Below are 1,153,433 nucleotides of genomic sequence, written 5' to 3'. Positions count from 1 at the left end.
CTTATCCCCCAGGATCTCTGGAATTAATGAGTTGCATCCTTATTTATTCCATCCTGGAAGTGGTGTTCTTCTTGAATGGGCACTTTGCATTTATGAGGCCTTGCTGCTAGCCAAGTTAATAATGCATCTAATAAAAAAAAAAAAGAAAGACATTGTTCAATCGGGTAGATCTTATTAATATGATTCAATTTTAAAAGGGCCATTACTTCAGAGTCTTGATGTCTGGGATGCTGTTAAAGAATTTTTTTTCAGAGTCACCATGACAACAGAGCGAACCCCCCCCCCCCAACACACACACATGCACTCCCTTGAATCAATTACAGATTTGTCCATGTAAGAGACTGGAACAGATGCAGCTTATAGGGGATTCTTTTCTGCCTCCTTTGGCAAAAGCCCTGGCTTGTTGTCCAGAGTGAGCAGGAGTCTCAGATCCATCAATATTTACTGATGAACTCGTCGCCATTCATTAACAGGGACTTGACCAGCAGACATTTATTGATCGCATGTGCAGGCCACTCTGAGGGATTCAGAGCCATCACCATCTCAGAAACTCACAGGCCATCACAGGGACTACTCACAGCCACGTGAGGTAGCAGGAGCCCAGTGGGCTCCACCTCAGGGTGGTTCAGACCCTGCTTAGGAACCTAGGACCTGCACAGTGGACCCTGCTGAAGATTCATGATGTCATGACATGCACCCTGGAAAGTTCTGACCTGTGAGGGGGGTCCTTGATCTGTGTGGAAGGGCTGCACTGATGCGAGGCATGAGATAGGCAGGGCCAAGGAAAACCTACCCTGGACCTTAATTTTATACAACCTCAACCCCCAAATTGCTGGGTCACCCCCGCATGTCACTTAACCTCTCTAGCCATTATTTTTATCCTTTACATGAAACGGGATTACACTTTTTTCCTGCTGAACCCACAGTGATCACACTGCGATCTGTTGCTTGTTTGACCCTACATCTCCCCAGACAGGACTTGGAAGCTGCTCAGGTAGTGATTATTCACTGTTGTCTTCGAGGTGCTCAGTGCAGTGCTGGGCATGTCCTAGGCATTCGAGAAATGAATGAATGGGGCTTGGAGGCTTCTTGCAACCACTCCACTCTTTGCCCATCCCTCCAGACTGCCCTTATGCTGGCCTCTCACTCTTCCAAAGGGACTTGGGTTGACCGCACCTTTGGTTCTCCGGGACAGCAGGGAGCACCCCAGTTGTCCCAGAACTGCTTCCCACCCTACTCCAGGCTATAGCTCAACTCAACTTCTCTGATTTGGAACATTTTGCAACCCAGGGAGTATCCCAGGGAGTGGAATGCGGTGTTGAAGCCAGATATGATGGATAGAGAGAAGGGGGCAAGGGAGGGAAGAGTTAGGGCTGTTTAGCTTCTTGTTCCCTGTAGGACATGTTAGAATATGCTGAGAACTCAAAGGAGAAATAATCAAGGAGATGTCAACCATTCAGTCAATAATTGATAGGAAAAAAAAAGAAAGAAAATTAGTGAGGATCTGAAAGAGCTGAAAAACACTATTAGCCAGATTGACCTAACTCACATTTGTAGGACCCTCCACCCACCAACAGCAAAATGTATACATTCTTTTCCAGAGCACACAGGACTTTATCAACTTAGACTATATTATGGACCATAAATAAGTCTCAACAACTTTAAAAAGAACAAAATCATGGTGTTCTCTGACAAGAGTGGAATAAAATCAGAAATGAATATCAGAAATACAGCTGACAGCTCCCCCACATATTCAGAAACTAAACACACTATCAAATACCCCACGGCTCAAAGAGAAATTAGAAAGTATTTTGAGCCAAATGTAAATGAAAACAACCTATCAGCATTGTGGGGTGCAGTTCAAGCAATGAATGAAAGGAAATGTATAGCATTCTAAGACTGTTTTCTAGCTTCCATCTTTTCTGTTTTGGGTCCTAACTGGGAGTTTGGGGTGTTAGCTGGGCCCTACTTCTCTCATTGGCACTTGACCTCCAGTTTTTTTTTTGTCTCTCAAGCGGCCATGAGATTGAAGAAAACCCCACCATGACCCCACTCTCCTCTTGGCTCCTAATTGTGAAATGAGAGGGACAGGCTCTTGGTCCGCTCATCCATTCATCCAATTTTTGTAAGTAGGTTTCAGGCACTGTTGAAGATGAAATAGCCAGAATCCTTGCTGTCCTTTTACGATTTCTAAATAAGATTTGTGTGAGTTCATTGAGTGCTTGTTTGTTTTCTTTTTTCCTCAGAAACATCTTTTAGTGGGGGTCAGAGTTAGGGGACAAAAATGAAGATTGAGATCTATGATTCAGTAAACTATTTCAGTTCTTTGTGATTTTTTTTTTTTTTTTGGCTGGTCAGATTTGAAGCCATCTCTTATTTTTATTTAATGTGGTTATTTTGTGTTCTGTTCTTCTGGATTTGCCTTTCTAATTGGATTTTGCCCAGATAGATGGTAAAATGAGTTTGCCTTCCCCGGTTGCTCGGGGAGGGCAAGGGGCTAGTATAATAAGCCTGCTGGGGTGGGGAGAAGGGATTGCAGCTGGTAGCAAGCACGATGAGTCATGCATACATAAATAATAGAGGACAGACCACCCTGGCGCTGGGAGGCTGGACTGCAGTTTTTAAAAATATACATGTGTTAGGAAGAGTGCAGTGTTTTTGAAAGGACCTAAGAAATGACCTTAACCTTTTGCAAGATATTTATCTCCCTGAGGCCCTGGGGTGGCCAGTGGAGGGGTGGAAGCATGTGTGGGACAGTCCTCTGGCTTTCAATCTTAGTTTGATGTTTAATATATTATTTGACGCAAACTTATTGTGAATAATTTAAGTTTTAATCTTTCTGTGTACTTGGTTTTTTCCCAAGTTTTAACAACAAGTGGGTACTTTGATGATCTGAGAAAGAAACCCCACGGTAATTGGAACTTTAAAATAATATTCGTAACCAAGATATCGTGGTGGGCACAAAAGAAGTGTTTTTGTACAGATGTATAAATGCTGTTGGGAGGCAGGGTGATGGGAGGCACAGACCCTTGGAACTTAGAACCCGGCGCTAATAAACCACTGCCCCTCCCCCCCAGTGGCCTCCCTGATACCTTTGAGTTACCTTCGTGTCTGTCCTAGACTGCTTGTCTTCCCCGAGTCAACCCTTCAAGGTGGGGACAGTAGCCCATTGTTTCTCTAAGTCTACAGTGCGGGACAAAGGAGGCTGTACAAATATTTACTCAGCTTTTTTGCTCAGTGGATGGAAGCTGAATTGAAGAAGGGCACCTGCCCCCAGCAGCTCCAGGCCGGGACTGCTTGGGTGAAATGGCAGCAAGAGCTGCCTGGCAGAATATTCATGACTGGGTGAGTCTGGGACTATTTTTATAAGGTGGGAGATTCAACCTTCAGCAAATTCTGAGAGTTTCCCTGGGGGCCACAATGTGTGTGGGAGAAGGACGAAAGCTGGGAATAGAAGGGGAGAGCACGGTTACGAGCAGATGGCCCTGCGCTTTTTCTCTTCTACTCTGTTTTACGGTCATCAGTGAGCACAGCTTGCTCCTCTGTCAGATGGATATTACGATGGTAGGTACTATTTTGCAGGGACAAATGTACCAGGCACTGTGCTATAGGCTTGGGTTACTCAGGAAGTGATAGAAAAACCCATTCAATTTGCTTGGGGAAAAGCAAGGATACACTGAACATGTACTTGAAAAATCCAGGGCCTGGTTTCGACAGCAATCTGCCTCTCTCTCATCTCTGCCTTCCTCTGGGTCGGCTCCAGTCTCTGGCACAGCCTCCCAGTTGCTGGCCAGGGCGCCACCAGCTGCTTCAGGCTACATCTTATCTCCTCAACCACCACAGAGGAAAGAGGTTTAATGGGGGTAATGGTTTTGAGATGCTTCCCCAGGTCTTTTTTCCCTGTAGGAACCTTTCTTTTTTCTTTCCTTGTAGCCACTTCCTCCTTTAAGTTTTAACCAAGAGGTGTTACTGCCCTGGGGCAGGGAAAGGTGGGTACCACTCAGAACCCACAGCCCACAGGGAGGAGGGAGAGGACACCTCCTCCAGGATGGAAAGGGAAATCAAAGCCATCAGAGAACAGGGAAAGTGCGGAAAGAGACTGAGAGGGTGAGTCTAGGGAGAGCATGATGCCCAGTTCTGAGGGGCCTGAGGCCACCTCCGTACCAAGTCTTGACCTAGGGTGGTGCAAAGACAGAGACCCCAGACAGGTTGAGGAGGAGGCTGTAAGCAGAGAGGGCCTGTACCCACTTCCTCTTTGGAACTCTGCCCCACAAAATGCCCTGTGCCAGCACCAGAGGGCTGCAGCACGGTGGAGTGGAGTGTGGCAAATTTAGTGGGGAAGTGGTTAGACATGGTGCCCCTGCATCACCCTCAGTCCCGCTGTGACAGAGGAGGGATCCAGGAGCAGGCACTTTTTCCCTGTGGGGAAGAGAAGGTAGCAGAGAGAGGGAGCCACAGGAGGGGGTCACAGTGACTGGGAGAACAGGATAGACAAGTGAACCAATCCTGCCAACCAGAGTCAGACCCAAGGCTTGCAGGAATGGTGGACAAAGAGAAGCTGTTTTTCTGCTGGACTTGTTGTGCGAAGTTGTGAGCCTGGCTCTGCTAGGGTCTCATGTGGAGCCTGAGAGTATAGTGCCCATGGGAGGAAGCAAAGCCTGGAGATGGAGAGCTCCCAAAGTCTTCAGTTTCCGGAACTAAATCCAGGCCTGAAGCAGAGACACCCTGAGCTTTTAACTTATGTACGTCAATCAATTCCTTTTTGTTTAAGCAAGTGTGAATTGGGTTGTCTCTCATTTACAGCAGAAAGCCCCCTAACTTGTGTAGGGAAGAGGGAGGCAGCGCCAGGAAAGGGGTAGAGCCTGGATTGGTGAGAGGACCATCAGCAGAGCCCTGGGAGGGAAGGAGATGTGTTGGGTGGAACTGAGTCACATGGGAGAGCCTGGAGTGATGCTAAAGGAGACAGTGAAACAATTTTGTGCTGGGAGGCACAGTTCGTGACTGGGAGGGGTTGTGTCAGTGGTCAGGGCAGGAAGCAGCTGAGGACAGCCTGGCATCTCAGGAATGTGGTGAGAAAGGCAGGTTTATAAGCAAAGGCTTATAAAGGGCATTGAGCCATCAGGTGAGGAAGGCATCCCAGTGTCTGCAGGAATGGTGAGACCATAAGAGCAGATGAGGTTGGGAGCTGGGAAGAGCTGGGAAGATAGAATTTGGTGTTGGGAGTGCTGAATTAAGACGGAAAGTTCTAGGCAGAAAACCAGAGAATAGGTAGAAATATGGGATATCTCGGTGTAGAGTGTGGATTGGGAGCCATCAAATACAGGAGTGAAAGAAGAGGCCAAGGGAGACGCTCCTTCAGAAAGTGCGCCGGGAAAGTCAATAGTAAATATTCATGAGCCTGTTTTGCGCAAGACCAGTTGTGCTGGGGCACGTAGGGGTCACAGTAGACTTCTGACACCAAAGTCCTCTCTTGACAGTCGCAGCTGGCGAGATCATCTCGCGCGGAGAAATCAGGTAGGAATCACCACCATCTGAAACCCAACATTTGAAAGAAATGACCCCCAAATACCGCATCAAATCAAGTTCAACTGAGCGCCTCACGGGTGTCTAACGGAGTTACCGAATCATTCAAGTGCTCTATGGTTCTCCAGTAACTCGAGAACGCTGAGAGCCACGGGGTGGGGATGGGTTGGAGAGGCAGGCTGCCCAGACCTCCCCAGAGTGCAGCATCGAGGTCTAGAGTTGACACACAGGGCCGGATGTGGTAGGAGCAGGAAGGGGCACGTGGAGTGGGCTAGGGGGTGGGGCAGCAAGGTGGTGAGAATTGTGACAGTTTGAGTCCACGCGGCAGCAGTCACCCGGCAGTGGCAGCCCCCAAACACTCACGCCCAGCCCAGCACAAAACCCACAGGCACCCACACTAGGTCCCCAGGTCCGGGCGGTGTCGGTGCACCGCCGTCTAGGCGTGCGTCCACGCAATCCCTGATCCCGAGGTGGCCGCGGTCCCGGCGCACTCAGGGTGACCGTGACCCTGGCTTTCGCAAGCCAGGATCTCTGCAGACTGGCCAGTCTCTGGGGCCTGTGTTTGGCCTCCTCCACGCAGTGTCTTCTCCGCAGTCGCTTCCGCTCCCTTCGGGCCAGCGGGGCCGCACCGCATCGCCGCCTCCGGGGCGGAGCTCGAGGCGGGGCGGGCCGAGCCCAGGGCGCAGCGAGGGCAGTAGGGGGCGCTGCGGGATGCCGCGCTGTTCTGTGGCGGGTGTGAGCTTCCCTCGCTTTCCCCGCGCCGGGCGGAGTAGGCGGTGAGCGCCGAACCCGGCGCGCAGCTGTGGGGCCGGGGCCCGGCCGGCACCATGGGCGGTGAGTGCCGCGTGGGCCGCGGCGGGGTGGTTGCAGTTGAGGCTGAGCGGCGCGGAGGCTCGAGGCGGGCGAGTTTCCCGGGGTGCAGGGCTCGGAGACCTAGGGGGTCCTCTGGACGCGCCCGGCAGTGTCTCCGGTGGGAGACGGGTTGGGGGGTCGGGGGCGGGCTTCCAAGCACGGGGTCTGGACCTGGTGACTAAGCTTCCTCATGCATCTCTGCCCTCTCCCCAGCCCCCAGCCCCAGCCCCCGACTAGTTCCCTCTTCCCAAGCCACCCCCCACCCCCACGCGTCGGGATCCCTGCTCCCGCCTCCTAATCTGCCGCTCCCTTTCCTTTCCCCAGCGCCCCCTAACCCGGCCTACGATTCCTCCACCCTTTCCCCAAGCCCCTGCCCCGCACCTCCCGGCGGGTGCCTCCCCTAATCCCCCGCTGCCTCCTGCTTCTCCACCTCCAGCTCTGCTCCTCGCCTGCTTCGCCTGCCTCCATCCGCGTCCCCGCCCCTCCAGCCCGCTCCCGCTCGGCCCCCGCACTCCTGCCGCCTGATTTCTGCCCAAACTGGAGCTCCCAGGATCCCCCTTCCCCAGCAATTCCGAGGCTGCTGGTCTCCAGGTAAGGAAGCGGCGGCAGCGGCAACTTCCCCGCGGCCTTCCTCGGGGGTGGGGCCAGCTCCTCCCGTCAGCTACCTGCGCGGGGCGCCCCCGGGAGTCCCGGAGCCCCGCGGAGGGGCCGCTCCACGCGCGCGTTAACGTTCCTGGGTGCTCAGCTTAACTGCGTGGTTTACCCCCAACGGCGTTGCTTTTGCTCGCAATCTTTTAAAGAAGCTGGCTTTGTCACACACACAAAATTGGATGTGCTTAGAGCTGGTTGCTTTCTTTGAGGCTGCAGTGGTCTTTCAGGGTGGACCTGTGGTTGGTTAAAGGATTAACGGTGCCGGAGGGTGCGGAGCCATGTTTCCCGCTTCGGCGGGGCATTTCGTGGGGAGGGAGGCTATCGCCGCCTGGGTGGCGCGTGCCTTCGTGGGAAGACAAGAATGCTTTGTAAGCATTCAAAAGGTAAAATCAGGATAGATGTGGAAACAGATCTCGTGGGAATGGGGAGGTGTGGGGTGGATGGCCAAGAGAGCCTCAAGAAGGCTCCACAACTTGGGGACATTTGTTGCTATTTGCAGGAGGCCCGCGGGTGAACCTGACTGTAGAGCAGGCAGTGCCCAGCCAGCCTCGCAAACGTGACGTGACGTGACTGTGGACGGAACTTGGGAACAACTCCTGCTCAGAGGTGTTGGTTCTCAGTCTGGACGTCTGTGGGAAGAGGGCTTAAAGCAGATGGTTTGAAAAGCCTCGTGTTCCCTGGAGAGAGGTGGAGATGCAGGGTGACAGCCAGAAAGCCAGCGCATGAAGAGAAGTCCTGGCTTTTCTCATGTCTTGGATTAAATTAATTGCCTATTTCAAAGAAAGGGCATGTCGAAGGTTCTTCTCTTTTGGGGAATAGCTCCTGGCCAGCTCACCCTCACCGATGCGTGAGAGGCTACTTTGGGGCACCCAGGGGAGTAGATGGGCCTCCTCGCCTTTGGAGCACTGCATTTGGATCGTTTGTGGAACTGCAGTATCTGCAACTCTTTCTTTTGAGTGACTGGCTTGAATAGTAATGACTTCAATATTCTTTTACTGTTGAATAATGAATTAATAAGTAATTAGCCCAGGGTCACACGGGAGCTCAGTAGGCTCCCTCTGAGTGCCCACAAATTCCAGTGGGTATCACCTCAGCCCTCGCCACGCTGCTCTGTGATGAGTTGTTGACTGTCAGATGCCCCACTGGCCAAGAGCACCTTCAGAGATGGGGTGGAACCATCTCTGTGGCCCTAGAACCCAGCCTGGCACCTTCTAAGTGGTAGGTACTCAGTGTTTGTCTAGTAAAGAAGTGGGTCTCCCTCCTGAATCCAGTCTAAGCCTGTCATCCGTGTTTTTCCATTGTGCTACACTGTTTCCAAAATGTTATCCTTAAATTCATCATGTTTTTAAGAAATACTTTATCTCAGTAGAGACATTCATTTTTGTGTGCATTTGGGACAAAGAGCTCAATTTATGGGTCAGGCTTTGACAACTGGGCCTCTAACCTCAGAATGTCCATGAAGAAAAGCAGCTGTTCTCATCCCATAATTGGGGTGAGAGGGTGATGAGGACTCTGAGGAACTAAGGCTTTTTGCTGAGGGATGAGTCCTCCACAGCTTAACCTATAGGGCCCTGAGCTGTGGCCCACAGCCGCCTTCAGCATCCCTCATCCCTGCGCGTGATGGGGGAAGCCACCTGTGGAGCCCAGCTGGCTGTTTCCCATTGCAGCATCTTCACCCCGGCGGGGCTACCCACCCTGGGGAAAGCTGGGAGCGCCCCTTCTTGCACTTTTCTGGCAATATGGTTTGCTGCTGTGCTGGGGAGGGAGGCTGGTTCGAGGAAGGTGTTTCTGTCTGTGGGAGGCGGCACTGACTCACTGGCAGAGGGAGGAAAGTCCAGTTCTCCTGCCTCTGTCCAAGGCCAGCCCGGGGGAGAATAGCCAGAGGCTAAAGGAGTGGGAGCAACCTATGCTCCCTTTTTTTCAGGAACCTGGGAAGGGCTGGAATTCATAATGTCACTTGGATGTGGGACGCTGCACTGCCCACAGGTTCATTCACAGCTGTCATGAGCTTATCTTCCTCACTCAGCCTGTCTCTGGCTTCAGGTCTCACTCATACCCAGGACTCCTGCAGCTGGTGAAAATCTGTTTTCTAAAAGAGGTTTAATTAATGCTGCATTTTGTATGTGAGAGAGAAAGGGAGAGAGAGAGGGCGGGAGGGAGGAGGAGAGAACTTGTGATCTGGAGTGGGTAGGAAGAAGGATGGGAGAATAGTTAAGGTCCTGAAAATTTAGGAAGGTAGCCCTCAGCCCTGAGATGGGGTTCTTGGTTGGTGGATAAGGATGTGGGCCCACATTCTGGTAGAGGGGTTACCATTAGGAGCAAAGTCACTGAGATGGGAAAAATGGGTGCTGGGCCCACCATTCTGGTTCTTAGAAGGCCTTGAAAGCCAGGTGAGGACTGAACTCAGCAAGGTGGGAGAGCACTGAGCCATTTGAAGTTTTTGGATGAGGGTTGTGCCCCTTTGGAAACAGTGACTTGAGTGATGACGTTGTTCTGCGGTCCGGCCCCGGGGGAGCCAGCTCAAACCTGAGATGTTGCGGGGAGCACCCAGGGGCATGGCAAAAAGAGAGGCAGCTGGGAGGGTGTGTGCATCTGCACTTAGTACGTGAAGAGGAGGCGACAGCTTCCTTCTGGTAGGCCTTTTCGCAGAAGCAGCCTCCTAGGGACTCTTCTTGAACCTGCTGAGCATCCTTGCAGATACAGTCGGGCCTTCTAAGGCCCCTCAACCGGGAGGTACTGCAGGGCAGCCATGAGGAGGCACCTGTGAATTGGGAATGAATTGCAGGGTCTGCTCTGAGTCCAAAAGGCAGAAGGGCCAGGGTGGCCTGAGCCACAGACTCCACCCCTGGAACCAGAGGGCTGCTCTGAATCTTCTAGGGCTCTGCTTGGGGAAGCCACTGGCTTTGAAAAAGGAACAGGGCCATCAGAAATGAAGAGAAGAGCAGTCGCAGAAGCATAGAGGAAGCTCATGATTAAAAGACACTGAAAAAGAACTTGGAGGAGCCTTGTGGACTAGTTCCCACTGCCGGGAGGCAGCCTTCACCCACATCCTCCAGGCTGCTTCCTGGCTACAGGAACTAGTCCACAAGGAGTATCTAGGGTTCATCCCTGCATCCTGGTCCCTCCTTCCTCCTCCTCCCCCAGCCCCACCTTCCTGCACTACGCACATTGGTCGAGCCATTTCTGTGCTGATACTAGGGTGGAGGAGAGCTCAAGCACGTATCTAATGGTAGCAACTGTAGGAACGTGAAAATTCTGTTTGTATTTGCATAGTCACTTCCCCAACTTATGCGTTACATCTCTGTATTATAAAGCATACTTTTGTCATCTGCTAACCACTGTCTCTGCCCCTGTGCATAACTGACTTCCTTAGAGCCTTCAATAGCGTAGAAACCAGAGCTTTAAAGAACAGATCAAGGTGAAAATGATTGCACCTGGTTTTGACACTGCCTCCCCCTCCTCTCCACTCCTGTCTGTGGTTAGAGTCATCATTTACACCAAATTTACAAATAGTTTGAATACTGTTTGTCCTACCCCTCAATTATATGGAGACATGTGTCTTTCCAACAAGCAAAAACCACAGCTTACTTTCCTAGACCCACCTCATTCTTGGCTCGAACACCAAACATCAGGCCTTCAGAGGTAAAGCGGTATCATTTTGAGCCTTTTAATTATAAAGTAAAATGAAGCCCTTGCTTGCTAATTTTGTCATGTGCTAATACAGAAGAATCTGAAGTTAGAATAAAACATTTACTGCCTTGTTAACTCGTTCTTCTAAAATGAAAGAAGTAGTTGGATTAAGGTAGAGAAAAGTTATTAAAGTTATAGTAGAAATGTCTGGAAGCTCCGAAGTACTAATGGAGGGACACAGTATTACAGAAATAAATTAAGCTTTGTACGTTATCATGGAAATGTGGAGAGATACAAATAGGAACTTCCACAGAAGTATATGCAAGTATGGAATTTTGACAAGTATAGATTGATGTGTATAGATATTTTGATCTGTTATATCAAAATATATTAATTATTATTTTTAAAAAATTTTAATGGAGGTACTGGGGATTGAATCCAGGACCTTGTGCATGCTAAGCACACACTCTGCCACTGAGCTATACCCTGTCCCCCAAAATATATTAATTATTATGATCATATGTTATGCTTATATAGTAGCTTACCATTTAAACAGGCAACTGTGGTCCATGATCTTGTTCAATCTGTCTAGCAAGTCTGGGATCTTCTTAGAGTTGGGGACATTGGACCACAGAATGTTTAAAAAGCTTATTCAGATTTCTTGAGCAGAGGAATACTGTGTACCTAGATATGCCTGCTACAGTTGCTTGATAAGTCAGTGTGCTTACATAGTTATTTGAAAATTGCAGGTAGTCTCCTGCTTGGGGATGAAAGTAGGCATTGGTTTTCTTTAAAATGTCCTGCAGATCAAATAAACAAAAACAGTGTGGGCTTAGCACCACCAGAAACCTCCTGGAAGGGTTTCTCAGGGTGTGTGGATATGTCCAGGGTTCTCTGATGATGACTTCCTAATACCTAAGTACCTGAGATTGTGTCCTCAGCACAGCACGGTGGTTAAGAGTGTAGATTCTGGAGCCAGACTGGCTTTGTATCCTGGATCTACTGCTATTAGGCTTGTACTTTTGGACACGGTACTTAACCTCTCTGTGCCTCAGCTTCCTCTTTTGTAAAACTGAGGTGATGGTAATACCTCCCTCATGGTATTGTTGTCAAGCTGAAATGAGACAGTACATGACAAGGACTTAGTGCCTAGGCACATGGTGAGTGCTTCTATGTTAAGCTGTTTTCACTGTTCATTCATTCAAAAATGTTTTTGGTACCAACCAACTGCACTGAGATGATGGATATAGGATAAATAAGATACCCATAGCCTCCTTCCTCATGGAACAGAGGACATTGTACTTCAGTCCACAGTGAAGGACATGGATGATACTGCAGGCGTTTCCCCGGGCACCCACCTGCTCTTGGCCACCTGTTAAGGGCCCTGAGAGGCCCGGGCGTGGACTATAAAGGGTTGACTGTGGTGGGGGAAGGGCAGCAGATTATCTTCGGCTAGTACACACTGGCGACGTGGCCCTGCCGGCTGTTGAAGACAGGCACTCGTTTGACTGGCCTGCATCTGACACATGCTGGTGGTTCGTATTTTAACCACAGCTCTTGGCCTCGGGTTATTAGTGGGAGGCGTGATAAGAGACAGTAAGCTCAGTGTTTACTTACCTGATTTGCCAGCACTGTTCTTGGTCCCGGGTGACAGCACCGAACTTCCTGACCACTGTTCTGGGCTGGCTCTTCAGCAACTCTGGAAGCCCACGATACCATCAGAGACCCAGTTCTCTGCGTGAGGAATGGCACGGCTGCTCCTGAGGACAAGCAGGGGACTATCCTGAGGCAGACGGCCAGACTGCTGCTAAAAACCAAAATTCAACCAGGAACTGCAAAGATCTAATTGGCTTTATTCAATGCTAGGCTCATGAATTGGGCAGCATGCCATCTAGTAATAGAAGGGCACATCTGATGGGAGGGGGGAAGAAAACAAAGGGTTGTTTCTGGCCCAGTCACCTTCTTCTGTGCACAGGGTGAGGGTTTATCATGTTGTTTACCTCTGCTTCCTTTGAGGGAGTGGGAATAGACAGGACCCACGTGACAGATGACCTCACAGGTGCTGGCTAGAGAAGCCCAGACTGGCCAGTTAAGACTGCATTGCTGGGAAGGTTGAAACTGCGGTTAGGTCAGGTGTTTCCTACGTCTAGGTTTGGTATCCCAGGTTTCAGCACAAGTGATGCCATTGTGGTGCTGTTAACACAATCATGGGTCCTGTGTCTGCCAGAGCTGGACCCTTCTTGATCTGAAGGTCTCTGGGAAACTGCTGGTAGGCTTGGGTTTAATAACTGGTCCTGAAAAGGGAGGTCCTTCCTCCTCAGACCTCACCCTCCCTCGCTCTGTGTGTCTGACAGAGAAACTCCAGCGTGGCAGCCTGCCCAGCGAGCCCTTGCCATCCTGTGGTGGCCTCCGGTGATGGGCTGAGGACTAGAGAAACCTGGGACCCCTGCCTCAGAACCTGAGTGCTCCTCTGCCTTGTGTGATTAGCACACCCTTTGCTCTACACTGGAATTCTTTGTACTCAGAAGTCAGCAGTCAGACTGGAAACCTGATAATCAATTCTCTTAATGGCGAGCCTGCTTATTTTATTCATTTTTCAACTACTGGAATTTGAAGTCAATGAGGCTTTGTCTTTTTCTCTTAAAATACTTTCCCCATGCTTGGAAAGCAAAGAAGTGGAGAATAATGCCATTCATTAACACACACGCATACGCACACATTTATTTGTGTGTAGGCAGCATTGAGTTAAAAGGAAGAAAACCTTTTCTCTAGCTTCCAAATGGTTCCCCAGCTGCTCTCATTTCTCTGGTTTGGTTGCCTCTTGATTTCCCAGACGGGGTCGACTTTTGTCGCCAGTTTGTCTCCATGGCCGTTCTTAATGGAAACCCAGACCTGAAAATCGAAGCTTGGACATTTATGGTTGAAGGTCATGGCATAGACGTTTGATTTTCGGGGGGCTGTCTTCAAGGTGAAAGATTACTGTGTCTTTGAGAAAGAAAGTGTATTTTAGGAGATTCTAACGTCAGCAGGCAGGAGAATCTAAGCCAGCCTGCCTCATCTCAGTTCACATAATTTCCAGCATTTCTAAGTTAGCGTTTAGCGGCGTATGATTTTTTTCCATTCTCCCCTTGTGCATCTTGCTCTAATGACTGCTGATTATCTTGAAACAGCTGCATTAATTGATGGTGTTTAGCAACTCAATTGCAGTTGGCTCGGCTGAGCGTAGCATTGTTACTTGCTTTTTCGCTTAAGGGGTGTTTGCTCTGTGTGCCCACTGGCAGAAAGGGAGTTGAGAACTCCTTGCCTCAGTGCCCACCCACCACCCAGTGCTCACACCGTGGCAGGACATCGTGTGTCATCACAGCATCTGTTCTCACTGCATTCAGATTGTCTGCTCGTGGGCCTGTCTCCCCCGTTTGACTGGGAGCTTCTGGAGGGCAGGGGCTACACCCAGCTCATCTCTGAATCTTCAGCCCTTCATGCAAGAACTGACATGAAATGGGCCTCAGTAAAGGTTAGGTGAATGAATGAACGAGTAGTTGCAAAGCACTGAGGATTGTGTTTGGCTGCCAAGTAACAGAAAGCCCTACCTTAGTGGCTTAAGCAAGTAATGGTTTATTTTTCTCACTTAACAAGATGTTTGAAGGTGGGTGGTTGCTGGCGTTGCTTTCAGCAGCTGATGTCTGTCTGGACTGGCACTGTTATTTTCTTCATGGTGGCAAAATGGCTGCTGCAGGAAGGAGGCGCCGGCCATACGGGTACCTTTTATCAGGAAAGCAGGCAGACATTTTCCCCCAAACATCCAGCAGACCTCCCTTGACGTTTCATGGCCAGAGCTGTGTCCCATGACCACTCCCAGTTAAAAGGGCCATGTGAGTATGTAGCAGGGCACATTGCTGCCTAGGGTAGGTAGGCTTACTGCTCAAACAAGCAAACCAAATACAGTTGACCCTTCAGCAACACAAGGCTTTGGGGCGCTGACCCCCCTCCTGCAAGTGAAAAATCTGCATGTAACTTTATAGTTGGCCCTCCATATCCACAGTTCTGCATCTGCAGGTTCAACCAACCTCAGATTGTTTAGTACTGTAGTTACTATTGAAAAAAATTTGCCTATAAGTGGACCCATGTTATTCAAGGTTCAGCTGTACGTTTAATGACTCAAATACGATGGACATTTACTTTTTGCTCACACAAAGTCCAAAATGGCTGTTCCTGACAAAGTAGGGGTATGGGGAAGTCTTTTCCAAAAGGTGATTCAGGGGCCCAGACTCTTGAGTCTCCCACACTTTTTTGCATCAATCAGTGGAAGAAGAAGGAGCATGGAGGATGGTGTATAGGAGGATTTTTTGGGCCAGGCTTGGAGATGGAGAATTACTTCCACCGACTTTCCGCTGGCCAGGGCCCAGTCACATGACCACACCTCCTGCAAGGGAGGCTGGGAAATGTGGTCCAGCCCTGTGCCTAGGAGGAAGAGGAGATGGGTTTCAGGGTTAGCTGGCATTCTTTGCCACACTGTCCCTCCCAAATCAGGATTCTGTTAGCAAAGAGAAAGGAATGAATATTGAGTGGGCAACGGAGGGTTGTCTGTCTTGGGAAAAAAATGCTGTGCTAAGAAAGCTCCAGCCCAAAATAGTCTTTATTCCCAGACCACCTGTCTTAAATCCTGGCTTCTGCTTTCCCCATTGGGACCGGGGCCGGCAGGACACTGGAAAATCCTCATTATCCCTTTCTTGACTCAGACCATGTTCTTAATAGCTTTGAGGGAATGAGTCCCAGTTGATCTGCCTCAGCAGTTGGAGGTTACTCCAGAAGAAATGGCCTTCAGCCTCCTTAAGACCAGAGGAGCCTCTCAGAACTCCGAGCCTTTGAGAGCTCCTTGCCCCTGAGCCTTTCAAGTGCCCCTACTCACCCAGCCTCCCAAAGTTTCTCTTCCTCTCCAGCCCCCAGCCCAGCCAACACCCAGAGGGGAGGGGAGGCTGCAGCACAGTGACCTCTGCTTCCCATCTGAATCCACTGAGAAATATTTTCCCACCACTTCCTGCAATTTTTTTTCCTCTGTAAACATTGGTGAATGGTTCATTGATCTATGGGGTTCCAGCGCTTTGTTCCTGTTCAGTCTGTTGTAGGTTTCAGTGCCAGGTGCCTCTCCATCCACAGCGTCCTTCTTGATGCCCTTCTTTCTTCCCTCCCTCCCTCCCTCCCTCCCTTCTTCCTACACACACCTAATGAGCACCTGCTGCTTACTTAGCTCCGTGTCCACCCAGCCCTGGGGGAGGTAGGTAGCGAAGCTGACATGAGCCTGGGGTGTTGATGAATGTTGTGGGAGGGTTGTGGTTGCCTGATATTGGGGGACCTCTCCCAGCCTTGGGGTTAGGGAGGGCTCCCAGACGGAAGTGGCATTTGAGCTGAGTTTAAAGATGAGTGAGTGTTAACAAGATCAAGAAGGCATCTGGGCCAAGAGAGTGAAATGGCACACATGCTGATTTTGGAGAAGGGGTGCTTGGGGTTTGGAGGAATGGCCAGGGGTCCAGTGTGCTGGAGTTGGGGTGGGATGGTGTGGTCATGCTCCCATTTAATACTGCTGTGCTCCAGGCCCTGGGGTCAGAGCAGGAAACAAGGCAGATAAAGCCCCATCCCCAAGGGAACTCAGGGTCTGGGCTGTGAGAGGGGGTGAGGCTGCAGAGGAGGGTGGGCCCGAATCTGCGGAGAGCTTGGCTGCTGTCCCAGATTCTGCTCCAGAGGGTCTGCTGTTGGATGCCGAGTAGGATGTGGGCCCCATTACTTATGCTATCACCTCTCGTGCCCCGTCCCTCTGTCTCCAACTCTTGTCTGGTCCTTTGCCCAGGCATTACTCAGGCTATAAAAATAGAGGCTGGCACCAGAACACCAGCATGTAGTTGGTGAGGAAAGCTGAATCTGTCATTACGTATCAAGATATGTGCCAGCTCGATTTTTGGTGGAACACTTTCTTGGAACTCCAAGGATGAGATTCTAAAGTTGGCTTACAGTTTTTTGTTTTTTTTTTTTCTCCTTTCAACACATCCCAAAACTTCTGGTCACTTGGCTCAGAGTAAGTATGTTCTGGTTGTGTCTGTTACCCACCCTGTGAGCACATTGAAATGAACACTGAATGCTGAAATCCACCAAGTGAGGGCTGGCCTTGCCATGGGCCTGATTGGAGGGGCTGGGTCACCTCATGGGGCAGTCCATCTGGGGCTCATGTGCTGGTGAGGACTATGGTCAGCGCTGCCTGAGAAGGGGTCAGGTCTCATCAGCCTGCAGAGTTTTGCTCATCTCCCTGAGGACAAGAGGGCTGAGCCACAGTTTAGAATAGCTGTCAGCTGCCTTCATTGTGATGAATGGCCCCAAAGGTGGTTTCCTTCATTCTCCTTTCCCAGCCTTGTTTATTAAGGTGGAATTGACAGTGCTGGGGGGTGCGGTGCAGAGAGAGGAACCTTCTTGCTAGTCCAAGCCCAGGGCTGAATGTGGGGCACTTTGTTCCCAGGTAGGGCAATCTCAATCTGTAGATGTGTTTTTTGGGTCCTTTTGTTTTGTTGGGTGTTTACTGGGTACCTTTTTGGTGCCAAGTGCAGTAGAGGTCATGCATATTAATCAAATGAGGAGGAGGATGGTTACAACCTGTGTTATTGTGGTTTACAGTTAGCAATATATATTTGTTCTGTTTCTGGCACAGAGCTCCTAAAACCCTTGAAATTTCCTGGAAGAGACCCTAGGGATAAATGTCTTTTATTATGTTATTGAGGTGACTTTTGGAAAGCGCTCAGGTAACCCAAGGATGGGGGCTGGTTGCCAGGAGAACCAAACTTATGATTAGAGGTTTGGAACTTTCTGTCCCGCTCCAGACCACTGGGGAGGAAAGTGAGGGCTAGAGGTTGAATCAGTTGCCGGTGGCCAATGACTTAATCAGACATGCCTATGTAATGATGTCTCCGTAAAGACTCAAGAGGATGGGGTTTAGAGAGCTTCCAGGTTGGTGAACACGTGGAGATGTGGGGAGAGTGGCGTTCTAGGAGAGAGCATGGAAACTCCGAGACCTTTCCCTCATACCTTGCCATAGGTGTCTCTTCAATTGGGCTGTTCCTGAATCATACCCTTTTATCATACACTGGTAATCTAGTAAGTAAAATGTTTCTGAGTTCTCTGAGCCACTCTAGAAAATTAATTGGCCCCCAAAGACAGGAGGGCATCGGAACCTCCAATCTATAGCCAGTTAGAAGCACAGGTGACAACTTGCATTTACGATTGGCATCTGGAGTGGTGAAGGGGTAATCTTGTGGAATTAAGTCCTTAACTTGTGAGATCTCGGGCTTTTTTCCGGATGGATAGGGTCAGGATTGAGTTGAATGGTAGGACACCCAGCTGGTGTTGAGAATTGCTTGGTGTTGTGGGGAAGAAGTCCCACACACATTGGAATTAGGTACAGAAGCATTACTACCCTAAGTGCTTTCCAGGAAATATCTTATCTAATTCCTTCTGCAACCTCAGGAAGTGGGAAATTTTACATTCCACTAGAATCTAAGGTCCACAAGGGTAGGAATTTTGGACTGACTTGGTGCCCACTGATGTCCAGTTTCTAGGACTGCACTTGGTGTATAGCAGATGCTCAGTCAAATGTTTGTTGAATGAATAATTGAATCAGTATTTACAGGTGAGGAAACTGCAGCTCAGGGAGGTAAGGTACGTACCTTGCCTGAGGTGCTACAGTTGGGAAATGGCCTGCATCTCAGTCCCAGGGACATACCGTGAGCTGTGGCTTGGGGTTCCCTGTTGCCCTTGGAATATGAGTTACTTCTAGGATAGCACTGAGCACATGCAGCACAACCATCACAAGACTTTGAGTTAACAGTGAGCTCAAGGCCCAGAAAGTTGTCTGTCTTCTTGCTGCCAGCACCTTGCTATAACTTGAGAGTGGGGTGAACGGTGTAGAAATGAGTGATGTTTCTGTAATCTGCCTTCATCCTGCCATGCATGTGTTTAGGAACCTTCTGTGGCTCCCTCCTCCTACGGGAACCTAATCTGGTCCCAACCATTCTCCACCCTGTTCACTGATGAGTCACCGTGTAAAGGCTGTCATCAGTCAACAGCTGAGGGGTGGGTGGGCTTCGCCCCCATCTCTGTACCACCACACCCATCCTTTATCCTCCTCCAAATACCTCCTCACATCAGGCATGCCCACCGACGTCCTCCCTGCCCTTTTAGTTTTAACGCAGTTTCTGCCTCTTCCCTGAAGCCCTCTCTGACCATTCTAGCAGAATCCACCCCTACCCACCGCCCCTATTCCCTGCAGCCCCAGGGAATGTCTCTACAGTGCATTTCCTAATGGTGTTCCTGGAACCCTGAATTCTGCAGTGTGATGGGGCTTCTGCTGCCTGGGGCCTGAGGCCCCTCCTAGTAAACTCTGCTTTTATCTCTCTTACACATCAGGGTCCACGTTGCACTGAGTTTTGAACGGGGTGCTCTTCCAAAACCACTGGTCTCTCTGTAATTGATCACATACCCACCCTGTGACTCATGTAGTTAAACATTGTTTAAAACTAATTTAAGTAAATTTTACAGCTTTCGTTTTTTCTGATTTGAAAAGTGAGACATATTTACTTAAGAAAACTTAGAAAATGCAGAAAATTACAAATAAGAAAAGAAATCTTCTAGGATCCCACCACCTGCTTAAAGAGTTGGAAGCCAGTCTTCTTTCTGTCTTGCGATTTTAAAGAAAATAAGATGTAATCCCAGTTATAAGTACTCATAACAGTGAGGGCGTATTTTCTCTTTCCACTGCATTTTTTAATTGTTACTTGTATTCATTTTTTAAAATAGTAATAGATTCAGAATTCTGAAGAGTAAACCATGAAAACTCCCACTTTTACCTGTTTCAAACCACTCCGGCCAATTTTGTAACATAGCTTCGTTATGACATAATTGAGTTCAAACTGTACGTGCTCTATTATAGCTTGCTGTTTTGATTTAGCAATAGAACATTTTCTTCTGTCACTATTAATCTTTTAATATGGGTACCCAACATGTTATAAAAAGAAAGCATCAAATATGTGAGTAAATACTGAGAAGTCCACAATAGAAATTAAAAGTCTACCGCTGTTCATTTGGGGGGCTGTCCCTTTCTAGACCTTTTTCTGTAAGTTTGCACGTTGTCTTAAACTTCCCATATGTATGCTGAGATATGCAAATGTGTGTTTTACCTACGTGAGATTCTCCTGTATCTATTACGCTGTTTCCAGCACTCTCATCTGGTTTTTACTGGGCAGTGTCTCCTGGAGGTTTGTCCACATCCAAAGCTAAATCTACCTCTTTCTTTTAAGGCTGAATCAGGTTGCATTGTATGGAGAAACTAATTTTGAGCCATTTCTGTCCACGTGAACATTTCAGTTGTTTTCACATTTTTATAATTATTCTTATTGCTGCTTTGTACAGATGAGTGAGCATTTTGGGGGAATAGATACCCAGAATATGGAGTTTTGGGGCAAATGCGGTGTGTATTTATTGTTTCAACAAGACCACTGGTTCTTCAAAATTCCATTCCTGTTAACCCTCTCACCCACAGTGCATGAAAGAATTCATCCCTATTGAGACTGGCATTCGCTAAAGATGCACAGTCTTTTATTTTTTGGCAATCCAAAGAGTGAGACATGCCATGGCATTTTAAAATTTGTGTTTCTTCCCATCCTAGTTTTCCAAGCATATACATACACACATTTTAAAAAAATTAACGTCATGCAGTACATGGTTCTGTATGCTTTTTTTCACTTTTTACATTAAGTCATATTAAAACTTTCATATTTTCTTTTCCCAGTCATTTCACTGTCTTCAAAAGCTCAGTTGTTCAGGGGTGTTATCTTATTGAACTCTTGTAAATCCCCTAGAGTTTATTTATGTCCTTAATCTCCAAAGACCCTGGGGATAAGTAAGAGGGAAGAAACTTCTGCAGAGAACTGACACAGGGTCTATCCAGTAAATAGGAACCAAATTAAAATCTGAATTAGATGTTTGCTCAGGGGCTCACCCCTTAGGTATTTGACAGGGAGGTGCCTAAGTTGTCACTGTGAGCTCTCTGAGCTCCTGTTCTATATAGATATTGAATGCAATGTGTTAAATGTTAAGAAGCTTCACCAGTTTCGTATGTTCCATTATGAAAAGTGCCCAGCTTTCTTTGTTGTTGTTTGGATGGAGGGATTATGAAGCTTCCAGAGCATTTAACATGGGTGAAAACACGCAGGAGGCAGTGCGGTGTGATGGGGATCGCATGGAGCCAGCAAGGTCAGGGAGCTGTCTTCAGATTCTAGCTGTGCCACCCCCCCCAACCCCCAACTGCTGTCTGCTGTGTCATCACGAAGAAGGACCTCAGCCTCTCCCCTCTCTGGTTCCCCGGGGTCTGTGTGGTGAGGATGCCCAGGGTGTGAGTGAATTTGGAAAGCCTGGTGGAGGATAGGCTGGTAGTTAGAGGCCAATTCTAGCTCAGTATTAATGGGAATTCTAAGGATTAGCACCTTCTAATAATGGGATTGGCTGTTGGTATCATTAAAAAAAACAAATATCTGGCCTTTGTCCCAGGTTCCTGGCACATGGCTCCGAAAACCCTTGGAATTTCCAGAGTGTGAAGAGTGTCTTTTATATGCTAATGAGACGTACAGGTATCTGGTCGAGGGGCGGGTGCCAAAAAGACCAAGGCCTGATTAAAGAGTTGTAATGATCCACCCCACACAACCTCCAGGCAGGGGAGAGGAGAGAGCTGGAGGTTGAGTTCAGTCATTAATGGTCAGTGATCTAGTCAATCTTGCCTACATAAAACCTGTATAAAAACTCTTTTTAAAAATTAAAAGCTGTACACCAGAAATTGATGCAACATTGTAAACCAATTGTACTTCAATAAAAAAAAATTTAAAAATAAAACCTCTAAAGAGTGGGGTTTAGAGAACTTCAGGTTGGCGAGCACATAGAGGTGCTAGGAGGGTGGCCGAGCCAGAAGAGAGGGGGGGGACGCTCTGAGCCCTTGCCCCGTACGTGGCCCTGTGCATTTCTTTTATTGGCTATTCCTAAGCTGTATCCTTGATCATAAATCTACAGGAAGTAACAGAGTTACTTACTCTATTTCCAGCTTTGTGAGTTGTTCTAACAAATTATCAAACCTGAAAGTAGAGGGCTTGTGGGAACCCCTCTTCCCCGACTTTGTAGCCAAGTGGGACAGAATTGGGCAACCTGGGGGCTGAGACTTGCGACTGGCATCTGAAATGGGGGCAGCCTTTGGGACTGAGCCCTTAAACTTGTGGGGTCTGAAGCTAAGTCACAGTGGTCAGTGTCAGAATCGAGTTGAATTGTGGGATACCTAACTGGTGTCCGAAGAATCGGAAGAATGATTGATATGAGAGAAAAAAAATCCCACATGTTTCATGTCAGGAATGTTGTGAGTAAAAGCAGCTGAGCTAAATATTGTCCATCTCCGGAAATGTTCTGACGTGCCATCGGCCAGCTGTGTGCCAGGCTTTGTCCAGTGCTGGAGACACCCTTGTGAACAGACAGACCCCATCTCAACTGTCAGGTAGCTTACACTCAATCACAGGAGACAGCCAGCCAGCCAGAAATTTCAGCATGGTTGGTTATGTAATGATAGTCCTGAGAAGTGTCACGAAGGAGAAACACAGGGTGATTTGAGAGTATCAGACAGGATGCTGATGTAGATAGGGGAGTTCAAGGGCAGCTTCACTGAGAAAGTGATCTTTGAGCTGGAATCCAAGGGATGATCAGGAGTCAGCAAGGTGGGAAAGGTGGAGGGGCAGGAGGGGCAGGGGAGGCAGCTTGCTGGCCAGAGTTCTGATGACCACCTGCTGGGAAAATTTTAGAAGACACTCCTTCCGGGGACAACAAGGTTTTGCATTATGTTTTTAAAGTAATCTCTTAGAATGCTTTATTTTTCTTACAAGAGAAGACATCAAGTATGTTCCTAACTTGAGACGAGGAAAGGGATCTCCATCCTGACTGAGTCGGTCATAACCAGATCAGTGAGTGACATGGCAGTCTGAGGTTAGGCATCACGGGGTTGTTGGGCAGAGCCAATCCTCCATAACCAACAGTTCACAGCACTGTTACTGAACACGACCTACTGAAATCATTCCTACCACTGTCAAACCCTGTTATATACACGATCGTGCCCCACTTACAACACAACAGACTGTGCAAGATGACTATGAAAACAAACCTCTAAATATTATAGGATAGTTCTTTGCCCTGTTTCATAGTCATACTTAGAAACTCAATTTTCTGATGAGAATACGGAATAAGTATTTGCTCATTTAACCTAAGTTTGTGGAAACTGGTCTGTGAACAAGGATGGTGGCTGCCCCAGTGCTGGGCATTCTCAAAAGCACTTGGTTTGGGACAGCATCTTTCTTCATGTTTCCAATTAAGCATTTTGACTTCTTTTTTTAGAACACCTAGTAGATTACAGGTATGACTCACTGTGGAAAATTTGAAAAGGCCTGCCATCCACTGAGTGAGGTGGCTTTCTTTGTTCTTAGATCTCTGCCTCTCTCGGCTTCAAATTAGGGTTCAAGGCAAGCATCAGATCCCACATCACAGAGTGATTTAAAGATGTAAATAGTCAAAACTCTTCCAAAAATGTTGCCTGATAGTAAGCTTAAGGAGTTAGCCCCAATCTGTACATTTAAATATTCCTAATAATAATTAAAAAAGATTTTACTGGTGTATTTTCAGGTGGGTAGCAGACCCATGAGCAGAAAGGAATTAACCATTTCTGAGCTATTACGATTCAGGTATTTCATGTACATTTTGCTTAATCTTTATCAAAGCCTATGTATACGGACTAGTGATTGTTAAGATTAGTGTTAAGCTGCACTAACAGATAAACTCCCAAATTTCAGTGGCTTAACACGATAGATTACTTTTCCTTTACAAAATGATCTAATTTGGTTCCAGGACAATGGTGTTAAGGATGGGCGTGAATGAAAGGGATGGGACCACTGTTCCACACAGATCTGGGGACCCAGTCTTGTAGAAGCTCTACCTCTACTGGCATGTGATTTTCAAGTTTGCCTTTTTCTTTTGGTTATTTTCATTTATTATTTTTTAACACTGTACATTCATATTTATTCAACATCAATTTATATCTTCTTTTTTCCTACAGTTTTATTGAGATATAATTAACGTATAACATTGTATTAGTTTATACTCAGCCATAAAAAGGAATGAAATGTCATTTGCAGCAACGTGGATGGACCTAGAGATTATCATACTAAGTCAAGTAAGTTGATCAGAGAAAAACAAACATATCACTTATATATGGAATCTAAAAAAATGACACAAACAAACTTATTTACAAAAACAGAAAGAAACTCGTAGACATAGAAAACAAACTTATGGTTACCAGCAGGGAAAAGTGGGGTGGGAGGGATAAACTGGGAGTTTGGGATTGTCGCTGATACAAACTACTATGTACAGAATAGATAAACAATAAGGTCCTACTGTACAGCACAGGGAACTATATTCAGTGGCTTATAGTAACCTGTAGTGAAAAAGAATATATATATATGTATAAATGAATCACTGTGCTGTACACCAGAAACTAATACAACATTGCAAATCCAAAAATATTAAAAATTAAAACATATAAAGAAAAAACCATTGTTATTAGTTTAAGGTGTATAACATTTGATGTATATACTGCAAAATGATCACCACAAGAAGTCTAGTTAATATCCATCACCTCACAGAGGTATGCATTTTTTTCCTTGTGATGAAAACTGAGAATCTAATAGAGACTTTCAAACATCCAGTACTGTAACAATACAGTACAATACAGTATCGTTAAGCATAATCACGATGCTGTACATGACATCCCACAAACTTACTTATCTTACAGCTGGAAGTTTGTACCTTTTGACCACATTTACCCATTTTCCTTACCACTCACCCCACCACCCCTGCCACCTCTGGCAACCACTGATCTGTTCTCCATTTCTGAGTTTTTTTCAGATTCCACATATAAGTGAGATCATACCATATTTATCTTTTTCTGTCGACTTATGCATAATGCCCTCAAGGTCCATGCATGTTGTTGCAAATGGTAGGATTTCCTTCTTTTTGTGCCTGGACAATATTCCATTGTGTGTGTGTGTGTGTGTGTGTGTACACCGACAACCTAAGTGCCCATCGATGGATGAATGGATAAAGAAAATGTAATATGTGTACATAGATGTAGATATAGATCTATATCTTGGTTACTATAAATAATGCTGCAATGAACATGGGGTGCAGATAACTCTTCAAGGTAATGATTTTGTTTCCTTTGGACACATACCCAGAAGTAGAATTGCTGGATCCTATGGTAGTTCTATTTTTAATGTTTTGAGGATCCTCCATACTATCTTCTATAGTGGCTACACCAGTTTACATTCCGACCAATAGTGCACAAGGGTCCCCTTTTCTCTACATCCTCACCAACACTTGTTATCTCGTCTTTCTGATAATAGCCATTCTAACAGGTGTGAAGTGATATCTCATTGTGCTTTTGATTTGCATTTCCTTGATGACTAGTGATGTTGAGCTTCTTTTCATGTACTTGTTGACAATTTGCATATCTTTTTTGGAAAAATGTTTATTCAGTTCTTCTGCTCATTTTTTAATCAGATTTTTTTTTGCTATTGAGTTCTCATATATATTTTGCATACTAACCCCTAGTTTTATATATGATTTGCAAATATTTTCTCCCATTTCATAGGTTGCCTTTTCATTTTGTTCATTTTTTGCTATGTAGAAGCCTTTTAGTTTGATATAATCCCATTTGTCTATTTTTTGCTTTTGTTGCCTTTATTTTTTGGTGTCCAAATCCAAAGGTCATTGCCAAGACCAGTGTCAAGAAGCTTGCCCGCTATGTTTTCCTTTAGGAGTTTTATGGGTTCGGGTCTTACATTTAACTCTTTAATCCATTTTGAGTCAGTTTTTGTAGGTGGTGTGAGATAGGGGTCCGGTTTCATTCTTTCTCATGGGGCAGTACAGTTTTCCAATATCATTTATTGAAGAGGCTATCCTTTTCCCATTGTTTATTCTTGGCTCCTTTGTTGTAATTAATTAATCATATATGCATGGGTTTCTTTCTGGGCTCTCTGTTCTGTTCCATTGATCTGTGTGTCCATTTTTATGCCAATAACATACTGTGTTGATTACTATATTTTTATAATGTAGCTTGAAATCAGGAAGTGTGATGCCTCCACCTTTGTTATTCCTTGAGATTGCTTTGGCTAATTGGGGTCTTTTGTGGTTCCATACAAATTTTAGGATTGTTTCTCTATTTCTATGAAAAATGCCATTTGAATTTTGATAGCATGTGTAAATTGCTTAGAGCAGTATGGACGTTTTAGCAACATTAATTCTTCCAATCCATGAGCATGGAATATCTTTCCATTTATTTTATCTTTGCTTTCTTTCATCAGTGACTTATAGTTTTCATTTCTGTATTTAATTTTATTCCTCATATTCTGTTCTTTTTGATGCAGTTGTAAATGGGATTGTTTTCTTAATTTCTTTTTCTGATAGTTCATTTTTAGTGTATAAAAATGCAACTGATTTTTGTATATTGATTTGGTATCCTGCAACTTTACTGAAATCATTTATTCTAACAGGTTTTTTTGGTGGAATCCTTAGCGGTTTCTGTATATAACATTATGTCATCTGCAAATAGAGACAGTTTTACTTCTTCCATTCTGACTTGGATGCCTTTTACTTCTTAATTTTGCCTAATTTTTCTGTCTAGGATGTCTAGCTCTGTGTTGAATAAGAGTGGAGAGAGTGGGCATCCTTGTCTTGTTTCTGCTCTTAGAGGAAAACCTTTAACTTTTCACCACTGTGTGTATAAGTACCATTGACTTTGAGGCTTGTGATTCATTGCAACTTTAAGCTGAATCAGCTAAATGGTGTTTATTACAATGTTATTCTCTACCTCATCAGACAGGAGCTGGGATTAAATAGCAATTCAAATTCCTTCCAAGCTAAATGTCTGTGATTCTATGTGACTGTGCTCTTAGCTCTGTGTTTGCTCTCTCTGTCTCTTTGTATGTGTGAAGGAAAAAAAGGAAAAGTTTTGAGAGCATCTTAAAACATCTGAATCAGAGAATCCTTGGATCTCAGCACATGGATGCTCCGAGAGGTCACCCATGTCAACCCCTCCACAAGGACCCCCTGCAGGCAGCTGCCCACTCGACCACCTCCTTGGGCAGGAGGGCTCACTCTGTATTGACACTCATGCTGCCAGTCTCCCACTGAATCAATCACCCAGCAGTTTTCTAAGAAGTATTTTCGGGGCATGGAGTTCCTGCCCACCAGTACCAGCCGTGATGATGACCCACAGAGTGCCCGGGGCCCCACGCCTCGACGCCGTCAGGCCATGGTGTGGGCCAGCAGCGGGCACGAGGCTCTAGGCGAGTGTGCTTCCAGCCGGAAAAAGGCCTCCTGGGAGAAACACCTCGATCCGTTGCACAGATGAGTGCGCTGTTCTTGTAAATGTCCAGGGCAAAGTCTTATTTCCATGTAGTATTGTTAACATAGAAAATGCAGCTTTCAGAACGCGTAACTGGCCTTGGCAACCTACCCTTTCATGTGCCTGATTCACTTTGCACAGCTGTGAATCTCAGGACCCTGTAAGCTTTTTTTTTTTTTTTTTTCCTTTAAAATTTGGACTTCCTCACTCAAATCTTCCATTGTACACCACTTATATTTCTGGTTTTACAACCCTGCCTGTGTAGTCCTTTTGTGCTTTCCTTGACGTTTTAAGGAACTTTTAATTGACATGGTTTGCCTGCAAAATAAAAAGAATCAGCTATATTTTTCAAGTGGCTTTGTGGTGGATAAAGCACGCCAACTGCATGTTCTACTTTTTTTGGTTGTTGACGTACTTACCCTTGTGCTTGACTTTCTAAATAAGCATGCCAGTTTCAGATGTGATGCTTTTAGAACTCAAGAAAGAGCAAAGCAGCAAATTTGGGTGGAACCCAGACTTCTCCCCAAATATCAGGGGAAAAAAATCACTGGAGAGTATATAAAAGTGGAAATTCTGGCTTGCTGAATTAGTTATCTCAGTCTGTTCTGGTCCTGAGAAGTGATCAGCAGTCCTGACAAGTTTATCCTTTGTCAAGCTGGAAAGAACACCTCAAAGAGGAGAGTAGGGGGAACGTGTAGGTCACAAATGTGGGGGAGGCGGGGGGAGAACTTCAGTATTTCAGGGATTTAAAAACACTAAATCTGCAGATTATCTGCCTCAGAATCCTTTTTGGAAAGAAGCGGTAGATAAATAATTCATGCTGCATATTTAAGCACATGTGAGATATGGAATAAAAGGTGCTGTCGGTAGAACTTGCAGTCGGCAGGCTGAGGGGAGCTGCTCTGCTGGTTGTCACTGAACTGCACCCGAGCAAACCAGCACTGATGTTCCTTAAACAAATAATTATGACTGTATGAGCTGTGATTGCTAGATCTGAAACAGGCTGGTACTGTCATCAGATGAGTGGGTTTGAGAGGTTTTTTTTGTTTTTGTTTTTGTTTTTTCAGAATAACTGTGTTTTGTTAGATCTTCTCCAGCTGTGGGTTGTTGCGGACATCCCTTCCCTCCCTCCGTCCTAACAGAACTCCGATTCTGTTCAGGCCTCCACCATCACCCTCCTTGCGTGGGCCTCTGCTAGGAAGTGAATCCTCATTGGTCCATTCCTGGTGCGGGTGATCAGTTTGGGCAGAGTTCTGGCCGTTAGGCATTAGGGGAAGTCCACTGGAGGGTTTCTGGGAAAGCCATCCTTGCTTCCAGTAGAAATGTGCAGGGTTGTTCCTTCTGCCTCTGAGTATTGCCAAGTGTGATGATGCTGGGGAAAGTGGTCACCATCTGTGACACTTTGAGGGGCTCCATCCTGGAGACAAGACACAGAGGATGGCAGAGAATCCAGAGATGGGAAGATCCTGGCTTCCGCATGATGCCCTTGAGTTGCTGAATTAAGCAACCCTGGAGCAGCAGTTCCTAATACCGTGACTCATTATATGTGAATTTTGATGGGCCCCTTTGCGTTAGCAGGGTTTTCTATTACCAGCAGCCAACCCATCTTTGTAAGTCCATGAATTGTTTACGATAAAACAAACAAAAAAAGCCCCCCAAAACAACAAAGTTTACCATGACCATATCTCATTTATATCACATCTAAGTGAGATGTTCAGCCTGGTCGGTGATGAAGTTTTTCTGCCTAATGCAATTCAACATGAATGTGTGTGCTTATCCATCACACTCCACTGAGGGAGCCCCCGTGGAGAGGACCATTGTTCTTTAGAGCTAGTGATGAGTTCTAATTAAGATATTGCTTTGGCTGCTTTAACAGAAATGAAATAACAGTGACTTTAAAAGGTTGTGAGGTTGATCTTTCTCTCTCCAAACAGTTTGAGCTGGTTGGTGGTCAAGGAGATGAGTGGCCTTCCCCCAGGGGTCATCCAGGCTTCTCCTCTGTCATCCACAAGGATGTTGTCTCTTTGGGCTTTGAGAAAGCTGGCTCACCCCCACACCAGTGTTTTGGAGCATGGGGAGGCAGGAAGAAGGGAGGGCAGATTGGGGCAGGGTAGACAGCTGCCTTTTGACTGAGAATTGCACGTGTTACTTCCAGTCACACCTCACTGGCCAGACTTGATCACATGATGATGACTAGTTGCAAGAGAGCCTGAGAAATAACTATCTCTGCTCAGTGGCTAAAACCTCAAGGATTCTGTTAGTAAGGAGGAGAGAATAGATGCTGGGGGACAGTTCAGAGTGTCGGCTACATATGTGTCTCTACAATGAAGAGGAAGAGCATGACAGAGTGCTGGCTGCCACTCTCTGATTGTGCCACAGGGGTGGGAGCCATGAGAACTGGGATCCCTCAGCAGCCTGGAGCCTTGTGCCAGTTCTGACCTGCCCTTGTCCTGTCTTCTGGTCAGACTAGGGACCTCAACTAGGGATGTTTAAAGCCTCTTCAAACTCTGACTTTCTCTGCATAGCCTCCCAGGGCAGGCATTCTATTTCTCCTGTCGGGGGCAGAGACGAGGCAGCAGTAAGGGTGAGTACCTCCCATGTGGGTGGTGGGTATTGAAGCCAGGAGAGAAGTCACTGCTAACATTTATTGAGAGCTTATTAGGAGCCCAGTACTGGGCTGTGTCCCTTACACGTATTAATCCCTGACACACCCTGTGAGATGGACCCTATGATTGTACCCATTTCATAGATGGGGAAACTGGGGCTCAGGGAGGGTTCAAGAAGGGCTCTTGACTTAGCCAACTGACCCCTGAGCCCACAGGCTTCACTCCATATCCTGGGAAGGCCTGGGACCTGTGATGGGGTTTGTGGGGTGTGACAGGTCATTGTGAGCCCAGGAAGCAGGGCAGGAGAGCCTAGGGCCTGATGCTGCCTTTGTCCAGGGCAGCATTGATGACCCCTACCACTGGTGACCCCATAGCCAGGAGGTGCACATGGCACTCTGAGTCCCATCTGGGCATGACGTTGCCATGGGTTACATCACCCCTCACCAGTCCAAGGTAGAAGACAGGCTGTTCTTCAGGAGGAGAGTAACGTGGGTGAGAGAGGTGCCTGGCAGGCTCAGTGTGGGGCACAGTGTAGAATGTTCCAGGAGAGGCACACTGCATGGTTCTAGGCTTCCTTTAAAGTGTCGCCCCTGCTGAGAGGGGCAGGGAGGCCTCTGGGTCTGCTCCTGTCTTATATTCCTGCAGGAAGCTGGTTCTGGGAAAGGATAGAATCCTGACCCTAGAAAATGAGGTTCAGTCCACCAAGTAGGCCTGTCCTTCAATCTGGCACTGCTTGGTGGCCTGGCTCCTGGGTCTTCCTCCTGCTCTGACCTGGAGGTCAGTGTCTTTTTGCCCAGAGTGGACTCCAGGAAGGGAGTGGGCATCAGTGGGTGTGTTGTCTAGTTCCCTTGGGGGTGGGCTTCCTTGGAGTCAGTGGGTAGGCTGGCCTAGGTGGGGAAATGGGGCCCTTGCAGCCACCTGCCTGTTGGTTGGTTGCCAGGCCACAGGCAAACTCCCCAAGATGAGGGTTCCCCGATCCTTCTCCTCTGGGGCCTCTGGGCAGCTGGCTGTACCCAAGTGCAGCAGACTCACTGCTTGTGCAGCTGTGGGGTGGTGCCTAGGACTAACCCACTGCCCTTCTGACTCCTCTCATTCACAAAGATGCCAAGCTCCCACTGCCTGCAACAGTCAGTACAGTCTTACTTAGTGCTGTTTCTTTGATTCATTCTATTTTCCTAAAGTGCAATTACAAACACACCGGCTCCAATCTGCTTTTGAAGATTGAACTCAGGGTGAGCCTGCTTCATAGGAAACCTACCACCCTCTCTGGGCCTCCGTGGTTCTGTGGGTCTCCAACGCTCCCTGACCCTGCTTCCCCCTGATGGTACTAGTTTCACAGGCCTAATGGTCTGTTTACTTATTGCCTCACTGACAGACTGTGAGCTTCCTTTTTTTTTTTTAAACCTCTTTAAAAAAAATTTTTTTTTAACTTCAAACATACACAAAGTCACAGAGGATCATATAATGTGCCCTCTAGGATTCATCACCCAACTTCAACAGTTGTCAACATTTTGCCGGTCTTGTTTCATTAACTTCTCCTCGACCTCACCTTGCCACCCCCACTTCCAGGATATTTTCAAGCAATTCCTAAATCTCACATCTTTTCTCTCATAAGTACATTTCAGCTGTAAGCTTTAAGATGGCAGAAGCTGTGTCCTGTATCCTGTGTCCTGTGTTCTCAGCACTTTGGATGGTGCCCAACACATCTTGGCTTTGGGGGAAATATGTTGTTTTGAATCAACAGATTGACTGGATGAATGACTCGGTTTCAGCCTTTAGAGCCCAGTCTGCACATTAGCTGCAGCTGGAGTAACTAGAATGTGAATGAGCGCTGGGAGCCCGCAGCCTCCCTGCCGCCTGTCCTGCTGCCCGGGCTTTGCAGGAGGTTCTGGAATCTGTCTGGCTCTCACTCATCAGACTTTAAGCTTGGTTTATTCTTAGCTGAACATCTTTGATTTTGCAATTAAACTCCACTTTGAGGTGACCTTGGGGAGGGAAGACTATGAAGATGTAGCTTTTACCTTTGCTTGGTTCATATTTAGTTCACAATTATACACTTGAGGGTTTTGGCTTTTTTAATATATAATGCTTTGTTTACTTCGGCCAAAATGATTAGGACAAAAAAAAAATCAATGTATAGAATACATCTAAAGCATTTTCTTTAATACCATCTTTCTATTCCTGGTAACGGTATTTTAACTACACAAATGGGAGATAATTGAATGCACATTTTTCTTTCCAACAGTCATGGTCATGTTTAAAACCCTAAATTCTGTACACTTTGAAGGGGACTCTGAGACTAGAGTCACTAGACGTGGCATATCCAGCTTTTACAAGGTGAAAATCAGGCCAGAGCTGGGGCTTTGGAAATCTCTGGTGGTAGAATGGTAGCTTGTAAAAATGCCTTTGATATGTTCCTTTTTCCTCTTAATTCAGAAATAGTATTTACCATAATACTGCAATGGGAACTGCCTATTAACTAGTGCTTTTTTCAAAATTATATTCTCAATATTTTCTTTTACTATTCAAATCTATTGTAAAGTTGAATTAAGTTAACTGAGATTTTTGCTTGTTTGTTTTCTTTTTTGCTGCTTCATCAGGAATTTAGAATAACACTTCTATTTCTGGATTTAAGATATTTTTACTGTGTGGGTTTAGCACAAGGGACTAAGTCTGTGCCCAGTAGACATTTGATGACTGGGAACTGTTACCTGTTCAAACTGCAACGTAAAACAGTTGTTTCCACCGACGTGTTTATAAGAGTTAGATTTGGTCATGACGCCATATTGAGCAAGAGCGTCTTTTCCGTGGAAGGTGATGGACTTGGGAGATATTGGAGGATTAGGAGAGCTGGGATCTGTACTGAAGTATGTCGTAATCCCATAGCATCTCACCCTGCTGATGTGGCCATGACTCTTCCTGTGGCCTTTACTTTCTGGGCTGTGAGGGAGCAGGCTGTGGGGTTTCTGCTATGGGCCGAGTCCTGGCTGTCACTTGGCATGACTTAGACAAGTCTGAGGCGGCGTCAGGAGGAGCTGCAGTAGACCCCAGGGGTGTGCGTGCTCAGATCTCCTGTGGAGTGGGTATGCAGGAAGATGGCTGGAAGGGAAACCGAGGAATGCTGGACTTCTTGAGTGGCTGTGAGCTTCCTTGCTAGGGATTGAAAAGGAGAAAGGGTCTCTGGAGAATGGGGCTGGAGCCTGGGCCACAGAGTCAGAGAGAGCCTGTTGGCTGGTAATCCTGTCTTCTTAGGATGGGGCCCAACAGAAGCTGAGACAGATGTTCCAGGCTGGAAAACCTGTGGTGAGGCAGAGCACCACAGCTGAGTCAGCCCCAGGGAAGGCTGGCATGGCGGAGGGGCCGGGAATGGGCTGCAAACGTGGCTGCCCCTCCTGATGAATGGGGCTGGGCCTGTAAATAGGGAAGTGGCCAGTGGCCAGGATTTGGAAGGGGAACCACAGCATGGAGCAGAAGCAGCAGCTCCGGGAAAGGGCAAATCTTTGTGTTTAGATGGTGGGCAGGAGCCTGTATGACTCCCCCAGAGCTGAGGATTCAAACTCAGCACATCCCTCTGTGCCAAGTGCTCTGTGCATTATGATATTTACTCCTCACCCACCGCCCTCTTGCTCTTTCAGACTCTTTTCCCCAAACTTATTTAAAGATCAGGGTCCTGAAACTCAGCAAAGTGAAGTTGTCAGGAGGGCAGAGCAGGGACTTGACACAAATCTGCTGGTGGCTAAAGCCTCATGCTTTCCACTACATCAGGGCTCCCCTCTGCCTCTCCCACCGAGGAAGTGTCCCCAGTGAAGAAACACCCCAGGGCAGAGCCATGCGCCGGAGTCTCACATTGGATTGACTCATGCATACACACAGTGCTGGGGGTCCTAGCTCCAGTGGCAAAGAGAAACTTTAAAGTCATAAGAATTTTGCATCTTATCATTACTGTTTAGCCATTTAAAAAAAAAAAAAAAAGAATAGAGCATGATCTTCCTCTCTAAGTTTTCCAGGAAAATAAACTTCAGGGGAAGATGTCTGTTTATCCCAGTGTCAATGTACTCCACCCTACCCCACACCTGCCCCTGGGTCATGTGCGCCCCAGGCTGGGCCTAGCTCGAGTGGACGTAGTGAGACTCTGACCATCATGTGCCATTTGGAATCTGCCAAAACAGAGTCAGAAGATAGGGACACAGAAACTCAGAGTGTATCAAGGCGAAATGGTGGGTGGGACTCCAGAAGGAATCCTGTGTCATCAAATGAAAAGCCACAGATACACAGAGATGTCAGTAGTGCAAAAACTAAAAGCAGTAAGGCAGTCACATGATCCCAGCCATCTGGCTAACCCAACATATCCTCAGTATTTTAAATCTAGAACTAAATATAGCCCCTTTCCCAAAAAGCACTCAGCATATTTGAAAAATGTAGACAAGATGGAGCTTTTGCATATGGTGTCTGCAAAAAAAAAAAAAAAAAATGAGGACATGGAGATCTAGACCCTGGCTTACTTAGAATTTCCTGGTAAAGACCCAAGGTATTTTTTTCTTTATTGGATCAGTTAGTGTTTGTTCTACATGGATCAAGCTCTCAAAACGTAGTGGCTTAAAACAGCAACCTTTATGTTTGCTGTAATCTGTGGGTTGGCCATGCAATTCTTCTAGTCCAGGCTGACTCTCCTGGTATCCATCTATGGGGGGTGTGGCTGGGCTGGATGGTCTGGGATGGCCTTGCTCACATGTGTGATGATTCGCAAGCTGGTTGTTTGAAGAGAGCCTTGGCCAGGACTGCTTGCCTTGGCCCCACGTGGTCTCTCATCCTTCAGCAGCTCACCTGGGTGTCTTCACTTGGTGGACTTGGCATTCCCAAAGCAGCAAAGGAGGACAAGCCCCAGTGAGTAAGTACTTCTCACGCCTCTGCTTGTAGCTTAGTTGCTGTTGTCCCATCAGCTAAAGCAGATACCTTGTCCAAGCTTAGAGTCAGCTTGGGAGGAGCCTTCACAAGGCCGTGGATACAGAGAGGCAAGAACAAATTGGGGCCATCCCTGCAACAGGGCGAGCATACCTATAAGCCTGAGGTTTAACTTAGCAAAGGCAGGGTTTCCACCTAACACCCATCTGAGGGTGACTCTGAACCGTATTGTGATTAACCCTTGTGTAAAAAGGCAGCGTCGGGGAAAACCAGGCAGCGCGCTTAGCAGTTCACGTGGCCTCGTCTGCTGGTAAGTGTGGTGGGAAGTCTCCCGAGCAGCTGGAGGCAGGAAGTGATTGAAAGGCCAGATCTGGCCCAGCATCAGAAGAAAGGTTCTCACCTCCCACACCCAAATACAGAGCAACCAAGAGGCAAGTCTGTTCTCTGCGGCGCTGAAGCCAGACTCAGAAATCGGGGTGGGTGGTTTCCCCAGGCCGGCAAGGTTGTGTCCCAGGCCCAGAGTGAGGAGCCGAAGACATCTGAGCCAGGGCGGCAGACAGAGGGATGTGAACGTGTGAGCGTTCAGTACTCAGCATACCTGGAGGAGCCAACAAACAGGTTAAGAAACTATTCCTGTTTCCCAGGAGGAGGGACAAAGCAGGAAAGTGACCTGATGGGAGACGAGTAGGTAGTGAAGGTCATGACAGCCGTTTTCGTTTGAATGTCTCCCGTAGGCTGGGGACTGTACTTAGCCTTTAATTTAGTCCTCACAGCATCCCCAGGTGATTGGTCCCAATGTACAGATGAAGAAACTAAATCTCGGAGGTGAAGTAACTTGGCCCATGGCCCCTGTGCTCAAGGTTCTTACGCAGGTCCATCTGCCTCCAGAGTCCTGTGCCCTTTCTCTGCACACCCTGCTGATGTGGTCCCACAAGAAAAAGCACCTTCAGACAGCAAGGGCTGCAGGCCTCTCCTAACAGTAAAACCCTGAAAGACCCCAGAGGCCATCTGCCAGTCAGGAGCTTTTTTTTTTTTTTTTTTTTTTTTTTTTGGTTGGGGGAGGTAATCAGGTCTGTCTGTTTATTTTGGTGGCAGTACTGGGAATTGAACCCAGGACCTCGTGTATGCCAAGCATGCGCTCTACACTGGAGCTGTATCCTCCCCGCAACCCCAGGCAGGAACTCTTGAAGACGTTCATGTGAAGGAAAAGGAGACTTTCCAAAGATGGTATTCGCCTCAAAAGAAGGTGGTAGCCTAACAGAAGGGGGAGGAAGGCCTGAAGAAAACCCCATCTTTATTGTTGGGGGTCCAGGGACCCCCAGAAGGAGACATTTGTTCTGAACCGTCTGTGAGCCACCCTCCACCCACACACTCCACTCACCTTCCTCAAATTAGAGATCAAATTATAAGAGGGTCATTGTAAAGTAAAATAAATTCAATCAGGAAGGACTGAGATAATGAAGGTTCTGAAATCCATGAGCTCCGTGAGCTCCATGAGCCAGAAGCCGCCAGCCCTCCTCAGGCATCCAAGAAGCTGGCACGTGCCAGGAGTTAACTTGTTCTGTGCAGACCCACAGGTGACAACTCGAATCAGTGTGCAGACGTGTAGGGGCAACATGATAATGCATAAGAAAGCTTCAGAGGCACGGATCTCATTTTGTACCTCGTCACCACCACTTAATAACCTTGTGCCTTCAGTTTTCTGCTTACATATTAGAAATTAGAAATTACCAAGCCTATCCTGACGGGATGTCAAGGGCCCCACATGGCAGCTGGCTCACACTATGCTCAGTGGATGGAAACCTAAGGAAATGGGTGGTTTTGAGTGGTTTGAGTTCCTAGTGTGTTGTTTTAGCCTGAGAGCTTTCACGGCTGGTGAGTCCCCTCCAGGCCAGAGAGAGAAGCGTCCCCAGGAAGACTTGCAGACCATCCTAGAGCATGAGGCACTGACCCCTGGGTAGGAGTGGTGACTCAAGGGACAGAAGCAGTGCTTATGTGAAGGTGTAAATTGGGATTCGTTTGTTAACAGAGTTGCCGGGTGCTGGACTGCAGGCTCAGTGGTGAGGTGCAAGTGTCTTTTTGTCAGTCTTTCAGCCAATGTTCTCTTGTGGTAGAAAGTCTGACAGGTGCCTTAAATAAGTGGTTCTCCAACTCCTCTGTAGGGGCTCTGGGGTGAGGGTGGGGTCAGGGGGAGGACAGCTGGGAAGCAAGGGACTCCTGCTTTATTCCCTGCATATATGCTTTTAAGAAAACAGCTTTATTGAGATATAATTCGCATACCAAACAACTCACGCAAAGTGTGTAATTCAGTAGCTATTAGTACACTCAGAAGTGTGTAGCCCCCATCACATTAGCCGGTGAGCCCTTATCTGATTGTATCCACTGGGGCTCTGAATGAGTTTATATTTGAAGAAGAAAAAGAAACTGCCACTAGAATCAAGTTTGAAATACCTGTCATAAATCTTGCTATAGTTAAGTACCTTTTCGGAAGAGGCTGTGATTTTCAAGTTTTATTTCAAACCCCAATGAGAACTGGGAAATAAACTTGGTAGCTAAGACTGAGGGAGTAAAACCCCAGGGCAACCTTTCATTTTTTTCACAGAAGGGGCAGTTAGAACGTCATTCAGCATTAAAAAAAAAAAAAATCCTTTTGCACAGTTCTGATGTGGTCAGAGGAAATCAGAATGGTGAGTGGGGCTGTGGGGAGACCCACGGATGCAGCTGAAATAGGCTCAGTGGTCCAGGATCGGGGAAGCCTCTAGTGAGCAGATGGGCTCCTTAGTGTCGGAACAGCTCCTCCGGCTCACCCTCGCCGTCCCTAAAGGCAGTAACGTGGGGCACGAGGCAGCGATTGACTTTCAGGGTCACAGTTGAAATGAAAGAAGAGCAGGATCCTCCTGGCAGGGTGTTCATCAGGAAAGGTTGAAGATTTAGAAGTTGGGGATCAGAACAGCATGAGCATTTGCTGGTCCCTGTAAGCCTCCGTTGTCTGGCACACCGAAAGTGCTCAGTAAACTTCCTTTACATTTTTCTTTGGAAAGTCCGCACTGGAAAATCTCCTTCCCTGTTAAGGTCAGATAAACGGAGCACGACCTGTTCCACTTACTAAGTTGAAGGTCACCTTCTCAGCTGGGCTTATCTGGGGGCAAGGCCCCAAGCAACAGCGCACGATTGTTCTCGGCCTGGGAGTCACGCTTCCCTGCCAGAGGACAGGGCTAATTGGATTGTTTTCAGTTGACAAACTTGGTTTCCCACCTTGGAACACACATTTATTGCCTCTCGTCTCTTCACAGGACGGGTTCCCAATTTGAGGTGAAACCATGAAGAGAAGATAGAACAGATAATAATGCTTTTCCGCAACCGCTTCTTGCTGCTGCTGGCCCTGGCTGCGCTGCTGGCCTTCGTGAGCCTCAGCCTGCAGTTCTGTGAGTCTGGTTGTGGGTCCTGGGAGGGGTGGGGGCCTCTCTCTGAAACAGAGGGCCCCGTGGGAAGCCTTTGTTCTCTAAATGAACAGTGAGGGTTCAAACGACCGAGTCTCTTTATCACTGGGGCGAATGGTAGGTGGACGTGGGTAGGAGTCTGGGTGTGCGTCTTTGCTTGCGAGAAACAGGAGCAATCACGGGGCCTCGGACTCGTTCCTGACGTCCCCCTGGGTTTCCTGACCTGCCTGGTGATTCCTGGATCCTTAGTTCAGGTTCCCAAGGCGAAGACAGTGAGTGGTCAGCTTGTCTCCTCCTGCCAGGCCACATGGCCGAGGCGCCCGGCCTGCAGGTTGGTTCTTTGAGGGGTGGGTGTCCGTTCTGTCGGGTAAGCAGTGGGGCTGGAGTTGTTGGTGAGTGTGGGGGATTAGGTCCCAGTAGGAAACTCAGCCCCCTGGGCAGCGGGGATGGTGCAATGGGAAACCCTGTGCGGCGAGGCAGGAACAGGTCCCCGGCCTCACCACCAGCACTCTGCCCTTCTTTGGGAGCTTGTGCTCAGGCTGGGCCCCAAATCTAGGTGCCCTGCTGCTCTCCAAGGGTGGTCATCTCAAACACAGATCTAGCCTGATACCTGCTTGGTTGTAACCCTTTAGTGGTGGGTCTCTGGGAGACCCCTTCCCTTCTTGGGGCAGATTCCTGTGGCCAGATCCTGCCTGCCCCTCTGTGTGGGCTGCTCTCTTCCTCACCTCCCTTCCATCCTCTCCTCTGCATGGTTCCCTCAGCCGTTTCTCCTCCAGGAACCTTCCATGACTCCCTAACTGGGCCTGGGCTTCTTTGTTGTATGTCCCTGAGCCTGTTCCCGTGTTTACACTCTCTGCATGGTACCATCATTTTCAGTTTTTGTGTCTTTTCCTTCTATAAGACTGTCTGCTTTTTGAGAGCAGGTACCATGTCTGTGTCCCTCTTTCCTGCAGGAACCATCACTGCTGACCCCACAGTAGGTGTCTCGTGAATACTTGTTAAGTGAATGAATGAATCCACACCTGCTCTGGAAAGCAGGCTGACCCTAATTCCCTAAACTTCTGGTACTGGGTCCTTGAAGCTGAGAAAAGAACTGTGCGATGCTGGCAATTGTGTTTTTGTTACCACCTACCTACCTTCCAATCTCCACCTCACCCCCGTGGATGGGAGACAAGAGCTGGGCGTCCATCACCTCCTCGGACAGTTCCGTGAGGAGGTGGCGTTGCTGTTGCAGTTTGAGTGATGGGAGGAATGTCAGGTGGCTGAGAGAGTGGGACATTCTGAGGATGCAAGGGGCATAAGAATGACTTGGCATTTGGAATAAGTGATTTGAATGAAGGGAGGAGGCTTTGAGCAAATTTCCTTGCTTCACCTCTGATTTGTGACATGCTTCATGCACACATCTGGTGCATATGACAGACGCTTCTCATAGTAAAGAGAATTAAAAATAACCCACTTTATCCTTCCAGCATGGGAAAAGAGGTCAAGAGAAGGTGGGCAGAAGTTTAAAGGTACTCCAGCTGGTTAAGGAACTGTAAAAAAAAAAAAAAGAAAAAAAGAATCCATTCCAAAAAGTGTATTAGGGCTGTCGGCCATTTAGCTGTTTATCACTTTTCATTAAAAATTTTTCATCCTTTGGTCAGAGAGGTAGGATGTTACAACCAACCTCGATTCTTGTTCTGAGACGCGACTGTGGGTTACTTGGGTTTGCTGCGTTTCTCTTGTATGAGGTGGTTTCCATGTCACTGAATTGGCCTGTTTGTTTTGCTTATATAACTCTTCTGAAAGTACCTTCTGTTTTAAGAGAGCCAATTTTCAGCCACACTTTTTTTTAGGGAAAATTTTGCAGGGTAAATTAGCCTGCCTGAGTCTGAGGTCTTCATTCTTGGATACGTGTTGGAGTTCAGGAAAATATTAAGATATGGACGTCCTTTCCGCTCTTCTGCTTCTAGGTAAACTGTAACTTTGGAATTTAACAGTTTCTGTGAAAATTGAGTTTCATTGTTTTATTTATTTAATCACGTTATTGGTTGCTAATTAGTATGGTGTAAGAAACCGCACTTACACCATACCGCATAATCCAAAGGCGTATGCTTAAGTAATACTTACATTTTCATCCTTACCCTAAAACATATAGACTTTTGCTTTACCATTTCTTTTGGCTAATTTGTGAATACCAGATTAGCATGTACAACTGTTTTAGGAAAGAGTTGAGGCAATCGAATGTAACTTGGTTTTCTCGGACTTTAAGTGAACAGCGTAGTTGTGTTTGTTTTCTGGAATGACTGTACATTTTATTTTGTCTCATTGGTAGTTTTCTTTTTCTGATGTTTTGATTATGAGAAAGTTATGACCCAGGTTACAATGAAAAAAAAATCAGGTTGTTTAAATAAGGATTTCTTTTTCTCAGTACAGAAAGTGTGTATGTGAGCTCAGATGTGTTTGTTAAGCATTTATGTGTGTTGGGTATTTTTCTACACTGTCGGGGTGGAGGTAGTAGAGAAAGGAGACAAAAAAGATTAACATACAGGTCGAAGTTTCTCAAAATATGTTTATTTTAAATAGTATTAATGACTCCCTACACGCTACTAGGCTTTAATGAAAATCATTCATTTTGTATTTTCAAGTCCTGGATGTTTTTGAGTTTGGAAATAGGGAGATCCTGAAGTTCCCGATGCTCGAATCGAAGAAGAAAACAAGTCCGGCATAAATCTCATTAATTATTCTCATTAAAACGAGTACAAGTGGGAAGATAGCTTCTCAAATTGAGGGACTCCTTCAGGGCGGCCGGAGAGGACCATCGGGCTGTGGGGGCTCGTGGGGGCTGAGTTACGTTGCTGCTCTTGCTGCTCGTTTGTGACCGTCCATTTTCCTGCTTCAGCCCAGCCTTCCCTTCGTGCTGCTTTTGTGCACGTTTCGCCACGTTCCAACCGGCATTCCCCAGACGGCAGCGTGGCGGGAGCATGCAGACGCCGGAGCCACAGCCTTGGGTCTGAGTGCTGCTCTGCCACTTAGCAGCCGTGTGCCCTCGCCCAGTGGGACCTCCCAGGGCCTCTGTTTCTTCTTCTGTAAAAAAGGAGTTAATTGTTGCTTCTTTGAAACACTGGCATGAGAATGGAGATTTTGTGGGAAAACCCTTGGCTCGGGGAAGCACAGTTGGTGTAAACAGTACCGGTTCCTGTCACAATGCATCAGCATTATCAGGGTCCAGGGCTCTTGGTGTCCAGGAGGCTGCTTCAGCCACATGTTGAGAGAGCTTTTGAAACAGCGTATCATACATTTCTTTCTTTTTGAGCAAAGTTCTTTGGCCATGATAGGGGTCAGTCTATGGGGGGCACATGGCACTTGTGTCCGGGGGTCCGCTTCTTGGGCGGGGCCCTGATTAACCAGAGCAGGTTCTGAGGGAAATGTCAAGGTGGACTGGAAACTCAGCTCCCCAGGTAGCAGAGGAAAGGGTTAACCTGCAGACGTGAAGGCCAGGGTTGTCTTCAGTATCGGGAGAGCATCCATCTGTAAGACGAGTCGGACCAGCTCCGTGTGGGCTGGTGACCACGGAGACACATTTCAGGGAAGCATAAGGTGGAGCTTCCAGAAATTCAGCATCACACAGAGGTGGAACGGGTGGTGAGCACACCCTGGCGCTCTACAAACAGTAGCGTGGTAGGCATGTCATTGGGCCTGATCCCATTTAAAGCCTCTTCTGACTCTGAGGTTTGAGGAATTTTATCCTTCCTTGTTGATCCAGTGCCATGAGTTTGCGCAGCTTTGTCTTCAGCAAACGTCCCTGAGTTCCCACTGTGTGCTAGTCCCTGGGCTGGGAGTTTCATCTCCCAAGAGCCACAGGCGTTCTCTGTCTAGCGGGAGAGAATCACCAGCAGGTCCTTAGAACACAGTGCACGATGTACTAGGACGGGAAAGAGGCAGCGGCACGAGGAGGTGGGAAAGAGCGTGGACTCTGGGGCCAGGCTACCCGGATCGAATCCCTGTCCTGCCACTTACCAGCTGTGTGCCCCAGGCACGTTATCTGCCCTCTCTGGGCCTCGGCTTCCTCATCTGTAAAATGGGGATAATGAGAGTTCCTGTGTCAGAGGGTTGGTAAAGGATATTTGTAGCATACCTAGAACAGTTCCTAGCGCATAGTGATCACTATGTGCATGTTTGTTAAAGAAAATGAATCAGAGATGACTTCTGGCAGGGTGATAGGGGAGGGTCAAGGACAAGAAAAGCTAAGCCAGCCTGGGATGTCAGGAAAGACTCCCAGAGTGAGTGACACCCACGCTTCAGCCCCAAAGGGTGAGTTGGAGTTGTTCAAAGAGGAAGCTGGGAAGGGCATTCCTGGAAGATGGAAGTGGGTGTGCAAAGATGGAGCGAGAGGGAGCAGGGCCAGGTTAGTCACCTGTGTGTAGCTGTGCAGGTGGATGAAGGCCTGGGCCACCTCTGTCACCGTGTGATATCCTGAGGGTACAGGGAGCCACTGGAGCAAGAAAGGCAACACATGATTGGATTTGTATCTGGGAAAGACCACAGTATGGTGCAGTGTTTGCCAGTCTGGGCAGATGAAGTGTGGTCTCCTGAGCATCTGGGTCAGAGTAGCCCTGGGAATTTGTTAAGATGCATGTTCCAGAAACAAAAAAAAAAGCACATTTTGTGCCCCTCCCCACAGAATCAGGGGCTCCCTGGGGGATTCAGATATACACAGAATTTGGGTGCTGTCTGTTCAGAGGCTGGTGGAAGGGTGATGCTAGGAGGGCCATTCTCCTCCTTCAGTTCAAGGCCGAGGGAGGCTTCGATGCCAGTGTTGGTCCTGAAGGGAAGAAGCAAAGCTGAGAGCATCAGGTGGTGCTGCGGTGGGACCAGGATGAAGTTGGGGAGCTCCACCATGACATGGAGGGTCTGGGTAGTTCTGTAGGTGCTGTCTTCATTCATCCGTTCATGCATTCACTCACACAGACGTCTCCTGTCGTCTGGGGTAAGTATGCCAAAGGTGGAAGGAAATGCCCAGAACATAGACTGGGAGGGGCTGATGGCTCCCTGCGCCTGGACAAGGAGGCCCAGGGAAAGTGCTGTGAGCAAGAGGAGGGGCAGGACAAGCCTGGAGCTGGATGAGCTGGGGGCAGAGAAGGGGGAGGGGATCTAGGGGAGTCAGCGAGGTGCACAGGGGACACTGGAGGTACCCAAGAGCACAGTGGGTGCAGTGTCCTGCTGGAGGGTGGATTTCAGGGGCTGAGCCTAAGAGAGACCCATCAGACCCCCTGTTCAGGGACTTTGTTCAGCGTCCCCTGGTCTCCCAGGAGCATGCAGAGGCCTCTCCAGACCCGCAGCCTGTGGGCTTGTTTTGTTTGGCCAGCCAGTGTTTTCACATTTTAAAATTTATTTACCAGTGTTTTCAAACTTGGCAATTTCACATAAACTTCCAGCCCCTCTTTTAATAACCAGACTGTCCACAAGCCGAGGCCCAGAGTCCCTCACAGGGACACTTGGCTGGAGCTGACAGCTGGGGGGTCTGCCCCCTTTAGGGGCGGCGCGAGTCCCTCTTTATCCACAGGCCCACTTGCCAAGCCCTATCAGCTGTGGAGTCTGTGCCCTGTGTGCAGGTGGAGGGATAAGAGGGCAGGGAAAGGTGAAGTCTGGGCAGATGAAGGAGGAGAGGCCATGAAGGAAACAAAGCCAAGGCAGAGATGGGCCCCAGAGCAGAGGGAGGCAGGTGATCCCTTCAGGTTCTCAGGTGGGCAGCTGAGGAGCCCAGCCTAGCCAACTATGTGTGTGCGTGTATGTGGTGTGTGTGAGAATGTAGTGTGCATGTGTGTGTAGCGTGTGTATATATGTGGTCTATGTGGTGTGTGTGAATGTAGTGTGTGTGGTGTGTGTGTGGGGGGGGACATGCATCTAGTAGTTTCCTTGGCACCTTTCTTCCCTGCAGAGCCATCATTTTCCTGTATCCTCCAGCCCCCATGCCCTGTCCCTCACACTGCTGTGTTTGGGTCTGTTGTCTGCTAGGAAAGAGAATAACCAGGCTTGGTGTTACCGAACTCAGGTTCTGCTACTCAGGTTTGGCTGCTCACTGCTCAAAAGCCAATAATTGAGAGACAGTTTTCGTAGACAGGAAAGGTGCTTTAATCAAACAGAAAAGCCAGCAATCTGGGGAGAAGGTGGACTCACGTCCTGAGACCAGTTCTGAAGATTCTGCTCAGCCATGACAGTTTTTTTTCTTTTTTAAAAAAAAACTATGTATTTTTATAGTGCAAATAGAAAATCAGTTTTTAAAAATTTACATATATGTGCTGTTCATTGTTTCTAAGAACAGTTTAGAGCATTAGCTTTTTTAACTTACGTAATTATCAAAGGAATAAAGCCAACTACAAAATAAGAATCAACAGAATGTAGTAATCCAATCATAAAGGACAATCAGATGTGCTTACACATACTCAAGAAATCAGTCATCTAAGTTATAAATAATAAGTAGTTTGTGTCTTTTTTTTTTTTTTAGATTCCACATATAAGTGATATCATATGGCATCTTTCCTTCTCATTCACTTAGAATGACAATCTCGCAGGTCCATCCATGTTGTTGCAGATGGCTTTATTTTATTCTTTTTTATGGCTGATCAGTATTCCATTGTGTGTGTCTGTGTGTGTGTGTGTGTGTGTGTGTGTGTGTGTGTGTGTGTGTGACATCTTCTTTATCTAGTCATCTGTTAAGCCATGACAGCTTTTAAAGGGAAAAAATGTGGAAGATTCTGAGTGAATCATCAAGGCGAGAGGTTGGGTCGGCATCGTTCTCCATCGCATGCAGGCTGGCTCTCTTCAGATGTTACCTTTCCTGCGTGACCTGCCCGCAGGATTGCTAAGGGGTTGCTGGGGATAGAGAGCTAGTCATTCTTTTTTTTTTTTTTTTTTAACATTTTTTTATTGATTTATAATCATTTTACAATGTTGTGTCAAATTCCAGTGTACAGCACAATTCCTCAGCCATACATGAACATGTGTATATTCATTGTCACATCCTTTTCTCTGTGAGCTACCATAAGATCCTGCACATATCTCCCTGTGCCATACAGTATAATCTTGTCTATCCATTCTACAATTTTGAAATCCCAGTCTGTCTCTTCCCACCCCCCGCCCCTTTGGCAACCACAAGTTTATATTCTATGTCTGTGAGTCTATTTCTGTTTTGTATTTATGCTTCGTTTGTGTGTGTGGTTTTTTTTTTAGATTCCACATATGAGCGATCTCATATGGTATTTTTCTTTCTCTTTCTGGCTTACTTCACTTAGAATGACATTCTCCAGGAGCATCCATGTTGCTGCAGATGGCGTTATGTTGTCAGTTTTTATGGCTGAGTAGAGCTAGTCATTCTTTAACACTTAATTCTTCATTCTTCTCTTAATCTAGGAAAAGAATCAACATAGTGTGCATTCAGGAGAGCATAAGTCAGGAGTCAGGTTAAATTGCCTAAAGATCTCATTCCTGTTATTTAGATGTTTTTAAGGTTAGAGGGGAACAGAAATGGGCAGACAGGAAAGGGACAAAATGTATAACAGTGTGTAGATTAAAAGAAAGCTGCCCCCAGGTGGGAGAGCGCGGAGCGCTTGCAGGCTGCCCGGGCGCTGCGCTGCTTGCCTCGGTCCGCCAGGTCCTGGCTTTCAGGCTCAGCCCACTCTTCGAGGTCGGCTGTTGGCATTTGCAGCTCCAGCTCTTTGTGGGCACCCCTGTGAATTTTGCTGAGGCACAAATTCACATAATCGTAGCTGCAAGTGGACTCCTTGGCCCCTGAGTGGGCCTGGTCCTGTGTCCTGCCGTCCAGCCTGAGGGCTTTGTCATTCTCTCCTCTCTGTCTGGTGTATATTTTAGGGAGAAAAGCATGTGTCTCAGTGGTATGGGTGAATCTGGGGATTCATGAAGATATTAATATGTTTTGATGGCAAAGGTTCGGGGATGCAAGAATGCCAAGGCTCTAATGTATTGTCTGTTTTTTCAAAAAACACAATAAAGTTCGTCCTGGGTTTTTATTTTGGTGAGTTGAAGTCCAAAAGAACAAGAAATTAAAAATGAGGGTTTGCATGTTTCAACTAAGGGTTCTGTTATAATATCACCATCTCATCATTATCACCCAAATGTTTCACTTTGTATTTTTTATATTCATCTTGACTCTTTCCTTGGATGGAGATTTATTTTTTGTAATTTCTGAGAGTTTTAATTTTGCTTTTTCTTTGAATGTTTCACATCCAGCTACCACATAGAGTTAAATATCTGTGGGTGAAAAAAATTCTGGAGACAAGTGACCAGATCAAGTCTGACAAATCAGCTTTGATCACAAGGTCTTAATTTAAGCTCCTGTTGTAGTTGCATTGGAGGAGGTGAGACCATCTTGCACCAGGGACAAACTGCAAAGGGGACACATTTATGTCTGTGGGTCATTTCTCGTGTTCTTCCAAGGCGGAGACATTGTTTCTCTCTCTCTCTCTCTCCTTCTCTCTCTCTCTCTCTCTCTTTCTCTGCTCCTCCCTTTCTTCTTTCCTTCCTTGTTTCTGATCTTAGAGAATTTCTCCTAAGAATAAATGGGAAGATAGAGATGTATGATCAAAGATATTTATTGCACTGCTGCTTATAATAGGAAAAAGAGCTAGGTGACCAAGTGTCCAGCAGTAAATAATCCTGCCTCCACTACACCATGTTTACATAGACCTGTCTGTATTGACTTGGAAGATGTCTGTAATATATTTACTAAAAGGACAAGTGGTATTTTATATGGGTATGGGTGTGTGTGTGTGTGTGTGTGTGTGTGTGTGTGTGTGTGTGTGTGTAGTCAGCAGTATTGATAAGAAGGGGTCTCTCCCATTTTAGAGGAGAGGAAGCAATCAGAGTTAGTTAGTAAAACTAGAAAGTGTTAGTAAAATGAGTTGGTGAATTCAGGAGAGGATGTGCCAATCTCCAAGACTGTATGAGGAGAGAGACAGAAGAGGGGAGGGAGGTGCGAGATGTTTACGCTGGAGTCACCACAGAATGGAGGGGAGCCCAGGACGCAGTGGGAGTCTGCCCAGGCGGAGTTTGCACCGATCAGCTTGGGCCCCTCTCCTTGTTGTCTTGGCAACTGGGCTCCAAGCTGATGACATTAAAAAAAAACAAAACTTGAAGTGATGTGAGCGCTAATCAGAGGCAGAGCCCTGTGATCTTAGTAGCGCCCTACCTTGGTACGCCCTACCTTGTGGGAGGGGGAGGATTTTGAAACTGATCGGGAATGAGGTCTTGGGGGCAGAATCTGAGTTCTGAATAAGAAAGTGAGGTCAGCAGTGCACACAGAACCACCTGGAACTGTCTCATCATCCTTTCTGCCAGCATGGCCCCAGCACGTGGTCCTCAGCGAGGCCCAGCAGAGCGAGGCCCAGCAGAGCCAGGCGCCTGGCAGGAGGGACAGGGAGTTGGCCATGATGCAGGGCCCTCTCTGATTTATCTTGTTTGGGCTCCAGTGTCACCTCTTGCCTGCCCTCCCTCCTCTCCTCTTTGTCCTGTGTCATCTGAGGGGCTGGACCTCACTGGCCAGGGGTCTGCCTCTTGGGGAACCTGGAACCCAGCTCTGCCTCTCCCCAGCCCCGGGTATCTGCCAGAGGGTGGGACGGACAGCTGGCCTTCACAGTGTCCAGACACCTGCGGGCACAGCGCCTCCTGTACCCGCATGGTGTCTCACAGAGGTGGCCTTCCCAAAGCTCTCCCACCCACCTGGCCGGCTCTTGCCTTTGACCCTTTTCACAGAAGCGAATGACTGGCCCATCTTCCTGCGCAGTCGCGTTGGTGGCCTTGATGGGGTGCAGACATTTGAGACACAGGAAGCTTATTTGTTCCTCTTGGGAGGGGGGAGCAATGCCCCTCGGCCATAGGGACCCTGTCAGTGTTCCCACCAGAGCAGGGACAGAAAGACAGATGTCACCTCCGGCAGGACATCCAGCCACACACACACTGCAGTGCTCACTGTGGGTTTCTCTGGGCGCTAAGAATATGCGTGACTCACTTCTTTTTATACCTCAGTGTTGAATGGCTATTTTAGGATGAACACACATTTATATAAATTTGAAAGATCCCTTTTCATTTTATGAAAAGAAAATGCTCTTCTTGAAGGTGTTGAAATTGGAAACCTGTTTCCAGGTGCATTGGGTTCTTAGCCTGCATCCACAGACATCTACATTGTCTCCTGTGGTTTCAGGGGTCCTGTGAACCCCTAGAAATCAAATTTTAAAGCTTGTGGGTACAGTCCTTTTTCAGGAGTGAGGATCAGTATCTTTTGTCAGATTCTCAGAGGTGAGGCAGAAGGGACCCAGGCCCTGAGATGGTTAAGGATGACTGAGGTTCTTTCCATAGTTCTTTTGGGAGGCTGTCCCTTATGTCTCTCTGATTTCTAGTTTCTATCATGGTTTGGAATCCTTGGTGTTTGCAGCATCTAACCCAGGATACCAGGTTAGGATAAGTCCAGTTACCAGTAGCCCCAGAGGAGCATGAGATTTCCTGGCCCCTCCGGGAAGCCACACCTGGACTCAGGTTCAGGCCACAGTGGGACTCCTGCCCCTGTGCTCTGTCTGTCCTGTGGACTTAGGTCTCAGATGTCGGAGGGGTCAGGCAGGGAGGAGATAAGAGGTTGGGAATAGCCTAGGGCAGGAGCTGAATCTCTGGTTCCTGGCTCCCGGAATGGGACCAGACTTATCACTGGCACCAAAAGCATTTACTAGATTCTTGCCTGACAGTGGTTTGCCATGAAACAATGAGAACGAGGGATGCAGACCGATTAAGAATGAGGATAATGAGGAAGGTTGGTGTATTGTGGTGTTGTATTTGTGGGCTGGTAGATCAGAAGGTAGCTGTGGATTCAGCTGTCCGATCAGTCTTGTCTCTGTGAAACCAAGCCTCTCAGCCTGTCCAGATGCAGACTTGATTTTTCACATTAGGCCTGTCAACGCAATTTCTGCCCCTGCCTTCAAAAGCAAATGACTGAAAGCAAATAACCGAACTGTGGGCTCCGGTGGCATGGTTCTGGTTTCTATTTGAGCTTTACACACATTTTTATATTCAGTGCAGGCTAGAGGCAGAAAGGGCATTAAAGACACCTTAGTGGACGGAGGAACACCAAGCAGATTGTGGGAATTGCCTATCAGAGCAAACCATGATTCTTTGGCAGGCCAGTGAAGGAGAGAATCCAAGGGGAGGTTTGGACTGTTGGGAGGAAGATATTGGAGAAATCAGGAGATAGGACTTGGGGGTTAACTTATGAGAAGGCACCATCTTGGGTAAACTGGATTATTTAAGGGAGTCAGAAAAGCTACTAAAATTAAGGTGGTCAAGGTGGGCAGGGTGGCTGACTTCCCTTGTGCTCCTGTGAAAGGTGTGGCCACGGCGGGTCAGCATCCCTTCCAGATTCTTAGTTGAAGGTGGGACCTTTTAAAAGCCCATAAGGAATATGAATAATCACATTCAAGGGACAGACGTGGAACCAGCACTGCTGGATTTCTTACCACATTCCAGCCACTGGAAGGCCTTTCTCAGGTGATGCCTCGAGTCATCCTCACCACCACCCTGGCACAGCTGTCATTGTCTTCATTTCACAGGTGAAGGAAGCGAGGCACAGTGAGGCAGGAACATTGGCCCAGGGTCACCGATCTCAGAAGTAACAGAGCCAGGACTTGAGCCCAGGTCTTCATGACTCTGGCCCCCAGGCCCATGCCACCTCCCTGCATTCAGAACCATGGACAGTCGTGGCTGCAGAGGTGACTGAGGACAGTCTTGAGTGGCACTGGGAAAGAGGAGTCCCAAGGAAGATGTGACTACTGTCCGCTAGGGAGGTGACCAGCCCTGGGCTCTGACTAGGAAGGTGCAAAGCAGGTGGGGGAGGGGGCCACACCTCGGCCCCTCCAGGTTCTTTGCTGGCGCCCTTGGTGATAAGACTTGTGTGACAGCTGAGCCCAGAGCAGTGCAGGCAGAGCTGAGCCAGCACTCTAGCCCCATCGTTCTCACCTGTGCTGGGACACCTGCGGATCCCTGACACCTGGCTTCGGTCAGCCAGGGTGTCTGTGCAATCAGAGGAAGAGCTGACAACTAAACAACAGTAGGATAACTAAAAACTAGGGCAGGGATGGCAGGAGACAGGGGTTCAGAGGTCACCTGACTCTCTGCAAAATGGACTCTTCCACATGGGGAAGCTCTCTTTCCTGGAAAGGGTCTTTATTGGCACGGTTGGCTAGGGCCGGGTCCATCCCTGGGGCCGTCAGCATGGTAAGGACAGGGTCCTGGAGGAGCCACCCCACAGAAGGAAAGGAGGGGTGGTGCTCTGACCTACGGATGGGGTTGCCAGCGTTCCATCAGGATCACCTGTAAAGGGCTGCATACACGGGGTTCTTAAGGCCAGATCTGGTGGGGGAAGGCCAGGAAGCAGGCGGATTCTTGTCCTCTGTCCCAGGACAGAGCCCCGACATGGGGAGATAAGCTGGAGACTATGAGCATGGGTTTGGTCCCCCAGAGGAAGGGCACTGGCCTGTCTTCTGCTTGGGATCAGCAGAGTTCCTAATTGTCCCACAGGGCACTGGAGGAGCTGGGGAGGCCTGCCAGGAGAAGCAGCTTCCTGCAGCCCCAGACCCCAGATGTCACATCTGCTCACCAGTCCCCAAGTCCCCAAGTCTGCCCCTCAGTGCCCTTGAGATGAACAAGGCAAGCCCAGGACTGCTGATGTGGCAGGTCAGGCAGTAGCCAGGGGAGAGGCAGCCTCCATCCCGGGGTCTGCTCCTTCAGGCTCCTTTGCAGCCAGCCTCTCCCAGAGCATCAGCCCTGGTGGGGCCAAGGCCTCAAAGGTGTCTAGAGCCAGCCTGCCGCCTCTTGTCTGCGGTGTTTGCCGCACCGCCCAGCCCTCCCTCGTCCTGTCCTTTTCCCCGTGTAGCCAGCTTCATTTCAGCCTTTCAGTCCCAGCTTAGGCGTCTTCTCGAGGAAGCCTGCTTGGATGATCCCCACCACCGGCTGGTCAGGTAACTGCTCTCCCTGAGGGTTCAAGCAGGTATTCCACCAAAAGCATGGAGCACAGGGCTGCTCAGAGCAGGCCTTCAGTTCAACAAGCATGTGTGGAGGGCCTGCCCTGTGCCGGTTGGTGAGGGAGCATAAACATGAAAGAGACATGGTTCTGGCCCTCTGGATGTTTGGGGTGGCGGGTTGACAAACTGTGGACACCCTTGCTTACATGTACTGTAGTGTGAGCCAGGAGGGCAGCAAGAACCAGGTGGGCTCATAGAAGAGGGATGTCCAGACTACTTGAGGATTCAGGGTGGGCTTCCTGGAGGAGGTGACCCCTGGGGTCAGTTATGGAGTTGACCTGATCTGGGGTATGGAGGTTGGAATGTGGGTAGAGTCACAAGCAAGGGGAAGGAGACATCCTGAGAAACATCCTATGGGAGCAGGGACAGCTCTGAACAGTTCAGGACAATGAGAACCAGGTTAGGGGAGGGGATGCTGGTGAGATGTCTCACTCCATTGTTTCTGTGCATCAGAACTTGCCCCCGATTGCGTAGTATCTGGAGGACCCTTTGAAGGGCCCCACATGGACTGATGCTGTGTCTTGGTGACTTAGGAGGGTTTGAAACAATGCAAGGTCATCTCAACAGCCAGTGGGCGAAGCTGACAGACAGGCCCAGATGCCAGAGGAAACAGCAGATAAAATCTGTCTGGATGGAAGATCTCTTTACATGTAGCTTTCAACCGCTGCTTCCTTGAGTTGTAGGTGGTTCCTGTCTTAGTCCACTGGGCTGCTTAATAAACATACCATAAACTGGCAGCTCATAAACAACAGGAATTTATTTCTCACAGTTCCTGAGGCTGGGAAATCCAAGGCTGAAGCACCAGCAGGTTTGGCGTCTAGGGGGTGCTCACTTCCTAGAGGGCATCTTTTTGCTGTAACATCACATGGCAGAGAAGTGGGGGCAGGGGAGCTCTTTGGGGTCTCTTTTATAAGGGCACTAATCCCATTCTCAAAGGCCCCACCCTCTTGACCGACTCACTCCCAAAGGTCCCACCTCCAAATACCATCACACTGGCAGTTAGGATTTCAACATGTGAATTTGGGGGAAACATAAATATTCAGTGTATAGCAGTTCCCAGGTGGCAGCCCCCACAAGCCTTCCCCTGTGTGCTCTCAGATAAATCAGCAAACTGTAGGGACTCTGGGATGTCCAGGGACTCATGCCCCTCTGCCCCTGTGTCAGCCTATTATCATGTCACCTCTCCCTGGCCCAGACTCAAAGGGAGTGTGCCCACAGGCAAGGCCAAGGGGCCAGAACCTGGTACCACTTCTCAAAGGAGCAGAGTCAAGCACTGAGGAGCGCCACACAGCCTCCGGGAGTGCTGGGTCATTAACATACTGACTGAGGACATCATTCCCTTGCTGCGGCACAAATCTGCCCGCCAACCCACCAGAAATGACCTCTGGACACCTGAGCTGTGTGTCAGCAGTTCTGGACCCTTCCAGGAAGGAGATGGCTCTAGGACTAACCAAAGAGCTAATCTGAGTTGGTGAAGGGCCAACTCTGTAGCTCTGTGATTGTTTTATCACAAGTAATGAATGAAATATGCTTATTGGGAAAAAAGAGGTGTATCTAGGCATTATAGAAATATACATATATTTCTATACATATAGAATATATGTAATATGTGCTTACTGTAGCTATATACACATATGTATCTATGTGGATTTATAAAACAATATAGACAGTTACAGAAAAACCAGTGAAAATACTTCTTCACGCCCCATTCCACCCATCCCCCAGAGGAAGCCCCTGCTGCATCGCGAAGGATGTCCTCGGAGACATTTTTCTGCTCATTTACATAATAAAAATGCCTTCAAATACATGTGTAGGTTTTCTTTTCTTTCCACAAAGAGAAATACATAACTATTCAGTGACTTGGTTCATTTGCTTTATTCATCTTTGATGCTTTTCCATTCTTGTAACTGTAGCAAAATATTCCGAACGGTGGATGTAACATTCTGTTCTGCTAATGAGAGAGATTTAGGTCATTTCCCTTTTTTTTTGTCATTATAAACAGCATCGCAGTGAATCTCTTCAGCCATTCGTCTCTGTGATGAGAACTGATGTCTTTTTCAAATAGATTCCAAGAGGTATAATAATGAGATCAGGGAAAAAAAGCACATGTCACGTTTTGGTGGTGACTGCCAGATACTCCTGAAAAGTCCTTCCAATTTCCACTCTCACCTGCAGTGTCTGGAAGTGTGGGTTCCATGTGGTGGCTAGGACTGATGATATTATTAAAACGTGAATTTCTAGTCTGACAGGGGTGGGAGAGAATCATATCCTGTTTCTGTATTTCTTTAAATATGTATAAATGTTGAACATTTTTCATATGTTTATTGCCACTGGTATTTATTTTTCTATAATGAGCCTGTTTATGTCCTTTATTCATTTATCAGCTATAGGAGATCTATGCTCTTTGAATATTAATGATTTGTTATGTGTTGCAAACATTTTCCTTTCAGTGGCTAACTTGTCTTTTACCTTTGTTTATAACGTCTGTTTGCCAAAGGCAAGTTTTAAATATTTACTTAGAAGAATTTGTAGAAGAAGGTGGGGAGTTTAAATGGATTTAGACTGGTGATTGGGCCCGTTTATGCTGTTGTTCAAATGTATGCATATGTATTACATGATGATTAATAAGCCTTTTAGATGTTAAATGATTCATGGACACTCCTATTTCCGGGTATTTCCTCAGTTGTCAGATGCTAGAAATACAACTATTATTTTATGTAGGGAGTTCCAGACTGGGAACTCTTGGAAAGATTGGGGACCACTGACCCAGAACCTGGGCTTACATCTACTTATACATAATTGATAAAGTGCATGAATCAGGACTCATTTGGTTGGAAGTAACTGAAACCCAGCTCAAACTAGCTTAAGTAAGAAGAGGACTTTCTCGACTCACAGATCTGGGGCATCTAAGGGAAGTTCTGGCCTCGACCACATCTGGACCCAGAGGCTCAGAGGATGGATGTCCTCAGGTCTTCCTTTCTCTCTCTAATGCTCTTCATTTGTCCATCTGGCTTGTCTCTACTTAGCCTCATTTTCATCTGTGGAGGGACAGATGGCTGGGGCAGCCCCAGGTTTCCGTTCCTAGAGATCAGCGTCCAGGAGAAAAGGAGACTTCCGTGTCTGTGCCCTACCTCTCTGAAGGAGGTGGGGCGTTGTGATTGACAGTTCAACGGCTTCACCTGGGCAGGGGGAGGAGTGGTTCGCTGACAGAGGGATGCTAGGTGGACAAACGTCGCACGCAGATGACAGGGCCCACGCATGACATGTAGCAGACGGTGGGGGCGAACCTGGTCTGGAGGCAGAGCAGTGAGCTTGAGATGGCTTTCCATCCATCACGTATGCCTTGGGCAGCCACCTCCCCCTCCCCTTGGGTCCCTGGCTCTCTTCTCTGTAAAATGGTCTCTTGAGGATGAATGAGCAGATGCCTGTGATTGGGCTCTGGGGGCCACAAGATGCAAAGTAGGTGGTATTAAATGAGATATGATAGACACCTGTCCAGCACTTTGTAGGCGCTCCATAAGCAATGGTCTTCCTACTTAGTATTTACCAGAATTCAAAGGGTGTTCAGAACAAAGTAGTCAGGTTGCACAAAGTTAGTGTGTAAGCTCTTCCTTGACCATTGTAGGTGTGGCCCCCTTTGTCAGGGTGGCCCCTCAGCGTTGCATAGATAATTATTGGTGATGAGAGGGTAGTGGCATTGAGAAAGGGGCAGGGCCTGGAGCGGGGCTCAAGAAACAGTTCTTGAATGAGAAGCTGACTTTTTGCTACGTTGAAGTCCAGCCTAACTCTGAGGGAGACAGCAGTTACTGATGAAAATTCAGCTGCATTCTGGGCCCTTCCAGCTGGTCTGTCCACAGCCCACCCCCACTCAGCCCAGTGACCACATGTGTCATGACCTGCTTTACTTTTCCCTGCAGTCCACCTGATCCCGGTGTCGACAGCTAAAAATGAAGTGAGCAGCAAGAGTCGAAAGAGAATCATGCCTGAGCCAGTGACGGAGCCCCCGGGGGTGGACCCTGTTTACGAAGCCCTGTTGTACTGCAACACTCCCAGCGTGGCTGAGCGCAGCATGGAAGGTAGGCCTGGCTGTGCCACCCAACTTGGTACCATCTCCAAGCAGCATCTAAGGACCTGGATGGCCAGGGTCCAAGTCCTGCAGTTGCCACTAGGCTGGGCCCTTGGATAGGCTCTCAGGTCTTAGTTTCCTCATCTGTAAAATGGGAGTGATGAGCAGCACCCGCTCACCAGGCTGCTGGGAGGAGTAAGTAGCCACTTTGAGCAGCACGAGTCTCATGATACGCCCTCCACAAAGGTTTGCCATCATCATGCTTTTCAGTGAGACACCAGCGGAATAGAAAGGTGGCCTCCGCAGGCTCTAGGGTGTCGCCCTCCGCTCACCCCTTTCCCAGGCAGGCTCTCTTCAGGCTTAGGACCTCCCCAGGCTGCTCCAGTGGTGTCTGGCAGTAAAGATGTGGAAAAATACAATTTCCTTGTTGAGTTTTCCTTTTTGAAAGTGTATTAGAGAATGATGTTGAATTTGTCTGTTTGTGCCCTGCCTTGTTCCAAGAGAGATGTAAAGCAGAAGTCGTTGTTTCCAGTGTTTCTGCGGGCCTCCCCCTAGTCTGCAGATGTGCGTGGGGCTCCATGAACAGTCTTGCCTACAGTTCACTGGCCCCTAGTCCCCAGCCACACCCCTACAGCCTCCCCATGGCTTCTGGGGGTCTGGGACAGAACCAGCCCTCTCATGTTCCTCTGCCCTGCCTTGTGAGGCTAGTCAGAGGCCCCTCGCACCCAGCATGGCACCCTTCCACGTGGTCACCCCTCCCCGCCTCGGCATAGTGAAAGTGCTGGGCAGTTCCTGGGTGGTAACCAGACCGTGTGCTTCTCTCTTGCAGGTCACGCTCCGCATCATTTTAAGCTGGTCTCCGTGCATGTGTTCATTCGACACGGGGACAGGTACCCACTGTATGTCATTCCCAAAACGAAGCGCCCAGAAATTGACTGCACTCTGGTGGCTAACAGGTAAATTGCACTTTTCCTAAAAGTCATTTTCAATAGTCTGTTGTCTCAGTTAGAATCAAAAGGCTGACTGGAGAATTACAGGACAGGGGAGTGGCCTACATTTGTCTAGTGAGTACTGTTTGCCGGGAGTCTGATCTTCAGAACAATCCTTCAGGTTAATCCCATTTCACAATTGAGAGGACAGAGGCCCAGAGAGGTGAGGGCACCTGTATAAGGCCACACAGCAGATAAACTGAGATTTGCGCCCAGGCCTGACTGCTGTCTGCAGTCTCCCATCCTGCTGTTCTTCAGTTTGAGAAATGGCTGGGAGCACTGGGTTAGGAGTCCTTGGATCCTGACTTGGCTGTTCCCATTCAGGGCAGCAGGTAAGTCCCTGAGTCTCTCTGAGCCTCAGCTTTCTCTCTCAAAAATGGGGATGACGACTCTGACCATGCAGGGTTGGGATGAAAAGTAAGTGTGATGATAGAGGAGGAGGCACATTACCAGTTGCAAAGCCATATACATGGAAGACATTCCTTCAACCTTTTCATTCTTCATGGGAGTAGAGACAGCTTGCTCTTGGTTGAGAGCCCTTAGGCTGAAAAATATTTGCAAAGAGAGTAGAAATTGTGCATATGGAAATGGCATGGCACTAAAATGAGAGGCACAGGTAGCAATAAATTGATGGGCCAGGCCTCAGCAAATGTGTTGGGGGGCATGTAACATCCCTGGCAGAGTTTACTGAATGAGCAGAGGGGATGGGGGGCATGCTCCATGACAAAGATGTTATTTTGACGGAATGCTTTGGGTGCCAGCTCACCCCAGGTCGCACTAGCCTGGTGGAACCACGGATGGCCTCCCTGCAGCCAGGGCCGTTTGTTCACAGTGGGCTACAGTGTGGATCCAGGAGTTCCAGGCTAACCCTCTGCATCTCAGCCTTCTTATCGTCCGGTATCCTGGGGGAGACGAAGTGAGCCATTTTATGTAGAAACATCATGAAACTCCATGTCATTCTAGGGTTTCATGTCCTGCTGGAGGTCATGAAGTCCTGAGGATTTGGGCCTTCTTTTCTGTGTTCAGCAAGTGTGGGCATCTATCCTTGTGTCTCACGGGCTGGAAAACACCCTGGGTCGAGTCCAGCCCATGTCAGAGCCCATGGAGAAGACACTGGCTTTCTTCCTCATCTCTAGCCTTTCTGCTGGGACCCTCTCCCACTGCCAACCACGGCTTGCTGGCCCCTCACCCTTCAGGCCTTCGCACCTGCCATTTGGCTTGCTGGATGCCTTCTGTAGCTCCTTTGAGGCCCCCTGGGATGTTACCCCTTCTTGGAAACCTCTCTCAATATATGAGGAGAGATTCTCTGCTTGTATCAGGCGCTGCCTCTGCCTCACTTAACCTGAAAACAGGATGTACAGGAGGGGTCTCAGAACAAAATGTTTAATGACTAGACCTTAACTGGCCTTAGGACTAGAGCAGGGGTGGAGGCTACTTGCTGTGCTGGGCATTAACCCTTTACTCTCTGGGCTGGAGCATCGGGGGTGGCAGGAGGACACAGGGTAGGGTGCAGGGAAGGCAGCGAGGGGAAGTGGCTTTGCTCCTTTGGGCACAGCGGGGCTTCAGTGTGCTAACAGCTGGCACAGGCCTGCTGTCCCACGCTGATTGATATGTGCCCTATGAGTAGCCCGCGGACAGAGAGGCCACTAGGCCTCTGAGCTGGCCAGACCCAGGGCAGCCTCAGCCTGTGGAAGTTACCTTGCTTCAGCCCTGGCAGCTGGCAGCTTCTGCTCGCTTTTCTCTTGCTGGGTTTCAGAGTCCCAGGCGTGAGAATGGATCTGCCTACAGACTGGTCAGCTATTGCTGGAAGGCCCCTGGACACCTTGAGGCCTCTGGGGGCCACCTGGCTCTTCCCAGAGACGGGGACCCCTTGGGCAGGGCCGCAGGGCAGCGTGCAGGCCTCCGCTGGGCGCACTATAGCTTGTCCTCCCAGCATCGTTGTCTCTGCCCTCCCTGCACCACCAGCTCCCCAGGACATTGGGTCTTACTCCTTCCTGGATCACTGGTGTCCAGCCCAAGCCTGGCGTGTAAGAGTTGCTGGTCTGGGTTGGTTGCAGAGTGAATTCAGAACCTCAGTGAGAACCACAGGTCGTAATTGCCTGTCATGTATCTGTCACAGTAGATTTGAGCCTCTACCACAGAATCCAATCCTCTGAGGCCATGGTCACCTATTTGATGTAGGGCAAATCTTTTTACCTCTCTGGGCCTCAACATTCTGTTCTGGAACATGGGGATAGTAATGCCTCCCTATAGCATCCTTGTGAGGTCTAACTAAGGTGACAGAGTAAAGCACTGAGCCCGGTCCCCGCTGAGAGCCTGAGACGTGGAGTTTTCTGTCCCGCAGCAGCCTGGAGCCTTCCGGGCCCAGCCTCCTTTCCTGACGAGGCCAGGCCAGGTCCCAGGGCCCCTCGTTCTGCCACAGCGACGGCAGGCCCCTGTGACAGGGCCGCTTCCGGAGCTCCCACTCTAGAGGCGCGATTCTGAGGACCGGCTGCCTGAGCTGCATCTGCCTTCATTTCCCCCGGCCTTGAACTTCTGGCCTTGTTCTATTCTGTCCAACACTGTATTTTTACGAGCTGCTTTCAATCGTTTATAGAAAGTGGGTGGAGTATGCATGTTTAATTAATTCATGTCACTTAACAAATTCCATCTTTAAAAACAATAGAAGTTGATTTGTCATTACAAACACGCATATCACGGAAGAGTGAGCAGGACTCCCAGCAAAGCGGACCCACTTTGGGCCTCTGCCTCCCCTGGGACTTTGGGATCTGGGCCAGCAGCTGTGCCTGCTGCCTTCCAGGTGCCAGTTCAGCTTCATGAATGATTAATTTTTATGGCCTCCTTGAAGGCAGTGCATCCTGAAGTGTGCCCATTACCCTGGTCTGGTGAAGGGGACTGTCTGGGCCAGCACGTGGGGTGTAGGGAGCTGAGTCAGTAGGGGCCAGACACCCCCATGTTTCCCTCCACAAGGACACCTATCCTGGCTCTGAAGGTCTTTGCAGTGGAAGCTGCCTCTTCGTGAATGTCACACACCTTGTGACAAAGGTGCTTTTTTTTAAACCCTCACAGGACTATGTTCAGCCAGCAGGAAGGTTATTACCATCAATAGGCTGTGTTTAGTCAACACTTCTTGGTTTGTTTTTTTTTCTTTGCATTCATGAATAGGAATTAGATATTCTTTTCTACATCCGAGGAAGTGAAGATTCAATCAGCATTTATTCAATACATTTTGTTTTTATTTTTTATTTTTATTTTATTTTTAAAAAAATTTAATTCTTTTTTTGTTTTTAATGGAGGTACTGGGGATTGACTTGGTGCATGCTAAGCACGTGCTCTACCACTGAGCTATACCCTCCTCCCCCCATTTTATTTTTAAACACCTATCACATGGCAGGTACTGTCACACATGCCTGGCTCATTTAACAGGAGGTAGCACGCGAGCAGACACCTCAGAGGTGTGAAGGAGCCAGTCCTGTGACGATCTGGGGAAGGAGGATGGAGGGACTAGCAAGTGCAAAGGGCCTGGGGCTAGAAGAGCTGGGCATGAGTAACAAAAAGGCCAATGTGTGGCTGGACTGCAGGAATGAAGGGGAGAGGAGCTTCTGAGGGTTCCCAGAAGAAAAGCTATTTCTGCCCTCGGAGGGCCCACTCACCCTGGAAAGACAGATGCGGTGCGTGGTGCAAGAGCGGCCTCAGTGAGCTGTGGCCAGTGCAGGTATAGCAGCAGCAGGAGGATTAGAGAACAATGTGGAAAAAGAGTAAGAAGAAGTGGAAGTAGTTTGGGTATCATATCTGGGGTATGAGCCAGAAGACGGCAGCTGGACCCAGCTTGGGGCAAGGAGGAGAGGTGGGGTGGGAGATCGGGAAAGGCACCAAGAGAAAGGGACCCAGTGGGTGGGCAGGAACAAGTCACATAACAGCCAATGATAAACAGTCCCTGGGGTGGTGAGACCTACCTGTGCGAAGGTGTGGGGAGGTGGACAGCCCAGCCATGGGCTTGAGCTTGGAGTGGAGAAGGGTAGGGACTAGGTCATCTGATGCTTTGAATGCCCAGCTAAGGAGTGTGGACTCCAAGTGTGAAGGTGGTCAGAGAGCTGGAGAGGGAAGGGGTGAAATTCTGCTGATCTCCAGCCACCGTGAGGTGGAGGATGGATTGGAAGCTGGTGGTGGTGGTTCCATTATGACAGGGACAGCGATTCAGAAGAGAGCCTGCACAGTCAGAGCCCAGGAACTTAAAATGACCTGCAAGACCCTTTGTACTCTCCCTCCTTCCCTTGCCCGTCAGACCCGCCCTGCTCCCCTCCTCGTCCTCATTCATCCGCTTCAGCCACTCTGACCCCCACTCTGCTTCCCGCTGCCGATGGCAGGGCTTTTGTGGTGACTGTGTCCTCTCTCTAGGTGGCTGTTCCCTGGGTAGCTTTATGGCCATTTCTCTCACCTCCTTCCAGTCTTTACTCAAATGTCACCTTCTCAGTAAGATGACTCAGAACTCTGCAGTTAAAATACCAGTGCGCTCTCCACTCTCCTTCCACCCAAGTCTCCAGGTCTCCCTTACCTTGCTCTTCCATGTAATAAATTCATCAGCATTTCACAGCCTCTGTTACCTTCTAACACACACACACAGACACACACACACACTCATTTAGCGTGTTCACTATATGTTATCTGTTTCCCCAAGCTAGAATGTAAGCTCCCTGAAGGCAGTGGTTTTTATTTGTTTTTGTTGAGTGCAGGTGTATCCCAAGTACCTAGGACAGTGCCTGGCACATGGGAAGAGCATGATTAAGTGTTCGGTTAAGTGAATAAATGATTCATTCTGGAACTCACAGAGATGGAGAGAGGGGGTGGATCTGAGAGAATATCACAAGGTGGGATTATAGGACCTGGTGACAGGTTGGATGGGGGTGAGGAAGAGAGAGAGGATGGTGCCCCAGTTTCTGATTGGGTCTCTGGCTGGTGGTGGTGCCCCTCCCCAAAAGAGAGAGCACGGAAGAGGGGAGGGTTGGGAGCAAAGTTATATGGACGGGTCTCTGTTCTCAGTCTGTGCTGTCATCAGATTCCAAGTGATGATTTCTGGAAGGTGGTAAAGGCTGAGTAGTTGTGGGGCTCAGGAACATGGTCTTCCAGGGAGATAGAGGTTGATTTCAGAGTTCGGCATGTCGATGGTAGCCGAAGCGCTGGGCTTCAATTAGGTATCATACACAGAGCCTGAGGAGCAAGGGAAGGGCCCAAAACAGAGTCCTGTAAGAGCACCAACCAATGATAGCCCAGAGAGAAAGGAGGGTCCCCAGAGGAGATGGTGAGCGGATAGGAAGAAGGCAGGAGTGTGATGTTATGAGAGCTAAGGAAGGGGGCGTTCAGTGGGTAAGCACATCAAACAGAGCAAAGTGGTCCAGAAAGTGAAAGACTTAGAAGAGTATACTGAGTTCATATTTTGAGAATTTCATTTTACTGGGGGGAGGGTAGAGTTCAGTGGTAAAGCGCATGCTTAGCATGCACAAGGTCCTGAGTTCAATCCCCAGTACCTCCATTAAAAATAAATAAATAAATAACCCCCCAAATAAATAAATAAATAAATTCATTTTATTAATAATATAAAATAATAAATTCTTTAATTTGCATAAATTATAAAAATCAGTGGTATAAGCTTATTCCAGTCTCCAGCCATATCAGGTTTTGAATTGTGTTTTCTGGTAAGAGTGTCACTGGTCTTACACGTCTCCTCTGCTTGCCTCAATGTTCTGTGCAGAACTCAGTAATTGCTCAGATTATGGCTACAGCACAATACATTTTCTCATGGGTGTGGAGATCAGCCTCAGGGTTCTGTCTTGAGCTTTGTGGCATAAGTAGGTGTGGAAAATGCATATAAAAATGTAAATAAGAGCTCTGAAGTAAATTCTTTGAAGGCCTACAGTAGTAGCAGTGCTAGGTCTTTCAATTTTCAGTATGAAGGTAGGTTTCTAACGAGGCTACAATAGCATGAGTTTTTCTTGAAGAAAAACTTATCGTCACAGATATAATCATTTTTGTGTTAGTCAGGGTAAGGCTAGGTTGCATGCTGTTATAAAAGAGAGCCAAGAATGCATTGGCTTAAATCACAGCGATTTCTCTCTTCCTTGCATGAAGTTCTGAGATGAGTAGTTCCAGATTGTATGACTTGTCTCCACCTGTTCATTCAGGGCCCCAGGTTCCTTCTGGGTTGTTGCTCCCACCATGCCTTAGGGACGTCTATGTGACTGCACCTGGGTTGCTGCTGTGCCTCAGTAGTGGCCAGAGGGAAGGAAGAGAGTGTGAAGGGGGCACACCAGGATCTGAAAGCCTAAACCCAGATGGGTGGATGTCCTTCCACTCCATTGGCGGGTACTTAGTCACGTGGCTCTAACTGCCACGAGCACCTTAGAAATGGGATCTAATCAAGTGTTCAGGAAGAGGAGGAAAGATTGTAGTACATAACTGTTGAAGAAGAACCAGAGCCAGACAGAAGGTAAAGCAGGAAAAACAGATCTTACTCAGGAATTAATGCAGTAGGAGAAAAGAGACCTTGGTATAGAACTGGGCTCAGTTCCAAACACAGCCTGGACAAGTGGGGATTGGGAGCCAAGTAGCAGGGTGGGAGTCAGTGGATGGAAGATTACTAAGAGGAGCCACCAAGGGTGAGGGGGTTCTGGCTAAAGAACTCATGCTGAAGGCAGACCAGAGTGATCAGATACCACTGGGGGATGAGGAATTTGATCAGATACCAGGGGTGATCAGATATCAAGAGTGGGAGGTTCTGTCTAAACCCACCTAGCAGGATTTAGCAGCATGCAAAGGCAGACGTAAAGCCAAAGGACATGAAAGTCCAGAGGTCCAGGCCCAGGTTGGGAAGAGGTTCAGAGGAGACTAAAGTTTGGTCAAAGAGAGTTTGGTCTGTCACAAGTCAGTCTCACTCACAACAGCCTTCATTTTTAATATTTCCATCAAAATCTGAATATTTTAATAAGCACTGTGGGAACATGCCATATTCATTGCTACAGATTATAGAAGGCTTACATTTTTCTTGAAGCATCTAAAGATGGGGCATTTCCCAGTTGAATTCATTCACACATGTCTCCACCATGTGCTAGGTAGGTACCCTCTCAGCTCCAGGGATGGAGCAGTGGATGAGGCAGTCAGGACCTGGTCATTCAGTTCCTGGACAGGCCCGGGGACTCAGGCTACCTGGTCCTCTTCCTGTTTAAAAGACCAAGTCGTTTGGTATCTCTTCTGGAAGTGAAGTTTTTCTTCCATGCATCTTCATCTTTCCCTATCAAAAACAATTTCTCATAAATACAGTTGGATATTAACGCATCATTAAGTCATCAGATGCCCAGAAAATCCACGACATCTTGGCAAACACTGTCAGTCATGAAATTGCACTTCTAAAATGGTAGCAAAGCTTTGTCAGATCCTCAAAAAATTCTCCAACCTGAAATAATGGCCTGGAGCAGAATATTTGACTCCTGTTGATGGCTGGCCTTTGTTTATAAGGATTTGTTTTGGCAGCTTCATTATCAAGTCTGGACGTTTTATTCCCAGCTTGTGAATATTTATGTGTTCTAGCCTCAGGAGAAAGAACATATTCTCTGTTTTTTAGGGAAAGCCATAATGCCCTGCAGCCACCAGGGTGACTTATTAGAATGCACTGCATCAGGATTAGCAGTCTCTAATTTTGAAACATATTTTTGTAATGGGTTTTTTTTTTAGCTTTATGTTTTTGAGAGATAATAAACCCATTTTGGCAGCCCTGGTAAAAGCACTGCCAAAGTTAATTAGCCTTTCAGATAGCAGGGAACTGCCGTTAAACAATGTATCTTTGCTTCTTTTCATGCCGATTTAGTTTAGTTGGGAACTACTCTATCTGTCCGCCTCTGTTCAGCTGGACGATGTATAAACATTCATAGGCCATTTCATTATTCAAAGAAAAGGTGGGGATATTCATTGGTCATCTCATTATTCAGAGAAAATGTGTATGTATTCATAGGTCGTTTCATTTTTTCAGGGAAATTGCGTGTTAGCGACTAGAATGATAAATCTTGGTTTACCAAGTGTACTTCATGGAGGAAATATAAATATCAGATCTCATAAATAACCTGTTTTTTTTTTCACTATTCATTACCACCCCACGTTCTAGGAGATCCCATGTGTGCAAAATGCATAGTGAGCTGTAGAGATCTGGGTTATCTTCGTCAGTTATTTTCTTCACAGATTTTCCAGAGGTCACAACTGAGGGTTACCCCAGTGAAGGTTGGGGTGGGTTTTCTAGGAGAAAGAGGCAGCGTGTGGAAAGTCTTGGAAGCGTAAAGAACGAGGTGTGCTGGGGCCACAGAAGGCACATGCTGCGTGTGGCCAGAGCACATTGTTAGGGAGCCCTGAGCCTCAAAGTGACGGGGGGCCAAAATAGACAGACAGCTGTGCATGACTCCTTCCAGGGAAGAGCAGTGATGGTTGGGTTGCCCTTTACGTCAATCTCACTGGCAGTGGAGGAGGCAAGATGAGCCTGCAGGCGGGCTGAGGAAGAGCCCATGCCATCCAGAACCAGCCCAGGGATGCAGGGATGCGGAGGAGAGGGGTGGAGAAGCCCAGGAGAACACATGTGCAGAGGTGGGGGAGGGAGAAATGGAGGAGGACCCCCCCATCCTAAGCTTAGCTGCCGGGTGGGGGGTCTGTGCCTCCTAGAGAGGGAGACAGGAGGGGCGCGGGCTGAGGGCAGCGCTGACTCCCTCCGTGCAGAGAATGATGGGCGCTCCAGTAGAGGGCGGGGACTTGGGCTGGCCTGACGGAGTGGGGGTGTTATGTGTAGATACCAGCGGTCGAGTAAGAAAGAAATTGGAATGGACTGTGTGGGTGAGAAAGGGCATGATTCACTTGGGATCTTGCTTGCTGAAGTTGCAGTCACTGTGGACAGCTTTGGAGCAAGCTTACCACTAATCCTCTGTGTTGTCTCTTTAGGAAACCATATCACCCTAAGCTGGAGGCTTTCGTTAGTCACATGTCAAAAGGATCCGGAGCCTCTTTCGAAAGCCCCTTGCACTCACTGCCTCTTTACCCCAGTCACCAGCTATGTGAGATGGGAGAGCTGACGCAGACAGGTATGTGTGACCGCCGTCCCCCCACGTACTCCCCCACCTGCTTCTGCATTTGGCGGACGGACATGTGCAGCAGGGCCTCCTGGGGTGGGCTCTGTGGGCACAGGGGTGAGTCAGGACCAGCACCTCAAGTGGCCGTGAGCCTACCAAGGTATCTAACTAAACAACTGATTTCTAAAAATTAAAAATAACCTTTTTTCTTATTACAAAAACAATATATGTGCATAGAAGAGAAACTAGGAAAGATAATTAAGCAAAAGGAAGAAAAATTTAAAGCATTTATAATCCCATCAAAGAAATTAGTAATCTTTCTTCCTGTGTTTAATGAGACACCTCTGTGAGAGCACATGCGCACACACACACACACACTCACATATACATATACATACACACAGTGGTATCTTATTAATCACACTATTTTCTAACCCACTTTTTCATATAACAATATATTGTGATAATCTTGCCCTATCAATAATTCATCAACATCTCTTTTGATGGCTGCATATTATTCCACTGTGGATGGGCCACAACTTATGTGACCAATCCCATGTTCTTACATATGTCAGACAAAACAGCTGAAAGGTTTTAATGTGCAAGATCTCAGGGAGACCTGTGAACGGCAGAGCCCCGCTGAGCATAGAGTTTGTCTGGCAAGTGGGTTCCTCACAGAAGCCTATCTCTCCCTCTACAGCCCTGTTTGTACCGTTGTGCACCCAGTTCACTGTCAGCATAGGTTGGTGAGTTAACTGTGGGGTCACCTTTGTTGGGATGAGAAGGTGCTGGTGGTCCCCTAAGACCTATTTCTTCAGTCTGAGGCCTCAAAGGACCTTTGCTTGGTCACGAGCCTTTTGGAAGGATTGGGATGACCATGTTCCGTTACCTTGTTCCAACAGCATCTTCAGCTTTGATGGAAGGAAGGTCTCCCTCCTGGTACTTGGCCCTGTTGGTTTTGCCATATTTTAAAAGCTGTTATTACTGGGGAGAGTGATAGTAAGTGACAGAGAAGGGCAAGCTGAAGGCTCTGGAGGACTAGCCTCGAATAAGGAGTGTTGCCAAAAGCTTTTGATAATTAGTTCCACACAAACAAGCTCTGCCTTAGTTTAAAACAGTTCACCTCCCATCAGATCCAGTGCCCCCTTTTATTAACAAGTATTTTGTGATGTTCTTTTAACTAACCTGAAATAAATTCAAATATAACCTTTCTATAGACATAATTTAAAACAAAGTTGTATCAGGCACCCTAATTGTAATATAAAGGAACAAAAGGAAACTATTATGTACCTTCTATATATTTCAACATAAATGCTTGCGCACACCTTTACTAGAAAATAGGAGGTAACCGACTGCTTGCACTTCAGTGTAGATTGGTGTCTGTGACAGCTACAAATGTAGACGGAGGGGTGTTGTACTGGTGACTCTCATACCTCCTGTCAGGACATGATTTTTACTTTTTTGACAAGGTCTGATCAAAACAAAATACAGATGTGCCTTAGTTTATATTGCATTTCTGGAAAATTCAGAGGCTGCTAATGTTATGCAAAAATGCTTTTGTGTTTATAGACACAAAAAGCTGGATTCAAAACTGAAGTATTTAAACAGGGTTTTCGCACGTGGGAATGTCTTGTGCGTTCAAAAGCTATGTGGGGCAGAGAAGAGTTCATTGTGGAGACTGTCTAGCCCCTTGGCCCCACCCGCTAGGTGTCGGGAATGTTCTTCTCTGTGTTATTGTGGCAACCCAAACCCTCCCTGAGGGCAGAACCATACTGGCTGACGATCACTGGTTGTGAGTAACAGAGAGTAACTCAAGCAATAAAAGGTCATTCATTATAAAAAGTTGGGGTGACTCACAGGCTCTAAGGGCAAGAATATGACCAGGCCTCCAGAGGCTGTAACCAGGAATAAAAAGGCTGTCTGTCCCTGCCTCTGTGGTTTTGCTGTGTGTCTGTCAACAGAGACAGTCCTAGCCACACCTAGAGATGAACTTACAAGTTCAAATTCTTGAGAGAACCTGGTGCAGTCCTTGAGGGTCAGTGTCCACCAGCTGGCTAGGTGGTCGGGTAACTGCATCGAGCATTATTCATTCTGATCTTTCTTCTCAATTGATCTATTATCACCATTTTCTAAATTAATATTACTCTAGAAATCATTTTTGCAGTACTCTTTGCTCGTTTTTCCTTGTTCTCTTTTAATGGTCACTTTTATCTTCTATTTGAGTTTTTCCATCTCTGTTGGAATAATCATTTATAACTGGCACACTCTGTGCACCCCGCAGAACTCTGTAAGATGAGGTTGATCATCCGTGCCTCCTCTGTCCCAGATGCTTTGGCAGCTGCTGCCTGAAGGGGAGGGGGTGGCTGAGGGCTAGGACGCTCCCCTGCCTGTCCTAACGGAGCCCGCAGCTGCCATGGGATAGTGCGTGGAGCCCACTGAGGGTACCGCTGACAGCTGCAGGCTCTTACAGAATAAACATGGGCCCTGGAGTAGACACACTATGAGATGGGGCTCATGACATCTTCCCGACATCTTCCCGACAGAACTGGTGGCAAGTTGAATTAGATGATGTGCATTAAGTGCCCAGCACAATGCTAGCATAAACTAGACTCAATGAATAATGAATACAGCAATGCCTCAGAGGTCCAGCGGGCTGTGCCAGCAGGAGGGAAAATGATGAATCCAAACTGGGAGAGAAGAAGGCAACAGAGTAGGTGGTACTGGAGCCAGGTGTTAGATGAGGATTTCACTGGGCAGAGAAAGGGAAGGGCATGAACAGAGTCATGAAGATGCAGGCTGTGTTTTGAGAGAAGGAGAAGCCCCTAGAAGGGTGGAACTCAGTGTTTCTGCGTGAACATGTTGGGAGACAGGGCTGTGAGCCGGGACTAAGAGCACAAGGTTGGGGCCAGATGGGGGCTGGAGTTCTGCCTCGACCACTTGTTAACTGTGAAAGGCTCAGGCCTCAGTGTTCTCCTCAGTAAAAGAAGGAAAAGGGGGACAATAATATGCCTTCTTTGCTGGTTTTTTGTGAGGATTAAAGGAGAAAGGTCTGGCACCTGGTAAACATGCCAACCTTAACATTTGTAGCCTCAGAGTACAGGTAGGCCCAGAGGGGAATGGGGGCCAGACAGATTCTTGATGTTTGTCACTTGCGGTTTGCCCCTTTTGCAGGCCACTTGGAAATGCTAAGACCTGACCCAGCCCAGATCTCTGAGGGAATTCTGCTTCTCAGTACTCTTCATTCAGAGCAGGATGCAGACATCCTTCGTGGGTTTTCTCCTGAACTGTTCTCTTCCTGGGCCTACACCATTCCCTCTGTCTCATGCATTTCAGCCTGAAGTTGTCTCATCAACATAGTGGGGCTTTTCAAACCATTTGGGTAGCTGAATAAATGGCATTGCTGGTCATTGGGCCTGCCTCTGGTTTACACGCTCAGAGAATTCAGATTTCTCTCTGAAATTCCATCCTAACATCCTGTTGGCTGGAGTGTGAGCTTGCTTTTACCTTGGACTGCCTTCTGCTTGAAGATAAGGCATTTTCACTTTATCTTTCAAGATAATGTATTACTGTACTATGGCACAGTTCCTGCATGTAGTCCAAAACTACAACTAAAAGATAAACTTAAAATTCGTGCTCCTACCCACGTTCCATCTCCCTGCCCCCATTTCTGTGCCCCTGTCATCCCCAGGTAACCATTGTGCAGCCTTCCTAAGGTTCCTTATGCAAAACACAGGCAGCCGCCAATCCACGTTCTTATTTTTTCCCCCATTTTTATTTAAAAGGAGTGTAATAAACATACTGTTCTGCCTTCTTTTTTCCCCCAAATATTCTGTCTGGGTATCTGGGAGATCATTCCACATCCATACAGAGAGAGTATTCTTGCAGGTGAGCAGGTGAAGCCCCAGCAGGACTGGGCAGGACGTACCTAGGTTAGCAGAGAGCCTTCAGCTGGGATAGTAGGGTGGTGGGGTGAAGGAGGGAATCCCCCACAGGGAGGGGACTAGGCAGTCAGCAAGTGATTTGTTCCCCTTGCCTGACTGATTTCCATGAGTCCCTGGGCACACTGGGGAATGCTGTGTCCCTGGCCAGGAGAGAGAAAGCTCTCCTTAGGCCCCTGCCGACTACCACCTAGATGTCCACCAGCGGGGTGATTCCTGCCCTCTGAGCCTCACCAGTCATGCCCCTCTCCTGAGGAGGGGCCGGTCAACAGGGAGGGATGGAGGCAGATAGATGGTCCTTGATCTCCCTGGAAAGTCCGCAGGTCCAGAGGACAGGGCTCTGCTCATTCCTTTGTGGATAAGCCCACAGGGCTCCCTTTGCACCCTGATGTGAGCCCATTCTTGTGGCTTCCATGCAGCAGCGGCTGGGCTCGGTCATATAATCATATGCTGCCTAAAGCACTCCAGAGTTGGACGTGCCTTGGCCCCCCCAGCTGTTCCCCCTGCTAAGCGGGTAGTCATGCAGGCATGTGGCACTCTTGTGTTTCAGGGGTTGTGCAGCACCTGCAGAACGGCCAGCTGCTGAGGGACATCTATCTAAAGAAACACAAGCTCCTGCCGAGTGACTGGTCCATGGACCAGCTTTACTTAGAGACCACTGGCAAAAGCCGGACGCTGCAGAGTGGGCTGGCCTTGCTTTATGGCTTTCTCCCCGATTTTGACTGGAAGAAGATTTATTTCAGGCACCAGCCCAGTGCTCTGTTCTGCTCTGGAAACTGCTATTGCCCGGTGAGGAACCATTATCTGGAAAAGGAGCAGCGTCGGCAGTACCTGTTACGTTTGAAAAACAACCAGCTGGAGAGGACCTATGGGGACATGGCCAGGATCGTGGACGTCCCCACCAAGCAGCTCCGGGCTGCCAACCCCATAGACTCCATGCTCTGCCACTTCTGCCACAACGTCAGCTTCCCTTGCACCCGCAACGGCTGCATTGGCATGGAGCACTTCAAGGTGATCAAGACGCATCAGATAGAGGATGAGAGAGAGAGGCAGGAGAAGAAACTGTATCTGGGGTACGCGCTCCTGGGCGCACACCCCATCCTGAATCAGACCATCGGCCGCATGCAGCGCGCCGCAGAGGGCAGGCGGGGAGAGCTCTTTGCTCTCTACTCGGCTCATGACGTCACGCTGTCGCCAGTTCTTAGTGCCTTGGGCCTTACGGAAGCCAGATTCCCGAGGTTTGCAGCCAGGCTGATCTTTGAGCTGTGGCAAGACAGGGAGAAACCCAGCGAGCACTCCGTCCGGATTCTCTACAACGGTGTGGATGTCACGTTCCACACCTCCTTCTGCCAGGACCACCACAAGCGTTCTCTCAAGCCCATGTGCCCCCTCGAAAACTTAGTCCGCTTTGTCAAAAAGGACATGTTTGTGGCCCTGGGTGGTGGTGGTACTAATTATCATGATGCATGTCACAGGGCAGGACTCTGAAAGGTAGGCAGTGCGGCGCTAACAGAATCTGTGTCAATACGAAGAGGTGGGAAAGGTTCGCTTCTATTTCTATCCGTTGCTAAGGGTACAAAACGATAGACTTTTGAAGGCTGGAGATCGTGCTTGGGGGCCACGTAGATGGTTTGGGTTGAACAGTGAGTATATTGCTGTAACTGGGTACATGAGTGACTTGGTCCACGATGGCGAGTTCACAGAGAAAGGAAGGTACTTAATCATAGCCAGGTTCTCCTTATGATGCCAGAATAATACTTTAGTACCCAAAGTTGCCAATCTAAATGTGTATTCTTTTGATCTGCCTTGGTACTGTATGATGGAACCAGCAAACCTCAGCCAAAATTTTCATAATCTGGGGCAATATGACCTTGTCCCTGTTCAGTGAAAAATGGCCTGAAGTAATTTCTCTAAAATCAGGGTGGGCAAACTTTTCCTGTAAAGAGCCAGATAGTAAATATTATACGATTTGTGGACCAAAAGGCCACATAGAGCGTCTGTCACAGCTACGCAGCTCTGCTCTTGTAAGATGAGAGCAACCACAGACAACGTGAGTGAGTAAGTGTGGCTGCGTTCACTGGCCACACAAAACATGTACTGGGCCAGGTGTGGCCCGTGGGCTGTAGTTTGCTGACCCCTGAGCTAAAAACCAGGCTATGCTACAACTGCACCTTCAGCACTTTGAGAGAGCACCAGCTGAATACCGAGACTCATTCAGCGGTGCCTCCACTAACTTCTGTGAGAAACACGGAATCTGGTCTGTATCTGATATTATAACACAACCTGAGGGGAGGTAAACAAGGACTTACAATGAATCAGAGAAAAGTCATTAGAATAATACTTGATGTTCATGACGATTGTGGTGTAAGATAGTTTCGAGTATGTTTGAAATATTTGTCTGCTGTAGTCTACTTGCTGTATATGCTGAAATTTTTGTATTCCATTTAGTATTTTTATAGTCTAGGAGAATATTTTCTAAGACCAGTTTTAGATGTGCTCTTATTCTATGTACTATTCAGTTTCCTCTATCTGCTTGGTGGTTTAGAAGGGAGCCGGAAGCTTGAGATCAGGTACTTTCTTCCAATAAAACTGATGGCTCGTTCCCTCTGACAAGCCGTAGAGTCGGATCGATTTTTAAACCATTTTCGTCAGTTTCAAATGGTAAATTTCGAATTTGGTTTTTAAATAAGTTTTTGGAAGAACTTTGTTACTAGATAGTTAAATAATCTTTGTAAGGTATTTTATATATTAGAAGCAATTATAATTAAATCTGTGATTTCTGACTAAAATGGTGCTAGTTCTGTGCGAAGAAATGTCAAGTACAAGTGAGATTCCCCAGTGCCGTTGGCATTGCATCCTTTCCTCTTTGTTTTTGTCCAATGTTGCATTTGAATATGTCTGTTTCTATTAATAAATTTTTGAAGAAAACTCATACGTACAACTCATGGCTTGTACCTATAAGTCCTTCTGTTTCTTTTGAGGTGAGTTCCAGTGTTTTTTTAATTTATCTTTTTTATATATAGATAAATAAAAATGTTTTAAATTAGAAAACTCTGCAGGACACGTGGGGAAGGGAGGGCCCGGCCCCCTGGCCCAGGTGGCCAGCCCCGGGCCCAGTTGGGCCCAGCAGGGGTGACGGGAAGGGACAGGGTCCTGCACTGGGCCACAGAGGGGCTGCGGCTTCCTTCTCCAACAGCAGTATCAGGGCTGAGAGGATGTGTCACAGCTGGTGGCCTTGGACTGGGTGAAAATTTATCTTAAGTGCTTTTTTTTATTGCTGAAAATTGTGTGTTGTCTCTCGAGGATTTAAAGCCTAAGCACATTTTTTTTTTTGCTCCCACTAACGATCTATTGGAATCAGAACAGCTAAACACAACTTGAAGAATTAAAATAAAGGTGAATCAGAAGATGTTTTAAAAATCAATTCCCGACATCTGTTGGTAAGAGTAAATATTTTGGATAAGAGCCAACATTAAAAGTGTAGATAGAGGCTTTGCCTCCCAAGACATCAGGCATTAAAGCATCTCCTCAGTATTGAGTTCTGAGACATTTCATTTCCATAAACAAACCCAGAGCACCCAGCTGAGGCTGATGGATTTCGTCCTCGGTTTCAGGGCAGTGGTCTCGATGGCTTAGTTTATGGAAGATGTGTGGGTACACACTGCATGGTCAGCATTCTTGTTTTCATGATTAAAATTACTACGTGCACACTGGGAGATGATCAAACAATACTGAAAACAACTTCAGAGATTAAGTTCTCTAATCCCACCTCTAGAGAGAATACTGTGAGCTGCTGGACAGACATTCTTCCAGAAATTTAACACACAGATACAGAAATACAGGTAATGTTTAATAGGAACAAGATCATTTAACATATATTGTTCTGTGGCTAGCTTCCCTTAAAATATATTTTTATTCATTTGTTTCCTTTAGCAATATGTCTGAGGCATATTTCTCATTAACTTGCTTCCCTTAATAGCATGTCTTGGAGATTTCCACACTGAGAGAGGGGGATGGCATGGGGGAGCAGTAGAAAGAAAAAAAGCTCTTTTTACAGTCATAGCATAATATGTCATAATTTCATGACATAGATGAGATATTTTTTAATTGTCATTAAAAGTGAACAAAATTAAAACTTAACACCAAGGTAATGAAACAGGACTACAAGGCATCTGAGGCACACAGAACAGAGCAGAGAAGCCACCAATTGTATGTGTTGATTAATATGAGTGGAGTACATATTCTTTCTCTAATTTCACTTAGAAATAGAATTGAATATATAAAATAGATAATATAAAATAAACAACAAGGTCCTACTGTATAGCACAGGGAACTATATCCAATACCTTGTAATGGTCAATAATGAAAAAGAATATGAAAAGGAATACATATATATATATGTATTGTACCTGAATATATATATAACTGAATGATTATGCTATACACCAGAAATTAATACAACATTGTAAATCAACTTGACTTCAATAAAAAAAGAAAGAAATAGAATTGAAGAACTTAATCCAATATTGCTATTAAGCTTACTTGAGGGTCTTTGTAGTGACAGCAGAATTAGATGTTTGGAAGATTTGAGTAATCCCTTGTTTTAGAACTGATAAAGACTACGGCAGGAGAGGCAGGGACGCTTGTGTTTCTCTGACTCTTTAGGAAGCCTTCTGAACAGATGGAGCGGTCCAGACGAGTGTGGGCGCACCCTGGTGTGTTTAAACACAACGTAAGTAGAAAGCAGAACACAGCTGGGGTTTACACTGCAGTTCTGGCTTTGATTGGGGCTAGCTCAGAGTTCTGGCCCAGGCACTGGTTAGCTCCCGTTGTTCAAGGCCACTGAACTGAATGTTGGGTTGTGCCTTGATGATGCCTGCCTGGTGACCAGCTCAGAGGAGTAATCATCGTTCCAGCTTAAGAGGAGCCAGCTGACTTCATCAGAGTGTCTGAGCAGGACTTCCTGGCGTCTGAAGTCCTACTGCCCGCTTAGACTGGCCTTGATGGGGAGAAGGCATCCCTGAGGGGCCGGGACAGCTCCTCCCAGAGCTGCAGAGCCCCTCACGGAGGGATAGCCTGAGGCCTGGCTTCTGGATAACTCTGTCAGTAGTAAAGCCACCATTTTTGGGGTCCTGCTTCCCAAGAGGGGCCCCACAAGTATCTCTATCAATCTAAACAACCCTCTGAGGAAGGTCCTATTACCCCTAACACAAATGAGGAAACAAACTGATGAGAGTGAAGTCACCTTTCAAAGGAAGAGTCAAAGTGCAGAGTCTAACCCAAGTTTCCACGAGACCAGTGAACATTATACCGCACAGATTGTGGCACACCATGGAAAAGGCTTTCCTGCACTCATTTAATCCTGCCAATAGCCCCAAAAGATACCATATTTGCTGGTGATTATCACTGAGTATTAAAATACAGTGGGATTACAACAGTTATAAATTTGAATCTAAATGGTTAGGAGAATATTCCAACTCTGCTTCTGACCTTCTGTGGTTACTGTTTTGGTTAAGGAAAAACTACATAATGGAAACTTCATCTCTGCAGTTGTGTTATATTATACTCAGCCACTAGAGGGCAGCATCAACTATAATTGTTAGCCTTTAGGGCCCAGTCTTTCATTTGTAAAGGAGGTAGCTATTTTGGGGAGATTTAATAGGGTGACCAGCTGTCCCGGTTTGCCTGGGCCTGAGAAGTTTCCCAGGATGTGGGACTTTCAGTGCTAAAACTTGTCAGGTTCCAGGCAAACTGGGACAAGCTGGTTACCCTAGTGTAATGTGAGACAGGCACTAGGTAGTACTGTCATTCCCGCTTCATAGAAACAGGAATGCATGATGGAGTGACTCAGGTTTCCATAGCTAGCTGGGATGCAGCAGAGCTGGGACTCAGAGCTGTCATCCATGAACTCTAAGGCCCATGTTCTTAGGCAGGATGTAATAACGTGTCTCTGAACCATTCCGGACTGTTAGGTTACATGCAGCAGAAACCTGACTACAGTGATTAAGCAAATAAAGCGTTCCATTTCCTCCAGTGGCTCCACCACGTCATCAGGAACCCAGGCTGCTATTTATATCTTTCTGGCCGGCATGGGGTTCCTCAGCCTACCTCTACGACAGAGGAGTCTAGGAAAGTGAGTATTTTTATTGGGCATGTTGCTGTCTCAAACAAATCAGGCCCTCTTCATGAGGAAGAAGGGGCCAGTGGGTACTGCTTAGAGAACTGGCAGTGACTGTCACATTCTCTAAAGCCACCCCTGAGAACTGCACCACCCACATCCCCCACTTCGGGGCTTCTTCCCGCAGTGGCTGGGAGCGCGCAGGCTGGCAGTGCCTCCTTTCTAGGCAGCCACACCCAGTGACCGGGCAGGGCAGGGGTTTAAAGTCCCGAGGGCAAGCCCGAAGGGCCCCCCAGGTGCAGTGCCCCCCAGGGGGTCCGCCGAGGCCTTGTGACTGCAGCACAGCCCACTTCTGCCCTACCTTGCCTCCCTCCCTTCCTTCATGGTGATGACCCCAGAACACTCCTTGGTAAATTTCCTGCATCCACATTTGTCTCAGAGTCTGCTTCTTGGGAACCAACCTGCCATGGAAGAGAAGCAAATCCTAGGACTAAGGCCTCTGCTAATTTGGGCAGTAAAGCTGGAGTCATTTATTTGGAAGAGATTATGTATCTATTGATCACAGATTTCTTCTATCACTGCCTGTGAAAGGCTTCCCATTTCACTGTGGAAGCTAAGGAAGCACATGTGAAGCCACAGGAGAAACTTGACCTAGGACAGTCCAACACTGATTACAGAGGGCCGTTATACCAAGACTCACCATTTACTCATCACATGCCAGGGGCTGGACACTGGGCCACACACTCAAATGAGAGTCTCCGTGACTCAGCGTATGAGCAGGCATTTACTATCTCTGTTTTATAGCTCAGGAAATGGAGGCTCAGAGGCAGACGTCCACCTAGGATGGCATCAGTTGTGAGTAGCAGACTGCGGCCTGGGTGTGGACTACGTGTCCCTAGGTCCCAGTGTTCTTCAGCTCCCTCAGCACACCACTTCCTCTGCCCTCCGACAAGTGAACAAAACCGCAAAAATGGGCTTTAGACAAGAGTCTGCCCAACCCCAGGGGATGATCTTTGTTAGGGATGCTCATGTTTCTAGCATCTTCTCATGCAGCATTTCCAAGAAAGTAGGATCATCTTATAATGGGTTGCTTTAGCCTGGGTTCCTCTGAAAGCAGAGTCTGAAGAAAATCCTTAAGTCTAGGTGTTCAGTAGGAAATGTGGCCCCAAGTTGCAGAGGTGAAGGACAGGGAAGGGAGAAGGGGAGGGGAATGCCAGAGCGAGATGCAGGTGAGCTGACCATGGTAACCAGCCCTTCCAGCCGTGGGACCTCCCAGAAGCCCTATAAAGCGCACCTCCTCACTGGTCACCTGGGGGAAAGGGGGCACGGGGACGTTTATCCCTTGGCTCTGTCCACAGCTGTCTCCCCCATACTTCTGGGTGGAACATGCCTGAGCGTGTCCACCTGGGCACCTGGCATCTGAGAAGCTCTCGGGCAGGAAGTGAGAGGAGATGCTGTCAGATCACAGCCTGCGTGGGCCTGGCCGTCTCACAATGGCTGAGAAAAGGCAGGAGGCCGAAAGGATGGGAAGCGGAGCAGGCGACGTGTGGGGTGTGAAGACCAGCCAGCATTCACTGAGTGCTTTAATGTGCCCAGCGCTGTGCTGTGTTTTAAAAGCCTAACCTTGTTTCATCCTCACAGCAACTCTGTGGCTTAGAAATCATCATCATCTCTCATTTGTGAGAGGGGGAAAGAAACGGACAGAACAGGTCATTTGCCATATATGGAAAGTCCCTTTGCATCCGTGCCAAGCGAATCATGCCACTCCTTATTAAAAATAAAAACCCTTGCCCTCCACCACCTTCTAGAGAAATCCAAGCTCCCTAAGGTGACTCAACAGGTTGTTAATGGTCTGGCCCCCACTTACCTCTCTTGCAATAGTACAAGTCTGAAGGGGCTGTAAGCAGATGGTAGTTGTTGATGCATTTTTTGTACGCCTGGGAGAGAGAGAAAGGGTCTTCATGCCACCATGTGGGGTGTCAGGTTTGCAGAGTCTCTGAAGGGACAGTTCTGTCCAGAGCCCTGTCCCCAGATAATCGTCCTCATGACAGAGCAACCTGCCAGTCCTTCACCCTTCTCCCCCTCCCCATCTGTGTCCTCTTCCCCATCTCCCAGGGGGGGGAAAAGTGCTTTGGAGCCACACAGACCAAGTTCAAACTCAGTTCTGTATCACTTCCCAGCTATGAGTCCTTAGGCAAGACAACTAGTCTCTCTAGGCCCCAGAGTCCTCCTGAATCATCTAGGATGACCCCTCCCCGGAGAGAGTGTACAGAAAGCCCTCGGCACGTGGAGGGGGGCACCTCTTAAATGGGAGCCTTCATCACTGCCCCCACTTACTCTTAACTGCACTGAATCACCAAAACGAGCTAGAAGCAGAAAACATCCCTGCCCATTTTTTAAAGCCAGGAAACCCACATGGAAGCACAGCATCCTCCTCTAGGTATAACTGGGAGATACAACTCCCCCCTTTGTGGGAGAAAAGAACTCTAATCTTCCTCCTCCCTTTGTGCCCATGCTGTATGTGACACCTTGCATAAACATCTCATCGCTTGTCCTTTCCTCCTGTTTCCTTTATTATCTATGTCTGACCTCCATCTTCCTGCTTTAGAGTTGCTGCCCGTTGCAGAAGCAGCAGCTGACCACAGAGTTCAGTAAAGGAGTGGGAGTCTGGAGGCTTTAGGCCATTGGTCTGGTCCTTCTTTGGCCCCTAGAGGCACTGAAGGAGAAGCAGGCTGGGAAGTGACATGCACCTCGACAGGAGACAGATCCTGCCCTCGGTGCCTACGATATAGGCAGCTGCCCCCCTCCATGCTCCTGAGGCCAACCAGTGAGGTGCTCTTCCTCCTCCACTCACCCTCCTCCCCAGTGCCCCGTACAGGCGTGCCCCAGCAGCAGTGCCCAGGAAAGACATGTCCTTCTCCTGGGGGGCAGCTGGCTGCCTTCCTCCCAGCTTGGAGCCAAGCGCATCTTGGTTAGGTCCTCCCCAAATGAGAAGTCCTTTCAGGAGCCTTCCTTCAGAAGCTGGCCAGAGACCAGAGACAGGGGCTCCCACTAGCCTGAAGCTGCACCCTGTGCCTGTGAAGGGACGCCACACTGCCCTCTAGTGGCAACTTCCCTGGCTCTGGTTCTGCAGTTTTTCCTTTTCCTGTTCCCCACACCAGACAAGGCCTCTTTCCCCGCAAACGGAAGCTCCCTCTGTCAGCCTAGGAGCCAACTCTTCCCACTGCCAACGCTGTCTTCAAGATGTAACAAGTAGAGACACACTGTATCCAGATGGTCTTACCGTAACTGCCCTTTTGTCCCACTGATCAAGGAACTGTTTAGCATTCTCATAACTGGCTCCCTAATGGACAGACCATTAAATTGACCTTCTGATTGATGGATGCTGAGATCCTACTGCCCATCTGAAAAATTAATCCTGAGTAACTGACTGGCTGAATGGTTAAGTTTCTAAATTACAAATCATTTGATTAATTTATTGTCTTTCTAATGGACCTACTGTGTTTCTAACTGACCTACTAAGCCTAAACAACTAAACATCTGATAAGCTTGAACCACCTACCCGGCTGACTCTCCCACTAACCATTTAGTGGTTATGACTGACTGCCCAGCAGAGAACTGGCAAGACTGGCAGCCTGGCTCCTTGACAAGGGATAACGGATGGGAGGAGAGACTGCCCCTTCCTCATGCCCTGATTCCTCTTTGGGCTTGGGACCTACTCTTCTCCTCTCTGGAGCCATCTGAAGGTGCCAACCAGGAGGAGGCAACCAGGAAACTGACCTTCTGATCTACCTCTAGTAAGGTTCTTAATCAGGGCTCCACAGATAGGTTTCAATTTTGTTCTTCAAATAGTGTGGATATAAAGATATGTTATCTGGGAAGAGGGTTCACAGCTTTCATTAGATTCTCAAAAGAATTCAACACCCACAAATATCTTCAGAACTACTACTCTGTGAAGACCCTCAACAAACACATTCTGATAAGCAAAGCCCTTACGTAAATTCAAGCCCCATTTCTCTCTCATATTGGGCCAGAGTGGCAGAAAGTTTAACTAAAAAGAGTTAGAGTCACAGTGGATTTGGATGTAGTAAGGTGGAAGGATAAAAGCTGAGCTGTGTGTGAAGTTTCCAGAGAGAGGCTCAAGGAAATCACCCTGTGTCCTTTTGGCTTGTAGGCTAAACTTTGACCAAGATGGTGGCATCCTCAGCTCTGGACAGAGACCCTTCGAGCTAGGATGAAAGATACATTTACTAGAGCCTTTGTCTGGGATAGGGGGTATGTATGAGTATGTGATTTTGAGTACCTATGTGGCTGTGTGTATTTATAGACACCAGTGTGCTCACAAAGATGGGTGTTAACAGGCTACGTACGTGAATGTCCTTTGGGTCAGTGTGCATCTGAATAGTTTTGTGAATGTATTTGCACATATATGCTCACTGATGGACCCCTCAAGTCTTTTGGGGAGAGGAGGGCGGGAGGGTTGAGGCAGACTGATTAAGAATGTCTCTGAGAATATCTACATACACGCCAGCAGCCCACACCACTAATATGGGGATCCTCAACTCTTCCCTTGAGCTCCCATTATCTACTCAGTCCACAGCCACCATCGGCTCTCATCATCTCTCCCTGAACTACTATTCGGTCTTCAATGCCCTCCCCTCGCGACCCCTCAGAACTGGAGCCACAATGACGTTGAAAAATTAAGTTAGTATCACAGCGCGCCCCACCGGAAACCGACAACAGATTTACACTGTCAGGGGATAACGCCCACCTCCTCTGTGCGACTCGAGAGTCCTTTCATAGCGGCAGCCCTGCTCACTGGGGACTCGAGCTCTCGAGGCCCCGGGCTTTAAACACGTCGCCCCACGGCCTGGTCCTAAGCCACACCTCAATGTTTTGGCTCCGAAACCTCGTCCTCCAGGCCCTTACACGCTGCTCCTACATCCCGCATCTCGGAGATTATCACTTGTGCTGTAATTGCCCGATTACAATTAACAATTGTAATTGACAGAGGCCCCAAGTCGGTCTGTCACGTTCCACCTCGGGACTCCTCCCCACAAGACAAACCCTGAGCCACCGCAGCTCAGAGGCCACCCACACACCAGTTCACACGTCTCCTTCCGGCGCCGCCGAGGGCTGGAAGACGCGATGTGAAGGACAGAAATGCGCGTGCGCTGAGGGACCAGGAGGAACTACGACTCCCAGAATCCACCCGACAAAGACTCCATTTCCCACAAAGCTCCGCGGGACCCCCACCCCGGACATGCGCTCTTTTTCCGAATGTGGAAGTTAGGGTGAGTCTGGATGTGGAGTCGGTTTCTGAAAGGGTAGAACGGCTCGAGGTTTTGTCTACCTCTAGGGGTCGTTCGTGAGTCAGAGAAACAGACTTAGAAAGGAAAGGACCTGGCGACAGTCCTTCAGTGCAGTGTTCCGTTCCCTCTGGCACGCGCGTCCAGGCCCGCTGCGGCCTTGCACTTTCTGCCTGCCGCGGCTTTGTAGCCCTCTGCCGCTGCGTGCTCTCTCCCTACCTCTGGGCGTCTCTGGAGATAGATGGTCTTGGGTACTCTTTATTCCCAGTCTTGCGTTGCTTGTCTTCCACCGGGAAGAAGTGAAGACTTTTGCCCCAAGGGCATAACCCACGGGGCTCCTTGTGTGGATCCCACAGCTCTTTTGCAACTTCCAGCAGTAGCTGCAGGAATCCAAGCTGTGGACAGTAGCAGGGAGGAGGAAGATCTGTAGTTCCTGACCTGCTGTCCCTGTTCCCAAGAAGGTAACTTTCCTGTGGCCCCAGCTCTGTGGCTATATGGGGCCCGTCCAGCACAAGTCCTTAAATGCGTGGATTCTCAAGAAAGACAGCCTCCTTCCTCAGACCCTTCAGCCCCCTGCCTCATCCTCAGACCCCAGCAACACCTGTCTGGGCCCCACTGCCTATTTTCACCTTTCCCCTCGAGGCCGCTTAGAGCAAATGGCCTGGCTAGAAATGGGAGCAATTGGTGGGGTTGGGATTGAGGTAGAGGGTCTGGAGCATTTGGACGGAAAGAGGAAACCAGAAGGGAAGGAGTGGACTAAGAAGGAACTGTAGGGCATTTAAGAGACTCAAAGTTACTGAAGCAAAATGGGAGGGTTAGAGCACGGGAGTGAGAGGAAATGAGACCTGCCGTCACCGTGTATATCAAAAGGTAGAACTATGTGTATCCCTAAGCAGGCAGATAAACATATTTTTCAAGAGTTTCAGGCAAGGTCACCTTCCTTTAGTGAAAGGCAGTGATCTAGCAAGCGAATTACCTCACCAGTGCTGGTCCTGAAATTTCAGACTGCTTAGAGTTCACGTTCCAAGGAGAGGCTGAAATTGCAGTTGGTTAGGTATTAAGTCTTGGTTTGTTGACATGAGACTTAGCACAAGTGAATCCATTTGGGGCCTATTGTTTCTTCTTTTAACAGAATGTCGTTAATGAAGCTATAGAAGTATTCATTTTACTCAATTTTGAGCCTTGAGTACCTGTCCTTTTGATATTCCGTGTGACAGAATGGGAGGTATACATCAAGCAAGTCTGCTGCATACCAAGGTACTGTATTTGTCTGGAGGAAAAAATGTTTAAAAAAGTAGTTACATGTGCAGTCTTTGAACCCCTATACCGTTGTATAAGAATGTGCCATGGGCCTGGAAAATTTCCTTACAAAGATATAAAGAGCTCTCACAGCCTGTGCTGGGCATATCTCTTTGTTTGGAATATCTTTCTCTGTTCCGGACTGGATGTGTACTTCTTTGTTCTGCTTCAGTGTGTGTGTCATATGACACCTGACCAACCCTACTGCTGTATCTGTTCCAGGAGGGGAGGGAATGGGGTCCTTTGCTTGTAGCACAAGAGGAGTGCACACAGTTCTGCTGGCCATGGGGGACAATCACCACTGAAGCTGATCTTGCTCTTTCTCTTCACAAGTAAAGAGTAAAGGACTGTTCCACCCAGTGCCTCTGTGAGTCGTGTTTTTCTGGCAACCCGGGCGCCCTGGCACCTGCGAACCGTGGAGCAGGTTGACATCCTGGGGCTGCCAGTCCTGTGGCAGGTATTCTTATACCAATTGCTATCCTCCATGTGTTAAGACTCCTCCGCTGGAGATGGTGATCGGTGTCATCTGCTCAAGAAAAAGCAATTCTATGCTTGGTTGATTTGCTAGGTGCACTAGTCTCTCTTCTTAAAAACACCTCTTTTACTTGAATGGATGACAGTGATTTTTTGGACTTGGATGTTGAGTAAACACTTTCTAGAAAATGAACAAAATTAGCTTGTCCTGTCAAGAGAATCCAACTGACATTATTTGTTGCCAGTGATAAAATGTGGTCTTTCAAGCGAAAACTAGAATTTTAAAGAATTATGTCTACCATATATCATGACAGCTTCTGTTTAAAAGATTCTTTGGATGAGCTTGGCGGCAATACCTGCAAATGTGATTTTAAAAAATATACTGAATAATGGAATATGTCGATATTTGAAAGGTCTGCATAACTCGGTATATTAGACATCTGTTGTTGCTTTAAAAATTACTCTAAGACATAGTAATTTAAAACAACAAATATTTATTATCTCACAGTTTCTGTGGGTGAAGAATTTGGGAGCAACTTAAATAGGTGGTTCTGATTTAGGGCTTTGCCTACAGTTGCAGTCAAGATGTCTGTTTTGAAAGTGTGGCTGGAGCTAGGCTATCTGCTTCCAAGATGGCACACTCACATGGCTGTTGGCAGGACACTTGGTTTCTTACCACGTGGACCTCTCCGCAGAACTTTGAGCATCCTGACAACATGGCAGGTAGCTTCCCCCAGAGTAAGTGATCCAAGAGAGAGGGAGCAACATAGAAGCCTCCATGTCTTTTATGATCTACCCTCTTAAGTCACACTGTGCTTTCTACCCCATTCTACTCATTAGAACTGAGTCACAGGTACAGCCCATATTCAAGAAGAGGGAAGTTAAGTTCCACCTCCTAAAGGGAGGAGTACCAAAGAATCCATGGACATATTTTAATAGCACTACATTTAGTGAACCAGTATTTTCCAAATGACCACTGTGTGATGTTACAAAACCATGAAGCATGGGTAGAAAAAAGTCTATTCCACATGTAAAAGCCCAATGGATTTTTAATGTAACAGAGTAGGAGTAGTTCATTGATGTTGCTTTAGATTCCACATTGCTACTAACCTTTAAGAAGCAATCATTTGCTGGCCATATTTCCTCTCTTGGATTGGCCTGCTCCTAATTCTTGGAAGTGTACTATCTTTCACTATTTTTTTTTACTTCACTAATAAAAATCTTGCTTATATCATGCTTTTTGTCTCTCATCAAAAATTCTTTTTTTTTTTCGGGTGACTAAAAACCAAGGTAATTCTTATTTCCCTTTTCCCGGTAACGTTAATTTTGGTGCTATGACCCAGATTGCGTGCTTAAATCCAATCTTTCCTCCATCATTTTCCCCTCCCTCTCCGAGGCCAGCAGAGCACAAGCTCCGGGGGCCAGCTGTGGGGGCTGGAGCGAGGACACAGGGCTTGCAGCTGCAGGCGGCGCTGGGCCAATCAAGCAGCGAGTGGCCCATCTGGGACCCCGTGCTGGGCCTGTTGCTGCGCGAGGGTAAAAAATAAAAAGTCAAAAAACGAAGAAGCAGCAATCATTTGTTGAGTTTTGGTGTAGTATCAAACAAGAATATCCAAAATCATCTGAAAAGACTATTAAAACATTCTCCTCATTTCTAACTACTTATCTTTGTGAGGCCAAATTTTCTTCATATACTTCACCCAAAACAACATTAGAACAGACTGGAATGCAGAAGCAGACATGAGAATCCAGCTGTCTTCTTTAATTAAGCCAGACAGATTTGCAAAAATGTAAGACAGTGCAGCTCTTCTCACTAATTACTTTTTGTTTGGAAAATAATTTTTCTTAATGTGTGTGTGCAGTGACATGTATTGGATTTATTATTGTAACTTGTAAATGAATTAAGTATCTTAACATTTTCTCAGTTTTAACTTCTGATGTGTTCAGCATTGATAGATACAAGCGATACTAACAAAAGCTCTTTGGCATCCTTAATCATTTGTAAGAGTGTAAAGGGGTCCAGAGACCAAAAAGTTTGAACTGCCCAAGCAGTCATGATGGTCCTGTCGCCCTTGAAATGGCATGTTTAGGTCTGGGCATGTGGTGCAGTTCTGTCCAATGATACATAAGGTGAGGTGTAGGTACTGTGTTCAGTTTTCAGTTCAGGGTATTAAGTGGAAACATACATTAACAATCCCATCTTCAAAGGGATTGGTAATGTTCTGTTTCTTAAACTAGATGATTGATATGTGATATTTATTCACCTTCTTTATCTCTTACATATTATTTTGTGTGTAAAGTATTTTATAACAAAAAAGTTGAAAGAACACACAGAAGAGAAGATTCCCCTTCCTCTATATAAGCATTGTGTCCGTTTTGCTGCATATTCGTCTGGTATATTGGGCCGAAGTGTGCACTGTTGGGATTTAAAGAATTTTGTGTGTTTCATGGCTCTCTGAGTCTGTGTCAATGACATATTTGTGATATTTGATTTGTAACCTGAGAGTACCCAGACCTCTCGCCACGTATGCAAACTCACCACTTTCACAAGGCCGTCAGTTCAGGTTATACAAAGTCCCTCATAAAAAGACCTTCTCTCCTTCTTAGTCCCTTCTCCCCTAGGGTCAGGCAGGATGCCAGTGTCTGTCATGCATCACATCTCTGCCAAGTTCTCTCACCTAAAGCTCTCATAAGAGTAGATGTCTACTTGGCTTGCCAGCCCACCAGTTCTGCAAATTGCCACACACTGAATCCACTGTAGACCCCTTTTAGAACTTGTATGAGCACCTCATAAATGAAGCCCACAACAGATACAAAGGCGGGCTCACTACACCACTGTGGAGTGAGCGGACCCTCTCCCAATGTGGTCACCCATGAGGTTCCAGCAATTCGCATGCTCACTGAAGGACCTGGGGCCATGAAACCATAGTTCCTGGGTGTCCCTACCCCACCTCTTAATGTCACTTTCTCAGAAGTTCATAAATTAAGTAACAAATTAAAGAATTAAACAATCCCATGAACAAGTTTGAATGGATACCTGAACAAAATCTGGGCTTGGCTATGATGGGTGAAGGGGGAGTGGCCACTGGGCAAGCACAAAAAAATCTGCTGTAATTATCTATATATATATGTGTATTTTAAATCTTTCCACAGTAAGATATATTGCTGTGTGACTAAAAAATCTATATTGATATGGATATGCTGGTAAAGGAAGCAGACCCATTTGTTGAAACCCAGTTCACTGATCGATCCACCACATTTGCTTGCTGCTTTTGCCTGTTTATAAAGTTTACAGCAATTCATACTGGGTGGAATTTTTTAAACAACCTTTGAACATTTCTGCAAAATCCTAGTTGGCCAGTATTCCATTATATCTGCATGATGGCATTTTAAGGACTATTCAGTCTGTTGCAGCCCAGTTAGAAGAGAAGGGACACCTAGGAGAAAATATTCATGAAGAATAAGACATCCTAACTGAAAAATGGACAAAGAATATGAACAGGCAGTTCACAGATTCAGAAATACAGTTGACCAAAAAACATTTGACAAGATTTTAACATTATTAGTAATCAAGAAAATACAGGATAAAGCAGCAGGAATATGTCTATTTTTACAACATACTATAAGGTAGTTAAAAAGAGTAGTAGGCTTGGTGAAGTTGTTCTGACATCAAGCCGTTTCATAGAATTCAATGTTGATGTAAGTGTAAGTTGGTACAGAATTTTTCGTAGGCAATTTGGCTGTATAAATCACCAGTAAAATGCCTGTGTTTCCTTTGAGGTATGGGGAGGTAGGAAAGAGTGGGCAGGGCTAAAGCTCTGGCAAGTAAAGGGGGCGATCTGTGGGTCTGGGAGTGATTTGAGGGGCCAGGATTGATGGGTGACGGGGGGAAGGGCCAGGGATTAGGAGGAACCAGAAGGTCTTGAAAGGACTGGAGGAATTGAGCACAAATGGCAGTGGAAGGACTGACAGGGGTTAAAAACAACTGAAGAAACTTGATAAGAGGGAGGGGAAGGGGTGGGACTGGCAGAAATGTAGGATGGAAACAACTGACTTTCAGTGAACTGACCTAGAGCCGCTGGCAAACAGGCCCTGTTAACATTGAGCAAGGCCCCTGTGGAAGAAGATTTGAAGCAAACAGGAAACATGAATTTTCAGAGTGCTACTCACTGCCTTACAGAGTTCTTTTACTTCCTCTTGACTTGGCCCTGTTATTACATTGTAGTTTGCCTCTAAAGCAACCTGAGATCTTTGAAAGCTCCTTGGAAGCCTCTGATGGTCAAAGGTTTGTGTCTTTCCCACGTGATCCTAAGGTACAAAATAGACCTTTCAGCTGCCTCTAGCAGAAACTTCCTTTGTTACTCTTAAAATTTAGGAAATTGCTTCAGATCCTGAGAGGGCATGAAGCAAGGCTCTCTCTGCAGTAGACTGTAGCTGTGCATAAGGGGGTGCAGATCCCAAGACTTACTCTCTTGTCTCTCGGTTTGAGGCAGGCATTCTTTTAGGAGGTAAACGGCCCTGTGGTCACTGACTTTCTTTGTGGTTCATGCCATTTTTCACAGGGCAACCAGACAGCAAGAATCTCCAGGGGCTGGGTGTGGAGTGGGGTTATAGGCCGAATCATATCCCCCCTAAATTACATATGTTAAAGCCCTACCACCTGTTATTTCAGAATGTGACTGTATTTGGAGATGGGGTCTTTAAAAGGAAAGATTAAGTTAAATGAGGCCATTAGAGTGGGCCCTAATCCAATCTGACAAGTCTTACAAGAAGAGCAAATTTGGCCACAAAAAAGTCACGCCAGGGATGGGCACACTCAGAGAAAAGGCCCTGTGAAGATACAGCAAGAAGGTAGCCACCTGGAGGCCTGAGTGTAGATGGGCCTGAGCTTAAAGATGTGGATGGTGACATGGTCTTGCTAGGCTGAGAGAATGAAAAAAAGGGAAGACAACCTCAGACTTAGGGAAAGGTTGAGGGAGTAAGTAACAGCTTGTTCCACTGGAAGATTCTTTGGGTCCTGGTATTCCAAAGAAACTAGCCAAACTCAGTAGACTCACGCTTCAGCATTGCCTTTTTCTTTGTATAATACCCACCTAAATTCCAGCCAGTTGCTTACTGTGCCTCCAGCAGGCGCCTGAATTTCAAGGTCGTGCTCACTGCTGTACCCTCAGCACCATCACCTAGAGCAGTGGTACTCAGCAAGCATTTGCTTGAATGGATTAGTGTCTGTACATATGGGTAGATGAGTGTATGCATGAATCTAGTCTGCGTCCAGGATACAGTGTCTGCTCCTGCTTCCCACAGCAACTTGTGATTCTTTCTCCTTCCACCTGCCCCCTGATGGGTCTAAAAGCCCTTAGTCATTCAGCTCAAATGCCCTAGCTTTGGAGACCAGCTACTTATTAACTAAACCGTTGCACCACTTGTTCTTATAGCCTTAAATTAATTTGGGTTAATTCTTAACTGTTTCCTTTCTGTTCATGTGTCATTTAATGGTTTGCCTTTATCTGATTTTCCCCAATTTCCTGTGCATTTGTGGTTTTCTACAGGAGCTCTATACCAGAGGCCTCACACAGCCACACCAGAGTGTGGGCACCTAAGTTTTCTAGGAGGCTCTCCTGCTGCTCTGGGTCTCATCCAATTGGTGTCCATCCAAACATTCCCACCCGAGGTTATTTATGCTAGAGGAGGAAGAATGCCCGCCCCAGAGCCAGTTCTCGGGGAAAAGAAGAATTGTTGATATAGCCCGAGCCCCCAGAGAGGAAAGATTTCTCTGCAACAGCTAAAGGTTGGTGACATACTTTTTCTCCAACTCAGTGAAAGCTGTCCATGCTTGTTTTCTTTCCCATGAATTTCATTAGTGTGTTTTGTCCAAATGACCTTTGGAATAAACAGGAAGGAAAAATTTTAAATCGATAGGATAAGCTTCATGGGGGACTGAGAGTTTATCCATCATTGATTCTCAACATCTAGCATAGTGCCTGACAGGCTTAATGAATGTTTGATGAAGGACGGAGAGAAAGATAGGAGAGAAGGTGAGGAAAAGGAAGGGACTGGAGAAGGGCATGAATGGAAAGAATGTTCATGTATTATTCAGAAATAATGTTTTTTGTGTTTTCAAACTGATTAGTTGCATTATCGCTGACACCTAGAATCAATAAAACAAATTAAGTCATTTTGCAAATTGAAATTTTATTTATGAAGATAAAATTATAGTAGACAACCAGAATAACAACAGCAACAAAAACAAAAACCAAGGACTTTATTTATGGATAAATGCAATCTGGACATGGAGGTGATAGAAATGACTGCATCTGATCAGCTTGGTGTGTAGAAAAGGTCAACTAATCAGAAACTGTGCATTCAAGAAATTTAAAAATATCTGGGTTCCCTGCTGTTGAAAGGGGTTAACCACACAGTAATTCAGCAAATGCTCAACCATATTTAATTATGTGTCAGGGAGAAATATCTCAGTGCAGGAAAAGAAAAAGATTAAGGAAATTAGCTTTTTTTTTTTTTTTTTTTTTAGTATCATTCTTTCATTTATTTGAGATCGTACGGCTCCACAGTTCAGGTTTAGAAAATAATTCTAAATGACACTTACATGGCAAAAGAACAGACCACTGTGGTGAAGGTAGAAGGGGAATAAGTAAGACATAGTTTTTATAAAATCAAGATCTGAAAACTAAGGAACTGTTTCCTCAGCAATTCAGATAGTGGCATTTATTAAAGTTCTCAATGTTAGGAAGAGTCACTATAATTTTATATTCTTTTAATTTGGGGAAAATAAAATATAACCTAGGAGAAAAATCTGAAACCATTTCCATAGTAAATTCAGGAAAATCTGTTTTGACACCAGTCTTGCAAAATTGCATAAATGAGGCGTATAATTTGTTTTGAAGGGCTTGCCAGAATGATTTAGACTATCATGATCAGCACAACTGTATTATAAAAGAAGACTGCTGTAATGTAGGTAGATAATGACTGGTGACTGAAAAAAAAAGAGAATACTATCTTAGCTTCTGTGGGGTGTTCCTGAAGTTAGAATAATTCAGTTTTTTGTGTGTACAATAAATTTTACCTGTGAAACTGATTAGTGCAAGAGTTCAGTAGGCCCCAAACTTCAGCCAGTGATAATTTTCGTCCTCCCTTTTGCCACTTGTTCTGCTATTTAACATGTTTTTTCCTTTAAATCAACTTTTTTTAACTTAAAAATATTTAAAAAGAAAGTTAGTGGTTATTACAACCTAAAGTCGTCTCTGATGGGCATTCTTTGGAAAACACTTCAATAATAAAATAATAATTATTAATAATAAAAATAATTTAAGACTATTTCAAAACTATTTCTATAAGATAGAGACATACTGGTGGAGAAGAAATCAGAATCCTTAGAGTGCATGGGAAAGAGTTGGGATAAATCATATGCTCAGGTTACAGTTTGCCTTTTGTGGCTTTATTTAAGAAGCAAGTTAATGTTTACATGACATTGAACTTCAAAGTCCAGGCAATAAGGAGGAAAACAGTGAGAGAGAACAACAGTTGGCTTGTCAATGCTTGCTTTTCCTAACCCCGTGGAGAGGCCCCAGGGGGCAGCAGTGCGCAAACACTGGGGGAAACCAAAGCATGCGGTGGGGTCTTATCTTAATAACGTACAATAATTTTTTAAATTAAATTATACAGATTTATTATGCAAAGATACAAGTGCCATGTTTCCTAACTCACATGGCCCTAATTCCTGTTGGAGTTTCATTATGTCTTTAAATAATGATCTCTTTTTTCTAAAAGTCTTGGTGTTAAGTTCTTGACCTTCCTTCCTTGGTATGATGCAATCTTTGACCACGTCGTGTGTCTTTACTATGATATTCTTGGTTTATAGAAGTGAGCGCTGTTATTGTAACAAAGGAGGGCATTATTTGTCCACATAATACAGTGAAACAGCATTATTCTTTTCAAGTACTTCCCTTCTGATTCTTCCCTCTTGTAGGGGATTTTCACTTATTCCTGACTTTTAAGTTAGGCCAGCCTCACACATGACACCAGCAGGTGGACAAGGGGTGAGGGCCCCCCAGATGGGCCCCTGGACGTGATATCCTTCCAGGCTTACTTCAAAGGGAACCTCCATGCCTGGAATCAGCAGTAAATCAGTGCTTCCCTGGAGGGAAATCCCTACTCGCTTTTAAAATCTCATCATATGGTATTTTGAGGTGCACGTAGATACACTTAGAAATGTTATGTCCCATAAAAGGGCTAGTTGACAGGTCTATGTGTTCCCAGAAGAGTATCTGAAAGACAGGAAAGGAAGCAGGAGAGATTTCCTTCAGGTGAAAGGGGAGGATGAGATTTAAAGAGCTAACTGCTTTCCCACTCAAGGAAGGGGCACATGACTCCCCAGTCCTGCAGTGTGGGCCGCATGTAGTGACTTCCTTCCAAAGAGCACAGTGTGGAAGTGGGCGGGGAGGGACTTTATAGTGGGGAGACCTGCAGACACCACCTCAGCCGGGCGACCGAGGTCAACATCAACAGCGATCACTCGTGCTGACGGTGTGTAGGTACCTCGATGTGATGTGGTGAAAGCGGCCCTTGGCCTCTGTGGTCTTCCTCTGCAAAACCTATAACCCCAGTCTGATAATGAGAAAAACATCAGACAAGCCCAAACTGAAGGAAATTCTATAAATACCTGACCCGTAGTACCTCTCAAAACTGTTAAGTTCATCAAAGACAAGGGAAGTGTGTGAAACTATCACAGCCCAGAGAAACCTAAAGAGGCATGACAACTGAATGCTTTCCTAGAACAAAAAGGACAATACTTAAAAATTAAGGAACTCTGAATAAAGTATGGATTTTAGTTAATAATAATGTATCAGTATTGGTACATTAGTTATGACAGATGTACCACAGTAAGGTGTGAACAATAGGGGAAACTTGAGTGTTGAGTACATGGGAATTCTATTACCTTTTTTTTTTTACTTTGTTAATTGCGATATACAGTTTACAATGTGTCAGTTTCTGGTGTACAGCACAATGCTTCAGTCATACATGAATATACATATATTTGTTTTTATATTCTTTTTCACCATAAGCTACTACAAGATATAGAATATAGTTCCCTGTGCTATACAGTATAAACTGGTTTATCTATTTTATATATACGAGTCAGTATCTGCAAATCTCAAACTCCCAATTTATCCCTTCCCATCTCCTTCCCCCTGGTAACCATAAATTTGTTTTCGACATCTGTGAGTCTGTTTCTATTTCTATTACCTTCTTGACTTTTCTCTAATCCTAAAACTATTCTAGAATAAAACGTTTATTTGAAAAAAAAAAAAGCTCACTGCCAGAGAAACCACTGATTGGAAAACTACTGAGACTCTTCGTGACCTGCAATATTTCCTGAAAATCCAAGAGAAACTTTATAATCACATCAAGAACTAGATGGTGCCTCTGGTGACTATCACCCCAAGATCAATGGGGACCAGTTCTAGTTGTACAGTCTAGTACTTGAAGTTACTTCAAGAGAGAGAAACCAAGAGGAAAAGCAGGGAGAAATTGTTTAGTATACACATTCATTCATTCACACACACCCCTGCGATGAAAAGTGATACCCTCTCTGCTGGTTCAACTCTCCCAGTGTCCGAGGACTTCTCTGTGTCTATCCATCCTTACAGGTGGTGTTTCTCACACACTTTCCTGTGTCTACTACCTTACCTCTTTCTGTCCTCGGCTTCATCTACCACTGACCTGCCATAACTCTCTCATCTGTAAATAGATCCACCTGTCTAAAGACGTCCCCACTTGCACAACGCACAGTGGTACTTAGCACTTCTCAAACTTGCTGAGCCCATGCTCTTTCTTTTTTGTCTAGTTGTATCACTTTTTTTTAATTGAAATATAGTCAGTTTATAATGTTGCATCAATTTCTGGTGTACAGCAATTAATGTTTCAGTCATACATACGCATACATATATTCCTTTTCATATTCTTTTTCATTATAGGTTACTACAAGATATTGAATATAGTTCCCTGTGCTGTACAATAGAAACTTGTTTATCTATTTTTTAGATAGTAGCTAGTATCTGCAAATCTCAAACTCCCAATTTAGCCTTCCCACTGCCTTTCCCCCTTGTAACCAAAAGTCTGTTTTCTATGTGTGTGAGTCTGTTTCTGTTTTGTAAATAAGTTCATTTGTGTCTTTTTTTTTAAGATTCCACATATAAGTGATATCATATGGTATTTTGCTTTCTCTTTCTGGCTTACTTCACTTAAAATGGTGATCTCCAGTTCCATCCATGTTGCTGCAACTGGCATTATTTTATTCTTTTTTATGGCTGAGTAGTATTCCATTATGTATATACATATGTGTATATATACACACATATATATGTACCACAACTTCTTTATCCAGTCATCTGTCGATGGACATCTAGGTTGCTTCCATGTCTTGGCTATTGTAAATAGTGCTGCTATGAACATTGGGATGCATGTATCTTTTCTAATGAAAATTTTCTCTGGATATATGCCCAGGAGAGGGATTGCTGGATCATATGGTAAGTCTATTTTTAGTTTTTAAAGGAGTCTCCATATTGTTTTCCAGCATGGAAAATGGCTGCATCAACTTACATTCCCACCAGCAGTGTAGGAGGGTTCCCTTTTCTCCACACCCTCTCCAGCATTTATCATTTGTAGACTTTTTAATGATGGCCATTCTGACTGGTGTGAGGTGATACATCATTGTAGTTTTGATTTGCATTTCTCTGATAATTAGCGATATTGAGCATCTTTTTATCTGCCTGATGAGCTGGACTCTTTTAATCCCCCTTTTTGTGGATGATGCCACCACTCAGCCACTCAGATCAGGAGCACTGAGTTATCCCACAAAACCCCTTAGCTACCAGATTGTCCAGATTCTACCTCCTAAATGTTTCTAAGAGCTAAGCCCTTCTCTCCAACCTCAGAGCCTTAGTTTGGCTTCTTGCCATGTCTCATCCCAGAGACAGCCTCCGTCCCCTAGCCAGACTCCCACCTCCAGCCAACGTACCCTCACCCTGCCCACACAGGTGTGTCTCTAACACACAGACCTGACTGCACTACTCCCCTGTGGACAGCCCTGTGAGATTCCTTGTCACCCCTAGAATACAGGCCAGGCTCATCAACATGGCACAGAAGTCCCTTCTTGGAGACAACTGCCTCCTCTTGTCATTCTCTCAGCATTTCCTACCATGTTCCCAAACGCACCTTCGGCTTCTACCATACCACTGGGCATTCCCTTGCCGCTTCTTCCCATGTCCTCCTCCTACTTGGGCTTCAATATCCAACCCAAACTCTCTTTGGGGACTTTCTCTGAGCCTTCAAGACCGAGGCAGGCACCTGCAGGCCTCCTCTGTAGTGTTCTTATAGGTGCCACCCCCCCGAGTCCGGTCCCCCTTCCCCACCCCCACCTCCTCCACTGTGCATAACTTAGGCACTATGTTCATTCATTCATTCATTCAGTAATTGGCTAGTTTAGATACTAAAAATACAGCCATGAACAAAACAGAAAACAAAACCAAAAACTCCGTCTTGTTGGATCATTCATTCTTTGCGGTCTTTGATTTTCCCTTCTCTCCCTTGGGAGATTTTGAGGGCAGAAACTGTTCCTATACACATCTTAAATGCTTAGCATACACCCAACACATATCGGTGCTCAAGAAATACAGATGAAAAGCCCATGAATGCAGGGCCCTGATGTTGTTCCTTCCACCCTCCATGCCAACTTGAGGGAAGGACTCAGGGAAATGCCTTCAGTGCCGAGGAAAACTAACACCAGTACCTCACCCCATCCCCTCCCCAGTCCTCCCAACTTAGTTGTGTTTCCCTTCAAGCAGCAGCAGTTTTGTGGCGTGTCTGCCTGTTCTTCTCTGAGGTTGTCCACTTGCCTCTGGAGGGAACAATTCTTACACAATCAGAATATCTTAAATGCTGGTTGTTTGTTTTTAATTTTAAGAATTAAGTTCTAGACGAAGCACAAACACTTCTATTTCTAGAACAGAACATAGGAGTGGTGAACTGTGTTGCTAGGTGACTGTGCTAGTCGGGGCCAGAACTTAGGGGTGGGCGGGGAGAGCAGAAGTGGGAGGTCAGACAAAGCGGGTTAGTTTCCTAGTCTACAAAAATAGAAGTCTCGTGAAGCTTCCCTACATGGGTGAATCAAGAACTAAAAAATTACCCTTAAACCTCCATTGCTTCTTTTTATTGGACAGTCTTTGGTACTGTTAGAGATTTTTTTTTTAATCAGGTGCATATTATTGCATTTATAAATTTAGAAAACAAGTTGGATTAGAAAACCAGTGAAGGGGAGACAGCGTGTGTATTGCAGAAGATGGGGGCACGGTCACTAGCAGGCTGATTTGTGTTAGCTCCTCGTGGTGGGGCCGAGCGTTGGGAGGTGGAGGAGCCCAGTGTTTACTGCAGCCTGTGACCTCAGGGAGGTCTGGCCTTCCCATCAGTGCTGAGTCACCGGCTGAACTGCCGCTGACATACTCTCCTGACTGTAAGGCCATCATGGTGCCCTCCCCTCAGCCCCCAGAGCCTCCGGAACAGACTCCTGGGAATTCAGCGGAGGTGCCAGGAAGTCCAGCGCGACCTCCTGGAAAGCCTCCCTCCCCACTATGGGGGATGTGCAGTGTGTCCTCCTTCCTCTTTGTCCCCTTTTCTGATGTTGTTACTCTCGTCCATCCAGTGGAGCTGTTGGACAGGACACAGCTTCTGTAACTGGAGGACTAGGATGAGGGGGGACCACGCACCACCTTGTCTGGGGCCTTGTGCAGGATAGTCAGATTACCTCATTTCTCTCCCATCTGCCCCATGTCTCTAGATTTTTGATTATGTAGGGATCACAGAGGCAGAGAGAGAGAGAGAGAGTGGCCAGCCCAAGTGTGGTACCATCAAACTGTGTCTGGTGAGGTGACATCTTAAACCATCATCCCCAGGGAAGTTTGTAGCATGGGGCCCTTGCCACAGGGCAGGCTGCGTGCAGCCCTCACTTTTCCAGGACCCATTCATCCCCGCTCCTCATGCCTACTCTGAGAATGCCTGTGTGTGCATGCCACGTGTGCGTGTTTCACTGTGATGATCTTGGAGAGGTTTCAACATAAGGCCGTTCTCTGAATTCCTTTGGCTGTGTGTCGTAAGCTGAGGCTGGGCTGGGAGAGAGTTTGGGTGTTCCCTGTTCATGGATTTGGGTGGAAAGAGGACGGTCTGAGAAGCACAGAGCTGGTGGGAGACTGTTCTCAGTGGCCGCAGCACAAGTGTCTGGAGATCACGTGTTCTTGCTGGAGAGGATTCTTCTGGGAAGGCCTGTGAGTCAAGACCCCCGCAGTCCTCAGCTGGGTGACTCCACATGAGTCACTGCATTGCTTGATGTCCGACGAATAAGTGGAGATAATGTATTTTGCCTTCACCGGTCTCGAGGCGTGTGACCCTTTTGGGGGGAGGGTCAGCAGCGGGAAATGTGTCATCAACGTCTCCCTTTAATGCCCCTTCTCTTTTCCTGGAGTCCATGTCATACAGCACATCTGAGCAGCCTGACATTGGATTCTTGCTCTTATCTTGTTTTTCTTTTTCCTAATGGTTTTTTCCTTCTCAGTTGAATCATTCAGGGCTCTTGATGGTCTCTGAAGTGAGTTGAATTTTCCTAGCCTTTCATTCAAATTCTGGCTCCTTCCCATTTCCCCCTTCTGACCACCCTGTTCTCCAACCACATTCATCAGCTAACCATTCCCTGGACGCATCACCCACATTTCCACCCTTGCCCTTGCTTCTCCTCTGGTCTGGGTGCACCCACCACCCCCCACCCTTCGGATTTTACTTTCTCTTCTCATATAAGTCTGCGGAAACCCTGCCCAAGCCCCACCTGCTCCAGCCCCAGCCTCTCCTCCCATCTCTGAGCTGGCAGCCCTCTGTATACTTGTGACACCCTCCTACGGGGGCAGGGTCCTGGTTGTTGACTGTCGGCATCCTGTCTACCCTGCTTCCCCTCTGTGTCAGGATCATGTCTTTCACTTTGCCGTGCTTCCAGAGCTCAGAGCAGGCTATAGTATGTCTATAATATGTAACGGGTGTTTCTTGATGTTTGCCTGAGATAAGGATGAAACCAGGGCCCTTGGTTTTAGGGGACAGTGGGGGGAGGGGTGTGGAGAGAAGAAACCCAGTGCTAACTAGTCTCGTATCTTATCTGTATGGAGGTTTCCAATAACATTAATAAAAAAAAAAAATCCTGTGCTGATAATTTGAAAACCATTGCATCCCACTGTTATTATTTCCATGCCTAATGTGATAAACAGTGGGAAAAAATTAGGCCCACTTTTGAAAAATGTGCCTGGAGCACTGAGAAACCATCACGAAAGGAAGGATTTGGCTCAAAGAGTGGGCGTGTTACGCAGTCCCAGGAAAAAATTTCTGGCCTGTAAGAAAGGGACAAATGAATTGGCCAAGACCATCTAAATTCTAGAAGTTTGCATTTTGGATCACCAGAGGTCACAAGTGATGGAAACTCAGAAGTGAATCGTCCAAGCAGTTAGACTGGTCTCCTCTATGCAGGCCTTTGAGGCCCCCAGGTGTGGGTGTGAAGCCCCAGCCAGTGAAGCCTTGTTTGGATGCAAGAGATAGAATGGAGCGGGCCAGCTCACTAAGAGGGCGTGGATGGTGTGAGGCACGGGCAAAGGGGGCCTAGGGCAGCCTGGCAGAGGCAGCACCTGACCAGGAAGAGGCTCCCTGGCTTGGTTGCTCACTCCAGGCCTACCCTACCTGCTGCTCTCTGCCTTGTCACCCGCTCTGTGTGCTCAAGGTGGCCACCAGCGCAGGGTCCATGGGCCCAGAGGTGCCAGAGCCTGTAGCCATCTGACCAGCTGCCACTCAGGTCACATTGTAGGAGGGAGACCCTAGGTTTGATTGGGTCCAGTCGGTGCTGAGTGGAGGGCAGGGGCCATAGGGGGCTCAGGAAGCACCACCAGGAAGTCTGGTTGCATAAGGCCAGGCATGGGAGCCCAGGCCACCTGGACAGGGGTTCCCAGGGGTTCTGAGCCCACAGTGTCCGTTGTGTGGGCACAGGGATGTGGCAGGGGATATTTTCACTCTCAGAATCCATCAACAACCTCGAGGCTCTTGCTTCCTCTAGAGGCTGCAGCCTTGTTTCCTCGCTCTCAGTGTGGATTTTGCAGCATAGGATGGGGTCTGGTTAGCCGGTTTCTCAGCTTTGGCAATAGAGGAAGTCAGAACACGAGGCCTTCGTGCCCAGTGTGGTATCTAACATAAAAGGTCATGTCTGAAGTCAGCACGTAAGATGAAAATATATGTAATCAAAATGTCTGTGGAAAATCCTTAAAGTCACCCATAAGGTATGGGCCACCTACGTCTCTCAGCAAGCCCAACACAGCCAGTTTTCCCTCCAGCACAGAGCAGACCCTGTTTGTTGGCTGACAGCCAGGGGATGTGAGTGCTTTGCCTTCAGTGGCCATGCCTGATAAAAAATCTTTAAATGTTAGATCCATTCTTAGCTAGAGAACACCACAGGGAAATGCATGTTCTCTCTGAGGCATCTCATCCTAGGAATGTGGGGGAGTACCCCACAGCATACCATCTTCACCCTGCCCTCCCCTCCCTTCCTCCCTCTCCCTTCCTCCCTTTCTCTCTCTCACTCCCTTTCGCCCTCCCTACCTCCTTCCCGCTCTATTTCTCCCTTTCTTACTTTTTTCCTTTCTTTCTGTCAAGGATATATGGTTACATTGACTTCAGTTAGTTGCTCCTAGGATGGGATGTCACTGTAAAAGTACAGTCCCTCCTGACCATCCCCCATTTGGCAATTAGGTATCTTTTCTCCACTCAGGGATAAGGTGCTCTCTGAAGCAGGAACAATGTCTTGTAGTTTGCACCATCTCCCCTGTACTCTCCCCAACCCAGGCACCCCCAGTCCCAGCCCTCTGCATGTACGACTTCCTGCTTCCGTGTGCCTTGGTTCACCGGTTGATTCTAGCCCTGCCATGCTTGGTTCCCCTACCTGAGAAGTGAACGTTAACTAAGGAGGGGAAAAGGTCAGTTCAGACAAAATACTGACCTGATTTTGAACAATTAGCTAACAATGGAAGGCTCAGCCTTCAGGTCATTTCCCTAAAAAGGAACAGATGGGCTAGATCAGTTGTCTTAAATTTGGCTATCCGTAAGAATCACTGGAGAGATTTGATTCAGTAGCCCAACAGGTCAAGAACCTGCATTTCTGACAGCTTGGCCACCGCTGCCATGTCCCCAACCCAGTGCTGATGCAGGACCTCTCTGCGCCATCACGGAAAGGGCCGTGACAGGAGAAACAGCCCCACGTCCTCAGCATGAACTGAGGGTAATACTCTTCTCCAGGGCCTGGTATGTAGGTTTGTTGTGAGGATGAAATGGCTTCACATTTGTGAAGCATTCAGAGCAGTGCCTGACACAAAGTACGTGCCATGTTTTTAAGTAATAATAATTTACTTGGTTAAAACCCCATGCTGGTTATTTGCCAGGACCCTCTACCCCTACATCTCTGAAACAAATGAAAACCACTTCTCAGACACAAGTGAAATCCTGAATGGAGACAGCTGGAAAACAAAATAAGTGTCAATGTTACTCTTCCTAATTTTAGCTGCCCTGGACCAGGCAAATATTTGGACCACATCTGCTGTCCTAGGCAGCTGGGCTGGAAAGACAGCCCCACAGACACAGGCTTCCATGGCTGTCCCTGACACATCCCCTCCCAGCACAGTTACTCTCCCCAGGACCCAGCTCACCCCTTCAGACAACCTCCCCACAGAGATCTCTGTCAGACCCCATTCCTAGTCTCTAGCAATCACACTACAGCTATCACTGTTTAAAATGATCAGATTTACATATACCTGTTTAGTTATGACGTCTTCCCAACTAGAACGTAAGCATCTCTGTCTCATTCTCTGCTTTTACCGCAGCACCCAGCACAGTGCTTGACACATAGTAGGTGCTCGGGAAATATTTGTGAACGCATGTACCACAACAGTGTCAGAACGTATGGAATTGAAGGGGGAAATACCACATGTTCTTTCTGTTTTGCTTGTCATCATCTTTCTCACTCTTGTTCCTGGGAGCTGGGAGCTGCTTCCTAAGGGCTGTGGGTCTGAGGGCAGCCTGTCCTTGTGGGAACCGCTATCCACCAGAAAAAGCCCTCTTCCGACTTTCCCTTGAAGGCTCTCAGCCTCAGCCTGATTGCTGGCTGGCAGGACATTTGCCTTAAAGTCTCAGCTAAGGTCAGCGGCACTGGCTGGTGCACGGACAACCCTTATTCTCAGAAGTACCTGCACACCCTACAAGGAAAGATAAAACCCAAGCCACCTGGGCTTCCCAGAGCACTTGGCAGGCTTTTCAACTTCCTTCTCTAGACTGTCAGGTATAAAATTGACTATTTTATGTACCCAGATGGAATAGGGGCCGGTCATCTCGGTAGCTCAAATCAGACAGAAAATTCTTAATTGGGCGGGGGGGTCACAGATGAATTTAGAATTTAAAACTAACCCAAGCTTTTGTAGTATTTCTCACCAAGACCGCTGCTGGCATGTGGGCTGGGATGCTACTTTGTGGTGTGGGACTTTCTCACACACTAGGACACTTAACATCCCTAGTCCTTGGGCAGCTAAATGCCAATAGCCTGGGAGTCAAAAAAGTGCCAAAGGGCATTTCCAGACACCCACTGGGGGTGATACTGCCCCATCTGAGAATTGCCAGTTAGGGGAGAGTGAATCCCCTCTTGTGCCTTATAATGTGCTGTTTTAGCATCATCCTGTTTGGGCATTTTTAAAATTTTTTATTTAAAGAAGTAACACAGTCTCTTTGTAGAAATATATTTTAGATAAAGCTGACACCTACTTCCCGTTTTAGTCCTTTCCCCACTTCCCTGAAGAAGCGAGGGGGACTGATATGGTTCCCATTCCTTTCCACATGTTTACATGCATGTGCAGAAACCTGTATGCAAGTGTAGGAGAGCCCTGGCATTTGTATACACACATCTCCTCTGCAGCTTGAGATTTTCACTCAGGAGCATGAGTTGAAGATCTCTGCATGTCAGAACGCGTTGAGATGCCTCCCCCTTTGTAGTGGCTCCTGGTATTTAACTGTGTGTCCATGGGCCTCTTAGCAGAGAGCAGCAAAGGAAATTACTACCCTGGACAAGGCGTCGCCTGTGGTCTGATCACAGAACCAGATTAGACAAAAGCTGAGGTCATTTTGAAGTCATTGCCGCCAACCCCGCTGCTGTCCACAGAACGGAGTGGTGCCTTGACTTGAATTTGGAAGTAACATCTCTAAGCCTGGCTACTTCGGCTGCTGCATAAGCCCAGCCCTCTGAGTCTCCGGCACTGAAATGGATTCCTTTCCTTCCTCAGCCTCTAGTGTGCTGTTTTCTGGCAATAGGTTCTGATTTTAAGAGAGCAGTTTTGATGATTGCCTTTGTCCCTCAACCAAGTGATGCATGAACAAGGATGTTTACTTTTATGGGTAATTATAGGTCTATGAAATGAGCACCTAATATCAGGCACTTTCATCTCTTATCTCTAGGCCCCAGAATGTCCTTCACAATAGGTATTAGTAGCTCATTTTTATAGGTGAGAAAACTGAGACCTAGAGAGGTTAGACAGTTTGCCCAAGCTGTTCAGTTATTGAGTGGAGAGCCAGAGTGCAAACCCAGGGCTTGCTCTCAGATAATCATATTATTTATTTAGTCAACAGTATTTATTGGATGTCTCTAATGTGCTGGAAATGGTACCCAGTAACAGAGTACAGCAGTGAACAAAGCAGTAAACAAAGAGGAGATCTCTGCCTTCATAGAGTTTACATTCTAGCCAGGGAGACAACTAAGAAGTAAACACACAAATATATACTGTAACTTAGGGGCCACTAAGTACTATGAATGAATTTAAAGCAGAATAAGGGGTCAGTGAGTTGCAGAAGGGGCTACTTCAGGAAGGGCATTGGATAAGGCCTCCCTGAGGTGGTGACATTCAAGCAGAGACCCAAACAAAGCAAAAGAGCAGACTGTGCTGAAATCTCAGGTGAACCAGGCTGTGATCAGTAGGTGCAAAGGCCCTGAGGTAGAGCACGCTGGGCATATTTAAGGCGCATCGGGAGGCCAGCAAGGCCAGACTGGAGTTAGTGAGGCAGAGAGACATGGAGCTCAGATCAGAGGGAAGCTGGGCCCTGATCACTTGAGCTTTTCTAGGCCATTGTTAGGACTTCGGACAGATTCTGAGTGCAATGAGAAGTCATTGGAGAGTTTTGAACAGGGGAGTGGTTTGATATGGCTTAAGTTTTTAGAGAATGTCCTGGCTCCTGTGTGAATAACGATTGTAAGCAAGGTGGAGCAGATTCAAGGACATTAGTTAGAAGTCCACTGTAGGAATCCCAGGAAGAGAAGATAGTGGCCTGGATCAGAGTGGTAAGCTGTGGAAAGAGTAAAAAGTGGTTGGATCAGGGGTACATGTTGAAGGTAGATCTGATAAGACTTTCGGATGAACTGAATGACCTTTATGGAGGAAGAAGAGCAGTTAAGAATGACTCCTAGGTTTTTGCCTGCGCATCTCATTGGAGATAGTACCGTTTACTGAAGTTAGAAAGCCTGGTATGGGGTGGGGGAGCAAGTTTGAGGAGGTGTGCAGAATCAAGAGTTCTGTTTTTGACCCATTACTGTTGTGATGGCTGTTAGACCTGCAATCGGAAGTGTTGAATCAGCAAATAGATCCGTCAGAATATAATCCATGCTAGTGATACATTAGGGAGTCACTGATGCATATACAGGTGTGGTGCTTCATGAGCTTACTGGGGACTGAGTAGAACTCTTTCTAGCTTATTACCTACTATGTGTAGCTCACAGTGCTTTGTGCTTGGAATACAGCAGCAAGCGAGACTGACGTGGTAATTATTCAAAGTGGCTTGCTCTAAACCCAGCATGCCACCAGGAATGGTCTTGACCTTTATTATTATTAAGGTCATTGAATGTTAGAGTGAAAGCAAACTTAGAGATGATCAAGTTCAAGCTTCCAACCTCTCTCCAATTTACAGCAGAGGAAACTGAGGCCTGGAGACATTAAGGACTTTGCTAAAATCTGTTCTTTAAAAGCTACTTACATTTTAGATTTTTTTAATGCATATGTCCATCCCAAATTGTTCATATTCTTTGTTTTTATTCATATTTACTTATACTCTAAGAAACAAAGTTGAAGTTGAGAAGAGAGTAAAAAAAAGATGTTTAAAGACTTTGCCTAAAAGACCTAAGAGTAATTCAGTTGAATTCAATAGATGTTTATTGAATGATCTACTGTGCTAGAGACTGTGGGGATAAAGGTGATTAAGAAGCATCCAAAGACAGCCCACAGGATGGGAGAAAATATTTGTAATTTATGTTTCTGATAAGGGACTTGTATCCTGAATGTGTAAAAACTCTTACAACTCAAAAATAAAAAGACAAACAGCCCAGTTAAAAGATTGGCAAAGGGAAAATGGGCAATTCATAGCATCCAAGATCCCAGTAGTGGGGCCAAGCTCCAGTGTAATCTTGTAACCTTCCTCAGAATTCCAGGCGGTTCCATCTAAGGAGCAGGGCATCAGAGGAGCTCTGGGCTTGGTATTAAGTCATAAAAGTCAGTGTGGCAGGAGCATCAGGGTGAAGACACAGGGCCCTTGGGAATTGTGATGACATGAGGTCAAAACATGAGCCAACCAGGCCGTAGGGCTGGACAACTCCCAGGAGTGGTGGGGGGTAAGATGGCAGAGGAGAAGGACTCTGAGCAAAGGGGGCCAAGCAGGTTGAATGCTTCTCCCTTGGTGGCCACGGATTCTGGAAGATGGCACCCAAGGCCACAGCATGCTTAGACTTCTTGTCCACACATGGTCTTCTTGTCCATAGCAGCAGAGGATGATGTCCTCCAACCCTGGTTGGTTGAAGATTCCAGGAGATGTAGGTCAAAGATTCTGGGGCCACTGCAGAGAAAGAAATGGACTGACTTCTTGAGCAACCACAGTGCAGCCAGGGCCAGGCAGATTTCAGAGTATGATCGTCCTTCTAGGTAAAGAATACTCGCAAAAGCTTTGCCTCAAACATAGTGCAGACTTGAGAAGGTTACATGGCTCGGATTCCCGTCAGTTGTCTCCTCTGTCTGTGTGCCCCAGCAACACGCTCCACTGTGTGAATTCCATGAAGGAGGCCAGTGAACCCTCTTGTCAGTGATTCTCAAACTTTTGCACCCAAGAACCTCTAATGGTAGAGGAGAGAAAACTTGGATCCTGGGAACTCTGGTGGACGTGGCTCTAACAATTTGCCCCGAAGCACAAAATCTACTTTAAGTGTCCCATTTACCTTAGGAACCCAGGTATTCTTTGATTCTAGTAATAGCAGGACAGGAGACCTTAAACGGTGGTCTGCTTTGGCTACGTTTTAGTCAGCTCTGTAATCGTTTTCCGTTGTTGCTGTAAAAATCACCACATACTTAGTGGCTTAAAACACAGACTTATTATCTGGGTCATAAGTCTGACATGGGTCCCACTGGGCAAAAGTCAAGGTGTCATCAGTAGAGCTGTGTTTCTTCCTGAAGGATCCAGAGAGCCCTCTCCCTGCCTTCTGCAGCTCTAGAATTTGGCCCCCTTCCTGGGCTTGGGGCCCTCGTCCTCCATCCTCAAAGCCAGCGGCGTGGTGTCCCCATGGCCCTTCCATAGCCACATCTCCCTCCCACTGACTACAGCTGGGACGGGCTCTCTGCTTTGAAAGACTCCTGTGATTACATTGTGCTCACCCAGCTAATCCAGCATAATCTCTCCATCTCAAGGTTCATGACCTTAATCACTTCTGCCAAGTCCCCTTTGCCACGTGAAGGAACATATTCACAAGTTCCAGGATTAGGATGTGGACATCTTTGGGAGGCTATTATTCTGCCTACTACAGTTGGTATGGCAAGAAGCCCTTGTGTCAATCCTAGGGAAGAAATAAAGGTAATTTCCCATCTTCCCGAGAGGGTAGCCAGGCCTGATGTATTTCTAGACACTTCTTGTCATCAAGGATCTAGACGATACTGTATATTGCCAAGGGTTAGCATCCCCCCCCCCCAATCATGATATGCTTCTGAGAACTTTTACAAAAGAAAGAAGCTGGACAAGACTGTATTTGGGTGGGTTGAAAAGATGAGGCAACCTCTCTGGATAGATGTTTGGCCTGGGAAGAAGCCCTTGTGGTTTCTGTGGGAAAGAAAGATGCAGTGGGGGAACAGAACATTAAAAAAAAAAAAAAGGCTTTGAGAGGGTTGGTCAGGGTCAGTCCTGGGAACACAGGTGTGGAGGGACCACAGGGCTGCCCTTGTGACTGAAACGCGTGGATCTGGACAGTGATACTGGACCACTTATGCTGGGAAGAGGTAAACTCAAGCCTATGGGGGATGCCAGGATGCAGGGGTGCAGGGATGTGAGCACTGAAGAAGGTGGAACTCTGCTTGGGCTACTGCTCTTCTGTCCCTTAATATCTGAAGTCAGGCAGACCTCATGCTGTGAGGGTAGAGTCTTCTTTTCCCAGCCCTATCTGCCTGCATTTGCAATACATAGTGCTTCTGTTTATTCAACTTCGACCTTATTTCGTGTGAACTAATTATCTTGGCCCTATTATGCAAGGAGAGTTTTCTTCCATCTCTTGCCGGATTCCATCTCTTAGCTTCCATGCATTGGCAATTACTTCTCCCTGAACTCAGAAGAGCTGTGTAAGGGTGTGGTGCGTGCGTGGGGGTGCGTGCATAGGTGTGTGTTGAGGGATGGAGACGTGGGAGGGTGAGAGCCCCCACCTCTCCTAAGTGCCTGTCCCTGTGCTTAACAGACAATAGGTTTCAAACATTAGTTCCCTTCCCTATACCTTCCTCACTTTTTCCAACCGCTTAGCTTCCCCCTAAACTCCAGAAATTTTTGTGACAACTGAAAACAGCCCCATGGAGTTCCCAAAGGCCTCCCAGGGGACAAGGTCACCGTCATGGAGAACTTGTGCTCAGAGTCTGTGAGCGGAAGGCAGTGCCTGTCCTCAGCAGGGGCTGGGATGGCAGTTTCTGGTTTACTGGGGCCCCTGTGTGGGAAGAAGTTTCCTGGAACAACCCCCAACTGGCAGCCAGTTCTCTAAATAGTGACTATGATTTCTTACCAGTTAAAGCAATCACCTCTTGAACTCCTGCTATTCACGCTTTGGTCATGTTCTGCCCAAGGAGGGTAGGGGGTGGGGCTCATCTTAGAGGTTCTCCATTCTGCCTGCCCATCAGAATCACAGGGATCTTAAAAATAGTGACACCCAGAGAATCTGATTTAACTGGCTTGTTAGTTCAGGCAGTCTAATGCTCCCGGTGACCAGCCAGCAATGCCAACCAGTTACCAGGAGACTGTGAATAACCTTGAGGCTGGGGTGGGAGTGAGGCTAGCAGCATTGAAATAAATGCTTCCCATTAGCTGGGGAAATTTCTTCATTAGCTCCTCCCCTTTCATTTATTCTACTCTTTCTCCCTTTCTCCCTTCTACCCATTTTTATTATAATGATTCAGAATTAATTGTACTGTCCCCTTTTGAACAAAAGAGAGCTATTATTCCATTGCAGCAAAGGGTGAGGATGAAAAAAACAGCACAGTCTACAGCTATTTAATGTTTTTATTTCCTCTTGGCTTGAAAGACTTGCAACGGAGCAGAGGGGAGTTGGGGTGAGACACTCAGACCCCGGGAAAATAGGAAATGAGTCAGTGTCCAGTCTGGCCCAGCCTGGCCCACTCCATGTAGACAGCTATCAGACTTTCTAGAAAGCACAGGCTGAAGGCATCTCTCAAACTCTCCGGGTTTCCTTTATGGTTTAATGCTCACATCTGAAGGAGACGAAGACTCAAGGCTTCTCCACACACCCCGTAGATTTCAGAATCTCTGAAAGAAGGCACTGTCTACTGTGAAGGTTTTAATCTGCCGTCTGCCAGGAGGAAATTAGTGTGGGAAAACAGCCAGCTCGGCGCTTCCACTACTTAGCTTTTATACAGGAAGAATCAAAGAGCTAGTCTTCATTTTTTGCGAAGCCCAGGTTTCAGAATATTATTCTTTTATAGTCTCCTGAAATTTACCAACGAATTTTAAACTCAGGCAGTGTTGGTTTAAAAGCCATACACAGTCTGTGAGTTGCAGCATTTATGCCATTGTGGAAACTGTGGTTGTGTATCTTAGACTACATGCCCCTAGTGTTAGGATTAGAGATAAAATGAGAGGAAGGAAATCATTTTCACTTCTAAAGGCTGGTTGATGTGTTTCTTGATTTAAAAAAAAAAACAAACGTGGTTTAATTGATAGCTATATTAGCAATAGTTTATGGCTCATTTGAACCTGATCTTAACCAATTAAGATAGACCTGGCTCAACTGGCCAAGATTATGGCTCCAATTTAATCTGAGTGCAAACAGAGCTGTAGAGGCTTACGTACACATGTTCATATTATACATGGACACTTGCATAGTTAACCTAAGGAAAGTCCATACTGTATTTAATACTATGTACATGTTGTACAGGTCTTGGGCCCATTGGTTTCAGGTCCATTCCTCACCTTCCCCTGTTCTGCTCTGTGTCTCAGGGGGGCTGGCCATTGCAGAGTTTTCCCAGGCTGCCAGGTCACCTGGGTTCCAGCCGGGCTCAGCCAGTGAGAAGCACTGGACTGGGGGAAGGGAAAGGCCAGGATGTCTCTCTCCCAGGAAGCCTTCTGCCCTTCTATGATTTCTGACAGTGGCTGTAGCAAGGCTCCAGACCCTGCCACAAAGGCCAGCTGTGGTTCCATCTGCCATCAGCGACCCCAGCCACTGAGCCCTGGTAACACCATCTCCTCTGATTTTTCCAGGCTTGGAAGTGACTTCCCACTGTCACTAATCTAAACTTATCAGATCATCCATCAACTATGTAACCAACTCCCTGCATTAAATTCCCTCTGTTATGAATATGTGTAGTAATTTCTGTTGTTCTGGTTAGATCCTGATAACCAGACTGATAACATATGTCATGCTAAAATGTATTTTTCTTTAACATGGATTAACTGTTAGCAAATTCTCTAATTAGGATTGTGGTTACCAATCTGTTGTTGTCTATAATTATTTGTTTGAAGGGCAGTTCATAATCTATTAAAGTTATTACTTGCCACTAAATTTTTTAAAAGCTTAAATTTCAAAAATGGTTGTAAATTCTACCATCTTGAGCTTCAAAGCAGAAGCCTAATTTTACTCAATGCATTCCTATGCTACATGTAATGGAAATCGTGCATCATAAGTCAACGAATGATTTTTATTCGTAATAGAACCACTTCTATTTTGTATTTTGCAGAAATAGCTCACATTCATTCTTGAGCTAATATGCATACTGACTTCCAGCAATAGCATCATGCAGGAATGATCTGGTAATAGTTACAGTAAAGGAAATACTCATAATAACTACTTTGAAACTGGGAAGTAATTCATGTCTCCCTCTTTAAGTGATTTATCTTTATCATTACTTGCAGTATCTTTCCTGAACCTTTGCCTAAAATGCTCTCTCCTGCTGACTGCAAATTCAGATGGACTGTATCGTTCCAGGAGGGGAATGCATTAGTAGACTATCTTCTAAGATCCCTCCCTCAACTATAGCAAGTCACTTAGGCTACCAATTCCTTTCCTCCCTCCCTCCCTCCTCTTGCTTAAAGGACCCTACAAGTAAAAGAAAAGCAAGTAAAAGGGACAGAATTTCAAACATGGAACCTGGCACTGTGTCTGTCAAGAGAGTATATGGATGTCTGATTAAAGATGGCAGATTAAGCATGCTTGATTTTATCCTCGCCAAAACCCCACTAAAATGGTAATATGACATTTAAAAAGTGATAAATACCCAGTAATAGCAGAGGGACTCTCAGCAGATAAGAGATTTCAAAGAATTTCTGGAGAGTAGACAGTGGGTAAGGAGTGATGGCAGAAGAAAGAGAACAGAGGCAACTAAACTTATATTACATGAGTGGGAGGCTGAAGGAGGGTAGAACAGAACTTGGGACACTAGGAAATTCATAAATATCAGCTGAGTGAGTGATAGGGCTGAAACTATGGTGACTGATAAAATGGCTCAGGGAAGCAGTTGGCCTCCCACCCCACGTGGCAGTCAAATAGGCTCTGCATCACCCCACCCAATAAAAAACAACAGTCTTGTTCTCCTCTCTACAAAATGTAATGACCCCAAAGATAAGACCCTAACATGCAGGGATTTTTGAGTTCCCTAACTGGGACTCTGCCAAGTAATCATAGTAAAAGCAATAGAAGCAGGAAATAGTTAGATAGCACTGTAACATATACATCATTAATTCATTTAATGTTCACAGCAACTCTAGGAGAAACTGAAGAACAGAGTGATTACTAAGTAGCCTAAGATCACACAGCAAGTAACTGGCAGAACTAGATCACCACAAGGTAAAGGCCCAACTAATAAGCCTCATCTACGTGCAAAAAAAAAGTACCAATGAGCATCTTACTGCCTCAGTCTGAAGTAGAAACAACCGAGGATGACCAGATACTTGACAAAAGGCCGCAACATGAAAGATAGATAAAAATAAACACAAGAGTGACCAAGAGGAAAGAGTAAAGACTCGAACCAGAAAAGAAGAAAGAAACTTCCAATTACTATCCTCAGGGAAATCTGAAAAGATATTGCATCATAAAAGAACAGGATGCAATGGAAAAGAAATTATCAAAGAAGTGTAAATAGCACCTGGAAATTAAAAACACATTTATAGTAAAAAAAATTCAACGGAAACATTAGGATGTAAATTCAAAGAAATCTCCCAGAGAAAGGACAAAGAGATGGAAATCGTAAGAGAAAAAAGTCTTAGAGGGCTAATCCAGGATATCCCACACCTGACTAATAGAAGTTACAAGAAAGAAAAATTGGATAATGGGAAATACAAGGTGTTTCCCAGAGGTGAAAGACATGAGTCTCCTAGACATTTAATCATTAAATTTATACATTGAGGATACATAAAAAGTCCTCTGTGACATTTGTAATCTGTTCTGCGGCTAAAACCAAGTCTTCAGTGCTCTCTCAATAGCCTAGGAGTTGAAAAGGAATAACAGGGTCTACGTTATTGTGACCATGAAAATACTGTGTGCCATTAGGCTAGTCATCACTCTATTTTGCATCCCTTACCTCAGCTCAGACAAACCAAAGAACCCTCCTCCAACCCACACCCGTTAGAAGAAGGAAAAAAGGAAGGAATTCTAGAAACTTCTCATTGAATGTCTTCACTTATGTTGCTGAACAGAGAGCAGAAATTGACATTGGAACTCAGGGTGGAAAACTGAGAACCAATCACCTGCCACAGCAATAGCTATTTCACTAAAGAGAGAACAGCCATTCCTGTGCATGTCTGCCTCTCGCAGTGGATTTTAGAAACCTTGTCACTCATTGTTGAAGTCTGCACCTTCATCAGTTGTCTGACTCCAGGGACGCTCAGTTGCAGAACAACATGGTCGTCAGCCAACTTCTGCAGTTGGCTGCATGACTACCTTATGAAGTCAGCACTTGGGTACCTGGTCTTAAGTTTCCCAAGTTTCTACAACCCAGACCCTCCTGATTGGACTTGTCAATTTCCTAAGTCAATAATCCCTTCACTCTCCTTTACCAATAGTGTGGATTGAGTCGCATCAAAGTATAAAAACCTCTTTAGAAGTTCTATGCACAATACATACAACACTTGCATCTCAAAGTCAGCTTTATTTTTAATATGGAAATGAATATATGTATGTATATGCATGACTGGGATATTGTGCTGTACACCAGAACTTGACACATTGTAATTGATGGTACTTCAATTTTTTAAAAAGTCAACTTTTTAAAATACTATAAGCATCATTACAGAGAAATCATTACTAAAGCAGAGACTTTCTAACATTTGGCATCTCCCATGGGAGATGCCTGCTAATCCTCCTTCAACTCTGCCCTCATCATGTAATTCCCATTCTGGAAACTCAAGCACCTCATATCTGAACTCTGCTGCCCAGCATTGAAAGCCATCCACAATCTGGTCGCACCCTCCTAATCTAACTCTTCCTGTTCCCTATTACTCCCAATGTGCATCATCTCCCTGACAACCAGGCAGTGAGCATCCTCACCTCTGTTCCTTTTCTAGCCAACTGGAATCAGGAAATTGAATGGGGCAAGGGTTTCCTCCCAGAACCCCTCCTCCGGGAAGACTTCCCTGACTTATCCAGTCCTGTGGCTCTCTGGGCACCCCTTGTTTTACCTACCAGCTTGGCCCCATTGTGCACTTCACGGCCCATAGTCTAGATCCAGGAAACTGGTTCCTTCCTCCTGGAAGGACTCATATCTTTTACTTCTCTGTATCTGCAGAGTTCCTATCACATTGCCAGTTTGTGTAGTGGGTGTTACTTGAAAACTCGGAGTCAAAGGAAATAAATCCCTTTGCCTGGGGACTCACAGTTCATCCAGGTTTTCCCCAGTTGTTCCTCTCAGGCACTGGGAGAGTTTCCAGTGTCGTCAAGATCTAGGTCTAAGCTAGTGGCTCCAATTCCTTGTCTCATTTTCATGATTCTTCTTGAAGATCCTATTTCTATCTTTTTTAAAAATGGAGAATAGACCACTTGAGACGATCCTAAGAACTCATGTTTCCACCAAATTAATATATGCATGTTATAAATGAAACTATACATGTTGTTTAGATAAGAGAGAGTATCTAAGGGTTGAAGATTATAATCAGAGGAAGGAGTTAAGGAAGCTCTGCCCAAAAGGCAAGAACCTCTTGGCTAATGATCCAATCAAGATGTCAGCATCCAGGAAAACTCATGCAGATGGACACCCTGGAATGTCTGCACCAGCTTTTATATCCCCTGGGTGAGCCACAGCCGTCCCCTACGTCCCCAGGAGAACTTCCAAAACCAGCAGGAATAACAGCAAAAAAACTATATTGAGAAGCAATGCTCAGAGGCATATGGTGACAAATTTCCCCAGGAGATAAGGATAGTTGAGGGGATCTAAGACCCCACCAACACCACCTACTTTGGAGAGGGGGGATTGGAAGTAAAGCAGTATGAATGGAGGCTGGCCAGAAGTTAAGGGAAGGCAAAGGATCCAGCTGGTTTCAGCAGCTCCTGTGATTCTGTACAAGTCACAGTGAGGAGGGTGCTGAGAAATGGCGAGTTAACATAGAAGAACCCGGCTCCCTCCACAGACTGCTGGTCTTGATTGCCACGATGGCCGTATTACATACAAAGTTTACTGCACAGGTGCTATTGAGAATTTACTAAATTAAAATTAGAGCAACAGGACATTAAAACCCACTTGCAGAAGAACAGGGGAAAAAAAAAAAAAAGGCAAGATCCCCTCTATTCCAAGGAGGAATTCCATAGATTGCATTACAGAGAGAAACGTGGGTGACAGGTGAGAATCGCTCCACAATGCCCAGGTGCAGAGGATGCCGCATTGTTGTATTTCTTTAAAATCAGATTAAACTTGGTTTCATATTTCTCACTCTCCAAGGTTGGGGAAGAATCTAATATTATGATGACTGGGTCTCCTGGGCTCTCATTGGCCCAGGAAAGTGGGGGCATCCTGATTTGTAGGCCACGCCAGGTGCCACAGTTACCACTGCTCCTCTGCTACCCCATGTGCTGGCCTTTTCTGGCACGCAGGGAGAACCTGGGAGGACCATGGAGAGGCTTCTTGGCGCTGTATCCTCTCCACTGGCCACGGGTTATCCCCGGGATAACCTAGCCAGGCTCTCAGAGCAGGATTATGGAGTGTCCAGCCACCATAGGCTTTCAAGTAACCTCTCACGTCAGTTCCTGCAGGGATGGTGGGACACAGACCCCCTACAGCCCCAGAAGCCTGCACCCACTGCCCCTACACACGTGCCTGCACGCGGGCACGCACACGTGCACATGCGCGTAAAGACATCCTCCATCTCAGGGAAGCCACCCTATAAGGCTGGGCCAAATTTCCCTCCTTTAAAAGCAGCAACTATTTCCGCCATCCTGAATTTTCTTCTTAACAAGACTGGTTTCCATTCAAAGATCAGAGTGAAGGGGCCTTAACCTGGGGCCTAGAAACCTCTCTGGGTAAGACTTCAAAGCACAAAGGGCTATTTCTTTTTCCCCTGAGGAAGGGAAAGGCCAGAACTTAAAACTCAAGGCCGACAAGAAAACTACCCTATTGTTCCTTTTTTGCTGATAAGGGCACAGCAGTAAAAAGGATAAGACAGCGATTAACTTCAGCCATCCCTCTCTGTTTCCTGGGTGAACACTGAGCATGTGGTGTGTGTGTTTGCGTGTGTGGTGGAGGTGGGGGTATGGTGGCTAAAAGCATTAACACAGGGGATCTGGACCCCTGATGGAATCTCCAAGGCAGCTTAGCAGAGAAGCCAGGAAAGAAACCCGAGCCACATGTCTGCAAGCATTAACTGTAGCAGGTGCCAATGTGTCCTGTGACCATTTGAAATGAGGAAATGGCAATTTGCAAAGATTTCCTGACGGCTGGTGTGAGGAACAGGACTGCTGGTCTAGTGGCCGGGGTTGGGGGGAGGCAGGAGGGCCTGTAGACCCTACAGTCCGCTCACAAAGCTCTACAGTCTGTTCGGGGGCTGAGCCTGAGGGGACGCCTTTCCCTAACTCATCAAATGTGTTACAGGACTGATGTGTCCCTATTTAGGAAGGACAGTGGGATGAGGGAAAATACCAGGCTCAGGAAAAGCCTGTGTATTTGGTGGAATGTAAAGATGATAAAACTCTACACCAAAACCCAACTCACATTAAAGCAGGGAAACAAACAGCAGGGAAGTGAAAATCATTCATAACTGACCCTTGAACAGGGGGAGTTATGCAGGAGGAAATCAGGACGCAGTAGCTCCCCATCCTCCCCTCCCCTCCCCCGCCCTCCCTGCAGAGCTAGGCAGTTGGCCATGCACCATGTTAAGAAGAAGCCCGGTAATATGGCTAATATCAGTCCAGGCGGAAAAAAAAAAAAAAAAGGAGAATTTTTAAATTCTTACTTAAAGAGATAGTTAGGTAGCACGGCCTATAGGAGATCCTGATCCTGAGCTGAGCTCTCTACAAAAGTGTCCTCTCAAATGTCAGAGAGATATTAAAGATACACACCATGCAGTGCAGTGTGGGTTAATGCCCTGTTGTCATGGGCCATCTTAGCTCCTTGGAGCCCCCAGTACTGAGCATCCTAAACTTCTGGGAACGCACAGGAGATCCTTATTTTTGATCTGAAGAGAGATTCACAGTTTACTAAATTAAAAAAAGCAAGTTGCAAAGTAACCCACCTTTTGTACAACAAGCAAAGTGAAAAGAATCCTCTGTGTGTGGACTGATGCTTGTCCTGGTGAGCACATGGAGAAGCGGAGGAACAGCCTAAGTATTACCATGGGAAACTGGCATTTTTGTAAGTCGAAAATGATCTAAAACAGGCATTTTAATATAGTACCAGCTAATAAACCACCAAGGATGTTAACATTGATTATACAGAGTGATAGAAAGCCTTTTATTATATTGCTTTTAATTATAACCATGTATTGCTCCTGAATTTTTTGCAATTCTGATAAAAAAACATTTTAAAAGAGATGAAAGAAAGCACCTAGCTTGAGCCATCAAAAGCCATGAATAAGCTTCAAGTCCTTGTTTATGTGTCAATTATATCTCAGGAAAGCTGGGGGAGAAAAAGCTACAAATTCTTGGGAGGGTCACACCATTTCTCTAATCCACCTCATCACTATTGACATTTGGGGCTGGATAATTCTTTGTTGGGGTGGGGAACTGTTCTGTGTGTTGTAGGATGGTTAGCAGCATCCCTGGCTTCTTTGTATTCATGACAGCAGCATCCCAACCCTGGCCAAATGACAGCCAGAAATGTTTACAGGCGTTGCCAAATGTTCCCTGGGGGGCAGAATTGCCCCCGTTGGGAACACTTCTCTAGTCCTCAATTTCTCGTCAATGAAGGGAAACCTTGAGCCAAGTCCTCACCACGCTCCCTTGAAGCACCAACATTCTCTGATTCTATCAGTACGGAATCTTACGTGCTTTCCAGAAGCTATTTTCCTCCAGAGCCACTAGAGGGAGCACTCTGCAATACAAAGGACAAAACACAGCCCTCGGGGAACTTGTTTTCCCTCCTTGGTGGACTTTGCTGTCTCTGTTCCCAATGCCCCCAGCCTTTAATAAATAGCTTTTGATGTGGAGAGTGATAACCCTTAACCACAAGGCATGAAGAGCTATTTGTCTTGTGCTTTGTGCCATAAAAGTCGTTGTTTTTAGATATGGTGGAAGAGTGCAAAATGTTCTTTGCTTTTTCAACATTCTTTGTGAGGCAGTTAGATGAATCACATCACTAAAAAGAAGTTATGCATCTCCATGAAGAAAGTCTGTGGGACAACTAGGCTGAGAGGTGGAAGATCTAGTTTTCTTCCTGATCCTGCCACTTCTAGGCTGTGTGATGTTGGCCAAGTCTCTTAACCTTTCTGGTTACATATAATAGAGCTGAGATAGGCTGAGAAGTTGAGTTACGTGCTTGAGGTTACATACTGAGTGAAAGGATGGTCAAGGTTGGATTTGGATCTAAGCTGTTGACTTCATGGGATAGTTGTGAGAATCAAATGAGATGGAGTAGGTGAGAAAGTTTTGAAAAATCAAAAACCCCACACAAGTTCAAGGTGTTGATTTGCAGCTATTGTGGGAGTGAGAGAAGGTGATGGCTGAGAGGTAGCATGGTGGGGGGTGGGCAGGGAGGGAACCAGGTTAAGGTATGTCCACACAGGTAACAGAAGATATTCCTCCATCGACGTGTTAAATTACAGGAAACGGTCTCAATGTCCCCAAATCCTTTACTAATGATGGAACATAAGGTTTCAATCCCCATCAAAATGGACAGGCCACTTGGAGGGGTGTTATTTTACTCCCTTATGAGATATTTAAACACCTTAATGAAAATGAGAGGTCTACCTCCAATACTGCTTTTTTAAATTGAAGTATAGTCGGTTACAGTGTGTCAATTTCTGGTGTACAGAATAATGTCCCAGTCATGCATATATATACATATATTTGTTTTCATATTTTTTTCATTGAAGGTTATTACAAGATACTGAATAGAGTTCCCTGTGCTATACAGAAGAAATTTGTTTTTTATCTATTTTTTATATATAGTGGTTAACATTTGCAAATCTCAACACTGTTTTTTAAACTTTTTAAAAATCTTGAACCATAGTAAGAAATATGTTTCACAGAGAGACCCAGCTCACACACATATAAAACTAAAACAAATGTCTTACTTGTAATACACTTGGATTTTTTCTATTCTGTTTTCTTTTATTCTGTCACTTGAAACCATTGCTGGTTGTGACCCAATAGGTAGTGGGTCCTGACATGCAATTTTAAAACCAATGTTCTAGGAATTTTTGTGGGAGGAGAGGAGGAAAGCTGGGTCCTGGTGCTGGGTGAGGGAGGAAACAGGAGCTGTGCCTCTCAAGCATTCCTCAGAGCCTCAAAGATGAACTTTTTACACTTTTCTGGGGGCTGATTCTTTGAGGAATGATTCAGGAGGAAGGAAAAAAAAGCAACAGTCCCAGATTCACCTAAATGAGTGAGGATGGGCCACTGGGCAGTGGGCTCCAGGCTGGATTCTGAGAGGTCCTCAGCTAGACCCACCCTATTGACATCAAATACAGGTGGGCATGACGGAACCACCACCACAATGAAAACTAAAACCCCTGCATTTAGTGAGCCCTTATTACACGTCAGACATTTCACTAAGCACCTGATACGAGTGATGGGATGTAAATGAAGTTCAAGTGCTCCCTGCGTTTCCTTTCTTCCTGCCCACTAAGAGGCATTCTGGCTTTGCCTATCCAGTTTCTTTCCTTGCCCCATCCAGAAGGAGAACTGGACAGAAGTAGAAGGACTGGAGGAACGTTGGTTAGGGCTGGAGAAAAAGCTTTGTAGGGACCCTGGGAGAAAGATGGAGGGTGGGGCTGAAGCTGTGGGATATAAGGGGCTTGGATAGGAAGGGAAAAGGGATGTTAATAACAATTGCAGGGGGCTCTGGATGATGTTTGAGAAATGCAAGTACTGAATACCAATTCATCTGAAGTTGCTTTTCGGTGACTGGACTGGGTTTCTCAGACTGACACCACCCTGAGACTGGCCCATGTGGGTCAAGGTCTCATAAGGTTATGTATGCATTATTTTATTTAATCTGCATTACAAACCCAGGAGGTGGTATTTTTTTTCAGATTAGAAAAGGAGGCTGATATATACTAAGTAACCTTAGAGTCATATAGCTAATACATATGGAAAAATTCTCCCCAAATTGATCTGTAGATAGAACACAATCTCCATCGAAATCCCAGCTGGATTTTTTTTGCAGAAATTGAGAAGATAATCCTAAAAACTATATGGAAATTCAAGGGATCCAGAATAGCTAAAATAACCTTGAAAAAGAACAAAAGTTGGTAGACTCATACCTCTAAGTTTCCAAACAGTAATCAAACAGAAGCAACAGTAATCCAAACAGTGTGCTGCTGGCTTAAGAACAGACGTCTAGATCAATGGACTAGAATTAAGAATCCAGAAGTAAACTAGTATTTATTAGTTTTTAGGTCAGTTGATTTTTTAAAATTTTTAATTGAAATATAGTCTAAAATTTACAATGTTGTGTTAGTTTCTGGTGTACAGCAAAGTGATTCAATTTTACATATATATACACGCACATACACACACATATATATCCTTTTTCATGTTCTTTTCCATTATGGTTTATGATAGGATATTGAATATAGGTCCCTGTGCTATACAGTAGGACTTTATTTATCTATTTTATATTTAGTAGTTTGTATCTGCTAATCTCAAACTCCTACTTCCACTTCCACTTTGGTAACTGTAAGTTTGCTTTCTACATCTGTGAGTCTGTTTCTGTTTTGTAAATAAGTTCATGTGTATCAGATCTTAGATTCCATATACAAGGGATATCATATGGTATTTGGCTTTCTCTTTTGGACTTACTTCACTTAGTATGATAATCCCTTGGTCCATCCATGTTGCTGCAAATGGCATTATTTCATTCTTTTTATAGCTGAGTAGTATTCCACTGTGTGTGTGTATATAGTCAGTTGATTTTTGACAAAGGGGACAAGACAATTCATAAAGGGAAAGGACAGACTATTTTTTAAATAACCTTCTAATTTTAGATTAGTTTTAGATATACAGAATTCTTGTGAGAATAGTCTTTTCAACAAATGGTTCTGGGACAACTGGCTACCTACATGAAAAGAATGAATTTAGATCCCTATCTTACGTAAAAATTAACTTAGTGTGGATCATAGACCTAAATGTAAGAACTAAAACTATAAAACTCTTAGAAAACTCAGGTGTAAACTTTATGACCTGGGTTTCACAATGGTTTCTCAGACATGACACCAAAAGCACAAATGATAAAAAAGAAGATCGATAAGTTAGACTTCATCAAAATTAAAATTTTTTCTCCTTTAAGAACATGAAATGGCAGCTACAGACAGGGAGATGTATTTGTATCCAGAATATATATAAAGACCCTCTACAACTCAGAAATAAAAAGACAATTTAATTTAAAAATGAGTAAGGTATTTGAATAGACATTTCTCAAAGAAGATACATAAATGGCCAATAAGTTCATGAAAAGATGCTCAACATTACTAGTCACTAGGGAAATGCAAGTTAAAACTGAAATGAAATACTACGTCACATCCACTAGGATGGCTAGGCTCCGAAAGATGGACAGTAAGATTGTTGGTGAGGCTGTGGAGAAATCAGAACTCTCACACATCACTGACGGGAATGTGAAATGGTGCAGCACTTTGGAAAACAGTTTGGCAGTCCCTCAAAATGTTAAACATGGAGTCACCTTGTGACCCAGCAATTACACCCAAGATACATGAAAACATATGTCCACACAAAAACTTGTACTCGAATGTTCATGGCAACATTATTCATAACATCCAAAAATGAAAACAATTCAAATGTGTATCAGCTGATGTATGGATAGACAAAATGTGGAATAGCCACACAATGGAATATTATTTGGCATAAAAATGAATGAAGTACTGATATATTCTACAACGTGGATGGACCTTGAGAACATTATGCTAAATGAAAGAAGCCAGACACAAACGACCACATATTATGTGACTCCATTTATACAGAATGTCCAGAAGAGGCAAATCTACAGAGACAGAGAGATTAATGTTTGCCTAGGACTGGCGGGGAGGGAGCAAGTGAACTTAAAACATTTTCCTCAGCCCAAGGTCAGGCTCTGTGTGGACGCTGACAGGGACCCTCGTCAGCTGTTGCTGCTCCCTTGATCAAAAACATGTGGCTTTCTCTGCCAGTGGGCACAAGGTTTCTTTGGGGGGTGATAAAAGTGTTCTAAATTTAGGTTATGGATCACATAATTCTGCAAGTATACTAAAATCCACTGAATTGTATACTGTAAGTGGGTTAACTTTATGGGGTATAAATTATACCATAATAATAAATTGTTTTTTTTTAAGTGATGGAGATGAGAGAAAATGGAAGCAGAAAGTATAGACAGGTTTTCCAAGTCTTTGTTTTTGTTTTTTAATTTCCAGTATATAACTGCATCTGTTGTACCAAAGAGGAGTGTTCTCCAGATGACGCAGAAGTTAGGGTGTCACCGTACTTACATCTCTGTGCCCCCAGATGTTTTGCCCAATTCTCTGATTTTATCCTCCCTGTTAGAATCAACCCCAGAGCATTCAATGAAGGAGCTGTGTGTCACTTAAGCTTACTCATTTCTCCTTCTTTACTTTTCTTTTCACATTATCTTGGTCCCACAAGGTAGACTGAAAAACAATCACCTCTGTTCATCTTATTAAAGACATAAATACCTGTGTCTGTGAAGCAAGCAAGTCCTCAGAGCCTTTGGGGAAACAGCAGGGAGGTGCCTAGAGGCATTTTCTGCAGGAGAGAAGAAAAGAATCAACAAGCTGTTGCCAAAAAAGCCTGGAACTTAAAGCATGTCCCTCAGGCCCAAGGTCAGGCTCTGTATGGACGTTGACAGGGACCCTGGTCCGTTGTTGCTGCTCCCTTGATTAAAAGCATGTGGCTTTCTCTCTTCTGAAACTCACCTCTGCTTAATTCCACCTGCCTGGGGAGTCAGACCGCACAGCACAAGTGTAATTCCTCAGAGTGGCAACTGGCAGAGGTCCCAGGAACAAGGTAATGACACAAGGTCCCCAACGATCAGAGGCATTGACTTTCTGAGCCCAGGAGAGGGATCCCGTGACCGACACCCCGCCCCACAGTGGGAAGGAGAGCGGTGGAGTGGCATTATTGAGGAGGCCACCAACACCTCCTGGCCACTGCCACCAGGGACTGGAAATTCCTGGCTTTTGTCTTCCTCTTGGAATCAGACATTTACCCTGGGAGACCATGGAAAAGTACAAACCACAGAATCATAAACCATAGAGGGAAGAAGGTAACTCCAAGGTCGTTCTTAGCCGGGGCCCGGACACCCCCGTAAACAAGTGTTCTTCTTGTGCCAACCCTCCTCACTTTGGTGTGAACACAGCCACTGGTGGGACTCTCGCTCCGTCCCAGAAAAGCAGCTGATTCCTGGTACGGTGGTGCTCAGGGCAGTGACTGCCATTGTCAGGTCCAGCTCTGTCTCCTGTCACCTCCAGCCCCTCCTGGGGCTTTGAAACCACATGGTAGTTCCAGCTCCTTCTCCAGGGCTCAGAGTCTTGGAGAATGCCCTCTTTCTTCCTTGCCTGTGGTCTTCTTGTCTGCCTCAGACTCGTGCCTTCAGTTACACTGACCCTCCCACCTACACCCACGGGGCCAGGGGGCAATAAAGACAAGTCTGGCCTCGGCTCCTCTGAGCTGCTCTGTCCACTGTGCTCTCAGCCCCTGCATCCACCACACGCCGCCAGACCTCCCTAGCATTGTCTTCAGGGTCCAGCTCCTCGCCTCCACTTGGACATGACCGGACTTACCCTCCTGGCCCCTCTGGGCATCCCAGCAAGCCTCAGACGTGGTACTGACCCATCAGGAAAGCATGAGGCCTACTCCTCTACACAGATCATCCCTAATTGCTCCACGATTTCCTTATAGGATTTGGTTTCAAGCCCCATCATTGCCATCATTTCCCTTCACCTGGACAAGCCGCTCTTGGTCAGTATTCATTCATTTGCTCAGCCACTCAGCGTCATAGTTGAGAACACAAGATTTGAGATCAGACGATCCAGACTCTGCCACTAGCTAGCTGTGAGACTTCCGAAAAATGTCTTAATCTCTCTGAGCACCTCATCTATAGAACTGGGAATAATAATCATACCTACCTCACAGCTTTCTTATGATAACAATAAATGAAATCATCTTTGTAAAACCCTTAGCACTGAGGCTCCGACATTCACCATAGCATTTAATACATGTTCTCTACTATTTTATTTTAAAATTACCTTTCATTTATTCACCGTGCATTTACCGAGCCCCTTGGCAGGCATTGGGATATAAATACCCCTCGTAAAGAGAGGGGTTCTCGTCAATCTAGGGAGCACAAGTTTGCTCTGGCACCCGGAGAGCTGGGAGCTGAGGCCCAGGGTCATGGCACAAAGTCAGAGAATAGACACTGAGTGCTGGGTGCTGCCCAGAGAGGGTGACAAGAGCACCTGCCACCTTTCCAGATCTTTTTTAGGACCCCTGTGACTGCCTGCGTAAGGTGGCACCTCAGGGAAGAAGGGGGTTGCCAAAGGGCAAGGTGAGAGTTCTGCAGAGAAACACCCTCCCCTGCTTCTCTCTTTGGCAGAAGCGGCACTGCCTCTGCCATGCAGGAGGGTGATGTCCCCTGGGGAGGCCTTGCTGAATATGCCTGGGATGGTTCCGGAAGTAGGAAGGGCGGCCGGGGGTGGGGAGGCGGCAGGAATGTTCTGGCCTGCTGCTCATACAGGCGAGTGTCCCGAGAGGAGGGCCCCTGGACATCAAAGGTTCCTTTTGTCCCCTTCCGAGTGGCAGGGCAGACCGGCCGCTGGCGATGACTCAGGCCCGGCCCTGACGTCACCCACGCCCTGCCACTGGCCTCCCTCTGCAGCCAGGAAACTGGGGAGTGGCACTCGCAGGCTGCAGCAAATCTCAAAATAGGGAGGCAACTGCCTCTCTCCTCCTCCTCTCCATCGCCCCTCAGCACACCTTTCTTTCCTTTTCTGCTGCCTTTTGTTTTTTTGAAGCCTCACAGAAGGTTTTACTTATAGATCAACTTTCAAAATTGTAGGAAGTCAGAATGGGTGACATCATCAGAAAAATATGTGGAGCTGATCTCGACAAGGAGTGAAGAACCCAGAGCAAGAAAGCGGTTGTAACTCCTGAGCCCAGGGAGTTGGCAGCGTCTGGGTTTCAGAGGAGCCAGCGCCTCCGAGTAAGTGAAGGCCCACCCCTGGGCCCCCTCACTCAGCGCCCTTCGCCGTGGGGCGCCATCTTGTTCCCTGACACCTGCGCTTGGCAGGCCCCAGCCCAGAGGGAGGGAGTGGGGGCTGGGGAACCGTCCAAATACGGCACCAAAGGAATCTATCTGATCTTTCTCTTCTCCGCAGGACCAGACAAAAATGCATTTCCTCTCCAAAAAAAAAAAATATAGAGATAGGTAGATAGATAGGTAGATGTATATGTGTGTGTATGTATACACACACACACACACACACACACACACACACACACACATTAAGGCTGAAATCCTGGGGAAAATGGCCCACCTCGTGCCTTCCCCCGTCAGCCCTCTTGTTTTGTTTCCTCTTCCTCCTTCCGCCCCAGTGCTCTGTTTTGGGCTGCCAGAATGTTTGTTCAGAGTTCTGAACGCTTTGCTTCCTGGATCTTACACCAAGTAATCAGACACAAAAACAAACCCTGTTCTAGGAAACTATGTGCCCTGTGCTGTCAAATGGTACTTTCGCACCTAACCTTTTAAAAGATGGCAGCTCTGGTAAGAAAATGACCACAACCTGCCGCCTATACTGAGTGTGTTTCTGGTTGTCTCTGGCTGTTCTGGTGCGTGCACCTCCATTGTCTGATGGCCCTGTTTACAGAGATCTTATTTTCATTCCCACTGTGCCATCGCATCTGGGATGGTATTAAACACAAAGACAGATTATAATGTATTTTGGTGTCTGTTTTAACTTCACCTAAAAAATCTTAAGTCTTTGCGTAGGCTATAATTTTACAAGCTCTGGAAGTTTCTACCTAAGAAAGTTAAGTTCCCAGGAGAAAAGTTTTAACATGTACAGAACTGCAGAGCACACAGGCATAGAAATCAAACCCAGTTTTCCTGGCTTCCAAAGTCATCTCCTGAGTCAGCATCTAGTCTTTGTATAGCTTACTTAGCAGAGTAGAATTGTTCTTTATAAATTCTGTTTTGAAATGATGGAGGGGATGGTATTTAAAAATGAATTTTATTTTATAAACGCAATAGGGAAGCTTGTTTACTGAAAAGAGTGGCAAATTCCTTTGTAAACTGACAACACCCTTTGGAAATTAACCATCACACTCTAATATCTCCGTTTTGTAGATCTCACATTTTACTTTTTGTTTTATTTTAGTATATCAGGTTGTCTTGGAAGTGAGTCTCTGCTAAACTACTCTTCTTCGGGCTGAAAGATCTGAATGCTGTGACCATTAATTTGGTGAGTGTCATTTGTCCCTACTGGCTGCTTAAATTTAGGTTACTAAATCTGTTCTTTTAAGGAAAGGGGAGTAGGCACAGGGATGTCTGCATAAAATGATAACAGCTGTATCAAAGAGGATAATAGTAATAGGATAGGCTGATTGCTGTAACAAACTGAAAAATGGATAATGGCTCAGACACAATAGAAGTTTATTTCTTGCTCGTGTAACAGCACAGGTTAGTGGGGCAACTCTCTTTCATGCATTCCTTCAGAGACACAGGTTGAGAGAGGCTCCACCTTCCACGGTATGTGGTTTTCAAGGTCATCTGGGATTGTTTCCACTTCCCAGTGGAGGAAGAATAAAGAATGTGAGCAAGGGCACGTAGGAGGTTTTCATGGCCCCTGCCTAGAAGTGGCACACAACACTTCTGCTCACACTCTGTTGACTAAAACCCAGTCACATGACCACATCTGACTGCAAAGGGATCTGGGAAATGTAGTCCCAGGTGGGCAGTGGGCAGCTACTTCCCAGTGACATCTCTGGAGGGTTTCTGGAGAAGAGGTAGTCCTCCCTGGCACAGCATAATCAGAAACTTAGAGATGCTCAAGGACAGGATAGCAGAATGAAGCAGTGGGAGAAGTAAAAAAGATCATATATTTAGAATTCTCTATCTGACACGCTTAGGTAAAGAGTGGGCAAAGAGCCATGGGTGAGATTTTTCAAGACGGCTATGTCGCTTCTGATCCTGAGCCTTTATATGAGCACCAGCATGGCACCAATAGCCAGTGAACCATGAAGGACATTCCTCCCCTCTTTTTTTCCCTCCAAGGTCCTCTTGGTCTTGGACCATTCTGGCTCTGTCTCCTGGTCCTGGGTCTAGTCATGTTAGTTGGAATTCTCCAAGAGAATTCTGTTCCCCCAACATTAAGCCCCAGTGTTCTCTAGGAAAGCTCATGGTTTCTTTGACTCCTGGTTCTGTCTGCTCCTGGGGGATTTGGGATCTATTCTAGATCTTGGCATACATTTTAATCTTGGGAGGTAGAGGAGGAAATCCCTGACAAGATGGACTCTTCAAACCAAGTTATTAGAGAAACAATTAAAACTAGACTAAAAAGGCTCAGGCTGGGGAGATTAACGCTCCCCAAAGGATTTGATATATAATTCTAGCTTTTACTTTTCAGGAAAATTTCAAAGCATTTAGTGAAATAATGAGTGATAAGGTTATAAGCCCTGTTTGGAGAATTCTGAACTGATTTTATATTTTATTCAGCCTTTTCACCATTGTTGGTCTTAGTGCAGTATCCCCCTCACTGGTAAATATCAGAAAACATATGGTGGTGCCCTTATGATACCCCCAAGGCATCATAAAGAACTTCAATAAAAAATGGACTATATGTGCTCATTTCAGCAGCATATATACTATAAAAATGGACTACCATCCTTGCCTGAGCGGCCTGGTACCTAGTTCTCTAGTTTTGTTGTCAATATTTGGCTAGATATTTGCTAGATACCCTGGTTTCTTATTATATTTTGCCCCTGGACTTGACATTTTTGGCACCCACACCCTGAAGAATACACATTGTCCATTGTGTGGGAAGGCCAGCTACTGGCTGATTTAACACAGCTCTCAGGCTCTCACAGAGCCCAAAGCCTGGTCTCATCTCCTATTACTGCTCCCTGGCCTCTGCTCTGTTCCCTCACACCAGGGGTGGGCTAAGGAGGAGGGGAATAGAATAACAGGTTGATTTGTTGCAAAAATGCTTCAACCTTTGAAAGTCCATTTTCTTGGGTCTTGTGAGAGCTAGCTGAGCTGGCAGAGTAAGCTAAAGATAAGACCAGGTTGAATAGGAGGGTACAGTGCCTGCTACAAGCAGCAAAAAGGGAGCAACCAAAAGAAGTTAGTTGAGAACAAGTACCATGTTTCAAAAACTGGAGCCAGGTGGGGATGATCTGTTGCTGGATGTTCAAGCCTAAAGGAATCTGCCAGGAAAGACAGGGCCAAAGGCCATGGTCAAGGAGGAAAAGTGTCAGGGTCCATTCACTGGGGAGACTCAGTAGTCACAGCTTGTTAATTTCAACAGCCACATGATAATGACTCCTCAAATTACTGAGTATGCAGGAATTGACATACATGTAGAGGTGTTACCAAGTCCAAACTCGCTGCACAACAGGCCAATAAATGGAGAGATGAGTTTTGAGGGTAAGGAATAGCAACTTTATTCAGAAAGCCAACAGACCAAGAGGATGGTGGGCCACTGTCCCGAAGAACCATCTTACCCAAGTTAGAACTCAGGCTTCTTTTATACTAAAAGAGGAGGAGGTTGGTTGCTGCAAACTTCTTGGTGTCAGAATCCTTTGCTCTTGCAGCTGTCCATGTAGTTCAGGTCATGATGTTACTGTAAACCTTCAAGGAGACAAATACCACTATTTGTTCTGTAACTTTTAATTTCTATATGAATGAAGAAGTATTATACCTTTAAAGTTCAGAGTCTTGACAGTGAGCTATCTTGTATATTTCAGGCTATGGGCAGCATTCTTAACTTGTAGTAAAAGCAATAGACTACGAAGGTTAAAGTAAAAAAAGCAGATCCAATATGGAGTCAGATTTGTTCTTCCCTGTTACAGAGAGGTGAGGTGGCGTCAACCTCCTCATTTCTAATGTCTAGCTGCCTAGCATGGCAGAGAGAGGTGTGTGGCCACCAAATCAGAATTTCACCACTGTTAATGCAACCTGTCTACAGTGTTGGTACAGCATCCTGGGTCATATCACAGACACACCAGCAAGGCATAGGTAAAAAATACCTGCTTTGTAAATATTTTGATCTTTGACATTTTCAAAACAGCATCCAAGTAGACATCATGGGGAAAGTTAGACTTTCTTGAGCTCCCTTAACTTACAGTTTTGTATTTTGTTATTTTGAAAAATCTTAATTCCACAAGAGGGGTAGAATTCAAATGTGGGGCCCCATAGTCTTTTCAGGGCTCAGATCACCCCTGTGATGTCTGATGCACAGATGTGGTCTGGGCACAGCTGGCTGATGTAAGCAGTGCCTGGACCAGTTGGTTTTATGCTTTTCATGGCACAGAAGGACAAGGCCCCGTCTTGCCCTGGGTCAGCTTTATGAATGTTCGGTTACTCCCTTTTGAGGATTTTACAATCAGGCCACGTCACAGTCACCAAAGCTAAGAATTCATGGTAATGGGGCTTCGTAATTTCTCATGCTGAAATCCCCTGACTTCTTGTCAAGAACGCAGTTGGAAAACACCACACTGAAGACTTCAGGGTTTTGTTTTTAACTCAAGCTCTGGTTTTCATCAGAACTTTATAGCTTCCTCCCGCCTCTAAAATAGTATTTTTAAAAAATGTAAAACTGAGATTCTGTTAGAATAAGTAAGGTAATATATGTGGACTGGCTTGGGCGACTTAGAAAAATGTATGGCAGGTCAGGGTGCTGATGAAAGTAACTACCATAGTTACGGTCAGTGTTTTGGATATTGCTGTTACTATTGTAAGTATCATTATTACTTTTTTTTTTTTTTTTTGTCTTTCTAAATGGACTTTCATCTGAGATCCTTAGCACCACTTCCTAACTAGCTAAAGCTGTGGTTCAAAAATTTCAAGGATATTTGGAAAGGTCTGACTCTAGGCCAGGAGCCTAACTGTGAGGCTTCTCACTGAGCTCTGTGAGGGAGGGTCGATTTGAGCCATCTCTCTGCCAAGAAAAGATGCTTCCTGGCATTTGATGGGGCTCCCAGCGTGCTGGCCAAAGGAGGTTCTGAAATCGCTCTGTGGAAGCGCTGACCCTGGGTGGTGTCTCCCAAGCCGGAGTGGAGTCTGTCGTCTGTCCAAAAGCCCCCACTCAGAGTGCAGTGTGTCTGCTTGGTACTGTGGGGTGGGGCCAGGGTGTGTGGGGGGTCATACACAGAGGTGACAAGCATGAGCTCAACCCAAGAGCGGTAGAGATGCTGTTGAAACTGTGGACTCCCATCCATGTCCCAGATCCTGCCGTCTGTTATCTTCGAATGTAGCAAGAAAGTAGTACCTAGTGAAAAGGACTTTCTCATTGACCCAAATTCCTTGGCATCAGCTATACTAAGGTACTTTGCAAAAGAGAGCGTAGCTTAAAATTCACGCCAAGCACTGGACCCAGTCTGTCCGCCTCTAAGTCCTGCTTCAGCAGCCAGGCCATGGCTGGGCTGGACTCCTAAGGGACTTCTCTTCCCTCTGTGTTTACTCCACATGAGGGAAATTCCTTTTCTTTACTTTAAAAAAAAAAATGAGCACTGTTTTTCAAATAAAAAGAGCCAGAACTGGTCACTATACAAAATCTAGAAAATACAGAAAAATATCAAGAAGAAAACAACCATCTCCAGTAATCCAACAATTACGCAACAATTCAACATTAACATGTTGATGTATTTATTTCCAATTTTTCACATGTTCTTTTCTCCTTTTAAACATTATTGAAATGGTATTTTTATATGCTTTTTCTCACCCCACTTAACATTGTGTTGTAAACATTTTTCCAAGTCACTGAATGCTCTTTGGAAATTTGAGTTTTAATGATTGTGTTTCCATTGCACTAATATGTCTTAATTTATCCATTTTTTTTTTTTTTGATGGGCATTTTTATTGCCTCTGCTGTTCTGCTGTTATAAACACGAAAACATTCTTGTAGATAAATCTTGGTGGACGTCTTAGGGAAAATTCCTAGAATTGAATCAGTAGGTCAAATGACCTATTTTTAAAGTTCCGAACGCATGTTGATAAATTAGCCTCTAAAAAGTTACCAATGTCTGTTTCAAAACTTAAGCCCTTTCAGTTTCTCATGTTAAAATGCAAGTTCATAGTTCCCAGTAGTATCAAAAGCGCTGAGGAGGGGGCCTAGGAATATGCATTTTAATATACCCTCCCAATCTTTAGGCACCCTAAGGCCTGAGAACTATTGATAATGCTGTGTTCAATTCAATAAACATTCATTTTCAGCAGCACTTATTAGACAGAAAGAAGTCAGGGGACCCTAAGCTAGTTTATGTAAACCAGAATTTAACTTGAAGGCTCTTTTCGGCTTCTGAATTTTAGATTTTTGCTTAATCGTAGTGTGGTATAGTTGAAAGATCATCAGCTGGGAAGTTAGGAAACCTTGTTGTAAATATGAGATAACCGAGACCCAGAATGGTTCATTTACTCACTTGTGGTTGTTACCCAGAGATGTAGTGGCAGAGATAGAAGCAGAACTTGAGAAGGCAAAGGGCCCGGATCCACCCAACCTCTGAGGAGCAGAGACAAGGCACCTGTGAGAAGGCTAACTCCTGAAATGAGCCTCTGCTTCAGCCGGGGAACTTTGATCTGCCTTCTGGTAGGCAGGGCCTCTCTTGGGATGTGTGTGGGCAGCTCAGACCCTGCGAGGGTCACTTCATGAGACCGCTCTGTGCCCTGAGCCCCGAGGGGGTAACATTGGAGCTAGACCGAGGAGGACATAGGGCAGCTACTCGGCTCCATGCCATGAGAACTGAGTAGGAGGTGGGGTCCAGAGTCAGAAGCCAAAAGAACAGAGCAGGGACAGGGCAAGGGCAAGACTCACACTGTGGGCAAAAGCTAGGTCAAGACAGGCATGCGTTGAAAAGTCAAAGCCAGAGCTGAGGGTTGCTGCCATGGGTTCAGCCTTGAGGGTGACATCCCCTTACCCAACTTCGTGGTCAGGTGATGTACCTGCCCAATCTGCACCTGCCTCATTAAATCTAGAAGGTGCTGTCTGCTCGGCTGCCTTCTAACAGCAGGTGAGTAGGAGCACCTGGCCAAACGAGGGGTAATGGGTCAGAGGAGAGGTACCTGAAAATGGAAACTTGGACATTTCTGTTACCCCAGAGAACACAGTGAACAAACAACAACCAAATTTTAAAATCCTCACCACCTTCTGAGCGGAAGTGTGACTCTCCATCCTGTCTGCATCACTCTGCTGACAGCCAGAAGACCACACTCATGGGTCACCTGATACTGTGTGGCTGCCCTTCCACTGGTTTTACTACCTCAACTTCTGGAGGGCCGCCATTGTACCATTTGACTCTCAAGCTCAGCTTCAAGTTCAGCCTCCACAGACTGCTCAGCCCTCACAGTCCCCAGTTCAGGGTCAGCGTCTATAAATCACCATTTAGCTTCCTCCATGCCCAAGTTCACATCCTTCTCCTGTGACTGCACCAGGAGAAGCATGAGAGCCCAAACCCAAAGGAACAGCTTCTTGGCACCCATCCTGCACGTGTAAGCACAAGGGAATTTGCCAAGGATCACTGAGCTTCCCTGCTCCTGTGTTTGGTCTTTGTCATCTTTTGGCTGTCCCATACAGGATCCCTGCCTTCCTGATGCTTGGCCTCCTGGTCCAAACTTGCGGAGCCAGGGTCATGACGAGTAGGGATTCTGGGAAGCTCCACAGCCTCCCCTGAATCAGGGTTACAACAGATGGAGGGTGACTTTCCAGACATGGCTGGGGCAGTTTGAGTCATCACTATGAGGTTGGCCCTTTACAGAACCCATTTCCCTGGTGTCCTGAACTTCCCTGGCTGAGGCACCTTCTGATACTCAGATGAAGTTTTGATTGCTGGCAAGACCTGGATCCCAAAGCTAGGAAGGTCTATGTGGTGGTGACAGCAGTGCCTCCAGATCTAACTCCCAGGAGGTGGAAATCGGAGTTCTGTGACATCCAGATAAGGTGTCCATATGCCGCCAGGGAGTCTTGAGTGGTCAGCAGAGTAGGAGATCTGAGGGCAAAGAGTGTTCTTTGGGGCCCAGGACATCTTACAAGTGCCACTGGTGGTCCCATTCCTACCTGTCTGTGCTGACTCCTTGCCCCTCCCCCACCCCTACACACACACCCTGCTAATAAGTAACTAACTTTAGGAATAAAAAGCACTAATACAGTCCCTTATCAAAAGTGCCAGAGGCCCCTGGCCCGGGCAGTCTGTCTCTGCCCCATGGCTGTCCCATCATGGCCTTCCTATTGCCCCATGGGAACCAGTGTCACTGCTGTCAAGTCTGCCTGCCAGGCCAAGGGGCACTGCCTCGAAGAAGCCCAGCATTCCCAGTTGGTGACGTCCCACTTCCACAGTCAGGAGCAACCAGGCACACCCAGGGGCTCACGCCATATCAAGAGTCCTATTTTTCCATCATCAAAATGCCTGACAGCACAAAGTGCCGGGCAAGTATTAGGAAAGCTAAAATGGTGAGAGAGATCTGAAGTCACCCCGTGCAAGTTCTGAAGGCCTCACACTTGACTGCCATCTTGACTGGACAGCATCAAAAGGAGCCCCTACATGTCGATCAGGATGGCTAAAATAAAAAGACGTTACCAAATGCTGGCGAGGGTGTGGGGAGACGACCGCTCATGCATGGTGGGGGGAGAGTAAATGGTGCAGCTGCTCTGGAAAACAGTTTGACAGTTTTTAATAAAGTTAAAGGTATACTTGCCGTACATTCCCGTTCCTGGGGATTTACCCAAGAGAAATGAAAACGTAGGTTCACACAAAACCCTGTTCATGAATATTCATAGCAGTTTTATTGGTTATAGCTTAAAACTGGACACCAGCCAGATGTCCCTCAGTGGGTGAATGGATAACACACTGCGGTACATCCATACCATGGACTCCTATTCAAGGGTGAAAAGGCACATCTTTACGTACAACTGGAATGAATCATAAGGGCATTCAGCTGGGTGAAAAGAAAGCCAATCTCGGGTTACAGACTGCATGATTCCATTTATATAACATTCTCAAAGGGACAAAATGACAGTGATGGAGAACAGATCAGTGGCAGGGGTTAGGGTTGGGGGAAGGTGTGACTGTAGCGGGCCAGCACAGGGAATTTCTTTGTGGTGATGAAATAGTTCTGTGTCTTGATTATAATCATGGCCACTCCAGTCTATAGGTGTGATAAAATTTCATTGAACTTTAGACAGACAGACAGACCCCCACACAGTGCGTGCAGAAACTGGCAAAATCCCAAGTGGGTCTGTGCCTGAGTTAGGAGTATTGTACCAATGTTAGTTTCTTAGTTTAGACAATGTACTACAGTGGTATAAGATGTTATCATTCTGGAGAGCTAGGTGATGTCACACAGTTACTGTACTATTTTTGCAATTTCTTGTGAATCTTAAACTATTTCTCCCAAAATTATTAAAGCAACTTTTTAAAAGTTTTTTTTTTTTAAGTTTAAAGAAAAGGGGGAGGTTGTTCCTCACCCCAGGAAAGGAGGATTCAGCCACTGGCTTGTCTTTTATGAGCAACCCCTATTGTTTACTTCGCCGCTGTCTAATTTATGGTTAGGCTTCTACGACGGCGTCCTGGTGGCTTTGGCCTCACCCTCTGCTTCTCAGAGTCAGCCCATCTGGGATCCAGTCGAAAGAAGCTCATGTCTTCCAGGGCTGAGTGTGAATATGCCCCCATCCCCCGCTTCCCTAAGTCTGTAACTTCAAAGCGATGTAAAGACTCAGATCTAAGAAATGATCTCACGGTGAAGATCTAGGACAAATCATCTTTCTCGCCCCTGCCCAGCAATTCCTTTTCTGGAATGGCTCTTTGTCTTCCCTGCTCTTCATACAGATTATTCTCTTCACCTTCACCAAACGGCCCCTCCTCTAATGGAAGGAGATTAACCCTTCTCTGCTCCCTCGCAGTCAGCTGAGAGCTTGCTTTCACCAGCACTGCTCTCTCCGGGCCCTGTGCCACAGCTGAACGCTCCAGCGTGAGATGGCTGCCTTCCCTCTGAGGCATCTCTGCCTCTCTCACACACCTTTTGGCCAGATTTGGCCCTGGGAAGACAGTTTTGAAATTAAACTTATCGTGAGCCATCTGAGTTTGCAGTATGGAATTGCACAAGGCCCTGGGCATTCAGGCCAAGGGGTACTTGCTGTGTTCATTATCTTCAAGGCCCCATCTTCATGAAATTCTAGCATGATTTACTCCCTTGTTTTGCTGAGGGGTCCATCCCCAGCATCACCTAAGATTGAGGCTCTGCGTATGGGGCTGACGTCTATGTGGCATCCTGTCCGGATATAACAAGACACACACACAAGCCACTGTCCCCCAGGACTGGCCTCGGCCCCTAATTTCCTGCCACGTCTTATTTATTAGGGGGACTCATCTCAAGAGACCATGGTGAGAGGGACATAGGCGTCCGTGGCTGATGCCTGGTTGTGAGCTGTAGTCAGGACAGTGTGCCAGAAAGGTGACTATCTGAATTGCCTGTCTTCAGTAGGCGTTGGTGAACCTCCTAGTTTTGCACCTTTTGGTTTCAAAACCATACTGAACAACGGAAAATGAAACCTGCAACTTATTTTTAGCTGCTCATGCTAACTCATGAGATTTCTCTTTGCAAACCAAATAGGATAAAGTCTCCTTCAGCGGGCTAAACTTAATCTGATTGACTTAATATAGCAATTAAGCCTACTTCTCTGATACTTCTCAAGTGACACTTGGTCCCAGGTGATATTTTGGCTAATATTTACTATTTTGCTTAAAATGATAATTACTTGAGCTTTAAAAAAATTAAACAAGTGTTCTATAATATCATCTGCAGAGAGGACTTAGGAAAAAAGTCATAAATGCTCTATCCTGGAATCTATTCATTAATTCACTTATTCTGTTACCATTTATTGGACACCTATTAAGTGAAAGGTGGATTTTCAAAAATTGAAACTGTGTGTTGCATTGCAAAGAACAGAATATTAGTAATTAAGGAACATGGCTTTTATCCTGGTTGCTGAGGTCTTCAGATACAAATTTCTCTTTGAATCTGATTTTCTTCTCCCTCGCAGAAGGGATTCAGATGACACCTTCTAAAGTGCCCTGCCCATCCTGCAATTCTGTGAAATGCTCTCTGCCACAGAGGGCCCGTGGAAATGCTGAGGCACATTTTGGAGGCAGCGGTACTGTTGTCAGGCCACTCTTATTTCTGTCACCTCTCTCCCTGTTCTAGGAGGGACAGCTATAAAGAAAACCTATGATCTGCTCACCAGACAACTTGTGCCCCACCCCACCCCCTTGGTAAACAGATGATTAAGAACTTGAAAGACTACCATAGGTCTTTTTAGTCCGCGGGTTCATTCCTCAATTTATGGAACAAATTCTAATTTTCGGAAGTGGTTTCATGAGCTGAAGATTTCCACTGCTAGTGGTGGGAGCAGGGAAGAGACCCCCAAATTGATGTTGGTCAGTCAAGAGCGTGTCCTCATACGCCCCTCCATTGCACCAGGCAAGGCTCTAGGTGCCGTGACAGGTACACAGATGTCACAGGATGCAAGCCAGAGATGTGAGTCAAGGTAGATAATTCAATGCAACAGGAACATATAGGGCTTTCATCTTCAGTCCAAAGGAAGTGAAGATTTACTGAGGTTTGCTAAGTTGCCCTGGTGAGAAGAAGTTCATGGTTGTGACCTTTCTGAGCTACAAAGTCATTTATCTGAGAGAAGAAAAAGCAAATGAGTTTGTTCCCAGGGTGTCTTGGAATAGTTATTGCCCAGAATGAAGAAGGATACGAGGAGAGGATGATGCTCTCACATGGGGTAGATTTTACCCGTCTGTAAGAATTCTTCCTTCTCAACCTTTATTTACACCGCACCCTTCCCTCTTCAACCTAGCTGCCAATTTCTCTAGAAACAAGAAACCGGCCCTCTTGCTGAATATATATTTTGCCAATTCAGGAACCAGAAGACCCTGTTCTGTGTTGTTCCATTTGCTCTCCATCTGGGGGGTGGCCAGCCGCGAGGGCTGCAAGTGAACGTGTGATTGGGGATGCAGGAATGCTCTTGATCTCCATGGGCATGTGAGGTCTTTACTAGTGCCATGTTTCAAATGCAATGAGCAATGAAAGCAGGGATGATTCTGCTGCTAAAGCTGAGGTCGTAATATCAAAAATAGTGGTGAGCTGCGCTGAGGATATTCCCATGGGAGAGTCTGAGCTGGATTAGGGTGGGGTGGGTGTCGTCCACCACAGTCTCCCTGGCAACCCTAAGTCACTTAGCACCTTTTCTCTGTTGAAGACCACATGGTTCACATTTCCCTTCTCCCTCCAGCTCTTTCCTTGAGGGTAACCTCAGTTTGGTCCCCAAGGCTTGCTGCCCAGTCCTTGCCATAAGGTGTGTACTCCTTGCCCACACCTTACACAGATGCTAATGGTTGGAAGTGAGGAAGCTTAGATCTAAGAATTGGAGCCGGCTCCCTGGAGTTCAGACTCCTCATGCACTTCCATTCACCCAGCCCTTCATTCTACTGCCTCCCAAGCACTGAGGGAGATAATCCTCCTCTCATATTTCGAGCAGGATGGAGCTGATGGAGTGATTAGAATGCCTCCTTTGAGGGCCATCTGGTTGGCATATGAAATTACTGCCAAAAAGGAGACTGTCAGGCCACATAACTAGGAGGCTGGAGACTTGGAGTCCAGCTCTTGGGCTCGCCAACCTTGGATCTTTTAGAATCACAAACCTTCAGAGCTGGAAGGGATCTTAAACAGGGGCAGAATGTATAGATGTGAACATTGAGAGTCAATCATTAAAACGATGCATTTGAAACACTAAAGCTGGTTGAGGAAAATCTCTTCCTCAAAAGTTAAGCTTTTCAAAAGTCCATTCTTAAAATATGTTGGGGTAGGAACTCATCATACTGACTTAGGTTACCTGTTCAGGACAAAAATAATGTTTGTGAGTGGAAACCAGGTCAGTCTTGATTGTTACATTAATTTTTCTTTGTTAATTTAGATGAGAACAATCTCACAACTGGGTAACAAATTTACTCACAAAAGCAGGCTTGTAGAAGAATTTTAATACAGCAAATGGACAAATTCACTTATTCAGTGTGTGATCTTGGGCAAATGACCAGATGTCTCACAGCCTCAGTTTCCTCATCTGTAACATGAAAAGACTTAATTGGGTGAAGTGGTTTGCTCAGGTGGAAATGTAAGCTTTTCCACTTACTTCGCCTTATAAAACATTTCCAAATTATGACAAATCTCTGATGAAAATTGTTATTCTGCTTTCTACCCTTGACTTTTCAACATGGTCTAGTTAATTCGTCTTCTCTTAGTCTTTTCCACCTGCTGGTCCAGACTATCTCCAGTTGGCAGCATTCTTGGTACCCACAATCCCCAGGGCCTGGGGCATTGAGGCTGGTTCATCTAAACAGGGCTAGTTCTGGCTCCAGAGAGTGGGGGTCCCCTCCACTACAAGTCTGCATAGTCAGAAGATTACTACATCAGAGCAGAATACAGATGGAGGAGGCTTTATCCCCTTAGGATTGGTGGAAAGACCCAGACTTTGAAATTAGTTGGACTTAGGTTTGAATCCTAACTCTGCTCTTTACTGTGTGACTAGTAATTTCAATTAGTTCCTAACCAAAAGTTGACAATAACAAATATCCATTTTGCAAGATTATTGGATTAGAATTAAATAATATAGCTAAAATATTGTGTATGTAGTAGGTTTTCAATAAATGGCAGCTATTACAGACTTAGCTCTGCTCAAGGTAGAAAGCAGAAGTTCCTGCTCAGATCTCTAGGCAAAATGTAGATGTTCAAAGTAGCAATGGACTTTCCCCGAAAATTTAAGCTAACGTATCATCCAAAGGCATTTTTAGTCATTGATAAATTAAGTCACCATGTTGTTTCCAGGACTGAATATACTATAAACAGATGTAATAACCAACCTCATAAAAATGTTTAAACTTTTTAAATTCTAAGAATTTAAACAAAAATATTACATGTGGTAAATATTTTATCTTTTTTCTAGATTCTTTGTTGCATTTACTTTACTATAAACATTTTATTTTTAAAAATTGAGATTTGAATAACCTAACCTGATAAACTTACCCACAAATGCTGAATATCTATATTAGGTATAAACGGAAACCAACTGTAGTTTTTTAATACAGTGAATGGAGCAAAGAAATGTGCAAACCAGTCCAAATGTTTATAAACCAAGGATTCCTCTGGGACTCAGTGCCCTGACTTTATGGTTTTTTGTTGTTGTTTTTTTTAAACAGAGAGTCAAGCTTTGTTCATACTTGAATTATGTACTTTGCATAAGTCATGCAATTTAACTTTAACCCACAGGACTGAAAATAAAATGAGCTCAGACTGCAGACGGAGACTGTGTGCAAGCAAGAGCGTTAATCAAAATGAAAGAGGCACCCCTCACTGCTAGCTCTGTCCTTCCCCAGCCTGCTCCTGCCAGATTATTTTGGGTTCCTCGTGCTTGATTCATCAAAGTGGCAAAAGCAGGTTAAAATTCTCATCGTGGAAAAGAGATTTGTCTGTTAAATTAACATTTGTGCATGTGCCCTGAGGAGGTTGATAAGCACACTATTTTTAAAAATCATAAGTGAATGCATACCCTTGCCACTTGTAATCATGACAAAGCTTAAGGAATTCGCGCATGAGCATGGTTTTTTTTTTTTAAGTGCAAAACAGGATTTACTCATGGAGAATGTCAGTCTAAACAAGCTCATCCATCTGAACGCTTTCAACTACAGCTCAAATTTGTTTAACACAAGCAGGTTTGGTAAACGAGCTACGTTTGCTCGTTGAGTGTTTTGGAACATCACAAAATAAACCAATACGTGGCTTTTAGGCTCGTTTTGACAGAGGGTAGACAGGGAAGCCCACAGGGAGGTTTGGAAACCTCTTGCCCTGGCATCCGGCTTATAAGTACCAGTAGGGGACCTGACCACATTCGCCACCGTGCCCCTGCAAAGAGGACGTAACGCTATTCACTCATCTTGTGGGAGCCTGATACGGATTACTGTCCTTGTCACTGTCATTTATTATCCCAGTCAGAAGGGGCAGCGACTTCATTCTACATGGTCGGAGTTGATGCCGTATCGTGTGTATTTAGCCTACATGATAATATTTTGTGAGTATTTTAATGTGAATGTCTAGCTTTCAAGTGTTATTGATGAGGAAAATCTGAACAGACACCAAGGGCATCAAATGCTTAGGTGTTCGCCTCAGCCTTCTCCAACCCCTACTCCTCCCACCCCAACACTAAGGACCCTGCTTTATAGATGACCATATCTTAAATTAGTACCTTGTAACTCAGTGTTACAGTCTCTCTAATTCTCGACCCCCATGGTAAAGGAGGAATTAGCCTAAGGACACTCCATTCTAATTTTCTGTCGCTGTCAATGCTAACCAGAGCTTGTAGAGCAGTGACGTGGGGGTGGGGAAGATGGCTCCACCGTTGGTGTTAGACCAGGAGCTACTGTATCCGTTAGAGCCACATTTATTTCTGGAGTAGTTGTGGGAGAGAGATGTGCTCCAAAGAGAAGAGGACTCGGTGTGGTTCAGGTATGACCAACCATCTGGACAACCCAACTCAGGGACCTTAACGTGTATGGGACAGAGGTGGGCTGGGTACTTTCCCCACGCTGAGCTAAAAATCACTTGGGTTCTGTGGAAGGAGATAGAATGAGAACTAGAAACAAAAGATACGGTTGTGAAACCTAGTACCTAAGTTAAAGATGTTCAAATACATTTTCTCCTTTTAAAAAATTCTGGGGAACTTGAATGTTTTGCTAACCTGATTATTTGTAGCTAGTCCTTCTAAAAGACAGAGGCAATCCCAGAAAAGATTAATTCATTTTTGCACGTGTTAAAATTAACATTAGCATATTTAGTGATGCAATAGGCAATTAAAGACTTTTGGAGAGATAAGAAGAAGAAAAATGTACGTGTTATATATTCAAAATCAGTCTCATAGCATTTTATAAAAAAATGTTGGCTTATGTCCAGGATCTAAGGGTGGGGGTGGGTATGGTTTCTTTGTAGCTGAAGAAAGAGTAGAAAAGAATCTGTCCTATTTCCTTAAAAATAAAACACTTCATGCTTTATAAAGCATGGTAAATGGAATGCTTTTCTGATTTTTACCTGCCGGCAGGATCTGGAGGAAATTTTCCTAGCAAGCTGTGCTGTTTTCCTCTTTTGGGGAACATGGTGACACTGGTTTTGTAGCAAAACAGTCTTTGCTTATTAGGCATTTCTTCAAAATCCTGAATAAGCAGCTCTTTCCACGTTTTTTATTCCACATGTTAAACATTTCATTGCAATTTGAGCTTCAATTGTGTGTGCGTGTGTGTGCTGATTGGAAAGATTGAAAGGGGATGCATAAGAATTCTTGAAGGTTTTTTTGTTTAAAAAATTAATTCCTACAATTATGTGTTGGAGTCTCTACAGAAGGTGATTCCGATTTATTACGTACAGCCAAACTAGAGCCCATCAATCTTGAGCAGCGGGGGTAGGGAAGTGATATTGAAGAAGACATGAAATTCAGTGTTTGAGTAGATGAGATTTAATTTTCGGAAAACATTTCACTCATAAAACGGATAGCACCCCAGTGTCAGCCCTGACCTCCATGATGTCAATGTCATCGTGCGAGCGTAGCTGAGATAAGCCTCAAAGTAAAACAAAGAAACAGTGCATCTCAGCTCAACATCGTTTCTTCTCTTACAGTATGTACTATATATGTATACACACACACACACACACACACAAAGCCTTTTGGTATTCTTATTAATAGCTTGTTACTTTACAATTTAGCTTTCAGAGGGGGAGGGAGGAGAAAAATCATTTTGCGTTTCCTAGGTTCTGAGCAAGCACAATATGCTGTTGCAAGACTTAACATTATTTAGGTCAGTGTCCTAAGGACAGCATTTATCGTTCACGATGGTCGGTTATACATGCAAAGGAACTCAGCATCAATTAATTTTTCTGTAACTGATTTTATTCTGCTTCTAATTCTAAGCAAATTCATTCACATTTTAATACAATTCCAACTGAGGAGGTATCTGCTGTTCTGTACTGCAGATACATTTAGCAGAATACATTTACACGGCTTGTGGTTAGAGGTTATAGCACAGATACAGACAGCTGATCATGCATTCTTCTACAAGCCTGCCGGCACCATTTAGGATTCTAAAAAATAATCTAGAAATGCTACACCCTTTATAATATTGTTCTTTACTTTGCAATAGCTTAAAAGGTTTGTTTTTTCTGTTATTGTTGCTAGCAATTCTATGAAATTAACAGTCTAGAAAATGCATCCCGAACCAGATACATACTGTATTGAAAGCTCTCTTCAAGAAGAAGATATGACAGTATTCGTTCCAGCTTATTTTCTTCCTTAGCAAAAGGATTGTTTGATTCTCAGAAGCAAAAAGACACATTCATTGTGCAGCAGCTCTGCTTAACTGTATGAAATGCCTTCTACTGTCTGGTTGCAGAATTTGGAGTTTGCTAAACAGTGTTTAGTGATTGGGCTCATCTTGCATCACCAGTTGATGACATTTTTCTTTGTTCCCTCCTACCCAGTTGAACCAAGACTCTGAGGCTGATATGCAATGTCACTTACAACATTAATCAGATACTGCATTTAAGGTGAGCTGTCCCTTGCCTCCTCCTTCCCCAGTGCTCGTGTGCTGCATGCAGTGCGTATCTTGCTTCTGCAAGCCTAAGATGGCAGGCAGGATTAGCCGTGCTTGTGCTGTGTGTGCATGCTGTGTATAGAATTCATTACACGTTGCCTAGTATTTCAGATGTGAGTATGTAAATGCTCGGTATGCCATATCATCTGGTAGCGAAGACTTGTTTTTGCCTCATTACAGCCTTAGCTATTTCAGCATCACCTTTCAGTTCCGATTCATTTGCTTCTGGATGTTTGCTTTTTATCACATTCAAAATGGAATTTTACCTCTTTTTTTTTTTTAACAAAGCCAAAAAAAAAAAAAAAACGCTAAAAACAAAACAACAACAACAAAACTCTGCTACCAGATGGTGTCTCCCCTTTCTTCTTGCGTTTGCTGTCTTTTAAATAATGTATGTTGTATTGTTAATTAATGTGAATATCAAATTAAACAGTTGAAACTTACATGTTTATTATGCAGGTAGGAGGCAAGGTGGAATCTATTTTTAACTCATGCACTCCATGGTGTGCAAACAACTTGGTTCTCAAATTTGTATTTTCAGTGCTGGTATCAGTGGTTTGATTTTCAGCAAATGTGACAGTGGCCTTTGCAGTGGTCAGCTCCGGGCTTTGAACTCTCAGAGGAGGAAGGGAAAAAAATTCAACACACCACCTCCTTGAGCCTCAGCTCAGAGAAACCTTGGATGAGAAACTTCTTTTTTCAAACCTGTTTTCCTGTTGATAAATTCAGTTCTCGTGATCACAGTACATTCAAGCTGTTCTGCGTATGACTTTGTGTGTGTGTGACAATTGCATCTAAAACTTGAGAGCAAGAAGACGGAGAAATCAGTTGGTCTCCATCGCTTTACACAAAAATGGCTGAGTGTCTTTCATGCTAGCACTGCATTAAGTGATACATACAGGTAGGTTGAAATTTGCATGTTTTATAGATTTTTTTTGAGCCATGTAGCAAGAACATCAGATAGATTAAAATATGATTATTAAAACAAAATTAAATAAGACAGTTGTAATTTGGGGGGGGCAGGGTATTAAGTTGCATAGCCTTTCCTATTCAGGTACTATATAAATATATATCTTTTATAAACTTATAAACTGATTCTGTTATAAAAGTAAGATGATTCCTCTTAAAAAATCATATATATGATAGGTGTGGCGCCATTAGACAACAAAAGAATTTTTTGAAAAGTCTGTGTATTCAGCTCCATTTTTGCTTGAAACTAAAAATAAATGGGTTTCTGGAGATAATTTTGAATAGCGCAAACAAGCTTAATAAGAAACATTTAAAATATTTAAATTTTAAGAAGCGGTCTTTAAACGTGTTATATGAAAGATGAAAGTAAAAACTTAAATACTTCCAAAATCAATTTTAGATCATATATAAGAATAAATGCATTATTTGTATATCTATATTATTTGGGGAGGTGAGGATTACAATATTTAAAGGGGGAAATATTAACTATAGGTGGCTCTGTTACAAGAAAAAGAGCTTCACTAAATGAAACAGAGTCCCTACAATGGTTCATTGCAGATCATACAGCTGTGGTTCTATAAGTACCAGATTCTGGCACTTTTCAAAATAATTTAATGGGCTCTTTCCTTTGAGCTTAACTTCTCAAATATATTTTAGTTTCAAATTAACACTGGGCCAGAGCCTATTTCCTTAGTAACCCCATCCTGTTTAAAAATGCAATAAGAGATATACAAAGGATTGTCTTTAAAAAAAATGTTTCATGAAAATTTTGCAGTTCTTTTTCTTCTCATAGAGAGTCTAAATTGGTTTTAGATGTTTTAAAATGCGGTCTTCAAGCCTTGAAAATTAAGCCATATTTCTACACATAGACAGAAAGCTTACACAGGGAGAGCTTTTTCCTTCCTCCTTTGTGCTCAGTACTTTCAAAATGAAGGTTTTCTTTGTAATGTGCTCCAGAATGCCAGTCAAGGTCTGTGTGCAAAGGTGTAGTTTCATTATCATGAGTTCACCAGCGCCACTGAAACAAAAGGTATCTCAGAAATTCTGAGAATCAGAAAATGCCGATGCTCTTGTTTTGCCTGATCCCTCTGCTGGTAACCTCCGAGCTCTCGGCATAGAGGGACCCTCACCCAAGCCCACCCCCCTGGCAATGATAAGTGCACACTGAGCCTCTGTGGAAAACGTCTTTGTAGGTGTGTTTAGGAGGAAGATGCTGCCAAACCCAAAACCTCCCTGAGGTTTGCTCCAATGTGAAGAACATTGAGAATGCAGAACCATCTGTGTAAATAGTTGCTTTATCGTAGCAGTTTGTCTACTATTCCAAAGCACTGTCTGTAAAAATCAAACCTCTTATGGTCTGACGATTTGTTGTTATATTGTTGTTATTGTGTTGTTTTGAGGCCAACTTAACTATTTTGCTTGGAGTTTTTCCCTGGCTTACTTGTATTAGAACATGATTCATCTCAGTGATTTCGTTCTTTGGGCTTGCCATGAAATAGCCTTCCTGCAACACCTTTTTTTTGGGGGGGGGGGGTTGCTGTTTGGGAGCCATTTTCCTTCTTGCCTGTGACTTAAAATGACTAAGTGCATTTTGAATATAGCATCAATCAGAAGATCGTAGACTGAAGGGAAATGCCAAAAACCTGATTCAGTATTGCCTGTTTATTTTAGTACCAGTGGCATTAACAGTTGCAGTAGGATCAAGCTAATCGTCATTTGCTCTTGAGCAAATAACGAGCCCTGCATTTGTAATTAAAACACTATTGCTATTCGGAAAGATTACAACTCAATGTCTTCCACTTTGATAGGCTGGTACAAATTAATCATTTTGAACCCATTTGAATCTTAATCACAAGATTAGATGGATGCAATGGAATTGTTTTACCCTACAAATGAATGCCTGAGAGATTCAACGGTGTTATTTCCTCTTTGTAAAATGTCGATCCTTTTGTCTTTAACTCAAGGATGGTTGCGTCATCTTGTAGATTTTCATACCTCATGATTTTCTGTGCCGTTTCTCATTTATGTTGCTCCGGGTCTCGCCTAAAAGAATTTTAAACACAATTTAAGGAGCTTGAAAGCCAAATAAGACGTTTGGGAAGTTCATTGTACCATTGTCATTCTAATAAATAGACCAGTGAATGGAAGAATAATTATTATTTATTACTTTGTTGTGTTTCGCCTTAATGCTTTGCCTTCATATTTCACAGAAATGTTTACTAGGCACAAAGCTTTTCTAAGCTGACCCATTTACAATTGTCTTTGGATTTCCTAGATTAGCCAAAAACACTTCCTGCCGATTGTAGAGGATGGCACTTACCCCTTCTCATTGCTGGAAAGGCTGTGCTTAACCCATTGCTTAGCCCATTTACACTTCTTGGCTAAGGTGTTTACACTGGGCAGGCCAGAGCAGGTGCGACAGGAAGAATGTGCAAACAACTGCTTTGTTCTCACCAAAATGAAATGGGCAAATCTGTGGTTTTCTGCCTGAATGATTTATGGTCTAAAATTCTCAACTCCTCTTTTTCTTTTCTTTTTTTCTTTTTTGGGGACTAGGAATTATTTTCCCAAGCCTTAAGTCAGTGAGAATACCAAGATTGCATTTCTTGCTACTAGAGTGATATTGATCTACCTCAGCCATTTCCATGGATCCCCCAAAGAGGGACTGGTAGCCAGACCACGACTTAGGGCTGGTTGGTAGGGGGAGACGGAACTAGAAAACCTAGCATTTTTCTCTTTAATGCTAAATTACGCTAAGCCTTTGAGTTCCTGGTACCATATGGTTCATTCTAACACCTCTCTTCCAAGGGAAATGCTGTTCTTAACAGCTTTCTTGGTAATTAAGCATTCAACACATTTATTGAGTGTCTACTGTATACCAGGCACATTCCAGAGGTTGGACATGTAGTAATGAACAAGAGAGACCAGGGCCTGCTTCTCATGGACCTGACCCTAGTGTGGTGGAGTTGTGGGGGCGAGGGGCACAAAAATAAATATGTTAACAATTAATTAAAGAAGACAAGTGCAAAGAAGAAAAAGAAAAGAAAATTTTAAAAGGCAAGGGTGTCATGTGGGGAGGAGAGGAGCTGTTTTAGAACCATGGGCCAGGGAAAGCCTTCCAGAGGAGGAGACCTGCGTGGAGGGATGATCCAGGCAGGCAAAGAGCTGACGGGAGCATTATCTGGCAGAGGTGCACTCATGCTCAGACCGCAAACTTCCCTTTCTATGTGTAACCGCCATTATATCAGAGCCAGGTCTGAGGACTTTGTGGGTTGAGCCTGACTTATGGAAGCTTCCCTGCAGTGAGACAGTAGGCTAGGCCCCCACAGCTGGTTTTTGTCAAATTTCCAGGACTCGGTGCCAGTGAAGTCATTGCCTTTGACCCAGCCCCACCCCAATGCTGCCTACGGTGTGGTAAAGCCCTGGACGTCACAGTCCTAGGCAGTGGTGAAATTCTGGCACAGGGTCAGTGCCAACCCAGGAAATCCACAGAAGAAAGGAATCTCGGAGCAAGGAAATTTCTGGAAAGCCTCTTGCTTTGCCTTTCATAAGAACTCCAGAACTTCAACTTGTGGCAAAACACTGACATGGCCACTTCCTTTAAGTTGTTTCAAAGGCAAATGGTGGAAAGGTCTGTCCCAGCTTGCCAATAAATTGTCCTTGTCCTCCTATGCATCAAACGCTTCAGTTCTGCAGAACTCTTTTACTGTTGGTGGCTTTCGAATGAGCTTGCCTCTTGGAGTGGTCTTCTCTATTTGAACAAATAATACTAAGAAAATTCTTCTTCAGAACCAGAACCCTGTTATGCCTTTTAGGTTAGTCTGCTAATGAAGCTCCAGGAACAAAGGGATAGGTTTGCTGTACAAGTTAGAAACTATTTTAAAGCCCTTCAGAGTCTTCTGAATGTTTCAGAAGCACCTTCTAAAATCGATTAATAATTTAATGGACTTTGCTTATCACAAGTTAAAAGTGGCCTGGCTGACTCCTTACTCCTCATTTGGTTTTGACTAGTCGTGAAACATTCCCTTGCATGAAGAATGTTCTAGTCCTTTGTAGTCGAGTATTGCCCATCCACGGGGAGGGGGCTTCAACAATTCAGTTCACTTCTTCGAATATTTCTTGAGCATCTACTGTGTGACACACACCACTCCAATCCAAGCAGAAGGGGAATATGACGTGAAATTCCCTGTGAAGCTCATGTCCAAGTTCTTACACAGAGCTGGGGCATTGTATGGACAAGCACAATTATGTGTCCTCTGTTCCAGAAAAAAAATGAATGCTGTTCTCTTAATGGCCTTTTATACTGTTTGCTGAAAACTAGTCCTCAGTTCGGGGGAGCATCTCAACCGATGGCCAGAATGGTTCTTCCCTGAGACTCTGTATCATCCTCATCACCTTCCCAAAGTGTCTTGGCTCCTAATAGGCCACCGTATGTCTGGCCGCCCTGCTCCAAGCTGGTCTGCCTGCCTTGCCAGGTGACCTCCTTAACGCCTGCCACTCTTTCGCATTCATGAGCAGATGTTAAGTTGAGAAGCCCTTGAATGTAAAAATTTGAATTTGCGATGCAGGCAAGATGCTTCTGCTTTTTTAGTTTCCCTGATGGACAGTGGGGGTCTCCCTGCTGGCTGTTCTGCAGAGGGCTTTGCGGGCAGCCGGGAAATCACAGACCAGCTGCCAAAGCCCTTGTCTCTGTTAGGTGATCCCAGCATGGCTCTGCCATGGCCCAAACATCTCACTGACCAGAAAATGACTCTTTTGATCTTGTCATTCATTTTGCATCTTTTCCTTTAATGACTTCCTTGCTTCTGCAGCTATTCCTGTTCAGGGTTCAAGACTAGCACTAGCGTCTACTCTCACTATATTTGGCCTGTGGAGGAAGTTTGTTTTCGGTTCTGTTTTGTTTTTAAAATGCCAGTGTCAATATTTTTTCTGTGTTCATGATGAGCTGTGAGAGCTTTTATGATTTTCTTTATATGATTAAATAAACCTCTTCCTTACCCCGTGGTCATTGCTGCCAAATGGAGATTTTGAAATTCTTTTTTTTTTTTTTTTTTGTCTGCTAAAATCTTCTACCCTGTCTGAGGCCTTGCTCTAATTAAGGTCTAACAGTCCTGCCTGTCTTCCCCAGCGCTGAGTGTGACGTGGAGTCCCTGCCCCGAGGCCCTTACAAGCCAGCTAGTCGAGAAAACAAAAGCCACCAGCTGAGAATGTGGTTAGATCCCAGAAGGGCAGTGCCCTTGTAAATTTTTCCCCTTTCCTCTTGTTTCTTGAGCTGTAGGAGGGAGGTGGGGGACCTTTAATAGGGACAGAGAGGGGCTCCCTCACTGAAAGGTTCTCTAGAAAACACAGGATGTTGGGGAAATAGTGTGGAAGAGAGTGGGGTGGTCATCTGGCAGGCAAAATAGGGAGATGAAGATGACTATGGACTGAGAGGGCAGCAAGGGGGCGGGAGGGGGTGCAGAACATGAGAAAGAGGGAACAAAGGGAACAGTCAATTAGGAGGCAGGCTGCTGTGCCGCACCCTGGAGCCAGGGGAGTCGTGTAAAAGGGGGCAAGAGTGGGAGGTGCTGCATCTCAGGGAGAGCACCTAAGATGCAGGCTGCAGGCCTGCAGTGTAGGGACCTGCTCTCACATTCCGTGTGGCTTCAGTCGTAATGATGGCCTTGGGGCTTTACTGTCCCAGGCTGGCTGTTCTGAAGAGCCTACAGATCGGCATCCCTAAGGGTAATTTATCCCAGAATCTTATGAAGTCTCTATCCCAAGGCTCCTATTCTACATGCTGAGGATGCCAACCCCCACCCCCCACCCCCACCCACAACTCGACTAGATCTGGATTAAACTTTAAATGAGCAGACTCCTTACATGGTCTGTGCCCAAATGCTTTTGGTTTTCTACCAAGCTCAGGCTGGAGAGAGACCCAAAATACCTGTTTTAAGCTGCAGATTCTAGAAACTCTTTTGCCGAAAGTCATGTGGCCCATAGCAGGGATGCTGCTTTACTTTTGGAGCCCCCAAAGCCTGTCCTTCCCTGCGCTTCCGCAGCCAATCCAGGCCCTGGTCTGATCGGGTTCCTTGGCCTCCAGAAGCCCCACACCTGGCTGGCACACCCGCACTTGGTGCTGCCACCGCCCTAGACTTCTCGCTTAGCTCTTGTGGGAATGGGAACCAGCACTTCAGTTGCTTTGTGAAACTTAAACCCACTTTGTTCTGTCATTGAGGGCATTGTGGCCCAGAGAAGTTGTGACTTCTCCAGGTTACACAGAAAGTTAAGCGGTCATGCTTGACTCCTACTCCAGTGCTCTTTCTGCTAAACCAAGCTGCTTTTTAGGTTGCTTGGGAAGCCAAGTTCTAAACCAGAGGTTGGCAAACTGTTTCTGTAAAGGGCCAGACAAGAAATATTTTTAGGCTTTGTGGATCGACACAGAATTGAGGATGCCATGTAGGTATTTATATAACAACAAAGAAAACAATTTCCATAAACTTTTTATTAATGAAATTAAAAATATAAAATACATAATATGAAGTATAATAATAATAATAATAATAATAATAATAATAATAATAATAATATATACTGTCATAGATACAGAAATGAATGACTATGGCTGTGTCCCAATAAAACTTCACTTATGGGCAGTGAAATTTGAATTTCATGTAATTTTCATGTCATGAAATACTATTTTCCTTTTGATTTTTTTTCCAATCATTTAAAAATGTCAGAACCATCCTCAGCTTACAGGTTATACAAAAACAGGTGGCAGGCAGAACTGGCCTGCAGGCCATAGTTGGCGGACCTATTCTCTAAGTCAAAAGCTACAAACTGGGGCCCACTGGTCAGTCCAGTTCACATATGTACTTTGTTTGACTTCTAACAATAGTTTTAATTGGATCTGTTGCCAGGTTTTTGTCTTCTAATTTTTAATTGTATTATGTTTTTCTTCTAACTATAAAAGTAACATATACGTACTGTGAAACAATTTGGAATGTTAACATTCTGGCATGCATAATTTCAGTCCTTTATCTATGCCTGGTGATTTTTTTAGTGGTTGAGATAATATTTTGCAGACAATTTTAAAACTTTTTTTGTTACTTAATGTCATATCATAAGCATTTTATGTCATTTTAAATTCTCTCATTAACATAATCTTTTAAAACTTTATTATGAAAATCTTAAGCATATGCACAATGTGGAAAAACCAGTGCAGTGAACCCCTATGTAGCCGTCACTCAGCTTCAGTTCTCAGTGGCCAGCCAGTCTTGTTTCATGTAAATCCTCGCCTGTATTATTTTAAAGCAAATCCTAGATTGTATCATTGTATCTCTAAATATTTTAGTATGATTCTTTAAAAGACAAGGAGACCAAAAGAAGATGCTTTTTCTTAAGAAATAAATGCTGAAGTATTTAGGGTTAAAAGAGAATGATGTTTGCAACTTACAGATGTTTCGGGAAAAAGGTAATAGGTAAAAAAATTAGATATGGGTGGAGTGTATATAGTTTTTTTGGTGCTATTCTTTCAATTCTTTTATAGTTTTTAAATAGTTCTAAGTGAAACTTTTAAAATGTGGATTACTAAAAAAATGCATTTTTTAAAAATGTGGATTACTAGGAAAAATAACCACAGTATCATTATCAAACCGAAAAATAACAGTGATTCTTTAATAACATCAAATATCGTAGTCAGCAAATTTGTCCAGTTAGGTCATTTAAAAAAAAAAAACAGCTTGTTTGTTCAAAGCACAATTCCAAATAAGGTCCATACAGTGCAGTTAATATACCCTTGAATTTCATTTAATCTAAAGGTTTACTCCCTCTCTTTCTTTCACCCTTGCTATTGCTATAAAAGTTTTGTTGAAGAAACAGTTTAGCTCATAGAGTTTCCCACAATGGGAAATCTGAGATTGCATTCCTTGGTGCTGTTCTACATGGTCCTCTGTCTCAGAGATTTTCTGTAAATTCTCTCACTTAGAGACTTGATCAGACTCAGATTCCTTTTTTTTTTTTTTTTAAGAAGTCAACATTTCATATATTTTATATAAAAATCCTGATTTGGGCTTCATGGAATATTCTGCAGATCTGGCATTTTCATCTGGCAACAGTTGGTCTGGGGCTGGGTAGTGACCACCCCCCGCCCCATTTAGGTGGGACATGATTGATCCTGTAGTCCCCAGTTCTTACTACTTCCTGCTTGGCTTCCAGGGCCGAGAAGCTGCCAGCCCTGTTCTCCACATGGCCTCTTCAGGGCCTTTGGGAGACTTCTCAACGCAACATCACAAGAGGCTTTTCAGGAACTTGGTGGAGATCAGAGAAAATGATTTGGACAGGGACTTTCTTAAAATGCTTGAAGGGAAAAGGATAAGCAGCCAAATAAGAGGAAGCTAAGGGATAGAACCTGGTACGTGCCGGGGATGAGGGAAAGAGAAGAAAAGTAAAACACTAAAATAAATTCACAGAGTGAGCAAGGCAAGGAGAGGAGGCGGAATGAGTTACAGAAGCCTAACAGAAACGAAGGAAGCCAGTGGCTTTAAAAGAGACAATGCTTTAGACTTTTTCTATATTGTGATAATAATGAAAACTTAAAAGAGAGAAAGAAGGAGAGGGGAGGGTAGAGCTCAGTGGTAGAGTTACATGCCCAACATGCACAACGCCCTGGGTTCAGTCCCCAGCACCTCTATTAAATAAATTAATTAATTAACCTCATTACCCCCTCCACAAAAGAATTTAATTTTAAAAAAAGGAAAAAAATTTTTAAGAGAGAAAGAAGGGGGGTGGTACACGTTAAACTGGCCAACAGTCCTAAATCAGAAAGCTCAAGCAGGCAGTTGTAGCATAATAGAAATCACGTGGGGAACAAGCAAAACAAAGGAGAAAATAAGAAAAGCCTCCTAGAAAAGGTCACCAGAAAAGGACCAGGACCAGGAGCCATGCTGTGGAGATGTTGAAGAACTAGTAGAAATTTAAGAGAAGAGAGAATCTTGAAAGCCTTAGGATGTTTTTTCTTAATTGCAAATGCATTGAAATGAAAAGTATTATAAGGATGTAAAAATATGTATATCACATTTAGCTGTTGTGAAAGGAATCAATCTTTACAGAAAAAAATAAAATTATGACAAGTCGGGATGTTCTTGGAAATTTCCAGATAGTTCCCCATACTCAGAAGAATGATTAAGAGAGACAATCTGTGACTGGTTATGAGGAAGGGTGGAAAATTTTGAAGGACAGGCTGATTATGTAAGTTTTAGGCTGCGGTGTTTAAAACTGTTGCCGTGATATTTTAGTTATTAATAACAATTTGGGGGAAATCTACTCGCTTCTGGAGAAACATTTGGCCCTAATGAGAAAGAAATGCCACTGTTTGTGGATTCGCAAGTGGATGTAAGGAGCCATTCACTTGCTAAGCCTCTTAGGAAAGCCAGAGCCGATTTCACCCTTAACAAGCTGTTGACAGTGTCTGATCAAGGTACCACCTGGAACATGTTAGCAGCACAGACAGTGGACTATAGAGTCAGACCTGTATTTAAATCCCTTTATGTCACTCACCGTGTGACCCTGGCAGCTTACCCATGGAAAATTTCTAGGGTATAAAAGTTGCTTTACACACGGGAACTATGATTCTTACTGCTTGGATAGTAGGAACTTAGGGCTCTGGATACTTGACCTCCAGCACTAACAGCCGTAACAGCTTATGATCATGAAGCACTTACCAGGTGCCCACACTGTTGTAGATGTTTGGCCTACTTTATCCCATTTAACTATCAAAAAGCCTTATGAGGTTAGAGTAATGTTAAAATCAGCCCCATTTGACAGATGAGCAAGCTGAGGCTCAGGGACGTTAAGTAACTTGCCCAAAGTCACACGGTGAGTTGCCTTATAAGTGACAAAGCTGGGCTTTCAACCCAGACTGGCGGAATCCAAAGGCCAAATTGCCTTGCTCCACCACCTCCCATCTTCCAGGTGCAGGGCGGCACAGGGAGCAGAGCCTCATACTGGCACTTCCCAACCTGAAGTTCCTAATCCCCATGCCTTTGTTTTCTTGGAGGTCTCTGAATGATTTTCACAGTTCCCCAAAGCCTCAGTGGAAACACATAAACTCACAATCAGCTCACAAGTCTCTTTACTTTGGAATCCATGATTAACAACGGGTTCACCCAGGTTTTGTAGAAGCTCTGATTGGCAATTACATATACGAAAACATTGCAGGGTTGTTTTTTTTAAGTGGGAAGATGAATCATTAGTTAATAAATGCAATTTAGTGGAATAGCTCTTTCTGAACGTGGCCCACGGAGAGACAGTAAAGGGTGCTTGGCTTTGAGGAGATTGGGAACTGCTAGATGCATGTGTGTGCATGTTACCCAGCCTGTCGGCCTTCAGAACCCCGTCTTTATTTTTTAATTACATGATGCTTCAGTTTGCCTTTAAGTCAGTATATTTCTCCTCAGTAAAATGTTTTACCAGCTTTGAATGTAATATTGGGATCTACTTTATTCATCAGAATGATCACAATCTTAAAAACATGGTCAGTAACGGGGACGCAGAATTGTGAGCATTGTATTCCAAGATAAAAACAGGATGTAAGTCAAGCAAAGAATGGACTTCTTATCCTTGTAAATTGGAACCTGGGAATGAATCTTTTCAAAAGAAATTTTAAAAATAAGACTCATACTACCAGAACCCAGGGAACATGGATAGTTTTGGGGGGGAAAAAAAAAAAACCAAGCAAACAAAACCTGTACGTTAGAGCACTAGTACGTTTGCTCCACAAGGCCAGTTTGTGGCAGGCCTCAGTAAATACTTTTTCAATGAGCAGTCCCAGAATCTTGGACGAAGGATCCTAGCAGGCAGGCAGTGCCCTTTATTTAAGGAAGAGGCCTGGGTCTCTTGCGTGAAATAGCTTTAACAGCATGTTGGGAAAAATCAATCTAGGCCTCTCCCGTCAGCCATGGGAAAGCGCAGGTGACACCCATTCCTGAGAATTTAAGTTAAAACTGCACTTGACTTTGTCTGAAGCCTTTTTCTCTCAAATGTGCAGGGGTTGATGCTGTCTGGGATCTGGATCCGGAACCCAGGGACCCCTCTGCGGACCCAGGCCTGGTTCTGATAGTGACAGGCTCTGTGGCCAAAGACCCCAAACTGGGTTGTCCTTGCGGCAGGTTGCCAGTTGTGTTCTCCCCCGAGAAGAGGGAGGTGGAGGCCGCTGCCCCCCTTGATGGCATCTGAGGTGTCGTGGGTCCCTCCACCCCCGTCGCACCCAGGTAGGATCTGGGGCCTCGCCGAGCGGTGGTGCTTCCCTCCTCCCCAGCCCCGCCGCGGTCCTCCCGAGGCCCGGTGCTGGGCACGTTGGTCCCTGGCACTCCAGCCCGCGACTGAGGTCGGGGAGCCCTCTTCCCGGCCGGGCCGCGTCTCCGACCCCGCGCCGGGGGCGGGCCGGGCCGGCCGAGCCGAGCAGCCGGCGTCCATTTTCTGGGCGGTGCTGCGCGGCGCCGCGGCCTGACTCGCGGGTCCGGAAGCGCCATGGACCCCCGGGGAACGCGCTCGCGGGGCAGCGGTGGAGCCCTGTAAGTGCCATCGCGGGGCCGTGTCCGGGCTGGGTGGGAGAGGCGCGGCCGGCCTGACCCCTCCTCTCCTAGGAGGGAGCCTCGAAACCCGGCCAGGGAACGTTCGCGCAGGACTGGGAGCTCCGCGGACGCTTAAGAGCCGAGCTGCTGCGGGGACCGAGCGCCCGCAGGTGCCCGGACGCCGGGGCCCGCGCCCGGGGGGAGGGGGTTCCAACCGCAGAGTCAGGGCACTTCGCACCGCAGCGAGTGGCCCATCTGCGCGGCTGTGCTAGAGGGCGGGGGGCCGGGGACAAATGCGCACCCAAGGGCTGGGGACGTGACGGGCTCCGGTCCAGCAGACTCAGGAACTGAGCTGACAGTCCATCTCCAGTCCCCTGGACTGCGACTCGGACCCCCGTCCGGACCTATCCGGCATCTGAAGATTTTCCTTGCTTCAACACCAAGCCCCTTGAATTGAATGGGACGTGCAAAGGCAGGGCCCTGCCCCCAGGGGTTTGCAATCTCAGCCTCCTACTTCTGCAGTAGTTAGGTCTCCAGTGTTGGTACAACACGACCGCCCGCTGTTAGCCACTTCTTTGCAGGGAATATCGTAAATCACCTGAGATTTTAGTCTGTCCGCGGTTCCACTTTGTAACTCCTCTGCTATAGGTAAGTGACTAATTCCATTCTGGACTTTGGCCTAAATTGAGTCTCTCTCCTAAGGATCCATTATGGATGATACGTATGATGGTGCCTTATACATATTTTAAAGGTTAAAAGACTTTTCTCCTAATCATGAAGCTCAACAACTCGGTCAGGTTCTCATGGTTAAAAAGCGTAAGAGGATTAAGTACGCGGCTTCAGAGAAGCTTCTCCTGAGGTACTATTATCTGGGTGTAGTGTTTTTTTTAATGAGAGTAGGGACGCATTAGAAGATTGTGAAATCAGTTTAGTGGGTTACTACCAGATTATGAAAAAAGAGATAAAATATGTAATACAACATAGAAAAGAATAGAATAGACTGGAAAATATGGGTGCACTACGCGTAGTAAAAGTAAGCATTGTTTTCAGACTGTGGGGTTTCAGTTTATATAATGTGATTTTTAAAAATGGTAGGTCTCTGTCAAAAAGTTTTTAAAGCTTAACTTACAGATTAATAACCCAGGATTTGGAATCAGTTGAAGTTGCATTTAAGTCCCAGGTCTAACATAAACTGGCTCTGTGACCTTGAACAGATTCTCTGACCTTTCGGAGACTCTTTTTTGTGTAGCTATAAAATGGGGGAATGTCTTCTACAACCTGAAGACTATATGAGGTCACGTATGTCAATCACTTTGCCCAGTGATTGACTTACAGTAGGTATTCAGTACACATGCTAATTGCAACTCAGTTGTTGCTGATACATTAATCCTGACAGCTAGTCATGGAACGCTGTTCTTTCTTTTTCTTTTTTATAGACCTCAATGTGGAGAAGATGGAGGACTCAGAACCAAGGATTTCCAAGTGATTTCTTCCAAAGCACGAAAAACTAACTCTGTTAAGGCTGGTCTGTTCTAACTGAGGTAACTGAATTTGCATCTCTCCGTAGTCTACATGCAATAGGGAATGGGTTCTCTGAGGAACTGAATGACTCTCAGGGGGCTTACGATTTGGGCCAGGGATCCACTAGATTTGGGGATTACAAAGTGACAATGACATTTAAGCGAACTGTTATTAAGGAGACTGTGATGTGTGAGGGCCCTGTGATGAATAGGGAACTAAGTGAACGGGGCTTCAGGCCAACTGGTTTCTCGTTCCTGTTCTGCCAGTGATTGTCGTGGGAGCGCCTGTAAGTCTCTTCTGGCTTCTTCAGGCCAGAAGGACCTACAGACGTCACTGAGATCCGGAGAGTTTGAATGACTCTTCAGGGAGACCCAGTGGCGTAGGGGCAGGACTGGAGCTTGGATCTCGATTGCTCAGTCAGGCAGCCGGCTTCTGGGCCTGCTGTAGGGTGAGCACTGTGCTAGACACTGAGAATACAAGCCTGAGGAGCCCACCCCCATACGCTCGCAGTTTGCACAGACAAGTATTGACAGCCCGGCACACTGAGCTCCACCTTTGAGGCCTCCACAGAGCCCCAGATGGTGATAATAACAACTATCATTTGTCAAGCCCTTTTGTGTGTGTGTGTGTGTGCAAGGCAGTGCATTAAGGGCTTTAAGTGCTGTATTTTTACTTACTCCTCATAACACCACTGCGAAATAAGGAAGGATAGATGTGAAGGATTGAAATGTGAAAATGCAGGCAGGTCATGGAGGGCTTTGCATCTCATATACATCTAGGGTGTACATTCTGTAGGCAAAGCACAATGCTAGGACCATAAAGTTGCAGGGACAGTGCTTGCCCTCCAGGAGCTTGTAACCTTGACTCCAAGGAGGCGGAGTCAGGTGGGCCGCGCCTGACGTACACCCCTCTCTCCTCCACCTGCTTCTCTGACAGTCAGAGAGAGATCTGTCACAGAAGAGGCCAGAGTAGTTGATATACCACAGTTCTTACCCTCAATGCAATTTTTCATTTTTTTCAAATTTAACATACAATTCTATCCATCTATGAAAATTTATACTTTCACTTTATAAACAATAGTAAGACCGTCTCTGAATTCATGTATTTATTTGTTCATTCAACAAATGTTTATTGAGCTCCTACAAGGAACTTACTTGGATATTCAAGACCAAATACATTACTGTGTTTTTACAATCTTGGTATTAGCCATCATCAGTCTCTTAGCAAAGAATTATTGTTCAGCTGTTAGAGATTCTCTGTTAACATGCTAGACTATCAGCTCTAGGGATGTTGGAGATTGACGCATAAATAGGATTCCAACTGGATAAACAGGAAAATCTTTTTTAAAAATCTTAAAATCCTCAGAAAGGAATTTCTTACTTCTCTTTTAAATTTTGATTTTTGCCATCACCTACATTTAGAGGCCTTTTATTTATACACTTAACCTATAGGCAGAGTAAAAAGCAGTTTGGCCAGGGGTGGGGGGTTTTCTTTGACTTAAAATGCTCTAATTTTTTAGCTTGTAGGCCACCCAAGACTCAGAGTGTTCAAAAGTAAAGCAATTTAAGGGATACTTGAATTTACAAGGTGCAGAGTTAGAGATAGCTCCAATAATTGCATTGAGTAGCAGAAATCAGATTGTAAGCCTTAAATGCCACTTGTAATAAACTTAAGCTCCAAATGGAACAAATGAGATGCTGAGTATGAATGTGCTTTGCAGACTCCTAGGAGTTCTAGAAATGTTACAGCAAATATTTATTGAGTACCTGCCATGAGATGGGGAGGACAGGCAGGGCAGAGCGCAGAGACAGGGAGAGCAGTTAGAAGGGTACCATAGTTCACCAAGCAGAAGGCCGGAAATGGTGACAGCAGTGAAACGGGAAGGGAGCAGATGTGAAGGAAAGAACTGACACAGTCTGCCCTCAGAGTAGAGAAGAAGCAGCTAAAGCTGGCGCTGAGATATCCAGAGCAGCGGTACCCAGGAAGACAGCTTAGATGGAGGTGACGGGCTACATTTTCAGAGGTGCTGAGTTTGAAGTATTGAAGCATAATGTCCCTGAGATGATCTGGGGATTTGCAACCCAGAGAAAGGCCAGGGCTAGTTTGGGAGTCACTGGGATCTAGAAGTCAAGAGGTGAGAGAGGAGATATTCCAGTGGGAGGATATAGGGAGGAAAAGCTTGAGGATGGAATTGGATGAGAAAAGAAGGACCTACGGAGGACCTAGAGAAAAGTCTGGCGAGAGAGTGAGGAAGAACAAGAGAATAGGGCTCCAGAAGCCAGAAGAAGGGGGTTTCCCAGAGAAGGGAGCCTGGAGTGTCAGACTCAGGAAGGGGAGGAGGGGTGGCCCAGGAAGGCCATTGGATTGACAAGTGCTAGGTCACACATTTGTTGGCATTTTCCTTTGTAAGGCACTGTGACTTGCAGAATGAATATCAAGTGGTTTCGTCTGCAAAAATTTGTAGCTTGCACACATCAAGAATCACTGTTAAATTTGACCCTAGTAAGCCTCTAGTAATCACACTTCTGAGTACTACAATTCAGGCAGTTAAATGTGATTTTGATACTAGTCGTACACTTTATTCTGTGGTCAACAGACCGACCAAAGAATATCCGGTGATAGATAATTCTTTAAAAACTACATTGCTGTTGATGCAAAGGTTTCTGACAGTAATTAAATTTTTATTTTGCCTTTTGCCATATGGCTGTTGTAATACATGAGAGAGAGAATGTATGTGTGTTTTCATGGGCATATGAGCTTAGGACAATGGAATGAGAAGGCTGGGGTCAGATAAATCTAGTTTCACAACCTAGCTGGGCTATTTTCCAGGGTTGTGACTCCAGAAAAGTTACTCTCTCTCTAAGCCTAACTTTTTCCATCCATCACTCAAATAGGATTATTTTGAAGATTGAGTAATATATAATTTGGTCAGGATCTATATCATAACAGGCAGTTAATAGATGCTGATTCCCTTCCCCTTACAACCTTCTTTAGGTATGTACATTTCTGCATAATGATCTTCTACAGGCAGAGCCTTACCTTTACGATTCATTTTAATGTGTTAATTTTGTCATGGAAAGTGCATGCCTCCTGTGAGAGTTTAAGTGACCTGCAATTTCATATAGACAAGAATCCATCTGGGGATTTTTGTTAAAATGTAGGTTCCCAGGTCCCTGGCACAGAGATTCTAACTCAGTAAATTTCAGATGGGACCCCTGAGAATCTTCATTTTAAACAAGCACAGCTGTGATGAAGATCAACAAATGCCAGTTTCTAGGAAGTAGAGGAAGGGAGTAGACCTGAGCCTTGATAGGCTGATGATTTCAGATCCAGTTTCTATTAAAGACATGTGGATGCTCAAAAGCTTTGTATCTGTATTATTAATGTTCATGGATTATATTTGTAATAAGATGAAACAAATGGATCCCAGCTAGTCAAGGAATGGTGGTGTTATTGCCCCGCCACCATCGCCATCTGCAGTGTATCCACAGCGGTACTGAGCAACACACAGCCCCCATGTCAGCTTCTTTTCCTGTGGAGTAAGTGGTGACACCCTGACCCTATGCCCAGAGTTTGCAAAACCAGTGTAACCTGAATGTTGTTACCAATAATATATTTAATGGCAGTAACAGAGCACAGTCATGCCAGTAAAATATTGTGATGGATTTGTCTATCTGACTCTGTGTCTTCTGGTTGATAAACATCTATGTCATTATATTATATTCCTCTCATTCTCTGCATCTTGGAATCATAATTTTTAGGCTAGTTCATGTTGTTCCTCTATCCCAACCTAATTTTATAGATGAGAGAATAATTTATCCTTTCTTCCCTCCTATTCCTAGCGCTCTTCTTTGCAAAAGGATTGAAGTGTATTTACATGGTTGGTGTTAAGCTGTGTATGGAGAATATAAAACATATTTGACTTGTGTATATTAAATTGTGCTTTATGTTCCTGGTATATAATTTAAAAATCAGGTGACTTAACAGGGCTATATTTATTAAAACTATACTGAGTCATTTCATAACATGGTTGGCATTTCACTGATGGGTTAGTTCTTTTGGAGCAGGATGCCAGTGGCCTAGAGCCATGCCTAGAATAAGGTTTTCTCTGTCTATACCCCTAACCTGAAGGGGAGAAAAACAGAACTGACTTTCATGGAGTCCATTCTGTACCTTATGTGCATTATCTCAGCCATCTTATTAGAACCTCCAGATAACCTGGTGTGGTGGAAGTTGATGCAAAGAGGTTCAGTAATGCTGTAGAGATGAGATTTTTTTTTTCCCCCACACCCTGGGCTCTTACCTGACTTCAAAGTCCAGCCTCCTCTCACCACATCACATGTTGTTTTTCCAGCTACATATTATGAGTATGAAATAGATCATTGTTCCTGATAATGACTTAGAGACCCTTGTCCCTGATATTACAGTAACCTCAGAATTTTTGACAAGAAGCAAATGGACAGAGGTAATGTGCAAACTTGAATTTTTCAACAAAGATCAACTATGCCAGGTATCAGATCAGGACCCCACCCTCATGGGGCTTCCTTATCTTTCTCACCTGTTCTTATCTACCATCTAAGTGCTGCTGCAGGCTTTTCTTTTAAAGTGGAAACACCAATGGATTTCTGCACTGATAAGAACAGTGTCTTACTATAGCTGTCACTGTCCTTGTGCCGGGCTGAATGTTCCCAGAGTCACTCTAGCATTTTGAAAGTTTAAAGCAGTTCCTTGGGGGCTTGCCCAGAGGTGCACAGTAAGTGTTTGTTGATTACCCTGTGAGGCCCCAGGGAAGTCTGCAGGGAACAAGGGAATAGCACTGAGCCCTGCAGAGGGGGTGTTGGGGGATGCAGAAGACCACAGTGTAAGAAGCAAGACAGGAGGCCTGGAACTTGTCCCTGTGACCCACTGTGTAACTTTGGGAAAGAAAATCATGTAACTTTTCTGGCTTGGTTTCCTCACCTGTAACCAGAGAAGGTTTGGCTCAATGATGACAAAGCTTCCTTCCAGCTCTTCAGTGCAGTAATTCGACTTCCTGTCTGACAGAAAAGTGGAGGGACTGAGACAAGCAGGTGGTAAACTCCATGTTTGAGGTCTGCCAGGGGTCCTGATTGCAAAGCTCCTTCCAACTGTCCTCAGAGAGATACTAGTACTGGCTAGACTTTGGATTCTGCCTTTTACCCCGTACGCTTTTGAGGAAAGTGCATGAATTTAAGGGTGGGAGAGATTGTCTGCTTTGGAGGAAATAAGAATTCTTATTTGGAAGGATTGATTGGGAATCAGTCAAAAGGTGACAGAATAGGAGGTAGGAAATCCCTGTATTAAAGTTTATGGCAAGAAAGAACCTTAGAAATAAACTAGCCCAACCTCTTTGCATTCCGGATAAGAATACGGAAGTCCAGGGAAATTCATAGGGTTTGCTCAGGGTCACACGGCTAGTGGCAAACACGGAACAGAAGCCAGTATCCCCTGTCCAGTTCAGTACGGTCTCTGCAGAAAGGGGTAGGTCCTGTCCTAAGGCAGATTGTCAGGAGAGCAGGAGATGGTAGTCAGCGCGCAAAGCCTAAGGAGGTGGCAGGATTGTTCTGTTGGAGAGAGCAGCCCATGATGCCTGCTGGGCTTCTAGCAGACGTGGCTGGAAGGACACCACAACATGAACCTCCCATCCCGTTTGAAGCACTGGGACTCTTGTCAATTAAGGTAGTCAAGAACATTTCTTTTTAATCTGGGAGAGGAAGAAAGCTGTTTCCTATTTTTTAAAGCATTTTTCCTCTCTTATTTAAGTGAAAATTGCTCAAGTCTGCAATGATTTAATTTTGAGAGGAATGAAACATTTTCTCGGGGAGTATGAAGACCCAGCTTCCAGCTTCCACACCCCATGTTGTTGGTCCCTCCTCTGCGTGTGTTCATCCCAGGGTGCCTTGTTATCGTGAGAAGTCCAGTAGCTGTTCGAGTCCTAGAGACACATCCTGGGGTTGTTGCAGCAACCCCTGAAGGCCGGCTTTGTGCCAGGTGAGACAGACAGAAGCTGCCACTTCCTGCTTTGTGAGTCGGATATTGTATCTAGGTCCCGTTTTGTTTGTGTTATTTTTCCTGTTTGTGTGTTAGAACGACTTCTGATTATTTGTAGAGTTGATTACAACTGGGTAATAAGGCCAGCAATTCAGTGAAAACAAAAGTGAATTTATTATCGTGCCAGGCAAGAGAGACCACAATGTTCAGAATCAGTCTCCCCAAACATACATGCATTTTCATGGAAGCATGGAGATTTCTGATTAACTCTAATAGGACGCGGAATCGCTTCTAGACCAAAGTGAGGATTTTCTGTTTTCAAAACCTCGGCATTCTGGTCTGCGCTTGCTTATACTTATTTATTCCGGTCTTGTAGTCTCTGACCTGAACTTGGGGAGCAGGGGTCCCTGGGTCTCGGGGTGTTTGATGCTCACCAGGGGAGGCAGTAGCCAGTCATGTCAGCTTTCTGGGTGCCTGCTGCGAATGCCTCCTGTGGTGTGCACTGCCCTTCCCTTGGGCGAATGCACATTCTACCTTTGCTCTAATATGGGAAGGGGTGGGAGGACCACTTTGAGGCAGCAGAAGGCACCAGGATAGGCGGAAAAATAGATGACGTGGCAGAATGGGGTTTTACTCAGACATTAGAGAACTGGCCTTCCCCGGGTGCTGTGCTAAATCGGGTTAAAAAAAAAAAAAAAAAAAAAAAAGAGAGAGAGAGAGAAAGAAAAAGAAAAAAGCCTGACCTTTAGAATTTTTCCTGTCAAGGTCTAGCAATTCTGGAGTTTCTTTCTCCATTCTACGCTGTAAGCGGGCTTTTTGCACAGGAGCACCGTAAATTACCCTGGAGAACATTTCTTCCTAAATGAATATGCGCTACGAAGCAAGTTCTTACCTTGTTTGATTGTTTATTTAATAGTCTCAATATTTGTTTTTGCTTTTGACGTTTTGCAGGAAATCACTCAAGAGCTTTGTGCCCTGTTTGAATGGTCTATTTTAAGACTCTTTTCTATTTAATGATAGGCGTTTCTGATAAGATGATTTGTGCTTCTCTCTATTTTAGGAAATACTTTTTGAGGTCTTGTGTGTGTGTTTAAGCTTTTATGAAGCTTAAACGGGGGGAGTCTTCCCTCCAATCCTAGCAGCTACCTTGTATTAAAAATGACCTATTTTTCCCCCCACGAGGTTCCCTTATTCAGGGAGGATAATAAAAGTCGGGTGATTAGTCATTGTGGCGTTCAGCAAACAAATACTTTGGAGGCCATGATTTATGTTACTGGTCGGAAAAAAAGGTTCTATCTGTCTCTAGACAAGGACTCCTGTGAAAGGTACGGGCCCTGTGTTCCCAGAAGGTCCCTTGAGTGCCCTGCTTGTTGTGTTCAGGTTTCTAAAACCCGGTGGCCATTTTCTGTGAGTTTGAATCCCTGGGTTAAACTCCTCCCCCTGTGGAGTCTATGAGCATTTGTTTTCTAAAATGAAAGCACAGGCAGAAACTCGAGCTGTTCTGCAGAACAGCCTGTTCTGTAGATTTTTTTTTTTTTAGATCCGTATATTTAAAGCATAATTTTTCTAAACAGCCTATTGTGGGTTTTTATCTGCAGTGGGTTTGGGTTTGTTTTGGGAATTTTACTTCTTTTAAATACAGACAACATAGTTATTGATGTAACTGCTCCCTGTTCCCCTCACCCCCCCCCCCCCCAGATAATTTCACTGTAAAACAGGTGAGCAGGGGGAACTGTTTGGATACCTACTGCCAGAAACCTTCATTTAGTTTTAATTAAATTTCTTTCAGGGTAAAATTGGCTAAAGCTAACTGGAACTTAGTTCTTTAATACTCTTCCCTCCCTCCGCCCAACAGTTTTCCCCAGTTGATTTCTTTTGTCTAAACCACTGTGCATCCATTTGTGTGACTGGCCAGAGTTTTTTGTAGCATTTCCGCAGTACAAAAAAGCTAAGCTTCTATGCCTCTGGGCGTAGGTGAGATCGGCGGGTGGGCTTGCTTGACAGCTCTGCAAGTCACCTGTGTCTGGGTAGAGGTGACTGTTTCACAATCCTGTGCTGCCTCAGAGATGTGCGCGGCCATGCCTGGCCTCCCTCCAGAGATTGCAGTGTTGCCAGCAGTGGCTTCAAACTGGAAAAATGGGAGGTGGAACTGTGGAAAACCGGGGAGGAGGAAATGTGTGTGCAAGGAAAGTATGTCCGTGGACTCAAATATCTGAGTGCTCCATAAAAATGATCTCTCTACATTGGCGTTTTGTGTCTGGAACCAAGTGGGGAACCACCATGAATGGGGGACTGTCTAATGGTGGGGAGGGGGCCTGGTGGAGCAGGGCAAGAGCATCAGCAGCTCTTCTCCAGGAGGTCCCCACCAGCATGCAGAGGCTTACACTGCTGTCCAGACTAAAGGGATCAGCTCTGCACTGCCCCCCACCTCCCAACATCTCTAGAGCGGGATTTGCTTCCTTGGGTTGACCGCCATTGTTCCACTGAGTACTTCTCAGAGATTCCCCGAGGACGCTTGTGATCTTGCTGGGTATGCTTTATCATGTCGACCCCACTGTTTGACCTCCAGGCTCCATTCCTGTGATCTAGGTTTTAGAATTGGTATTGTCTGTGTGATGCAGTGATGGAGTGTGATATCAATTCAGAATACTTTGAGCCACTAAGTGGCTATACCTGCTCAGCAATTACTGCTTCCCTCGTTACATCACCTGCTCGTGATGAATGGGGAACCCGCTTTTGAAATGGAGAGCTGCGTGCCTCTGAGACTGTGAGTCTGATTGTGTGGAGGGCTCATTAGGAGTTACCATGTCCTTCTCGAAGCTTGAGCAGACTCTATCATTAAATGACTTTGAAGTAAAGTGAGTTTGATACCTGTCCCCCTGTCCCCCAGAATTCATCTATTAGGAAACTTTCCACATGGGAAGGAACAAACTGGAGGGATTCTGAAGAAACATTATGCGACCCAAATATATTCCATGTTAAGGCTTCTCCCAGCTACCATTCTTTAAGATGGAATACTTTGGTAGTTTTGAAAGCTTGAATACTGATATCTCACCATTTAAATTTTAGGAAGATGATGACTCACAGTACAGAGACTGAAATGTTACAGGCTTACGTGATCTGTCCTTATGTTATAGATTAGGGTCTAAAATTCAGGTACATTCAGGGACCAGAAGGTAATATGAATGTTCAGTGTGGGCTGGGTATCAGAAGATAGAGTGGTTAGATCGTGGCAAACTGGGGGCATTAAACCTTTCTAAAATACCATGGACTGAATGAAACCGTTCTGCTGGCCGAGTTCAGCCTTTGGCCTGCTGTTTTGCACAGCAGTTGTAGAGCTACGCCATCTGACTCCATCCACCAGTCTGGATTTCCTCAGTGGCAGCCTGCCCAGCCTTTTCCTGCAGAGCATTGGGCTTGAAGCTCTCCAAGACCCAGCCCAAGAAAAACTCAGAGCCATTGAATCTTCTCTGTGTCACAGCAAATAAAAGAGCAACTTTGAAATGAAGTGTGTCCGTCTCATACAGGCAAAGTGATTTGTTAGGAGAGTCAGCCATGGAACACAGTTTGTGTGTCCGAGGACATCTGGAGAGGCATCAGACATAGCAGCCTTGATTAAGCTTCCCAGTACTCAGTGTGCCCATCTCGGGACAGAACAGGAAGAACCCACCAAAGGGAGCCCCTCCTTTTCCGGGCATGTCACTCCCAAGGCAGCTGAAAGAAGCCAAGCCTGCAGAGGCTAACCTGGATGGCACTGGGCCACGGGGTGACAGCAGAGGATGGCAGGCATTTCTTGATATACCTGGTCTATGGTATTGACCTGCGTGGCCCAAGGATGCTTTGTGAAATATCAGGCAGTTAGCAACTTCCTAACTAGTCCTAGACTGGGACAATGTGAGAATTGTCCTCTCTCTGTTGACACTTGAATGACCTTCTGCACATCCTGGAATTTATAATGCCTTCCCTTTTTTCTAAACATCTTTTAATCACTCTCATTTTCGTCAGCTCTCATGGTGCTAAGTGAGTCATAATGTCTGTAAAACACTTCGCACAGGGCCTGGCTTGTAGAAAGTGCTCGGTAAATATTAGCTTTTATTGTCATTGGCATCATCATCATCGCCATTATAACTATTGCCATTTCCCCAGCAGATACAGAAACTTGGCTTCCTTAAACGTTGAACTTGGTTGTGTACCTCCACCATCCCTAGCCTGACATAACTGAGGATGGACCACATGTACATAATCCACTGTGCCAGAAAATGCACTTAACATGATCCCCACTGACTCACACACAGTAGTGTTCGGGGAGCACTACTCTAGACGCTGGCGGAGCACAGAGACAGACTTGCATAGAGATTGGTCCTCGTGGACTTACTAGCTAGGAGGTACTTTGGGGCAGTCTTGGGAGAGGCTGAGGGGGTGCCTCTTACATTATGCTGTAGGGGTGTATGATGGGGTGGCTTTGATGACACTAAGAATCTGATTCTGAAAGGCTACTGTCTCCTGGCTGTGACTTTAACCTTAAGAAAGCACCTGGTTCCTCCCCTCTCCCTCCCTCTCTCCCCTCCCCCATGCCATTGACCTTCTGGCCATGCAAACCCTGTTGCCAAGACGGGAAATATTCCTGTTAAAGGGTAGGAAACCTTTGTGTGTCAGGGAGCCAACACAAAGAGTAACAGGTTAGAGTAGGACTTTAATGACAGAACAGATATCAATGTAAAAGTGAGGGCAGTCCGGTCTCAGTGAAGGTTTTGGGACCCTGGTAGGTGATGAGAAGGAAGGTGTAACTGAACTTTCTTTAATGCTGGTGACTGGGAGCATTGCCTGTTCCTAAGAAACATTTTGAAAAATAGAAATAACCAATCCCGTGCTGTCGTTGCTGTCATGCTGATATACTGTTTGGTTTGGAAGCTACTAAGGTGGTGAGGAGAAAAGGGCCATAGTATCTTAGAGATGAAATCCTAGCTTCATAGCAAATTAGTTTAGTTTAGAAAGTGAATTAACCAAAAGCCTTTTCAGCCCTTCAAAGCTCTCACCTATATTTTGAGGGTAATGTGGTTTAGCGTTTTGTTAATTTATGATCGTGGTGATGTTTTCCATTCTGTATGGCACTTTCAAATGGCCCAGGCCCTAGGCTGCCCAAGACTTGGAAATGCAGCTGCATAATTAGTGGTCCTGGAAATGGCTCTCTCTTCTTGTTTTCTGCCACCTCTTCCTGCCACTGTTGGGGAACTTAGCTTGAAGTACTGGATCCCAGTCCCCTCTCCCCATCCATCCAGATGAGTTACTGCCGTGGTGCCTGGTCGCCCCTCCCAAGATAGGTCTACATCCCCAAAGCTGGGAATGTGGCCTTTTTGGAAAAAAGGTCTTTGCAGATGCAAACTTTTTAAGGATCTTGAGATAAGTTCATCCTAGATTATCAGGTGGATCCTAAATCTAATGGTAAGTGTCCTTATAAGAGACACAGAAGAGAGACGCAGGAAGAGGAGAGGGCCATGTGAAGATGAAGCAGAGATTGGAGCTCTGTGGCTACAAGCCGAGGAACCAGGGACCAGCAGAAGCTAGAAGGGGTGAGGAAGGAATCTCCCCGCCGAGTCTTGAGAGAGAACATGGCCCTGCCAACACCTTAATTTTGACTTCTGACCTCCAGGACTATAAGAGAATAAATTTTTCTTGTTTTTAAGTCACTAAGTTTATGGTAGCTTGTTCAGCAGCCTCAGGAAACTGATACAGTGTCAAACCTAGCTTTGTTCCCAAAGTGCCTGGAAACTTATTAAAAATCAGTTTCTGGGGTCTTACCCCTGGCTGTCTGATTCAGTCAGTCGGGGGTGGCGCCAAGAAACTAAGTTTTTAATAAGAGCCTCCAGGTGACGCTTGGACATCCATTACCCTCTCAGTATCAGTGTTCCTCAGTGCCGCCTTTTGGGTTACTTTCTTTTCACCCGCTTTCCTTAGGCAATATCCATACTCATGTGTGCAGCCGCCTCCTGTGTGTCCATGCACTGTACAGCTGAATCTTCAGCCCTGCTTCCTTTCGGCGTCAAATCCACGATGGATGCCTGTTGGTTGAGGGGGCCACCTGTGTCTTCCACAGCCTCCTCTGAGGGAGCCCAGACCTCGTTCTCCTCCCAGACCAGCTCTTTGATCTGGGTCCCTACCTGTTAATGACCCATCTAGGCCACAGAACTGGTGTGTCAGCCTTCATCCTTCCCTCTTTCTTGCTCCCTCAGTTTCCGACTAGTTGATTTCTTCCATCCAGATGGCTTTTTTTTCCTTTTTTGTCATCCCCACCTGTTTCCTTGCCTTCTTTCCAGCCCCACTCCAGACAGCCTTCTCATCAGACTGTTCCTGTCTGCGAATGTGTCAGATGATTCCTGTTTAGACTGCTCCCAGAATGACCTGTCTGCAAATTTGTCAGATGATTCCCACTTCATATCTTTTAAATGACGCACTGTTGTCTGGGCTGCACATTGGAATCACCTGGAGTTGTTGGTTTTGTTTTTTTTTTAATCTCAATACGTAGCATCCACCCAAGACCAAACAAATCAGAATCTCGAGTTGGAGCCTGAGTGTTGGTATCTTTTTCAGGTTCCCATGGGTGATTCTAGTAGGCAGTTATGGGTTGAGAACTACCAGGCTAGAAGATAAAGTCCAAAGTCATCGTGATGCTCTCTTCACGACCGGGTCCCTGACCAGTTTCTCCCTCTCCATCTCCCATCCAGCCCTGCCCTTGCTGCTTGCAGCAGACATCCCCACCCCTTTGCCATTCCCCAAATGTGTCATTCCGCTTCCTGCCTCCTTGCCTTTGCTTGACCTCTCCCTGAAATAGAATGTCTTTTCCCCTCTTGGATTCCAAAGAAAGGCTCCCTATCTTTCAAGATTTGTCTCCACCTCTCCTTCCTTGACTCTCCTTCCCTAGGCTCAGTTGAAGGCTGCCTCCTCCAAAGCCCTGGGCACGCTCACTAGAGCGCATCCATCATCACAGAGGAGCTGTCTGTCTCCTCCATTGGACTGTGGGCTCCAGGATGTTGCTGGAAGGGGAAAGAAAAAAGGATTAAACAAGGCCAAGGGAATGGGATGGTTTTTCTGCTTCTCTGAATGATTGTATCCACACTGCCTGATAGCTCATCAGATACTTGTTAAGAAAACAAAACTCTGCTTGGTTTTAATGAATGTGATGAAGTTGTAGTAGTAGTAATGTGTAATACCATTAATTGAACCCTTGCTAGCTAAAGTCTCTACAGTCATTGCCTCATTTAACCATCAGAGTAATCATCTCAAGTATCATTCCCACTTTAGAGAATGAATTAAACAAAATATTATGAGGTTAGATACTGGAAAATGGCAGAGAATATGAAGTAGAATGCATAGATGATCACCTGAGCAGCAGTATGTCAATGGTATGTAGACTGATCAGGGAAAAACCAGTTTAATTGGGTAAAAATAGCTAATGATTTGTAGGTTGTTTTTTTTTTTTTGAGTGGCAAATACACATTTGACACCAAATTTGGCATAAAACAAACACAGCCATTAAGCATATCAATCAGAAGATGTGATGGTGACTTACACTAACATTTGGAATCCCATAAATGTAGTCTTCCTTTTAAGTATGCTGGAAGGAGTTTGTGACCCAGAGTCACAAGATCAGGGGCGAAAACCCAACTTGCCAGTTATAAGCTGTGTGGTGGTGGGATTTTGGCTTAATTTTTTCCGAGCTTCAGCCTCTTCATCTTTGAAATGGAAATATTGTTTCACAGCCCACAGGGGTGTCGTGAGAAAGAAGAGGAGACCCTGTGTATGAAAGTGATTTGTAAATGGTGTAGGGCTGAACAGGAAGAAGGTGAGGTGTTCTTGTCTTTGTTCTGTGTTCGGGTCCAGAAAGTTGGCGTTTGGGAAGAGTCCGGATGGGGAAGGCGGTGTTCTACCGGGTGGGCCAATATGGGCACAGAAACAATTGCCACTGCCCGAATTTCCTGGTGGGGCAGGGTACCAGGATTCTGGGATGGGAGCCCCTGAGAAACAGATGGCCTGAACTAGTTAGGGAGGATGAAGGAATGAGAAGAATGGTTTGAAAGTTAGAGTCTTGCTGTGCTTATGATACAGTGGAGCTGAGAGGGTGTCACGGTCAGGGTTTTGCATTGGGTCACCTGTAACCAAGGACCAACCCAGGGACCACCAATCAGCTCCAAGGGCTTGAAATCTTGTTCTTTCACTCGTAGGTTATTCCTAACAATTTCAACCCCAGCAGCTCTGAAGTTTTCTGGATGTCAGTGCAAGTGCTCACTCAACTCAAGGTCTGGGTGTCTCCATTCCAAACACGTGTTGACACACCAGGGCTTCTCCTCACAGGGTCATGGCTGCTTCCTGATAGGGTGGCTTCAACCTCCTTCCTCTTTAAAGGTGAAACCAAGGCTTTGTCTTTTTTATTCTAATAGATCGAAAAATATTTTCTGAGTCACCATCAGTATAACAGTCCCAGTCTTGAAATATGATCTGGATGGGTTAGAAGAGTGGTCACATTCTGCTGCTCTCCAGAGGGGAGACTTTTTGTCTCAGACATCACCACCCTAAACTTAGCTGAATGTTTCCGGAGTGGGAATCAGGGTAACATGTCTAAGGAATCGGTAGGTATATTTTAAGACTGAATTGACGTCCTAAGATATTCCAGCAGGCTAGCGATAAAGGACCAAGGCTGCTCCTTGGTTACAGGTGACCCAATGCAGACATCAAGTGAACACGATTCCATTTAACCAGAATGAGTGATTTTTTGAGTTTCAGTTTAAAAGTTCAGCCATGGAAGTTGGGAAGCCAAGGAGGAAGAAGAACTCAAGGGAAGAAAGGAGAAGTCCATGCCAAAAAAAAAAGAAAAAGTCTGTGTATTATAAATAAAATCAGTGATCACGCACTTAGTATTTGCTGTGCACTTGCACTGGCTGAGTGCTCCGAAACTCTCCTTTAATCCTCCCAGCACCCCATGAAGCGTGTAGGATTTGTTCCATTTTGTATGTGAAGACACTGAGGCTTAGGGAGGTCAAGTACATTCTAGTGTGAGCGGGTCCCAGCAACTGGCAGTTGAGGAGTACGGTGTACTGCAAGGTGTAGGGGCCAGAAGGCTGCAAACCTGTTTTGGTGACACCATGAGACCTTAGGCCGGTCATTCTACTTCTCCGTGCCTCTGTTTTCTCATGTCTGAAATGAGAGGGTGGGGCTAAACTAGCTCAAGTTTCTTGTCTAAAATTCTCTTTGTTGGGGCATCATTGGAGTTGGTGACGTTTAGCCCCGGAAAGGGACATGCAGAGGAGCCATTCTGGGCTGTCACGTGGCAGAGGCTGCAGCTGAGGGCCCGTCAGCAGCTCCCTGTGAGGACTGCGCCTCTCAGGAGGAAATGCCCACACTGGGTGGAGTGGTCCCCACCCCTGGTCTGAAGAATCTCTAGAATCCGTTTGTGGCAAATTAAGGAGTTAGAAGGTGCACTCCACTAAGAAGCTTGCTCTCTTTGCTTTTTGTTTATCTCAAACACCCAGGGTCTGTTTACTTTGAAGCGAGGCTCCCTCCTCTGCCCATTTTCAGTAGGGTTTCGGGGACTGGATTCCCAGTCACTCGGGACCAAGGAGCTTGTCTTTGTGTGGACTCAGCACCATCTTGTGGACATGGCCCTGTGAACAGGGAGTGGACTCTGGTCATCAGCCGTGAAGGGACGGCAGGACACATCCCTGGGAGAGCTGCTGCCAGCGAAGGGCTCTGTCTAAGGGGTGGTGTTTCTAAAAGGGGCTGCCTGTGCTCAGAGCTGGGAGCTGCCTTGGGGAATTTACTTTCATGACTCTAACCCTGTTGTTAGGCCCATGACGCTGGAAGAGCAGAGTGGGCAGGCTGGTGACACAGTAGCCGGACCTTCCCAGATACAGCACTGGGTCCTGTTTCCTAGGGAGGGAGTCAGTACAGAGGCCTCCTCAGGAGGGAGCCCCAGGCCCCTTCCCCTCTGGCCTCCCTCCCCCTGTATCGTGCATCCAGGCCCACCTCTCCTGATCTGGGACTCCACCCTGCCGCCTCTCCTTCTTGCTGGCATCCACTGCCACTCAGAGCATAAGCTGCCTTACCATGCTTAAAGGCCTCCTTCCCAGCAAGGTGAGGGTGGGACAGATTGAAGGTGTGACGGGAACAGAGCACTTGGGTTGGAAAATGCTTTGCCTTCCCTGACCCTGTCTTCTAACACTGGTGAGGCCAGCCACCGCTAGGCTTTTGCTATTTCTGTGTGTGAAGAAACTGAGTGATAATCTTATCCAGGGCTGAGAGGATGGTCTGAAGACAGTCTTGCTCAGTGCCTTTACCAGATGGGAAAGAGCAAACTGTGGACCTAGAGAGGCCACTTGAAGCGTAGGAGCTCTCTCTGGTTCTTCAGTGCCCCAGCCTCCTCTCCTCTGCTTATTCTTCACAGAAGGGTTGGCAGGGGGCTGTGGGGATATTTTTAATGGACATGCAGGACATCCCAAAACAGTAGAGTCACTGATTTTGTATCTGTTAATACACAGTTACTGGCTTTATTTACATAATACTACATCACAATGCATATGCTTATTCTTTAAAAGTATTTGTTTTTTTCAATTACATTACCATAACTATAATAATAGTCTCCTAAGAGCTTAATATAGGAACATTTAGTGAATTACCCACAGTCCCTTATTTTGCTAAATATTTATTTTTGCACTTAACTTCCCTAAGTATGTTTTTCTAACTTCCCTCCTTTCGGGGGTCACCCTGGCCTGAGCCCCGTGCCTCCTGACCATCCAGCCCACCAGAGCTAAGCTGCCCGGGCTCCCTGGGAGCCCTCAAAGCCCAAGACTCTCCAGGCCCCTCATCTCTCCATTTCAGCCCCCAGGAAATCTCCACACACAAAATGACCCCTGCTTCCAACACCCTCTCAACCAACAGACATTAAATTGGTTGCTGTTATCCTAATGAGATGGGCTAGAGAGGAGAGTTGTAGAATTGTTTTGTTTTTCTGGGATTTTCATGGAAAATGATCAGGGTGAATGAGAGCAGTGGAATGAGATACTATGTTTTTATCTGGATTGTCTCTTCTAATCCTATTAATAACTAAGTTGCATTTTTATAGCCATTTTATAGATTTAAAAAAAAATCTTGAGGTGTTAATTAACTCATCCAAACTCATACAGCTACTAAGTAGCAGAACTGGAATTTGAACCCAGGTGTGTGAGCAGGGGCCCTGCTCTGCGCTCTGAGGCTAAAGATGACTAACTCTACAGGAGGAGAGAGGACGGCCCAGGGAACAGGATGAGGAAAGCTTAGAACTATCAACTACATCTGACAGTTGTCAAAAATTTTAATCAGGGGCTTCAGTGGAAGCTTGAACTAAAATCTAAAATCAGCATACAAACATGCAAAACCCCAAACTGAACCCAAATTTTAAAAAAATTTTAGTGAATAAACCACTACCTAATGAATCCATTAACCTGAGACATAAACTAAGATTTTTAAATCAAAAACCCAAAACATCTAAGTAGTATCTAAAATAAATCTTAACCATTCTGACATGTTATTAGGTTCCTAGTTTAAAGTAAGAGAGAAGAGCTCTCAAGACTTCACCTTCCATGGGTGGAGGGTATAGCTCAGTGGTAGAGTGCACGCTTAGCATGCAGGAGGTCCTGGGTTCAGTTCCCAGTACCTTAGTTAAAAAAAAAAAAGAAAAAACGTTTTGCCCTCCCAAAATCCCCTTGGTGTGAGGGCAAAAGAGCAAATGTCATCTGTTGGGGGTTAAAACAGATAGGAGAGGTGATAAGGCAGAACACAGGGGAGGCTTTTTTTTAAATGAAATAAAAGAATATGGCCATCTGAAACAGGCACATGACCCAGTAAACGGACAGTACCTAGCCTTGTTTATGAAGCCAAATTTCTGACTTAAAAGGACAAGTGGACAGACAGACTGGAAATGTGTAAATGATTTAAGTATTTGTCTTAAACAGATTATTTTAGTCCCCTTCCTATCAAGCTTTTTATCAGAATTGCTAATAAATCGCCAACTTGAATAATTTTTATTTAAATTCTTAGTGCCTTCTTCCATGGGCTTAGAAGAAATGCTAACAAACGGTGAAACTAAGGAAGGAAATCCTTTAGATACTTGTAACTCAGTGCCTACATACGACCTAAGGCTTGGACCTAATGACTGAGACTGAGTTAAGGAGACCCTCTGGGGTATTAAACATTGTGTGGGGGGAATGGGGAGCCGTGGGTGCACAGTGAAATAGAACACTTGTCTCCATTGAGGGATTTCACATTCCCTAGATTTGGGGCTTGGGGCCAAGGCTTGGTAATACTTGTTCCTACTGACATTTGTGATTAATAATAATTAGTTAGTAATAGTAATACTAATAATAGCCAAGGTTTATTAAGCTTGATTTTGTGCCAGACATTAAGCTCAGCACTTTATAGGTATTATCATTTAATCCTCACATTAACCTGGTAGATTCTCTTATTAGCTCCATTTTGCAGATGAAGAAGCTGAGGTGCAGAGAGTTTAAGAAACTTGCCCAAGGTCACAGCCGGAACGTGACAAGAGCCACTTGACATGAAAGTTCAGGCTGTTAGCCATGGCGCCAGACTGGACGTGGTCTGCCTTATCCTAGATTATCCTTAGGGAGAGCCCTGAGTGGACGCTGACAGTGCTCTGGTATCTCCCAGCTCTTTGTGCAGTGGCTTTGGTCTCCCCCCACCCCATCCCCCTCCTGTGCCCACTTCTCGTGGTAGCCCGTGTTATACTCAATAATAGCGGGTGGGTGGTAGGCATTCAATAAATATTACCTTCAAATGGAAGTGGATCAAAAATGATAATACTTACGAGTGCCATCTATTACTTCAAAGTGTATTTTTTTAAGAAAATAAATTAAAAGTAGGAATTTATGGAAAATTCTGAGTTTCCCTGAGGTGTTCACCCCAGGGCCACCTGGTGGTCCATACGGCATCTTTGTGCATATTAGAGAATTGGCCCTCTCCTGGCTGGGGGATGCAGCCCTCACCAGGGTACGTTCCTGGCCAAGCAGGATGTGGGCTGGTTTTCAGCCTCCCCATGTACCCACAGCATACCACAGGGTGTGACCTGTCCCTCTGCACGTAGCAGCTCCACTCAAGTCCAGGCTACTAGTTGCCAAGTGCTTATATGTTGGTAGGTAGGCTGGGGGCATGAGCCTAGGAGCCTTTACCAAGAAAGACATGGAAAAGCTAAGTTCTTCATTTCTCGGTGCTGCAGAACCTACAGTGGAGAGTGTGGTGGTTGAGTCACACTGCCTGGGTTTTCATCCCAGCTCTGCTGCTCGCTAGCTAAGTGACCTTGGTTGAGTTATACAGCCTCTCTGAGTCTCAGTTTTCTCATTTGTAAGATAAGGTTGCCGTGAGACTTTATCGGGATGGTAGATGCAGAGTGTGTAGAATGGTGCCGGGCACGTGGATGTGCTTGTGTGGTGCTGGGGGCATCGCACGTGGCCGGCATGTTTAGGTGAACTTCCTCCTGTCGCATGAATAGGTAGAATTGGGGACATTGACGCCTTTGTGATGGGATGTCAGAGGGGCTCCAACACAAGCAGGAGACACAGTGACCCATTTCTTCATAGTGCAGTTAGAGGTCATGGGCCAGCTCGTGTGCGTAGTACACCAGGGTAATTTTCAGCAGGAGGCAAAAAGCCCGCCTGCCCAGACCCTATTCCCGAAACTGGTTCAGTGTCAGCAGTGCCACCTAGTTTGTATTCTTTTTGAGGTTCCACAGGTGAGTCTGATGTGCGGCTCTGTGGGGAACCATTCTAAGCTCGCTCTGTGGTGCCGTTTCCATCCTACTGTTGGTTGTTTGATGGGGGAAGAGGGCCTGGATATGCTTTCGGGGTGGTCACGTATTGGTGTACCCTGGAAGCACAAACATCCACAGTTACGGGACCCAGAAGCAGGCTATGGGCCCAGCTATGCTTTGCTGGCCCAGAACCTCCTCCAGATCAGCATCTCATGAGAGGAGGCTGGGTGAGGGAGATGCCAGAGGAAGGAACTGGAAAGTGGTTACAGAGAGTGGACACTTCTGGGGGCTCTTGAAGGGAGGACAGCATACACAAACAGAGTCCTTACAAACACCCAGCACCAGGGCCTTATACTGCACCCACCCGCATGTTGACAACTTTAAATTTTTAGTACTTTTTTTAAAGGTTAATTTTTAAAAGTTTGTCGCCAAGTCAGTCCAGGCACCCGAGACACAAAGGCCAAATCCCTGGAGTTTAAAGGTTAAAAAACAAAATTCAACTGAGCACATCTTAAAGATCTTACTGGCTTTATTTAGTGATTCATGAGTCAGGCGGTGTCCAATCTAGCAGATAGAATGGAGCTCCAAAGAGCTATACAAGGCAAGACATTAACACAACATTGTAGATTGACTATACTTAAATTAAAAAAAAAAAAAAAGATGCCATGGAGGAGCCGAGGAAGAGCTATACAAGGTGAGAAATTTTATAGACAGAAGGGAACAGAACAGGGAAATTAGGCAAAAAGGTGGGTTGGTTATTGCAAAGTTACTTTCCTTCTAGGGGATGACAGGGTGTTATCAGGCAGTTTGCCTAACTAATGCTGATCAGTCGATTCCTGACTTAAGCTGATACCTAGTTTAGGACTTCATTGTAGAGAGAGCCAAAATTGTAACTAAGTTGAATTTCCGTTTCGTGACCTGGAGCTTAGCATAAGCACCTCCATTTTGGGCCTGTTGTCTTGTCTTTATCAGAACAAAGTATATCCTTAGAGCCTGAAGGATTGCTCTTTTCCTTCCTTTGAGCTAAAGCCATAATAGTAAGCAGTTTTGGTGTTCCAAAGCCATGTTTCGGTGTTTTAACTAGTTGGACAACTTTGTGAGCAGTGGGTGGCCCTGGCTTGTTTTACCCAGCTGAGCTTTAGGCCAGCAGTGTTGATTCATTTTGTTTGTATTTTGTTCTTCCTTTTACCATGTCAGAATAGTCTTTTTTTTTTACTTTGTAGTGTTCAACAAAGCTATTTCCCCCTTTTAGCATAGGTGACAAATGGTAGAGCCGTTCGCGTTGACCTAATGCTGGATCGAGAAAGCTTTGTAACAGTGACGGGTATGATAGGCTCTAGAAAGCTTACTGTTTAAGTGTTTTTGGTTTTGCATTTATTTAATCAAGATTTATTGGCTCTGTTATGTGCCAAGTGTGGTACTGGGAGCTAGGGGAGACTGATAAACAGTCTCAGTCCTCATGGAACTTAAGCACTTGTGGTAAAGCATATGTTCGTCAAATAATAATTAAAATCATAGTAAGTACTGTGAAAGAAAAGTATGCTGAGAGGATAGGACAGATGAACCTGATGAGGGGGAAGGGACCGTTGGGTAGAGATCAGGGTGGGCTGCTGTCCAGGCTACAAAGGCCTTCTCGGCTGTAGAAGCAGCACGTGCAAAGGCCCTGAGGTGGGAAGATCCTTGGCACATTCAAGGAACAGAAGGAAGGCTGGTAGGGGTTAGAGTGGCAGGAAATGAGGTCAGATCACAGAGGACCTTATAAGCCTTGGTAAAAGTACTGGAATTTGGGTTTAGGGATTTAACTGAGCCTCACTGACCTTGTCTCATCTCCATGTTGGCCAGGAAACTCTTTTCTCTGTCACGGAAAAGGCTCCCTTTCAAAGCTGACCCCACCCTGGAGAATCTCTTCCTTTAGAGCTCTCTTGAGGCTTCGTACCCACCAGTCTTTTGCTTTATCATGACTGACAGGTCTCCAGCCTGAGCCTCATGATCCCTGCAACTATATCATCCCCAGGCCGGGAATGAAAGGATAACTTTAAATACTTGTGGTGGGGGAGGGAAGGCAACCAAAAACTCATCTTCCTGATGCATTCACTTCAGATTAGCAAATCCTGGCAGGGCAGATCCTTGGCTTTTATCTCCTGTGTGCTTGGACTGAATTGGCAACAAGTTTTTAAAAATCAACTTTGTTTTTAATGCAAAAAATTTTAAGTTGGCAACCTATAAGCATAGTGTAAAGGTGTTCTTGATGTTGAGTGCTTCATAGATTCTGGGCTGTGGGGCAGAAGCTGTGACTGACTACGTGTTCAGTTGGCACTTTGAAATCGTCTCCTGTACCACTACTGTACACCTGCCAGCTGCAGTGGGTCCCAGGCCCACAGTGCATCGTCTAGCAATGCCCAGGTTGCCCTGGTAACCACTGCCCATGATCAGGGATCTGCTTGCCTGAATGCAGATCCTCAGCTGCCCTTTTTGGGGACCCTTCTGGCACATTCTGCTTCATGACAGGCAGCATTTCCCAGTGACTTCTTGGCATGGAACCCAGGCTGGCTGCCCTCAACAGTCCTAGCTTTTGAATCTCACCTGGGCCTGTGCCTGCCACAGGCTTCTGCAGGGGTCATCCTGTGCAACCAGCCTGCAGCTTGGGACATGGTGCAGAGCCGTTTTGTGTTGGATGCAGTGGGTCAGCTGCTCTGACTTCCCTCCTGTGTGTGTACGTGCGAATGAAGCAGCAGAGCACAGAGGCCTGGACGGTGTACCACCATCAGAGGTTACAGCTCTCCTGCAAGCTGGGCACTTCTCTGGGTTCAGTTCCCACATCTATACTGTGGGCGTGAGAGTAGCAGCTTCCACATAGTGAGCGCTGACTCTGTTCATTCCTTTAACCCTGTGGGTACATAGTAGCATCTCCATTTTCCATGCCCGCCCTGCAGGATGATGAAGGGGATTAAATAGATTAATATGTGAAGTGCTTTGCAACCTGGAGTGTGTCAGCTACAAGGAATTTTATTCAAAATGGATTGGGGAATTTCAGACAGATGAAAATTGTAATTTGCAATATTTATGCTGCCTATTCATACATAATGCTGATTTACAAACAGGCATCAATTTATAGTACAGGTCATTCATTTAGTATATGAATATTTTTTGAGGGCCTACAATGATGTAGAAGGCATTGTTTTAGGTGCTTAAGATACATCAGTGGAGAAAATCAAAGACTGCTGCCCTTGTGGTGCTTAGATTCTAGCAGGCAGACGGACAATAAATAATAATGAGTAAGTTGTGTGATGCGTGGGGCTGTTATGAGTGCTGAGGAAAAGAAGAAAGCAGAGCAGCTAGGAGGGGGCAGGCGTGCAGGTTGCTTTTTTCATCAGGGTGAGTCTGTGTTTTTAAATATTTCCTGAGCACCTGCCATGTACGGTGGCCTGGAGCCACAGCAGTGAACCGGATAGATAAGGTCCTTCCCTCCTGGAGTTTCCTTTCTGGCGGGCAAACACATATGATAATTGCAGGCTGCGGTACGTGCTGTGGAAATAAACCAGGTGATGGGAGGGGCAAGTAAAGGTGGGAGCAAATAGAGCGGTGAGGTGGTCCCCCTGAGTGACATTGAGCTGGGCCTGAAGTGGAAGTGAGCCAGCCATGGGCAGGACCTGGACTGGGGCTGGGGGAGACTCGGCAGCTGGAGTTGGCAAAGGGGGGCATGGGTGTGAGTGGGAAGAGGGGCAGAGGGAGCTGTGAGGCCGGGGGAGAGTGGCCAGGACCCCTGGACAGTGTAGAGCCTTGCAGGGGTCTGGATTCTACCCTAACATCTGAGGAGAGCCACTGAAGGGCTCCCAGCAGGGCCTGACTCGATCTCCTTTGTGGTTTTTTTGGTTTTTTGGGTTTTTTTTTTAGTGTAGGTACTGGGGATTGAACCCAGGACCTCCTCTACCACTGAGCTATACCCACCTCCACCCCTGCCTCCTTTATGTTAAAAGGCCGTACTGCACTGCATGAAGGGTGGCCCATGCCAGGAGTTCTCTCCATACAAGCAAGCAGGATACAGCCCGTTCTCCAACTGACTCGCATTCATTGAAGTCCCACTGTGCGCTGAGCACTGTGCTTTGTGCTTTTCCTGTGCGTTACCTGGTTCACTCTTCTCTACCGAGTTTCTGATTCGTCCAGAAAGAATCCATGCAAACTGTGATTCGTTGTCTTGCAGGAGTCTCCTGAAAGCTGGGGTGCAGGGGGACCAGGGGTGGAGAGCAAGGGCGCGATGGCAGGTGAATTCTGATGGTTTAACAACAGAACAGCAGTTGGTTTCTGTCCTTTCTTAGGATAACCTGTCTTGCAATAAGCCGGAGGTTCATTCTTGTTTAGAATCAGAATGTACAACCGTTCTTCCTTCACCCTCCCTGACAGGAAGTTAGCTGAGAGGAACAGGGCCTTTCAGTCAGCTGGCCCTTTAAGAAAGTGGTATTTGGCTTTTGAATCCACTCATGGTGATAAGCTCATCCCTAAAAGTCGGTGTTCCAGGGGACAGAAACCTGTCCTGGTCCCCACAGCATTCAGATTTTAAATGTCCTTCCACGTCAGCGTCTCTAAAGGTTAGTGGAATTTGGTTGAGGCAAGAAACGGACGCAGCCCTTCAGGGTTTCAGTGATAGATGCTCTAAGCCCATTTGCCAGCTTTCTTAAGCAGACAGGTGGCCTGGCAAGCTTGATCCTGAGATAAACCCAGGAGCTACCCTAAACACTGCTGTATTTCAAAAAGGAAAACAAACAAGCAAAAAGAAACCAAGGACCTTTCCCTTTCATCTTTCTAAACAAGCAACCTGAAATATTTAACTGGGCACATTGCATCAATCGTGAATCTGATAATGCTGTTCTCACAACTTACATGCACGCAACTACAAGTCTGGAGACCACATGTTTACCTTTTCAAAATAATATATTCAAGGAAGATGGTACAGGCCAACCTCCCTCTCTGCTGAATGTACCTTAGCAGCTTCCTGGTGTTAGCCTTTCCAGCCACCTGAATTTTAGATGAAAAACAAACTTCCCTTGTCATCCTACCCTTCCTCGAATCTGATAGCTTAACTGCATTAAAGTCTGATAAATGCAGCTCTTCTCTGCTCCTATCGGGCTGCATTTAGAAGGCAAATCAAGAGGATTTTCCTTTTCCTAGACGTAGCTGAACTCTATAAAGGGCTTCTGTTTTGTAATCTGTTTTCGAGATCTGATGCGTGTGTTTCTAACACCCTGTCACGTGAGGAGGTCTGACGTAGTCACCCAACATGACTATGAGAAAACGCACCGCAAAGATGTGTGTGGGATGGCGGAGCCGGATCACTGAAGCAGTGTCCTTTGTCAGAACACTTTCTGCAGAGAATAGCAGATCCACACAGTAGATTTTACTTCACTTCAGTATGGGCCCCGCGCTGGCCCAGAATGGACAGTGAGTTTGACTTTTGCAGGATTCCAGGTCAGTATCCTAATACAGTGTGTTCTTTTTTTAGTTGGGCTTTATTTCTGAGTTTCTTTTTATAGAAGACGACTTGCAGTAGAGAGGAGAAGTCTGTTCTGTTGATTCAGTTCGTCATTATGTACGTTGGGAATTGAGTGGCCGAGGTGCAGCAAGAGGGCTCTTGGCCTTTTCCTCTGATCAGAAGACCTAGGAAAATAGGATTCAGTCTGGCCCTGGAGAGTGGCCGTAAGTAGGTGACTTCTAGTTCTCACTAAGAATGCAGACTGAGCAGGGTTACCCTACTCTTCATCTGTCGTGTCTTAAAGATTTGCTAATAAAAGTACATCAGATTTTATTGACAAGCCCTATGAAGTTCTGTATAATAATTACATTGGTTAAACAACTTAAAGAGGTTTTTCAAGATTTTTTTGTTTACATTGTAAGAGTTAGAATTTTTATGGAAACTGTGATTTTAAGTTTTTTGACTTCTCTATATTTCAGTAGAGTTGCCTTGCCCTAACTAGGGGGATGGAATATTTAATTAAGCTAGAAATACTGGGAATTAGTTGATCAGATCATTGCCAAAAATTGTTTCCCTTGTTTTCAAGTTCACTCCCAGAACGAGTTAACCAAAGCAGTATCCAGGATATAAGGAGGAGAGGACTAATTTAGTAGATGAATGGTTGGACTCATAAGGGCAAACAAAATATTCTGACCAAGCTAACCTTTGAGACTTGGAAGACAAGGATTTAAGCAATGATAAGTTGTACCAACAGAATATAGGCAGCAACCCTGCAAATCAAGGGCCAATTTTCACCTGAGTGTAGTGTGGAATGGCTGGTGGTCCACATGGTTTTCCAGCCATGCTCAAATTCAAAAGATAGATAGTAATAATTTCACGCTTAGATAATTAAAAGTTGGCTATAGTGTGTGTGTGCATCTCTGTGCCTGTGAGCGTGTCTGTCTGTGTTTCTCTATCCCTTGGTTTCTCCTTCTGTCGCCTCATATTTCTGCTTTGTATTTTAACACACTTTCATTCATTTTGTCTTTAGTTCATTTAGGCTTATATAGGATTCATTTTATTGAGTAAAATAATTTTAAATAGTTTTTTAAAAAATGATTTTGAACATTTTCTTGTAGGTTAGAGCAGCAGTCATTATGTATTGAGAAGTGTCATGGTGGTAGATACAAGTTTTCCAAAATTCTATTTTTCGCTCAAAAGTCAGATTTTATTACTGGCAACAAAATGGCTATTCCCTTGAAATGACAGACTTGCTTAGTTCATTTTCAAAGAAAATGTTTGTCCAGATACCTGTATCTGAATAACCATGGTGGGTCTGTCAGTCATTTTTTTCTGAGTAAAAATGGTGTTCCATGAAAAAAATTGACTAGTTCAACTTAAAACTCAAAGAAACACCCAAGGCTAAGTGCTTTTTTTCAAGACAGTCATCACTTCTCAATACCACCAGAAGTGTTTTATGTGTGCGTCCCATTTTCTCACACAATAGTAAAAAGATACATATTCAAGGGTTAAGATTTAATAGAAAATAATTTTTACTCCTTCATCTAAGTGTTACTGGCTTGATGCCTGCTAAGGGGCCAGCAGTTTCCCCATCTTTGCTTTTGCACCATTAATGCACGTCAGCAGAGTAAAAAAAGGCAAATGACATCTCAGTGTTGTCACGAAAATCATTTTAACTTCAGGAACCTGCTGAAAGGGGCTTGGGAGACCCAGAGGTCCATGAAACACACTTCGAGAACTGCCTGTTTAGAAGGAAACTAGAAAAAAAAAAAGGAACAGGAATTGATTTTTATTTTCCTAGTAATTTTGCTTTGTCTAGAGTAGAATTTGGCTTCATCTAGGTCTAATTTTTTAAAGTTTTCAATCAGGAATCTTTCTAAGCACAGTATGTTATTTAAGCAACTTGCTGCTCAGGGCCTGAGGAGCCAGTGCCTCCCTGCTCACTGTCGGTATTAACACTGCACCATATCCGATGGGTGCAGAGGGTGCAGGATGAGCCAGGTTGCCCCTGTGCTCAAGGAGCAAAGAGGGGAAGATAAAAATGTGAACAAATGCATAATATTGCATGTGACAAAAAAGGTAGGAACCCCAAACTAGAAAGTAGAAATTCCAAACTAGAAACTCCAAAGGAGGGAGGCTGACCAGATAAGGTGGCACCTGAGATGAGTAAATTATGGGAATTGCCAGGCGGAGGAGCCTAGGGGCGAGGATAAAGGAGGACCTCAAGAGGAAATACAGTTTTCCTTCCAGAGTTTCATGCAGAGTGTGGAAATCTTCCCGAGGCACGAGGAAGGGCACCCACATAGGGAGTGCGTGTGCTGTGCGTGTTGTGAGTGTGTTGATGTGGGGCTAGGGAGGCTGGCACGGAGGAGGGCCTTCTGCTTTGTACCCTAATGCACTTCTGGACTGTTTGAGTATTTTCCCATGAGCACAGATTTATTTTACTTTTTAAAAACTAGTTAATTCTGAAAGTAGGTGAAGAAAAGTCATTTTAATCACCAAAAGCATCTCATTTAAGTGCCTATCTTTGCATGATACATGTGTGTATTTATCATATAAGGCTGGAATATGGCAGGAGACAAAAGCAGCAGCAGATTCTAAATATGCTGATTAACTAGCATTTCCCAATGGCATTTATATTAAGTATGAATATATTATCATATATTTGTAAAAGCCTTAAAAGCATTTTACATACTTATAAAGTATATTTTATGTAAATATACCCGTATATAATTATAGCTACAATACAGAATTTTATATTTAATTTATCTAGAGGTGTTTATTTTGTTTACATATTTATATATATAAATACAGGATGATCATTTATTCTTACTTCCCAGGGTCCATTCCCAATGTGTACCTGTTTCCCTGCATAGTTATTCATTGCACCCCCTTTCTTTCTCGTGTCCTGTTTTTCAGATGCTGAATTATATGTCCACCCTGTGTGCTTATAAAATATATATATAGCATATGTTCATATACTTTTATAGTCATACATTTATGTGTACGTGCTTGTGGATATATACATATGTGTATGTATGTGTTTGGAAGATATATGTTAAAAACTATTGCAGCTAAAATAGAGACTCAGAAAAATGGTAACATAAGTCAGGTGACCACAGTTATCTAATCACAAATTAGTTTATTCTTTAAAATGCTGGTTCACCCAAATTTTTGCATGTGTAACATTTTTGTTAGCCTTTTCCATGCTTATTTACTCCATCATAGCAGTACTACTGAAAAGAGTGAATGTATTGCACGAAACTCGCTTTTTAGAACACATTTTAGAAAATTTCATGTAAATTCTATCTCATCTGCTTCCCAACTTGTGTCTTTTTCTGAAGTCTGTTGTGGGCTGTCCACTGGCAGGAATTCCTGAGACTTCTGTATGCAGTTACTCTCTATGAGGAAATATTGCAGAGGAGAAAATCACTTTACTTTTTTAAGTCAAAGAATACATTTTTGGTGAGAATGACTGCCTCCCCCCCACAAGCTCATTTACATCTTAATTGGGGGGTTATCCTTAAAGTAAGTTTATCTGATCAGAACTGTGGGTCCAGTGTGATTTGGCTTTAATGTTCTTATCAGTTGCACAAACCAAACTGACGAAAGTGGCCAGGCTGGTCTTGTTACCGAGAGAAGCTGCTTAGTGGTACGTGGGCAGGTAGCACGTGCATGTAGGTGACTGTGACGCAGGGACACGGCTGCTCGGTTGCTAGGCAGGTAATAACCCATCGTTGCCCAGTCTTCTTTTTTTTCAAGAAAAGATATATTGATTTTTATATTAAATCTTACTGTTTTTCAACATCAGCTCAGTTTTTCAAAAACATGACTTCAAAAACCCAACCTGTGGGAACCAGATGTGCCCGTGGCCTCCAGGTGGGTCCCCTCTGGGCTGCAGACTTGGAACTTATTCCTTGGTTGCACTTTGCACATGTAGAATATGACTTTAATTTGCAGCTTCGACTGCTTTTTCAATTTGCATTTGCAGATTTGGAGTCTTTGTTTTAAACTGTTCCACTGACTGCTAGATTATGAGCTTCTTGAGGGCATGAACCCCTTGACTGTGCCTCTTTCTGACTGAATTTCCTTTTCCTCAGCCTTGTCTGTATCTGCATTGCTAAAGTCAGTGCCACATCTCCCTGCAAGGTGTTGCTGGGCTCTGCCTTCCCTCACACCTGTTCCCAAGCCTCTCCCCCCAACTCCCAGAACCTTCTCCCAGGAAGCACATCCACCAGGCATCTTTGTTTTACAGCAGTTCGTGAACACATCCTATTTTCCCTGCTATTCCACAAACCCTTGGGGGCAGAATTTTTGTTTCTCTAACACCAACAGCACTAGGTTTTAGTATCAGCCCCCAGGCCTAGCTCTGGCTGGTTGATAAAAGTAAACCTGAAGAGCCTCTGAGACCAAGTGGGAAGGAGACTTTTCAAGGTTTACTCATTGTGCCTTTTGAATTTATCATATGAATGTATTCCTTATTCACTAAATCAAGTATAAAAATATTATGGATTCCAGGCTCTTACCTCGGCTGTTCCAAACCAGTCTCTGCAGAGGCAGGATCTGTAGGGGGGAGTCTGTAAATCTGTACTGTTTTAAAGTTTCACAGGGGATTCTGATGCATAGCCAGGTTTGGGAACTACTATCCCAAAGCCCTAAAGTAGGTGTTCAGTAAGCATCTGTTCAAAGGAGAAATGAACGCTTGTCTTCCTACAGCACTTAGCCAGATGCCTTGCACTTAGCAGTTGTTCAATAAACCAGTCAACTGGATAAAGAAGATGTGGTATATTTATACAATGGAATAGTAGTCAGCCATAAAAATGACAACATAATGCAGCAACATGGATGTCCCTGGAGAGTGTCATTCTAAGTGAAGTAAGCCATAAAGAAAAAGAAAAATACTGTATAAGATCGCTCATGTGTGGAATCTAAAAAGAAAAGAAAGAAAGAAAGAGAAAAAGACAAATGAACATAAATACAAAACAGAAACGGGCTCATAGACATAGAATACAAACTTGTGGTTGCTGGGGGGAGAGGGGTGGGAAGGGACAGACTGGGAGTTTGAAAGACTATAACTCAATAAAATAAAATTTAAAAAGAATTCAGAATGCATACTGAAGCTTTACAAAATAAATGGCATTTCAGTACAAAAAAAAATTGGTCAAAGGAATTAAAATAAATTCTGAGTTCAGATACTAACTCGCCCACTTTCTTAGGTGGGGATGGGGCCACCTGCTCCTTCCCAGGCTCTCACTCTGTCTGGGGTGGATGGGTTAATTTTTACCTGGACCACTAGGATGGCCTAACTAGCTGATGTGCAACCAGCTTGCTTCCCTCTCTCATCCTTTGAGCAGCCTGCCACCTAAGTGATCCTGAGGGATCTTTTTTTTAACTCAAATCTGACTCTAACTTTCCATGATAACTGGTACTTGCAACGTAAAACTTGCTGTGGGGAGCCCTCTAGAGTGCTGTATGATCTGGGCTGACTTCCGCTCCTTGCCCATCGCATCCAACAGAGAGACGCCGAGGCCTGCCGTGTGCCCAGCTTTGCTGAGGACGCTGGGACGGAGCTGTGCACACACCCTCCCCTGCCATTGCACAGACCCACTCACCAGTCCCTGAGTACGGTGTCCTCCGTTACCATTGTTTGTTTTGCCTATGGTGTTCCTTCTGCTTAGAATGCCCTTCCCACACCCCTGTGTTATTTATTCACTGATGCCAAGCCTTCCAGGGCCCCTGTAAATACTAAGTTGTCGTTTCATCTTCTGACATGCTGTGCATTCAGTATGAGGCCTGCCCTTGTGGATGCCCGCTATTCGTTGACAGTTCTCTTTCTTCCCCTCGACGCTGAGCTCCCTGAGGGCAGAGACTTGCCTTACTCTCCTCGGTATCTCCAGCTCCAGGCACTGTGTTAGGTAATAACATATCTACTGGATAAAACTGATACAAGGACGTTTTTGTGTGTGTGCCAAGAAGGCAAAGTAAGGTGCTGCTGAGTAATTGATATTTTAAGGATTTCTGTGATTCAGTGGTCGATACTGCCCTGAAAGATGTTGTACTTGGATGTTCTAAAGTTATGAGGGTGTTTTAATGACATGTATAAAGATATGTCCTATTGTACTTGTTGTTCTAACTGTGAATATGACTAAGATATGGTTGAGTTGGTCTTTTTCTAACCATCCTAACTGAACAAGCTAAGAATCAGAGAAGCCTACAGAAGCAAGCAGGGATTATAATCTGACACCCTAGGGTATTTATTAACTTGCCATGAAACACTGTATTCCCCAGACAGAGCAGAACCTAGTGGAAGGTTCAGAGTGCTGTGGAGGAGGAGGTTCCGGGAGGTGCAGGGGTTTGGCAGCAGAAGACACAATAGGTGATGTCAGCAAAGAACTAAGCCGAGTTGGAAACCACTTTTTTGAGTTATAGCGTGTGTTTTGCCAGTTCTGAGACTGTCCAGTCAGGCCAGATAAAGAACTGAAATAATGTATGAGCTTCAGAGAAGCCAAGCAGGATAAGAAGGTATGAGTCAGGAGAGAAAGTAGATCCTATGGGGACCCAGGACAGAGAGACCTCAAGGAAGGCAAAAGAAGCATCAGCCAAATATGCTATGATCTATAACCCAGTGAAGGATGGAGTCCTGCAGCCCGTTCAGGGGGACCCTTTCTCCCTTTGGGGGCACAGAGGAAGCCATACAGATTCCTTTTCATTTAATTCCATTTTTATTGATAGATTTAATTTCCCACATCTCTAGAAAAGATTCATGGAAGGTTAACAGTTAAAGGCAGGGAAAGCAAGAGGGGAGGAGCCATCACTGAATAAAGAAAGTGAGACAGTAGTCACACCAGAAACCCAGGCTCACAGTGGCTGCAACAATTGATGATGAAAGTTCTACGCTGCCTCATCTTGAGAATTAAAAGAGAAGCATGGCAAGTACATTGTTCTCGTTATCAGAATAATGAAGAATTTGTTAGTAGGAATGCACTTTTTCCAATGGCTGAGTGAGATAAAAAGAATTTATCAAGTGGATTCTTGTGTAAAGGACACTAAATAACATACTGGACACAGCTTATAATCACTTTACAAAAAGTTAAAAAGAGATTCTTTATGTGGCCATCAGGTTGTTCCAAGTGATGAATGCCACGAGCTAAACGTTATACTCCCGTGCTTGAAGACACTGCCACGGAGTTAAAGAAATGGCAATGAGCTATACGGATTTCTCGACAGCACTGGACGAGGGGTAGAAAGACTAGATGAAGAGCGGGGTAGTATGTCTTTTAGACCAGAGAGGGTTTGGGGTTTTATTTTAAGTTAGGGGATGATCTATTATTGTGTAGTAAAATTAGTGAGTTGCTGTTAGCATTTTTAAATGAAAGCTAATAGGACAATTTGTAGCAACATGGATGGACCTAGAGATTAGCATACTACGTCAGACAAAGACAAATAACATGTGATATCACTTATATGTGGAATCTAAAAAAACTGAGACAAATGAAGTTAATTTACAAAACAGAGATAGACTCACAAACATAGAAAACAAACATGGTTACCAAAGGGGAAAATGGGCAGGGGAAGAGAGATAAATTAGGAATTTGGGATTAGTAGATACAAACTACTATATACAGAACAAACAACAGGTCCTACTGTATAGCACAGGGAACTATATTCAGTATCTTGTAACAACCTATAATGCAAAAGAATATGTGTATATATATATATATATGTATATATATATATATATATATGCACATATATATGTGTATGCTTATATATGTATGACTGAATCATGTGCTGCACACCAGAAACTAACACGAACTGTAAATCAGCTATACTTCAGTTTTTTTTACATGAAAGATAATAGGACAGAATAGACTGCATCACATATGGTAAGGGTAAGTTTTAGTTGCACCACTGTCTTAGGTCACTACGTACTGTGTATTTCTTACTGTGGGTAACCATGAACGCTGCTGGGTAGGCACTGGCCATCCCAGGCTCATTCAAGGACATAGAGGGGATGACAACTGGGCTCTGGGGACCACAAAGGTGGGCTCCTCAGACCAGAACAAGATCCACCGTGCCTTTAAACTGTGCAAATATAGGAACCTGTGACTAGACGCTATATGGCAACTCAGAAACGTACTTTCCTGGTTTTGTATTTTGTTTCCTATTTGTTTGCCTTTAGTACCTCCGTGAATTCTTTTTGAAATCCCTGGTCTAGTATGTATATGCATGACTGGGACATTGTGCTGTACACCAGAAATCGACACATTGGAACCGATGGTACTTCAGTTAGAAAAAAACAAAACAAAACAAAACCTGTTCTACTTTGGCTATCATGAAAGGGAAATCAGACCAGAAGGAACGGGATGGGTCCCCACAAGGGCCGGTGGCGCAGAGGGGCAGGGTGCCCCTGGTGGTCAGACTCGGTCATGCAGACTGAGCCTTTCCACTGAGAGACCCTTCAGAGCCACAAATTAGGAATGGCTCCTTCAGTTTTCACTGCTTTCCTGAGCAGCCAGTACCTTTACTCACAGGTACTGCTTAATGAGCGGAAACTTTTTAAAAATAATTTTTCTGCTTCATGAATTATGTTTGGATCAGATCATCAGGGTGGTCTTTGGAAATAGGAGGCCTGTGGTGGGACCATGGTATTGTCCCACTCTTAAGAGTTCAATGCAGCAGCCCTGAGCGATGATAAGACCCTTAACATCTGGTGGGAAAACCTTCTCCCCCTAAGTTTGGACATGCATATGTAGCTACAACTTTGAAGAAAGAAGGAGAAAAATTCTGGGAGGATTTCCAACTATAACAACTCTTAGCAATGGTATGAGAAACAGGCTGGGGCAAGATAAAGATTTAGCTTTGTCCAAGTCTTAGAAGCAACAACAGGATGAGATTTTTTTTAAAAAAAACAAAACCCTATATTTTCATACAAAAAAAAAAAAAGGTTTCTCAAAGAAATTGAAAATAGCCTGGAAGTAAAGAAGCTAATTGTGGAAGGGGCTCTGACCATTTCTCTCCTCTTGTTCCAGATGACAGTCATGTCCCTTTCCAGGGACCTCAAGGACGACTTTCACAGCGACACAGTGCTCTCCATCTTAAATGAGCAGCGCATTCGGGGCATTTTATGTGATGTCACTATCATTGTGGAAGACACCAAATTTAAAGCCCACAGCAATGTCCTGGCTGCTTCAAGCCTTTATTTCAAAAATATCTTTTGGAGCCATACAATCTGTATTTCCAGCCACGTTCTGGAGCTGGATGATCTCAAAGCTGAAGTGTTTACAGAAATCCTTAATTATATCTACAGCTCCACAGTCGTCGTCAAGAGACAGGAAACAGTCACTGACCTTGCAGCTGCAGGAAAAAAGCTGGGAATATCCTTCTTGGAAGAGCTTACAGATCGCAACTTCTCAAATTCCCCAGGTCCCTATGTCTTCTGCATTACTGAAAAAGGAGTGGTTAAAGAAGAAAAAAATGAAAAAAGGCATGAAGAGCCAGCCATCACAAATGGGCCAAGGATCACAAATGCCTTTTCCATCATTGAGACAGAAAATAGTAATAACATGTTTTCTCCACTGGACTTGAGGGCAAGTTTCAAAAAGGTCTCCGACTCCATGAGAACCACGAGCCTTTGCCTGGAGAGGACTGATGTCTGCCACGAGGTGGAGCCTGTCCGCACCCTCGCCGAGCACTCATACGCCGTGTCCTCCGTGGCCGAGGACTTACAGAAGTCAGCCTGGACGTGAACACGACAGCAGTTCGCCTGGGAAAACGGCTAAAGAAAATTGCGAGGCCCCTGCAGCAAAACCGAAAACATGCCGAAAGCCAAAGACCCTCCCTGTACCCCAGGATTCAGACTCAGCTCCCGAAAATATACCACCCCTTCCAGCAGCCAGCTCGGAGGGGAATCAAGAAGGAAGTCCTCAGCCCGCTGCAAGTCTTTCCCGTTCAAAATCTCCCAGCACCAGCGAAGGAGATGTCCGTTTTCCCAGGGAAGAGGAAAATAAATCCTCTGACGTCCCCGGGCCGCCGGCCGCGGAGGTTCCGCCTCTCGTTTACAATTGTAGCTGTTGTTCCAAATCTTTTGACAGTAGCACTTTGCTCAGCGCCCACATGCAGCTTCACAAGCCGACCCAGGAGCCCTTAGTGTGCAAGTACTGCAACAAACAGTTCAGCACCCTCAACAGACTGGACCGGCACGAGCAGATCTGCATGCGGTCCAGCCATATGCCCGTTCCTGGAGGGAATCCGCGCTTTTTAGAAAACTACCCCACCATTGGGCAGAACGGAAGTTCCTTCACAGGTCCAGAACCTTTATTGTCTGAAAACAGGATTGGTGAATTTTCCAGTGCCGGGAGCACCTTGCCAGAAACAGACCACATGGTTAAATTTGTTAACGGGCAGATGCTGTACAGCTGTGTTGTATGCAAACGTAGCTATGTGACTTTATCCAGCCTCCGCAGACATGCGAATGTTCACTCATGGAGAAGAACGTATCCTTGCCATTACTGCAACAAAGTATTTGCATTGGCCGAGTACAGGACAAGACACGAGATTTGGCACACAGGAGAGAGGCGCTATCAGTGCATTTTCTGCCTTGAAACTTTCATGACCTACTATATACTGAAAAACCACCAGAAGTCTTTCCATGCCATCGATCACAGACTTTCCATCAGTAAAAAAACAGCAAACGGCGGCTTGAAGCCTAGTGTCTATCCGTATAAACTTTATAGGCTCCTGCCAATGAAATGCAAGAGGGCTCCTTACAAGAGCTACCGACATTCTTCCTATGAAAACACGCAAGAAAACAGTCAGATGAATGAATCTGCCCCTGGTCCCTATGTTATTCAGAATCCACACGGCTCTGAATTACCTGCTCTGAATTTCCAAGACAGTGTAAACACCTTGACCAACAGTCCAGCCATCCCTTTGGAAACACCAGCACATCAGGATGCAGTTCCCACTCCCGCCAGTGTGCGGAACGCAGAGGGTACCAAATGGAGAGAGCGGGGGAAGCTGAAAGTCGATGCGGATGGTAACTTTTATTCACCAGAGGTGTCAGTTTCTTCCACTGAGAACGCCGTCAGTTCTGATGGCCCGGCAGGGGAGGCCCCCATTTTGTCGGTGAGTAATGGCAGTGAGAACTCCACCTCTGTGATCAGCTACAGTGGCTCGGCCCCCTCGGTCATTGTGCACAGCAGCCAGTTTTCCTCGGTGATAATGCACAGCAACACAGTCGCTGCCACCACCGGCCACCTCCCCAGGGCCCCTCCAGACCCGGCTGTGAGTCAGACCCCAAAAGACGACAGCAGACCCGAGCCAGACAGAGTGGGGAGGGTCATCAGCAGACCCAAGAGTATGAAGGAGAAAAAGAAAACCATACTGTGTAACAGGGGAGAAACACCAGAGGAGTCCAAATACGTGGCTGATCCTGGAGGGTCCTTGAGCAAAACCACAAGCATCATTAAAGAATCCAGTAAGATTGAAACTTACATCGCAAAGCCTGCTCTCCCCGGAACCTCCACCAACAGCAACGTCGCGCCCCTCTGCCAAATAACGGTGAAAATTGGGAATGAGGCCATTGTGAAGAGGCACATCCTAGGATCAAAATTGTTCTATAAGAGAGGGAGGAGACCCAAGTACCAAACGCAGGAGGAGACTCTGCCACAAGAGAGTGACCAGGAGACCAACGGAGATAGCCCGCTCGGGCTCTGCCAGTCCGAGTGTGTGGAGATGAGCGAGATGTTCGACGACGCCAGTGACCAGGACTCCACGGACAAACCGTGGCGCCCTTACTACAACTACAAACCCAAAAAGAAGTCCAGGCAGTTGAGAAAAATGAGGAAAGCCAACTGGAGGAAGGAGCATGAGCACCGGAGCCCAAGCGGTAAGTGCAAATACCCGGCGGAACTGGACTGCGCTGTGGGGAGGGCCCCCCAGGAGAAGGCCCTCGAGGAGGAAGAAAATAAAGAGATGCCCAAGTTGCAGTGCGAACTCTGCGACGGGGACAAAGCCTCGGGGGCCGGGAACCAAGGCAGGCCCCACCGGCATCTCACGGCCAGGCCTTACACGTGCGAGCTCTGCGCCAAGCCGTTCCAGAGCCCCTCCACCCTCAAGATGCACATGAGGTGTCACACGGGCGAGAAGCCCTATGAGTGCAAGACGTGTGGGCGGTGCTTCTCCGTGCAAGGCAACTTGCAGAAACACGAGCGCATCCACCTGGGCGTGAAGGAGTTCATCTGTCAGTACTGCAATAAGGCCTTCACGCTGAACGAGACCCTCAAAATCCACGAAAGGATCCACACTGGCGAAAAGCGCTACCACTGTCAGATCTGCTTTCAGAGTTTTTTGTATCTCTCCACGAAACGGAATCACGAGCAGAGGCATATTCGGGAGCACAATGGGAAGGGCTATGCCTGCTTCCAGTGTCCCAAGATTTGCAAGACAGCTGCTGCCCTGGGGATGCACCAGAAGAAACACTCATTCAAAAGCCCAAGTCAGCAGGAGAAAACAGAAGGCGACACGGGCCACGAAAACTCAATGGAGAATCCACATTTCGTTGATTCAGAAGACAGTGACCAAAAGGATAATGTACAAACTGTTGTTGACAATGTCCTTTGAATGGCGACACTTAGAAAAATCTTCAAAAACCTAACTTGGAAGTTGGTGGGTTTGGGTTTTTTTGTTTGTTTTTTTAGTTAGCTGTTATCTTTGTTTTTGTTTAGTTTTGTTCACATAACAGTCATGAAGGAATGGAATGTAACAAAATCTCATTTGCGAAAATTCCAGAAAAAGGATCCTAATATCTACTTTGGGTTTTAGCATTAACTTCATGCAAAGTGCACAAAAACAAAATACCGGAATCTTCCAATATCCCAAGTATCTTGTGAAAGTCTATGAAGTTCTCAGCTGTGGTATTTCTACCAGCGGGGACAGAAAAGGGTTTAATTTTAGCCTAATTTAAAACTTTCTTGTAAGTGCTTATAAGAGCTGGCTGCTGAACTGTCTTTAGTCACTGGAGAAAATAAGGGTTAGAGATTGTGAAAATGTCATCTTCATAAATATGTTAGAAGGTAAGTGAGCTATGACAGTTATTACCCCCATCCAGCTTCTGCACTATTAAAAAATCGTTTAAATTAATGGATACATATGAAATACTTAATAGTATAGCTGAAAATATGTGTGAAATGAGTAACCGAAGTAGGACATTCATACATTATCTAGAAATACTTTTCTGCAACACAAGCCTTGTAAAATACATATATAAGTCACTGTAACTTCTAACTGTCCAGGTCCCCTGTAGAGAATTAGAAGGATGAGCAATAGATCCACAAATAATGAGGACTGATGTAAAATTCAGTAGCAAGCATTTCGAGTATGACTTCAGAGCATGTGTGTGCTGCGGAATGCTGTTCTTTTGACATTATGGACGAGCTGTTACTGGAACTGGTCTACTCAAGTCCCAGAAAACATGGGTCATGCCTTATCTGTGGGGGAGAGCCTTCCCAGAATTTACCTGCGGTTACGCGTGCTGTGCTATAAATTATTTTTAGTGGCCTCACTTCAGAAAATGAAGAAAGGTCGAATTCTTCTGAAACTCCCTGCAGTCTTCCATTCATCACATCTCCATGGAGGTGGAGGTCTTTCCAGACAGACTTAACCAGGCTCAAGGGTTCAAGTAAAACTGGACACCTCCCATTCCACTGAAGGAGTGTCCAGGAAATGTAGCGCAAGGCATGCATACAGTGGTGAATTCCCAGGCACGTGGAAGCGACAGCCTGCTCCCTACAAATGTCAGCCTTCTTGGAGATTATGCAGCAGGAGTATATACTAGTAAAAAAAAAAAAAAAAAAAGGACAACAGAAACACACACCCCTACCCCACCCATTAATGACTTAAATGATGACCTTCCTTGCCTCAAACAGAGCTTTGTCCTTGGCGGGGGTGGGGGAATAGAACATGGAGTGACAAGTTTCCATCACTTCCCTGTGTGACTCAGAAATATATCCACAAGCCAGATGCCTTGGCTTCATGTTTGTAGTCACCTAGCCCCCTTGCTGAAAACCCACTTCTGTTTTTTTTTTTTTTTAATGCTCTTTTATGCTAATCCACACTGTCAACACTACCCTCAAAATCTAATTACCCTATAGGATATTCCATCATGTGGACTAGGTTCCTGGGAAGCTGGAATTCATAATTCTTACTCTTTAAACTGCCAGAATAGAAGGGGGAGAGAAAGCATTCTTACCCCTTTGATCACCAGTATGAACAGAATCTGGAACCCGGTTCAAGGATGACCTGCAGCCATTCACGTTCATGGGATTTAATAGATGGAAACCCAAGGTTGCCAGGTTACCATTGTGAAGAAGTAGCTCAAAGGACTCCAGTTTCTTTCTTCAAGTGTTGTGATGTCTCCATGAAGAAGACCTAATATGGATTGGGGTGGGCAAGAAAGCATTTAAACACCCAGAAAAGGACATGATCAAAGCTGACATTTTTATACTGTTGTACTTTGCTGTTAAGTAACCCCAACATTGTATCTGCATTTACCTTTTGTTCAGCTACTTTCACTTACAAACAGTATTATATAATACAGGAAAATGCAAATGAATTCAACTTTATTTTATATGTTGTATATATGTACACCTGCACTCTTCATTTGGGTTTTGTTAAACAGATAGTTGCAAAGGGCTTATGAAAATCATTTTTGAATTGATAATTAGAAAACTGAATAAGCAATCCTGTGATCTACTAATTTGTTTTATCTCAATTAGGATTATGAGTCAAGGAGAATGACTGTGTATTTGAGTCATTTTGATTTGAGGTAACTCCAAATGTAAAATTATTACATGTAGTGATGTCTCCCAGCCCTTACATGTGGGTATTTTTTAAGTGGACTTGTATGCTGATAATTCTAGACCAAAGTAAATATGGCAGAATATTTATACATGAAAAAATAATTTTGCAAATATTTTCTATAATTGTATTATTCGTTTCAAATGTTGATAGCTTGTGTTAGTTTCAGGGAGGGGTGTATATTTTGATAAAAAATACTTGACTTTGTAATTCTGTATATTCTATACAATTTATAGCAGAGACATTTTAAGACAGCCTTGTCACTTTTTTTGTTCATTGTGAAAATTTTATTATAAGTGATGTTTATGCATTGAGTACATAACGACCAACTAGAATTAAAGTAAGTGTTAACAGTGAACATACTGTATGCTGTACAAGATATAATGTAATTTGCTGTTTTAGCATCTGTATTTTGGTTAGAAGATATTATTAAATGCAGATGTTAAGGGTTGGAAAAGTCTAATTTTATTTTTAGAACTAATGAATATAAATGTGTTTTTGCTCGATTAAAATAGCTTATTCCTATGTTGTCTCTTTTTAAACGTTTTGATGTTAATTTCTTTTGTGCAGCCAAGCAGCTATGTCACCTGCGTGAGTCACAGCATTGCTTCACATACGATTCATTCAGTATATTTCTGTTTCCTTACTTGTTTACATTTCCTGGTACCTGCTTACATGCTTAGGACTCAAATGGAATATGACATTAAAAAAAAAGCAGAATAAAAGAGATGGACGTCTTGTTATCATTTAGTACTTTGGATAGGCCTGATCTCATGATAAATCAGTGTTGGAAGCATTCTGCTCTGCCCACCCACAGGAAGCATCACATTTGTTGACTGCGTGGTATTTGGCCACGTTCTTTACATGGGCTCTTTTGTTCAGTCCTTTCCCAACGATCTTAGGAAGTAGCTTTCACTGTCCACGTTGTATAGTGATTTTGAGAAGCTCCCACATCCAGACAGAGCCAGGATCCCAACCCAGGGCTGCCTGACTCCAAAGCTCATATTTTTGTTCCTTCTCAACACCTTAGAGAAAAATGCTTAATGGAAACTGAGCAGAGAGTGAGGGAAAGAGATTGGACAAAGCAGGGCAGCTGGTGATGGAGCTGCCACGATGCTGGCTGGAAGGAGGCCGTGTTAGACTCAGCTTCCCCGGACGCCACGCTGATTTACTTACTGAGGCCTCAATACTTTGGGCCTTTGGTTTTTCTTCTATTCAGGGATATTGCCTTATGAAATCAGCTTTTAAGACTTTGTACACTTTTTTTTAGACTATGGAGTGAAATTATAATTTAATGCCATTATAAACTAGCCATTTTTCACACGAAGAGAAAGTCTGTTCCATCATCGCAGACTGTACTCCTAACCTTAGCTAATTGTCTGCAAGTGCATGCAGTTAGTTACAACGGGTAACGTGGAAGGGCTCAGGCAGCACAATCCGTCACCAACACAGGGAGAAGAACTCACATTTCCAGTCCTAATGACTGGCCGATAGCAATGATTTTGTATTTGAAGGGCGGTCCAGACCCATTCTCCAAAACTTCTGTAATTACTATCTGCTCAGATGAATTTAATTCTCTATCAAAACAACAGAATTAGTATCAAAAGGATTTGTAACAGTTGAGAAACTAACTGGATTAAAAGTGTAAAAACCAAATCCTGCAAAGCAGTTCCACATTCTTTAATGACATCAGATCGTTCCATTCCCCCGCTCTCCTTCCTCATGATTTGGTTCCACTCTGGTCTCCATCAGTTCCTCTTTGCAGAGGCAATGTTTCTTCCATTTCAAGTTCCTCCAGATCTGAGAACCATTCACCTCCCCACCAACCCCCACCCTGGCCATCTATTAATCTCCCTTCTGCGGACAGCAGTCCCCTTTGCCCCCTCCTCCCAGTTTGCACCCTTCAACCCTGATTCTTTAAGCAAGATGATCAGTGAGTGGGCGAGTTGGCTTGGTGTGCAACTTTTAAAACTAAACACTCCGAATTTAGAGAACTACTGGAAGAACTGATCATAACAGAAGTGTGATTACGTATATATTAATTCATTCTTGATGTAAGATACCAAGTAATTCTATTCTGAATATTTTACTAAGTCTAGAACATCTTTTCCAGTCATTTTTAATGTGATGACTTCTGTGTAATTATAGGAGTACTTTATTCCTGTTTTTAAAAACTTTGGAATACAGAAATTTAAGAGGTGTAACAATGCTAAGTGACGGAGAATTTTAATTCAGTTACTCGGAATATGCTTAATCTTGAGTGCTGGGTATTTTTATAATGATATAGGTGGTAGCCTGTGACTTCAAGGTACCTGAATTCAGGGAAGGAGGCAATGGATAATTATAAAACAAGCCCTAAGCTCCTCGGGGCTCAGAACCAAACCAGAGAAAACTGGCAGTGAGCTGGGGCTGACAGAGTCTGCGCTTCCCAGTGAGGGCAGGTCCAGGTAGCAGTGATTAAAGGAGCCACGAGTGAGTGTAGATTGTCCCACAAGCCTGGGGTTCGGGGTGGTGAGTCAGGAGAAGCCTGCTAAGGACACATCAGCAGGGCCTCGTGGCCCTTGCCGAAGAGTCTGTACTTCTCTCCCAAGAGCAGAAGGGCAATGGGGGTTGGCAGGGAGACCGTGAGGGGCTGAGTACTAGCAGACGAGGTCAGAGAGATGTACTGCAGGTCCAAGCAAGACGAGAAGCCATTGCAGGGCTTAAGCAGAGAGGGAACCATCTCATGTGTTTAAAGGATCATTGTCACTGCAGAGTAGTGAAGAAACCACATGTCAGGGCAAGGGTGGAGGTGGAGACATCAGATGTGAGGCTGTGGCAGAACAAGTGAGAGACGACAGGGGCTTGGCCAAGAGTGGGAGTAACGAAAACAGGAAGAATAGGTCACGTTCTGGATAGGTATTTTTTAATCTTTTAATTAGAAGTTTTTCAAACATGCAAAAGTAGAATAGTACGGTGGACGCCAGTGTACCCATCATCCAACGTCAGCAATCAACAATTCATAGCCAATTTTTTTAGACTGAAGTACAGTCAGTTACAATGTGTCAATTTCTGGTGTACAGCACAATGTCCCTGTCATGCACATAGCCAATGTTATTTTATTTATAGACTCACCTGCTCTAACGGGGACCATAAAAAACTAATTACAACTTCAGTGAATGCTGTGAAGAAGAGCCACGTGATGCCGTGAGGACATCTAATGGGGGCACCTAACCAAGTCTGGCAGTTAAGGGAAGTCATCCTTGAGAAGTAACTTCTGAGCTGCGAGCTGAGAGGTGAATGAGAGTTGAAAGGGGGGAGAGTTTCCAGGTGGAGGGAATAGCATGTACAAAAGTCAGCTTCTAAAGAGAACACAGCGCTCTGGACCAGTGGTGGCCAGAGTGCAAGAGAGATGGGTCTGAGATGGGGGACCGGAGCCATGCCACACAGGCCTCCCACGTCACGCAAAGGATTTGGATCTTATTCTAAGAGCAACAGGAAGCCACTGAATTGTTTAAAGCAGGTTGGGACAAGAAGGTAGTTCAGTCAGTCTTGCCTTGTGAAAAAGTCACTGTTGCTGAAATGTAGAGAATGAATTGGAGGACAGTAAGAGCAAGAGGGAGAGCAGGTAGGAAGCCATCACTGTGGTCCAGGCTGGAGGTGACGGTGGCGTGGATTACGTATAGAAGGTGAAGACAGAGAGGGGAGGATTTGAGAGCTGTTGAGGAGACAAAACCAGCAGGACTTGATGTTGGATTGATACGGGAAGTGAGGACTGGGAAGGTGTCAAGGATAACCTTTTGGTTTCAGAATTGTTGGAACTGTGGGAAAGTAAGATATCCTCTATGAAGCTTGTACAGACAAGGAAGACAAAATCCTGGAAAACACCAATATTTGAAAGATGAGTTAAATAAAAGTATACAGGAGTCTGAGGCAGAGACAGGGCCAGAGAAGTAAGAGGAAAATTGGGGGAGTGGCATCTAGGAAGCCAGAGATGAGGAACCTCTAAGAAAGGAGAGAATGATCAGTCATGTCGATTGAAGATAAAGCCAAGTAAGGAAAGGCTGGGAAGGGCCCTTTTGGACTCAGCAACTGGAAGGAGCCTGGCAGTGCGCACTGGTAAATGGTTAACCCCAGCTCTTTGGGGGTGGGGGCAAAAGCCTGATTTATGGTGTTTGCCAATTTCTGCAGTGTAAATACTCCCATCATGGCTGATTTTAAGCTACCAACATGATGTCACTGAATGTGGGGTTGGGAAGAGAGTCATCCAGTTGGCTCATGAGAGCTGGTTAAGAGCCTGCTGTAGTGACTCAACCAGTTTCCTGGCAGCAGGAGCTCCAGTGTGGTGGTGAGGGTGGGAACTGGGGGGAGCAGATGCATGAGTGGAGGTGGAGACAGGGAGTGAGACTCTTCTTTCAAGAAGCATAGCTCTGAAGGGGAGAAGAAGGACAGAGAGGCAGCTGTAAGTGGAACCTAAGATTTGGAAAGCAGGATTCCACCATGCTGGGTAGAACAAAGGATGAAGAGGCAAGGAAACTGAGGGTACTGGTGAGAGACTGATTATAGCCAAGAACTGGGGAGCCTGGGTTTCATTTAAGGACATACAGACCTCAGTGTCTGATAGACACTAATAGAGGGTCAGACATGAGGTGTCTCAGGAAAGCTAAAGAATCTATGTTCCTCAAAGATCTTTCACAACCATTTTCATATTCGACCCTCACAACAGTCCTGTTGTGGTGGCAGTGATGACTGTCTTTATTTGAAAGATGTGGACATGGAGGCAGAGGGAAGCCTGTGGGCTTGCCCAGGCTCAGAGAGATGGGACCAACGCTTAGCTTTTGGGTTTTTAAGAAACTGTTTTCTATGCACACTATTATATATAAAATAGATAAACAACAAGGACCTACTGTATAGTACAGGGGACTATATTCAATAGCTTGTAATAATCTCTATATAACTGATCACTTTGCTGTACACCTGAAACTAATACAACATTGTAAATCAACTATACTTCAACTAAAAAAAAAAAAAAAAAAAAAGGTCCTTAAAAAAAAAGATACTGTTTTCGCCATCAACAACTGACCCTACATGGACTAAGGTATTTTTGGAAGACCAGAGACTGGGATGGTAAGTATTGTGCTTTCCTCGAAAAGAGTGTTTATTAGCTTGAGACTCTAAAACCCTCAGGGTCTTGGTCACTCACTTTTTCATTCAACGTGTTCTTATACGGCAGCTAGTATTGCCATGCACTGCACTAAGTCTCTAAGAAATGTTAACTCATTTAATCCTCAGATCACGTAAGTCAATGAAATTAGAACACTCCCTCACACCATACACAAAAATAAACTCAAAATGGCTTAAAGACTTAAACATAAGACAAGACACTATAAACCTCCTAGAAGAAAACATAGGCAAAATATTCTTCAACATAAATCTTAGTAATGTTTTCCCAGGGCAGTCTACCAAGGCAACAGAAATAAAAGCAACAATAAACAAATGGGACCTAATTAAACTCATAAACTTCTGCATAGCAAAGGAAACTATAAACAAAATGAAAAGACAACCTACAGAATGGGAGAAAATATTTGCAAGTGATGAGACTGACAAGGGCTTAATTTCCAGAATTTACAAACAGCTCATTCAATTCAATAACAAAACAACAACAACAACAAAAACAACCCAATCAAAGAAATGAGCAAAAGACCTAAGCAAATATTTCTCCATTATACAAATGGCCAATAGACACATGAAAAAATGTTCACTATCGCTAACTATTAGAGAAATGCAAATCAAAACTACAATGAGGTATCACCCTACGATAGTCAGAATGGCCATCATTCAAAAGTCCATAAACAAAAAATGATGGAGAGAGTGTGGAAAAAAAGGAACCCTCCTACACTGTTGATGAGAATGTAGTTTGGTGCAGCCATTATGGAAAATAATATAGAAATTCCTTAAAAAACTAAAAATAGACTTACCATATGATCCAGCAATCCCACTCCTGGGCATATACCCGGAGAGAACTCTAATTCGAAAAGATACATGCATCTTAGTTTTCATAGCAGCACTATTTACAATAACCAAGACATGGAAGCAAAATAAATGTCCATCAACAGATGACAGGATAAAGAAGCTGTGGTATATGTATACAATGAATACTACTCAACAATAAAAAATAATAAAATAATGCCATTTGCAGCAACATGGATGGACCTGGAGATACTAAGTGAAGTAAGCCAGAAAGAGAAAGAAAAATCCCATTATAATATCACTTATATGTGGAATCTTTAAAAAAAAAAAAAAGACACAAATGAACTTATTTACAAAGCAGAAACAGACTCACAGACATAGAAAACAAACTTGTGGTTACCAGGGAGGCAAGAAGGGGTGGAGGGATAAATTGGGAGTTAGGGATTTGTAGATACTAACAACTGTATATAAAATAGATAAACAGCAAGGTCCTACTGTATAGCACAGGGAACTATCTTCAATAACTTGTAATAGCCTATAATTAAGAAGAATATGAAAAAGAATATATATATATATATATATATGTATAACTGAATCACTATGCGGTAAACTAGAAACTAACACAGCATTGTAAACTGAGTATACTTCAACAAATAAATAATCCTCATTTCGATCCTGTGAGACAGACCTAATTATCATCATCCCCACGGATGCTTAGTGTGGTCATCTTTTGCCACAAAACTTAGTGGCTTAACACAGCCATTATTACTATTTCACATCTTCTGTGGTTTGACTGGGGTCAGCTGAGCGGGCATCTCATGTAGTTGTAGTCAGACAGTGGTGTGGCGGAGTCATCTAAGGGCTGGACTGCACTGCATCAAGACAGTCACAGCCCAGCCCACATGCAAGAAGGTGGAGGAATGGACTCCGCTTCTCAACACGGGAGTGGCAGGCACGTACAGGGAGGAAAGGAATGGATGGCAGCCATCCTCGGAGACAAGCTACTGCAAGAGATAATTCCCAGTGGGAAAACCAAGGCACAGAGAGGTTAAGTAATTCACTCAAGGTCACACAGCTTACCAGCTGCAGAGAAACAGAGTGAACCCCAGGTAGTTGAGTTTCAGAGCTTGCTAGGAGAGGCCAAAGGGTCTGGAGCCCAAGAGCACAGCACAGGCTCTCACAGGAAAACTGCGGTGGTTACGAGCACAGTGTTACTCATAGTAGACCCAGAGAGGTCCTGGGGTTATCGGTCAGGAATGTGAGAGAGAGGGAGAAATTCTAAAAATACTATCAATGGAAAGAAATGAGTACAAACTGGGTCAAATTTCAAGGACAATCTAAACAAGGCTCTTTTTATGTTGGGGGTGAAAGTACGGTCTTGCGCAGCCCAAAGCAAATGGAAGACTTCAGAATTTTGTTTCTGTCTCTCCAGTCAGGAATTGGAAAACTGTATGCGTGTGTTGTTTTTTGCTTTAAGTAACTGAAATCTGAAACTTTTAGTTATCTACTCAAAAGGGTCAGACATGGGGGCGCCTAGGGCTCGGAGCAGGGAGTTAGCATGCAGGTGGAGGGCAGCGTCAGAAAGGCTTTTCAAGCTCCTTCAGCGCCCCCTGCTGTACAACGCCATTGCCCTGAGAGTCCGGGTCTTGGCTTACTTTGTACATGTTCTGGCCCCTCCCTAGAAGGACAAGGAAATGGCATCTCTGCTTCAAAAAGCTTACTCACTTCATCTGAGCCATGCGCTGTTACCAGAGAGAAGCGGACTTGTTCCCAAGTGACCAGTTTCTCTCTCTCGAACTCTGACAACCTGAGACAGTGTATAGCTTAGGTCCTATTCATTTCTAGCTTTTCGATTTTACTGGGCTAAAAGGTCAGGCCACATACACTGTTTCAGATGTGCTGAGCTTCTGTGTAAATGCAGAGAGTGGGAAGGGCGGCGGGCCATGTCCCAGGTCTTTTCTGCTGTTTCTCCTCTGAAAGACCAACAGTAAGAATTCGGAGCCACTGTTTTCTGCCATCTCTCATCATAATGGGAAGGAGCCTCCTCCTCTGCTGTTGCTCATGCTCATATGACAACATTTCAGCCACTGGGAACTGCTCACCACTCAGCATCCTTCTCACACCAGGCAAGAGAGCCCAGCCCTGGCCTCCTCCAGAGGCTCCTCCCCCCAGGAAAAGAGTCTGCAGGGCCAACAGAGATGTGCCTCCCGGAGTCTGTGCCATCCCCCAGAGCCCACTCTGAGTATCCAGGTCCTGAGAATTCCCTATCCCCTTCCAGGGCTCACCCTGGGTTCTTTCCTGCCTGTGTCACTCCCCCAGGTCCCATGGATGGGCAAGCGGCCACTGTTTGCAGGGGATGTGGCCAGAGTTTGGGATGTAGTTTCAGGGTCCACGTGAGGCCCCCAGCAGTGTGGGAAGGAGCAGGGGAGAGGACAGGAAGGGATGGGAGGGAGACCAGAGCCCAGCTTCCCTGTGCTGGCTCATTCCAGCCCAAATACCAAAGAACCTGGGAATTTCAGGTGCAAACCTGGCCTTCTAGGTTGTTAAGAAGGTATGTTTGTCATGGGAGAATAGAGCATTTTTCATTTAGAGCTTATCAGCCTGATTTGTAACTTTTAAATATTTTGATGCATGATATATAGGCCGCCATCTGTGTGATTGCCTCCAACCCTGCGAATATGTTGGGGTGAGGAGGGTGCTGTCACCAATCCCCAAAATACCTATGTCTGTGTGCAAGCTCCGGGCCATGGGATGCAAATGTCCATTCCCACCCCCACCCCACCCCCATCCATAGGAATAATCATTTCTCAACATCTAGGTCAAAAGCCCCTCTAAAAGGATCTTGGTTGCAGTGTTGTGTGAAACAGCCCCGCAGACCTCTGCTGGCCTCCACCTCCATCCTACTCAGCTCTCCGGGATCACCCATTTTCAACTCTATCCCTCCTCTCAGACGACTAGCCCCTCCAGGCCGAGCCCAGAGCTGACTTATTTAGCTCTATGTCTCCAGCATCAGCACAGAGCTCCCAAACGTGAGTCACCTACAAAAAGTGCTGATTCCCCATTCTAAGGTGTGCCCGGGAAGGAGGCTATTCGCAAGATGCTGGACTTTCAGTGTGAAACCAGGACAGTCTCAGGAAAACCAGGATGATTGGTCACCCTCATGGGGAAGAGGCTATTCAGAAAGAAACGGGGCATCAGCAGCCGTGACACAAGTAGAACAAAGTCGCCAATTTAAGTTTGAAACAATGAATGGGACTGCTGACTTTCCACCACCGGCCCCTGAGCCATGAGGAAACATCTAGCCAGGCTGTGCGAGTCTGGGCTAGGAGAGCTTTTGTCTTCATTCCTCAGAAGAACCTGGAAAGGTGGTGTTGTTTTCACTGTTTAATAGATGCAAAAGGCCCCACAGTCCCAAGGACTTCAAACTGAGCGATGAGAATCCACGTAGGAAATGAGAACCCAGTTGACTGGCAGCCCCTCCACCTTGGATACCGACTTGCTGATACTCAGAACCACCCCTCCCACTTCCCTGCTGCCCCAGGAACGCTGGGCCCTCACTTCTCACCATCTTTATCAGAGCACTCAATGACTTTTACCAATGAAAGGAACACGTTAGAATACGTGGCCCCAGCTGTGTGGGTGTTTATAAAGATCTGTGGTGGGGAGGGTATAGCTCAGTGGTACAGTGTGTACTTAGCATGCACAAGGTCCTGGGTTCAATCCCCGGTCCCTCCGTCAAAATAATTAATTAATTCGTTTAATTAACAAACCTAATTACCTCCCCTGCCACTTAAAAAAGATCTTTCTATTCCAGTTTCCAGGAACTCTCCTGGCTAAGGGAAACTACTGCTCTGTACTTTAGAAGTGGAAAGTAGGCAAATGCATTTGTGTGCTTATGTATTACATCCGGATTTAAAGAGCTAAAGTACACAATTAAAAATTTTTTTTCAAATAGCACAAAAGGACACACAGAGAAAAATAAATTTCCCTCTCATTCTGCCCCCAGGTTTCTCCCCAGAGGCATGTACTGTTCCAGATCTTGGCTACCTTTCGACAGATATCTTGTGTATATCCAAGCATGTATGTATGTGTACTTATGAACTTACATATTTTTATTTCCTTTTTTTTCCTTACACATTCCTCACAGCATTCAATTCTTCATTTAGTTTGTTTATTATGGAGAAAATTCCATGGTGGGGCACCTGGGTCTGTCGTCTTCTTTTAATGCCTGCATGATGCCACTCCCTGGGTGAATCCCTAACCAGTCTCCTATGGACAGACATTTTAGTTGTTTCCCGCCTTTTCTTTACTCATGCATTTTAGATAGATTTTTATATCAAAGATGAAAGCAAACAGAACAACAGTTTTCTGCTGACCTCACGTTTATCCAGAAAATCCAATTAACAGAGGCCTCACTCTGCTCTGAGGGTTCCTTGTAGTTTGGATCAATTCAAATTCTGAGCTCTCAAGCCAAAGTTTCAGAATTACTTTGCTCTGTATCACAAGCAAACTAAATAGAAGTGCACGTGTTTGGGGGGCTTTTGTTGTTTGAATAAAATGGAGTGTGGGAGGGAGACAAGAAGATATGACAGAGCTTATGGGAGAATGACTGCGAACTGAAATCAGAAAGCAGAAGCATCCTTCTCTCCACATCACCTCATCTCTGTGCCTCCCTCGTGTCCCCTTTGTTCGACTCTCTCTGCCTGCAGTGGAGGATGCTGGCCGGCCCTACAGGACAGGCACAGTCTCCATCAGAGAATGACTGCCGACCCTGTGTCCTAACTGCCAATTTCAGGAAAAGGAAATCTGGTTCTCACCCTCCCCCACACCCCATGGAAGGAATGGGTTCCCCTTGGTCAGTTTCCTCCTGGTCTGTTGAATTCTGGTTAACGGGACAGAGCCCTTGTAGAAGATGGCTGCAGAGGCCCAATCCCAAGGCAAACCATGATCCATAAGCAGAGAAGGCGGGTGGGCTGGCAGAGGCCCTCAAGTGCCCACCGTGTGGTCCCACGGGGACAACAGCTGCTTAGTCAGTAACTCTGCATCAGGGTGACCCTTGAAACCTGTCATAATGGCTTCTACTTGGCTGTCCAGCCTTCTACCCCAGAGTCTCCCATGACTGATGTCCCTGGGCAGTTATTAAAAAGTCTGCCAGGTGTAGAGGCAGGCTCAGGCCTTACCCAATGACAGCGTTTCACGTGTCTCTGTGGGTGAGCTGACGTGTGGCAATGTGACATGTGTGATTTGGTAGAGGTGTTTGTAAAGGACGCCTCAGCCCCTGACCCACACACGTGCAAAAGTGAACTTGTTTTGATAGAGTGTTTTCACCTCGCTTTGCAAATATGTTATTCTGAAGACATTTTGTAAACTTGTTTCTATGAAACGTGTTTTTTAAATATGTCCTTTTTGGGGAAGGGTATAGTTCAGTGGTAGGGTGCTTGCTTAGCATGCACAAGGTCCTGGGTTCAATCCCCAGTACCTCCATTTAAAAAATTAATTAATTAAATAAATAAACCTAATTACCCCCATAATGTAATAAAGTAAAAAAAAAAGGCTTTTAAAACAATAAATAAATATGTCCTTTTTGAGAAAAGCATTTTTTTAAAAAGGAAGAAAACATGCATATATCTGGAAAATGAGTAATGGAAATAAGCTGGTGGAGGCAGAATGGGATCTATGCTTAAACTCCTGGCTGCTGTAACCTCTAACCCCCTAGTAAAATTTTTAGCGTGAATGCCCATTCTGCCCTACCCTCTCTGAGATCAATCTGAGGCATCTCTCTGAAAGAACATGGAACAGACACACAAACCTGGAGAAGACTCTAACCCTTGTGTGGACCAGAGGGGAAAATCTTGCCAGCAGAGGTCACTGTCGCTCCAGTTGGGACTCAGCAGGCCAGCCCATCCCAATAAGGTTGTGTCTGCCCCATTCCAGCCCCTTTCCATTAACTCGCTCCCTGCTTAGCTTATTGAAGGAAGTGAAAGTCGTTGTTGCACGGACCAAGTGTGTGCATGCTATCAGCACCTTTTCCCAGCAGTACCCACCTTTGGATATCCCCACCTAAGGGGCTTTACATTAATATTAAGTTAATACTCAGAACGAGACAGACAATAGCAGGACATCAGGATCTGCTTTAACCCTGGGTTGTACCTGACCAGGTGTTCCCCATTCTGTAAACTAGTTACACTTGCTTCTTACCCACTGCTCATATATACACACACAGCCATGGTTACGTGCAAAGACCCGTATAGAGTAAGGATGGGTGCCATGGTATGGAATGGTGTGGTACACCCAAAAGAGTGAAAAAAGAAATTGCCTGTGGACTGCTTGCAAAGAATGAGAAGCATCTATGAGGGCTACCTGTGGGCCAAAAGCTAGCCATGGACAATAGCCAGAGACAATGGACTGAACTGCCAGCATTCTCAAGTGGCCACCAATAGAGCAAAGAGATGCCACTAGGGGCTATCTATGCATGAAGGATGGAGAGGAAACTGCACTTGCAGGATGAGGGAAGAAGTAGTAGAGCACCTACAAACCATTGAATTGCCACAGGGTAGCACCCACCTCGTGTCTCCAAGATGCTGCCAGTCTCAGAGGCCGGGTGAGAATACAAACTTCATAAGCCATTAGGATATGTGGTCTGTTCCCCACACAGGCAGCCAGGTAACTGCACCTCACAGCCACTGGGCAATAGATGTGTGATGATCCTATGAAACCAGCAGGAAATACAGAGGCACAGTGGCAGCAGGAAACCCTATGGGAAGGGGAGGAAGCTGTCCTTTCCAGAAGAGTGCTGAGGAAGAAGCATGTGACCTCAGCCTAAGCCAATCAATACACTGCATTTCCATGGTCACAGTGATTGGCTCAGCAATGTGCATGTGACCCACTCAGAGCCAATGAGACTTAACGACTCGTGGCAGTGCTGTAAACAGAAGGTGTTAGGGGGAGGGTGTAGCTCAGTGGTAGAGCGCATGCCTAGCATGCGTCAGGTCCTGGGTTCAAGCCCCAGTACCTTCATTTAAATAAACAAAAAATAATTTAAAGAAGAAGAAGATGACGAAGACGACGAAGGAGAATGAGGAGAAGGAGAAGGAGAAGAAGAAGAAGAAGAAGAAGGTGTGGTTCTCTCCTGACTGGACTTGGAGCTGAGGAAATTCAGTCTGGAGACACTGCCTCTTTCTTGCCAGCAAGAGGGAAAACCTGGAGCTGAGTGGGGCCACCTGGGAGCTCCTGCGATCATGACTGTCTCAGTGGAAGAACCTCAAAGTGGAGGGAAATGGAGTCCTGATGACATTGTTTGAGCCCTGAATCCAGCCATGCCTGAAGTTCATGCTACTCCCAGATCTTCAGTGGCCCATTGAGCTCCTCTTGTGCCTTTTTAGAACTGCACTCCTGGGTTCTCTGAGCAAGTTCTGACATCTGATACCTTAGGATTCCTGACTGAGGTTCATTTGAGATAAACCTGATCAGCCAAGGCAAGCTGCTCAGGCTCCAAAGATCACTGGAGATTATTCTTTAACCAACATCCAGACCATTCTGAATCTTGGTGCCCATTCCTGACCCCAGAGTGGGAGCCAACACCTTCAAAGTATGAATTTGAACTCTAAGATCAACCCTGAGATACCAGTGTTTCCAATGCATATCACCTGACCTGCAGAAAACAACACACATTTAGAATCATCTCGTTGAAACTTCAACTTAAGATCTAAAAGAGATTCCAGCTGGAGAAGGATGGTAAATTAATTGGATCATTCCCATCATTACTAATTTAAATGTGTAAAGTATCGCTAATTTGCCCTTTATTCAAAGTTCTGCCTTTATTCCTTTCTCTGCGTGATGGTAACAAATATCTAGTCATTTTATTTCTTCTGTTCTTTTTTTACTTTTTTATTGAAGAAAAAACATACCCAAACTGAAGAGTGCAAATCTTGGGGAGTGGGAGTATATTTTATTGGGGGGTGGGGGTATAGCTCAGCGGTAGAGCATGTGCTTAGCATGCACAAGGTCCTGGGTTCAATCCCCAGTCCCTCCATTAAAGAGAAAAAAAATAAAAAAGAGTGCAAATCTCAAGTGGACAGTGTGACGGATTGAATATGCGTAAAACAAGTGACTTGTCCTCTCTGCATGTGTGTCCTTATCTGTCCAGTAACTGTTAGTGGGGCAGCATTTTTTAAGTCTCTCCTCTGAGACGTCTTCCAAGCCAATGACACCCATTCAGCGTGTTTTGATGCAATAGCCCCTATATCACAACTGCAGAAGGTCTCTTACCCTGTACCTGCGGCACGGCCCTACATGACTGGCGTGGGATAAACCTTTTTGTTAGGCTGAGATCCTCCAGGGGCTGCCTTGACACTGCCTCCAAGAGAGCCCAGCATTGAGAGCAGGAGGCTGTGGGCCAAAACTCCCGTGGCCCACAGCACTGCCACACTTGTCACAGCGCACCAGGGGACCCCATCACAGCCACAATCTGAGCAAATGCTCACATGGAGGGGATTTAATAGATATATGCTGGATAGATGGATGGATGGATCTCTGTTCCAAATCATTCAGGGAAAGAAAAAGAACTAAACAAAGAAGAAGGCCATTTCTGAGGTAAGCAGGCTGTCGTCTTAACAGGATAGGGACTCCCTGGTCGTCCAACCTGATGTTTATTGTTCAAATCAATTTCCAGTTCCTCTGTAGTATAACTGCACAATCAGACTCCCTGGAAATTCTCTGGAGTCATTGCTTTAAGCCATAATGATACCAGAGTGTTAATAAATTGTTTGCTGAAGGGTTTGCTTTATGCCTAATAATGTTAGATCTCCTGGGAGAAAAGATATGTGTATATTTATATATATTAATTCAGATGCTTTGAATTGCAACCCAGAGAAAAACCAACTTAACAAGAAGTCTCAGTAAGCAATTCTGTAGCTCAGTTGTGTCAACAAGGACTCAGGCCTTTATTCACATCTGTCAGCTCTGTCTGTTACATCTACCCTCACACACAGAAGACGGCCAAAGCAAGTCCAAGTATCGGGCCCTTACATGAGTCCAAAAGCAAGAAGAAAGGGCAAAAAGGCAGGGTTTTTCTCCTGTCCTCGGAGGCCCTCAGCTCTCCACAATTTAGACCAATCTTTGACAAAGAGGAAACAGGTGGTCACGCCAAGTGTTAGCCCCTGGAACTAGGTTTCTGGTCACCAAATGGCCACACGAAACCCAGGCTCTTTGAGGACAGAAGAAGAGATGAATTATGAGTGAGCAACCAACACGTTTGCCATAGGACGACCACATGGGCAGTCACTGGCAATCATCCAGGCCAATCCAAATTCAACTAAATAAATTATTGTTTAACTTTAAATAATCCATTTCGATAGTAAAATTGGATGGCAGCCATTGACCAGGCGAGCTGGGGCTCTTTGTAAAAATCTCTGGTGGCTTCTGGAGGCCCTCCGTGACAATGAAGGCCTTCTTGCCCTGTTTACCACAGATCCTCTCCCGCCAAGGCAGAGACTCGATAAGTGTGCTTGGCCTCTTCCTGGGTAAAGGTCAGGGCTCTGGAGAAAGCAGCTCATTGTCTGGCCTTGCAGAACAGTCATCATTTGTTCCTTCTCAGTGAAACTCAGCAGTCTGGGAACAGAAGCGAGTCCCCTTCAACTTCCCTCGCAAGCTCTACCTCAAGGGCACACCCACAGGCGCCTGGATAAATGGCCCAGTGAGGGAGGCGGGTGGGGGTGGGCAGTGACCGGGAGGGCCAGAGGTTGAGGGCGAGGGGTGATTTCCCAGGAAGTACCAAAAATGTCACCTAAGAGGCTCATGTACCAACAATTATCCTTTTATTTCCGCCCTTTCTGCGGTCGTGGAGGCAGGACCAAGGCTACCCTGGCTACAGGGTGTGACTGTGCCTGCGTGTGTATGTTAGAGAGCCATCAGGAGCTGGGTATGAGTGCGAGTGGGAGCAAAGTGGGCGGGGCCCGAGAGCCAGAGAGTGTGGCACCTGTTGTAATTAACCCCACCCCACCCCCAGGGGTCACCCTGGGTTCACTGGGAGCCATTCTTTTTCCTCCCTCCCAGGGTTGGGAGGAGCCCATGAGCCCAACGTAGAACAAGTGTGTGCTGGATCGTGCTCATTGTCCTGCACTCTCTTGGCCTCTTTTCTACCTCTATCCATGTTCTGCTTCTAGTCTCATCCTTTCTCCTTGTCTCTGTGGAAGGCTGCAGTAGTCAGGAGCCCACTTCCCCTAAGAGCAGGGCATGTGTACCCCTAGAGGCACCCAAGATAATTTCAGGAGCACACAGACAAACATTTTATAGTTGAATTAGCTATGCATTTATTTTACTTTTCATTACAAAAAAAAATTGCGAGTTGTGTGGTGGTCATGAGAATTCGGTTGATTCTTGAGCTCCACCTTCAAGAAAACTGCCCCTGGTGCTGGAGGAAAACAAGACCCAGACAGAGGGAATTTGAAGGGTATCTTGGAGCATAAAAACAGTGATTTCAGTATTTTAAAAAATCATCTTTAGGCTCCTCCACATTATACTTCTTTTAAATACATCTGTCTTATCTGGAGCACTTTCCGGTTTTGCACTAACAAAAATCTTCTTGTAAATTACTCAGTGGAAATAGCTGCTTTCTTATATTATAGGGAGTGAGTAATTTCTGGATTGTACCCGATTTCTAATTCCACTTTCATCTAAGTCTTCTAATAAATCTTTAAGTATCTTCCTTTTTATTTCCTCATCCAGGAAATTGCCAGACATGACTGACATTTCAATGTTTTTAGTTAAGAATTTTAAAGGTAATAGCTATCAGTGGCGTTATTTCAAAGAAAGTTTCATTGAAGTTAAACTTCACCATCCCAAATAAAAAGCTACAATATATGTGATTACAAAGCTCACATTTCTGTGCCAGTCTTTTTAAATAAATTCCTCTTTTCTCATTGCAGACTCAATGTAACTGAGACATCTAGTGTCCAGTCCTAAGAAAAACAAATTACTACTGATTCTGGAATTAAAGAATTCACCAAATTTGTTTTATGGCACCTTTAATTAAAACTATTATCCCCCTCCCTCGCCGCCCTCCAGTCTTGGAAAACCTCTTCGCGGTGCTTCCCAGGCTTAACGCTTACCCGGGTGAAAAATATTTTCCTCTCACAGAAGTTCAAGAAATGTTTCCCACATTTAGTGTTCGTGATCAAAGGGTATTGCCATTCACACGGATAACATCCATCCCCTCAGTCCCACCCCAACCTCCTCCAGCTTTTAAAACAATTGTCTCAGATAGAAAATGTCTCTCTTCTTCAATGGAATTTGAGTTTAGGGTCACATCTTGTTTTCTGGACTTTCAGTCACTAAGAATGTCCATATACCATAAAGTATTTAAATCAAACACACAGACACATACACAAATAACATCTATTTTCATACCATAACTTTTTAAAGTAAATTCTGTCTTAAATATGACAGCAAAAACAACAAAAAATAGATAAATTGGACATCAAAATTTAGAACTTTTTTGCTACAAAGGGCATCAAAGAAATGAAGACAACACTCAAAATGGTAGAAAACACTTGAAAATAATATATCTGATAAAACACTTACATCTAGAATATATAAAGTGCAGTTAAAACTCAGTGATAAAAAGACAACCCAATTTAAAAATAGGCAAATGATCTAAACAGACATTTTCTCCAAGAAGGTACGCAAATGGCGAGTAAGTACATGAGAAGATGCTCAATGTCATTCATCACCAGGGAAATGCAAATCAAAAACACAATGAGATACCACTTCACATCCAACAGAGTAGCTATAACAAGAAAAGATAGATAATAGCAAGTGTTAGGAAGCATGTGAAGAAACTGGAACCCCTGAGCACTGACGGTGGCAACGTAAAATGTTGCAGCATCTTTGGAAACAGTCTGGCATTTCCTCAAATGATTAAACATAGAGTTACTATATGACCCAGTAATTCCACTCCTAAGTCTATACCTGAGAGAAATGAAAGCATATGTCCACACACTGATGTGTACACCAGTGTTCATAGCAGCCTTGGGATATTCATAGTATCCACAAAGTATAAACAACCCAAATGCCCATCAACTGATGAAAGAATAAATAAAATGTTGTATATCTGCACTATGGAATAGTATTTGACTATAAGGAAAACTGAAGTGCTGACACATACTACAACCTTGAAAACATTGTAAGTGAAAAAAACCCAGATGCATCAGATCCCATATTGCATGACTCCATTTATATGAAACTTCCAGAATAGGCAAATCTATAGAGATAGAAAGTATCTGTAATTGACAAAGGCTGGCTGAAGGGACATGGAGAGTGATTCCTGATAGGCCTGGAGTTTCTTTTGGGGCGGTGAGGAAAATATTGTAAAATTGATTGTGATGATGGTTGTAGAATTCTGAGAATATACTAAAAATCATTGAATTATACACTATAATGATTGAATTGTATGGTCTGTTATTTTTACCTCAATAAAGTTGTTATTAGAAAGTGAATTATAAGTAGTAACACATTTTAAATAGGCAGCAAAATGATTTTTAAAAGTACAGTAATCCAGCCCCTGAACATCTTCATCACGTCCATTTCTACCTGTCTTGTAAAGGCTAAGGCCACCTCCCTGAATGTCTCTGCAAAGGAACTTGCAGAGACCATTGCTAAAATTAATCCTAGTCCAAGTCCCTTCTAGGTAAAAATAGATCTCATTCATTCTAGAGGAAACCAAGTTCTCTATGGGGTGCCAGGGGGAGACCTCAGATATAAGTCAGCCAATCAAATTCAGTAGAAAAAGAACATAGAGAAAGAAGATAAATATAAACCAATCCACGGCCTTAGCCAAGCCATGTGAACGCCTGAGCCCAGGTGCTTCCTCAGGTAACAAGGATGATAAATCTGAGCACAGATTTCATGCAAGGTGGCCACAGGCCTGTTGTGAAGGTCAGAGGATTGTCTGCCAATGACAGTGACCTACCGTCTCAGTTTGCCAAGTTTCCCAGGAGGGGAGACTTTCAGTTTTAAAACCAAAGTAGTCCCAAAATAGCCAAGACATGGAAATGACCTAAATGTCCATCGATAGACGACTAGATGAAAAAGTTGTGGTATATTTATGCAATGAAATACTACTTAGTCATGAGAAAGAATAAAATAATGCCATTTGCAGCAACATGGGTGGACCTGGAGATTGTCATTCTAAGTGAAGTAAGCCAGAAAGAAAGAAAAATACCATACGATATCACTCATATGTGGAATCTAAAAAAAAAAAAAAAAAAAAAAAAAAAAGACACAATTGAACTTATTTACTGTGACAATGAATATATATATATATATGTTCATGTATAACTGAAAAATTGTGCTCTACACTGGAATTTGACACAACATTGTAAAATGATTAAAAATCAATTAAAAAAACCCACAATTGATAACAAAAAAAATTGAACTTATTTACAAAACAGAAACAGGCTCACAGACATAGAAAACAAACTTATGGTAACTGTGAAAAAGGGGGTGGAAAGGGATAAATTGGGAGTTTGAGATTTGCATATACTAACTACTATATAAAAAATAGGTAAACAAATTCATACTGTATGGCACAGGGAACTATATTCAATATCTTGTAATCTATGGTGAAAAGAATATGAAAAGGAATACATGTATGTATATGTATGACTGAAGCATTATGCTGTACACCAGAAATTGATGCAACATTGTAAACTGATTATACTTCAATAAAAGGAAAAGAAACAGCAGAAGCAAAAACAAAAGTAGTCTCAAGAAAACTAAAATGAGTTGGTTTCCTTACTACTAACAACTGGGCTTTAATGTTTAAGGTAGATCTTGCAGCATGCAAAGAAATATGCATGTTAACATGTATCTGAATCAATATTCAATTCATTTAAGTTTAAGTTTTTAAAAATGTAAGCATACAAATCAACTTATAAATATGGTTATTTTATCCATAAATATGCATGTTCACAATTATGTATAAAAGTCTATTATGTGTAAAAATAACCATTTTTTCTCATCCTTGAATTAATGTTTCATTAACTTGTACATTTAAAAGATTATATTCCCCTAAGCAAACAACTCTTTATATAAATTGACTTAACGAAGCACCCTTAAACATTTTAAACAATATTTATAAATTTAATATTGGATCCTCTCAGGCATTTCAGTTGCCTCGCAGAATGGAGTTTCAAATTTAACAAGCAAAATCTTACTAAATCCATCAAAAAGTAATAAATATATTAAATGAAACATGTAGGTGTAGTAATTTAGATTCACTTAACATTCAAACTCTGTTGACAAGCTTAATTACATTATCTTAGTAGTTTCTAATGAAAACTCTTAATTTTTCCAATAGCATAAATAATAAACACTCACAGATTATGCTGATTATAAAATTCGTATTTAATTCCAGTTTTTAATAGCATGGGTTGATTTTCTTTATCATGCCCAAACTTTTTTCTCTGTCTTCTTGGGGCTACAAGGCAGTTATCCTACTCATGTGCAGAGCTGCAATCTGGGATCCATGGAACCTGAACATGGGACCCAGGTGCCCTTCTCTGAAATGCCAGCCTGGTGCCTGTTGTCATGTGGAGTCTCATTTTGGGGTATGGGACTCTCTGAGCCCATGTGTCTCCTTTCTGTCTTAACCTCTTATATAACTTTCAATTTTCTATTTTGAATTAAAGAGATTCTCAATCCTAGTTGTACTCAGCCAGCCTGTTCCCCTCCTGGTTTACAGCGAAAAGATTTCCTCCCTCTTCATACCTACCTTAATTGTCTTGTGTTCAAGTATTCTGTAACTCCTGGATGAACAATATGAAAGGTGATATCCTTTAAAATATTTAAAGGATCTTTCTTACAAATATAAGGAAGTATACGCTTACAAACGTTCATAACATTATTATTTGGTCAATGTTTATTAGCGCCTTCATATCAATTCTTAATAAATGTTTACTGAATAGGATGTAAAGGGTGAATCAAAATTCTAATAGTTGTATTTTGGGAACTGGCAAGATGATCCTCATAGTTCATTTGGAAGAAAAAGCAAACAAGAATAGGTGATAAAAATTCTAAAGGAATAGTAATGAGGAAGACAGATATTGAAAGCTATTAAACAGTTATGGGGATTAAATATGTGTGGAATTGGCACAATAACTAACAGGCTGCTTAGGGGAACAGAAATGGAAGTCACAAAATTGATTTTTACGTAAAAGATTATGTAGTTTATAATAAAATGAAAAGAAAATGGTCTGTTAAGCAAATGGTGTTGAGATCACGGCCAGTTTGAGAGAATACTTGAAGCTTGGTTCAGACTATACACTCAATTTCAAATGAATCAAAGAGTGCAATGGAAAATATAAAATCAGGAAAACAAAATAAAAACTAAATGCACATATATCTAATTTCTGGAAAGACAAGCTATTCTGAGCACAAAAGTGATAAAAATTATCACAAAGGAAAAGATTGAGTTTGGATCTGTCAAAATTGACAATTTTTATCCGATGAAAATACTACAAACAAGGCTACACACACCACACACACACACACACACACACACACACACACACACAGAACATAGCAGCACATCACATCTGCATACAAACAGTTCGGATCTGCTGTACGTAAATATTTCCCAGAAATCAGTAAGAAGAAAACTTGTTTCTCCTCCCACCTCCCCAAGTCAAAGGATCATGAAAAGGTTCCACTTCTGATATGGAACCCGGAATGAGGAAAGCAAATAGAAGATAAAATATCAAATATCAAAACGTAAGACTTTAGAAAAAGAGTTCGGAAATCTGTCCAGATAAGCAAGCCAACGTTTCCTCTTTAAGGCTGACGTGATAAAACCTCTGACAAGAGACCCTGGGAACCCAACATCATTTAAGTCAACGTGCATTTCTCCTAACATGGACGAGTAGGTCAAGGTGTGAATGTGTGTTTAACAGAAAATGTTTGAAAATATATGTGTTCCTGAAAAATACAATTAGTACCATCTTTGGCCAGGACTCCGTTAACCATTATGTTCATGCTTTTCCACTATAATAACAGGAGTTTACAATAACGACTGAGGAACTACATATTCTCAAAGTTTCTTTTCAATAATCTTTTATCAACGAAAGTGTGCTTGCACCAGCACTATGGGATGTTCTTCTGTCGCAAATATCTGTGTCTTCAAGTCACTTGTGCATGCCTAGTACAAAAGGTAATTCCAGTTGTTGTTCCATTCTCTGACTCCTTAGATGTAAGAGAGATTTTACTACAATTTAACATAGAAGCTTCCTTTATCTGAAACGTGGAGCATGGGATTAAACAAAGCTACTGTTTAAGAGTGAGAAAACACTAAGTTTTGCTGAGGAAATGAAACCAAATTTTTTAATGTAAAAAAAAATTGTAAATGCCAGGAAAAGATCCTCTATCAGCAAAAATTAGATGGGACTGCAACATGCTTATTTGTAAAGAGATATGTGATTGTGCAAAATGCTGGATTGTCTGTTTTATCCAACAGGTGGCACCCTGGCTCATGAACGCTAGCTGGGGAAGAAGGCCACCAGGAACTACCGAGACTGCTTCCTGTAGCAGTGATCATGGGATCTATTATTTGTGTTTGATTGTGGCCTTCAAGAACCCCATTCTGTGAGGAAACAGACATCACTGAAATGCTCACGTTAATGACATAATCACAAACTGTGGTAAGTCATCCAAAAGAAAAGTACAAGCCGTGTAACTGTACAGACACTGAGATAAGATGAATCAAGGCAGAAAGCCCGCATCAATATGGACTAACTTCTGTACAGAATGAAACAGGAATTGTCTAAAGTGTTAAAAATCCACCCTGTGCCCATTAAGTTATTAGTAATACATGTAGCCCTCTTTAAAATCACCAACCACCCCCACCAGGGTAACCATATGACACAATAACCAACAGACACAGAAAAAGTGACTCATTCATCTCCCACTGAAGGTTACACTTCAGCCAAAGTCTAGGATGGTTCCATATTTTCTCTCCTAAATGTCTTTCTTTCCTCTAGCCTCTCTCCCTCACAGTGTAGTGATTTCATCAGAGGCTGTACATAACCTACAGCTTAAATTTCCCCGAAGTGGCTTTCTTTGTGTCAATTCCCTTCTCACGAAAGAGTCAGAAGCTCTGGCTCTCTCAAAGCAGACTTTCCAGTCTCTCACCCTGTTACTCAAGGATCTCTATGACATGCTCTGATTTCCTTTCAGTCCACATTCCAGCGGCTCCTGTACAAATCCTGTAGGCAAAGAAGCATACCTACCGCCTGGGAATAGCCATTTCCTATCTCCCTTCCCTGTCTCTGTTCCATGCCCTTTCCCCATGCCATTCCAGGCATCTGTTTAGCTTTCTCTCCTATCAATAAATGATTCCTTCCTTAAAACTAAATCACCAAATTTTTAGGTGTTAAAAGTCCTTTTTTAAAAAAAATAAATATTGATGATAGAAATAGTGGTTTGTTTTAAACATACTTGCTTGGCAAAATAAAAAGTTGATACCTCTGTGTTAGTCCTCCCATTAAAAGCATTTTATTACACTGATTTTTTTGGACTGTAGAGTCAGGGAAGGACAGCCCTACAAAGAAATTTCCCTTCTGCAGACTCTGGCCCAACTTCATTTGGGAGAGAAAATTAGCCCACACCTGGAAGGGCTGTGCTAGTCCTGAGGCCCTGAGGGTCTGAGCCAAGAGACCTCGAGGATGGTAAACAGATCTCCTGTCTGTTAAGATTTGCCCTCAGAGTTCTGGTTTCCTGTCTGAGGACCTACATCTACTTACTTCTGGCCATTCACTGGACATACGTGGTCTACCCACAGGCTGAGGTCTCGGGCTTTCAGACCTCTATGGAACAACCTCATAAGAACATGACATGTGACAGGAAAAATGATCGATGTATGTATGATGATAATTTCATTTTGAAATACCCCAATAGGCTGCTTTCTTTTTTATTTCCTTACACTTCCCCTCCCCCTGCCCCGTATTTCCAATGGTTTCCATTTACCCCAGGGAGGTTTAGGGTTGTTACAAGGGAAAAAATAAACAACAACAACAGCAAAGGAAAAGAGAAAGAAAAAGGTAAGTATCAGTTTCCAAATCGGATTTTAAGATTTTTCTACCAGATGCTCTTAAAAGCTAGGCTTTGTAAGAGAGAGGAAAAAAATGGTCTAGATTCCTTTATTTCTCTTGTTGGCATATCAAAAGCCAGCTTGATCACAAAGTCTTACACGGGGAAGTTCTGGAGAAGACAGGAAGAGGAAGAAGAATGCCCACCCTATCAGTCCTAGGCTGTCAGAGGTGACTCTAATCTCCTTTCTCCTGATTCCACCCTAAATGGGGAGTTTTTTTAAGCAGTTGGGGGAAAGGTGGAGGGCTTCTGAAGCCTCTGTGTTTGGGACTCTGGGAGGGGCTCACCTTGCAGGTTGGCTGGCACCACCCTGGGAGTGGCTACATCCAGGTTTAACTCAGCAGCACAGTAGGATTCTGCCGGGAGACGGGCAGGGCTGCCCCCAGAACAAGTATGAAATAAAACAGATAAAGGAATTCCCACTGGCTCCAGAGAAGAGGCCAGGAGAGGAGCTGAGTTTAGAGCCAAGAGGCCTCTACGCCTCAGCCATCATGAGGGAAAGGGAAGTGAGCAGCAAGACCAAGGGTGAACATTCTAAGTAAGAGTCAGGTGGAGGATAAGGGGTCTGTAGCAGCCAGAGCAGAGGCAGAGTCATCAGTGAGCTTCCAAGCCAGGAGGAACCAGACCACAGGTGCAATAAATGTAGCCTCAACAGCAGGTCCTCATTGAACTCCCAGGGACAGGTTAGACACAGCCCAGGAGAGTCCAGACCAACCCCCACGATGGAAATCAGCAAGGAAGCAGAAGATTCTGCACAGACCTGTGGATCCCTTCCTCTTTCTGTCCCTCCAAGGTTTATGAGTCCCAACTCCACCAAAACCTAGGCACCATCTTAAAAAGATAGAAAAGGAGGATACAGATGCCTGAGAGACAGCATTTTTTACCTGAAGAGATGGACCACTTACCTAAAATGTCTATTTAAAGTGTGTCAGAATATTTCCCCCTCTGTTTAGTGGTTGGAGGTGCGTAAGAAAGTTGAGAACAATTTTGGAGACATGAAATGCTACATCTTCTTTGCACATTTGTGAGTAGGGTGAAAAAATCTGCAAACCTTCACACATACGAGTGTTGTCAGCTTTCCCTGTCCTCCTCCCTGCTGCTAAATTTGGTGCTGTTTGGGCTGCTCAGTTCCTCCCATCCACCCACATCTAACTGTGGAGAAGAGCTTGGATGGTCTAGACCGGATCTTTGGAGAATTAGGGGAAAGGGGGAGGGATGGTGGTGGTATAAGCCACTTGGGTAGATTCTAAGGGGAGAAACAGAGAACAGGGGTCATCACTGTGTTCAGAGGCATCAGGTGGGAGGGGGACACAGAGATGTAGGGACAGAATGGGTGGGTGAGAGCGCTCCATTCTGGGGAAAGAGAGGAATGGAGTGGCTGAATATGAGAGAAGAGGAAAGATGTTTAGATAAGAGCTGCTCCCGATTACATACTTAGATCTCACTTCTGTTCCTTGAGATGAAGCCTAGAAATCCTATCAGGACTTTGCTTCTTTGAACCTCACCCACTCAGGGGCTGGACCACGTGGATCTCAGCTGTGACAGGTGTCAGGTTTACAAACACAGTGACCCTGCTACTATATGAGACGCATAAATATAGAGCAGGGGGTGATTTTGCCTCCCTAGTGACATTTGGCATTATCTACAGACTTTTTTTGGGGGGTGGGTCAAAAGGCTAAGGTTTTATTTTATATAATGTACTTTGGCGAACATTTCAATATTCTTTCTGTCAGTTATTTTTAAATTTATTTTTTATTGACGTATAGTCAATTACAATGTGTCTGTCTCTGGTGTACAGCACAATATATCAGTCATGCATATGCATGCATATATTCATTTTCATATTTTTTTCCATTAGAAGTTATTACAAGATATTGAACATAGTTCCCTGTGCTATACAAAAGAAAACATTTTTTTTTAATCACAGACATTTTGATTGTCAAAACTGGGAAGATGCTTGTGGCATCTAGTGAGCAGAGGCCAGACACACTGCTTAACATCCTAAGGCACAGGACAGCCCCCAACTTCAAAGCATTATCTCAGCCAAACTGTCAGTAGTGCCAAGGTTGAAAAACTCTGATACAGAAAAATGGAGGAGGGGCTCTTGTTTGCTTACATCTTCTCAATGAAAAGACACTTTTTTTTTCAACTTAAACATTTCATGTTTGTAAAATTCTTAACCAGCACTTACACACATGCAGTAATATCAGCCAGATCACAGGATTCAGGTTCCTGAAAACATTTCAGGTGGGAGGATTTCTATTGAAGAATTCCAGACCCTGTGGAAAAATAGAGGTGAATATGGAAATTTCTAGAAAATTCATGAAAAACCCTTATATTTTTATTCTCAGTATAAAAATATAAAACTAGCCCACCAAATAGCTATCACATTTAAGACGTGATCAATATGAGCAGTCATGTTTACTCTCCATCCTTTGCTCACTCCTGGAGAACCCTCAGAATCTAGTCTTCCCCCATCCCACCCTTCAGGGCAATTTCACGAAGGACCTAATAAATACGTTTTGTGTTGTTGCAGATCAGACATCTACTAAAAAGGATTCCTGGGAGTAAGGATGTAACCACAGGCTGAAATAGCTGCCTGGAGATTTGACCATAGTAACAAGCATGAAAACAACTTGCAACTTTGAAATCAATTTTTTAAAATCTGGAACTCTTTTCTGACTATGAAATTGCATTTTCTTTTTTGGGGGTGGGGCAGGGAGGTAATTAGGTTTATTTACTTATTTATTTTAATTTTTTAAATGGAGGTACTGAGGATTGAACCCAGAACTTCATGCATACTAAGCATGCACTCTACCACTTGAGCTTTATCTCCCCAACTGAAATCAATTTTCCAGCTTCTACAACAACCCACAAAAATGGAAGATGGTTAGATCTAGTCCACTACTAGACAACAGTTCATGACCCATGAGCTTCTGTTGTCCTTGGCTACCTCTGCCAAAAATGAGCTGCTTGTGACATACACAACCCCAGCCCAGCAGGAGGATTGAAAGAAAACCCTAAACTCTGCCTATTTCCCTTCCTCCTTCCTCATCTGACTTCTGAGACCTTGCCTTTTTTCTGCACCTGAGCTTCCTGCAAAACTCGGGCTCAGCCCAGCATGGTTATGTGGTCTGCTCTGGTTTCCCTTGTGGGTTTGAAATTCAAAATTCTCAGCTCATGTGTTAGCAGCTTCTCTGAATAGTTCATCTCATTCATTTGCTCATTCATTCATTCATTTATTCATTCACCATTCAGCAATTGCTTCATAAGTGCCTTTGGTGTTCTTCTATGTTTTCTGTGCACAAGAGAGGCAAAGACAAATAAAACATTGTCCAATCTTTGAGAATCTTACATACAGATCAACAAATAGGAACGATAAATGTGATTTGGGCATTGCAGTGAATGTACACACAGGGTACCACAGTGGCACCAAGAAAGAAGGTGCCAGTTCTACAGGGCAAGGCAGGAGATGAATCTCTGCTGTTACGCACGTCGACATATTTTCGGTTGACATTATCATTGAAAGATAAGTAGATATGTTAGTGTGGTGCACAGAATTGGCTGTCTACTCAGAGGCTGTGGCCCTCTTTTTCACAGCATTTGTTTGGTTCAGGTCTTAGGTTTCAGGCAGAAATGCACTTTGGGAAGGAAAGTTCGCCTCCAGATTCAGGGGTATTAATGTTAATTATACATTCATCATGATTGTGAATGGGATGTGAAGGAAAAGTTTCCTGATCAGGGTGAGAGGAAGAGTGGTGGCGGGGTGACTTCCAGAAAAAGTATCTGGGAAGGCTTTTCCTCTCTAATTGAAAAAAAAAAAAAAAAAAGACATTTTAGGAGAAAATGGTTTTTCCTCTCATTGGATGTTGAGATGTTTGGAGCTGCAGCAAGTCTTCTTGTGCCCATGAGGCCAAAGCCAAAAGAATTGCAAAGATGCTAACTCAAACCTTGACATTGTTGAGTTGATGAATTAATCATCCTGGGGTTACATACCTAAGGATTTTTTTCCCAAGATTTTTTTTTAACTTAAAAAAGTTTATTGAGTTATAGTCATTTTACAATGTTGTGTCAAATTCCAGTGTAGAGCCCAATTTTTCAGTTATACATAAACATACATACATTCATTGCCACATTCTCTTTTGCTGTGAGCCACCACAAGATCCTGTATATATTTCCCTGTGCTACACAGTACAATCTTGTTTATCTATTCTACATGTTGAAATCCCAGTCTGTCCCTTCCCACCCCCAAGAATTTTTTTTATTGTGGTAAAATATACATAAGATTTACCATCTTAGCCATTTTAAATATACAATTCAGTGATATTAAGTAAGTCATATTGTTGTATAATCATCACTTCTTTCCTTTTTGTGGGGGGGGCAGGGATGTAATTAGGCTTATTTACTTATTTATTTTAATTTTTTTTTAATGGAGGTACTGGGGATTGAACCCAGAACCTCGTGCATACTAAGCATGCACTCTACCACTTGAGCTGTATCTCCCCCCACTGAAATCAATTTTCCAGCTTCTACAACAATCCACAAAAAAAAAAAAAAGTGGAAAATGGTTAGATCTAGCTCACTACTAGACAACAGTTCATGACCCATGATGCTCTCTTGGCTACCTCTGCCAAAAATGAGCCAGAACATTAGAACTCCTTTTCTCTTGCAAAACTGAATCTCTGTACCCATCAAATGATAACTCCCTGTTCTTATCTCCCCTCAGCCCTTGGCCACATCATTCCACTTTCTGTCTCTAGGATTTTGACTACTCTAGGTACCATGTAAAAATGGAATTGTCCAGTATGTGTCTTTTAATGACCAGCTTATTTCACTTAGAGTATGTAATAGCCTCAAAGTTCAGACATGTTGTAACAAGTTAGAATTACCTTCCTTTTTAAGGCTGAAAAATATTCCATTAGATGTATATACCACATTTTGCTTATCCATTCAGCCGTCAATGGACATTTGAGTTACTTCCACCTTTTCACTATTGTGAATAAAGCTGCTATGAACATGGGTGTACAAATCTCCTTGAGACTCTGCTTTCAGTTCTTTGGGGTATATACCCAGAAGTGGAATTTCTGGATCATATAGTAATTCTATTTTTAAATTTTGAGGGCCCATAGGACTTCATTTTTGACAAAATAAACTGGATTTTTTAAAAAAAGCATTTTCTGACAGTTTTCCTGTTACTTGCAGACAAAAGCCTCTTAACTGGTATTAATGGAGGATGGGGTAGGGAGGGAATCTTGGACAAAGGGGGCAGTTGGAGTACAGCAGATCTGCACAGAACCACCTGGCACATTAAGGAAACTGCAAAGAGCTTGTATCGGTGCATAAAGTGAAAGAATGTATCACTTGTCTTTGTTGTCAAGAAAACAAAACCCATCCTAGCTAGCTTAAGCAGGAAACAAATGTATTAAAGGTATTGGGTAACTAACAATCTCTTGGCGGGTCAAAGAATCCAGTGGAAAACTTTTCATCTAAAAACAACGCCCAAGTCACACATCTGGTCAACACTCACAGGAACTGCAGTTTGCACAGGACACAGTAGCCTGGGCCGCTACCTCTACTGCCTGAGGGCCTTCTGCTCTGCCTTGCCACCTTCACCAGCAATATCCTTTTCTTTCTCATACTTCTCTCCTCTGAATCAAAGTCTCATATGGCTAAAGCTCCCTGGGGGAAACTGAGTTACATGCATGCATCCCAGCTTCAAGAGAGACTTTGACCTTGAGAAGGTGGGGCACAATGGTCTGAGGCTCATTCAAATTCAGCAGAAAAGAGTGCTCTGATTGTTTGACAGTGTGAGCCATGGGTATGAGGAAGGCAGACATGGGAGCTTGTTATGGACGGAACATCTGTGTCCCCCCGAAATTCATATCTTGAAGCTGTAGCATTTGTATTATGGCGTGTGGCTGTATTTGGAGCTCGGGCCTTTAAGGACATATAAGGTTAAATGAGGTCATAAAAGAGGGGCCCTGATCCAATAGGATTAGTGTCTCCTTATAAGAAGAGACATCAGGGAGCCCATAGTCTTTCTCCTTGTGCATGCATCAAAGAAAGGCCATGTGAGGACCGAGCAAGAAGGCACCATCTGAAATCCAGGAAAAGAGCTCTCACCAGAAATAGAACTGACCACAACCTTGATCTTGGACTTCTGGCGTCCAGAACTGTGAGAAAATACATTTCTGTTGGTTAAACCACCCAGTCTGTGGTATTTTGTTATGGTACAGAGTTGTAGTACAAATGTCATGTGGTTCCCATCACGGCCTGAAAACCTCCAATTTGCAATGAAAGATTTTTTAGACAGGAAAATGTAGATTGGCATTTTTGAAAGACAGCTCTGGTGGCAAAGCGGGTTCGGTGGGGAGAGGAAGAGACAGGAAGTGGGGAGCCTACTTAAGGGTGTCTCAGTAACTCAAGGGAAAGATGATGAGACACTGAGCTAACCTGAGGCAATGGAGGTGGGGAAGAAGCTCAACTTGAATGACATTAAAGGGGCAGAATCTACGGATTTGGTAATTGAACACGAAGGACCAGGAAGAGGAAAGAGTGATGAGCCTAGTTTCTGGCTGGGGCAGTTGGGCCAGTGAAGGTGTAATTCATCCAAGTGGAATATGTAAGGAGGAACATGTCTAGGGAGAAAAAGCAATTCATTTTTATTAAACTTCAAGAATCAGCTCACAAGATACTTATTCATTACATGGGAACATAGTGACTTCACAGAGGACAAACTGGCAGACACCACCTTAACCAGCAGATCAAAGCTAACATCACCAGCAGTGGGAGAGATGGTCACCAGGAGCTTCCTGAAAAGATGGACTGAGAACTCAGCATTGCTTACTTATGCAGGGCTCCTGCCAAAAACACGTAACACAAATTGGAGGATATTCTGCAGAATAACTGGCCTGTACTAACCAAAAATGTCAAGCTTGTGAAATATAAGGAAAACTGAAAGAACTGTCCCAGATTAAAGACACATAACAAAACAGCTGAGTGCAATTCATCATAAAGGATTTTCTTTTTCTATAAAGATCATTATCAGGACAGTTGATAAAATTCAAATAAAGCCCATAGATTAGCTAGTATATGGTATCAATGTTAATTTCCTGATTTTGACAATTGCACTAGGTCATGTAAGAGAACTCTTGTTTTCAGGGCATATACACAGAAGTATTTATGGGTAGAGGCACCACTTACTCTGAAATGGTTGCAGGAAGAGGGGAAGGAGGGAGGGAGACAGAGAGAGGGAGAGTAGCAGAGAGAGAAAATGGGAAAGCCAAAAAGGAAATATTTTTAAATGTTAACATTAGAGGGTCAAATGGTGTATATATAAGCCTTAATTGATACCTAAAGAGGAAGTGTTTTAAAAGAACACACTTTTTGACTTGACAAGTTAGATGTAGGTATTTGTGGTTATCAGGTTTCAGTGAATTTTTTATTGAATAAGCTTTCCTCCTCCGTTCGTGGAGAGTGAGCCCTTGACGAATTCAGCTCCTGGGTTCAGGCCATCTAAACTTCACTCTGCCTCCACGCACCTTTGAGGCCTCACCAGTCCCCCTGGAAGATATACTCTATTAGGCCATCACCTTACTTTCCCCAGGAACAGCCAGTCATTCAGATTCTGAGGCTGCAGAAGCCCTGAGGCTCAGAGTCTCCTGGACCTAAGGCTTCTTGAGGGAGCACCTTTCCCTGCTGTCTGCAGGCAGGCTGGAGCAGCCTTGAGTGTGACGTCCGCCTGGATCAACCTCAGGGTTCTAGCCTCATCAGCCTCATCATCCCCTGTTCCTTATCTTCTTGGACTGTCCTCCATTCAGTGAGTCAGAGAGGGTCTCAAGACCACTCCCTTCCAAAAGCTAGGAGGTCTTCAACAGCCAGTCTCCTTTAAGGTCTATTACTTTCTTCTGCTGTCTGGGGGGTGACTGAGTGGCACGATCCATCTCACTGTCCTGGTGTGACAGGATGCTACTGTAGGTATCTCCCCACATCCTAAATATGAGGAGCCAGACCTCCTATGCAGGGTCTGCAAGAGACTAGGGGGGACCCATTCTGCGGGCCAGCTTTAGCCATCTCTCCATTCTGACCTATAGTGGGCAGAGGGTGGAAAAGTCTTCCAGAAAGGGTCGTTAGTGTGCTACGGCATTTCTCCATGCACCTCTATGGGCAAAGGCAAGGAGGGCGTTTCTTATCAAGAAAAGCGAAAGTGACCCCCAAAGTACTCCTCATTACACCTGGAGGGTGTCCCTGGAGTGTGACAAGCATGAGAAATCTAAAAGTGAGGGGCTGAGACTACTGCCCTAAGATTGCAGAACAGCAGAGGGAGAGAGAGCGAGAGAGAAAGAGAGAGAGAGAGGGAGAGAGAGAGGAAGCAAGAACTAGATGCAGTGGGAGAGCGCTTCCCTTCCACAGAGAGGGCGCATGATTTCCCAGAGGGACTGACTGGAGACATCACTTAAAGGGCTTCACCTGAAGTGGGAGGTGCCAGATGGCCAGCCCTAGCAGAGGGATAAGCTGAGGAAGTCTAGGGGCCGAATGTTTGGAGTTTCCAGCTGTTGACTGGAGGAGACATGGCCAGAGTTGAGGTTCAGAACAGAGAATCTCCAGGAAACCCACCAAAGTGGTCCATGAATGAAAGAGGCTGCTCTGAGCACCATGAGGCTCAGAGCTGCAGTGCTGCATCATTCCAGGACAGGTCATCCAAGGGGTGTCATTCTCCATCTCCCTTCCCCTGGACCCTGTCTATCCCCAAGGAGTCAGCCATCTCCCTGAGCGCAGAAGGAGCTCAGGAAAAACGGCAAGAAGTCAATCTCATTCTCCCTCCTTCTGTAAACCCTCCAGCCTGGGGCACATCTAAATCAAGGCAGAGGAGAAGCCTTGACTTTGAAGTGAGAAATTTTGATTATTAGTCTAAATTAAACATTTAATTACTGACATGAGCCATTTTTTATAACTAAAAGTGACTGAACCAGCAGTGAAACCTGTATGAGCCTTCACCCAGGGCTGGGAGAGTAGAGGGTAGAGAGAAACGACATGGAGGGGGAAATAAAGTCATCAGTGCCCACAGAATTCTGCTTATGCAACACAGTGGTTAGTGCAGGAGCTGCTGGCCCCTCCCCCTCCAAGCTGCCCTGCTCTTCCAGTCAGGTCCCCTCCCTCTAAAGTTCTTTTTGTCTCCAGGAGTGACGTGTGCCCTTCTCTACTCAAATAAGATTTTCCTATGGTTCTTTTCTGGAATCAGCGTTGCTGTTCTAGGGCTAAACGTCCAAATAGCTTTTTCACCTCCAACACACCAATGGAAGCTGCTCAGAAGTTGCTGTCACCATCAGGAGTGACGGACTGCCTCTCAGAACTGGACTTTCCCAATCTCTTACCGCTGGGAAAACTGCCCAGTGGGAGATGGATCTCCAGGATGACACTGGAGTGGTGTGACCTATAGCCAGAACAGCATCAGTTCCAATCACAGATAGCCTCTTTACTAGCTGTCTGACCTGCAAGATTTTAAAAAAATCTTTCTCTACTCAGAGATATCAATAAAATGGGAATAACAATTACAACACAAGCAACAATAAATGACAATAATATCAGATCCTGTGGGTCCAGGTGAAGAGTCTGGCACAGAGTAAGCACTCAATACAGGGCACTATGAGTTCCTATGTCTTGCCAGACGGTAGAGATACTTTTCAGAGAAGTTCCCCTTGGATTTGCATTGTTGAATCACTCTCCTTTTGGGGTGGGGGACGGGTAATTAGCTTTGTTTGTTTATTTATTTAATGGAGGTACTGGGGATTGAACCCATGACCTCACACATGCTAGGCATGCACTCTGCCACTGACCTATACCCTCCCTTGAATCTTTCTCCTTATTGATGTTTTCTCACCCCTGAACTTTGCTGTAGGAGGATGCTCTGGGCCTGCTCTGTGGCCATCTCCTTTCTAGTTCCACCCAAGTCTCCTTTGCTCCTTCCTCAGAGTTTGGAAGAACGCAAGGGCATCCTCTACCCAAGCACCACTCCATTATTCCCCCACGGCACTGGGGACAGGTCTGGGAGGTGACACATCTATCTCCAACCTGCACAAGTACAGCCAGGTGGGTCTCTAGCCATCCTCCTTTGATGAGTGCTGGAGGGACAAACTCAAACGGGTACCAACCAGGCAAGTGACAGGCTTCTTGGCCTCAGAAGACCTTGCCTATATCTTCACAGCATGAAAATCAGCTGGGCCACAGCCCAGTTCTTGCCAACTGGGTGGAGCATGTCTCCAGGGTTCACGGTGAATGGACAAATCTGCCCAGACAAGAGAGAAATTTCTCAAGGACAGAGTAGCAATGAAACATGAGCATGATTGTCCAACTTTCTGGTTTTCTTTTCAGACCCATTATTTTGTCAGTCTAAAATGATAAGAAAAGTTCAGTGGAGGTGCAGTGGATATACCATCACAGTTCAAAAAGAGGGAGGCTGAGAAAAAAGTGAAGTCAGGCAGGCCTAAGGGCATAGACTGTCCCATGCTCCAGCATTCAGGCCTTCAATGTCCTGCTCTCAGAGCGCAGCAAATTTGAAAAGATTTTTAATGGAGGAGTTGGAGGCTTTAGGAGAAAAACTTGTGTGTGTGTGTTTTTAATAAATTTTCTTTTTTTATAGTGAAGGGTTTATTTTTTTAATAAAAAAAATTTTTTAATGGAGGTACTGGGGATGGAACCCAGGACCTCATAAATGCTAGGCATGCACTCTCCCACTGAACTATACCCACCCCCCACCTTGTGTGTATTTTTGAGCACATCCCTGTTGTGGCCCTGTTTGATTTTGAGGTAAGCTGTTAAAAGTGCATTTTGAATATTATGCAAATACTCCTAATATTTAAGCTCTTGTCTCACCTTCCACCAATTTAAATTATCAAAAAGAAAAATGCCTGAAGTGAGGGACTATTTGTACAATGTAGCTGAGTGCATCATGCTTGAGACACAAACAGTACTCTAACAAGATGAATGGGGAGATCACGTCATCAACGACCAAAGGAACTTGCCTCCCTACCAGTTCTGCCTCCGGAGTCGACAGCCCTATGAAAATGATCTACATTTAAATATTAAAAAGCAAGCCCATTTGTATTCCTCTGACTCACCAGAAAGAAGGTGAATAAATAAATAACTCAGGGCCAGGAGATACCCCTTCTGTTGCCATGTTATAGGTTGATGGGTGTTGTTTCCAAACAATGCTGTATAACTGACCCATCTTGGGATTTCTTTCTAGCTGTAGGACACATTCTTTTTTTTAAGTGAAGAATAGTTAATTTACAATGTTGTGTTAGTTTCTGGTGTACAGCAAAGTGGTTCAGTTTTACCTATATATTCTTTTTAATATTCTTTTTCATTATAGGTTATTACAAGGTATTGAATATAGTTCCCTGTGCTCTACAGTCAGACCTTGTTGTTTATCTATTTTCCATGTAGTGGTTTGTATCTGCTAACCCCAAACTCCTAAATGATCCCTTTCCCCACCTTTCCTGTTTGGTAACTATAAGTTTGTTTCCTATGTCTGTCTGTTTCTCTTTTGAAAATAAGTTCAGTTGTATCATTTTTTAGACTCCATATTATAAGTGATATCATATTTTTGGCTTTCTCTGGCTCGACTTACTTTACTTAGTATGATAATTTCTAGGTCCATCCATGTTGCTGCAAATGGCATTATTTCATTTTCTTTTTTTTGCAGCTAAATAGTATTGCATTGTATATATACCACATCTTATTTATCCATTCATCTGTCAACGGCCATTTAGGTTGCTTCCATGTGTGGACATATTCTTATTAAGAGTTTCCCTACCTCGGTCACCATGAAGACAGCCAATTTATGGGTGAAAAATGACTGAATGGGTTAAAACCTGATTAAGAAATAGGAAAAGACGAAGTAGTGAATGGAGTGGGTAGAGAGAGGAGTGAGGGCCTTTAAACACATTCATTAATAATTTGAGGAAGGAAGTGAAGGGCCAGTTTGTGTATGATGCAATATTGTTCCAGTTACCAAACCTCATGAAGAAAGGAGAGGAACTCTAGTTGAATTTAAAACACAGTGCAAGGGCAATTAAGGGAGGGGGATGGAACAGCCTTCTTGTCATAGCACTGTGAGTAAATCCTACGAGTCTTTACAAAACTTTATTTCCCAAATATTTTACACTCAGGAAACACTGATTCTGCTAAAAGTCTCTGCAAAGCAGACCGCTGCCAGTAAAAGAACATCAATGTCCTTACATGTTTATTCAGAATTAGAGTAATTGGGAGCAATTTCAGATGGGAAAAAATGGAGTTTCTGAGTTTTAGTGAAAGACTATGATAATTTTGAACTGTGCAACAGGAAGACTGCCTGGGAAGAAAAAAGTGTAATTTTTACACTTCATGTAAAATTGTTTTTCACACAATTTTGTGATAGAGTTATGGACTTGGGAATAAGCTAGTGAAAAGAAAGGAAATTAGAAGAATCTGGTATGGATATTATTTTTAAAAAAGGAACAAACCTTTAAAAGCTGGCTTTTAATTTCAAATGATAGGATGTCATTAAGGTTTTCCATTCTTCTTTTAACCATTTGGACAGATATGAAAATGAATACTGAGTACATAACAGGATTTCCAAAATAGGAAAATATCTAGTCTGCAGAGTGGAGGAAGAAAGTGGGCAAATATGATTCAATTTCATTCATTTGACAGATATTTATCAGTGGAGTTAAATATCCAGAAGAAGAGATAAACAAGTACACAGGTTTATAACACCAGGTAGAGAGAGACAGATGGGGCAGCATTTGGCCAGGAGGGAGGAAAGGCCCTCCTAACAGAGCCCAGCTGGGGGGGAAAAGTGGCCCGGTATGGCGGGAGATAAGAGGAGTTAGGTAGGCTGGGTCCATTTCCAACGCTGAACACTTGCCTGAGGAATGTGAACTTTACTCTTTAGTCATTTCTAGTACTTTTCATGACCTGCAGCGTAGCGTGCTTGCTGGCTGAAGGGATGAATGAAGCCATTGATGCTTTTTTGAGCAGACAAGTGACAAACCCCAATTTTTGCTTCAGGAAGATTAATTTAAGTGGTGTGTAGGCAGAATGAGAAGGATGGGAGACCTATTATGAGTTCCAGTCAAGAGCATGAGGTGACATTTACTGAGTTAATCCAACTACATGCCCAGCATTCCACTAGATGCCTCACACATGTACTCTCCATCATGATTTAATCCTGAGAATAACCCTTTGAGGAAGGGATAGTAAGTATAGTATTCCCAGTTTATTGTTGAAAAACAGGTTCAGAAAGATTGAGTAACTTGCCCAAATGTCACACATATAAAAGTGGTAGAATTAGGCTCCAACCCAAGTCTGTCTGTCTCATAAACTCATTCTTTTTGAAGATGAAACACACACACAAAAACTGTAACATGTCGACACTACTCAGATGAGGATGGTTTTAACAAGGACAATGACGGAGAATGGAAAGGAAGGAAGAGAGAGATTTCGGCAGAGTCAGAAGGATGTGGCAACTGAAAACAGTATGGGGCCTAGGGATTCAGAAAAGAGTCAGAGTTTTAGCCTGGATAACAGAATATGGCTGTGAATTCAGATTCGGAAAAGGATGATAGGGAATATGTTTCAGATCTATTGTTTGAAATGACAGCAAAACACATGAGGTGGTAGGTTTACTCTCCCCAACATGTGTACAAATCACACAGAGGTCAACGACAACACGCACAGACCTGGAAGGGTCACTCCTTGGCCACAGACACATACCAAGGCCATTCCCTGCGCTGCCCAGCCTTGGCACAAGAAGCTTCTGCTCTTTGGCACATTTCTGCCCCTCCCGCCTTGTCTTCTGTTGGTTCCTCAGTACATTTCCCAGGAAGGCATTCCCTGACTTCCCAGTTTAATCATCTTAGTTCTTTTCTCCCGATGCCTCTGTCTTTTTCTGTGTCTCCCGTAGACTGAGCTGCTGGAGAGCTGGGGCTGTCTTCACCTTGACATGTGTCTCTGAAGCTAACTATTGTCAAGTCTGACCCCCAAAACATATTTGTTGACAGACTGACTGACTCCTATTCTTGCCCTAGAAAACAACTACCCTGCCCTATTAAGTCACAGTTTCTTCCTTCTTAGGGCAGAGCAGTTAACCTCAAGACTAGGAAATCATCTTCCTCCTCACATAGCAGGGTATTATTCATACAGTTTACTCACTGCAAAAAGTTTCCTTGAAATAAAGCTAACAACTAGTCAAAGATTTACAAATTTCCTAGTGTGAATCAATTTTTTCACAAGCTCAGTTATAATCTGGGGCGGGGGGAGCGGAGCAGGGGGTGGGACCCTACCCTTCTTAGCTCTGTTTCCATAATACCCAAGTGGTGGTAAAGTCTTCAAAATTGGGATGGTCTCAGGCATTCAGCTTGTGATTGCGAGTATGGACCTTTTTTTGAACCAGAATAAAGTGTTCTTACTCAGAAGTAAGAATGTGTACGTACGTGTGGCTTGAGGGTGGAGGCGTGTGGATATTATTACGGGAGTCTCTAAGGCACCTCTTGGCTCGTTTTGAATAGGGTAGTTTTGAGGTCTGTGCAACTGTCAAATTCCATTCTGTTTTCTTTCCACAGGGAGTTCCCTTGAGCGCTAGAGGTGGAAGTCCGCTGACTGGGGACGGGGAGGGGGGCTAATTTCCAGGAGGATTTGGGGATCTCGGAAGGCCCAGGGTTTTCCCTCAGTAGGGTTTTGAGGCTGCACAGAGCCACGACTTGGAGCCACACTTGGCTAGCTCCTGGGCTTTTAGGAGGCCAAGAGGAGCAAAGCCAGGAGGTGTTTAGCGCGGGGAAGCCGGGCTTAGGCGGAGCGGGGGCGGTGGTGAGTGGAGGTGGGGGGGCCGGGGTGGGGCGGGGGCGGGGGCGGAGAGAGCCAGGCCGAGGCCCAGGGGCGGGGCCAGGCGCGCGGCTCACCCTGGCGGAGGCCGCGGCTGGGCTCCGCCTCGCCCGGCTACGCAGGCGGCGGGGCTGCGGCACAGGCCGGGCGGCACCATGGCGGCGGCGGCGCTTGCTGCTGCGGCGCCTTCTTCCGAAGCGCCGGCGGCGACTGCGACGGCAGAGCCTGAGGCCGGGGATGAGGACAGTCGGGAGGTCCGAGTGCTGCAGAGCCTGCGGGGCAAGATTTGTAAGCGGGGGCCGGGCTGATGGGTCCCACCCGGCGGCGGCGGCGGCCGCGGGGCTGAGGGGGCGGCGAGCGCGCGGGGGTGGCGGCGCCGAGCCGCGCTGGGCTCGCGGGGCCGAGAGTGGCCTGGGCGGTGGCCGGGGCCGGGCGAGGCACGCGGGGAGGGCCGGCACGGAGAGGCTGGGAGGGGGGTGTGTTGGGGGAGGCGTCTCCTGGACGGGGCGGCGTGGGCTGGAGCTGCCCCTGTCCGGAGGGAGTGGAGAGCCGGGAATTTGCCGGGGAAAGGGGGAGGCTCCGGTGGCAACGCTGGCGCGAGGGGCTCGGCCTCGGGGCGCGGCCTGGGTGCGGGGACTCCCCGGCCGGGGGTGCGGCCAGGGGCGCGGGCCGGGGGAGTGAGGAGCTTCCGGCCGCTCTCCAGCGCGGGCCTCCGGGCGGCTGCGGGCGTCGGGAGCGGCCCGGCGCTGGAAGCCGAGCGGTAATTACCCGGCGGCGCGGCCGGAGAATGAGGAGGAGGAGGGCGGGGAAGAGGGGCTGGCCCGAGGGGAGGGGGCTGCCTGTTTCCTGAATCGGGGAGAGGTGGGAAAAGGCGCCCCGAGTTGGAGGAAACGGGTCGCCCTGGGGCTCGGGTGGCCGCCTCGCGGGTGCTCGAGAGTGAGTGCGCCGGGAGGGGCTCGGGCCGGACACCTGTACTCGCCCCATCTCGCTGCGGCGGGGACTTGAATCGAGAGACAGCGTGACTGACAGGGACTTCAGGCAGGATGTAGTGGCTTCCTGTGAGCAGGTCTCGAAACACCGTCATCCAGCCCGCACTTAACCCACTTAATTCCTTTCTTTCTCATGCGTTTAATTGTTACTGTTGTGAGTGAGCCAGTCTAGTTGCCTTCAAATTTTTTCTCAGAGATTCTGCACATTGCTATGGACAGACCATTTGAGTTCAGTCATTTGGACATTTATTTGGCTTCCGATTTTTTCACAGAAACGCCCCCCCCCCCCGCGCCTTGTAAGCTGTATCAACATAATTTATTTTTGCTTTTATTGAAAATTAGCTTTGCTTTCTTGATTCAGTATCCTCAAATTGGAAACATGCTTTATGTTTCATGTAAATAACCCTTAGTCATGAGGAGTACTTTTCACTTTGTATGAAGAAAACCGAGTTGCATTAAAATGGTTAACAATGCTCTTTCTTGCGCAGGATGTAAAATTTTCCTCTTCCTGAGAAGTGATGTTATTAATTGAGCTTGGGTTTTCCCACTTTTCCTCTTTTCAAGTTGCTCCCACTTTCAAGTATTTGGGATTTTACTAAACCTCAGAAGCAGACATGTTAAATTCTCTCACCTTTTTATTCCCAAAAGTAGTCCGTCCTGGGGCTCTTAAGAGAGTAGAGTTCTTAAAACCTGGGAAAATGACACCAGAGAAGACCTTGTCTATAAGTTCCCAATGTTGAAGTTACCTTCTAGGGTATAAAAGTTTTTCCATATTCAAATTAAGTCTTATGCTTAATATTTGCATACATCTGTTTTAAACATGGGAAAACTATAAATGAATGGGCCAGAGCACCTCCTTGATCTCATTTTCCAAATTTTTACTGCTTTACATTTTAGTGTCACTTGATGCTAGGCAGTGTCGAGCCTCGCTGATTGACTTATCTGCAGGTTATACCGTGGAACTGCATGTACATATGTCTGTCTTGGAATTGAGTTAGGGTTGGGTTGTTTTCAAAAGGACTTAGCTGCCCTGCACTTTCACCTGCTCCATGGCGAAGATAGAACTGTAACTGATGTCACTGTGAGTGAAACTTGGGCCTACAGATTTAAAAAAAACAACAACAACAAAACACAGCTTTGTTTCTACGGTTTAGAGCAACCCCACTACCCAGATTTGGGAGACTGAACATCCACTTGCTGGGAATGATATTACCTCTTTAACTGTAGTTGAGGTATTAACGTCTGTTATCTCAGTTTCTTGCTTTTTGAATTGCTTGGCTTACAACTCAGGTCATGGAGTGCCTATTTCATAGAAAAAGTGTATTAGGATGCTTGTAGGTGAAGCTTCTCCCCACCTCCCTCTCCTTTTTTTTGTCCTCTTTTTAAGCTGGTGTAATCTAGAGTTGGTTGACTGAGCTTCAGAACCCTGAGAAGAAATGCTGTTTTCTGTTTCCCTGAAACTGACATGTGGGTTTTGCAGGTTGAGGGTTTGGGGGCTGGAAGAGTCATTGTTAGCAGGTGCTACAGTCACAGAAATGGGATGATAGTGCTTCTGACAATGCAGATGTTACGCAGCTTGGGGATGGGGGTAACCCTGTCAGCTTTCCTTTTCACCATGCTGGGAGACTTGGGAGGAAGGCCTGGTAGTACCCACTAGCCTGGAGATGTGCTGGCAGATTCCAGACTGCTGGTTGAGAGCCTCTGACTTGGACGGTTAGAGATCCACAGAGCTGAAAGTGAGCCTGAAAGGAAACGTTCCTGGATGTGGGCAGACCCCTCACCTCCAAATCATAGCAGCAGAAAATGAGGAGGGATTGATTTATATGTCTCCAAAGTTCTAGAGTAGAACTCCACAACCTTCTTTAGGCATTTGATTCCAGTATTTGTTAGTTTTCCCATATATCCCATCTGATTTTCCCATATACTTCCCATATACTTCACAAGGTGAGATGACAGATTGAAAACCATTTTGTGGTCACTTTCAATCAGCTGACATTAACAAATCCAGTGTTACTGCAGTATTTTAGCTTATATGCCGATCCCCAATTCCCTGAGGTCATATTAGTGCTGTAGGAAATCATGACAGCTCCAGATATTAATATTCAAGAGACAGATTTGGTTTTTGGATCTCCTAGAGTTGTCATATGAACCTTTGATAAAGGAAATTACAGTTGTACTCCAGACTCCATCCTTTGGCTTGAACTCAGTGCAGTGAGTGGCAGGTATGCTAGTCCTTCTGAAGCACTTTGACATTGGCCCCATCCTCCTAAGAAAATCTTTCACAAGTGAAAGACGGGGACTGGGGCTTCTCCTTTATACTTTAAGGCTTCATGCTGCTATTTTGTGCTGTCCTTTTCGGTCACTGCTTTTTGTTAAATTTGCTCTTGTCCAGGTTGTAAAAATGTTGCTCAGAGAGCTCACGCTACCTTATATGTGGGTTTATCTGCTCAAGGGAGACCAGATTGTTAAGGGAGCCAACGAGAATTTGTATGAATATTGAGATGTGTGGTACAGTACGAGATCTGTGGGCCCATGATGTGTCCCAGAACTCACTTGGTCTCCCTGATATTTTTAGATGAAGAGTGATCCAGGGCTGTTTGGAGAAGTAGAATCTGTGGGTATGGTTAAGTGCTTGAGTTTAGAGGTTTGGTCAGGGTAGTCATCTGGGTTTGCTTCTTCACTTAATTTCCAACTTTTGTTAACCCTATTGTGTCTCTGTATTCTCACATGTAAAGAAGAAATAGTAAAAACACCTCTACCTCACAGGATTGATCTGAGGATTCAGTAAATCCCCTACTTTGATCATCTCTCTTTCTCCCCGCAGGAGCTGAATCAGACATGGACCACCTCTTAGGAAGGAGTAAAGTAGGAGATAAAAACTGATGTTTATCTAATGTTCATGCCCAACATGCACTGGCATTTCCTGGTGTATGAAGCTGACTAAAATCAGACCTGAATTCTGTTTCATACATTGTTAATTGTTGTTCATGTGACTTTAGGCAGCTCACTTACTTTTGAGCTTATCTTCCTCCTCTTTAAAATGAGAATAATTCCTCATCACTGTCCATTTTGTACATGTCATTCCCTCCACCCCATATTTATGTCAGGGAACTCCTACTCATCCTTCAAAAGCCTGCGCCATGTAATCTCCTGACCAAAGCCTTCTTTGGGGCACTGCCACCCTGATTCCTGGAGAGAATGTGTTAGGCCTGTTTGGCGTACTGTTTGGTGATCACAACTCATTGTTCATTTCCTTATTACAGCACGTTTTATAGAAATCATTTATTTCCCCCATTAGACTGTGAATTCTTCCAGAATAGAATTTATTATTCTTCTTTTTTTTTTTTTTTTTAACTCTCCAGGTGTCAGCACAGTGCCTAGAACAGAATAGGCCTTTAGAAAATGCTTTACCTCTCACTATGTTATCCTGAGGAGAATTTGAGATATATACTAGATATGAAAGTGGTTTGTAAATTTTACAGCCAAACAAACTAGAAGGTGATAATATTATTAAAAGAAAATGACATGGGTCTGTGGCAGGAAGTTCATCCCTTTAAAAATCACAGTGCCAACTGAGCTTAGGTTTGAAGTGATGCCAAAGTTGCCTCATTAGGAAAAGGATTAAATTTTTCTAAATGCCCTGATTGCTTATTATTAGGGGATTTGAATACTGTTACCTGACCATATTCCATGAATATCGTTACTAATTGGTCCTGAGCCTGTAAAAGAAAAATCTCATAATCACACTGTGTACACATTAAATGTTTTTATTTGCCATGGCAGGTTTGCATTTTTTGGTAATAAAGTATAATCAAAACATTTTATTGACCATGCAGTAGAATTGAGAGGGAGAGATTAAAAAGAGTTTATTCATGCTAAGAACTCATTATTATCAGATATTTGAAATGAGATGGGTTATTTAATAAATTAATAGAAAGAGGGAGAGATTAAAAAAGGTTTTGTTCATGCTAAGAACTCATTATTGTCAGAAATTTAAAATGAGATGATGAGTTATTTAGGATGGAGGAAGAATCCATCTTTCAGAGAGATACAAATGAGAGAAAGGGGTTCTTTGTAAAAGTTCACAGAGCACTCTGCTAATCATTTGGTCTGAGGAAGGCAGGAGGTAAACCTCAATGAGTTCATAGATTTTTTTGTAACTTAGAACTCTTTGAATAGACTCTAAGAGACTGGAACTAATGTAGCTGAAATAAAACTATCGTTTTATCCTTTAATCGTAGATGCTAATCCTATTTCTTGTTAATGTGCTTTATGAAATTATTTGACAATAATATCAGATTATATGTTTTATCTACTAATGAAGTTCTATGCACTTTTGAGAGCAGCTGACAGCTTTGTTGTAATCAATTAATGTAAATTAAGAGACTTTATGTATATTAAGAAATTTCTGTATCTTTAGTTTTATATGTCATTATTGTCATCAAAAATCCCTAGCTAAAATAATATACCTTATAAGGTTATACCAGTACACATGCAAACATCAGTGAACAATAATTGACAAATCTGTTACTGTGAGCTTGGTTCTAAGAATATTCTTAATGACAAAATGACTTTGGGCAAATTCTTTAACTTTGCTGAGCTTCTGTTTTCTTACTTGTAAAATGAGAGGTTTGGATGTGGACTTTAACATCCCTTCCAGCACAAAGTCTTTGACTATTACCTTTTGAACCATTTTTTTAAAGACAGTGTATCAGATGCTTTTCTTTTAAAGCTCAAATGTAGTATGCTTATTTTGCGTAAATCTAAGATGTATTATATAAGATTGTTTGAATCCTAACAACATTTTTTTCCTGTGACCATTAATTTCTTCAGCAATACGCAATAAATGTCTGAGTGTCTGTTAGGGCACTAGCCTCCTGGAATGTGAACTGGGCCTAAGCAGTGAATGAGATGAAAAAGTTTCTTCCTAGTTTGTCCTAAAGCAATTGTTGCTTTTAGGCACCTGTATTCTTAGAGATTTATAGATGTTTAGAGCTGGAAGATGGAGAACATATCTTGTTCAGTCCTATCATTTTACAAATGATGAAGTTGAGGCTCAGAGACTCCAGTGTCACACAATTAATGGCCTGTTGGGCACTAGTACACTAGCAGAGTTTTTGCTAAAATGCTACATAGAATGAATTCATACAAATGTACTGTGTTTAATATATGAAGATTATACTGCTTATCTAGTGGTATATCCAGAAGTAGTAATATTGTGCCATCTACACACTCATCTGTTCCTTTTGAAGAACTTTGTGACGTGATTAGGATTCGTGATGAAACTACGGTTGTAAGCTCAGGGGAGATTGAGCCTGGGTATTTACCTGTTTGTCTCATGCTCTAACTCAGCTGTTTTCAGATCTGACTGCCCATCAGTGTCACCTGTGAACTTAAAAAATTTGATGCCCAGGCCCTACTCCATACCTACTAAATCAGTATCTGGGGTGGTACTTGGACATCTGTAGGTTAAAACATCCCACAGGGGTTGAAAATGGGCAGCTAGGGTAGTGAACCTCTGCTTTTGTGCATTGAACAGACTAGCCCCCAACTAGCTGAATAGTAGCAACCTGCTGTGCATGACTGTTTAAAGAGTACCAATAGAAAGTTTGGTGTGACATAAGGGTGGTTCAACAGACACAAATCAATCAATGTAATACATCCCACTGACAAGAGAAAGGACAAAAACCACATGATCATCTTAATAGCTGCAGAAAAAGCATTTGATAAAATTCAACACCCATTTATGATAAAAACTCTCACCACAGTGGGTATAGAGGGAACATAACATAATAAAAGCTATAAATGACAAACCTACAGCCAGTATAGTACTCAATGTGAATAACTCAAAAGCTTCCCACTAAAATCTGGGACAAGACAAGGCTGCCCACTATCACCACTCCTATTCAACATAGTCTTGGAAGTCCTAGCCACAGCAGTCAGGCAAGAGAGAGAAATAAAAGGGATCCAAATTGAAAAAGAAGAGGTAAAAGTGTCCCTATATGTAGAAAACCCTAAAAGGTCCACACAAAAACTACTAGAACTGATTGAAGAATTCAGCAAGGTAGCAGGTTACAAGATTAACATTCAAAAATCAGTTGCATTTCTTTACACTAGCGATGAATCAACAGGAAAAGAAAGTAAAGAAATAATACCCTTTCAAATAGCACCCAAAGTAATAAAATACCTAGGAATAAATCTAACCAAGGAGGTGAAAGAATTATACACGGAAAACTATAAAGCAGTGATTAGGGAAATTAAAGAAGACATAAAAAACTGGAAAGATATCCCATGCTTCTGGATTGGAGAAATCAATATTGTTAAAATGGTCATACTGCCCAAGGCAATCTACAGATTTAATGCAATCCCTATCAAATTACCCAGGATATATTTCACAGAACTAGAACAAATCATAATAAAATTTATATGGAATCACAAAAGACCTAGAATTGCCAAAGCATTACTGAAGAAAAAGAAAGAGACTGGAGGAATAACCCTCTTCAGACAATACTACAGAGCTACAGTAATCAAAACAGCATGGTATTGGTACAAAAACAGACATATGGACCAATGGAACAGAATAGAGAGCCCAGAAAGAAACCCACGAACTTTTGGTCAACTAATCTTTGACAAAGGAGGCAAAAACATACAATGGAATAAAGATAGTCTCTTCAGCAAACGGTGTTGGGAAAACTGAACAGCAGCACATAAATCAGTGAAGCTAGAACATTCCCTTACACCATACACAAAAATAAACTCAAAATGGATCAAAGACTTAAACATAAGACAAGATACAATAAACCTCCTAGAAGGAAATACAGGCAAAACATTATCTGACATACATCTCAAAAATGTTCTCCTAGGGCAGTCTACCCAAGCAATAGAAGTAAAAGCAAGAATAAACAAATGGAGCCTAATTAAATTTACAAGCTTCTGCACAGCAAAGGAAACCATAAGCAGAACAAAATGACAACCTATGGAATGGGAGAAAATTTTTGCAAAAGATGAAACTGACAAAGACTTGATCTCCAGACTATATCAGCAGCTCATACAACTTAATAAGAAAAAACAAATAACCCAATCCAAAATTGGGCAGAAGACCTAAACAAACAATTCTCCAAGGAAGAAATAACAAATGATCAATAGGCACATGAAAAAATGCTCAATATCACTAATTATCAGAGAAATGCAAATCAAAACTACAATGAGCTATCACCTAACACCAGTCAGAATGGCCATCATTCAAAAGTCCACAAATGACAAATGCTGGAGGCTGTGGAGAAAAGGGAACCCTCCTACACTGCTGGTGGGAATGCAGTTTGGTGCAGCCACTGTGGAAAACAGTATGGAGATTCCTCAAAAGACTAGGAATAGACTTACTATATGACCCAGGAATCCCACTCCTGGGCATATATCCAGAAGGAACCTTACTTCAAAAAGTCACCTGCACCCCACAGTGTTCATAGCAGCACTATTTACAATAGGCAAGACATGGAAACAGCCTAAATATCCATCGACAGATGACTGGATAAAGAAGAGGTGGTATATTTATACAATAGAATACTATTCAGCCATAAAAACCAACAACATAACGCCATTTGCAGTAACATGGATGTCCCTGGAGAATGTCATTCTAAGTGAAGTGAGCCAGAAAAACTGAAAGAAAAATACCATATGAAATAGCGCATGGGTGGAATTGAAAGAAAGGAAGGAAAGAACGAAGGAAGGAAGGAAGGAGAGAAGAAAGGAAGGAAAGAAGGAAGGAAGGAAGGAGGGAAGGAAGGAAGAAAGGGAGAAAGAAATGAACATAAATACAAAACAGAAATAGACTCATAGACATAGAATACAAACTTGTGGTTGCCAGAGGGGAGAGGTTGGAAAGGGACAGACTGGGAGTTCGAAATTTGTAGATACTGACGGGCATATGTAGAATAGATAAACAAGATTATACTGTACAGCACAAGGAAATATATACAAGATCTCGTGGTAGGTAGCTCACAGTGAAAAAGAATGTGACGAGGAATATATATATGTTCATGTATAACTGAAAAATTGTGCTCTACACTGGAAATTGACACATTGTAAACTGACAACAACTGAACTAAAAAAAATTTGGCGTGATCACAGGGAGGTTTTAATTTGATTACTTTTTAAGGTTTATTTGTTTATTTGATTAGATAATACAAATATTTGGTACAAAATTCAAAAGATACATAAAGGTATACGTTAAAAAGTTTTGTTACTTCTTTTGTCTCCTAGCCATTACCTTTCCAGAAGCAAGCATTGCTGGTTTCTTGTGTATCCTTGTGGAGATTATTTAAGCATTTACATTTAAAAGTATGAGTATTAATATCTCTCTCTCTCACCAATATACATATCACAACAAAATACACACATTGTTTGTATCCTGCTTTTTTATGCTTAACAGTAATAGCTTGAAGATTTTTCATAAATAAATAAATAGGGGAGCTGCCTCATTTTTTAAACAGCTGCATAAAATTTCATCATCTGGATGTACCACAGTTTATTTAGCCAGTCCCCTGTTGATGGACATTTAGCTTGTTTGCAATCTTTGCTATTATACACATTATTGCGGTAAATAATCTTGTAGGCATGTCATTTTTAATATGAATACACGTGTCTGTAGGATAAATTCTGGATGTTAAACTGATGAATTGGATGGTATGTGCATTTTCATTTTGGAAAGACAGTGCCAAATTGCTTTTCATAGAAACCGTAACAATTTATGCTCCCACCAGCAATGTTTGAATGTCCATTTCTTAATACCCACATAGTGAATATTTTAAAACTTCTTGATCTTTACTGGTCTGTAAGATGAAAAGGAATACCTAATTTTTAGTTTTAACTCACAACTTCTAAATGAGGTTGAGGATCTCTTCATATTTTTCAGAGCCATTTTTATTTCCATTTTTTTGGTGAAATTGATTATTTGGTTTGCCTTTTTTTTCTGCTGAATTACCAGTCTTCTTACTGATTTGTGGGAATGCTTTATGCAGTGAGGAAGTTAGCTTTTTTTAGTGGAAAGATGTTTTTTAAATTTAGATGCTTTGGCTGATGTCTGTGTTTATTCTTGAGGAGAAGTTGGTTGTAAGATCCAGTGAGCGCAGTCTTTTGTTGGTTTCATCTATTTATATAATTTCTGATATTAGAATAGAAGTGGAAAAAGAACTGTTTGAGGAAAAGTAAGTGAAGACTTATAAATAGGAGTTAAAAGATAAACAATAGATTGGGAGAAGATATTTGTAGCAAATCCTACAGACAAAAAGAAAACACTTATATAACACTTATTCTGTGCCAGGCACTGTTTTAAAGTGTTTAAAGAATGTTAACTAATTTTATCCTTATGGTAACTCTGTAAGTACAGTTATTATCCACATTTTTACAGATTAGGAAACTGAGGCATGGAGTAGCTAAACTAAATTAACTTGCCAAGATCAGAGAGCTAGTGAGGCATGGAGCTGTCATTCAGACTGGGCAGACTGGCTCTGTTGCTTGTAACCTTCCATGCCATGCTGCTACCTGTTAGTATTCAGAATATTGAAAAAGTTCATCCGAATTTTAAAAAAGAAAAGACCACTAAAAAAAAAAATTAAAGGTTATGAAAAGGAGATTCAAAAGTCTAGTAAACATAAGAAAATACTGGTAAGGTTTAACAAAAATTAATCAGAGAAATACAAATTTAAAACATTAATCAGTTTGTGAAAAAAGAAAAGGTTGTTAATTTTGGTTTTAATTTAACAAGAAAAGCTTGTTAAATTTGGTAAGGGTTTAGGGAAACAAGTAGTTTCTTCACTGTTGCTGTGAGTTTAAATTGGAAAGCAGCGTTAGAGAGCATTTTGGCAGTATCTGTTAAAAATTTAAAAGTATATTCTCTATTCATTTCTACTTCTGTCTATCTGCCCTACAGAAACACTTGTGTATTTGCAGAAGATGCATATACAAAGCTGTTTAATGTTACCTTGTTGGTAAAACAAAACAATTAGAGGTAACTTAAGTGTCCATTCATAGGAAATGGCTAAATAGTGTGTTCATATGCATATTCTATAACAGCTAAAAAGAATGAGATGTATCTATACTATGAAAGAACCTCAAGATGTACTGTTGAGTAAAAAAAAAAGAAAAAGCCAGTTGTTAAGGTGATATGTGTTGTTATTCTACGTGTTTTATTTTCTCTAACGTATATGGGAAAATGCACAGTGAGAGGTTTGAAAAGATGAACGACATTGGTTTTGTCAGTGGGGACAAAGGGAATTAGCCTTATAATGGTTTACTTTCCTAGAGAGTGTATTTATGTATGAGCTATGTTATCAAAAATGACTATTTGCATAAATGAATTTGATGCAATATTAGTCGTGTAACCAAATGTTAGGCTTGGTAACATTTTGAGTGCACACAGAAATAAAGTCAACTTTTCTGTCAGTTTTTTGGATAGTTTTTAATTTTAATATAACTTCACACACACACACACAGTGTTAGAATAGTACAGTGAATTCCCATATGCTCTGCCTGTTTTTGCAAATTGTATTCGGAAAGTTGACTTTAAGAAAATTCAGTGTTTTTTTTTCAGAGGAATATAGTGAAAGAAAAATTTTGATCCCTTCAAATATTATAACATTTGTGTGAGTGGTACAGCACCTCTTAGTTTTGAATTTGGACAGTTTTATAAAAATACTTCTTGGTGGATGGGGGAAGTAAACTAACATTTATTGAGTATTTACTCTTTTCTAGGTACTATGTTAGGATATGTTGTAAATTATCTCATTTAATCCAATTTCATGAAGAAGTTTGTTATCATTCCTGTTTTAGCAAAGAAGCAGACAGAAAGGTTATTTGTTCAGTGTTCAACGGGGCATAGCCAGGTTATTCAGAACGTCTTTAAGATGCCAAAATCCTTGTCCTTTTCTCTACCAAGTTGCCTGTCAGATGGTATATTGGGAAGAATTGATGAGTACATTTTTGTTATCAAGAAGTTGATAATTGTTCCTAAATTAGTTATGATCTAATGTAATGGGTATTCAATAAAATTAGAATGTTGGAATGCTATAAAAATTTGTCTCTAGTATTGTTTTGAGGAGTCATAAAAAATATTATTCTTCGGTCTGCGTGACTGTGCTCATGTAGGTTTGTCTCTGCATGTTAATGGTTCTCCTAGGGCACACATGTGTGCAAGTGTGCACATATACGTGTACATGCACTTGTGTGGATGCAACTGCTTTATATCTAGGTTCCCCCCCCCCCCCTTTTTTAAAAAAGCATTACATCACAATGAGTCCCATTTTGGCTTCCTGGATGCTGTTACCAGGAATAGCAGCCTTATCCCACATACAGCCTGGGTAGGCAGCCCTGAGTTCTGCCACCACTTGATTTGGGCCTTCCATTTGCTTGCCATGCTAGCCTCTCTCTGTCAGCTTAGGAGCCCCTAAGTTTCAGGTGGCTGTAGGCCTATCCTAGGACAGATTTTTACCATATGTGCTTCAGAGTTTGGTGTGCTACTTGAGAAGGGGGCTGTAGGGAGCTTAGGAATCAGCACACATTCAGAACTGAAACCAGAAGTGGGCAAGACAAACCACAGGAAGATCCTGCCTGCAACTTGGTGACGTCTTGCTATAACCCATGGACATTTCCTGGCAATACCTTGCGAAACTTGCCTTTTCATGTGCAGTAGTTTCCTAACTTCTCGTTCTGGACCAAGCTTCAGTCAGAGATGATTAATATGATAGCAGTATAGATAACTGTGATAATTATTGCACAAGACTTGTGTAAAACAGTTGGCCCCTAATTATGTTCTGTAGACTTTCCCACTAAAGAGTTGCATATTACCTAGTAGGGCAGTTTTTGAGGAGTTGCCATGGAGTTTATGCTTTAAAACCTTGACTTTATGCCAGGTTTTATAACCACAGAACCATTCTTTGCTCAGAGTCTAAGCTAACCACCTAAAGTATGCTGGATTCCTGGAGTCCTTTGCCCACTCAAGTGCTTGCTCAGTGCTATTACTTGAGTTTTTGTCTTATTGATGCTTGCACAGTACCTTACTTCCATGATGGAGTAGGAGTGTAGTGTTAGTGAAACTTTATTATTCCCTATTTCTTTAACCTCCAGGTCCCAGGTTAATATCATAGTGCCTATTCTTAGGTAGAACCGGATTTCTGATAGGATTTATGTAATGTGTTGATTTTTTCAGATTACCAGTTGAGTGGGATTAGGGAATCTCGGATTATATTTTTCTTTTCTTTTCTTTTCTTTTAAACATTTTTTATTGACTTATAATCATTTTACAATGTTGTGTCAAATTCCAGTGTTCGGCACAATTTTTCAGTCATACATGGACATATACACACTCATTGTCAAATTTTTTCTCTGTGAGCTACCATAAGATTTTGTGTATATTTCCCTGTGCTATACAGTATAATCTTGTTTATCTAGTCTACAATTTTGAAATCCCAGTCTATCCCTTCCCACCCTCCGCCCCCCCGGATGGATTATATTTTTCAAAGATAATTTATCATTTACTGGGAGTGAGAAAAGTTGTTTGACAGTCCAGTTATCTGATCATGCTAATTTATGCATTGGAAAACCCTACTTACCAGTAGCTATTCCAGTAGGCACCATATGCCTATTGGTGACTCATTCTTTGCCTGAATAATATCACATCTATATCACATATCCAGTGGTGCTTTCAGGGTAACAAGAAAAGGGAGAAATAACAGCTGCGTAACTTTTTTCTCTTCAATAGTTCTTAGGCATCCCTCCCTCCTTTTTTGCTACTGTACACCTGGGGCAATCTGTCATTTCACAGGATGGATGTGAAAGTTTTGGAAGGTCATGTTGATTATGGCAGTTTTTCTCTTCCTTTCTCCATTGAGAACTGTAAAGATAAATGAATGAGAGAGAGCTGTTACCTTGTGTGAGATTTCTTTATTCTCTACAAAGTATTTATTATGTTAGGTACATAGAAATTGATTGAATGATGAATGAAAATGTAGCATGTTGAAAACATGATTTTCTGCTACTTTTGTAAGTAATCACCTAATCTCTCGGAGCCTCAGCTTCCTCTTGTATAAATTGGTAATATTAGTTATTCTAATCCTACAGAATGTTTGTGAAATGATTGGATGACTTGGTATACTGCTTGCACGTTGTGCTCAGTTAAGTGTGGGCTAACATAAGCAGTAATAATCAGTAAAGTGTATGCTCATAGTTTTTTTGATGAACAGTTTATTTAATATAAATGTGTATCTAGTTCTTGTAGTGTTTAGCAGGTTAAACTGGCAGTAGGTAGCAATATCTGAAAACATTTGAAATCAGAGTTGCCATGTGCTTTTTAAATTTCAGGCGTTACCTCTCAAAATCTTAAAGCTACGGGAACCTAGAAGATTAACTAGTTCAGGGGTTGCAAACACCATTCTACAGAGAGTAGGCATAGTGAGGTAAAGCCAGGTGGGGATTGTTATGATTTCCAAAGAGAGTGCCTGTCTGTAGTTTCTACTCAGAACCACGTTGCCAGGTCTTTGATTATTAAAGAGAAACCAGAAGTATGGATTTGCTTATTATTAACTCTCCCAGTTTCTAGATATTAGCTCCATTTTTTCTAATACTGTGCAGGCCAAATAAAGTTAATTGCTGGCCAGCTGACCCCAATTTGTGTCCCCAGTCTGAAATAGTTCAAAATACTTGTTTTAGACATGTGGGGGCTGAGGTATAGAAAGGCCAGATATTTTTCCATATATTTCCTCTAGTAGAAATGTATTCCTTATGAAATAAAAGTCTCATTAAAAAAATAAATAAGCTCCTCTGGTGTATCCAGTTGTTAAATTATAGATTATCTTTGGTTAGGACCTGATGGCTTGGGTGAAGGGAATTGTGTCAGATGCTAATTTTTAGGAATCTCTGACCAAGGAAGGACATGACTAGTTACTATGTATTGAATGCTTACTCTGTTCTAGGTATTGTGGTGAGGACTTTACATCAGTTAAGGCTCACAGTAGTCCTGAAGCATTATAATTACCTTTTTTTCATGCAGGAGGTGGAGACTAAGGAGATCGTTAAGTACGAAACTCAAATTGAAACTCAGATCTGTCTCCAAAATGAATTTGCTTAATTTGCTGTACCGTACCAGTACTGTATGTTTTCAGAATTCTGTACACCTTTTATCTTACTGCAAAAATTTAAATTAAACTTTGTAAGAAAATTTGAAAGACCTTATGTTAACATCACATAGGATTGTCTTATTTATAATTAGATGGCGTAACAGCATTTCACTTTTACTCTAAACTTGTCAGCATTGAGGCTGTATTGTATTTTTAAGAGTATATTTGATTCATTCTTCCTCCATTTTTTTTTTTGTGGTGTGTATAGATGATTAAGTTTGCATATTTTTGTATCTTTCCCCCATCTAAAGTTCTTAATCCTCTGTTTAGACTGATATTCCAGTTACTAGAACATCATATCCTGAGTCACTCAGGCCAAATTCTTTGAATTTTTTCTGCGTAGTGTCTCTTCCATTTTTCTTTTCCTCCGTTGCCCTTTCATTACCTTAGTTTAGGCTCTGTAACTGTCCGAGTAATTTTCCTGAAGCATAGTTTTGACCACAAGGAACTTTTAGTGACCCGAATTGCTGCCTGAATAAAGTAAAACTCCTTAGCTTAGCATTCCAGGTTCTGTTTGATGCCACCTTTCCTTTTAGTACCTTAGCCCTTCCTATGCCCCTTTCATCTCTCTCTGTGCTCTAGCCAGCCTGAACTATTCACCGCCTCCTCGAAGGTGCTCCTCTTGTTTCCACCTCCCGGACTGGTTCGTGTTGTGCCATACTCCTGGAATGTTCTCTCTCTATCCCCAATTTCTGTGTATATATAAAAAAAAAAAAAAACTCACTGGAAGAAGTTATTATAAAGATTGAGTGAAATGATATGTATGAAGTCCGTAAAAAACATCTGCTGCGTGTAAGACGTTTATTTCTTCAGTAAATGACAGCTATTATTATGACTGAGCTTTCCTCCTACTCCAAATAATCTTTATGTTAGGGTCATCTTGCCCAGGACCCTGGCCCTTTGCAGTTTCTCTTGGGGGTTAATCACACTGGGGTCTGTGTTGGCTCTTCTGTACTTAAGATGTCCTTTGAAATAGATCAGACCTCTCTGAAATACACTGCAGGATCTCTTAGGATAATTTCAGAAAGGAATAGCTGTCTATTCCTCTCAGAGCTGCTGTATTCAGAAAGACATTAAGAGGAATGGAAAGAGTGGGCTTTGGAGTTTGATTTCTGTTAAATCACAGTACCAGCTCTGTAACTGAATTTTTTAAAAATTATAAAAAAGAACAGGAACAGTAATGCTTACATCACAGGGTTGTTGTACAGACCAAATGAGTTATTTGAGAAAATATTTAGCATTGTGTTGGAACATCCAACTGCTTAATAAATATTTATCTTCTTTTCTTATTTATCCCAGTAATATCTCCCTCCAGGGCACAGAAACACACATACAAACTATAGATATAAATGCATGCATGCAAGCAGTCCCCTCTAAAACGTACACATAAGTGCATGTGTGCATATATTCACATTATGTCCGGAAACATGTACACCAGAATCTCTACCCAGTAGCCTGATACTTGGAATTCCAGTCCTAGGTAAAATTTGTATGGTACTATCTGGATTTACTACTGGTGACCTTTGCACAGTCACTGATCTTGTTACACAGAGAATTGGCCTTCTTTCTATTTCTGTTAATCTAAGTTATCTTATCAATTTTGATTCCCAGTGGTGTTTATCTTGTTGGTTTAAATTGTTTGCTCTTTGCCAACGACTAAAAGATATTTTCTATAAAACAAATGTCTACCCTCTTTCTTCAGGCATTTATGCAGAGCCTTCCTTGGTTCCCTTCCCTCTGCCATTTCATGTGGTGCCCATTCCTGCTTAATACTAACGTGCTATTTTTACTTATTGATCTTATTTGTTATCTATGTGTCCATCTGTGTTAGCTCAATGAGGACATAATTTTGTCTGTTTTTCTCACTAATGCATCCCTAGCATCTTAGTAGGCACCCAGTAAACATTTGAATGTGTGCATTTCAGAGTTGGTTTGTTTATTTTCAATGTGATATCTGTGTAGTAACGCTATAAAGACTTAAATTTAGTGCTTTTGGTAACTGTATACAGGGGATATTTTCTTTTTAAACCTTTGGAGCAGTTGATGTAGATCAATTTGTATCAAGCTTATAAACTTATAAAAAGTAGTTTATATGGAATTTTATCATTTGCGATGTGGTATTAGAACCTCTTTGCCCATGCTAAAGTTATAAACATACACATACATACACTTATTCAGTAGGTTTTCATTGTCTATTATAAACTAGGCATGATGCTAAGAATTGGTCCTGTCCCTTAGAGTTTGTTTATAGTTCAACGAAGAGACATGTAGCAGTCTCCTTTGCTGGTGGTTCCTTCTTTTAACTCTACTAACGCAAAATGATGGAGAGCTCTGAGGCAAGTCTTCAAATCTCTTTTCATTTTTCTTCACATTTACTTGACATGTGATCCTGTATAGTCTTACGGTTTTATAAATATTGTGTACTTGCTAATAATTCTCAAATTTTGACTCTAGCTAGGACTTCTTTGCCCCCTTGACATTTGTACTTGGATATTTAATAAGTATCTCAGACTTAATATACTCAATACAGACTATTTATTTATTTACTTATTTATTTATATGTTGGGGGAGGGTCCTGGATTTTTTAAAATTTTAATTTAAATTTATTATAATTTTTTTTATGGAGGTACTAAGGATTGAATCCAGGACCTTGTACATGCTAAGCATGCACTCTACCACTGAGCTGTACCCCTCAGTACAAACTCTTGATCCTCCTTTTGCAAGAGGCTCTTTCCTCAGGAAATGGCATCTCTATTCATCCAGCTGCTCAGACTGAAACTCTTTGAGAAGTAATTCTTGACCCCTTTTTCTCTCACACTCAAATCCAAAATATCAAAAATCCTTTTGGCTTTATCTTCAAAATATAAGCCCAACTGACCACTTCTCTCCATGCCAGGACTGCCCCCCTTGTCTGAGTTATCTCCAATCAAAATTATTATTATAGCTTTCTGTCTAGTCTCCTGCTTCCACCCTTGTCCTTCTGCAGTGATTCTTTAGAACAAAAGTTAGATCATTCTTCTGTCCATAATCTTTCAGGAGCTTCGCATCTCATTCAGAAAAGCCCAAGACTTTCCATTGGCCTACAGGACCTTATTTAACCTGCTTCCTCCCCACCCCTACCTCATCTCTTGCCATGTCCCCCCCTCCCTGCTTTGCTTATTTTACAGCCATACTGCCTCCTTGCTGTTCCGTCAGTGTACCAAACTATCCTGTCTCAGGCCCCTTGCATGTTTTATTCTCCCTGCTTCTCCATCTCTTTGCCCAGATATCTACCTGGCTCATTACCTCATTGATTTCTTTCAAGTATCTCCTCAAATATCTTGATTCCCTGTAGAAAATAACATTGCCATACAGAAATCAGTTGCATTTCCTTACACTAACAATGAAATATCAGAAAAGGAAAGAAACAATCCCTTTTAAAATTGCATCCAAAAAAATAAAATACTTAGGAATAAATCTGACCAAAGAAGTGAAAGACTTTTACATGGAGAACTACAAAACGTGACTCAGGAAATTAAAGATGACTTAAAGAAATGGAAAGATATCCCATGTTCTTGGATTGGAAGAATTAATATTGTTAAAATGGCCATACTACCCAAAGCAATCTACAGATTGAATGCGATCGCTATCAAATTACCCAGGACATTTTTCACAAAATTAGAACAAATAATACTAAAATTTATATGGAATCACGAAAGATCCAGAATTGCCAAAGCATTACTGAAGAAAGAATTATTTTGGAGAAATAACCCTCCCAGACTTTAGGCAATACTACAGAGCTACAGTAATCAAGACAGCATGGTATTGGTACAAAAACAGACATTTGGGACAATGGAACAGAATAGAGAGCCCAGAAAGAAACCCACAAACTTTTGGTCAATTAATCTTTGACAAAGGAGGCAAGAACATACAGTGGAGTAAAAAGACAGTCTCTTCAGCAAGTGGTGTTGGGAAAACTGGACAACTGCATGTAAATCATGAATACTCCTTCACGCCATACACAAAAATAAACTCAAAATGGCTTCAAGATTTAGACATAAGACACTATAAACCTCCTAGAAGAAAACATAGGCGAAACATTATCTGACATAAATCTCAGCAGTGTTGTCCTAGGGTGGACAATACCCAGGCAATAGGGATAAAAGCAAAAATAAACAAATGGGACCTAATTAAACTTACAAGCTTCTGCACAGCAAAGGAAACTGTAAACAAAATGAAAAGACAACCTACAGAACGGGGGAAAATATTTGCAAGTGATGAGACTGGCAAGGGCTTAATTTCCAGAATATACAAACAGCTCATTCAACTCAATAACAAAAACAAAAAACAAAAAACAAAACCCAATAAAAAAAAAATGAGCAGAAGACCTAAACAATGAAGATATATAAATGCCAATAGGCACATGAAAAAATGCTCAGTATCGCTAATTATCAGAGAAATGCAAATCAAAGCTACAGTGAGGTATCCCCTCACACCAGTCAGAATGGCCGTCATTCAGACGTCCACAAACCATTGGGGGAAGGGTATAGCTCAAGTGGTAGAGCGCATGCTCACCATGCAAGAGGTCCTGGGTTCAATCCCCAGTACCTCCTCCAAACAGAAATCAATGAATAAACCAAATTACCTTCCCCTCTTAAAACAGACAATACAAGCAAAAGTCCATAAGCCATATGCTGGAGAGGGTGTGGAGAAAAGGGAACCCTCATACACTGTTGGTGGGAATGTAGTTTGGTGCAGCCCTCATGGAAAACAGTATGGAAATTCCTCAAGACTAAAAATAGACTTACCATATGATCCAGCAATCCCACACTTGGGCATATATCCAGAGGGAACCTTAATTCAAAAGGATAATGCACCCCAATGTTCATAGCAGCACTATTTACAATAGCCAGGACATGGAAACAACTTAAATGTCCATCAACAGATGACTGGATAAAGAAGTTATGGTATATTTTTACAGTGGAATACTACATATATGTATACATATGTAAATGTATAAATAAATCTAACATGTATAAAATACACAACAACTGTATAGCACAAGGAACTATATTCAATATCTTACAGTAACTTATGGTGAAAGAGAATATGAAAATGAATATATGTATGTTCATGTATGATGGAGGCATTATGCTGTACACTAGAAATTGACACAACATTGTATACTGACTGTACTTCAATATAAAATATATATATACACACAAAAAAAAACATTGCCCTCCTCCCTCTCTCTAACCTCTGGGCATTCCCTAACTCTCTTACCTTACTTTCTTTTCTTCCTTGGCAGTAAGTATTTGTTTCTTTTATAGCAGTAAATATTATGTACTTACTTAAGTTTAAGTGTTTATGATGTTTGTCCCCTCTGTCTAGATTGCACAACAGTTCCATGTGGGCACACTTATTTTTTTTAACATTTTTTATTGATTTATAATCATTTTACAATGTTGTGTCAAATTCCAGTGTAGAGCACAATTTTTCAATTATACACGAACATATATATATTCACTGTCACATTTTTTTCTCTGTGAGCTACCATAAGATTTTGTGTATATTTCCCTGTGCTATACAGTATAATCTTGTTTATCTATTCTACAATTTTGAAATCCCAGTCTATCTCTTCCCACCCCCTGCCCCCTTGGCAACCACAAGTTTGTATTCTATGTCTGTGAGTCTATTTCTGTTTTGTATTTATGCTTTGTATGTTTTTTTGTTTGTTTGTTTTTGTTTTGTTTTGTTTTAGATTCCACATATAAGCAATCTCATACGGTATTTTTCTTTCTCTTTCTGGCTTATTTCACTTAGAATGACATTCTCCAGGAGCATCCATGTTGCTGCAAATGGCGTTATGTTGTCGGTTTTTATGGCTGAGTAGTGTTCCATTGTATGAATATACCACATCTTCTTTATCCAGTCATCCATTGATGGACATTTAGGCTGTTTCCATTTCTTGGCTATTGTAAATAATGCTGCTATGAACATTGGGGTGCATGTGTCATCCTGAAGTAGGGTTCCTTCTGGATATATACCCAGGAGTGGGATTCCTGGGTCATATGGTAAGTCTATTTGTAGTCTTTTGAGGAATCTCCATACTGTTTTCCACAGTGGCTGCACCAAACTGGGCAGACTTATTTTTAGTCACTGTTATGTTCCCAGCATTTAGAAAGGTGCCTGGCATGCTGTAGGCACTAAATAAATATTTGTTGGAATGAAATACAAGTGCAATACAGTTTGATCCTTATAGTGGCAGTGCATATAAGATGCAGTAGGAAGTAGAGGAAAGGGTGACATGACTACCTAGGAGTTGAGGGAAGGCTTTACAAAGATGCCCTGAGAAAGATTTCCCTGTTTGGGGAAAAAAATCAGGTGAGAGCATCCCATACAATGACAATAGCATTGCAGACATGAGAGAACACAGTGTGTTCAAGGGACCAAAAGTACAGTACTGCTGGAGCATAATTTGTGGGGGTAAAGATTTAGTAGTAGGTGGTGCCAGATCATGAGAGTTTTTATGCCAGACTAAGAAATTTTAGATTTTATCCTGGGGCAGGGGTAGATGGTGTGGAGCCATTGAAGACTTTTGAATGAGTGATATATTTGGTTACATATTTAAAAGGTAACTGGTAACAGTGTGAAGGATGGGGATCAAAGCTAAATACTACATTTTATTATATACTCTGTGTATGATGTTGCAAGATATATATGATGCAGAGAAACAGTTACTATCACATGAAGGGGCAGGTGGCTATTGCATTTTATGGTTGGACAAAACCACTCATATGTAGTGTGAAGACGTTCTTGGCATACTTGCAGTACATCTGTGAGGGAGAAGAAATGCCCAGTGGAAGATTAGTTCATCTCTAAAAGTCTATTCTTTAGGATAGAAGCGTTTTTAAAAAAATTTGGTTAACAATTATGTTGTAAGTCATGTAAACCTAGAAAAGTTATTAAAGAGTACCAGTTATGAATTCAACAAGAAGGGGTGTTGTTATAGAATAAAAGATGTTGTATTTGAAAGCCAGCCTCCTTTCTTCATAGAAGAGCAGTTGTTTTGTCAATAATATGCCTCCTGACCTTGATTCATTGTTGAAGGACATAGTGACAGTTGTAAATGTCATTAGATCTATATTATTTGCTACAGGACCAATGGTACATCTACCTTTGTAGGACAAATACCTGCTTTTGCATATATTAGTACCCTGGCATGGACAGAGTTTTTTAAATGAAGAATAAGCTAAAAACATTTCTTACTTTCGTTCAAATGCAAGTAAAAACCACTTGCATCATTTCAGCTGTCTTGCTCAGGTGTCCTATCTCAGCAATGTATTGAATGTCTTGACTACTTTAATCTTATTACTTTAGAGTCGAAATAGGATGTGTAAATTTGAGGATAAGATGGAGGTGCCAGAAACGGTGCACATGGTTTGGATGTTGAGTGTTTGGCACAACCAAGTTCGTGGAAACATGATACTGTATCATTGAGCGTGTTTTAAAAACCACATCCAAATGCTAAAGTAGGAAACAAAGAAATGTTTTCCAGAGGCAGATATAGCAATACAAAGAATTAAGATCCATTTGTCTCCATTTCCCAAGTTGAAGCATTCACCTCTTGTGCACACTTTGCTATTCAACTCATTGTCTAATGGAACAATAAAAGTAGTTATGAGTGAAATACTGCTTTATAATTTTTGAGTTCATGTTTGATCCAGATAGGGATTTTCAGATTTGTTAGAAAAAATGGAAAAGATAAGAGAAACTAGTCAGGATTAGGTTACAGAATCAACTCTAGCTAGTTTAAGCAGAAAGAGATTTAATAAAAGATTTTAAATGGCTTATAGAGTTGTTGGAAAGACTGAAGAAACGGACTCTAGTCAAACTTTCAGGCATGACATTCAAAAGCCACATTGCACCTGGACCACAAGGGGCGTAATTACCACTTTTAGGATCAGAAAGGTGCCTGCAAAATTAGGAAGCTGTAACTTGTAGCTGCTAGTCTTAGAACTCTGCCACCTGTGCCATGATAAGAAGTCCGCTGCTATTAGGAAACAGACATCGACAGGCCAGTCAAGTGTGGGTAATGGATGAAAAGCCCGAAAAAGGGAGTCAATGGAAAACCATTAGAATGGGTTACCTAAATTGAGGAAGGGTCAGTGTTATCAAATACTAAAGTGTGGTTAAATAAGGTCGCACCAGAAAAGCAGTCCTTTGATTTGGTAACACTTAATATTATTATTGTTCTTGAAAGTTCTAGTAAAGAAAGGGTCAGAAGCCAAATTTCAGGTTCAGGCTGTGAGTAGGAGGTGAAGGATTGGAGCGAGATTTTAAATTAAGTTTTCCAGAAGCTTGCCTTTTAAGGAGCAGTAATTTTTTGTTAGTGTTTTTATTTTTTTGGTCCAAAGCACTTGCTTATTTATATACAGTAATTAACTAGAACTAGTGAGGCCTTACGCAGATATCACATGTAAGACAAGTATATTCTAAAGTTCCTGACGTCTGACCTTTTTGTGTAGCTTGATATAAAGTGTGTGCTATTAAAATAATCTCTGCTTAGAGATGTAATGGGTACAACGTGATTTTTATTAATTCTCTAACCATTAGTTACTTCATTTTTTGTTTTTTAAAAATAAAGTTGCAGTTAATTATTTTGATTTTTTTTATAAAGTGCCAATTAATTACTACTGTAGTTTGGAGTTACAGTTTAAAGCCTTGATAGCTGACTTAATCAACATATTAACATGATTGATTTGTGATCTGGCATTGATTTCGATGAATTTACTTGCAAGGTAGTTTATTTTGAACGTTAGTGACACTCAAAGAGTACAGATTATGACAACTGCCTTTCTAAGAAGTGATGTTGAGTGCATTTTATGTATTACATAGAAGTTGAATTTTTACTTATTCTAAGTAAATATCTGACAATGTCAAAGTCATTAGATTCTGCTGACAAAATGATCCCCACTGTCTCCCTCTTAAACAGGTGGGTGGTAGAATACATGTACACTTAATACAGTGGCATTTGCTCAAACTGCGCTTATGTGAATAAAATAGCAACATGTTCAAGGGCAGTGATTGAGTGTTCCAGATTCCCTCATTAGATACGGAGCATTTTATTATGATTTAATTCCAAATTTGTTTACTTTCCAGGCCTTATATGGTGACCTAGTTGTATTTTCAGTTGAGAGAAAACAAACCAAAACCCTCTGGGTTATACAGAGGGGAGCTGTCAATGAAAGAGAGACTTAAAGGAGAAGATTGGAAATAGAATTGGTTGGCAGTGTCCTAGCGTGAGAGGGAGGGAATGGGGTAGAGAGAGCACCGGTAGATGGATGAGCTTTGGAGAAGAGGAGGGGGATCTCTTCTCATGTGGAACAGGAAAATGGATGGATACAAATTCAAATACATATAATTTTTTTTCTGTTAGGAAACCAGTGTATTTATAAAGGCCAACTCACGTTAGACAATCTGAGGGTCATTTTAAAAGATCAGATTCCTTGATTCTGACTTGAGATGAATATAAGTATGTTTATTCTGTTTAAGTGGTTCCTTGACTTTTTTCCCTAACCTCTCAGTGACACACTTAACAATGAGTATCTTACTGGTGCCTTTCCATTGATTTTCTAATTTTAATTTTAGAGAACTATTTGTTACTGGGTTTTTCATCAGTGCTTCTTAAGTTTCTGATTGACTTCTTTAAAATATATTGGTTTAAGTGGCCTTTAAAGTTGACAAGCAGAAAGAGACTTGAGTTTATCTAGCTCAGGCTTTCATCAGGAAAACTGTTCTTCAGAGCTTTGAAGTCGTTTGCTGCTTAGTGGCATAGGTGAGACAGGAGCATTGGTTTCATGATTCTCAGGGAAATGCTCTTGCCCTGTGCCAACCACCTTGCTTTCCTAATGTAGTTCACTGGTGTCTGACTTCAGCGCCCACACTTCTGTGTGTCCTTTCAGCCCATGAGCATCTCATATCACGAGAACTTCGAAACTAGACTTACAGGCTTCTTCTAATATTCATTCAGCAACTATTTCTCAAGTGTCACCTGTGTGACAGTCACTGTTTTAAATCTTGGGGATCAGCAAGTTCTCAGGCCTTGAATTGAGGGAACCAAAAATAAACTTAAGTAAAAATGAACAGTTTCAGATAGTTGTAAATGCTGTCAAGAAAACAAGCAGAAATAGAATATGGTAGCAGGCTTATCTACTTTAGATAGAATAGTCAGGAAGGGTTTTTCTGAGGAAGTGGCATTTGAGCTGAGACCTGAGTGGTAAGAAGAGGCAGCCATAAGGAGAGGGAGGGTTAGAGCGTTCCAGGCAGAGGCCCTCCCCTTGAACAGGCTGGGCATGGTTAATGTAAGGGAAGAGGGTGAGTGGGAGGAGAAGAGGCCAGAGAGAAGAGCACAGTCCAGTAGAGCTGTGAAGACCATGAAAATAGGGATTTAGAAATGGCCTTGTACGCTAAGTGAAATGGAACCGTATTGGAGTAGGGGAATGACCTGAATAGTGTGTTTAAAAGATCACATGCTTGATGGAAGGTGGGCTGTAGGGTAATACTAATGAAGGCAAGAAGAAGTGGTGGGATTTGGGATTTATTTGGAGGTCTGCTGGATTTACTGATGGGTTGGATATAGGGGTGGGAGGTTTTGGAAGGATAGTGAAAAAGAGAGAAGATGCTGGTAGACTGGGGTAAGCCTGTGTTCTTTGGGGAAGAAATCAGATGATCTGGGGCTTAAGTTTGAGAAGCCTACTGAATATTCAAGGAGGCAGTTGAATATTCACATCTAGTGTTGGGGAGCAGTAATCAGGGTGGGAAATGCAGATTTGGGAGGCATTAGCATTAACACCACATACCCTGAAGGAATTTGCATAGGGAAAGAAGAGAAAGTGGTCCAGAACTGAACCCTGAAGCATTGCAACATTCAGAGGTGAGAAGGGAGGGAAGTCAGCAGAGGGCCAGTGATGTAGGAGGAAAGCCAGAAATACTGGGTGTGGAAGCTAGGGAAAGAGGGATTTTTAAGGAGGGATGTTTGCCTCCACTTGTATTAAATACTGCTGCCAGATCAGGTGTGATCAGGACAGAGACATGCCATTGGCAATATGGAATGCATTGGTGACTTTGGCTAGAGCAGTTTCAGTGTCATTATTGGGTTAGAAGCTGAAGAGGATCAAAGAATGAATAGAAGGTAAGGAATTGGAGATAGTGACTAGAGATGATTGCTTTTGAGAAGTTTTGCTGTGAAAGGGAGTCTAGAAATGGAATAATATCCTGAGGGAGGAGGTAGAGTCAAGGGAGATTTCTTTTTTCTTTTTTGTACTTTTAAAAAATTGGGAAATGCCAAAGCTTGTTCATGAGCTGATGGGAATGATCCAGTAGAGAGGGAAATTAATGGTGATACAAAAAAGAGGGATTAATTATGGAGACAAGTCTTTGGGGTGGCGCTGGTGGGATGGGTTGGAGGGCACAAGTTGGGGGATTGCCCTTTTCTAGGAGGAGGGACCCAGTGGTATAACATGATCTCACACACCCCTGTGTACACAGCTCCTCCCTTCTGTCTCACCAGACTCCTTTAGATCAAGTTGATCATCATCTTTCTCTAATCAGTAATTTTTTTTTCTGTGCTACATCTTATATATTCTTTTGAATTTAATTTATTCTATATAAGGCTTAGCATATAGCAGGTGGTGATTTTTAACATCAGTTTTAATTTTTGTGCCAACAGGTGAAGCAAAAAATTTATTGCCATATCTTGGACCCCACAAAATGAGAGATTGTTTCTGCACCATAAATTTGGACCAGGAAGAGGTTTACCGTACCCAAGTTGTTGAGAAATCTTTAAGGTTTGTAAAACAATTGGTAAATTATCATTTGCATGATATATATTGATTGAAACATTTTATACATACATTTCCTAGGCAGCCATCATCAAGAAGACATTTTTCATCTGGAACTTTTACTTTTCTTTTACATTCTGAGTTTATTTTTAGAATTATGAAATCTCAGAGTTTAAAGGAGCCTTCATGTTCATTGAGCTGGACTAAATGCCTTATGCTTAGTTCATACTGACAATTATCTTTGACAAGTGATCATCTGGCATTTGCTTAATAATGTTCCAGTGACCAAGGAGTTCACTGCCTCCTAAGCAGCCTGTTGGGTCTTGGAACCATTCTGACTCTTAAAAAACTGTTGCATTTAGTTGATTAACGTCTATCAAAAGGAGAATGTACTGCACGCCAGGAACTTGCTGGGTGCTGTTTATTCATACAACCACGAGAACAAGACAGACTCAGTGCTTGCTTTCATGTGACTTTTCATTGCCTCAAAATTTATCTTCCTGTTAATTGTTTTTAATTCTGTCCCCTGGATTTCTGGAGAACAAGTTTAATCCATGTTTCACATGACACTCTTTCAAGTTTTTGAAAACAACTGCCATATACCTCAGGTTTTTCTGTAGGCTAAATTTTGCCCATTCATTCAAACTTTTCTCAAAGTTCATCATTATTTTATTACTCTTGAGAATAAATTACCCCTTAAAGTTTGTACAAGTCGCTTAACTAAGTAGGGCATTGTAAGGGAATGAACTCCTAGGTAGATTTCTCATCTTTTGAAAGTGTAATAGCACTTTGAGAATATCATAGTAAATTCTAATTCATCAAGTTAGAGTGTACCGCCTCTTCTCTGCAATAGTGTTTGTGGACATAATTCTAGTGCAGAGCTGTGCTGTAAGGATGCAGTCTTATTCAGAGGTAAGAGTTAAAGCTAGGGAATGGAGAGTTGTTGGAATGAACATACGGTGGATGAGATATTTAGTAACCCAAAAAGAGTTAAAGTAATACACTTCACGTCTTTAATCGTAAATCACCTGTCCCTGTTGTATTAGAATTCTGTTGTTACTTACATGTTATAAATGATGAAACTGAGTCACCAAAAGGCTGAATAATTTGTGCATATAATAAAGGAAGTTAGAAGCAAAACTGAGATTGGGACGTGAAACTATTTAAATCTTAATTTGTTACTTAATGTATGTTGATTCCATATCGCAGAAAAATCAGTGACATACAAAACTAGTAATTTTTAATAAATTGAATACTTTGGGTTGTTCCTAATATGTAGACTTGTAAATGAGTAACTGAAGTTAGTTTACTTTTTTGTTTGTTTGTATTAAACCCTTGCCTTTCCAGATATTTGTGTTGGAGAAAATTATAAAACCAATTATTTTTATCCATCTTAAATTATTTTTCTAGATGCATAGCAACTTGGAAGATATTTTAAGGCTAGCAGTGGTTACCTGAGGTCATTTCAATATAGTTAGATATTTCTTGGATTCTAGGTGCCCCCCTAGCATGTTCCCTTGTGGAATAGGGTGAAAGAAACTGTAGCACAAAGCCTTCCTCACTTTGCTTTCGTTCCATTGTTTTCTACCCTTGTGGATAATGTGATAAGCTAAGTCAAAAGTCGGTAGATACCATTTAGATCTTTATGGGTTCTGAATATTATAGTTTTTATAGGCAGTCTGGATATAGAATTTTCATATCAGGTAAGTAGGAGTCACACATGGAATCCATAGCTCCTAAATCTCTACCTTAACTCCTTTTAAGGAGTAGGTGGTCTGTAAACAAATCGAGTAACATTAATACTGCTTCTCTTCTCCACACCAGGAACTTCCTTAGGAGTGATAAGCGTGATCATAGGTCAGTGATCATAGTAGAGTATTGCTTTAAATAAATCTGGTCATTGCTCCTTACCAACCTTGTTGAAAAGTTTTCTTCAAATACATTGATTAATCAATTAATTAATTTATAGAATAAAGACGTAGACACCCAGATGTGGGGATTAATTTGTTGAGATTGTGGTAATATAGTGATACAGATGACTTAATGAATAGGTCTCATCTTGTCCTTATTTGGCCTTAGAATGTGTTTTTAAAATAATAGTTGAGTGTGGATGTGTGATGTATAAAGGAATTTCTTAATTTTATGATTGTAAAATGATGCAAAGGAGGAAAATTCCTAAACATGTCGTGTCTTTGCCTAATAGTTGTTTTTGTATTGCTTTCTATGTTGAGACTAAATAGAAGACTAGTTACTGTGACAGACCAACTTTTAGAAGTTTATTTTGGTTACGTTTGAAGTGAAAAACATATTGACAGACGTTGACCAGGCATTGTAACAACTAAAAAGCTGAGCTGGCAGTTTTCTGGACAGGGTCCTAAATGACTTCTTTAAGAGTCATTTACTTTGCATTTCAGCTTCTCTTTAAGTCGTGACATCCTGAAGAAGTTATATTTTATGGTGACATTTTTAATGTATCTTTTTGCTCTTTAAACATTTTCAGGAAAGAGGTACTTTGACAGATGATGTTAACTAGCATTTCAGAGATTCATGTCTTCATGGGAGAATTTAAATATCAAAATAGCATTTTTAAAATGAACTTAGAAAAATAAGCTGTTTCATAGGAGAAAATCTTAGCAACTTAGGGGTAAGCAAAGATTTCTTTACTTAGGATGCTAAAAGCATCAGCCATAAAAGAGGTAACTTGATAAATTGGATTTTATCAGAATCAGAGCCTTCTGCTCTTCAACAGACACTGGCAAGAAAATGAAATGGCAGGCCACGCCTGGAAGAAAATATTTTGACAAAGGACTTGTATCCAAAATTTCTTTAAAAAAAAAATAGAAGATAGACAACCCTTTTAAAATATGTGGGGAAAACTCAGACAGATGTTTCCTAAAGTAAGATATACAAATGGCCAGCAAGCACATGAAAAGATATTTAACATCATGAGTCATCAGGGAAATGTAGTTTAAAACCATTTCTGTCACTATAGATTCTTGAACATAATGTATCATGATAGAAATCAGACCACTGGTCCCTGTGATAGTATGAAGTGACTGCACAAGGGGACTTTCTAGGGAGATGGAAATGTCTTTATCTTGATTGGGGTAGAGATTACACAGGGGTATAAATTTATCATGTCAAATTCACTAGAATATCTGATTTTAAAAAGTTTTGGTAGCAAAAGTTGACAATGATACAGAGCACCTGAAGCTCTCTCCTGCACTGCTGGTAGCAGAGGAAAATGGTACAATCAGGTTGGAAACAGTTTGACAATTTCCCATAAATTAAAAATTCACCTACCCTTTAACTCGGCAACTCCACTTATAGTTACATACACAGAAGAACTGAAAGCATAAAAGGGCTGTGCGTACAAATATTCATACAGCTTTATTTTTAATTGCCCAAATTGGAAGCAAGTCAGATGACATCACTAGGAGAATGGATTGTGGAATATTCATAAATGGAATGTTATCCAGCAATTAAAGCTAATGAACTAGTGATATATGTAACAAAATAGGAAAAAAAATCTCAGACATTAAGCTGAGTGAAAGAAGCTGGACACAAATGTACTTAACCATTTGATTCCATTTATATGAAATCCTACAGCAGATCTTTAGTGACAGAAATCAGATCACTGTGGCTGGTATGGTAGAGTAACTTTATGAGGAGATAGAAATGTTACTGTATCTTAATTGGGATGGAGGCTACACAGGTTTATAATTTTATCAAAAGTCACAACCTCTGCACTTTTGAGGGGGTGGGTGAGTAGTTAGGTTTACTTACTTATTTTTAGAGAAGGTATTGGGGATTGAACCCAGGACCTTGTGTATGCTAAGTATGCACTCTACCACTTGAGCTATACCCTCCCCCCCCAACCTCTGCACTTTAAATTGGATTTTATCATATGTAATTTATTCCTCAGTAAAGTGGATTAAAAATATCTTGTTTTATTTTTTTGAAGAATATGTTTAACATTTTATATAACATTACCCACTTTAGATGTTATATTATTGTGATTAATTTAGCTTTACGTATTTCTGAGATGATGATGGTGTGAACAACACTGTCCTCAGCTCTTGTGTCCACTTTAGGTGAGCATGACCCTAGGCAGTTAGTGGGTCTGCTGGCCACAGGACTCCTGCAAATCTGCTTGTTCAGAGCCCAGCCTGGCAGTTGAGGTCCTTGTAGAGTTCAGCTTGGTTTGTGCAGGATTTAGTTGAAACATAACATAGAGAATTATTTTGGAGCTATTGAAACTTTTCTTTATGGTGTTTTAGTTTGTAATTTTAATTTATTTTATTGAAAATATTAATTGAGGATACTGTTGAATTTACATTTAATGAACTTTCCCCCTTTTCTCTTCAGCCCATTTTTCAGTGAAGAATTTTACTTTGAGATTCCAAGAACTTTCCAATATTTGTCTTTCTATGTCTATGATAAGAATGTTTTACAAAGAGACCTTCGTATAGGTATGTACTATTCATAATTATCTTTAATCACAACATTGGTGTTTACACTCATTCTTTCTCTAAAAGTGTTGAAAATATGCTCAACATTTCTAATCCTTTCCTCTAGACTTCATTTGTGGACCTGATTTTTAATTTGTATGCTCAGCTTGTATGACACTTCCTCAGGGAAGGGGTGTAACTGATCCGCCCCTTGTCATGGTTTCATCTATTTCCATAGTACCTGATCGGTCCCTTTCTGTAGTATTCATTATACTTGTTCATCATTTTGTTGTTTAAGGTCTAGATTCGCTAGTTGAATATGATATTTATGAAGGCAGAGACTGTCACTCAGAGACTGCCTTACATTTAGTAACTGTTTGGTAAGTATTTGTTAAATGGTTCAAAGAATGTTTTTATACAAAGATCACAGTATTTGATCTCCAAAGAACATCTGTTTTTTGGAGCTTTTCTAATAGAAGTAATAATTCACTTTAATCTAGTCATATGTTTTCTCTCTGGCCATATTGGTGACCAGTAACTATTTCTTAAATAATTGTCTGAGGCTGGGGTGTAATCTGTAGGCACGGACTAGAACAATGCTAACTGGCCCCATATGTGTCACATTTATGGTCTTTGCACCATTATCTTTGAACTGTAATAACAGGTAGAGGTCTGTAATTTACATGTATTACTCTCCCTTTTTAGTGTCCTGAATTTCATCGTCTCCATCTCTCATTTCCAATTTGAATATGCTCGTCTCCTACAGTTTAAATGATTAGGCTTTAATTGATTTTGACCTCTTAACTACCATCTAATTTGTTTCTGCTTTTGCTATTGAACTATTTAACAAATGGTGTGTATCCTTCTGCTTACTACTTATTTATCTTTAAATCTCCTGTAATCTGGCTTCTACGTTTTTCTGACAATTGAAATTTGCCAAAATCATTTAGGAGCAAATAAAATAACCTTTTAAAAACAATCATATTTTTTCTTAATTATAAAATTACTTTGTGTTCTTAGGGACTGGTAGTGACTTTGCACAGGAATAGTTACAGTTAATAATTTGTGTATTTCTTCCCATTCTTTATTTCATGCATTTGTATTGTTATGTTGTACTATTTATTCAGTTTTTTCCTTTTTCACTTAGTATTATCTAATGATTCTTTTCCCATGTCATTAAATATTTTTCAAAAATAATTTGTTTTTTAATATCCTTTTTTAGAAATACATGACTTTATCACTCCTTTTTCACTTAATATTATCTAATGATTCTTTCATTAAATATTTTTCAAAAATAATTTGTTTTTTAATATCCTTTTTTAGAAATATATGACTTTATCACTCCTTTGTCACTCCTTTCTTGGTGGACATTGATGTTTCCAGATTTTTAATACTCTAAATGGTGTTGCTATGAATATCCTTCTGCATAAACTTTTCCATGTCTCTTTTTTTAGGATAAATTCCTAGAAGTGAAAATGCTGAGTCAAAGGGTTTGAATATTTTTAAGCTTCTCCTGTATGTATTTTTACATTGGCTCCCAGAAATATTGTACTAATTTACATTCCCCCCAGCATAGCATGGGCATAATCATCATCATGCCCTGGTCATTCTTGAATATTATCATTGAAATTTTTTTTTCCATTTGATAGGTGAAAGTAGTATTTTCTTTTTCCAACTTAATGTTTTCTGATTATTAGTGAATTTGAGGAATTTTTCAAATGTTTATCGGTCTTTTACATTTTTCTTCTATGAATTAGTTGTTAATTCTTTTGTCTATTTTTCTTTTGGATGGAATTTTATCTTTTATCTATTCCTATACATCTGTATTTATTAAGTATGTTAACTTTTGTCAGCTGTATACATAACAAATACTTTTTCTCTATCACAAAAGGCATTTTCGTAGTTTTCAATCGCCTTCTGCCTCTGTGTCACATTAGACTCTCTGAACTGTTTATTCAGTTTATTGAAAGCCAAAGAAAAGACAGTTTAATGTCACTGCATTTTCCTAGTTGTCTTTCTTCTGACTCCTTTACTTATATGTGGACTTTTCTCTTTCTAGCAGACCTTTAATTATGGATTACCCTTGAGGCTCTATCCTCAATTCAGTTAAACGAACATTTACAAACACTTCTGTAGCACACGAAAGATGGGAATATTAAGATGAATAAGATTCAAGTTGCTCCCAGGCTATCAGGGAGGCAGATGTGTACTCTAATACTAATGTATTTAATAGGGTCTGTACTGGAGGTGGGAACAAAGTACTTGGGAGCACAGAGGAAAGAAGAGTTAATTTTGTTTGGTGGAGGATTAGCAGAGAACAGAGACTACCCTGAGTTTCAAGATAACAGGGATTAGCAGAAGCAGAGAAGAAAAAGTGAATCTTTGTGGTGTATGTGCTGGAGTGTATAAATTACTTCAGAGCAGTGTGGTAGCTGGTGAATCTGGAAATACAAATTGGGCCAAGTTGTGGTGACCCTAAAAGCTGTGCTAAGGAATTGGACTCTATCCTATAGACAGTAGTACTGAGCCTTTTTAGAATGAGGAGGCTTTTGAAAGTTATATATAACTATATATACAAATAGACGTTTGTAGTTTAACAACTTTCTGTGGCCTAAGCAATAAATCTCAAACTGCAAACTCAGTGTCTCTAGAAATACATAGTTAAAGTATATATGTGTAATTATATATAACTATATATACACACGCAGTTTTTTTTAGGTATACATACACATACTTTAAATATGTAATCTATAGTTTATGGTTTAGAATAGCAAGAGGTTAATGGCAGGGAGGTCATCAAGGAAGCTGTTTTCAAATGAGATGAAGGGTAATGGCTGTGGAAATGTAAATGATGGCATGTACCTCACAGGAGTAGCCTTCAAATAGGATTTAGGGACTAAGGAGATACAGAGGATATAAGAAGAGAAGGAGTTAAAAATGGTCTTGTTGTCTGTGGCTCTTATTCATTAACTGCGATAAACTGTGAAAAAGACCATTCAGTTTTGAGTGGGGGATGGGACGGGGAGAGGATGTCTTTGGCTTCAGACAAGTTAAACTTGTTGTATTACCTGGGCTCTATCTTGGTGGACATGTTGGTTGGCTGTTGGAAAAACAGATCTGAAGTTTAGGGAAGAGATCTGGACTTGATGTGGAGATGTGGATCTGAGAGTCATTAGCATTGAGTGATACTTGAAGCCTCTACCAAAATGAATGAAATTGCCCTGGAAGCAGTTAAGGAGGGTTGCAGGGAAAATGAGGCTTCAGTGAAGATTGATAGTGTATCAGAAAGGTCAGAAGAGAGATAGGAGAGAGCAGTATCTCAGAAGGCAAGGAGATCTTTTAATAACTAGAGAGAGAGTAGGATAAAGATTGCATAGAGGCTGTTGGCTGTTATTAGTGACCCTTGAAAGAGTGTGTATCTTTGATTATCATGACTTTTTAAGAAAATGTTTTGTAATTTTCATTGTCTTATTTATACATAGTCATCATTTAGTGTTTCTCGTAAAGGCTTTAATTGAGGTTTATAATTATGATTTGTAAAAGTTGCCCTTGTTTCATTTTTTGTTTATTTTTAAAGTAAAAATTTTAATTTAAGTAAAAATCAATTCTTTGTAGAGTGGTATCAGAAGGCAATAACTTGGTATGGAAGCTTTTAAAAAAATAAGTTTATTCTTATTAGGAAATAAAACTTCTTCACTTAGCAGAAATTATTTTTCCTTTTACAAATAGGAATTATTAAAGTAAACACAGTATGTGCATAGTTTTTAAAGTTGGAAAAGAAGAAAAAGCAAAAAAAAAAAAAAAAAAGAAAGAAACCAAACGAAAAAGAAAAAACTAGTTGGAAAATGGTCTTGATATTTTCACTTATAAATTTTTGCATTTTTTAGTTTAACATATTTTCTTTTGTCATTAACTCATAAGATTAGGGGGGGTTTGTTGTTGTTGTTTTTAATTTCAAGCTGCTGGAAATTGAGTTCCCTTAACTATTCTATGACTCTGAGTTGCTCTGTTGTAGGTTAAACAGTGCCATAGCATTTTCTGGGAATGTAATTTGAGTTAAATTTGAGAGAACTATCTTTCAAACATAAGAAGAGCTGAGAATGTGAACTGGTTGAATAGCTTTGAGAGCTTTTTGTTTTTTATTTTTAATTGTATAGGTAATACATGGATATTACCTTCCATATATGGTAATATATGGATATTTTTCTTTTTGTAAGAAAATTTAAATTATAGTATTACAGATAATTAATTTTGACCACTGACTCCCACCTCCCAGTCCCCTTCCTGAAAGTTATAACTGTTACCAATATGGGCAAAGTTTTTCATATTAGACGTCTTTATATGCCAGGAACAGTTAGTACAAAAACTTGATTATGGAGTAATTAAAAACTTGAGACCTAGAAAGCATTACTACAAAAAGATAGGAAATTGTAAAATTAAGGTTTTCAAGGTCTTTTACTGTGCTATATTATCCTAAGATATAATGTCTTTTTCTCTCAAAAAGAGAGGAAAAGAGGAAAGAAAAGCTTTATATAAGAATAAAATTCCATCAGAGATTTAGAAAAGGATGTGTGCATAAATATTCAAAAATACTGATTCATGATAACAAAACTTGAACTAACTCAAATGTCTATTATTAAGAGAATGGATTAATAGTTTGTGATATACTCTTACAAGCCTTCCAACAGAATGAATGAAAGGCATATTCCACCCGTATGAACAGAATGAATGGCATATTCATATAAAAACAGGCATGTAGCTCTAAAAACAGTACTGAGAGCAAAAGAGACAGACATGAAAGTGTATACAAGCATTGACACAGCTTTGTAAACTGACTATAACTAAATAAAAAACTTGTACATTGCAGTTGATTTCCTTTCCATGAAATTCAGCCCCCACGAATCTGATGGATCCATGATGAGTGTGTGTGTTTCAGTAGAAATGGGACAGAGGTGTATATTCTGTGTTAATGGCTATGATTCTAACATAATTACTACAGTGGTTCTTCAGATACTGTCAGGTTTTAGAAATTTTAAAGACATGTGAAACCGTAACTTTCACATGGACACACTTCACACCATTTGTATTGTGTATTGAGATCAACACAAAAGGAAAGAGGGAAGAAAAAGTTACAATTAGACCCTAGTGGAGAGAATCACATTTTCGTGACAAACCTCTCCTCTGACACAGCCCCTCTCCCAACACTGACAAGATACCTGACCAATCTAGGATGTCAGTTGCTGGTTGGGTTCCAGGTAGAATGTTGGTGTGTTCCCAGGGCTTATTGTGGCTGGTGTATCCATGGTAACTGGGCAGAGCCCTGTGGTGGATCAGTGCCATGGAGGGGCTGCCATCCTTTGTGGAGCTTGGCTTAAGGCTCTTCTTTGGGAAGCTGAGTGAGTTTGTGGTGTTGCTGCTGCCCAGTGGCCTGAGTTCATGGTTCACTTTTCAGACCCTAGAAGGGTGGACAGTGGCATGTCTGCCTGTCATCAGCTTCCTGTTGGGTGTCTTATGTACTTTCAGACTTGCTCAGTCTTGTAGAAGTCGACTTTATGGAAAACACAAAGAGAAGTTGTCAAAAATGCTGGCTGCATTGATTGAGGAGAAATACCAACTTATTGACAAGATTGGTGCTGCTAAAAAGGAGAATGCTGGCATGGAGAAATCTGTAGAGCATGCCAGGCTCAACAGAGATTTATTTAATATACTTAGCCTCACTGATATGTGCAGAAAAGTGATGAGGGTCAATGTGCGTTTGAGGAAGGAACTCAATTCTCTGGTCCAAGAACTGGTCCAAGATTCCTGTAGTCTAAACAAGAAGAGATGGCAGAGATGCTAAAAGTGCTCAAAAAAAAAAAAAAAAAGAAAGGGTAAAAAGAATAAATGAACAAAACAAAACAAAAAAATATTGGAATTCTTAGAACACATCACGAAATGATGACCTTTTTCTATATTCAGCAAATGCTTGGGTTATGTCTTCTTAGTGGTGAAAGGAATATGGTAACTGAGCAGAATGTTTAATGAATATTAGAATATTCATTAGGCCTCATTTCTCAAAACAGTGTTGGTGACTATTATACACCAGTCATAGAAGTGAACTTTAAAAACTGCTATAAACATGGATGGACACATTTTTTTTGTGGACCTTCTTTTCCCTAAAGTCAAATCCTGGGCGCAGGATGTCTTGTTGGTGCAGAATTTGTAGGGTTAAATTAATTTTTTCAACTTGCTTGTACCATTAAAAATTCTCATCTTTGAAAAAAAAAAGGATAAAATTCCATTTCCAATGAGGATCGTAATTATATTAAAATGAAAATATATGTATTTAACCTTCTAATGTGTATTTTCTTATTATTTTAGTTTTCAGGGGAATCTAGGGTCAAACAGTTAAACTACAGTTTTCTTAGACTGGTTAACTTGTTTTGCTTTCCTCTGGTTCAGAATGATACGAAGTAAGAGAATTTCGCTAGAGTATCAGAGACCTGAATTACAGTCATGACTCCATCATTAACTGGCTTTGTGACCTTAAACAAGTCACTTTACTTTCTTAGGCCTTGCTCACCTGTAAAATAAGGGTGGGTTTAAGAGAGCTAAGGTGTTTTCCAACACTTTGAATTATAATTTATCCTGGCATTTAGCTCTTAACTCAAACCTACTGTCTGAAAATTGCCTAAGACTATACTTTGGTGACCAAGCTTAATGGTCTGACCCACATGTCTGATGGCTGGTGCTGGCTATTACCTGGACCTCCCTCTCTTCGCGGTGTTGAGGTTCTAAGAGGGTAAGCCTTACTGCTGCACAGGTGCTTCTTGAGACTCTGCTTGCATAACATTTGCTGATGTCCCATTGGCAAAAGTCAGTGCCGTGGCCAAAACCAGAGTCAGTGCTGGAGGGGACCACGCAATGGCATAGACCAAGGAAGTATGATTTATCGGAAGCCACTATATATCCATCTGCCACAGAAACCAGAACATGTCAATCTAAACCCTGTATACTAGGGCATCTAAGTGTTGCCATTGACTGGATGGCTGTTGTTGATATTTGCCAGAATTTTTTCAGTCCTCTGGTCCTATTTCATCTTGTATAGGCAGGCACACTTACCACTACTTTTATCTACCCTTTTAGCTATTTCTACTAGTGGCCAAGATTTTGCCAGTTGGTTATCTGTATCAGGACGAAATTTCTAAGAATATGTTGTGTCTTAAAAATGGGACCCCAATATAATATGGTAGTTATGGATGGTAAGAAAATGCTTAGAAGTGGTGCTTTATCTAAGAATACTCTTTTTATTTAGAGACCGACAAGATGGTTTCTGTGTCTATAGTTCCTTCATTTCTTTTGTGTTTCCTCTCCTTGCCTGATTTTAAATTACACATATAGGTAGTTTTTGTAGTTTGCATTCTAAGTCCTAAGTAGGAAGATAAGCTTATCAAAAATTTTAATATAATTAAATTTTAACAACTTTATTGTTGTGTAATTCACATACCATAAAACTTACCTTTTTAAAGTGTATAGTACAGTGGGTTTTAGTATATTCGAAGTTGTGCAACCATTACCACTAATTCCAGAATAAAATTTTAAAGACAGATTTTCTCTCTGTTTTCCTGTTATGCCTTTTCTCTCTGCTTGATACACAAAAATTGATGTATTTTGACAGAAAGTTTTTGTTTTTTTACTGTTTCCTAAACGTTTTCCAGTGTTGAACTAAAAGACCAAGATAGGTCATAAGTGAAAAGGTATGAGGTATGATTACGGCACTTAAAATGAAAATTCTTACTTGATAAAAGAAAGTGAACTGATTTTTTACTTTAGCATTTATCCTTTGTTGAAGCTTTTGTGTTGAATCTTGTAATAAATTGTCGGTCATATGCAAAACTCTGTCTGCTTCTTAAAACTTGAATTGAGGAAGGAAATGCTTTGTACCAACATGGCAAATACTTCATTATAATAAGAACATTTCTGTTTCTTCCTCTCGTACTGCTTTGTTCATTGTACTGTATCCTTCTCTGAGAAATAGAAACTCTTTGGGGAAGTGCTTTGATTTTTTTTTTTTTTTGTGGTATGCATTGTAGCAATGTAAGCAGTGTTTACAATGTTTAGATAAAAGGAAATTTTTAATAAAATTATTTTAATCTCATAAGTCTCAAGTCAGTTTTCAATATTATTAGTGACGTATGATGTTGATTTACTTTTCTCTTCGGGGAGCTTATACACTCTTATTAAATGCAGATATATCTGCTCAGACCAAACATATGCTTTATTCATAGTGTTAAAGAAGTTGGGGATTAATTTGCACTATGGTGGTGCATTGCTTTTTACACTGAATGTACTCTGGGTGAAAACATGAATCTGAGTAAGTACTAAAAAATGCAGTTGCATATAAATACAATTGAGTTTTGGTCTAATCCCCTGATTCAAAATGACCCAGAGAAGGACCTGTCAAGGGGTTATAAGAAAGTGAGGCACTTTTTTATTCTTTAGAATGTAGAAAAATGCTTTATAAAAATGGATTTTTAAAATATCAGCAGATGTAAATTATTTTAAAATGTTTTCTACAAATATAATATGTAACAGTGCTAATGATTATACAAAATATGTTTCCTCATATTGTTTTACTTATTTTTTTATAGGAAAAGTAGCCATCAAAAAAGAAGACTTGTGTAACCATAGTGGCAAAGAAACTTGGTTTTCACTACAGCCTGTTGATTCCAATTCAGAGGTCCAGGTAAATATTAAGGCTTAAGTGGTAGAAGAGATTGTCACACGCAGAATGAGTAAAAAATGAACTAATTATACTAATTCATATATAGAGAGAGCTTATCATAGCTTATTTTAAATTCTGGCACTCAGTATTATAGACCTCCGGGTAACATAGCGGGAAGGAAATGCCTTGCCACATGGAATCAAGAAGAATGCATGTGTATGTGCACATGTGTGTGTTTGGGGGCTTATCTAAAGAGGACACTTTTTTTGGTGTGCTTTAGTTTTGTTTGAGTCACAGTAGCAAATTAACAATTTTCTTAGGGAAAAAGTTTTAAGGGAAAAGATGTATTTTATTAATAACTCGGGACTTTGAGGAGAATCCTTAGATATCCGTGCAGAGCCTTCATTCCCGTACTCACCCTTCCTGGTGTTCGCCTCTCTTTTTTATTTGAAAGGATATATCATTACTCTTTTTAAAGCTCTTTTTTCCTCTTGCCAAAATAAGAGGTCTGAAAGATTCTATGTGTGAGTGAAGATGTATGTTTAACCATGTAGTTTAACTTTTTATTTTCTTTCTGAAAAATCTGAATTGCTCTTAGAAATTGTTATTTCTATCTAAAAGGAATCCTTTTTTTGTAACCCTATTTATTTATAAAACATGGTAAGGATTGTGAAACCATTTCCCGAGGGCATCACTGCAAGCAGATTCTTCCTCTCTAAAGGAAGTTATAATTTGCCACTGTGACTCAAACAGAAGTTTAAGACAAGAAAAAAGTCCTGCACGCACACCCACAGATATTTGCAAATAAAGGGCCTGTGTCTCTATTTCCTCATAACCTTTCAAGCATTCTCTTTGATTAAGTTGTCAAAAAAAATTAAATATTTGTTTGCTAAGATCCCTTCTTAAGTACAACATATAATTGAAACTTTCCCCTTTTTTCCACTCTACTCCATTTTAGTATTCTTTTCTTTCCACTTGGTGATAACTGTATTCCTGTCCCAGTTAATCCTGTATGGTTAACGATCCAGGTGAGAGGCAATGTGATGAAGTGGAAAGGATGTTAAACTAGAAGTCAGAAAATTTAGGTCCTAATTTTCCTAAGTGGTTATCTTACTGCCCTTGAGTTTTATTTCTGTGAAATGGGAATGAAAGTTGCCATGCTGACTTACATGGTTGTGAGAATGAAGTGAAATATCTTCAAGAGTATTTTGAAAGCTGTTAATACATACAGATGTAAAACATCTGTTTACCACCATTCAGTCAGGTGCCCATTTCCCTCATATGCCTTTACCAAAAGGCTGACATGAAAGTTTTTAAGTGCTAGTTTTTCTTTTTTAATAGTTTGAACAAAAAAGCAAGATAAGGAAAGGCTTTCAGAATTTGGCCTGAAATGAAATGAGGATCATTTCAAGATACAGTTTATCAGGGTCCATTCTTTTTCTTACGGCCAATGTCATCTGCTAAAGGATTTAAGGGACTCAGCTCTCTGAAGGTAGAAATTGCTATAGAATAGTCATTATATAGTTACTGGAAATGGTATTAGAGATCAGTCATGAGTAACAGGCTTTTTGATAGTATGCATAAAAGTCATGTCTGAGATATGAAAATCTATAAATAGCATTTTACTGTTAGGTACAATGACATTTTTTATTTGCTACGAGTTATTTTCATGACCATGAGTAACTAACCTTTACAGCTCTTTTGTCCTTTTTTTTTAAGGTTTTTTTTTTTCTTTTGGAGGGGAGGTAATTAAGTTTATTTATTTACTTACTTTTAGAGGAGGTACTGGGGTTTGAACCTGGACCATGTGCATGCTAAGCATGCACTCTACCACTTGAACTATATATATCCTTCTCTCTACAGCTCTTTTGTCTTAAATGATCCTTAATTTGTAAATCTATTCACTATTTAAAATAAATTTTAGGAAGAAGAGTACATAACACTTTTACGTACCATTGAGAATATTGTTGTTTGGCCCCTAAACTGATTAAGAATACTAAATTAGTTTTGTATTAATAAAATTTGAATCTGAAAAAGATAGAAAAGCAGCCCATGGTTCATCCAAATCCTGTTGTTAATAAATTTGTTCACTTGCATAAATTTTATAAAATTTTACACAAATATGGAAATATGAGCAATTGATGGAGCTATAGAAGAAAGCTATGAGACAGATTGAGTTCAGCAGAAATTTAATAATTACTATTAGTAAGTGTAACAGTATATAACATGCACAGTACTAAATACTTAATATACTTATCTCACTTAACCTTCAGAATAGTGTTATGAGGTGTAGGTAGCATTACCTCCATTTTACAGATGCAGAAAATGGATTCGTAGAGGTTAAATGACACCTGCAGGGTCGTAAAACTATTTGGTGGAGCCGTGATTCCATTAGAGAGCTTGTCTGATTCTGAAACTCCTAACCACGGTGCTTACTGCCTTTTACTGTTTTGTACTGTTGGTCATAAAAAAAGGCTTCAACATAGTGATTAGAAGAATCACTTAGGAAACACCTGAGTATAAGGCACAGAAGCATAACCAAATTAGCTCACAGAAAAAGGGAAGGACATTAGAAAGTTCCGAGGGAACTTCTTGGAGTATAATTACAGGAACTTCAATAAGGCCAGTGAGAGCTGGAAAGTGGTCATGCATTTATGGAGGGTTTGCATCTTAACTGAAGGTCAGGTTCCTATTATAACAGACTAGATACAGTTCACACAGTCAAAATTATTTTTGAAAGGACTCTGATTTTTCATAAAGTACACTAAAATATTGGATGGTTGGTTTGCTTTTGGTTAACCACTGCACAAAATAGTTGGCGTGCATTTGGCACCATGGTGAGTGAAAAGCATATATTGTATATTTAAAGTATAGACTTTCACTCAGTGCAGCAGTAGATAGTGCAGACGGCACAAGGGAACTGACACCCACCGATTCATTTCTCCCTACTCATGTGCTCATTGAGTGTATGAGCTCACTGTTTTGTGTTTTTTCCCTTTCCCTCTTCTTTTGTGAAGTGAATAGTTAATGTTTCTCTCTAGTTTCCCATCTAATTTTAATAACTATTCACTTTGCAAAGTGAAAGGGAAAGAAAAAGCATCAATGATGAGATTCCACTATATTCTTTTTGTATGTCTGATGAGACTGCATGTCTCTCCCTTCTGCTTCTCTTTGTAAATCTGCTCTAGTCTGTTGTTGAGAGCTAAAAAATGCCACATCAATCTTTGAGTCTACTTGACCACACAGCTTCCTCCCTCTCTTAAGATCTGACTCAGTTCTCTGCCACAATTTAGAGAGATTTGGCCAAACTTGAGTCAGATGCCCAGTGCAATGTAATTTGTTATGATTGAGGAGTAAGGTTTTGGGGCTTTGTATAGGCATGTCCCCTAACACCAAGGGGTTTAGGTAGAGGAAATGACTGATACCTCTACTTCAGAGGGGAAAATGTTTGATTTCCTAGTTCTATTTGGCATTTGTACCCAGAAGAGTTGTTAAACTATTGTTGTCTGAGAATCTTCAACTGTTACATGAGAACTTCAATGTATAGAATTCCCTTCAGCTCTGGAGTTCTTAGGGAAGAAACGTGTGGAAACTTAATTTAACCCTCAAATGAAAAGATCCCACAGTAGTAAGATCGGTTTTATACCAAAACAGCTCAAAAACTGCTAAGAACACTAACTACTTACCTTGAATTGTTTCTCAGATCCTTTATTATTGCTGTTAATGTTAATCATTTTCAGTTTTCTTTTCAAACATTCAAGACAATATTAATATTTGTGAGTGCATTTTTCTACACTTTCTTTTCTTTTTTTGTTTTGCAGTGTTTCCCTGTGGTTTGAACTATTCTTTTCTCAACCCACTGTAATCTGCCTTCAGACCCCACAGTGGGTTGGAGGAAGGACACAGATGGCTCTCACTAATGTTACCCATGGCACTGTTACTAAGTCTAGAGGACCTTTTTTTGTCCTCCTCTTAAATGATCTTCCAGCAGCTTTTGATACTGTTGACCACTCCCTCCTTTTTAAAGAACTTCCTTAGTTTCTGATCCTAGTTATTCATCCTGCTTCACTTAGTGTCCTTTCTCCATGTTATTTTCCATGTAAATGAAGTTAATATGGGTTGTGTTGGTGCCCCTTCCTATAAATCCTCTTTTGCCTTAAGTGATCTGCAGCCATGCTTTTAGCTATTTGGTCCTGGAACTATCAACGAACTTTAAATATATTTCCTTTCTTTATTTTTCTTTTTTAGGTCCTATGTTAAAGAGCATGCCTTTACATAAAACGATTAAACTTAATCTCTCATATGGAGAAATTGTTGCTCTCATTAATTAAGGGTGTTTATCTCACACAACTTGTACAAGCAGTAAATCCAGATGCACTCAGTCACATCCTTTTGATGTAATTACTTAGTCAATAAGTCTTTACCAAGCAAGCTTATCTTGAATTTCTGGATCATGCCATAAGTTGTTGATGGTTTCATTGAATTTTATTTGGGGGGGTGGTAATATGGCCTCTGTCCTACTTATTTAAAACAAGCATTTAAAAATGCAGTGATGATAGCTAATAATGCATGTATCAGGTTTTTTTTTTACATGCCCAATTAAGACATAATGAGTATAAAGGTATAATTCACTGTTACAGATTTATTTTAAAAAACTTCATTTGTAAATCTGTAAACATGAAATAGTAAAGGAATGCGTCATTCTAGATCATAATAAGTACTTCTTTAAAGAGAAAACAAATCCATCCATAAACAGATATTAAGTAAAACTTTTATTTTTCCAACTGTTAGGCAGTTCTGTCCAAAATGATTCGCAGAGTTAATTACTATATATAAAAACATCTGTTAGAAATCTGGAAATGTGCTTCATGTGAAGAAAAAATTTTACCAGTTGAAATATACTGAGTTCTTTTATGTGGGATGGTTGTTAAAATTTAATGTTTTGTGATTAAAAAGTGAAAAGATGTTTAGACTCATGGGGTGTTTTTTTTTAATTGAAGTATAGTTAATTTACAATGTTGTATTTGATTCTGGTGTACAGCATAGTGATTCAGTTATATGTATATATTCTTTTTCATATTCTTTTTCATTATGTTATTACAAGTATTGAATAGAGTTCCCTGTGCTATACAGTAGGACCTTGTTGTTTATCTATTTTGTATGCAGAAGTTTGTATGTGCTAATCCCAGACTCCTAATTTATCCATCCCTCCCTTCCCTTTCCCCTTCAATAACTGTAAGTTTGTTTTCTATGTCTGTGAGTCTGTTTCTGTTTTGTAAGTAAGTTCATTTGTGTCATCTAGACTCATGAGGTTTTTAAGTGTGTGCATTGTGTTTTGCCCAGATACCTATGTTCATCCGAATTTCTCAAATTTTATGCATCAGTTCACATGATACCTTCTTTATGGTACCAAGAATATACACAATATAAAGTTAAAATAATTACAGCCTTTTCTATGTGAAATTTTCATAAAAGTAACCGTAATCAAGTTAGCACATAAACCTTCAGACAGTACCAGAGAAATATAAGTTCCTAAATATGCTGCCTAATACAAATTAATGTGATATAATTGTATATGTTAACCTAATATCATTAATGATATGAAATAGAGAGAGAATAATACCTTCCAAGAATTTGGTTTATTTTTAAATTATAGAATATAATGTCCGATATTTGATTTTCCATTATTTTTCTGACATATATAAAATAGGTACACTGTTTTGTCCCTGAACCTACCTTAGGAGGTTGGAAAATAAGAAAGCAGTTGTGGACCAAATCACCTTGCATGTTTATCGCCAAATATAGTTCCTTGTCAGTGTCTTAACAGTTACTTCTTGGCAAGTAATGTCTGTTTTTCTCTAGTTGCCTTTAAGATTTTCTCTTTATCTTCTGTTTTCAGTTTTACTATGCTGTGCCTACTTGTGGCTTTCTTTGTATTTGTCATAGTTGGGTGTTCCTAGGGGCTCTTGACTGCTATGCCTTGATGTCTTTTTTCAGTTTAGGAAAATTCCAGGCAATTATCTCCTCATCTTTTTCCCCTGGTCTTTCTTTCTCCTCTCTTCTAGAACTTCAGTTACATGAATAATAGACCATTTTACTATGTCTCATGTGTCTCTTACGCTCTTTCCCTCTCTGACTAATCTGTCTCCTATTTCACTAGTCCTCTTTTCAGCTGTAGCTAATCGGCTGTTAAATACACACTCATTTTGGTTATTTTATTGCTCAATTCTAAATTTTTTAAACTCCTTTCTTTTTAATTTAATTTATTTATTTATTTTTATTTTGAGGGGAGGAAGTAGTTAGATTTATTTATTTTTAGAGGAGGTACTTGGGATTGAACTCAGGACCTTGTGCTTGCTAAGCATAAACTACCACTTGAGCTATACCCTCCCTCCTTTAATTCTGAATTTTTTATTTGACATATTTTATAGTTTCCAAGGATTGGCTGGGTTTTTAATTTTGTTTTCTGTCTCAAAAAAACAAAAAACAAAAAAAACCTCTGTCAGTTGTCAGTTAACTTCAACATCTGTGTCTCCTAGAAATCTGCTGCTCTTTGTCAGTTTCTCCTGGAGGGGAAGGGGATTTGGTGTTACGGCATGCTCCGTAATTTTTGGTGGAATGCTGGGCATTGAAATATGAAATATTTTAGAGATAATTTGAAGTTCTGGATGATATTGTTTTCTTCCTCCAGTAAAGATTTACTTTTGTGTTTGGCATGTGGTTAGGCTGGAGGCAGATCACCTTAAGCCAGTGAGGAATTTGGCTGATTCCAGGCTTGGGTTCAGTCTTTGTAAAGGCTGGTCTATGTTATTCATCCTTACTATTCTCACATAGTCTTCAGTCCTTTGAAAGTTCCAATAGAAAGCCTAGGTATTACCAGAGCTACTCTATCTTGGTAGGACCCAGACTCCCACTTTAATCATGCCCAGCATGAGATTGTGGAAAGCTTTGAGTATACTTCTCAGCCTCTCAGGCTGCTGCTGAAGTTAGGGAGTTCCTTTCAACAGGCTTCTTTGGATGTTCCACCAGCAACTTCTGTTTACATCTCATTGGCCAGAACTATATCTTACGGCTATCCTTAGCCGCTATCCCTGGCTTCAAGGGAAACTGGGAATTGTTTTGCTGAACTCAAGTGCTCGCCTCCTCACCACCACCCCCCCAAAAAAAACTTGTTTTGCTGTAATCCAAATTAATAAAATGGTGACAGATGTAAGTAAGACTGAACTTTTGTGTGAATGTATAAGGAATACTAAATACTTTTTCTAAAATATTTTCAAATTTGTATTTCTAACACTGAAAAGTGGCTTCAAATAATTTTCAAAACTTTTTGTTCATTTTTCTTTACTAGAAAGTAAAACACATTGGTAGTAGAACCTTTAAAAATCTAGATGAACAGAAAGACAAAATCTGAAATCCTACCAACCAAAGGTAACTTCTATCAGTGTTTTGGTAGATGGCCTTGTAGTAATTTTACATAGAAATATATATATATATACACACACACACACACGTATGTATATCATGTTTTGTTTTTACAGATTAACATTGTATTGTACACCCTATTCTTTTCTTTTATTGAGTATCATGTACATATTTCCATATTAAAGTATATAATGAGATAGTGTTTTACTGTTTATAAATAATAATTTCCTTAATTTAACTCATAATGCTTTTTAATTTTAATGTTCCACCCTAATAGTGTGTGTCTTGTGTTTGCTTGTTCTGTCCCCACTCTTTTCTTGACCAGGTTAATACATAATTATGCTATTTTTGACTAATACCAAAGGAATGTTCTGTTTAACAGCCAGTGGGAGTAATGAACATATTAGGTAGGCTCTGACTCTGTGATAATGATTCCTGGTGGAACCCCATTAAATGTCTTTTTATTTCTAAGCTTGACTTGAGGCAGTGCTATGATTTTTAGTTGTGAATAAAGTTATTATACTTTTTCTGCCCTATTAAACAGTTTTTGTTATTTTAAAAATAGAGTAGATCCTAGACATTTCCTGAGAAATAGCTGGGAGCACCTCGGTAGTACACAGTTTCTACCATAAAATACACATATGTTGAAAGTAAAGCTGTTTTGAGATGCAAATGTTGGTGCAGTTGTCTTGACTCACTCACTAGTCACATGACACACATGCTCGTGTGACAGCAAGTATGATTCAGGATTCTAGTTGAGTAATATTTTAAATAACTACATATTATGGACCTTCTCAGAGTCACTCTTGAATAGTAAGGGATTGTAAATATTAAATGCAGGACTAATGAAAGACTTACTTTATAAATTGTATATGATTTTATAAATATTTGTGCCTAGATTTTTAATGGGAGATTTGCTCGATCTAGTTCCAATTCCACCTAGCTGCTAATTTTACCACCAGTGATGCCCTCTTTGTGTTTTGGAGCTTAGCTTTTCTCATGCAGACTTTCGTGTTGCGATCCAGTAGTATTTATTGCACGTCTGTCTAACCCTGAGCTTTGTAGTTAGTGGACCTCAGAATGACTCTTGTATAAAATATCCCCGTTAAAAATAGGCTGATTCAGGTTGTATTTCTGTGACTGTCTGAAAGGGGTTGTTCCAAAGAGTAACAATGATTGTATAATGAACTTTCCTACCTCTGATGGAATTACTTGTGTCATTAGTCCCTAGATTTCACACCCCTGAAATCTCCAGTTGGTAGTGTGGGAATTTGTCTTGTCAATTGGGTGGAGGTAATCTAGCACTGATTCTTAGCCAGTTCAGAATTGCTCATCACCAGTGTCAGTGTAGAAATATCAAGCTCTAGATTATATTGTTCCCAAGCCTTTGTTTCTTGGGAAGTTGATAATTTATTTGCTTTAAACTTATACTACTGAATGTTTTAAAAATCCATTCGTTAAAGCTATTTAAGAAAATATACTCCTTTATTTTCATTTTCTGTGTCCCATTTTTTTCATCAGTGCTCTTAGCCATATATTACCTTTTATTTATTATTTCCTCAACTGGATTGAGTTCTTATAAGCAGTGAGTGTGTCTTAGATATCTGTGGATTCCTATGCACTCCCACAGTGCCTCCTAAAATATAGTAGATCGTCCATCAGTCTTTATTATTTGAGACAAGTAAGTGTTGACAAATTGAATCTTATTAGCTTTAACTTAGTTTTAGTTTTCTTGTTTTAGAATTGTATGATTTCTCTGTCTTTTACCGATACTACCTGTATACTCATAGATGATTTATATTTTCTGGAAAAAATAGTCTACATCTTGTAATTTGCTAAATTCACAATTTCCTAAGACATAACTATTATCTTTCTTTTCAATCCATGATAATTGAGATAAATATTTGTTGAAGTGGGCATAAAATTCTTAGATTTGAATCTGTGTTTGATGTGAACATTTGCTTATCTTTCAGATTTTGGTCTACATTGTTGATTATTAGTTGTTTAACAAGTACTCAGTGTGGGAAAAGCATGTGCTACGTACGGATCACTAATATTTAGTTAGTGGATAACTGAACATTATGGCTACCATTTGAAAAAGTGCATACCTTTCATTAATACTTTGTCAATAAAATAGACTTCTCAGTTTATAAATTTTTTTTGTCATTATAGGGTAAAGTTCACCTTGAATTAAAACTGAATGAACTGATAACAGAAAATGGAACTGTGTGCCAGCAGCTTGTTGTACAGTAAGCATATTTCTTTTACCAAAATCAACTAGAAATAATGCTCCATTTTGTAGTCTTTGAATGTTAAGCCAACTCCTATTTTAAATACTTCAGAAACTTTTTTCAGAAATGAACTCTGCTATGCCATTCCTTTGTTAAATTGATTTCCCATCTATTTTCTCGCATCTAGTCTACTCAGGTTATATATGATGAGTCATTAATTCATTCAACCAATATTTATTTAATGTGGGTTAAATGATAGATGTAGGGTGTTGTTATAGGATCACACACAAACATGTGTAACTACCTGGCAGGAAGGAGTTGGAAAGGAGTCCTAGTAGAGAGCCTCCAGAAACTGATGCATACAACAGATACAGCAGCATTAGGGACCTTGGGGCTAAAACTAAATGTGCACCTTGAGATTACCAGTATTGGTTCTCACCTACTGTGAATTCCCTTTTGCCTCTTTTGCTCTCGTTTTTTATCACCCAGATTCTAATCTTCTAACTGTTTGGGAAATCTGATCCAGCCCAATCCCCTGCCTTTTCCCTCCCACCCAAACCCTTCCTCTGTGTTATCAGCAAACTACTGGGACATCCTTGACTTCTGAATGTTTTCTCTATCTTTTTCTTAACTGATATCTGGACATCCCCTGAAGTACAGTTTCCTCTTCTGCCTTCTAAGTCTGAGGCTGTGTATTCTACCATAGCCATATACCTTAGAGTAGGAGTCAGTATACTAAGGACTAGCCTCATTATTACTCTCCGGTTGCTGCTCCAGATTATGAATACCCCGGCTCCTTTGAGGTATCTCTCTCATAAATGTATATATTTATACTTATGTGCTTATGCACACACACACACACACAAAATACTATGTTTAATATTACTTACTTAACCTTTTCTGAACTCTTTTAAAGAAAGTTACACGTATCATGACCCTTAATATATCAGTGTGTACTTCCTAAGAATAAGGATAGTCTCTTGAACACAATACTTAAATATACTCTAGTACAATTATCAAATTCAGGAAACTTAACATTGTTACAATAAAAGTATAATCTATAGTTTTAATATTTCAACACTTTAATGTACAGTTACTATATTTCACTTTTGTCAACTGTCCCAGTAATGTCCTTGAAGACATTCTTTTTTTCTCCAAGAAAGGATATAGTCCAAGATAATGTGTTATTTGTTTGTTTGTTTGTTTGTTTTTTTGGCAGGGGGAGGTAATTAAGTTTATGTAATTATTTTTAGAGGAGATGCCGGAGATTGAACCCAGAACCTTGGGCATGCCAAGCATGTGCTCTACCGCTTGAGCTACACCCTCCGCCCCCATGTATTATGTTTAGTTGTCATGTCTCTTTAATCGCCTTAACCTGTAATAGTTGTTAGCTTTTTCTTTGTCTTTTATGGTATTGAGATTTTTGAAGAATATAGGCCAGTTATTTTTGAATCTTCCTCAGTTTGGATTTACCTACTAAAAACAATTTAAGATTTGTTTGCAGTTTTTTTCCCCCTCGACTGAGAGCATATAATGAAAGTATTTGGATTGGTCTGCCTTCTTCTGCTCTATCCTCTGCTCAGTTTCATTATGTTGTATTATGAAATATAGTTAGGTGGATTGATTTGGTTTGTTTGCATTTAGTTTATTGTTATTTTCTCCTGTCCTTGTTGGTTTACTTTTATTTTTGAATATGCAGAATATCAGCATGACTTCAGAAGTCAAAGCTATACGAAAAGGGATCACTCAGTCAGTCCCCTCTCCCTATTCTTAGCTCTAGGCAGCCATGAACTGATTTCTGTCCCTATAGTTTTATCCTTTTCCAAAATGTCATATGAACAGATTCATATAATATATAGTCTTTTGTGTCTTCCACTTAGCATAATGCTTTTGAGACCATTCCACATTGTATAGCAGTTGTTCATCCTTTTTTAGGTATTATTTTGTTTGTTTCTTACCATAATTTTGTAGATAACTGTTGTCCTCATTTACAGATGACTAAATGATGCACAAATCGGTTAAATAAGCCCAAGTTCATACAAGGAAAGTAGAACCTAGATTTGAACTCTGGTATTTTTTTTTTTTTAAATTTCTGAGACAATCAGAGATTTACAGGAAACTGCAAAGTGCAGAGAGGTCCTTTGTACCCTCTACTTAGTTTCCCTCAATGGTCCCATCTTGTGTAACTATAATACAATATAAAAACCAGAAAATTGACATTGTACAGTGTACAAAGTATCATTTTTATCACTTGTGTAAGTTTGTGTAACCACCACCACAGTCAAGATACATAACTGTTCTATCACCATAGAGATCTCCCTTCTGCTACCCCTTTATAGTCACACCTACGTCTTTCGCCACCACCATCACTAATCTTTGGCAACTCTAATCTTTCTCTGTATCTACCATTTTGTCATTTCAAGAATGTTATGTAAATGGAATCTTATAGTACATAACCTTTCGAGATTGGCTTTTTAAAAATCAGATCCATCTAATTATTGTGTGCAGCTTCTTCTAGATAGAATATAGTTGGGTCACTTTTTTAGATCCACTTTGGCAGGTTCTTTTATTTGGTGAATTTATACCATTTATTTTTAATATAATTATTGATATGTTAGGCTTAAATCTGCCCTTTTTTTTTTTCGGTGTTTTCTGTCCCCTCTATTCTCTTCTCTATATCTGTCCCCTCTGTTTCTTTTTCCTATGAGTTAATTGAAGATTTTTTAGAATTCCATTTTGATTTATCTGTAGTATTTTTTTAATCTATGGTGTATGTCTTTGTATAGTTTTTTTTAGTGATTGCTTTAGGTATTACATTGTACATTTATAGTAAGTAATCTACTGATGTTGATGTTATACCACTTAGAATAAAGTGTAGAAATCTTACCTTCTTTTAATCCTTTTACCCTCCACCATTTGTAATATAATTGTTTTAAGTATGTCCAGTATATACAGTGAGAACCACTCACATAGTGTTACAGTGTTTCCTTCAGCCATCTAACACAATTTAGAAAAGAAAAAAAGAAGGGAATTTTAAGTATTTTGTATTGTATTTACTTATATTTTTGTTCTCCATATTCTTTCCTTCTGTCATTTCAAGATTCTTTTATCACTCTCTTTATATTTAGAGAATATTTTTGAGAGTAGGTTTACTGGTGATAAATTCTCTTAGTTTTCCTTCATCTGAGAATGTCTTGATATTTTTCTTCATTCCTGAAGGTTATTTTCACTGAATATGGAATTCTTGGTTGACAGTTCTTTTTTTTCAGCACATGAAAAAATCGACCATTTCCTTCTGGCCTCCACGAGAAAGCAACTGTCATTCAAAGTGTTTTTCCTATGCAGGTATTCCTATATTTCTCTCTAGCTGCTTTCAAGATTGTTTTCATTGTCTTTAGCTTTCTAAGTGTTTTAGTTCGACTACAGATTTGTTTGGGTTTATCCTGTTCAATGTTGCCTCAGCTTCTTGAATCTATATTCTTATATCTTTTGCCAAATTACGAAAATTTCCAGCCATTATTTTCTTGATATACTTTATCAGCCCAGCTGGCCTTCTCTCCTCTCCTTTTGTGACTCCAGTGGCATGAGTGTTAGATCTGTTATTTTCCCACAGGTACCTGAGGCTCTGTGCCTCCCTCTTTTTACCCCCAGCATATTGTTGGAATATGCTGTTCTGTTGTTTATATTGGGTTGTTTCTATTGTTCTGTCTTTAAGATCACTGATTCTTTCCTATGTCCTCTCCATCCTACTGTTGAGCTCATCTAGTGAATTATTTTTTTGTTGGTTATTGTAGTTTTAAGTTATAAAATTTCCATTGGTTCTTACTTATGTCTGTATTTCTTTAGTGAAACTTACTATTTTTTTGCATGAAACTGTTTATTTTTGCATTTATTTCAAACATGTTCATAATTGCTCATTGAGTCATTTTTATGATGGGCTGCTTTCACATTTTTGTCAGGTAAGCCCAACATCCATCCTATCTCAGTGTTGTCACATACTGATTGTCTTTTCTCATCTAAGTTGGAAATTGGTTTTTTTGTATGGTGAATGGTTTTCAGGTCTGTCCTGGACATTTTGGATATTATGTTATGAGACTTTGGATCATCTTTAAATCTTCTGTTTTAGCCAGACTCCTCTGACACTGCTGGTGAGGGAAGAGGAGACCTTTTTTATTACTGTCAGTCTAGAGGTAAAAGTCCAGGTCCCTGACTCAACCACTAGTGATACTTCGAGGGAAGAGTGAGAGGAGTTCCTTGTTACTACTGAGTGAGGGTGGTAGTTCAGGCTGTCCCCAGTTCCTTCCTGTTTCCACTCTGGCTGGGATGGAGAGGAGTACCTCATTATTGCTCCTTGTGTCCTCCACTGACACCCTGGTTGCGGGGAGTTAGTTACCCTGGAAAGTGGGAAAGTCTTGCCTTCCCACTCAGCCTTCTCTGACACCACCCTAGCGTGGAGGGAGAGGCGTGCCTCATCGTTCCTCAGCGGCCGTGAACGTCCAGGCTCCCGATGTGCTCCCTACTGACACCGTGGAAGGAAGGGGCTCGTTACAACCTGTCAAAAGTAGAAGTCTAGGCTCTCCCCTCAACCTTTGGCCTTTGTTGATGGGGGTGAGGGTGGAGCCACAGTGTTTTTCATGCTGTTTGATTGGAGTAGGTGATTATTGTCTTAAAATGGTTTCCATCTTGCAAGCGGCCCAGTTCCTGGTCCTTTAGCTAGAGAAAGCTAGCTTTTCTTAGGGCATCTTTTCTCTATGCCCATTGGTGTCTCTGGTTTGGTGCCTTCTCTAGCACTCAGTCTGGGCTATATAAAGCATAAGAAAGCCCAGAAAATTCACTGCTGCATCTTTCTTTGGGTCCCACAATCTCTAGTTGGCTTGCCTTTTTCTCTTCATCTTTCAGTTTTCTTATGTTTGTTTTATGTATAATATCCAGGGTATTTAGCTATACTTAATGGGAAGAAGAGGGAGGTATGCATCTACTCCATCCTGTCCTAGAACAGGAAACTAGTTCATTTCTTTTTATTTATGAATGGCCTTCCTTTGTATGGAATTTGTTTACCCATTCACCAATTGATGAATATTTGACTTATTTTTAGTTCGAGGCTATTACAAAGAAAACTGCTGTCAGTGTTCACAAACATGTCTGTTTGTGGACATATGCTGGTCTGCATTCTTTCCTTTTTTTCCCACATAAGCCTTCGCTGTCCATGCTTACAGCAACAGAGCTCCAGTAGTAGCTTTGTGGAATTTATTGCTGATTTCTCAACTTTAGAAGTATTTTGAAAGTTTGTGGTATTCTGTTTCTCAACAGTGTTGAAGGCATAGTTTCATATATCGTCGTCTTTGTGCTCCTTGCTGAACACATACTTTTGGGGAGTACTGTGTGAAAAGATTCATATCCCAGCAGTTGCTCTTATCCTCTAGACCTGGAAGCTCCCCACTGCAATATTTCTTGAACTTCAGGAAGACCTCGATCCACTGATCTTTACCACATTCTTACCTGCTCCTATTTTAACTTCCCTTGGGTCTTTTTCCGTGGTCTGTCACTGTGGTCATTTTCTTACAGGTTCGCTAACCTCCCCTGCTCTTCTCTTTATCCCTTTTTTATTTATATAGGGATATATATCCCTCAACCTCTCCCTCTGTGTTCAGTCTGCACCTTAATATTGCTAGAGAAAAATCACACAGAAAGACAGATTTTACTTTAAATTCATGATTGCAAACCTCACATGGGTACTTACAACTACCATGGCATTTCACTGTGCTTCTCTAATACACCTATGAGATTCTCCATCATTGTAGACTGTAAATTGGTTACATTTTCCTGAATCCAAGTCTGCAAACCTGTCTTGGCATCCATCTTTTTGTCTTTGTGTTATAGTAGAGGAAGTACCTCTTCTTTTGTTGGGAGTGACTTTTTCCAACTAAGCTCTGGATTCTATTTCCCCTACTCAAGGACTTTGCTCCTTCAGTTTTTCCTTCTGTTTCATCAGCTTTACCCTCTCTCTTAGATTGTTTTCATCAGCATGTAAACATGTTCTAGGATCTCCCATTCTCAAAGACATGCCTTCCCAGACCTCATCTCCAGCCTCCTTCCTAAGCTACCATCCCCATTCTTTACTCTCCTTTGAAGGCAGACTTCTTAAAGTAAAATTGTCTAATAGATATAGGAGGGGTGTGTGTGTGTGTGTGTGTGTGTGTGTGTACATACACACTAGCTCTGTTCACTGAGAAGGCCTGGAAGCAATGTCATCCCAGTAGCATGCATATATTTAGCATCCGTATCTTGGTTTCTAAATATCATTCTCCAGTCAGCGCTGTCCACCAGATCTTTCTGTGATGATGAAAATATTTCATGTCTTAACTGTCCAATACCGTAGCCACTGGCGCATGTGTGACTATTGAAAACTTGAAATGTGGTTAGTGTAACTAAAGAACTAAATTTTAAATTTTATCTAATTTTATTTAATTAAAATTTAAATAGCCACACATAGCTATGGCTATAATATAAGAGTTGCTCCAAGTAAAAAGAACCTAGCCTTTTTTTTTTTTTCAGCAGTGCCTATTTTCTGGGTTTGGACAGGGAAAATATAAGGTGAGCCCAGAGTCTCTATGGAGTCAGAAAGTGAGGAATTGCTCAAAAAATAATGAGGGCATATGGAAAGGACATTGAAGCCAGCTTGAAAGAGCTCCAAATAATCAAATCTGGGACAATTTGAGCATCAAAATAAATAATGATAATGATGGATTAAAAGCTATAGAATAAAACTAATATCCATGAGCCAATGCTGATATAACAAATACATGGGGGGACAAAGGACTTTTTCCTTATAGTAGAATTCTAAGTGATGAATGTAGGATAAATGATGGAAATAGAAAAATAACTATTAGCAAACACTACAATAATAATTAGTACAGGGTCACATCATCTATAGATGCTCAATAAGTGGGCATAAGCATAATGACAAACAGCATATTTCCATAGTCTCAACAAATAACCCTATAAAATGGTAGTTACCACCTTAACTGAATGATCAAAGTTAATGTCTCTGGTAATGAGACATTCAGTACCTCCTGGTATGTTGCATTGAGGACACTGAGATGCATAACCTCAATCTAATCATGAGCAAGCACCAGACAAATGCAATTTAAGAAATATTCTTCAAAATAACTGGCCAGTTGGCAAGATTGTGATGCAAAGAAGGAAAACTAAGGACCTGTTTTATGATGGAGGAGCCTGAGAAGACATGACAACTAAATACAAGTTGAGATCTTATATTGCATCATGGACAGAAAAAGGACATTGATGACATTTAAGTAAGGTTTGTAGATTTGTTATATAATTGTTAACTAACATTGTATCAGTGTTAGTTTCCTGTTTCTATAATTCTACCCTGGTTACACAAAATGCTAACATTAGGTGATAGGTATATAGAAACTCTATATATTGTTTTTACAACTTTTTAAAAGTTAGAAATTATTTCATAATAAAAAGTTTAAAAAATTGTCTGCTTCTTATGCATCCAATCCTGATTTTCTTTTTTTTTTTTTTCCTATCTCCAAACTCACATGTGCACCTGCCTTTTTGGCAAATGCACTATGATGTCTCACAGCATCGCAAATTTAACATACTTAAAACTGAAATATTGATTCTTATATCTATCTAGTTCCTCCTGATAGCCTTAGCAGGTGGTACCACCATCCACCTAATTGCTTTAGTCAGAAATCTGAGAGTCATTGAAAATCTTTCCTTCTCTCTCTCCCTACACATTGGATCCACTTCTTATTGATTCTATATAAGTATTTTTTGAATTTTCTAATTTTTAATGATATCTGCTGAAGTCTCCTTATTTCAAACCACCAACCATTTCTTACCTTGACTATATCAATAATCTCTTAGCTGGTCTTCCAATCTGCAATCCGTTCTCTTTGTAAGCAGCACAGAGCAGTCTTTTGAAACATAAATTAGATCATGTCATTCCTCTGCTCAGATACTTAGTGCATTTAGAATAAACTCCAACCTCCTTATCTTGGCCCACAAGATCCAGTGACCCTGCCTGTCTCTCTTTGATTTCATTTGGTGACATGTTTCCTCTTGTGCATGTGCTTGCTGCCCTTCTCTCAGGTCCTCAACGTGACATTACTCTCCCAGCTTCGATGTTTACATCTGCCTTTCCTTCTGCCTGGAATGCCCATTATGCCTATTCTTCTTCTAGCTGGTTCCTTCTTATCTTTTAAGTTTCAGCTTAAATATCACTTCCTCTAAAACAGGGTGCTCTATTCTTTTTCCTCCATACACTTACCACTCTTTGTAATTATTATTATTGTTTCTTTATTGTTCATCATCTCCTTATTAACGTGGACTATAAGCTTCATGAGGGCAGGGACTGTGTCTTATTCACCTCATCGCCCCAGAACCTGGTACTTAATAAGCATAAGTAAGATGAATAAATAAATCTTTGAAACAAGTAAATGAAGAAAGGTAGCATTTGTCTTAAAGGATGAATAGAAAATGGCTAGCCTAGAAATAGTGAGGGTTTTTTTTTTTCCCAAAAGGAAAGAATAATATAGGCCAAAATATGGAGGCAAGAAACAGCCTGTGTTTTGGTGTGTAATTAAAAGCAGTATATGAATCTTGAGTCAAAGATTGGTCAGAAATTGGTGAAAGAGGTTGGAGCTAGATCTTGGAAGCTCTTATGTACCATATGAACATATAAAACTTATATGAGCCTGTGAAATTACTGGAAGATTTTAGACAATAGAGAATGGACAGATTTGCATTTTAGAAAGATCAGATTTGTGACAGCAGTTAGTGTAGAAGCTGGGAAGTGAGTTTGAAGGGTGTTGGGGGATCCAAGTGAGAGGTGATGGATTCTGTGTCAGAGCAATAATTTGCTGATATGAGAAGAGGACTGGTGAAGACATGTTTAAAGAGTAGAATCACTGACACTTACTGATTAGATGTAGAACATGATGAAGAAGAAGGAATTTAAGAGTAGCTCCTAGATTTCTAGATTTTTACTTGGGTGGTGGTGGTATATACAACAAAGAGGAAATACGGGAGGAGGAACTGCTTTAATAAGAGATGATAATGAGTTGAGCTTTAGCTGTTCTTGAGCATCCAGGTAGGGATTTCCATCCAGCATTTGGATATAAAAATCTTGAGCTCTGTGGTGAGATCTCATATAGAAAAATAAGGCTGATGGTAGTTGTGACCATAAGAATCGACACGATAGCTAGAAGTAGGCTTAGAGGGAGGTTATGTAGTGTAAAGAGAGGAGTTGACTGAGAGTGAATCCAGCAGTAGAGGTAGAATAACATGTGAGGAAGACATGAAGGAGACAGGTAAGTCGTATGAGGGAAATTAGGAGAGTGAGGTCAAGGAAACCAAGAGAGAAGGTTTCAAGGAGAGATTGATCAGGAATATTGCATGCAACCAAGAAGTCCGGCAAGAAGAGCCCTGAAAAATATGGATATCATTTGACCTTAATGAGAAGAGTTTCTATAGAGTAAGTGTAGCAACAACTAGATTTCAGTGGGGTAAGAAGTGAAAGGTCAAGAAATTTTGAGAGGCAAACAGAAAAGTTAAACTCTTCTCATTATTATAAAATAATCTGCTTCATTCTGATATTGGTAATATTCTTTGTTGTGAAATCTGCTTTATTTGATATTAATATAGCCACTCTGGATGGATGGCTGACTGGTTTATTTTCTTCTTTTTTTATGTTTCTAATTTAAATTTAGTATTACAAGATTTTTAATCTAACTTTGATTTTATACTTCTGTCTTTCCTGTTACATTGAAAATCTTAATCCCTTACATTACATCATTACTTAACAACATTAACATAGTTACTTATATTTACATTGTCTTATAAGATACAGAAAATAGATTCAAAATAGTGATATCAACATTACCACTGATAATTAGGTTAACTGAAGTTTTAGATTTTACTGTTCTGTTTGTTTTAAGAATATATAATACTAAGAATGTAGAGTCAAATACTGCGCTCTCGTCCTTTGAACTAATTCTCTCTCTCTCTTTTTTTAAAGTAGTTTCTCTGTTATTTTAAAGGGTTATTTCCTAAGTTTGATTTTACTTTTGAAATGTATGTTTCCAAAGTCAGAACTATGTAAGGTATATTTGGGCAAGTCCATTTCCAGTCCTTTACCCTCTTTACTCCTGTATTTAAAAGTTTTTGTCTTTCTTTCCAGTATTTTTGCACATATAAGCAAAAAATATTTACACACATAAATAGATAAAAAAATTCATGTTTCCTACCCCATTCTTACACAACATATAGTGTTCTGTAACTTCCTCTTTTTTCATGTAAGAATATATCCTAAAGATCACTCTATATCAGAGTAATTAGAGAATAGAGATTTACTTCATTCTTTTTGACAACTACATAGAATTAGATCATATAGATTCACTATAATTTATTCAACTAGACCCTTACTAATGGACATTTTGTTGTTATTACTCATTGAATCTTTCTCTTAATTAGTATTAGCATGGTATACATTTTTCCACTCTTTTACTTTTAACCTAATTTTATCTTACATTTAAAGGAGTTTCTTAAAATCAGCATATAATTTTTGTTTTGTCCAATCTGAAAATCTCTGCTTTTAATTGTCATGTTTAGACCATTTATATATCTATTTATTATGTATCTATTACTCTATCTTCATGTTTGCTAATCTTTTCTTCTGTCATATCTAATCTTTTAATCCCACTCAGTGTGTTTTTCATGTCAGACCTTGTATTTTTCATCTCTAGATATTCAGTTTTTAAAGTGTCCTTTGTCTCTCCCGAATGTATGAAATACAGTTGTACTTGTTTCATAATGGCCTTGTCTATGTATTCTATCCCCCGTGTCATTTCTGGATCTATTACTATTGATTCATTTTTCTTCTTCATCGTGGGTCATATTTTCTTGATTCTTCATGTTCCTGATTATTTTCTTTTGGATGCTAGACATTGTGTAGTTGCTGGATATTTTTATATTCCTGTGAGTATATTTGAAGGCTCAGTGAAGTTACTTGGAAGCAGTTGGTTCATTTGTGGTTTGCTTTTAAGCTTTGTCAGTTGGAGCAATAGTAGCCTTAGTCCAGGGCCGATATTTTCCCACTGTTGAAGCAGCACCCATGAATTACCAAGTGGCCCATCCCTCTGCTCTTTTTTGTTTTTTAAACATACACATGTATTTATTTTTCTTTTCAGATTCTTTTCCGTTATACTCTCCGCTCTTTTCTAATGGTTCTTTCCCCAGCCTCAGATAGTTTCCTCACATGTGTATGCTTATCAGCAGTCAGCTGAAGACTCTAGAGGGGGATTTTTTGTGGCTTTCCGGAGGCTTCTTTCTCTCTGTGCAGCTTTCCTTCTTCCAGGACTCTGCCCAGAGAACTCTCATCACTTTGGCCTTCCCCAGCTGACAGCTCTCTGTTTTTTCACAGGGAGACCATCTGAAAGTGGGCTGGGACAGTTGGAGGGCTCACCTTGTTTGTTCCCCACTCACAGATCACTGTCCTGCATTGCTGATTTTACCCATTTTTTTAAGTTCTTTGAGGTGGCAGGCTAAATCCATTCCCTGTTACTCCCTGTACTATGTACTCCTGTATGTAGAAGCTAATATTTGTCTTTTAGTTAAAAACAAACAAAAAAATCCAAGGAAAAGAATGGGTCATTCTGTATTATAAAGAAACTTGGACTAAATTTATTTTCCTTTGTGATTTCTAGAAAATGTGTTCATATCAAATGCTTTATATGTCATATATAAATAAAATACAAGATAATTTAGTGTACTAAGTTTATTTTAACATTTGTTTCTGGCTCACCCATGGTTTATGATGTAAAATTGCTTGCCTTACCAATTAGAAGAATAGTTATATCCTAGGTAATTTGGAAAACATTTTATATATATATGTAACAAATAAAACAATCTGGATTTAATAGTATTACTAAGTTTGTTTCAATTTTTAAACTTAACATTTAAAAATTAAGAGTACTTCTGATGATTTTTATAAATTCATACTTTTGGCTTGTGGGCATTTTTTTTGAGGGGGGTTTGGCTTTGTTTGTTTGTTTGTTTATGGGTATCCTTTTGGAGGTCTTTGTATACTGAACTGAAGTTTTCTCAGTGCTTTTGTACCTCATAAAATCATGGTGAATTTCTGTAATTAAGATTTCTCATTATTAGTGCTTACATGAGATAAATTTGGTATTAACAAGGAAAGTAATACAATATATTCAGGCACAGTGGGAATGTTGGAGGACCCCGGACTTTAGAAACAGGATTAAGAAAGTGGGAGTTGAGTCTTGGCCCACTTCTGAGAAGCTGTGCTGCCTCTTTAGTCTTGTTTTGTTACTTTCTCACATAACCTTTCTGAGCTTTACTTTCTTCTTTAAAATGTTGTGGTGATGCTCTTCTCAAAGGTAGTTGTGAGAATTAGATGGCATTTTTGTGAAAATAAATAGTAAACTGCAAATACTGTGTAAAAATCAGGTATCATTTTGAGGTTTACCCTGAGAAGTGTAAATTTCAAACAGTACGCACAGTGGGAAAATCTGACTGTACCTAAGCCTGACATTAACAGTCAGAATTACCATCTTGGCCTGTGCTTTCTTTGGTTAGTTTCAGAAATGTTTTAACTTTGATTTTTGATACCCAACTTAATAGAAATGAGTCATATTATCATTTGTTTCTTTACTCGTCAGTGCACCATTTGCACTTCACCCACGTATATGATCTGTGGGGTTGTGGAGAGAAATTAGGATGTTGCTCAGTAGCCCACATCTTTCAACAAAGAATATGTTTCTCCAGCACTCATGAGTTTTTTTCAGGCATTAGGAAATGCAGACACTTAGATGCTAACCTAGATTCATGAACTCAGTAATTTAGTGAGAAAATTTGAGGAGCAGGTCATTAAGTTAGATTCTGTATTCTCTGTAAATACCAATGACTATTACCCATGGAGTGGATGAGATAATGTTTTTTTTTTATGGTCTAAAGCATTTTCTGCAGAATGTTGCAGGAGCTGTTACTGAGAGTCAGAATAAAAGGCTACATACAGAATTGTGTGCGGTTTGCCCTTTATTTATGAATCAGATTTTAAGTGGAAACCACAGTTGTTTCCTTGTTTCTCATTCATGCTCTAGCAGAGCATACGATGCCACAGATCTGACTTGGTTTGTAGTTTCTCCTTTAAGGTTCATACCGCTTTCTTTTCCTTTTTAGAAGCCACAGCAGTTTTAATGTATAATTAAACCACAGAGTGTACCTTGTTGGGTACTTTGTGTGCTAAACGTTATTTGGTAGTCTTAGTACTGACTGTGGTGGTCTGGTCCTATTTTGGAAATACACGTAAGTAAATAAGTGCGTACATACATATGTTTGGCTTAGGTGATACACAGGCATACTATTGCAGACGTGGAAAACAGCTATAACCCTTTGAATATATTAATTTGTATTTAAAGATAATGTTTTATGTTGTTTAATTTGAATGTAATACCTTAATTTTCCTTTGTTCTTCCTTAGCATCAAGGCATGCCATGGGTTGCCTCTCATAAATGGACAAAGCTGTGACCCTTATGCAACAGTTTCTCTAGTGGGCCCTTCTAGGTAATGTTTATTGAATTATTACTAGATTTTTAGTTTTAAAGTTCAAGAATTACAAAATCAAGGTTTTAAGAGCACATGCTAAATACCTATTTATGACACAAAGTAATGAACGCTTTGAAAGAAAGATCTTTAGTTCTGTTATACAGTTGCAACCAACCAGCTCCTGTTTTTGTAAAAGAAAATGGGTGCCATTTCAAATCTGCCAGACTCTCAGGCTTTGGGAAGCAACCTCAATTTTATAGTGGTTAAAATGTACTCTAAAACATAAATTTGACCTTCTTCATTTATCATCAGCTGTCCTGCTTTCAAATGTATTACATGTTATTGCAGGTAAAATCCTATTTTAATAAATGCTATCTCAGAATAGCAGGGAAATTTCCATATTTTTATCTGGAAAGCAGCTCAAAACTAAGAATACCTTTTCTCCTCATGGTATCTGTGCTCCTCAGAGAGAATTCCAAGCCACAGACAAACTGCTCAAGTCAGAATACGGTGAAGTACACTGTGTCATTGATTTAAATTACTCACGATAATTTATGGAACATCTATAGCACTTTGTAGTAGTTTGTACTTTATAACTTCATTATGGTTTCTTTCAGAGCCTGACTAGTCTGAAATTTGTCTACAACTTAAAGGTTTAGAATCAGGAAACAAAAAGCACAATTTTCCCTCTACACAAACGCATATATACACACACACACCTTCTTCCCAACCCCAAGCTCTCTAGGTACTTTTATTTTTTTATAAAGTCACCAGTAAGTCACTTTGAAAAATGTATCTGTCTCCACGTATGTAAAGTACCTAGCACCATACCTGGCACTTATTAGATGTTCAAACAATAGTATCCTATTATTACCATAGATGGTTTTAAATTTAAAAGCTGATACTCAGTTCTGTAGCACGCATGCTATCAGAGGGATTTAATTTGCATGTTAAAAACGCTTAATCTAGTGGAGCTGTTTTGGGGTTTTGTTCTTGTTTATAATCTGTACCTGACAGATTCTTTAGTGTAATTGTTCAGTAATATACAGCTAGAAACTATTGGCAAATTAATTTGTTTTAAAAAAATCACTATTGGTTTTGATATTATACTGTAGTTGTATAAGATGTTAACTTTGGGGGAGGCTGGGGAAAGGCTACATGGGACTTCCCTGTACGTTTCTTTGCAACCTCCTCTGAATCTATAATTATTTCAAAATAAGAAGTTTTTCAAAAAGCCACATTGTAGCTGAAGCCCAAGAAGTAAGCTGAGTTAAGAATGCTTTCCGTGTTCCTCGGGTATTATTCAACATAGATAAAGGTACTCTGACTCTCATTGTTTTCCTTCTATCATTTATTTTGAGTTGCTTATATAATAGAATGTGTTCCTAAGAACCCCTGAAGTAAGCTTGGCAGTCAATCTAGTACAGCCAAGAGACAGAATAATAAAATCTTGGCATATGTCAGATATACAAAACTTGTGTATTCTTTGATTAGAGTTTTTAGAGACACCTCAGTTTTTTTTCCCCAATTAATATTTAAAACTACGGCCTTCCCTGAGTCATCTTAACAGTTAAACAGAGGTCAGGCTCCCTGGTTGGAATTAGCATGTTTTATAATTGTGTACTGTTAAGTTCTACAAGGTAAAACTCTACCACATTGGAACAGGAATGACCAAAAGAAGACAAAAGTAAAGAAGAAAACAAGCAACCCGCAGTTTAATGAAATCTTTTATTTTGAGGTAACTTTTTGTTTTATTTAATTGTTGACATTGACTGTTGAATGCTGTTTTACTTTCTTTTTTCATATCCTGGCTATAATAATCATTTTATGAACTAGTGCAACTGAGCATTTCTCTCCTGAAAGCAGTAGAACCAGGGTGTAATACAGTGGAGGCCCAGTGCATAAAACAAACAAAGGCAGAGCTCTGATTGATTTGAGGATAGAGAGGTCTAGGACCGCACCCAGTCAGCATCACACCCTACTTCGAACACACCCCCCCACCCAACCCCCGACCTGACGTGCAGTGGCCACAGAACTCTCCTGCACGGAACTGTTTGAAAACCACTAGTGAAATAGGTATGATATCACTTGGCAGATCTGAGTTATAGTCTCATTTGAGTTTTAACAAATCACTCAATGGGAGACTTAACTTTCTCATCCTGTGAAAGGATAATTTTGTATGAGAAAACAGCAGCAGCCCTACCTGACTCCGAAGAGTTTTTATGAGGTTCCAATGGAAAAATGTTTTGAGATTATAAAGTACTATATGATTAGGGCCTTATTATTAACATCTTTTTAGCTAAATCACTCTGGACACATGCTTATTTCCGTGGAGAACTTCAGCTGCCTTGAAACTGTCCCAGATACAGTGCTTTGGAGTTCTTTATTGTGGAGCATTTGGTAAAGAAATCCTTTTCCGTATTATTTGAAAACCACAGGAAAAAGCAAAAATAATCAAACTCTCTATTCTAAAAGACTGTGTTCTAACCATAGATGTTGCAGTTGAGATTAACTTGTAGGGAAGATTTGAAAAAAAAAAAAGGGTTACATTTTGTGCTTTTTCTTCTTTTTGTGTGTGTTTTTCTTGGTATTTCAAAGTGAAGATAGTGAAAGCACATCTAACCATGCCTGATTACTGTACATTAATAAAGGAACACAGGTTGAAGAAATGGCAGAATCAAAGTAGGAAGAATTGTGGAGGTGGAGGCAAGGGGAAAAGAGAAACAAAAGGAAATGCACCAATATGAGGCTTTTCTGTTCCCCTGTTAAGGACTCATGTAGTTCAGTTCTACATTTAAAAATGGCTGCTGTATCTAGCTAGCCTGCAGAAAACAAAGGGGCAACTGCAGCAAGCAGATGGCCCTTTGAAGGTCAAGGCCTGACTTGTTTGCTATCTGCAAGTGTACCTATTAGGCCTTGAAACGTTCATTCAAAGGACCCTTTGCTGAGCTGATTATAAAGATAAGGTTCAATCTTTGTCATCTAGCTAGAGCAAGAGACCCAAAGCGTGCACACAGCACATACACACACAGCAGTAAAACACAGCAGTAGATATTGGGGAGCTCTGTTCCAGCTGAGTTAAGCCAGAGGAAAAAGTATTAGAGAAGGAACATTCTGAGCAGAGATATAGAGACAGAAAAACAAAGTTATGTCCAAAGAGCAGCAAGTAGTGATTTGACTGAAAGTTTTATATAAGAGAATAATGGGAACTAAGCTTAAGAAGATAGAGTAGATCTGACTAACGAAAGGCTTGAGAGCCAGGCTGCAGTGCTGTGTTAGCCACTGAATGTTTTTGAACCTGTAAGTAATAAGAGTAATGCAGTGTTTGGGGAAGAATTAACCATGATCTGTGGGCCAGATGGCTGAGAGAGAACAGAGATCAAGAGACTGTTGCAGTTTAGGTGTTTGAAAAAAAAAGGGGGGGTGGGGAGGAAGAGAGGGGTCTGAGCCAAGAGAGTAATATGGAAATAGAGAGGAAGAGACAGAAGAGAAAGAAACTACAAATGACAAGGTAATGAACTGATTATAGAAGAAAGGATAAAAGGAGGAGTCAAATGTCCTTATGGTTTCAGATCTGGAAAAATAGAAAAGTTAAGAAGGAAAACATGAGTGATTCAGTTTGGGACTTAATGAGCTTTGAGGTCTGACATGTAAAATCCTCCCATAGGAAGTTCATGATGACGATGGGTGATGGTTGTAGATACTCAAGATTTGCTTACAGAGTCAAGAAAGAAAGCCAGGGGAGTAGAGGTACACAGTAAAGGAGAAAAGTGAAGAAGCTCACTGCCACATATGAAGTATTCAGCTTGAATATGTCTCTTAATTTCTGTACTTTAGCTTCCTCATTTTTGAGATGAGGATAAAAAATCTAGCCCTGCCTGCTTCAGAGCAGTGTTCTGATGAACAAAAGAGATAATGGGTGTGAAAGCACTTTGTAAACTGTACAGCACTGTGCAGCTCTTAGAGCAAAATAAAAGATAAAACCCTGGAACAGACCCCTGTTTATAGGTTCTGAGGAAGAAGAGGTACCAGAGGAAGAAGCACAGAGAGCAGAAGGTGGCTGGGATAGTGCTGGGCGCACTCAAAGGAAAGAGTATCTCTGGGAAGAGCAGGGATGGTTGTCTGGTCAGTCGTTCAGATAAAGGAGTCATGGAAAGTGAGAACTAAAAATTCATCATCAGACTTGGTGATTAGAGAGAGGTTTTAGGAGGGTGATCTGTGAGGAAGCCAGATTATAAGGAGTTACAGTCATGAGTGGGTGGTGAGGAAGTGGAGGCTGTAAGAATGGATTACAGTTTTAAGATATTTGTCTGTGAAAGGAAAGAGATAGAAGAACCATAATTTAAGGGGAGAATTTTTCTGAGACTTGAATGAGGTGAACAGTCTGGTAAAGAAAGCTGTAATTAAAATAGATCGAATGCTTACTGTGTGTTTACTGCCTACTGTGTGGGTGGAGTAGTCTTAGGAAAGAGGAGGATCATCTCATCCTTGTCAAGTAGAAGGACCTGTGTGGGGACGGACGTGTTCAGGTGCACAGTAGTTGAGGAAGTTCCTGCCAGTGGCCTTGATGTTTTCAGTAAAAATGTGAGGAGGAAGTGTGAGGGTGACATTGGTATCTTGAGAAATGTGGGAGAGTCTTCAAACAGTTCCTAGCCTGTGCAGCTTTACTGAAATAGAACACTTTTACTCTGAGTCACCAGCAGATTACATGTGAACCAGAGAACCCAGTGCTGCTATATTTGAGTTGATAAGGAACGGTACAGAGGCAAGGTGGAATTTGATATTTTTACACCACCTTATTCTTACCTCTCTGCTACTTCCGTAGCTCTTTTTGTATTTAGCTTTTGGGTAAAATGTTCCTTAGATATTTTCCTATGTTTATGATAAACACAATTGAACATTTTAAGGATGATAGTTTTTATTTAAGTTCATGTAGGAAAAATATATTAGAAAAAAATTTTTTACTAAAATATTTTGTTTACAGGTAACCAGATCCAGTAGTTACACCAGAAAGTCCCAGTTCCAGGTAGAAGAGGAGGATATTGAAAAGCTAGAAATTAGGTATGTGTCTTGTGGTTTTACAGAATTGCTTTTTTACTGTGCCAAAAGAAAATCCTAAATTTAACTGAAAAAAGTGAGTCAAGCCTAACAGAATTCTCCTTAGCAAGTTAATTGATAAAAGTTAGAGGAATGTGCATCTAATTTAAATCCAAATTATCTTTTCAAAATCTGGTATTCTTGCAGAAATAGTCAAGGTGTATTTATTTGATAAACAAAGATGACCTAATTTTCACCTATTTTATTTTTTATTTTTTCCAAATTTAATTGCTCCTAAATTTCTAAATCATAGCATAATGGATGGAAGAAAAAAATATGTAGAAAAGTAATTATATATTAGCCAATTTAGAAATAATTTTTTTATTCTTCTTAACATATCTGCTGTCTAACAGAAATTTCAGTGAGGTAAGAAGTCTTGTAAGATAATTCAACAGGTGCATGTGTTTGAAGTTTGTGCTATTTCCTAGGTATTAAATATCTATGCTGTTTGGGAGGGGAAAGTTTTGTAAATGCATGTATAGGTGTGGTGTTAACAGTGTGTTCATCTAAAGGGTGTATTAATCACATGTTTGGAATGATCAGGTAATGTATTTTTCTAAATCACCCATCTTTACATATTAACTGGTTTTAATTGAGAAAGAAACTGTAGTCTTGTGTTGGTTTCTTTTCTCAAATTCAAAAAAGTAACTCTGTAGTCCTTATTGCTACAGATTAAAATAAAGCCTAGACTTTGAAACTAAGAAGCTTAAATGCTTTCTTTTAGATTATTTAAGATAATTACTTTCTGTGCTGTTAAATAAAAGCTACTGCAGTATTCTGCTCTCTTAGTTTAGATGGTGAGATATATGACAATGCTAACATCCCTTTTAAGCATGTAAAATCACGTGTCTGGTACTTTCGCCATAAGCATCTTTGCCATAGATATTTTTGCCACATAACTAATTGGCCATAAGTCAGCTTTGCTGTGAAAGATAAAATAACTTGATAGTTTTTTCAACTGGTTGAAATGCATTAGCATTTCTTCCAGTTAGCAATGTTATTGATAGCTTTATCAAGCCGACAGATGACATGATTTGCCCCAAAGAGTTGGTTTCTTATTTTGAAACACATCACATTGAAGGAAGAAGAGTCTGAGGGCCTCGAAAGCATGGAATAGAACCCACGTTTCCCATAGGACTTTGTAATATCTATCAACAGATGTGCAGCAGCATGCCAAGAACAAACAACAACGTGGAGGCTTTCCTAGTGCAATACAAAACTCAGATACAAATATGCATTAGTGTTTGGAAACTGATACCTCTCTTAACAAAGAAAGAAATTTTAGCAAAATGCAACGCCAAACAAGGAGACGAATCAACAAGCAAACACACACACACACACACACACACACCTGTATAAAATACTGTGAATGAAAGACTTGAAAGACAGAGTGCTTTGGTACAACTCACAAAATAAAAGCAGTTATTTGCACAGTATTGCCATGAATCTACACACATTTTAAATGTATTCAGATATTTTGTATTTTGCAACAGTCTTTAATTTTGTTATTCATTTTTCATATTTTATGTTTGTGTCTCTGTTTTATCTTTTATGACAAATTGCCATATGACCAATTAGTTATGCAGTGAAATGTTTGTGGCAAAAATGCTTAAGGCAAAGATGTCTATGACAAGGATGCTTATGGCGAAAGTATCCAGAACTGTAAAATTAATGCTATAATACAAGGCATAGTGATTTGAAGCTATTTGGTCCTGCGTGTTCTCTTAAATATTGTTTGCAAAAAATAAAGCCACTTTTAAATTTTCAGGATTGATTTGTGGAACAATGGAAACCTGGTCCAAGATGTTTTCCTAGGTGAGATTAAGGTTCCTGTGAATGTATTAAGAAATGATTCCTCTCATCAAGCCTGGTAAGAAGACAGACATTGTAGTGAACTACATAGTAGATCATGCCCTTTAATGTACTATATATGCAAATAAATGCCTACCATGTGCATATTTTAAATTTTTAATGGAATAAGCCCAAAGTCATTAACATTAATTGATTTGGTCCCTAATTTATTGCTGCTAAAGAATAGGTACAATTATATGAGTTTTATGACTTGTCCTCTGGTACTGCGTTGAAAGAGCTGAATTGTTTAGAAATATTTTTCTCTTCAAAAACTTAATCTTAACTCTAAAGAAAAAATGGAGACCATTTAAAACAGTACATAAGAGCTGCCCATGTGAGAGGGTGCTTGGTCACAAACCAACTCTGCAGCTCAGAAGCTTTTTTAATGGTCATGGGAACTGTGGATGTTTGAAAGCAAAGGGTTTATTGTAGAGATTCGGCTGTTTATGGGATCTGGCCAGTGATTCCCCTCCCCTACATCCCTGCAGCTGAAATGCGCTGTGGATGGCCCTGACGTTAGTTTCTGAATGTCTAGGATCTACGTGTTGTTAAGCTGATTTAGTTAATAGATTTTTCAGGAGCTCTGGTGGCTCAGTATTGGCTCCAATAGTATTCTACCTTTTCATGACTTCTAGGTGACATTAAACTCATGTTAAATTAGTGTTCAAGACATTAAGCTGACGTTAGTTTCCGTAGCAGAATCAACGTGAAACTATTGTTTTTTCCTATCTGCACCACTTAAAAGCATGTATATCCTGTCCCTTCCAGTAGGTTGCCAGCAGCCCTCATGCTAGACTTGGGTTTCAACCGAATATAAAACAACATGCCTTTCTCATTTGCCTTTTAAGGCCCACTTTTTAAAACTCAGTTTCAGTCGCCCGGAAGAGAAGTTGAAACTGAGTGTTTAGATGTTTCTCACTGTGGGCAGCAGGCTCCTTTGTCTTTAAGAGCCTGCCTCTCCTGACGGGGCGGGCCATCAGGCGTTCTTCAGTTTGAACTCTGTTGTCTTCAGGCCGTTCCCCTGATAGACTGATATTTAGACTCTCAAAGTTTTTTATTTTATTTTTTACCTCTTGCTAATGCAGGTCTAAGATTTAGTGGTCTTTATGGTGGTATTTTATATGCTGTAATTTCCAAAATATTTTCATAGATAGGGGAAAAAATTTAACTTTGTCACTGTGAAAAATTGATGAACATTTGAAGCTTGTCATCTTCCTCCCACCCCCACCCCCAGTCTTCTTCCACTTTCCATAAAGTAGCATACATTTTAAAATGAAAATTTCTGAACTTAATTCAGTAAGTCTTTAAAATTATACGCCATGCTATTCGTTACAAAATAAAATGTGAGTTGCTGTGGACTTGGGCCCCTTAAAGTGGACTTGAAATGTGCCACACAGCCTGTATTTTAAGTAAGACCATTTCCAGACAGGCCCTCCAAATCTGGCAAAACTTTGTTGAGCTACCTTGGCAGGATGTAAAAACACTGACAAACAGAAATTAACTTTATTCCTATAGTTTTTTTTGCCAGTAATATTTTAAAAGTAACCTGCCAACAGTATAAGTGCTAAAATTTATACAGCACGAAATGGGAGCAGCTGCTAATTACTTTATACTTCCCTACTTGTAAGGAAATAGAAAAATGTGTGTCATTTCCTTTTAAGTCAAGTTAAAACTCTTAGCCTCCTTTGTCATTTGTGGAACTGCAGCATCCCCTTGTGGGGTTGATAGTAACTACATGAAAACTCAAGAAAAGCTTTACCTTCAGAATTTCAGATATTCTTTCTAATCTTAATATTATGAGAGTTAGAATAATGTAATGTAATTCTGTTGTTTTGAAAGCCTCAATTTGCTTTCCTTTTTCACAGAATTTCCCCTTGGTATTTGTCTATTAGAGTCTTTTCCTAAAAACTGATTTTGATGGTTCCAATTTAATTTCATTCTCGAATTATGACATGATTCAATTACTTTCCCTTTCCTTTCTTGGCTAGTCAGTTCCTTAGTAATGATATGTATTCTTTATTCTGAAACATCTGTCAGATGTTAGGATTAGCTTGTTAGTGTTGATATTTGCTAGTTTTAACTTTAACATGTAGATAATAGCTGATTTGATTTTTTGAATAGGTAATATATTCACATGGTTTACAGTTCAAAAGGTAAAAATCTATTTCCTGCCCCTGACCCTGAGTTTCCCTTTTCTGAGGCAGCAGGTTTGAGTTTCTGAAAATATTTTATGTGAATACAGACAAATACATACATGTCCTTCTTTCCCTTTCTCTCTTTTTTTTTTAATTGAAATACCATCAGTTACAATGTGTCGATCTCTGGTGTACAGCACAATGTCCCATGCATATACATACATATATTCATTTTCACATTTTTTTCCATTATCCCCTTCTTTACACAATGGACACATATTGTATCATGTTACGCACTATACTTTTTTTCACTTAGGAATTTAGCAGAACTTCAATAAATATTTGTTGACTTTTTATAGTGGTTAAGAGTATGGACACTAGAACCAAACTTCCTTGGTTCAGATCCCATTTCTGTCGTTGACTACCTGGGTGACCCTGGACAAGTTACTCCACCTGAATGCCTTTGCTTTCTTTGGCTGTTAAATGGAGATAATACAGATAGTACCGGACTCCCAAAGTGGTCAGAAGATGAAGTGGCTTCACACAGAGAAAGCACAGGGGCTGTGACCTTGAGTATTACTCGTGCTCTTGTCATTGTAGCTATTGCTGCTGTCATCACCATTATTCCACGCCAGTACATACTAGGATTTCTGCTGCTTTTTTTCCCCCTTTGTACCAGTAGTCCATTGGTTTGGGATGTTACAAAGAGAACCTTAGTGATAATCTAGTTGAATCTCATTTCGCTAGTTACCTCAATGTCAGAGAACTTAATGTATGCAAAACCTTTGTGTGATTGTACAAATCAGTGCAGTAATTTCCCCCAAATGATCCAAAGTGGACATTAAGGAAGTAGATACAAACATCTTTTCATGTTGTAAGTTTTAAGTTTGAAAGTAAGATTCAAATAGTAAATAAAACATGGAGTTTTATTCAACATAAACGCTTTATACAAATTTAAAACTAGATTAATATTTACTGGAGATGAGTTGGTTTTCTGGTTTGCTAATTTTGGCACCTATCTTTAATCTCCTGTCTTCAGTAAGAATTGATAATGGTTCTATTTCTGGAACCAGAAATAACATTCAAGTATTAGTAGAGCTGCCTCTGAACAATTACTTCCCAGCTTAGGCAGCATGATTCACAAATAGTTGTAGTTTTCCCCTGCCTAGCTCAATTTTAATTATTTAAATCTTGTTAAAATTTTCCCAGTGCTGATTTTTTCTTTCTATTAAGGGGCTGTCAAAACTGCTGAATATTGAGAGCATTAGGATTGTTTTTATGCTGCTCTGTGAATGAAAAAAATACGTGTGAGCAACCAAATGCCACCTCCAGTTAGTGACTTCTCAACTAAATGCCACCTCCAGTTAGTGACTTCTCTTTATTTCCTGTTTCTTATTCTTTCAAACTGAAACACTTCATTCAGAAACTGAAGAAAATATATTTGAGATGTTTTTGTTTTGCATCCTTAGACCTCAGGCACACCAGATATTCTCTGTTTAACAAATCTTGAGGTTTTTCTCTTTAACTCTAATTAAAACAGGATTACTTAATTCACAAGGGATCGTTCAGATGGTTCAAACTGAACCTTTTGTAACAGTGTTTTAAAAGAATAAATCACATTTATATAGTTATATAAATAACTACATTTATCATTATTTAATATATTTAAGTGGTAATAGTTAGTGTATATAAATGTTTTATAAATAACATTTACTGTGTACCAGGCACTATTCTAAGTGCTTTGCTTATATAACCTCCTTAGGATTGTTGTAAGAATTAAATCAGTTAGACATCATTATTACCACTTATTTAGCAGATAAGGAAACAGGCACAGAGAGAGTAAGTAATTTGCCCAAGATCACACAGCTGGGATTTGGACCAAACTCTTTGACTCCAAAGTTTGTGCTCTTAGCCAATGTACTACAGTAAATTTGTACTTTGGCATAAATACTTTTGAATATGTTTAAAACTCAGAAATACTTTGTTTTAAGCTGTAAAAAATTTGAGTGCCCCTTGCTTATAAAATATTATTAAAAAGAAAATCAAGGGGGAGAAAGGTACAGCTCAGTGGTAGAGCGCATGCATGCACAAGGTCCTGGGTTCATTCCCTAGAACCTCCATTAAAAATAAGCAAACAAACCTAATTACCACCCCTCCTCAAAAAAGAAAACCAAGTGAGTGGTCCTTTCTCATTTAAAAAAAAAAATGACCTTTTCAGGGAATGGGTAGGACAATGACATATTTTGAAATGCTATATTTTGTTCAAGTATGCATGGATGAGATATTTTGTTCGTAGGGATTTCTTATCCTGCCAAAGAAGCCCAAGGAGACAAGTTTAAAAAGAGTGGCTGGCACAAGCCCTGCTGGAGTTTCTGAGCATCCTAAAACAGTGTATGCATAAAAATTAATAACTGGTACAGCACGGCCTTAATCCCTCTGTGTAGAATGTGCATGTAGGACTGTAGGCCTATTTTGTGTGTGTTTGTAGTTTTATAACAGTACCAGAGGGCCAAGGCATGCTCCTTCCCCCCCAGTAATTTAGAGATAATGGAATTAAAGATGCCCTCTGAGTATAATTTCTAACGAACAAACCCAGACAGGGTCTGTAAGTCTGACTGGAGCATGGGGACACTATTTAAGGTGGGTACGTGCAGCCCCCAGGAGCCAGAACCAGGTTGTAACTGTGATACAGTTAATTTTATTCTACCATATATGGAAAGCACCAGTTAAAATAAAAGGGGCAGATTAATCTAGAACAATAAAAAAGGACCCCAGAGGCAAACATGGGTGGGTAAGGCCCATTGAAGCACCGTCAGGGGGGTAAGGGGACTCTGCTCTAGAAGCATTATCCTTTCCTTGGAGAAACTATTGTCTTAGCTGAGAGATTCTTACGACCACTTAAATCTCTGTTGTGTCTCTGAACTCACCACAGCACTTTCTGATAATTTGGCTTTCCGAATAGCTTACCAACAGGTAAAAAATATATTGATCAAACATAAAAACTTAAGTATTAACAGGTTTAAAAAAAAAAAAGTATTTGTTGAAGTGAGAGATGTAGATGAAACACTGTGGGAAATGGTGATAACTGTTCAAGCCGAGTGATGAGTGCATGGGGTGATGGTGAGGGTGTTCCTTACTAATGTTATCACTCTTCTTCCTACTTTTGTGAATGAACATTTTCATAATAAAATGTGTCAGGGACAAAAAAATGCAGGTATCTTTGCCACTTGACTGTTGTGGTCTTCCCTCAGTATCCATGGGGGATTGGTTCCAAGATCCGCACATTTCAAACCCATGTTGTTCAAGGGTCAACTGCATTTCTTTTCATAAACTTAGTCATTGGCTTTCTACTGTAAGTATGCTAGTGTCTGTGCTCAGTCATTTCAGTTCAGGCTCACTTTTCTATGTGCTGATGGCATTAGGTATCAGAATTTGCAAGGCTATGGAACATATACCTCCTTGTGGGAAACTGACCAAAATAGTGCCCACGTCAGGATGCTTGGTGATCAGCCAGCTAGACTTCCCTTGGAGGCACTCCAGAGTCACCTTTGCTAACAGGCTTATTTCCTATTATTTCCAGAGGCAAATTCTTTAAATCATTATTCCTTAAATCAGAGAGTAGAAGTTCTGAAGGGTTTGTCTTCCGAGATGAAATTCCTCTTTTGTGGGTAGTGATATAATATCTGTATAATTTCTTCTCCTTGTATTACAAATTTTGCTTGGTTAATTCTCTAGTTCTCTTTTATGTCTTTATCGTCTTTCTCAAAGCTAATATTCTATTAAAACCTCCTCCCTTCTATTTTTAAATAAGTTAGTCTATTAGGGGAGGATATAAGTGATAAATACCAAAATTAAACATCAGTATGCACAGCCCCCTTGGGCCATCCCACTCAAACCCCGAGCTGCAGGTACCTCTGTAACCCTGCAGCCACTGCTGGCCCCATAATACCCATGTGTAGCCCCGGACCCCAACCCCAGTCCTGCCACCCCTCCATTTTTTATATTGAAGAGATCTCTCTAATAAATCAGGTAATAAGAAAAAAAGCAAACATCGAAACTCCTGACTCCTTTATAAAAAGCATTCCAGCTAATGAGTAGAGGAGGAATGATAGAAATAGTTATCATTTTGCAACTTGTGCAGATTACTGACTCTAGGCAGTGATCATCAGTGATTGCTAATACCACAAAAAGAGAAACGATCAGACATCAGTGCCTCTTGATGGAGCTACACAACACTGTCAATGAAGTGTTCTTGCCAGAATCCCAAACTTGAGTTTAACCAAGCCCTTAGATCTAACTCCAATATACAGGAAGTACAGAGGAAACAAAAGAGCATGTTAAATGACATCATGGAGATAGAGTTAACACAGTCCCAAATGTGGAAAATTTTATAGATAAATCACCTGATTTATTAGTGGTTAGAGGGAATCTGTAGATTAAAAGAAACTTTAACTATCAACCATGTTTACAATCTGTGAACCCTGGATTTGAATAGACTGTAGAAAACTGTTTACAAGTTTGGGAGAAGTTGACTACTGACTGGATAATGATGATGTTTAAAAGTTTAGCTGTTTATGTAGTTACAGTTATATATACTGAAATATTTATAGATGAAATTTTAAAACCCCTGGAAAATGCTTTAAAATAACGCAGGAGTGGAATGGGAGGAGTGAGTAGAGATATGGCTAAAGCAAGAATAGCATTGAGTTGGGAATTACTGACACTAGGTGATGGGTGCATGAGAGTTCAGTATTTACTCTTTTTACTTTTTATGTATTTTTAAATTTCCATTAAAAAATCTTTAAAAATAACAGATTTCTGGTTTTGGTCCTACAGATGTTTCTCTTAATTTGTAAACATTTCTCTATCCTTGGATATTTAAAGCTGCCTCTGTTTTTACATATACATTGTTTACTTTTTACTTACCTGAAAAAGTTCGTGTAAATCTGATTTTTGCAAATAAAAACATTTTCAGTATAGTTGTACTGTTAATCCTTTAATAATATGAAAGTCTCTTATAAACTTTCAACCCTAACTTTTAAAATAGAAGTTCAAATTTTTACAACATAGGATTTACTTTAACACAAGATCACTTATGCTTTCTTTCTTAAATTTAGTTGGTAAAAATTATTTTTGAAAATATGTTGGATTTTAAATGTTTTACTTTTTGTTTTTTTCCCTAACCTGCAAGCTAATCAAACTCTTACTCAGCCCTTTTGAGATCTTGCTTTTTGTATTATCTGTACATTTTGTTTCCTGGATAGAAATCTATTTATAGCTTTCTAGTTCAATACGCAACCAACATGAAGCCTCTGAAGACTCATACCCTGCTACTTATGAATTGTCCTAATGTTAAATATTAAGTTGACTTTTTTAATTTAGTTTTTTTATAGCTTAGCTGTTTACCTCACCAGCATGAATATCCATTACCATCGCATAGAATTGATTGTGTTTTTACTTTAGGTATTTGTTACAACCAAGAGACAATGGAAACAAGTCATCTAAAACTGATGACCTGGGGTCCCTTCGATTAAATATATGTTATACAGAAGACTACGTGCTTCCTTCAGAGTACTATGGTCCTTTGAAAACTTTGCTGCTAAAATCACCAGATGTTCAGGTACTTAAAAAATCTTAAAGCTTGTGATTTAATAGGAAAAAGCTAAAGTAATTCTGTAAATGATGAGGAAAAGATTTCAGAGTATCAAGGTTTTGTTTTTTTTTTTCAGTTTTTATCTGAACCAGAGTATATATACCAATATGTGCACCAAATTTCATCTCTGATAAAAATTTAGAAAATTAAATATTATTCTATACAACAGTTACAGTTAATGAATATATTTGAATTACTTTTACAAGCTAGTGATTGAATATATATTTAATCATGCTTCCTTGATTTTCTGCTTGTTCTCTACCTTTCTGTGTTCTAGCCGATATCTGCCTCAGCTGCTTACATTTTGGGTGAAATATGTCGAGATAAAAATGACGCTGTTTTGCCCCTTGTACGACTGCTGCTCCACCATGATAAACTTGTTCCTTTTGCTACTGCAGTGGCTGAATTAGACTTGAAGGATACACAGTAAGAGTTACATTTTATTAAAAGTTAATTATGTGCTGTTGAAATTGGACCATAATTCTCCAAATTGTTTTTGTGATCTCCATTCTTCTGTATTGACCAGCCTTACTCTATAGAGGTCTGAAAAGCACTGCTTAGCAAGTAATAAAAGGCAGTTCTTTTAAGTTAGCAGTTGTCCACCAACAGTAGAATTAACAATTAATGCATGATTTTTTTTTTTACTCATTTGTCAAAATTTCCTGTTTCTCATCTTAAATGATTCACTTGTCACAAATAAAACACCAGGACAGAAGCTTTTTTTCCCGTTATTTGCTGTGTAGCACCCTAACATGCACACGTGTGACAGAAAGAGCAATTGGATGGCTTCCCATTGCTGTCATAATTTAACACTGTTGTTTTAGACATACACACTCTACTTTTGTAATTCAAATACAGTTTGCTTTTTGTTGTTAACTTATTTTTGTATATTTTGGATAAGTGGTTTTAGTAAGTTTGAAAATCCTAATTGTAGCAAGCTTTTGAATGGTTGGTAAGAATTACTAAGATTGTGTATATGACTAAAGTCAAATCTCTTGTTATTGATTTTACAGCCTTTGATTATTACACTTGGTTTCACCTTATTTCTGTTTGTATTTCAGAGATGCAAACACAATTTTTAGAGGAAATTCCTTGGCCACCCGATGTCTGGATGAGATGATGAAAATAGTGGGAGGGCACTACCTGAAAGTAACATTAAAACCTATTCTAGATGAGGTACAGGAACGCACCTCCAATAAGAATAGTTTGGCCTTATCATAGCATCTCTTCCATCAAGTGATCTACTGATGCGAATACTGTGTCCACTCATATATTACTGAATGAATGAGGCTGAACACTTCAGAAATAAAATAAATGATTTATTCTTCCATCAGTGGATTTTTACTTGAAGGGCACATTGCAGTATATACTCTACATAATTATTTCTTTGTTATCCGATTTATTTTAGATAGAGTTTTAAATATATGAAAAATACTTTTTGATAAGTTCTTTAGGTATATTGTATACACTATCTCTAGATGGGGGTTTTAAACTTTGTTACAGTTTTAATTTTTATAATTGTACGATCAGAAAAAATAATTATTTTCATTTTGCCAAATTATTTAGAAAAGAGCTTTAAAGGAAAAATTAATCTTTTTTCCAGATATGTGAATCCTCAAAACCCTGTGAAATTGATCCTATTAAATTGAAAGAGGGAGATAATGTAGAAAATAATAAGGTAAGTCTTTGCTGTCTTTGTAACTGCATTAAAATTGGTCTTAATGGTACCGCTGTCTCCCACTTACTCTGTTGTAGCAATGCTGGGGGGTGGGGTGAGCAGTGCCTTTTACTTACATAAGGCCCATACTGTTAGCAGCATTTCCTGTGTCTAGTTTTTAGAATGTTACTTCCCTGATTTCTCTTTGGGTCGTTTTATTGTCTGCTTCTTATGAAGTTTATGCCGTCCATTCACCTCTTACATCTAACTCATCTAAATCTGATTTATTAAATGAGGTCAGGATGCAATCTGTCCTTCAACTGAATGAGTTCAGAGAAGGGAAGCAAGGTCTCAGAATACTAGATAGTGACTGCCTAATATGTCTCATTTTTGTTGCATTTTTTTCCCCATAAAGGCTACTGAAGATGTGTAAAAGTCAGTATCTTAGCGTTTACCTTTTTTAATCCCACAGGAGAATCTGCGCTACTATGTAGACAAGTTATTCAGTACAATTGTAAAATCAAGTATGAGCTGCCCCACTGTAATGTGTGATATCTTTTATTCTCTAAGGCAAATGGCTACTCAAAGATTTCCTAGTAAGTGCCTTGTTTTACTAAAATACACCATTTCTTCTTCTATATTTGATTTTTTATAGATTTATCATGTATTTGGTTTATGAGAAATGTTTAAGGTTTGTAAGTACAGTCGTCTTTTGTTGTTCAAAATAGTTCTAGCTTTTTAATGAAACATCTGATTTAATTTTCTTATAATCTCAAAACATAAAACTGTTTATTTCAATATAATGGCAACTTTATACAAGCAAATCAAAACCACCATTAGTTTTAAGAAAGGCAGAAATTGAGAACTATAACATTATATAAGTACACATTTATACCTGGTGCTTATGAGACTGTTAAATATGATAAACCAGAATACCTTTGTTATTTGTACCAACTACTTTTTCCACTTACATGCATTCAAATAGTGAGAATGCTTAGTTCCATACAACTGACGAGATTTGACAGTTTTGAGAATGCTAAGGTTTTAGTGGTGAGAGGTTTTTGCAGAAATGGTTTTAGACATTAGAAACTTCTCTGTTGCAATATACCTCAAAATACAGGATTTTGAGGCCCACATATCAATAACTGGCATGCTTTAACATTGCTAGAGCAGCTGTGTCAAGGCTTTGCTTAGAAACATTTCATAAAATTAACAGTTGCTATCTCTGATTGTCAATACTTGGAATTATTCTAACTATATGCATCTCTGATAAGTAAATAAACTTACTATGGCTGTCTTTCCAGATCTGCCTGTAATAGGGGGGAGGGTGAGGAGGTAAGGCAGCTACTTAAATTATCAGTCTTACCCAGCTATGTGAAACCGTAAGTTTATTTCTGTAACCATCTGAAGAGATTTTGTGATTTTATCATATTCATTTGAGTATGTGTGTGCACACAGGTGTGTGCAGTTATCTGCCCCTCCACTAAATTTACCCAAAGCTCAAGTGGGGCTGAGTTTACTAATTATAGTAAAGCTGTAAACGGTTAACTTGTAATAAGTGTACTAAATCTAGACTAGGTAACAAAAATAAGGGGAACAGAGATATTAACATATGAAAGGATGAAATGCTGACTAAAATTGTATTTTTAAATAGTGAGTGAGATCATAATCTCCACACTGAGGTCTTAGTGAACAGGCACAGTGCTAGCCTGAGTTATCTCCTCTCCCTCACCTGCACACCACCATATACGGTAGGCACTGCTCCCTTTCCGTAGATAAGGAAACTGGGGTTTAGAGAAGTTAAATGATTTGCCCAGGGTCTGTGGCATGGCCAGCAGGCGAGCAGGGTCTCACACCTGGGCCTGGCCTACCCCCAAACATATTACTGATCACTGTACTCCACCCTACCCAGTGATCTTGGCCTCAAATATGCAGTAGCTGTTTGGTTTTTATTTATATGAATAATCTAAAACACATTTTATAATTTTTTATAAATGCAAACATAGTTCCTTAATTGTCTTTTTGTTGGCTTAAATATTAACTTGTCTTCATATTCTCCATAGACTAGAAGTAGTGGTAGTTTTGTTGTCATAAAGTATTTTCATTATTTTCTCATTTGTTCTCACTACCCCGGGAGGGTGGCTGGGGAGCGGGGAGGAGACAGTGGTGGGAAGCAAGTGTTAGTAAAGAACTACAAATTCAGTGACTGGTCGGCGACTATCCGCTGAGTGACTGGAAGAGTTGAACTCAAACCAAATGCAGACATTCTTTCCGTCACCACCTGCTCCTCTACCATCTGACTGTTGGGTTAAGTGTTGACTCTAATCTGAAATGAAAACTGTAGCTGAATGATCAAAGCCACAAGGTGTCCTCAGTTCATCGGCATTTTTATAAGGAGTAGTGATAACTTTTTGAAGTAAAGATTGCTGTCTGATTGTTTTTACTCCGTAGCCTTTGATATTATCAAGATTTTTGAGGGGAAGATTGAAACAAGCTGAAGACAGTCTGCTATCCTAGTCTTAGGGGATTCAGTATCACCACTAGGTGGTGCTAGATACTACTTTTATTTTTGTTGTAATTTCAGGCATCCCTTCTTGCAGATGAGGAAAGAGGTATTTTTCCAAATTAAAATATTTCTGAAAACCTAGCAGCTTTGCTTTTCACTTTCCTTATTATTTCTTATTATTTCTTTCAGTTTTTTTTAGTCATAGAATTTTTTTCCTTTAGTCATAACCACTACTATCATTTCATCAACTCAGTTCTTACTGGACAAATTATATTTATCGCCTATTTAATTTACATGTTTTTTCAGTATCTTTTACTTTGTCATCTTTGTTTTTTAATTCAGTGTTTTTGTGCATGACATTTCACCATTTTTTTCCTGCAGATGACCCTCATGTTCAGTATTCTGCAGTGAGCAGCTTTGTGTTTCTTCGTTTCTTTGCTGTAGCCGTAGTATCACCTCATACTTTTCATTTGCGACCTCATCATCCAGTAAGTGTTGTTCTCAAAGCTTTATTCCATTTTTATTTATTTTTATTAAAATAAAGAAAAGATAAAATAACAAGCCCATTTCACTTGGCTGTGTGTTCTTATAACTGATACTTAAATTTACTGGGCATTTTTCTTAGCCATTTGTTTCAGAGAAGGCTGAAAATTCTGGGTTTTTGTGGTGGTTGTTAAAAGATACTACACAAGGGTAGTAAAATGTTGGTAATAGTTGCAGCTTGGTGATGGGAACAAAGAAGATTCATCGTATTTTCCCTCTGCTGTTGTGTATGTTTGTAAATTTCCATCATACAGAGTTGTTGAGTTATTTTTCCTTTCGTTAGTTACAGGTTTAATCTTGCATATCTAAAAAAAATTTTTTTGGTGGGAGGTAAATAGGTTTATTTATTTATTTTTTAAATTTATTTATTACTTTTTTAATGGAGGCACTGGGGATTGAACCCAGGACCTTATACATGTTAAGCATGTGCTCTACCACTGAGCTATACCCTCCTCCCACTAATCTTGCAGATATTTTTAAACGTCACACAGATTTGAAGAAGAGGCTCATTTCTGTAAGGTGTAGAAACTTTCATTGTAACATAATTTGTTGATATCTCCATATTTTTACTTTTTATTCACCTGAGATGATATTGTAAATATATGAGCTTTAAAACTTAAGGCACATAATGTTTTTGTTCTGAAGTCATATTTAATTACTTAAATCTGAATCTGCACTGTGTAGATATTTACATGTTTCTTAACATTTTAAACTCCTTATTTTCACTGTTTCTGTTTCCTTCTCATAAGTGTGTTTTTGCTAATTTTTAACCTTTTATAAATGTTTCAAATATTTATAATCTTATCTAATTGTTTTTGTTGCTGATTTTTATAACAATAATAATAGTCAACATTTTAGTGCTTACTTTGTAGTAGGCCTTGTTGTAAATACTTTATTTGTTCTTAGTTCCTTCCAATAGCCCTGTGAGATAAATTCTGTCATCTCTTATCTTCTCCATTCCATCTCTCCATAACAAAACCACTATTCAAGAACGTCTCCAAGGTTATGCAACTAATAAACTATGATTTGATCTCACTCAGTTCTAACTGGATTAAACGAGAATTCTGACTCAGTCTTCCCAGGCTGTGAGCTTACCCTGTTCCTTCCAGCCTCTTACGGAGTCAGGGTGTTTGAGCACCTGCAGTGTATCAGATGCTGTGCTCAGCGCTGGAGATGCAGTGATGAGGCAGACACTCCCTGCCCTCAAGAAACTCACTAATACCATCTGGGGATTGAACCCAGGGAAGACATGTAGATTTTGGAGTTACACTGGGCTCTGAAGGCCACGTCTCCTCTTGACAGCTGCACATTGGCCACTCATTTAACTTTGAGAACTAAGTAAAACTATGCTGCGGTAGTAGCAACATACCCTTTCTTGCCAAAGAACAAATGGTCAGTGAGTAGCTGCAGCGGAGAGTGGGCCAGTGTCCTTTCTGTGGCTGTGTTCCTGAAGCTGTTCAGTACTCCGGGGCAGCGAAAGCTTGATAGCAGCATTCTGGACACAAGCAGAACTCCCACCTCTGAGCTTCTGACCCTGCCTTATATTCAGACTTGGATTTGCATATTCCTGTAACAGATGTTGCAATAAAGTCCTTCTAACCATAAACTCTGTATTTTAGGTCACCTTTCCAATCAGTATGCCAAAAGGACTGCTTCAGACTGTCATGTAACTTTATTGTTTGCTTTTAAGTGAACCTTTTATTCTAATTGGGGAAATAAGGCAAATACATAGGATACATAATCCAAAACTACGCACATATATCTAAGACAAGCACCTGATTAGTAGCAAGTAAGGAGTATAGGCAATCCATTCTTTAGAAATTAAGAGCGAGGAATGATCCCAGTGCCTGAGGGTGATGACATTGTCACAACCAGTACTGAAAGTTACAGAGTAGTTGGGGAGGAGAACCAATGATAGGCTGTTGGATTTTACATTTAGAAGTTCTTTGAATTTTGAGAAGTCAGTTTTAGTAGAGTAGAAAAGAACATCTGATTGCAGAAAATTAATGAATAAGTAAGTGAGTGGAGTTTTACTTAGGAAATATATCAAAAGTGAGCTTGCCCTGCTGCTAAAAGACATGGACAAATTCAAGCATGTACATGTGCATACATGAATAAATACTTTTTAAATTTTTAAAGTATGGGTTATGTTAACGTTGACATAGTAGACCACTTTTTAGAGAAGTTTCATGATAGGGAAGAAGAAAGATTGAACCTTCCTTCTCATCCTAGCCCCTGTTCTCTCACTGATAGCTCCTTTTAAGACTCAGCAGAGGAAAACTTCTGTAACCTTGGAGTCTGGATTAGCTTCCTCTCTTATGTGTGTCTGTAGCACCGTGTAACTCTCCTGGCATCTGTCATACTGTTTTATCATCATCTTTGTATTGTCTCTGCATGTGGACAGGCTACCTTAACAGCATGAATTGGATCTTTTTCAGATTTGTGTATCCCAAGCACGTGGCACAACTTCTAGGACAAGTAGATGCTCAGTAAATGTTTGATAAGTAAAAGACAGGTAGCTCAGCAAATGATAAGTCTTTTCCAAAACGGGAAAACCTATGTAAGGTTTAAATAGAGGAGAAGAGACCAACAGAAAGGGCAGAAATTGAAGAGAGAAGAGGACTTAACCAGTACTAGATCAGTATGCTGGAGGATTCATTCAGAAAGTCTTTAAAAGAAAAAGTGATGGGATAAATCTTAAGGAAAAAGAACAATTCCTTCTTTGAAGTATTATGATGTACCATATGGAATTACTTGGGGTTTTTTAGTAGATCAAAAATAGTCAACAAGAGGGAGGGTATAGCTCAGTGGTAGAGTGCTTGCTAACATACATGAGGTCCTGGGTTCAATTCCCAGTGCCTCCACTAAAATAAATAAATGAACCTTGTCTCCCTCCCCACCACCAAAAATAAGTATTAAAAAAAATAGTCAACAGCAATTTCATATGGTTCAACCTAATATAAGGAAAAAAAGATAGGATATGTTATTTTGAGGTGAGAGAGTCAACGTTTCAGTTGAATTTAATAAATGTTCTATAGCATCTACTATATGCTAGTGCCAGGCTGTATACTAGGTGCCAGATGACTAAAGTCCTGGATGTCTGTGAAAAATTATGATGGCAGATGGTAGGGGAAAAATTTAGAACAGTTTATATGTAAGTACATCAGGGAATCAACAGTAGCTAAACGACATAATTGCCAAATAGTAGTAAGGGCCACATTGATGCAAAAAAAAAAACTCTGACATGCAAAAATTGTGCAAAATATACTTTGCTCACTTCTTTCAGTTTAGGGAAATAATGACCTAAAACACTGATTTTAAAACCAAATTTGAACAGGGATGACTTAATGAAATCCAGTTCAAATTCAGGTTGTTAGCACATTAAGAATTTTATATTCTTTAAAGGCGGAGGGTTGGAGGGACCTTTTATAGATATAATGGAATCCTGGATGTTCTAGCTAAACTATTTTCTGAATAACCATAATTAAGGTGTGTAACTATTTCATAAGTATATCCTACTGATCATATCTCAGATACTCCTTTTCCAGAGCTGCCTTACATCCTGGTCATGTCTTCCCCCTTCATATTCACTGCCTATTTTCAGTGTCGGGATATTAAAATATTACAGAATGCCAGCCAGACACTAAACTGAAGCATTTTTGCATCTAAATTTTCTTGAATATGTCTTCTGATGGCAGACAGTTTATTTGAATCCCCAAAACAAAAAAGGTGTTTTTTATAGTGATAGAGGAATCGGTTATGCAGATGCATGGATTGGTGAAAACTCATCAGGCTATATACATTTGAAATCTGTTCATTGCACTGTAAATTATACCTCAATTATAAAAAAGGGGGGGGAGGGAGCAAGAATTCAGTAGGAAACACTGTTTTGTCAATTTTCTTTATATTTACTTCTTTATAGCAGATGGGCCTGGAAAACACCTTTGATAGTAGACCCAAATAGTTACCTTCTGCTGAGATCCTGCATCAGCTGGTGACTTCTCATTTCCTAAGTTGAATTTAGGTCTCTGCATCCATGGTGAAAAGAGTTGGTTGCAGAACTCATAAAATTATTGAATATGCTTACAAGTGGGTTGAGTATAGAAAATTTGGAAGCTGCCATTTTACGTGATAAGGTAGAGGAAAGTAGATGGCGTTGACATTCCAAAAGTGAATACGATTTGTTAGGTAATTCAAGCTGCCATACTGTTTGGGGGAAAAAAATAATAACAATGTTGATTAAATTATGGCTTTCAGAAGTAACACATCATTAGGTATAATTACTTTGGGAGGAATTGTCAGTTACATGTGGCTTCTTTAGTCTCTTAATTGCTTAGTCCAGTGAGTTGTGCCCAACCTTAGCTAGAGTTTAACTGGTTTGAATGAACATTTCTGAGTCAGTGTTTCAGGGCAATGTAGCCTATTTACTCTGTTAGATATTTCACACAAATTCTACTTCTTGAAAGCCTGACAACACTTTTGTGTCTTTTTTACATTGTTTAGGATCCACAGACAATCAGAACGTTAACTCTCATCTCAAAAACCATTCAGACTTTGGGAAGCTTGGGGAGTCTGTCCAAAAGCAAGGTAAGTCTTTATATCTTCTGCTTTGTATTCACACTCCTAAATGTTGTCATACCCTGCCATCCCTTCTCCCTCCCTCACTCCCTTCCTTAAAAACAAAGCAAAACCAAAAAAAAAAAAAAAAAAAAGTATATGTAGATGCAGTTGTTGTCTTCTGGATGTCCTTTTTCAGTCACCTGTTACAGTTTCATTTAAACTAATGTGTCTAAGATGGGGAGAGAGTCTAGTTAACAGTTGCAAGAGCCTCCTGTTTATCTTTCTGTGCATAATCATTCAGCAGCTGTTGAGAGAAATCTTCAGCTCCAAACCCCGTAACTCTCTTGAAATATGTGATTAAATCCCTTTTGTCCCTAATCCTAAACTTAAAAATTATATTCTTGTTTCTCTACTTAACATACATAAATTGTTTTTTTCTTAGTCAAGTTTCAAAGAGACATTCATGTGTGAATTTTTCAAAATGTTTCAAGAAGAAGGATATATTATAGCAGTTAAAAAGGTATGATTGTTTTACTCTGGAAATACTAACTTTTTATCATACAGCATTAGGGAAATAACATTTTATATTATTCCTAGGAATCAATCCCCAGTTAAAAAAAAATATGTTGGAACTGTCCATCAAATATGAAAAGGCTGTCTTCATCTTTTCTCCTCCCATACATAAATGGGTTTTTCAGCTGTGAAAATACCTAAATGAGTTTTAGCAACAGTTACTATTACTGATGTCTTAATTACAAATTACAAATAATCCAGGGTTAGGGTTTCTTAGCAGCACTGTTGACAATTTGGTTGGATAATTCTTCTCTATGAGGGGCTTTTTTTCCTGCATTTGTGGAATGTTTAGCAGTAGCTCTGGCCTCTGCTTTTAGATGCCAGTAGCATGTTCCCAGTTTTTACAACCAAATATATCTCTAAACATTGTCAAATGTCCCCCAAGGAACAAAATTTCCTCTGATTGAGAACCTCTGGTCTAGGGGGAAGGGCTTAATATGGTGCCTGCTGTATAGTGAGCATTTAACTTCCAGGGTAAAATTTTGTGAATTATTGAGTATCTTATAAACAGTATAGGTTTCTGGTAGTAACCTGAGGAAAGGCTTTAATTTAAAATGTACGAAAGCCTACAGTATATAACATCCTAACACGAGCCCTACAAAAAAACAAAAATTGCTGTACTTAGAAGTTGAGAATGTTTTGAAAAGATCTTTAATTTCTTGAGTTTCTAGTTCTGAATCATCCTAAACAAAATGTAGCATTATTATAAAACGCTAGAAATTTTGTAAAGACAAGTTCTTTTGAAGTACATCTAAACTTAGCGTGAAGACAGTACTTACTTATCACAGTTCTAACTTAATGAATCTAAATTAGCAAGGTCAGATTTTAAAGATTTCATTCGGTTTCTATAGTGTGATTCATGGTTGGCTGCCAAGAGTATATTTTAAGAGTATATTTTGTTTGTATTTTTTTTTTTGTATGTACTTTTAAAATTCTTACAGGGACTCAGTAAATGAAAATGATGATTTAAAAAGTTAAAGCCAGTTGGAATTTTTTCATCGAGAATAGTGCAAGTTCAACCAAAAAAATTTTAAGCAACCATTGAATGCTTTTGAGGAGAAAGTCTTTCAAAAGAATAGGCAAAGAAAAAGCTGCCCTTTTATTTTTAGGACATTGTTGAAACAGTTTGTGGAACACTGTAGGCAGACTTTTGTTGGCAAGGTTATGATTACTGTCTTTTGTTTTGGGGTGGTTTTCCTATTTTTTATGACCAAGGCTATGGCAGCATCTGATTTCTTTTTCCTGATATAATCAGCATGTGTATAGTTGGTAATGTCAGTGGAGAAAGTATTTAAGGGTGCCAGGAGTTTAGTCTGTCCCTGATCTGCTCTGAGTCACCCACTCACATTCTCATGCACTGTCACCACAGTACAGCTCCTGTCTCTGAACTGCATAGGATGTTTTGCCCTAATACATGAACTTACTTGCTAAGTCTAGATATGTGCGGTGCTAGAAATTGCAAAAGCTTATGAAACCCAATTTCTCATTTAATAGTGGTGTTCTCACTAGTGACATTGGCCACTGCTCCAGAAGAAAACAGTTTATAACTCTGAATCCTATACTATTTCCACAGAGTTTAGGAAGAGTAACCTGAATAGCTCTATAAACAGGGTGACCATATAATTTAGTGTCCAAACCTGCAAAAAATTTTCAAGAGTGAAAAGGAGTACTTTGAATATGCTAGGACCAAAGTTGTAGACAAGGATGGTCCTGAGCAAATTGGGACCTGTATTCACCCTGCCTATAGTCCATCTTAATTATTATGTTTTCTTTCACCTTATGTAGCCATATTTACCTCATAGTTCCTTAATAATACAACAAATAAATAATAGATTTAATAATTACTATAAATAATATCTGTCACGTAAATCAGGCAAATACTCAGAAATGAAATATTTCGGATAACTCTTTGACACTATGAGTAGATGGTCCATCTGTGAGAACTGAAGATGTGATGGGACCCTTTAGTTCCCTTGGATACTTGCTCTTTATCACCCACATATAATGCAGAAGTAACTCTGTTCTTGTTTTTCACTTACTGAGATTTCTTCTAGCAAACTAGAGGTAAACATTCCACTGAAAAATCCCACAAATGGAGGTTCTGGTGGGCAGTCTACAGCCAGACTTAGGAGAAAATGACTGTGTCCACAAATTCTACTTTATTCACTGGTACCTCAATGTCGTCCTTATTGGAATGTACTGTGTTTTTATTCTAAATCCTTAGTGGGACAATATAGAAAAGTGTAAAGGAGAAAACAAAGACTAAACAAATAGTTCATTTATGGGGCAAAATACGATTCCTCTTTAAGAACAGGAATTGTTCTGAACTCCTGGTTTCCCTCTCCTCGCATGAAGAGAAGGCCGCATGCCAGGAATCTCTTGACCAGTTGAGGTAGCATATTCATGAAGCTAAATGCTCTTTACTAAATGGCTAGATTTGGGTACCCCAAAATTTTTTGAGCTGCCCCATTCTCACATTCTCCAAAGGAAGTTTATAAATGGTTATTAGATCTCCAGGTTATTCCAGAGAACCCAATTACACTTCAGTCATAACTGTGAAATACTAGCTCTCAGGGCTATAGTCAGTTATATATTATAATAGACGTTAGCACACTCTTTTCTGTAAAGGGCTGTGAGTAAATACTTTAGGCTTTGATGGCCCCATGAGGGCACTGCAACATATTCTTCTTTGTTTCTGTTGTTACGACTCTTTAAAAATTTCAAAACTGTTCTTGACTTGCAGGCCTTACAGAAACAGGCTGCAGTTTGAATCTGGCCTGATGAGCTATAGTTTGATGATTCCTGACCCGCAATATAGGTTCACAATCCTGTATCCAAAATCTTTGGGACCAGAAATATTTCAGAATTCAGTTTTTCAAAGTTTTGCAAATAATAGTTATATGCTGTATATTATAATAGTATACCCAGTGGGTCATGGGTCACAGCCTATAATCAAACACATTAATGTTTATGTAGCTCAGTATATGAATATTCACACTGAGTAGGAGAAATACAGGCTTATAAATAGCCTTACACCAGTTTAAGTCAAGTTACTGTAAATGAGTTTACTGTAAGTCAAAAACAAACCAAAAAACTCTTTGCACTCAGAGCTTTACAGATTTCAGAGTTGCAGTTAAGAGATTGTGGGTTGAATTATCTCTACAGGGAAATAAATATATTCTACATTTTAAGTAACTTAAGAATAAACTTTTTAGAGTACCTGTCATGTAAATTGGGGACTTCCTCTACAATTAAATATGTGTTTTGCTTTATAAATTATAATTATGTATGTTCCTTAATAATGAAGAACTTCATGGTATTCTCTATCAGTGACATTTAAGATAAACTGAATTTGATGCACCTTATCACGAAGTGTAATATTTGCCCATTTCCCCGTTTAGTTCTTGGATGAAATTTCATCTACTGAAACTAAAGAGTCCAGTGGTACGAGTGAGCCTGTGCACCTGAAAGAAGGGTAATGTAATTAAAGTAGATACTAAAGTCGTATTTCAGTATAGACATTAAGTAAGGACAGAGAGGTCCAGGAGTGAGGAAATCCGGGTTTTGTTCTGTGCTAAAACTGTGTAAGTAACATCAGTGGGTAAGTCACCCTCGCTGTCCTGTAAGCTTTATTCCAGATAGGAATGACTTCTTATCCATGCAGTCCCAGAGTTGTTTCGCAAATTTAATGAGATGATGGATGGTGGAGTACTTTGGGAAAGTCACAACATTATTCAGTCTTAAAGTAGTGTTATCTTTGGAAGTTAAAGGGGAAAATTACTCCAAGTGGCCCCTCTAGTTCTGGATACTGCAATTATAAATATTAAATTATTTAAAGAGTTTATTCCCTTAGTAGGGCCAAAATAAACACAAGAGTTACAGATGGTGAAGACTTAATATAGTCTTACACAGCTATTCATGTCATTTAAAATTAAAGAACAATTCTTTGTTTTGGATTAACTGTTTTAATACTTGTAGCTAAATGTTTACATCTGTTGTTTTGGCAGGGAGATGTATAAAAGAGCTCAGGGAAGAACTCGGATTGGAAAAAAGAATTTCAAGAAACGGTGGTTCTGCTTAACAAGCAGAGAGCTCACCTACCACAAGCAGCCAGGTAGTTGTGTTTATGCTTTATTGTGGGGTCTTGTCCTGGTTTCCAGGGAAGGTTTCTTTCTTTTCTTTTCTTTTCTTTTTTTTTTGCTGCTTAATGTAACTAGTGAACCTTTTCACTAATACTTTTGTAGTCTATAGTTTCTCACAGTGATGCACACACACTAAAAATGTAAAAAATATTTAAGTGACACCATGTAAAATTACATTTTTCTCTCACATTGAATGTCTTGTGTTGCTAAAAATGGTGTCCCTACAGTATGCTCTGTTTTCTAAAACTCCCTGGTAAATCCCTGTTTTATAGTCACTATATAAGGAACAAGTTAGACCTTTTAGAACTTGGAAGTTTCTTTAACTCCCAGAGTCAAATTGGTAAGAATTAATATCTAATAATGACAATATTTCAGTGTTTTGCTGGAAAATATAAGCCAAAAATTCCCATAGTCATCCCATAGACTGTGATTTCTATTCAGTTAAAAGATTTCATTCTAGACTATTAGCCAAGCTAAATCTAAGATGGGAATTTTAATAATTTGCCTCCTGAGAAGGCACAAATTGTCTACCTGTTTGAGTAAAGAAAGCCATCTTCCTACAGTGTGATTTGAGGGCTTCAGAGAGGCAAAGTTTGTCCCTCAGTGGACTGACATAATGCTTAAAATCTCTCTTTTAAGTATATTCCTTTGGGCTAATGCATTATCCATAGATGGCCACAGCTTCTGATACCTTAACAAGAACCACTTTTATCTAGATCACAGATCTGATACAGTAAAATCCTTTCTATCCAACGTGATCAGGATCCAAAGATGTTCACTTAACCAGAAAGGTCCGTTAAAGCAAGAATCACTTAAAAACAAACAAAAAGATGCAGACATATATCTTAAATATTTATATATTTGTTTACCTGTCTTTTGATAGAGAGTCAAGATCTTTTCTTTGAATTTGAATCTGTAAGTTTAGATTTCCCCATTGTCTTTCTTGTGCAGATATCCCCCAAATGCATGTTTTCAGGTTGATTTCTCCAAAGTGGATCTAGAACTTAGATACTTGAAAAGTAATCCAGTTATAGAATCCTGTTAGATTTTTATGATAGTCACCCTAACCTTTTACAGCTGTCTCACACCATATAAATCAACTTTATTTGTATGGGTGTTAGTCTCCTTTTTTGAAAAGCTTTTCAGAGTGCTTGCCTGATATTCAAATAAATAATATACCTCTTGGTAGGTGGCATTTATTTTGTCACTTTACATAATATTTAAGTAAATTATAATTACAAAGTGGAAAAATGGCATAATAGTTTTGAGAACAAACCCAATGGACTTGGTAATCAGGACAGCCTAAGTGATGGAAATGGAAGGGTTACAAGCTTAGTAGATAGTGCCCTAGCAGCCCCAACACTCAGCATCCCATAAGCATCATTTAGTATGTTTTACAGAGGAGATGGAGAGTCTTGGTTAATCCATCAACTCTGTTAAGTAAAGATCTGTTAAAGGAACTTCTGGTATAATTTCTGAAATGATAAAACAAACACCAGACATAGAGTACTTTCAAGAGAATGTAGACTCAAATTAAGTAGAATGCTTCAGTGGAGATTCTTGAAGAGCAGAGTGAAAAAAAAATGTTTTTGTATCATAATTCCTTAGAATGGCTTAGCCAGAAAGACTCCATATGTTCAAGTATACTAGTAAGACATAAGGAGCCAAATGCACTATATTTTTAGGCACCCTGATCATTTGTTGTGGAATGTAAATATTTGAATGACTAGAAATCAGTAGGCTACATTCCTGCCCATACTTACCCTTCCAGACAGCATTCTTTAAGCTAAGCATATTTTGAATGTTTTAGAAGTGACAGCTGATGTTGAATACTATATAAATGCTCTCATGTATAGAGCAACATTTAAAAAATAGCTGTCATAATATGCTAATTATGTTTATATTACTAGTACATTGAAATGAAATTTAAGGTAAGTTAGTCATTCGCTATGAATAAATTAGCTATTTTCTCCTCTTTTATTTTCTAATCTAACCAGTATTCTAAAGTCTTCTTTCACTTAAGACTTTAAGAGTTAGATGATAGTTTTGGACCCTTTCCTCCAGAAAAATGCACCCACAAACTTAGACACAGAATCTTGCATATAATTTCAGAGAGTTCATATAGCCAGAGCCCATCCACAGTTCTCAAGAACTTCTGTGCAGTGATCTTGTGAGGATAAAATTCTGCATAGTGATTAGACTGCTCTAACGTATAAAATAGACATAATAGAAGTTACATTATTTTCAGGCCTTAAGAGATTTAACATGTTGGAATGGCATTGGAGGAATGAGGTCTGTTATATGAAATTTCAAGATTATTTACCAAAGCCTACAGTTTTAAGCATCCATGCTTTTTGTTTTAACTATTTTGTTGGATTTTTCCAAAATGTATTACATGCTTCCCTGCCTTCTAAAAAAGAGTTCATTGAACGTAAGTTAACGTTTTCTAGATGACTTGGGGCTGTCATTGATAATAATAATTATTATATAGTACTCTGATTTAGTGATGTTTTCAGGGCTGCTTATGGGTGTGTGCAGCTGTTTACTTCCCAGCTACATGCCTTGGACTGCTGTGCTTGTTTGTATTCCCGTGTTTGCTTTATACAGTTTTTCTTTTTCCCCTTTATGTTCAGGCTGTCACCTTAAATTTCTTGTGCTGTCAGTGAACCATAATGTAACATCTCATTCCCACCTCTACCACCTACCTCCATTTTTTACTGCTAATGTACTGTGAGTGAGGATATAGGTACTGTGTTTGTTAAAATTATGCTAATATTAAAAGGTTTTGATTGAAGATTTCAGGACTTTCAATCTATGAATAAAATACCTAGGCTTTGGAGTCTCTCTTTGGTCGTTCAACAAATATTTTGCTTACTTCCTTTTCCCTCGCAGTTTTCTGGAGAGCTAAGACTGCTAGTTAAGTAGTCTCTTTTTACACTTTGTGACTTTGGTGTCTGAAAGCGCGCCTCCCAGGTGTTCTGTAACACAGCTCTAAGTTACTGAGTCTTTCATTCTTTCCTCCTACTGGACACTAGTATTTGGAATCAAGTATTTCTACCACTTAGAATCAAAAATACAGTCTTTTTCCAATTTACTGGAAAAGTAATTAATAGAATTTTCTCAATTTTAAGGATTTTTCTTAAGTGAGTTATTAAATTTTGATGCCCACTGAGGTAATTGCTGCCAAGCAATAGTAAGCAACTCATCCTCAATGTAACTAAATTGACAGGTGGAAAATGAGTATCATAGGGCATTCAGTCAGCTATCAGTTGTGATTACCTTGACAGTTTTTTATGGATCTGTGTGGTTATGGTTATGGATTGATATTGCCGTGCTGTAATGGAGTCGTGTCCTACAAGTAAAAGTTCTCTTAGTTGTATGCTGGAATCAGACATGTTACTGATGTTCCAGCCTCTTCCTCTTCTGTCTCTTCCAGCCTCATCTTTTACATCCTCCATGTGTCTCTTCGCCAGACTAGCTCTCGCAGTTCCTGTAAGTTGTGCTCTTTTACATTCATGCTTTTGCATTTGCTCCACCAAGAAATCCTATTCTTTCCTTTTTGACCTGTGTGATCTGTTGTCCTTTAAGCCTCAGATCAAGTGTCAGCTCTTCATGGAGGTCATTTTCATAAAGCCTCTGGCCACCTCAGTTGAATAGTCTCTTACTGCGTTTCTTAAGCACATTAGTGATGACTTCTGTCACTCTGTGTGATCATTACTTTTATCTGTCTCTTGCCCTAGTCTTTAAGATCCTCAGTGGTAGGGACTGTGTTTTTACTACCTTCATTAAGGCATTTAGTAAGTGTTTTTAGTAAATGGTGTTCTTCAGAGAACATCATGTCTTCCAGATACGCTATTTGAATTATATTAAGAACCACTGCTCTAGGTTTCTAAAATTTCCACCAAACTTACTAATAATAGATTATTAACAAATTCACCTCTGAAATTCCGTTTGTAGTCTCCAAACTTGATTAGATATTGTTTGCTTTTGGATGACCTATCATACACAGATACATACATAGAGCCTACACAACTTCTATATGATATCAGTATTCTACCTCATATAACCTATGAACAATATAAAAGAGATTTCCATGATGTTTTAAACATAAATCTCAATACATTTAGGTTGACTTGGTTTACCTTTTCATATTTTCACACACAGGGCTCTGTGGTTTTTTTTTTTCTTTAATAGCTAAAGAACACCATTGATTTGATTATGCATTACATTCAACAGATATTTTATTGAGGGCCTACTGTATGCCAGATGCTGTTGAAGCTCTGGAGAAAACAGTAGTGAACAAAACATAACAAAATTCTTACCCCCATGAATCTTACAGTTTAGTAGTGATAAACAATAAAGAAAATTTTTGTATAGCATATAGGATAATTATAAAGGACAGGGACAAAAGTAAAGCAGGGAAAGAGAATAGAGAATGATGGGCTTAATGTGGAGAATTGCAATATTAAAAGTCTAGCCAAGGAAGGCTTCACTGAGAAAGTGATATTTGAGGAAAGACCTAAAGAGGGTGAAGGAGTGAGCTATGTGGATATTTGGAGTAGTAGTGATGTAGACATAGCTAACAGCAGCTGGTTACAAAGGCCCTGAAACAGAAGTATGCCTGGAGTATTCAGGAGATAAGAGAATGCTTTTGTAACTACAGAAAAATGAGTAAGGGGGTAATCATAGGAATTGAGGTCAAAAAGATCATGGAGAAGCTAGATATTATAGGGCTTTGTGGGAGACTTTGAATAAGATGGAAAGGCACTGGAGAGTTTTAAGCAAAGGAATGACATCATTTGACTTACATTTTAATAAGATTGATCACTCTTGCTGAGTAATCAATCTCCATACACTCTATTCTGTGTGGAGAATAGAATGAACGGGGGGTCAAGGAGACCAATTAAGAGGCTATTGCAATAATCCAGGGGAGACAAGGTAATAGCTTGGATGTGTTAGTAGCAGTGGAGGTTGTAAAAGTGTATCACATTCTGGATCTGTTTTAAAGATAGTACTTACTGCACAAGATATGATTCGAGGATCACATATCAAGAGTGAGAAAAGTCAAGGATAAGTCCAAAGATTCAGGCTTACACAAGTAGACTGATGAAGCTGCCTTTTTAAAAATAGACATGTGAGTTCTAATAATAGGAAAGAAGCTTGTGCTAGACTAACTCTTTCATAGATAATAAGTATAAACTTTAGGCAGAATATGTAAAACAACTCTCCAAAGAATTTGACACTTCAAAGATGAGAGCCATGCTGGGTGAGATTTATGTTTATTTGGCTTTTCCTCCTGAAAGCACTCCCAACCTGTGCAGTATGAAGTGGTTAAAATTCAAGCAGAAAGCTATAGTTTTATTGGCTTGAGGTGTCAAAGGGCAGAGTTCAAACTGCCAGAGAAGCCAGAGATTAAGGAGGTAATGAGGATGAGCCCTCCAATCTGCATGTGAACTCCCCTGAAATCTTCAGCTGACTCTTGAACTGCTCATGCTAGGGGGAACTTCAAAGAGGCTAGTGAAAAGCAATAACTGAAAGATTAAAAAAGATGAGCAGAGGTCTCAGTTTCTTTCCTCCTCAGAGACAGAGTTTGGAATTTTCATTGAAATCTCGAGAGGGTATTGGCTCAGAAGACTATGTCCCAGGATTAAGAATAAAGAAAGTATCATATAAATAAAGTATAAAACCAAGCCTCCAGATGATTAATGCTATAATTCTTCCAAGGAAGATAACTGAATCCAGTTTCCACAATGTGTCATTCATAATGTTCATTATACAATGAAACATTAACAATGTTGAGAAGAAACAGGAAAATGTGACACTAGTCAAAAGAAAAACTAATCAATAGAAGTAGACCCTATCGGTCTACACATTGGAATTAGCAGACAGGGACTTTAAAGCTATTATGAATATTTTGAGGATTTAATGGAAAAGATAGTCATCATGCATAAAGAGATGGGGGATTCCAGCAAAAGAAAAAAATAGAAACTATAAAAAAGAATCAAATGGAAATCTGGAATTGAAAAGTACAATATTGGAAATGAAAAATTTATTGGATAGGCTTAACAGCAGGTTGGAGATGTCAGAAGAAAGGTTCAGTGAACTTGAAGACAGAGCAATAGAAATTATCCACTCAAAGAACATAGAGGAAAAAGATTGGGGGGTGGGTAGGAATGGACAGAACCTCAGTGACTTGTAGGACAATATCTAATATATGCATGGTTGGTATTCCAGAAGGAAAATACAGAAAGAGTGAGGCAGAAAAAAGTATTTGAAGAAATAATGGCCTAAAATTTCCCAGATTTGGTGAAAAACATTACCTTACATATCTAAGAAAATCAGGGAATGCCAAGCATAGTAAATACAAAGAAAATCATACTTAGACATATAATAATCAAACCAAAGATAAAGGGAAAATCTGAAAAGCAGAGGAACAAAAGACAGATTACGTACAGGAGAATACACTTAACAGCTAACTTCTCATAAGAAGTAACCAAAGCTAAAGACAGTGGAAGGATGTCTCTCAAGTGCTGAAGGAAAAAAGTTCCCAACCTAGAATTCTAGTGAAAATTTCTTTCATAAATGAAACTTAGATAGACTGCAAGCAGGCTTGCACTATAGGAAATGCTAAAGGAGATTCTTCAAGCTGAAGTGAAATAACACCAGATAGAAACTTAGATCTGCAGGAAGGAATAAAGAGCACCGAAATGGTAAATATGTACATAAATACTGTATTTTCCCTTGATTTCTTTAAAAAGCAGCTGTTCCATGCAACATTAACATTGAACTGTAGAGTTTATAACTGTAGAGTATATAACAAATTTAGATGTAAAATACATGACAACAGTAGCACCAAGGAAGAGGATGGAGTAAATTACTGTAAGGCTCTTACATTTAATGTGAAGTGACACAAGAATAATTTTAAGTAGATTGTAATGAGTTAAGGCTATATATATAATAATCTGTAAAACAAAACTTTAAAAAAAGGCTAACCCATCTCCTCTCCCCTGCCCAAAAAATAAATACGGCAGGAGAGGAAGAACAGAGGCACAAAAATCATATGGGACAAATAGAAAACAAATACCAAAATGATAGTGTAAGCCCAACTATACCAATAATTAGAACAAATGTAACATCATATCTAAACTCGGGAGCAAAGAAAGGATTATCCAGTTTAATCAGTTCTGTTCAGCATTGTACTGGAGGTTGTAAACAATGCAGTAGGACAACCCCTCCTCCAAAAAATGGGAAAAAAAAGAAAAGGAAGAAAAGGGCATACAGAGTTACATAAAAAATCCTAAGGAGTCTTCAAAACAACTACTTAAACTAATAAGTGAATTTAGCAAGGCCTTAGGATACATAATGCATATATAAAGATCAGTTGTATTTATATAACCTAGCATCAAACTGTTAGAAAATTGAAATTCTAAAAATAACACCATTTATAAAGCAGCATTCCTCTTCAAAAACAACCACCTAAAATACTTAGGAATAATTTTTTAGAATAAGTATAAGACTTAGTGAAAATGACCAAACATTGCTGAGATAAAATAAAGGAGACCTGAAATGGAAGGAGAAGACATACATCATGTTTATAGATTTGAAGATTCAGTATATTTTAAGAAGTCACTTCTTAAATTCATCTTGTTTTAACACAGTCCCACTCCAAATCCTAGCAAGTTTTTTTTGTAAAAATTGACAAGTTGATTCTAAAATCTATGTCAATGGGAAAACAAAGGATTTAACAGAGCTGATGCAATGCTGAAGAAATAGACCGAAGTTGGAGAACTAAGACTTACCATAAAGCTACAGGATTCAAGACTGAAATTTTGGCACAAGAGCTAGAGAGCTCGATGAACAGACAAGAGTCCAGAAACACACACACACATATACACATAAATATGGTCAATTCAGTTTTGACAAAGTGTCAAGGCAGTGCAGTTGGAAAAGGAGAGTCTTCTCGGCAGATGTTGCTGGAACAACTGGATAAACATGGAAAGAAAATGAACCTCACCTTACCTCGTACTACACACAAAATTTAATTCAAGATGACAGGATCATTGGCCTTGGTGAGAACGCGGGGGACTATCTTTATAACCATGGAGTATGCAGGAATTTCTTAGGATATTAGAAGCACTAAACATTTTTAAGATAAATTGAACTTCATTAAAGTAAGACTTTCCCATATTTTTCCCACTCTTTATATCACCACTCCTTTTTCTTTTTTGTTATTACAATGGGCATAAAATGTACTACTTGACAGTTGAAATTTTTCAAGACGTTGTTGGGATTTGAATTTCTTTAAACCATAAGCTAATGTTTTTCACAAGATTTGGGCAATTTTTTACTTGTTTCTTCAAATATTTTTCCTGCCCCTTTTCTCTCCGTCCGACACTCAGGCATACTTGATAGTGTCTCACAGATCTCTCTGAGAGTCACTTCACTTGTCATTCTTTTTTTATCTTTGTTCCTTAGAGTAGATAATTTCTATTTAAGCTCATTGATTGTTTCTCATCTCAAATCTGCTCTTCAGCTCACACAGTGAATTTTTCATTCTATTTATTGTGCTTTTCAGCTCTAGAATTTCTACTTGTTTCTTTTTATAGTTTCCATTTTTCTGATTAGAGTCCATATTTGTTCAGTCATTATTAGCGTATCTTCCTTGAATTATTTGAACATATTTATAATGGCTGCTTTGAGGTCTTTGCTCACTAAGAGAATAAATTCAACATCTGAATCCACTCAGTCATTTTCAGTTGTCTGCTTTCTTTCCCCAGTATGGGTCACACTTTCCTATTTCTTTCCGTATCTTATTTTGGGTTAAAAACTGGACATTGTAGATAATACATTGTAGTGTGTCTGGATTCTGTTTGTTCTTCTGAAAGTTTACCTAGACTCACATGCAGTGTACGTGTGTGTGTGTCTTTCTCTCTTTTTCTTCTGTCTGTCAGTGTATGGCTGCTATTGTCTTTGCTCAGATTTTGGGTTTTTTCCCTAATCCCATCTGCCTCCCTAGGGGTCTCACCTGAGCTTGCTCAGTTGGCGTCAGCCAGTGATTTGCACATAGAGCTCGAATACCTGAAGCCAGTAGGTCTTCTCACCTGAGCTGCGTGTGAGCCGGAACACATTCAGAGGCACAGCAAATTCACAAGTCTTACAGACTTCCCACTTTTTCTGGACTCTCTGGGATGGTTTACATACATGTGGCTTTAGCAGTCAGCCACGGATGTGGAGAGTTCATTATCTCAGCCTTGTTTTAAAAAAACTCTCTTATTTTCAAAATCTCACCCTTAAGCTGAATCTGTAAATTCCAGCCAGTAAAGCTGTGAGTTTTCCCTGAGCGGGGGAATTCTGGAAACACCCCCAGGGAGGAAGACCATAAACTCACAGTCCTTACCCTGTGCAGTAGCAGTCGTCCATGAGTTAGCGCGTCTCAGAGTTTGGCCTGCCTTTGGTGGTTTTCCAGTGCCCCAAAGTGGTTGTTTTTAATAATTTGCCCAGTTTTATACTTACTTCCTGAGGAATGGAGTTACTCAACCAACTACTATCAGAAAATAGACTTGTGGTTATTTAGCTGTGTTCCTTGAAACCGGTAAATAGCTGGACCTCTTTTTTTCTTGTGGTGGTAATGGGTTTTTTTTGATGGAGATACAATTCACATACCATAAAATTCACCCGTTTAAAGTGTACAGTTGATTTTTAGTATATTCACAAAGTTGTACAATGAGCACTAGTTACAGAACATTTTCATCCCCCCAAAAGAAAACCTATACCTGTTAACAGTCACTGCCTGTTCGTCCCTTCTCCCAGTCCCTGGCAGACACAGATCTGCTTTCTGTCTCTATGGATCTGCCTGTTGGACATTTCATATAAATGGACCTAAATATATAACCTTTTATAACTGGCTTCTTTCACTTAGCATAATGTTTTCAAAGTTAATCCATGATGCAGCATGAATCAGTACTTTATTCCTTTTATGGCTGAATAATATTCCATTGTTTGGATATATTCCAAATTTTATCAGTTCATCAGTTGATATACATTTAGATTGTTTCCAGTTTTTTACTATTGTGAATAATGCTGCTGTGAACATTCATGTACAAGTTTTTGTGTGGACATGTGTTTTCAGTTCTCATGGTCTGTACTCAAGAGTGGAATCAGTGAGTCATATGGGTAACTTACTGTGTTTAACTTTTTGAGACGATAATGGTGATTTTAGCCAAATCTGGATTTTAGTCATTTAATAGGGAAATTTAATGCACTCACATTTAACACAAAGTAATAGCTACTTTGTTTTGTATATTCTGTTTATTAGGCTTTTCTATTTATTGGGTTTATTTTTTTTCCTGCCTTTTTGTTGGAATAATCAGTCCCACACATGCTCACATTATCTATTTAGTGAGAAACTTGGGCATCCTGTTTCTGCCTTTAAATTGTTAACAGGTTAAATTTACATATTTATCTTAACGTCTGCAGTTAATCACAGTCTCCATGCAAGTTGAGAAAGAACGTGAATATGTTTTCAGTTTATTTTTTTCCTATCATCTGCCTAATGAAGTCATCTGAAATTTTAGTGCTACGTTCTCTTTTACCATTTTATATTATGTTTTAATGATTTTCTATCTATTCTTATTAAGTTTTTCTTTGCCCAGTACTATTTCTTATATAACACACTTGTCTTTTTCCTGCATTCTTATTTATTTTGCAGGAATATATCCTCAAGGAATTATTTCAGATGGACTTTAGGGCTGATAAATTTTCTGAGTCCTTGCATATAAAAACCAACAAAGTCTGTATTCTACCCTTACTCTAGAAGGGTAAAATTTAAATTGGATTTAAAATCATTTCCCACAGAACTTTGAAGATACTATTCCATGGTTTGCTAGTTTCCCTTGTTGATGGTGAGAATTTTGATGTCATTCTGATTCTCAATCTTGATTCTTCTCCCTAGAAACTCCCAGGACTTTCTTTAAGCTGCAGGTTTTAATATTTTACTGCCCACTGGCTAGGTATTATCTTTTTTCTTCCATCCTGCTTAGCACTTGTTGGATCGTTTCAATCTGAAGATTTCTACTTTCATCTCTGGGACATTCTCATTGGTAATTTTCTTCTGAACACTCTTTCTGTTCTGTTTCTGGAATGCTTATTAGACAGATACTGAAACTTCTAAATTCATCCACCGTGGCTCTTAACACTATTACTTTGTTTCTTTGTCCCTTTTGTACTCTACGTTTGGAGAGTCCTCAGTAAAATCCCCCGTTTTACTAGTGCACCTTGCAGTTCTTTCCAGTTAACACTATTAACTGATGACATCACACGTGCCTGGGAGCAATGCGCTTTCTCTACATATGCTGTGTCATAATTTGTCTAGAAATGAACAGACACCGTGGTTCTAGGTATGTGCATGCTTTGTGTATTCAACAAATCAAGACGGAAACTTCCTGCAAAATTCTAAAGTTCTCTGGAATCTTTGTGGTGCCCCATGGAGGTTGGTACCCAAAGATATTCTCCTCTGCCCACTAATTTATTATACCCCTGATTTCCTCAGATGTATTCTGTTTGTTGTATGTGTGTCTCTCTTCAGAGTGCTGATTTTCCTCATCTGGTGATTTTTTTTTTGTGACTTGCTCATCTTTGTGTTACAGTCCATTTACCTGCTTGAGTGTTCAGTAGCTGACCGCCAGCAGTTGCGAGGGAGGGACAGGACGAGCTGCTGAGGGGCAAGGGTGCTAGTGCTTGTCTAATGGCGCGGCACTGCTCCACAGCCCGGGCCGCGCCCTCACTGCTTAGCCTGGGCACACGCCTCTTGACTGCTGCTTAGCACTAGCCGGCGGGGGGCGGGGGGTGGGGGGGTGGGGGGGTGGGTGGAGGACCTAATTGGCCCAGCTGTTCCCGGTGCAGCTCACCAATTAATCATCCTGATACATGTCTGGTGTGTCCCCCCACCCCGCTCAGCTGTCTGTGTCCACTGACTCTGGCCTGAAGCTCTTCTGACCAGTCCTACTTTTGCGGGTGTCTTTTCCTACATGTGGCTCAGGCTGTGGCTTCCTTCAGTTTACTCCCTTCCCGTCTCCCCCAGCCCCCTCATAAACTTGATCTTGTCTGCCTCCAGGAGACTGCTGATAGTCTTTTCTCATTTTCCCATGTAGATATGATTTGTATCTGTTGAATTTAAATTCAACATAAGAGTTTTCCCTAACTACCCAATTTAAAATAACTTCCCAATTTCTATGACATCACCTTGGGTTATTTTCATTACAGCATTCATCTCTACCTAATATTTATTTGTCTTTCATCAGTCTTTCTAGACCTAAATGCAGACTTTATTAGGGGCCTTATGTGTTTTGTTTACTGCTATATCTCAAGTGGCTAGGACAGTGTCTGGTATATAATAGACATTCAATGTATGATAGTTGAATTAAGTGACGTTATCGTTTAAAAAAAATGGTTATCACATTGCTTGAATTACACAAATTTTAGATTTTACAGGAGGAACCAGGCTTAGCAAATATTAACCTTGCTGTTCAAGGACAAAAACCTTCATTAACCACAAATTAAGTGTCTTTGACCAAAAAACTATACATTAATCCACGGATAATATAAAATGTAGAAGTATCCAACACTTCAGCCATATGTCATTAAAGCAGAGTTTGGTGGGAGAGGGAGGCAAAGCTTTGATTTTCTAAGAACAACATTACAGAATGACCAGAAAAAGTCATAATTAACATTTGCCTATAGCTTCTATGACTATATGAGATGTCATTTATTCTCAAGTAAATTTTAAGTTGAAATGCATTATATCCTTGTGCTGTATTATTATGGAGCTCCTTCAACAAACTCAAATTTCCAAATTCTCAAATTGGGTTGATGATTCACTCCATCAAATATAATTTTTTACTTTTGTTCCCTATCTCAGAGTAAATTTGGTAGATCCAGTCAGCTGACCAGCTAATATGTGATAGTAATGAACAGTTTTTCAATTTCAAATCATTGTTTTTGAGTTAAATATTCCTTATTTAATTATTAGATTGGAAAAAACCAGAAAAATACACTTAGGCACAGTCAGAATCATTGTGTATGTAATAACTCCATGAAAGAGAATCCCGTGTCTCAGCACATTTTGAGTAGGCCTTTATTGATAAGGACATATTTTTTCAGTCCCCATATAATTAATCTTACAAATTTATAATAACATTTTTATTTTATACATAAGAGATCAAATTTATTCCTGCATTTTTCCTTGAAAATGTTTTAATTTTATATCAAAAAGTAAAGTGGGAGTCACACTGTAGAAAATAATCAAAATTCATCTATTCCATAAAACAAATACTTACATATGTACCACTTGAAAATCTGTTTCCTGCTTCTATGCCTACCTTCAAAAGAATTATCTTAAACCTTGTCATTTATCCTGCTTCTTGTATTATTTAGGCAAAGATGCAATTTACACAATTCCAGTGAAAAACATTCTTGCTGTGGAAAAACTGGAAGAGAGCTCTTTCAACAAGAAAAATGTAAGTGACATAAATAATTTAAAGCACTTTAAACTGCATATATTACTTAGCTATAAATTTTAAGGAGGTTATTTTAGTGTTTGTTATTAATCACTAATATTTTATAATTGCTGGCTAGAACTGTGTCTTAAAATTGCCCACTGTTGTTGATGCTCACCTATCAAGTTAAGGTACTTTTCTCAATACTTTTGTTCTATCAAACTTCTCAGCTTGACGTTAAGTCTTTAATAATACTAGTCCTAACTAGTCTGTGCAACCGTATCTTCTGCTGCTCTTCAGTATGTACCATCCACTCAAGCCATCCAAGATGATTTCCTTGTTCCTTTGTATTTTCCTTCTGCTTTGCCTTTACTCATACATTTTCCTCCATCTGAAATTATCTTCCTTGATTCCTGTTTATATGATAGTCTATTCCTTTGCAGTTGTCTGGCTTCTTAAAATTATATTCTTTTGTACTATTGAGTACCATGTGATTCAGACTGTCCTGGGGACTAACTTGCTTGCAAAGTAACAATTCATAAGATACCCAAGCAACAGTTATCTAGCCAAGGAAACTATATTTCTGTTATATGCTTTTTGTGTTTCATAATGTGTTTGGTTTTTAGACTTTGTCACTAACTTTTTAATCTTAATTGCCTATGAAGATGTTCCAAGTGATACATACGGAGAAACCACTCTATGTCCAGGCAAATAACTGTGTAGAAGCTAATGAATGGATAGACGTCCTCTGCAGGGTGAGCCGATGCAATCAGAACAGGCTCAGTTTTTATCACCCCTCTGCATATCTAAACGGAAACTGGCTCTGCTGTCTGGAGACCAGTGAGAGCGCTCTCGGCTGCAAGCGATGTACTGCGTAAGTTTCTTTTTGATTAAAAAAGTTTCAAATTATTATAAAATAATAATAATTTTTTAGTATTATAAAGTGGAATGAAGTCCTGATACATGCTACAGCACAGGTGAACCTAGACAACATGCTGAAAGAAGCCAGACATAAAGGTCATATACTGTATGATAACATTTGTGTAAAGTGTCCAGAATAGGTAAATTTCTAGAGACACAAAGTAGATTAGTGATTGTGAGGGACTAGAGGGAGGGAGGAATGGGGAATGCTAATGGGGGTACAGGGGTTTTTTTAGGGGAGATGATAAAAATGTTCCCAAATAAACTGTGATTGCACAAGTCAAAAAAAGATGAGGGGGGCAGTGTTTAAATAGATGCGCGAGTATGAGCCTGATATTGGGGAAGAAGGGCTTAGGAGTCTCCCTCTAATTGAAGCCCTATGGATTTAAAAAGTAAAGTATGCCTTTTGTGATGAAGCATAAGTTATGAAAATGCTTTCACTTTAAGATTCCTCTCCTTTTGATTAGAGTCACAAAATGACCGAACCTCTCTTGGCCCCATTTTATTTAATTATTAAGTTAGACTAGATTCCTGAGGTTCCTTCTACAAAATTCTGTGGTTCTGTTTTTAGTCTCAGACTGTCAAAAGTCAGTAGCGTGTTAACAGAGTGAAATTTTTCCAATGTCTTTGATTTCATTTTTACCATAGAGGTGTCCCTGCAGACATCCAGATAGATATTGATGAAGACAGAGAAACAGAAAGGATTTATTCCCTTTTTACCCTCAGTTCACTTAAGCTGCAGAAAATGGAAGGTAACTATACAACTGAAATACTTTATATAACCATGATCCTTCATTACGAATTAGTGAAACGTTGTTTGGCATTTTCTTAAAGTTGAAGATACGCATAGATTTCCCAAAATGTTACTTCTATGAAAGTTGACAAACTCCCAATGGGAGCCTTTTTCATAGATATTCATCAAGTGAAAATACTGTTTTTGATAAATGGGATGATCATAATTAATAAAATGTATGTATTATTGGTTGTCTGTGCATTTCCGGGGGCGATCTCCCCAGCTTGAGCCCCTTGAAACATTCTTGTTTATACTACAAATTACATTTAATGACCTAGCTGTCTGACCAGAGACCTTCTTGCTCCTCATAGAGGCCTGTGGGACTATAGCCGTCTATCAAGGACCACAGAAAGAGCCCGATGACTATTCTAACTTTGTAATTGAGGATTCTGTAACAACCTTTAAGACAATTCAACAAATAAAAAGCATCATAGAGAAGCTAGATGAACCTCATGAAAAGTATAGGAAGAAGAGATCAAGTAGTGCGAAATATGGGAGCAAGTAAGTATTTTTAAGACACTTGAAACGTAGCTGGGACATAGTGAGACCGCCTCTGCTACCTTGCACTCGCCTGCAGTGCAGGCCTCCTGCTCGCTTCACCTCTAAGGCCAGCTCAAAACCTTTCCCTTGCGCAAGAGTCTCCCTGGCCACTCGTACGGTGATCCTGGTCTTTTTCAGTCCTGGTATCATTTCATTCTGTTGGTGCTGTACTTTGTCACCATTTACAATGTTATATTCCACTGTAACCACTGAATCGAATACTTGGTAGTTTTCTGTTTTTGTTCTCTGATCCCCTTCCTTCCTTCCATCTCCCACAGTGCCTCTGTACCTGCTAAGCACTGAAAAACAGCCAGCTGGGAAAGTGCTAGAAGTGTCTTATAGTTGATGCTTTGGCTGCATCTCGGATGCAGATGGGCACCGCGGAGGAAAACGGCAGTAACAGTTAACACTTATCTCAGAGCTTACTCGGCGCCCTGGACAGCGTGCCCAGGACTTTACATCGTGTCCGTTAGATTGTTTGTAGTAGCAAATAACAGAAAATCCAAATTGAAGTGGTTTACACAGTCAGACGTTTTTTAATCTCACAAATTAAGTCCTCTCTTCTATACTTGGTTAGTTCAACACTGCCATCAAGGATGGTCCAGCCACTCAGCCGTCTTCAACAAGATGATTTCTGTCTTCCTCAGGCTTATCCCCTTGTGGTCACAACTGGGCTGCAGTAGTTCAGAGCCCCACATTTTTTAATAATAGTGTCCAGAGGCAGAAAGAGCTGTTTTCTTCCACAACAGGAAAGAAACCTTGTGTAAAGTTACCTTCAGCTTCCCCTGAAACACAGGGTTGCCCAGTATTAGCACTAGAATCAGGTTTCTGTTTGCACAGAGGTACAGAGGGAGGGGATGGTTCTTGGACAGCAAGTGTTTGCCACAGCTGCACACTCTCGTTGGCCTCATGGTTGCCCAGCATGGTTCTATTCCTGTTTTATAGCTAGAGAAACTGAGAGGCTCAGGGAAGTAAAGGGCCTTGCCCAGGGTCATGCAGCTGACTGGGGGAAGGGGGCCCTTTGAATCCTGGCCCCATCATCTTAAGTATTCTTTTAAAATTATGTGGATTGGTAATTATATTTGTGTTTTATAAACAATAAAAATCAGTTTGACAGGTATAAATATTTATGTTCTCCCTGGATAGAAGGCTCAGTACATTGGAAGTTTACTGTAAGCATCCTAATACTGTCTTTTCTACATTAGTGTAATTGTTTTCTTCCAACAGCAGTAACCCAGTTTTCTTGGAGCCCTGGCAAGTGTCCACATGAGGTCCTGGCCAGTGCTTGACCATCCTTCTTAAGTAGTATCGTTTCCCCCAGCCTCACACACTGTACCCCCTTCCCAGCTGTATTCTTCTGTTAAAAAATACCAGTCTTTCTTGTACCAAATATTATATTTGTTCATACTATTTTCTCTATACTCCACAGGGGCAAGGGTTTTGTCCATTTTGTTCATCACTGTGTCCATAGTTTCCAAAATAGGGCCTGACACTTAAAAGATGGTCAGTAAAAACTTGAATTAATAAAGTAAGATTTGGCATGAGAGGTTATCAAGAGATTACACTTACTGGATACTATATTTGTCACTTTTTAAAATTTTCTGTTTTTCAACTTTTGAAAAATGATTTTTTTTTTATTTTCTAGGGAAAATCCAATTGTTGGGAAAACATCTTAGAGTTTGACCAGTTGATTAAGAAGAACTGGAAAATAGAACTTTTGTTGGAGTTTTTCAGTTCATCGTATATTTTGTTCATAGTATTTAAGAATGAACATTGGCTTCAGTGTCACCTGCATTCATGTTGTATTTAATATTTAATAATCAAAATGAACTGTTTGGGAATCTTGGTCTTAATGTATTCCTGGAGAATTTAAAAATCAAGATTCCCTTCATATCTTGTCTCAAAAGCCATGTTTCTGCAACTTGTTTTTAATAGAAAGAATCTTCCTGAAGCTTTGTCACAGAAGGAAAACTCCACATAGCAAGAAACCATCTCTCCTTGTAACACTCCGTGTTCTGTGGACTTTTCACTACCATTAGTGCCTGCTCTATACTGCCAACATTGTGTTCTACTAGAAAATTTCAATCCATGACTATTCAGAGCTTTCCATTTAGTTCATCTAGACCCTCCTTCAAAAAAAAATTAAAAAAGGATTTTCCTCTGGTCCGTTGGTCATTACAGATTCCACTAGGGACAGCGACAGAACAGCAGAAAGCTGCCAGAGCGTCCTTGAAAGCCAGCAGATCCTCCTGCCTATTTAGGGATGTAAACAGAACAGAACTCCGGAGGAATCAGGGAGCGTGGACTGTTGTGTGCATCTTGTTTACATTTAGGATGAGTGATGGCAGATGACATAAAATGAGATCACTAAATTTTTTTCTCATCGTTTTAAACATCAGGTACTCATTTTCTTGATTTGAGAGTTCAGGTTAACGTGACTTCCAAGGACTTCTCTTCTCAAAAAGAAGAGAAAGTAAACAGTGGGGGAAGGTGGTGGTAAAATCACTAGACTTCACCTGTGACCATGTTATTATAAGGGCCACCATAGGACGCCCCCCTCCCAGGGTAAGGTTGAGAGCTAACTCCAGAACAGTCACTCGGCGCACTTTAATAATCTGGGCCGCCCCAGATTCTACTTTAGATACTCCATGGTATCTAATCTTTATGATCAGTTGAATGATCAGTGTTTAAGTATAGAAATAGTGCTTTCCTGAAAATGTTTATATCTCATTGCTGTTTCCTTACTGCCTGCTAGCCAAATGGAATTTGGGCAAGCAACTGTTCGAATTCTACTTTTCCCTAATAATTTACTTTTATCTTAAAAATGATAACTGTAAATAAGCAGTCGAAGCAAGTTTACCACCTTGAAGTTGAGAGGGATACACTTTGCTTCATCAGTATTAAAAACCATGGTACTCTTATTTTGTCTTTTTAAATTTTGTAAATGTGGTACCTTGAACCCTGGAGTATTTTACGTGTTTCTGTTTAAAACTGTGACTTATTAATGTAAGTCTAGCTAGTACTGCTTTTTTTGTTTCCCTGAGCATAAGCTATGTTTCAAGATACACTTTGCCAGTTATGTTATTGGTAAGTAATTGTTTTTAAATTCTGTTACTGGATAATTATTTTTAAAGACCATTGGCACACAATCAAAGTTGTTCCATAATGACTGTAACTGAACAATGTATTTCTCTAAAGGACTTGTAAAAATCAGTTGGTTTTATTTAAGAATAAGTCCTAGTCTGCATTATAGTAGGTTATTCCTGGCCCATTTTAAAGACAAGTTTGAAAAAGTCCTTTAAATTTTATGAGCTCGTAGATTCCATACACTACACTGATTTATCAGTGTGAAAGAACTTCACATTTAGTAAATTTCTCATTTTTGAATTTCATTTCACTCAGATTGAAATTTCCTTTTAGGAGTCTCTGAGATGTCTGCCTGGAAAGGATATGTGAGCGTTGCCAGGTACCACACATTTCTCTCTTGTGGCTTCTTTAGTTATATTCTTCTAATTGTTTCTAATATCAAGTCCCCAATTATGATTGTTTTTTAAAGATCACAGCATTCTCACAGGGACCAAGGCTGTGTGAATACAGAACTCAGAATTTGAAGAGTTCAGTTACTAGTTATTTTCTTTAAAAGGGTCATGTGAACAGCCAGTTTGACTGGAATTAACCAGCTCGGCACAGCCTAAAAACAAGTAATGTGAAATGAAATTTTCTTTTAAAGTCTTCTGAAATAAGAGACCATGTCAGTGGGACCCCAGGAAAACCAAGGTACTTACTTGCTTCCAAGGGCCTCGTTCCTTGGCTGTTACTGATGAGTACTATCGTTACTACCTGATCTGCTCTTTCTGCCTTTTCCACACTTGAAGAAATACATGGCAGCTCACTTTACCCTAAAACTCTGAAAACCCCAGGAAGGAAAGAAAAGGATGATATGGAGAAACTCTTGCCATAAATGCCAGTTCTGGTTCTTAGTTTAGCCATTTTCTTAAGTCAAGATTGTGCTGATCTGTTGCTTGTTTTGTTATTGTTAGTTTTGTTTTTGTTTAGCTTTGTTTTTTAATATTCATTTAATGAGGGGAAATAGCAAAGAAGTTTTTTACTTCCAGGAATATAATTTATCAAATTGAACTATTTTATTTGCCAAAGAAATATGTTTATAATATCACGGGTAATGGTTAAGGGTCAAAACAAGACTTTCCTTATTGTACAAAAAGGGTGATGAATGATGCGGCTTTTGTTTATTTCTGAAGCCTAATTTCATTCATTTATCAGAAAGCTGCATTCAGCCCAGGTTTTAAATGTTTTTTGGTTTGTTTGTTTTTTTTTTTTAAGTAGAAGCACCTTTAATTTGTTCTAACGGTACATCCTATAAAGACAAAACGCTTCAAAGCCTTTTAGGTATCCTTGCAGTATGTGAAAAATACAGGGCTCATTCTAGAGATAAACGCCAGTCTTGACTGATATTATCTGCTTCCCTTTTTATTAACTTGGAAATTAATATGTCACTAGTAAGTATTGGTTTTTAGTGTCCACTTTGAAAATGTAAGTTATCAAAATTTAATGTAGTGAATTTGTGTAACCATGTTGTATTGTTGAGAATGTATTTTTATTTAAATTTTATTTTCTTATCAAGAGTATTATAAAAATTAAAAACTTTTGTAACTGTCGCTTGGAAATAACTCAAATAAATTACAAGAAGCCTATCCATTCTTTGCGTGACCTTACTTTCTCACTAATGTAAGATTTTCTTCTCATTTCAAATTACTGTACCTCACTGCTAGTAAGGGAAGGGCAGAAGTGAGGAGTCCTCGGTAACAAAGCAGAAGAAACCGTCTGGAAAGGACATAGCAGTCTTTTCTTGCATTTAATCTGGGCTGGTTTTTGAGCACTGTGGTGCTCATTCATTCAGCAGACTTACTTTGAGGACCTACAGGGCCAGGCAGGATGCTGAGAGCCATGCACATCTGGTAGGAGAGAATATATTCCACTCTTGTCTGGGTAAATAGTTGAGAGCTGAGTTTTTCAGCCTCTGTTAGCCTTTTGAAGAATCCCACACTCCGCTCCTTTCAGAAATGTCGACATCAGGGCCTCAGGTTTAGTCAGGTCCTGCGTGGACTCCTACTGGGTAGCTTGACTTTCAGTGCATCCTGCCGGATGTTAAACTTGACCATGCTGTGCCACTTTGCTGAATGGTCCAGGGAATATAAAGTGACAGCACCAAAGGCCAGGTTTGTTGATAATTTGTGTCCCGGACAAGAGAAGCCTAAATCCTTCTCCACTTAGTACCGTAAATAAATATCCCTAAATAAACCTTCATAAAACTTAGCCTCTGTGACACTGGAGGACTTGAAAGTTAACAAAAAGGAAGGACAAGGGTTCTCAATCTCTAAGCATGTTATTTTTATTGAGATACCAGAACCCCACTCATATTAGCCCCAGGTGTTAGAACAGGCCTCATCAGAAATATCAGAAGGTTCTAAGAGGGTTCTAGTCTATGATGTAACAAGCTAGTTCTTTAATGAGAGAGGGGGCCATACTTTGGTTGGGTGTCCCTTTCCAAATTGCATGATTCCAAAATGAAGGACACCTGAGGCCAAGCAGAGGCCCTGTATGTGCCACCAGCTGGTGTAAGTTTCTCTGCTACTCCAAGTCAACGGCCAGTGTGGCCCCTCGGAGAATCCGTCTTGGGCAGGCATGACATGCCTCAAAGCAAACTGCCCCCAGTCCAGAGACCTTGGGTCTTGATTCCTCATATGCATCCTCATCTGAGGTTTAGTCTTTTGTGGCCAAAAGGCTCATCCTCTGGCTTGTCATGTTGCCATTTGACATCTTAGTTTGACAACACCATTTGCCAGCATATTTTAAGCTTATGCCTAGATTTCATATTGACAACAGAGAAGGTGTAACCTGTTTAAAGTCCTAGTAAGATTCATTTAGTTTTTTGCCTTGTCAAATCCTCTTTATTTCATGCCATCAAAATCTTTGTATTGATCTACTTTTTGACATGGGCTTAGATATGTGAAGTTTTGGCTCATCACAGAAAATTCTGTCTGGCATAAACAACACTGTTTTCCAAATTTAACATATTTCTCAACTCCACCTAGAACTGAGAAGGCCACGCTGCACTGTGAAAGAAGCCCCCATCATTTTAGACAGACCCCACGCCGTGCTGCTCACCTGGAGGCCATTTCCATCATGAAGCCTGAGATACCTGTGTTCATGTGGGATATTTGTTTTTAAAGTTTGGGGAACACTGGGATTAAAGTAATTCCAAATCCTGATCCCAAGTCTCAGTCCTAAACTACATCAAAAGTATGCGTCAGGAGGAAGAATACAGACAAAAATTACTGCCTCCTTGGAGCTAGCATTCTGGGGAGAGAAGGAAGATTACATCCACAGCAGTAGGTCAGATGGTAGTAAGTATTATGGAGCAAAGGAAAGCAGGGAAGGGAGACAGGGAGTGTCACGTATGGGACTGGAATGTCTGGGATACAGTTTAAAACTAGGTGGTCAGGAAGGCCTCACAAGGAAGGAGACACGAACAAAGATGTCAACAAGGTGAGGAAAGGGAGTCATAAGCCTAGGAAGGGAAAGGTCCTCCCAGGCAGAAGAAATAAAATGTGGTGTGCTCAGAAGCAGCCAGGAGGTTAGTGTGGCCAGAGCGAATTGAGTGAGGGGACGGGTAGAAGACGGGTGAGGAAGGGTTTTTGAGTAGAAGAGTGACAGGATGGTCTTGGCTGTTTTGGGTTGCTCTGAGTGCTGCGTTGAGAGAAGTCTCATGGGCGTAGGAGGCGGGAGGGGCAGGCCCGCCATCTGGTCAACCTGCCCTTCGGTGGCCTCTCACAGTGGGCTCAAGTTGGAGGGCTCCTGCTTTAACGCCACTGTGAGCTGGTCTGCGTGGGTCCAGGTGCTTAGACTCCTTGGATGTTCTCCCTGACACCGCTGAAGAGAGGAAACCAGCCTCTAGGTTTGGGGGCAGAAGATATTCCTAGAAGTACCAGGTCATCTCCCAACACCCTCTTAACTTCCTGGAGGTGTTAACATGAGGGGGAAAAGCTCGACGCCGAATCAAAGTGGTGACGAGCCATCCAAGGTAAAAAAATTCAAAGTTTCCAAAATATTATTGTTGGGAGTACTTAGGAGGGCTCTAGTGTGGTGCCTTTTACACAAATATTGTGAGTCACAATAAGTGTGTTTATCTTCTTTTTCCTTCAGCAAATAAGGAAACATCTGTGGGGGCGCTGATACTTATTTATTTTTGGATGAGCACCGTGATGACTGGAAATATTTCGTATGTGCTATTTCGTATGAAGCACTGCCCCTGAGGAGGAGCGAGGAGTTAATTGGTGAATAATGCAGACATTCTCTTCTAGTTAACAAGTGTGTCGCACTTGTTTTTAAGTGACATCACCCCGGGCAACTTGCTTCTCAGTAAAAGGCCAGCAGGGGGAGGAAGGCAGTCCTGGCAGAGGATGCCTCACCGAGCAATCTCAAATCATAACTGCCTTGCCTGTGCCTCAGTTTCCCCTTGTTTTTTGGCTTCATGGGGCAGCTGAGAAGGCAGATGCACTGCAGACTCAGACCTGCAGCCTCGGCTGGAGCCAGGCCCTCAGGAGGGATGTTTAAGGGCAGATCCCTACAGTGACGCCAGAAGCCTCCTGCCTGAAAAGCCTGCTGATCCACGTGACTCAGGCACTAAACCTAAGAGAAAAGGGGAGCCTGTGTCTTATGATGATGGAGGCCTGCTAAACATACAAGTAACGAGACTCTGACCGCGGGCCAGGGGCAGCCCCTGACTCTACACTCTTGAGAAAAAGGCAGGACATTTGGAGACAATCATGATTTTTAAGATTGGATTGTGAGAAACAAAGCCAAATGTCCACACAGAGACTTGTACAGAAGGTTTTAGAGCAGCTTTGTTTGTAACAGCCAAAAAGTGGAGACAACCTAAATGTCCCTTAACAGGTGAATGGATAACCAAACCAAAACAGATGGATAACCAACAATAGAACTCACTGCCCAGCAAAACGAAGAGATGAACTAGCAAACCCAACAACAGGGGTGAATCTCAAAGTCGCTATTTTGAGTGAATGAAGCCGGGCAAAAAAGGGTATGTGCTGTGCGGTTCATTTGCATAAAACTCTAGAAAATACAAACGAGTCTCCAGTGACAGAAAGCAGACCAGCAGTCACCTGGGCGGCGGGGGCTGGGGGAAGGGTCACAAGGGCACAAGGAAACGGAGGCTGGATCCACTCTCTCTCTTGACTGGGGTGTTGGTCTCATGGCGAGTACACGTGTCAAAATTTATCAAATTATACCCTTGAAGATGTCCAGTTTATTATATGCCAATTATACATCGGTGAACTTTAATATGGATTATCAGTTCGGACTGTTTCTTGGAGAAACTGGTCACATTTCTGCTAGCATCCCTCCCCTTCCTGGCTGAGTTGGAAAAAGATATTCTTTTCTTCTTTGAAAATTTTATTTTATTTGTTTGTTGTTATTTTTGGGGAGGGAGAGGTAATTAGGTTTATTTTTTAAATGGAAGTACAGCGGATTGAAACCAGGACCTCACGCATGTGAAGCAGGCACTCTACTACTGAGCTATACCCTCCCCCTGGAAACAGATTTTTGTGGGGCGCTGCTGACATCAAAAGAGAGAGAGAAATGGGTGTTCCAGATAATGGTGTGTGCACCTGTGAGTGTTCAGGGCAGGGATGAATAAATCTCTCTCTTTCATAGCAACTGTGATATTAATAATCAACAACCTGAGCATCTGCCGTCTGCCAGGCTGAACGTTTTATAAACGTTCTCTTATTTAATGTTCACACAACCTTATGAGGAGATGCTTCTGGACCCATTTTACAGAGCAGGAAACTAAGTCTAAGGGAGATGACATAACTGCCTAAGAAGTGGCCAGCAGATCCAGGGTTTGAAACAGGTATTTACGTACTTTTCAAATTTTCTACAATGAACATGTACTAACCAGAAATATCTTTCAATCTTGCAATTATTATAACCGCTTTGTAACAACACTCAAACATTTTTCTTCTGTAAGGATAATTCCCACAACTACTGAGCCAATTAGCTGCCACATGCTTAACCTCTCCTTTCAATCTACACTTAAGAATGGGAAGTGGAGGCTCAGAGTAGGTGATCTCTATGTCCAAAACAACAAAGCTAAGGAGTGGGAGAGCCAGGGTTTGAACCCAGGACACTCTGGGTCTGGAATGCTTGTCCTTTTCATAGTCTTAGCACCATATCCTACCGCATCCCACCAAATGCTCACAAGGCCATTTAACTCCTGAAGTCCCCTCCAGTCTCGATTGTGCATGCAGATTTAGCAGAGCTGAAGTCACCGTGTCCATCTGTCACTGCTCTATTTTCTCCTCTGCAGGCCAGGGAAGCAATCTATGAAATCTGCAGTTTATGTGTCTCCCAACTGCCTCCAGGCCCTCAGATGCTTTCTCAATGGAGACCCCAGCCACGCTGGTGTCATATCACTTTGATACCCAGACAAAAAGCAAGAAAAAAATTCAGAGGCCATCTCGCTCATGCAAAATCCTAACTAGAAAAGCAGCAAACCAAATCAGGCATTGACCAGCAACTAAACGATGACATGACCAAGTTGGGTTTATCTCAGACAAGGTTGGTTTAATATTAGTATCCAAAACTGAAATTCAGCTGAGTGAATTTTGAAGACCTTTCTGGCTTTATTCACCAACTCACAAGTGAGACAGCACCCCATCAGGGAGATGGAAAGGAGCTGTGAGGAGCTGGGCAAAGTGAAAGACTTCTACAGGCAGAATGGGGCAGGGACAAGGGAGGCACACTGGGCCAAAAAGCAGGGTGAGTACTGCAGGGTTACTTTCCTCTAGGAGATGGCAGGGGTCTCTCAGGCAGGTGACCTCACTAGTGCTGATCAGGCAATTCCTGACTGATTCAGTTTAAGATTCCATTACTGGGAGAGCCAGAAACTGTAAGTCTCAATTTGGTGATGTGGGGCTTAGCATGACTGACTGCGTTTGGGGCCTGGTGTCTTCTTTTTAACATTAGAAAATCTATTAATGTAACCGACCACATGAACAGATTGAAGAAGTAAAACGATCATCTAAATAGAGACAGAAAAGATTGAATAATGATTAAACAAAACTATAAAAAACGAGAAACCAGATAAAGGACATCCCTAAAATACTACGGCAGATACCATTCTTAACAGTGAAGCACTGTAAGCTTAAAACAATGGAACAAAAATATACAAAGAGCCCATACAACTCAATATTCAAAAAAAAAAAAACAAAAAAACAGAGCCCAATCAAAAAATGGGCAGAAGACCTAAATAGACATCTCTCCAAAGAAAACATACAGATGGCCAACAGGCACATGAAAGGATGCTCAACATCACTAATTTTTAGAGAAATGCAAATCAAAATCAAAACTACAATGAGAAATATGTGTAGTTTAATGGAGGAACCATACCACAATAAAAAAAAAAAAAAGAAACTACAGTGAGGTATCATCTCACACCAGTCAGAACGGTCATCATCAGAAAGTCTACCAATAATAAATGCTGGAGAGGGTTTGGAGAAAGGGGATCCCTCATGCACTGTTGGTGGGACTGTACATTGGTGTAGCCACTATGGAAAACTGTATGGAGGTTCCTTAAAACACTAAAAACAGAGTTACAATATGATCTAGCAATCCCACTCCTGGGCATATATTCAGAAAAGACAAAAATTCTAATCCAAAAAGATACATGCACCCCAATGTTCTAGCTACACTATTTACAGTAGCCAAGATATGGAATCAACCAAGTGTCCATCAACAGATGAATGCATAAAGAAGATGTGAGATAAGATAGATAGACATATATATACAATGGAATACCACTCAGCCATAAAAAAAGAATGAAATATTACCATCTGCAGCAACATGGACGGACCTAGAGGTTATCATACTAACTGAAGTAAGACAGAGAAAGACAAACAGCATATGATATCTCTTATATGTGGAATCTAAAAAAAAAAATGCAAATGAACTTATTTACAAGACAGAAACAGACTCACAGACATAGAAAACAAACTTATAGTTACCAAAGGAGAAAGGCAGGGGTGGATAAATTAGAAGTATGGGATTAAAAGATACACACTACTTTATATAAAACAGATAAACAACAAAGACTTACTGTATAGCACAGGGAACTATATTCAATTTCTTAAAACAACCTATAATGGAAAAGAATCCAGAAAAGAATATGTATGTGTAATATGTATATGTATACCTGAATCATTTTGCTGTATACCTAAAGCACAATATTATAAATCAACTATACTTCAATTTAAAAAAATGGAACATGAAAATGCCTGTTCTTATAACTAATCATTGCATATATAGGTCCCAGCTAGTACAAATAAGGAAAGAATAAGAAATAAAAGATGAAATGATTGGAAAAAATATTAAATCAGGTGATAGTCTTCATAGAAAAACCACTAAGACACTACAACCAAACTAATAGAATAAGAGATGTGATCAAGACCGTTGGACATGGGTCCCATACTAATTGTGTTTTTACATATCAGCAACAGGTTAAAAAAAAAAAACTTTTTTTAAATAAAATGCCATATATAACAACAATAAAATAGATAATATACTTAAGAGAAAATCTAACAAGATAGACATCTATGGGGAAAAATTATAAAATGTAATTCTAAGATTCATTAGAATAAACTATTTGAACAAACTCCAAACTCTCCACAGTACAACATAATAGAAGTTTTATACTTTTTTTCTTGCTCTCCTAGCAGTTCAGTGTCGGTCTTCAGTGAGAAGACTTCCATACAGGAATTGGGGGACCCAGTTTCTTTCATTCTGTGGCCTCATCACTTCTTGGGGGTCTCAGAACCCTCTTCATGATCCCCTGCATGTCTACAGCTAGGGGAAGAGCTGGAGCAGGCAAAATTCCAGAGGAGAGCCAGGCCTGGGAGTGCTGAACAAGGCTCTCTCTGCTCTCATTCCACAGTTCGGAAGCCACCCGCAGGGGCCACACCATGCTTCTAGGGAAGCTGGGAGATGCAGTCCTGCTGTGAGCTAAAGAAAAGGGAGTGAGCTCAGTGAACCACTAGACAGTTCTCGGCCACAGACATGAGAGAAGATCAAAATAAATATTTATTGATAGGAAGACTCAATATCACAAAAGCATTAATTATCCCCAACTTGACTTTTAGATTCAATGCGATGCCAGTCAAAATTCCAACAGAGCTTCCCATGGAACTTGAAAACAGCTGATTTTAAAACATACATTAAAGAGGAAATGACCAAAAATAGCCAAAATTTCAGCCAAGATGGTGAAGTAGAAGGAGCTGGAGCTCACCTCTCACAGACACACCAGGATCACAACTAACTGCAGAACAGCTATCAGTACAGAAGACTGGGAACTACCAGAAAAGATCTTCTGTAGATAAAAACTTGAAGAAACCACGATGAGACCAGTAGGCGGGGCAGACTCACCACATAATCAGGTCCCAAACCCCCAGGATGAGTGACCCACAAACTGGAGAATAATTATATTGCAGAAGTTCTCCCAAGGAAGTGAGGATTCTGAGTCCCATGTCTCCCCAGACTGGGGGTCTGGCACTGGGACGGGGAGCCCCAGAGCGTTGGGCTTTGAAGCCCAGTGGGGCTTGATTACAGGAGCTCCACGGGACTGGGGGAAGCAGAGACTTTATGCTTAAGAGTCACACAGAAAATCTCACGCTCACTAGGACCAAGGGCAAAAGCAGGAATTTCATACAAGCCGGGCCAGACCTGCCCACTAGTCTTGGGGATCTCCTGGGGCGGCTGTAGCTCACTCTGAGGACATAGACATGGTAGCAGACATTTGAGGGTGTTCTTCTGAACGAACTCTCCTTCCCGGAGGCTGACATCTTGCTTGGACATTAGCACTGAGACTTGGTCCCACCCAACAGCCTTTAGGCGCCAGCACTGGGACACCTCAGGCCAAACAACTAGCCAGACACACCCCCCAACTCATCAGCACACAGACTGCCTGAAGAATTCCTGACCCCACAGTTGCCCTTAGATATGGCCTTGCCCACCAGAGGGCCAACCTAGCTCCACCCAGTAGTGGGTAGGCACCTAGCCTCTCCTGCCAGAAACTGGCACAAGCCTCTAGACCAGCCTCACCCACTAGGTGGCAGACATCAAAAGCTGGAAAAGTTTGATCTTGCAACCTGTGGAACAAGTCCGCAAACAAGGCCAGAATCTAACCTGAGGCCAGTTGGCCACAGGCCCCTGGGTGATGAGAGGGGAATGCACAGGTGGGACACATAGGATGTCTTCCTACAAGACATTCTCCAAGGTCGAGAAACGTTACTAACCTGCCACATGTATAATAATACAAATAGAAATTTTAACAAAATGAGGCAACAGAGAAATACCTTCCAGACAAAGATAAAAGCCCAGAAGAACTAAGTGATGTGTAGATAGGCAATCTACCTGAGAAAGAGTTTAGAATTAAGATTGTAAGAATGATCAAAGATCTCGGGAGAAGAATGGATGAACAGAGCGAGAAGATAGAAGTTGTTAGCAAAGAGATAGGAAAAAAAAAAAAAAAAAGAACCACCAAACAGAGATGAAGAATACAAAAACTGAAATAAAAAATACACTAGAAAGAACCAACAGTATACTAAACAAGGCAGAAGAGCAAATCAGTAAGCTGAAAGACAGAGTGGTGGGACTCACTGCCACAGAACAGAAAAAAAGAAAAAAGAATAAAAAGAAATGAAGACAGTTTAAGAGACCTCTGGGACAATATAAAGCACATTAATATTCACATTATAGGGGTCCCAGAGGAGAAGACGGAAAGAAAGGGCCCGAGAAAATATCTGAAGAGATAATAGCTGATAAGTTCCCTAACCTGGGGAAGGAAACAGTCCCCCAAGCCCAGGAAGTGCAGAGTCCCATACAGGACTAGCCCAAAAAGGGACACACCAAGACATATTATAATTAAAATGTCAAAAATTATAAGATAAAAAGAGAATATTAAAAGCATCAAGGGAAAAGCAACAAATAACATACAAGGGAACTCCCATAAGACCATCAGCTAATTTTTCAGCAGAAACTTTGCAGGCCATAAAGGAGTGGCATAATATATTTCAAATGATGAAAGGGAAAAATCTACAACCAAGAATATTCTATCCACCAAGGCTCTCATTCATATTTGATGGAGAAATCAAAAGCTTTACAGACAAGCAAAAGCGAAAAGAATTCAGACTACCAAACCAGCTTTACAACAAATGCTAAAGGAACTTCTCTAGGTGGGAAAGACAAGACCACAACTAGAGATAAGAAAATTACAAAATGGAAAAGCTCAGAGGTAAAGGCAAACACACAGTAAAGGGAGGAAATCATTCTCACAAAAACTAGGAGGAAGGGGAAAAGACAATAGTAGTAAAGTCATCTGTATTCACAATAAGCGGTTAAGAGATACACCAAACAAATGTAAAATATGATATCAAAACCAGCAAGCGTGAGGGGAGGAGAGTACAAACACAGGGTACTTAAAATGCATTTGAAAATAAGACATCAGCAACTTACAGCAATCACATTTATATACAGAATGTTATACCAAAACCTTTTGGTAACCACAAACCAAAAATCTATAATAGATATACACACAAAAACGAAAAAGGAATCCAAACATAACACTAAAGAGAGTCACCAAATCACAAGAGAAGGGAACAAAAGAAGAAAAGGAAGAAAAAGACCTACTAAAACAAATCCCAAACAATCAACAAAATGGCAATAAGAACATATATATAGATGATTATCTTAAATGTAAACGGACTAAATGCTACAACTAAAAGACACACACTGGCTGAATGGTTACAAAAACAAAACATATATTTCCAGCCTATAGGAGACTCACTTCAGATCTAGAGACACATGCAGACTGAAAGTCAGAGGATGAAAGAAGATATTCCACACAAATGGAAATCAAAAGAGGGCCGGAGTAACAATGCTTATATCAGACGAGATAGACTTTACAATAAAGACTGTTACCAGAGACAAAGAAGGACACTACATAATTATCCAGGGATCAATCCAAGAAGAATATATAGCAATTGTAAATATATATGCACCCAACATAGGTGTACCTCAACATGTAAGGAAAATATTAACAGATATGAAAGGAGAATTGACATTAATATAATAGTGAGGGACTTTAACATCCCACTTACACCACGGGACAGATCATCCAGACAGAAAGTCAGTAAGGAAATACAGGCCTTAAATGATGCATTAGACCAGATGGGCTTAATTGATATCTATAGAGCATTCCATCTGAAGGCAGCAGAATACACATTCTTCTCAAGTGCACATGGAACATTGTCCAAGATAAATCACATGTTGGCCCACAAAGCAAGTCTTGGTAGATTTAAGAAAATTAAAATCATATCAAGCATCTTTTCCCACCACAATGCTATGAGATTAGAAATCAACTACAAGAAAAAAACTGAAAAAAAACCACAAACATGTGGGTGCTAAGCAATATGCTACTAAATAACCAATGGATCACTGAGGAAATCAAAGAAAAAATCAAAAACTACTTTGAGACAAATGAAAATGAAAACATGAAGATCCGAAACCTCTGGCATGCAGCCAAATCAGATCTAAGAGGGACGCTTATAGCGGTAAGAGCTTACCTCAGGAGACAAGAAAAATCTCAAATAAACAACCTAAACTTACACCTAACGCAATTAGAGAAAGAAGAACAAATAAAACATAAAGTTAGTACAAGGAAAGAGATCATAAAGATTAGAGCAGAAATATATGAAATAAAGAGTAAAAAAAAAAAATAGAAAAGATCAATTAAACAAAGAGCTGGTTCTTTGAAAAGATTTTTAAAAAATGGATAAATCTTTGGCCAGACTCACTGAGAAAAAAAAAGGGAGGGCCCAAATTAATAAAATCAGAAATGTAAAGGGAGAATTTACCACCATCACCATAGAAATACAAAGGATCATAAGAGGCTACTATGAGCAACTAGATGCCAACAAAATGGACAGCCTAGAAAAATGGACAATTTCTTAGAAAGGTGCAATCTCCCAAGACTAAACCAGGAAGAAATAGACAATATGAACACACCAATTACCAGCACTGAAATTGTATCAGTAGTTTAAATATTCCCAACAAACAGGACTAGATGGCTTCACAGGGGAATTCTACCAAAGATTTAGAGAAGTGTTAATGTGTATCCTTCTGAAATTATTCCAGAAACACTTCCAAACTCATTCTATGAGACCACCATCACCCTGATACCAAAACCAGATAAAGATATCACACACAAAAAAGATTACAGGCCAATATCACTGGTGAATATAGATGCAAAAGTCCTCAGCAAAATACTGGCAAATAGACTCCAATCATATATTAAAAGGATCATACACCATGATCAAGTGGGATTTATCCCAGGGATCAAGGACATTTCAGTATCTGCAAATCAATCAATGTGTTACACCACATTAACAAACTGAAGAATAAAAACCATATGATCATCTCAAGTAGAAGCTTTTGATAAAACTCAACATCCATTCATAATAAAAACTCTCCAGAAAGTGAACAATAGAGGGAACATATCTCAACAGGATAAAAGCCATAAATGACAAACCTACAGCTAATATCATACTCAATGGTGAAAAACTGAAAGCATTTCCTCTAAGATCAGGAACAAGACAAGGATGCCCATTCACGCCACTTTTATTCAACATAGTTTTGGGAGTCCTAGCCACAGAGAAGAAAAAGAAATAAAAGGAATCCAAATTGGAAAAGAAGTAAAACTGTCACTGTTTGCAGATGACACGATACTATACACAGAAAATCCTAAAGATGCTACCAGAGAACTACTAGAGCTCATCGATGAATTCACTAAAGCTGCAGAATACAAAATTAATATGCAGAAAGCTGTTGCATTTCTATACACTAAAACAAAATATCAGAAAAAGAAATTAAGGGAACAATCCCATTTACCACTGCACCAAAAAGAATAAAATACCTAGGAATAAACCTACCTAAGGAGGCAAAGGACCTGTACTCCGAAAACTATAATTCACTGATGAAAGTAACGGAAGACGACAAACAGATGGAAAGGTATACCCTGTTCTTGGACTGGAAGAATCAATATTATTAAAATGGCCATACTACCAAGGAAATAATCAGATTCATTGCAATCCCTATCAAATTACCAATGACATTTTTACCAGAACTGGGACAAAAAAATGTTAAAATTTGTATGGAAACACAGAAGACCCCAAATAGCCAAAACAATCTTGAGAAAGAAGAACGGACCTGGAGGAATCATGCTCCCTGACTTCAGACTATACTACAAAGCTACAGTAATCAAAACAGCATGGTACTGGCACAAAAACAGACACATAGATCAATGGAACAGGATAGAAAGTCCAGAAATAAATCCACCCACTTATGGTCAATAAACCTACAACAAAGGAGGCAAGAATATATATAATGGAGAAAAGAGTCTCTTCAATAAGTAGTGCTGGGAAAACTGAACAGCTTCATGTAAAACAATGACATTAGAGCATTCTCTAACACCATTTACAAAAATAAACTCAAAATGAATTAAAGACCTAAATGTAAGGCTTGTTACTATAAAACTCCTAAAGGAAAAACATAGGCAGAACACTATTTGATATAAATTGCAGTAATATTTTTCTCAAACTAGCTCCTACAGGAATGGAAATAGAACCAAAAATAAATAAATGGGATCTAATTAAACATAAAAGCTTTTGAACAGCAAAGGAAACCATAAACAAAACAAAAAGACAACCTATATGGTGAGAGAAAATATTTGTAAATGACAGGACCAACAAGGGACTAATTTCTAAAATACATAAGTAGCTCATACAGCTTAATATCAAAACAATAAGCAACCCAATCAAAAAATAGGCATAAGATCTAAATAGAAATTTCTCCAAAGAAGGCATCCAGATGGCCGACACAAGAAAAGATACTCAATATTGCTAATTATTAGAGAAATGCATATCAAAACTACAATGAGGTATCACCTCACAGCAGTCTGAATGGCCATCATTAAAAAGTCTACAAATAATAAATGCTGGAGAGGCTGTAGAGAAAAAGGAACCCTCCCACACTGTTCATGGGAATGTAAATTGGTGCAGCCACTATGGAGGACAGTATGAAGGTCCTTAAAAAACTGAAAATAGACTTACCCTATGATCCAGCAATCCTACCCTTGGAGAAAAATATAATTTGAAAAGACACACGGACCCCAGTGTTCACAGCAGCACTATTTACAATAGCCAAGACACAGAAACAGCCTAAATGTCCATCAACAGATGACTGGATAAAGAAGTTGTGGTATATAGTGTGTGTGTGTGTGTGTGTGTATACACACACACACTGGAATATCACTCAGCCATAACAAAGAATAAAATAATGCTATTTGCAGCAACATGGATGGACCTAGAGATTATCATACTAAGTGAAGTCAGTCAGACAGAGAAAAACATATATCATATATCACTTATATGTGGAATCTAAAAAAACACAAATTTTATCTACAATCCAAAAATAAACTCATGGACATAGAAAATAAACTATGGTTACCAAAGGTGAAAGAGTAGGGGGAGGATAAATTAGGAGTTTGGGATTAACAGATACACATTACTGTATATAAAATAGATAAACAACAAGGGCCTACTGTACTGCACAGGGAACTGTATTCAATTTCTTATAATAACATATAATGGAAAAGAAACTGAAAGTGTATATATGTATGTTTATATATAACTGAATTGCTTTGCTATACACCTGAAACTAACATTGTAAATCAACTACACATCAATAAAAAATAAAATTTAATTTAAAAAAATAGCCCAAATTTTCCTGAATGTGGGGGAGTAGGGGATGGGGCAGGAACTGCCATGTCAGGAAATACAACTTACCATACAGCTGTAGTAATTTAAATGGTGTGTTATTGGCCCAAGGACAGAAAAATATACCAAAGGACCAGAAACAAAAGCCCCTAAGCATGAGTGACACATGACAGGGGACCCTCAGGTCAGCCAGGAAAGGACTAACTTTCCAGTAAATGGTGCAGGGAACAATTAGGGGTCCTTGTCCACATTACTGTTATCCAAACACTTCATTTATTGCTTTTCTCAATAAAGTGTTAAATGTGAAAAGTAAAACTTAAATGCTCTCAGCAGAAAATACAGAGTATCTTTAAGACCATGGAGCAAAGAAAAAATAAATAAAAAAAAATTTTTTAAAGACCACGGGGGAAAGGATTTTTAAACACAACACCAAAATGTAATATAAAAAAGGAAATAATTGACAAATTAAACCACACTAAAATCGGGGAGCTGAGTTCACATGAAAAAGCCATAAAAAAATGAAAAGGCAAACCATAGGCTAGTAGAGTATGCTCTCAATACATATAACTGACAAAGGATAGGTATCCAAATATATAATGAACCCCCCAAACCAAAAAGAAAAAGAAAACAACCCTTTTGCAAAATATAATAGGGACAAGAACAGATTTTTACTAAAAAAGGAAACCCAAATGACCAACAAACACATTTAACCATGCCTCAGCATGCTTTATGAGTCTCAACTCATTAGGAAGTGTGGAAATGCAAATTAAAATTACAATGAAATACTGTTTCCACTCACTCGATTGGCAAAATTTAAAATCCCCAACCCAACAATTTGGGGCCAACAGGCATTCTTTTACAAGATTTATACTTATATTATAAATCTATAACAAAAAGTAAGGGAATAATAAATACTAGAGGACATAACAACCTCAGGAGTGTGGGATGAAGGGAGGGCGCACGTGGGAAGGCGTCCCCATCTCAGTACTTAAAGGAAGGTTGGCTTCACAGATTTTTTTTCATCATCATCACTATTATTATTATCATTTCCTTACATATGTTTTACATATATATTCTCTTGTAGACACATATATACATGTCCTATTGTATACAGAAAATATTCCATAATTTTTAAACCAGGCCATGAAAATCAAATAAAGATACTATTCTAGAAGGAGGGTATAGCTCAGTGATAGAGTGCCTGTCTAGCGAGAATAAGGTCCTAGGTTCAATCCCCAGTACCTCCACGAAAAAATGAATAAACAAACCAACCAACCTAGTTACCTCCTCTACCCCCACCCCTCCCAAAAAAGATATTCTGACTCTGGAAGACTTGACATATAGTCAAGAAAACAGAAAATCAAATCATCCCAGTACAGTGTGGGTGGCTATTAATGTGCCATGAGAACCAAGAAGAGAGGTATTAATTTTGCCTGAGAGATTTGGGGAGGCCCTACGGAAGGAAAGAAGGAAACTTTGAGTTGAGTCTTGAAGAGTGACGAGGAATTTTCCAGAGAGAGAGAAACCTCCACATCATTGAGACTAGATTTCCAAAGTGGGGTGTGGGGCGTGGCATGAGAGACCACGGAATGACCAGGGCAAGAACACGGATGCTCTCACAGGTGTCTGCACGCCACACTTCCAATTTTGCTGTGAGGCTGAAGGCAAAACAGTTGTTGCTGTTTGTCTCATGGTTGCTTTTCAAGCCACCCCACAAGCCTGGCACCTATAGACAGAAAACTGAATCTCTGATATCAATGAGATTGTGGTACCAGCGTGAAATGGTCAAGCACCCATGACCAGGGTGGGTCCATTGCCCTCAAGGTGATGAGATTACCCCAGCCCGGCAGACAGCAGGTCTAACTGTGCGCCCTTCATACAAAGCAAACAGTGAGCCTGTGACGGCATTTGCAAGCCCAAGAAAAATGTTGTGGTTATTCCGAGTAAACGTGAGCATGGCTTTGAGAAGAAAATACACTGTGAATTTTGAGATCTGTCTAAATTTTAGATACTCCTTATCTAACCAGATTACAGTGCCAAAGAAAAGGCAGCAATTTTTTCTTTCCAATCAAACCTATAGTCAGATCTATTAATGAGCTAATTAAGGTGACTAAATAGGCAGCATCCAGCTTTTCCTCCACACCCACTTCTGTTGTCTAATAGAAAAACTAAAAGAGGGAGGGGAACAGTGTATTTCTAGAAGACAAGTAGCGTGAGAAAAGTAACAGGCCAGTAGGGTTTGCCACCTGCACAACCAATCAGTACATATTGAACCAGCAGACAATCGGGAGGGAGAACCTGAGCCAAAGACCCACAAGAATCCCTTTAATTTTGACAATTATCTACCATTATTGTTAGAAAATTGTATTACTATTATCCAAATACTCCAATAACTGCTTTTCTGTAATCAGTCTTTTTATACCCTGGGTTTGGTTGGAGGTGTTTGGTGTCTCATTACGAGTGACCTGGTAAAGCAGGCAGAAGCCATGGAAACTTAAACTCATGCTGTTTTAACTTCTAGCTGTTTCTGGTCTCTAGGCAGGAATCAGGCAGAGAGTCTCAGAAGAGACTTACTAATCTCTCAAAAGTGACGGTTGGGATCAGGGTGTCAGGAGCCCCTCAACTAACCCTAGTCCCTGAAGAATGGGGTGACTGTATTGCTTTGGCTGTTTTTTATTAAGTAACCTAAGCTTTGAAGGGTTTTTAACTGCTTTTGCTTCTGGTGGTGTTAATGCCTTTGTTAAACCCAAGGAGGAAGCAGCCACTGACAAAGTGGGCTTGGAGTCAGACAGACCTGGTTAGAAGCCAGCTTCTACGCCTTATTAGTTTTAGTCGTTTCTTCATCCAAATAAATGTACTGTAACTTTGTAGCCCCACAGTTTCCATTTCTTTATATTTATGAGTAACACTGCATCAAACATCTTTGTGTGAAAATTTTGGTTCCCTGTGGCAGACATAGTTGGCTGCTTACCCAAAAGCAATTCACCCTCCCTCCCTGCCAACAATAGCCCAGAGTCACTCAGGCAGCCACGTCCACCACGGCAACCTCACTCCTTGTGTTAATGATACATCTAGGGGGTGTGCACGTGGTCCCATTTTGAACAATGAAATAAACAGTGTTGCAGAGGCTTCCAGGAAGGCTTCCTTGCAGGAGATCCGTTTTGCCCCTTCTCCCTTTTTTTCTGTTTGGCCACTGTCCCATGAGGACAGGACACTTTGAGCTACAACAGCTGGCAGCACCACCACCAGGGGAAACCACAAACTGTGGATGGCAGAGTGGGAGAAGAAACCGGGCTCCTTCATTACGTCGTGGATACACCGAACCAATTCCAGGACTTCTTACCACCAGACCTCTTGTTACGTGAGCAATAAATGTCTGATGGCTGCTGCCACATTCATTGAGTGTTCTGCTGCTGGCAGCTGAAAGCTTCTAACCTTTACAACTACATCTAAGTGATTTCCTACAGTAGGATCCCAGGTGTGGAATTTCTAGATCTAGGATTATTGAGATACACAGACACACCTCGCTCCAGAAGAGTTCCGATCTACACTCCCACCAGCATGAGTAAGAGTCTCACCACTGAGTCACTGAGTAGTATCTTTCTTTAAAAATCACTGCTCGTTTGGTAGGCAAAACTTACTTACTCAAAATCGGTGTTTGTTCAGCTCCACTCGGTGAGGACAGGCAAGACGGGACTGGCCTGGGAGAGCCCCGTGGCCTCCCACCCAGGAAGCGGGGTGTGGCTGGTCTCAGGCTTTGAGGAGCAGTTTGTTACCCACAAGGTTCAGACTGCCTGCGAGTGCCATGCCCACAAGCTGATGGGGCGGAAGAGCTGGTAAGGAGGAGCTTCCCTGATGCTTTTTATTATCTCCCTGGTTGAGAACTAATGTTACATGTGTGAAGGTCAGCAATGGGCTCACCTGGGAGAGAGCAAGAACTCTTCCAGGTGAGACCAGAAACACGAAGGACCAAGGTAAAGCTGGACAGAGTGTGGGGGAGGGAACCAGAGACCTTGGATGCGGGCCGAAGCCCCGCAGGTGAAGTTCGCACACCGTGGGTGTGTGCCTTCCCAGCCAGACCCACGCCTCTGCTCAGTGTGCTTCTCACCAGAGATCATCTTAAAGACACTATTTAGCCCCTGAGGGCTTTTCTCTATAAGGACCCAAAACACAAAAAATAGGTGAGACCAAAATGATCCAACATCTACTATTGTAAACTGTCTGCTCAAATTAAGTTGAGCCAATTTATTTTTTTAATGTGACTTTCTTTCACGAGCTTGACTTTTTTAAAAATTTTTTGTTTGTTTTTGGTATATTTCTTAATTTTAGGGGGAATTATTTAGGTTTATTTATTCATTCATTTATTTATTTTTAATGGAGGTACTGGACCTCGTGCATGCTAAGCACACAGTAGTAGAGCCAATTTAAATGTAAGAGTTAAGTTTCCTTACGTGAAACTCAGAAATTTGTGCTTTCCATATCAGTCAGGGTTCAGTTAGAAAGAGAAGGCACTTCAGGTGTTTCACATAGAGGGAATTCAACTCGGGGAATTTTTACAAAGGTGTTAGGAAGACTGGAAGAGCAAAAGGGAGGAGGAGCAAAAAGAAAGAAGCAGGGAGCTCTCTTTGCCGCGTCTACTGTGACAATGAAGACCATTTGTAGTAATCAGAACGTCAACCTTCCAGAAAATGTCGACATTGCTCTGAAGGGGCGCACAGTTATTGTGACGGGCCCCAGAGGAACCCTGCAGAGGGACTTCAGTCACACTGATGTCAAATTCAGTCTCCTTAGAAAGAAGAGGCTCCAGGATGACAAATGGTGGGAAATCAAAAGGAGCTGGCTACTGTCGTACTATCTGTGTCACGGACAGAGCACAATCACAGTGTTCTACAAGGTCCTCCGTTACAAGATGAGGTCGGTGTATATTCCCCCACCAATGCTGTTATTCAGAAGAATAAGTCTCTTGTTGAAATCTGAAATTTCTCGGGTGAAAAATACACCCACCGGTTCAAATGAGGCCAGGCATTACTTAAATATCTCAAGCCGCAGGAAAAAAAAAAGAGTTAATTCTTGAAGGAAATGACAGTGAAGTTGTCTCAAATTCAGCTGCTTTGATTCAGCAAGCCACAACAGTTAAGAACAAGGATATTAGAAAATTGGGCTGGTATCTGCGTCTCTGGAATTGGAACAGTTCAGCAGGCTGATGACTGAGATCTAAGAGCCGTGCAGCTACAGAAACAAGATGCTACATGATTCCTAGGACCTATAAGACCTATGTGGTATTTTAAAGATGCAGTAAAAAAAAAAAAAAAACCCTGTTTATTTGCGGGGAAGAAGGAAGGAAGGAAGGGAGTGAGGGAGGACGGGAAGAGATAACCAAATATCAGAAGCTGCCAAAGTCACCCTGAGCTGGAGTCTGGAATGCTCCATCTGCTGCCACAGTTTTGGAACCACTGTCGTAGTTGTTTCCAAGTCCACCAAAGATATAGAACCACTGAAAAGCTTCTTCCTCTGACTGGACTGCTGGGACTTAGGAGTTACCCCACTTCTACTCCCACAACAGCAACCATCAGGGCCTGCCAACAACGGCCACACCATCAGGCCCAAAGACGGACTCTTCTCTCTCCCTCCCACCTCTGGTCTCCCACCAGTGCTCCAACTGGCAGAACCCAACAGAGACCCAGCTGGCAGAAGAGCCTGGGAGATGTAAGCTGCAGATGCGCAGCCCCAGTGGTTCACAGTGTACAAGGGCAGGTGTGGCACTGAGAAAAAAAAAAACAAGAAATAACTTGCACATTATCATATCAAATCCTACAGATTTCTATATTAAGTTGGACTATACAGCTTATTTTTATATTTGAAATTGGGTGATTCTCATCTGAATCGAACTCCCTTCTGTAAGACTTTTTCATAAAAGATGACCATGAAAAACAAGTTGTATTTGGCCATTCTGCACAGAATATAGGCAGGCACTTGGCCATGAAGTGGGCCACCTTTCACCCAGAGAGATGACTGTACTGAGGACCCACAGCAATCAAAGCTAGCTCGTGAGAGGTACTGTTTCAAAGCATACTCTGCTTTCCATGCATATCTACCCTCAGGGAATCTCATGCTATAGGGAATATTTATTGTTTCTCCCTGACCTGCATCCTCCTCACCTTTCATCTGGCTCCTGCACCCCTACCTCCCTCTGGCCCAACGCCCTACTCCTTAAGGTTCTGGTGGGACTGCCAATGACAGGACCCACACCCAAAGGAAGGCCAAGCACATTTTTTGTCCCTGCTCTCAGTTGGGATGGTGCAAGGGGTGGGACCCAAAGAAAAACTTGAATATTCAACTTAATTTGAATTCATTTGAATAAGAAAAGAATTGTCAACTTCCACAATAAGCCTTCAATGTTATAACTTTGCCCTGTTTATTAACAGCTACTAAAAGAAGTGTCTGATATTTTGCAGCAGATAGTGTAGTAATAATGAGATTCTCCTTGAAGTTAAAGAAGTGAATTTCCATTCAGCCTGGCCCTTCTGGTCTACTGCTCTTGATCTGAGATCTTCAAGGTGGCAGATCTGTTAGGTTTCTGGGTATTTTCCCCCTTCAATGCTTGACTATTACTCGGAGAATCTGGCCTTGAGAACAGAAAAGATGTGGAGACCACTTTTTATTATTATTATTTCTTTAATGGAGGTACCAGGGATTGAACCCATGACCTCATGCACCCCAGGCATACACTCTACCACTGAGCTATATCCTCCCCGAGATAATTTTTTAAAAGCAGAGGCATTAAAGAGGGGGAGGAGCTGAAAGGAATTTCAAATGCTAGATGCATTAGTATTCTCCAGAGAAACAGAACCAACAGGATGTGTAGATAAATAGGTAGGTAGATATTTTAAGAATATGGCCCAATTCTTCCATTGTCGAGCCCCGGTGAGTCCAAAATCTGCAATATCTGATGGAATAGGCTGCTAGGTTGGAGTTGCAGGGAAGAGTTGCAGTTGAATCCAAAAGCAGCCTGCTGGCAGAATTGCTTCTTTCTCAGGGGAGGTTAGACTTTTTCTATTCAGACCTTCAACTGATTGGATGAGGCCCACCCATGTTATGGAGGGCAATCTGTTTACTGAAAATCTATGGAGTTAATGTTAATCTTATCCAAAAAACACCTTCAAAAAAAATCCAGAATCATGTTTGACCAAATATCAGAACACTGTGGCCCAACCAAATTAACACATAAAATCATGCAAGGGAAGCAGTGATAGCTCCAAGTTGCCACAGGGAATGGCTCCTCAGGGAACTAAAACTTGGACAATGCTGGGAAGGAACATACAGTGGTGGTCCTCCCGGGTCACTTCTAGTGCTGATCAATTTCTAGTTTGGGGTACTCAGAAGGAGCAAGACTGTGATAGTCCAAAAGACTGGGCACAGAGAATTCCAAAGTCGAAGAGATTTTAGAATTCACAGGGCCATGCTCCTCAGACTTGAACATCCATCAGCATCACCTATATGGCTTGTTAAAACAGGTAGCTAAGTCCTGTTTCTGATTCAGTAGGTCTGGGACAAGGCCCAAGATTTTGCATTTCTAACAGTTTCCCAGGTGATACTGATGCTGTTGGTCTGGGAGCCACACTTTGAGAACCACTAACTTATGGCTTGTCATTCAAAGTGTGGTCCATGGACCAGCAGCCTCAGCCTTATGCAGGGAGCTTCTTAGAAATGCAGGATCTCAGGTCCCATTCAAGACCTACTGCACCAGCATCTCATACTGACAAGATCACTATGCGATTTGTGTGCATATTAAAGTTTCAGAAACACTCATCAACCTTGCTCATTTTGCAGATGAGGAAAATTATAGTGGGTGAACACTTTGCTTGGGGAAGGAGAGAGCTGATTCCTGATTCCCGGTCTCAGTGTTCTTCCATACACAAGTGCCTTTCCACCCTGGCTGCATGGTAGAATCATGGACAACAAATACTGATGCCCGGGCCCCACCCCAGAGATTCCCATGTAATTGGTCTGTGATAGGTTCCCAGGCATGGGCAGTCATTTAGTTCTCCCAGCTGATTCTGATGTGTAGTCGGGGTTGAGAAGCACAGATATCGCCCATATTGAAGACTCAGTTTTATATCATCATCCTCTTCACCTCATTGAAAAACTATTTGAAGCTTGTCTGCAGATGTCCTACTCCATAGAGTCTCTCGTTGGAAAACATTCCTTGGCTCTTTTAGTTACAATCTTCATTGGGGATGTCTTTTCAGACCAGAACATGTTTCAGAAAGACCTGCAAACGGCTGCAAGGCCAGTGCTCACTGAATGCCCTACATCTAGTGCCGATGAATTTCACACCTGCTCAACCCCAGGAAAACCTCCTATTCCCTCAAAGCATACCTCAAGAAGAAACTCCCTCTTTCCCTGCCTGATGCAAGGGTCTCACTGCTTCCTCAGTGAAGACTTTGCCTCTTTTTTTCCACATGGACCTGGTCAGGACTGAAAGATGATAAGAGAGAGCAAACAGGAGAGGGGAGCTTCCCAAGGAACTCGGCTGGGGGACGTGGGCCTGGGAAGGTGGTGGCGGCGGCTATCTCAGGGTCCACGGTCCTTTTCTTATCCTTCCAGTCAGTGCTGGAAGAACAGACACACAGGTGTGGGGGAGAAGTTATTTGAGGCCAAGGTCAAGCAAACTAGCTATAGTAGCAGCATCCCCTAGCAGCCGAGATCCTGTGGTCTGCTGGGAGCTCCTTGCACTACTCCTAAGCCTCTGTTTGGGACCACTAGAGATGGGAAGGGCTTAAAGCTCTGGTTTGGGGGGTTTCTATTAAAGCCCACTGACCAAAGATTACCAGAGACTTACCTGCAGTTAGAGAAAAACGATGTTCCGTTTATTGGGCTTGCTGCTGCACAAGAGGATGGCCCCGGAGCCTCAGGAGATGGAACTGGGAGGAACTTCTCACAGGATTCTCATAGGTGATTCTCAGGAGGATGAGGTGGGAGGCAGTCCTAGACTGGATGCTGCGAGGAAGAAGGGAGCATTTTGGTAACTGGACATGTAATATCATCTAGAAAGCGGGAGCCCTGGACTTGGTTGTAACTGGTGAAGGGGCAACAGTCACTCAGACTCATCAGAAGAGGGCGTCGTCTGGTCACTTTTGTGTTTGGGGAATGGCCTTGCTCTGTCTCTCCTTGGAGGGTGGAGGCTCACCTGAACATTGCTTATGTGCATGTGGGGAAACCAGCGGCCTGGCTGCCAGCAGGGCCAGCTTTCATGTTTTCAGTTCAAAACCCCTTGTTCTTCTTGAGAACCCAAAGAGATTAATGTCATCATTTCTGGCCTCTATAATCCTTTTCTCTTCACAGCTGTTACTATGTCCTTTCAGAGACAGGTCAACAATAAAAATTCTAAATAAAATGATCCCAATCAAAACTGTGAAACGTGCCCATGGCTTCCTTTTCTAATTGTGTGATTGAATGTCTGTACATTTTCTGAAGATGTGTCAGCCATTCTGCTGTGGGTAAGAGAAATCTGGATAGCTTTGCCTTAAATAAACTGGGTGTTCCTTTCCTTATGTAAAGAGAACCCAGAGGAGGGCAGCCCCGGGGATTCAGCGGCTTCGTGACGCTATCAGGGACCCGACTCTTTCCATTCATCTTTTCACCTGTAGCACAGCTTAATCCAACATACACTTATTATTTCACACAATTTTTGAGAGTCGGGATTCTGGAAGCGGCTTAGCTGGGTGATTCTGGCTCAAGGTTTCTCATGAGGCTGCAGGAGTCCAAGGCTTCAGTGGGTTTGAAGGTCCCCACTTCCAAGGTATGTCACTCGCACAGCCCTTGGCTGGAGGCCTGGGTTCCTCACCACGTGGGCCTTTCCCAGGGCTGCTTGTGCGTCCTCCCCACATGGTGGCTGGCTTCTCCCAGAGCCAGTGATCCAAGAAGGTGAGCAAGGAGGATGTCATGATGCCCTTTGTGACCCAGTCACACACCATCACTTCCACCATATTTTATTCATTACAAGTGAGTCACTCAAGGAATGAGTGATTAGGTTTTGCCTTTTGAAGGGAGGAGTAGATATATTTGTGGAGACATTTAAGAACCACCGCCTCAAGGGTGGACCGCCCCTGAGTTATTCTGCCCCTTCTGACTTCACACCCTCCTCTGTATCTCTTCCCTCCTCTGCTCACTTTCCTTCTTTCCTCTCTTCCTTTTTCTTCTTCGTCATGATTTCTCCTGGGTTGCCTTCTCTCTGGCATATGATCCAGTAGCAGAACAGCTTCCCTCCCCAAAAGCCAAATTCACCTCAAAGCCCTTCTGAGATTCTGGTGGCTGCAGTCAGCAGGGAGCAAGGCACGCAGGTGGGGTGAGCTGATACCAATATTCATTCTGAGGGTCTGATTTTTTTTTTACTACCTACTATGTAACTTATTTTTTATTGGAAGTATCTTGCATTCATGACAGATGCTTTCTGGGTTTTGCCACATATTTTAACGTTAAAGGTTAAATTACTTTTTACATGCAAGTAGTGTGAATAGTTTTCCCCACATGGCGTCACTGATTATAAAAAGATGACACACCACATGGATTAAGTGTAGAATCAAAAAGATCATGGAAATAAACACCTCACTCCTATGCATAAATCGAAAACCAAAACAACACTGCACTGCAAAATACAGATAATAAAGTTCAACAAATTTCTGACTTTTCCCAAAACTACTTTGCTAGGGTTTTTCTTGAAATATGAAATATCAAATTCTTCCCCTGCATTTGTTGTTGCCATTGTGTTGTCTCCCAGCTTTGCAGGAGCTCAAAACACATGCTTAGCCTCCCTGGTAATTCAGCCCTGGTGAGTCACACCTAAAGTCACACAAAGTGAAATGAGCTCCAGGTTGCCCAACTTACAAAGCTGCTGTGACTCAGGTTGCTAGTTAATGCCCAGTATCCATCTTTCCCTTCTTCTGTAAGTAACAGAAATTCCCATTTTTAGCTGGTCTCATGTCTGCTTGGAATAAATACCATATTTCCCAGCCTCCTTTGCTGCTAGGTATGATCATATCTGTAGGTCTGGCCAATGGAATGTAAGCAAGAGTGTCATACATGATTTCTGGGAAATGTCCTTAAAGGGAGAGAACGTGCCCTTCTTTGTCCAGTTCTCCTTCCTCCCTTCTATCCGAAATGGGAACAAAATGGCTGGAGCTCAGCAACCATTTTGGGCCGTGAGGTCAAAGTCTCATACTGAGGATGGCAGAGTAATAAAATAGAAGAAGCCTGGATTCCTCATGACCTTGGGTCTTCTGTGGCAGCTCTAGACTGCTTACCCCTGAATTTCATTAACATGAAAGGGAAATGAACTTCTATATTGTTCCAACCAGTGTTAATGGGTTGCTGACATTCGCAGCTGAACCTAATCCTAGCATTACATTTCCTTTATGAACCTGCCCACTGTGCACAGGGACTCCTCATCTTGTCTCTGATGATCTATTTAGTTTCTGACCCTGGTTCTGTCCCTATCCTCTTGGGCTCTGGCCTTCCTCATCATCCTCTGCTCCCCAAGCATCTGTTTGAGTCCTAGTCCGTGACCTGTAAGTGCGCTTCCTCATTTTACTCCAGACTTCTCCCTCACTCAGCCTCTGGTTATGTCTTAGGAAGTGGGACTAGGGCCCAACAGGGGAAGAGAAGAGGCTGCACAAAGCAGAAATAACCCAGGGGTGCTGACTCATTGGAAAGTCATGTCTGTTCAAAGAGAGGATTCCTCCTTGCCCTCCTTGACCTCCCCTGCCACTTTGATCACTTTGTGCCAAATTAGATCCATGTGGGTTTAAAATATACACTGAAAAAACTACAGCCAGTGTGGAGAAGTTATAGGACTATTTTCCATTTGCAGTTTCCTGTGAATCCATTTAATCCAATTTATTTATTCATTCTTTCATTAAACATTTATTAAGAACCTATTCTATATTGAGAGAGAGAAAGGGAGGGAATTTATTATCTGACAGTCCTAGAGGTCAGAAGTCCCACATGGGAGCCACTGGACTAAAATCAAGGTGTCAGCAGGTCTGGGTTCCTTTATGCAGATTCGAGAGAATCCATTTCCCCACCTTTCCAGCTTCTAGAGGGTCGTGTCCCCTTCCTCCATCCTGGGAGCCAGCAACAGCTGGTTGAGTTCTCCTTGCATCTCTCTGATCACACCTCTCTCTCTGTCACAGCGGGGAAAGTTTCCGGACTCTATGTTTTCAGACTCAGGCGATCAGATTGGCCCCACCCAGATAATCAAGAATAACAACCCTGTCTCAAGGTCTGCAACTTTAATCACACCTGCAAAGTCACTTTTGCAATGTAAGGTACCATATTCACAGGTTCCATGGATAGGGGCATGAATATCTTTGGGAGCCCCCAATCCTTAAATTTACAAGCCCCAAAGCCACTGCCCACAGCAAGACTTCTTAAAATCTCTTTTTCTCCCCCATCCACGTCTTCCGAAAGCGCCAAATACTTTTGCATCTCTTTTCTCCGTATTCCCCAGAAGAACTTCCTGGCCCAGCCTCTGAGCTGCCTCCTTTATCCTGGCGCCCTCCTGTGATTGGGGAGGGGGAAAAAATCGCAAAAAAAAAAAAAAAAAAAAAAAAAGGAAAGGAAAAAAGAAAAAAGAAATCTCTGGAGTGGACAGGAGAGTCCTCTCACACTGGTTTCTGCTTGTTGCTGTGGGATGTAACCACCATGTATAACTCGGTTTCTCTGGGAAACCGTGATAGGGGCTCGGGTGCGGTCCACAGCTGACCTCGCGCAGGCGAGTAAGAGACAGATATTTATCCTTCCGAAACTTCTGCCCCTTGCCCCGTAATTCCCCACTGATGACCAAGGATACGGGTCCCCAGCTTCTGTCCCTTTTAGACCTCATCCCTCGCAGTGCCATTGGCGCCCTGACCCGCAGCGAGGACACCTGGAGTTTTCCAGGTCCAAGGCCGAGTCCCTACGAACCTTGGAACATGATCCTTCCTGCCGTCATCCCCACCCCTCCTCCTCCTCCAGCCCCCGACTCTTCTCCCTCCGGCTCCACCTCCGCCCTTCCCTGCGACCGCCCCTGGCAGCCGTCTCCATAGCGCGCACCCGACGCGGGAAGCTGGCCCGGCGAGGGACGCGCGGAGACAGTGCGCCGGAGTGAGTGCGGGGCGCAGGCCTGGGGCGGGGGGCGGGAGGGGTGAGGGGAGACGCGGCTCCGGCACCGCGAACGGTGAGGCCCCTGGTTAGATACTCCAGACAGGCTGGGACCTGGGCTCCATAGAGATTGTGTTCGCTTCTCCTCCACCCCAGCGACACAGCCCCTCCCCACTCGGACATCCCCAGGGCAGGGGGGCCTGGCGCCCTGGGTACGGATTTCCGGCCTCAGTAGGTAATGAGGATTCTTTCCCGAATCTGTTGAAATTGTTGCCTTAGAAGAGGGAGCAGAAAGCAGCCCCGCTTTGCCTTCCCTCTCCCTGTGCCCTGGGAGCCCACAGCTGTTGGGGCTGGGCTGGCTGGGAGCTCCTCCTCCTCTTCCTCCTCCCCCTCCCCCTCCTCCTCCACTGCAGGGCCCTCTGGCTCTGCTGTCACCCCCTCAGACCCACTCCCACCACCACATTTAGAAGAGTCAAGCCAGAGGAGCTGAGAAAACCTAGCAGAGTATCTGTTACGGAAACGACAGGCCAATCAAGAAACAAGCACCACTCGGAGGGTTGGAGTACTCAGATGTTAAGCCAGCGGGCTCAGAGGGACTTCCGCTCCGAAGCTCTGAGCACATCCAAGACGTGCGCATGAGGTTTTAAAGGGTAAAGTACAAGCTTGGGGTATTCAGCCAATAGGCAAGGAACAGCTTTAGCATCATTATCATCACAAAAGTGGAGGTGGGGAGGCAGCAAACCAACATTTCAAAGCCAGATATGTATCTCTGAAAATCCAGCTGGCTAGCAAAAAAACATAAACAGCAAACCAACACTAATTAACTTAGATTTACAAGTTAGTCCAGCAGAACTCAGATCAGTATTCCAATACTTAGACTTGTGAGTTATCTTGTTAGCCCAGCCCAGCCTCTCCTTCACATTCCTAGACCTGTGAGTTATCTTGTTAGACCAGCCCAGCTTTTCCTTCACATATCTACTCCTTAGGCCTCCTCCTTAACTTCTCAGCCAATGACTCTGGCCTTGAGCACCTAGGTAGTTGCCAGCCTGGGCCACACATTTACTCTGTATGGAAATGACATGAAGAACGTTCATGATAAAATAGTAACCAAAAAACTCAAAACTTAAGAGTGTCTTAATAGAATGTTTATAGATTGTATGTGTGTATACTTTGTGCTTCTGTAAATACCCAGAAAAGGCTGATGAGAAATACTTCATATTGTGAATAAGTACCATCTTAGCTTGGGCTGCCATAATCAAACACCATAGACAACAGAAATCTATTTTTCCCAAGTTTGGAGGCTGGGAAATCCAAGATCAAGGTGCCAGTAATGTAAGCTTCATTTTGAAGCTGTTTCTCTTTGCCTGTAGGTGATGGCCACCTCAACAGCTTGGGGGAGGTGGGGGAGGTGGGGGAGGTGGAAGGGGGAACAGGGAATGAGCTCTCAGGTATCTTTTCTTATAAGGACACTAATCCCATCATTAGGGCCCCACCCTCATGACCTCATCTAACCCTAATTATCTCACAAAGGCCCCATCTCCAAATACCATCACACTAGGGGGTTAGGGCTTCAACATATAAATGGGGATGGGGGGAGGCTGCAAATATTCAGTCCATAACAGTATCTAATAGGTGGTACCTTAGAGTGGTTAGGAATTTGGGCCATGGAGCCAGACTGTCTGAATTTCAATCCCAGCTGCACCATTTACCAGTGTCTGCCCTTAGACAAATCACTTAACCTCACTATGCCTCAGGTGTCCCACCTGAGCATTTACTACGTGCCAGGCTCTGTTCTTAGCATTTGTCATGCACTAACCCATTATTCCTCATAATGATTCTTTGTTATCATCAACTACATGTTACTAATGAAAAAACTTTACATTTGTTATCTCATTTAATCTTTACAAATGTCAAAGAGGTCAATATCCCCATCATTTTTACAGATGAAGAGAATGAGTTTCAGGGAAGTGAAGCAGATTACCCACAATCACCCTGCTAATAATTGACAGGCACAGGATTCAAACAAGTTCTTAACTGGAAGCCTGGGCTGCCCCCTCCCCACCCGCACAGTCTCCCATGATGCCATGCAGTGTTTGCCAATTGCCCAATGATAAGCATCACCTGAGATGCTTTCCAAAAAGTAGTCTTGGTAAGCAGAAAGAGAAAGAAAAATACCATATGGTATCACTCATATGTGGAATCTTAAAAAAAAATGACACAAATGAACTTACTTACAAAACAGAAACAGACTCAGCAGACATAGAAAACAAATTTATGGTTACCAGGGCGGAAAGGGAAGTATGAAGGGATAAATTGGGAGTTCAAGATTTGCAGATACTAAGTACTATATATAAAATAGATATACAACAAGTTTCTACAGTATAGCACAGGGAACTAGATTCAATATCTTGTAGTAACCTATAATGAAAAAGAATATGAAAAGGAATATATATGTATGTATATGTATGACTGAAACATGCTGTACACCAGAAATTGACACAACATTGTAAACTGACTATTTTTAATTAAAAACTAAAAAACTTAACATGCAAAAAATACAGAATAGTCTTGGGAGTCAGTAGGCCCAGTTTGGTTTTCAGCCAGAACAAGTCCTTTCTTTCCCATCCCAGGCCTTATTTTTGTTCCATGTAAAACAAAGACCAGGCCCAAGACGGCAAATAGGTTTTAGGTAGCTGCCAAGTCTGGCTGCTCTGCAGCAGCTGACTGAAGCACAGCTGTGAGCAGAATTCTGGGACTACAGTGACGGCCATGGATGTAGGGACTGGCAGGGTAAATAACCATTGGTTTGCCCAGTACTTTCCTGGTTTTAGCACTCAAAGTCCTGGGACCACTGGTCATCCTAGTGATGGCTTCCCTGGATCAGACAATCTGTATAGTCTCAACCAAAGCTATTACTATTGTGATTTTCCCTTATCCCAGTATCTGTGTCTCTACATTCTGTGGGGTTCACTCTCTCTTTCCAGAATGGTTTTCAGTAATGATGGGCTAATTTGTTATGCAGCAATAGGATACTAATACAAGTGTGATCTAATTTGAAAAGATGAATTACCTCCAGTAGCTCAATAGCATCTAACAGGTGTTGCTAGCTTTCCCTTGAAAATTTAAAATATCCTGAAGTGCCCTATAAGTTTGTAGTGCCTCCAGGCACCTCAGCACACAGTTTGGGAACTGTGGTTCTGAGACATGAAGCATTTCTAGATATAAAGAGGGATATTAAATAATGGCAAAACAGTAGATTCCTCCAGGAAAATTTATCAGTTCTAAACTTGCAATATATCTAGTAATATAGCTTCAAAATAAATGAAACAAACATTTATGGATTAATAGCAGAAAGAAATTTACATTTATATACCTTTCTCAATAACTGGTAGAATAAGTGTATATAAAATTCAGTAAAGATAAATGTAATAGGAAACCATTGGAGAGATTTAAGCAGAAGAGTCATATGACCTGATTTATGTTTCAAAAACATCACTTTGGCAACTGGGTGGAAAACAGACCTAAGTAGGGCGCACAGGCTGCTACAGTAATGCAGGTAGGAAAGTAATGGTAGTGGCAGCAATGAAGTGGTATTCCTCCTGATGTCTGCTTTTCTCAACAGCCCCTGTCTCCTTCCGGCTTCACTGGAATGCTCCACCAGGCTTGGATTCAACAAGGAGAGCCACTTCTAATGTAAGATAATAAACACATTTTTTTTTGACAGTCTCTATCTAGAAACTTTGTCAAGTGGGAAAACTCTAATAATTCCCATAAACCTATGAACCCAGTTCAGAGACCCAACTGTTAAATTAAGTTATCACACCCTGAGACTCTCCGAGGCTGGATAATTAAAAGGACAAAATCAGTACTGATTCTTGTGGCCAGAGCAACAATAATAATAATAAAGTTTATTGAGCACTTCCACTATGTGCCAGGCACTGTGCTAAGTGCTTTATAAACTTATCTTATTTAACGCTTAGGACAACCGTAATCCATTTTACAGATAGGGAAATAGAGGCTTGAAGAGTCTTCATAATTTATCTAAGGCCACCCAATGAATCACATAGTGGAGATAACACTAAAATCCAGGTCTGTTCCCCTCATTCTTAATCACTATAATATACTGCCCAGCAAGAACTATGTCTATGAAGAGATTTACGCCACTTTTAAATCATATGTCCTTGGAAATATTTGTACCCACTATTAATGTTAATTATGTTCCTTTATAATTAAGTTCCATGAGTACTGCTCCTATTAAACAATCTAAAAAGAACCTGGTTCTATGAATATAGAAGTTGCAAATTGAAAAATTCTGCTCAACTATCTCTATTTTGATTCCCTACTCCCATTTTAAGATTAGTGAAGCACTTTACGATTTTCAGAGAAGGGTGTGCAGCAATACTTGCCAATTTTTAGTGGGAGAAGTGTGATCTGCTCCTTAAAAAGACATCTGTGTGTTGAGTTTCACGGCAAGTTACTGTCTTCAGAATCCAAGTGTAATCTAACACTATAAAACGATGCCAAGAGAAAGGGAAGGAAATCGAAAAACTAAAGGAGCACCCCTGCCCATCGTTACAACTCTTCAAAAGTTCCTGAAAACGTATGAGAAGCATTGTGCCCAGACTCAGACGTCCGTGTGTCCGGCCATCAAAAGGGACTTGAAAACCAGTATCAACAACGAGCAGATTCTCAGCAAGGTAAGTGTATCCTCTCCTTCCCTGAAATGAACTGATGAGTTTTCTCCCAAGGAACACAGGTCCTCAGTCCCCTCCAGCCCAGAACTGGTGGTTCCTGCCTGAATGACATCCAAAGCCTGTCTCTGGCACCAAGATCTGCTCAGCAATTCTCCTGTCTTCCCAGTCCTATTTCTGAATCTGCCCATCCCAGTCCTTCCAACAGGGCTGCCTTTTCTCACACCACTTCACCTCTGGAATGGCCAACCTGCCCCTCCTCCCACTCTACCTCTAAGAGCCCAGCTCAAAAGCACCACTTCTGTCATCACTCCAAGACCTCCCTCCCCAGCACTCCAGCCACCCGACCTGACTCTAAGAGAATGTCTTCTTGCCTTGACAACTGATGTGTCCCTGCCATCAGGCCAGACCTGCACACATCCACATCTCCCATCTCACTTGGAGTGAGGTCAGCAAACATATAATTGGGATTTCAGGAAAAAATCTGATGTATCTTTTCTGAGATTAAATCCAGGAACTGGATGAGAGGGGGAAAAAAGAGAGACCAGCAGTGAAATAAATGGTCAACTCATGGGAAGAGGCACCTGAGAGACCAGAAGAGGGAGCCTGGCACCCAACAATGGACTGCCCGGCTTTACAGCTTTTCTATCACCAGCCCAGAAAGACAGTCTATGTTTTAATAATCACATACCTACTAATTTCCTAAAATGCTGAGTGTTAAACAAGACAACAAATTAAACAAAATAATTAGAGATGGGTTGTTTAAAAAAAATCATTATTTTAAGGTGACTTTGACAGAAATCCATTTCACCCATATTTTCCTAAATGTTTTTGGGGGATAGAAGGGTGATGACATTGCACCCCGCACAAAAAGAACCTCCTGAAGTTCCTCTTTAACCATCTTTCGCCTGAGCTTCCGTTTCCCAGAGCAGCTGCCCTCCCCCCTCCTCCCGTCCTGTGCCTTCAGCCTCTCCCTCTCCACCTCTTCTACTCTCCTCTCCCCTCTGTGCCCTCCTAGGTCTCTCTGATTCCTTCTTTTGCAGTAGCTTCTCCCCCGCACATCTCCCAGCTCACCCCAATGGAGGCCATCTTTTCTTGTGGTAAAACAATCACTAATTAATTTTTCCTATGGTAGTATTTATAATTAGCCTCCACCACTTAATCATAAGGGTTAATCATAAATCTTGTTCAAATCTATAACCTCGTCAGCAATGTTTTCCATTAGAAATATAATTAACATCGTGACCCAGTTTATAAGTACTGTTATGAATCAGTATGACCATAAGAGCTGTTTCTGTTGGGCTGGTTGCTTTGGTTGGGTCTCTGTTTTGATTTTGAATGTCACTCAAATAAAAGTCTCATGAGACAATTATTCCTTACTGCATAGGATACACTCACATAACTTCTCTTTTCTGTTTCATTAAAGAAAAAAAAAGTAAGCTGGTTGCAACCCACTAAACTGATTTCCTGACCCAATAATGGCCATGCTGAAAAAAATCTCTGCCCTATGGGACTTTTCATGGAGCTTTGCACAGGGCAGGAAGTCCCAAGTTTGTACTGAATTATCACCCCAATGCACGCCTGATCCAAAGTCAGTAACAATCTTAAATGTTCTTCTGACGTTGTCTAATGACAATACTCTTTCTCCACATATTCGGATACATGGCCCTCTCTTTACGATGCCCACCTATAGTTTTTTCTTCCATTCCAGTTTGTACTTGTAAGACCTGATGATTCCCCACCAAGCATCCTACCAGTTTCCTTGGAACCTCTGCTCATGACCGTGCAGGATGAGTGTTACATGCTGGGGAGAGAGATCTCCATCTGGGGCCTTCAACTGAGCAACCCAGAGGTGGCCAGACTCGTGAGTCATGTGTTTTAAAAAATGAAAATTGCAGACATTTATAAACACAATAGCTAAAGCTTCATCTCACTTCTTTTCCCCCAGCTACTTCCCAGAGGTACTACCAGCCTCGAGCTGATGTGTAACAACCCCATGCATGTTTTTACACTTGTATTACATGTGCACGTATGTTTTTACTTACATGCATGACACTGTACTTTGTGTATGATTTTGCGACTTACTCTTTTATTCACATTATGTTGTCAAAATGTCTCCTTGTTCACTAATTTTGACTGCTATCGTATCACACATAACCTTTATCCTTGAATGATAGTTTTGCTGGATATACACTTATAGATTAATCATTATCATTTTTTAATTGAAGTTCCATTTTTGTGAACATATATAGAACTTCACTTTCGGAAAGGGCAATCAGATCATTCAGATCAATCCTTTCACTGAGGACAACAAGAGGAACTAAAATACACAGTATGGGAGGCAAAGAAGCTTGATTCCTACTTCACATTATACCCCAGAATCAATTCCAGATGGGCTACAAATTTAAGGCAAAACAATAAAGTTTCCAGATGATAATAAAGGAAAATACCACCGTGACTGGGGTGGAGAAAAACTTCTCAAGCAGGCACAAAAAGCACCAACCATAAAAGACTGATAAATTGGACTCCATTACAACTAATGTTCAACAAGAGTTACCATTAAGAAAGTAAAAAGGAAGCCACAGACCTAGAAAAGATATGTGCTACATATATAACCAAAAAGGTTCCTATGCAGGCTATATAAGAAAAAGAGAAATAATCCAGTAGAAACATGATCAAAAACTTGAATAGGCATTTTACAAAAGAAGATATCAAGCAGCCAATAAACATATAAAAAGATGTCCAACTTCATTAGGAATGAAGAGAATAAAAATTAGAAACATGAAGAGATACCACTACATAGCCACTGGAAGAATGAAAATAAAAGCAGATTACCAAGTGTCAGTGAGGATAGGGAACAACTGAAATTTTCATACACTGTGATGGGCGCGTAATTGGTACATCTGGAAAACTGTATTGAAGTCTCTACTGATACCAAAGTCTACGATCCAGCAATTCCACTCTATAGTCATATACCAAACATAAATGTGCGTGCGTGCGTATGCATGGGGTGTGTGTGTGTGTGTGTGTGTGTGTATGTGTGTGTGTTGGTGGGGCTGGGGGGCCCCAAGAGACATACACCAAATGTTCCTGGAAGCTTTAGTCAAAATAGCCAAGAACTGGAAGCAACCAAATGTCTATCAACATAGAGTGGATAAAGAAATCATAGCATATTTATATAGTAGAGTACTATATAGCAATGAAAATACACTAACTACAGCTATGCAAAAATAAGATATGATAACTCTCGCTAACATAATGTTGTACAAATGAAGAGAGGATACATACTGGGGAGAAGGTATAGCTTGGTGGTAGAGCGCATGTTTAGCATGCATGAAGTCCTCTGTTCAATCTCCAGTACTTCCATTAAAAATAAACAAACCTAATTACCTCCCCCAACCAGAAAAATAAAAATAAATAAATAAATAAACTTTTTAAAAATTAAAAAAAAGGAATACATACTCTATGCTTGCATTCATATGAAGTTCAAAAAACAGGTAAGGCTATAATGTTTATCATAAAATAGCTCTCAGGGAGGAGGAAGGAAGTGGAGATTGGAAGAGGGCATTGGTGCCCATTTTTCTCCTCTCTTGCCTTTTAAAAAAATCCCTAATTTTATTTATCCGAATGTGTTAAACTTATTTTATAATCTGCATTTAACAGTTTCAATAATCTGAATTATGTTGGAGTCTGATACTGCTGACTCTTGATTCTGCTGACTCTCACTTATGGTGACATTTCTTTGTATGTTTTTGTGATTTATTTTTTACTGTAAACTCATATTTCCTGCAAAAAAAAAAACCAGTTGTGGCCACTCCTTGAGCTCTGATTTGAAGACCGCTTTCTCCAGAGAGGATCTGCATTTGCTTCTGCCACATACTCAGGATGCTGCCATCTCAGAGCTACGTGAAATTAAATTCTTGATCTGATGTTTCCTGGAACCATCCAGGTGATGTTAATTCAGGGTGCTAACCTGTGCTATGGCTAGTTTGTGAGTTCTCAGGGGGGTATTTTTTCCCATACACTCAGTATCAGTTTGAGATAGGCCACTTCCCTGGGATCCTTTGCGGAAGGCAGAGCTGGCTTTATTTCTAGTTCATCCTTACTCTGAGGGCATAGCACTATAGCTCACCTTATGTTTTGGGCCACATCTCTTTGCAGAATTTCCTACTGGACTCTTCACCTTGGGCTTAATCTATCCCCTAGACTGTATGATGCATGAAAACCAAAGTTCAAATCTATTCCTTTACTGATATTCCTAAAGGGAAAGCTGGCTTCAGTGCCTTGTAACCCTTCTAGGTTCCCACTTTCTCTCATTTATTGTCTTTTGTGTATTCCTCACTAACCTACCAGTCAATCAACACATTTTAAAAAGATATTTTTAAAACTCTCAGATGAACACATGGAGGAAAACTATGAGACTGGATTTGGCAACGATTTCTTGGATATGACACTAAAAGCACAGACAACAAAAGAAAAACTAGATGAATGGGACTACCTCAAAATGAAAAACTTCTGTGCATCAAATGACAGAATCAACCGAGTGAAAAGGGAGACGATAATTGCAAATTCTATATCTGATAAGGGGTTAATATCCAGAATATATAAAGAACTCCCATAACTCTACAACAAAAAACAACCTGATTTTAAAGTGGATAAAGGACTTGAATAGACATTCTCCAAAGAAGACATACTAATAACCAATAAGCAACTGAAAAGAAGTTCAACATCATTAATTATTAGAGAAATGCAAATCAAAACCACAATGAGATACTCAACGTCATTGACTAGGATTGTTACTACCAAACAAAACAAAACAAAACAAAATAACATATGGATGAACCCCCTGAGGAACTCATGCTAAGTGAAATAAGTTAGACACAAAAGGATAAATACTGTAGCATTCCACTTATAAGAGGTACCTAGAGAAGTCAAATTCATAGAGACAGAAAGTAGAATGGCAGTTGCCAGGGGTTTGAGGGAGGGGAGAATGGGAGCTTTTGTTTAATGGGTACAGAGTTTCAGATTTGCAAGATGAAAAAAAGTTCTGGAGATGGATGGTGGTGAGGGTTGCACAACAATGTGAATATACTTAATGTCACTGAGCTGTACACTTGAAAATGATTAAGATGGTAGATTGTAAGTGTATTTGACCACAATTTAAAAATAATTTTTAAAAAAGATATTTTAAATATATAAGCAGAATTTCGGGTTGTTTTTATTCAGAGGGTAAGTCAGGGTACCCAGGCCATTCAAGCCAGAAAGAGAATGCTGTCCATTAAAAGTTAAAAGTTGAAAGTGGTCCTTAGCAGTTCCTTAAAATGTAGCCCTCTGGGTAATCTGGAGGCTGCTGAGAAATTCTATCGAAGACAGCTGCGGTCTTGCCCGCAGCAGTGATGATGCCCAAGGGATGGCACTGCAAAGCACTGGTTGAGATCTTTAGGACCTGGTCCAGAGTTTATTTTGCAGAGACCAACGTTAACATCAGCAGTGACGTGCCACATGGCCTCCTCTATCAAAAACGCAGCTTGAGAATCCGATCCAGCGCTCAAACCAACTAGATGTTCTTTCATTAAAGAGGCCTCAGGCACCAGCTCTGTAGTTAAGGTTGCAAGTGCTTTTTCATTCCCAACCAAAGTATAATTTGGAATCCTCTCTCTGACCAACATGTCATTACCTCAAAAAACCCTAAATCCTCCCAACCCCACCAGAGCCTTTTTGAGGCTTAAATTCTGAACTGAAGGAATCCTCAGGTTGCGGTGATGCTAATTGCTAAAAGGTGTCCTTCACGATTTGTAGCTTTAAAATCCCTCTCCTATCAGTTAGGTGGGGATTTAAGTGTCACTGGGATCCTTTGTTACCACAAGAAATGACCTTCCCACAGACTCGTGCTTATATTGTGCTACAATATGTCCTATCTCACCATCAAGCTTGGCATCTCCCATGTAATTCTTCAATGAGTCTTCATTTTAAAGGGAAATTATTTTGTTTTCATGCTACTTTCTCCTTGGGTAATTAGAACATTATCTTAGAGTTAAAAATGTTGAGGAAATTAACATAAGTGACTTTAAAGTAACATACTAAGACACAGGGCATGTTGGTCTGCATAGTGTCAGAGCTCTTTACCTTGTGTTCTCAGGCTTCGCTTCTGGAATCGAAGGGGCGCGCCTGCCCATTTACCACCCTCAAACTCATGGATTGCAGGATGGATGCGTGGTCTCTGGGGAGACTTGGGACAGCTCTGCAGTTCAGCAGTTTGCGTTCTCTCATCCTCGATTACTGCAAGTAAGGCTGGAACGCAGAGTTCCTTCACGGTCCTTCCTGCTCTAGGCTGGGGAGGCAAAGGCCGGGAGGGCAAAATTCTGGTTCCTTGTGCCTCATCAAGTCATCACTGAAAATGACACACCAAAACCTCCTTAGAGCTCTTGTTCCTGAGTAAATGGGGAGGTTCTCAAAAAGAGTCTCTTGTCATTCATTTATTCTTTCAACAAATATTTGTTGAAGGCCAGTTTGTACAAGACATGCGGCTCATTGCTAAGGAAGATACAGGTATATTTAAGGCAATGCAGCTGTCTGAGGGAGTCTTTGGTACAACACAGAGAGGAGACATGCTCTTGATTATGTCTAATGCAAGGCAGAAAGTCTGGATATCACGAAAGATGTCCATCCACAGTTTAGGGGTGGGGGGGTTGCATAAGAGAAACCAGAATTCCTTAGGTGATGGGTCAATATTCACCAGGGGAGGAGAGGAAAGGTATGATGCTACAGAGGAGCAAAGCAAGACCTTCAGAGGACCGGGCAGGGGAGGTCAGGGGTAGTGATGATAATAATAATAGTATCAGCTAATGGTTACTGAGAGCTTACTGTGTGCCAAGCAGTGCATGGATTTTTCTCATTTATTCTTTCAACAGTAGATAGATATGTATCATTACATATAGATGTATGATACATAATGATAGATACATACCATTTTTATCCCTTGAGTATAGGTGAGGAAAAATTTAGGGGGATTAATTGGCTTGTTCAAGGTCATTCAGCTCATGGGGTTGGAACCTAGATGTGAATCCAGCTGCCTGAATCAGAGCCCTCCTCTGACCCATGATAGTAGATTGCTGGGGTCTATAATTTACCATCCATAAATAATTGCAAACTGCTTGTGTGATCTGGGGTAGGTCATGCAAACTCTCTGACCTATACTGAGATGATCTCTTCCACTTCCCACGTCTGTGATTCCATGACTCTTCCCATAGAGCCAAGTGGTACCTTGTACTCAAAAGGCCAGTGGACTGTGAAGTGAGATGAGTCATGCCTGAGAAGTGGTACCACAGTGACACACAGGCCCCATAAAAGGACTAGGGTCTTACTAGGGCCCTGGTGGTGACATGGGACAAGTCCATCAGCAAAAGCTGGGGAGAGTGAATATTCTGTGGAGGTCCTCCAGGTTTCTGAAATGCTGGGAGGAGCTTTAGCCACGGCCTCCTAACACAGGGCAGCAGAAGGATTAGGGTCCCCGGGACACCACACCATGAGTGCACAATCTGCCACGGAGTCTCCCTAGCTCCCCTATTGGACCAGGCAGAAACAGCCCCACTGCTAAGAGATCCCTCTAGACTCCAGCTCCTGTGCTGGACCCAGAGACATGCACTGTGGGAAGAATGAAGGAACTCCCATCTCAAGGAAACAGCTTATTTTAATTGACAGCTGAAATCCTGTGGCTGCTAAGATGCCTGGAGTTGTCAGGGTGTGGGAGCTGGGAATCACCACTGAGACCTCAGCACTGGTCAGACTGTAGGTTACCAGCCTCTGGGGGACTGGAGTTCTTCCCTCACTGTCTTCCCTGATAGGCTGTGAAGTTCAGTGGGTAGGGTGCCCCTTTTCTCATACACGGTTGCATCCCCACAGCCATCACGGTAGCTGGCCCTCAATAATTACTTGTTGAATGAATTAATAAATTTTAAGTTATTTCTATTAATTCTACTCACCTCACTTTAAAGTTCAAGCCTTGACATTCCAAATTCCCTAAAGATGCCCTTTACCTCACTGGCCCTCGGCTTCTGACCTAACACCTACCTACCACCAGAGGCTGCTGCTGGCATGAATGAGACGATGGGTGTGATTTCACTTTGCAAATTTACTCCTCCACTCCCAGGCTGCCCACTTCCACCATCCCCGCCCACCCCCACAGCCAGCCCTGGCCCTAGGACCAGCAAGAGTGCCTCTAACTTCCCTGGGTAGTGTCTTAAAATTAATAATCCAATGGGTGACGTGGTTTTAAAAGTTACTTATTTGCTCCTATCATTTCTTTTCAGATTTGGAAATGAAGAAATTGAGAGTATTTTCTCAGGCCTGGAGAACAACCAGAGGCTTCGAGACCTCAGCCTGCGCTTCTGTGGCCTGGGGCCGCAGAGTGGGCCAAGGCTGGGCTCTGCCATGTGCCAGAGTGCGGTCCGGTGAGGAGGCCCACTCCCCGCCACCCCCACATCTCCACACCATTCTGTCTTGAATCATGTAGCCAGTTATGCACACAGCCTACTAGACCATGGGTCCCCTTGATTTTTCACTATGTTTTGAATCATCTTTTCCCCCTGTAGTTATTTTTGTTTTTCTTTATTATAAGAGAAAGATCCTTTAGTTACGCTTGCAAATCAAGGATGTTGTCCTAAATGCACGTTTTTGGCCAGCTGACATGGTCACTCGTTCTATTTTTCTGACACAGTCTATTATTTATTATGGTTATTTATTATTTTATAACTAGGTCTATTATTTTATGAGGTGAAGACCTCAATTCCAAATTTGAGAAAGTGGAAATAAGATCAAATGAACAGTGTATTTTGTCCCTTCCCCAGTGAGCTGCACCTGGATGGCAATTACCTGCAATGTTCTGGAGCTCTGGGGCTCCTCAGGCCCATAGCGGAGTATGTAGAGATGCAGGGGAAGGACCAGCCAGCCACTGCCCCACCAGACACCAGGAATCCCCCTCAGCCGTTCCAAGGTAAGCAATGGGGAACTTCGCCCTAAACTCTGTTGGTGCCACCTAAAAGAAGAAGAATTTGCTTTGCAATTAAAAGTGACCTTCCCAGTGATCCATGGAGACTCTTCTTCCTGAGAATGTATGGGAGCAGAATGACAGAACCCCAAAGATGTCTTTGTCCCAATCTTCAGAACTGGTAACTATGTTACCTCACATAATAAAAGGATCATTATAAGAAGGCAAGTGGGCCAGAGTCAGAGAGAGGGAGATGTCACAATGGAAGGAAAGGTTGGAGTGAAGTGAGGAAGGGGCCATGAGCCAAGGAATGTAGGTTGGAGCTGGAAAGGTCAAGGAAACGAATTCTTCCCCAGAGCCTCCAAAAGGAATGCAGCTCTGCCAATGCCCAGACCTTTGTCCATAAGACCCATTGGACTTCTGACTCCCAGAACTGTAAGACAATAACCTTGTACTGTTTTAAGCAGTAAGTTTGTGATCAAACAGTCCATTGAGGGAGGGGCCAGACACTGCAATGGGCAACCCCACCAGAATCACACAACTTGCATCAGGGAAGGCGCAGTCCCTTCAGAGAAGTAGACAGATGAGGAAGACAGATGCAGGACAGATGAGAACAACAGCTGCTTACTTCCCTATAAAAGGCTTACCATTTGTTTAATAGATCCCAAGTACACATACTCATGATGCATTTTAAAGCTGACTGCTTTTAATCACTGGTTACAGTAAACCATAGCAAGTGGCTCATAGCACAGACTTAGAGTCAGACCTAGGTTCAAATCCTTCTCCAGCTGTTCATGACTTTGGGCAAATTATCAAACTGATCTAACTTCAGCTTCTTCAGCTACAAAATAAACAAAATGATAACTAGCCCCTGGCGTTGAGTGAGGACTAAATGATGTAAAGTAGTCAGCATGGTGCCTTACACACAATAAGTACTTGAGGGGTGTATTATCATCAGCACCTTCATCATTATTGTTACAGCAACCACCTTTTCCTAGGAGAGGAAAATCTTGAAGCATGTTAGGGAACACAGTTACTCTAACTGCTGGGAAAAAAATGAAGATAAAGAACTGAAGTCTAGTGTACAACATGGTGACTACAGTTAACAATACTGTATTGCATATTTGAAAGCTGCTGAGTAGATATTAAAAGTTCTCATCACAAGAAAAAATATTTGTGGCTATGTGGTGATGGATGTTAACTGGACTTATTGTAGTTGTCAGATCACAATACATACAAATATCGAATCATTATGTGATACACCTGAAGCTAGTATAATGTTTATGTCAATTATATCTCAGTGAAAGTTACTGAAATATAATTATATACCAACGTGCCTTATTTTTTTTTTTAAAAAAGCTGAAGTCAAAGCTCCTTTGTGGAAATGAATGCGAAGAATTTATAATTAACAGAGATTCATTAAATACAAGAGTTATCCCTCATTTAGGAACTTGCACAGTATCAGAATTATATAGGTTATTTGTTGAATTTGATAATTCAAGTCAACACAATAAATATATAAAAGGAAGCTGGGAAGGGATGTCTGTCATCAAATATTATTTTCCCTCTGCTATATTTACCAACATTCCTATAAAAAGCCATAGTCCCATTTATAAAGTCCTGTACTATAAAGTTCAGATCTAAATAAGTGAATCTATGATTTTCAAAAAAATAATTGGAAATGTGAAAGTACCATCTCCAAGGACCGGAGTGTGGCAGGCAGGGACAGGTGTGAGAGGTGTGGGATTGGAAAGGTAAGAAATGACAAGGATGTAAGGAAGAAACGTGGAGCTCTCTTATTCTGGTTGTTCCAAGTGGTTTCTGCTGAAAAGGCCATTAAGGCTTAATCTTAAGGGTTCTGGATTTGTTTTCCTAGAGCGCCAAAAAAGCCAGGGTCAGAGCTGACTGCCGAGAGGCCTGCCCTGTCTTTCCTTCCATCCTTCACAAGCAGCCCTGAACAGGGTGGAAACTACCCCAGCCGGGCCGGGCCCTGCGGTCAGTGCTCAGCATACAGAACCACTTTTAAGTTGCTCTCATCACTCAGATCTCAGCAGTACAACAAAACCCACTTAACAAGTACCTTTCTAGGCTCTTCCTCCCCTGAGGCTAACTGTGACAGTCTCTAACATTCACGTTCATTCACATCAACCTTGATCTCTATCCAGTTCAGCTGGTGCATTTTAGCTACTCTGCACTCTTCTGGTTAACTTTATTAGTCTGCGCAGGCTGCCAAAACAGAACACCGCAGGCTGGGGGGGCTTAAACAACAGGTTTATTTTCTGGAAGTTTGGAGGCCAGAAGTCCCAGATCAAATGCTAGCTGCTCTGGTTCGTGGTACGGGCTCTCTTCCTGGCTAGCTGATGGCTACCCTTTAACTGTGTCCTCATGTGGTCTTTTCTATGTGTTGCACGCAAGATAGAGCAAGCTCTCTGGTGTCTAGTAAGAACACTGATCCTATCTGATCAGGGCCCACTGCTGTGACCTCATTTACCTCAGTTACCTCTGCAGAGGCCTCATCTCCAAATACAGCCATACTGGGGGTTCAACCCAGTTTGTTGCAAGACAGGTTTGCAAAGGGCAGGGACAAGGGCAGCTCCAGGAGTCTCACAGGATGCACGAGGTTGCTGGAGGAGGGTGCCAGATTCCTTGGTTCAAGGATCACATTTGAGAGGACTCGGGTCCCACACCCACCTGTGGCTGGTAAGATACCACAATCATTTTTATTGCCACATATGCCTCTTTTTTCATTTATGGCCAATCCTGCTGGCAAAAAAAAAAAAAAAAAAAAAAGTGAAATGAAGGCAGGAAAACTGCCTGAGCAGAGGGCAATCTAGTTCTGAAACAGAAGCACTTTTACTCTGGGCTGGCATGTACATTACTGTTATGGACTGAATGTTTGTGTCCCCCCAGAATTCACAGGTTGAAGTCCTACTCCCTGAGGTGACGATATTAGGAGGTAGGACCTTTGAGAGGTGATTAGGTCATGAAGGTCAAGCCATCCTGAATGGGATTAGTGCCCTTACAAAAGAGACCCCAGAGTGTTTCCTCACCCCTCCTGCCACATGAGCTTATAGCAAGAAGACAACCATGTGTGAACAAGGAAGCGGGCTGTCATCGGACTCTGAATCTGCTGGCACCTGGATCCTGGACTTCCCAGTCTCCAGAGCTGTGAGGAGTAATGTTTGTTGTTTATAAGACACCCAGTGTGTGGTGTTTTGTTACAGCGGCCCAAATGCCCTGAGACCCAGAGTACACACAGCCTTCTCAGTGGCTGTGTTTGAGGGGTTGTGGGTGGTATTTTTAAATGTCCAGATTCTCACTTTCCATAAGGACACAGTAACTGTGGTTAATATCCTTGGTCACAATTATCATTCTACTTGGCAAAAGAAAGACACACTCCTCTCCCATCCAGTATCTGAGCAGAATATTTCTCCTAGGATGCAAAAACAAAGTGACAATTCAAAGTATTGAATGTAAGTGTTAAGAAAATGAATGACTCTAATAATTCAATGATTTCATTTTTTACACATCAGGTGGCTTCCACTCTTTGCTTTTAACACAACTGAAGGAGGACACTGACAGATCACTTAAAAAGATTTTTTTGATCAAACACTATATAATTTTTAGCTTATAACTCAGGAGTTTAAAGCATTGAATAATACTGCTGTGATAAAGCTCCTTCTAGGATTTATTTGGATTTTAGATGAAAAACAATTTATTATGAGTATGTTCCATGTAATGTTTGTGATACACTTTAAACATTATTATTCTTTGTTTATCTGACATTTAAATTGAACTGGTTGTCCTGTATTGGGGGGACAAGGGAGGCTAAATCTGACAACCCTATTATTCCATTACCATCTATGTGAACAAGATTTCTCAGCTGTTACAATAACAATGAAAACCAGGAAAAGCATTGATGCTGCAGTCTGCCTCAGCTTAGCAGTAACATTCTTTCATGAATATATAAACTAATTACAAAGGCAAATAAATATAACAGCACCACCCATCTCTTTGGGAGAGGTGGTCAATAAAATTTTACTTTTGTATTTAATTAGGATTTATCAAAATATACAAAATATGTATGTTGTATTAATTTCATAGTTCTAAAATTGGTTAATAACTATGGAAGAATTTTTAATACTTTAGAGGCTTATGATCTCAAGAAATTGTTAAAATCTAAATATTTGTAAATGTAGCATTTTTATTACAGAGAAGTATTACAAGATGACCAATAAACGACTTTCAAATATAAAATTCTGCACAGTTGGTAGAATGGAAATACCAATAAAAAAAAAAAAAACAAGAAAAAATGGAATCATGTAAAATTTTCAGCCACTCAAAAAGAACTGCTCATGTCTTGGGCTGTCTGAGATTTCTAACTGGATGATGGTGGGTAGCAGAGTGCTTGGAATTTAGATTACATCTGATACACTTAAGAGAATGGTATAACAGATTTTATTTTGAAACATCAATATTTGCCATATGCTAGAAATTTCATCCTTTGAAATTTTAAAACTTATGTTGTATAAGTTTAGATACCAAACTAAAAATGTACAAGATTATACATAGCTTTACCATATTCCTCTAGGATGTTATGAGAGTAAAAATGTTTTGAGGACACTGGTTTGTAAGGCCCAAATGTTTGATCTTCTCTCCTGTTCTGTGAGCTACTCCCAGGCCTTCTAGTAACTTCCTCTTCTTGCTTTCTGCTGCCAACCACCAAAGAGGCACGGATGCCTCACTATCCAATGACAAGTTTTTCTTAATTACTTGTTATAATGTGTAAAATACAGTCTTAGTAATGACCCTCCCTCCTTCCTTCTTTCATTGTGTGTGTGCGTGCACCTGTGTCTCTCCTTACAAACATTAGAGCATAAAGCAAAGATCCCTGCCCCTGAGGAGAGGGCTGGGAACGCTGTATGCTCGTGGGTGTGTGTACATGTGTGTACATGTGGAGTGGGGGGAGTCAGACAATTTTTAAAAGGCATAATAAATCTATACCTGCTATAGTTTATTAGGAGGTGATAACTGCTATTAAAAAAGGGGGAAATTGAGCAAGATAAGCAAGTGTGGGAATCTGGGGAAGGAAAAGATGATTGCGGTATTATTTTATTTTATTTTATTCCCCAAATCCAAATAGCTTTGTTGTTTGCTAACTTTAGGGTTCATACACACACGCGCGCGCGCACATGCACACACACACTTTCATGAGCCAGTATACTGATACTAAAATTTCTTAGAAGTGGAATTATAGGGCCAAAAGGCACATAAATTCAGGGTGTGATTTTAAATAGATGGTTAAGTGTAGGCCTCCTTGAAAAGGTGGCATTTGTGAACAGACACAGGAGATCAGGGAGTGAGCTTGTGGATAAACAAGGAGCATTCCAGGCAGAGGGCACAGTTGGCACCAAGGCCCCAAAGCCTGTGCACAAGGAGCAGGTGCCTGGACAGTAACAGGGGTAAGGGGGCCGAGGGCCTTGTTAGCCTGGAAGGAGCAGAGGGGTCAGGACTCAGTTGGGTCTTAGGTTTGAGAAGGACCCCTCAGTCTGTGTGGGGGTGGAGGGCTACGGGGAGGCTGCTGTCATCCAGGTGAGAGGTGGTGGTGAGAGGTGAGGGGTGTCAATCCAGGTGGGATGAGGGCAGTAGCAGAGGTCAGGTTCTACATCTACACCATTTCCTGATGGATGGGACATGGAGTGCAAGAGAAAGGGAAAGAAGGGTCCAGAAGGACTGCAGAGCAGTAACATACTAACATGTTTTTAAACATGCCAAAAATGTGTTCCTCTCTGCTACATCCTTACTAATTCCTGATACTGGAGCCGCTTTTATAGAGGGCACCTGCGGAACAAAGGAGAATTTACAAAAGGCCCTGCAGGACGAGTCTTGGGGCCCTGCTTGGTCGCATGTTCTCCTCAAGCCTGTGAGGGGAGAAACGTGAAAAAGACTGAAGTGAAGTCAACGGGGTGGGTAATTCTCTCTTATGAGAAATATCTCGGTCCTAAGTGCACATAAGATGAAGGCAATAACCAATATCAAAGTGCATCCAAAACCCACTCATGCAACTTTGAACTGGCTGTTTTTTAATCTTTTTTTCCCCCATACAGCCAGACAGAGAGCAAGTTCAGCTTTGAACCAGATAAGAAAGCCATCTGGAGCTGTAACAGTGAAAACCACTTCTGGGAAGAAAAAGAGAAAAAAGGGTATTTTTGTTGTTGTTTCAACTATTCCTCCCACTTCCTTCATCTTGTAAATCACTTCCTTCCTTCCATAGACTGTGTGTTCCCCCTGCTAAAGTAATTACCCCAAAATCAAGTGGAGAAAAAGAAGACTAAGCGTCTGATGGCTTCATATAAACCCAATACAGAACAGTTTAGCCATATCCGCCAGGGGAATTTGTCTTTGGCACATTCAAAAAGGCCAAAAAAACAAGCATGGGAATATCTCTGCAATAAATAGCCAGCAGGACCTGATAAATTCAGCCTGGAGGCTTTTGTCCTATGCTCACTACTTAGAAGCAGACATTGAGTCATTGAGAGGGAATTTTAAGAAATCACCAACTCCATAACCTCCGAGCAGGATTAAGCTAAGTGAGAAGCTGTCTAAGTAGCAAAGGTTTGCAGCTAAATGTTACGGAACCAGGATTCTGTTCCCAGCACTTGTCCCGATGCCTGGTCTCAGCATCCTATTCTGAGGACCTTGTGCTCACACCTTCTTGAATTCTACTCCAGCTTTAATATTTTGAAGTTATAATGAGACAGCACAAGATGACCCATCACTGGGCGTGTCATGAGCACAGTCTTTGGGAAACTCCACGTGGAGGCCAACCTAAACTTGTGCTGTTCTGTTTTAGTCCACTTCTTGTGTTTGTTTGTTTGTAGAAGGCAACAGGCCCTTATAATGAAGCTCTTTACCTGTTGGCCTTTTTCTTCCTCAATTTTAACCTGTTCTTGTGTGGTCTTTTTCTGTCCTTGAATTATCCTTGTATCTCTTGTATGAATTCTCAGTGAATTAGAAAGATACAACTTTTATAAGCTAAAAAGCCACATGAAAAGATAAAGTGAGAATTTATCAGACTCCGGCTCTGTTGTCTGATGTAAGTACAGTCTTTCCACTGGATAGTGCTAGTAGATTTAGGAAAATTTACTAAAAGGGGGAAAGAAGAGGTGGGGGGGGGGGAGAGGAAGGAGGGGGAGGAATGTGGGAGGAGGGGAGGATGCTAGGTTATCATTTGTTTTAGACAGTTTCCATTTGGGAATGCTTTCAACCAAGAATGCTTTCAGAGGAGTTGGTTTGGGTTCCTGTGAGGATGAGGATGATTAGAGTCTGCAAGACAGGTAGCCATAGAGAGGGCAGTCCTTACACTGGGCCAGATGACACCTGAGGGGAGAGGACTGCTGGCTCACTAATTCTAACTCTGCATCTGGACTTTACAGAAAGTGGCAGCAAGGACAAAGACTGAGTGTCTGTATCATGCTGTGCAGTCAAGTTGGCATTGCATAAAGACCAAAAGGACAAAATCTATCTGGGAACTTCAAGGCTTCTCAAAGCCCAGAGAGAGGCTCTGACCACTTCTATTTGTTGAGCTACCTGAGCTAAAATTTTTTTAAGTTAATTAATGGCAAAGGTTTTTAAATGCATAACATTTGAAGTCCTTGCATTTAACAGGCCAACTCTTCTGACACACATAAAATCACAGGAAATGCACACATAACCTCATTAGACGATGACACCAGAGTCTGAATGTGAGGTCCTTCTCAAATATGACTCCCCCTGTGTGCCACTCCCCACTCAAGCCCCCATACCCCCACCCTTAAGCAGACCCTGGAGATTTTAAATCCTTATAAAAGGTGGCTCATTTAAGGGAAAAGTTAAAAAAAAAATAAGAAAAAGAAAAAAGCAATACAATTATTCATCCTTCAGCTTTTAAATACTAGCTCTGTTGCAAACCACAGAGGAGCTGAGTAGACATTTTTCCAAAGAAGACATACAGATGGCCAACAGGCGCATGAAAATTAGTTCAGCTTCACTAATTACTCAGAAAATGCAAATCAAAATCACAATGAGAAATCACCTCACACCTGTTAGAATGGCTATTATCAAAAAGGCAAGAAATAACGAGTGTTGATAAGGATGTAAAGAAAAGGGAACCCTCAAATACTGTCAGAGGGAATGTAAATTGGTGCAGCCACTATGGAAAACAGTATGGACATTCCTCAAAAACTAAGAATAAAACTAGCATATTATCCAGTTATCCCACTTCGGGGTATTCATTCAAAGAATATGAAAACACTAATTTGAAAAGATATATGCACCACTATGTTCAATGCAGCATTATTTATGATAGCCAAGATATGGAAACAACCTGAGTGCGCATCAGTGGATGAACAGAAGTTGTGGTATATGTATATATAACATACATATATATACACACACATATGTATGTAATGGAATATTAGCCATAAAAAAGAACGAAACAATGCCATTTGCAACAACATGGATGGATCCTGAGGTTATTATACTAAGCAAAATAAATACCATATCATTCCACTCATATGTGGAATATAAAAACAAAACAAAAATCCAAAAAAACCCCACACAAAAAACATGAACAAACTATACCAAACAAAAACAAACATATTAAACACAGAGAATAGAGCAGTGGTAACCACAGGGGAAGGGGCAGTGTGGAGAAAGTGAAATGGGTAAAAGGGATCGACTATACCATGATGGATGGAAACTAAATCTTTGGTGGTGCGTATGTTGTAGTGTATAAAGAAGTAGAAATATAACACTGTACACATGAAACATAATAACCAGTGTTACCTCAATAAATTAAAAAAATTTTTTTAATTAAAAAAACAATGCAAGCTACAAGCCTACAAGTTTAGCTAGAACAAAAGGATGTGGGAAGGTGAACCTAGTATGAGGGGTGGGACATATTAAGGAAGACTGCATATCAGGCCAAGATTTTGGACTTAATCCAATAGACAATGGGACCCATTAAAGTCTTTTGTCTCACAAGGAATCCTGTGCCTCAAATCAACAGAAACAACTATGTGTCTACTATATATTTACTTTATGGCTTCTTTTCATGCTATCCAGAGTTCACACAGCAAATTAAAAACCAGCTGTCCACATTGGATAATCATTTTCACAGTGTTTATTTGTCTGGAGATGAGTTTGGTCTTCATAGAAGAGTTCTACTTGTTTCAAAATAAAGGGTCAGATTGAGCTGATTTACATCAACCTCCTGGGTGAGGAGTCCAGATGGTTTCCATTTGGTTCCAATTGGAAACAGCCAAACTATTTTTATTCTCTCCTCTTTGTGGACAAGAGGTTCTGGGCCTGCTGCTTAGAGAGCTGAACTTACAATGCTGTATGAGTCAAAACCCCCATTCAGAAGCCTGACACCCTTATTATTCCTTCCAAATGCATGATTACAAGAACTGGACATTTTTACATTTAGCAGCCACTTATAAGTTGATGGACGAGGCAAAGTATTCCATTTCTATTCTTGCAGAAGGTAGATGTCTATTCAAGCCAGTCGTTCCTCAAAGCATCACTGAACAGGAAGACTCATTAGATCAGTGGTTCTCAAAGTTGAGAAGCATCAGAGGCACATGGAAGTCTCGTTAAGACAGACCGCTGGTCCCTGCCCTCCAAAGTTCTGAATCAGCAGGTCTGAGATAAGACTGGAGAATTTGTATGTCTGTTAAGTTCCCTGCTGATGCTGACGCTGTTAGTTCAGGGTCCACATTTTGAAAACCACTGCTTTGGACCCGAAAGAAAACCCGATTGCCTACTCTTGATTTATTTTGCTGAGTAAAGAAAATCAGAGAGCAGAGTGAGGCTCCTAAGTGCCTCTTCTTGGCCATGGAAAGCACACAACAAACAGGGCCCAAGACCCATTTCTGTTCCAGCTTCTCTATCTCTTCTGGACCCACTCTGGCCCACCTCTGAGCCCCATGGCTCTGTACCAGGGGCTCTGTGGGAACTGTGGACTCGGGGCCTCGGGGGTGACCAGCACTCACGTGGGTGATGTCTGGCTTGGCCTGTGCCTGGTCACAAGCTTGTCAGGTCCGTAAAGAGCCAGAAGATAGCTGAAGACTGAAAGTCACTGAAAGGTCAACAGGAATAGTCATCTGCGGACAGCTTCTCTGTCACCCATTCAGCCAGTCCTGCCATGTCACCTCAAGGCCCCAAAGTTCTTGGAAAACCTAGCAAGGACTTAGGGGTGTCCTGTCCCTTGGGTCTGCTCCAGCTTCCCAGCCCAAATCCTATACCATTGTTTCCAGTACTGTCATAACCCTCAAGGATTTAGAACTGGGAATGCCAGCATGTGACTTAGACACATACAGGGAGCAAAATCCAACCATAAAATGATCAGTCCCCAAGCTTGGGATGGATCAGACCTTTACTACAGTACCAATGCCACCCAGGTGGCAAATTCACGTCCCCAAATAAGGCATTATTGCTCATATTATCACCACAGACCATAGGAATGCTTAGTGGCATTAAGGAAGGCAAGAGTCAAGTTCAAAAGTCAAAATGTAATCTTCAAAATAGTTTTATTAGTTGCAAGTCAAGAAGTTATTAGTTATAATCCTGAACTTATTTCACTTGGGATTTTATCCTGAGCGATAGCTAAACAATGGAAACTTTCGTGGACAGGTTCCAAGGTCCAAGGTGTGAATCATCCAACACTAACTGCACTTTGCTTCCTTAAGTCCTGCAATCAATAGAATTTATATTCTGGCTTATAAACCTCTCGTAATTACACAGGAAATCATGCATACTCCTTACGGATGGAAAGAAGCTGTTTTTACAAGTTAATAAATCAATCTCAAGAAGAAGATCCTACGGAGACCTGGCATCCACAGATGAACATTTCAGTAGTGGTGAAGCCAAACAGTCCAATGCCCACCGGAATGTGTGATGCCCACCGGTTGGTCTCAGAAGAGGCTAGAGAGTGAGGGAGAAGATGAGGAACCCCTCTGGGGACCTTCTGTTTCCATGAAAATTCATACTTAACCTTTGGGAGCTGGCTCATATGGGAAATAGAGCTTTCTCTGGAAGGAATGAGAGGAGGTTCATCAACTGGGAAAGAGAGGGCCTTCTAGGCAAAGGGAGCCCCATGAGAAAAGGCTCAGGGTGTGAAAGTGCCTGGAGTGTTCAGCACATGGGAAGTGGGACATTCACCTCAGAGTGGTCACTGGGAGAGAGCTGGAGATATAACTGGAAAGGCCAGTGGACGCACATGGCCAAAAGCCAAGAATGCTGTTAAGGAGTGAGAATTTCTCCTGTGCACAAAGGCGGAGCCACGATGCTTCTGAAGCAAGACGGTGACATAATAAGAACTGGATTTTTAAGAAGAACCTTCGGCCACTTTGCAGAGCATATTTTAGAGAGACAGACATCTGGACAATGGAGGCTTTAACAGTAGTTCAGGCAGGAGAAGATGAAGTGCAGAACCTAGGCTGCAGAGGTGGAAAGATAGTCTAGATAAACCTAGGATGGAGAACTGGCAGGACCTAGCGGCTGGTTCAATCAGGGTGGTAAAAAAGATTTTGCAATCAAAAACAATTGGGGAATCTTGGCAATTAACCAAAGAGAAAATCAGAGGAAGCTCACGGTAAGGCAAGTCCATACTGTATCTGCGGTGTGGCTCCCCGGAGAGGTGTGCAGTTGTCAGAAGCATGTATCTGATCCCCAGAGGGGGAGTGGCAGAAGGGGGGACATCTTACACATGGAGGTTCGCCACTAGACTGCACCCATTCCAGTGGTTCAGTGACTTACAAGACCTAGAAACAAAGCTGGACAGTAAAATCTGCTGTGAAGTACATGCCTCTACAACCACTGTGTCACCATGCTTCCCAGTGGATCTTCACAATGCATCCAGGAGATGAGTGTTATGATTTCTACAGCAGCAATGAAGACATTTAGGTTCAGAGAAGTGAAGTGACTTTCTGGGGAGTCACACAGCATTTCTCAGAGAGGTTTTAAAGCTGGAAATTCTGCTCACTTCAGTATATCACCCTGCCTCAGGTACAACTGGCATCGCTATACCACTGCTAAGTTCTCCAAGACAGAGGAGGGTTACTTTAAAGTAGTCATTGTTGACGAGCTTATTTTTGTTTTAAAGTAAAGAAATGGAAAATTAGGCAAAAATAGGTTGGAGTAAACACAGCTGGGGTGGATCAAGTATTATCAGGGGCTGAGCATGGACTCACCCTTATTCCAAGGAATTTGTCTTCCATCCAGAGAAAAGAATTTGGTTCTGCTTGAACTCTGGTTAGAGGCCTGGAGCAGGAAATCCCTGCGCTGAAGCAAGCATCAGCTTCCCTACCCTCTAACAGGGCACTGTGACTCACTAGAGGGCTCAATTCTGGAGAGGGACTTGGACTAGCATTTTCCAGACTGGTTCTTTTTCACGGGCCAAGATGACATTGTTACCTCTCTTACCACCAGTTGGAGAGAGATCTGGATTGTTTTCCCATGGGGGTGCAAGTTGTACCAGGCCAATCACAAGCCAGAAAGCTCCCTTCCTCTCCAACGGCACACATTTATGCCACGTTGGCTCAGTTAGGGGTTTAGACTGGCTCAGATCGTTTTGTTTCTTTCCTTGTAAAGCTGAGCGGCTGCACAGGAATGTGGCCTTTGGCCTATGGCCTTGGCCCCCTTGGCCTCATGCTTCATCACCACTGCTTTCTGGCATGCCAGAAGGGGGCAAAAAGAAATGAGTGCCACATGCGATCAGTAACCACATTGTTAATCATTCTGGGCAGTCAACTTAACTTTTCAAAGGTGAAGAGATTTTATAAATAGAAAAATCATATTTTACTCGTGTTCATGGATTGTCTCAAGGCATTATTAACTATACTGTGCTCGGAAAAAACAAGGAACGGTGAGAGAAAAGTTTCCACTATATGACTGCACTCTACATTAATTCACTCATTCATTCAGTACAGTTAACCTACAGTGTGCCAGATATATTATTCATAATGGCTGTCGTCTGCTATCATTCCCATGCTCTGGATGTAAGGACAAATGAGATAGGGACAAGTTAAGCTTATCCACAATAAAATGAAAGGATGGGCTAGTTTTCATCCCTCCAACTATGTTTTGAAAGAAAATAAATCCTCTCTATTTCCTTCAGCAACCCAGCAGATTTGATTCATATCCAAATAAATCAATTGAATTTTTTTAAAGCGTTTATTTTTTTAAACTGGCAAACTAGAATGGCCCAATGTCCAAATTTATCACCTTTCCCCAAAAAGTCAGTTCTGTTTCACTTGAAAATGTACCCTTAGTTATCATCCATTCTTCTCTCTTCCCTGCTCGTCCCACACCCTAGTTACATTCCCTCTCAGCTTCAGGAGGGCAGGAAGTTTTGTCTCTTTTGTTCCCTGTTGGATTCCCAACACCTAGAACAGTGCCTGGCACATAAAAGGAGCTCAAAAATATTTGTTGGATGCGGAATGAATTCAAGTACAGAGCGTCCTGTCTAGCCCTGGGGTTAGGTTCTCAAGCAGGCTGGGCAAAATTAGTGTGTAGCTAAATGAGCCTTTAAAATTCTTTGTCACCCATACAACATACAGATATATTATCTCTAAGTTCCATGCAGTTTCTTCCCCAGCTTTGGGACAGATCCTTGGTTTTCAGTTAAGCCCCACGTGAAGTTGTTGGCTGGCGTTTAGATGGTCACATTGCACACAAAACATGGAACTTCAAACACTTGGAGGCCCCTAGGGAAGCAATCTGGCTGTGGGACTGGAGATTCAGCTCTCCTTTCTCACACTTTCTGAGTGAATTAGGCCCATGGCTCTTTTTCTCCATTCCCTTCCGTTTTTTGTTTTTGTTTTTGTTTTTGTTTCTTTTTTCTTTGCCAAACTCCTAAACCTGTAAATTAAATGTGTACATGATGCCCCCAACAGTACTGAGGCTGAACTTCGTGAAAACTGGATAATCACAAGGGCGAACCAGACTTCAGGACCACTGAACTCGGTCATTAAGTCTACAAAGCCAGGGTGCTTCTTTCTCCTTAAATTTGTCCTTCTAGAGTTCAAAAAACGTGACAATTTTGCAGGCTTTTTTAAAGGGCTAAATCTCTGTATGAGGCTATCACTTCCCTAGGATCAGCAGACAACTCATTCATCTTCTACCAAGAGATTTCTAGAGACGTCGGTTTTCCTCTGTAGCCAAAGTAAAGGCAACAATTTAAATCTTAAATGAGATTTTCTTTCATACAGAGCAATTTTGGGCTTGCTGTTGTAAAGGATGAAGGATGCACTGAGTGTTTTTTTAAAAAGGCTTCTTAAATTATATGTATTTCCTTGACTACATTGCAAAATGCATTTACTCACACAAGTCAAATCAGTACAATCTTAAAAAATAAAATCAACTTAGCTGTGGAGTGGGGAAACTATTGTCTAAAAATAATAAAATACTCTAATTTATTTTGCAGGAATCAAGAAAAAAATTAAAGATTTGACTGAAGCTGGTCCTTGGTTAGTGAAGTTGTATTTAGCAGATAACGGCATAGATGGAAAAGGAAAAGAGGAAGAAAATAGCTTGTTGGAATTCACTCAAATTTTAACACGGTGAGTAGAAAATTAAGAGGCTTTACTTGTTCTCCTTCCAAAACTAGGTCTTGGGTTAAATCATGGGGAAAATGATTTAATTGCAGCTTGTTAACAGTGCCAAGTGAGATTTTTCATCTGAGAGTGAAGTAGTGACCCATCTTGGTCTTGGTACATCATTTTATGGGAAGACCTGAAATCACAATAATGGCATGGCAGACAGTTGTACGTAAGCCCACAAAGGGGTCTCAAAGACCTCATTAGAAGCTGCATTTTAAGAAGTTGGCAACTAAGCAAAGACAAGAGGTATGACTTCCAGATTCTTCTTTCCTACGGTCAGAATGAATGTAATGTAAGATGTAAGCAGTGTGACCTGAGGAAGAAAGGCAGTCTACTCAAGAGTGAACACTCCTTTGTGTTTGATTACAACGTTGTTCCAACCTCCTTAGGGAGAAAGAGCTATTCTCAATAGCTTCTGGAAAAAACAGACTATTTTCTTTACACATTTATCGGCACAACCTTGGACATCTCCCTATCCACTTTCCTGAATCCACATACCCAGTGGGCCAAGCCACAAGTGATCGTTTTTAGCACTGTAAGAAAGCTTTCTGGATAAAGAGGGCTCTAAGCTACACCATCTTAGGACATCAGTACTTGAGGCAATCAAGGGCAACAGAACACAGCCAAGATTTGAGGCTTGAGGGCTTGAAGGATGGCAGTTTATTATTTTAGAAGAAAAAGATTCCTTATCTAATATACTTTACTACCTTATTCAGGAATGTTGGGAAGATTTCCAACTTGGATAGTTTTGCTATATTTTTAATAATTATACTAATAAATTTCATTTTATTACCCTTTCAATATGATGCTAGATTTAATATATTGCCAATGTATTATCCTTTCAGTATAGTGCTAACATTTTGTTAAGGATTTTCACATCTATTTTCAAGAAGGATATTAGTTCATAGTTTTCTTGTAATGTCTTCATCTGGTATTGGGATCAGGGTAATTCTGGCCTCACAGAATGAATTATTCCTTCCTCTTCTACTTTATGAAAGAACTTGTGTAGAACTGTCATTATTTCATCTCTAAATAGTTGGTAGAATTCACCAGTGAAGACATCTGGACCTGGAGTTTTCTTTATGGGAAATTTTTTTTTTAACTACAAATTCAATTTTTCAATAGATAGAGGGCTATTCTGGTTATTTTTTCTTGGCTAAAGCTTTGGTAGTTTGTGTCTTTTCAGGAAATTTGTTCATGTCATTCAAGTTTTCAAATTTATTGGCATAAAGTTATTCATATATTTCCTTCTAATCCTTCTCATGTCTGTAGGCTCTATAGTGATGTCTCTCCATGCTTGAAATTGATTGTTTGTTTTCTTTTTTTTCCTCCAATTAATCTGGTTAGAAATTTATCAACTTTATTGATCTTAAAGAACCAGCTTTTGGTTTCCTTCTAATGTTTTCCTTTTTTCAATTTCATTATTTTATCTTTATTATTTCCTTTATTGTTTACTTTGGGTACAATATGCTCTTCTCTTCCGAGTTTACTAAGGTAGAAGCTTAAGTTATTGATTTCAAATATAAATGTTTATATTAACATTGTTATTTCAAATATAAATGTTTATATTAACACTAAGCACTCTTTAATTGCATCCTACCAATTTTGATATGTTGTATTTCTGTCATTCAACTCAAGCCATTTTCTAGTTTCCCTTTTGATTTCTTCCTTGACTTATGGGTTATTTAGAAGAGTGCTGTTTAGTTTCCACATATTTGTTAATTTTTCAGATATTTTTGTCTGGTTGATTTCTAATTAAATTCTGCTGTGGTTGGAGAACATACTTGTTCTATGGCTCAGATTACGATCAATCTTGGTAAGTGTTCCATGTGCACTTGAAAAGAATGTGCATTCTGCTGTTACTGGAGGAAAGTTCTAGAAATATCAACTAAGTCAAGATGGTCGGCAGCGTTGTTTAGGTGTTCTATATCTATAAATTTTCTGTTTACTTGTTCTATCAATTACTGAGAGAGGGATAATTGTGACATTTATATCTCCTTGCAGTTTAATCAGTTTTACTTCATGTATTTTGAAGTTCTGTTATTAGACACATAAACATTTAGGACTGTTAAGTCTCTTGAAGAACTGACCCTTATTATAATGAAATCCCTAGTAATATTTCTCTCTTATCTCTGGTATTATTCCCTCCTCTGAAATCTACTTTGACTAATATTAATATAGCCACTGCAACTTTCTTTTAATTAAAATTAGCATGATATATCTGTCTGTGTCCTTTTACTTTTAACCTATCTATGTTGTTATATCCAAATTGGTTCTTGTAGACAGCATATAGTTGAGACTTTTTTTTAAAATCCATTTTGACAATCTCTGTCTTTTGTTATTTGGACTATTATATTTAATGTGATTATCAGTGTGGTTGGGTATTTAATCTATAATCATGCCATTTGTTTTCTGTTTGTCTCATTTGTTCTTTGTTCAATTTTAACTATTTTTCTGCCTCTTTTTGGACTGAGTAATATTTATAATTCCATTTTTGCCTCTTATTGTTTCATTAGCTATACGTGTCTTTTTTTTTAGTGGTTGCTATAGTGTTTATTCTTTTCATTTTAACTTGTCACAATTTACCTTCAAGTAATATATTATTTCACTTACAGTATAAGAATCTTACAGCAGTACATTTCCACTCCCTCGCATTCTTCTTACTATTGTTGTTATATATTTTACTTTTACAAATGTTATAAATCCCAGAATACATTATCATGTTTGTTTTAAGCAGTTAATTCTTTTTTTAAATACGGGCAAAGTCTTTTATACTTATTTACATTATCATTTCTATTATTATTACTGTTTCTAGTGCTCTTCATTCCTTTGGATATATCCAAATTTCTATCTGGTATCATTTTCTTTTTATCTGTAGGACTTAATTTATACATTTCTTATAGTCCTGATCTGCTGGTGATGAATTCTCTGAGCTTTAGTATTTTTGAAAAGTATTTTTGCCTTCATTTTTAAAGTTTTTTTTCTGGATACAGAATTCTTGATTGAAAGTTAATACTTTCAAAATGTTCTCCACTGTTTTCTGCTACATTGTTTTTGAAAAGAAGATTGCTATCACTTTTGTCTTTGTTCTTTGCAACATAATTTGTCTTTTTTCTCTGGCTGCTTTTAAGACTTTCTCTTCAGCACTCCAGTACCCTAACCAACGTAAACTCATAAAGACAGCTTAGTCCAAATTTAACATCCATGGTCTTTGTATCATTCTTCTGTTCTGGGCCTTTTCAACCTCACTCTGTCTTGTAGGCAGTGGGTGACTTTCTGATGTGATTTATGAAATGAGCTGCATGCTTACCTCAAGGACAGCTTCCCTACCCATTTCCATCTTTGTAGATCAACCCTCATTTTCCTTCTGCACCTCTCTTAAGTGCTGACAGGCTGGTGCCCTGGAAGTAAAAGCATCATCTTTACAAGCTTTCATCCCCAACCCTGGCAAGCCCAGTTCTCAGCCAGCTGTAGAGCAAGATGGGAGATGATCAAACAGGCTCCGGGAGCATTCCGGGGAACAGATTTATGGCTTCCTGCCTTTTATCATTGAGGGTCCTAAGTATCTACAAAGGAGGAACTCAATGGATGAATGTGGAGGCAAAGAGCTGGTCAGGGTACCTGCTTTCAAAGTCAACTCCAGGGGTCTACTTAATTGAGTATTTACATTGAGGTGGCTTATGCATATGCATTTATGTTGAGGTAAGGTTTGGTGATGGAGATTATGGGGCACTAACTACTTGCCTGCCCAGTAGCCCTGTTTGCCCTCAGTACTACATGGGTCTAGCCTCACTTTCAGATTAGCTGGTCCAGCTACAAGGGGTATCATGCCTTTTGTTTGTGAAGAGGCCTTACCTATCTCTGCTGCTTAAGCCTACCCCTGAAGGCAATTATCAGTGGATCCTTTGGGCTTAAGGCAGGAACCAAATGTTGGTTTGGGTGCAGGAAACCTGGTTCCCCCTCTCATGAACCAGGCCTCCCTCTAATTACAGTTCATCTAGTAGTGGTCTGTGGGGCTAACAGAACAGTACAATTACTTAAGGCTGACCATTTGTCAGATTTTGTTTTCTGCCCTGACCACACTAAACATGACAGCAGAACTGGCTACAGAATTTGTAGGGACCCAGTGTAAATGCAGACTCATGGGCCCTTGTTCAGATATTATTAAGAACTTCAAGATGATGATAACAGAGCACTAAACCAAGTGAGGAGCCCTTCTGAGCACGGGGCCCAGTGCAACTGCTGGCTCTGTGTGACAGGGACGAAAATACCACTAACAAGGAGCACCAGAGCCAGGAATTCCCTCCTTGTGTTTTTTCAGTTCTGACACTAAATACTTATATCTTTTTGGCCTCTTTTTTAAAGTGTAAATATTGAGAACTGCTGAAAATTAAAAATTTTCTTGGTATATTTGAATCATGATTCATGGTTATTTTCAAGCAGACTGCTGGAGTTCACATCTCTGCTCCATGATTTAATCTATAACTTCTCTGTATTTCAGCTCCTCATTTGCAAAAATGAAGGTAATAATAGTGACTAACTCGAGAGACTGTTACAGGGTAAATGAGACCATATGTGTAAAGTGCTAAATATGGAGCCCAAGGCTCCAACTAGCACCTTGATACAAATGAGAAAAAGAGTCCCTCCGGGCAGATGAACTAAAAGGCACTACCTCTCATCCCAAGGAGTCAGAGGAAGTTACCCCTTCAAGGGCTATGCTTCAGGCGCAGGACTTGGCAAGCAGAGGTTGGCTGGATTTCAGCCCTGCTCGTACCCTTGGAAGGCTTCTTTGTGCCAGGCACAAGTGCTTAAGCATGTGGGTGGCCATGATCACATCTGACAGTGAATGCTCCGTAAAACCATGGCTCTTGTGAGGCCTGTGTAGTGTAGTGGTTAAATCCATGGCCTATGGAATCAGACCTAGATGTAGAATTGTTGAGTTGTGAAGTTTGTCTTCAACACTCTTCACTCCTTCTGTGCATCCCTGCTTCCTTCTTGAAGCATCCCTGCTCGCCCCCATCTTGCCTGAAGGAATTGGACACAGTTGGGCAGTTCAGGAAGCCAAAGCCTGTCAAGTCCTGATTAGACAGATTGTTTCCTTGGGAGCAAGATCTTTGAGAGGCAGAGTCTGGCAGGACCATTCAGCCCTGGCCTTGAATTCTGGCTGCTGAATCAATAAAAAATGTGTACAGGGAGCAAGAAAATGGCCTTGTATTCACTACTGACTCTAACTGAAATTTCATATCCCCAGCTCATGGTAAGGGTTCAAAATTGTTTTATGGATAGTCATATGATAATTTCTTTCAGAGCAGAGGCCATATGTTAAATTCCTTTTAATCCCTGCAATGTTAGGCACATAATATACATCTAGTAAGTATGCGTTCAATATGCATACTTGGTAATGCATTTTGCAAGATGCTTCCATAGGAACTGCTTCATTCTCTTTTTACCACAACCTTATGAAATAGGCAGAACTGCCCTTTTAAGGTCAAATTTATGGATGAGGAAGGTGAGACCCAAGAGAGCACATGGCCTACTCATGATCACAGGGTTGACAAGAAGTACAGGCTGACCTGGAACCCAGGCCTCCCCACCTGGAGTCCATGTCCACTCATGATGCCAGAGATTCCCAAAGTCCAGTTGGCAGGCCAAGGCCAGGACATGAAGGAATTTTCAATAATCCTCAAAGAGATTAGAAAAATAAAGACAGGTGGAGTGTTCATTTTTCATAAAGCTAAATTTACTTGATTTAAAAAGCTAGCCTTTATTTTGAGACTATGCCCTTCCTACTTTTATATAAAAATACTTGTTATTGTATAGTGTTGCTAGGTGAGAGTTATTTATTTGATACGCTAGAAGTTGCCATACTGACCTCTATCTGTCCCCCCAAGTTATTTGACATTTTATTTTCTGGTGTGTAAAATCTAAAAGACTGAAACGCTCTGCACAATTACACACCATGTCTTTTGAATAAATGAATGAATGGAAGATATAAGACAACTAAAAATCTTTATCCTACCAACTTACTTTGGAGAGGCATTCAAACTAGAGAGATTAAACTTGGGGAAAAAAAGAAAAAGCTAGATTCAGGAGGTTTGCAGTTTCAAATTGGGTCAGTGCATCATCTCTGAAAGGGGCGGGGGGTGGTGAGGGCAGAGAGGACCTAAAAAGAGCGAGCATACTGCAAAATAACTGGATTGAATTTCTTTGAGTAACCACGCTTGGCACACCATTTTGCTTGGTCATTTCCTCTGGTCAGCCTGATCAGATACTCCACCCACTTACGAGAGCTTGACCTTGGAAACAATGTCCTGGGAGAAGCGGCGGCTGCTGACATACTTGAAGCACTGAGAGCCAGAAAGACAGGTAGGGTGTTTCCAGTTTGTGTTCCCCTCCCCCATCCACATCCACTCCTTCCCAAATGCTGTACGACCTACCACTTGCCCTACTTTTTCCATTAAATAATTGGCCTGAGCTATGTGATGACCAGGACCACTGTCAGAGGCTGGCCACCATTGTTTGATTTGCCCTGTGATTTGCACAAAGTTCAAGAGCTCTTAGGATGCATATGTAGTCTTTGATCTAAGCAATGAATGTTGTTAAAGTGAAATTTTCTCTATTGCTTTTTCTTCTCCCTCCTCTCTCATCCTCATCTCTTCTCTGAGGCACTCTCTCCCAGTCTCTATTCTCCTCCCCAACCCAACCTGCAAAGATTTCTCCAGAGCAGTTGGAAGACTCAAGTAACAGCCCTCATAAGATTCTGATGTGCTTCCTGGATCATCAAAGAACAGTTAAAGAGTGATTGGCATAGAGACAGCGTTAAGGGTATTTTTATGATCATGTAATCTTTTGAAAATGACAGAATTACATATGGAACAAGCTGTTTAGTACTGGCTACACCTGTCCTCTCCTTCACAGTATGTGTGACCAAAATTAATGACGTCCACTCTTACTGCTGACCGAGAGATGAGGAAATGTCATTTTTAATGAAGCTCAGTGAAAGGCATCATAAACACATTTGAAAATTCAAATTCAGTGTTAACCAAAGAGGAGAGAAGTCTTGGTGCTCTATCTGGTAGATTATGTGGAGAGAATTAGGTGATACAAGCACCCAGTTTTTTATCATTTCTACAGTAAAATGGTCTTAGAGACATTACATAATTTTCTGTTGCAGTTTTTCAATGCTGGCAGTTTTAGAGGGAACTGTAATATTACTGTGTACCTCACTGCCACTTTTAAAGTAAAACTACTCTATTGCCATTTCTTAACAGCCATTCAAATGATTCTTAAGATTTTTAAATTATTTCTTTATTTTAGAGAAACAGAACATCTACTTTCTAGTCCATCTGAGTTGAATTCAAATTCAACAGAATTATTCTGTTAAAATTAATTCAAATGTAACTTTAATTTAGGCTCAATAAACTGAAGGCAGGTTAATGATTTCATTTGATTTCTCATGGCACTATAGTAACCTTTTCATTAGGCACTGCATAGAAGACATTGTAAGAGTGCAGCAGTCTTCTGACCATCACTATAGTGAGTGCTAATGATGGGTGGCGTCAGATAGTCTGACAGAGAATGATTATCATTGAGAACCATCTGGGGCTGCAAAACATTGTGCTTGCTTAGTAAATGAGTCAATTTTCATAAATGGGAAGATGATCATAAAATACCTACCTGAAAATAACTCATTTAAAAAGCATTACAAAGTAATTTCTTGTTCAAGAAATCAGTTTTTTCCCCAAATGTGCTGATATATATGAGTAGCTTTAATGCATCCATATTTTTGAACCAAAATAATTATGAGCCATTTCTGATGGAGTTGTTCAATCAGATTGTTAGTCTGAACAGCGAGAAAGACTCCTCAAAACAGGGTTACCTGTTTGGATTCTATAGGGAAAATGTCTTGCCATTTAGCTCTAATGGCATCATTTTAAACATTAAAAGCAATTAAGTGATATCATTGCTTATAGAGCTAATGTTCTTCTTCTGATTGCTTCTGTGTTCTTATCATTAGCAAGTTAACAAGCTAATTTCTGATTCTAATTCTAATTCTCTCGTGAAATCCAATCTAACAGCCTAAAGTTATTTATTTGCCTGCCAAGGAGTCCTAATGACTTTAATGATGGAACACACAATGAAAACTTCCTCAGCAATATTAGCAACCTCACTTCTTAAAAACAAAATTAACAAGAAGACAAACTGCTATCCACATCTTACAAGCCTGTTTTCTGACAAATTAAAAAAAAAAAACAGAATACTTCAGAATCACTTCATTTATTTATTCTTTACTCACTTCTTTCTTTCATATATATTTATTAAATGCCTACTATGTGCCAGGCCCTGTTCTAGACTTCGGTGAGCAATGAATTCCTGCCTTCCAGGGGCTTTCTCCCTAGTGGAGAATGACAGACAGTAAGTCAACAACAACTTCAAAAAGAAGTAAAATATATACTATTATATATTAGATGGGGGTTATACTTAAGAAAAAAATAAAGCAAGAAAAGGAGATAATGTGTGTATGTCGGGGGCAGGGGGCTGCAATTTCAGTTAGAGCTGCCAGGGAGAGCTGTACTGAGAAGGGATATTTGAGTAAAGACCCAAAGGAGGGAGGGAGCAAGCCATGTAAACATCTGGGTGACGCACATTCCAGGTAAATGGATCAGCAAGTGCAGGGGCCGTAAGGCAGGAGCCTACCCGGTGTTCCAGCACCAGTCCGGCAGCCAGCATGGCTGGAATGGGGTAAGAGGGAACGCAAAAGTAATATGACAAAAATTCTGAGAAGTAAGCATGGAGGGCAGGGGGACTACTCGACAATTATGAGGACTTTAGTTTTTAACTCTATTGAGATGGAAAGGCATTTGAGAATTTTAAGCAGAGAAGTGACCTAATCTGACCCACATCTTACCAGCTCTATGTAGAAAACAGATTAGAGAGGAGCAAGGGCAGAAGCAGGGAGGCTAGTTAGGGAGTTTTCTGTGGAAAAATTAAACAGAGCCTTTCAGCAGACCCAGGGCACCCAGCAGTGAGGGTGAGGTGAGAAGCTGCAAAGAGGAGGATCAAGGAAAATTCTGCACATGAAACAGTTGGGACTCAGACTTTACCATCATCCAAGCCTCCTGTGTCTGCCCTGCTTCCAGAAGACTGATAGCCAGGTAGAAGGCTGGGGTATTCTTTGAGAAACTGAATAGCCCCAGAGAAAGGAATTCAAGATGCTGACGGCTGGCCAGCCCTTCACTATTCAAAGAAGCCTAGCAGGTAAGCAAGGAACTTACCGTCGCATATACAGGAGCTTCCCGTCGGCCTCTGGACGTCTCCTGCTTCACTGTGAACAGAAAGCTGACAATCTACAGACACACGAGGCAATCTGCCAACACAGGAAACCAAGCCTGAAACAGAGAGAAAAAAGGAACCCTGAAGATACAGAGACAATGCAGAAAATTTTAAAAGAAATTAGTTATAACACCCTTAGTGAAACAGAAGACAGTGCATCTGTAAAACAAGAAAGTAAAAATGACAGCCAAGGTAAAAATTTCAGAACAAATGCCTAAAGATGAAGTCAAGAAAATCTTTAATGAGTAAAACAAAAGATGGAGATGAAAAATTGGTGAGAAAATACAAGAGATAGAGGTTCAGTCTAAGAGCACCGGTATCTAACTCATTGTTTCAGAAAGAAAGTACAGAGAAAAGGGAGGAAAGGGGATTATCAAAGGAACAAATCAAGAATGTTCCCAGAACCAAGGGACATAAATCTGCGTGCAACTGAGAGAGGAGCCCCCTGAGTGCTCAGCACAGTGCAAGATAAACTGTATATCATCATGGCATTTCAGAACTCTAGGAATAAAGGGGACATCCCAAAAACATACAAAAAGAAAAAAAAGATTGCATACCAAGGACTGAGAATCAGAAGGACCTCAGACTTTCTATGGAAAGCTGAAGGCCGAGGGGCACTGCCATGACAACCCTATGAGACTACACATTCCCAACCCCTAACCGAGTATGAGGACAGACCAACGATGTTTTCCACACACAAGGACTCAAACTCTGTACCTCTATTCTCAGGAAGCATCCGGAGAACATGCTTGAGCAAAATGAGGGAATAAATCACAAAGACAAAGAACACAGAATCTAGCAACCAGCAGAACCAATACAGAAAAGGGAGTCCCAAATGGTGGTTGAGGGTCAGACCTAGTCCAAAGTGGAGCAGAAAACCGTAAGACTCTGGATAGGAGGAATACCAGGGTAAAAACTAAACTAATGGAGCACTGAAAAGGCTTACATATTTTGAAAGAAATACTGAGAGGTATATGAGAAAGAAACTTGGGGGAAATAGGTACATAGAAAACTATGCAAATGAGAAAAAAAGGGCAATTATTAATTCAGGCAAAAAGAAAGTTATACAAGAAAAAGGAACATAATAAACAAAAGTGTATGATCATACCAGTGAACACAATGTGTTGATTTAACTAAAAATTGTAATATATCTCTACTGGAAGGTTTGGTGAGTGGAAGCAACAACATTCAATATGTAAAATTTAAAATAGAAATGTCAATAAGTAATATAGCAAGTACTTAGTTTGAAGTAAGGCAATAAACATGAAAAACAGGTGAATGAGTTGAAAGCATTTGTCCCTTGAGAAGAGCGCTGAGGCTGCTGAGATGAGGGGTAAGGGTCTGTTATAAATTATAACTTATAAATTTTTAGCCCTATTTCATTGTTTAGCTGTATGTATACATCACTTTGATGGAAATATTTTTAGAGAATTGAAAAGTGCATAGCTTTCTCACCAATGCCATTCGTTGTCATGTAACTCATCTCAATTTCTAACACTAATCTTAAATTATCTCAGCTTCCGCTAAGGAATCAGAGGCCTCAACACTATGAGGCATTGAAGAATTCTACCTAGAACTTTATAAGGAAAAAAAGTGAAGAGGATAATTAAAAGTGTGGTGTTCAGGGAACATGAGTCTTTTGTGAGTCTGGGTGCCACAGGAATACTGCGAGGACTCAGGCTGGGCCCCACACCACACTGATGGCCCATCAAGTGGTCTCCAGCCCCTGACACTTGTCACAGCCTGAGCCGCACATCCCACACTTCCTCCTGACCTTCTCAGTGGTCAAGACTGTGGACCTTGTTTTCCTATTGCAGACCTTGCCCTCCTCTACTTTGGATCTAATTTCTTTTTCTTTTCTTTTTAAACTCTGAGCTTTGTTTCTCTCCTTGACCATGATTTATACTATCTGCTATTAAATTCTGCATCAGTTACAGATAATGTTTGGCCCTGTGTAACAGAACCAGCTACAGTGACTTAATCAGGTAGAGGAAGGGTAGGCAGGTAACAGACACTTTACTGTGTCATCCGTGTCCCAGTTTCCTCTCTCTTTCTCCACCTTCAACCTTAGCAAGTGGCTTTTATCCTCATGGTTGCAAAGTGGCTGCTTTGCCTGTAGCCTCCCATTTCCATCCCACACCAGAAGGAAGGGACAATGAGAAAGTACTGGTACCAGTGTGACAAAATCTCAGGAATCCCCTGCATAGTTCTGCTTATGTCTAGTTGGTCAGAAGCTTGTCACATGTCCACCTCCTATGCCAAGGAAGACTGGAAAAATAGTTTTTTTAGCTGGGCAAATAGCTGCCTTAAAAAAACAAAAAGAGTCCTTTTAACAAAGAAGAAGAGGAGAAAAGATACCAGGGCAGGGATCTAGCTGTCTTTGCCTCAAACCATTCTATTATTTTTCTTTTACTATTTGGGGATTTTTTTGAAGTATAGTTAATTTACAATGTTGTGCTAATTTCTGGTGTACAGCATAGTGATTCAGTTACACATATATATATATTCCTTTTCATATTCTTTTCCATTATAGGCTATTACAAGGTATTGAATATAGTTCCCTGCCTCAAACTCTTTTAGATTGCTATAGATGAGTCGGTCAGCCAGTCTTTTTGTACCCTAGACCTTGTCAAAGGCCCTTGAAGCCAGCGGCCCCTCCAGAGTGGCCCAGGTGAGACACTAAGGTCTTTATTAGACATTTGGTGTGTCCCCTTGAGTCAGCTAGTAGACCTGCATCTACATAACCTGCTGCTCTCCAAGGGAACATGGAAGACACACACCTGGGCCAAAAGTAGACTCAGGAAACATGAGCAGCTACTGCACAACTTCCCAATCTAGGAAGGACCCTGGGAGATGATTACCTTAGATTTTATTATGGACCAACCAGAGCAAACCCCCCACCTTGATTTTCCGTGAGGAGCCATGGGATGGAAGGACCCTCTAACACACCAAGTACCAATAAGCACTGCTCACTGGAAGACAATATCCAACTAGGATACTAACTTTGCTTCTCTTCCAAGCATATGTGTACCACCCAGACCCTCAGTGACCCATATTCTGGCCCTTTCCAAGTCCTGAAATTATAAACTGTACTGTCATACCTCCAACTCTGTCAGCCTCCACCACCCTTTATTGTGCCCAGCTTGATTCTATCCCACATCCTTACAACCATTTTCATGTTTCAACCTCAATTCAAATCCAGGTTGTTACCTGTACTTCTGACCAACTGGCTGTAAATCAGAGTCTCCCACGACCGCCTCCTTGGGTTCAATTAATTTTCTAAAGCAGCTCACAGGACTCAGTTCACTCACTAGACTTAAAGATGGAGAGCCGATAACGTAATGAGAGGTGATGAATGACAAGATCAGAATTTTGCTTTCAGATGATTAATCTGGAAGCAGGGTCCAGGACAGATTTGAGACTGAGGAGGTCTACGGTTAGGAAGACCATTTAGAAGGCTACTGCAACCATCCAGGTAAAAGATATGACAGTGGGAACAGAAAAGAAAGGACTAGTATAGGAAGTTATTACAGAAATAAATTATTATGACCACTCACATCAAGAAGATGTAAGGAAAGGGTATTAGGTGAAAGGAAAGTTGCTCAGTTAATAAGAATATGAGAGAATGCCCCACTCAGAAGGCCAAGGCCCAGTCCATCAAATGGAATTGTGAGATATCCTACCCACTTACTATTATGTTCTTCTCCCCTCAGGTAAACTGCCAGTCTTAAAAATTACAGTCACTCCCCAGATCTCTTCAGACACCTTCAGATCTATTTGGGAAAACAGCAAGAAATCTAGTATTACTCGTAAAAAGAAGGAAAAAAGTATGCTGTTAGATACCTGTGCTGGTGAGTAGTAGCCACCAGGGGGCGCTGTTTGGAGCCTGGGCACTAGGCTGGGGTCAGTGGTGCCTTGACTGACACATTTCGCACTTGATAAGATCACCAGCATTCAGATCTGGGTAACATTCCCCTAAAGCATCATTCCATTCTCATGGATGGTGATTGTACCAAAAGACCACAGAGAACAAGATAGTTCTCGCAAACATTAGTGGAAACCATACCTTCTCTCCTCACACCTCCGCACCGCAACCCCAACACACACACACACCCTGGTTCTGGTTAGCCTATCTATGGATCTAAGATGGTGAATTTACCTACCTCAACTCTTTATAAAGCTGTACTGCCTCTTAGGGGGTTATGATTTACACATGCTTACTCTCTATCATATGAAGCTGAACTTCTTTTTCTTTTTTTCTATTTATGATTTCCTGTTCATCTTTTCACAGGCTAAAAACTGAATATGGATGCCATATCTCCATATGGATTCTATCTACTTCCATGGCCAGCCAGACATGCCTGGAAAGATATTCATTGTTCTATGATAATACTTTTCACTGTAACCAAGCCCCTTTCAAGTTCTAAAATTTGATTAAGACTATTTTATGAAAGTTCAAAGTACTACTAGTCCTATCAGGCTTGTCATTTTCTAAAATGCGGATTTCACAAGTAGGCCTTAGTAAAAATCAGTGGGGTCCTTCTCTGGGGCTTCTTCTCTTGTGCATGTGAAATTTTTAATTTGAAAAAAGTCATGATCTTTATCTAAGAGAGAAAGAATCTTCTTTCCCAAATTATCTATAGTTGGGAACAACAGGAATTTGGGGAAATAACCACTTTCTAAAAGATAGCATCCCTAAAAATGGGGATCTTCCCCAAATGAACAAACTTCTGATGACTCGACTCCCTACCTTTACTAAGATTTCAGACAGCTCCATGGGAAATGGAAGAGGTGTCGCTGATCAATTCATGGATGATAAATTGGATTAGTTAAGTTGAATATGGTACAGGGATGAAAGGCATGGACTGGGCAATTAGATGAACCAGAATTCTCTGTGGCAGCCTGCTGCTTTCCATGTGACCTTGGGCAAGTCAGTTAACCTTACTATGCCTCAGTTTCTCCTTATGTAGGATACAGGTAAGAACAGCACCTATCTCATTTGGTGAGCACTGGATAAGGTGACACATGTCAAGCATTTTAGGACAAGACCTGTTTCACAGTACGTTTTCAAAAGTAAATATTAGTGGCTGGTATTATTGTTGACATTAGAATGGAGTCATTTCAGTTATTTCACTTAGAACCGCTAAACAAGAAAAACAGAAAAAAGAAAAAAAAAGACTTAAGACCTCTACAGCAAGATATCTCCACCCACTTCCTGGCCTCCAAGACCTCCCATCTCCCCCAGTTCAAACTTCACCTCTTCCATGAGGCTTTTCCTCACTACATCAGTCCTGAGGAATGTTTCTGTCCCTCACAGCACTTAACACACCACTCAACAAACAGCACACATTAGCATCTAGCCAAATGTGACCCCGTGTCCACATTTATATTTTACGTATGTATGCATACTTGGCTCCCCTGCCAGATTTCTGGAGTTTGGTTAGCCCTGATCCAGGCACAAGGCCAGACACCAGGAATATAAGGGGATGAGGAGGCCCAGTAAGAAGAGGTGCGAGGCTTTGAACCCCAAATCTGACACAGCAGGTGTCCACCACTAGGTGGTAGTGGTAACCAGCCATCTTCTTAGGCTCTCTGTGCCTCAGCTTTCTTATCTTTTAAATGGAGATGTTGTCTGCTTTGCTTGGGAAAAAATAATATGACCCTAGGCTAGCAACAGAACTTGGGTTTCAAAACTGTCACCTTTACCGACCAGCAGTGGGCTCTTTAAGTTACTCACTTTTCTGGACCTCATTACTCCTACATATACAAGGAGGTTAAACTATATCAGAGTTCTCAGACTGTGGTCCCCAGGGTTCCCGGTAACTTTTCAGGGGACGGACAAGGTCAAAACTATTTGCATAACAACATTCACAGCTTTTCACTCTCTCGTGAGTGTACTGTGGAGTTTTACAGAACCTACACAGTATGTGATAGCTTTGTTCTAATAACTTGTAATGAATGAGTTTATCAGTTATTTTTAAGTTAATTAATACATTTAAATTTTTTCCAGTTTTCTTAAAAAGTAAATACATGTGTGTATGTATATATGTACACACACATATTTCATATATATATACATATATATATCTCCATCCTTCGAAAACAAAATGTCTTAATAATCTTTAAGTGTAAAGGGGTCCTGAGACCAAAAACTTTTGAGAACCTCTGAACCAGACTTCTATAAGGTCCCAAAGTCATTCATTCACTCAACAAGTAACTGCCCCTCCTGAGGCCGGGCATTTTTACATACCAAGGACAAATCACACAGGGTCCCTGCTCCGACGGCGTTTACATTTGGGAGGAATGAGGCAAACAAATATCAAGACAACTTCGAGAGTAGTAAGTGTCACAAAGGCATAAAGCAGGACACGTGCTTCCTGCACAGTATAGCCTCGCACCGAAAGGCGCCCAGCCCTCGTCATGGAGTGGACCCCGAGGCCTCGGCCCTCGTGCTTGGCCAACCCCGGAGGCGCGGGGTTGAGGGGGGCGCGAGGGCGCGGGGAGGCCGGGATGCAGAGGGCGCGGGCGTAAGGTGACGTCACTGGGCCGCGTCAGCCAATCGCCGGCGGCCCCCGTCGTAGGCCCTGCGATGGCCCGCGGCCTGCGGGCGGCGCTGTGGCACGTCAGACGGCCCCACGGAGCCGCCATAGCCGCCATAGCCGCCCGCCTCCCGCGACCCAACGTCTCCGCCGCCGGCCCCGCGCCGCCGCCATGGCCGACGTGGAAGACGGCGAGGAGCCGTGCGCCCTGTCCTCTCACTCCGGGAGCTCAGGATCCAAGTCGGGGGGAGACAAAATGTTCTCTCTCAAGAAGTGGAACGCGGTGGCCATGTGGAGCTGGGACGTGGAGTGCGATACATGCGCCATCTGCAGGGTCCAGGTGATGGGTAAGCGCTGCACGCGAGGCCCCGGCCGCGCTGCGGCCTCCGAGGGCCCGGCTCCGGGCTTGGGGAACGGACCAAGCCTCGGAGAGACTGTTCCCGGGCGAGTCGGGGCGGGGTTGCCCTGCCTCGGCGCCTGGGGAACCGGCGGTTACGCCGGTGTTGCAGCTGGTTGGAGGGCTGCGGCCGCCGCCTTGGGGCCCTGGGGTCTTTTAGCAGGCGTCCAGCGCCGGAGACTGTTATTTTGGGGAGAGAAACGGGTGGTAAGCAGGGCAGTTAACCAAGGAAATTTCAAGTAGTAATGGGTGCGAACAAGATAATAAAAGTAGATTTGATGGGAGCGGGGAGGAACCACTTCGGTTTGTGTGACCAGCCCCGGCACCCTTTTCTAAAAGCAAACAGCAGGGAGGTCAGGGTCAAGACCCTGAGTCAGCGGGTCACTGTGATGGTTCTGGTGATGCTCTGGAATCATCGTCCACCAAAACGGCCCTTAGTCGTGCTCTGGAGAGGTGCAGGGAAGAAGTGTTCCTAGCAGTGTCCTTTCTGGATTAGCTACTGTTGTTCTGCTGGCTTTTAAATCTGGATGATTCAAGACTGGTCAGGTGGCAGTCGCTCGGCTTGAAGGGGAAGAATGTAAACCCTTGATTGTGAAACATAAAACTTCATCTCCTTCCTGGCCTCTCCATGTCATAGATGCCATTTCCTGGAAAAGATAGTGCCCTGAAGTCAGACCTTTCTGAAGAACCCTCTTTTACAAATAAATAAGTCTTACTTCTATGATTTTTTATTTTAATAAAAATATTGGACCAAGTGAAACTTTTCAGAACAGCTTCATCCCATTATGTTTTATATGGTTTCTGTCTTAAGATCTCAGACCACCTTGGAAAAGAAGTGCTGTTTAAATGTACATTATGTTTTTAAATAGGGCATTTAAAACTACTCTCAGCATCTCAAATGTTGTTCTTGAGGGTAGTTAGAGAACACTGAGGTTTATATAGTTTGAAAACTTTACGTCTGGCACTGAAAAGTGAGAGAATTGGAAAAAATAACTTAAAAATTGCTCTCCCTTCTTGAAGAATGAAAATGCAAACCTGCCAGAATCAAGAGATTTCTTAATTTACCCTCTCTGTAGTATGCTCTTTTCATTCATAAGGACTTATTTTAAAGAGAATTTATAACAATGGGATTCAAATATTTTTTATTTTTCACTCTTAAAAGAATTTGATTTCAGACATGGCCAACTTATAAGGCATGACTGCACTTATTTGCAGATTAGGCTTTAAAAGTACCTAACTTTATTGGCTTGCTATACAGTCCCCTTACCCTACCCCTTGCTTAAAAGCTAGGATCATAGTTTCTAGTTTGAGTGGCAACTTCTGTTCTTTTGTAAAACAAACTGTTAAAAAATTTTATCCCCTAGATTTCCCTTAGTTAAAAAAAAAAAAATTCCTAAAAGGGCATTTTTTCTTTCTCCCCAAATAAAAATTTTTAAATAGTAAGTAGAAATGCAGAATTTAAAATAATGATTGAGATTTTGAAACAAATAAACCTTACTGGGCTATTTCAAGTAAGTCAAAGTATGGGCTATAAATGACACATTCACATTAACTTTCTAATTATAGCAAGTATTCTTCTACTGTGGATTAATGTTGCAGATTTACAACAGCTGTACTTTGGTTCAGGAAAGTATTCTGAACTAGACCTCTGTATTTTGTTTATGAGGTGTTAAAATCCACTTAGTGGTCAGGTGACAGCAGAAGGAAGTTTGTTTTTTAGACTTCCCAGTCCATACCCTAGCATCATTCTAAAAGATATTACTATTATTGTACTCCTTAGAAATATGCTGTTGTAGATAATTGGAACATCATTAAAAGAAAATGTTTTCTTTTATATGAAACTTTAGGGATTTTTTATCCATTTAGGTCAGTTTTTGATAATGAATCTAAAAGATATGAGCATAATTCAGAGATTTCTAGATTCTACAAAGAGCCCATGTAATCCCATTTCCTCAATATTTGAAACTCATCTCATACACTTACATAATTTGTTATGACTTCTTGATCTAAGATTTGCCTGTCAGCTCACTCTTCTCCCTTCATTCTGAAAGGAGCAGATGGCGAGCAAGCACTGATGAGGACGCGGGGAGGGGAGTAAGTTGGCTGAACTGTCGTGTGATAGAGAGCCGGCGTAGCCGTCCACAGCTGCATGTTAGCTTGGACATTTGACATAACCTTTTGGAGCCTTGTGTTTCTAATTTGTAAAAGAGGCAGCTGGGCTCCATGAACTCTAATTCTGTGATTGCCCAGAACCAGAGCCATGTCTTCACGCTTACATCATCATCCTTATGATTGTTAGTAGTTTGCCTGTCTCCCTCCCCGTTTGCTCTTGGGACCAGGGACCCAGACTCAGTCATTTTGGTGTCCCCAGTGCATAACTCTGCACAGAGTAGATATTCAGTAATTGTGGAATTGAAGAAAGCCTCAGGAGGCAGTGGTTGTTTTTAATCCACACTGAAGAGGCCAGGGTGGTGTGTTTTTTTTAAGGGTGAGAGCATGCAGAGAGGAGCAAACAAATGCCTGTGCACAATCCAGTGTAAGAAGAGAAGCAGGCTTCAACTCCACCATTTCTATTTTTACAGAATTATTTTTCTCCAATTTATGTTAAAAACTTCTTTTTTCTGTTAGTTTGAACTTCCTTTTACCCAGCTTTGACTCCTTCCAGCAAGTGAATGAATCTATTTCATTGGTTCCTAAAATATTCTGTATTACCTCCTTCATCAAACAAATAGTAGTATAGATTGAATTTTGAAAACTTCCAGTATACCCTTTTGGTTCCCATTCCTACTGTTAACTCCCAAGTAGTTTATTAAAGTACTTTACCGTTGTTGGGTAAATGCTTTGAGCTCAGACTTATTTGTAAAGGGAGCATTTCCTGAAAATAAGAAAGAGAGAGAGAACCTAGTGTTTAGAGTTTCTTACATTTAATTTTTATGTAGATTATACAGTCACATAATTTAAAAATCTGAGAAAGTATACTCCTTTCCATTTCATCCCCTCCTGGGTAAATTTTATTATTAGTTTTTTGGTATCCTTATAGAGGTTGTATGTATGTATAAGCAAACACCAGTATATATGCATGGCTTATTTAAAAGAGTGTCTTGAAAATAAACTACCCATAAGGTTGACCTGTGTGAACATGCCCAGTGAGCTTGTAACAACTTCTGATACAATGGAGTATAGCGAATTTTTCTCTGGTGGTAACATCCACTGTCAGGCCATCTTTTCATCCAAGGATATAAAAATACAGGGTCAGTAACCTTTGTGAAATTGGCTTCTGGTCATAAGTAAATTAGTAGAGTGCCTGATACTTTATTTATCTTTGAGCAGTTATGTTCGGATGAGAAATTAATAGTATGAGTCTTTTCATCTACATCTCTAACCCTTTGGGCCTTTGTTTGACTTTGAAGTGTATGGGCTTTAAAAATTGCATTCTGAGCATCAAAATGAGAATTGCTATTTGTTTACTTTTAGATGCCTGTCTTAGATGTCAAGCTGAAAACAAACAAGAGGATTGTGTTGGTATGTTGTAATTTTGTTCTCTTGCTTTTTCAACTAAAGGCTTTCTCTCAGTGGGGATGTTTGCATTTGCAATTAAGATTGACTTTATCAATACACAAAAATAAATGTAAAGCAGTGATCCATTATTAATATAAAATGTATTGGTTGTCAAAAGGCTTTAATGGAGTTAATCTCCAAGTCCTTTAATTACTTGTAAGAAGAATTGGTTATATATTCTAGACATAGGTGTGGTAAACATTCTGATAATCAAAGAAGGAAATAAGTCTTAAGAAAATTATAAAATAAGGAATTTGCCAGAACATTCTTTAAATTTTGAGTATGTTACAGGTCAGTTTTTCATCAGTTAAGACTATTCTAACAAAGCATTTCAATGTTCAATACCCTTCTATGATCCAGTATTTAATTTTTGTACTAAAGTAGAAACAATACTAAATTGCAAGTTTTTTCTTGGAATGTAGTTTACAGATAGAAATCTATTAAAGTTTACTTACAGGCTGGACTATAAAAGTTGTCTTAAGGTAAATATTTTAAGCAATTCAAAGGTTTTTATGTCCTAGTTCTTGAGGTCATCAGCTCTAGATTACTATATAAAAGTGTTTAAAGGTTTTCCTGGAATAAAAGGGTAACTTTGTACTTGTGTGGTTTACATACAGCTTCTTAATGATTTATGTAGTTTTGATCAAATCCTGTTTCTTCCTCCAGGAAGATTTAAAATGAGCCCCCATTGCTTCCTACCCCCACAGCCAATTTTCATAAGAAGGGTGTTTTTTTCCTTTTTTCTTTCTTTTTTTTTCTTTTCCCCTATTTCTATCGTTGTTCTCTTAAAGCTCAGTTGGTCAAGTAAGGGACAAATGAAGCCCATGTTTGAGATTGTATTCCAGATTGTGGGTGATTTCCCTTGGTTTAAAATTTTTCTTTCTTGCTGTTTGTTTTAAAAAAATATTAATTTGGGAATTGTGAGCTATAGACCAGCTTTCTTTGATCACAGAGAGACCCCTCTTCTCTTGAGTGAGACCTCTCTTTCAAAGCCAGCCACTTTGAAAGTTCCATTCTGCTTGTCACATGTACAATTACACTGCTTATGGATGACTTAACACAGTTCATCAGCACTTCTAGAAAACAACTCAGTAGATGTACAACTAATAATGTTTAGAAGCATGTCATCTATTTATATAATAGCCTATTATGAGCTGAAAACATTTAAAAGTCATTATCTTGGTAAATAAAAATCAGGAGGATGTTTTTCAATAAAATAAACCCTAAAAGGTCTCCAAGGTTATTGCGTGACTGAGATGGTCTGGGATCAAAGGAAGACTCAAGTCTTTTAATCTCCTAACTTAAGAAAGGCAGCATGTGGAACTATGTAAGAACTCGGGGCCACCACATCACCCACAGATTCTAAACAGTGCTGGAAAGTTCCCACAGTGCCTTATCTCATTTCTTAAGTGTAATTTACAAATGTAAGTTTCTATTTCTTTAAAGCAAGAAAAAATTATTTTGACTAATTAACCATCTTTATTCAAGATTATGAACCATAATTATTACATAATAGTAAGCTAGAATTTTGAGTTCAGCCATTTACGTTGAAATGTGTAATGTCAAATACTCTTTTTCCTTCTTTCAGTGGTCTGGGGAGAATGTAACCATTCCTTCCACAACTGTTGCATGTCCCTGTGGGTGAAACAGAACAATCGCTGCCCTCTCTGCCAGCAGGACTGGGTGGTCCAGAGAATCGGCAAGTGAGAGCGGTGGAAGGTTCTCTTCGTGCAGTTGTTCAGAGACCTGGGGGTTCTTGCTATCAAGTGCCCTACAAAGGCTGGAACTCTCCAGGGGACTAATTCTTCGATTAGGAGGAGATGGATCTGTGGTCTTCTAGGACTCATCAAAGGCATGGTTTAGCCTTTTTCAGTTTTATTTTCAGAAATTCTCTACAATTAAGAAGATAATTTATTAAAGATGGTCTTTCCTACCTCTGTGGTATGTGTCTCACACACTGCTTAGAAGTGCTAAAAAGGAGAGGACTAAAAATTGAACGACCTTTATAATCTATGTACTCATATCCAAGGGGCTGTGGAAGCAGTTCTGTTCAGAACAGAACTTTTTGCATGCTTATGGTGGTTCAGTTTAAAAAATGACAACCTTATACTAACAAATAAAGTGCAGTTTAAAACTCAATTCTTATCCTTAATCTGTTCCTGATATTTATTTTTGGCAGGGAAGGGGATGATTCATGAAACCTTTTTTGATACAATGAGAATTTTAAGTTTGGACCAGTGAATAAAATTTAACCTTTGAGTGTGTGGGGTTTCTGTTGTCTCTTAGGTTATCATCTTCTACCTTTGACTTATCAAGAAAACAGATCTGCATTCGCCTCACCATTCAATCATTGAATAGTAAATGAGGAGTATTTTCAAGTTCTGGTCCGATTGGGTTGTAATTTAACTGTTTTAGGTGGAATGTTAATGAGGGGAAAATGTTTACCATTGTAGTATTGGGTGAAAAAGTTTATTTTATCACACAGTGTTCTAATAAATGGCTTATTCTGTTTACCTCATTTGAATGATCATTATTGCAATTTTATGCACAGCCGTAGAGTTATTAATAAACTAATTTGTCAAGTAAATGCTTTTGTTTACTTTTTAAAAATATTCATATACTCTTTCACTGATAATAATAAAACTTTATTACCTGGAAACATAAGTTTGAAAAAATACTTAAATTTTATCAAACTGATTCACATTCAGTTGAGGTTATCTTGGAACAATTTATGGACTGCAAGTCCATTTTGAATTTTTCTATAATAGAGGCTACTGCTATGCATTTAAAAAACTAAAATCTTAACCATTCACTCCTACAGTTTCAGAGTTTGCCAGTCTGAGTCTTTCTAAATCTAAGGAAGAAGGTGGATACATAAAAGAATGTTAAAAATGTAATAATTAAAGTAAAAATTAGAATTCTGTCTGCATTCATTTGACTACTATTTATTAATCAGATTTCTTGTAAATTTTTGCCATATCTTTTCAGTCTACTTAAAGAATTAATTACAATAAACAAATACATTTGACCATTTGTGTTTCTCACGCAATAAACTATTTTAGCAGCTCCTTGACCTTTTTCAAAGGTTGTATCTATAAATTGTGAACCAAATATTTGCTTTGCAGTGAAGAGAGGGACAGTAAGAATGTTGAGTTATTTTGGTCAGTATGACAGTATATAAATGAAATGTGGAGGATGGTGGTAGTAAGTTGATTTCCACACAGCAAGACCACAGGCCCACCACCTAACAAGCTCTGTTTCTACTGCACATCAGCATCTCAGGGTAGAAGAGGAGGAGGGACTGGGACAAAGCGGCGCTGATCCTACCCATCCTGGGATGACACTAGGTCCTCTGCACAGCCGTCTGACGTTTAGTTCATGTTGTTTCATCAGAACACAGGTGTGACATTCAGGAGTTCCAGTGCAAAAGTTAAGCATTGGACAGGTTTTTCTTTCCATTTGATTAAACAATGTTGAGTTTTACTTCACTAGTGTATTGGAAACAGACGTTTGTCATCTTTGGCTATTTAATTTTTTTTCTATGCAAGTTGCATTCTTGTATTACAGCTGACAGTGTAAGTAAATCTCACCCTACCAAACCCATTACTTCCTTTTTATAAAAAATATATCCCTTTTATCCTGAAGTGAAATTCATAAATGTCTCCACACATAATTAAAATATATAATGATAACATTTGTAACATTAGAAATGAAAGGAATTTCTAATTTATTTGTATTTCAGTGTGTAAATGCTTGGGCGCAATTACACCAGAAGACATAATGAAGTGGGCTGATCAGTAGGGGTGTTGGGGGGTGGGGTGTGGTGTGCGTAATCACTACACAAAGGCAGCAACAATGTAGACTGTTGGGACTCAAACATGAGGAGTATTTCCATTGATAAGACTTTCCCCCCAAAATGGTGAATTGTGCTAGTAAAGTTCCAAACAAAACAAATGTCCAAAGTTGATTTACATTTTAGTTGCATATTTGGAAACTGCAGTGAATTTTAAAGCTGGGCAAAAATCTACTTTGTGTTTATATATAAAAAGTCAGTTTCTAGTTTCAGATAATAAACAGATTTTTCTACTGCATAAGTGGATATTCAGAAGTCATACAGGATGCTGAACTGTCTCGTCATGTGAGACTGTCCCACACTACAAGACATCAAACTTCCCTGGCCTCCACCCCACAAACACCAGTGGCACCATCAATCTTTGTGCTATCCCCAGAAAACTCATTTCTGAAACATCCCCTTTAGAGGTAGCATTGGCTGGGGGTGGGGGTGGGGCAATAGTTTAAGTGATTGTACATGGAATTATAATGAATACTTCACTGCCATGATCTCCCAGTCTCCCAGAAGTATCTCAAAATGACACACAGAATAATTTTTTTTTAAGTATAAAGGGTTTAGAATTTTGAATAGCTGCTATCCTAAAAAGAAGAGTTCATGGAGCCAACTCTCACTGATCGGTGCACTTTTCTCTAGAGATGTAAACAACTATTTAGTGTTTAATACCTAGGACACTTATGTGATGGTGAATATTCGCCTGACAGTCCTCTAGGCTTAAAGAATAAGCCTAAAATTGTTTTACATAACTGAAGCTAATGTAAAAGCATTTAGGATCAGAAAAAAATTGTAAGTGTTCCTTTAGAAGTTTAGTAGACATCGGATAAGAAAGGTAACTATTAAAAAAATGCTTTGTTGCTTTTTTAGATTATTGCCACGGGCTGACTTTGGGTAATGCTCTGAAAAGAAAATGAGCAAATGTCCATGTTTACTTTAGAAAGCCCTTGTTCAAAAAATAAAAAAGTACTTAAAGAAAATGTTACCAATTTAGATATAAGGAAAATTGGAATTAAAGTACAAACAAGTTTTAAGCTATTTTATATTGGACGTTTGAGTGCTATAACAAAATACATGAGAAATGCGCACATGAAAGTTCCTCTTTTGCCATCTTTACATTATTCCACTCATCTGTTAACATTTTTTTCTAATCATTCACTCAACACAATTAAGAAAAGATTTTATAAATGTTGAGCTCTTTTTAATTTTAGGTTTCCCATCTTAGTAGAAATATTTCATCAGATCTTGCAGATATGAATATAGGAGTACATTTTTTGACCACTTGATTTTGGGGATATCCACATGGTTTAGAAAAGCAATCTTTTTTTTAAAAGCACTCAGTTTTCATCTTCATAGACTTTCAGAGTAGTAAGGAATACGCTTTACAATTAATCTCCTATCTTGGAAAAAAGTATGGAGATTCCTTAAAAAGCTAAAAATAGAGTTACCATATGATCTAGCACTCCCACTGTTGGGCATATATCCAGAGAAAACTCCAATTTGAAAAGAAACATGCACCCCCAATGTTAATGGCAGCACTATTTACAATAGCCAAGACATGGAAGCAACCCAAATGTCCATCGACAGATAAATGGATAAAGAAGATGTGGTGTACACACACACACACACACACACACACACACACACACACACACACACAGGAATATTACTCAGCCATAAAAAAGAATGAAATATTGCCATCTGCAGCAACATGGATGGACCTAGAGATTATCATACTAAGTGAAGTAAGTCAGATAGAGCAAGGCAAATATCACATGATACCACTTATATGTGGAATCTTTAAAAATGACACAAATGAACTTATTTACAAAACAGAGACAGACTAACCAACATTGAAAATAGAATTATGGTTACCAAAGGGAAAAGAGGGGGAGGGATAAATTAAGAGTTTGAGATTAGCACATAAAAACTACTATATATAAAATAGATAAACAACAAGGTCCTACTGTATAGCACAAGGAACTCTATTCAATACCTTGCAATGGCCTATGACACAAAAGAATATGAAAAGGTTGTGTGTGTATATATATATATGTATATGTATGTGTGTATATATATGTGAATCACTATGCAGTACACCAAAAATTAACACAGCATTGTAAATCAACTATATATCAATAAAAAAAATACATAGCATAGAACAAGCTTTGCATGGTTGGTAGAAAGTAATCATCATCTACCTCTTTGGTAGCAATTCTTAGACTTTTATCGTAAATTAACCCCTGCAGTGCTACTCCTGCCCTGCTTTTTCTACTTTTATAAAGATTATATATTTATAATACATATTTATTACATATTTATAATAAAATTATATTATTTATTGCTTGCTATGACAGTAGAAGGAATTTGAATACATGTAAGTTTTCTATCTTCAGAGATGGCAGGGCCTGTTAGGGAATTTTAGGTTTACAACAGAATTGTAAAGTGTAATGTAGTGAAGCTTCTCAGAAACACACGGTGAGTGCTCTGGGCAGCAGAAGGGACAGATTACATTCACTTGCAGCAAATACAGTACAGTCAGCCCCCGGGTCTGCTGCTTCCACACAGTGGATTCAACCTACTGAGCCAAACATATTCTCAAAAAAAAAAAAAAAAGTTACAGAAAGTTCCAAAAAGCGAAACTTGAATTTGCCAAGTGCTGGCATCTATTTACAAAGCATTTACTTTGTATCAGGTAGCATAAGTAATCTAGAGATGATTTTAAGTATGGGGAGAATGTGTGTAGGTTAAGTGCAAATACCACACCACTTTATATTAGGGACCTGAGCATCCCCAAATTTTGGTGTCAGGCAAGGGTCCTGGAACCAATGCCCCTGGATACTGAGAGATGACTATATATGACTAAGAGGACCGTTTCTTGTGTGGTTTATGAAAACCCATTTCTATTTTATCTAACGGCCTGTGGTATACATGAGCCCCATAGCATTTCTATGGAGAGAGCAGGCATCCCCTTGTAATAGTTGTTCACATCGCTTCCCCTTGCTTGCCTACCTACCTTGCCTTCAGTTCCAACTTCACTCCACACACCCTCATGTTTCCCTGGTGGTATCTGTCTGTGTAGGGAAAAGGGAGAGGGGAGCCTGCCCATATAAAAATACTTCCTTAAGGAATAAAATAACGTATAAAATCTCTTCTTTCTTGAAGGGTACAGATCTGTGTTATTTCATAGTTTAGCTTCTAGCCACGTGTGTCTATTTAAATTTAATTTTAAATTTAAATTAATTAAAATAAAATTTAAAATTCAGTCCAGGGGGTGGGGAATAGCTCAGCGGTAGAGTGCGTGCTTAACATGAACGAAGCCCTGGGTTCAATCCCCAGTACCTCCATTAAAAAACAAATAAATAAAATAAATAAAATTCAGTCCCTCAGTTACACTAGCCACATTTCAAGTGGCCAGTAGTCAATGTGGATGTGGCTTCCACATTGGATATCACAAACAGAACATTTCCCTCGTGGAAAAAATTTCTGGTGGACAGTGCTGGTGTAGATCATCAGTTTATAAGGTCTATTCTATCAGAATTAAGGAATCATGGGAGCCTTAGGTACATCAAATTCTGCTTTAAGTGACCTTCCACCTTTCCTTTAAAAGATTATCTCTGGAAACTAGAATGTTGAATATGAGCCTTATTTTACTTATTTTAATTAAATCTTATCCTTGACAAATAAGAAGAATTAAACATTTTAAAACTTAAGCTGGTCAATGTATTGCACCTCGGGGAGGAAAACTCAAATACAGAGATTTGAAATTATATGAGACAACCCTGTATTAAGTATTAAAAAAGATTGTTGACGTAGTTTCCTAAAGTTTTGTAAGAACTTCTTATATTTTCAAAATGACAATTTTTTTGTTCTGTTTTTTATTTTTTTATTTTAATTTTTTAATTGAAGTACAGTCAGTTATAATGTGTCAACTTCTGGTGTACAGCACAATGTTCCAGTCATGCATATACATACATATATTCGTTTTCATATTCTTTTTCATTCAAGGTTATTACAAGATATTGAATATAGTTCCCTATGCTGTACAGAAGAAACTTTTAAAAATCTGTTTTTATATGTAGTGGCTAACATTTGCAAATCTCAAACTCCCAAATGTATCCCCTCCCAGCCCCTTTCCCCCAGTAACCGTAAGATTTTTACTATGAAAAATGACAAAATTTTAAACTATAAATTCATGTAGCTGCTTTTGTGTCCTGGATAGATTTATAGCAGTGGGTCTCAATCAGGGGTGATTTTGCCCTGCAGGGGACATTTGGCAATGTCTGGAGACACTTGTGGTTCTCACAACTAGCGACAGGGGTGCTCCCGGGATCTAGCAGGTGGAAGTCGGGATGCTGCTAAACATCCCACAGTGCACAGGACAGTCCCTTACAACAAAGAATTATTGGGCCCAAAATATCAATAGCACTGAGGTTGAGAAATCTTGGTTAATGTTAATGTGTGTACCTTTTAATAACATTTTTGAGAAGTTGGAATTCCCTATTAGAAACTTACTAAAATATGGTCAGTAGCAACAATAAAATTTGTATAATACTATGTGCCAAATTCTCTTCTAAGGGCTTTACAAATATTAATTCATTTAATCCTCACAAAAATCCTTTGCCATTATCATTAACTCTTTTTACAGCTAAGGAAACATAGACACTAAAAGGTTAAGTAGGGGGAGGGCATAGCTCAGTGGTAGAGTGTGTGCTTAGTATGTATGAGGTCCTGGGTTCAATCCCCAGTACCTCCATTAAAATAAATAAATATAAATAAATAAACCTAATTATCTCTCCCTCTCCTCAAAAAAAAATAAATAAATAAAAGTAATAAATTAAAAAAAAAAAAAGGTAAAGTAAGCTGCTGCTGTGGACTAAATTGTGTCCCCCCAAAATTAATTTAAATGTCCTAATCCTATAGGATTGATGGGCTTACAAGAAGAGGAAGAGATCTCTCTCTGTCCCCCCTCCACTCCACACCCCCAAATGCAGTGAGAAAAGGCCATGTGAGGATACAGCGATATAGCATCTGCAGCACAGGAGAGTCTTCCCTAGACACTGACCCTGATGTCACCTTGATTTTAGACTTTCCAGCCTCTAGAACTGCGAGAAAATACATTTCTGTTGTTGAAGCCACCCGGCCTGTGGTATTTTGTTAAGATCGCCCAAGTTCAGACACCTGCCTAACTTTACAAAACTAGTAAACAAAAAGCAGGATGTGAATTCAGGCAGACAGGTTCTACAATCTGTGTTCTTCACCACTAGCTTATACTGTCTCAATAGAATATCTTAATTGAGTATGTTTTTCTCCAATGTTTCTTTTCTGTTTTTTTTCAAAGTTGCTTTTCTAAAGTTTGTTCACATTTTTCCACTTTCAGTTCTGTGACGCTACACACATATTTCTTATTCGTAGCTGCATTTCAGAGCTGTATGTGCTGTGTTTTCAACTACTGGCCAAGCCAGTTCATTATGTCCTATACCATTTTACTGTACTTTGTACCATTTTATTGTGCTTTAGTATACTGCTGTCATAGCTGATCTAAATTCAAATGTTCATAAGAGGTACAAACTATTATGTATAAAATAAGCTATAAGGATATATTGTACAACACAGGGAATATAGCCAATATTTTATAATAACTATAATTGGAGTATAACCTTTAAAAACTGAATCACTATGGGGTACACCTGTAACACATAATATTGTACATCAATTACACTTCAATAAAATTAAAAGAAAAAAATCCAAATATTCATAGGCTGAAAAGGGATTATCTGTTCATTTTACTTATATTGTTTGTTTTCTGAGGGGGAGGTAATTAGGCTTCTTCACTGATCTCCGCTTGGAGGACGTAGTGGGGATTGAACCCAGGATCTCTTGGGTGCTGAGCATGTGCTCTACCACTTGAGCTATACCCTTCTCCCAACTATCTGTTCATTTTAAAAGAGTAGGAGCATATAAAGAAATCATTGGTTTAAAAAGGAAAATATTAAAATGTCTGGTACATTTTTCACAAATGTTAAAACAGTATTGGAGCAGGCTATTACTAGATTTGTCAATTTTTAAAAATTTGGTTCCTAGAGTCAATAATATGGTGGAAAATGTTAAACCCTTCTGTTCATGTAAAAGTGTAATTATGTCTCAATACTTGGAGTTTTTTTAAAAATCAGTTATATCCTTAATAAATAAAGTCAGATTCAATAAAGAGATAATAGTGCATAACATAAATAATTTCATGTTAGATATAGTATCTTCTTGTAAATACTAGAATATCAGCTAGCAATAGATTTGGCAGCGAATATCAGACAACCTGAGCACATTGGCTTAAAAAGATAGGAGACGATTGTCTCACACAATAAGAAGCCGAGAGGTAGGAAGTCCAGGGCTAGTACAATGGTCAGTGGTGCCATTAGGCACCAGGCTCTCTCCTTTCTGTTACGTCTTCATTTTGACGTCTCATTCTCACACCTCTCCCTCATGGCCCCAAGATGGCTGCTGTATTTTCATGCCTCATATTTACATTCTTGGAGAAATAAAAGGGGCAAAAGGTTTTTCTTCTTCCTTTAAATTTTATTTATTTTAAATTGAGGTACTGGAGATAGAACACAAGACCTCGTGCATGCTAAGCATGTGCTCTACCACTGAGCTATACTCATCCCCACCTCCCAGATTTTTTTTTCCTTTAGCAAGACTTTGATTTTGACTTGGGAAGGGCTGCCCTTCCCAATGTCTTTAGTCTATTACCCTTGGCCAGAGTTATGTCACAGAGCCCCTTCCAGATGCAAAGGGAAAGGGAGATGAAGTTTGGCTTCCCAGCTTGTATTGTAGACACACAAAGAGGAACAGTTATTGGGAATAGGCATTGAATGAATCAACCTATATTATCTGCCACAATTCGTGTTAACAAATAACAATTGTTTATACTTGGGGAGTTGCTGCTCCCTGTGAAACGATGCCCTGTGGGGTCACAGAAGCTGGTGACTAACAGAAATTCTTGAGCTTGTCTTACAGAACAACAAATAAGGGAAAAGCTTGCTAAGACCCCACTGCTTGTAACCTGCTTTTACTGATTAAGCTAGCTTTAAGTTCTTCTGGTTTTTTTTTTTAACTGTCCACCCTCCAAGCTTCACATAGCCTAGGTCATCTATCACAAAACTCATTAACGACCCCTGTGGATAACACCTCTGAACTATGGGTTGCTATTAACAGAGGCTTAAGTTGTTTTCTAGGAACTTGGAGTCAGCTCTTGTCCACTTCAAGCCAGCTAAGACTGGTTAGGACCACTGATCTTAAAACTGAGCCAACACAGGTGTCCCATGAATAATCTTTTGATGTCAGAGGACCAAAATCTCTACTCTTCCATCATGCTAAGTGCCTCCATTTTTGATCCTGCATCCCTGAAGAAGCATTTAACCAGATACACCAGTGCAGATCACCAATGACCTCACCTTCTCCCTACCTCCAATCACCTTTCTCCACATCTAAGACGGCCCTGCTCATTCACCTCAGATAGGTAGTTAGCACATGATAAGGTGCCTAACATTCCTTATCAGAAATGCAAGTTAAAATCAAAATGAAATATCTCTACACACCCCTTAGAATAGCTCGAATTAAAAAGACTGATAACACAAAGTCTCGGTGAAGACTTGGAGGCTCTGGAACTCTCCTGCATTGCTAGTGGGAATGAAAAATGGAACAGCCACTTTGGAAAGTAGTAAGTCAGTATCATAAAAAGTTAAATATGCATCTACCCTATGACCCAGCAATTCTATTCCTAGGTATTTGCCCAAGAAAAATGAAAAAATCTGCCCAGAAAAAGACATAGATGAATATTCAAAGATGCTTTTTTTTGTACTTATAATAGCCCCAAACTAGAAATAACCCTAATGTCCATCAACAGAAGAATAGTGTTCTATTCATAGAGTGGAATGAATAGAATAGCAGTAAGAAAAGGAAAAACAGATACATGCTACAACATGGTTGAATCACAAAACATTATATTGAGCAAAAGAATCCAGGCATAATAGAGTACTAAACTGTATGATTCTGTTCCTATGAAGTTCAAGAAGAGACAAAACTAACCTACAGAGATAGAAATCAGAAGACTGGAAGCCTCTAATTGGGCTATTAACTGGCAAAAGCACAAGAAGCTTTCCATAGTGATAGAAATGTTCTATAAATTGACTTGGGTGATGGTTACAAGAGTTGATACATTTGTCAAAACTCTTCAAACTGTACACTTAAAGATCTACAAATTTTACTTTGTATAAAATAAACCTGATTTTTTTTAAAAAGAGAAACATATTATTTAAGATCACAACCAATACCCTTTTATATTTGCCATTAAGTGGAAAATGCAAGAAAATGCATTAATGGTTGTTCCATTTGTCATATTGTTCAACTCTTCAAGAGAGCACTCAAATCAAAATAATTGTGTTTCTCATCTTGTTCTGGTCCCCTGTGGAGGTAATCTGAGAAAGCTCCTTGGAATTCATTAGAAGTGCTACATTTTCAAGAAGTTTATCCAAATGCAGAAGAAATGAGTAAAGGAAGAAGTGAAAAATCTTTTAAACAGCAAATGTTTTATTCATTCCAACTCTCTTCTAGAATGTTTTCCAGGTTTTAAATGTACAAAATCTTGGAGCTGCCCCCCAATCATAAGATGGGAATTTTAGGGTAGCCTGAAATTCTTCACTGAGCTCTAGACTCTAACAACACAGACTCTGAACTTTTTCAACAGTCTTAGATCTTCTTAAGGATGAAAGGTATGGATATGCGTCTTTCCCAGACCTAATGCTTAAAATAGCCCTTGACAGCCCTGAGACTGTGGTGTTGGGTTTGTCTCAGACAGATGGCCCAGAATTGAGGTCTTGTGAGTGCATACAGATACCCTAATAAAGTTTAGGAGTGCTGAGTCTCCCCAACTCCACCACAGCCCTGCTGTTAGGTCCTTGAGACAGATGCAAAGACAAAGGAGTTACTCTTAAAGTCCTTATGAGGTCTCCACCACAGCCTTCAAACCCACCATCTAACACATGCAAATGCCCAGGTCCTCCCAGCTCAGGTCAGACCAACCCTCTGCCAGCTCCACTTACATGGACCTGGTAGGAGGGGCCCGAGGGCTCTGCATAATACGTCCCTCCACTCTGGCTGCACTGGTCCAGTGGGAGCTCCAGCTCCAGCACCCTGCATGCACACCTCCCTGCCCGGAAAACTCAGGGTCTGGCCACCACCGTCTGCTTTGAGACCAGCAGTCTCATCCAGCCCTCCATCCCTAGTCAGAGCAAGAAGCCCAGGCTTCCCAGATTACCTTGCACTCCCTTAAATCTAATCCCAAATGGTTCCTTAGATTCCCGTTTATTCCTCTATCTCCCACTCCTCCTCAGCCTCTGAAATTCTTCCTCTGCCCCCTGATATTCAACCAGCAAAACAACCTCCATCCTCATTTTTCTCCAAAAATTCCTTTCATTTTCAATTTAAATTTTTCAGGAGGAGGTAATTCGGTTTTTTATTTATTTACTGTTTTGATGGAGGTGCTGGGGATTGAACCCAGGACCTCGTGCATACTAAGCACACACTCTACCACTGAGCTATATCCACCCCCTATATAATGTCTCATTTGTACCCACTTTTACAAGTAAAATAAGCCTTTTCCATTCCATTTAATGTTCCTTTTCAGCTTCACAAAAAGCCAGTAAATAAAACTGTCAAGGACAGTCAATTCTCAGTCCTTATACTACTTGGTCTACCAGCAGCATTTGTCACAGCTGATCACGCTCTTCCTGGATGCCCTTTTGTCACGTGGCTCCTAGGAGAGCATCCTCTGCTGTCTTTCCTTCTTCCTCGCTGCCCTTCTCACCTCCTAACCTCTAGGCTCAGTCCTGAGCCTTCTCTGCTTTCACCCCGTTTGCTGCATCCAGTCTCACAGATTTAAGTAAATGCCATTTATATGCTGGGTGATTCCCAATGAATATCTCCAGCCCAGGCCCCTCCCCTGCACTCCTTACTCATAGATCCAGCAGACTAACTAAGAATCTGCATTTGGATGTCCCATAGGCAGTTCCAATTTTACAGGTACAAGACTGAGTTCCGCATCGTCCCTGAAACCTGCTCCTCCAGAGGATTTCCAGCTGAGTTTATAGGAAATTCATCCTTCCAGTTACCCTGGCCCAAACCCAAGAGTTGATCTTGTCCTTTGTCTTTCTGCCACACCCCACATTCAGCTACTGAGCAAACCCTCTTACGCCCTCCACTGACCTGTCATCAGAGCTCCTGCCATCAATTCCAAATTTTCTTTTTACAAACAAATAATTGTGTTTTCACCCTTGCCCAATTCCACCTGAGATCCTGTCAAAACGTCCATCTACTCACAGCATTCCTCTGCTAAAAGCTTCCAGTGGCTTCCCAGCTCTCCCGGCTGAGCTCAGCCAACTATCAACACCCCAGATGAACAGCCACTAAAACCAGCAAAAAGCTGCCACCTCGAAGCACAGACTTCTGAGAAATTCTAAATCATGATTTTAGGCTATGAAGTTTCGGGGTAGTTTGTAATACCACGATTTAATATACTATATCTTTTACTTATTTTGTTTATTGATAGTCTCACCCACTAAAATGTAATCTCCATCAAGGCAGGAATTTTTTTTTCTAATTTTGTTTTCTGTTGCATCAGTGCCTAGAACAATAACTGACATAATGTGTCCCCTCTCTCTATCTGTGGGGTGAATGAATAGACTGAAGAGACAAATGAAAGGATGTCAGAAGAATTATGTGTGGATTTTAGTTGATATGTATGACTTAGTATTCAATTCTACCTTTACTAATTCTTTTTACATCGATTTTGTACATCAGGGTCATTACTTGCAATGTCATGTCAGGTTTTCAATGTTCAAAGTCTCACCAGCTGAATCTGGTGTTGCATTTTCTTTAGCTTACCCCATGTCAGAGTCCAGCCTTCTATTATGGCCCTAAGATATGTGGAAGTAAGGCTTTCCTCTCATTTGCTATTACCAAGTGACCTTACTGTCACCATTATTTGTTAAATTTGATGTTGCTCATATACTTTAAAATATTTTGGGGGGTAGTTAATCTTTTTTATTTAATTTTTAGTGGAGGTGCTGGGGATTGAACTGAGGACCTTGTGCATGTGAGGCACACACTCTACCACTAAGCTATACCCTCCCCACTAAAATATCGTTAACAGAACCCTCCCACCTTACCAGTGGACACGGAGCTGGGGTCTAATGCTTGAGTGGTTCACCTTTCCTTACAATCCTCTTATTCTCTCAACTCACCATTATTTTTATTCTTTACTGACCAGGAAAAAAGGAAATATTTTAGAAGCAGACTTAACAAAATTTGTAACAAAAACTTAACGCTTCATCATTCCAAATACAGTCTCTTATGTTCTACCAAAAATAACTTTCACTTTTATTCCCTTGTTTCATTCTTCTTTATAACCCCCCGGAACTTTTTCCTGGCGATACCATTTCCTCCACATATCAAAAATATGTTTTGTGGATGTTATTTTGTTTTTTCTTTGTTAACATTACACTTGTTTCGTCTCCTCTAATAATCTCTGTAATAAAATCTCTTTACTTCTTGGAGAGTTGTTTAAAATCTCATTGTGTGAACACATACAGTCCTTTTCTTCTGTACATCTGCCGTGATCCACTTCCAAATGGAACCCCTATCAGGAAGTATTTTCTATGTGCTTCAAATGAACCAATGGCTTAATTTTCTCTCTCAGCTACCGTGGCTCCTTGTTTAAGAAGAATACCCTCTTTTATGAGTGCATAGTCATTATTAAAATAATTAGAGACTTGTTCAGAGAGGAAGATGTTGATGTTATACCAGATTATGGATCCTAAGGTTCAATATTTATGAATTTAATTTAGGATAAAAACAAGAGACTTTAAAATGGTCTGCAGATTCTTTGGGCCTCATTAAAGTATTTGCAACTTCTTCTGTTTTGAGTAGCCTCAAAAGTACAATTTTTTGGTATGGCTTTTCAAGAAGGTCAGGATTTCTGTAGACAAAAGGGTTTTTCCTTCAGATGCACAGTAACTGTTTCACTGTCAGTCGGAACAGAACTGAGCTAAATGCTTACTGTTATACCGTGACACCATGGAAGCCCTAGAACTAGAAAATCTGCCATTTTGACAGGAAACAAAGCCCAAGAATCGTTTCTAAACACAACCCTAGCGTCTTCCAGTCCAGACTGGATTCTTTTGACCCCATAGCTTCTCTGTGCCACGAAGACAGTGCAGAGTGAAAAAAGCCCTAGACTGGAAGGTAGGACCCCCAAGTTCCTAGTCCAAATCTAGCACCTGTTTTGTTTTTGGCTTTGGGGTTTTTTTTCTGGTCTGTTTTCTTTATGTACAGTGAGAGCTTAGACCAGGTCAACACTAAGGTCATTTATATTATATTTAACTCTGAGTCTGTGACTGTTAGATAATGTTTGAAATTAATAATAAAATTCTTGGTTTAAACTGACATTTCCTGAAAGCTATAAAATGAATTGCTCCCTCCTCAATGCTCCTGTTGGATTTGGTACTTGCCTCTATGATGACTTTTAACCACATGGTACCATGGTAAGTATGTTAAATGGAGCTACCAAACATAAAACCCCAGTACCCAGACCCACCCTCCTTCTATCTTGTTCTGATCAGTCCTTCATCCTAAAATCCTTCACCTGTGCTTTGAACTCCCCCTGTCTTCTCAGGAATCCTATGCATTTATTCTCATACTATAACTTTGGCTTCTACACTGGGTCTTTATCAGCTATTCCCATGCAGAAGACACTACTGTTCATTTTTTCCCTCTCCCCCACATCCCCTTCAGCACACCCACCCCCCATCGTTTCTCTCTCGTCACAGCCAAAGTCCTTCTATTGCAGGGAGAAGTCATCTCCTCTTCCTCACCCGCTGTCTCCCCATCTCCTGTCCATTTTGCCTTCTGAACAGATTGAGGCTCGTTCTGCTTTGTCCCATCTCTACTGCCACCGTGACTGCCACTCACTGGGCTGCCGAGGTTGCCTCCCCTGGACTCCCTGCCCCCAGACTCCCTGCCCCCACTCTCTTCACCACACAGCAGCCAGTGAGATCTTTTTAAAAACACAAATATAACCATGGCTAAAAACTCTAGCCTCCCATTGTTGTTAGGACAGAGACCAAATTATTTACAAATGTAGACTTGGGACTTTCTTTAAAATACTCCAGCAGCAGGGGAGTGTATAGCTCAAGTGGTAGAGTGTGTGCTTAGCATAAACAAAGTCATGGGTTCAATCCCCAGTACCTCCTCTAAACATAAATAAGTAAGTAAATCTAACTATCTCTCCCCTCTCCAAAAAAAGAATTTAAAAAATTAAAATATTCCAGCAAAAAAAAAAAAAAAGAAAGAAAGAAAAGAGGAGAGAGAGCAAGAGAGAAGGGGGAATCCTAATGTAAATTGTGAACTTTGGATGATTATGATGATATGTCAATGTAGGTTTATGAATGGTAAGAAAAGTACCTGGTTGGGGGATGTTGATAATATGGGAGGCTGTGCATGTGTGGGGACAGAGAATAGATGGGAATCTCTACCTTCTCAATATTTCTGTGAATCTAAAACTACTCTCAAAAAATTAAGTCTTTAAAACAAAACAAAACAAAAAATGAGTGGGTGTGTTGGATGAAAGTTGGATGAAAGAAAATTGGCAAATGCTAATAATGCTTTTAACAAAATTGGATGAGTGTATGGGAGTTTATTTTATTATTCTCACTACTTTTATGCACATTTGGGGTTTTCTGTAACAAAAAGATCTCCAAAAATGGTGTGATAAAATGGTGATTTTATCCCTTATATGATGTTTATACTTAGTTCTCCGAAAATAACTTGTGTATCACTCCTTTCTAATTTCACTAAGAAAACCTTAATTATCTGTAGAATTCTGTTGAAGAAAATCTAGCAGGACCACCAACTGGTCTTACTATTCAATATTTCAATAGAAAAGACAAACTGCTTGGAAACTGAATTTCTGTGAGAAAACTACGATCACATTGAAACAACAGTCTAAAACTCATCTAGCTCCACCTCTTCTCTGTTTAGTGTCAACATGTTTTAACCAACAAAGGATACACTTGATTTCTTTAGATTATTAAAATGTGCAGTGCGGTCAGCTGTTGTTGGAAAGATAAAGACCCTTTTGCTTTTTCTTCCAGTAGACGGCTGCTACTGAACGAAAAAAGCAAAATCTTCACTGTGAGCCAATTTAAATCAGAAGTAAAAGAATAATTCAGACTCTTTGGGTATCCTAATGCTGACATATTGGTCTGCTTCAGAACTTACACATTTCAACATAGCTTCTGCTTCTGAGATCACACAGTATCAAGCTACATTATTTCATAATTCTTGAACCTCAAAAAGATGGGCTATTGGACCATGCAGAGAATTGTGCAGTATAAAGGATGGTCATATTCTTCCTTAGAGACCTAGCTTTACATTAACCTTATCATAGGGGTATTTTCAAAATTAAAAATCCTTAGAAAGAGAAACAAACCAGGACTCAATTACTAATCAGTAACTTAAACTCCTTTTTTATGGTCCTTATGTTTTAAGTGTTGTATGACATCAGAGCATTTTAAAATTTAAAAGCATACATGTCATCAATAATGCTTTAAACCACACGAGGCAAAATGCAATGGAAGACCTGAGTAAAGAGCATTTTTCCTTTTCTTTAGGTTACAGAATTAGTCCTAAAAGATACAAAGATATTTTCGTTTTTGGGGTGTTTTTTTTTTTTCTATTATCACAGTTGCTTTTTCTTTCAAAGTGAAATATCTCTGCTTTTCACATGACAGAGTTTGGTCATCTTTTTTTATGGCAGCATATAGTAAATTGCTTGGTTGCAATAGCTTGTTGTTACAAATCTTTCATGTCACTTGATGAGTGTGACCTCCCTGTCTTCCAGCTCCACCAGGCCCCACAGCTTTCCAGAGTCACGTGAGACCCTGAGTTGGCAGCTCTGCGCTAGCTGGGCATGGGACGTCAGAACCCACCTTCTACCGCTTGGCCTAGTTCTCTCCTGCCTCCAATATGCATATAAGAAAAGCATAATTCTGAATCAGGGTTTGATGATTGATAGTCACTATTTAAAAGTTAATGCTTTTTGATCACTTCTTTGTGCCAGGCACTATTTGGCATTTAACTCTCCCAAGGACTTACTCAAGAATCAACACTGATTTTCTCTATTTTCCCATAATTATACTGAGGCTCAGAGAAGTTAAGTAACTTGCTAAAGTCACACAGCTAGGACTTGCTAGAGCCAGAATTCACTTTCCTAAGCAGTGCTGGAGTTAGTGCTTGTAAACGTAGGGCCACATCTCCAATCCAAGACTTCTGATACTTTTCCCCAGTGGTATAGGATATCCTGAATGTGCCCAGCACTTAGTTCTGCTTCTAACCTAAGGATTCAGTAGTTATTTCTTCATTGGATCTACAATTATTATTTCATTAAGTTGGGAAAAGCCCTGAACCCTAATTGTTAGTGAATCAAATAAAGTGTTCCATTTTAAATAGATCTCTTTCTTTTTCAGGCAGGTAAAACATTAAAAATAATGGTACTCTGTTTAAAATTGCCAGCAGTCAACATAAAAACATAACTTCTAGACTTTGTGTTCAAATATTACCTAAACTCTGTTCTCATCAGTTAGATCATCTTTAATTACTAAGGGAGTGAGTGTTTTTACCCAGATGATCTGTGGTATGACTGATTAGAAAACAAAACAGAAGAAAAAGTTCCTCCTATTTATGAATGACAAAGCTACAAAAAGAAGGGCTAAGTCTGTGCTGTCCACCAAGGTAGCCACTGGCCACATGTGGCTGCTGAGCATTTGAAATGTGGCTGGTTTGAATTGAGAGGTGTGGTAAGTAAAATACAAAGCAGATTTGGAAAACTCAGGGCACACAAACAAAAAGGATGTAAAATATCCCCTTAGCAATTTTTCTATCAATTACATGTTGAAATGAGACCGTTTTGCATATGTTGGGCCAAGTAAAATATATTATTAAAGTTAATTTCACTTGTTTCTTTTTCTCTTTTCAATGTGGTTGCTAGAAAATCTGAAATTCCGTATGTAGCTTTGCACGTGTCTATTGCACAGTGCTGGGTTAAGTGATTACCCAGGGGTAAAATAAAGTATCCATCAGTGTGAGTGGAATCAAGCAGTTTGTAGCAGTCATCAGTGAAAAATGTTCTTTTTTCACCAATAAGGTTAAATAGTGATGTGATGACAATTCTACCATTTTCTCAAAGTTCTGCCCTGTTGGATTGCCACTGTATTCATAAGAACCACGGGAAAAGGCACTTCCTCCTCGGGAGAGAGTCTCAGACTGATTTTTACTCGGAAATGTGGGCCCCAGGATGACATATCAAGAACCAAAAAAAAAAAAAAAAAAAAAGGACCAACATTTCTTGTGTGGATTTCAAAGCAGATGGCATGGTTCCGAGCAGTGGTCACTCGTGCAGAGCCCCCATCTCTGCCACTGGGCTGATGATTTACTGCGCAGCAGGGCAAAGCCAAAGGGCACCCACGAGTTCATTACATAATTCTTGGTAGCCGTGAGGCCAAGTGTGTATCTCCCAGAGGATGGCCGGCCGGCTCTGTCAGGCAGACCATGGCCGTCATGATGATGTTTGGACAGAGTGTGTGCTGGAGGTTGTTTGCTTGGAAAAAGACTGACCAGCTTTTTGGGGTTTTTTTTTTTTTTTTTTTTTTTCCCTCTCCTTCCACTCTTTTTTCCTTTTAAACACTCTGGCGTAAGATTGAATGACTTTGTTTTTAAGCTCCCTGAGCCTTGCTTTGTGTAGAAAAAGCCTGAGTATTCTTTCCCTGGAGGACACAAGTGTTATTTTTGGAGCAGAGATTCTTAGCCTGATCTCTGTCTAAACCAATTTCTGTACTTTGTGAGGTCGCGGTCTGGGGCGGCTCTGAGCGATCTCTCCTGGAGGGACGCTTCTCGGCTTCGGGAGGGAGCCTGGGCTGACATGCGGAGGGGGGCTGCGCCTGGAATTTCACTGCTTGGTGTCTCCACACACGTGTGGCTCCTTCGCCTTCAGATTCCCCTTGTTAGGCTTGTGCCCTTGGAACAGTCTCCACCACGTGCTGTGCAGTGGGGTGCTCTTCCTGCTGATGTAACTTCCCCGGATGTTTTTTGGCGTTTTGGGGGGGGGGGCCAAGGTGACCCCCTCCCCCACCCATTTAACTTTAGGTCACAGACTCCTCAGAACTAAGAAGGCCATGGCTGGAGGATCTGTGGCTTCAGAGCCACAGCCCCCTCTGAGAACCACGACCTGGGTCCCCAAGGGTCTCTGGGAACAAGTCTTGGGACTCACCGCTCAGAGCACCCTGTCCTGTAACTGCTCTGTGTCAGGCTGCTAGACATGAGGAAGAAAACCTCTCCAGCTTTTCAAAGTTCCTCTTCTGACCTGTCATTCCTAGGAGTTTACAGAGCTTGTATCGGCTGGCAAACACATAAAATTAGACTCAATTGAAAACACCACTGTCAGCAACAAAGCGTGCACCACCTCATTGTGACTCCTTTCCTTTGGAAATTGGTAGCGGTGGACTCAGGGAGCAGGTGCGTAGGGAGAAAGGCTCCATCATGGACCGGTAGACCCGGCAGGAGTTTCAGGCTGCCTTCACCCCGGTGGGTGACCTGTGATGTGCCCTTCCCGGCTATACATAGCCAGCAAAGCTTCTTACAAGAGAAACCTCTTTCCTCACCCTCCACCAGTCCCACCCGCGACCAGAAGACTCGCTGTAAATCCCCTGGAAGTTACTGAACCTCGGAACAGGGAAGCAGCCGGCTGGCCGCAGGCCTGACCGCGTCCCCGCCATCGCCCACCAGCCTTCCTTTTCTTTGCCTTCCTTTTCTTTGCCGGGAGAGCACGTTCGGTGCTCAGCCATGGTCGACATGGGGGGCCTGGACAACCTGATCGCCAACACGGCCTACCTGCAGGCCCGGAAGACCTCAGACGCCGACAGCAAGGAGCTGCAGCGCCGGCGCCGGAGCCTGATGCTGCCCGGGCCGCAGAGCTGCGAGCAGCTCCGCCAGGCGCTGCCCGCCGACTTCCACAGCCTGTGCGAACAGCAGCCCATCGGCCGCCGCCTCTTCCGGGACTTCCTCGCCACGGTGCCCGCGTACCAGGAGGCCATGGGCTTCCTGGAGGAGGTGCAGAGCTGGGAGCTGGCCGAGGAGGGCCCCGCCAAGGGCAGCATGCTGCAGGGGCTGGTGGCCACTTGCGCGGCTCCCCCAGCCCCCGAGCAGCCACACCCCTTCCTCAGCCCTGCTCTGGTCACCAAGTGCAAAGCAGCCGCCACCGAGGAAGAGAGGGCCTCCCTGGTGGAGCTGGCCAAGGCCGAGGCCATGGCCTTTTTGCAGGACCAGCCCTTCCGAGAGTTCCTGGCCAGCCCCCTCTATGACAAGTTTCTGCAGTGGAAAGTCTTTGAGATGCAACCGGTGTCAGAAAAGTACTTCGAAGAGTTCCGTGTTCTGGGCAAAGGTGGTTTTGGGGAGGTAAGTATCTCAGAATAGCCAGGCTGGAAGATAAAATATACAGCATAATAGAGTTCTGTTTTGCCTCTTCCTTCCTTCCTTCCTTCCTTCCTTCCTTCCTTCCTTCCTTCCTTCCTTCCTTCCTTCCTTCCTTTCTTACTTTCGAACTTACTTACTTTCGAACTTACTTTGAAATTAAAGAACTAATTTCAGTGCCACATGTGGAGAAAGCTTTCCTAGCTTGCTCTCACCTCTTCTTTCTGGTCACCATGTGATATAAAACTCTAATGTCATAAGAAAAGCCAACAAAAGGTGGAACTGGCCGAGAATCTTGATGGTGGGGTCTACACCGGGCAGGAACACGCTGAGATGCCCCTTTGGAGAATGGTAGGAACATGCGATGGGAGATCTCCCTTTTCCCTTCATTGGGGCAATGGAGCTAATTTGAGAAAATCTTCAGTTAAGAAAACACCTTGAGGTAAAGCCTAGAATCTGTTTTTGCACCACGGCTGTGCTCAATTCTTTCTTTTTTAAAGTAGAAAAAAAATTCTTTGTGTTAAAATTCACATAACATAAAATTAACTGTTAATCACTGTAAAGTGTACAACTTAATAGCATTTAGTTCAATACAGTGTTGTGCAACCATCACCTCTATCTAGTTAGAAGATATTTTCATTAACCCTGAACTCATTAACAGTTACTCCTCATTCCCCCCTGCTCCCATCCCCTAGCAACCACTGGGCTGCTTTCTGTCCCTGTGGATTTGCCTATTTTGATTTTTCACATAAATGGAGTGACCTACAATATGTGACCTTTTGTGTCTGGCTTCTTTCCCTGAGCATAATGTTTTGAAGTTTCATTCATGTTGTAGCACGTATCAGTATTTCGTTCCTTTTTAGGGCTAAATAACATTCCATTGTATGTTATATGCAGGTCACATGTATATATATATTGTATGTGTGCATACATTTCATTTATCTGTTATCTATTGATGGATAGTTGGGTTGTTTCTACCTTTTGGCTATTGTGAATAGTGCTGCTGTGAACATTTATGTGTAAGTATTTGTTTGAATACCTGTCTTCATTTCTCTTTTGTATATGCCTAGGAGTAGAATTGCTGGATCTTAAGGCAATTGTATGTTTAACTTTTTAAGGAATCACCAAACTCTTCCATGTTTTACCACCAGCAATGCATGAGGGTCTCAATTTCTCCACATCCTTGCCAGCACTAGTATTTTTCATTCTTTTTTTTGTATTATGGCCCACCTAGTGGGGGGACGAAGTGATATCTCATTGTGGTCCCAGCTCTTTCTCAAAGAAGCTTTCTTACTCACAGCATCTCTTTTCTCAGAAGCCTGCCGTCCCACCTTGGTTGACTTCTGCCCCTCCACCTCCCCTATCACCTCCTCCCCTTCCTCCCTCCAGTGCTGACTACTTCGCCCTTTCTGTCTCTCCTTAAGGTATGTGCTGTCCAGGTGAAAAACACTGGTAAGATGTATGCCTGTAAGAAATTGGACAAGAAGCGGCTGAAGAAGAAAAATGGAGAGAAAATGGCTCTCTTGGAAAAGGAAATCTTGGAGAAGGTCAGCAGCCCTTTCATTGTCTCTCTGGCCTATGCCTTTGAGAGCAAGTCCCATCTCTGCCTGGTCATGAGCCTGATGAACGGGGGAGACCTCAAGTTCCACATCTACAGCGTGGGCGAGCGGGGCCTGGACATGAGCAGGGTGGTCTTCTACTCAGCCCAGATGACCTGTGGCGTGCTGCACCTCCACTCCCTCGGCATCGTCTACCGGGACATGAAGCCTGAGAACGTGCTTCTGGATGACCTCGGCAACTGCAGACTGTCCGACCTGGGGCTGGCCGTGCAGATTCAGGACGGCAAGCCCATCACGCAGAGGGTGAGTGGTTCTCCCTTGGCCCCAAGGGTGGGGCACAGAGTTGGAGAAGATGGGGAGAGAGCTGTTCTATTCCCAGGGCGAACAGAGCCTTGGACTTAATGCTTCTAATTTCCTTGTACCTAAAGCCCTTATGCTGTCATCTTGCTTTAAGTAGAGTGGTATAAGAGGATTAGCTTAACTGGTTCTTTGGGGGCTACTTTGTTCTTCTCTCATCGGAAGCATATGGGATCCTACTTTGTGAGTTAGAGATGGTCTGTGCCTTCACAGTGAATTCACAGCTGGGACCTAGGTAGGTCCTGCCAATAACCAACTCTCTGGTGCCATGTTCCTGAGTCCATAGAGCCTTGGTTTCCTCTTCTGGAAAATTATAGGGGCTGGACCCTAAAATTCCAAGATTCTAGGAGGTAAAAATTCACAGGATAAGAAAAAGAAGAATCCCCCAGCACTTAGCACATTATAGCAAATATCTCCTTCCCTGTTGAGCATGGAATGGGGGAATGTTTTACTCTGGACAAAGGTGAAATTTTAAATGAAAAAATATATACAAGAGAACAAAGGCAACTGATGTTTATTTTGATCAATTTGGTTCAAAGTGACTTGCAGAGAATTCTTTGATTAAAAGAGAATTATAATTAAGCAATCATGTTAAGTGAATAATACACAATCTCTCGAATTCTGACATGTCTTTACCACTCAGTTTCTGGGCACAAAGGTGGGAGAATTCCCAGGAAGGCAAGGGCTCAAGTCAGGGTCCTAAATTTTCTCTTAAAACTTTGTTTTTGCACAGTTTCCAGCTTATAAGGCAGAGAGGACAATCAGATAAGGAAGCGGGGGAAATCAGGGCAAGTCTGGGAAACTGAAGATGATTTTATGTGGCTATAAAGTAAGGGGTGTTTTGACAAGATCGTAGGGCTCAGATCATGCAAAGGCATTGGAATTCTCTCTTGTGAGGGACAAGGAGCTGTTGAAGGGTTTTAAGAAAGGGAATGACATGATTAGATTTGCATTTTTGAATCAATTTGGGTTGTAGATGGGAGGCTGAGGCGCTAGTTAGGAGGCTTAGGTAGTGGCCCAGGAAGAGATGATGGGGCCTGTATAAGACAGTAGGCTTGAAAAAGTGGGAGTAAATTCGAGCAGTTGGAAAGAGACCTGATGGGACTTCAGGGCCAGCTTGGTATGAGGGTGAGGGACGGGGAGGCTCTCTAGCTCCAGTGACTAGAAGGAGGAGCAGAATTTTGGGAAGGCTGGCAAGTTTAATTGTGACTGTATTGTATTGAGGTTCCTGTGTGACAGGCAGGTGGACATTTAGATCTAAAGTCTGGTGCTGTGGAGAAAGGCCTAGGCTAGACATCGTGATTGGGAGTCATTGTGGCTTGAGAAACAGTGGACACCACTGGGTCATTTGGGAAACAGTGGAGGAAGAGGACCAGGGACATCAACATGTAGGGGGTATGGAAGAAGAGGGCCCTTGAAGACGTTAAAGAAGTAGGGCGAGAGTGGCATAGTCATGGGAGCTGTATCAGTTCAGGGTTGATATCAGCAGCATATCATAGAAAACCAAAATAACACTAGATTGAACAAGAGAGGGAGTTATTTTTCTTATGTAACAAACAGTGTGGAAATGAGCACAGCTGGCATTCATTCTGTAGCTACAGGATGATGGGATTGACATCTCTGTGATTTTGACCTTTCCTGTGTGTTGCAAGATGGCTGCTCTAGCCCCAGCCATCATGTCCATGTTCTAGGCAGGAGAAAGGAGGAAGGATCAGGAGTAAATGGGTATGCACACAATGACTGAATATGTCTTCCTTTAAGGAGCTTCCCTAGAAAGCCCATCTGACAGCTCCCATTTAAATTTCATTGTCTAGAAATGTTATCTGGCCATCCTATCTGCAGGGGAAGCTGATAAATGACTTAATTTTTTTTTTTTTTTTTTTTTTTTTTTTGAGGAGAAAGGAGTTCTCATTAGTAAGGAAGGAGAAAGGCAGGATGTGGAGCAGTAACTGGCAGCCTCTGCCAGAGGAGCCAAAGGAGAAGAGGATTTAAGGGAGGAGAGTGGTCAGCTCTGTCAAATGCAGCCAAGTGGTCATGTAGTTTGTGGGATTTGACAATTAGGAAACCACAGTGTCCTCAGGAAGAGAGCACCTTTTTTTTTTTTTTTCCTTTATTTAACTGAAGTTTAGTCAGTTTACAATGTTTCAATTTCTGGTATACAGCATAACGTTTCAGTCATACCTATGCATACATATATTCCTTTTCACATTCTTTTTTCATTATAGGTTACTACAAGGTATTGAATTAGTTCCCTGTGTATAGAGTAGAAACTTGTTTATCTATTTTATATATAGTAGTTGGTATCTGCAAATCTCAAATTCCCAATTTATCCCTTTCCACCCCCTTTCCCCCTGGTAACCGTAAGTTTGTTTTCAATGTCTGTGAGTCTGTTTCTGTTTTGTGAATAAGTTCATTTGTGTCTTTTTTTTTTTTTTTTTAAGATTTTACATGTAAGTGATATCTTACGGTATTCTTCTTTCTCTTTCTGGCTTACTTCACATAGAATGACAATCTCCAGGTCCATCCATGTGGTTGTCAGTAACATTTTATTATTTTTTATGGCTGAGTGGTATTACATTGTGTAAATATACCACAACTTCTTTATCCAGTCTTCTGTTGATGGACGTTTAGGTTGTTTCCATGTCTTGGCTATTGCAGATAGTGCTACTACAAATATTGGGGTGCATGTATCTTTCTGAATTAAGGTTCCCTCTGGATATATGCCCAGGAGTGGGATTGCTGGATCATATGGTAAGTTTATTTTTAGTTCTTTAAGGAATCTCCATACTGTTTTCTATAATGGCTGCATTCCCACCAGGAGTGTAGGAGGGTCCCCTTTTCTCCACACCCTCTCCAGCATTTATCATTTGTAGACTTTTGAATGATGGCCATTCTGACTGATGTAAGGTGATACCTCATTGTAGTTTTGATTTGCATTTCTCTGATAATTAGCGATATTGACCATTTTTTCATGTGCCTATTGGCCATTTGTATGTCTTCATTGGAGAATTGCTTGTTTAGGTCTTCTACCCATTTTTGGATTGGATTTTTTTTTTGTTATTAAGTTGTATGAGTTGTTTGTATATTCTGGAAATTAAGCCCATGTCAGTCACATCATTTGCAAATACTTTCTCCCATTCCATAGGTTGTCTTATTTTGTTTGTAGTTTCCTTTGCTGTGCAAAAGCTTATAAGTTTAATCAGGTCCCATTTGTTTATTTTTGCTTTTATTTCTATTGCCTGGGTAGACTGCCCTAGGAGAACATTGCTGAGATGTACGTCAGAGAATGTTTTGCCTATGTTTTCTTCTAGGAGGTGTATTGTGTCTTGTCTTATGTCTAAGTCTTTAAGCCATTTTGAGTTTGATTTACATGTGGCTGTCCAGCTTTCCCAACACCACTTGCTGAAGAGTCTGTTTTTTCTCCATTGTATATTCTTGCCTCCTTTGTTGAAGATTAATTGATCATAGGTCTGTAGGTTTATTTCTGGGCTCTCTATTCTGTTCCATTGATCCATATGTCAGTTTTAGTACCAATACCATGCTGTTTTATTACTATAGCTCTATAGTATTGTCTGAAGTCTCGAAGGGTTATTCCTCCAGCTTCATTCTCTTCCCTCAGTATTGCAGATGGCAATTTTGGGTCTTTTGTGATTCCATATAAATTTTAGGGTTATTGGTTCTAGTTCTGTGAAAAATGTCCTGGATAATTTGATAGGGATCTCATTAAATCTGTAGATTGCTTTGGGTAGTATGGCCATTTTAACAATATTAATTAGGAAGAGTAATTTTCAAGGTCAAAACTCAGACAGTGGAAGTTTGATTGGCTTGAAAAAGAAAGTGAGACTAAGGAAGGAGGGAGGTTCATTGCTAGAGGAGGACACAGGGAGGAGAATGGAGTTTTAAGGTGGGGAGAGTGGAGATTTGGATGCTGAGACAAGATTCAGGAGAGAAAGTGCTGGTTCTGTAGGAAGGAAAGAGGCTGAATGATGGTGGAGAAATGGAAGTTTCACTATCTCCTAAGTGGGGCGTGGGGGAGGGCAGAGCAGAGATGGGGAGATAGGGAGGAGGCAGAGTGTTTGCCTCCTTGGGACTTTACTATAAAAACAGAAATGTCATGAATCTGTATCTGTCTCTGCATGAAAAAATCGAAGTGTATTACTTCAGGGTTTTGAATTTGTATTGTCAGTTATGCAGAGGGGAAATGTTCCTTCTAAGTGTCCCATAAGTGTGTATCATGCTAATTGGTGATGCATCTCTGCCTTGCTGGAGGTTAAGGAGACACATAGCGCTCTCTCTTGTAAATCCCTTCTCAGTCTTCCTCTAGCTCTGTTCACGGGCCAAGAGAATTTTCCTGTACAGTTCCTTCAGTGTCTCCTGTGTCCAGCTCTCCAGCACTTGTGAAACCCGCAGGAAACTTTCTGTGCCTCCTCAGTATCGTCCACTATAACAAATGCAGTTGGTGGAGAAGCTTCCTGCCTAGAGATCTCTGGCCCTTTTGCCTTTCCTGAGTCCCTCTTTGTTCCATAAGACCAAACTCATTTGCTCTCTCCAAGAAGTTTTATACCCTAGTCCCCAAGCCTGCCTCTGAAGTCCAGATGATCATCAGGAAGGGTGGGGGGAAAGAGTCAGAGAGAAAGTTTAGAAGCCATAAAAAGGAGGGAGGGTAAGCTCAAGTGGTATTGTAAATTTTATATGCACTGGGAAATATGCTTAGTGTGTACAAGGTCCTAAGATCAATCCCCAGTACTCTCTCTAAAAACATAAATAAATAAATAAACCTAATTACCCCCCAAAAAAAGCAATAGAAATAAATAGATTTTAAAAAAAGAAAGAAACCATAAAAAGAAAGACAGAGAAAAGGAAAGCCTCTCTCCTTCACTGTTTACCCCTCTATACAGTTAAGCAGAGCCCCTCAGTTTCCTATTTTCTGCAGCTCCGGCACATATAACTGGGCCCCCAAGTGGATTTTGAAGTTATTATACTCACAACATTTCATAGAAGAAATGAAAAGGAACACATTTACAGAGCTTCTGTAACCACTAACATTGTTTTGATGTCAAGAGATTGTGAAAAGAATTACCATGAACATTATGAAGAAAGTGCAAAGGGAAAATCACTCTGACTATGAAGGCTGATACCTGCATGGATTCTTTCCTGTGCAGAGCTTCCAGGAAAGTCAAGGCATCATGGCTTTGGAGACGTGGCTAGATGCTTCTCATTCAACTTTGTGTCAGCTAGGATTGCTTTCTGCTACATAGAAAAGAATACCAGGCTGTCAACAATTTCAGAACCAAGGTCTCTGTGAAAATCTTCTGGCCTTTTCCTCCTTATTGCAAGATGGCTCTTGCAACTCCAGACATCAAGTCCACATTCCAGGATGGAAGAAAGAGGTAGAAAGGAACAATATTAACAGACTCTGCTTATATCTTATTGGCCAGGACCATGCCACCTCTAGCTGCAAGGGAGCCTGAAAAATAGTTTCCCAGCCTCTATTGTAGGGAATGATAAGGGAGGAGTAAGATTAGGTGTTGGGTGAGCTGATGGCATCTGTCACATTTGCCCCCAGGAAAAAAATATTGACAAGGATGAGGAAATCTGATTCAACTTCTTAACTCACATAGGCATTAAAGCTAGACAATAATTGTTACAGTGATGTGGTAGGCAGATTTCTAAGATGACTTCCAATGACCCTTGTAGAGTTTCCTCCCCTTGAGTGTGAATATGATGAGATGTCACTCCCAAGGTTATATTTTAAAGATACAATTAAGATGACCAAGCAATTGATTTTCAGTTGATCAAAAGAGAAAGTATCCAGGTGGGCCTTACCCAGTCACATGAGTCCTTTAAATATGGGTATAGGGGTCAGAGGCAGCAGAACTCAGAAATTTAAAGCATGAGAGGGCTTCAACACACCACTGGTGGCTCTGAAGATGGAGTGACCCATGTGGCAAGGAACGTAGGTGGTCTTCAGAGCTGAGAGCTGCCTCTGGCTGACAGCCAGAAAGGGACTTCTGTCCTACAACCACAATGAACTGAATTCTGCCATAACCATGTGAACCTGGAAGAGGATCCTGAGCTCCGGAAGAGAGTACAGCCCAGCAAATGTGTTGACTTTGGCTTTGTGAGATCCTGACCAGAGAACCCCTCCATACTGTGCTCAAACCTACAGGACTGTGAGCTAGTAAATGGGTGCTGTTGTAAGCTACTGAGTTTGTGGTAATCTGTTACACAGCAATAGAAAACTCATACAAGTCGTTAGTACAGAAGGTAGGTAGTGGAAAGATTTTTTGTATTATAGCATCAAAATTAATGGAGATGATAGCAAAGTACTGGACACTGTTAGGGACGATGCTTTCCTTTCCAACGAAGATCAGAACACCTACAACCTATTACAGACACACTTCAGAGATACTGTGGGTTTGGTTCCAGACCACCACAGTAAAGCCAATACTGCAGTAAAGTGAGTCATACAAATTGTTTGGTTTCCCAGTGCATATAAAATTTATGCTTACTCTGTACTATAGTCTACTCAGTATGCAATAGAATTATGTCTGAAAAACTATGTACACACCTCAACTTAAAAATAATGCTGTTGGGGAAAATGATGCAACAGACTTGTTCAATGCAGGGTTGCCACAAACCTTCAGTTTGTAGGAAAACGCAGTATCTGGGAAGCGCAATAAAGCAAAGCACAATGAAACGAGACACACCTCTATAACAGAACTCAAAGCTGTTAATTGAATTTAAAGCTGCGGATGTGATTCTCACAGTGGGTAACCCCTCCCTAGGTATATGAGCTGGGCCTCCCTGGAGGGACACAGGCCCTGACAGCCTATTGCAGGGACACCAGGCGAAGTACTTTGGACATTGCTCTATAGGCAGTAGGGAGCCACTGAAGGTTTTTCAACAGGAAAATAGCATGACCAGAGTAATTCCTTAAGGAGGTGACGCTGACACTATATATGATGAATTGAAGGAGAAAGGGATGGGGATTGAGGAGAAACGGGGTGGGGCTGTAAGGTGCTGCTGTAAGAATCCACATATGCAGTAATGAGGGTTGAATTAGGGCTCTGGGCTCTGGACAGTCTTATACCCAGAGCTCAGCCCCCTGGCCTCATCTAGGCTCCATCAAGACCCACATCGGTACCTACTTCTCTTAAAACACGGCTGTCCTTGGGGAAGGGGCGGGTTGTGGGGGGGGCTGGAGCCACTTCTAAAAACTGGTGCTTTCTACCCTGTGGGGCCCCCTGGCTGCTGGTAGCTGGGCAATGACTTAGGGAGGAGAGGTGGGGGTAACTCTGCCCAAGTCTGAGAAGGACTGAGGCAGACACATGAAGAGAGGCAGGGATGCTTAAAAGCACTGGCCCGGGAGGCAGAAAACCTGGGGTCCTTTCCCAGACTCATCACTGACTCACTGTGTCTGCCAGCTCAGGCAGGCCCCGGGATGGCTCTAATCTCTGAGATTTTATGAGTCTCTAAGATAGTCTTTGAATTATTTGTAGGAAAAGACTTGTAAACTCAAAAGATTAACATATGGAACAAGTTTTACTATGATTTACTGGGCTATCAGTCAGGGTTCTTATGGGACAAAATGGAGTTACTTAAGGAAATGAAATTGACGGTTTACGTAACTACATAGCCCACAGTGTCCCTGGAAGCTGTCCCTCTGTGTCCCAGCCCTGCTGTCCTCAGTATTGACCTCACTCTCACTCTCAGGGGCTCCTGCGTGGAGGCCACTGGCAGCTCCATGCATGTCCTACCCATTGAGTAATCCCGTGGAAAGAGAACAGTTCTTGACAGAGAGTTCCCTCAGATTCCCAGGGGAGACTCTCAGTAACAGCTCAAGTCACGTGCCCAACCATTGCCAATTCCACTGGCCAGGATGAGATCACTGCTGTCCTCAGGAGCCAGGGAGATGATCTGCCCTACATATATATCACAGATTGAGGGCAGAGGAGAGTGTTTTCCAAAGGAAAATCGGGATGGGAGAGAATGAGAAATGGATGTTAAATAGGGAAAAACAGTGGACACACTTAATGACTGCTGTTGTCTCAATGGTTTGAAAATTTTGGAAGTTTCCGACCTTTATTTTTCTTTCTTTCTGACCTTTTAATCAAGGGATGATGAGATCCTTTACAAAAAGATTCTACAAGGTAGGGACTATGATTCGCTCCATTTTACAGATGGAGAAATTGAAATTCCAAGAGGTTAAGTTACCTACCCAAAGTCACAGCGCTCGTATGTGAGATGAACCCAGGTATGTCAGGTTCAAGAGCATGTGTGGTTTTGACTCCACCTTGTTAAGTTCACACACGGGGCAGAATGTGGCGTCTGGTTTTTAATGCCATGAAAGGCCCTCTACTGAGTAAAACTCAGAGCAAGGGCATGTGATAACATAGCATATCTTCCTCAGTCTGGTCTTATGTGGACACCAGCCTTCAGCCTAGCTGAACGTCTGTCGGAGTTAAGGCTTCAGAAAGGAGTGCCCCCAGCTTCTCAGGGAGTGATGTGACTAACATCCCAGAGCCAGCCTCCCACACACAGGCACAGTATGCCTAAACGTGCTCCCAGCCACTGTCGACATCCACCTTTAATAAATGTGATAAGCATTTCTGCCTGTTCTCAGCTGACATCCACATGCACACAATAAATGAACTCATAGCATTTTTAGAGATGCCAGGAAATATAGATATATATTCCAATATAATAGGAAAATCGAGCAGTGGGACTCGTGCTGGGACTTTTCAAGTACCACAGTCTATTTGGAGCTCAGTGACCTTCAGATTTTATGGAATATGAGTCAGTCCTTAAAACTTGCTATATTGTCAGGAATTGGGATGAAGTTACAGCAGTGACCCAAAACCTTGTCATGTATCTGCTTACCTTGTCCTGCCTCTGACCAACTCCTCACATTCAGAGGGATAATGGGTGACAAAGTCCGGGCATTATTTTTATTTGGAAGCTTCTGTTGTATCAAATACCATGCTAGGGACACTGAATAAGTGATTTTTAAAAGATCTCTGAGGCAGAGGAGGGTGCAGCTCAGTGGTAGAGCGCATGCTCAGCGTGTACAAGGTCCTGGGTTCAATCCCCCTTACCGCTATTAAAACAAACAAACAAACAGACTTAATTACCTACCCCCCAAAAAGCAACAACAAAAAGATCTCTGAATGTGTTTCATCAGAAGTTAACACCTACATACATCACAACCATCATGACCCTGCTCCCAAAATTTTTCTCTTCGAGAATTTACTTCTGACAAATTACACAGGACAGGCATTCTGGTTACTTCATGGTTACATGATGGTCTCCCTCAAAATCATAACCATCATCATTAACTAAATTTAGTTCCTAGTAACTTTTGACCACTGCAAAAGTTTCAAATCCATTCTTAAAGTGTTTACCATTATTAAGGGTGTTCAAAAATGTTCATTACAGTGTTAGGATTATTTTTATCATTCCTCATTAAAAAGGCATTCATCAATTCATTCACTCACTCATTCAACATATATTAGAGAAAGACAAATATCATATGATATCACTTATATGTGGAATCTAAAAAATGGCACAAATGAACTTATTTACAAAACAGAAACAGACTCACAGACATAGAAAACAAACTTACAGTTACCAGGGAGGAAGTAGGGGAGGGATAAATTAGGAGTCTGGGATTAAAGATACACAGTACTATATATAAAACAGATAAACAACAAGATCCTACTGTATAGCACAGGGGACTATATTCAGTACCTTGTAACAACCTATAATGGAAAAGAATACAAGAAAGTATATATATGTGTGTGTGTATCTATATATATAAATATAACTGAACCACTACACTGTATACCAGAAACTAACACATTGTAAATCAACTATATTTCTATAAAAAAATTTTTATATTTATATATATATATAAATTGAGCATTTCCCACATGCCAGGACTGTGCTAAAGAAGAGTCACAGAATGATAAGCAAAAACAGATATGATGATTTCCTGCTCTCCTAAAGATTACAGTCTCGTGGGGGAGACAGAACTTAATAATCACCCAAATGAACATAAAATGTCAATCATGATAAATGCTGTGGAGATGTGGTACAGGGGGCTCTCCAGGGAGGATTGATCTTAACACGTGAGGATCAGAGAGTCAAGCCCAGGGGAAATACAACTTACGAATATCAGAAAGACAGAGAGGAATTCACTCAGTAAAGCAGCTGGGGTGGTGTCTTGATTGGGTTCCCTGGAAACTGACTGAGACAGAGCTACATGTGGAAGATTTATTAGGTCTCATTCTCTTAAGATACATGCTTGAGGAAGGCAGGATTGGGCAGAGGGAGAAGCCAACCCACAGTGAGCGGGACCTAAGATACCAGTCAATCCTTCAGCAAGCTCTAGAGTTGGGATGGCCCTTCCAAGTTGTCCCAAATTGAGGAGGGGTCCAGGCTTTTGTGTCTCGCCAAGGTCAGTCAGTGACCTTGGTCAGCTGCCAGAAGGGGGCGTAAGCTTGAGTGAAGCTGTTCCCTGATGCAGAGGGCAATTCTGGAGGGTGAGTGGCGGGGGGCAGGGGGAGGCTCTGAGCCATCAGCAGTCCATGGTCCCAGCCAGGGCTGGCTACGTAATTTTCAGGGCTCATAGCAAAATGAAAATGCAGGGCCTCTTCTTCAAATATCAAGGAAAAGCCTTCTCCTTTCTTCCATGCTCAGTCTTTCAACAAGTCAAGGCATTTTTGTTATTTGCTGCTTAATGTTGCACTCCCTCAGGCTCTGAGATGTGCAAGGACTAAGTGGAGACACTCACAGACACCCAGGGCCCTGCTCTACAACTAGACCTGAAGAGGCACGTGTCTGCCCCTAGCCCTGCCTGCCCCAAGTCCAGGGTAGCCAACAGTCGCTGAGCAGATTCGGGGGAGCAGACAGCCAAGACCCCGTCACTGGGAGGCAGGAAAGTTCAGGAGACAGCACTGCATGTGTGAGTTGAGACTCCAAGATCCAGATTCTTGCTCCGTGGTCTCATTGGACTTAACTTACAAGATACAAATTCAAAAACTTGTCGAGATAGCCTCTCACAGCATTCACCCCCAGCACCGGGCTGCTCCTGAGCACAGGGCCCAGTTCGACTGCACTGGAGGCTGGCCCTGGTCTCAGCAGCTGCTGGGTGGAGGCTGAGATCCCAAAGAGGGAACTGGGCAGAGGACCGCAGTATCCCCTCCAGGTGGGGCAGAGCCAGGTAGTGGGAACAGCCAGTGCCAAGTGCCGGCTGCTCAGGGGAGATGAAAGGAAACCAGGGCATGGAAAGCACAAAGCAAGAGGAGGCGTGGTTCTAATGAAACTGGAGGGTGGCAGGGGCCAGGCCAAGCCTGGTGTGACAGGCCATGTTAGGGACTTTGGTTTTTTGTTTAAGAACACTGGGAAGCCTTTGAAAGCATTTAACCAAGGGGGCAACAAGCTTAGACTTCGGTTTTGAAACAAATCGCTCCATCTGAAGTGAGGACAGACGGGAGGGGATTCCTGTGGATTGTGGTCACTTGTAATCCAGGTGAGAGAGGACGGCAGCTCTGCCCACAGAGCAGGTAGTAGAGCCAGAGCACAGTGTTTGAACTGGGAAGGGATTTCAGAGTGACTAGGCCTCAGTGATGGTTTGGACTTGGGGTAACGGAGAGAGGGTGTCAAGGATGATTTACTAGGTGAGGTCATGTCACAGGTACAGACTTGAGCCCTGAGTACAACTGGATACCAGGCAACCAAATGCCTGCCTTCATAAGCCCAGGACAGGGAAGTGACTGACAAGTAAAAGGGCAGTGACAATACGGTGGTCAGCTGTCCAAGTTGGGTGCATAGGAAGGGCGCCCAGCCCGACACGGGGCCAGGAAGGGCTTCCAAGAGGAAATGACAACCAAGTCGAGACTTACAAGGCAAACGGAGGTGAAACAGGTGAAGAGAAAGGAGAGTAGGTTTGGCAAAGTTGTCAGCACAGAGCAGTGGTCCTTACCTAAGAGCAGTTTGGCCCCCAGGGTGCTTTGACAATGTCTGGAGACATTTTTGGTTGTCACGACTAAGGCTAGTTTACTACTACTGGCATCTAGTGGTTAGAGGCCAGGGATGCTGTGAACATCTTATGCACCGCACAGCCCTGCACCGTAAAGAAGGATCTACCATGTCCGTAGTGCTGCGTAGGGCCAAAAGCCCTGGCTGAGGTAAAGGCCTGGAGCCAGCAGCCTGGGGCTTAGTCCCAGGACAGAGTGGCTCTGCAGCTGCCTAGAGTGTGCAGTCACAGGGAGTGAGGGGTGACAGTGGGTGCAACTGGAAAGTGTATCATATGACAGGCCCCCGGGGGCTGGAGGAGTCAGACAAGGGCATTGCACTCAATGCCAAGGGTGTTGGGGAGCCATTGAAGGCTTCCAGGCAGGGAAGCGACAAAATCAGCCTTGGAAGGATGATCAGGAAGAGGGAGCTGGGATGAAGGTAAAGAGGCGTGGGGTGCAATGTTCATAGCAGCACTATTTACAGTAGCCAAGGCATGGAAGTGCCCAGCAGACGACTGGCTTAAGAAGATGTGGTAAATATACAATGCAATATTACCCCTCTATAAACAAGAATGAAACACTGCCATTTGCCATGACATGGATGGGCCTAGAGAATATTATACTTAGTGAAACAAGTCAGACAGAGAAAGGCAAATACTGTATGATACCACTTATAGAGGGAATGTAAAAAAATAATAACAAATGAATGTATGCACAAAACAGAAACAGACTCACCAATATAGAAAACAAACCTGTAGTTACCAAAGGGGAGAGGGAAGAGGGTCTGGCACTCTGCATGGCTTGGTGAACAGAGCACGGGTTGGCCCTTGGTCCAGCCAGGAACTGGGCAGGCTGGCACATTGTTGAGTTGTGGCAGTGAGGAGAGAGAGCCAGGAGGCTTGCAGGGTATGGCAGAAGGGGGCTATCATGCAGGATGGTGCAGCCCGGGGAACAAACGGTTGCCGTATCATTTGATTTGATGTAGACATGTATTGGAAGTTCAGAGCATCCATTCAGATCAAATGCAGCTGATGAGATATGGTCCACAGGATCAACGAAATGGAAGGGTGGTGAGCGTGCCAATTTGGGTCTGCCACTTACTATGGCTGCTGTGTACAGGTGTGCAGGCTGATGTGCCAGCACCTGGGGCACCTGGCCACAGGGACAGTGAGGACAGAGGACCAACCTGTGCTCCACCCACCAAGCCATGCAGAGTGCCTTCTTCTCATTGGCCCAGATATGCCACTTCGGCTGGCCATTGCCCTGCACTTAACCCCAGGGAGGTCGTGCCTCTTCTCTGAGTCTGGTTAATACTGCTCACCTCTTGGGCTTGATGAAAAGATTAAGAAATGCCTAGATCAATACCTAGCAGAGGGTAAGCCGCTTGGTAGGTGCTCAAGGACTGATTGCTTTGATTATTCTGCAAGAAGCAGAGCACCAGACTCTGTCACGATCTCCACTGTTGCCCTGTTTCTGCCTCACCTGAAAGGCACCATCGCTGCTCAGGGGACCTTTGCTGCTGTGCTTTGTTCTCTGAGGGACACGAGGAGCCAGCAGGACCCCAAGGCTGCAGCCGAGTGGGCAGTGGGTGAGGGCCTCAGGCTGAGCTGGGCAGGCACACACCATTGTCCTGCTTCCTTACAGGCGCATGGAACTTCGTGTGTGATTTTATTCTGAGCATCATACAGGCACCACGGAAAATCGGCCTCAGTCTGCCTCTGGGCAGATTCGCAGAACACGAAACCACCAAAGAACACACTCTAGTAGAGGAATCATATCTGTTGATCTCTGATGATGTGACAGGCCCATCTTTCAACCTTAGAGCCTCCTGGAGTTTTCTTTTTGTGTAGCTGCCCTGCCTGAGACAACCAGAACCTGGCTTGGTGACCATCATCACTAACACCTATTGAGGGCCTGCTATGTGTCAGGCTTTGGAAGGGCACGCAGTGTGTCTTATTGCTTTAATCTTCATCACAGTCCTGTGAGGCTCAGAGAGGTTGAGTAACTGGCCTGGGGTGACCAGCTAATAATTGGTAGAGCTGGGATCTGTACCAGAGCAGACTGATGCCAGACTGTATAGCTGCAAAAAGAATTATTTATCTTTCTTTTGGATCCCCTGGAGGGGAGTGGGTGGGTGCTCTCTGGGTGTCAGAACCTAGAGATGTCAGTTCTCCCAGGGGTGTCAGGGAGAGCAGGAAGGCCCCATGGGGGAGGCTCCTGCTCCCTCCCAGGAAGTGGACCCAGGTGTGGGCGCGGAGCAAAAGTAGGCCCTGGCGGGGCGGGTGCTCTGGAGGCTGCAGCCCAGGGCTGAGCACACAGGGCGGAGCCTCAGAGCAAAGTCCCCTGGGGTCTCGGCTGCATTCCTCCGAGGTCTGCAAAGGCCACCGCTTAAAGGCGCAGAGGAGCAGCTGGGAACGAGAACAAAGCGGCCGGGCCCCCCTCGGAGGAAGGAAGGAGGGAGCCCCAGGAAACAGCTGATAGCGCTAAGCTCAGCTTGTTTTTTTCCTCTGCTCAACAGTTCTCCTGCCACGGCAAACAAAAGATGTACATTCTGATTCCCTCTTCTGTTTGGATTGTGCTCTCGAGTGGATCTGGTTTGTGATGAGCTGTGGGGAAGAGGCATCCGCGGGCGGTTTCTTGCTCCGCTGGCCAGTTTGCTGGGCCACCGGGAAACGCAGAGAGCTTCCTTTACTGCGTTTTTCTCCCCGCCCGGCCCAATAAATCCAGCCTTACCAAGGGCACCATGATACAGGCATTTCTTTTAATGATGGAATATAAAGTTGTCAACTTTTCAAGTTCACGGGGAGCTGGAGGTGACCTTGACCTTGAAGGACCAGCACAGACACTTGCATGCTTGCACCGGGAGGCAACCTTTTTTTTTATGGACCTGTGAAACTATTAAGATGAGAACTGTGCCCTCTCAGCCCCACTGGAAGGCCACTCCCTGTTCTGATCACTGCGAGGTCACAGTGCACTCCTGCCCAGAGCCACCTTGGGACTCCTCAGAGCGTAGACTCCGCCCAGCCTGGGCCCTGCCATTTAGCTCCCATGGGTCCCCCAGGGATGCGAGGGACAACAACTGCAGGGTCAGTGGAAGCCAGCATCCAACAGCAAGAGAGAGTCAGGGGGTGTCGGCACAGGTCCCCACAAGCTGGCTCTGATTTTGATCTCGGCTTAGGCTGTCAACCTTCCTCAAAGTCTGGACACCTGTAGGCGACAGGTGGCCCTGAAGGGACTAAGCAATCCATGTGTGATGACAGTGGGAGATGGACTTGCTGCCCACCCGGGGGGGGGGGGCGGGGGGGGGAGGAGTTCAGACATCATCTGGCTTCCTAAACCCTGTGAGGTCTGATGCTTGATGCCCTGAGTGCTGGATATCCTTTGTTTTGCCTAACCCTAACCAGGTGTTGGCTCCGTAGATCCATCAAAGGGCACTGTAGAAACCAAAGCTGCGGGGAGGGGGGCGGAGCAAAACAAAATGAAGCCAAAAAAACAAAAAGATAAACTTTACACAAAAACCTCCACTGAGTTCTGTTGCTGCTGACACTGAGTGATCCCCACAGCCCTGGCCACGGCTGTTCTGGTCCCCCGACTGAAGGAGATTGTTTTGATGCCACAGAGACCGATGTGCGGGGACCCTTTGTAACTGCAGGAGTTAAACTGAGCCGCGAGAGGTCAGCGTGGTTGGACCCTGCCCCATGCTGCTTGGCCTGGTCTCTCCTCCCACCCTGCTTGGAGGAGGCAGTTCACATGCAGAAGACAAATGGCATAAAGGGCAGGCAATTAATTTTTTCAGCTGGAGGCTGCGATGGAATTTGGGTGCTTAGACTCTGGCGTGCGCCTCTAATTCCATTCTTCTCATCTGTGAAATACCTCCACTCTTCAAGGAGGTGGTGCCCTTCAAAATTCCATCACTGACATTCTCTGTTTTTAGGACCAAGAGGTAAATTTAGTCCTGAAAATTATTTGGAATGAACTAAGGCTACCCTGGTTGCTGTCAGTGTTCTTCCCATTACACGGAGAGGGCTATGGGACTGTAAAGACGGCTGGCCAATTCTTAGCTTATTTCCCCAGTGGGGAGAGCAAGGTGGTCCCAGGGCAGGGCTCAAGGTCTGGTCCCCACCAAGCAGCAACCTCGTGTCGTGTAGAGAAGTGCGGCCAGACTCGTGAGCAGGGATATGGGCAGAGAACGGAGAACTTGTTAGGAAAAGAGGAAGAGAAGTAGCTTAAGCAAGAATGGACCACGATGAGGACTTAGTATTATTTGGCAGAAGGGAGAGAGGGAAGGAGGGCACTCCAAGGGGAGAACAGAAATCCTGAAGGGAATTTGGAGGGGTAAAAAAAAATCTACCTCACCTGTTTCCTCAGAGGCAGTGTCGTGTATTGGTTCACAGTGGAGGCTTGTGTGTGTGAATCTCGGGTGGGTATCCTTGGGCAAGATTTAACCTCTCTGTGGTTTAGTTTTCTAGTCTAAAAAATGGGGCATAAAACATCCTCTATCTCATAGGGTTATCATGAAGATTAAATGGGAAATTCATTTAAGCACTTGAGAAAATATTTAGCATGTAATAAGCACTCAATAAGCATTGTCCACTATTATTGCCAATTTTTCTCCCAGCGTGTGTCTCACAATCCTTTGTTCAGGACTGACATATGCTCTCCACTTTTACCCCACACCTTCTACTGAGCGACTGATGTTTATCCAGTGCTCTGATTAGTGATGTTAATCCTTAAAGTCACTCGCCTCTGAAATCTGCTCTTTGGAAGCTTGCCACACAAGGAGCAAGCTCACAGTAATTGTTGCTGAGTAGAATTTACCTATCACCACCGTCAGACATGCAGTGGGATGTTGTTTATAGTCTTTCCTTATAATTTTTAGTTTTTGTTTTAGTGGAGATATTGGGGATTGAGCCCAGGACCGTGTACATGCTAAGCATGCGCTCTACCACTGAGCTGTACCCTCCCCCACTATGGTCTTTCTTCATGCCTCTCTCACCCCAGCTCAGGAGACTGAACCAGAGAGAAGCCTACCCTAGGAACAGACAGCCCAACTCAGAGCTGTGGAGAGTGACCGACTACGTACAGGGAGACCCTCAGCCCCTTCCCCGCCTCAGTTCCCAGGGTGAGGGCAAGCAGGCTGACACCCTCAGGCGGGGTGTTTGATGATCTCCCTCTGGGGAAACTGAGCAGCCTGAAAAAAAACGCCTGCAGATACTCACAGGTGGGATCGCAGTGAAGTGGCTTGGCATAATCACCCTGCAGTGATGCCCATCAGTTGACAAGATTCTTGTCAGATTTTGGTGTTGCCCTCTTAAATATAAACAGAGTCAAAGATCATTTGTCATTTGAAAAAATCCTCCAAAATGAAAGATGGTGCCCAAACAAACAGAAGAAAGAAACTTGTAGAAAACAGGAACAATGTGGGGATAGAAAATAATATTTTTTAAAACCTACAATTAGTATCTTTTGAGATTTAAGGGAAGATATTGCGTCCATGAAAGAAGAACAGATGCTGGGAAACAAAGAATATTCTGAAAAGAACAAGGACATTTGGAAAGAAAAAAATATACAAATATGTTTACAGAACGACATGGATAAATCTCAAAAACATAATGTTTTTAAAAAAAAGAAGTCAGACACAAAAGAGTATCTACCATACAATTCCATTTACATGAAATTCTAGAACAAACAAAGCTAATCTATGGTGACAGAAGTGAGAAAGTGGGTTGCCTGGGAAGAGGGGAGGAGGATGGACTAGAAGGGACACAAAGAAACTTTCTGGGTAGATGGAAATGTTCTTTAACTTGTTTGGGTTGTATTTACATGGGTGTATTCAGTTATCAAAACTCACTGATAATTTTGTACTCAATTTGTATTCAATTATCAAAATTTACTGATACTGAGTATATAAGATCTGTGCACATTATTCTCTGCTAATAATACATTAATAAAACATACTTGCAGAAATAAAAACGTTCAGTATCACCTCATACCAATCAGAATGGCCATCATTAAAAAGTCTACAATTAATAAAGGCTGGAGTTTGGTGCAGCCATTATGGAAAATAGTATGGATATTCCTCAAAAAACTAAAAATAGACTTTCCATATGATCCAGCAATTCCATTCCTGGGCATATATCCAGAGGGAACTCTAATTCAAAAAATATATGCACTCCAGTGTTCACAGCAGCACTATTTACAGTAGCCAAGACATGGAAGCAGCCTAAATGTTCATCAACAGATGACTGGATAAAGAAATTGTGGTATATATATATGATGGAATACCACTCAGCCATAAAAAAGAATAAAATAATGCCATTTGCAGCAACATGGATGGACCTAAAGATCATCATTCTAAGTGAAGTAAGCCAGAAAGAGAAAGAAAAATACCATATGATATCACTCATATGTGGAATCTAAAAGGAGAAAAAAAAAGGACACTAATGAATTCATCTACAAAACAGGAACAGATCACAGACATAGTAAACACTCTTATGGTCATCAAGGGAAAGGGGGTGGGAAGGGATACATTTGGGAGTTTGAGATGCAAATGTTAGCCACTATGTATAAAACAGATTAAAAAAAATTCCTTCTGTACAGCACAGGGAACTATATTCAATATCTTGTAATAACCTATAATGGAAAAGAATCTGAAAAAGTGTATGTGTGTATATATATATATATATACACATAAACACACACACACATACATACTTACATACATACATGTATATATATATATATACACACACACATATGTATATGTATAACTGAATCACTTTGCTGTACTCCTGAAGCTAACACAACATTGTAAATCAACTATACTTCAATAAAAAAAATTCAGTAGAAGCTTCTAGATCTAGCTATCAGTTTACAGGTAATATGGAGAACAGAGGAACATGTTAAATGACACCACGGGAATGCAGTCAGCAAAATCTGACTGTGGGAAACTACAGTTTAACTAGTTTTCTCCAGCAAAAACTTGCAAGGGAGAGATAAAGGAGAAACTTATATATCCACAGAGATTTAAGAGAGATATCAACAATCTCATTGCATGAACCTTATTTAGATCTAAATTTAAACAAATTCTTTAGAGAACAAGTTCCTAGGGCAATTGGAGAGGGTAAACATGTCCAGATATTTGATAATAAAGAATGATTGTTATTTTTAAAGTGAGATAATGGTGTTTGTAGTGCTTTGGGTTTGTTTTCTAAATGACCTTATCTTTTAGAGGTTCATAGTGAAATAAAAATGATATCTAGGATAGACTGGAGCTTTGGGAGTGAGTAGAGACACACGAAATAAGATAGATAATTGCTGAAGCTGGATGTAGAGTACACTGGGCTTATTATTCTAGTGTCTTTTCTTTTGTGTATGTCTGAAATTTCCCAATAAAGCACTTAAAAAAATGGAAGAATTAGAAGAAAAATTGAGGAAGTCTCACAGAAAAAAAAAAGAAAAGAAAAAAGACAAAAGAGATGAAAATAGGAGCAAAAGATAAGAAATACAAAGGATAAATTCAGGATTTCAAAAAAGAGAGAGAGAGAGAGAGAGAAGAAAGAAAATAGAAGGGAGAAAATGATCAAAGAAATAATTTGAGAAAATTCCCCAGTACTGACAGCCATTAGTTTCTGGATTGAGAGACCAGCCAGTTGCCAGCACTGTGGATGAAAAGTGCCCCACACCAAAGCCCGTCACTGAGAAATTCCACCAAGTTGGTGCACTGGGCCATAAACCACACACCCATTCTTACAGTCCCTCGACTGCCTCCTTTTCTCTCTCTCAAGCAGCACGGTGTTGGCACAGCTTCTAGGCTAAGGTGCTCCTCCACCTCTACAACTGGATGAAATGCCACACTGTGGGGTGTGGGACCCGGCTTCCAGGGCACGTGCTAAGGCTCTGGATGACATACCTGGAAATATAGACAAGCTAGCCTTGGGGTAACCCTACTTTTTTTTCTTGCTTTAACAATTCTATTCTTTATTGTTTTTAATAATATATAATTTCAAAATATGATTAAACATTTACATGTGAGAGAATTCAAAGGGACATTTCTTTTTTTTATTGAAGTACAGTTGATGTACAATATTATATAAGTTACAGGTGTACAATACAGTGATTCATAATTTTTAAAGGTTATTCTCCATTTATAGTTACTATGAAATATTGGCTATATTCCCTGTGCTGTACAATGTATCCTTGTAGCTTATTTATTTTATACATAGTAGTTTGTACCTCTTAATTTCCTGCCCCATATTGCCCTTCCCCCTTCCCTCTCCCCACTGGTAACCATGAGTTTGTTCTCTATATGTGAGTCTGCTGCTTTTTTGTTATATTCGCTGGTTTGTTGTATTTTTTAGGTTCTGCATGTAAGTGATATCACACAGGGTAACTACTGACTGATGGAAATGGGAGATGGGAGGGAGGGGGAGATAGCATCTCCCCGCCTTCTCTCCCTGTGGTTCCTCCTTGTGACCCTTCCAGAAGAGTCCCATGTGCCTGGTGAACTAGCAGCCAGTCTTGCAACACCTAGCCTTACATCCCCATCCCTCATTCATTTTATCCCTGTACATTCTATCATGAAAACTTCCAAACATACAGCAGTTGCAAGAATTCACAGCAAGAGCCCCTGTACACCCATTAGCTAGAGTTTACCACTGACATTTTAATCAGCTTTATTGAGATATAATTTAAATACCATAAAATTGACCCACTTAAGGTGTGCAATTCAATGGCTTTTAATATATTCCCAGAGATATGCAAACATTATCACAATTTTAGAATATTTTCTTCATCTCCAAAAGAAACCTCCTACCTTGTAGCAGCTACTCCCATTCCCCTTCTCCCAACCCTAAACAACCACTAATCTACTTTCTGGCTCTATGAAATCGCCTTATTTATTTATTTAAATTTTTTTTTTTACTTTGGTGGTGGTATTATTATTTTTTGTTTTGTTACCTTTTGTTTGAGGGTGGAGGGGGGTGGGTAATTAGGTTTATTTATCTATTTGTTTAATGGAGGTCCTGGGGATTGAACCCAGGACCTCATGCAAGCTAGGCATGTACTCTACTACTGAGCTATACCCTCCCCCCCATTTAAAAGAAATCTATTTATTTTTTATTGAAGTATAGTCATTTTATGAACCACCTATTTTAGACATTGCCTATCAGTGGAATCATGCAGTAAGTGGTCTTGGGTGGCTGGCTTCTTTCTCTTAGCATAATGTTTTCAGGGTTCATCAATGTATCAATACTTCATTCCTTTTTGTAGCTGAACAGTATTCCACTGTACATTATTAACATTTGTTAAACTTGCTTTATCGTGTGTCTATTCACCTATCCCTCCTTCTATTGATCCATGAATCCATCCTATAACTTTTATGTATTTCCCTTTTTCTTTTTAAGCATACCTCCCTTTTCCCCAACCTTCTGTGCGTTGCACACTTCTTAAGTAAAGCTCATACACGTGGCCACCCTAGGTGCAAAGGAGGCAGAGAGATGGAGTACTTAGCCTCCTGGCTCTACAGGAGAAGAACAAAGAGAAAAGGGAGCCTGGGGACAGGCTTTTGCTGTCTTGGTAGATGGCGTTTCTCACTCTCATCCACATCTCCCCCTCCAGTCTCCCCTCCCAGTCACCCCTCCCACCACTGCATCCTACAGATCTTATATTCCAGAAAGGCCGAATTTCTTAAAGTTCCCTGAGCACCCCACATTTTTCCAGACTCCATTCTTGTACCTGCCCCTAACCTGGCCGGCCTTCTCTGTGTTCTTCCCTTGTAATTCAGCTCAGCGGTTGCCCTTCAGTGACATATCCTTAACACACACACACAAACACACACATACACACACACACACACACACACACACACACACACACACACTCTGGCCTCCCTGTGTTTGTTTTACACTCCCATTATGGCATTGACCCTCCTATATTGAATTAACCTTTTGACCTGTCTCCACCAGCTTGTAAATCCTCAAGGGCAGGGGCCAGGTCTTATATGTCTTGGAATCCCTGGAAATCACTGCAGAACATGGCTCAACAAATATTTGTTGGATGGTGAATGGAAAACATTTCGTTACCATCTTTACTGTTGTTTACATAACAAAAGTCTTGTTGGGCAACAGGGGAGGCCCAGAGGTAAATACCTGGTTTGGATACAAAGATGAGTAAGACTAGATCCTGGGCCTCAGAGGAGCCTACAGCACCCTTTTGTCTGGGCAGATGCAACACTGGACGAGATGCCAGGACAACAGATGTAAACTGGGGCTGTCCCAGGCAAACCGGAACATATGGTCACCCAAATTACATACCCACTTCTATGAAAACAGCAGTGCCACGCTGACTCATGCCCAGCCTGTCAGATCTTGGTCACTTCCAGAATTTCCTTGCATAAGCCAATTACTCCTCATTAGTGCTTGGGTCATTTGTGTTTTTCATTGTTGTTACCCATGTAAAATTTATCCATATAATCTAATATTCCTAAGGTATTGTGTACATTTGGAGATATGTGCTCCCAAGTTAAGTGACCTGGTTAAAACACAGGGACCGTTGATGCATCTCTCTCTATTGCTCTGTGTCTTCCTGCACTCCTAAAAATCTGAGTCAAATTACAGAGCGTATTTTTTTCTCACAACTTTGCCAATAATTTGTGTTCTCCTTTTTATGTACTCCTAGAAGCTTCTTGTCATTTTAGAGTGTTGTTTGCATTTTTTAATGCTGCAGAGGTTATACGTTATACTTTAACCAAATGCAATTTAGTTTTTGTGAAAACATATTATAATGGAAATACATACTTTATAATTACAAGGTACGTTGTGGGTGTTCATTCAATATTTGTTGAATGAATGGATGTAACAAAATCACACTCAGTTACAAAGAGACAAATGCCGCATGATTCCATTTGTATGAGGAACCTAGAATAGTCAAATTCATAGACAGGAAGTAGAATGGTGGTTGCCAGGGCCTGGGGAACCCAGGCAATGGGGGATTGTTTAATGGGTGCAGAGTTCCAGTTATGAAAGATGAATGAAAAAAGTTCTGGAGATTCACTGCACAATGTGAATGTACTTAATATTCTTGAACTGTACACTTAAAAATGGTAAGATGTTAAACTGTAAGTTATGCATACTTTACCAAAAGTATATGTTGTATTAATATATAATTATATATTATATATAAATTAATATATGTATATTACCCCAATGGTCATTTGGTATATATTGTCAGTATAAGTGTACCTACAATATATAGTCATGCATGTTAAATGAAGTTAAATGTGTGAAACTTTCTGGATTAAAATGACAGTATTAATTTTTCAATGCAGAGACAAAGAGGCAAAAATGTGTCATAACAATGTCATTACGTAGCACATAGAGTAAGAAGCATCATAGACTGGATAATATTATGTGAACATCCAGGAATAAAGTGCTCAACCTTAAAAAAAATCAGGCATCTAATTTTATATTTTCTGTGAGTAAAAAGCAGAGGCAGAGCTTAGGGGAGCTTAGAGACAACCATTTTTCACCTGAGAGATGAGGTGAGGAGACTGGGAGAGTCCAGGTGATTTTCCCACTGCAGGAACAGCCTCATCTGTCTCTTTCAGAGGGCACTCCAGCCAGATCCTCGTGTCTCATTGGCCAGAACGGATTCCAGGGCCCTGACTGCACCAGAGGCTGCTGGAAAAGCAGGGAATACAATAGGTTAGACACGTGGCCTCTCCCAATAAATGAGGGCTCCCTCAGCAAGGAGAGGAAAGGAGAAGGGGGGTTGGGTAGGCAATCAGCAGCGTCTGTTACGCTCACATTCGTGTTTTTGTTTTGTTTTGTTTTTGTTTGGGGCTTTACAGGCTGGAACCAATGGTTATATGGCTCCGGAAATCCTAATGGAAAAAGCGAGTTATTCCTATCCTGTGGACTGGTTTGCAATGGGATGCAGTATTTATGAAATGGTTGCTGGACGAACACCATTCAGAGATTACAAGGAAAAAGTCAGTAAAGAGGATTTAAAGCAAAGAACACTGAAAGAGGAAGTCAGATTCCAACACGATAACTTCACAGAGGAAGTGAAAGATATTTGCAGACTCTTCTTGGCTAAGACACCAGAGCAACGCTTAGGAAGCAGGTAAACTGTTGTATAACAGACGTGATTAGTGAAGTCAGCATTGTCCACAGGGATTTGGAGAATACTTTGGATTAATGACAAAGCCTTGTGATTAAGTATTAGTAGTGTTTTCCTGTTTTTATTTGTATATTATGTGATTAAGTATTTTCAACACTTTCAAACCCTATGAACTCTTGATATGGAACAACCTCCAAGATACATTTTAAAGTGAAAAAGTGAAGTGGAAACAGCATACATAAAAAAAGAAGAAAAAGAATACTAATTCAAATACTTGCATAGAATATTTCAATCAGAGTATACAAGGAATGTATAGGATTCATCAACTTTAACAGAGGGAAATTGGGGGCTGGTGACAGCTATGCAAATGAGGATTTTCATTACTTAATTCTATTAGCTTTTAAATTTTGAACCGTGTGAATAAACTACCTATTCGAAAATGAGTAAAATGAAAATTTGAAGTAAAAACCACCAGTACTGATAGCCAACGCTCTGGAAAATTCTGTCCCTTTTATACATCTCTGTATCATATCATTAATCAGTCAACAGATATTTAGTGAATACAGAGGATGTTGCCAGCTATATTAAGTCCAGCTGAAATTTTTTGAGGGAAGTCAAGCTTTATTGCTTACAATGGAATAGTAAGATCAAGATTTTTTTGTTTGTTTTAAGAGGGGGAAAGGTAATTAGGTTTATTTATTTATTTATATTTGGAGGAGGTACTGGGGATTGAACCCAGGACCTCATGCATGCTCAACATGCACTCTGCCACTGAGCTATACCCTCCCCTCAAGATCAAGATATTTCAAAAGAAAAAAATAAGAAAAGCTGACCTATGAAAAGACCCTTGGCAGAGGGTGACTGTGTTATGCAGGAAGGAAACCAAGGGTTTTCGAGTCACAGACAGACCCACATCCCAGCTCTGCTATGTACTAGTCATTTTACTTCAAGCAATTGAATTACTTTCTGTGTGTCTTCGTATCCTCATATATAAAATGGGGTTTTGTGATTGTGATGGTTAATTTTATGTGTCAATTTGATGAGGCCACAACATTCAGATTTTGATCGAACATTATTCAAGATGTTTCTGTGCAGGGATTCTTCAGGTGAGACTAGCATGTAAATGAGTAGGCTTTGAGTAAAGCAGGTGATACTTCATAATGTGGTTGGGCCTTGTGCAGTCAGATGAAGGCCTTAACAGAAAAAGACTGGGAGAAGAGGGAATTCTGCCAGCCAACCACCTTTGGACTTGAACTGTGACTCTTCCTGGGTCTCCAGCTGGACAGCCTACCTAGAAGAATTTGGGTTTGCCAAACCTCCATGAACCTGTGAGCCAATTCCTTAACGTAAACCTTTCTCTTTCTCTCTCTCTCTCATATACATACACACACACTGTCAGGGAGGAAAAATTTTCTTCCACCCTCTTAGGTTTAGGGATGGAGGCTGAAAATTAAACCCACAAGAGACAATTAGCAAGAGAAAAGATAGATTTTTATTAATGTACACACAAATGAGTTCACAGAAAAATGTGACTAGGAGGTGGTTAGAATTGGGGGTTTATGTCATCTTAATAGGGGAAGGGACTGGGAGAAGATCACTTACAGGAAAACAAATGACTTCTTAGAAATGGTGGGGGAAGGGCAGTTATGGGAGAACAGTTGACTTTTAGAAAAGATAAATGGCCCTTAGGAGAATAGATGAGAGATATGATAGTTTTCTGACAATGTCTATTTAGGTGTGGTGCTGACTTCTGTCACTGGTGATAAGAGTCAATCTTTCCTGGTTCCAAAACTCCTGAAACTCCTGGGGAGAGGATTTATGAGTTCAGTTATTTTCCAAGGCTCTGCTTATCTTAAAGGCAGACAAAGGGAGTTCAAAACCGGCACCTGTTAACTCTCAAATACCTTCGGCTCAAAATAATGTTAGACCACTCTTGTGCATCCTGGACCCCTTCAACATCCTTTTGCTTCTGTTTCTCTAAAGAACTCTGACTAATTCAGGTGGAGTATTTTGAGATTTAGATATAATGTATGCAAAGTTACATATAACGTTATGTTAGGAATCATTCAATAAGTAATAGCAATTATTAATTTGCTCTAAAGGTGATATCAGGTAGTATTTTGATTAAACTATGAGTTTGAGTGTCTTAAATTCCTTAGACTGAATTTTCAAAATCTAAAAATACATACAAATATGAAAGATACACCATAAAATAATATGACTGATTTTTAATATTACACCAGAACTTAGGGAGCCAAGTCACTCCAAATCTTCCAAGTAGTTGCCAGGTGTGGCCCTAGAACAGGGCTGCCTTAGCTCACAATGTTTGTGTATGGAGGCAAGCTTTTTATTTTTGACCTGATTTTTTTAAGGAGCGAAACAAAATTCATGTATAGTAACTTCCCAAGCGTGACAGATAACCAAACAAATGTGTCTTTTGAAACGAGGTGGAGTTCTACATTTATCAGATGGAAAACATGAAACTGGCTTTTCTCATGTAAATTCCAACTTTGTCGTATTAGTGTGGTCAGAATAGGCTATGTGGTGGTAACAAGCAAATCCCAAAGTCTCGGCGGCTTAAAACCAAAGGATTATTTCTCAATCCCACGAAGTCCTTTATGGATCCAGTGTTCCTCCAACATATCTCCCTTCTGAGCAGTGACTCAGAGCTACAGGCTGCTTGCATCTTTAGGTTCCATTGAAACTGGTGGCTTTCAGTTGCTATGGCAACACAAGAGCCTGCAGAAACCTGAAGGGCTTTGTCCAGCAATGACCCACTAAGCACATCACTTCCGACACACTTCTGTCAGACAAGATGCGTCCTCAGGCCCTGCCTAAGGGCAAGGGGCTGGCTAGTGTTACCTTCTGTCTGCCCAGGAAGGAGAGGAGAGCTTGAGATGGTGACCACTAACCGTCCCCAACATCCTGTTCTCAAGTGCACTCGGGGAGTATCAGAGGCGGTACCAACCGTGGCCGAGGCAGTGGAAGAAGCGAATGGTCTCTTTAGACAACTTCCCTGAAGGGAACACCACCCCCTTGGTGTGTTTGAATACACATCTATCTCAGTCCTTTATAAGCACACTTTGAGTCTATAAAATGAAATATTGACCAACTTCTTCAGGAAAATGCCACCTTAAAATACCAGATCATGGCCCGAAGCCTGCTCCATCCAGCAAAACCTTTTGCTAAAGCATTTGATGTTGTGACTGTTTTGAATAAAACTGTTTACAACATTAGAGAGAAGGCATATAAAAACCAGCTGTTCGGTGAAACAGGAAACCTTCCAACTTTTTCATTTCAACTCTTTGTATGTTTTTAAACATTCATTCAAATGAGATAACATTTGAATCATTTTGTGCGCGTCCTCCAAAGTGTAGCAAATGCCTAGACAGCATGTTACACAGCAGAGGTCAAGTGCCCCTCCCTGTTGCATTCACAAACATTTGAAATCAGTTAAAAACTCTTCTCCTTCTTTAGACATCACTGAAGATGATCTCCTCCTTTGCTTTTACGAGTTTGTGAATGAATTTTGTGGAGAAAGCCAGAAGCTTTTCTGAGCATCTTATGGGGTCTCCAGACAAGGTCAACTATGGTGTTTTCCAATAAAATAAAAGGTGAAGACCGCTTAAGTATTTTTCAGGGTTTATTCTGATCAGTCAACGCAGCAGAACAATGGCAAATAACCATGCAAGTCTCTGACTTAAGTGCTTCTCCAACACACAGTTTGCCAAAATCCATTGTTCTTGGCAAATCCCACACTGTGGCCCTCGTGTATGGGCAGCTGGTATCTTTTCTTCACTGACTGTTATAAGAAGACCCACTGTAATCTCTGTATGGAGTTCGGTAACACAAGAGCCCCCGTCAGTGCTCTGAAATGTGTTCAGCAAGCAGAAGTCTTCCTGCTGCTGCCGATCCAACCATTACAGAAGGTGCTGCCTTCGCCGATGGCCTCTCCTATTTGTCCAAAGTGCACTGCACGAGGGCGGGCCAAAAGAGCCCTGAACAAAAAAGCTGCCAGGGAAAAATTCAACAGTAAAATGACCTTCGTGCTATTTCTAACTACAGAACTGAGAACTAGTGCAAAAGAGCCAAGTGATCTGCATCAACAACCACAGACATTTATTAGAAAGGGGCATAAGGCGTGGGCTCTGCCCTCCAGGGGCATCCAGGTGGGGATGTTGAAGAACATAAAGAAAACCTCTGAGTGGCCCATCGTTCCCTGTCTTCTGTGACTAGTTGCAGAAGGGCTGTGGTTGGCCATCCCTAATGGACAAGCCAAGGCCATCGGAGCCTGGTTGCTGAGATGTTAGTTGAGAACAGTGCATCTTGATGTGAAGACTGGCCTGGCAAGTTCCCCAAGGTTACTGAACCCCCAGGCACTCTCCTTTGTCCACGTTAGATCTGCTCAAAGTGACTTTAAAGGTGTGCTCTTGGCCTCTGGTACAGGGTGTTCATGCCTGCCAGTGGTCATCAGCGTGGTACAAGTTCCTTCCTCCCGGCACCCAGTCCCATTCCAACTCCTTTGTTCTCTTGAGACATACAGGCCTGGGGTTCATTCCTGATCTCCTTGGGTGGAATTTTCACTCTATCCTTGTTCTATCACATTTAAAATCTATGTGATACCAACCCCCATTCCTTGGATCTATCTGATACTTTAAAGTGTTGCTGTGTAAATCATACCTCAGTAAATCCGACTTTAAAAAAAAAATCCATCCTTGAAGCTTCAATTTATCTCAGTAACCCTCCGTCAAGGCTCTTACTCTCCAGGCTGTGAATCACACAGAAATTGGTCAGTAGGTTCTGGTAGATGGCAAGCCTACATCTTCCTTTCTTTTAATTGATGGAGACTCAGTGGGTTTGGGGAGAAAAGAGATACCCTGTAGTATCTTATGATGATTGCAGCTTTCCATACCTGTCTTTTCAGCGGGGTTATAGTGGGGCAAGTCCAAGGAATCCTGGATGGGTCTTTCTGGATAAGGCTGGGCTTCAATCCAGAACAACCACTGGGGAATGGCTGGACATCAGACACCTTCAACTGAGTTTCTCTTTTCCATAATAACATTTGACTACAATTTTTTCCTTTGAAAAATTCACCTGTATTTTCTGGCTTTCTCAGATGCACAGCTATTTATAAAAGCAAAAGCAAGTATAAAGAGATTAAAAAATACAGTTAAAAGACAGATGGGGTTGTGGTGATGGTTAACTGTGATAAAGTAAGTGAAGAGCTTAATGTTGTGTTAGCCAGGAGTAGGCTCTGAATAAATGCTACCTATTTTCACTACTGTTATTGGCAATGTCATTATTGTGTTTAGACTCCAGTCATCTTCCTGGGCAGAGTCTGCTGCAGCAACCATCAGACGTGGTGGGGAGTCTCTGAAGGGGTTATGTGTGAGAAGTTCTCAGTTCTTTTCCTAAAAGTTTTTTTTTTTTGATAAATGGAGTGAAAATGTAAAAGGGAAGACCATAAATGTGATTAGTTTTATTAAGATTGACTCATGACAGAAATTGACTTCTTCCAAAAGAAAGACATTTCTCAGACAGACCAGCATATCTTCTCATATAAAAGAAAAAGGGGGAAAAAAAATCATTTGAATCTGATGCCACAAAACTGAGCTCTTTTTCATTTTCTTTAAAAACTGGACTTAAGAGGAACCAAGAGAAGAGTGTGGTAGGCCACCCCTAATATGGTCCCCAAAGATCCCCATCTCCTGGCATGCATGCCCTTGAGTAACCTCTCAAGGATGGGCTGGACTTATTGACTTGCTTCTAACTAATAGAAAATGGCAGAAGTAATGAGATGTCATTTCCAAGATTAGGTAATAAAAATACTGTCTTCTGTCTTGAGCTCACATTCTCTCTCTCTGTCTCTCTCACTAAGACCATTTGTCCTGAGGAAAGATTGTTAACAATGGTATACAGCAACCCTATGAAGAGGCTCACATGGTGAGGGATGGAAGCTTGCCAATAATCATGAGTGAGCTTGAAAGCAGATTCCCCCACCGCTGACCTCCCCTCACCCAGTTGAACCTTTAGATGAGACCACAGCCCCGACCAATAGCTTTACTGTGACGTCACTAGATACCCTGATGCAGAGGCACCCAGTTAAGCCAAGTCTAGATTCTTGCCCCACAGAAACTGTGAGATAGTCAATGTTTGTTGCTTTAAGCCACTAAATGTTGGGCCAATCTGTTACACAGCAATAGATAACTAATACAAGAGGTTACACAATTGGAAACACACATTTTCCCCCCTTATTTTAAGTCAAATACTAGAAAAATTTCTAGCATAGGGAAGGAGGGTTTGGTAACAAATAACCATAGTCTTGAGCACTGAAGGTATGCTCATTCATGCTGCTAAATATTATGAATGAATTTTCTAAAGGACTTTAAAGATTATTGTGGCCGTTGGGAGAGGTAGGTGGGGCTCCTAGAAATCATGTCATATGAAGAGTGAGGAGATACAACTGCTATCTTTTAAAATGTGAGTGGTGGTCAGATGAGAAGAGACATGCTTAACTTGCTTTGTGTGACCCTGAAGGACAGAGCAAGAGGCAGTGACTGAAAGTTGCAGGCAAATATATGCTGGCCCTGTTGAATTTTGCTGGTGTTTCCATGAAACACCAAGAATAAAATTCATGTCAATTGCTTGGCTATTCAAAAATTACATCTGCAGGTGAAGGCTGTCTGCAAGCAATGAAAATGCTACTGTCTGTGAATGGTCGAATTGTGGGTGATTTTTAAAGTTATTTTTCTAAATTATTTTTTCACTTATATCGTCTTTGCAATTAAAAATGAAACATAGGAAAAGAGTGCCACACACTTTGTGTTGCTAGAACATCTCCTGTTTTGGTTTATTACTGTGTCTTAGGCTGACCATCCCCTCTCTTCCCAGAGAAAAGTCTGATGATCCCAGGAAACACCATTTCTTCAAAACCATCAACTTTCCTCGCCTGGAAGCTGGCCTCATTGAACCTCCATTTGTGCCAGACCCTTCAGTGGTTTATGCCAAAGACATCGGTGAAATTGAAGATTTCTCTGAGGTTCGAGGAGTTGAATTCGATGACAAAGATAAGCAGTTCTTCCAAAGATTTGCAACAGGCGCCGTTCCCATTGCGTGGCAGGAAGAGATTATAGAAACAGGACTGTTTGAAGAATTGAACGACCCCAACAGGCCCGCAGGTTGTGGGGAGGGTAATTCATCCAAGTCTGGTGTATGTTTGTTATTGTAAGTTGTTCTCTCCACCAGACAGGCAGTAGGAGTCTCGGCTGACATGTGTAATCCTTGAATCCTAACCCACAAAAATTTGTTGACTGAGGACCGATCAATCAGGAGGGGCATTTCAACCAGAGAACAGCTCAAAGGACAGGCAAGCTCAATAGTAGGATGTGTTTTCTTTCCTTCCTTCCTCCTTCCTTCTTCTCTCTCTCCTTTCCTTTTTTTCTCTTCCTTTTCCCTTCCTTCCTTCCTTCCTTTCTTTCTTTCCTTCTTTCCTCTCTTTCCTGCCTTCCTTCCCTTGTTCCTCTCTCTCTCTCTTTCTTTCTTTCTTCCTTCATAAAGAAGAGTAAAGTCTCAGTTTTCACTGAAAGCTAGGAAAAGGAACGCTCAGATTTATTTTGATAAACTAAAAGCATGAGCCCTCACCATTGTGTTCCTGAAAATTACGCAAAGTCCTAGGAACAGAGAATGGAACTTTGTGGTGTACTCAGAAAATGAGCATTTGCAATTCTTAGTAAATAATCATTTTAGTTTTTCTCTGTTTATATCTTTTATTCCCTTCATCTTTCACTATGTCTTCTGCTTCTGTACTTATAAAAAGGATTTTGAAGCTGGAAATAAATATTCCTGATATTCTACCCCCCCCCCAAAAAGGAGTGGATTGTAATATTTTGGCAATATTTCAGATTACAAATTAATTTTTAATTTACTGAATGTCTCTTTTTCATATTTTTGAAATATTCTACCATTATAATGTTGCAGCATATTAAACAGCATGTAAACAGACATGAGGTCTGTGGATTAAAGTATTCTGTATGTTGAGTCCTTTAAATAACATTCTACAAACTGCTTAGCCATGTAATTCCATATGCCATTGGTTCCCAAACTTTGATGAACTTTGGAATCACCTAGGGATCTTTCAAAATACTAATGTGTGACTCCCACCCCCAGACTTTAATTGGTCTGGGATAGAACCTGGGCACTTAGATTTTCAAAACTCCCTAGGTGGTTCCAACGTGCAGCAAAGTTTGGGAACCATGACCATGTAGATGTAAATGTTATTACACATGGGACCTTGTTTGGTTGCTCAAAACTCCAGTCATACATTTTGATAGCAACTTTTCAAATATCCTAAAAATGTAATTTTGGCAATTGTAGTGCCAATGAAACTGAAGATAATCTGTATTCATCTTGTAGATTTCCTTGTCTTTGCACACTTTAGTTCCTCACACCTATCTTGGGAAGTAGTATTCTTGGCTATTTCAAGAAATATGATTTGAACAAACAGTGGCCCTCATTTCAGGTGGCTGCCCAGCCAGCACCTTATTGTAGGGTTAGCACTTCTCAAAAGCACAGCCAAAGTGAGAATTTTAAGGCTGACGAGAGAGAGAGAGAGATGACACAAATATAAATCTAGGGTGATTATATATATGTATTTTAAAAAGATACATGTGTACGTAAGGAAATCTCACTTGTCCCAATGGTGAGAAACCTGGCTGAACTTACTCAAAAAGTTTTAATCCTTGACAAGAGTTACAAAAACACTGGCCAAAAAATAAATAAATAAAATAAAGTTGGTCAGCTGGGATCCAGCTACCAACAATCCTCAGCTATAAGACAGCATCACCCGTATCTGAAACAAGGCGTAAGACACTCCGTTGGAGTTGAGTCCTGGGTTAGCGCACATGCCACTCACCCCCCTGCTCTTCCTCCATCCTCAGTGAGCTCGGGGTGCTCCAAACCCCACCCTGGAAATAAATATTGCAGAGTCCTGAGTCACCAAAGCAGAATTCAGGTGTGTCTAGCAGGTTCTTTTTCCTAAGGCAAGAAAATAGCTCAAAAATTGATAAAATTTCTGAGTCTATTTAACAAAAAAAGAATCAACAGTTAACAGAAATCCAATTAACCAGAGTATTCCAAGAGTAGAGGCCTCAGGATTTAACTTTATAAACATTAGACATTTAAAAAGTGACGTTTTCTTTCTTGCATTGGTTCTTTCATGAGAATGCCAACTGCTTTTGATAAATTTTAAATATACAAATTTCTGTTTTCATGTTTTAGAAGTAACTCAGGAAAACAATTGAATAAGAAAATTTTATTCAAACAGTCACCAAGTATGTATGTGTTGAGCTCTAACTATACGTTGAGCCCTATACTGAGTGGTGTTGAGGACACAATAGAGAAACAAGACAACCATCTGTGAAAGTCCCTGTGGCGTAGTGTAGAATGCAGACTCCTGTGGGTGTAATTATTCACATTTTAAAAGAGGAAACTGATGCTCAGAGATGCTTTATAGCTTGCCCAAGGTCACACAGCTTTGCAGGGTTGTTGTGAAGACCAGAAATAGTGTATAGGAAGCAAATAGTGCTTGACTAGGCAAAATAAATTGAAGACTATGGTAAGTAAGTGGCAGCAGGTCAAATGACTCTAGGTCGAAGGACAAACTATTAAGAGTTGAACCCAGTCACCTTCATTAAAACTTTCAGAGGAAGTGAGAGAAGCAAGACAGCTGGTTCCTGGGGAGTGGTTGAGAAGGAAATTTTTTATGCAGAGCAAAAGAAAAATCGAATTGGAATAAGTGGAGACATGGGGGCCCATCCCAGGCCTCTTTCTCATCCTATGCCAGGTCGGGATCCACCTGAGCCAAGTCAGAGGGAAAGAGATTCATCTCTATCAGGGCAGGGCAGGTGAGGTTCAGACTTCAGCGCAGAGATTAAATATTGGAAATGGAGAGAAATAAGCCAGTGCAGAAGGATCTGTGCAGGTTGTGGTCGGATTCGAGACCTAAATAAGACTGCAAACTTGAGGGAGGTGATAGAGCACACACTTAGCACGCATGAGGTCCTGGGTTCAATACCAGGTACCTCCACTTAAAAAATGGGGGGAAGGTATAGCTCAGTGATAGAGCGGTCCTGTGTTCAAACCCCATAACTCCATTTAAAAAAAAAGATGCAACCAGATATTTCATCAAAGGAAAGAAGTGATTTTTGTAAAGAGATGATGCTTACTGATTTTTAGAAAGTTAAAATGAGATTATGTTTTTAGAGAAAAATTCTATAAACATAATAAAAACATCAGGGGAAACCAAGACATGTATGAGTGAAGTATTTAGACAAAGAAGAACCAGGGAGAAGTCATTTTCACTCTTCTAGCTTGTTAGGGATTATTTGAAATATTTGTTTCTTTAAGAAGGAGATGGATTTCATAAACTTCTTGAAAGGGCTTAGAAGTGCCTTGCAAAGCAGAAGGTATGGATGATGTTTTGAAAGGAAACAGTGGTGAATTATTGACTTTGGGACTGCAAGCCACAAAGTGTTAAAAAATATTCTCAATTGTTTATGTTGAGTATCAAATTTAAGGTGTTTTTCATTTAGGTGACCAGGCATGGAAGTGAAAAAAACTGAATATTAACTTTGCTTCTTAGGAATTACACATTTGAAATCATGAGTGAGTACCAGATCAGTTTTTAAAGATCATTATTATGTTGTATTTATCATTAGGGACAGTTTAACTTAAGTAAATTGGGCAGTAAAACATGATGGAAATAGTGAAAATATATAATCCTTGCTTCTTTTTTTATCTTTCATTTATTTATTTATTAGGGGGAAGTAATTAGGTTTGTTTATTTTTAATGGAGGTACTGGGATTGAACCCAGGACCACATGCATGCTAGGCATGCACCCTACCACTGAGCTATACCCTCCCCCTATAATCCTTGCTTCTTGAATGGTTGTTCTTGGCAGTTATAAGCCCTAAAAGGAAAAAATATGATAAAGGAAAAAATAGGTACAAGAATATTTAGGGGGGAAGGGGCTGGAAGACTGACCATATTAGCCATTTGATTATCAAAAAAAAATTTTAAAAAGACTTGTTAAATTTTTTGGATCATCTAGGAAAAATAATTGTAGTTATTTAGGTTTAACTATTCTTTCAATAAATATTGGTGCCCGCCATGCACCAGGCCCATTTCAGTTTGGGAAGATATGCTGGGTTTTGCCTCTTTAAAATTTTTAGATTGGAAAGTGCTTTTGTTCCCCTTGTGCATCAGTAAACCTTTATATCTCTCTGGGTAGAGATAAATTTTGTTCTTTCCATTTTTTCCTAAGTTTTCTGCACTGAACATATCTTTCTTTTCAGAATCAACAAAAACTATATCATTTAAAGCAAGGCAGGAACTGTCCTAATTGGATCTGGATGTGTGCCCAAGCTGGATCTGGCCAAAACCAACCCCCAAAGACGCCCTCCCCAGCTGAAAGGATGGGGGTGGGGCGGAGTAAGTCTAGGGCTCCTGGTCTGAGCCGGCAGATTCTCCCTGGACAGAGCCAGCAGTTGGTGCCTAAGGTTGAGCCGAATTAGTGGTTCCACAATCCAGACCATGAACTGTGGCTGGTTGGTGGTGAAGTTTTTACCAAACAACTAAAAAAAAAAAAAAAAAAAAAGGACAATGCAGTAAATATTTTAGACTGTGTAGATGCAACAATTTAACTCTGCCTTTGTGGTGGGAAAGTAGCCTTAGACAATGGAAAGGACTGAATATGTCTGTGTGCCAATAAAGCTTTAATTACAAAAACAGGCAGTGGAGCTGGATTGACCCTCAGGTTTACTGCTTATAGTCGTAAGTCTCATGATTAAACTGACTGGGTTATCTGATTCTAACAGAGCTTTTTACAGCTCTGTAGATTATAGGTAACTAACTGAGATATAAAATAATTCTTGTCTATAAATATTTAAATGACCCATCCCCACTGTATTAGTTTCTTAGGGCCATGATAACAAAATTCTATGGACAGGGTGGCTTACACAACAGAAATTTATCTCAGTTCTGGAAGCTAGATCCAGGTGTCCTTGGGGCTGGTTTCTTTTGAGGCCTCTGTCCTTGATTTCTAGATGACCACCTTCTTCTGCCTCACGTCCTCCTTCTGTGATCTCTGTCCTAATTTCTTCTCCTTCCAAGGACAGCAGTTATACTGGATTAAGGCCCATCCTAATGATCTTATTTTAACTTGATTACGTCTTTAAAGACCTTAACTCCAAATACAGTCACAGGTACCCCAAGGTACCTGGGGGGTTAGGACTTAACACATGGATTTGGGGAGACACAATTCAGCCTATAACAGTCCCTCAAGCCAATTTTATGTCCACTCATTCATTTCAACATTCCTTTACCTCATATAAATGTGTGGGTTTTATTACTTCTTTGAATTGGTTGTAATGCCAGTTTCCTCATTAAAGACTTAAATAAAGTCTTTAACATGTGTTCATTTTTGTTTCTGTATAACAGTCATGGTTTTTTTTTTTTTTAATGAAGTACAGTCAGTTACAATGTGTCAGTTTCTGGTGTACAGCACAATGTCCCAGTCACACATATACATACATATATTCATTTTCATATTTTTTATTAAAGGTTATTACAAGATGTTGAACATAGTTCCCTGTGCTATACTGAAGAAACTTTTTAAATCTATTTTTATATATAGTGGCTAACATTTGTAAATCTCAACCTCCCAAATTTATCCCTTCCTACCCCCTTTCCCTGGTAACCATAAGATTGTTTACTATGTTTGAGAGTCTGTTTCTGTTTTGTAGATGAGTTCATAGTGTCCTTTTTTCTTTTTTCTTTTTTTTTAAGATTCCACGTATGAATGATATCATATGGTATTTTTCTTTCTCTTTCTGGCTTTTTCTTATTTTGAGGATTATCCATTAACACAACACAGAATGTCACAAGGCCGTCAGGGAACCTGGGCCTATTTTAAAAATTCTGCTTCCATGAGATAAAGTTCTCAGCAAGAGCCATCTCTCTTTTTGTTCTCTCATGAAACACACAGCAAAGAGCAGAGCCCTAACCAGAGGGCTGGTGGGAGTAGGGGTGAGCCCAGAAAGCCCCTGGCATTTCCCAGGAAGTTTGGTTGAGGTACATGGGGCCAGCTGACTCTTCTCTATTTTTAAACCTATTCGCCTTACCCTGACTCTCCCATCTGCACGGCCAGCTGGATGTGCATTCCTGCCATGCCCACCATTCCTACATGCAGCGGGAGAAGCCTCAGGGAAGAAGAGGCAGGGAGGAGAAACCCAGGAGCCACAAGAACCAAAGACAGCTTCAGAAATTCACCGGCTGGTAGTGCCGTCTGCTGAGCCAGGGCCATCCGTGCAAACATGCATTCCAGAGGCACACCCAGCATCTCAGAGTCCCTGAACTAATGAGTCCCCTCCGAGGTTTGCCAATGCAAATGCAGAATGTCCTGTAAAATTTAAATTGCAGAAATTCATTAATTTTTTTCCAATTCATTTTTTCTAGTATAAGTATGTCCCAAATGTTGCATGGGACATACTTATATAAAAACATATCTCTTGTCCACAAGTACACATCATCGAATAAGAATCGTCAGTGGCCAGGATGAAAGAAAATGCAGGAGAACCCCCAGCACCACACCTGGCACACAGTCAGAGCGCTGCCTGGGTTACACACCTGTTGGGTCTGTCCTCCTCCACAGCTGCTATGAATTTTTTTCGACAAGCCCACATGTGTGCTCTGTCTCACCTAAGAGCTGGCTGGGCAGTGGCACCAGCATCACCACTAATAATGACTAATAATAAGCTCCCTTTTATTGAGCACCTACCATGTGTGGAGTGCTGCCCTCAGCACTTCTTGTGTGTTACTCCCAATGCGCACACTCGTCAGTGAAGTGGGTATTATTACCTGCATTTTATCAAGGAAGAAGACAAGCTTCAGAGGTTAGCAGACTTACCCAAGTACACTGTAAGTTTTGAGTAAACCCAGGTGTACCTGGTAGCTCTTGTCTGGGGGTCACTGGTTTCCTAGGTAGGAACTGCCCCCATCCCTCCCTATTCCCTGAAATATCTCCTATGGGACTCAGGGCACGAGTTAGTGGACAGAGCCCAAGGAGGAGAGAATTTTAAGAAATATATTTTGTTGGCCCTAAATGGACTAGCAGGGCCAGGACGAGAGTGAGGTGAGCGAGTCAGCTGCAGCACAGGGTTTAGGACCTTTAAGACGGCACTTGCTCTCAGGATCACGCAAGGAAGCACAGCCTCTGAACTTGCACAAAACCAGAATTGAGTGCCTCCTTCTATTCTGCGCCTTAGACCTTTTACTTTGCTCCCTGTAAGTCTCGGCCTGTGCACCAGCCAGCTCAGGTGTAGACACTTAGAAAAGTCCTTTTGAAACTACATTTCTCTATTTCTTTGCATCTTCAAAAACAATCATCTTCATTCACTCATACAACAGATTCTAATTTCGGGCTTATCACGTGCTGGGCCTTGTAGGAATATGGCCCAAGACAGACCACACCTGTCCTGAAGGTGTCCCCCTTTGGCTGGATATCTCTGTTAGTCGGTATCAAAGCTGTGAAATCAAGACGTGTAAGCGCTTCACTATGTCTCAAAGTGGAAAGTTACAGGCAGGCCAAAAGACACATCCAGATCGGGTCTTGGTGTGTGTTGTTTTAACAAATGCCAGTGGAATGAAGGGGAAAGCCTGCCCTGGCACATGTCATAACTGGTAACGAGGCAGACAATGGTGAAACAGCGGCTCAACCAAACATTCCGATGCCTTGTCTGTGCCTCACTTCCCAGGGGTGCCCTCCGGCCCTTACCTCTACTTGCTTGTGTTCGGGGCTGGGCCCGTAAAACCGCACAGCAGATCCTGCAGGGCAGAGCTCGGTCCAGGCATGTGGAGTTCTCAGGCTTGTTATTACTTCATGACTCTGTCGGCCACCCTTCCTGTCACGGTTGAGTGATCAATTCACGCAGTTTGTGGACTATCTGTCCCTCTGTCACCCTGCCTCCCCTTCCCACAGTCCACCTTTGGTCCTTGTGTCACTGACCGTGTCCCACACTGGTTTGTGTAGGGGCACCGAAAGGAAGAGAAATAAATCCATCTATTTGCTTCAGGAACAGGAATTTTAAAAGCGGGCACAAACCATTCACTGAAATCTGGATTCTCTGAGCACTTAAATGACATACTCTATCTGCTCACGTCTTCCACCCTTTTCTGTCATGGCCACAGATAACTCAGCTAATTCACCTCGGATGTTACATTAAGTTGGCAATCTCTCGCCTGTTAACACTTGAGACACACAAGGGCTAGATCGCCTGTATTTAGCCCCTTTCCTCCCTTGCATGGTGACTGTCTTGCCAGGAAAAGTGACTCTAAGCCAGCACTTCCTCACTCAAGGAGGAAGGAGGACCACTGGGGAGACTAAGAGCAAAAGGCAATTCCAAATCAAAGCTTCCTTCTAATCATCCCCCTGGCCACAGACTAACTCAGGGAGAATGTGAGTGTGAGGAAGGTTTTCTCTGGAAAAAATTCCAGCGAGAATGTGCTTGACTAGCTCTTCCTTGTTTTGGAAGACAAGGGCGATTGAAATATTGTATCATGAGGACGTGCCTGCTCTGGCCCTGCGGCATGTGCACCTCTTCCCAGCTCCGCGGTCGGGATGACCTCACCTTGGTAGTCGGGCTTAGACCACAGTGGGTGTAGCTGCATCACGAAAACTGGCAAATCTGACACATCAGGTTTGTTTTTTTCTGGAGAGCGGATTGTTAAGCATTTACCAGGACTTGGCTGAATTCCCCCTGAGACATACGGTGGCTTGTTAGGTTGTGACTCTGTCCAGGACCCCACAAGGTCTGCCCCAAGCTTTGCTTCCATTTGCAGGGGGTAGGCAAGCCCAGAGGAGAGACATCAGCTCCAGTCACAGGCCACTGCTCATGGGAGGCACTCACTAGACTCAGAGGCTGAGAAATCCCAGGGGAAGCTGGATCGGAGGATTGGAGGCTACCAACATCTGACAGAGGACAGTAAGAGAACATGAAAACCAGGTGCAGGCACCAAAACCAGAGGGCAGGAAAAGAAGTCAGAGAGAGGGAAATGGGCTAAGTGGTCCATAAGTTCATAAGAAAATATTTGCATAATGTCCCGAGAGCTTGAATCATCACGCCACAGTGAGGGTTCATTAAAGAGATGATGAAGCTAAAGAGGGCTGGAAGTTATTCACGTTAGTGGGATCTGCCACCTCTTCCATACGCACTGACTTAAAGCAAACATGATTCATTCATCTGCAAAAATACAAAACACACAGAGTTAAAAGTGTCCTGCACAGAAAGACTTCCTTCTGATACGAATTCTGTCCTGAAGGCATAAACACCACCCCAAGTATCTGCTACAGACCTAAACCCAAAGACCCCAAAGCCACAATTATGAGCTGCTGGGCTGCTGAACATCACTGAGAAGATATTAGAATCCCTCCTAACCAGTAAGTTCTCCCTTCTGAAACTTTTTTTTTAAACGGAGGTTCTGGGGATTGAACCCAGGACCTCGTGCATGCTAAGCATGTGCTCTACCACTTGAGCTATGCGCAACCCACCAGATTGGTTTTTAATCACTCTAGGGTCATAGTATATATATTATTTGATAACTTGTTTTCCATTTAACAATATATTGGAAGCATCTTACCATGTCAAAACATTCCTTGTTAATCACTTTTGCAACTGCATTTCATTCCACAGATGCGCCATAATTTAATCAACCCTCTCTTCTGATTATCAATACTTTTTTCAGTTTTTCCTTATTATAAATAGTCCTGTAATAAATATCCTTGTAGCTATCTTGCAGCACCCTTATTTATTATTTATCATTGTCCTAGTATATAGTCTTAGAAATGGAATTCTGGGGAATACATAATTTTATGGCTTTGGATAAACTTCTAGTAAGATTATGCCAGGTTGCACTCCCATGAACCATGGACTGTGATCTTCTGATAGTAGAAATCTAGTAGCATCAAAGGCTCGGTGGCCAGCTACATCCCCAGCCTGACTGTTGCTAAGATGTGTCAAGAACAGGTACTAATTGTATGCATGTCTCAGTATTTCCATTAGGAAAATACAAAGTATGTAATTCGAGAACTTTACAGCCAGTATAGACCTTATCTGATCCAACTCCCTAATTTTACTGAAGAGAAACTTCAGCCCCAAAGTTCGCACAGCTAACTAAAAACTTTCTGGAATTTCTGTGCTACAGAATACTTACTACAGTGTTGTAGCCCTAATAATAATGGCTAACATCTGTTGAGCACCAACTCTATACGCTTTTCATGAATTAATTACCTGATCCCTCCCCATCCCCTTAGAGTTGCTACCATCCTATCCTCATTTTACATTTAAATTAAGAAGGCACTAGGAGGTGAAGCAGCTAGACAAAGGACCCACAACAAATACTTTGAAGATCCTAGGTTCCAATCCAGACAAATACCGTCCAAAACCCAAAAGGAACCATAGATTATCAGCACATCCCTTATTTTCAATCATGGAAGGGAAATTTAATGACTAATAATTCCTTTCAGGCCAGGCTGGTCTCCACCCAATTTTCCAGGAACACCTGTGTAACTGGAATCTTGTCCCCACTTCTCTTCACCTTTACCTACCCTCATGCCTGTCACTGCTCACCTCCTCCTAAGGGAAAGATTTTTATGGCACTTCGTGGTTTTTAAACTTCTTTTCTGATTGATGATAGAAACCCCCTATTCTTAAAGCAAACCATCTCAGGGTACAGCCTGAGGGGACAATGTGTGTGATTTAGTCGAGTTAGAGCTGGATGTCCAGACTTTAAGCTCTTCAGTAACTCTGGAAATGACAGACACCCAGCAACTGTACCTTGTGAATGGTTACTAATTGACAGCTCTTCCTGGGGTTTTCCTGTCAGAAAGAAAGAGTCCTGGCCACTCCTGGGCTATTAGTTGCTTAAAACAATGAAAGTACTCACAATGGCAGAGGAAAAAGTTACTGGACCTGGAAATCATGTAACCTGCAAATAATCCCCAGGTCTCTTTGGAGCAAACCAAGGCCAAATTTATAAAGCTCTTTCCACCTTGTGTCTTCCAAGGTGGCAGCGTGAATCGTATTCCAGGGAAGGGGCAGCCGCAACTCAGTCGCAGGGCTGACAACGTGGTCATGTCCGCAGTGCTCACAGGAGGGGAAGGCAGAGGCAAGGGACGGGCTTATAATAAAAGTCCTTCATTTTAACTTTTTCCCCCTTCCAGACCTAACCTACACTTAGAATTCTGAAGGAGAACATGGTCATTAAAGAACAAGACAACCACTAGCAGATTCCAATCTTATAATAATTTTTTTTTTTTCCCTAGAGCGGAGTGCCCCACCTCATGAATCATCTGACCACTATTCTTTGTCTGGCCTTTTCTCAGCTCGTTTCCTTAGTTCTGTCAATTGCCAACTTTTTTTTTTTCCTACTGGAGGAAAAACCTCACTTTGAGTTAAATCTTCTGTCTCTGGTGCCAAAGCCTGCCAGCAGCACAACCCAGGTAGGGCACATCTGAATCATCTGTGGCAGAAAGGAGTCATGGTCCACAGGTTCAGTGATGTCAGGGGCTGCAAACTGGGGGACGGAGAGCCTGGACACCCCCACTTTCTCCAGGGCATCAGCAGAGCCAGCCACGCAGCTCACTTGCCATGGGGTAGTTGCCAATTCACCCACTTCTGGCTGAAGCTTAGAAGGCAATTTTAAAAGGGGTGTTAAGAAAGCAGGATAGAAAATATCTCAGACAAACCAACTAAATTGCCTTCAGCTATCTACGTGTTCTGGTGGGCTGTTCTGGCAACTCTTAATGGTTATTAATTAAATATTGTTTCCGTCCAAGAGTACAATGCGGTCTTCAACATCCCGCGTTACCAGGAGTTATGCCTGTTGATTACAGCTCACGTGGGGCCCGCCACTCTCAGGCTCTGAATCATTCCCTGGCTCTGTTCTGTCCTCTTTCTCTTTCCTCCGTCTTCACCATCATCACAGAGCTCCATTTCTGTCCTGTCCATTTCCTCTCTCCTCAGTGGTTTCGATAGGATTTCTCAACATTCTTGAACATGGGTCAGCCATTTTTATACTTTTTGAAACTCTCAAAACTTTGAACAAGTAAATAAACATTCAGAAACACCTCTCAGAGATACAGGTGACCCTCACCTGTATTCTATATGCTGCATCGAATTCAAAATTGGTGATGAAAGTTTGGCTTTAAGAAGTGTAGAGAGTCTATGCTGAATTCGAAAAAGATAAATTATCAGTCTCTTCTTGTAAATGGTCACTGTCATTGATAAATTAACCAGGCTGAAAGATAGTAGCAGGAACTGGATAAGCATGTGGACTCTAGAATCAGACCTGCCTAGGTTCAAATTCCACCTACTAGCTATTTGACCTTGGTCAGGTTACCTAAAAACTCTCCATCTTAAAATGGTGGGAGCAGAATAGCATATCTCACACAGGATTGTGTGATGATTAACAATGTGTTTATAATTATTAATTTAATAGTAAGAAATCATATAAAGTACTTATAAAAAGTGTCTGACATAGTAAGCACAGAAAAAGTGTTAGCAATTAACACATTCAGAGGATCACAAGATGAATGGAGATTGTGAATGATTTTGCTAATGGAGTCAGTCCTTTGTCCATAAAGTTTTCCCAGAAGATGGGCTCATCCTTGGCTCCTTAAATTTGCTGCCAGCAGATACTAGACATCCGAAAGTGTGTTAACAATTCCTTGCTTATTAATAATAAACTCTAAGTACCAATGTATGACCTAACAGTATATATATGTATATATATATATATATATATATATATATATATATACACACACACACACACTAGGTTTAATTGGATGTGCTAAGTATCTTCCAGGTTAGTATTCACAGGAATTTTTCTTTATTCTCCTGTGCCCTGGGCTTGGGAGTGGTCTCTACAGGGCAAAAAATAAGGTCTTGATTTCTTCTTTTACCCATAGACATAAGCCAAGTTTTTAATTTTCCCCAGGGTACACATGCACGGGCTCGTGCGCAGAAACCCATGCATAGTCTTAAGTTTGCATAATGCTGAAGGATTTATAAAGAGCCTTGAAGTATACTCTCCTTCAGTCCTTGGAATAACACTTTGAAATAAGCAGCGCAGCTATCCTTACCTTCACCCCGACGCATGTAGAGCTTGACACTTAGGAAAGTTCAATGACTTACTCGTGCACCCACCATGCACCCACCATTTCCCTATGATTCTACAAACGTTCATACCTCCTCGGCTGGTCTGTGCTCATTCTTCGGCCTAACAACTCCCTCCTCCTTTTCAAAGGTTAGCTCAAAAGTCACATCCTCTGTGACAAGCCTTCCCACCCAGCCCAGGTACCTGTTCCCTCCCCTGACCTCCCACAGAGTGTGTGTGTGTGTTGATGGGACATGACCTCCAAAAGAGAAACACTCAGGCTTGAATCTCTAGTCCTTTCCTTGCCAGCTGGTGACCTTGGACAAGTCCCAGCCAGACCCGGGCTCCGTGTCTTCTTGAGTAAAGTGAGGATAATATTTCTACTATTTATTATCTCCATGTATCAGGCACTTTACAAAGTAGCTCACTCATTCCTCCCCAAAGCCCTAGAAGAAGGAAGCATTCTGCTCGGCTTTACAGATCTCTCAGGCCTGGACACGCTTTGACTCCAGGCTGTTGAACTGCAATCACTATCTTTGTAATAGATATCCTCCACCTTTTAAACAAAAGGATTCTTTTGTGACTTCTGCTGCTCCAGTCTTTGAGAAGGTAAAATAGGTAAGTATGTAAACAGCTTTGTGACTCAGTAGTTGGCTGGTCTTCTTTTTCTGCACTGTCACACAGTCCTAATTTTCCTTCACCAGGGCGGTCTAACAGGTGTGGGCTCAGAGGGGTCCTCCGAGACACATCAGAGACAGAGAATGTTTGCATCAACTAGTGATTGACTCCAGAAAATACTGACCCTTAATCTTTCTAAACCACAGACACAAAAACACAGACATACTTTTTAAATTGTGAAAAAAACACACATACCTAAAAATGAACAAAGCATAGAATGTGAGTTTAATGAATTATTATAAAGTGAAAATCCATCTAATTACTACCTCCCAGCTCAAGAAATAGCTCATCATCATAAATCAGCTTCAAGGAATATTTGTACAACATGGGGAAGAGAGCCAATATTTTATAATAACTATAAATGGAACATATATTTAAAAATTGTGAATCACTAAGTTGTACACCTGAAGCATATAGTATTGTATATCTCAACTATATCTCAATAAAAGAAGAGAGAAATAGCTCATCCTCAGTACCCAGAAGCCCCCTCATGCCCCTTCCCAATAACCCTGTCTTCTACCAGAGGCAACTACTATCCTGACTTTTATGGAAATCACTCCTTTGTTTTTCCTAATGGTGTATTGCCCGATAGGCATTCCTAAACACTATAGTTACATTTCACCGGTTATTGAAGTTTATATAAATGGGGTCATAAGATATGTATCCTTCTGGGTCAGGCTTCTTTCACCCAACATTATGTTTGTGAGAGCCACCCATGTTCTGTGTGAATGGATTTGTTCTTTTTCATTGCTATATAGTATTCTGTTGCATGAATATACCACAATTTGTTTATCTACTCTATTGTGAATAGACATGGTGATTCTTCCACCTTGGGGCTATGATGAATAATACTGTGAAGATCCCTAGTTTATTGAGTCCAGGGGTCTTTTTCACTAATCCACAGGTGTCTTCTATCTCTCCACTGTCCAGAAATACTTTCTCCCCAACACATACCTCCCCACTCCTACCACATCGTCTGCTGTTTAGCTTGGAAATGTCAAAGCATTACCGTACAAGCTGGGAACCAAAAGCTATTGCAGAAATAAGAGGTCAAAGACTTTCCGGAGGCCTCCCTTCCTTTCTGCTTCAGATTGGACTTCTGATAACAAAGCAACAACAACAAAAAATACTTACAAGCATGAAAAGAATTCCTATTCATTTCCTCCAGGTCTTGGGGGAAAATAGGGGAGAAAGCGCTGAGCATGTTAGTACTGCTGGTGGGGCTGCACCCAGGTTCACAAAAACCTCAAGCAGGGTTGTGGGGACCCACTTCTGCACAAGAGGAGGGGAAAGGGCTGGGCTACTCCCATGCAGGGCCTGATCCACAGCCAGTTTTCGAATAATTTGGGGGTTGGGGGGATAGGAGGACAGCTGAGACCAGCAGCAAAGGGGCTCATTCTAGGAAGCTGGCCAGGCTGGCCGGGCCATCAGTTCACTCTATCAACTTGGCTCAGAGAAGGTGGGCCTGGATGAGCTGGAGAGAGTGTCTACTCTCCTGCAGATGCTAAGAGGAGAGGGAGTGTATCTGATCCAACAGGCTTCTCATTGGGGAGATGAAACATGGGGGGGCTTAAAGTAGTTTATGGATGACAAGGCTTTAAGCAGAGTAAGTCTTTCCTACAGGGCCTGAACCGACCCACGAAGCTCCCTCCTCAGCTCAAAGTTTCCTGGATCACCTGACATAGAAACCATCCAACTGCTGTTGTTTATTTTAAATTTTCATTGTTTCAGTACGCCAGACTTAAATTTTTTTTCGACAGTCCACTGCTGGCAGAAACGTAATTGGTACCATCTTTCTAGAGGGCTTTTTGTAATGAGAATCAGAAGGCTGAAAAGTATGCTTTCCCTTTGACCTGACAGTTCTGCTTCTAGGAAGCCATTCTAAGGGAATAATCAGAAATAGACACAAGAATATTCATCACAATATTGCTTATAATATGGAAAAACTGGAGTCAACCCAGACAGCCACAATAAGGAACTAGTTAAAATAAAAAATCTCTGTACATCCTTATAGGAATGTTATCAAAGAATGTTTAATAGCTTGAAATGATGTTAACTCACATTATAATGTATCATCCCCAAAGGGGAAAAAGACTGAAAGGAGATGTATTTTCATAGAAACATATCTGTGGATTCATATATAATTACAGAATCAGTATATACTATATGTAATATTTTAAAATATTAATTTTTTATTGCAAAATTAATACATCCTCATAGAAAAAAATTCAAAGATTTTTATTCAGGACCACTCCTTGGAGACAACTGCTGTCAACAGTTTGGTCTGTTTCCATCCAGACCTATTTATATTTTCAAGCACTTTACAATGTACAAAACAAACATCTTTTAATTCTCACAGTAACCCCAGGGGTATAGTATTTTTATTTTCCCGAGTTTTACAGCTCAAGAAACAGACTCAGAAAGGTTAGATCTGGAACACTGTCATTTTCTGGAATATAAAATGGACATCAACATAAAAAGCCATATCCTTGGCTGGTTCTAGACCACTTTGTATTGTCAGTTCTTGGGCCCTTGGGAGATTAGATTTGGAACAGGTGTTGGCCTTCAACCCCTTCACAGCTTCCTTTGCTCCATCTGGGGAGGCGGCCCTCCAGCCATTGCTTGCTCATGCTCAGTGATAGGGTGAAGGACAGCCTCCTTCACTTCATGGGGCTGAGACCTGCCCTCTGCAACTTGAATTCCTTGGCCTCAGTTTCTCTTCAAATGTCCAAGTCCTACTGGTGAGTCCTGGCAAACCCAGCAAGCTACTTACCCAGAGAGCTGGAGGCAGCATTCTAGGGAGAAAATGCAGTCTTGATGAAGGAAGAAGTTGCTAGATCGAAGGCTGGACCAAGGGTCAGGTTTGAAAGCCAGCTTCCAAGCCCCAGATGAAAAATGAGTTAATGAACTGGGGGCTGAAAAAATTTAAAAAACTGTTCAGAAGTTGCCTGTGTGTTAAGGCAAGCATGCTGGTGCTGGACAGCATCCAACATCGAGCCCTGCATAAAACTGGGCTAGTCACTCTGGAACGATGCAGAAATTCGCCCGCTCTCCCACATAAGAGCAATCTAAGTATTTATACACCACCCCTCCTCCCATCATGACTCACCTTAATCTTCTCTTCTAAACACCCCTGCAAGGATAAGATGTCCCTGCAAGGATCAGATGTCCTTTCCCATCCAGTTAATATTTCTGGATGTATGGTGCATTGAATATTTTCCTTGTCAATTTGGCTTTAATTAGCCATGTAAACAAGTCACTGGAAGCAAGTTCTATCCTGTAATTTGTTCATTGTGGGTAGGGCACAAGGGATTTTACCTGCATTAATAAAGGATAGTAGGTTCCTGGGCATTTGTTGCACTATTTTTTATATCTTTGTGTTGTATTAAACATCTCACTGAAAAGGTCTCCAGTCTCCTTAAAGGATGTGGGAGCTCAATTTTTACACACAATCTACCATGCTAGCTAAGTGGCAGCCTGGTAAATGCCTGTCTTCTTTGGGGCTACAAAGGGATACACTGTAAAGGCTGAATGGTCTCTACCTCTAAGGAAAGCAGACTTTTTAATGAAATATCTGGTTGACTTTTAGCTCTTGTTCTTTCCTTGAGCTTCCTCCTGATTTAGTGGAACCAGAAGGAGGTTAGTTGATTATACCAAATCGTAAAGTGAAGTACTTGATGCTGTCTTTTCCCTTCTACATACACACACACGCACACACATGCATGCACGCGCACACACACATACACACGTACAAACATCTGCCAAATGGGCAGTATCCAAATGAGATTCAGTGACTCAGGGTGATGATTTGGTAAGACTGGTAGAAAATTCCAAGTTATATTCCTTTTATAAATGAGAAAACAAGAAGTATAAGATCTAATGATGTCTAATTAAAAAAAATTTGTTTTTTTTTAGGGGGGAGATAATTAGGTTTGTTTGTCTGTTTGTTTGTTTACTTAATGACAGTACTGGGGATTGAACCCTGAACCTCGTGCATGCTAAGCATGAGCTCTACCACCGAGCTATACCCTCCCCTAATGATGTCTGATTTAAATATTCTAGTCTATTTCTGATCCAAAACACCCTGCAGATAAAAATGGCCATCAACCTAGCTATTTGGTGTCTTGAAGATCAAAAATCCCCTGAATAGCTGCTTGATTGAAGTCACTCTTTTCATCTTTATATTCAAGATATAGGCTAAAAAAATAGATGCTAGTAACAGAATATTGTTAAAGTTATAAAATACATCTTTCAAATCATTCATTCATTTGTTCACTCATTCAGTCCTGAAAGATATGGGGCCAGCTATGCACAGATCTAGGAAAGAGCATTTCAGAGAGCAGAAACAGCAAAACCAAAGGGTCTAAGTGTAATTGCATTTGGAAGTTCCTGAGAAAGCAAGGGACCAGCGAATCTATAACATGGGAAGGCTGAGGGGAAGAGAGGTAAGAGATGAGGTCATACGAGTGGGCAGTTGAATACAGGTCAGGGAAGAGGTCCAGGCTGGAGGTATGAATTTGGAAGTCAGTAGCAAACGGATGGTATTTAAGGCCTTGAGATTGGGTGTGACATCTACTGAGTATGGCTAGAGCTTGGGGAAATGTCAGTCTTCAGCGATTTGGAATGATGAGGCTAAAGAGGAATGGGCAGAAAAGTGGAAGAAGAACTAAGAACGGAGTCTAGAAGGCAGACAAAGAACGTATGACAGCAAGGAGAGAGGGATCCTGTGTGTCCTATGCTCCTGAGAAAGTTTAGTGAGAATGAGGACTAAGAAATGCCCAGTGGATTTGGGAGCATAAGGGCCCTGGGAACATTGACAAGAGCTCTTTCTGTGGAGCCAAGGAGATAAAAGCATGTCTGGAGTGGATGCAAGGGAAGAGAAGTGAAGACAGAAAGTGTAGAAAACTCAAGTTTTGCTTTAAAGGGAGCAAAGAAAGGGGGCAGTAGCTGGGGTTCAGAACATTTCCCTCTTTTTTTTTAAATGGGAGAAATTGCAGCATGCTTGCCTATTGATGGGAAGCATCCAAGAAAGAGGGAAAAACTGGTGATGGTGCATATACCCAAGAGAAATGGGGGTTTATATCTACAAAAGACGCATACAAGAATGTTCATAGCCACTTTGTTCATAATAGCCAGAAACTGGAAACAACTCAAATATTTACCAGTAGTTTTCTGGCTACTAATTGTTGTGTAACAAACAATTCCAAAACTTAGAGGCTTAAAACAACATGTCAGCATTATTATATCGTATGGTTCTGAGGGTCAGGAAACCAGACAAGGCACAGCAGAGACAGCTCATCTCTGCTCTATGATCTCTGGGACCTTGGTAGGATGACTTGAACGTGTGGGGACTGGCAAGGAAACTCTCTTTTTCTACCCCTAGCCTCTTGGAAGCTTGGGCTTCCGTGCAGCGTGGCTCCTTCCAAATATTCAGTCCTCTTATAGTGGTTCTGGGCTCCAAGAAGAAGGAAGCAGAAACTACCTAGCCTCTTAAAAGCTAGACCTGGAACCATCTTAGACCCACCTCCACCATAGTCTACTGGTCAAAGCAGTCACAGGACAGCCCAATTCAAGGGGACATGGATCCCACTCTTAATGGGAGGAATGTCAAAGAATTTTCAGCCATCTTATATCTGCCACCGCCAGTAAAACAGAAAATAAATTGTTGTATATTCATACAATGGAACACTGCAGTGCTGTACAAAAGGTGAATTATTGCTACTTGCAGTGAGTGAATCTTGCAGACATGATGTTAAATGAAATGTGAGGCACAAAAGAATACATCCTAATAATCCATTTCTATGAAATTTTATCTGCATAATCAATCTAGGCTGATAGAGGTCAGAATGGTGGATACCCTTGAGAAGGTATTTACTTGGATGAAGCATGGGGGGTCTTCAGGAGTGCTGGAAATGTTCTTTGTCTTGATCTGGATGGTAATAACACAGGTATATACATATGCAAAAATTCACCAACTATCATACTTATGATAGGTGTTCTTTGCTGTATTTAAAGTAGATTTTTTTTAAATCTAAAAGAAAACAAAAATGATGCAGGAAAAGTGGGCTGTGCTGGGAGGTTGTGTAAGAGGTAAGAAGGGTTGGGATGAGTGCACAGGTTGGTTGGTGTGGTGGTGGGAAGGCACGGAATTGCTCTTCGGATTGTTGCTATCTTCTCATTGGAAACAGGTAGCCCGTCAGCACTGATACAGGGGAGAGGGAGGAGAGGTGGAGGGTTGAAAAGAAGAACAATTGAGAAAGAGCAGTGTCGGATGGACATGTGGGAAGATTCCCAGCAGTACTAAATGCCCAGCTGAAGTATCTGGTCATTCATTAAAGTGAGGCAACTCATCATGGTTCTGTGGACTCCACTCCAGTGGAGCTTGGCTCAGAGGCAGGGACAAGGGAGCTAAGGGTCTATAGAAGGGAATAAAAGCCAGAGAATGAGGAGGAAACTGGGGGTGACAAATCGTTAGAGTTTTAATATTAGAAGAAGGGAGCTGAAAATATAGCAAGTGAAGAGAGGAGGAAGATTGAAATGAAGGTTATGGAGGAGGCAGAGCTGATGGTAATAACAACATCCAAACACGAGTGGGTGGCTGAGGTTGTGTATCGGTCAGACCAGATGCTGTAACAAATGACCCTGGGCTTAGGGGCTTGGCACACAAGGTTTACTTATTGCTCACACCACAGCCCTATGCTTATTGATGGGGTGGGGGTGAAAGCTGGCTCCCTGAAGTCATTTCCAGTCTTAAGGTCTTTCCATGCAGCTCAGACTTTAGGGCCACAATTTGCAGTACTGTGCACTTGAAATGTGACTTGTGCAACTCAGAAACTGAATTTATTTATGCTTCATTCATTTAAAAATTGGAAAGAATATTTGGAATGACTTCAGTATGTGCATCTGCTTTATGAAATTATAAATAGAGCGTCTTTTTTTAATGGGAACTTAGCATCTGAATTGATTTGTGCTGCAAGTGTAAATTACACATCAGATCTCAAAGACTTCATATGAAAAAAGAATACGAAATACCTCTTTAATAATTTTTATATTGACTACATGTTGAAATGATAATGGTTTTGATATATTGGGTTAAATAAGATCTATTATTGAAATCAATTTCACCTGTTTCTTTTTCTTTTTTAAAGCAATTACTAGAGAATTTTAAATCACATGTGGCTCACATTACATTTCTGCTGAACAGTGGTGTTTTAGCGCCTCAGAAACCTCCATCAGATGCTCTCCACCTGGCCGGCAGACACAGCAAGACCAAGCAGAGGGCTGCTCAGGCTCTTTCCATATTCCTTTGTGCAGAATTCAGTCATGATGCCACATCTAGCTACAAAGGAGGAGGGGAAGTGCCATCCACCCAGGAAAAAGAGGAAACAGATTTGAGGAGTCACAAGCCGGCCTCTGGCACAGATAGGGTGAATGAACAAGACCACTGAAAAGAGAAGGTCGAGGTGCTGGCAGACAGGTGTTGGCAAGCTGGTCCATGTGGGTTTTGAAATGACCATGAATTTGGAAAAAAATGACAGAGAACAAAAATCTTCAAGACCCCCAGGGTCTACAGTTGACTCAACCAAGAGGAATATTTAGCAACAGAGTCTGATAATGTGCTTCTAAGCTAAAAGCTTTTGAGGAGAGTGGGATCATGACCTTGAAGCAGCAATCAGGAGAAGTGAAGGCACCTGTCTTGCCCCCAGGCCCAAGGCTCCAAGCAGTGGAGGTGAGAGAAAAAACCCCTCCTGAGAGTGTTTCTGGGGAAGCACTGTCTTTATCAGAGACTAGGGTTCACTGTGTGACCATAGCCAAATTATTTAACCATCCTGTTTGAGGTTTCCTTATCTTAAAATAGGGATAATAATGATATTTATCTCACAGTGTTGCTGTATTAAATGCTAAAATACCTATAAAATATTTAGCATGTAGAAATGACTACATAAAAATCATTTCCTAAAATCACACTGGTTTCTCTTTTGTTTATATCTTCTTCCTTTGTGTGTTTACTTTCCTTTGTGTGCCTTCATCTGGCCTTGCTCTCAGATAAATGAAAGCAATCTGTTAGTTGTGCCCTTGTTCTAGGACCCAATTCACTAGCAAAACTCACTGGTTCCATGAACATTAATGTTGCCCTTTCAGAAGAAAGGATCAGCTTTGGCGTGATGTGGAATTGATTTAATCTTAGACTATAGTTGGAGAAAGGAGCACACATTTCTTCTATAAATAGGATAAAAATCTCATTTCCAAAAGGAAAAAGCTTTGTGTGGGAAGAGGGAAGTCTTGAGAGGAGGGTGTGGCTACTTTTGAGATCACAGTTGATGAAACTGCAGAGTTTTTTCCTATTGCCTAATAAGGACTTCTATATAAATGGCAAAAAGAGGAGAGATGTTGGGGCAGTCCTTCCAATGTTCCATTTTTCTCACACCATTTTCAGAGCAGTGCCCAGAGAAACAATAGCTTCCGTTAAGGTCATCTATAATGAGATATCTAAGCAGAACTTTCTGGGCAGAAGAATGAAATTTGTGCTCTGTATTACCGCTTACTTTCCAGAGGGGACACCCCGCAAATCATTCTTCAAACCTCACACCATAAACTAAGGAGTTCTTTTAAACAGTCCTTTAAAATGTGAGTCTGAGAGGGAACAGCTGCTAGTCAAAGTTCAGCCTAGGAAAAGAGGTAAGTGATTCTTCCTTCCCCATGGCTAGATAAGAACCCAAACCCAGCCTATCAGTTAGAAAGCTTCCACCTGTGCATAATTTAAAAAAAAATCCCTAATAAGTGACTTGTTCTAGGAGAGGGGAATCCTGAGACCCTTTGTGATGGTTTTCTGAGTTTCCATCCACCAAGTCTGGCATGCCAAGGCACTCTGCCAACCTGCCCACCCACCCTCACCATTCTGTACCAGAAAGTCACAGGCAAGTCCCGATTTTAAAAAATCAGAACTGAATCCAGAAGTTCCAGGCACTTCCAGAACCCGAAACATTTTTAACTTAACTTTTCACAAGTTTCATTTACTTGGGGCTTCACAGCAAATTCCTTGGGTTCTCATCACAGCCCCTAGGAAGGCATCCTCATGCTTATGTTACAGATGAGAGACTTGAATCTCGGAGAGGTTGTGGTTTTCCTAAGGTCACATGGAGATAAGAGGGGAGCAGAGGCTGGGCCAGATCGGCCCCCTGATGACAAGTCCCTTGTTCTTGCACAATGCCCATTCTCTGTGATTAAAAACTAAACTAAACCAAAATGAAATTAAGTACGACTTCCTCCTGTAGCTAATTTTATCACAGAGTCACTGTGACTGACCAGTGATTCAGAGTACATGGTACCATTTTCTGTACTAGATCCCAGCCAGAGCCAGCAGGGGCTCCTCAGTCCTCCAAGTTATTCTTGGTGTCTGAAATCTTAGGCATTACAGGATCCTGTATGAAACTGTCTGCCCTCTCCAGCTGGTGCCTTCAGCTTCCTACAGTAAGCTCTTTCCCAGATTTTAGGGCCTCATTCCAACCCCATCTCTCTCAGTGAAAGTCCCCTGACCTCTAAAGAATCCCTCTTATGAATCTCAGTTATATTGATGGTTTGATAGCTAACATTTATTGTCCCATCATCTGATCTCATAAGTATATGCTAACTGAATGAATATTCCCAAGTGGACTGTAAATCACTGGACGTGTGTAAGCAGTTTTTTATTTCACCAACACGACGTGTCACTTTGAAGGGGATGTGATTGATAAATTGACTGATTTTTCCCAATGATGTTTGCCGTCTACATTCCAGAAATAAACCCATCACCCCTGGCTCAGGAGCAAGAGCTGATGGAAACTGGCCATTTTGGTACATCTGATAAATGATGGTGATGCTTGGTCCCATCAAGTGATTCCTTCTGAGAACTAATGGTGCCTATAAACTTCCCTTCTTTGGGTTGTTGTACAAAGGGACAAAACAGATCCCTCTTATTCTCAGTGATGCACTGTGAACCTCTCAGGAAAATGGAGACCTGTGGCTATATCCTGGCTATCTGTCCCATTTTTCTCCCTTCTGACCTTTCCATTGACTTACTGAGTCCAAGGTCTTGGGTTTCTTTGCTTCTGTTTCCCCTACATGAAGGATCCTGCTAGAATCAATCATTTCATTAGGGATTGCATTAGACACAATTAGAACATTGAAAAGAGGAATACAATTGTTGATTGAAACACATCAACTCTCAGAGAATTCAGAAGCCCATAAGGACAAGTGAAATCCAGGGAAAAACTCATTTGTCACATTTAAACCAACTCTGTACTTTGGAAGTGGATAACTAAGAAGAAAGAATTAAGTATTTATCCTGCCTTGCTGGTAGCAACTCTACGGCAGAAACCAAATGGCTCCATTAAGAATGCAAAGCTCTGGGGGAGGGTATAGCTCAGTGATAGAGTACATGCCTACCATGCATGAGGTCCTGGGTTCAGTCCTCAGTACCTCCATTAAAAGTAAATAAATAAGCCCAATTATCTCTCCCTCCCCCCAAAACCCATACAAACAAGGAAGGGGAAGCTCTACAGAAGAGCCATTTTATAATCCCTAATGAAATTATTGATTCAAGCAAGGATTATCAATTGGTCTAAAACCTCTGTGGATGGGTAATGGTTATTCATATGGTATCAGAGTGATAACATTTGGGTTACTTTCTGGTCACAAGATAAAAACATGACTATGTATCAGAGGGATCAGGCTGTTCTCACCTGAACCTTGTGGTCCTCCATCCCATTAGCATGACTAATGGTGACATAACCAACTGTGTGTCTTCCCATGTGATACAATACGAAGTACACAATATCATGTATATGTATTCTAGCCAAAATGTTTAACTTCAATCTAACCGAATGTTTACATCTAACTTATTTACTGAAATGTGGGGGATATAGGGACATGCTGAACAACAGCATGGGGAAACAAACAAGTCTAAAAGGTGTCCTAAAAAGGACAACTGGCCTGGGCTCTTCAACAGATCACTGGAATAAGAAAAGGGACTCTTCTAGGTTAAAAGACAGTTTAAAAACATAACACTTACATGGTATAGGTGGCTCTGGATTGGTTCATGGTTTGTACAAACCATCTCTAAAGGACATTTTGGGCGAAATGAAGAAATTCGAATATGTATTAAGTATTAGATTAATATTAAGAAATCATCATTACTTTTTTTAGATGTGAAATGTTATTTTTGGCTATAGAGGAAGGTGTTCTTATTCTTTAGAAATGCATGTTGAACTATTTAAGGCTGTATCAGGAGCTGAGAACAACAGAATTTTGTTTCTTACTCATACCATATCCTTCTTCCAGGTCAGCTGCCTCTCTCGTGTCCTCTTCAGTCTGGTCTGTGGACCAAAAGAGCAGCCCTATCTAAGACTTCGCTGGTCTTTTTTGTCAAAGAGAAAGGAAGATGATGCAACCACACTGTGACTCCTAAAATGTAGACTTCACTTCTGCTCATATTTGATTGGCTAAAGTATGAGTCGCATGGCCAAGTCTAGCAACAATGGGGTAAGGAAGTATAATTCTCCCACAGGGTGGGGCAGTAGAGCTTTTCAGAAACCAGTGACAATGGGAACAAATCATCTCAACTCTGAGTCATAACAAAGTAGCTTCTCAGGGAGCAAATTATGATGTTAAAACCAGATGTTAGAAAGCTAGAAAGCTTGAAAATAAGTGAACTTAGCATTCAACTCTAGAAACTAGACGACAAAAAATAAACCAAAGAAGGCAGAAGGAAGGAATCAATAAAGATAAAATAGATAATATGAAATAGAAACCCCAAAACAATAGATTTAAATTCCATGTTCTGACCAGATCAAAACACAGAAAGCCTTTTGGCAAGTGTGATCCAGAAAAGAAAGAAAGCAAAAAGACACAGTAACATGAGGAATGAAAACAAGACGCAGGGATTTCAATTTTTTTTTAGGTACAGCTTTGTTCCAGTGACTGAAAAACCAGACCATGGGCAATGACTTTCTAGAGAAACATACATTTCCAAACTGGACTACATAAATAGAAAGCCTGAAATTGCTAATCATAACAGATAAAGGTCTACCTTGAAAAAAGAAAACAAATCCACGTGGCCTGTAAGGTTGAGTACTATGGACTTCTTTGAGGAGGAAATAAGCCCCATGTGCTACGAAATGTTCCATGGGTTAGTAAAAGGTGGAAATCTGCTCATAGCAGATTGCCACTTCTTAGCAAAATGTACTGTAGGACCAAGTTCTGGTCAATGAGATGAAAGAATGGTGAAGGGCAGAGGGTAGGTGCTTTTGGGAAAGGATTTCTTCTCCAATAAAAAGGGATATGTGAGGAGTCCCTGCTCCCCCTTGCTGGTTAGGGACCTGTCCCTGTGGACCTGCTGCAGGCATCGTGAAACCCCGAGGGAACACACAGCGGACCCACTGAGAAAGAGATGGCAAGAACTTAGATTCTCTATGATGTTGAGTGCTGAGCCAACGCTGGGCCCTCCTCCATGAGAAAAATATACTCTTGTATCAACCACTTTTCTTTGTTTTTTTTTTTTTGGTGAATGGCAGCTGAGAAATCCTAACTAAACTACGTGAGCTCTATCAGACTTTGACCGCATAAGTACCCCAGGTAATATCGATGGTTTCAGAGGCCAGGAAAAAGTTCAAGAGCTTTACAGCTAATTTTGCATGTGTTGGTCTTGCATAATCCCATTACTACAACTAGAAACTTTCCTGTACCATTTCTAAAGGGAATGTTGTCTTTTAAACTCTATACTGCAATTGGTCTATTGAAGCGTTTCAATGATAAAATAGAGGAAGAAACCCCCGTCTTTAAGAAAGATGCTCCACATTCTTATCTGCAAAGTTGAACCACATTTCATTTTTTCCTGCCAAGATAACTTAGAGAAAAAGACAGAGTGTATCAATGTCTTTTTTTTCCTTTGGTTTTAAACAGCGAGATGATTATAGTAATTGTTATGACTATGACTCTTAATCTTAAACTTTGGATCTCTCGTAAAAACTAAAATGGGATTCTTCGCTGGGTGGCTGTTACAGCTGGTTCAGATTTTATTGAAATGTTTGCGCTGGTTGTTGCCTTGTCACACTAAAATAGTTAAGTTTCCCTCTGCTTGTGTTATGAGGTGTTAGGTGATTTTTTGTTTTTTTTTAAGCTCATCTTGTTTGTGTTTCTGTCAGCTGATGCAATTCAATGTTAGCAAGTTAACTAGTTGTTTTCAGTGAGATTTAGAGCCTTCAATAAATTTAATAGCTCAGGTGGGGGACTTTCTGCTCATTAAAAAAATTAAAGCTCAGTAAAATATGTGCCCCCAATGAAAATATGAACAGTCTTACACCTGTGGTAGGTGAGTGATTATGTGCCGAGGAGGCGTGAAATGGATGCAGATAACTCAGAAAGAGGAGTCAAGGTCAGACAAATGGAGTTACTGGAGAGAACAGAGGGCAATAACCTCCCTGTGAAGCTGGGAAGGAAACATAATTACCAGAAACTCAGGAACAGAGCAAGGGTCAGCCTGGAACAAGAAGATAGGCAGGTGCTTGGTTACTAGAAATCCAGAAACCAAGATCAAGGCAGTGGCAGGAAAGAGCAAGACCAACTCTATCCTGAGCCAGTGAATTTCCAGTGAGGGTTGGAACCTCCTGCCACCCGCATCGTCCCAGGAGTGAGAGGCAGCACTGAACCTGCGGTGGGGGTGCGGGATGGGGTGGGGAAGAGTCAGGAGCCAAGGAAAAGCTCTAAGACAAATGAACTGCTTTCTCAGCACCTCAGCTAGCTGACAAACTACTGGTATAAGAAAAAGACCTAATTCTCTCCTGAGTCTCAAAAGTGCTGAAATCTGGAAAAAAATTCTGAAGACAAAGTCTTGTGTTCAGTGCATGTAAACCCTCTTCCAACCTACAAGTTAACTTCAGAAATCAAAGCACATTCACTTTGGAAGGCTGGCTCATCCCAAAAGTCCAAAGTGCCTGTGGGATACCCCTTGACTAAGCCCCACTTACAAGGATTTGCAAGTAAACGCTTTGCCCTAACTTCCAAAATAACCTTTGAGGACCAGCTCTATTTCTAAATCTGGGAACACAAAAGGAAATTAATCTCCAATGGGATTAGCCTGTTTGAAAGAACCCATCCCTCACAGCTCCGGTTAGTGAGCAGGAGCGGAAGCCCAGAAGCCAGGCTTCTGGGGGGTGTCCTGCAGAGGAAGAGCGCGGGGCCAAGGTGGGAACTAAAGCTGCGATTGTTTCCTCCCAGCCAACGTGCGTTTGTTTTAGAAATAAGATCCTATCTTTCTAATGTTCTGCCATTTTCTCCCTCAACAGCACCCAAAGGGCTTCCACTGAAATGTTGACTGCAGACATAGAGTCCAATCTTGGTGAGAGTCCAAGGACGTCTTATTTTCTGCTATTTTGCCAAGTTGGATCAGCAGGTCTTTTTCTACTTTTCCATTTTCTCTCCCACTTTTCAAGTTCACTTTAGGTACAGCTGCCCCCCTACAAGGGCATAGGAACAAGCCCCAAAGTCTACACTAGGAGGACCAGAGCATCCTGTCGAACATGAAAACCTGTCTTCCCCCTAGGAAAAAAAAATACAAATGGATCCTCAGGGTCCACAGATTTAGTGAGTAAAGAGACACAGAGTCAGAGCTGCGCTTAACACCAAGCCATGGTTGGTCCGGTAATCACCAGGGCCTCCCTCGTTTCATGACATCCTAGATGTGTAGCAACTTCATGCGGTTGTTTGAGTGCCTTGTAAATGGGGCAGGCACAGGTCAAAGCATGGTTGAAAACGTTTCAGTTGTACTTGTCTCTCATTTTCTGTGTTTTCCCAAAGGCTGCTTTCACAAAGGAACCTGGGGAGAGGCCTTAATCATCTGTTATCTCTCTTGTGTTTCCTACTCAGCCAGCGGGACATCAGAAATAGAGGAACAATTCCTGTCCCTTCCTATGTTGTACACAACCCACAGGCCAGAGATGCTGTAGCCACCCCTCCCCTCAGTGTAGGTAAAGGGGTGGTCTCTCCCAAGAAGTAGAATGTGCTTATCTTTCCTTGGTCACTCAGAAAAGTAAGGCTCTGTTTCAAATGTCACTATCAAATCATAGTATCATTATAAATCTTATATCCAGAAGATGATTACTTATATATCTTAATGATCCTGTAGCCCAAAGGTTCTTAACCTGGGCCTGTGAATGGGCTAGGAGGAGTCTATTAACCCCCAAATTGTAAATACACAGCTGGAAGGTGTGTGTGGGTAGGGTATGTGGATGGTCGGGTAGCTATTTCTCTTTCTTTCCCAGAAACCCACAAATGTAAGGAACAAGCCCCCAAAAGAGGAGGTTCTTGGGAGAACAGTTTTCTTAACCTCATAATTCTGCCTCCAGTCTGAGCTCTAATTCTTGGTGCTTTCCCTTAAAAGGGAGCCTGGAAATGGAGTGAAGCAGAATGGTGTCAAGACCTCACATATAGGGAGCCCTAAAGAAATGTTAGTTGAGTGAATCAGTGAAGACAAGAATGACTCTAGGTTGAAACATTAGGTTTTGGAGGCATTTAGATAGAAGGCTGTAGGCTTTATTGCCCCTTCCTAACACTATTCCAAATTTCTGAACCTAGCTTTTGAAAGGGAGTGACCCCATCCCCAGGGCAAGCGTACACCCTCCTGGCCTTGACCCAATTGGCATATCCCATCCCCCTGGCCTTCATAGTTGGTTTAAGTCAACACAGCACCCAAGTCAGGGCAGTGGGGGAGCCAATGAGACAACACTGGGGGGTTTTATTTAAGCTGTTGAGGGTGATGAATCTCTCTATTCTGCTGGATTTGAACCTGGAACTATGAAGACCCAGAAGCTTCTGGAAACTAACCCTAAAGTTATAGAACCAATAAATGAAAAGCAAGAATCCAGGATTTATTGAGTTCTTTTGGGCCCTGGGTTAAACCTTTTTCAAAGCTGGACTTTAAGCTAGGTTCACCTATAAATTTTCCTTATTGTCTAAGTCAATTAGAGTTTACTTTCTGTTTCTTGCTAAGGAAAGATCATTAACTAATATAAGCTTATGTGATTTGCAGGAAGTTGAAACACAATATGCATTTATGGGGATTTCCTAACTCCCAAACTGTCATTTAACCGAAAGATCATTCTCCTCATAATATCCTCAGCCAGGCAGAGTTATATCCTTGTACATAATACATTGGAGATAATGAATTTGTGTAAAAGTAATTAAGCTATGGTCATACAGTAAGTTGGTTGCAACATAGTAAATTAGAATCAAGGAGCTTGAATTCTCATGTCCCTAGAGACATTGTCGAATCTCTTAGGAAATAATGTTGTGATGTTGCCTCAAGTGACATTTAAATTTTCCTTCATGTTCCTCTTAGATTATGACAGATAGTTCCTGCTTAAAGGAACACAGTCAATTCTCTGACACAATTATTTTCCACTAAGAACAAACCATCAAACTGAAAGGAAAAGAGATTGTTTAAATAATGTCAGTTGTCTGTTAATGCTATCAGATAATGCAACCCTGGCAACTAGAAAATTGGATTCAAGTTTTGAATTGTTCCAACTTTTCCCTAGAAGTTGTCTGGCAAACATGCCAGAAGACTACAGCTTATTTGAATAGGGGGAAATGAGTCCCAATCACTATTTGGAGACATCTTTGTTCAAATAAAGATAAAATATGGAAAGACAGGACCTACTATTCTTTTAGCCCACACTTCCTTATTCATTGGACGATGCCCTAGACTTCAGGATATGGAAAGTATTTTGTTTACCATCCTTATTCCTGACCTCTGATGGGTAACTTTTTTTTTTAATTTATAGAATTTCTGGAGAATCATGATTTTCCAGCTTTACAAAAGTCCACTTTAAATTACTTTCTTTAAAAAAAAAAAAACCCTGATATTTTTGATGGTGAATTTCTGAGCTAAGAAAACAGTACAGGATAACATTTCCCTTCAACTTTCTTCCTTCAGATCTCTCCTCCAGAGACACTTGGCTTCTGTCAAATCCACCATCACTTTTACATTGTCTGAATTTATAACAATTATATTTTGTTCTGTGAATGGTTATTTGGTTGACTCTGAGTTTTGAAAGTCAATAAACTGCAATTATACTATTTTGATCATGAACATAGTACTCATTGTAGAGCAAAATGCATCCATTAGACTAGAAAAAGTAAATCTATATCAATAGCACTGTGCCACTAGGAAGGATGCTCCAACATTGAGATTCTATAATTACGTTTTCAAAACTCCATGAATTGCTCAAAATAATACCACATTTTAGTTAGCTTTATACTTGGAACATAATTTTCTGCTCATTTTAATTGCTTTCCATTTTCCTTCTGAACAAAAGCAGCACATGCCTTCAACCACGTGACTAAATATGTTCAGGATCTTAATCCCAGTCTCTGTGGCCATGGAATCGACCTTCTGCTTGAAGACATTCTTCTGCCTTTGAAACCAGTTGCTCTCTTGACCTGCTGTACACTTGTCATTTTAGGCCTTCCCTTCATTGTACTCCTAGGTTAGGACCAGTGTTCCTTGCATCCCAGGTTTTTCTCTTTCTTGGATTCCTTTTTCTTTTCACTGGTCCATGCTTAATTGATGTTTGCATAACGGATTTGTGAGAGGTGGACTTTCTGAGTTCTGAACGTGTCTTCATTTTACCCTTAGAGCTGAGTGGTAGCTTAGCTGGGTGTGGGGTTCTGATGCTCAGAACTGCAGGCAGTGCTCTGCCGTCTGAGCACTGTTGCACTGAATACTGTTGATGAGAAGACTGGTGCCAGTCAGGTTTCTGTTTTGTTGTAGTTGACCTGTTATTTGTTCTCTGGAAGATTTTAGGATCCTCTCTTAGTATTTGATGTACTATAAAATCACAAGGTTATAGTTAAGTATGGGTCTATTTTTATTTATTTTGCTTGGCACTCACTCAGTAAGCTCTTTTGGTCTGAAGACGCCTATCTTCCCTTAACTCTCGGGAATTATCTTTTTCTCTGTATTTCTCTCATTATTTTTCCCCTTGCATTTTCTTGTCTCCTTCTGGAAATATTAGTTGACTATTGTTCCTCCTGGACTGATCCTAGATAGTCTTTGAATTTTTAAAAATACAGTATTTCTTTTCTTTTGTCTTTTTGCTTTACACTCTGGGAGAGTCATTTGACCTTTTTTTTTTTCAACTCTTACCTTGATTTTTAATTAAAGGAATTCATTATATTTTAAATTTTCAATAATTTTTTGGTCTCAGATACACACACTTGTTCTTGTTTTATGGATACAATAGCATCTCAAATTTACCTAAGGTTACTAATTAGAATACAAGGAAATTATCTTATGTTTCCAGAGTTATCTGTTTCCTATTAGTCCAGCTTTTCTTAAAAAAAAAATGTTCTTCTGAAAACATTACATCTATACCTTCTTTTGGTTACTTTTCAACTAAGTGAACCAGAAAAATATGCAACAAGAAAATTACTTATCCTTTGCCCTCATTTTTAAAAAACATTCTATTCTGGAAAATTTCAAGGATGTACAAAGTAAACAAAGTATAATGAACTTCATGTAATGTACTCATCACCCAGCTTCAATAAATATTAACATTCTGCCATTCTTATTGTACCTATAACTCCATCCACTTCTGTAAATTTTTATAATCAAATTATTAATAATCTTTCTCATTGACTTGGTTATTTGAATTTATTTTTTAATTTTTCTCCCTTTTTTTCTATTTTTTGTTTTTATTTATTTTATTTTTTACTTTTTTCTAATTTATTTTTTATTTAGTAAATAAGCCTTTTAGATCATAACACACACTTTTTCATAAAACACCTAACACAGTGGATGCCAGTATTAAAAATCATAACCAAAACACTCCTACCATTTACAGACTATTTTCTATACCAGACACTGTGCCCATGCTTTACAAAAGCACTGTTTCATTTAATTTAAGATGATCAATAATGCAAGTGTCTGTCCTTTAACCTGCAAAGGATGTAGAGATGCTGTTTGTTAAAAGGATTAGTAAAAGCATTCAATATTAGAATCAATTTGTGGAAAAGGACATTTTCTGTGACGAGGAACATCTATTCACGACTGTGTTTCTCAGATACAATAAAATGCCAACACAATAATAGCTATTGCTTGTGGGAAAGGAAGGACTATTTCTAAGGAAAACTTAATATCTATTCTCTGAGAGACAATGGTCTTTCCGTGATTTAGTACCACAATCATCATTATAACAGCAGGTTATAAATAAGATGCTGCTATGCAAATACTTTTTATCTGTATACATGATTCTAAACTTCAGGAAAAAATGAAGAGTTTTAGCAATTAAGCACCAAAATATCTTGTTTATGCCCACAGAAAATAGAAAATGGATTCTGCCCACTGGATAGCATATTCAACCAGTGGTCAACAACCATTTCTCTCATTCTGCCCCATTCAGCTTTGTGAAGTTTCCCCAGAACTCTGTCATCATTCAGTATGGAGGCAGTACTGGGTGGTGGAGGAGAGATAGGCGTTGAATCACTGTGCTGTTGTCTGATAACTTTTTGGCCATGGGCAAGTTACTTAATTTTCCTAACCTCAGTTTCCTCATTTACAAAATTAGGGAACACCTCTTTCTTAGGGTATTTGTAAAGATTAAGAAATAAAGTCATACTAAGCAAGTAGTCCAGGGCCTAGGACTTTTAAATATGTATAAATGATCATTGTCATTATTGCTGTGGGATTGATTCATAGGTATCCTCTACAGTAGGGTAGCTAGATTTAGCAAATGAAAAAAAAAAACCAAGATATCCAGTTAAATTTGAATCTTAGATAAGAATAATTCTTTTAGTGTAAGTATGTCTCAAATATTGCATGGAATATACTTACACTAAAAAAGTATCCATCACCTGTCTGAAATTCAAATTTAAGTGAGCATCCTGCATTTTATCTGGCAAAATAACTTCTCTTTTAAAAGGGAGACTTAGGCCTGGTAAAGTAAATCTGCAGGGAATAAAGCTGTGATTAAATTTGATATTGCATCTGCTCATACTTGTTAGGCCAATACCCACCAATACACTCAGTATTTTCTCTTCTAGGTAGTGCTCAAGTATGTATCAGAGAAACAAATAGTTCCCGTATTTTGGATTAGAATGTAAACTTTTCCCCAGCCTGGAATCTGATGGATCAGTTACTATATTAAGCTGGGCATGAGTTTTGAAAATACTGAATTATACTTGCTTACAGAATTATTTGGAAAAGCACTACAAATGAAAGGCATATTAATGACCACTAAAAATATACAAACTACAAATACGTGACAGCATTCAATATCATTGAAACACTGTTTCATAATGTTCTTGTTTACCATGTTTTCTTTGTGTGTGCCAGGTAATTATTTCTCAAAATGTGCTTGTTATTAGCGTGCGCGCACGCACACACACGCAGTAAAGCCAACGGTTTTAGATTTTATTCTAGACTCTGTGTCTTTCCTCTTACCGAAACTAGAAAGCCTGTTATTAATTCTACCAATATTTCACCTGTCCTCTAATCTGTAGTTAGATTTTTAATATGACAAAAATAGTTAACTAAATTCCATTCCTCAGTTCCCTTTCAACCTTATTTATGAACTAGAGAAATGCATTCTAGTCTGCTTGCATGGTGTTTTGCTATTTCTAATACTATTTCCATGCCAAATCTTACAAAACGCTTCTGCAAATCCTTTGCTGTCACTGGCTCAACAAAGTAACTAGATTTTGGTTATCATTCCCAAGGTCATAATTATAAACTTAGCTTTCCTACGTGCAGGGAAAAAAGTCACTTTATAATAATATATTTTTCTATCCCTTTTCCATTTGTAGGAGGCGTAATTCATAATTCCTTGCTATGATAAGCAAAGTAAGGAAACAAGAGAAATTCCAGAATTTCGTTATCCATTAACTCCTTTAAAGCATTTGCAGGCTGTGTTTAAACTTTCAGATGGATTATAATGCAATGTTCCAAACAGTAAGATGTGGGCTACATTTCTTCATTCAGAATGTTTTATTTGCTAATAAAACAGAGGCAGTGCTTCATTTCATTTTTCTTAAAGAAAAAAAGAAAAAGAAAGAAAAGCACCTTCTGCCTAAACTCCTCTTTAAGTCATTTCATGCTGTCACAACAGTTTCAGAGCACTGCACTCTTCAGCTCCATCTCGTGTAGGAAAGCATCGACTGCACCCTCAGCTCCGACCTAGGGGAGCAAGCAATGCAGTGAAAAAGATGAAAAGTCGGGAAAATTACTTAGGCATCAACACTAAACGAGGAATTGATTTCCTGTAGATTAAGAGACCGAGTGGTAAAAAAAAAAAAGTTCTTACAGTTGACAGGAACCTCAGGAAAGCATGTAAATTGATTTCATTGATAAATTCAATTAAAGCTGGAGAAAATTATACTGCATTTACTTAATACTGTCATATTTAGAATGAAATTCCTATTGACTCGGGAATCCTACGTAAATCCTTCAAAAGAGCCAAGTCAGGACATTCTCTAAGCAGCAGTCTGTAATACATCACACACGGGATACTACAGCTGACTCTCTTAGTCACGTCATAGAGCCCAGAGGAGAACGCCCGGAGACGGTTTGGGGAGAGGGTGGTGAAGTCCCCTCCTCGGTGAAGGCGACTTAGCGGACCCGAGTCGCTGCCGCGCACTCCTGGTCCCGCGCCGCCGCAGCCAAGGAACTGGGGGGGACTCCGGATCCCGGCTGCCCGAAGCGTCTCCCGAGTCCTCCTTCTGAAAAACCTGAGGATCAGGGACGCTCATCTTTTGCTTGTCATTGTCAATCTGCTTCTTATTAAGCCCTCATGGTTTTTAAAGTTGCTACGCGCAATTTTTGCTTCCTCTGGCCAGGGCCGAGAGAGCCCGGAGCGTCCCGGCCCCACCGGGTACCGCGGGGCGGAGCCGGGGCTGTGGGCGGGGCGTCTCGGCCGCGTAGGGCTGCGCCCCGCCGCGGGCGGGAGGCGGTAGCGGCGGCGGCGGCGCGGCCTGAACGGCGCGGGGATTGGCTGCGGAGGGCGGAGACGTCAGGCTCCCGCGGCCTGAGCGGCCGCCCGGCTCGGCGCGGCGCGGCGCGGCGCAGTCGGCTTTAGCGCTCACGGCAACCGGGAGGTCTCCTCTGCCATCCCGCCTTCCGCCGCCGTCGCCGGGCTGCGCCGCTCGAGCCGGGACGCGCCTCCGAGCTCCTCGCCGCCTCCACCCCCGCGGCCGCCGCTCCCCTCGCCGTCGGCACACACACCATGACGAAGAAAGAGAAGAAGTCCTTCAACCAAAGCCTGGCCGAGTGGAAGCTCTTCATCTACAACCCGACCACCGGAGAGTTCCTGGGGCGCACCGCCAAGAGCTGGGGTGAGCGGGAGGCTGTTGGGCGCCGGGGCCAGTCGCGGTCCTGGGGGACGCCGGGCGGGGTCTAGTGGGAAGGGAAAGGCGGGAGGCGGCTCCCCGCGCAGGGGCCCGGGAGCCGCCTCCGCCTCCGCCGCCCGTAGCGGTTTTCACCGTGGCCGCCGGGTTCTAAGACGGGCGGCGGCTGCAGCAGCGGCGGAGCAGGGCGACCCCATTCATTTCTCGAAAGGCCGGCGGGTGGGCGAGGGTGCGGGGCCCACTGGCAGCCCCCGCCGGGCCGCCCCGGTTCCTTCCTCCGTGCCGGGAGCGGGGCGCACGTGCTGCCCCGGCCTGCGGCGCCGGAAGCCGGGGACCGGGTCCCGGAGCCCAGTCCCGAGCGCGTGGGGGCCGTACGCCCGGCCTTCTTTGTACGGAGCGCGCCGGCCCGTAGAGGCCCTGGCGGAGGCGGCCGGCGGCGCCGAGCGGTTCGGGGAAGCCAGACCCTGCCCCACGCCCGCGGAGAGGAAATTTCCACTCCCGCCGCTATCTTGTGACTCGTCCGCGCTGCCGCCCCAGCTGGTCGGAAGAGCGCAAGTGAGGGTTAAGTGTGGGTGGGCATCGTGAGCGTGTTGAGCACACAAGTCCTCGGCACACGAAGATGCACTTGAATTTGAACAGTGAAAAGAGCGTTGAAAGGGTTGCTTTCTCCCTAATTCCTTTTTAATTACACTGGTTTTCTTCCTTACCAGCGTGCTTCATTGCGGGAAAGTAAATCTTGTCTGAATGGCACAGTTTTCTCCTGTGCCTTCAAAACGTGTGATGGTTGTATTAACAGTTTTTCTATGCATGAGTTCTTTGTTTTAAAAGAAATATTTAAACCATCCGCCAGTGCGGTGCTGCATTAGAATGACTCTTTTTTGGAAAAATTATGTTACTGTCTGAATAAGGACTAGTGTTTTTTCTTCCCTTTATAGTTACGTAAACTGATTTACTTTTTTTCTCCTCCCCTCCTTTTAAAAAAATATTTTGTTAGTTGGTCATGACAGACTTTTTTTTCCCCTGAGTGAGTAAATTTCTAGAGTGGAGAATTCTTTGGTCACGACATTTTCAAGAGGAGCATGAAGAGAGTAAATTAACTCTGACTTAGAAAATAAACTGTTGCTGCTGCCTGAAACCTGCTCCTCCTGAGTAGAAAGGCTGGTTAAAGTCCTATCACAAGCTGAAAAAGGCCTTGGAGGTTTTTTAGCCCAAACTCTGCTTGAGACGAGAAAAATGAGCCCCAGAGAGGTTGTGATTTTGCTTTGTGTAAAATTACATATTCCACAGCCAAGAAAAGAACCCAGTTGTCCTTTAATCCTAGTCCAGCGGTTGTATTATTTTACAGATGCCTTGCCTAACTGCATGGTAATCACTCAACGATTTTTATTCAAATGACTGTCTTTGGGGAGCCCACTAGTGTGATGAGGAAATAAATCTTGCATCAGGAATTAAATAGGGAAAAAATGGTAAACAATGATTATTGTTTCTAGAGTGTATTAACTTTTTGCTGAGGGAAGTTTTTTAGTGGTGGAGAGGGATTAGTTTGTGTATACTACCTTCCAAAGTGCCTTCTCATTTCCAGTAATAAGTATCTTCACTTTGTGTTAGAATGACATTTCTTAATGCGGGTTGTGCTCCTTTTCGAACCTTTGTATTGTATGCTGTTGAGGTAGGGGTTTTATTAGGTATGTGCATTTAACAGATAATGTGCACAAATGATCCAAGTATGAATCATTATATAAGGGCAGTAGAAGTAGTACAGGTCAGGTTGGGATTAGTTTTAGGAGGATTAAGGCAAGACCTTTTTTCCAAAATTGAAAATACCAACAAATAGTAAATGCCAGGGCTTATTGTAATAATAGCCAGTGCAGAATGGCATAAATAGATGGAAATTATCCATAACCCTATCCCAACATAAGGGCACACCTCCAAGGAAGTGCAGAGGAATGGTGCATGGAGGTTGAAATCCATACTCAACTCACCGAGCTGTGTACCCTACAGGGTGAGGTCTGCCTGGACAAAGTGTATCTTCTTGTACTTCTCAGAAAGGCAGTATGTGGGCTAGCTGCCTGATCTCATCACCCCAAAGATGTCCAGGATTCCTATTTCGATATATGTCGAGGAAGACTTAAGAAATGTATATAATGCTAATTTTTTTTCTTTAACATAAAGGTCATAGAGTGAATGTTGCTTTATAATCTTCTGAGTATATTGTGGGCATTTTCCTACGTTAATAAAGGTCTATATCACCATTTTAAAAAGCTGATTAGTATTCCATTATATGGTCAGATGGACTGGAAGTTTTTTTTTTAAACAAGTTTACTAATACGTGTACCTGATATATACATGGGAGGTACCTGGGGTAATATGAGCAACTCCTGATTCTTTTTTTTTTAAACCAGTGCAGCATTGTATGTCCTGGTTTTTCCTCGTCCCATTTTCTTCATTCTTGTACATTTTTGCAAATTTATTTCCTTGACATATTTTTATTGGTGATATTTCTAGGTCGTGGATAATATATGGACCGATTGCATTTTGAAAACATGTTACAGCCTTTTTTTTAAACCTCATTTGTGCAAAATGTTTTCTTTTAGTTGCTTTTGAAATTAATGTGGGTCTGGGTGGGGATTATTGTATATTTTTTGACCTTGATAAAGCTGCTGGGCCTGCCAGCATATAGAGAAAGGCTTTCTCTACCCACAGAGATTTTATAAAGATATTGATTTAAGATGTTTCCTGAAATTTATTTTTTTACATTCAAGTCTTTAGTACATTTGTCCCACTTAATCTGAGGTTCCTCTCCAAGTGCAATATGTATGTTAAAAACACATTTAAAAAGCAATTTTGCTGTTTACATTTGGGTTAAAGTGAAAATACTGTATGTTCCACCGCATCATCTTATTTAAAACAACTATGTAAAGATTTTGAGTAGCTTCTTGTATATTTGGCTAATACCTTACACTTGGTTACAGCAGTTTCAAAATGCTTACATATATGTACTTAACTCATTCGATTTTCACAACTTTCTAATGCACACTATGTAGATGATCAAAGTGTACCTAAGAGCTGGCTTCTCAAGCTGAACAGTAAGGACACATCAGGAATAAGTAGTTGCCATTTATAAAAACAGAGGACAAAGAAAATTTAGCACCTTGTGACTGATGTTGCAAATATTAAACCTAAATGCATTATAAAGAATTAAGAGTGAAAGACAGCTTAGAGATTATCTAGTGTTTTTTAAACTATAAGGAGTGGACAATGTATTGCAATTAACAGTTAAAAAAATAATAAGGTAGAATAGTAAAAACATCAGTTTATTTTGCCTAAAGAAGTTTATCTTAAGGGGAAATGTTCCATGAAACTTGTTTGTTTTGTATATTCATATACTCTGGTGTAAAATGTGTTTCTTACAGTAAAAAAAAAAAAAAATCTCGAAAGTTACTAAACTAGCCTTGTGCCCTGATTTGTTTGATAGGTGTAAAAATTGAACCCACAGATCTGATCTATCAAAGTTCACTCACTCAGTAATAGAATCCTTGGCCTTGACTCCCTCTAAGGACAGAGCTTTTCTTTTTAAACTATGTAATGACATGGTGTCATTTAGTGACATCCACTTGTGGGCTTCTTTGGCATTCATGATCTTCAAGGTTATCTGTTAATAGATATTTTATGTTAAAATTAACTGAAAACTCAAGTTACTGATTCCAAGCAGGGTCCAAATTCTGGACCAAAACTATTAACATCTCCATTTTGTTCATGTGCTTTTCTTTTATTATAGATCCATGAAGTGCCATTATTTTCAGTCACCTGCTCCCTTTCTATGTCATGCCTCAGTAAATGCTTTGGAGATCAGACTCCATCCCATCTTAGGTGTTTGACTGTAGGCAAGAAGGCATATGTGTTTATTTTCGCAGTTTTGTAGGGTGTTCTTTGTCCTGTGGAGTGACGTTTTAGAGAAACTTTACAAAAATTTGCGCTGTTGAGAAAGTAACAGGACGTGCCTTACCCCGTGTGCAGGCTGTAAGTGAAGGTCAGTGGTGGGTGTGGCCCGGCAGCTGCAGAGGCTCACTGAGCCACCACCCAGCAGGGGGCAGCATTTCCTGGACTGGTAGTGGAAGGGAGGGAGTGTATGTTGTGTTCCAGGTACCTTTGTAATGAGTGTAGTATGTGCTTTACTATGTTAAAGAGCTTCTCCCTTCACTCCCAAAATAACTTGATTTCTTTGAAATTGAATTTTGATCTATAGAATTAAATTAGTTGTATTAAAAGAAGTTTAAAAACCCTCCTATCTTTAATAACAACTTTACCATGATTTGTCATCATGTTTGATTAAGGACCATTTAACACTGATTTTGCAGTAGAAGAAAAAAACATTTTAACTTTGAAAGTTAAATTTATTATTTTCTAAATCTGCATTTATTACATTGATTTTGAAGTAACATCTGTAATCTTTAACCACTTAGAATAATCAGTGCTAACTTTTTTTACCTATGTATAAAGTTTTTTTTAATGTATAAATAAAATTTTAAAATATTCAGCTAGATTCCTAGATGTATCACTTAACATGTAAGGGGAATGGTTCTCATTCCTGGGCCATCTCCTTAGAGGTTGACGTGCTGGGGATATCCCCGGGCCTCTCCATCACCTCTCAGTGTGGATACGGTCCACACAGCCTGCTGGAACTTTGGTGTTCTTGTGGCTTTAGTTAACTGCCTCTGTGTTGGCACTCCAAATCTGCATTTCTAGTCCCTAAGGCTTTTTTATATTCTGCTAATCAACTGTCTGTCAGAAATTTTCAGTTGGATGTTTTATAGGCACTTCTTCATGTAAATTTCTACTGTCCTCCAGGGCTCCTTAGCATGACCTGCAGACTTTTTGCAGTCTCGTTTGTGTATTTCTCTCCTGTCATCTTACTTTCCACAGAGTTCTCTCCCACCCCTTCTGGGCCTGTTTCTTAGCTTCTGAGCCTCTCCTTCCTTCACCTTAGCCTGGCTGCTCAGACGTCAGCTTTCATAGCCTGATCTCTGATAAATGTTTTTGAGCCCCTCTTTGCCTTAAGACTGGGTCAAATGAGTGCTTCAGTGTGTCCTGTGAAACCTTTTTCTAGTGTAGCATTTGTCACTTCATATAGTATTATTGTTGCCTGTTTACTAGACATAAACTTCTTATTCACATCTTCCTAACACCTAGCCTGGGGCCTGGCCCTTAGCAGGAATATAATAAAAATCGATTGGATGAGTGAGCAGTATTATGGAATGTTCCCAGTCTAATTAGATGTAATTAGTCTTCTACAACATTATTTTTAATGTCTTTGATGGTATTGACATATAATAGCATAAAGGTTCACTCAGTGTTTGGGCAGTGTCCTTTCTTTTTCTTTTTGACTTCAGCACTGATGGGTTCATAGTTCAGTGTTCAGAAGAAGCGTCCCCTTAACTTTCTCATGGGAGACTCAGCAGAGTTTGACATGCCTGGGTGGTGCATCTGATTAGGATAACAGAACCAAAGTTACTATCTAGGTCTCCTATGTCCTGGTTTATTGTTGTATTTAGCTGCTTATTTGGCTCTTCTGAGAACTTCATAAAGGCTTTTTATTCTTTTTTAACTTATCTGCTCTCAGACTTAATGGGGGTTAATTTAATAGTGTCATCCTCTCCCTACAAGGTGCTGTTAGCTAATAATATTTTTGAAAAGAATTCTCTAACCTGACAACCTCCCCATATCTGTTTAAACTTTGTTACCGAGTCATTTGTGGAGCTGGCTCTTATTTATGACTTCCTCTTAGTATTTTGCTAATGCTGTGGTAAGGAATTGACCCTTGTGTACAGCATGAGGTACTTTTCTTTTGTGGTTTCTGACCCATTGGCAGTATCTGGCCCATAAAAAGTGGCCGTTACCCCCACTCCACACTTCTCTAGTCATTTCTTTCCTGGTTCTCTTATTTCCTGAATGTGTATTTCCAGGTGCTGTTTTTGGCCTTGTTTTCTCTTCATCTTCATCTCAAAACAATTGCAGAGATTACTGACACATTTTACTTCTTGGCATCATCTCTGATTCCAGTTGCTTCTTACATATCCCATAAACCTGAGAGTGAGGCTTAGATAACTCCAGTACCTTATGTATCAAGTGATTAAGCAGAGCTTTTTCCCCTTCCTTCACTGGAGTTCTGAGTTACTCCTATATTTTTAATTTTTGTAGACTGTCACTATCATTGCTGTGATCTGGGTTCTGAACCTGGCCAAATCATGCCAGTTCAACTTCTATAACATCGCTTGAATCTCTCTGCGACCCACGCCCTACTACAGTTAGTTCAGGAATTAATTTTTTCTGACCCGCTCACCACTCTTCCGCCTCACCCCATCCTCCAGTACCTTGTGAAGGCGCACATTCACAGGGAATCCCGGGGTGCTTGTTTTTCCTAGCTTCATAATGCTAACCACCTGTTGCAAATTTCCTTAACATTCCCACCAATCCTGCCCCTCTTTATCAGGATCTGATAGTGCCTTTTCATGTAAATTCTCTGATTAAAAAACTTAAGCACCAGAAGATCTTTCGTAACTTTCTTTCAAAATTGTTCCAAGTTTAAATAGACCCTTGGCTTTCCAGCTTTTATCTGCTGCTTAAAAGAAGGGTAATGTTGTTTACTGGGGAAGGTAGGCTCTTAACTACTGGTACATCCCGGGAAAGACCCAAGGAATCAGTCAGAATCGTTGTGACCTAAACCAGCGTTTCTCAGATTATTTCTAAGGCTTTAGCTTTGATCACACTACTTCCCTGTACCCCGGACTATTTGGATTCCCACTGCTTTCAGAAAGTTTAAATAAGTTCCAGATATCCTGGCATTCCAGGTGTATTACACATTGGCTTAGAACTACGTTTCCAACCTCTTAACCTGTCATTTTATACCATCCTCCCTGTATACTGCATGTCAGATCCAGGTGGGTGTTTCTGAGGTCTGGCTCATTCCCTCTCCCGTGCCCGCCCTGCTCTGTGTCATAAACGCTTTAGTGCCAGCTCTGCCATAAGCCGCCTCTGACATGCCCAGGTGAAAAATAATACCACATTTATCACCTGTAACACCTAAAACTTTGCGCCCTGGATTATAGTTGTTTCTATACACTACTCCTAATAACTGGATAGTCTCACAGAGCAGGACTTAGAGCCCTGCAGCATCTAGCACATAGTAAACACTATTTTTTTGATGAAAAAAATTGTCATTTAATCAGTTTCCGCTTGTGAGTCACCTGTTTAAGTTGAGAGTATTGTGGATTCATTGGTATAGCTCCACACTGTGAAAGTCTTCTTTGTGGAGAAACTTGTTAGTAAAGGCATACTTTCCCTTAGCTTACCATGATTCTGTTCCACTAAACTTCTAATTCATTTTGAAGTTTCCAGATAGGGCATCATAGTCAAAGTGAGCCAGTGGGCATATGTATTTTTACTTGATAAGTCATAGAAGTTTATCGGTATATTGAGTAGATGGTCAGGCTAGGACTCAGAATATAGACCTAAATTCGAATTCTACATTTCCATCTAAGCTTAGACAAGTCATTTAAAATCTTTTGGTCTTAGTTTCCTCTATAAGGGAAAAGTTGCATAAGATAGTTTCAAGATGTCGGTTTGAGGGGGGAGGGTATAGCTCAGTGGTAGAGTGCATGCCTAGCATGCATGAGGCCCTGGGTTCAATCCCCAGTCCCTTCACTAGAAACAAACAAGTAAATAAATAAATAAACCTAATTACGCCCCCCTCCAAAAATAAAAGTCAGTTTGGAATGAAAAAGCCTGTATAAATGCTTTTGAACAGGAGGCTGCAAACTTTTTCTTTAAAGGACCAGATCGTGTTTTAGGCTTTGCTAGCTGTATAGTGTCTGCGGCAGTTCCTCGACTCTGCTGTTAGTAGCTTGAAAGTGGCTGTAAACAATATGTAAACTAGTGTTTCAGTAATTTATTTACAAAAACAGGCAGCAGGCATGATTTGCTGACCTCTGCTTTAGAAGTTGATGGTCAATGTAGGCTGACCCAAGAAATACGAACTAGTCTTAAGTGGAATGTGGACCCTTGGCTTTGTACTTTTCATACAACAAAAGTAACATCATTATTTGAATTTTTACAGTACAGATGTGAGTAGTCAGTATGTCCACTGTTATCCTCAGCTTCTTCCCTGGGTAACCACTGTTACCTGTGATACTTCTTAAAACATGTGGTATATCCACTTTGGATAAAGATCTGTTTCTTGTAAAAGTAAGTGTTCATCTACCACATGACCCAGCCGTTCTAGGTGTTTACCCAAGAGAATGAAACGTGTGTCCACAGAAGTACACAGAAATATTCACAGTAGCTCCAAACTGGAAAAGCCCAGGTGTCCAACAGCTGAATGGACAGACAGACTGGTATGTCCACACAGTGGGATACCACTCAACAGTAAAAAAGAACGAACTATAGATACACAAAACATGTGTGAATCCCACAGTTAGGCCGAGCAGAAAAGAAGCTTTACCAAAAGGAACATACTATATATATAATTTCATTTTTATGAAATTCTAAAACAAACAATACTTACCTGTGCTTAAAAAAAAAGCCTAAAACTGTTTCTGCCTCTAGGATGGTGGGCATGGGGGTTGACTGGGAAGGGACCTGAGAGAACTTTGTAGGGTGATGGTAACGTTTCTGTCTTGATAGCAGTTTGGATCATGTAGGTGAATGCATTTGTGAAAACTCAAGTAATGGTACGTTGGAGATTTGTGTATTTCACTGAATGTAATTTTTTCCTCAGTTTTTGTTAATGTGCATGTTGAAGTGTTTAGGGGTAAAATGTATGGATATCTGCAACTTGAAATGCACTTAAAAAACAGATGGTGAATAGATATGAAATATATATAGTAGACTGTTTACTGTAGAATATGAGTGGTTTTATGGATGTTCACTTATGTTTCTTCTAACCTTCGTGTGTATTTGTAAATATTCCTAATTGAATGTTGCAGGAAAAAATAAATCAATATATTCATATTTCCTTTGACTGTCTTCTACCAATTATGGAGTCTTTCCTGCAGGCAATGATTACTTATCAGTTTTACTATCAGTGCTTTTCCAACACATTTATATATGTCGATGTGTGTGTGTGTGTGTGTGTGTGTATGGAATGTGTAGGAATAATTTTCCACTTTTACATGAGTAATAGGAAGAATGTATGTTCTTAAACTGCTTTTTTCCCCACTTAATATGTCTTGACTGTGTTTCCATGTCTTTCTTTATATATATTTATCTCCTTTGAATCATTGCATAATATTCCATAGTGTAGGGATGTATATCCAAGATACATATATTTCCTGGTGATGAATATTTAGGTTGTTCCATTTTTCCTCTGACAAATTGCACTGCAATTTGTTTCTCTTGGGTAGACACTGAGAAATGGAATCACCAGTTTGTAGTATATGCTTATTTTTCTACTGAGATTGTCCTCCTGTAAAGCTGTACCAGTGTACACTCCCACCAGCAGAGATTGCTGCCTGTTTCCCTTCAACTTTCTGGGCATTGGTTATCATCCCTTTTTAAATTTTTTCTGCTAGTTTGGTAGTATGCTGGTATCTGGTTGGTTTGATTTGCAGTATCTCTGATGACTGCAACTGAGCATATTTTTGTTTGCTCAGTTTCCATTTCTTTACAGTGACTTGCTCATTTTTTTGCTCTCTTTAGTCTCATAATTCCTTTGTTTTAGAAATTGTACTTGTTTTAAATTAACATTACAAATTCAGTTTTTATGGGCTTTTCCTAATCACTTACCCTAAAATATATGGAATAACCCAGCATTCCTCACTATTTGAATTGCCAATTTTGTTACATGCAAAACTCCATTTTATGTGGATCCTTTCTTAGACATTGTTCTATTTTGTTAATTTGTATCTCTGTTCTATGTCATTGTCACACTGTAGTGTGTAACCTCTGTGTAAGTGTTTGTAAAATAAAATAAATGTGCGAAGTTTGTGTGAGTACTGTCTTTCCAATTTTGGTATCTGGATAGTACTAGCCTTATTAAAACTGTTTGGGTAACTTGTAGAAAAAGAAAAAATGTTTAGAAAAAGAATGTATTTCTTGAAAATTGGGAGAATGAACTAAAGGCATTTGGACATAAGAGATAGAGCTCTGATTGTTTTTTCTAAGAACTTCTGATTTGAAAATGTTTACCAACACTTACTTAGATGTTACCAGTAAGTCTTACTGGTTTCTCTGCTCACCATTGCTTTATATATTTTTCTTGCCTTAGATTTTTTAAAAGAAAACTTTAAAAAATAGAAAATGTACAATTATATTAACTTTCTGGGATTTAGTGTTTGAACTTTGTCCTTTTTTCCAGGTTAGGCAGATAATATATAAGTTCCACCCTCCACCCCCAAAAAAGGAATGAAGACAATGTAGCCAAAACTCACATCTTCCTTTACCACATTGCCAACTCCAATCCCTTCCTCCCTTATTCAGAGATAACCACTGTTTATGAATTTGATTTGTAAATTTATACATAAATTTATAGAATTCTGTAACTCATTTGAGTGTTTTAAATTTAAACATGTGGTATGTATCATTCTGAAGTTACTTTTTCCCACTGGGAGTTTTTGAGATCTGTTTCATTCCTTTTTTAACTACAGTGTATAGCTTTCCATTATATATTATATTTCATTTCTTCTTTGCTTTGTTTGAGGACACTTAGGTTGTTAGCATTTTTTTGCTATTATGCTTCAGTTTTTTTGTGTTGTATGACCAATTCTTTCAGGCAGAATTGAGGGTAGTAGATTTTCTGAGTCCTGTGTGTCTGGAGAAGTCCTTTTGTTTTATTGGTTGGTTCATCTTTTAGTTTATAATCGTTTTTCCTCAACTTGGAATACATCATTTTATTTTTGGCATTCTGAAATTTTACCTGTTTGTGTCTAGGTATAGGATGTTTTCCAGTATTTTTCCATCTTTTCCAATATAGACACAAAATGGGTTATTTCTTTGAGCACCCCCACCCCTTTTCTGGTGGAATTCCTATTAGATTTGTTGATGTTCTATCCAAACTATCTCCATACTTTCCCTGTCCACCTTTTTGCCTAGTGTTTTAGAACACCTTGGCTTGGTCTTTTAGCTCACTGAATTTTTCTTCAGCTTGGCCAGTTCTCTAGGTTAGACCTTCTTCCTAATTTTTGTTTTTTAAACAGCTTTATTGAGGTATAATTGATGTACAGTAAACTGCACATATTCATACAATTGAGTTTTGATGAATACTTAACCTATATACATACACATACAGTACTCATGAAATTGTCACTCTAATCAAAATAATCAAAACATCCATCGCCCCCTGAATTTCCTCTTTCCCTACTTCCTCAGGCAAAAACAGATCTGGTTTTTGACACTTTAAATTAGTTTGTGTTTTCTGAAAACTTAAATGCTTGGAATCATGTAGCGTGTACTCTTTGGGGTTGAGGGAGCTGAGTTCTTTAATTCAACGTGATTATGTTGAGAAATAGTTCATGAATAGTATTCTAGTGTATGGATATGCCAGGCATGTATTCATCTGTAGATGTGCTTTTGGGTTGTTCCTGTTTTTAGTAATTATAAATAAAGCATTTATGAATATTCATATCCCTTTCCTTCTGAACATGTGCTTTCATTTTTCTTGGTTAAATATCAAGGAATGAATGGATTGGCTGGATACTATCATCGGTGTATACTGCTGACTTTTCAAAAAATTGTCAAACTGTTTTCCAAAATGGGTCGTTGTTTTAGCGTTTGTTTTGGTACATTCCTACCAGCAGTGTATTAGAGTTGCAGTTGCTTCACTCCTGGGCCATCACTTGGTGTATGGTCAGTCTTTAGAATTCCTAGCATTCTTGTGAACATGTAGTGGTTTGATTTGCCCGTCACTGATGACTAGTGATGTTGAGTACCTTTTCATGAGCTTTATTTTTTGTAATCTTTACATCTTTGAAGTTTCTGTTCAAAACTTTTGCTCATCTTAGAAATTTGTTGTAAGTGTTCTTTATGTACTCTAGATGCAAGTCCTTTATTGATTACATGTTACGCAAAAAATTTTCCCAGTCTTTGGTTTGCTTTTTGTTTTAGGTGTCTGGATTTTTCTTTAGTTTGATTTTTCTCCAGTTCAGCTTATCTACTAAGTTTTTTTATTTCAACAGTAAGAATAGGAACTCTGATTTTTAAAAACTACCCTTTCAGCTTCTACTCTGTATTTTAGCTACAGTTAACACTTCTCCCTCTTTGCTCTATATGCTGCTATAACCCATTTTTTTCAGGCGTTACTTTCTTTGTTGTGTTTGACACTTTATTTAATTAGTTTTTTCCTCAAATGTTTGATAATTATTGGTTCTGTGCACCTGCCACCTCTTCGCGTTTAGACTTTCCCATCACAGCATTCAGAAAAGAGGCATAGGCCGCCAAGAGCTGGTCTAAGTATGGAGACTCTCTGCTCCTTTAGGTTTTCAGCACCTCATCTGAGACCTTGCCCAGTTTTTCTTCCAAGCACCCATGCTCCCTGCTCCCACTTCAAAACAGACGCTGTTGCTACTGTTAGTAGGTGCTGGGCACCAGAGGCATACGTGTATTAGAGGTAGGGTCAGATTTACACGCATCTGTCTGCTCCTGCTGTGGAGTCATCTAGTATTTGACCCAGAACTCTCTCCTGTTCTCCATCTTTGCTGAGCCAACTCGCTTATTTCTGGGAGTCCTCTGATGAAATCCCTTTCCTTCCTCTTTCTGCCAGAGACAGTTAATTCTTTCTTTTTTTTCTAGTACTCGATGTCTGTAATTATTTATATGTCTGCCACTTGTGATAACCAGACTCTTGGAGAGAAGGAACAGGTATCTCATTCTATGTAGATTTTGATCACCTGGAGTAACACAGAATGCGTGAATGATATTTTTTCAGAGAATGGGAGTTTTAATTACAAAAGGTAACAGCTTGAGACTCGCAGGGAAAGCAGGACAGGTAAGGTACCACATGGAGAAGTACTGGTCTGGGCATTTCTCTTACTGGAAGGTTATTCTTAGGCAAGTTTTTAAATCTTGTTTAATATTTTTATAATACCATGATTTAAAAAAAATATAAATGTGTATGTGCCTATATACACACACACTTTTTAATTATAGTAAATATTAATTAAGAAAATTCTTTCAATAAGAAACAACTGGTTTTTAAACAAATGATACTGGGACAACAGGGTATCCATATGCAAAACAATGAACTTGAACCCCTTCCTCATACTGTATACAAAAATTAACACAAAATGGACTAAAGATCCAATCTTAAGAGCTAAAACTGAACATTCTTAGATGGAAACAGGTGCAGGTCTTCATGAGTTTGGATTAGGCAGTGGTGTCTTATATGACACCAAAAGCACAAGCAACTAAGGCAAAAAAAAAAAATAGATAAATTGGACTTCACTGAGATTAAGAACTTTTCTGCTTTAAAGGACACTATCATGAAAATTAAAAGACAGCCCACAGGATGGGAGAAAATAATTGTACATCATATAGCTGATAAGAGGCCTGTGTCAGTATAAAAGAACTCTTAGAACTCAAAGGAAAAGACAAATAACCCAGTATAAAAATGGGCCAAGCATTTGGATGAGCCGATAAACTCGTGAAAAGATGCTCATCATTAGCCATTAGGGAAATGCAGATTAAACGCCACAGTGAGATAGCACTTCGCACCCAGTAGGATGGCTTTCTGAAAAATATAAGAGGTGTTGGTGAGGGTGTGGAGAAATTGGAATCCTGCTGGTGGGAATGTAGAATGTTGCAGCTGCTTTGGACAACAGTCTGTCACTTAACCTAAAAGGCTACAGAGAGGTACCGTATGACCAAGCATTTCCACTCACAGGTGAATTGAATGTGAATTCCACCTCAATAAAAACTTCCTTTAAAAAATTTTAATATACAAAGGACTTTAAACTTATACTTGTCCATATAATTGATTTTTAAAACATACCTGCCTCTGCTTTAATTTCTTTTTTTGAGGTGTAAACAGAATGCATATTTATTTACCAAGGGGGAATAGTTTCTTACCAGAATTCTCTGAGGAGAGGTGCAGTCTTTCTAGTTTCTAGGTGATCTCAGGTAACTAGGAAGGTTGCAGAAGTAAGGAGTCAGATTACAGGGTCTCAGAGCATCTTGAGCTAGGTGTGTCCAGCCCAGTGAAGCATGAGGACTGCCCTTTGTCTAGATGTGTGCTGGTGTTGCGAAGAATTTGTATTGTCTTTGTCTCATGTTCCTGGTGAGAGCTTTGGTGAGGTGGGGAGCGACCCTTAGAAGTAATAGGAATATCTCATTTTGCTAATAAATACCTGGTGGGCCTATAGGTACCTTCCACAGGGGCCATTCCCCAGAAAGACTGATCATGTGATTAGAGGGTTGGGACTTGAAGCTAGCCTGACCAAGAGGTCAGGGAAGGGGCTGGAAATAAAGTTCATTGATTTAATCAGACAGACACAACTAAGCTCCAGTAAAAACTCTGAATGCTGAAGGTTAGAGGAGTGTCCAGGTTGGGGAACACATTGATGTGTTTGGAGGGTGTTGTGCTCACATTCCACCAAGAGAGGGTATAGAAACTGCATTCCCTCCCAGACCTCACTTCACATGTATCCTCTGTAACAAAATTGTCATCCTAAATGTAGTCTTTCCTGAGTTCTGAGTCATTCTAGTGAATTATCAAACCCCTGGGGGTAATGGGACCCTCCCAGATTGGTAGCCAGTTTGTCAGAAGTTTGGGTGTCATCTGAAGTGAGGGCATTTTTGTGGAGGACCAAGCCCTAGTGGGGTCTCTGCTACGCCAGGTGGTTGGTGCATGAACTAAATCGTCGGGCGCCCACTGAGGGTTGAAGCTGGGGGTTTGGACAGGATCCATTTCTCCTTCCCCTGGGTGATACAGCTTAAACCTTGGCCAGATTTCTTGCTGCTTAGTTTCCTTTATAGAGTCTGCATGAATCAAATCTCATTTGCGAAAACATTTTTTGAGAATGTAAATACAATTGACTAGGTTAAGCATTAAACCTGGGGTTTAGCCTTAAAGCCTAGTTGCAGTATCAGTGCAGCAGTGTTTCTAGTTTGTTGTTGATCCCCACTCCCCCCAACCCCCGGACAGTTTCATTTTTATGTCTTTAAATCTCTTATTTTCCTTTATAATGTGACTGCTCAGTTAGGTATTATTAGACCTTTTTTCTAGGTGGGAGTAGATTGGGGTACTTGCCCCAAGTCACATTGGGATTTGAGCCTAAGCCTGAGTCTTGCGCAGCCCGTTGTGACCGCCCTGATGCGCGGCCTCCAGCGGTGTCTATCCTGTAGCTGACCCCTCCAAACTAGGGGGGAGAGAGGAAAAGCCGGTTAAGAATTGAGGCTTCTTAAGGACCAGAAATGGAGAAAGGAGGAGGGTCAGTTCCTGCATCAGGCAAGGGTGGAGTCTTTTGACAGTTGCTCTCCATTATGTGCCCTTAGATGTCAGAGTGAAAGTATAGAGGTAACATTAGTTGTGTTGCGTTACTGTTAGGATGGCAGCGTGTTGATGTGGAATGCCAGTTACACTCAACTTTTTGGTATTTATTTTGAGTAAACATTTTTGGTTATGATTCTGTTGACCTCAGACTGTTTAAAATACTGATGTTTCATCAGAATTTTAGTCCATGTTAGTTTCTTTAGTTGGTGAATGACTTAAAATGCTTGGGCTTTATGCTAGGGAACATTAGTAACATAATGAGCGCTATTAAAGCTTCATTTGTGTCCCACTCACGTTAACGAGCAGTGAGGCAGATGTGGCACACTGAACAGGTCCCGTCTGCACTACCCACTGCTGAGCCAGGGCACCCCCAGTTTCATCCCTTCATCGTGTTAAGCCCATTAGCAGATCTGCATCTGAGTCACTGAATGCCGGTTTACCCCTGTATGAGGCCAGCCATTTACAACTTTTTAAAAATTTTCCCGTATTTTTTTCTTACTAGGGAAAAGGAGGTTAAGTTGATAAAGTACTGCCACCCTTGTGAGTAGTATTTCATATATGATATTATTAAGTGAGATTAATTTTAATTTTAAAGTGTTTAATTGGGGTCTTGGCAGAAGGATGTTAGCAAGTAGGTAAATCTTTTCAATGGAAATCACTATTTACTAGTTTGTACACTCTACATTCAAAACTGACTTTATAGCCACTTAGTGCGTGGAGGCAGGTTTGGGACATGGCTGTTAATTTGTGTATCTGTTTTGTGAATGAAACTCTTCATAGGAAGTTTTAACACTTTCTTCATTGTGTGATGGTTCTTTAGAAAGCATATTTGGATACAGCTTGTTCCTGTCTGCTATACATTCATTTGCTCTGTAACCATTTTTATAAATTTCACTTATATTATTTTTCCTAGAAATTTAAAATCAAAGTTGAAAGTAATAAGAATATTTTGAGATGACCTAAAAACACTGCCAAATAATTTAACTTTTAGTACTTTTGTTTTAAACTTCTCCAGTTCAAAATCTCTTGCATTGGTTGATAAACTGCTGTGGCCTCAATCTGCCTGTTTTTGTAAGTGAGGTTTTATTGGAGCACAGCCCCCACTCGTTACATTTATGTATTTGTCAGCCATGGTCTGCTGTATGGAGCATTTTACCCATTGGTTTCCTACAAATATCCAGATCTGAAAGAATCATTTTCCTCCTGTATCTCATTAAACCCGCCTTTGAGGTTTGCACGTATTTCATTCCCTCTGTAGTAAACTGATCACTTCTTTGAGATTGGTCTTCCTTTGTTTTTCTGCAGCAGGACCCCTGCTGTGGCAGGGAAGTGATGCTGTCTGGAGGTGCCGTGCTGAGTGCCTTTCTTCCTTCTGTCCTTTTGCTCCCTATTTTGGCCTTCTGGTAATTGGGGCAGGGGGAGGACGGGGAATGCTAGTCTAAATTAAATTGAAATTGCTTTAACTGTTACCTCTTTATTTAAAAAGAGGGGAGGCAGTTTCCTGGCCTGCAGTTAAGAAATGAAGTTATTTAGCTTTTGGTGCAATCTGTTTGGGATCACGGGGTCTTCTGAGCATCAGAAGAATGTTGTAGAGCCACTCTCCAGAAGAAAAAGGGATATATTCAGAAATGTATCATTACAGAAATCTTAGAAGCTCTTAAGTTAGTCCTTGCTGGGGCTGGGGGGTGAGGGTGAAAAGGGAGTCCATAGGTTCTAGGTTAGGAACCCCTGCTCTAGCCCCTCTGCTAGGAAGCGAGTGAGGCAAACGAATATTAATGACAGGTTGTTAAGACTGGAAAATAAAGCTGATCTCTGGGGAATTAAGTGTTCTTTACTATTGCTGTCCCTGGGGATTTAACATTATTTGATCAGTTTTTAAACGTTCAACTATAAATGTGTGACTTTAACAGTGTATCCTAGTATAATCTAGATGGTGACCACTTGTGATGTTAGAACTTTGAATATAGACATTTGAGAAAAATAATTCTAGATGTTCTCAAAATAAATCAGTGGCTTAGGATAGATCTTAGTGTTTCCAGATTGTGAAGGGAAAAAAAGTTAAGCCCTCGATGTTGAAACTTGCGTCTGCCAGCTCTTGCTTTGTGCTCAGCAGTGGAATTGCGAGGTCCCGTTGGGTCGGGGGCTTGTTTCTGGTCTTGTCCTCTCTTTATTTTTGCATGAGGCTTCCATTCAACCAGTGTTTCCTAAACTTTACTCATTGAATACCATCTTCATGATTTGCCTTCTCTGTACATTTCCTGGCTAGTCTTTAAACCAACTCACTTTTTAAAACCCAATTTATGCAGATAATTACTGTGTGAAATGTGGGGTTGATGTGCTAATTCTTTTCTGTTTGTTGCTTAAAAGGACATATACATATTGGGAGTTTTGTCCAACCTAAAATCATCCTTTACCTTTCTAGAGGACATAGCCCATTTTGGGAAACACATCCTTATATGCTGGAATTTTAAAGCTGTGACCTTGAATCAGAATGATCTGTGGAAACTGCTTGTACTCTCAAGCATCAGGAGAGGAGGGGGTCACCGGATGGGGGGGTGCTGCCTGCTGAAATACCCCTTGCTTGGACAAATTTATATCGGTCTGAATATGAAGATGCTTGGCTGTGTGCATGGCAGAGCTTGGAATCCTAGCCTTGCAATGGCTGGTTTGTTTTTTTAACCTGGCCCCCTCACCCGACACATGCAACGTGTACATCTCCAAATTTTATGACTTTCATTTTCTTTTACAGGTTTGATCTTGCTCTTCTACCTAGTCTTTTATGGGTTCCTGGCTGCACTCTTTTCATTCACAATGTGGGTTATGCTTCAGACTCTGAATGATGAGGTTCCAAAATACCGTGACCAGATTCCTAGTCCAGGTAATCATGTTGTGATTATTGTGGCTTTTAACAAAATTAGATTATACTTTATCTTCTCCATATGTCTATTATATAGCAGATAAAAGATGTTAAACTATAGGATTAGATAATGTGAAAGTTTTGATTTTGTTTAATATTTACATACTGATATAAAGAGCTTTCATATTTACACACTGATGTAAAGACCTTTAATATTTACATACTGATACAAAAACATGGCTGATAAGTCTTGAGTTCTTTTCCAGGTAAGCAGAAATGAATATTGAGAATTAAAGTGAAGCCAGATTGACAAATATAGTTATAGTTATGAGTGGCATTTATGAATATTGTGTAGCAGATTACTTTGCCCTGAGTAATTTACTTATAAAGTATATATTTCAGCTCTAGCTTGGGTTAGAGCATTGATCTTATAAAATACACATGCTTCATGATTTTAATTGCTTAGTATGGAAATGATAAGAAGTATTAAATAGTGATGTATCAGTAGAGAATAAAATGAGTATCCTCAATATTTTAATTATTCTCTTTTGATTGTAGTAAGAGAAAAAAAAACCCTCCAGGATACTGGAGAATATACTTTAGTACAGAAAAAATCTTAACTGAAACACTTGTTTAAATCACATTCTCTCCCTCCTGGTTTTATTCTTTGAATGCCAGCTTTGCCTTCATTGTTGGACACGGCTCTTATCCTTGAGGGGCTGGCAAGTTTTATGGAAGTAAGATAACAATAATGTGCAGAACACCTGTGTATCTGATTCCCAAAAACGTGAACAGCTTGCAGAGATGATAGCGAGCGGAAGGCTCTTGTGGAGGAGTGCAATTTGGCAGGGTGATCGTGCAGCCAGGGAAGGTGGGTGTCCGCAGGGGGCTCCTGTGTGGACCAGTGGTTCTCATCCAGCTGTAATTTGCCCCTAAGGGCCTTCAGCAGCGTTTGGAGGTGTCTTTGATTGTCACAACTGCAGAGGTGCTACTGAGTAGAGGCCAGCGGTGTTGCTAAGCATGCCTACCGTGCCCGGGACAACCCCCATCCCAGCCAAGAATCATCCACTCCAAAGTGTCCTGAGGGCCACGCCTAAGAAACCCTGATCTAGAGCCTTGCTCACTGCACGGACTTCTCAGCCACATTAGCAGCCCAAGTGCACCAGTTTCCCCAACCCATGTTCTTAGAGTAGTTTGTTCTCACGGCTTTTCCTTTGTTTGCAGCTAGTATTTATCTAAATATCATGAATAACTCCTTCAGTCTACTTGACCATGTATCAGAGACTAGCTCCATGCTAATATTTCCCTTGTCTCATTGGAGTCCTGTTTTCTTTCTACCTAGACGAATTCTAAGATAATTATTCCTCTTGCTGCCTAAGTTATGTGACTATATTACCATTGAATATAATCTGATCTATTTCAGAAATATTAAACTGTTTCTAATTACATGAATGATACAAGCAGTAAAATGTGTTCAGTGTACTTTTAAGTGTATAGTTTTAAACTGAGTTCCTTAAAATTATTCACCAAGTATATTGTAGTACTTAAAAACTTATCATAAGGGGAAAGGGATACAGCTCAGTAGCAGGGGACGTGCCTAGCATGCACAAGGTCCTGGGTTCAATCCTCAGTACCTCCATCAATAAAATAAATAAGTAAACCTGATGAGCCCTCTCCCTCCAAAAAAAATGAACAAAAACAAAAACCTTACTAGTTTAAATAAATATAGATGCACACACATTCATATTATATATTAGATGAATATACACTAGTTTGTCAAAAATGATTTTCTCTTCATAAAGGGATTATGGGTAATTTAAAATTTTCTTTCTACTTCTATTTTCTAAGGTTTTCTTTTCTTTTTTAAACAATGGCCATATTAGTTTTATTTTTAAATGGCATCATTTCAATAATGTGTTTGTGCCCAGTAAAATAAATGCTAGTTTGAAATTGGCATGCATATTAACATATACATACATATCACATAAATATGCTGTCCGCCCCGCCCCCGTGGACACACACATACACATGCACATGCACGCTGTGAAGAGGTAAGAGTTATTGTAGTCTTCACATTCGGTTGATGTTCATGGTTTTGGGTAAGCCAAGACTTTATTTGGAGGAATGAAGTGTACTGTGTCAAAAATGCAGCTGTACTGCACACTCCTGCTGTGGTTTTTTACTTAAGAGTTTCATGCAGGCTGTTAAATACCAGGAACTAAGGCTCCAAGAGCATTGCTAGCTAGGCAAGGTCTAAGAAGTGCCTTGTATCAGAAACTCAGTTTTAGACATTCAAATCTACAAAGGTTTTTGTAAATTGAGTCATTTAAAAATTCCCATGGAAATTTATCCCTTAAGGAATGTAATCTTCATTTATAGAACATTTTATAGAACATTTATAGATAATTTTATATTTTTCTTTAAAAATTTCTTTAGTTTACATCTGGTTGTTTTATAAAAAGTTGGATTTTCTTAAAGTTAGATGTCTTTGTACAGTTGTGTAAGCTGCCTTGATTCTGTTACTTTTTTACTTACAGTATATTTTGTCTTGTTTCTGCTATAAAACCTTAACAATGAAAACAGTTTCAGACATGCACAGATGGTTGCTCCGTATGCTGGATGGTCAGGTTTTATTCCTACATTGAACATTTTTTTAAAAAATTAGAAAGTTACCACTGATTTTGCAGTAGGTAGAGTGGTAAGGAAAAATAGCCATATGGGATCATCCAAACCAAGTGATGTGGCATGTAGAAGTGGTGGACTGGGGAATTTAATTGGAGCTCCTCTGTGCTGCATGTAGAGTAAATAAGATTTGCTCTGCCATTGTTGGGTAGCACCCGACCTAGTTTAACTCAAGAGCCATGCAGATAACACAGGCAAGTATTTAGGATCTGAAAGAATCTGGATCTCACTGAAAATGAATTAGAGGTCTGTGACCAGCAATTTTAATGAAAACTAAACCAACACTTGTTATTTATTTTTAAAGTCAATGCAAGGGTGATCTCTGTAATAACTTTGCTACATGGAAAATGTTGAGGCTAGGGAAAATTTTAGGATTTTTTTTTTCAGACATAACCTTAAAATGTGTGTTAGAAAAATGAATGTACAAAGTAAAATTTGCATCTTTTAAAGTACGGAACAGGGCAGTTCCAATTAACTGTAGATAATCAGATTGAGAGGAGGTTTCTAACTGGTAATGAGGTGATTTTGAAGATTTGGCATTCTTCATTTTAGATGTCTGTAGTTCATAAGTCAGAAGTTGGAAGTTCACGATAATTTCAACCTACTTGTGAACACAATTTTCACATAATTTACTGAGATCGTCCCTTTTAGAGATAAGAGTAAGGAGAAAGGAAGAAAGGAATTTGCTACAGTTAATTTCCCCTCTTTTCTTTTATCTCTTTATAGGACTTATGGTTTTTCCAAAACCAGTGACTGCTTTGGATTATTCATTCAGCAGGTCTGATCCACAGTCCTATAAAGGGTACATTGATGACCTTAAGAAGTTTCTAAAGCGTAAGTATGTTTTCTTAGAGTAAGGTGAAAGATTTTAGTTATTAAAGAAACCAGTACCAACTTACGATTACTTCTTAGAAACATTATTCTTAAGAGTCCATTTTATCTTTTCTCTCTCTCTCTCTTTCTATTAAAACACAGTCAACCAAGGACTTGGCAAGTAGGATTTATGATTAGTCATGAGAATATTCTAACTTACGGAAAGCACAGGGGCCTAAACCTAATGGGCAATTGATTTGGTTTTTTTCCTGTAATAATTACATGAGTAAGCTCATTGAGACATAACATTTATATCTGCATTGAAATGAAAAGTACTTGACTAATAGAGCAAAACTATATTATAAAATAATGCCTCTAAGTATTTGGGTCTTTAGATCCAATTTAGTGTTTGTGGTGGTGGGTGCAAAGAATGGTGGTTATCATTTTTAAAAAAATGTCTTTATCAGTTGTGAGTTTTTTGGAGTTAACTGGCTTATAATAGCCATCCTGGCCCAGTTTTCCCTTCTGGTTTGCTTGGCTTAACTCCGTGGTATTAACATTCACACAAATAATCATCAGTGTCCTGACCTCTTGGTTCTTGATTGCCTCAGCTCTTCCTCAGCCACCCTCACCTGCGGTTGCCCTGAGAACGTGTGGGACTCCATTGCCAAGATCGCTGATGGGGCTACCCTAAGATGACCTTCTCCTTTCCTTGTTTCACTTGCCCTCGCTGTTCTTCTACCTCATTGGGACTTCCTGTTCACTGACCCTTTTGTTTTATCCCAGCTCCCTGACTCACCCCCAGCTTCCCTTCTTGTCAAGCTTATCAGTCCCATAGTTTTTCATTTCATTTTTTTTTTTAGAGAGGGATGGTAATTAGGTCTACTTATTTATTTTTTATAGGAGGTACTGGGGATTGAACTCAGGACCTCATGCATGCTAAGCATGCACTCTGCCACCTGAGCTATACCCCCCCCATTTCATTTTTAATTTTGCCAGTACTCTAAAACCCCTTGCCTCCCAGTCCCTTTGTCATAAACTTGCAAATGGATGGGGCCATATGATGCTCTTACTCGAAACCATTTAATTCCTGGATGGAGCTCTTCCTTTGCACCTGATCTGGAGGACTGATTAGCTTTGTGAGTACTTGAACACCTCCCTCAAATGGACCTGATCCACTCCCTGGCAAACCCTGGATTTCCCTGGATAATTCTTTGAAGGGATTATTGCCAACCTCTACTCAAGCCTATAGCTCCTTTTTCCCCTTAACTCACTTTCTTCACGTAACCTGGTTTCCTCCTTCAAGAGCAAACAGAAACACTTGGTGGAAACTCCCTCTGTTTTCTCACTACCAGTGAAACACACCTTCAGTTGCAGCCATTGTCTGACATCCTCCTGTTCTGACCAAGGGAGCTGCCCTTATCTCACCTGAGGCCCCCTGTCCCTGTCATGCTTTGCATCATCCCCTCTCACTGTCTCAGGAACATTTTCTGATTACAGGTCCTTCTCACGTATGTTTAGCATCATGCCTTTATTGGATCCTTTTGTCAACATGCAGACATCCTCAACTGTCTCCTATCTCGAAGTCAGAAACTTCTTGATCCCACATCTTCTACTGGCTACCTTCCTGAAGCTCTTTCCCGCTTACTATTTGAATAACTCATAGATGTTTTTGTGAGAGTATAATCCATGGTTTAAAAACCAAATAGTAAAGAAAGGTCTATGGTAAAAACAGTAGTTCCCTGCCCTACTCCTTGCTAGCTGCAGTCCTGTTAATAATTTATTCAACAAATATATTTTGAGGGCCTTTTTTGTGTCATGCACTCTTCTAATTTCTATCCATGAACAAATGAGAAATTTCATGGAATTTTTATAATCCAGTGGTGTATTAGAATGTAGTTAGTGCTGTGGAGGAAAGTAATACAGAGAAGGGTGGTAGGGAGAGTTCAGAGGGTTGCAGTTTTAAGCAGGGTGGTTTGGGAAGGCTTCATTGAAAGGGAATGTTGAGGGAAGACCTGAAGAGGAAGGAACTAGCCATGGAACTGTCCAGCAGTAGGTGTAAAGGCCCTGAGGCTTACCATGTCCAGTGTGTTCAAGGTTCATCAAGGAAGCCAGAGGGGCTGGGTGGAGTAAGTGGGGAGAGAATAGTAGGGGACTGAGGTCAGGGAGTTAAAGGAGGACCAGTTTTGCAGGTCTTAGAGGCCTTTGTTGAGTTCTTTGACTTTCATAGTGACCAAGATGGAGGTTCTTAAGCAGAGAGTAACATCATCTCACTCAAAAATTTTTAAAGGATCACTTAGGCTGCTTTTTGAGACTTGACTATAGGGGGAACCAGGGGAGCTAGTTTGGAGGGTGTTAGAGTCCAGATGAGTGGAAGTAGTGTCTTGGCAAGGTTGGGAGCAGTGGAGGCTGTGAGAAATTGTCTGATTTTGGATGCATTTCCAATAGGAAATACCTTCATGTTTTTTACCTTTTTCTTACTGTATTTTTCTTCTATGTCTTTATTATATTTTTCTGATGGTTCTTGATTTATCACTTTTATGCATTGTCTTTACTTCCTGCCATGTTAGAAGAGGACTTAGCTCACATGACTCAGACCTTTCCCTAGCATCAGTTCGAAGGTAATTGAATTACTATTTTTAGTCTCATTGTTGGTTGCCTTGTTGTACTTTGTCTTTGCGACCTATTCTATCATCTGTAGAGACTGTCCTCTGACTCCTTTATTTGTACCCTTGGTTACTTTTGGATTGGATTCACCTGTTTCTTGGCTCCTGCCTTTTTTTCTTAATTTACTCCCTAGTTTTGATGGCATATTCTCAAGTAACTTTATAAGAAAAGATATATGAATAATATTCCGTTATATATATTATTACCACTATAGTATTTGCAGAATGAAGTCTTGCTGTTTGTGACAACTTGGACAGATCTTGAGGGCCTGATGCTAAGTGACGTGATGCTAAGACAAAGACATGATCTCACTTACATGTGGAATATAAGAAGCAAAGCAAAACAAAACAAAAACCAAGCTCACAGAACAGATTGGTGGTTGACAGGGGCAGGGGGTGGGCGTTGTATGAGATGATGAAGGGGAGTCAAAAGGTACAAACTTCCAATTATAAAATCTAACGTGCAGCATGGTGACTATGGTTGGTAATACTGGATTGCGTATTTGAAAGTTGCTGAGAGAGCAGGTCTTAAAAGTCTTCATCACAAGGAAAACATTTTGTAACTTTATATGGGGACAGCTGTTAACAGACTTACGGTAATCATTTCACGACGTATACAAATGTTCAGTCGTTCATTGTGTTGTACACCTGAAATGAATATAATGTTACATGTGGGTTATATCACAGTTTAAAAAAATTGAAGTTAAACAGATAAATGTAAATTTTTAGTCCCTTTATTTCTGAATGTGACCTAATTCTGTTTTTATCGTTCATAGTTTAGCTATGAAGTTGAATAGGACTTTAGTTCCTTTGTGTTTGCCTTTTTCTTCTCTGCAAAATTGGTTTTTTGTCTGTTTTTTAAATATTCTAAAATTTTAGCGTTCTAAAAGTTCTGTATACTGGTGTCAGTTTCTAAAACATCACTTTGCTGGAAACTTGTTGAGGTCTTTCAGGATGAAGACTTGGGTTCTCTAGTTGAGGAAAATTATCTATTATTACTTCAAAATTCCCTCACCTCAGCTTTCTGATTCTCTTGCTAGAACTATTCATTAGTCATTGGATATTGGATCTCTTGTTTTTCTCTTACTTTCTGTTTTTACTTTATTATAATGAGGATTTACTTAATTACTTAATTTAATGTTTGAACCCCCACTCCCTCTTTTTCGAAACTTTCAGTTGTCATTGTTCTTAGAAATGCCTTTCTCATGTTTAAAAGATACAGTCTGTTGTTAAGAGATACATTATTTTCTCTTTTTCCTTTTTCCTCTAAATGCTAAGTACAATTTTAAGTTTTATTTTGTTTAGTTTATCTCTTTCAGATCTTCCCTACCCTCCCCTGCACCTTTTTTCTTTTTTTTTTTTTTTTTTTTTGATGGAGGGAATTAGGTTTGTTTGTTTGTTTGTTTGTTTTATAATGAAAGGACTGGGGATTGAACCCAGGACCTCTTGCTTGCTAGGCACATGCTCTACCACTGAGCTGTTGTTCCCTTTCCCCTTCCACCTTTCTTTCTCTTATGTTAGGCTTTCCTCAGGAGTATGGGGCTCTTTGATTACACTCTCTGGGTCAGTGGTCTTTCCATTCCCACTGTGCCCTGGATGAGTGGTCTTCATTCTGAACACTCATCATCCAACTCTTGTAATTAGAGCAATTTTGTGTAGAAGTGAAAGTTGACATCATAGAAAAATGGTCCCTGATGAACTGGCCTCTATCAGCAGGGGATATGCGAGAGAAGCCCTTGGGGGAAACTGGTGTAGGCCTTGAGTGTTTCCTGCAAAATGACCTTATGGTTGTGCCACGAAAGTCAAAAGGAAGTGATGAATTTCATAAGGTGCTATTCTATTGTGAAAGTTTCCCCCATCCCCCCATCCCAATACCTGAGTCACTCTTGGCTTTCACAGGGGTACATAGTCCCCATGATATTCTAATTTTTGATAAATTTAAGATGAAACCAAAAATTTTGACAAAGTTTTCCCAAGGGAAGGATCCACACTTCCTTTTAAATGCATTTACTTTTGGTTCCTGTTTGGGTTGAATTCATTTTAGGTGGCCTCTTCCTGGTACCAGTTACACCCACACATCCACAGTTCTTACGAGACATTGTGGCACCCTGTCTTCCCTGTTTATTAGTGAGTGTCTTTCAGTAGCCCAAACTCACCGAGGCAGGGACCACAGCAGACTTGCTCACTGTTGTGCCACTTGTCCACACTGTTCCAGTACACAGCACATTTCTAAAAACCATTATATATGTCTCACTCTCCTTTCTTTCCCATCTTCAAGTTGTAATCCTCGAGTCTATCTAGTTACCTCCGTCTCTGCTGAAAACACCCTTCTGTAAGCTAACATTAACTCACACGTTCGCCTTTACCTCTCATCTCTGTGCACCCCCTGTAGTGTGGGCTGCCATAGCCCTGTGTGTCTTCAGGCCCTGCAGTTATGATTTTATACTTAACACCTGTCTTCCCCACTACACCATAAGCTCCGTAAGGGCAAGACTCTGATGCCCTTGTCCTCAACTTTGTATCTTTTGGGCCAAGAACATCAAAGGCATTCAGATAATGCTGTAGCTATGGCTGGTGCCACCTAATGGTGACAAAAGAAATTGATATGTAACCCAGTTCTGTATCATTGAAGTGCGGTACAGTGCAGAGCACTAGACATCTGTTAGAAGTTAAAGGAACAAACTTAACATTCTTTCCCTAAAATTATCCAGTAATTAGCAGTGCTGTTTTTGTCTTTGAAGAATATTATGCAAAGGATGATATGTTTCTGGTTGTGTTTAAGGTCCTTTCTTGGCTGATTTATACACACATACATGTTTCCTTTTTTAGCATATGACTTAGAAGAACAGAAGAATCTCACAGTTTGTACTGATGGAAAACTGAATGAACAGAAGGGTCCAGTTTACGTTGCATGTCCGTTTCCTCGTGCCTTACTTGAAGCATGCAGTGGTGTGGATGACCCCGACTTTGGCTACTCCAAAGGAAGCCCTTGTATTCTTGTGAAAATGAACAGAGTATGTACATATTTTATTGCTGCTGCTGCTTTTTTCTAATCTCCTCTATTAAGAAGCTGGCAACTATTTATTAAATGCTGTCTCACCTAGGGGTAGCTTGTGTAAAAGGCTAGCAGTGATACTGACCTTTGAAAAATTAATACAGAAAAAAACCAGTTGGTTCATAAATTAGTCATGGATTAGAGAGGAAAACAACTTTAGCTTTTTCCTTTTGGAACTAGCCATGTGCACTTAAGCATGGATCAGTGCTTCAGGGGTCCGGTGTTCTGGGGGTGACGCCCACAGCATCGTTGTATTAATGTGCAGTGCTCATCTTTGCATCCTGTATGGTAATTTAAAATCCCACGGCAAATCTATAAAGTTTTGTCTTGCTTAACCTTCTCTGGATTAGTAGCAAAGCATATTTTTATAGTATATGTCTATGTAATTAAATAGTAAAAGTACAAATAGAATTGTGTTAAAATGAGCTCAGCAGTGTTTTACTGTATGGTCTAGAGGGGGTGCCTAAACTGTATCACCATTAGCACATCAAGAAGCTAATGTTCTCTGCATCTAAGTAGTAATGTCTTGGGGTCATTGTGCAAGGGAAGGCGCTTCCCTTGCGTCATGAAGTGTCCCCAACCCTGCCCCGTGCTGCTCTATAAATGTATTGCAGAGTTGTGTTCTGGTACAGTTAACCTGTTGAGGCCTGCAAGGTCTGCCTTGAAGAGGGAGGTCATTCCTGTTCATTTACTCAGAGAAAAGGCAGTTTCCTAAACAGACTCCATCCTCTCCTCCCCCACCCCCACCATTAGGTTCTGATTATGCCATAGCACTCTAGGGATCATTCTGAAACATTGCCTGATACATAGTGCTCAATAAATGATGAGTGGGATGTTTTAGCAAGAGAAAGAATTAAGGTTAACAAAGTGGAGATGGAGCTGAAGACTAGGTAGACAGGGAAGTAGGAGCAAGTAAACAACTGTTTCAAGGAGATGCCTATTCTTTCCCCAGAAATGCTGTGGGAGCTTCTATAATAAAATAGAAATGGGTTTTCATAATCCACACGAGATGATCCTTGTAGTCATATACAGTTATCCCTCGGTATCTGTGGGGGATTGGTTCCAGGACCACTAAGGATAGCAAAATCTGGGGGTGCTCAAGGCCCCTATATAAAATGGTGTAGTATTTGCATGTAACCTACACATATCCTCCCATACACTTAAAATCATCTCTAGACTACTAATAATACCTAATTCAATATAGCGAATTCAAGTTTTGCTTTTTTAGAACTTCTGGAATTTTTCCCCCTGAATGTTTTTGATCCAGTGTTGGTAGACTTCACAGATGTGGAGCCTGTAAATAGGGAGGGCCAACTATACTGTGAAACTAGATGATCCAGCTTGTTAAGATAATTAAATGTATTCTTTTTAACAGGATTAAATCCATGTAATACTCCTGGGAGTATCTTCACAACACCTAGATTGATAGAAAAATCTGTTTCCAGTGTAAAGGCAAGAGAAGTTCCAGTGCCTTCTCCCTTAGGACCAGTCCTCTGTTTATATTCTTTGTCAGTATGTCCTTTAAATGTTCAGGGTCTAAGATTATTCTTGCTGATAAGGACAGACCTTTATAGGTGTGGCAGGAAGACATCAGGCACAGGGAAATCAGTGATGAGATGTTACCCACATTTGTAGGCAGGGCATTTAGTCCCAGTAGAGTTTGTTCCAAAGTCATTACAAGGGCAAGGATAGTTACTGCTCCTGAAGTTATTATTTAGGTTGCAACAGTATTTGTCTTTTGGGAGGAGTATTTATATTTTACAGGCATTCACATGTAAGATGCACGTAAGATCAAAATGCTAGAAAGTCCTCTCACAAAATAGATAAATATGTTATCATTCATACAGAGTTAGTTATATCAACTACTTACACACTAAGTAGCCTCGTTACATAGAACTGAATGACGCTGAGAGTCTTAAAATGGGATTCTCCCAACGTATGCGTTTTGTAGAGCAGACAGATTTGAAATATGGTGGGGCTCTGTGGAAGCCTTATGGAAGCATGTGGTAGGGTTGTGACCAACTATATTTTCATGAAGACCAGTTAGTCATTAAACTACCTCTGCAGTTCTTGTTTTCATTAATGATTTGTTCATATATATAATGAAATTTAAAGGTTTCTGTTTTAAGGGTAGCAAATTGCAATACTCTGTTTTGGTCAATTCTTGGGTAACTGATTTATTTTCTAAATTGCCCCAGTATTATAATAAGATGGCTAATTGGTAGAGATTATTGTCTTGAAAAGCCCATTCTAATCTTCTAAAATAAAATTAAAGGGCAGATGTAACGGGGTTTTAATACAGTGTTAGTAGTCATCTCAGCCCTTCCATCCCTGGTCCCCAGCAATAAAGGAAGAGGTTCTGTGTATACATTTGTGATGTTTCAATTAATCAATTTTTCTTTACCATAGATAATTGGATTAAAGCCTCAAGGAGAACCAAGGATAGAATGTATTTTGAAGGTTAGTATTCAGAAAATAATCCAATTTCTGTTAAAGCTTTAGTGTGTCTTAAGAGTTCTTTAAAAGTCTAACGAGGTTAGTCATCTTTTTTCCTTCCCTGTCACATTTCCCAAGTCCATTGTATTGCCATTCTTAGAAGACAAGAACTCCACCAACCTTACCAGCCTAGGGGGTAGCCCCTCTCTGTTTGCTATTGATAATTCAAAAAGACTTGTTTTCCATTTGCATTTGATTTCATATATTTGGCCTTTGTATTTAGATATACCATGTTTCATTGATTCTGAGATTCACTTTCTTTTTTTTTTTTTCTGGCTTAGTAACACTGAAATTGGGGTTGGCCTTATAATTCATAGTGTCTTAATGGTGTATAAGAGTTTTTCTTTCTTAATAGTACATAGATCCGTTATATCCATGGCATCTGAGATTTAATGAAACATGATACGTTTTCCTTAGAGTATAGGCATTATTTTGGTCTCCTATCCTTACTTTATTTTTTCCAGAGTGCTGTGCAGTTTTCATTTCATAATTTCTTTTGTTTTCTCTCCATGCTGCAAAGTGCAACTAAGACAGATATGTAAATGATGGGTAAGAGTTCTTAGGAGAGACTGTTAAATTGTACATTCCTAATTTTATCGTTGTGTGAAATACTAGCATTCTAACTCCGTTATATGTTAGAAATATCTTACTTGAAATGTTACGTTGAAATCACTTCTAAAGTTGTCTGTGAAAAAAAAAAAACCAGCTGTAATTCCTTTTAACTATGAATGGATTTCTCACTTAGCCAGGAGCTTCTTGCTGGGTGGTTCTCGAATCTGGTCATGCGTCAGAATCACTTGGAGGGCTTATTGGGTCCCAGTCCCACAGTTTCTGACTCAGTAGGTCTGGTGTGAGGCCCCGAAACTTGCATTTCTCACTGAAGTTTCTGCTGATGCTGCGGGTCTGGGACCCACACTTTTGAGAACTCCCATTTCAGAGTATCCTTATTTATTTATGTGGAGTATTTATTCACTGTTTAGGGTAGAATAAAAAGCCAGGAAGTTTGTGGTTCTCATCTGAGTCGAAGTATGCATGTGGGATCATAGACAATTCACTTTATCTCCTTATGCCATAGTTAGCTCAGCAGGAAACTTGGAGAAAAAAACAGAATCTCACTTAAAACCAGATGCTATGTCTAAGGCGAGTTTTTCTTGGTGTACAAATCCTTCTAAAAATCTAGTGAGCATCTAGTGTTATCTTTTTAAGACAGAAGAAAACATTACGGCCACAAGACAGATTTAGAAAAGTATTGTGTAACTCTGTGATCCCCCTTGCTTGCAAGTCTTTCCAATAGAAAGTTCCCGAGGCTGGACACAGGGCTTCAGCCAGGTGGAAGTGATGGTTTTATGCCAGTATCCTGTGTACAGGAGATTTTGCCTCTGCATGTGAGCAGACCCCTGAGATACTCTTGAAACAGTGGGTCTGTGGAGCCAACACCACCAAGAAAGGAAACATACACACATGAATTTTGCAGAAGGGCAAAAGCTTTCTTCTCCTAAGGGTTCCATTCTGTAAGCCTTTGGCTGGTATAAACAACTCCATGTAACTCTTCCCTTGAGATTTTAAATGGATTTTTCTCCTTGTTTATCCATTATGTATCCTTTACTCCTAGAATAGTTGGGGGAAATGCTAATGAAACTTTCTGGACTTGGATATCTGTTTGCTGTCCCTTTTGTTGTGAAGAATTACGTGGAAAGTACAGAAAATAACCAAAATAGATGGGGGTTTTGTTTTATTTAGTTGTGGAATATTTTTGTTTTTAGAAAAACGTGAAATTGGAAGAAATGTTCGTAAAACACTGCATTTTACTCCCAGGCTAGTCGCAAAGGAGTAATCAGGTGGGATCTATTAAAGTTTAGAGACGCGGCTCTGAACAGACGGAAACATGTGCTGTGTATCTTTATAATGCTGTTTTCCATTAGGTTTGCCTATATCAGGTGTTCTTTACTGTAAATTCTTTAGCTGAATTACTTTTTATGTAATACATTTGTCTTTTATTTTGTCTTGCATCCTTAACTTTGATCTGCTTTAATTGATTTTATACAAGTTAAGAGTCCTGGAAACACTAGAACGTTGATGACAGAGCATGCTCTTAGAGGTGGCCTTTAATTTTAAAGAATGGTTCCTGCAAAAGATGTAACACTCATATGTATGAATTTTTTCCGGTATTTTATCTTCTTACAAAATAAACTTTATTTAAGAAAAATTAGAAAAATGCAGAAGGAAAATTATAGGTAAATACTACCCAGAGATTACCACTGCTTAGAACATTCGGTTTATATTTTTCAAGTCATTTACAGGTGATGACTGTATAAAAGAAACAAAATACATTAAATTTAAAACTTTATTTTGTTTTCAGTGGAACTTAGTGCTAATGGGCTCTTGGACTTAGTTCATAGTTTCCAGTATCATTCCATTTGTATTGTGTAGAAAAACCGTGATGTGTAGTTTTCCCCTAAAATATCTCATCATTTTCAGATATGCATTTTATTATTTTGCAATTTCTAAATGTTTTCACAGAAGGTATAAAACACAAGTTTAAGTAAAAGCCTGCCAACGTTATGGTCTAGGTACAAGCCAAGAGAGCCTTTAATTGAGCATGTGACCTTAACTCGGAGCCTCCGTTCCCCTCGCTGTGGTTGATCGCATGCACTTAAGGGTTGTTCGGCCCAAATGAGGTAGATATCAGTTGAGTGTGGTATCTGCTGGAGTACACCCTGAAGTGCTCTGAACTGTAGCCCAGAGAAGACCAGTTAAGGGGAACGTCTCTGTGTTGCTGTGAACTGAGCTCAATATATTAAGGGAAAGTAGGTTACACAAAAGTAATTAATGTAAAAAAGCACTTACGTGTAAGTGATTATTGTTTTCTCTCCTAAGTGAATGCTATTTTAGACTTGCAACTTTTTAAAATTAAGGAGTACAAACATAGGGTGGTGTCTGAATAGTGATTGACAGTGGCTCCTGCAGTTTGTCTTGGCCTTGCTGTCTCCTGTTCTTTTCTCATGTCTGTGACCTGGACTGTTGCGATGTTCCCTCTTTGTGGGTGTCATCACTCTGTGCTGTCTTGCCTGACTCACTTGTCCACGTGCTCCTTCATGAGAGCTAAGTGAAGTAAGCGGAGAGTAGGGCTTCCCTTACAGGAGAGTCTTAGTTTTGCTATAGTGTTTATGTTTGCTTTCAAAAACAGACATCAGTTTATTCAAAACTGGAGTTCAAACATTTAGTAATGTTTTATTTTAAATTAGTGTTAATAAAGTTGCCACTGATTTTAATTATTGTTCCTCTGTTACCTACTCAGTATGTGTTAAACTTAGTCGTTAATATTAGGCCTATTGAGAATGTGTTACATGAGAGTTTGCATAAATTGTTTACGTTTCAAGAATACTGGATTTGTATATGTTTCATCACGTTTATCAGTTTTTTGGAGATGTAGTTTATACAGTATTATATATAAGTTACAGGTGTACATCAGTGATTCACTATTTTTAAAGATTATACTCTATTTATAGTTATTGTAAAATATTGGCTATAGTCCCTGTGCTGTGCAATATATTCTTTTAGCTTTTTTATTTTATACATGGTAGTTTGTACCTTTTAACCCCCTTGTCCTCCCCTTCCCTCTCCCCACAGGTAACCACTAGTTCATTTCCTATATCTGAGAGTCTGTTTCTTTTGTTAACATCAGTTTTTTAAGTACATGGAATGTAACTGCAGTAGACATATAATACTTTTAATTGCTTTATGTATGGTCATAGAATACTTCAAGGGAAATGTGTTATTTAAATTGGTTAAGAAGGATATTTCTTCGAATACTTTAAATTTTCCCTAACAGTTTTTGTTAGCTGTATCATAATTTCTCCTTCTGGTTACAGTTATCATGGTTGTTAATCAAGTGAAACTTTTGGTCCTGCTGCCTCCCAGGCCCGAGTGGTACATTCTAGGTTGGGGAGGCTATTCCTTTCCAGTCTGGAAGCACAATATTTCATTCATTTTAGGGATACGTTGGTCCCTAACCTACTGGTACATTCCTGCTGTCAGGCTGGAGAACTGGCATTTGGTAGTTGGAAGGCAGATAAGATTTTACAGACAGTACATGAGTAGATCTGGCTGTAAGTTAAAAGGGATTGTCAAGGAGAAGTGTATAGGATATATCAGGAAATCAGCATAGCTTGTGTCAAAGGGTTTAAGTCACCATGAGTAAGTCTCTTTTCAAAAATACACTTGTAATTATTGCATTTGGAGCAACATTGTAGTTTCTCCATACTGTCCTTAATTGATACTGCTTTAATAAAAATGCTTTTTGAAAAACTTTTCTGTGACCTAAATAACATTTCTTTTGCTTTCAACTTTAGAGTGAAAAAACAACAGTTCTAGCCACCTACCCTCCCAATGGAAACATAGACTTAAAATATTTTCCGTATTATGGAAAGAAACTGCATGTAAGTATTTAGAAGTTCTTAAGTGGTTGTGACTCTTGGGAAATTGGCACATCTGTATTAAAATGTCAGTTGTCTGGGTTAGGTAGACGTGTGTAACTTGTGCATCATCTCTTCTGGTTTTTAAGTACAAATGGTGATGGCAAACGGAGACTCCAGATCTACAGCTGAGAACACAAAACTCAAGTAGATTTTAAAGGATTATTATTTTCAAAATACTATTTTCTCTTTCATTACTTAAGAGTGTGCTTATTTAAAGAATATTGACACCAGAAATTGACACATTGTAATTTACTATACTTCAATTTAAAAAAATTTTAAAAACTTAAAGAATATAAGGAAGTAGTAAAGAAATAAAAAAGCTCAATACCCAGAGACAACTGTATTGTAGTGTAATTTCTTCCATATTTTTTCTTTAAGAATATGTATGTAAATAGTATTTTATATACATACTTTTGAAACTTTATTTTGAAATTATTTGAAACTTAAAGCGGCTAGAATAGTACAAGGAATTCCTACAGACCCTTTGCCTGGATTTCCCAGTGTTACTATTTTCCTTCATTTGTCTTGCCAGTCTCCACTTGCATGCAACCCCTGAACCACTGGCACTAAGTTATAAACATGATACCTCTTTATACTAAGTACCTTAAATGCTCTTAACATTAAATTTGCTAAAAATAAGGACTTTATCGTATATAATCATATAGTTACCAAAGGAAATTAACATTGATAACTCTATTATAATTACCCCATCTACAGCCCTTGTTGAAATTTCACCAGTTCTAGTAATGTCCTTTATTGCAAAAGAAAAGGTGTTTTTCTGATCCAGGTGTTACACTGTTGCATCTTTCGTCACATATAGCCTGAAACATCTCAGCCTGTCTGTTTCAGGCCCTTGTACTCTTCAGAGATGAGTATGGGCCCTTTTGGGGGCTCATTTTGTTGTTTTATATTCTTCAATTTGAGTTTATCTGATGTTTTTCATGAGTAAGTGTAGGTTGTACATTTTTGGCAAAAATGCCTCAGAAGAAATGTTAAATTCTTTTCAGAATAGCGTATCAGGAGAGATGTGCTGAGTGGTCCCATTAATGGCGATGTTAACCTCAAACACTTGGTTGTGGTGGTGTCAGCCAGGTTTCTCCACTGTACGGTTTTTCTTTTTCTTTTTTTCCTTTGTAATCAATAAGTATCATATTGGGAGAGTAGTTTGAGAGTCTATAAAATTGTTTCTCCTATAGCTTTAGCATTTGTTAATTCTTTCCTGAATTAGTTCCAATAGAATTGTTCCCAAATGTTTTTTTCTGACTCTGTCTTTCCTTTTTCCATTTACTACTTGGCATTCCTCTATAAGGAAGCACTTTTCCTTCTCCACCATTTATATGAGTATATTCTCATGGATTTTTATTTAATTCAGGGGTTATAATAATTTATTTTGGTGCTCAAATTGTCCCTGATTTGGCTGGTGGGAGACCTTCAGGCTGGCTCTGGTTCCTGTGTCCTTTTGACATGCTCCTGTGCTTTTTATAGCATTTCTTTACTTTCTGGCACAACGATGTTCCAGGTTCATTTTGTACTTCCCTGCCTCAAGCCCTGGAATCAGCCCCTAGTTCCTTTTAGTGAAGAATTGTGTTTAGAAACCACAGTGATGACAAAACAATTATGAGTATATTTGTACCAAGTTACACATCAACCATTAGTAAGGATATGAGAGACCTAAGGAACATAATCAGTAAGGTAGATCTTCTGCATGTTCATCAAACATACTAATAGATAGATAATATGATATATATCCTTGGCAAGCAGACCTGGAACGGTCACAAAAGTTTATTAAAAAATGCATCCTAAAGTTTCATAAAATAGAAATATGTTACAGTACATTCTTATCACTATGCAGTAAAACTAGAAATTATTAAATGAGCCCTTCCAGAAAAGGAGGAGGTGGAAATTTTCTATTGTAAACAACTCTTGGGTTAAGGGAGGAACTCAAACCAAGATTATAGAATATCTAAAAAATAATAATGAAACACAACATAATCACGGAATACATTTAAAGCAGCGCTAAGAGGAAAATTCAGTCATAAACACTTTCATCAATAAAAATTAAAGTGAAAATTAATATCCAGCTAAGGGAAAAAAGGTTGAGGATAGAAAATAATAGATCTAATTAATAAATTAAAATCTTGTTTTTAATTTTACCAAAAAACCCAACTCCTTGATAAAATGTAGATAAAGTTACTGTAGAATTTGAATTAATGTATTTTCCTTTATCTGCCAGGTGAACTATCTACAGCCATTAGTTGCTGTCCAGGTCACCTTTGAAACTAACAATGCCATAAATGAAGCCACAGTTGAGTGCAAGATTGATGGATCACCCAACCTAAAAAACCAGGATGATCGCGACAAGTTTTTGGGACGAGTTGCATTCAAAATCACCGCACGTCCATAGTAGGAATTACAGTATCTCCACAGAGTAAATGTTGTGTTGTCTGTCTTCATTTTGTATCAGCTGGACCTGTCATTCCAGAATTATGAGACCACCTTGGAGAAGGGTGGAGTGGTACATGACACTGGGGTAACATCACAACGTGCTTCCAGATCATAGTGTTCAGTGTCGTCTGAAGTAACTGCCTGTTGCCTCTGCTGCCTTTTGAACCATGTTGAACCCTGTACAGTCACCAGATGGGGACTGTGAGCACCTGGTTCTGAACATGGAGGATGGGGAGGTCTTGTCCAGTTTTTATGTGGTTTAATTGCCAAGTGTCTAAAGCTTAATGTGCTGTGCTATGTAAATATTTTATAGATTTAACACTGGTTAACTGTCATACTTTGATGCCAGCAAAGTTTTAGGGGATAAAATGATACCTGGCCAACATCTAATGACTTTATAGCCGCAAGAAATGTGGTGTGTGAAGAAATTCTGTAGAAGGAAAATAAAAATGGATTTGAAAGGTTGTCTTGGGTTTTTTGTAAAATTATTTTTTACATACTGAATCAGCCTGTGGGTCTTTTTGACTAAGAGTATAACGTTTTTCTTGCAAAACATGTAAAAACAAAACAGAAAAAAAATGGGATTATTTTTAGTGCTGGGACTAAATATTTTAAAGTATTAAGATTAAAGTATATTAGACTATAGATTAAAAACAACATTTTTAGGTTAGCCAGTAGGAATATGCACCTGATTTTTTATGAAATGAAATTCTTAAGATTTAAATTGTATAATAGTTTGTGAAATTTCTTATTACTGCTTTTATTTAGCAGACTGTGGATCCTAATAAAAATACAAATTAAGAAATATAAAACCTTTGAACTCATTCAAAACATCAAACCAAACTGTAGTTTTACTTCAGTATTCTTTGATTAGTGTCGTGACATACATCCTCCTTCAGTCTAAGGTGTTTGGCATGGTTCTTTTCACAACGTGAGCTACTTTCTTTGTTGAGAAGGGTGTGTATCCCATGTGATCTCTGGTTTTTTTAAAGTCTATTTTTTATTGTTACTTTTCTCCTTAAAAAAAAAAAAATATATATATATATATATTCTTGAGGTTTTCTTTGTATTATTGCGAGCCAGGACAAGGGGGACCCGACCCAGCTGTCTTGGGAATGGCTGTCTGGAGAAAACACGCATGCTCCGGTGGCCTTGGCTGACCAGAAGGGCCTCCGTGGCCCAGGGCAGCCCCCACACTCTGGTAGTGGGCACTCAGCCCCCTTTGCAGACCTGCTTACTGCTCTGTCACTAAGATCTTGGTGATAACAGATTTTCATTTTAGCAGTCTCCTTTGCAAGTGAAAAGAATGATTCTTGGAGTTGTTAAAGCAGACCTTTTCCTTGATTTTTTTCTCTCCCCTGTCCCTGCTGCTCAAGTGGGGTCATGGGCTGCAACTAGGACAGCACTTCAGTTGGCCCAGTGTAACCAGGTCCTCAGTAGCTGTCAGCTTATTGAATATCTGGTTAAATTTGTGTTTTTGTATCTTTTGAAGTGTAGTGTGGATGGAATTTCTGTTTTAATAAGCTTAGGTAAAAGCAAACTAGTTCTCAGGACATGTAACAAGAATTGAGAGATCCACGATGGGTGAGTGGGTTTTGGAGGGAAATTTAAAAGAGATACACATCTGTGCCTCCTTGGTTCTGAAGATTGCGTGTGGCTCAGCCCCTGACAGCCGTGACTGGAGCTCACCTACCCAACTCTTCCCGACTCTGTTTTGTACTGAAATTAGGGGAGTTTAGCAACTTTATCACAAACCTGCTGTGGGCCAGGTAATGAGATGCCAGACTCTGAGGGTGAAGAGAGAAAAAGCCATGGTCTCTTGAAGATCTTAAACTAGGAGGGAGCAGCTCTGAGATGGATTTGTCGACAGGATGCAGGTGCGTGCAAGGGGCCGAGAAGGCGGGGAGGCCGGGTTATTCCAGAGGTTGCTGGAGACTGGGGAGGGGTGGGATCTGTGTGGGGCCCCGTGAAGAGGCTGACTAGGAATGAAGGGGGCCCTGGACGTTCTTTGGGTCTGTGTTTCTGCTACATTTCAAGTTTTCCTCAGAACTTCTCTGGGCATCTTGTTAACACATAGATTCTGATTCCATAGGAGAGATTCTGTACACTCAGCAACCACGTAAGCGATGCCTGGCTGCTTGGTCACAGACCACAATTCAAATAGCAAGGGACAGAGGACTCAAGACAACCAGCCACGTGCCCTCAGCGGTCGAGTCTGGCACTAGTTGGACTACCGGATGGAAAAGATTCAACTGTTGGTTGACTTTTGCTGATATTTAAAATTCAGCAGGTATGTTCTATTTCTAGCTCCAAGAAAATTATGGCTTATATCTCCAAGCTTTTTTTTCTGTTTTTAATACAAATGAACTCTCATTTTGATCACTTCTGTGGATGGGAGGGAACAAATTACTGTGGAGTTCAGTCTGTCCCACTTTGGACACACAGGCCCTCAGCCTTAGACTGTCAGAGGGTCTCTTAGTAGGGTTTTTTGTACAAGATACTCTACCTCGAATGTGTGTCGTTTGTCCTGTAGCATAAGCCCTGTTGTCCTTTCTTAGTGGAAACCCCCCGTGCGTGCAGTGATGAGATACGGGAGGCTGGTCTGCCCTCTTTGCAAAATCCAAATGTAATAGGACCACCCGTGAGGAGGACTTCCCAGGTTGTGTGTGGAGTCTGCCAAAAGAGGGGACGTTCAGGTGGAACTCGAGGTCAGTCATGGTGGAAGGAGAGGGAGAGGAATCGGTGTGAAATCCTGATGTGCATCTGACTGCTGAGAAGCCTTCGGCCGGGGGCTGAGCCTTCAGAGCCAACTTGTAGGAGAGTTTCCAAGGGCTCCCCCTCCCTTTGGGCTGGCAGATTTTCCTGCCAGTGTTTCCTTCCTGGTGTCTGGAAACAGTGTGTAACTACGGTTTTGCTGCTATGTTGGAGGATTGTTTATCGCTCAGAGAGGGGCGGGGTAGGAAAGGAGCTGAAAGTCTCCTGGCCGCCTACAGCCTTGTGCAGCGGGTTTGTATGGAAGGCGGGGGTCACAGATATGTGAATTTGAAGTACCCAGTCCACGTGGAGTTTTTTCTTGCTTTAATAAAGTTGTCAGGTTGGAGTTTAAAGAAGGCTGAGCAGAGTTTTGTAGCTCCATCAGTTCCCGCACGGAAGGGCTGTGTTTTGAGCAGTGAGTCTTTGTGTGTGCCTCCTAAGGCCAGCCCACGGGGTAGCTGGTGCCGCAGAGGGAACCTGTTCCCAGGAGGGCTTCCTTCACGCTTGAGGTCACAGAGATCGGTCAGTGCTTTGCAAACAAACAGATTTCTTCACATCCGAGACTTGTCCTTCGAGTAAGTCCCTTGAGAACTTTTCAGGAATGGTTTTTGGATTTGCTTACAGGAGCGTGGGGCAGTATTTGACCACTGTTAGAAGTGGCAGGATTTGTCCATCGAGGATGGACTTGCTTTTTAGAAACAATCAGAATTCACTAGGGAGTCAAGATGGCAAGGGCTGGTTGAAAAACATCGCCTAGATTGATAAGAGAATGTCTCCTAACCCACACTTAGATTACTTGTGTGGCCTGGGGATGACTCAGAAGGGCCTGAAGGATGAATTGGATTTGACTGGTAACCAACCAGCTAGTGACAGGCTAGCATTAGTTTTGGATTTGCTTGAAGACGAGGCCACTCTATCCACTCAGATAGGAGTCTGTCTGGAATTGGCAGAGTACACAGTCCTGCTGGTGGCAAAAGACCCTGGGAAAGCCAGGAGGCAGGGCTGCTGGCTCAGGTGAACTTGGGATGGTACCAAGCTCCCTGAGAACTCTGCTGCCACACACGCTTCCGGTGCCCCTTCTGTCCTGCAGGTCAGAGCCTCCAATCTCTAATGCTAGAGCCCAAGGGCAGTGAGGGCTGCCATGAAGTGGCAGGGTGGGTGCTGAATTTTTTTTGGCATTAGCCTCGTTCCTTGTGATCCTTCCCTCTGGGTGGCTGAGAATGGCTGGGGATGGTGTGAAAAGGGTGGACTTTCTGCAGAATTATGTGTGTCCTCAAATAAGGGCTCTCCTGGTGGGGAAGGGAATTGAGATGTGTTGAGGGACTGTATGGCAGGGTGGAGGGTGGTCAGTGGTGCCTGGGATGAAGGTGAGGGCCAGGGAGGAGGGACTGATGAGGTGTGGCAGGTGAAGAAGCTGACGGAGGTGACCACCGATTCAGTTAGCGCACTCCTTGCCAGCACCCCCTTTCTCTCAGCTGAACAGAAGGTCAGCTTCTGGAGGCCACCAGCTTGGAGGTAAAGGGAACCCACCTCATCAACAAAGACAACTCTGTAAAGTTGCTGGCAGTTAATGGGAATGAATGGATTCATTCGTTAAAAAATATTTATTGAGCGCCCAGTGTGTGCCAGGCACTGTGTGCTAGGACCTTGGGACACACTGGGGAGTGAAAACGACCCCTGCCCCGTGGCACCGACAGTAGACGGGCAACTACAGGAAGGCCGAAAGTGCTTCTCATGGGCTCTGTGCGTGGTGGTGTCCCCTCTGCTCTTCCAGGAGGTGATGGCCTCTGGCCGCCAGTGCCGAGGCCAGGGTGGGTGGGTCCGCATGCTGTGCTTCCCTCGGCCGCCCGCGCTCAGCAGGTCTGGGGAGCCTCTTTCTGAGGAGACATGTTGAAACTGACTTCCAATGGCTTTAACTCTGAAGCCGCTCAGAAAGCTGGCAGTACCGTGTCTGCACACACAGTCCTCAGGACCCTTGCCTCTGAGACAAAGGATTGTAGAAGATTCTGTCAGATCCTTAACAGATAGCTCCAGTGGACAAGAGGGTTAGCCTGTGTAGCATGCAGAATTTTAAAAATCCCTATTAGTTGGAAAAGAACATTGTGATGCTGATAGTTGTGTTGCAAGTCTAAGAAACGTATTAGGGTTTAAAAGTAGTGCAAGGGCTCCTTGAAAACCTCACCAGTGGTACTTTGACTGTCATCTGGATCCCTCAGAGAAGCAGCTCTGTCCCAAAATCCATCTGAGGAAGTTTGTTAATGAGGCATTTTAAGTAAAGCGGTTCCCTAACAGACCCGAAGCATCAGCCACATCCGGGGAGCCCAGCCTCTGTGACAGCTTTACTAGAAGAACCCCAGCTAGTGATTTTCTCCTGTGTTCAAACTGCAGGTGCACACAGCAGCCCCCGGCCCATTTCCCATTCTTACAGTCTGAATGGGTTTCCATGATGAGCCTTGTGATTAGGGGTGGCCCGGGCCGCACGGGAGCTGGGCACAGCCTGTCCTCTGGGCCGGGTGCAGGCACACCCAGTCCGATCTTCTAGAGGTTGGCTTGGTACCGTTTTCACTTCTCTCCACGTACTAAAGCGCCATCTTTTGTGTGTCTCATAATCACTCTGAAATGAGTGGTCCTCTGAGGCAGCACACGACTGTCCCCCACCTGCCAGGAGGGTGCCTCTGTCCACTGCCTCTGTGCCTGCCTGCTGTGTTCGCAGGCCTGTCCAGGCAGCGGCCCTTCTCTGTTCTATCTAGACCTGATCATTTGTGCTGTTTTGTGATGCCGGATTAGCAAGTCTGTGCAGTGTGTATTTTTTTCTAAGCTGTGATTGTCAGGGCCTAGAGCCCAGAAGCCTGGGCCTTTGGTCTCCTCCCCTCTGACCTAGTGCCACCTGTGACATCCAGCTGTCCCTGCACTCGTCATTTACCAGGCTGACTTCTGGCCGTATTCACTTTGCCCCTGTTCCTGAGGGATTTTGCTCAGAAGTCAACATTTCTGCACAGGAATTCATAGTTTACCCTGAAATGCCTGTGACGCAGGGAGTGCAGAGGTGAGGCTGTCGTTCTGTAAGGATGGAGACTAGTCCAGCCTAGGACCCTCTGACTTTTTAGTGGAGCCACACTAGAAATTCAGGTGCTCCAGACCTGCTGGCCCATGAATTCCAGCATTGCAGTGCGCTATGGAAAAGTATGTGTATTTTTATCAGCACCTGATCTGCCACCACTGTGTTTAACTTCAGAGCAGTACCTGAAAACAGTGCTGCTGCTGGGATGCAAATGCTTTTGCTTTTAAGTGGGTCTTCTCCAGCAAGGCTGCCCTGTGTGAGTGGGGGTGTTCGTGGTCTCTGCCTGCCCTGACTCACTCCTGCCAGGCCTGGTCACCCACCGCCCCTGGAGTTCCACACCTCAGTCCACGCGGTCCCGGTGGGGTGCCACACAGACCTGTTTCCCAGACCAAGCTCATCTGCGTGCCCTTCCCAGCCACACGGGTTGGACCAGGCCGGTCCACAGAGAGTGAACCCCAGGCCAGGAGAAGCACTGACCCCTGGGCTAGAGGACCGGAGGGCAGCGAGTAATCCCACAGCTGTGGGGGACCCATGCTATCACCAACCTGGGAGAGCTTGTCTGAGAAGGAAACCCATAGGGTCGAGAGGTGGGCAGGGAGGCCAACACAGGAGACTGGTGGGCACAGTCGTGCCACCTTCAGACACTGCCTATTGGGGACCCCATTTTCGAAAAGACATGGCCCTCCCTGGGAGAGACTGGGGGAGGAGGAAAGGGCTCTGTCTAGGCCTTAGTCTTTCTTTGCTGTGCAACTATCCCAACTAAAATTGCACAGACCTCAAAACTGGACCCCAAACTCACCTTCCCCTGGCTTCCCACAACTAACTGTGCCAAATGACAGACAGCCTGTTTGACCTGGATTTCTTTGTGAAAAACTAAGCCTTACACTTACCAGATTTGAAAAGACTCCCAGGAGGGGACCGGGGCGATTCTGATTTATCCTTAAGAGCACAACTTGGAGTTAGGCTGCTTGCCTTCTGTCCTTTCTGTGCCCCTTGCTCGAGCTGTGTGATCTTGGACAATAATAACCTCTCTGTTTTTCAGTTTTTGTGTGTAAAGTACGGCTAAGTGCTTTGAATAGTGCCTGGCAATTAGTGCGAGCTGTCTTAGCTACCTATTACTACTGTTTCAGAAGACTCATCATTTAGGAACAAGTGATTCCTCTCTCCCCTCCTGTGCATCTGCCCTGGCTCCAGGAGTCCCTGGCCTGGGTTCATCCCTACACTCACCACCGTGGGCATCTGTCTGGAGCCAGTGCACCCGCTTTTCATTTTCAGCCTGGGAGACTCACAGGGTTTGTAGCAGTTCCCTGGGGTAGCAGAGAAGCATCTTGCCCTGTCAAATACTAGTCACTGGTCACTAGTCAACATACAAATGACTAAAAGTTCTGCCCTAAGAGAGGTGCCTCCCTGGCCTGTGAAGACATCTGTGAGTGCAGAGGATAGGAAAACGGGCTTGAGCCTGGCCCGGGAGGCCTTCTTCAGTGGCCTTCCAAGTGCATGTTCTTGGGCTGGGTTCACCTTTTAAACCAGGCATTTCAAACATGACTGTCTTTGAATGTAAGGTTGGGGGGAGTGTTTGACATGCCCTTCAGAACTCAGGCCTGGACCAGTGGCCTGAGCCTCGTGTTGGTCCCTCTGGCATTTAATCCTTTCCTTCCCTGGATACAGAGGTTGGGTGGTGGGTGCTCTCTGGCTGGAACTCTCTCTTTGCAAGTGATCTGGTTTCTTCATGACCTTGGGATGGTCACTCACCTTCTCTGTTGCTCAGGCTCCCCCTGGGGAGATGCTACTGATAAATTCCCATGAAAGCAGCTGGAGGTGTCATGGACTTCTTGATGTAGTGCCTACTCATCTGTCTTTGCATAAAAAGCTCAATCCCTCCCATGCTTGCTGGCTTCTCTGGGCAAGTGTTCTCTTGTTAACAGCTGCCCACACTCAAGAATGGAAAAATCAGTGGCTGCGGATTAGAGCATGTGTGTCAGTGGCAGCAGTGGGAAGACAGAACTAGCTGGTCCTCGCCTTGGGGTGGGGTGCGGGATGAAGCCGCTGTTTCTGAATTTGAAACACGGACCATACTGATTTGGTACTTAGTTATCAAAGATGTGTAGCCTTCATCTCTCCGTGGTCTCTTCCTGGCTCATAGACAGTGAACCCCCAACCTTCCTAATGGGGAGAGAAGGGGTGCGGCTGCAGGGCCGGGGCTGGTTGGAGACGCAGTCAGGTGGGTACTAGGAGGGCTTGCCCGGACGTGGTGACTGAGGTCTGGGCCCCTAGGCTTCCTACCCAGGAGGCCATGTTGTTCTCCTTGCATCAGCTGATTTCTACCCCGAGTCACTTCCTAAGCCAGACAGGTGTCTCTCTCTTTTCTCCATCTCCCTTGCCTCTCTTGACTCAATCCAGCACAACATAGGGTGATGAAGGGCCAGGCTTTCCAGCCGACCCAGGCTTTGGCCAGACCATCCATGCTGAAGGTGAGAGCGACATTTGTTTATTCAAACAAAAAGGTCAACATAAAGACTGAGTAATGCACTTACTCATTCATTCATTTATTCATTCAGTAAAGCTGAGAACCAGTCATTCCGTGCCAGCTACTGTACCAGGCCCTGAATTTACAAAGATGAAAGTCCATATATAACAAGTTCCTGATTGTAGGTTACTTTCAGAGAATTTCTGATTTCTGAGAAACAGGTTTTCACTGGGTCCCCTCACACTCACAGTGAAGCTTGAGGATTCCTGAGTGGGGTGGGCGCCGGCCCTGCGCTGCAGTGACCTCCCTCCCTCCCTCCTTGTCCATGTGAGTGAGTGTCCCAGCCATGGCGGTCCCAGATATCCCCAGCCACCCACAGTGTCTGTGCCTCTAGGCATGTGCGACACACACACACACACACACACACAATCTTGTCCGGGGGAGGAAGACAAATCAAGGTGTGCAAAGTACACTCCCTACTTTCCCTGCTGACAGCGTCACCACTTAAACACTTGCTGAGAAAGGTAACAGACTGGCAGCTGCACAGTGCGCTCTAATACTGCTTGTTGAACATGACAAAAGCCTACAGAAAAATTGGAATCTTGTTGTAGGATTATGCATGGGAATTCTTTTATGGGATCTGGACTGTGTGTGTGTGTGTCCGTAAAGAAATGGCAACTAAAATTTCTCAAATGGCAGCTCATCCAGCATCATCAAAGGAGTAGATTGTGTTACTGGCTTGTCTCGTCAGGTCGTTAACTGTCCCCAGCAGGACTTTCACTCGTGCAGGGACTCCCAGCGCAGCAGTTGGTATTTGTTAAGTGTTTGTTACAAACACAAGCCCAGACAGACCACACCAGCACCAGGCGGGAGGCTGCGCGCCTGCTCTCCAGCTGCAGCCCGATGCTCCCTCGGCACCTGGTGCCAGAAGCAGCGCCTCCAAGGCCCACAGAGCTAATGATGTGTGGGTGTTTTTCATTTCTGTGCTTGTTCTGCTCATGGTATTCCTCCCCAAACTTTTTTCTCCCATCTGCTCTTTGTCTCATTTGTCATGATGACTGGGAGTGGTCCCAGCCTGCCCTAGCAGGCACCGACCTCCCAGGCCTAACCCTGGCCTTGCCGCTTGCTCAAGCTTTTGCCCTCCAGGCTCTGAGAAGCCTTTCAAAGGGGTTCAGGGTGGGTAGGACAAGGGAAGGGGTGGGGAACTCCGCCTGCGCATTTCCTTGGCCAGGCCTGTCTTTAACCCACACGATCCATGTGTAGGCAAGTTTCCTGGCGCAGGCCCAACAGAGAGGTACCAGCTGCGCTGATACCGATCCTTAACCAAGAGGTTTTAGAAATGTCTTTGGAGAACCCGGCTCTGGAAGCCCTGGAGCAGGTGCTGTCCGTTCACAGGCGCTGTCTGTCTTTGAAGACAGACTCCTCCCCCGCCAAAGCGCTCCATCCAGGAATCCAGGTGAGGAGGCCAGAGCCCGGGACTTTGAAGCTGCCTGCCTGCCTGCTGTGCCCTGCTGCCCGGGGCTGAGTCAGCACCACGCCCTGACCACCCGCCCGCTGCCTGCCCCAGGTGGGAGGACGTGGGGGACGCTAACCCCCCATGACCTGCAGTTTGATGGTCGATATCTTACGTGCCTTTAATCTGACATGTGACAGTGTCCACTCTTCTGGTTTTTGTTCTTAAAAATAACTTCCGCAAGTATTTTTTTGAAATAAAAACCTATCATTCTTGTTCCCATCTTTAATTGTTAATAGTGATTTATAAACTAATTTTTGATAAAACTTCTGGAGACGAAGGTTCATCTTTTAGGTGATTGCAGGATGCGGGAAGCCCTCCACGCAGAGGAGCCCAGCACAGTTCCAGTGACAAAATGGCCTGGTCTGCATGGCACGGACCCACCACACAGCTCCTGGACCTTCTAAAAACACCATCTGCAAAAAGCACTTTTTGTTGTATTCAGATGGAAGATCCTATAATACACACCTTTGTTAACTGGAGGCTCAAAAATCAAGTCTTTACTAGCAAAAAAGGGACCTGAAAATAATTCCTGTGGAGATGGTACCTTGCAGGGCCATCATTTTGGGGCTTTAGTGCTCTCTCTTCTCAGGATTTCTAATTGAGTTCTAGCTTTTGGGGGGCCACAGCCAAGTGCTCAGGCATGAGGACAAATCTGACCTCAGTGTGGCAGGCAGCATAGTCCCCGAGGCCCTTGAGCAAGGCAGGAGACCGGCAAGAAGGAAGGAGGTGGCGCGGGCGCTGTGCCCCAGTGGCAAGAATACCAGGAAGTGGTTTGCATGGAAGTGAAAGAGGTTATGACAAAGTGTGTTTTGCATTAATGGGGACTGGTCTCACCCACCCTGATACAAGCAGGCCTGCCTTTACCACAGAGCATCTTATACTCTGCAATTTCCCGAAAGCAAGTTTCAGCAAGAAGCTGGAAAGGCCTCTCAGGAAGAAAGCTGAGCTGGCAGTGAGCGGCGGCCCCGGGCCCTTGGCAGGTGTCCCCAGGGAGAACACACGGGGCCCTCTTCCCGGGCAGGAGTGCAGGGAAGCTTGGAGGTGTCTTCGGGCGTAAGCAGCAGCAAGAGCCAGCGCTCACAGGGAAGACAGAGATGGAAGCAGCCTGGGACTACAGAAGCAGTTCGTCCGTCCAAAGGTATGGGCCAAAAGTAGCTTCTGGGAGTAGGAACCGAAAAAGGCAAGTGGGTTGTCAGATGAGCTGTCTTACCAAGACGACGCTCTTGTTTGAGGCTGGCTTCTCTCTGATGCTCTGTGACCTCAGCAGAGCCCAGCTCAGCAGGCAGCTGGGCGCTGAAGCAAACAACTCCATGGGCTCTGTGGACATCCTCCCTGGTCAGCAGTGTGGCCAGTGGCCATGCTGACTGCCACCAACGACACCCTCAACAGTCATTCACAATATCCCCCTGTGGCCACAAGCAAAAGCATTTTCTCATGGCCAATAAATGATCTGGTGGCTACTCACGTGGGTCCTTGGATACATTGACAAATGGCCCTAGGAAGTACCAAGTAGGATGCTGGTGTGGAATGTCTGGTGTGGTAGAGGGGAGCCAGAGCCCTCCCCCTCACCCCAGAGCCCCCTGGAGTGCTGAGCCCGAGCGGGTGTCATGCCCTCTCCACACCACCATCCTTACTTGGTCTCCTGGATTCAAGTGAGAGCCTTCAAGGGACGATGCCTTTCTTCCCTAACACTAACATTCAAGTGAGTGCCTCCTTAACCATTTCCTAGTGCCTCCTTAAGCCACAGCCCTGTTCTGTGATCCCCCAATTGCTTCCGACTGCCCAGGTGCCCACCCTGCGCCCAGCTCAGGCTGTGGTATCAGGTAGCATTATTAAGGGCCCTGCTTCTCCCCGAGGCAGGCAGACTGCTTGAGCAGGAGGTGCCAGGGCTGCTGCGGTTGCGGAGGCCAGGCGACTTCCACCTGAAGCCTGGGAGTGCTGCACTCATCGCGGTGCTTGTTCTCCCGATGCTGGCCTGGTTAAAGGGAAGATCAGGAAGCATTTTCCCTAAACTAATGTATTCAGGTCATTTGTTTCTGGGGCTATAAAGACATTATTCTTCTTTATGCAATTATGTTCTGTAGTGACCTTGTAAGGAGGTAAAGTCAAAGGTCCCTAATACAGGAAGCCTTTTAAGTACCTGATCTATTTCCATCCCAGGTGGGACAGGTGGTGTGCGTGAACTGGCGTGCCCGGGGAATACGCCCTGTGAGTGTGAGGAAACGGCCAGTGCAGGCAGCTGAGCCCTGACACAGCTGTGGGAGGAGTCGGCCAATCCCCATGAGGCAGCCCCTCGGGCACCCTGAGCTGGGGAAGGAGGCCAGGCTTTTGTACTCCCTAACCGGCTGCGTGTGGTGTGACTTTGGGTGAGGGCGATTCCTCGGGGAGGAGGCTGGGCATGCACCGCAGTAGCCACTAACCACCCCCTCCATCAGCCCGCTAATAATGAGACCACTGTTGTTTTAAATTATTTATTTTTTCTATAGTACATCTCATTCAAATCACAGAACAATCTGGTAACATTTTTTTCCTCGGGCACTTACACTCATTTCAAATGTTTATTCTTTCATCCCTTTTAATCTTACAGGATGGACAGAGATACTCACTTTTTAATGGACAAAAAAAATCACTCAGAGTTTATTAAAAATACAGCTTCCCAGGCCCGACCCGCAGAGATTTTGAGTGAGCTTCTGGGGTGGGCCTCAGGGATGCAAGATTTAAAAACTAACCCCCATCAATTCTGCTGCGGGTGGTCCTTGAACCATCCTCATAGGAACACAAGTGAGGACTTGTCCTTTACCTACTGGAAGCAATTTCAGAAAATCCAGGAATAATTAAGTATACAGAAATAGCTCTTCTATAAAATTTCCATATAAAAATAATGGTATTTATTTACAAAGTTTGAGATGCTACAAAATAATACATCATTTAGGTTAGGTACTTCAATCTAATAAAGTCTACATTAGGCAGGTCAGATGTGGTGTTTGCATTTCCCCCTTATTTCTCTTGTTTAAACTGCTTAAAGCATGTGGCACCATGATGTTTCCTTCATGCAGAAAAAAGCAGAACTACATTTTCTGGAAATAAAACCTAATAGCATATGGTCAGAGTACGGCATCGCCAAAGGAAAAGGTGAGCTAACTGGGGATCTGGGCTCACGACCTTTCCTTTTCGTCTAACAGGGTGGCGATGGCAAACAAGCCGCCTGGAGGAACGTGCAGTACTGAACCGCTCCTCCGGGCTGGGCACGGCCAGCGGTTCCCTTTTTCAGGACGCTGAACGGTTGGGCCCGCCGTGGTGCGACCCGGGAACACAACCGCGAGGTGCTCGGGGCAGCCTTTTAGAAAAGCCTGCATCCCCAGGGACTTAGCGTGAGGCCCACCTCTGACTCCGGTCACGAACAGCAGAACCATCAGGCCACTTGTTACTAGGTGGTGCCTGGCATGTCAAAGATGACACACGGTAAGTGACAAAACGGGGAGTCTGAAGTGATAAACCGCTGGGTTTTAAAACCCAAACATGATCTGAGGACGTTTCCTTGTTATGCTGAGACAGACACCAAGCTCACGTGGTACAGAAGGGTCAGTCGGTAACTTAACCTCTCAAGTCCCCTCCGATGTGCAGGCTGGTCCTGCCCAGGAACAGGTCTCTTCCCAGGTGTGACCGTCTAAGCCTGGGCCGTCCAAGTGGAGAGACCCAGAGCTGACACCACAGCCTGACGCTGCAATTGTGAGCAAAGTCCCCCCCTGCCCCCCAGCTGCTCAGCACTTGCTGTGACAGGGGCTGATGCCAACACCAAAGCCCTCTGGAAGGATGGTGGTGAGAGCACACTTGGTAGGGGGCAGTGCAGCCCCCACAGGAGGAAGAGATTCTGGATGTGGTGCAGACTCTGCCAGACAGGCCTGACGGACGTCCGGCAAGTCAAGCTCTGGGCTTGTTTCATGTCAGCGGGTGGAAGAGAGGTTCTCCCCCGGCTCGAGGCCCCTGGTGGAGCAGGGGCGAGTCCTGCCCTTCCGTTTCAGCTACACTGGCTTCTAAGGCAGCTATAAGCAGGGAGGACCAAAGTCCAGTCTGCTGGAACAGCAAGGGGTCAGGATAGCATGGAATTCATGGACCTTAGTGTAAAGCAAAGGCCAGGTAAGACCACAAGGTTTTGTCTGAAAGAACAGCTGCACACAAGTGAATATGCTTTCTCCCGTCTCGGCACACGGTGAACACACGTCCGCGGCCACCTCGTGCCTGCGCTCGCCAGGGACTCGCAGGCCGTAACTGGAGGGGCAGAGTTCGTGGCCCTGCCTTCTCTTTCTTAGCACAGTGTGTGTTAGATGTATGCGGGAAAACTGGGTCCCGAAGCTTATCTAAGTGTAAATTTCAGAGCTATCTTGACTAATTCCTGAGAAATGTCATTTATGTGGGCATGTAGCTTGGATTTTTTAGAAAAAGGTAAAACATCAGACTCTTTCCTTTTGGGTAACAGTGTTTGGCTTGAGTGGAAGTTTAACAAATGATGAACTGAGAATTAGACAGCAGGGAGGCAACGTTTCTGAGGGTCAAAGGCATGGTGCAGGCCCCTGGCGCACACACCGTGGGGCTTGATAAACACACCAGTGACCGTCAGTGCTGGGGGACCACTGCCTTGGGGGCCTGAAAATGGGGAACCTATTTGGGAAAATGGTCCTTAGATAGTCCTGAGTGCCACTAAAGCCAGTCCAAATGCAGAATAAAAGGTTCTCTTTTGTGTATCTAATATAAAAAGTAGATCTTTATGTATCTAACAACTTGTAAAACTAGAAGAAAACACCTAGAAAAGTTCTCAATTTTAGTCACTTTTCTGTTGTGTAGGTTCAGCTGGAAGGTGACAAAGCCAATGACGAGAACTTCATAGGGAGGCTGTTCTCTTGGTTTGTGGATACTGCTGGTAGCTAGGTTTGGTTTTCTTTTAAATCTTAAAAATTCCAAAACAGACTCCAAAATGTATTCTTAAAGCTGGAACGGTGGGGCCTTTGGAATTCGGTAGTGACTCCAAGTGCATGTCATGGGACAGGGTGGCGTGGCAGAGGGGTCCTTCACCTGCCTGACAAATGTCACTTTCTCAGGAGGCTTTCCATGGACACCCCCAACCATAGGAGCCTTCCCCCACTGTCCCATGGCCCTGTCATTTTTTCTCAGCACTAATCAATCTGAATGTTTTCTGTTCTGTATTCCCTCAAACACTTACTGAAAGATTCAATCTCTACATTCAGTGTCCAACCCCCACCTGAATGGACCACTTCACAGCAGTCTTGCATCCACCTCCCAGACACGCCCGAGGGGAGAGAGCCAGACAGGCCTTCAATCACTGACACAGCCAAACAGGCTTCTCCCTGAGTGTGGTCACAGCATAAGCAGCTGAGGCAGTTCCCTTCCTGGGCTAACCCTGCCCCCACGGACACCCACCCCGACCAGGGCCTAAGTTTCATCCAAACTTTGCTGTCTCTACAACCCAAGTAGCCAAGGAGGGGCTGTGATTGAGCAAACAGCCAGGTTTTTGCTGTCTGCACAGCTGAACAGGGCCATCCGTGGTGGAAGCGCTCCATCTGAATCGCCTGCAGGGGCTCGCCTGTGTTTGGGGCTCACCCGGCATCATCTCACGTATGGCGAGTGTGGTTACAACTATGAGGAGTTACCCTCTTTACCTGGTAAAATGGCAGAAGCCGTGTATAGTTTTCTTCCCACTGCTTCTGTAAGACATTTAATTGAAGGGAACAAACCCAGTGCCATCACTGGTGAAGTTCTGCGGGGGGAGTGATGGGCATTACCAAGCGGTGAGGAGTCACTGTTAGCACCTCCTTTCCTGGCCCCTCCCCAGGACCTCCACGATCATAAGGCACAATTTATATCCACACTTACTGAAGCTGCCTTCATCAGCGTGTCATCACAACATGAAGTGGATGAGACAGAATCACACTGGGGCAGGGGCAGGGGCAGGGAGGGCTGGGCAGGTGCCGGGGCGCCGTCAGCACTGCTGTGGACACTTCCACACGAGGGCCAAACAGCGCAGGCTGTGTGCCACCCGCACGAGTGCTAACAGGGCAAGAATGCACTGACTGGGTGATACTATGTGCCGGAAAGGTCACCAGCTAAGCTGGCCCGAGAAGGGGGGAGGGAAAGGCCTCCTGAACTGCCCCCAAAGCAGACTGTGACCAGCACCCTCTGAGAGGGGTGTCCGTGGGGCCAGTAACCCCAAGCCACTCCTCTGAGGAAGCCTGAAGGCTGTGATCACAATCTCCTAACATTTCTTCTCTCCGATTTCTATAAACTTGAGACCAGATAAACCTATTTAGGGGAGAAACAGAATAACAAAACTTCTCTTTCTAAACTTCATCATCTAGCTTTCTGCTCAGGTAAAGCTTTACACAGTGATGTGTCCTGGTGACCACAGTGCGGCTCTGTGGGGTGTCCTCAGCAGGAAGCCAAACTTTACTGAGGGACAGAGGCTCCTGCCTGCCAAACACCACCACCAAAAACAAATGACAGGAGTCTTTGGTTGCTTTTTCTTCCACACCCACAGTTCGTCAATGTACAGCACTACAGCGGCAGAGAGAACAGAGAAGGGAGCCTTCTCCTAGAACCCGGGCAAGGACCCTGCTCCTCTGCACGATGGTTATGATGAGCAGGCCTGCCACCAATGCTGATGTGCAGGCCTGGGACCTGTAGCACGAAATTCAGAATCTGAAAAGCTAGCTGTGGCTCTTGGCCTCTCTGGGTCCCTGCTGGTCCCCCTCCAAGTACAGGGATGAGGAAGGTGAGGGTTGCTGAAGGGAAAGGCGGCCTCTCAGGAGAGTCTGAAGGGCCACCCGATTTTCCCTGACTGTGCAGCCAACCACCTTCCAGTCTGCCTGTCTCTGGGAGGCCCCCGGAGTGTGCTCAGACCCCTCCCCACCTGCCCCACCTCTGCCCTGAACACTCTGGGTCTGCACTATGGCTTATTTTTGACAGACTGAGCTTTGTCTCAAAGGAACTTAACACGGCACGCCCCAGGGTGTCAGCTGTTTGGCTGGCGCCCCTTCCCCACCAGCTCACTGTCTACAGGCACAGGGCTTTTGTGCAAGAGCCTGCACACAGCTCCTGCACTCCCAGGGGCTTAGAAAGAGCTGGCTGGGGCTGGGGCTGAGCTCAGGGCCCAGGCCACAGACGCTAGATGCAGAATCTAGGGGCAAATCCAAATGCTTCAAGTCAAAGATTTGGAGTTCATTTTCCATGGTCATTTCCTCATTCTCAAGGCCTTAATGTAAGCTTAGGTCAGGGTTTGGCCACGGGGGCAGGCGTCTCCATGAGGGACAGAGGCTCCTACCTGCCTCCATGCCCCATTCAGGGGAGCGGTAACCGCGAGCCCAGCACCACAAGGGTCCTGGTGGCACCTTTGGCTACAAGATAACATTTGTCTAAACACCCACGACCACACACCCGGTCACTTGGAGTGGTCAACGTTTCTCTGTATTTCTGTGAACACCGAATGTCGGGTTAGTATGAAATGCAATGTACCCCAGACTAAACCCAATATGGTCATTCTGATTGATGAAAATGTAGGAAAGGTGACATGTACAGGAAAATTGCTGTTCATATTCTTGAAATACTTTTAAGACAAAAGTAATGACATTTGGTTCATTTTCACAAATTGCACATTGGGTGAAGTCATACAATTATTATGGGGAACTGTAAGCAAGCAATTCGGTCATAGGAGTTTGTTTTGTTTAAATGAAAAAGCTGTGTGAAATGCATAGCTTTGACCTTGATTAAAACGAGACACAATTTCCTTCTGTTAAAACTCCAGATTTAGAATGCTGGCGAAAGGCAGTGCTGGCAAAGTGTTTAATGCACGTGGAAATGCTATTCTATTTTGGCTTCCAGAAGTAGCCCTAGAAAATTCTATGCACCAATGCATTGGCTAATGGTAATTTCTGTTTTACTATAAATTATTCTAAATGTCACTTAAGTACTTAAGATTTCACGCTCACTCCTTTCTAGAAGCCGTCTAAGGCAGCTGATGCGTAAAGCACCTCAACTAGGCTTTCAACTAGTTCAGCGGTTCGGTCTGCGCTCCGCGGGCCACAGGGGTTGCGTCTCACCCTCACGGTCCATCCCCTCCCCGCGGGAACCCTTCCCGTTCACGGCCGCCGGGTGAGAGGCGGCCCAGGCCGGGGGCGGGAGGCACGTGAGCGGCGGGGACAGGCCCCGGGGCAGTCTCGGTGCTAAGGAGGGCTGTGTGGGTGCGGGGGGCACAGAGGCCCCACCTCACGGAAGATAAATGCGCTATTTTCATGCTGCCAGTTCCTTGGGGACTGTCCCCTCTGCCACCTCAGGAGAGCACGCTTTGTTTGCGATGTGATCTATTGCTCTGTTGTCCAGAGTTTCCATTCACACTACGTTAACTTTCATCCCAATCATCTCAGCCTTCGTGTAATTTGCTTATTGTGTTTCCCTAGTTTTCACTGAACACACAGTGCAAACAAAGGCAAAGACTGAAGCAATCGTTTCAAAAACAAGAGCTCACACTAAAAACACACATGAGCATCAAACAGTAAGACGCGGGCTTTGGCCTGTCTTTATTCTGGGGAGGAGGAGTCCTCCTCGTCCTCTTCCTCGTCCTCGTCGTTGAATGAGCAGGGGGTCTCGCCTCGGGACTCAGAGCAGTGAGAGGCCGCACTGCTGGACTGGTGACTGTTTGGGGCAAGGAACTGCCCGGTTGCTAAGGCCACTTCAGCATCCAAGCATAACCCTTGGTTTACGCTAGCAAACAATTAAAAACACACAGGCTCATTAATGCGCTGGCCATTTTAAGCTTGGTAAAACACAGGAATAAAAGCACGGGGGAAGGAGAGCCCACGCTGGCAGCAACACGCTGGCTCCCCCCTCCAGAGAGGCCCCGGCTCCACGGCTGGCCTGCTTCACCCTGAAAAAATACGTACCTTGATTGGGACAAGGTGGCACCAGTGGTCAGGTCTAAATTTGAAGCTGACTGGGTGGAGTTCAAGAGCAGTCCCTGATTCAACCAAGAAGGTCCTGTGGAGATATCTACAGGAGATGCCAAAAAACAGAGGTAGCCCTTGTTACAGCCTGGAGAAAGCACAGACGAGGAAGGAAGCCAGCCTGTTCTAAATTACAGCTGGAGAGATGGGTCTCCTGCCCAGGGAAGAACCCAGGTTTCTTCAGCTTGTGAAAAAGAAACTTCTAGAACATGAGCGTGGGGGAAATAAATACAGGAAGAAAGAATTCAAATGAAACCAATCACAGACCTTTTTCATTCTTTTTCCTTACATAAGACCTCGAGAGGGCAGCTCACGGAGTACAGGACTGCTGCACTATCCCTGGACACCTGCTGGACTCAGCACGAAAGCCTCTGACTGGGGTGTGAACAACCAAGCAGGAGGAGGGGAAGACAGCCGCGTCAGGATACCTCAGGCCGAAAGGACACACACATTTCTACCAGACCCCCCACGGCACCATCTTTTTAAGTGCCCTTGGTGAACTCTGCTATTATTCGCCAAAGATCTACTCTTTTTCCTGGTATCCTTTGCTTTACAACTCTGAACTAAACCTTATTTTAAAATGCCACAGGCAGTCAGATTTTCATGAGCGTGAGACAGGCATTACAGTTTTAGTCTGCATAACATATTTTGGATATCTCCTTGCTATCTCATTTGCTATGCATTTACCACATTTCTCCCATCACAACCTTGACCAATTCTCACTGTCATTGGACTTGTGTAACCCTCGTCTCCTCATCTAGGATGTTAGCTCAGAGAAGGCAGTGACTGGCACACGTATGATGGAAATGTTAGTGAATGAGTGAGTATCCTCTTTCAACAGTGAGGTTACGTCGGTGGTAAATATATTAGAAATGCATTCCTAGAAAGAAATCATTTGACTTACATTGTAAGGTAAGACCAAATGTATGCTCAGAAAAGGTAATTTGCCATAATGAGCTTTTATTATATTTAATCAAAATGTGCTTAATAATTATTGTGCAAAAATTATAAAAACAAAAAATAAAGTGTGTACTTGGATTGGAAACTCTGCTATCCTGGCACTATTTGCCCAAGTGAGAGGCTTCCCATGTAGGAAAAAAGTAAATTTTGGGGGAGAGGGAATAGCTCAGTGGTAGAGTGCATGCTTGGCATGCATGACGTCTTGGGTTCAATCCCCAATACTTCCTCTAAATAAATAAATAAGTAAATCTAATTACCCCCCCAAAGTTAAAAAAAATCTATTAAAAAATACTGACTGTACTTCCATTAAAAAAATAAAATAAATTGAATGACTACATTAATCTTAGAACGGCCCTGTGAACCTTTTCTTCACAGGCTAAGGCAGCCGTAGAGGGGGAAAAAAAAACAAAAAAGAAAAAAAAACCCCAAAAGCCTTCAATGCTAAGAATAGCAGACTTCAAATACATTAAATAAGAGCAAGTCTGTACACGATGAAATTAAAGCCAGAATCCTGTGCTAAATATTAATTAGTACGTATGGAAACTCACTGTCAGAACACAGCTACTGACTTGTGAGCGCGCTGCCTCACGTTGTCTTTTCACCGTGGCTCTGAAAAGCCGGCATTTCTTTGACACTGTCACGGGGCCCACACGTTGGTTCTCACAATCGTCCTCACGGGCCACTCTGCACACTGAAGGCCCACGTTTCTGCTTCTGAACCAACAAGAATCTATCCTAGTCTGCAAATGAGGTCACACACAGATCAAAACCACAGAGCCTGCCTAATGGCCCTGAGTCTTTTCACTGAGAATAAGCTAGAATAAAGTTCTGGTGATTTATGGAGCAAGACCTTTATGCAGATCCTGCGAGGCTGCCAGTATGACTGAGCTGCTACTAAAACAGCAGGTCCTCCTCTGTGGGGAGCGAGGGAAAACGGAGAGGGTTGGGGTGAAGATGAAGCGGGTGAGGAGGCAAACAGGACTCACACTTAGAGGAGGTGGATGGTGCGAATTTCAGAACTAAATCCTACAGATACCAAATCTCAATCAACAAACTCTTGTGTCGTGACCAAAAGAATCAACGGACTCTTGCGTCATGACCAAAGGGCCAAAACTCATAAACCAAAACAAAGTGAAAACCACCTCTTTGGTTATATTTGGCTTAATGCACCTTAGAACTAATGCCTTTAAAACATGATGTTAAATTCTAGGTAGCAATACTTATAAATGAAGGAAACTGGTCAAAGCAAAGGCAAAAGAATGCTTTTGTCAGTTAGATGTCCAGAATATACCACAGTCTGAGGAAAGAGGACAATCACAAAGATTTCTGAATTAGTGGAAAAAAATGTGCATTTTGGAACATGCAAACCACAGTGCTGCTTACTCAGCATACTCTTATAACTCATAATGAAAAGACAACCCAATTTAAAAATAGGCAGAGCATCTGAATAGACATTTCTCCAAGGAAGATATACAAATGGCCACTGAACACATGAAGAGAGGCTCACCATCATCAGGTCATTAGGAAAATGCAAGTGGAAACCACAGTGAAATACCACTTCACATCTACCTGGATGGCTAGTGAAAAAGATGAACAGGGGGAGGGTACAGCTCAAGTGCTAGAGCACAGGCTTAGCATGCACAAGGTCCTGGGTTCAAATCTTCAGTACCTACTCTGAAAATAAATAAAACTAATTACCCCCCCTCCACCAAGAAAAGATGAACAGTAACAAGTGTTGAGAAGGATGTGGAGAAATCGGAACCCTTTTACACTGCTGGCAGGATTGTAAAATTGTCCAACTGCTTTGGGAAATAGTACACCACTGCCAGGTAGACACCAACGGAACTGAAAACTTACATTCACACAAAAACATGTTCAAGAATGTTTATAGCAACATCATTTGTAAATAATCAAAAAGTGAGAAAAATCAAAATATCCTCCAATCAACAGATAAAGATGTGTGCTATATCCACAAAAGGGCAATAAACAGGGATGAAGTACTGATACGTGCTACGGCATGGATGAATCTGGAAAACATTATCCTAAGTAAAAGTCAGTCGCAAAGGCTTCATACTGTATGATTCTGTTTATATGGGCAAATCCACAGTGACAGAAAATAGGTTAGTGGTTGCCAGGAGCTGGGAGGAATGGGGAAATAGGGGGTGACTGCTAATACATATGGGGTTTCTTGTTGGAGAGAGAAAATGATCTAGAATTAGACGTGAGAAATGCATAATGTAAATATACTAAAAACCACTGACTTTTACACTTTAAAATGGTGCATTTTATGTGAGCTAAATCTCAAAAAAAAAAAAAATTTACAAGGATATCATTTCGCATCCACTTGACTGGGAAGGTAGAACCTTTCCACTCTGCAGATGAGAGTGTAACTTGGCAAAATCAAATTGGAAAACTGTGGCGTCATCTAGTGAAAATGAAGATGCCCCCGGCTCTGACCCAGCAGGCTCACTTACACACCTGCACCTGGTCCCAGGGCTACAGTAATAGGAATGCTCAAAGTAGCGCTGTTATCAAGAAATTGGAAACAAAACTACAGGTTTATCATCAGTAAAATGAACAAGTAAATTGCGACATATTCACATAATGGAATTCTACACAGCAGTGAAAGTGTAGGCGTGATAGCTACCCTACATCACGTGGACAAACGTGAAGAAAATGAGGTTACGTGACAAAATCATCAAGTCACCAAAGAATCTATCATTACGATTCCATTTATATAAAGGTGAGAAGTAGGCAAAACTAACAAATTGTTTCCAGCTCACTGTGTTTGTGTTTGTCTAAAGAAAAGCAGGTGGTGATAAACAAGAAATTCAGGAGCGGAGCGTGGGAACACTTGGGGACAGGGACAGCACAGACTCGAGGGCGGGCACTCAGTGAGCTTTCATTTCCTACGAGAAAGGTTTTAACAAGTTGGGGTCTGGTATGTGAAAGCGTTAGTTGACATACCTGTGATATAACCTTCTAAAGCCTTTGGCACCAGCGATTTAGCGAGTTTCAGATCCTCCAGGGAGCACGTGCCTGACTCCAGGCCAAAGGACATCCCCATCCGCTTTAGTACTTCTATGTCGTCATGAATCTCGAAGGTGTTGTCAAAATTAAACAGATATTCAAACCTGCATCAGGAAACAAAGTTAGTGTGGGATTTTCCGTGGTATTGGAGAGGCCTGAATAGTTTTGTTCTCTGTGTATAGTCAATAAAAGAATGACCCAAGCTCAGCTATGATACTAGAAATTGTTACCATTGAGAGCAATGGGTCATTCTGCTGCGTTCAGAAGAATGACATCTCAAATAAACTACTTTCCCAGTTAAAACAATTTTCCTCCGACAGACAACAGGAGTTCATAAATTTCAGCCCTCATTAAGCTGTTGCAAACTGGAGACAGAAGTTTTGGTCTAAATCCAATACTTTTCAAAGTTGTCTAATAGCTTTGTCACAAAAAGTGAAATATTAAGGAAGCCCTTCCAAGTAGATATTTTCCCAAAGACAGTCCTAGGGATAGCCAAGAGACACAAGGAAAGAACCTTGACATCACCAGTCACTAGGGAAATGCAAATCAAAAATCACAATGAATTACCACCTTACACCTCTCAGAATGGCTATCATCAAAAAGACAAGTAACAAACGCTGGCGAGGATGTGGAGAAAAGGGAGCACTGTGGAGGGAATGTAAACTGGTACAGCCACTATGGGAAACAGTACGGAGGCTCCTCAAAAAGTTAAATATAGAACTGCCATATAATCCAGCAACCCCACTTCTAGGTATTTACCTGAAGAAAATAAAAACACTAATTCAAAAAGATATATGCCCACCAGTGTTCACTGCAGCATCACTGACAAAAGCCAAGATACGGAAGCACCTTCAGTGTCTATCAACAGACGAATGAATGAAGAAGGTGTAGTGTGGAAAAAAAAAAGGTGTAGTGTGCACATATATACACACGCGCATGCACACACACATACACACGTAGAGCAATATTATTACTCAGCCATGAAAAAAAGAAACTTGCCATTTGCAACAACACGGATAGATCTAGAGGGTATTAAGCTAAGAGAAATCAGACAGAGAAAGAAATACCATACGACCTCACTCACATGTGGAATCTAAAAAAACAAGTAAAATGAGAGTAGACTCATAGTTACAGGGAACAAACGGAGTGGGAGGAGGTGGTGGGTGAAACAGGTGAAGGGGATTAAAAGGTGAAAACCTCCAATTATAAAATAAGTAAGCCACGGGGATATAACACACAACATAAGGAACACGGTCAATAATGTAATAAATTTGTATGGGGACAGATGGTTACTAGACTTATCGTGGTGATCATTTTGTAATGTATGCAAATGTCGGATCATTAAGTTGTACCTGAAACTAACATAATATTGTATGTCAACTACACTTCAATAAAAATATATAAAGCAAGTGAAGCACTCATTAAAAACACACACACAAAGAAAGCCTTTCCAATTTAATATCTAACATTTCTACTATGAGTTCGCGTACTGGGATTGAGAAAAAAGCATTTTGGATGCTTACTACTTCATTTTCACAGTCAAGTGTTAGCTACACCACACTTAAGATGATCAATAAATGGAAGACTTCTCATAAACTAACCAGCCCCCAAATCCTGCCCTGAGGGCCTAAGAAGTAAAAATGCCTTAAGAAAACAGTGCCCCATATCCTACACAGCCCATTTCCAAATGTTCTTGAAAAGTACCAAATCAAGATGCCCAGCTGCCTGGCACAGGCTTTCAATAAACAGGCAAACATAAGAAGAAACAGTCCTGACTCCCAGGCTCGGCCCCGGGGCACCTCATTCACAGACCGAGGCCCCTCCAGGACAGGGTGCAGGTGGGTGTTCTGGGACAATGGTGGACTTAAATGCTGTCATGAAATTCTATTAAAATCACATAAGGGTAAAACTTTTTAATGCTAGATCTTAGATCAGGGCAAAAATTACAATTTAAAGCAGAATGCCATATTTAAGTTAAGTACATGAATCTGAATAAAGTACATTAACAGATCTTCAGAGAAAAAAAAAAACCTCCCAAAATCTGGAGAGATGCCACCCCAAGGATGACAGGCATGTGTTAAAAGCTGATGGTTTTGTAAATTTAATCCTCATTGTGGGAAAGCCCCCTGGCTACCTCAGGGGAAAGGTTACATCATCTAAGTAACTGAAAGACAAGACTTTAGGACCCACCTTGAATAACAAGCTTGTACAGGCAGCTCACAGCCTCCTTCACTGCGCCCAGGAGAAGGCAAGGAAAGGGCACGAGTCAATAACCACCCAAGAAGGAAGCCTCACTAGACCCCAGCCTGGAGTGAAGAGAATCCATCATTCCCTTGGGCCACTGGTCCCCCGACCTTGCTGCTACTCTTTTAAGACTTAAATAACTAACCAAAGAAGAGAATTTAACAATTCCCCACAAAACAAGAGACTAACTAGAGAGAGTAACTAGAACTCTTAACAGTTTGTTTTTCCCGAAAATATGTTAACCATTCTCCAGAATTCTCAGATTTATGAGATAATGTTAACAGTCCTTTTAGTCATAGGTTTCTGTAAAGAATTTTAAGTATGTGAACAATAATACAGGCATCTGCCATTTTCTGAGCCCTGGGCTAGTCTGTTGCAAATTTAACTCTTGTAAACCAGCAGGTTAAGTACTACAGTTCTTGTTTTTATGGAGGAAGAAATGAGATCTCAGACAAGCTAGGAAACTATGGAGCTAGCAGGAAGACCGGAAGGTGGGTCTTCAGACTTTACAGCTTGCGTGGTCCCTACTGTTTCTGTGTCTACGGTCTTAATTATCAAATGCTTTTTAAATCCCTGCTCACTATTTATCTTCCTCATCTTTTTTTTTTTTTTTTCGGTGCCTTCTTATTTAAGTGAACCAGAATCTCTGTATGCAATCAAGACAGACAGGGAAGCAACACTGCCAGAGAAAACAGTGGGAAAAACCAGGGATGGTAAAGCCCAAGGGTGACGCTGTGGGTCTAAGGAGACCAGAAGGTGGTCCCGGGACAGCCCTGAGCTGTGCCTCTGGTACTCATGTGATCACTGAGCCCTCTTTTACTCTCAAACATACCCCAGTTGGGGTGATTCATTATATGCTGACTCCTTGCAACAGCAGATAATATTTACAAAGCACTTGCCTTGAGTCAGACCCCTTCAGGCACTATTTCATTTAACCCTCACAACAAGGCTGAGGAAGTAACAGAGGCCCTTCTTGTTCAGCCCTTCTTGTTCTTCAGGAAACAGGGCTTTGGAGCAATTTCACAAGGCAGCTACAATCCACACCTGCACCTGCCTCACTCTGCACCCTATGCCTTAACCACCTCCATAGTGGTCACGGCCTAAAGACCACTGCTATTGTCAGGAAGGGTAAAATAAATTACAAATTCTGTATTTTTGAAAACTGCTTCTTCTTATTCACTATGATAAATATCGCCATCAATCTTAGTTAAAATTTTTTAAATGTTGGTGGGAATATAAATTGGTGCAACTGCTATGGTAAACAGTATGGAGGTTCCTCAAAAAATTATAAATAGAACTACCATATAATCCAGTAATCCTACTTCTGGATATTTATCTGAAGGAAATAAAATTGTTATCCTGAAAAGATATCTGCACACATGTGTTCATTGACTGTAGCATTATTTACAACAGCCTAGGCACGGAAACAGCTTGTGTCCATCACTGGATAAATGGATAAAGAAGATGTGGTGTACATACACAATGGCATATTCTTCCATTAAAAAAAGAATGAAATCCTGCCATTTGCATCAACATGGATGGACCTTGAGGATATTATGCTAAGTGAAATAATAAGTCAGAGAAAGACGAATACTGTATGGTCTCATTTGTAGGTGGAATCTAAAAAAAACTGAATTCCTACATGCAGAGAACAGATTGGTGGTGGCCAGAGATGAGGGTGGTAAGTGAAATGAAGGAAGGTGGTCAAAAAAACAAAACAAAACTTCAAGTAATCAGATAACTTAAGATAGAAAGCAAGCAAGCAGAGAATGCATCTAGCATTTTCACATCTATTCATTAGTAAGCAGAAGCACACTCAGTTATGATATAACAAAACAAAGAACAGCTACAGTGCCACATGCTGATTTAAACTACTTCCACAATGAACTATGGTAGTGAGTCACCAGCGAACCTACCCTGTCCTAGACCCTCAATGATGCTTTACCTTACTGCAGGTACCTGCCTGGAGTTACACCACATACACGTACATACACACACCTCCTGGCTTCGGCCCAGGCACCGCTATGCATGGAACACAGGCAGAAGGGTGGCAGGCCCAAGGGAGGGGGCTGCGAGCGTGCATGACGAAGCATGTGCTAGTACATGACAGTGCACCACGTTTGCAAAGCCTCCTCCTCTTGCCCTAGGAAGTCAGCCCTGGAGGGCTCAGATAATGGACTACAACCTTCTTTATTTTGCAAATGAAAGGAATGCCTTCACAGGAGGCCAGCCCTGCATCCTTCCCCAGTTCTCCACTTACTTGTCGCTGGAGATGCTGCAGTCTATGACTGTCTTCCTGCTTGTGTTGATGATTATAAATGGCAGCTGGATGGTGGAGTTCAGAGCTGGAGGGCCCTGGTTCTGCTGTTCATTTTGCCGATTTCTCTGTACCAGGTTTTTGAAAGCGATTTGCTGGAATGATCAATGAAAAAAAAAAAAAACATATATAGTCATTTAATGTGGATAGGTGAGTTGGAACTAAATGAATTAAGATAAATACAGTTAAAATATAGTTTAAAATTAGAGCATTTAGAGAGGTCTTCCACCTGTGAATTAATTAAAATTAAACATTTCAGAAAAAGATCAGAATTAGCCAACTCTATGTATCAAGGGGAAAATATACATTTAAACGTGTCTAACATATGCTAGTATAAATAATGGGGCCCATGGTTTCCATTAGCCACAGAAACAGGATTTTCCAAACCTGTGAGAGCCTGGTGGCACCTGCAACTCTTCTTCGAGTGAGTGATACAGCGAAGTGACACCCAGTGAACTTGTTCTCCATTTTTCTAACACAGACTCCTGAGAGTTTAGGGTTAAATATCCCTCTTAGATTGTTCAGCCTAGAAATATACAAACTTTACAAAGCCCCAGAACCTTTTCTTCAAATGAAATCTTACGAGCCACCCACTGTTTGTAAAAGAGATGGAAGTAGCATTGCTCTGATTGGCTGCAGTGAGGCTGAGGGCTGAGGGCTGAGCCCTGTCAGTTCTGCCCTGACCCACCTTGGTTCCTTCACAGAAAAACTTCTAAGCATCTTTTAGGGCACAGTTTGGAATCTGGCCCAACTGTCTCCCCACCTGACATCTTCCAGATGAGGAAACTGACACTTAGCACTGATTCCAAGGTATACTGAGGCCTGAATCTTTATACTGAAATTTGCTGCTACTTTTAGTTACAACCATTAGGCAAAAGAAAAAGAAAGCGACCCTCCCTTCCCGTCTGTAATAAGACAGATGTATTGCAGCATTCCACAGCTAGAAAGGCCTTATCGGCTGAAGTCTTTCATTTGCTGGAAACAGATCCTGCTTACTGCTTTTCAAAAGCTCCTGCAGTCAGAGCCTTCCATCCCTTTCATCAGCTCATTCCATCTTCTCACCCACTGGTGATGAATTTCAGTTCTTTTCTGTTTTAGCAACCTTATCCCAGGACTGTTTAGGTTCTGGGCCTTAACTGAAGTTTGATTAAAATTATTGTTATCTTAAAAGGGCTGGGTGCTCTCTGTCTAGAAAGTGAACATGTACTCTTTTAAAATGCACAAAACAGATGGGACACCAATTTATTCTAGCCCTAAATGTGGGTCCAAAAAATCACTATCAAAAAACCATCACTATCAATATCATTCATTACCAAACATGGCCTACGCCGCACTTTTTTGTTATTTTCTACTGTTAACGAACTAAGGCTACTTTATGGTCAATGCTTAATTCACTTAATGTTCAGGGAAAGTATGCTGAAACTGTAAAACTGGGAAAAAGATTTCTATGTTTGAATACATCTGCCTAGCTTCCCTTCCCTTCCAGAAGAAGAATCTCGGAGACACTTCCATAATTTACCTAGCTTTGTGGTCCAGGGCCATAAGAGGGCCTCGCTATGGGGGGAATATAAACAATTGATAAGTAAGAGTTTTTACATATTTATTTATTTATAACATTTATTTTTTGTACAATTTATTTATTATTTTGGAAGTAATTAGGTTTATTAATTTTTTCTTGTATATATATATTTATTGAAGTATAATCAGTTTACAATGTTGCGTCAATTTCTGGTGTACAGCACAGTGCTTCAGTCATACTATTTGTTTTCAGTGAAGGTCTAGGGATTGAACCCAGGACCTCATGCATGCTAAGCATGCACTCTACCACTGAGCTATACCCACCCCTCTAGTTTTTATACATTTGATTCACTGTTCAATACTGTGTACATTTAATAGCATCAAAGATTTTTCATGCGAGGAGAGTAATAAAGACATATATAATGTTATTTTGAGAGTACAAAGAAAAATCACTTCCCATTTGTTTTGGACTGATTTCCTTATCTGTTGCCCTTTGATTTCCTTCAGCCTTTTGTTCTTTTCCAGGCTTACTAACATCTATTTCAGAGGCTAACCAAAGAATCTATTATATTTTTAAAAATTATCCAAATTCTACACAATTATCAAAAAAGCATAAATACAGAGATCTTTATTATATTGTACAATTTAACTTTCTTAAACAGAAATGCATTTTAAGTTTTGCATTTCTACGAAGCTGAGCTGTTAATCATATGTCATTTACAGAAAGTAAGTATTACACGTGGATTGAATTATTTTACTCAAAGCAACTAAAATTAACTAGTAATACTGACTCCTTGATATTTCAAATTAGGGCTAAAATAATTACGGTTCAGAGTAAGGAGAAGAGTCAAAAGTAAACTGTTGCATAATGTAAGTCACAAATCGGCGCTGCCTCGGGGCCGATGATAGTGGGAGGTTGGGACCATCTTAAAGGCAGACGGTACGGTGGCAATGACCTCGACGTGGAGGCGGCTGCCTTAATGTGGCTCCCCCTACCAGACGCTCAAAGGCACCCAAAGTAGAAAACACTGACTAAAATCAAGTAAGGAAGAAACAGAATATAGGTAGGGAAGGTGATGAAACACGTCCCAGCTTCTTTACCTGCAGGAGAAGTTCTTGAAGCTGGGCCCGCTTCTGCTTTATCCGCTCTATCCGCCTCTGCTTCTCGATCTTTAAAACATAGGTTACAAAACAGCATGAACGTGTGTAGAGTATTAAAGCGCTGCTCACTCTCTGGCCCCGGTTCTGAGATGTCAAGAATTTTCCTTAGAGAAATTCAACCCATTTTAACTCCTAACATCAATAAAGGCAAATCACCCTTTCCGGGGGGCAGGGGCTGGTAGGCAAGCAGGCAAGACAGCAGAATTGTGGCAACTGTCATCAGTAATGAAATCCAGCCACCTGACAAATGCTCGCTCCGCAGGACCTATTACTACGAATGGCCCGAGTTCTACAGCTAACACCCGGCAAGACTTCGCCTGCCAGCGCGCAGCGAAGCACCTCACACACACAACACTCTACGAGGTGAGGCCTCCTGTGACCCTCTTCGCACCTACAGAAATGGAGGCCCAGAGAGAGGCTGAGTGCCTGCCCAAGGTCGCACAGCTGGCGAACGGCCAGAGCTGGGATCTGAACCTCAGCCAGCCGGTTTCGGAGATTCTATCACTAATTACTTTGCTATAGTGACCACCGCCCACCCCAAGGTATGCATAAAACAGATAAACAACAAGGTCCTACTGTATAGCACAGGGAACTATATTCAATATCTTGTAGTAACCTATAATGGAAAAGGATATGAAAAAAGAAAGAATGAGGGAAGATCTCATTTAAGATCTGTTTAACTGACTTTTAAACGGGCACAGCTGCTAATACAGAGAGCCTACGTGTTCAATATACAATTCCTCTTGTAGTCAGAAACAGGCCTATGGGACAAATTTCCCAGCTTCAAACAACTCTTTCCCTCACTCTTACAATGAGCTGGAAAACATATATTGGAGTCTAGTTTCCTGTAGACCAGTTCCTCACTGCCTCTTTGGGCAAAAGCCAGTGACATCAAGTAAGACATTTTCTTGTCTGCTGCAACGGCGTCCTTCCTTATTCGCTCCCCATCTACTCTGCACCAGGAGTTTCCTCTCACGGTTTCCTCTAACCACTCCCACACTTTAATCCTAAAACACTTAAGGGCCACTGTAAAGTCTAGGCAGTCTTCTGCACTTGAAAGGATGCTGCAGGAGCTTCTCCCTGCGTCCGAAGCTGTGGCAGGGCGGCCCCCACGTGCCCCACATCAAGCAGGCCAAGCTGGATTGATTCTACCTCTAAAGCACTCCTCCAGCCTCACTGCCCCCACCGTGACTCAGACCATTGCTGGTCCACCCACCCCTCAACTTCCCTCCTCATCTTCCTGTCAGTTCAAGTTCCAACACCCTAGGAGAGGATCCTTTAGACCACATCCTCATGGACCTCCTCTTTATAATTCCCCAGTAGCTTCCCGTTGCTTACAGGGTCCTCGGGTCCCAACTGCTCAGCACTCAGAAATCGAGGCCCTCTCTCCTGGCCTGGACTCTGGCCCCACTTGGCTGTGGGCGAGCTTCAGCCCACACAGCGCCTCTGCCTGGAAAGCCCTCCCTGCCCCACACCACTTGGCAAACTCCCACTCCTCCCTCGTGACTGAGCACAGAGACTGTTTTTTTCTTGGTAAAGCCCTCCCTTATCTCCCTTTCCAGAGAATCTCTACCTACTTCTTTCACAGGAGTCATCACATTTTTGGTGACTCTTTTTACATTTCTCCTCTCCTCAGTTAGAATGAAAGCCCCCTGGGGTCAAGTATTTTGTCTTGTATAATCTTCGGTTAAGCACAAGGTAGATGCTAGCAGATTTTTGCTTACTAAGTCTCAGTAAATCATCAGCTTAATATTACTGGTAATTTAAATGACCCTCAAATTCCACTCTGTCAGAAGGAGAAAAAAGGACATTTCCACTGTAGCACAGGAGTAACACTATTCTATAGTAACACTATTCTATAACTTCTGGTGACTGCCTGGCTTCTCCCTCCATCCACAAAAATAGTAATACCAAAATTTTTTGATTTGCTGCGGGGGGAAGGGACTAAAAAACAAAACATGATTATCAACCATATTCAGCTCTATAAGCTACAGTCAGCCAGGGTTTATAACATTTACGGCCATGACAGTCAAATAATGTCAAATCAATTTAGAAACAGTATGTCAGGGCATATGCTAATTTCAGAGAGACTTTCTGTAACAACTAAAGTTAACAGAATAAAAAAGTTTTGCGCACATCATCCCCCAATTCACGTAAAATGAATATCCTCTCCATTCTGACAGAAATTCAAATGAAATGTCATACCATCCTGTTGACACTGGTTCTAGAGTCAAAGGTCGAAGTTTAAATACAAGAAATAAATAGCTAACTTGATGCTCTTTTGGGGGGATGCACACAGCAGGCATTTTGTCAAATACGATACCATTTCTATTACATGAGTCACCAAGCATTTATTAGGAGAGGGCTCAGAATTACGTCAGAATAAAATAAAGATCTCAAAAATACAGTAAAAATCAAGTCATTTAATTTCTCCATCCCTCAGTTTCATCAGGACATCACTCAGACTAGACCTCTCTAAATCTCCTTTCAGTTCTAAAATTCTACATAGAAGAGTTTGTTACAAAAAAAAAAAAAAGGTATAGCCTACATAAACAATTAGGAATATTTTAATACTATGTGACAATATTTCTAAATTAAAATGTCTCATGTAAAATAAAGTAAACTACTATTTGCAAACAGATTTTCCTGACTTACCTCCAGGTTTTGACATTCCTGAGCAGAATTAGTAGGCAGGCCAATCCACTTAATTTCTTTTTTTTCCTTTGAAATTATGTTCATCGCCATTAGCACATTTAAAGCATCATAAACTCTTCGCCTGATGTTCTTCTGGTCATAAGCCTGCTAAAAAATATTTTTATTGAGTGATACATTTTGAAGGTTAAGATACAGCCACAGGGTACTAAGATTTTTAATTAATATTATCATCAATATCTTCAAAGTGCTGAAAGAATTCTACACCCAGTGAAAGTATCCTTCAAAAGGTAAGATGAAATAAAGACACTTTCAAACAACCTAAAACAGAAAACAATCTTAAAGAGTATGTTACCAACAGATCTAAATTCAACAACACTAAAGGGCCTTCTGTAGGTAAAAGACAGATAATCCAAGATGGGAGCTTGGAGACATAGGGTGGCTTGAAGACCAACTCAAAAGGTAAATCGCAATTAATATTCACGGTATAAACCATGACATCTTGTGGAGTCTAGAATATATATATATAGAGAGAGAACTAAAATAATTTGGAAGTTTTGTAGTCTGTATTCTTGGTTATTTTTATAAATTTAAGTAACTTCATTATTTTATTTCTTGAGTTATCACCTATAGACCAGTACGTGTTGATTATGAATGGAAAAAGAAATTAACATGCCTGTATCTACACCCATCTCCCATCTTTCCCTCCACCGCAGGATTCAGATTATACACATCAGTGGCAGTTGTTAAAAGAATCTTATTACTATAGTTGTTATTATACTTGTTTTTACGACTTTAAATGAACATATTATGCCAAAACTATTACTTGGTTCATCTGCTTTGAATTCATACCCCTTCCAATAGTGATAGAAAAATAACAAAGCAGTGAATAAATGGCCCAGGTGGCCTTTGAGAAGATGCAAGAGAAGCAGCAAATGGAAAGGATCCTGAAGAAAGCATCCAAACCCACAAGCAGACAGCAGAGGACTCAGCAGACTCCTGGGCACACTCATGGATGACATTCCCAGAGTCAGCGGGACGCAGGACCCTCCTGCCCCAGGTCCGGAGCGGCACCGAGGGGAAGCAGAAGGTGCAGCTGGGGTTGCGTCTGGTGCCTTTGGTATTTTCTAGAAACATTCTTTTACACACACTCTTGCATCTTCTGCTGAGACAGTGCTCTGTAAAGCAGTGCACTCTCATTCTGGAACTTGATTAAATCAAGGCCGTTCTTTTACTCTATTTTGATTTCTCATTAGCATATAGGAGACAAACCATTTCAGTCTGGACTGCAAATTTTTGAAAGTTTACGCAGAGATTAAGGTTACTTCTGTGTGAGTGCCATGGAAAAGTGTTTCTAACCGTCAGTTCCATCTAACTCTTTGACAGCTGGCCAGCTAGCTTCACCTGGATGAAGCTGAGTCCAGAGGATAAGGAGCAGCTATCAGGGTGGCCTGCAGCATGTAGACCCCTGTAGGGCCCTGCATGGGCTGCCCTTCTAAGCTCCCTCTAGCTTGGGGCTTATGCTTTTCCATCCAGGACCTGGGAAACCATTCAAAGCTTCGTGGCCTTCAGCCTGCCTCCCCAGACACCTGGCCAGTGAGACAATGCAGCCTGGGAAACAGGACAACCCTAAGGCAAGGATGGAATACATGCCTTGTCCCTTTCTGAACCAGTGGCCAGAGTGTCTACTGAGTGTTGCCATGGCAGACACTGCTGACGGAGCACAGCCTTCTTTGTAACAGAACCCAGACACAGTCTGTCTCCTTACCCTCAGTCCTAGGATCGAAGTAGCCCTTGTATTTATTCAGAGAAGGCACCTAACATGTTTGGCATTCCCAGCCTAAAGATGCCTTAGCGGTGCTGGGACCAAGGCGGCAGAGCCCCAGCACAGACAGACATGGGTGCAGTGGAAAGGGAGGACCCAGGTTCTGATACTGGAAAGGCAGGATCTTTGAGGGCCTACGTGTACCCACTGGATGAGGATCAAACTGCATACGCTGTTGCGAGAAATAGTCTGTATTGACACAGACGCTGAAAGAATAACAAAGTCAGAATAGAAAAACCAAGGGTTGGGCTTGGGACTGTCATATGTTAACTGCAGAATAAAGGGGGAAGAATTTTTTTTAATTGCAAAGATGGTAAAAACAAAAGCAAAAAACCCCCTACCAATCTCATTCATGAACGCTAGTGTAAAAATCCTAATTTTCAGGAAACTATCCAGAATTTGATTAAATTCAACATCCATTTCTGATTTTTTTAATTAAGAAAAAATAAATAATTGTTTGTTATTGAAAAATCAAATTATGGTTACTAACATCTCAAAATAAAACCTTTATCATAATTAAGGTTGCAATACTGTAAGTATCTCCATTAACGTCAAGAATTAAAGACTCAGTATGACTAGAGTTCCTCCTATTATTTCATATTGTTATAGAATACATATAGTATGATTACATTTACGTAAAGTGCAAACTGATTTATAATGATAAAAGCCTAACAGCAGTTGCCTGGGGACAGGGGGAGAGGGAGGAATGGATTACAAAGGGCGGAAAGAACCTTTTGGGAGTGATGTAAAATGCTGTGTGTCCTGATTATGGGCTACACAGGCGCAAACAACCGTCACAACCCACTGGATTTTATACCTGAAATGGATACATCTTATCATACGTAAACTATTCCACAATAAATAAGGAAAAAAATAATAAATTGTTCACTTAAGACATGTACATTTCCCTCCCTGTATGTAATTTTATCTCCATTAAAAAAAAAGAGAATGATTTCTATGTGCTAAAAAGAGCCCCTAAGATACATTAAGACAATAAAATTGAGAAAGCAGCAGGCACAGGGGGAGGGTGTAGCTCAAGCGGTAAAGTGCACATGCACGAGGTCATTCAATCCCTAGTACCTCCTCTAAAAATAAACAAATAAACCTAATTACCTCCCCCCCGCCAAAAAGAAAAAAATGCAGCAGGCAAAGCACAATCATGTTTGCGTTTGAAATAAATTTTATTATATATATGCATAAAGAATTTCTAGACTGATACTCAAGTATCCAGTAATAGTGAATAGTGCCTTTGGGGAGGTACATTAGGGTCTGTGGTAGAAGAGAGATATTTTGCATTATATACTCTTTGGTACAACTGAACTGTTATAAACATGTGCATGTAGTTTTTTTTTTCAATTAAAAACAAGATAAACTTTTCTTACTGACTTAGACACAGAACAAACACTAAAAGATTCAGAAATGTATCCCAAGCTATTCAAATATAAAAACTATATTTTTAAAAGTATATTGCTTCAGTAACCCCCAAAAGGATGTTTTTAAAAGACTTGTCCATCTTTATATTTAAATAAATAATAAAAGAATCCTGTTTAAAACAGAACAACAAGATTCCCCAACAGACAGTATGAAACCCTCACATAAAGGAGGAACTGGGGATTTCCTGGCTTGTCTGAGTCCTCAGACTTACACACACAACCCAGAGATGTCCCGCTGCATGACGCATCACAGGCAATGTCAAGTGCATGATCTACCTACCGAATCGGCTGCCAAGTGGTTATTTGAATTGGTGAACTCTGACACCAGCTCATCAGCTACTTCATTATATGATGTTGTTCCTTTCCGCTGAACTTTCTCACACACCTTCATTGAAAAATGTCTCAAGCCTTTTCCATTTTTATCTCCTTTTTTGCTTCGTTTGCTAAAAGAGAACAAAACTATATTCTATTATACTTACTAGAGACTTCCTTTACAAAGCTGTAAAATAATGTGAGAAGACAGCAATTTGATTTTTTGCCCCATGTGGTAAATTCTAAATTGAATTAGAGATGAGTGTTTTAAACTTAATTTTTGCTTTAAAAGCCCAATAAAGTATGAAGCTAGAGTGCTTTTCTATGCCCATCACTCATTTATTCAACTACTATTTACTGACCAGTTACTATTACGTGCCAGGCACCGTTCTACACATCGGGAAAAGATCTGTGAAAACAACAGACAAAAGCCCGGCCCGTGCAGAGTCTGTATTCTCAATACTAATTTTCTGTAGTCTATGTACGCTACGGGTTTTTTTTTCACCGAAAATTAAAAGTATACTATTCTCAGTTTCATTTATCTGCTCAATTTTCAATCAGAGATTATTGGTATTATAATGGATCTACATCTTCAATTATCTTAAGTTTGGTTAATGCCATGGCCTAAATTTGGGTAACTTAATCATTAAAATTTCAGAGATTCAGTTTAGTTCTACTAATATCTGTGTACCAATTACATGCGAGGAACTGTATTTGGGACTGGAAGGTCAAAAACGACAACTGAGGCAAAATCCTTTCCCTCAATGAGTCTTAGGGATGGAAGAGAGGCAAAACAGACATAATGGTCAGTAATTTCGATATAATAGGTGCCAAGTAGAGTTGTTCACAACGTTCTATGGGAACTGGGGAGAGGGAGACCTAGTCTAACGTAGAGGATGAAGACTTGCTGGAGTAAGAGTCAGTGAAAACAACCAACAAAATGAAAAGGCAATCTACAGAGTGGGAGAAAATACCCATCTTTCATCTGACAAGGAGCTAATATCTAAAAATACCTAAAAACTCCTACAACTCCACAGCAAAACAAATAACCCAATTAAAAAATAGGCAAAGGACGGGAATAGATATTTCTCCAAAGAAAAGATATAAATGGCCGACAGGTATACAGAAAGATGTTCAACATCACTAATCATAAGAGAAACACAAATCAAAACCACATAGAGGTACTATTTCACACCTGTTAGGATGAGTATTATTGAAAAAAAAAGTGTGAGGGTGTAAAGTAATTAGAATCCTTGTACATTGCTGGTGGGAATATAAATGGTGTGGCTGCTATGGAAAAGAGTATGGGGGTTCCTCAAAAAATAAAAAGTGGAACTACCATATAATCCAGCAATCCCATTTCTGTCTATATCCAAAAAAAAAACAGAAATCAGAATCTCAAAGTGATATCTGCACTCCCATGTTCACTACAGCTTTATTCACAATAGCCAAGATACAGAAAATCCAAATGACCATAGATAGATGAATGGATAAAGAAAATGTGGTATGTACTTACAATGGAATATTACTCAGCCTTAAAAAAGAGTGAAATCCTGCCATATGCAACAACATGGATGAACCTGGAGGACAATGTGCTAAGTAAAATAAACTAGTCACAGAAGGACCTGTAACACTGCGTGATTCCACTTACATGAGGTATCTGAAATAGTCAAGTTCACAGAAGCAGAGTTGAACCGTGCTTGCCAGAGGCTGGAGGGAATGGGGAAATGGAGAGTTTGCAAAGGAACCTAGACTTTATCATATTCCATCAGTATAATTATATTCATTTATAATTTGTTCACATGTTCTACTCTGTCATGTCCATTAAGAAATAGACACTAAATGTACTTTTCAGAAGAATGAGGTAAAGACAGATATCTACCTTCTTTCCCCCACATTCCCACAGAATCATCTGTGTACTCATTGAGGTCACAGATTACTATTGACATTCTGTGATACCACTAAATGGTATTAAGTGGGAAATTGTTAGGTAGAGATTCTGGCTGCAAAGTAGTTTACAGAGGGCAAAAGCGGAAACAGGAAGACCAGCTGAGAGGCTTCTGTAACAGTCCAGGCAAGAAATGCTACTCCTGGAATTGGGGCAACAGGTAGGATTGAGTAAGAAGAGACAGGTTTGCAAAAACATTAAAGACAAAGATCAGTAAAACCAAGTGATTGACTGATGTCGTTGTTAAAGAAGAGGGAAACAGGACAATGACCCTTAAAAGGAGGGGTCATTTACTGAGATCAAGGAGACAGGAACAAATTCATGAATTCCATTTTATTTTATTTTGTTTATTTATTAATAACTGTTTCCACTCTCATCATTCCCTATTTCATCATGTTATTTTCTTTTCTCTATTGCAGGCATTATTATATGATATGACATTTTCTTTTCTTTCTTTCTTTTTAATGGAGGTGCTGGGGATTGAACCCAGGACCTTGTGCATAATAAGCACACGCTCTACCACTGAGCTATACCTACCCACCATGAATTCCATTTTAAACCTTCTCATTTGTACTGTCCAATATTTTAGGCATAATCCACATGTAGCTACTGAGCATCTGAAATGTGACAAGTCTGAACTGTGATATGCTGAAGTGTGAAATACATACAGAATTTCAAAGACTTCTGTGAGAAATGAATGTAAAATAGTTCATGTATAATTTTTATATTAATTACATGTTGAAACATAATATTTAAGACATACAGAATTATGTAAAAAATATTAAAATCAATTTCATGTGTTTCACTTTACTTTTTAAATTGGCTGCTAGAAAATTAAAATGTGGCTTTATTACATTCTATGGGGCAGCAATGATGTTGAGTTTGACATGTCTATAGAATATCCAAGTAGGTATATTCAACAGACAGCTGAATATGTAAGTCTATGGCTTGCGGGAGAGCTAACAAACTCACCACCTGTGTACCTAAGCTGACTTCCTTCCTATCAGCCTCAGAGGATTAGGTAACCCTCTTCCTTTTCAAATCTAACTTCCTTTTTCAAGATAACAGTTCTATTGAAATACAATTTACATACCATAAACTTCTTTTTAAAGTATACAATTCAGTGGTTTTTAAGAATTATGCAACCGTCACCACAATCTAATTTCTTCACCCTAAAAAAAAACCTCTGTACCCATGAGCAATCAGTCGTCATCCCCCTACCCCCAGCCCTTGGCAAGCCACTATTCTATTTTCTGTTTCTTTGGATTTGCCTAGTCTTCAATGTCAACTCTTCAACTTGAATTTTTCACTCCAGTGTTTAATTCTGTATTGTTTGCTTTCCACGAGCTGGCCCACTCGTTTGTTTGTTTGTTTGTATGTTTAAAGTACAACCTATCATGGAACCTGAGTCTGATCGGGACTCCAGATCCACCTACCAATTTAAAAGGAATACCGAGGACAGAAAAAACTATACTACAGGGACGCAACAAGCAAAATCTTTAGGATTTCTCTTCAGGACCTAATGTGGTTTCTTCAACAAATCATTTATATGGGAAAAGAGGAGGGAAAGAGTGAGAGAGATGCAGAGGGGAAATCTACAGATTATAAAAGACCTACCAATTTATTTAAATTCTGATTCATACAGACTGTAAACACACACACACACCAGTTATGGGGAAGTCTGGGAAGACAGCAACAGCAGCAGCGCTCTCAAACCCTCTAAATCCCTACATGAAAACAGACGGAGCAACTAGACAGCAAAACCTGAACCCCTGACAACATTTACAACAAACCTAGATGACAAGGGATCTTCAACAAACCTCAGAATACAAACTACCAACAGTCAAAAGGCCTACACAGTAATGTCTGTGTGGGCAGAAAAAGAAATACCCAATGCGGCTGCATCTAATGGAACTCAGAACAGGATAATCCCAAAACAGCCAACAAGAATTTGCTAAAAAGAGAATATGAAAACAAACATATATGTGTATATGCATGACTGAGACATGCAGTATACCAGAAATTGACACACGGTAAGTGACTATACTGCAATTAAAAAAAAAAAAAGAATTTGCTAAAAAGCACAACAGGCCAATCTGAGAGCAGTTTTTTGTTTTTTGTTTGTTTGTTTTTTGAGAATGAGAAGGCGTTCTGCCCTCTTCAATACCAGCTGAGTGCAAGAGGCCACAACAAAGACCGAAGCGACTGCAACAATCTAGTCTGAATGACTCCCACAACTGATATTCAAGAGAAAATGAAAAATGTTGGAGGTAGGCAGAGTATACAGACAACAAGAGTATCTGAAGAAGAAAATCAAGGCAAGGGAACAGAATAAATACTAAATGCTGTGAGTCAAGAAAACATTCATGAAAGAAAAGAAAAAAAGAGATCAACCCAGAACAACAAATACCATAACATTCTAGTAAAATTGCTAGGTTTCAAAGAAAAGGAATTCTTTAGGCACCTAGGAAAAAAGAGTATCAGATTTTTCAACAGCAAGGTGTTACATTAGAAGAAAATCAATATATTTAAGAAATGGAAGGAAAGTGTGAGCCAAGGATTTTTGTATCCAGCAAAACCGACCTAGGCAATCAGAATGACTAGAGGGACACTGACATGAAGGCCTGATGAGTATTTAATGTATAGTTACCTGCAGGGGTCAGACTAAAGGGCTAAGAGGCAGAGGGTATAACATATTAATAGGTATATGCTCCCACACTGTGGGACTATTAATGTATGACTGTTAGAAAAATGGGGCGAGAATGGAGAGAGCGTATGAAAAACAAATTTTTAATGTTTTCAATAATCGTACTAATGGTAATATTAGGATTACTTTTGGAGACTGCTAAGCACATAATATGGGACAAAGTCAATGAGTAATTACCATATTCACTACTTCTATCATCCTTTTCATCCTCCATGTCCTTAAAAAATCAGGATTCTCCATATGGAAAAAAGAAAATTGGATGTAATGGAGAAGAGGTTTAGTAAGATTTGAACTGGAAGTCTCAATAGGAACCCACGAAGTACTGTATCTTTGATTCTGTGTATCTTAAGTTCTGTCCACTTAAAAGGACTAGAAAACATGAGCAACCTAGTAGTAATGAGCATCCCCAGCCCCTAATTTGAGCTTGACATATAATTCTCCCTAAAGGAAACCAGGTCTTTGAAGAGAAATGGCTGATTCCACATACAGGGCAGGAGATGTACAAGATGAACTTGAAACATCTTGTCATACCAGATGACAGCGAAGCTATCAAAGACAACTAGGGTCATGCCAAAAGGACTCAATGGGCCAGCTAGAAGAGGCTCCCACAGGCCAAAGATGGGACAATTTTTGTTTCAATAGTGGTAATAACTACAATTCATGAAACCCATCAAATTATGTTAAATTCATGAGCTTATAATGCTATTTTTAAAAGGGAGGACTTTTTCACCTTTGTAGGAAGACAGGCACAAACTCATCGTCTTGAAAACTGGTAAAGGGAAGAGATCAAGTTTTATTCTGCTTTCCTATATAAACTATACCTCCAGGTAAACTCATAGCAGAAGTGGGAAGGGTCTTTATATAAAAGAAGTGCCAGTAGTAAAGGAAGCGGAAGTGACAGAATTAGAATAACACTAAGAGCCACCCACAACGAATTCACAGATACAAGCATTAAGCATCAGTGGTGGTCGCATCATAAAATGAAAGACAAATAAAACTTTTGTGCCTTTTAATGAAAGAATACACCACTATCTACATACTTGCCAAAGGATCAAACATCAGTCTGATAAAGCCTTTGAATCTCACTGCCAAACTGCAGGAAATACAGAAAATAGAGGAATATATTGAGATGCACCTGAGTAGGCAACCAGCAAAATCTATCTAGACTGTGGGAAATTCAACAGGTCAAATAGCCTAGTTCCTTCAATGATTTAAGTATAGGAAGATAATGAAACAGAGGAAAATCCTATACATAGAAGATGTATCAACTTTTATTTTAAATGAACAAGGCTAAAATGTAGTGCCTAAGGATGCACGTTTAGGGGATAAAGCTATTTAAATATGCCAAGAAGTGATAATATAAAAATCAGGATAATAGTTATTTACAGGGGAAAGGGTGGTAGTGACTGGGATGGGTACATGGGGGTGCTTCTGGGGTCCTACTTCTTCATCTGGTGATGTTTACAAGAGTGCTTGCCTTAAAGTAACTCATTAGCTATCCATTTGCTTTTTGGTGATTTTCTGTACTGGTATTTTATTTCACACACACACAAAAAGCAAACAAAATGACATTTGAAACAACTCAAAATTTGAATACTTACTAGATATTTGATATTAAGGATTTACTGTTAATTTTCTTAGGTTTAATAATGATATTGTTGATATGTTTTAACAGGAATCTTTAAAAATTTTTGCTTGCTTTTGGGGGGAGGTAATTAGGGTTATTTATTTATTTAGTAATTTAATGGAGGTACTGGGGACTGAAACCAGGACCTCGTGCATGCTAAGCACGTACTCTACCACTGAGCTATACCCTCCCTCCTGGCAAAAAGGAAGATTTTTAGATATAAATACTGAGGTATTTATGATGAAAATGATAGGATGTCTGGGATTTGCTTTAAAATAATATAAAAGGGGTATACACAAAACAAGACACCATGAATTGATGATTGCTGAAGTTCAGAACTAGGCACACAGGAGGCTCACAACATGAATCATCTATTTTTATATTTAAAATTCTCTAAAATAGTTTTTTTTTTTTTAACAGAAAAAGAATGGTTCTAGCATACCCTTGGTTATTTACACAGGCTTATTAGTTCATAGGCTCAGTTTCCAACACTCAGCTCAGCCTTCTCAGGAAGGGGTCCTCATACATCAGTCTGATATAAACACAAGGGAGAACTCCACATGTACAACATGTAACTCCTGATCCTACCACAGGTCTCATCTGAATGAGTGACAGCACCAGCCACCCAATCACCAAACAGGAAACAACACAGTCATCCATGCTCTTCAAACGCCCTTTCTATCTAACCAATCTGCTGCTATCGTATGTAATCTAATTCTAGTCTTGTCCAAAACAGCTCTTGAATCCAGTCTCTTCTCTCTGTTCCCACTGCCCTAGTTCAGGCCCCCATAATCTCTCTCTAAAATAATTAGAGCTGTGTAACTGTTTTCCTTTGTGCTGCCTAGAGGCATTCCAACCCTTCCTCCATGTGGCCATTAGGGGGATCTTCCTACATAAACTTGATAAACCCAGTGCTGGTGTGGTCAATACTATACACTTACTGAATGCTAAGGATGTGCCAGTCATTGTGCTAAGTAATTGCATTTTGGACAAGAATCCATTAATGCCCATTTGCTACGTACATTTCCCTGCAAAGCCCACTCTATGCTGACTTGCCCTTAGATTTTAGTGTATTTAGATACAAATGGCTAATCACAGATAAATTTATATAATTAGTACAAGTTAGGTGACAAAAGTAATTAAGAATTGCTAAAAATCAGAGCACAGGAGTTATTCTGAAAGAAGTATGTTGTGTATGGGATTTTATAGTTATGCTAACAATTGGACAATGGCTTAAAGTAAATAAAATTCTCAGCTAGTGTTTACATTACTTATTAAAAGCCAAGGACGAAGGAGGGTTGTTGTTTTTCGTAATACTAGGTCTTTTTTTGAAAGTAGTAAGATAATCATAGGGTTAGTTTTTTGGGGTGTTTACTTGACTCTACAGTCATACATGGCTAATATATAAAGAAACTAAACACAGTCCTTAAACAGGAACAACTAGACTTTTAACAACTACTAAATGCATATAAACATATTCTTAAAACATAGATACAAGACTACAGTAAGCATTTTATAAGATTAGGTTCAGTATACGAAATGAGAGACTTGAAGAAAATTACTATGGTCAAATATCAACACTGGTAAATCATTTATCAGCTATATATTTTGAGCAGTTTACTTCATTTAACTTCGACCCACAATCCTCCTTGATCTGAAAAAGAGATACAAATACCTGTCTTGTTGTGAGGATTAAATTATACACCATGCATAAAACTATGGTAGACTATGGATGATCTTTCTCTTCATAAGCTGCTACATTTTCACAAGCAATACAAAACCAAAGGATACTACTCAACATCGCTGAATCAAGAAATTAAGTTTGATCTTTGGACGGTTTGTAGAGCATTATGCCAAAACCCAATCAATGTCTACGTTAAAATTCAACAGAATTTAGGATAGCTAATACCTGCAGTAGACAGACAGGAGATTTGATTCTGCAACCAATTCTATAAACCACTTCTTTGAAAGTTAAGTGAATAATGCCTCTAGGAAAAGAACATTAAAAGGTAAAAAGCTATATAAAGAACTCAACAACAACAATAAAAAACCAAACGACTCAATTTAAAAATAGACAAAGCACTTGAACAGACATTTCTTTCAAGAAGATAAACAAATGACCAATAAGTACATGAAGAGACGCTCAACATCACTAGTCATTAGGGAAATGCAAGTCAAAACCACAATGAGATACCATTCACACCCATTAGGATGGCTATTACTGAAAAAAAAAAAAATGTTGGGAGGATATAGAAAAATTGGAGCCCTTGTGCACTGCTGGTGAGAATGTAAAATGGTGCAGCCACTATAGAAAATACTATGGCAGTTCCTCAAAAAATTAAGCATATTAATTACCATATGATTTAGCAATTCCACTTTGGGGTATATATCCATAGAAATTTAGAGTAGGGATTCAGACAGAGTATTTGTATACCTATATTCATTTCAGCAATATTCACAATAGCCTAAAGGTGAAACAATGCAAATATCCAACAACAGATGAATGAATAATCAGAATGTGGTATATGCGCAGAACAGAGTATTATTCAGCTTTGAAAAATAATGGAATTCTGATAGATGCTACAGCATGAATGAACCTTGAAGACATGATAAGTGAAATAAGGCAGATACAAAAGGGTAAATATTGTATGATTCCTCTTATATGAGGTACCTAGAACAGTCAAACTTATAGGGACAGAAAGTAAAACTATGGTTACTAGACACTGGAAAGAGTTTTAGTGTGGAATGGTGACAAGTTCTAGAGATGGATAGTGGACAATAATTTGTTTTCTCAGTGGGTTATTTTCTGTTCTGTGTGAGGTTTTTGTTTGTTTGTTTGTTTTTTGTTTGTTTTTTTTTTGGTTTTGAACTTATTTATGCTTTGTCATCTTTTATGCTTAACTGTTGATGGCTTCATGGGCCAGTATATCTCTGTAAAACAAGATGTTGTGGTTTTAGCATTTCATCATTAATCATTGCTAAAAAAAACCAAATTCAATATACAAGGGATCATGCTTCTGAGCAAAACAAATACAAACTTAATTGTTCTTCATTCTTTAAATTTCTTCTATTGTCACACTTGACTTACTATTACTGTCACCACATTCAGAAAAGATGTGCCTTTTCTTGACAAAAATAGTTCATGAATGTTTGTTTCCCCAACACAAAATGAGGGTTAAAAAAAATAACATAAAGTTTACTTTTCTAATTTAGCTAATAATTTAAAATACTAAACTTAAAACCAGGCTTATTTAAAATTTTTAAATGGTTGAAAAATGTTATAAAAATAAATGCCTACATTTTCACAGATCTTCTATATGCTTTTGGGTTACATTTGATATATCAACCTTAAAATGTCACATGTTACTAAAATTAACTCAAAATGGGTCAAAAATCTAAACATAAGAGCAAAAACCATAAAACCCTTAGAAGAAAATATAGGTATAAGTCTTTGCGATCTTCTATTTGGCAATTTTTTTTTTAAGTATGATAAATGACAGCAAAAACATAAGTAACACAAGAAGAAAACCAGATAAGCGTAATCAAAATTTAAAACTTCTGTGCTTCAAGTAGCTGAAAGAACAATCCATAGAATAGGAGAAATTTTTTGCAAATTATGTATCAGATGAGGGTCTGGTAACTATAATTCATAAAGAACTCCCACAGGTCAATAGCAAGACAAATAAAATAAAAAACAAAACTCAAAGAATCTGGATAGAGTTCTTCTCAGAAGACATAATAGCCTTCCTTTTGGCTGGAACTGCCATCTTCCAGTAATTCGCCAAAATGACCAACACAAAAGGAAAGAGGAGAGACACCTGCTATATATTTCTCTAGGCCTTTCAGAAAACAAATCCTTTGGCCACAAACACGCAAATCTACAAGGTGTCAGTGCAGACATCAAGGGAATGGGCCCTGTCTAAAAAGGAAGGCCCCACAAATGCTATCATGGCAAAACTGGAAGAGTCTATAATGTTACCAAGCCCACTGCTGGCACTGTTGTAAACAACCACGTTAAGCACAAGAGAATCCCTGCCAAGAGAATTAATGTACATACAGAGCATATTAAGCACTCTTAAGAGCTGAGATAGCTTTCTGAAACATAAGAAGGAAAATGATCAGAAAAAGAAAAAAGCCAAAGAGAAAGGCACTGGGTTTCAACTGAAGTACTAGCCTTCTCCACCCAGAGATGTACACTTTGTAAGAACCAACAGAAAGGAGCCTGAACAGCTGGAACCCGGTCCCTATGAATTCATGGCATGATAAGTGTGAAAAAACTAAGACCTCTGAACTGAAAATTGTTTCTCTTAATTGAGTAGAAGTGTGGTGTCCCCTCCCCCAGAGAAAGATTTAAAGCAAATTTTAATTGTGTCCTAATTCAGTGGGTGATGTTGTTACTATTCAAATTTAGGTTTTGGTTTTTTTTTTTCTGGAAGATATAAGGTGGCTTATTGTACAATATACTCCACTGGTTAGAAACTGCCAAGAATTATTTATAAAATATTTGTACTAGTTTTAAAAAAAGAAGATATTAAAAAAAGAAGATATACAAATGGCCAATAAGCACATGAAAAGATGTTCAACACCATTAACCATCAGGGAAATGCAAATCAAAACCACAATGAGATACCATTTCACATTCACAAGGATGGCTATAATAAAAAAAGATGGATAATCAGTGTTGGCAGGGATGTGGAGAAACTGGAAACTTTTGCTGGTGGGGATATAAAATGGTACAGCTACTGTAGGTATATATCCAAGAGACAGAAGAACTTATGTCCATACAAAAACTTGTTGACAAATGTTCAAAGCAGCATCATTTATAATAGCCAAAAAGGAGAAACCCAAATGTCCATCATTAATGAATATAGACAGAATCTGGTACAGCCACACAATGGAATATATGAATACTAACATATGCCACAACATGTAACTTCTCTGTGTGTGGAGATGGGATGGTAGGTACAGAGGATCTGGAGGATTAAGAAGGTTCTGCTGGCCCAAGGGCTCCTTGGATGTCTTCATTTCATTGCCCTCAGTACTTCCCCCACCGAATCATTCTTGCTTTTTATACCTGTCAGCTCTAAGCGTGGGGCCTCCCCATGTCAGTGCAGGTGAGAACGGCTTCTGGCTCCAACTCTGACTTCTCCCATAGATACTTTGGGACGTGGATGTCTCTACTTTTCCTTGCCATCACTAATCACATCACCTTTCATCTTCCAACTTTTGGAAAATCTATATCTCTACCATGTTTTATGGCAATTTAAGAGATTTCTTTTATTATTTTTTCACACAAAAATTTCAATATGATCCTAGGGGTTGGGGATTAAACATGGGTGTTTATACTACTATATGTAAAAGAGATAAACAATGAAGACCTATTGTATAGCACAGGGAACTATATTCAATATCTTATAATACCTATAATGGAAAAGAATCTGAAAAAGAATATAAATGCTATATATATGTATAACTGAATCACTTTGCTGTACATCTAAATCTTACACAGCATTGTATATCAACTATACCGCGATAAAAGAAATTAGTGTTCAGTCCATCATCTCAAACTGGAAGCTCTCTATCTAAATCTTAAATAGAGTTTACACATTTTCTCAAAACCTGAGCTCTTTGAAACACCAAGACCCTCTTTCCAAATAACACCAACATTTGGCCACAGGGATGTAAACATTATCATCTCTGTTAGTCCCTAAGTCAAAAAAAGGGAACTAGTAGGAAGCATTCTTTAACAAATAAAACCAAGTTGAGAACTTTTTAAGTTTTTAAGAAAATAAAACTATAAATACAGCATAGTTTGAAAAGCATGTTACATTTTGTTTCATTTGAAGTATTCATAATTTCATTTGAAATGTTTAAAGGCACTGTTCCCAAAGAATAAAAAAGTATTTATCTTTCCAGGCACTTAACTAGAATCCACAACCACTGTCTTTTTATATTTTCCCATAATAATTTATTTACAAAAGTAATATAAAACTAAAATTTGTAGTATAACAGTATACCCCAGGTTTAAGTTATAATAAATATATTCCACTTAAATAAGAAATTATATATAACATACAATAAAAACTTCATTTCCCATTAAAATAAGTCAACCAGAATATTTAAATCAATGAAATAATTCAGTAATTTAGTAAAATAATTTAGGGAAAAACCCAAATCAAACCCCACTTTCCTGTAAATATGCATCCACTGTGTGTGTGTTCTGGGTGGGGGACATGGAGTGGGAAATAAATGCTGATCATTTACAGGTCTTCACTATCTCCCCTCCTTGGGTCATGTCATCCAGGCCTGTGACCATTTACATGCTGATGATACTACTTACACACTAATGACTTCAACACTTAGATACCTCATAAACCCTTCAAACTTCGTATGTCCAAAACAAAACCTGATTCCTCTCCAAACCTACTCCTAACTGCAGTAAACATAATGGCATCAACATTCACCCAGCTCTTACTGCAAAAAACCCAAAACCCATCCTTTATTTCTCTCTTTCCTTCATTCAATCTACCAATAAATTCTGTTGGTTCTACCTGCAAAATTTACCCATTTTTTCCCTATCTCCACTGCCAGGCCACTGCCCCCTCCAACAGCCTTCTAACTTATTTCCCTGTTTCTGCCCTTGTCTCCTTAGGATCTGTTTTCCCCTCAGCAGTCATGTCATTTCCCTGCTTAAGACCCTGTTTAGAATAAAAACCAAATTCTCTAGCATGACCGACAAGGCCTACACTCTGACCCTGCCTCCCTCTCCATCCTCATCTCTGATCACTCGGACTTTCTCACCATCTCCAAGCCCCTGTGTTTCCCCAGGTATAATCTGCTTCCTCACTTAGGGGTTCTACATTTGCCATTCCCTGTGCGTAGAAGCCCTGCCTCCTCATCTCACCCCAGCTATTTCCATACCTCACTTCTCTGCATTCAAATGTTGCCTCCTTACTGAGGCCTTTCTAAGGTAGCCACCATCCTTCCAATACTTTACAAATCATCCTTCTTAGTTTCCTGCATACCACCCATCACAATCTAAAATTATCTTATTTATTTATTGCTCTCTCACCCCAAATATATAAGCTCTTTAATAGGAGAGACGTATCTATTTTATTATTCCCACCAATGCCTAGAACATACCAATGCTTAGCAGATATTTAAAATACTTGTTGGATAAACAAACAAATTCATAAATCTCACTGAAGCAGTACAGATATTAATTACACTAACTTTTATTATAGTTTAAATTATATTAGTTTTTTAGAAGATTATTAGTTTATTGTAAATAAAAGGGTTTTAATTATACTCCAACAGAATAAGAAAGATCTTAAGCTTACATGAGTACAAAGGAAGAGTGACACACCACTGTGGTAAATTCTACTGATTTCAGGCAGGAATAAAGTAAAACACACATAGGGTACCGCCGCTGCCCACGATATACCCAGGACCTTCCTCCCCCAACAAAGGTCCCAAATAGGTCTCCCCCTTCCCTATTTGGAAGAGATACATTTAGAAGACACCACCAGTTTCTGTCCAAAGGAAGAAAGAGAAAGTGAACAGACATCTTTCAGGATCAAAACCCCAGAAAAGACCAGAAAGGGGGGTTTCACAGCTCCATCCACAAGCTCTTTGCAAATAAGTCCAATGAATCAGAACATAAGGAAAAAACAATGAAACTTCTTCAGAAACTGACTTGCTCTTGCAAATGGACCTGACAAAGAGACAGCTGTGTGAAACAAAGTTGTACACCCAAGTGGTTAAGATGAGGATAAAAAGCTTATATACATCTATGTATGTGGGAGTCTGTGTGTGTGAGAGACACATATATCCTTGAGAAACACTAATACAAATACTTACATACGATACCAAATCAACATATAAGACAATGAAGAGAGGAAGATTATTTTGTTGTTGAGAGCTGGCTTTTTGAAGTTCAGCTTGTGGGAGAAAGAAACTGAAGACCACAGCGTTACATAAAAACCCATACCTTTGGAGGAAAATAACATTTGGAAGAATAGGAACAAAAAAGAAAACCAGACGTCTGAGATTTGGTTATGGAGGGGGATGGGACTCATTACAGGAAAGTTATATTAAAGAATAAAAAGAGAACAAAAAGCACAGGAAAAAGGGGCACTGAACCAAATGCAGAAAGGGAAAGTTAAATCAACGTCTGTACCAACAGACTTAATCTGGTAGTTTTATACATGATCTTTAGAGTTTTCTCTCAAGGAGAATAAAAAATCTTGTTTTTTAATAATATTCGCAATACATAGGTGCCACCAATCATAACTAATGAACAGTTCTCTTTTAAGGCCTTAAACATTGCTAAATACATGTTTATAATTTGTACTGCTGCCCTTTCCAAGGATTAACACGAAGACCAGGAAAGACCATCTCGTCATATACTTGTACAACCTACAGCAGTTCCTCAGACATGATTCTGTCTGTTCAAAACAGTTAAGATCCAAGAAGTAAGCAACAAAGGCCACCAAGGAACTAAAGCAGAGCTAGTCTCAATGTAAGAAAACACACGATCTTTTATAGAGCCCCAAGGTCCTCACTCAGAGCCTATTCACTTTTATTTTAGACAGAATTCTAACACATCTGGCCATCCAGTTTCTCAGTACATAGCAAATGAGACAGAGCAACTGGAGGAGAGAGAAAACTATTATATTGAAAGCAGGTGACCTAACAGGAGAACCATCATGGAAAAAAGCAATTACAAAATCTCAGAATCAAAATTAAATTTTAAAAAGCACTGCTGGCAAGATTTTATCTAAAATAGCAACAATCTTACAAAATTCAACTGCCTTTTAGACAACTGTGTGTCTTAACGTCGTGTGGTATTAGTATGATACTCAATACAGTGGTCTGCGTGGAATATTGAACTGAGGTTCAAATAACGACCCTAAAGTGATAGTTTTTAATCCTGGAGTTTCTGACTTCACAGGCATTTACAATTTATTCACCAGACCACCTGTGATTCTAATGCATAAGAGCTGAGAACTACTGTTGTAACAGTCTCAGGAAAGGCTATATTATACTTGATGCATTAGTTAAGAAAGAAGTGAGTGTGATGTATGACATGATAAATGCAATTAACACTGCTGTATATTATTTACAAAAGTTGTTGAGACTAAATCCTAAGAGCTTTCATCATAAGAAACAATTTTTTTTTACTGCATTTTTTTACAAAAATATTTACAAAATATTTTTTACTGCTTTAACTTTATACCTATTTGAGACGGTAGGGGTTCACTAAAATTACTGTGATGATAGGCTGTATCATGATGTATGTAAACCATGATATATGTGAATGAGGAGGGTTTGATTATTTCATGATGCATGTAAGTCAAACCATTCTGCTATGCACCTTAAACTTCCACTGTGCTGTATGTCAATTATATCTCAATAAAACTGAAAGAAAAAAAGTGAGAATTTACTATGATCTTTATATATGTTCAATAAAACTTGTTTTTAAAAAGCTTGGGAATCTTAGGGTAATGTGGAGTATTCACTTTGACAGAATACTTCAACTCCCAAAAGGAGGAAGGGGGCTAAATGCCATACTGCCAATGGCCAAGCTACTCACAGAATAGTATCTTTTGAAATCATACAAATACAGTAAGTTTAAGTAATGATGAGCGATGTAGAATACTCAGTGTAGAATGAAATGATGGTAGAAACTCAATGAAGTTAAAAGTTATATGAAGAAAAATATCTCACTACTTAAGAGTCTGGGCACCAAACCCCTTTCTATGCAGCAGCATGTCCCAAACAAAATACTTAAACTTTTACTCACCTTTCTGAAAAATCAGAGTCTATAAATTCTCTAGCCCGTTTTCTGTCACTGAAAAGAAAAAAAGATAACCGTCAAAAGAGCACAAGCATTATTATTTCATGAATAATTTCTTGTAACTTGTCTAATCCTCCACTGAATATATCTAAACACAAAACCAACAAATATAAAAGACAGATACTTAAAATAAAAAGTTGAATTTTATCACTCACTGGACCAAGAAATCCCAACATAATACTCATAGTCTGAAATGAGCTCAATGAATCTTTAGAAACGAAACTATTGTAGATTTATAGAGGAGGAGGCACAGAAAAGTTTTATTCAGTCTAGACTAAATGGCCATGAAAACACTAGATAATCATACTACCCCCAATATAAAGCACAGCTGGTGATGAAAATACCCAAGCCCTGGTTATCTCCAAAGGGGGCCAGCACTGCTGGCACAGGCTTGGCTTTCACGTAACTCTCTCTCAAGACCAAGCAAAAATCCAAGGTAACCTTTAGATCTCCAAGAGAACGTTGTTAAGGACTGAATAAAGGCCATGGGATTACAGGTGATTCTGTCGCTTCATCTCACTTGATAATGGAAAAATATGTACACACATGTACGTGTGTGTGTGTGTGCGTGTGTTTCTTAAAGCTCTTTGCTAGGATTGTTATTTCATTCATTTCTCCAATATTCCTGAAGCAAGGAGATTCTTACTCGACCAAGCTTTACTGTCTGCTTGCTAGACCTCACAGCTATAAGTCAGTGGTGGAGCCACCAGCGCGGCATGCCACTCTGGAAGTAACTTCTAAAGTGACCAAATGAAGTCTTGAGTCATTTATTTCACTATTTCTTTTTCTTTTACGGAAGGCTGAGATGCTGAAATGATAAAGGAGTGGAGAAAGGATGGGTAAGGGTATTTTACAGGTCAGGATGAAAGGTAGAGATTTGATACTAAAAGTGGCAAATGAGTAACAAAGAAGGGGTACTGATTCAACACCCCAGTGTTTAAAAAGAATCAATATAAAATTCAATGAAAGTTTTAAATATGGCTTCTTTTTCCTAGTTCTTTTTCTGATTTTAAAGGAAATAAGAATGCATTGGAGAAATTCTGAGTACGTCTACAACTCAGCATATCACTCCTTTCTTATGTTTGTTAAATCAGTATAAAGTGCAGCTTTTATATCTCAAAAGCAGCTAAATGTCATAATCATAAAGAGGTCTTTCAGAGTTGCAGAAAGTCAGAAGATCCAGTTACAAGTTACTGTTCTATTCTTCTGTTTAAAAATGGTTGCTCCAAAGCTGATTTATATCTAAGATACAAAGTGGAATAAAACAGGCGATTTTAAAGGAGACACATTAGTTTTCAACAACATAAAACAAGAACAGAAGATAAGACAGTGAGGAAAAAAAGATCAGAACTTTAAAAAAATGTTTTTAAAAATAGCAGTTTGGAGCAACACTCTTACCCTGGGACCCAGCCAGTGGCTTCTGCTATGTGTGTCTGAGTAACCATCGCTGGTGCAGGGGTATACGGACTCCCAATCAGAACACTTCCTGAACTGGTTAGTCTCTGTGGTGTGCTTATAATCTGCAAAGTCAGGACAAAGAAAATAATATTCTTAGTTATTAAGAAAAGCTTACAGGCAGAAAACAATGCTGAAGGCTAACCTATGTACAAGGAGGAACACTTCCTGTCTAAGAAGCACTTAATATCAATCACCTAAAATGTAAGCGATGCCTTTGACTCACTTATGTCATGAGATCTTACAGCACAAGTATCCTGAATACTGCTGTGAAGTTATACTGTAAGTTGCAGCAAGTGAACAGCAATTTGGAAGGATTAAACTGGCAAGTGACAGTATCTTAAAAATTAGAAAAATGAAAAGCCTTCTTTGAAATTATGAAAACTAATTGCAGTTGAACTTGATTTACTGGAACTAGGGTAACAGAAAATTAGGTCCTCACAGTCCAGAAATACATGCAAAGACATTATACAATTTGTATTATTATATAGATGCAATTTATCTGTTTTTTTAAAGCATTTTCTCATGCTATTAAATACTCTTCAAAGATACAAAACATTTCACCATGTAAATTAATTATTCTCTATTATTAGATTTTTATGACTATTCAATTATTCAGTATTATAAATAATGCTGTGATAAACATTTTTGTACAATGATCTTGGCCTTAACTTCTACTTCCTAAGGGTAGACTCCAGAAAGGGAATTAATGGAACTAAGGATATTGACTTTTTAAGAAATTTCTTGAGATGTGTTATCAAATTGCTTTCCAGGTCTTAGAATATTCATTGGTGAATAGAACACATTTTTTTCCAAAAATGTTTATGACAACACAAAAAAACAATCTGGCACCATAAGAATATCTTTACAAATATTTTCATCAAAAAAAACCAGTAAGGGCATGCTCCAGGGAATGGGGGAATTAATGGGGCCAGAGAGGTGCTGCTACATACAAATGCTTCAGAAATCATTTTAGTAAGTTAATTCTATAGTTGAAAAATAGAAAAACAAAATACAACAAATAGTGACAGACGTCTGGTTCCCCTAATCTGATTCTCATAATACACCAAGGATTATTAAACAGGGCATTCAGAAGCTTGCCTCATGAAAAAACACGAACACTACACAATGTGTTTATGCCGCCTAGCCCTCCACGTGCGCCACCTGCACCCCCACCTCCATTTCAACGCAAGATCTTTCAAGGGTGGACAGTGTCTGCGGGACCAACCGTAGTGCTAGGAGACGCTCACAGGAAAGGTGCAGTAAACATGACTGCACTGAGACAGAACACCTAGCTTTTAAAGTGATGGGGGAAAAGTTGCTTCTTTGTTCACTGATATGCTAGAAAGGCTCATATAAAATCCAGTAAGGAAATATGATATAAAGGGCATAGTCCCATCAATTACTGCATCACACATTTAAATGTTCTCTATCATGCTGACCCTGAGTGTGGCGGCTTAAGAAGGACACTCTGAGTATCTGATCAGTCTCTGGTCTGCTCTATTCCTAGAACAGCAGTCTCCACAAATCAGCTCTAAGCATTCCAACTCACCCCTGAAACAGACTGCATTACCTGTGCAGTATTATTACTAAGGAGTTGTTTTCTTTATCTGTTATTAGGAGCCTACAAGCTTTGTTTTACCTGATTTAAAGGGCACTGTAGAAAAAAAAAGAAGAAAAAAAGAAGAAAAGGGGAAGGCAAACGGGGCATAGAGAAAAGCTAGTTATCTTACTGGGAATGACTCTGGAAAATAAATTGTTATATTCTAGTTTGGTTTTTCTTCCTCAATATCAGACTGTCAGCTGGTTTTCTTTGCTGATCTGGGAGTGACCAGCAACACTCTCTGTTCCTTTCTCTTGGCACAGAGCCTGGTACACAGCAAGCCCTTAATAAACATTTCGTGAATAAACAAACTGGAGGCATGGTAGACCTGCGTTGGAGCCATAAGTTAGAAGTTCGTAGGAGATGCAATGGGTTCTTAAACGAGGACTGTGACAGTGAGCCTTAAGAAACAAACCCAAAGGAAAGTCAACAGAACCTGGTCAACCAACGAACACAGAACAGTTTATACAGGTGATAGATCATACATGCTTTATAAAACTGAACCATTATTTTGAAATTCCAAATTAATATAAGATTCAGTTGACCTGATAAAGGAGAATGAACATTCATTTTAAATTTTAGTCTCCCCCACCTCCTCACCAAAAAAACCCAAAGACATCCTTAATTTAAATGTAATTATGTGGGTTTTTTGATAACAGATTACAGTTATCCTGTGAAAAATCACACAGCAACTGAACCTCCTCTAAAGATTTTCTGCCCTCAATCAAGATCTCTTATGTACTACTGCCATCTACAGTAAGAAAAGCCAAGAGGGCATCTATACTCCAAAGAGAAAGAATCTATATAAAGTGTTATATTAAAGGGTTTCATGATTTGACAAAGTTTTTGTTTTCACTGTAAGAAATATGCAGTTTTTAACCATGTTAAAATAAAGATAACCATTAGATTATCTTACTTACATAAAACCACTTTTTTAAAAAGTACTTTTAAGAAAAGGGCAAGTATCTCAAACTAAAACAGTTACCGCTAAACTACTTCCTACAAACACAGAAAACGTATTTCTTGAGACTTTTTGAAATTTCTATCTACCAGTAAGGTTTGGCTTCCAAAGAGACATGTAGAATTTAAAAGGCAAGTAGAGAAAGATAACTGGAAGAAACAAACAGGTGAGGTTTTATTTAAGAATTTTACAACAAAATGTTTTTTACAATCACAGATGGCAGATTGAAGGTGAGAGGACAACACTCAAGAAACAAGCGAGGGGGACGGTATAGCTCAAGTGGTAGAGCGCACGCTTAGCACGCACAAGGTCCTGGGTTCAATCCCCAGCACTTCCTCTAACCCCCCAAAATAAGAGACAAGCAAGAGGAGAAGAGAGAAATGGCTCTCGTTGGGGTTCTACAATATATTAGGAAATCAAATGATCTCCTCTCCTTCTCCTCATCTTTGCTTTGCTGACTCTGAGGTTTGCAGCAATTGAGTAGGTAATATATGTGACTGCTTCTCAGTGTCAGAACCGAAGTGCATAAAGACCTACATGTACATGAGTTCAAACTGACAGTGGGAAGACAAGTTATGCTTCCAAAAGAAGAATCAAATTTGAGCCATAGCAGCATCACTAAAATACGCAGAGGAAACAGTCTCTCAAAACAGAGGAATACTGTAAGGGCCAAACTCATGAAAGTTTGGGTATGTTTGTTTGGTTTCGATGTTTATACAATCACATTTCAAAATACAGACTTTCAAGTCAGCTGTGCAATCCCATCTACACCTACCGTAGAGGCTGGTGAGGGGCAAATGTTTAGCAAATGTTTGAAAATATACCCTGAACTACCTTGAAATGGGGATACTCTACCTGAACTGAAGTTTCTAGGAAGCTTGGAGCTAGACTACATTCTTCACATAGTTACAGTATTATGCAACACCTTTAGCTTGAATTCTGCAGATGATTAACAGTCCTCAAGGGATAGAGAGAAATGTCATGTCTAGAATGTCTTAAGCTCTTAAAGATTTTCTGAAGCCATTAAGTATGTTCAAAGAGATTTTTGTCTAAATATAGTCCAGAGTCCCGAACATTACAAAGTTTATACTTATTGCTCTATAGATAAGATATAAGCACTCAGAATGAAGAATTATTGTTCCAACATGTATGTACTTTTGTTAATGGTGGGTGAAGCCATTTAAATTAGTTGTGTTGCTGTTTTGTAGCTGCATGCAACTTTGTTTAAAAATAAGGCTTTCTTAAAAGTGCTATATATTTCAAACTCTAGTATAATGAATGGGCTATCTTCAGAGAAATAGTTAAATATTTTCCATTTTCATCCATTATTTCTACTACTAAAGATTAAAATGAATTGGTGTGTTGCTTCTTCCCAATTGGTGTGTTGCTTCTCTAATTAAAGAGCTTTAAATTAGTAGCTTCAGATAGATTAACTGTTGGGTCATATTCAATTTATATGAGAGTACACAGTTTAGACCATAAAGATTATTTTACAAGAAAAAGCAAAAAGGAGAACATAAAACAGATTTCAAATCCATTTAATTAAACAATTGAAAACAAGAGAAGCCTCATATAGGGAGCAAAAACTTTAACACATTCAAATACATGAAAATTAAACATTGAGGAACATAATGCCCTTCTTTTTCTCAAGACTAATCAGTTACATGCAGATAAAAACCAAACTTTAAAAAATAAGTGACTGAGATAAGAAATTAACTGGAATATTTGACCACGCATCTTTAGGACAACTACCCTTTAAATTAGCTTTGCCTAAGCGAAGATTCAAATCCCAAGATTTGATGATTTTCTTACCATTTGGGGTCCAACATTCACATTTATTGGTCCTAAGGTTTTTGGTAAAATCTTTGTTGGTGAGTTGGTGCTGGAAACTGGAAATGCAACAAATGAAATGTTACCTGAAATGATATCAAAACACTAGGTTAATGTTCTGCGATATCAAGGGCACCTTCTGTCCACCTATCCATCCCTGGTCCTAAGCCTAGCTTTGCTTAAGTAATTTCCAACTACCTTAATAAGGAAGTTAGAAACAAGAAGCCATACTGAAAAGCCATACTAAGTAACGCTTTGTTGTAGGGAATACAATTAGCTCTGCTGAAGAGCAAATCTGCAGAATAAATAGTTCGGTCTATCTGACAACTACTGGACTTTCAGCTGGTTTTTTAGAGGAAAAAATATTTAGAGAACACATAATGCAAATCGTAGTTTATATCAGAGTTGAGACTTCCAGTTAGATCTTTATTAGAAATCATAGAACAAGAAAAAAATGCATGAAGTATAACATGAAATAAGATAAATATCTATTAGAATTTCTTTACAGTATAACACAAAATTTTATACTAAAAGTTAACACGTTTTGAAAATGTTGACTTGGTAGTTTTCTGAGGCTTTATTCTAGTAGAGAAATAAACAAGCCACCTAGTTACTGATGTTGGAAACCGTGGGATCTGTATAGTGTTTTCAAGTGATTTCAACCACTTAAATTTCAAATTAAGGTAGCAAAGTGCTATCCTCCCAAATGAAAAACCAACCAATAATTTTCTAAACTCCCATATCAACTACTTAACTCCTCCCGACAAACTTCAGTTTATCAGTGTTTCTCTTAGAAGGTAACAGTAGGGATCCAATTTAGCAAAGGAGGTCACACAGGAAATGTGTGCAAGAGGGTCAATATTGAAACTCTGGGGAAAAACCAACACTGAAGAGCGGGACCAGAAAGACGCCTTCCTCTCAGTCTCCTTCCTCAGCTGGCTCCCCACCTTAGCTCTTCCAAAGCTTGTCCACCTCCTTAATGCCCTTCTCTGATCTCCTAACTCTCAGCAGATGCTCACAACGCCTGCAGCACGGAGCTCAGGCCACCAGGCTAAATTACAGCTTTTCTTCCTCAACCTGTGCCCTGATCTGTGCTCTCACATACTTTTCCGTATTTCTCTCTGAATAGAAAGTCTCATATAAATTACTTCTTCCATGTCTGCTTTGTACTTCTGGTCTCCTCAAGGGAACTCACCCATCAATTATTTATTCTGTCTCCTGAGTTTTCAACTATAGCCTTGGCTCCTTCTTTTCAGTTTCTCTCTCTGCCCCTTTGTCATCTATCATTTCCCCTCCAATTCCACATTCCAAAAATCAAATTCTTTGTCTTTCTTATGCCCACCCAGCAAGGCCTAGGACCCAAATCTGCTTCTCCTTCAGTCTTAGTACAGGACTGAACTTGGCGTCACATGTGATTATCACGCACCCAGTGATACAATTCAGAAATAATCAACCCCTCCCCATTCAACTGACCACCGTATCCTACCTGCTATCTCCTTACCCTGGTTCCTTTATGTGGCCAGCACTTGTTTAATTTGAAACTTTATCAGATCTGGTTTGAATACAGTTACCCTCTAATTCAGAGGTTCACAGCCCTGGCTGTGCAATGGAATTATCTGGGAAGCAATCAAAACACCAATGCCTGAGTCTCACCCCCAGAGCTGCTGATACAATAGATTCGGAGTGAACTGGGCATCAGACAGTTAAAAGTTTTCCAGATGGTTCCAGGGTACAGCCGGATCTGAGCATTACTTCTCCAACTGGATGCCCTACTTCAAACCGCTTTCCTAGCCACTCCGCGCATCTGTGACAAACCAGTCTTTCTACCAGTGAAACTGTTCTGGACACTCCCATATTTAAGGTCTTCCAAGATGCCACAACATGTCTTCAAGGCCTTTCAGACTCCTCATCGTGGCACCAAAAGCCCGTCTGGAGCTCTCACCCCAGCCCCTCTTCCCCACTGCTCCTCCACAGGCACCTTCTGCTCCAATCAGATTAAACACTCTGCAGTTCCAGAAAGACCCCCAATCGACAGCTCCAGCTCTGGTGCACACCCTTCCTCCTGCTGGGAAGTCTCTCTCTGCTGGGACAGCTCACTGCTGCCTTCCTGCACTCCAAACTGGTATTCCACGCCGTTCTCTGAGCGATTACTACGTGCCAGGGTCTGCTCCAGAAGCTTCCCCTATATACATCATCTCACTAACACTTGGGACAACAGTGTGAAATACATGATTACTGACTCCATTTTACACATGAAGAAATGAAGACAGAGGGAGGTGGAAGAATCTGTACGAGGTCCCGCGGGGAGCAAAGGGCCGCAGCTCCTGCTCTCCGTGCTGCCTCCTCCTTACAAGGCATCTCCAGCCTCAATGGTCTAGGTCTTGGATGCCCTTCTTCTGATTTTTCATCAAACCTATTATTACTCTTATTATGACCTACTGTAAGGAGGCTGTGTCTCTCAGCTTCGTATCCTAGCACCCGGTTTTGGTCCCTGGCACCAAATAGGTGCATGAAACAACAAAAACTGTTTGACTTGCAGAGATTGGAGCTGTTACCTCTCCTAATCTGGATACCACACTTCCTGTAATATGGCCTAAATTGTATCTTTTGTTACTTTTTAACAGGTGTTATAACTTACACTGAGTTTGAAGTAAATTTAAACACCAGGACCTTTGTTTATTGTTTTTAAAACATGACTGAACAATCAGTATTATCAAATAAAGTTTCCTTACTCTGAGACTGTGAAACTGATTTCTTAAATGCATAACATGCAAATCTTATCAATTGCCAAAGATTAAAAATTAAGGTTGTTGTCAAAACTCCCCAACTATGGTTATTCACCTGTTAAAGAATCTACTTATCTGGAGAATACGAATCTGTGATTCTAGAGGGAGGCACAGCTATGGAATGATAGACACATGCCATAAGCTCGGTCCAGGCTGGAGAAGGACCAGCCACTGATTCATGAGAGGAAGGACCCAGCCCTGAGAAAGTCTGGCTCAGATGGTTTTTCAAAATGACTGTAATGAGGCTGAATGTTTAAGATCATCTCTGATACCCTGTTTTGGAAGCAAAAGTTGAAAGCTTGAGAACAGTGAAATAAGAAACACACGAAATAAGGTATTTAAGGTTAGGGAACAGACTGACCCTAATTGTAAACCTAACAGTAAAGGCAAATGAAGAATATAAAACTAGGTCAAAAACAAAAAGGAAAACATCATTAGAGCCAGATCTGTCATGCCAGTTAATATCAGAGAACTGAGAGGGAACTTAATAAATCTGACAAATTGATTCAAAAGTGTATCTGGAAGAGTAAAGACAGAGAACAGCCAAGAAAATTTGAAAAAAAGGAACAATGAGGAAGAGAGAAACTTTAGCCTCCCAGATTTCATAATTATTACATAGCTAAAGGGATTGAGGCCATGTGACAGCTAAGAAGCAGATAAAGAAATTGACAAAACAGACATCAGAGTCCAGAAATTATTTCATTTATATATGAAAATTTTATATACAGTAAAAGTATCATTTCAAACCAATGGGGAAAGGGTAGATTACTTAAGAAATGTTGTTGAGACAAGAAATTGTCCGTTTGGATAAAAGAAATCTTAGATTTCAATTTCTCATCTTGCAAACAATAAATCCCAGACAGATCAAATATCTAAATATAAAAATTAAACCCTAAAAGTATTAGAAAACATAGTAGTTTTTTTTTAAATCTGGGGATGAGGAAGGATCTTCTAAGTACATTACAGAATTTAGAAATCTTCAGTGAAAACAGATTTGACTACCTAAATATAAATATTTTCTAAATGGCAAAAGACCCAATATACTTAAGACAAATCACAGACTTGGTAAAAGAAATTTACACAGAAATGGTGATGAATTTCAATAATAAAAAATTAATACTCTAAAAAAAAGAAACGTTTCAATGGACCAGACTGATAAAAGATGAAGAAGTTTGATAATGTCCTGAGTTAGTAAAGAAGTGGCAAAATGGATTCATTTAAAAAATATTTACTTGGCACCTACTGATTGTCAAGTACAAATGCTAAGCCCAACAGACACTCAGGACAAGTGAACTGTCCACTGCACTCAAGCTAATACATCCACGGGAGAGCCTTTTTGGAGGGCAGTCCTACAGTGTAATTGAGGGGCTTAGGGACTCTGTGTTAGAGTATAAAATTTTAAATAAGTGCTTTAAAAAGAATGATACACATGTTAAAGTTTCTTTCCATCTCAACAAATATTCTTTCAACTGCCCTCTGTCACCTAAGTGGCAACTGACCCCTGGCCCTGCAGAAACGCCACAATTAATAACGTGCCTTCCCCCGATCAGCAGGTCCTCTGCTATGTATCGCAGGTCTGCTATGTAGCCTAATAAACTAAGCAGATAAGAACAGTTCCACATGTCCAAGGACTGCAGTACTGTGGATAAAAGCAAAGACCTGGAAACAATTTAAATGTTTAAACATCTTTGGTACATGTGTATGACGGAATATTATGAAGTGCCTTAAAAAAATACAAGTATATATTGCCATGGAAAAAATGTTCCTATCACAAGACAGTAGGATTACCATTTACCTTAAAAACTACGTACACACGAGTTTACATGTGCACAAAAAGTCTGGCAAGATAAACATCAAATTTAATAGAGGTTAGTTCTGGGTGAGTAATACAGAGAAATGTTTTACCCTGGTTTATACTTTTTAATTACACTTTAAAAAATGTTTTATGAACAAGCATTCACTTGTTTTATAATGTAAAAAGCTACTGCCATTCTGAAGGGGAAAACAAAGTGAGAATGAGAGTGAGAGAGAATCACACAGCCCCTGAAGCAAGTTGAAGCACTTATAAGTGAGGGATCTGTGCTTTATGATTAGTAAAACTGAAATCTGCCTTAGAAGCAGTTAAAGGGGCTCTTCTGGGACGTCAGTAATTGTAATACCCAGACATAAAAGCCATGTATTTAGATACAATTTACCTTCATCAAATCAACTAGGCTCAGCAGCAGAAACATCATGTTTTGCACTCAAAAGGACATCTAAGTAGGCTATAAACATCCGGTCTCCTGGAAATTTCAGCCACATCAGAAGTAACCCAAACCAAGTCTAAACAATTTTTCATAAGTACCTGGCCTTAATTCACAGCTCCTTGGCAACAGGGTCCTGACACTGTCCAGAAGCCAATTCCTGGTACTTGATGTATTTATTAAAAAACAAAAATTTAAAGACCTGCCTGGAGTTTGGTCCTGGTAAGTCCCTGAATTGACTAAATGAGATCAATCACCTACGAAAAGGGCTAGAAAAAGAGCTAAAAACTTATGCCAAATCTTGGCACAGGCACCAAATTTTGGCTCCAATTTTATTTCAATTTCTTGAGTAACTGGAATCTTTCTGTTTTCCATTAGAATTGTCCAGACACCAAAGATTTCTTTCCCTCAAAGTTCTTTAGGGGGTTCCAGATATAGTTAATCACCTTCAATATGTCCAATTAAAAAGAAAAAGTTCACTCAAATAATTGTGGTTTGCCTACATGATGCCAGTATAAGTTATTTATTCACAGCACTGACTTTCTGGGGGAAAAAAAATTTTGGGGGGGTCTGAATTAGTTTTGGAGAAAACCTTTTTACCCAAGCCTGTATCATATCCTCCTAGAAGAACCAAATTAGTAACTTACTGTAGGAAAGAATACACCTATCTTATGGGTTTATAAATATCTCAAATCAGAAATAATGTATATCCCACATCACTTCTATACAGGGCCCAAACTTCACAAGCTAAACCTGCAGCCCTAAATAAATGTTTAAAAATGACCCACATTGTGGTGGTGTATGTGTCTGTCAAATTCAGAGAACTCTAGGCTAAAAAGGATTAATTCTATTACATGTAAATTATACCTTAAAAAAAGGGGGAAAAGTGACCTAAGCAATTTCATATTTATTAGTAAGAAGTTAATTATGGATTATACAATCCTTGTGCTTTTTTCTCTTCTGTTACCTTGTTGTCTACTTTTTAAGTTTAATTTATAAACAGGAAGTTCATGTATTTGTCTAAATTATATTCCTCCAGCTACCCTCTCTTTTGAAAGTCTTCCTGCAGCATCACCATCTCCCCCCTCTGCAGGATGATTCTCCTCAGCACATAAACACTCACTATTTCTTTCATCTTAAAAACAAAAGACAAAACCAATTTTTCTTAATCATGCACAGCTTTCCCGCTACCAACTCATGTCTGTTGCCCTCTGCAGCAAAACTCACAAAATCTGTCAACATTTGCTGTCTCCACTTCTCCACTATTTTCTTTAACCCACTCCCACTTCCCACCCCAACTTCACTGAAACTGCTCCTCCAAGATCATCTCCATGTTGCTTTGCTAAATCCAACGGTCAAATCTCAGTTTTCAACTTATCTTAACCTGCCAGCCATATCTGACACTTTTCAAAATCTCACCTTTCTCTCAAAAACTCTTTACTTGGCACCCAAGCCACCATTCTCTCTTGGTTCTCCTCCTAACCCACTGGCTTCTCCTTCTCAGTCTTGACTGCTGGATCCCCTCTCTAAAAACTCAGGAGCCTCTCGTAACGGGGCTCCAACTCTTCTCTGTCTACTCTTCCTCACGAGGTGATCTGATGGCTCCTGTGTACATCCCTCCAGATTACATCTCTCTCCTGAACTTCAGAGTCACATATCAAATGTCATTTCCCATATCTCCATTTTGATGTTTAACAGATATCTTAAACTTGACATATTCAGAATCTAACTTCTGATCACTCTCCATCCCACCAGAAACCTCCTTCTCCCATCTCTTCACCTCAGTAAATGTCAACTCCATTCTTCAACTGTTTAGACCAAAAGAGATCACTGTTGACCTCCTCTTATACCCTACATTCAATCCATTAATAAACCCTGTTGGCCCTGACTTTAAAACGTATCTTGAATAGAGAACAAACTAGTGGTTACCAGTGGGGAGGGGTGGGGAGGGGCGATACAGGGGTGGGGCGTGTGAGGCAAAATACTGGGTGTAAGACAGGCTCAGGGATGTATTCATTGTACAACACGGGGAATACAAGCAATTTTGTAATACCTGTTAATGGAAAGTAACCTTTATAAATTGTATTACAATTTTTTTAAAAGCAGATGAACAATGTAAAAAAACAAAACAAAAAACCTATGTAACAAGAGGTGGCTGGGTCAGAACATCACTGGTTTACATTTATGATGATGGTCCTTATTTTAAAATCTTATTTAGTTCTTTGTTATACATCTGTATTCATACCCACAATAAAAATAATGATTTAATATTTACAAAAAATAAAATAAAATGTATCTTGAATACAACCACTACTCCACTGCTACCACTCTGATCCAAGTCACCATCTCTTGTTTGAATTATTGCAATATTTTCTTGATTCATCAACCTGTTCTGCATTAGGCCCACCTCACCCCACAGCTCTGCTCCCAGCCTTCGAATACTGTCGTCACTAGACACAGTAGCTATTAAGCACTTGAAATGTAGTTAGTGTGATCAAGGGCCTAATTTCTAAATTTACTGAATTTTAATTAATTTAAATTTAAAAACTGAAGCAGTATAAAATATTTTCCCATTAAAAACAGCATTATTTTTTTAAAAAAGATTATGATGTACAAACAAAAACAAAAGTAAAAAACAAACAAAAAATGAAAATATTATTTAAAGTAAGTCTTTAAAAAACAGTATTATTGTTTTGGTAGAACTACATTTCACCTCAACTGTTGAAAATTTAGCATCTAAACTGAAATGTGCTTTAAGTGTAAAATACAGATTTTGAAGGCTAAGTGCTTGAATGTGTACAATATCTCATTAAAAATCTGTTCCTACTGATTGCATGTTCAATGATAATGATATACTGGGTTACATACAAATCTATCATCAAAATTAACTTTACTTGTTTCTTTTTTTGCCTTTTTAAATGTGGCTACTAGAAAACTTAAAACGACGTGACTCACACTGTACTACTAAACAGCACTGCAGTACCCACCATCACACAGCAGGCAGTGTGATCCTGCCTTGTGGAGTAATTCTCTTCAGAACTCCCCAGCTGGCTTTGCATCTCAGGCAGTGTAAGTCCTCATGACGGTTTACAGAGCCCTATGCCACCCAACTCATTCCTCTATGACCCTGTCATCTGTCAAGTCTCTCTTCAATCTCTCCCTTCATTCCACCACGTTCGCCCAGGCCTCTCTGCTATTCCTCAAGCTATGCCCAGCAAGTTTCTGCCTCATGGCCTTTGTCCTTAAAAGTTTCCTCTGCCTAGAACTTTCTTTCTCCAGAGAGCTATCTACAGCCCTTACTCTCCAGCTTCCTTCAAGTCTCCACTAGGTTGTCACTGCATCAGAGATGTCTGACCCCACTGTATACACACTTCTTCACTCATTACGATTTTTCACCAGAGCACTTTTCTCTATACAACGTATGGCATATTTATATTTACTTCTTATGTGATTATTATCTGTCCAGAGCCTGCCCACTCCCAGAATGCTAAGTTCTACAAGAACGGGGGATTCATTATCTCATTCACCACTTTATCTCCAGCAGCGAGCATAGTGCCTGGGCTTTAGCAGAGTTCAACAAGTATTTGTTGAACACATGAATGAAGGCTTGAATGTCTGCAGAGAAGCGCACGACACAAATTCATGAGACAGGAGTAGGCAGTGAAAACTAAGTCTCCTCCCATCCCCAACCACCACTTAAACCAATCTCTTCCTTAGTGACAGCTACTGGTGCCAGTCTATACATAACCTTCCAGAAATATTCTAGGCATATACAAACATATGTACCTAAATATGCTTTCTCCTTACACAAATGGTTGAATATTATATTAGTTTGCATGTTGCTTTTTTCCCACCTCATAACACTGTATCTATGTTAGATGTCTTTCCCATCCTGTATAATGTAGTTCTGCTTTAATACTTACTTTGTTAGCTACATAGCATTTTTTTTTATGGCTCGAACAGTTTAAGTCCCTTAAAATGGAAAGCTTTCAGTATTACAAACATTATTAATAGTAAAATCTTTTACTACTACAAACAATACTGCAATGACTACGCATAAGTCGTCACACATACTGGTTGTACCAACTGGATACACCAATTCAACCCTCCGTACAGAAATGCATTACTGTCCATTTCCACATATCCTTACCTACTCAGTGTGTCATTAAACTTTATTTCTGTCAACCTTTAGGTTAAAAAAAGTACCTCATTCTGATTTTATTTTATTTTGGTTTAAACTTATTATTATGAGTAAGACTGGCCTTTTTTTTTTTGGTTTAAAAATCTTCTAAATTTTCCTTTGTGAGAATTATGTCCATCTTTCTCTTGGCTGTTGGTGATTCTTTAAATTGGTAGATCCTCTTTAAATATTGAAGGAATGAGTATATTCTTTCTTACCTGCTGCAAATATTTTTCCCAATTTGACACCTGTCTTTTGCTTTTATATATGATTTCCTTCGCACATTTTTAAAGAATGTCATCAATTTTATGGTTCTTTCCTTTTATGACTTTAGTGTCATGATAAAAAAAAAAGGTCCGTGAGGATGTTTAAATATTAAAATAAAGAAGGTCAGAGTAACTGCACAGTTTATGTATTTATCTTTGCTCCCCACCCTGGAGGGCCACATCATGCATGGATGTGTTGTGTTTTACTTCTCTTACAAGTCTGGTATTTCCAGTTGGATATGCTGTTCTTTGAAATTACCTATCATTAGTTGCATGCTAAAGGTTGTATTAAACATCACCCATGTTTTCTTATAATACTTCAATGACTTCATTTTAAATTATAAATCTTTGATTCATCTAGAATTTATCTGATGTGACAAGTGAAAGATCCATCTTTTTTTTTCCTAGATGGCTATTTTTAATAAATAATCAACCCTCCTTCTCCCATGCTAATATGAGAGTCTACCTTGATCATTTACTTATTTAGGTCTATTTATTGACTTTCTATTCTGCTCCACTGATCTGCCTATTTACGCGACAGTATCACCAGATTTATTTTATTCATGATTAACATTTCCAACAGAGAACAGAGAGACTCAGAAAAAGAAAGTGTCAAGTACTTTTTTCCTTCCCTTATATTATATAACTATACAAATTATAATACCTTTTAATTATTTGTTAATAACTGTTATAAAGGACTTGACCAGTTTCAAATATAATACTAATGAGGTTAAGTCCCAGGTCAATTCTGGAATAGGCCAATTCATTTTGCAAAGAGCAAAGATTCCACAACCTTCAGACTGCACTTCTAATTTCAGCCGGCCATCTAGAAAGCAAGAGATGTCACTGGAGACAGAGTAGAGGCAGGAGAAACAATATGGATGGCTCAGGGGATAGCTAGTTAACACTTTTATTTGAAAAATAACTCAGGCCCAGTAGATCAACAGCACTTGCCTTCATAAATGAAACACATATAAACAACTCATAATTAATTTGAAAAGACAGCATACCCAACTGGAAATAGCAAATCTGGAAGATCAGTAACATACAGCACATCCATGTATAATGTGCCTGTCAGGACTGGGGGGGTGAATATAAATAAATAAATACTGCAGTCACTCTGACTTCCTTCATTGTTACCTTTAAATATGTTCAGATCTTTTTTTTTAAGTTTTTATTCTATTTATAGCTTAGCTACTAGTAAAGTTATAACATGCATTAACTACACACACCTTGTAATACTGTTACGTTCTATTTTGTTGCATGTGGACTCACTCAGGTTCACTGAAATTGCTAAGATTAAATCCAAAGGCCAACATCATTACTAAACTTTTTAACGTGGGTGACCACATCACTATAAATAGGGACGGTGAGGAAGAGAAAAGTTCATAATAGCTCCAAAGTATAATGGTTAAAGTGACCTCCTTCTCTCTATGTGGTTCCAAAAATGGCAATCAAGCATCCTTCGTGCACAGATAGACAGAAGATCTGAAATGTATATTCCTTCATATCAGGGGCATGGAAGCCAAAGCGCGGATGTTTCTGCAGCGGTCAGAACACAGGACTTCTAGGATTCCCCCAAGTGGACCACCTAACCAGAATCTCCAACGAACCACAGAAAGGATCCTTGAAATGACCGTAACAAAAAACAGCTCTCCAGCCCTCAGGGCACAGCCCTAATGGGACAATAAATCTTTTATGTCAGTCTTTCCTACATACTTTCCCTAGAGGATCAAGTCTGTTCTCTTGGCTTTGATAAGCATTTTCACTTGGAGGACACCTTTTAAAACAATTAGCTACCTCCCTCTTTCTCTGGTATCCAGAACCATAAATGCCCCAGATTCTTCAATTTGAAAGGAGAAAAAATTTTCTTTTTCCATCTTCCCACATGCTGGGACTTAAATAGTGCTTCTTCACAAATGAATTCCTTAATTCAGGCTCTAGTATCTGGAAAATTATCATTGTTTTCATTTAGTTTATCAAACCTCAAAGCTAAAAGATCTTAGACACTATGAAGTCCATTCCCACTAGGTCTCTTTTGCAGAACCTTCCCCTTCCAGTATTTTTTAAATGTCCATCCAAAGACGTTTGTCTCATCTAGAAGTCCGATCCCACAGCTTCTTCCCTGGCTTTTTTTATCTTTAGTTAAAACATGTAATTTTGTCCCTTTTCGATTACCTTGCTCAGACAAGGAAATCTTTTCGTTCTTAATTTTTTCACTTCTCTCCCACCTGCCTAATTAGATCTTCCCATTTCTGGACACTGTATCTTCTGATTAGTAATTGAAGCTTTTGCCATATGGCCTCAAACAACTTGGTTCTTCCAGGCCTTCCCAGTAACTCTTCCCGCATGTGCCTGGCCATAAGACACAAAGCGGCGACAAAAGTGGGAGAGGGCAATGTCCCTCTTATTCAAAATACATACTTGTGGGCTTCACTAGACACTAAAGAATCAGAAACCAGGTGGCAATGCGCATTTTAAACAAGTGCCTCAGATGATTCTTAGGCTCAAGCGAGACAGGGACAGGCTGCTTCAAGTTCCCGTCTTCTCTGTGTTCAAATTAAAGAAGCAACAGCATCTAAGTAGACGCCACTCCACTTATCTCTGTTTTCATTTTAAAGAGAGAAAGGGCCGAGTGACCCTTATTTATTCAGTCGCTTGTTCTTAAATGTTGTATCTTTTCAACGTTCAGCCTATTTTCAACCACTACTTTTAGCACCGTCACCACGGCCGATACACCCAACAGATGGCACATAGACGCTGACTGCAAAAGAAAAGAGTGAGCGGAAAGTAGCCCATTTTATCTTGTACCAACAGCCCTGAATGGCTAGAGCAGATCATCGCAGCTGGGTGCGCCACAAGGATCAGAGCCAATGAGCACTAGAACACCCAGCCACCCAGGGCACTTAAGTGGACATCACTCATGAATAAGCCCACAGCCCCTGTGAGATGGTAACCTGCCACAGACAGCGTTAACAAATAAATCATTTTAAATTTACAGTCAGAAGATATTTTTCTAAAAGTTACAAAAGGCAGCAACGACTGCAGACAGATCTAGTATTTAGAAGTTGCCTTCTTAAGATCAATTTTAAAACTTTAGGACACTTACACTCAAAAAGACCGAAGGCCACCTGTGAATTAGAATTTCAAAGCAGTTCCATTACTTAACAGATTAAAAAAAAGGGATCCTTGTATTCCATCTGCCATACCAAGTAGCTCATTCACAACTGCATTGCCATCAATATTCTTATTTCAACAACGTGTTCCACCGGAGAGCTATTACTGAAGCTACGTCTAAAGCATATTGCCAAGAGCAAGAAATCTTCTACATCAATATCAACAAAATCTTTTGTATTAAAATCTTACCTATTAAAATATTCTGCAGACTTTTATAAATAAGTTCCACTGGGTCTACCTGACACACAGTAAGTGCTCAGTTAGATGTCTCTTCATGTTTCTGTCAAAGAAATTGCGAAGAGTTGCCAACCTTTGCAAAAGTGAGCAAAATGCACAGACAAAGCCCCTGCTGCTGATCTCCAGCTTTAGAGTCAAGACCCAGAAGTTCATCTGAAAACTGGTTGCTTAAAACTTGGTGGGAAGAAATAATGCTATTACCTCATAGGTTCCTGGAGCCACTTGCAAAACAGAGTTAACTCAGAAGACACTTAAAGCACAACACTCACAGCTGCTCCTCAACAGCAACATAAAAGGTTTTCCTCTCAGAAAAATACAGGCTTCAGGCAAATCTTCCCTCTGACCTCTGCACCAGAGATGCGATATTTTAGGTCGCCATCAATAGCTTCCAACTCCATAAAAGTATGTAAGACAGAGAGAACGTCTCAATCAGTCACTCTCTGCATCTTCTGACTTGGAGAAAAACAAAAGGGGGAGGCCCCCCTTCCCCCAGGCCTCAGTTCTGTGCTAGAGCTCATACGTAAGGCAGGAACCACGCGCACCTCACCCCACAAGTCTTCTTTCAGTGTATTGTTCTTAAGTTGAAGGGTTAACAGTCTCGATTCTTTCTGCACTGCTGCTGTACAGGACTGTCGTGCCTACATCTGTAAGTGACACACATTTTTGATAACTACGACCTATGATGCTGTCATAGTTACACACCACATGCGAGCTCACCAGCTTTCTTTAGGGTTGTCTGTTCCATTAGAATTACACATTCTTTGTGCAAAATAATACAAGTTCTTACTCTAATCAAATCCACAACTCTGTAAATCCATTTTAAACTCCATGTAAGTTAGTTATCTTAGAGAGGAAAAAAAAATAAGGAATAGTTACATATTGCTATTCCTAAAAAAGCAAAATGTACATAGACAGTTTAGACTCAATCTTAATTCAAATAGTGATCTGAAAAGTTTCAGTATCTCTAAATTCTGCTGTCATTATTTGAAGCAAAGAAATCTTCAGGGGAGCTCACAGGCCCTAGCTAAGAACAAGAGAAACTTTTAATAATCCCCCTGAATGTTGCTATCTTTCCCAGTCTTCTGCTTAGACCAATTAAACATTTGGGAAACTGCTTAACATTTGCTCCATAGGTAAATTCTGAAAGAAGAAGGTTCAAAGAATTTTGGGGGCTCTTATATATTATTACTAACTTTACAGTGTAGGGTAGGGCAAAATTTTATTAAGTGCCTCATATGTGAAAGATCTGGTGCTCAGTACAGGTTTTCTAAGAGCTAACTTAAAGAAATGCATACAGTTGTAATGTATATAAACACACACTCTGAGAGCACAGAACTTCTGTGTTACTTGTAAAAGAACGGATTTTTACTTTACTCATTAGCAACTCCACAAACTTAAAAACTACTTTTTGACTGTTTTCATTACATGCATATCGCTTCCAAGCTCTTTCTTCTTACTCTTTTCAGCAGATAAACATTCCCCTCCTTCGATTAGCTTACTTACTCTAAGCTTCATATCTTTTTTTAAAGAAGGAAACTGCAACCTGCATTTCAATGAAACTCAAAATATTTTCCCCACATTTCTTGTTCAAAGATCTTTAGGAATAAGTCTCATGCTTCTCATTGAAGGTAAAATAATCTATCTCTAAATGCAAATAATGTTTCATATTGCAATTTCATTTTGAGACTTAAAACCTATCGTGCAATGACAAACTTTTGCCACCTAAGTAATCTTTATATATTTTATAATGGCTTAGTTTTTTCACTAATATTCTATACGATTTAATTTTTCCATCATTTAAAGGCACTAAACTTTCTCACATTTCCTCTAATTACACATAATTTTTTTAAAAAGCCTCTTCAAAAAGTCTGTTAACTCCAAATATGTTACTCTATACAGTTTCTTAAACCCTGAATATTAAAGAATAAATGTTAAATGACTAAGTTGTATTTATTCACTGATTAAGTCAGATTTATGACCTCCCCTCCCCATTCCAGCTACTGTGAATTTTGAATGAAACCACCTCAATTGTAACAGAAGAAACATCTGTTGCTTTTTTCTTCAGCAGGGCTTTCCTAACTGAAAGAAAGCCTCTTTGCCTGACCTCCTCTCCCACCCCCTCCCCACCCACCCCAAGTTCCTTAAAACTTTTTTCAAAGACAATGTATTACTGAAAATCGTACTGTCTCCATTTAAAATGTCATGGTTTACCTAGAAACATGTACTTTTTTATTAAAGTTCAAAGAAGGAGGAAATGTTATAGACACATCAAAAAACAAGAGATGTGACTGGCAGAATATTCATTGTAACTAAAATGCAGGCTTTGAGAGCACACTTGAAGTGATCAACTTAAGTTGTCACACATTCTGGGCTCACTCAGTATTGTTTGTGCTTCACAGCACCCAGATTCATATAGGATCTTGCATGCTATATTTTCTTTGCCACTCCAACGCTAGCATAATGGCAGTCACTACCCCAAGAGGCAGACACCAAATGGTGCCACCCACTCTCACACTGTGCCTCATAATAAACCATAAAGCACTGGAATGCACCGACCCCTTTATGAGCAAACAATGCCTGAGCCTCATTAGAATACAGCTGACATTTTCAAAGCACAAATACTTTTAAGAAAAATGTACTTGGAGGGGGGAAAAAAGGGAATGAAACAGCTTATAAAAGCTGAAATGTTTTTTTAAGTGTCAGGTTTATTCCAAAGATCCCGAGGAAGCTCATTTTGCTACTGACAATTTAAAAGTTTTCATAAATGGGAAAAAAATGTATAGTTAGAGGCAAAGCTTATTTTATTCACTACTGGAAAGAAATGAAAGTAAAAACTCACATCTGAATTGCTCTCACAAGTAAGTAACCACGAAGTACCTTTAAGATTTTTTTCCTCAACTGCTTCCTTAGTTCTTGAACAGAGAAAATGGAGCTCCAGAATTGTTTTTACATTTTAATTGACTTATATAAGTAACTGAGTGTTAAACTAAGCTTACTTTACCCCTCCCCCCATCCCAACCCCCATACCCTGTAGTTTTCCTGTCTGCAACAAGCAAGGACGTCTTGAATTCAGCGTGCTCCTGGCTATCTATCAGTTTAACATTGCTGCTGTTGAAAGATTATAAAATAAACGCCACAAAAAACGCACCCAGCAGTAAGAAACAAAATGATCTCTCTTACCTGGTCTAAAGGAGCATGCCTCTCACTGCAGTACCAACAACACTCTCCAGTCTTTGTTACCATTCAGTGGAAACTTGAGACTGTGTCAGACATAAGCAATCGAGCTCAGACACGCTCAATTTAAAATACTTCTCAGTAAAACTAAAAAGATGCTCAAGAAAATTGTTCAGCTACTGGCTTTTAAAAGATACATGAACACTGTCTGATGCAACAAAGACACTTAAAAAGGAACCAAAAGTACAGGTCTTAAAAGACCAAGGGGTCTTTTTATGTAGAGTCTTGCTTTCTTATTAAAGACTGTTTCAGAAATAGGCTTAAAGTGGTGAAACAATACAATGTCGGACTCCACACTAACATTTTTCTGAAAATCACTTGAATTTTAACTGGCTAAAAAAAATAAGATGGAACTTACTCATGAAACCTGCATATTTCGAATTGTACATTTGCTGGCTCCAAAGCAGTCACAAAGCAGGAGACCTCAGTGCATCTTGAAAGCGGAGCAAAAGCACCATGAGTTTCAAAAAAAAAAAAATAGGAGGAGAAACTCTTGAAAAACTGGTCAGGCTTTTCAACCTGTAATAACTGTCCAGCTCTTCTGAGAGGGGAAAAAAAGCCCTGGTTCTGCCCCGTGAGATAGGAGGCTATGCTTCAATGCCAAAATGAATGACAGGCCCATTTCTGATATCAACAAAGAGCAGCTTAGCGGTGCTCGATTTTTTTTTTTTTTTTCACTTTCCCTCACAGTTAGAAGTTCTAAGTTTTTCAGGTTAGTACCTTTATATCTAGGGTTAAGTACCTTTCTGCATTTTCTCATGAGAAAACACAATTATGTTGTCCTAGTTTTTTAAATGATTAATTAAAAATACATACCTAATTATCTTAGTCAGTTTTTCCTAGGCAGGAAGCGGAACAAAAGATGACCTCTTAAATTCCTTCCCAAATCTAACCTTTGCAGTATCAAATTACCATATGACTAATTATTAATGTTAATAAGCTACTCCTGTGTCCTGATATGTGGGCACAAAGAGAAATAAGAAGTAGGCAACAGACACAAAAATAAGGTAAATGAGATTGTAAAATTTTCAACTGGCTAGGTGTAGAAATCATTTACTAAAGTACAACTCTGGTTATACAAACTGACAACAATAAACATGTCAATCGACGACATATGAGCCGAGCACTATTTTGGGCTCTGGGGACACAGCAGTGAGCACAGGAGACAAAAGCCAAATGAAAATCCCTGTCTTCAGGGGGTTTATTAGCTTATGTCTCAGTTCCCTGCAAGTACAATTCTGCTGGATGATTAAGGAACCTTTCCTTCTTTGAGTAGGTATCACCCAATCTGAAATATTCCTCTCTGAAAGTATGTCTTGATGACAACTCCAGCAGGGCAAGGATATGCTGCTTTGTTCGCTGTTGTATCCCCAGCATCTGAAACAGTGCCTGTTAGACACTCAAATAAATATATACTGAATGAAACATCAAACAGAGCTTTTCCTTAGTCAAACTTTTCTTTGTAAACAGACTATGCACCACATATTACACGTATATACACACAGATATCAGAAATGATACAGCACAGGGTATAAATTAAATTAGGCTGCAAATACATATTAGCTTAAAACTGAAAATACAATCTATATGGCCCTGTATCTTTTCTTATTCTAAAATCTGTTTTCAATATCAGATATGAAGTCACTAAAATACCTGAGTAAAAGGATCAGTTAACCTCCCCAGAGCAGGAAATCGAAGGTCACAGGAGGTTCTCACTGAGCCCGGCCCTGGGCCATCACTCAGTACCTCGCTGGTGCCGGCAGGGGTGGTGGGAGCCCAGGCGATGCCCCTGCCTCCTTTCCTGAATGCCCTCTCTATGCAGGGTCAGACCGCAGATTCTGTGACCAAACAAATAACTTATATTTTGGGGGAAAAAAAAAAAGAATCAGTTAAAATTCTATACACTAAGGTTTTGTGGACTATCAGACTTCAGAGGAGTTTTGAATAAAAAAAGAAACTTGAAAACTACATAGCATCCAATCATTTTTGTGTAGTAAAATCTAATATGCTTACATCTATTCACATACCCACATTTGGAGTTAATTTTGTCTCCTCATGCTGCTTCCCATCATTCTTGATTGCCTTACTGGAACCCACACGGAGAGAGTAAGCACACCCCTCTAACCTCTCAGACCAGCCAGAAGCACTTGTTCCATGTCACCCAAGGCCAGGATGTGCAGGGGCTAGATACGGTCACACCTACTCTGTGAGTCTTACAACAAAAGGCAATTAAACTTTCCCGTACTGAGGTGCACTCGCCCCTACTTCTAAACAGCACAGCATCCCATGCCCCTACTCCTGGAGTTGGATGTTGATTTACTAATTCAAATATTCTACCTGGAATAGTCACACCTTCAATAAATGAACAGCAACCCAAGGTCAGGAAGACATGGCGATGGCAACGGTCAACTAATGGATAAAATATCAGCGGGGTCAAAGCAGGATTCCACGGTTCCTGCAGCAGCAGCGTTTCTTCCCCCTAACCATCATTCATCTTTCCTTTAACAAACACTTCCTGAGCACCTCTTACGTATCCAGCACCTGAGCGAGGCAGCAAACTGACCCGCTCCCTCCTGTCTACTCCAGAGACCTGACCTGGAGCCTCCCTCTAGTCTTCCACATTTCTTCTCCGTTTGCCTTCCTTGCCAGTGACGCTTTTCCAGCCCCGAACTCTTCATTCTCACTGCCCTTCAATCTACTCCCAAGCCGCTCTTGGGAGGCAGCTTAATCACTACCTTCTAAATGCCTTCGTAAGTGTATGCCAGACTGTGAGGAAATTAGTGAGTCTTCCCACTGGCATAATAAAATACATCTTATGTAGGTTCTCTCAGACAATTTCTCCTTAATCTTAGACAGAAAATCCACCTAAGCATCATATTATTTACAGCTACTGATTATCTAGAAAACACCAAAGGGGGCTTGTTTATAAGCTCATTTGCACTAGGGTTTGCTATGTTTATTGGCAACCTGACCAAAGATTAACCACCTTTCACAGATACACTGATGATTTTATAGGCAGAAGTGACACTATGATAGCACAGTCAGTTTTTACATGCCCCACGCCTGCATAACTACCTGCCAGATCCATATTATGAGGGATACAATACACTTACTCACATTTGCAAGTAAAATGTCTAATCTCCCTGATGAGGTCTATGCCTAAAGCAAAGGGTACTGCTACCACCCGCATGGGTAAGTGTTGGTTTCTTCAGACTATCACACGGTAAGTGATTTCCCCTTCACTCCTCCTTCTCCTCCTCCTACCTTTTAAATTTGGACATTGTTCAAGGTTCTCTCCTTGATGCTCCTTTCCCCCGAGATTTCTCTTCCCTCTTTGGAGGACATTACCCATCTCTATGGCTCATCGCCTCTGTGGAAATAACTACAAAAATTTACACTTCTAGTCTTAGCCTTCTCTATTCTGCTCAGCTCTGAACTCTTATTCACAATCGTCTATTGGATGTCTATGTCTACACTCCCACAGTGCCAATGCAACTTGTGTAGTAGTGAACTCCAAGTCTACAGCCTCAGACCAGCTCATCCTCCTATGTTCCCCATCCATGTTAAAGGCATCATTATCCAGAATAGAAAGTAACTTTCTATTCTTGCCTCTTCCTCACCATCTGATGCTCACATTGTTTCTACTTTTTTTTTCCTAAAATACTCATCATTTCCCTGATTTAAAATCAAAAGAATTAAGAAGTATAACTTCTGATGAACTCTTGGTGTCTAGAGCTACACTATCTACAGGGGTAGCCTTAGCCACATGTGGCTGTCTAAATTTAAATTGATTAAAGTTAAATAAAATTAAAAATTCAATTTCCCAGTAGCACTAGACAAACGTTAAGTCCTCAACATGTGGCCAACAACTTGCAGATACAGAACATTTCCATCATTACAGAAAGTTCTATTAAACATCTCTGGTCTAGACAATAACAGCAAACTACTTAAGACTGCAGCCTCAATGCTTTTCAGTCTGGCCCCAGTCTACCACCTTTATAACTTTATCTTCTACCAAAATCCCTATGCATGCTTTAGTCACAACTGAATTAGTAGAGCCCAAAGAATCAAGCTGAAGACTTTACAAGATGAGGGAGGCATTTGCCAGGCCCTCGGAGAAGGCTCTACGGAAAGGGAAGGAACCAAAGACGTGAGAGAGGACAGAAACAGTTCATTAAAGCCCTCACGAGTCAGGAAGGGATGGAAATGGAGAAAGCATGAGCACTGGAGTCAAATTCGACATGTTAGTTTAGTCATAAGGTAAAGTAATTCAACTCAAACTAGTCTGACTTGAAAAGAAATTGGTTGGTTCCACTGGCTCACAGAAGGCAAAGAAGGGTCAGAGAACCAAACTAGGGAGTCAGGGATGCAGTCAGGTCTCGTAACTCTACGGTTGCTAGGACTGTGTCTGTCTGTCTCTCTCCCTTTCTTTTGTCTCTGATTTTCTCTCCTGTCAGCATCATTCTCTTTCACTATAGATCAGCATTCTTTAAATGGTGGGAAACATGGCCATTGATGTGTCACTGGTTTTATTCTTACAGATTCCATTAACCCTCTCTCATCCTGCGCCTTAAAATACCAGGAAGACATTCATTGGCTGAATGTGAGTCAGGCGCTCTTCCTGGCCAATGAAATGTTGTCAAAGCAATGATGTGTTGGGACAATCAACTGTCCAGAAGGACATAATCACGTAAAATGTAATAGCTAGGGAGATGAGGAAGAGAATGGTGGAGGAGCTTCTAGGTACCCCTCAGATGCCACTAAAATCTCTAGCCAAGTCACTGAAACATAAGAGAGTAAATGATTTGCCACTAATCTAGTAAGAGGTAAAGTCAACACTTAGCTCTGGGTTTTCTGATTCCATGACTGGACTCTTCTCATTAGAATATTCCTAAATCATCAAAGGGTTGTGGGGCAGAGGTGAGGGGAGTTAGCCACTTACCTCATTAAGGCCACACTGTTCACTCTGTAACAGATTCTTCCCGAAGCAGCAAGGACTTTAGCTTTTAAACTTCCTTCTATCTTCAGAAACTTTAATTTTTCCTTCTCCACTGAGTTCATCTTACCTTTTAAAATGCAGAGATATTTCCTAACTGCTGCCAAACTAAAAACATCCTTCTTTCTGTCTCTCTTTCCCTTCCTAATTTAAGAGTGATTATCCACGGCTACTATCTCACCTTTTTCACCAACTATTAATTGTATTTCAATTTTTCAAAAATGCACCAAGTACCTCCTACATGATAACTACTGTGCCAGGCACCGGGGATATAAAAATAAAAGACACAGTCCTTCTCCTCAAAGAAACAACCCAATCTGGCTCCTCTCCAAGTACTCAAATGAAACTGCACTGTCTAAAGTAAACACGGAGCTCCACCTTGATAAGTCAATGTATGCTTCTGCTCCGTAACCTTCCTCCACCTGACCTTGCTGATCTTACAGATCTCACCATCTTAATACCATTAAAACCGTCCTCTCTTGGCTTTTGTCAAGACTATTTCTTCTCTGTTTTACTCCAACCCTTCTAGGCTGGTTCCTTTATTTTTTTTCTCATTACTTGTATTCTAAATGGCTCAACCGTGGCCCTTTGTTCTTAGTATCTTTTTGCTTTAGAAGGTGACTGACCACATAATTTATTATCCAAGCTGGGTTAACCATTGAGAGTGAAAGGGGTCACACTATTAATAATTATGCTGGGATAGAACTGAAGCTGTTTGGGAAAACTGGATCATATGGATTCCTCCTTCAAACCTTCCCTGGCTCCCTTCTCCAAATCTTTAAATATAGAATACAAAGACCTACTTAGAACTAATTACCTCTTATAGATTAAATGTACACCTTTTCATGCCTGACTCCCAAATCTACCTCAAAGCCTGTTTCACTCAGTCCTCTGAGGACACGCAGACTATGTCATGTCCAGTGCAGAGTCTCCCTTGACTGTCCTCTCCGCCCAACTCCTCATTACTCCCCCAGTCAACAAGGCCCAGAAACTACTCAGCAGCCTCATTATGCAGATGAGAAAATGGAGGTTTACTGCATCAAATAACTTGTATAAATGCTACAAAGTGGTAGAACTACGATTCTAATCCAGCTCGTAACTTCTCAAAACCCACACATTTAATGACTATGGGTATTAATGATGAATATAAACTCAATGAGTAGAGGTAATTAAAAGGGTTACTAAAAATCTAGTATTGTTTTCTATGTCATGTATTAGTTTATTAATGCCAAACTATTCCAGATGAGAAAAAACATAAAGAAAATCATTTCAGTCCCCTGTCTAAAAATCTTTGATGGTTCCCTCATCAAATAGATCACAGAAGGTGATTGGGTCCCAAATTGCTTTTCTAGGTTTATTTCCCGCAACTCCAGATGCATGAATTATTTACCACACCCTGAACAGCCCAGGACTTTACCGTTAAGCTCTTAATATTCTTCACCCTGTAAACTAGTATCACTCCAAAATTATAAAATGTCACCAGCTCAGTTAAAATATTCCCAATTCCCTGAAGCAGATCTGGTCCTATTTTCAGTTCCCATAACACTGTGGACACACATTTATTATAACATTTATCATACTCCTCTGGGTGTATGCCATTTCCAATAGTATGTGAATTCCTCTACATCAGGATTCTGACTCTCCAGCCCCCCAGTTCCATCCCTGTCCGCTTCCTGCCTAGAAAACCAGATAGCACACAGTGTGTATTCAAACAATATCTATTAAACAAATAAATGAATGAACAAGTATCCTTTACTGATCAAATACCGCGAGTCACTTCCCATCTGTTGAAAGAACTCCACTGACAGCAGAAGAAATTCCAACTACTTTGACCTGATTTCCAGGCTTTTAATTATTAGACACAGATTAATTTTTATAACTAATACCTTTCCATTACTAATTACCATCTATCAACTAGCTGTCTTCTGCTCTGTCACGATTTCCTAAACATGCCAGATATTCCTGCGGTCCTGTCCTAGAGACCCACGTAGGAAAGAGGACTCTGGGAAGACAGCGGGATAGGAAGCATCAGGGATCTGTCTCCTCAGCTGGGCAGCAACTGCACTGGTAGGATCTGTCTCATGCAACTATTTTGAAACTCTGGAGCCTGATGAAGTCTTATAACTTCCAGGGGAAGATTTGGATGGTAAATTGCAGCTAATTTTGGTCAATTTATGGCTGGTGGCCCAGTAGTGGCCGCCCCTCCCCCAAACCCAGCCATGTGGCAGGCAGCTGTGCACGTGTTCCTGGAGCAGTTTGCACACAGCATGTGGGAGCCAGGGTGGGCGAAAAGGACCCTGTCTCCAAATATCAGACATCTGTGTTCTGACTGGGGATTCCTGCTCCTGCTCACAGAGATGCAGACAAAGAAGCGAGCAGCCACTGTTGTGACTGCCCCCACGGTGCCAACCCTCCCCTCTGGCTGAAGTGACTTCCAGGGGATTTAAAGGACTGGTGTCTTTCCCTCCCTCCTTTTTCTCTTTTTACCCTTTTGGGAGCCAGGCATTATAGCCTGGGACATTTAAAAACAACTGCATATATGGGGATAATTAGAAAGTGACCACACGTGCCCAGGGAAGGGCTCCGAAAAGACCTGAGAAGAACTTAAGTTTGCACCTTGGGTTAATTCTTAGCACAGAGACAACCTACAACAATTTTTTTTTTAAATGAACAAAAACAATAACAACAGCAAACCCTTGTGGAAGAGGGAAATTCTGATTTCAAGAGTTAACACAGTATTAGATTTAAACATTCAGTTTTCAACAACAACAACAAAAAATCACAAGACACACAAAGAAATAGGAAATTATGGCCAATTCAAAAGGAAAAAATAAATCAGCAGAAACTTTCCCTGAAAAAATCCTGGTGGCAGATATACCAGGCAGACTTTAAAACAACTGTCTTAAAGATGCTCAAAGAACTAAAGGAAGATGTGGAGAAAGTCAAGAAGATGATATATGAACAAAATGGAAATATCAATAGAGAAAAATCCCAAAAAGAAACTGAAAAGGAATGTTGGAGTTAAGAAAGTAAAATAACTGAAATGAAGAAAGAATTGGCACACGTGAAGATAGGACAATGGAAACTATCAAGTTTGAGAATCAGAAAGAAAAAAAAAAAAAACCAATGAAGAAAAGTGAAACCTAAGGGATGTGTGGGACACCAGGAAGCACTGTGGGGCTCCCAGGAGGAGAAGATGGAAAAGGGAAGAGAGAATATTTGGAGAAATAATGGCTGAAAACTTCCCCAATTTAATAAAAGACATGAATATAAACATCAAGAAGCTCAAGAAACCCCAAGAAAGATGAGCTCAAAGAGACTCATTATAATCAAACTTGAAAAAGACAAAGAGAGGATCGTGAAAGCATCAAGCAAAAAGTGAATCATCATATACAGATCATCCATCTTGATAAGGCATTAATATCCAGAATATATAAAGAAATCTAAAACTCAACAACAACAAAAAGCAAACAACCTGATTAAAAAATGGGCAAAAGACTTGAATAGACATTTCTCTAAATAAGATACACAAATGACTGATATGCATATGAAAAGATGCACTGCTAACCATTAGGGAAATGCAAACCAAAATTACAATGAAACATAGAAAACACACTAGGGTTACCAAAGGGAAACGGGGTGAGGGAGAGGGATAAATTAAGAGTTTGGGATTAATACACACTACTGTATATATGAAATAGATAAACAACAAGGACCTACTGTATAGCACAGGGAACTATATTCAGTATCTTATAATAACCTATAATGGAAAAGAATCTGTAAAAGAATATATATACACACACACATATATATACATATATGCATAACTGAATCACTTTGCTGTACACCTGAAACTAATACAACATTGTAAATCAACTATATTTCAATTAAAAAAACCCTTTCCTTTGTAAGTTTGGAAGTTAAAAAAAATTTACAGTGAGTACAATGAGATATTGCCTTATGCCCATTAGGATGGCTACTATCAAAAAAAAGCAGAAAACAAGTGTTGGTGAGGATGCAGAGAAACTGGGAACCCTATTGGGAATGTAAAATGGTACAGCTGCTGCTGAAATTGGGTTGTAGATTGCTCAAATAGTAAAAATAGAATTATTAGGGAGGAGGGTATAGCTCTAGTGATAGAGCACATGCTGAGCATATACAAAGTCCTGGGTTCAATCCCCAGTACTTCCTCTAAAAATAAATAAATAAGTAAACCTAATTACCCACCCTCTCAAAATAAAAACATTTTTAAAAATAGAATTATTATATGATTCTGCTGGGAACTGTCCACTTCTATGCATATACCCCACAGAATAAAAGCAGGGTCTTAAAGAGATACTTGTCCTCCCATGTTCATAGCAGCATTATTCACAACCGCTAAAAAATAAAAGCAACCCATTTGTCCATTGACAGATAAATGCTAAGCAAAATGTGATATATACATCCAATGGAACAGCATTCAGTCTTAAAAAGGAAGGAAATTCTGAAATGCACATGGATGAACCATGAGAACATTATGCTGAATGAAATAAGCCAGCCACAAAAAGGCAAAGACCGTATGATTCTACCTACATGAGGTACTTAGAGTCATCAATATCACAGAGACGGAAGTAAAATGGTGGTTAGCAGGGTCTCGGGAGAGGGAGACAATGAGGAGTTACTGTTTAATGGGTATAGACTTCAGTTTTACAAGGCGAAAAAGAGTTACGGGGAAGTATGGTGTGATGGGTGCACAACATTATGGATATATTCAGTACCACTGAACGGCATACTTAAAAACGGCTAAGATGGCAAATCTTATGTTGTGTGTATTTTACCACAATTTAAAAAACTCTTGTAGGAGTGGTGACAGAGGGTACATGGGAAATATCTGTACCTTGTGCTCAATTGTGCTGTGTACCTAAAACTGTGCTTAAAAAAATAAAAGTAAAGTCTATTTTTAAAAAGTATACAACACTCTTGTCCAAAACATCTTTTCCCTCTTCAAAGTCTCGCACTCCTCAGCCACCCGTAAGAGTTCACCTCCACTCTTAAGAGCTTCTCGTACCCCTTGAGTCTAACCTAACTTACTTCCTCTAAATTCCCACATAAAATACATTAACATATTAAGACCAATCTAGCTAATATAAATTAAATATGTGGTGCAAGAATAACATTGGTACAATCTAAGATATAATAACTCTTAATTAAACTACATGATGAATTCTTTTTTCCCCCCATTTATTAGGACTTTGTTTTCTGGAGCAGTTTTAAGTTCACAGCAAGATTAAAGAGAAGGTGCAGAGGTTTCCTATATCCCTCCTGCCCTGACACATGCATAGCCTCCCCCATCTGAGTGGTACAGTTGTAACAACTGATCAACCTACACTGATGCACCATAATCACTCAAAGTCTGTAGTTCGTGCTACGGTTTGCTTTTGTGTTGTGTATTCTGTAGGTTTGGACCAAATGTATAATGACAGGTATCCATCATCATAGTATCATACAGACTATTTTGAAAGCCCTAAAAATCCTAGGCGCTCCACCTATTCACCCGTCTCCACCCCTACCCTCCGGGCAACCAGTGATCCTATATGATGAATTCTTAATGAGCTGTTGTCAAAGCTGTAAAATCAAGTTTGTTGGTTCAGTCTACACACATTTACAAACTTTTTATAACATGCTAGCCATAAGAAGGGGACCTAAAAATACACCGGTGAAGGAAAAGTGTCAGGAAGTCACAGTCTACTGGAGGAAACACTATAAACAAGCAAACACACACAAAAATATCAGTTGTGTTCATTGCTACGAAAGAAGCATTAGAGTGGACCTTAGAGAGCTGGGAAGGCGTATTACATGTAGCTCTTTTAGACAAGGTAGTCCAGGAAGATTTCCCTGAGGGAAGTGAGATTTAAGCTGCAATCTGGAAGATGAGGAGGTGTCAGCAGTGATAAAAACAAGGAGAAGAAAGAGCATTTCATGCAGAACAGAACCATGAAAAGGCTCACAGAACACCCATAACTAAAAGTAAAGCTAAATAAACTGAAACTGAAGGAGACAAATAAAATATACATAAGGGAAAGTTTCGGGGAAAAAGTAATTTACTAATTTTGATTATTTACACAAAATAGAAAGAACCCACTTCTTACTGTCTTCTCTGGGGCTAAAGCAAAGAACACAGGGAAAGAATTAGGACCATCTGGAATCTAAAAAACAAAACAAACAAACACAACAAACGGAAAACAGACTCATAGATACAAGAGAACAAACGGGTGGTGGCCAAAAAGGAGGGGTTGGGGTGGGGGGCATGAAATAGACGAAAGGGGTTAAGAGCTACAAAGCCTCTAGTTATAAAATAAATAAGCCACAGACATGTAATATACAGCATAAGGGACGTGCTCAATTATATCATAGTAACTTTGCATGGGGACAGATGGTTGCTAGAATTATCACGGTGATCATTTCATAATGTATGCAAATATCAGGTCACTATGTACTACACCTGAAACTAACACACTACCGTATGTCAACTACACTTCAATTAAAAAAAGAAAAGTCGTACTTCAGCCACTTACTAGCCATGTGAATTGGGCACCTTATTTAACATTTTTAGGTTTCTGTTTCCTCATCTATAAAACGATACGTTGCAGCTATCAATAAATTTTTTACTCCAGGTATCTAAAAAAAAAATCAGGATTATGAATGCCACTCTGAGCAGAAGACTAAAAAGGAGCATGAAGATCATCAGACCTCAATAAATATTCTCTAAACACTATCATGAATGTCTCATACTCCACTGTATGGATGTGTCATAGTTTATCTCCCCATAAATGGATATTTACACAATCTCCCTATTTTGCAATTATAAACAGTTATGGAAAAGGCACTTCTACACTCAAATCTCTTATTCTTCTCTAATGACAAACTCTCAGAAGGGCTTCTACTGGGTGAAAGAACATAAATGTCTTTGAGCAGACTGACAGGTGTTACCAATTTGCTCCCCAGAGTGCTTGTGCTGCTTCACCCTCGTAACAGAAGTGGGTAAGAAGAATAAACGGAGTAAGAAGTTGATATGAAATGAAGACACCAACTTTTCTTACCTTTCAACACAGGTCATAAGTTTAAGAAAAAAATCTTATTAACTTGATAGAAGATGATTTTGCTTTTAAATAGCTATTTACATGATGAACAAAATACTACACATGCACATTACAGAAATATTACAAAATATATAAATGCATATAGGAGAAAGTAAAAATCACCTATAATTCAAACACCCAGAAACAGTTGTAATTAATGTCTTACACACATATATCAAGTCCTTTTCTATGCTACATATTTACCTTTTTTCCAAAAAAAGGGGGAGTTGGGGAGGAATCATACTATACATGCTGGTGTAACGTTTTGAACTTAATAAATTGTTCAGTTTATAATATCTGTAGAATACCCCCAGACAAGAATGTCACAATATACTCAGTTATTTATCACACTGTTTACAGTGTTGCATTCTTATCAACAATGTCGTGGTGAACACACTTTGCTAAAATCTTCCCACAGATCTTTCTTTTAGTTTTTAGGAGAAACCCACAGAAGAGAAAATGCTGAGTTAGGGGTTTGCATATTTTAAAGATTTTTTTCATAGGTACTAAGCAAATTATCCTCTAAAGAGATTGTATCCCTCCATGAATTCCCATACTCTCCTCTACCTCCCCAAAGTATTAACAAAAAAATCACTTTGCTAATGTGACTGGCAAACATGGACTTTCATCATTTAAATGTGCATTTTGATTACTGGCTAATTAAATACACACTCATATTTTCATGAGCCATCTGCACTTCTTCTGTGAACTTCCCCTTCTGCAGCCCAGTTTTTTCCTGTAATGCCAATATTTAATTTATTTATTTGCATTACCTTTAGCTGACATAAGTTACTCTTTGGAAGCACAGCAAAAAATGCAGCCCACACTCAAGGAAGGGTTGGAGGGTTTAAGCTCTACCTCCTTGAGTGGGGAGTAACTACATAAATCATTTGGAATTCTGTATGGAATAATTCTCTCTTCTCCCCAACTTATTTATTCAGTCACTTATATACATGAGTACGTACCTGTGTATTTTTATTTTATACTTTAGGTTAAAATCCAACATTACGTTATTTACTTTGTCGCTCAAACTGCTCCAGTTTTGGCCATTGGGATCTTTTTCAGGTTGGCTTCTGTGTTGCTTTGGCATGCGCCACCTTTTTCTTCTTTCTCAACATTTCCTTACTTTCTGGTACTAGAAAGACACTCCAGGTTGATTTAGCTATTTCCTGCCCAAACCCAGATTAGCCAGTTTTCCAAGGAGCCTTGGATCCTTTTATTGGAGAATAGTATTAGAAACCGAGATCCAACTGGTAGGTGACATTACTGGCTTTTAAAAACTCTAATAATATTTAGTTGAAATAGCATTACATCATTTTTATTTGCTTTGGAAAGAACTGTCAACTTTGAAATATTTATTTTTCTCTTCCAGGAATACTGGATGATTTTCCTTTGTCGAGCTGTCTTTTACGCTTCTTAGTACCTAGTAAAACAATTGCTTTTTCTGTATATCACAGCAATGATAGTAATTTCAATATCACTGATATTTCCTCCAACTGCTAATGTAAATCTTCCAGATCTTCCAAAGTCTCCAACAGCCCACAGGGTTTCTGTGAGCCTTCAGAGGAAGGATCCTTAGTCTTCTGCACATTAGAATCAGCTGGGAACCTTTAAAATCTCATGTCCAAGTCACATCTCAAACCAACTCCATCGGCATCTCAGGTGGGAAGCAGAGTTCTAAAGGTCTCAGGTGATTCCAATGTGTATCTAAGCTAGAGAAACACCACCAAGTCTTTTTACATGGCCTCATTAAAGGCTCATTGCCAGTAAGTATTGCTGAGTAATGCTGCTGCCACTAGGCACAGACCATCTCTCTCTTCCTCTGCAGAAACACGGGGCATCCCTAAGATGCCAAAGCTTCAAGTTCTTCCTTTTTTGAAATAAGGAAGAAATTTTGCTTCCTACTAGTTTATCTTATAAAAGATACACATAAGCAGCACTGCTTGTAACTTAATGAGATGATTCCTGTTAAATTCTATTTAAAAGAAAACTGTTTTGTTGTTTTCATAAAAGCATATACCACCCTATTCTCATAGGATTCACACATGACTTGAACAGGTCTGGCTATAAGACAAACCCTAGTAATGAGCACCATGCAATATTCAGGATCATTTCCCCTTTCTAAAGACCAAGAGTTTTCTTAAAGGTTCAATGTCTTTCTTCCTCTGAGGTACACTAAATACAATCACGGGACCATCCAAAACCCACATCCAGCTCAACTAACTGACTCATCTTCTACAGACAAATGGCCTAACAGAAGAAGTGTGCCCATTTCCAGGTATAAATACTATTTACGTCAATCTCTGCCATTCTTCTATACAAGATGTCTGGCTTTAAATTAAAATTGTAAAACACACACAGAAGGAAAAAAAACTCATTGCAAAAGATAGAACAACCAATAGAAATAGACTCACATATGACCTGGAGGTTGGAAGTATCAGACAGGGGCTTAAATTTAACTATTTCAACTTTCTCATTATTAGACTGGAAGGAAAAATTTTTCCTATATTTAATCTTTAATCATTTGAAAAGATAATTGAGAGTCTAAACCAGAATACTAATAATGTATTATAGGATTTATAACTATGTAAAAATAAAATATATGCTAATAAGCACAAAAAGAAGACAGGAAATGGAAACATAACATAGTATGTTATATAACATTCTTTGAAGGTAGATTGTGACAACATAAAGATGCACACGGTAAACCCTAAAGCAAACCACATTAACAAATCGAAGAATAAAAATCATATGATCATCCCCATAGATGCAGAAAAAACTTTTGACAAAACTCAACATTCATTCACAATAAAAACTCTCATTAAAATGATTATAGAGGGAACAGATCTCAACATAATAAAGGCCATATATAACAAATCCACAGCTAATAACATAGTCAACGGTGAAAAGCTAAAAGCATTTCCTCTAAGATCAGGAACAAGACACACTTGTTCTTGCCACTTCACTCTTGCCATTTCTATTTAACATAATATTAAGTCCTAGCCAGAGGAATCAGACAAAGAACAAAATAAAAGGAAGCCAAATTGGAAAGGAAGAAGTAAAACTGTCACTGTCTGCAGATGCCATGACATACACAGAAAATACTGAAGTCTCCATCAAAAAACTATTTGAACTTATGAATGAATTTGGTAAAGTTACAGGATATGAAATTAATACACAGTAATCTGTTGCATTTCTAAACATCAATAATGAACTATCAGAAAGAGAAATTATGAAACAAACCCATTTATCATTGCATCAAAAAACAACAAAGTATCTAGGAATAAACTTAACTAAGAAGGTAAAAGACCTGTACTTGGAAAATTATACAACACTGATTAAAGAAATTGAAGATGACACAAACAGATGGAGAGATACACCACGTTCATAGACCGGAAAAATTAATATTGTTAAAATGACCAACTACCCAAGGCAATCTACAGATTAAATACACTCCCTCTCAAAATACCCATGGCATTTTTTGCAGAACTAGAACAAATAATCTAAAAGACCCTGAACAGCCAAAGCAATCTTGAAAAAGAAGAACAGAGCTGGTAGTATCAGACGATACAACAAAGCTACAGTAATCAAAACTGTATGGTACTTTTTTTTTTTTAAAGTATGGTACTGACACAAAAACAGATACATAGATCAATGGAACAGAATAGAGAGTCCCAAAATAAACTCATGTACTTATGGTCAATTAATCTAAAACAAAGAAGGCACAAATACATAATGGGGAAAAGATTGACTCTTCAATAAGTGGTGCTGGGAAAACTGGACAGCTACATGTAAAAGAATGAAATTAGAACATTTTCTTATACTGTACACAAAAATAAACTCAAAATGGATTAAAGACCTAAATGTAGGACCTAAAACCATAAAACTCCTAAAAGAAAATATAGGCAGAACACTTCTGACATGAATCGTAGCAGTATTTTTTCAGATCTGTCTCCTAAGGCAAAGGAAACAAAAGCAAAAATAAACAAATGGGACCTAATAAAACAGAAGGTTTTGCACAGCAAAGGAAACCATCAAAAAAACGAAAAAACAATCCACTGAATAGGAGAAAATATTTGTAAGTGATATGACTGATAAGGGGTTAAAACTCAAAAATACATAAACAACTCATACAACTCGATATCAAAAAAAAAAAATCAAAAATGTGCAGAAAACCTGAAAAGACATTTTTCCAAAGAAGACACACAGATGGACAACAGTCACATGAAAAGATGCTCAGAATCACTAACCACTAGAGAAATACACTCAAAACCACAATGAGATATCACCTCATACCTGCCAGAATGGCTATGATCAAAAAGACCATAAATGACAAATGCTGATGAGGATATGGAGAAGAGGAACCCTCACTCACTGCTGGTGGTGGGGATGTAAATTGGTGCAGCCACTATAGAAAACAGTATGGAGGTTTCACAACACTAAAAATGGAATTACCATATGATCCAGTAATTCCACTCCTGGGTATATATCCAAAGAAAATGAAAACAGCAATTCTAAAAGATACATGCACCCCAATGTTCATAGCAGTATTATTTATAATAGGCAAGATAATGGAAGCAGTCTAAGTGTCCATCAATAGATGAATGGATAAAGAAGACGTCAAACACACACACACACACACACACACACACACACACACACACACACACACACACACACACAGTGGAATGCTACTCAGCCATAAAAAAAGGAAATTTTGCCATTTACAACAACATGGATAGACCTGGAGGGTATCATGCTTAGTGAAATAAGTCAGACAGAGAAAAGCAAATCTTTGTATCACGTATATGTAGAACCTAAAAAATAAACATATGAATATAACAAAACAAAACCTTAAAAATAAGTATAACAAATAAGCAAAGATAGAATGTAAATAAAATAGAATCAGAAAAAAATATTCAATTTATTCAAAATAAGTCAAGAAAGAGAAAGAATCAGAACAGGAAACAGATGGGACATAGAGAAGAAAATAAGCACTACAGCATATTTAAATCCAACCATATCAATAATTACCTTAAATACAAATTATCTAGAGACTCGAATTAAAATCTAGAGATTCCTAGAACAAGGAATGTTACCAGGGATAAAGACAGGTATTATATAATGATAAAAGAAAATACCACAAACAAATGAACAAAATAACACATAACAGTCCTAAATGTAGATGTACCCAATGACAGAGTTCCAAAATATATGCAGGAAAAATTGATAGAACTTAAAGGAGAAATAGAGAAATCAACATCATAATTGGAGACCAACATTCCTCTCTTAGTAATCAACAGAACAAGCAGACAGAAAGGACATAGAAAATCTGAACACCACCAGCAATCAACTTGACATCACTGATATTTATAGAACACTCCCTTCAGCATCAGCAAAATCCATGTTCTTTTCAGTGTGCTTGGAACATTTACTAAGACAGAGCACACAATAAATCTTGAAGCAAACTTCAAAACTGTGGGACAATTTAAATAATCCCTAAAGGATATTCTCTGATCACAGTATTATTGAATTAAAAATCAGTAACAGAATAATCTCTGGAAAATCCCCAAATATTTAGAAACTAAACAACACAATTTCAAAATCATTGACAGATACAAACTACCAGAGCTCTGCCAAGGAAAAGCAGACAACCAAAATAGCCCTATACCTATCACAGAAATTGTATTTACAGTTTAAAACCTCTTGAAAAAGAAAACTCCAGGCCTACATGGCTTCAATAGCAATTTCTACCAAATATTTATAGTAAAACTAATCTAACACTATACAAACTCTTTCAGAAAACAGAATAGTAGAAAACGCTTATCAACTCATTTGATAAGGCCAGCATAACCCGATAGCAAAACTAGACAAAGAAATTATATATAAGAAAATTTCAAACCAATATCCTTCATGAAAATAGTTGCAAAAAAACTTAACAAACCTTAAAAAGGAATGAAATTCTGACACATGCCATGACATGGATGAACCTTGAAAACATTATGCTAAGTGCAATATGCCAGATACAAAAAAAAAAAAAAAACAACAAATAATGAATGTTTGCACTTATATAAGGTACCTAGATAGTCAAATTCAGAGACAGCGGTTACCACTGGCTAGAGGAAGGGGAATAGGGAATTATTGTTCAATTGTTTACAGAGTTTCATTTTGAGATGATGAAAAAGTTCTGCAGATGGATAATGGTGATAGTTGCACAACAATAATGACTACTTAAAGCCATCAAATTATACACTGGAGAAAATGGTTAAAACAGTAAATTTTATGTTATGTATATTTTACCACCATAAAAAAATTTCTTAACAAAATATTAGCAAACTGAATCTAACAACAGATTAAAAAAAGAGTAATACATGATGAGCAAATGGGATCTATCAAAGAATGCTGGTTGGCACAGATAATCCAAATGAATTTACAAAAAAGCTATCAAAAGTAATAAATTTTAATAAACTAATGAGTTTAGCAAGATTTGCCCAAAATATACAACATACAAAAAATACCAAATAATAGTAAACTTTACTGCACATAGATTATACTTCAATGAATCTGACTTTAAAAAACAACAGAAAATCAAACAAATAATAGTGGTGCTAATGGACCTCCTTATCTTGTTCCTATTTTAAATGAGAATGTTTCTAATGGAAATGTATTAAATACAGTACTGGCTAATAATGACTTTTAAAAATACACATTTATAAGTATTTTTAAGTTCTATTTTGTAAGATTTTTTTTAAGTGACCAAATTTTTTTAAATGTAGGCTGAAAAGTATTTCAGACAAAAATATGGTTCCTCTTTAATCTACCTATGTAAATATATTATTGGTAATTTCTTAATATTAAATCAACCATCCTTACATTTCTTCAGGCAAATTCTACTTGGTTCATGATATATAGTTCTCTTGATATAATGTTAATTTTATTAGTTAGTACTTAGGTTTTTTTGTTTCTACAGTTATGTGATTGTTTTATAACCTTCTGTACCATTCAATTTTACTTATGAGTTAAATCAGTTTTGTTCCATGTACTGGGAAGCCTTTGGTTTTATACTTTTCATGTTTTATTGCCTGAATTATCTATTCACAGAAACAAGAAAAAGTTTGCCCATAAACTGTCAAGAATAGAGTTTGTTTTTTTTTTTAAGTGATTTTTTTTTAGACAACATTTTCTATTTCTACTGACTTCACAAACTTTTTACTTTTTAAAAATCAATTTTGGTAATTTTTATTTTCCACCAAATAATTTTTACCAGTATTTTCAAATTCTTCAACATAACTGTTATATGGTAATCTGATAAAAGTTAAACATTTCTATATTTAAAAAATCCTCTAATATTTCTAATATTTCTCTACTGTTCCTAATATTCCAACATTTTGCTCAATGACTTCCTAGAGTTTATTATGGGCAATCTACCTGGATTTTTCCATTTTAATACTTCTCTATCTTCTGATTTTGTTCAATTTTGGTTTTATTTTTATTATATGCCTCCTTTTGCTAACCATTGGCTAACTTTGGGAGGTGAATATCTTGTTTGTTTTATTTCATTTCAAAATAATAAATGCATATATACAACTTAGGCTATATCCTGTATATATGTGTATGTCTGTATTTATATAAAATTGTAATTTATTATTATTTTTGATGGTCATTAAGATTCAGGTTTCTGCCTTGATTCAACAGCTATTTGGGGGGAAAGAAATGACAAGTGGGCTTCTTTAATTAATTCCAAATTTTATTGCACTGTGGCCAGATACAACGGTCTATCAAATTTCAACTATATGGACTATACTGAGATTTTCCTGTTTTCTAGCATGGTTACCTTCTATAAACATTCCATGAATGTTCGAGAAGAAGGGGTATTCTTTGTAAGGTACCCAGTGTCAGAGTTGAAGTAATGGGAGGGTGGTGTTCACTTAGCAGGGTGGCAGAGACAAGAAGTTGGTTATATACAGATTAATCACATAAGTAGACATATAAAGGGTAATGGAAACAAGTTTATACTATATAGCACAGGGAACTATATTCAATATATTATAGTAACTATGGTTAAAAAGAATATGAAAACGAATATATGTATATTCCTGTAAGACTGAAGTATTGTGCTGTACACCAAAAACTGATGCAACACTGTAAACTGACTATAACTCAACAAAAATATATTAAAAAAAAAAGGTAATGGGATCCAGAAGGACTTCTTGTAGAAAACTGTTTAGCTTTATAAGGAACTACCAAACTGTCTCCCAAAGTACCAGCACCATTTTGCATTCCTACTAACAATGAATGAGAGTCCCTGTTGCTCTGCACCCTTGCCAACAATCTGGTATTGTCAGTTTTTTGGATTTTGGCCATTCTAAAAGGTGTTCAGCACCATTTCACTATCACTGTTTCACAACTGTTTAAATTTGCAATCCCTTAACTACAAAAGATATCGAGTATCTTTTCATACGCTTGTATGCCTTCTGTATACATACATTGGTGAGGTGTTTGTTTGGATCTTTTGCCCACTTTTTAATTAGGTAGTTTGTTTTCTTGTTGTTGAGGTCTTTTAATATTCTGGATACAAGTCTAACTAATAAAGAATTTACCCTTACCCAAAGAGGTGTGGTTTTTGCCCTTAGCTCCTGGGGGAGGGTAATCTCTAAACTCTTGGAAAGTCTTGTCTGATAAAAGTGTCTTTAACGGGGGGCATTGAGCCAGCCACAGAGTAACAGTGTAATTTAGGGTGGGCTTTGAGTCACATCAACAATGGACATTTGGGCCATGTGGTATCAGTTTGACCTCCTGAGGGACTAGAAATTTAAAATGGCCACATGAGCAGCTGGTCAGGTTTACATGATCAAACCTCAATAAGGACTCTGGACACCAAAGCTCATGTGAGCTTCTCTGGTTGGAAATACTCCAAGTGAGCTGTCAAACATCAACACCAGGAAAGTAATGCTGTCCAGGACTCCATGGGGAGGACGACTGGAAACTCCACGTATAGTATACTTTTCTGGACTCTGCGCCATGTATCTTTTTACTTGACTGATTTTAATCTGTAATAAATCATAACTATGAGTATAGCAACTTTCAGTGAATTTCAATGAGTCTTTCTAGAGAATTAGCAAACCTAAAAGGTGGTTTTGTTGAACCTTCAATTTGCAACTGGTGTCAGAAGTAAAGGCAGACTTCTGTGCACCACTCCCAAACTTAGCAATTGTCCAACTATGCGAAGTCCTTTATCAGATGTTTTGCTGTTGTATCTAAAAATCATTGCCACACCCAAGATCACCTAGATTTTCTCCTATCTTTCTTCTAGAAGTTTTATCTTTTTATGTTTACATTTAGGTCTATGATCCATTTTGAGATACTTTTTGTGAAGCGTGTAAGGTTTATGTCTAGGTTCATTTTTCTGCCCATGGACTTCAATTACTCCAGTCTCATTTCTTGTAAAGACTCTCCTTTCTCCGTTGAATTGCCTTTCCTCCTTTGTCAAAGATCAGTTGACTCATACGTTTATATAAATAGGTCTGTTTCTGGGCTCTCTACTTTGTTCCACTGATCTATTTCTATTCTTTTCCTAATACTATATACTGTCTTGATACCGTAGCTTTATAGTAAGCCTCAAAACCAGGTAGCATGAATCTTGGATTTTTTTTTTTTTGACCCAACCCAAGTCTGTAAGTTTTAAACGTATGTGTTAATGTACTCGCTTTCATTCTAATTACTGATACTGCGGTCTCACATTCTGCCACTCTGTTATTCTCGATGCTCTTTAATATTATCTCCTTTATTTTCTGTCCTTTGCTAATCACACTGTAGACATTTTCTTTTTCCTAACAACACCATAAATAGTGTTCCATTGAGCTTAAGGATGTTGTTGTCCATCTCACCTTTGATTACTGCTTCTCTTCTATCTATAGTCTCCTTTATTCAGGAATACTACTTAATCTACCTACTGGGTATCCTCTGTACCTATCACTTTCATCTTTTTGACTCTTTTCAACAGCTGTATTTTGGAAGACCTTCTCCAGCTTCTCTTCCACATCATTTACTTGATTTTCACCACTGACTATCTTTTGACATCTTCGTTGTGGATTTGAATAGTGCATTGAATTTCACTATCTTTATGAGTTTTGAGGAGTCTTGAGGAAAATTTTAAATGCAGAAAAGCACAAAGAATGATTCAAGATCCTTTGCAATCATCCTTATTTCCTCTAGTTCAGGGCCCTGCATTCAGTCTATCGGGACTCAAATATGAGACCTACCTCTGCCTAGGTGTATAATCTCAGGGGAAGTAATTTAACCTATTTACTTCAACTTTCTTAGGAATAATCATTTAATTATTTAATTAGCTAATTCATGAAGGGTTTTGACACAGTATCTGGCATTCAATAAATATTTAGCTATATTACTATAATCTTCATTGATATCTCAGCTGGCTTGCTTCTATGTCAGTCTGTTATCTTTCACATACTATTTCAGATTGAACAATTTTCAGAAGAAAGCATATGCCATCTAATACTATCTTATTTCCCTTCTCAATTTTTTCCAAGTATGATTTTCTTCTGTCTTAAATATAAAACTTCTTTTATTCTGCAGAATTTCTTTATAAAACCCATGATGCCTTTTAAAAAATTACTTGAAAGTTGAGAAAACTTTCTGGGTTTGGTGTTTGCTAAGAAAAAGGTTAAGCAAATTCTACTTAGGCTCTCCCTTTACTATTCATCTGGGTATTATTTGACTTTTAACTCTTTTCTTAAGTTGGAAAAAAGACTGATTCACATAACTCTTACCCAAACTTGTGGTGTTAGGCAGTCTGGTGATAATTTAATCCTGATTACTTCGAGAGAGAATATAGTTCTTCCCTGGTCAAAAGTAGGGCCTAACCAAGAGCGCTTAAGGTGGTGACTGGTACAAAGGAGTTCATTAAGCTGTTGTTTATATGCTTTGTAAATATTTGACAGTTTCAAAATAAAAGGCTTTAGTTGTGTGTTTATTTGAAGTAGGGCCTGAAAAAATGCATGCAACCCCAAGGATCTTTCTCTCTCTGCCCCTTCCCACTTCACATCTGGAAATGCACCATAACCAGTCCAGCTCTGCCCGCCTTTACAGAACTGTGGTCACCAAGGGAAGTGGAGAGGTAACGATAAAAGAGATGGGAGGGAGAAGAAGAGCCCTGGATGCTGCAGATAGCAGCTGCAACACCGCAGGAGGTAGTTGCCACGCTTCTGGTTGGCAAAGACCCCACTTCCTTAAACTGTAGGGAAGCAGTAGAGATGGGTAGAAAACAACCTTTTTCCTGTCTGTCCCTGCCCTTCTGTCTCAGGGATCTGACTTTACTTTTCACTGATAGAAAATCCTCCTTATGCCTGGCATATTTTGATCTTTATTTCTAGTTTCTGATTCTATTTGTAACTCTGCTTCTCTGTGTATTTTCACCTATTTGATCATGGGATCACAGAGGAGATTAAGCTGGGGCCCACTAGCTGGCTGCCGGCTAAACCCAAGCTTCCTTCCCGCAGTTGAAATCTTGAGGCTAAAAGGTCCTACAATGATCTGGCACATGTTCAACTGAGGGACAGCAGATAGGTGGAAGAAACAGCTTCTTATCTACTCTTGCCTCCCTTAACTCTCAACCACACTACAAATGTACACAAACAGAAATATGCTTATTGATATTAGTGAGCATATAGAAATAAAGCACAATAAAAAGAGAAGTGTTAGTTTCTCTCAAGGAAGCTCTAATCCAGATTAAAATGTCAAGAAACTGCCAACAGACGTAAGATTTAAACTTAAACACTGCAGCAACCAACTAGAAATATTCAAGTCCCTCCAAAATAAAATGTACATGACAAAACTTACAAACTGGTGAGATAATATGCCAGTTACCAGAGACACTCTCAAAATAAACTGAAAAATAAGTTAACACACAAATACTATAATCAATTAGCACATCAAGGTGGACTGCTATTACCTAGAGGTAGAGTTCTCTATATTCCTTCTAGTCTTGTCAATAGTGTTCCATGTTACTCAAAAATTTCCTGAGAAACATATGAATGTGGAGCAATGTGTTTAGAAGACTGATCCCTGATCTCACAGTCATGATCTGAACTGTCTCTACCACTTGAGAAAGTTAGTTAACTGCTCAAAGCCTCCATTTTCTCATCTCTAAAATGGGTGCAACACTTCTTTTACAAGGAGGTTGTGAGGATTATAGGAAATAATGAACACAAAGAATTGGGCACAGTTCTTGGCAAAAGACACTCAAAACACAACAGACTTTTTACATTAAGTAAACTGACCTCTTGTTTCAGTGTTAATCCCTTAAAATGCTGAATGTAAACAAAGTGACAACTAAAGTCAAAGACTACTTCAGAAAAAGAATAAAAATAAACAAAAGAAAACAAAAAAACAAACAAAAACATTAAAAGTAAATTATAGATCAATATCCCTCAAAAATTCCAAACAAAATTTTAGGAAATTGAACCCAATATATAAAAAGGACAATATATCATGCCTAAGTGGGATTTATCCCAGGAATGCAATATCCATTGGTTTAATATTGGTTCTGATATTGGTTTAATATAAGAAAATCAATGTAATTCACCATGTATCAAAAGAATAAAAAAGGAAAACTACATTATCATCAGATAAGGTATTTGACAAAACTCAACAACCATACATGATAATAACTTTCAGCAGACAAGGAACAGAAGGGAATTTCCTCAGGGTGCTAAAAGGCAACTACACAAACCTATAGCTAAAAGTCACACTGAATGGTAAAAAAAAAAAAAAAAAAGAATGCTTTTCCCCTAAGATCAGGAACAAGACAATGATATCCACTTTCACTATTTCAACAGCGAACAGCAGTTTTAGTCAGTGCAATTAGTCAAGAAGAAGGAAAAAAGGCATTACAAAAATAAAGAAGTAAGTTTTAGAAACAAAATGTTGGTCTATGTGGAAAATCCTATGGAATCTATAAAAATTAACTTACTAGTAAACTAGTAAGTTTGTTAGCAAGGTCACAGGCAACAAAGTCAATATAAAAATATCGACTATATATCTATATTCTAGCAACTAAAAAAATCAGAGTTTGCAACAAAAACATGTAATTTATAGTAACATCAAATATGAATATGAAACACTTTGGGATACATTTAATAAAATATGTGCAAGGCCTGTATGATGAAAACTATTACATTCTTCCGAGACAAACTATAAAAGATTTCAATTAATGGGCAGATAAACCATGCTCATAAATCAGAAGATTCAATACTGTTAAGATGTCAAAGCTTCCCAAGTTCATCTGTACCTTCAGTGTAATCCCAGTCAAACTCTCAGCGGGCAGTTTTGTAGATATTTATAAGCTGATTCTAAAATTTATATAAAAATACAAGACTTGGTAAAGCCAAAACAACTCTGAAAAAGAACAAAGTTGGAGGACTTACACTACTTGATTTCAAGACCTAACATACAGCTACAGCAGAGTTTCTCAGTCTTGGCACTGTTGACTTTTTGGACTGGCTAATTCTTTGTGATGGAGAAACTGTCCTGCATACTGTACGATGCTTAGCAGCATCCCGTCCTCTACCAGAGGCAAATCCTCCACACCCCAAGTTGTGACAATCAACAACATCTCCAGAAGCTGCCAAATATCCTACAGAGGGCAAAACTGCCCTTTGCAGGGAACCACTGAGCTGCACTAAGCAGTGTGTTACTGTCATGAGGATAGACATTTGGATCAATGGAACAAAACAGGACCTGGAAACAGACCCTCAATTTGATATCTGGCAAAGGTACAAAATAATTCTATGGGAAAGGATAATCTTTTCAATAAATGATGCTGTAATGATTGGTTATTCATATGTAAGAAAGATATACCTCACCCCTCACCTCACTCCATACATAAAAATTTAACTCAAAACTTACCCAAGACTTAAATTTAAGAGGAAAAACTGTTAAACTCTTAAAAAAAAAAAAAAAAAAAAAGCAAAAGCCTTAGTAATCTTGGCTCAGGCAAAGATTTGTTAAATAGGACATAACGAAGAACAAACTTTTTAAAATTAACAAGTTGTACCTTCAAATAGAAAACATGTTTGCTCTTCAAAACTTAACGTTAAGAAAATTAAAGGCAAGCTACAGGCTTGGAGAAATACTTGCAAAATAAATATCTAATAATGGGCTTGTACACAGAATAAGACAATAATAAGATAAACAACCCAATTAAAAAATAGGCAAAAAATTTAAACTGTTACCTTTCAAAGATGTGCTGATGGCAAATAAGCACATGAAAAGATGCACAACATCATTACTCACTGGGGAAATACAAACCAAAACCACACTGAGATGTCATATAAACCCACTTGAACAGCTAAAATGAAAAAAAAGACTGACTCTATCAAGCACTGGCAAGGATATAAGGCAACTAGAACTCATATATTGCCAATGGCATGACTGAATTGTATAGACACTTTGGGAAACATGTTTGGTGATTTCTTATAAAGTTAAACATACACTTACTATTGACCCAGCAATTCCACTCCTAATGAAAACTTACATCAACACACAAGTTTGTATTTGAATGTTAATCACAGTAGTTTTACTCATAATAAGTCTACAACTGGGAACAACACAAATGTTCATCAACTCATGGATGGATAAACAAACTGTGGTACAATCCATAAAATGGAACACTAGTTGGTAATAAAAAAAGAACTGATACACACAACAACATGAATAAATCTCAAAAGCATTATCCTAAGTATAAGAATCTAGACACAAATGATATTAATAAAATATACAAAAGTATTCCATATGGCTAAAAATAATTCTGATTTTCAATAGGCTTTCTTTGTTGTTGTTGTTGTTGTTATATAAATCATTGGCACTTACTATCTTTTGTTATTTAATTTATGATTTAAATCAACTACAAACTTTTCTACCATAGGGATTACTGTGCATCTCTGCATAGCACTTCACAATACTAACATCTCACTTCATTGATTTGTTTATCAATCCACAGGTTCCATAATTCTCATTTAATAAAACAACTAGAATGTACTATACATATTGCAATGCAGTCAGGATACCTGGATTCAAATCCCAGTTGACTACTTGGGTGACCTGTGGTAAGTCATTTAATCCATATGAAACTCACTTTCCTTATTCATTAAACTGAAAAGCTCTGGGGTCAAGAGGGGGAAGACAGTACTGGGGACACTGGGGTGGTACAACCAGCAATCCCAATGCATGGGAGGCCAGTAAGAAAGAAACCTCCTGAGAAGCAATGGGCCAAAAGTTACACTTGAACTTGACTTTTCAGAAGAACCACAAACTGAGAAAGTGGAGTCTTGAGAGCTGTCTTGTAAGTAACCACAAGGCAGACAACCAATCAGAGAAACATCCATTTTTGATTCTTCAGTGTAGCTTCCTTCCATCATTGGGGACAGGATTTAACAAGCACTACGTATATGGAAAATTAGCTATTTTAGACTGATACAGAGTAAGTTAGTTTTGCTCTAGGGATGTGTTGCTGCCATAGTAATGCTCTCGGTTAGAGAAATCATAGGATCAGATATTTCATATATGTGCTCCATTGAGAATCTATAATTGGTGGAATTATGAATGCCTATAAATCAAAAGTCAAAGTCACCCAAGGAATTACAATACAGCAGGCTGAGAAGCTTCATTAGGGATTTGCTGTGTACCTACCATGTGCCAAAAATATGTGCAAGGTCACACGTTTTACCATTTAATCTTTACAATTGCCCTTATCAGTTATCAGGTAGCTGTTTTAGAGATGAGATTATTATTCCTGTTTCAGAGATGAGAAAACTGACATTCTGAAACACAATTTAGTAATCTGCTCATTAGTATGTGACATCAGTGCAACAAGGCTAAGATTCAAACTCAGAGCTTTGGATTCCATACCTTTACCACTACTTAAAACCTACTACCACTATAAAAAAGGCTAGCTTCCAATTATTGCAACTAGCACAGTTCCTAGAAGAGAGTAGGCTTAATAATTTTTATTTTTCTTCTGAAAATGTAGACAGGAGGCAGGTATTATCTTAGGTAGGCAGGAAATAGGTATTACCTCCAGCTATCAGAAGGGGAAACAAACACTTATATATGAAGTAAGTTTTTAAATGCTGGAGTTCCTAGCCCTTTCTCTGCATTAGCATTCCCTTGACATTCATCATGGTAGTGATGAACTTGAAAAGTAAAAAAAGATGGAGGAGGAGAAAAAGTACATGCAGTTATAAGACCAAGCGTTTTCCTTCTTCGAATAGCCCATGCATATTTACTGAGTACCTTTCAAGGTCAAGAAAAAGGTGCCACACTATTTGCAAATGATGCGACAGACGAGGGACTAATTTCCAAAATACACAAACAGCTCATACACCTTAATATCAAAAAAGCAAGCAACCCACACCTTAGTATCAAAAAAACAAGCAACCCAATCCAAAAATGGGCAGAAGACCTAAACAAGCAATTCTCCAATGAAGACATACAAATGGTCAACAGGCACATGAAATGCAAATCAAAACTTTAATGAGAGGTGGGGAGGGTACAGCTCAAGTGGTAGAGCACATGCTTAGCATGAATGAGGTCATGGGTTCAATCGCCAGTACCTCCACTAAAAAAAGCAAAACAAAACAAAAGACAAACTAAACCCAGAGAGGGTGTAAAATAGGGCTCCAAGACATCTGGTTAAATCTGAATTTCAAATAAACAATGAATACATCTTTAGAGTAAGTATGTCCCAAATATTTCCTGTATGTTTATTGGTATATCTGGCAACCCTAGGTGGGAATGTTGTTTAGAGAAGTGTCTTAGAGGAAATGATAACTAAGATGAGAACCAAATTATTACTAATCCCTGACAAATTTGGCCCCTGAAAATGTGTATTAGTTGCTGGCCTATGGAGACAGCCCTGTGGCAAGGATCTGAAACCTCCTGACAACAGCCAGGGAGGAACGGAGGACCCTTGCCAAGAGCCACATTAGTGAGCCATCTTGGAAGCCAAACGTTCCAGCCGTAGTCCAGCCCTCAGATGACTACAGCCCTGGCCTACGGCTTGTTTACAATACATGAGAGACTGTGAGGCAGAGTTACCCAGCTAAGCCACTCCTGACCCTCAGAAACTGTGTGGGATGATATTTGTTGTTTTAAGCTGTTAGGTATCAGGATAATTTGTTATGTAGCAATAGAAATGCCCTGCCCATCAGAGGAGTTCTGCATCTTGTAAGGATGGACACAATCATGCTCACTCATTATTGAGAACAGCCACAATTCGTGTGGGTGGCCTCAGCAAGAATGAGGTGATGGATCCAGAGGGGTCCCAGCTGTCACTGTCAATCAGTTATGCCTCCCTCCAGCAGGAGATCTGAATGGTCCATTTCCATAGCTTCCACAGGATAACAAAAGTATATGAATAATAGCACAGCCTTTCTGAAACAAAATAATTTTACAAGTTTTTTTTACAATCACAAAATACAAAATATTTTTCTGAGATCAGCTTAATCACTTGAAGGAACTGTGTGAAAATAGAAATACAAGCACAATAATAACAAAAATCAGCAGAGCTAAGAAAACTCTAAATCTTGGTTCTCAGCTTGATTTCATGTATGTTAGGAATTGAGATTGCTCTGCCAACCAAGAAAATAATTTGTTCCTGGGTGGGTTGTTTTGACTCTTCCATCCAGAAAGGAATTTCTGAAATTTAAGGATAATGTGCAGTGGAAGAGCTGTGAACTGTGGTTAATCAACTAAGAATTTCTAAGAGTACTTTGCTGAAACAATTTTGAGTACATTATTTTATTCCAATAGATTAAGTTTAAGGGATTACATTCCAATTATCTAACATGAACAGAAAAATCTCAGAGAAAGACACTTCCCTCCTTTTCAAAAAATCCAGGATAAGTTAGAAGGGAGTGGGTAATAACTGTAGAACTAAACGTGGCTGCAGGGAGATGCTAGAAGTTTTCCATGACCACAGCACCCAGACTCAGCCCTCTTGGCTTTATAATAAGGTTTTTTATCCAAACCATCTCAGAGTTCATATATTATTATAACACACATCATTCCGCAAGCCAGTTCAATACCAATTGCGCTTAGTATGTGTTAACGTTGGAATCCTTTAAAATCTGTGTTCCAGACAATATCAGATGTTACTTTTCTCCTTATGGCTTGCAAAACAGTCACAATTATCTTACAAGATCCCCAATTCAAATTTCATAGAAACTGAGATAAGGACATTGCCTTAAAAAGCTTACAACTTTGGGATAGTACAATTCACTGATCTAAATAAAGCCTGATCTAACCTGTCTTCCTAGACATTTCTACATAAATTAATATTTTTAAGTAGTCTGTTAAAATTTTATTTTATTGAAGTTACTTGATTTACAATATTATATTAGTTTCAGGTATAGTTTATTTGTTAAATGCCTAATTCATTTAAAACTTACCTTGGTATAACTAATCCTAGATATTAAAAAAGAGAACACAGAGATCAGAACAAATAAAACCTAGAATATCTTTGAATTCGAGTATCTGATATTACAGTACAAAGCAACATTTAGATATTTTGATACAGAATTAAGCAGCAGTTATAATTAGCTTTGATTGATTATATAAAATTGTTACACATATTAAATAAACAAAGCACTGAAGTTTCAGGCCTAAGCCCTATGCATTTGCTTTGTAGCCACTCTAACACATAAGGTCAAGATTTTCCAATGATTGTATCCAATGCTTCTCAACAATTGGGTCAGTTCAGAGTGAGGCTTAAAGATCTGGAACCAAAAACCAAGGAAAGTTTTAAAAACTGGCAGCAAATAATCAACAGTTTCTAGAGGATTAACTGTCTTTTCTAACCAAACAATACACTATAAAATTTTGTGATCCAAAGTAGAAGAGAGTCAGGAAAAAAACATTCAGCACAGAACTCTCTTTAATATCATCTGGGACAACAGACGCGAGTCAGACACAGTTTCATTGTTTCTGGTCTTCCCGCCTCCAGCTCTCTTTCCTCAGATTTGGAACTTCTTTTATTTTCCTCCTCTTAAAGTATTACTTTTTTCCTAGTTCTCTGCTCATAAGTGATCGATACATATTGTAGAATTATTTCACTGATACATCTTAATTAACATTAAGATGACACTATTTGTTTATAATTTTAATGCAAATTTGAATAGATTCTTCCAAAATCAGTAACTACAAAAAAAAAAAAAAATCACGAAAATGCACAATATCTCCAGTGATTTCACAGTTTTACCTTTCTCTTTTCCGACTTGTCTATGGGGTTACCTTGAAAGTTCCACTTTAAAAAGTTTTACTAATAACAATTTTCTCCTATTTGTCTCAAATACGCCCTTTTAAACTAAAGATGTAAAACTGGAGGGGACAAGTGGAATCTCCAACAAAACCTGAGGAGAAAAACTTGACAGTGGAATTTTGTCATTGTTTCATCTACTCAACAAATAGATATTGACTCCTAAGAGTCAGGCACTGTGCTAGGTACAAGCCCTACTTTGTCTCAAGAGCTTGCCATTATGATATAATCTTAAAATACCAATGAGGCTAATGAAATTTTATACATATATATAAAACTTATGTATTATATGTATATAAACTGGGTTTGGTTTTTTTTTTTTTTGGTGGAGAGTTTTTTAATTATTTTGTGCTTTCCACCTTATTCTAAAGACTCAACCAACAGGAAAAAGGGAATAAATTCTGAGAAGGACACATGTAGGGTTAGGAATAAGAGTATCAGTGGATAAAACAAAAAGAAAACCAAGATGATAAGAACATTTCAAAGTTATCAAAGCTCTAAAAGTAATACAAAAATCTGCATAGTGCTTTATAAATATTATTTAAACGAGTCTAGCAACACTCCTGATTACAATCACCAACAAAGCTTATCAACTTACTAACCTGTCTTTGCCAAAAAATTTAAACTAGTTCTACTGAAGAATTTTCATATGAGAACATATCTCCAATTACATACCTGAAGTTAACAGGAAGATAAAATTCAATTACAAAAATACATTTGACAGACTCAAACCAAATCTAATTATATGTCATATTATAGGACACTATACTAACACTTCAGTCATTATATTTAACACTTCAAGTATTAAATGTGTGGTATTTTTAAGATCCACACCCATGACCTTGGCTTGTGTAATATCCCTTTTTTTGAAGTATAGTTGATTTACAATACTGCATTAGTTTCAGGTGAACAGCACAGTGATTTAGTTTTTTAAGATTATATTCCATTATAGGTTATTACAAGAAACTGGATATAATTCCCTGTGCTGTACAGTAAATCCTTGTTGCTTGTCTATTTTATGTACACTAGTTTGTACCTGTGAATTCCATACTCCTAATTTGTCCCTTCCCTCCTCCCTCTTCCCTTTGATAACCTTAAGATTGTTTTCTAGAGTCTGTGAGTTTGTTTCTGTTCTGTAATCAATTCATTTGTAATTTTTTTTTAGATCCCACATATAAGTGATATCATACAGTATTTGTCTTTCTCTGACTTATTTCACTAAGCATAACACTCTAGGTCCATCTGTGTTACCACAAATGGCAATATTTCATTTCTTTTTATTGCTGAGTAATATTCCATTGTGTGTGTGTGTGTGTGTGTGTGTGTGTGTGTGTGTGTGTGTGTGTACACATACACATACCACATCTTCTTAAGCCAATTGTCTGTTGATGGGCACCTGGTTGTTTCCATGCCTTGGCTGTCGTAAACAGTGCTGCTATGAACATTGGAGTGCATGTATCTTTTCAAACCAGAGTTTTCATCTTTTCTGGATATATGCCCAGGACCAGGATTGCTGGATCATATGGTAGGTCTATTTTTAAAAGAACCTCCATACTGTCTTCCACAGTGGCTGCACCAAACTACAGTCCACCAACAGTGTAGGAGGGTTCCCTTTTCTCCACACCCTCTCCAAAATTTATTATTTGTAGACTTTTCGATGACAGTCATTCCGACCAGTGTGAGGTGATACTTCACTGTGGTTTTGATTTGCATTTCTCTAGTAATTAGCAATGATGAGCATCTTTTTATGTGCCTGTTGGCCATCTGTATGTCTTCTTTGGGAAATGTCTATTTAGATCTACTGATTTTCTGATTGGGTTTTTCAGGGTTACATCCTTAAATGCATTAAATACTAGTAAAATATTGTATTCAGCACTCTGGAATGAAGCTAAAATATATCTGATACAGAACTCCACACTACAACATTGTTTCACAATTTACAATCAAAAATATGGAAAAGATTCATCACTTCACTAACCACCAGGGAAATACAAATTGAAACCACAATGCATTACCACTAAACACCCACCAGACTGAGCATAAGGAAAAAGATAAAAGATATCAAATACTGGCAAGGATTTGAGCCACAGGGAATCGTCCTACACTACTGGTGGCAGTGAAAATTGGCCTTACCACTTTGAAAAACTTGTCTGGAAGCGTCTACTAAAGCTGAGCATCTGTATATTCCAACCAAACAATTCTGATCCTAGGTACATGTCTTATAGAAATGCATATGTGTGTTCACCAAAGGACGTGAACTAGAATGTTCATAAGATCACTCACTATAATATCCCTACCCAAATGCCCAATTACATTAGAACAAATAAATTATGGTTTATTCACCCAATGGAATATTACATAGCCATGAGAAACGTATATCTACAGCAATATGGATGAATCTCACAAACACATTGAGCAAGAAAAGCTAGTCACAAAAGAATAAACAGTGTATTATTCCATATGGAAAGCACAAAATCAGACAAAAATAGCCCATCTTGTTGGAGGTCAAGGTAGCAGTTAGCCTTGAAAGGGAGCACAAGGCATGAGTCTGGGATGCTAATATTCTGCTTTTAAGTGCTGGATTGTGAAATTTCACTGAGCTGTACACCTATACGTGTACTTTTCTCTAGGTATTTAAACTAAAATTTGAAATATATATATGCATGTAAATATATGACATGAATATTTTCATTATAAAAGTAAATACCTCATTATGGATGCATTACAAAATGCAAAAAAGAATATATAGTACCAATCAATCATAATCTCATCTTCTGAAAGATGCCTGCAGTTTGATACATGTCTTCATTTTTCTATACACTTCATATGGTTAAGAACATATAATACACAAAATTTTACTTACATGTGGGTGGTTAAATGACATCAAAATATCTCTACATAAAACAATTATGTATATATCAAACATTATCCATCTTTAAAATATTTCTCTTCATAAGCAAAACCTGACTACAAAATTAGCTATCATATACATACATACAAAGTTTACTTTAAAATGACCTAGAGATATACTTCTGTGTGAGCCACTTTTTTTGCTATTTATAAAAAATGCGCTGATAAGTATCTGTCTTTGTCTATATTAATTAAAACTCAAAATTTACTTTCTTGGGATAGATACATAGAGGTAGAATTACAAGAGCCACTGTTTCTGCAATAAAATTAGCAAAAGACAAAATATTACTATAACAAGAGGACACAAGTTTAAAACAGCAGTAAAAGGGGGGGGGCAACAAAATAGATAGCCCTTCCTGCTTTCTTCACTGGTCTTTTCTTTTAGAAAGTGCTCCTTAGCCAGTGGAGCCCCTCAGTAAAACAAAAATCCCTGGTCTAAAAGTCTAAGACATGCAAAGCTTGATGGTAATTCAGTGTTAGACACATAGAAGGTACTGACAGAAAAAAGCTTTCCGAATTGAGTGAAAAATTTTAGGCAAGAAAAATCAGTCTGATGCTACCTCTTGCTTAATCCCCACTTCTTTTATATACTCTTTGAACAGGAGTTCTCAAAGTCCGGTCCAGGGCTAGCAATTTCAGCTTCACCAAGCAACTTGTTAGAAATACAAATTCTCAAACCCCACCTCAGACCTACTGAATCAGAAGTCTGGAGGCTATCTTTATAAGATGCCCTCAAAGTGATTCTAAAATTTAAGAACTACTGGACTAAAGCATTCTAAACCTCCAGGCATACTTAACGTCACCTTTATTAATCAGGGAATGGAAAAAGACAAATAATTTTTTGACACTATTATTCTAATTGCTATCTTGCTCATCTGGGAGACTGAGGACCTTCCTGTTGGATAAGTAGTTTTATGTTTGCTCCACTCTCTTTAGATTTGTGATTTACATGTCTGCAAAGTCAGTCATGCTGCTTTTCATACTTTAATGGGTCCCAAATGAACTCACTACAGGGGATGTAAAGGATGTCACTGAAGAAAGGGATGACGGAAGAGTTCCTAGCTTATTCTGTGATGTGCAAAAAACTGTGGCTTAATTAGTTTCACAGGCAGAAAATGAAAGAAGTAATTTGTATTACCAGTAAATCCAGGTAGCAATTTCCTTTTACTTCAAAATATGGCTTATAATTAAATGCATTCAGGCTGGTCTTCAATAATTTAACCAGCAACTTGCAGACATTTTCTACATATTTAATATCATGATAAAGAAAGGCTCAAATATCAAAAGAACAGTGAAGGAAGTGAAGGAGAAGAGAATTAATATTTTATTGAGCACCCCATACATGCTAAGTATTATGTATAAAGCCTTACATGTGAGAGTTAGATGAGAAAATACAATCCCTTGGTATTACTATCACCAAAACACAAATGTGAAAATCAAAGAGAGATTTAGTAAATTTTCTATGTTACCAGTCGTAGACCTAGTAAACAGCAAAGCTGACAACTGAAGCTGTGCTTCAATGGTTCCAAAACCATTTCAAATATATCAAACTTTACAACATGTAGCAAAACACAGTGTGTTTGCATTAGTGAATAAAAAACCCTAAAGAAACAGATATAGTTAGTAAAATTTTAGCAACTTTTAATAATTTTCCTATTTAGTACTTTTTAAAGACATATACACCTTTAAAAAATATTCTGGCTACCTTATTTTTTTTACTATGTAATTTATAAAGAAGAGGAGAAACCAGATTAAATTTCATAAAAGGCAATTTAATCTCTCCTAAAAGATAAACATGTATGATTTAAATTGCTAGATTTAATTTTAAAAACATTGTGTTGGCAACAAAGCTGTTAAACAGCTTTATGGTATGATTTTTTATATTTTTGTTTTTAATTTGGCAACTCATGCAAATTTTAAGTTGGTCATAGATGAGACGAATTTCAAATGAGGAAATTCATAAAAGAAAACATTTAAGAGGCTGATTTTAGAACTAAATTCCAATTGGCTATCAAAATTACCCTCTTCCCTTAGTGTTGTGGGTTTGAAATTAACCAGTATCAACAGTTGTTAACCAACAGTAAGCAAGACTGCTGGCTAAGTTCGAGGTGTGGAAGTTTTCTTCTAGAAGACAATGGGCCATAGAGGAAGAGGAAATAAAAACAGGTAATTAGATCAACTCCATTTTTCCAACTACTAAGCAAACAAGGAATCATATAAAGAAAGATATTTTAATATCAACAATATTCTACTCTGCCAACTGAGTTACAAGCTGATTCACTGAAAGTGAATTTTGAAATACTACAGAAACAAGATTGCAAAAATCTTTTCCTCCAAAAATCATAATATCCATTTATCATCCTGTCTTTAGAAACAGTAAATGGCTATTTCAAGAACTATAAAAAATAGGTATCATCATGTGATACTCTATAATAAAGCAATCTATATGAACTATCAGAATAGAGAATAAAACTTTAAAGTGAAAAAAGCCATGTAAATTTACTGGGGCTCAGGTATAACATACTGTGTTATCAAAACTATTTATAAATCCACAGAGTGCAATCAAAACACAGAGCAAAGTTACGTAATTCTCCCTGACCACAATATCCACTGTGAAAGCAGTTCACAGGAAGATAAAAGATGCAGTAACTACAGTCTAATCTAAAGCACTTTCATTTTTTCCTTTATTTTTTTTGAATCGGGAACTCAAATTTTATTTCAGAAAGATAATTTTTATTTAAGTTTAGTACTTAATTATGTAATATGATAAACTAAACACTTTTACTTAAATAAAACTTATATGGTAGATGAACATAGGAAAATACAAGTGAGAAGATCAGATGGCACAGGTCCTACAGGAAAAGCAAGCTGCTGAACTGAACAGGGCACTAAAACTACTTGTAGGATGGGTTAGTCGTCTATTTTCAGATCATTAAGATATTTTAAAATATCCTGAAACCAAACCTAGATTCAAAAGGCAAAGCCAGAACCACTCACTGTGTTTATTAAAACACAATCTCTCACTAAGCCTCACACAGTAAGAGAGGCCAAGCTTACCCTAACATGACCTCAGATTTAGAAGCCTGCCAAAGAACTGTAATAGAAATAACAACCAAATGTCACATATACCTTCTGATCAAAGTAATATAAAATAAAACAAAAGCTTACTAGATGCTTTGTGAATTTGTGAATTAAAATAAAAAAGAATTAATTAAACATATAACTCCAAAATACACAAGCTACTCTATTTTTTAAGATTTTGAGCACTGAAATTATCTGTAACACTAATTCCCTACCCTTTCACCTTTCCAGCTCCTTTTAAACTTTTTCTCATCAAGAAAGTGAAGTTTTCACATTCTCTTCTTGGCAGACATACATTCATATGGTCCCTATAAGGAGCCATTCCAGCAACACTTTTGGGAAAACTTTGACTTCTTTCTGTTCCTACTGCCTTGCACACAAAAGGCTTTTCCTTTATTCCTGTTTCCACGCTCTGAAGCTCTTTTAAAAAAAAAAGTTACAAAACCTGAACAATTGGTTTCACTATAAATGTATGTACTCTAATCTTGACTGGGTCCCTGCTGTTACTCAGGGACCCCAGAATCATCTCTAGATTATAAAGGATTAAAAATAACACAAAACAGGCTCTAATCAACAATACTCTCCAAATGGAGAATTCACAAGCTTCTCTCATAATTAAGTGGTGTTCATCCAGGGAATTCAAAGTTTTTGTGACATGCAAAAATCAATGTAATTTACCATATTCATGGGTTAAAAATACCCCACCATATAATCACTGCAATAGGTGCAAAAAAAAAAAAAAAAAAAAGAGTTTAACAAAATCCAACAACCATTCATTATCAAAACACTCAGGAAACTTAGAGGGAAATTTACCCAACTAGATGGAGGGTGGCTATGAAAACTCTACAGCTAACATCATACCTAATAATAAAAGACTTAATGCTTTCCTCCTAAGATCAGGACCAAGGCAAGGATTTCTGTTCTCACTATTTCTATTCAACCTTGAACTGGAAGTCCTAATCAGTGACATTAGGAAAGAAAAAGAAATACAAATTGGAAAGAAAAAGTTAAACTGCCTTTATTCATATATGATATGATATATGTGGAAAATCCTTTAAAAATCTATAAAAAAAATTACTAGAAATAAAGTTTTCACAAGGTAGAAAAATATAAAAACCAACTGTGTGTCTACATACTAGCAAAGACAACTGGAAATTGAAATTAAAAATACCATTTACCAAAGACAAAAACAAAACCAAAAAACTCCTGGATCTAATACATGATTATAGCAAGGTTGCAAGATACAACGTTAATATATAAAAGTCAACTGTTTTCTTATATACCAGCAGGGAATAACTGGAGTTTGAAAACAAAAACACAAGGCCATTTATATTAGCACCAAAAAATATATCCAATAAATATGTATAAGATCTATATGTGGAAAACCACCCAATTGTGATGAAAGAAATCAGAGATCTAATTAATGGAGAGACAGCCCATGTTCATGAATAGGAAGAATCAATACTGTTAAGATGTCAGTTATTCCCAACTTGATGTACAGATTCAATGCAATCTCAATCCAAATCCCAGTAAGTTATTCTGTGGATATCAACAAACTGATTCTAAAATTCATATGAAAAGGCAAAAGATGCAGAATGGCCAACACAGTATTAAAGAAGAAAAGTGGAAGGACTAACGCCACCCAACCTCAAAATTTATTGTAAACCCACAGTAATCAAGACAGTGTGATATCAGCAAAAGAATAAGAAAATAGATCAATGGAATAAAACAGAGAGCCCAGAAACAGACCTATACACAAATACATTCAACTCAACTTTGACAAAGGAGCAAAGGCAATTCAATGGAGAAGAGTTAGCCCCTTTAACCAATGAGGCTGGAACTTGCAAAAAAGAAAAAAAAAAAAAGACTTTAGACACAGATCTTACATCTGTCACAAAATTAACTCAAAATGGATCACAGACCTAAATGTAAACTTTAAAACCCCTAAAAGGAAAACAGGAGAGACTCTAGCTGACCTTCAGTGTAGTTATGACCTTTTAGAGTATAAAACCAAAAAGCCTGATTCATGAAAGACAAATACTGGACTTTAATGTTGGACTTCATTAAAATTAAAACTTTTCTGTGAAAGATACTGTTTCTCTACTACCAGATAAGGAATGTCAAGTCTTTATACATCCTTACAAGAAACATACGTGTACTTATATGTCACTTCTTTTTAAACAAATGGTTATATATTCAAGACACTGTTCTCCACTTTTCTTTTGTTAACTTAATAATGTGTCTTTATAGATCACTCCATATTCGTACATAGGTTTCTCACGTCCAATTTTACATGTGCATAGTATGCCATTATGTGTATTGCACACAATTCATTTAACCAGATCTCACTGATGGATATTTGCTGTTGCCAATATTTTGCTATTACACACAATACTGCAAAGATTAAGCTTTATTTCCCAAATTTACAAGCATATCAGTAGATTATATATTCCTAAAATTGGGACTGCTCAATCATGGGAAATGTGAATGTTAAATTAATAAATATTGTGAAATTGCTCCCCATAAAGGACCCATCAGCAGTACAAGAAAGCACGTGTTATCCTACACCCTCAACAACAGTGTTTTATCAAACTTCTTAATACTCACCGATCTTACAGAGTGAATAATGGTACTTAGTATAATGTTAAATTACATATGTTTTACGAATGAGGTAGAGTGTGCCTCTTCATCTGTATGAGAACCATTAATATGTTTATGTGAACCATTTATTCATAAATTGTACCCCAAAAAAGAATAATGTCATTTGCAGCAACATGGATGGACCTGGAGATCATCATTCTAAGTGAAGTAAGCCAGAAAGAGAAAGCAAAATACCATATGATATCACGTATATGTGGAATCTTAAAAACAGAAAAAAGGACAAACGAACTTATTTGCAAAGCAGAAACAGGCTCACAGACATAGAAAACAAACTAATGGTTATGGGGGAGAGGGGAGGGATAAACTGGGAGTTTGAGATTTGCAGATACTAATATACATATAATAGATAAACAAGTTCATACTGTATATAGCACAGGGAACTATATTCAATATCTTGTAGTAACTTCTGGTGAAAAAGTTATATAAAAACAAATACATGTATGTTCATGTATGGCTGAAACATTATGCTGCACACCAGAAATTAACACAACATTGTAAACTGACTATACTTCAATAAAAAATATATATGCGCAATATTCCTCTTTGTCCCTTTAATAGCTTGTGGCTGTTAGTACATCTTATTTGGTATCAATATTGTTTTGCTCACGGTACATCTTTGGCCATTTTAAATTTTCAATCTTTCTTAGATTTAAGAATACTGAATACAGTTTTAGTTCCAAAACAACTGTCTCTGTATTGCAACTGTATCCTCTTGAGAATTTCCATTCCTCTTTCTTCACATCATGCTTTCTCTTGCCTTTTCCATTCATTCTGCCTCCACAGGAGGAATTCAGTGATATTCCCTCTTTGGAGTTGCTGCATTCCTTTTAATAGGCTGTCATTGTAACAGCTGTAGGCTACTGTAATCTCTTGGATGGTGTAGAACTGGAAATCAGTATAAGATATGCATATTTTAAATCTGATGTGCAAGCAATGAATGAGCTGGCAAAGTGGAACTGCTGTGCTTAGGACATAAAGGAACAAGAGGAGGATACGCGACAGCTTTCATCTACCTGCGGGGCCACGAACAATTCAGCCACAGCAGCCGCTGAGCCGGCCGCTTCCCAGAGGACTGCATATGGCTCACAGGCAAATATGGCCTCTTTCACAGGCCAGAACCATCCAAAGGTACAGTCCACCCAACAGCATGTGCCTCTCAGATAACTGAGGAATCTCTGATCTTCAACAAAGGTTGTGCTGGGCTTTCAACACCATAGGATAATGAAGCCCTGAGTTACAGTATTTTTTTCTTTTAATTTTTAAAAAATAATACATAATTATGTGATTTATCAGGAATATACTCACATACTCGGCTGCTTTTAAATCCTCTCCTACTCCCCTGGTTATGAGTGAATATAATTATCTTCAGGCTTGTTCTTATTTTAATTAACTATGTAACTTTTAAACCTCCAACTCTTAGATATATGCCTTAAGACAAAAAGCTCAGAAACCTTCCTCACTGAATACCTTAATGCTTTGTTTCAAAAAGTATTGAAGATAAGTTCCCTCTTTTTATACACTTCTCAAAAGTTAGATAAATAAACATTTTCATTAAAAGCCTAGGAACATTATGGCAAAACAAGCTTTTGCACTTCAATATTCACTGAGCATGTATAACTGTACTAGACACTAAGCTAGACTGTGACGACAAAAATACAAAAAAGACCCTACCCTTGAGGAGCAAATAGTTTGGTAAAAGAAAAGGACGATAGTATAAAGAAATACGATATAATGTGATAAGGACAATAATAAAGTACGTACAGGGCCCAAAGGTTAACACAAGGGAGACACAGTAACAAGGAGGAAAGCAGAGGAATTCACGGTCAGCTAGATTTTAAAGAATAAAAGGAATGTGACCAGTGGCCAAGAGAATTACAGACTGAAGAAAAGACATACATTCTTTCAACAAAGTTCCTAGTTGAGGGCATATATTATGAGATAGATACTTTGAAACATCCTTCTTAGAGATACAATGATGAATAAGATGAAAAGTCTCTGACTCCATAGAGTCAGGTGGGGTCCATAAGTAAATCAGTGAAGTCCAGAGTGATAAATACCACAATAGGGACAAGAAGAGAGTATCAGAGGCCTACGGGCCAAGTGGAAATAGACCTAAACTTAGATGCTAGGAATGAACAGAAATTAGCCAGGTGAAATGTACACACATCAGGAGTGAATGGAGCACAGTGTCAGAGAGGAACATTACAGGCACAGAGAAGTGCCTTAAAAAAGGCGGAGGGAGAGAGAGAGAAAGAAAGGGGGAGAGTAAGAGGAAAGGAAGAGGTGAAGGTAGGTGAGAGGGAGACAGACAGAATATAGTTCAATGTGGCAGAAGCATAACTGTCTGAGATAAAAGGCTGAAGATGAAAGCAAGAACATGTCATAAAGGATCTTTTAAGTTGGAGCTTGGACTTTACCTTGAGGGCAGTAAGGAACAAAAAGTGTCTTTTCTTAACATGGAAAGACTTGTTCAGATTTGTGCTTGAGAAAAAAATATGTAGCTATAATACAGTGAATGAAACAGAAAGAAATAAAATCTAAAAGTAAATAAAATAGCTGCAGTGACCCAAGAAACAGTTCACAGTAGTCTGAACTAAGAGAATAGCAACGGAATAGAGAAAAGGGTGGCGAGGGCTGAGAGGTTCAGGTAGAATCAACAAGTCTTGTAAGTGATTTGATTGAGAGTAGAGAGAAAAAAAGAAGGAGCCGAAGATGATGCTTTTGTTTTTGGTTTGGGCAAAGGGTCTACAGTACTACCATTCAGTAAGATAAAAAGAGGGGGAAAGTAGGTTTTGAGAGGACGAAATAATCACTTTAATTATGGACAGATTAAGACTGAGATGCATATAGGTTATTCAAATCAAAGTGTCCAATAAGCACCTTCAAATACACAAAACTCAAGACGTATACAAAAACTCAACATAACACTGAATATATACACAATATACAAAAACTCAAGATGAAGGTTCAGGCCAGAGACACAGAGTTGAGAATCAACCACATACAAAGTAAATGATAACTTGGGGGATGAGAAGAGATGAAACTGCCTGGGGAAAATGTGCAAGGTAAGAAAAAGAGACCTAAGACAAAACTCCATGGAACACTAATATTTAGAAGACAAACAGAAGAAGAGCTAGGAGAGTAGATGGAAACGGAACAGCCAAAAATACTAACTTAGAGGAAAAGGAGTAAGTACTTAATGAATGCTTAGCATGCGGTGGTACGTGGCAGCTGTTGTACTAAGTGATTTGTGTGCATTACCTCATTTAATCCTTACACACCCTATGAGCAACTTACCATTATTATCTGCATCATCACAGATGTGGACACTTCGGCATAGAGGGATCAGCTTGTTCAGGTTTACACACTTGGTTGGGTGTAAGAAGTATGACCAAGATTATACCCTAGACCTCCAGAGCCCTCGTTCTTTTTGTTGTTGTTTGTTTGGTTGTTTTTTTGTGGGGGGGGGGGGGATTAGGTTCATTTAATTATTAACTTGTTTGTTTATTTATTTATTTAAATGGAAGTACTGGGGATTGAACCTAGAACCTCCTGCATGCTAATAATGAGCATGCGCTCTACCACGATGCCCCGGCCCCCAGAGTCCTCGTTCTTAACTGCTACACTGTACTGCTTTCTACAAAGACTTAAAAAGTGTGGTATCATGGACACAAAGGAATACAGTGATTCAAAAGACACTACCCCCGTAACAATGAGCTCAGCTAGCATTATCTTGATTTCTAATAACATCCTTTATTAAAAAAGAATCAGGACCCTTTGGGAAAATGGCTGATCTGAGGAGTGGGCAGGAAATATGTCAAAGGGATACAGAAAACCAACTGAAAGCTCCCAATGGCCACAGCTCTAACACACACACACACACACAAAAAGTAGTATTGGACTATGACCCAGAGTATAAACTAAATATCCATGAGTCCATACTGCTATAAATAAAGAATTAACTAACTAACTAAATAAACAGGGGAGAAGAGACAAATCTAACGTGGAAGAATTCCAAAGAAATTATGTATATACTCACACCTCAAACAAGTGGAGTAAACTCTCCACTCAAGCGTGGGCTCCACATAATGACTTCCTTCCAGACGATGGTATGGGAAAGGCGGAAAGGGGAGAGTCAGTTTACAACATGACAAACACTCCCTCAGCCAAGTGACCAAGGTTCACATCAACAGTGATAAGTCATGCTGGTGGCATGCCTTCTTGATACGCTGTGATGACAAAGGCACTTTATCTCTGCAGTCTTTCTCTCAAAAACCTATAATCCCAATCTACGTATGACAAAAAAAAAAATCAGAAAAATCCCAGTTGAGGGACATTCTGCAAAAATACCCAAGCAGTACACGTCAAAACTGTCAAATTATCAAAAACATGGGAAGTCTGAGACACTGTCAAAGCCCAAGGAGGCTAAGGATGCGTCAACATGAGATGAAACATGGTAACCTCAAAGCTCTCCTGGAACAGAAAATAGACATGAGCTAAAAACTAAGGAAACCTGAATAAAGTATGGACTTCTGTTTATTATAATGTATCAGCATTGGCTCATTAGTTGTAAAAACTGCACTAGACTAATGCAGGATGTTAATAGTAGGGGAACTGAGTAAGGAGTTTGTGAAAACTGTTACTATTTTTGTAATTTCTCTGTAAACCTAAACTGTTCAAAACTTAAAAGGTTATTTTTTACATGGGAGGGGGCACATTAACTGTCAAAAGCTGACAAACAGGAAAAATTTTTAAAAGACACAACCAAGAGCAGTTTCAATGGATTAAGGAGTAACAAGCCAGATTACATCGGGCAGAGGAGTGAATGAAAGCCGAGAATGGGACTCCAAGCACATAGCTTCTTCCAAGAAGTCTGATAATGATGGGGAGAACAAATCAGAGCTGGAAGGAGAGATCAAGGTAAAGAAAGTGTTCTGTTGGTTTATTTTTTTTAATCAAGGTATAATTCACATACCCTCAAATTCACCTAAAAGGTGTGCAATTCAGGGGTCTCCAGTATATACAAAAAGTTGTATAACCATAACCACTATTTCCAGAACATTTTCATTACTTCAAAAAGAAATGGTAAAATGAAAGAAGATTTCAGTAAATGGAATATGTTCATAAATAGGAAGACATAGTATTGTTGAGCTGTCAATAAAACCAAAGTGATCCAGAAATTCAACGCAATCTTTATCAAAAATATAACAGCTTTTTTCACAGAAATGGAAAATGTGATCCTCAAATTCATGTGGAATTGCGAGAGCCTCAACAGCCCAAACAATCTTGAAAAAGAAGAATAATGTTGGAGGATTCGCACTTTGAAGCTTACTACAAAATTACAGTAATAACTAGTTATTAAGTATGGTACTGACATACAGGCAGACATACAGACCAACCAAATAGAATAAAAAGCCCAGAAATAAACCCTCACATATATGGCCAACTGATCCTTGAAAAGGGTGCTAAGACCATTCAATAGTCAAAGGACAGTCTTTTCAACAATTGGTGCTGGGAAAACTGGACATCCAAATGTTAGTTTGACCCTGACTTTATATCATACACAAAAATTGACTCAAAATGGATCAAAAACCTAAACTTAAGAGCTAAAACTACAAAATTCTTAGAAGAAAACACTGGGGGAAATCTTCATGACTCAGGATTTGGTGATCATTTAATGGATATGACACCAAAAGCACAGGCAATAAAAAGAAAAATAGATTAAGTGGACTTTACCAAAACAAAGAACTTTTGCACATCAAAGTATACTATCAAGACAGTGAAAAGACAACCTACTGAATAGGAGAAAATGTATGCAAGTCATTTCTCTCATAAGGAATTAATATTCAGAACACATAAAAAAAATTCCTAAAACTCCAGAACAAAAACAAATGATCCAATTCAAAAATGAGCAAGAGAGTTGGATAGAGACATTTCTTCAAAGAAGATATACAAACGACCAATAAGTACATGAAAATATGCTCAACTTCCTGGTCATTAAGAGAAATGCAAATCAAAACCACAATGAGATACTACTTCACAATTATAAGGATGAATATAATAAAAATGAATAAGTGTTGGCAAAGATGTGAAGAAACTGGAAAACTTGTGCACTGTTGGTGGGAATGGAAAATAGTACAGCCACTGTGGAAATCTACATGGCAATTCCTCAAAAAATTAAAAACAGAGTTAACATATGACCCAGCAATTCCACTTCTAGGAATATATCCAAAAGAAATAAAAGCAGTGTCTTGAAAAGATATTTATATTCCCATGTTCACAGCAACATTATTCCCAATAGCTAAAATATCAAAGTAACCCATGTGTCCATCTGAAAGAATGGATAACCAAAATGTGGTACAAACTTAAAATGGAATATTATTCAGCCATTAAAAGGAAGGAAATTCTGACACATGCTTCAGCACAGATGAACCTTGAGGACATCACACAAAGCAAAATAAGCCAGTCACAAAAAGACACATACTGTATGATGCTACTTACATGAGTTATGTGGAGTAGTCAAAATCATAGACACAGAAAGTAGAATAATGGTGGTTGCAGAGGCTTGGAGGAGGAGGAAATGGGGAGTCATTGTTAATGGGTACAGAATTGCAGTTTTGCAAGATGAAAAGAGTTCTGAATATGGATGGTGGTGATTGGTTGCACAATATGAATGTACTTAGTACCATTGAATTATACACTTAAAAATGGTTGATGTAGTAAATTTTATGTTACGTGCATTTTATCACAATTAAAAAATTGGGGGAAAAATGAGACGCATCATGACTTCAAGTATCTTTTTCACTACTTCATAAAAATGTTTAAATTCTTAGTATACTTCTACAGACCATTACTATTACTAAGCTAGGCATTTTTATATTGAAAAACAGATTTCTCTAGCCTCTTCTCCAGAGTATACAGCCTACCTTAGACATAAGCCTTTGAGGAAGCTGATGTTTCTCTCATAGCCATCTGTATTGTAATAGAAAACATTTTGTTTCCACCTTTGCATATGTACAATGGAAAAATTCAAACATACACAAAGGAAGAGAGAAAAGAATAATGAAACCCAATATAGCTATTGCCCAGCTTAAACAATCAACCAACTCATAGATCATTCTGTTTTCTCTACAATTCCATTCACTTTACTCTTCTTTCCCCCAGTGGATTATTTGGAAGCCAACCCCAAACATACCATTCAAAAAAATTTTGTGAAGGGAAGGTAATTTTTTATTTTATTTTATTTTATTTTATTTTATTTTATTTATTTATTTATGGGGGAGGTAATTAGATCGTTGATTGATTGATTGGTTGATTTAATGGACGTACTGGGGACTGAACTCAGGAACTCATACATGCTAAGCATACACTCTACCACTGAGTTATACCACTCCCCCCAAAAACATCGTATCATTTTAACCATAAAGATTTCAGTATGTTTTTTCTACATACTAAAAGATACCGTTGAAAGATACATATTGCAAAATAATGGCAGTGTCCTGCATAAGCTCCTATACTGATGGATCAGATTTCTGATATAAGCATTTCCCCAGTAAACCACATATTAGACAAAGGAATTACATATATATTCATTCATTCTACTGTTAACCCACTAGGAAGCAAGGCTCTCAAACCAAAAAATCAAGAAGTCACTTGAACAGTCAGTTTCAATTGTAACATGATCATCAATCAAGGATGGTCTTAAAGATCTCTTAGGAAAGAATGGAATAAAGTAATACACACACACACACACACACACACACACACAAAATACACGCTCTCTCCTTCTGTCTCCATCTCTCAGAGTAGCTGGCTTTTACATGATACAAGTTATTTGGTATATGGTAACACATAACTTGGTAAGATTAAGTTATGGTATTATGTAGCACAACACAACAGTATTACATAATTATTATTATACATAAAGTAATTAATGTGGTTGCTTATTTTAGAAAACAAATGCAATAAAACTAGCTCAATACAAAAAATTTTTATTCAACTGTCCTTACCTTTTGTTGGACTGAGATTCTGATCTATAAATCCTCTTAGTTCTGCATTTGTGGAAGTCAAACCAACCTGAATAAAATAGTTTAAAAAATTAAAAATAGGATCTTAATGTTATATGATCACTTAATAAGCTATTATTAATAACCTTCCACCAGAGGTCCATATCATATATTATACGTAGCCACATAAAGATGAGTTAATTATTTCAACTATAGGAATAAGATTAAAAAGGAAATGTTGCTATATTGCTTGAAGTGGGAAAAATATGAATTATCCAGATTAAGACAAAAATTAATGAAATAATGTTACTTATGAGCAGAAATGAAATCTACAGATTTTACTGATGGTTATTTGAAAGCAAGTAATGTGGGAGCCATGCAATTGCCGATAGATAGACCAAAATTCCACCCTCACTGCTGCCCTTAAGTTTTACTGTTCAGCATCACTGCCTGTAATGCTTTTCAACATTACGACACATAAGGATCAAATAAAGACCATTACTATCACAACGCAGAGGTGAGGTCCACTGGCTTCAAGTCCAACTGCATAGGTTCGTACTCCAGCTCATCAAGCCTACAATGTGCCTGGACGTGGCCAAGTCACACACGCTCTCTATACCTCGATCTCCTCATCTATAAATTAGAGGATGCTAGAGGTACTCACCAATTCAGTTTGTTAGAAAGACTAAGAAAGATAATTCATATAAAGCACAGTGCTGGGCACAAATTGCTCAATCCATGTTAACACTCATTACTGTTTATCTGATACTTGGTACAGCAAGTGTGTTTATAAATTCTCCTTTAAATAATTTATTTCTTTCAATGTGATGTCCACTGGACAACTTGAAATCATAGAACTGCAGTGTAGGACCACCAAATGGAGTTTTAAATTTTTATTAAAGAGCCAGCAGGGGAAAACCCATCATTTTTGAAAATTTGTCACAAAAAAGTATCCAGTTAATGGTTCTACTACTACTACTATATTGCTGCTTTAATCCTTACAGATTTGTAATCTTGAATATCAATGCTAATTCGGTACCTCAAACATTCTTTCAAAGTACTATCACATTGAAAGGATTTCCAGGCTCATAATGCTCTGTAAGTTTCTATTTATGTACTTGCTTTATGTCTTTAAACTATCCATTGCTTTAACATTATATACCCTTCAAAACCACTCAATTGATACTTTATAAGAGCTACCTATTTCATTATTTGGTAACTCAAATTTCTACTAATACCTATTTCCTTTTGTCAAGAGATGCTACCAGAAGTACTTCTAAATATTGTTTATATCATAGAAAAGTAATTCTGATGCAAATGAATCTCTAGCACCTAATATTAAATTTTTATCGCAGTGGCTGAGACAAAGGCAACAAAAAAATGGCTTCCTAATTCTATGTAGATAATGGTGCAGATCCTTAATCCTGTCTAGTTTCTTATAAGTAATATGTTAGAAGTAAAGTAAACCTTTTGCAACAAAATTTCCAACAAATCATCACTCATGGATCTCCAGAGTTGCTCACAAATACTGTTAAGTGTTCAGTTTGTAAATGCCAAGAGTTTTTTGTGGCATCACTAACATGCCTCCCCTTTTAAAGCTCTTCTCCTATAAAAAGAAGAGGAAGGCGAAATTTTTGTTGGTGTTCTACTGAAAAAAGAAAGCAAAGAAGGCAAAGACAGCTTTTAATATATCCCCTGCTTAATACAATGTGATCATGAAATACATGAATTACAATAACTTCAAAAGCATCCGTTTATATCCCTTTGTTATGATACAAAGACAACGGCAAAAACCGCAACTAAAACCACATATTCACAGTCGAGAGTTCACAGTTACCGGATTACTGTTACATTTAAACACCTGCTTTTACAGTCCAACTTCTGCAGAGTGAAGTAGCAAACGAATTCAGAAACTTCCTAAGTAGCTGTACACCTGCACCTTAATAACCAACAGATTATACACTAAGAGGATAATGGTCAATTGTGAACCAATAATGCTGTAATTTCAGTCTCATAGATGGAGGGGAGATGTTTGTATTTATAGCTTAAATATTACCGAAATTTAATTAAAACTTCAAAAATGTATGAATTTCTGCTTTCATAAACACTGTATAGTTTAAAAGTTTCAAAGAAAAAGTAGATTATTTGAGAATAGAAAAAGTTGACTAGGAAAAGCATTTAGAATATTATCTCTTCTTTCCTTATTCTATTTAAAAAGGATATTTCTACGTTTCACAGATCAAGAGGAAAAAAGTAAACTCATTTTACACAAAATTTTTCATCTAATAAGATCCTGAGAAAACTTTTCTATCTGAATATTCAAACACTATGTTGCATACTACAAGCTGTCATTAAATATCTACTGAATAAAAAATATCCAAAGCCCAAATGTTAAGAAACCATACTCCCCAATAACGGCACTATAATTTCACTGATATTTAACATTTCAGACTGATATTAACTGAAAGAAAACAGGATTCAAAGTGAGACGATCTGTGCTCAAAGTTCAGCTCTACCATTCATTCACGAGTAACGTGATCTTGAAACAGTCACTGTAAAGTGGGGACAACAGTACATATGAGTACGACAAACTCAGCCCTTTAGATCAAATTACATAATTACGTGAACATGTTCATTAATGGCAAAGCAATATTCAAGTGTGGGCTGTTATTCAAATGGGAATGGCTTTAATACTTCAACACTGATATAAACAATTCATAGAAGAGAAGCACAAATGACCAATAGACATATAGAATACCAGTCTGACCTAACTAGCAATCAGCGAAATGTAGTAAATTACATGCCATTTTTTTGCTGATTAGATTGACAAAGATTAAAGAGAAAATAAAGGGAAATGGTACTCTTATACACCAAAGGTGAATATATAAATTGGTGCAATCTTTCTGAAATGCAATTTACCAATATGAATCAAAAGTCCTTGAAAAATACACGTCCCTTGTGCCAGTAGTTTCCTAAGAATTTTGCTTCATTTAAATAATCCAACAGGTAAGCAAAAATAGAGAAAAAGTTAAAAAAATGGAAATAACTTAACTTAGGAAACTGGTGTAATGTCCATATAATAGATAACATAAAAGAGCCATTTAAAATGATGTTGAAGTGGGGAGGGTATAGCTCAAGGGGTAGAGCACATGCTTAGCATGCATGAGGTGATGGGTTCAATCCCCAGAACCTCTCCTAAAAACAAATAAATAAATAAGTTAACCTAATTGCCTCCCCACTCAACAAAAAATAAAATAAAAATAAATAAATAAATAAAATGATGTTGAAGAGCTATCAAGACAAGAAAAGACATTCATCATAGAGATTAAGCTAGTAGGTTACAAACAGGCTTGGCCTCATTTTTATTAAAAAACATATAACATACATAGATTTTGGTTTTTATGTATAAACATTTGTGTAATACCAGATGGCTTCATAGGCAGAATTTTACTGATAATCTCTAAACTGGTTTCTTTTGTTTGTCTGTATTTTCTCATTTTTCTGTAAGGACTATTTTATGGCTTACATATTTTTAAAAGATTCTTTGGCAAGACAAAAAGTTATACCTCAAATTATCTTTCAAATTCTCTATTGTATACTGAGTGAGTAAGTTAAAACACACCTGCATTTTTGGTCTGGAAGAGTATCACTGGATACTAGATACTACTTGACAACAATTTTATCCCAGACACAATGAATATATTGCCAGCTCTGCAGAACTTACTTTTGCAAAATGATCCATCCCACAATCCCTGCAGTTCTGGGCGGACTGTTCATCTTAGAGCCTCTACAGCAGCAGAAGTGGACCCACAACACAGAGTAAAGCAGCAAACCACTTATGGTACCCCACTTCCTCCTCTACAATGATTTGTCAAAGCCTGTGGGCCAAGCAGGGTCAACCAAAGTTCCTCCATTGAATTTGAAATATAAATGCTAAGAAAGTTCCCTCTCTTCTTCTGAGATAAGCATTATGAGACCAGTGTAGGCTACTATGCCACCAGATAGAGCCAAGAGACCGAAAAAGGGACACAGAGCCCTGATGCCCACCACTCGATCCCCTGCATCCAGCTGTATTTGAAGCCGAGTACTCCAGACTTTCAGTCATGTCAATCACAACATTCCATTTCTTGCCTTCAGCTATTTTGAATGAGGTTTCTAACACCTGCAACCATAAGAGACCTGGAATGGCTGTGATAAGGTAAAAGTGACTCTTCACAAAAAAAAAAAAACTGTTCTTGTAAGATTGCAAGAATGCAAAAGGAGAACAGAAAATAAAGATGTACATACCTGAACGTACATGTAATAACACCTCCATAAGACCTAGGCGGGGGGAGGGTATAGCTCAAATGGTAGAGCACATGCTTAGCACGCATGAAGCCCGAGGTTTGATCCCCAGTACCTCCTCTAAGAATAAATAAATAAACCTAATAAACTGCCCACCCCCTCCCCCCCAAAAAAAGAAAAGAAAACACTTTAAAACAAAAAGACCTGGGCAATATCGTCCAAAGCTGTGTGACACAATTATTGCTCCCTCCTTCTTGAAACACTTTCTTCATTTGGCTTCCACACCATCAGGGTCATGCTCTTGACTTCCTTTCATCCATTCCTTCAGCCTCCTTTGCTGCCTCCCCTCCTCCCCAGTTGATGGGAGAGCTTTCAGATTTTGGTCCTCATGTATCCTCTAGCCACATAGGGCCTATATAACCTCAGGCAGTCCCACTGCTTTACAATAATTTAATATGAAATGATTCCAAAATTTCTGTATCTGGCCCCAAGCTTTCCTCTGAGCTCCAGAGTCACTTATTTCTCATTATATTAACTGCCTGGCCAATATCTCCATTTGGATGTTTTCAGATCCCTCAACTTCAATATGTTCAAAACAATTTCTGAGTTTGCCACAAAATCCTGCACTTCCCCAAGAGTTCCTCTTCTCATTAAACCACAAAGCTGCTTACTCACTTACACAAGCCAAATGCTGAGAAATCTTTAACTTCTCCCTGTCCCCATAGCCTAATTACTCAATCAGTCCTGGTGGCCGTCCCTTCAAATACATCCTAGATCCAGTCACTTTTCCGCATCTCCAGTATCATGACCCCAGGCCAAGTCACCAAGCTCTGCTGTCCAAACTATTGGGATAAGGACCAAATGAGTCTCCCCTACTACCATGTCCCCTTCAGTCTCCTTACTCAGCAGCCAGAACAAACTTCTTAAAATGCTAAGTCAGGTCACACAACCATCCTCAACACCTCCAACAGCTCCCCCACTGACATTTAAAATATATACCACTCCCCTCCCCCCCACTCCCCATCCCCCCACACACCCCATGATCTAGCTCCTGCTCTGTTCCTGACTTCTTCTCTCCTCCTCCTACTCTCCCTTGCTTAGTTCCATCTACCAACGGGTCATTCTGCTGTTCTTCGAACAACCACAGTTTCTCTTGCCTCCAACTGGAATGCTCTTCCCCAGATATTCACAATGGCTGGCACCTTCCTCTTGGACTGTGACCTTAAGAGCATTTCTCTGTCTAAACGTCATTTCTTGAAAGAGGACTCTCCTGAACACCTAGTTGAAAGAGCTCTCCCTCACGACTACCACTCTCTCTCCTGTTTTATTTTTCTTTGTAACATTTATCATTGCCAAACATTATCTATGTATTTACCATCTTCTCTGTCTACACTCTAAACCCCAAGAAGGCAGGAGCATAACGGTGTCAGACACATATTTGTTGGAGAAAGGAGGAGGGGAGAGATGAGAATGAACTGCTCGTGGCATTCTAAACTGGTATAATCATTCCAGTAAGTATCTTGACAAAATACACTAAAAGCCACGAAAATGGTCTTATCTACTGCAAAACGGCCTGTGAACATGACTGGCTATTCAGACAGCCTATTTCGATTCTGCCCACATGCTTCAGCCCACTCTGAGACCTGACCTCTCTGCGTCCCCGGCTCCAGGGCATCAGAAGAGGGTCAGCTCATCAAGCATCCCTATCCCCCAGGCTCCTGTAGCAGAAGGAGAAACGAACTGCATGCTGTGTGATTTCTCCCAAATATACAAACAAAATAATGGGAGCACTGTTACCACTGGTTCAAATGCTTTCTGTTGCTTTAGGGAAACAACTTTGAATATAGCAAACTGTGCATATGGCTAGGAAGGTTAAGGTTGATTCCAGGTCCATTTTAAGCCAAAATATACTCGCTACTGGAATGTTCACTATCTTGTTGTTCAGGATAACTTTTATGTTCTCTTTTTTCTAAAAACCATTATAATATCCTACAAGAAAATTCCCAATACACAGATTAAAACTTTCCTTCTTCTTTTTCCCAAACAGCACTTTAACAAGAGCAACGGACTGAAGTAGACCACTACTGATAATTTATCCTAACAAAATTAATTAAACGATAATGAAGCAAAATCTGTACCTGCTTATTGATACTAGCACTAGGTTAAAAGCAAGGTCACTAATGAAAAGATAGAGATAAGTAATCAGGGTGTTTTTTTGTAATGCTCTTCTTTAGATGTATAATGGGGTCATATCTGGAACTACCTGTCTGGCTCACAATGTAACGCTTGCCTCTGGTCACAACTAACCAAACCACTATTGGATATGAGTGAAACTAGAGCATGGGCCAGAGGTCCTTCCTAAGGAGGAGTTTGAAATTAGCTGCTGACACTGGCAGACAGGATTTGTCAGGCGGCCCCATCCCTTCCTTTGCACCTCTCTCCCTCTCTGAGCAGGCTGGTACTGTACCACGGAGCTTAAGATGCTGAGGAAGATGATTTGTGGAGAAACAGCAAGTAACAAAGCAGATGCACAGAAACAAACAGAGATGACAAATGGATATCAAATTCCCACTTCGATTCCTGGTAGATTTCAAGTTTCTGGACCCGGATCTTTATGAGGGCCTGCTAAATTCCCGCTCTTGACTCCTTTGAAAAATCCCTGTATCCTTATAAAAATTCCCTTTTAAGGTAGCCTAAACTGGTTTCTGTTACCTGCAAACAAACATTGCAACATAATAACCTAGGAACAGTAAGGCAATTACAATAAGTCATTCCCCTGTATGTTGCAGTATTTACTTTCTCCATGGCATAATCCTTCACCGCAGCTGGAAACAAATCCACGGGTACAAGGTGACAAGAGTGTTAACTTGAAAGCAAGCAGATTCAGAAACAACAGTCTTGAGCAGAAGAAAAAAATGAATAATTTCTCCAAAATATCTGAAGTCTAATGTTCCCCCAGGAATCATCTCAGGAAGGATAGCAAGATTCTTCTGAACAATGTCTGAGTACAGACATTTCTAAGAGTAAATTCAAAAGAAAAAAAATCGAGCCAAAGAAAACGATTTCTCTCAATAAGGCCAAGTAACTGTTCAGAAAGCATCCAAACAAACTTATTACAGTCCCCAGAACAGGAAGGGGTGGGAAACTTTCTGGAGACTGGCAGTTTTGCAGCTGTGGAGATGGAGCAACCTGGCAGCAACTTACAAGAATGCTACCATGCAGGTGAGAGCTGGGCATTCAATAGCATTAGAGTTTACTACCTTGTTCTTTACAGAAACAAAAACAATGATAAATCAATGTCAGTAAACTGAATTTGATTAATCAGAACGGTGAAAGGAAATATGTGTAGGAAAAAGTACAACTCATTTTTTAAATACTTACATGTAAAAATGTACAAATACTTACATTTTTTGCCGTCATGTCAAACTGTATTCAATTTAAAATTCTGTAAAGCCATTAAAAAACAAAGAGCAAAAAACAAAAAAACAAAAAAACTTCGTCTTCAATAATTCTTTAAAAGAACGTCCTGTCAAAGGGAGAAAAAAGGAAATAGTAATGTAATAATAATAATATTAATAATACTAATAAGCAACGTTTCCATCATATTTACTGTGAAATGCATCATTAAGTAAATTATCTAAATTAATCTTCACAACAACACTATGAATTATGTACCATTTTAATTGTTATTTTCCAGATAAAAATTGGGATTTAGAGATGCTAAATATTTTGAGCAAATCAACTCAGCTAAGAAGTGATAGAGTCTGGACTTTGAAATATTAAACTATGCTGTTGTACATAATCCATTGAAAGTAGCACCAGGGCTTCTTGGAGAAACAGCCAATTCCAGCACTGGGGCAGGAAACATACAAGATAAAGCTAAAACATTTTCTTGTACCTAAAGTAAAGAAGGGCTAAAAAAATGATGGCGACATATCAAAAGTCCACAAGAGCCAGATTAACGGGCCTACAACTCAGAGGGACAAGTTAAGCCAACTTAAAGGGGCAATTGAGCACCAAAGTATATACTGATAACAACAGACACTAACAGACTCTAAACCCACTGAATAAAATAATCCAGGAATTCATACTGATCGAAACAAATAATAAGAAAGAAGAGAAAGCTCTTCTTTATAATGCAATGACAACTTACATATATAAAGAAATAAAGCAGGTAGAAAACCATGACTTTATAAACATTGTGATATTAACGGGTTAGACAAGAATCATCAAAAGATGCAAAAATTAGTAGATGAAAGTTGATGAGAAAAAGGGTATTTACAAAGTCCTGAATTATCTCCCCACTAAATACCTATTAATTCGAATTTTATAGTGAAGAAACCTGGCACATCCCACTTTAGCCAAAGTGATTAAAGCTACAAATGACCACCCACAACGGGACAAACCAACACTATGCATCTCCTCAAGCGCTCTGAGATGGATACAGTCTCACTCCTGAGGTACTTCCCAAAATGCATAATCTAAATCTAATCATGCAGAAATAATAAAAAAAATTCAAGTTGAGGGACACTCCACAAAATAATGGCCTGAACTCTTAAAGAATATTAGTATCATGAAAGAGAGAGGAAGCTTAAGAAATGGTTCAGATTTAAAAAGACTAAAGTCACATTTGAAATCAATTCAATGCATAATCCTGGACTGGAATCTGGACCACAAAAAATAATTGCTATGAAGACCATTATTGGGGCAATTGGAGAAATCAAAATATGGTCCCCAGACTGGATAACTGTACTGTTACATTTCCTGCTTTTGATCAGAGGATCATGTTCTTTTTTTAAGTGAATGTCCTTGTTCTTAGAAAAAAATATACCAAAATATTTAGGAGTCAAAGGGTGTGACAGCAGAAACTTACTTTCAAATGACAAAAAATATATAATACGTATCTATAGAGAAAGGGGAAGCATGTCTGGCAAAATGGTGACAATTGGTGAATCTGGGTAAAGGCTATTCAGGAAATCTTTGCCCTATTTCTGCAACTTTTCTCTTATTTTAAAATTATTTCAAAATTAAAATTTTAATAAGACATTCAAGGAGAAGGATAAAATAAAACTTAACTTCAAAAAGACCATAAATAATGAGAGCCTGAAGAGATGGAGGCTCCAAATATGCCTTATATTCTAGAATTTGAATCTATGAGTAAAAGGGAGGGGGGGGGAACATTTCTACTTTTCAATAAAACAGTGTAATTTTCAATGATAAAGAAAACATATATTTAAAAAGCCAAGTAAGATCTGAACTACAACTGTGACTTTTGCTTTCCCACTGTAGCTGCAGATCTGTTCACGTCTGTCATGACCTGATATGAAAATCATGTTCCTACACTGAAGCTGCTTCACGTTTATCAATTATCTGTTACGTCTTCTTCAGAGTCACAAACATGAGATAAATAATGAAGCATAAGTTCCTGATATTCCATTCACCAAACTACCTACCATATTCAAACCAAGAATTTAAGGCTAAAATATATGTATTTCATTTTGAAGATAAATTATTTAAGCAAGCTTGATTTAACAGATCTACATAAAACTATGTACCTAACAGATATAAAGCATCTCTTTAAACACGTATTTACAAAATTTCTCCACATACAAAGTCACCAGGAGAGTAGTAGCAAATTGCAAAGAGACAACATCATGCAGGTTATGGTCTGTGGCCACAATGCAATTAAATTAGGAATCAGTTATTTTTCAAGAAGTCATATATTTAGAAAGTAAAACTATATTATTGCTCAAGTAACCTAGGAACAAAAGGAAATTCGAAACATTTAGAGCTGAATGACAATGAAAATAATAAAAACTGTAAAGCATAGCTAAATTAGCACTTAGAAGTAAATTTACACTTCTTTCCATTCATTAAGTGACCAACTTAAAAGCTTAAAAAGATCAGCGAGAAACAAGATATAGACTCACAGACGTGGAAAACAAACTATGGTTACCAAAGAGGAAAGTGGGGGAGGAATAAAGGAGGAGTTTGGGATTAACTATTACACACTACTATATATAAAACCGATAAACAATAAGGTCCTACTGTATAGCACAGGGAATTATATTCAATATCTTGTAATAACCTATAATGGAAAAGAATCTGAAAAAGAATATATACGTATATGTGTAAGTGAATCACTATACTGTGCACCTGAAACTAATATCCTGGAAATCAACTAGACTTCAATTTAAAAAAATGAAAAAATTAAAATCAGTTAACAAAAATGTACAATTTAAAATAAATGAATATATAAAAATAAATTAAATTATGTTTAAAAAAAAGATCAGTAAGGACTCGAAGAAAGAAGAAAAGAAACAAAGAGCAAAAATTAATGAAATAGAAGGGGTAAGTTAAAGCTCAGTGGTAGAGTGTCTGCTTAGCATGAACAAGGTTCTGCATTCAACCCCCAGTACCTCCATTAAAAAATAAACAGATAAAAAAATAATAAATCTAATTATCTCTCCCCAAAAAGAAAAAAAAAGAATTAATGAAATAGAAAAAAATCAAAATAACAGCTGGTTCTAAGTGTCCTGCTGCAAGTGGACATCTGCAAGTAAAGCAGCAGTGTAGCAACGTGGAGACAGCCTGGATTTTTTTTTTTTTTTTAATTTAGACTGTCTCAGCTCTGACGCTTATTAGCTGTGTGACCTTGAACAAGTGATTTAACCTCTCTGGGCTTCAGTGTCCTCATTGGGAAAATAGATACGTAGAGTTTTTCAGGGTTATGGTAGGAGTAAATCAGGCGCTGTGTCGAAGTGAAAAGCATCAGATCCCAAGTCAATGTAACAAATGCCCACCAATTTACACATGAACACTGAACACTCCAAACCATGAAAAAACTCAATTGTAAATATTTTTAGATTGCCTTATGACCTACTGAAATACAGTTATAACAAAAAACAATGAAGTCTTTTCTATCCAAAGTACTTGTTAAATTTTAGAAAACCTCTTCTATCTACCTATGGCAGATCCTGTTACCCACCCAGGATCATTTTCCTCTTCTTCTTTAGGAGAAGGTGAAGATGGCAATGTGCCCAACTGAAAATGCTACATTCTCAGTCTCTCTCTCAGATGACTTGACCATGACATAATTCCAGCCAATGAAATATAAGCAGACATTGTTGGGCTGGGCTACCAGATTCAGCAAGCAAATGCCCTTTCCACCCCATTCCCTGTTTCTTCATTTCCAGAATGTGGTTGTAATGGCCAGAGCTCCTTGTCTCCATGCATCTGCTTCAATATTATAATCAGCATTCAATATGGGGTTATATTTCCTAAGGGGTGGGCTATTGCATAGCACTGCTAATCACGCAAATAAAAAGAAATAAACAGGGCGTTACTTTTTCAACACACTGTAACAAGAAGCCACCAGTAAAAATACTTCTTAGCCACAAAACTGAGCTCGATAAGGCAAAACATTTTGTTTAGTACCCTCTTTGCATCTTCTCACCAGACATAAGCATAAACTGCAACCTCTAAATGTTACCTAAATAATAAATGTTTGAAATAGAGCCAAAGTGCATGAATGTCTTGAGCAAATTTACATTAACATCTCTGCGCCTCATTTACTTCATCTGCAAAATAGTAATGGTACACCTACTTAATTAAATGAGTCAAGAACTGAAAAATAATTAGGACACTGCCTTGCAAAAGGTAAAGTACTCAATCAATGTTAAGGGAAAAAGTGGTTCACTGACCTCTCATGACAAATTAAGGTTTCTTCCTCCAAAACAAATAATACATAATTCACATATAGTAGAAGTGCTAAGAACCACAACATAAATCCAATTTTAAAGCAGGAAAAAAAATGTTTAGTTGTGGTTAAGAAAAAGTCTAAAATTAACAAGAGTAGGCAATTAACTTCATTAATTTATTCATCCAGCATTTACTGAACATCCACTATGGGCAAAATACCAATGTAGACACTGGAGACCTCCTAGGAGATGAGAGAAATAGTAAGCATAAACCTTTAAGTGTAACTTAAATTGTATAAAATTACATTAAGATAAATGCTATAAAAAGAAATGGGATTGTGCTAGAGATCTCCTTCATTCAATTCAAAATCAAGAAGTAACCTGTACTGAGTGACAGCTTATAACCTTTTAATTAAAAAATATACATGCCTAAGTATTTTTAAGCCTTTCATCTCTCTTTTTCACTGCCTTTAATCTAAAAATCATTTAGATTTATATGACTTCAACCAAGTGTCTAGAAAGTAAATAAACATTGCACCAAATGTTTCCAGAAACTGCCGTCTTTGGCAGTAGTGGTGGTTCTCAGAGACAAACCAGTCATGTGCACTGATGCATTTATGTTTCATCCAGACTCAACAATTGCACACTTCTTCCTGTCACCATGCTCTTCTGTTGGTTAAAAAAATAAGTCGGATTTCTTCTTCCAGCTTCATGAACACATTATGTCAAGCTCAAAAAGTCAATCTTAGTGACCTCACCATCTGCCATGATCTCTTGTCAGATTCAGACAATGCAACTCCCACAGATGGTCTCAAAATGCAAGCCTCTTTCCTTTCCAATCACAATTTAGCAGCTGTGGGCACAAAGCCTTTTAAAATGGTACAACAGTAATCAAAATATAGGGAAGAAAGCAAAAATAATTATGGATAAATGTATACAACTAACATCACTTGAATAAAGTTTGTAAACTTTCTAACACTGCTGGAGAAGATGCTACTAAAAATTAAATTTCAGCAAAGCCAGCATATTTAAACAGAAGACAATGCTAATTTTAAATATCATGCTCACGTGTCAAAGATTGGAAAATACACAAAGCAATAAAACGGGGCACAAACAGCACTTCACAAAGGCAACTACAGTAAGTTTTTGACATAACTTCCTTCAGTATTCTCTTTCTGCACTCTCACCTTTGGTAAGTGGTACTAATTAGAAGATATTTTCATAGAAAATGCTAGCACAGAACATTTTCTTAGGTGATGAACATATCTATGCACTCTCCTAAGCGCTTCATGTGTATAATCTCATACAGTTCATACCCCAACATTATCAGGTACATGTTTTTACTGTTCATATTTTACAGATGACAAAACTGAGTTCTAGAGAGTGGAAGTGATTTACCCAGTTAACCAGCTATGTAAATGGCCAGAATATCAACCCAGGACCTCAAACGAGCAGACATGTTCTTAACTACTATGCTAACTTACAAAATATATTTGCCTTGAGATATAATAAGTACATCCTCAAAAAAAACCCCAAATTCCTTCTGTATAACACAGGGAACTATATTCAATATCCTATAATAACCTTTAATGAAAAAGAATATGAAAATGATTATATGTATGTATATGCATGACTGGGACATTGTGCTGTACACCAGAAATTGACATATTGTAACTGACTGCACTTCAATTTTTTTAAAAGTATATCTTCAAAAGATAACAAAATATATAATTACTATTGTAATAAATCTATATATAAAAGGATAACTTTCTACACCAAAAGAATTCTTTTTATATAGGACAAACCATGTATTACTGGATCAGGTTTTTCCCTTTTTTAAAGGTTCTTTTATTTAAAATTTCAATATTAAATTTACATTTCTTTATTTTTCTGAGTAGAAAGTAAAGTTCCTCATTTTTACAGGTGTATAGTACTCCTTTAGATTGTTACACCATACCTTATTCCACTATTCCTCTACTGATGGACATTTAGATATCCTAAGTTTCTACACTGGTGATGGTAATCATATTTTAATGACTCAGTCCTTAAAGTCTAATCTGCTCTCTGACCATCTGGCCAGTTCTGTGTTAAATCACTTTCCCATTCCCTTCTCTCATCTCGTTCCACTGGCCTTCCGGCAATTCCTCAAAGACAGACTCCTGTCTCAGGGCCTCTGCACGTGCTGTTCTCTCTGCTTGGAACGTTCACCAGTGGCTAACTTTACTTCCTTCAGATCTCTTCTCAAATGTCACTTTCTCTGCCACTCCTCAGTCTAGGTCAGGGGTCTCTACTTAATGCTTCTCCTTTTACAGTACACAGCTGGTTGTCACTATCTATTTGTTTATGTGATTATCAGATGTTGGCCCACTCTACCTACTAAAGAGTAAATTCCATGAGGGCCAGGACCTATCTATTTTGTTCACTATAATATCCCGTGTCTGGCACGTGGTTAGAACTCAAGAAATACTTGGTTTTTGTTTGTTTTTAAAGAAATATTCATTAAATTAATTATATACTCAGTATTTTATTTACTTTCTTCCTTTAATAATGTATGATAACCTCATTTAATACGACTTGGCTGCAGAAAATGAGAAAACAAACATTTAACACATTCACACATCTGAAATATCACTATGTGTGTGTGTGTGTATACTTACAAAATATATACATATACACACACACACACACACACACACATATATATAGCAGAATTTTGCATGCCACTTTCCTATCATAAACAAAAAGTATATTGGAGCCAGCATCATATTTGTGTTCATTAATTTCAAAAATGTTATTATGGGAAAATTTTTTATAATAGAGTTTATTTAATTTCACTAATGTTTAGGATGAAAAGAAGAGTAGGCAAGAGATAAATTTTAAAACACTTATTTACTAAAAGCTGCTCTCCCAAGGAACCAGCAACATCTTACATTAAAAAAAGAAAAAGAAAAAGATAATTGCCTTTATATTCACTGCTCACTTTTTTGAATTGAAAAAAATTTATCCAGGTTTACACAAGCTTTTACCCAGGACCCTTTACACTGATAAAAACTGGTTGACACTATAAACTAGCAATAACAATGTTCACCAGAGTCTTCCACACACGTGCAGAGGAATAATGGGTCCTGATGTCTGGACACCACTCATGGGTTCACTTATTCAGTAAATATTTCTTGACTGCCTGCTGCATGTCGAATACTAGGATGAGCATTAAAGATACTCCGAGAAACAAGACGCAGTCCCTACCTTCAGGGAGCCTACACTTTAACTTTGAAGCCAAGCATTAAACAATGAATTTCTCAATTAAACTACTTAATTACAATTACTTTCAGTGTTACTACAGAAAGAAAAAAAGATATAAAGGATGCATATACAAAAAGGGACTGGAACGCTGGTGGTTTTAGAGATTTCTCTGAGGAACTGAAGTTTGAACAGAGCTCAACAAAGAAACAAACAGAGCAAACAGTTGGCAAAGAGAGGAGGTACCTCACAGCCCGAGGGTGCAACCATGAAGAAACGCATATGGGCAGTTCCAGGCACTGAAGGAAGGTCTATGTACATGAAAACAAAGGGCAAGACAGAAGCAAGAGGGAGAGAGAAGGATGGAAGCCAGATCATGCAGGACATTGTTTTTTTTTCTTTTTGATTAGATTAGTGGGAAGCCTCAGAAAACATTTTAAGAGCTGAACATCTGAACCAGAAATACTATGTTCACCAAAGATTAGGTAAAATGTATTTGAATTCTAATCCTTTAAAAATTGGCAATATTAGCAATAATATTCTATAATTTTTTGGTAACAGAAATGCTCACTCATTTCTTGACTATGCCAGACGAATGTGTATTCACCACCTACAATCCATTCATCCAACAAACACCTACTTCTACTGGAACAAAACTCAAAGCTTAGAATTAAGGGAAAAAAACAGTCCTCCACTCTCAAATTAACTTTCACAAAACCTATGCATAGTCAGTAACTCAAGAACACAGGCCTTTCTTCACCTTATTGACTTTACTTAACATAAAATTCTCAGTAAATTTGCTTATCTTGATTTTCAGGTTTGAAGCCAATTATACTCAGCAGAAAGGATGCAGATCACATGGAGCAGGGGCTGGGCACTGTTACAGATGAGCACACTGACACAGTAATTGACAACTGGCAGCTTAATACTAAGGAAAATTAGACATTATTATTATATCTCACTAGGTAAATGCACTGAAATAGAATTCCTCCCTCATTCCCAGGCAAAACTGGATTAATGACATGTTCTTACACATGCTTCCAGGACAAAACCCATGGGATTCTTTTGTTTCAAATACTTTCATAGAGTATAACATTTATTTTGGTGGGGGGATAATTAATTAATTTGTTTGTTTATTTTTAGAGGAGGTACTGGGGATTGAACCCAGGACCCTGTGCATGCTAAGCATGTACCCTATCACTTGAGCTACACCCTCCCCCACAAAAAAATTTATTACTTCTTAATTACTAAAAACAAAAGTCTCTTAGAGATAAAACTTATTTCTGGCCTGTCCAAAGAAGTAACATCAGAAGAGATTACCAGAATTTAGAACAAAACCACATTTCAAGATCCTGCCAAGAACCTAACAGAAAGGTTCTTTTACCAAGTGGTACAAGCCAAATTTTAAATCATTCATCAGTTTATGCACAATGACTTCATGGATTAGGTCACCTGTTGCCCATATGCTCTTTAGCAAAGTCTCATTTCCAGATAAATGTAGCTTTAGATTAGTAATACAAATGGTAAGACTTAGCCTTACTTGATCCATCACAACAGGCTAAACGAGCTTTTAAAACATCATTTGGGTATTAATATAATTTACGGACAAAGCATCGTACAGAAACTATACAAGCAGCAAATGTTCAATTTCTCTAAGAGTCCAAGGAGAACAGAAAAATGGGGGCAATCAAAAGGAAACAATCTGTGAAGAAAATAGCACAATTTCTAACCCTCATGTAGAATAGCACTGTACTTCTATAAATACCTACTCTATATTCAAATGAAAAGGAAACAATTTTACAATCAACATCATCATAAGAGCTATTTACTACGTCATTACCCAAAATGACCCTACAGAAGAGTTATCTCCATTTCACAGGAGGGAAAACTGAGTCAGAGAGCTTAAATAACTTGCCCAAGGTCATGCACAACCAAAATTTACAACATAGTTTAGATAAGTGGGACGTTACTAAGTACAAGTTCCACTGATATCATAAAAAGATGAGTTCCAAGCAGTTTTCACTTGAAAGTAATTTAAAATTTTAAAACCATTTAAGGAAGTTTGTGTTATCTGTAAATGTTGAAGAACATAAATTATTATGTAGTTTAAAATGATCTAAAAGAGACTTCTGGAAAAACAGCAGAGTGTAAGAGCACTTGTCTTATTTGTATGTGCCCTCTACCCACTTGGAAAGAGCTATCACACAATATATTTTTAATTTATTTGACACTGGTTAAAAAATAATTTTTTAAAAGGAGAAGAAAACTAGAAAGTACAAAAAGGGGCACAGTAAAATGTCATTGTCCCAACATTGTTCCCCTGTCTGCCTGTTTCCCACCTGCCCCATCTATACCTCTGCGTGGACAACATACTTATATTTCTTATGTATCTGCCCCAGGTTTCTTTAAGCATATATAAGTAATATGAAACACTCTAGTTTTCCCACTTTGTAAAAAGCTAAATATTTAGTTGTTTATTTTGCTTTTTTTTTTTTGTATTTTGCTTTTTTACACTTAACAATGTAACACTGAGATCCTGCCAAACTGGTGCCAAGAGGACACCTTCATTCCCTTTTACAGCTGCCTAGCGTACTGTTGTAAGACTGTAACATTATTTAACCAGTTTCCTCTGGCTGGAATTTGGGGTTCCAATCTTTTGCTATTATAAACAAGGAACAATGAATATGCTTCAATGAATAACTTTATATATACATATACATGTAATTTCACGTGAGAAATTCTTTGATGTAATGATATATGCATTTTTAGATATATTGCTAAATTGTCCTCTATAAGCATTGTACAAATCGGCACTCCAACCAGCAGTATATAAAAGTACTCATTTCTCCATAGCCTTACCAGTACAGTGTGTTTATTCAATAGGTTTTTAAAATGGCATTTGCTTACAATTTTATTTTGTTCTTTTCTTCCAAAATTTGACTTTCATTACTTGTCTACTTGGGACTTTGCAATATGCATCTCCAGTTCTGGGAGGGGGTGGGGAACAACCTGTCAGTGTTTTTATTGGATCATGTCAATCCTCCCTAAATTAATTTAATTTATAAGTTTCATCTTCAAAATGTTGTCTTATCTAAGAACATAGAACATTATTTCCACTTATTCAAATTTACTTCTGTGTCCTTCAGGGGTATTTTAACATTTTCCTTATATAGATGTTATGGTCGAATCATGTCCCCTAAAAAGATACATACCTAACCCCTGGTACCTATGAATGTGATCTTATTTGGAAATAGGGTCTTAGCAGATGTAATCAATTTAAGATAAAATCACACTGGAATTAGGGTGAGTCCTAACCTAGTACGACTGGTGTTCTTATGAGAATAGAAGAGAGAGAAAGACATAAAGGGCCACAGGGAAGATGGAGACAGACTGGAGTTATGCTGCCACATCAAGAAATGCCCGGGACTACCAGGAGCTGAAAAAGGCAAAGAAGATCCTCCCCTAAAAGCTCCAGAGGGACAGCGGTCCTACCAACACCGTGATTTCAGACTTCCAGTGTACAGAGCGGTGAGAGAAAACTCTGCGCTGTTATAAGCCACCAAGTGTGGGATACTTTGCCATGGCAGCCCTGGGAAACTACTAGTTCAGTAGGTACTGAACTCTCTTACTGTCTGTAGTAGTTTGGGGCTTGGTGGTCTTTTGGATTTTCTCAGGTATAAAACTACATGAAAATAGAGACTGCTGAAACTGTCAAGTTTGTAGAACAATGGAAGTAGCCCATCTTCCCCTCAAAGTACAAATCTCTCCCTCAGCCTCCTCAGATATAAAATAAGCAAGGAGAATAAATAAAACCACACAGAACCCACGCCTTCAACAGCAGCATTACTAGAAGACAGATCACAGCAACCTTCAAGTTACCTATAAGCAGAGGGAAAAAAACAAATCAATTCCATAAGAAATCCCACTGCCTACCTTCTGCAAGTCTGTGGATGCAGAGGGTGAGTGAGAGGAGGCTAAAAACCCTCCAGGAAATAGAGCAGAGGGGTCTAGGGGACTTAGAGGAAGGACAGACAAAATCACCCCCAGAGAAAGAGTAGGACACAAGTTAGGACTTGAGAGTTCAGAGACCTAGTGGTGTGGAAGTGTCTAGAAATTGCTAGACCAGCAATGGCAGCCTCCCAGAAACTGCTTCTGGGGGAGAATCAGGTACACAGACGGAAGAGAAGAGACGGTACCTCTTGGAGACAAGGAAAGAGGGGGGAAATTTAGGATCCTGCAGAAAAGAAATAGAAACAAAACCTACCAACCCTTCGTCTACTCACTTCCCTCACCATTAACACCACAGATTCATAAAAGAAACTGAAAAGAAGAGGGAAGAGCGACAAACGAATCTCAAACTAGGAATTCTGCCCACAAAATGAATAGACAGCACCACCAACGAAAGTAGACAATGCGCAGGTAAAAGTGAGGCAAAAGGTCAGAAAAATATAAATAAAAGCTTTTCTGTTGATGGTTTTCTCTCTGCAAATCTAATTACAAGGCTGGAAAAACTATAACGCACATCTCACATGGAATTAAGTATCCTCAAGTAAGAATTTACAGGTATGAAAAAAACCTGGAGTTGGAAACACAAAAACTAAGATCCAAAATGGACACAAACAGAAAGACAGGGATGTAACATGATAAATAACTAATTCTGTACATTATATATGAAAGTTGTCAAGAGAGTGAATCCTAAGAATTCTCATCACAAGGAAAAAATTTTTTCTATTCTTCCATGTCATATCTGTATGAGATGACGGATGTTCACTCAAGTTACTGTGGTTATCTGTAAGCACATCATCATGCTGTTTATCTTAAACTTACATAGTGCTGTATGTCAATTATATCTCAATAAAACTGGAAGAAAAAACAGAAAAAAATTAAATACAGTTGACTGAAGTCCAGGAGGAAACAGAAGATAAAAATCATATAAAAAATGAAAATCAAATTGTAAGGCACACAAGGGAGAACAGATTTTAATGAAAACTTAATAAAGGATGTTGAAGAAAAGCAGGAAAACACTAAACAGAGTGAAAGTGAAATAAAGAAAGAAGCAAAAGGGTCAGAGAAATGGGTTGACACAGATGACAGGGAAAGGAGGTAGGACATTACATGGTGTTACTGGCATCTCTAATGAGGAAAACCAAAACAGTGAGTCAGCACTAAAACTAAACCAATAAAAGAAAACTTCCCAGAAATGAAAGACCTGAATCTATATGTTGACGAGACTACCAGATACTTGGGAAAAGTGGACCCAGAACAATCAATTGTGACACACATCCCTGTACAGCTGCTTAAAGGGAAAGAGAAACAGGACATTCAGACAAAGTGATAAAATAATTTACAAAGGCAAGGGAATGAGACCAGTATCAAATTACTCAAAAATAACATATAAAGCAAGACAACAGTAGAGCAGCACTTTCAAGAAACTTAAGAAGACAAAATGTAAATCAAGGGTATTATAACCTGCCAAGCTGTACTTCAAGCCTCGAGGACATCAAAAAACAGTCTTTGGGGTAAGATCCTTGACATTGGTCTTAGTAATGATTTTCTGGACTTAACACCAAAAGCAAAGGCAACAAAAACAAAAAAATAAACAAGTGGATTACATCAAACTAAAAAGCTTCTGCACAACAAAAGAATCCGTCAATAAATTGAAATTGCAACCTACTGAATGGGAGAAAATATTTACAAATCATATATCTGATGAGTTAATACCCAAAATAAATAAAGAACTCACACAACTCTGTAGTAAAAAGCCAAATAATCTGATTAAAAATGGGCAGAGGATCTTAACAGACATTTTTCAAAAAGAAAAAAAAAAGAAAGGAAAATATACAAATGATCAAGAGGAACATGAATACATGCTCAAGTCACTAGTCATCAGGGAAATGCAAACCAAAACCATCCTGAGATATCACCTCACCCCTGTCAGAATGGCTATTATCAAAAACACAGAAAATAAAATTTTAAACAGAATAAAAAGATAGAATGCCATGTGATCCAGCAATCCTACCTCTAGGTATGTGTCCAAAGGAAACAAAACCACTATCTCAAAGAGATATCTGCATGTTTCCATGTTCACTACAGAATTATTTACAATAACCAAAACATGAGAACAATGTAAATGTCCATCAGCAGATGAATGGCTAAACAAAATGTGGTATATATACACAATGGAGTATGATGCAGCCATAAAAAAAATAAATCCTGTATTTGCAATAACGTGGATGCACCTTGAGGGTATTATGTTAAGCAAAATAAATCAAACAGAGAAAGACAAATACTGTATGATCTCACATGTAGAATATTAAAAATCTGAACTCATAGAAGCAGAGAACACACTGGTGGTTGTTTGGGGCAGGGGTGCGGGGAGGAGACTGGGTGAAGGCGGTCAAAGGTACAAACTTCCAGTTACAAGATAAATTTGAGCTCTGGGGTTGTCAAGTACAGCATGGTGAGTACAGCTGACAATACTGTATTGCATGTCTGAAACTTACTGACAGTAAATCTTAAAAGTTCTCATCACAAGAAAAATTTTTTTAACTATGTGAATTGATAAACTAAATTTACTGTGGTCATCATTTGCAATATAAACATGTATCAAATCATTATATTGTGCACCTTAAACTCATACAATTACATCAATAAAGCTGGAAGAAAAAAGTCTGAATGGTAATACTATGGATGTGTGTATCCCTTTTGAGGAATCTGCTAGAGAATGAGCTTCATCCAACCAAAATATGCCTGGGAAAATTTTGCAAGAAGACTGGCAGTGATCATTTTATATATTCAATTGTAAAGTGAAAAATAAAGTAAGATTGAGGTCATGGAGTAAAGAATAATGTGTAAACAGTGTATGTTCTTGACAAAATAGAAAGAATGCAACCAAAAACTGGAGGAAAAAGGAGGAAAATAAATAAGATCACTGACTGTTATATAATTAATACGTGGGAGTCAAATGATACCATTTAAAACTGACAGTAAAAAGTTAAGTAAGAAAAAAGATTGAGGGCAGAATTAAAATGATTAATATAATAATACTATTCAATTAAAAACAAATGTTCTAGGAATACAAAGCAAAGAGAACATATAAACAGAGAAACACAGTAAATAGAACATAATACCTATTGTAATGACAAACAGGTAGCATTACAGGGTACATAATACACTGTATTTATGCTTTATAAGAGCTGATTTAATAAAGGGTTCATTACGCAATTCATTATTCATCTGAAAGAAAATACCAACTCGTCTTAAATTCATTCCTTAGAAAAAGAGAGAGGGTGACTAGCATGCAGGAAGTTTCCTGGAAAGTGCTCTAAGGAGACACACCTGTAAGAGAAGGAGGCTGCAGTGCACTGGGGAGAAACTGGTTCAGTTAGGTTACACCTGGGGCCTCAGCTGATACTACTGAACTCTGGAGCTGATGCCCTTCAGAGCTGTCCCAAATGGTTGGATCTTACAGCCCTGCAGCACCAAGTTAGTTCCTCCTTTGGGAAGGAGCATAACCTTGGCCAAGGGCAGTTCCCAGCATGGGATGCAGCTGTGAGCCACCAGCCTGCATCGGCGGAGAATGCGTAACTCAGTTGTAAAGAGAAGGTCTGGGCAGAGCACCGGAATAGCCACTGCAATTATACAGCAATGACAATTAATTCACTGAGTAACATGTCACAACATGGGTAAACCTTGCAAATGTAGTAGCAGGTTAGAAAGTATATGGACAACATGATTATATTTACATAAGTTAAGGCATGCAAAAAAAATACATAATGCTTAGAGACATACACTTAAGAGTAAAAATATAAGAAGCACACGGGAATCACAGACACCAAATCCCCTCCCCATGCGAAAGAAGGAAAGCAGTTAAGCTGCAGAAAAGAGGTTTTATGTTGGATGTATATGCAGTTACAAGTTACAAAGGGGGTTCCTTATATTATCCCATACATTTATTTATTTGTATATCCCAGGTGTAGCAAACATTTAAGTCAAAAGAAAAAGAAAAACAGCAACAACCCAGTATCTGTGTCTTTTAAAACAATAAACTGATAAGCCACTAGCAAATTAAATAGGAAAACAAAAAAGGAGAAAGCACAAACACAGCATATGAAAGATTAAAAAAGGAAAAATAACACCAAGCCAGAGGAAACTGAAAAATGGTAAGAGCTACTCTTTAGCCTGGAAACAGATAAATTAAGAACCTGGACAAAATGGATGATTTTCCAGGAAAATATGTTACCAAAAACAACCTTCAGAAGACAGAAAATTTAAGCTGTCAAGTTAACATAGAAAAAAATTGAGTTGTCAAAGGGTTGCCAATCTAAGTACCAATGGGGGGCCATACTTTTACAAATAAGTTCTATCAAAAAGAAAAAATTTAAGCATTTACTAATAATTATTATTAATTTTAACTGTTAATAATGCCTTTCAAGCAAATGCTAAAATACACTTTTAAATGATTTGATAAGATTTAACATGCATTAATTATACAGTTGTTAAATTCTCATGATAAATATTCAATAATAGAAAAAATGATTAATACTTAATATGACTGTATTTTAAGAAGAGTGCATATGGAATTTTATCAAATGTCCTTTCAGGATCTATGGATATATTTTTCATTAGCTATCATTAAAGGAAGAGTCTCATTAAAGAATAAGAAGAAAGAGTGTTCATTACTGCCACTATTATTTAACACTGTACTACAGATACCAGCCAATGCAATTAGACGAGAAGGACAGAAGTATATAAAGTGGACTAAGAGGTAAAGTTATTATTATTTACAATATGACTGTTTACAGACAAGTCCCAAGAGCATCAACTGGAAACCTCTTTCAAACAAATCGTATGGCAGATTACAAAATTCATACTCAGAAATTAATAACTTTCTTATATATATACAAAAATGCCTTCTCATAACATAGAAGAAATAATGGAGGAATTTACCCATTTACAGTGTCAAAGGTGAAAACAAAAATTAGGGAAAAACTCAACCAGAAAAATATAGGGATTTTTTAAAAAGAAAAAAAATGCCAAGTTCTTGAATAACAAGATACAAAATCATAACAATATTAACTTCTCCCAAATTAATCAACACATATAATGAATTACAATAAAATTAATAATATCTTATTCTTCTAATCAGATCAATTGATTCCAAAGTTAATTGGGAATGCAAGACCTAAAACTATAAAACTCTTAGAGAAAACATTCAGCAAAAGTTGCACAACATTGTATTTGGCAATGATTTCCTGAATGTGACACCAAAGGTACAGACAACAAAAGAAAACAGAGATGGGACTTCATGAAAATTTAAAAATTCTGTGCATCAAAAGACACTATCCACAGAGTAAAAACTCAACCCACAGAATGAGAAAAAATACTTGCAAATCAAAAACCTGATAACGGATTAATATCCAACATATATAGAGAACTAAAACTCAATGGCAAAAAACCAAACAACCCAAATCAAAAATGGGCAAAGGACCTGAATGGACATTACTCCAAAGAAGATACACAAATGGCCTATAAGCACATGAAAACATGCTCATAATTAACCATTAGGGAACCACAAATCAAAACTACAATGAGGTATCACCTCACACCCATCTGGATGGCTACTATCAAAAAAAGAGAACAGTAAGTGTTGGTGAGGATGTGGAGAAACTGGAGCCCTTGCACACTGTTGGCGGGAAGGTCAAATAGTATACTTGCTGTGGAAAATAATATGGCAGTTCCTCAAATAATTAAAAATTCAAAGCAGAATAACTAGATGATATAGAAACTCCACTTCTGGGTATATGCCCCAAGGAAGTGAAAGCAGGGTCTCAGGGAGATACAGTACACCCATGTTCACAGCAGCTAAAACACCCAAGTAATCACGTTCATCGACAGATGAATGGATAAGGAAAATGTGGTACGTTATACATAGAATATTATTCAGCCTCAAAAAGGAAGGAAATTCTGACACATACTACAACATGGATGAACCTCAGAACATTATGCTAGGCAAAATAAGCCAGTCACAAAAATAAATAAATAAATAAATATTGTATGATTCTACTTATATGAAGTATCCAGAGTGGGCAAAATCAGAGTCAGAAAGTCGAATGGTGGTTGCCAGGGGCTGGGGCTGGGGAACGGGGCAGGAATGGGGGATCACTGTTTAATGCACAGTGTTTCCATTTTACACAATGAAGAGTTATGGATATGGGCTGTGGTGGCTGCATGACAATCTGAACTATATACTTAAAAATGGTTAAAGTGGTAAATTTTGTTATGTGTATTTTACCACAACAAAATTTTTTTTCTTTAATGGACAGAAAATAAAGTAGGGATGAGCATAAAAAAATTTACATGGAAAAATAAGCAGAATAGTCATACAAATTCTGGAAACACAGAGTAAGGATTAGCCCCATCTAACTATTAAAACAAGTTATTATAAAGTCACAATAATTAAAATATTATACACTGTAAATGAAAAAGCATACAGACTGACAGACCAGAAGGACAGGTGCCAGAATAGACCTAAATCCACAAAGGAATTTAGTATGTATCAAAGTTGACACTTCAATAAGGTGTAAATGTGTTAGGTAGATTACTCAATAAATAGCAATGGGATAAGTGACAACTGAGTAACCATCTGAAAAAGAATTACTGGAGCCATAATTTACACCTCTTTCAAAATAAATTCCCATAAACAAACAAACAAACTCCAGATAGATCAAAAATTCAAGGTAATTTTTTAGGTATTAGAAGAAAACATAAGAGTCACATTTTTTAATCTCTGTGTGTAGAAAATTTTTCTAAAATATGAACCCAAACTCAGGAGTCATCAAAGGAAGAAAACTGATATGACTACCTTTTTTTTTTTACATTTAAAGAAAAGATCATAATGCAAGTCATAAGAAAAATAAACTGGAATGAAGTATTTGCAATTCACATTACAGAAAAAGAGTTAATTTCTAACCTATGAAAGCTCCTATACATAAATTGAATACCAAGAGCCTAAAGAAAAATGGGCGAAGGATACATAGCAGAAAACACAAATGGCTTTTAAACATAAAAAAAAAAGTTAAGAGAAATACAAAATAAAGCTGTAATATACAAGGTCAAAAATACAGACACCAGTATACTGTATGGAGAAGGATGCGGGAAAACAGACTTTATTATACTTGCTGGTGGCAGAATAAATAAGGACAATCTTTATGGAGGGTAACTACACCACATCCATGAAGGTTATAAATGCATATATTCCATGAGGTTTTTTCTTAACAGGGGCACATGAAACCATAGCTATACAAGGACACTCACTATGGTATCAATGTTACAGCAGAAGTTAAGACAAACCCTATTTATCAACAGTAGACTGGTTAACCAAATCATGGCCTGAAAACACAAATCAGGGAGCTCTCTGTGGACTGATACAGAGTGACCCCAGTGTAAACTGTTGGGTGACAGGAAGCACATTATAGAGAGGGACGTGTAGCACTTCAGCATTTGTATAAAAAGACCACCTCCGAGGCAAAGAAATGGCTGGATCTATGACAGAGTAAGAACACATTTTCCTTTTCTTTGATTAATTTTAATGAAATAATATGATGAGCTACTTACACTCTTCACACATTCTGTATTTTTGCCATAAACACAAATTACCTCTGTAACACACCAGCTTAAATTGTTTAATTCTGTACCTTCCTTCATACAGAAACAATACTTCCGCTTTCAAAATACAAGCAGAAATAATCACCTGAGGTAGAGAGGGGCAGGGTATGGTTTTTGTAATGTTTTAGATAGAATTCTTGCTTAGGGAGAAAAACTGTAATTAATATACTGTAATTAAATTCTGTGTAAATAAGTTTTTTGTTCCTACAATAAGGAAGACAACTAAGGAAGACCAAATTCACTGTGTCTTACACATAAAGCAATGCAGCAACTTGAGGGACTCCAGGATAAAATTATAGGGACACAGGTTGTAAAAGGCCAGAAGATGGCAGTATGACTTCATTAAAGTCTCACTGGCACCGACATCTAAGCCTCTCTACTTTTGCCGTGAACAGACCTATTTTTCCTCCTCTTTATGTCTCTCTCGTTGTCCTTATACATTCCCTCATATATTTATCTATCCTCTCTACTCTCCCCCTAAGATATGAAACTTAAATACCCATTAGTAGAAAGGGAAGAGAGAAGAAATTCCTGAATTTATAGCAATATTATTTTTAAGTGAATATAGCATAATTAAAATGTATTATAAGATTCTTTTTGTTTTAAAATCAAAGTACAGTTGATTTATATAAGTTTTAGGTGTACAATATAGTGATTCACAATTTTTAAAGAATAAATTCCACTTACAGTTATTATAAAATATTGGCTATATTCCCTGTGCTATACAACATACCCTTGTAGCTTATTTATTTTATACATAGTAGTTAGTACCTCTTAATCCCATTGCCCCATCTTCGCCCTTCCACTCCCCACCAGTAGCCACTAGTCTGTTCTCTATATCTGAGTGTTTGTTATACTGGCTAGTTTGTTTTATTTTTTAGATTCCACATATAAGTGATAATATACAGTATTTGTTTTTCTCTATCTCACTTATTTCACTAAGCATAATACCCTCCAAGTCCATCCATGTTGTTGTAAATGGTAAAATTTCATTCTTTTTATGGTTGAATAGTATTCCATTGAATATATATACCACATCTTCTTTATCCTCTCATCTACTGAGGGACACTTAGATTGCGTCCATATCATGGCTACTGAAAATAATGTTGCTATGAACAATGAGGGTGCACGTGTCTTTTCAAATTAAGTGTTTTCATTTTCTTTCAATACATACTCAGGAGTGGAATTGCTGGATCACATGGTAGTTCTATTTTTAGTTTTTTGAGCACCCTCCATACTGTTTTCCACAGTGGCTGCACCAATTTACATTCCCACGAACAGTGTATTAGAGTTTCCCTTTCTCCACATTCTCGCCAACACTTATTTATTGTCTTCTTGACAACAGACATTGATAGGTGTGAGGTTTTGATTTGCATTTCTCTGATGAATAGCAATGTTGAGAATCTTTTGATATGCCTATTGCCCATCTGTCTGTCTTCTTTGGAAAAAATGTCTATTCAGATCTTCTATTTTTTTATTGGATAATTTTTTTGATATTGAGTTGTATGAGCTATTTATATATTTTGGATATTAACCTTTTATTAGTCACATCATTTGCAAATATTTTCTCCCATTTAGTAGGTTGTCTTTTTGTTTTGTCAATGGTTTCCTATGCTTTGCAAAAGCTTCTAAGTTTAATTAGGTCTCATTTATTTTTACTTGTATTTCCTTTGCCTTAAGAGACAGATCCAAAAAAACGCTGCTATGATTTATACCAAAGAGTGTTCTTCTTATGTTTTTCTTCTAGTTTTATGGTTTCTGGGCTTACAAAGTCTTTAATCCGTTTTGAGTTTATTTTTAAATATTGTGTGAGAAAATCTTCTTTTATATGTAGTTGTCCATAAGGTTCTTTTTGTTAAATATAAAAACATAGGTTTATATCCATTCTCTTCTGAAACTACACTAAAATGAAGCTAAAGGACTAAAAAAAGGATAAATCTATCCAAAAACATACACATTTATATCATAAAAGAAGACAACAGCTGATAAGGGACATAAATAAAGCTTTTTGAAACCAGAGAGAGGATAGTGGAACAGTAACTGGCTTGGTGAAACAGAACAAGCCAAACTATGCATGGAAGGGTGGGTGAGGGTATAAAACCAATAAGCTGCAAACATAATAGTAAGGTTTAAGAATTGGAGACCCCAGAAGGCAGGGGTCTAGGCTAGGGCTGAAAATAGGAAGACAGTTGAATAAGGAACAGTTTTCCCCCAGAAGCCTTACCATGTAGCAAAGAAACTGCCTCTCCTGTATTCCAGCAAGAGACAAGTGGTTTGCCTTAAGACACTAAAGCAGACAGGATGTAGAAACCAGGTACTCACAGGGGTTGTGTGTCATAGACCACAAAGAGATTAAGACTTACCTCCTGAGCAGTGGGCCCCAGCCTCTTCCCCAAATCAGCTTCCAGAACACAGGCCGATCAAGCAGAAGACCAGGAGATTCCTCCACACAGAATCTGACCCCAGAGAAAAGACCCGCAATCACTCAATCACTCTGTGCTAAGACTTGCAGTTAACAACTCCGTGGACAGAGTTTTTACCGCCTCACTCTTTAATCTCAACAGACGACCTAAGTTTACTGAATAATTGAGGAAAGTCTCTAACATGGAATAAAGAGACCAAATTAACAAAACAAGAGTAGAACAAGTTAAGAAAAAAAGAAAGGATGGAAGGAAGAAAAGAAGACAGGAGACAGAGAAAAAGAAAGCAAAGGAAGGGCAGGAAATCTCCTACAAACTAGAACAAAAAGTTTTTAAAAATTAGAAAAAAAAATGAGAGCACTAATTCAGAATGTTCACCTAAAAGGGAATTTCAGAAAAAGTAAAGAGAAAGAAATTATACCCCCAAAGTGACATTTTTGTTTTTGGCAACACAGTGAACTAAATGGTCTGTAAACTTCACCTTAACAAACATCTAGAAATGTTGGATATATTAAAATAAATATTTTCTCAAATGCTGAGCTCACAAGAAACCTAGCTGCCATGGAGGAATTTGTCAACACAAATAATCAAGATTTTTGGCTTTTAATGGGCTTATAGTGACAGGAGACAAGGACTTGGGAACTTCATGAAGTGAAAAGTTGGAATTGAGGATCCACCCCTTTGGTACACTTAGTGAAAGGATGGACTAGGGAAGGGGAAAGAAATCAACCACCAACAAAGAAAATGTCTCCAGGCTCTGGAAACCAGGGGGAAAAGGGTCTTCTAAAATTCTCAGATTTGGATATCACAATGATCTCCAATAAAAAACAAAAACAAAAATAAATTACCCAGACACAGCAAAACACTCAAAATAAAGAGATCTTTGAGCAAGCCAAGGCACAGGCAACAAAAGAAAAAGCAGACAAACAGGACTGCATGAAAAATTTAAAATTTGGGGCATCAAAGACACAATCCACAAAGTAAAAGAGCAACCCACAAAACATGAGAACATATTTGCAAATCATATACCTGGTAAGGGATCAATATCCAAAAATATACAGAGAGCTCCTAAAACTCAACAGCAGAAAAAAACCAAACAACCTGATTCAAAAATGGGCAAAGGACTGGAATAGACCTTCCTCCAAAGAAGATATACAAATGGCCACCAAGCAGGTGAAAAGATACTCAACATCACTAATCATTAGAAAAAAGAAAAATAAAACCGTAGTGTGGTTCCACCTCACACCCATCAGAATAGCTATTCTCAAACAAAAACAAAAAAAAGCAGAAAACAGGAAGTGCTGGCGAGGATGTACAGAAACTGAGATGGTTGTGCACTGGTAGTAGGAACATAAAATGGTTCAGCCAGTGTGGAGTTTAATCAGTATGGAAGTTCCTGGACAAATTCAAAGTAGAATTACTGTGTGATTCAGCAATTCCGCTTCTTTGGAGTAGAACTGAAAAGAACTGAAAGCAGGGTCTCAAAGAGATATTTGTACACCCATGTTCATAGCAGCATTATTCACAACAGCTAAAACTTGGAAGTAACCCAAGTGTCCATGGACAGATGAATGGATAAACAAAATATGGTACATATATACATACAATATCATTTGGACCTTAAAAAAGAAGAAAATGATCACACATCCTATAACATGGATGAAACCTGAAGAGACTAAGTGAAATAAGCCAATCACACAAAGACAAATACTGTATGATTCTACTTATATGATTTATGTGGCTACAGAAAGTAAAGCGGTGGTTGTCAGGGCTGGGGAGGGGGAGAATGGGGAGTTATTGTTCAGTGGGTTCAGAGGTTCAGTTTTTCAAGATGAAGAGTTCTGGAGACGAAGGTGATTCTGTACAACAATACAAATGTACTTAATAACACTGAACTGTATACTTTAAAATGGTTAAGGCAGTAAACTTTATGTGTATTTTATCACAATTTTTAAAAGTTAGGGGAAAAACACAGGCAGAGAGAAAAACAGATTATCTACAAAGGAATGACAATTAGACTGCGGAAGATTTCTCAACAGCAGTAAAAGCAAAAACATAGTGAAGTAATATCCTTAAGGTGTTAAAGGAAATAATAGCAAAGTAGAATTCTGAACTATTTTTCAAAAATAAAGATGAAGTAAAAAACATTTTTCGTAGGTCTACCTTCAATAGACTTTCAATAAAAAGGCATCCCAGGGATTTACTTTAGGAAAATGGAAACTAAACGGAAATTGCCAAGGGAATTCAAAAAAGAGAAACAAAACAAACAAACAAACAAAAAGATATGAGTGTACATAAACAACCATCATCTGTATATAGCTATACTGGATAATTTTAGAAGACAAAGAAAGTGAGGGAAAAAACAGGAGGAAATACAGGGCAACAATAACATAAGAAGGGAAGCATTTGATCAGAATTAAAGGATTCCAACAGCCTGTGCTGTTTAGGAAACACTGTGCTAAATCAAATATGCTCACTAAAAATTTAAAGACAACCATGAGAAGTATAAAAGAATAATCAAAAGCCAACAGGACAGAAGCACAGAAGCAGCACAGAAAAGGCAGTATTAAGTAGATGGTAGAAATGCAAATACATAAATTAACTCATTAGTTAGAAAGACTGTCACAGTGGGTTTAAAATAAACAACACAAAGCAAAACAAAACCCAACCGCTCTTTGCACTATCTAAAGCCTACCTCCACAGAAAGTAATAGAATAAAAAAAGAAGACAATGTGACTCTATAAATAGACAAATGGTCTTTATGGTAAGAGCATTAGAGAGGATAAAGAGGACTCAATGATTAAAAGTTCTTTTCAGCAGGAAGTCACAAATATTCTACATTGGAATGTATTTTACAACATAGCTCATAAATGTGTAAGGCAAAAAAAATGACACATTTATATGGAGAAACTGATAAATCTACAATTATAAAAAGAGATTTTAACATACATCTCCCGGGGGCAGGGTATAGCACGGCAGTAGAGTGCATGCCTAGCATGCATGAGCTCCTGGGTTCAATTCCCAGGACCTCCATTAAAAATAAATAAATGAATAATTAAACCTAATTACCTCCCCCCCACCAGCAACAACAAAACACACACACACACCTCTTAATAATAATGAGCCAAGCAGACAAAATAAGAAAGTCAGTAAGGGTATACATAAAATTTCAACACAATTAGTAAGTGTGATCTAAGAGACATGTGTAGCAACATGCCCCCAAAATGGGAGAATGTACACTGTCTCCTGAAGAATTCTCTTTTGAAACAATGCCTCATTTGATGAGGTCAGTATAACCCGGACACCAAAGTCAGTTAAGAAAAGGAACAGTATGTTAAATTACAGTCAAATTTAACTTATGTACAGTAACAAAATCAATACAGAAAACCACAGAGATCAATAAACACTAGGAGGATTATAATGGTAAAGGAAACCTAATAGCAGAAAAGATTAAATACTTAATAATAAATTATAAGTATTGTAATTACAATAAATTACAATACTTAATAATACATGTATAAAACTTGTATGAGGGAATTAAAAACCTCTATCCACACAAAAGCCTGCACATGAATGTCCGAAGCATTATTGTAGTAGCCAAAAAGTGTACACAAACCCACGTGTCCACCAGCTGATGAATGTATAAATAAAATGGGCTGATTCTACACAGGGAATGTGTATTATTTGGCAATATGAAGGAGGTGAACTACGATACATGTACAAACCTAGAAACTATCATGCTAAGTGAAAGGAGCTAGTCACAAAATGCCACATGTTGTATGAGTCCATTTCTATGAACTAGAGTTCAGAGTAGGCAAATTCATACAAACAGTAAATCAGTAGCTGCCAGGGGCTGGAGGGAGAAGGGAAGGGGGAGTGATTGCTAATGGGTACAGTTTCTCTTCGGGGTGATGAAAATGTTCAGGAATTAGGTAGTGGTGATGGCTGCACATATCTGTGAATATAGGAAAAAACACTGAATCATACACTTTAAAAGGTGGATTTTATGATAGGTGAATTATACTAAAGTTCTTTAAAAAAAACAACTGAGTTAGTTTTTAAACACTCCTAAAAGACACTAAAGAAGACCTAAACAATGGAAAGACATATCCTGTTTTTGGCTAAGACAAGTGAACATTATAAGGATATAAATTCTAAGTTAATTCGTAAACTTTTAATTCATAAACTCAATGTAATCCCAATAAAAACACTAACAAGTCACTTTACAGAGTTAGACAAGTTGATTTTACTGTTGATATGGAAAGCAAACATGCAAGAATAACTAGGAAAGCACTGAAAAAGGACAACTACAAAGGGAAAATAGCCTTATCAGACATTAAAACATACTATAATTAAAACATTGTAGTACACATGCACAAACAGGCCAAAAGGTCAGTGGATAGAATAAAAGTCTAGAGTTAGACCCAAATACATACGAAAATCTAGTATATGACAAAGGTGGCATCTCCAATCATTGGGTAAGGATGCACTTTTTTTGATTTCTTAAAAATTGTGGTAAAATATAACATAAAATTTACTACGTTAACAATTTCACAGCTTGGAGCTCAGTAGCACCAAGGACATTCACACTGCCCTGTAACCAACCCACAGAGCTATTTTTGTCTTGAAGAACTGCAACCACATAATCATTAAACAATAAGTCCACATTCACCCCCTCCCCCTAGCCCCTGACAACCACACTCTACTTTCTGTCTCTGTGATTTTGATTACTCTAAGTACCTCACAGAAATGGAATCATACAGTACTTGTCCTTTGGTGATTGGCTTATTTCACTTAGCATAATATTCTCAGGGTCCATCTTTGTTACAGCATGTGTCAAGATTTTCTTCCTTTTTAAGGCTAAAAAATATTCCACTGCATGTATATACCTCATTGTGCTAATCCATTCATCTGTCAACGAACACGTGGGTTGCTTCTATCTCCTGTAAACATGGATACTTACCTAAGTATACAAATATCTCTTTGAGACTCTGCTTTCAATTCTTTTGAGTATATACCCAGAAGTGGAACTGTTGAATTACACGGTAATTCTACTTGGAATTTTTTGAGGAGCTTCCATGCTGTTTTCCACACAGTCTGTACAATTTTATATTCCCACTAACAGTGTAAGGGTTCCAGTTGCTCCACCAACCAAGGTTCCAATCCTCCCCAGCACTTGTTATTTTCTGGTTTTGATAGGAACCAAACTTACAGATATGTGACTGTATCCTACTATGGTTCTGATTTACATTTCTCTAATGATCAGTGGATGCTGAACATATTTTCATGTGCTTTTTGGCCATTTGTATATCTTCCTTGTAGAAATGTCTATTCAAGTTCTTTGCCCATTTTTTAACTGGGTTGTTTGGTTTTTGGTGGAAGCTCTTCATATATCCTACGTATTAACCCCTTGTGAGATAACATGATTTGCAAAATTTTTCTCCCATTCCATATATTGCCTTTTTATTCTATTACTGGTGTTTTTTGATGCACCCGAGTTTTAAACTCTGATGTAGTCCAATTTACCTATTTTCACTTTTGTTTCCTGTGCTTTTGGCACGTTTTTTATCCTGCAACTTTGCTGAATTTGCTTATTAGTTCTAATAGGCGTATGTATGTAGAATCTTTAGGATTTTCTACATATAAGTCCAATTTAGATAGCTTTTATTTTGTCTTCTTACCTGATTGCTCTGTCTAGGATTTCCAGGACTGTGTTAAATAGAAGCAGTGAGGGCAGACATCCTTGTCTAGTTCCTGAACTGAGAAGACACGCTTTCTGTCTTTCTCCATTGAGTGTCATGTTAGTTGTGGGCTTTTCGTATGTGGCCTTTATTACACTGAGGTAGTTTCCTCCTATTCCTAGTTTGTTGAGTGTTTTTATCATAAAGAGTGTCAAATTTTGTCAAGTGTTTTTCTGTATCAACTGAAAAAGACTGACTTTTTAATAAATGGTGCTGGGTAGCCATTTTGAAAAAGATAAAATTAGATCGTGTATCTCACACCACACACACACACACAAATAACTCCAAAAGGATTAGAAATTAAGATGTAAAAAATGAAAGTGGGCATCCATCAACTTAACCTAGGTAAACGAAGGTAGCCAAGGCAAACATCACCAACAATAAAACACACTGACATGATGAACCCCTTGATGAGTTCTGTGAAAGATAAAGACTCATCATTTTTGGTGGTATTTTTATAAAAAAGCATAACTGTACTCCAACCACAAGACAACATTAGACAAAGTCAAATAAAGGACATTCTGAAAAATATGTGATTAATATTCTTCCAAAACATCAAGGTCATGCAACAAAGAAAAGCTGAAGGCTAGTAGAGAATAGAGAAGACCAAGGCGAAACAACTAAACACAATGTGGGGTCCTGGATAGAATCCTGCAACGGAAAAATGTCACTAGTGAAAAAGCTGATGAAATTTACATAAGGTCGATAGTCTGGTTAATAATACTGTACTGATGTTAACTTCTTGCTCTTGGTAACTATAGTATGGTTATGTAAAATGTTAACACTAGGGGAAATGCACTGAGAGATACAATTAAACTTTTTGTACAACTTTTGCGTCTTTCCTGTACATCTAAAATTAGTTCAAAATAAAAAGTTTAAAAAAAAGAAATACAACAATAATTATACCATTAAGAGCGATGACCATCAAAAGAACTGAAAGTAGATATGGTTAAAGGTAGTTTTACCGATTCCGGATAGCTCCCTTCGGGAAGAGGTGTTCGTGACTGGAAAGGGATAGGAGGGTGCTGGTAACGGTCCATTTCTGGACCTAGGGTGCTGGTTACACAGATGTGTGGCTGAGTTAGTGAGAATCTGTGCAATTTTAGAAATCTATAATCTTTCAGTAAAAAGCATTTTTTTAAAAGACAATTTTACCTCTGGAGAGTGGGATTAAAATATGAGGAAGACTTTCCCTTTAGAAAAATTTTAAATTGATAACTGCCAAATGTTAATACAAGTCAGAAAGGCAAACCTGAGACCCTAGACCCAGGAGAATTCAGAAAGCACAACTGGTCTATTTTAATTCCTCGCCCTTAGCAACTGATCCCCCATATTCTTCTTGAAAAAAAGTGGGATTCGTGTAAGATATCCAAGGGCTAAGACTAAGAGCAGACATAATAGGGAGTATCTTCATGGGGGACTATCAGACACAATAAGATTTACACATAAATGTAAACTGTGAGAGTTTCCGACACTGGACATAAAAATTTTACCAAACACATCTGGTTACTTAAGATAGATGTAATATGAATACGAATATATGCATGTATATGCATGACTGGGACACTGTGCTGTACACTAGAGATTGACACATTGTAACTGACTGTACATTAAAAAAATTTGAAATAGATGTAGATTAAATGCAAAAAATTCATCAAAGTTGCTTCCAGCCACAGCATGAAAAAAATGCTTCCTATTCTGCATATTGTTATGGAAAGCCTAAAAAATAACTAGTTAGTAGGCTGAGAATTACTCTAAGCTTGGGGTAGTTAAGATGATAAGAATAGTCAGAAAAAGTTTCACATAAATAAGTCGAATGTAATAGTTGCCTGTTTCCACTCAAGGGAAATCCAAGTCAAAGTGTTTCTTTCCAGGGTGAAATACGGGAGTGAATTTTACACAAACAGGAAGGAGTATTAAGTAAGTCAGAGATTTTTGATTGTAAGATAGATACCTAACTAGATGGATAGCCAGTCTGAGCTCTTTTCTGCAGCTGGTCAGAATGCTTCCATACATACCTAGAGTTAAAGGTGAAGAGAAAAGAATCCTTTTGAACAATATTTTCTACTTTAGTGAAAAGATATGTACTATCATTCTTATTTTCAAATACACATTTCCTTGTTGCATATTGAATTTCCCAGATAAGTCCACACCACCGTTGATAACAGCCACCACATCTTTGACCACAAGATACATGGTGCTCCCACTCTGTGACTAACAATAAACACTGTCTCTATTATTTGCTATTATATTTTAATTTTTATTACTTTTTGGAACACTTTTAGCCTTCTCTTCTTTCATGACAATGATGATTTTACAACATTTCATAATACCCATGTTTCTTTCAGCCTGCATATATTTAATTTTTGAACAAGTCAAAAGGACATGTCACATATAGCATCAGCATTAAAACAAAATTATGAATTTATGTTATGAAGGAGTTATGTTAATAACTTATCTAAGCAGTTACTTTTTCTATTCACAGTAAACCAGTCAGTATAATAGATTCACACAGCTCATAATCATGATTTAACTGATTAACTGAAATACAGCTCAATTTAAGATACCACACACAACATTATACAGAAACGGTCTATTTTGGAATTATAGTAAACAGTGACACTAGAGAAAGGAAAATCAATCAAAAACGATGGCTAATTTTCAAATCACACACTTATATTTGGATAAACTCACAACACTCTAGGGAAAACAGAAACTATATACTGGGAAGACCTAACTAAGAATAAGCTATAAAGATGCCTGGGTTCTTGCAGGGTCTGAAGGCCTAAGTATCTGAACAAGGCAGTACAGCGGGATGGCTAGCTCCACAGTCACAGACATTCATGTTTGAGCCCCACTCTGCCATCATTGTCTTTCTCCTTCCAGTAAAGCAATGTATGTCCTCTGTAAAATGAAAAACAATTGAACATATCTCAAGCACTTCAGGGAGGATTAAACGAGATCCTTATCACATTGCACGTGTTGGGTAAAGTAATCCATTAACATTCATAGTAAGTACAGAGTGTTCAGATTATGGATCTTTATTTTCTAACTTAATCCTAGAAAACATGTTAAAGTCTTTTACATTTTGTAGGTTACGAAAGAATAGCCTTGGAAATAGGATTTCAGTTTTTCCAACGAGCTGCTTATCTTAACAGAATCCCTTATTTTCTTTACTTACTATAATCTCTCTCATCTCCCTTAAAATTTCTTTCTGTTATGGGGAAGAAGGGTTTTGTATGTGGTGACCCCTTTTTAAAAAGTCTTTTCCTCAGCATTAGTTTAACACGCTTTTGCTTAGTGTTTCAGTTTCTTGAAATTTATTCTTATTTTATATCACTTATGTCAAGAGAGGAAATTCAATTGTCTTGAACTTTTTTCCCTAGAGTAAAACTTCAATTAGCCTATGAAATTAACAACTCAGAGCAGATCTTTCTCAGAGTAGATCTTTCTCAGAGTTATAGAATCTGATAGTCCATATTGTCCCAAGAATACTGTTGGACCTGATATAGTAAAAATACAAGAAATTAATTTGACCTGGGAAGAGGGAGTACTTTTTTTAGTTCTTTCAGAGAGAGCCCATTTATAAAAAAAATATTTAGCCACTTTTACCTTGTAATGAGCTAGCTTACTAATTACGTTAGCTAATCTCTGCTCAAATTTTAAGGTCAATGGAAGAAGTTATTACTACTGAGAGACCTAAAATCACTGATATGAATTGGAAAAGAATCTAACATCAGCTAACACCTAAATACCGCTACGTCCTAACAGAAATGTATGCTAAAGCATTTTCTAGGTTTAAAATAACTCATTGATAGTACTACTGAACTAATTTCAGTTTTGAATTTTTCTTTGACAATGTTTTTGCGTTACTTGTTTCCACAGTAATCCTGCTTATTCACAGCTGCTTTGCTGAGTTCCAGCTCTGAAAAGTTGAAACTTGAAAGAAGCAAAACACATGTACAGAAACCATGCACTCTGTATATTTGAAAATCAGACAGCTGCATTTATTCCATTTATCCCTGAGCTTTATTAAATGTTTCACTTTTTTAAAAAGACAAAAACCTCCAAACAATGATTAGCGTTTGGCACCTGAATTAAAATCAGATGATTGTTTGCCTTTTGCTTTTTCATTTTTGCAATTTCAAAATAAGCTTAATAAGTTATCTTAATTGTCTGACATGTTATCTAAAGTTTTTATTATGACAGTACAAAGATTTCAAGAGAACAAGGCTCATGATTCTTTTTCCATATAATAATCAAGGAATTCATATTGTAATTGGTTTTTTTAGATAAGAATTTAAGCTGCCCTCATCCACTTCTTTTCCAACCAAAATAGTTCTTACGAAAATCTATTTGAAAAACTACCTATGTATAAGCTCTCTTGGAAAAAAAAAACCCTTCTGAAATCATTTTTTGACCACTATTGTTAATGTTCCACAAATTATTTTCTTTAAAGATCTATGTTTAGTAACTATTTTTTACAGCAACTGTGATACAGAATGTCTTAAACAGTATGAAGTTAACGGTAAAATTGTAGGCAAAATGTTAACATCAGTAAGTATTCTATTGCTTTTCACATATGATGGCATTTTTCACAGATTTTCAGCAGATGTTTCTTAGAATGACTGCACAGGTAATATATTCTGTTACCTTTGAACACTGATCTGTTCAGCTTAAAAATACATAATCACCATGCTCAGATAATGTTCCTACTTGTAAAGACTTTATAGCTAAAAATGTAACAATTAGTGCAGAATCACTTATCTAACAGTTTTTCCAAACTTTCATTAGCTTGTTATTTGTTAGTTGTATACGTTCTTTTTTCTCTTCCGGTTATACTGACACACAATTGTCAAACAGCACTGTATAACTTTCAGGTAGACAGCATGATGATTTATCTGCGTACATTATGAAAGGATTATCACAATAAGCCTAGTGACTATCCATCATCTCATAGAATACAAAATGAAAGAGAGAAAAATGTTTTCTTGTGATGGGAGCTCTTAGGACTTACTCTCTTAACAACTTTCACATATAACATAGAGCAGTGTTAATTGCATTCATCATGTTGTACATTACATCCCTAGTTCTAATAGTGGCTGGTTATCATCCTCTCCTCTCCTCCCCTACCCTTTCTTTCTCTCCCTCTCCCTCCACGTCTTCCAATAGCATGTAATAAATCTTTCTCTTTTATAGGTAGTTTTATATCACACTATTACAATTTCAAGGATGCAGTAAAAAAAAAACTTAGTAGATTGATTTTTTTAATTGTTCACTCTCAAGTGGTCTAAGAGGGGAGTTAATGCTTCCAGTTTTTATTAAATATTTTATTTTGGTAATTTTGAAATACACACTGTTCTTCCACACTTAGAGGTTTGTTATTTTACAAAATACGTTTATTTTGTTGATTTAACTTACATAGAACTGAGTTGGTCACTTTAACAAACGCACTCTTTTTTTTAATGGAGGTACTGGGGATTGAACTCAGGACCTCCTGCATGCTAAGCTTGCATCCTACCACTGAGCTACACCTCCCCCTAACAAGCTCATTCTTTAATAAAACTTGGCTGTTTTCAAAGTAAAATGGAATCTGTTACATAAACTTATTATGCTTTTGAGTATTTGGAAAAAAAAAAGATTTCTGGATTCTCCAAATACTTTCCCCTATTCTATCTTTCCCTGCACTTAGAATTCGTCAAGGGTGGAGGCAATGTCATGTTCCTCTGTCAACTCAGGGCCTCACATTGTGCCTGTGACATAGCAGGCACTGCACATCTGTCAGCTGAGTGACGCACAAGCCCAGCTCAAAGTCCAGCTGGGGGGGGGGGGGGAACACCACCTCTCCATGCTTGCTATCTGGCTGATGGTTTGTATTATCTTTAAGAATAAGGGAGGTTAAAAAAGGGTGAGGGGAGGACCTTGAGTTTAAAAGGATAGCAAACAGAAAACAGAATAAGGAAGTTGGAAAGTACTCAAAAATAAAAAATCTCATTAGATCATTATAGATGTTTCCAGTGGGGAAGAAAAGACTTTAAAGAGATACATGCATTTTGAAAACAAAGATGACTCTGGCTGCAATGATTAAGGGACTGGAGACAGAAAAAGATGGAAAGAAGGAAGATCAATAGGAAGCTATTACTGTAGAGATGGAGGCCCAGGCTACAGTAACAACTGTAGAAATGGAGAGAAATGGGTGTCGATTAACCTGTTTCCAGCATCTCTATCAAGAAAAACTCTCTTCAGACTGGATGGGGTTAAACAAGCATTGGCATCTTGCGCAAAATGGTCATGTAATAAATTTAATCAATGAATTAATGGAAACCAAAGCTCAATACGGATGAGAGTATTTTTAAAGAGAGTTCCTAACTGCTCCAAGCAAACCTTCGGTGAGGTTTATCACTCCAGATGGAATGTCCACACCGCTGCTGGGGAAAGGGGGTCTTGCCAACTACTGACCATTTAGGTTAAATGTAGCTCTAGGCAAGATGTTAGAATCAATTACTGAGTGGACTTTATGAACACAAAAAAGCAGTAACCAACACACGCCACTGGAAACCAGTCTAGTTTCATTAAGGACAAGTAATGACAAATTAATGCTCTTTTCCTGACAGTTACTGAACAGACAGGAGTTTTTAAATGAAGTATATAAAATTATCTGGCCTTTAGGAAGGCAAGTGTTAAAATTTCTTACATATTCCTTGTGAAAACCTGGAACTATCTGAGGTAGATAATGATAAATTAGCTGGATTTCTAATTGGCTGAACAACTTGAACCAAAGAATAAACAAGTTTTTAAAAATCAATCCTAAGAGAGGTCTCCAGCAGGGCAAGACCTCTGTTCTTAGGCCTGCCTAGGCAACATTTTCGTAAGACTTAAATGAAGGCTGTCAGCATTATCAAACGTATAGTTTCTCAAGTCTTTTGTACTGAATGACCAAATCAAGATTTTTTTTTTAGAGTCAACATACTGGAACCAACCTGACAAGATACAATTTAATTTAGATAAATGCAAAGTCCTACCAAAAAATGTTCTATCAAAGACCTGGGAGAGCACCGACAAAACAACTCAAAGATTCTAATTGATTACAATGTCAATAATGGGTAATGTACATAGCACTTAAATGCCAGGGACCACTCTAAATGCTCTACATTATATGCATTCATTTATTCCTTAAAACAACTCTATGAAATAGGTACTATTATAAATTCCATTTTACAGATGAGAAAATTGAGGCCCCAAAAGGTTTACAAAATTTACTCAAGGTCACCCAGCTGATAAACTGTACAGCCAGGATCTAAACCCAGGCAGGCTAGACCCAGAGTTCATCTTCTTAGACAGGACATTATCATGAATTAACAGTGCAATATCATTGCCAGAGAAGCAAGTCTACTCTTAAAGTACATGCTTTAAAATCAGAAAGATAACTTATGGTCTTCTCTACTGGTTAATGTCTCATTATGGCTACTACACTTCCAGTTTCTTTTTATTTTTATTTTTCAAATGGAGGTACTGGGAATTGAACCAAGCACCTCAGGCAGGCTCAGCATGTGCTCTACCAACTATACCCCAACCCCCATGGCTACTACACTTTTAAGAAGAATTTGGGCGAACAGACACACCCACAAATAAGCCATCAGTATTGTGAGAAGATGCAGATCAAACAACAAAAATCATTAGAAGGTAAAAACTGAGAATATCTTGTCTAGTGAAGAAAAGAATCAGTAGGATATATGAAGTAGCTTTAAATATCTGAAAACATATAGAGGAGACAGAACTAGCACCAGTGAAGATATAACTTCTAATTCAGTGAAAGAAATAATTTTATAAAAATTAGAGTTGTCCAAATATCTTTGCCTAAGAAACTATGGCTCTTCTCTCCAGAAAAATATACAAATGCATATAATTTTGTATAAAATTTCCAAGGGTTCACAAATCTACTTTTTAAATCTATTCATGTCCCATACCTAGAGTCATATATCCCAGGTTAAAATGGAAAAGATTCAAGTATGAAGAGATGAATGTATTTAATTATCTTTAAAATTCATTACAACTTAAAATTTTATGACATACGAAAACTCAACTCTATGCTTTCTGGTTTCTTCTAAGATACATTAAGATACACACCTCTTACAATAAGAGTTTAAAATATGGTAAGTTCAGAAAAACAGTGAAATCAAGTTTGCTAAGTGACAACGTAAACTGACTGTAAGTAAGTTCATATATAGGATGGCTTATTTTAATCTTTAAAAGAAACATACCTCAGTGTAAAGGTGAAAAAAAAAGGCACTAATATACTACTCAATATCTAACATTTAATGGCCAAATTAGGTATTTCCCCCTCTTTAAGACTTCATCTTAAACTCCCCCTTTTCAAGTTTTATCTGTAGTTAACAGTTAAGGTTGACAAAAGAAGAAACAGTGGACTAGAAGTCAGAATATTAGGTTCTAATTCACTAACTTTGCCATGAATTTAATTTTGGCTTAGTCTGTTTCTTCTCCATGTTCTAAGAACTTTCATGTACCTAAAAGAGCTTCAAAAATGGTAAAGTGCTACGTAAATATGAATAACTCATGCATGATTTATAAAACATAACACAGCAACAGCAAGAAAACAAAGCAGTCTTTCTACCACGTTAAAAAAAAAAAAGTAAAGGTATATTCACATTTCAATTCCTAATTACAAAAAGCAATCTTTGAATCCTTCAGGGTGTGTTTCAGCGTATAATTTTCATCCACAAATGCTTTCCACATTAAGGAGAAACATATCTGTACATCCAATTTCAAGCTGTATTAAGAGGACATAGCTCAGACAGTTAAGAATTTTGGCTGCAAGGGAAAAACTTGAAGGTGCCAAATGGACCACATATTTACAAGAGTTGGGGGGAAAGTTACATGATCACAAAATGGTAATATGAAGTTATCACACACTTGAAAATTCTGTTTTCTCTCTTCATTAAACAACCAGAAATAAAGAGAACTGAAAAAGGAGAGTTTAATAAGTCTTGGGCCTTTATTCAATATAAGTGCCACACTGCTGAAGCTGCAAGTGCACTGCCAGAGCAGTGCTACAGACACCATGTCTGCCCTGAGCCTAGACTCTAGTTCCAGGCACAAGATGTTCTAATAAATAACAAATGCATCCAGAGCCAGCACTCAAGTGTGACAGAATCCGGGGTCTAGGCATTTGATTTTTCTCCGGGTGCTACTTGAGAATGGACACTGTCATTAAAGATTTATTACAGTAACAGGAGAGTGATAAAGCCTCAGCTAAATTATAGGCTAACCCATGAAATGGAAAAGCAACATGCAATATCAGAGCAACTTAATTATTCTCTTTAATTTTGTACAGAAGGTAGGGTCATGATTACACCACATAGAGGACAGATCTATATAGAGATCAACCATATCTCTATTAGGTGAAGATGATTTCAAGCCAATAAGAGGAAAGAAAAGTGGCCCAGAAAAAATTAGGCTATAAAAGGCAAATGAAAAAACACAGCATTAAGGTTTGGGGGAGAAAGAGGAAGGAAGGGAATGAGCTACTGATTTACTAAAAAGAGAGTAAAGAAGTCGGACAGGGAGTCTGAGTCCTTTGAGATAGAATGAGGAAGAGAAAAGTATTCAAAGGCTCAAGGGAGCTTCAGCAGTGAATACGGAAAGGGATTAGCGTTAACCATTTCAACAGAAAAAGAGAAAAGACAATACGGGGAAATTTTCTAAACCATCTTTCACGGTGGTCAATAACAAAAATGCCTAACGCATGCAGGGCAGGTAACATTATATGGGGTAAGCTCTGTTCCAAATGATTCTGCCGATTAGTCCTTTTCCGTCTAGCAACACCCCCAATAGGTGGATATTACTATTTTACAGATGAAGAAACTGAGACCGCACAAGGCAAGGTAACACAAGCTGGCACCAGACGCCGAGCGCTCATCGGTTAGTTGAACTGTCTCTGCAAGATCCTACAAAAACCTTTTACACTTTTCTGTAGAGAGGGACCTTGGGTCTCTGGACTTCTCAGAGGCATCTGGGCCCAAAAAGTGATCCTCTGTCTCAGAGAAAAGTTCCCTTATGCGGGCTATGAGGCTCTTCCAAATGCACAAGCCTTTGGAATTCTGAAACACACCTGAAATACAACTAAAATACAGATGGAGACGTGTGGATCATGAAAGGAGGAAAAGTCAGAACACCAGACTTAGAAGCCATCCTCCTCCCCTGAAGGTACCGAGAGGAGAAAGCAGCCCTTCCTCTCTTCCACGAGGCGTGACTCAGGGACAGTGCCTCCCCACAATTTGCTGTGGGGGGTGGGGCGGGGGTCTCCGATTTCCGACTCTCCCACCCCCTTCCAGACACTCAAGGGTTACTCGCTAGGCCTGGAAGAACGCAAGGGAATAAACAGATGGGACTCGGATGACACGGGGCCCGGAGGCGCAGGGAGGGAAACCTGCCCCGGAACACGCCGGGCCGGGTCTAGAGGCCCTCTGCACGGGGCCCGCGCCCGCGCCCTGGACCTTACCGCCGCTCGGCTGCAGAGGACGAGGTGGCCACGCAGGGCTGTTCCTCGAGCCCGAGGCGCGTCTTCGGGCGCCGCCGCTCCAGTGGCGCCCGCGCTTGGCGGCGGCCGAGTGCCGGCGGACTCACGCTCGGGGCAGGGTGAGCAATCCGCGGCCTGCCCAATCGCCGCCCTGGAGTTCGAGGCCCCGGGACGCCGACCGCGCGCGCGCCCTCGAGCTTGCCCAAAGAGGAAGGGTCAGGGCGCGCCCCGCGTACAGAGCAGCGCCGGCGGCTGCAGCCGAGATTGCTGGCGGCTTCGACCGCCCTCGCCCGGCCCTGCCTGCCTCTGCCCCGCTTCCCCCGCGCGAGCTTTGGCGGCGGAGCAGCACGGTCAGCGCCGATTGGCCCTCTGGATGAGTGACGTAAGGCGCCTCTCCCCACGGATTGGCCAGGCCGTCGGTGCGTGCAAGGAGTAAACAAACCCCGCCCCCAGGCTTCCCAAAGAGAGGAGGGGGCCGCGAGGTAAAGGAGTGGGGGCTTAGGCACTCTGCCCTAGCCCTGGGTTTTCCACCCGAGGTTCCCAGTAGGTACCCCGCAGCGACCCCGTCACTTGGCTCCCCAGCCGCCTCTGGGGCAAGCTGCAGGCCTGAGGCCTAAAATTTATAGACACACCCTTTCCCCCTCCCTTTCCCCGGCTTGGGTGGGAATCTTGACTTTTCCATCCACCCCCATCCCCCAGACCCGAAGCAGGAAAACTCCCATCTCTCTTAGAAAAAAGGAGAACTAGGGCGGGTACATCTCTGTCCCCAGGCATTTGATGGGTCACCTCCAGGGGAAGCAAGCGTGGAGGGGGATGGGGACCGGTGACTGTGAGGCCACGTGGGGGACCAAGTGTGCAGTACCCTGTAAATTATTCAGTGGGTTAGAGACCTCTGGGCATGCGGGTTCTTCAGTACACAGGCAAGTGAGACCCAAACCAGGCCAGGTCACCAGGTCACGTGGAAGCTGAAAAGAAAATCGCTGCTCACACCCCCAAATACCTGCCCATTTAGTTCAATATTAATAGATTTTGTCTATTACTTCTGTGCCTATCTTGTGTGAGCTTACGTTTTAGTGGGGTGGGAAAGACAATATGCAACAAAAATAAGCAAAATACAAACTGTGTTACATGCTGGTACCTACCATGGGGAAAAATCCGTCCGCGACGGTTTTTGAGGGATGGCTTGTCTTAAATAGAGTGCTCAGGGAAGGCGGCAGGAAAGGTGCTGTTCAAATAAATACCTGAAGGAGGTGGAGGAGGTGAGAGGAGGTGGGTGGACCTTTCTCTGGGGTAGAGTGAAGAGATAATTTCTGCATAAGTGTACATAGATAAAGTCCTAGTCAGGAATGCCCGATGCAGTCTCCTTGGACTGATTCTAAAATGCAAAATCCCCTATGGAGTCATCACCTTGCAGTTTCCAGTAACCAATCAATAGGATCTTATTTAATTTCCACAGAAATTTTAAGTTTCAATTCAACAAATAATTTTCGAACACTCTAGGCACAATGATACAAAAATGAGCAAAACAGACAAAACCTCCATCCCCAAGGAGCTCAGCCTAGCAGGAGAGATGGGTGGTTACCATCCATCAGTACAATGTGTAAACAATCATAGTAGAAGCAGACACATAGCAGCACTTGGGCTATGGGGGAAGGGTGGTTGGTGGATGTTATTGAAGAGCTGTACCTCAGTATCTCTTTATCTATAAAGACAACTCTGCTGAATTTTGGAGTCAGGCTATGGCTATCGGGAATTGTGTAACCTCTTTGTCAGGTGAGAGTCTGAAGATAATATTAAGCCATGAGAAATTATGAATATTTGGTAGTTTTCATATGGCTCCATTTACTCACTTGTAGAGTTAATACGAGGATTTTGCTATGTGATGCAAAAAGTAACTGTTCAATAAATGATGGCAATTATGATGATTTGATAACACTGGTTTTAAAAAAAATGTTTTAAAAGTCAATATTTCACAGCACCTTCCAACACTGTGAAGTAAAATGGGCAGTGAAAGTTTTCCATATACTGGTTTAATCTAGCTGTGAATTTCCATGACCTAATCAGGGAATGCTGTAAAAGACACTAAATGCTGGTTTCACAGCAGGCCAAGAAATTCAGAATAAGGAACAGCTTGGTTTTGAAGCCAAAAACTGAAAATTCTCCAGAACGGAATAAATTGTCAAGTTGCTTCAGGGAGGAAAATTCATGTAAATCAATTTTTCATTCCCACTCACAGTTCCAATTTAGCAAATTTGCCTAACAGTCAGCTTTCTCCCTTCCTTCTCATTTCCCCCATTAAGGGATCTTATTTCCTTTGAAAAGGAAAAGAACGCTTCCACTATATCCAGTGCAAGAGAGTAGATGTCTGAAACATGACAGAACACTTATTGATTCAGCAAACACTTATTAAGCACTTACTGTATGTGAACAACAGGGCGAGGCACTGGAAATACAGACATGAATGTCCAAAGGGCTCCGTTCATGGGTAGTCCTTGGGCTTAGAACAATCCCCCAGTTTATCCACACCTCATCTACGTTTGCCTTCTCATCTAAGCTGAAAAAAAACTTCATCCAGAAAATCTTCGTCTGACTCCCCGTCTCCAGCTCTTTTCTCATAAAATTGTTTGTCTTTCTAACATTCATCAAACTTGTAATTTTCTTTTAGCGTCTGTAGCCTGTTAGACTGTAAGCTCCTTGAGATTCAGAGCTATGTCATCCTATTCACTTCAATATCCTCGGTGCTTAAGCTCAGTAAGTTTTTGTTGAATGGATGAGAATGGCACAGCGCAGCACCATTGGAAAGAGGAGAGAGGCATAAATAAATACCCTACTTGTAAACATGTGGGCCAACAAAGGGACAGCCATGAAAGAGACAGATCTGTACAGTTAAACCTGAGGAATTTCACTGTGCTGCTGTCTCCTGGTGCTGGGTGCTGCTTTCTGTAGGTGGAGCTACTGGACTCCTGGACCAGTGCCTCTCAAACTTGAATGTGCACAGGAATCACTTGGAGATCTTACTAAAACTCAGACTCTGAATCAGCAGGTCTGAGGTGCAGTGTGGAGCCTCAATTTCCAACAGACTCCCAGCTGGTGTGGTGCTGCCCAGACCCCACACTTTAAGTCACAAGGTCCTCAGAGACACCTTATTAGCAACCCAGGGATCAGCAGTTGTCTCAACTTTTGGTAGTTGGAAATATGACTTTTTTTTTTTTAAAGCATCCTGTTTTCACACCTAATCCATCCAGGGAGATAAAAGAAATAACACTTATGAGAAAAAATGTGTTAAATCAAGGCCTGTCTTCCAGAGACAGTTTTATTATGTGCAGTTTAATCACATGAATAGGGCAGAGTGGAATCAAAGCCTTGGAATTTCCTCAGTGAGGGACACAACTTTCTCCAGAGTTCATTTCTGGAACGACTTGGTTCAGGCAGCAGAAGGATTTCACAGTCACCATTAATAAAAGTAACCTCTAAATTGGGAGTTCAAGATTTGCAGATACTAACATATATAAAATAGATAAACAACAAGTTTATACTGTATAGCACAGGGAACCATATTCAGTATCTTATAGTAACTTATGGTGAAAAAATATGAAAATGAATATATGTATGTTCCTATATGACTGATGCATTGTGCTGTACACAAGAAATTGACACAATATTGTAAACTGATTATACTTCAATAAAAAGTATTTTTCAAAAAATGAATAAAAATAAAAGTAAACTTTTTATCAAACCTAAAGTTCTTTGTATGACATATATTTTATTCATTCTAAAAATATAAAGTCTATGAGAGGTATAAAAATAATGATAAACTCTCACATACCAGCCTAAGAAACTGGAAATTAACACTGCTGGAGCCCCTACGTGTGCTTCCCTAACTTGGCCCTCTGCCTTTCCCTCCCCAAAACAACCCTATTCTAAATTATAATTTCCGTGGTTTCCTTTATAACTTTTGACACATATGTATGAAACTCCAAACACTCTATTTCTTGGTTTTGCATCTTTTTGAACTACATACCTTTGGGGTCAAACTTTATTACTTATATGCATTTTTTTTTTTTTTGCTCAAAATTTTAAGACCTCTGTCTTAACAGCCGCAGTTCACTGATTTGCACTGATGTGAAAAATAAAAAAATGTACATAGTCCTTTACTTATTGGTAGGCATTCGGGTTTTCTATCTTTTTTTCTACTCTGCCATACACGTAAAAGTTGCCATAGAGTCAGCTATGTGCCACAGGTGAAGAGTCAAAATGTTTAACAACTGGTAACACACAGATCTTGGCTTCTTCTCCTTCCCCACTCCCACTCTGAGAAAATTCTCACGTGCAGGTGGCTTATTCTGGAAAACGATTCCAAGGAGCAGGAGTAGGGGCTAGGAAGCATGAGACACAAAGGAGGAAAGACGAAGCCAAGGATATGTTACTGAGATGATAACTGCTGGAGGCCCCCGAGGCTGGATGGTGCAGGGTAGTCTCCAAGGAGCTATGAAGAACACACCTCAGAATTGTCCACGTAAGGAACAAAAGAGGAGCGTTATTTATACACTGGCTCCCTTTCCCATTGCTTAAACATTACCCATTCAGTGCCAGCTCTCTAACTTCCAGGTTTGACCATGCTGGAAGATAACAAAATGGGTTCAAATGAGTATTCCCAGCAGGGAGGCTGAGAAATTCCAGCTCAGAAAACAAGAGATTTGGTAAAGTAAGGTGCTATCAGGTTTCACCTGGGCAGCTGACTGCTGCAACAACTGGAATAAAAAAGGTGGGCTAAGAGGATGTGAAGTGGGGCCAGAGGTGACCAAATGGTCAATAATTGAATAATCAATGGAGGACAGGCAACAGCTCCTGACAGAGAAGGCCATGACATCACTTCTGCAGTATTCCAAGAAAAATTAAGAACCTTAACCTAATCACAAGAAAATATCAGGTCAGTCCAAACCAAAGAACATTCTATAAAATAACTGCCAGGGTTCTTAAAAAATGTGAAGGTCATGAGAGAAGACTAGGGAACTGTCATAGATTGGAAGAGACTAAGAAGACATGAAAATTAAATGCAATGTTGGATCCTGGATGGAATCCTGGACCAAAAAAGGACAACAGCTGGAAAACTATCAAAATTCAAATAAGGTCTGTGGATTCGTTTATACTACTGTTTCAATGTGAATTTCTCAGTTTAAGTAATTATGTAAGATGTTAATTAGGAGAAGATGGGGAAATGGGGAACTCGGTGTACTACTTTTACAACTTTTCTGTAAGTCTAAAATTATTTCAAAATAAAAAGTTAAAAAACTAAATGCTGGAAATCAACTATTCTTTAATTTAAAAAAAACTCTATAAATACTGGGGATCTTATTCAAATACAGATCCTGATTCAGTAAATCTGGAATGAAGCCTAAAGTTCTGCTTTTCTGAAAAGCACTCTGGTGACAGTGAGGCTACTGGTCTCCACAACATATTTAAGTAGCAAGGCCTTTTCCCTCCTGCTGTATTAAGGTGAAACTGACATACAATAAACCATGCATAAAGTAAGTAATTTGGTGAGTTTTGACATATGTATTCACCCATGAAACCACTGTCACAATCAAGATAATGAATTTATTGTTGGCAGGCAATTCCGTGTGGCTCTCTCATTCCTGCTTGTCTTGTAAGCAGATCACTGAGGCCTCTGTCGCAAAACAGAGAGTGTCTCCCTCCAGAGTAGAGGGCAGTTTTGTTTCCTGTCCAATATAATAAAAATAATTTCCTCTAGCTCAAGAATCAGGCATCCTTACTTGCAGCCCATTACAAGAGGCTCAAGTTTCCTAAGCTTGATACTGCAAACCCACTGTGTGCACAGCATCAACCTGGACACTCACCATAGGAGTAAAGAGGCAAAGAGAACCAGTGCAAATATGAAGATCATGATGTTTGCTACATCATGAGTAATAAAGACTTTAATCTCTGACCCAGGAGTTTCATATCTCCTGCCAGTAGCCATGGAACAGTGGGAGGCTAACTTGCTAGTTTCCAAGTAGAGTAAAATTACAAATTCTTCTCAGCTCTTGACAGTTTGGTTAACGAAGCTGGGATGCCGACAGAGACAGGACTTTCTGGGAGAGACAGGACAATCCTGCAGGCTGGGTTAGAGGATGTGAGAGCTCCTTGGGATCTGGTGGTGAATGCTCTTGCCCACGTGGTGGGTCGGGGGAAGGGGAATTTAGTAAGTCTAAGGCATCTGCCTTAAAATCGTCACCACTTAATAGGTTGTTTCTTTTTCTAAATAGCAAAAAATCCACTAACACTCCCTGTCATCCCCATTTATTTTTCCTACAACTTCCTTTGCATGAGCCAGATTCTGTAAAAATGATTTTATAATATTTAATGTAATTTATAGTCAGATAAATTTCAGACAAGTCAGCTCCACGTATTTCCATAATGCCCCTTCCTTGTCCTCCTCATTGGACTATTACTTTGAACAAAAATCAAATCAAAGCCAAACCCCTTCCTTTCTCCTGATAACTGAATGTTTATCATCCTTCAAAATCCCTACTATGAAATGAAACCGTGGTTTCATTCTCTGCTTTGGTCAGGGAATGGGATCCAGATTGTCCAACTGAAGCCTCTACCACCATCGGGAGGTCGCTATATAGGTGTGTGAATGCAAAGCAACGAACAGAGAAACACATAATAAAGATGGCTTTAATACACATGTATCGATCAGTCATTCACTGTTTCATTATTGTTTCTCAAATCATTTTAATGATAATTTTCATAAGGGATTTTAAACATCTGCTAGTTTAATTCCATCAAATTAGTATTTGAAATCATGTTTCCTCCAGTTATTTAACATTTTTCTAAACATTTAAATAGACAGTATATTTTCACAACATATTGTATCATTCTTTTTCTTTTCCACCACAAAGAATTAACTCTCTTCTCTAGTAATTTCCTTTGTGAAAGAATGTAGAATATAGAATAAGCCTAAACAGGATCTAAAGAGGGAAGGTTACAGAAAACCTTTCTTCTCTAACCACACTAAGGCCCATTTTTTTCCCCTTCCAGTTAAAAAGGAAACACAAGCCCAAATATATCTTGAGTCAAACTCCAGTTAACATATGCTTATTTCTCTGTGACATTCTTGATGTGTAGAAACCCAAACAGGAAATAGTATTAAATGAGAATTTCTAGGTAAAAAATTTTTAAAAATAAATCCAAAAGTTAAAGTAGACAAAAAGGGAAGGGGGAAATTCCCATACTTATGAAAAAGATTCCTTTTCTTCTGCATTCTAGATTTTATGTATAGATCTTGATGATGATTTACGAGGTTCTCAATGACTATTTAATAAAACTACAAAATACGTAAAGAATCTCAGAGAAATATGATTGTAAACTTACTGATGCATATAAACTGGAATCTATATTAACTATTTTGCACAAATAGGAACATTTTGAATTCATTTCCCACAAAATCACCCTGAAATAGTTATACAAATCAGCTCATTTTAAATTAAAAATATTAGAACCATTATGATAGCTATGTACAAAACATATTTATACATTTTACTTACCATTCTAAGTAAAGGTATCTTTGAAACTTTTTGCTATGAGTACCACACTATATAATGAGTATGGAAGGAATATGAGAACTCTTAAGTCATGTTCAAATGTTATATACATTTTGCCCAGAAAGATTTGAAAATGCTACTTAATGACTTCTCAAGTCACTGGGCTGATTTTTTTTTTAACTTTGTAAAAAAGATATTACTTAAAAAAGGTACAGCTCATCTAGCAAACAACCCAATTACCAAATGCACAAAAGATACGGACTTTTCACTGAAAAGTATAAACAGATGGCAAAAGACCACACAAAAAGATGTTCAACATCATTATTAATTATGCAAATTCAATCCACGATGAGAAAAACCACACACTTATCTCAGTGGCTCAAGTAAAAAATGCTGTCTGACAACATCTAATGCTGGTGAGAATGTGGAGAAACTGGATCATTCTTTCGCACTGCTGGTGGGAATGTTACATGGTGCAGTTCCTCTGGAAAACTGCTTGGCAGCTTCTTGTAAAGATATGGCTCATTTAAATTGGAAACCTTATTCATTTTCTAAACAAAATAGATACCTGTACAGACATAGCCATTTTATTTTAATAAACCAAAAGTAATGTAAAGTGGGGGAGGGGGGCGGACAGTGGAAACCAAGTAACAGAGAATTTCAGAAACATCTCATTCTGCAGGTTCCTGCCTCTAACATTGCCATTCCCAAGCTCATCTGTGCATCCCTCTAGGGAGCAAAGGTCCCCTGGGAATATGATGACTAAATAGCCAGTGACTGAGAATAGACGCTGGTACCAAAACAGTTATAGCTCTGAGGACCCAAAACTTAAGAAACCAATGTGATTCCTGAAGCCTCTTTAACTTCTTTGGGGTTACCCATTTAGCCTGGTTTTAACCAGACAACCTGGCTTTGGGTATACAAGATGATAACTCTGGGACCAGATAGTTCCAGGGTGTGTTTGGGATTTTAATTCTAATTGAGAACCATGCTATAAATTTCCCAAAGGAAATAAGAATCCTCTGGGGTAGATTCAAGCCTTCTAGGCTTATCTCTGGGATGATCTGGAATTGCTTAAAGTTGAGGAACTCCAGCTATGTCTCCCCTCAAAGAATTTTAAAATGATTGCCAAACTCCTGAGCTAGATTATTTTTAATTAAAGACTACTCATCAGCAGGAGTGCCTTGCAGAAGGGGCCATTTCTGAAGTATCTTCCCTCTAATACCAGAGTCTTTGGCATTCTTAAGATTCAGTCTGTTAGTCACATGCGGTCAAGTACACAAAACCTGTGAATGGAAAGGCGCCGGTTGTACCTTAGAAAGTTAATATAACTATGTGTGTCTCCACACAAATACAGATACAAGTATACAAACATATGAAGAATTTTAAAATAAAAAAGTATTAGGCTTACAGTTCTCATAGCAAAGTAGTCCTTCTTAATCCAACAAAACACATTTTGCAAAAAGTGTAAGCTGCTCCCTATCCAAAAATGTATGTAACATCAATATGTAAGATCAAAGATAAAAAGTATACGCAAAAAGAAAGTTGCACTTATAAACACAAAGTAAAAATTCATGCTACAAATATGAAGGCACAGAGTCAAGTTCTGCAGAAGTAGACACAGTTTCTGCTTTCAGGAAACTTCTAGTTTGGTGGAGGCTTGGACAGAGGCAGATAAAAGGAGTGATCATCTCCTTTGTTCAGAGATGGAATGGAAACAAGAAGGCAGATCAAATCAAAGATGATCTGCAGACTACACTAATTCTATACTGAAATCATAAACTCACTCATTAAGGCCGCAGAGGATACAGACCTGGGGGTGGGGGTGGGTGGATAAAAACAGCAGAAGACAATGACAACATGAGATTTTTTTTTCTTTACCTCATTAACCAGCAAAGTAGAAGCTCTATTTATCTTAAGAGACTACCACTTCTTTTCTGCGAACAACCATTTCCTAGGCAGAGAGAAAAGGAGTATGATAGACAGTCTACATTCATTGAGTCTTCAATTTTCTTCCAACAGACTACATCAGTGGTTCTCACCTGGGGCCACTGTCTCCCATGGGACATCTGACAGTGTTTGGAGACATTCTGAACCACCATAAGGAGAGGAATGCTACCAGCAGCTAGCAGGTAGAGGTCAGGGATCTGCTAAACATCATCCTATAATGCACAGCACCCCAAAACAAAGAATTCTCTAGCCTCAGTTGTCAATGATGCAGAGGTTGAGAAACCATGTCATGGCTGGACATACAAAAATTTAAAAATCAGTTAAGTTTACAGTATAAAAGCAATTAGTACCACTCTAAGGATTGTACAGGAAGATTCCTCTCCTTGATAAGATAGCTACAGACCTCTTAAAAACTCTGATAGATCCATAGTGACAAAATAAAATATGCCGAGAAATGTTAGCATAGAATTTTTTTTAACTTGAATTATTAGCATACACATGAAAAAAAACCTGAAAGATAGGATGATTTTTTTTTCTCAATTGATTTTGATAACGAACAGTTTCTACAACCACAAAAGCAAAAGTGGACACATTTCTGATTTAGGTAAAATCTGACAAAGGACTTAATAAACTGTGTTACTTAAAAAAAAAGGCCAGAAATATTAAAAATAAACATTAATTTCTAGGGCAACAGAAGAAAAAAAATTTGCCACTGATTTTTGAGAAGATGCTCAATTCCAGTGAAAGACATTCAAAGGTATTTTCCCACATTATCTAAAGGCTTTTTTTCCTTTATTTTGTGGTTTTATGAGTAGAAAGAAGAATGCAGAAAATAAATGAACCAACAAACTTTCAAGTATTAATAATGTTACAACTGAGCATATCCCAATACAAAAAGACAGTTATTTCCTATGGAAATCATACCCATTGAGAAGCAGAATCTATAAGAAATAGTAAAACGAAGTGGCTTCCATATGAATTTGATAAGAAAGCTTTTAATTGGCCACTAAGCTTTGTAAACAACGTGGAAAGCAGAAAGAATGAAAACAAGAATAGATATTATCTACATAAGGGGATCTGACTTATTAAACAAAACGCCTGCACTTAACAAAAATATTTCCGAATCTTAGTATCTATTACCTGTCTGAAATGGGTATATACCACGGCAACAGCAAAATTCCCTACAACAGTCACCTCTTAAATTACATTATTACTTAACAGCTAGCTCTTTAACAGTAGGACTTTACGTGATAAGCCTGACCCAGAGAGAAATAAATACATTATTGCTGCAAATCTAAAGTGAATCTAGCTCACAAGTATGGAGGGGCGAATAACATGAGAACAGGTTGGAAGGTGGTCAACTTGCCTTAGGAAAATGTTACCCGGCCTGATGCCACACCCAGCTCTTACACCTCCTACCTTGTTTCCAGCAAGGGAATCTGCACGTGTAGAATCTTCCCTGCTCCTCTCCGTGGGTGTCTGGCTCGGTGGCCAAGGGGCAGTCACTAGCATGAACACACTCCCATCACCTCTGGCAGCTACTCCCTTGCACAAATCTCAGAGAGATGAGTAGAGTGGACGAAAAATGAAAAAAATACCTGGGTAGGTAAAATACCCCAACGAAGGCGATTCTTCAGTCACCAGTGAATTAGGTCACTTCCGTTAAACTAAGCCCTGTCAGTTAGGCACTTGATAAAAACAAAAGATGTTTGTGTTAGCATCTCAACAAATAAGAGGGAGGACAGGGGAAGAAAGGCAAGATTTATATTTACTATCTGCACTTTGTAAAAAAATGGGATGTTAATACTTTAGCCAGTTTTTGAAAGAAATGCTACTTAAGAAGTAAAGTCTAGCCTTTTCTTGTTCCTTATGAATCAATACCCTTTTGAGTTTTATTAACTACAACTATTTTTTCAGTATTAAAGAAAGCTCCAATTTTTGGTTAAATAAGGAAAAATTAAGGGAGTTATCTCTTAAGCCCAATCAAGGAAAGAACGGACTACCAAATAAGCCTATCTGAGAAAGACATACTGAGCTCATACTTGGATATAAAATTGAACAATCATGGCTTTAAGTGTTTAAAAAATTAGGGCATTAATGTTTCAAAATCCCACATGTCCTCAGTTATTCTTTCTTTTTAGCTATATAGACTTCAAATAGCTCACTTAATTTTAAAGAATTAGGGAACACTTTCACATAATTTTGGAGCAAAACACAAATGGTGCTTGACCCAGAACTATTAACTCAGATAGCAAAGAAATATGTTCATATTGGCCCAGTATAAAAAGGAGGAGGAGCCGTGACTGTCAAAACATGCTTGGAAATGGCTAATGTCCTTTGGAATTTGCTACAAAACAGGAGATTAAAAGTTCTGAGGTATTGTGGCCTTACAATCTTACCAAGGTTTAGATTTTTTGAAATGAGGAGTTCCCCCCCCGCCCCCAAAAAAAGCAATGCTTTTTCTCTGGGGTGGCAAAGCTCAGTCTAAATTTCTTCTCAGGCATCGTTGTACCATTATTCTGGAGCTTCGTCTCATCGCACGCCCCAGCCACCAGCCGTCGGCCGTTTCCACCATCCCGGCAGTGCTATAACTTGTGGTACCAGTTCATGGAGCGTCTCACTGCTTTGACCCAGCTGCCCATGCTCATTTCATAGTCTTGCCATTTCTTCTGTGGCTTGAAAACCATTTCACTTTGCCTCAGTTTCTTTAGTTCCTCCTTGTCAGTCCAAAACCCTACAGATGAAAAAATTTACTCTCAAGTTTTTAAGGCAATAATGAGTCCATCAAGTATATCCACAAAGCTATGCAAACGAGTGCTAAGGGAAACAGTTATTCCTGCAGAATGCAACCCGGGAAATTTTGTTGCTTCTGAATTTTGTTAGATTTATTACTCCTCAGGAATAAATACACCAGGATTTACAAATCTTTTGGTTTCTAACTATCAGCTTTATTTCTGTGTGGAAGGGTCTCAAATCACTTCTAGAGCAACCACACCCTGTCATTTCACTTCATGACTTGCTACTGAGGACAACAACAAAAAATCCAAGTAAGAAATGGTGTATTTTCTTTTTATACAACTTAAAAACACCAAAGATAAATTAAACTTTTTGTCATATATTCTGAGGTAAGAAGCAGCTCCCTAGGGTATGTATAACACTCCAAGTTGGGAATTAATATAAGAAATAGTTTCTTTTTTAAACTATTGCATTTCATACAAGGCTTTTAAATTCCAGTTCAAGATAAAATTGTAGTTCTGGCATATACTGTTTTTTTACAAAGAGGATCATGTGATTTATAATTAAAAAAAAAAGCAAGAAAACACATTTATAACGAAGATCATACATGGTCTGAAATGCTAGCAATGTCTTGTTAATAAACTTGGTACAAACACCTCATCTAGTCAAGTATTAACCTGTTGACAAGTGTTCAAGACATACATTTTCTCTTACCAATAAGGCTGACACATAAAATTCTTTCTTCTAATATTTTCTGATAGGTCACTTTCTTTCTTTTTACAAAATCAGCATTTTAGACTGTCTATATTTAAAGATATTAATTAATTTATAGACGTTATTAAAAGATTAAAAATAGTTTTTATTAGTATACTAAGATAAATCTACTCGTGAAAATATGTTCTCAAAATTCTTATTTTTCAGAATTTATTATTTACATACTTTTAAAAGTCATTTTATTAAGTTTGTATTGAATAGGCCCAGTTTCTGGGTGAATTTTGAAAATACAGAGGATTTGCATAGCCTTCAGGTCTCAAATTTCTGAGAGAGAAGTAATCCAACCAGAAACTTCAGATTGTTCTGAGAAGGTAAAACTGCTCCCTGTGGTTACTGAAGTACCTTTGTATTGAAAAGTTTTGAAATTAAATATAGACAGAATGAAGGAGATACAACTAAGCCACTGCGTTATGTGTAAGAATAATCTGCATGTGTTTGTTATTTAAAGTATTTTAAATGTCCAAGAGAATTTGACGTATTTAGTCTTATAAGGTGATAAGTGTAAATAGAATTTGAATAACCTTATAAATAATATTAGAATGCTTATGAGCATTTGACTTACTGTAATTATAAGCTTAATTTATTCATTCTTCAAGAGTTGTCTAAGTACTTGAGAATATTTTTCGCTGTTATAGTTCTGAGTTGGCTCAGTTAGACAAGTGAAATTATTAAAAATAAATCAACTATATTAAAAGAGTTGACACACACAAAGGGATTTAAATTTGTAAATGGGAATGATTATTTAAGGAAAAGTTATTTTCTTCAACTTGAATTAATCAAACATCAATGAATAAATGAGAGTGACTGTTTCAATTTTATTCAAAGTTAACAGATTTTTAGTAGAATAAAGCTGAACTTATCAAGATTTTGTGCTTTTTGGATCTGTAACTTTCATTGCTAAATATTAGCCTAAACTTTTAAGGGTAAAAATATCCTGTTTTGTACAAACACTCCTCCCTTCCATAGAGGAACACGTGAAAATAGTCCCAGTGTCCCAAGCGCCATCTTGCTTCCTACAGAGCCCTCTAACTGGCCTCCCCACATCACATCCCCTCCCAACTAATCCTGTCACCAATGGCCAAAGTGATCTGTTCCAATGTAGATCTATCCATGTCCCTCTCCGGCTTAAAATTCTTCTGTAGCTTTTCAATGAATTCAAGATCAAGTCCAAACTCCTCTTTACGAGGCCACCACAACCACACCTTCATGTACCTCTCCAGCCTCAAGTCTTGCTCTCATCCTACCAGCACTGTAACTGGGCAGTACCTTTGCAATGAGCTGCCCTCTCTAGTGGACCACTCACCTCTATCCTTTCGTCATCTGGTTGTCTGCTAGCCTCTTCAAAACTGAAATGACATGTTGTCTCCTCTGGGAAAGCTCACACTACTAGTTGCTTAATACTACGGCTGTTCACTGGATTTATCACACAAGTATAATGATGGGTTGACTTGTCTGATTGCTCCCACTGGAGACTCTCACGGCACGGCAACGCAGCAAGTCTCAAGTGATTATGGCATGTAAACTCTTTATTCCCAGCACTGACTGGGAATAAAGCAAGTGCTCAACAAATAAATGTTCAATAAATAAAAGAATGGAGTGGTTTCTCATACCAAAGACCAGCTTATCTAATCAGACAGCTTACCCAGAGACATTCCCTTGCCAAAGACCAGAGCAGCTGAGAATGAATTTTCCTGGCCTCATACTTCTGACTGAAGGATGGAAGAGAGGCAACATGTCCCGCCCACAGAGGAGGTCACAAGAGTATTCTGTGAGTGATGTGCTTATGTGTATGGAGTGTAATGGCCTCCAAAGCTTTCCAGACACTCTCCATATTTTTGTGATTTGGGAGGTGAAATGCCATCTGTAAGAGACAGTCTGCAAGACTGCTCTTGTTCTTGTAAAATCCACACATACCAACAGCAAGGCCCGCTAGAGAAGCTGCACCTACGCAGGACATATCAACGTGGACCGGTCTGTCTATCGTCTCATTAATCAGGTCCGAAGTCATCTGCATGACAAAACTGTTCTTACAAACGCCTCCATCTGCCCTGTGGGGAGCAAGGCATTTGAGATAAATTACTGCAACAAAAGCATGAAAACATTATTCTTTTTAAAAGAGCCACACAATCTTTTTTAGATCCTTGATTTTATTTTTAAAGTTTAACTTTTTTAAATTAATTAAGTTATATATTTAAATTTTTTTATTTGGGGGGAGAGGCAATTAGGTTAACTTATTTATTGATTTGTTTTTAGGGGAGGTGTTGGGGATTGAACCCAGGACTTTGTACATGCTAAGCATGCACTCTACCACTTAAGCTATACCCTCCCCAAGAAGTTTAACTTTTTAATTTCAAAATTATATCACTGAGCATTGATCTGAAGATAGAGGACCTTACTAGGTAATCTTTAAACATTTTTCCTTATTCCTGCCATCAATTTTCCCACCTACCCTGCTTGTCCTGGGACTAGTTCAGAATAGGCCATGTGAACTAAGCTAACATAAGAATTCATGTGGACATTCCAGCAAAGAAAATTTGATGCTTTCATGCTAAAAGGATAGCCACACACCCAAAAAAAGAGATATTAAAGATTTTTCTAGTACATGTAGGGTGTTAAGACCCTCCCAAATTCCACACTGTGCTTTATTTTCCATAAATCTAAAATTAGCTTTCCTTCCTCTCCAAATTCCTATGACCAAGTATTTTGCTGCAGAGGACGTAAGCGTAAGTTCTTTTTGAAATCCTGAATAATGATAATGCTGAAAATGCTAGGAGCAGCTGCCACTTAATTCTACTTTCTAATTAACTCTGTTAGAAACAAAATTCACATACCGTATTTTTCTTACAGGAATATGGATCTCTTTCTGCATCACCTCAAATAATTGTTTGTTTCTAGTTAAAAAAAAAAAACAACAAGATATTTAGAGGCAATTCAAACCATGATAGTTCTCTCCAATTTGAATAATAAAAACTGTGGTTTTATTTACATGATATTTATAAAAAGATGCCAAAGAAAATATTAATGAAATATTTTTTGCTAACTGAAAGTCAGTAACAGGTGCTCAAATAAACAAGAGGCTCAAGGCCTCCTGCTTTTCACCTGGCTATCAGAGAACATAACTGTTATATTAGCACTAAATGTAATTTATTACCATTCCTGCAAATGAAAATTTAAAGCAAGCATCCATTTAATAGGTAGCTATTAATATGACACACCATAAATAGCATGTAACAGAAATCATCAAATATAAAAATAATGGTTTTGTAATCAGAGAAAATACTATTTTAAACATTACAACTGTTCCATTTGCTCCATTCATGAGAGCCGCCTTCTTAACTTTAATAAGCTACACCTGCCCCATAACAACCAGACTACAGGAAATATACATAAAGAATAATTTTGATGAGTCAATCTTTGAGTGTAACAGAAGCATTAACAGTTAGAATTCTCCTTCATGAATAATGATATAAAAACCTTTGGAAGTCCAAATTTTGAATCTTTTATGCTTAAGAAACTGGATATCTTTAAAATCATTCCATTTTTCAGATATAAAAAATTAAATATGAAAAAAGAGATGGTAACGAAGTTAGCAATAAGAACAGATTATCTCATATACAGTATGATTCAAACTAAAGATATTAATAGTTAAAATTAAGAAACTTCTTAATTTAGTTTAATAGAAATTAATAAAAGGAAACTGCAGTAATGTATGGGAAGGGGGCAGTTTAAGGGCAGGTTCTGGTACCTGAAAGCTATTGACTCCAATATTGCTCGTACAAGATGGTATTTAGTGGTGGAAGGCTTCAAACCCATGAAAGAGGCACATGCACACGGGTCATTTAATGGAGCCTAAAGTGAGAGAGTAAGAATATATTATTATTGTTCTAAATTATGTCCACAGACTTGAAGACATATCATACAATAAAAACGGGGGGGAGGGTATAGCTCAGTGATAGAGTGTGTGCTTAGCATGCACACAGTCCTGGGTTCAATCCCTAGTATCTCCATTAAAATTAATTAATTAATTAATAATCAGTTAAAAACCTAATTTACCTACCCCCACCAATTAATAATAAAATAAATTTTAAAAACCACAAAGCCATGTTAGAAAAAAAAATAGCTTATTTAGATATAAGTAGTTTTAGAATAAATGACAGCCCCCAAATGACGTTAATTATTAGAGTAACTTTTCGACAGAACTCAAGCAAGGCTGAGTCACAGTTATTGGACTGAGCTGGATCTTTCGTTTGTGCCCATGCCAAGAAAAGGGACTGAAGCCCAGAGTAACAAATCATGAAATGCCTTGCTTTTATATATGAGGGAAATGAACAGTAATGCTAGTATTTCCTCCTTTCTCCAACGGTTAAGCATTTATACTGAAATTATTTCCTACGTAGAGTGGTTTTCTGAGGATGTCAGTTAAACTTAGATAAAACTATACTGTAAAAAAGGTGCTTCTCAGTGTCATAACGTACACTCAATATTGTGACAGACTCTCAAACTAAACTCTTCTATTTCTCTTATTCTTTTGGGGGAGGTGGGGAGATAATTAGATTTATTTATTTACTTATTTAACGGAGGTACTGGAACCCAGGACCTCTTGCATGCTAAGCATGCGCTCTACCACTGAGCTATTCCCCTTGCCCCATTTCTCTTATTCTATTCTCTCTTCTCTTTAGTCTTATTGCCTAGTATCAGAGGCAACCCCGTATGACATCTGCTTTTAAAAGGCCATAATCTTGAGCTGGAATTATGTGTTCGTCAGATGAAGTTTGTATTCATCTTTGCATCCCTGGAAATGCAAAACGATTCTGGGACATGGAGATGAGACACAGAGATCTCTGCCAGAGCCTGCTGTCTCACAAGGAAACACAGAACAGTTCCAACACACTCACATAAGGTCATGGCAGAGGGACATGCTAGTGCTGTCGGGAAATGATGGTCCCCAGGAAAAGTACCTTGAGCTTCAGGGCTGTGACACGTCATCTCCTCAGCTGGAAAACTTTCTACCACGCCTCCTCCTAGTTAACCCCACTCCCCTCCCAAATCTTGCCTTAGCTTCCTCTGGGAAAACTCCAAACCCCATAGTCTAGATAAGGTCCGCCATTATACATTTTTGGGAACCTGTAACTTCCCATCATGTCATGTGCCCCAGTTTATAATCACATATATTTGTGTGATCGTTTGTTGAAACTCTATTTTCCCCGCTGCGCTGTTAGCATCGCTGGTGGAAACTCATCTGACGGGTTACAGTGTGTCTCCAGGGCCTAGTGCTGTACCTGGCCCCTCACAGGGGAGCAACACACACTTGGTGAATCCATGAACAAACAATACTTTCCCTAATGTCTTAACTGAAGAACTTCTCCGTTATATCTTATCTTTACAGTAGCCATGATTTTCCTCCCATTGTGATTTTATCTTAGTAATTTTTCAAATTTATGAACACCTTTTGGTGATTCACTTAGGAAAAACTGACTTAGACAGTAAACATACCAAAAGGTATTCCAAGTGTAAAACACTGTAAAACAAAGATGGGTCAGACTAAGCCAGTTCAATTAGTTCCCAATAATGTGCTCTAATTTGTTTTTCTGCATAAAAATGACTTATACCACATAAAATCCTGGTATAATTGAACTGAAATCACTTTTGTACAAATAGCTATGAACATAGTTTACCAATAGTAACAGGCCAACTTGAGTTGGTGATAAAGTCCATGGAAGAAACCTACAAATTTCTTTATAGGTTACAATGTCCCTGCATTTGTTAGCCCAAGCCAGTCTCAGGGATGATAAGGTAGGAAAAACACTGGCAAGATCCCTTTAAGGGCCTGGTCACAACTTGCCAGGGCAGACAGCCTCCAGCCACACCTCCAATCTGTCACTGCCAACCCCACCAAGTGACCTTCCCAGAACCATCAACCAGCTAGGAACAGCAGGACTCAGCAAAGTTCTGTTTGGCACCTTGAGCAGAACCAGCAGACTCTGGCCCAGGGCACAGACTACCTGCTCCCCTGGCCCTGGTCCCCACTGGAATCTCAGCCTAATCTACTGGGGACCTGCAGGATGATTAATGCCACCGTGCCTCTTGTCCTAGACCCTAAACGTAAGTTCCTCTGGCTCCAACTGTGTATCCCCATCATCAGAATATTTTATGCTATACCATGAAACAATACAGCAGAGCTGTTAAGGATCTGGACTCCAGAGTCCAGCCCTGCTGCTCACTATCTGTGTGACACAGGGCAAGTGATATAACAGCTCCAAAGCTCAGTTTCTTCAGCTTCACAATGGGATGAAAAGAGTTACCTTCTACTTTTGTTGGGTTACAGAAGACTGAATGAGACAACGCATTTGTAAAGAATTTAGGACAGTGCCTGAGACATTAGTCCATATTCACAGGTTATCTGCCACTCCAATTTTTATTTTACTGTTATTTTTCACCTAAACCCTTCCCACTACTACTCACTGTCTTCATAATGCTTTCACTATGCCTTCTGAACATTTCCTTCTATTGTAAATAAACTCCCCTAACCCTCAAACCACCCTGAGACAGTCTCTGCACTTATTTTGTGGTTAGTTGCTATAACAAACTTGGCTCTGTGCTGGGCAAATGACTTCAGCTGTCGCTATTCAGTGGAGGGTCCCCAGGCTTGCATACCACAAGGACCAGAAGGACACTGTGCAAGCCTTCCCTGACCACAAGTGGTCACTATGCATCTACTGTCAGCAGACATGTCAGTCCACATCCACATCATGCTTTATCTCCCTTTGCCCTTCCATGGTGCAGACGTACCACAGAGCTAGAGGAGGAGTTCACAGTATTTGCTGGCCAAGGAGGAAGGGGTTCTCAGGAAACTGCTTCAATCCTTGTCTAAAGTAGCCCTGTTTCATGCTCTAGTCCCACTGCCACCATCTCAACCGTAAGGAGGGGTGAGCACAGCTGACTCAAAGGCTATTCAAAGCTTGAAAAGACAAGGTGGTCCAATCAGATTCCCTCCCCTGGAAATCTGAACCAGGAAAGACCTCAGAGGGCACCCGTGCTAAAAGGACGCACAAGGTGGAAGAAGTCTGTGCCTACTTCCAAATTGTGACAAGGAGGAAGGTTAAGGAAAATCATGACGATTCGAAATTATGAGGACGAAAGGACACAGAGCAAAGCTGGTAAGGAGAAGAGGAAAGCACACTCACAGAGAAGCAGAAACCACAAAGAGGAACACAGAACCGTACAGTCAGTACAGAGCATCCCTTTCCATCCCAGATGCTCAGGAGGATGTGAACAGCCAGCTCCTCTCAGGAATGGCTTAAACAAGCCTGTTCCTTGCAAACCCAAGAACCCTCATTGGAGCATGACTCCTCAAGCTCTGAAGACTGGCACTTGGCTGCCTGTCCTGTCCCTCCTACTACGGCCGTCATCACAGAAACTTTAACGTCAGGTGAACGATCGCCGATTCCTGCTTCTGATACCTGTCACGGATGCTCTACGCTAGTATCCCCTTCCCAATCCACCCGCCCTGCCAGACAAACGCCACAACAGCCGCACTAACTGATGCAGTCCCATGTACTGCTCCCACGCTGCAGACCAGCCCTCTGCCATTCCCTGCAGTGGCTGTCCCCGCATTCCCCCTCTCCTCAAAGTTCCTCCCATGCCCCTTCCTCAGCTGATGCCCTTGAGAAATAGGCTGTTAGGAGCCTGAGGCATCCTGCCCGCCATGAGCCACGGCTGTAACAAGGTTCTAACATGAAAGGCAGTGTCACAGATGCTGGATCCTTCCTTCCTGCCATTCTCCTAGCCTGCACGTTCTCTAGTTGTTGACATTGGCTGCTCATAGGTGATCCTCCCCACTGTTTTCCAAACAGCTTAGTATCAACACACTATTGTTGTCTGAGTTCACTTTCAGTTTCCAGTTAAGAGTTTCATTTCACACCAGGAAATGACAGGCCTGCGGTCCTCCACCACCCCACCCAACCTCAACATACTGCCAGGGTGCAATCATGGCAGGACAGGGACATATCGTTATCAACATGGCATTAAAAACCACATCTGTGACAGTCCTGTCTAACTTTTTGGACTTTAGCAATACTCTGAGTTCCTTTATCAGATATTTTATATTATTTTTACAGGCATATGAGCTGGTAGAGAAGTTAAAAGCAGAGTTGCCAGGGTAAAGTCACTACTAGGTTCCCCCAGCACAGTTTTCATAAAAAGAAGAATCCATAGGAACCTAATTAAACTCTACCTTTGCTGATGACAACTATTCACCTAACCTTCGTCCTTAAACCTCAATCAGACAAATATTCTTTTCTCCTTGTCTTATCATGGGTGCTATTTAGTTGCCTCACGTCACCCTGAAGAGGATGCAATGCAATCTCTACACGTAGTTTATAAACTTTTAGTCCTTAGAAAAAAGTACATAGAAGGAGATTATTAAAGATATTAAAAGAATGCTCATTTTAAAGCCTAGATTGAAAATCTGGTATTTTTAGAGATTTAAAACACCTGATCTATTTCTTTCTCATTGGGTTCTACATCCTATTACCTAAACTCTCAAATTTTGAATTTGTTGTAACTGATTGCCTGAGTATGGAATGGACTAGACAGAAGGTAAATTTTTATTTTTCGAAAGAAAAAAAACTTGGAGGAAAATTAAAAGAACTAATTCCAAAAAGGGGGGGATTCTGTTCATAATAATATACCTAAAAACAGATTTTATTTTTTATTTTTTTTAATTTAAATTGAAATATAGCTGATTTACTGAAAGTAGATTTTAAGAGTCTTCATAACAATATGCTAAAATTGAAGGCAGTATTAAAGATCTTTCAATTAAATACAAAGTTAAATATTACAAAATCAAATCTTTTATTGGGTTCACTTTTTTTTTCGATTTATTGCTCAATCTGAGAGTTTTTCCAAAACCAATTAATTTTTTTTTAATTGAAGTAAAGTCAGTTACAATGTGTCAATTTCTGGTGTACAGCACATGTCCCAGCCATGTGTGTGTGTGTGTATATATATATATATATATATATATATATATATATATATATATACACACATATATTTGGTTTTATATTCTTTGTAATTAAAGGTTATTACAAGACCGGGTTCACTTTTTTGTTTTGTTTTGGGGGAATAGGTAATTAGGTTTCTTTACGTATTTTTAAATTAATTTTTAATTTATTTTATTTTTAGTGAAGGTACTGGGGACTGAGCCCAGGACCTTGTGCCTGCTAAGCATGCACTCTACTGCTGAGCTACACCCTCCCCGACAGGGTGCACTTTTTAGTTAGGCAAAGTAACCAATATTCCACACCACAACAGTTAAAGAAATTCTGATTTTTTTTTTTAAAAGTTAATGAAAGCTACAAATAACTGCAAAATACACACATAAACATATGTGTGTATATACCTTAATGTTATTTTTCTAATTTTCAGTGGTATACCTCCTCTAAGCAAAGAATGTCAATTTGCTAATGTATTTTCCCCCAGTGGGAAATGGCTATTTTTGGTTATGATAAAGAAACCATGGGTCTTATGTAAAAGTTTTATAATAAACCTGCCAACTTTTAGTTTCCACAGAGGAGTTCTGAACAGAAGCAGCCGACTGAATTTGCTCTGCCCTCTCATGGAACTCATGCTAGGTCAAAGCACAGCTTCTCGGCCCTAGAATGCCACTTTAACCTTAGTTCTTTCCAGCGCCCACATTTCAGATAAAGGGAATGGCAGACACATAAATTTGGGTGTGAGTATGAAGAGAGAAATGTTTGTAATTGCCATTAACTCTTTTTAAAAAATACCTGCAATCCACTAAAAGATGGAACAAAATAAACTCCTTCAGAATCTTCCAAACTTCTGGCCATTTTTTCAGTTTCAGCAGCATCTGTGAACAGATCTGCAAAAACAAAAACAAACAAACAACAACAAAAAAACTCTAAAACAAAACGAAGGGGTTGGGGAGGGACAAACAGAATTATGTTATATAACTTGTATTTACATGCATCAACATTTGTTATGAATATAATTTGAAAGGTTGCTCACTTAAAAGGGTCAACACAAAGGCCAGTCTGCTCTAGTGCTACCCGGGTTCCCCACTGCAGAGATTTACGGCCCATGGAAGGGAGACAGAAGACCCTCTTAGATGGGCTCTGTGTGCAGCAGCCCTTACTTTTTCCTTTTAAAGATATTTGGGCTGTTTAAAAATCAGTTCTAAGTGTTTTCTGGCATTAAAAAATTTATTCTCCTGTAGATAACACCCATTCTAGTTCTCTGATGAAGAGATCATCTACCTAATACTGCCAAGAGAGTCAACTGAAAAACTACACCATCAATGAGTTCAATAAGGGGCCAGTAACAAACAGATATACTAAAAGCCAATCTTTATAAAACAAAAAAAATCAAGACCTATTTCATTTAGTATACTTCTTTTTTTTTAGTTAAGTATTTAATCTACATACAGGAAGATGCACAAATCCTAGGAGTGTACAGCTGGATGACTTTTTCACAGTGTGAATACACCCAGGTAACCAACACTCAGATCAAGATACCAACTTCTTTTGTTCGACAACATGCCTGTGAGATCCATCCATTTTGTTACAAGCAGTTGTACTCACTCATTCTCATGCCGGTATGGTAATCCACTCTCCACACGCACAATTCATTCAACTATTCTACATCTGATATGCATATGGGTAGTTTCCTGTTTTTGGCTAATATAAATAGGCCACTGTGAACATTCATGTACATTCTTTTTGGAAAGCATATGTATACATTTCTGTTTGCTATATACCAAGGGGTGGAATTGCTAGTCCTAGGGTCTTCATACTTAGAACTAGCTTTAGCAAATACTGCCAAATCATTTTCCAAAGTAATTTTTTACCAATTGAGGGCTCCTGCTAGCAATATGAGAGTTCCAGTTATCCCATATTCTTTCCAACAACTGATACTTCCTGTGTTTTCCATTTTAGCTATTTGGTGGTATTGCATGATGGCTTGATTTGTATTTCTCTGTTGACTAATGAAGTTGAAATCCTTTTCATTGGCCATTTGGATAGTCTTGTCTGTGACTCCAAAATAAATTTGTGAAACTGACAGCACAGATCAGATGAAAAAGCTCAGGAGCTGGTCATAATAAGTACTGCTGGCTTTACACAGCCTTAATTAGAGGGTTTTAATATCTTATATGCTTTGTTATTATAATGAAGAATTAACTCAAGACAAGAAGTTTAAGGAACTCTTGTGTTAAAACACAAGTGGGAAGTGTATAGCTCAGTAGTAGAGTGCATGCTTAGCATGCATGAGGTCCTGGGTTCAATCCCAGTATTTCCATTAAATAAGTAAGTAAGTAAGTAAGTAAGTAAGTAAGTAAGTAAGTAAATAAATAAATAAATAAATAAATAAATAAATAAATAACCTAATAACCATGCCACCCAAAAAAAGACTGATTAAAACACAAGAGAATGAGGATCACTTAATAATAATCACAAATTTCACTCAAAATGAGAGTTATCAGATCCATAAGTTACATTCATTTGTTCAAAATGTCCAGGTAACACATCAAAATACATCTAGCACTTCAAAAACTAATATTAAAGAGAAAACACTGCTTTTGAAATCTATACTTAAAAAAAATCACATCCAAGTGTCTATATATTTTTTGGGGGGGTAATTAGGTTTATTTATTATTGTTATTATTTATTTAATGGAGGCACTGGGGATTGAACCCATGACCTTGTGTACGCTAATCATGCGCTCTACCACTGAGCTACACCCTCCCCTCCCCCAAATGTCTATATTTTTAAATCAAGATTTAGAAAATATACTAGGTGGCTGATCCTAGGAAAGTTTTTTGTAACAGACAAAGAAATGGGGGAAAATCTAGTTTGTTCACACTCTTTACTGGTTGTTCTGTCTGTGCTTGAAGAATTTCTCTAAATAATCTTCCACTTAAACTGTTCTCAAATGAGCTTATTGATGGAAAGTCTTCTAAAGTAAGCAGACTTATCTCTCTCTCACTGAGTGCAACTAAAAATCCGGGATGGAATACACAGAAAAGTTATCTGAGGACTCAAAAGAACAAGCTAGCAGTCCAACCAGGGAACTCTGAGTACCACCAAACTGGCAGCGAATTTCCTGTTTTTTATTTTCTCTGGTATCTCCTGGCCTAGGATCAGGGACAACCTGAAACCTGAAACTTGAGTCTGTATACTAGGTGCAAAAATGGGCAGCTTCTGAAGAAGCCCCCTCTCTCTGGCCTGAGAAATAGGAGCCAGGGGCCTCTATAGGACAGAAAGGGAGTAATTATCCTGGTTTGTTTGGGGGTGGGGGGGGTGGGGGGGTTCTTTCGACTTGAATAAGAAAGAAAAAAAAAAAAAACTGAGAAAGAGAGAGAGCAAGAAAGAGAAAACAGAGCCTCAGGGGTCAGTGGGACAATAAGAAAAGGCCCATTTCTGTCACTGAGTCCCAGAAGGAAAGGACAAAGAATGCACTGCAGAAAAACTACGTGAAGGAAAAAAATGACTGTAAATTTCCCACAGTGGAGGAAAGATATAAATCTATAGATTCAATAAGTTCAGCAGGGGAGGGTATGTAGCTCAATTGGCAGAGTGTGTGCTTAGCATACACAAGATCCTGGGTTCAATCCCCATTACCTCCATTAATAGACAAACAAACAAACCTAATTACCACCCCCCCCCAAAAAGATGTTCTGCAAATCTCAAACAGCATGAACACAAAGAAATTCATGCACAGCCACACCATAATAAAACTGAAAACTGACAACCAAAGGCAAAGAAAAAGTCTTGAAAGTAGCCAGATTACATACTAGGGAACAAACACTGAAACAACTATAGGTTTCTCATCAAATGATGATAGTCTAAAGACAGTGGAAGTACTAAAAGAAAAGAGCTGTTGACCCAGAACTTGACATCCAGCAAAAATTATCCCTCAGGAATAAAGACAGTCTCCACTGAAGGATGATTAAGAGAATTTGTTGCCAACAAACATACTATAAAAGAAATGCTCAAGGACATCTATATGCAAAAAAAACTTAATTTAAAAAGAACCTCAACTTAAATCTCACATTTTATACAAAGATGGGTTATATAGCTAAATGTATAACTAAAACATAAACTACAACACTTGTAGAAGAAAATATGGGAGAAAAATCTTTATGTCTGATTTGGCAAATAGTTCTTAGATAGAGAACCCAAAATACAATCCATAAAACAAAAAATTGATAAATTAGACTTTACCAATTTAAAAACAGTTAAGGAATGAAAAGATATGATATGAAAAGATAAGGCACAGTCAAAGGAAAAATATTTGCAAATCATATATTCCAAAATGGACCTGTGTTCAGAATTTAAAAAGAACTCTTAAAACTTATCAGTAAGAAAACCCAATAAAAAATACACAAAAGATTTGGATACTTCACCAAAAAAGATACACAGATGAAAAGTGAGCACATGGAAAGTAGTTTGACATTATTAGCTATCAGGAGCATGCAAATTAAAAGCAAAATGAAATAACATTACACACCAATCAGAGTGACTTACAGAAAAGGAAGAAGAAAAAAGACAATACCAACCACTGGAGCAAGATGAACATGCACATTGTTGCTAAGAACATAAAATGGTACAGCCAGTCTGGAAAACAGTTTGGCAGGTTTGGGTTTGTTTTTTTTAATAAAAAATAAACATAGTTATTTATGTATGTGTTTATATGACATGTATGAAATTGTGTCTATATAAGCCAGCAATCCCACTCTTAGGTATCTACCCTAGAAAGATGAAATCTTACATTCACAGAAAAACCTCTACATGACTGTTCATAGGAGCTTTATTCACATGTCTTTCTGTGGGAGGATGGATGAACAAATTGTGATATATCCACATAACAGAAAATTGCTTAGCAATAAAATGAAATGAACTATTGATAAATACAAAAACATGAATCTCAAAGGTAATATGCTAGGTAAAAGACACCATCTCAACTGGTTATATGATTCCATTTATATGATACTGTGGAAAAGGTAAAAGCATAGGGATGGAGAACAGACTGGATCTGCTCCCAGAGATCAGAACAGGGCAGGGATTTACCAAGGAATGACACAAGGTAATTTGGAGGGATGATCAAAGTGTTTAGTACATCAATTACAGTCCTGATCGTGGTGATGGTTATTCAGTCTATACAGATCTTAAAACTAGTAGAACTATACACCAAAAACCCAACCTAAACCAAACCAAAAACAACCACTATAAACCTACAGCTGTAGATTCAGATATGAATAAATTGATTATAGCGATAACTGTACATTTTTATATGTCAGTATCTACTTGGTCAAAACTCACTGAATGAATCCTTAAAATAGGTGACTAATTATATACAAATTAAACCACAATAAAGTTGATTTTGAATAATATTTTTTTCTTAAATATAGGAAAAGAAGTTCAACTTCACTCATAATAAGAGAAACGTCATTCACACACTGTGATGTTATTTCTCACCCATCTAGGTAGAGATTTTTAGTCACATTTTTTTTCCTCTGGTCTTCCCTCTGTATTGCTTACCTTTCAGTTTCCTTTTCTATTTTTTATTCCTTTCTGTTTTTAAATTCTTCCTGATTCCTATTTGAACTGTTAGCACTGTCCATTTTACATTTTATTAATTTTTTTTCATTTTATATGTCATGGTTTTTGCTCTTTGAAACTTTTTATACTTTCCCAACATTTCCATGCAACATTTTCTTTTATCCATTTATTGTTTCCTTTTTGTTGCTGTTATTGTAATCTTCTGTTTCTTCCATGAGATCTGCCTCTGTGGGAGCTGCCTGTTGTGGTTTATTGAACTGGTCACCCTCCTCCAAGGTGCTGCGTATTCTTAAAACACATTGTGCTCTTTCAGGTCAGGCTGAGGGGTTCAGCAGGTAGTGAGCAGTAAGGGAGTGAACACCCTTGGCTCTTGGGTTTCTTTTTTCTTTCTTTTTAATGTAGGTACTGGGGATTGAACCCAGGACCTCGTGCGTGCTACGCATGCTAGGCATACTCTCTACCATGAGCTATTTCCCTTCCGCCTCGGGTTTATTAAAGTATGAGAAAGATTAGACCTCTTGCCCCAGCCTGGAAGAGGAGCAGTTCAGATCAACTGGTCCTGACGTCCACTGTTAGCAGGCTCTCTCCCAGGGATGGGCAGACCCAGCTCTTCCTTCTCCACATGCTGATGGGATTTTCTCCTGACTCATCAACCTCCATCCATAGCATATCAGGGTCCTCACCAGCCTCTAACATTTTCACCAGTAATACTCAGTTGGTGCCTTGCACAGACCCTGCGCCTGCAGTCTACTTCATTCATGTTTGGGCTCCATTCCAGCCACAGCCGTACTCATCTTACTGTGTGTCATCCCAGCAGGAAGCAAGAGGGAGGCAAGGTCATGAACAAAGACCCTACTCACTAGCAGTAACATGTCACTATTCACCGCCACCTCATTAGTTCATACATGAAAGAATGTTTATCTCATCTCCTCTAATGAGGCTGTATCTCTCCTGGGAAGATACCCAGGGAGAAGAAATCAGTTTCCTTTATTTCTAGTAAACAAGAGTCCTGGGTAATTCTACATGTATAAGGGAAGTCTGATGGGGATTGCCTGGAGCCGGCAGATGTGACATGCAGTAGCAGTTAAAAGTGGTATCACTGGGGAAAAGGCGTCCCCGGACCCATGTTACTGGAGGACTACAGAGATGGGAGCTGTCTCAGTTATAGAAAAGAAATAGGGCATTCTTTCAGTTCTTTAAACGGGTCATGTTCCTCCCTGCTCGGGGCCTTCCTCACTGGTCCTCTCTGAGTGGACTGCTCCTTGGCCAACAGCCTCCCCACCTATCCCACCACCCCTATTCTTCCTTCAGGGCTCCCCTGAAACATGACTTCTTTAAAGAAGCCCTTTTTGTCACTAGACAAAGCCCTTCCTTTAGAAAGAGATCACTGATTCTACTTCTTCCTGGCACTTAACACAAATCCTTAGTGTTAAGTAGTATATATCTGCTAATCCTTTGTTTTTTTCAATTATTCATTTAATAGATGTCTTTCTTGCTAGACTATAACCTCCTGCTAGACTTATGAGGGCCAGGAGTGTCTGTCTTACTCACTGGTGTCTCCTACCATGCATAGTTCCAGGCTTGTACTCAACACTCAGTTACTTGTTAGGTGAATAAAAGCTGGAAGACATAAAAATATTTCTAAGATTGAGACAGCAAAACAGAACAAAGAGTGAAGAGGAGCAGAAACAGACCAAATTAAAGGAAAAGCCTGTAGGGGACAGTTACATAGGAGGCTCAGGGGTAAAAAAAAGTGAGAGAGAACTAGCCCGTGTGAAAAGGTTAAGAAAATAAATCTAAAAATCAGGATGAAATTGGTTTAAGAGAGCTTTTACGCCTGAGCCTGAGTTGTTCAACCCAGTAAAGAGGTGGAAGGAAGCCACCATTCAGAGCAGAGCAAGCCAGCATGTCACACACAGACAGAAAGGCTCAGATCACATATCTTCAAGGAAATGACAGTTACTCAGGCTCTCACTCACTGTGTTTCTCCTGAATGTAATTTAGTTATTTTCTTTAATATACTCACTAAAGTGAATTCTAAGAATATATTCAAATAAAGGTCGATTTTTTTTTAATTGAAGTAGAGTTGATTTACAATGTTGTGTTAGTTTCTGGTGTACAGCACAGTGATTCAGTTATATATATATATATATATATATATATATTCTTTTTCATTATATGTTATTACAAGACATTGAATATAGTTACCTGTGCTATATAGTTGGACCTTATTGTTTATTTTATAAATAGTAGTGTATATCTGCTAATTCCAAAGTCCTAATTTATCCCACCCTGATCCTCCCCATTTGGTAACCATAACTTTGTTTTCTATGTCTGTGAGTCTGTTTCTGTTTTGTAAATAAGTTCATTTGTGTCATTTCTTAGATTCCACATATAAGTGATATCCATATGATATTTCTTTCTCTGTCGGACTTACTTCACTTAATATGATAATTTCTAAGTCCAAAAACCGACTTTTTATATGGATTTCAGACAGATATATGACAGTAATGTTTAGTTCTGCCAATGACTGAAATTTTAAATTAAATAATTCAACCCAATTCTCTCTCACTCCAGTTAGACCAATGGTCCTAGTTCCTACCAGAGGTGAAATTAGCCTTCAGGAGGGACTTGTGCCTCTACCGGAAACTACATCACTTTTCTAGGTCAGGGTCAGTTAGCTTCATCTCCCAGGAAAGAGTTTTCATCATTTGAGAGTCACAGTGAGTGAGCCTCAACTCAGCAAAGCAGTGGAAGTGATTTTCACTGATACTGTATATATGATGTCATATGAAACTTGGGAATGGTTTTTTTTTAATGATGATGTGAAATTATTCTGTTTTTTCTTTGTGTCTTTTGAGAAGGAATAAAATTAATAAAAGGTATCACTAAAAAAGAAGAAATATGCAACCTATATTTTCTACTTCTGATAATCTGGAGTTAACTAAAGATACAGGTCCAAAAAATTAAAAGTACATTTAAGGAAGAAGGGACTTTTAAGCGGTAAAAAGCTTCCAAATAACCATTTTTTGAAATAAGTAATCTTAAGCTTATAATGCGGGTGCAGGCTTATAGACAAAGAGAAAGAAAGGAAGAAAGGAAGAAAGGAAGAAATGGATTGGCATTTGCCAGTGGAATTGCTTTGTCTTTAAACAAATCAGCTTAGTTCATATTAGCAAAGTAGAAAGTCGACCCTCTCCATAATTTAATTATCAGAAATAATGACTGTTAATACTTTGGTATGTAACATTACACAGCTCATGCATGAAATACGGCTATGTAATATACAGGCTGTTCATTATTCACAATAGCCACAAAGTGGAAATAACCCAGATGTCCATCAACTGATGAATGGATAAATAAACTGTAGTATGTCTGTATAATGGGAAATTATTCAGCAACAAAAAGAAATGAAGTACTGATATACACTACAATGTGGGTGAACCTTGAAAACAGTTTGCTGAAATGAGAGAAGCCAGTTACAAAAGACCATATATTGTTTGATTCCATCTATAAGAAACTGTCCAGAATAGGCAAATCCATAGATGGAAAGCAGACTAACGGTAGCTTAGGGGTGGTGGAGAGAAGAGTCCCTGCCAGTGGGTATGATGGTTTCTTTTAAGGAGAAACAAAAATTTTCTAAAATTAGATTGTGGTGATGGCTGCACAACCCTGTGAAACTACTTAAAAATACTAAATTTTACCCTTTAAATAAGAGAGTTATATGGCATGTGAATTATATTTCAATAAAGCTTTTTGTAAAAAAGCAAAATTAAACAAGCTATTCTTCCACTGCAGCAACTGTGGTTGCAGTAAGACAGGCAACACTGTTATCTGTCACTGTACAATGTTCCACTATACGGATGCACTGACATTTACTCACTTAATGCTCTATTATGAGACAGGAACTTATTTCCAATGGCCATATTGAACACCTATATACGAACATGCCTTTTGCATGCCTTTATGATTACTTTCTCAGGAAACAAAGAATAGACCTGAGGGCCAAGGGTTTGCATTCTACAAAATAACACATGTTGTCTAACTGCCCTCCAAAGAGGCCATACTAATTAACATTCATCTCAATGGAAAACAAGATTTTCTCTCTACATGCCCACCAGTGGTGAGCATCATTAAACTAACTGATCTCTGACAAGGACAGGTGACATCAGTTTTAAAATGTGTATTTTTTGAATATTTCTTTGATTATTGAATTTGAAGCATATTTTTTTCTCAGCAAAATAGTGTAACATTTTTTACTCATTAATTGCCTGATACCACTATGATTTTCTCCTATATTCATACTGTTAAGGATTTTCACACTATGACTTTGTAATATCAATGTCTATAGAGACCTGGAGGGGAGGTTATAGCTCAAGGGGTAGAGCACATGCTTAGCATGCATGAGGTCCTGGGTTCAATCCCCAGTACCTCCTCTAGACATAAATAAATAAATAAACCTAATCCCCTCCCCACCAAGATAAACAAAAACAAACAAACAAAAAAAGTTGTCAACCTAGAATACTATATCAAGTTAAAATATCTTCAAAAACAAATGAAATAAAGACTTAAAAAAATTTTCCATAGAGACCTATAGACAGATAATTCAAATGTTAATAGTCATTTGATTTATAAAATACCTATTTTTCTGTCCTTTATCCATTGTGGGAGTCATCCTTATTAATTTTTCTAACATGGCTTCACCAGTTTCTCTTTTAACTTTGCTACAGCATCTCCCTCCCTACACATGCTAATATTTTAAATACTTACAGCTATTCTTTTTCTTTATAGTACCTGGCTTTAATGCCTAGCCTTTCACTATCTCAATGTCATAAAAATAACATCTTATATTTTCTTCTAGCTTGTGCCATTTTATTTTGGTTTTCATCTGAATGATCTGTTCATTCCCTGCTTATCTGTGATCCTGTGTGATTCTTGAGTCTGGCCTGTGAAATCTGTTTAAAGGACGACTTACCTAAGTGTTGAGCCCATTCTATGGCAGTGCCAGTGTCTCCTGCGTTGCTTTCAGCTAAGCATACAACTTCTTGCCCAATCTTCCACCCAATTAATGGATAAAAGCCTTAAAAACAAATAAACAATATAAGTCATATGGTAAATAGCAAATTCATTACAGAGACGTCTATGATGGAACAATTTGTAGCAACATGGCTCTAAGGTCACGCTGCCTGAGTTCTCATCCCAGCCCTACCACGTTTCTAGCTGTGTTCTTATAGGTTTCTAACCTCTTAGCCTGTTTCCTCAACTGTAAAAAAATAAAAATTAAAAAAAAAAAAAAGAGAGAGAGAGAGCTCCTGTAAGAATAAACTGAATTAATACATAAAAAGAACTTAGTGCAGTGCCTGGCATATAATATGAATAATAAATATTAGCTTTTATTAGCTATAAGCATATCTATGTCTCTACAAACAAAGAAACTATTTTAATTGAGAAATTAAAGGTTATTATGAGATTGATTTTCTAGAGAACTAACTATGCTATTGCATTATCTGTAGTTTCTAAACAGTTCCTAAATAGAAACAATGATGAACATTTTCTAGCTTCCATTTTCCTACTTAGGTAAAAAGGAAGAACTTTAGGAGGGATGACAGGTAGGAAAAAAATTTAAAAAGATTTAGTAGCCATGTTAGGGGACCAGGGCTCAGACGGAGAGCCTCCAGCCCTCCTGGGTGTAGTTACACAATCTAAATTTCCTGGTTTGTACATTACAGGATTTCCTCTATTAGGGAGAGCAAATTCCAAGCAATTGTCATTAAAACTCTAAATTGCATGGATCACTAGTTGAGAAGTACCACCCCTAAAAAAATTCACAAAAAGAAGAATAATTTATAACACATAAAATAAATTTTAGAGGCCCAGAAAGATATTCTAAATAAATATAGCAAGTATTATAGGTAAATATTTGGAAAGCTGATCAAAATAGCCTAACCTTTCTGAATTTTTCTATAAAATCTTTCTCATTTTTTAAATGCTTTTAATTTAAAGAAAAAAAGGAAATGGCGATTGACTGTCTCTAAGAATAATAATGAAAACTGTTAGAATATTCTTAATATAAAATGGGAAAATAGTGTCACAAAAGTTAAATGTGAAAAAAAGTGTTATTTTATAATAAGTAGGACAAATTCTAACTACTTACCTCCAACACTCTGCTGAGGGTTACTTCCAGTATTAATATCCAAAAATGTCCCAGTTCCCATGGTTAACTTCACGTCTCCTGTCTGAAAGCAGCATTCTCCAAACATGGCTGATTGCTGGTCAGCAACCTGCCAAAAACATTCAAATAAAACCTTTGGGCCCTTAGCATAGTCCATTTCACTGTACCCCACTGTCTTACTTATTGTATTCTCATTGTTCAACATTTTCTTTCCTTTAAAAAAAAAAATCACTGGTGAGAACAGAGAGCAACAACTATACCATAGGAGTCTCTCCAGAACTAACATTATGTGGATAACTAACGTGTCTCTGGGATTTTTAACAGGGAACCCACTTCATGACTTTTAAGTATCATAATAATATTAGAAATAAAGGTTAGAATAAAATTTGTGCAAGAAAAAAAAAACAACTAAGATTATTCGTTTTCAACTTGTCAGCGCTTTCATTCATTATAATTTCATTCAAAATAACTGACCACACAAATTTCTTTTAATAAGAGTGATAAGTGTGTGATTAACTGTAAGTAGATGTAGGTTAAAACCATACATTTGCCAACCATACACTCTTGTTAAAAAATTGTAACATTTTGTTCATATAATTACATGTTATTAGCAGTATTTTAAGGACTAAAACTCATCTGAAGAACACTCTCTCACTAACCTATAATTCTTCCAGCCAAACCTTAAACTAAACCTGAGCCTACCCAGAGTTGAGTAAGACTGATCCTCTCCAGGAATTTGTAACATGGTAATTAAATTCCTCTCCCCTCACCTGACTTGTCCACCTACCGTGGTTGATCATCTATCTAGAGACAGATGCTCTACATCTCTTACACGAAATCAAAGGCAAGGTTTGAGTTTCTATTCAGCCTCTCAATCAGGTGGTAGAATCCATGGGATTCTCCAAGTTCTGACTCTCTCATTCAGCCAGACAGAAGTCTAATCAAGAAAGGAACCTCAAAAAACTAGAAACAGCAAATTTTTTACTCTCCCACAGATTCTCTACTGGCTAAGTAAATGCTGACTAAGGATTTTATATAATGCAAATACATTTCTTTTTTTTTTTTCTCGGCTAGGGGGCGGATTGGGTTTATGTATTTATTTTTTCATAGGAGGTACTGGGAGTTGAACCCAGAACCCTGTGTATGCTAAGCATGTGCTCTACCACTTAAGCTACATCCTCCCCTCTCAAAATATATTTCTTCTTGACTTTAATTGCCCCATCACAGTTTATCATTACACTATATCAAATATAAACTAAGCACTGGCCCTATCACTGTCTTTTGTCTCAAGTATAAACCATGCATTATTCAGAATACAACATGTTAAAAAAATTTAATGCAGTTTTCTGAAAAACAATATATAGAGAATTCAGAAAAGGTTATAAAGTATGTCCACAATAGAAGACTGGCCCAGTGGTCCCCTTTCCAGAATATAGAGAATGCTTCTGATTCTATCCAGGGCCCTTTAACTTGAAAAAAAAAAGAAAAGAAAAAAACTTTAACTTCATTCTGCAAGGATCTTTCGTGATCCTTAAATCTAATCCCAACTATGCATTTAGTTTACACTGTACAAGGAGAAACCCTCAAGTCTTCTACTTACCAAGGCCACTATTGGTATAGGCACACCAAATACCTCTTCATCCACTGATCCAAAATTGTAGCTTCAAATAAAATTGATGAAAAAGTAAGTTATAGCTCTAGAAATATAATCCTAAAGTTTAGCAAACTGTTTTCAGCATAGGCCAAAAAGTTACATAATGAACACATACATAGGCATTTCACAAATGTGATAAAATGCTTGTCCCCACAAAGACAAAGTGAATTCAGGGACAGTTTTGTTGGTTTCTATATCTGATTTTTATTTTTACCTCGTATCCCTCACGGGAGGCAGGAGAGAGAGCGGGATGGAAAGCAGGGAGGTGATGAACTTGCTCCAACACATCTGAGGCAGAAAAACATGGCATCAGAATCCAAGCTAAATTACATAAAATTGGTGATTCAAAAAGAAAGAAAACAAAGTTTACCTCATATGGGTCGAAAAGTCCAGTTGTACTGGCATTTGAAAAATCCGTGGCAAATTCAGAACCTAAATTTACATTGGAAATGATCTATTTGTTATCAGGTAGCGTAAGCCAACGCCTGTCCCTAGTTTATAATCTTGACCCTTTGACTGCCCTCAAATTCATTCCAAAATGTGTATTTCCAGTGCCAAGTCTCCAAAGCAATTTCCCACTTAATCTTTCTGAACTTTAATACTTTACAGAAGAACTTTCATGTCCAGTGTCACACCATGATTCCCAGTTTAAAGACGAGGAAAGGGGCTCAGAGAAGCAATGTGATCACCTAAAGTGGCAGGCTTGGAACTGAACTCAAGTCTAACCACTCTTGAATTTAAGACTGTTCCTCAGTCTTATATTGGAGGTTTCATCGCAACTTTAAAATCACCTTTCTCTTCAACAAATCTGAAATTAATCTAGCTTTACTACAACATGAAGTTACTAGGGTACCAAAAAACAGTATGTCTGGGATAAGGGGGCGTGGGGCGGGGGGAAGAGTTTAAGACATCCACTTTTTTTACATGAATCATTTCTATCAGTTAAATTCCAGTTACTTGAGACAGATCTATCACACCATCTTTACCTTTTGTGAGCTTATGTAACAACCAGGTGTCAACAGTCCCAAAGCAGCAGTTGTCCTCTTCAATCGCCTTTTGCACCTTGAAAACACAACAGCACAAATTCAGTTCAAAAATGCTAAATTATTAAGTGCGTGATTACGTGTCAACCACTAAATACAATACAATCCCATTTTTAAATAAAAATTAATACATACATAGGGAAATAATTTCTAGAATTTACCCCAAACGGTTCTAGGCAATTACTACAGGGGATGAAAGGCTTTAGTTTTACACCAAGCATGTTCACTTTTGTGATGAAAAAAACGAAGTGTATCAGTTTTTTAGTTTAGATAAAAATATGTCTAAATATAAAAAGTTTAAAACAGAGGATGGCAGACTATGGCTCACAGGTCAAATCCAACACCAACGTTTTAAATTTTATAACGGTCAAAAGAAAAAAGAAAGGAAAAAGAATACTTTGTGACACATGAAGAGTATATAAAATTTAAATTTCTATGTCCTTAAGTAAAGGGTTATTGAAACACAAACACACATTTCTTTATGTATTACTTATCACTACTTTCATGCTAAAATGACAGAGTATTTGTGACAGAATCCTCATGACCTTCAAAGCCTAAAATGTTACTATCTGGCATATTGCAGAAAAATATTCCCAAAGGAAACAAACGAATGAGAACTTCTTTAAACTACCTAATAAAGAAATTGAAATGCTTGTAAAGGAATATTAACTTACAGGAAAACAATTCCCTAAATCATACTTTATCATCTCTCCAACTCTTATTTATCCTTCAAGACTAGCATTTCCTGGATACACCCAACCCAGCCCCCTATGGGTATCTTCCATACAGTCATTCTCGCAAAGCATCTTTACTTCCGTAAGCTCATTAAGAGCAGGAACTAGATTGCACTTATAACTCCAACACCTAGCAGGGATCCTGCTATATGAATAGCAGATGTTAAAAAAAAAAAAAGCTTGTTATATAAATGAGGTATAAATGAGGTAAAAAGTTCAGCAAATGGAGACATTTAAGGTTAAATTATATTTTAATAGTAGAAAGGATCAATAAAATGAAAACAGATGACATGAGTTCCAAAAACAGGTCATTTGTACAGCAAGTATTTTACAGATGCCAAGTGTTATACCACTTAAATATAGAGTACTTAAAGCAGTATTAGTATTTCAAACTCTTCTTAAATTTAGAAATTATGATTCTAAAATTTGTTCCAGATTAAACAAAGGTTAATCCATATTTCAGCAAGTAGCAACAATGCTGCCAGGTAGTAAGTTCACTTGTTCTTTCAGAACCTACTTGAAAGTCAGGCCCTCTTGTGAAGCTAAGGGGACACATTGTAGACACCAGGGCTTTCTAAGGCAGGAGGACCAAGGGCAATCCTCCTCACGCTGGGTGAGGATTCCAAATGGCTATACCCTAGAAGAGGGTAAGCTAGAAGGATGGGCTCTTACAGGAACTGCAACTCAGCTTTGAATCATCTCAGTCATTAAACAGGATTTAGATAATCCTGGTGCCTAGAAGAATGGAAGAAACATACATAAATCCTATCCAGAGCAAGATATATTAAGGTTCTCATAATTTCTACACACAGTTTCACAAATACAATGTCTAATTCATACAGATACATACACACATACAAATAAGTAACCAGGTTCACCAAACTCATAAAGTTGTATACATTAAATGTGCACAGCATTTTGTATGGCAATAGTTATACCTCAATAAAGTGGTTTAAAATTTAAAAAAAATTAAATAACCACACATGGGAGGAAATAAGAGGCCATCGTGAAAAAACAACAAAAAAAGAAGAGACAGTCCACAAGGGTTACGGATATCAGAATGAATCATCATGGACTTTTAAAATACCATGCTAATTATGTGAAGAAGAAAAAAAATTCTAGAACTAAAAAATTAAGAACTTAGTGGATGGGTTTTAATAATAGCACATAAGACACAAATGAAGAGATAATAATAGATTTGGAAGACAGGTTAGAAAAAAACATCCAGAATAAAGTCCATAGAAACCAAAGAATGGAAAATATGTAAGACAGAGTGAGACACAAAAAAGATTGAGTCAGAAGATTTAACATACATGTAATTAGACTTTCAAAATGAAAGAAGATAAGGAGAATGGAGCAGAAATTACATTTGAAGATAATGGCTGAGAAATTTTCCAAATCAACAAAAGATAGCAAGCAATGAATTTAAGATGTCTTACAACCCAAGTAGGCTGTCATACCTAGATAATCGGTACAGAAAATGTGTCGGATAAAGTCAACATCCACTCATAAAAAGCCAGCAAACTAGGAAAAGTAGAGATTGTCCTCAATTTGATAAAGGATATCTAAAGAAAACCTACTACAAATTCATACTAAATAGTAAAATGCTGAAAGCTTTTGTTCCAAGATTAGGAATGAGAAAAAAATGTTTGCAGTCATCCCTTCCAGTCAATATATCCTGGAGGTCCTTGCCAATGCAAAGAAAAAGACATAGAAATAAAGTCATATTTCTACATCATACGTTATTGGGGAATTGCAAATTAAACCAATGAGATACTACTTCACACCTATTAGAATGACTAAAATCTAAAATACTGACATCAAATACTAGCCAGGATGTGAAGCAATCCCCATTAATTGTTGGTAGGAATGCAAAATAGTACAACCACTTTGGAAGACAATTTGGCAGTTTTGTACAAAGCTAAATATAGTCTGACTGTATGATCCAGCAATTGCATACAAAAGGATTTACCCAAATGAGCTGAAAATTTATATTCATACAAAAACCTGCACACAAATGTTTACCACAGCTTTATTCATAACTATAATATACTAATATATATATGATATGATATATATATCATATATATATTATACTAATATATGATACACAGTAAGTTTATACTGTATAGCACAGGAAACTATATTCAATATCTTGTAGTTAACTTATGGTGAAAAAGAATATGAAAATGAATATATGTATGTTCCTATAAAAAAAATACTAATCAGTGATTAAAACAAAAAAAGAAATGAGCTATCAAGCTACAAAATGACATGGAGGAACCTTTAATGCACACTGTTAAGTGAAAGAAGGCAGTATGAAAAGGCTACATTCTGTACAATTCCAACTATATGACATCCTGGAAAAGGAAAAACTATAGACAGTGAAAAAAAAAAATCAGTGGTTGCCATAGGTTCAGGAGTAAGAGGAGAGGAATGCTAGTAAGTGAAGTGCAAGAGATTTTTAGGCAGTGAAACTATTGTGTATAATACTGTAATCACAGTCACATTATATTAACAATACTTAATAATAACGTGTCAATATTGATTCATCAGGTGTAACAAATGTAGCATATTAATGCAAGATGTTAATAACAGGAAAACTGCATTGAGGGTAGAATATGGGAATTGTACTTTCTGCTCCATGTTTCTGTAAACCTAAAACTCCTCTAAAGTTAAAGTGTACTAATTTTTTTAATCGACAAAAGATGCATTCAGTTTGTCTGTATCTTCTTGAGTCAGTTTGAGTAGGTTGTGTATTTATAGGAAATTTTCCATTTTACCTAAGTTATCTAATTTGTTGGCCTATACTTGTTCATCATATTGCCTAATGTTTTTTACTTCTGTGAGGTTGAATTAAAGTTCTTTTATTCATAATTTTAGTTATTTGAGTCTTCTCTTTTTTCCCCCACTTTGTCAGTCTAGCTAATCTTTTCAAACCAACTTTTGGTTTTGTTGATTTTTTTCAACTATTTTTCTATTCTCTATTTCAGTAATTTTCAGTCAGTCTTTATATTTCTTTTCTGCTTGCTTTGGGTTTAGTTTGTTCATCTTTTCCCAGTGTCTTAAGGTAGAAAGTTAGGTTTGTTTTATTATAGTCTCTATATGTAATATGGTCTTGATCTGAATTTCCCTGAAAACACTACACTGTTGTTCAAGTTTTCTATTTCATTGTTGATCTCCTGTCTAGTCGTTCTATCCATTATTGAAAGTGGGTAACTAAAGTCTCCAACTAGCACTGTTGAATTTCCCATTCAGTTCTGTCAGTTTTTGCTTCCTGCAATTACGTTCTTATAATTATTATATATTTCTGATGGATTGACTTATTATAAAATGCCCCTCTTTAGTAATATTTTTTGTTGTTTTAAAGTCTATTTTGTCTGATATTAGCATAGCCACTTAGCTTATGGTTTCTATGATATATCTTTTCCATCCATTTACCTTTAACTAATTTATATTTTCTAATCTGAAGCATGTCTCCTATAAAAAGGCATATAGTTTGATTTTTTCATCCAGTCTAAAACCACAATGAGATATTACTACCTATCCACCAAAATGGCTAAAATTAGGAAGACTGATAATAACCATTATGATGATAAATGAAGCTATAAGTTCTCTCATTCACTGATGATGGGTATATAAATGATCAAAAACTGTAAAAAAAAAAAAAAGAGTTTGCCATTATCTATTAAAGGTGAAAATATATACACACTCAAGCCTAAAAATTCCATTCCCATGTATAGATATTGCAGAAATGCATTTATATAGCATTATTTATAATGGCCCCAAACTGAAACAACTCAGATGTACATGAACAGGAAGTATAAAAGGATAAACTATGGTAAAATCATGTACTGAAGAGCAATGAAAATATAAGGAAATTAATTTACACACAATTTGGGCATATGTCACAAATATAATGTTAAGCAAAAGGAGTCAGACACAAAAGAGGAAGCACTGTATAATTCCACCTATATAAAGTTTTAATATATTCAGGCAAAGAAAGCTAAAGTACAGTGTTGAGGAATAAACACATAAACCATAAAAGTGGAAATAAAATGCAATACATATTGTCACAGTGTTGTAGTTCTTGATTCAAGTAGTCTTACACAGATGTTTGCTCCACAAAATATCACTGAATGGTACAGTTTGTTTTGTTCGCTTTTCTATGTGTGCTATGATTCACAATAAAAAGGTTAAAAGAAACAGAGTAAAGATTCCGTGTTTTCTATCTCAATGTGGTGGGCAGTTAATTTTCCCTCAGATAATCAAATTGCTATCTTATTCCTTCAATTTTTTTTCAGCCCCATAATCTAGATTCACACACACACACAGTCTTCCCTTACCTCAGTCAGGTTCTGCAAAATCCAGGCCAATCTCAAAGAAACATGCTGGGTTGTGAAAGTGAACAAACTGGCTGCTAAAAATCGTTTACTCCTAGTGAAAAAGTGCAGCACTCGGCAGGAACTGTGAATGAGCTATTTTAAAAAAATTTTTAGGAAAATGCATTTAATATATTAATTCCATACACTTGCAAACAAACCCAGTAACAAACAGAGTTTGTTTAACTACTTACAGAGTGTTCTCAGCACTTAAAGAAACCAAGTAAAGCAGTATTACCCTAAGCGGACAATTTACATTCTAATATATGAAATATAACACATCTACTATGAACTTCTTTAGCAAACACGAGGGCTCAAGTACTTATAAAAGTTTTTTTAAAATAACTATTTTCTACCCCTTTACCTATTTTTAACTACAGAAGTAAAGGGAGACAGTCAAGGGAGAAGGCTATTTTTCTATCAGAAATATATTTTAATCAAGTTAGCATTAGGCCAGAAGGGAAGTTTCCCTACACATTACATACTTAAAATTTGGGATGAATGATTTTATTTAATACTGCTTATATTTATCTAATGATCAAAGATGAAACATACAGTTTTAAATTTACTTCTTAGTATGCAAAATCTTTAATTGAAAAAAATAAACTTACACAGAAAATCAGCATTGAGTTTTAAGGTAAGACATACAAAAAAAACAAAACAAAAACAAGCAACAACCAAAAAAAAACCTTCACCCTGTCACCTAACTACAAGGATGCAGATGTAGAATTCAACTTCTGAAGTTGATTTTTTTCAAAACATTCATTTACAGAGATTTACCCACTTCTTGCATTTTTTTCTGTTATTCCCATCTCTCTCCAAAATAAATTGAAAGATTTTGGTTTATTTATTTAAAATAGTAATACAAATTTGTTTTCCTTTCACTTTTGGCATAATGCATCAATCAAGAAATGTGTAGACTCAGTTCTCTCTACATTTCAGTTTTGTCTTTTTTTTTTCTTGAACAATGAGCCTCACTTTAATTTTTTTCCCACCTTTTTGTTTTCCTTTTGGGTGAGAACATTTAAGTTCTACTCTCTTAGCAAATTTCAGTTATACAATATAGTATTATCAACTACAGTCACCATATTACACATGAGATCCTCAGACTTTATTCATCATATAACTGAAACTCTGCACCCTTTTAACTTCCTGTTCACCTCATTCAGTACTCAAAACTTCTGCACTTCCTTATATTTTATATTACTATGAAATATAGGACTTTTAAAAAGTACTTAAAGTGACTGCCCAGAAGCCTGATGTGCTATATGTCAAGAAACAGCTCAAACTGAAATGAGTTCTTCCTCCATAAGCAACTATACTTTTCTCTACAAAAACTTAGGACCCTTCAGGGATCTCCTGTAGAATGCAGATAACTTGTGGGGCTGGGAGGGGCGCACCAAAAGTCTTAAGAGTTCTAACACCTGCATTTTTAGTCAACATATGAACAATGAACCCATTTGTTCATATATTTAACAAATATTTATTGAGTACCTTCTATGTACCAATGCCTGTGCCAGGCCTGGGAAGACAGAATGAACAGTAGAGGCAGAATCCCTACCTTCCTGAAATTTACATTCTAGTGGGAAGAAACAGACAAATAAGTAATCAAATCAATAAATGAGATAACCTAAGAAGACACTGGTTGTAAAATAAACCACTATCTAATGTACCACCAAAAAAGAAAAAAATCCTGCCACTTTAATTATGACATAATGTTAAGATATAATTTATGGTTAAAATGACCAAAAAAGAAAAACCAAAAACAAAACCCCCAAAACAAAACAAACAAAGAAATCCTGGTAATTAAAAATTCACCCTGGTTAGAAAATCATCCTTTTCAAAACTGGAAAAAATATATGTCTTATACATTGCTGGTGGGAATGCAAATGGCACAGCCTCTTTGGAAAAAAGCATGTCAGTTTCTTATAAAAATAAAACATGCAATTACCATATGACCTAGCAATTGTACTCTCAGGGTATTTATTCCAGAGACTTGAAAACTTATGCTCACATCAAAAATTCTGTACACAGATGTCCATAACAGCTTTATTTGTAACAGCCCCAAAACTGGAATTATTAGCACAGATGTCCTTCAACAGGCAGTACACCTGTACCACTGAATAGAACCTAGCAATAAAGAGAAAACAAGCCACTGATACATGTAACAACTTGGACTCTCCAGAGAATTATACTAATTGAAAAAAGCATATGCCAAAAGGTTTTGTGCTGCATGATTCCACAGATATAACATTTTTGAAATGAGAAGGATTTGCAATGGAGGACAGATTAGTGGTTGCAAGAAGCACGGGACGGGAGAGGGTGGTGAGGTACGCAGGAGAGAGGTGGCTGTGGTTATAAAAGAGCAACATGAGGGATCCCTGTAGTCCTGGACCTGTTCAGCCCCTTGACTGTGGTGATGGATACATGAACACAGGGAAAAACAAAAACTGTACAGAAACTAACACACACACAAACATGCAAAAAAGAAATGAGTGTAAGTAAAACTGGGGGAATCCGAATAAAACCCATTCACAATAATTAATAAAATATTCATGTCAACACTGACTTCTGCTGTAGTCCACTGGGAGAAACTGCAAAGGGCAGGAGGGATTTCTGTATTATTTCTTACAGCTGCAATGTGAATCTACAATGATCTCAATTAAAATTTCAATTAAAAATGTTGGTCTCAGAATCTGAAATTTGATGAGTGCTGTGAAAGAAATAAAGGACAGTAACAGAGACTGGATGGGGCGGGGCTACTTTAAATAAGATGGCAGAGAAGGGCTCCCACAGAGGAGGTGCCGTGGGAGCCAGGCCCAAGGGGTGAGAAGGATGCAGGCATGATGGCAGACAGAGCCCCATGCAGGTACCAGGCCTTCAGGTGAGAAAGGGCTTGAGTGCTGGCAAGGCTGAAGCCTAATCTTTAGCAGCTTCAGGGAGAAAAGGGTCCAGGAAGGGGTCAGAGCTGCAGATGGTGTCAAACCATGGTAAGAAGTTAGAATTTTTATGCTAAAAGCAAAGAGAAGCCTTAGCAACCATTAGGCAAGAATCAGAACAGCAGTCAGAGGAAGCTGGGTGCCTGGGGGGACTGGCAGGGAACAAGTGTGCCAGGAGACTGCCAGCATGCCTCAATGCTTCACCACTCTGCCTGGGGCTCGCCGGCGCAAACGGCCGGCCGCTGTGCGGCTCTGACACACACTCCCGAAACATTCCCCAGGGCCCCCATCAACAGACTGTAAGCATCTGGAAAAGGATGACTGACTACAGGATGGGGCTCCTTCACTGGCAGGACGGACTCTGGTACCGTGTGTGCTAACCTCTAAGAGTCTGTTTGTGTGCATTCTTCTCCTAAGAGAGGGCAAAACTTACATCATATACATGTTTGATATCAAGTAGAACAAGTGCTTTGAAGGTTCAGTTTTGGGCTTAAAGTCAGTTTTACCTCATGATTTGAGATTTGGGGCTTATACTGCAGAAAGAATTGTTTCCACCGTCACAATTTATTTTCAAAGGGATAAAAGTTGTAAGTTATCACTGACTAACTTAAGGAACATCTGCTGGATTGATCTATTAAAAACTAGAATTATGTATGAAAGTATAACACCACACATGGTAAATAGTATAATTGTAAATTATACCATTCAAAGTTCCCATTTCCAAAAAAAAAAAAAAAAGTTCCCATTTCCTTATAACCACTTTCAACTCCCTTAATGACTCTGTCTTCCCTGTAAACAGCATCTCTCAGGATCCAGCCTCACAAATTATTAAAGGTGCATTTTTATGTATTAAACAAAATTTAAAAAATCAATGTGGATGAGAGTATGGCAAATTTGTTTCACTCATGCATTACTGTCACAGTCTATAACATGTTCATGATTGTTTTCATGTAAAATTAATGTCTCCAAAGACTTACTAAGGAAAACTCATGTTCCAGACACTCTCCCATGCACCATCTGGTAGGGGACCCCTAGCTGAGAAGGCATTTAACTGTGTGGCATTAGAAGCATTAAAATAATCAATACGCAGTACTGATTATAAGAGCAAATGGTGCAGGTTTTACCACATGTGAGGGGCTGGCAAACTGTCTTACCCTCTGACTCAGTGATCTCACACTTAGGAACGAGATGCTGCTGCTGTCACCGTCACCAGCACCACCATCATCACTGGCTTACTACGTGCCAGGCGTCATGCTGAGAGGGAGTGGCAGTCTGCTATCCTTTCTCCACTTTTATAACAAAAGATGATGAAATGTGCACACTTCTGTATCTCCTCTGGATAGAATGTGTATTTTCTTCCACTCCTCCCAGAATGGAAACAAATTCTCATTCATAAGTGAACCTCTGGTCCACCCCAAACCTCCTCAGGACTTCCTGAAGTGCGATTGTTAAGCACTTCAATCCACCAAACACACTTCTGGGTGACTGAATATATCTCACTGGTGTGGGGAGCGTGCATAGGTGTATTCTCTTCTTAAAGTCCTAAAACATCAGTGGTAGATTATACAAGTAAGCCTACAGTTAAAGGATATTTACAGGAAAAAACAGTAACATCCAAATCACAGAACATAAGAAAAAGATTACCTTCATTAAAAGAGAACTATTCCAAGATTTTACAAGTTCAATAGCTCTGAGGTCTTGCCAACTAATGAAGTTGTGGAAATGATTTCCCGTTTTCCTAAGAAAGATGGAAACAGTATTTTGAGACTCAATAAAAATCAGAGACTATACTATATCATAAATGTGTCATGAGAGAAAACAAAATTATTTCAAAGTATGACTTAACTAGATGGGGCTTTCTGAATGACTCCTTCTCTTTGATTTTATAAACTGAATACACCCTATAACAATTATGATATGACATATAGTATGAAATTGCAGATCAGATTCTATCCAGAAAGATACTTTGAAGCACTAAAATGTATATACTTCCAAAAACAAAACGAAAAGCATTTAAAGACTTGTTTATACACTTTTAAAAGCAAGAAAAAGGAGCTGACACTCCTCCCAGTCACAGTACTGATCCTGACACACACAATCAGATCAAACACGTCCGTCCAGAAGAGCTGGAATGCGGCTAGAGCAGTTCTGCATCTCAACTTGCGCACTGCTTTAGCCACTGGTAGCCTACCAGGCTTACCGAAATTTGTCTAATAAGAAATTCAACTAACTCTGGGTCAATGCTACAATAAGAGCACAAAACTAAGAAAATGAGTGGAAAGAAATCCTTTTTCCTTTGAAGCTCCTGTAAATCAACCACTGACACCCACTCACCTTCACCATCTAGCACACGCCTGCCTTCCGAGCTACCTCCAGGCCTCCTCCTGTGCAACTTCAACCACGTTCGGATCCCGAGACCATCATTTCCCACTCTTCTCAAGCAGTCCACACGCACGGTCACATCCTCAACTCTGTCACCTGGAAACATGCTACCACTGAAATCCTAACATTGTAGGATATCGGTCAACACGTCTTGCTATTACTTCAGTTCTCTCCATCTTACTCCCCAAATACCTTCCCTTCAAACTCACTGCAACCTTTAACCCCTCAAACACTCCTTTCCTTCCCACCAACCCCTCCTGGGCTCATGCTCCTGAATACCATGGTCTATCACTTTAATAAGTTGCCTTCATACACTCGTTATTCCTCAACACTCTCTCTTTTTTAAATTGCGGTAAAAGAAACGTAATATAAAATTCACCATTTCAACCATTTTTAAGTGCACAATTCTGTGGCATTAATGTTGTGTAACCATCACTACTATTTCTAAACCCCTGGCTCTTTCCAACTTCTGGCTACTGCGAATAATGCCTCTGTAAACACTGCTGTACAAGTATCTGTTCAAGTCCCTGTTTTCAATTCCTCTGGTACATGCCTAGGATTGGACTTGCTGGGCCATGTGGTATTCTATGTTTAGTTTCTGAGGAACTGCCCAACTGCTTTCCAGAACGGCTGCACCATCCGACATTCCGACAACCAGTATATGAGTTCCGATTTTTCCACATCCTCACCAACACTTGTTATCTTCCACTTTAAAAATTACAGCCACACCTGATGGGTGTGAAGTGGGAGCACATGATGGTTTTGACTTGCATTTCTCCAATGACTAATGATATTGAGCATCTTTTCACGTGCGTATTGACCATCTGAATATTATTTAAGCCCTCTGTCCACGTATGAATTGGGTTTAGGTTTTTTGTTATTGTTGAACTACAGGAGTTATTTATATATTCTGGATGTTAATTCTTTATCAAATATATGATTTGTAAACATTTCCCCCCATTTTGTGAGTTTCCTTTTCACTCACTAGTGTCCTTTTTTTTTCCCCTGTTTTTTTAACTTTTATTAATGGGAATCACAGCATTCACTTACCTCATGATCATGGTACTTCTTTTTCCTTTAGTGATCTGAAGAGTCACCATTATCAGTACAAATCAGAGAACTGGTTCTCCTATCAATCTTAAATGAAATTTCAAGCCTAATATACCAAGACACATATCTTCCATATTACCACTGCAGTCAGTTTTCAGGAATCTAACTGCAGATTTAAGATACCAAGGACTATAAATTTTTTCAGACAAATTTTTAAAATGCAAATTATACACTATGTCAAAATAATTTCAACACAGCTTTATTTCTTATTATTTATGATTAAATTTAGGGTGATTTTTTCTACTTTGGAGAGTTCCAATAGTCAAGAAAATTAAAGAAAAATTACTCATAAATAGATGAAAATATCTTAACAGCATTTTTTGATGCACAAAAGTTTTTAATTTTGATGTTCCATTTATCTATTTTTTCTTTTGTTAGCTGTGCTTTTGATGCCATTTAAGAAATCACTGCAAAATTCAGTCATACACAGTCATAAAGATTTCCACTATGTTTTCTTCTAATAGTTTTATAATATTATCTTTCAAATTTAATCTTTGATTTTTTTTTTTGAGATAATTTTTATACTGCAATGTATGGTTCATTCCTTGCGTGAGGATACCAAGTTTTCTCAGCATCATTTGTTGAAAAGACTGTTCTTTCCCCACTGCGTGGTCTTGGCTCCCATGTTGAAAATCAACTGACCATTGTATCAGTTTTCTTGGGTTGTGATAACAAAGTATGACAAATTGGATGGCTAAAACTAGCAATTTATTGTCTCTCAGTTTTGGGGACTAAAAGTCCCCATGATGCTGGCAGGGCCTACTCCCTCTGAAACCTGTAAGGGAATCCTTCCTTGACTCTTCTCAGCTTCTGCTGGTTTGCAGCAATCTCTGGCATTCCTCGGCTTACAGATGCATTACTCCAATCCTCTTTTTTCACATGGTGTTCTCCCTGTGTCTGTCTTCACACAGCTGTCTTCATATGAGCCTCCTGAGGGACCGTGAGTTCAACCAGCCCAGGTACTAAAGAGGTATTTTATTTGATAATGAATAAATGCTGCTCTGCCAGTGAGAACTATCAGACTGTGTTTGACAGAAATGAAATTCACTGGACACATGATGCTTTGGAGACATTCTACATCAGCATCTACTTACATACTTAAATCTGATTTTTTCCCCTGGTTCATCAAATATTTGTACAGCAATTTGTGCCAGGAGCTGGGGACACAGCTGTGAACAGAGACATGGCATCTCTGTCCCTATGAATATATTTTCTACCAGGGAAGTGAGACAGATAATTAATTACTCAATTGCTTACTTACAACAGGAATAAGTTCTATGAAGGAAAAATACAGGTTGACATGAATGTATTTAACAGGGAGACTCTGTCTAGTCTGGCAGGTCAAGAAAGCCTTCTTTGAGAAGTGACATGGAACTGAGCTCGGGAGGATAAGTACGAACAGACAAGGAGGGTGAACATTCCCAATAAAGTGTATTTCTTTACATTAAGAGGTCCTAAGGCAGGATGAAGCATGAAATGTGAAAGGCTAGTGTAGCTGACAAAGAGGGAAGAAAGTCACAAGATGAATGTGGCATCATTAATTCATAAAGTGGTAGAAGACAATCTGTAGTGCTGATCTCAAGTCATAGTGTATGTTTCAACATTCACTTAGCAGTGATTTACGTTTGTTTTAACAATAAAAGGAGAAGTGGAGGGAAAGCAGGAATAGCGAGATGGTAAATGAACTGCCTTAGACAACTCCAACACAGGCTACCATTCTGTGGCTCATAATATATTTTGTGTCACAAATAATTGGTAAGAACCATTAACACAAGTATCAGGTAAAAGGCATACTTGGTGCTGAGGGAAACACAGAGTAATTCAGATACTTGTATTATGAGACTGTAAATTCCTGGGGGCTGCTTTTAACTCACTTTTATATTCAGTTCAGCAACCAGCACCATGCCTTACTCATGATGAGCCATCAAACAGTTCCGGAGCAAATCCCGGTTCAGTGACTCATAGTTTATGCTACTAATTGGCACACACCCTGGCCTGAGGTTAGTTGGCAGAAGCCTCCCTGACAGTGACAGAAGAAAGAAAACAACTCAAGATTTTTCAAAACAAAAGGAATTTAAAATAACCAAAAGGGAGGAGATGTCTCTTTAGAATTATTTTAGAAAACAGGCTAAGCATAACCTGAGCAAATATATTGAAAAAAATTTTTAATCTGAAGAATATGAAGGAAACTCAAGGACTGAAAAAGTTAAAAAATGAGTTTCCTGGCATCTGAAAGAGGGAAAAAAAAAAGAGAAAAATAAAAAGGAAGTTCAAAGTTTTAGACTTCTAATAGCAATTCTAAGGAAAAAACATTTCTGTGGCCACAAGAACAGAGTGCACCATGGACACGGGAGGAAAAACCAATGAGTGGGAGGAGGAGGCTCTGGCTGGGGCGGGAGCGGACGGTAAGCCCTCCCTGCTGGCTTGGAGAGGCGCCCACTCCCGGGCGGCGTCTCAGCTGTCTGCTGGAGAGTTCGTAGGACCTGCCAGCACCAAATGCCACAGTGCTCACCTGGAACCAGGGAGCAAGATGAGACTCCATTATTTTAAGATAAAAGATAAATGAAGCCTTGTGGGTGGGGTGAGGGGATTGGAATTTTTTCTTTTTAATATCCAGCATTTCAGTTCCCACAAAGTTTCCAAAATTTATGAAAAGAACACAAATATCTCAAAAAAGGACAACCAAGAAGAAAACTCACAATTAATTGTTTTAGGAAAACAATGTCTCTCTACAACAGCAGCACCAGTAAGGGAAGTGTGAACTGCCTTGGCATCCGACTCTTCTATTTCTCCTAAAAGTGAGGGATGATCCTACTGCCACCTAAAAACTTCGCTCCCTAATGCTGTGACCTTCCTGCCATGAATGACCTTGTGTCCAGGTTCCGACGAAAGCAATCTCTGGCCAATGACCTAATCTCCAAATCTAATCCAATGCAACACTTCCAACCAGCTGTTTCCCTAGGAACACTTTCCTGCCCCTATTTCCATACCATCTACTTCCCAGATTCATTCTGATCCTTCATTTCACTCTCTGATTCCCTTTGAATTGGGTGGGTAGGGGAGAGAAACTCACTGTCCAAATCCTCAGTCGTCTTCTCTTCTACCCATACAATCTCTACCAGAGAACACACCTACTCCTCCAGACTGTGTCCATGTCAACAGTTGTCAACTGGAAGTGATCTGCTCCCCAGGGGACATTTGGCAAAGCTGGAGATATTTTTGGTTGTCAAACCGGGTACTGGTATCTACTGGGTCAGGTATGCTGTTAAACACCCTACAATTCCCAGAATGATCTCAAGAACAAAGAATTATCTGGCCCCAAATGTCAACAGTGCCACTGTTCAGAAACCTTGATCTCTACAGATGACTTTAATTCAGTTGTTCCTTCATCTGCTAATATTTGAGACTTGCTGTGCCCAAGACACTAGGTGGAGAGTTGGAGGGAGGCACATGGGTACCGTAAATGCACGCATCAAGCTGAGATGCGCTATGCCCTGAGAGGAAGAGTTCTTATCTGGAGGAAACAAGCCATGCCTCATTCTAAACCAGACTGATGTTCAAACTGCTTTTGGGATATCTCCACATTCACACATCCCAAACCAAACACTCTATCATGTTCCCTTCTACCCACCCTCATCACCACCTAACTCGTTCGACCTCTTATATCCTCTATCATTTCTATCATAACCTCCCAAACATCAAGGCCAGAAATACTGGTAACTGATTTTTTTTAATTTAATTTACTTTTTAAAAATTGAGGTAGAGTTGACTTACATTATATTAGTTTCAGGTGTACAACATAGTAATTCAATATTTTATGAATGTACTCCATGGAAAGATATTATAAAATAGTGACTATATTCCTTGTACTGTACAGAGCATCCTTGTAATTTAATTATTTCACACCTGGTAGTTTGTAACTCTCAATCTTCTTCACCTATTTTGGCCCTTCCCCAGCCCTCTCCCCTCTGGTGACCACTAGTTTGTTCTCTGAATCAGTGAGTCTGTATCTGTTTTGCTGTATTTCTTCATTTGTTTTATTTTTTAGATTCCACATATACTATCCATCTTTATCTGACTTATTTCACCAAGTATAATAACCCTCCAGATCAACTTATGTTGTCACAAATGGCAAAATGTTATTCTTTTTAAATTTTGAGTAATAATCCATTGTGTATATGTACATATATACCTACATAAATATACATATAAATACACACACATATCTACCACATCTTTATCCATTCACCTGTTGATGGACACTTAGGTTGTTCTCATAACTTGGCTACTGTACATAATGCTGCTATAAACATTGGAGAGGATATATCTTTTTGAATTAGTGTTTTCATTTTCTTCAGATAAATGCTGGGTCACATGGTAGTTCTATTTTTAATTTTTTGAGCAATTTCCCTACAGTTTTCCATAGGGAATTTACAGTCCCACCAAAGGTACACAAAGGTCAACTTATTTTTTTGTCTTTTTGATACTAGCCATTCTAAGGTGTGAGGTGATAGCTCGTGGTGTTGATTTGCATTTCTCTGATGATTAGTGATAATGAGCATCTTTTCATTTACCTGTTGGCCATCTATATGTCTTCTTTGGAAAAATGTCTATTTAGATCTTCTGCCCATTTTTTAATTGGGTTGTTTGTTGTTTTGGTATTGAGTTGTATGAGTTCTTTATATATTTTGGATATTAATCCTTAATCCGACACATCATTTGTAAATATATTCTCCCATTCAGGAGGTCATTTTCTCATTTTGTTGGTGGTTCCCTTCACTGTGTAAAAACTTTTAAGTTTTATTAGGTCCCATTTGTTTATTTTTGCTTTTGTTATCCTTGCCTGAGGAGACAAATCCAAAAAAACATTGCTAAGACCAATGTCAAAGAATTCACTGCCATACGCTTTCTTTTACTTTTATGATGTCAGGTCTTACATTTAGGTCTTTAATTCATTGAGTTTATTTTTGTATATAGTATGAGAAAAATAATTTCATTCTTTTACATTTAGCTGTCCAATTATCCCAACACTACTTACTGAAAAGTCTGTCTTTTTCTTATTGTATATTCTTGCTTCCTTTGTCATAGATTAAATGACCATATGTGTGTGGTTTTATTTCTGAGGTCTCTATTCTGTTCCATTGATCTATGTCCAGTTTTGTGCCAGTACCACACTATTTTGATTACTATAGCTTTGTAGCATAGTCTGAAGTCAGGGAGCATGATACCTCCATCTTTATTCTTTTTTCTCAAGACTACTTTGGCTAGTCAGGGTTTTTTGTGGTTCCATAGAAATTTTAAGATTATTTATTCTAATTCTGTGGAGAATGTCATGAGTATTTTGATGGGGATTGCATTAAATCTGTAGACTGCTTTGCATTGTGAGGACAATTAAAAAAAATTAATTCTTCCAATCTATGAACATGGGATATCTTTCCATTTATTTATAGTGTCTTCAATTTCCTTCATCAGTGTCTTATAGTTTACAGAGCACAGCTCTTTCACCTCCTTCGTTAAATTTATGCCTAGATATTTTATTCTTTTTTATATGTCTGTAAATGGGATTCATTTCTCTTTCCAACAGTTTCATTATTAGTGTATAGAAATGCAACAGATTTCTGTATATTAATATTGTGTCCTGTAACTTTGCTGAATTCATATTAGTTCTAGCAGGATTTTTTTTGGTGGAATCTTTAGCATTTTCCATATCTGGTATCATGTTATCTGCAAACAGTGACAGTTTTACTTCTTCCCTTCCAGTTGAATGCATTTATTTCTTTTTCTTGTCTGCTGTGCCTAGACTTCCAATACTGTGTTAAATAGAAGTGGCAAGAGTGGGTATCCTTGTCTTGTTCCTGATCTTAGAGGAAATGCCTTTTTCCACCATTGAGTATGTTACCTGTAGCTCTGTCATATGGCCTTATTATTTTGAGGTATGTTCCTTCTATAGCAACTTTGTTGAGAATTTTTATCATAAATGATACTGAATTTTGAAAAAAAAAAATTTCTGCATCTATTGAGATGATTGTAGGTTTTTATCCTTGGTGCTGATGTGATATATCATATTAATTGATTAACTGATTTGTAGATATTGAAACATCCTTGCATCCCTGGAATAAATTCCACTTCATCATGATGTATGACCCTTTTTGTGTATTGTTGAATTCAGTTTGCTAGTATTTTGTTGAGGATTCTTGCATGTATTTCATCAGAGATACTGGCCTGCAATTTTTTTTGTAGTGTCTTTATCTGGTTTTGATATCACAGTAATGCTAGCCTCAAAGAATGATTTGGGTAGTGTTCTCTCCACTTCAATTTTTTGAAACAGTTTGAGAAGGATAGGTATTAACTCTTCTTTAAACGTCTGGTAAAACTCCCCTGTGAAGTCATCTAGTCCTAGAATTTCGTTTGTTGGGAATTTTTTGATTACTGATGGATATGGGTGGTAACTTTTTCCATTTCTAATTTAAAAGATTTGAACAGTCTCTCTTTTTTTTCTTAGAGCCTGGCTAAACTTTATCAATTTTGTTTATCTTTTCAAAAAACCAGCTCCTGGTTTCAATGATCTTTTCTATTGATTTTTTTTGGGGGGGCCCTCTATTTTATTTTTATTTATTTCCACTCTGATCATTATTTGTCCCCTTCTGTTGACTTTGTGCTTTGTTCTTCTTTTTCTATTCCTTTAGATGGAAAGTGAGGTTGTTGGAGATTTTTCTTACTTCCTAAGGTAAGCTTCTATCACCACAATCTTCCCGCATAGCACTGTTTTTGCTGTGTCCCATAGATTTTGGAAAGTACTTTAGTACTTTATATATTTAGGTGCTCCTGTATTTGGTGCATATACGTTAACAAGTCTAATATTCTCCTCTTGGATTGACCTTTTTATCATTATTAATGCCCTCCTTTGTCTTTTGTTATAGATTTTGTCCTAAAGTCTATTTTGTGTGATATGAGTACTGCTACCCCAGGTTTTCATTTCTCTTCGCATAGAATATCTTTTTCCATCCCCTCACTTTCAGGGTGCATGTGTCTTTAACTCCAAAGTGAGTCTCTTGTACATAACATATAGCTGCGTTGTTTTTCAATCCAATCAGACCCTCTATGGTTTTTGATGGAGCATTTAGTCTATTTACAGTAAAAGTGATTATTAATAGGTATGTACTTATTGCCATTTTGTTACTTGTTTTCTGGTTGCATTTGTACTTCCAAACTCTATCTGCTACCAGACTCCATGTGGTTCTTTCTGTACAACCTTGGCTGTAGAAGAGCTGTTCTGACATTCTTCAAGTCGTCCTCAGAGAGAGTTGCTTTATATGTAGTTACCATTTTGATCTGTGTGTTGGGGGAGGTGAGCTCAGTGTCTTCCTATTTCACCATCTTGATCCCATCCAGGCAAATACTGGAAAATTTAAACTTCTTCCTCTTGCTTATCACTGAATTAAAGGCCAAGTCATTGTGAATTCACCTTGATTATATTTCTTAAACTTATCCCTACCCTCTACATTTACCACTTCTCTTCTCCACTGCCCCAGGCTCCAGCTGCTCTTTGGAGTCCAGTGCTTTGTAACAAAGAAAAAAATGTATAGCGTTTTTGGTGTTATTGTTTTTAAGATAAGAAATACATGTTGAAGGCAATATAGAGGTAGTGGAAAGAGCGTGTGCTTTGGGCTCAAAAAGATAATCTGGAATCTTGATTCTATTTATTAACTGAGTGACCTTGAACAACTTACTTATTTCTCTGAGCCTCAGTTTCTTTCTCTGTAAAAATAGACATAACACCTAAATAACAGCTTTGTAAGGATAATGGAATCTAAATTACCACAGGTATTCACTATACAGTAGCCATTATGGTACTATAGTTGTATTTAATCCATACACTTCTATACACATCTCATATGTTACAGGTACTTAAATATTAAATTTGGAGTAGATTGAAAATATAAATCATAATTACAATCTCGTGTTTCTGAAATTTGCTAGGTTCTCCTGAACCTTTTTAGGTATAAGTTAATTTTGTAGATCTTCAATCCATGCTTATTTGAAAAACTGACACCAAACCAAAGGAATGGAAAATTTAATGACAGCAACAGTCTTTTCGCTATTATCCTGTATAAGTGAAGCCCAGATACACGCAGGGAGCATATTAAGTAAGCCAGAAAGTAGGCCCACTTTCACTCTCTTAACCAAGCAAAACTGTTCTTAATTCACAAGTTTAAAATCCCCAAACAGGGTTCACAGCAATACGTTCGCTGTGATGTGAACCCTGCACTAGAGTTCTTAACTGCACAATGCACTTACTTGTTCCACGTAATAAAAGTTGCTCTCTGTGTTGAAATTCCAAGACCAACAATTTGATTCATCTCTATTCCTGCAGCTAAAAACAGAGACAGATAAAACAAGTTTAAAGTTCATGAAGTTTTGCTTCACAATAGTATCAATGTGGAAATCACTCAATATAATTTTAAGAAAAACAAACTGGGTTTAGCATTTTAATAACACGATTGGAGCTAATAAAGCATTACTAGGACGATTTTTGTAGTACTTCTTTTTTCTTAAAGGGAAAAAAGGTCATATTGTAATAACAAAATGGCCTTTTTGCTTTAAAGGTTAGGGAAAAACACAACTTTAAGTAAGCCACGTATTTTCTTCTAGAATATTACTAAAAAATTAGATCTTAATTTACTGCAATGATCAGCCATCACAGAAGCTGATTAATGGCAGCAAGGGAAAAGTCCTTAGGGAAAATATGTAAATACTGAAGCACAGATCTTATTTTCCACATAAACAGATGTTAGAATACAAATTTAAACATGCATTTTGGAGGTCCAAATTTCTTAGTGTATAGCAACTCAAATGTTTTCATGATATGCTTTTTAAAAAGCAATTTATCCCACTGAGCAAATTAGGAACAACTTCACCCCCCGGTATAGTACTCCTGCCAAAAATATTTAAGTTGAATCTATCATGAGGAAATAATTAGACAATCTCCAAATGCAGGACAGTCTATTAAACTGGTCTGTACCTTTGAAAACTGTCAGTGTCATGAAGAATACACTTCTAGACTAAAGGAGACTAAACACACTGACTGTTAGGTGCAGTGTCTCATCTTTGGTTGGATTCTGAATTGAAAAAATAATTATTCATGACTAAGATCAGAGGGGAATATTGAAGACTAAGTATTAGAAAATATTCAATTTCCTATATAATAATTGCACTGTATTTATGTAGAATACTCATTTTCTTTGGAGATAATGAAGTATATAGAGATGACAGGTTATTACATCACAACCACCTCTCACACTGGCCAGCCAAAAAGAAGAAACGTTTGCAGAGAATGGTAAACACCGCAAAATATGTTCGAATCTATGAGGAAGTATACAGGTGTTCAATGTAGTATTCCTGCCACCTTTTCTTAAAAATAAGTTTTGAAATACTTCAAACCTAAGGAGAAGCAATTCCGTCAGAAAAAAAAATGAAGTAAAAGATCTTTTAGAATTTACATTTACAAGTCATCATTGGCTGTGTTCTTTAAGAAGGCTGCATTGAAAACATTCTTAAAGAGCTAAGATTTCAGACCATGGCTGTGGCCAGGAAGGCATTTTGCAGCAGAAGGGCCCACAGGAAAAAAAAACAAAACAACAAAAACTTACTTTACAATAAAGGTAATTCAGCTGTAAACTGTGAGCAGGAACTGTGTGCTGTAACTTTGTTTATAACACTCTGGTATTTTATACATAACAGGAAATCAAATTGGCACTAGCTACAGCCTAGAACGAAGAAGGAAGGTGAGCCCTTGTCCCGCAGCTCAAAAGGTTTACAGCAGAGGACAGAGCAGTTGCTACCTTCCCCTGACAAAGTGATTCACTGTAAACTGCAAATGTCCCTCCAAAATACTGGGAAACTGGGACCCCATAAAATACTACCATATGTATAACTATAACCTAGGGAACTCACAAAATTCTACAGACGCCTGAGGAAAACTCGTAATATATACAAAATGGACTTTACTGACTAGCTTTATTTTATAAATCCAGTTACCTTTGACCGATTCTTTTACTACAGCAACAAATTGAAGCCAGAGAACATCAGGGTCAATTTCAACCCAGCCAGTTTGTGGATAAAGACTCTCTACCTATGCAGGAAAAGAGAAGATACAGTAAAAGCATTAGATCAAATCAGTAGCATCCGGGTCTTAAGGTGGCTGGTTTAAAAATAAATAAAAACATGATTTTATGTATTATATAACTCACTTCTATTGTTAAGATGGAAAAAAATACATATCTGAAATAAAAAAGGATGATACACCAAAATACGTTTTCTTTAGTTCATGAGTTTAGAGAAGATTTTAGTTTTCTTTATTTTATCTTTACTTTCTAAGCTTTCTACAATGAAGATGCATTGATTTTGTAATAAGAAAAAGTCAAACTTCAAAAAAAAAAGGTTAAAATTCGCAAATAAAGTACTGAGTTCCAGTTCAGACTGTGACAGGAGTGAGCACACGCCACCCCGTCCCTCCCAATGAGTACTGGTAGGAGACCTGGACAGAACGCGTGGAGCAGTTCTGTGGACTGCACAAAGCATATGGTGGCAGGCAGACTGGGGAAGAAGATAAGTAATTAGAGTATCACTAAACTGGGGGTGAGCGTCTCATTTTTCTTGTGGCCTGACCTCAAGGCAGCCTGGAAACCAGCAGTATCTATCAGGGTATGGTGGAAACTCCAGGAGAGTTCTGGTTAACACTCAGAGGGAATGGGAGAAATCCTCCACTTTTCTTTTTTATCCCCCTTTGCCTCCACACTTTTCTATCTGGACTATCCCACAGTGATGGCTGCAGCAGTAACCACAAGCACCTGAAATGCTGAGTGAGGGAACACTTCCTCTCTAATCAGATGAGCTGTGGGCCCAGGAGGCAAAGGTGAGCCCCCAATGGCCTTTTTCTGTCTGCTGTGTGCTCCTGGTCCCTAGCCCCAAATCCGAGCATACAAAGTGCCCAGCAGAATGGGAATAATGAAAGCTCCAGCTTCCGGCAAGAGGACCCAAATGGGGAGACTCAGGGAACTGAAAAGTACCAGGAAGATCTCAGAGGGAAGACCTTGCTAAAGCTACTCCAGAAAAGTCATGGATGAATTCCTAGGCTCACCTCGAAGCTGCACGTGTGTGAACAGAAACCTAATCAACACAGCAAAGATGCTAAGAGCAGAACTAAGGAACAGACCACTGCCCAGGTCCCAGACTGATCTCAAGGTGGCAAACATTACACAGGGAAGATCAAAACACTACTGTTTGTTCTGTTTTGAAAACAGAACTAACATTGAAACCAAAGTCCACAGAAGGCTGGTCAGCACTTGTAGCCTGAACACAAGTGTATTTATCACCTACTAAAAGAAAAATACTAACATTCATCATAGGCTTTACACAAGTCCCAGACAGAGTCTTATAACATGATATTCAAAATATCCAGGATACAATCCAAAATTACAAGGTATATGAAGAACCAGAAAAATCTCAGCTCACATGGGACAGATAATAGATACCAACACTGACATAACACAGATATCTGATAAAGACTTTAAAGCAGCTATTATTAAAATGCTCCAAGAAGTAAAGGCAAAAAAATGGAAAGATAGAAAGTCTCGGCAAATACATAAAATACATAAAGAAAAATGAAATGACAATTTCAGAATTTAAAAATACAATAATTAGGGGAGTGGAGGAAATGGAGAGATACTGGGCAAAGGATACAAACTTTCAGCTATAAGATTACTGAATAAAGTCTAGAGACTTAATGTACAGTGTGGTGACTACAGTTAATGTATTGTACACTTGAAATTTGCTAAGAGAGTAGTTCTCAAGTGTTCTCACTACACACACATACATATGGTAACCATGTGAGATGAATGTGTTAATTAGCTTGATTATGGTAATCACTTCACAATGTATCTGTATAATAAAACATCAATTTATATGCCTTAAATATATACAACTTTTAGTTGTCAACCATACCTCAATAAAGCTGGAAAAAAATCAATTAAAAAAGAAAAATATAATAATTAAAATAAAAAACATACTGGATGGGTTCAATAGTAGAATGGCAATAACAAAAGAAAGTCAATAAGCTTGAAGATAGATCAAGAGAAACTATCTAATCTGAACAACAAAAAGAAAAAAGGAACAAATCTTCAGGGATCTGTGGGACAAGAAGAAATGGTCTAATATTTATGTCATCATTGGCCCCAAAGAGGAAAACAAAGAGTTCAGTGTAGAAAAAAAGTACTTCAAGGAAGTAATAGTGCTAAAAATTCCCACATTCAGTGAAATACTTAAAATATATATATTCAAGATGCTTAGAAAACTCCTAACAGGATAAGTTCAAAGCATTACATGGCCAGATCCAGCATAATTCAAGTGCTGAAAACAGAAAACAAAATAAAACAAAATTGAAAGCAACCAGACACATTACATACATAGAACAATGATTTAAGTGACTGTAGACTTCTCACCAGAACCATGAAGGCCAGGAGGAAGTGGCTTAACATTTTTAGAGAGCTAAAAGAACTCTCATCCAGAATTCTACATCAAAATCCTAGGATTTTCTTATAGATATAGATATGATGATCCTAAAATTCATATGGAAAGGCAAAAGAACTAAAACAGTCAAAACAATGTTGAAAAAGAATAAAATTGGAGGAGTCACATTACACAATTTCAAGACTTATTATAAAGCCATAGTAATCAAAACAGTGTAATCATAAAAACAGACAAATAGAACAACAGAACAGAAGAGAATCCAGAAACAGACCCACACAAATACGGAAATATGGCTAGTTTATTTTTGACAAATATACAAGGCAATTTAATGGAGAAAAGATAGCTCTTTCAACGACTGGAATAATTATATACCCATATGCAAAAGAAATTAGCTTCAACCTAACCTCACATCTTAACACAAAAAATTAACTCAAAATGAATCATAGATCTAAATGTAAAACATAAAACTGTAAAATGCTTGGAAAAAAATCACAGGAGAAAATCTTTGTGACTGGGGATTAGGTGAAGAGTTCTTACATATGATACCAAAAGTACAATTCATAAAACAAACTAAAAAAATGATAACCTGGGCTTCATCAAAACTTAAAATGTTCGCTCTGCAAAACATACTGTTTAGAAAATGAAAAGACAAAGTCAGACTGGATGAAAATATCTGCAAATAACACATTTAACAAAGGACTTATATATAGAATACATTAAAAAATCTCAAAATCCAACAATAAGAAAACAACTCAATTAAAAAATGGGCAAAAGACCTGAACAGGCATTTTATCCAAGAAGATATATGGATAGGAAATATGCACATAGAAATATTCACTGTCATTAGCCATTAGGGAAATGCAAATCAAACCCACAATGAGATACCACTACATCTATTAGGATGCCTAAATAAAAAATACTAACAATATCATATACATGTGTTGGGGAAGAACAAGTGGAACTCATGTGCATTGCTGGTGGAAATGCAAAATGGTAGAGTCACTGAAAACTTTTGCAATTAATTAATTAAGTTAAACATTCACTTACCTATGACCCAACAATCCCACTCCTAGGTATTTATTTTAGAGAAATGAAAACTTACATTCACATTAAAAATCCATACACAAATGTTTATAGCAGCTCTATTGAAAATCACCAGAAGCTGGAAACAACCCAAATGTACTTCAACAGGTGAATGAATTGTGTACATATCCAGATAATGGATTACTACTCAGAAATAAAAAGGAATGAACTCTTGATACAGACAACAATACAGATGAATCTCAAAGGCATTATGCTGAAAAAAGCCAGTCTCCAAAGGCTACTTACTGTATTGTTCACTTATATGACATTCTCAAGATGACAAAAAACTATACTCATGGAAAATAGATCAGTGGTTTTCAGAGATTAGGTGTGGGAAGAGGGTCTGACTACAAAGGGCTAGCACAAAGGAGTCTGGGGGGTTACTTCTACGGATGTGGCTAAAACTCACAGAAATTATTCACCAAAAAAGTAAATTTTACTCATATGCTGATTTTAAAAACAAAATATAAAGAGCCTATGGCTTCAGGTTAAAATGATGGCTTGAACATAAATTTTCTCCAATTCTTCTCAAGACTCCATTTAAATAAAAACATGAAAAAGGTTTCTGCAGAAAGATAAGGAGAGCAAACAGGCTTAGAGCAGGTTTTAACAAATGTTTTTAATATAAACAGTGGGTGGGTGGTACCTGGCTAAGCACAGAGGAGAAAACTGACACCTCACCCCTGCTAGGATTACTTCCCATCTCTGCGCAATAATCCCAGGCAGAGATTCTAGGGTAGAACCCTGAAAATTAGAGGTATGTCAGAAGGCTGACATGCCAGATGGGGTTGAACACAAGATCGATTCAGTCTTTATAAAAATCCTCAACTCCCCTTACCCAGTCAGATCCACTCCCCTTCCTAAGTGGGCACAAAGTTCTACTATCTGAAGGGGTTGAGAGAAATTCTTTACTTGCAAATAAATACCAGACATAGCTGAGAGGGGTAAGACAGGGTACTGAAAATATGAAGAGATAACCAACCAAAGACCACCATTTAAGGAAAACTTCTAACACGTATGGAAAGGTCAAAATAAAGAGGGGGAAAAAAAAGGAACCATGATGAAAACAGTGACCATGGGGGGAGCCATGAGGGTGACATGGGGATGATATGAGAAAAGAATCTATTATTCCCCAGTGAGCATGTTAGAAACAAACAGATTTAACAAAATCATTTCCCTTCTATCAAATAACATCTCTGTTCTTTCCATGCAAGACTTTCATGACCACAGGTTGTAATGGCTCAGTCGCAATTAGTACTCCCTCACCCTTAAAAGCTGATTGCATCCCTCATCACATCAAGCCTACAAACCACAATTGTCGGTGGCACTCCAGGGTCATCTCCATCCACTCCACCGACCCGGACAGCTCACCACCCCCAAACATGTCACAGTAGTTTGGAAGACCAAACTGAAACTAGATCAAGAATATAATCAAAGCTAAGAAGAAAATGTGTTCTGTTGATTAAAAACAAAAGACAACCACCAGATTTTTTTCAAGAAGGTCCAGAGGGTACAGAGTATTGGAGAGTCCACTGTTTTCTTTGGAGTGGCCTTTCTGTTCTGTTCTTCCAACCAAGATGTTAGCTTTCAACAAGGACTTACTGAATAGCATGGGGATCTATATTCAATCTCTTGTAATGAGCTATAATGGAAAAGAATGTGAAAATATATATATATATATGTTTGTATAACTGAATTGCTTTGCTCTACACATGAAACTAACATTATAAATCGACTACACTTCAATAAAAAGTAAGAGTTTAAATAAATAAATAAAAACTTCCTGCAACCTGGGTACATCTAAAAGTAAAACAAACAAACAAACAAAAAAGTTATTATCTTTCATTGTTTCTCACAATCACATGATGTTCAAATGGGGAACATGATAACCTTTCTCCATTTTTAAAAGCTAAAAATATCAAATATTCACATGCATGATTTCCAACTCCAAATACTATTCTAGTATATAACACCAATATTTAAGAGTCCATAGAAAAACTTTTTAAAGACTACAACTTATAGAAAAAGGCTAAAAATGTGTCTCTGCTATTAAAAAATGAATGTCACAAGAAGAAAGCTGAAGTCTTCTGAGAGGCCTAGTATTAGCTGCCTAATGTCAAGGCTCCTGTTTAGGATTTCAATTTTAACTAAAAGACCAACACAGCCTATTTTGTTCTTGTCCCTAAAAGGTGATGTCTTGAGTTTTTTTTTCTGTTTTTTAAGCTATTTATTTGGCAATAACAGTCAAATCCTGTACTAGTGGTTGGGGTTTCTATAATATATTCTTCCCAACATAATATTAGCAGAAGTGTGATTTTCATGTAAGAAAACAAACACCAGGTCTGTGTCTAATTCACAGAGTCCCATGAAGCAAACTGAATTCCTAATACTTTGATTAAATGCAATTCAATTCTTTATTCTGTGCCCATGAGGTAATAAACCAGATGCTAAATCGTAATCTAGGCCAGCAAGACCCTTTTCCCCAAAGAAATCAAGCTATTTGAAGTAAAGGACTGATTGTTGTTTTGTTTTGTTTTTCTGATTTCTAATTCATTGCGGACCAACAATTTTTAAGACACAATTAAAACAAGTTTTAGGTAAAAAAAATTACATACAAAGTAAAATCCCAAATGCTTTATTATTAAGGTCAACAGACATAAAATTACTCTGCCAAACTGCTACACAAGTTTCTAAATCTTAGTTTCTCTATTTCAATCTCAGCAGTGTGGGAACCACACTTTAAGAAGCAATGCTGTAAACGCTTATCACAGTTTGAGAGGCACTGCTTTCACCCCCTTAATTTAGGATACAGTGCTTCATCCTTTGAGGGCAGGGAATTTTTGTATTTTTATTTACTCCCATATCTTTCCAGACACCTCCAGTTTAGAGTCTGACCAAACCATTCTAGTCTCCTGCTACTCACAGCAATCCCAATTTCTCTTTGAGATTTTTACCTCATTTCTACAAAACTAATGATTCTCCCCAAATTATATAGCAACTGTGAAACTCTGTTATCTCCTAACAATTTCTGTATCTCTTTGGTTCCAAATAGTTCAACTCCTTTCAAAAAAAAAAAAAAAAAAACCTCACTGCTTAAAACAAAAGTACTTTGTGTCTAGAATTATAAGGGAGACTGTGTGAAAAGTATCATTGTGTTCTGATAAAGACTCATTACAAAGATAAGGAGCACACAGTCGCTGAAGGACAGCCTTTCATCTGTCCTTCAGGTGAGGGTAGGGGTGGGATGTGTGGCTGGGTAGGCAGTGTTCCTGCACAGGTGAACAGGGAAGGGACCAGGGAGCTGCCCTAGCCCCAGCGCTCTGTCTAGTCCTGAAACCAGACTGAGGAAGCCCTCCAAACAAACGTTCCAAGCAGTCTTTTAAAAGCTGAACCCGCTCTTGGGCAACTGCAGCGGCTGAAAAACACGTCTAAAGAAGGGGGTGGGAACAAGGATGGGAACCGAGCAACCGAGAGATCAGTGCTGCTGGCAATGGGATAGGTAGCTAACAGCTCCTGTTTCTCCAACACTGTTAACATAAAAAGATGTTGATATTAGAAAGAAGAGTAAATAAAAACATCACATCGGATCAACGTTATTTTTGGAGTGCTGACAACTGTGTAGAAATCAACACTTCATTAAAACGAGAACAGAAGAATACCAATCTATTGGTTGTTTTACTAGTAACAATGACTTGGTAGGTTTCTCAACCCAGAAAGAGATACTTTCATGAATCCTCAAAGATGGAAAGGAGAAAAAGTAATGACAACACAGCCTTCAAAACTTGTCCAATAACTCCCATATCCATGGAGATCAGTTGCTCAGCACTTTGAGAAGCAGTTAATAATAATGACAACGGAAGAACGGAGATAAAGTTAAATTCCACCAAGATCTTAAGTTTTTAAATGTAAATAAAGACAGGGGCTGAAGGTCTATCAAGGAAGTGCAGGAAAAATCAAGCAAGTCACAAAGCACCCTCTGGCTAGATTTGCGCAGCCTGCCCTTCCTTCCCTGCCCTGCCCTGCGAGTCACCGCAGTCCCACCCAGGTAAGGCCAGAAAGGCAGATCCCCAGGTGAGTGGAAGCGAGTGACTGGCCCCAGGTCACAAACCGGACCCCTATTGTCCGCAGCCGGGACAGGAAGGGCGCGCAGGTTACAGCCCTGCTCGGGGAAGTAGTGCGAAGACCTGTTCGGTCACGGAGCGCCGCTCAGGACTGAGGGCCCGCGGTGCCGCAGGTGGCTGCGTCCAGGCCGGATAAGGCGGTATCGCCCTCTTGCGCTCCGCGACCCGGACCGGGTGCCCTGCGCGACCCTTACGCGTGGCCCCGACGCCCGCTCCCCAGTCACCTTCTGCACGCTGGAGCCGCAGATCCGCGCCGCGCGGTCATAGACGTGGCAGCGAATCACCGAGCTGCCCACGTCCAGCCCCAGCACAAAGCGTGCGCGCCGCGAATCTGGCGCGCTCTGCTCCGGGCGCCCCTGCTCCGGGACGGTGGGTAAACCCGACATTCCGACCCGCACGCCTCTCTGCCGCAGCCGCCAAGCCGAGCGGACGCACTTTAAACGCCCGAACTCAGGGGCCGAGAGCGCCCGGCGGGGCCACCGCCCCCGGCCCGCCCCTCCGCGAGATCCGGGAGCGGCCCCGCCCCTGCGGCGGGCCCCGCCCCGACGCCATGACGTCAGGGGTGCGCAGGAACCTCTTGTAGGAGCGCGCGCGGGGCGGGCGGCCGCTTGGAGCGCGGGAAGGTGAGCTGAGGCTGCAGGCTCCCTGCAGCCCCAGCCCACCCAGGCTGCCCCACTTTCCAAGCGGCCGCCGCTTTCAGTGTTTTCGTGGCTCCTAATGTTTGATTACGCTTCTAACTCCAAGCTCCCTGAGGCAGTGTCTTCGTTTCTTTTAACTCTCATTACATTTTACGAATCTCTTAAAAATAAAGTGACCGAAAAGAAATTAAAAGTTCGGCCGAAGGAATTTATTAATAAACTGAGGGTTTCCCCCCAAGATTCTCTCCCCCCAAAACCTGGTAAGATTTGCATATATAATGCACATCAATAAATACTTGATAAATGAAATAACACAACGAGTAAGACCTTCCCCAGCCCTCTGGTAGAGAAAAGGGACAAAGCTCAAGGTGGCTGTTTTTATCGTCAACCTCCACTCCAAAGATTGCTTTTTCAGGAATCTGAAAACCCCTCAGGGTCATTTACCTTTCACTCCTGCCTAACGAGCATGGGCTCTTCCACCACCTGGAAGGAAGCCCGTGGAAATTTCTAGTTTCCTGCAGCTCTGGTCACCAGCCTGGAGGCCAGGGGAATTTCCACGGGGTGGTCCAGCTCCAGGTCCTTATCTGTGGGGAGTGCAGAGGTGTTCAGGCCTGCCCCAGCCAGCTCCCCCACCGCCAGCACTCCAAAAAACCAGCGCCTGAAAATATTCATTATCTTACTCTTGTAAAATTATAACAATAATATGGTTATGTGCTTTTTGTGGAGAAGTTTAACAGTGCGGAGTGGTGTATCAATTAAAAAGCAACGATTATTCATGTTAAACCAAATTGTTCTCTTGACCAAACGGTCACGATAACCAACTTGCTTTCAGCCAATTTGACCAAATTGGGTTACTAGAAGCTTGGAACAGGCACCTGGAAGAGTATGGTTTTGGAGGCATTTTTGTTTTTGTTTTTGTCTTTGTACCCTGTCCCTGTCCAATAGTATTCATTTGTTCCAAATGGCCCCAGGACTGCCTTCACCAGTGGTGACCATTTTGGTGAGTTATATGTACTATGTTACCCAGTATTGTAATTTGAAATAAATCACTAATGGGTGATGTACTGGCCGGAGTTCTCTAGAGAAAGGGAACCAGTAACAGAGAGATTGAGAAAGAAATTGAGATTTATTTTAAGGAATTGGCTCACATGCTTGTGAGGGCTGGCAAGTCCCAGAAACCTGTAGGGCAGACTGGACATCTATACATTCAAATAAGAGTTGATGTTACAGTCTTGAGTCTAAATTCTGCAGGGCAGTAGCCTGGAAACTTAGGCCAGTTCCTATGTTACTGTCTTAAGGAGAATTTTTTCTTCTTTGGGACAGCTCAGTCTTTGCTCTTAAGACCTTCAACTGATTGGATGAGGTCTGCCAACAGCATGGATAGTTTGTTTTATTCATGGTCTATTGATTTAAATATTAATCACATCTAAAAACTATCTCACAACAACATCTAAACAACTGGGCACCCACACAGTAACCCAGCCAAGTTGACACATAAAATTAACCGTCACAGGTCCCCTTTCACAACAGAGAAAGCTGTTTTGTATTCCCTGATGTTACTATTTAGCATATTTCTCAAAGTGATCATTCTTGGGCTTCTTGGACACCTGCACTTACTTCCTTTGTGATCCTTGTTATAAATTTGAATCAATTATCTTAAGTAGTATCAAAGAATCATAGAACCTGAAAACAGGGAGCTTAGCAACAACTTAGTCTAGCGTTTCCTAATTTGTTTCTGGTCTTGAACAACTTTGAGACCCTGGTGAATGCTATCTTCCTGAGAAGATGTTTACATACACAAAATGTGGCATGTAGTTTCAGGTGTGGTATAAACCAAACATGAAGATCTCAGATTAAAAATCCAGAGTGATTTCCTTAACCTGGACAGACAGTGACCTAGGAGAGGCCTGGGGGAACAAAGGGTTACTGGGTTTCTTCCATGTTCCTTATTCTTCACTAGTACCTCTCATCCAGCTCTGCCCTCAGGGAAAGGAGCGAGTCGCTGTTACTCAGAAACTCTGAAGGTCCCTTGGCTAGGGGGCAATTCATCGCTCTTGAGTCAGACGCCTCTGCTGCTCTGAGCTCCATCACCTGATGGCCTCGGTCTGCCTCTGGCTCGCTGAAGCTTCTCCTCAGATTCTGGGCTTGGCCTCAGATGTGGCCCTGGATGCTCTCTCCCAGGCTGATTCCCCCCACCACTGCCGCTCCTTACACTTTCTCTTCTGATAGCAGGCCCCAAATTACAACTTGGACCCGCCTCCCACACTCTCAAGAAACTTGGATGCGATTACTCAGGGCTGGATCAGAAAGTTCGTGAGGCCACCATTCCCTATGACACCCTCAAGGGAGATGATTGGTGTTTCAAGACTGAGCCCAGGGACCTTGAGGCCCTTCCACCTCCAAGGAAACCAGTCACTGTCCCTCCCTCCTAGGGTGACCAGCTGTCCCTGTTTCCCCAGGGCTGGGGAATTTCTTGAAACATAGGACTTTCCATGCTAAAACCAAAACAGTCCTCTTCACTACGCAGAGGCTCTTGGGGTCCACAGGTGATTTCCTTTGGACACTGGCTACAGCATGTTTGGGTGTCAGCCACCACTTTTAGACAGTGAGCTCCCTAAGGACAGAAACAGGGCCTTTGTCTTCGTTTTTCCTCCAAAGTAACTGATAAACGGCTATATGAACAAACTAATTAATATGTGCAAGTCTCTGCCAGACCTTACCTTCTGCCTGATGTGGCCATGAGACAGCCAGCAGTGAGCCCTTCCTGACGTCTGTGCCAATCTGGCGCACTGGCATCTGACCATTGATGCAGGCCTTCCAGTGTGTAAGGGAGGCCTGGAGTTGTGCTGCCGGCCTTGAGCCTGGCATCTGGAACACCAGGACTGAGCCCCAGATCCCACCCGAGTGTCAGACTACCTCCTTTCTCTTCCCCCTCATTTCATGAGCCCAGCCTGATTTGGGTTGGGCTCCTGCCTGGGTTTCCTGCTCTGTACCTCCCCTTCTGATTGTGTCTGCAGCCCTGGCCTGAACACCGCTGTGAGACAGAGGTGGAAGTAACTGTGGCATGGCTGCATGTCCCTCACTTGCACGGGCCCCTGCCAAGACCCTGAGCAGAGCCCTAGTGAACCGCTTCAGGGGCCTGTGCTTTATGGCGTTTGCAAAAGTGAACTATTTTTGTATTGCTTTCTTAAAGTGGGTCCTCCAAATTGTACACATTTCAATTCCCACAAAACCATAGTCCTCCCCACCTTTGTATAGTCCTCGAAGCCTGGACTTCCTCTTCTGGGCCCCCATATGGTGGTGGGAATGCTGCCTGCATGCGCTCTGAGTACCACAACCCCCAACTCACCATTTGGAACCCCCTGAGCACTGACATCAGCTGGGATGGCATCTGTCCTCCCTACACAGCTCCTACATCGTGGGTCTAAGCCCTGGCTCCCTTCCTCAGGGCCAGCTTAAGCTCCAGCCCCTGCCCATTCCTCACCATTGTTCTGCTGAGGTCCCTGCCTTCCTGGCTGTTAAGCCCGTTCACTCTTGAAAGCAGTCAAAACGGAAGGAAGGAGAACCAGGAAATTCGAGTTCTCGAGCCTGATGTCCATCAAGATCTGAAAATAAAAGAGGACTTTGGATCAGACCAAAATCAAGGGAAGAACTGGAGATGGAAAGGTAGAATATCTGTACCAGAAAACTCAGACTAGAGGAAGTTAATCTTTAACACAAATAAATAAGCGAAAGCTTAGTTCCATGCTTCCTAGCAAAGTGTAAAGGGAAATGTGAACGTTTTGTCTGTCAGAAAGAAAGAAGTTGTGTGAGTAACAGCTGTGTCACTGTGATAGTGCTTCTACGTACAATCCTATATTAGTTCTCTCCGAAACCCAGGGAGGGTCCCTGTGCTGGTCCCTTGGGGAACAACATCGCCCTCAAAGCTCCACAGCTAGTACGTGATGAAAGCAGGATTCTTCCCCCTGAACAGTGGTTCTTCAGAGCACCTGAAACATCAGCTGTTTCCAGAAGTAAACAACAAGAACGTCTCCTGCCACCCAGTCTGTCTGGGAAGGCCCGTCCCAGCCTCAGCAGAGGGAGCTGAATAGGTGCGGGGCCTGTCTAGACCTTGATGGGGCCCTGGCAGAAATGGGCCTCTTCCTGGCTGAGCTGCTGGGAGTCTCTGAAAGGATTACCATCTTATCTAAGAGAAACCAGAGACACACCTGCCGCACCTGCCCAGGTACCTGCTCATCTCCACGCCCTTCCCAGGCGTCCTGTGTCAGGAACATGAGTCAGCTCGTTCCTCCATGTCTTCAATTCTCCCCTCCTGCGTATTAAATGACAGGAAATCGTTTCTTTCACTCACTTGTCTGTGTACGACATGGGAGGGAAGGAGCCTTCTGATGCACAGATTTCTGAACACACCTTTCACTTTTATGAACACTCAGAGGCTGGGAAGGTCCAAAGAGAGGCCATTGTTAAGAGGAGCATTCTCCCTCCCCTTCTCATCCCAGTCTTCCTGTTTCGCTTGTGGTCAGAAGCCTTTTATTCAACGAGGGACGTTATAAAATCTCAAATGAATGGGTTCTGTGAGTTAAGATTTGAACCACATTTAGAGAATGCCTGAAAACACTTTTTAATTCGTGGATATAAATAAAATGTCTTTTGAGGAAAATTGTTTAAAGTTTAGGTTGCTTTTTCCCTTTGTTTTCTTTTCCTTCTTTAGTGACAGACTGCTTTGTACATCCTCCCCCTCCCATCCTCCGTTTTCTCCTTTGAGAAGTCCTATTAGATATTTGATTTTAAAAATTACTTTGACACAATTTCAGACTTACAGAAAAGTTACAAGATATCACAAAGAATTCCCATACACCATCCACCCAGATTTCCCAAACATTAACATTTTACCACATTTATTCATCTTTTTCTATTTAATCTATTTACCCATATTTTTCTCTGAACCATTTGAAAGTAAGTGGTAGGCATGATGCCTATTTGCTCCGAGCTACTTGAGTCAGAACTTCCTAAAAACAAATATATTTTCTTACATAATCATCACACACAATACTATTAGCTAATCTAGTGTTCTTTTTCGGATTTCACCAATTGTCACAACAGTGTCCCTTATAGAAAAAGAAAATCCCGGATCATGTGTTGCATTCAGTGTCATGTTTTTTAAAGTCTCGTTTCACTGGGAACCATTGCTTTAGCCTTTGTCTTTAGTGACCTTGACATTTTTGAAAAGTATAGACCAATCATTTTGTAGAATATCCTTCACTTTGTGTTGCTCTGATGTCTCCTCAAGATTAGATTCAGGTTATGCACTTTTGGCCAGAATAGCACAGAAGCAACGTGCTCTTCTCAGCAGTGCTGGGACTCAGGTAAGGCAATGGTGATCCCCTTAGTTTAAGGAGAGATTCATTCTCAGCTTCATGCAAGTTCAGGATCAGCCTGAGATGCCTTGTTTGCCTCCCCTGAGTCCTAGCCCTGCTTCTCAACACATAATCTTGAGAGGAATGTAGAATCTATTAGTTCAACGTGATGTGTGTTGGCCACCTGATTAAGGTGGTGTCAGCCAGGTTTCTGCATTGTAGAGATACAATTTCTTATGTAATTAATAGATGTCTTATAGGGAGATACTCTGAGACTATGAAAATATCCTATCACTTTTCAAGTTTTCATCCAATACTTTTAGCATCTATGGATGATTCTTGCCTTAATCAAGTAAGATGTTGCCAAAGGGTAATTTTTTTCATTCTATCATTCTTTCTACATTTATTGATTAATGGACTGACATTTTTCTAACAACAAATTAGGTTCATCAACCCACCTAAACATGTCACTATGAACTTCCTCTCCCAGACCGACTACCAGAAAGTTAAATGAAACAAGTGTGCACTCTGAGATCATAATCTTCAGGACAAGAGGAGCCCTTTTAGTCTTGCCCGATTTCTCATCTCTAAGGCAGTTCTCCAGATAAATTTTCCTTAAGACCAAGGAACCTCTTTTTTTTTTTTTTTACAGAGATTTTGGTGTAAAGCTTAATTGCAACACATTTTTCTAGACTAAATAAATTTTGTCCTTGTTTATATGTTTTCCTGTCCACTCATTTAGCACTTGAAAGATGCCTTACTGCTTTGCCTCTTTTTCCACTTTGAGAAACTGGTTGCTTACTGGGTTGAATTCAGTTGGTGTTGATGAAGAGTTTTTGTGTGTTTCCTGACTCTTACGTGTTTGCAATTTGCTAATATGTGAAAAGTTAAATCCCTTGATTGGTCATATTGGCTATGAGTTTCCTGGCTATGATATAGTTTGCCTGATGTAGGCAAAAAACACTGCCTCAAATTATAGCGGCCAAGGCCTCTTTTTGATTAATTTTAATAGTAGTAAAATTTACTTTTCTTACTATAGTTCGATGAACTTTTTCCCACATTTAAAATATTACTTTGGAGGGTTAACGAGGGTTAATTTAGGAGACTCATCATTTCTCCCTTGTATCAAACATCTCCAGTTACAAGAACAGTGTTTCTGCTACCTGTTCTAAAGAGGATTTTAAGGCTTGAGTTTCAGTTTAATTTAATGCTTCCTGGTCAGGATATTCACTTCTTTCTGAAAACTAGAATAGTGTCATCTGAAAATTTGATCCTTTTATGTAAACAATGCATAAATTTTGTTTAACCATGTTTTTAAAAATATCACATGTTGTAGGCATAACATTCTCTGACAAATCTTAGCACATTCTCCTAGGGCAGTCTACCCAGGCAATAGAAATAAAAGCAAAAATAAACAAATAGGGCCTAATTAAACTTATAAACTTTTGCACAGCAAAGGAAACCATAAGCAAAACAAAATGACAAGCTACAAATGAGAGAAAAAATTTGCAAATGATGTGACTGACAAAAGCTTAATTTCCAGAATATATAAACAGTTCATACAATTCAATAACAACAACAACAAAAAAGACAAACAACCCAATCCAAAAATGGGCAGAAGTCCTAAGTAAGCAATTCTCCAGCAAAGACATACAAATGGCCAATAGGCACATGAAACAATTCTCAGTATCAATAATTACCAGAGAAATGCGAATCAAAACTACAATGAGGTATCACCTGACACCAGTCAGAATGGCCTTCATTAAAAAGTCCACAAATGATAAATACTGGAGAGGGTGTGGAGAAAACACTGCTGATGGGAATGCAGTTTGGTGCAGCCATTATGGAAAACAGTATGGAGAGTCCTCAAAAAACTGAAAGTAGACCTATCATATGATCCAGCAATCCCACTCCTAGGCATATATCCAGAGGGAACTCTAATTTGAAAAGATACATTCATCCCAAAGTTCATAGCACTATATACAATAGCCAAGACATGGAACCAACTTAATGTCCTTCAACAGATGACTGGATAAAGAAGTTGTGGTATATGTATACAATGGAATACTACCCAGCCATAAAAAAGAATAAAATAGTTCCATTTGCAGCAACATGGATGGACTTGGAGATTGTCATTCTAAGTGAAGTAAGCAAGAAATAGAAAGAAAAATACCATATGATATCACTTATATGTGGAATCTAAAAAAAATGACAAACAAACTTTACAAAATGGAAACAGACTTACAGACATAGAAAACAAACTTACGGTTATCAGTGGGGGAAGGGGATGGGAAGGGATAAATCAGGAGTTCAAGATTTGCCGATATTGACTAATATATATAAAACAGATAAACAAGAAGTTCATACTGTATAGCACAGGGAACTATATTCAATATCTTGTAGTAACTTATGGTGAAAAAGAATATGAAATGAATATATGTTTGCTCATGTATAACTGAAGCATTATGCTGTACACCAGAAATTGATACAACATTGTAAACTGACTGTACTTCAATAAAAATATACATATACAAAAAAAAGCATCATCCTTAAATAATGATCAAATTAAAGGTTAATCACAATGGCAATTACACATTATTTGAATAAATACAAGAACACAATGTATCAAAACACATTGAGTGTGGGTATTCAGAAGATAATTTAAAGATTAATTAATTAGAAAACATCAACTCTGAAAATAAATAACCTGAGATTTCAACTCAAGCAATTAGATAAAGAGCAACAATAGAAAACCAAAGACAATAAGCAGAAGGAATTAATAAATATGAAAGTTCAAATGGATTGAACAGAAAACAAAAAGCAGAGTTACTTCATAAAACCAAAAGCTTATTTTCTTTCTTAAAGGCAAAAATAATACACAGTCATTTTCTAAGACTGATGAAAAACAAAGATTGATACAAATAAGCAACAGTAGAAACTAAAAATGTATCTAATTACAATGAAAGGAAAATGGAAAAATGAAGTATGATTTGGGAAAAAATATACACATTAAAATTTCCACTCCTACCCTCAGCTTTTCATGTCTACAACTATACTATAAATACATTAAATACTTTATAATTAGAAAAAAATTAGAGGAAATTATTTGGAAAAAGAAAGTTGCTTTGCAGAGTTTAGACTATGCAAAACAACAAACAACCCAATTTGAGAATGTGCAGAAGACTTCAATAGACATCTCTCAGAAGAAGACATACAGATGCCAACAAGCATGTGAAAAGGCGCTCACTGTTGTCAGTCATAAGGGAAATGCAAATCAAACACACAGTGAGATGCCAGTCCATGCCCACCAGGATAGTCATAATAAAAAAAAATGGAAACTAACAAGTGTTGATGAGGATGTAGAGAAACTGGAGCCTTTGTCCATTGCTGGTGGAAATGTAAAATCACGTAGCTGCTGTGGAGAACGGACAGGCAATTCCTCAATAAGTTACATACCACCCAGCAATTCCGCTGCTAGGAATATACTCTAAAGAACTGATAAATAAAAACTTGTACATGAATGTTTATAGCAGCTCTATTCATAACAGCCAAAAGGTGGAAACAATCCAACCGTCCATTACATGGATGAATGAGTATACAAAATGTGGTAAATCCATACAATGGAATAGCACTCAGCCATAGCAAAAAATGAAGTAGTGACATGTGCTACAACATTGATGAACCTTGAAAGCACTGTACTAAGTGAAAGAGGCTTGACACAAAAGGCTGCTGTACTGTATGTTTCACAAGTGCTGTCTTGATCCAATTTGAAAAGTCTCATTTCCCCTTTGTGGACAGCTTGCTAAGCCTCCACCCCATCTACTTCCCTCTGGGGCTCGGACACTCCTGGGTTACATACGCACATTCCCAACTGCCAGAGGCCCCGAGATACCTAACAGGAGTGGTCTTTTCTTCCTTAGATCCACAGGATTATTCAAAATACCCAATTCCCAGGAAGCCCACAAAACCTTGCTACTCCACCCTGCTTGTCATACATAGCTGCCTCCTACGGCTCTAGCATGTTGTTACCCTGTGTGGCCCTGCAAGGAAGCCTTCTCTCATCTGGAGCTGTAAGTAACAAAAAGTTCTGCCTTGCATCTACTTAGAGTGCCTTTGTGTTGTGTCCTGTCATCCAAAGAATCTATAATTATACCTAATATCTTATAATCATAAAACAGCTATGTATGGTATTGTCCCATTTATTGACATATCCAGAATAGGAAATCGACAGAGATGAAAATCAGATTTGTGGCTGCCAGGGGATAGGAGGAAGGAGGAGGGGGAGTGACAAGTGGGGTTTCCATTTGAGCTGATGAAAAAGTTCTGCAGCTAGATATAGTGATGGTTGCACAAACCATAAATGTACTTAATACCACTGTGTTGTACGCTTTAGAACTGTCAAAATGATAAATTTTGTTATGTGTCTTTTACCACAATTAAAAAAAAAGACAAGACAAAAAATAAGACAGAGTCTAAGAAGAAAAATAGACAATGTATGTACATGTTTTAAAGGATCTCAGTTTCCTGTGGGTGCAAGGAAACAGTCTCATCAGCTTCTCTAAGTGCAGGTACACTATTTTTTTTCTAAAACTTTAATGGTGTTAATGCATTTATCAAAAAAAAATGCTCTACATACCAACAGGATGGCTAATATTAAAGACGAATAAGACAAATGTTGGTGGACATGTGGAATAAACTGAATTCTCACTCATTGATAGTGTGAGATGGTACGGCCAATTTGAAATAAGTCTGACAGCTTCTTATGTAACTAAACATAAGCATATCCTATGACCCACAAATTCCATTGCTGGGTATTTACCCAAGATAAATGAAAACAAATGTCCACAAGAAGACTTGTGGAAGAACGTCCATAGCAGCTTCATTCATGAGAGCTCCAAACTGGAAACAGCTCAGCTGTTCATCAGTTGGAGAATAAATCACAAGCTATGTGCTTCATACAATGGACTAGTATTCAGAGATAAAGAGAAACAAATGTACAACAATGTGAACAAATCCTAAAACATTATATTGAGTAAAAGAAACCTTGCAGAAAGAGTACTTGCTGTATATTCAATCTCTATGTTGTACACCTGAAATTAACATAATATTGTAAATCAAATATACTTCATTTAAAAAAAAGAGTTCATACTGTATTTTACCATTGACAGGAAGCTATAGATATGGCAAAATTAATTTTTGGTGAAACAATTTCAGAACAATGGTTGTGTCTGAGCAGTTAGAGGTAGGAATTTATCGGAAGAGAGTGTGAGGGAATTTTCTGTGGAGGATGTTTCTATTCCATGTCTTGGTGATGACTTAGGTTGCACGTGTGTGTATATTTGCAGGACCTCATGGTTCACTTAAGATTGTGTAATTCAGGGGTGAGGGTATAGCTCAGTGATAAAGCACATGCTTAGCATGCATGAGGTCCTAGTTCCAATCCCCAGTGCCTCCATTAAAAAATAAAATAAAATAAATAAATAAATCTAATTACCTCTCCCCACCCCCAAAAAACAACAATAACAAATATTTTTTAAAAGATTTGTGCATTTCACTGTATGTAAATTTTACCTTAAAAGGAACAAAAAGGAACCATAAAAATATTGAATTCTAGTTAGTGATCTGCATGCTGAAGTGTTTCAGGGGAAAGTATACCAAAGGCTGCAACTTATTTCAAAATGCATCCAAAAATAAGAGGGATTGGTAACTGGAAAGAGAGATGGATAGATGTATAGATAATGAATTATGAACAGTAGAATATTAATGGTAGAATTTAAGTGATGTGTGTATGGGTGTTCACTGAAGTATTTTTTCTTACCTCTTATGTGTGTTTGGAAACTTTTAAAAATAAGATATAGGGGACAACAATAAATTATACATCATCAAAACCAGCCTTATGGTTTGGAGTCTTAAAGGAAATCAGACAGATGTTTAACAATCAAAGTACCCCAAATGCTAAGAACTTTCTCTTTGTCTAAGTATCTCAGTGATCACCACGAGCGGCAACAAAGCTTCTTTGTCTGACTGTGCTGACTTTTGACAGCTGGGCCAAATGTTGGGAGCCAAGGGCTGACAAGCTTCTTAGTATCAATTACTAAGCTTTACTGGCCAATTACAGTGTGAACTAATGAAACCCTCTCACTTGGTAGAAAGGATTCTTTATTGCCAAAGAGTAACCACCCTGCAATGTCAGTTTCAATTTCCCTTCCCAGCCAATATCCAGCTGTGGTTTTTCTAGCTTCATGTTTCGTAAGAAAGAACACAGATCGCTGAACGGTTATGTACTCACTATGCAGGGGTGTTACCCAATAGAAAATGAACAAGTCATCATACATAAGGGAAGATTATTGGAACAGAAATGCAGAGATCCCAGACCTGGTTCTGCTGCTACATAGGTGTGTGATCTTGGGCGAGGCACTGAACTCCCCTGTGCCTCATTTTATTAGTCTCTTCAATGGAGAAGGCAGGTAAGTTCCAGCCCCAAGACTCAACTATCAAATTTAAAAGGTACTAGTTTCCAAATAATATTTCTCAAAATTGTAACATTTCTTCTATCGATCTTGACTTATTTTATTAGTTTGTATCTTTATCAAGGTTAAACATGTACTCTGTTGTTTATAGACACTCTATAGACTCAAGTCTAACGAAACAGCAGCCCAGCCATCCCCAACATTTGTCCCTCCCCAGAAGCACTTAACTTTTCCTTTGAACCTGCAGAAGAGTTAAAGGAACAGTATTCGGGTATTCACACTAGAAAAGTCCTTATCTAAAGGGCTGTTGTTGACATCTGACCACTCTCCATCTTTTCTACACTTCCTTTGTGCCAGACCATCTGAAAGTGCGAGGCAGACATACGACACTTCACACCTAAATACTTTAAGCATGCGTCTCCTTCCTACATAACTGCAGCATCATTGCTGTACCTGAGAAAACTGACACTAACTCCATAAAATCACCATATTTAAAGATGCCCATTGTTCCATAAATGCCTTACAAATGTTACCTTTTTCCTAACTTAGATCTAATCAAGCTTCACACACTGTGATCTGACTGGCAGTTTTCTTGAATCTCCCAATATCTCCTGTCCCCAAACTTTGAAGAGAACAGGCCAGTTATCTGACCTAGGTTGGTACCATTAATCCCACAGTTGTCTGACACCCTCTAGTAGGGTCAGGACAAGCATTTCTGGCAAATCACATCGAGAAACACAGAATGTCAGTCCTTCCCTACTACTCTTGGCAAAGCCTCCACACTTGACCACTTGCGTAAAGTAGTGACTGCCAACTCTCCACACTCTCAAGGTACATTCTTCCCTTTATACTTTAATGAGTCATCCATGGAGTGATAGTTTTGAGATGGTGAGAAATCTAATTTTAGATTTTTAATTTCTGAATTGTTCTTGAGGTGGGGGGGTTCCATTAGTCAAGTGTCCCATTCTCCACCTATGGACCATCAGATAATAATAGCAGGAGTAGTAGTAATCATAATTATAATCATGTGTTAGGACTGAGAATGATGTGAGAGATCTCAGTTAATTCCTTTTTAATTTCATTTTATTATAGGCAGTCACATTAAATTTTTTCACATTTCCTTCCACTAGTAGTGACATGCTTGGTTTTTTCAGTTTTGGGTATGATCTACTGATTTTCACTATGGAAGAGGACACACACCACCACTGCCACGTATGTGTACCCTTTCCACGTTCCTAATACAGTTATGATTTTGTTTAGATCACTAATTGGTGTTTCCATTGTTATAACCATATGAAAATCCACAGTTGACCCTGCGTATCAATGCTATGCTGTTTCTCTTCTGTTTACTTTTCCTGATTCAGTTCTCCATCCTTCTCCATTCTGCTGGGTCTTTGGAGTCTGATCTTCATGGACTCCATCAAAGGGCTCCCTTGCCCCTTGCTGACACTATTGGGCTTGACCAATAGGAAGCACCAGCAGGACACTGGAGGGAGGAACAGGAGATCATAGTATTTGTCCCCTGGCTCCCCCCTGCTTGGTTGCCATGGGGTAGCTGCTTTGTTCTACAAAGCCCATGGCTCTTGTCAGGCAACTCTCTCTAAATGATAGTCTCTGGAGTCAAGTAATGGCATGTTCTTTTCACCTGGAATGGTAACAATTCTTACGTTGTCATTAGTCTTTTTATTTTTCTTAAATCTACCTACACATTTACAAATTTTTAGTGTCTTTAGTAAGATCTCCTGAATTATGCTGTTTTCTGTCGGACATATATTATGATTATTTTCTTTTCCTGCAAAACTTTTCTGTTTTCTCTGGAGTTAATATTTGATCTGATTTTTTTGTTTGTTTTTTAAAATTTTTTTTAGGAACTTATTATCAGTTCAACCCAAACACCTTTTATAATTTTATAAATCTCCCCTTAAGGAATTTTCTCAGCTTTGTTTTCTTAAAGCCATCTCTTATGGTGTGCTGTAATGTTCTCCAGTTCATACTAGTCAACCTCTAGACCTGACGGACAGCTTTCACACTGGGATCTCTCTTTGCTATCACTGGGGAAACTGTCTTGAGTGAAGCTGATCTTCTCTTTCCATCTGGTTTAAATCTTCAGTCTTGGCTTCCATTCTCACGTTGTGAGTGCATATCCTCTAGTTCCTTTCTGAGAAAGGACACTCAAAAGTTCAATGATTTGAGACTTTTATGTGAGAAAACATCTTTATTATATCTGAACATTTTATTGATACTTTGACTGGGTATGAATTCTATGTTAGAAATCCTTTCAGTATTTTGAAGCCATTGTGCTGTTACTCTTCAGCTTCTGGCACTGCCTTTGAGAAGTCTCAGTCAGTATTGTTCCCAATCCTTCATGTGTGATTTTTTTTTTTCTTGAAAGCTTTCAAGAGCTTCTTGGACCCAGGATCCTAGTGTGCCATGATGATGGGTCCTAGCATATGTCCATTCATTGCTGGGTACTTGAGGAAAACATCAATCTGAGGAAATCTCAGAAAAAACTTCAGTCTGAGGTGTTGCCAGGGGTTGGAGGGAGGGAGTTACTAATTAAAGAGCATAAAGTTTTAGTCAAGTTCTACATGAATTCAGTTAAGATGAATAAGTTCTACAGAGCAGTGGGGCAGTACTGCACCCTTAGTCAACAATACTGTGCTGTACCCTTAACACTTGTAAACAGGGTAGATCTTGTGTTGTGTTCTTATTACAATAAAAGAAAAAAAATTTTTAATGCCTTTCTCACAACACTGTGGTGAGAATTAAATAGCAGAATGTTACAAAGCTCATGGTCTGTAAACAGTCTTTACGATTGCTGTTCTCATGGACTGAAGTCTGGAAGTAGGAAAAAAGAGGACCATTGCAATAGGCTAAGTTTGAGAAGAAGAGGCCCTGCATTAAGTAATAACCGTGAGGATGGAGAGAACAGGGCAGATGTAGGAGATGACGCTGCACCAGGACTTGCGAGCTGCATGTGAGGGTGAAGAAAAGGTGGAATCAAAGATGACTCATGGTTGCAACTTCTAGTATTTGTTAATAATACATGTAGACATAGCACATGATGACATTTCAGCCAAAAAATGACTTCCTTCACTCAGTGGCGCTAAGGAAGTGTAATTGGGAAATTATCATCTGATAACCCCAGAGATATTGGTTAAGACCCCACTGGTGTTTGATTAAGCTGTTGAGGGGGGGAAGTGGTTTGTGTGTATTGAATTCAGGAAGCATTTATCTAGGAGTGGTGGACTACAGCCTAAGAAAGAAAAACAAAGATCACAAAAGCTGTGATAATTTGTCTTGCCGCTTCTGCTGCAGTGCGTGCAGATGCCGGGTTCTAGCTCCTGGGCTCCTTGCTATGGACGCTGCATTTGTCTGATGCCGCTAACTGGAGCTTTGCTTCGTACCTTCAGTCAAGTCCCCTTAATGAGGACCCTGATATCACCCTGTAGTGGTTTTTTTTTTTTTTCCTTTTCAGAAAGGAATACATGAAACAAATGAGCTGTGACTAATATCTATTATTCTTAAGTAAGCATCTCTCATTCCCCAGAAGAGAAAAAAAATATTATTTTCCAGCAAAGGAAGAGAGCAAAATTCCCTGTCAAGAGAAATGCAAATCAAAACTACGATGAGCTATCACCTCATACCAGTCAGAATGGCCATTATTTAAAAGTCCACAAATGACAAATGCTGGAGAGGCTCTGGAGAAAAGGGAACCCTCCTACCCTGCTGGTGGGAATGCAGTTTGGTGCACCCACTGTGGAAAACAGTATAGAAATTCCTCAAAAGACCAGGTAGACTTACCATATGACCCAGGAATCCCGCTCCTGGGCATATATCCAGAAGGAACCCTACTTCAAAAAGACACCTGCACCCCAATGTTCATAGCAGCACTATTTACAATAGCCAAGGCATGGAAACAGCCTAAATGTCCATCAACAGATGACTGGCTAAAGAAGATGTGGTATATTTATACAATGGAATACTACTCAGCCACAAAAATAATAAAATACCATTTGCAGCAACATGGATGGCCTTGGAGAATGTCATTCTAGGTGAAGCAAGCCAGAAAGAGAAAGAAAAATACCATATGAGATTGCTCATATGTGGAATCTAAAAAAAGGAACATAAATACAAAATAGAAACAGACTCATAGACATAGAATACAAACTTGTTGCCAAGGGGGCGGGGGGTGGGAAGGGACAGACTGGGAGTTCAAAATTTGTAGATACTGACAGGCATATGTAGAATAGATAAACAAGATTATACTGTATAGCACAGGGAAATATATACAAGGATCTTGTAGCTCACAGAGAAAAAAATTGTGACAACGAATATATGTATGTTCATGTATAATTGAAAAATTGTTCTCTACACTGGAATTTGACACAACATTCTGAAATGACTATAACTCAATAAAAAAATGTAAAAAAAAATTCCCTGTCAAAAGTCCCTCTTGGCCTGGAAATCATGTCAGCTTACTTTTAAATGTTTCTGACTAAAGGAGGGAGAAAGAAAACTGCCCTTGAGGGTCCTGAATGAGGGAGGAGCATTGGGTGACACACAGTTGCCTCTTTGTGAAAGGAATAAAGTCTGAAGGCTGGCTCTGTCCTGGCCTCTCTTTTCCCTCCTTTGGCATTCTTTCCTGGACAGCGCCCAGCACAGAGCAGGCCCTAGGCTGATACTTGTGGAACTGTATCGGAGCATCTCCTTCAAGCAGTGTCACACGTTCTCCCTTCTGCACTGCCAGCCCCACTAAATCTACCCCTGGGCCCTGCTGGTACTTCCGCCACTAAGTTCTCTCCCTCTGCCAGAAAGCGCACCTCTTCTGGTACCATATCACCCCTTGCATTCTTCGAGGAACACCTCTGCCTCAGCTATGTGTGGGGATGCCCTACTGGCCTGTCTGTTCTCACAGGTCACAGGCCCAATGACCCAGGTCACAGGAGTGGGAACACACTCCTGGAAGAAACCTAACTCAAGATCCCTGCAGACAAAGCTGCCACCAGAATACTGTATGCTCAGTACATTTTGCTGCAGGTAGTCAAAGCCAGCTTTGAGATAATGCTCTATTTAAAAAAAACCAACATTGATTTTGATTCATTCATTTACTCTTGGCCACATTCCTTAAAAAAAGGTGAAGTTTGTACCCCGAGATCGTGCTGTCATCACAGTCTGTCCAACTGTAGGTTTAAGCACAATAAGGACCTCGACCAAATTTCCTCATATCAAATGAAATAAAGATAGGCTTTTTGTCTTAGATGGTGATTCCTGCCATGATTGTCTTAGATGGTGATTCATCCTGGTGCTGCAAACAGTTGTCTTAGGGCTGTTGTTGCTCCAGAGGTTTGAACTGGAAAGGGAAAGACCTGGACTGATTTGGGGAAGCTCTCCACCATGATGGCTTCCTTGAAGTTTTCTTCATTGATGAAACTCTTGGTGCTGCCCTTCAGAAAAACAGGGACCCAGGACAGCATTCCATTCTCTTATGGCCTTTTCTACCCTAAGTACAATTCTAGGCCATTCTGAATGATTCTTTCAGTCAAATAGTCTTGGATGTCCTGCACAGTATGTAGTTTTTCCATAAAAGAACAGGATAGAGAACTCTGCTGACATCTGACAAACTGTTTGGGTCCCACAGGTGCTCTGACCACTGCTCCCCACTCATCCAGCGAGGCACCATGTTGGTCATTTGACAACTTGTGCAGAGCTGATGGCTCAACAAGGTGCTTCAGAGAGCGCTGCTAATGTGGATGGATGGATATGTAATAAAGCCAGTAGAGTAAAATGTTAATGGTAGAATCTAGGTATTGGGTAAGTGGATGGTCACTATACAGTATTTTAAACTTTGCTGTCTGTTAGAACATTTTCATAATGAAATGTTGGAAAAAAGAAAAAAATTCCATTAAAGTGTCTGGTGCTATCAGTGGTGATCAGCCAAGATCTTTAGCACTAGCTCCTGTTCTGCCAGGTGTTCAGGGAAGCAGGTGGACTTAGGAGGGGGAACAGCATGAGTAGTGGAGCATATCAAGGCTCAGAGATATTTGTTGAGGGAAACAGGCGAGTTTCAGAATGATGCATAAAGCATGATGCCATCTATGTAAAATAAAAACAAAAAAATTGTAAGTAGTTATATGTGCAGATAATATGTGCAGCATCAACATTAAAAAAGGCTGGAAGGACACACACCATATGCTCACAGAGATGACCTCTAGAAGGTGGTCAAAAGATTTTACTCTTACATGTCATGCTTTCAAAATTTGTGGGAAATGTAGCCATGTATTACTTATACAATTAAAAATTAATTTAAGAAGAGAAAGTAAACTAGAACATGGATTTGGGAATTCAACAGATCTCTTCTGAATTTCAGCTCAGCTCCATGTCTCCGTGTTGCATCTCTGGGCAAGTTAACCGCTTTTGTGTCTTACTTTCCTCATTTGTGAAATGATTTAATACTATTTTCATATTATTATAAACGTTTTGAAGACTGGAAGTGTGATATAACGTGAACGGTACCTAGTGGATAGCCCATCAGTAGTAACTTCTTATCACTGAGCCTGCAGCACAAACTTTGAGTGCTAGATTCATGGAGACATAATTGACGGTGTGAGTTGTGCCTGGGAGCAATACAAATTGTCTGCAACAAACGTAGCGGAGAAATTCCCAGCCTTGGCCATCAAGCGAGAGATGTCTCCAACAGTCTGTGCCCTGTTGTCTTTTGTAGAACATGATGTTCTAATATAAGAAGCAAAGGGTACCTACTGCCATTCAAGATTTTGTGGTTAAGGATAGCTCTGACTCCATGTGATATATTTTGGGTAAGAAATAGGCGTTTGTGCTCCTGATAATCCATGAATATAGTTGCAGCAGTCAATATTTGTTTGACATTCGAGGAAGTGTCACAAGCCTGAGAAAGACATCTTGGAAAGAACTCATATTCCTTAGACAACAAAGAGACTGAGAAGGTCTTACATGAAGAGAATGTGGGAGAAAATAATTCTCCTCAGGAAGGCCTGGAGTTCTTCTGTTGTTGTTTCTAGATCAAGTATGCCATGAATTGCAATGTACCAGAGGATCTCTGGTAAAATGGTCAGCCTGAAAAGCTGATCCTGGAAACTCTGATTCCATATTTCTTGCTTCTTTTTGATATCCAACATACTGAACAGTATAGTAGCTTCTAAGAGTGCAGTTGCATCATTCTTACTTGGATGATTGCTCTGTTTGTCTATGATTTCCACTTTCTCTATTGTCTACAATGCCATCAGTTTTCATTTTGAAAGCAAATAGCCCCCTTCTTAAAATCATGTAATAGCTCGTATAAGAAGAGCACATAGAGGATGTCTTCCCATCCTGACCCTTCTTCCTCTTAAGAACATCACTTCACATGAATGGGCCTCAGCAGCCTCATTTATATTAGTTGACCTTACTTGCCTACACAAAGGGAACATCTGATACAAACCTAGCCCATGTGGAGTTGAGATGGAGAGATGCTAGTCCTAGGCTGGCTGCTGGAACTGTATAACAAGAATTTGGAAGCCTTGAGTGTTAAACAGAAAGGTATACTAGAGAAGGTAAGATATCTGTTTCTGGTAGATACCTGTTTCTGGTAGCTTTCTGGGTCTTGGTTCAGGCTTCTTTGAAGCTCGGCTGCATTTCCATTTTCTGGATTCTAGGTGATTTTCCTGCATCTGTATGATAAATCTTCTACTCCTTACCTCATTTTGTTTTTTCTTGAGCTAGTTTAAGTGGGATTTTGTTACATCCAAACAAAAAAGTTTTGACTGAGCTTTTAGGATGACATCCGAACACTTTAGCATGGTCTGCAGTATTCCTTATGGTCTATGTCTACCTTCATCTCCATTTTACCTCTGACCTGCACCATATATAATTCTGCCCTGATCAGTCTCCTTCCCGCATTTGGGTCCTATAAGGCTCGGCTCCCTCAGAAAAGAGACCCTGATACTTCCCCAGCTGTGAGGTATCCCTTTCTTGTGTCCTTGTTATACTGCTTTTGTGCTTGGTGGTTTACTTGTCCCTTCTCTGCTAGACTTTATGGATGGTCAAGACTAGTTCTTATTCAAATTTATAACCCCTATGCTTGTGCTAAGCCCTTAAAATATACCAGTCAATAGCAAATGAAATGAATAAAAGAACATATTCATAACAAAAACTAACTAGATAGTGTTGATATAAAAACTAGATTATAAAGCCTAAACTTTATAGAGTATAGCCAAGTAGCTAAGAGTGTAGGATTTGGTGTCAGGCTACTGTGTAGGCGAAACCTGCCTACATGGTAGGGTTTTGAGCATTAAAGGAGATAATCTATGTGAACCACTTAGCACAGTGGCCTAGGATATTAAATATGTAATGAGCGTTTAATAATTAGTAAGTATATTTATTTATGGCTCCTATATTTAGGAACTCAGTGAAATGTGTCTAAGACTCCTACAACTGTAGGAATCAGGGACTTCAGAAAGTACTGGAAGGGGGATGGTATAGCTCAAGTGGAAGAGCATATGTTTAGCTGGCATAAATAAGGTCCTGAGTTCAATCCCCAGCACCTCCTCTAAAAGTTAATAAGTAAACCTAATTACCTCCATCCTCCTCCCTGCAAAATAATAAAATAAATACACTAAAAAAAAAAGTACTGGAAAATTCTAAAGGCAACCATTTTCCAAGTTGAAGGAGTATAACTGGTACTGCCCTTTCATGAGGGCAGTTTGCAGGCACACTGTAGACAGTAAGCTTTGGTTAACATTAGGGAAAAGCTGTTTTGCAGGCCTTCTTTTATGTATAAACTGTAAGGACTGACTGCTGGCCCAGAATGTGGTTGTTGCTTAAGAGCCTGCCTTTGAGAGGTCTGCATTTCCTTATCAATCCACAGTCCAGTAGAGGCAGCCCCTCAAGGTGACCTGCCCCACTGCCCCCAACTACAGATGTTGGAGCAAAGACCTGAACGATAAGGTCACAGATGCCATAGGGCTGACAGCCACACAGAAAGGAGACAGTGAACTGGAAGGTAATACTCTTAAGGTTCAGTTTCTGAGAAGCCTGACCGGACTTCCTGGATTGGATTCTCTTGAGATTGCCCCACATTCTTAGAATAAATTCTCTTTTCTTAATCTAGCTTGAGTGGGTCTTGGTTTGTTTAGTGTTGATTTTCAAGACAAAAACTTGACACCAAGATTGGGGGAGCCAAATGATGCTACAGGGATGGGGTGGAGAGGGGTGATTGTTGAGGATGTCAGTGTGGGGAGCTGGCAGTCTGGGGAATGAAGTGGAAAACAGCTAGCTCAGTCTCCAATGGCATTCCTACACTGCGTGCCTCCTGCTGGATCGAGGTGGCCAAACACCATGTCAGAATGTGACCACTCCTTGGGGTCTGGAGTAAAGTACAACAGGAGAGACAGTCTCAGGTTTGTCTGAGTAAACAGAGCTGGAAGCAGATCTAGCAGGAAGACATTTTCTTTCCTCCTAACCCCTTTCTTCCACCTCCTCCCCTACCATACAGATATTTTGGCAGTATGTATCATAATGCATCAGAGTTATACTGGGAGACATGGCCAGTATTAGCAAGATGTTAGTTTTGTAGATTCCCCAGTCTTACGGGTAGGAATTAAAGCCTCTTCCAATCTGGCTCTTTAAGACCCTTTCCCTTGGTAGAAAAGATAGAGGGGATCCATGGCTGGGAAAAGGAAAAACAGAAAGAGAAGAGTCTCCCAGATGCCCAAGTGAGGTATGGGGACTCTGAACTGGACACTGGATAGTGTGACTCAGCTGGAAAAGCATAGAGGTGTTTGGCACCATCCAGAAGGCTCTGTGCATTTAGGTACATGTGACAAATCCTTTTTACTAACATTTATAATGCACCTATCAAGTATCTAGTGCTTTAAACATATCAACCAAACAAGGGCTGTTGTTTTCTTCCTTTAGGAGATGAAGAAACTGAGGCTCAGGCCTTATGTAATTCGCCAATCCTAATATGATAATGACTTATTTAGGATTAGAAGTAGAGCTAGGATCTGAACAGTGGCCATCTGAATCTACAATTTGGACTTTTTCCACTAATCATGCTGCCTAGTTTATACTAAATGACATAGACTCAAAATACTGATATAAAAGGATATGGGGTTTAAGTGACTACTGTGACGTTTCCACTTTTAATATCACTGCAGATATACAAGAACAAACAGTTTATGAAATCATTCTCAAGTGATTTAATTAAAATCCATATAGCATTTAACATGTATAGATGTTTAAACTCTTTCAGTGACTCATATTTTAAAATCCTTTTGCACAACATTTTGAGGCTAACTTCATGCTAGAAATCTACAAATGTACAGCTTAACACAAAAATACATTCAGAGTCCATTCCAATGCAAGTTTAAAACACTTTAATTGCAGACAATGTAAAGATATTTAAAAAACAAAAACTACAAAGTGAGCACGTAAAAGTCTTCCCTTTTGAATTTTTAATAAAATACTGCTCTGTATAAGATCTAATGAAAAATTCCAGTTACTTATAAAATAGTTGTGAAGAAAGGAATTAAGATATATATATATATATGTATGAATTATAATTAATTATATTGTTTAAATGAACAAAATGTTGAACATTTTGATGATACAGTATGCTATCATCAGTCATATATCAAAATAGATGAAAACACTCAAAGAAGCAACTGGGTGCAGGCAAAAGAAAATGTAAGAGACTGAGGCAAAAAAAAAAACAAAAAAAACCAAAACCCCAAAACTCAAAACAAACAAAAAAGTCCTTTAACTCTAAGGGAAAGAAAGGAATAAAAGAACTTAAAACTGTGGACCAAATTCTCACTCCTATTATTTCATGAGAAAACAGTATGAGGATTTGGCTCAAATTACTAAAATATTTACAGAAATTTAATTATTTGGCCTAGGCAATTTAATAGTGTACCCATTGCTGAAATAATCCATAGCAATAGGTGTACTGTTGGAAAAAAAATAATTTTTATAGATTTACCTATGTAAAACTTTATCTACTGGAAACCAGAGTCTCCATCACAAATTGCACTTAAGATGGCTGAATGCAGTGATTGAGCAAGGCATTATTGTTGGTTCACTGACATACAGACAAAAACACAAAAGCAGCTATGGATTGCTGACATTCTTAACTACAAAAATTATTTTGTACCTTTTTTTCCTCTCTCTAAAAGAAGGATGAGTGGTGTTGGAGTTGTTAACTCAGTGGAACTCCCGCCTGCCTGCTGGCTCGGCCCTGCTGCTGTCCGTTTCAGCACTGTCTCTGACTGCTTCCCTAGCAGGAGATGTAGAGGTCTGACAGAAATACGAACCAGGTCAGCCTGAAACATACTCGTTTCTGAAATTTTAAGCTATGTCCTGCCTAAGAAAGGAAGCTCCTACAAAAATGATTGCTTCACTGACAAAGCTTACAAAATGTACGTGAAGAACATTGCCAGTTGGAGTTCTATCACTACCTCTAGAAAGAAATGATAAGGGAACTTGTGTATTTTTTTTTTTATTTTTGTTTTTTTGTTTTTTTTTAAACCTAGAGGATGCCTGTCAGTCATTTCTCTCCAATAAATTAATTCTCCTCCATAGCAGAAACACAATTTGGAAGAAAGACAGTATTAAGAAATATAGCAAGCTCAAAAAGCTGGAAAACTGTATGTACACAGTTGCTTTAAAAAAGAGGCTTTGAATAATGAGATGAAGCATATTAGAACTAAGTTCAGTGGAGAGCTGGGCAGTCCTAGACACCTTACAGGTAAAAATTAGACAATCACTATGAAAATGTACGATTTATTAATACAAACAGATAATTTAAAAGTGAGTGACTAAAAAAGACATGTAGCTTATCTATTTCCTTGAGCTAGAAAGATATATTATAGTCTGAAAAATGCAGTGACTGGATAGGTCTTATTTAACTGGTTCCTTCTTCCAATTACCTCCCCTTCTGCCCCCTCCAAGACTCTAGATTAGTTGGAAAAATATCAGTCTAAAACCAAAGCAAGTGCCTGATCATAAAAGAGGAAATAAACAAAAAAACTTGCATCAAGAGTTCTTCATCTCTCCCACCAACAGGAAAAATCAGATCTCCTTATCAGTTTCTAAAAGAACTACCTATGCCTCTGAAAAGCAATGAAAGTCTTAAATTGAAACCAAGGCATACACAGAGGTAAAATTAATTTCTCATGCAACTGAGTCTCAGATGTTTAAGACTTGTATCTACATGTTTAAGTCAATCAACACATTCTAGCTGTTAAATTATAAAACTCAGGTAATGACCAGGTAATGTAGGGAATGGTGAAAAGGAACAATGAAACTGGAAGGACCAATCTTTAAAATTCACTTAATTTGCTCAAAAAACAAAACAAAACAAAAACAAAAACAAAACAAAAAAATAAAAACCTTACTGAAGGATATTTAGAAATAATGTTTCAGTGAGTAGAGGAAGGTTTAAACTGAGTAACTGCTCTAGTTATGTAGAAATATAAAGAATTTGTGGGAGTCTGCTCTTCAATATAGTCCGTGGTTTCACAGAAAGTCCACAGCAGATTCAACAGTTGAGTGGGCATATTTCTAAACTCTAAGATAGTTTGAGTCTGCCTCATCCAAAAAAAGAAAAATTGTAAGTTTCCCAATCTATCAGTGGAGCTAGTCTCCTCAAGAGCATCATGAGATAAAAACAGCCTCTACCTCTTCCATCCTCCCCAGAGAGGGCACATCTCCTATTGCTCTCAGGCCCTATTCCGAATAGGTCTACAAGGGGAAAAGGTCAGATGAATGCCTGACACTACCTAGTCATTATGGAGCTCTCTCCTATTTTAATCTATCTTCAATCTTGACCTTTAGAATAATAGATTAAAAAAAAAGAGAAGGAACAAAAAGAAACCACTTTTATTGCTTATCTGTCTAGAGTTGTCAGCTTGCTTTGCTTCAATACTGAGGAAATATCCTATGGGTTCAGTGGCACTATGCTTACCAAAATTTGTCTTGGAGTTTTCATAAGACGGCATGTGCTCTTCCTTCTGTGCTCTAAAAAAGATGTGGGATGTACACTGTTTACAGAGCTGTCACATAGCCATGATGAATGAGGCAATTCTTGAATGCTGGAGTTTATACAGTTAAGTAAGGTGAAAAATATTACACACTTTAAAGTTGTAAAAAGTTAACATAACATTATTGTTACAATTTAAACTCTTTGTATTGTAGTCCTGGTAATGGATGTTTCCTTTAAAAAAATAGTTTGTGAGGCAATAAGGACAAACACTGAGACTTACTTGAGCCTCATTACTCAAGATTCCACTACAGATAAACATTCCCAATAAGGAAACGTTGGGAACCAATAAACATCTGAACCCAGGAAATTAATAGAAAATAAATTCACAGAAACTTACATGACTATAATAAATGACAAATAATGAACATATATCTCTTATACTAAAGGCACTACTAATATACAAATATCCTATTAACATTTAGAGAAACTCTAAAATTAGCAGTTAGAGAAAAGAATCCATTTAATTCAATACCAGCTTTTTAAAAAAAGAACAGACTATGACTCATGGCCGAGTTTACAATGAGCTAAATGAAACTGGATGTAATAAGCAGCTCCATACAAAAATTGTGGTTCCTACTTTTAAAAAAGTATGATAATTTACTTCCTTAAAAATATAAGCATATCACAAAAACTAAAGCATAAATATATATATATATATATAAAAACTCAGGCCCTGGTACCACTGAGAAATTTTCATAAATTCTAAAATAATTTCAACAGCCACAGCTTACACAACATACACCCACACGTGACATGCAAAGACAAAATGCCAGAGTCACTGAACAGTTCAGCATAAAGCTAAAAATAGGGAAAGAGAATGAGACAGGCATTTGTCATGTAAGTAATACACATTATACACTGATTGTGCCTGTGCACACCTTGGAATTTTAAAAAATTTAGAATTCCATCAGTCCCAGGAAGCACTACTCATGGACCAACATGGAGCTCTCATGTATGTTTAAGTAAGCAGGTAAAAAAGCTATACAAAAGAATAACACAATTTATTTTAATTAATGACATGATTAATATTTTGTACTTTATTCTATTAGAAGATTAATTTGTAATCATTATACCCTGTAGACTTTGAAACTTAATTTTATTAGAAATTACTAATGCTGGTTCTTGAATAATCTAAAAAATTGTAATTATTTACTCAAATCTAGATTGCTATTTATAGTTCTAAGCAGTTAAATGAAACATTCTGATTAGTATTCTGAAATTGCTTTGGTACAAAATTGAGAATAAAGCAAAACTGGCAGCACCACAACAAGTGTGATTACTTCACAGCAGGTCTAAAGGACCTTTAGAGACAACAGAAGTAAAAATACTTATAAATAAGAGCCATTCTCCTCACAATTCTGTTAGATCATTAAATAGAGAGATAAAATCCACTTCAGTAAATTACACTTGAGGCCCAATTTTCATGCTCCATTTAATTATCCCTCAATGACAGTGTAAAAAATGTTTATTATTATTGCAATATGATGTCTAATTCATAGTTTAGGATGCGTCTAATGATGAAGCCAATGGTTAGAGTGGTACACTTAAATGCTTAGTCCACTGATATTATTTTAAAACAAGGTTTAGTCTTTTTTTTTAACAGCTTAATTGAGGTATAATTGATGTAAAACAAACTGCACATACTTAAGATGCACAATTTGATGTACTGTCTTTTAAATAGCATGAAAAGTGCCTGACAACTAAAAAAGTCAAAAAAATTTAATTGAAACATACTGTTTTAAAATAGTACATTGTAATTTATGAGACACAGATATGGATTTATAAAAAGATGAGAGGAAAGGAAAGAAATTAATTTAATTTCAAGTACCAAACTTATTCAGAAGGTTTAGAAACGCCAAAATTGACAGCCAGTTTTCTTGATTTTCTTCTTGAAGAAGAGCTTGGTGTTGACTTATGGTGAGACGTGCTATGACCTGGGGAGGCAGCTTCAACTTGAAAAGAAGATACAGGCTGAGCAATCTGAGAGGATTTTAAGGAAACTGATGAATTCTCCTGTGGAATCACTTTGGTGACATCAGAAGATGCTGACTGGCTAGTCTGAAGTGGGGTTGCTTGAGAACTCTGGGCCTCCTTATTCTCAAAGATCTTTTTGTTTGCAACCCTTTTTTTAGTCACCTTTAAGGAATAAAAGCATCATTCATTAACAATGTAGGCAAAAAAAGCTAGTATCAGAAAATACCATAAACCATGCTGCTAATACTTGTCAATCACTGTTGACTTGTGACTTGCGCTTATGATCTCCAAACCAAACTTTAGAAATCCAAGGAATTTAGTTATGAGTAAAATGTTTAAAAATTATCCATAACTTAAATATAAATAAAATTTATAGTCCTGATTTTAAATTACTTTCTTCTAGAAAAGGATATTATTATTTGCTGCAATTATTATTATTTATTAGAACACAAACTCAGACAGCAGGGACCAGGTCAGACTGGTCACTACTGGTCAAAATATATTCTCAGTACCCAGACTAGTACTGGGCTTCTATTTGGTACTGAATAGTAGTTACTGAATAAACAAATTTTTATCAGTGGTCTTTCTGTAGTTTAAAAAAACATTAATTCTCTTAAAAATACACTAATTCTCTTTCAGGTCTCACCTGCAGAGGTATGAACTGATTGTGCACACCAGCTGGCATTCCCCCAGCCATGGACATGGTCCCGGTGTATGAAGTATGATGGAAGGGCTTCCCAGGAACTGGCACTGGTGGTCCCCATGGCATTGAGCCAAAGAGATGAGATGATGAAGGCATTATATTAGCTGTTAAAAATCATAGAAAAGCTCTGTCTTAATAAACAGTATCATTAAAGCCCTGAACTTTAACACCTTCTTCTGCTACCTTTTTTTGGCTTTTTTCATTTTGGCAAAGGGCATATACTTAACTTCTGATTAATCTTGCTTACAACATTCAATCTCAGGAGCCCCCTTAAGACTGTGAACCAACCACAGAAGTCAGCTTATCATTACGCTGTCTGGTCTATGAAGGCCAGTACCATATACTGACATCAGCTTTAGGAATATTTGTAATACTATTTACAAAAATAATAAAAGGGTCATGAAACTGTCCTTTGGGGGAGAAAAGCGAGTGCATAAAGAGAGAAATCTTAAGGATCTCACCTGCCCCCAATGCTAAGTTGCTTCCATAGTGATCCCAGCCTACAAAAAAACCAAAAAAGCTCAAGTCTTAAAATCTGATCACTTTCATATGACATGCAGAATCTTTCTCTTCCCTATTCTAATATTTGTAATTCAAGAATTTAAAAAATTTTTTAGTTTCTCACTAGAAGTGTATCAAATCATGGTTCCCAGACTCTATTTGTGTAACTGAATCATATGGGGAGCTTATAAAATACAAAGGCCCCAGATCTAGTGCACCAGACTCGGTGGGGCCCAAGAATCTGTACTGTTAATAAGTTCCACAGGTGATTCTTATGCAGTCAGTACCAGTGCAGCATTTGGGAACTCCTGCATTAAATAATGACAATCCAGACACCAGCACATTGACACTGAAGAAGGTATGTAAAAGGCAGCCAGAACTGTAAGACAGTATAGCTTAACTAAAATTCAGCCACTAAGAAATGTTTGGATCAGGAGAGAGGAATCATAATATTGTTCAGTGCTATGAATTACACATGCACAAATTCCAGGATAAAGAACACTTTTTTTTATATGTACACTTTTATTTTATTTTATTTTTGCAGAGGGAGGTAATTAGGTTTGTTTATTTACTTTTTCGATGGAGGTACTGGGGATTGAACCCAGGACCTCATACATGCTGAGCATGTGCTCTACCACATGAGCTATACCCTTCCCCCAAGAACACTTTTAATATAAAAAACACTAATAAGAGTTAGAAAATTATGTCTTGATACTACCTATAAACAACTTTGGTAGGAGTTATAATATTAAGAAGATCTATTTAAAAGATGCTATATTAATCTCATATATAGGTCAACTTAATTTCCCAATAGTCACTGTCTTAAATATAAAATATATTTTTCTCCATTTATTTCATTGAGACTTTTTCATACCTTAAAATAGAAATCTATAAAATAGCTTTAAAATCTTAATCTGATGCATAAGTTTTCTTCTCCTGACTAACATTCAAATCTCTTGGCTTTTATATCATATGTCATGTATTATAACTGGAAAAGCGGAGAGCACAAGACCAAAAGAATTCCAATTAAACTTTAAAAATTCTTGGTAGGTATGAATATAATAATAAACATAATACAATAATGAATGTAAACTCAATAATCAACAAAAAAAGGAAAAAATATCAAGCTTTAAGTTATCGATAATAAATAGGAAAACAATCAGTCCTTTTTGATAATATATTCTAATAATACAAATTCTTTTAGAAAGAAGCTTGTGGGTACATCTTTAGGTAACCTACATATACTAATTACTTAAAATTATATATAGTTGCTGGATTCATTTTTTAAAGTGAAAAAGCAGTCAAATTAGATTTTCTAAGTTATAGTGGACTACCTTAAGCTTTATGAAAACATCACATCCAGTGTGTCATACAAATTTTATGACTAAACATTGTTTATACAGGCAAAGGAATGTCAGCGTAGTACAGCAACAAAAGCATGGATTTTGTAATTAGATAGACTTGCTTTTGAATGCTAGTTTGTCTACTTAGTAACTTAATGACCTTAGACAAATTGCATTTAAAAAAAATCAAAGAAAAAAACATGTTGTAATAAAAAGAGTTTTCAATATAATACAGCAGTCACCTTTCCATCCCAGGTTTAACTGTTTTAGCTGTTTATTTCTACACTGTTCAATAATTCGCTTATACTCCTAGGAATTTTTCAATTTTAGGCATTTTTAGACCTACTGACTTCCTATTAAGATAGATCAAAATTCAGTTCTTTTATACCACCTCTCACTACTTGCCCTGTCCTCCCTATGTAAGCATATCATAATATTTGTTTATAAATACAAACAGTGTTTGTGGTATGTGATTGTATACTATTATCACTGCAATGCCAAGTTGGGTACTCTGATTATGTATTTTTTTTTCCTTGTAAAACTTTTTTTAAAAAACTGTATTAATAGTAACCACCTTTTAAAAGTTCCTTAGTCTTCTATGCATCAATCCTTAATGTTTTTCCAAATGCTGCCCACGTATCAGATCATCATCTTACCTGCCCAGACCTCACTCTGCTCTTCCAATTGAGACTAGTTACTTTCTAGACCTGTTGAGCAGCTGGTATCCCAGGATTTCATTGCGTAAGTAGATGAGAGATCCTGTGGTCAGTTTCATGGTTTTCTTTTTCTTTTTTTCAGGTAATGCTTTGTTTTAGTAGGGCATATAATCCAGTAGCAGCTGCTGCTGCTTCTTTTTTTTTTAAATGAAGTATAGTCAGTTTACAATGTTGTGTTAATTTCTGGTGTAGAGCATAGTTATTCTTAACAAAGGTGCCTCAGGATTTTGAGGTATTCAATGCTCAGTTGCTTTCTAGCTTCTAGTTTCTGTTCAATAGCGCAACACCATTCTGAATCTTGATCTTTCATATGTATTTCTCCCTCCTTGCTGACCTCTTAGCACATCTCTTTATCAGTGATATTCTAAATTTTAAGGCAATCTGTGTCTCTTTTCATTCATTGTGCCAAAGAGTGTGGTGGCCCTTTTCATTTAAAGATGCATGTCTTTTGGTCCAAGGAAACTTTATTTCTTTGGTAACTTTCCTCCTTTCCATTATCTCTGGTCTCTTTTTCTGGAACTCCAATTAGATGGGTACTGGACCTGTGGACTGTTCCTCCAAACCTCCCTCCTTTCTTATTTTCCACCTTTTATCTTCTTCCTGAGATTTCCTTGGCTTTGCTAGGGCTTTATTTACTGAACTAAAAAATTTTGGCTCAACAATTTAAGTTTTGTTCTCTAATTATAGGTTTTTTCATACATTCTTGTTCTTATTTTTTGGCTGCAATATTGTTTTATTTCAATAAGAATATTAAGCAAAGCTGTCTTTGAAGTCCTCTTGTTTCCTACATTATCTCTGTTTCCATATCCCTTTCGTTTATCTTTATTTTGGGCTCTTTTAGAGATTTTCCTAAACTGTTTAGTGATCTCTCACAGTCTAGTATTTATTCCAAGAACAAGACACTAGAACTGTGATTAGAAGCACTGTCTCTGTGGGGAGGGAGCAGGGCTAGATGACATGAGGGCTTCTCTCTAGAATGACCGAATGGTGAGCCAGCCGTTTGGTTGGGACATCCTCAAAAAGTCAGTAAGTGTCTTCTCTGGAGTTCCACGAATTTCTCAAACTATCCTCCAATTTCCTATCTGGGCTATGGCTGGCTACAGCCTGGGAATAGGATGGGGAAAAGGAACTTTACTTAATCTCAGTTTCCAGTCTAGTATCACATCCTCTACTCTGCACCTAGTGTTCCCATGGTCCATAGGGAACGCTCTGGAGAACATACCTCCAGTCTTTTGCCTGAGAGGCTGACTGCTTGACTGTGCAGAGGAGGGGCCCCTCACTCCTGTTATAGATTTTGAACCAACGCCCTCTTTGTGGCCTATGTCTCATCTGAAGCTCTGACAGCTTCTGACATTTCAGAGTTCTGAATCTCTTGGGAACTGTGAGGGACAATCTGCTTATCTGCTCATATGTATACTCTTTTATACACTTCAGTTTGTAGCATAATCCTGCTATTATAAATTGATGACTACTTCTTTAACTGCTTTTCTCATCACAAAGTCTTTCCAAATGTCTAATTTGCTATTTCTTTTCTCATCTCTTTGTCCTTGTAGGTTTACACTTTTAAAAACATTTATTATTCAGTTTAATAGAGTTTAGGCAAAGAGAAGAGATAACTAGTTTACTCAGCATTATTACACCTTTCTAATGTTGAAGATTAGATAACGCAGAGCTCCTGGAATAATATCTGGCATTTAGGAAACTCAGAAAAGTAATTTTCTCAACTTAAAAAAAAAACAAATTATTGATTTTAAAATGAAAATGATTAAGATATGAAGAAGCAATTTAAAAAAGAGGAGTGATAAAAGCAATGCTTAATAAACTTGAGATTTAGAATTTAAAAAATTATAAAATGTTAGTCTCAAAGAGATCCTGGACAATATCTAGTATAAATAAGAAAATGGAATCCCAAGAAGTTACAGGATTTTCTCAATAAAAGAGCCTGAACAAAAAGAGAGTCCTGACTCCACAGTGACCTTTCCATTCCCCCAGCAGATCAGGAAGTCACCAACTGACTACAGGGAGCTACCTGCTTGAAACTCAGGCACTACGTTTGAAGGAGGAAGACAATTGTGAGAGAATATTAAGAAACATACATACAGTAAGCTTAAAATCCCCTCTACTCTATCTCTATCATCAAGGGCGGTTTCTTTTAAATCCACAGCTTCAAAGCCTTATCTGTACTGTGTTCCCTTCATCTCTTGTTTCTCCTCTCCCCACCTCCCCCCGCTGCTCCTTTGTTTTTCATGTCTACCTTAAGCACAGATTCGGGTGCTGGCAGCTACTGGGTCACCTAGAACAAAGAACTGTCCTACTCTATCTAGCCACACAAGAGACTGTAGGAGGGCACTCGTATTTCTAGATGAATCTACAGGATCTGGTTGCAGGCTTACTTCTCACAACTACTTTTTTTCTTTTTTTCTCACAACTTCTTAAATCCCCTAGACATTTAGATAATTTTTTTGGTTTCCTCCGAATGATGCTTCTTAAAAGGACTTTCTAAAAACAATAACTCAGTAACAAACATTTAGAAGAGCAAAATACCTTACCAGTAGGTTGAGGAAAAACTGGAGGAATGGTTCCAGGTGGTATAGCAGGAGGATAACTTGGAAATATTGGTGGAGGCAAAGGGAAATTCACTCCTAAAGAACCCTATGGAAATATTTAAAAGTTATAAGACAATGCAACAAAACATAGAGGGATTAATTAAAGATTTAGTAGAGAAGTCATGGACAGTTCTCACCAATTGTTGTAAAGCAAAAAATGCAGCTTTTTCCTTGGCTTCATTTTCAGAATGGCATTGTGGCCCATGTACCAGTAAGCCATTAGATAATTTTACCTGGCAAACTGTCATTGTCTAGAAAAAAGAACATGAATGTTTATGAAGTTATCTGTCTAAGAAGTCGACCTCCTCCTCCAAAGCTTAGGCTAAATAAGTAGAACAATTTCACCTAACATTCTGTAAAAAAACAGTTCAAGAATTAAAAAAAGGGCTATCAGCTTCAGTTTTAGGTTGCCATGCAAAAGCTTTAAAACTGTTGCCTTATCTTTCAATGTTTACAAAATTAAAACGATCTCTAAGCTATCTGAAGGGTTAAGCATCCTAATGTAAATGAAAGCCAACAGAACTTTCTTCTTTATGTCTAGGATTGGGAAACTAGGCCTTTCACTGGTTTTGTATGTAAGATTTTATTGGAACATAGCCAAGTCCACTCTTACACATTGCCTATGGCTGTTTTCAAATTATAACTGCAGAGGTGAGTAGTTGTGACAGAGACCATATGGCCCATAAGCCTAAAATATTTAGTATCTGACCATTTACAGAAACATTTTTTGATCTCTGCTTTCCATCATCCTATAAATAGCAGATTATTTTGCTAATATGAATTAACTGCCAAAATCTAAAAGACTCAGAAGTTGTAAATGACTTTATATTTACATTTAAATGATTAACTCTTCACAATACACATTTTTTCTTTTATAAAAAAGATTTAAAAAAAATTCTACTTTTTCAAAAGGTAGCCATTTTTATGTAGTATTATTAGTTGAATATTGCTTTCTGTTTTAGGCAAGAATGGATCAAGAATTTGGATATAACAAGGATAAAATGACTTTCTTGTGGTGGTTCTCAAGGTGTAGTTGGAGGACCCTGGAAGTCCCTGATACCCTTCATGGGGATCTTTGAGGTCCAAACCATTTTCATAGTAACACGAAGATGCTATTTGCCATTTTCACTCTCATTTTCTCACAAGCATACAGAGGACAAAGGTTTACTGACATAATTTTAAGATTCTACATTGCAATGAACTTTTAAGAAAAATACCATGTTTTATTGTAGTATTAAAGAATATCCACAATTCATGAAAAGGCTATTGAAATTCTCTCCCTTTTCCAACTATTTATTTGTGTGAGGCCAGATTTTCTTCATATATTTCAACAAAAACCATGTATTACAAGGTAAGAAGCAGATTTGATAATCTAGTTTCTTCTGCTAAGCTAGACAATGGGAAAAATTTGCAAAAATGTGGAGCAATACCACTCTTCTCACTAAATTTTTTTGGAAAGTTTTATTTAATAAACAAGAAATATTAAACTTTTTTCTCAGTTTTAACTTTTTATTTGACAACTATGGCTATAACACAAGTAAACAAAAGTTCTTTGGAATCCTCAAAAAAAGGTGGGGAGTTTCTGAGACCAAAAAGTTTGAAACCTGCTGCTGTAGACCAAGATCCCCAGCTCTATCAATCTAAAGAATCTTGCCCGACTACCCGCTGCCTAGGTTCCTCTGTCCGTCTTTCTGAGGGGTCTGGTTATGCATAAATGGAAGAGCCAGAGTGAGAAGTATTAATTTATGCTGCTCATAAAGTAAAAAAAAATCAGCTCCACTGTATTATTTCTAGCAAAAGATTTTCAATTTATTTAAGCTCAGTGTTAAATAACTTATGTAAATGAAATTGTAGTATACTATACCTGTGCTGTTCTAAGAAAGGAGAAATTCGGTTGCGGCATTCCAACAAGGGAACAAATTCGAGAAAGTTCAGTTACTGGTGTGGATACAGGAGGAATCTGGCTGGAAGCAGGCCAGCACACACTGTCCATAGACTGAACATTATGGTACTCACTAGCACAGTGAGGCTTGTTTGTATAAGATGCTGCCAAAAAAGAGAAAAGGACATATCTACATTAAATGATGTCTCAAACTATGCAGTTATGACGGGGCTTTATAGAACAGTAAATAGGACATTATTAAAAAGTGAAAAGAGTAATCTCCCATGAAACAAATTAAGAACAATTTAATACTGCCCTTAAAATGACTAGAATTCAATGAAGATTTTTAGATGATTATAATTAATTATTGATACATAATTAAGATAAAGATTTAAAAAATATGGTAAGTAGCTGACTGCCAAAAATTCACATGGTGAGAGATTAATGACTATATAGCTATGTCACAGGAAAATTTAAATAAACAAATGGCTTTCTTGAGCTGAATAACAATTAATTCTTAAGTTCTGAGGCTCTGGCTTCAGTCTCACTTCTGAAAATTCTATCTTATATTCTGAGACACACGCATGAATGTTTTTATTGCTCTAAAAGAATGCTTCTTAAAAGTTTTTCTGAAATTAAGTCAAGTGCTTTTATATAGAATATGATTAAAAAATTCTGAAAGTTGACATTTTTTATAATGAACAAACTCTCTAACAGAACAAAAGCATACTCCAGTGAAGAATGAATTTAAACCTCTTACTATTATAGATTTAAAAAAGTTGAGTGGTTGCCCAAAGTCACATGTTAGTTCTGTTCCATGGGCTGGATTCTGACCTCTTGACTCTTAAAGTATATACTTTTCACTATACTGAAATAAAGTAAAAGTTACTTGTTTGTGACAGTGGGACCATCTTTATCCAATATTGTTTTAAACTTTTATTTTGCTCTATTTCAAGAGCACATCTGTCACTATGATAATTTGTTTCCTGACATTTATTGTAATTTTTAATTAATTATTTATCCTGATATTCAGTGGAGTATAAATGAAGCTAGGCTCTGATTTTGTTTCAGATTTGGATCCTTAATAAACTCAGATTTGCTTGTTTCAAAATGTTTTTTACCTGTGAGAAGCTTCTGTCCCCACCTACTTTTACATGAGTCATTCTTCCTAGTAGGCTTTTGCAGATAATTACATAGACAAAATATTAAAGTATAGGAGATATAAAAGGTAAGGGCAATGATGGACATTTACTGAAATGCAGCTTATGCCGGGTATCACGCTACAGGCTTCAGAGACTTGAGGTAAATGACCACTTTCCAATGTGTGCATCCATTAATTATTTTTAATTGATTTTCCAGCTTCTATTTTTTTGTTGATCAAGTTATTTTAACATAATATTAATATGAATCATTGGTACCTATGATGTGTCAGACAGTGCTAACTGCTTTATATATGTCATAAATTATTACAAGTCATTTGCAATGTTATTTTAACTTTATAGATAAAAGAATTTTAGCAAAGTTAAATAAAATATTTAAGTTACATAATCATTTAAAAATTACTGAGAAAAAAAAGTTAAAATGTGAAAACTTTCCAGGTTTGGGATCTACAGGATGAGTATCTATAATAGTATAATTTAAGTAGTTGCAAGAAGACAGTTAGGGATTATAGATCTATTGGTTACACAGTTACATTGTTATATAAATGACACAACTATAAAAATTACACTCTTACTTGTTACTCTTAATTATATTCTTTAAAAAATAAAAGTAGTTTTATCTTTAAAAATCACATGATTAAAAACAAATGAACTGAATTTCTGAAGTGATATTATATTGGTGATTAGTACGAGGACGTAGTTTACTTACTTAATTTCTTATTTTGCTTAGGCTGTGAGGAAGGTCCATATTCATCTCTTCTATTAGAGGAAACAGTGACTTCATTACCAAACTGTTTCATTTCATTCTTATGGTCCACAGTGTTAGAGCTATCAATTTTTAGAATTTCTTTAAGCATCCGAGTTCCCTTCTGTTTTGAAAATGATTGGCAGGGAGATGGTGGGAACAGGGGAGAAAAATTAAAAGTAGAGTTATAGAGCATAGTGATTCTTCTTTTAATGAGTTCCATTATAAAAAATGAAGACAACTACATTCAGATAGAAAATGCACAAAATCAGTAGTCTAGCGTTGAAAAAAACACTCCACATTTCCTGGCAAAGAAACAATACTTATCTTTCTGCTTAACTTTTGACCAAACTGCCTAGTAGCAATGTTTGAAAGCAAGGGATCTATGGTGTAAAGAGAAAAAAGAAGAAGATGGCTAAATTGCCCAGGGCAGCTGGTTTTCCTCCCAGGATGACAATAATGGTGCAACACACCAGTCTACACGAGAGAGAAGTATTTTAACCATTGCAAAGCGTATGCATGCATGGCCAACAATAGTGGTATTATCACGGAATACAAGTTCCTACAAAATACGAACCATAGCAAATGACTGTGGTGACAAATGTTCCTCACTTGGAGGCTCTTCATAATGAGATGACTGTACTTCATTTTCTTTGGAGATATTCAAGGATGCTATGAAGTTCTCAATTCCAGGATTAGGCTAAAAGAAAAAAATACCTTGTGCATGAAGATGAAAGTACAAGGGCACGAAAAAAGCTAACAGTTTTATATTCAAAAATGATCGTTTAATTTTCACTCAATCATCTTCCCATGTGTTAAAGTTTGGGAAGAGAAATTGAATAAATGGTCTTTTACCTTATCAATAGTATTTGGATAACCAGTCACAACATTTTGATTTTCTGAGACTTCTGCACTTTCACTTCTCTTCAATAGCTTAATATTACATTTTGCAGGCCCTCCAAACGTCTATAAAAGAGTAAGAATGAGTTTTTGTGCAAGTAAAATGTATAGTTACTACCTAATAGTATTCTAAATAAATCACCGCAAACCTTTTTATGTGTAATTTTCTGTTTTATATCAGAAAAAAGGGGGGCCCGTAAACTTGGTGAAGGAAAAAATTACATCTTTATCTTCATTAATTTCTAAGTGAGATTTAGCCTTTCCTTCAATTATGAATGTAGGCAATAAGCCACAATGATGGTGATTATAATTGTATTCCAATATAATTGGTTTTCTTTCAAATTTGCTGTATTTTATTTAGCATTAAAATTATTATTCTGAGAAAGAGTCCATAGGCTTCACACAAGAGGTCCATGGCACAAAGAGTTTATGAATCCCTTCTCTTGAAGAGAGGAAATTACAGCATAGGAGTTTTAGAAAGAGAGGGCCTTAAAAGTCATGTAATTCAACCCTTTATTGGTATCTAAATATCAATGGGCTCCATTTACTGAGCATGTGTTGTGTGCTAAAATATCTGCTAAGGCATTTTTTATAAATGTAATATATTACTAGCTTATAAGAAATCTATTTTTACAAAATTGCATTATAAATATACTGTGCATATAGAAAATGCACATAAGTAAACATGAATTTTGAGATTTAAAATGTTATTTTTTGATTATAAAATGTACACATACTCCTTATCAAATAACAAAGACTATATAAAATAAAATGTAAATGATCTCAGCTTCCTCCATTAACTTAACTCCACAGAATTAACCATTAACTTTACTATGCTGGTCCATATACTTTAACTGTATAAACAAATATATTTTCACATATTTTATATATATACACACACACATATTAATGCATGTAGGTATGTTTGTATGTATGCATGTATATACAGACTATATATACTGAGAGAGACAACTGATATACTTTTATCTACATTTTAAAGATCAGGAAACTGAGGCTGTCAGAAGTGCAGTGAATTGCTCAAGGCCACCTAAGTATTAAATGGCAGAACGAGAACTTGAGGTATCTGTAGTTTTAAATCCTGGACTCTAGCTGTGCAATCTCCCATCCAAGTGACTGACAGGCTACACTCCACAACCCTCCTGCCACTCACCATATTAATCTGGCTCAAAGGATTGCAAGAGATGCCACAGAGCTACCAATTGCAATAAAAAGTTGGCTACCGGAAATCTGATTTTAAGAAGCTTACCTGCCTATTTGACATTTTTTGTGACTGATTCTCAGTTTTAGGACTCTTACACTCTTCTTTAACTAAGACAAGAAAACAGAAATTTTGTTAAATGAAAGAACTTGCTGCACACCAATTAAATTTACCAAATATTTACCATAGCAGGGCACTGTGCAAAAAACTCACAAAGTTGCAAGCAAGGAGACAAAGGCCCTGATCTTGAGGAATTTATAATCTAGATGAGAAGAAGATACTCACAGATCACAACAATAAGGGAAAGGGAAAGGCAACATCTGATTGAGCCCTGCAGGATGGCAGGTTTCCAAAGGGCAGACTAGGAGGATAAGTATTTCAGCAAGGGAAATAATAGGAGAAAAGCATGGAAGCAGAAAGCAAGGAATGTTTGTGGAACTCTAAACACATCAGTTCCACTGGAGGTTGAGGAGTATAATGAAGCTTAATTGAACTAGAGAAGCAGGTTGCAGCCATAATCTGCAAGGCATTGAAGACTATGGAATTAAACTGGTAGGCAGTGGTCATAATCACAGAATGGTTTTGAGCAGATAGTAATCTCATCAGAATTGTGCCTTAAGAAGATTAAAATACGGCAGTGGCTTATTGGATAGATGGAAGGAGAGTAAGAGATCAGTTAGGAAGCTATTTTGGGATTCCCATTAAGGGGAAATTAGGGGAATAGAGGCGAAATGAAAAGGATGGATTAGAAGAGGAAGGAGGAAAGGAAAAAAGAAGGAAGGAAGAGAGGAAGGAAGGGAAGACAAAAAAGGAAGGAAGGAGGGAGGACAGGACCAAAGAGGAAACAGAGGATGAGGAAAGAAGTGGGAGAAGGGATGGAAGGGAGGGACAGGTTGAAATGAGAGAGGAGGAAAGGAAGGGACAAAGATGGGAAGGAAAAGGAAGAGAAGGAACAGAGGGGAAAAGAAAGGAAGAGAGGAAGGTAAGGAAGTAATCTTGGAAGGAGGAAAAGAAAATGTGAATTGATACGTATTCACATTTAAACCTCTGCTGAGAAACACACGAAAGCAAACTAACTGGAATTCCACATAACACAGTTTTCATACACTTACATAAACAATAATTTGAAGGAAAATCACAACACATTTCAATTAAATATAAAATCTTTAAGCTACATTTATCAGGTTTATAGGGACATTATAGTTAAAATGTAAAAGAAAGAAAAATAACACATAGAAATTAGTGCAAGAACACCCCACAACCTGAACCAAAGTTATAAAACCACAAAATTTTTCGAAATAGCTTTTTTAGGAAAATATTTTTAAAAGACTATTCTTACACTACATTAATATATAAGTATAAAAAATACCACGTACATATAAAATATAATACATTAGATTCAGGACTCTGCACTTGGTATTTCCTCTGCTGGAAAGCTCTTCAGCAAGCTTCTTGTATGGCCTATACTAGTCCACTTCCCTTTTATTTGGGTCTCTGTTCAAATGGTATTCCTTGACCACTCTATTTAAAATAGCACCTGTATCACTCAACCCTCTTAATCCGCTTAATTTTTTAATCATAGATTTATCATTACTACAGATTATGGAATTTATTGTTTATTTGCCTATTTTAGGACTGAGTAGTATTCCATTGTATTTACATATTTATATACCACATCTTCTTTACCCAGTCATCTGTCAATGGACATTTAGGTTGTTTCTATGTCTTGGCTATTGTAAACAGTGCTGCTATGAACACTGGGGTACATGTATCTTTTCAAATTAGATTTTTCTCTGGGTATATGCCCAGGAGTGGGATTGCTGGATCATATGGTATTTCTATTTTTAGTTTTTTAAGCAATCTCCATACTGTTTTTCACAGTGGCTGCACCAAATTACACTCCCACCAACAGTGTAGGACGGTTCCCTTTTTTCCATATCCTCTCCAGCATTTACTGTTTGTGAACTTTTTAATGATGGTGTATATATTTTTAACAAAAATCTGTAATATAGTTTGGAGTAATTTAATAGGCAAGTGTTTACACACACAAAAATAACTGGATCACTCTAAATAAATTTTAAAACTTATCTCAAAAAGTGGTTAGTAGGGGACAACAGCAAAAAATGTCAAAAGACCTCTACAAATTCTCTCCTCCATAAAAGCAACAAGAAAATGAACATAAATGATCAGAATCCTAATATTCAGAATGATGAAAGTTAATTAAGGCATGCAGCAATCTAGGCAGTATTTATTCAGGAAAAAAGACTGACTCTTAGGAAGCTCTGTGGCCTTTTAATTTGCCCTACTCCATTCCCACTCTTCAGCTCCATGTAGCCTTGAAAAATAACAGCCAACATATTTTGGTGAAAAGCAATAGCCTGGCTGCCACCAGAGTTTAGAATGAGGCTATAGCTCTTCAAAGTGTTATTCCCAACATTCTACGAGGTCAGTATTACCATGATACCAAAATCAAAGACATACATGAAAAATTACAAATATCCCTTATGAATATAGATGCAAAAATCCTCAAGAAAATACTAGCAAGTAGAATCTTGTAGCATATAAAAAGGATTGTAAGGATTGTACGCTAAGACCTAGTGGGATTTATCCCAAGTATGCAAGGTTGGTTTGGCATATGAAAAACTTATCAATGATATACACCATATTAATTGTATAAGGGAAAGAATCCATGTGATCATTTCAAGAAATAAAAAGAAATAGCATTTGACAAAATCTAACACCCCTCCAGGGGGGAAAAAATCAACAACCGAGGAACAGAAGGAAATTTCCTCACCTAATAAAGGGCATCTATCAAAACTCCACAGCTAACATTATACTTAATGCTGAAAGACTGAATACTTATCTTTAAGATCAAGACAAGATAAGGATGTTTACTCTCACTGCTTCTATTTAACATTGTACTGGTGGTTTTAGTCACAGAGTTACGCAAGAAAAAGAAATAAGTCATCCCGATTGTATAGGAAGAAGTACAATTACCTCTATTTGCAGAAGTCAGAAAAAATTAGGGTAATAAACAAGTTTAACAAGGTGGCAGGATGCAAGATCAATACACAAAAGTCAGTTTTATTTCCATAAATAGTAATGAATAATCTCCCCCACCCCAAAGTAAGAAAACAGTTCCACTGACCACAGTATTAAAGAGAATAAAATACGTAGGAATAAATCTTAAAAAGTGCAAGACCTGTACACTGAAAACTATAAGACATCTTTGAAAGAAATAGAAAGGCTTAATATTGTTAAGATAACAATACTACCTAAAGTGGTCTACAGATTCAACACAATCCCTATAAAAACTCCAGCTGCCATTTTTGCAGAAATAGACAAGGTGATCCTAAAATTCACATGAAATTCAGGAGACCAGAAGAGACAAAATAATCTTGAAAAAGGGAAACAAAGTTGGAGGACTCAAACTTTTCAATGTCAAAACTTGTAAGAAAGCTATGGTAATGAAGATGGTGTGTTGTTCACAAAAAGATGGCATACAGATCAGAGAAATAGAACTGAGAGACTAGAGATAAACCCATACTTCCATGGTCAATTGATTTCTGACAAGGGTGCCAAGACAATTCAATGGAGTGCAAAGAACAGTCTTTTAGCAAATGGTGCTAGGACAACTAACTATCTACATGCAAAGGAGTGAATATAAACCCCTCTCTTGTATCATATATATACTTACTCAAAAACAAAAACAAAAACAAAAAAACCCCAAGAAAACCCCCCCAAATATAAGAGCTGAAACTATGAAACGCCTAGAAAAAAACAGGTATAAATTTTTGTGACCTTAGATTAGGCAATAGTTTCTTAGATATGACACCTAAAGCACAAGCAACCAAAGAAAAAATGGAAAAAAAAAGGTTAAATCAGATCTGATCAAAATTAAAAACTTTTGTGTTTCAAGTACACTGTAATGTTAGTTAAAAGACAACCCACAGAATGAGAGCACATATTTGCAAATCAAATTATCTGATTACCTATAGTATACAGAATATGTAATGATTTCTTACACCTCAAGAATAAAAAATCCAAGTATAAAAATCAGTGAAAGGTTTGAATATGTATTTCTTCAAAGAAGATATACAGTCAATAAGTATGTAAAAGAATGTTCAATATTATTAGTCACTGATGAAATACAAATGAAAACCATAAGGAGATTCCACTTTACACTTACCAGGATGGCTGTAATAAAAGAGATGGCAGTAACAGTGTTATGGAGGATGGAGAAACTGGATCCTCATATCTACCTGGTGGGAATGTAAAATGGTACAGCTACTTTGGAAAACACTTTGGTAGTTTCACAAAGAGTCAAGCAGAGAGTTAACGTATGATTCAGTAATTCTGTTCATTTGTGTGTACCAAAGAGAAATGCAAACATATGTTTACACAAAAACTTGTATATGAATATTCGTAGCAGTATTATTCATTATAGCCCCAAAGTGGAAACAACCCAAATGTCCATCAATGGATTAATGGATAAAAATAAAATGTAGTATTCATACAACAGGATATTGGTCAGCCATAAAAAGAAATGAATACTGATACAAGGTACAACATGAATGAACCTTGAAAAGATTATGCCAAGTGAAAAGAGCCAGTCTCAAAAGGTCACGTATCTTATGATTCTGTTTATATGAAATATCCAGAATATGTCAATCCATAGAGGCAGAAAGTAAATTAGTGGTTCCCACGGGTAGGGTAATGATTACTAGTAAGTATGGTGTTCCTTTTTCGGGTGATAATATTTTAAATTTAGATAGTGGCATTGGTTGTACAACTTTGTGAAAGTACCAAAAAAACACTGATTGTACACTTTAAAAGGATGAATTTTATGGTAAGTGAATTAACTTAGTAAAGCTGTTAATTAATAAAAATAAAAGGAAGCAGTTAGCACAAGTAAAACTCCTAACTCAAAACTTACATTTTCTGTGAGGCTCATGTTTTCTTTGCTTAACACTGTTGTCATTAAAGCCAGATTTATGATGTTGAGTTACTTGACTTATCTCTTGAGGTAGAACTGCACCCTGAAAGTTAAAATTCTTATAAATGACTTAAACAAACTCTTAATATTAAAAATACTTCTCTTCCTCAATGTTTAATAAATACTTCATCACTTTTATAAAAAATATTGACCTCATTAGAAAATAATTTAAGGAATGCAGAAAAGTAAAGAGAATTTTAAAAACCAAATTCTACAACCCCAGGAATAACTATTATTAACATTATGATCATCACTCCAGATGTTTCTTTATGCATTTGATAGTAAGATATATAGAAAACAATCATTTTACAAAAATGCTTTCAATAGAAAGAATTAAACCTAATTTTGCTTGAAGCTAATACAGAAACTAACGAGAAGACAAAACTTTAGGTAAATGTTTCCTCACAACAGAAATATCAGCCTCTAAAGATTCCTCTGGATTTGCTTCAAAATAATCCTACCTCTGAGGTATGTGGGGATGGGAAATAAGGTGTAATGGAAGAAACAGAATTGGACATGTTCAAGGTAGGGATGGGTACTTATAGGTTTCTTATACTATTCTCTTGACTTTATTATTTAAAAAATTTCCATTAAAGAGGTTTTAAAAAATTTATCATTCTTACCCCTGTTACAGGAGTTGAGGATATTAGCCCTTCCACATCCTTTCCCCCAATACCTGATTTTTTAATTAATATCTATATTATCAAGGTTTTCAAACGGTGGAAGACTACTACCAGATAGCAAGACTGATTATAAAGTTATCATAACTGAGACAGTGTAAGAATGGGCAGAATTAGCAAAATGGCATACTCATATGAAGATCATATCAGATCCTTTTGCTTTCTAATAGAGAGGAGGCACGAAGGCACAAAGAAACAGATTACATGCCACAGCTCAAGTGGGAAGGGGAAGCAAAAGTAGGGGCAGGAGATGGTCAATAAAAACTAATCACTTTACAATGGTTACACAATTTTGCTTTTGGTGGGCCCTATTTATTATTTTTTTCTGGGCACAGACAAATGAACACTGGATGCAAAGGCATATCACGTCCTAGTTGGCAGTGGGCATGTTGCAAAATAGTTGTGATATGCACCATAGTGTGAAGGAAGATCCAGTGAGCTCATATGCACAGGAACATCCAGGGCTCTTTAGTCTGTAAGAGTGAAAAGGGCCAAGAGATGTCTATCTGCAGAGCACAATGGTTGGTGGGGTTTTTGGCCCAGAGCAGCACACTATGGGGGATTTTGACTCTAAGAAAGGGAATTGGAACACCAGGATCAACAGATTGGTATGAACAAATATTGTATGAGTGTCTATTATGTGCCAGGCATGGTAGGATATACTTTGCATCCATTATCTTATCATTAGAATAATACTATGATCATAAAAATACTATGGTATTTTGATTCCATTTTATAGATAAGTAAACTGAGGTTCAAAGTGATAAAGTAATTTGGTTATAGAACTGACTAATAGAAGAGCTGACATCTGAGCTCTAATTCTAAAACCCATGTTGACAGTACCATTTCAAAGAACAAGTGCCCTAAGTTTAATTAGAAAGAAAATATTCTACTTACAAGTACAGTCTTTTTGGTTGTTCTGTTTGATGTCTACTTAAAGCTATTTGTGTTAGTCACATTCTCATATTTTGTCAATAAAAACTTGGCATTTTTTAAAGACTTTCTTTAGAGCAGTTTTAAGTTCACAACAATATTGAGAGGAAAGTACAGAGATTTCCCATGTACCCCCTGCCCTCATACATGCACAGCCTTCTCCATTATCAACACTCCCCCCTCACCCCCAACCACAGCAGAATGGTACATTTGTGGCAACCAATGAACTTACATTGACACATAATTATTAGCCAAAGTCCATTTTACATTGGGTTCACTCTTGGTGTTGTACATTCTATGGTCTGGACAAATGTATATAAATGACATGTATCCACCATACAGTACCATACAGAGCTTATTCACTGTTCTACCTATTCACATCTCCCTTTCCCACAACCCCTGGCAACCACTGATATTTTTACTGTCCCCATAGCCTTGCCTTTTCCAGAAGCTTGAATACCTTTAAAAAAAAAATCATGTTGAGTTCTCTAGAACTCTAGAGCATATTAAAATGTAATTCAGATCATGTCACTCTGCTACTCAAAACATTCTACTGACTCCCTGTCTTACTGAGTAAAAGCTAATGTCCTTATATTGGTCAGAAGGTCCTAGAGTATCAATCTGTTACCTCGCCAGTTGCATTTCCTATAACTCACCCTACCGATTCAGCCAAATGGTCTTCTTTCTCTTCCTTGTGTATGCCTGGGATCACCCCCTAAAACAGAGCCTCTCCCCTCAGGTATCTGTGTATTTTACTCCTCATTTCATTCAAATCTTTGCTCAAATGTTACCCAAACATTCCATTTAAAATTGGAAAACCTCACCTTCCCTCCCCTCAACATTTCCTATCCTGCTTCCCTGAAATTTTTCTCAAACTTATATATCATTGTCTAATATACCATTTAATTTACTTTTTTATCTTATGTATTGTCCTTTCCTCCCTACAATACTAATTGTATGAGAGCCAGGATTTTTGTTTTGTTTACAGCTGTATTTTGCATAGAACAATGCCTAGTATATGGTAGGCACTTAATAAATATGTGTTGAATGAACAAATGAATGATAAAAAAGCACTCCTGAAGAATGAGTGGTTAGCAGTATCAATAACGGAGGAAAAGAGAGTTTGAAAATCTAGATATGGATTACATTTGTGTAGAAAGGATTTGTGGATGATCTAAGGAAAACTCATATTAGCATTCTGGCAGAGGTGACCTGTGTGCTTTGTCACTCTCACTTTTTATGTTTATTTTACCATCATTCCCTTTGCTATTTTCCTCTCTCTAGCTCTGCTAATGCCACCATCACTGGTGGACATTAGAATAAATTAGGCCTTTATGGTATAGGTTACTGGTTTATAAGCTTAAGAGGACATTCCTTTTTAACCTATGCTGAGAAGATAGGTCAGTAACTAGCAAAAAATGCAGTAGGAATTCATTCCTTTTCTTCCTTTTTTTTTTGGTATCTGAGTCTACTCTTCTGGCAGAATTTTTTTCCTCTTACTAATCTCTAGCAAGGAATGTGAATTTGTTCATTCTATTTAAGATAACCAATTGCCAGCATAAAGCCATATATTCAAGTGGAAATGAGTAAGTTAATGAGTGCCATTAAAGCCTTTATTGAATTTAAAATACAGGTTATTATGATTTTGTAAACAACTAAAAAAAATCTAAAACTGATTTAAAAGGAAAATTTTCTATATTCTCACTTACTGGTCCAAAAAGATGTATGTCTGAAAGAGAATTATGAAAATTCAAGATCAAAACTGTTATTTCTATTTTATGAGATTTCAGGAGAAAAATTAATCATTGCAAACCTAAAAGAGAATATAAAAATAAATTTTTAAAATTAAATGTTCGTCAGGCATGGTATACTAACCTTCTCTTGTAGAGTTGGCTGAAAGTGCTGAGCCTTTCTGGATCCCTGTAAAGACTGCCAAATGTTGCAAAATTCATCATCATCTTTAGTGGGTACCTGGGAAAGTACAAAAAATTTCTTACGGAAAACTGAAACATGAAAAATTAAAGATTCAAATTAAAAGTCAAACAATTCATTAAAGCTATTTAGCAGTAGACAGGATATTTAAATTTCATTATCTGACATCTCAGTTCTTTTTTCTTCTGCTCAGTATAGTAATCATAAAAGTATACTGCTGGAATGAAAATGAGCTTCTTCATATGTAATTAGTAATCTGAAAATATTTAAAGCATAACAAATGCTATAAAAGATTAAACTGAATCAATACCCACCAACAGATTTTTTTTGTCTTCCAGATTACCTCTATCAAACTAATGTTTAACAATTTTTATTTTAAAAATCTTCATCTTACACAAAAATAATCTAATAGATTAAAAAATCAGCTATTACTTATGGGGAACTTATTTCATGCAAATTAAAACTCTGGAAAAATATGCACCAAAATAACAGTGGTTACCTACAAGATTTGAGAGGGTTTTTGCTTGTTTCCTTAGTTATTATCTACTTATATATGTTTTCTAATTAGCCTATAATACACATGTATTATTTAGATTAAAAAGTGTGGTTCAGATTTGGGGTCATGGTATTAAAATTAAGTATCTCACACAAAACAATTCAATTTTTGTCCTCAGGAAGATGAAATAAAGGAAATCATCTATGAATTCCCATCCCATGCATGGTGGAGATTTGAAAATTGCTTTTGATAAACATGATATAGTCCTCTCCTTTTCACCTTTTGAATTAATGTCATTTCACAACAGACAGCATAGGTCATTCAGGTGAAACAAGAAAAAAATGTAACTGTTAGTTCACAAAGTAAATATATAAAGAGAAAACAGGCATTTTTAAGCTCATTATTTAAATGTCTTTTTTTCTTTAAAATAACTGTAATTTTAAAACAGAAGTAGAATGCTCTCAATAGCATTCTTTACTAGTCTGTTAGGTTAAAGTAAATTTGGAACTGCGTTGAACTAAAACTTTTTAAAAAACTAAGTTAAATTAAGTTTCCACTTACAAAACTACCTATGACTTATAAAAGAGAGAAATGAAAAACTAAGAGTCTTACTTGAGTAGGAACAAAAAGTGATTGAGGGGAATGGTTCAGGCCTCCCAAATGCCCAGATGAAATTGATGAATTTGAGCTATAGTGATTCACAGCTGGTTGTGGTTTCACGATCGCTGTCAACTTCTGACTTCCGGTTTCAGAGCGACTCCCATGAGAAAGGTTCACCAAGGCACTTGTTGGCAGTCGATAACCTCTACCAGGTGAGCACCTAAAAGTAAAAAGTTATGTCAAGGTCAGAGGGAACGAATACTAAATGTGCTAGAGAGCAGAAGAATCAAATTTTGTTTGGATAGTCTATAATCTGAATTAATACATACTACTTTTAAATTCAGTAGAGGAACTTGACTCATAGGAAGATCTCAATTTAGAAGATGATGTATTTCTGAATTGACTATTCAGTGCTACTAAGTGGGGAAAAAACTGTTCCAGAGGTGCAGTTGTGTGTGTAGGGGTGTGTGTTCATGTGTGTGTTAGTTTGCCCTCAGAAGGCTTGCAACATAATAGCTGAGTTAACTAAAAACTTATGAATTAAATGTCAAACTTCTTTTAAAAAACAGTGGCTTGTTGTACAGTCTAGGTTATGAAGCTGCTCAGTGAGGAGCCATTCTAAGTGTGGCTCTACCTACGCAACAGGGCAAACAATAGCTTTGATCACGTTTGTCTCCTGATCAACTGTTGAGTTCTGCTCTTTTTATTCTCATCTTCCCATCTAAAGTTCTATACTTAAGAGACAAGTATTTGTGATTTCCTTCCTTCCTGGCCTTGGTAAAAGTGTTTAGATATTAAAATAAGCCTGCTCTGGTCAGAAGTTTTCAACTCTATAAGAATATAATTTTCTTATATGCTGAGATCAGGAGAAGTAGAATTCTTCCATGAGAAATCTTTGTTAGATTTCTAGAAAATATTTTTGTGATAACTATACTTAACGATTCTGCATTATAGAAATGAATATACTGCAGGCAGGTAATCTTTTACTTAGCTCTCTATCAGTCAAGAATCAGTGCCTTAACCTAGGAGGGGAAAAAAAAAGACCCTGAGAAAAAGTTAATCATTTGAAAAATACATTTCAAAGTTATTTGGCTAAGGTTATTGGTAACTAACCATTTTCATGGAAAATAAAATCAGGTATGGGATCCAGACTCTGCTGCTGCATTTAAGAGCACAGATAGTAAAGTCTTTGGCTAACAGGTACATTCACGTTACAAAACAATAATAGCATTCTGAAGGTGATAATCTGGTATTAGGACTAATTGTGCTTTTATGCAAAGATGCTAAAGAAGAGTAATTAATTTTTTATTTTAATTACTTAGTAAACAAAACAGAGGAGGGAAAAAAACTAAGCAAACTTGTTTTTCAGCTGGTTTTTAGAAGGAGGAAAGGAAAACTAGAAAGGATTTCATTCGATCCTCAAAATAACCTAGTGAAGTATACATTTTCATTACAGATGAGGAAATTGAGGGTCAGAGAGCATTTAACTAACCTACCCAAGGTAACACAAAGGTTAAGTGAGAGAGCACACACTTTCTAATATTCCATGGTACCTCTCATTCTATCATGATGTTTTCCCCATAGCTTAAAACTTTCTTTCTATTAATGCTCCCCTAGAATAGACTTGAGTAAGCCTTAGTCATGTTAAATTAAAAGCAAACAATCCAATCCTCTTCCTTTAAATCTCCTAACAGCCGGTCATCTTTTCTACCCTTCATGGTCAAACTTTTCAAGGGTCAGCTCAATTTCTTGCCTCTATTATTATAACTGTCATTCATTCCTCAAACCACTCCAGTCTGGCTTGAGCACTCACAACTCCAGTAAAATAAATGACAAAGAGTTAACATGTCACTCAATTCAAAGAACATTTCTATTCTTCAAGTTATTCAACCATTAAAAAAATGCAAATCTGATCATGTCACATCTCTTATTTTGATGGCTTCACACTGCTTTAAGGATAAAGACCAAGATCCAAAGATCCTAAGCATGTCCTGAAAGTTAGCTTACAAGTTCCTGCACGGTTCCTCTTCTCTCTTACCTAATCTTACACAGTTGCTGAAGTTGACACACTTGCATTCCTTGTTTTTAAATGAGTGAAAATGTCCTCTGTTGCATATGCTATTCTTTCTTCCTGACCTCTTGTCCCTCTTCCTCCCTCTTCCACCAGTTACCTATTATTTATTCTTCATGTCCCATTTTAAATATCACTTCTTCAGGAAAGCCTTTGTAGAACTCTCAGGACAGATCACACTCTTAAAGAAACCTAAATTTTTTCTTCCCAGCACTTGTCACATTTTAGTTAAAAAATAATATTGTAATAAGTTAATTATATTTCCTACTACAATGAAAGCTCATAAGGGTGGAAACCATGCCTGTCTTATTCACTGTTACATCTCTAGTTGCAAGTATGATGCCTTTTTACATACTAGGAATTCAAGTTGTGAACAAACAAATGATGCAAAGTCATTGGCCACATGGACACATTCACAAAGTGTAATTATCATCTGGAAATACAAACCTTATTGTTAAGCCTCCGGGAAATTCTTCATCAAATAATACTTCAAATAGTACATCAGCTTCTCTGTTAGCTGTTTAAAGAAAGAGATTGAAAAATCGTATGATAAAAAAATCAGTATATAAGTTTTTGGAGTATAAGAAGCATTACAACTATCAATACAAACAGCGAGTGAAAAGTAAATAAGCTCACAGATTACCTTACTGGTATTAAATTAAAGTAAAATAATAATATTTTAAATTAGATGTTGCGGGAATTAATTATATTTTTCTCTGTTTTTGTATATATTGGAAATTATTCATAAAAAGAGTTAATACAAAGGGGGAAGGTATAGCTCAAGTGGCAGAGCACATGTTTAGCATGCAAGAAGTCCTGGGTTCAATCCCCAGTACCTCCATAAAATAAACAGATAAATAAACCTAGTTCCACACCCTGCCCTTTGGAGTTTGCAGTTTAGAAGGTCTTCTAATTAGACAATGGAAATAAAGATTTGAAGATGTGGCAGGAATGTGGGGAACAGAATGGAGAATGGATATATTATTAAATAGAATTGGCAAGAGTTTGTAACCTGTGTAGATAAAAATAGAGATGTCAAAGATGACTGCAAGGTTCTGGCTGAGATAACTTGTCAGATAATGGATGTCATAATTGAGACATAAGACACATGAGAAAGACAGTGGCACAATAAACTTAATTAGGAACAGAGAAGAATAATCTGGCAGAGAGGGTGATGGGACATAACTGAAAGTTTAAATTTACCAAAATGTCAAGGTGAAGTAATTAGCTGTAACAATGTTTGAATTCTAAGCCCAAGTTAATAATTGTGTCTACCACAGAAATTCAGAACTCAGTCCCTCTCTCTATTTCTCTCCCCACCTCCACCCCAACCCCTTTCCATCCTATTAGTTCTATTTCTCTGGAGAACCCTGACTAATATGGTATCTGACACTATGCTAGCCCCTGGTAGGGGTTGGAGAATGTCACCCTCACTCCCAGTCCCTCATTGCCCAATTAAAACAAGGCCTGCAGAGCTTCCTCATTCTCCCCATCCGGCTGTACCTTTCACCTGACACTTTTACCTAAAATTTAAACCCAGGAAAGTGGGGCTTAATGAGAGGCAGGAGTTTCTCCTCTGAAGGCTTAAGGCCCACTTCTAGGTTCCCGTTTCTCGTCTGACGGAGGAGCAACTTCCTCAAAAGATTATTGATAAGAGAATTGTTCACCCCCTTTAGTGGAGATGACTATGGACATGAGGTATTAGCTGAGAGCAGTAAGACAAACACTCCCCTTCCTATTCCATGTCCACAGCAGACATGGTTAATCAATGATTGAGTTTTTTCCACTCCGTGTAGATATAGCTCTAAAATCCTTCTCAAGATAAAATCCCAAATGGTCACCATTACTGACAGGAGTTGTCAGAAGAAAGGAAACTTCTGTTATCAGAGTCGTAAGGTCTTTTCAGGACAACCTCGTTAGAGTACAATGCAATAAGCTCAACATTTGAACAGCTGATGTCTCAGGTTGAGCAGACAGCAGCAAGCAGGTTGCTTCGTTACACCCATCTGACCCTTACCATGACTAGCCCAGATCTTCCTTCCTCCATTTTCAGCAGCCAGAAATATATCCAAAAACTTCAAAGAAGAATCAGGGAAGAAAATTTTCTTTTTGAGGTAGGTTGGCAGGGAAGACCCCAAGAGGATGTGCAGATGGAAAATGTATAGAACCACTGCTCAAAGTTAGAGAAGAATCAGGGGAAAGAGTTCAGATCCCAGCTCTGCTACTCATCTGTGTCAACTCAGGCAAGTCACTTAACCTCTTAGGTGAGAAAATAATATCTACCTCTTACGTGGTTGTGAGGGTTAAATGCAAAATGTAAAAGTGCCTGGCACACGTTGGCACTAAATAAGCAGTTCTCTTAGGCTCACGGCCTGTCTGCTCTTCCTCCTTTCTGGACAGTGAGACCAAAGTTGAGTGCCTGGGACATGGAGGGACAGTGCTGCAAGCACCCTGATCCCTAGGTACCTGATTGGCTGCTTCGTGTTGGGTTGACTTTTTTTGCAATCTATGCAGCAAAGCTACTCACTCCCGGCATCCCTCTGAGGCACTTTTAGGTCTGTGGCTAATTCTTTCATTTTATTTTCACTCTCTCATCTTTTTTTTTTTGGTAAAAAAACACATAACAAAATTTACCATTGTAACCATCTTCAAGTGTACTGTACTACAGTGTTAACTAAGATGCACATCATTGTGCAACAGACTGACAGGTCTGTTTTATATACATAATCTAGGTTGTAGTCATAAAGTTCAAATTAATATGCACATTTAACTTTCAAATATTTCAGCTATAAATAAGCTCATAAATTATGTTTATTTCTCCACAGAAATCAGGAAATTACAATGAAAATTAAGGTAAAGCCCTGAACAAGAACTAAGGAGGCATGACAAAATGTTTCTTTTGGTTTCATGAAAATGTATGTATTCTCACCAAGGTCTTGGATAATTTTAATGTGCTATACACAAGCTACCAAATTTTCAGCAGCCATTCCTCAACTTCCCTATCTTTTAATCACTTCCCAGCTGATTACACAAGACAGAAAAGGACAAATTTCTCTAACTAAAACTGAAAAAGAAAATTTAACTAAAACATAAAAGGATTTAGTGTTTTTCTTGATTATAGTTGCTTTCTGCTTACATATAGGACACACAAATTTATGTTTTACTTTACAGTAAAAATGCAGCTGAAGACATGTCAAGTATTGCATTATTACCCCCTTTAATGCCTATGATGGTGCCCCGAAGGCCGACTGGAACGGAAAAGTTCTCTCTCACATTTACAACACGGTCAAAGAGACGAAATTCTGCATCCCGATCAGGAATGACTCCATGTTGCTGTTCTAAAGGCTGAAGAGAAGATAGATTTAATTATTATTATTAACTCTAATTTAAAAAAGTTTTTCTACTAATATATTGAAAATATTTTGTTCCTTCTATACTTTCAAAGCAAAAACAACTTTGAACTATTTGACAGGAAACTTACTCTGTACAGCAAATGGGGCTTCACTGTCACTCGAACCTTCTTATTAGTCTTTCTTTGCTGAGAAAAGAAAATTTTGAAACCACTTAAAAATACTAAATTTTAAAATTATTATTCAGCATTTGGACACATCTGAACTTTAAAAAGCCGAAAGAAATGAGTAAGTTCAAGATAATTTGACTTTCTTTAGATACAAGTAAGGAGGAATAAATAAATTCTTAAAATTTTTTAAAGTAAAAATTTTTGGTTGACATATGACATAATAGAAAAATGCAAACTTCTAAGTATAAAGTCTGATGAATTTTTATATTATAAACCTATGTATAACCCAGTTCAAGAGACAGAACATTACTAAGAACAACATTAAAAACCTCTGAAAAAAGAAATTAAGAAAAAAAATTCCTCTACTGCCTCCCAGTTACTACTCTATCCCAAAGTAACCTTACTTCTTACACAAAGATAATATTTGTCTGTTTTAAATTTTATATGAAAACTATCCTATTCAAATGCTTTTTTTACTGTAAAAAGAATTGTTTACAATGGTCAATAAAGAGTTATATTAAAGAAAAAACATTATAAAGGATTGATTTATGTCAATATCATGTGTTTTGTGGCTACTTATAAAAATTAAAAATTAGGGTGACATTCATTTACAATGTCCTTGGTTTGGGGAAATGGCTTTGATATTTGAATTTCTGACTAAACAATGCTGGAGGAAGAGTTTTCTTCTATCTTTGCTAATTAATTCTGTGACTTTGCATGTAAGCATCAGCTTCTTTCAATCTGTAAGACGGAAATACTACTACCTGTTCTACCTAATAAAAATGTGAGAAAATTTATATTCATTGCAACCCATTACTACCATTCACATTAATTTTTTTCAAAAAGTGATTCTTACCTACCAAGAAAAATGGCAGTAGTTTACTTGTGAGGTAGTCACCTATCTTTAGGACACAGCTTATGGAAGTAAGCACAGAAGGGCATAAAACAGCCCTAAGCTAAAGTCCATACATTACAGAGTTTTTGTATTTATATAGTGTGAAACGCTCAAGCCTTTAAATAGAGTCTATTTTCTTTTTTTTATAGAGATATTTCATTTCTTCTTTCAGTAAATATTTACTGAGTTCCATTTATGTGCCATTTATTGATTTAGGTCCTGGGGACAAAATAGTGAACTGTTCTTTTATTCTAGTTGAGGAAGACACACAAGAAACAAAATAAGGAAAATAAATAGCATGTTTGAAGGTAAAAAGCATAGAGGAAAATAAAGCAGATAAGGGGGATTGGTGTGGGGAGAGATTTGTAATTTTAAATAGGGTGAAAAGCGAAGGTCTTACTAACAAGGTGTCTGTTTCCAGTCCACAACAGACTAGAAGTGCTAAGAGTACAACTACCGCCTACCGACAACAGCAAGAAGAAAGAATATGAGAAGAGATCTGAAGTAATTTTAAAAAGCAGACACAATAACTGTGCCTAGAGGACTGCATATGAAAAAACAACCCATATGCTCTAACATACCCCTAGGCATTGTTACATTACAGCACTGATTAGAGAATATTAGCATTCAAACCTGATTCGTTAGGCAAATTAATAAACTAGGGTATTTCCACCACAGGCTCCAACCCACAGTTACCGAATGAATGAACAGTTCTGGGGAATGACTACTCAAAATGTGATCACCTGGGAGCTTGTTAGAAATGCAGACTATCAAGAATGGCTCATCCTGGAGCGACTGAATCAGAATCTGTATTCTGACAAGATCCCCCAGTGATTCGTGTGCACATTAAAGTTTAAGAAGTACTGCTCTGGAGATGGAGTTCAGAATGCATGTTTTTTAAAAAGCTCCTCCAGTAATTTTGATAATTAGCTGAGTCTGGGAATCACTGTCCAATAAGAAAACTACAGATACTTTTAATGATGACCCTGCAGTAAAAAGTTAAAATTATGTTCAGAATATTGTTCATTTTTTAGTTTTTTCTTCTTCTTATCTTTATTACCCTAATAACATTCTAACACTGAAAAGGGGGAAAAAATCTCATAGCTACACCTTGACACATTAACAGGTTTTTATTCCTATATGAAAATGTAATCAAAATAATTGACTACAACTTTGTATATGGATCTTCAGTTTGCAAAGTAAGGGAAAAATGTGTAAAACATTTAGAAAGCTCCACATCCAAATGGGTTCAAATAAAATTTGGAGGCTTAAGATTGTAAGTGGAAAACTCATTTCAAAAACAATCCTGGGGGGAAGGTATAGGTCAGTGGTAGAGCAGGTGCTTAGCATGCACGAGGTCCTGGGTTCAATCCCCAGGGCCTCCATTAAATAAACAAACAAACAAATAAACAAATCTAGTTACCTTCCCTCCTTAAACAAGAACAATGCTGGACAAATAGACTTTACATTAAAAGACAAAAAGAAATGAAGGCTCTCCATCCTCAACTGAGTATCAATAACCTTTCAAAATATCAAACTCTTGGCTCTGAGCCTAACATTTTTTCTTAAAGGTAAGAGGAGTCATCTAGTGGTGATTTTCCAGATCATATTCTCAGCTCTTGAATGTGTGATAAGAGAATTCAAATAGTAATAGCTAAGTATTATTAAGCATTAATAATAACTACACATTATTAGGAGTTTTTATGTATTAACTCAGTTAATTCTTTTGAGAACCATATGAAATAGGTATTATTTTACTCTCATTTTACCAATGAGGAAATGGAGGAATGGAAAGGTCAACTATCTTGCCTAAGGTTTTCAGTATTGAAAGAGAGATGCGGGAAGGTTTTAAAAAAGCCCAGTTCTTAACTTATTCTGCTATTAGTTCAAACAAGAGAGTGCTGTGTTAGCAAAGTAATATCATTTTAGTAAAAAGGCAAATATTGAAAAATAAAAAAGTTAAAAAAGGAATATAATTAATCTATTTTCTATTGCATCAATATAGGGAATCAAATTAGATAAAACAGCTAAGGCTATATAGGTTTTTGTTTTTTAAAATTAAGACATAAAAAAGGCTAGTTTAAGTGGGATTTTAAAAATACTTCATAATTGAATGAGTTTGTCAGTGGAAAAGTATATTTTAGAAATGATTCTGTAAAAGTTAAATAAATACAATTTTTATGTTCTATAAAAAGATGAACTGTGTCTCAGAAGAATATGAAAGAATAGGGGGTTAACGCTATTTCTCAATCACAAATCTTCTATCTTGACTAGAATCATAAAATATTAATTCTTAAAATTAGAAACACTACAAGGACATAAACTATAAATGCTATGGCTTTATATTGATGTAGCATTTATATTTATTTAGATAAACTTAACAGACATTGGAAATGGCTAGAACATTTTTTTAAATTACAGAATCATTTGACATAATTTAGAATCACTGAGTATATGTTTTATCTGATTGAAACACAAATAAATCATTTGCGGACTAATATACAGTTCATTTAACTTCAAATCTCATTAGCAACCTTCTTTATTGTAATTTAGTACCTTGCACTTTTCAACTTCTTCTTCAATTTTCTCAACAATAGCTGCATCCAGAATTTGTAAATCACAAGAAGAACGAGACAAAGTGCTCACAGGATGCCCCTTTAGCCAAGTTATAATTTCTTGAACTTTCTCAGCACTATATTAAAAACAATTTTTTCACATTAATTAAAACTTTCTGAGGAGTTATAGAAAGGTTTGATACAAACTTTTGAGGGCTGTGAATTATAAAAGACATTAAATATATAATTAACCACTACACTTAATTAGTAGTAATTATAAATCTAATATAAACATGAACATCTCATTTAATTTATAGTTAAAGTTACTTTTCAGTACTTTACTGATCTAAGTGAAATAAAAAAATTATATTAAGATCTTAAAGCAAGAACAAAACAATACAAAACCTTCCTACCAAAAGTAATATAAATTCTTGAGAAACTAACTGCTGTACCTTTCAATGGAACCACCAAGTTGAACTATGAGGCAATAAATCCCACAAATTTTGCTTACCCATTCTCATTTTCTCCAGGCCAAATATCATCTTCGTAGAACACATCCTCTTGGCTATTTTTGGCTATATAACAAAACAGTTCTGGAGCTCTAGCCAAACAAACAAATAAACACAAATACTGCTTAAAAAATACACATGGCTAGTTTCATATAAACTTCCTATCAAATAATTCTGGATCCTAAGGGGACACAGTAAATATATTGAGGACACAGAGTATTAATAAGAGATAGAGACTAAAAGATTCAAAAGTATTCACAGGCTCTCAAAAGTTGAGGGAGTTGTAGTTGAGGGAGAAAAAATTCAATTCATGAACTACAATAAACTCCAATTACTTACAAACCTCAATTACTGACTCAATCCCTAATAGACTATAATGACAGGCGATAAATGGACAAAAATAACCTCTACAGGGTTATTCCCTAATTTTCACAACAAAGCTAGAGTACTCCTCAATAAAGCAAATGAAAACCCACTAAATCTTCTGATATTCCTCAAAATTCCATTGTTTCCTGAAGAGTGCAGTACTTTCAAATACACATAGCAGACTGAACACATGCTTATTTTTGCTTCTTTCCCAACCTATTAAAAGAACAATTAATTATAAAAAAGGGCATAGACTTACAAAGACAGATGAAGAGCGAATTAGAGAATCCAATACTATATATGAGTTGTTAACAAAATGTAAGAAATTGAAAACTGAATAGATAAGTGTGAAATGATCTGACAGACAGGAATAAGCTGCACCACAAGCCACCAGGGTGGGAGGTCAACAAGAAGCAAGTTGATTTGAACTGTGGAAGTCTGCAAAAGCTCAGGAGATACGGGCTTCAGGTACATTTTAATGCTATAGTATGGAGTGAGGTTATTAGGCTTTTAGTTGAAAATTTTGTACAATAAGCAGGTAGGTGGTCATGTGATTATTTGCCTTCTACTCCAGCATAACTCCCATGGTTTATCTTTTGGAGAGGTTGACTAGGGGCTGCTCTAGCCTTGGGTATTCCAGGCACAGGGAACTGGATGGGTGGGGCGTGAGGAGAGGCCAGGTGCCCTACTGAAAACAGGGGATTCATGAAAGTATAACTACTGTACAATGTGTCACTAGGAATCAGGCTAGGAAGTATAACATCTTTAAGAAACAGTCTCTGAGATGGAGATAAACATGCAGGAAGTTTATTAGTGAGTTTTGTGGAATCAATACCTGTAAAGGGAAGGAAGATAGGAAGGAGCAGAATTGGGCACAGGGAGAAGTTGGGCTGTGATTCATTCTTAATGAACTCCTTGGCCAGTAGTATACAGATCTCAGACTAGGAAGGCCCCCTCAGACTTGTCCTGAACTGGGGCAATCAGGTTGGCTGGGCCTTGACACCTCCTTGTTGATCAGGCATTAGACCTGTGGCTTTTGTGGGCAAGGGGCATAACTTTAACCTATTCCTGCTGCCAAGGGAATATGTCCTCAGTCCTGAAGGGACATTGTCGGGGTGGGGTACCTGGGTGGGGTGTATCATAGTATTCACTATGTAGTAAGACCCCAGTTCCCTGGTTAACTTCCAAACCACTGGAAGTCAGTTTTATTCTCTGCAGAAAAGTCTGGAGAACAGATCTCTACCTAGCCTAAGAGAAAGAATATACATATAGGAAGTGATATTTGGAGATCCTCTGCAGAAATAGCCAAGTCTCACCTGACAAGCCCAAAGAATAAGAAAAGAAAAAGAAAAAAAAAGCAATTTGGAGAAAACAGAAAATACTGAGAATAGAAGAAAATCTAGATTACTATCTTCAGAGAAATAAAAGAAATTTCATTCATTGTAAGAACAAGATGCTATAAAAAAGGAATGGCAGAGGATAAGGACACACTTTTAGAAATTAAAAATGATTAAATAAAAAATTTAAAAGATATGTTGAAGAAATCTCCTACAGAGTAGAACAGGGGTATAATATAGGAAATAGATAAGAAGAGATACGAAAATCAGAAGAATTAATCCAAAAAAGTCTAACATCTAGCGAAAGGAGTCCCAGAAAGAGAGAACAACAACAAATGGTGAGGAGGAAATTATAAAAGAAATAATTCAGAAAAGTTTCTTGGAATGGAAGGGCATCAGCTTCAAGTCTAAAAAGACTGACAGCAAAACAAACGAAAAAAGACCCATACTAAGGTACACATCATCACATTATTAAACAGCAGTGGTAAAGGGAAGATTCTAAAAAGATTTCAGAAATGAAAATAGGTCACACACACAGATTCAGAATCAGAATGGCATAAGACTTCTTGACAGCAAAGGAAACAAGAAGAGAATGGAGCAGTACTTCCCAAATTCTGAAGGAAAATAATCTCCAGTCTAGGAGGTTTAAACAAATTTCCAGATATGCAAGCTTTCTTAGGAAGCTGCCTGTGTAACTGCTCCATCAAAATGGAGATATAAACCAGGAGTAAGGCATAAAAGCCAGGAAATAAAGGAATCCTATGCAGGGGAATGGTGAAGGGAGTTCCTAGGATGATCATAAAGAGAAACTCTAGGATGAGAGCTGTGCAATGGCCAGGAGCAGTTAGTTCACACTGAAGCAGGAAGACAGACGGTTTTAGAAGGAAGTCTACAAGAAGAAAATGGAACTGACAAGTCACACAATCTGTTTGACTGTATTAAGTTTTCCAGCTACAGCACAGAGTTTAGAGCCAAATTAGTCATGTGAACATAGATAAGAAACAAATGAATAAATACAAAAAGAACAAAAATGTGTATAAGAAAGGAAATGTAATCCTAATATTCTACAAGGTCCAGCTGTGTCCATTTACATTATCTTAAGTAAACTTTAAATACAGTTTAATGTTAAAAACTGTAGAGAGGGGGAAATATGTTTGTGTGTGTCTGGAGGTGAGGGAATAGGGAGTGGGAGCGCTAAAAGAGAGCTAAAGCTTCATCTTCCATGGTAGGAATCAATGCAAAATCAATGCATATGTCAAGTTGAAAAATCAAGAAAAAGCAATCTAAATATGACATTTTAAAGTAAATAGAAGAAATAATCTAAATTTTCAGATGGTAATATGTGATTGAATTGTGTGACCTCCAACCCTCTCAAGTAAGATATATTGAAGTCCCAACTCCTAGTGCCTCAGAATGTGACTTTATTTGGAAAACGGGTTTTTAAAAGAAGTAATAGGCACTAATCCAGTATTACCAGTGTCCTTATAAAAGGAGAAATTTGGACAGAGACAGGCATGTACACAGAGGTGATGTGAAAACACACAGATGTGAAGACACATAGCGAGATGGTACGAAGACACATAGGGAGAAAACCATGTGAAGCTGGAGGACTGGCTGATGCCTCAAGAGGCTAAGGAACAAAACTCGTGAGGCTACAAGCAGCTGGGAGACGTGTGCGAACAGTGCCTTCCCTAGCACCTTCAGAGGAAGCATGGCCCTATCAACACCTTGATTTTACACTTCTGGTCTCCAGAACTGTGAGACAATAAACTTCTGTTGTTTTAAGTCACCCAGTTTGTGGTACTTTGTTATGGCAGCCCTAAGACACTAAATACAGGGATCCTCAAATATGAGAAGGTTAGAAACCAGTCGAACAATGGAAAGAACACTAAATTGTGAATCAGAAGTAACGATACTTCCTGTAAATCTCTGTCACTAAGTGGCTCAGTTAATCTTGGTACTCATATTTCTTATTGTTATACTGAGGAGTTGAGACTTGTTGATTTCTTAAACTATTCTAGCAATAAAATTCAGTAATTCTAGGATAGTAATCTATTGGCCAGCTGGAGTTTTAAGAAAGCTCACTATGCCAAGAGCTGTTTTGTTTATCCATACTAATCCTCTTACTACTGACAAACAGAGTAGTGAATACTTTATGATAGCAAAGTAAGGAAATTTTTAATAAAATGGAAGCCAATTCTCATTATCCTTTATTCATTTTAAATAATGTAAGTAAAGTATTTTTCTATCCTATTTTAGGTAATGGCTATGATGCTCTATGATACAAAATTAAGTTTATATGTAACACATATCACATTTTGCTAAAGGAAACATTTGCTTCATCAGAAAGTCAAAACAGTTATATTCCTACGTTTTTGGATGCCCAGTAAGATCTTGCTAGGCACTTACCTCTCTAAATACTCTGCAAGAAGTTGTTCTGCTGCAGATGAATACATCCATTCACTTCCAACTTTTTTAGTATATCCAGGTACCTCCTCATTTTTTTTGTTGAATTTGAGATTCAAACCCACATTTGCTTTATGGTCTCCATGAGGGCTGAATTTAAACCACACACACACACACACACAAAAGTTTTAAAATTTTGTTAAAAAGAATAAAAAGTTTTGCTTTTGATTCTTAGAAAAGTTTAGATTGTCTTTCTATGTTTTAGCTATCATGGTTATTTCCAAAGTAGCAGTAATGGAAAAACTAGAGGAAAGGCTTCAAAACCCAAGTTAACAAGGCATATAAATAGATTATGTAATTAGAGAGGAGAATGAAACAAGAAAATGCAGGGAAATATATTACTGAGATTCACACACACCTTCTGATACCTTTTTTCAAGGTTCAATTTGTTAGCTGCTAAAAATAAGAACTGTCTTTCCAACCACCTAAAGCATGTGCCATTTAGATGAAAGATCACCATCAGAGGAATTTATGCATAATTTTTAAAGAAAATTCAGAGCAATTAATAAGAAAAAATAAATCCTGAAATATTAACCATTTTATCTTTATCATTTAATTTTTTCTGCCACTTTAAGTAAATTTCTCTAACATAAACTTACTTTCTCCTAGATCCTCTTCCAATAAAAATACTTCCTGTAAACCTTGAAACAAGGTATCCACTCACTCCAAGGCGACTGGCCAACACATATCCTGGGTTGTACTTTATAGAATATTTCTTTAAATATAAAAACAAAAAGGTCAATTATGGAAACACAAAGCATTAAATGTTATTTCTTTACCTTTAAAATCTGGAGATAATTAAGACATCACTAACATTTTGGATTGTGGCAATGTAAGGATTCTCAAAAGTAGTGATCTCCTCCTCACCCCTCATTTTTAGAAAGGATTTACAGGCAGAATTTCTCTGCTCCTCTTTCTCCTTAAAGGACAGAATTTCCAAGGATGAATGAAAGAGGGAGGAAATATACAGTTTGTGAAACTGTCTCAAGAAATAAACTCTATTGTAAGTACTAAATGGCAAACTCTGGAGGCAAGAACTACTTTAAAAAAATGAATTTTTATATTCTAAGAAGGGCCTGGTAAAGTAACTGGGACAAAATGAGGTCTTGAAAATTATTACGCTGAATTAAAACATGAGCTCATCAAAACAGTTGCTACTGAGCAAAATTAAGGGTGTCCTTCATATATAGATATAAGTTATATTTGCTTCCCCTAATTATTTACTACCGTAGGAAAATAACAAATATGTATAGGCTTGTAATTAGAATATTATTAATATAATTCAGTCAACGTAACCTTAATTTTGTGTACCTACAGGAAGAAACTATGAAGATTGTCAAATTAAAAAAAAGTACTAGTTCATATAATTTTAAACCAGGAAGCAAATTACTCACCAATCCAGTACCAACAAGGGTAAGCTGCCATATACGCCTACCATCATGTATGTAATAATAACACATACTTGTTTTATATGGATTTTGTTCACTTTTTAAAATTTCATACAAATACTTTATACTCTTATTTTATAGGACTATAAGGATATTTTATCATCAACAAAAGCAAAATTTCCATGGACTGGTAATACATTATTTTCCACCGTTACTATTATTTTTTTTAATGACCATTGTCTATAATGGTCCCTAAATGGATACACTTTTTTAGTGGCATGGAACATACAGACACTATTAAAACACATTAATACACTAGCAAAAAATGCAACAGGGTTTTCCATAAAAAATATCACACAATGTATTATTAGAAATAATACAAACAAATCAAGTACGCTTTCCAGAAGAGAAAGGAAAAATCAAGGTAGTTTTCTATCACAGCAGTACCACTCTTCTAATAAGCATTTGAAAATGTGTAGGGGCACATTCAGTTACAATAATTGCACAGGTGTCAAGCACTTTGTATCCAGGGACCAAGGATGCCAACTGTCCTGCCACATACAGAACAGTCCTATTTAACACATAATTGTCCTGCTCAAAATACCATGAGTACACTTTTTGAGAAATACTGGGTTATGGTATAACTAAAAAGTAATTAAAATTATCACAAATATCCTAGAAAATATATAAGTTAGAGAAAGAAGAAGGCTTGAGTAAAAGTTAAAGAAAGTACGTAAAGAGAAAGTATAGTAGAGAAGGCATGCCTAGCAACACTCTACACCTGGAATTGGACAGGCTCTTTCAGATGTAGAAAAAGCCAAGGATGAAGCAACACAAGTTCTTCTACTTCTACTGACCCCCAGAACAGACCTCCAGCTCCTTTCTCTAAAGGGCCAGTCTCCTGGTTTCCTGACCATGCTTTCTGAATTGTTTCTCCAAAAAAGACCCAATGGCAAGATTTTAGGGACTATTCTGTTTTCCACAAAGTTTCCTCACAGGTATGCTGGTGCCTAATGCCTTAATTTTTTTTAATATTTTTTTTTAAATTGAGTTATAGTCAGTTTACAATGTTGTGTCAATTTCCAGTGTAGAGCACAATTTTTCTGTTATACATGAACATACATATATTCTCACATTTTTTTTGCTGTGAGCTACTACAAGATCTTGTATATATTTCCCTGTACTGTACAATATAATCTTGTTTATCTATTCTACATATACCTATCAGTATCTAATGCCTTAAATTAATTTCATGGGATACAAATCTTTACATTACTAGAGAAAGTAAAAGTGTAAGTAACAACAGCTGGCTGACTGTGAATTAATTTCAGTCAAGTTAATTATCCAATCAATCAATAAGAACAAATAAGAGATTTCAGAATCATCCTTTTATTTTAAAATGGGAAAATAAAAGGAGGTCAATGAACATCTTTGGAGAAAAAGGTCCCTCAAAAGGATGCCATGTCATCCTGCAGAGGTATACTCAATGGCTTAATGCAGTTTAGGCAGTTTCCCAATTTTCTCTAGGGACTGTTCATCTTTAGCTGAATATAGACATAGAACCTTTTGTGAGAAGCCGTTTGTCACTTGTAAATTAAAAGGCAGGCTTTGATTAATTATGAAAGACTTAAAAAACCTAACTCTATTCCGAGAGGGTATGCTAATCAATGTGCCACTTATAAGCTTGAACAAAATAACCCATAATAACCATTTTAGATTAATAGCAGGATTGCAGTGGTTTTTCCTCCAAAGATCTGCATGAAGTTTTCAGCACAGATTTAACACTTATTTTTGAATGATACAAGATGCAACTGTTAGAGAATTTAATCAGTATTAAATAAAATACTTGCATAATTCAAAGGAGGTACCAAAAATATACTTCTAACATTTTAAAAGTTAATTAATTCTGAATTAAATAATATAGACTATAGTACTCACATGCTGGTTCTGTATTAAAGCATCAAGATTGGGTTCACATGGAATGCTGAAAACCACACGAATCCTGCCTTCCGTAATCACATCCCCTGAATCCTGAACCTTGGAGGGGGAGAAAAATCACAGTATGTTTTTAGCCTCTTTCACTATGTTTTATTTACTTATTTTTCTACTTATTTGAATAGTGTTTGTTATTTCTGAAAGACAGTTAAGACAATAAAGGTGACAGTGGAAATTCTCTTGGAATTTGTAACTGGATTTGGTTATATTGTAAATTTAAGTCATTGTCCCTTGCTTTAATAGTTGTTAACCAGTCTTTCACTTCATACTAACTTTCATTTGCAAATAATTTCAAACTATTAAAAAGTTGCAAAAATAAAAACAGGTCAAAGAACACTAAAAACATTCACTCAGATTCACCTGTTGTTAACATTTTACTCCATTTACTTAACATTTGTGCTTCATGTGTGTATTTACTTACATATAATTACTTTTCTGAACTTCTTGAGGGTATATTGCATATATCAGGTCCCTTACCCCTAACTATTTTGGTGCATATTTCCTAAGAAGAAGGATATTTTATTATATAACCATGGTACAGTTATTAAGTACATAAATTTATGACACAATATTTTTTCTAATCTACTGTCCATATACCAATTTTGTCAGTTGACCTAAAAATGTCCTATATTTATAGAAAACTCTTTACTCTCTCTACTACAGGATCAGGTTAGGATCAGATACTGCATTTAGATGTCATATCTCTTTAGCCTCCTTTAATCTAGAATATATCCAGAAACTTCCTTTGTCTTTCATACACTGACATTTTGAAGAATACAGTTCATTCCTCCCTCTCTACCTTGCCTTAAAAAAAAATTCTTCATTTTGGATTTTTCTGATGCTTCCCTGTGATGAGGTTAAGGTTATATATTCTCAGCCAGAATAGTGCAGAGGGGATGAGTCCTTTGTAGGGTATCCCATTTGGAGGTACGTGATGTTTATTTGTCCTTCACTGTGATACTAATTTTGATCATACAATCATATGTTGCTCAGTTTCTTTACTGTATAGTTACAGTTTTTGCTTCCCTTGCAACTAAATAGCCTGCAGGGAGACACTTTCTACGACCATGAAAATATCTTGCTCCTGATCAAAAATCCCCCTTTGATTTAGCTTCCAATGATGACTGTTGTCTGATGCAATCTATATCATAACTATTGTAAAATGATGGTATTCCAAATCCTCCACTTCCTCCACATTTGCCCTAGACATGATACTATAAGCAAAAGCCATTCCCTTCCCCATTTATTCACCTTTTATTATCACTTTGGAATTATGCATTCCTATTCCCCACCCGCAATGGTTTTTAACACACTAAGAACTTGGTTATTTTGGTACTCAAAACAGTCCCCGATTTGGCTGGTAGAAGTCTCTTCAACCTGGTTCCTGTTTTTATGTGATGTGCTCCGATCATTCTTTTGAGCACCTCCTTGCTCCCCTGTATAACGTTTTAGGCTTATCTTGTACACGTCCTGCACCAGCCCTGTAATCAGTCATTTCTCTGAGAAGCCTGGTTCTACTAAAAAAGAGATCAGAATTTGAATTTTTTCCCACCACCTCCTGATCCCAACGTTTTCAAGACTAAATATATGTAGCTATGTGTTTACAAATTAGATGAATGAATTCTTTCCTATTTTTTTCCCTTCAGTATTAAATTTTTACACCTGAATGAAGAGAAGTTAAATTGACACCAGAAATTTAATTAGTAATAATAAGAGAAACTAACTTCTCCAGTGCATCCATAATAGGGTGTTCCCAGCATAAAGACCATACTTCTAGGAGGAAATAAGTCATCCAATGTTTTAATATTAGAGAAGCGAGAATCAAAGGCTCGGATGTCCTATGCAGAATGAAATATAAAAGTGAATCATCACAGTTAAAATTTTCATAGATTGCATATCAAGTATTTTTCCTACACAATTATGACGATGCTGTCTACCAACACCAAATGTAAAGATTTCCTACATAACAATACTAGTAGTCAAAATTTACTATCTGCTCACACGCCAGACACTCTTCTAGGTACTTCACTTCAAGACAACCCTCTGTGGCAGAGACTATCACTAGCCCCATTTTATAGATAAGGAAACTAAAGCACAGAAAGAAGGTGAATCTTGCCCAAGGTCACATAGCTAAGAAATCAACTCAGTCTGTGCTCTTAATCGCTATGCTATACTGTTTTCCCAAAAGTATAGGATCACCACATGTTTTAAAAAAATGTTGTCCCCTTACCACATCTAAGATTGCAAACACAAAAGCAAATGCTTTTTGTATTTACTAATTTATTTAAACCAAACTTTTTTTGAGAATAAAATAAACTTTCTTAACAATGGTGTCTAAGCATGTAATACTCCTTTTAAAGACTGAAGCATTTTGCAAACTACATTAAATAATAATCTCTATTATATACTGCTGCATTAGTCTTTTATTCATAAATAAATATTTAATATGATATACTTTTATTTATACAGTGTGCAACAGTTACGTTAAGATAGAATTGAGACCTGATGGAGACTTACTTTTACAACAGTTTGATAAACAAATGGAAGAACTTGTTTTGACCACTGTTTCTGTAGACGAACTTCACCATTTTGATTTATTTGATATTTACGACCTGTAAGTAACTGACCGTATATGACTGCAGACGTTTCATTTATTATTATTCCCTTTCTTCTCAGGTAGCTAAAAGAATTAAAAAAATACATAGATGTGCATGAGTGTGTATACCTCTATGATGATAAACATCAAACTACCAACTTTATAACTAAATATTTAAATAACTTTAAATAAATATGCTAGCAGTTCTGAATAGTACCTAACTTAAGACTTTTTGCACTAGTTGCTTTCCTCTGTGGCTACCTTTCCCAATGTCTGTAAGATTAAATAAGAATTCACAGAAACTCCTGTATTTCATACCCATTAGGCTGGCTGTAACAAAAAAAAGCACAAACGATAAGTGTTGGGAAAGATGTGGAGAAGCTGGAACACCTGTACATTGCTGATGGGAATTTAAATCAGTGCTGCCACTATGGGGAAACAGTTTGGCAGTTTTTCAAAAAGTTAAAACACACAATTGCCAAACAACCCAGGAATTTCACTTCTAGGTATATAACCAAAGACCTGCATATAGGCACTCAAACAAATGTTTATAGACAAATGCTCATAGCAGCACTATTCATAATAGAAAAAGGCGGAAACAACCCAAATATCCACCAACAGATGAATGCATAAACAAAAGGTGGTATGTATATCCATACAATTGAATATTCGGCCATAAAAAGAAATAAATACTGATATACACTATGCGTACAAACCTCAAAAACATGCTAAGTGAAAGAAGCCAGACACAAAAGGTCACATATTATGTGATTTGATTTATATGAAACATCCAGAATAGCTAAATCCAGAGAGACAGAAGATAGATTGACAGGGAGGGGCATTCAGTGGGCCTTTTCAGTCTAAAGCAGGGGTTGACAACTATGGCCATGGACTACATCCAGGCTCCTGTTCTTATAAAAAAACTTGTTGGAACATAGTCATTCATTTATTTAATGTCTATGGCTGCTTTTGTGATTCAACAGAGTTGAGTAGTTGTGACAAAAATTGTGAAGTCTACAAAGCCTAAAGTATTTTCCATCTGGCCTTTTATATAAAACATTTATTGACTCCTGATCTAAACATACAATCATTCTTCATCTGAGGGATGTTTTCTTATCTCCTTCCATTTTCTCTTTCTAGAACTCCTATCAGATACTAGAAATTCTGACCATATTATTTTCAATAATTTGTGCTTTTTGCACTATGTGCTGAAGGAATCCCTCAGTTTGATCTTTTAGCTCACTGATTCAATTTTCAGTATGCCCATATTCCTATTCAGACCCTAGAGTGAGCTCATTATAAAAATCATAATTTTAATTTTTGTATATATGCTTATGCATAAATATATGTATTACATAATATATATTATATATAGTTACCTATATAGTTAAGTAACATTATTTTATATATATATATATATATATATATATATATATATATATATATATATATATATGTATGTATTTTATATGGCAAAATTACAATTATGGTGACAAAAGCAGGTATGTTCCCCACCCTCATGGAGTATACTATCTACAAAAAGAGTCATTAAACTAATCATAGACATGAATGTATTACGATGATTCTATTTATGTGCTATAAAAGAAAATTCAGAATGTGAGCTATGATGAGGTGTCTAACTTAAACTATTGGGAAGCAAAAATATGCCCAACCTCTACCCCTGACAGCTATATTTATCTCCTTCTTTCATGCTAGATGGCTTTTCATGGTCTTTTTGCATTTTTTCTATTTACACATATTTGAATAAGGATATTATGGCCTGGTGTTAGCTCCAAAATTACAGAAGAGGTATATTCTTGAATTCTCCATTTATCAATGTTTGCTATTACAGTTTAAACAGGACGGCTGATGGACATACATTTATAACACCATTTCATGTGCTACTGCCAATTTCTATTATTTTATTTTGACTTAAGGAAAGTGTTTGGATGAAAAGTAAGAGGTATTGTTAGGATGAGATCATGGGACACAAAGCATCCTAAAAATCAGCATTCCCAGGATGTAGGGCTTCTTAATTATTGGTTACTGAATTCAGGGGCCTACGTGTAGGGTGTAGGGTGGGTAGGGGAGTAGGGAGGGGAGAGGGTGAAGAACAAGGGAGAGTATTCCTTCCTTTTCTATTACTTACACGTAGCCAAGAAATTTAACGCCCTTAAGATTAGTAAAAATAACTCAAATTCAGGTAACTGTTTACTCCCAGTGTAAGAGATCACGTCTTTTCTTTCATTCTTTCTCTCTTTTTCTATACATCATCACGTATTTTAGCGACAAACTATAGTGACAGTTATAACTGCTGCTAACCAGATTTTATTTTAAGCTAGAACATTACTTTTTTAGAACATAAAATAAAGATGCAGTCAGTAGTCAGAGTGATCACAATGTTAAGTGAAAAATAAGTTCAAGGATGAGTACATTAGACCACCACATTCTAGTTCAATATTAAACACTTTTTATGACACTCACTATTCTGAAATTCCTTGTATTTCTTTTGTCCAGTTAGACTGTTCTTTGTCTCCAAGATGGACCACTTTAGATGGTGGCGCAGTTCTTCCCAAATAAAGCTTCTGTGTTCCTGGAGGTTCTTCCAAGTAAAACCTTAAAAATTAAAATAAAATAAAAATTATATTGCCTCCAAATTAGTGGTTTAATACAGAGTTCCAATAGTGTGTCTTCAAAGTGAAGATTTCTACATGGTATAATAGCAAAAAAAAAAAAAAAAAAAAAAAAGAAAAAAAAGCCTCCCCTTTTTAAACTGTAATATGAATTTCAGAACAAAAACTTGTAAAAAATTTTAATCAAAATTAAGAAGTAAATTACTATTCTTTCTCTTTAAGAATTTAAACTAAATACATAAGAAAAATATAAATTTTTAAAGAATGAAAAAATACTCTCAAATTCAATAAAGTATTTTTGCTAAAAAAGTTTAACTTGATTCTAATCAAGCCACTACATCAAACTTCTAGTTTACAGGAAATATGTGGGATGCAGGACCAACTTAAATGACACTAAGAGAAAACAACCAGGTAAATCAGAATTCTACAAAATAACTGGCCTGGGCTCTTAAAAAAAAAGGCAGGGAGGTAAGCTCAGCCAGATCCTAGGAAATAAAATCAACACACAGAAATCAACTGTATTTCTATAAAATAGTTGGGGAAACTGAAATTTAAAACATAATAAAATCTATAGTTGCTCCAAAAAATTGTAAATACATAGATATAAGTCTAACAAAACATGCACAGGCTCAGTATGCTGAAAAAAACAAAACAGTGATAAAAGAAATCAAAGATTAAAATAAATGGAGAGATAAACGGAGATCCACTTGGATCAGAAAATTCAACATAGTAAAGATAGCAACTCTGTACAAATTAGTCGATAGGTTTATTACAACTTCTATCAAAATCTCTCCAAGATTTTTAGGTATAAAAATTTATTATACATGGAAAGGCAAAGGATCAAATATAGCTAAAACAATTATGAAAAAAAAAAGGTGGAAGGAATCATTCTCCCTAAGGTTAAGATTTACTACATAGCTACAGTAACAAGATAAGGTATGGTGTCATAAAAATATACATACAGACAAATGCAACAAAATGCAGAATCCAGAAATAGATCCACAGAAACACATTCAACTTACTTTTGATAAAGGTGTAAAACCAATCTAGTTTAGGAGGAAGGATAGTTTTTTCAACAAATAATGCTAGAGCAACTGAATACGCATAGGCAAAAATATAAATCTTGACCCAAACCTCATATCTTTTTTAAAAATTAATTTTGGGGGCAGGAGGGTATAGCTCAGTAGTAGAGTGTGTGCTTAGCATGCATGAGGTCCTAGGTTCAATTCCCAGTACCTCCATTAAAATAAACCAACCAACCAATCAACCTAATTCCCCCCCCAACCAAAAACCCCCAAACAAAAAATAAAAAAGAAAATTAATTCAAAATGGATCATGGATTTAAATGTAAAAGGAAGAGATAAAACTATAAAACTTTTTGAAGAAATACAGGAGAAAATCTTCCAGACCTAGGGCTAGATGAAGAGTTCTTAAACCAAAAGCATGATCTGTAAGAAAAAAACTGATGAACAGGACTTTATCAAAAAGGCAGGGGAACTGTGGGGAGGGTATAGCTCAGTGATAGACTGCTTGCCTGTCTAACATGCACGAGGTCCTGGGTTCAATCCCCAGTACCTCCATTAAAAACTAAATAAGTAAACCTAATTACCTCCCCTTGACAAAAAATAAATAAATAAAATGGCCAATTAAATTGTGGAAAGAAAACAATGGCTAAAAAAAAAAAAAAAAAAAAGGCAGGGGAACTGAGTTCTGATGATTAAAAAAGAATGCTCAAGATTTCATACAGAAAAGCACCTACAAAGGAAAAAAATTCATACTGGCATTGACTTCTTGTTAACAAAATTATATGATAAAACACAACTGAGATATGTTTGTAGAGATCAGAGAAAAGAGGATTAGGCCTCTAAAATTCTAAACCTACGTATGAGAAAAACAAAAAATCCACAACATCACCACATTTTCTTTGAAAAAAAAATCGCTTGAGAAAATTCTAGACATGAAAAATAACAAATGAACAAGATATGAGACCAAGCTTACATGAAATAAAGGTAAAAGATGACAAATAGCTTGTCTAAATAATCATTAATAAAATTAATAAAATAATTATTAACTTGCAAAAATGTTAAGAAATTATTTTTAAAATAGAAGATATGTTTTTAAAAATTAATGTATTATTTAAATGAAAACTGGGAGAAGCATGGAAAAAGGTAAGGTTATAAACGTTATTCATTCCTGTCAGAAAGAGAAATATACTTGCTAAAGAATATAATAATTGGTAGAAAAGAATTAGGATATAGAACTTCCAAGGTATTAAAAAAAAAAAAAAAAAGAAGGCAAAAGGGGAAAAATAATATATGCATCTAAAATATATGCATCTCAAGGGATGTACAATAAACTGTCAATAGTGGCTGAACTTCAAATGGTGTGATTAGAGGACTTACATTTTTATTACAGAGTAAATATTTTACAATAATTATATCAGTTAAAAATATATGAATAAAAGCTATCAAATAGTAAAGTTCACATAAATTTAAAAAATTACATAAATCAAATCTTACTTACTTAGTTTCTCCATCTGATACACCCACAATTCTAGCTTCTTCAAGATGGGGCCAATTAACAAAGACAGACTTTCCAAGCACTGAGGAAGCTATATTTTCTACACTCTTAAAGTAAAAGTAGAAAAGTTTTTTATTTATGTTTTAGGTCCGAGAGAAAATTTTACAGAGGCAAAATTAAATAATTAAAAACTGCCTTGTGTTTATAACTGTGTACTTAAGATCTATAAAAACCCCATTAATAATTAAAACAGATATAAAATATCACTTGCTCACTCAAGCCAATTATTCCCTATTAGTACCTGCTTTTCTCAGCTTTATTTCAACTTAATTATTCCACCCATTCAAATTCAGTTAGTTTTCTTAATTACTCTTCTCTAAGTTGTGCCTTTATTGCCAACTACTCTTTTTCTTTCTAGTACATTTTCCAGGATGTCTGTTCTTTTAAATTTTCTTCTTTCCTTTAAAAAAAATATTTTTCAGTTTTTTTTTAACTATTTCCTTTCTTTACCCTTTAATTTATTATGAATCTGTGGAAGTTTACCAAGTTTACCTCTTCGTCTGCCAATCTCTTATTGGAGGGGAATTAGGGCCAACTTACAGTATGTCAGCACTATAAACCTCATGATACTTAAGAAGCTTGATTCCTTCTCGTTTTCTCAACAGCACTGGCAGTTATTAGTAAAGGTGGCCCACTGATTTTAATCCTGAATGAAATTACTTGGTGAGAAAACAGGTTTCAGTAAAACAAAACAGAAGAATACTGATGTATAATGTGAGTATTACTGTCCATGATAATAGCTAACATTAGCGGAAAATAATGTTCAGTAAGAAACCTAGGTCCTTAGTTCTGCTGCTAACTAGCTGAGTGAATGCCCCTTTCCAATCTCCATTTAAGTTTCTTAATTTGTAAAATTAATGAGTTGGATAAGCTGCTTTACAAAATTCCATCTAGTTGTAAACTTCTTCGATTCTATTTTATTCTCATGATTATCTTGTTTATTTTTCTCATGGAAACTGAGAAAAGTGAAAAGAACAAGAAGAGTTGTCTAGAAAATGGCTATTATTCACTATTTCGTATCAAATGTTCAGATAGGATAAAGCAGACTCTAAGAAATGTGATTTCATTTCAGTTTGTGGTTGGTATAATTACATAAGAACACAACTCATTTCAAGTTAGAAATCACAGGTCCAAAATTGGATTCTACCTCTTTTCAGCTATAGATTCTTATGCAAATCCTTTGATCCCACTGAGTCTGTTTTCTTTCATGAGAAGTTATAACATTTACCTCACAATATTTATTTAAGGATAAAATAATATCCACAAAAGTTTTTGTAAACTAAAAAATGCTGTACAGTTGGCCTTCTGTATCCATGGATTCCACACCTGCAGACTCAACCAACCACTGATGGAGAATATTTGGAAAAAAAAACTTCCAGAAAGTTTCAAGAAGCAAAACTTGAATTTGCCAAATGCTGACAACTATTTACATAATAGTTACATAATATTTACATTGCATTTATAATTATTTATATTGTGTTACATAAGTAATCTAGAGATGATTTAAAGTATAAGGGAGCATGTGTGTAGGTCACATGAGAATACTACATCATTTTATATAAGGGACTTGAGCATCCACAGATTTTGGTTATCAGTTGGGGGTGCTCCCAGAGTCAATGCCCCATGGATAGAGGGACAACTGTATAAATATTCTGTATGAAACAATACCTTATATAAAAATTCTTGAAAGGAAACATTATTATTATTACTATTAGTTAGACAACAACTTTGTGGTAGAAACTGAGTTGAAATATAAATTTTCATTCAATTTTTTCTGTTTATTATGCTTAATCATTACTAGCAAATATTTCTTTCACAACTAGAGATGGCTGTTTTTAGACTTTTGGGGCATAACTTATAATTTTATTTATTACATTTAGACATTTCTTAATGTGATCATACATAAGAAGGACTACTCTGATAAATAAAACAAGTTTTAACATTAGAACTAGGCTCCCTTAATTATCCTTTTCCTTTCTACTCATCTATTTCTAATTTCATTCTCCCACATTTTTCTTCATTTGAAGGAAAAGTTGTTCTCCTTTCCCAGATTACTCCTTTCCCTTTAGCCCTAGACGGAATCCCTCATTACTTCACATCCCTTCCCTCTAAAATGCCTTTAAGACCTCTTTTCTTTTTTAGTTCTACCTCTCTTCTTTTGAATGGATTTGCTTAATGAGCTGTCTCTTCTGTACCTACAGTTATGACTTTAGACTTCTTTTCAATGATAAACCTCTTAACCAAGGGCTTAAAATCTGCTACCTCTACTTTCCATCTAACTAGTCTCAGACCAGTCCTTAGAAACTGGACTTCTGCCTCCACCAATCTATTGGAATGGAGTTCTCAAAGGCCAATAATGATGCCCAAAGGACAAATTCACAGACCTTGTTTTAGTTTTCACTTTTCCTGAACTGTATGCTCCATCTACTCCATGCTTCCGTGATACTACCAAAAGTAGGAATCATTCTCTTACCTCTCTGAATGATTATGTCACTTATGAACACTATGTCACTTATACTGGTTCCTTTTCCACTCTTTATACATGTAGGTATTTCTTCATGCTGGGGCCTTGAGCCCTCAAAGTCGCTTTTCTTCAGGCGATGAGCCCCAAGGCCCCAGTTATCACTCCCATGCTGATGACCTGTATATCCCTTCTTCCCTTCAAGCTCTAGGTCCAGGTATTGTGCGTAAGCTACCTTTCTCAACTGAGGTTTTTCATCTAAACTATAGAGCACAAAAAACAGTTTGACTATTTTCTCAATTCTCCCCAGGATGGTGCATAACTAGTACCATTCTAAATGCATTAAAGGTAAATTTATCTATTATATACAAACGGATGAGAGGGCATTAGGGCTTAAATCTCTTGTGGAACCCTGTTAAGAAAGGCTGAGAGGGCAGCTCCAGTTAAATGTCTGAGTACCACCTTAAAATTCCATTATTTATCATTCAATCTCCTCAAACCAATGCCTCTTCCATTTTAAAATTCTTTATTCCAATAAACAACAGCAATTGTTTTCTAGTTAATTAGTCTGGATACCTCAGAGTCATAGTTAATTTTTTTTCTTTTCATCTCCTATTTTTGAACAAGTGATGAAACTTGTGAATTTCAGTGTTGTACACCTAGATCTATTACCACTTTAACAGTTTACGTCCTTATCACCTAAGGCGTCTACAGTCACAACCTCTGAACCTTTTCCATTTTCTTCTATTTCTCTTTTGTGCAGTTTAGTCTATTATATTGCCACCAATACCAAGTTCAAGATAACAGTTATGAAAAATAAGTCCAAACTCCTTAGCCTGGTATTCAAGGTCCTCCATAATCTGGCCTCAATCTGTTTTTTCAACCTTATCTTCCACTATTTCCCAACACAAGTCCTCTGCTTCAGTCAGGCTTATCTAATCCTTTTCCTCAAATACATCACATTTATTCTAAAAAAAGAGAAAGGATTAAGAAAAATTTCAGACGTACAAAAAGGTTAAAAATAAGATAATGTATCACATTTATTTTTCACTATAATTCCCAGCTTATGTTATTCAACCGGAATACCTTTGTCCTCCTTTTCCCTCTTTGTGACAGTCTTTCTTTTAGCACCCAGCTCAAGCCTATTCTCATCTAAAGGTCTGTACTTAATCTTTAGCCCTCACAGCCCACCTCCTTTTCAAAATTCCTAGAGCATTTTGTTATGCTCTTTATGTCACAATTATACATGCCCTTTAATTTGTGTACGTTTCCCTACTTCATCCTTATTTACTGTGAACTTCTGGAGTTACTACAGGTTATACCTCTTTGGTGAACACGCGGCAGCTAGAACAGTTTTATGCATAACAAGCACCTAACAAATACATACTAAAGAAAATACGTACAAGTTCATCTGATTCTGCATTCACTAAGATTTCCAACATCATGTTTTCTCCACGACTGCTTTGCTGGAATACTTGAACCCCACTCTTCTTCAAAAAAAACTTTAAAAGAACACATAGAATTTAATTTTAATTCTTTCTCCATAATCACTTTACCAGTCAATAAAGTGAAAAAACTGTGAACTAAAGAGTCACTAACTTTGTGTCTGATGTGTTTCAAAGTAGGAAATCCACAGAAATATAATGCCTTCTGGTCAACCCTGGTTATTCTGTTCTTGCTTATGTCTACACGCCAAGCATCTAATGATATTATTTTATACCTAGAAAATAAAGAGGCATTTAATTTAAAATTCACACATTACAAACAATCACAGTTTTCCAGCATTCTTTTCAGTATTTTGCAAGAGTTACCCTTGTTTTCAAACAAGGAAGTGACAATTTGTCCTTTACTACAAAGAAAATACAGAGCAGCAGATTCTCTATTGATCCAGACACTACCATGCCAGTAGGATACTGAGTTGAAGTTTTCCCCATTAAAAAAAAAAAAAAAAAAAAAAAAATATATATATATATATATATATATACACATAAATACAAAATGTTTAAAATAAAAAAAATAGAACATATAGAACATATTACAAATCTCTATATCCTATATGTTCCAGAACCCAGAATGGAAAGTAAACATTTTATAATGTCTATTTCATCTTTCTCTTTGCTTTAATGAAAGGAAAAATCATAACAGAGATTATCTTATCTGCAACTCAACTGCCATCTGGGTATTATTTGCAGGGAAGAGAAGAGAAGAGAAAAAAACAGAAAGACATTTTAATGAGGAAGAGAAAGAAGAAATGGGTTTGAGGCAAGGAAACAGAGGAGCTCTCTTCTTTTTTCCTTCTTTCCAGCTGAGTGGCTGAGGAGTATAAAAGGCAGTCATAGCTGTCAAATTATGCTGGGAGCAGATACTGGCAACGGAAACAAAAATTCACACATCCTCTCGAGGAAAAATACAGATATACACTAGGGAGGAAAAATTAAAAAAACAACTTTAACAGAAGATGGAAAGAGAGAAACAGAATCGGATCAAAGCAGAGAACTATAGAAACAACATGAGAGAGATGTTATGATCCTTGGCAAGTTGGGTATAATTCATTATCAACTGACTACAGATGTCGTAAGTTATTTGTTAATTCTCCAAATAGATATTCAAAAGCATTTTTTTAAGCTCTTTGTTTTCGTTGAAAAATTATGAAACAACATTACCTTGCACAACATTGTTCTATGGCAGGGAACTTTTCTGGCCATGGAGAAGGATAAATGAACTCTGTGTCACTATCATACCAGCACATTAGGCACTCGCTATGTTGATTTCTTTTCCTCTCTTCTTTTTTGAGGGAGTGGTTACATGTCTCCATGGCTTCCAATAATCGCTTCTGAATTTAAAAATTGAAGAGGGGGTAAAAAGTACAAAAATTCTGTAATTTCAACATGCAGAATAAATCTTTTCCCTCAATATACAGAATAAATTTTTGTGCTTTTGAAAAACAAAAATCTTAATTAATGGAATTCTTTTTCATTTTATTACGTGAAAAACTGATGTTCTGTATCTGTTGATTCAAAGGGCCCTAGAAAATTACTTGTCACTACAAATTCCTATGAACCTGTTATTCCAACAGTAGCCACTAAAGTGTGGATAAGAACAGCAGAGAATCAAAATTTAAATGTGAATTTGTCATAACTATGATTTCTCATTAATCATAGGTCATTAATCACTTACTTTACATACTATGCAATGGTACAGAAATGTTCATTTTTCCAATTATCTTATATATTTAACATAATTCCAATCAGAATCACAATGGTTTAAAACATTTTTTAAACATTTTTACAACAAAATGATGCTAGTGTTCATGCTGGAAGAATAAATGTGTGAGCTGCAAAAGTTACCAGGAACTTGTCTTACCAGATCCTGTCACTTTTTATAAAACCTGTAAGCAAAACACTTTAGTATTGACATCACAAGACACCCGCAAGCCAGAAGAATAAAGAGTTCAAAAACAAATTCAAATCTTTATCAAACACAGTATTTCAGATATTTAAATAATGTTGCTGTCATAACTAGCTATCCAGCTAGGAAAAAGAGCGCGTATACTTCCCAACTTCATACCATATACAAAAACAAGTATCAGAGTAATGAGACAATACAAGTATTAGAAGAAAATCTAGGAGAGTACTGACAATTTGGAGTGAAAAATTCTTAAGTAAGGCATGAAAAAGCCTAACAGCTTTAAGGAAAAAGACATTTTAAAGCAAAAGAATATGTATGTGACAGAAGATGTCACAAACAAATCAAGGGGCAAATGCCATACCAGGAAAAAATATTCCTAATATACAAAGAGTTGCTAAAATCAAAAAAAGAAAAAGAAAAGGATATAAACAGACTGGTTACAAAAGAGAAAATGCAAAAGGCAAACACACATAAAAATATACTCAAATTAGGGGTAAGGGAAAACCAAATTTGAGTAATAATAAAATGGCATTCTTCATCATCAATAGATTGGCCAAAATTAAATAAAGCAATGATATCCAGGACTAGAGACTCAAAGAAGTAGGCACTTAAATATTGCTGTTGTGAATTAGACCAGTCTTCTTGAAAAAGAATCTGGTAGTATTCATTCTCATTAACCAAGCACTCCTGCTTTCAGGAATCCATGTTATAAAAATAAAATCTCTGATACATAAGAATGCATAAACAAATAAACAAAAAGAATATGCAAATATACAAATACTTTTATCACAGTATTGTATACAGTGGCAAAAAACGTGAAAATTCACAAGAAGTTGCAAATTAGTATGACATGCTCCCACGTACATTTCACCCAATGATAACATCTCACACATAGCCATAGTACATGATCAAAACCAGGAAACTGACATCGGTACACTACTGCAGATACTCAGATTTCACTAGTTTCTATGTGTATATTTTTTTGTGTGTACAGTACTATGGTGTTTTCATCATATGTATAGATTCATGCAACAATCGCTAAAACTGGAATACAGAACTGTCACATCATTCTAACAAAACTTTCTCACATTAATCCCTTTGTAGTCACACCCTAACCCCAACCCTAACCATTTGCAACCACTGATGTGTTTTACATCACAATAATTCTGTGAGGAGAATAAAAAAATTTTTATTTAAAAAAATTCGTATTTTTTTTTAAATAAAAATATTCTTTTAATTTTTTTTAACATTTTTTTATTGATTTTAAAAATTTGTATTTTCAATTGTTGTTGCTAGCATATAGAAATTACAATTAAGTTTTGTATAGATTTTATATCTTGTGACCTTGCTAAATTAATCTAATGGTTATAGTATCTTTTTGAAGATTCCTTAGAATTTTTTACACTATAATAATGCCATGTGCAAACAAAGTTTTTCTTCTTGCTTTCTTCTTCGTCTTGTGAAGTATCACATAGTTGTTGGGCATAGCATTCTATAAATATTAATGAGGTTGAGTAGGTTTATAGTGTTATTCAAGTCTTTGATCTCTGGTAATAATTCTTGTTTCAAAGCCTACTTTGTCTAATGTTAGTAAAGCCACACCAGCTTTCTTATAATTAGTATACCTAAAAGTTTTGATGCACGTAATGAAGATGAGAGAAGTTAAAACTCATTAATAAAACATAAATGGTGATTAAAACTCATTGCTCATTAATTTATGTAAAATAATCTCTGATTAAAAAAATATACATATATATAATTATTTCATGCACTGACCTCATCAATAAAAGGTATTAGTACCACAGCTTCCCATTCCTGTTGTTTCCCATTTAGATCAGTTTTAAAATCAGGTGGATAATATTCTATAATTGGTGAGTCTTCACTGGTCATCAAATGCTGTGAAAATATAAAACAGTGTAATAGAAATGTAATAACTGACATCAATATATCTTTTTGTTAATATATTTATAGTATTTCCTCATTTGTTATAGCTTAAAATTTCCAAGCAAAGCAAAAGTAAACTTTCACTTCTTAGATACATTACAATACACTTGCTATATTTTGATTTTTAAGTATGAGACTTCTAATTTCACTGCTACTCACCACTTGCCCATTCCACTGACCTAGTTATGTAGCAAAATCATCTTTACTCTCAATTTTAATATTTTAATATTATCATTTTTATCTTCTATTGTCTTTTCACTCTACAAGGCCCACCTAAATTGTTTTCTCATTCAGACCTAAGTTCACTCCACAGGTCTTGTTTTTAACCTTTAAACAATTTACTTTCATGTTCTAATCAACCGATTTTATTAATGTAAGAACTACCATCTAAGATAATTTAAAAAGAAAAAAATCCTAAAATTCAAGAATCTCTTCACCACCAATAGCAAAGATAAAAAGTCCAATAAAACATGTTTTTATTAGATATTTTATAGCAAAGGTAGATAAGGAAAGCATAAAGATGTCTTGTAGGAAATGAATGTGGAAGATTATGATAGACAATTTTTAAAGAAATAAATTAGCATATTTTTCAAGGTAATACTCAAAATGTTTAATAATCAGTATGTTGTGGGTACAGAACAATCAAAACAGATGTGGCTATAAAAACCTGCATGGTTGTACTTACCCAGAGTGATTGAGTATCAATACTTAATGTATTAAGGTAGGGGAAAAAAAAATCACCAAAGAAATTTATGAAGAAAAGAAGGCCAGAGGCCAGGATGAAGGACAGATTAAATTTCAGAAGGATGCAGAAAGAAGCCTGACACCTTTCAATCAGCAAAGGGTGTGTGCATGAGTGTATGTGTATGTCTACTTCAATTTCTGGTACCAGACCACGGAATTAGAACAGATTGATGCTCTAGAAGGACTAAATGAAATTTACCCTCAGAATAAAATTTTGGTGACCCAATCACCCCTGAAATATCTTCCTCCTATTATATGAAATATGCTAACTAGAGAAAAGCCTTTCATTCCATAATCTGACAAGTGAAATGCTTAAAACACAAATATAAAGTGAGGTAATTTTGTTGAGATAAATGACTTATTAAAACCAACACTATACTAATAGGCAGAGGGTAAAAGAGAACTGAAATGAAATCTATAAATGCTCAAAGTAGAGAGCTTCAGATTTTGCCTTCAGATCTTGCCTATCTGCCTATCTCAATTTACTTTCATCAGTGCAGAGAGAAATTGAAGATGTGCTGAAAGGTACTAAAGAAGCTACACTTTGAATGTTTTATGCAATTTGTCTGCGTTTTTAAAACAAAGCTAACTTTAAATCAAGGAATTACTTTTCAAAGGACTTGTTTAAGGAATACTATATTTGAAACTGAAAATAAATGTATTTAGCTATTAAAGAAATTTGAGTTCTATGTTTTTAGGTTTGGAGGAGGAACTCCTGAATATTAATAAGGACATAAAAACATTTAATTCTAAAACCTACCTGGTAGCATGTAGGAAGTAAATTTTTGCTAGCTGCTGGAAGTACAGCAAGAAGCTGTTCAAATGGCTTAAAAGGTTTTCCTAGTTCAAAATGGATTTTGAGTGTACTGATGTTTCGGATATCAGATAGGAAAGGTGCATAATGGTATGGATAAAACCTATAAAACAAAATTGAGTTTTAAACAACTGGTAACTTTATGAAACAGATCAATATTAAGTATATACTCTTCCATATTCTATTTTAACAACACACAGCAATAATTCAAAAGGAAAAAAATCACTTATAATTCTACCACTTGAATAAATGAAATCAGCAGTATTGGAAAATTTAGGTCATTTGATAGTAACAAATTTTGTACTTTCTTAATTTTTGAAGTGCACTTCCACATTTCCAAAAGTGGGATGTACCATGTAATTGGAGGAGATAGATTTATTAATTACATATATAAATAATAGAATGGCTCTTACAGTTTTCAAAATGTTGAGTGTGAGTTTTCCAAACAAGATTCTTAGAGTGAAGTTATGAGGCAGTCAGAAGTCTGCGTTAGCTCAGTGGGCCTGGGCTTCTTTCATGAGGACAGAGGGAACAGTGAGGCTGAGCTCATATGGCTTATTGCTAGTCAGCTCTAAGAACTTGTATCTTTGAATTAGTATGTTAAATATGACCCCCAAAATTGAAATATTTTTACATTCCACAATTATAGCAAAAGTCAACAGGATGGGAAAGCTCAGGAGGCAGAACGGCATGTGAAACAATGGAAATTGTATAGACTTTGGAATTAGATAGGCTTGGACTTGATTCTTACATGATGATATTGGAAAAATTACTGACTCTCTCTGAGCCTCATCTGTAAAAGGCTGAAAATAATGCTTACTTTAAATAGTTGCAAGGATCATATGAGAACATGCTTTTCAAGTGTGTGGCCTTAATACCTAGTAATATAATAGGGATAACTTATACCTACCCTCTTAAAAAATGGAAAATCAAGGATTTTTGTCATTAGAATGTTCTGCAGAGAAGCCCTAAGAATTGTGTTAGTAACTGCAAAGATTTTTTTTAAAGGCTATTAGTAAGTGAAATCATAATTAATGCCACATTGTTTTGCATTGGTTTGCTTTGCTGTTGGTGCTTTAAAACAAAGCCTAGCAGAGGTGCTCTAAAAGCAAAACACAACAGAACAAGCTATCTCATCACTTAAAAGTCTCTGCTTTTCCCTGCAACGTTTTTTTGTCTTGTTATTTTTTTAATTTGGTGGATGGTTTGGAAATGTACACGAAACTTGCTGGAACAAGAAAAACGAGAGAAATGGAGATTTCTTTTTCCAGGAAAAGCAAATAATTCCTTTCTCCTTTACCCTTCCCAGTCTAACATTCATAGTACCTATTCTTCAATAATTACTCCTGACAGAAAAATTTTTTCAGACACATGAACATAGAATATAATAACCCACATAACCACCACTCAGACACAATAATCATCAAAACTTTGTCATACTTGTTTCATTAAGGTAGAAAATTTTAAATCCTTAGATTAACAGAGCTTTTATTATGGGCTATCTGCTATTGCTGAAAGTATTGTTGTTATACAAAGGTCTTTTTGAAGTATTTTCATGTAAGAAAGGTTTATCTGTATTTTATTCAAACTTGGCTGCATCTATCTTTTTAAACTTACTATCATAAATGGAAATAAAAAGAAAAGAGATTACCAAATAAATTTACAGTAGAGTGAACCATTATAAAAACCAAACTTTTATTTTTGTTTTTATTCCCTCACCAGCTCCAGGACTGAACTCCATGATAGTAATAGTGCAAAATCCACTGTATTGCCTGGACATAACATGCAGCTTGATCAGCCAGAAAGTCACTGAAAACAGAAAAGAGTATTTTCATTACAACATTATTTTCTGAAGACAGGCCATTGTGTTTAGAGCATGACATCTGCTAACTGTCACATTTTGCCTCACATGTTTTATTTAATCAATGAATAAGCCAAAAATTGTAATCAGAAAAACTCTAGAATATTATTTTTTTTTAATTCCATCATGCCAGATTAAAGGTTTGCCTTATAGTTTTCCAAACCCAACTATCAGAATACTTAAACTTGCTGTGTGTATTTATTCAGTCAATGTACTATGCCTTTGGTTTAAAGTTTGAATGACATAGTTAATGAAGCTTTCTACAAAGTGGCACTACGACTTCCTTAAATATTCATGGTGTGATGAGAGACAGTGATGGGAATCTTCTTTATTTGGGAGGATGCTTGAGAGAATCACAGGAGAAAACCAGGAAGATCTTAAAATCTGGTTATAGCAGCTAGAACACACTTTGAAAAATGTTATGTTCACTGAATAATATTCCCTCTAATCCTTTTTTTCTCAAAAAAACATCATTTAAGGTAAAATAATCATCACACACACATACACAAAAGAAAAAAAAAAGAGCACCTGCAGTTAAACCCAAAAGTGGCTATAAAACCTATTAGGATCTGTTACCAAAATTCAGGTAGGGGTGCACTTAGAAATTCCAGACCTACATATTTTGGGGACATATGCTTTTGAAAATGAGATGCATTACTTTTTCATTATAAAAGAAATATTTCTTCATTATTGAAAATCCATATAAAAAAGAAAAGCATTTTTATTACCTTATAGCAATCACTATTATATTTTGGTATGTTTCTTTCAGTCTCTTTCCTATGCCCAGGTTTTTTGTTTTTTTTTAAAAGCATTCATGAGAGTACACTGTGTGCATGATTTTGTGTCCTTCTTTTAAAATTTGTACTTAATAACATACTATAAACACCTTTCTAAATTGTTACGCACTTTCTGTAAGGACCAGTTTATTAGTTCTGCATATTCTGGAAACAGTGGAGATGCAGAGATGATGACTGTAATGAGGAGGTGGAGACAATTATGATGAACCTCCTACTGGACATGTAAATTAGTTCTAATTTTTCACTATTATAAAAAACTTTGTAATAAAATTCCTTGTATATAAGGATCTTCTGTTTATGTTTTTAGATAGATTAACAATTAAAATTATTGAATCAAAGGGATGAATATTTTAAAGGCTTTTGGATATGTACTTTACAAAACAATTTTACTAATTTATGTTTTCACCAGTAATTAAAAGAAGAACTCTACCACTACTAGACCAACACTGAATATAATAACTTTAAAAGATTTGCTTATTTGCTAGGTAAACAAATTATCTCATTTTCAAAAGGCTATGTTTTAATATATGAAAGTAAAGGGAAACAAAACAGAAGACAATTTCCTATCAAATTTAGCATTTAATGTCAACTACAGGTACTGTAGTTCTACATAATTGTAATCAAGGAAATATAAGAACTAAGGAATAAAGGATTAAAAGCATAACTATTTAAAATATTTTATTTCTCATGTTTCAAAAGTCCTCCTTGCTAATGGCACCTGACGAAGCTTCAAATGAGTTGGTAAATAATACTAAAATTTCTACACTTCTAGTTAGTGGAGGTCAGTATGAAAACAGATCTCACAGAAAGACTGTATCTAGACTAGAAGACAGCCTGAGTTTAAGAAGCAATGTGTAAAACCTTAGGTCTATCTTTGAGCGGATTCTAGGAAAGATCTAATCCTTAGCATCTTACTATACTTTTTTTTAAAAGGTAAAAATAATAGTATAGAAAATAATCTAAGTATAGTGCATGTAATAAGGGTACACAGCATTTCATGAACCTCTTATTTCACTTATAGAAAAGCAGCCTCATCTGGTGGTTAGGCATGGACTGTGGACCCAGACTGCCTGTTTTCAAATCCTGGCTCTTCTACTCACTACCTGTGTCACCTTGAGCAAATTACTTAAACCTCTCTATTCCTTAATTTTCTCTATTGTAAAATAATAGTGATTCCACTAACCTTAAAAAATTGTTGTGAGAATTATTAACAATGAGTCAACATTTTAATATCATATATGTATTTATATTACTTATATATATTTATGTTAAAATATACATGAGTTAGTATTTTTAAATGTTTAGAATAGTGCTTGGCACTTGGTAAGCACTTTATAAGTGTTTATTAATTAAAATAAATAAAATATGAATATATGTAATTCATACTGGAGGCTGTAGTTTAATAATGTGAGCCACCATTCTAGAGGTCAAGATCTCACAGAAACTTTGTACTAGTCATCAACCTGGCGCTGAGTCAGGTGGCCTTTGAGATACATGTGGTATGAGCTTTAGAAGGTGGAAAGCAAAAAACTAACCATTTTCTATTTGGTAATTTTTATCATAGGAATACAGTTGACCCTTGACGATGCAGGGGTTAGGGATGTCAATCCTCCACACGGTAGAAAATCCACATATAACTTTACAGTCAGCTCTCTGTATCTGCAGTTCTGCATCCATGGATTTAACTAGCCGTGGAATGTGTAGTACTGTATTAAGTACTTAGTGAAAAAAATCCACGTGTAAGTGGACCTGTGTAGTTCAAACCCATACTGTTCAAGGGTCAACTGCAAAACACAAGTTAATTAACATTCTCCTCCAAAACCACACAATGATCTATAAAAACAAAAAAATCCTTTCCTCCCACTACCTTAACCATCAAAATTACGCTGTTTTCTGAAGAACTGCAAAATCTAATTATTTTCTACTTTAAAGTAAAAGCACTGGCAAAACGTACTCAGACACTATATCAACTCCCATCTTTGTCATGTAATATGTTCTTTTATATTGTCTAAACTCGGTTTCAAATAGGTCATCATCTTCAGTCTCATCTTCTAAATTTTCTGGAAAAAAAAAAGAAAAATAGTGGCTTACAATTAGCATTCCATTTAATGCTTTGAAAAACACTTATCAAAGCAAATGCTTCATAAACTATCACAAAAATCTGTTCCATCCAATATTAATGAATTAGTACTAATAAAGGAAATATATAAGAACTATTCTGTCAAAAAAATAACCTACATTAAAACATATAGTTTATACTCACCCTTAGAAGTTACCACTTCTCCATTTTTATCTAGAGCAGCCCAACATAGAGAGTTTTCCTGGCCCTATAAAAATTATAAATCAATATAAAATTTATGGCAAGATATACTTCAAAGTGATATATTTAATAGGGAGATTTAGAAAATACTAAAAATAACTGAATGACCTTAAGTGACACACTGCAAAAGTTCATTTTAAAAATAATCCTCAAATAATGTGTAAATATTTTTCATTTTATCCCTTGTTTCCTGAAGCTAGAAATCTTTTATTATGAGGAACTTAACATTTAGGCCTCTCAATGATAAGTAGTAAGTAATTCTCACCAATATAAAAGAGAAATATACTTAACTACATATATATTTCAGGAATATTTCATTTACTTAGAGAAAAGTACACAATCAATATCAAATCCTTTCAACTTTAACATTTTTATATGTCAAATTCTGGGCTACTGTTAACACAATCTATTTGTTTATGATTGAATCCAATAATTACAGATATTACTTATTTTCTGTATCTCTGATTCCCATCATTCCTATGACTTCGTTATCTACCCTTCACTTCTAAACTTTTCTTCTATGCAACTCATTTGCTTTCTATAGTTCTTCCATTTCACCACATCCTTCACATCCTGTCCACCTGTTTTCCTCCCTTGCGATTTCATCCTTTCTCTCCTCTATTTTCTGATTCCCTATCAACTGCCAATGACTTTCCTTAATTCTTCCTACTCTATTATTCCCACTTCTTTTTCTTCATCAAGACTAGGGCCTCTGATAATTTTCTGTGCCTGAGCTGTTTCTCTAGCTCCTCTCATTTTACCAGCGTCTCTAATGTCAACTACATACTCCTGGACGACTGGCGAAGCTCAAGGACTGAGCTGAGGAGGGTGGAGCCATGGATTACTGATATTTAAGTTTGTGAGTATCGGTCCCCCAAAAGTTGCAGAGCCTATTCAATTAAGACAAAAAACACAGAAGAATACAGAATGACTGCTGCTAAGTTCCACTGAGGAAAAGCTAAGCAATTAGAAGAACTGCACTAAAGAAAATCAGAATAGTTGCCCTTCCCAGAAAAGAGATATTAGGGTTTAACCTAAAAAGTACCAGTACAGCAAGGAGAGTGCAGGAAACTCATCAATTTTTCCAGAATCCAATAATTGTAGACTGGCTGAGGAAAATTTCAGAATAGGTTTACTTTCCATGCTAACACATGTAAGACATTCTTTAGGGCTTATTAGAGGTGTTTTACAGGGCAGTGGTATAGTCTAATTGATTCTATTATTCATTTATTGAGCACCATCATTTACCAGATACTGTGCTATTAATTACTTTTAACCTAGCCTATCGGTGTAGTTTATATATTATTTTATATATAAATTGTTTCAAGAGAAAAATCACGAATCTAGTTAATGCCTCATAACATTAAATACTGTAAATAACTACATTTTTACAGTGATAACTGATTTTCTGGGCTCTTATATTTAGAAATGTTTTCTACACTTATTAATAGAATGGAAGAGCAAAGAAAACACCACATTCTTCTTCAAGGGTGAAAATAAGAAACTGATGTTTAAAGATCAGATTTAAATGATAGGATTTAACAGAGAAAAAGAAATCAAGAGAATTTTTTAAGTGTCCATAGAAGAAAAGAAGAAATAAAACTAAAATGAAGCAACCCCAAAATAATAAGAAGGAAAATCAGAAGCAAGGAATATCAGTTTTGCCTTTACAGTTAAAAAAATGAAAGGACATCTAAAAAAATGGACACCTTTGATTTTTTCTTTTCCTTGTAGTTCTTGGCTTCTTCTGCTGCAACACCTGCTGCTTCATTGAGGTACTTGTTACCAACTTTGCTTTCAAACCACTTCAGGTCCACAAAAACTTCACTGAAGTGCTCTCGATCAAACTGTATAGAAATATTTAAATTCATTAAAAAATAATCTAAGTACGTCTGGAAGAATACAAAGCAAATTTTAAAAGTGACTATTTTTGAGGCATAAGAAATCAGAGGATGTTACTTTTTTATGCATATGGGGACTTCATCTACTACTCTGAAAACTAAAACTAAAAAGCAAATAGAAATAAAAATAACTGAGGTGAAATTATTTGTACAGAATGACCAACTAGAGCAGATTTACAAAAACTCCTAGTATTACATAATTGGTAACTGACCATTTAAAGCTATTCTGAGATAGGAAAACAAAAACTTCTAGTTACTTACATCTGATAGTTTCACAAGGTATTTCTCAAATCGAGGTAAGTTGAGATGCCCGCTTTCATTAATATAACCTAAAAGGAACAAAATTTACATTTGTACTAAAAACTGACATTATTTTTTCTAAAGAATTCTACAAAATTCTTTTTACAAAATGTTGATTGTTGACATTCTACTAATCAAGAACAAACACTCAGTGTTAGGCTATATAAGTGGCCCTAGTTTCTATGAACTTGATGTTACTATGACACACAATACATAAGAACTGAAACAAAATACAAGAAATTCCAGGTTTACAAAATAATAATCCTGCCAAATTTCCAAAAACATTAGGTAACAATTAACTGAATTAAATATGTCCTAGAATATATTTAGGTCATTCATTTGATATGTTAATTTGAGAAGAAAAAGACTAATGTCCTGCTACTCTGTTGTCTGTTTTATTCAGTATCACTGCTATTTGTCAATTCCCATTTTAACTTAAAAATATTTCCCTCATATTAAATACTCTGATGCTTATCCATTCAGTAAAACTGAATTTCTATGCTTATATATGAAAAGGGCTAAGTGAAACCAATAATGTTTGCTGGCTTTCTTAAGCAATTAAAAGTGGGCATTAGTTAGGTATCAATAAATGATACTGTTTAATTTGGGTCATTTTCTTTGCTTGTGAACCACTGAAAATTACAACCTTAGAGCTTGGTACCTTAGACCAAAAGAAACTCCAGATTTTTTTCTACTTTAGTTGTGCATGCAATAATCTAATAAGCTTAGGGACATTTTTAGAGTTAGCTGAGTGCTAAATTAAAGTAGCTTCAAATTAATATTAAACTTTTCTTACCCCCAAGTTCTGGCAGGATGGTAATATATGTTCCATAAAGAAGAGGCAGTGCATCATGATTAATATGTAAATGAGGTAGATGAGGGATAAAATCATTGCCAACAAGAAATCCCATCAAAATCCAATCATCTATTATCCTTTCAATATCATATTTAAATGTGATCTTGTCCTACAGCAACATGGAGGAAAGAGTCAAATCCTATGGAAATTTCTGCATATTCATCTTTGGCCTATGGTTATATTAATACTTACTTTTAATGCTGAAAACTCATAGTCAATATACTCTCTCATTAAAGACAAGTGTAGGAGGTGAAATGTGGTTTCTTCTGGTGCACACACCCTGTAATTAGTCAGATGATCAACACAGAGTTAATTATATTTTTTAAGGTTCAAGTTTAAAAATGTAAATTAAAATAAAACCTATCATTAGAAGATAATTAATTCTTACCATCAAGGCATGGAATTCATATGAAAACTACAGGGTAATGTTAAGATAAAAATATAACTGCAAATATACTAGACATAAAGTTCAAAATAATTGGTTTATATTATGCTTTCTGTGGAAGGACTCTCAGAATTAAGGAAGTCTAAATAGTACACAGCAGATGTAAGAAACCAGTGGGATCTGGCTCCCAAAAACAACACATAATCATTTAACAGAAAAAAATGTCAAAATTTAACACCCTTTCATGATAAAAAATACTCAGCAAAGTAGGAATAGAAGGAAACTTTCTCAATATGATTGTGGGAATTTGTGAAAAATCCACAGCTAATATTATATCAATGGTGAAAGTCTGTTTTTCTCCCATGGCAAGGAACTCCTAAGATCAGGAACAAGACAAGGACGCCAGTTTTCACTACAGTTATTCAACATTATGCTGGAAGTCCTAGCTGGGGCAATTAGGCAAGAAAAGAAATAAAAAGTATCCAAGTTGGAAAAGAAGAAGTAAAATTCTCTTTACAGATGGCATAATTCTATATATAGGAAATACCACAGAAAATACCAAAAAAACTACTAGAGCTAAAAATGAATTCAGCATAGGTGCTGGGTACAAGACCAACACAAAAATCAGTTGTGTTTCTATATAGCAGCAACAAATAGTCCAAAAAGGAAATTAAGAAACAATTCCACTTACAATACCATCCAAAAGAATAAAACACTCAAAAATAAACTTGACCAGGGAGGCAAAAGAAAAAACCAGAGGCAAAAAACTGAACTCATAGATACAGAGAACAGATTAATGATTCACAAAGGTAGGGAGTGGGGGCTGGGTGAAATGGGTGAAGGTAGTCAAAAGCTATAAACTTCCAGTTATAAGATAAATAAGTCCTGGGGATGTAACGCACAGCATGGAAACTATATTTAAAAAACTTTTTTTAATTAAAGGAAAAAAATAAGAAAAAAAAAAGGACTTGTACACTGAAACTACAAGGCTGAAAGGAATTAAAGAAGACATAAATGAATAGACTGACACTCCATGTTAATAGAGTGGAAGACTTCATATAAAGATGTGAATACTACCCAAAGATTCAATGCCATCCTTATCAAAATCCCAACTTTTTTAGAAGAATTAAAAAAAAAATCCATCCCAGAAATTATTAATTTCAGGAGACCCCAAGATATAGCCAAAATAGTCTTGAAAAAGAAGAAAATTGGAGGTGTCACCCTTTCTGATTTCAAAACTTACTACAAAGCTACAGTAATCAAAATACTGTGGTACTGGCATAAAGACAGGCATATAGACCAATGGAATAGAATACAGAGCCCAGAAACAAATGTCTGCATATATAATCAAGTGATCTTTGATCAGGGAGCCAAGACCATTCAACAGGGAAAAGAGTCTTTTCAACAAATGGTGTTGGAAAAACTGGATATCAAAAGAATGAAGTTAGACCCTTACCTTACAACATATACAAAAGTTAACTCAACATGGATCAGAGACCTAAATGTAAGAGCTAAAACTATAAAACTCTTAGAATAAAATAGGGAAAAGCTTTATGACATTGGATTTGGCAATGATTTCTTGAACATTACATTAAAATGTACAAGCAACAAAAGAAAAAATCAGATAGATTGGACTTCAAAATTAAAATTTTGTACATCAAAGGACACTATCAACAGAGTGAAAAGGCATGGAATTGGAGAAAATATTTACAGATCATATATCTGTTAAGAGATTACTATTCCTAACTTAATTTCTATTCTTTTTTCCAATATATAGGCAATATGATTTACCTTTGTGCCTTTTTGCCACCAAACCGAACCTCTTCTCTTAAAAGAGAGAAATGTGCTTCATGACTTGTTAATCCAAGCATAATCTGTTGAAAAATGATGAAGAAATGTTTCTAATTCTCTCATTTTTTATAGCAACAGGTTCACAAAAGCAATCAAAAACACTTCTATATAGAGAAGAACATGCTTATGTGAGGAAAATAAATAATTTATTAGCAAATTGAATATAAAAATATCAAAATATGATCCATTTATAGGTTATGAATGGGGTAAATTGAGTATATTTTTCTAAGGGAAAAAGTTCACCTTAAACTCACATAACTTTTATAACCACTCCACTGCACCCCCCACAAAAAAATCCCCAAAATTTTCCCTTTGTTTTTACACCTTTCCACTTTCCATGGGGGAATGGGTAGGAAATTAGAGGCAGCAGCATTTCCATGACAGAAGAATACAGGACTCTTCTGGAGTTATGTGAAAACTCAGAAAAAACTGGAAAAGGATATTTTCAGTTAATATTCTCACATAGTATTCTAAACCCCAAAGTAAGTCAAATAGTCTAGTGAGACATATCAACCAAGTGCAATGTATATTGCTTATTTTATTTAAATCCTGACTCAAACAAAACATTTATGAAGCCATCAGGGAAATGAGAATACTAAATGATTATTTATATATTAAATAGTGATTTGTTAATTTTTGTTTTATGTGGGATAATGACATTGGAATTATTATTACTATTTTTAATATCCCCCCATTATGAAATATCTATAGATTACATGACACAACACCTGGGATATACTTCAAGAATCCAGAGAAGTAGGAGGAAGGAGACAGATGGCTAGGGATAAGAACTGAAGTTATTGAAGGTGGATAACAAGACACAAGGAGGTTTATATTATACTCTCTTCTCTACTTTTGTTTATGTTTGCAAATTTCCATAATAAAAAGTTAAAATCAAAAAAATCTAGTAAAGTTACTGGGGTTATGGATTTATTAGATCAGGTGGTATTAAAAGTCATATACTAATAAGCATGAGGGTAAAAAGGGCCCTCTCCCCTGACCTCGGCCCAGCAGTCATAGCACTGGGGTCAGTCAAGTGTGAACACCAACTAACTATAGAGACTGTTGATCATAAACTGTAACAAAAGAACTCCTTCCCCAAATGTTTTACAACTTTGGTAATAGCAGAAGTAGCAATCTCTATTATGTCTTCAATATTTGTTCCCACAGCCAGAAACCTTCTTATATTAAAACTAAGCCTCCTAGATATTTAACTACAATGGCATAAGATTATAATCACAACAAACATTATACCTACCAAGTCAGCATCTAAGCCATAAAGACAATGTCTGGTGTTTGGATCATGATCTGGCTTTGCCTTCTCGGATCTGATAAATTCCATGATTTTATGTTCTCCTTCTCCAGGAGTCTAAATATAATGTTTAAAAAAGAAAGTGGTAAGATGTTATGCTTTGCAATTTTAAATGAAAAAAACTCTTTAAATAAAAAAAGATAATAACCTCATGGCCTGAGAAGTAGATGGTAACTCCCTGCCATGACTTGTCTGTAGAAATTTTCATATTTACAAAATACTTCAGATGTTCATGTAACCTGGCCATGAATTCAGTCCCTATAAATAAAAAGTTTTTAAAAATTTAATCTGAAAGAGATATAAAAACAGTAAGTTCCCAGTGACAACATGAAATTGGATCTGGGTGTCCAGGGAATAGCGAGGTATAAGATCTCCAAAGGAGGTCAAAAGCTCTCTTGCTTACCTCGAAAAGCAAGAGTAAATGTTGTACTTTCCCTAGCAAATATCACAACTATTTCCAGTTTCATGAGTCACCCTAAAATGAAGTTAATGTGAGAGAGGGAAAGTCAAAGAATGTCAAAGAATGAAAGTCAAAGAACTGCCTCAGGACTATGCTTCAAATAGTTTCAACTCTCTAATGAACTTCAGTCTTCTATTTCCTCTGCTGGATTTTGAAGTTTTCTGTTTGTTGTTTGTTTTTAAGGCATGAAAACATCAATAAGATCACCAATAACAACATTACTATTATTATTACTACAGTTAACCTGAAAAATTATTATTAATCTGGAAACTGAGTCTACAATGATTGTTTAAAGAAAAGCCCCGATGGTCAATAGTCAAAGGCAATGCAGTCTTAAACTGTATCATGATAAAACTGGTTATTAAATTAAGCAATGTGTTACTGGGGCACTTAATGAGAGAGAAAACCACCATAGTAAAGAATTAATGAGAAAGTAAGATTTTAAGATTTGCTTTTCAAAGTAAAGGATTACAATGTTGGACAAATCTCCAGAAGTGCAGGCTATGTTGTTGCATATAAAATTAAACTTGTAATACTGATAAATTTATGTATCGTTAAAGTCACGGAAATCTTAACTGCCTTTGAGAAGCAGAATAAGAAGAACTCTAGACTAGGAAAATGGATTTCTTATCCTGAATACAAGCCAGCTACATGAACTGGGGTGAGCCACAGCCTCACTCAATCAGTTTTCATACAAATAGATGGCAGAAATAGGACTGATCTTTTAAGTTCCTTCTAGGTCTGGAATTCTGTGCATTTGGGAGAGTCCTGTCCATAGCTGCTCTTATCAACATTTGTAAATCCCTACAGTGGATTTCATAGTGGAATTTATGACAAAGGTGACCAAAGCATCTCATGAAGAGACGTAACTGGGAAAATACAGCATACGGAGTTCTAGGGACAAAATAAATAAGAGGTTAGAAAAGAAAACTACATTTGGAAAACACATTTACATTTACATTTACATTTTAAATCTCTCAGAATTTTTCCCTCAGTGAATTTACCTGGTGTAATGCAATTGGAATCAAATCTGGCCTCTGTAGGAAGAGTTTCTCCTTTTTCTATTGCCTTTTTAATTTTGTCTTCTGCCTCCTTTGCTGACCTTAAATGTTAAGAGGAAAAAAAAAGATCTTCAACTTTCTGGAAAATGGAGAGATCTCTACATAAAGTAAATTGTTATTAAGATGTTTTTGTAACTAAAATAATTTATCAATTTTAAGGTTCAAAACACGTAAGTTTTGAAATGACTATAATCAATAAAGATGAGCCTCAGAACTGTTTGTTTTTATTTATTTAAAGAATTGAGTTTTTTTAAAAGAGGACTATAGAAGTAGAACATTATAACAGCATAAAATGGATGTAGAATATTACAAATACTTATTATAAAGTAATTCTTTTCTTATCACAAATATACAGTTTATTGGTTCTAGAAATAATTTCAAAAGTACAGCATTAAACATTCACCATATATAACTACATTTAATAATAACAAATAAGTATATTATTAAAATGATCTCCTAGAATATCATATAAAAAGTTATAAAATTGTAATGTATATCTCTGGGTTACCTCATGAAAACATCTAAAATGAAAGCCTAATAACATTAATGACATAAGCAGCCAAAAGGATCTCATTTTGGAGGCAATAGGATTTCCTAGGAAGAACATGAGGTTTAGAGTCTGATAGACCTAGGTTTGAATACAGGCATCCCAATTCCTATCTGGCTTCTCCTGTAATCCACGTGTGGCACACAAATATGTCACATACAGTTAGGCATACAAGTTAGGAAGTTCTGCTTTATGCACATTTTCTACAGCCTCGTTACTGGCTCCCTCTACTCTGCCCTGTGAAATTCTATTTCTGTGATAAACAAACTCTTCTTCATATTTAACCTCTCTCTCTTACCACCTTCTTTAATAGAACAAAAACCCTGAAGATAACAATTCATGTGTAATCCTGCCAATGGAAGCTATTCTTTCCTCTTTTCTCTCCTTCTTTCTTTAATTGAAGAAATGACTATTCAATGTTACTATGTGACAAGTTTTTGGGATATAACAAAAAAGAAATGATTCCTCTTCTCACAAAGTTTACATTTTAGTGGGGAGATGGAAAATTAAACAGCCATGTTTAATGTAGCTGCAATATAGAGAATGTCTGGGAAAGGGATAAGGTAAAATTATTAATGTAATCTAGGTAGATTTTGATGACCTAGGCTGAGATAGTAGCAGTAAAGATGAAAAAATAAACAGATATGATAAATGTAAGAGACTGGATAAGTAGGACTTGGATGTGGGGAATGAGGAAGAGGGAGGAGTCCCAATTACTCTTGGACTTTGGAAATGAGCAGCTATTTGCACAGTGTTGTCATTCACGGAAATAGGAAACACAGAAGGCAGCAGGTTTGAGGTAAAGATGAGTTCAGTTCTAAACATGTTAAGCCTGAAATGTATCTGTGGTATCCAGAGGAATCAGTTAGCAGGCATCTGGATATATAGAAGCTCTGAAAAGAGGTATCTTCCAGTAAGATAAATTTGGAAGTCATCAGTAAAGATACAGTAATTAAAGTTACTGGGTAAGATCTCTCAGGACCCAGGACAGAACCTTAACAAACATTAATATTTAAGAAAAAAGCAGAGGAAGAGAAGATAACAAGGAGATTAAGACGGTATAGTTGGAGAGAGTGCAGTTACCTGAAGGTCATGGGAAGGAAGTTCAAGAAAGAAGTAATAGTCAACAGTGCTAAATACTAGAGATAAATGAAGTAGTATAAAGATAGAATTATTCTTTAGATGTAGCCATAAGGAGTCTATTTGTAATCTTATAAGGAGGTTTCAATGGCATAGTAAGGATGAAAGACATGGCAGCAGATTTAAAAATGAGTAAGAGATGCAGAAATATTATGATTAAAGATTATGAATGATGAAAATAGTCATTGTGGAGAATGACAGAAAGCTGACTGAGGGATTTTGGGGACACATGGAGCACTTGATACCACCACAGAATTGAGTAAATGCTTGTGGTGGTTCTGGTGAATTAGCCCTCAACAGCCATCTCATTCTCCTAGTTTGTCTTCTGATACTAGAGAGGATGGAAAGCTAAAAAAATTAAACTCTCATGCTTCTCTGCATCTAGGCTTCTGGATATGACTCAGACTTTGCCAGTTAGATGTTTCCATAAAAGGTTTGGGATGATGAAGTATGGTGAAGTCTGTATTACAGTTGAGGCACTGAAGTTATGTGTGGGGGGGTGTGTTTCATCAATAGTCAAAGAGATCTCAATATTCAGCAATTGTACAGGTGCTAAGAAGCAAGGTGTTTTTTTTTTTCCTAGTCTGGATATAGCAGATGCTTTGGGGCTCTGGAGCTAACAAAGTTGTGGCTTCTTGATTGCGGAACTGTAACTAAAGTGATACATTCTTGGAGCCAACAGTTCAGGTGTTAGCTTCTTAATTCCTGGATCAGAGCTAAAGGAATAAATTCCTAGATCTATCTGTTCTTGCCAGGGCCTCTGAACTCCTTACCTTCCTAAATGTTGTATTAGTAGTGCCATTAGTGGGTCAGTTCTATGGTGTTCTGGAAGTCATTCTTAAAGGCTAACCTAAATTCCCACCCTTTTGACTTTTACAATAATTTTTATAAGCATCCAGTTCTCTGTATTTATATCCCATGCTGCTTAAAATAGCTAGATTTCCATTACCTACAACTGAACACCGACTGATACAGTGGGCTTATATAATCCTTTCTCAACACTAGATTTTCTAGCCAAGCAGGTCCCCAAAACTAGTTTAACAAATACCAGGGGAATCTGGTAAAAAATATTTGTCATCTATCTAAAAATAGGGCCCAGTTTTTAGAGATTCAGATTAGGTAAGTCTTAGGTGGTACTTGAGAATCTAAATTTTAGTAAGAGATGGTCCTTATCTTTAAGGATGTCACAGTTCCAGTATCTTCAGTATCTTTCCTCTTTGGATATTTAAATCAGTACAGTCTTCCATCCTCTTCCCATTCTCACTGCTAGCCTTCCCCAGGTACTCTCCCACCTTCCTTGATGATTTCCACATTTGATGCAGATGCCCTTTCTACCTCTATACTTGCCATTGTGATGAAAGGAAAGGATCCATTCTGCTAATGACTGATCAGACTCCCTCAACTCAGGGTTTCTTTCCTTCAAGTCTAACAACCCTCTTAATTTTACTTACGCTACTCCTGAGAAGGATATAGCAAGTCATTGTTACTTAGAAATATTCCACAGGTCCAGGACTTTAAAACTTTCTCTCTGGGTACAACCTTTTTCAACCTTCTGCTTCTCCTACTACCCAACTCATACAATGGGCTAATAATATCTTGAGTGTCCTAACTGCTCTCTTCTCATACTCCTTCAATCACCTTCTAACCTCCCTGGCCTTTCTACATGATGCTCAAGCCCAGGGTCTAATTAAATGTCAGTAATGTTCTCATTAGCACAATCTCCTTGTTCACTCTTCAGTTCCATAGCTCAGGACGAACTACTACAGGAGCCTTCTCTACAACTACTATTTCCATTACCAAGTTTTGAGCAGTTTGAAAAATCTGTGATAGAGAACAACACAGTAACTTCATACAGCCCAACATACACTTTGAGAAAAGACACCTTATTTGAATTACTAATTTGTTTACTTGATTGATAAAATGTGACATTATAAGTATGTGATACTTCCATTTCTGAGGTGGGGAGGGTTAGGCAGAAAAGAAACATGAACAGGAGATGCATTGTGTTAAGTCAGTTATCTTTAAAAATAATATATTTTATTAATCTAAATAGTATTCTAAAATAAACCATAAATTTTTTACCTAAAACGCCTCCCACGCTGCTGGTTCATCTTTGCTCGAGGAGCCACACCATCAACAGCCATGAAGAACACTTTTCTAGGCTTAATAATGCGAAACAACACCTCCAAGTAGTGAAAAATGTCAGTAAAGATTTTATCATCTGAAATTCTGAAGTGAACATCATCATCATTAGGGTGAGAACACTGATGTATAATTCCATTCATATCCAGGTACAAGTTATCAAATTCAGGAATCTAAAAAACAAAGAAAAATGATCAAGATCATCATTATAATCAACCACAAATATCTAAGCAGCTGATAAAAAGCAGAATATAGGGACTTATTATATAAAAACTGAGTAAACAATCACAGTTGAATAAAGAAAGTAAAGAAATAGGAGGAATTTGTAAGATGCAGACATACTAATGGTTACATTATGCACCAAAAGCTTGATCACATGGACTGTCAGGAAATTATCTACTTATTTAAAATAAGATAACCTAGGAAAACACCAAATAAAGCACTTGGCTGATTTGGTACTCAAAATATTAGTTTCCTACTATTTGACATTAACTCCTCAAAGCCCTATTACTATAATGAGTAACATAATGCCCATTTATATCAAAAGGCTGTTTGTACACGGTCATTAAAAGGTTTACAAATGATTTAAAGCCTTATGGTATATGTGGTTTCAGTGAAACAGAATCACTAATTTGGTTATATTAATTTAAAAAGCTTAGATTATACCAGGAAATTCAGAAAACTTCGAAAACTGATTTCTTATTTTTCATATGTGGATTAAATAATGTCTAAACTTTGGCTAACAGGCATCTACTTTTATAAAAAGGCCTTCATGGTTCTGACTCTAATTTGTTGTTTCCTGTATTTAAATGTTTGTGAGCAAGTAAGGGGAACACTACTGAAACAGTAATACACTAACAAGGAACTCAAATGGGCACAACTTAATATCTAATGTAATTAAGGAATTTTAGAGTAGTCTGCCTTACACACTAATTGAAGAAAAGTATTCTGAATTTTCAAACATAAAAACAATAAAAAAAAAAAGGGCTTTCCTGTATAAACTCAATGAAAACCATCCCTGGAATAATTATTTAAATTTTACCATATGTATAGATAATAATACTATTATTATTGAGAAAATAAAACTATTATTATTAATAATACTATTATTATTGACATATCTTTGAGTTTTGGGAGTGAAAGGTTTTGGTCTTTAAATTAGTTAACACCATAAAGAGATATTTATAAAACCCATTTACACAGGATTGTACTAAGTACCACATAAGAAAAATTTAAATGCCCTTATTGAGTAACAGGCTTAAATGAAATGACAATTGTGATTACGAGATTTCAAGTGTACATTCAAGATTTACTGTTTGTTTCAAGAAATCTAAAAACCTCAATCAAAATCTTAATGTGATTTTTTGTTCTTCTTGTTCTTTTTTTTCCCCCAGGGGGGAGGTAATTAGGTTTTATTATTTATTTTTAGAGGAGGTACTGGGGATTGAACCCAAGATGTCGTGCAGGTTCAACACTTGAGCTATACCCTCCCTACAATGTGCTTTTTTTTTTTTTTTTTTTGACAGTTCTGGGACTACTTTACAAAATGATTACAAAATTTCCTTAGGTGAATAAACATGCAAGGAGGCATATTAAAGGGAGCGTAATGAAGGAAAAGCTGCCCTATATGATATTTTATGTTATAAAATAGACAGTTTAATTGAACCAAGTAGTTCAGAAGTAGTCCAAGTGTACATATAAATTTTGTATATAAGAGACACATCAAAGCAGTGAAAGAAAGGGATGCGGCACCTAGCTAACTATTTGGAAACAAAACTGTATCTCATCTTTTAACAAAATAAATTCCAGAAGGATTAGAAACTTAAATATAAGAAATGTAAGTAAAAAAATTACATGCAAATATTTTGGTAATTTGGGGGAAGGGAAAGCCAGAAACTATAAATCAAACAAATGGTGGAGTTGGCTACCTAAAAATGTACTTTTTAAATCTTATAGGGTTAAAAAAAAAGTGCCATAAACAAGTTCAACTGAAAATGACAAAATGCAGGGGAAATGCTTGCTAATTAAGACAAAGTTAACATTCCTAATATACAAAACAATCCTCAAATATTAAGGAAAAGAGCATATATTAAAAATAAGCATGGAAAATGCAAAGCAATTCAAAAAAGAAACACAAAAGTCTAATAATAATGTGAAAAAAATGTTCAACATCCCAAAATTTCTAATTAAAATGATACATCATTTTCCCCATCATGTTAGCAAAGATTAGAAAGACTGATGTTACCCAACTGGTAAGGTTTTGGAGAAATGCATATTTCATGTTATTAAAAGCAATAACTGGCATTTATTAAGGACTTATTAGGTGCCAAACATTGGGCTAGATATTTATATACATTCTCTCACTTTATTATGGCAATAATCTTAAAAGAGAGATATTTAGATTCCTCATTTAACATTAGAGGAAAATCAGAGCTAGAAAAGAGAAAGATGGCATTTACACCCAATAGTCTGGGATGGGAATATAAACTGGTATAACTAATAATGAAAGTATTTATCAAAATTTAAGGTGTGTACATCTTTGACCAAGATTTGTACTACTGGAAACTTATCCTAAGAAATTATCAGAATTGTGCACAAAGATACAAATATAAGAATATTCATGGCAATATTGTCTAGAAAAGGTAAAAAAACAAAAATACTGTCTAATAATAAAGAAAATTGTTGATGGTACATCCACACAATGGAATACTACAAAGCAATTACAAATTATGATATAGATTCATATTTGTCACGGGAAAATGTATACAATACATATGGTCAGTTAACAAAAGTGGGTTATAAAACAGCAGGTAAATTATTATCCCATTTATAGAAACTATTTATCTACATGGTTATCTGCATAGAAAAGTTAGGAGTACATAGAAACAAGATGTTACTGGTGGTTAATACTGGATGATGGAATTTCAGTTGCTTTACTTTTCCTCTAGACTATATAACAGTGTTTACATCCTGCTGTATGACGTGAAATTTTACATAATGAAGACATACTACCTTTATAATTTGAAAAAAAATTATAATTTGAAAAAAACTATAATTTTCCTTTTAGAAAAGAAATTTTAAAAATTCTTAGACTTCAGATTAGTAAGAAAGATACAGAATAATTAAGTAATCATCAGCCAGTGTGGTAAAGAAAATGAGAACGCATAGTAGAATCTTACTCTTTTACAAAGAGACCATACTAAGTTATTACATCTGCAAGTTAGAATGTATCTTATACTTTCCCCTCTCCCTCCACCCCATATCTAATTAGTCACTGAGGGTTTTGTTTTTAAATTTAACATCCAAAATGTTTCTAGAATCTCACTCTCCTATCCATTCCCATTGTCTTAGGCAATATCATCTTTTTCTCCAACCCTAGATTTCCCACCTTAATTCAAAACCTCAGTTTTCCAACTGGATGGCTTGCTTCTAATTTTCTTTCTTACCACAGCTTAGCCATTTTTCTAAACATAATCTGATCATGTTGCTTCCGTATTTAAACCCATGATATTACAAATTCTTAATGCCATGAAATGTCCTGTATGATTTGGCTGTTATTTTTCCCATCAATCTCATATTCATTCCTGTCTCCACATACAACCTACAAGCTAACAGTAGATCAATTAGCCCTAAATGTGCTGGGCTCTTTTAAACCTCTGCAATTTTACAGATGGTGTTCCCACTTTCTGAAATGCCTTTCTTTCCTTTTGCTCCTCGCTGCACTTATCTTGTAGGATTTGACTCAGCTTTGAAGATCCAGCTTAAGTATATTTGTCTAGAAGATCAATGGGAAATGATGCTCCTTTCTTCAAGTCATTTTAGGTGCTATACATAATTCTGTTGAATGCATTAAGTGTAACGTCTGTCCTTGCCTGTTAAACTATGAGTTCCTCAAAGCAAGGTCTCTGATTTCACTATGTTTAGAAGTCTTGGCACACTGCCTGACACAAAGTAGCAAATCAAAAATATTTAATAAATAAATAAATGAGCTCTCCCTTTATTGAACCTGATAGCACATATTGTCTATACCACTCAGAATATGCATTCATATTGCTTTAACTATGGTTAAGTATTAACATCTTGGTATCTAATTTCCTCAAAGTACTAATTTCTTTTTGTTAGTATAACATTGTTATCCTACCGAGTGTTGTTGCAAAATGCCTTTTATAAAAGAGTAACATATATTTGACTGTTTAAAAGAGCTGTTAATAACTCTTTTTGTCCAGTTCTTTAATACTATTTATCTTAAACAACCCAAGGTTTTGTTGCTTCAATTCATTTTTTAAAATGTGCTATTTTAAAACATAACAACATACTATACATATTTTAATAAACTACTTAAATGTATGTTTTTATATACTGTTTTATAGATTATATAATATGCTATAGTTAATATAAATTCATTTATTCAATAAATATTTACTGAAAATCTATTATGTGCCACACATTGTGTTAGGGGCTAGGAAAAACAGTAAGTGCAGTAGTACAGGGAATACCAGTAAAGGACAAAACAGAGAAAACCCCCTACACAAGAGCAAACACTTTAAGATGGAAATGTCAGCTTGTGTTCCCTATAATTTGAAAATTTAGGTTTCCATAGTCAAAACTATTTTTACCAAAATGCGTAATAGATTGGTTTTAAAAGTGCAGGCTCTAGCACAACAATGTGAATGCACTTAACACTACCAAATACTTAAAAATGGTTAAGATGGAATATTTTATGCTATGTATATCTGTGATGTTAAATTTTCTGTGCCCTGGACAGGGTGGGGTTGGGGAAGGGGAATGGGTGATTAGGGAAAAAAATATGTCTAAAGAGCCACCTAGAGGAGGGGTAATAATGAAAGAAAGGTTAAGAAATCCTGCTCTACAGCAATTCTGCTTGGTTTCAAATTCAGCTCCAACACTTAGTTTACTAGCTATGTAGTAAAGTACTTTGGGTAAGTAATTCATTCTTTTTGTAACTCAGTTTTCTCAGCTACAAAATAGAGACAATAATACCAGGACTGCTATGACTAAATAAGTGAATGTATGTGAAGCACTTAAAACAGTGTCTTAGTACATGGCAAGTGCTTAACATATCTTAGCTATTATAACAGCACTGTATTGGACTACAATCATGACAAGAATTGCATATTCTCTAAGAGTTCATAACCTTATCTGTGTGACTTTTGTTTTTGTAAAGGTTAAGTGTTCATCAAATATATATGTTCCTTATAGGAATGTACTCTCTACTTTTTCTTTTATTTATATTACTCCTTCATTAAATCAGCAAGCATTAAATGAGCAACTACTATGTGCCAGACACTGTACAAGAAATAAACCACACAAGAAATAGTTTCTGCCTATAGGTGTAATAAAGTGAGGGAAGGCAGACAGGAAAATCAACAGCAGCAACATAATGCACCTTCCTGCCTAAGGAAAGGACTGGCAGAGGAAATATGAGGGAGTCAAAAGCTTCCCTGAGAAATAGACTTGAAAGGAGGAGTCTGCAAGGTGGAGATGAAAAGGTCTTTCAGGCAGGAACTAAAGGAACAAAGGCACAGGGGAATGAAACCCATTTGTCTGGGAAACAAGTAGGTTAGAACTATAGCATAGGGATGTATGGGAAAGTGGCAGGTGATACTGGAAAGATACTAAAGTTTCACATCATCATCAATCTCAGTGATCCTGTTAAGGAAACTGGATCTTGGAGTAGTGGTTTTTTTAGATTAAGTGTTATTGTCAGAGGTTGTTATTCTTTTCCCCCATCCACCTCCAGTAAACTTGGACATTGATTACATATTTAGTAGATGTGCAACTTCCTCTTGGATTTTCTGTTTTTCTTTTATATTTTATAATCTTTCTGTAATCTCCACATTCTGTTCTACTCTATTACAGGAAAGTGCCTTTAAAAAAGGCACTGTTTTGCTTGGTTTCTTTCCTTTCTTCCCTCACCCTCCTTCCTTCTTCCTTCCTTTTCTCCCCCCCCCTCTCTACTTACTCCTTCTTCACTCCCAGCCCTTCACCAAACAAGAAATATGCTAACAATAATATAACACTGCACAAATTACTGTACACCTCTATATTCCTCAATCCTATAGTATAAAAGTTTAATATTCAATTCAGATTTATGAAATAACTATAATTTTATACAGTTATAGTATACTCCTACCAAACTACTGGACCACTTGAACTAGGCATCGAAAGTAGTTCTAGGTGTGTACAATGTAAGTCTTGTATACATTATCAATGTCAAGAATTCTCTGAAATATGTAGAATAGATAAACAAGATTATACTGTATAGCACAGGGAAATACATACAAGATCTTGTGTAGCTCACAGTGAAAAAAAAGGTGACAATGAATATATGTATGTTCATGTATAACTGAAAAATTGTGCTCTACACTGGAATTTGACACAACATTGTAAACTAATTATAACTCAATAAAAAATGTTAAAAAAAAGAATTCTCTGAAATAGGAAGAGTTAAGCTCTACTGTTTGTTTATCTCACCTTTCTTTTGTCTAATATTAGCAGCCATTGATGCTTAATGCCTACTTCTATTAATTCATTTGAGGTTGCAAAATGGTGATATTCTATCCTTTCTTTTTTTATTAGTCGGAATACTTTTATAAAGAGAACATTTTGCCTCTTGGTTGCCCAGCAGTACAAGAAAGGTTTTCAAGATTGGGAACTGTGCCTATCACCTTTGGGAGGGGATTCTTTCTTTAAAGTACCATTATGAACTCAAGGATTTAAGCATATTTGATGGTTTTTAGTCCACTGGACTATTATCATTACTGAAGATCAAACTGTCCCATTTTGGGGCCATTCCAAGCCTCTTCCAGTCGTCTCTTCACGTCAATCCTCTGACATGTTCTTAGTAGTCTTTAGTAATTTCTCTGATACAGAGTATGACAAAAGCTTCCAGGCTCATCTAGAATACTTTCTGACTCTGACTTGGAATCAGTCATTTCTCCAAGAAATCCTGATTTCTTTTAATGAGAAATGGTATTTCAAAACCATAACCTAGGCACTAAGAATACAATCACTACTGGATTGCTCATTGTTTTTAGGTCTTTTCTGGGAACAGAGGACAGAGCTAGGGAATTTATGTGCGCGTGCGCGCGTTTTGTAAGTTCATATTGAGACTTCCAATTCAAATGCTAGATACAGAGTTTTAACTTAATGTTTTCCCTACTACACCTGTAACTCCTTTCTTAACACCAAGAATCTTGGTTCTCAAGGATACAAGAGATGACAGAATTAAAATACCCTACAATTATCACACATATCACATATATAAATTTCAGAAAAATATTAATATTACCACTAATATGATTAATGGTGATAGAATTTTTTTTTTTGCATAATCTTTTCCCATTCTCCTTTATCCCTATTTATTTTATAGTTGTGCTATCTAAACATTGTCAGGACACACAGCCATTACACACTAAACTTACTCCCTCTTAACTCTTACTTTGTTTTTGTTTTATAGGTAATTATAACTAATGTTCACCCCTGGTCCTTATGTTGATACTTTCCTAGTCCTTTTGATTGTCTGAAGCTCATTCTCCAGCAGATTGCTCTCGGAAGGGCTCAAAGGAACAATATTCCCTGACGATATACACTGATAGCACTTTATCAGCTTATCCTTTATGCTTAAAAGTCAATTGAGTATCTTAAGTTACTCCATTTTCTTCTGGCATAAAGCACTACTGTCAAAAACTGTGATGGAAACTAATTTTCTTTCCCTTACAAGTCATATGCTCCTTTTTTCCAGGTGACAAAAGCCTTTTTCCCTTTTCCTTTAAAGTCCAGGAATTTTGCTAGAAGGTCTTGATGTTGGTCATCTGAGTCAATATTCTTGGGTACATGTTATATTCTTTCAACATAGTTTCAATTTTTTTAATTTCAGAAAAGTTTTCTTCAATTACAGTTTTAGTATTTGTTTTGTTATATTGCTTTGATTTCCTTTTTCAGGGACACCTATTATTTATCTTCCTTGCTTATCTTTCTTATTAATTACTTTCTCTTGGATTTTTTTATCTTTTAACTTTCTCCTATTTCCATTTTGTTTTTTTTTCTCATGGCATCATTTGCTTTTGCCTTGCTACTACTTCAGGCTTCACTTCTGAAATGATTTTTTTCATTTATCTCTAATTTTCTCTAGGTTCTGTCACTTTATTTGTAAGTTTCTGTAATTGATATCTGTTGTTCTTCCATGTATTATATAACTTTCTTAGTGCCTTTTAGCTCATTCTGAAATAGGTTATAATTTTGGTCTGTTTTGTGTGCATGTTCATACTGCAAACTTTTATTGTCTATAGGAATGTTATTTTGTTCCCCTTTCCCCCCATAACTTTGTATGCTATTTGACCTTGACAGTTTTCTGTTGTTCATTTCTATACAAATTCCATTTTTCTCAATTTTTAGAATGAGGAGGGGTTCAGGAAAGCTTTAACTTCAAAAAGCTCCCTCTTCTGCTATTTTGGGGTAGTATTAAAAATACAGTGGTTTGCTTGGTTTGTTTTCTAAGATTTCTTGACTTTGTAACCCTCCCCCCACTTTTATCTTAATCTTCTTTTATCTCTCTTGTCCCTTTCGTAATAAAATTTTTTCACTCCAGCAGTTTCTCCTTAGGGTGGGCTCTGCCTTAGAATGGTGCCTTGGCAAGTCAGTTTTGAGAGTTCACAGGAGTTAAGACTCTCCTGCCCTTTCAAAAAAACCCCAGTAATAGCTACTGCCATCTAATAGGCCTGCATAGCCTTTTAGTGACTATTTTAGAGTTCTGTTCTCAGGTCCATCAGATGTTGCCCTATTGCTTCCTTTCTCCTCTTGCAGAGATGCTAATAGCAACTGGGTCTAGAGGCTATTGGTAGATTGTCCCCACCTACTTGTACCTTGGGGTTCATGGGGACATCCTGTCACACGGTTTTGTTGTAACTGTTCTATGGATTTTAAATTTTGCTATCTAGTTGCACTTTCTGTTTTTAAGTAAGGATTCAGAGAAACCAAAACTTGTGCTGTCAGCACTGCAACCATCTTCCTGAAACCCACCCCTCCAACCAATGCCTTTCCCCAAGAACAAGCTTTTGAACCACTGTGACTTACTTACACATTACCATCTTTTAAGCACTTTTTGAGAGAGTAACTGGTAATTCTTTATAACATTTGCTTTTCTGCTGTTGTTAATGACAAATTCAAACACTTTTGAAAGACATCACTTTGATGAACCAAGTTTTAAACCTATCACTGGTGTTCATGTCATTACACTGCCTTAAAGACATTATTTTTGTTCAGTAACAAAAGTCCTCAAGATGGAGAAAATCCAAGATCCTTACACCAAATCAAATTCTGTGCCAAAGAGTACAGTGTAAAAATATTACTGAATGGATTATGTATTATCAAGTCAGTCTGAATGACAGTCACTTTTTTTCAATTTTAGAGATAAAGTGACTGATGCATGGCCGGTACTCAAATGTTTGTTGAATGAAGGATACAGGAAAAGCCTAAGTTAGCTGTTATCAATTTTATCCTCTTCTCTGGAAAGAATTATCTTCCTAAATCTAACTAACCCATGTTTCAAATAAATTAAAGACAAACTTCCATTCTGGAATTTTTTGTAAGCTTTCTCCTATATACCAAGTCTGACTGGAATCCAACAACAAAGATCCTTTCTGGAAGTTTAAACTCTACCTTGATGTTTACAGTACTTTTTAAAAAGATAAAACACTAACTTAATAGACAGCATGATGGTGTTCACTCCATTAACATGGGGGTTATTTCCCCCATATTAATACAAAGCTACTGTCACAACTAACTCAATTAGCTACGTAAGTTCTAAAGCTGACTTTTTCTTCTGTAAAATATAAAACAGACAATACATCTACTAAAACCACTAAATGTGACAAACATTAGCATATCACCCAAATCTAGTTTACCTAATAGATGACTGCCTCCTATTTCTTTCCACAGTTCCAATAAACTACATTTTTGGAGTCTGCATATAAACGTTGCGCTGGGATCATTATATACCGAATTATACACTACTACCAGTATTAGTGCTCTAATAATCTGTTTCTCTCTCCTTTTCCCCCCACCTCCTCCCTCTCTGTCCCCCTTTCTCTATCTCTCTCTCTCACACACACACACACACACACACACAATGAAGCCTCCAATTAACTGCCCCGGCCCCGTCCAAATGTATTTTTATTTCTTTTGGCTCGGGGGACTGGTACGGTCTTTCGAATAGCAGAAAAAGTAATGAAGGTATCATAAATGTGAACCATCAGCCACGTCAAAAAGTCTAGGCCTTGGGGGTGGGGCAGGATGCGGCTCTTGATAAGGGAAAGTAAACAAGGTGATTCAACTGCGGAGGCGTCATTATTGTTTGTACGTGGGTCGGCTGCTCTGAGTGGGAGTTGGGGGGAGATCCTAGGATGAACCTTCGAAGAGAAAAACGAAACCTGCAGCTCCCTGGGGAGGAAAGGGAAGCACTCCCTGAAGCGTTCCTCCCCAGGACTTATTTCGGAGTCGCGCAGGCCCTGCCCGGGCAGGAGCTGTCAGAACGGCCGCGATCCCTGCGGCTCTGCCCACAGGAAGGCGACGTGCGTCTTCGCCCCACTCAGATCCTCGGGGTGTCCTCAAACGTTCCCACCCCTCCCTGAGCCACTGAGCCCGCTGACGACGGGCAGAAACAGGAGGCTGGAGAGCCCCGGTCCCAGGGCGCAGAGAGGGCCGCGGAGCCCCGGCTCCTCCGCCTTCCGAGCCGCTGCCCCCTTGCTCCTCACCCACCTGATGCTCTTTCACCACTTCGCTGAGGCAGGGATACCGCTCTGAGATCCAGCGGTAAAACTTGGGGACTCCCATTTCGACCGTCAATACGAACTCCAGTCAGGGCCAAACCGAAACCAAACGCCCCGCCGAGGCCTACGCCGCCGCCTCCGGCCGTCGCTCTGCGGATGACAACACACCGCCCGTCGGACCATAGAGAGCGCCTGACGAGCCTAGAGCGGCCGAATTCGAGGCCACGCCCCTGGGCGGGGCTTCAGTCCCGGCACTAACTCGCCGCCACCGTCGCCGCGCTCGATTCTGGTTCAAGATCGCCCAGGCGTCTTTGCGGTTGTTGTTTCGTTCTGAAAATGTCAAGTTGATCGAGCTGTGCTCTATAAGTATATTTGGAAACGGCGTGAAAACGTCACGAGACGGCTGGAAGAGTACTTAACACTTAATTTTGTCCTGACTACTTCAGTTTCCTGAGATTACTAATCTCTGGGGTTTTCAACACAGATTTGGAAAGGTCTGATAATTTGGTTAATTTTGTTAGCAGTTTTTTTCTTTGAGGATTGTAAACCTACAACAAAGTTTCTTCTAAAACGTTCTTTTCCAATTACTTGCATAACCCTTAACATTAGGCCTTCAATAGGAAAATATATGTTTAGTTTTCACATTCATACTTCTTGGGTTATTATATTTTCCCCTTTACACTTTCAACTGTATAAAATCGCAGAATTCATCAAGTGAAATTATCTTTGTTACAAAAGTTCTTCTTTTATGTGTATGTGATAACCTCATTGCTTTGTGACTATTATGAATTATTTTAAATCTGCAATGAAACAACCCCAAATTTAACAACATTATAATTTTTTTAGATTTCAAAATCTCATGAAATTCACTGGATTCTGTACTCTGGTACTTTAAGTATGGTTGTATCTTTAAAATTACAGGATGTTTATATAGTTTTCATATGAATGCTGATTGGCTAATTTTTTTTCCCCATCACATTTTCAACATACAAAAAAGGGTTTTATTAAGTGAACTTAATGATGTGCTATTTTTGTTTACATCTCTTACTAGACAGTTCCCAGAGTGCAGGGGAAGTAGCTCTGTGCACAAATATAGCACAGTGCTTTGTCTACAGTATTTATTCAGTGTAATTTTCTGTTGTTTCAAATGAATCCTTATACTAATACTTAAAGTCAATGAAATTTGTAAAATGAAATTAGGCTGTCTTGTTTCTTGCAAATACATCTTGTTAGAGCATAAGAACATAGGATGTTTTGTTTCTCCAGTTATAATACACAGTATATATTAAGAAAGCAGTTTATTTCTTAACAACATATATTATTTTAAATATTATTAACAATCAGGGAGAAATAATACCAGTTACTCTGAGAACAAAAACATATGTTGTACTTTGGAACTGAATAGATACAACCACAGATGAATATCAAATGCCTTAAATTTAGATTATTAACATATTCTCTGAAGTAATTCTATTTCACATATATGGGGTCCAACCAAGGTACATTTGGCACAGTAAGTTTTCATCAGTAGCTTCTTGTATAAGGTAATGCACGTGTCCTTCAATAGATAATGGCAGCCCTGTCACTCTATTCCGGGTCTTGATTACACCTTGCAGTCGTTGCTCGATGTCAAGAACATGGGTCTTGGCCTAAAAAGAAATTAAAAATCATAAGGACTAAGGACCCAATGACATATGGATGTTTATAATTTGGAATTACTGCCTTTCTCTTATTTAACAAATGTTAATGCCATTTTACTGCTCATTACCCTTTTTTGTAAGAGTAAATACCGATAAGAAATAAATACAGTAACTGGAGATACTGATCTTGAGGCTTGCAATGTTGATCTAACATCAACTGCTTGGATATTTTTCAGGACTATGTAAAATACCAGGGAATCTCTTTCACATTAGAAGTCTAGAAAAATAATAATATAAAAAATCTACCCTGAAAAGTGTTTAGGACTAAAACATTTGAATACTAATATTCTAATAATACCAACAACAGTCTAATACCTGATATTTAAATTATGTTAGTATATGCACCTGGGAGCTCTAGTGAGCTACCTGGAATTCTACACAGTTCTCTCAATCAAGAAAGCATTATCAGAATGCAAAGTGTGAATGATGTTATTAGAAAAACAATAATCTATTCTAATTTATTTAAAATAACTATCCGCAAAATTTGAGGCTTCAACTAATATAGTCAGCTCTCTGCATCCAAGGATTCAACCAACCATGGATTGAAAATACTCAGGGAAAAAAAAATTCCAGAAAATTCCAAAAGGGAAAACTTGAATTTACCATATACCAGCAACTATTTACATTGCATTTACACTGTATTTACAACTATTTACATGGCATTTACATTGTACTAAGTATTATAAGTAATCTAGAGATGATTTAAAGTATACAGGACAATATACACAGGTTATATGCAAATACTATGCCATTTTATATAAAGGACTTGAGCATCCCAGGATTTTGGTATTCATAGGTGGGGGGTGGTACTGGAACATATCTCCCATGGAAACCAAGGGACAAGGGACAATTATATTAGTAAAGACTGAATTCTACATATTGAAGCTGAGACCTGCTGCTCTATAAATTCAGGCAATTTATGTTCAAGTTTTTCCCACTCTATCTCATAATTGTGAATTGCTTATGGTTAAACAAGCGTGTCTTGAACTCTGTTTTTATTATACAAATGATAATGTTAACATTGGCAATGACAATAAAGAAAACTTATGGCATTGTGATTCTAGACAGAGAACTAGACTTCAGAGTATTTAGTGGGTAGTCAGGACAGTATTTAGAATCAGTTTCCATTCGTAGAGATATACAATATCAGCTCATATCAAGCTACACCTTCTACTAACCTTTTCGTTGACAACTTCCCCTGTTTCATTCAGTGATGCTTTGGAATGACCTTTCACTGGTTTACTCCATTCCACAAGAGGATCATGTAGGAAAGTCTTTAAGACACTAAAAATTTAAAAAAATATTATGGTAATACAATGTTATCTTTGTAAAAAGAAATCTCATTAAAGTCAGCACTTAGAGGAAGAATAGTGAAGGATGAGAAGCTAGTGGTAATACTCTTATAGCACACATTACTACCATTTCAGAAGATGCTATATTTCCCTCTTTCAGAGAATTTGCCTTTGCCTACATCTATTAACCAATGTATTCTACCAAACTGCCTGGTAGACAGCTCTTAATAAAAAAAGTAAGTGAGCTTTAAGTGTGCTTTAAAAAACTACTTTCCACAGCTAACACCATATTTAACGGTGAAAGACTGGCTTCTTTACTCCTAAGAGTAGTAACAAGACAAGGATGTAGACATTTCACCACGTCTATTTGACTTTGATCTAGCTAGGGCAATAAGGCAAGACAAAGAAAGGCATTGAAATTAGATTGGAAAGAAGTAAATTTATCTTTATTTACAGATGACTTGCTGTTGTAGAGAGAAAAACCTTAAGGTATCTACAAAAATAACTATTACAACTAATGAGTTCAATAAGGTTGCAGGATATAAGATCAGTATACAAATTTAGTTGTATTTCTGTACTCTAGCAATGAACAATCCAAACATCAAATTAAGAAAAATATTCCATTTAGAATAGCATTAAAAGGAATAAAATACTTAGGAACATTTTTTAAAAGTTAAGTACAAGATATGGAAACTAAAAAAAACTATAAGACATTGTTGGAAGAAATTGAAGAAGACAAATAAATGGAAAGCCATCATATGTTTATGGATCAGAAGACTTAATATTGTTAAGATGGCAATACTCCCTAAATTGATTTACTGATTCAATACCATTCCTATAAAAATCCAGGCTAACTTTTTTGCAGAAATTGACAGTTGGTTTTAAACTGCATGTAGAAATGCAAGAGACTTATAACAGTCAATCTTGAAAAAGAAGAAAAAGTTGGAGGACTCACACTTTCTGATTTAAAAACTTACTACAAAGCTACAGTAATCACAATAGTGTGCTGTTGGCATAAGGTTAGACATATAGATCAATGGAATAAAACTGATAGTCCAGAAATAAACCCTTACATATGCCCTTTCACTGGTTTACTCCAGTGCTAGGACAGTTAAATTGAGAAAAATAATCTTTTCAAAAAATGTGCTAGGACAGTTAAATTGAGAAAAATAATCTTTTCAAAAAATGATGCTGGCACAACTGGATATACACATTAAAAAATATATAGATTTCTTAGATATGATACTAAAAGTACAAAGAACAACAAAAATAGATAAACGACTTTATCAAAAGTAAAAACTTTTATGCTTCAAAGGGCATCATCAAGAAAGTGAGAAAATAATTGCATGTATCAGAGAAAATAATTGCAAGTCATATATTCATGAGGGTCTATACCTAGAATATGTAAAGAACTCTTACAACTCAACAATAAAAGGACAAATAATCCAATTTAAAACAAGCAAAGGGGTGGGAAGAGATAGACTGGGATTTTAAAATTGTAGAATAGATAAACAAGATTATTCTGTATAGCACAGGGAAATATATACAAGATCTTATGGTAGCTCACAGAGAAAGGAATGTGACAATGAATATATATATATGTTCATGTATAATTGAAAAATTGTGCTCTACACTGGAATTTGACACAACATTGTAAAATGATTACAAATCAATAAAAAATGTTAAAAAAAAAAACAAGCAAAGGATTTAAATAGACATTTGTCCAAAGGAGACATACAAGTGACCAATAAACACACGAAAAGATGTTCAACATAACTGGTCATTAGGGAAATGCAAATTAAACCACAATGAGATACAATTTCACACCCACCAAGATAGGTAAAATAAAAAAGACAGACAATAATAAGTTTTGTTAAGGATGTAGAGAAACTGGAACCCTCAGACATTGCTAGTGGGACTATAATGTATTACATCTGCTTTGGAAAACAGTTTAAAAGTTCCTCAAAATGTAGTTTACAGTTAACATATGACCCAGAATTCTACTCCTAGGTCAATCCAAGAGAAATGAAAACATATACCCACGTAAAGCTTGTAAGCAAATGTTCATAGCCACACTATTCACAAAAGCCAAAAGGTGGAAACAATCCAAATTTCTATTAACTGATGAGTGGATAAACAAAAGGTGGTATATCCATATAATGCAATTTTATTTGACGATAAAAAAGAATGAAGTACTGATACACGCTATGGCATGGATAAATCATCATGCTAGTGAAAGAAGACAGACACGAAAGGCCACATGTTGTATAATTCCACTTAAATATGAAATATCCAAGTGGGGGAGGGTATAGCTCAGTAGTAGAGTGCTCGCTTAGCATGCACAAGGTTCAATACCCAGTACCTCCATTAAAACCAACCAACCAACCAACCAACCGAATTACCTCCCCACCTCCATAAACAAAAACAAATAAAAAAGAAATATCCAGAACAGGGAAATCCATAGAAACAGAAAGAAATCAGTGGTTACTAGAAGATGGTGGGGGAGTAGAGTTGGGGAGTTGCTAATTTCTTTTGGAAGTGATGAAAATGTTTTTTAATTAGATAGCAGTAACGGTTGCACAATCTTGTGAATATACTAAAACCACTGTAGTGTACACATTAAAAGAGTGAATTTTATGGTATGTAAAGCATAACTTATTAAAGCTATTATTTAAAATCTCTACTTCAACCAGTGCAGAATGACTTCTACATAAAAAATTGGTTAGGAACCAATAATCATATTCAAAGTTACTGTTAAATTGTTTAGAAAATATAAATTATTACCTCATTAAAGGTTCTCTTTGATCTCTCATCAGCCTCATTGTAACTTCACAAGCTCTTCGAAAAAGACCTTCTGTTCCCATAGGACCCATTCCATTAACCATATTATGAGTCAGGCGAAATGGAACAATTTCTGGGACCTCAAAGGTTTCTCCCTTAAAACAATACATTTCATTAAAAACTAAAAATGTTAGAATCTTAAAATATTCATGCAAAAAATGTAGAGCTTCATATCTAGACTCTTAGCAAAGAGCAAATATACCCTCAAAATATTTGTATCTGCAACTTACATTAGAGGCCTACATCTTGAGGGAGGCATATAACTCTACCTTTGCTTCTGAGGAACTGAAACACAACTCCTTGGATAAGATCTAGAGTATGGATGGATTCTTCTTTCACTGAATTACTATGGTGAATAGCATTATAGAGAAATCTTTATATATTAAGATCTAGCTTTATATTAACTCCCTTAATGTCCTTCTTGAATAATATAAAGTACAAACAAGTATTCTCATATTTTTCTTCTTTTAAGACTTTCACTTTACAACAGGAGGTGAAAAGAAAGAGCCAAGTGTTAGAGGGTCACAATCCCTCAGACAGGAAATGTAACATGTAATATGATGAAGTCCAGTTCATTATTTTCTGCCATTCTCTATCCTGCCATTCCTAGGGCTTTTTCATCCCTCCAATCAGTTTCCCTAGATTCTTCTCTCGTATGATTTCACCATACCAGTGGTTTATCTTTGATTTGTTTTCAGTTGGGTCTGCAACCTTTCTTGGTTTCCTGTGACCAGCAGACAGCAACCATTACAGAATGGGGATGAGGGAAAAAGTGGGTTTAATAACCAGTCTGCCTTTCAGGATCATAACACTGGAAAATTAGAGGGGGGCCTTAAGAAGAGTCTAACCACCTTTATTTATTCCCAGACCCTAGTCTGGACATACAGAATCTGAATCTCCTGGGATGTTTCCTAGGTATCTGCATAAAAAAAAATTTCTTAGATGATTCTGATATGCTGCAAGGTTTGGAAACAATAACATCAAACTACTCCATCTCTAAAACTGAGTCTCAGTAAAATAAACCATTCATATATTATATGAATACCTCATGTTCATATAACTATGAACTGAGTCAGAACTTGGATCTGTGCTTTTGGACTTCAAGTTCAGTGCATGTTTTACTATATCACTCTTCTGAGTTCTCTCCAACCTAAGTTGCTTTACTGAGGGCTGTGGGATCCAATGATCAAACCAGTCAACAAACTCTCAATATGATTCATCTGTGACTATAACTGCTACTAATAGGTATGTCTAGGAGGAGCAGCTGTGGAGGAAAGGAAGCGAGGTGAAAATACACAATTAACTAGAGTAAGTCACATCACATACCTTATTGAAGAGACAGTTGAAATCCACATGTACACATTCACCAGTCAAAGAATCAAAGAGAATGTTTTCACCATGACGGTCTCCAAGGCCCAGGATATAACCAACCATCGACATAACTGCGGTCGAACGACAGTAGGCTGATCTGCTACTGTACCTAAAAGAAATACACTGCCTATCAAATATCTTTATACCATATGGAGAAATGTAAATCTAAAATACATTTTTTAAAAAATCCAGCCATAACAATGTACTATATTCTTGGTAACTTACCATGATGTAGGATCAGGGAATGTTCTCAGAAACCACTCATGAAAAACAGGAGGATGCCTGGGCAGGAGAAATTCTCGGAATACTTTGAGTTTTTCAGACAAAGCTGCTGATTTTGGCAGCATACACTGGCGAAGTTCCTTCCCCGTCATATAAACTCCTGCAAGGTAGAGCGATTTCCATCAATCACACAAGCCAAATGAGAAAAGTGGTAATTTTTTTGGTGAAAACAGGATAGGAAGTATCTTCTATTCAAATTGTTATTCAAAAGCAAGAATAAATGGAAACATTTCAATTATGCATAGGTAAACTTATCTTCTGATATTATAAGAAAATAATAAGCACATTATCTTCCTTTAATGCTTATCCCAAGTGAAAGCTGTTGCTGGTAATAATTAATGCCAGCTAAAACCAAAGTTGTGGAATCACATTCCAAAAGACACTGCTCAGAATAAATCCAATGTGAAGAGTGCCCCTGCATGTAAGAATGCTGCAGCCCTTACTAAACATATGGTGATCTCTCTATTAATCAGCAGGCAGTACAGGTCCACACTGCATCATTACTAAGAAACCTACAATGGTGCTCTGAAATAATTTACTCTGTGTGAAGGCTAGTCTATATTTATAGTATACCTGATTCTTAAACTAACTTTGTACAGTACAAATCACCTGGGGAGGCAGAAGAACTTTTCCTTCTGATACATTTGTGAACTCGTATTATATAATTGATACGACTCCTGTCTATAAAGTGCCTTTTAGACCCACCTTGGTTTGGTGCTTTTTGTACCCAAGGCATAGCTAATAGTTTTATAGACAAGTCTGAGATGAGGCATTTTTTGCCTCAAATGTTGCACAGTTCAACTAAGTTCATGATAGGATGAAAAATGTATATTCAAGTTCCTTGAAATCAGATTCAAGTGTGTTTGACCTTCAGTTCTGTGACTTATTAGTATATGAATGTGGATAAGTAGCTGCTCATAAAATAGGGATAATTTAGCTTGTTAACAATAATAAAAAAGGTACATAATATACTTAGCACAATACACATAATTTAGTAATTTGTCAATATTATTTAATGCTATGGGGTTGACTGTATCCATCAAAGAAATATGCTAATCCCTGGTTACCTGTGAATGTGATTTTATTTGAAAATAGGGTCTTTGTCCAGGTAATCAGGTTAAGATGAGGTCATTAGGATGAGCCCTTAATATAGTATGACTGATATTTTTTATAAGAGAAAACAGAGACATACAGACTTAGGAAGAAACTATGTAATGATAGAAGCAGAGAATTAGTGAAGAACCTACAAGCTAAGGAATGTCAAAGACTGCTGGCAACTCCAGAAGCTTGGAGAAAGGTATGGAACAGATTCTCCCCTCGGGCCTTGAGAGAGATTATAGCCCTACTAACACCATGATTTTAAACTCCTAGTTCCCAGAACTAGGAGAATAAACTTCTGTTGTTTGTAAACAGTTTGTGGTACTTTGTTATGGCAGCCCTAGGGGACTAATACAATTATTTTCTACTTTACTCTGACAACTTGATCTAGTTAATGTATTGCATTATATGCATTTAAAAACTTTCACTTTGAAATAATTTTAGACTTACAAACAATTGCATAAATGGAAATAAGAGTTCCCATATATTCATCAGCCAGATTTTGTTACTGTTTATTTCTTTTATAACAGTATACAATTCACAACAGTATACAATTCAAAACCAAGAAATTAAATTTTTATAGTATTATTAACTGATGTTCAGACTTTATTCAAATTTCACCAGTTGTCTCACTACCATCCTTTTTTCTGAGTCAGGATCCAGTCCAGGATCCCACATTGTATTCAGTTGTCGTATCTCCTTTAGATCCTCAAATCTGGGAAATTTGTTTTTGTCTTTCATTACCTTGACTTTTTAAAGTTCTGGCCAGTTATATTTTTGTTTTTTCACTGTAAATTTACTACTTTTACCCCTTTGTAATTAGTAAGTATCTTGTAGAGAGATATTTTGAGACTCTGCAAATAATCTATTTTCCACCATATTTTTGCCAATTAATTTCAGTATCCACTGATAATCACTGCCTGCAACAGTTATTACTGTGGTGTTTGCTGACTGTTGATTTTCTATTTCCTCCATTTCTTCTATATTTATTCATTGTAATTCTACTGTAAGGAAGAACTGTTCCCACCTTCCTATTTATTTATTTATTCATTCAAGTATTTGTTTACATCAGTGTGGACTCATGTCTACATATTTCATTCCATGGGTTATAATCTGCTACTATCATAATTTATTTTGGTGCTCAAGTTATCCCAGGTTTGGCCAGTGGGAAACTCTAATTCCAATCTAACACTTTTGGCTTCATTCTAGCTTTCCCTTTCCTTTTCCTTTTCCTTTTCCTTTTCCTTTTCCTTCTCTAACAATGGAAAACTGGCTCTCATTAGCCACAGTATATTTACTTCTTTGCTAAGGTCTAGTTTACCCATAAAGTAGTTTCAGAATTGCTAATCAATAACCCCTAGAAAAACAAATTTTCATTTACATTTTTGTAAACTACCTCAAATCCTTTTGGGATAAAGACAGAGAAGGAATGAAAACACAGGGAAAGAAGGAAGAAATTACTTAAGTACTTCAGTACATAGTACCTAGAAATTTTACTATGGCTTATACCAAAAAAATGTACAATGGCATATATTAATAACAATTATACCTATATTACATGTTAGCAACTATTATACCCATTTTATATATTTATATCATAAGAATTAATTTTATACCCTTTTCCTTATATAGTTTGGTCAGAATAGGTCTCAAGCCAGCAGTGTTGTTAACCCATTCAATAATCCCACATTCATCATTCAGTGGAATAACTGCATATGTTCGAATATGAAGTTCTCTTCTACGAGATTCTGCATCTTTTCTTAAGCACTATTAAAAAAAAACACACATAAACTTAAGTTAAAAAATTTCTAAATGTTATGCCAAATATATCTAAAGATTGTTCATTTCATAGCAAAAGAATGTCTATGAAAGCTTGGTATGAGGGGGAAAAGTATATATAGCTCAGGCGTAGAGTGTGTATGCCCAGCATGCATGAGTACCTCCATTAAAAAAATAATTAAATAAATAAACCTAATTACCTCCCCTCATTAAAAAAAAAACACTTAAAAAAAAAGAGAAAGCTTTATTATGTAGTGCAGATGAACAATTCTTCAGAACGGCAGGGCAAGAAACTACTGGGACAATATCCTTAATTTACTTCTAAATCATTAAAAATACCTTGAGTAGGTATTTCTCTTAATTATTCATTTTTAATGCAACAACAATACTGTATTCAAAAATATTATATTTATATATTTAACAATGACAAAATACTTTTTAAAAATTACTCCCAAGATATTACTAAAACATTAAGTCCTTAGGCACAGAGACAGCTGTTTAATTTTACTTCAAAAAAATGCATGAACTGAAAAGTATGAGTTTTATGATAAACCCCCAAATGTATTTCTTACTCTTGTAGTTTATTTGTTTTTGGGTTTTTTTGGGGGGGGTGGTAATTAGGTTTCTTTATGTATTTTTTAATTAATTTTTTATTTTATTTTTTAGTGGAGGTACTAAGGATTGACACAGGACCTTGTGCATGCTAAGCACACACTCTGCTGCTGAGCTATACCCTTCCCCCTTACTCTTGCAGTTTAAAATTACAGCTTTATTTAAAAAATTATCTCCTAGCAGGAGAAAGCTTTTCCCATCTCATTTGATTAATCCTAAAATATACTAGGTAAGGATAAACAGCATTTTGTTTAATTCCAGAACTATATGAAATAAACAAACTAAGCACACATCTATAATTGTTAACCTGTCAAATTCAAAAGGTCAATCGATGACCGAAAATACATTTTAACTTTAGGAATAAATAGGCTACATAAATGCCAGCAAAATAGTACGGCATTAGAATCACATGTAAAGATATGGCTTTCTAGACCAATGCACTGACTACAGTTTTTCACAATCAGGCTATTTTATTTGACCATGTTAATGTTGGGGAACAGTAATGAAATAACTTGATCGATAATAGAGCTGATTAAGATACATTTATAAACTACAGCCAGGCTGCTTGAAACTTCCTACTAGAAAAACACTCAGGGAGCTTTGGGACAAACATAGTAATGGTTTAGTATCAGTGAATTTAGTTACTAATTTACCAAACAATATTTTATTTTTAATTTTTTAAATTCCAAACAACATTTTAAATAAAAAATATTCATTCTCTTTACAAGAACTTTGAAATGAGTTTTTAATGTGGTATTAGTTTTTAAATTACTTCTGGTTAAACTAAGCCCAAACCATAATTCTCCTTTTTAAAAAAAAAATGAATTCATTTGCTGCTCTATCTTTTCTATATTAAAGGTCTGAAACTTTTTCTGCTAATAAAAGAGTTACCAGTGAAATGCAGGGAGGGGATAAAGAGGAGGAATGAAGAGCTTATAGAAAAATACAATTTCCACAGTATGGTTTAATTTTTTACCAATGGAAAAATGGATGCTATGCACTTTTAAATACCTGGCTAGAGAATAATTCAAAATACCTAAGACCATAGATAACCCTTTAAAGATATTTCTCATCTCTGAGATAGAAATCAAACACTTACCAAAAGAACTGAAAAAAATACTAGTGATCGCCTTTAAAAAGTGTGTTGGTAAAATAGAATCTAACTTTGTTTTCTGAAATATTAAACATAAATAAATTTGATAAAAAGTATATTATAGATAATTTAAACATTAAATAGAAAATATTTTCCCTTGTTAATACATCTTATACATTGTTCTCAATATAATAAAAGTATCTTATTTTTTAAAAATTAAGTGAAACCAGCAATTCCACTTCTAGGTATGTATCCAAAAGACTGATAGCAGAGACTCGAATAGATATTTGTACACCTATGTTCTTGGTAGCATAATTCACAATAGCCAAAAGCTGGAAGCAGCCCATGTGTCCAGTGATGGGTGATTGGATAAACAAAATGTGGTATACACATACAATTGTAGATTATCCAACCTTATAATGGAAAGAAATTCTGACACGTGCTATAACATGGATGAACCTTGAAGACATAATGCTAAATGAAATAAGCCAGTAAAAAAAGGACAAATACTGTGTGATCCTACTTATGTGAGATATTTAGAATAACCAAATTCATCGAGACAGAAAGTAGAATGGTGGTTACCAGAGGCTGTGTGATGAAGGGTAATAAGGAGTTATTGTTTAATAGATATAGAATTTTAGCTTGAGAAGATGAAAAGTGTTCTGCAGAGGGATGGTTGTACAACAATCTGAATGTACTTAATGCCACTAAACCGAACTGAACAGTTAAAAATGGTTAAGATGGTAAATTTTATGTTATATATATTTTATCTCAATAAACAAATTAAGTGAAAAAAGGTAGTAGACTTCATTCCCTCTTTTTAAGAGAAATCTATTTGCCCATATCACATTGATAGTAATTATGGTAACTCTAAAATAAAAGGAAACCATATCCAAACCTTATTAATCAAAGAATTGAATTCCATCAGTCTACAATCCTTTCTCAAGTCATCTTTGGGCTTACACATCATAATGTAGAACTTCCCATCAGATCCTTTTAAAGAGATCTTCTTTGGTTTCTGAAGAGAAGCAAGAATTTCTACCTAAAAGATGATGAGTTATATATAAATTAAGGTCAAAATTCTTTGTTCAAATTTCTGTGTGTATTATAAATATTGTGTTACCTAACATAATAAGGAGAATATAATAACCTATATTATATAGCCAATTTATTATTTTAATAATTTATTTTATCTTAATTATCTATGATATGAAAAGAATGGTTCCCCATAAATAGAGACACATTTTCACCCATTAGAAGTGGCTATTAAAGTAAAAGGATTACTTTGTCAGCAATGCAAGTACATATACATTTAAATTTAGGCAGCCCCTTAAAGCAGTCACAATGTTTAAAAGATTTTAGAAACATTTTCTAAGGACCTTTCTGCAGAACCTGAGATAGTTTTTAAATGCCTTTAATGGTAAGAAATGTTTATCAATGGAAAGTAATTTGATATTTGAAAAAAGAAACTCCTCCAAAATTATGTAAGTAAATAAACTGAGTAATATTAAGTTAAAAACAGAGCATGACTATAAGTAACGAGAATTATTTTATTATATGGTTTAGTAACTAGCTCTTAAGCAGTTAAAACAAGTGTTTTGAGCCACAAAAGTATTGGAATAAATATAGAGTTTTCAAAAGTATTTACTTAGAAGTGCTCTAGTATCATTTCTTTAAGATAGTAATAATAACAACAAAAAAAGAATAAAAGCTCCTCCTAGTTGAATTTCACTTTCTCCCAAAGAACAAATTACAAACAAGACTTGGTATTTTCTTCTCTTTCTGTTTTCCTTTTTTAGGAGGAGTATGGAAAAATCAAATTATGGAAAAAAATAGACTTTAGTCATACTAAAACAATCTGAACATCTGAAAAACCAAAATACTAGGTTGAACACAGGATTTTTATCAGTTAATTCTGTCCCATCAGTATAACAATTTTACTCTTCTGTATTTCCAATCATTTTTTCTTTGTAAATAAAATTCACTTAGTCTCTGAGAAAAACAATTTTAAACTTAATTTAAAAATTTACACTTAATTTTAAAAACATAGTTATATAAAACTGCAGTTTACCGTATCATCAAAGCCTGCAATATAGGCCCAATGCCCAGGAAATGGCTCATGGTTAGCATGGGCACCTGGAATTGATGGAAGAGTAGGTATCATGACTGACTGCAAAGGAATGAGGATTTCACTAAATGTTGCGTCTTCTACCAGCCTCTTGAGCATTTTAAAATGAGTGCTCATGCTCAGTGTGGAGCTACTTCCATCCACCTGGGGGAAAAAAGGTAGTACATTTTAATTTCTCTGTTTATCTTGAATTATAGAACGCTTAACCTTACCCAAAACAAAAATTTCACTTCTAAAATATCTTAATTACAATGGCTCAGCAGTCTGTAGTTTCCTAATTGAAAAAAAAAAATCATCTCATTTTAAGCTCTCTGTACTCCTACCTCATCATAGGATGTTAAATGACTAAAGCAGTAGCAATGGCCTACAATTTGTTATCACACATTAAAAAATTCCAAAGAACTCTGTAAATCAAACCTTTTTTTTTTTGTACCAAATCTCATTTGGCAGCAAAAAGATACCTGAACTTCTCTGCAAAATTACATTTCACTGCAGAAACAGTTATATATCTGATTATGGGAGAACTCCCTGAGATTACCCACAATGATACTCTATAAAGTATATGTACTGTATTAAGTGAAAAATTTGAAAAATTCTGAATTTCTAAATGTAGCTGGCCACAAAGATTTCATATAAAGAATTAAAAACATGTACATGTAAATAACTTAGAAGTGCTGGTGTTTAAAAAATGTTGGCCATTATCATAACACTGTCTTTCATAATGTCAAGTGCATCAGAGGTCAGAAAGGATTAATGCAGACAGGAAAAACATTACTCTTTCAAGACATTTATTGGAAGGGAAGATGAGAAATACAGTAGTCCATATTTTCTCACCTGTGGATAGATGATAGAGTGAATATGTGTATGGTGAAGTCTAGTTATTTACGTTATAAAAAGTCTTTCCCTCCTTATAATTACCCCTACTCCACTTTTACCTTTCCTATACATTCTTTAGGATTTTTTCCTTCAATTCTTTAGGTAGAACAGTGGTTCACTCCTACAAGCATGTCCATCGTCCAGTCACAAGCCCACTAAAAAAAGTATTTATTACACTAGATGACGACCATCTGCATGGTTCCCTACGAGACTATAAGCACTTCAAGGCTGGAGGACATGTCTTACTCATCTTTGTTTTTCTTAGCACAGTGCTTGTACCCTGGCAGGCAATGAAATGTGTACTTAAGAATGAAACCCAAAACTCTAATCTTCTCTCAGGTATGTAGATTAATGTATATGAATTTTGAAAATTTAAAGATATGACAGAACACAGAGAGAACTTTAAGGATTTTACATATACTTATATTTTTATGGCTTATTTCATATCCTCTACTTAAAAAAATTTCTAATAAATATGGCTAATTTACTCTCAGAAGAACTTACATTAAGAACTTTAAAAAATTTAGAGGATATATGAGAGAGGGACATACCTTAGAAATTGAAAAAACAGCTTTATTAAGATAAACTGTACATATTTATAGTATACAGTTTGATAACTTTTGATATATGGGTACACCAACATACGTGAGAATTTTAATTTAATTAATCAGATGAAATAAAAGCAGCTAAAATCATAGAAGTTTTGTATAAAATTATCCAACATTGGTTTATAAATAACAAGATTTATGACAGTACCGACTTATTGCACAATTCTAGAAGCTTATCTGTTAGGCGAGTTGCATCTCCAACAAACTTTTCTAAGGATTTTTTCATATGAATGGCTTTATTTAAGATTTCCTTGCATCTGTTCACACGCATGGGGTAGGAAGACTGTCATTTAAAAAAAAATTAAATGTAAGTTTTTTTAAAGATTTTTTTTTAAAAGATCACAAAATTTTTGATTGACAAATATCAACTTAAAGAGTATACATAATGAGAGTTTACAATGATAGCAATTTCCTGGAAAGCAATTTGGCAATACTATCAATAGCCATAAAAATGCTGCTATCCTCTGACTTGATGAATTCCCTTCTTAGGATCTACCACGAAGAAACAGTCAGAAATGAGAATAAGTATAGATGTATCCTGATGTTTTGTAACAGCAAAAAAGTAAACAAGCTTAGTAATCCACAACAGTTATATAAATTATAGATGGCTAACCACTACAGAGTTTAATACTATTTTAAAAATTATATCTTCAAAGAATATTTAATAGCATGGGAACATGATTATGGTAACAATCTTAAGTGAAAAAATATGAAATTATACATCTATATAATCCAAATTTAATGTTAAAATATGCATAGATACAAAAATACATCAAAATATTAATGACAGTGAATTTTAATTTTATATCTGCATATTTTCTAAATTCTCTAAAATAATTCTTAAGTATATTTACTAACTGGTGTATTCCTATTAATAATGCAATAAAAATATTCTAGTACTAATATTTCAGATAGTTTGGATTAAAACACTTGAAAAAAACAGGTTACCATTTATACCAAGCACTAACAGTTTACTAGACTTCATAAAGAAAACATGATAAATTCTTTGATCTTAGACATACTAGTCACTTCATTAGAAACGGTAAATTTTTCTGAATTTTATAATGAGAAAGTGCTAAATTTCTTTTTTAAAATAGTTAAAATTTATGTTTTGCTACAAATCTAATATAAGAGAGAAACTCGAACTTGTACCTACATATTAGCATTAAATAATCAACGCCACATAAAACAGAAAAAGATGCTGTTGTGATTAATATATCACCTTTGACACAGCTGTCATCATCCACATTGCTTGTTGAGGATAGGCCAGAAACACTTTGGCTATAATTTCCATCAAGACAACAAAAACTTCATCATGAGAATGACAAATTCGGGAGATCAATTGTGAAAAAGCAGTCAAAAACTGATAGGGAGCTAAGTGATTTGTGTGCTCTGTGATAACTTTGTTTATTTTAGCTAAATCATTTCTCATTTGTGCACGATCAGAGCGGCCAGCTGGGGGAAAAAAAAACAAAGTTAAAAACACCAGTAAAAAATAAAACAGTGTTTCAATTTCACAGAAAAAAATTTTTGTTTTAAAAACAGCTTTATGATGTATGTTACTCCCCTGTCCAAAGCTAGATCACCTGCCAATTTGTGAAGATAGTTTTTCTTTTTTGTCCGAGTAGGAAAAAAATATTTAGGTCCACTGAAAAACTCAAGGGCCATTAATTTTCACTAGAAGCAAACAGAATAAGCCACAATCCACTGTAATTTTTAATGTAAATTACTTGGTTTAAACTAATATTTTTCAATATGTGTTAGGTTCACCCAGGAATGAGCAGATTTTCACTTGCAGGCCCTGCAACTACAACTATTTTTTAAAAAATCTATGTTTAGTCTTTCCTTTCTTTTTTAACATTGAGTTTCCTGTTCACATGTAAATTAAAATCCTTCTTAATTCCTTAAAATTTTTACCAAAAAAATTGTACCTTTTTCCCATTCGTATGCCTTAGCACCAAAATCAAGCCATAGCGATAACATTCGTGGCATTGACTGATATATGAACTGATTTCCATACTGCAGAGATCTGTAATTATATAGAAAAGATATTAACATAGTAATCTTCTTTACATTATATGAATTCAAATTTAAAGATTTAAACTACCACTTGAGAAACAGATAGCCTTCTGACAAAAATTATATTATCAGTATTTGCTCCTAGTACAAGTTACCTTTGACTCTTCTCTCCCCACATTTTTTCTTTCTGTATCATTCCTCACTAAGCTCTATATTACATGGACCAAAAATAATTCAAGTTTTGACCTAGTCAGAGTCCTGTCAGTACTTTTTTCAAATTGTCCTTAGAATCTGTGCCTTCATTTGCATTCCATGGCAGTGCAAAACATATATAAAATATATTTATATTTTATTCAGATTCTTTTTCTGTTTTTTTATTGTTTTTTATGATATTAAATATAGTTTTCCCTGTGCTATACAGTAGCACCTTGTTTATCTATTTTATAAATAATAGCTAATACATGCTAATCCCAAACTCCTAATTTATCCCTCACCCTTTCCCCTTGGGTAACCATAAGTTTGTTTTCTATGTCTGTGAGTGTTTGTTTCATAAATATGCTCATTTGTATTATTTTTTTAGATGCAACATATAAGTGATATCATATTATTTGTCTTTCTCTGCCTGACTTACTTCACTGAGTATGATAATCTCTAGGTCCATCTATGTTTTTGCAAATGGCACTATTTCATTCATTTTTATGACCAAGTAATATTCCATTGTGTGTGTGTGATGTGTGTGTGCGTATAGATGTGATACACACACCATACATACCACATCTTCTTTATCCATTAATCTGTTGATGGAAATTTAGGTTACTTTCAAGTCTTGACTATTGTCAAAAAGTGCTTCTATGAACATCAGGGTGCATTTATCTTTTCAAATTAAGAGTCTTCTCCAGATATATGTGCAGGAGTGGGATTGCTAGATCATATGGTAAGTCCATTTTTAGTTTTTAACTAACTTTCACATTGTTTTCCATAGTGGCTGCACCAATTTACATTCCCACCAACAGTGTAGGAGGGTTCCCTTTTCTCCACATCCTCTCCAACATTTGTTATTTGTAGACTTTTAATACAGCTATTCTGACCAGTGTGAGGTGATACCTCACTGCAGTTTTGATTTGCATTTCTCTAATAATTTTAGCTGTTATTTCTTGAAATAAACTCCTTGCTTCCTTCTCCCTCTCTTCTCTTCTGGGGTACTCATTACCCTAAAGTTGCTCTTCCTAAAAGAGTATAGCTCTTGCAGAATTTCCTCATTTTAAAAATATCTTCTCTTTCCTGTTCTACTTTAATCATTTCTAGATTTCTATCTTCAAGCTTGCTAATTTTCTCCTTTATATTTCCAGTGCTTTTAAGTGCATTCTTCATCTTGTTTATTAAGTTCCTCAACTCTGGAATTTCTGTTCGGTTCTTTTTTAGAGTTTCAGTCTCTTTGGTAAGTACTCCTTCTGTTTATTGATTGTATTCCTGAGCCCACTGAACTGCTTTTCTGAGTTTTCTGTAGCTCATTGTGTTTCTTCATGACAGCCATTTTGATTTCTCTATCAGTTAGATTATAATATTCTGTGTCTTTAAGTTTGGTTTCCGGAAAACTGTCGTTTGCTTTTCGTGGTACAGTGTTACTGTGGTTCTTCATGGTGCTAGATGAGTTGTTCCTCTGCCAGCATATTTGAAGTAGGGACGGGTTAAAGATTAGAGGCCTTTCTTTTGTTTTCCAGTAGGTGGCACTATAGCACAAGGTTTTGGTTTCTTTTACCTGAGCTGCCTCTGGTTCTACTTGAGAATCTGCCCTTTCCACCCTCTGCCATCTCTGTTAGAGGTATGGTTCCCTGCCCTCCTTAGCTCCTCTTGTGCCTCTGGAATCACTGGTGCCTCCCTTCTGCCACTGTCACTGGTGTTGCTGCCTGGTGCACTGGGATAGTAGGCTGTTCCACCCCGTCCAGGATCCCAAGAATTGCAGGCTCCACTGCCATGGGGGGAGGGAAAAGTGGGGAGTTGGGAGAGAAGTCATGGTTGCGTGGGTGCCTCTGCTGTGTCTGGTGTTGTGAGGTTCGTGGGCTCTGCCACAGTAGGCCCGGACTCGTGGGCACCTTAACAGCTGGAGGGATAGGGTCTCAGGCCCCACTGCTGCTGCTTCCTAGTTACCTGTGGTCACAGGAGTTACTGTGGGCAGGAGGCTGGAATCATGTGCACCTCCTCCCCTACTACTATTGGGTTCTTTGGGGCTGTGGGCTCAGCTGCTGTGGCTGGAGGACTGGGATTGCAGGTACCACCTCTGCTGTTCCCTGCTTTCACCTCTTCTATGTGTTCCAGTCCACCCACCTTTAGAGGTACTGATACGTGGATTCTCCAGTGTCCTGGTGTACTGAACAGGCACCTTTGTTGCACTGTGGATGTTTTACTGGTTGTAGAAGATGAAGGACTGAGACAAAGGTACATTTTTATTCTGCCATGTTGCCTTGCTGATGTCACCCCAATCAATGAAATGTATTTATATTTCTTAAATAATAAAACTTGAAAGTTGAAACTACTCCTTGACTCATGGGCTGCAGAATGAATGCTGTGTTAGCAGGCACGAAAACATTAATCTCATTGTAACATCTCTGTCAGAGCTACTGGGTAACCAGGTGCATTGTCAATGAGCACTCATATTTTGAAAGGAATCTCTGTTTCTAAGCAGAGTTTCTAAGCAACTGTGGGCTTAAACCATTCAGTAAAACATGTAAACAGACTCGCTGTCATCCAGGCTTCGTGGTTTCATTTATACAGCACAGGCAGAATAGATTTAGCATAAATCTTAGGGCTGTAGGATTTTCAGAATAGTAAGTGAGCACTAGTTTCAACTTAAAGTTACCAGCTGCATTAGCCCCTAACAAGAGAATCAGCCTGTCCTTTGAAGCTTTGAGACCAGACATTAACGTCTCCTCTCCAGTTAGGAAAGCGCTAGATGGTATCTTCTTCCAACATAAGGCTGTTTTGTCTACATTGAAAGTCTGTTGTTCAGTGTAGCCACCTTCATGATCTGAGCTAGATCTTCTGGATAACTCGCTGCAGCTTCTACATCAGCACTTGCCACCTCACATTGCACTTTTCTGTTATGCAGATGACTTCTTTCCTTAAACCTCATGAACCAACCTCTGCTAGGTTCAAACTTCCACAGTTTCTTCACCTCTTTCAGCCTTCATAGAATATAAGAGAGTTAGGGCCTTGCTTTGGATTAGCCTTTGCTTTAAGGGAATATGGTGTCTGGTTTGATCTTCTCTCCGGACCACTATCACTTTTCCCAAATCAGCAATAAGGCTGTTTTACTTTCTTATCATTTATGAGTTCACTGGAGTAGCACTTTTATTTTCTTTCAAAAATTTTTCCTTTGCATTCACAACCTGGCTCACTTCAGCACAAGAGGCCTAGCTTTCAGACTATCTTGGCTTTTGACATGCCTTCCTCACTGAGTTTTTTCATTTCTAGCTTCTGATTTAAAGTGAGAGATGCATGACTCTTCCATTCCCTTGAACACTGGGAGGCCACTGTAGGGTTATTTATTGGCCTAATTTCAATATTGTTGTGTCTCAAGGAATAGGGAGGCCCAAGAAGAGGGAAAGAGATGGCAGAACGGCCAGTTGGTGCAGCAGTCAAAAACACACACAACATTTATGGAATGAGTTCCCTGTCTTACATGGGTACAACTCACGATGCCCCAAAACAATTATAGTAGTTAACTAACATCAAAGATCACTGATCACAGACCACCATAACAAATACAATAACAATGGAAAAGTTCGAAATGTTGCAAGAATATCAGAATGTGACACAGAGATCTGAAGTGAGCAAATGCTGTTGGAAAAATGATGCTGATGAACTTGTTTGAGGCACGGTTGTCAAAAAACTTCGATTTGTAAGACACAGTATCTGTGAAGCTCAATAAAATGAGGTATGCCTGTAATGTCCTTTCCTTCTTGAATTTAATTATCATTGAAATCCTATCCTCTTCATGAGGCCTAACAGACTTCTGGGGCAATGCAGTTCAAAGACGTATACTTTTGATATCATGAAGCCACTGGCTTGAGTTTTGACTTCAGATTTGTCCCAAATCTATGATGCCCAGACCTGTTTGGTTCATTTCTGGATCTTGCTAATATCAAAAAGATATTTCTAATATTTATACCATTTATTTTGATATCTGATCACATTCTATTATGTATCATTATTTAAATATTCTGTGTGCTACGGTTTCTCTATCCAATCCCTCCTTGAGGGCAAAGACTAATGCTTAATTAGTAATGACACAGTAATTCAATTACTCAGGGGATGAGTATCAATAGCTGAGTAACCCTTGAGGCATCCAAATGTTTTAATTATTGTGGATGAAATATGTTCTAAAACAGCCTTACTTTCTTAAACTGTACTTTAAAAAATTTCACACTATACCTGATACTTTTATGCATATTAAGGAGTTTAAATAACTCCTTCTTTTAGAAGAAATGTATTAAACAAATTCTGTACAGTAATGCACAATAAATAAATTCTGTACACTAATGCATGATATATGCTAAGACCAAAGAACAAATGAAAAGTATTACTCATTTTGGAAAGAAAAATGCATTTAACAATTAATAATCATTAATAAATAAAATTAGGTTTGGACTTTATGAAACCTGAATTCCATTTTGAAGAAAGGCTTGGCCAAATCTTGCAATCTTAACACTACTGATGAATAAATATTGCTTTGATTCTTGAAAATATTGAACTGAGAAGTCAAAATACATAATAGGCAACTTTAAATAGATTTACTGCTCTGAAGTAAGTTACCCTTCAACATAAAGCAATGGTACATGAGTATGATAAGAAGAATGACTACTACTTCTTAGGAATTAATAACTTGTGATAATATAAACAGGCATGAGACAATACACTATCTGATGATAATACACTAATATATGAAACGATAATACACTAATATATGAAATTAAGTTATTTCACCTGTTACCTAGTTTAAGAGATAATGTCTTTCTACAGGTCTAATATCAAAACCACTTTTATATATACTACTTCTTAGCAGAATGGGCTGGAAGGAAATATTCCACTAGCAATTAAATACAACCATTAAATATTAGATTTAGGGTCTTCTGAAATTTCAGGGAAGGGGACTCAGGGGATCCAGAATGGGAAGGGCACTTAATTTTCACTATATATATACATGTATATATATATATGTGTGTGTGTGTGTATATATATATATATATACATTTTTTTTTTTTTTAGTTTTTTTTGGTGGGGAGGTAATTAGATTTATTTATTTATTTTCTTAATGGAGATACTGGGGATTGAACCTAGGACCTCATGCATGCTAAGCATGTACTCTACCACTTGAGCTATACCCTCCCCTCCTATATATTCTTGGTGCTATTGAATTCTTAAAAATACATGCCTATAATACTTATTCCACTAAAACAGTTATTTTTTGAAGGGAAGGAAAAAATGTATAAAGAAAGAATTTACATCTCATCTAAGGTGATAATTTGAATCAGTGGTAAAGCAGAGAACATCCTGCATATGCCAAGATCTGTAATAATAGTTCAGTATCAACAGAGTCACCCTGATGTATTTAATCAGCAAACATGCAGTTCTCACTCTCACCTTCCAAAGTGAAGGACTATATACCGAATGAGATCACCCTGTTTTTCCATTTTGTTATCTGTGACCATGGGCATCAATTTGTCATAGTACTTGGCAAGGTAGAAATGTCCATCCTCCCACTCTGGCAGGAATAAGGTCACATCCTATAAAAGAGAACACAGGATACTCACTTAAGAAAACCCCCACTACGCTGGGAAGTAAAACACTAATAGATAATTAGGGATCAAAAGTATGAGATCCACATCTAGGCAGAGCAAAGTCAAAGGCAGACTGACTCTTTGGTGTGAATAAAGAATAGCTACTTTCTTACAAAGGTTTTCTCCAGATAGCTGGTAGGTTCTGGTGGGTTGCCCACTGACCAACATGTCATGATAATTAACTATACAGGGGGAAAAAAATTCCACTTACATTGTACTTTATAATTTTCAGGTAGATTAAAGTATTTTATGTATGTGTGTATATGTATATTTTTATTGTTTTAAAATAACCTCAAAGAAAGTAGAAGTAATATCAAATCCTTGAAAAGGACAGGACTTTAAAAGCATACAAATATGGTTTAAAAAAAATCACATTATCTTGTTTTTCTCCAAGATCTCACATAAGTTATTGCCCTTACTCTCAACTCCTTCATAATCAGGCATCTAAAAAGCATTCTCCATCTCACATTCATCCCTCAAACTATTTCTTTTTGGCTTCAGTCTACACCACTCCACTAAAGCAGCAAATAAAGAGATACTTTCCAATTCTGATCTCATCTGAGCTCTCTTCAGCACCTGTTTCTGTCGTCTATGCCATTTCCTCTCTGAAACACTTTCTTCCTTTTGCTTTTGTGAGGCCACAATCTTCCAAGTTTTCATCTACCTTTCTGGCCATTCCTACTGAGCCTCCTTTGTCATTTCCTCTCCCTTTCTCTGCCCTTATATTTGTGTGGTTTATTAATTTTTAATGATATTACTTGAAAATGTTATGGAAAATATATAGAATAGCTGGATAAAAAAATTTCTAAATGAAGTTCTACTTTTAATTCCAGCAAGTTTGAGAACATGGTTTAGAACAGGAACCTTAAATGAGATCTTAAGTTTCCTCTGAATCTAATCCTGAAACCTTACAGATAGAAACCTGCTTCTGGATAGAGAAGAAAATGACATGGCTAGATGTACGGAATAGATGCTGGATTCATGTACCTAAAAACAGCCACAGGGATGAGGCTCCCAGTGTGCTTCTCCCATCGAGTCACAGGAGAAGCAAAGGGAACAAAGGAAAATACTAATTAAGATTTCTTCTATAAAGATATTTTTCAGTCTGGTTCTATTAGCTTTTTATCTTTCTTCCTTCCTTCTCCCGCCTCCCCTCTCCCTTTCCTTCCTTCCTGGTTTAAGATTTAAAAATTTACTTTGGAAAATAAAGTTTACATACAAATTCACCCTATCAAACACTGCACTACTCCCTTTTTTTACCCCCCCAAATAACCACTATTGCAGATTAAATGTTTGTGTGTTCCTTGCCCCACCCCCAATTTCATACGTTGAAGCCTAATCCTCAGTGTGATGATATCTGGAGGTGGGGTCTCTGGGCGTTGATAAGGTTATGAGTAAGGAACTCTCATGAATGTGATTAGTGCCCTTATAAAAGAGGCCCCACAGATGTCCCTTGCCTCTTGTGCCACGTGAGGTTGTAAGAAGATGGCAGTATATGTACTAGGAGGCAGGCCCTCACCAGACACTGAATCTGCTAGCACCTTGATTTTAGACTGGGATTTCAAAATTTGTAAATACTGACAGGCATAAGCAGAATACATAAACAAGATTATACTGTATAGCACAGGGAAATATATACAAGATCTTGTGGTAGCTCACAGTGAAAAAAAATGTGACAATGAATATACGTATGTTCAAGTATAATTGAAAAATTGTGCTCTACACTGGAATTTGACACAACATTTTCAAATGACTATAAAGCAATAAGAAAATGTTAAAAAAATTTTTTTTGAACTTCCCAGCCTCTAGAACTGTGAGAAATAAATGCTGTTTAAGCCCTTCAGTATACACTATGTTTGTTATGGCATGTTTGTTACTGTTTTGCTCATTTTTGAACTTTATATAAATGGAATCATACTATATGTATGATTTTTTTATCTGTTTTTTTTTTCATTCAACATTAAGTTTGTGAGATCAATCTAAGTTGTTGCATGTAACTTTGGTTTGTTGGTTTTCATTGCTGTATGTAGTATTCTATTATAGGAATATGCTATAATTCGTTTATCCATTCTGTAACTGATTGACATTTGAATTATTTCCAGTTTAAAATCTACAAATAATGTTGGTGTAAATATTTTTGTACATTTTCCATGGAGACAGGCCGAGCACTGGTAAAGTGGCTGTGTCACAGTATTATCACCTTTAGGAGAAAATGCCAAACTGTTTTTCAAAATGACTGTAACAATTTATACTTCCAGCAGCACTGAATGGGAGTCTACATGTTCTATAGCCTTTCTAATACTAAAAAATATCAGGCTTTTAAATTTTAACCATTCTGGTAAGTATATATTGCTATCTCATAATATTAAAATCTGCATCTATTCCTGTCTACAGGAATGTAGACTACAGTGAACATATTTTCTTTTCACTTTTTTAAGGTCATTTATATATTCACTTCTGTGAAGGCTTCTATTCAATTTTAAAATTCAGCTGTCTATTTTTTTTTAATGAAATATAGTCAGTTAACAATGTGTCAATTTCTGGTGTACAGTATAATATCTCAGTCATATATACATACATATATTCATTTTCATATTCTTATTCATTATAGGTTACTATAAGATTTGAATATAGTTCCCTGTGCTATACAGAAAGTTATTATATTCTGGATATGAGCCTTTTATCATTTATGTATTGCAAATACCCTGTAATCTATGGCTTGCCTTTACATTCTTCAAAAAATACTTATTAATAAATATGTATTTACTATTTCTAAAATTGCAATACTGTTGACATACAATATTATGTTAGTTTAAGGTGTACTGTATAGTGATTTGATATTTGCATACATTATGAAATGATGACCATGATAAGTCTAGTAACCATCTGTCCACAAAGTTATTGCAATATTACTGACCACATTCCTCATGCTGTTTATTACATCTTCATGATTTTTTTATTATGTAACTGGAGGTCTGTATGTCTTAATCCCCTTCATCTCTTCCCTCACTACAGACCTCTCCTCCCTCTTGCCTTTACATTCTTAATGGTATCTTTTGATGAAGAAAAATTCATAATTTTAATTTAGTCAAATTTATTAATTACTTCTTTTATGGTTAGAATTTTTGGTCTGTTTAAGAAGTCTTGACTTACCGCTAGGTTTGAAGATAATCTCCTGTATTCTATTTTGGGAACTTTATTATTTTGTCTTTCACATTTAGATTTACAATCTACTTGAAGTTTATGTTTGTTTATGTTGTGAAGAAAGGATCAAGTTTGATTCCCCCCATAAGATATCTAAATGACACAACACCATTTATTGAAAAGATTATTTGTCACTATTCTACAATAGTATCTGGAATCTGTTTCTGGGTTCCCTCTTCTGCTCTACTGGTTTATTTGTCTAAACTAACATGACCACAGCACCACCTTAATTATACCTCTATAGTAAGTCTTGAAACGTATGCTAGCTATCCTCAGTTTGCCCCTCCAAATACAGCTGTCACATTGTACCCTTTTCTACCCTGCTCTGTGTCCCAAAAGATTGACATTGATGATTTATATCAATTGGCCTATCTACCCTCTGCAAATTGTCCTGATTGTTCTTTCCTTAGCAGTTGTTCTAGCTGGGTCTCTTAGAGTTTTGAGTTATGTATGTGCATCCTGGTATTCAGTCAAAGACTCAAAGTGATTCCTGTGCTGAACTTTTCATCAAACTCTTTTTTCTTGGTTAGTCTGCCTCATAATTCTAGCCATCTGTTCTTAATTTATTATCTTGTATCTTCTATATTCTGTTTTTTCACTTTTAATTTTTTCTTTTTCAGTTCCCTTTCTCACTCCTTGAGATGGATTCTTAGCTCATTAATTCTGAGCCTTTATTTTCTTCTAACATACGCAAATAAAACTTCAAATTCCCTTTAAGAATGGGTTTAGCTGAATCCCACAGATTTTGCTATGTCATACTTTTATTATTCAGTTCAAAGTATTTTTTAATTTCTACTGCAATGTTTTTCTTTGACCTATGAGTTACTGAGAAGTATCTCGTTTATAACACCACCTATGTAAAGCTTAAAACCTAGTAAGCAAGGTATACATTGTGTTTGTTCAGAATTTTTCAGGCTAGGATGTGTTAACTTGGAGAGTAGGGTAAAAGGGTGAGTTGTAGAGTGCTAATCATATTGTTTCTTGACATGGGTGGTGGTTTCAGGAGTATATTTACTTTGTGATAATTCCTCTGGCTATATCCTTGTGTTATATACTCACTATAAAGTCAAAAAAGTTTCATGGCTATTTTTATACATGGTTTGGACTTTAAAATAATTTTATCTATTTTTCCAAAACAACAAAGTCCACTTCTAACTGAAATTGCATTATACATATACTTACTTTATATTTTTTCATAACTGCATTGCTTTCAAAATTAGCTGTTTCTTCCATAAATCGACCCACTAGTAGCATAGCTCGACCGTGGATTAACATGTTCTTGCTCTCGGTTGGGGTTTTATTTTCAGGAAAGCATAATTCAACACCTTTCTGAAGAACAATTAGTGCTTGGTGAACATCACCCTGAAAGAAAAAACGCAACAACAGCCTTTTAATTTAAGAACATATTTCCATTTTCTGAAAAACAATTATTAGGATTTAAAGTTCACTAGATATTTTATGTATAAATCTATTTGTAATTTTATGTTCTCTATCATTTTCATCCTATGAATAAAAATCCTAAAAAGGAATCATTGCTTCATTTCATTCATTCATTTACTCATTTTTTATGGTCAAAGTGCAGGGAACTGAAGATACATGTAGATAATCAGGGATAAACAAACATATATATGTCAAAATCTCTGGCTTAAAAAAGTTCATAATCAAGTGAGGAAACAAACTGTAAAACAACAGCACAATGTGCTAAGTGTTATTAACAAAAGAATATACATGAGTATTACGGAGGAAAGAGAAGAGAGTTTCCTAAATGTACCTGAAGATACAGGAAAATGGAATTGAGCAGCAAGCAGTCAGGAAAGACGGTCAAATGGGGAAAATCTGAATTACGTCTTAAAGAATGACTAGAAATTTTCCTGGCCTAGAATTCAGTGAAGGACACTCTTGGTAGAAGTAACAATTATTTTAATTGGGAGAAAGGCAAGTAGTCTGATTTTAGCTGAAGACTAAAGGGTTTGTGAGATAGTGACAAATGAAGCTAAAGAGATGGGCTGGGAATTGATGAGAAAGTACCAATCCTAAAGGCATGAAGAATACCTTGATGGATTTTAACCAGGGGAGCAACATGATTCAATGGGCATTTTAGAAAGATGACCACTGTAGTAGTGAACATTGGGAAAATGGTGACAGCCCCCCAAAAATGTTGTTAATATTTTCAGAGGCTATGAATGCAAAGCCATGAATGAAAACAGCAAAGATAAATAAGAGGAAGAGAACAAAAGATATTTCTAAGATAGATTTAGTCTCCAGTTGGATGTGCAAACTGAGGGAGAGGAAAAAGTTCAAGATGATGCTCAGACTACTGTTGTAGATGAGAGGGTGAGATAGGGTCCTATTTAGAAAAATAGGGAATATGGAGGAGACACAGGCATTGAATTTTCCAAGATGAATTGCATTCTCAGCATATTGAGTTTAAGGTATTACAATACATACAGAGACTAGCACTAGCTCCGAAAATGACCAGATACCAACTAACGCAGGCTGAGATTCTACTTTCACCTCCCATCCAGGAAACGTGTCCTCCTCACAAGCTTTTCAAGTAGTTAAGAAATTTTAAAAGCCCCTTCTCATAACTGTAGCTTTAATCTGAGGATTGCTGAGGACTTTTGTTCCAAAGCTAAGCCCTTTCTGACAGGCTAGATTAGAAGCAAATCTTGACAGTAACACTGGCAAGTCCACGCAAAACTAATTATCTGTCAAGAATGTGAGTAAGGATAGCATTATGTTCACTTAAATAGCTTTAATTGCCTACTACATGCACTCGTATAATATGTATAGAAGGTAAAAATTGGTCACTTGCCTCAAGAAAAAAAGGGAAGGCAGATGAAAACTGAAAGAACTGCACTTTCAGTGTTGAAATTGAAAAATATTTGGGAACTTCAGGATAGAAGGAAGTTTCTTCCCGATTATGGGAGATAAATGTTGAAGAAAGGCGACAGGAAAAGAAGAGTCTGAATTTAGGTTAGGAATCATCTCTCAATCAGGCCTTTGTAGGAGGTACCTAATGCACAATGGAGTACAGATATGCTGACATTCCCTTGGCCATTACCTTGGACCACAGCCACTTTGCCCTTTCCACGTACAGCTCAGCGAGTCGTGACTCTCCAGCATTGAGGAGAGCATTGTAGGCTGTCTGGTGGTGACCAGCCTTTCTAGCGACTCTGGCACTCTGTAGCCAGCATTCTCCAACCATTTCATTGTAATCTGGTCTAAAGGAATGTGACAAAATGGGGGAAAGAGCATTTTAAAGTGTATTCAACAACTTAATAAAAATATCTCCTCCCAACATGAAACCTTCTCAATGTATCTTTTTAAAGGAATCAAAGAAGATTAATTTGTTAAAAAAAATAACTTTTTTTAAAATGGAGGTACTGGGGATTGAACCTAGGACTTTGTGCATGCTAAGCATGCACTCTACCACTGAGCTATATCCCTGCACCTCAAAAAACTAATTTTAGTTTTCTTACCGAGTTCTCCATTTTTATCAATTACAAGTCTATGAAGACCTTATTATTAGCTTATATCTGTACCTTCCTTAGATAGGTTCTTAACATTAAAAAATGACATACTGCATATAAAAGTAATTCTTAAGTTCTAGGTTCATTTCAACTATATAGTGTAGTCATGACAACTGACAATAGAAAAATACAGATTCACAAAAAAAAAAAAAAGAAAAAAGAGGACACTAATGAACTCATCTACAAAACAGACTTGCAGACATAGTAAACAATTTTATGATTACCAGGGGAAAGAAGGTGGGAAGGGATAAATTTGGGAGTTTGAGATTTGCAAAAGTTAGCCACTATACATAAAAAAAAAATTTCTTTGGTATAGCACATGGGACTATAGTCAATATCTTGTAATAATCTTTAATGATTCTTTAATGAAAAAGAATATGAAAACAAATATATGTATACATATGCATGACTGGGACATTATGTTCTACACCAGAAGCTGACACATTGTAACTGACTATACTTCAAAGAAAAAAAAGAAAAATACAGATTCAGAGAGAAAATAAAGAAAAATAAATACTCTCAAATAATAAGCAAATATAATACTAAATTCACAATAACTGACGGGAAAAAAAAAGTGTAAAAAACCTTTTGTTGAGGCTTAATAAAGCTCTCCGGAGAGCCAGAATGGGCTCCTTTGCTCTGTAGGAATTCTGCGTCATTTCCAGTCGAGCTATCCAATTTAGAGAATCTTCTTGAGAATTATCACCTGCAGACTGGTGAAAAAGTGGTTTGATGCTATGCTCCAACTCACACAACATGTGCAATCTGAAGATAGATAAAGTCTATGTTAGTATGTTATCATATCCAACCATTTTAATCTCACATATAAAGCATGTACTTTAAATTAACCATGAAGGATCTGAAACGTGCAGTTTTCTTTGGAAGAACTTCAACCAATATATATTCTTGGTATATAAACACTAACATTTATATCTTTTCATACTGGGAATAAACACCAATTTATGTTGATTTAAATACTGAGTGTTTTGCTATGATCCCCAGATTCTCCTAATTAAATTGGAGAAAGGTATATAAAACTAAATTCAGAAAGCCAGACTTTATCACCTATATAAAGATAAAAGAAAATATGGATCCATAATAAATCAACATAAATATTTGCATATTTTGTTGGTACTATCATAAGAGGGCCTAGCATAGTAGATGACAGTAAAAAATCGTGAAATGAATGCAACTTTAACTAATTTTTCTTCCTAAGGCTGATGGAAACATGCATGATACACTCACACTAGGTTTTTCCCATGTATAATTGTCAGTATCTATGACTCAGTGTTCAAGCAGGCAGTTGAGTAGCTACAGAACTGAATTAATCTCAGTGGTCCAATTTCTGGTTTCATTAAGCTGTTACCAAAGGGGCTGATACAAAATATAGTAAATTTTTCTAACTGAAAAAGAAAAAAAATGCTTACTTTTCTTTTTAACTTACTATAGTTTAATTACAACATATGTTTTATTGTTTTCTTCAGGTAAATTAACAGACCTAAAATGTTTTCCATCATGTTCTTCCTTACCTCTAAAAGTTAATATTCCTTTGAGTAAAGTAACACCTACATTTGAGGGGCGAGTGGGAAAAGTCAGATGCACTTCTAAATGAGAAGTAAAGGGAATCAATAAGTTCTGAGCACCAATGTGCCAGGTAGAGTGGATGTCTAGATTATTTAGGTTATACAGGAAATAAACTATGACATTACAACAGGACAAATATATTTTTGGTATTTTTTAGAAGTCTCATAATTGCCTTTCTAATTGAAAGGATGTATTGAGCATTTTAAAAAAACTACAGATAGGGTTATTATGTAAAAAAATGAAAGAGCCATTTTGTGTAGCTATCTGTGCATGACACCAAACATACTATCAGTTACTTAGTAAGCACAAAATTCCAAGCTTGTCAATCGACACATACAGAACAGGAATATAAAAATGGAAACCTCAAAATACCTCACAATATATTCATATCCTCGCTGGTAAGAGCCTCTTTCAAAGCTTGCAGCTGAAAGAGGTACAATTTGTTCTGTTCTTACTAGTTTCAATGTGTCATAAAAAGTTGTCATATCTCTTTTTTTGGCTGATAATAATAGCTGTCCCAGTCTGACACTCCATGTCGTAGATTTCCCATCTGAAAAACAAATGAGAGTCAAGGAAAGTCATGATGGCTGGGTCCTGGAACAAGCTTCATATCATTTGGTAAAATGGTCAACAGAAATCCTGAACAGATGGTTTCATTCTACTTTGAACTCAACAAGGCAATCATAAAATAAGCCGAGAGATTAATTAGGAATGTTGCTTAGCTACTTAAGTCTGAATATTTATGGCTTACTAAAACTGCTTATATTTTAAGAAGTAATTTTACCTGCTGCCAAATAGTTTTCCACCAAATCCCACTGTGACAATTTCCAAGCTGCTTCTACTCTGTATGTGTTTAATTCATCTGTCCATTCAGACCTATTAAAAGAAACCCATTATCAATTAAATTTGTATTTGTTTAAATTTAAAGTAGCATTTAGAGATTTTTTTCATTGGTTTAAATACTCTATTTATTGTATTTATTTATTGTTCTATTAATTGTATTTGTATTGCAGTATATTTTGTACTTAGATAGAAACTAATTATCTCTGTCCAGAACAACCCCCCAAATTTTAATCTTTCCAGTCCTCTAAAACATTTTTTCATAATTACTTCTGATAGAGCCATTATAAATGCCATTTCTTGACAAATTATGCCATATTTTTAGAGCAGAACTAATGCCTGGATAATTACAAAGAGCAGCTGTAAGATTAGCCGCATGCTTAACGTGAACAAAGAGCAGGGAGGAAAAAGCCGAACTGAACATACATGCATTCAGAGGTAAGCAATTCTAATAACTTGAGATTTTGAATTAAATTTACAGAAACACAGAGCTGGTGAGGTGGAATGGGACACCGGGATACACAGGACACTCAGTAATAAGGGAATAAGAAAGTTACAAATGATGTGTCAATAACACAACAATGAATACAAAATTAGCTACCTAAAATACATAACTATTATTATATTATTCTTAAATTACTTTAAAACTTGGGTTTGTATTATTTTTTCTAAGTATTTTACTTATATGACACTAGGATGGCTAGTGATATTTTAGATCATGGCTGTATAGAAGGAGCTAGACTTTCTCCATGTTGTTTCTTTATTAATCATTATCATTTGAATATCTGCTATATGTTAGACCCTGGGCTAGCATTTTCCATTTAATTATCTAATAATACCAAAAGGCACACATATCCCCATACTATAAATAAGGTATAACAGGCTCAGAGAGGCTTGGATCAATGTCCTTAAAAGCCCTCCTTGTTCTTTCTGTAGTAAAAACACATAAAGAAAACATAACAAATGATTCAATTAATTATTATTTAAAAAAACTAAAATAGCAGCATAAATATTGAATATTCTCCAATTTCTAAATATGACTACCACCAAAAACAATTTAGAACAAAGCTTAAGGTAGTATAATATAAATAGAATTTTCAAAAGTCCAACTTTGAAGAACTTTACAAGCTTATCACCAGATATTAAAAAATCAAAATTTTAGGATACCAATCTGAGTAGAATTAGCAAAATTCGCTCTCCAGAATAATGTCACACAGTAACGTCACAGCAAGCATTATACCAAGAAGTACCAAATGGCAATGAGGATCAGGCTGTGAAAACTTATCTCCACAGATGCATCAAAAAGAATGATTGCGTAGGCCAAGTACAGTCAATAATTTTGGAAAAATATTTGTTAAATGCAAATATTCTCCCCAAGGAACGCATGTCCCCTCAATGACCACTTGATTCAATATGATACAGCAGCCCTCACTGAATACTGACATTTGCCTTTTTACAACCCAAAGATCAGAAGGCTCTGTGTATCCCAGATCCAAAGAAAAGACAAGAGTCATCTAACTGTGCATCATAAGGAAACATCTTGGCTTGAAGCATAACAAACTTCCCCAAATTCCTGCAATCTCTTTATACATGAAGTCTCTCAACTAATCTGGATAAACATCTAAAATATATAACCAGTCTTCCCCTGCTTCTGTAAAGCATTTTCCATCATTTCATAAATTCCACTACTGGGAAACTCTAACAAAAACTGAGCTTCTCTGCTCTCTCTACTACTGTAGAACAGTGGTCCTTAATATCACAGTTTGGAATTTACAGAAACTGTACTTAGAAGAGCCGCTTTCAGAGTGATCTAACTAAAAACAGTGGCCAGTGCTCTTTGGTTAACTAAGATCCCATCCCTTTTGACCAGATCTCACTGCCTGAAAAGTCAGTAGGGGTCTGGTAAATATATTAAGGATAAAGCTTTCAGCCCTCAGAGGAAGGCAGCTTCAAGAGCAGAACCAACCCCCCTAGTTATTTTCCAAACTAAAAGAACTGTGTGGCCTTAATCTTTGCCACATATAAGTACTATCTTTCTTTCTTTCCTGGTATTATTTACATTGATATAAGAAACCCATTTTCTTTAGGAAAGGAAGGCTGTTTTCATTTTTCTAAGTCTTTAGGGGAAAATCAACCTATACAGCCTAGAGTGGTATTCTTTAATTCGATTACAAAGTTTCCTGTTTCCCAACACAGAAAATAACTGGTACTAATAATACAGGCAGAGCTTTAGATACCCTTTGGAAGTGCTCTTATGAGCCTCACTAGTAGCAGGTGAGGTCTGGAAGGTTCCTGTCATAAAGCAAATTTAATTCAAGGATGACTCTTTGGACAGCAGATAAGCTGTTAAGTGCTAGACTGATCAATAAGAAAGTAGGAAAAATATTTTTTGGTGCTTATCTCCAATACCATTAAAACATAAAAAAGATTTCATTACTTTAGTAAACATTATTGCAATCCAATAAATTAATTTAAAATTTTCCATTCCAAAACAGTAACAAAAGAAAACCATTCTTTAAAAAAAAAAAAATTACCTGTTAGCATGTACTCCATTCACCTGAGTGATTACAGTAGACAGCTGACCAAGACCTAACATGGACTTCACTACGCCATGATAATGAATAATCTGGAAATTCAAAAGTATTTAAAATAGCACTTGTCACTTCAAATACATCTTAGGAACCAAAACTAGTTTACCTGACATTCATTAAAAAATATTATTTACCTTACTGAGCCTATCTTTCTTAGTTTAGCAACTGACTTGTTTGACATCAGTAGAGAGACCTCTACCAATGTCCTTAAACACATCTAAATTTGTTTTAAATGCAGACAAACTAAAGAAAATCTCAGACTTAATTTATTATTTTTTTCCAGATTTGGTATAATTTTTGGTTCAGATCAAGTTTTAAAAAGTAACACGTACTCTTTAATATTTTGTTTAAAGATTATGTGTCACATTGTTTTTCACATAAAAATTAAAACTTATAGGTCACAATATTATTAATATATATTTTGGGCTTTAGTAACTAAAAAGTTAAATAAGATTATGCAATATTCTTTAAAATTGTAAACAAGACTGTGAAAAATAAAGGCCCTATACCCTTAACTTCTGAGAAAACGAACACGTCAGTTATGACAAAAAAGCAACACCCCGAGATTAAAGAGAACTGAGGCCCAGATCATAAATCAGTGAGTCTAAACCCCTTTCCTGTTCTGATCTACCTGAGGTATACAACATGCCCCCATTAGTGATTGTACGTCAGTGACTCTAAGGGACCATTTCAGAGATTCCCAGATGCTGATGGGGGTATGTGTAATCTGAAAAAGTTTCTTAGGCTATAAGGAATCACTATTATCATACAAGCCTTAATAGCAAACTAAAATTACATCAATTTTAGAGTAACTGAACATACAGCTTAATATAAATACACTCCACAATAAATCTTATTCATGTGGGGGATCTCTAAGGTCACAGAAATTTGGTATTGGAAGGGATCTGTGAGATCATCTAGCATGTCTCTAATTTCGTCAGGAAACTCTAGTTCAGATGCTTAAATATTTACCAGACACACTGACACTGGTGGAGACAGTATTGAAATTAAAATTTCCAGAGTTCCTAGTTGAGAGTTCTTTTTATTATGTTGCCTTTCATTTATTTTCTTACCTGGTCTGGTTCTAACTGAATAGCCCTGTCATAGCAAGCAGTGGCATCCCTCAGTAAGCCGATGCTTTCATGTTCAAGGATCTGTTCTTTTAGAGATGGTTCTGCCTTTCGAATTGCGCTTACTCCAGCCACTCCATCTGGTTCATGCATAGCAGCATACAATTTCTTTGTTCAATCATTAACAAACAATCAAATGAGGAAAAAAACACAACTGGAAATAAAACTATAAAACCACCGGAAAAGAACATACAAGAATTTTTTATCAAAGTAACAATAAGTATTTGTTTCAAGGCAGACTGACAGTAAAATTGCAAGCTTTATTTCCAAGCATTCTATCCCACTTAAATACAAATCTACGCTAGTAACACTTGTTGATAAGGAGAACTGTAAAGAACCTCAAGGTCCTGAACTCTTAAAAATCCAATCCATGATAAATTCTGTTGAGTATAGTTAATAAGCATTTCATTGCATTTTAAAACTTAAATTTTAAACAAGCATTTTAATATATTGGTATTGAGATGCCTTCCAGAAACCCAAGACATTAAATCTGGGTTCAAAGGAGATATTCAGGCTGAAGATAAAAATTTGGGAGAAATTAGCACAAAAATGGCAGGGGAAAGGAGGAAATGATTTAGGAAATAAATAGGAGAAGAGAAGAAGAGGGCTGGGGAAGGAGACTAGAGGGCTTCTATATTTACAGACAAGGAATAACTAGCAAATGAAACAGAGGAGGAATTAGAGCAGTTTGAAGAAACCTGGAGGATGTGGTAGCCCTGAGTTTGTGGAAGAAAAGCAAATGTCAGCAAAAAGAGGAGTGGTCAAATGATGCTATGAGGTTAAGAAAATGAGGACTGGGAAACATTTACTGGATTTGGTAACATGGGGGCCACTGATTTTCATAGCAAGAGTAGAGTCAGTGGAATGGAAAAAGAACTCTTGTTGAAATGGGCAAAGAGTGAATAGGAAGTAAAGAAGGAATATGGAGAAGACAGGCAATTCTTTTAAAACTGGCTGTGGAGGGAACCAGAGAGATGGAAAGCATCTGAAAAAGAATGTAAGACCAAGGAAATCATAAAAAATTAAGAGAGGAAATACCAGAGCACATCTATGTACTCTCTGTACTCTGGCTGAGAAAGAGAAATTAATGATACTGGAGAAAGCAGGCAGGAATATCTGAAGGAGTGAAATTCTTGAAATCAAGAACAGAAGTAGGGGGAGGGTATAGCTCAGTAGCAGGGCACATTTAGCACGCATGAGGTCCTGGGTTCAATCCTCAATGCCTCCATTAAAAAAAAAAAAAAAGAACAAAAGTAGAAGGACTGAATTTTGACAGGAAAGGGTCCTTCCTTAGAAGCAATGGAAGTTAAGATATCGAATATGGTGCAGGGGTCAATGTATTTTCAGATTTGGTAGACATTTGGCTTCAATTTTCCTGATGAACAACGAAGCAAGATCATCAGTTGAGAGTAAGTGAGGTGGAAGCAGAGAAATAAAGAGAAAGTCTAAGAAACAGTCATCTTTAAGAGTGGGAAAGTAGGATTAGCAGAGAAACACAAAAGGACTGAAGGCAGTGTTAGTGATGTTTGAGATTATGAACTTAAAGGAAAACCAGTTAAAAATCCACTGTGTGATTTTTCTCCAGAAATGTTCAGTAGTTTACTGGGAAGGCACATGGGTGAGTTTTACCAGGGTTGGAGTCTTACAAAGTGAGTACAACACAGAGGGAGAAAGACAAGAGTTGAATATCCTTGTGAAGGAATGATTTTAACAGTAAACAAGAGGCTCAAAGCTGGACAAGAAGGAAAACAAAGACAGGAAAGGGCTAATCACTCAAAGACTACAAGCTACTCATTTTCCCATTCTCTCACCATACTCTCGCTTTTTCACCTGAAAAGAAGCCCACCAATCTTGACTTCTAATTTAATCTGCTGTATTAGCCCCACCTGCCCTTACTTTCTTTTCCTCCCTACATAGCCATAGTTATTATCACCTAAACCATTATTTCACCAGCAGTCATGGCTGATTTCTGCTGTAACAGCCCCCTATCCCGCACCCCCAAACTCAGGCCCGTATTTCTCATGTGAATAGTAATGGCTTGTTTGCCTTGATTCATAGCCCTTTCATACTCTTCCTGCACTACTGCAATAGTCATTAAGCTGAAATAACACTCTGACCATAGCACTTCCCTGGTTCAAATCCTCTAACAATCTTGGGCAATTTAAAAGGCCCTCTTATGATTATCTCTCCTCTGCCCAAATCTCTGTCTTTTCTCTGTCATTCCAAAACTGACATTTTAGCATACACCACACTCCTTCCCAACTCCACAGAGACGCTTCAACTTGGAAATTCTTGCCTCCTTTTATTTATCTATCATTCATATTTTAAGACTCAGCCTACACATCATTTCCAAGAAGCCCTTACTGACCCCTTGCTCACCCACTTCCATCTCTCATCCCACCCCACACAGAAGCTGAGAGAAGTGTCCTTCCACAGGGCTTATCTACATCACTGTACTTACTGAACTGATGTTTCTCTCTCCCCACTAATTTGTAATGTTTTAAAGTGCTTACAAATACCTAGTGCCTAGCACAGCATCTATAACACTCAATAAAATGAACAACATAAACATAAAAGACAAGCAATATTAAATATCGTTATTAGGTTTAATTAATGTCAAACCTGTAAAAATCCAAGATGCTCTTGAATATTTTGCTTCTTTTCTGTAATAAATGATTCAAAGTGCATTACAGCTCGAGTGTATGCTTTGGAGCGAAAGGAAGCTACTGCCAGAGTATTCTGAGGTATTAGGTCTAGAAAACGAGTTACACTCTGATAGTCTTCATAATCCACAGTAGATACTAGATTATAAAAAGATAATTGAGTGATTAAAGACTTATAAGATGAAAATTTTTAAGTATCCATTTAAATTTTTATTTATTTATTTAAAATTTAGTTCACTAAATAAATTAATCTAAATGTATTAGGGTATCATATTTAGGATGTAACTATCAAGAAGATGATTGCTCAGAGGATTCTTGCTCCAACAGCACCATTATTACTTACCTTACCTTGAACAGTCATTTAACTTATTTGAGCTTTTTATTCCTCATTTATAAAAGGGAAGTATTAGTATCTGTCTTGCCCTCCTTACAATGTTTTTGTGAGGATTAAATGTAAATTTATATTAAATGTTGAGAAGATATAAAGATGATATAAAAGATACAAAGATGAGGTATTTATTATTGATAACTATAAAAACACTGATAAAGTATAGCTATTAGTAGAAAAAAGCAGAATTATGGAAATAGCCTTTTAAATTTTAAAGCTTAGAATTTTTTGTTAACATTCTTATTTTTCTCCTGTATTACCATATGTAACATATTAACCATTACAATGGAAATAGAAAGTAAAATTGCTTTTCAAGGAAAATCACGAATACTTTAAAATGGTAATTTTTGAAAGAGTCTAAGAATAGACATAAATGGGAAAATTCTGCACAGCCCAATTTAAGAATTCTTACTTAAAACTTAGAAATTTTAATAATGATGCATAACAGCATGTAGAAAACAGGAAACAATAAATTTCATAATCAAGATAGTAAATTTAAAAGAAATTGTATTTAAAATAAGTTTCTTACTTCCTTCAAAATTTGTATATCATTTCAAATTATGAGAAATGTTAAAGGTATTGTACTTAGATCATTACAAATGTTATTCTTAAAAGCTAGAATTTTCATTACCATGTTAGTAAGAAATGGTAATAACAGAATTTGTGTTTGGTTTTTTGGTACCATTTTTATATGCAGAAACAAAACCAAACATTTAATTGCTGAATTGATGTAAAGTATATTAATAGTTATATTCCAGAGAAAAATACTCTCCTAAGCAGATAATTATTCACAAGTCAAAAAAAATCTTATAAAAATAACAAACCATCATGCTTAACAATAAGAATGTATTGTCTTCCACTGATACAGAAACAAGAGGAAAGCTCACAAACTGAGAACTTAGTGTAAGTAAAGGCCTCTTTAAAGATCTTAGTTTTTTCAATTAGCCTCGAAAGCCTTGGGGGAAAATCATGCGATGTCCATTAAAATGGCTGAGGTACACAGAAGCAGAAGGATCATATACTTTACTAACTTGCTGAAAGAATGAAAAACATAAAAGTTCAAAGACATTAAGAGTATCCATTATTGTCTGATGAATATAATTCTTCTCACCAAATGCTCATATTATAGGGGCAAGTGTCATTTTAAACTCTAATGAGATTCTTCTTTTAATCATCTTAGTGGGCGTTGTAATATCACAGGGAAAAAATAGCAGTAGGTATAGCAGGGTGTACTGTAGTAACATACATTAAGCATATTTGGAGAAACTGCTGGATACCAAACACTACCAGAGACAGGGGGAAGAAAGAATAAAAAGAATGAAATGAATAAAAAATGGAAAAAAATCGGCCATGAAATGAATGAAATTAAAATCTCTTCTGAAATTTAAAACTTAAATGTGAAAAAGACTGCAAAGAATATTTCATAAGTGAAATAGAATAAAGAGCACTTCACACACACACACACACACACATATGTATACATGTAAATGCACAGGTATGTTACACACACAGTACACTGAGGGGACATTAAAAAACGGTTAACAGTGAGGGGTTAGTTACTAACAATATTAACATGGCATTCATTTCACATTCTACAGTTTATATGTTCATCATCCCATTTATTCCTCAATCTTCTAAGAGAGATAATAGTAGCACTATTCTATGCAAAGAAAAATTAGGTATGTGTTTTTCAAAGAGAGATTTTCTAACTATAAATTCACTGCTTTTTCTCAGTGAAAAGGCATCTTAAGAAAAAAAAAGTGCAAGAAAATATAGGTCATTTAAAAGATAATGCTTAAATTACAGAATTGATACAAAAAGGAGCTAATTGGTTAATAATTAAGAGAAGGAAATAAACAGAAGTTATGACTTACCCACTGAGTCTACCTTATTTCTGTTTGATTTGTTTTGTGGAAATTTTTCAGCATTCAGTGCCTGAAATTTGTGCCTTGCCCACTGTGTGAGATGGTCAAGCATAGAGAACACAGTCTGTGTACTGAGTTGACACAGATCAGAGGCACTGTCCTGAGTACCTATGGTATGCTGATCATCATGCTTTAGAACTGCCATAATTTCTGCATAAACCTAAGAAGAACCATTTTGTGGTTAATAATATGTCTATGTAATATCATTTTACTATTATCTGACATATAAGACTAATCTCTCTAAGGCAACAATTTCAAAAGGGAAAAAACCCACTGTGGATTAATAATAAATTATCTTTCTTATCTATAATTAAGCCAATAAAATGTCTCTCTGAAAAGAAAATCTACTGTAAGTCACAAAAATAAATTTTAAAAAATTCTTCCAGATTATTCAATAAATGATAATGAAACTATTTGTTAACTAGTAGAAATCAAAACTTAAAACAATATCTCAGAGTATCTGCAAAAATTATTTTCCAAGTAATTGAAAGGTTAAATGTAAAAACAAAAGAATCAAAAATGTAGGAAAACATGTTCACTAATATTGAATAAGTGAAGACTTCATATAAAAGGCTTAAAATTCAAATGTTATAAAAGATATAAAATTTGGCATTTATATTTAACATTTCTGCATGGCAAAAGGCATAAACAAAGGTTAAAAAGAAAACCACTAACTAGAAAAACTTTTCTTTTCTAAGATATGATTAGTACAAACTGGGATCCAGAATGCATACAGAATTCTTACCAATTATTTAAAAAGGATACATATACATACACAACTCCAAATAGGTAAAAGATATGAACTAAGCATTATATAATTCTTTGATAAAAGTTTTTAAAATGATTTATAAGCATTTAGATATGAACATACATGGTATACATTGACCTACATTCCCTAATATGTAATTACATGGACAAATGTTTGCACAAACAGAAACCAAATAAAATGGTATTTCTCACCTCCTGTTGATCTTCTTGATTACAACCCAACAAGACATACACTAGAATATGTGGAAGAAGATAGATGGTCACCTTGAAATCATGCTTCATCATAATGCTACAGCAGGTGAAGATTTTACTGGCAAGATCATGTCGAACCTGTAATGATTTAGAAAGAGCCAGCAGTTATATATATTGTATTCTTTTGATTAATGCTAGAAAAAAACACATGCGAGCCAGTTTATCCCTGCAGAGTGAGTATTCTCTCACGGAGAGAAGCACTCAGCAGGGAGGATTCCAGATCACCACCTCTGGTCAAGAGCCTGAGACCACTACAGGCAATGTAGCTACCTAGGCTGCCAACTGCCTCAGCAAAAACGGTCTTTTCCCCTTTACAGTTCATTTAAAAATGCATCACGTTTTGTTACAGATTAACTTCCCTAATTACACTATATTTTACTTAGCTAACATTAAATTTATTATATTTATTCCCTAAGCACACAGATGAGAAAAGTAACCAAAAAGTAAGCTCTAGGTCAGCACATTAAGTACATGATACATGATTTTAATAAGTAATAAACGGTGATTAACTAGGAGGAAAAAAACTTAAAGAAATAAAAAATTAAATTATTTGGGTTTAGAGTCAGATTTTACTGGTATGATCTAACCTTCAATTTACCAACATTACTGTTCTTATAAAATTTTAAAGGTTTTTCCGTCTTCAAATATAAACCCTTCACTAAACAAAAAAAAAAAAAAAAGAAAATTAAACTAGAACTAAATAAAATATTCCACAGCTGAAAGTATTAACAGTATTCTACATTTCACATATTATGTTTTCAGTATGTTCATTATGAAATGAGAGAAACTTTTTTGAAATGATTAGGTACTAATTATTAAATAATATTTTAATTAACACATGTGAATTAAAAACAAAAATTGTAAATTTTAAATGTGTCTTAAACATGTTTTGGGAACACAAGAGTAGCTTTCTGTCTGTCAGGTATGTAAAAATTTCCTATTAGGAACACATCAGATACCTCTAGTTTTCCATGAAATATCATTTAAAAAAACCTTTATTCTTATTTTGGAGGAAGCTCACATAATGCATCTTCTTTTAGAGGTAGCCACTAAAGGATAATGTATTTTTTTATTACATAAGAAATCTTTTTATTATGCAAAAATGTTTGATAAAGCATTTACATCCTTTAAACAGTACTATTTTACAATGGAAAATAAACAGACATAATGTAAGAAATATTCTATAAACACATTAAGACCAGCGATTTGCTTGATAAAACAATTACCGTCCTTACTCAGAAACTTACTAACAACAGAGAGATTGAGAGTAGTAAATATTTTCTGTAAAAATTTCTAAAACTATCAGCACAAATGATTCAATGTTCACTGTGTGTGCTATGCATTCAGAGAGATGCTCTCATTTCCTTTACAATTTCTGTTCAGTTAAAATCTGAACAGAGTTCTCTTACCTTTGTTATAAGATAACCTGCCCAAGATGCTGACCATTCTGCAAAGTTATTACCTAATTTACTTAAGTAAATTGGTTTCTTTACTCCAGACCAATCTGTTGACTTCTGGGAACTCTTATACCTATAATTTAAAAATTGTGTTAATTAAAAAAGACATAAATATATATCTATCTGTTTAGAACTTTAGTAAACAAAGTATAAGAAACTGCATCAACTCATTCACTGACTACCCCACTACTGCCTTGCCTTTACTGAAATCTGGCTAAAGACACCACTTTCCCGAGAGCCTTACTAATGGAGGAGTAGGAAGTCACTCTTGCAAACTCCAAGTCCTTCAAAGGATTTGAGTCTGCCTCCTCTCTCCCTCAATGCTCCTTTCAGATCCTTCCAACTCTATCCTGAGAAAGGCCTGTTTTTGAGGTTAGAGTTACCCAGAGATATATACTGTTCTCTACTCCTCATTATAGGCATCTAACAAAATCACTGATTACCAAACTCACTGACGGTTCAGTGTTTTCTTTCTTCCCCAAGTCTTATTTATCATCCTGAGTGACTTCAATGTCTGGCTGGATCATCTAGTTAAACTGAAAACCTTTCAATGACTTTCTCCTCTACTTCTTTATTGGGACTTTCTTGTTAATACAGAGAAAGTTCTTCAATTCCAAAAGGTATTATTAAGCCTTACTTTATGGCCACGGTTTCCCAAAGTTCCAGTTCTTTCACCCAGTTACTCTAACATATCTGTAATACCTTCCTTTCATTACCTCTTTCCCTAACCAGCTTGGTCTCCATGGTCCTTCACTTCAAGCACTCATTGGTAATATCCTTTACCTGTTCCACTGCCACAGTGTCTTCACTAGCTGTACCCATCTGCCAACATCCCAAGCTTGGATCAATCTAAATGCCTGCCTTCTCTGAAATGATATCTAGGCCACTGCATTGATGGAGGAAAACCACTAAATTGCTTATGAGGTTAGTACTACTATATATCTTAGTTTTCAACCTCAGTGCTGCTCAGAAATCCTTCTAATTTTCCCTTATCAGCTTTCTCTTCTGTTTTCCACAGTGGCTATTTCATATCATCACTATTCTCCTCAAATCACCTGGACCAACTCCATTGCCACTTTCAGCCAATAATCTTATCTCCCATACCTCTTACCTCATGGAAGAAAAAAGAAACCATTAACACAATTCCACAACTAAATCTATAAATTTAGTTAAGCTCCATCCATCATTTTATCCTCCCCTATCACAGAGAAAGAGATTTCACTTCCTCTAGTGTAGTCCCACATGGCTACCGTTCTGGATGCTCCTCAGTGTCCTTATTATACCAATTACCACTTCTGTCTTCCATAACTTCAACATGATCCTTTCTATTTGCTCCTCAGCACTAACATTTAATCATATTAAAATAGCTCTCATCTTACACACATGTATAGCAATTTTTTGGGGAGTGGGTTCCTTTATAGTCACCAATGTAAGATTAGAAAATGACACACATAATTAATGTCCGATACTCAAGGGTCTCAGCAAACATGTATTTCACTATATTCCAAATTGCTGACAACTGAAAAATCCAATAATCTCTCAGTTAACCATCACTATTTTGAATCACCATGAGTATAATCTCTAGATCATTTTACCATGTTTTATGGTGAACTTAGCTAGAAAACTACTGATATTGGGGTACAAGTCAGGTTCTGCTGAGACACATCTTGATATTTCTTCTAAAATTATTTCTGTGGCAACTTTAAACTGTAGTTGATCTATCTAATTCTAAAGATCAAATCTCCCAAACATAGCCATCCTTTCATCCAGGTTTAGTGACTGCATTTAAATAGCCCAAGTGAAAAAAAATTAAAGAGAGTATAGGAGTATAACATTCAGCAGCAAAAATAAGAATGTGTTTTTAGGAAATTTATTTCCCGTGAGCCTCCTGGGGCAAATTTCAAGCAGTCCAAGCTATAAAACTGCCCTATTGGCTAGCCTGGTATCTCGGTGTTTCATACAAAAGTGGATCAATTCCAGTAATACTGCCCTCTAGTAACCTCATATTTATGAGGCAGCGATTTCAATGAGCAGATCCCAGCTAAATAAATCTAACTTCTACCATTTTGGGACCATCTCAGAGGTTCCTGCAAACTGTCAGATATAAAAGTAGAAGGATCATAAGAATTCTCATAGCTTTTCTAAGATCACTCTTATAAATGACCATGTTCTTCTTATGAAAGAATAAGTTGGCAGAAAATTTTGGCTTCTTATGAAATATTAAATTGAATAACAAATAGGCAGAAATGTTGGCTTCTATTTCATGTGAAGTAGGGTATAGTCATCCCACCCCTTCCAAAAAATGCAAGGAATTAATTCAACAAGCTGAGATTGAATAAGCATTTATTACTGAGTATAAATCAAATGTTAGGCCTCTGCTAGGTACTTTTTTATATTACCTTCTTTATTCCTAACAATGATCACATAAGGTAAGTAAAACTATCCACATTTTCAAGATGAAAAAACTAAGACTTGGAAATATTTAAAAACACTTGCCCAAGACTTCAGAGCTAGGAAATGCAGAGCCAAGATTCAACTTTAGGTCTACATGACCCTAAAAGCCATAAACTTGTCACTAGGTCACAGAATCTCTTAAGTATTTATATATGTTATAAAATACAGAATAAAGAAATAGAGAAATATGAAGTCTTCAAAAAAGAAAAAACCTATACTTTATTTTAATAAAATGTATCTTTAAATAATGCTATTCATAAGAAATAAAATATTTAAAAGGTTTCTAAATATAAAAAGGTATCTAGCAAGTAAGTAAGCATACTTAAGGGTTTTTATAAAATATTTTACTATGAGTGTAGGTACTGTACTAAGGCTCAAAAACTAAAGTAATTTACCCAAGTTCGCATATTTAATAAGCCTGTGACTTAGGCTACCTAAAATTAAAGTTTCTAACTTCATGGCCATAATTTATGGACTTTAATCAGTTCTAGCAAAGTTATTAAAATTGAAAAAAAGTTCAAAAATACTTTTTTTAAAGTAGAAGGAGAAAATATTTTCATGAGGAGAAACTGGTATGGCTGAAAAATCTCTACTCCCTAATTGGGATTACTAATGGCTTTGGAACTAGCTTTAAACTCTTAAATTTCTGTACTAATTAGACCTATCAAAAGCTTCAACTCATATTCACTTTAAAGTAGATTTCTTCAAAGTACTACTGACAGTTGAAGTAAAAAGAAAATCAATCCTTTCAGCTTCAATGAATTGGTCTAAATACTTAAAGTTATAGAATATAACCAATGAGCAGACTGTACTTCTCATTTTGACAAGATTATAAGCATAAATCACAGTGGAAAAATAAATATTAGGACATACTAAAAATACTTTGCTAAAATGTTGTATCAAAAAATAACATTTAATTTTATAAAGTTGAAAACAATTTTGTGAAAATAGTTTTAATGACTCTACAGACCTGGTATTTAGATGAGGTTCCAGTATTTCCCGAACATGCTCGGGAAATCTCCTCCACAGTTGGTGACCTGAGCCATCAGTCTGCATCTCTCTACAGTCATAAATAGAGAGTAACTCCTACAAACACATATTTTACACATGTAAATCCACAGCGAAACAGATAAACCTTTAATAAATATTCTATACAGTATGGTTATAAAAATACATAGAAAAAGATATAAAATTATAAAATTTTGGAGTTGTGAACTTGCTTAGTTGTGAACATCTCAATGCTTAAAACTACTTAGGTGGCCTATGAAAGGTCACCAAGCTGTGGTAGTATCTGAACGTGAAATTTGTGTGCTGTACATAACATGTATTGAAATATATGACTAAAAGCTATTTGGAGGAAAAAACTGGAATTTCTGTATTTGCAGAATTCATAAAATTTGACTTTTTCTGAGTTTTAATGAAAGTAACTACAAATCCAAAATAGTTCAAAATATCTCAAATCTAGATATAAAATACTGAGTTTAAAATTCTGAAAATAAGATGCAAATGTTAAAGACCAATTTGCTACTCAAGTCCAGAAATTAAACGGTTATATTTTACTTCCCTGAAAATAAAACAAGTGGGATTTTATAGATGAAGAAAAAAAAAACAAAAAAATCTTGGTCTCTAATATCAATCTTTATTTATTTATTTGTTGGTTTATTTATTTATTTCATTGAAGTACAGTCAGTTATAATGTGTCAATTTCTAGTGTACAGCAAAATGTCCCAGTCATGCATATACATACATATATTCTTTTTCATATTTTTTCATTAAAGGTTCTTACAAGATATTAACATACTTCCCTGTGCTATACAGAGGAAACTTTCTAATATCAATCTTTAAAACAAGACAAATATATTAGGGTATTACATCTGCCATCATGTATTATTCTTTCTTTCCAATTCCACTGAAAATGACCATATGCAGATGTATACCTAATAATTATAAAATATAAGCAATGTCCAATAAAATACACTTTATACTTACATTTAGTATTTTTAATAAAAGTAAGAAAGTATATGAAAGCTAAAATACAGAAATATCCGAAATTTATTTTTATTTAACTTTAAAATGCTATTAAAATTTTGTTTGAAGCCAGCTTTTGATGTTCGTAAAGTCACTCTAGCTACAGAAGTCCTTGCAATCAATCTCCAATAACAGACTTAACAGATCAGCAATCCTTTAAGTTTTTTGGTTTTGGGACAATTTATACTCTTAAAAACACTAACGCAGGGTTAGGGGAAGGAGAACTGGATGAAGACATTGAAAAGGTACAAAATTCCAGTTATAAATAAATATCAGTAATGTAATGTACAATATGATAAATATAATTAATACTGCTGTATATTATACCTGAAAGTTGTTGAGAGTAAATTCTAAAGAGTTCTCATCACATGGAAAAATATCTTTTTTAAAACTTAATTCTGTATCTACATGAGATGATGGATTTTCACTAAGCTTACTGCGATAATCATTTCATAATGCATGTAAGTCAAATCATTATGCTGTGCACCTTAAAGTTATATAGTGCTGTATGTCAATTACATACCAATAAAACTGGAAGAAAAAACAAACAAAAAACACTAATATACTTACAGTTGTAGACCTTGCTTCATATTTCATTGAGAAAACAAACAATCAAAGAGAACTTCACAACTTCCAAGCTAATATCTCCCAGCCTGGCAATATCAGTATCAGTGCCTATATACTCGGCTTTCTCTCGTTACTACAGATGACTTGTTTTTGTTTTTAATTAAGGCTATTCTCTCCACCTGTACACTATATTCCACATCTTTTTACCTACTTAAAATAGTATTACATCAATTCTCTTCTACATTATCACTATTCTCCTCTCACTGAACTGTTCCCAAGCAACATAAAAGCACACTGTTATTTTTCCATATTTATTCCTCTTTCCTCCACAGCTACTATGTCATTCTTCTGCTCTCCTTGATAGCAACAGTCCTCAAAAGAGTTTCTGTAATTTCTCTAATCCTCTCTTCCCATATGTTCTTAAAAATATGCTTATAAGGCTTTCTAAACTCCACTGAAACTACTCTTGTCAAGGTCACTAATGACCTTCATGTTACTATAGCCAATGGTCAATTCTCAACCTTTAAATTATTACGCCTATGATCAGCATTTAGATCACTCCATACTTCCTGAAACACTTCGCTGTCTTCCAGAACACACATTCTCCTACCTTACTGGTAGCTCTTTCTCAGTTTTCTTCCCTCTTCTCACTGACCTCTCTCATTGTCCAGGTTATAAGATTACCAGAATCTTTTTACCTACACGTATTCCCTCTCTTGATCATCTCATCCAGAAATCACAGTTTCAAATACCATCTCTACTGTGCACACCTCCAAATGTGTATCTTTGACCCAGACCATGAATTTCAGACTTGAATATCTAACAAAACAAGGACCCTTTAATTGAAAAAAATACCATGAAAAGGGCAAAGAAAGCCAAACTAAAAATATTCATTACTTGTATGGTAGACAAAGTGTTAATTTCCACTACATCCAAATAGGTCTTCAAAGTCAATTAAAAAAAAAAATAGACCAACACCAAAGGGAGAATGGGAAAAAAGACAATCCAGAGAAAATACACAAAAAAGCAATAAATACATAAAAGATGTTATACCTCGCTCATAATTGAATGAAAATTAAAATGAAACAATACAATTTTTCATCTGCCACATCAGCAAAGATTTGAAATTTTAAAAGGCAGATTTGTCAATCAAGGGAGTATAAACTTTTTTGATAAAACCTATCAAATATAAACTCTGTATTTGCTCTGAGACATATTTTAATTTCTAGATATTTATGTCGTGGATATATTCACTCAAGTACTCAGAAATTATAAGTATGCTTTCTGAAACATTTTTTTAAAAGCAAAACATGAACACAACCTCATTGTATTAAATAAATTTCTTAAAAAAATTATGGTAAATTCATATTGAATATTAAGTCACTGAAAAGAAGCAACTAGAGATATATGTAGTGATGCGGAAAATTACACAAGATAGATTATTAAACACAAAAAAAAATCATGTAATATGTTCTCCTTGTGGAGAAAACATGTATTTATTTGTATATACATAGAAAAATGTTCAAAGTACTTATAATAATCTACTAGGAGGGTATATTTCAGCACTCTGAAATTTTTGCCAGGAATTTGTATTACTTTGACAATAAAAATGATAGTTAAAAAAATAAGAGTTTCCAAAGCATAGAATTTACAACTTTCTTAGTAGAATTTAATAATGTAAAGCCAGTAATGTCTATATTCACTCTTACCTGAATGGCATAAGCAGCTGAATCTTGAGCTCGGCTGTTATCTGCATATGCAAGGTAAGCTCTTGTTAGTTCCATCAATAATCCATATGCAAAGTTTGAATCTTCGACTCCAGTCTCAATAAAAACAAGAAAAAATTACAGTTAATTGGTATATATTTCTTAAACTGTATCATGTATTATTCCCTGGTGAATTTAACTTAGTTGCCCCAATCAATTTAACTTAGAAAAAGTGTTTAACTTTTATATAGCTCCAACAATTTGCATATTTTAATAATTAGAAAGAAAATTATATATACAGCATTTCTTAATTTCATTCTGTAAAACCTTGGTCACTTGAGAAACTTCAAAAAATAATTTCAACATAACCTCACCTTGGAGATTCACAAAGTACACCAATATATTAAAAGTTCTGTCTAATTTTGTTTTACAAGATTTCCCTAATCTACTCACTTGACCATGAAAACATTTTTATACACACTCTATTAAAACACCCTGGGAAATTAGTTTCCCATCGAGACACTTAGCAATTGTGTTTAAATCATAATATTTAAATAATTAATTAGGTTTTAAATATTTGTCAAGGTTAGGTTAGAAAACTTATTTAAAAGAACACAGCCCACTAGACTGGGCTCCAACTTTATAGTTTTTGGCTAAAGGTCTCTGCAATAGTATTAAAGAATAAACTCAGAAGTTACCTAAATTATCTAGTTTAGATCAAGTTGCCACTAAGGATAACCTGAATAGTTCTTTGTAAATGGAATACAGAAACCCTACTAGGACAGAGAACTCTTCCTGCTATTGCAAATTACCAGAACTTACCACAAATGTAAAATCTTTTCCTTGGGTTTCAGTTGTTGAGAAATCTAGTCGACCTGGATCTATTGCCCCCAATTCCCCTAAACATTCCCCACAGAGCAACCGAGCTTGAGAGTTTGCATCTTGGCAACCTTTCAAAAGCACTGTCACCAACTGTGAGATAACAGGTTCCACTGTTTCACTGTCTGTTGCATATTTTATCAGTTTTTCCTAAAATAAAAGTAAAGAGAACATTTACACACAACTTCTACAAACTAGTATATTTTTCTAACAAGAAAGCTTAAAAATATTAAGGAATATCTTATGTAAATACTGATAAAATTAAATTCCTATATCTGCAGTCTTTTCACTTAGTTTTTGTTGAGTTCACATAATATAGTGCACAATATGTTCTGCAGGATTAGAATCATTAAGTGTTTTTTATTCATTAATTCATTAAATAGTTAACCAAACATTATTTTATTATATCAGTGTATGAAAATAAGACAGTCTTATTCCAATGAGCTCTCAGTCTAAAGGGAAAATAAACATGCAAACAAATAATTAAAATATATAATATGTACAATAACAAATACATACAAAGTAAAGGAACAATGAAGATGAAAAAGAACTCAGTAACTTTTCAAGGATAACAGACAGATATGTCAGTACATAAGTTAAGAAGGAAGAAGAGCCATTAGTTAAAATAAGAAAATTGAAAAGTATATAAAAAACTAATACGGGAGAAAAAGATATGGGAAATGAGTTCCCTGGGGATGATTTAAAAAAAAAAGAGGTACAAAGAAAGAGGTAGCCTTTATGAAAAAATATGTTGGTTCAAGTAGTTTTTTTTCCCATCTATCTCCTGAGGATGCTATAATGAAAAACTGTTCGGTGAGGAGAGACTATTCTCAAGCCAGTTAAGATTTAGATATTGTACCCGTGTAACTATTTTATAACTACTTCATTTACATAATTTTCCTTCTAGCAAAAGTAAAGTATATACGAGCATCTCAAACTGAATGTTAAAACAATGACCCAAATTAGAGTAATACATTTCCAAAAAAAAAAAAAAAAAAAAAAAGACATTTTTATCTCACCCAGAATCTTCAGTATTAGCTTACTTAAATAACATTCAGGTTAATTCAAGCATAAATACCTAAAATGGATGAACTAGTAATCAATAAACAGCATAACTAATATAATTACAGACATTATTCCCTTGCTAAAATTAGAGAACAAGGAAAAGGACACTTTAGTTGGCAAAGATAAATGCAGTTCACACTCAAGACTATACATATTATGAAAAACACTACATGAAAGGTAATTTTAAAATATACTTATCTCCTAAGTGCTTAAAAAAGTTTTCACTTTACTTCTAGGTTAGATAAACTGGGTTTCATTTTTCAACTAGAAATATTCAATTCCAAAAGAAGTTTTCAAATAAGAATGTGTTCAATGCAACTATTTAGAAAGGCTTTTTAACTCTGTCAGTGGGGCAGCTTGGCTCTTTCCTAAGAGTATAAGAAATCTCCTTGAGTTCTCAGATTTAGTCATTTACATCTAAGATGTGATGATTAATATGAAGTTTTCTTGTGTTAAACCATGACCATGTCATTTGCTTGGAAATAACCTAAGCTAGAAAATCTCTATGCCAAGAGGAGAGATCCTTTGCTATTCGTAAATCCTTATATTACATTAAAAAGCTAGAGGCCCTTTAAGTTATCTGGAATCCTGGTAGAGGTTGGAATAAGGGAAAGCCCAGGGCAGTTTCAGTGTAGTGTAGGGCAGAGAATGAGGTTGTAACACTGATAACGTAGATCCACAGTTAGGAGGGCATAAAACCTACACTCGAGGAGATTCAAGGTTCCTCACATGTGGAAGGATCCCCTCCACCTTGGCTGCTACCCATGTTGGTTATATAAGCTCAATGACCCAGAAACGTGTACTTGTTGCCACCATTACATCTACTGTCCTAGAAGCAAATGCTTCTTTCCATCATGAAAACAAATACAACTCAGTTTTGCAATCCACTAAATCCTAAGGGTCTCAGGCTCTCACATCTTATTATATGAGCTCTTGATACACAAAAATGAGTATTTCACTCAAAATGTTTCCATTTTATAGACTTATAGTGATCTGGTATTTTAAATAACAGTTCTCACTGTCATCAAGGTTAGGGATAATCTACATTATGTTAACAAAAAAAAGAATAAAGTTCACTGACCCCATAAAAAAGAAAACTTGAAAATTGAGCTTGATTAACTAACAGAGTTAATTTTGTCCAAATGTAAAATGATACAACTACTGAAATTTTACATGAAAGATATCTATAGGAAATTATATGAGAAGACTCATATGAATGGCTACAGTACAAACAAATACACCTTTCCGCAGGAAGATGCAGTAACCAAAAATATAACTGTCAAATCATGACTCTTCAAAAACAACAACAAAAAAAATACGCAAACCTCTTCAGCCTCAAAGGGCATCTCATGAATTACTGATTCTAAGTCAGATCTGAAATCTCGGTAAAATGAAAATCAATTCTTTCATTGAACCTACTGAATCTCAAACAAATATGCCAATCTCTCATCTTTTCCTTAAACTTCCCACCTTTCTTTTCCATAGCTTTAAAATTATATTGTAAAATATACCTGATTTTTATACAAGGTTTCCTTCAAACTCGTAAGAGCATGAATACGAACATCTACATTTTCATGTTGAATTGCTTTCATGGATAGCTGAAGAGTTGTCTGAAGATCCGTACTCTCAGAGGTCTCCTATATAAAGAGCACAGAGAGATACACCTGATCAATTAACCACTTTAAGAACCATTTCAGAAGGCCTGGATTCTCTACATAGTTACTATTAAAGTAGTTAAACTGTACCCCAATTGAAAGCAGTTTTAAAAAATAATTTCCATGTCTTCCTTGTATAGTGTATGAACTTTTAATAATTCTCAAGGAAAGGGATTTCATTCTAAAATCTTTAGTGATGGAGAAAACTTTTATCCCAACTAAGTAAGAATTTACTTACTCAAAATAAATCCTTAACTTACAAAGAAAGGACTACATAATAGCCTTAAATGAGGTCTACAGATTATGCAGATAATTCACTCCTTATTTGGACTACTTACTTTCTTATGACTGATGATTTATCCAGTAAAAAAGGAAATAAAGTCTTCAGAACCAGTCTTGGGATCTATTTGGTAAATACATCTACTACTCTGACCAAAGGTCAGGTATCCCACTTTCTGCCCTAAAATTCTATGGAATCACCGCTACTTTTGTAATTTCAGAGAGTTCACTGAAATTCAGGATCATGTAAATAACAGATTACTCCCCTTCTAAAGCTCAGAATGAGTCAGACCTGACATTTCCATACCATGGTTTGTAGTATAAAATAATTAGAATCCTCCCACAGCTTTTTTTTTTTTTTTTTTTTTCTGGCCTTCACTCATGGTATGTAGCTATGGTCACTTCTTTTGGGGATGGTAAGTAAGAACATATTGATCTGTGTAGCAAAGTCACAAGAACTGTATTCTTTGCTCTCTGTTCTATCTAATACTATTTCATCTTTGATCTAGATGCTAAAACTTCCTTCTAAAAGTCTCGGATTCATGATAGGCTTATCATCAGGAACTAGCCATCAGAATGTGACTATGAAATCTCTAGACATGATTTTAAAGAATCTCTACTCAGTGTATTAGAACTTGGGAACAATTTTGTATCAATCATCTAAACCATATATAAGAAGTTAAATACCTTTCTGTATTCCTGTAGAACTGCTTTTATCTTTTTTAATTCTGGATGATCAGGTAAAAAATATATTTCATGAAGAAAATCTTGCACAGCATCCCTAATAGTTGGAAGAAAAAGAATTATTTGAAGAATATGAACATTAAAAAAGTACAAAGCAGAGGATGAAATTAAGGCCAACTTAATTCACATTTAAAACTGCTAGTTGATTATCGACATGCAAAGTAATCTTCCTAACCATGTCTAGGATGCTCAGTTAATAGTGACAAATAATCAAATCTAAGAAACAGCAGTGTGCTACACTGGTGGCCCTAAATAAACTCTACTTCTTGGAATACACGCCTATGTATGGTCACTTCCTCTTCAATGTGGGCTAGGTGTGTGATGTACTTTAAAAATAGAATATGGGAGAAGAGATGTTGGGCTTATTTGAGGCCTAAGTGTTAAAAAGGTCTGGCAGCTTCTGTTTTATACTCACGAGAGTCCTGAGTCACCATGTAAGTCTGGCCACCAACATGGACAGACTACATGGAGAGAGAGAAAGAAGCTCTGAGACGATATGGAAAGAATGAGAAGTCCAGCCAAGTCTACCTGATGGCTGACCGCAATGACCCCTGGTAAGAACAGTCAAAGAAAGCTGAACCCAGCCCAGATTGCAAAATTATGAGTGCGTAAAAAAGCAACAGATAGCCAAATCCAACCCCAAAACACAAATTCTCACAAAGAATGTTAGAGAAAAATACATAAATGATTCTTATTGAGGCTACAATTTTAAATTTGCTTCAATGTAATACTCTTAATTTTTTTTGGTCCAAATAAAAGTGTTTCTAAATTCCAGTTTTCATTAACTCATGCAACAAATATGTATTAAGTAACTACTATGTGCTACTATTTGCTAGACATTGGAGATGTAACAATAAAGAAAGCTAAAATAACTCCTTCACTCAGAGAGCTTAGGATCTTCTATTTAAAAGAATGAAAGAGAATTTCTTTATTATATGAAGAAGGCAGAAAAATGATTCCTCTATAATAGACAGCAAAGATATATTAATATAATATAATAATCCAAAAAGTATTTGAAAAGTGAATTAGATCAGTGATTATATTATTTCATCATGTACAAAATATCAAAAATAAAAGTATTTTAATTGGAAAAAACTCCATTAACCTTTTCTTCTGTACTTTCTCCCTGACTGGACAGTTATTGAAACTGATCAATGGGAATAGCAATAGTATATGGGTAAGTAAGTAAATAAATTGTACGTAAATTCTAATTTTTCAGAAGCAAAGAAACTATGATATACAATAGTATGTACAAAAATGGGGAAAAAAAGCAAATGTATAGAAAAACATTCCAGGCTAGAAAGCAGCCTGAGTGAAAAATAAAAATGAAAAGGTGTAATGTATATTCTTGTATTAGCAGTCTGGATTGGCTGCAACATAGGATCTGTTTTAGGAAAGGATTTTAAGAAATAAAATGTGGCCAGATTTTGGAAAGCCTTGACTATCAAGATAAACAATTTGGAATTTATCAGTTAGGAAATAGAGAACCACAGGATGTTTCTGTATGCTGGAATGTTTCAGACAAAGAGATGCTTTAAAATACGAACAATATGAAGAAATGCAATAAAAGCTTGAAGGAAGGGAGGTTGGTTAAAAAGTTAACACAATGAAGTAACAAGGATATTAACTAAGGTGAGCTGTAGAAAGTAAGTGATTAGCCCTCCTAACTTTTCTCATGCTATTCAACTGTCTTTTTCAACTGTAAGAAGAAAGGTAAATTTGGCCTCATCTCTTTTAAAATTGATTAAAAAACAATTTTGAGTTACTGAATTACTAAGTTTAAGATATAATTATAATAAAGGCCATGTCACGACTGAAAGAGCATCAGTTTGATATGTATTGACTTAAAGCATGTCATTTATTTTTGTTTACTGAAGGACTCTAAAAAGAATGTAACAGCCCCACATTACCAACAGTAATCCTAACACCTTGAGACATAAAAATACAGTAATAAAAAGTTGCTACCTTTATTAATTTTATTTACAATACCTGTTTTCAATTATGAGGTAGTGAAATATAGCTGCAGTTTCTTTAGGCTGGATGTGTATGAGAGGTAACAAAGCTACTATTACGTGACTGAGAAGAGAGCCTAGATAAGCGTGATCCAGGCAACGGACAAAGCAGTCCCACGCTCTATGTGAAAAAACAAATAAAAGTTAAAAGTCACATTATTTTTATTATTTGTAAAGCTCTACTAGTTAGTTACTAGCTGAACAAACAATGATACACACAAACAATAAGATTACAAGACAGTTGTAAAACTGGAATAAAAATCAATGCTGTATACTCACAAAGAGTGATTTCTGTAAGTCAAAAAAAAGCAGGGTAAAGTAAAAACAAAAAGAAAATTAAAAAAAGACAAAACACACACACACACACACAGAGTAAAGTGAAAAACAGCCCTTATAATATGTTGCCTTTTGGGGCAGGGTTAATATAAAAAAAAAGTATCTAGAAGTGTGTGTGTATTTGCTTATACTTTATATAGGGAGGAATTATACAAAAATTAATGAAAATAGATACAGCTATTTGTAGGAATTCAGGAATGAAGGCTAGATTCTGTGAGTGTAACCTGTTACACATATTTGAACTTGGGATGATGTCAATATTTTATATGATTTTTAAATAAAATAAAAGAAAAAGAAAAAGCCACCTCTAAAAATTTTAAACAAACTAAAATAACTGAACCTAGCAATATCAAGCTGATGGCGCATGCACACAGAAAAGAATAACTTCACATGACTTTAAACATATTATTCTGACTATACATCTCCAATAAAATATCGTCAAGAACAAAAAGAACCTTCAAGAAGCTTAAACTGCATTCAGTAGTCTTACTGATAGCAGTAATAGTGAAATTAAATTAAATTATCAGTCAGTCAAATCATACATGCCAAAATCTCAAAGGTCTGAAAGAAGTGTGGGGAAGGGACTTAAGGGCTGAATCTATTTATTAGAGTTGCTTAGGGGACCAAACAACCAAATGTGCAACATGTGTACCTTATCTGGATTCTAATTCAAACAAACCAACATCTTTGTGAAAAACATCTTTGAGACAACTGGGGAAATCTGAATTTTAGATGTTATTTAGGAATTCCTATTAACTCTGCTAAGCAAAATAATTCATGATAGTTATATATTTTTTTCAGTGCCCTTTATCCATTAGATACATCTGAGGTATTTACAAGCACAATGATGTGATACTGGAGTTTTCTTTAAAATATTCCAAGTAACAATAAAAACGTAGCACTGGAAAGCTTAAATAAAATAAGATTAACAATGCTGATAACTACTGAGGTTGGGAATTGGGTATGTAGGGGTTCATTCTATTATTTTCTCTATTTCCCAGTATATTAAAAGATTTCACACCAAAATGTTTTTAAAGAAGTCAACACATTCCCTTTTCAATACACAGACTTTCCATCTTAATTATTTCTGGTTTGAAAACAATTTCCCTCAAAAAGCTAAGAATTCAAGGCAGTGCTAGCTATTGGGAAATGCAAAATGTCTAATGAACTCTGGTAGTCATTTACCTGCAACACAATTCAGGAAAATCATCCTTGAATCGAAGGCCAGTTCTCAGCGTGGTCATCATTTTCACCCTCACAGAACTGACATGTTTGGGTCCCATCAATTTCATCAAAGACATCAAACTGTTCAAAGCCTGTAAAGCATGTATGGCTTTAAAATAAAGCCTGGAAACAAGCTGGCAGGAGCAGATGAGCCCCAAGGACAAGTGCTTCCCACCCTAATCTCAGAGTAGCATTTACTCTCTGGCAACACAAGGTCTAATAAATGGTAGTCAGTTCATTTTGTCCAACTGCTTACATAAGAATTATAGACTTGAAAAATACAAGTTGAATTCTGCTTTTTCCTTTAAAGTGATTTGTTATTTTGATCCTAGTAGTCCTCTTAAGCAGTAATTTTAAAACTTACTAAGAATATAGTATCTATTGTTTAGTCTTCTTCATAACCATCCCAAACTGCTATGTAGCACATGTATTTCTGTCCTAATGGTGCTAAATTCAACATGTTCTAACTTAATAAAACAAAAATGCTAACTGGTGACATACTCAGAAAACAATATACATATTTTATTGGTGTGGAACACAGAATCAGACTTTTATCAACAGCTCTAGATTTTAATGAAGGGGTGAAGGAACTCTAGTCAACCTTAACTATGTGCCAAAACATGCAAGCTCTTTCTGGTCTAAAACCCTAGTTTTCTTAGATTTGAGGTTATTCTCTCACTTGAGATAATAAGAAAGATTTTTCATGTACATAGAAGTTGTTTGGGGGATTAAATTCACCAAAAAAACCAAGTATTTGTTGATGAAATCTTTAGCGATTAATACTGTATCCTATCTTTCTTGTTTCCTTGAGGTTCTTAAGAAAAGGGGAGTACAGACCGAAATAAAAGCTTCCATTTCCTGGAAGCTTTACTATAAGTTTACTGACTACAGAGTGGAAAGCAGTAAAAATATAAATTTAATCAGTATCTGAAATTTTATCCCAGTTCTGAAGGAAGTGCTTTGTCTATACTGTCCAAGTGGGTCTAGGCTCTTGGCTTTGAAAAACCGCCACTGCTGCACTGATCCGTATGGTAGCCCCTAACTGGCATGTGGCAACTGGGTGCTTGAAATGTGGGGAGTGCAAGTTAAATGTGTTCTAAATGTAAAATACACACCAGATGTCGAAGAAAGAATGCAAACATCACTGATCATTTTTATACTGATTATGTGTTGAGATAATATTCGGGATGTATGTGGTTAAATAAATATATTATTTAAGTAAAAAAAAATTCTATCCCAATCGCCAAAAATTTCCAATGGTAACTAACTGTGACAGCAAACATAATGAAACTTCATTGTGCCAAATGCATTCAAACATAAACTGACAAATACTGAAGTTACTATACTTTCTGTAACCTACCATTCTTGGCATTCAAAAATACAATGGCCATGACTCACATCAGACCACTTTGGACCAATGAATTCAATAACACAACTTCTTTTTGAGCTATCAAGGATTGCTGGTCTCTTTTTCCCACTGAGCTAGATGTTGTGGTGATGTGAGCCTAAAGCTATTCGGGCTGCCAATCCAAGGGAATTTGAGCTAAGAGATTAATTCTGAGAACACTGTGTCCAAAATCAAGTTATGCCCAAAGCTTATTATCCTTATGCTTCTAGTTACAGAGCCAAACAATTCCTCTAAGCCAGTCTGGATGTGTTTTCTGTCCCTTATAAACAAAAGAACTATAAAAGATGTAATTCTTTTCAGACTCCTCCAAAGCTTATGCAAGTTGTTCAGGAATACAGAATATATCATATGTTTGATTATTTTTTATCTTTGAATGTTTGCAGCCAGAAGCAGAAGTCATGTCTCCTGCATATGCTATATGAATTTTATTCTGGCATTTTGCAACTCAACAATCACTACCTACCATTTTCTTATCTTCAATGCCAACACTGGAGCTCAGTAACTGCATGTTAAAAAAGGCCAAAATGCCCAACAACTTGGGTTGCAAATAATCAGCCTAAGGGGAAAAAAAAAACCATTAAAAGTACTATATAACATTTATACAGATCAAATTTCATAAATTGACAATTTATTTAACATCATTTCTATTTTATCTAACTATATTAGAATATTGGAAATAAACACTTTGTGAATTAAGTTTCTCCCAAAGTATGTATTTTCACATGTAATATTTCAAAAATTGGTGAAACTGATTTACAATCACCATGATAAAACATGATTAAACAGTACTGTATACAGTGACTAAATCATAAGCTTTTGAAATCCAGAGTTGAGCTATGGTGCAATCCTCAGGATGACTCATGTCTGGATCTAGAGTGGAGAGGATATTTATCTTAAGGAGAAGAGAACAGAAAAAGACAAGTGAACACCCTTGTCTAGAGCATTTAGAACTACAGTGGGGGAAAAAAAAGTACTTACTAAGAACAAGCAGTCTGCCAGAATGATAGTCTGAAATAGGGGTCAATAACCTGAGGTAATAGCAATAAAGAGGTAAAAGCCATGTGCATCAACAATTACAGGTGAGGTATCACTGACCATGGCACTTTGGGTCTCCTGAAGTAGACAGGGTTAATTCTTTCTTGAAAGAGGTTCCTAGAGGAGAGGCTATGGGCTTTAAGTAAGCCAAACCTGACTTTGGATCCCAATTTTGACACTTCCTAGCATGTGATGCTGGATAAGTTATTTAGCTCCTCTGAGTCTATAAGATGGGAACAATGAAAGCATCAATTGCATAGAGTTGTTGTAGAGATTAAATAAGATAACATGCATTAAGCACTTAGAATATTCAAGTGTTAAACTTGAGTTAATATTATAAACTGGGAATGTGAATCCTCTGCAAAGAAGAATTTTCCTCTTTTAAAATCTTTATATATAAGTAAGAAATAAGAATCAAAAAAAGGTGAGGGGAAGGCTGGGGAGAAGTAGCGATTAAAAGTATTTTCCAATTCCAGAAGAAAGTTGCACTGTTTAACATTGAGACACCAGATTTAAGTAACTCTCATTTACACACACGGCTAGGTTGAGGGGGTGCAGGGTAGAATGGTGTGCACTAATACACAGTAGAGAAGAAGTTAGGTGTCCAACACAGTCTCCAGATTAGATGCTGGGATAAACTTTTTTCTCTTGCCAAGCACAGGTAATCAGCTGTTTTTCCAAAGCCTAAAATTACATTTAACTTACAGACTTCTGATTTGGATTAATAAGCCACAATTCACTAATTGCATGGTTCTAGTCTATGCTTCTTAAATGAAAAGCAGAGATAGATGATACTCACATAGTCTGTGTCAACATTCTAATTTTATAGCTCTTACATTTAGACATAGTCCATTCATCGGCCACTCACCAAATATTAAGTACATCTGCCTAGAATACTGTGCCAGGGGCAGGAATGCAAGATAAGTGAAGTCACTCTCTCCCTACCAGCTTACATGGGAAACTGATATTAAGAGACACAGACATTAAATTAGTAAATATGTAAATAAGGTAATAACTGCCATAAAGAAATAAGTATTCATATAATATAGAAGAACTGGGATGAGGGAATTTACATGTGGTCATCAGGAAACTCCAAGATTTTAAAATGAGAAAGATCCAGTAGAATATTCCAAGTAAAAAGACTACCTAGTGCAAAGGCTGTGATGCAGGAAAAAACTTGACATGTTTAAGAAACACAAACAAAACAATGCTGAAACACAGGGAGAAAGGAAGATAAGAGTTGCACAACATGAGGGTGGAAAGGTATGCAGATCTCTTATAGCCTTACAGATTGTAAGAGCAATGAAAATTGTAGAAGGAATTTAACCAAGGGAATGATATGAGTTTGTAAGAAGTTGTAAGAAGAGTACTTCAAATGCTGTATAAATAATTGATTAAAGATGTAGGAAAAGGAAGAACAAAAGAGGAGAACAGTTAGGAGGCTTTTATAGTTGTCCTGGAGAAAGATGATGGTCACTTGTATGACACAGAAATGGAAAGATATATTTGGGGGATAGACTTGAAAGGACTTTTTGATACTAAATTATAAAGGATGTAGGAAATGGAGGGCTCATGAATATCTCCTAGGTTTTGATTTTAGCAACTAGGTAGATATTCGTACTGTTTCCTGAGAAGGTAAGACTACAGGAGAAGCAGGTTACGGAGGGAAAATAAAGATTTCTAACGGACATGTAATGTTGGGACTTGTTTGAGATGCTTAAAAGACAGGCAAGTAGAGATGACACAGAGGAAGATGGACAGTCTCTGTTTGCCATCCTCTCTCAGCCTCAGATCCATTCTCTGCCCTTTTCTACCTTGTTACATGCCTAGGAGGCTAACCATATTTCATCACTCAAGATCCCCTTTCCTCTGTCTTTCGAACGAAATGTATTTCAATCTACACTTTAGAAGTAGTGAAGAAAAATTAAGTTTTACTCAGTGTAAAAAATAAAATCTAAAATCATTTGAAAATGCATATTTTCCAACACAGGTATGCTGTGACCATGTAACTTAAATCATCAGCCTTTTCAAAAACAAAAAAATCCCAATTTAAAATTTAAATACATCTCTAGCATTTGGAAAACACATAAAACACCTGTTTCTCCAATTTCATAATTAAACTACAAAAAAGGAGAAAAAAAACCCCCATACAACATATTCCTTACCATTAGTTCAGGTGATGTGATATCTCTTGGGCCCTGATACGGATCATCACTAGATGCAAATGAGGCAAGTATTGACAAACCATTGAAAACCTGCTGATAGTGTTCTCCAATACGCAGCAATAATTCATTATGCAATCCTTGGAAGTCTTGTCTCAACAGGCTCCCCAGTTCAATTTCTGTTTCATTCTAACCCAAAGACACATTTAAACAAAAGAAAATAGGTTTACTTTTTTCTCCATGCTGACACCTTGGAAATAAGTATACTGATTTTAATGTACCATTAGTTAATCATGAGCTCTACATCAAGTGACAAGAATTACTAATGATATAAAAAAGGCATTGGAAAAGGATTCTAATCTTGTTCTCTTCTGGTAGGTCTACCATGGGCTGGCTAGAGGTAATGAAGAAAAGTGATCAGACTTCATTCTGAAATTAAACTTAAAAAAGGGAGTCAAGTTTTCTATAAAGTCTTAAAAGGTCATCTACTCATTATTCATGTAACCCCTGGGGGGAAATACAGCACAGTGACTTAGCACACAGTCTTTCTGGCCACACTGCTGGTATTTAAATTCCACCCTTGTCACTTATTAGTTGTGCTGTGACTTGGACAAGTAACCTAATTTGACCTCTCTCTGCCTTAGTTTTCGCCTCTATAAAATGGAAAAATAATAGTACCTTTATCTCATTGGGTAATTGTGAAGAGTTACGCAGATAAAGTGATCCACAAAAACCGTTTAGCAAAGTTTCTGACATGTAGTAAGCACTGGAATGGTATTATCATTTCACCTTTACAATACAGATTTTCTTTCTCAAAATGAATAAATATACTGAATATTCAAAAATTCGTGTGGAAAGAGATCTACTGCTGGCAAATCATGAAACACATGAAATAAATTAATATCAGAAAAAATAGTTGCTTTATATAGGCATATCTCACAAGTTCTCCTGTTCCCATGTAGTCTATTATTCCTCAGATATTGTTCCTATTATGACACCAAAAAGAGATTTTGAAACTTTACATTTAAAAACTAGCAAGAAACTGGGCCAAATTATAATCAGAACTAAGTAACTAAACTCAATATTAACAAATTACAGTACAGCTGAAGGATACTATCTCTTCCTATAGGTACAATTACCTGCATGTTATTAGTCAATTTAGAGCTCCAATCAATTAATAAATTCTAAAATGAAATTAGCTGAGAATCTGATTCATGATTGGATGACTATCACATGCCATTAAGGTAAAATAATCAAAGAACAAAACAAAATAATAATTCTATTTAATACTCTCCTCTTGGCCCAAGACAAAGCTTATTTACATAATTCCATTTGAACTTAAATTACCCTAGGATAGACTGTAAATTACCCATTCTACTTCCTATAAGAATGTCACAACAGCTTTCCTATAATGCTAATTCAAACAAAAGACTGAAATATATACAAATATTCAATTACCTTTAGATAATGAAGGGCACGTTCTAATTCATCCTTGGAACAGGAACAGACCAAATGGGAAAAAATATATTTGAAGTTATTTATTAAAATTTCTCTACGATTGACATTTAATTGTTTTCCTAAAGTTCGAATGAGAGCGGAAGCTGCAGGGCTTGCTTTGGCAGCAAGGTCGGGTAGCAGAACTTGCAGTGTCCTCTGAAAAACAAAAACACTACAATTAACAAAAAGTACAGCTGTCCAGATGACAAAATATTCACATAAGCTATATGCAAAAATATTTTTAAATGCCACACAAATTTGGAGTTCATGTACGACATATTTGCATTCAGATTTACCACTTATCCATTCAATAGATATATACTGAGCATTTACTATGAGTCAGGCAGGTACTGCAGATACAGCAATGAAGAAAACAGACAAGGTCCCTGGTGGCACAGAATTTACATTGTAGACGGAGAGAGACAGACAATAAATAGCTAATGTATAAGCAGTAAAGAAAATAACTCCTCATGAGTACGTGTTAAAACATACTCATGCTCTAAGGCAGAGGTTTCAAGCCTGAAATAGAGCTAACCAATATTTAGACAACAAGCAAAAGTAGCCATAAAAACAGTATTTTCAGTTTTTTAAATTAAAAAAGTTGATGCTACAATATTAAAGAAAATCTTTTTAACGTATCTACCATCCCAATATGGCAAGAAATCTATTTTGATTTTAATCCTAATTCCTTTAAGATCTTGTTCATAAAATATGTACAAAATTCCAAACATGAAACAGTTGGCCCTTCATTTATCCGTGTATCTAATGAAACAACTACTATACGTCAGTCAACTATACTAGGCACTGGAGATATGACAGTGAACAAGACTTAGGCCCTGCCCTCAGAGACACTTAAACCTTATTTCTGTTATGCCTTTCAACTTAATATTAATCCTGTAAGACTTATAACATAACCAGGTAGTCTCTACAAAGTATAATTATTATGTTAAGGTACATAATATTCTAAGACCTAAATATTAGACATTTATTTTCTTCCCAGGGTTTTATTTGCTACTTGGAAAATGTTGCAATAAATGTCTGTGCTTTGGGGCTTCCAGAGTGGAATTACTGAATGAAAAGGCAAAAATAACTTTGTGGTCCTTAGTGTATGCTATCATATTTCCTTCCAGGATTTGTCCAATTTACAAGCAATTTAAGTGTGCTAAAATACAATAATACTGTAGGGGAAAATTCTGCATGAATCGCTATTATAATTTATTAACTAAGAATAATGATAAACTTTGCCTTTGGGAAAACTTATGAAGATCATCTACTTCATCCATCTTTTAAGGCTCAGCCCCACTAACAACTTTTCAAAGGCTTCCCAAACCCTCTATATTACAAACTGTCATCTGATTTCACAGGAGCTCATCTAGTTTTTAATACTGTATTATTCCAATTCCTTAAGGGTAGATATTATCATATTAGATTTTGCAATACCGATGGACCCAATCATAGCACTAAAGACATGCGGCTCAGTAAACTGAATTAACATTAATCGATCAGTATTAACCTTTCAGGATAGCTAACTATCTAGAGCAATGACTCAAATTAACATGAATTTAACTTTTATAACATAAGCAATGTTATCATATTAAAGCTAAAAAAAAAAAACAGGTAAATTTGAAAATCTACGGTCTGTACTTGCCAGATTTTCTTTATTTTTTAAAATATTTTTATTGAAGTATAGTCAGTTTACAATGTTGTGTCCAGATTTTCTTTTTAAAATAATCTAGAATGGAATAAACATAAAACATTGAATTGAAAACTTCAATTAAGTCCATTATACTTTGCAACTTACAGTAAGGAAACGATTAAGATCAGGAAAGTCAAAAACATTGGCAATTTCAGACAAGGTATTTAAAGCCATTTCTCTCTGGTGAGCCACATCTTGCTTTCGCATCTCAGCATTCTGGCATGGAGTACTAGGAAGTGCTGTCATCTGACTGGAGTGGAGGGATTCTACCAAAAACTAGAGCAAATGATTTGTTAGTTTTCACACTAGGAAGAAATTTTAACTAATATGTTGCAAGTTAATGAAGGACGGTATGAGACAGTGTTCTAAACATACTATCTGAACCAGTTGATTTAATTTTTAAAAACAACCTTAATGAGGCAGATTGTGTATAATCTCCCTTCTACAGCCTCCCTTCTACCAGGCTTAGTTAAGAAATTTGAATATCTTGCTAAGGATTACACCACTAACAGAGCCTGTATTTTAACATATTCTAACTTTTCAGCCACAAATTAAATCAATCTTTTAAAAAAACAAAGTGCCTTACTCATAATATCAAGGCATAACGGAAATTGTTATTAAAAGAAAGACTAATGAAGAAAGGCATCTCTTAATAAATAGAACATAAAAATTATAAGATAATTTCCCCCCTCCTATTTATAACTTACATCTTCAGACCAAGATGCTAAAATATAAAAATGACAAGATTTAGGTTCTTTCCAGTAAACAAAATACATCATTTAAAAAAAAAACCTATTTTAAAGCAAGAAAAGTAAAATGTACATATGTATTTTTTTAACTCATGCAAAGTAAGGCTATTTTTTACAGTCAAGGCCAATGCTGACTCTCACCTGACAGATGGGTTTCTTATACTGGCTGAAAAAGTTTTGCAGTTTAACACTTTTAGCTGCAACCAGAGCTCTAATTTCTGTGTATGCTGCTCCAGAGACAGATGCTGACTTGGATAATAAACAATGCAGTAAGTGCAAGAGTGCAAAAGGTACCAAATCTCCTTTGGCTGCCCTAAAGTTATTTAAAAAAAAAAGTTATCATCACTGTCTCAAAAATAAATGGAAAACCACAAATAAATGCATGCTGATAACACATTTCTTTCTATAATATTACATCTTTCATGTCACCATGTCTAACACCAGACAAACAAAAAAGGAGAATGGACAAAATAAATAAGGAAGTATACCAAAGCTGCCAAATATACCTTCCAATATCCCCTGTTGTAAGAATCAAAGTATCCTTCAACTCATTATTTCTTGAGATCTGAGCATGTGTATATGCTTCTTTCATTCTTAATACAAAAAGCTAGAACAATAAAATTAACTAGTTAGAGAAAATTTTAGAGCTAGGTTTATGAAAACACATAAAAATAAAATTTAAAGTAAAAATTATCAACCTCTTTTATAAATCCATCTTCAGCATCCAAGGATTCCAAAATATGCTTGATATTTCCACTAAAAGCCACTCTCACATTCTTGTCTGGATCTTCCATTAAATTTAATAAAGTTCCAAGAACTGTTTTTACATCTGTTTCATCTTCTCTAAAATCAAGGTGCTTACAAAGATGACACAGATTATCTATGAAAGCTAAAGGGCAAGAGCATATAATATCTAATTTAACATATTAAATATAAAAGTTTTACTATAAAAATATTGTCAATAAATAATATACTACAAAGAATTCTAAGTTGCCTTATAAAGTCAATAGTGCTTAAACTTGTAAAGCACACAGAATTGTGGAGGATTAAAACAGATACTTAAAAATTTAAATTTACTTTATACTTAATAAAAGTTATACATAATTTAAATCTAAAATAAATTCTAGAATTTTTTTAAGTTATCAAATGACTAGTCACTTAGGATTTTGCAGATCATTTTGTTACTGAGATAGACTTAAAAGCGCGTTTCACCAATCTAAAGAGCTCTGAACTAAGGGCCATCTTAGTCTTACATTACTAGATTTAGGGAGTCCTAGAAACCACCTAAACTATATTGTTTTGAAAACTTAAGAACAAGTTTTAACTTATTACCTAAACAAATGAAATCTTCCAAGTATCTGTATATCTCATGCTCCCAACAAATTCAAACACCATTACCACTGGAAAGTGGCCAAGAAGATACAACCTACACTCTTCAGTTGGGCAAAGCATTTAACTATTTAAAGTTCTAAAGGTCCAAAGTAGTGGCGGGGGACACATTAAGAAGGTCCCTGGGATCACTAAAGAGGACACAGGGTATTAAACCTCATGATACTGAACCAAACATAATGTATGCCTCCATTACACTGTCAAACCACAAAAGCATTTAAGAAATCTAAAAGTTACTTCCCTTGTTAGTTCTGTGATACAGTCTAATACCTGACATCCCATTTATCATCACCTGAGCAATGAATCTACCAAGCAAGTCTAATTTTTAAGGCTTCAGGCTAATTCTATCACTGATTTTTTAAAAAGAGCTTAAATAGGTTTTAAAATATTAAATAAATCATAACAAATCACTCACCAAGTTTCACTGGACTAGGTATTTTTTTTTTTAGTAGGAAAAGGAATGGCTTGCAAACAGAAGCTTTTAGTCGAGAAGATGAACATTCATGTTGAGAAGTGACTTTTAGGCCCTTACAGAGGAGGTCAGTATGTCCATGTTCAGAGAAAGGTTCTATTAAAGAACTTGTCAAATAAAACATGCCATGAAGTGTACAGACAAGCTGACCAAGTATGGTGGCAAATTCTTTCTTGACAATGTCAGAATCATCTTTGACTTTATCTCTGGGGGGAAAAAAAGACGTACTAAGTCTTGTTGCTTAGTTTTGTGGTCTAGATAGTCTTGCTTAATTTGGGGTAAAAGTACTGGTAAGACAAAGGACAGAAGGAAAAAAATTTTAATTCTAAAACTAAAACCAACATTTGCTCTATATACCCAGCAACAAACATAAATTTACATATATGATATCTAGTCAATCAAGTTATATAATCAAATTAAAATATTAATACATACATAAGAATTTTGGGAACTCTGTTACAAGAATTCTGCTGCTGCAATAAGATAAAAAATCCATTTATACAACTTGTCCGGATTACTTCATGGGAGCTCTGCAGGGCCCAGCTGTAAACTGCTGTTCTCCATTCAAGGTATATTCTTCTTGGAAACAGAGTTAGAAGAAATACACATCGTGACTGTGCCTGTGGTGCTGAAAAAATTAAGTGTATTAAACAAGATTTCTAAGTGTTAATTTTATACATGTATACTTATATATTTATTCTTTGTTGTGGAGTCAAGTAACATTTAAAACACATAGTATTTAATTGAAAGCTCCCTTTCCAAAAATACAGCATGTACACTGAAAAACATCTATGCACAATCTTACTAAATAATCTGGGAAATCCAACTAGAAAAATCACACCCATTAGATACCAAAAAAAATTTTTTTTAGATAATTATGTCTTTGGCATTCTTTTTTCTTAAGATAGCAAAAATTTTAAAGTCTGACAATGCCAAGTGCCAGTGAGAATGTGAAACTATAGGAACTCACATATTCTGCTAATAGGAATGTGAACTAGAATGAAATCTTTGAGAACAATGTGACAGAACAGAGTTGAGGATGTACAAATCTTACAATGTATTACTTTTCACATGTCTAACTACTTTTTGAATTATTAAAAAATGTACCTTCTCGTGTAATTAATGAAAAAATAGAAATGATTAAGTGTTAGAAGTCATATATAGAGACAAGTTAAAACAAAACAAACCATACATATAGAATTTTGTAATGACTTACAGTAGCTATCTGAAATCTTCTGGCTTAATGTTAAAAGATTGGTGGCAAATGTGGTGAACTTTAAAGAGTCATCATCAGAATGGGAATAAATCCATGGAAGTGAGAGCATTCCACATAAATCTTCCAGGATATGATCTTCAAATGAAGTGTTTACTACAGAAACACAGAACAGGTGCTTAATTATACCTTTTCCTTAATCATATTTACCTATGTCTTCTTTCAAAAAAAAAGATGTTCTACACATCAAGTGGAATTGTAGCAAACACTGAATAAACAGAGGTTAACACAGAGATGATGTTCTGAGGTCTATGAATATGAGTAAAAGGATTAAATATAACTTTATAAAAATACACATTTATACATTTTTAGAAGGATCATAGCATTCTTCAGATTCTCAAACCAAAAATTTTAAAGTTATAATGTCTACTGACTAAAATGTAATAATCAATCAAAATATGATACAAATAAATTTGGAACTTATAAGTTACTGATGAGCTCAACAGAACTGAAACAAAAAAATTTAGGGTATTCCAAACATTTGTGCATTTATGCTTTGGCAAAAGAGAAAAACTGTTTCTATACTGATTACCTTTAAAGGTTATTTTGATCTATTGCTTACTTGTACTCACCTTGAATATAAATCAAAGCATCATATATTTTCACCACTTTGTCAATAACTGCCTCCAGGTCAAGTTTTTGAATAGATTCTAACAAAGTCCTACAGCTCTTAATCACTTTTGTGTAAAAATCCAAAGACATCCAAGTTATCACTACTGAAGGTTTCTTCTTACATTTCTGTTGACAGTCCTTGAAATTATGGCTGCAGTTAATACATTTTTTAAGACACAGAATTAAAAATGAATTTTGTTATACGCAAAACTAATATTATAGTAAGCCTAAAGAAATTGTGAGTATAAAACTAACCTATAATTTAAAATCAATTCAAAGTAAATGTACATGCATATCAATTAATACATCATTACTACTTTAGGTTTAATCTCTTTGTTAGTCTAAATTACTCTTAGGATTTGGTAATTAAAATTAATCTAGGATATTTAAATATGACAACACCAGGCTTTAAAATAATAGAAGATATGCCCCCGTAAACCCTTTCTCAATAATAGGACAAAGGCAGACTTCAGCCTAATTAGCTATTCCTTCAAGTTATCTCAAATTCCAAGTTTAATGCAGTATGGACGAATACAGTTTCTTTGTATTAGCTAATTAAGAGTGAGTCAGGAAATATCGAATAGATGATCATGTAAAAAAGTAACAGAGTGTTGGGCTATAACGTGACAATAAAAATAAGACTAAATCTTCAGAGAGGGTTCATATTTTACTTCTTTCTTTTGATAGAGTAATTAACTTATATTAAGAATACTAAACTAAAAAAAAAAAGAATACTAAACCGAAAATATACTTCTAACTAGTCCTAAATTCCTACTCTTATTATTGAAGGGCAAAGTTCTTTCGACTATAGTTTGGCTAGAAAAGCACTTGCTTTTGAGTTGTATAAAAATGTGTTCTGCTGCTTTCTATTCATGTATGCCAGGGAAAGTTTAGTTTAGGCTTCAGACAAATAAGAGCTTCAATTTCTAATTCGTAAAGTGGACATACCAGCATTTACTTCAAAGAACTGTTGTAAAGATTAAACAAGATATGTATAGTACTTAACACAGTATTTAGCATTTAGCAGGTACTCAATAAAAAATTTCAATTTCACTGAAAAGTGTGTTCTAAGGTCACAAAAATAAAGTGAATAAAGAAGTCTCCTAAAACAGAAAACTCAAATTTATTACTCAGACCACATCCAGAAAATGTAAGTTATTTTACCAGTCCATGTTTTGATGAGAGCAATGAACAGTACACAGAGCAGTCAGCTGTAAGATGACAGCGATTCCTTCTAAAGTCTCAATAACAGGATTCTTCAGACTATTCAATTCAAGGAAAATCTGAAGGGACTCAAGTTTCTGTTTCAGTGCACTCCATAGTATGCTCTTGTTGTTCATATCCACATGTTTAGTTCTGAAATTAATTATAGCCACAGCACAAAGATGTTCATATTCAATATAAATTTGATTAAAATATGAAAAATCTTTAAAACAAAAGACAGCATGTGATGTCAACTACTGAAATTTAAAACAACTTTCACAGTTGGCTGAAATATAGGAATTCTCTGGCTACATTACAAAAAAATAGTTTATTTGTTAACATTTCTTAAATTGCTAATAGATGTATAGTCTTGGAGATTTTTCATGTATTAAAAAGTTGTATTAGCCAGGCAAGTAAAGACTTACAAAGTCTTTTAAGTAACCATACTTAGCCATGAAATCTTGTATAATAGAATAGACTACAAGAACTATTAAAGTATTTTAAGCATCCCTTTGACTACCTTTAGAAAGAACAAATGTTCTTTGTGTATTTAAGTCAAAGCACTTAACTAAAGATGATGCTTAAGTGAATAAAGTTTTACTAAATGGCTAAATACAAACTGAATGGTCATACTCCTCAGTCTGTTTTGGTGCCTTTTTGGAAGACTTTAGAGACGAGCTGAGTCGACGTCTTTTGGGTGACAGTCCATCACTATCACTGCTGAGATCTTCCTGTTGAATTTGGCACTGAACCTCCTCAATGATTTCCATACTTTCCATCTTTAAGGCTGCATAAAGTGGGCCCAACAAATACTGAGAAAGCAAAAATAATTTCAAAAACTATTTCTTAGAAAATAAGTATATATTATTCATAGATAGCAAAAATGCATTAAGTATTAGTTATAAAATTTTTAGTAAGGGCAACTATTTTCAGAGTCTTATCAAGCAAAACAAAGACCTAAGTTAATCTATATTATTTCATGGTCTATATATAAACACATATAGAGTTCTCTATCTAGAACCATGAGGTTGAAGACAAATCTTTCTCTCTATAACTTGTTTTTCCCTTGACCAAAATGCCACAACGAAAAATTCTACAAGAGAATTTCTAACTTCTTTTATACTACAAATCTAGCAAGACTTAGCAGATAAAATCAACTAAAATATTTAATCGATTTATTGCATTACTTATTTCATTCTACTGCCTGTGTCCCACAGTCCAAATAGAAAAAAAGGTATAATTTGGCATGACTAGTACTGTATACTCATAGGTTTTCTAAAAGGGATTGATTATAACCTGTCAAAGAAAAATCTATGTGAGTGCTCAAAGTTTTTGCAATTAAGTTGATAACTTTCCCCCTTTTAATTAATAATGCAACAAACATTCTTACATTGTACAAACTCTATTTTAAAACATTCTACTCCAATGGCAGTTCATTACCAATGCAGTGAATAAATTTTTCTGAAATAAAATTAAAAACTCATAATAGGAAGCCAAAGTAGATCATGAAAATCATCCTATTCTGAATGTAATTATTAAAGATATTCTATTTTCTCATTATTACTCTTGTAATATATGGATACACTTAAATTAAGAACAAAATAACATGCTTAACAAGTAACCTTAAAAATGACTTACTTCTGCATTGATCTGAACTCCAAGCACATCCACAAGAGCTCTACAAATATTTCTCACATAAACCTTCCTGACTTGTAAAGCAGATTCATATCCAGCTGGCACGTATTTAAGGAAATACTGCAGTAAGTGGCACAAAGCTGCTTTTAGCAAATCAGACTTAAGCTGCATAAGCACACCATCTTCAAACATGACACAGAGTTTTTCTAGCAGCATACTTAAATAGACAGGCTCAATATTTCTATAAGCTTCTGCTTCAGAAGGGAACAGTGTCTTTATCAGCTTTGACAGTGGCTCTTCATAGAGTTTCAACTGGTCAGCATCCATTTCTCCAAGGTGTTTTAATAATCCCAAAAATGAGCTGAAAAAAGTGCTGGCTGGTTGTGCTGGTAGTCCTCCAAGCTCAAAGAGTTCAGTTAAAAGGCTAATTGCTAAAGATTTAACTTTTGGACTACCATACTCTAGCAGACCACAACCTATCCGCCAAAGTAAGAGTTCTTGCCTTCTAAAAAAGACAACTGCAATAATACGAATAAGAACCGTTAATAAAGTGACTTCAATAAGCTCTAAATTTTGCATGTTCATGAACTGCAAAGGAGCTGGTTGTAAATATCCAACATGTTCATCTAATTGACTTAAAAATCGGCTAACTACCACTGGCCATTCCACAGAGTGTCCCTCTGCATCTCTTTCATGGAGGTAAATCAGGTCTTCAAAAAGATGTAATAATTCCTTTGTCAGTACACCAAAAATAGCAGGACTCTTGCTTTTAAAAAGAAATAATAATGAGCAGATGACTTCACAGATTTTCTCATGTAACATATGACACGATGGAGTTGCTGCAATCCGCAGAAGTCTTGTTACAATCCAATTACTGAATTCTTTGAAATAAACAAAAGATATTAAATAAGTACATCAGAGGTGCTAATTAATTTGCTAAATGCTTGATGATTTATTTTTAAAGTATAAACTTCACTAACAAAATAGTCTAAAACATTCCCTACACAATGGAAACATATCATAATAATTTAAAATACCAATTTTGGAGTCAGACAAATTCCTAGCTTTCCATTTATCAGTTGTGTGAACTTTGCATTTCTCTAAACCTCCGTAATTTCATTTATGAAAGGGAAATAATGACACCTACTTTACATGTTACCCTAAAGATCGACTAAGATAATATACATGAAATTCTCAGCATGTACCTAAAGTTAAACAAATGCTCAATAAACAGTACTTACTTTCACTCCTTCAACAAATATTGAGTAGTGATTCTGTCCCAGGTGCATAAGAACAAATCAGTCAGAGGCCTGTCCTCATGAATACTATAAGGGGTTTCTCAAACTTTTTAACTATAACTAAGAGATATATTTTATTTCATGACAGTATATACATATGCATATTTGTTTCATTTATATACGTGAAACAAGTTTCATGAAATAGTACTTTTATTACACGCAACATAACATATTTTCTAGTCTGTTATATTTCATCTTCATAACCCACTAAATAGGTTATGACCTGTTGTTTAAAAATCAGTGTAGCAAAGAATATAGACAAACAGGTATTTATAATACAGTTTAATAACCACCATGACAGAAGCAGTGTTGAATACTCTGTACTGAGCATAAAGAAAAAGCAACTAAGCCAGTCCTAGGGTAGGCAGGCAGTGGTGGTCAGAAAAGACTTTTTGGAGGACATGCTATCAAAGTTAAGTCTTCAAATTCAAGCAAAAATTTTTTAAAATACTCTACGCACTGTACAGAAAAAAAAGATGTTTGTTTTACATTTCTATGAGGAAGCCAATAAAGGGACTATAGTAGTGGGAACTGTAAGAATAAAGCCTAGAAAAATGCTTCAACATCCAGAACAGGAGTCAGCAAACTTGTTCTTACAGGGCTAGATAGGAAATATTTTAGGCTTGAGGGTCAGCCGGTCTTCATGTCAACAACTCAATGTTGCCTGTGAAGTAGTTGCAGACAATTAAGTGTTCTTAGTGGCTTAATGACTATTACAACGAAATTTTGTTCACAAAAACATGCAGCCAGCCTGTGGGTGATAGTCTGCTAATGCCTGATCTAGAAGAAGATTACCACAAACAGAAAAAAGAAAACTGCTGAAGTGTTCAATGGCAAATAAACATATTCAATTACCTCTGCTCCATTCTGGGTATCTAGTTCATAACAAAGTAAAACAACAAGGATGCATGAAATAAAACTAACCATTACCATTTTGCTCTCTCAATTTATAGCAAATTTGACTAAAATATGTGTAACAAAGTGTGTTACATTTCAGAAGAGCAGAAGAAGATAGATTTCATAAAAGAGATAGCAAAGGAATGCACAAATAGCAGGACGTACCAATACAACTGCCTTTAGCCTCATTTTGCCCATGGCTTCCATTCACATTTACAAACATAAGTGGGGAGGACTTCATGATATGCTGAATGAAATCAAGCAACATCACAGAGGTTGGCTGAGAGTCAGTTTTCTTTACAAGTTCTAGAGCAACTAAAACAAGAAAAAATTCATTTAAAAAAGTCATGACAAATTAAATGGCAGTCCTTTTGTTAAGAAACTAGCACTATAATCCTATGTTTCTACTTTTAAATGTTTAGTAATCATGTATATTCATCTATTACTCATTCATTCACCAAACATATGCTATAGGCTTACAATATGCCTGGTACTATATTAAATCTGAGGACAAAAAAACCCCTCACAATCAGGTATGGGAGTCAGACAAATAAACTAGTAATTATAATACAATATGTTAACTACAGTAATCCAGAATAGTGGAAACAAGTGTCTGGGAACATGCTGTGAAGGAGATGATTCCTAGATGAGGAGAAGTTGGTCAAGCAGAGAGGGTAAGGGCAAGCGGTCTAAACAGATGGAATAGCATATGAAAACATGTTTTGCAAGTATTCAGTAGTCTGTTGTTATTTTTAGACAACTCATAATTTTACTGATTGAAAAAGAAAAGCTAAATGACTATTATAAGTCATAAAATCTGTGCCAAATTTGGAATTAAATTTATAAATTTAACGCACTCTATATTACTCCTTCCATGTAATTTTAACAGACAGGACACATGTGACACCATCTTGACAAGCTGGTAATATCTGTCTTTCAGACCACCACAAACAGGAAATAGATCAACCACTCACAAAATCTCATTACATCCCATAGACAAAGTCACCAACTCTTATTTAGAATTTTTTTTGATGGCATTTGCTGTTTCTCAACCACTGGCACTAGGCCTAGCTAAAATAGGGAATGTATCATTAGAACTTGCCAAATATTTTTTAATCTATAGTACTACATATCAAATAAGAACTCATAGCAAGCAGCAGAAAATCTAGAAAACAAAGAGGAAACTAGAATTACTTTAAAATCTTAAATTGTATTATATAACAAGTAACACTGTAAATAACTTGCTTGAAAATAGTAACATCGTGAATTCTACCTATATATCTAAAACTACATGGAGAGAAAAATATCTAGTATAATGCTGTATACATGGAAAAGAAAACAATTTAATTTATAAAATTTATATAAGAAATAACTGTTTCTTACCAACATTTACATCTGTAAGTATTCTGTCAATGAACTGACATAGAATTTGTCTTGGCTTCTGTACAATGGTGTTATATTCCTCTGGACTGGCACTAAAATACAAATAAAACGTTTTTAACCCTTAAAAGGGACTAACAATTTCATTTGTAAAAAATTATCTACAGTTGAACTTACTAAGTATGTTTTAGTCTTAATGTTGACATTCATAGTATCCTTCTGTTTAAAAACGAAAGGAAAATCTAAATACATGTTACTGATTTACAAGGAAAAAAAGAACATGCTAAATGACACCACAGGCATCCAGTCTGCAAAGTCTAGGCTTGCACTGTCCAATATGGTAGCCCTTATTACACGCAGCTTTTGAGAATTTGATATGTAGTAAGTCCAAAATGAAATGTGCTACAAATAAAAAATACACATTGGATTCTGAATATTCATACCAGAAATATATAATATTGCTTTAATAATTTTATATTAATTACATGTTGAAACAATAATATCTGGATATACTGAGTTAAATAATATATATAATTAAAAATTAATTTCACCTATTTCCTTTCTCCATTTTGCAATGTAGCTACTAGAAAAATTTCAAATATATATGTGGCTTCCATTATAGTTCTATTGAACAGTGCTGATTTAGACTTTTAGAAAATCTATAGAAAATACTTTTTCCAACAAGAAAATTCCAAGTGAAAAAAGAGGAGGAGAAACCTACAATGAAGACATAGAACCATATAAACCAATTACATGATCCTACACTGGATTCTGATTAAAAAATAAAAAACTAATAGCAAACTACATATGACAATGAGGAAAATTCAAACACAGACTAGATATTTGATATTGTTAAGAATTATCTCTTTAGGTGTGATAATGGTATTGTGGTATGTTTAAAAGGTCTTTATCCTTTAGAGATAAATACTAATGTTTACAGATAAAAAGATGTCTGGAATTTGCTGCAAAGTAATCTGATAAGAGGAAGAGAGCCATAAACTAATAATTATTAGGTGAAATGGGAAATCAACATATCATTGTATCTTTTATTTCATGTTTGATATTTTCCACAATAAAAATTGAATAAAATGTTAGGAAAAAATACACATATTGAGTCTCAGGTCCAATCAAGAAAAAATAATAGTAAAAGGAGATACAATAATTAAGCAGAGGAAGAATATCCTAAAATCTTGAATGAATTCAACTTGAGTTCCATGATTTGGTGTAAACCACCAAAGAATAAATATAAGAATATAATAGACAGTTTGTGTCCCATTACATAATGAAGAATCACACAGTCATTCATGTCATCAGCATTCATCCAGTACCTACAATGTGCCACACAACACATGAGAAGCTACTGCTGGGAAGAAGAAAGACAGTTTAGTGGAGGAGACTGATAAGTCAACCTAGCCCTCTCCTGAGCCTGGATTATGAAGCCATTCACCAAAAACAGTTAACAGAGGTGGAAGCACAGGTCTGGGGAGAAAAAAGAACAGTTTTAGAAATACTGAGTTTAAAGTCTCAAGGGAACAACTAAGTGGGATGTCCAAGAGATTGTTGTTACAGTTCCAGACCTCAAGAAACATGTAGCCTAGAGATATTGATTAAGTTATCATTAGAAAATAATACATATCAAACAAGGCTACACATGTATTATTTCATATTTCACAAGAAATAAGATAGGGATATTAAATCCTATTTGCATATGAGGAGACTGATGCTCATAGAAATTACATACGTATCACTATTAGCGCTAGTAGTAGTGGAAGCCTTGGATATGAATGCAAATGTATTAAGTAACAAGAAAGCCAAAGAGAGAGCCCTAAGTCAAGGTTAGAGGAGTCATGAAGGAGAAAAGGAAAGAGGGCCAGAGAAACAGAAAGAAAAACCATGAGAAATGTGTTCTAGAATCCAAGGAGGTTAGAATTTTAAGGAGGGAGGTATCAACAGGATCAAATAAAATTAGTTTGTTAAAAACTCCTTTGGATATTTTTTAATCATGGTGAAATACACATAACATAAAATTTACCATTTTAACCATTTTTAAGTGTATAGTTCTGTAGCATTAAGTACATTCACACTATCCTATACCATCACCATCATTCCTCTCCGGAACTTTTTCATTTTCCCAAATTGAAACTGTACTCATTAAACAATATCTCCCCATTTCCCCCTCCTCCCAATCTTCGGTAACCATAATTGTATCTCAATGAATTTCACTACTTATGTCATATAAGTTGAATCTTAACATTTGTCCTTTTGTGACCGACTTATTTCACTTAGCATAGTGTCTTCACAGTTCATGCATGTTGTAGCATGTGTTGGAATTTCCTTCCTAAGGCTAAATAATATTCCACAGTGTGTATATAATACATTTTATTTATCCATCCATCCTTACATAGGCACTCAGGTTGCTTCCACTTTTTGGCTACTGCGAATAACACCCCTATGAAATGGATTCAGTTATGTTGGGTATATACCTAGAAGTGGAAATACTGGATCATATGGTAATTCTGTTTAATTTTTTGAAAAACTGCCATACTGCTTCCACAACACCTGTACCATTTTACATCTCTATCAACAATATACAAAGGCTCCAATACTTCCTTATCCTCACTAACACTTGTTACTACTATTATTTTTTTAATAGCAGCCGTCCTCATGGGTCTGCAGTGTTATCTTTCAATTCGCAATTCCATAGTAATTAGAGATGGTGAACATCTTTTCATGTGAGTTTTGCCCATCTGTCTTTCTTCTTCGGAGAAAGCCCACTCTCCATTTTTATATCAGCTTGTTTTTTGTTGCTGTTATTGACCTGCAGTTCTTACTATATTCTGGATATTAACTCCTTATCAGATATGATTTACAAACATTTTCTTTCTTTCCATAGGTTGCCTTTACACTCTGTTGATGCTGTCTTTTGATGTACAAAATGTTTTAATTTTAATGAATTTTAATTTGATCTATTTTTTCATATGCTGTCATGCTTTTGGTGTCATATCCAGGAAATCACAAGAAGCTTTTCCTGTAAGAGTTCTCTTCTAAAAGTTTTATAGTTTTAGCTTTTATGTTTAGGTCTTTGATCCACTTTGAGGTAATTTTTTAATGTCCTTTGGATTTCAAAGTTTTAATGTAGAGGTGAAGGCAGAAACCAGATTGCAAGGAGTTGAAAAGCAAATGAAATGTGAATATTGAGAAGAGCATTCTCTTTCTAAAATTTGACCATGAAATGCAGAATTGGGGTTAGTGGTAACTAAAGGAATATATGAGGTCAAGAGGGTTTAGTTAGTTTTGTTTTGTTTCCTGTAAGATAGAGAGACTTCAACAACTGATTCTTGAAACTTGGCTTTCCTTCCTGGCACCATGTACAAGTAAAGAGATAATTTGCAGACAGGAGGATTATTATTAATCCTAATGATAATCATTAATACATATTCATTAATACAAGAGGAAAAAATGGGTAGAGATACTAATAATATAATGAACTCAAAAGGCAAATAAAAGAAGAAAAGATCCTCTGCTTCAAGGAAGTTGCTGGGGAGAGGGGAAGAATGCACACAAATAATTTTAAGGAAGTGTCATACACACCCAAAGCAGGAAATAACTAACTCTGTCTAGAGGATTCATGAAAAGCTGTGTATAAATGATTAGATCAGTCTATCATTTCTACTGACAAAACAGCTGAGGATGTAGTAGGTAAGTAAGCTGGATATTTATAAAGAATAAAATTATGTATTTCATATAATGACAACTTAATACATCTGTATGCACTGTAAAATGTACATATATTTTTCCCACTTATCTTAAACAATGCTAAAAGAAAAAATGAGATTAATTATTTTCTTGATTATTCAATCACCAAGTCCAATCCTAACTGATTACGTACAGGATCTATGGCATTTACAGCTAATAACTGTCATGACAGAAATGGTCCTGGTACATAGTAAACAGTCCAAAAATTTTTGTTGAATAAATGGCTGGGTTCTTAAGAATCTTCTTAAATCTTGTGGTTCTTTATTCCTTAATTATAACCTTTCTGGACCTGTGGAGTATCTACTTATTCTCCACCACTAGACCATAGGCTTATAAAGGTGAATTCTCTGTAGCACCACTAAACCATAAGCTCCTCCAAGAGGGAAAATGTGTTTTATTTCTCTTTGTATCCCCTATACTTCACCTAGAACTGTGTCTTGTTTGACAGAAAACCAGTAAGTTATTGAAATTAACATTTACAAGTAATATAACTCTACATATACAGAATCAAAGAACAAGTAGTTTTTTTTTTTAAGTAGTTGTGTTTTTATGTGAAAGAGAAAAAAACTTGGCACCATTTATCTTATGTAAAACAGTACTGGCCAACAGAAATATAATGCAAACAACATTTTAAATTTTAATTTTTCTAGTAGCCACATTAAGAATGTAAAAAGAAACAGGAAGTGTTCATAGCAACAATATATCCAAAATATTATTTGAACATGTAATCAATATTATTTGCATTTCTTTTTTTGGGGGGGGGTCGGTACTAAGTCTTTGAAACCCAGTATCTTACATTAAGAGCACATCTCAATATTTCAACTGAGACTAGTGACATGTGAAGTGCTCAGTATCCATATTACATTACAGGATATCACAGATTTAGATGTAACAAAAAAATTTTAAGTCTGGAATTACAAGGTAACATGAATTGTTTTAGACAAAATCAGGAGATTTTGTCAAAAACCAAGGATAATCTGGGAAGTGTCATTTAAAAATGTGAATGAGGAGGTATGTGGGGGAGAGGAATTGGGATTGTGGGAGGTGATCAGAGTTTCCTATAAAGTTTAACTTTGTAAAAAGATTATTCATTCCTGAGTTATTTGTATAATTTTTAAAAATCAGCTTTTAAAAAAGGTGAACTGATTATCATTCATTAGATTTACTATCAGAATAAGGAAATTCACGTGAGAGTTAAGTATTTCTTATTTTGCAACCTCTACCTTGGAACTGAGCTAAGAGGGTATACTTTTTCAAAAGTATACAGTAATATTTGAGTGGAAATTCAAGCATCACATGAAGTTTGGATATGTTTAACAAACACTTTGCACCTCCTCTAGGGCAAGCATCAAATGCCAGGATAAACAAGAAACCATGTATCTGCCCTTAAAGAATTTGTAGATTAAAGGACAAAAAGGTAAGCGGGAAATTTTAACAAAGGATTAATGTAGAGCCAAGATAGAGCTAAGTATTAATAGAGTTAAGACAGAACACAAGAGGGATACTCAGCCATGAGCAGGACCTATCAGTCAAGGCTTCCTGGAGGAGATGATACAAAGCTGAGTCCCAAAGGGGATAGGCAAGTAAAATAAGGGAAGGAAGGAGGGTATCCCAAAAGGAGGAAACAATATGTGCAAAAGCTCAGGAACAAGAACAGAAACTGCTCTAGAAACTGTAAGAGGTTCTACATGGTGAAAGAAGAGGGAGGCAGTAACTGGAAACAAAACTGAAAAAAGAAGATAAGGTCAAAGCTCAAAAGGACCCACTAAAGACTTTAGATTTTGTACTGAGGGCAATGAGACACTGAAGGGTTCTAAGTGGGTGAGTGAAGGGTAAATATGTTTTTAAAACACTAACTCAGTTACGTTATTTCCCGTTTAAAGCATCCCTATGGCTTCCCATTGCACTTAAAAATAAAATCTGACTCCTCATTCTGCCCTATTAAGTACTAAAGGACCTGGCCCCTGCCTACCCCTCCATCCTCAATTAATACCACTCCCCTCTTTGCTCCCTATGTTCCAGGCTTCTTCCTATTCTTTTATAAAGAAGGCTCATTCCCACCTAGACACCTCTGTGTTTCCTACCCCAGCTCAGACACTGCTCCCAGTTTCACATGACTGGCTGCTTCTCACCATCCAAACCTCCTGTAGTGGCTAGTGCTGCTACTCCCCAGCCCCCCATCTCCCTCCCATTGTCCCATTTGATATTTTAATATCAACATTCACTAACTGAAAATATCTTGTGATTACAAAGTAATCTTAAACAGGAAGATCAGCACAGTTCTCAGAGATGACATCTGAAGGGACTAGCCAGTGTTCAGATGGAAGAAACAAGTGCAAAGGAACAAAGGCAGAAATGACCTTCGTATACACAAAAAAATTAGGCACTATTATTGGAGTAGAGTAAGCAAGGGAGGGATATAAGGCCACAAAGTCAGAGGCAGGCAGAGGCCAGATTATGGAGGACCTCACAGGCCTGGATTTTATTCTAAGCATGCTGGAAATCGAAAGGAGGCTTTGAGCAGAGGAGTAATGTTATACCATCTACAATGTGATTTATTGTTGTAAAAATCACATTGGTTGCTGAGTGGGAAATCCACTATAAGTGGATAAAAGTGGAAAGAGAAATCAGCTGAGAGGTTACTGTTTAAGAGTCCAGACAGGAAATTACGGTGCTAGCACTGGAGAAAGTGAAAAATGTTTTTTAAAGGTAGGGTTGACAAGACTTGCTGATGGATTATTAAGGAGTAAGGCGGAAAAAAATCAAGGATAACTCTTAGGCTTTTAGTTGGTACATTTACAATAATTTAGGGAAGGAACAGGTTTAAGGACAGTAAATCAGGAGTTTTTCTTTGGATATGTTAATTTTCATTTCTGGGTGTAGATGTTGAATAAGCAACATTCATGCAGAGTGGAAAAAGACATCATACACACAGAAACAGGATGACTCAGTTAAGACAAATATGGTCCCTTCATTCCTCTCATTTCTATAACTGAGGAAGACTAATGCCAATGTCTTTGATGGCTAACAAGTGGCGGTCACAATTGCACTGCAAAAAGAAAAGGAATTAAACCTCCCATGGGCTTACTGTCAGTTTGGCTGTGTGCTAAGTTTCCAAACAGTTTAAGAAACTGGAAAGCAACTATTCCAGTTGATAGTTCAACTGCAAAAGCAGTACAAGCCCACTTATTTCCTGTTCACAGTGGGTTACAAAAACAAACAAACAAACAAAAACCCAGCCTTCTAGTCTTTAGGCCTGGTTGAGGGAAGGCTGTGTGTATGTTGAATGGGGAACAGCCATTAACAACTCTTCCCTTTCTTCTGGCAGGATATTGGTTTACATGATTCTACTCTTTGGTTTAAAGAAAAAAGAAAAAAAAAGCTCTTGCAAATGGAACATTGTTATTTTCAAGTTTTGGCAACATTCTGTGCACATTTATACTTTGTGGATGTCGTGGCAGATCCTTGAGACTTGTGACTAGTCTGATTGGGGACTGGATGATCAGTATGAAAGGGGTCCCTTCTCCAGAATGGCCTATGGTTTCACTTCGAAGAAAGTTTTTCCAGCAATTGGTCTTCCTTGCATAAAATCAGAAACAGTGATTTTCTTCTGAGAGCAGAATGTTATGTTTGAATCTTATGTTTGACTTATACTTGAGTCGAAACATAAAGCTAAAAACCAATTCCTCCACGAGCGATAACAAAGAATAGAAAAGGTAAAGTCTGTGGGTTAAGTACTCTATCTGAGGAAAGAGGCTTTCAAGAAGAAAATGAGTGAAGGAAAGTGACCAGAAAGTGATCAGAAGGGACCCTTCCCTCCCGCCACAGACGCAATTCCCTGAGGCGGGGCCAGGGGGCGAGCTCCCAGGCACCGCTGAGGTAAAGGGGGTGGTGAGCAGACGACCCCTCCCCTTGGAGCGCCTTTCTGCAGCGGCGACGCCTTTCACCCGCCTCTCTGAGGAAGGAACGCTCAAGTCAGCGGCGGACACCTCCACAAGGGCCGCGGCCGGGGTTGAGGGGATTGCAGCCGGAACGCGCGCAGCTGGGGAGAGAGAGCACGTGAGATGCCGGGCCTGGCCCTACCTGCCCAGCTCCCGCAGGGCGGGGATCATAGACGCCAACTCCAGGCCATGCTCGCCCATGCTGAGGACGCGCGGCACTGGCCAACGACGCCGAGGCGGGCTCCCGGCGTCTCCACAGCTACCTCTGGTGAGAAGGCGCGGCGCCCGACGGGGGCTCGCGAGGCCCAAAACTCCTCCCGGAAGCCGCTGCCGGCCCGCTCTCCAGGCGCTGGTTCCTTCCCGCCTAGGACCCGGGGAAGGCCGGGAGGCCGGAGGGGGCGGGGAAAGGGGCGGGGCGCGCTCCTGTCGAGTTTCCCAAGTAGGGTTCGGTTTGATCGGGGACTTCCTGGCGGGCGAGATTCGCGAGAGTTTTGTGTTTTATCTGCCCTGCTCGGTCACTCCCAGCTTGGGAGGCTCAGCGAAGCCAGACCCCTGGATCTGGGGAGGAAAGGGGCATGGTGGGCACCAGCCCAGAATCCCTGGCTTCACCAATGTGAAAACTGAGACAATCCATCAACTAAAGGCCCAGACTAGATCCCAGGTCTCTCCACGGCGTCACTCCAGGTTCCTCATTTTCCTACCACTCTCTTGACAGCCTTTCTGACAGATACGGGGCAAAAGGTGGGCTCCTCCTTGCCCTTTCTGTTTTAGTAGTTTGGGGGGATTTTTTTTTTTTTGAAACAACTTGTAGTCTCCCTTTGAGGATGCTTCCAACCTTTAATATTTAAAAAGAGGATTGAATTGTGTTTATTTGTGTCTTATCAAATCAGCAGCAGTATTGTGTACATTTATGTCACCGTCATGAGCACCTATTAATTATGATTTAATTTTTAAAGTAAATCAGTGGATTTGGGGCTGTAGACATTTTCTAGCTCAACCCAGTTTGTTTATATGAAAAATGGTCATCCTAAAAGGCTGTTAATATGTCAAAATTATGTATTTAATTAGGCAAGGCCACGCAAGTGCTTACATCCGTTCCTTAGTACATGAAAATAATCGTTATACAGTATCTTAAAAAAAAAACAGTGATGGAATGACAGCCAAATCGCTCCTGCCTCATGGATTTTGCACTTGCTGTGCCCTTAACCTTGACCTTAAACACTCCTCTTAAATCACCCCTCTTCAAATGTTTGTGGAAATGTCACCAGAGAGCCTCACATAGACTAGCACACTCTTTTCCCCTCCATCCTGCTTTATTTTTCTTCATAGCACATGGAACCAAATTACATATTACATGTTATTTTGTTGACTGTCTCCTCCAATTAGAATATAAGATCCTTGAGAGCAGGATTTGTCTATTTTATTCACTGCTTAGATATCCAGGACCTAAAACAGTGCTTGGCACATAGTTAGTGTGTGGTAAATATTTGTTAAATAATGGAATGCTATAGTGGGAAGAACACGGGATTACGAGTTGAGGCCCTGTTTAAGTTCACATGCCATCTGCTAGAAACTAGATGACCTCAGTAAAGTTAACCTCTCTGTACTTCAGTTTTTCATCTATAAAATGAGATTAATAGTATATACCTCATAAAATTATGGTAAAGATTAAATAAGAGGTGGTAGTACCCTGCAGTGTAATACCATTTGTTAGTTAAAATAAATGATGTATGAATTCTGAAAACGATGTTGAGTGGGAAAAAAAGCAAATTGCAGAAGAATACATAACAGTGTTAAATCACTTACATGCCATTTTAAAACCATAAAATAAGATTTTGTGTGAGTGAACTATGTGTACATACATATACAATGAAAGTATGAAAACATGGTTGAGAAGGACTTACATAACTCCAGGAGAATTGTATCTCTGGAGAGGGAGAGAAGGAATGAAATGGTAAGGTTTCAACATATCTGTGAAGGTTTTCTTCTAATAGGATCAGAATTAATTATGATGAATTTAACATCTGTTATACTTGGGTGACTAGCATGCTGGTCTCTCCCAAATTCTTTGCTCTGCTCGGATCTCTGAGCTTTATATTTCATATATCTGTCTTTCTATTGAATGTTTTCCCTTGAACTTTTCCCAGGTATTTTATTTTGGTTTAACTTTTTATTATGGAAACTTTCAAATATATACAAGAGTAGAGAGACTAGAATAAGGAACCCCCCTTATGCCCCTCACCCAGCTTCAACAATTAGCATATGGCCAGTCTTCCTTTCATCTATAACCTCCCCTCCCATTTCCCCTCTACCTAATCAGATTATTTCGAAGAAAATCACAGGCATCAGATCAATTAATCTGTAAGCACTTTATTTCATATCTCTTAAACATTAGGACTAAATTCTACCTCCTAAATATCAAACCCATCCACTTCCCTCCAAATCCCATTACCCCTGTTCTAATTTCAGACTATCACTGTATTCTACCCAAATTATATCAGTGACATTCTAGCTTGCCTTTCTTTGGGCTTGCTTTTCTTCCAGTCTATTCTCTACAGTGGAGTATTCCAACTTTATTTGCTCTTCAACAGTATTGTTGACATTTTACAAATATGCATCATAATATGTACAAATTTATTTATTAACCACAATATTTAGTACTGTATTCTAATATACCTAAAACTTACTATAATGTAAATTTGGACATAATACAGCTGTTGATTGCTTCCTCTCACTCTCCTTTTATCATTTGGGGGAGTGGAATGTGTGGGAAGAGTGATGTTGGAAGCAGAGAGTCTGATGAGGGTGGGTTCCTATGGCCTTGGCACTTTGGTTTCCTAAATGTCTCAGATGAGCCCACAACAGGACACCAACCAATGTCCTTGAAGTTCCAGCCAGCCTGTGTGTAGAATTGTCCCATGACCACCAGGTGGCACCATAACCGAAATGAGACGAAGATGGACTTGGTTTAGTCAGATGCCGGAATTCCTGGCTGCCTAGCTCTGCAAGTTCAATAATAATGCATTGAATTTTTTTTAAAACTCCATTTTGTCAGGATTTTATTGTATACACTAAAATACAAATCTTAAAGAAATGAAAAAAATATAAACAATTTTACAAGTTCCTTTCTACACCTGAGTGGTCTTCAATATACACCTCCTTGGTACATACACATACATACAATAATTTGTATTTTAAATAATTTTAATAACTTTCATTTTAAAATAATTTCAAAGTTTTAAAATTATTTAATAATTTTCATGTTTAATAATTAAAAACACTTTGCTCCTAGATGATGCCGATGTTGTGTGGAGTTGTTTCACACAGCAGATGGAGCACTTTTACAAGACTCAAATATGATCATGCCATTCCCCTGCTTTAATAGCTTGACTACATATTGAATATCGTTACAGATTAATGTGTACAAAGGGGCACATGTCTGTTGGTTTTCACTGGATAGCCTCAAATAACAGACCAACAAAACCACAAGTCAATATTCTGAAACATAATAAAGCAGAACAAATAATCCTGTATAGCCAAACTGCACTAATGGGTTGATTTAATTCTGTTAAACCCATTTAGCAGAAACACTGAAAAAGCCCATTACAGAAAAAAACAAAACAAAACACCTAGTTTTTTATAGAGGAACTTAAAATATTTAAGGAACTTAAAAGTAAATCTGTCTTCCTATCCGTGAGGCAGGTTCACATTTACCAAGGCTGTATTATAGGACTAGGACTCCATTGTATTTGGAGACAATTCAGAAATGACATGGATTGCTTTTCCCATATTTCCAGGAGATTTCTATCTCAGTAATGAATTATTGGCCTTTACATTACTAAGGCCCCAAGTATGACCCTAAGATTATATCAGACTTGTTCAAATGGTATTTGCATTTGCAACCACTATTTTTACTTTCCTCAAATTCCTTTCATCTGGCTCTTTATCCTCCCAGTAGCTCTGTAATGTAAATAAAGCTCAAAGAGAGAGGTTTCTGAGTTCTCAAATCTGAGCATGCATCAGAATCACCTGAAGGGCTTATTAAACTAGATTCCTGAGCCCCAGCCCCAGAGATTATGATTCACTGGGTCTGAAAGGGAACTTAATAGTTTGCATTTTAGTAAGCTCCTAGGTAATGCTGATGATGCTTGTCCATGGGCCACACCTGGAGTTAGCACTATTTTAGACTAGCAGAAAAGATCTTCTACAACTAAAGAAATAAAGAAGGAACCACAACGAGACAGGTAGGAGGGGCAGAAACACGGTAGTCAAGACCCAGGTGGGCAGTCCACAAATGGAGGATAATCATAACTGCAGAAGCTGTCCCCAAGGAGTGAGGAATCTGAGCCCCACATCGGGCTCCCCAGCCTGGGGGTCCTGTATTGGGAAGCAAGCCCCCAGAAAGTTTGGCTTTGAAGGCCACTGGGGCTTACTTGCAGGAAAGCCAGAGGGCTGGGGGAAACTACTCTCAAAGGGTGCCCACAAAATCTCACACACTCCAGGACCCAGGGCAGAAGAAATAATTTGAAAAGAGTCTGGGTCAGACCCATCTGCTGATCGGTTATACTTCAAAAATAAGCAAACACAGAAAAAGAGATCAGATTTGTGGTTACCAGAGGAGGAGCGGGGAGGAAGGAGGAATTGAATGAAGGTGGTCAAAAGGTACAAAGTTTCAGTAATAAGATAAATAAGTACTAGGGCTGTAATGGACAACATGATAAACATAAATAACTTCTCTTATTTTTTTGGTGAATCCATCTAACTCATAATTATTCTTTTTTCATTTTTAAGCTTTATTGAGTAGAATTGTTACAATTTGACTGCATATATACAATATATTGCGTGTAAATAATATAGACAATATACTGCACATATTTTTTAAAATTTACATATATGTACTGTTCATTGTTCCTAAGAACAGTTTAGGGCTTTAGCTTTTTAAACTTACATAGTTATCAAAGAAATAAAGCCAACCACAAAATAAGGATCAACAGAATCCAGTGTTCTATGTTATATATGAAAGTTGTTAAGAGAGCAAATCCTAAGAGTTCTCATCACAAGAAAAGTTTTTTCCTAATTCTTTAATAGGGATTTTATATCTATATGAGATGATGGATGTTCACTAAACATCTTATAATAAACATTTCATGATATATGTAAGTTAAATCATTATGCTGTATATCAAGCTTATATGGTGTTGAATGTCAATTATATCTCAATAAAACTGGAAGAAAAAAATAAAAAATAAAAAGAATCTGAGCATTTCCAGAGATTCTGGTTGATTGGTTTTGGAGTAAGGCATATATTTATAGGCATTTGTCTACTTACCAGCAAGTTTAAGCATCTACTTGTATGTCTATTAATCATTTGGATTTCTTTTATTGTAAATTGACTACTCAGGACTTTATCAGTTTTATTTTGGTTGTATCTTTTTATTTATTTATAGGAGTATTTTAATATATTATGGATATTAATCTTTTTCTGAGAATATTTTCTCTTTGTCAGTTGGTTCTTATCATACAGAAATTTTAATTTTTATTGTATCAAATCTGTCCATATCTTCCCTTATGGCTTCTGGGTTTTGGGTCTTGCTTAGGAAGGTTAATCCCAAAGTTAAATGTGTTTTTTTGTACTTTTTACTAAGATTTTTGTACTTCAGTTTCCTAATATTCATTTTCTCATTTATTTTACTGATCATTTTTTAGTAAGACAACATATTTCCCAGATGGACCAGCATTTGTCACTATTGAAGCCCCTTTTGCTAGTTTAAGAATAAAGAGGTTTGTTAAAAGATATTGATAATATACAGAGTCATTGGGAGAAATGGACTTCATCATGAGACTCCCAAAACTACCCAAATTACCTGTGAAGACAGTTGCTAACTCTGAAAGGACCAGGAAGCTGCCACAAGAGGATCATGCCTTCTCTGTCTCCTCATGCAATTCAATTTTAACCAAAGTCTTACATGACTTGGTGGAACCTAAGTCATGTTTGGAACCCTATCTACAAGTAAATCTTGGAAATGTAGTTCTTGGCTTTCCAGGAAGGCATCCAAGAAGGGAGTTGGGGCAATCCACAGTGTCTGTTAGTATGTAACTGACTAGTCTATCATTTTCCCATTATTTTGGTGTGTCATCGTCTTCATAAATACATCATAGATGAAAAGAAATTTGGGGACAGTCAGTCTCTGTCACACTCCACAGCTGTTTTCCTGTTTCCCATCTATTTCAGTTAATGTTGTCCATGGGTTTAGTTTTTTCAACTGAAGATGGGCAAGGTGTGGAGAGAGGATAGAGAATGAAGGAAACTGCCCCAGATCATCCTTCTCTTCACTAAAGCCACTTTCCCCCCAGTGCCTTTCAGGCTGACTTCATACTGCAATAATTCCTCAGCTTGATCTTCCAGTTCCTAACTGGTCATCATCTGTGTCTGTTCTGAAACCTGGATCATCCAATTCATTCTTTATCTCAATCATCAAAGTTTTAAATTCCCAACTCTCTAGTTAAAATTTCTGTACTTGCAACATCTTCTCATGTTTCACTGAAGGTATCCATTGTCCTTTTCAGATGTCTTCTGATTGTTGTCTAGCTCTGTTTTATCTCATGGTAATTATAGAAATGGTGCTTCTCTTATAGTGATTTTTTTTTCAAATGGATGATACAGTGTTTAGTTATCTGTTCAATTTTGTGTTTTAGAATCTCTGTGCATTTTACCTTTTTATTCACTGGGGACATCCTCTTCCAGTTTTAGTTGAGGAACAGTACTCCAGAGGCCTGGCTGTGTTGGTAGCTCACCCTCAAGGTGTGGGAAACTCGTGTTCTTCCTGGAAGTCTGTAGCTACCTGGGTCACAATTTGGACCAGCTGGGGAGGAGAAAGTTGTTGACTAGCTTAGCTACTCAAACCTCTTTCCCCAGCTACTCTCTCCGACCAGCACCTCAGTGTCCTTCTTCCAACTGTTCGTCTGTTAAGCTGAGCTGAGCTTGCACACCCCTCCCGCTGCTTCACCCTTTGCCTTCACCTCCTCTTCCATATGATTTGAGCTCAACGTTCCTTCCCTTTTCTTTCCCTGAGGTGTGATCCTCTCTGTATTCTGTTTTTTCTCAACATTTCTGGTTTGTTGATGGCAGGTTTTCTTGTTTTCCTAGGATTTTTTTTTAAGTTTTTAAAGGTATCTTCTCTATTATTTTTCATCTTATTTCTCATTGGTAGATATTTCCTGAAATTTTATGTGGTAGGTAGGGTATAGGTGCATGTGTTTGGTTAGCTATTTTGATCCAATCTCCATTAAATAATGTATGCATGTGTGTGTGCGCGTGTGTGTGAGAGAGAGGTTTTTGCATAATTTTGTCTTATGTCTCAGATTATTCTTTTCTCCTCCAAATGATGTAAAAAGTAAAGCTAGAGTTAAACTGAATCTTAGCCTTTTTAACCTATATTCTTCTCTATTCCCTTTATTCTGGAAAAAAAAAAAAAGGCCAAATAAAGTAAAAATGTTCCCACCATACTTCCTGGTATTACCCAGTGTCATTCAAAATGCTCCAACTTTTCCTGAAATGGGAGGTAAATTGGTGCTCATAGGTAGCAGCTGATTTCAGGATCAGGATCAGGGCTGGGTGGCAGCTGGATGTTGTGGTTATAAGCATTTTAGAAAACATCAGGCTCTGGGAACTAACACTAACCATGTTCACAAAAACTTACTTTATAACCCAAAAGACTTGGTTTTTTGTTGTTGTTGTTGTTGTTGTTGTTGTTGTTGTTGGCTTAGGATATGGGATGTATTATAAATTTGCAGGGACTACTTGTGATGAATAAGACACATTTGGAGTTGGATTTGAATTGGAATCCTAGCTCACCATTCATTCACTCCTCTCTGTTACCTAAAATTTCTGAATCTTTACTTTTGTCCTTGTGAGCATTAAATGAGATAAAGAACATGAAGTTCTTGGCACAGCAGTTTAGCATGTAGATAACATGGAATAGACATTAGAGATGGTGGTGAAGCTGATAATGGTGGTGACACTGGAGTTCTGCTCCTGATGGTCTCCTTCCCAGTGTCACTGAGCCTGGGAAAACAGATGAATAATCCAGAAGGATTACTGGGAATTGTGAAATCAGCAAAGACTGTTTGTATAAAATACATTTATATCCATATACGTATATGCACATATATACAATTTAGTTTTTATTTAGTCTTTATTTGATTATGTTATTATGAAAAAAATATTTTGTGCCTCAGTTTTCTAACCTATGAGGTCAGCTTAATAGGATTGTCATGGCTATTCTACGAGGAAACGTTGTAAAGTGCTTAAAATAGGGAGTGGGATATAGTAGGAGCACAATAACTGAGCTATGTTGTTATTAATATTATTTTTATTAATAATATTATATTACAATATTTTATGTAAGGTATAGAAAAGCCAGAAAATTATCCTATTTCCATTCAAGTTGGTGATTTTATTTTTTCAACCAACAGTTGGAACACATGATTGAGCATAAATTCATGTGATAAACACGTATTTAAAATTGAGACTGTTCTGGAAAATAGTGAAATTATATGGTTGCTATAACTAGCCCATATATTTTTGATGACCAGAATACTTGTGCCAACCAAATACAGCTTTTTTCCTCTGTGAATTTCTCCAATCTAAAGCCATTACTTCCATTGCTTTAAACTATTACTCTTTTTTTCCCCCTTTTTTAATGGTGGTGCTGGGGATTGAATCAAGGACCTCCTGCATGCTAAGCACATGGTCTACCAGTGAGCTATACCCCCACATCCTAAACTATTACTCTTTTAATTATCAGTGGAAACGTTTTATCAAATAAAATCTCAGAGGATACCCCAATATAGAAGTAATAGTGTGCTATGTGGCCTGGAGTCCTTGACCCAGAGCTCTGCTTGTTTATCATCTCCATGACACTCCAGGCTCCTGGAAACACAGTTTGAAGACCTTATTTCTCATTGGTAGATATATAATCAGTTTTGCAAATAACAATTTTTTCTTCATCATTATTATGCATTGGTTATGCATTTCTAATTATATACTCTAGTTTTTGTTTTACCTTTGGGAAGTACTTCTGTGAAAAACTTCAGTTTTATCAACAATAGATTTACAAATTACATTTGGGAGTTGGTTACTTTTAGAGATGAGTTGTTCTAAACATTTTATACTGGTTATTTTTAGCTTCCTCTACAGAGGGTGATTTTTTTTTTTTTTTTTTTTTTTTTTTTTGCCTTTACTCCAAATCAAGTTACACCATAGAGTCTACACTTCCTCATAAACTTATCTTGGTCAACATTCCCATTAAATAAAGAGCCCATAGGAGTATTTGATTAATTATTCTTTATCCTTATTGGGAAATAATTTATATAAAATAAATTTCATAAATTTAAAGCATACAATTTAATTTCAACAGTTGTATATGCCTGTGAAATCTCCACTACAATCAAAACAAGATTTACTTTCCATCATACCCAAAAGATTTTTACTGCCCCTTTACAGGCCACCCCTCCCTCCACCCCTGGCTCCAGGCAATTACTGATTTGTTTTTTCTCATTTTAGATTAGTTTGAACTTTATATAAATGGAATCACACCTTTGTCTCTGACCTCTTCTATTCATCATAATGATTAAGCCTATGAGTAATTCTTTCCTCTTTTTTTTTTTTTTTGGCTGATTATTATTCCATTGCATAAATGTACCACAATTTATTATTTCACCTGTTGATGGGCTTTTGGGTTCCTTCTGATTTGGGGCTATTGTGAAAAAAAAAGCTGCTGTGAACATTTATATTCAAGTCTTTTTGTGTATGTATGTTTTAATTTCTCTTGGGTAATACCTATGAGTGGAGTGGCTGGGTTATATGGCAGATGTGTCTCTCACTTTTAAAGGAATATATTGTGAGAACTTACAACTCCTCCTGTATATGTGGACTCAGATAAGGATACTAAATCCACTGATTTCTCTAGGTGGAAGGCAGGGAGAAACTCTTATCCTCCTCAGCCTTAGCCCACATACTTCCATATTTAATTACTTATCAATTCCTTTGGGTTCCTAAAATAATTTCAACATCCTTGTTCTTCATCTGTCCAGCCCTACTTAAACCATCTCAGGATTTCTTCGGTACCTGTTTTGTATTCAGTACTGTGCTAGGTGCTAAGGGGCCACACAGGACTTGAGTTAAAAGGGCAGCAAAATAAGGACCCCTCCTATTGCCTGGACAGAGCGGAGAAACCACAACTATAGGTTATGCTACATGCAAACTATGTGAGAACTCTTGTGGTTGCATTCCATTTGCTTGACTCACATGCTGGAGGAAATAGCCCACCTTTGAGTGTGAGCTGTAGTCATTCATTTTTTAAGCGGGTGTGGCTGTGAAATGAAGTGTTATGAGAAATCCCCCAAAAAGGGGGGAAGGAGAGAGAAAACTTTGTTCTTTTTATACCAAATATATATCTTTTCTCATGGCCAGTGGTTCGCCAAGTGTGGCATCCGTATTAGTAGCACCAGTTTCCCTTGGGAAAATATTAGAAATGCAAATAGTCGCGCCTCACCCTAGATCTACATTTCATCCGAACTCTTGAGCGTGGGATCTGTGATTCAACAAGCTCTCCAGGTGTTTCTCATCCACACTCAAGTTTGAGAACCACTGTGCTAAGATCATTCCAATTGTGTACACGGTCATCTTTAGGCATGGAGGAAGGTGCGTCCTGGGTAGCTGTGGGCAGTAGGCTGTCGCAGTGCCCATCACCTGCAGCTCCACTTCAGCTCTCGGCTTCTGGTCCTTTCCCTTGGTAGTCGCAGCCAAAACCCGGCAAGTGGATTCGGAGTTTGTTGACCCGGATGCCGGCCGGGCATGCGTAGTGGCGCGAGCGCCGCAGCTAGGCGGGCGCCGAGAGGTAGCTGCAGAGTGGACCGCGGGCGCCTGGATCCTGAGCGGGAGTGCGGGCTCGACGGCGGGACGGCTGCGGCAGGTACGCGACGCGGCGCGGCGCGGCGCGGCGGTGGGGTCCGAGAAGAAGCCTGGCAGAATACAAGGCTTTACTTTGTCGCTGGCGCGCGCAGCGGCTCCAGAGGAGTCTCTCCGGTTTCCCTGGCTGGGGAGGCGGCTCCCCGGCGCGTCCTGCCCAGTCCGGGCAGCACGTAGTGCGGGCAGGTGTTAACTCGTGTATTTATGCTGCTTACACAGTAAGCCTGAGAACTGCATTATGATTCTCTGCATGAAATTAGGCATTCTGTTAACTTTTCTGTTTTCCTTTCTCTCATTTAAACTTTGGGGGGTTGGGGTGTGCTGCCGGTGAGGCTTTCTGATCCAGCCTGTTTCGCTTGAATTCTGTGACCGGTTTATTTGCCTTTGGCCTTTTTGTACACAGGATCAATAGGGCTGGAGTGAAATCGCATCCGTGGTTTCTGGTTTTGGTGCCTTTCCTGGAGCAGGGGGGCCTCTGGATGCGGCATAAATAATGCCAACTTTCAGCGCATTTCAGTGCCAAAAACTTTCCTCATTTAAGCTGCATTTTTAAGTAAGACTTTCTAAAATTAAAAAAAAAATTCCGCTTTACTTTTCTACATTACTGTTATTTCAGGCTTTGGTACTATTAAAAGGAAGCGGTCTTTTAGATGAGTGGCAGAGTTCTCACTTTTCTCCCCTTTATTTACCCTGTCACATTTTATGGGTCGCCCAGAGACATTTTACCCTGGGGCTGTGGTATTGGATACACTAGTAGGAAGTTAAGGCTGTGCTGCACACATGTCTTAAATAACCTGTAAGCCATCAACAAAATTTGGGGGCACATACTGAACATTCTTTAAGTGTTAAATTTATGATGTGTGAGGCATATGCATAAAATTAGTAAGTGTAGGGGGAAAATTTTTAGTTCAGGAGAAGCCTATATGGAAAGGGGATATAGATACCTGCCTTTCCCTCCACACCCCCGCCCCCAAGATAAAGGTTTTAATGGCAGAAATAATATACAGTTGGTTTAGTTTTGGACTGTAGAGACCTTCGAGGTCAGCCAGTTCAGCTGCTTCAGTTTACAAATGAGAAAACCGAAACCAACAAGGTTAAATGACTTGCTGTGGCTGCTAAAGCCCCTTGGCAAAGCTGGGCCTGGGACCCAGGTTTTCTGATTTTAGGGCTCTTTTTACCATCCCCCTGCTGGTACTTTCCTCAGTTTGGTTAGATTATTAAACTTTCTCTTTATTTTTATTTTTAGTTGAAGTATAATTGATTTACAATGTTTCAGGTGTACAGCAAAGTGATTCAGGTATACATATTTATATAAATATGTATTCTGTTTCAGATTCTTTTTCATTATAGGCTATTAAGGTTCTGAATATAGTTCTCTGTGCTATACAGTAGGACCTTGTTTATTCTTTATGTATAGTAGTGTGTATCTGTTAATCCCGAATTCCAAGTTTATCCCTCCCCACCCCTTCTCCCTTTGGTAGCCATAAGTTTGTTTTCTATGTCTGTGATAAACTTTCTTATTCTCCTCTGCCTCCTATACTTTGTGGTCTGGCTTAAACAGAAAATTAGTTATTCCTGCTACTAAGCTTGCTAGCAGCTTTGGAGCTTTCAAAAAGTACCCTCTCACACAAGCCCCACCTAACAATTTCCTGGTCTTGAAACCGCCCTCCTTCCTTACCTTAGTCATGCTGGACCCTTGGCCCCTGTTTGCCTCCCTCCCTGTTGAAGTTCTGCACATGCTCGCAGGTGTGGCTCAGGTTTGACCTCTTCCTAGAAGGCTTCCTTGATCACTGCGGCTAGAAAGTAACTCTCCCTCTTCTGAGCCCTCTTAACGTTCATTATTGTTGTCTGTGCTAGTATCCCCCTCATCTTTAGTATCCCGGGTTGTTGAATTTTAGTACATATCCCAACTTCCTGACCAGTGAGTGTAAACTCTTGGAATTTCTGATTGCCTGTGACTTAGACATCCCACCCAGAACTAAGCACAAATAATGTTCTCAGTACTGATTGTGGGAGGGAGGATGTGAAGTAAGGACAACTTTGTAAATAGTATTGATGTGGGTGCTCCGTAAAATGAGAGAGGCCACCTTAGAGCTATATAGCAAGATAGTGGCCAAGCTAAACCAGCCTGATGAGATGATTCTCATATCTTCATGAGGAATCACAAACCATTTGCGGCAGTTCTGGAGACAGGGGTCAAATCGGAGCAGAGGAGAGTTGCCTAGGGCCTGGATTTAAGCATGTGATTCTAAGTGCAGAGTGGAGAGCACAGATTTAAGAAATGATGTAAAGGGAAAAGCATTTGGTAAAAAAACTCGATGTGGAGGAGGAAAGACATTTTGAAAATTCTTTTCGTTTCAGGTTTGACGTGCTGGTCATGTACTGTTCTTTTTATTTTGTAAACACCTCCAGTTGTGACAGAATCTCTTGTTTCTTACAGTTGTCGATGTGGTTGTCTCATTTCTCATTCTAGATGGCAAGCTTTTTGGGGAATGATCTTTAATCTCTCATAGCTTTGCAGTATTTGATACTCAATAGTTATGCCATGAACAAATAAACAAACAAATGTATCTTGACATGGGGAGGATGAGCATTTTGGACCTTAGGGCTGTAAGGCAGCAGTTTATCCAGACCACCCCCTCATTATGTAGAGAAGGAACTGAGATAACACTAGTTAGTGGTGAAGCCAGAGGCTCTGCTCAAGTTTTATCACCACTAGCCCCAAGCTCTTTTCATTAACCCTAACTTTTCAAAGTTACCAGCCCCAAGATTAATTTGAGTTGGCAGCAGGACGGTCCAGTTGGAGATGTTCTGTAGTTCAAAAGCCCTCTGAGACCTAATCGAAAGAGGGAAACTTGATGGCCAATGGGAGGACATCTGTGTCACTGGAAGAGAAGAGACACAGGGGATGACTGGCCAATTCAAGGTTGATTACACAGAATGAGGGTGGGCAAGGCTGCAGACCTGGGAATCTGCATACAGTGCAGTCGAGGAGGCATCTGGAAAGGACATGAGAGGTTAGCTTGTCAGGGGCAGAATATCCAAACGGATGGACCCAGGGTCCTTGGACTGAGAGAGTATTTGGGAAAGACAGTCTACGCTTTCGGGAGGTGGTGAGCAATAGCCGTGGTGTTTATGACCCAGGAATTTGGGGTAAGTTTTAGAGTGAGAGAACTGTGATCAGTCTCATCACCTGTAGAAACAAGACAGAAAGTAGTGCTTCCGAAACCAGAATCCAAGTTCAAGAAGTCGCTTACAATATTTGTTTACTTGGAACAGATGTTGCAAATAGCCATTTTGCAAATCAAAACACAGCCTTTTCATTGAGCTGCACATCGCATCGAGGGAGCTGTTGTATGGCACACATCCTTCCTGTTGACATTCACGCTGTAGTTGATCACCGTCTTCACCTGGCAGTGATGCTTGTTCTTTTAAGAGCCAAGAAGAGATAGCAGTTGAGGGGAAATACAGCTTGAGAGATGATTACCTGGCAGGGGGTGGTGGCCAAGTATAGAGGGATTACCTTTTTATAATCATTACATTAGTCACAGTTAATTGGACATCCAAATACAAAATCAGGCAGTACATTGTAGTTAATGTCTCATACACTTAAAAAAACGCCCAGATATTAAATTCCAGATTAATATACCACAACTCTGTGTAAAATAACTATATTATGTAAGTTCCTCAAAATAATGATAGTAATATTAGTAACTAGTATTAATAGAATGTTTTCCATGGACCAGACACTGTACCGAACACTTTACAAGCAATATGTTGAAGTCTCTCCAAACCATCCTATGAGATTGGTGCAATTATTATTCCCATTTTACGGCTGAGAAAACTGAGACATAGATAAAAGCACATTTCTGAGGTCACTTGTTGATATAAGTGGCTGAGCTGAGCTTAGATGGAAGGGCCCTACTGACTTCAGGCACTGAGAGCTCAAATAACGTAATAGCTTAAGAAAATGCAAGGCTTTATCTGTGGTAACCCCAGCAGATGCTTAGAATGGCCACAGATTTTAGCTGGTGACACTCCCAACATTCTGTGAGCCAGACTTTAATAACAAACAAAACAGTGATGAATCTTTCTGGGTTTTGTTTTTAAAATTATTCCACTTTGTCTTTTTCTCCTTTACCCTTGAAGCATTCCTGGAGGCGGAGACAGCAGCTCTTTCTCTGGGTGCACCATAAAGCTAATTCTGTCCTGCTCCCACCGTCTTTTGTGGGGTGGAGCTGGGGTGCTGGAGGAGAGTTGGTAGTCATCCAGGAGATGACTCTTGACCTAGGGGGTGAGACTCACCTTGTGTATAAGCCTGAGGACTCTAGGGAGACCGGATTGATAAGGACTTTTTCCCCTGCGGTGGCAGGATGCACTGCTGGGAGCTTCTGGGGTAGCTGAGGGTCCTAGCCCTAATCTTGATCTCAGATCTTTGAACTGTGGTCAAAACCCCCAGGCTGAACCCAGACCTGGACACTTCCCTTCATGGTCTTCAAACTCAGGGAGTTCTGACGTCAGTGTGGACTTGCTGCAGTTGCAGGTGGGTGCTGATCCCTCGGGGAAGGCCCCAGGTCAGAAACAAGTGATTTAGAGGCAGGACTGCCAGGCCTCAGATTTGACCAGCTGAGTTGGCTGTGAGAAAATGTCCCCTCCTGCCCTCCCTGATGAACCTCATTAATCCCCCTGGGGAGTCTCAAAACGGAAGCCAGCCGAGGGCATTCGCTCTTCCCCTCCTTGTGCCGCCTGAGCGCTCGGTCCATTTCCTGCTTCTGCCTTACCTTCTCCTGAGCTGGTCCAGTGCCTTCTCAGGGCCTGCACTCTGGATATGAAAGGAAAGGCCGCCACTTCAGGCCATTGCTTGTTTCAACATCCAGAAATCCAAATCAACATTTCATTCTGGTTAGTGATAAAAATCTGAGAGAAAGAGGCCTTTGTGCTGCCTACAGGTTTATTGGTTATAAAGCAGTTGTACAATGCCGATTGCTGGAAATTTTGCTGACTTGTAAAATCACATGAGATGTGAGGCTGTGTCAACTTGGATCATTTTATTTCTTCTCAATACTACTGTGTCTAAAGGTGCCTACTTGCCTTTTTTTGGTAAGAAACATGTAGCATGGCATCTGTAAAAGAAAGTTGCTTTTTAGTACTACTGTGGGCACAGGAAGGGCAGGAGGGTTGATTAGGAGAGTTTTTCTCCTATTTAAACACTTGTTTTATCAGAGAGCATTTTACTTTCTAGAGGAGTTACAGGTCTTTTGTTCATAAAGTCCAGTTGTTAAGGGAACTTTAGACTTTATAATAATAAGCTATCATTTTTGTTTTGCTCTTTTGAGCAATTTAGTGCTGTGAAAAACTATAAGAACATTTGGGAACTCAGTGCACACAGATATGCCTTCAAAAATAATCCAAGCCAACCATGAAGAAATCGTGAGAAGCTGAGTTTTTTCTGATAGTGAGGAGGATGGATCTCTTGGTGGAAGGTTTGTGGGAGGGCCTTCCTGCTGAAAAACAAAAGGTTTGGGGGAATAGTTGACAGGAGAAACTCAATACTAGAGGAAACCAGAATTACTTTATTATGGAGAAACTTAATAAATTGTTTAAAGATCCAGCCCAGGAAATAACACATTTAAAAAAAATGACAACCCCTTCAGTTTGTTGGAGAACCAAGAAACAAGAGATGTTAGCCATGCTGTCAGCATAGAACTTGGCTTAAATTTGATTTTAAAACATTGGTAAGTGTGAGTGGAAGGGTCAGTCATGTTAATTATACCTAGGACCAAGGTCGGCTTGTCCAGACCATCCTCCTTGGTCCCATGTTGGGCCCTCTGCACTCCACGAATAAATGAGTAAACCTGTCTCTATGATCACAATTGTAAAATCCAAAGCGATGCATGACAATCTGTGATTTAAAACTAATGTTGAACAAGCAAAAAAGTTTTTTGAACTTTTTTGGCGGGGAGGGGAGGAGGTAATTAGGTTTGTTTACTTAATTATTTCTTAATGGAGGTGCTGGGGATTGAACCCAGGACCTTGTGCATGCTAAGCACGTGCTCTACCACTGAGCTATACCCTCCTCTTGAACAAGCAAATTTGAATGCCTTAGAAAGTACTGGCTGTATTCACACTTCTTTCCCATAGCAGGTACTCAGAATCTAGATTACATTGTTGAAATGAAAAAAACAAAAAACAAAAAACAAAGCAGGTTCAGAACTGACTCATTTACAGTGAATGAGCAAAGGCACAAGTAGACTTTTTGTCTCATTTCACTTTGTCACTTTAAATGCCACCTTTTATGGCTCTATTGATTTCACTTTTTTTTTGTCCTTGATGATGTATACTGTGTACTGTTTATAGATAAAAATCGATGCAAACTAGAATTTTGAGGTTTGGTAAATGAGTCTCTGCTTAGGGTTAAAATGCTATTCATCAATAATTTGATAGAAAGACAATATAAATTAGTACATAATTGAACCTTTAGCTTGATAGCAAGTTAGTATTTATAACCATTGGGAACAAAACAAAAGCTCTCAAAGACTCCTGGATTCTTTCATCTGAACACGTTCTCAGCATTTTGTCCTGGTGAACTCTCCCTTTTTCTTCCTCTCCCTTTTTCTTCCTGTCTCCTCAGATTTAGGTTCATTGGGACACTCTTGGCCCAAGAGATGTTACCAAGAGTGGCCCAGTTCTTGCAGAGTTGAAGTGTTATTAGGTCAGTGAGGTGCCAGCCATGAAACATAGCTCAGTGATGTTTTTTTAGCAGAAGTTGTCATGCATGTGAAATAATTTTGGAAAAACAGTAGCAGCAATTTGCCTGATCCCTTTCCGTATCCTTAAACAGCCCGAGTTAATCCCCAAGGTCACCATCAGTGGAAAAAAGGTAATCTGAGAAAACTGGAATGTTTAGTGGTCAATCTAAATGAACCCCTTAGGATAATTAAAGTTTAGATATCTGAAATCAGTTGACCTCTGATCAGAGTCACAGATGAGAAGTCAAAGTCTGGGAATCTGTTTCTGACCCCACGAGAAGAGAGGCCTTCTCTTCAGCTACGGGTTTGATGATTAAACAAGATAGTGAATGTGAAAGCAATTAGTAAACCATAAGGTAAGGAGGTGAGGTATTTATTGTTACAATAATGTTCTGACGTTACTGCCTTTCATTGATAAGTGGCCATGACTTTGAGAATGACTTGCCTGCTTGAGTTACCTGGCTGTGAAATGGCAGAGATGGAGCTCACATATGTGTCTTCTAATTTCAACATCTGTCAGAATGTCAGGGCTCAGCACTGGGACCATAGACAGCTAAGACAGTTGTGGGGTTCCCGTCCTCACGGAGCGGCAGTCTACCCCAAATACAGTGCCCTTCCCATCAGTCTTTTACTGACCAGAGAGAATAATTTCTCTCTGAAATTGAGATCTGGTTTTTGTAAAATCCTAAATGTGTTTATGGCTAAGCCATAAGTGATTTCTCTGTTCCCTGAGGTGCCTTCAACAACTTAAACTTCAGATCTCTCATGACAGGGTATTTATTCATCTCCATTGTGGAGAGAGGGGTTGGACGCCTCTCAGCATCTTTCTCATTGTCAGTCAGAGGCTTGTTGCAGATGAATAATTTTTTTCCTTCTCTGCAAAATTGAAGGGATTTGATTGACGAAAGGGAGCTATGCTGGGGGTAGCACTATGAGTGAGGCGTGGTCCTTGTCCTCACGGGTTCTCTGTCAGCTGGGGGAGGCAGACACAGGGATAGCCTGTGACATGAGGGAGCACCAGGAGGAAGAGCAGAATGTGGCTTTGGGGGAGCCCAAGTGGAGAGCAGTTCATTCTGTTCAGTGGGTTGAGGAAGGTGTCTGGACTTTTGAGCTGAGCTTTGAAAGGAAAATATGAGTTCAGTCTGCAGAGAATCGATAGAGGGAAGAGCCTTCCATGTGGGAAGGATAGGGACTGGATGGAGCTGGCCTGTTCAGGAAAATGCAGGTCCTTTCCTATGTTTACAACGTGAGCACTCATGAGAATCAGCTGGAGAGCCTGTGAAAAAACAGATGGCTGGGTCCCAACTCCAAGTTTCTCATTCTTCAGGCTGGGATGGGACGGGAGAATTTCATTCTAACAAGTTCCCAAGTGGTGCTGAGTCTGATGCTCTGGGACTTTGAGAGCCACTGGACCAGAGCATCATGTAACTGAGAGAGGAGAGCTAGAAAAAATGGTTTTCTTTTAAAACTTAACTGTCCTACCTTCATAAAATGGATGTTTCAGGTTTTGTTGTTATTTTCTTTTTAAATTAGTGTCTTTTACCAAGTGGTTGCTGCCTTGTGCCCTTTGCTGCCCTCTGGAAGTTCCTTACCCACTCCACCCCCCACCCCAACCCCCTAGTTCTCCCAGGAAACCAGCCCTTTTCTTGCATTCCATAGTTTTAAATAACTGCTGTTCAGCCACTGTGACATTCCAACCATGGAAAGCTGAACAGCCAATATCACCTAGACGAGGTTAGGAATTGATCCAAACCAAGTGTGAATGACTAGTATATGCAAGGAATATATATTTGGATTTTATTTTGTGTACCTGAATATAATGTTAAACTTCATTCAATAAGTGTTTTTGGAATAGCTTGCAAGCTCTGAGCTAAGACAGAGGACATAGACAATTGTAGGAAGTTCCTTCCTTACCCTCAGAAAAGTGCAGTCTTGTAGGAGGTTTAAGATACACGAATCTATGGCTCCAGTCTAGGGCAGCTGGTGCTAAGTGCTGTGAGAATAATGGAAACCAAAGGTGATAGAACTGAGGAGAGAGATTCACTTTCCATTTTAACAATTAGGGCTAGTAGGGCAGGGTTGAGAGATGATGGTTTATGCAATCTTCTTTTTTTTTCCTTCATTTTTTAAAAATTGAAGTACAGTTTACAATGCTGTGTCAATTTCTGGTGTATAGCATAATGTTTCAGTCATACATATACATCTATATATTTGTTCTCATATATTCATTTTCATTATAGGTTACTACAATATATTGAATATAGTTCCCTGTGCTATACAGTGGAAACTTGTTAATCTAGCTTATATATAGTAGTTAGTATCTGCAAATCTCGAACTCCCAATTTATCCCTTCCCACCTCCTTTCCCCTCTGGTAACCACAAGATTGTTTTCTATGCCTATGAGTTAGTTTCCTGTTTTGTAAATAAGTTCATTTGTGTCATTTTTTTAGATTCTAGATATAAGTGGTATTTTTCTTTCTCTTTCTGGCTTAGTTCACGTAGAATGATGATCTTTTGATGTTTTATCTATCTTTGTGAACCATCTGATGAGAAAGAGCATTTGTCTACTTTAAGAAAATAATGGAGGGGGGGCATTTGAATTGGGCAGTGGAGGGTGGCCAGGTGCTCACCAGGCCGAGAGGGCAGCTGGGAGAGTAATAGGGAGAGAGGCATTGCGGACAAAGGGGAAGCTGAACCTCAGAATGGAGATGCAACAGGGAAATGCAAGTACAGCCAGAGCCGAGTTCTCCAGTTCATTTTGGAAAGTACAGGGAGGTAAGACTGGAAAGGTGTTCAGGGAGGATTGTGGAACCTTTTCAGTATGAGGTTGTAGAGTTTGGACTTTATTCTATAGGCAGTATGAGTCACAAGCTTACCTCTGCTCACTCCCAGGTCCTTCCTAGCCCCCAAACACAACAGAAGAGGAGGAATCTCCCATTTCTTACTGTGCATTGATCTGTGGTTCCTTGGAACTGTGGTACTCTTGGAAAAACACCTAAAAATGTTTTTTTCCTGGCTCTGATTTCAATATGTGTATTTCAGTCATCTTACAGACTTGCAAAAGTTAATCCATGATTAAAGGCTTCTGGGTCTTTCAAAAATATGTAACATATAAAAGGCCATCCAACTTCAATTTCTGAGAGACAAATTATAAAAATGAGATAAAAATGAATAAATCGTTCGGTCTAGTGATTATATTGCTTGTTCAGGGTTGTTCTGGGAAGAGATAGGAATTCAAAAGTTAAGGCTGAAAGTATGGTGTCCTACAAATACTCTCAAGGGACTTCAAGTGCTGAATGATTCCAAAGGTAAGCGTGAGTGGCCATGTGGTGTCTCTGGAACACTTTAGCTATCTATATACATTGGGAGGTGTCTGGTTGAGTACTGGTTTAGAGGAGCTTGTCTCTGGGGACTAGAGGGCACAGCCGAGAGGCTCCGTGGGTGGGAGAATCTCCAAGTCCTTGAGCCTGTCTGAACCTGGGTTTTTGTTGTTATTGTTGTTTGTATTTTGTTGTTCTTTTTTTGTTGTTGTTGTGGATTAAGTAAGATAAAATAGGGAAGATATGATACACATTTTGGATCAAAATCTTCTATGACTAAAATTTATTCTAAGTTCTTGTGGCCCCATCTGTGGCCACGTAGAGTGTGAGTTTCTTGAAGACAGGACTGTATCTTTTTCACTTTGTATCACCATTGCTTGAATGCCTACTATACAAGTAAGCACTTAATAAATTGTTGAATGAATGGAAGAAAAATGGAATGAATGAATGGATGAACCTGTACCCACCCCCACCTCACCCACTTAATATTTTGTAGCTTCTTGCTTGTAGAGACTTAAGACCCATGGTGCCTTATTTTCAGACTGCTAATCCTAGGTCTGTGTTTTACTGGCAGTAAATCTTGAGAGATACCCCCGCCTTATCCAAGAGATAGCTGCATAGCTTGTATTCAAAGTATAAGGCTCATTGTCAGTTCATATGTGCTCTAAACTAATTCCAGAAATGATTTCAATAATGATATGTAATAATAATGTGTTACATGTAGATAATGCTTGTATGTAAAATTGATTCACCTCTAAAATAAACTGACATGTAAATTGAGGTTATATTCCTCTTGAAGTATTTCTTATTATTTTAAAAGAAATCAGATTAGAGGTGAGTAGGGGGGTAGCTTATAGAGAAGCTTAAAGAATATATATATATATATATATATATATATATATATGTTTATTTATTTATTTATTTATTTATATTGCTATTTTTTGGGGGGGGAAGTAATTAGGTTTACTTCTTTATTTATTTTTAGAGGAGGTACTGGGGATCCAACCCAGGACCTTGTGTATGCTAAGCATGTGCTCTACCACTTGAACTGTACCCTCCCCAGGAATGTATATTAATGCACTAATCTGCTAGAGGCTTGGATACCTGTTTTATCTGCAGTTAAATGAAACAAGAACCAAAAGTTAACTTTATTCTACCCTAGGTTTTACAGTTTCTCTAATGTTAACAGTAATCCAGTTCTTGATTCCTGAAATTAGACTTGATTAATGTGGGAAAACAATTCATCTCTTTCATTTTGAACAAAGTAATTTGGTTTGTAAAATTATTATATTTCCTATTAATGTACATCAGGAAATGTTTCAGATAAAAAGATTAAACTTTCTAAATTTTTACTGAGTTGTATCTTACCTAAGTGCTATATATTGTGCTGTGGGAGGCTAAACCTTAATTGAAGTATTTCTGCAATGTTAATACTACATTTCTCATAGAACTAGGGCAGCAAATAATGGAAGAAGTGAAAACACTGTAATTTTCTAGTAATTCAGAGGAAATGACAATTCTGAGGTAGTATACTAAAATGAGTACACAACAGTACTCATTTTTGTAAGTTAATTTATTATTAACTATTGGTGGGAATATTTTTTGCATCCTTTTTCACATCTCAGGCACACTTTCGAGAGGGCTTTTGTTATATATGTTTCTCATTTATTCTGAAAAGGCTCATTCAAACCATGTGCCTGCACAGTTTCATCCCATTATGTTATGCTCTTAGGCATTACACTAAGGGTATTACAAAATCAAGCAGCAAGACTTCTCAGGGAAATTAAAGATTTCATATCAACCAGACATTGTCAAAATCTTGGTCTTTGAATAGGATTAAATGTGTTCCTTCAGTATTCCTGGTGCACATGATGTTGTTTTTAAACTAATAGCTTTATGTATGTATTGAGGTATAATTCACATAGCATACAATTCACTCATTTAAAGTATAAGCCATTTTTAAGATATTTCCATTACCCTGTATCTTTTGGCACTCACTCCTCATTTCCTCAGTTTTAACATTTGGTGGATCATGCTTTATTCAGAAATGCTCCCTCCTGTAAATCAAATTCTGTTAGTCATCCTCCATCTCTTCCCAGGCAATGACAAATCTACTGTCTGTCTCTAAGGTTTGCATAATCTTGACATTTCATATAAGTGGAATCATACAGTATGTAGCCTTTTGTGTCTGGCTTATTTCACTTTTCATAACGTTTCCAAGTTTCATCCATGTTGTAGCATCAGTGCTTCACTTTCTATGGCTGAATAATAGTTCATTGTGTGGATCTACATTTATTCAGTCATCAGCTCATGGACATTTGAGTTGTTTGCACATTTGGCTATTGTGAGTAAATGTGCTGTGAACATTCGTGAACAAGTTTTGGGGGGACATATGTTTTCATTTCTCTTGGGCGTATACCTGGAGGTGGAATTGCTGGGTTATAGGTGACTCGATGTTTAACGTTTTGAGGAACTTCCAGACTGTTTTCCCGAACTGCTCTATTCCAGACTGCACTATTTTGTGTTCCTCTGAGCAATGTATGAAGGTTCCGGTTTCTCCATATCCTCACCAGCACTTGTTATTATCTGTCTTTTTAACTATGGCCATCTTGGTGTGAAGTGGTGTCTCATTGTGGTGACTTTTTTCTTTTTAAATGGAGGTACTGGGGATGGAACCCAAGACCTCCTGCATGCTAAGTGTGTGCTACCACTGAGCTATTACCCTCCCCACAATGGTGACTTTTTTTTAAAATTAATAAACTTAATTTTTTTGGAACAGTTTTAGATTTACAGAGAAAGTAAGCAGCTAGTACAGAGAATTTCCACATGCCCCCACACTGATACACAGTTTACCCTACTGTTAACATCTTATATTGGTATGGTACACTTGTTATAGTAAATGAACCAATATTGTTACATTATTATTAACTATAGTCTATGGTTTATTGTTATTTCCTTAGTTTTTAACCTTAAGTCAATTCTATTCCAGAATCCCATCTAAGATACCACATTACATTTAGCTGAGTTTTAGCTTCTTGGGCTGTAAAAATACTTACATAATCAGAATTGGAAATCAGAAGTATGGTTAACAGGGAATTCTTAGGAATTTTAAAAGTTCATTTGCCTCAGGAAGATGAGAAGAAATTTAACTCAAGCTATATTTTCCTAGCGACGACTGGAAAATCGTCGTCGTTGCATTGGAAGAGGATCAGATTATGTAACAGAATTTATTTTTGTGACTGTCAGGCAGCATCTAATCTAAGAGTAAAGCCAAAGGTGTATATATATGTTTTTTTCTTCTTTAAATGTACCCGAGAATGTTGTTTTTCTTGTAGTAAAACATAAAGTGAATAGAAATTCCGATTGACTTTAAGAATTCCACAGTGTGAGGCGGCAAGGGTCCAACGTGCAATGAGTATTTCCACCCACATCCATTCCAGTAATCCTCCCAGTTGCCTTGTGGAGGGAACAGGGAACTGGGGCTCTGACAGGCTGTGTCATTTGGCCTGACTCACACAGCTGTTGGTTGAGATGAGATTTGAACCCAGGGCTGTGGAATTTGATATCCTACTGTTTGCCAGACCAGGCTCCAGAGTTTCCAGTGTTTTTAAATCAGGAAGTTATCAAAGGGCACAGGATGGAGTCCTTATCTTACTGGATATTTTTACTGCCAGCTGGAGAAGATAGCATCTCTCTGTGCTCAAAGCCCCACCAAAATCAGGCTGTCTGATTAACAGCATACTTGTTGAGTGCTAACAGAAGAGAACTGAGCCAGCTTTGCCCGGGGCACTCTACCATCTTGTCTGTGGAGCAGTAACTCCATTGCTACCCGTGTCTTCTGAAAATGAAGCCCAAGGGTCATAAAGCAAGACAGGAGCCACATGGAAGAACAGCATGTTCAGCTACGGTTTGTCTGGGGTTACATCGTTCAGTGAACATTGCTCAAGGGGCATCACTCAGTGTATGTCTCAGTAAGATCTTAAGTTTTCTTGCTAAGTGAGTGGCATAGAGGATTTGGTTTTCAATCCTTACCTTTGAATAGGAGAGGATGTAGTAATAATCTGTGAATGCACTTGAAATGAAGTAATAAAGTTGTACGGATTACCTGTCTGAGGAAGGTCTGGAAAATTTCCCTACTTAATTCAGCGAATGAATCCTTGTAAATGGCCCAACTTGGTTGATCACAGAATACAAGGTTTTCTTCTGCTCAGACTTTCTGTAGGAGTCAAGGTAGAGTAGGCTATGTTACAGTAACAAATCAACCCTGATATTTCCTTTGATTCCTTGTTCACAGAAATGTCAGTGTGCATTGGCTCTGCTCCAGGGCAGCTGTTCTGCGTGCAGTGACTCAAAGACCCAGGCTGCTGTGATTTTTGTGATTTTGCTGTTTTAACGTGGGACTTACAGATTGTCTCAGCAGGGGGAGAGGAGCTGGATCACATACTGGCTCTGAATTGCTTTGGCCTTGGGGGACACAGGTCACTTCTACACAGCTGGTCGGCTGGAACTAATCACATGAGCTTGCTTGGAAGTGAGGGGGAGCACAAGGCTATTCAGTGAACAGTAAATGTCTTTGCTTCACCTTTAGAACCAGAGAACTGGTTAGTTTGGGGGAGGGGAACCTCCAGGTAAAGAGAGAAAAGCCTTCTGAAATGTGATAATTACTTGATGATTTAGATACAGCTGATTCAGTGACTTGATACCTGTTTGTGGATATCAAAGCTATTCTAAGAGGATGACAATAAAGTTTACTTCTTTCATATGATAATTATTCAGGTGATGGTACTGATGATCAAAGCTTGTATTTAGTAAGGTATTCTAAGAGTTTTACATGAATTAAATGAATTCAGATTGAGGGCTGTGATTTTATCTCGATGGTAAATATTCTCCAGTTCCATCAATTAACCTTGGAAGTGGTATCTAGGTTAGACCCATCACCATGCTGATAGCTCTCCTCTAGAAACCAGATTGTCACTATATTCTCATACACAGAGGCTCCCTAGGTTGGGCTCTGTACTCTGGATGTGCTCTAACCAGCAGAGGTAACAGTGAGACCCAATATTTACTGTGATTTGGATTTATACTTGTACAGATGCAACTTAAGATTCTGCAGACCTTTTTAGCAGCCCTATCTAGAAAAAAGCTTGTGGTGAACTAAGGCTTAGGGCCATAGGATTTTTGTTTGTTTGTACATTTTTTTCCTTCAAACTAATCCTCTTTGGTTGTGTTTTTGTGATGCCATTTTTTTCCCCTTAAAAATCTACTGCTGGTTAACACAGAACTCCTCTTTAGTTTATCCTTATGATCTGCCCTTTCCCTGTACTTCATTGTGGCCTCAGATTCTGCCATTGGAATTACAGGATATCAGAGACCCTAGATGGGCTGCACAGATGGGAGCAGTCCTCTCTTGTTCTCTGTGTGAAAGAGGCTCTCTGTTGTTTGAGAACAACTCTCTTTAGCACAGAGGAGCCCCACCTCAGGTTCTTTATGTCGATGCCATATTCATTCATCAAATATTTACTGAACACGGTTTGGGCCGGGCACTGGGCTAGGCCCTAGCAGTCTTTACCTTTCTTAGAAACAATAGTCTGGACCAAGGGAGTGACAAACTTAGTCTGTAAGGGACCATATAAGAAATATTTTAGGCTTTATAGGCCATATGGTCTCTGTCTCGACTACGTAGCTCTGCTCTTACAGCACAAAAACAGCCATAGATAGTATGTAAGTAAATGAGCGTGGCTGTGTTCCAATGAACATTATTTATGGGTGCTAAATTTTTGATTTCTTAATGTCACATGTCACAAGCTATTATTCTTTCGATTTAAAAAAATTGTTCAAAAATCTAAAAGCATTCTTAGTTCACAGGTAGTATGCAAGCAGGCAGTGGGCCAGATTTGGCTGGAGGGCTGTTGGCTGACCCCTGGTCTAGAACCAGCTCTGTAGGGTTTTTTTTCTTTTAAAAAACAGAAAGAAAAAAAACACAGAATCTCTAAAAAAGAATGCATGTAAGTGGTTGGAGTTTAATTGTAATGCTCTGTATGGTTTTCTTCTCACAAATGGGTAGTGAACTGCCTTAATGATTACTTAAATTATTCAAGTGCAGTGTTTAAATGTCATTAACTTCATCCAAGCCTTTATTCAATAAACAAGTCTCCCATCAATTATTGGTGAATGTCGTTTCTGCAAATTGAGATGATTTCTTCACCCTTTCCTCCCTTCCCCTATATGTATTATGTGCCTACATATACATATACGTGTGTATACACATAATATACAATTGTATACACAGTTATATTACTTTTGAGGACCGCTAATGCTGTGAAAATCATGAATCACCAATATTTAAAATAATAGCTAACATCTATCAGACACTTACCATATGTCTAAGTCTTTTGCTGTTTTTTAAAATTAATCCTTCCCCAAAATCTGTAAAGTTGGTGTTACCATCATCATCATCTTCATTTTTTCGCTGTGAAGACAGAGACTTGGAATAACTCACCCAAGTTGATGCAATTTTAATAGGAAGCAGAGTCAGTATTTCTTCTCAAGGATTCTGACTCCAGAGTCAGGACTCCTACTGATACATTATGCCTCCCTAGGTACTGCAATATATGCGTGAAAGTAACTAAACTGTATTTCTTAATTACACTGTAAAAAAATAGGAATGGTGAATAAAGATTAAAAAATATTTTTTTTCCCTAAGAAGCAAGCATGTGATTGCAAAAGGAGACATTTGGGAAGCAAACTACTCTATACTAATAGTTTTCATTGACTTAATTTTAACTTGTTTCTGTCCGTGAGCAGAGATAATCAATGGAGACTCTAGCTTTAGGGTAAACAGTGGGCTGAGATCCTCCTCTTTTCTGAACTGAGAATCAGGGCAGGGCATGATGCACAATAGAATGGTGCGTCATGTCTGGCTCAAAAATCGTAATACAGACCCTTTATGTTTGTATGTAGGGTTTATAGAATACTCTCTTGCTTGTGACACACTGTGTGGAAGCACTTCATAACCTGGAAATCAGATTCCGGAGGAATCACTGTTAGTGCTTCTGGCGGGCCATGCCGCTATAGATATAAGCCTTAGCCTAACTTCCCTTGTTCCTTATGTTGCATCAGTAGAAAAGGTTAGATCTCAAGCGAACATAACCTGTGAAAGACTCCTAGCAGAATATTTAACATTTCCCTCACTTATTGTTGGACCTGTGTTATGTTGAACCAGGAGGAAAAGGACTGCAAAAGCCATTCTTGTCCTGGGAGTCCTCTGAGAAGAAAAGAGAAGTAAGGTGTGACACATTTTATTTTGCCATTTAAGTGCTGGCCTTACAGGGAGAGAAGTGAGACAGAGAAGGGAGAATTTTGAAAAGCAAATATTTACCTTGACACTGACTCACTAATCTAATCTTCTGGGCAAAGACCAGGAATTCCAAAGGTGCCCAGACCTGTGTGACTCTGGGGCGTGTCTCTGGCGGTGGCACTGCAGTGGTTTGATGGTGGCATAGCAGTGCTGTCAGCCAGTTCACTGTGCATGCAAGTAACAGGTGACTCGAGAGAAGATCTTTGTACACTATTATGGCACAAGGATCTTTTCCTAATTAGGTGATAATTCTCCTCTGCGTTTTTCTGTATTCCAGCTTCTTGCGAAATAAAGAAGGCCATCAAGTGACAGGACCTTTCCAAAAACAATAAACTTTTATTTGCTTTATATGTAGTTTATCATTAAGTAGGCCATAAAGTTCTACATCTGGTAACTTTGGATTACGGAATTTTTGTCTTATAACAACACAGGATATGCCTACTTTTTCTTTCAGGGAGTCCTGGAGAACTAGAGATGTTGGAAAAGAGATGGCCTTTTTAGTTTGAGTTCCTTTATTCTCTCGTCACCTCTCTTCTCCTCTCTTCATGACTCAGAATGGAAGCCACCACTTGCTGAAGAGAAAAAAAAACACACATATATTTCTTTCTTTCAAGATCACAATCCTCTAATTTGTATTTTTCTTTGTTGGGTGGGGTAATTAGGTATATTTATATATTTATTTTTAATTGGAGGTACTGGGAATTGAACCCTGGACTTCTTGCATGCTTAGCACACACTCTACCACTGAGCTATACTCTCCCCTCCCCTCCATACTCTAATTTGAATTTAGGGATATCTGAGAAAATTCACAGTGGCAGAGCTTGTGCTTAGCCACTGTCGGTTCACATATGCTCTGTGGAAGAAAGGCCCTTGGGAGAACTGGGAGGGTAGGGGACCGTAAGGATTGTGGGCAACTTGAATGTTTACCCCTTACCTGAAAAGCACAACTGTCATTGGCCTAGCCCAGTGTCATCATGTGGAAATATGGGCTCAGGATTGCTGAGCAATTAAATTTTAAATTTTGGAGCAGGTATGTAAAAATGAGATTCTGATTTGAAAAGAGAAAATAGAAACCTGAATTTTATGTGAATCTCCTCATTTTTACATATTAGCTCCAAAATTTAGAAAACACCGAATGAGCCACAGAGGGCATGTGTCCAGGCAGGATTTGGCCCATGGTACTATTTTGTCCCTTTGGCAGCCAGAGGGGGCCCTTAGTTTGGTGAGGAAGAATTTACCAGAGCCCTGAGATGGGTGCCCCAGGAGTCTGGAGGCCACAGAATGTAAGACCCGCATGGATTTCACCCTATTCTCTCTTCTTTTTGGCTGATGAGGTTGTTTTGTAATTTTTCTGCTCTTAAGGAAAACCTTCTGCTGTCCCGATTTCCTTCCTAAAGGAGGAGGGGCTGGCGATGTTGAGTCCAGATGGGGATCCCAGGAGCTGAGTGGGGCTGAGCTGATGTGGGGCAGCGCTGGCTACACTGCAGGGTTGGAAGAAGTCAGGGCACCATCTGAGAATTGAGACACAAACGCATCTCTGCAGGATCTGGGTAGGTGGGCAGAACGTGGCACTGGAGCAGAGCTGCCAGGCCCAGGGATGCAAAGCAGAGCTGGAAGTGGTGGCCAAGAGGTGCCTGAGGTGCTGAGGAACAGCCTGAGGGCTTTGCTGTGGGTGGGGATGGAGCTGTTGAGTTAGCCAGCCTGGTCCGAACATTTATTGGTGACTGACCTAGAGAAGTAATCTAGGCTGAATTTCCTGGAGGCTCTGTATCTTCTTCTCTCCACTTACACCACTTTGGTGGCAACTCCGTGTTCCAGGAGCAGGAACATTATTCATTATGCACAGTTGATGCTGTATGGCTCCAGCATTATGGCTTAGACAAGACAGGGTCACTCTGCTTCCAGAATGAGGCCTTTGGAATTCTTAGTCACATTCCCTGTCATTCCCATGATTGTTAGGCTGGATGCTCTTAGATTGAGGAGGCTGATAGTTCATACTCTTCTTCTCTTTATTCTCTGAACTGATTGAGAAATCTATAGAGGCCTCTTACATAGAGCTCCAAATACCAACTTTATTCCTCGTGGAGCTGGGTCAGGATTGCAGGCTAGATGTGTGGCCAAACGGTCTTCCTCATTCCTTTCCTCCCAGAATTTTAACTTCTACCTACCCCATCCCAGGCAGAAGTGCTGGACAGTTGCCTCTGGGTTGCTTACCATTTGGAGGCAGAGGACAGTGTGCATCCTGGGGACAAGCTGCTGCCGAAGAGGGAAAGGGCAGGCCGCGTGAGGACAGCGATGTGGAGCATTTTAGCCCCACCCACTTGAGCAGTGGTTCTCAGATGGTGCCTCTCAGGCAAGCAGCACCAGCATGACCTCTGCAGTTGTTTGAAATGCACATTTGTGGTCTCCAACCTAGGTGAACTGAGTCAGAGCCTCTGGGGAGTGGGGCCCAAGAGTCTATGTGTTAATGAGCCCTAGGATTCTGCTGCAGTTAAAGTTTGAGAATCACTGCAGTGGAGAAAGGAGGTTCAGTGGACCCAAAACACTTACTCTCTCACGAGTGAGATGAATCAGTTACCCTTGTTCAGAGGAGAGTGAGAAGGGAATGCAGAGAAAGAGGCCAGAGTGCTGCTTTAACAATAGGGCCTCCTGGAAGCAAAGATTCCCTGAATGGGTCTCCCCACCAGATAATCAAATCGTGCCTCCCCTCGTGTAGAGGACAGTAGTCTGAGAAGGACCAGCAGGTGCAGACATAAAGATTTTCTTCAGATGCCCTTTTCTCATCTGTTAATGTTTCCTACCTTTTTTCCTTTTTTTTTTTAAACTTTTTTTTTTGTTAACGGAGGTACTAGGGATTGAACCCAGGACCTTGTGCGTGCTAAGCAGGCACTCTACCACTGAGCTATTCCCACCCCCACCCCCACCTTTTCTATAAAGGATAAAAGAGAAAAAGGAAAGCAGAGAGCACTAAAAGATACAAGAGGAAAATAAAGAATAGGTATTATATTTCTTTCAACATCATCTTTTACGGTTAATTTATCATTTATTTTGTTTTAATTTATTTACTTTTTATTGATGTACCGTTGACTTACAATGTTGTGTTAGTTTCTGGTGTACAGCATAGTGATTCAGTCATACATATACATGTATCCTTTTTCATTATAGGTTACTATACACTATTGAATATAGTTCCCTGTGCTACATAGTAGGACCTTGTTTGTCATTTATTTTGTATTTTCTTAATTAAGTTCTTAGTCTCTGATTCGTTTTTCTAGTTGTGACCCCCAATTCCAGGCCATTTGACTGTGATAGATGTCATCAGCATGGACTCAGCAGTGCTGTGCTGTTGCCTTCCTGTTTGCATCTGTTCATTTTCATGTGATTGAATCATGTGTAGTTTTCAGCGACGTGATAATTTATGTCCCTCATATTCACCCGGAGGTTGAGATTATTTATCTTGCTTTGTAACCTTGAGCAGGAAATTCAGTTTCACTCTCAGTCTTCAAATCAGAATGGAGGCTGGCTCAGCGACTGAAATACTTAGTGATGGCAAGGAGTTGTCTCAACAATCCATTTAGTTGGCATTTCATGTTCTAAGGTGAGAAAAGAGGTAAATTTCCTAAATGCTTGTGCTTGGGAAAAACATCTTTTGCTTCAGGTAACCTTTCTAGAGGTTTGTTAGAAAATCATGCTTCCTTAGGTATATATAACCTCAACAAATATGGATTCTCTTTGTTGTATTATGGTTTTCTTTATTTTATTATGGTTCCCTTTATTTTTCCCCCCTCAACACAGCCTCTTGTAAACACGCTCAATTCCATGCAGTCTGGAGTAGAAGCTTGTTTCCATTAAATATTTAATCTTTCCTGACACTGTTACAGGGATGAAAAGGATTCAAACTACCTCTGTTCATAAATATTTTGCTTTAACTTCATCCAGAAATGGAATTAGGGTCATGTTACAATCACAATAGCTGAATAGTTACTGTGTTCCAAGAACTGTGCTCAATCTGTCATAACAGCCCTGTGGGCAGGTAGGTCTTCCATTCCTTTTATGCAAATGAGGAAACTGGTACAGAGAACTTGAGTGACTTGCCCCAAGCATTCCCTCATTAAGAGGCAGGAGCAGAATCAAATCCAGGTTTGTTTATATCAAAGCTGTACCCTTAACTATCTTGTCTCCTAGATGGGCTAGCCCCTGGGCTAACTCCTGACAAGAACTGCCTTTTGGATCTTGGTGAGACCAGCAGAAGTCTCCAGTGGTTGGTGGAAGAAGTGGAGAATGGTTCAGCAATGTTAGTCATTCGTTAGGGGACAGAATTCAGAAATTCTTCATTCCGATCCTGTTCAGATTCCTGGGCCCCACCCTTCTGAATGAGACTGAGAACCTTGGAGGATGAGATCCAGGGATCTGCATTATTTAAGCTCCAGGGGTTGCTCCTGTGACTACCAGTGAGAACACCACACCTCATTGCTGGGTAGCATTTAATGTCTACTGCAGTGATCCCCCGGCCCCAGCCTACCAGGTATGGTTAAGACAAAGGCACTTCTGTTCATCATTATTGGCAAAATCTTGAATATTTTAATTTTTGTCATATTTTTCTTTTTAAGCTTCTATTTGAATAGCAGACTGAATATTTGACTTCTAGTGTGTATGTACATATATTCTCTTGGAGGGAAAATTTATTTAAGCAAAATTGTAAAGCTAACATTGGCCTCTTCCGCCAGATATACTCGTCTTCCCTCTTTGCTTCTCCCGAAGGGTAACTGTTCTCTCTTGTGGGCAAATCCAAGGCCAAGGTGAGAAGAACACCCTGTCTGGAGTAAAACTGTCTAAGCTTTTATTATTTTTCTGTGGCTCCCATAACAAAATACCACAAATTTAGTATCTGACGATTTTGTGGGTCAGAGGTCCCATATGGGTCTCACTGGGCTAAAACAAGGTGTCAGCAGGGCTGTGTTCCTTTCTGGAAGCCCTAGGGGAGAATCCTCATTGGGGGTGTTGGCAGAATTCTGATCCTTGAGGTGGTGGGCCTGAGAGCCCCGTTTTCTTCCTGAGTGTAAGCTGAAGGCCATTCCCAGATTCTAGATGCCCCCTGGGTCTCACTGGGCTAAAATACCGTGTCAGCAGGGCTGCATTCTTCGGCTCATGACCTCTCCCTCCATCTTCAAAGCCAGCAACAGTCCCTCTCACGCTTTCACGTCTCTCCTCTTTCTGTTTCATCTCTCCCACCCAGCAGGGCAGGGTTCTCTGCTCTTAAGGACACAGGTGATGAGATTGGACCTGTCTAGATAACTGGGGATAATCTACCCTATTCCCAAGGCCCATACGCATCCTTAATCGCATCTGCAGATTCCCTTTTGCCATGAAAGGTTGCAACTTCACAGGTTCTGGGGATCAGGGCATGGGCCACTTGGGGGAATTATTCTGCCTGTCACAGACTCATTGTCTGCCTTTGTTGACAAATAAGACGGCAGTGGTTATCACTGCCAGGGGGCCTTCAGGCATTTAACGTTGATGTGCATGAGAAAATGGGACTCAACTGGATAGTTTTCTCAGTTGAGATCATCTCAAGGCCAGATTCCAAAACAAGAAGTTTTGGAAAGGATGTCTCAGGACTTTTGTACAGTCAAGCAGAGCTGCAGCGACACTTACCTCTATGTGTTGCAAAGGGAGGTAATTCACATTGTGCCTGCTTCTCTGGTAATTTAGATTCAGAAAAAAAAAGATGATAGGAAATAGGCACCCTCCTTCAGCCAGAATATTTGCTTTCCTGTAGTTATCATGTGCCACCTGCTCTTATGCTTCTACAACTTTGTTTGCACCCTTTCGACTTCCTGGTCTGCCCTTCTAGCTTTCTGCCCATTTATCTATAATAATACATATTTATGACCAACTTTGACACCTACTCATTCTGGGAAACATTTTCCAACGTGCTAGAAGGTATGGTATCTACTCATTTTTCTAGACACTGAATTAAAATGATAAAAAGAATCCATGCCATCTCCTGGTCTTTTGAAGTCTCTTTTTGAGTTCTTCTCTAGGATCTGCCTCCATAAGGCTGTACAACATTAAAGAAGCCCCTGTAGCATCTTGGGCATAGCTGGTACTCAAAACTACATATTGAATTGATTTTATTACCAAATTCAGGTTTGGCTGCTCATTGCTCAAAAGCCAATAATCGAGAGGCAGGTGTCAGTGGAAAGGAAAGTTACTTTTTTCAGAAAAGCTGGCAATATAGGGAGAAGGTGGACTCATGTCCAGAGACCATCTCTGAAGATTCTGCTCAGCCATGACAATTTTTAAAGAGAAAAATGGGGGTAAAAATCTCAGTTAATCATTAAGATAGGAGGTCAGATTCTTTGTCATTTTTGCATTGTGTGCAGACTTGCTGACTTCTCCTAATCTTCCTTTGTTCTCTTGCCTGCATGGTCTGCCCGCACCTTCATGGTAAACCTGCAGACTTACTAAGGCACAGTTAGGGTAGAGAGTTGGTCATTCTTTAGTTACGTAATTCTTCATTCTTACTCCTTCTAAACCAGGGAAAGAATCGACAGGTTAGGCAAGGCATTGTGTACATTCAGTAGAGCAGAAGTCAGAAGTCAGGCTAAATGTTGTCTAGTGATCTCATCTTTATGTTTAAGATCTGAGGAAAACAGATGAACGAACAGAGACAGGGGCAAATGAGCTGGTTACAAATCCCCACTGTCAGACATCATTCCATTTCTATGGGATTAGAGGTGAAGGTCCATCTTCTGTAACTTCTTCATGCTGACACAAGGTGCTGTATTTGCAGATGGAAGATGTCGACATAGATCTGTAGCATCGCTGTGCTGACAGTTTTAGTTGCCTGCTCACATACCTGGGCAGAGCAAGCTACAATTACTCTAATGCCCATAAAGATGTAGATTATTATGAGCAGTAGTGGTGATCCCATTCTGTCATCAGACACTGAGTCTGCGACTCTACAGTCCTAATCATTAACCACTTGAGCCTGCTCTATTGTGACTCTGGGAGGCCTGGGAGACTTCAGCTTTTCTACAAACAAGAGGCAGGGGACTTACAGGGGCATTTGTACTTGGTGGGGCACACAGAGTTCTGCTCGTTTCCAATTTGAAGTACTAAATTTGAGTGATTGTGATTCTATTACGTACACACCAAAATTCTGCAATATATATGTATTTATTGTTTCCTTAGAGTGTCATTGGCAAAAAGAGCAATGCTAGGAATGTCTAATTTAAGTGAGGAAAACTGGGATTGTTAGAGATGAGGTTTCCAATCCTCTTTTAATAAACATATTAATTCATATTCTGTCAGATCACCTAGCAGTATATTGGGGGTAAAGGAACAGACTTTTTTTTGGTCTGTTTTTGAATATTCAATTGATGTATAGTATACTTGCAGGAAAATGTACATATTGTAAGTGTATAAGTTGATGAATTTTTATAAAATGATATACCCATGAAATAAGCATCTGTATCAAGAAACCAGAATTATTACCAGCACCCCCAGAAATCCTCCTGCTTCCTTCCAGTGGTTACTACTCTCAAGGGTAGTCACTGTCCTGATGTTTTAGAAGGTTGAGAAATGGACTATTTGTAAGATACAGAAAAAATTCTTACGATTATCATGAAAATACTTTTAAACAAATTCCTAAGGAGGGATATGTGGGTTTACAGAGATTTTTAAAATGTCACCCCTGCCCCAAAGTTTCATTTAAACATGTAACAGTAAATTCTTTTCTAAATACTTTTGTTTTATCAAATAATTTGAGTTATATAAGCAACTTTGAATCAGATTATTTCTCAGTATTTATTGACTATTTTTAAGTGTTCAGACAGTCCTTTTGCCTTGATATTCACAAGCTGTTAAAACTACACCATGCACTTGGCCCTGATCAATGACTCCACATCAGTTTCTACACAGTTTTTATTGATATCAAATTAGTATATTTTCACTGGAATTTTGGTTGAGGGTCATAGTAGGTATTTGGGAAAAAAAACTATTGTCAGCAAAGGTGGCAGCCGCTATGCTGCTTATTTTAATTGTCTAGCCCACCTTCCTGGCAGAGTGGAAAGTGAAATTGTAGCAAAATGTAGTGTATAAAATGTTAGAGAACTTGGATTCAGGGTACAACTTCATCCCCTCTTTATTCTCTGTGTTAAAGGATGTCAAAACATTGTTTCTCAGTGTGAAACATTGGAAACCACCTTACCAACGAGTGCGTAAATAAGTCATGGTAAAGTCATAATAAGGTGGACCATTATGAAGCATGAAAGGCATGTTTCCAAAAAATGCTTAATGGTATGGGAAGTTTCTTTTTCTTGTTTGAGGGGGAGGTAATTAGGTTTGTTTGTTTGTTTGTTTATTAATGGAGGTACTGGGGATTGAACCAATGTGCTTTTAACCATCATTGAGGTATAAGTTAGGTCTAATAGGCTGTAGCCATTTAAAGTGGATATATCTTGACAGTATATACAGTCATCCCCACAATCAAGATGCAGAACATTTTCATCACTCTTGTCCTTCCTTCTGCCCCATTCTAGGCAACCATCGATCTACCTTCTGTTACCGTGGGTTAGTTTGCATTTTCTAGAATCTCATATAAATGGAATTATACAGTACATACTTTCTTTTTAAAACTGGCTTGTGACATAATGAACCCTTAACTTTTTCTTTCGCTTTAGGAAGCAGATTTATAATAGCCATTCCTCACTTTTATAGAACCATCATAAAAAGTGTTTCAGACTTCCTCTTCAGAGAACTAACCCTTTGGTGAAAGTAAATTATAGACTTTATAAGTGATCCTTACCTCGCTGAAGAAGTAGAATTGGACTATAACCCTTGAGAGCACTTTCTAGCTTTAAGGCTGTATAATTCTATATGTTTCTAGTGACTATTCAAAGGTGGTTTTGTACATTTGACTGAAATTAGTCCAGTGACTATAAAAAAAAATTCAGTAAGGTATAGGGTTTTTGTTGTTTTTATTTTTTTAAGTTTAACACAATTTCCTAATCTTTTTAGGAATCGCCATGTATATGTAATTGCTTAATGTTTTTTCACATGGTGAAAAAGAAATTGCCATTTCAAAATTAAAGTGGCAAAAGAATATTTATAAAATTAACATAAGACCTCATAGGACAGGGAGTCTCATTCCATAAGAAAAAGACCTGCTTGAGTGGAATCTAAAGGGTGAATATCCTGGTATATATATCAAGTGAATAAAAGTGTATTTTAAGCACTACAGTCATAATCAAACAGATAAAGTGATGACATCTACATTTTTGCCTCCTGATTTTTTTTTTTTATAGTTCCAAACCACACCCATTGCAAATTGGCCTTTCTACCTGAGACCAAGTTCTTTTTGAGATTAAAATCTGTGGTAGTAGGCACAAGACTTAAGCGTGGAGTTAGTTGCTCGTTTTCTTTGGTCAAACACTGACTTTGGCAGATTATTTGAGGACAGATACAGTTTAGAGAGACTGAATTTTGAATCTCCCGAATTGTTTTTTTGGACCTCCAAATCTTAGGTGATAACACCTGCTGAAACAGGTATGCACAATTTTCCTTACGTTAATAGCAATAATACAGCCTCAGATTCTAGAGCTGCTTTTAAAAAAAAAAAAAGATTGTTAAATTGAGATAAATCCCCTCATGTTTCCCGGGGGCGGCGGGTGGTGTTTGTTTTAGCGCATTCTTGCTTTAGGATTCTAGGTGACTTTTCATAATCAGTGCAAATAGTGACCATGGCGTGAGGGTCACATAATTTTTAATTCTCTTAATTTTTCTGTTTTAAAAACTCTTTCTTAAGCAATACTTGTTAGGTAAGTAAGAAAGGACCGTTTTGGTTTATTCTGGGTTAGATTAAAAAATTAAATTCATAATTTTCATTTTGGCTTTAATTTTCTCTTTAGAAATATATGTAAAATTTTAGGAAAATGCTACAGTGACTGAGTATAGTCTTTTTATGTCACCTAGAGTGGATATGTACTATTGCTTCGAAGCCTGATCCTTTCAATCTGACGAAACAGCTCTTCCAGTTTGTAGTTTAATCATGGAGAAGCAGAACTCTTTTTTTCTAAAGGGATCCCACAGGTACAGAAAACAAGTGGTATAGAGGATATTGCCAGTGCTAAGGCTGTGGCGTGATTCTAGGCGACCATCTGGAGTCCAAGGGAAACATCTTAATGGAAATAAATTCTTTATCATTATTTTTTATTTTCTACATTTTTAAATTACCACAATATACCTAGAGATAGCACTCCTGCTTAAAAGCTTTTTTCACTGTTTCATTGAATTGGGACAGAGGCTAACTGAAGTCTTTCAGAAAGAGCTTCCTATGAATTCTTTACAAATAAACATGTAGCCTTCCACTGCGAGCACTTTTAATGGTTGCTAAAGTTGGCTGAAGAACCACGTGTCTTTACCCCACAGAGTCCTGGAAGCTGTAGCTGCCTTCCCTGAGCTCTTTTCTTAGTAAAGCAGAAAATGAACAGTTCGCAGTCCATGTAAAGCTGAGAAGGTCTTAAATGATACATGTCGAGGAAACTTGGATACTGATACCACTGGCAATTTGCATAGATCTTACTGCCAAAGAATGAAAGACTCTTGAATTTTCTTAAAAGAGGCCAGCTTTTAAGAAGCTGAGTGTGTTCCCTTTGTGCAGTGACCTGAGCTCTCAAAGCTAAGTAGAGAGTGAAGGCTTATCTGCTCAGCTTTGTGAAGCAGTCAGCCGTTTACATTTATTTGGAGGCGTCATAGAGTTACTCTGTGGCTCATAGAGAAATGAACACATCATGAATGGTTAACTCTGGAAAATAAGTACCATGGACAAATTCCACATAATTCTTTTTTTTTTTTTAAACCCTTAATGGCTTGCTTCAAAGGAGCCAGAATTCCCTTTCCTGTATTATGTCCAGAGTCCAACAAAGGCTGTACCCTGTGCCAATCCTTTCCTAGTGAACGGGCCACAAGCTCAATTGTGTTCTTGCAGAGGAGGGGGATAACATTCCTCTATGATCCCCAGTTTAGATCAGCTTACCACCCAAAGCATGACATTTGATTACCCTGATTATGTTACTTTGTGTAGCTACAGATGTTGCTAATGGCGAGGACTTATCTAGCCATTTAAAAAGTCAATGTTCACACTGACTTACGGTCAATGCTGTGAAAGGCCCTATTGCTTAGGACCCCAGTAATCCGAACTGGTGGAGAAAGGAGAAGCACTTGGGGTTGGGTGTGCACTGCAGGCGCATACATCTTGAATTCCTGAATATATTCCACTGAGCGCCTGGGGGGCTTGTTTTTTCTTCTAAGTGCTGATTTTAATCTCTAACGTGCAGTGTGGCTGGACCTGAATTGTTTTAAGAATTGTAAAAAGCCAGTTTACTGGCCTTTTCTTTTAGATTTTTTTTGGTAGGGGGAGGGAGGTAACTAGGTTTATTTATTTATTTTTAAGTGGAGGTACTGGGGAGTGAAACCAGGACCTCCTGCGCACAAAGCATGTGCTTTATCACTTCAGCTATACCTTCCCCCATACTGGCCTTCTCTGACTGTATTCTTTGGAATTAAGGTTTTTAGGTTTCCTTCTTTCTCTTTCCTTCCAAATGTTTTCAACCCAGTTCCCAGTCCTTTAGGATAAGAGAGAAGCTGTCATTAACCAAAGTGGCAAACAGTGGAAAGACTTATCCCTTTACTTGTTCCAGCTGAGCCGGGAAGCTGAGCTGTTTCTCCTGGGAGCGGTGGCCTTGAGGTTTTTTTCATTGTCCTCCCATCGGTAAAAAAGCTTTGTGTGTTTTGTGTACTCAACACTTCCAAGGTATCTATTTTTAATTTATTATTATAGTCAAGTGCTACTTAATATATATGTTATAGATACTGGAGCCTATATAAAAATAAATTTGAAAGAATAAGGTGATTAGAAAATGTTTTGTTAATTAGAAGGGTTTTGTAGTACCCTTAACTAATATCTCTTGGTACAGCATATACACAGGTCACTGTTTACTGTCAATGACGGTGTGAAGCTGTATTTTACATAGGCTTGATAGTTTTGATTTGTTTGTCCAGCTTGTCACATGTGCCTCTGTTTTATTTTTTAAAGTAACTGGTGAAGACATACTAGGAGCAGAGGTGTCAGCTCCTCCATTTTCTTATGCTTATATGATCGGTGTATTTCCAAGACCCAGTTACTTTGCAGGCATCATTTAAAGCTACGTGCCCATTTAGCAAAGATGCGCTTGAGATCTGCTTGGTTGTACAGTCTGTTATCTCCTCAACCAGGCATCCTAAACGGCAGGTTGTCAGATGTGCTGACAGTGATCAAAGGAGTGACGTCGCTCTGTCCAGCTCCTACTTTGTGGAAAGTCCACTCCTTTCCTGGGGTATCCCTTAAACTGTTTGTGACATGAGATTGTCCATTGTAAGGACAGATTTAGGATGCTAGTGAAAAATATGTATGTTAAATATTTGTGAATCTTACTTCATTTCCTAATATTTCTTCCTAATATTTACTTCCTGCACTCTGGTGGAGACCATTATTCTTGGTGACTCTTGTCTTCTGAGGAGCCAAGGGTGTGGCCTCAGTTTTCTCATCTGTAAAGAGAGGGGGTTGAACTAGATGATTTTTAAGGTTTTTATCTGAGATTCCCATTTAGTTTACTATTTTTTTTTTAAGACAGGTATGTCCCTAGTAACTCATCCCCATAAGTTACTAATACACTGCTTAGAAGTTGTTTCTATAAGGAATACTTTTCAGAAATGAGTCACATACTAGGATTTGCTTTCCAAGCCAAGATTTTAGAAGTATCTGTCACACCCACAGCACACCTTTAAGTGTCCTTACTTCTCAGGGCCCACCCAGAGTAAACATTTACCCCCTCAGGAAAATCTTTGTCAGACCCGTGTTTGAAATACTTGCTTTCTCTTTTTACTCACCCCCACATATAATGCTATCCGTACATTTTGATCAGTAGATGTGAATCATAGATATGTGAATGTGTTTGCCTTTCATGAGACACATTTATCCCTAAGTTTTATACCAGCAAGCTTTGCTGATTAACTGACTGTTTTTCCCAGAAAATGTTGAAGAATGCTGTTGAGAACATGTTCTCCCAGAAGTTATTTTAAAATGTTTTCTTCCCAAGGGAGCATTTTGGGAAAACCTGGGGCTAGTAGAGTTTTTAACCTGGAGCCTGTAGACTCCACGAACGAGCCTGAGGGTGGAGTATGCAGCTACAAAGTCCCTGAAATCATATGCAAAATTCAGATTTGTGGGCACCTTTCTGGGCGGAGGGCCCATAGCTTTTTATTAAAAAGGCTAAACATCTGAAGACCTTTAAGAATCAACGCCATAGGGAAAATGCAGGTATTTCAAGTATAACCTATTTGTCTTAATTTGTTTACTTTCTAACCTGATTTTCATCACTTTTGTATGTTTTCAGCTCTGCACAGCATTTTGTGACCTTGCTATGAAAACCAGGAAATTAGCAGTACTTAACACCATATCCCTGAAAATGCTATGCTTTATTCCTACTAACTTATGTACTCCTGACACTATCTTGCTTATGAGTGATAATTCTTGTTGATAATAAGTAAATATTGTAATAGTAAATAAAAACGTGATAATAAGTAAATATTTTACTTCTTAGAAAAAAAAGGGAGAATTGGGGGTTAAATTAGAATTGAGAGAGTAAAAAGAACTACATACAGAACTGTTCTACAAACCTCTGTGCTAAGTCATCTAATTTCAATGTTTACGTAAAAGAGGCTCAGATCTCTTCTTTGAATGTCTTGTGGAAAGATGATTCTTTGGTTTCCTTGACAACCTAGTTCATGTCTTTATTGGTTTTGGGCATTCAAGATGTGGTTTATTGAAAGGAACATGGGATTAGGACTCAGGCACACTGAAAATAGTACCAGCTTTGACACTTACCAGCAGATGATCTAGGCTGTGTAGCCTGACCTCTGTGAGTCTATTTCCTCATATGTAAAATGGGAATAAAATAATATGAGGAAACAGATCATACTATTATTGTGTGTGTGTGTATATGTGTATGTATATATATAATATAATTCTTATTTTCAGTTCTGATTAACTCACTGGATTGACGTGAGAGTTGAATGTCGTAATATATGTGAAAGGGCTTTATAAGTTAGGAAGCACGTAAGTGTGAGACTTCTTTTGATGATGGCTCATGTTCCTTATATCATGGTGGTCTTCCTTAATCTTTGGTTTTAGGCCGCTATGAAGAATCAGTTTCATACTTATTTTTTCTTTCACAAAGTTTAGGTCATTATTACTAGCAAAGAATAAAATCTCTAGGGAATTTGCCTGGGACGCTTATACTAACTGAATAAACAGACTTACAGGAAAAGCCCATCACATTAAAACTCACAAACAAAAAACACTGGATCAGCCAATTAAAGTTATTTTGAGATACTGAAATTGATTTAAGTAAAATTTTGTAAGATTGCAGAAGTTGGGTAGCAGAATTCTGTCAGCAGAATGATTAAACTTCCTTGGACCAGGTCCAGAGTACCTTCCTGGGCCCAGCCTTATATGGAGTAGTGGAAACATGGACCTTGACACTGTTTGAATTATATGACTCTAGTGCTCACCAGCTGGGTGGTATTGGGCAAGTTACTTAACCTTAGTGAACTTGAGTTTCTTTATCAGTAAAAATAGATGTAACCACTATGGTTTGTTTTTTTTTAAGGATTAGAGATTATTTATATCAACCACACAGTAGATTCTTTTCATATGTAGATAATATGAACTGTAAAAAAAAAAAAAAAACTGTCCTATTAATACCATGTTTGGTCATTCCTGTGTCCAGGCAGGTCTGCTGTTATAACCCCCATTCATCATTTAGCCTTGCATTCCAGATGCTCTTTTAAGCTTAAGAACAAATCCTAACACTCTTAAGCTTTTCCTCTATGTTCCTAAATTGAAACATTAACTTAGGGGAGTTGCTGCATAATTTGCTTTAAAAACAGACTTTCCGCTCTATTTTCTAAAAACCAAATGGAGACAATGGTTAAGTAAAATGCTTTATGGAAAGAAGAACCACAGTATGTATATATGTATATAGGGAACTTCTGCAACTCAACCACAAAAAAGTACAAGCATACCTCGAAGATATTATGGGTCTGGTTCCAGACCACCACAAGGGGCAAATATTGCAGTAAACCAAGTCACATGAATCTTCTGGTTTCTCAATGCATATAAAAGTTATGCTTATACTGTACTATAGTTTATTAAGTGTGCAATAGCATTACGTCCAAAAAGATACAATTAATTTAAAAAAAAACTTCATTGCTAACATTGCTAACCATCACCTGATAATGCAGGGATGCCACAAACCTTCAATTCGTGAAAAACCCAATATCTCTGAAGTACAAAAAAGCAAAGCACAATAAAATGAGGTGTGCCTGTAACCCAGTAAGAATGGGCAAAGGACTTCCATCAACAATTCTGCAAAGAATATATGTATATATATGGGCAATAAGCATATGAAGAGATGCTCAACATCACTAATCATAAGAGAAATTCAAGTCAAACCCACAGTGAGATATATTTGGATGGCTAATATCAAAGAAACAGAAAATAACAAATGTTGGCATGGACATAGTGAAATTGAACCCTGTGTACTGCTGGTGGGAATGTAAAATGCCACAGCCATTATGGAAAAAAGTATATTTCCTCAAAAAATAAAAAATAGAATTATCATATGATCCAGAAATCCTACTTCTGGGTATATCTAGAAAATAATTCAAAGCAATATCTCAAAAAGATGTATTTGCATACCCATGTTCATTGCCACATTATTCACAGTAGCCAAAAGGTGGAAGCAATCCAGATGTCCATCAGCAGATGAATGGATAAAGACTATGTGGCATAAAGATACAATGAAATAATACGCATCTTAAAAAAGAAGGAAATCCTGTCACGTGCTACAACATGGATGAACCTCAGGGGCATTATGCTAAGTGAAATAAGCCAGTCAAAGAAGGACAAATACTATATTACTACACTCATATGAAGTATTTAAATTAATCAAAAACCATAGAAACAGGAAGTAGAAAGGTGGTTGCCAAGGCTTGGGGGAATGATGAACTACTGTTTCCTGAATATAGAGGTTCAGTTTTGCAAGATGAAAAAAGTCTAGAGATCAGTTGCACAACAATATGGATATACTTAACACTACTGAACTTTAAACTTGCAAGTGGTTAAGATGGTAAATTTGTTATATCCTTTTTACCACTGTAAAAAAAAAAAGGAATGTAAAAATATCAATTACCCAACAGAGTAAACTTTACAGTGTCTGTCATCCAATCAAAAATTACGAGGCACGCAAAGAAGCAGGAAAATATGACCTGTAATGAGAGAAGAAATCTATCAACCAAAAATGACCTAGAAACTGATACTAGAAAACAGACACTAGAAACTGATATTGTAATTATCAGACAATGACATTAAAAGAATTATTACCACTGTATTCCATATGGAGATATGGGGAATATTTTAAAAGACTCAAATTAGATTTCTAGAGGTAAAAACTAAAATATCTGAGATGAACAATACAGTAGATTGGTTTAATGGCAGATTAGACATTGTAGAAGAAAATAGTGACCTTTAAGCCACAGCAATAAAAACTATGCAGAATGAAACAGATAGAGAAAGGAATTACAAAAAAATTTAAAATATCATCAGTGATCTGTGGGACAACTTCAAATCATCTAATATATATATACTTAGAGTCCCTGAAGGAGGAAGGGGGAACAGAAAAAATGTTTGAAAAAGTCATAGTTAAAAAAATTTCCATATTTGAAGAAAAGTATAAACTTATAAATCCTGAAAGCTCAATTAACTCAAGCAAAGGATACATGAGGAAAATTACATCAAAGCACATTGTAAATAAATTGCTCAAAAGCAGTGATAAAAACCTTAAAAGAAGCCAAAGAAAAAAGGTATATTACATACAGAAGACAGAAAAAGATGATGTAAATTTCTTGTTTAAAACAATGCACCTGAGACAGCAGTGGACCGTCATTAAAGTACTGAAAGAAAAGCTGCTAACCTAGGATTTTGCACTTAAAAATAAATTTCCAAAACAAGTATGAACCAGACTTTTCACACATGTAAAAAGTGAAAAAAAATTCATTACCAGTAGATCCACACTGTCAGAAAGGTTACAGAAAGTCCTTTAGGCAGAAAGAAAATACTATATGGAAATAAAGAGCTATCAAAGGAGTGAAGAGCACCTGCTATTATGTAGGTAAACATGTAAGTTTTGTTTTACTTTTAAAATATTTTAAAAGGTAATTATTTAAATAGAAATAATAAAATGGAGTTTATGACATGTAAAATGTATGAAGCATAAAAAAGCATAAAGGACAGGAGGGAGAAAATGGAAGTGTATCATTGTAATATCCTTATGCTATATGTGAAATGGTGTAATATCACTTAAAGATAAGCTGTGTTAAGCTAAAGATGTATAGTATGAATCCTAAAACAACTACTCAAATAACAGAAAGTTAAACCTAATAAGCCAAGAAAGGAGGTAAAATGGAATTTTAAGTCTTTGAGTAATGCGAAAGAAGACAGAAAAAGGCAGAGAGGAAACAAAGAACAGATGGGACAGTAGCAAGATGAGAGACTTAAAACTAATCATACCAATAATCACATGAAATGCCCTAATTAAAAAGCAGAGATGGGTAGGGGGAGGGAGGGTATAGCTCAAGTGGTAGAGTGCATGCTTAGCATACACAAGGTCCTGGGTTCAACCCCCAGCACCTCCTCTAAAAATAATTAAGTAAACCTAATTACCCCCCCCCAAAAAAAATTTAAAAAATAAAATAAAATAAAAATCCCATAGAAAGCAGAGGTAGATTGAGTAAAAACACAAGGCCCACCTTTGTATTTGCCTTAAAGAAACACACATCAAATACAAAGACATAGACAGGTTAAAAGTAACGGGGTTGAAAAAGATATACCATGGTAACGCTAATCAAAAGAGAGTTGAACTCTAGCTATGTTAACATTAAGGAAAGTAGATTTCAGAGCAAAGACTATTTTGGGGATAAAGAAAGTCATTTCATAATGATAAAGATTGTTAGTTCATATTTATGTACCAAATAGCAGATCTTTAAAATAAATGAAGGAAAACTTGATAGAACTGCAGTGAGAAATAGATCCGTAATTACAATTGAAGACTGCAGTTGAATAGAAGCAGTAGGCAGAAATTCAGCAGAAATATAGAAGACTTAACATTATCATCAAGCTTGACTATTAATATTTATAGGTCACTATACCCAACAGCAGCAGAATATACTTTCTTTTAAAGTGCACGCAGAATATTTACCAAGCTAGATCAAATGCTGGGCCATAAAATAAGTCTCAATAAATTTGAAAGGATTCAAGTCAAATAAAGCATGTTCTTTCACCACAATGGAATTAAATTAGAAATAAATTAGAGAAATCCATGAATATTTGGAAACCAAGTTCTTCTTACAACACACATCTTAATAACCGAGGGATGAAAGAAGAAGTTCAAAGGAGATTAAGTATTTTGAGCTGAATGAAAATACAACATATCAAAGTGTGTGGGATGCCACTAAAGCAGTATTTAGGGGGAACTTACTGCACTAAATGACAACTTAATGCAATTTACTTGAAAAGAAATGTCTCAAATCAATGACTTTACTTTCCTCCTTAAGAAGCTAGAAAAAAGAGTAAAATAAGCCTAAGAGCAGAATAAAGAAAATAATAATCATCAGCGCTCCAATCAACAAGACAGAAAACAGAAAAACAATAGAGGACAATCACTGAAACCAAAAGCTAGTCTTTGAGGTGATCAGTAAAACTGGTCACCATCTACCCAGACTGATCAGAGAAAAACAAAGACAACGTACATGTGAAGAATGAGAGAGGTGACATCACTGTAGACTCTACAGATATTAAAAGGAATGTAAGGAGATACTTTGAACAACTTCATACCAATACATTTGATGACTTAGATGAAACAAGTTCCAAAGCTTACTCAAGATGAAATTGGTAACATGAGTAGCCCCTGTATCTATTGAAGAAATTGAATTTGTAGTTAAAAACCTGTCCACAAAGAAAATTCCACGCTTAGATGGCTTCTAATGAATATTTAAGGAACAAATAATAGCAATTCTATACAAACTCCTCGAGACACATAGGAGATAATACTGTCTCTGACACTGGCTTCTGCTGAGACTTTGGTTCCTGCTTAGTTCCCGGGTGTGCTTGTCCCTCCCTGCTGACATCTACTGAAGTGTCTGAATTCCCACTTGGTCTGTGGTCCATGTGGTGTCCCTTCATTAAGACCCTGAGTCCCCTTCAAGTCAACTTGGTGGAGTAGTGGAATGGTGGAGGCTAGGGGGTGTGGGGGTTGTGAAACAGAAACGTGCTATTTTGCAATTTCACCCTGTTGTACTTGAGATAACATATAGTCTCCCCAGTTCCCACTTCTCCCTGGAACATTTTCTGGATCATTGGGTATACAAAAGCCTCTCCCTCCTCTCTGAATTCTTTGTGTGCAGACCACACTATCTACCCAATGACATCTCTTGTAACATCTGAAAAATTATCTCAACCTCATTTATAGTCTTTTCACATCTTTTCTGCTGAATGTTACTGATTACATGCCTAACACTAACGCTGCTATTTAATTTTCTATTTGTGTTTTTTACATCCCCCTTAACTAGTGTGTGGACTCCTGAAATGCCCAGGCCAGGATTCAGTGTCCTGATGCTCTTCCCAGTGCTTAGCACTGGGCTAAGTGCGTAGCTGACTCTCAGTAAACATGGGCTGAATGAATAAGTGAATGCATTTAAGCTTTTTGAGTACAGAGAATACATCTAATATTTCTTTTATATCTCCTCTGTTGCTTAACATATTGTTGAACACTGAGTAGTCACAAACTATTTACTTAATTTAATTGAATTGATAGTCATTTTATTTTACTCTTTCTTCATATATTTCCAGTGCCCAAAGAAACCTAGAAAAGCCATGTCTGCTACAAACTGCTCATTAAAAATGGTTTAAGGTATTGGTTAAAATCAGCTGGGAGAGTTTTATAGAACCAGGAAGGTGAAGGGAGTGTGATTGCAGACATGGTGTGTCAGAGACAGGAAACAATACAAGGCCAGAAAAATAAAAGACTGGGCCAATGGTATTTGTGATGGCAATTGTTCAAGAGGAGGTAAGTGAACAGTGGGTAGATGAGTCCAGTTCACTTCTCTGAGGCTAGGAGAGAAAAACTACACTGAACAGATGATTCCCAAGTTTATTTTGGTAGGATTGGAATGATTTGCTAGACTTGTCATACAGAAAATTTTCATTCAGCACCAACTGTGGGTAAGGAATGTGTTGAACAGTCAGTTTCAGGGATGATCTGAAAAAAGTTGCTTCTTACATCCCAAATGCATAATCCTTGATGGATGTAAGATGGACAGAAAATGCAGCGTGCAAAATGGAACTAACCAGAGTGTTGAATGATTTTCTTTGGCATTACTGAGTGACGCAGCTGCTCGGTGCAGAAGGCTCCACGGGGGAATGGCATTTGACCAGGATGAAATGATTACTAGGATTTTACAGGGTGAGGAAAGGATGAAGGGAATCCTAGGCAAAGGACATGGAAGATTGGTATTAAGGAAGAACTAACATGTAGGGGACCCACTGATGTGCAGCTCAGTATGATTGACTGGAGCATGTAGTGTGGTCAACGGTGACTCCTGATGGTATGGGTTGGATTGGTCATAGGGGTATTTCGTTAGATAACAATTTGAATTTATTCTAGTAGTACTTCAAGGTTTATCCCCTTCATTTTTCAAAAATTTTTTAAACTGTCCTACAGGAATGATTAAATGTGAATCTTCACTTTTTTCCTTCTTTTTTAAAAATCTCTTGTCTGTACTAATGATTGTATCCATAATTTATAGAAATTTAGGATTATTTCTATGGATTCTTAAAAAAACACACAAAGATGTGATAATTCCTTTTTTTGCTTGTTAATAAGGAAATGTCAGAGTTGGATTCTGCAGGTTATAAAATAAAGTACCTCAGAGATTCAACTCCTGGAAACACTGTTTTAGTTTATCTGCATAAAATGTGAAGACTTTAAGTGTGTTCAAAGCACAACCAGTGTGTGCTTTGGACGTTAAAGTTCAAACCCTGGCATGGAAACACCACTCTGGGTAGGACTTCACTGCTCACTTGGACATAGGTTGGACCAGGATCTCTGTGTTGATGTGAATCATTTATGTCGACATTCTTGGCTAGAACTGGGGGGAGAGGGTTATAAACTGGGACATAATGCCTGGGTTATTCCAGAGCACTTGGAAATGACTCACGTCTTCCTGTTCTCCACCAGCACTTCGCTGTTGGTATTGAGGCAGCCATTCTGAGTGAGATGTTTGGCAACCTAGGTAGTTGACAATCTAAGCAATTCTCTCCCTAATGTTTAATTTCCCGTGATTGAATAATATATAGCAAATAGGAGCAAGGTACCTTTCCAGAGACTGAAAAAAAATGTGATGTAAAATAACTCACATTATTTTCCCAAAGCTCATCCAAGCTCTTCCACCCATTCCCTGAGTTTCTAGTAAGACTGGTCACACCGTGTCCACACTTCACGCTAACCGTTCTGTGCTGAAGGGAGGGTTCTAGGGCAGCTTCTCACAGAAAAGGCCACAGGGTGTTTAACTTGAGCTACAGGGATGGAAGGGGGTGGATGGGAATGGATGGAGACCACCGCTATGAAGGCAGTATATAATTGAGGGCCTGGACTCGGCCAACTCCCTGGGTTTGGATCCCACCTCTGCCACTGACTGTGAAGCTTTTGGCCTCAATTGCTTTAACTGTAAAATGGGGATTGTAATATTACCAACCTCGTGGTATTGCTATGAGGATTAAGTGAGACAATAGGTGTACTGCTCAGAACAGTGCTTGGCCTGTAGTGAGCACCCAGGTCTCCCTTGCCTTGTTTGGACTGCCGTTTTGTAGGGTGCTGTGGATTATGGTTTTGGGTGTGGAACTTGGGGGCAATTTTTTGAGTCTTGTTTATCTGAACTTCAGGTGTTCTCAATTGGATGTGATGAGCTCAGGTCAGGAGAAGACCATTAGGATGGAATACCTGCATTTGCTTAGGAGTCAGATTTACACCTTTGTCTTTGCTTCAGGCAAACACAGAGATGTGCAGAAGGCAAGTGAACCACTAAGACAAAGAGATTCTCAGTAGATGTAGATCTTGTCTTCCTGGTACCCTCTGACCACAGGGATGGGCATGTGGCTTGAGCTCTGCCAGTTAGACTCACCATCCTGGGAATGAAGCTGCCATCCACAGATGGAGGTGGCTGAGGCATCTGGAGATGGCATTCCAAAGTGGAGCATCATGGTTTCCACTGTGGGCCTCCCTAGAGCTTCTTGGCACCTGTCCTTCCAGACCCTGCTTGCTTAGCCCTCTCTTGATTCTCTGAGCCAACCCCCAGTGCTCTTCCAGTGAGGTCCTTTTTGGGCACATTTTACCAGATTTAATTTTCTTGCTTATGATCAAAATACCTTACCTGGCACCAATAACCAGGTAGGTAGATTAAATGATTCTATTGTCAGTAGGTAAGGGGACACAGATGAAGCCAAAAGTCCTACAAGTCATAGAAAATTCCTCTTTAGAAAGTATGGCTTGGAGGAGAATATCATTTGTTTTCTGAGGTGCAAAAAAGTGAATTTTGGCCTATTTGAATGGAAAAAGGAAGAGTCTTCACGCCGGCCAGTGTTGGTCTGTTCTGAATATAAGATGTAGCACGCAGGCATCTTTGAAATGGCAGGAGTTGTTTTTCATAGGTCAGAGATGGAAATTGCCAGTAGGCAAAAAGCCTAACAGGAAAGTTAAAGATTTTCAAAGGAGTGATACATTTTCAATAGGCTCACTCACCATCACTGTCACCAAGAAGTTAAAAGTGGGTTTTTAAGGTAGGTGTAATATATTGCATCATCTTATCCCCTTGAAATTTTTTAGGTTTCTTGAAGGCAATGGCATATCTTACATTTCTTCTGTAATTAAAAATTACAAGGTGACAAGATGCTGTAATACAACACAGATACTTTGTCAAAAACTCCATTTTGTCATAACGAGTGCTCTGTGGGGAAACCACCAAGAATTTTCTGCCTCCGCTGGCATTTAGATCATTCTCTCTCTACCTGTTCATTTTCAAGGTCTCAAATGGTACCTCCTGTAGAAAGTCTTCCTTGAATCTGCCAGTGAGAAGATTCTTCCTTTCCTGCTTATGTCATTCCAGCTGGTGGTGTGGCTCTGGAGGTGGCATTTGAGTTCACCTTGAAAGCTGACCCTCTGGGAGGGGCTATGTCGGGGGCCATGTTGAAATGGGGGGCCATGTTGAAAAGGTGATCCTGAGGCAACTCAAGGCTGAGTGGGTAAGAGCTGTGCTTGGTGAGTGACGTCTGCAGAGGGTGAGGGAATCGTGTGTTTGCCATTGCTGTCACCTCTGGTTTACTGACTCCCTGCCTAGACTGTAAATTCTTGGAGAGCCAGGCCCCTGTGTTAGTCACCATCCGAGTGTCTCCAGCACTTGGTTCAACACCTAGTGCCTCAGCTTCTCAATAAACATGTGCTGAAATGAAATGAGGGCAATGAAGAAAGTCATGGTGGAGTTGGAGCTGTGCTTGGGGAGGGACAGGAAATGACATGAAGGAAGGTTCTGGGATCAGCAGGAAGAGGCCTCAGGAGAAAGAGGAGGCCCTTCTCAGGGTAGAGTAGGAACCAAGAATTGCTACTCTGGAAGGAGTTAGTGGTCCAGAGGCAGAGGTTTAGCCAAAATCAGTAAGGCCATGATCTGATGAAGGAAATGGAAATACAGTTTAAAGGAACAAAAAGGACAATAGAAAATTTAGTTCTAGGAGACATCAGCTTTTAGAATGTTTTCCTCCTCTAGAATTTAAGAATAGAGGATAACTAGGCAGCTTGTGTAATTTTAAAACAGCAATATAGTGACATCTCAGGAAATTATTGTAAACTGGAAGTTCAAAACAATAATAAAAGTAGGAAATAGACTTCATAAAGAAACCTGTCATGACTGAAAAATTGTGCTGAACACTGGAATTTGACACAACATTGTAAAATGATTATAAATCAATAAAAAATGTTAAAAAAAAAAGAAACCTATCATTTCTAGTATTCCTACTTAAAATTTGTTTTTGTCCAATTTCTTTGAGAAGCTATAACTGCATTCAGTATCTGATCATGTATAAAAAAATGCAATTATAAGAATAGATGGAGAGTTTGATTTTTTTCAGCCTGATTCATTCTGGAATTCTTGTCTGCCCCGCGTCATTCTTGTTCTCTGTGTGTGTTGGAAGCACATTACTGTGCCACACAGCAAATTATAGTATGAGTCCTATTGAGGTCTGAGTAAGTACTCCTTTGAAAATTGAACTGACTTCCAGGGACTTGATGCTTGGTGGGCCATCAGATAAACCTGCAAACGTCTTGCATGTATATTTTTTCACTCTCGGGGATTGGGTGGATTACTTCTTTTTTCTCTACCTGCAATGCATTAGTAATTTCCTGATTTTAATGATTTGTTGACTTTGTTTTTTTTGATTTGTTGACTTTGAATGTTTATTATTGCAGCTTGATTGCTCTGCCCTGCCTCATACCAGGAAGCCCTGTCATTCCTCATATTATTACTACTACTCAGTTTATTACCTTTAGCTAGAGATAACTTAAGAGAGAAGTGGGAAGAACCTTTCTGGATAAAGGGAAGGAAAAAGAAAGGTACAAAGAAGCCACAGGCTAGGAGGCCTTTAGGTTATGAATATAATCTTTAATGCTGCTGGTTCCTGTGGGAGCCATCGTAAACTGACTGTTCTACTGGCTTTCCGGGTTGTGGTGGGGTAAAGTACAAGTTATGACAAAAATAATACTTCTTATCTAGATGTAAATTTATTCAGAAAACATTATTATGATTAATTTTCTTTCCCAATTTAGGATGTCCAGATACTCTCCATCTTTGGAGGAATTGACACACACACTCCCCTTTCCGTTTTCTTTTTGTAAATTTTGTCTCTTATGACTATGTTATCAGTTTGGACTCATTGTTGCAAGTAATAGAATCCCCGTTTAACTGGCTTTAAAAAATATTCTTTAACGTTACTAAAAAAGTACAAAGGCTTTAGCACAGTGGGATTCAAGACTCAGCCCTGCCAGGTGGTGGTTTCCTTTCACCCACTGGCTCTGCTTTCTGCTGAGTTGGTTTTGGCTTCATTCTCAGCCGTGGGTCCTTTCCTCATGGAGACAAGATGGCTACAGCTGCTCCGGCCTCTACTTCCTCTTGAATATGGGTCCAGTCCAGGGGAGAGTGTGGACTCTGATTACAGAAGTCTCCACAAAGGCCTTCTTATGTCTTGTGGGCTCCAACTGGATGATATGCCCACCCCTAAACCAAATCACTGTGGCCAGACAATGTGTCGTGCTGATTGCCTTGGGCCTGGAAGGCATGGATAGATTATAGGGAATGAGTAGGGCCCCAGAACTAAAATTGGTGCTGTTACTGGAAGTACAGAAATAGTTGCTGGAGAAGAAAGCAAAACATGTTGAGAAAATTCTACTTGAAGCGTTGGTGATGTTGTGACATTGTATGACACGAATTTGGGTAACACTGTGCTGAATTTTCTCAGGGAGCCAGAGAAGTCCTGAAGTGGGGCTGGGGATGAGGGAGAGAAGATGGGATATAAATAAAAAATGAGAAGAAAAAGATCCCAGGGTGGTGGGCAGATCCAGTTACCTGAGCGAGGAATCTGGCTGATGGGCTTCTGACCTGCTGGCCCCTCTTTTCTCAGAGGAGCTGACACTTGGAAATGTCCCTCACTGGGGGCAGGGATTTGGTGAGTGGTGCATAACTGAGGTTGGGTTTTGACAAATCAAGGGACAAAATACTTTCTTCTGGCCCTAGAATGAGTAGTTTGGAATGTTCCTAGAGAAGCACACAGCATGTCCTCCAAGTGAAGTACCTTAAAATTAGAGACGTGAAAATCCAAATTAATAGACTAGAGTTTGAATCTGACAACCCTAGTGTTTATAGTAATTCAAATTGTTTGCCAAATTTAAAAATTAAATTTCGCATAAAAATATGGATTTCTGACTTACCTTTAAAAATCAGAAGATCAGGCAGCTTTGGGCCTGATTCCTCTTGGCAACAGTCCATTGATGCTCAGCAGTGGCTTCCCCTTTGAGAGCCTCAGCCTGGCATTGTGGACACATCAGAAAAGGGGTAAAGGTGGGGAATCAGATATCCTCCTTCCTCATCTAGGACTTCAGGTACTGGGTCGAATTTTCATGGGCTGTGGAACAGAAGTGTTGCTGAGCCTGGGGCCATGGCCAGCAGGTCCTGAGAAGAGCTAATCCCCGTTTCATGGATTGTAATGTCCTCAGTTGACAAATTAGATATATTCATTTATTGAATTTGAGAGAGCTTGAGGCTTCAGGAATGTACTGGGGACAGAGGCCTCCCCTCCGTTTCATACCTCCAAGTGGTTCTAATCATGGTCTTCTATGACGTAAGCGTCTATGACTCTTGACTTAAGCTTTGACCAACAAAGTCTACTTTGTCTTATTTATGTATTCATGTACCTAACCTTGGCTTAGCTAAAAAAGGAGCAGAGGTTTCCCTGCCTCTTGGACAGGCTGCAGTGGACGAGCCGTGTCTGTACCACTGAGTCATGGTGGGCCCACTCACCCGGGTGGAGTTGAGGGTGCGGGGTGGGAGGTGAGCTGTACACTTTGTCCCTCTCTGCCCAGGCCACCCTTTATCACCTCTGCACTTGCTACGATTTTAAGTCTTCGGGTTTCAAAACTGAGTCGGCACCTGTTTGGTGTTAGTCAGGGATAATGGGGAAAACGCTGGAGAAAGGGCCTTGTGAGAGGAAACCAGTTTTTTTTTTTTTTTTAACATGCTGATTTAACCATTCAGTGACCAACTCTTACTCATCACACCATTCATTCAATTGCACAAGTCAAGTAACATTTGAACCTCAGTGCTTGAGTGACCAAATCCCATACACAAAGTAGTGAAGGTCAGAGCTGTGGTTCCAGCAGCTTCCAATTCCAGACAGTATCTGTCCTTGGGAGTGTTGTTTTTTCCAAGTCCTTCTGTATAATTTATTTTGCCTGAGTCCATTTTTGAACTCAGAATACTTATTAACTCACCACTGGCTTTTACACTGGTATTCTGGTTGGGGTCATGCCCCACTCTAACTTACACTTTGCTTTAAGGAAGAAAGAGAGTTTTGCCACAACATGAATCCTTCACATGCTAAATGCTTTTCCAAGAACTTCCGTTTTCTTACAAAAGTCTTTGGTCTCTGTCTCTTTCTCTCGTTCTTGTTTTCTCTTAAACGCATGTTTGCACGTGCTTGTGTGTACGTGTGGTTGATAGGGGATATGAATATCTGCTTTTTGCAAAATGAACTATGCAGCTCCCTGTTGTGAAATATGATTGAAAAGGGAGATGCTGAGAATATTACAGATAGGTGAAAATATTGTCCAGGTTTTCTTTAAACTAGAAAGAAAACTCTTCAATTAATTCATTTTTCTTTGCTGTTTATTGTTTCATATAGTGACTTATTTCAGTGACCCTGTGACTTTCTCATAATGGAGAGGTGAATACAGGATGAAACAGGAAAAGAGGAAGGCTGTGCTGGGAGCTCGGAGGAGGGTTTCTGAGGGAGGGAAGGAGGAGACAGGACACCAGCAGAACTGCCGTTCACCAGAGATACTGAAATGCTCTGAAACCTCAGATCCCTGTCACTTCTCCAGAGAAACACTATCAAGGCTTTTACCATAAAAGTCAAGTAGGAAAGAAATACCCCTTTCCTGCTGTTCTTTAAAGCAACTTCATTTTGACTGTGATGGCCCATCCTGCCTGAGTACTGTCTAGTGTTAGGCACCTAGAATCTGCCTCTCAGCCTCTGTTGTCCTGAGGTCTGAAGCAGGGCCAAGGCTTAGAGGAAGCTGTTTGGTCCTGGGTCCCCTGTCCTCAGAGGCTGCCTGGGACAAACCCACAGGTGCGGCCCGTGGCTCCCTCCAGTGGAGGTTCGGCTGCATGTTGTCTGTCCCTCCTCTCTGCCTCCCCTGGGGCAGCTGTCTTCTTTGCTGACATTCACAGGTTCCCCTTCCTTTCCATCAGGATACTCTTCCCTTCTCTCTGTCTTCCTCAGCTGGTGGCTTCTCAGAGACGCCCTCCTCCTGCCGCCCCCCTCCCAGGACACCCAGCCCAGGTGAGCCCTGAGAAGGTTGTGCTTCTGCCCAGAGACTCAGGGGACCACAGATTCCAAGCTGGTTTCACCTTCTGTGCTGTCAGAATCCCTAAGACAAAAGTTAGTTACTACTTTAATTGAGGGGGGAAGAATAAAACAATTTTATATTTCAATAAATTATTCTGCCACAATAATACTATTTTGACTGTTCATAATTGAAGTATTAAAAAAAAATTTCCCCAAGCCTCTAGAGGGACTTTTCTTCTGTTCAAACCTTATTCTTTTGTTATCTTTATTATTTTATTTATTATTTTTACTATCTGAGTTTAAAAATTAAAATTTTTTATATTATGAATTATTTAAAACAACACAACTGGTAGTCATCATCTTATTGCTTAGTTTGAGCAGATGCTAAATATTTACCATAATTGCTCCAAATCTATCTTTATTTAATTATTTTATTTTGGCAGAGGGGGAGGTAAATTAGGTTTACTTATTTTTGGAGTAGGTACTGGTTATCAAACACAGGACCTTGTGCATGCTAAGCATGCGCTCTACCACTTGAACTATACCCTCCCCCTGCTCCAAATCTATCTTTGAAAAAAAAGGAACAGATCCAGTTCTAGCCCCAAGCTGTGCCCCTTACCTCCCTCTCCGTAGATAACCGCTGTCGGAATTTGTTGTGTCATTTCCACGTGTTTTAAAGTTTTACTTCATATGTACAACAGCATAAACAACAGAATATTTTGTGTTTTTATAATTTACAATAATTGGTATACTGTATGTTTCTTTTTGCAGTTTGCTTTTTCCATGTAACTATATTTTGGAGAAAACAGATAGATGCAGTTTTTTTAATCAACTGATGTATAAATATTCTGTTGTTTAAACAATGTATTTGTCCATTAGCCTACTAAAGAAAACAGGCACTTACCCTTAACATATAAATATGGTTGGAATAATGGAATGATTAACACTTTGAGAGTTTATTAGTCACTCACACTTAGGTGTGAATTAGTCATTGATCCTTTCTTTAAAACTACCTATGATGCTTGCTGTGAGAGAATAGGGATGTTAATTGAACTGTGAGTAGAATTTAAGAGCTTGGGCACTAGAAACAGATTTAATTTTGAATCTTTTATTTTGTCTGCTTTCCTTGGGCAGGTTACCTAATTTCTGTGGGCCTCTAATTTATATTTTATTTTATTTTATTTTTTAAACATTTTTCTTTGTTGAGTTATAGTCATTCTACAATGTTGTGTCAAATTCCAGTGTAGAGCACAATCTTTCAGCTATACATGAACATACAGACATTCATTGTCACGTTGTTTTCACTGTGAGCTACCACAAGATCCTGCATATACTTCCCTGTGCTATACAGTATAATCTTGTTTATCTAGTCTACATATGCCTGTCAGTATCTACAAATTTTGAACTCCCAGTCTATCCCTTCCCGCCCCCTCCCCCTAATTTACATTTTAAAGGAGGATGCTTGTTCCATTAGTAGAACAGATAAATGGTGAGCTCCTGTGTGTGAGGAGGATAGCATAGTTCCAGGCCTGCTGAAAGTCCTCTGTAAATATTTGCCATTATTGTTTACAATGGCAGAGAAGGGGGAGTAAGGGAGGAAGGGAATTGTGAAGGATGGGCTGGGGTAAGGGTCCCTGGAGAACTCAGAATCTCCAGTGACCCTGGCTAGGACCACAGAGGGAGGGAGGAAAGAATAGCCAGGAAGCCAAGAGGTAACAGTGAAGAGAGCTTTGGTCCCTTGCAGTTGGGGCTTTTGAGACTGGTAGAAAGGCGTCAAAGTCTTGTTGGTCTCAGGGCTGTTCCTAATGCCTTTTTTAACTCTGAAACTGTCCTAAGGGTTTTGGATTCTGCCAGTCATAAAGGGCTACTTAGACTAATTTTGGTATAGCTTTTAAAGGTTCAAGGAAGTTAGAAATTTAAGGGAGGATAAAAGATCAGATCCAATTTCATCTAAATTAAGAAGTTCATTTTTAGAATATACTTCCTTAACTTTCTGAATTTATATTGGGTTGGGTCCAGGTACGCTTGAGGATTGGGAGAGGGAAAAAAGGCTTTAATTGGCAAAAACAGGTTTTACTTAGAATTATATGGGCTAAAAAAAAAAAAAAAAAAGCCGAGAGGGAAAGCAGGGTTGGCATTACTGAAGATGTATAGGACACGTGTCAAAATCTATGAGAAGGTAAATTGGTCTAGAGAATTCAGCATAACCTGCCCTGTTGGTGGGTCTCTGGTCAGTGATCCTGGCCACCTCTGGGCTGCATCTTTCAGACCTGACTTTGGAAAACTGTGCTTTCTGAGCCATCTCAGGCGTCCAGGTATGTATGCTTCAATGCCAGGTGTTTGTGTACCAGTTAGTGATGTGTTCTCATTTCAAAAACTGCATAGTAACTTCTAGTAACTGTGTGTTGTAGAGTGTTTCAGAACTGACAGGTTATGTGCCTGATAAATATGAGTTGATCTAGCTAGAATTTTTCCCTCAAAACCTTCCAAAGAATTTTACAGAGGCCAATTTCTTTAAAATGCAAATTCTTATTTCATAGGTATATAATGTATGTTATATATATTATGTAAAGCATTGTATGATTATTATACAAGTACATATTTGTATGTTTTTAAGGTTTGCTATCAGATTGTACTTGGGAGACTACAGAGCATACTGACCTAGAGGCAGGAATGAGAGAGTCAGGTTCTGCCACAGCTCAGCCATGAGCCTGTGAGAGTTATTCACTGTGACCTTAAAAAAGTTACTCAATCCTTTGAAGCATCCTCTTCTCAATTACAAAATGAGGACAGTACCTACCTCATGGAGTGGTGGGGAGTAAGTGAGAATGGACACAAAGCACTTAGGACAGTGCATTAATCATCTCGGTGTGGGACTAGTAAGAAAAATAAATATTATGTTACTAGTTATCGGGTCACTGGCCTTTTCTGCTAAAATGTTAATATACTATTTTGAAATTTTAATTTTCTTCCATAAAGTTTTAAAAAGTAATTGCTTTTTTTTTGTAGCAGAAACTTTTTGTTTCACTGAAAAACGTGATAGTAGGTAGTTTATTTGGAGGATCAAACCAGAACAATCTTTTATACATCAAATCAAACAACTATTTTCTCAGCCAATAGTATATGTTGCTCCCAATAAGTTCATTGTGCTACATAAAAATGCTTGTTAAGGCATACCATGTACTGTACTTAGTTTTTGAAGAATCCTAACATTATTATAAATTTGCAAAAACTTAGAAAAATATCGATACTATATTTTTATGCATGAGCCTACACTTAGAAAAGAGGCAATATGTTTTTCATTAACCACTCTACTGCTAAGTCTTCATGCCTTTGTGGAAAGCTATAAATTATTTTACTATTTTAATCAGAGTATATTGCTCTGTAAGGAAATATAGGTGATCTTACTTAAAATTGTGACATTTAGGTACTGTATATGTTATTCTTACCACAGTCTATCAGTGTATAATGTATACCTTCAGACCACTAGTATTTATTTTGGTTTCCAATGTTTTACCACAACTACCTCTGTTATTTTTCAGTTATTTTTGGTTTTGATAGGCTTATAGTCTAAAAAAAAATAAAAAAGTATATAATGAAAAATAAGCCTCTTTCCCACTCTGCCTCCAATCCCCCATTTTCCCTAGAGAGGCAATTGCTGTTACCTTTCCTGTGTCCTTCTGGAAATGCTCTTATAAACGTACAACTGATATAGCTCCTCTTCCTCCAACCATACTAATTTTTCTGCACCTTGCTTTGCTCTTTTAAGAATACACCTTAAAGATTGTTCTGTATTTTCCTGTTTGTTTCACTTGAATATCAAAGGACATGAAACAACTTCTTTATACTTATAATATCATTTGGGTAAATTGCTTTTTCAGTAAGTTTGTGTGCTGGTTTTGCCTAGTTGTGGGGGAATAAAAATATTTTATGTAATTAACAAATGATATAAATTTGAAGGCTTAAGTAAAGAATAGAACCCTGGATATATTTATCATCTCAAATGCAAGGTCAACACAAGAACTGTGAATTTGCAGCCTTTCTGTGGAATGCAGATGCTAAAATTGGACCACTATTTTTAAAACTTGAGGCAAGGAATAGAAACCATTTTGAATATTGAATAGGATGTCCAAAACCACAGAATCAAAACCAGCATGATAGAGTTAGCACTTTGCAGACTGGGGAATTATCTTTAGAAGTCCTAAAAGGACTTGTTTAATCTCTTTCAACACAAAATAAGTATGCCTTTAAATAGTTTTAACTACAGTAAAACATTCTAAAAGTGAAAATTCAATAAAGTGTGAATACGTATTTAATGCTAACATGTAAGAAACTGCATCTGGGGATTAAGAAGTTCATTTACCACCTTTTTCCTACTCCACTGACTTGAACTCTTTAGATATTTTTAAAACAGTGTACAATTAAATAGTGGGCAATGGTGTGTGTGTGTGTATTTAAAACCAAAAGATTTAATTACACATTTAATTAGAATCAGGCCCCAAAATAACTGTAAGACGTAGAAAGCTGTCATTTTGCAACCTACTAAATGGGAGAAAATATTTGCAAATATGACCAATAAGTGGTTAATATCCAACATACATAAACAGCTCATACAACTCAACATAAAAAAAGATACAATTAAATAATAGGTAGAAGAACTGAATAGACATTTTTCCAAAGGGGAAATGCAGATGACCAACAGGCAAATGAAAAGATGCTCAACATCGCTAATTATCAGGAAAATGTAAATCAAAACCATGTGAGATATCTCCTCACACCTGTCAGAATGGCCATCATCAAAAAGAACACAAATAACAGATATTGGCGAGGATGTGGAGAAAAGGGAACCCTCATGCACTGTTGGTGGGAATGTAAATTGGTGCAGCCACTGTAGAAAACAGTATGGAGGTTTCTCAAAAAACTGAAAACAGAACTACCATATGACCCAGCAATTCTACTCCTGGGTATATACCAAAACAAACAAACAAACAAACAAACCCAAAACACGAATTCAAAAAGATACGTGTACCTGAACATTCATAATAGTGATATTTCCAATAGCCAAGATATGGAAACAACTTGAGTGTCCATCAACAGATGAATGGATAAGAAGATAGGGTGTATTTTTACAATGAAATACTGCTTAACCATAAAAAAAATGAATTTTGAGATTTGCAGCAACATGGATGGACTTGGAGGGCATTATGCTAAGTGAAATAAATCAGGCAGAGAAAGACACTATGATAAAGTTACATGTGGAACCTAAAAAAAATACAAACTAGTGAATGTAACAAAAAAGAAGCAGACTCAGATATAGAGAAGAAACTAGTGGTTACCAGTGGGGAAAGGGAAGGGGAGGGACAATATGGGGGTAGGGGATTGTGAGGTACAAATTATTAGGTATAAAATAAGCTACAAGGATATATTGTACAATACAGGAAACACAGCCAATATTTTATAATTATAAATGGAATATAACCTTTAAAAATTGTGAATCACTATATTGTACACCCGCAACTTATATAATATTGTACAGCAACTATACTTCAATTAAAAAAATCTGTCATTTTGAAAGAACAAAAATCTTAAACAAGTTGATATACAGATCACAAATGAACTGTACTCTTAGAGGGCTTCATGTGATTTGATTTTTAAATGATCAGTGAAAATTTTTAATGAATTATTTCAAAAATTATGTGCTTCCCTGAAAAACTAGAAATGTTCAGGGATGACGTTGAACCTCTTATATAAATACAAGTGTGTAAAAAGAGAGAATTTCCTATTTAGCTTCAGTTCTTGTTATCTTATAAAACACTCATTTTCACTTACTTTCTGAAATATGTATTAACTCTAATGTAATTAGGTGTGTATCATCTTTAGCTTTACGTTGAATAGCTGAAGCACAAAGTCATTTTAAAAGTAAGAATTGCCCTGTTGCATATCAGAAGCCCTAGAAGTGTAAATAATTCCACCTAGAAATATTTATCTACAGAAATAAACATGGATAAGCATAGTTTTATCTATGCAGAAGTTCACTGTAGCACTCGTTTATAATGCAAAACTGGAAGCAATGCAAGTACCCATGAAACAAAGAGTTTACCAGATAAATTATGACATAGGACTACGTGGCCAGTAAATATTATGCTAATATATACAATGTATTAGTACAAAAAAATTACAACATACTCATATTTTCACACCCTCCCCCCCTCAAAAAAAAGGTACAGGTGCATTTGAAAAGCAGATCAGAAAGATGTAGACAACAAAACAATACTAGTTACGTTTCTGGGTAGTAGGATTGTGGATAATTAAAATTTCTGATTTGGGCATTACCAGTAAGTTACCACTTATTTTCTACAGTGAATACCACATGCTTGCTTTTCTTACAACCCAGCTTTACATCATTTTTTTTTTTTCTCTTTCGTTTGTCTCACGTGCTCATTGTAAGAAGGGCTCCACAGATCTTGGAGAGTCCTTGCACCGGGAGAGAGAAAGGAGGTAGCAGTGGTCAAATATTGTGAACGTTCAAGCCACGAGCTCCATCAGGCTCTAACTTACTTTATTCTTTTTATGGACATTATTCATATCCTAAAATTTTACTTTCTGACCACATCCTTCATAGACTGTTCTCAACTTTGAAATGCTTATTTTTCTGAAATAGTGGGGTCAAGTGTATATGAAAATTATACAAACCATTGAGAAATGCCCATGTCCTAGATAAGCACAGGGTGTATAAAAAACCAGTATTTCTTCCCCTTCCTGAGTCTCAGTTATGCCCTAGGCTGCAAAAGAGTGTTAGCAGGGGCTCTGTTCCTATTTTTTCCTTGTCAGCCGGGCCACTCAGGTGACTTCTAGATATTTTACTGCCTGGTTAAAGGTTTCCCAGGGGCTAATGTTCTTTTTCTAACATTGGTTTTTCTAGGTATAAAGACCTGAAGGTAGTCTTTGCTATTCAGAGATGGAGAACAGTACCACTACGATCTCTCGGGAGGAGCTGGAAGAACTCCAAGAAGCATTTAATAAAATAGGTAGGCTTGAGAAAAACTGAGTACAATGTTAACTATTCTGCTCCAGATCAGCCTTCCAGGAGTGGAACAATACCTTTTATTGCTTCTACTACCATCCATTAATCCCTAAATTTATTCCTTTTTTTTTTTTCATCTGGGTTTCACTGGATTCTTTCTTTCTTTCTGAAAGATAATCTAAGACTGGTTTGAATTTCTAGGAGAATTGGACTTTGAATTCTTTGACCATTTCTTTGCAGAGGATAATCCAGGTTAATGAATGACAGAGTAACTGAATATGCTTAACAAGATCTCATTACAGAGAAAAAATAAAGAAACACTTCCGTGTCTCTAAACTGAACTCTGGCCTTCATGTGTTTGTCACAAATATGAACATTTTGCCTTCGTGCAGAATGTTTTTAACTCTCGATATTATTTTTAAAAGCCGTATATCTTATTTTTCTCCTCCCTCATGCATAATTTAAAAAGTCTTAATGTTGTTTTTAAAGGCCGTATGTCTTAGATTTCTTTTTTCAGTTTTACAGCCATTCCATGCTTTGCCTTTATGACATCATTTGGACAGCTTTGACTTTTTCTTCTAAAAAATTCCCTCCCCCTCTATTGGATCGCAGTTCTGCATTTTGCTCTTAGGAGACCTGTGGCAAACAAAGAGAATATAAAGACCATGTTTTCCTCTAGTCTGCACATGCGTGCAGGTGAAAGGTGACCCCGGTGAAAGGTGAGCCCAGTGAGTGAACATTGAGATGGTGACACCACCCCCTTCCCCTTCCTGAGCAGGCTCTTTCCCAGGGCATCAGAGCACCCCGTGAAAACAGAGTCAGGTGGTAGACAGGGAGTGTGCACTGATGGAATGGCTGGTAGCTCATGACTTCCAAACCATTGCTATGAAATAAAGTGAATTCTATCGATCTCTGGGCCTGTCCACTTCTCCCTGCACAGCCATTTGCAGACTAACTCAAATCTCCAGAATATTGTCTGCGTGGTGGCCACACTAGGCTCATAATGAATGCCCTGATCGTGGTCTTTGTTTTGTGGGTGGTGCATTTATCAGCAGAGCATTGTGTGAATATGGTATGACTTCTAAAAAGTTACTGTTAAAAGACACGTTTTAGGTATTACCTACATTGTGCAGTCTTTTCAAGACAAAAATTGGGCAACTATTGGAATGTTCTGCTCAATTCGAGCATTGAAACAGAGGAAGTAATTTTTTGTTTTTATAGGTGCAGTTTGGTAGCTTGAATAAAAGTGCTATCTAGGTCTTAATAAAATGAGTGAATTAGCAGTGTGTTTTCTTTAACACGCCAGCTTTACTCTTGATGACTCGTGGACATACAGTCTTGCAGTATTTATTTAGTGATATTTTGAATAAATAATTCATTGGTGGAACAGTTCTGGCAGCAGGATAATTGCTCTGTGTGAGGGAAGTGCTAACACTAGCAGAATATATACTTCCTTGCTTTATACGGTAAACTGCTACTCATAAATTTAGTACTCCTCTGCTAATTTGTACCAAACAGCTTTTCTCAGAGGCAGAGGGACATGCGCATCCAACCTTGCTAGGTGGGATATTTTGGGGTATCTATGGAGAAGTGAGAGTTTAAAATATTTGTCTTTTTTTAAAAAATTGTAGTAAAATATACATAACATAAAATTTACCATTTTAACCATTTGTAAGTGTATTGGTCAGTGCATTAAGTACATTCACATTGTTATGCAGCTATGACCACCATCTGTTTCCAGAAATTTTTTATCTTCCCAAACTGAAACTATACTCAATAAAGACTATTAAGGACTAACTCCCCAGCCATCTGCCCCCACCCCTGCCCGATGGGGCTGCCATCATTCTACTTTCTGTCTCTATGAATTTGGCTCCTCTAGGTACCTCATATAAGTGGCATAATACAATATTTGTTTTTCTGTGACTGACTTATTTCACTTAGTATAATGTCTTCAGGGTTCATCCATATTGTAACATGTGTCAGAATTTCCTTCCTTTTTAAGACTGACTAATGTTCCATTGTCTCTACCACATTTTGTTTATCCAGTCATCTGTTGATGGGCTTCTGAGTTGTTTCTGTGTTTTGGCTGTTGTGAGCAATGTTGCTGTAAACATCTGTTCAAGTCTCCCTTTTCAGTTATTTTGGGTATACAGTCAAAAGTGAAATTGCTAGATCATGTAATTCTATGTTTAATTTTTCTAGGAACTACCAGTTTTCAATAGTGAACACATCATTTTATACTCCTACCAGGAAGCACAAGCGTTTCAATTTCTTCAAATCCATGCCAACACTTGTTGTTTTCCATTTTTGTTTGTTTTTAAAATAGTCATCCTCATGAGTATGAAATGGTATCTCATTGTAGTTTTGATTTGCATTTCCCTAATGATTAGTGACGTTGAGTGTCTTTTCATGCGCTTATTGGCTCTTTATATATCTTTGGAGAAATGTCTATTCAAGTCTTTTGCCCACTTTTAAATCAGGTTGCTTGTTTTCTTGTTGTTGAGTTGTAGGAAAGTTTCGTTTCTTTTTAAACTGTTATGTTTATGGCTATTTAACCTAAGCTGTGATTTCCTTATCTTTAAAATTAGAATAATATTATTAACTACTTCAAAGTTGTAAGGATTTCATGAGTTGAGTCAAGTTCTTAAATCACTTGGCATAGAATATGTGCTCATTAAGTCGTATCTATTATTTCTTATCATTTCACACTCAAACCACAGAGGTTGTCAAGATGGGGCTGGGATTTAAGCATGCAGGTCTGTCCATCTTCAGAGCTCTAACTCTTAATATTAGTTTAGCATCATGGTTAGCAGGTAAGAAACTTTGTCTTGACCTTGTTTAATTTTTAATACTCCCCACCACAGTGCTATGATAAAAGTAAGCCTATCTAGTCTGTTTGTCCACTTAAGAATTATAGGAAACAATTTTGAACTGGTAATGTACTAAATAATAAGACTTTACTCTAAATTCAAAGAAAGCAATTATTGCAATATCAAGGAATTTTGCTTCCCAGCTGACTTTTGAGAGTATAGTACTATTTTGGTTCTTGATTTAGACATTTTTCATCATTCCAAACAGGATTAATTCTAAAACTTGTGCATGAGACTCTGAAAGAAAACTTTCTGTCTTAACATTAATTCAGTTATGAGATGACAGCTCTTTTACTGAGAGGAAAAAGAATATAGGAAACAAAGCAACTATTACCAGATGAGCAAAGAGAGGCTATATAAGGTGGGTCCAGGCAACTAACCAAACAGTCCAAAGCCCTGTTGCCAATTCTGGCTAGAAGTGTCTTGTGTTGCCTTTTTTCTGTGTAAAGAATTGATATTCAGTCTCTACGGAAAACCCAGGTAAGGGCATCTCAGTGATGATGTGAAAATGCCTGGAAACCCTTTTCCAAGAGTCCAAATGTGCGTGTGAAATTATTTCTCGAACACTTAATCTCCAAATGACATCAAACGTGATTCAGCCTACATAATGATATCATAAATACGTAATGAAGACGTAATGAAGATGCAATGAATTATTGACAAATGAAACAGAACTGCCACCAGGTGAAATATAGACGAGAAGTGCCTTATGTGTATTTTGCATGTTGCACAAAGTTTATATGGAACGTGGGGCCAGCAGATCCTTTTTGTAAATTCTATGAAGAAGTCAAAGACTGGGTGGGCGCTCCCTCATGACTGTTGCTGCTGTATTTCTTCTCGATGTCTGAGACCTCCCCAGGCTTAATTCTTTGAAACTTAGTTTTGTGTTAAACCTGAGTTTTTCATCTGTCAGCACAATGTCCTTGTTATACACTTAAAATACATATGGTAGCCCTAAATCTATGGGGGTAAAGTTCATTAAATAAGAAGTTTTTGATAAAGTGTATAGCATACCTTGTACACTTCAGGTGCAGGAGAAAAGACTATTGCCACTTGTGAAACCAACCTGAAAGGTTCTGCCTGCCTGTGAATCTCCCAAATGGCCTTCTGAGTGCACCTCTCCAACGGAGTTCAAGTGATATTTGACAGCTCATAATTTATCTTTACAGATATTGACAACAGTGGGTACGTCAGTGACTATGAACTTCAGGACCTGTTTAAGGAAGCAAGCCTTCCTCTGCCTGGCTACAAGGTGCGCGAGATCGTGGAGAAAATTCTAGCGGTTGCTGACAGTAACAAAGATGGCAAAATCAGTTTTGAAGAGTTTGTGTCAGTAAGTAATCTAAATCCTCTCCTGGCTACTGATTGTTTTGCTTTGTGCAGAATTTTAGTAATGTCATTGCTCTCTTGGGTTAAATCTGGCTTCACAGACTAGAAAAAACAGTGCTTTAAAATGATGATGATGATAATAACAACAATAGCAACAATTTCCACAAATAATTCGGGAAACAAAGGAAAAAATTATTCTCAAGTTGTTGGGATTGAAGTCAGATTTAGATAATAACAGTTCAGGCCCTAATAAAACTACAGTTGAGTTCAGTGCTTATTGATTATCTCTGTATGCAGAGTATTTTCACATCTTAGCACTCTGTCTTGGGAAGTGGAACATTTTTTGTAACTGAAATAGCTAAGGAATGGAAGACATACCTAATAGAAATTGGTTATTTCCTTGTGATGAGTTGAATCCTCAGTTTCAGTAAATGTCACCAGGTGAATTTTGATGCCACCTCTGGTTTCATGATTGAACTATCTCAGGGTTCAGGGAACTGAACAAGATGAAAAATAATATACAACTCCACCAATAAAAGAAAAGTAGATTATAGAACTGAATATTGAGTCTCCTATATTTCACACCTCTCCCGCAAAGAGAGAGGACTTCACCCAGTTGCCATTGCCAGCTGGCGTTGAGCAGGAGCTGTCACTGCTGTCCGTCAACACCACCATGACTACATATGAAAATGAGTAAACTAGTTTATTCACTAATATAATTGAATATATACGAATGGAATATAAATTGCCTGCTTTTGCATTCTTTATTCATTGGGCAAATGTTTGAGCTCCTTTCTTGCCAGGAACTCTGCTGGGCACTGTGAATAATGTGATGAACAGAAAGAGATGTTGCCCCAGCTTTCCTGGAGTTTACAGGTGGTGGGGAAGACAGACTCACACAGAGGGACAACAAATAACTGTGCTAAACACTGTGACAGAGCAAGACGGGTCCTTTGAAAGTCTGTAGTAGGAGGAATTGAACTTGGGTGGCAGGGTGGGGGTAGGGGTGGGGAGGCCAGAGAACTCAGAGATTCAGGGAAACAGAAGACTGTCCCAGAAGTTGTGAAGACTGAGCTGTGATCTGAAGGAAGATGTTAAACAAATAAAAGGGGTGCATGGGGGAAATAGGGAAATGAATAATGTGTAAGGCAGGCAGAGGTGAGAGCACGTGTAGAGGCTGTGTGGCTCTAGGGATGGTTGATCCTCTTAAGCACTTGCAAAAAAAATCAGTGTGGCTGGAGCTGAGTTACTAAGGGTGAGGAATGTGTCTGGAGAAGTGAATCAGGGTCAGGCCATCAAAGTGTTGTTAGTCCCAAGAGCAATAGGAAGCCAGTGATGTGGGAGGAATAGAATATGAAGAAACTTGATCAGATTTGCATTTTTAAAAACTTGCTCTGAAGGGGAAGGGTATAGTTCAGTGGTAGAGCATATACTTATCATGTGCGAGGTCCTGGGTTCAATCCCCAGTACCCCCATTTAAAAAATAAATAAACAAATAAACCTAGTTACCCCCCCCCAATAAACAGGTAAATAAATAAAAAGAAACTGCCACTTAAAAATAAATAAGAAGAATTTAAAAAGCAAACCAAAACAAGAACAACTTAATGACATAAACCTGTTAAAACCTATTAAGACCTAATAAAACTCTGTTTGAAAAAAAAACTTACTCTGGCTGCTGTGTGAAGTGACTGAAGTCAGCCTGGCAAGGCTCTGGAGTGACCTGGTGACAAAGTGACCGGCAGAGGGCGTTTCTCTAAGCCTGTTTCATCTGCAAAAGCTGACTTCTTTACTTTAACATGTATACATTTGAGCCATTCAGATGGGAAAATGCCTTCATTGAGGAATTTTAAAGTCTTTATCATGTAGCTAGTTATTCTTTAGTTTTCAAGTATAAAAGATTACGGCACATCTAGAAGAACAATTTCAGTGTGTACAATTTGAGTTTAATTCTAGGTTGAAGTGCAAACATTTGTCCATTTTGTGTTTTAAGATGACGTTAGAGTTATCTCTGTATACAAGCCTCAAATGCAAGAACAACTGATTATTTATTTGGAATGACATCAAAATAAATACCATCTTTTATGTTGCAAGGATTTTAATGGTTATCTAATCAAGAGTCAACTTTACTTCTATTCCATTCCAGCTAATGCAAGAGTTAAAAAGCAAAGACATCAGCAAAACCTTCAGAAAAATAATTAACAAGAGGGAGGGGATTACTGCTATTGGAGGAACTTCATCCATTTCCAGTGAGGGCACCCAGCATTCTTATTCAGGTAACCACTTGCTCCAAATTTAATCTTTCATTCAACAAGTCCTATATCTCATCCAAACTAACATGCCATTTATCGTAATTCACACCATTGTTTTATGTGCCACTGAGATAAGATCAGATTAAATTATAACATGCCATCAGATTTGAAATGCACCTTAATTTCAGAGGTGTCAGAGTGAAAAACCCCAGAATTACTGAAATCAGCGAGTTTTTACTATGTGTCAGGCACAGTGTGCAACAACAGAAAAACAGAAGTCATGTGTATTTCAGCATTGAATGTGTTTAATCATAACCTTTGAATGAATTTTTCATCCTGACTGGTGAAGTGCGTTTACTTCAGACCTGTTTTAGGGGTGGGGGAGAGGTTTATTGCAAGGACTTCCCATCTGGGGGGGAACTGAGATGCCTGATTCATCTTTTATCAAGCCACCAAGTGACTAGCAGAGCACAGCACCTCATTTGCTTGATTGCATAGACTCACTGGATTGTTGCTCAGTGGGAAATCCAGAATCACATTAACTCCTAAGAGGAGATGGCTTGCGCCATGCTCAGCTTGCTTCTCAGGATCAAGATGTCTGAGAACCTTTGGCCAAGTTCCTTTTGTTCATGGTAACATAATTGGAACTCTGCCTTTTAAATTGTTGATAAAAATGTACTGTAACATCTCCCCCTCTTTCTTCCTTTGAATTTATTAATTATCCTCTTGATTCTGTTCCTTTCTAAGTGGATTTTCCCCTAACAATGCACTCACACTTCTCCTACCCATTGTATGTATTTTTTTCCTAACCTTTTCCCACCAGGGAAGCGTAGTGGAAAGGCAATGGTCTATAATAGCCACCTCCATCTTTTGAAAGGTACTTAGTCCTTAACTCTACTTCTGCCTGTCCATTCTAATGAAATGGCTTTTTCATTAAAAAACAAAACTTTTTATTGAGGTATGAAATGCATTTAGCAAAGTGTTATAATCTTTTGTGTACAGCTCAGTGGGTTTTCACACGTGTATACATCATGTAACTACATCCATGCAGCTGCCAACCACATCAACAGACAACATTTCTATCACCTTCAGTGGCTCCCTCATGTCTCTAACTGTAACTGTGCCTCCCCAGAGGTAACTACTTTTCTGATGTCTCGCACCACAGAATTTTTTTTTGCAGATATGAACATTCTTGAGCATAATTTTTAAAATTGAAGTATAGTCGGTTATGTGTCAATTTCTGGTATACAGCATAATGTCCCAGTCATACTTATATATACATATATTTGTTTTCGTATTCTTTTGCATTAAAAGTTATTACAAGATATTGAATATAGTTCCCTGTGCTAATCAGAAATTTTTTAAATCTATTATGTAGTGGCTAACATTTGCAAATCTCAAACTCCCAAATTAATTCCTTGCCACCCTCTTTCCCCCAGTAACCATAAGATTGTTTACTATGTCTACAAGTCTGTTTCTGTTTTGTAGATGAGTTCATTAGTGTCCTCTTTTTTCTTTTTTTTTCTTTCTTTCTTTTTTTTTTTTTTTTCAGATTCCACATATGAATGGTATCATATGGTATTTTTCTTTCTCTTTCTGGCTTACTTCACTTAGAATGATGATCTCCAGGTCTGTCCATGTTGCTGCAAAATGGCATTATTTTATTCTTTTTTTATCAGTGAGTAGTATTCCATTGTGTAAATATACCACAGCTTCTTTTTCACTTGTTTATTGAGGTATAAGATGCACAGAGTAAAGTGCGTCCAGTGCCCTATTCTTAAGTATATGACTTGATTTTTTTTTACATATGAATACACCCATGTTACCATTATTTAGAACCAGATATGGAACAGTTAATGACTTAAAAAAAGAACAGCTTAATTGAGATATAATTGAGGTATCATGAATTCACTCTTTGAAAGTACACAGTTTCGTAGTTTTCAGCGTGTTCACAGAGTTGTACGGTCATCACCACCATCTAATTTTAGAACACTTTCATTACCCCAGAGAAAAACCTGATGCTCATTAGCAATCACTCCTCATTTCTCCCATCCCCCCCACCTCTGACAACCATTTATCTACTATTTGCCTATTCTGGAAATTTTATATGAATGGACTCACAGTCATGGCCTTTCACTTGACAGACTTCCTCACTGGCATTACATTTTCAAGGATCATCCATTTTGTGGCCTATGTCATACTTCATTCTTTTTTATTGATAAGTAATAGTCCGTTCTATGGATAATACCACATTTTGTTTATCCTTTCATCAGCTGATAGACATTTAGGTTGTTTCCTTTTTTGGGCTATTATGAATAATGCTGTATGAACACTCATGTACACATTTTTTGTGTGGACATATGCTTTGAATTCTCTTACGTATTTACCTGGGAGTGGTCTTTTGGTAACTCCATGGTTAATATTTTAAAGAACTGCCAAATTGTTTTCCAAAGTGGCTGCACCATTTCCGTTCCTATGAGCAATGTCTAAAAGTTCTGAGTTCTTCCCATTCTCACCGACACTTGTGGTTGTCCATTTCTTTTATTACAGCTATCCCAGAGGCTGTAAAGTGGTATCTCATTCCTGGTTACTATACCTGGAACATACTCCCTTTCCCTGCCCATCTTCACCTATTAAAAATCTGTCTTTTAAATAGTACCTTTTCTATAAAGCCTTTTTTGATCACCCCAACCAGAAACCTTTCTTCCTTTAAATTCTCTGAAACACTGCTTTTATCTCTCTTGTGGTGTGTCCATTTCCTTTTGTTACATTTCTTCATAGATTTGTTTTATCTTAACATTACACTAAAAATTCCTTGATGGGAGGAGATGCAGTATCTTAGTGATCTTTAAATCTCTAGATTCTCAGTCCCTGAGGAAGTATGGCAAGAAGAAAAGAAGGCAGATAATGATATGTACAAAAGTAAATGTGTTTTTATCAATTGTGTGTGTGTGTGTGTGTGAGATGGATTAAATTTGAGGTGTACCTACCAAATGTGCTGTTAGGAAGGTTACCTGGTTCTAGGAACTGGGGCAATAATGGGGAAGGTCAGAGTAGGGTATGCTATCCTGTAATGAAAATGGGAATTCTTTTCTTTTAGGTTTTATATTGATAAATCATTTTTATATTTAGAGAAGAATAATCAGGCAGTAGAACATTTTCCCTGTAAGTTCCTTCCTGTTTTCCCCACTGCATAGCCCAACAACACTTTCTGCCTAAAGAGCAGTGCTTGCTCTCTAGAGGCCATGTGTTGAGAAGTTGAGGGTGAAGGTGGCCGAGAGTAATGCTGATAACCAGATTTGTGTCCATTTCCTTCTAGTAGAAATTCCACAGAAATGGAACTATTTTACTCATTCAATTCTTGATTAAAACCAGTATTTCTGTTGTAAGCCCCAAACCACAACTGTGTACATTTTTTGTAGGGGAGAGAGGAGTGGAGTTTATTGCTGTGAATATTTGTTTCTTGTATTCCCCCCCCCCCCCCCCGGTGTGTGTGTGTGTGTATGTGTGTGTGTATAATCTGACCTTTGATGTTTGGCTTCTGATCGATTAGCTCTCAGAAGCAATAACTATTTGGAAAGATTTTGGAATCAAACCGAATATGTACTGTGCTCACTTAAGCTATATATGCCTTAGTCCCCCCTGATATATCAGATGAAAAAGTGGAATGAATTCCCCTTTCTTCTTCAACCCGTAAGCCCTCTTAAACCCTCTGGTGTTTTAGTAGAGTTTTAAAAATTGGCATATATTATTTTTGGACAGAAATTTTAAAGTATGTTTTTGTAGTGCAGTTAATTTTGTGAAATGAGGTCTTGCAACTAAGATTTTCTGTTTCCAGAGGAAGAAAAAGTGGCTTTTGTTAACTGGATAAACAAAGCCCTGGAGAATGACCCTGACTGTAAGCATCTCATACCCATGAATCCCAATGATGGCAGTCTTTTCAAGTCGCTTGCCGATGGCATCCTTCTTTGGTGAGTTGAGCACTGGGTTAAGGGAGCTATGTTTTTACTGTCTCCATTAGTGAGCATTCAGTGAAAACTAAAATTCAGCAAATTTTTCAAATTAGTTAACAAGGAGGTACACTGATCTTGAAGAATTTAGATTGCATAGAAAATTAAGTACTATTTGTTTTCCAAAATTTTCCTTCAAATGCAGGCTCTTACTTGTCTGGTGTCTTTTTCATCCATTTCCTTAATAATACCAAGGAACTTTTGAATTCCTCTGGTGCATTTTAATGGGTTCACAGGGTTTCTTTTTTCACTTCTCAGTAGGAGAGTGTTCATTATTGACTGAAACAGGAACATGAGGAAATACAATAGAAATAATATATCTCATTTTGTGCTTAAGTGCCATTAATGTTTTAAGTCATTCCTGTCATCCTTGGCTCTTTGCTGTTTCTGCTCATGAGATTGTAAACTCTCTAAGGGCATGTCTTAGTTATATGTCTTTGTCTTAGTTATATGTTCTGGAGTCCTAGCATACATCTCTGAACAAAGCAGATGTCTTTTTTATTTTTTATTTTTTTGAAGTTTATAAAAATACAGGAAACTTGCCAAGAAGAAAATAACCATTAAAAATATTCTTAACACCTATAATTAGCTATTATTGACATTCTGGCAAGTTTCCTCAGTTTTTTTCCCATGTTTTTACCTAAGAAAAAAAACTACCCATGAGTACAAAATATTAGTTTTTAGGACATTATGTATAAAATATGCCTTGACTTCCACGTGCAACTTTGACCTCTTCCTCTGACCTTCAGAGGAAATTCCTATTATGAGTTGAATGGGTATTTTCTTAACCTTACTTTAAAATGTAAATTATATTCTAAAATACAGAGATACATTTTATATTAATTTTTTTAAAAATGTTTGCACTATTGAGATTTTAGAAAGGCAAAATGTCTGGCTCTTTATCTTTCTGCAACAACAGTACTTTTAACACTGTTGATAGCACTTTATGAAATTTGGCTTCTTGAAAATGTCTTTGTTTTACATCTCAGGCTGCCCAATGTAGATGTTCATTAAATGAAATAAAGGCAAGATTCAGAGACAGAAAATGCAAGACTGTGAAAAAAACTAGAAAGAAATCTAAGATTGCTATTGCAGTAAATGATGAATTTGTTTTGGGTTAGGGAGTATTTCTTAGGTTTTTAAAATTAAGTCCCTATATGAATTACACTATCCTATTTTAAAGAAATGGATTATTATTTTTCAAATTTTAATTTTATTATCTACTTGTAAAATTAAACTAAAAACATTTCTGGGGGTCTTAAACTGAATTATTTCCATTTTCTCTTTAGCAAAATGATCAACTTATCTGAACCAGACACGATCGATGAAAGAGCCATTAATAAGAAGAAGCTCACCCCTTTCACTATTTCTGTAAGTATTTGTCCTTTGCTGGTGATCGTGTTACCGTAAGGATCATGGATCCCTTATTAACAGATCTTTAAACCCAGGCAAAACCTTTGCTTTAACATAATTTTGGCTTCCTGTAAAAAACTAGGTTTTCATTAGGTAAGAATTCAGCTGCATTTTTTAATGAGTGGAATTAAGACTCAAGGTACTTTGGATGAACTTCTTAAGATAATAGTATTCAGATTATGTTATTATAATTACTGAGTTATGTTTATTAATGAATATTTGCTTAGTGCCAGTGTTCTTGTTGATTGGTTGAAATAAGAATACTACACAGTTTTACCACATGTTTTACCATTTCACAAAATTTTAGCTTTTTTTTTGTACTAGATCATTCTGTCATCAGCTTTTCCATTCAGATCTTGTCAAAGGCCAGGAATTTATAGTCACCATACGTTTCCCTTCAAAATGTCCAGATTATTAGGTGGACATCTGTATTTACTAAGTGCGTAGTAGGTACCAATCAGTGTTCTAAACACACCACATGAATTATCCCTTTGACTCCATCCAGCGGCCTTAAAACAAGGTAAATACTATGATTTTACAGGTGGGGAAACTGAGGCACCGAGAGGTTACACAGTGGTCCAGCCAGGATATGACCCCAGTAGCCTAGCTCCAGAGCCCAGCCTTCTAATCACTACTCTATACTGCCATTCTCATGTGGTGGTAGTAGTAAGCAACTAGTTAATGTGCTGGTCACTGCTGTAGCTGTTAACAGCAAGCTACTGCTAAGCTGTTTCCTTCATTTCTGTTGGCAAGTATAATGCTTGATTTTGCTGAAGTTAAGTCTCTTCTATAAGGAAGCCATGACCTTAGAGCAGTGGTGTGTGGTTAGTCTTGGACTATCTAACAGGGACTCCCATTTCCTGTTAAGTAAGAACTGAGAAGTAAGAATTGGGTGTTGACTAGCATGGCTTTCTTGTCCTCCACTTTCCAGAAAGCCAATAATGTGGCATCTTCCTAGCAGAAACGACCATTCTTGAAGAAGCCCATTTCTGATTGCAGTTGCCATAAGTTCACTTTCTTTCACATCTTGTGTCAGGGTGCTTCATCTAGGATCTATAGTTGTTGGAAATATTCATATACATCTTCCTTTTAGAATATGTGTGTCACATAACTTTTTATGGCCCTGGGTCCGAAATACAGCATTTCTTACTATTGTATAAATTAATTGTATGGCTTGACTTTTAATAGTTGTTTGCAGGACATTAAAGAAAAATGCTCTGTAACTATTTTGCAATAGCTATAGGATGGGTCTGAGGGTCTCAGTCTTTTACATTTCTGTTTTTAGAGAGAGCGTTCTTCTAGTATGAGTAGGGGTCATAGTCTAAGTCTCTAGGATGCTTGAAAGAGTGTACTAATGTAGAATGAGAAAGGGCAGGCCTCTGGGAAGGGGCAGAGTGTTACTGTGGCTATCAAATCTGCTTTGTTTATTCAGTAATTTTAGAGCTCTGGGAATAGATCTGCTAGAAAAGTACCAGTTTCCCATGAAACTTTATCCCAAAGAAGCCTAACTCATTTGTAAAAAGTTGTAGTAATATAGTTTTTCACCTCATGATGATAAGTATCATAATGTGTGAAAGAAGAGGAATATGAAAGGACGAAAATGACATACAATAACTATGAAAGCAAGGGAAAGGGACAGATCAAATAGTTAAGAGCAGGACTCATTTATGGTCTTGGAGACTCTGTCATCTCTCTTCTATCCAGTGTGTCACTGAGCTGCATTCTCTTGATTGTTCATCATTATTGAAAGGAAAAAAAATAATTATATGAATAAGAGTCTGAAAAACAGACGGTAGTGATTTGGGGACCTGAAAGCCAGGAAACTAACACAAGAGTGGGTATAGGAAATTGAATCTGTTCATTAAAACATGTAAAAAATCCAATGCAATTAATATACTCACCTACATACGAGATATATGTGTATACACTTTACACTTATATCTGTGTACAAATGTGCACACACACATATGACCTTAATTTCAATTACAGTTTAAGTAGGGAAAACATAAATCTCATTTGGACATTCCAAATGGAGGAGAAGTGATGATATGTAAAATAAGAAAGAAATCTGAATAGCAAATCATGCCTTTATCCTTACTGAACCATTAATTGTATAGCACAGCCCTCTCAGAAATCATTAACAAAAATGAACTCATCTGGAATTGAAGCTTTAAGGGAAATGAAAAGTTGCAAAGTGGTATGAACTAAAAGAAGGAAAACTTGCAGTGTTCCTATTTGAGACTGTTAGTAAAGAATTGGGTAATTAACTAAAATAGAAGGGATGTGAGAAGCTATCTAAACCAGCAGTGTAAAATTTCCTACCTGGTAAAGTCGGCTGTATCTTAGGCACAGAGAATTCACTGATGCACAGAAAAGATGGGAGAGCATGCATGCATCCATCTGGCTGCTGTATTCTTTTCAATATCAATAGGTTATGTTCCCACACAAAAAATGGGGGAGAATGGATGGTTTATCCAAGATAAACCTCCATGTTTGGTTGAGTCTTTTCCTAATATCTCTGTAAGATATCCTATTTCACAGATTAGGACACTGAAACAAAAGGAGAAACAACATCTCTCTCATGTCTCAATTGTTGGAAGTTCCTCATTGTCCTTGTCTACCCCTGCCAAGACAGGTCTTCAGGAAGGAAGATTGAGCACTCAGGGCAGTTGTCCATTTTAAAACTCGGAGAACAACCTCTTTGTGGGGTTCTCCTGGTACTTCTTGTTCTTTAGAATTGGCTTTAGACAATAGTGGTCAACCCTATTCCCTAATTACCTGTAGGGTGGTATTGTAGTTACCAATTGGAAACTTACCATTTATTTGAGGAAGCACATTTTGGCTCCTTACTTTTAATCCAATTACTTGTAAGTCATTTGCTATACTTGCAAAGCCCAACATTTTTTAAATAAAATTAACATCAAAGGCTGATTCCCCATATATCACCAACACAACCTACTGATAAGACAAAAATGAGTTTTACTGCTTACTGCAGTAAGAGAAAACACCACCTGCAAAACCCCAGCAGTGTCTTCCAGTGAAGGTCAGAATTTGAGATTTGGAATTGTGGTTTCAGGACAGCCTTTCAGTGTGGGAGAGGAATAGAGGGGAGACTGATTACTGGGTAAGGATCACCATACATCAGTCAAGATTGGTGGAAATAGCAAGGGGAGGATTTCGAGGGGAAGGAGTCAAAGAATCTTTTAGAGTATTAACTGTCCATCAGTGTTTCCCACTGAAGAGTTGAGTCTCCCAAGTAGTGCCTGCAATGAACCATCAAACACTTTGCCTTCTTTTCCTCGAAGAATAAAGTCATGTCAGTGAAAACAGAGGAATTGCCCAAAGTCATGTTAAGGTGTGGTCTCCTTGTCACTGTCCAGGCAGAGGCAAGCAGTGGAAGGTTTTCTGGTTCTCACTAATTATTATAATAAATTTAGTGAAACTGCATATTTCTTTTGGCCACAGCACCATGCTGTCAGTGCATATATTGAAGGGTCATTACAAGATTACCCTTATTATTGGAATAATTTTCATCAGTCCCGTTCTTTCCCCTGCTGATGCATTCTGGAGAATCCCAAGTGGACCAAACATCCTTTATGCTCTTGGAAAAGAAGATAGAAAAATATTACTGGTCAAGCCTCAATTGGCAGAGGCTGTCTCTTGAAAGTTATATTGATTTGATTTCAGGTAGCTGAAACATATCTGAAGATATGAAAAATCTTCTAAATATCCAGAAAGTACTTGAAATTCACTGATAATATTTTCATATTTATCATGTGTATTTGTAGTGGATTTAGATTATAAATATATTAAAGGATTCTCTGGTTCTGCCTTCTTCTGGGAGAACTGTGTTTAAATGAATATTGCTTAATACCATGACAAAAATAATTTGATTCCAAATGTTAACTTTAATTATCCTGGACTGAACCCCAAGAGACACAGCCATTTACTTGGAGCCCAGCAAGCCAGATTGCTTCAGCATACTGCAAGAAGCATTTGAAATAATCGCTGTGCTTTGTGACCCTTTGCGTATCTTCTGGCTGGTAAACATCAAACTCAAAAATTTAAACAAGCTGTGGAAGCAGGGACTCCACCCAAACATAGACTGTTGAAGTAAAAGAGGAAAAGACAATCTCTACCTTTTCCCAAAAGCAAATCAAACACAATTAACAACAAATCCACTAGCTATTAAATTTACCTCTTCTTTTCTCTGGTGAGTTTAAAGTCTAACTGTATTGATTATTTATTACCATTAAATGGCCACAAAAATAAGGCCCAGCAGCAAACAGGCCACTATGTCCTTCCAAAAGGTGAAAAGGTGATTACAAAAAAGGCCTAGGTACATTTGTTATTTCTAGGAAAGAAGTTTGAGGAAAGAAAAAAAAAATGAAAAGCCAAGGTAACATAATTTTTCTAATTCGATGTCTTTTCCAATTTGCTGCCTTATGTTGTCCCAGTTTTTTGTTGTTTGGTGTTTCTTTTTCCTTTCATTTGTGTTTCTGGTCACTGGCACAGCATTAATAGATGAAAACTAAAGGACAAATTAATTCATATTATTAAATAAATATTGCCTTTAGTTAAGCTCTTAGATTAAAATTAATGGCATGTCTGGATTTAAAAAAGCTCTAAGGGGGAGGAGGGTATAGCTCAAGTGGTAGAGCACATGCTTAGCATGCACGAGGACATGGGTTCATTCCCCAGTACCTCCTCTAAAAATAAATATGTAAACCTAATTACCTCCCAACCCCAACCCCCAAAAAAACCTTTAAGAGAGTTATCTTTTTTTTTTTTTAGGTTTATGTGAAAATAATTCCAAACTTGTAAGAAATGGCAAAACTAAAACCTGTACAAAAACACTCATATACCCTTTACCTAGGTTCCCTGTTGTTAGTTGTTTATTTCACTTGCTTTAATATTTGTGCTCTCCTACTTCTGTGTGTGTGTGTGTGTGTGTGTGTGTGTACACAGTGTTTTTTCCTAAACCATTTGAGGGCACGTTCCATACCTCATGACTCTTTGCTAATGAGTTCCTTAGCATATACTTAATAAGAATAAGGATTTTCTCTTATATTACCACAGTATAGTCATCAAGTTTATACACTGATATATTTAGAGGCACAAGAGATCTATATATCCCTTATAGTTGATGTTAGTTTTTATCATCAGATTAAGATGTTGCCCAGTTTCTCCACTGTAAAATTACTGTTTTCTTTTTCTCCCTTGTGCTTAATAAGCACCCCATGGGGAAACACTTGAAGGCTATGCAGATATCCTGCTCCTTAACGGAATTTCTCCCTAGATTTAGTGTGCATTGATGATTCTTTCCTAATCTAGTGTTACCATGGTGGTTGCAAAATTACGTTTTCTTTTTCAACTCCAGCACTTCCTCCACATTTACCACTCATTTACTTGGCATTCTACTGTAACCAAGAGATGTCTCTTCTCTTCTCTCTCTGTCATTGATATTGACTCAGGAATTCCTACTTTTTCCAGTGGCTTAATTCATTACTGTGCTTAATTATTTTGGTTCTTAAATTGTCCCAGGTTTAGTCATAGAGGGCATCTTCAAGATGGCTCTAGGTGTTTTTTTTCTTCCTTTTTTCATTGTTGTAAAATACACATAACATAAAACTTACCACTTTAACCATTTTTAAGTGTGCATACACTTACATAGCTATGCATTCATAATTACCATTCTTCTCCAGAGCTCTTCTCATCCTCCCGAACTGAAACTCTATGCACATTAAATAATAACTCCCCATTGTCCACTCCCCCATGCCCTGGCTGCCACCATTCTACTTTCTGTCTCTATGATTTTGGCTACTCTAGGTACCTCATAAAAGTGCAATCATACAATAGCTATTTTTTGTATGTGTGACTGACTTATTTCATTTAGTGTAATGTCTTCAACATTCATCCGTGCTGCAGCATAAGTCGGAATTCCCTTCCTTTTTAAGGCTAAATAATACTCTATTGTATGTCTATACCATATTTTACTTATCTGTTTATCTGTGGATGGACACTTGGGTTGTTTCCACCTTCTGGCTTTTGTGAATAATGCTATGAACATGAGTGTGTACATATCTGTTTGAGTCCTAGCTTGCATTTTCTGTAGTATATACCCAGAAGTGGAAATTGCTAGATTAGATGCTAATTCCATGTTTAATTTTTTGAGGAATTGCTGTACTGTTTTCCACAGAAACTGCACTGTTTTACATTCCCACTAACAATGCAGAAAGGTTCCAATTTATCCACATCCTCTCCAATGCTTGTTATTTTGTTTTGTTAATAATAGACATCCTGATGGATATAAAGTGATGTCTTATTGTGGGTTTGATTGACATTTCCCTAATGATTAGTCATGTTGATAATCTCTTCACGTATTTATTGTCCATTTGATATCTTCTTTGGAGAAATTCTGCCCATATTTTAATCAGGCTGTTTGCTATTTTGTGTAGGATAATCGGGGAAAGCCATTAGTTGCAGTTGAGCAGTCCTAAAGGAATTGTGGATATCTGGGGAAAGTGTGTTGCAGGCAGAGTTCGAAGTCTCTATGTAGCTGGAACAGAGTGAGTGAGAAGACATAGTAGGAATGACAGGGACTAATTTGAAGGATTTTAAAGCTAGGGAACACCATCAGGTTCATATTGTACTATGGTCACCAACAGCAGGGTGTCGTGGAAGATGGATTGTAGAGTGTTAAGTTGAAGAATGGGGGCTAGGAAGGAACTAAGAAACTTGAAGAAAGGCACTGACAGTTTCCAGAGGTATTTAGAAGGGTGGATTGACAGAAATTGGTCACATAGGAGGCAAGGAAGAACAAGGATTTTGCTCAGGTTTCTGACTTCAGGAGAAAGAAGGCAAGAATGAAGGTTGGTCCTGTCAACCAAGATGGGAAATAAAGGAAAAGCCCATTTTAACAGGGAATTAGAGGAAGACGAGGGAGGCATGGCCTGAGAATTGCTTCAGTTTGGACATGTTGAGTTTGAGGTGCTTGTGCAACATTTAGGTGGGCATAATCCAGTGCATATCTATGTGTAGAGTTTAGACTGGGGTCTGGGAGGGTGCGTGGCCTAGAGATTTGGAAATCACTGGCATATAGAGGTGGTATCAGTATTACTTATGTTAAAAATAAATGAGGAAGTTCACCATCCATTGTTTCTTCTTTACCTTCACAACTTGTTGATAAGGGTTTAGAAAGTACTTCCTCACGCGCATTTTCCTCTGTGGCAATTCAGGAAAATTTAAACCTAGCCCTGAATTCCGCCTCCGCCATTGGTTGTACCGTGGTCAACATTGGTGCCCAGGATCTCAAAGAAGGAAAACCTCACTTGGTCTTGGGACTTCTCTGGCAGATCATCAAAGTGGGTCTTTTTGCTGATATTGAGATTTCTAGGAACGAAGGTAAGAGAGTCAAAAATATTTGCTTTCCATTGACATAGTCTTACTATGAGGAGAATTTATATTTCATTATTTCCCCCTCAGCCCTGATTGCACTGCTAAATGAAGGCGAGGACCTGGAAGAGCTGATGAAGCTTTCTCCAGAGGAATTACTGCTGCGGTGGGTGAACTACCATCTGACCAATGCAGGGTGGCGTACCATCAGCAACTTCAGCCAAGACATTAAGGTTTACATTTTAATGTTCAGATTCATGCCATAAAATAAGGATGTGGAGTGTATAAAAAAGAAAAAGGGTTTCAGACTTAAATTTGAAATTTAATTCACAGGGACACAGTATAGAAAATGAAATTTTGCGTTTATCTGTCTGATGTGGATCCCCAGATTATAATCAGAAAATCTTTTACTAAATAAAAAAAACTGGTTTATTGGCTTTTTATAAGAAATACAGCTGGTTGTGAGAGGAAAGAGGTGCTAGCATTAGCAGATTAAAGCATTCTTTCCCATTTGATGTGCCCCAGGGAGACTAAATGATAATGAGGATGTCAGTCTATGCATTTGGACTGAGAATGACATCTGTTGGCTGGACTAGAGGCCCTTGTGGGCTTGACCAGTTTAATGCTCTTACTCCCACTTTGCCAATAAGCAGTTAATAGGAAACCAAAATATCTGAAGGCACAGGGAACATAGACAAAAGGAGGTCTTCAGGTATGTCTGTGAACCAAAGTAGCTTGAAACACTTCCCTCCTTACTGGAAGGGACTCATCAAGGAAACTGGACCCTAATCTTAACTGATGCTGATGCTTAAGAGTGTAAACAAATGAAAAAGGTGAGGAAGGCCGTTCCAGGTGTCGGAAACAGGATTGCTAGATGCTCTGAAGTGTGAGACAGCATCGTGCGCTCAGGAACCTATAAGTAATAAGTAAAGGTTACTAAGTTCTTAGTCCATTCTTTGAGATGGGGGAAGTTTCTTCAGTTTGACTACTTTTTTCCTATATCTAGTGATGATTTTATTCATTTTTAAAATTCCATTTCATTTCTTTTCTTAAAGGATTCAAGAGCGTATTTTCATCTGCTTAATCAGATTGCACCTAAAGGTGACCGGGATGATGGACGTGCTATTGCCATCGACCTTTCGGGATTTAACGTCAGTATAGTTTTTAATTAAACTTTAAAAAATTTTTGTAAAATTTTTTACATAACATAAAATTTACCATTTTAACCATTTTTAAGCGTACAGTTCAGTGGCATTAAGTACATTTGCTTTATGTGCAGTCATCACCACTATCCCTCTCCAGAAGTTTTTCCTCATTGCATAGTGAATCTGAACCCATTAAACAACTCCCCATTCTTCTCTCTCCCAAGCTCCTGGTAACCACTGTTCTACTTTGCATCTCTATGAATTTGACTAGCCAGTGCAGTCATATTTAGAGTACAGCACTCTCCAAGCAGCATTCCCTGGTGGAGCCCTGAGCCCTTCGTTAAAGCGTGGCTCTTTGCTTTCTAGAAGTTTTTTTTTTTTTTTTTTTTTTTTAATCCTTCATGCCCTAGGCTCCAAATTTCCATGCTAAGCTACCTGGCTGTCATGCCTGAAGAAAGGGAATTGCAGAATTCTGACCTTGAGTGTGTATGGAATCAACCCTACACTCGCATTTCCCTGGTGCAACATCACTGGAACTCACCAGGGTGCTTTTGTGGCTGTCACTGTGCACCAGGAAATGGAGCAACAGGATATTACTAGATTTCTAAGGAACTGATGAGCAGTTTTTCCAACTTATATTTGGCAATACACAAAATAAAAGATGGCAAATCCTAGTATTCATGGTGGAAGAAGGACTGATACAAATCCTGACCTATCTAACACATTTCCTAAGAAGCCCATTCTTTCAGTGTAAGTTGTAAATACCAGGGATGGTTCTATCTAAACGTTAAAATCTGGTCAGATTATAGTTTGTATGAAAATCTATGAAGTACTTAAAGTGAATATACATAATATTTAGTTTTAAAGGCAACTTGAGACATCACTAATTGATTATACTTCACATTATTATAATAAAACATCTGAAATATCTATTGCAAAATTTGCAAATTAGTTTGAGTCAAAAAATCAGGAACTTAAAAAAACTTAAGGAAAATTTCAAACATATTCAAAAGTGAACAGACTCAGTATTGTGAACTACCTACCATGTGTTCATCCCCCAGATTCACCAACTATCAACTCATGGTCAGTATTTTTCCTTCATTTCTCGTCCACTTATTTCCTTCCTCTTCCATATTATTTTGAAACAAATCCTAGACATCATATCATTACATCAATAAGCATCTCAGTATGTATTTCTAAAAGGTAAATACTCTTTAAAATATAACCATAATACCTTATCATACCAAAAAGTTAACAATAATTTATAAAATCATCAAAATGACTAATCAATGTTGACATTTCCAATTGCCTCATAAATGTCAGATTTTCTTGTTATAATTTATTTGAATGAAGATCTGAATAAGGCCCACATATTGTGATTTGTTCACATCTACCTGAGGAGCTTTTTATTGCTGTTTAATAGCACTGAACCTATTGCTTCCTCTGATTTCATTTACATTTTACTTACAACACTGGTGCACAGAATTAAGTAAGTCATAATACCTGGTCATGATATACTCTCATCATGAGTTCATGCATATCCCTTTTTTTATTTTTTTTTTTTGTTAGTCGTTTGTATTGAAATTGTAACCAGCTCATGTGAACCCTCAATCCAACAAGAACACGAAGACTTCTTTCTTTCTTTTTTTATTTTTTCCCCCTTAGTCGAGGCCCTGGGGATTGAACCCAGGACCTCCTGTACACCGAGCATGTGCTCTACCACTGAGCTATACCCTCCGCTCCAAGAAAGCTAAGACTTTGACATCAGTTTACATTTAGCTGTTCTTCCTTATCCCATCTCGCTGCCCGACTTTAATGTGATCATCACCATCTTGGATCTTATGCTCATTTTATATAGTTGCTTTTCTTTTTAAATAGTTTTCTTTCAACCAAATATATTTCTTACAGAATTAAAATTTTTTATTTAACTTCTTAACTTCATATAAAATTTCTCATGTTGTACTTACATTTCTAGTACTTTTCTTTGAACATATTATGTTACTAGAAGTCACTCATATTGTTAGATGTCTTTGTGGGAATATTACACAGTTGCACAGTTTTCATCTGTTCTCTTGTTGATAAGCATTTGGTTTGTTTCCAGGGTTTTGCAGTTGTGAAAAGTGCTGTTCCTTCTGACCTTAATATTTTGTACATGTGTCCCAACTTGTTTTTCATTGAAAGAAGAGTCTGCTGGAAATATCAGAGTAGAATGGGTGATACAATTAGGCCTCTTAGCCAGAAGGTACTCTAATATATGGCCTTGGACAGGTTACCTATAATTCAGCCAGCAGGAGCTTACTGATTTAGTATTTGAAAGTTTTGTTGAGGACTTCAGCAAGGAGGGTGAAATATTCCTCTAATCACAGCAAGAAAACTCAGAGAATTGTTCTCACTGATTTAAAAGACATGGGGAAGTTGATTCGGAATTCCTACACTTTCTGACCCTGTTTTGAGCCATTTTTTGATATTCTTCCAGAAAAGTAATTGCTTATAAATATGTGTTTCTAAAAAATGCCAATCAAAAGTTTAACCTTGACCATTTTCATTTTATTTCACTGTTTAGGAGAAAAATGACTTGAAGCGGGCTGAATTCATGCTTCAACAAGCAGATAAGCTGGGCTGCAGACAGTTTGTCACTCCTGCAGATGTGGTTTCAGGCAATCCTAAACTTAATTTAGCCTTTGTAGCTAATCTGTTTAACACATACCCAAGCCTACAGAAGCCTGATAATAATGACATCGATATGAATTTGTTGGAAGGTATGCTCTTTCTGTCTTTCATTGATTCACTCTAAGTGTCTTGTGGTCTTGTCCTACTTCACTGTCAGAGGTAGGAGACTGTGGTGGGAGATGCAGTTTACTGAGTGTAGACATGTACATCCATTGAAAAGTTCACGTTAAAGCCATTTTTCATTTTGGTTAACAGAGAATGCTGAGTTAAATCTTACCTGTCTGTCATTTCTCCATAAGGGTTTAATGAAAACTGTCACACGTTTAAAATATTCTCTTAAATGACCACATAACATAATTCCACCACCAATACGGACAATGAATATTACCTATTGGAAAAAGATAATTATTTGTAGCTTTTTTCCTCCATTGAAACCTACAGTTTGACTCCAATATTTTTCTCCTTTTAATGTTTTTAGTGTACATGGAAAAACTTATAATATTCATTACTTGTCTTGTGTGTGGGCTATTGTTATCTGTCTCATAATTTATAATACTTTCCTATTTTGCTTCATGAAATGCAGATTTGACCCCTCCTAATGTAGGTACTGTATTTAGTACTTTTCTATACTCTATATATACTCATCTGAATGTTTTTATTAGTACCATTTATTCTTTCTATCTGGGTTGATATTTATTTTTTGCACTGTTTATGTTGTGTTTTTTTCTGTCTTAATATGCCTAAAGAATGAATGATGACAAAGCAAGAAACAAATAAAACTTAATTAGAATATCAGGGCAAGACTTGATTATATAAACCCTCTGCCTAATTTGCCTTCTATAATGATGGGATATTGTAGCTGTAAACACATTAGAAATCAGTTTTGACAATTGGATTCCATGATTTGATGTAAAACCTTTATCCCTCTGCTGTGCATAAACAAACTTACCTTTTATCACAAGTAATCTCTGAAAGTATCTATTAGGTTCTATAACATAGATCATTCTGTATTATTTAGCCATGTTACATTTAGTAAATGTCATCGAAGCTTACGATATATGAAATTGTCATAATGACAAAAACATCCTCAATATGTAGTCCTTTCTCCTTGTCTGACTCCTCCTTTTCTTCTATTCTCACACTCTCCCTCACATCCATACCAAAACCCACATTAGTATCAGAACTAAAAGTAAAAACTGGTGGCAGTTGTCAGAGGCAGGGGCCACTCCTAACATATTCTCGTTAGTCACCTTGGTTTGGAGAGGACAGTCCTCAGGTGGGGATTATTCTTGGTGGGGAGAACTTGATACTGCATGTTCCTTCTCACATCACCCACCTTACTCCCTTCCCCAGTGAGACAGAGTGAGCAATCAGTTTCATCATCATTTTCTCCTTGACAGCCACAACCACAGTTCCAAGGTCCTTGTCACTTTATAACTATAAGATAGATTTTAAAAAAATGTTGGTTTTTCAGCAAAGAAATTTAGGGTGAGAGATTGGAACTTTTAAAAAATTAAATTAAAAAAAAAACTGCTAGGTTTTTATCAGCCTGGAAAATTTCAAAATCCCTGTGTCTTACGGTAGAAGGCATTGTTTAGAGTGGCATATTAAAAATGACCTGCTTTTTATAGTCACTGAATTCTTGCTAGATATCTTTTCCAACTTGCTCGCTCTCCTATTTGTCACGTTTGAATTCTTTTGCTAGTGTTTAGCATGCTTTTGGAATTTTTCAGTGTGAATAGGATTGCTAAATATTTCCATTAGTATTTACTTTATTTGTATAAAAGGTACTGTGGGAAATATTTATCAATTATCTTTATTTAGAACATATGTATGTCCTGATACATCTGCCAAAAGTGAATTTTACTTTGACTGTCATTGGAGTTTTTTCCTCTGTAGATTTGTTTTTGTAGATCCTTATGAAATTTGAAGCTTGATTTTATCACATCCTATATTCATATATTAGTATGTCCTCACTGGCAAAGAATTTTATCTGTATAGAATTAAAGAAAATTAAAAGCCCAATTAAATATTAAATCTTCATATTAAATTGAGCCAAACATGTGGGCTACGTATAGGGAGACCATCTCAGAATTCATTTGTGGTGATAGAAAATACATAGGCCATGGAATTAGACTTTGTCCAAATCATGATGCCATCATTTAGTAACTGAGTGACCTTTGGGAGTCTTGGTTTTCTCATATATAAAACAGGACTTATAATACTTACTCTGAAAAATTACAGAGCAAATTAAAATGACCTTTCATGAACGAATGAGTTTAGCATACAGTATGTGCTTACTGATGGATGGTCAGGTGGGGAAGAGGAAAACATTTAGCACATCGCTTAGCACGTGTAGTGAGTGTTCAGTATACATTAATTCCTTTTATTTCTTCTTGGTAGCCTACTTTTAATATATTTGCCATTCTTTCTGAAACTTTTATCAATTGCAGTATCAGTTTGGCCCCCAAAATGAAAATGTTTTATAGTTCTTTCTCTCTTTATATCAGCAATTAAGAGTTTACTTCTAAGATTGCTTTAGTTGTCTGACATCCAGACATTTCCAATCTGGAATACATATGTTTTTATAATGCTTTACCATGGCTTTTGCACAAATGCATAGTGCTTCTGGCTTTGAGCATTTATTTACCAAGACAACTTGAAACGGTATTAGATAAATAAATGCTCACTTATGAAATCTATTTTACTTTCCAGGTGTCAAAAATTAATGATATAATTAGTTTAGAACAACAGGAAGAAATACAAAATGCTGAAGTTTATAATAGTTTCAGAACTCAATCAAAATACAGGTTTAGTGTCTTTTAAAATACTATTCATATATCATCAGTTTCAGCAGAAATTGGATATTATTTTAAGTAAAAGTTAAACTGTTGTTACATTATCAACGTTTGTAATTTTAAAACAGAATTTGGATTTTCCTAGATAGAAATAATGTAAAAATTCTCTAATTACTAGAAGAAAATTATATAATAGAGAAACAACTAAAAGGTAAACCCAAGTCACATGCATCGAGCTTTTGATCATAGTATGGTTATATTTTTGTCACTTCCAGGAAAGTTCAGATGTTTAATTTGCACCTATTTAATAACTCCTAAAACAAGGCAAACATGGGTTCCAGGAGTTTATCTTGTTCTTTTCAAAAAGTTTCTCATATCAGTTATATATTATAAAATGGTAGGAGCAGATACAACAGACTGGTCAGTTAGCTTTTATGCGGACCAGAGGGAGCAAAATTTAAGCAAGAAATTATATGGATATATAATTGAATAGAGCAAGAATTAAAGCAGATTCTGAGAAAGCCTTTCAGTAATGGCATTGAAAACCACATGAAAACACAGTGGGCAGATTATTTCCTGAACAGTTGGCACAAAAAACCGAATCTTTCAGGTTTTACAAGGTTTGGATTTCTGTTCTGGGCGTGCAGGTTGACACTATCTGTGGCACTCAGTCTGAAGATGACTGAGGGATGGCTCCATGGGAATGGACCCCTGGAGCTCAGGTGGTTTACAGATTTATGTGCCAAATTACCCTGGGGATCCCACATAAGCTAAAGTCTAGACAGTGACCTGGCCTTTGCAGTGGCCTAGAAGTGATGAGGTATAAATGTTTCAATTTTTCAAGAGTATGGTGATTAGATATGGGCAAGGCCATTCCACTCCTAACTTTGCTGAAAAACAAATAATAATATTACAGAGAGTCACTTAGGACTATCTGCAGGCCAAGGGATGACTGGAAAGCAGTCGTGGCAAAGAGAGCCCACATCTCTCTCTGCCCACTTGGCAGCACACGATAGCCACATTGTCCTTATAGATGGGATGAGCACAGCTATGAAGGGAATGCTTGGGAAGGGTGGGTACCACAGGTTAAATAATAGTGCCTGCAATAGTTTCTCCTTGAGGTGATCTTTGAGGTCTGGTGACTTACTATGATGAAATGTGTCTTTTTCATAACACTCTGTATGGGGGCCGTGCCCTGTATGTATTTTCAGTAGTGACCATCTAAAATAACTCAGGAAGCCTGTAAAATAGTTATGTCCCCTCATTGCTTGTTTTTATGTTACCTGTAATCCCTTCTCCCCTTCATTGCTGTTTGGCATCATTAAAATGTAGGTTTGTGTGCTCAGAAACTTTCCTGTGTAAAATCATCATCTGTACAAATTTAGAGACACTGCATTGGGAAAGGTACCACTTTTCTATTTCTGTTTAATGTGCTAATGCTACTCTGACTGCTAAAAGACTGTGCTTTATTGATTTTTAGCCAGTCCTTTTGCATAGAATCATATGCAGATATGACTCTTAAAGAAGTTTATCTGTTACTTTTCTGAACAGAGAAACCCCATGGCTCAGTAATTAACAGGCATCAAGTAAGGGATTCTAGATGGAGAAATTTAGAAAGCAAATGGAGGCTTTCTAGACAGGGAGAAAAAGGACTTTGGCAATAAGAAGTTTTTTTCCCCCCTAAAAAGACTATATATAGTATCACAGGATCCACGGTATGTATGGCCAGTCTATACCTGTCAGAATGGCTTAAAATATAGTTCTTGATTCCTTTTGTCCTGAATCATCAGTGTGAACTTATTTCTACTCTAGGAGAGAGCAAGGAAGAGAGGACATTTCGGAACTGGATGAATTCCTTGGGAGTCAACCCATATATTAATCATTTGTACAGGTAAATATTTTATGTGTTTCAGCTTTATGGCCAGGGTCCAACTTTGTTTCAAACTGTACGTATGTTTACATGAGAACATTTTCTAAAAATCTCAAGAATTTTAGCCGTCATTTAGAGTTTCAGAATAATGGGAATTAGCCATACAGTGGATTTTAAAAGAAAAGTATTTGTCCATCGATAGATAACTCAATAAAGAAGTTGTGGTATATTTATACAATGGAATACTACTCAGCCATAAAAATAATAAAATAATGCCATTTGCAGCAACATGGATAGACCTGGAGATTGTCACTGTAAATGATGTAAGTCAGACAGAGAAAGAAAAATACCATATGGTATCATTTACAGGTGGAATTTAAAAAAAAGACAAACGACTTATTTACAAAACAGAAACAGACTCACAGACATAGAAAACAAACTTATGGTTACTGGTAGGGGGAAGCAGGTGGGAAGGGATAAATTTAGAGTTTGAGAGTTGCAGATACTAACTAATATATATATATATATATATAATAGATAAACAACAAGTTCATACTGTATAGCATAGGGAACTATATTCAATATCTTGTAGTTACTTATGGTGAAAAAGAATATGAAAACAAATATATGTATGTTCATGTATGACTGAAGCATTATGGTGTACACCAGAAATTGATACAGCATTTTAAACTGACTATACTTCAACAACAACAACAAAATATGTATACAAAAAATAAATAAACAAAAATAAATAAATAAATAAATAAATAATAAAAATCTAAGCCACAGCACCATAAGGTTAAGTTGCCCATAAACTGCCCAAAGGGGGAAAAAGAGTATTATTTAAAAAGGTAGGACTGTGATAATATTAGTTATAATTTTTGATGATCTAAAAAAACTTTAGTAAAGATAATCCATCTTGCTTTTTTATAATTACTAATCAAGAAAATAATAATTTCTACTTCAACAGATTAGAACAATATTTTATAAATTGCTCTTATCATTTTATCAGTATTTTTCATTATAATTCACATCCTATTTATTTTTGCCAGAAACTTCAATTGTCCCACAATTTGTTCTGCATATTTTTTCTAATTTGTAGAAATAACTTGGTTTCCCTGAGTACTTGTAATTTATTTTATTCTTTCTTTTTTAAAAATGACAACACATTGTCAACATTGGTAGGACCGAGAAAATACTTTACCAAATCATTTCCTGTGCTCTCTGGTAGTGTTAACAATGTGTCTTTCTAGGTGCAGATGAGAGGAAACCTCCTTTCTCTCTTTATTATAGGATCTACCAGCATGCCTTAAAAAATGCAGAAGAACTCAACTTCAGCTAATTGTATATATTTTTAGGAAAAAGGTGTAATTAACTAAACCTATTAATAATTTACACACCAAAGAAATTCCTTAATGAACACTAAATTATTATTTCACTATGAGCTGCAGATAAGTGCCATAAAAGACCAAGTTCATTGGCTAACTGAGGATTTATGATGCACTAATTTCTGCTTCTTGGTGTATATTCAAAATAGTCTTTAAAACCAGTATTGCCTTACTGTGGTAACTAGCTTTGATGTGATAGACTTGAATTTGATAAAATTTTTAACAGGAGTGTGTAAATTCCAGCCAGATGACAAGAGTAAGTTTATGTCATTTAGACTGGAACTTCTGCTACAGTAGCAGGGAAGTAAAGGACTCAAATGCTGGAGGGAAAAGAGGGGTTAGATCTTTAGGGACTAATCTGAAAGAATGTTTGTAATATATAATTGAGACAAAAATAATAATAGGACTACTATGATCTCATTTTTATTTTAAAATTGAGTCTATATATATTTGTATATGAATATTTTAAAAATCTGGAGGGATGAATCCCAAACTGTATACAACCTGGAAAGGAGGGTAATGAGACTTTTATTTTTAATCTTAGTAACTTAAATATGTTTTTTGTTTTACAATGAGCATTTATTTTCTTTTTTTAATTAAGAAGTAAAATATAAGACCAGGGGATTAAGATTTGTTGAAACTTCATGGTAACTTCATAAATGCCAGGAACACTAGAGTTCTCTGTGGTTGACGGTGGAGAAGAATTGACCAAACTTTTAAGCTAAAGATTGTTTATAGTTATACAGATTCTGAGCTGCCAGCACAGGGCTTCTGGGCATATGTAATTTTTTGAGAGGCAAAGGGAATTCAGAAGATTCTCAAAAGTAACATCACCTTAAAAAGAACCATCGGAATATAGAAAAACAGTAGCCAGAGGTCTAGTTGGCACCAGAACTATGTGTTTGTGTGTTTATATTCCTAAACCCACCTGTAAGTGATTTTCTCTCCCTACCTACAGATACCAAACCAAACCCAAACCAAAGCAAAGCACTAGAATAGATTGATTTTAACTGAAAATTCTCTCCTCTCAACAAGTTATTAAATATGTTTTAAGAACTACTAGTCCTAGATTTTTTTCTATGACAAGCTGGTTCTGGAACACATCTTGAATTCTCTGAAAATCATTTCAGTTCTGGGCCTCAGTTTCCTTATTCGCAAACAATGACTAATAACACCATACTACATACAAATAAGAATGAATTCCTTTTAAGTAAAAAGAAAAATTCATAAAAGAGATGAGACTCCAGAACCTATACAGCTACTTCAGTGATTTTTCATACAAAATTCTCCATGTGCTTATAGATAACTTAGCTCTTGATTTCCTTCATAATAGACTTTCTCCCTCCATCACTCAGCACAGGGCCCAGCCCCCTTCATGGCCATATGGTGTGTGCTCAGAGATGCAAAGTAACTTTCCTATGAACCATTAGCAAAACATAACTCAGTGAGTAAGCTGTTGGGAGATAAAAGCCACGTAATTCATCACTGAGCTGGCAGTTTAAAAATGAGTTGCTGCTGCTTTATGTCCGTGGCATATAGAATTGAAAACATACTCAGTAGACATACCTTGAGCGCCTCAGGAGGACATGTTTTCCTGAATCCAAAGAAGTAGTGTTCTTACTTCACAAGAACTCCTACTTGCTCATAAATTCCTTCCTCATAACCTCCACTACTTAACATGAACAGCTTCCTACTGAGTAGCTGTTGTGATTTTTATGTAATTTTTTTTTTAAGTTTTAAAAGTCATAATCCATAAGTGATTCAGGAACTGATTCTCACTGTACAAGCTTCAGGAAGTAAGTATGTAGAACAAAGTAAAACATGATAATCCCTTCCTACCCCTGCCATATTCCTTTTTTTTTTCCTGCCCAGAGGTAAAATTGCTATTTACAGCCCATAGCACACAGAGGTATTTAAATATGAATTTTGAAAATATTTTTGATAAAGAATAAACTGTATGCAGTATTCTGCCACTTGCTTTTTTAAACATAATGTGTCATGTAAAGCTTTTCATGTCAGTACATAGAGATCTACCTTATTATGTCTTATGGTGGCCCAGGAGTCCATGCTATGGATAGTTTATTTAACAGCCTCTAGTGCCAGGCATTTAAATTGTTTCCAAGTTTGTAAATACTGTGGCAGTGAATGTCCTTGTACATATAGTTTTGTAAATATTTATTTAAAAAAAACCTGGACTAATTTCTAGATTAGAAGTTCTGGGTCAAATGATTAGTTCTGACTATGACTCTTTAAACATTAAATGACCTGGTAGTATTTTTAAAGACATCAGCCCATCTCCGGTGTGCTTAATAAAATCAGATAGTACCAGCATTTCCTCCTTCTTCATTTTCTTTCCTCCTGTCTAGTGACCTTGCAGATGCTCTAGTCATCTTTCAGCTCTACGAAATGATCCGCGTGCCAGTCAACTGGAGCCATGTCAACAGACCTCCTTATCCTGCTCTTGGAGGGAACATGAAGAAGGTGAATGAACTAATGGCCATGGATATGTTGTTATTGTTTTGATATAAAACAGAGAATTTAGAGTTTCGTAAAGCTTATTAAAGCGTGGTCTGTCCCCACAATTATGATTCAAACCAAAATGTGTTAAGCTTAATAAAGCCTTTTTACCAGTGAGCTTAAATAAATGTTTGGAAAGATAAAGGCAGTCCTCCCAGTCAGACACTTTATATAAATGTTTTTATGTTTAGCGAGTTGTAGTACTTAATGTTCTTTGAGATGCATCTTAAATGAATTCCTATTTTATAATCGCCAGAACTTGCCAGATCTTTACTGGTTATTCATTAATATTTTTCAACAGATATTTATTGATTACCTATGACCCGTAGAGTGCAATGCAAAATATAAAATAGTACAGGCATGGAGTTGGTCCTTACGAAACCCAGAAATGATAAGATACGTGTGCAAATAACTATAATACACTCTGTATGCAAAAGTGAATATCCTGAGTTCAAAGGAAGAAAAAGCCATAGGCTGCACTTACCAAAAGAGACTTGATGCAGGAAGTGGATTTTTGAGTTATACTCTGAGAAATGGGTCGAATTTTGTCAGTAGGAGACTGGAGAAGGGGCTGAGGATCAGGAAGAGTAGTTGGGCTATAGCAGGGGATTCTGATAGTAAGAAGTGAGTATGAATGCTTAACATCTTGGTTGGAGCCAGCTGTTGAGAGCCTGAATGTCAGATTAAGGAGTTTGGGTTTTAAACTGTAAGCGATGGGAAGCCATTGAACATTTTTGAGCAGGGCAGTGACTTGATCACAGTTGGTGGGAGAATATCTGGCAGATGAATGGTAAAGAAAGTGTTGTCTCCAGTGTTTTTCCTCCAGTAGTGGATCTGTGGTGGTGGTGGTGTTTGTGCTTGTTCTGTTGAATTGGCGCTTTAATATTCAGTTTCCTTTCTACCTTCTGTATAAGGTTCATTTGCTTTCTAAAGTAAAAGTATGTATGACTTTTAAATTTTTATCCTTTCATTTAACTTCATCCTTTCATTTAAAATGATGTGAATAATTTAAATATATAATACAAATTAATGGACACAAATTGCTGTAATATCAGTATGACTGTTACGAAATTAACCTGCAGTCTCTTGACTTAAAAACTATCTCTAATGGAATACATGGAAATACAACCATATTCCTGGATAGAAAGACTAAATATTATAAAGACATTAAATTTTTGCAACTTAGCTTATAGGTGGAAAATACTTTCAGTTAGCAATATAATGTCTCCTTTTGTGTATATGTGGGCATGTATATGTATGTGTTGGGGATGGGATTTATAAAGTGATTCTAAAGTTCATTGGAAAAGGAAAGAAATAGGCCTAAATCATCAAGAACATTTTCTGAGAATATTGAGGGAGGAGTTGTTAGAAAATATATAAAAGCTTATTATAAAGCTAAAATAATTGAAATAGTTTAATACATATGTAAGAATGGAATGGAATGGAGTAGCCCAGAACCTATACTAAAATATAAGAACTTAATAAATGGCAAGGTGCTTACTAAATTCAATAGAGAAAGGAAGTATCATCCAAAAAATGATGCCAGAACAACTGGTTAACTATCTTGTTAGGGAAAAAAGTAATCTTCACCACATAGCATCGACCAAAGTAAATTCCAGTGGAATAAAAGTAAAGACTTAAAGGGTTAAATGAAATAAATAAAACATTAAGAAAATAGAAGTGAATGATTATCTACTCTTAGAATGATAAAGAAGTTACAGTGGAAAAAATTGATACAGTACATTACATATAAATTTAAAATTTCTGTATTTAAAAATAAACACCATAAAATTAAAAAGCAAACAAAGCCAGTAAACTTGGACACATATTTGCAACAAATACAGCAGATGGTTAACATCTTAACATATAAATAGTTCATAGGAATCAATTACTGCAACTCAATTGTCATTACTAAAATTGTAATAACAAAGTGGGCAAGTGGATAACATGAGTGAACAACTCACAGAGAAAGAAATAATGATGGATAATACACACACGAAAAACTTTTCACCCACAATAAAGAAATCCAATTTAAAATAAGCAATTTGAAGCAATTGGATTGTACTGCATCTAGTGTCCAAGGAAGTGTTCATCTGTACAACCTTTCTTGAATCATTTTGGTAATACATATCCATAATCTTCAAAAAGTCCTTTGACTTAATAATTTCACTTATATCCTGATGAAATAATCAGAAAGACAAGAAGCTGTTTGCCAAAGTGCTTATCATAGCAATGTTTATAGAGAAAAAAAAAAAAGAAAACAACTGTTCAATAAAGAGTTAATAAATTAGGATACACCCATAAAATGAAGTAAAGTATACCATTAAAAACAGTGTTTTAGTAATAATGACATGGAAATGAGTAGGATACAAAATTACGTATATACATATGAATCTAATTTGTGTAAAGTACATACATACAGACATGCATTCAAAAAGGGCTTCTTCCTCCAGATCTCTAGAGTGAATGAGTATTTATAGACTTTGTAATTTTTTAAAAATCCTATTTTTTAAAAGACAAAAAGGAAAGACACAGTAGTAAAAGTAATTAAATGGATAATGTAATTATAAGAGGTTTATATATATTAATAGTGTTCAGTATTTCTAGTGGTTGGACTGTCTACATTTTAAATTTTATTTGATTTGCCTATAATTCTCATGGGAGTAGAATTCAGGAAATTTTGCTAACCAATTTCACATAAGTTTTTAAAGCCAAATATAACAGGAAAACAGAATTGAACCACTCATTCATTATACCTGGAATTTTTAATGTTAATTATAAGACATCTCAAATAAATCACATGTAGAATGCTTCCTCTCAATAAATACTAGCTATTTATAGAATGAAACACAAGGTCTGAAATAAGTTCACAGTATTGAAAAAATAAAGAAGCAGTACTTTCATGACACAGTATCCATTCCAGGACTTATTTTACAGACTTTAGGCATTTGTCAGCAGACCTCACTTTGCTTCATTTGTGAAGTTGATAAAAGCTGCACCACTTGAATAGTCTTTCTTCACTATCTCTTCAGTATTTCTTTTCACTTGAAACCCCGTATTCCATTATGTAATTTTTTTTCTCATTTGCCAAATGATCTAAGCTTCACTTTTGTCCAAAGCATTTGAAGTGCTTGGTAATAATTTCTTCTATTAATTCTTTGAGATGGCACTCTCCAACTTCTTGCTTTGTATTCATTCTTACCTTTCACAGGGTCTTCAACTTTTTTAGCCCAGCAATTTCCAAGGCTCAGTTCTCAGCCTGATGCTCTTAAATTTCTATATTTACATCCTCAGGGAGTGGATCCTTGTTTAGAATGTTAAGTACTACCATAAACATGGCTTACCTCTAAGAACCTAATTTTTTCTTCTTCTCTAGTTTGGTACCTCTCCAGATCTTAGAAGTGTTTTGCCAAAAACCTTTAAAAAGTAGAATACATGTTTTGCCTTAGACCAGCATCCATTTCCACTTTCTCTTTCACTGCTGGTCACATCCACATCTTAGCCCTCTAGACCAGTAACCCTCAGCTCCTTTCTCCCCATTATTCACCCTCAGGAATTTTGGTTAAACTAACCATAAAACAGATGGCCCTTCACTGAAATGAGTGCCAGTGGAAAACATGCTGGATTTCTCTCTCCTGTTCACACTGTTACATAATCAGAGCTCTGATGCTATTTTCCATAAATGAGGGGTCTATCTACTTTTTAAATTATGTGCATTTCTATAACATATATTTCTTTTGAAAGGCTAAATCTATAAAATGACTGCTAGGAAAGAGAAAGAATTTTGGAATATTATCTCCATGCATTTAAAAAAAATGAATACATATCAAAAATTTCATTTAACTTATTAAGGGAACCAGGCAGGTATTACAGCAGGTTCAAAGTATCTTCTTGCATTTTTATTTGTAACAAGCTGACCTTTGGGAATTTGGATTCTCCTTTTTAAAGAATAGTACCCATTAATTTGTATAAATTGTTATTGTGTAGTCTTTTTCTCACCTTTCCTAGGAATATTTTCTTACCTTTCCTAGGAATATTTTCTTATTCTTACAAAAAAGTGTATCTTTGTATTTCAAGTTTAATTGTTTTGTAATGAAGCTTTAACTAACTTGGGAAGAAAAATCAGGAGACACGAATTTATAATTTTTCTTAACTAAATGTTTACTTTATTCTAAATAATATTTAATAAGCATTTTTACTAGTAATGAAATAAGATTATGAGATCTTCCAATTTCACTGGGGGAAAGGTAAAAAATATATATAAGTATGTATTGTGAGATAAAAAATTATAGTACTAGATGACTGGAGATAGTAAACCTCTACAGAGACCAGGATAGATAAAAAATTTTTTTAATTGTACTTAAATCACTAGAAAAAAGTAGTTAGCTAGATAAATAATTTACTTGGTGTTCATTTATCAGATTCTTACTGGAGGCAGGGCACTGTGCTGGGTCCTGGGCTAGGGGTGGGGAAAGTATGATGTAGATTTGTACACTTTATAGTTTTTGCCCTTTAAAGGAGCTTAATGCTATGTTTGGCAAAAGAAAGTACGTAAAATGCTAAGTATAAGAAGAGGACTGCCCATAAGCATTATGAAGTCACCATGACTGAGTTCTAACAAGGGATACAGCTGGCACATTAAGGTTAAGCCTTTGTTGAAGAAAACTGGCTAAAAGCTGAATTTCAGAGGGTGAGTGAGATCCAAATACAGAATACTGGAGATGAAGTTAGATTCTTAATGAGACAATTTCTTCTCTATTCTTTAACTTTAAATTTAGACAAAACAATATTTATTACCTCTATTGATGGAATGCAGAAAACCTAGGTTTTCAGTCACAGATTTGACACTCATAAGCTGTGTAATCTTGGACAGTCAAGACTTTAACAGAGCATCTTTAAACTTTCTGGCCAGTTGTTTCTCTATGTAGGTTAACCCCTCAGTGCTTTGATATGTTCAACTATAAAATGGGAATAGTTATCTCCTTAATTTCACTGGTTATTACAAAATGAAATTCTGAAATTGTCATAAATTTACGGTGTCGTCATAATTATTTTTCAGATGACTGAACTAGGCTGGCATATGCAGGACACATGCTTTAAAAATAGTTTTTATACTAAAGCTTCTACTTACTATTTATAGATTGAAAACTGTAACTATGCAGTGGAACTTGGGAAGAATGAGGCCAAATTCTCCTTGGTTGGCATTGCTGGGCAGGACTTAAATGAAGGGAACTCAACACTTACTCTGGCGTTGGTATGGCAGCTGATGAGAAGGTAAAGGCCGATCTGTTTGTGGCATCACTGTCTGTGTCCTTCAATGTGTCCTTCAACAAGTCATTTGCACTAAAATTTTAGCTATTTTTGAATGGTAAACACAGAAGAAAGATACAATGCAAAATATATTAATTTTTAAATGATTTGGTTTTTTGATAATATATTTTTTGTAAATTATACTTTATTTTAAAAGTAGGTAAATCTCCAGAAACATAGTTTTATTAGTGTCTCTGAGAAACTGCTCTGTAGAGAGTTGTTTTAATTTTTTTTTTAATACCCCATAGCAGTTTTTGTTTCTGATTATGAGCTTTGTAACTTTGGAATGTAGCCAAGTGCAAATGCCTGGCTAAAATGAGAAATATTTATTGGAACTGAAATATTTCTTAAATATTTATCTAAATATTGATATAAATGATGTAAGAGCAAATTTCAACCCTTTCAGTCTTCAGTATGCATCTTTTCTGTTACAGGTACACGTTGAATGTGTTATCAGATCTTGGAGAGGGTGAAAAAGTAAATGATGCAATTATTATTGAATGGGTCAATCAGACTCTTAAAAGTGCACAGAAAAATACTTTTATTTCCAGCTTCAAGGTAATCAAAAGCTATTTAAAAATTTTTTGGCAAGAAATTAAGTTTGGGAAGGAATTTTTATTGGGAATTACATTGGTTTAAGTTTAGAATTATATCAATGTTGTATCTAAGAAACCCACAACTGATGAGCTTAGACATACTAATTATTTGGCATGTGTAAACCAGAAATATTTAGTTTGAATTTTTTATTTTTTTGATTGGTTATCCTATTGAGTATAAATGAAGGGTAATATTATTGGGCTCCAGTAATCCAATCTTAAAAAAAGAAATAGAGTCAAAAATCCAATTGTCAGATGAAAAAGAAAGATAAAAAGCCATTGTTTATATAGGACCCATAATGTTTTGTGCTCCCTAGCAGCAGTCTCAGATTGTATTGACATCATTTCCAAGGCATAACAGAGCCAGCCAAACCGATTCAAGTGGCAATTGAGAAAACTGGTAGGAAAAAAAAACTCTTGTCATCTGGCTTCATAATTGCACTTAACACTCACTTCTGAGCATTTGTGGATGATTCATAAAGCACTCAAAATGTAGTCTGCACATACATACCCACTAATTGTCATGCATTTCCATTGTGTTTTGCTTTTGCATGCAAGCTGATACTAGCTACACATAAGCATGCCTGCTTGTGCTCATTCATTCAGTGAGCCTTGTGTTTGTGATTTTATTATGTGTGAAAAATTAGCCAGCAACTTGTATTCTTTTTAGCAGAATAAGAGTGCAAACAGATGAAACCCTAAGCTCTCCTAAGAGTTATCTACCCATCTTTATTTTCTTCTTTGCCTTTGCTCTATTTGTTTGACAACACTGTAGAGCAGAAGAAATGTCAGAAACTGATCAATTTAGTCTTTTCTTCTTTACCAGAAACTGAGCCCCAAAGTGGACAGCTGGACGTTGGCAGAGCTGTTGCCTGAGTTCTAGTTCAAATGTTTTTTTCTTTTCCATGTTGGAAGGAACTAATGACATTGAGATTTTGTTGTTGCTTGCTTAAAAAAAAAAAGAATTTTTAATCCATGATTTGTCTTTATATATTTTAGATATAAAACACAACTTAAAATGTAAAACAGGAAAGGGATGTATAAAATTTTCCAGTTGGCAGTTACTCTTTAAAATCATTATACTGAAATTATATGCATTTGTACATTAATTTGCAAAAAACAATAAGCATATATATCATTAATGTAAATACAATGAGAAGATATTTAGAAGCAAATAATAAATATTTATTGAGGTCTAACTATTAAGTTAACATTTCTAGGTAAAGGAAAAGATACAGAATAAGAAATTATTTAATAATTATAAATCTAATTGATCATTTCCAACTGAATGATCGAAGAGTGGATGGGGAAATTGGATTTGATTTGAGCACAGAGATGAAGAAGGGATTTGAATGGAGAACACGAGGACAGTAACAAGCATGTGGAATATATATATACACATAAGTGAGAGTGATGGATGTGTTATTTACTAGATGGGAGGAATCTTCTGACTTTTATAGGTACAGCAAATCATCAAGATGGACACTTTAAGTATCTTACAATTTTATTTGTCAATTTTAACTCAGTAAAGCTGAAAAAAAAAAAACCCCAAACAGTTTCCCCCGAACTTAAAAAAACCCTCACAAATATGTAAAGACGTAATCAAAATATAGCACAATTAAGCCATTTCTGTTTTTGAATCACCATAGAAGTATTATATGAAAAGTAAGCCCAAAGAATTTAAATTTATTATAGAATGACATGCATGTTGTTTTAATTATAGAAAGTATAACAGTGTACATTAGAGGCTTCTAGAAAGCTTATAAAATGTAGATTTTTAGCCCCACCCACAGATAATCTGACTCATTACTTTGAATTTAGGGATTAATTTGTGCTTTTAACAGGGACCTCAGGTGATTTTCACATGAGTGGTCTGCAGACTACACATGGAGAAAACATGGGTGAGAATTTTTCAGAAATAGAAAAGATGCCAAAAAACCGGATCTGGATTACCAGCATCATATAGACTTAAGGACCCTATTATGTTTAACCCTCTATTTCTACCTCCCCTACAAAAAAATCTGTTCCATAAAATTAGCACTCTTGAAAATGAAGAGTACAGCTTTTTCTAAAATTAATCAGTATAGTAGTTCCTAGATCCTGGCCCAGATGGCTTCAAATTATTTTATCAAACATTTATTAAGAACCACATTTGGCCAGGGACTGTACTAGATGCTTTCACTTATCTTAATAGTCCCAAGAATCCTGTGACATTTCCCTTGTAGTGATTAGGAAAGAGAGCCTTTGGCTTCAAGTAACAGAAACTCAACTTCAAGTGATTTAAACTAAAAGGAAAGGTAGAGAACAGCAGCACAGATCCAGAGGTAGGGCAGACGTAAGGACTGGTTAAGCCAGTAAGTGAAGAATGTCATTCAGGACTCCAGTTTTTGTCCATCTCTGCTTTGCCATCTAAGGTGACAACTTCACCCTAAAGCTGGCTTTCCTCTTGGTCATTCTATAGCTGCTGGTTGTGACAGAGGTTTCATCCTCTCATTCACATTCAGGAGGGGGTGTTGCTAGCTTTCCACAGCTGTTCCTGAATAGTAAGGGCCTCACATTAAATTAAGTTAGGCCCCCCAAAAATTCACTGTGGTAATCAGATGTGGTTACCCGCTTTGGCTTTTCAGATTATTATTTTTCAACCGTTTTTCATTATTGTTTGCCGAAGGAGTCTTTTAGACATTTACTTCCTAAATTCCTCTCCCTCATGAAATTTTAATGTTATATATTAGTTTATTATTAGTTTATCTGTTATTCACTGTATGCTGTATACATAGAATATCACCTCACCACCCAGAAAAAATGGCCTAGACTAATTCAGGACCACCCTTGGAGCTGTGGATGGGGTTAGCTTTCCTTGAAGCACATATACATGTGAGGGAGGCGTGGATACAGAGCAAAACTGTGGATTCTGTTAGGATGGAGGAAGTAGTAAGGAGTGAGTGTGTTCTGGGTAGGCTGGCAACAGTCGCCACTACTCAGGCTGAGAGACAGAACAAATAATTGGTTCAAGTACTGGTAAGTGGTAAAATCAAGTCAGACCAGGGTTTCTGACTTCAGTAGTAGTGCTCTATCCATTAGAATTGCATTGTCCATCTTTAGTTGCCTTGGAGGTAACTTCAAAAGTGTAGAGAATCTTGGACGTTAAAGTCAGACGTCATGGGTTCAAATACTGGCTCGTACATACTGGTTCTGTGACCAAGTCTTTGAGCTTTATGACCTACATGTACTTCATCTTTAAAAGAGAGATTATAATTTATTACCAGGCTGTTAGGATGATTAAATAAACTGAACATGTAAAGCAACAAGAATAATACCTCTGTAAATATGAGTTCCTTTCCACTATTATTTTAATTTTTCTTTCTGAAAAATGAAGACTTAGGCATCTGTGGTTTCAGAAAAAGAATATTATTAGAACTTACAAAACTATTTAATTAAAATTCATCTCCTATTCCCTTTCAAAAGTTATTTATTTTTTACAGAATGGATACTGTAGTTAGCATACTTTAAGAATTGTCAGGGGGAGGGTATAGCTCAGTGGTAGAGCACATGCTTAACATGTACAAGGGCCTGGGTTCAATCCCCAGTACCTCCATTAAAATAAATAAATATAAATAAATAATATAATTACATCCCCCCCAAATTAAAATAAAATTTAAAAGTAAATAAAGTGATTAAAAAAAAAGAATTGTCATATCTGCAAACCTTATTCCAGGTATCGTGACAATTCTCTATACTGTGAGGTCTGTAAAGATTAAAGGAAAATCCTATTTTATATGGTTTGTGATGTACATTGGTTGTAGAACAGCTGAATTTTAAGTATTAAGAAAATTTATAAATTTCTTTTAGTTATATGGTTATGACCTTCTGGTCTGACATATATTAAAGATGTTTATGAATGTTCATCTATTCTGTATTTTCTAGGACAAATCTATTAGCACTAGTTTACCTGTCTTAGACTTAATAGATGCCATTGCACCAAATGCAGTTCGTCAAGAAATGATCAAGAGAGAAGACCTCTCTGATGAGGACAAGCTAAACAATGCTAAGTAAGCCTTTCCGGTTTATATTAGAACTTAGTGGCTCTTTCATTTCTTAATCCTTACAGGTAAGGTTACTGTGTCCTTAAAATTCACATTTTTAACTACAACTTATATGGAAAATATAATTTAAACTCTCTTATAAAGAAACTTCCTTGTAAAGTTAATCTTATCAAAGTATTTTTCTTTTGTTAACATACATTAAATGAAAACAGAGAAAATACCAAGATATTTTTCTTGTCTTTTCAAGATACGCCATTTCAGTTGCTCGAAAGATTGGCGCCCGGATATATGCCTTACCTGATGACCTCGTGGAAGTGAAACCAAAGATGGTTATGACCGTGTTTGCATGCTTAATGGGAAGAGGACTGAACAAAATAAAATAATGAAACATTTAATATGATTTTCTGCCACATTAAAAACATTGAATGCCTCACAGTTTACAAAATTCTGAAAGATAGTGGGTATAAAACCAGAGATTATTTGTATGCTCAAAATAGTATAAATCATTAATGAATCCAGTATCCTGTTCATACTAGTTAGGATTTGTTGGCCTTTTTGGATAACACAGTTAATTTACCAGTGAATACTGATAACAGAGTATGTTCATTATCAAGCTGATATTTCATGATTAAATTATTCTCATTTCCTGAAAGTCTCATTAAAGCAAGACTAATTCATCTTTTTCATGGTTTAGAAATGATGAATACAAAAAATTTTTTTGCAGGTCCTGCTGTGAAATGTGTTCTGATTTGGTGTGTGTTGATTTTGATCATAAATATATTCAAAGTCATAATCCAGTTTGATCCTTTTATTTTTTTCCTCCAACTATGTGAAGTTGTCTAAAACTTTAACTTTTCTGTAAATTTCTGTATTGTCTAAAATTTCTAAGTGACAAGTATTGTTCATTAACATTATACTTTTTTATATATGAGGACTAACTTGAATAAACTCCAAAGTTCATTCTCTTCTATAAGTAGCAGGAGCTTTTTACTTAAAACTTAATTTTAACTGCATTGATACTTTACATATACTAGTTTGGTAATACAGCTTTAACTAAGACATGCAGCATATATATGTTGGTAAGATGCTATTAGAGAAATATGTGTGTGTACGTATATATATATTTTTTTGCACCTGAATTACCCAGGTTTTCTTAAATGGTATGTATACAGTCAGCCCTCCATATCCGATGGATGTATATCTGATGATTCCACATCTGTAGATTCAACTAACCGCAGATCAAAGATATTTGAAAAAAATAATTCCAGAAAGTTCCCAGAAGCAAAACTTCAATTTGCCAAGCGCCAGCAACTATTTACGTAGCATTTACATTATATTTACAACTATTTATGTCACATTTCCATTGTATTAAGTATAAGTAATCTGGAGATGATTTAAAGTGCACGGGAGGAGGTGTGTAGGTAATATGCAAAAACAAGACATTTTATATAAAGGATTTGCGTATCTGCAGATTTTGGAATCCTTGGGGAGCCCTGGAACCAATCCCCTGGACCCTGAGGGATGACTGTCATTGGTCAGTTAGCCAACCATTAAGTAGTTATTATGCCCCCACTATGTCTGTAACACTTCAGATTGTAGCTATCTGTACATGAAGAGTTCTTTTAGAAATAATCATTTTGGATCTGCAGATAGGTACTTTTCAACTGACTTCTTCCAGATATTTATAGCCAAACATTGGCAACAGCTCTCAAGACATGCTGACACCATACTGTTAGCTTCATTGTACTGTTAGCTTCATATTACACATGCTGATTTTTGATACCCTAGCCCTAAATAATTTAGAATATGCTCACTGAAATCTTCAGCAGGAAGTAACACAAAGCTAATATTCAACAGAGAGAATTGTCACATGTTTTTTCCACAGCCTTCTTCAGATTGGCAATGCTTGTGTTACTTGGGAGTAGCTAAGCTTCAGACCTATTTTTGTCTGAATTTTTACCAGTAGGCTGATTCTGCTAACAATTGAATTCAGAAGGCTATTTCCTTCATCTTCCACTGTTAGTGTCAGTGAGCAACACTGCTGTGCAACAAAAAATGCTGTCACCGTCTCACTGTGAATGAGTAGTCGAAATCACCCATCTACCATTGATTAAAACGTGTTTTGATGAAGTGAGACTACTCATGTGTTTAGAATAGAATTTTTTTAAATAAAATCATCAACAGATGGAACTTTGAAATATATTCTTCTACAAAAGAAATTTCCTTTCCTTTTATATTTTGATGATTGTTTTCTTATATGAAGATTAAGATATGTTCTTGCTCTTTTTTGTGAGATTATTTATTCATGTTTCCCCTTTTGATTTTTTCACCATAACATTCACTAAATTATCTGATTTACATGAAATCTGGCACTTTAGAGTGTTCTTTTTCTCACAAAATATATTTAATAAAAATCCCATGTATACACAAATGTGTCAGTATTTATTTCATTTAAAGAAAAATATGTAACCTTGAAAATTAACCTATCAGAAACTTATTTTCCAGAAAAGAGAAAAATTCCTAAATTAATGAGTAAAATAAAAATTTGTATCAGGTTTTTTCGTGAAGTAGTGAAGGTGGTTTTGTGGTTCTTTAATATAAAGAATTTTAGGAAAGACCAACTGCATGATTACTATAAATTTAATCTATGATGAAATAATTTGAGTAAATCAATTAATTCATCAATAAATTTGTTATGATCCAGGTATGATGCTAGACACAAGGGATTCAGCTGAGAAAAATGTAGACAGAGTTCCCTGACCACATGAATCTTTAATCCTAGTAGAGAAAGACGGTAAACAAATAGAAATTTTAGATGGTGATAAATGCAATAGGAAAAATAAAACAAGGTAATGTGATGGAGACTGACTTTGGAATTGGGGTGAAGATGATTTTAGTTTGGGAAGGGAAGGTCTCCCTAAGGGTATGATATTCGGACTGAGATATGAATGAGGTCAAGGAACCAGGCGATAACTTGTTCTGTAGAAGGAACGAGTGCAAAAGCTCTGAGGCAGGAAGTGTCTTGCAGACATTTTAGGAAAAGAAATAGGCAAATGTGGCCTAAGAGTAGTGAGGGAGAGAGTCTGGAGATGAAGATAGGATCTATTATTTTTAGGACTAGATCTGAATCTGGATTTTCACTTATCCAACTGGAGTTGTGATGGCTCTTCTATTTAGTTAATATCTGAGGTTTGGTGACCTGCTTTGAGTAATGTGCTGCTTCTGAATCTTGCATGCCATTGTTCATGATAACTCATTAGTCTCCATTTCACAGAGGGAAAATGAACAAATCATATAGGGGATGTTAAAATACCCCAATTTATGCTGGATAAAAATGTGCCAGAGAGGCAAGAGAGAATATTCTGCATCTGAGATGATTCAAAAAAGACTGAAGAACAGGATACAGCAGTATCACTAACTTCTTTTGCAAGAGGAAGAGCCCTCTAATACTTTGGAATGCCTCCTAGGATTATCTACTGAAGTAGATTGGAATTCTCCTGAATCTAAGAAATCAATCCTGCACCTGTGGGAGTCCTATGGATAAGGAACCACCTAAATCCCGAAGCTTTAAAAAAACTTCAGATGAAAGTGGTTTCTATAATTCTGAGCCATCTGAACTTTTACCCTTAAACACTCTGGACCTCTTGGGTGGGTCAGGGTTAGAGTTGTTCTGCTACTGAATAAAAATTTTACTGCACTACAAAGTGTATACAAGCACACACACAGAAACAAACCCAAATATGTACCACTGTGTTCACTGGCCACAGATTTACAATGAGCAATTTTGACATTCCACCAAATACACAAACTTAGAACTATATTAGAGAATGGGGCAGGTTTATGATCTACTAGGAAGAAAGAAAAAGCTAACATTTAATAGGTAACTATTTTGAAATAAACACATGAAAATGTTTGGAAAGGTGGGCAATCCTGTCTACTTAAAGACTCTTAGAGAAGATCCAAAGTGGACTATGATGATGAGGATATATTTAGGAACTTTGGGAGTTAATGTTGGCAGGGATGGAACAAATCAACCCGAACAGAATAGGACGTATTTCTCTCAAATATACGATACTCTTAAGTAAATATATGCATCGTCTTAAAAACCTAAAGCACTAAGGGCACAATTTAGATTTTTGTAGTTGGCTGTGGAAAGCAATAAAATTCGAGATCCAATTGCCAGTCCTCCTCCCCCAGCTTTTATAGGTGCAAGAATCTGCTTTAAATAAAAGCCTGATTTAAAAAAATTCAAGGAAGTAACATTTATTGCATTTCAGTTAGCTTTTGCTTAAATAACACTTATCTTAAAATCTGACTTGTGTTCAGATGAACAAGAAACCACTGGAAGGACTGATGTAGAGTAGATCCGAATGATGTGCTCATCCAATGGATGACCTCAGAAATGTTACGCAAATTTTATATTACAAACGAGTTTTCGAAAAACACAGTTTAGAAACGAGGGTAGCTAACCCAACAGAAGTACACACAAACAACACAGGTGTGGCGGACTGGCGAGGGCCCTGTCCTTTCTGCTCTAGGGAGAGGACAAAGGAGTACGCAATAATTTGACAATTCCACAGGGGGTTTCGACTACACCTTAAGTCGTCAGAGGCTCGGTGAAACACATCGCATGATGTTTAGTTATGTGCAGTAGGAGACCGCGGGGAAACTACCTCAAACTCGCATCTGGGTGTGGACAGAGTGCACCCGGTCGTTCGCCTTTTCCTCGGCAGCTGGAAGGCTTCCAGAAAGCGGCCGGCTAGTCAGGAGCAGGGGGCGGGGCACTCGTAAACCCCGCCTCGCCGCAAGCTCCGCCCACCAACGAGCCCGCCCCGTTGTCGTCGCGGTCCTCCGAGCGGAAGATGACGTGAGGAAAACCGCGAACATCTCTAGGAGCAGCTCAGCCGGCTGTTTTCCCAGCCTGGGAGCTCGGCGGGTGCAGAATCGCCTCTTGGAGCTCCTCTCCCACGGATTTTCGTCCTCCTCTCGGGCCAGGCCGCCCCCCGCGCGGCCCCTGAGACTCCTAGCACGGCCCCTCGCTCGGCTGCCGCCCTGGCGCGCGCCACTGTGTCGTCCCCGGACGGGCGCGGACCGGCTCGGCCCGGGCGCCGGCGGCTGGGGAGGGGGCGCTGGCCCCGGGGCCGCGCATGCGCTGCCACCAACCTGGGGCTGTCAGTGGAGGGCGACTGCTGGCTCCGAGGGGAGGCGACGCCCTTCGGGGCCAACGGGCCCCGCGCCGAGGCGGCCGTGGGAACAACTCATCCCTTTTCCAGCCCGGGGGCGGGGCTGGGGTCGGGGTCGGGGCTGGTGGGGGCCCCGCCCCCGTCTCCTGGCCTGCCCCCTTCATGGGCCGCGATGATGGCGGCCTTGTACCCGAGCACGGACCTCTCGGGCGCCGCCTCCTCCTCCTCCCTGCCTTCCTCCCCATCCTCCTCTTCGTCGCCGAACGAGGTGATGGCGCTGAAGGATGTGCGGGAGGTGAAGGAGGAGAATACCCTGAACGAGAAGCTTTTCTTGCTGGCGTGCGACAAGGGTGAGAGCTAGGCCCCTTTCTCCGCTTTTGGACGCTCCTGCCCTCCACTCCCATCCTCTCCCCAACCTCAGCTCGGGGCACTCGCTCTTCCTCACGCGCCCAGCATCTGTTCCCGCCGCGCCCACTGCATCTCCTGGGCGGCCCGGCACCGCCTCTGCCCTGTGTGTGCGGAGTTGACAGGCGGGAGTAGCCGCGGGTGCAACCCTCCAAGCATTGCACCTAGGGTGGTGGCTCTGGCTGTGGCCTCCCTTCGTGGGGTCTGGTGTTCGGATAGCGTCGTGGGGGCCCGGAACCGAAGGTTTTAGCCTCACCTCCGCTACTGACCACCTGAATGACCTGGTATCCCCCACTCGGAGCTTCAGTTCTTTCTTTCTGCAAGCCCAGAGGGTTTGTCTAGTTTCGGACCTTACAGTCCAAAAATCCCTAGACTTTGCTTAAGATACCTCCTGTTTATGGGCTCTCAGCTGGTTTTTGTTATCCGTTTTAAAACCTTAGTTGTAGTATTTAGCACCAGCCACCCAGTGCCTTGGTGTTCAGTGACCTTTGTGTGGGATTAGGTATATCAGTTTCCTAGGTGGACAAATAAGACAGGACTTTATGGAGAAATTCTGCCGTAGTCCCAAAGTTTCTCCAAATTTACGGAACAACTTTGTTCGTGCTTTTTATTGGAGAGGAAAGTTTGTTGCTCCTCATCCTTCTTTGGGAAATAAAGGTAGTGCAAAATAATTACAGGGCAGAAATGTGGAATATATTTAATGTGTTTTCTTTTTTTTAAAAAAAATCTAGAAATCGATCACTTTTATAAAGGCCATAATAAAGTCTCTTCATTTATGCATGCCTTCTGTTGACGAATGTGATTTTAAAAAGTGGGAAATTGATTGCCCTGAGACTGCTTTTATTTCCTACATGTAAAAAAGTGCCGTAAATTTTCTCTTTGTAAATTTATTCATCTTGCCTTACAGTGGCCACGCTCACTTAGGAAGAATGTTTAGGGTCATGCAAACTTCAAAAATACTAACCCAATGGGTAACTTACACTGTGAAAAGATTAACTACAGAGGATTTTTTGTTTGTTTGCATTTATGAGGACAGCCTCCCTAACCTCTCTGCTTTTGAAATAAGATTTTATTTACACAACTTTTTGAAAACACATTGATACATAAACAAAGTCCATCTGTGTCTATCCTGAGTCACTTTTATGATCTTATGTAATAGTATTAAATCATATTATGAAAGCATTTTAGAAAGTCCATAACTTCTATGGACACAACTTCAAATAGTCTTGGAAATTTAAGCATGGAATGTATGTCTATAACCTCACAAAAATCATTACCTGTGGATGATGTAACATTATTTAGTATTACTGGAAGAGATAGTCTGAGTTCTCTTCCTTCAAAAATTCTCTTAAAGGGAAAGGGAAAAGATTGCTGTACTAGAATTAGTAACTGACAGCTACATCTACCCCCAGCTTACTGAGCTATGGTTATTTTAAAGCAAACAAAGTATGTCAAAAGAGTCCATTTAATATTCCTGCCAAACTTAGGACAGAGCAATGTTGTAATGGAACATGGTGGAGTAAGAACTTGTATGGTGTGTGTATTTAGGATTATTGCATGACATATCTCAAAAAAGTTTTAATATGTTTGACAGTTTTGTAGCCCTTCCAGTAGTGCCAGGTGAAATAGCTTGGTATTCTTTGTCAGTTCAGTTTCCCTTTTATAACATCGTTAAGATCCTTGGAGAGATTTGGCGTTTGGGGGTGAGGTGAAAAATAAATATGCATGCTTTTTCTCCCCCATTTAAATTAAAATTTTTTCTCATGAGTGAGATTAAATAGATATTTTCCTTTTCAGGTGTGCTGAAATGAGTTCTTGGGTTAGATTTGGAAAAATTGCTTATTTCTTACACATACTTATAGCATATATTTACACTGAGAAAATAACTTTGAGTTATAACAGGGTTTTTTTGTTTGCATGTTTATATTCACTAAAATTTTAAAAACTTTTTTAGTGTTACCCAAACCAAATCTAAAAGTGAGAAGTTTCCTGAAGTAGCTATAGTTTCCATTATTACTTTGGAGCTTTCATCAAATCAAATGGCAAACATTTACTGAAACAACTTTTGGGGTAGAGTGCATATGGCATTTCATAGATGACTTCATTTAATCCTCACAACCCCATGAGCCAGATTTGTTGTTATCCCCATTTTACAAATGAGGAAAGTGAGACTTAGCAAAATTTTAGAATTACTCTGGCCAAAGTTACATTAGTTAGGAAGTAGTAGAACTGGGATCTATTTTCAGCCTGTGCTCTTAACTGATATGTTATATTGAACTAGTTGTAGTTGAATGGATGAATATCATTTGTGCTAGAAAAGACATCCATATTTGGACTTACTAGTTGGAAATTAAACTTGCTCTCTATGTATGCTTTATTAATCATGGTTTCTGTGAATTATATTTATCCAATAAAAGTAAAAAGCTTTAATAGCACCAGAGAAAATCCACTCTAGAACATCTATGTTTCTCATCCTTTTTCATTAAGCAGTTTTACTCTACAAGTGTAAAATGTTCATAATACATTCCACTTAGGGAGAATTCCTAAAGCAAAAATTGTGGAGATGGGGTGGTTATGTGTTTCCTAGTGGATGAGTGGCCTTTTGAAAGGTATGCCCAGATTAAGGAGTAAAGAAAAAAAGTAAGAAAGAAAAAGATTTTATAGTTTGATCTTATTGTTTGTATAGCTGGATTTTATGTAAATTAGTTCAGTAGAGCTAGGCAAGTGCTAATTCACTTAGTGGCCACGTAATAGTGGCTGTTACTGATCTTGAAAGTGGGCCAGAATCATCTCAAAGGTAATATTGGTTCTTTTCTTTCTATAAAATTTACAAGAAAAAGTGAATCGAAGTTTCCTGTGCAGTTACATAAAGTTGTCTGCCCCGCCACTCCCCGGCCAAGTAAAATTCTCGAAAAGTACACTTGTATTCTTTTTAGGCATGGAATGCTGGAATTCAGAGGTAAAGGTTAATGGAAACAAAAGCAGCTGTAAGTGTGTTGTTTTATGAAATATTAAGCCGTTATTCTTACCACCCATGTCTTTTTCCTTTCTCATTGAGAGTTAGTGTGGTAATGAACCACTTTTATTTGCGGGAGCCAGTGGTTTACTTCAGCTCTACTGGCTGGAGAAGGAATTAATATGTTTGTTTTGGGAGCATCTAAGCTAAATATAGTTTACGTTAATTCACCTCTTTTAAAGTAACTATTGAGTAGATGGTAGCTTTAGTATAAACCCTTTAATTTGCTGATGATCAGTCATCAGTTCTTGTGCAGAAAAAGGAAATGATGAAAGGATTCAGTCTGGATTTAGTCCCTGCCAACTTCCCTTGAAGAGCATTTTCAGGAAATTGGACTTGCAATTACTAAGTCAGGAGGACCTTCTTGAAATTTCAGCATGGGGTCAGGGGAGGGTTGGAGAGAGCAGAATTTCACCTTTATTCTTGGACTCAGTCTAATAATAGTCACCTCAGTCTAATAATAGTCTTGTGTCACCTTTGTGGTTTGATTTGCTGCATTGTATGGAGGTTGCTTTGATGCCTGAATTCCCACTTAAAATTTGCATACCTTTGGCTAAGCATGCTTTTAAAATGGGCAACATTTCTGGGAGAAGTAATATTAAGCTGCTGTTTTAAAACATCTTACTTAATACATTTAATGAAACTTTTAAAAAAACTATTTGAAAAGAAATTTCTGACATGCGTGGTTGAAGAGGATGGCAGTGGGAAGAAAAAGTGCAGAAAACTGGGTACTACCGAGAAGTTTTATGTTGACAAGGGGGACCTAATGTAAAGAGGTGCTGTGGAGGGAAGAAAATTTTGCAGAAAGGAGAGGTAAGAAGGGTGCTATAGATGAAATTCTACAGACAGCTCACAAATTGTCATTAGGCATAGCATTTAAGTATTTTGTACAGGACAGTTGTCAAATCACCAGTGGAGCCATAGTGTACGGTTCACAGTTATTTTAACAAAAAAGACTTAACTCGTCAAAATCTTGTTGGATAGTTTATAACAGACTTATTATTGAGTAGCTCTCTGCTTCATAGTACTATAATACTGGCATTTCTTTGTAGTGATCCCACAGGTATGCTTCTTTATTTCATTTTTAATTTGCTGCTCTTTTCTGTAAGTCATCATCCAGATATATTTATCAAGCTAATTTTGTTAAGGCTCTTGGAAAGTTGCTTTATCAAAAAGTAACTGACTACATCCCTGTCCTTTGTAGATTCTTCTGTGTTGGAAATGCTCTCTTGTGCTCTTGTGAGGAGCAGTAAGGGGAAAAAAAGTATATTTGTACCTAACAGATCTGTCTCAAGGGAAGAAACAAATGATCAATTTAATTTTAATCGCCTATTTGTGACTTGGAACATAGGATATTCTTAATATACAGTCTTTGATTCTGAGCAGTTAAAAAACGTAAGCCAAGCCAAACCCTTTTACCTAGTATATTATAAACTTTGGGAAAGGGTGTTAAAAGATTAATTTGTATTGTGTGGGTATTGTTGCAACTTAAGAAAATTCCTCTTCTTCCATGCTGCCAGTGTTATAAATATCTTCTTCATAACTGACACCACCAAATTTAATGACACTGAGAAGTTTAAGATCTCAGAATAGTAGTTTATATGTAGAGTTCAAAAGCTATCGCTGAGAGGTGAAAGTAGTGACTTTTAGGAGCCTACACGAATTATCAGAACTAAAAGAATTCCAGTACTATATCAATTTAGTTATGAGATTCAGTGGAATTTCTTTAGATGCCAAAACTTAGTGATCTATAAAATGATGATCAGCACTGTTATCAATAGGTTCTGTTAATTAAAAAAAAAACCTCATGTTTATTTTCTGGTCATATTTTTGCTCCATCACTAATCCTTTTATAATTTTGTAGCTTCATTTGTGTTGATCGATAGTGTATTTTTTCAGCTTTATAAATATTTATAATTTAAATGTATATGAGTTTAAATTTAAGCAACACAACAAATTCTTTATGAAACTCTATTGCTGCATACCTAATATTAACTAAAGTTTTATACAACTTGTAACATCACTGTGCATTGGACTGCAAGTCATTTACCAGACTCTAATTACAAAATAAACATTGCTTCTAAGAGACTCAAGAATATGTTAATTTTTAATTTATAAACTAAGTAACTATTAAAAAATCAGCATTACCTTCTACGCTGTAAGTATAATTTTTTTCCTGCAGCAACAATGTCTTTGCTCTTTTGCCAGGTGATATTTATTATCATTAATAGTCTTCATTAATGGACAATTATGGTAATAATTATCTTTTTCCAAAAATATTCAGCATACCATGTTTCCAACTCTTTAATTTTGAAGATTTCATTCACAGTAATATGATTACAAATACATTGGGGTCTATGATAAATGCTGGGTTTTGCACATTTGGTAAACTACATTTTAAATCATCTGCACTCTGAAAATCTTGTATGTATTTTTTTTTTCTTTTTAGAATTTGGTTCAAACTAATTTGAAGTTTGCTGTAAACATTTTAATCAATACTGTCACTATTTATATTTCCATATCCAACAACTGGAATTTGATCATATCTTTGTATTTTTTTACTTCGTAATTCTTTTTCCTCTTAATAATAAAATCTTCTGTTTTAAGTGTCTTTAGTAATAGTTCAATTAGAATGTTGCAGTTCCCACAGCAAAAAGTTTTGTTATAGAAACTTGATTTGAAAAACTTTTCTGACAGATAAATTCTTCCATGCTTCATAACTAACTGAAAATTTAGTTACTATAAAATTAAACTGATCAATATTAATGCTCCCATTTCAGTGGTGTTGAAATTTACCATCATATGCCAGAAAATAAAATGAGATGCCATTGTAGAAAAGGTGGAATCACCAGTTCTTCATCGATACTATAACAATTTTCCACTGTATTTCTCAAGGGTTTATCACAGTTGGCCAGCGTGAATTTGTTGCTAGGAATCCATAAGATTACGCTGGTATTTTTATGTACTATTTCATTTAAAAAAATTGCTCGTTAGGACTCGCTACATTGATTTCATGACTGCTAATGGGTTGCAACCTGCAGTTTGGAAAACATTGGTTTAGAAAGATCACAGTGGGTGAGTGGGAGAGTGGCAACAAGGTAAATTCAGAATGGTAGCAGGGCCAAGATCCCATAGGGCTCAGTAAGCCACAGGGAAGATTTTGGCATTTAAAGTGTAATTAAAAATCTCGAGGATTGAAAACCTGATACGATTTTAATTTTAAAATGATCACTCTGGCTGCTGGGTGGAGAGTAGACTAAAGGCATGGTGTCGGAGCAGGGGTGGGGAAACTGGTCCACAGGCCAAATCCACCCACCACTTGTTTTTGTAAGGCCTGTAGGCTAAGAATGGATTTTACATTTCTAATGGGAATAAATCAAAAGAAGAAGAATATTTTGTAACGTGTGAACATTATATGAAATTCAAACTTGAGCGTCCATAAATAAGGTTTTATTGGAACACATTGGAGCTTATTGTGTACGTATGGTCCATGGCCACTTTTGTGCTGCCAGAGCAGATTTGAATATTTGCAACTGGGATTGTATGGCCCACAAAGCCTAAATTTTCACTATGTGGCCCTTTATAGAAAAAGGTTTTTGACCCCTGTACTAGAATGTAGGCAGGTATAAAAGTAGAGAGGTTAACGCAGAGTCCAGGAGAGAGATGATGGTGTCTTGTACTGGGGGTAGCAGTATGCAGTGGATAAAGTGGATAAATATGGGAAATATTTTGGAGAGCGGGAGCTGAGAAGTCTTGCTGTTGAATTTGTATACTGGTGGAATTGATTGAAAAAGTTTCTTCTCAAAATAAAAAGTTTTTTTTTCCTTCACTGGAAAAAAACAACCATTGAGCTAAAAATGTAAATGAATTATGTTACATTTCCTTCTATATGTTATATTCTAAAAGATGAAAAGTGTATGTAACTCTTAAAAGCAACTTTAGTATAAAATTTTTAAAATGTATATGTATGCGTGACGTAAGAAGGCACTGTAATCCTTACTCTATCGCTTCTTGTTATATATTTTAAATTTACTAACCTCTTCTTACATATACACTCATCCTAAATATTAAGACTATTCTGGGCTTTCTGAATATAGCTTATTGTTTTAAATGACTTGCAAATATAAACTTAGGTGGAATGATTAGAAACCACTCTAGGTTTCCTATAGGTTCTGTGACTGGTTTGTAATTTTTCTTTTGCATGAGTGTAGCAGCTGTGGCAGGGTGGAAGTTTTTATTATTTCTAGAGGTAAAACTTATCTGGTTTTGATTTTTAAGTTTTTTTCCCCTTACATAGCCCCTGTCTGTAATGGAAATAGTCTTTGAAACCTTAAAGCTGTTGTATCTGACATTTGCAATACATTTACTTTTTAAACAGCAAACTAAACTTTTAAAACATGTAGCAGTTGTTTTTGACCATTTGCTATATGTGAAGTTTATAAAATTTTATAAGAATTATATTTATATACAGTGCTTTAGACTTTTCTGTCTCTAGCAACATGGCTAACTAGGTAATCTGAAAACTCTTCTGCTTGAGATCACCTAGAAATGCTAGCTAAAATATAACAAACATCTATTTAAATGAACAGCTGAGCTTTCAAGAAAGTGAGGGAAGCGGATTCAAACATAAAGAAAAGACTGGATAACAGAGGAGTGTGTGAGCTGACATTTGACTGCTCTGGGTGTGGGAGCAAGAGTTATTGGTCTGGGCATTGTAGGGATTTGAATTTTAATGCCCATATGGAAACAGGCTACAAAGCCTTGAGTTTGTACAACGTGAGAGTTTGGAACAACATCTAAGCATGAAACCAGGAGCCTTAAAGGACTACACTTTTAGCAGAGGGGTAGATGAGAAAAGAACCTGTCCATCAGCAAAGGGAGACTACAAAGAAGCTTTTAAATAAGACTTCTCTATGAATTTGTAACTATGGTTCTGCCTCTTGTTGGCCTGGGGTTTAAATTAATACTACCTACTTCATCTGGGAAAACCTAAACTGAGAAATTAATACAAAAATGATTCATAGGGTAGCAAAATCTTTGTTACCTGGAAAAAGTTACCTGGAAAAAGCAAACAACATCCTTGGTGGGACAAATTTTCATACTAGGCTACCTAGTTTCCCATAGTTAAGCTGCATGAAGATGAGTTTGCAGTACCCAATTTAAAAATTCAGAAGATAGCCACCCATTATCATGAGTCAGTAGACACAATAAATAGGATTAAATCCCTAAGACTGTCAGATAATTATCATATAGAGACCATAAAATAAGTATGTTTAAAAAGACTAAGAACTTAAAATAAGGAAATGAAAACAGAAGAAAATATATCAAAAGATTTGGAAATAAATTTATAGAATAAATATAGAAAGATTTATAGAAATACAAAACATAGTCATTAAAATTTTTAAAATTAATGAGTGGCTTCATCAGCAGAACTAGTTGAAGGAGGAATAAGTGACTGGACGAGAAATCAAAAGTTATCCAGAATGCAGGAAAGAGAGTGAGAAAGAGGAAATATAAGACATCTTTAGAGACACAGAAGTTGGAGTGGGACGATCTAAAATGATGTCTAAAGAAGTTCCAAAAGGAGAAAAAACAGTATAGGATGAAGAAATATTTGAAGAGATAATGGCTGAAAATATTGCATTTTGATGAAGAGATTCAGAGAGCCTAGTGAATTCCGGGCAGGATAAATAAAAAACTAATCCTCACCTAGATATATCATTAAACCAAAGAAAATACATCAGGAGTTTTTATGGGTAGCATCCTCTTCCAACTAAGATACTGAAATAAATTCGTCTGAAATAAGGTTTTCAAGTTATTTTCCAATAGTGACAAATCTATGTTCACTATCATTTCAACTTGTGACTAAGAAATTCACTTTGTGAATTGCTTGATAAGTTTTTGTCATGGAGCATTAGTATCTAAATATTAATTAGTGCTATGAGGAAAATATTTCTTTTTGACTAGTTTTCTTTTTTTAATGTATTTTATTTCTTAAATTGAAGTACAGTCAGTTGCAATGCGTCACTCTCTGGTGTACAGCACAATGTCCCAGTCATGCATATACATGCGTATATTCGTTTACTTTTTTTTTTTCCACTAGGGATTATTACAAAATATTGAACATAGTTCCCTGTGCTATACGGAAGAAGCTTTTTTTTTTTTAAGTCTGTTTTTATATATAGTTGCTAACATTTGTAAAAGTTTTCTTCTTGAGGGAAGTAAGGAAATACACCATTAGGAAAACTACCTTTCATCTTCTTCCAAAATGTGTGGGGACTTTAATGTCATTGGTTAAAAATAATAGCAAAACTTATTTAAAATTTTAACCCAAAAAAGTCTGTTACCTTTCTTATTCACTCATTTGGTCCAGTTTTAGGATTTTCTCTTTTTGTGTCATGAAATCATTTCTTTCCTTCTGTTTTCCACTCTGATTGTTCTTTTCCTTTTTCTTATTCATAGACTTCTAAGGAACAAATGTATTTGCAAGTCACTTAAAATGGTTTATTTTTCTTACGTTAAAAAGTAAGATGAAATAAAATAAAACCCACTTTGCTTTCTTTCTCTAATATTTATCTTTTGATTTATTCCCCTTATTATTTTCTAGTTAGCAGACGAGTATTGTGGGCCCTCTGAAAATGATTACCTCCATAATTATTCTCATTTTCCTTTGTGGATTAGCTGTTTTGATGTGGGGTAGTTAGCCAGAAGCTACTCTGCATAATCCTGACAGATCAAATTTCACTATGAAATATTCTGTCTTTGGTCTTTACCAGTGTTAATCCTAATCCTGCCTTGGAGTTTTGTCAGTTGATTATTCCCTCATTTAATCTAAACATCTTCACTAATGAGATGGGTGTGTGTGTGTTCATGCGTGTGTTGGGAGAGTGGGGAGAAGAGGAGGAATTTCAGGCACCTTTTCCTCTTACTATACATACCTACAAGCATATACATATTCACACTGCTTTTCCGAAGTGTACTTTGCCCTGTAAAACCTCTTCATAATATCCTCCACTTATTACTAGATCTCATTTTTAACCATTTAACCATTAAATGTGTGTATGTATTTGAGGTATAAAACTTAAATCCTTTATGTTTCTAATTTTTCTAGCATTTAGTCTGTGCTTTTGGACATTCTTTACTGCTTTAAATGTCTCCCAAAACTTTCCTTATAATCAATCAGTTATGAATTTTAAACAAATTTTATTTTAAACTGCATATTTAAATTTTTTCTACTTTTTATGTTTGCAGCCAATATACATATTATTTTATCAGGATGTAAGTTTTTCAGCAAGGAAATGTTCACATTTTCTTTGCACATTTCCATATACAAAATTGAGTTTAGATTTTTTAATCTTTTAAATCAACAAGCTAAATTTTCTTTACAGATGTTCTTATTTAATATGTCATGGATATTAAATTATGTTTGTATATTGTTATTTAGGTGACTATTATATGGTTAAAAAGATTTTGGAGGAAAACAGTTCAGGTGACTTGAACATAAATTGCGTAGATGTGCTTGGGAGAAATGCTGTTACCATAACTATTGAAAATGAAAACTTGGATATACTGCAGCTTCTTTTGGACTACGGTTGTCAGGTACAAGGCTAGATAATCTTATCCAGTAGCTTCTAAGTACTGTTACATATGCCTTGTTTTCTTCTTTCTACTTCCCTCCTGCCTTCCCTCCCTCCCTTTTTTTCTTCTTCTCTTCCTATCTATTTTTTCTCTCTTTCTGTCACCTTGTATTTGTGAAAGCCACTAAAAGTTTTTAAAACAACCTCAAAAAACTTTTTTTTTATAATATTTTGACTTGATTTATCTTTTTCTCCCAACTTTTATTTCCTCCCCCTTATATATTTTAAAATATCCAACAGTGGTAAATTATCATAACTAAAGATGACTTTGTTTTTATTACTTATTACTTATTTGTCATATATATCAAAAAGTAGTACAAGTATTCTGGAAGTGTCGGGAGAACAGGTATTTCTGTAGCCCATATGATTTATAGGCATAAGAACAAAATGTTCCTCACTCACAAAGCAATTTTCAGTTTGACTTTGTTTTCTCCTGTTAAGTTTTATTAAATTAAATTTTCCTTTTTGTCTGAAATTTAGTGTTTGCTTATAATTAAAGGTGAATGAATTTTTTTAAACTGGAAAATACTGACCTTTCTGTTTGTCTTCATATCATTCAGGTGAAAAAGCAGGCATGTGTATAGGTCTCGAAAGAATTCAATCAAGAGATTCTGAAGGAAATTTAATAATATAATTTTCTTTCCTTTTTGGTTTGCTTATGGGACTTAGCACATGAATTCTGGCTCTCTTTTTTTTTTTTCTTTCAAATAGTGTGATTGTTGTAGCTTTAAATTAATGAGACTTTTTTTTTTTTGAGTGGCACCAGGGAGCACTCACAGATTTTTTAAAAAAATAAGTAGGTTAGTCCTATGTACATTTCTTTATACAGATAATAATATACATATATGTATTACAACATATGGCACTGTCTCTATGTATACATATTTAGAGTAGAAAAAGAAACTGCTTTCTCAGACATTTCAGTTACACAGAACACCACCAAGAGCCAGGAAGTAAAAAATACCTCTGAGCAGCCAGAGTAGATGCCATGAAGTTTACCATTTATGAACTTTAGTCATAGGAGTATGTCTGGAGACCTTCTTCAAAGTCTATTTTTTCTCATTTTAGATTCCACATCAATAAACTTAGTTAGTTTTCTAATCCATAGAGAACGAGAGGGGCAACAGAAGGGGCATAAGTGCTGTGGTGGAACGAAATGAGGCACAGGACCTCTGACTCTGCTTAATAAAGACGTCAGCAGCATTACATGCCTGATAATCTCTAAGGGAGCCGTATGTGAGAGTGGTAACTGATGTTTATAACAATGGCCCAGAGGCAGTAAGGGAAAGTTAAATTATATTCAGTATGTATTGTTTTAGAAGAAGGAAGAATATATATAGTACTTCTGAAGCAGAAAACTTACATCAGAATAGTTGAAATTTCAAAATTAAACACTTAAAGGCATAAGCTTCAGTTACCCAGACAATAAGGTTACCAAGTAAGTCTCTGATGATTCTATATAAAAGAGGTATTATGGTGTAATAATCATTGTTGTCTTTTTACATGTAAGATTCTATGTATATAAAATTTCTGCAGTGTCCGTGGTTCTTTTACATACCTGATCACAGCTGAACGTCATAGCCAACCTATATAGATGTATTATTTTATAGTTCAGAAAACTGAGGCTCATAGACTGTAATGAATTGCCCAAAGTTCTAAAGTAAGGGCAAAGCTAAGATTTGAACCTAGTCTTCTGACTGCAAATCCCATGCTCTTTCCAGTTCACTGTGTTCTGTCTCAGGTTACCTCAGGTTGTTCTGTCTTCGCTCTAAGTCAACAAATGTCCAAGGCCTTTGGGTTGGTTGTGATTGTGGAAATGAATATGTAAAACATGAGTTCTGTACTAAAGGACTAATTGCACAATGAAAGTATATATGAATTTTTAAATCAATTAAGTAATACAAAAATGTATTCCCTAAGTGCTAAGTGGTAATAATACTTGACCTTTGTGTATTCCTTTGAGATTACAAGGTGCTGTCATGTATTTTATCTTGTGGTATACCAGTGGTTCGCAACTGGACAATTTTGTCCCTCAGGGGACATTTGGCAACATCTGGAAACATTTTGATTTTACAGCTGGGAGTGGGTTACTGCTGGCACCTGGTGGGCAGAGGTGGGGATGCCGCTAAACATCCTATGGTGAACAAGACAGCCCCTAAACAAAGAATTATCCCACAACAAAGAATTATCTGGCCCAAAATGTCAATAGTGCCACTATTGAGAAACTCTGTTTCGTACTCAAACTTTTGTGGTTTGCAATAAATGTTTTGGAAACTGGATTTGAGCCATCAAGAAAGGTTTCATGGAAGAGTATCAGTTGAGCTCAGCCTTGAAATACTAATAATTGCTAATATTTATATAGTTCTACCGTGTACTAGGAATCTTAAATATATTCACTTCTTTAGTTCTCACAACAGTCCTGTGAGATAGGTACAATTATTATTCCTATTTTATAGAGGAGAAAGCCAAGGTACAGAAAATTTCAGTAACATGTCCAAAGTCACTGCATAAATGCCACATCCAGAATTAGAACCCAGGTTCTGGCTCCAGAGTACATGCTTTTACCTATTTCCTGAAACTACTCTCAAAAATGTATAGCTAGGTCAGGAATAGGAGGTGGAGAAAGATGTAAACAAAGGCACATTCAATGTATATTCTTGAGACAGTGAATTGACTTAGTCTTTTTGAACAAAATATTTGGGTTGGATAGCAGTGGGAGATACCTGGGAAAATAACTAAAACAAAACTGATGAAAAGAGCCTGAATGCCAGGCTAAGGAATTTGTGTTTTATATGATAGATAGTGAGATCATTAAATAATTTTTTAGAAAGGATGTGATGTGTCCAATGGCATTTTAGAAAAACCAATTAGTGGCTGTGTTCAATATAGATTAAGAAGTGGAAAGTGGGGAGGTCTATAAACAGCTTGAGTGAGCGGTTTTTATAGTAATCCAGATACGAAGAGATTAAAGCCTGACCTAGAATACTGGGCTCTAAGAATGAGAGAGGGATGGCAGATGTGAGAGATGTTATGGGGGAAGTATTGATAGAATTTAGTGAGTATTTGAATTTGGTGGAGGGAACTGAGAAGGAGTCCAAGATGATTTGAAAATCTTAAACATGGGTGACTTGGAGAAGGATGAAAGAAAAACAGGAAGCTAAGAAGTCAAGCTCAGGGCAGAGAAATGTGAATTCTGGTTTTAGCCTTGTTTATTTTAAGGATATCAGGCAGTTTCCGATGGAACGCTTACATCTCTAGGGAGAGGTTGGGCTGGAGAGATACAGCAGTCGTGGGCGTGGGGAGATCACGGACATTGCGACAGCGGGTGAAATCACAGAGAAGAGCAAACTAGTGCTGATTCTTTCTCAGGGAGCATCTACATCAATAAAGTACATTAGAAGGAAAGGGTTTCATTAAAGGAGTTAGGATAATGCAGCATTGCGAAGACCAAAGAAACCGTTTTACTATGTTGCTTAGAAATCAAGAAACATGTGGAAGTAGGAAAGGCCATTGGATTCTGAAACTCTGGCATCACGAGAATTAGAGAAAATGATATGCATGGGTTTGAGAAGTTTGCAGAGTGAGAGAGTAAAAACTTGAGTGGTAAGAAAAAGATAGGTCAAGTCAAGTTAGCAAAGAGTAAGGAAGAATTTCATGTTTTTAGGAGGTGGGGGCTAGGACTGGTATTTCTGCGAATGGAGGACCAAGGTCCTATAGAAGACAGGAGCACTAAATTAAAACCAAGGTGGGAAATTTAGCTTTGGGAAGGAAACAAGTAGTTTCTTACTCTGAGCTTAGAGGAAAGAGTATGGGAATTGTTGAAAAGACAAATTCTGAGGAGGGAAGGAAGATAGTAACCTCAGTAATACATAATATATACTGAATAGATTTTAATAAGGAATGATCAAATATCTGAGCAATTGAGAAACAAAACCAATGAGGACATTTTGTATACCCACAGATATTTTTAAAATAAAACATTTTTTCCCTCAGAACTTCCTTCTTTATCAAATAACACAGCATTGTGCAGAATAAAAAAGTCAATGGCAACTCCTTATTTAATGACTTTTTTACATAAATAAATATTTTTACACCTGAAGCTTATTCTTTTAAGCATGGAAAGATTTAACATGAATCTTTCTTTATTCTTAACTAAATAGTATATCTGAATATAATTTAACTTTACCATCGTAAGTGGGTGTCGAGAGTGTAATCATTTTACTTTGCTTCATATAGTCTGAAACGATTGACATATTTTCCTTATATTAAATGGCTTCAGCCTGCTGTGTATTGACTGATTTTGCTATATTTTGCTGATATTTTATCTTCTCAATGATCAACTTTTTAGCAATTTTTTCATCCTTTTCCCTCTTCTTTGTTGGCTTTAATCTAGCTCTTCCCTTTTTCAGTAGAGACCTGAAGTGTACTTAGGAAAGCCAGATATCCGTCATTTATAGACTACTCTGTCCGTGTGGTTGAGGCAGTTGCTTCTAGGAAATAATGCCCATGAAGTTAGTTTGTGACAGCTCAGTATGGTTCTGGAAGAAACTTGCAGCTAGATCCATGCCTATGTTTCAGATGATTGGAGTTACCTAATGTTTTGACTTTGAGATCAGGCGCATTACTATAGTTATCTTTATAGGTTAAAATTAAAGATCATAAATGAAATATTTAGTAGTAATGAACACATGGTTCTTTTTGTTTGTTTGCTTTACCTGACCAAGTCCAGTAAAAACTGAAGAAAAATGTTTGCAAAGCAGAAAAATAATAATGCTAGTTTCTAAAGAATAAGCTACAGCCCAATGAACCTAAAAGTTTAAAGGGATAAAATAGTAATTTAAGTGTCCCCTGAGAGTGGGGAGTTTTTCCTTTATGAATACATAGGCAGTTTCTAATGGTTGAACATGGCCCCCAACCCTTTCTTTGAGGTGCTTAGTCCTATTTTTACACATCCAGGTAAAATCTGTCATTTTTAGTCCTATTTTTGACATCTAGATAAAGTAGGTGAAAGTTTATATTCTTTTCAGCTATGAGGAATATTTAACATCTGATATAATTTCATTTTCAAGGGAGAAAATGTTTATTTAAATAGTTATTAAAGATGATCATTGTCTAAAAGATAAAGACTGAAAATAATCAAGACATTTTCTTAGGTTAAATCATTACTTATCCCCATTTTTCTCTTCTGCCTTTATGGTTTTCCTTACAAAACAAAACAAAAAGAAACCCAAAACCTGATGTCACAGTTGCCAGTGACCATAATAGGACTGTAGACTTGGTTACAGAGAATTGAAAAAAATAATCTCTATTTCCTCAGCTTCTATTTACTTTTTCCTCCTATCAAAGTTGGAGCTTCAAAATGAGCTATGGGAGTAATGAGTTTGAGAGTAAAACTATAAAGTCACTTCTCCCTCTTATCTCTAAGGACAGTGGTAGCCTAGTTCTTTGTGTTTTTTACTTGATAAGATTGCAACATTAATGTCATATTTGTAATTTCAGTCAGCCATCTGTGCTTTAAAGATGAGAGCAGATGTTTACATATTTTCTCATTGTCCCTTAGCTCATGGTTGCATTGATTAGCATTTTTATCAGGCTGAACACAATCCTTTACCTGTAGTAATTGTTCTTGGCAATGTCTTTTATAGATTTGGAGTGTTAAGATTCTTTTGGTCCACAGTTCAAGAGTAAAGATCTTAGGAAAAAAGAACATTTCAAGTTTAAATACTGCATGGATCAGCACTATTTCATTAATAAACCCCTCTGTCAAGCATTCATTATTTTGTCAGCTCATGCAGTGAACCCAGGACAAAAATGTGTGTGTTGTGGTACACAGAAGTACTGCTAAGGCAAGCAAATGTACTATTTGGACAGTCTAAATTTTTGAAAGTTCAGTATTACTGTATATAATACAGTTTAAATTACAAATAGTTTTATTTATGAATTATTAGTAAAAATAAATAGTTTACCTTTTTTATCCTCCATTTTCATTTTTTAACCTTTTTTTTTTAAAGTCCGCAGATGCTCTTTTGGTGGCAATCGACTCTGAAGTAGTGGGAGCTGTTGATATACTACTTAATCATCGACCAAAACGATCATCAAGACCAACTATAGTAGTTAGTACTCTTAAATATTTATTAATTTGGATTTTTAAGCCAAAATAGATCTCTGCCCCATTGCCATTATTTTCGTCCCCTCCAATTTATTTTGTTTTAAATAAATAGATTTTTTTACTCCGTAAAATATTGCTTTAAAGTAAGTAGACACTTGCAAGAATAATTAATATTGCTTTCAGGAAACCTTTTAAAACTAGTGATATTTCTATAATTTTGTTAATGTGATCCAGTATTTTTAGTTTGAAACATTCTGCAGGTTAAGTTGAAAATACAGATTCGTTTCCAAATGGATCTAAGAATTAAAAATAAAGAATGAAACTATAAAACTGGAAGAAAATGTAGGTGAATATTTAGATGATTGGGAGGGAAAAACTTTCTGAGCATAAAAACAATGGACAATGCGGCACAGCCTTTGGCTGTACAGAAGTTAAATTTCTGGGATCAAGGCATCAGGCAAAATTTAAAAGGCAGATAGATAACTTTCAAAAGATATTTTCAGCATATATCACAAATTCATAATCTTAATATTAGGCGAATTGATGAAAAACACCAAAATGAGAAAAGGACATGAAAAAAATCTCAAAAGAAGGTACAAAATATTAAACTTTACTGACAATCAAATAGAAGATGCTAATTTTTGCTTATCAAATTAGCAAAGTTTTTTTAAAAAAAATCATTGATGGCAAAGGAGTAGTCCAGTCTCATACATCACAGGTAGGGAGGGTGTTTTGGGAAGCAGTTTGACAGGATATGTCATACACAAGAGAGATGTTCATATTCTTTAACCTTGTGCTTCCTCCTCTAGAAATTTATCAAGGAAGTGGTCAAAAATATTAATTGTAATCTTATTTGTAGAAGTGAAAAAACCATGTGACACACTCTAAATATCCCAAAATGAAAGATTGGAAATATAAATAATTACATATGATTAAAATGGTACTTTTAAAGGTATTTAGGAACATGAAAACATATAATAGAGGAAGTGAAAAAAATGAAGATAATGAGCTGTGCATATAATACAATCCACGGTTAAAAATATGCATAGAAAAGGAACTGTATGGCTCTCATTACCAAATTAAGGATTTTTTTTCTTATTCTTATTTTCTTTATTGTTTTTATAATTAAGAAGATAGTTACTAATAAGAAAATATATTCTGTAAAAATGAGGTATTTGTTGTATATCAGAATTTAAAAGTTGTAACACTCATTACTGGTGAGGATGTAGTGAAATAATCAGTAAAAATAATTTCTGGGACTGTAAACTAGCTATACTCATATGAAAAATATTGTTTTAAGAAAGAATTATCAATTGGATGCATATTATCTGCCATTATCTGAGAACAATGAGAAGCTCCCCTAAATTACATATTTTATCATATATTAGCTGAAATATTTTACCCTCATTTAAACTATTACAAAGTTTGTGTAAGCGTGACATTCTCCAGAGGATAGTTCCAACTAGTTTAAGTGGTGGTAAGAAACCAACAAGAATTGAGGGGGAAAAGGCTAAGAATATAGCCCCTGTCCAAAGAATCAGAAATGTCTGGAATCCTGTTCAATTTCTGCCACCTAACCTGCAGTTACTAGTATATTTTGGTAGACCTATTCCACTTTCTAGCCTTTTAACCCATTTACTTTCTTGGGGAGGTTGGGTGTAGTGTGTCAGGATATTAGAGCAACTGACATATTATTTCATCACCATTACCACTGCCAATTGAATCTTGAGTTGCAAGGGTGGGCTGTCCTCACCTACTCAGTGAAAAAATACTTTCTACTTTACCTTTAACAAAAAAGGTTATCCAGCCTTTGCTTGAATTATAGTTTAATAGCCCTATTACTTCTAGACAGGCAATGTCAAATATTTTTATATACTTTTTTTTTTACCACCTCAGTGAATTTATTCTGTATTCCTGGCTTATAAAAATTATCTTTTGATAAATTTTGACTTTCAAATACAGGTGGTTTTTTTTGATAGTGTATAGCTTATATTATGAGCAATGGAATTATGAACTTTAATCATCTATGTCTAATAGTGTTTTTCATATAGTTAAGTGTGTTTCATAGGAAAAGTGAGAACTATTTTTTCCCTAAGGGATTAAATATGATTTTCTCCTCTTTATAACCTCTTTTTTGTAATTAGGGAGAATGGAGTAAATTTTTAGATTTCTCTGTAGTTTTTTTTTTTAAACATTTTTTTATTGAGTTATAGTCATTTTACAGTGTTGTGTCAAATAAGTTCATTAATTTGAAGTCCCCAATAAATAAATGGAAAGTATATAAACAAACTATTCATGAAAGAGGGAAAAAAGATAAGTATGTCAGAAAACATTAAAATTTATCAGTAATCAGGGAAGAGTAAATTAATATTTCATGACAGTTTTTTTACTCATAAATTGGGAGTTATCATGCCCAGTGCTGGTGAGTAAACCTTAGTGTGTGGGTACATTCCTGTATTATTGGTAATATAAACTTATTTAAAGGACTTTGATACTATGTATCAAAAGCCTCAAAACTGTTCATGGCCTTTAGACCTATAATTCCACTTCATGAGTTCTATGTTAATGTGATAATCCTAAATTTTGAAAAAACTATATTCATAAAGATGTTTGTGGTAGTGTTATTTAAATCAGCAAAATAAAATATCTTGAACATAGGATCTATTAGCTTCCTTAAATTGCATGCAAAATTCTCTACATGGATTTTTTTTCCAAAAGATTTTAGGTTATAGCTTTATGAGATCATTAAAAGGGTCTTTGATCTTCAAAATATTAAGGACCATTGTTTTTAATTGTTGGTGCCAAATCATTCATGCCAATGTTACCCTTAAAAGTGGGTGTGGTAGAGAAAGGACTAGAAGGAAATATGGTAAATGTTTTCGAGTAGTAGGAAGATAGGTATTTTTATTCTTCTTTTCACTTTTCTATATTTTTCAGATATTTTATAATGTGTGTGCACTACTTTTACAATGTTAATAAAAATGACAAAAATAAACTGTGAACTAGATGAGCTTATACTATGGAATCAAATAGCTCTCAGAAAAATATCTGTGAAAAAGTGAGAAGTTTTGGAAGAGTATGCAGTAGCCATAAAATAGTCAACCTTTTAAAACTGAACCCTGATCTTTATTTACTAATGTTTCCTTTCTCGTATCATGCCATCACTAAGCATAAGCCGGTGTAGTGAAAGGAGCCCAGCCTCCAGAGTAACACACACCTGGGTTCTCTGCACTTTGCCACTCTATTGTGTAGCTCGGGCACATTAACCTCTCTGAGCCTCAGTTTCTTCGTGGGGATTATAATGCTCAATTTTGCAGGTTATTGTGGGGATTAAATGAGATGATAAATATAAATGCCTAACACTTCCAGTAGCTATGATTGTTAGTGTTTTTGTGCATTTGTAACAGGGAACATTATAGATGGTTACTGAGAATATGTGGAGAATTATATAAAAGGAAGAGTGCCTTCTATTTACTTATCACTTTTAAGTAACTTTATTGCTATCAATGTGACAAGGTTTGCCATAGAGGTGGAGTTAAATATTTTTTTCTCATGCATTTATACTCTGCCTTTTTTTTTTTTTCAAAATTTCTGTTTTTTTTATTATGCTCTTTTTCTAAAATTCTTCTTCTTTGTCTTGTCATGTATGTCTCCATAATCTTGTAAAAATTAAACACTTTTTCTTAAAGTATTTCTTTAGATGTGCTCACTTCTTTATTAGGAAAACAGAACTCTGAGTGTATGAATGTTTCCTATTGAAGATTTTGTCTGTCATGATTATACTGCATTTATTAACTAAAGTTAGGTTTTGAGGTTTAAAAAAAATGTTAGTCCTAGTAAAATGTTTATTATATTCCTTAAAATAATTTTTGTTTTTTTGTGCCTTCAATTTTTTTCATTTCATTTTTTAGATAAATGTTATTTTAAAGTCACAAATAGTAACTTTTGGATATTTATATAAATATTTTTCAGAAACTAATGGAGCGAATTCAGAATCCTGAGTATTCAACAACTATGGATGTTGCCCCTGTCATTTTAGCTGCTCATCGTAACAACTATGAGATTCTTACAATGTTGTTAAAGCAGGATGTGTCCCTACCTAAGCCCCATGCAGTTGGCTGTGAATGCACATTGTGTTCTGCAAAAAACAAAAAGGACAGCCTCCGACATTCCAGGTTAGAAAATTAAGATTTAAATTAAGATGTGTGATGCAGTAAGGTATTGTTCTTTCTACGTAGATTTTAAGAAATATGCAATTGGGGTGACTTACAAAAATCAAACTTCTAGCTCCTTTGCTTTATACAATGAATTCTGCATTTTAAAGAAATACTTACCAAATGATGAATAATTAGGAAAATTTTTCAAATTATGAATAAGGTTTATCTCATACTCCTGCTGGTGAGGGATGGGGTTACCATTTGCTTTTTGGAAGCAGAGTTTATTAATCTAAGAGAACTTCCAAGTAGTGGAAGGGGCGAAGATACCATTTCCTATTTTATTTATAGAGAAATAAAAACTATTATCTACCTAACTAAATATTCAACCTGTTATGCCTCTTTTTTCCCTTTCACACAGTATTTAAGTCATTTTCTCTTCCCGTTCTCCCCAGTTGAAAATATTAAGAACAGTTGAGGAGTGAATGGACAGGAAAGTACCAGGTTGAGCAAGATCATACACATGCATGTGGTATAAGCTGTAAGGTTCTGGGCTTGACTTGAGAATCTAATTTTCAGCATAAGCCTTTATGTAAATATTACCTGTATAGTAATCAGATACAGTTGAAATAGTATCACGTATAGCATTTACTACAGAAAATGTAGTCTGGAAGTCCTAGGCAGTCTGCTGACAAACTTTTTTAAGTTACAGATTGTTGTACAGTATATGTGAAATTAGCTTTAAAGCTGCAAACCATCCACCCTCACTCATTCCTCACCTTAAGAACAGATCTTTGGTGGATCGACAGATAGTCTCAAATCCATAAATTGGAAATGTCTCCTGGGAATTAATTTAATGTTTGTTTGCAGAGGTTGAACAAGAAATTTTTTCTATTTTGAATTTCCTTTTGCAATGAGATCCCTATTTCTCTTTGATAAGATCTAGTTGATAGCTATGACTCTATCATTTAACTTTTTAGTTTTAAAATGACTAGTCTATAAAATGACAAGCAGAAATGATCTTTAAGGCTTTATCTGATTTTAAAATCTTTTATTAATGTCAAATATAAATATTTTCCAAATAGTATACTTGTAAAATATGTGAGTGGTTGAAGCAGTTGGTTGGTGGGGTGGGTGGATTTGAGCTAGAGAGAACGCTTAACCTGGCTTGGTTGGAGAAGAGGAAAAAACTTGTTCTGAAAGCTTTTAGAGTAATAAGAATTAAAAAAGGAAAGACATTTTACAGAGAAAGTACAAAGTGTGATTGTGGTTTATTTAGGGAACTGAAAATGGTTTGGTGTATTTGTGGAAGACTTCGAGAGAGTTTGTTATTGATTGAGAAAACAGTTATAGCAAATGTCAAAGAGTTCTGACTAAAGTCATTTCCAGGAATTACTAAGTAGACAGAGGCTAATAAAATGAGTAAAAAGAGAAACTGGCAAAGGTTTCAGTGAAGTTGAAGAGCCACTGTACTGGCAATAAGGAACAGAGGCAATCTATTCATAAGATACTGATTTTTAAATTTTAGAGATGATGCACTTGCAGGTAATGGTAAGGTCAGGGGGCAATAATTTTAAATGGGGTCATTTAGAAAAATATTTTCAGTAATATTGCTGTAATTTGATTTCTGTCTCAATATTTGATGTGTTATGAAATTTCAAATAACTTTAAAAGAAGATATGAAATCTTTGTTATCTGTTAAAGGAAGGAAAAAGTTTCTTTGAATTGAAAAACACAAATTGGGAGAGAGAGCAAAGTAGTAGACTGCCAATTAAATTTAATTTGCAGAAGTGCTTTATTTAATCTGCGTTTTTTTAAAAAATATTTGAATTTGAATGCCTGTAAGCCCCATATACTCATCTTCACTTGTATTATTGAGTGAAGCAATTCAAAGCAACTGAATTTGTAAAAACTGGGTTAGGTATCCACGAAGAAAGTAAACTCTTGGCATTGAGAAAATCAGTTAACTATGAGGCTAAAGTAATGTTAGGAATATGCAATTCTTTTATTTAAAAGTATTTTAGTTACACAAGTAATATGTGAATAAATTCTTATTAAATCCTTGTAAAAATTCTAACTTTAATTTTGAGCAGAAGTCCTTTGACCAATCCCAATTCTCCTCTCCTCTCTAAAGCTAACCACTGTAATGAGTTTGATGCTCTATATCTGCTCCTTAATAGCTAATATTGTTTTTGTTTAGAAATGTGACTCTTCACCCCAGTGTTAGATTGGAAACTAGAGTCTCATCAGTGGCTGTCAGTTACATGTTTAATTCAGAAATTTCCTCTCCTGATTTCTGCCTATACAGATTCCATTCAAGTTTCCTTTCTTATTTCTTATTAATTTTGCCTATAATTACTCTTGCCTCATCTACTCCAATTCTTCTTAATATTGTCTAAATATTTAGACTGAGCCATATGAAATTCCTGTTTTAAAAATACTTTGGACAAATGGAATTACGTATTTCCATATCCTTCATGATGTGGCTAAAACAAAAACCCTAGAAAATGTGGCTAAAACAAAAACCTCAGAAAATTACATAGAATATAATCACGTAACTCCACAGTGCCCTCCTCCAAAAACTTTTTTTTTCAATGTGGAGATTGATGATTTGTAGTAAATGTGTACAGTCATATGCCATCACCATAATCCAGTACTCCAACATTTCCATCACTGGAAAAACTTCTCTCATGCCCACGTATGTCAGTCCTCATTCCCATCCCTAGCTCCAGGTAACCACAGATCTTTTTTCTGTCTGTAGTCTGTAGTTTTTTCTTTTCTAGAAATTTCATATAAGTGGAATCATAAAATATGTTAACTTATGTCTATAGTCTTTTTCGCTTAGCATACTTTTTTTAAGGTTCATCCATAATGTTGCACACATCAGTAGTTTTTTCCTTTTTATTATTGAGTAGTATGCCGTTGTAAGGATTGACCTTTTCTTTATCCATTTATTAATTAATGGACATTTGAGTTGTTTCTAGTTTTTGGCAGTGAACATTCCCATACAAATCTTTGTGTAGACACATGTTTTTATTTTTGTTAAATAGATACCTAGGAGTGGAATTGCTGGGTTGTATACTAAGCGTATGTTTGACTTTTGAAGTAACTGCTAAACTGTTTTTCAAAGTGGTTGTACTATTTTACATTCTCACCAGTAATGTATGTTGATTCTAATTCCTCCACATACTCACTAACACTTGATATTGTTAGTTTTTTTTTGATCTTGGCCATTTTAGCAGAAGTGTAGTAGTATCTCTTTGTGGTTTTAATTTGTATTTCCCTTATGCCTTATGATACCAATCATCTTATCATGTGTTTATTTGCCATTAATATATCCTCTTTAGTGAAGTATCTATTAAAAACGTTCACCCATTTAAAAAAAAAGAGTTGTTGTTGGGAGGAGCTCAAGTTGTAGAGCTGCATGCTTAGCATGCATGAGGTCCTCAGTTCAATCCCCAGCACTTCCTCTAAAAATAAATAAATAAATAAACCTAACTACCCCCCCCCCCAAAAAAAAGTGAGAAAGAAAGAAAGAAAGAAAGAAAGAAAGAAAGAAAGAAAGAAAGAAAGAAAGAAAGAAAGAAAAATGATTTAAAAAAAAAGAGTTGTTTGCCTTATTCTTATTGAGTTGGAAAAGTTTTTTGTATATTCTGGACACAGTCCTTTATTAGATATATGTTTTGCAAATGATTTCTCTCAGTCTATGACTTATTTTAATTTTCTTTTTTGGGTCTTTTGAAGAGCAAAATATTTTAATTTTGATGAGATCCAATTTATCAGTTTTTCCTTTTGTGGATTCAGTTTTTAGTGTCATACCTATGAAATTCACATAACCCAAGATCAAAGATTTTCTCCTGTTTTCTTATAGAAATTTTATAGTTCTAGGATCTACATCTAGTAAAGTTTTGTGTACGTTTGAGATAAGGCTCCTTTTAAATTACTGTTTCTGCCTCGGGTCCTGAAGTATGTTACATTTTGTGTGTGCTCTTTGAGAGTGGATTCTCTATTTCCTACAGCCCTCTCACTCTCCTGAAATTGAGCCTTGCTGGCTTTCAAAGCCAAACATTATGAGGGCTCATCCTCCCAGTGCAGGACCCTTGGGCTGGGGAGCCCAGTGTGGAGCTTGGACTTCTTGCTGCTTAGGGAGAACCTCTGCAAGTGTAATTATCCTCCCGTTTGTGGGTTGCCCACCTGGGGGTGTGGGTCTTGACTAGACCACATCTCCACCTCTCCTACCCATCTAGTTGTGGTTCCATCTTTGTATCTTTAGTTGTAGAAGGGTCTTTTCTGCTAGTCTTCTGTTATTTCTCATCAATTGTTGCTATATAAATAGTTGTAAGGGTTTTTGTGCCCAGGGAGGAGGTGAGCTCAGGATCTTCCTACTCTATCATCTCGGCTGCTCTTCAAGATTTCATCTTTTTTATGGCTGAGTAGTATCACATTGTGTGTATATATACCACATCTTTATCCATGTCAATGATTTGGGCTAAGCTTACATTAATACACTTTGAGCCTGTAAGGGTTCTGCTATCTCCTTGAGCAGGCTGTGGTTAGTTGGGGAATGTTTTCAGAGTTGTAGCCATTTCTCAAGAGTTCCTTGCCTTTTTCTTTTTTATCAGACTTTCTGATGTTCTGCACATAATTTTTAAGTCAGCCAGAGATCTGTGGAGATCTTATATGAATCTTTGAATGTCTCTTCTCATTTCCAAAATCTCTCTGTTAAATTTCTGGTTGGTCTACTTTTTGCTTCAACTTAGATTGCAAGTTTGGTCTTACAAAACTGCAGATTTTCCTTGTTCATCTTTACTAAATCCAACCCTTTTTGCCAGTGGAGCTATAGGTTTTTGCCTCCCAACAAATTGATTTTTACTTATTTGGCACAAAGGTACAGATTTACCAGCTTTGGTCTGGAAAACTGCAGTTCTCCTTGAATGAACTGGGGCAGAGGTGATGGTGGCAGCCTCAGGCAAGAAGGCCACAGATTCTAGCCGTTCTTGCCTGAAGCTCTGAAAGTTTTCCAATCATTGATTCTTGATATGTAATTTTCAGTGACCTGAAATGGTTAATTTTTAAAAATAATTTTGTCCATTTTTATGCATATTTTTGTGTAGTGGAATCACTGACCTCTTCCTATCTCACCCACCATTACTTTTGATTATGTTCTGAATACCAAAAATGATATTTTATAAAGTGAGGCTGCCTCATTATTTGTTCAAGTTACATCTAAATGCTTTCCATACAATGTCATTTTGTTACTCCAGCATAACTGGTTGCCACCATTACTAGCAGTCATGCTTCCTGTGCATTGTCACTAATCCATATTTTGAGACATGATAATGTAGATCAATACAAAAGTCATTTTTAGAAACAATCTGATAAAATTGATTACTATAGAAAGTGGTTACTATAGATGTGATAGAAACAGAAAGATAAGTTGATTAATTGTAAATATTTTTCTCAAGTTTTTGGGCAGTTTTGGTGTAGGCAAATACTCCTTTGAAATCCTTAAAATATAGATGATTATACTTGTTTATAATCATATAATATATGAGTAGCTAGATCATAACTAGATTTCACAAATATTGTTTTCTTAAAAATGCATTATATAGAATCTATTTTTATGTCTAAATATGATATGGAGCCTATCAGGTAAATAAGGTATAGTTCAATAAATTCGTTTAAATGAAAGTTTTAAATTTCCATACAGAAAAAACTCCATTGCAAACAAAGTAAAAAGACAACTAACTGGGAAAAAATATTTAAAACACTTTGACCAGACAGAAGGCTAATTTCTTTGATATATAAAGAGATCTTACAAATTGATGACTTAAAAAAGTCATCAGAAAAATAGGCTAATGAAAATGAACAGGTGGTTTATAGAAGAAGTATAAATGGATAGTAAACACGAAAGGATGCTTAAGCTTCTAAAGAAATTCAGAGTAATACGACTCTTAAAATTACATTTTTCACCTATTAGGGTGGGAAAGTACTAATGAAAATGTGGGGAAAATGAGCTCTCCTTATTGTTAGTGCTTTGGAAACATCTATCAGAGTTTACAATATACATGCCATTTTATCCAGCAATTCTAAGTGTGCCATGCATATGTGAACTAACGAATAGTCATTGTTGCATTATTTATGGAAGTAAAAAATTAAAAGCAACCTAAATTTCCAGTAATGGAGATGCAATGTACCACCATCAAATGGAAACCATCCAGTTTTAGGAAATACTGAGATGACTCTGTATGTAGTGACGTAGAAATAGTTGTCCCTTTACATAGTATGTCTGATTATGTTCGTGTGCTAATAGAAAACATCAGGAGAATATTCACAATTCTATGAAATGTGACTATCTTTGAGGATTAGAGTTGGTGGAAGGAGGAGAATTGGGAAGCATTATGTTTCTAAACTGCTTGCTTTTTTAAAAAAACCATGCATGTATTACATTTATATTTAAAAGAAAAATATACATTATATAACATCTACCAAATTTATAAATTAAGAATTATATATTTGTAAATGAAAGAGCTATAGCAAATATTCTCTAGTTGGATTCCTACTTAGATATTGAATATGATCATTAATTTATAGAAAGTAAAGGGAGTACTTTTCCATTAGCTAGAGATTAGGCATAAACCAGTGATTTCATTCTTAAGATTTGAAACATCTTTCAAAAATAACCTGGCTGAATGAGTCATGTGTTATATATATGTAGTATATTAAAGTAGACTTATAAATGGGGAAAGAAAAATTTGATAATCATCCACATCATAATTGAAATGTGTTAGTTATCAGCATATCTCATTTAAAATAATACTAGATTCAGGAATAGAAAATTTTTAATTTAACTGAATTGAAGAATACAGTTTTGAATCTATGAAAAGATATCCTAAAACAATTTATTTAAAAGCAATAGATATAAAATTTGTTAATATTCTATCTCAAAATATTTAATTTTTTAGTTTTTTCTTCTTATATAGATTACCTTATAATAAATATATTATAGTTGTTTTATGTTCTTTTTTATGATATGTAATTTTAAATTTGTGAAAATTATAGGTTAAAACTAGTAATCATATGTATATAACAATTTATTTTACATAATGGAATCAAATTTTATCACAGGTTTCGTCTTGATATATATCGCTGCTTGGCCAGTCCAGCTCTAATAATGTTAACAGAGGAGGATCCAATCCTGAGAGCATTTGAACTGAGTGCTGATTTAAAAGAACTAAGTCTTGTGGAGGTGGAATTCAGGTGGGAATGAATGGAAATTGTAAATTATATCTTTTTTTTTTTTTTTCAGAATCTTTTCAACCTGAGTTTTTTCATAGGCCAAATCATCATGTCTGTTTATTTACATTTCATTCAATATGATCAGACCTTGCTGCCACATACTTGGGATTTTTCTTTTCCCTCAGTGGAATAGACCCTGGTGCTACTTAGGTCACTCTTTCCTCATCTGCGCTCTTCCTCTCTCCCATCGCCCTTAAATCCCTGCTTTGTTCAGCGTTGCCAGGGGCCTTCTAGGGCAGTGTGAAGAACAGTGGGAGTGGTAGCTTTAAGCAAGAGCAAATTTAGTTAAACCTGCTCTCTGTCCTACCTCCCCTCATTCCTAGATTCTGTAATCATCCTTGGAGTCTGATCCTTTATAACTTTGAGAAGCATAGAGTGCTTTCTGTACGTCACGTATGCTGCACACAGACACTGTCCCTTTTTACTGGTGAGAGAAACTAAATATGTAGACATAAAATTAAACTAAGAGCGATGAATACTCAGTCTGAGGTATTTTTCTGAAATGAAGAGTTAAGTGTGATTCTGGAACTTTGCATACTCAAAGAATCACTGATATCATTTTCCCTTAAAGAAGTAAGTTGCGGGGGGAGAAAAAGGCTTTGGAAAAAGCAGCCTATTAAACTACTGATTTAAACATTAAAAAAAATTCTTAGAAAACTTCATTTAGTAGACTTAAGGAAAAACTTTGAGACTTTTCTCTTATGTCAAAGTATCCCTGGTGTCCTCCAAAGAAGGAGGAATTGATCAAGATTTCTTGCCAGTCCCTGCTGTGAGGTTTCCAGCAGGGGTTATACCTTGACCCACCTTTCCTTTCGTGTCCAGCTCATGTTGGAGCCCCATGTCTTGCATTGCACTCCCTCAGTGACTTGACTAGAACTAGATTGGGAAATTCAAACTTATGCTTACTGGAAGGACAATAAGAAGCTTGCAGTCTTCTTTTGCCTTAACATCAGTACACTGTGTTCTTGATAGCTCCTAGTTCTGGAAGCTTCTGAAAAATACCTGTTTTGTAAGTATTCTAGTTTGCAACTACCATATTTTAATTTAATTTAATTTTAATTTTAATTCATTTAAACTTGTTACGAGATAAAGTATATACTTTGCTGAGCACATAAGACATGGTTAAAATGTAACTTGGTACTTTTAAATTTATTTGCACATGAGGCTATTGAAAATTATTCCTCTTAAATATGAAGAAATATGAAATATCTTATAATCTCATAATTGGAGTTCTGAATTACCATATGAAACAGAATTCATTCAACTCCTTCCAGAAAGGATTTGAAAACAACTGCTATGATTGCATTGTAATCACAGGAGAATAAAGATAGATTTTGAAGTGATCATAGAATTCATTAACTTCAATCCCCTTATTTTTATAGGCAGGGAAAGTGATCTGTATAGGTTAGATGTCTTGCTGGTATCAGCATCTAATTAGGAACAGAATTGACATGGAAAGTAGGAGCACTCACTTTGGCAGCACACATACTAAAATTGGATTAGCATGGCCCCTGTGCAAGGATGACATGCAAATTCTTAAAGCATTCCATGTATTTTTGTAAACTGACTATACTTCAGAAAATATATATATATATATACACACGACAAACAAACAAACAAACAAAAAAGAAAGTAGAAGCAGAGTTGTAACTAGAACATAGGACTCCTGGCTTCTGGTCTACTATATTTCCATGTAAACTATACAGCCTCTTATTAGTCTTCCAGTAATCTATTAGAGATTAAGCAAATTAGGCTGATAAAATGTAGTAATTTTACCTTTGAATATAGTGGTCTGTCAACATTTATCTAAAGATGAGATATCTTCAGAGTAACATACACTTCTGATGGTTGTTCTGATCTCCAATTAGATTCCTAGACTAAAAAGCAGGTAACACTTCGTTTGTTAAAGAAATCTAACTACTTATTCTTAGATAATTTTGGTTATGTAGCAAATGCAAACAATGGATGAGAAAAATGTTAGCCTCCAAGGAAAAGTTTTTAATTCTCTGAATTGTAATCATATACAGCCAGTTCACAGAAAACCGTTAATCAATAGGAAATCTTCCTGTTTCCCCTTCCTTTCCCTTTAAAAAAAAATGCTGAATGAAAAGTTATTTTCTGAAGTCTAACCCCCAACTGACATGTAATTATTTATTTCTAATTTTATTCTTAAGTTGTAACACTCAGTCGTAAGCTTAATATAATTGATAGTTTTTAAAAGTATTATCTACTAAAACTTCTTAGTTTCTCACAAGTTGATTTAGGCTTGCCTTTATTAAGCAGTTAAATCTTAAATTTTAAGGAATAGTGATTCTGAAAGAGAATTCTTTACTAGGTGTGTTTTAGTATCTTTTTTTCTAACTTGAATTTTGTTCAAATGATCACTTTAAAAATGAAACAAAATACTGTTTTAATATTAGAAGTAGCATAAACATGTTGTAGACTATTATTTTAAGAACTTCTAGTTAAAAATTGTACAGTAATATTTCTGGATAGCATCAAAATATTATCTGTCATTTAGATAAATAATATAAAAGGAAGTTTTATACCAAACTCATAGAGAATAAAGACAAATGAGTTAAGTGAAGAACTGGTTGACAAATATTACCAGAATTTCTAGGAATATCAGTATATATAAGAAAACATTGTGCTTATCTAAGATTATCAGTGTGAACACAGAGAATGTAACCGTGTTACAGTTTTCCCCAAAGCTTTGGAGAATTTATGCACCAGTAGGTTTCTTTGACTGTCAGCACAAATGACTTCAGATTTTGTTTAGCACTATCAGAATTAAAATGTAACTGAGTAAAAAATTTTCTAGTGAAAACAGCTTAATTAGAAGATGGAAGTGACACTTCTAATAATAGACTGTTGCACTTTGCAGGAATGATTATGAAGAACTAGCCCGGCAATGTAAAATGTTTGCTAAAGATTTGCTTGCACAAGCCCGGAATTCACGCGAATTGGAAGTTATCCTAAACCATACATCTAGTGATGAGCCTCTTGACAAACGGGGATTACTAGAAGAAAGAATGAATTTAAGTCGTCTAAAACTCGCTATCAAATATAACCAAAAGGAGGTACGAGGTTTTCTGTGATATATTTAATTATTTCCCCCCAGTAGTCTAGTGGTTCAGAGTAGTCTTTGAGGCAACACATGTAGGTTGAGATCCTACTTCTGCTTGATAGAAACTGTATCCTTGGGAAACTTAACTGAATCTGTTTGAGCTTTAGTTTTAAGAATTAATTAGGGGTATATATATTTAAAGAGTTTAGTACAATGAGTACTAGTATTAAGCAAGTATTCAATAAATGGTAGTTGCTATTATTTTTAGCAATATTAATTATTATAATAATATGGATGTGAATTTAATGTTTTTGCTAAACAGTGGCTAACAGGTAAAATATTGGGTAGTAAGTGTCTTCGTAATGAAGTTTCCATCTTGTGTTTTGTCTGTCATAGGTTTGTTCTATTGATCTGGTTATAAATAGCCCTTTCTATAGTAATAGTGCCTTTCTCTTTAAAAATAAAGTATCAGATATTATGTTTCTTATTCTTACCTGTTAATTCATTGTGAAACTCAAAGGTGGAGAGATGCATGCTATAATAACTAAGCTGGATCTGGCTCTTCTGGCATCATCCCTTCCTGTTAAGGATAATACCTATTTCTACTCCCCATACACACACATACACATAATTCAGGAACTTGAAGAAGGAAGGTTTGCATTATTTATTTCACTTTTTGAGATAATTTATTAGACATAGTTATTTATATGTAGATAACAATGTTCAGTTAATAATAGAGGGTGTTGATAAAAGTATTTCTTCTAAGACCCATTACTTTTGTTATCAACATAAATGTTAGAATAAAATTTGCTTATCAAATTTATATATACATATTTTTAATGTTTTTATTGAACTACAGTCAGTTTACAATGTTGTGACAATTTCTGGTGTACAGCACGATACTTCAGTCACATAGGAACATACATTTGTTCTCATATTCTTCTTCACCATAGATTACTGCAAGATATTGAATATGGTTCCCTGTGCATACAGTATAAACTTGTTGTTTATCTATTTTATGTGTATAAGTTAGTATCTGCAAATCTCGAATGGGCCCCAAATAATGGTAGAAGGCAAGATATAGGAGCTTTGATGCTAGGGGCAGAGTTTTCTATTAATCTTGGTGGATAGTTTGAGCCTCCCAATAGCTTGTGACTCAGAAAATTGATAAAGGAATTTTAAGATATTTAAGGTTACCTATATATTATATTTCTTATCCAGATCTCTGGCTTCAAATTCTATACTTTTTATAGTACTGCAAAGTTCTTGCTTCAGGTAAAACATTTATAAGAAAAAAAGTTAAGTATAGGAATTTGGATCAGTGTAGCTATAAGATTATAAATCAACAACATAACTATGTGGCTTAAAAGAGAAATACAATGCAAGAAAAAGAAAAAAAGGAAATACAATGTTTATCTGTATAAGTAGAAACAGAGAAAACAAGGACCCTAATGTAATTTTCCTCTAATATACATTTTGACTAGATCTTACTGACTAGATCTTAGGTTAATTTATTTATTTCTGTGTTCTATAACCTAAAATAGACACGAAGTACTAGAAAATGGTAAAATAAAGATATATCAAAATACAAAATCAACTTAAGTAATTGGGAAAAGACCTCGAAGAAAAGTGGAAAGAACCAAGATTATCCCGTTTAGGGAAGAAAAAACTAAGAGAAAGTTTCCTAAATACATATGTGTGTGTGTGTGTGTGTGTGTGTGTGTATGTGTGTGTGTGTGTGTGTATATATATATACATATATATATAAAATCCCTGAAGGACTCACAGGGGATAGCCAAATGTTCCATTCTAAAAAAAAGATTAGGCATAAGGAAACAAGAAGTAATAGAAGTAATAGTAATTTTTGAGTTGAAAGGAAAATACTCTGTAATTTTAAGGATGAATGAAAATGTAAATCAGTTTTTTAAAATAGATTTCTAAATATGATCAAAGGGGAAGATAATATTTTCCCAAATAGTTGGTAGACTTTGTTCAGGTAATCCATCCTTTATAACAGACTACCTTGATACTTAGTAGCATAAAAGAGGATTTCACAGTCATTTTGCCATAACTTCATGATCATCTTATTATGCTCGTGGACTCTGTAGGTCAGGAATCAGGAAGGAGCCCAGCAAGGTTGATTTGTTTCTGCTTGACTATGTCAAGGGTCTCAGCTGGAGATGGCCAAAATGGCTGGGAGCTAACAGTCATCTGGAGGCTTCTTCACTCATATGTCTTGTGCCTGAGCAGCAGCTGAGGACTCCAACAGGGAGCTCTACATGGACTGGGTGCTCAGGTGGATGGGTCTATTGAGGGTGGGCCTCCTGAGAACTCACGACTGGAACCATGGAGGGGCATGGCCATCGTGGTGGGTTGGCTGCAAGGAGATGGTCTGAGATGGCTTGAGGGCTGACCAGAGTGCTTACATGTAGCCTGGGCTTCCTCATAATATGGTGGCTTCAGGGTAGTAGAACTTCTTACGTGCCAGGTTTTGGCTCCAAGAGCACGATTTCTCAAACAAGGTGGAAGCTGAATGACCTTTTAAGACCTACCTTCAGAAGTCACTGAGCATCACTTCTTCCAGAAGCTGTTGGTTAAAGCAACCACAAGGTTGTTGAATTGAAAGGTAGGAATATTGGTAGCCCATCTGTTGATGAGAAGAATATCAAAGAGTTTGTGTCTATATTTTAAAACCACCATAGACTTAGAACATTTCCAGCTGAAAATTTATTCTTCCAGTCACATATTTAACATTACCATTCATTACATCACCGTTATATGGAGGGATGGCAAGGGTAGCAGTCAGTCCTGAGACTGCTTTGATACTTGGGAGAAGGGTAAAACCACTAAGGTTGGGCTGCTACCAAACTGGGTGTTTGGTGGGAAGAAAAGCTTGTTTTCTCCTTGATAATTCCTCTTGAGGGATAAATTACGATTCCCTAAGAACCTGGAATTTAAACAGAAGGATAAATAATGGAGTAAGACTTGAGTTAACTGCCAAAAATAGGTATTAGTACATTAGGAAATTTCTTGATAAGCACAAAAAACAAAAAGAAAAACTCTGTCCAGTTTTTTTAAACTACGTTGTTGCATTCTATAAATTATATTCTATCTCAGGATAAATCATTTTAAAACAGAAGATTGATCAAATATTATTTAGTATCTGAATGATACTATGACCACTTGTGGTTTGGTGATTTCAAACCTGATTACACTACTGTGTCCAGAGTTATCAAAATCCTTAAGTTATACTCCACAGCATGAGCATTATATTGAGGAAATATTGTTCTGAATTTTATAAACTAAGAAGCTTTGTGAACTTTGGTAAATTAATTTCTGTACTTGAACTAGAATTTTCCTCCTATTTGGGAATATTTTTCCTTTTCTCACACGGAAGTCCATTTTAAGCAGATTTAAGAAATCCTCAGTGCCTTTGTGGCGCATAAAACATCTGATGTTTAGACTTTAATTGCTTTGCTGTCTTAACATGTTGCTTTCTTATAACTGAAATGATTTAGTTTTTCTATTCTGAAGTCTCTTTCTATGGATTGTTTGTTAATTTTGAAATTTTATAAACATTACGAGTCTTTATAAATTAAGTGTTTCAAAATGACCAAGTAGGCTAGTAACAGTTACTAATACTTATATAGTGCATGCTATTACCAAGCACTATTCTAAGAGCTTTACATTTAATCCTCAAAGCAAGTGTATGATTAGATACTACTATTATCCCCATTTTATAGATGGGGAATTTGAGGCTTTGAACGGTTTAAAAACTTGCTCAAGATCATTTAGTAAGTAAGTGGATTTAAATCCAGGTAGTCTGGCTCCAGAGTCTATGCTCTTAACTGCTACACTCTTTTATTACATATAGGGGGAAAAAAAAACGACTATGTGGACTGTACAGAATTGATTTTAAACTGTTACTAAAACTTTGAATATCAGTTAAATAAGGGTACTATCAGATCGTATTTACAGGTTATATTTTACTTTTCTCTATGTTTGTGTTTCCTTTTCAGTTTGTCTCCCAGTCTAACTGCCAGCAGTTCCTGAACACTGTTTGGTTTGGACAGATGTCAGGTTACCGACGTAAGCCTACCTGTAAGAAGATAATGACTGTTTTGACAGTTGGCATCTTTTGGCCAGTTTTGTCACTTTGTTATTTGATAGCTCCCAAATCTCAGTTTGGGAGGATCATTCACACACCTTTTATGAAATTTATTATTCATGGAGCATCATATTTCACGTTCCTGCTGTTACTCAACCTGTACTCTCTTGTCTATAATGAGGATAAGAAAAACACAATGGGGCCAGCCCTTGAAAGAATAGACTATCTTCTTATACTGTGGATTATTGGTAAGTATCAAGTTAGTTTGAAAGGTTCTGCCTTTATTTAGCTCATTAATTCTCCCTTGCTTGGTGGCATTATAAACTGCATTCAATCTGTAATTTTATACTATTGATACAGCAAGAATTTGAACACTTTCATCATCATTGAAGACTTAGCTAACTTTTTTTTAAAGATATATATTCCTGAACTTGATGATAAGGAAGCAGATCTCTTATTTAATATTACTTAATTACATGGAAGTTAAAAATGCTCAGTTGCTAAGATTGTTTATGATTGTTAAAACAGAAAAACAAATTTTGCTGATGATTTCTTTTGTTATGAGACTATGAGCATTTTCTTGGATATTTTGAAATGTAATACAGTTTATACTTGGTTGCATTTTGAGAGTTAACTATTTTGTTTTATTATATCATTAATTTTACTTTTAAAAACCTGTGAACTTTTGTAGTTACACCTTACCTTATCTCTATTATAGAACGTTACTTAAGTTTAAATTTAAGCATTCCCTGTTGACACAGTCTTTAAATCAGTTCTTCATAATGGTAGCCAGATCTCTTTAGAAATGACATTAAAAAAAGATATTTGTTTTCTGAAAATTGTTTTTTATAAGTATTACGCTATAATAAATATTTGAATGACCTTCTGCTGTTTTTACTACCCTTGCCCTTTTTTGGAGGGATGGGGGAAGGCAGGGAGTTGAGGTGTAATCACATAGTCTATTTATGGTCTTTTAATGATATCTCCTTTATTTCCCTCTGGATCGTCAACCTTATTTATAACCTCAGCATTTCCCACCATTTCTTCTTCTTTTTTTAGTATTTGCTATAGAATAAAAAGAATATTGAAATTTAGTTTCTTCTGTGGTATGAAGCACTGATTGATTAATTTGTTCTTCATTGTTTCAGTTATTAAATAATTTAAGATGAGTTAATGTACAATGAATGTTCACTGGTAGTTCTTCAGCTATAAAAATAATTTGTGTATTTGGGATTTTTATTTTTATTTGGAAATTAATTCACTTCCAGTACCTTGATTTTAAATCAAAGTTTTACTTTAAGCAGTATTCAATCCATGATGCATTAATATTTAAAATTAGGTAGATAAGGTAAAAATAATACACATCTGAACTCTATTTTGAAGAGAATTAAATAATTTCTTCTTGTTAATATTTTCCTCTTTCTGATATTTCTGCTGTCTTATCTAAAATTTAATATTTTAATTTAGGAAATAATTTATAATTTATCATATTTGCTTCCAAGTTGCATTGCTGCAGATCTTTTCAGTGTGAAATTTGTTTATATTTTTCCTTGAGTAAGTTAGGCTGAAAGGAAGCCCAAAAAAGCACTTTCCCCCTCTATTTATTTAAACTACCTTTGAGAGATTGTTATATATACCTTAGTTATAAGAAAGGAAATGTTGTATTATTTTTCTATAACCTATTATTTAAATAGTAGTGAGAAAGAATATTTTCTTTGTTTTTTAAATAAGATTCAGTTTACCCTAGTCTGTATAAGAATTAAAGTTTATATTTCTTAGTGAGTAAAAACTCATTGAAATCAGAGAATCATACCACTCTTGGCATAGCATAATATTGCTGTGTCACTGAATTTCATAACAAATGGTTAAACTATGGCTACTCAGCTACTCTTTTTTAATCACAATGGCCCTGTTTCCAATAACATTAGTGAACACACCCACAATATTATTAATTTTCTAACCATATTCTGTCTTGGTAGAAGAGTGCAGTGTGAATTAAGCCAGTAAAATTCCTGGAAGTGTTTTACTTTTCCCAGCACAGCTTCTGCTTTGAAACAATTAGATCTGAATAAACCTTGCCAAGGATGTCTTCTGAACCTGTTACGTTGTTAGCTCACTCTAGGCTTCCTGAAATACATATGTCTGAACTTGCTCTAAGGAAATATCTAAGAACCATTTGCCTACTTGTTTAAAGGCACTCCTTGATTCAGTTTACAATTTCATGCAGTGAGCATAGTGACTTTTGACTAATGATGAGTGACTTTTGTACGTGTGTTTCCTGTTCTTTTTCTTACCCCTCCAGAAAAAAAGTAGGGTTAAGTTATTAAAAAAACAAGGTAGGAAAAAAGAAAACAATGTGTTGATGAATCCATAGAGTATTAATGGTATCCTTTTACTTAATTTTTTTTTACTGTTAAAATATAATAAGACAGCTATTATAAAAATGTGCATTTTGAAATGTTACATACCAATTTTGTCCAAGCGCAGGCAGGAATAGAGATAGCCCAACACTCATGGAGCTTATGGCCTAATTAAGGTTAAAAAAAAAAAAAACCCAATAACTTGAGAATCACACAGATAAATTAAAAATCACAAGTGAGTTGAGTGCTGCTAAGTAAAGGTTCGGGGGTTCATATTTCTGCCTTTCTTGATCAAAAATCTTCTCCAATTCATGTTGTAATTTTTGTCAAGAGTTCCCCTTAGGTATAATAATTGCCTTTTACAGAAAAAAACACTTATTTCTGTTAAGCAACTTTCTTGGTTTAGTGTTTTAGTGTTACAGTGTTTGAGTTAATAACATATAGACTGTTTGAGCTAACATTTTTGGATAGTTTTTATCTATACATTAAATAGAAGTTTAAATAGAATAGGATTTTTTAAAAAATGTTTTACCTGTCAGATCTGTAAATATTTAATTTTTTTACATAAAATATGGATATTGTATAATTGAGATGTTATAAACAGAGTTTTCCAAAAATACTTCATATATTTCCCAAGAAAATTATTCTGCCTACTGGTAAGCCAGAGGATGACTCTGGCTTAGCTTGATCTTCACCCATATGTTATGTTGTAGCATCCTGTTCTTTTGTCACTTTATGTATCCTTAAAAATATCTTAATGGAGGAATGTATCATGAAATTATCCTGGATTATAATACTGCTCTCTGGTGCTCTTAGAAATATATAACTATAGAGGAACTTCTGGCCAAAGGGGAAGGATTTTGTTTGGTTGGTTTTTATTTGTGTATTTTTATTCATTTAGCAAATTTTTTGAGCACCCACTGTGTATCGGGCATTCTTTAGGACATTTAGGACATTGGTTAATAAAACAAAGATTCTTACCCTTGAAGAGTTTACGGAAAGTGGGAGGAAGATAGTCAGTTAATAGTAGACATAATAAGTAAACTATATCCATTATTTAAAAGGGGTGAATACTAAGGGAAAAGAAAGATAGAAGAGTTGGGGGATTGGGAGTAGGGGCATGGGGTTTGCAGTTTTAAACAAGATGATCAGAGTAGGTGGTGAGCAAAGATGTGAAGTGAGGGTGTTAGCCAAACAGATATCTGGGTGAGGAGGTTCCAGCCAAAGGGAAGAGCCAATGTAAAAGGCTCTAAGGCAGGAGTCTTGTGTGTTCAGAAAAGAGCAAGGAAGCAGGGAGGCCAGTGTGACTAGAGTAGCGGAAGGAAGGATTGATAGGGGAGGTCTGGGAGGAGAGGTGGTGTAGGGCCTTGTAGACCACTGTGAGGAATTTGATTTGGACTCTGAGTAAAGTGAGATATAAGGGAAAGGGCAGTGCCCACTCTGCACAGTCAGCAGCAGTGATCTTAGGTTCTCATTGACATTCACATTCACAGGACGCAATAGGCAGAAACCTGGCACCACGTTTCCTTAGCTTTCTAGAAGGATATTAGACAGGAAATAGAGCATATCAGCATGACAGCTTCAAATATATCTTTACTGGTGATTCTCACAAAAGACCCAGGCTGTTTCCCAGCCCCATGGTGGGCACAGTCAGTTGCATGAGATGAGGCCATGTTCACGGGTGTGCGCTACCCCAGCTACAGAAGTCTCAGATCAGTCAGGAACCGTATTTTATAAAGACTAAGCGTGTAGCTCCCAGTACAGGCACACTTAATCAAATTAAGAGAGACACCGCACAGAGAAGCTGAGGCCCCGGTTTCTCAGTATGTTTTTGATGTAGTCCTGGTTGTACATATTTTGAGGGTCTGTGAATCCACTGATTGTCCTCCCACTACAGATGCAGTTTTCCAGTCGGTGGCTGTTTTTATAACAATGTTGGATACAGCTGACCTTCCATATTTTTCTTAACAGACTACATTTCCAAGGAAACCACTTTAATAGAGGATAACATGAGGTTATGTTCCCCGGGGAAGGAGTTCTGTCTTGCATTTAATCCCTTCTGCTCTGGGAGTTACTACAAGGTTTTGAGGAGAGAAGTTTAACATTTGCATTTTAAAGGATTACTTTGATTGCTTTGTTGAGGATAGATTTTCAGGAGATCAGGTTAGAAGCAGGGAGACCAGATAAGCTATTTCAGTAATCCAGGCCAGAGAAATTCAGGGCTTGAAGTTGATGTAGTGATGAGAAAGTTTAGATACTAACTCTGTTTTGAAAGTAGCGCAAACAGAATTTGCCTTTGCATTGAATGTGTGGTTTAAAAGAATATCAGTCAAGGGTGATTCAAGGACATTTAGAGTAAGCAACTAGGATGGAGTTCAATCAACCAAGGTGTCGAAGTCTTCAAGTGTAGTGAATTTAGGGGCAGAGATTAGGACACGTTAGAACATCCAGTTGGAGATGTAGAGTGGCCAGGTACCTATGCAAGTTAAGTTTAGGAGAGAGGTTTAGAAATATTATTTATTATATAAATACAGATTGAGTGTAGAGATGAACATTTGAAAGTCTACCACATAGGTGGTATTTAAAGCCATTAGACTAGACTGGGTAAATTCACTATAGGAGTGAGTGTAGACAGAGAAAAGAAAAGAATCGGTAACAGCCTTTGTAGGGGGTGTGTTTAACATCAGTTTATTTGTTTTAATGTACATGTTTCACATCATTTATTAACATCCCTCTCTGGGAAATATATTGCCATATGAAACTTAATATTATTTTCTTTCAAATTTTGAGAATGTTTTACTAAGAAGTTATTTTTTCTTCTGCGTGAGACTATAGGTGACATGTTATTTAATATTTTGAGTTTTAAAGTATTTTTTAGTTTATTATTGAATTAAGAGAGCATTACCTGATTTTTTTCTTCCTTTTTTTAGGAATGATTTGGTCAGACATTAAAAGACTCTGGTATGAAGGGTTGGAAGACTTTTTAGAAGAATCTCGTAATCAACTCAGTTTTGTCATGAATTCACTTTATTTGGCAACCTTTGCCCTCAAAGTGGTTGCTCACAACAAGGTGACTATTAACTGTGTCAATTGGAGACACAAGTGAATTTAGGAAAAACCCGAGATACTTAGCTATGTAACTCAGAATTACATTGGACCAAATCTGTGTCTGATGTGTTTTCATTTTAAACCTACCCCTGTGCAAGGGAATAGTGCACATTGTTTCCTCCCTTTCTGATGGTTTAAAGGGTGTTGATAACCTTTAAATGTTGGTTACCTGTATATGCCAGGCACCATGGTTGATACTTTGCTATACTTTATCTCATTTTATTCTCACAGGGATTCTATGAGACAGATGTCCTTATACCCATTTTGCAAATAAGGAAAAGGAAGCTCAGAGATAATAAGTAACTTGTCCAAGACCACACAGTAAGAAACCAAGACTGGATTTAAATCCAGGTCTGTCTAGGCATTTTCTTTCTACCAGATGCCGATTCCTTATATCTGAGCTAGGTTCATTTACCTCATTAACCTATATATACTTAAAATGAGAACACAAAGTTACTTAAATTGATTAGTGTTAGATATCTTTATATTTGCCAGAGAAAGTCTATCTGAATGGAACTCATTATATAGTATTTTACACATTCCAAATCATGACTGTTATCTTCCACAGCTTAAAAAGTGATGTAAATTGAATTATTTTTTCTGATGCCTGTTGTTTTAAATTTAAAATCTGACAAAAATCTAACCTTATAGACATCGTATAATTTTACTTTTGTAATGATTTATAAAAGCCCAGAAAATGTAATGGAGTTTATGTTAACTATCTTTGTTTAAACCTGAGTTTAGAATTCTGAGGTGTCACGTTCAAGGAACTATTATATAATATTTTCTGGTTTTTGACTAATTTATAGACTATAGAGAAAGCAAACTGGTTATCTTATATCATTTTACTTTATTAAAACCTCTATTCCTGTGATTGATCAGTAGTACAAAACATGTTTGTTAGGTATATTCAATGATCAGAGTAGTGAAATTATTAAGAAAATAAGAATTGATCATATATAGATAAATGGTTCAATAGAGAGGTTGAGGGTCATTGGTTTTTTAGACTGGACTCTTTAGTTCTAGAAGCAAGGTACCCACATAATTTATTATCCAAACCAGGACACTTTTGAGAATGTAGTGGTGGTGGTGGTGGGGGGGGGATGCTGTTAATAATTATGCCAGGAAAACTGGTATGTAATCTGGGACTGTCCCAAGCAATTGGAACATGTGGCCACTCTATGTCTGGGTATAATAATACACTTTTTTTCTTGATATTTAGAAGGGAGAAGAGCTTCTCAGTTTCATTCCAGAATCCTGAGTCAAATGGCTAGGTTAATTTAATATGATAGCTAATTAACTGACAGCACACATTCTTTAAGTTTTTGTTGTGGAATTTGAGAAAAACTAGCAAACATTTCATTCATAAAAAATTATGTAATTTTTTAAAACCTAAGAATTTCTGAGAAAACCTCTTTATATATAGTACGTATACTGCCTCACATATGTAGAAGTCCTTTATTTAGTGAAAACAATTTCTATTAAAAGCAGAGAACTTCATAAAACATAAATGGAGTTCCTCCACAAGGAGACATAAAAATAGTTTTCTTTCAACAGTCAGAATATTTGTTTTTATTTTCCTCAATCGAGAGAGCTGTTTACCTTTGGCTTTTTCTTCCTAACCATAGTTCCATGATTTTGCTGATCGGAAGGACTGGGATGCGTTCCATCCTACACTGGTGGCAGAAGGGCTTTTTGCATTTGCAAATGTTCTGAGTTATCTTCGTCTCTTTTTTATGTATACAACAAGCTCTATCTTGGGTCCATTACAGGTAAATAACCAAAACTTCTTAAAGAATATTTGTTAGAATTATCACATCTTTTTACTTGTCCACTGGGACATTGTTCTCTCACGGTGTTAAAGCTAAACTTCGCTTTTGAGAATTAACACAGTGTGTTCACCTGCTTTTGCTTCTGGCTGAATGATAATCCTATGCTTTCAGATATTCAGACTTTATTAAACTGTGGTCCATTGTCCCTCTCTCCCTAGTCCGTAGGCATAGATACATTTAAAATATAGTTATGCATAAGACAATGGAGGGACATAAAAATTTGCAAAAATGAATTTCACATTTAAAATTTAAAGCAATAAGTTTAAGGGAAGTGTGCAAACAGAATTCATACTTTGTGGTGATTTGGAAACTATGTTAAGTTATATTTAAAAAGTACTCTTTCACTTTGCTTAATAAATATTAAATGTAATAATTTCAAAAATAGCATATTTAGAGCTAAAAACTTCATAGAGTTTATGTAGTTCAGCTTTATGTTTCATAATTCTTTACAGTTAAGGAAATTGAGCTTTTGAGATGGGACGTGGTTTGTTCAGAGTAGTATGGTCATTATGCCTGAGAGTCCAGGACTAAATTCTAAGTCTCTTTACACTAAAGAAAGGACTCCTAATTGGTTGAATGTACCTCACAGATCTTAGTAGTTGATTGTTTTTGAAAATTGGGATCAACTCTGCAAGGTGATTAGCTCTACAAAGTACTCTAAGTTATCCTGTAAGTCTGAAAATCTAAGCAATAAGTCAAAATTTACTAACAATTTAGATTCTCTTTTATATTTTTAAAGGAGATATTTTAAGTAAAATGCATAATTACCTTCTCCAACAGAGATATGAAAATAAGGTACGTAGGAAAAGCCTGGTTTGATTTGGCTTGTGCTATCATCCTGCAGCAGTGTTTCCCAAAGTATGAGTCCCTTAACCAAGTCCTGTGAGATGCTCTGACTGAAATAAGTTTGGGACACACTGCATTCAACATTACCCCTTTTGGGAATTCAGAGTGCTCAGTATCACTTTAAAGCCTACAAGAAAGAAGTAAAGAAACTTGTTTAACCTTATTCAAACTATCATCACCTAATTTCACTTAACGTCATACCCATTTTTCATGAAATATGCTCAGTCTCTATTTTTTCTCCAGAACATCATATGTGAAGCACTGATTTCAACTAAGTATTATTTTGATTTCATTTGCCACTGTTATCTTCTATAAATTTTAATCAAGGGTCAACAGTATTTTTACTGCACATTGATTTTTGGGTTTTGTGGGTTTTTTAAGCTAAAAACTGATGGTATCACTAAGTTTTTATACTGGAAACTTTTTTACAGATTTTTACAAAATGTTAAAAAGGAGAGAGTATATTATTATTTTTTTAATGAATTATTTGTTTGTTTTTCTTAGAACTATTGAGTAAGATCTTACTAACTTAATTTCTTCCCCAAAGAACTATAGATGTATGCAAGTACTACATAAGCGGGTATTTGTCATTTCAGCTGTGGTGTTTTTCTTCTCCAGCAGGATAACAATATTTATTGTGTTCCTATTTTTAAAATGGTCTGCAGGTGGGTCATAATATATGTTTAAATATTATGATCTTGTCTAGCAAATGCTTTTTAAAAAATTATCTTTATTAACATATAATTTGCATATAATAAAATTCACCTATCTTAACTGTATAGTTTGATGAGTTTTGCAAATGTATGAACTTGGTTAGAATGTGACTGGTTCTCATGGTTGCAAGCTCCCTGCTCCAAGCCATTATATCAAGTCAGCATCCAGCAGGAAGAGGAGGAAAGACAGAAAGTATGACCAGCTGTCTTTCTTCTTTTTAATCAAGAGAACAATCATTTTCCCTTAAGTCCTACCAAATACTTCCACTTATAACTCATTGGCCAGGATTAGGTCACATGGCTATTTGTAGCTACGAGAAAGTTTGAGGAGATGAGTAGTTTTAATTGAGCATATTGCCCCCTAAGAAATGAAGGGTCTAGTTAGTCAGGAAAAGGATGAAAAATAGATACTGAAATAGAATCTGTAGAGTTCTAGATTCAGGCTTTTGCTTACAAATTTTCTCAAATAAAGACATTTGTTTTCCAGTGTAGTCTTATTAATAAATTTGTATTAATATATCAATGACAAAGAATTCTAGAGTATTTTTGTGCAGAAGATTTATAATACTTTTTTTCATTTTGTTAATCATAAGTATGGACCTCAATTAAAATAGAGTGATCCAGTTGTGAATATAAAACTAAAAGAAATGCAAAAGAAAAATTGGCAATAAGGACTACTTTAGCTAAAGTGCAACTTGTTTTCTTTACATACATAACCTATGTCAGATAATGTTTTTATGTGATTCCTGCAGTTGTTTGTTAAATTTATTTCCATTTACTAATTTTTTTTTCTTCCAAACCTTTGTAGATTTAGAAGCTGACAGACTTTTATTTTAGCTGGTTATATAACCTGTAGTAGGGGTCCAGATCTCTCCCTTGGTTCGAATGACCATAATTTATCATATAAACAGAGACACTTTGGGGAATGAAAAGGACGCTGTTCATTACTAAGTTGGGAATAACAGGTGTAAACTGGGACTGAATCAGGCAAATCAAGGTCATAGGATTATCCTATAATGGAATACATAAAATAGTACTATATTCAGCAGTGATTGAATCCTTTATTCTAGTACTTGACATTTGTATGACTGTATTCATTAAGTTTGTGACATTAAATGCTGTAGGTAGACTTTGGAAGGTGGCCTTCTGTAATCTGGCCTTACTTACTGTCTAGCCATTGCTCGTTACACTCATCTCCTTGTCTCTTCCTGAAATACTTGTCTATCTGGCCAAGACCAGTCACTAATCTCACGCAGGTCCTGTGCTTTCCCACTTCCATGTTATTTTTGTTTTTACTCTGTTTAAAATGTCCCAGACATATCCTCTGCTTGTTGAAACTTTATTTGTTCATTCAGTAAATATTTATTGAGTGAGTGCCTAATAGGTACTGGACACTGGGAATACTAAAATGAATATGTTGCAATCTCTTTTTAAAGAGGTCACAGTTCACTGAGGATAACGAACAAGCCAGTGACAGCATTTAGAATGATAAATGGTATAACAGAGAGCTCAGAGGAAGGGCACTCACTTCAGTCTAAGGTATCAGAGGAGACCTCCCAGAAGAGATGACACTGGAATTAAGCCTTGGAAGATGAGTTGAAAGGAGATTGGGTGTAGAACATTCCAGGGAGAGGGAACATGCACATGCTTTAGTGTCCCCTCCATTAGAAAATCTATTCCTGCACTCCCACGTGAATGAGTATCTCCATTTGATGGATTTAATACTTTGAACCTCTAATGAGCAATTCCTATAGCTAGCCTTAATTATAGGACAGTTTAAATTTAGCTTGTCTTAAATTGTAAGTTATTTTTTTCTACTAAATTAAAAATTCCTTGAGGTAGGGAATATATCTTCATTTTCTCATCTGCACTTTATTCACTACCTTGCTATGGTAGCTACTTAATGAATGTTGAAAAACTGGTTAGAATAGAATTGATAGAGACAAACACTGATTGGTCTGAGAAAAGGAAAAAGCTGATGGAGAAATAGGGCTATATCCTAGCCTTTGCTGTAGCTGCTTATCATAGTCATAAAGCAACTAACGTTTACTGAACATTTCATGTGGGCCAGGCACTCTGCTAAACATTTTCCATTTACTTAACCCTCATCACAAACCTTGTCACTTTAATTTTTTTTTTTCATTTTATAAACAGGGGGGTTTAAGGCTTAGAGAGAGAAATAGTTCACAGAACTAGTAAGTGGCAGAGTCAAGAGCTGAACTGCGTCTGTCTGACTCCAGAGGCCATCCTCCACTTTGAAGGTAGTTCTCCCTGCTTTTATGAAGGACGCCAGCTCATCCACCTCAGCAGATGTAAGAGTCATGGTTGGACATAAATCAGTAACGTTACATACTTTAACAAAAAAAGACAGAATGAAGACAGAATCTATAAATAATCATGATAATAGTAATAACAACAGTGAACATTTGAGTCCTTACTATGTGCCAGGTACTGTTCTAAGATCTTTATTTACATTTATTACCTCATTTAATCCCCACAACCATTCTAAGAGGCAGACTCTTTTATTTCCATTTTTACAGAGGAAGAAACTGAGGCATAGAGACATTAAGTAACTTGCACAAGGTCACACAGCTGGTAAGTAGCAGAACTGGGATACCGACCCATGGGGTTTGGCTCTAGAGCTAATGGTCTTAACCATGGTGCCAAATTGCATCTCAGAGTTTTCTTGAGAAATAGGATTCCCTCATTAACTTCTACTGTACAATGTTTATGTTGGCAAGTGTTCATAATTTATAGGTTTTTAAAATTCTTCTTCATTTAACCATGTGTTTCAGATGACTTAAACAGCCTTTAAGATAGTTGGGTGATTAGACAGGAAGGACAAGACAGAATCACACAGTTTGGTTCAGAATCTTGTTCCTTAGCTTACTGTTATTTCATCTCTGTGGATCTCAGTTTCAGTGTCTGCTGTTGTGAGGATTAAATGGGTCATTGTCTATCAGAGACAGAGCAGAGGACCTGACAACATGATATAACATAAACGTTTCGATCCATTCCTCCATGCCCTTAGAGTTAGTAGAGGTAACCTTGGCAGACCTAAAAAATAATATAAGAAAACTTGGAAAGTGAATGTAGCATCTGACACATGAGTGTATCCCTTATTCCTAGTGAATTATTTGTCTTTATTGGATAATTACTAGATTTAATTTAGTGGCCTGTGTAACATAAATGGCATATTATTTTCATTTGTAATGAGTAAAGAGTGATTTTACGGTATACTGGGAATGGATATATTTCTTGGAAGAAGTATAGAATGTAATAGCTAGAGGGAAACTTAGAAGTCATATGGTCTACTAGGGGATTCCAAAACTAGAGAGGCTGCAGAATCATGTGGGGGAACACACTAAATCTATGTTCTTCAGTCCTGCCCTCAGAGATACTGTTTAAATAGATTGGGGTAAAGTCTGACAAGATATGCCAGACTCAGGAGCTTACTGACATTATGCCTGTCCTTAAGACTGCTGGGAAGAGACAAACATAAATACCAGTATAAAATGAAAATGCTGCTTTAAAGATTATATACAAGGTACTTTGGATCATGACTGAGTTGGTGCTTGCAAGGAGTCAGGAAACTTGAGTTGTATGAACTTTTTGTATATTTTGGAAATTAACCACTTATCAGTATGTTGTTTGTAAATAAGTATCTTCTCCCATTCAGTAGGCTGCCTTTTCATTTTGTTAATGGTTTCCTTTGCTGTGTAAAAGCTTTTAAGTTTGAGTAGGTGCCTTTTTTTTTTTTCTTTTGTTTCCCTTGCCTATGGAGACAGATCCAAACATGTATTACGAAGGCTGAGCAGAGAGCATTCTGCTTATGTTTTCTTCTAGGAGCTTTATGGTTTCAGGTTTTTGTAGAATATATGAGAAAGTAGTCCAGTTTGATTCTTTTGACACAGGTAAAGGACATTTTGAGCATGAATTGCTTGAGTAGATACAACTTTTCTAAAGATAATTATGGGTTTTTCTGAAGAAAGATTTGGAAGGAGAATGACTAGAAGTTGTCTTTCTGTCAGCAACTTTTATAATTTAACACTTACTATGAACCTTAATGATTATCAGCTTTTACCTCTATCAGGAATTTAGCATATTTTTACTGTTCCACATAACACTCCGTGTATGAGGCTTTTGCCTCTGTTAATTTATTTGCTAAGGATACGTCTTCAGTAGTATTAACATATCAAAAGATAGGATTCTTATAGTGCCTCAGTTATTTCTGTCCCTTTACAAAAGGATGTGTTAATTTTCAGTCACACAGTGTAAAAGCATACTGTGTGTTCACCACATTAATAACATCTAGTGCTATCTTTTTTTGTTATACTATCTTAGTAATTTCCATTTTTTGATTACTAGGGAAATATTTTTCTCTGTGTATACTAGTGTTAACTACTGGGTAAATTTCAGTATTAATTTTTTAATTACCTATCTCTTCATTTCTTACCATCATATTCTCAAGTAAAAGTGCCAGGTAGTTTTAAGTGAATAAATATTTTAAAAAGCAGGGTTATTATTTTTACAAAGAGACGAGCCTTATAATCTTTCTCAGATGAAAATTAATTCACTGCTTTTGATGTTTGCCTTTTACATGAATGTTTCATTAGTGTGCTCTTCAAGCTAATGTTCACCTGAGTAATACCCACTGTAGCTAATTTTGGTTCTTCTATCTTATACAAGAACTAATATCGTGTTTTTAAAAACTAAGTCATGAAGTTTGTGGTGTTCTCAATAAATATTGCTCATCTTGATACTGAAATTGAATTACATGTACTCTTTAAAAGTTTAGTAATGTTAAATTAAAGCTTTTAGTTTTGGACTAAATTTTTAAAATTAAAATTATAATAGCATACATAATCACTCTTGGAAAACTCTATTTACCTTTAAGCTCATAATGTCTAAATTTTCTTCAAAGCCAGTCTTTTCAATAGTTGTCTAAAGCAATTATTGTATCCTTACTGTCCTAATTTTATCAAGTTCCCTACTAGTATGACACGGCTTTGTTCTGAGCACTCACAGTCTAAATAAATGATTTCTTTTCCGAAGTGACCCAATAAAGCTATCATTGGTTAAGAGAGAAATGTATTTCTTCCCTTTCTCACCCATTTGAGCCTTCTGATTGTAAAAGTTCTCTGTTTTCTTCTGTCAGAATTTTGCAAGGGGGCCAAGTGAGGGAAGCATAAGACTTTGTAAAGCCCCACATGCTAGTTAAATGCACAGAATTCAGGCATATAGGACCTCTCTATGCCAAGTAGTAGCTTGGGGTTACTAGCTTGAGGTGTGCCTAAAAATTTTGGCACATCTCTTCTACTTAATTAGCTGGCTCACTTTAGTGGACAAGAGAGGCTTGGCCACTTGCCTGCTGCTCCCATTTTGTGTCATTGATGGTTGGCATATGTTATGTTGGCAGGCTTGAGGCAATTTGGAATTTTTTTTTGAAGCTGGATTTAATTAATTATATAAATTTGACCTGTTTACATTCAAGGAAGGATTATTTCTAGACACTAGTTTTTGTGTCTTAAAAGTAATTAATGCATATAGTAAAGAAAAATCAAAGGAGTATGAAGTGAGAAAGTCTGCCTTCCACACCCCTTAGTCCCATAGATGAACACTGTTAATGACTTCTTGCATAAACTTCCAGACATTTCCTGTGTGTGTTAAACCTTATCTGTATGACAATATATATCTGACCTACCCTTTTAAAAATAGCTGTTATAATACTGTTCCACACCCTGCTTGTTTGCTTAATGTTTTGTAGACACCCTTTTGTGCCAGCACATACAGGTGTACTTCATTCTGTTTTAACAGCAATATTTTGGATGTTCTAAATCCTTTATATACATGCATCTTTGTGTACTTCCTATTGGCTACATTCATAGGGATAAAATTGCTGGGTCAAAAGAGTAATGTTAAGTTTTTCTCCAGATTTGTATGCCAGTTTAAACACCAAGAATTTATGAAAAGTACCTATTCCCCAGATTTTGAAGGAGTATTGTGGGAGAATGAAATTAGGCTTGAATAAAGCTCCTAAATGCACTACACATGTCTAAATTACAAAAGATACTCATATAAGTATTAGACCCTCTCATTTGACTTACATGCATAATTTTTTTTCTTATAATAGACCCAAAATGAAAGAAAATTGATCACCTTAGCAAAAGAGATTAGGGCAGTCCTAGAGGAAGAAATGCTATCCTTTAAGAATTAGTTTAAAATTGGTTGCAAAAATCAAATGAAATGCTTTATGTCATAATGGCTTTATATTTGTAAACTTTAAGAAGCTATAAATAAAAGCATTTATTTCCCTTTCAGTTTTAGCAAGGAATTTTCCTTTCATCCCTTGCAAATTAGGCCTTTTCTTAAATCTCCATGTCTCTGCCTTTACACCAACAATGTCCCCCACAGACCTGGTCCAGATTCAAGGAATGTACCATCCGACACTCACGGTGCTGGCATGATAAGAATGGCTGCTTGTTAGGCAACTGGACTTTTGATGTTTTAAAACTGTTGGAATATCTCACACAGATGGAATAAAAGGCATAGCATGTGGATTGTATGTCTTCTTCCTTTTGTTGCCTGGTCATTTAATATTTAATATCTTGTTTTCCTGATAATTTTAATGAATGCCTGTGTAATATATTCCACAGATTTCAATGGGACAGATGTTACAAGATTTTGGAAAATTTCTTGGGATGTTTCTTCTTGTTCTTTTTTCTTTCACAATTGGACTGACACAACTGTACGATAAAGGCTATACTCCAAAAGAACAGAAGGACTGTGTCGGCATCTTCTGCGAACAGCAAAGCAATGATACCTTCCACTCGTGAGTGTCTTTTAAATTTGTAGTAAATATATTTCCGTCTTTCTGTCCTGTTATGTATGAATTCATACTTACAGAAATAGAACTTCAGACTTTCTTTAAGAAATTCACTTTTGATAAGAGATACTTATTTTCCATGAATCATTTGATGGTCATCTTTACATGTAGAATCTTAAATAATTAATAGACCTGAGTTATTTATTCATTGTCTCCTCGACTACAGTCTGTCTTAACAGGGGAACTCTTGCATTTTGTGCACCGTTAGCATTTTGGGAAGGACAGTTCTTTGTGGGTCCTCTATATGCATTGCAAGATATAGAGCATCTCTGCCCCTTAAGTATTCACCGTCAGTAGCAATTCTCAGTCATTGTTACAACCAAGACACTCTCATCTCACATTTCAGTACTTCCTAGGAGATCATTAGAATTGAGATTATTAAAGCTTCATGAACAACTTTTTTCTCTAATTTATTGTATCATAAGGAATTGAACAACCAATTGTGAGGCAGGCAAAATACCTCTCCTCAAAAGAGAAAGCATGAAAGGGGGACTGTGCACTGGGGAGAGGGTTGCAGTATCTCAGCATCCCATCCTTCCTAGCTTGCAAACCAGAAGCCCAGGAGTCCCTAACATCTGCCTTTAATCCCTTGCCTCCAGCCATCAGCCAGGCCCTGCCTGTCCTGTTTCCCATCTGTCCCCTCCCTGCCTTGGTGCAGGCTTTCTCCTCTCTGCCCCGTACCAGCCTCCCCCTCATCTCCAGGTTCATTTCACTTGTCACATCTTCTCTGCCCTGACACCTATTCATCCTTCAGATCTGGGCTCAAATGCCCCTTCCTCGGGGAAGCTCTGCCTGAACCCCCTGTGGAAGTGGGGTATCCTTGTTCCGTTCTCACAGCCCCTGTGAGAATTCTGGGGGGAAAAAACTCATTTTTAAATAAAATAATGGAAAAGGGATAGGGAATTACACATTTGTTGTGTTTCTATTAGGTATCACCTATTCTCCAGTTTAATGAATAAGATTAAATGAGTAATAAATATTTATCTAACACCTTCAGTATACCAGACGCTGTTCTAACTGCTAAGTGAATGAAGTATAAATGAACAAAACTACCCTTGTGGAGTTTATTTTCTAGTAAGGTGATACAGGAAATAAAAAGAGAAATAAAATAAGTAGTATATCACACGTGATAAGGGCCTATAGCCCAAATAAAGCTTGGGCCAGGGAGTTTTTGTGTGAGAGAGTGTAGTTTTAGATGGAAGGCTATGGAAGGCCTCACAAGAGATGGACATATATATATGATATAAAATTTAAAGCTAGTCAAGGATCAAGCCATGAATTTATCTGCAGAAAGAGCATTGGCAGTTTCCAGAGAATGGCAAAGGCAAACACCTAAGATGAGAGTGTGGTTGGCATGTTCAAAGAAGAGCTAGGAGGCCAGTGTGGATGGTGTGTAGGAATCAGAGGGAGAGCTGTAGGAGATGAAGTCAGGAAGGTAATGGGGAATAAAGCAGATCAAGATGGTGGAGTTAGAGGACGTGGAGCTCACTTCCTGCCAGGAACACATTAGGAATAGATCTACGTGTGAAACAGCTCTCACTGAAAGCTAGCTGGAAACTGTCAGAAGGACTCCTCTACAACCAAGACTGTAAGAAATATAGCACACGTAATCTGGTAGGATGGGAAGAAAGTGATCAGGTCAGGACCTGTGCCCCTGGGAGGGGACTCAACGGAAAGGGGAGATTGCATGGGTAGACATCTGCCCTGGGGAATGAGCGAGTCAAGCTCACTGGGCACATAGGAGACCAGCCCCCTCAGGTGGTTGGAGAACCACTGGGACAGATGATAGGCTGGAGAAGCCTGGACTCCACTTATGAGGAGCATGAGTGCTGGCTTGCCCCGAAGCAGGGTGGAGAGAGGTCTGCCCTAGTGACTTCCAGGTTTCCTGTGACTGCCTCGCCATGGCCCCCAGCCCAAGCTGAGCAAATATCCCAGCCCTGCTCATTCCACATCACAGTCCAGCATTGGATCTAGGGCATCCAGGACTTTGGGATGCAGAGGCAACTCAGTCCTGAGGCATGGCCCAGGTGGGGTGGTGGCCGTGTTGGCGCTTACTCCAGCAGCGCCCCAGAAACAGCCCAGACATTTGACAGTAGTACAGCTGTTGGGTTTCCTGCGACCAACTTGCTATGTGTCCAGCCTAGGCTGAGTGAACACTCTAGCCCCAGTCAATCCATGCCACAGCCCAGCACTAGATGTGGAGTGGCCATGGGGTGGCCATGACTGGAGATAAGACACAACGTGGGCTGCGTCTGAGCAGAGCTGCAGATACCTATACAGGCAATGCATCAGACCACCGTAAGTGCACAAGCCCTACTTGCTTCAGCAAATCCTCTCGTTTGGGGCAAGATCCCAGTGTGGGGAGAAGGAAAAGCACACAATTTAAAGAAACAGAGCCAGCTTGAGCCGTACCCTCAGGGCTCCCACTCCAGCAACTTGGGAGCAGACCCCACCCCTGACCTCAGGGTGGTGATGGCCACTGAGCAGAGAGGATGTCCCACCTCATACCCTGGAATCTCTGGCTCCTTCCTTTCTAGCCACACCCCCTGCCAAGATTTTAGCTGGCAGCACACCCTGAGGAAAGACCAGATCAAATTCAGCCCTCCCACCAAAGGCATTAGGTACCCACAGTCTGCACAGGGATGCTCCCACATAGGAACACACCTTCAAGACCACAATAGCTGTTTCACCTGAAGTCATAGAGGCATAGAAAATTAAGTAGAATGAAAAGGCAGAGGAACTATTTGAAAAAGCAAGAGAAAAACCTTCAAAAAATAATGAAATAGAAATATACATTTTACCAGGTAAAGTATTCAAATCATTGGTAATAAAAATGGTAACTAAATTAGGGAAGAGGATAGATCTAAACAAATAATATTTTAACAAGGAACTAGAAAATATAAAAAAGACCCAATCAAAAATAGATAATTCAATATCTTGAATAAAAAACATTCTGAATAGCAGACTGAGTGACACAGAAGAACACATGAGTGATCTGGAGGGTAGAATAACAGAAATGACCCAATCACCTAGCAGAAAGAAAGACAAATGGAATAAAAAAAATGCAGTCTACGAGATCTCTAGGATAACATTAAACACACCAACATTCACATAATGGGGGTTCCAGAAGGAGGAGAGAGAGAGAAAGGGATCCGAAATGTATTTGAAGAAATTATGGCTGAAAACTTTCCAAATCTAAAGAAAGAAACAGATACCCAGGTACAGGAAGTACAGAGGGTCCCAAACAAGATGAACCCAAACAGACCCACACCAAGACATACCATTAATTAAAATTGCAAAAACAGTATGGAGGTTCCTCAAGAAACTAAAAATGGAACTACCATATGATCCCAGCAATTCTACTCCTTGCTATATATCTAGAAAAAATGAAAACACTAATTCAAAAAGATACATGCACCCCAATGTTCATAGCAGCACTACTTATAATAGCCAAAATGTGGAAGCAAATGAATGGCACATCAACAGATGAATGGATTAAGAAGATGGAATACACACACACACACACACACACACACACACACACACACACACAACAGAATATCACAAGCCATTAAAAAAAAAAAGAATGAAATTCTGCCATTTGCAGCTATGTGCATGTACCTAAATAATAGTGCCTAGTGGAATAAGTCAAAGAAAAACAAATACCTTATGATGTCACTTATATGTGAAATCTAAAAAATAATACAAATGAATATATATGCAGAACAGAAACAGACTTACAGATACAGAAAGCAAACTCGTGGTTACCAAAGGGGAGAGGGAATTGGGGAGGGACACATAATGAATATGGGATTAACAGGTACAAACTCCTATGTGTAAAATAGATAAGCACCAAGGATATACTGTATTGCACAGGGAATTATAGCTGTTATCCTGTAATAATTTATAATGGAGTATAATCTGCAAAAATTCTGAATCACTATGTTGTACACCTGAAGCTAACATAATATTATAAATCAACTATACTTCAGTTGAAAGGAAGGAAGGAAAGAAGGAAGGAAGGAAAGAAAAAAAGAAGGAAGGAAGGAAAAGAAAAGAAAAGAAAGGTAATGAGATCATGTAGGACTCTGTTGGCCTGTGAATGGACTTTGGGCTTTTGCGATTGAGAGCCATTTGAAGTTTTTGAGCAAAGGAGTGGGAAAATCTGTAATTAAGTATTAACAAGATCACATAGGTTACTGTGTTGTGGAAAGACAGAAAAGCAGTAAGTGGTTAAACAGAAATAATTTATCTTTTGAGTTTATTTCTTTGTTTAAGGCATATCTGTGATGTTGGGTCCAACTTCATTTATTTTATAAAATATTAATCCTGGGTTATCAATGTATCCCTTAGGTAATAATGATATAAATGAATTCTTCACTTTTGCTACTTATTTTCTTTAAGTTCTTTTTAAACAGATGTATAATTATCTTCACAGGTTCATTGGCACTTGCTTTGCTTTGTTCTGGTATATTTTCTCCTTAGCACATGTGGCAATCTTTGTCACAAGATTTAGCTATGGAGAAGAACTGCAGTCCTTTGTGGGAGCCGTGATTGTTGGGACGTACAATGTCGTGGTTGTGATTGTGCTCACCAAGCTGCTGGTGGCAATGCTTCACAAAAGTTTTCAGTTGATAGCAGTAAGTGTTCGTTTGTTTAAAACCTTTATATTCTCTCCAGATCATAACCAAATGTATGTAGTAGGTAAGGCAACCAAAGATGTAAAAGAATTAAGAATTAGTATTATTTTAAAATTAAATAAAGATTTTTTAAAATGTAAGTAATGGATATTAACTGCAAGTCTTGAACCAAATTTTTATCTGCAAAGTGTGGAAACATTTGAACAATTTTGAACAATCTCTCTCCACTGGCCCCCACTGTGTGTGTGTGTGTGTGTGTGTGTGTGTGTGCGCATGTGTGCCAATTCATATCTTGTGTTACTTTTTCATTTGCCTCTTACAGAATCATGAAGACAAAGAATGGAAGTTTGCTCGAGCAAAGTTGTGGCTTAGCTACTTCGATGACAAATGTACATTACCCCCACCTTTCAATATCATTCCTTCGCCCAAGACTATCTGCTATATGATTAGCAGCCTCAGTAAGTGGATTTGCTCTCATACATCAAAAGGCAAGGTTAAACGGCAGAACAGTTTAAAGGTAAGAAGGTAGCTGTTCGATCATGTAACATGGTAATTTAAACAATTCCTAATCTCAGATGTTTCCTAAAGCATAATATGCAGGTCTCTTAAGGGCTGGAACTGTCTTGTTTTTGTTTTTTTTCACTCCTGTATCCTTAATACATGGCATAGTATCTAACATAAAGTAAGGATTCAATAAATATTTATTGAGAATGAGAGATAGAGCTGCATTTTTTTTCACAAACTCTCATCTAACAGTTTTAAAACATGGAAAATATTTAGAATACCTGGTCTGTCATCATAAATAAAGAGTGATTCCTAGAGTCAGTGCATATATTTCTGGTTCTTATTGAAAGTTGTTTGATATATGAATAATTCAATACATGTTGCTATAAACCAGGACTTGGCAAACTTTTTCTGTAAAGGACCAGATAAGAAATATTTTAGACTTTGTGGGCCGTGACAAAATTGTAGATATTATGTGGGTAGTAATATAATGAGAGAGAAAACAAATTTCCAAAAATTTTTATTGGTAAAATTAAAAATATAACAATAATGGAGTAATAATTATTTTTATAATACAGGTCTGTTAATGAAAAGAATGGAATTCCATTTTGGGGGGGATAACATTTTGTTTAACTGGGGTTCAAAGTTAGTGTTCCCTATCATCAAATGATTACAAATGTTCATCTGTAAAAGCCATTCTTAGCTCACAGGCCATCAAAAACAGGAAGTGGGCCACATTGGCTTGTGGGTCATAGTTTGCTAATCCCTACTATAAAGTGAGGATTTAAAAATTTTTTTATTTATTATTTATTTTGGGGAGAGGTAATTAGACTTATGTATTTTTAATGGAGATAATGGGGATTGAACCCAGGACCTTGTGCCTGCTAAGCATGCACTCTACCACTGAGCTCTACCCTCCCCTGCTAAACTGAGGATTTTTAAATCAAGAGAAACATACAGGTAAATGAATAAAACAAATATGGAGGGCATATTTATTTTAAACACGTGTTAAATATTATTTTGTAATAAGTAGTGGCAAAAATATAGTCTAATACAGTGTAACAAGATATGTGTTTGTATCTGTAAATTTTTTTAAATTCACCTTGTTTAAATATTTTCTGTGCACATTGTTAGTATTATATTATTTTGTTTTGAAGGAATGGAGAAATTTGAAACAAAAGAGAGATGAAAACTACCAAAAAGTGATGTGCTGTTTAGTGCATCGTTACTTGACTTCCATGAGACAAAAGATGCAAAGTACAGATCAGGCAACTGTGGAAAATCTAAATGAACTGCGCCAAGATCTGTCAAAATTCCGAAATGAAATAAGAGATTTACTTGGCTTTCGGACTTCTAAATATGCTATGTTTTATCCAAGAAATTAGCCATTTTCTAAATCATGTAGAGAATAATTTTCAATAATAAATCTGAAGCACTGCATTTGCATAACTTGCAATTAAGTTAATAAGATATACATTAAAATAATTATGTGAAAGCCATTCTTTAAAATATTTATAGCATAAATATGTGTTATGTAAAATATGTATATAGAATTCGTTTTTTTTAAACCCTCTGTTAGTGGCTTTTGCAGGAGTAAAACAGATTAAGTAATAGATTTTGTTAGCATGCTGCTTCATTTTCTTATTTGAAGAGTGCTTTAACAGTTTTTTCTTTTTATGCTTAAGAAGGGCAGTTAGAAGTGTACACTTTCCAGAAGGATTTGTAAAAATGAAGATCAGCAAATGTGGACTGGTCTCCTTCCACAGGCTACACTTGAGATATAGAAGTCATTTTTTTTAAAATCTTTGTTTTAGGAGTACATATAATTCAGTATTTATTGTTTAGGAGTATAGTTTTACCTAAAATAGTAGTCTATTTTTCTTTTTTATTTTGTTATAATTTTAAGCAACAAAGATAAAACCCTAATGAATATTTGAATTTATTTATGTGTCTGTAAATTTAAATTCACTTCAATGTTTGTTATTGTAATATATTTACTTTTACATGGTTGTAATCACTTTATATTTTTAATTTTGCTTTTTTCACTTAATAGTATTTTATATATACATTTCCATATATTGATATAGTTCACGTATTTAAATTTTTATAGAATTATATAGTTTTTGAAAAATGTAGTAGACTTTTCATTCTGTAGCTATAGAGTATTTGATTATGTCTATAAGTTTGCACAACTATTTCTCTAAGATTAGGTATTTATTAGCTTTTAATTTTTCATTATCATAATAGTGGTAATTTTTTTTTAAGTTGGAGTGAATGTTCCTAGTTATCAAGCTAACTCAAAATAAGGATTTAGAAGATATTTCCTTATCATGTATGATCACAGACTGTTCTGTTTTTGTAAACATTGGTGGACCATTTAATGCAAGGATTTGTTTTATATTTGAGCTGAGGTTCTTGAGCTTATCTCCCAAATTATTTTCCACCAGATTTAATATAGCTTCTATAAAAGTGACTTCATGCTTATTTGTGGCTCATTCTTGATACTTAGGATGAAAAGCACTGATTTTTTAAATTAGAGAATAAAATATGTATTTAAATTTTTTCCCTGTGTTCATATAAGGGATATAGTTAACATTTTTTCATATTGCTTGTATATTCTTGCAGCATTTCCAGTTAAGAGTTATTAGGTGTATCATTATCTTCTTAACTGAATGTCAGATGGTCTTAAGGCCACAGGGTGCAGGTAGCCCTTGGTCTGTAAGCACCACCGATCCAGGGATCATTGTTGAAATATGTTAGTATTGTGTTTCATCTTACTTTTAACTTTTTATTTTTTAATTTCCAACTTGTAAGTGTTCCCTTTTTTGGGCAAATTCTTATAAAAATGTTTATTGTAAAGTTATATATTTTGTCTATGATGGGATTATGCACTTCCCAATTGGGATTTTACATCAGGGTTTTTAGTCATTCTAAAAAAAAATACCTAATTATTAAATCAAAATATTTATAGAGTGCCTACTGTATGCATGAGTTACTTATAAGGTGTATTTTGAATGACAGCATATTGTGAGAAAAAAGGTAAATAAAACTTGACATTAGATTATAAATTGACAGTCTGTTCATTGTATTATTATATACTCTTACACTTTTTATTGCTATAATTCACATACCATAAAATTTACTCTTTTAAAGTATACAGTTTAGTGCTTTTTTCAAATTATGGCAACGAAGGGCTAAAATGCAAAATATCAACATCAGACCCCTTTGTACCCCTTCATACCTCCAATGGCAGTCACATTTAACACTTTTAGCTATTTCTTCATATATTTATAAATACTATGTTTTGAAGTAATACGTATACACAAAGACTTGTATGTGAATGTTTATGGCAGCTTTATTCATGATCTCAAATTGAAAACAACCAAATGCCCATGAACTGGTGAATGGATAAAACAGTTGTACCTCTGTGCAATGGAAATCAGCTCAGCGATAAAAAAGAGTTGTATCCGTCAGAGTTCAGTCAGAGAAGCAGAGCCACTAGGATGTTTGCAGGCACACATGTATGTGTGTACAGTGATTTGTTGACAGGGATTTGACATTACACAGTTATTAAAGTTGGTTAAGCAGACTCTAAGGCTGTTGATTTTGCATCTAATACTAGAGCTTGACGTTCACCAGGTAGGCTTTTGGGAGGGGAAGAGAAGGGTCAACTGGAAGAAACACAGAGAAGCTGGAACGCATGAGGATGGACTGAGATCCATGCCCCTTCTCACTGTCTCCATCCTTGATGATGTGGGTGTCCCGTGGGAGAAGTTGCCCTGTGCTCCGTTGCTAACTACACGAGTGGCCCAGGAATCAGAGACACTGAAGGACGATCCAAGGAAAGATGGAATGATTATAGTCCTGCCTGCTGCCCCACTCCAACAAGTTGAGCCAGCAGGTAAGTTTCAACATGTGTGAACTATGAAAAAAGCTGAAGTGGCTGCTGCTTCCTAAAAACATTCCACTGACATGTGTCTTGTGGCCCACCCTAACTGGAAACATACAAGGGAGAGAATGCTAAGAAACATAATTCAGTTTGACCCAGGCACAAACTGCTGATGGATGCAATGCCATAGATGAATCTTAATAGTATGCTAAGTGAGGAAGCTTGTCACAGAAAGCTACTTACTGTATGATTTCATTTATAGGACATCCTAGAAAAAACAAAACAGTAGAAACCAAAATCAGATCGTTAGTTGCCAGGACCTGGTGGTGGGAGGAGACTGATTGCACAACTCTTCAAACTGTACATTTAAAAAGGGTGAATTTTGGCTCACACAGGCACCTCTCGTCTGTGTGGCCACTGTTGTTGCCTGTAGCAGCATACCTATTAAACTTTTCTAAACTTAAAAAAAAAGTGAATTTTAATGTATTCATTTCAATTATGCTTCAGGAAACCTGACAAAAATACATAATGCTACAACATTCTAAGATAAAGAAATAAGAAAATGACAGTGGAGTTTTATGATTTATTACCACCCCAGAAGAAAACAGTGATACGCAAGCCCGTTGCTATTACAACAGTCAGGTCAAGTACAGTAATGAATGCCAAGGTGAAGAATTTTGTACTTTTCAAAACTGTTAGCTATTCTAGGTTCTTTGCTTTTTCATGTAAATTTTGGAATCTGTCCATCAATGTCTTGAAAAAAAAAAACTCGTAGGGATTTTAATTGGAATTGCACTGAAATTGATTTTTTGGTTTTCCTCAGAAAATACATTTATAAAATATAAAATAAGCTGAGGTTATAGGCCCTAGAGAGTCTAATTATTCAAAATTACACCAAGAAAATATTAATAGCGCCAGGGTAATGGCTACTCTGAATCTCTCATTTGTAAGTAAATTTGTTAGCTTTCTGGCATCACTGCCCCATTTGTAAACATGTTGTTTCTTGAAGATATACTTAGACATGACAATGACAGTGTTTCTCTTCCTTTGGTTATTTCACACTATTTTTTCTTTTCCTGCTTCCCCTGCCCCTAGTTTAAAATAAATACTTCGAATACAGAAATCAAAACTAAGAAAAATTTTATGTGTTAGTTGCATGCTTTAAAAATAACTCTTTAAGAGATATGATTTCAGATGTAAATTAAATTACAGTGATACAAGAGGCAAAACAGCATGTTTGGGTAGGAGGTAAATGTATGTTTCAAAAAAGAACTGTTTCAGCCAGATAATGACAGGCTCCTTCAACCTGCTACCAGCAATCTAGAGGTTTCTCTCTCACTCTCTCTCTCTCCATTAGAAAGACTATTGAATCAATCCTTTCAGTTTTAGGTAAAATTATTCTCATTGAAGGATATTAAAACGATCAAGTGCCATTTGAAAAGAGTTTTGAGGAAGAAAATTTACTAGCCACCTCATTCACTCAGAAATTAAAGCAGTTCTGGAGGATAATTCAGCTCCATGTTTTAAAACTCATTTCACCCACTTTATTTTTCAGTGGAAGTAGCAAGAAATCACTGTATTTTCTATAATGATTGTTTTAACACAGAGGGCTTTTTTCTTTTTAAGCTATAAAACTAAACTAAGCATAGGAGGGAACAGTTCTCTTATTCTTCTCCATATCCTCAGCTTAAGTACAGTGTTGATGTTAAATGACACAAATTTGTTGAATGAAAATTTAGCCATTATCTGTTTGTGTAAATATCCTGGAATTGACATCCAATTGGTTAGCCATCGAACAACTGCAGGCTCTCGGTCCTATTTCATCAGGTTGGACTGGAAGACAACTCAGAGCACCTGCTTCAAACTTCTCATTTTATAGGTAAGAAAACTGACATTTTAAGTGATTTATCCAGGTTGTATAATGATTGACTTGAGATCTTGAACTCAATTTCCTGTTTGTATTAGGAAAGATATATTCCAAACCTTTGCTTTTTTGAATGAATTTCCCATTGTAGGTTCATCTTGGTCAGAGAACAGAATTTAAGATGTTCAGTTCCTGCTTTTCTAAGTGATTGTTTATTAAAGACTTTTAAGTTTATGACCAAGGTCAGAAGCAGAGACCAGCGAGATGAGCCAGAGTCAGGGGGAAAGGATGAGCAGTGAGGTCGCAAACATAAAAAAGCAGGAGTCAGTCTTAGAAAATAAATAAGCCAGGCCATGGAGGGACAAAGGGTTTAGAAAGGAGAAACTGGTTAATTTTCTTTGTCACTTTAAATCCTTATCAATTTGGTTATTCAAGGATCTGGAAACAATTTAAACCTATACAGGATCTCAGAAAGAATTCATTTCAACTTCCTCATTTTACAGATAATGAAACTAAAATTCCCAGTGCTGCCCTGTGAAGGAGAATCCAAGTCTTTCTCCTCCTCATCCAGGATGCTCTTAATTGCATTGTTACTGTTAATACTAATTTCTTATCTGTGAAACAAATTGGTCAGCTGTGTAAAGTCGTACTTTGAGCTTGTAGATTTTCTTAATATATTTCTGAACTTAAAAGCTCCATCTCAGTGTTTAAATCTAACCTAATCTTACTATCATAATGCCATAGGGACATCCTTCAAGCAAAAGATACTGTTTCAAATTTATATCTGATCAAATTTTAGCCTTTTTAAACCTAATTGTTGACTTTGTTTTTAAGAGGAAAAAGCAAATGACAAAAACAAAATGTCAAAATTTTAAATAATAACTTTAAAATCCCTCAGAGAAACGTCTATATATATCCCAGAGGTGCCTCGTCTGCATACCTAACTGTACATCCATGTGTATATACCCCGATGCTTGCACTG

The 1,153,433-nt window shown here is 38.9% G+C and overlaps 13 protein-coding genes, 6 long non-coding RNA genes, 1 other non-coding gene and 3 pseudogenes across 60 annotated transcripts; 14 read left to right on the top strand and 9 right to left on the bottom strand.

Annotated features, from left to right (window-relative positions):
* Window positions 1-3,247: 3,247 nt before the first annotated feature.
* On the top strand, window positions 3,248-72,207 carry PXYLP1 (2-phosphoxylose phosphatase 1). 10 transcript variants are annotated; one of them, XM_032487355.1, is made up of 8 exons: window positions 6,238-6,357; window positions 6,812-6,966; window positions 7,526-8,244; window positions 37,977-38,108; window positions 55,102-55,260; window positions 56,080-56,206; window positions 65,210-65,349; window positions 69,826-72,207. In XM_032487355.1, the coding sequence occupies exons 4-8, from the start codon at window positions 38,030-38,032 to the stop codon at window positions 70,761-70,763; spliced, it is 1,443 nt and encodes a 480-aa protein (XP_032343246.1). In that variant the 5' UTR covers window positions 6,238-6,357; window positions 6,812-6,966; window positions 7,526-8,244; window positions 37,977-38,029; the 3' UTR covers window positions 70,764-72,207. The 10 variants fall into 10 exon arrangements, with proteins under 10 accessions (XP_032343253.1, XP_032343258.1, XP_032343243.1 ...); XM_032487343.1 differs by lacking the exon at window positions 7,526-8,244; XM_032487357.1 differs by lacking the exon at window positions 6,812-6,966 and having other exon boundaries at window positions 6,259-6,357.
* Window positions 72,208-73,706: 1,499 nt separating this feature from the next.
* Window positions 73,707-80,670, bottom strand: LOC116665952. Its single transcript, XR_004322791.1, has 3 exons — window positions 80,165-80,670; window positions 77,261-77,330; window positions 73,707-73,987 (listed from the first exon to the last, which is right to left on the bottom strand). It is a non-coding gene; the product is annotated as an uncharacterized LOC116665952 (long non-coding RNA).
* A 22,003-nt stretch (window positions 80,671-102,673) lies between these two features.
* On the bottom strand, window positions 102,674-119,971 carry LOC116665950. Its single transcript, XR_004322790.1, has 3 exons — window positions 119,670-119,971; window positions 119,430-119,499; window positions 102,674-103,475 (listed from the first exon to the last, which is right to left on the bottom strand). It is a non-coding gene; the product is annotated as an uncharacterized LOC116665950 (long non-coding RNA).
* A 58,665-nt stretch (window positions 119,972-178,636) lies between these two features.
* On the top strand, window positions 178,637-194,549 carry ZBTB38 (zinc finger and BTB domain containing 38). Its single transcript, XM_014564195.2, is given in 3 exon segments — window positions 178,637-178,959; window positions 187,996-188,685; window positions 188,687-194,549. Coding segments are annotated over 2 exon segments (3,591 nt in total). The 5' UTR covers window positions 178,637-178,959; the 3' UTR covers window positions 191,588-194,549.
* Window positions 194,550-232,843: 38,294 nt separating this feature from the next.
* RASA2 (RAS p21 protein activator 2) lies at window positions 232,844-345,340 on the top strand. Of its 3 annotated transcripts, XR_004322773.1 has the most exons (25): window positions 232,844-233,059; window positions 259,639-259,756; window positions 264,119-264,222; window positions 272,832-272,926; window positions 282,500-282,576; window positions 296,095-296,178; window positions 297,826-297,898; window positions 301,145-301,221; window positions 303,026-303,127; window positions 310,707-310,863; window positions 311,174-311,322; window positions 311,958-312,072; window positions 312,500-312,574; window positions 313,026-313,149; window positions 315,441-315,547; window positions 320,106-320,189; window positions 320,605-320,682; window positions 324,137-324,210; window positions 324,743-324,852; window positions 338,309-338,391; window positions 339,036-339,244; window positions 339,940-340,043; window positions 340,396-340,585; window positions 342,270-343,023; window positions 344,045-345,340. XR_004322773.1 is itself a non-coding variant. In XM_032487322.1 (24 exons), exons 1-24 carry the CDS (start codon window positions 232,927-232,929, stop codon window positions 342,298-342,300), a joined length of 2,550 nt encoding a protein of 849 aa, XP_032343213.1. In that variant the 5' UTR covers window positions 232,844-232,926; the 3' UTR covers window positions 342,301-345,340. The 3 variants fall into 3 exon arrangements, 2 of the variants coding, with proteins under 2 accessions (XP_032343213.1, XP_032343207.1); XM_032487322.1 differs by having other exon boundaries at window positions 324,743-324,849; window positions 342,270-345,340; XM_032487316.1 differs by having other exon boundaries at window positions 342,270-345,340.
* On the top strand, window positions 234,494-249,816 carry LOC116665928. The gene is made up of 3 exons (XR_004322775.1): window positions 234,494-234,514; window positions 237,256-237,258; window positions 249,643-249,816. It is a non-coding gene; the product is annotated as an uncharacterized LOC116665928 (long non-coding RNA).
* An 18,546-nt stretch (window positions 345,341-363,886) lies between the features above and the next one.
* LOC102517662 lies at window positions 363,887-364,758 on the top strand (annotated as a pseudogene).
* Window positions 364,759-365,970: 1,212 nt separating this feature from the next.
* On the bottom strand, window positions 365,971-414,113 carry LOC116665924. 3 transcript variants are annotated; one of them, XR_004322765.1, is made up of 4 exons: window positions 414,031-414,113; window positions 410,282-410,395; window positions 368,390-368,547; window positions 365,971-366,173 (listed from the first exon to the last, which is right to left on the bottom strand). It is a non-coding gene; the product is annotated as an uncharacterized LOC116665924 (long non-coding RNA). The 3 variants fall into 3 exon arrangements; XR_004322766.1 differs by lacking the exon at window positions 414,031-414,113 and adding an exon at window positions 386,250-386,412 and having other exon boundaries at window positions 410,282-410,564; XR_004322763.1 differs by lacking the exon at window positions 414,031-414,113 and having other exon boundaries at window positions 410,282-410,564.
* LOC106730365 lies at window positions 372,279-415,867 on the top strand. 3 transcript variants are annotated; one of them, XM_032487284.1, is made up of 12 exons: window positions 372,279-372,690; window positions 376,310-376,380; window positions 377,175-377,384; window positions 379,090-379,242; window positions 383,518-383,663; window positions 385,688-385,828; window positions 386,225-386,370; window positions 392,472-392,567; window positions 400,832-400,967; window positions 407,266-407,372; window positions 414,053-414,190; window positions 414,631-415,867. In XM_032487284.1, the coding sequence occupies exons 3-12, from the start codon at window positions 377,205-377,207 to the stop codon at window positions 414,633-414,635; spliced, it is 1,248 nt and encodes a 415-aa protein (XP_032343175.1). In that variant the 5' UTR covers window positions 372,279-372,690; window positions 376,310-376,380; window positions 377,175-377,204; the 3' UTR covers window positions 414,636-415,867. The 3 variants fall into 3 exon arrangements, with proteins under 3 accessions (XP_032343175.1, XP_032343191.1, XP_032343184.1); XM_032487293.1 differs by lacking the exon at window positions 372,279-372,690 and adding an exon at window positions 372,729-373,337; XM_032487300.1 differs by lacking the exon at window positions 392,472-392,567 and having other exon boundaries at window positions 372,280-372,690.
* A 1,037-nt stretch (window positions 415,868-416,904) lies between these two features.
* Window positions 416,905-423,420, top strand: RNF7 (ring finger protein 7). Of its 2 annotated transcripts, none has more exons than XM_006190557.3 (3): window positions 416,905-417,225; window positions 420,750-420,797; window positions 422,422-423,420. In XM_006190557.3, the coding sequence occupies exons 1-3, from the start codon at window positions 417,051-417,053 to the stop codon at window positions 422,538-422,540; spliced, it is 342 nt and encodes a 113-aa protein (XP_006190619.2). In that variant the 5' UTR covers window positions 416,905-417,050; the 3' UTR covers window positions 422,541-423,420. The 2 variants fall into 2 exon arrangements, with proteins under 2 accessions (XP_006190619.2, XP_032343170.1); XM_032487279.1 differs by having other exon boundaries at window positions 416,959-417,218.
* A 19,134-nt stretch (window positions 423,421-442,554) lies between these two features.
* GRK7 (G protein-coupled receptor kinase 7) lies at window positions 442,555-477,180 on the top strand. The gene is made up of 4 exons (XM_006190556.2): window positions 442,555-443,238; window positions 444,678-445,115; window positions 469,038-469,312; window positions 476,201-477,180. The coding sequence occupies exons 1-4, from the start codon at window positions 442,627-442,629 to the stop codon at window positions 476,535-476,537; spliced, it is 1,662 nt and encodes a 553-aa protein (XP_006190618.1). The 5' UTR covers window positions 442,555-442,626; the 3' UTR covers window positions 476,538-477,180.
* A 35,016-nt stretch (window positions 477,181-512,196) lies between these two features.
* Window positions 512,197-550,008, top strand: ATP1B3 (ATPase Na+/K+ transporting subunit beta 3). The gene is made up of 7 exons (XM_032487263.1): window positions 512,197-512,561; window positions 530,801-530,929; window positions 534,317-534,424; window positions 539,899-540,083; window positions 542,534-542,584; window positions 546,973-547,059; window positions 549,332-550,008. Exons 1-7 carry the CDS (start codon window positions 512,453-512,455, stop codon window positions 549,500-549,502), a joined length of 840 nt encoding a protein of 279 aa, XP_032343154.1. The 5' UTR covers window positions 512,197-512,452; the 3' UTR covers window positions 549,503-550,008.
* An 11,790-nt stretch (window positions 550,009-561,798) lies between these two features.
* TFDP2 (transcription factor Dp-2) lies at window positions 561,799-717,941 on the bottom strand. 13 transcript variants are annotated; one of them, XM_032487208.1, is made up of 15 exons: window positions 717,590-717,939; window positions 709,025-709,088; window positions 701,273-701,365; window positions 679,708-679,828; window positions 672,022-672,088; window positions 607,773-607,876; window positions 603,340-603,461; window positions 601,888-601,935; window positions 585,769-585,931; window positions 582,234-582,380; window positions 579,519-579,587; window positions 576,843-576,994; window positions 572,276-572,442; window positions 568,290-568,395; window positions 561,799-568,110 (listed from the first exon to the last, which is right to left on the bottom strand). In XM_032487208.1, exons 4-15 carry the CDS (start codon window positions 679,720-679,722, stop codon window positions 567,927-567,929), a joined length of 1,344 nt encoding a protein of 447 aa, XP_032343099.1. In that variant the 5' UTR covers window positions 679,723-679,828; window positions 701,273-701,365; window positions 709,025-709,088; window positions 717,590-717,939; the 3' UTR covers window positions 561,799-567,926. The 13 variants fall into 13 exon arrangements, with proteins under 13 accessions (XP_032343099.1, XP_032343113.1, XP_032343093.1 ...); XM_032487222.1 differs by lacking the exon at window positions 709,025-709,088 and having other exon boundaries at window positions 607,773-607,849; window positions 717,590-717,940; XM_032487202.1 differs by lacking the exon at window positions 709,025-709,088.
* On the bottom strand, window positions 588,214-588,285 carry TRNAN-AUU. The gene has a single exon. It is a non-coding gene; the product is annotated as a tRNA-Asn (tRNA).
* On the top strand, window positions 595,513-596,526 carry LOC106730363 (annotated as a pseudogene).
* A 6,330-nt stretch (window positions 717,942-724,271) lies between the features above and the next one.
* GK5 (glycerol kinase 5) lies at window positions 724,272-783,870 on the bottom strand. Of its 2 annotated transcripts, none has more exons than XM_032487186.1 (16): window positions 783,569-783,870; window positions 775,651-775,744; window positions 773,911-773,986; window positions 763,765-763,858; window positions 759,146-759,277; window positions 754,009-754,084; window positions 753,393-753,454; window positions 753,237-753,310; window positions 752,969-753,029; window positions 751,351-751,477; window positions 750,172-750,276; window positions 740,406-740,500; window positions 734,360-734,463; window positions 733,446-733,505; window positions 732,529-732,662; window positions 724,272-729,838 (listed from the first exon to the last, which is right to left on the bottom strand). In XM_032487186.1, the coding sequence occupies exons 1-16, from the start codon at window positions 783,728-783,730 to the stop codon at window positions 729,690-729,692; spliced, it is 1,605 nt and encodes a 534-aa protein (XP_032343077.1). In that variant the 5' UTR covers window positions 783,731-783,870; the 3' UTR covers window positions 724,272-729,689. The 2 variants fall into 2 exon arrangements, with proteins under 2 accessions (XP_032343077.1, XP_032343083.1); XM_032487192.1 differs by having other exon boundaries at window positions 732,563-732,662.
* Window positions 783,871-793,171: 9,301 nt separating this feature from the next.
* On the top strand, window positions 793,172-811,713 carry LOC116665906. Its single transcript, XR_004322694.1, has 2 exons — window positions 793,172-793,409; window positions 811,483-811,713. It is a non-coding gene; the product is annotated as an uncharacterized LOC116665906 (long non-coding RNA).
* Window positions 806,003-894,513, bottom strand: XRN1 (5'-3' exoribonuclease 1). Of its 7 annotated transcripts, XM_032487140.1 has the most exons (43): window positions 894,250-894,496; window positions 883,411-883,643; window positions 879,585-879,682; window positions 878,269-878,378; window positions 878,067-878,177; window positions 876,749-876,831; window positions 874,765-874,852; window positions 874,513-874,681; window positions 873,678-873,745; window positions 873,225-873,362; window positions 871,459-871,522; window positions 871,150-871,255; window positions 868,257-868,346; window positions 866,484-866,640; window positions 864,812-864,931; window positions 862,291-862,460; window positions 861,227-861,347; window positions 861,031-861,129; window positions 857,110-857,213; window positions 854,438-854,569; window positions 851,875-852,037; window positions 851,082-851,195; window positions 849,301-849,399; window positions 846,574-846,689; window positions 845,918-846,064; window positions 841,808-841,897; window positions 841,298-841,433; window positions 837,808-837,864; window positions 837,539-837,671; window positions 834,774-834,843; window positions 832,268-832,475; window positions 831,103-831,198; window positions 827,555-827,657; window positions 822,667-822,728; window positions 821,355-821,465; window positions 821,077-821,199; window positions 820,464-820,623; window positions 818,577-818,758; window positions 816,850-816,963; window positions 816,656-816,758; window positions 812,008-812,046; window positions 811,490-811,650; window positions 806,003-811,005 (listed from the first exon to the last, which is right to left on the bottom strand). In XM_032487140.1, exons 1-43 carry the CDS (start codon window positions 894,322-894,324, stop codon window positions 810,703-810,705), a joined length of 5,226 nt encoding a protein of 1,741 aa, XP_032343031.1. In that variant the 5' UTR covers window positions 894,325-894,496; the 3' UTR covers window positions 806,003-810,702. The 7 variants fall into 7 exon arrangements, 6 of the variants coding, with proteins under 6 accessions (XP_032343031.1, XP_032343037.1, XP_032343043.1 ...); XM_032487146.1 differs by lacking the exon at window positions 812,008-812,046 and having other exon boundaries at window positions 810,703-811,005; window positions 894,250-894,497; XM_032487152.1 differs by lacking the exon at window positions 821,355-821,465 and having other exon boundaries at window positions 810,703-811,005; window positions 894,250-894,390.
* A 1,030-nt stretch (window positions 894,514-895,543) lies between these two features.
* Window positions 895,544-979,863, bottom strand: ATR (ATR serine/threonine kinase). The gene is made up of 47 exons (XM_006190571.3): window positions 979,626-979,863; window positions 971,790-971,881; window positions 970,572-970,721; window positions 968,215-969,092; window positions 967,210-967,388; window positions 966,538-966,729; window positions 965,334-965,524; window positions 964,705-964,857; window positions 963,924-964,116; window positions 963,432-963,694; window positions 962,326-962,516; window positions 962,134-962,234; window positions 961,769-961,940; window positions 960,984-961,154; window positions 959,144-959,338; window positions 957,689-957,874; window positions 954,952-955,044; window positions 953,042-953,172; window positions 951,498-951,641; window positions 949,452-949,545; window positions 948,342-948,467; window positions 945,709-945,915; window positions 944,890-945,003; window positions 941,556-941,671; window positions 938,084-938,204; window positions 936,615-936,752; window positions 935,604-935,814; window positions 933,301-933,479; window positions 930,622-930,786; window positions 929,492-929,583; window positions 926,902-926,993; window positions 926,490-926,667; window positions 925,119-925,298; window positions 924,065-924,224; window positions 922,183-922,362; window positions 917,600-917,742; window positions 911,872-911,969; window positions 911,163-911,395; window positions 910,089-910,223; window positions 908,400-908,600; window positions 907,227-907,370; window positions 904,461-904,611; window positions 901,690-901,846; window positions 901,420-901,573; window positions 900,037-900,188; window positions 897,139-897,244; window positions 895,544-895,909 (listed from the first exon to the last, which is right to left on the bottom strand). Exons 1-47 carry the CDS (start codon window positions 979,682-979,684, stop codon window positions 895,736-895,738), a joined length of 7,935 nt encoding a protein of 2,644 aa, XP_006190633.2. The 5' UTR covers window positions 979,685-979,863; the 3' UTR covers window positions 895,544-895,735.
* Window positions 979,864-990,326: 10,463 nt separating this feature from the next.
* On the top strand, window positions 990,327-1,085,621 carry PLS1 (plastin 1). 4 transcript variants are annotated; one of them, XM_032487130.1, is made up of 17 exons: window positions 1,017,300-1,017,432; window positions 1,019,586-1,019,698; window positions 1,043,127-1,043,232; window positions 1,047,268-1,047,431; window positions 1,049,571-1,049,700; window positions 1,053,515-1,053,647; window positions 1,054,976-1,055,057; window positions 1,062,338-1,062,503; window positions 1,062,585-1,062,727; window positions 1,063,550-1,063,645; window positions 1,066,203-1,066,398; window positions 1,070,920-1,070,998; window positions 1,074,732-1,074,846; window positions 1,080,023-1,080,156; window positions 1,080,627-1,080,750; window positions 1,084,713-1,084,837; window positions 1,085,079-1,085,619. In XM_032487130.1, the coding sequence occupies exons 3-17, from the start codon at window positions 1,043,163-1,043,165 to the stop codon at window positions 1,085,212-1,085,214; spliced, it is 1,893 nt and encodes a 630-aa protein (XP_032343021.1). In that variant the 5' UTR covers window positions 1,017,300-1,017,432; window positions 1,019,586-1,019,698; window positions 1,043,127-1,043,162; the 3' UTR covers window positions 1,085,215-1,085,619. The 4 variants fall into 4 exon arrangements, with proteins under 4 accessions (XP_032343012.1, XP_032343023.1, XP_032343021.1 ...); XM_032487121.1 differs by lacking the exons at window positions 1,017,300-1,017,432; window positions 1,019,586-1,019,698 and adding an exon at window positions 990,327-990,458; XM_032487132.1 differs by lacking the exons at window positions 1,017,300-1,017,432; window positions 1,019,586-1,019,698 and adding an exon at window positions 990,650-990,672.
* A 4,105-nt stretch (window positions 1,085,622-1,089,726) lies between these two features.
* TRPC1 (transient receptor potential cation channel subfamily C member 1) lies at window positions 1,089,727-1,149,766 on the top strand. 3 transcript variants are annotated; one of them, XM_006190545.3, is made up of 13 exons: window positions 1,089,727-1,090,364; window positions 1,100,880-1,101,034; window positions 1,107,084-1,107,185; window positions 1,111,154-1,111,356; window positions 1,118,464-1,118,595; window positions 1,121,519-1,121,714; window positions 1,125,721-1,126,057; window positions 1,131,100-1,131,239; window positions 1,132,906-1,133,049; window positions 1,141,325-1,141,500; window positions 1,145,993-1,146,194; window positions 1,146,517-1,146,711; window positions 1,147,856-1,149,766. In XM_006190545.3, exons 1-13 carry the CDS (start codon window positions 1,090,187-1,090,189, stop codon window positions 1,148,081-1,148,083), a joined length of 2,388 nt encoding a protein of 795 aa, XP_006190607.1. In that variant the 5' UTR covers window positions 1,089,727-1,090,186; the 3' UTR covers window positions 1,148,084-1,149,766. The 3 variants fall into 3 exon arrangements, with proteins under 3 accessions (XP_006190607.1, XP_006190608.1, XP_032342969.1); XM_006190546.3 differs by lacking the exon at window positions 1,107,084-1,107,185; XM_032487078.1 differs by lacking the exons at window positions 1,100,880-1,101,034; window positions 1,107,084-1,107,185 and having other exon boundaries at window positions 1,090,230-1,090,364.
* Window positions 1,120,099-1,120,190, top strand: LOC116666889 (annotated as a pseudogene).
* LOC116665885 lies at window positions 1,123,378-1,128,721 on the bottom strand. The gene is made up of 2 exons (XR_004322659.1): window positions 1,128,278-1,128,721; window positions 1,123,378-1,124,648 (listed from the first exon to the last, which is right to left on the bottom strand). It is a non-coding gene; the product is annotated as an uncharacterized LOC116665885 (long non-coding RNA).
* Window positions 1,149,767-1,153,433: the final 3,667 nt, after the last annotated feature.

The sequence above is a fragment of the Camelus ferus genome, chromosome 1, assembly GCF_009834535.1.
Source record: "Camelus ferus isolate YT-003-E chromosome 1, BCGSAC_Cfer_1.0, whole genome shotgun sequence".
NCBI lineage: Eukaryota > Metazoa > Chordata > Mammalia > Artiodactyla > Camelidae > Camelus > Camelus ferus.
The sequence above is the reverse complement of the archived record's forward strand: the minus strand, read 5'-3'. Positions and strand labels throughout refer to the sequence as shown.

Excerpts from the sequence above, each read along its gene's own strand:
- PXYLP1 (XM_032487362.1), top strand. The coding sequence starts at position 38,030 with ATGCTTTTCCGCAACCGCTTCTTGCTGCTGCTGGCCCTGGCTGCGCTG. Across the intron at positions 56,207-65,209 it reads TGCACTCTGGTGGCTAACAG|GAAACCATATCACCCTAAGC; the intron begins GTAAATTGCACT and ends TTGTCTCTTTAG. Across the intron at positions 65,350-69,825 it reads GGGAGAGCTGACGCAGACAG|GGGTTGTGCAGCACCTGCAG; the intron begins GTATGTGTGACC and ends CTTGTGTTTCAG.
- RASA2 (XM_032487316.1), top strand. The coding sequence starts at position 232,927 with ATGGCGGCGGCGGCGCTTGCTGCTGCGGCGCCTTCTTCCGAAGCGCCG. Across the intron at positions 296,179-297,825 it reads TCTCTAGTGGGCCCTTCTAG|GAATGACCAAAAGAAGACAA; the intron begins GTAATGTTTATT and ends ACATTGGAACAG. Across the intron at positions 324,211-324,742 it reads CCTGTGCACCTGAAAGAAGG|GGAGATGTATAAAAGAGCTC; the intron begins GTAATGTAATTA and ends TTGTTTTGGCAG.
- LOC106730365 (XM_032487284.1), top strand. The coding sequence starts at position 377,205 with ATGCCAAGAGAAAGGGAAGGAAATCGAAAAACTAAAGGAGCACCCCTG. Across the intron at positions 379,243-383,517 it reads ACCCAGAGGTGGCCAGACTC|GCTTCGCTTCTGGAATCGAA; the intron begins GTGAGTCATGTG and ends TTGTGTTCTCAG. Across the intron at positions 385,829-386,224 it reads ATGTGCCAGAGTGCGGTCCG|TGAGCTGCACCTGGATGGCA; the intron begins GTGAGGAGGCCC and ends TCCCTTCCCCAG.
- RNF7 (XM_006190557.3), top strand. The coding sequence starts at position 417,051 with ATGGCCGACGTGGAAGACGGCGAGGAGCCGTGCGCCCTGTCCTCTCAC. Across the intron at positions 417,226-420,749 it reads CTGCAGGGTCCAGGTGATGG|ATGCCTGTCTTAGATGTCAA; the intron begins GTAAGCGCTGCA and ends GTTTACTTTTAG. Across the intron at positions 420,798-422,421 it reads CAAACAAGAGGATTGTGTTG|TGGTCTGGGGAGAATGTAAC; the intron begins GTATGTTGTAAT and ends TCCTTCTTTCAG.
- GRK7 (XM_006190556.2), top strand. The coding sequence starts at position 442,627 with ATGGTCGACATGGGGGGCCTGGACAACCTGATCGCCAACACGGCCTAC. Across the intron at positions 443,239-444,677 it reads GCAAAGGTGGTTTTGGGGAG|GTATGTGCTGTCCAGGTGAA; the intron begins GTAAGTATCTCA and ends TCTCTCCTTAAG. Across the intron at positions 469,313-476,200 it reads GAGCAACGCTTAGGAAGCAG|AGAAAAGTCTGATGATCCCA; the intron begins GTAAACTGTTGT and ends CTCTCTTCCCAG.
- ATP1B3 (XM_032487263.1), top strand. The coding sequence starts at position 512,453 with ATGACGAAGAAAGAGAAGAAGTCCTTCAACCAAAGCCTGGCCGAGTGG. Across the intron at positions 530,930-534,316 it reads TGACCAGATTCCTAGTCCAG|GACTTATGGTTTTTCCAAAA; the intron begins GTAATCATGTTG and ends ATCTCTTTATAG. Across the intron at positions 540,084-542,533 it reads TTCTTGTGAAAATGAACAGA|ATAATTGGATTAAAGCCTCA; the intron begins GTATGTACATAT and ends TCTTTACCATAG.
- TFDP2 (XM_032487208.1), bottom strand. Across the intron at positions 607,877-672,021 it reads GAATCTCAGTCCAACAAAAG|GTAACATTTCATTTGTTGCA; the intron begins GTAAGGACAGTT and ends ATATCATTTCAG. Across the intron at positions 603,462-607,772 it reads TGAATGTTGGACCCCAAATG|ATTATAAGCACACCACAGAG; the intron begins GTAAGAAAATCA and ends CTGACTTTGCAG.
- GK5 (XM_032487186.1), bottom strand. The coding sequence starts at position 783,730 with ATGTCGGGTTTACCCACCGTCCCGGAGCAGGGGCGCCCGGAGCAGAGC. Across the intron at positions 734,464-740,405 it reads CATCTTTTAGTGGATTGCAG|GCTCCATTAAATGACCCGTG; the intron begins GTATTTTTTAAA and ends CTCTCACTTTAG. Across the intron at positions 729,839-732,528 it reads TCTAGCGGGCCTTGCTGTTG|GGTTTTGGACTGACAAGGAG; the intron begins GTATGTGTGGAT and ends TTTCATCTGTAG.
- XRN1 (XM_032487140.1), bottom strand. The coding sequence starts at position 894,324 with ATGGGAGTCCCCAAGTTTTACCGCTGGATCTCAGAGCGGTATCCCTGC. Across the intron at positions 812,047-816,655 it reads AGTTTTTCCTCAACCTACTG|GCTGGGATCACTATGGAAGC; the intron begins GTAAGGTATTTT and ends GTTTTTTTGTAG. Across the intron at positions 811,651-812,007 it reads CAACTTAGCATTGGGGGCAG|CTAATATAATGCCTTCATCA; the intron begins GTGAGATCCTTA and ends GATTTTTAACAG.
- ATR (XM_006190571.3), bottom strand. The coding sequence starts at position 979,684 with ATGGGCGAGCATGGCCTGGAGTTGGCGTCTATGATCCCCGCCCTGCGG. Across the intron at positions 969,093-970,571 it reads GGCTAAAGGCAGTTGTATTG|AATTCAGTAATTGGATTGTA; the intron begins GTACGTCCTGCT and ends TTTATTTCAAAG. Across the intron at positions 901,574-901,689 it reads TTCCCTGATCCTACATCATG|GTACAGTAGCAGATCAGCCT; the intron begins GTAAGTTACCAA and ends TATTTCTTTTAG.
- PLS1 (XM_006190547.3), top strand. The coding sequence starts at position 1,043,163 with ATGGAGAACAGTACCACTACGATCTCTCGGGAGGAGCTGGAAGAACTC. Across the intron at positions 1,049,701-1,053,514 it reads CACCCAGCATTCTTATTCAG|AGGAAGAAAAAGTGGCTTTT; the intron begins GTAACCACTTGC and ends TTCTGTTTCCAG. Across the intron at positions 1,080,157-1,080,626 it reads GTATGGCAGCTGATGAGAAG|GTACACGTTGAATGTGTTAT; the intron begins GTAAAGGCCGAT and ends TTTCTGTTACAG.
- TRPC1 (XM_006190545.3), top strand. The coding sequence starts at position 1,090,187 with ATGATGGCGGCCTTGTACCCGAGCACGGACCTCTCGGGCGCCGCCTCC. Across the intron at positions 1,118,596-1,121,518 it reads CTTGTGGAGGTGGAATTCAG|GAATGATTATGAAGAACTAG; the intron begins GTGGGAATGAAT and ends TGCACTTTGCAG. Across the intron at positions 1,131,240-1,132,905 it reads AAGTGGTTGCTCACAACAAG|TTCCATGATTTTGCTGATCG; the intron begins GTGACTATTAAC and ends TCCTAACCATAG.